General features: G+C 43.6%; 30 protein-coding genes, 2 long non-coding RNA genes, 2 other non-coding genes and 2 pseudogenes across 77 annotated transcripts; 20 read left to right on the top strand and 16 right to left on the bottom strand.

The window, feature by feature from the left end:
- Window positions 1–138,240: 138,240 nt before the first annotated feature.
- On the bottom strand, window positions 138,241–139,716 carry RBMXL2 (RBMX like 2). The gene has a single exon (XM_019948504.3). The coding sequence runs from the start codon at window positions 139,714–139,716 to the stop codon at window positions 138,565–138,567; it is 1,152 nt and encodes a 383-aa protein (XP_019804063.2). The 3' UTR covers window positions 138,241–138,564.
- Window positions 139,717–139,963: 247 nt separating this feature from the next.
- Window positions 139,964–185,641, bottom strand: LOC101326059 (NACHT, LRR and PYD domains-containing protein 14). The gene is given in 8 exon segments (XM_073807913.1): window positions 139,964–140,101; window positions 165,590–165,760; window positions 168,088–168,258; window positions 169,728–169,902; window positions 175,546–175,701; window positions 183,792–183,847; window positions 183,849–183,861; window positions 184,890–185,641. Coding segments are annotated over 8 exon segments (1,038 nt in total). The 5' UTR covers window positions 185,182–185,641; the 3' UTR covers window positions 139,964–140,097.
- Window positions 185,642–196,510: 10,869 nt separating this feature from the next.
- ZNF214 (zinc finger protein 214) lies at window positions 196,511–225,421 on the top strand. Of its 3 annotated transcripts, none has more exons than XM_033862457.2 (5): window positions 196,511–196,616; window positions 197,124–197,182; window positions 197,819–197,907; window positions 210,331–210,492; window positions 214,382–225,421. In XM_033862457.2, the coding sequence occupies exons 2-5, from the start codon at window positions 197,166–197,168 to the stop codon at window positions 216,070–216,072; spliced, it is 1,959 nt and encodes a 652-aa protein (XP_033718348.1). In that variant the 5' UTR covers window positions 196,511–196,616; window positions 197,124–197,165; the 3' UTR covers window positions 216,073–225,421. The 3 variants fall into 3 exon arrangements, with proteins under 3 accessions (XP_033718348.1, XP_073664009.1, XP_073664008.1); XM_073807908.1 differs by lacking the exon at window positions 196,511–196,616 and adding an exon at window positions 196,641–196,755; XM_073807907.1 differs by lacking the exon at window positions 196,511–196,616 and adding an exon at window positions 196,934–197,023.
- Window positions 225,422–232,659: 7,238 nt separating this feature from the next.
- ZNF215 (zinc finger protein 215) lies at window positions 232,660–384,451 on the bottom strand. 8 transcript variants are annotated; one of them, XM_019948143.3, is made up of 7 exons: window positions 384,256–384,446; window positions 304,487–304,661; window positions 252,281–252,842; window positions 245,687–245,775; window positions 244,171–244,303; window positions 243,776–243,871; window positions 232,694–234,767 (listed from the first exon to the last, which is right to left on the bottom strand). In XM_019948143.3, the coding sequence occupies exons 3-7, from the start codon at window positions 252,678–252,680 to the stop codon at window positions 233,896–233,898; spliced, it is 1,590 nt and encodes a 529-aa protein (XP_019803702.2). In that variant the 5' UTR covers window positions 252,681–252,842; window positions 304,487–304,661; window positions 384,256–384,446; the 3' UTR covers window positions 232,694–233,895. The 8 variants fall into 8 exon arrangements, with proteins under 8 accessions (XP_033718345.1, XP_073664011.1, XP_033718346.1 ...); XM_033862452.2 differs by lacking the exon at window positions 252,281–252,842 and having other exon boundaries at window positions 232,668–234,767; window positions 384,256–384,449; XM_019948144.3 differs by lacking the exons at window positions 304,487–304,661; window positions 384,256–384,446 and adding an exon at window positions 256,558–256,652.
- Window positions 258,631–267,986, bottom strand: OR10A5 (olfactory receptor family 10 subfamily A member 5). 2 transcript variants are annotated; one of them, XM_073807914.1, is made up of 2 exons: window positions 266,896–267,986; window positions 258,631–263,588 (listed from the first exon to the last, which is right to left on the bottom strand). In XM_073807914.1, exons 1-2 carry the CDS (start codon window positions 267,801–267,803, stop codon window positions 263,462–263,464), a joined length of 1,035 nt encoding a protein of 344 aa, XP_073664015.1. In that variant the 5' UTR covers window positions 267,804–267,986; the 3' UTR covers window positions 258,631–263,461. The 2 variants fall into 2 exon arrangements, with proteins under 2 accessions (XP_073664015.1, XP_004331808.1); XM_004331760.4 differs by lacking the exon at window positions 258,631–263,588 and having other exon boundaries at window positions 266,609–267,986.
- OR6A2 (olfactory receptor family 6 subfamily A member 2) lies at window positions 293,990–301,312 on the top strand. The gene is given in 2 exon segments (XM_073808565.1): window positions 293,990–294,747; window positions 294,749–301,312. Coding segments are annotated over 2 exon segments (981 nt in total). The 5' UTR covers window positions 293,990–293,998; the 3' UTR covers window positions 294,981–301,312.
- LOC101325202 (interferon-induced very large GTPase 1-like) lies at window positions 316,750–348,228 on the top strand. Of its 5 annotated transcripts, XM_073807903.1 has the most exons (5): window positions 316,754–316,897; window positions 320,132–320,281; window positions 322,980–323,049; window positions 329,635–329,774; window positions 339,187–348,228. In XM_073807903.1, the coding sequence occupies exons 4-5, from the start codon at window positions 329,720–329,722 to the stop codon at window positions 346,485–346,487; spliced, it is 7,356 nt and encodes a 2,451-aa protein (XP_073664004.1). In that variant the 5' UTR covers window positions 316,754–316,897; window positions 320,132–320,281; window positions 322,980–323,049; window positions 329,635–329,719; the 3' UTR covers window positions 346,488–348,228. The 5 variants fall into 5 exon arrangements, with proteins under 5 accessions (XP_073664003.1, XP_004317881.2, XP_073664004.1 ...); XM_073807902.1 differs by lacking the exon at window positions 320,132–320,281 and having other exon boundaries at window positions 316,750–316,897; XM_073807904.1 differs by lacking the exon at window positions 329,635–329,774 and having other exon boundaries at window positions 316,755–316,897.
- A 123-nt stretch (window positions 384,452–384,574) lies between the features above and the next one.
- Window positions 384,575–385,994, top strand: MRPL17 (mitochondrial ribosomal protein L17). The gene is made up of 3 exons (XM_004326617.4): window positions 384,575–384,787; window positions 385,103–385,171; window positions 385,533–385,994. The coding sequence occupies exons 1-3, from the start codon at window positions 384,614–384,616 to the stop codon at window positions 385,806–385,808; spliced, it is 519 nt and encodes a 172-aa protein (XP_004326665.1). The 5' UTR covers window positions 384,575–384,613; the 3' UTR covers window positions 385,809–385,994.
- Window positions 385,995–406,465: 20,471 nt separating this feature from the next.
- On the top strand, window positions 406,466–441,651 carry DCHS1 (dachsous cadherin-related 1). Its single transcript, XM_033862448.2, has 21 exons — window positions 406,466–406,726; window positions 420,828–422,732; window positions 428,468–428,656; window positions 428,747–428,978; window positions 429,108–429,344; window positions 429,676–430,701; window positions 430,923–431,116; window positions 431,327–431,423; window positions 431,526–431,683; window positions 431,854–432,718; window positions 432,814–433,053; window positions 433,148–433,273; window positions 434,068–434,277; window positions 435,307–436,185; window positions 436,310–436,423; window positions 436,595–436,806; window positions 436,896–437,050; window positions 437,246–437,376; window positions 437,492–437,775; window positions 438,104–438,242; window positions 438,572–441,651. The coding sequence occupies exons 2-21, from the start codon at window positions 420,948–420,950 to the stop codon at window positions 441,181–441,183; spliced, it is 9,885 nt and encodes a 3,294-aa protein (XP_033718339.1). The 5' UTR covers window positions 406,466–406,726; window positions 420,828–420,947; the 3' UTR covers window positions 441,184–441,651.
- A 779-nt stretch (window positions 441,652–442,430) lies between these two features.
- On the top strand, window positions 442,431–449,031 carry TPP1 (tripeptidyl peptidase 1). The gene is made up of 13 exons (XM_073807909.1): window positions 442,431–442,509; window positions 442,625–442,696; window positions 442,960–443,099; window positions 443,929–444,079; window positions 444,286–444,413; window positions 444,515–444,726; window positions 444,908–445,106; window positions 445,236–445,429; window positions 445,688–445,752; window positions 446,181–446,301; window positions 446,386–446,544; window positions 446,713–446,838; window positions 447,012–449,031. Exons 1-13 carry the CDS (start codon window positions 442,466–442,468, stop codon window positions 447,150–447,152), a joined length of 1,752 nt encoding a protein of 583 aa, XP_073664010.1. The 5' UTR covers window positions 442,431–442,465; the 3' UTR covers window positions 447,153–449,031.
- Window positions 449,032–449,881: 850 nt separating this feature from the next.
- Window positions 449,882–451,310, top strand: TAF10 (TATA-box binding protein associated factor 10). The gene is made up of 5 exons (XM_004326615.4): window positions 449,882–450,154; window positions 450,294–450,448; window positions 450,689–450,753; window positions 450,842–450,956; window positions 451,140–451,310. Exons 1-5 carry the CDS (start codon window positions 449,923–449,925, stop codon window positions 451,227–451,229), a joined length of 657 nt encoding a protein of 218 aa, XP_004326663.1. The 5' UTR covers window positions 449,882–449,922; the 3' UTR covers window positions 451,230–451,310.
- Window positions 451,278–457,920, bottom strand: ILK (integrin linked kinase). 2 transcript variants are annotated; one of them, XM_019947928.3, is made up of 13 exons: window positions 457,798–457,920; window positions 457,228–457,408; window positions 453,947–454,112; window positions 453,669–453,764; window positions 453,385–453,481; window positions 453,203–453,286; window positions 453,006–453,091; window positions 452,763–452,872; window positions 452,525–452,652; window positions 452,312–452,433; window positions 452,113–452,212; window positions 451,874–452,004; window positions 451,278–451,690 (listed from the first exon to the last, which is right to left on the bottom strand). In XM_019947928.3, the coding sequence occupies exons 2-13, from the start codon at window positions 457,314–457,316 to the stop codon at window positions 451,541–451,543; spliced, it is 1,359 nt and encodes a 452-aa protein (XP_019803487.1). In that variant the 5' UTR covers window positions 457,317–457,408; window positions 457,798–457,920; the 3' UTR covers window positions 451,278–451,540. The 2 variants fall into 2 exon arrangements, with proteins under 2 accessions (XP_019803487.1, XP_019803489.1); XM_019947930.3 differs by lacking the exon at window positions 457,798–457,920 and adding an exon at window positions 457,663–457,683.
- A 58-nt stretch (window positions 457,921–457,978) lies between these two features.
- Window positions 457,979–487,851, top strand: RRP8 (ribosomal RNA processing 8). 3 transcript variants are annotated; one of them, XR_012333204.1, is made up of 9 exons: window positions 457,979–458,210; window positions 459,413–459,782; window positions 459,986–460,439; window positions 460,530–460,659; window positions 460,812–460,918; window positions 461,003–461,099; window positions 461,328–461,443; window positions 470,469–470,615; window positions 480,648–487,851. XR_012333204.1 is itself a non-coding variant. In XM_019947927.3 (8 exons), exons 1-8 carry the CDS (start codon window positions 458,112–458,114, stop codon window positions 470,497–470,499), a joined length of 1,404 nt encoding a protein of 467 aa, XP_019803486.1. In that variant the 5' UTR covers window positions 457,979–458,111; the 3' UTR covers window positions 470,500–476,818. The 3 variants fall into 3 exon arrangements, 2 of the variants coding, with proteins under 2 accessions (XP_019803486.1, XP_004326658.1); XM_019947927.3 differs by lacking the exon at window positions 480,648–487,851 and having other exon boundaries at window positions 470,469–476,818; XM_004326610.4 differs by lacking the exons at window positions 470,469–470,615; window positions 480,648–487,851 and having other exon boundaries at window positions 461,328–466,001.
- On the bottom strand, window positions 484,302–552,910 carry DNHD1 (dynein heavy chain domain 1). The gene is given in 43 exon segments (XM_073809435.1): window positions 484,302–484,652; window positions 484,827–485,614; window positions 485,838–485,987; window positions 486,149–486,240; window positions 487,042–487,243; window positions 487,329–487,451; window positions 487,646–487,832; window positions 488,032–488,994; window positions 489,127–489,305; window positions 489,481–489,633; window positions 489,879–490,160; window positions 493,451–493,922; window positions 494,139–494,570; window positions 494,696–494,878; window positions 495,128–495,277; window positions 499,027–499,129; window positions 499,205–499,409; window positions 499,610–499,818; window positions 500,012–501,611; window positions 502,772–503,060; window positions 503,291–503,483; window positions 503,654–503,831; window positions 504,032–506,927; window positions 507,032–507,279; window positions 507,437–507,562; window positions 508,948–509,155; window positions 509,692–509,786; window positions 510,158–510,356; window positions 510,458–510,585; window positions 515,776–516,122; window positions 516,124–516,260; window positions 516,742–516,899; window positions 521,328–521,571; window positions 521,662–521,927; window positions 532,781–532,832; window positions 532,966–533,103; window positions 533,213–533,467; window positions 539,349–539,505; window positions 541,504–541,614; window positions 541,694–541,897; window positions 546,361–546,534; window positions 549,807–550,620; window positions 552,784–552,910. Coding segments are annotated over 43 exon segments (14,568 nt in total).
- Window positions 550,619–559,939, bottom strand: TIMM10B (translocase of inner mitochondrial membrane 10B). 8 transcript variants are annotated; one of them, XM_073807916.1, is made up of 7 exons: window positions 559,827–559,939; window positions 559,540–559,635; window positions 559,210–559,342; window positions 554,334–554,445; window positions 553,379–553,620; window positions 552,691–553,122; window positions 550,619–550,964 (listed from the first exon to the last, which is right to left on the bottom strand). In XM_073807916.1, the coding sequence occupies exons 1-4, from the start codon at window positions 559,866–559,868 to the stop codon at window positions 554,363–554,365; spliced, it is 354 nt and encodes a 117-aa protein (XP_073664017.1). In that variant the 5' UTR covers window positions 559,869–559,939; the 3' UTR covers window positions 550,619–550,964; window positions 552,691–553,122; window positions 553,379–553,620; window positions 554,334–554,362. The 8 variants fall into 8 exon arrangements, with proteins under 8 accessions (XP_073664017.1, XP_073664020.1, XP_073664021.1 ...); XM_073807919.1 differs by lacking the exon at window positions 550,619–550,964 and adding an exon at window positions 558,848–558,936 and having other exon boundaries at window positions 552,035–553,122; window positions 554,334–558,563; XM_073807920.1 differs by lacking the exon at window positions 550,619–550,964 and adding an exon at window positions 558,848–558,936 and having other exon boundaries at window positions 552,035–553,122.
- Window positions 559,940–560,015: 76 nt separating this feature from the next.
- Window positions 560,016–564,889, top strand: ARFIP2 (ARF interacting protein 2). Of its 4 annotated transcripts, none has more exons than XM_004323120.4 (8): window positions 560,031–560,166; window positions 560,968–561,108; window positions 561,366–561,462; window positions 562,194–562,312; window positions 562,489–562,710; window positions 563,229–563,386; window positions 563,536–563,710; window positions 564,155–564,889. In XM_004323120.4, exons 2-8 carry the CDS (start codon window positions 561,010–561,012, stop codon window positions 564,308–564,310), a joined length of 1,026 nt encoding a protein of 341 aa, XP_004323168.1. In that variant the 5' UTR covers window positions 560,031–560,166; window positions 560,968–561,009; the 3' UTR covers window positions 564,311–564,889. The 4 variants fall into 4 exon arrangements, with proteins under 4 accessions (XP_019803491.1, XP_004323168.1, XP_073664012.1 ...); XM_073807911.1 differs by lacking the exon at window positions 560,031–560,166 and adding an exon at window positions 560,172–560,191; XM_019947932.3 differs by lacking the exon at window positions 560,968–561,108 and having other exon boundaries at window positions 560,016–560,166.
- Window positions 564,890–566,354: 1,465 nt separating this feature from the next.
- Window positions 566,355–566,874, bottom strand: LOC141279234 (uncharacterized). The gene is made up of 2 exons (XR_012333205.1): window positions 566,737–566,874; window positions 566,355–566,495 (listed from the first exon to the last, which is right to left on the bottom strand). It is a non-coding gene; the product is annotated as an uncharacterized lncRNA (long non-coding RNA).
- On the top strand, window positions 566,788–591,574 carry TRIM3 (tripartite motif containing 3). 3 transcript variants are annotated; one of them, XM_033862442.2, is made up of 12 exons: window positions 566,788–566,914; window positions 575,278–575,443; window positions 580,908–581,139; window positions 581,364–581,515; window positions 581,742–581,922; window positions 582,204–582,936; window positions 583,042–583,145; window positions 588,864–589,031; window positions 589,221–589,389; window positions 589,644–589,714; window positions 590,739–590,879; window positions 591,002–591,574. In XM_033862442.2, the coding sequence occupies exons 2-12, from the start codon at window positions 575,313–575,315 to the stop codon at window positions 591,152–591,154; spliced, it is 2,235 nt and encodes a 744-aa protein (XP_033718333.1). In that variant the 5' UTR covers window positions 566,788–566,914; window positions 575,278–575,312; the 3' UTR covers window positions 591,155–591,574. The 3 variants fall into 3 exon arrangements, with proteins under 3 accessions (XP_033718333.1, XP_033718332.1, XP_033718334.1); XM_033862441.2 differs by lacking the exon at window positions 566,788–566,914 and adding an exon at window positions 567,071–567,250; XM_033862443.2 differs by lacking the exon at window positions 566,788–566,914 and adding an exon at window positions 567,071–567,276.
- Window positions 591,575–599,147: 7,573 nt separating this feature from the next.
- Window positions 599,148–608,114, top strand: HPX (hemopexin). Its single transcript, XM_073808564.1, has 10 exons — window positions 599,148–599,241; window positions 599,625–599,689; window positions 599,788–599,859; window positions 600,038–600,159; window positions 601,767–601,914; window positions 602,608–602,820; window positions 603,084–603,191; window positions 607,344–607,474; window positions 607,555–607,717; window positions 607,855–608,114. The coding sequence occupies exons 1-10, from the start codon at window positions 599,159–599,161 to the stop codon at window positions 608,112–608,114; spliced, it is 1,365 nt and encodes a 454-aa protein (XP_073664665.1). The 5' UTR covers window positions 599,148–599,158.
- Window positions 608,115–612,904: 4,790 nt separating this feature from the next.
- Window positions 612,905–636,337, top strand: APBB1 (amyloid beta precursor protein binding family B member 1). Of its 5 annotated transcripts, none has more exons than XM_033862437.2 (14): window positions 612,905–613,003; window positions 620,542–621,270; window positions 627,048–627,226; window positions 627,321–627,377; window positions 627,461–627,546; window positions 627,661–627,724; window positions 628,162–628,311; window positions 628,687–628,814; window positions 629,216–629,330; window positions 629,479–629,563; window positions 629,838–629,921; window positions 635,234–635,349; window positions 635,493–635,669; window positions 635,764–636,337. In XM_033862437.2, the coding sequence occupies exons 2-14, from the start codon at window positions 620,556–620,558 to the stop codon at window positions 635,929–635,931; spliced, it is 2,124 nt and encodes a 707-aa protein (XP_033718328.1). In that variant the 5' UTR covers window positions 612,905–613,003; window positions 620,542–620,555; the 3' UTR covers window positions 635,932–636,337. The 5 variants fall into 5 exon arrangements, with proteins under 5 accessions (XP_033718328.1, XP_073664664.1, XP_033718329.1 ...); XM_033862438.2 differs by having other exon boundaries at window positions 612,924–613,053; window positions 627,051–627,226; XM_033862435.2 differs by having other exon boundaries at window positions 612,924–613,053.
- A 130-nt stretch (window positions 636,338–636,467) lies between these two features.
- On the bottom strand, window positions 636,468–641,094 carry SMPD1 (sphingomyelin phosphodiesterase 1). Of its 2 annotated transcripts, none has more exons than XM_004326291.4 (6): window positions 640,561–641,073; window positions 638,864–639,636; window positions 638,155–638,326; window positions 637,771–637,847; window positions 637,422–637,567; window positions 636,468–637,233 (listed from the first exon to the last, which is right to left on the bottom strand). In XM_004326291.4, exons 1-6 carry the CDS (start codon window positions 640,858–640,860, stop codon window positions 636,824–636,826), a joined length of 1,878 nt encoding a protein of 625 aa, XP_004326339.1. In that variant the 5' UTR covers window positions 640,861–641,073; the 3' UTR covers window positions 636,468–636,823. The 2 variants fall into 2 exon arrangements, with proteins under 2 accessions (XP_004326339.1, XP_019803892.1); XM_019948333.3 differs by having other exon boundaries at window positions 636,907–637,249; window positions 640,561–641,094.
- A 49,217-nt stretch (window positions 641,095–690,311) lies between these two features.
- CAVIN3 (caveolae associated protein 3) lies at window positions 690,312–692,305 on the top strand. The gene is made up of 2 exons (XM_004328858.4): window positions 690,312–690,835; window positions 691,405–692,305. Exons 1-2 carry the CDS (start codon window positions 690,452–690,454, stop codon window positions 691,807–691,809), a joined length of 789 nt encoding a protein of 262 aa, XP_004328906.1. The 5' UTR covers window positions 690,312–690,451; the 3' UTR covers window positions 691,810–692,305.
- Window positions 692,306–701,103: 8,798 nt separating this feature from the next.
- Window positions 701,104–701,176, bottom strand: TRNAW-CCA (transfer RNA tryptophan (anticodon CCA)). Its single transcript has one exon. It is a non-coding gene; the product is annotated as a tRNA-Trp (tRNA).
- Window positions 701,177–712,769: 11,593 nt separating this feature from the next.
- LOC141279434 (TBC1 domain family member 12-like) lies at window positions 712,770–713,593 on the top strand (annotated as a pseudogene).
- A 17-nt stretch (window positions 713,594–713,610) lies between these two features.
- On the top strand, window positions 713,611–714,532 carry LOC101335077 (TBC1 domain family member 12 pseudogene; annotated as a pseudogene).
- A 26,088-nt stretch (window positions 714,533–740,620) lies between these two features.
- On the bottom strand, window positions 740,621–751,973 carry CCKBR (cholecystokinin B receptor). Its single transcript, XM_033862434.2, has 5 exons — window positions 751,761–751,973; window positions 743,092–743,343; window positions 742,688–742,937; window positions 742,207–742,379; window positions 740,621–742,034 (listed from the first exon to the last, which is right to left on the bottom strand). The coding sequence occupies exons 1-5, from the start codon at window positions 751,909–751,911 to the stop codon at window positions 741,496–741,498; spliced, it is 1,365 nt and encodes a 454-aa protein (XP_033718325.1). The 5' UTR covers window positions 751,912–751,973; the 3' UTR covers window positions 740,621–741,495.
- A 13,271-nt stretch (window positions 751,974–765,244) lies between these two features.
- CNGA4 (cyclic nucleotide gated channel subunit alpha 4) lies at window positions 765,245–770,890 on the bottom strand. Its single transcript, XM_033861701.2, is given in 7 exon segments — window positions 765,245–766,504; window positions 768,196–768,563; window positions 769,340–769,952; window positions 769,955–769,984; window positions 770,285–770,391; window positions 770,591–770,692; window positions 770,829–770,890. Coding segments are annotated over 7 exon segments (1,794 nt in total). The 3' UTR covers window positions 765,245–765,992.
- On the top strand, window positions 769,464–796,141 carry FHIP1B (FHF complex subunit HOOK interacting protein 1B). 7 transcript variants are annotated; one of them, XM_019948115.3, is made up of 12 exons: window positions 769,464–769,602; window positions 782,152–782,480; window positions 782,611–783,249; window positions 783,622–783,780; window positions 783,974–784,060; window positions 784,267–784,434; window positions 788,428–788,507; window positions 788,721–788,926; window positions 789,314–790,093; window positions 792,573–792,751; window positions 792,911–793,073; window positions 795,608–796,141. In XM_019948115.3, exons 2-12 carry the CDS (start codon window positions 782,343–782,345, stop codon window positions 795,967–795,969), a joined length of 2,961 nt encoding a protein of 986 aa, XP_019803674.1. In that variant the 5' UTR covers window positions 769,464–769,602; window positions 782,152–782,342; the 3' UTR covers window positions 795,970–796,141. The 7 variants fall into 7 exon arrangements, with proteins under 7 accessions (XP_019803674.1, XP_073664658.1, XP_019803677.1 ...); XM_019948118.3 differs by lacking the exon at window positions 769,464–769,602 and adding an exon at window positions 774,874–775,030 and having other exon boundaries at window positions 788,721–788,884; XM_073808558.1 differs by lacking the exon at window positions 769,464–769,602 and adding an exon at window positions 774,874–775,030 and having other exon boundaries at window positions 789,314–789,511.
- Window positions 796,083–833,604, top strand: LOC141279433 (olfactory receptor 56A1-like). Its single transcript, XM_073809434.1, is given in 4 exon segments — window positions 796,083–796,255; window positions 813,751–813,815; window positions 832,000–832,478; window positions 832,516–833,604. Coding segments are annotated over 4 exon segments (1,182 nt in total). The 3' UTR covers window positions 832,981–833,604.
- On the bottom strand, window positions 796,364–801,161 carry C8H11orf42 (chromosome 8 C11orf42 homolog). The gene is made up of 3 exons (XM_019948121.3): window positions 801,079–801,161; window positions 796,853–797,651; window positions 796,364–796,587 (listed from the first exon to the last, which is right to left on the bottom strand). The coding sequence occupies exons 1-3, from the start codon at window positions 801,148–801,150 to the stop codon at window positions 796,454–796,456; spliced, it is 1,005 nt and encodes a 334-aa protein (XP_019803680.1). The 5' UTR covers window positions 801,151–801,161; the 3' UTR covers window positions 796,364–796,453.
- On the bottom strand, window positions 806,159–807,225 carry OR52W1 (olfactory receptor family 52 subfamily W member 1). Its single transcript, XM_073808561.1, is given in 4 exon segments — window positions 806,159–806,268; window positions 806,271–806,478; window positions 806,481–807,071; window positions 807,073–807,225. Coding segments are annotated over 4 exon segments (963 nt in total). The 5' UTR covers window positions 807,127–807,225.
- A 386-nt stretch (window positions 833,605–833,990) lies between the features above and the next one.
- On the top strand, window positions 833,991–859,017 carry LOC109552229 (uncharacterized). Its single transcript, XR_012333444.1, has 6 exons — window positions 833,991–834,100; window positions 836,872–841,028; window positions 841,628–841,742; window positions 844,865–845,144; window positions 851,760–851,882; window positions 852,542–859,017. It is a non-coding gene; the product is annotated as an uncharacterized lncRNA (long non-coding RNA).
- On the bottom strand, window positions 845,346–846,380 carry LOC101328325 (olfactory receptor 52E5-like). Its single transcript, XM_019948126.2, is given in 3 exon segments — window positions 845,346–846,075; window positions 846,078–846,215; window positions 846,218–846,380. Coding segments are annotated over 3 exon segments (936 nt in total). The 5' UTR covers window positions 846,378–846,380; the 3' UTR covers window positions 845,346–845,437.
- Window positions 849,888–865,921, bottom strand: TRIM6 (tripartite motif containing 6). 4 transcript variants are annotated; one of them, XM_073808560.1, is made up of 7 exons: window positions 865,872–865,921; window positions 856,829–856,924; window positions 855,935–856,165; window positions 853,395–853,417; window positions 851,581–851,681; window positions 851,274–851,300; window positions 849,888–851,058 (listed from the first exon to the last, which is right to left on the bottom strand). In XM_073808560.1, the coding sequence occupies exons 3-7, from the start codon at window positions 856,157–856,159 to the stop codon at window positions 850,496–850,498; spliced, it is 939 nt and encodes a 312-aa protein (XP_073664661.1). In that variant the 5' UTR covers window positions 856,160–856,165; window positions 856,829–856,924; window positions 865,872–865,921; the 3' UTR covers window positions 849,888–850,495. The 4 variants fall into 4 exon arrangements, with proteins under 4 accessions (XP_073664661.1, XP_004327769.1, XP_019803683.1 ...); XM_004327721.4 differs by lacking the exon at window positions 865,872–865,921 and adding an exon at window positions 857,421–857,843; XM_019948124.3 differs by lacking the exons at window positions 849,888–851,058; window positions 851,274–851,300; window positions 865,872–865,921 and adding exons at window positions 852,649–852,769; window positions 857,421–857,843.
- An 8,360-nt stretch (window positions 865,922–874,281) lies between these two features.
- On the top strand, window positions 874,282–877,431 carry UBQLN3 (ubiquilin 3). Its single transcript, XM_073808559.1, has 2 exons — window positions 874,282–874,795; window positions 875,075–877,431. Exon 2 carries the CDS (start codon window positions 875,112–875,114, stop codon window positions 877,080–877,082), a length of 1,971 nt encoding a protein of 656 aa, XP_073664660.1. The 5' UTR covers window positions 874,282–874,795; window positions 875,075–875,111; the 3' UTR covers window positions 877,083–877,431.
- Window positions 877,432–894,859: 17,428 nt separating this feature from the next.
- On the top strand, window positions 894,860–895,023 carry LOC117313504 (U1 spliceosomal RNA). The gene has a single exon (XR_004528008.1). It is a non-coding gene; the product is annotated as a U1 spliceosomal RNA (small nuclear RNA).
- Window positions 895,024–895,543: the final 520 nt, after the last annotated feature.

Below are 895,543 nucleotides of genomic sequence, written 5' to 3'. Positions count from 1 at the left end.
CACAGCAAGCTTCCCTCCCTCCTCAGTGCTGAAAATGGATGAAGAGCAGGTTGACCTGCACTCAGGTACCTGTTTATTAAGAGAAGAGGTGGACATGAATGTTTATGGGTAACCATATTAAGCTATTAAGCACTTAGAGTTTCAACAATCCCTTTCATTATCTTTGCTTAGCAACAAATAGCTTTGACAATAATCTCTGTGTATACACACACACAGAAACACAGAGACAGAGAAGCATCCATTTTATTGCCTCTAGCCTTATTCAGAAGATCATAAGAAGACCTCATGTTATTCTCAGCCCTCACTCTGTCCAAAGAGCCAGGCTTCAGGTTATTGGCTAAAGTGTTTAGTACTAAATCACATTTAATTAACCAGTCAATTCATCAAATGTCCTTTTTTTTTTTCAAATGTCTATTGAGGGATCACTTAATGCAAGAGTTTTTTTGATACAACTTCTGGGTTGAATATTATATTTCCATATTGAAGCTTTCTTCTTCTATCTTGCATTCGTTATTCAAAACTTCACCCTTTTAGTACTGCTTATACTTTGAGTTATCCCCATTGCAAATTTTCTTGACTTTTCTCTCCCACCTCTAACCTATCTGCTCCTAATTTTCTTCTTCTCATTTTCTTTCCATAAATCCACTCTGCAAAGCTTTTATCAGGAAAAGTAGACTTTGGAATTCTACAGGTCTGTTTGAACGTTATCATGATAATTATCATATTCCTATTATTTTTACTATAGTTTTTTGAGTTCATGCTATGTGCCAAACACTCTTAAAAATGCTCTAAACAGAGAATGGACTTGAGGATATGGGGAGGGGGAAGGGTAAGCTGTGACAAAGTGAGAGAGAGGCATGGACATATATACACTATCAAATGTAAGGTAGACAGCTAGTGGGAAGCAGCCACATAGCACAGGGAGATCAGCTCCGTGCTTTGTGACCACCTAGAGGGGTGGGATAGGTAGGGTGGGAGCGAGGGAGCCGCAAGAGGGAAGAGATATGGGGATATATGTATATGTATAGCTGATTCACTTTGTTATAAAGCAGAAACTAACACACCATTGTAAAGCAATTATACTCCAATAAAGATGTAAAACAAAACAAAACAAAACAAAACAAAAATGCTCTAAACAGATTAGCTCATATAATCTACATAACAACCTATGAGGAGAGTACTGTTATTAACTATCGCCGCTTTTCAACTGAGGTAGCATAAGCACAAAAATAAAGTAGTCTTCCTAAGGTCACACAGGTAATCAGTGGTAGTGATGGGCCATGTCACTCCTGAGCCCTGCCCACAACATTGCCCTCCTCTGCAGGTGGTTTCAGTGGGTCCAGGTGAGAGCACAGAGTCCACGTGCAGAAGCTGAATGGCCCAAGTCGCTGAAAGACCAGCACTGGCACTGTGCTTTCACCAACTCTGGTGGCTGCAATCAGATCTACACCTTGATTTTGTTTCCTGCATATGAGGATGGGTAGGTCTGATCAATCTATATTACATCCCATGTGGTCTTTCCAGACTGCCCATTTATAGCCAACATTTCTTGAGTACTTGCTCTGCACTACATAGTGTCTGCTGTGCTTTATATGTTTCTTTTAACTGAATCAACCATTTGAAATAGATATTGTTATTATCATCCTGACTTTTAGATGGGAACACAAACTCTGAGGCCTAAGTCACCTGATCAAGGTCACAGAGCTAGCAAATGATGGAATCAAGATTCAAATCCACATTATGGAGACTCCAAAAACTGAAATTTCATTATCACACAATATGCCTACCCATGAATTTCATATCAGAATTGCATGGCAGGATTTTTCAAGTTTTATATACATTCTTACAGCCGCTTATGATCCCCCTGGATGGCTGCAGGAAAACCAAATCCACACTCTAAAATGAATTATATAAGTTTACTAAATTTGAAGAGATTATAGTCGAAAACTTCCCTAACATGGGAAAGGAAATAGCCACCCAAGTCCAGGAGGCACAGAGAGTCCCATACAGGATAAACCCAAGGAGAAACACGCCAAGACACATAGTAATCAAATTGGCAAAAATTAAAGACAAAGAAAAAGTATTGAAAGCAGCAAGGGAAAAACAACAAATAACATACAAGGGAACTCCCATAAGGTTAACAGCTGATTTCTCAGCAGAAACTCTACAAGCCAGAAGGGAGTGGCATGATATACTTAAAGTGATGAAAGGGAAGAATCTACAACCAAGATTACTCTACCCGGCAAGGATCTCATTCAGATTCGATGGAGAAATCAAAAGCTTTACAGACAAGCAAAAGCTAAGAGAATTCAGCACCACCAAACCAGCTCTACAACAAATGCTAAAGGAACTTCTCTAAGTGGGAAACACAAGAGAAGAAAAGGACCTACAAAAACAAACCCAAAACAATTAAGAAAATGGTCATAGGAACATACACATCGATAATTACCTTAAACGTGAATGGATTAAATGCTCCAACCAAAAAACACAGGCTTGCTGAATGGATACAAAAACAAGACCCATATATATGCTGTCCACAAGTGAGGGGATGGAAAAAGATATTCCATGCAAATGGAAATCAAAAGAAAGCTGGAGTAGCAATACTCATATCAGATAAAATAGACTTTAAAATAAAGAATGTTACAAGAGACAAAGAAGGACACTACATAATGATCAAGGGATCAATCCAAGAAGAAGATATAACAATTATAAATACATATGCACCCAACATAGGAGCACCTCAATACATAAGGCAACTGCTAACAGCTGTAAAAGAGGAAATCAACAGTAACACAATAATAGTGGGGGACTTTAACACCTCACTTATAAAAAGGGACAGGTCAACCAAAATGAAAATAAATAAGGAAACAGAAGCTTTAAATGACACAATAGACCAGATAGATTTAATTGATACTTATAGGACATTCCATCCAAAAAAAGTAGATTACACTTTCTTCTCAACTGCAACAGAACATTCTCCAGGATAGATCACATCTTGGGTCACAAATCAAGCCTCAGTTAATTTAAGAAAATTGAAATCATATCCAGCATCTTTTCTTACCACAATGCTAGGAGATTAGAAATGAATTACAGGGAAAAAAACCTAAAAAACAAAAACACATGGAGGCTAAACAATACATTACTAAATAACCAAGAGATCACTGAAGAAATCAAAGAGGAAATCAAAAAATACCAAGAGACAAATGACAATGAAAACAAGACGATCCAAAACCTATGGGATGCAGCAAGAGCAGTTCTAAGAGGGAATTTTATAGGAATAAAATCCTACCTCAAGAAACAAGAAAAATCTCAAATAAACAATCTAACCTTACACCTAAAGGAAGTAGAGAAAAAAGAACAAACAAAACCCAAAGTTAGCAGAAGGAAAGAAATCATAAAAATCAGAGCAGAAATAAATGAAATAGAAACAAAGAAAACAATAGCAAAGATCAATAAAACTAAAAGCTGGTTCTTTGAGAAGATAAACAAAATTGATAAACCATTAGCCAGACTCACCAAGAAAAAGAGGGAGAGGACTCAAATCAATAAAATTAAAAGCGAAAAAGGAGAAGTTACAATAGACACCACAGAAACACAAAGCATCCTAAGAGACTACTACAAGCAACTCTATGCCAATAAAATGGACAACCTGGAAGAAATGGACAAATTCTTGGAAAGGGATAACCTTCCAGACTGAACCAGGAAGAAATAGAAAATATGAACAGACCAATCACAAGTAATGAAATTAAAACTGTGATTAAAAATCTTCCAACAAACAAAAGTCCAGGACCAGATGGCTTCACAGGTGAATTCTATCAAACATTTAGAGAAGAGCTAACACCCATCCTTCTCAAACCCTTCCAAGAAATTGCAGAGGAAGGAACACTCCCAAACTCATTCTATGCGGCCACCATCACCCTGATACCAAAACCAGACAAAGATACTAAAAAAAAAAGAAAATTATAGACCAATATCACTGATCAATATAGATGCAAAAATCCTCGACAAAATACTAGCAAACAGAATGCAACAACACATTAAAAGGATCATACACCATGATCAAATGGGGTTTATCCCAGGGATGCAAGGATTCTTCAATATATGCAAATAAATCAATGTGATACACCATATTAACAAATTGAAGAATAAAAACCATATGATCGTCTCAATAGATGCAGAAAAAGCTTCTGACAAAATTCAACACCCATTTATGATAAAAACTCTCCAGAAAGTGGGCATAGAGGGAACCTACCTCAACATAATAAGGGCCATATACGACAAACCCACAGCAAACATCATTCTCAATGGTGAAAAACTGAAAGCATTTCCTCTAAGATCAGAAACAAGACAAGGATGTCCACTCTCACCACTATTATTCAACATAGTTTTGGAAGTCCTAGCCACAGCAGTCAGAGAAGAAAAACAAATAAAAGGAATACAAATTGGAAAAGAAGTAAAACTGTCACTGTCTGCAGATGACATGATATTATACACAGAGAATCCTAAAGATGCCACCAGAAAACTACTGGAGCTAATCAATGAATTTGGTAAAGTTGCAGGATACAAAGTTAATGCACAGAAATCTCTTGCATTCCTATACACTAATTATGAAAAATCTGAAAGTGAAATTAAGGAAACACTCCCATTTACCATTGCAACAAAAGGAATAAAATACCTAGGAATAAACCTACCTAGGGAGAAAAAAGACCTGTATGCAGATAACTATAAGACACTGATGAAAGAAATTAAAGATGATACAGATGGAGAGATATACTATGTTCTTGCATTGGAAGAATCAATACTGTGAAAATGACTGTAATACCCAAAGCAATCTACAGATTCAATGCAATCCCTAACAAACTACCAATGGCATTTTTCACAGAACTAGAACAAAAAATCTTAAAATTTGTATGGAGACACAAAAGACCCCGAATAGCCAAAGCAGTCTTGAGGGAAAAAAACAGAGCTGGAGGAATCAGACTCCCTGACTTCAGACTACTACAAAGCTACATTAATCAAGACAGTATGGTACTGGCACAAAAACAGAAATACAGATCAATGGAACAAGATAGAAAGCCCAGAGATAAACCCACGCACCTATGGTCAACTAATCTATGACAAAAGAGGCAAGGATATACAATGGAGAAAAGACAGTCTCTTCAATAAGTGGTGCTGGGAAAACTGGACAGGTACATGTAAAAGAATGAAATTAGAACACTCCCTCACACCATACACAAAAATAAACTCAAAATGGGTTCGAGACGTGAATGTAAGACTGGACAGTATAAAACTCTTAGAGGAAAACATAGGAAAAACACTCTTTGACATAAATCACAGCAAGATCTTTTTTGATCCACTTCCTAGAGTAATGGAAATAAAAACAAAAATAAACAAATGGAACCTAATGAAACTTAAAAGCTTTTGCACAGCAAAGGAAACCATAAACAAGACGAAAAGACAACCCTCAGAATGCGAGAAGATATTTGCAAACGAATCAACGGACAAAGGATTAATCTCCAAAATATATAAACAGCTCATGCAGCTCAATATTAAAGAAACAAACAACCCAATCCAAAGATGGGCAGAAGACCTAAATAGACATTTCTCCAAAGAAGCCATACAGATGGCCAAGAAGCACATGAAAAGCTGCTCAACATCACTAATTATTAGAGAAATGCAAATCAAAACTACAATGAGGTGTCACCTCACACCAATTAGAATGGGCATCATCAGAAAATCTACAAACAACAAATGCTGGAGAGGGTGTGGAGAAAAGGGAACCCTCTTGCACTGCTGGTGGGAATGTAAATTGATACAGCCACTATGGAGAACAGTATGGAGGTTCCTTAAAAAACTAAAAATAGAATTACCATATGATCCAGCAATCCCACTACTGGGCATATACCCAGAGAAAAGCATAATTCAGAGACGCATGCATCCCAATGGTCATTGCAGCACTATTTACAATAGCCAGGTCATGGAAGCATCCTAAATGCACATCAACAGATGAACGGATAAAGAAGATGTGGCACATATATACCATGGAATATTACTCAGCCATAAAAGGAACAAAACTGGGTCATTTGTAGAGATGTGGATGGATCTAGAAACTGTCATACAGAGTGAAGTCAGAAGGAGAAAAACAAATATCGTATATTAATGCATATATGTTGAACCTAGAAAAATGGTACAGATGAACTGGTTTGCAGGGCAGAAGTTGAGACACAGATGTAGAGAACAAACGTATGGACACCAAGGGGGGAAAGTCGTGGTGGGGTGGGGTTGGTGGTGTGATGAATTGGGCGATTGGGATTGACATGTATACACTGATGTGTATAAAATTGATGACTAACAAGAACGTGCTGTATAAAAAAATTAAATTAAATTAAAAAAAAGAATTGATTAAAGCCCAGGTGATTACATCATAAACTACAAGCAAAACACTCTGTGCTCCTATTATTCTGCTAACCCAGTCCCACCTGAGTAAGAAATCAGAGCTCCCACTGTAGTCTGGATCCTCTCCACTGATCTGGTCTGCTTGCTTTTCCTACTTCTCCTCTGCACTTTGGCCATTCGTGTAGGAATTAGAATTGCCTTCCTCCAACACAGAGACCTCAACTTCTCTGTCTGCAACTCACCAGAGTTGAGATTCTGCAGAAAGAGTTTCCACTACTGGACATAAGTTTTCCTCCCATTCAATAACTGCAAAATAATAACTGCTTTAAGGATACTGCCTCATTAAAATAGTAAGAGGTGGTCTTGTTCATTTTTTAAAATTTTAAAATGTTCGGGGTATTAAAAGATACATTCAATGCTTGTTTTGTGGGTTTATTTTTTTAGCCCTTTACTATGCCATTTATGAGGGAAATGTCTTGCATATATTATTCAAGAAAAAGGAGACAAGTTTTCTGAAATATTTTTTCCTCCTAATTATATTCCTATTTTCCTTCAATCTCTAGTGATTTTTAGGCTCAATTAGGAGTGAAACTCACTTAAATTTGTTATATGAAACTTCAAACACACATGCACATTAAGATGCAGAAGATGGCTGTTACCTTCAAATACAGACATCTGGGGATGGAGTGGGAGAGGGGGAGAGGAATCGGAACAGGAGAGGCTGGAGGACAACTTGAATCATCTCCTGAACTCTGAGTTCCATCTTGGTTTTCTTTCCCCCAGGCTGCTCAGTTTCATTCTTCTTTACTGGGATCTCCTCTTCTACCTGCCCTCTAGCTGTTCTACCTGGCCTGGGCTTGGTTCTTGGGCCTCTACTTTCTTGCTGTACTTTCCCCAAAGGCATTTCATTTCGTTGCAGGGTTTTAAATTCTTCCTGTACATTGGTGACTCTCAAGCTCAGATCTCCACCCCTGATTTCCCTCTTAGCTCCAAACTCATATGTGAAACTGTCTACTTGGTAACCATTTAAATGTGTAACTCCATCCTCACCTGTTTCTTCCCAACCTTCCTCATTTAGGTAAATTATGCATTTAAAAGCTCAGGTATAAACTGATGCATCGTTCCCTTTATCTCTTCCCAAAGCTCTCCTTCCTAATTCAATCCACCAGCAAATCTTTTTGCTTTTAGACATGTAATATATCCCAATCTGCTTTCTTCTCTCTCTTCCCACTCCATTACCCTAATACAAACCATTGTTATCTCCTGCCTGGACACTGTAATAACCTCCTATAGCAGACTGTTGCTTGTTTACCCAGAATCTCTGAATCTCTAGGAGAGCCCTAATGTTTTTTACGTAGCCACGTTCTTCCTCCTGGCCAGGAGCTTCAAGGGAGTCTGGCTCCATCCCCAGATCCCAGAGGTAGGACCTAATTAATCCCCGGCAATAGTGGTAATACCATTCTCCTTACCAGTGACTGCTTTAGGAAGGAGCACCTGATCAAATTATGGCCAATGAGATATGAAGGAAAGTTTATGGAGGGTTCCTGAGTAAGGTTCCTCACTCTTGCAAAAGGATACAAGGAAAATAGAGCCTCCTTCTACCTCTGGATATTGTCATATCTCATCTGATGCCTGGAACTGTCACAGCCAAATTGCAACCAGCCAGAGAGGATGGAACACACACACCGACAGAAGGGCATAGCCTCTAGAGATCTAGTAAAGTGGATCCAGAGTCTTGATGGCATACCTCTGCAGCCTTCTTGTTACAGGAGGGAGTTCATTTCCACATTATTTAAGCCACTCTGAGGCAGTGTTTTCTTAATTTCAAAGGCTTCTGTGTCAGTCTGAGTTCCTAGTTGCCAAAAACACAGCTCACTAGAGGGTTTAAACAAAATGTGTGAAAGAATGTCCTGCAGTGACGCAGGTTTGGAATCTGGGAATACTATCCAGGTTACATCAGCAGACAGCTCCAATGGACACCTTACCACTCCCGCCACCACTGGGGGCCGGCAGAGCAGTCCACAGTGATAGAGGCTGGGCGTGAGATTTACCACGAGCAACTTACTTCTGCCTCCTCTGGGAGCTGAATCTCCCTCCACCACCTTTCCCATAATCAGTTCTTCTTCATGTCATCAGTTACTGAACTGAAGTCTCAGTCAGATGGGCCAGATTGGCAAATCTCAGGCCACTTGCATTCACCCTAAGTGTAAGGGAAGCAAATAAAGAGAGTTTCTGGCTTCCACCTTGGGGTGGAGGGCTCAAAAGGGGGACGCATTAGTTATGTACTGCAATGTAACAGTAGCCCAACAGATTAGCCCGAAACTTAGCAACTTAAAACAACAGGCATTTGTTATTTCAGTTTCTGAGCTCAGGAGCCTGAGGGCAACTTAGCTGGGTGGTTGTAGTTTAAGGTCTTTCATGAGACTGCAGTCAATTGTTGGCCAGGGCTGCATCATTTGAAGGCTTGACTGGGGCTGCTCTCAAGAAGGTTTACTGGTTGGCTATTGGCTGGAAGCCTCAGTTCCTTGCCATGTGGGCCTCTCCACAGGGATACCTGGGTATTCTCAAGACATGGCAGCTGGCTACCCCAGAGTGAATGATCCAAGAGAGTCAGAGGCCAAGACATAAGCCACATTCTTTTACAACCTAATCTTAGAAGTGACTTCTGTCATGTTCTGTTACTTACACGAACTAAACCTTGGTACAATGTGGGAGGGGATGACACAAGCGTGTGAAAACCAGGATTTGGGGATCATTGGAGGATATCTCAGAGGCTGGTTACCACAGTGGGAAACTCTCAAAACAAAGATTGTATAAAAGAATCTGGATGGACAGAAAACATGAGAAATATTTTTTAGAGCAGTGCTTTCCAATCTTGTTCACATCGTGTCGCATGGAAAATGATGCTGTTTATTCAGGTTAATGGATGGGTCTATTTGTAGGCAGAACAACCCTGTGGCTTTGGCCAGCCCTGTCCTCTCCTGGTTATAATGAGGACTGAAGGGATCAATATCTTTTACACCTATGACCTGGTTATGTGCAAAAACATCCTAACTGATACACTTCCTAAGCGGTCTTCCTTCTTCAGATCTTGCCTCCTACAATCCTTTCTCCTGAGACTAGTTACAGTGATCTTCTAATTCATGAGTTAAATCAAATTGATTCACTGTTTAAACCTCAAATGGCTTCCAGTTGCCCTGGAAATTAAACCCAACTGCTCTGTGTGATCTATAGTGCGTAACTGAGCTTCCCTCTACCTTTCTGACACCATCTCGAATTAGTCTCCCCCTTGCTCAGTTTGCCTCTGTCACATTGTACTCTTTCTGTCCCCCAAAACAATCAGTTTGTTCTCAACTCAGTGATGTTTCACTTGCTCTTTCCTCTGCCTTAGACATACCTCCTCAGCTGGCCCCTTCCTTTTCTTCACATTTTAGTCTAATCAACATCTTCTTAGAGAAGCCTTCCATATTGACCCTATTTAAATGTTCTATTTCACATTAATCTATTTCCTTCATATCCCTATCACTATCAGAAACATTCATTCTTTCAAACCACAAATACTTATTGAACATCTAGTATGTGCCAGATACTGTTTTGGGCGCCCAGTATCTGTTTGCTTGTTTTTTGCTTATTCACATCCCCCATTCCCCATGGGGGTAGTAACCTTGTCTGTCATTGCTGAGAATCCAGCATCCAAGACAGTGCATGACACTTGGAAGTGTCCAGTGAATATTTGTTGAATGAAAAAAGGTAGATAACAAAGAGCAATGCTCAGGTCCAGATGGGCCAGGTTACTCATGACAGCATAGGTCAGCAGCTTGGCAAACACATAAGAACCAGTGTCATATGAATCATGTGAATCAGGAGCTCAGAATGCAAGTGAGCAGTCTGGATCTGGATACACACAGGACAGGGAGTAAGACTGTGAAAACCAGAAGCAAGATCGGAGGAACTCATTCATGGAAACAAAGGTAAGCTTCCCTCTGTCGTCATCTCATGAACTGTCAGTCTTATCAGTGCAGACCCCAACCAGCAAAGTGCAATGACAGCTGTTGAATAGTGTCCCCCCACAATTCATGTCTACCTGGAGCCTCAAAAATGTGACCTTATTTGGAAACAAGGTCTTTGCAGATGTAATTAGTTGAGAGCTAGAAAGGAAGCCATACCAGATTTAGGGTGGGCTCCTTCTAAGAAGAGGCGAGAACACAGAGACAGATATGGAGAAGACAGAGGCAGAGACTGGAGGGTTGCACCTATAAGCCAGGGAATACCAGGGAATTGCCAGGAACTACCAGAAGCTAGGAAAAGGCAGGAAGGATCCTTCCCTAGCACTTCCAGAAAGAGTGTGACCCTGCTGACAACTTGATTTTGGACTTCCAGCCTCCAGAATTGTGAGAGAATAAATTTCTGTTGTTTTAAGCTACCAAGGTTGTGGCAATTTGTCATAGCAGCCCAAGGAAAATAGTACAACCGCTGTTATTATTTTTTCTGAGCATGAACTAAGTGTTCAGTAATTCAGCCCGGCAAGTTTGTAGCCAGCTATTTGCCCAGCATTTGGCACAGAGTGGTTTATTTTTCAATATTCTTATTGAAATCAATGTTCAATGATTGGGTGACTTGGTATAAGTTCAAAAAACCCTTAGGAGAAACATATCAAAACCTTTCGATGATTCTGTCTCTGAATATGAAGAGTTCAAAAGCACCTGAGGAACCTGACCTTTTCCTGCTGGCTGAAATGAAAATGCATTACCTTTGTCTGTAAAATTATACAAGAGCTGAGGTTAAAATAGATAAGAAAACAGAAGGGCTTGGAAACATGTCTGTAATTTTTATGACAAGGTTGAAATATTTTACCTTGAGTTTGTATCCAGCATTTAGTTCTTTACTACCTGTGCTGCTTCCTTGTGTGATGAATGGAGCCCTGGGCCAAGCGCAAACTCACCCAGACTATTTCAGATCACTTTAGGCCGATGAATTGCACACCTCCTAGATAATGATGACGGTGTCAGTCGCTGTGAGCTTTGGAAATGTATAAGATCAGGTTCCTACTTTGTGGGATCTCACAGTCCTGGATTAGGGACAGACAGGTGGTACATGGTTAAAACACAGGGCCATGTTAAAGTTTTTCATAGAATTACAAAACAGTGCAAAAGGATGGAGAGAGAATTCTATCAAGAAGCATTTGTCTACTATCTGGTTATGTGGCCACAAGAAAGTGACCCTGTGAATATCAGCGACCCACTGCCAAAATAAACATGTCTGACAAGACAAGGTCCTTTTGGGCACTGACAGTATAACGTTGATTTTGGATTAGTCTGCTTCCTGTGTGTTCGTCTCATCTTCCCTACTAGACTATGATGGGGTAGGACTTGTGTCTCAATCAGCTCTCTCTCCCAGTGCCCAGGGCATTGCCTAGGCCACCGTAGGCATCAGTTAAATGCATGTTGACTGGTTGATGACTGAAATTCATCTTTCTCTCCGATTCTTATATCTCAGAATCAGGTAGAATTCCTTGCCTCAAATTGACAAGACTTCAAACAACTGAATTTAAAGATAAATATTAAATACCTGCCGGGAACTATTCCTGGCCTAGCACTGTACCCTCACAAATCCTGCCAAAGGGATTGAGAAGGGCTGTGTCTCAGTTTTACTTTGACAGTAATCTATCAAAAATCTCCCTTTTCTGAACTGATAGAAGCCCCTCACCCCTCCATGGTTCTCTCTGACTCATCACCTTGGACCATGACCACCATGTGCATGTATGTGTGAACATGTCTTGAAGATGTGAGTATTTATAGGAGAGCGGAGTGTGTGTGCACACACAAATACACAATGTAAGAGAGTAAATGTGAAATGTAGTAGCATGTGCACACAAGTGTGGGCTTATGTGTGTTGATTAGGCCAGTGAAGGGAAGGGAGTTCTTTATGTCCTGCAGAATTCCCAGCCCAGCCTCAAACCAGAGGTCTTCCTCCAAGTTAGCAGTTTATCCCAGAGAACAAGCCCAGGGTGGGGCTGGGGAAGGTCTCATGCCTCTTGCTTATCAGGACTTGGGCCTCCATCCCTATTCTTGGGGGGAGGATTCCGTTCACTGTGAAGCTTGGAATAAAGATGATCATGGAAAAGCTACCAGTCTCAGGGTTTTGTCTGTTTGTTTGTTTGTTTTTAGAGTATTAAAAAAATAGCAAGCAAGCAAGCTTGGTTTTCTCTGTCGAATAGATGATGTTCTGTTAGAAGTACTGTTGTCTGGAAAGGTTTTTTCCACAGACAGTTATTTTCAGTTTATGACCTGCTCTGCTCCCAGAGGAGCAAGAGAATAAATCATTTGTTTTCCAAAAGAAAAGACAGAACCATAAAATAGAAAACAAAGGACCAATAAGCTGATTTTTTCCCCCAGCTTAAGCCATACTTGTCTAAGTGAATATGTGTGAATTAAGGCCCAACAGGGCTAAGGTGGAAGCAGGTCCAAGTCCAGGCCTCCAGAGACCACCACCTCATGAGTATTAATATTAATCTGGGATTTTCAGGGAATGTAAAACAGCTTTATGTCACACCACTAACACTGTTTCTGGGTCAGGCTGACTCCTGAGGCAAAGGAACTTCTCTGTACTGGGGAAGTTTAAGGTTTCTTTTCTTGTCCACCAATACCCCTACTCTTTCCCAGCATTTGCTATTCTATGACAAAACTAATGGTTAACATAGAGCAAACCCATTCGTGGAGCTGTTGCTGTTCTAAGCACTTTATAAGGAATAACTCATTGAATCCTCAAAATAATGCTATCAGGTAAGTACTATTATTATCTCCATCTTAAAAGTAAGGAGGCTGAAGCCTGGAGAATTTAAGTCACTTGCCCAAGTTGACACAGCCAGTAAGTAGGAGAGCTGACATTCGAACCCAGGCAGTCTAGAACCTACAGCTTGCTTTACAAACTGCAAAACCACATCATCTGACTGACCAGGCCCCCGTTGCAGGCAGGTTCTAGAAATAGACTTGTAATGTGAATATTATATAAAATCACAGTTTAAAAATAGAATTGAATATTGCAATTATGTATTTGAAGATTGATTAATTTTTAGGATTATAACATGACAAATATAAGAATGGAAAACCTTGAGAGTACCTTGTAACAGCCTATGGCTATAATAAAAAATGTACTGATCAGAGAAAGGAGGCTTCAGTGCTTTCTGTCTCTACTTCTTTATACTATCAACTTGGTATCTCTGGGTACATTGTTCCACCATCTGTCTACAAATGCCCTCAGTTATGTTGAATCCTGGGAATTGAATTCCCTAAAAGCACGCAGAAAAAGACTTACTAATGAGGAGACTGTTGTGTGGGGTTGGAGTGGGGAGAGGTACAAGGACAGTGGCTCTTCTGTAGCCATTGGTAGGTGAAAGTCCTGGACACACTAGGCATTCTCCTTACTTAAGTCCTGCTCTATACTCTGGTTAGTGGCTTTACTTGGGATCTACTGGATTTTTGACCAATATTCCTATGTAACCTTACTTTTTCATGAGGTGTCATAGGAAGAGGAGGAAAGACAAGTCAGGGTTGTCTCACTAGGCTCCACCTAAGCCTTTGTCTCTTCTAAAACAGATTTACATTTACATCTTAAGAATCCAGTGGAATCATGGAAATGGATGGTTTGGTATATTATCCTGTGGCATGTTGCTCGATATGATGGTTCATCCTTGAACATATCATTGTATTTCCTATACTCTGACTTGATTAAACATTTGATTCCATGCAGAATCCCAAATCAGTCTTTGCCCAAATTTATCAACTATCTGTGACACACACTTGATTATTTTTCCAACTGAATTAATTATCTGTTTTTGCATAACAAATTACTCCAAAACTCAGCAACTTAAAACAACATACATTTACTCTCTCACAGTCTCTGTGGGTCAGGAATCCAGGTGTTATTTAGCTGGGTTCTGGCTCAAGATTTCTCAAGGCATAAATCAGGGCTTTGTTCTCATCTGAAGGTTTGACTGGGGGAGAATTCCCTTCCAAGCTCACTCATGTGGTTGTTTGCATACTTCAATTCCTTGAAGGCTGTTGAACTGAGAGCCCTAGTTTCTTGTTGGCTATAAGCTGGAGACCACCCTCAATTCCTTGCCATGTGGGTCTCTCCATTGGGCAACTCACAACATGACAGCTTGCTTTCCTCAGGGTGAGTAAGACAGAATGGCTAAAATGAAATCCACAGTTCTTTTGTAACCTAATCTTGGATGTGACATTCCATCACCTCTGCTGCATTTAACTTGCTAGAAGTGAATCACTAAATCTAGCCCACCATCAAGGGGAGGGATTTACACAAAGGCATGACCATCAGGAGGTGGGGGTCACTGGGGCCCTCCTAGAGTCTGTTCACCATACATATTAGGACAGGGTCATTCCAACCATGAGAATTATTTATAGTCAAGCACTTGTAAGCTAGTGCTCCCCGAATTCTCCATCTTTTGAGTCCTATCCTTTCCATAGTATCAAAATAAGATGGTTCAAGCAGCCATCCCAATATTGTATGTCTACCTCTGCCACTGGTATAACCCATTAGATTTCCATGGAAGGCTTATGTTTGGATGAGTCCATCTTGACTCCTACTTCCTCATCATAGCCTGCTCCTGATAGGTTTTCTTCACTTTGGGGTCTGCGATGGACTCAACCCACAAAGTACCATGAACACTAGGTTATTTTATATAACAGATTTCTACTTAAGTTTTAGAGCTAATAGAAGGCAATTATAGTCAATAAAGAAAACACTCTCTGGACCTTCAAGATGGCGGAGAAGTAAGATGGGGAGATCACCTTCCTCCCCACAAATACATCAGAAATACATCTACATGTGGAACAACTCCTACAGAACACCTACTGAATCCTGGCCAAAGACCTCAGACTTCCCAAAAGGCAAGAAAATCCCCACGTACGTGGGTAGGCAAAAGAAAAAAGAAAAAACAGAGACAAAAGAATAGGGATGGGACCTGAACCTCTGGGAGGGAGCTGTGAAGGAGGAAAAGTTTCCACACACTAGGAAGACGCTTCATTTGTGGAGACGGGGGTGGGCGGGGGTGGAAGCTTTGGAGCCACAGAGGAGAATGCAGCAACAGGGGTGCAGAGGGCACAGCGGAGAGATTCCTGCACAGAGGATCGGTGCCAACCAGCACTCACCAGCCCGAGAGGCTTGTCTGCTCACCCGCCAGGGTGGGCAGGGCTGGGAGCTGAGGCTCGGGCTTTGGAGGTCAGATCCCAGGGAGAGGACTGGGGTGGGCTGTGTGAACACAGCCTGAAGAGAGCTAGTGCGCCATAGCTAGCCAGGAGGGAGTCCAGGAAAAAGTCTGGAACTGCCTAAGAGGCAAGAGACCATTGTTTCAGAGTGCATGAGGAGAGGGAATTCCTTCCCTGTCTGCCCACAGAACGCAGAGCACCACCTAAACGAGCTTCTAGCGATGGGTCCAGAGACGGGCATGAAACGCTAACACTGCTGCTGCAGCTACCAAGAATCCTGTGTGCAAGCACAGGTCACTATCCACACCCACCCCGAGAGCCTGTGCAGCCCACCACTGCCAGGGTCCTGTGATCCAGGGACAAGTTCCCCAGGAGAACACACCGTACGCCTCAGGCTGTTGCCATGTCATGCTGGCCTCTGCCGCTGCAGGCTCGCCCTGCGTTCCAGTTATAACTGCCATACCTCTCCCTGCCCCTGGCATGAGTGAGCCAGAGCCCCCTAAGCAGCTGCTGCTTTAACTCTGTCCTGTATGGGTGGGAACAGATGCCTGAGGACAACCTACACACAAGAGGTGGGGCCAAAACCAAAGATGAACCCTGGGAGCTGTGTGAACAAAGAAGAGAGGGAAATTTCTCTATGCAGCCTCAGGAGCAGTGGATTAAATCCCCACCATCAACTTGATGTACCCTGCATCTGTGAAATACCTGAATAGAAAATGAATCATCCCAAAATTGAGGTGGTGGACTTTGGGAACAACTGTAGACTTGGGGTTTGCTGTATGTGACTGATTTGTTTCTGATTTTTATGTTTATCTTAGTATAGTTTTTAGTGCTTGTTATCATTGGTGGACTTGTTTATTGGTATGGTTGCTCTTTTCATTTTTATTATTATTATTTTAAAAATTTCTTTATTTTAATAATTTTTAAAAATTATTATTATTTTTTCTTTCTTTTTTTCTCCCTTTTCTTCTGAGCCGTGTGGCTGACAGGGTCTTGGTGCTCTGGCCTGGTGTCAGGCCTGAGCCTCTGAGGTGGGAGAGCTGAGTTCAGGACATTGGACCATGAGAGACCTCCCGGCCTCATGTATTATCAATCAGCGAGAGCTCTCCCAGAGATCTCCATCTCAACACTAAGACCCTGCTCCATCCAACGGCCAGCAAGCTCCAGTGCTGGATGCCCCATGCCAATCAACTAGCAAGACAGGATAAAGAGGATGTGGTACATATATACAATGAAATATAACTCAGCCATAAAAAGAAACGAAATTGAGTTATTTGTAGTGAGGTGGATGGACCTAGGGTCTGTCATACAGAGTGAAGTGAGCCAGAAAGAGAAAAACAAATACTGTATGCTAACACATATATATGGAATCTAAAAAAATGGTCATGAAGAACCTAGGGGCAGGATGGGAATAAAGATGCAGACCTACTAGAGAATGGATTTGAGGATATGGGGAGGGGGAAGGGTAAGCTGGGACAAAGTGAGAGAGTGGCATGTACATATATACACTACCAAATGTAAAACCGATAGCTAGTGGGAAGCAGCCACATAGCACAGGGAGATCAGCTTGGTGCTTTGTGACCACCTAGAGGGGTGGGATAGGGAGGGTGGGAGGGAGACGCAAGAGGGAGGAGATATGGGGATATATGTATATGTATAGCTGATTCACTTTGTTATAAAGCAGAAACTAACACACAATTGTAAAGCAATTATACTCCAATAAAGATGTTAAAAAAATAAAATAAAATGTAAAAAAAAACCACACAAAACTAGCAAGACAGGAACACAACCCCACCCATTAGAAGAGAGGCTGCCTACGATCATATTAAGTTCACAGACTCCCCAAAACACACCAGCAGATGCAGTGCTGCCCACCAGAAAGACACAATCCAGCCTCATCCACCAGAACACAGGCACCAGTCCCCTTCACCAGGAAGCCTACAGAAGCCACTGAACCAACCTCACCTACTAGGGGCAGACACCAAAAACAATGAGAACTACAAACGTACAGGCTGCGAAAAGGAGACCCCAAACAAAGTAAGTTAAACAAAATGAGAAGACAGAGAAATACGCAGCAGATGAAGGAGCAAGGTAAAAGCCCACCAGACCAAACAAATGAAGAGGAAATAGGCAGTCTACCTGAAAAAGAATTCAGAGTAATGATAGTAAAGATGATCCAAAATCTTGGGAACAGAATAGAGAAAATACAAGAAACATTTAAAAAGGACACAGAAGAACTAAAGAGCAAACAAACAATGATGAACAACACAATAAATGAAATTAAAAATTCTTTAGAAGGAGTCAATAGCACAATAACTGAGGCAGAAGAATGGATAAGTGGCCTGGAAGATAAAATAGTGGAAATAACTACTGCAGAACAGAATAAAGAAAAAAGAATGAAAAGAACTGAGGATGGTCTCAGAGACCTCTGGGACAACACTAAACGCAAAACCTTCGAATTATAGGGGTCCCAGAAGAAGAAGAGAAAAAGAAAGGGTCTGAGAAAATATTTGAAGAGATTATAGTTGAAAACGTTCCTAACATTGGAAAGGAAATAGTCAGTCAAGTCCAGGAAGCACAGAGAGTTCCATACAGGATAAATCCAAGGAGAAACATGCCAAGACACATATTAATCAAACTGTCAAAAATTAAATACAAAGACAAAATATTAAAAGCAACAAGGGAAAAGCAACAAATAACATACAAGGGAATCTCCATAAGGTTAACAGCTGATCTTTCAGCAGAAACTCTGCAAGCCAGAAGAGAGTGGCAGGACATATTTAAAGTGATGAAAGGGAAGAACATACAACCAAGATTACTCTACCCAGCAAGGACCTCGTTCAGATTTGACAGAGAGATTAAAACCCTTACAGATAAGCAAAAGCTAAGAGAATTCAGCACCACCAAACCAGCTCTAAAACAAATGCTAAAGGAACTTCTGTCTGCAGGAAATACAAGAGGAGGAAAAGACCTACAAAAACAAACCCCAAACAATTAATAAAATGGTAACAGGAACATACATATTGATAATTACCGTAAATGTAAATGGATTAAATGCTCCAACCAAAAGACATAGACTGGCTGAATGAATACAAAAACAAGACCCATATATATGCTGTCTACATATAGCTGATTCACTTTGTTATACAGCAGAAAATAACACAGCATTGTAAAGCAATTATACTTCAATAAAGATGTTAAAGAAAAAAAAAGAGAACACCCTCAAATTTAATAGAAGACATCACTGTTCCTAGAAATATATTGGTCATTATCCCTCTTCAGGAATTCCTCATTGGCTGGGAATTTCTGTACTACCTTAACCTCCTGACATGTTACTGGTGCACATTTCCCTCTCCAGCTTTGTCATATATCTCCCTATTTCTTCCTAATCTTCTGGAAACTCAAAATTTCTTCTTTGTTTGTTTACTTTGGGATGCTTGTGCTTGGTGGGACCATCTTAATCCACCTCTGAGATTTTTGTAATGTTGACTCTCGAATGAGAAGGGGTTGAAGCTTCCATCCATCTTCTATGGTGGCTTCATGGGCCCCTATGTAAAATTTTCCACTTTCTACTCAAAGACCAGATATGTCTACATACCTAGGGACATTGAGAAAAGGCAGCTTTGGCAAAGACACAAAAACACCTATTGTCCCTTTTCCTCAGGATGACAGGTGCCTACTCCTCTAAAATTTATACAATCAGGAAGGGTTATTCAAGCAGTAAGTCAAGAAAATTTGTTGCAATGTGAATTTCTGTGTCCCACTAGACAAAGAAGCAAATGCCAGCTTCTATTCCAAAATATTTGTAAAGTTCTCTTTCAGGCATCTGTTACAAGAATGCAAACTCAATTCAGAAAGAAGAAAATCTGTATCTATATAGATATATAAAACAAATTTAGAAGAAAAATACAAGCAACTGTTAGTGTAGTTACATCTGAGGAGTGATGTTATTTTGAAGGAGTTCTGTGGGAGGGGGAATAGAAGGACTAAGTAGCAAGAGGGATTTTTACTTTATATAGTACATATGTATGTATGTTTTTTAAAATTCAAATGTATTATTTTTGTCATTGTATTTAAAATTTAAGAATAAAGCATCTTGGCATTAAAGAAAAAAAAAGTTGTAGACAAAGAACCAAATGTCAGCTTTATAATAACAGCAATGCTAAGTACCAGAAAATAATGGAATGTATATTATAATTTTGATGGAAAAAAAAGTATAGGAGAAAAATTTTGTCTTCAGCTATTTTTCTATTCCTGATGGTAACAGAAAGATATCCTCCAATATTCAAAGGCTCAGCAAGTATACCATGCTCATACTCATATGGAAAAAAATGTGTTATGTGTGATGTATGTACTTCTATGTTTTATTCCAGCTGTTCAGGTAAAGACAGAATGTAAAGAATCAAAGAAGTGTAATTCAAGTATAAAATGATTGAAGAAGAATGTAAATATCAGTAAAACAGAGAATTCATTAATCCATTCAACAAATATTTATTGAATACCAATTGCGCATTAGGCACGCTTCTAAGATCTTAAATGCATCATCAGCAAATAAAACAAAGACCTCTGTTAAAATAAAAGACCGAGAATTGCCAAAGCAATCCTGAGGAAAAAGAACAAAGCAGGAGGCATAACTCTTCCAGACTTCAGACAATACTACAAAGCTACAGCAAGCAAAACATCCTGGTATTGGCACAAAAACAGACATATGGATCAATGGAACAGAATAGAGAACCCAGAAATAAACCCACACACCGACGGTCAGTTAATCTTTGACAAAGGAGGCAAGAATATACAATGGAGAAAAGACAGTCTCTTCAGCAAGTGGTGTTGGGAAAGTTGGACAGCTGCATGTAAATCAATGAAATTAGAATACACTCACACACCATACACAAAAATAAAGTCAAAATGGCTTAAAGACTTAAATATAAGACATGACACCATCAAACTACAAGGAGAGAACACAGGCAAAGCATTCTCTGACATAAATACTATCAATGTTTTCTTAGGTCAGCCTCCCAAGGCAATAGAAATAAAAGCAAAAATAAACAAATGGGACCTAATCAAACTTATAAGCTTTTGTATGGCAAATTAAATTATAAACAAAATGAAAAGACAACCTATGGACTAGGAGAAAATATTTGCAAACGATGAGACCAACAAGGGCTTACTTTCCAAAATATATAAATAGCTCATACAACTCAGTAACAAAAAAACTAAACAACCCAATCAAAAAATGGGCAGAAGACATTTCTCCAAAGAAGACATACAGATGGCCAACAGGCACATGAAAAGATGCTCAACATAGCTACAATGAGGTATCACCTCACACTGGTCAGAATGGCCATCATTAAAAAGTCTACAAATAACAAATGCTGGAGAGGGTGTGGAAAGAAGGTGCGAATGTAAGTTGGTGCAGCCACTACAGAAAACAGTATGGAGGTTCCTCAAAAAATTAAAAACAGAGCTACCATATGATCCTGAAATCCCACTCCTGGGGATGTATTCAGAGAAAATTCTAATTTGAAAAAATATATGCACCCCAATGTTCATTACAGCACTATTCACAATAGCCAAGACATGGAAACAACCTAAATGTCCATCAACAGATGAATGGATAAAGAAGATTTGAACATATATACAATGGAATATAACTCAGCCATAAAAAAATGAAATAATGCCATTTGCAGCAACATGGATGGACCTAGAGATTATCATACTAAGTGAAGTTAAGTCAGAAAGAGAAAGAGTAATACCATGTGATATCACTTGTATGTGGAATCTAAAATATGACACAAATGAACTTATCTACAAAACAGAAACAGACTCAAAGACATAGAGAACAGACTTGCAGTTGGCAAGGGGGAGGGGGGAGGGGGGATGGGAGACGGATGGAGTGGGAGTTTGGGGTTAGCAGATGCAAACTATTATATATAGAATGGATAAACAGAAAGGTCTTACTGTATAGCACAGGGAACTATATCTAGTATCCTGTGATAGATCATAATGGAAAAGAAACTAAAAAGATTGTGTATGTGTGTATATATATATATATATACACTATATATATAACTGAATAAATATATATATATATATATGTAACTGAATCACTTTCCTGTACAGCAGAAATTAATACAACATTGTAGATCAATGTAGATCTAATATACTTCAGTTAGAAAAAACAAAAAAAACCCAAACCACAACAAAACAAAAAACAAAACAAGGACCTCTGCTCTTATAGAACTTTCATTTTAGTTACATAAGAGGCATCTAGAGTATGGGGAAGGTGGGTCCCGGTTACCATTTCCACAATGACACCTCAGAGATAAATGTAAAAATCTTAAATAAACCAATGAAAATAATATAGTAGTATACTAGAAAAATAATATTCCCAGAATAGTGTGCAGTTTTTAATCTTAGAATGTAAGATTCACTTATTAATAGTAAATTTATTAATATTGTCCATTAGTAATAGGTCAGAGGGGAAAAGCAACATAATTGTTCCTGCAGGTGCTATAAAATTATCCCACAAAATTTAATATCTATTCCTCAGAAAAGTCTTAGAAAATAAGCAAGGGAGGAAATTTCCTTAACATTTGAATGAATAACAAAAACTAGAGGCAACATTCTGAAGGCTGCAAAATCAGAAAAAAAAAATATATATATATATATATTTACATTCAGGAACAAAAAAATTACCTTTAATGTCTTCATTTTTTTTTTTTTTTTTTTTTTTTTTGCAGTACACAGGCCTCTCACTGTTGTGGCCTCTCCTGTTGAGGAGCACAGGAGCACAGGCTCCGCGCAGGCCCAGCTGCCATGACTCACAGGCCTAGCCGCTCCGCGGAATGTGGGATCTTCCCTGATGGGGGCATGAATCCGTGTGCCCTGCATCGGCAGGCGGACTCTCAACCACTGCGCCACCAGAGAAACCCTAATGTCTTCATTATTATTTAACACTACTTAGTAAATTTGCAAAATAATAATAAAGCTAATGGAAATAAGCTACAATTATTAAAGTAAGGAGAAAAATATTTTACAAATTATTGGTTTGTTGATCTAGAAGTCCCAAGAAATTTTAACAAAAATCATTCAAACTAATTAGAAAAGTTAGGAAAATGTCCAGATGCAAAGATAAACATAAAATATAACTAGTTGCTTCTTTTCACCAGCAGTAATCTAGACAAATTATAGTGGTGAAATTATTTTATTCTGTCATCAAAAATAATTAGGAAAATTTATAAATAACTCTAATAAGAAATCAGTGAAAAACAATTTAGAGGACTGCATGTTATCTATAGGAAGAGAATTAGAAAATATATGGAGAGATATAATAGGAGAATAAATGGAGAGATATACCATGTTCCTGAATGAGAATACTAAATATTATAAAGGTAATTATTTAATTCTTTTCAAATAATTTAAAGGTTTAATGTGACTCCAATACAATTTTTCTCCAGTTCTTCTAAGTTTTACTTGACAAAGTGATAATATAGTTCATTTTTTAAAGTATATAGCTTTGAATAGTACAAAAGTTCTAGAAAGATAAAATAAAATGAGATGGAAAGAGCAATGACGAGAGACTTGTCTTACAAGATAACAAAGCCTACAATAAGCCTTCAGTGATCAAGATACTGTGTATCTATGGCAAGAATTGACAGTTTGATCAACGAAGAACGTAAGAATTACATTCTTTTGTAAGAATTTAATATATAGTTAAATTTCCATCATAAATCAGTACGTAAAAGGAAGAGTATTCAATAAATGATGCTGGAACAATCGGTGAGGTATTTGGGGAAAAATAAAGCTAGATTGAAATGACTTAGTGATGTGCTTAAAATTAAGACAAAATAAAACTAAACCAAAGTGAACTAAACTAAGCTAGAATAAACTGTAAATGAGCATTTTGTAAACCCTAGGAAGAGGAAACTTTTTCTAAGAATGAAAGACATAGAAGAAATCACAAAGCAAAAAGCAAACAAAAAACAGTTGATTTAATTACTTTAAAAATTTAAAATTTGTTTCTTGTAAGTTACCATAAAATAGAATTAAAATAAATTTGACAGCCTGGGAAATTATTCGCAGACAGACTTAGTCTTCTTGACAGATGAATGGATAAAGATGTGGTATATAAACACAATGGAATATTACTCAGCCATTAAAAAGAATGAAATAATGTCATTTGCAGCAACATGGATGGACCCAGAGATTATCATACTAAGTGAAGTAAGTCAGAAAGAGAAAGAGTAATACCATGTGATATCACTTATACGTGGAATCTAAAATATGACACAAATGAACATATCTACAAAACAAAAACAGACTCACAGATAGAGAGAACAGACTTGTGGTTGCCAAGGGGGAGGAGAGATGGGGGAGGAAAGGATCCTGTTTGGAAAATAATTTTGGAAAAGTATACCAAAATAGTTAAATATTAATGTCCTTTGACTAAAAAGTAACCTTATTAATTGGAATTTATATTTTTAAAATAGAAGCTATTTAAAATTAGTTTAGGGGGGTAAAGGGGGTGGGATGAATCGGGAGATTGGGATTGACATATATAAATATATACATATATAAAATAGATAACTAACGGGAACCTGCTGTATAGCACAGGGAACTCTACTCATTGCTCTGTGGTGACCTTAATGGGAAGGAAATCTAAAAAAAGAGTGGATACCTGTATCTGTATACCTGACGCACTTTGCTGTACAGCAGAAATTAACACAACATTGTAAAGCAACTATACTCCAGTAAAAAATTAATTAAAAAATAAATTAATAAATTAATAAAAATTAATAAAACGAAATAAAAAGTTTATCTAACAATAGGGAAGAGGCATTACATATTGATAGGTAATAATAATATATTCTTAGCAATTATAAATCATATTCTCAAAGAAATTAATAACATTGAAAAATATTTACAATGCAAATGAAAAATTAGAATGAAAAATGCTTACAAAGCATAATCATAAATTTGTGTATATCCGTGCACACACACACAAGTAAACACTAACATGTGCATACATAAAAATGACTATGGGAAAATATTCAAAACAATTTTTTCTTTATGGTGGATTATGACTGTATTTCTCTTATTCTCTTTATTTTTTTTTTTGCAATTTTGAAAATACTACATTTTTATGAGAATATTATATATTTTTTCTTCCAGTTTTACTAGATATAATTGACATACAGCACTGTATAAGTTTAGGGTGTACAGCATAATGATTTGACTTACATACATCATAATAAAATGGTTACTACAAGTTTAGTGAATATCCATCATCTCATATAGGTACAAAATAAAATGAAAAAAACATGTTTTCCTTGTGAAGAGAACTCTTAGGGTTTACTCCCTTGACAACATTCACATATAACACACAGCAGTGTCAACTACATTTACCATGTTGTACATTGCATCCCTAGTATTCCTTTAACTTACAACTGGAAGTTTGTACCTTTTGGCTACCTTCATCCAATATTATATTTTTACAATTTAATTTTGGGATGAAGGATAAGGCAATACTTCTAAAATCCAGGAGACACTCATTCATATATTCACTGAACAAATATTTACCAAATGTCTACTACTGGCAGACACTGTGTCAAGTCCTCAGTATACAAAGGATGAATAAAGTAGGCATGCTTCCTTCCCCCAATGACCTGCAGTCCTTGTGCCTCTCAAGATTTGAATTTCTGGTTTTCAGGCTTTCCTTTTCTAGTATTATCTCAGTCAGAATAAATAGGGGGCATTTTTCTTATACTCAGCCAAAAAAAAAAAATTGGCTTGCTTTCCTGCAAAGAAAACTTAGCAACCAATTCTCTTAACTTCCTATCCTTTTGCTCTCATAGGCACCCCTTCCCTGGAGCTAACTTTTTTTTCTGAAAGATGACTGTGTCTCAGCAGCAGCTAAATTGCCAAATGACACCTTCCTTTCTCTCTGCTGTGTTATCAGCCCAGGAACTCAGTTTAGCAGAGTTCTGTGCTGAGGTCCCTAAAGGAATGAATTGTTTCTTTTAAATAAGCTCTAAGATGAGTTCTAGGAAGAGCTGCAGTAAACTACATTTTCCCCCAAGATTTTGCAGTTATTTCTACAATATAGTGTGTGTGTGTGTGCATCAGCGCTCAATACACATAATCTATGTGTACTAGATTTCCAAATGAAACTTTAAAATTTATGAAAATATATTTAATAAATTATTCCAAAATTAACCTTTATTAGTGCTACTGCCCTTTTAATTACTGATTAGCTGGGCAAGATTTTAAAGCATATTTTTCCTCCAGTTGGAAACAGCTTTTGTCAGGCAGTCAGTCAACATTTATTGAATCCCTTTTAAGTGGCAGTAACGATACCAGCCACCAGGGATATTGAGATGAATGAGGCAATCTTTACCCTTCTGTCCCTAACAAGGTTGAAGAGAGTGTAGAGAATATTACAATGCTGTGAGCTAAGGGTTATGTTCAAGGTTTGTTCAAGAAGCATTGGGAACCACAGGAGAGAGCATCTCATAAATTCTCTTAAATACACACTATTTATGCTAAATTTGTGAAGATGTATAGAAGCTTGAATGGTACACAAAACAGGCACAGGCAAAGGGGTACCTGACAAGTTAAGGAACCCAGCAAGAATACCATAAAGTGTGTACTAGGATAATTTATTGACCTACTAGTGGTTGTCTTGTTTCTGCTGCTGTAAAAAAACTGGAAAGAATGTGAGTTCTTTGTATTTTTCTCTTTGTTTTTACTCCTCTGCATTCTGACAAGTTATCAAGCAATATTCTAAATCCCTTTTATAGCTATTAATTCAATAAATCTTCATGATAACACAGTGAATAAGAAACTATCATTATCTCTAGTTTACAGATAATAAAACTGAAGCATAGAGTAAATAAGTAATTTACTGGGTTAGTGACAAATCAGAATTCAAACAGAGGCAGATTGGGTCAAAGCCTATATTTCCTACAACCACCATCCAAACAAAGGATTCCTATGCAGAATATATAGAGAACTGCACACAAGAAGAGAAACACAGAAAAATCGTCATGGGTCATAACCATAGAAGAGATCTGGATGGGCAATAAACAGGAAAAAGATGTTCAACCTTATTTGGACTCTGAAAAACGCAAAGTAAAGGAACAACATAATGCCATTTTCTCTCATCAAATATGCAAACACTAAAAAGTCCGACAATATCAATTATTTGCAAAAATTGGGGGACAATGGAATTCTCATACTTCACTGGTAAGAATGTAAATTGGCATAACAATTTTGGAAAACAGTTGGTAGCAGCTAGCAACATTAAAACTATGCAAATTTTCTGATCCAGCAGTCCACTTCAAGATGTACAAACTAGAAAGTATTCTCACATATATGTACCACAAAACATATATAATGAAAGTGATTAGTCCATTGTTTATGACACTATAAAGCTAACATAAATGCCTATTATAAAGGAAACAGACAAATAAAACTTATGTTTATAATCGTTATGAAATACTCTACAATAAATAAAAATTTTAAACTATATATAGATTACCTGTGTCTGTAAGCAATTAGCCACCATTAATTCTGGGTTGTGGAGAACTGGTATTTGTCATATTATTCCTTTGTGTTTTTCCATATCTTTAAATAAAATTTCTTAGGAAAAAGCACAGTCTTTTAGGAAAGAGATCCTAAGGATATTTCCCATCCTTAGGAAAAGGCAACCTTTCTTCCCATCTTAAGAAAGGAAGCATAAATCCCACAAGATAACCTAAATGTCTCAGATCCCATTTGTATTTCCCACTTTTTGCCACTTCCCTGACATTGCAGAGGCAGGTAATTAAGATTTTCCATTTTCAAAAGATTTATGATTATGTCACGCCTCTCTTCCCCTCCATGGTAGATACAGAATCTGAGTTAAAGACCCAGTAGACAGCAATTTAACTGTTTGACAACCACTCAACTAAGATCATCAACTTCTCAGCAAGGGGCCTTACTATCCAATGCCCAAGCTCTTTGCTAGTTCTACAATTACAAGTCTGTGAATCGTAACACTCCAACCTCTGTACCAGTTTTTGTATTAATCAGAATGATTTACATTACAAATAACAGAAACTCAAGTCAAACTACCTTAAACCAAAATGAAGCACATTGGCTCATATACCTGGAAAATCCAGGGGTTAATGGCTCCTTCAGGCATGGCTGAACCCAGCATCTTAAATAATTTAACTAGATTTCTCCTCCTCCTCCTATACCACCTCCTCACTTTTTAGTTCTGCTACTCTGTTTGGGGCTCATTTTCTCCTACTATACATTGACTGTTTCTATGCAGTTAGAGTCAGACTGGAATTGCACATCTCTCCTGGGTCTCCAGCTTGCTGACTGCCAATGTTGGGACTTCTTAGCCTCCATAATCATGTGCTCTAATTTCTTATATTAAATATTATAATATAATTAGTTATTAAAATTATCATAATTATATATTCTATTCTATTCTCTATATATCCCATTGGAAAGAAGCATGTCAGAATATATGCCATTGGAAAGAAGCATGTCTCTCTCTCTCTATATATATATATCTTTATGTATGTCTCCTATTGGTTGTGTTTCCATAGCTAACCCTGAGTCTGAGTGTCTGAGAACCAAGAGAGCCAATGGAGTAAGTTCCAGTCCAAAAGCCAGCGGGCTCAAGACCCAAGAAGAGCTAATGTTTCAGTCTGGGTTCTAAGGCTGTTAAAGACCAGATCAAGTAGTCAAGCAAGGGGCATTACTTCTTACTCAGTCGTTTTGTACTATTCAGGCTTTCAACTGATTAGATGAGGCCCACCCACATTGAGGAGAGTAATTTGCTTTACCCAGTCTAACAATTCAAATGTTAACCTCACCCAGAAACACCCTCACAGATGCACCCAGAATAATGTTTGACCAAAGGTCTGGGCACCCTATGGCTCAGTCAAATTGATACATAAAATTAACCACCACACATGGGGACAGGGAGACAGATGTCCCTGCTTCTAAATCCTTGAGATTTTCAGGTAGTACACCTCATAAGCTTTCTACTGTCTTTCTCTTATTCTCCTCTGTTTCTTTGTTTGACCCTTTTCTCTATTCCTTCTGTCATTCTTCTCTACCTCCCATGCCCTCTTCTCTTTTCTGCCATGCTTCTTTCCATATTCTATACGTTCCCATAAAAACCAGTCTTTTTTGGCTAAAAGAAAAGTATAACTGTAGTCTTTTTGGGAAAAACTCTCATCATTTTGCCTCAGTTACTGAACATGAGGAAACTAACTCTATAGCTGTGACATGATGAAAATTGTTCCTCCTGTTTCAAATAATACGATGAAAGACATCCATGAGGAGAACAGGAAGATTTGCATAACAATATCAGAATATATTTAATATCATAAAGACATCTCTTTGTAGAAAGAAAACTCTGCAAAATTCACTGGCGGGAGCCACTTCCTTGAGCACTTTAACTTCCTATCACAGGGCTAACGGACACATGATCAAAAGACACCAAGATGCCTCTGAACACATGAATGAGGAACAGAGGGTGTCTTGAGTGGTAAGCCCACCTACTCCAAACAAGCAAGAGGACTCTGAAGGCTGTATCGCTGGTATTTATCCTGTGCCTTCCTGGCTAAGAACCCACTTGTCCCAGAAGTTTCATTTTGAACTCAGTCATACCCACTATCATCCCACGTTCCCTGGATGCAGCTTGACATCCAGTATCCACTATGGGAAAGACCAACACACAGCTTTCCTCCTACTTTCTACCAGGGCTGCATGCTTTGGCCTGATCCTGACTTCATGGCTCTCTAGTCAAATGGAAGTGTGAGTGTTCCTTTATTCTCCCAGGGGAAGCATCCGCCCTCCCTGAGTGCGGCCATGCTGTGAAAAGAGAGATTATAGAGTATTGCTCTACAGCAGCTTCCTTAGTAGCTCATCACCAGGCAAAATGTCACAGCAGCTGCTGCTCATCAATTCACCCTCTGTGATTTCAAATGCCAATTAAAACTGTGAACTCATAATTGCCTCATTTTTAGCCACATTTTAAAGTAATTGAGTAATGGGTTAATAACAGCCTTAATCATTTTTCTAATGATCAGTTCCTGCGTATAGTCATATTTATGACCTGTGGGGAGTGCTGCACTCAGGTCGTATCTGGCTAAGAGCCCCCCAGCCGATCCTGTATGGCAATCATTTCTTACCAGGGAAATTTGCCTTCAGCCCCCAAAGCAGTTTAAAAAAAGTCAACCTGCAACCTGTGACTTGTCAGACATCTTAAAAATTTTTTTTCCTCCTCTTACATGTCCTGTCCCTTTACTCTCATCCAATTTATTCTCCTGCTGAAACTCAGAGAGAGGTGTCAACATCCAGGAGTGATTTCTAATTTCAATGAAGCCTTATCACATGCCCACTCGTAAACATAAGCTTCCTTCTGTGGTAAGAACATTTACCTGCACTTCCAGCTCTGTTTCATCATAATTATAGCTTATATCAGCTGTTAGATATGAAGGGACTTATTAACTTTTGGATTTTGATTCAAGGAGAAGGATGGTCACTGCAAAACTACCCAGACCATCAGGAAAGCTGTAAGCAAGAAGTACAGTGAGTCATCAACAGATCTCCCAAAGAGGCTGAAACTGCCAGTCTCACGACGACCTCCAGCAGTTGAGAGCCAGGGTGACCAGGCCATTTAGAAATGGGTCAGGAAAACACTCGGTGGGGAAAATGGGTGAAGAGGGTCAAAAGGTACGAACTTCCAGTTGTAAAATAAATAAGTGATGGGGATGTAATGTATGGCATAGTTAATAATACTGTATTGCGTATTTGAAAATTGCTAAGAGGATAGATCTTAAAAGTCCTCAACACAAGAAAATAGTTTTTGTAACTATGTATGGTGACAGATATTAACTAGACTTATCGTGGTGATCATTTGCAATGTATACAAATACTAAATCACTGTTGTGCACCTGAAACTAATAAAATGTTATACGTTAATTGTACCTCAATTTTTTAAAAGCCATAAAATATGTAATACCTAAGGCTATTTTCTCTTTGCTATTAAAAAAAAAGAAGAACATTGGAAGTCTCTATCAAATATCACCAACCTCCAATCTTAGGGGTTTGGGGGTTTGGAAATGGGAACTCTAATTCTAAGGATGCAGAAAAAGAGTTCACTTTGTTACACAGCAGAAACTAACACAACATTGTAGAGCAATTATACTCCAATAAAGATGTTTAAAAAAAAAAGAGTTCAGCATTATGAGTGTGGAGATGAGACTACTAGAGAAAATTTTACAGGTCTTGGTTGGTAGAGGGTCTTTTCAGGCAAAGTGGTCCTTCTATTAATTATTTCTTCTTTCTCCTGTATTCACAACTTCTCTCTCTCAACTGGTCTTTTTCATCCAGAATGGAAATATACTAAAGTACCTGCCTTAAAAAAGCAAAACCAAAATGGCTCTCTTCTGCCCTTCCCCTCTCCTCTAGTGACTACCTTGTCTCACCAATAGGTTTTCCAATTCAGTGACCCGCCAGGGACAAGTCCACCCCAATGTGCGGACAGTTCCATGGTATTAGTGTTTCTCAAGGAGGTGTTGGGGGTCAGTGTGGGATGTCAGAATTTGGGGAAGAAAGGTATCAAGGTCATAGACGTGCACAGCTATAGGATATGCCCTCTGCATCTCTAACCTCTGCTCCCAACTGAGAACCACTTCTGTAGAACTATGTCATGTTAACTTCTCATTGTCGAGTGTTTCGATCAGTCCTCTAAACAATGAAATCAAAACTCTGTTCCTGCTAGTTGGATCCAAATCTGGGAGGCATAAAGCCGATTAAAACATATTTCCTCATTATTTTAGGTTGTGTTCTCCAGAAACAGACACTGCAACCAAGATGTGATGCAGCAGGTTCATTAAAGACTGTTCTTGAGAACAATACCTATAAACAAGTAAGAGAAACTGGACTCTGCTAAGGAAGAGGTTAAAGTGGTATGTGGTCGCACTGAGGTTACAGCCAATCTTATGGGAGCTCTGAAGTTGGGACAACCCCTCAGAGGTGTCCTGAATTGACCCATGCAGATTAGGTTCTGATATCTTCACATCAACCAGCCATTGAATACAGGCTGTCCCTGGGGAGGGAGCATAACCTTCAACAAGGACAATTTCTGCAGAGGGACTCAGCCATGAGCAGCCAGCAGCCAACCTTCTGACGACTAGAAGAATGAGCGCCTTGCTGCTGGGAGAGGGATCTATATGCTAGACCTCAGCAACTACTGCATCCCCCCTTCCTCCTTCTAAGTCCCCCTACTCAAGCCTATTCAGGTCCCCCAGCCTTGCCCAGCCCTTCTGATGCACAGGTCTGGTGGACTTCTCACAACACTGAGGCAACTTAGTTCATATGCCTAAACCTGCTCTGCGGGACATGATTTGCTTCATCCCTTCTCTCCTCTCCAGGAGTTTGGCTCTATTCATTTCCAGCAATAAGCAACCACAGTTTTTCTTCTCATAGACTTCCTTCTAATCTCAGGTTCTTCCTACAAAACCTGTTCAAAAGGTGACTCATCAAAGTCAAACGCAACTCAGGAAAGAGAGTGGAACACTCCTGTACCCTTTGGCTTTCCTTCCCTTTAATTAGAATTTCAGTAACCTCTAATTGTCAGAGTCAAAGGACATCTTTTTGTCCTCAACTTGTTGGACATCTCTAGAAGATGCCTTTATGTTACACTTTGAAACTCCCTTCTCTCCTTCCCCCACATTTTTCTGACCTCATATTCTCTTCAAACGCTGTCTACCTAATCTTAACTCTGAGATTCTAGATTCCTCTCTTCTGTCTAACCCTAAAGCACCAAAATAATATTCAGACTAGAGTAATAACCCCTAGGTTGTATTTGCCAGTATTATTCTTTCTTTACCAATCAAGCATAGGCTGTTGGTATCTGTCCATATCTTTAAATCTGGCTCATATATCCTTAGTGAACAATTTTGCTATGTTTGTGTGATGTGTGGGTATACATACTGGACATATTTGGACATTTACGTTCAAGTATCTTAGACAAGTTACACACAATGTGTCCTCTTTTTTGATAAACACAATTCTCCTCCTATATTCCCAGCCTCAAGTAATGGTATCACGAGACACTTCTATCATCAAGCCATTGTAGGCTCTGGCTTGTCTTCTTACTCCACGTCCAATCAAATACCGAGTCTGTTGATTCTACTTGCTAAGTGGCTTTTGAATCTCTCCACTATTCTCCGCATTGCTACTGGCCCTAGTAGAAGCCTCATAAATTCTCACCTAAACCTATTTAATAGCTTCTTAATGGGTTTCCTCACTCCACTCTCCCCTCATCCAATTCATTTGCCACGCTGCTACCAGAATGAGCTGCTTAAAACACACATCTAGTCTTATTGCTCCCTTCCTTAAAAGCTTTCAACTTCTGACTGTCTTCTGGATAATGTTCAAACTCTTTGTCACGGCATCTTAAAAAACCTCATTATCTGGCCCTTCCCCAGCTCGCTAGCCTTATCTCTTCCACACTCCACTGTAGACCTGCCAGATCTTTTGTAATTTCCAGAATCTATCATGTTCCTCATACCACCATGTCTTGCTTCTGCTGATGCAGTACATCTTTTCTCATATATGGAGACTTTTTCAGAAGTGAGTTATGTTTCCATAGCATTTCTCATCTGACCACACTGTCCAAGGAAAAGAACTATAGAGGTGAGGGCCAGTCGAGCCTTGTGTGGCCCATATTATTGGAGGGATGAAGATGAATGGAGACTATGGTCAATTCCTAGAGATAAAGAAATGTACCACCATCACTTCAAAATTGAAGTTAGGAAAAGTAAAGTGTAAAGGATATTTACAATTCTGAGAAGACAGGAACCAAAATTCAATTTGCTACTGACACAATGCAACAAATATTGAAGGGAAAACACAGCCAAATTTTTATCATTGGAAAACAGAGAGAGACCAAACCAACATCCCTGCGGCGAGAAACATCAGGTTCATAAAAACATGTCCACAGGAGGATGGACTAAAGGGCAGTGACATGCCTCCTGTCTGCCACTAGTCACTTCATGCAAGTAGAAGCCAGTCAGGTGGCAGCTCTTGGCTTTCTCCAGCTCATGCTACTTGACTGTAGCCACCCCACTCTCCTGGGAATAGACAAAGCTGTGAGCCCAAACCACCCACAGCTGCTTGCCTAGATCAAAGGGTCCTGCTTGGCAGTAATATTTCTGGTATCTTCCTCTTTTATAACCTTCCAGTGTTAAAGAGAAAAACCACAGGCCCAAGATACCAAACCAAGATTTAGTACCTAACCTAACTGCAATTTCAACCTTCACCAGAAATGCAATCTTAAGCAACCAGTCTGGAATTTTCTGGTCTGCACCAATGAGGCAATCTGTCACTAGGCCCTTTCCATCTCCTCAGAGGGAGAAGACGCAATCTGCATGATAAAACCCTTGCCATTCCCTGGCCTCCCTCCGTGCCCACTCCCCGCCAAAAAAATAAAAAAAAAATGTCCTGGCCTAAAAATAATCCTTCCTTCCTTTTCTTTCCTTCCTTCCTTCCTTCCTTCCTTTTTCTTTCTTCCTTCCTTCCTTCTTTCTTTCTTTTTCTTTTGCTAATAGCTCCTTTGCTCCCCACTTCTTCCTATAAAAACCTCCCATTTTGTACAGCCCTTCCGAGTGCCCTCCTAGTTGCTAGATGGGATGCTGCCCAATTCATAAATTGATGAATAAAGCCAATCAGTTTAAAATTTACTCTGTTTTGTTTTTTAACACAAGGAATTAACATGCCTGAGGGGTCTTAAATCATTTACCTCTTCACTCACCTAAGTTGAAGATCTATGCATCTATCTGTCTTACCTGGGAAGGCCTGCCTACCTCTCTTCTGTGATCTTTTAGGAAATAAATCCAGCTGCTTCTTTAGGTCTACAGATGTCAGAATTACATAGGATTTGAAGGAACTCAACCCAGTGGAAAGGAAAAAAAAAAACTATGTAACTCTTCAGGAGGGGAAAACCATGGGGCAAATAAAACAAATCAGTACTTCAAAATTGACTGAATAACCAGGGAAAATAGGTCAAAAATTTTAAAAACAGTTAATGTAAGAGAATAGGAGAAAACTTTAAAGAATTCTAAATCCTATTCTCCATTGATGAGATATTGCACTGATAAAACACGGCTAGCTGCCATACTAAAGAGCAATTTGACAATAACGAAGTGTTTTTTCAATACAAAAATCGTACTTGCCAAAATGAAAAATTCAATAGAGGCAATGAACAGAAGAGTGTATGCTACCAAACACTAAATTAAAGAACTTAATTATTGAAATAATCCTTCCATAATGCAGAGCAAAAAGACAAAGGAAAATTATGAGAAAACTCATGGAGGATAAACCTAGGTGCCGCAATTTGAACAATGAGAGGACTGAAAGGAGAGAAAAGAGCTGATAAAGAAGAAATGGCAATAAAAGTTGAACTGGAAGAAAATTTCTCTCCGCTGAAAAACCAAATACTGACCAAGATTATTGAAAAAAATACCTACATACCCTGGTGACATTTTGGAATCAAGAGATAAAGTTCTAAAAGCTTCCATAGAGAAAAGATTAGTTATCTAAAAAGAAAAATAATCAGGGCTTCCCTGGTGGCGCAGTGGTTGAGAGTCTGCCTGCCGATGCAGGGGACACGGGTTCGTGCCCCGGTACGGGAAGATCCCACATGCCGCGGAGTGGCTGGGCCCGTGAGCCATGGCCGCTGAGCCTGCGCGTCCGGAGCCTGTGCTCCGCAACGGGAGAGGCCACAACAGTGAGAGGCCCGCGTACCGCAAAAAAAAAAAAAGAAAAATAATCAGATTGGCACTAATATCTTCATATATAATAGTGGATATACAGTATTAATGGAGCAATATCTGCTGATTTTTAAGGAAAAGAGGTGGTAATTCTGTATTACCACATCCAACCAAATTTTGTTCATTTGTGATGGCAAGGAATTTTTAGACATGCAAGCACTTAGAAAGTATTGCATCCATATTTTCTTTCTGAAAAAAAAGATACTCGTAAAAGTACTCTAGTCAAATGAAAATTGCATTAGCATAAAGATCTCAAGATGGTGAAAATTTAGTATATGGGAAACAGTAGCAATCAATGAGACTAGTGGTTATTCAATCTAAATAACAGTTGGTACTATGGTCCTGAAATATGTGGGATTTGTTAAGAATTCTTGAAATAGAAAGGACATAATGTAAGAAAAAATGAATAACAGTGTAAGACTAAATTCAAGAGTGCAAACTGTTAAGCTTAACTGCTACTTCTATCACTTTCTAGCTATTATAATCAAGAGCAAATTATTTATCTTGTGCCTTGATTTCCTCCTCAGTATAATAGGATTGATAATAGCATATGCTTCATAAGGTGGTTGTGAAAAATAAATAAATTAGTACATATAAAGAGCTAAGAAGAATATTTATCATATAGTAGATGCTTAATGAATATTATCTATCATCATCATCATTGCTATTATTATTACATCATCAAAAGAGCAGACACATAATTAATATTTTATTATTAACACCACCAGGAAAAAACAAAGCTTCAAAATGTTTATTTAAATTAAGGAAACAGTAGAAAACTTGAAATAGGTTACAGAACCTAAAAATCAATTGAGAAAAGAGGAACAAATACGATTTAATTAATCTAGCTAATTAACCAAGATGACAAATGCAGGACAAGGAGCTTGTTTGAGGGGATGACTATAAACCAAATTTTGGACACAATGAATATGAGATCCTTCTTGGACAGTTAACTGGATATTTGGGATTCAACTTACAAGAGAGATCTGGACTGGGGCATATATTTTTGAATATGAAATTCAGAGATGTAGTTAAAGCATGAGAAGATCTCAAGAAGGAGGATTAGGGTAATGTGTTATAGAAAGATCTGATAAAATAGTTTGATTTAGCCACTAGATCACTGGTAACTTGATGAAAACAAGCTCTATCATAGAAGACTGAAGAGGTGATTGGTATCTTGGCAGCACGGAGAATCAGATGGCTAGATTTAATAATATTACCTGGGAAATGCTACAATCAGGGAAGAATATACCTGTCTCTGTGCAGAGATAGAAACCTTCACACATGTAATAACATTCTAGGAATAGGACACAGGCCCTGGAGCAAAGAGACACTCATTACTTCATTCCCTCAACAAATAGCTCTGAACACCTATGTGGCAGATGCTATGCTAGCCTTTGGGGACACAGTGGTGAATAGAATACATCTTCCCAAAGGGAGTCCTTGTACATTCTCGGTGGGAATGTAAACTGGCGCAGCCACAATGGAAAACAGTGTGGTGGTTCCTAAAAAAAACCCAAAACAGAACTACCACATGATCCAGCAATTCTACTCCTGGGTATATATCTGGAAAAAAATGAAAACTCTAATTTGAAAAGATACATGCACCCCAATGTTCACAGCAGCACTATTTATAATAGCCGAGACATGGAAGCAACTCAAATGCCCATCAACATATGAATGTATTAAGAGATGTGGTATATATATATAATATATATATATATGTATGTATATAAACACACATACACACGTATACAATGGCATATTAACTCAGCCATAAAAAGAATGAAATTCTGCCATTTGCAGCAATATGGATGGACTTAGAGAATATTATACTTAGTGAAATAAGACAGGGAAAAACAAATACTGTATGATATCACTTAAATGTGGAATCTAAAAAATAATACAAATGAATGTATATGAAAAACAGAAACAGACCTATAGATACAGAAAACAAATGTGGTTACTAAATGGAAGAGGGAAAGGGGGAAGGGATAAATTCAGGGTAGGGGATTAACAGACACAAACTACTATGTATAAAATAGATAAGCAACAAGGGTATGTTGTATAGCACTAGGAATTACAGCCATTAACTTGTAATAACTTATAATGGAGTATAATATGCAAAAATACTGAATCACTGTGCTATACACCTGAGACTAATATAATATTGTAAATCAACCATATATCAATTTAAAAAAAACACAACTTCCCTTCCCTTATGTGGTATTATAGTCTATCACCACGAAAAAAAATGAATAGAGAGAGGTTTCTTTCTAGATGTTAAATCAGCAAGATAAATGCTGGGATATAAGAAGGCTCCATCTTCTTCACCCTGCCAGAGAGAAATGTTTATCAGCATTCAGTATGTCCTGAATATAGGGTATTTAGGATATATAGGATTCATACAGGATGTAGAGAATATAGGATGTGAACTATATTACACTTTGAGTTTCAGAATACTGGGCAACCCATTAAAAGGAACTCCCCTTTACTGGAGATGTAGACCACCCACTTATTCATTCTCCTCAGATAAGCAGCTGGCAAGAAAGGCTTTTCTTTCAGGGCTTCTACAAACTATAGGCTGCTTATGCAGGAGAAAGTCTGGGTACTTCTTATGGACATCCCTTCCCCTCCCTCCAACTCATCCACCTCAAATCAATCTTAGGAAGGAGACTGAGGAAGGGTCAGGAATACCTCTTCTTGCAGTTCTTGTGAATACTCTACCATGAATTTAAACTTCATAGTTGTCAATTGTGCAGTGATAGACAGCAGTTTCCTGTCTGTGTAACTTCATTTCTTCATATAATTGTGCTGCATTCCCTTTTGCAGGGGTAGCACAGTGACCATTTCTCATCAATTGCCTTGAGTGAGTGATGGAAGACTGGGAATTCAGAATCCCATGTATAAATTCTGAAGATGTATTCTATTATATAGAACTAGGGGCTGGAACAAGGAAATCTTTACTCGAAAAAATAGGGGCAGAGGGCACAAAAAACAAAGGCATACATAAAGCCCACGTGGGAACGTGAACTCTGAAGACAGCCAGAAAGATCTCTCCTAAATTTGTTAAAATCCATTGGGACTAGAATTGAATATTAAATCTGGGGTATGGGTCCAGGAGACAAAAATCAGTGATGAATAAAGCAAGAGCAACAGGTACAGAAGTTTGGTGAGTTTATGAAGCTGCTGGGATAAAATTTTCAGAGTTTCTGAGATGAAGTTGCATGTGACCTCCATGAGCATGAAGCAAGTTTCTTGTAGTATTAAGTCAGAATAAGGCTGTGTGGGTTGTAGAAAAAATGAGGAAATAAATTGGCACTAGCTCCAATATGCATCCCTTAGATTCAGTCTTCTCTAGTTTTCTGGAAAATTATTACTGTTGGTGGCTGGATATTCCATTCAATGGATATATTATAGTCAACTTACCCATCCCCTTATTGTTGAAAATTTATGTCATTTCCATTCTTCACTAATATCATGTCATGATTAACATATCATAATGCATGTACATTTGTATTAAAATTACACTATATCCTTAGGATAGATACAGTTGCAGAATTTTAAGAAGGAATGTAACCTGATCAGATCAATATCTTAGAAATACAATTCTCATAAAAAGGAAAAAGAATTGCAAATAGGTAAACAAAATAGGAAAATATTAGCAATAACCCAAGTAAAAATAATAATTACTGAAGTTAACAAATTAGCAGGGACAAGGAATATTAAAGGGAGAAGTTAACAAAACTGGATGTCTGAGCAAGTATAGTAGGGAGAGAGAGGAGGAATTCAGGTAATTCCTTGGTTCCCAGGAGGTGAATGTATTGAGTTTAAGATGTCCAAGAAACATCTTGAGGGAGATTTCAAGTGGCTGGTTGGGATGTACAGCTGTACAGCACAGGATATTTACAAAGTGGAAAACACAGCGATTATTTGTCTGAATATAGATAATACTGGAAACTGTAATTGCATAGATATGATTTCCCAGGAACATCATTCAGAGGAAAGAGGTCAAGAAAGGCCATATTCTGGAGAAGAGTATGGAGGTTCCTTAAAAAACTAAAAATAAGACTACCATACGACCCAGCAATCCCACTACTGGGCATATACCCTGAGAAAACCATAATTCAAAAAGAGTCATGTACCACAATGTTCATTGCAGCTCTATTTACAATAGCCAGGACATGGAAGCAACCTAAGTGCCCATGGACAGATGAATAGATAAAGAAGATGTGGCATATATATACAATGGAATATTACTCAGCCATAAAAAGAAGTGAAATTGAGTTATTTGTAGTGAGGTGGATGGACCTAGAGTCTGTCATACAGAGTGAAGTCAGAAAGAGAAAAACAAATACCGTATGTTAACACATATGTATGGAATCTAAAAAAAAAAAAAAAAAAGGTTATGAAGAACCTAGGGGCAGGACAGGAATAAAGACGTAGACGTAGAGAATGGACTTGAGGACATGGGGAGGGGGAAGGGTAAGCTGGGACAAAGTGAGAGAGTGGCATGGACTTATATATACCACCAAATGTAAAAATAGATAGCTAGTGGGAAGCAGCCGCACAGCACAGGGAGATCAGCTCGGTGCTTTGTGACCACCTAGAGGGGTGGGATAGGGAGGGTGGGAGGGAGATGCAAGAGGGAGGAGATATGGGGATATATGTATATGTATAGCTGATTCACTTTGTTATAAAGCAGAAACTAACGCACCATTGTAAAGCAATTATACTCCAATAAAGATGTTTAAAAAAAATGAAAGAAAGGCCATATTCTTGGGATACAAAAAATAATACAAGAGGGCAGAGAAAGAAGACCCTTTTTGCTTCAAAACAGAGGTCAGTGATATAGAAGAACCAAAATATGATGTGATTATAGAAACCAAGTGGGAGAGCTTCAAAAATGGAATAAAATAGGAAATGTGCTACAGACAAGTCCAATAGGATAAGGATTAGAAAATAACAGGTGTTAAACTTTCTACTGACTCCTAGATTTCTTTAGCAGTTCCTGTTCCCAAATTGGATAGAATTAGATTCTCAGTGAATTATTAAAAACTAAAATTCATATTTATAAGTGATGCTTAACCTATGCCTTAAATTCACAAAATTATATATAACAGACTTATTTCTGCCATAAGCATTTGACTATTGATTTGTTTTATATGTTTACAGCATACAACACATATTTATTTGTTTCAGAACTTAAGTATAAATTTAATCTTTTTTTTCTAGAATGCATTGCATCTTTTGTCTTTCGTTATACCCACTAAAATATTTTGCTTATTGTCATTTCTTATTAAATATTTATTGGATTTATTAAATTGAATCTAAGACATAATTTGGAGCAAATAATAGCTACTCAATAGATGTTTATTGAATGAATAAATTAGTGAATCAATGAGCTTAAAGTCTTAGTCCGCAGAGACTGAATACTTTACCTTCCTCCTTTCAAAGACATAGTGTTCTGCCACATAGCCTGGGAGCATTGCTGAAGCTAGAGGCAATGTGGTATGATTGAATGAAGTGAGAAACATAATAATTAATGACTGTGTGCTAGTCACTGGGACAAGCATGTTACAAACACCTCTCCATCTACCAGAGTCTGCATCTTGATTCATTTCCTTCTTTCTCTTGTATAGATGAATACTTCCTGTGCTTATTTAAGGCCATCTGCTCCACTGACGGATTCAGTGGCATGCTCATAAATGTTTAACATCCTACTCTCCTGGGGAAAAAAGCCCAGATTTGTAGCATCCACTGGTTTCTGTGGTGTAAATAGTTCCACTATGGCCTATTTCAAGCTACCAACATGGTGTCACCGAACTTGGAGTTGGGAAGAGGTGCTCATGATCTGCTCTTGGGAGCCTGTATGAGCAGAGCTCAAACACCACTAGATGTGGAAGATCACATTCCTTCTTGTCACTCAAGGACATCACTCTTGCAATTCTTCTCTTTTGCTCCTGAAACAATTTCCCTCTCTTCTGGAATTTCCTTATCAGCCTGTGAACATATCAATACTATTCTTTCCCCTATTAAAAAAACCTCTCTTAACCCTACTTCTGTTTCCGGCTACTATGCACTTTTTCTGCTCCCCTCACAGAAAAAAAAATTTGAGTTGTATACACTTGCTACATATAGTTCTCTTTCTATTTTTTCTCAGACTCAGACTGCCTCTACCACTCCACTTTCATTGCTAAATCCAATAATCCAAAGTTTAACTGCATATTTAAAATCCATTTGATCCAAACTTAATTCCACATCCCCGTGTTACTTGACTAATCAGTAGTATTGGACACTTGGCTTCCAATATTACTTCAGTCTCCTGGTTTCTCTCCACTCCTACTGACCACTGTTTAGCATCCTGTGTTGGTTCTTCCTCCAGTCTTGATTTCATAATGCTGGAGTAGCTCAGAGCTCAGTTCAGACTTCTTTTCTCTATTTACACTCCCTCCCTTGGGGACTTGTCTCATGGCTTTAAATATCATCTATAAAAGGACAACTCCTAAATTCATGTCTCTCCCCTGAACTCCAGACTCATATATCCAATTGCTTTCTCAACATCTACACTTGAGTGTCGAACAGGCACTTCAAATTTATCGTGTCTAAAACTGAGGTTCTGCTCTTGCCCAGCCCCATTCTGCTTCACTGTACTCTAGACCATCCCAGCTAATGGCACCCTTCCCATTGCTTAAGCCAAAAACTTCGCAGTCATCATTTATCCTCCTCTTTCTCTTATATTTCACATCTTTCACCAGTAAATACTTTGAGCTCTGTGTTCAAGATACATCTGGACTCTGACCACTTCTCTCTACATTCACTTTTATAATCATCTCTCAAATGGATAAGCTTTCTAACTGGTCTCCCTGCTTCTACACTTGTTCCTCTATTATTCATTCTCAACAAAGTAGCCAATGTATGTCTATTAAAATTTAGATGAGACCATGTCACCCTCCACTCAAAAATCTCCAATAGTCTTTTATCTCATTCAGATTAAAGCCAAGATCCTTACAATGACTAATATCACCCCACATGATCTAGGCCTCTGTTTCCTCTATGATTTCATCTCCTACCTTCCCTCCTACCCACTCTTCTCGATCCACACTGCTCTCCTTGCCATTCCTTGCACATGCTTCAGGTTCCTTGACCTTAAGGGCATTGTAAAGGCTGGTCCCCATATTTGGAGCACTCTCCCTGCAGGTGTTTGATGTAGCACAATGCATTTTTCCAGACTTTGCTGAAACGTTACTTTCTCAATGATAAATTCCCTTGCCTCTACCCCACAACTCACAGTCTCTCTTAACCTTCTGTGTCTCCATAGCACTTCTAATGTACTGTAATCATTACTGTTTATTAGAAATTCAAGTTTCTTTAGAGCAGGGATTTTTTTTTCTTATTTTGTTTATCAATATATCTCCAGAACTAAGAACCACATTGGCATGTAGCAGGTATTCAATATTTGTTGAGTGAATAAATGATCTCATTTAATTCTCACAATACTCAAATAGGTATTATCAACTTTTTTATGTTACAAATGAAGAAACTAAGGCTTAGATATACTCCCTGGCCCACAGTCAAAGAGCTGTTATATGGTACAGCTGAAATTTTAATTTATTAGTATGCTGAATAGAACACTAAAAATTACTATTCGAGGGCTTTCCTGGTGGCGCAGTGGTTAAGAATCCGCCTGCCAATGCAAGGGACACGGGTTCGAGCCCTGGTCCAAGAAGATCCCACATGCCACAAAGCAACTAAGCCCGTGCGCCACAACTACTGAGCCTGTGCTCTAGAGCCCGCGAGCCACAACTAGTGAAGCCTGTGCGCCTAGAGCCCGTGCTCTGCAACAAGAGAAGCCACCGCAATGAGAAGCCCGTGCACCGCAATGAAGAGTAGCCCTCGCTCACCGCAACTAGAGAAAGCCCGTGAGCAGCAACGAAGACCCAACGCAGCTAAAAATAAATAAATAAGTAAATTTATTAAAAAAAAACAGGATACAGAATTGTATATGCAGCATAATCTCTACAACGTACAAAATACATAGAAGATGAAAAGCTCTCATTAATGATGGCCACCAAAAAAAAAATTACTATTAGAGTCTGAACTTAATAAAATTATGAGCCCTTGAATACAATACTAGCAACACTACTAGCAACACTATAGATTTTTAAAAATTATATCACCTAAATAAAATATTGGTTATACACAATACTTGTGAATAATAATGATTTCTTCCAAAGGGTAGGGAGGTTGTAAAAACTGATTCCAGTGATTTGGAGTGGGTGTGGCCTACTCGTTTTCTTCCTACAAGTTAATGAAAATCATCTTAGTAAATCATGCATGCCTCTCAGAATATTGCCTGGTTAATAGGTATATTCAAATAGACAAATCTTCCCTTTTAAACCTGAAGATGGAGATGGAGTGGGGTACTACCTATCAGAAGAAATTGTGGTAGACTAATACAGCTCTAAAATCCCTTGCAATTAGAACCAAGTGCTTAATGTGAGCTCTATTCTTTTAGCGAAATACTATTTCCCTGACTGTCAGATATTCAGATATTTGAGTCAATAAAAAGGGAAAACTGGGCAAAAAGAGTGAAGGATCCGAAATTTTAAGGAGATTTCCAGAGATGTATGCTGTACCAAGAGGGCATAGGGCAAACCAAGGTCCAGAGGTGGGAAAGTGCAAAGCGTTGTTCACAGGATGAAGCAAAGTGTAATACAAAGTGGGCTGTGAAGAAAATTTGAAGGAAAACGTGTGAGGTGATGGCAGTGATGCTAAGTCATTTCTTTAGCACTAGGAAACCTTGGAGGGTTTTTAAAGATGTGATGTATGTGCAATTATATGCATGTGTATGTGTGTGATGATGATGATGATGACTGTAGTTGTAGACAACCAAAGGAGGGGAAAGGAAGTTAGCATGTAAAACTTGGCAGCCCCCAAAATGACCTTAATTATTTACTTAGTTACACTGCACCTTAGTTCAAAAGGAGAATTTAAGAGATGGCTGATCAATAGGCTGTTGCAGCCTTCTGGAATGAGGAAGGCAAATGCTGAGAGATGTTATGGAAAATAAGACACAACCCCTTGAAGGGAATCGGAGCAGGAAGCAAGTGATCTAAAACATAAGCCAATGCAATGGAAAGAAATGCAGCTAGAACCAGCGTAGGTAAATTAAGCATGTGCATGCATGTACATCCATGTGGATGCCACACCAAATTGCATCGCTAGAATGAAAGGCTTGACGTCATCATGAGTTGTCACATTATGTACTGACTGTCCTGGTCCATGCAGACTTCTGCACATTGTTTGGTCACAGTCTGTATTCGTCATTGCACACACAGAATGTCTTGTGCTGAGCTGTTATAGTATGCAGTGTCTGTGACGGAACATTCAGGCTGATGAACCATGTACTGTCACAGTGTATGTGGACTCTTAGAATACAGGCAGGCTGACACTTGCCGGGCTGTCAAGTTGCATATTGGTCTGCTAAGATGTTATAACATCTCCTGGACAGTCATGAAACATGTAGACTGACACAAAATGCCTGCTGCCCCCGTGTAAAATGGCTACTGTGGTTCTTACAAGGCTGTTATGGCACATACGGAGCTCTCAAGGCAGAAGGCTGTCATAGTGCATGCTGGCTGATAGATCCTGAACTATCACAGTTTATGTTGGTTGTCATGATACATACATCCGGACATACTCTGGGCTGTTACAGCAATTACGAGAGCGTCACAGTGTGTGAGACTGAGGCACATTGGTCCTTCACAATGTAAAATGGTCTCAAGGTGTATACAAGCTAATATATGCTGTGCTGTCATATAAATGCTTGGTTGTCATTGTGCAGGCAGACGGATAATATGGCACTGTCACAGCATGTAATGGACTGGCATGGTACACACACAGTGACAGACTTTGGGCTGATATGGCATATATGGGGCCATTACAGTACATGTAGGCAAACATATCAGGGTACTTCAGTGTCAACTGGGATGTCACAGTGTAAGCAGGCTGACACACGCTAGACCATCATAGTGACATATAAGATAGCCACATGAGTTTCCTATTTTATAGTCCAGTGATGTATACTTCTAGCTCCCACATTAAACAACCATATAGTGCTAATAAAAATTATATTAAGTTCAAGTTGAGTTATAAGGTACATACTTAAATTAATACGTCCCTTCATTCCAAAGGAAGGACCCAAAGAGCTGAGCAAACATATTCTTTCCCCAATACATTTGAGGGAATATCTTTGGCTATTTCATTTTTCTATCAATTACTTGATTTATATATTGTTTTACTTATCTAGGCAGATGGCAATAAATATACTGTGTTTTCCTTGACAGATAATTTGGTTTCCTACACACAGAGTATACTATGTTTATATCAATACATTGCTATATTTCACTTCTTAAGGCTAAATGTATTTTCAAACTTTAGGGAAATTATTGATAATTTTCAAATGTTTGCATTATCAAAATAAGGTAATAAAATATTTTTATATATGTAAACTCTTTATTTATTTTTAACATCTTAATTGGAGTATAATTGTTTTACAGTGGTGTGTTAGTGTCTGCTGTATAACAAAGTGAATCAGCTATACATATACATATATCCCCATATCGCCTCCCTCTTGCGTCTCCCTCCCACCCTCCCTATCCCACCCCTCTAGGTGGTCACAAAGCACCGAGCTGATCTCCCTGTGCTATGCAGCTGCTTCCCACTAGCTATCTATTTTACATTTGGTAGTGTATATAAGTCCATGCCACTCTCTCACTTTGTCCCAGATTACCCTTCCCCCTCCCTGTGTCTTCAAGTCCATTCTCTATGTCTGAGTCTTTATTCCCATCCTGCCCCTAGGTTCTTCATGACCTTTTTAAAAAATTTTTTTAGATTCATATATATGTGTTAGCATACGGTATTTGTTTTTCTCTTTCTGACTTCACTCTGTATGACAGACTCTAGGTCCATCCACCTCATTACAAATAACTCAGTTTTGTTTCTTTTTATGGCTGAGTAATATTCCATTGTATATATGTGCCACATCTTCTTTATCCATTCATCTGTCGATGGACACTTAGGTTGCTTCCATGTCCCGGCTATTGTAAATAGAGCTGCAATGAACATTGTAGTACATGACTCTTTGAATTATGGTTTTCTCAGGGTATATCCTCAGTAGTGGGATTGCTGGGGCGTATGGTGGTTCTATTTCTAGTTTTTTAAGGAACCTCCATACTGGTTTCCATAGTGGTTGTATCAGTTTACTTTCCCACCAACAGTGCAGGAGGGTTCCCTTTTCTCCACACCCTCTCCAGCATTGATTGATTGTAGATTTTTTGATGATGGCCATTCTGATGATGTCCATTCTGACCTGTGTGAGGTGATACCTCATTGTAGTTTTGATTTGCATTTCTCTAATGATTAGTGATGTTAAGCATCTTTTCATGTTTGTTGGCCATCTGTATGTCTTCTTTGGAGAAATGTCTATTTAGGTTTTCTGCCCATTTTTGATTGGGTTGCTTGTTTTTTTGATATTGAGCTGCACGAGCGGTTTGTATATTTTGGAGATTAATCCTTTGTCAGTTACTTCATTTGCAAATATTTTCTCCCATTCTGAGGGTCGTCTTTTTGTCTTGTTTATGGTTTCCTTTGCTATGCAAAACCTTTGAAGTTTCATTAGGTCCCATTTGTTTATTTTTGTTTTTTAGTCTCATTACTCTAGTAGGTGGGTCAAAAAGGATCTTGCTGTGATTTATGTCAAAAAGTGTTCTGCCTATGTTTTCCTCTAAGAGTTTTATAGTGTCTGGCCTTATGTTGAGGTCTTTAATCAATTTTGAGTTTATTTTTGTGTATGGTGTTAGAGAGTGCTCTAATTTGATTCTTTTACATGGAGCTGTCCAGTTTTCGCAACACCACTTATTGAAGAGGCTGTCTTTGCTCCAATGTGTACTGTGGCCTCCTTTGTCACTGCTAGGTGACCATAGGTGTGTGGGTTTACCTCTGGGCTTTCTAACCTGTACCATGGATCTATATTTCTGTTTTTGGGCCAATACCACACTGTCTTGATTACTGTAGCTTTGTAGTAGAGTCTGAAGTCAGGGAGCCTGATTCCTCCAGCTCCATTTTTTTTTCCTCAAGATTGCTTTTGCTATTCAAGGTCTTTTGTGTTTCCATACAAATTGTAAAATTTTTTGTGCTAGTTCTGTTAAAAATGCCATTGGTAATTTGATAGGGATTGCATGAAATTTGTACATTACTTTGGGTAATATAGTCATTCTTATAATATTGATTCTTCCAATCCAAGAACACGGTATATATCTCCATCTGTTTGTTCGTCTTTGATTACTTTCATGATTACCTTATAGTTTTCTGCATACAGGTCTTTTGTCTCCTTAGGTAGGTTTATTCGTAAGTATTTTATTCTTTTTGTTGCAATGGTAAATGGGATTGTTTCCTTAATTTCTCGTTCTGATCTTTCATTGTTAGTGTATAGGAATGCAAGAGATTTCTGTGTATTAATTTTGTATCCTGTGGCTTTACTAAATTCACTGATTAGCTCTAGTAGTTTTCTGGTGGCATCTTTAGGATTTTCTATGTATAGTATCATAGTATCATGATATAGTATCATGTCATCTGCAAACAGTGACAGTTTTACTTCTTTTCCAATTTGGATTACTTTATTTCTTTTTCTTCTCTGATTGCCGTGGCTAGGACTTCCAAAACTATGATGAATAATAATGGCGAGAGTGGGCACCCTTGTCTTGTTCCTGATTTTAGAGGAAATGCTTTCAGTTTTTCACCATTGAGAATAACGTTTGCTCTGAGATTACCATATATGGCCTTTATTATGTTCAGGTAGGTTCCCTCTATGCCCACTTTCTGGAGAGTTTTTATCATAAATCCGTGTTGAATTTTGTCAGAAGCTTTTTCTGCATCTATTTGATGATCATATGGTTTTTATTCTTCAATTTGTTAATATGGTGAATCACATTGATTTATTTGCATATATTGAAGAATCCTTGCATCCCTGGGATAAATCCCACTTGATCACAGTGTATGATTGTTTTAATGTGTTGTTGGATTTGGTTTGCTAGTATTTTGTTGAGGATTTTTACATCTATGCTCATCAGTGATATTGGCCTGTAATTTTCTTTTTTTGTGACATCTTTGTCTGGTTTTGGTATCAGAGTGATTGTGGTCTTGTAGAATGAGTTTGGAAGTGTTCTTCTCTCTCCAATTTTTTGGAAGAGTTTGAGAAGGACTAAATGTTTGATAGAATTTGCCTGTGAGCCATCTGGTCCTGCACTCTTGTTTGTTGGAAGATTTTTAATCACAGTTTCAATTTCAGTGCTTGTGATTGGTCTGTTCATACTTTCTATTTCTTCCTGGTTCAGTCTTGGAAGGTCGTACTTTTCTAAGAATTTGTCCGTTTCTTCCAGGTTGTTAAAGTGTTAAAGTCCGCCACTATTGATGTGTTACTGTCAATTTCCCCTTTTATGGCTGTTAGCCTTTGCCTTATATATTGAGGTGCTCCTATGTTTGGTGCATATTTACAATTGTTATAACCTCTTCTTGGGGTGATTCCTTGATCATTATGTAGTGTCTTTCCTTGTCTCTTGTGACAGTCTTAAAGTCAATTTTGTCTGATATGAGTATTACTATTCCAGCTTTCTTTTGATTTCCCTTTGCATGGAACATCTTTTTCCATCCCCTCACTTTCAGTCTGTACGTGTCCCTAGGTCTAAAGTGGGTCTCTTGTAGACAACATATATGTGGGTCTTGCTTTTGTATCCATTCAGCCAGTGTGTGTCTTTTGGTTGGGGCATTTAATCCATTGACATTTAAGGTAATTATGGATATGCATGTTCCTATTACCATTTTCTCAATTGTTTTGGGTTTGTTTTTGTAGGTCTTTTTCTTCCCTTGTGTTTCCTGCCTACAGAAGTTCTTTTAGCATTTGTTGCAAAGCTTGCCTGGTGATGCTGAATTCTCTTAGCTTTTGCTTGTCTGTAAAACTTTTGCTTTCTCTGTCGAATCTGAATGAGATCCTTAGTGGGTAATCTTGGTTGTAGGTTTTTCCGTTTCATCACTTCATCCTGCCACTCCCTTCTGGCCTGCAGAATTTCTGCTGAAAGATCAGCTGATAACATTATGGGGATTCCCTTGTATTTTATTTGTTGCTTTTCCCTTGCTGCTTGTAATATTTTTCTTTGTATTTAATTTTTGTTTGATTAATATGTGTCTCAGCATTTTTCTCCTTGGTTTTATCCTATATGGGACTCTCTGCACTTCCTGGACTTGATTGACTATTTCCTTTTCCATGTTAGGGAAGTTTTTGACTATAATCTCTTCAAATATTTTCTCAGACCCTTTCTCTTTCTCTTCGTCTTCTGGGACCCCTATAATTGAAATGTTGGTGCATTTAATGTTGTTCCAGAGGTCTCTGAGACTGTCCTCAATTCTTTTCATTCTGTTTCCTTTATTCTGCTCCAGAGCAGTTATTTCCACCATTCTATCTTCCAGCTCAAGCTCACTTATCCATACTTCTGCCTCAGTTATTCTGCTATTGATTCTTCTAGTGTATTTTTCATTTCAGGTATAGTGTTGTTCATCACTGTCTGTTTGTTCTGTAGTTCTCCTAGGTCCTTGTTAAATGTTTCTTGTATTTTCTCCATTTTATTTCCAAGATTTTGGATCATCTTTACTATCATTACTCTAAATTATTTTTCAGGTAGATTGCCTACTTTGTGTTCATTTATTTGGTCTTGTGGGTTTTAATGTTGCTCCCTCGTCTGCAACATTTTTCTGTCTTCTCATGTTGTCTAACTTCCTGTGTTTGAGGTCTCCTTTCCAGAGGCTGCAGAGTTGTAGTTCCTGTTGCTTCTGGTGTCTTCCCCCAGTGGGTGAGTTTGGCCCAGTGGCTTGTGTAGGCTTCCTGGCAGGAGTGTCTGGTGCCTGAGTTCTGGTACATGGAGCTGGATCTTGTCCCTCTGATGGGCAGGACCATGTGAAGTGGTGTGTTTTGGGGTGTCTTTGGGCTTAGTTTGAGTTTAGGCAGCCTGTCTGCTGATGGGTGGGTTTGCGTTCCTCTCTTGCTTATTGTTTGGCATGGGGCATTCAGCACTGGAGCCTGTAGGCCGTTTGGTGGAGCCAGGTCTTGGAGTTGAGATGGAGACCTCTAGGAGAGCTCTCACCATTTAATATTCCCTGGAGCTGGGAATTCTCTGGCGTTCCAGCATCCTGAACTTGGCGCTCCCACTCCAGAGGCTCAGGACTGACCCTTGCCCTGAGCACCAAGACCCCACATGGCTCAGCAAAAAAAGGAAAGAAAAAAAGAAAAAGAAGGAAAAAAAAGGGCAGGAAGAAAACAAACAGACAAAAACCCCCACAACAAATAGCAAAGACAAAAACAAGCAAACAACAACAATTAAAAACAAACAAACAAAACCCCAGAAAAATTGTAAAAGCAGAACCAAACAAAACCCAAAAAAACCCAGGAAACACACACACATACAAAACAAAAACAGAGAAAACAAAAAACAAGAGACCAACCATAAAAACAAAAGAACCCTAAAATGAAGTCAAACAATTAAAAACAAAACTAACAAAAACAGAAAATGAAAAACAAAACAAAAGCAGAATGCAAACTGAAGGAAAAAGCAAAGAAAACAAAACAAATGCACAAAAACGATAAAGATAAGAACAAGTAGAACAAAGAAAAAAAGATAAAAAACAAAATAGAACAAAGGAAAGGAAAAAGAAAAAAAACAAGGAAAAAACACAGAACCAAAAAGTAATGTAGAAATAGAAATATTAAAAAATTTAGGGCTTCCCTGGTGGCGCAATGGTTGAGAGTCCGCCTGCTGATGCAGGGGACGCGGGTTCATGCCCCGGTCTGGGAAGATCCCACATGCCACGGAGCGGCTGGGCCCGTGAGCCATGGCCGCTGAGCCTGTGCGTCCAGAGCCTGTGCTCCGCAACGGGAGAGGCCACAACAGTGAGAGGCCCACATACCACAAAAAAAAAAAAAAAAAAAAAAAAATTTAAAAAACTAAACGAAAATAAAAAATAAAAACAAATAATAAAAAACAACAGAACAAAACATAAGAAACATAGTAATAATTATGTTTTCCTGGGGCCTCAGCTGTCAATGTCCTTGCCCCCACCGTGAGTCACAGCCAACCTCCGCTCCCCAGGAGGCCCTCCAAAACCTCTAGGTGGGTCTCTGGTCCCTCTGTGGGCACTGTGGGGGTCTCTCATACTCTGACCTGGCCCAACTCCCACGTGTACTAGTCCCCAAAGTCCACAGCTGATACAGCTAGACAGGTTTCATTTGCAGGAACACTCATTGTCCATTCAGATATTCCAAAGATGCAGGATTTACCAAGTCAATTTTGGGGATTTAATCTGCGCCTTGTGCAGGTGCATGGAAAGAGTTTTGTTCCTCTTCCTTAGTTGCCCCGTCCCTGGGGCTCAGCTGTGGTTTTAGCCCCACCTCTGCATGTGAGTCACCCACAGGAGTCTGCTCCTGAGGCTGCCCTGGAGCACTTGGGTCTGCCCCAGTGAGGACAGGGCATGGAAGTGGCATGACTGCCTGGGTCACGGGGGGTCCTGGTGGCAACAGGTGCACAGGAAAGCCAGTGGCCACAGTTGCAAGAAATCCAGTCATAGCGCCTGGTAGCTGACACAAGGTCAACCCTGGTGGGGGCTTTTCTTAGCATCTGGCAGAGCAGGGGGCCGGCACTTGGAGAGAGGGGCTGCAATGGCAGCTCCACCTACTGTGGATCACTCAACAGTAGCGCCTTGCTTCTGTGGCATTCTGGGTTTCCTACACAAGCATTCTCAGTTGCGGATTTCCTCCCTCCCATCCCCTCAGGCTGTCTGCTCACAGCCAACAGCAGACCTCCCCAAGGTTTGCTCTCCAATCTCCACATTCCAGCTCTCAGCCCCCGTGTGCACAGATGGACACATGTCCCAGTCTCAGGTGCGCAAGGCTGTGGCACAGACTATCTGTGTAGGTCTCACTCTGTCCTGTCTGCCATAGACCGGCCGTTTCACCCTCCTCTGACAGCCTCAGATGCTCCCCTTCTGTCCCAACTGATTTTCCCATTGGTGATGGGGCTTCCCCAGATGCCGGAACCTTTCCTCCGCTTCAGCTCCCCCCAGGGGTGCAGATCCCATCCCGCTTCCTCTCCTCTTCTTTTCCCCTTCTTTTGTCCTATCTGGTTATGTGGGGATCTTTCTTGTCCTTTCCAGTGCCCAAGGTCTTCTGCTAGTGTTCAGCTGGTGTTCTGTGAGAACTGTTCCATCTGTAGGTGTATTCTTGATGCGTTCGTGGAGAGAGATGAACTCACGTCCTCCTACTCCTCCACCATCTTGGTGGCTCCCCTGAACTCTTTATACTCAGGTTTCCTGGTGATTATCTGACCAGTTTTTTTTTTAATATTTATTTTTTAAAAAATGATCTGGTTGGGTCTTCATTGCAGCACACGGGATCTTTGTTGCAGCATGTGGGATCTTTCACTGTGGCGCTCAGGCTCTTCGCTGCAGTGCATGGGCTTCTCTCTAGTTGTGATGTGCAGGTTTTCTCTTCTCTATTTGTGGCACACAGGCTCCAGGGCACATGGGCTCTGTAGTTTGCAGCACACAGGCTCTCTAGTTGAGGCATGCAAGCTCAGTAGTTGTGGCGCGTGGGCTTTGTTGCCCTGCGGCATGTGGGATCTTAGTACCCCAACCAGGGATTGAACCCATGCCCCCTGCTTTGGAAGGCAGACTCTTTACCATTGGATCACTAGGCAAGTCCCTGATCAGTTTTATAATAATTATACTGCATGTACATTTTGAGAGCTTTTTGAAATTTTACAGCATCTGAGAGACTCATATATTCAGAGGAGTCTAATTAAAGGTTTAGAAGTGTATGATTAAGTTGGCAATCAACATTTAAATGTTTTGGGAAATTTAATCTGTTTAATGCCTACATTTGATTTATCAGTTTATATACATGCTGTGTAAATACTGAGTGGGATGTTAATATTAAATGAATTCTAGATTCATATGATTAATAAATTGGAAAATAAACTAATTATAAATAGTAGTGCTTATTCCTTTTTCTGCATAGACATCATTTGGACATAAAGTAATTTCACAATGATAAGTCATATCATTCCCCTGGTCTTTGTCTGCAAAATGGCTTTTTTATTTTTGACCCTTAGTTAGCTTAGTAAGTTCTATAAAAGTGCTCTGTAGTAATTTTAATTGAAATTTCACTGAATCAATAGATTAATTTGGAATGAATTTTCCTCTTTATGAGAACACATAGCATTTCTTCCGTTCCTGTTTTAAAAGGGAATGCCTCTAACATATTCCCAGTTAAGATGATGGCTACTTGCATTCAGTGATGCTGATGAAAAATCCCATGTCAATATTATTCTCATTCATTTGCGTATGACCAAGATACCAGACCCTTGTCAGACACAATTTGCAAATATTTCCTCCCGTTCTTTGGTTTGTCTTTTCACTTTCTCAGAATAGTGCCTTTTGAAACACGTTAAGTTCTTTATTTTGATGAAATCCAATGTATCTATTTTGTCTTTGGTTGCTTGTGCTTTAGGTGTCATATCTAAGAAAACATTGCCTAATCCAAGGTCAAAGAGGTTCACTGTTATGTTTTCTTCTAAGAGTTTTATAGTTTATTTCTTACATGTAGGTCTTTGATTTTGAGTTAATTTCTTGTATATGGTATAGGTAGGGGTCCAAATTCATTCTTTTGTGTGTGGCAATCTTGTTGTCCAAGCACCATTTTTTGAAAAGACTATTTTCTTCCCTACTGAATGGTCTTGCTACCCTTGTTGAACATCAATAAACTATACATGTATGGCTTCACTTCTGGACTTTCAATTCTATTCTATTGATATTTATGTTTATCCTACACCAGTACCACATCGTTTTATGATATAATGTAGTTTTCTTTCTTTTTTTTTTTTTTTTTTTTGTGGTACGTGAGCCTCTCACTGTTGTGGCCTCTCCCGTTGCAGAGCACAGGCTCCAGACGTGCAGGCTCAGCGGCCATGGCTCACGGGCCCAGCCGCTCCGTGGCATGTGGGATCTTCCCAGACCGGGGCACGAACCCGTGTCCCCTGCATTGGCAGGCGGACTCTCAACCACTGTGCCACCAGGGAAGCCCCTATTGTAGTTTTCAATGCAACAAGTCTTATACTTCTTTTGTTATATTTATTCCTAAGTATTTTATCTGTTTTATGCTATTGTAAATGGAATTTATTTCCTTAATTTTACTTTCAGATTTTACATTGCTAGTGTATAGAAATACAACTGATTTTTTTATATTGTGTCTTGCAACCTTGCTGAACTTGTCTATTAGTTCTAATAGTTGTGCATATGCATGTGTATTCCTTAGGATTTTCAATATATGAGATCATGCCATCTGTAAATAGAAATAATTTTACTTCTTCCTTTTTAATCTGGATGTTTTTTTCCCCTTCTTGCCTAATTTCCCAGGCTACAATATCCAGTACAATGCTGAATAGAAATGACAAAAACAGGCATCCTTTTCTTGTCTCATCATCTCTTAGCTACCCAAATATATTGATACTTTTTAATCTCGTGGTCTCTTGTCTCTCTGGGATGTGTTCTAGATGAGTTTCAAATTTAATTCTTCTAAATATCCAATTCTCTTCCCCACTGTGTCCAGCCTGGAGTTTGTATTATTGTTTTAGCTTCTTACTTCAATCACTATACTCTACATTTCCAAGATATTTAAATTGTTCCTTTAAAATATGTTTTTAACCTTGCCAATTTGTTACATAATTTATTTTTATTTTTATAATGGGAGGTTTGTCTTCATTTATCTCTTCAAATACATTCAACACACTAAATTTATGACCATCTGTTCTAGAAATATAATATCATCTATAATCAATTAATTTTTCACTTGTTGATTTTGTAGGCTGTTATCTTAACATTAAGTCTCTTCATATATTTGTATTTTGGTTTGCGAGCTCAATTTTGAATGTTAAGGATTTTTTCCCTTCTTTTTATTTTCTCTGTTTTCTTCTGTGCTTACCTTTTCTTATTTAGTGCTTTTGCAGGTGCATCCTCCCAATTCTCTGGTCTAGTACATGGCCTTTTAATTATTGTTTCATTTACTGCTTCACTGTGATAGTGGGGATATGGCAGATTTGGTTATATTATAGAATCCCTGGTAGCTTAGCTATGTTCCAAGTTTCCTGGCCTTCTATGCTTGTAGCACCTGGAAGTATAGCCTCAGGTAGTATTCAGCATACTCAAAATTATTTATTTCCTGTTCTTTCGCTCTAACCTTTTGTCTTGGTAAAGAAAAGGTGAAAATATTTTTATTTTTTCTCTTAGTCTTGATTAAAAATCTATCATTCAATATTATTCCTTTATCTTCTGCCATCTGTTGTTACTAAGAAGTCTGCTGTCAAAGTAAGTGTTGCTCTATGTGTAATCTACATTTTCTCTCTAATAGTATTAAAGATTTTCTTTATCTTTGATGCTCTGCAGGTTCACTGAAAAATGTCTATGTGTGGTGCATTATCCGTATCCTGTTTTGTTCTGGGAGGGTACTTTCAGTCTAAAGATTCATATTTATTTGACTGTGAAATTTTCCCTTTTTATCTCCTCTGATATTTACCTTTCATTTCCTCCATTAGATTCTTTTGGACTCTTTTCAAATAAATATCCTTCCTGCCTCTTAACTGTCATTTCACAATGTATATATTAAATTATTTATCTCTTTTTATTGTGTTCATTGTCCAAAACCAATCATGTTGACCCCACTTAACCACAAGACTGCTGAGAATGTGGGGGAGCAGGTGAAATTCTGGGAGAGCACCACTGCCTCCGTCATGGCCTCAGTGCATGTCTGTACTCTGACTGGTCTATTTCTCTTTTCAATATCATCATATCAACCTTCCTTCACTCCTTAGTTACCAGCCCTAATACCTTCTTTGGGCTATGCCCAATCCTGCCCTGGGTGTAAACTCTTGTGTGAACTTCACAGACCAGGGCCCTGAGTTGGTTAATTGATTGCCTTGGCTTCATTTCACTACTCATGCTTTCCCTGGCCTCCTTTCTCTTCAGAGGTGTGGGCAGCCTTTCTCCTCCATTTTGTTTGAAAATATCAGTGCCCTAAGGCCTATCAATGCCTGAGGATGGCTTCAGCATTTATACCACTCAGAAATGGGGCTTTGTCTGCCTCAAAACCCACAATATTTTCCAAAAGGGTATATTAAGCCCTGGAATTTCTGTCTACAGCCTCTAGGCCATATTGTGGCTTCAGTGAAAAGAACACTGGATTTAAATTCAGAAGTTTTCATCCTGGCTTTGAATTTAACCAACCCCATAATAAATGATTATTATAATAACATCTATCATTTATTACTTGCCTGAGATATACTTATTTCTCTTCTAAGCACATTACACATATTCCTCACAAAGGTTCTACATAGCAGTATTGTTTTTCCTCTTTAACATATAAGGCTTAGAGAACTATAAAACACAAACTATGGTGAAAACAAAAATCTTCCTCTCCTCTTCTACAGAAGCAGTTCTCAAAGTGTTGTCTGGGGATCTGGGTTAATACTTTTTCATATTAATACTAAGATTTTATTTTCCTTTTTAACTCTAATTCTCTGAAGAGGGTAGAATACACCAGATTGCATTCAGAAGCAGAATAAGAATCCAGCTATCTCTATTCACCCAGACATCAAAGAGAATTACAAAAGGTAAAACAATGTTATCTTTTTTTTTTAATTTTGTAAAATGTGGCTTTTTTATATAAACAGGTTATTTATGTTAACTTGTAATGGGTTTATTGTTGTAATTTAAACTGAAAAATAGATAAATATATTTTTAAAGTTCTCAATTTTTACTTCTGATACAATAAATATCTATAGATATAACTCACAGAGACAAAGCTGCTTGGGGTCCTCAGTAATTTTTAATGGTTTAAAGGAGTTCTAAGACAAAAAACATTGAAAACCACTCTCCTAGAGTAATCCTACTTTCCAGCAATAAATATATTTGTGATTTCTTAGGTATCTCCCTTTTTTCCATAAGCACATAAAAGCAAAAGCATGTTTACACACATATTCATATGTGTATCTTTTTCCTCACCAATAAAAATATGCTATATAGCTGATTTTAAATGTTATAGTTATTTTACATTTCTTGCTATATATGTTTGGTGTGTTTTATATCAATTCTTCTAGAAACTCAGAATCCTGTATGAGAGGTACACATGTAAGAACCACAGGGAGGAGGAAAAGTGGGGCCAGACGCAGAGAAGTCAGACAAGATACCACATAAAAGGTGGTATCTTGAGCTTTTTTTTTTTTTTAATGACTTAAATCCTTAAAAGAATCTTGTACACACAAATATCTGAATAATTTCATCTCGGTATTCTATGATCTGACTTTTAAAATGTTTACTCACTTGTTCTTCCAGAATTCATTTTGGTGAAAGATATACATTTAGTGTGAGTTAGATTTAAATTACTGGTTTCTTAAATTAATAACCAGCTATCAATTTGCCATTTAATAAATGCTCTTTTTTTTTCTCAGCTATTTTGTGATACTGACTGATTATTTTTAGAGTTCTATTCTGTTCCAGTGATCTCTTACATTTTATGGCAGAATTGGAAACCATGCATTTTAGTCTCTGCCATGTTCTAATACTTCACTGGCCCTTTGTAAGTTCTGTAATTGCGTGACTTGTTCATTTATCATATGAAATATAGAAGCATTTTGTTGCTTTCTAAGATAAAAATTTTGTTGGAGTATCAATCTGAACTATGTGCCATTTCTAAATTAACTGTTGAAAAATTATTGAATTAGTTTGTCATTTGTAATACCTGTGGATATGACATTGACTACATTTGAAAGGGGATTTAAATCAGTATTTCTGGGAAACTTCAGGCTCTGCCTGAACCCCCATGCATGGCCTCCTTCCTCTCCCAGTCCATTCTCTTGCTTTTTTGAACATGCTTTAAGGTAGACCTTTGGCCTTGAACTTTATTCTTTTTCCTTTACTTCTCTTTTTATTATTGTTCACATCTTTTTTGACAGTTTACTTGGTTTCCAGCCTGTGTTTCCTGCTAGGTGCTATGTTTTTCTCCTATCGCTTTGATTCTATTATCTTAGACTACTTGCTAGTCTCTCCTGTTTTCCTCTTCCAACTGTAGATCCTAGAACTCCAACCAGAGGTAGCAGATGTTTATTCTTCCATGTAACAATGTACCTTGCTATACTTGCTCAAAACTTTTATTTATATTTATCAAGGTTTTATTATTTTCATTATGAAGCTATATATTGTTATTTTATCCCAATGTCTTTGTGTGTGTGTTTATATGTGTGCTGTGTGTGTGTGTGTGTGTGTTATCTTGAGGGAAGGTCCCTCCTGTTTAGTCTATTTATTATGAATACATTAAAATATTACTGATTTCTTTTGCCTTGAAACTGACATATCTTCTCCATTAAAAAATTAATGCTATTAGTTTTGACCAATTCTTAGAAATGTTCTAATCATACAGTTACTATATACAGATAATAAAATATTGTTTCATTCTTTCCGATATTTATTGCCCTCATCTAAGGGAATAAGAGAACATAACATCACTGGCCAGACATCAGAATCACAAGAGCAAGCTTTGGTGCCACTGATGATGACAAAGCACCTTCACTGGTGATGCAGGCTACAGAGGTACATGCAATCAGCAGACCTAAGAAACTTAATGCACATGTGTTAGATGCTCATGGAGACTTCTAGAAACAATAGAAGGAGCATTTTCAGTGTGAGAAATATGTAATGGTAGGTGAAGACCAGAGCCCCCAAAACCTACTTTATTCCCAGCTCCTATTTATTACTACTGATGTCCCTTGGCCTTTTGTGACCAGAGGAATATGAGGTAGACAACATCAACTATGAAAGTATACAAGAACTGAACAGTTTCAATGAAAACTAAAAATTTTATAAAAATTCCTGGAAATAGCAAAGAAGGCAAAAAGAGTTAGTAACTCAAGGGATAAAGTTAAATCTCAAATCTCAATCCGACAGAAATGGCATAAAGAACAACTAATAGGTATAGACATTAACTTAGAAAACAATGACAGAGGTTTAGTGTTCCCAGACTTTTGAATTTCATAAATTGTTTTTTTTCCTCCTTTTTATGGAATGCGTTAGTTGTAAATATTTTATAACTAACCAATGAGAATTGGTGTCACCACTAGAATGGACATGAACATACACAGTCAGCTGAAAATAAAACCTGAAGTATATCACAGATATAAATCTAATCTGTGCACAACTGTGGTACCAAAGGAGATGTGGGGAAAAATTAAAATAAAATAAATCACAATTATGAAGCTAAGACACCAACATAAAATAATTTTCTTGAATTGATAAAAAGTGTGTGTCCTGTACTGTGACAAGGATTTAACATTTCTTCTATCATTAACATAAAGGAAGATAGAGAGTTACCAATTCCTTACTTAATTTTTCAGATTACAAATTCAAAGAACTTGAAATACATGTACCTAAGATGAAAGGAGTCCTAACATTCAATGGTGGGAAGAAAAGAAAATCTTTACTTTCATAACTTAAAGATTAGAGGACTGAAGAGACTAGGAAAAAACTTAGAGAACACTTATGGGCTTTGTTTTCTCACCACAGATCAATTATCTTGCTAAGTTGCTGTTCTCTTTGAAGGAAGAAAGAAAACACTTCCCAAATCACAGTAGCAGAAATTCCCTGCCTCTGGTGATACTATAATGATTCACTGAGCTGGTTTTACAGGGAGATGCACACTGAAAGGACAAGTGGCCAACATCTTAACATGGGTGGTCTAACAAGAGACAACTGTGAAGTACAAAATATACTTTGCTAACTGTATGGAAGCAAAATATACTTGCTTACTATATGGAAACTCCATTTCAGAAATGGAACCTTAAAAGGATTTAAGATTACTGAGAAATTATAAGGAAGGTTAGGTACAGGTGGGTATCAGTGCAGTAAAGGAAAAAGGGCTAAACAGTAAAACAAAGTAAAACAAAACTCTAGTTCTCCAGCAGGTCATATAAGGTTCACAGAAACACTGAGGGGATTTCTCATATACCCTCTGCCCCCACACATGCATACCCACCCCACTTCCCATTATCAATATCCCCCAACAGAGTGGTACATTTGTTACAACTGATGAACCTACACTGACACATCATCATCACCAGAAGTCCATACTTTACATTATAGTCCACTCTTGGTGTTTACATTCTACAGGTTTGGACAAAAGGTATGATGACATGTATCCATCATTATAGGATCACAGAGAGTACTTTCGCTGCCCTAAAAATACTCTGTGCTCTGTCTATTTATCCCCCCAACCCCTGCCAACCACTGACCTTTTTACTGCCTGCATAGTTTTGCCTTTTCCAGAACGTTATATAGCTGGAATCACACAGCATGGAGGCTTTTCAGACTGGCTTCTTTTACTTGGTAGTATACATTTAAGGTTCCTCCATGTCTTCTCACAGCTTGATAGCTCATTTCTTTTTAAAACCGAATAATATTCCATGGTCTGGATGTACCACAGTTTATTTATCCTTTCACCTACTGGAGGACATCTTAGTTGCTTCCAACTTTTGACAACTGTGAATAAAGCTGTTATAAACACCTACTGCGCAGGTTTTTGTGTGGACATACCTTTTCAACTTCTTTGGGTAAATACCAAGGAGTGCAATTGTGGATCATTTAGTAAGAGTATGTTTACTTTTGTAAGAAACCACAAAACTGTTTTCCAGAGTGGGTGCATCATTTTGCATTCTCACCAGCAACAAATAAGAGTTCCTGTTGCTCACATCTTCTTTGGTATTCTCAGTATTCCAGATTTCAGCTATTCTAATAGGTGTATAGTGATATCTCATTGTTTTAATGTGCACTCTGATGACATGATGTGGAGCATCTTTTCATATGTTTATTTGCCATCTGTATACCTTTTTGTTGATGAGGCATCTATTAAGGTCTTCGGCACATTTTTAATCGGGCTGTTTGTTTTCTTATTGAATTTTAAGACTTTTTTGTATATTTTGGATAACAGTCCTTTATCACATGTGTGTTTTGCAAATATTTACTCTCAGTTGGTGGCCTGTCTTCGCATTCTCTTGATATTGTCTTATGCAGAGCAGAAGCTTTTAACTTTACTCAAGTCCAGCTTATCAATTATTTCTTTCATGGATTGTGCATTTGTTGTTGTATCTAAAAAGTCATCTCCATACCCAAGATCATCCACGTTTGCTCCTAGGCTATCTTCTAGGAGTTTTATAGCTTTGTGTTTTACTTTTATTGGGTTGGTCAAAAAGATCGTTCGGGTTTTTCCGTAACATCTTATGGAAAAACCCAAACAAAGTTTTTGACCAACCCATAGGTCTATGATTCATTTTCAGTTAATGCAAATATTTTTAAACTATTTATAAACAGACATCAAAATTAAATAAAGGTAGTTAAGTATGAAGCTTAGATGTTTTCTACAGCTGATTAGCTCTCTGTGGAGAAGAATAAAGAAATATTTATGCATTTACTCTTTGATTGAAGAATCTCAGTTCTAGAATTTACCTTCCAGATACATCTCCACAAATATTATACAACATAAGCACAAGGTTATTCATTAAAACATTTTAATATTAGTAAAGTCTATTGAAATGTGAGAGAAAACAAATTCCTGTTAGTAGGAGCATGGTTAAACAAACTACACCCACCTAATGGAATATTATGCAGCTGTAAAAATAATTAGAAAGATTTCTATGAATTGATATGGAGTAATTTCCATTTTACTTTCTAAAATTAAGCAGAAAAAAAGTGCAAAAGAATACATAGAGAGAATGCTTCCTTTTGTATAAGAAACGGGGAATTAAGAATAGAGATGTATGCCTGTTTTTACAAAAGGAAACATAAGAAGAATAAATCAGAAACTAATGACAGTGATTACTTAAATTGAGTGGTTGTTTCATATTATAACATAGTATGTGGGAGTAGAATGGAGGAGATAAGGATAGGAGCTAGTATCTAAGTGTATCTATGTTTTAATATACCTTTTCATATAATTTACCTTGATCTGAATATATTTTCATATAGTTTTGATTTTTGAATAACGTGAATGCTTTATAATTTCAAAAAATAAAATTAAATAACAGTCTAAAAAGGAAACACCTACAACTGAATATAAAATTAAAGAAAAAAATCTAACTGTATATTAAGTTAAGGATACAACACAGGGAAATAGAATTTTTTCAAATGACTTTTGAATACAGCACTGTGGCTTTACAACTCTAGTGGCATATATGCTGAGGTAAAAATGAATTGCAAAGAAATCTTGAGCAATTTATAGTAGCTTATTTTTAGTAGTAATATTAGTATTGTAATTCTGCAGCAGTTTTATATATCTTGTTGAATAAAGAGAATATGTAGGTACCAAGATTTTCATTGTAAGAAAAAAGAAACAAAATATGATATAAACAGATATAATAAGCTGTTTAAAATGTTAATCTTAGTGGTAAATATTAGTATGAACGAATAATTCTTTTCTTTTAATAGATCTTTATTGGAGTATAATTGCTTCACAATACTGTGTTAGTTTCTGTTGTACAACAAAGTGAATCAGCCATATGCATACATATATCCCCATATCCCCTCCCCCTTGAGCCTCCCTCCCACCTTCCCTATTCCACCTCTCTAGTTCTTCGTAAAGCACCGAGCTGATCTCCCCGTGCTATGCAGCTGCTTCCCACTGGCTAACCATTTTACATTCGGTAGTGTATATACGTTGATGCTAAGCTCACTTTGCCCCAACTTCCACTTCCCCTCGTGTCCTCAAGTTCATTCTCTATGCCTACATCTTTATTCCTGCCCTGTCACTAGGTTCATCAGTACCATTTTTTTTTTTTTTTTAGGTTCCATATATATGTGTTACCATACGGTATTTGTTTTTCTCTTTCTAAATTACTTCACTCTGTATGACAGATTGCTGGCTCATCCACCTCACAACATATAACTCAATTTCGTTTCTTTTTATGGCTGAGTAATATTCCATTGGATATATGTGCCACATCTTCTTTATCCATTCATCTGTCGATGGACACTTCAGTTGGTTCCACACCCTGACTATTGTAAATAGTGCTGCAATGAACACTGTGGTACATGTCTCTTTCTGAATTATGGTTTTCTCAGGGTATATGCCCAGTAGTGGGATTCCTGGGTCATATGGTAGTTCTATCTTTAGTTTTTTAAGGAACCTCCGTACTGTTCTTCATATTGGTTGTATCAATTTACATTCCCACCAAGAGTGCAGGAGGGTTCCCTTTTCACCACACCCTTTCCAGCATATATTATTTCTAGATTCTTTGATAATGGCCATTCTGACTGGTGTGAGGTGATACCTCATTGCAGTTTTGCTTTGCATTTCTCTAATAATAGTGACGTTGAGCATCTTTTCATGTGCCTCTTGGCCATTTGTATGTCTTCTTTGGTGAAATGTCTATTTAGATCTTCTGCCCATTTTTTAATTGGGTTGTTTGTTTTTTTGATATTGAGCTCCATGAGCTGTTTGTGTATTTTGGAGATTAATCCTTTGTCCTTTGTTTCATGTGCAAATATTTTCTCCCATTCTGAGGGTTGCCATTTCGTCTTATTTATGGTTTCCTTTTCTGTGCAAAAGCTTTTAAGTTTAATTAGGTCCCATTTGTTTATTTTTGTTTTTATTTTCATTACTCTAGGAGGTGGGTCTAAAGAGATCTTGCTGTGGTTTATGTGAAAGACTATTTTTCCTATGTTTTCCTCAAAGAGTTTTATAGTGTCTGGACTTACATTTAGGTCTCAATCCATTTTGAGTTTATTTTTGTGTATGGTGTTAGGGAGTGTTCTAATTTCATTCTTTTACATGTAGCTGTCCAGTTTTCCCAGCACCACTTACCGAAGAGGCTATCTTTTCTCCATTGTATATTCTTGCCTCCTTTGTCTTAAATTAGGTGACCATATGTGTGTGGGTTTATCTCTGGGATTTCTATCCTATACCATTGATCTATATTTCTGTTTTCATGCCAGTATCATACTGTCTTGATTACTGTAGCTTTGTAGTATAGTTTGAAGTCGGGGAGCAAAATTCCTCTAGCTCCATTTTCCTTTCTCAAGATTGCTTTGGCTGTTCAGGGTCTTTTGTGTTTCCATACAAATTGTAAAATTTTTGTTCTAATTCTCTGAAGAATGCCACTGGTAGTTTGATAGCAATTGCACTGAATCTGTAGATTGCTTTGGGTATTACAGACAGAGAAAGCAAAAGCTTTACAGACAAGCAAAAGCTAAGACAATTCAGCACCACCAAACCAGCTCTAAACAAATGCTAAAGGAAGTTCTCTAAGTGGGAAACACAAGGCAAGAAAAGGACCTACAAAAGGACCTTAATTCATAACAATTAAGAAAATGGTAATAGGAACATACATATCGATAATTACCTTAAACATGAATGGATTAAATGCTCCAACCAAAAGACACAGGTTCGCTGAATGGATACAAAAACAAGATCCATATATATGCTGTCTAAAAGAGACCCATTTCAGACCTAGGGACACATACAGACTGAAAGTGAAGGGATGGAAGAAGATATCCCATGAAAATTGAAATCAAAAGCAAGCTGGAGTAACGATACTTGTATCAGATAAAATAGACTTTAAAATAAAGACTGTTACAAGAGATAAGGAAGGACACTACATAATGATCAAGGGATGAATCCAAGAAGAAGATATAACAATTATAAATGTTTATGCACCCAACATAGTAGCACCTCAATACATAAGGCAAATGCTAACAACCATGAAAGGGGAAATCGACAGTAACACAATAATAGTAGGGGACCTTAACACCCCACTTACACCAATGGACAGATCATCTAAACAGAAAATAAATAAGGAAACACAAGCTTTAAATGACACAATAGACCAGAAAGATTTAATTGATATTTATAGAACAGTCCACTCGAAAGTGGCAGAATATACTTTCTTCTCAAGTGCCTATGGAACATTCTCCAACACAGAGCACATCTTGGGTCACAAATCAGGCCTCGGATCATTTATGAAAATTGAAATTACATCACGCATCTTTTCTGACCACAACACTATGAGATCGGTAATCAATTACAGGAAAAAAACTGTAAAAATCACAAATACATGGAGGCTAAACAGTGTGCTACTAAATAACCAAGAGATCACTGAAGAAATCAAAGAAGAAATTTAAAAATACATAGAAACAAATGACAATGAAAACACAATGACCCCAAACCTATGACACACAGCAAAGGCAGTTCTAAGAGGAAAGTTTATAGCAATTCAATCTCACCACAAGAAATAAGAAAAATCTCAAATAAACAACCTAACCTTACACGTAAAGCAACTAGAGAAGGAAGAACAAAAAAACCCCAAAGTCAGTAGAAGGAAAGAAATCATAAAGATCAGAGCAGAAATAAATGAAATAGAAATGAAGAAAACAATAGCAAAGATCAATAAAACTAAAAGCTGGTTCTTTGAGAAGTTAAACAAAATTGATAAACCCTCAGCCAGACTCATCAAGAAAAAAAGGGAGTGGACACAAATCAATAAAATTAGAAATGAAAAAGGAGAAATCACAACTGACACCGCAGAAATACAAAGAATTATAAGAGACTACTGCAAACAACTATATACCAATAAAATGGACAATCAAGAAGAAATGGACAAATTCTTAGAAAGCTACAACTTTCCAAGACTGAACTAGGAAGAATTAGAAAATATAAACAGACCTATCACAAGTAATGAAATTGAAACTGTAATTAAAAATCTTCCAACAAACAAAAGTCCAGGACCAGATGGTTTCACAGGTGAATTCTACCAAACATTTAGAGAGGAGCTAACACCCATCCTTCTCAAACTCTTCCAAATAACTGCAGAGGAAGGAACACTCCCAAATTCATTCTACAAAGCCACCATCACCCTGATACCAAAATCAGAAAAAGATATCACAAAAAAAGAAAATTATAGACCAATATCACTGATGAACATAGATGTAAAAATCCTCAACAAAATACTACCAAACAGAATCCAACAACACATTAAAAGAATCATACACCATGATCAAGTGGGATTTATCCCATGATTGCACAAGGATTCTTCAATATATGCAAATCAATCAATGTGACACACCATATTAACAAATTAAGGAATTAAAACTATATGATCATCTCAATAGATGCAGAAAAAGCTTTTGACAAAATTCAACACCTATTTATGATAAAACTCTCCAGAAAATGGGCATAGAGGGAAACTACCTCAACATTATAAACGTCATATATGACAAACCCACAGCAAACATCATACTCAATGGTGAAAAACTGAAGGCTTTTTCCACTAAGATCAGGAACAAGACAAGGACGTCCACTCTTGCCAGTCTTATTCAATAGAGTTTTGGAAGTCTTAGCCATGGCAATCAGAGAAGAAAGAGAAATAAAAGGAATACAAATTGGAAAAGAAGAAGTAAAACTGTCACTGTTTGCAGATGACATGATACTATACATAGAAAATCCTAAAGATGCCACCAGAAAACTACTAGAACTAATTAATGAATTGGGTAAGGTTGCAGGATACAAAATTAATGCACAGAAATCTCTGGCATTCCTATACACTATGAAACATCAGAAAGAGAAATTAAGGAAACACTCCCATTGACCACTGCAACAAAAAGAATAATATACCTAGGAATAAACCTACCTAAGGAGAAGAAAGACTTGTACTCAGAAAACTATAAACCACTGATGAAAGAAAGAAAAGATGACATAAATAGATGGAGAAATATACCATGTTCTTGGATTGGAAGAGTCAATATTGTGAAAATGACTGTAATACCTAAAGCAATCTACAGATTCAATGCAATCCCTATCAAACTACCAATGGCATTCTTCACAGAATTAGAACAAAAATTTTTACAATTTGTATGGAAACACAAAAGACCCCAAATAGCCAAAGCAATCTTGAGAAAGAAAAATAGAGCTGGAGGAATCAGGCTCCCTGACTTCAAACTATACTACAAAGCTACAGTAATCAAGACAGTGTGGGGGACTTCCTGGCTGCCACAGTGGTTAAGAATCTGCCTGCCAATGCAGAGGACATGGGTTCGAGCCCTGGTCCGGGAAGACCCCACGTGCCGCAGAGCAACTAAGCCCATGCGCCACAACTACTGAGCCTGTGCTCTAGAGCCCATGAGCCACAACTACTGAGCCCATGCACCTAGAGCCCATGCTCCGCAACAAGAGAAGCCTCTGCAGTGAGAAGCCCGCGCACCGTAATAAAGAGTAGCCCCCGCTCCCCGCAACTTAAGAAAGCCCGAGTGCAGCAAGGAAGACCCAACGCAGTGAAAATAAATAAATTTATTTTTAAAAAAAAAGACAGATGGTACTGGCACAAAAAAAGTAATATAGATCAATGGTACAGGATAGAAAGCCCAGAGATAAACCCACGCACATATAGTCACCTAATTTACAACAAAGGAGGCAAGAACATAGAATGGAGAAAGACACCCTCTTCGATAAGTGGTGCTGGGAAAACTGGACAGCTACATGTAAAAGAATGAAATTACAACACTACCTAACACCATACACAAAAATAAACTCCAAATGGATTAAAGACCTAAATGTAAGACCAGACACTATAAAACTCTTTGAGGAAAACATAGGGAAAACACTCTTTGACATAAACCACAGCAAGGTCTTTTTTGACTTACCTCTTAGAGTTATGAAAATAAAAACAAAAGAAACAAATGGGACCTAATTAAACTTAAAAGCTTTTGCACAGAAAAGGAAACCATAAACAAGATGAAAAGACAACCCTCAGAATGGGAGAAAATATTTGCAAATGAAACAATGGACAAAGGATTAATCTGCAAAATATACAAACCGCTCATGGAGCTCAATATCAAAAAAACAAACAACCCAATTAAAAAATGGGCAGAAGACCTAAATAGACATCTCACCAAAGAAGACATACAGATGGCCAAGAGGCACATGAAAAGATGCTCAACATCACTAATTATTAGAGAAATGCAAATCAAAACTGCAATGAGGTATCACCTCACACCAGTCAGAATGGCCATTATCAAAAAATCTAGAAACAATAAATGTTGGAAAGGGTGTGGTGAAAAGGGAACCCTCCTGCACTCTTGGTGGGAATGTAAATTGATAAAACCAATATGGAGGTTCCTTAAAAAACTAAAAATAGAACTACCATATGACCCAGCAATCCCACTACTGGGCATATATCCTGAGAAGACCATAATTCAAAAAGAGATGTGTACCACAATGTTCATTGCAACACTATTTACAACAGCCAGGACATGGAAGCAACCTAAATGTCCACCAACAGATGAATGAATAAAGAAGATGTGGCACATATATCCAATGGAATATTACTCAGCCATAAAAGGAAACGAAATTGAGTTATTTGTAGTGAGGTGGATGGACCTAGAGCCTGTCATACAGAGTGAAGTAAGTCAGAAAGAGAAAAACCAATACCATATGCTAATGCATATATATGAAATCTAAAAAAAAAAAAAAAAAAATGGTACGGATGAACCTAGTGGCAGGGCAGGAATACAGACATAGAGAATGGACTTGAGGACATGGGAGGGGAGGCGGAACCTGGGGTGAAGTAAGAGTAGCATTGTCGTATATACACTACCAAATATAAAATAGCTAGCTAGTGGGAAGCAGCCACATAGCACAGGGAGATCAGCTCGGTGGTTTGTGTCCACCTAGAGGGGTGGGATAGGGAGGGTGGGAGGGAGATGCAAGATGGAGGGGATATGGGGATATATGTATGCATATGGCTGATTCACTTTGTTGTACAACAGAAACTAACACAACATTGTGAAGCAATTACACTCCAATAAAGGTGTATTAAAAAATGAATTTAATGCACCTAAACTACCAAATGTCATAGCATAGCATAGCCTACCTTAAACGTGCTCAGAACACTTACATTAGTCTATAGGTGGGCAAAATCATCTAACACAAAGCCTATTTTATAATAAAGCATTGTATTGAATAACTCATGTAATTTCTTGAATATTGTACTGAAAGTGAAAAATGTAATGTTTGTATGGATATAGAATGGTTATAAATATTGGCTGGTTACCCTCCTGATCATGTGGCTGACTGGGAGCTCTAATCACTGCCACTGCCCAGCATTACGAGAGAGCATCGTTCCACATATCATTACCCAGGAAAAGGTCAAAATTCAAAATTTGAAGTACAGTTTCTACTGAATGCATATTGCTTTTACACCATCATAAAGCTGAAAAAGCCTAAGTCAAACCATAATAAGTTGGGAACCATCTGTATACAGTTATGAACTGAGTTGGGAATATAAATTGAGAAGCAAACATTATGGTTTGAGATATGTTGAGTTTAAGATGTCTGTGGTAAGTTAATATGAAAAGTGCCAGGTAAACACATATTAATATATATATTTAAACTCAAAAGGCTAGAGACTTGTTTGGAAGTTGACAATTCATTATGTAGTAACTGAAACTATGAGTGTGAATGAAATCTTTCAAGTTTAGTGTTTAGAATGAGAATGAATCCAAAAACAGGATGCTGGTTAATGCCAAAATACAGAGCTGAATGGAAAAAGAGGAGCTAGCAAAGAACTAACAGAGGTAAGAAAAGAAGGAGAAAGTGGTTTGGGAAAGCAAAACAAGGATAGGATCTCAAGATAGAAGGAACGGTCAGCAGAAAGCACGAGTATGAAAAGGACTGAAATGGATTTATTGGTTTTAGCCGTTCAATGGAGGTTTGTGAAATTAGAAACAGTCATTTCAGCAGAGTAGATACTGTGGATAACACATTATTGCGATTTATATCATGAATACAAGATGAAGTAGAAAAGGATAAGTAGACCACTGTTTTAAGAAATTTAGTTATGAAGATCTAGAACAAAATAGGATATCAGCTAAACAAGGAAATGAAAGTTAACGGAAAATCTTGGCTTTAAGATGAAAAATAAGACTATGTGAGAGGTAAAATTTCAATATACTAATAATTAAATAAAATGTCAATATCATAAAGACAATTCATGAAACAAGGAAGAAGTGAGGCTCAGAGCCTAGACAGGATTTAGCCATGAACATGAAAAGGTAATCTCTTTTCCCTGGCTGGGACAGAAACAACAGAGGGAAGGCACAGCCAAGAAAGCAATCAACAAAATTAAAAGACAACCTACTGACTGGGAGGAAATAACCCATGAATATCTGGCCACCTAATATTTGACAAGGGAGTCAAGAATACTCAATGGGGAAATGATAGTCTCTTCAATAAATGGTGCTAGAAAAATTGGATATTCATCTGCAAAAGAACGAAGTTGGACCTTTATCTTATACCACTCATAAAAATTAACTCAAAATGGATTAAAGACTTACATATAAGACCCCAAACCATAAAACTCCTAGAACAAAACATAGGGAAAACTCCTTGACATTGGTGTTGGCAAAGACTTTTTGGATATGACACCAAAAGCATAAGCAATAATAGCAAAAATAAACAATGGGACTACATCAAACTAAGAAGCCTCTACACGGCAAAGTAAACAATTAACAAAATGAAAAGGTAACCAATGGAATGGGAGAAATTACTTGTAAACTATGTATCCGAAAAAGGGTTAATATCCAAAATCTATAAGGAATCCATGCAACTCAATATTTAAAAAATTCAATTTTTAAATGGGCAGAGGACCTGAAAAGGCATTTTTCCAAATGAGACATACAAATGGTCAAAAGGTAAATGAAAAGATGCTCAACATCACTAACCATCAGGGAAATGCAAATCAAAGCCACTATGAGATACCACCTCACACCTGTTAGAATGGCTGTTATCAATAAGACAAGAGAAAAGTGTTGGGGAGGATGTGGAGAAAAGGGAACCTTTGCGCACTGTGGGTAAGAATGTAAATTGGCGCAGCCACTGTGGAAACAATATGAAGGTTCCTTAACATATTAAAAATAGAACTACCATATGATCCAGCAATTCTACTTCTGGCTATATATCCAAAGGAAATAAAACCACTTTCTTGAAGAGATATCTGCACTCCCACATTCACTGCAGCATTATTCACAGTAACCAAGATAGGAAAACAACCTAAATGTTCGCTGGTGGATGAATGGATAAATAAGATGTGATACACACACACACACACATACACACTTGACTATTATTCAGCCTTAACAAAGGAGATCTTACTATTTGTGACAAAGTGCATGAAACTGGAGGACATTATGCTAAGTAAAATAAACCAGATACAGAAAGACAAATCATTTATATTTGGAATTAAAACAAAAATGTTGAACTCATAGAAACAGAGAATAGAATAGTGGTTACCAGATCTGGGGCATTGGGGAAAGGGGGAGATTTTAAAAAAAGAAAGAAAGTAGAATGGTGGTTTTCAAGGGCCGGGGGGAGGGGATCATGGAGAGTTGTTTAATGGGTCTAGAGTTTCCATTTTGCGAGATGAAAAGAGTTCTGGAGATGGATGGTGGTGATGGTTGTATAACAACATGAATGCACTTAATACCACTGAACTGTACACTTAAAAATGGTTAAGATAGTAAGTTTTATGTTATATGTATTTTATCCCGATTTTAAAAATTGGAAAAAATAAAAATAAAAGATGTTTCTGGAAGAAAAAAAAGAAGAGGAAGAAAAGATGAGGGAGAACAGATAATTTCCCATGTTCCTCAGAGAAAAATCCGGTGTGCTTATCATAGTCTCTAAGGTTCCAAAGGACCTATCCTTTCTGCCCCCACCCCTCCCCAGCACGGCAACCTCAGTTCCTAACAATTTTCCTCTCACTCACTGTGTTCTAGCCATCCCAATCTCCTAGATATTCCTGTCCCCTACTGCCTCAGAGACTTGGATCTCAATGTTCTGCTGCCTGGAATGCACACTCATCATTCTCCAAGTTACCACCCCCCTATCCCAACTTGTCACATAGCCTAGATAACAGAAATTACATGGAGAAAGACTGCCTTTAGATATGGAAGAAATGTGATGAAACATCCTATCTACATTAAGGAAGACTCCATTCTTATAAAGGACTGTGCATTTAAATGAGCCAGTCTATCTACCTATCTATGCAAATTATATGCTGAAGTTATGGAAATATGAAGTAGAAAGACTTCTCAGTCAGAGGTAGACTCCTGTGGAGATGCATTCTGTAGAGTATCTTTCTACAAACCTCTATTAACTGAACTGAAAAATTAAGGAAGTCAGCAGGTATTTCTTTGGAATATTTCTTTTAAAATATGTTTCCTTGATAAAAATAAAGTATAGGGTGGAAAACTAAGATAAGAATTAGAAGAGAAGAGGTGGTTGGCAATTGAGAAATACAAGTCACTGCTGAGCCACAGACTTAGAAGACAAAGCAGGATATTCCAGGCAAAGTAGCCTGAAAGACCAAGTGCAGATAACTGGAAGAAAAACTAGCCCAGGTAAAGTTTTTCCAACTGATAACAATGTAAAAGAAAGGGAGTTGGCATCTATGCCTCACCAGCAGGTAACAGGGAACATTTCACGATACTAGAAAAGGTATGAGGCCCCTACAGTTTTGAGTGAAGTTTTCTCCACTGATCTTGTGCAAGATCCTATTCAGCTAGACACAATGTCCTGACACTGAGAGATGCTACTCACAAGTCAGCAGACAATCCAAATGGGTAATTTGACACAAGGAGCCGAAGACTCAGATCTTATTAGCTCAGGCATTGGGATCTACTGGGTTATCTGAGATATCTGTTTCTGAAAGGCAGAGTGTTCCAGTGAAAGATGCAAAATGTAAGGAGACTGATAGATAGAAACCAGGTATACAGCATGGAATGACTAGTAGCGCCCATGAAGGAAGGGATCGGACTGTCCCTCACTTGTAGCAACAAAATAACTCTGGGAATGGGGAAAGATCCAGAAAACAAATTATGAATGTTCCAGGTTTACATTGGAAATGGGAGTTTTATATACAGCAATACAGAGAAAAATGGAAGAGCTCAACTGGCCAGTCATACCACATGCCTATATGAGCCCAGGAATAAGAGATGTACATGAGATAAGCCCTCCTTGGACTTCAGGAGTCAGCACTGGCTTTCACTGGCAAAGAACAAGAAGGCATAATGAACAGGAGAATTTGATTATGTGCCCCTCCACATATCTGTGAGGGGTATTCTAGGTCTACTTAAAGATTCAGACTTAAAGAGGCTTCTCCACCAATTAAAGCATTTTCTGCCCCGTCAGGCGATGGTTCAGTATTATTACTAAGCAGGATAAGCATAGATTTTTCTCCAAGTTATGCAACTCTAAGCTCATGTCATTCAAAGCTCTTAGTTACTGCTTCTTCGTTCCTCCTTCCTATTGCCATAGTCAATTGCTGGCTCTTGGCCTTTGGGGTGAGAAACTCGCTAGGTCATAAATTGGCTAGTTTCAAAGCCCTCTCATTCTGAGGCATTGTGAAGCCTTTCTTGTTTGCCTCTGGCTTTGACTGCTCCTTTCCTGTATCTCTGGTTATGGCGTGAACCATACTCTTGCACACCTCCCTGGACTCTGAAAGCCTGCCCGATCTTGAATCCATCCTATTGCCCTTCTCTTGACATCAGGTTATAGATCCTGGCTCACCTTGACCTCTTGTATCTGTGTGATCTGGCTACCATCTGCGGTGGATCCAATGATGTGCTGCTCAGATCCTATTTCAAGGAAGGACTTGCTGCACCAGCTGCTTGGAGTGCTGTCAGTACACAGGCTCCAACTGTCAGCCCCTTTAGAGATTGCAGAGAGCTGCCTTGCCTAATGTCTCACCCATTCCTGGGCTGTCCCATATCCAGTAACGCATTGAAGTACAAAGTCCTGGCCATCTAGGCCTAACTTGGGACAACTCTAAAGGGTCATTCTAGCTCCTGAGATCCCTTTGTGATTGGGCCTACACTGTAGCTTGACTTTTCCCTCTATACCTTCCTGCTTCCTTTGCTTCTCTTCCCCAGGTGTTGATTCCAAGGACACTCCTTAGTAAGCATCCTGCATTGTATATTCCAAATACATGTTATTTTTAAAATTTCATTTATCCTTACAAAGTATAATAAAATTTTCTAATATTCACAAAATAAGGAGAATTTTATAAGGAGCCCCTATATAACCTTTGTAATGCAACTGTAATATAATTAGATTGTAATAGAATTATATTATTTTGTCAAAGTCCGCATTCTGTCTTGGTATCCCCTACCTCCAATATTACTTTTAAAATCTGCATACATTAAGGTTCATTCTACTGCTCTAAAGTTCTATGGATTTTGATAAATGCACAGTGTTACGTATCCATCAATACAATTTCATACAGAATAGTTTAATCATCCTAAAAAAATCCCCTGTGTCACTTATTTGAATCTCCCCTGGCAATCTTCTTACTGTCTCTATAGTTCTGCCATTTCCAGAATTTCATATAAATGGAATCATACAATATGTAGCCTTTTCAGAAAGCCAAAACAATTTTGGAAAAGAAGAACAAAGTTAGAAGACTCATACTTCCAGATTTCAAAACTTATACAAAGTAACAGTAATCAAGACAGTGTGGTATTGGCATAAGGATGGACATATAGATCAATGGAATGGAACTGAGAGTCTAGAAATAATCTTATGTATCTAAGGTCAACTAAATTTTGACAATGGTGCCAAGACAATCCAATGGGAAAAGAACAAGAACAGTCTTTTCAACAAAGAATGCTGGGACAACTGGATATCATATGCAAAAGAATGATATTGGATCTTACCTTATACCATTAATAAAAATTAACGCAAAATGGCTTAAAGACCTAAATGTAAGAGATAAAATAATAAAACTCTTAGAAGGAAATCATGGAGTAAGGCTTCATGACCTCAGATTTGGCAATGATTTCTTAGATATGACACCAAAAGCACATATAACAAAGGAAAAAATAGATAAACTGATTCATCAAAATTAAAAACTCTTGTGCATCAAAGGATACGATGAAATAAGTGAAAAAGACAACCTTCAGAATGGGAGAAAATATTTGTGAATCATATATCCAATAAGGGTCTAGTATCCAGAATATATAAAAAACTCTTATAACTCAATGACAAAAAGACAAACAGCCCAATTTAAAAATGGATGAAGGACAGAATTTGTCCTTTGGACAGGAAGATTTACAAACAACCAATAAGCACATGATTAGATGCTCAACATCCTTAGTCATTAGGGAAATGTAGATCAAAACCACAATGAGATACCACTTCATAGCCAGTAGGATGACTATAATAATAATACTAAACCCCCCCCCAGAATATAAGAAGTATTGGCAAGGATGTAGATTAGTTGAAGCCCTCATTCAATGCTGGTGGGAATTTAAAAATGTTGTAGTTACTATGGAAAGTTTGGCAGTTCCTCAAAAAGTTAATCACCCTAAGATCCAGCAATTCTACTCCTAGGTACATAACCAAAAGTATTGAAAACAGGTGTTCAAACAAAGACTTATATATGAATGTTCATAGCAGCATTATTTACAATAGCCATAAGGTAGAAACAATCCAAACAAATACCAAATGGAAGAATGGATAAACAAAACGTGCTATACCCATCACAAGGGAATATTATTTGGGCATTAAAAGTAGTGAAGTACTGATCATGTTATAACACAGATGAACCTTGAAAACATTATGCTATGTGAAAAAAGCCAGTCACAAAAGACCACATATTATATGATTCCATTTATAGGAAATGTCCAAAATAGGCAAATCTACAGAGATAGAAAGTAGATTAGAAGTTGCTTAGAACTGGGGGGTTTGGGAGAAATGGGGAATGGCTGCTAATGGATATAGAGTTTCTTTGGGGGGTGATGAAAATGTCCTAAAACTGAAGGTGGTGGCGGTTGCACGTATCTGTGACTCGGCTAAAAATACTGAAGTGTACACTTTAAATGAATGAACTGTATGGTATATGAATTATATCTCAATAAAGCTGTTTACAAAAATATGCAATAAACATGAAATAAAGCATAATTTCCAACTATTTTATTTTGTTCCTTAAAGATACAAGGCATTTTTTCTCTTATAAAATTAATCATATTTTAATATAATGTTATCTTAATGATACTGTATTAATGTCATTAGTAAATTGTAGTGAGAGTAATAGCTTTTTAAAAGCCTTTAACACTTTGTAATACACTGAATCAACAATTTGGTTCTAAGTTCCAACTATTTTGATCTTTAGTTCTTAATGGCATTCATAAATGAAAATTATACTCAATAATAGAGATCTAAATGGCATAACTGTTTCAAAGAGAACAAGTTTCTTTGGCTACACTTACTAAATAATAAAATTAATTTTTCAATCCCCTCCACTATCCAACAGAGGCTTTCATATAAATTTGAGAGGAAATACCCTCAGTTGGTCTTAGAAATGAATGAGAAAGTGCTATGTTTATATATTTTAAACAGCTGAATTTAAAACCTACTGAAACCCTTTAGAATTTTTTTGAATGTTAGAAAATTGTTTCTACCTTTTTAAGATATGCATACAGGAGAGTTTTATGGGTGACACGCAACGTTTTCAGCAATAAAATCACAACAGAAATGTTTCCAAAAAATCATTTTCAAAATGTTCACTCCAGGCTTCCCTGGTGGTGCAGTGGTTGAGGGTCTGCCTGCCGATGCAGGGGACATGGGTTCGTGCCCCGGTTCAGGAAGATCCCACATGCCGCGGAGCGGCTGGGCCCGTGAGCCATGGCCGCTGGGCCTGCGCGTCCGGAGCCTGTGCTCCACAACGGGAGAGGCCACAACAGTGAGAGGCCCGCGTACCGCAAAAAAAAAAAAAAAAAAAAGTGTTCAATCTACGTTTTAAATTTATTTCATTAATAAAACATCACATTTCCCTTGAAGAAGAAATTAAATGAGTCTATTTTTTCAAAACTACGTGCTAGGTAGTATGCTAATGACATGCTTATTGCAGAAAAGGTCAGCAAATGTGGAATGTTTACTTTTTTTAAAGAGAAATATGTGTAGTTCAGCTTTTAAGTTTCACTATTTTAATACTCCTTGTCATAAAATAATATGTGGAGCTTAAAAGATTTTCATAATCATTTCCCACTTCATAAATAAGTATTGTGAAGACTCCCCTATCTAAAAAAAGTTAACCCACTTAACTCATAAACTACAAAACATTACTAAAATCTGAAAGAAACCCTACCACTTTTTCACTGGATACAACCTCATGAACCCTACCACGTTTTTATTGGATACAACCTATGCCACATTTGATTGTCTGGCAGACCAAATGGAAGTCCACTGTCATACACACATTACACTATAATAAGGGAAACATTCTAAAGATGACAGAGTGGGAAAATAGAAAGTACTTGGGTCCTTGATGTCATTGTTGTGCTGCTGAATTAACCAAACCTGGGATTATCTATCACCAGATTCTTATTGTACGAAATGGTAAATCCGTATTTTTAAGCCACTTTGCACTGGGCTTTCTTTTCACTTTCTGCCCAGTACATTCTAATGTGTACACTGGCTCAGGGTCTTTGCCCTTGCTACCCATTCTGACTGGAGTGCTCTTACACCAGGGCTTTATATAACTGATCAGTTCTGTTGTTGTCTTTACTGAAGTATAGTTAGTTAGTTGATTTGTAATATTATATTAGTTTCAGGTGTATGACATAGTAATTCAATATTTTTATAGGTTACACTCCATATGTTATAAAATATTGACTATATTCCTTGTGCGGTACATTACATCCTTGTAACATTTATTCTATATCTAGTAGTTTGTACCTCTTAATCCCCTTCACTATTTTGCCCCTCCTTCTACCCCTCTCCATCTGGTAACCACTAGTTTGTTCTCTGTATCTGTGAGTCTGTTTCTGCTTTGTTGTATTTGTTTTCTTGTTTTATTTTTCAGTTCTCTGCTTAAATGTCAATTCTTTTTCACTCAAGCTACTGCAGACTTACTCCTTCCTAGGTTACTCTCCATCATGTCAGGCTATGTAATTTTCTTCAAAGAATTTAATTTCTGAAATATTCTGATTTGCTTATTTTATAATATTTTTATCTTCAGTCTTCCTCATGGGCAGAGACTTCAACTATTTGCTCATTGCTTAATCGTAGTACAAAAATAATTGCTTGGTACATGATGGCATTCTTCAATTTTATTTCCTGCAACTTCTCCAAATAAAGTCTATGCTTCAACATACTGAGTTGCTAACAATTCACAAAATACAACCTATTTTTCTTGATCCTGTACCTTTGAATTTTCTGTTCCTTCTGCCAACATATGTCTTTTTCTTCTTCCTCAGTTCTAAAATTTAAAGTACCCACTATGTGTCAGGCACTGTGTTATTATGAATATCAAGTTAAGTAAAACAAAGTTTCTACCACAATGAGTTACCACTTCATACCCACCAGCATGGCTATAATTAAAAGACAGACAATAACAAATGTGGCAAGGGTGTGAAGAATTTAGGACCTCATACCCTGCTGGTCAAAATGTAAAATGATGCAGCCATTTAAAAACACAGTTTGGGGCTTCCTTGGTGGCGCAGTGGTTGAGAGTCCGCCTGCCGATGCAGGGGATGTGGGTTCGTGCCCCAGTCCGGGAAGATCCCACATGCCACGGAGCGGCTGGGCCCGTGAGCCATGGCCGATGAGCCTGTGCGGCCGGAGCCTGTGCTCCACAACGGGACAGGCCACAACAGTGAGAGGCCCGTGTACAGCAAACAAAAACAAAAACAAAAACAAAAACAAAAACAAACAAAAAAAACACACAGTTTGGCAGCTCCATAAACAGTTAAGCATAGAGTTTTTCATACGATTTGCAATTCTACTCCTAGGTATATACCCCAAAGAACAGAAAACATGCGTCTACACAAAAACTCATACATAAATACTCACAGGAGCATTATTTATAGTGGCCAAAAAGTGGAAACAACTCAGATGTCCATAGAATTGTGAATAAATGAATAAAATGTAGTGTACATGCAATAGATTATTATTTGGCAATAATAAGAAATGAAATACTGATACATGCTACAGCATAGATAAATCTTGAAAACTTTACACTCTGTGAAAGAAGGAAGTCACAAAGTACCATATATTATATGATTCTATTTTATGAGATGTTCAGAAACAGGCAAATATAGAGAGACAGAAAGTAGATTAGTGGTTGCCTATAACTAGGGAAGAGGTGGGCAGGGGGTGGTTGGCATGATGACTAAGGAGTATGGGATTTCTTTTGGGGATAATGAAATATTCTAAAATCGAATGTGGTGAAAGATTCACACATCTGTGAATACTATAAAAGCCACTGAATTGCATGCTTTAAATGGGTGAATTGTATGAGATGTGAATTATATTTCAAGAAAGCTGTTAAAAATAAATAAACCATCAAAAACCGGAAAACCAAAATCTCTGCCATCTCTAGATGTCTTCCAATATTGAATTCTAGTTTTTCTCCTCAAGGAAGTCTTGGTTCTGTGTCCCAGAATTCTGAAGCTGCTTATGTCACAGTTTGAATCACCTGCTGTTGTAAGTCTTACTACTTTGTCTCTTCCATCACACTGAATGTTTCCTGGGAACAGGGATGGCATCTTTCTGTTCTGAATCCCCAAAGCCTAGAACATAAATAGTAGATTTTTTTTTTTTTTTTTTTTTTTTTTTTTTTTGTGGTACGCGGGCCTCTCACTGTTGTGGCCTCTCCCGTTGTGGAGCACAGGCTCCGGACGCACAGGCTCAGCGGCCATGGCTCACGGGCCTAGCTGCTCCGCGGCATGTGGGATCTTCCCGGAACGGGGCACAAACCCGTGTCCCCTGCATCGGCAGGCGGACTCTCAACCACTGTGCCACCAGGGAAGCCCCATAGTAGATTCTTTAGTAAATGTTGGTTAAAAGAAAGAATGTGAAGAAATAATTGTATTAATAATAACAAGAAAGAGAAGAGTTTTATTTTAGATTAGGAAAAGATTGCAAAACTTTTAAAAAGTGTAGTGTGATGAAGCAAATCCAAGGATGGGGTATGAAAACAAGATATCAAGTTCTCTAGAGTAGAGCAGTACTCTATGGGGGATATGGGAGGGGAGACTTATGGTCTTTCCAATGTAGAGGTTCCTAATGTAAAGAGAAGGTCAAAATTGCTGGACAACAGGGGCCCATGTTGTAGTTTTATTAAACTGCCACTGGACAGAGCTGAAACTTGTCAGTTGAAGTTTTTCTGAGCGTAGGCAGGAAAGTCTATGAAATAGACAACAAAAAGTGAAGTCCCAAAGATCTCAAGAAATACCAAAGAGGATGAAAGAGGACAATACAAATACATAGCATAGATTTAAAGAGAAGATATAGGTATAGCCTTTTTTAAAAAAATATTTATTTATTTTTGGCTGCGTTCGGTCTTTGTTGTTGCGCGCGGGCTTTTCTCTAGTTGCAGCGAGTGGGGGCTACTCTTCGTCGTGGTGCACGGGCTTCTCATTGCGGTGGCTTCTCTTGTTGCGGAGCACAGGCTCTACTGAGGCACATGGGCTTCTGTAGCTGTGGCTCGCGGGCTCTGGTGCGCAGGCTCAGTAGTTGTGGCGCACGGGCTTAGTTGCTCCAGGCATGTGGGATCTTCCTGGGCCAGGGCTCGAACCCGCGTCCCCTGCATTGGCAGGCAGATTCCCAACCACTGCGCCACCAGGGAAGCCCTGGTATAGCCTTTTTAATGTAGGGAATATTTCCTTGGAAGTGAGAGTGTTAACTTAAAAAAGTTTCAGAGATGTTTTAGCAGAATCTCTGTACCACTTCCATACTTCCTTTCAGGATCTGTCAAACAACTGTTGTTCTGTTGTAATCTTTACCATACCCTTTGCAATGTCAAAGGATTTCCACCAATTTCTATTGATATTTATCTTCTGTTGCCTTGCCCATTACATCGAATGCCCTGAACCACCATAAACTTTGCATTTTAACATCCAGCATGAGAATCTTTCTTGGCAATTTTTTGGTACTACAAGTACTCTCTTGGCATATCTTTTCATAGCCAGAAAATGTCAAAATAGTTCTCAAAACAAGTTAATAACAGTATAAAGAAATACCACAGGGCAGCAAATACACAGATTTATGTTTCAGGTCATTTCAACTGCAAAGAGCACAGGCTAGCACACTAGCACTCGCTGGCTGGGACAGCACAACCCTAAGAACAATGAATTACCATACTAACATTTACTGAGGACTTTCTGCATGTCTACTGTGTTGTGGGCATTTTACATGTGTTGATTCTAGTCCTCAAAACAATTCTACAGTGACAAGGTACTATTATTGTCTCTATATTTATGGAGAAGAAAATGGAGAGAGGGGTCAACATCAAGGCAGTCTGACTCCCAAGTCCATACCCTACTCACTTTACTAACCTGCTCCCTGACCCTCTCTACTATACTGGTTGACTAGACATGAGAAAGACATATACTAATATATATATTTGTGACGTGAAAAGCACTGTAAAGAACTGGCACTCTATGGGGAAACATTAACTGAGGTGTAACTGTATTATTAAAAGGATGTACTAAAAGATGGGCTGGCAATGGCAGTAGATATTCAGTAGTATACTTATTATTCCCTGAACACTATTATCTTTGACACCTTTGTGCTTCTACACAAGTTCTGTTCAATGCCTAGATTGCCCCTTCCACCTCTTAGCTGCCTATTGAATAATAATTACTAGTCATCCTTCAAGATACATAATATTATCACTTCCTCCATGGAAACTTCTCCAAATCTCCCAAGCAGAACTAGTCATGCACTTGGCTGTATTCTTAATTGCTTTGTTTATACACCTTTTATACCATGTGTAAATAGTCAGTGCATGGAACAGAAACCACACGAAGTACTTTAAGCAGGAGATTTAATACAGGAAATTAGATGCTCACACACTGTCGTAAGGGTTCTAGGCTAGGGCTGCATGGTGCTCTGAAACTGACTCTCAGAGCGCCACAGAACTGAGTACAAGAGCACACACCATACCAATGATCCAGGGATCAGCAAATCAGAGTTGGAAAGTTGCCAATACTTCAACTGAAACTGCCTCTTGCCTGCCACAAAGTCGGTAAACGGGCCTTTGCATGCTGCAGCAGAATAACCACAGTCCCCCAGGACCTTGCTTGCCAACAGAAAATAACCAAACGGGCAGGAATTTGCCCTTCCAATGCATCAAACTGGTGAACCTAATCTATCCAGAACCCTAGCTGAAAGGGAGTCCAGGAAATAAAAGTTTTTAGCTTTCCAGTCTTTGCAAACAGCAAGGCTCACCAGAAGGAAGAAAACTGAAGCTGAGTAGGTCGATTCACATCACCTACCACAGAACCGTGAAGGCTGCATTTTGATGTATCTGCTTTCATTAAGAACTCGTAAGGGGGAGCAACAATGTCTTATTTGACTTTTCTAATCCCAGATGTTTAGCCAAGAAGTATCAATAGTTATTTGGGGAGTAAAGAAGAATTCCTTACCATCTCCTATTGTTTTGCTACTAAGGTCCATGGAAAACATGGGGCATTAGTGGGCCTGTTACTGAATTGACACACTTTGCTTATACTGAGAAGCAAGTAGGTGAGCCTGAAAAGCTGGAGTATGGACCAGGAGAGCAATGGGAACTTAGATCTTTTATACCAAAGTCAGTTGCTTCTCCAATGAGAAGTGTGTGCTTATTAACCACTTTCTATATTGTAATATGCCCAAACCCCAGGTCTACATATTTGGAGATTTTCCCAGTATTTTCCTAAACTCGGTTTGATCACAAAAGTTTGGGGATATAAAGCAAACTGGACATTAGAAGAATTGCCTCTGGGCTTCAGGAGAAAAATCTTAGTTTTGCCATTAGGTAGAACAGTTTCACACAGGATGATTTTTCACAGAACCCCGATAATGTTGTGGTCTTACTAAAAATCTTCAACAGCTCTCATTGCCACAAAATAAAATAAAACATCCTTACTCCAGCATTCAAGATCCACTACTATAAGGTCCATATACCTTTCCAAAACCACCCCCCACCCATTACTATTACTACTTCCAAGTGTCCACTCATTCTCCAGATGGGCCATTGCTTGCCTCCATGTTGTTTTGCTCTCGCCATTTTTCCTTCTGGAACGCCCTCTCCTCTTAGTTCTATTTTGAATGGAACCTGATTTTCTCTGAGTTTTAGGCATTCCCTATCCTTTACAATTTACTCCCTACGCTTCCTCTTAAATGAAGCTCTCCTGAAACCCAGTTCTTTAATATTCTTCCCTTCTCCCACCTGCTAATTCCACCACCTGTTCCATTTATTATACATGTTTTGAATTTTTGTCTTGTTTTTGCCTTAAGTACATTATATTTCAGTCAGTGTTAGCTGTTTCGTAACAGTAAATGGTCTAATAATTTTTTCCCCATATACTGGTCTGATAACTTACCTCTTTGTTAAATGTGAGATAATGATACAATCATAATTTTTCTTAGGTTTTATTTAATGTATATTAGATAATTAAAGCAATATAACTTTGCTAAACACCTACCAGATGTTCCCCCTACAACTATTAATTCTGGAAACTTCTGTACATGAAATGTTAAGGTCAAATGTCACTTCTAGAAGATTTTCCCTGCCTGGCCTCTGCCCCTAATAGGCTGGCCTTTATTATATCAATCTATAACAGCACTTATTCCACTGTATCAGTCTCTGGTTCATAAAAAAAAAAAAATCCCCAAACCTCAGCTGCTTAAAATAACAATCATTTATTTCTCATGATTCACTGGGTCAGCAATTTGGGTTTTCAGCTGGGACAGCTCATCTCTGCTCTAGATGGTTGTCTGGATTCACTCATGGAGACATCGCCGGGCAGGCTGGGCCTCCCTCTCTCTGCATGGCCCCTCATCCTCAATGAGTCTGCCCTTGACTTGTTCTTATCATTGCAATCTCCTAAGAGAATGAGAGCACATGCTGCAAAAACTCACATGACGTCAGCTCTGCTGCATTCTTCTGGAAAAGCATATCATAAGAACACCCAGATTCAAGGGACAAGAGCATAGACCTCACCTTTTGATGAAAGGAGTTACAAAGAATCCATGGATATTTTTATCTGCTACATCCACTGTATTCCACCTATGTACTGTCTGTTTCCATAATTAGGTTGAGAAATCTTTATATGCCTTGTCTTGATATTTATTTTCATGTACTGAGTGCCTGGAACAGAGTAAACTGCTCCACATGGTGTTGGATAAACATTAGGTTGCATGTTAGGCAGTGGTTGGAATACCAAGATTTGTGGGATACAAGACAGTGTCTGCTCCCAAGGATTTTAACATCTGGTAGAAGAGGAAAAATGGTGAGGCGAGATTAAAAGCGCCTCTTCAAACAACAGAAAAAGTACCATTCCAACAAGGAAATGCAAAACTAATTACCTTAACTGGGATACACAAGTCAGAGAGCAAGCACGCATTACATCTGGTAATTAAGAAGTTAAGACCAGCACTATGTTTTAAGGATAAGATTTGGATTCTTAAGTAATAGTTGGGCATAATTAGTAGATGGAACAATAGGAGAAATGGCCCAGGGATAAAAAAAGTAAAACTGCATATGTTCAAAGAAAGGGATAAAAAAGTAAAACTGCGTATGTTCAAAGAAGTAGTGGCTGCCTGCTTCGCCTGGAACTGGAGCTGATGCCGGCGCACAGTGGAAGGCTGAAGGGGCGCCTTGGAATAAGGCTGCTTGAATTTTATCTTGTTGGCGATTGAATCTTAGAGCAGAAGAGGGTCAGGATAAATATTGTGTTTAGGGAGAGGGCCATGGTAGCATATGTAAAACGGACAAAAGAGGGAGAGACAGGAAGTAGAAAGAAACAAGTCTGATGAGGGCCTAAACCTCATGTTGGCAGCAAAAACAGACAAGAGGAAGCTGGGAGACTGACAGTTATTGAGCCCCTGCTATTCTTTAAGATGTATTATTTCATCTGATCCTTCAATAACTCTGTGATATAGATGTCAACACCACCATCTTAACAGATGAGGACAGTAAAGTTCATATAATTTAGGTAACTAGCTCACGATCATATACCTGTTAATGGAAGAGCTGGTTCTTTTCACTTTGACTTAAAGTTGTATTCTGCTCTTCTTAGGATACAAAAATACTTTATTATCAAGCTTTCATTTTACCACAAGTTTGTGCAAGGTCCCTCACCAAATGCTGAGCAGGTCCCTAACATAAAAAGGCATTGCTCCTGCCCTCCCTATTTCTGCCCATACAGTAAAGAAGAAAACAAACACTTCAAACAAAATGCAAGGGAATAAAGAGGAGTAAGAAAAAGGAAGACTAAGCACAGAACCATTCAGACACTAAGTTCCAACGTAAGCATTAAACATTCATTCAATATATATGTAGCTTTTTATAAGTGTAGGCTCTGAGCAGGGTGCTGGGAAGAAAAGATGAATCAAACACTATTCCAATCTTTCAAAATAGCAGAGGAAATTGTCGTGTAACAAATAAATGAAATAACTATTGCAAGGGAAATGATGGAATTCTGTGCACAGTAAACCAAGAGACAAATAGGAAGGGATTATTTCCTGCTGAAGCATCAAAGAAAAGCTTCATAACGGAGTTAGACATTGATCTGCATATTGATAGGTAAGAAGATGGCCAAGAAGCAAAAATGGGTAAGGAAACTGTGACTAGTGTGTAGGTATACAAAGCAGGGGACGGAGACAGCAATCACACGGTAGAGAGGGACCAGATCCCCAGGGGCAGGGCAGTTTCACTGGAGGCGGTATAAAACAGCAGGTAAGATGGTAAATGCTAGGGTCAAACCGACAGGCTTCAAATCCCAGTCTGCGCTTCCTCCCTGTTTGGCTTTAAATCAGTCCTTCAACAATATTAAGCCTCTATTTCCTCATCTATAAAATGGAAATGATAACAACAAACAAAACCTTCTCTCTCTCTCTCTCTCCTGACTTCTGAACAGAGCATAGGTGTCAAATAGAAATCAACCAAAAGGCTTTAATCTGATAAATCTGGATTGGAGTATTTGGCTTGGATTTAGAGTGAAAATGGGCTTTCTAATACTTGCTCTCAAAACCATATATTGGATCCTACACATGAGGAGAGTTGGAGCTGCTGAAAAAGTACTTAGCAAGAAGGACTGAAGCCTTCTCACACCCTTATGGACCCTGGTAGACCATTAGAGCATGGTCCACAGACCAGCGGCAACGGCATTACCTGAGAGTTTAACAGAAATGCAGAACCTCAGGCCTATGGCAAAGACCTGCTGGATCAGAGTCTGCATTTGCATAAGATTCTCTAACTCACTCCTATGAACATTAAATTTTGAGAAATGCTGTCAGAGAGCACTAAAGAAACTGGAGGGATAGATGAGAGACTCTCTCCATCTGGTCTATTTGATCCATCCTTCCTTCTCCCATGGGAGGAGCCAGTGATAGGTGGCTGAAGATTCTACCTGATGTCTCTGTGAAGGTGTAAGTTCCAGGAATTCAGAATGGGTGAGAGGATGATTTCGTCTATAAAATAGAGGTTGGGGAGGAAGATGACCCCATGTATGTGACTCTAGTGATTGTACGCAACATTCCTGGGGATTGTGAATGCAGGACAAGGGGAAAAATTTGAAAGGAAAGACAATTTGGAATATGTTATAGTTTCATTTTTTATGTTTAAATCTTAGCTCCGTCTAGAATTTCTTCTAAGTCTCTGCCCAAATATCATCTAATGGGACATTGCCTGAGCACTTTATAAAAACCTCTACCCCTGCTACCACCACCTCCAATGCTCAGCACTCCCTGCTCCCCTTTTGTTGCCTTAGTTTATTTGTCTCCTCCCCTCCCCACTACAATGGAAGTTCCACAAGGAGCTATATCTATTGTGTTCATTACTGTTTCCCCAGTGCTTAGAACAAAGTGGCACTGGGGACATACAGTAGGTACTAGATAATTATTTGTTAAATGAATGAATACGAGTTTGAGATCCCATGGGGGATCAGGTGGAGTTGTCAAATAATAACTGTGTTTATAAGTCTGGAGCTCAGGGGAAGATCTGAGTCTCAGGTAAAGAATGGGAGTCACCAGCTATTGATGGGCACCGAAGCTAGGAAGCTGGATGAGACCATTTGGATAGAGTTCTGCATTTAAGGGAAAGACGATTTCCTTGTTTGGTTGAGATTATGTGGGTTCCAGGAGAAGAGGTGGTGTCATCCCCAGTGAAGCCTGGCCACAGAGCGTAAACAGGTTACCACGAATGCCATCAAATGCAGACACCTCTTCCCATTTTCCCTGAACAAAGCTAGCAACTTCTTGGAAAGTTTCATGATGTCACAAGAGGCAAAAGAGCCAGCAGCAGCATTTATCATTTATGGAAAAACACTTTAATAATTCACTGCTTCAATTAACATTTGCCATTAATCAAGCTTTCATGTCTGAAAGCATCACACCCAAGCTCAGCAGGTCGTTTAGAATCAACTCCATATGTCTGTCATGGAACCCAGTGGGATGGACACAAGGAAACAAACGCAAGGCCTACTGAAAGCTGGCGGTGGGGCTACCTTCCAAAGCAGTCTGCTCTTGGGAGCCGGGCACCTTACAGAGTTAGGAAAAGCAAACTCTGCCTCCAAAAGGGGCCCAGATATTCAAAAAAAAAAAAAAAAAAAAACCCAAAATACAGAGTGTTTTTCCTACGTGAGAGGAAGAGATTGCTAATTATTTTAGGTCTCTTTCACATACCCTTTAATTTGAGATTATTTCACTCTATTTCTTCCTTTCCTGCAAGCTGAAAAAACAATCTGTAATGGAGCAGACAGAACCTTGTTTCCATATTTGATCATTTATAACCTGGTCCTTTGCTGATAACTGTTTCTGCCAAAAGGTAGCACTTCCCCACAGAACAGGAAAAAAGCAAGAAAGGATGCTTGTTACCATTTATTGTTGCTATTATTATGATTATTTCTATTGTTATAAGATGTATAAAATCTTATTTAAAAAATTATAACTTCAATAAACTACTGGAATGAAACCATATTAACAGATAACTAGATAGCATCAAGTGACTGGAGATACTGCTCTTTGACTTAAATAGCAGTTACTTAATCTCTCTAAGCCTCAGTTTCTCCATCTATAAAATGGAAATAACATAGTATGTAACTCAGAGAGTTGTTGTAAGTATTAAATGAGGCACTGCAAAAGCACTTTGCACATTACTCACCTCCTGGGAAACACTAAAACATTTTAACTATGTGTGACAGGTGAGATGAATTTCATATCCTCAGGGAATAAAGGTGAGTCTACCCCCTTTATTTTTTTTCAGTTACTCACTTCAGCTGTTTCATTCATTCAACAAATATTTATTGAATGACTACTATGCACTAAGCATTGTTCTGGGAGCTGCAGATCTGTTCAAAATCCCCACTCCCATGGAACTTGCAGTCTAATACTGGAAGAAATACTAAATGAATTAATTCATAGCTAGCCACTCATTCAGTTATTCACTCATCTGTCAACACTCCCTCCCTGCCCCCACAAACTATACCATAAACTGGTAGCTAGCTTAGATTAGAGAGATGATAGAAAGATAGGTAGGTAGATAAAAATAATTAAGAAAATATTAGGTGGTTGTAAATGTTAACTTGAAAATATCAGAATGATGGGAGAGGGGGCTACCTTAAGTTGCGTGTCTAAGAAAGGCCTCTCTGATGCTGTGACGTGGAAGCGGAGGAGCCAGGAGAAGTGCAGTGCAGGCAAAGGGAACAGCTGGTGCCCAGGCCCTGAGGCGGGAATGAACTTTCCTGTTCCTGAAACAGAAAGTCATGTGGCTCCAGTGCAGAGGGCAAGGGGAAGAGTGGGAAGAGAAGGGACTGGAGGGGGTCAGGCCATTAGGGGCTTGTAGGCCAGCGTAAGGAGATTTGGTTTTATAGTGAGCAGGATGTTAAGTCACTGGTGGGTTCTAGGAAGGGAACGACAAGGTTGATTTATATTTTTAAAAGTTAACTCTGTATAAAGAATAAATATAACAGGGAAGAGAACTGAAACAGCCATCAGGAGGTGAGTAAAGTGGGAAAGCAATGCCAGTGATCTATCTAGCATCACAGAAGCAGAATTAAAGAAAAGCAGATGAATTCATTTAGATTTTACTGGTAGAATCATTAGGGCTGATTGATAGATTGGAAATAGGAGAAGGGAAAGCAGAAATCCAAGATTTCTGGCTTGAGCAACTTTAAGAAATCTAGTCTCTCCCCACTGAATCCCCCACCATGCCCAAATGTGGAAGAACACCGGGGGCTCGCTCAGTTTGAAGGGATCCATCCTGCTTCCACAAATATACGAAGAAAAACACGATCATCCCACAGCCTCTACTCATCCACCGCTATCTCATATATTCCACAGCCTCTACTCATCCACTGCTATTCTCATAAATTCCACAGCCTCTACTCATCCACCGCTATCTCATATATTCCACAGCCTCTACTCATCCACCGCTATCTCATATATTCCACAGCCTCTACTCACCCACCGCTATTCACATAAATTCCACAGCCTCTACTCACCCACCGCTATTCACATATTCCACAGCCTCTACTCACCCACCTCTATTCTCATAAATTCCACAGCCTCTACTCACCCACCGCTATCTCATATATTCCACAGCCTCTACTCACCCACCGCTATTCACATATTCCACAGCCTCTACTCACCCACCGCTATTCTCATAAATTCCACAGCCTCTACTCACCCACCGCTATCTCATATATTCCACAGCCTCTACTCACCCACCGCTATCTCACATATCCCACAGCCTCTACTCACCCACCGCTATCTCACATATCCCACAGCCTCTACTCATCCACTGCTATTCTCATATATCTCACTGATTTCATAAAAACACAGGGATGCTTGTCTACAGCTGCAGCAATAATCTCTATAAAGATCCTGCACATCCACAGCAATACTGCATCCTCGGATCCCAAGCTTATAACTTGGGCAGCTCAAAAACACATGCTTAGCCTTTTCTGCTAAAGTTGCCCAGGCTGCTGGGGTGGCTATGCCTGCTGCACTAGCCAGCCTCAACCACAGATTGAAGCAGAGCCCCCAGCCCACTCAAGGCGCATGTGCTGCACTCTTGGCTGTAGCTCAGACTCACCCATGGAGAGCTCCTGTTGGGGGGCCCTTTGTTTCATTTCCAGTCCTGGGCCTCAAGTTTGGACTCTAGCAGTTTTCCTGTCAATGAATCTCCTTATGCAAATCATTTCACGTCTTCCTCTGAGCTCAGCACACCATGAAGACAGGACCATAGCTTCTGCTTAGCTACATAAAGAGAGAGAAATGTTCATTAAACCTAGTTCCAGGGCAAGGTAAGCCTACTGGTTGTACATTTAAATAAATAACCATTCAAATGTTTTGCTCACAAATAGGAAAATTTTCTCAATTGCTATCTTCATCAGTAGAAACAGAAGACTGCCATAAAGCCCCATTTTCTACCTCATAAGTTACCTATTTATACAAGCAAAATTAAACTTATATTTCTCCTCTAAAAAAGTGTGTGTATAAAACACAAGTAGCATTATTCTGAAAAATACAAGTAGTAGATGCGCCAAAGTAAATACAGAGACTGACAATCCTCTAAGAACATAATTTATCTTGGTGGCAGGCGGGGAGGATGCCATTTTGAGGTGAGATGAACTGATGCTCAAATTAACTGGAGCGGGCAGCACCCACCCTGCATAGCAAGGAAAGGGCCTTTGAAAGGAATATGGTTCCTTCTGTAAAGCAGGACAGGCTCCGAGATTGCCAAATGCTCCTTAACACAGTAATAGTGAGGTTTATTGTTCCAAGATGGGCAAGGCCTGGAGTCATGCTGACACAAATTATTTCTCTCTTGGCGTATCTTAAATTGCATCGTCCTTAACAAAAATAATACTGACCTTGATGCGATGTGTTTACGTGTTCGGTTAAATAGGAAACTAAAGTTAAGCCTCACACCACCTCACCCCTCCCAGCCTAGCAAGGAATTGAGCAGAAGGAAACTGCAGTGAGCACACTGGAGAAACTCCGGACACTACTGGAGTCTGCAAAATGCAAAGGAGGAAACTCTTAATCCTAAAGTATGCACGGAGTTCCCTGAGAGAAGAAGGAGGGTGCGGAAATGGTACTGAACGACTTCATGAGAGAGAGTTGCAGAAGGAAAGGGGGAAGCTGAGGCAGAGAGAGAGAGAAAGTAGAGTCAAGGAGAGGGAATGTCCACTGGGGCACATCCGTGCAGAGGATGAAGTATAGCTTTCATGACACAAACTAGACTGAGTTCCGAGCTTGTCCCTCCCACACTGTGCTCCTATACTGAGATGACTTCATCCTTTCCTTCTATTATTATAGTTCTGCCTGTTCTTCTGATGGAGAACAGAGAGGCTCTGGCAGAGTGGCCAGAGAACACTTTTGTTGGCGGTCTGGTTGAGACATCTTTGAAGGGCTTTGGCCCACGTGGATTATTAAATGACAACTGGTTTCTAGCAGTGACTATCTCAACAAAGATTGCCCCCTCCAAACATGGGAGACCCAACTGCCTGTCAGAGATGAGCAGAGCTGGGAAGGACCTGCTGCACACAGATTACAGTATGAGGCCGGGGCTCCACTCATATGTGACCCCATGGAGGAATCACAAGCCTCCTTTACTGCCCTTATTTCTTGCCTTATAGAACATATGTGCTCTAGGAAAATCAGTTTTATAGCTAATTTACATAAACTGGGTGTCAATTTCCTTTTTATTTCTGTTATCAGTGTAGACATTATAAACCCAATAGAAGGAGTTTCAATTGAATATATCAGCACATAAGTATAGAAGGTTTCTGTGTATCAAAACCAAAACCGAAAGGCAAATGATAAACTGGGAAAAATATCTGCAATATCCTAACAGATCAAGTGTTAATCTATGTAGAATAAACATTCAGATGACAAAAATGAGAGCAATTTTTCATCTATCACACTAAACATTTTAAAATGAGAATGTTCAGTGCTGGCAAGGGTATAGTATAATGGTTTCTGGATAGCAATTTGGTCATAGATTTTCAGAACTTGAAATATGTTCATATCCTCTGATCCATGGATTCTACTTCTGGAATAGATTCTTAAGAAAAAAAAAAGTATAAAATGGGAACAAAGATTTAAGCACACAGCTGTCCTCTGAAGCATAATTTATAAAAATAAGCCAAATGTCCAATATTTGGAGAATGATTAAGGAAATTACGGTAATTAAGGAAATTATGGTTCACATAGTGGGACATAACACTACTCTTGAAATGATGCTCATGAAACGTTTTAATGATACAGGAAAATTTTTATGAATGTTCTTTTTTAAATGAAAAATATAAGATATTACTTTATATATAATTTCATGTAGAATTTCATTGCAAAAAGATCCAGAAAGGAACATACTAAAATGTTATCAGTAGTTGCTTTAAATGGCTGGATTATGTTTCTACTTCTTTATAATGTTGTGCTATTTTCACACCTTCTGTAATGAGAATATGCTTTTATAATTAGAAAGAAATAGCAAAAAATAATATAGATTCACATGAAAAGGAACCGAGATTCTCTGGAAAAGTGGCTGAATTCAAGTTTGGGGTATGAAATTTATAAGATGAACCTGCAGCATTTTGTTGGTACCTGAAAACAAGGAAACTTTCAAAGACTGTTGGAATGGATCATGTTAAAAGAACATAGAGTCAACCTAGAGAGGCTTCCATAGGCCAAACACGATACAACTTGTGTTTCAAAAAGAAAACACATACTGTAAGTCATTAAAACACGTTAAACATGTTAAATATGTTAGAAACAATATTTGTGTTCATAATGTTATGAAAATAAAAATCGCTGATCACCTCTGGAAGCTGTTAGGGAACTGAATTATGATCCAGAAAAATGGGAAATCAATAGAAATGAGCATTTATTCTTGTTTTTCTACACAAACTATACCTTAAGGCAGTGTTCCTCAAAGTGTGGTCCCCGGACCAGCAGCACCACCTGAGAACTTGTTTAAAGTGTAAAATCCCAGCCCCATTTTAGACGGAACCAGAATTCTGGGAATGAGCCTGAGCCTGAAAGGGTTAAGAGTAGGCTCTCTGAGCATTAGATCAAACTCTGACTCTTTTGTTTTTGTTCTGTTATTTTCTCAGCAATTACAGGGCTCTGGCATGGCTGTTCCTTACCAAAGGGATATAAAATCCCAGATTCTTGTGCGGGTTCAAGGGAAAGAGGCTAGGTGGGCACTTCAGCCTGCTTTCTACAAGGACATACAGGTCAACCTAGTATAGGTGAGAGTTCTCCAAGTGCTCCAGCATATCTCAACTGGGGATCACGCTGGAGTTTGGGGCCAAAGTCCTGGCTAGTACACTAATGCCCCTCCCTCGGCCATTGTCTCAGTGGATGTAACTTCCCCCAAATCATACCAAGACTATACGATTTCACAGGTCAATTCTTTCATACCAGTAAGTTAATAATTCCAATCCCACTTAAGCTGTTCCAGAGCTTAGAGTAAGGTTATGGAGCTGATATAACACTAATATCAAAATTGAACAAAAACAGCACTTTAAAATGTGGGTATTATCACAGTTGAGTGAGCCAGTCTTCCCAAAGCCTTCAACTACTTGAATCCGACGTAAACAACTTAAGGTCCCTGTCCAACCATGAGCTCCTCTTAGGAACAGCTTTTAGATCTTGGCCTGAAATCCACAAAATTCTAACCTGCATCATTTTTGTTTAAAATGAATTAGAAAAAGTGTGAATTTTCTCAGTCATCTACTTCTTCAGACGATTAGTAACCCTGGGAAAAAGTTTCCATGCAGGAGCATTCAGAAAAAGATCAAATTTTAGAGATACAAGTCTACCAATTAGGACCTAAGATCCCTGAAACACCAAAGGAGTACAAAGTGGTCTAATTGGTTCCTCAAGAAGACAGCAGTTGGCAGACACTGGCACCCTCAACCAATCGCCATTGTGTTGGCTCACAGAGGCATCAATGATCTAAGCAGGGAACTTCCTTCAAACAGCCCCTGCAGTCCATGTGACAGCAAGTCGCCCTCATTGTTCTATCGGGTGCAAGCTGCATTTGTTCCGGGTCTGCTCTTTTAATCCTCTGTGAGCCATCCACGTGTGTAAGGCCTCTGGTCTATTATCAGAGTGTAATCTTTTCACTTTTCAAAATAGCTTCTCTCCGGAGCCAGAAAGCTTAAATAGGGCACCGGAGTGCTCATCAGCTCCTGTTCGTGTGTGGGAATGGCAAGCCATCTGTGTAGCTGCCGAAACAGAGAAGCAAAGCTGGATTCCCTCAGTCTGACCCACGGATGCAGTAATGCCACCTTCAGCTCCTATTACAAAGACACTGGCCTGGGTTCTGATTAACGTACAAGCAGAGAAAACAGTGATAGCACAGATGATATGCACTTCTACTATGAAAAAACAGAACAGGCATCAACACTTAGTTTCTTTTGTAGTCATTAGACTACTCCTAGAATCAAAAGTTTCTGGGCTAAATTCATTACCACACCATGAAAGAAAAGATTGCTTCTGAAACGTGTGTCTTTTTTGACTTGATACAGAAACACAGGTTCATTTTCCTAGGACATCTTCCTCCTTAGTCAGGATTTATGTGTCCATTTTCATTTTATGAGCACCTAAGTGCCTAAGAATTGATTCCTCAGTCAAGAAGAAAAACTAAATAAATAAAATGCTACATTTTCATACATAGGTAATCTTACTTTTCCTTATACTGATACATGTTTTCAGGACACAAAGGAAGCCATTTCAATTAGTTTGTTTTTTTTGTGTGTTTGTTTGTTTTTGCAGTACGTGGGCCTCTCACTGCTGTGGCCTCTCCCGTTGCGGAGCACAGGCTCCGGACGTGCAGGCTCAGCGGCCATGGCTCACAGGCCCAGCCGCTCCAGGCATGTGGGATCCTCCCGGACCGAGACACGAACCCGCATCTCCTGCATCAGCAAGCAGACTCTCAACCACTGTGCCACCAGGGAAGCCCCTTGTTTTTGTTTTTTAACTTAAGGGAAGAATACACCTGTTCTCCGGGGGTTAGAGCAAGCCTAGGAAGGGCATTGGCAGACTGGGGGCTGGGGTTTTGAATCGGGGTAGAAATAGTCAGCTACCAAAGTGCCTAGAAGTGGGTAACATCAGAAGGTGAGAATAAGCCACCTTAGAAAGACTAATGGCCAAACCGAATATCCCATCTCAATACTCCACATACCTTACAGCCAATCCAACAGCAAATCCTTTTGGCTCTACCTTCAAAATGTATTCAGAATTAGCAATACATCACTTCTTCCTGCCTCTACCATTACATTCTGGTCCAAGCCATCATCAACTCTTTCCCAGGTAATTCTGATAGACTCCTAACTGCTCTCTCTTCTAATTTTATCTGCCCAGCCCCAAGCCTATTCTCCATATGAAAGTCCAAGTTATCCTTTTAAAGCGCATCAGATGATGGCATTTCCTTGCTCAAAACCCTTCAAGAGTTATAGCCTCAGATTAAAGGCAAGGTCTTGACCATGGATTAGAAGAGCCCATATCCTGTGCTCCCCTTGCCCTCACTAGTACTATGATCTCACCTCTTACCACTCTCGTTCCACTCACTCTGTTCCAGCCTTTATACTAGCATTTCCCTCTAGTGATGTCCTACATACCAGACACAAGCACCCTCTCACTCTGAATTCCTTCCAGTCTCTGTCCAAGTGTCACCTTATTTGAGGAGACTTCCCTGATCACACTACATAAAACAGTAACTCCCAGGGCTCCCTGTCCCTCTTGGCCTGATGTATTTTATTTTCCTTCATAGCACTACTGTACACCATATCTATGAATCCATAAAGATAAATATTTGTTTATATTTTGTCTCCACCATGACAATCAGTACCAGAAGGCAAATTCCACTAGGGCAGAACCTTGTTTTACTCATTGGTGTATCCCCCGCACCCAGAACAGAGGCTGGCACCTAAGAAACAATCAATATTTGTTTCATAAATGAATGAATGAAAGTCACATTTGGCACTTTATTCAGAGAGAAAGGACAGAATTATAACCAAGAGACAAAGTTAAGGACTGGAAGCCAAGAGAACAGAAGGCTGGGTCCATTCAGAAGGGTCCATTCGGAAGGCTGGGTCCATTCAGAAGGCTGGGTCCATTCAGAAGGGTCCATTCAGAAGGTTCAGAAGGCCGAATCTCACTTTTACTGCTCACTGGATGTATCATATGGAGTAAGTCAACTTGATTTGAAGCCTGATTGTATGAGAACCAGGAAGCTGGTAGTTTGAGGAATCCAGTTCATTCCTCTTGGGGAAATCAGAACATTTCCTGATCCCCAGCACCTGTTCCATTCTCTGGAAATCCTCAAGCTCCCAGAGAGACCTCCTTCATTTCTGCGTTTTGAGTGTCAGACCTGGTACCAGGCATAGTACACATGCTGATAAATGATTGTTGAAATGACTGAACTGTGAGTATGTCAGGAATCCCCTCTGTAAACTTTGGAAGGTGGGATGTTAAGTCCTGACTCTGGAGATGGGCTGGCGCTCTCTGATGCTCCACCTTCACTCTGCACTCTCATTCCTCTCTCCAGAGTCCTTGTAACCCTTCTCAGCCTAATAGTATACCTTGAAATACAAGAGAGAACGAAATCAGGACTGAGACATCTACTTTCTATTTGTCCCCATAAGTATTAGAGCATGATCTTCAAGCAGGGTCTGTTCTTTCTTAAATCAGGATTTGCTCCATTATAGCCTGTGGCTAAAAATAATGCCCCTCCACTTCTTTACCCCAAAGCACTTTTTTGCAATTCTAGCATATTTGGATGTCAATTTTCTGGACACAATTCTTGTATGTCTTATCACTGTTCTTCATTCAATTTTATTCATACTAATGTTAATTAATTCTCAGTCAATAGTGCATGTGAGGCAGTCTTCCGTCATGTGTCCTTCTTTCCTCTTTGAATTGTCCTTTAGCATCTGAGCTGATCAGACAGCTCCCTCTACGGTCTCCTTGACATTTTCACGTACCTCTTCCTTTTTCTTTGGTAGTATATTGTGTTTTTTAAATCAGAATTTTCTAATTCTCTTAAAGCCAACTTCCCACTTAAAGTTTCACATTGCAGAACTATGATTTTTTTTTCTTATTTTTAGAATATCTACCATTTTCGAATCTAATACTACCCTTTCATTTTTTCTCAATTTTTACACCACCAACAAATTCCTCCTTATTGGTTAGACTTAGGTCTCTGTCAGGGTTCTCCAGGGGAACAGAAGCAACAGGATAGAGAGAGAGATAGCGACTGATTATAAGAAATTGGCTCAAGTGACTATGGAGACTGAGAAGTCCTAAGATCTGCAGTCAGCAAGCTGACGATCTAGGAGAGCTGCTGGTGTAGTTGCAGTCCAAAAGCCAGTAGGCTGAGACTCAAGAAGAGCCATGTTTCAGTTTGAATCTGAAGGTAGAGAAAAGACCAATGTCCCAGCTCAAACAGTTAGGCCGGAGGACTTCCCTCTTACTCAGGGGAGGGTCAGCCTTTTTGTTCTATTCAGGCCTTCAACTGACTGGAGAAGTTGAAGGCCCCCCCTACATTAGGGAGGGCAATCTGCTTTACTCAGGCTACTAATTCGAATGTTAATCTCATCCAAACACAGCCTCATAGGTACACCCAGAGTTATGTTTGACCAAGTGTCTGGGCATCCCATGGCCAAATTGACACATAAAATTAGCCATCACAGGCCCTTAGTTGCCAGGGCCCTTTGTTCTTTCTTTACTTCTGGAAAATAAAATTTCAGAGAGGAATCAAGGTCTTTCCAGACTCTGATTTCAACCCGAGGTTTCCTCCAGATATCTAGTTAATTCTTATTCCCTTTCATGATGACATCCTGTCTCTGCCAGGTTTATGCTTTGCATGATGTGTACATCATTCATTTATTCCACAAGAAAAAAATCTGTATTGATCACCTTTTTTGCAGCAGGCATTGTGCCAGGAATCATTTGCTCCTTTCATCGCACCCAGTGGTCTATGGGCATCAGTGATTATTTCATTTCAGTTCTGCTCTCCTGATGGCTTCACCCACATGCTCTGAAGAGAAGGTCCACTCTCAGTCTCTGTCTTTTCTTGCAAGCACATAACTTCATATATAAGCAGTATTTTTCTCACTTCCTGGTCAGATTAATTATTTATTTATTTGCACACTGCTGTGGCTTATAATTCATAGGCAAAGCTAGTGGTTTACTCACAGCAAGATAAATGCATGGAGCAAATGGAGCAACCTGGAAATAGATTCACCCACCTGAACAGGCTAGAGAGACACAGTGACACCCTCTTCGCTGACAGTGGTTGTCAAGAGATGTCCACAATTCATGGTGTCTTGGAAATACTGAGTTTTGGGCAAAAGGACATGACTGAAAGAACTGCCGAACCAACACAGGTGGAATGCAGTATGGAGAATCTGCAGTGGGCAGAACTCTGAAGGACTGGGAGAGAGGCTGCCAGCACCCAGGGTATTTGTGTTTAGTTGGCTGGATTGAAGCTCAGGAACAAGACCGTAAGAACTGGCAAGAACAAGGCCTGACCTTGGTGGTTCACAGCACAGATTTTGAGGCCAGAGCGCCTGGTTTTAGATCCACTTCAGAGCTGAAAAATCTTGAGAAAGTTAATCTCTCTTTACCCTGGCTTTTTGATCTGTAAAGTGGAAAAACTAACAGTACTCACTTCACAGGACTGTTGTGAAGTTTAAACGAATATATGTAAATGAGAATACCTAAAGCTTAGCACAAATTAAGGATTTCAATTTATTCTTGCAATTTTACAGGTTGTCTAAATAGGAACTAATGCAGAATACTAATTATAGAAAGTAAATGGGGGTGAGAATTGGGAGTGTTTTCAGTTTTGAAAATTTAATAAAGAATGTTTCTGTCAGAATAGGGCATTGACGGCTTCCCTGGTGGCGCAGTGGTTGAGAGTCTGCCTGCTGATGCAGAGAACACGGGTTTGTGCCCCGGTCCGGGAAGATCCCACGTGCCGCGGAGCAGCTGGGCCCGTGAGCCATGGCCGCTGAGCCTGCACGTCCGGAGCCTGTGCTCCGCAACGGGAGAGGCCACAGCAGTGAGAGGCCTGTGTACCGGGGGAAAAAAAAAAAAAAAAAGAATAGGGCATTGAACAACTGCAATATGGACATAAATGTGGGAGTGAAAAGTCACGCTGGTACACTTGGCCAGGCCAGAACTGGCTCAGCTGAGAATATGGCCTTATAGATGTGCCTGACCTTATGAGCAGATGTCTCAGAATCTCAGATGAGGAGGAAATCTCCAGCTTTGGGGATTCATGCAGGGCAGTCTTGAAATTGTGTTTGCCTTCTTTTTCCATACTATGATTTAGTCATTTTCATTATGAAATATATCATATACAAAAGCATATATGACATACATATAGACTAATAATAAAACATACACCTGTTTATCCACCAACCAACATAAGTTACAAAACATTACCAGAATCTTTGAAGCTCCCCATGTACTCTTCCCTAATCATAACCCTTTCCATTCCCCCATAAGTTATCACTATCTTGGATTTTCTTACAGATTTTTACTGTTTGTACCATATGTCCCTAAACAACACACAAAACAGTTTTTCAGGGCTTTGAATTTTATATGTATGGAATCAAACTGCTTGTATGCTTCTGTAATTTGCATGTTTTTCTCAGCATTGTCTTTGGTTGATGCATGTACCTGTGATCTTTCATTTTTATTGCGACTTGTTAATTAATAAAAGTTTCAAGTCACTGGGAAAACATAACATTTTAAACTGCAGGTACTGAATAACATAGCTTTAAAATATATACAGCAAAATTTATTGAAACTACAAGGGAAAAATCAACAAGTCCACTAATCACAAGGGGAGATTTTAATCTAACTCTAAGACAAAAGGTCAAGCAGAGAAAAAAAATCAGCAATAACAGAAGAGGCAGAAACAAAGAAGCAGCTCTATAGGAAACAAGGAAGAATTAGTGAGCAGTCAAGTGAAGTATTACCAAGAGACCTAGCATAGTTTAGAGTGAGATGATTAAAAATGAGCATTCACCAGAACATCTTTTTTAACCGTGCCTCTCGCTAGGCTAGGAATAGAACCTTAAGGAGAATTGTAAAATTTTCAAAACCTCTCTCGTAACACCTATGAGTTCTCTTAATTTTTCTTACTAAGGAGAAATATTGTGTTGAATAATTGGATCCAGACCATTAATTGGGCCACATTTAATAAAGGTTCACTGTAGATTTAAGGATTGTCCATATACTGGTTCTCTCTCCTCTCTTTTCCACTTCAACGAAATAGCAAGTGGCCTCAGGGCCACTTTATCCTGGTATGTGGACAATTCTGAGGTTGAGGCTTTGGGCTTCTAAGAAGGAGCTTTGATTAGCCCTTCTTCTTAAACTGTGTCCTCCAGCACAACTTACAAGAATTCTCAGCATTAGGGCCCATGGCCCAAGCCTGGGAAACAAGTCATATTTTGCCTCCTACTTTTTTTTTTTTGGCTGTGTTGGGTCTTCGTTGCTATGCGCGGGCTTTTTCTAGTTGTGGCAAGTGGGGGCTACTCTTCCTTGCGATGCGTGGGCTTCTCATTGCAGTGGCTTCTCTTGTTGCAGAGCACAGGCTCTAGGCGCATGGGCTGCAATAGTTGCAGCATGCAGGCTCAGTAGTTGCGGCACGCGGACCCTACCTAGAGTGTGTGGGCGTCAGTAGTTGCGGCACGTGGGCTCAGTAGTTATGGCTCACGGGCTCTAGAGCGCAGGCAGAGTAGTTGTGGCGCACGGGCTTAGTTGCTCCGCAGCATGTGGGATCTTCCCGGACCAGGGCTCGAACCCATGTCCCCTGCATTGGCAGGCAGATTCTTAACCACTGCGCCACCAGAGAAGTCTGCTTCCTACTTTTCATTATTCCTTGTGGGTAGATTTTTCATAGGGATGTGTGGCTATCGTCTGGTGTACAATTCAGTTATTCCTCAGTCTCCTGAAAATATCAACACCTATAGCCCACCAAATGAAACCATTACTTTTCCTGACAAGGACACATTCCTTATTCTGAGCTTTCTCCTTCAGAATCTGTTTTGCTTCCGTGGGACGCATCCTGATCGTGCAATTTCACGTGTTCAGAGTTTCTTCTGCATCTTTGCCTCCTCTAGACACCTTTCTCCACACTCCTAACACTTGATCAGGTTTTAATTCTTCTTCAGGTCATTAGAATCCTGTACTTTCAGATTTTCTATCTGTAGTATTTCCTCCCTTCTCTCTGGGAACTTCTCCTCCTCCCAATAAGTAAAAGAGTAGAGGAACTCTTCTTAAACCCCTTTACTTCCCATGAAACAGAATGACCATCCTGCTTTGTGTATATTTATGTGTGTGTGTGTGTGTATATATATATATATATATATATATATATATATATACACATATATACACACACATATATATATACACACATATATACATATATATATATATATATATATATATACACACACATATATATATAAAACTGACCTCTATATGAGGGACAACTCACCTGCTACTGTATGTGTGTAACCCAGTTGTCAGGTAGTGTGTTTGCCATTTGAATGAGATGGTTAAACTTCTCAGCCTGCAATATAAAGCCTCAGAGAGGGAACTGAGTCAAAGTCTCACCTGAAACTTATTCCTTGCGTCAGTCACATGAAGAATAAGCCCATTTTTTCAGACTAAAAACCAGAATTGAAAAAGTAGACAACAGATATGCAAAAGATGCAGACATAACAGATAACTTTTCTGTAACTTTTCTGTTTAAAGCATTTCAGCAGCTTCCCAATGCTCTTATAATAAGGATAAATTCTGTAACATAATTCATCCTATACCTATCTTTCTAGTTACCTCTGAACTGAACATGTACCTCCATTACTCACTTTACTCAAGCTGCAATATTATTTTGTACACTACAGTCTGCATTCTTGCTACAGGTTTCTGAATGTATCATTCCCTCCTGACATCAATATTTTCCCTTCCCCCTTTGCCTTGTTAACCCTACCTCTTCCTTCAGATCTCAACCCAATCATCATTTCCTCAGAGAAGACTTTCTTGATCTCCCTTATGTCCTTGATAACATAAAACATATCTTATTTTATGTTCTTATAGTAACATGATTTTCTCTTCTGTAACATTTGTTACACTTGTGGTATTTCTTCTACTTGTGTGATTGTTTGACCAAAGTCTATCTTCCACACTAGACACATGCTCCCTAAGGTCAGGAACTCTGTCTGTTAGGAGCAAACAAGTTGTCACTGAACAATTAAACAGGAGAGAATTTGAATTTCGTCCCTAAACATGAGAAAATTTTAATTCTCTCCCTAAATGGAAATGAACTTGGGCTAAATTATTAGCTAGATGGTAAAAAATCAGTTTGTTGTATTATAACTAAGCATGATGACCATCCAACCAGAGGAACCAATTCTTCAACATATACTAAAGGAAACCTCCCAGCTCCCTTAAAGGCAACCATAAGTCTTCAAAGACAGCAGCTGAAGGAGAATGTCCGTATGGAGAAGGGGAGCTTATACCTCATAACCCAACTTCTGCCCCCTTCAAACACTCTTTTCCCCAAGATCCTAAAATCAGAGATACAGGCATGGAACCAAACTTACTCTCTCCCACCTTCTAAGATCTCTAACTTCTCTCTCTCGTTTCCTTTCTTTTTTTTTGATCGTGCCACACAGCATGCTGGATCTTAGTTCCCCGACCAAGGGTTGAACCCATGCCCCCAGCAGTAGAAGTGCGGAGTCCTAACCACTGGACCACCAGGGAATTCCCTAACTTCTCTTTCTTTGTATTTCCTAAAGTTGATGTCATAGAGGAGACATATGCTTGTCAGCTTTTACTCCCTTAAGAGGAAGAGGCTTTTTCAGGGAAAAGAAAAGGACCAACTCTAGCTTAGTCTCTGTTGTAAAATAATGTTTCTAATTTTAGTAGGTGGCTCATAGGGACAATAAGATTGCTTTTAAGAACTTGGGAAGAATGTTGCACACTGAGTTTTAAACTATTTTTTTAATGATGGCTTGAATTAGAGATGTAAAGTCACAAAACAGAGACAGAATAAGTTCTGGCCAAGACTCAAACAAAACTATGCTATTTAATATACTAACATATATAGGGTAAAAACATGAGAATTTTTAAGAGATTTAGCTGGCAAAGTAAGTTTAGAAAAGGGAAAAGTCAGACATTGGTAGTGTTTTATTCGCGGTCAGGAGAGAGGGTGTCCTGGCTCAGTACGACGACCAACCGGTGCTATGACAGGTATGACCCTGTGCACTTGGCAATTTCAGGGCTCTTTGACACCAGGCACTAAAATCCCCAATTAGCTTCCCTTTTTCTAAACTGCAGGCTCACTAAGCAGCCTTCTAGTTATAATGAACTGTTCCATTTTCATTTGCCTCCAGAGAAGGCATTTACTTTAAGTCTACCTAATGGCTAAACTTTTTTTTTAAAATTGTGGTACAGTTGATATACAATATTATGTAAGTTTCAGGTGTACAACAGAGTGGTTCACAATTTTTAAAGGTTATATTCCATGTATATTTATTATAAAAATACAGGCTATATTCCCTGTGTTGTACAATATATCCTTGTAGCTTATTTATTTTATATATAGTAGTTTGTACCTTTTAATCCCTTACCCTATCTTGCCCCCTTCCCTTCTTCCCCCTCCCCACTGATAATCACTATAAACTTCTTATATTAAATTAATTAATTGGCATTTATTGGCCTCTAGGAGCTTTTTTAAAGGGAGTCCACTTTGAGAAACGGCTCTAGCTCTCACCATACTGACAATCATGTTTTCAGGCTGATGGTTTGAGCGCCATATTCTGGCTTGTCATGAATTTTCCTAGGAAATGCCCACCCAAAGGGATCTATCTGAATAGTCATCCAACTTTCCAATGGGATACCAAGCTCTTCTCTAAGTTATTTTGCACTAAAACTGCAACAATTCACACGGAAAGCCTGAATTTCTACCTCCACCTGGCACTGAAGAGTTGCCTCTCTCCCTCTCTGCCGGAGAAGACAGAGGAAAAAATCAGTGAAGAAAGAACAATAAAAATTACCTAATTGGAATAAAAGAGAAAAAATACACTAAAAAACAAAACAAACAAAAAACTTCCGGTGTCCCAGGAAGAGAGGAGAAAGAGGGAGGGACTGAAAAAGTACTCAAAGAAGCAATAGATGATATCTTCCCAAATTTAGCAAGAGACATTTATCTATAGAATTAAGAAGCCGAGTGAATCCCAAACAGGATAAATCCCCCAACCCACCCAAACTTAAATAAACTTCTGACGACTAAAAACAAGGGAAAACCTTGAAAGCAGCCAAAGGAAAATGACACCTTACTTATAAGAGAGGAAAATCAATTTGGATAACAGTAGATTTCTCATCAGAAACTGCTGAGGCCAAAAGGAAGTAGTAGCACAACATTTGTCAAGTGCTAGAAGAACGGTCAATCCAGAATCCTATAGCCAATGAAAACACCCTTCAGGAATAAAGGGAAAAATCAAAACATTCTCAGATGAAGGAAAATGAAAATTTTGTTGCCAACAAACCTACCTTAAAACAATGGCTAAAAGAAGTCTCTAAACAGAAAGGAAATAACAGGGGCACGTTAAGAAGGAAGAAAGAGAGTAGTAAGCAAAAATATGGAAAAATATAATAAATATACCCTTGATGATTTACATAGTAGAAAAGAGTTAAGTCTCAAATCAATAATCTAAGATGTCACCTCAAGAACTCAGAAAAAGAAAAGCAATATAAACCCAAATCAAAAAGGAGGAAAAACGTAACAAAACTGTGTGGTATTGGAAGAGCGATGGACAAACAGAACAATGGAACACAACAGAGAACCCAGAAATTGACCCAAACAGATATGCCTGATGGATTGTTGACAAAGGTTCAAAGGTTGTCATACAAGAAATTCAGTGGAGGAAAGACAGTCTTTTTAACAAATGGTGCTGGAGCAACTGGACATCCATAGGCAAAAACCTTGACCTAAGTTTCACACCTTAGACAAAATTAACTCAAAATGGTCATGGACTTAAATGTAAAGTGTAAAACTATAATGTTTTATTTAAAAACTAATATTTTATAAGAAAATGTTAAGGAACCATTGGCTAGGCAACCATTTCCTAGACTTGTCACCATGATCCATAAAAGGAAAAGTAGGTTGTACTTCATCAAAATTAAAACTTTTTCTCTTAGAAAAACTGTTAGGAGAATCAGCAAGCTACAGAGCAAAAAAAAAAAAAATTTTTTTTGCAAAGCATATATCTGACAAAGGACTAGTATCTAGAACACATAAAGAATTCTCAAAACTCATCAGTAATGAAACCAAGAATCCAATTAGAAATTTGGAAAAGGACATGAAGAGACTTCACCAAAGAGGATAAAGCAGACAGCAAATAAGCACATGAAAAGATATTCAACATCATTAGCCATTTGGGAAATGCAAATTAAAACAACAAATGAGATGTCATTACACACCTATCAGAATGGCTAAAATGAAAAATAGACACCCAAACTGAATCACACTCATATGTTGCTGGTGTGACTATAAATGGTACAGTCCGTATGGAAAACAATTTGGTAGTGTTTCAAAAAACTAACATGCAACTACGATATTATCCAACAATTGCACTCTTGGGCATTTATCCCAGAGAAATAAAGACTTAGGTTCACACCAAAATCTGTAAACAATGTTTATAGCTGCTTTATTCACAGCAGTCAAACAATCCCAAAGTCCTTCAGTGGGTGAGTGGTTAAACAAACTGCGGTACATCTGTACCTTGGAATACTACTCAGCAATAAAAGGAAACAAACAAGTGACACACAAAAACCTGGATGAATCTCCAGAGAATTATGTTGAATAAAAAAAGCTAATTCCAAAAGGCTACCTACTGTATGATTCCATTTATACAATATTCTTAAACTTATAAAATTATGGAACTGGAGAACCAAGTAGTGATTGCCAGAGGTTAAGGAAAGAGTACTCTGAACTGAGTAGACTGGGTAAAGGTACTTGAAAGTGGTATCCTTCTGTGTTATTTCTTACAATTACATTGGAATCTACAATTATCTCAAATTAATCTTCAAAGATGAGTAGAAACATTTTCTTTCAAATGTTCTCTTTGTCATTGCTTTATGCTTCCTGTCAGAATAGGAAAAATAAATACGGATTGAACGTAGTATGTGACAGATATTTTAATATTACCTCATCTGATGCTCACATAACACTGTGAGGCAAGTAATATTATCCCTATTTTATATTTATAGTACATAAGGCTTAGAGAGTTTAAATAACTTATCCAAGATCACATGGTTGGTTATCAAGTGTCAAAATCAAGACTCACCTGCAGACCTGCCTGGCGCTAAAACTGGTGCTCTTAATGCCGTAATACCCTTCAAAGACAATCTATGTTGAGCATCACTTGGCAGTACTTTATTTTGGACTGAGAGCTAGGAGCATGAGATTTTAATTGTGCTTTCCCCTCATCCAGTTGTTTTTCCTTGTAGCTCCTTCCCTACACTGCTCCTCTATGCTCTAGTGCCGATATATTTCTTGCATTCCAGAAGCATCACAGGCAAGCTGAGCTTTTTCTGCTTCACTGACTGACCTGATAAAATCCAATATTTCTTAAAATAAGCTTCTAAATAGCTCATGGAATCATTGTCAGGCACTGCCTGCAGCACCCAGAGTTTGTTCAGTCCTTCTGAATCTCTCAGTGAAAGTAACTGCCTCACCCTTCCCTGCATTCTACCTATTCTCTGATGATTCTGGGCAGTGTGGCAGTGGTTTTTAAGTTATATTAAGAAAATCCATTCATTATCATAATTAACCAAAAACCTTACTTGGGGTGATTCCTCAGCCTGTGATACAAACATCTTGCGTCTGCATGGCTTGGAGATAATAAATTAATTCAATATTGCATGGATACCACAGAGCAATTTTTTAGAATTGTCAGCCACACAGGGCTCTATAAAGATTCCAGTAAACAAAAGGCCACACAGACCAGCTATTCTTCAGCAATAATATCTCCCAGTAAGTCCTGTGGAAGAAACTGAATATATATTAATTTGATTTTTGCCATGTGTTGGGCACTGTGCTAAGTGTTTTAAATGTGTTAAATGATTTAATCCTCCCCAAACCTTCATGACGTGGGCATTCTTACATTTTCATTCTACAGATAAGAAAACAGACACGGAGAGATTCAATGGCTTGCCTCAAACCACACAAGAGATGGAATTTTGAACATAGGCAGTCTGATCATGAGCCCAGAAGCTTAACCATAATGTTTTACTACTTCTTCTTTTAATGAATTTACTTATATTGATACATTCTACTAATTTTCTTCCATGTGCCTTCAGGGATCACTAGAAGGAAGTTGAAGTCAGGAGAGAAAACGGAAGTGAAGAAAGTGTCAGAGAAATGATTTTTTAAAAACCTTTTTTATTTTTCAATAATTCCTAAGTTACGCAAAGCCTGCAAGAATAGTAAGAACTTTAGTATGTCTTCAGCCAGGTTGCCCAATGGTTAACTCTGACACATTGTCTTCATCATTCTCTCTCCCTCCCTCGCACCTCCCTCTCTCTGTCTACATATATATATGTACATGTATGTGTACACTTTTTTCTCTCCAAATTAGTTGAGAATAGGTTTCAGGCATGATGACCCAGTACTGCTATTCCCTAAAGAAAAGGAAACTCTCCTACATAACCACAAAATTGAGAAGATTAAGATTGAGACCATGTAATCCACAAATGTCATTTAAATTTCATGAATTGTTCCAACAATGTATTTTATAGCAAAGGAAAGTTCAAGATTCATCTGGGGATCAAGGATTACATTTCACTGTCATCTCTTTTCATTCTTTTTCAGTCTGGAACAGTTCCTCAGTCTTTCCTGGTTCATGATCTTGACATTTTTGAAGAGTACAAGATAGCTATTTTTTTAAGAATTCCTATCAATTTTATTTTTTTACTTTAATTTTTTTTTTTCCTTTTTTTTTTTTTTGCAGTACGCAGGCCTCTCACTGTTGTGGCCTCTCCCGTTGCGGAGCAGAGGCTCCGGACGCACAGGCTCAGCAACCGTGGCTCATGGGCCCAGCCGCTCCACGGCATGTAGGATCTTCCCGGACCGGGGCACGAACCCGTGTCCCCTGCAACAGCAGGCGGACTCTCAACCACTGCGCCACCAGGGAAGCCCAATTTTATTTTACTTATGTTTCCTCAATATTAGACTCAGGTTATGCACTTTTGACAGGAATGTCACAGAAGTAATGCTGTGTTCTTCTCAGGGTATCTTATCAAGAACACAATGTTGATTTGTACCATTCCTTGTGATGTTAACTTTCATCACCGGGTTAAGGGGATGCCTATCAAACTTCTTCACTATAAAGTTATGACTTTCTCTTTGTAATTAATAAGTATCTTACAGGGAGATCCTCTGAGATTACATAACTATCCTATTCATCATGAAACTTTCACCCACTAGTTTTATACTCTATTGATGTTTTTTGACTAAATAATTACTATGATGTTTGCTTATGATGACTTTCTAATACTATCATTTCTTCTACATTTATTCATTGGTATTACACTATAAGAAAGAGCTTTTCCTTTTCCTATATTCATTCATTCATTTACAGACTCATTGATCCTTATTTTAATCAATTGGTTATGTTAGTCATTTATTTTGATGCTCAAACTGTCCCAACTGTCCTTCAAGCTGGCTGCTGTGTCCTTTTGACAAGTCCTCATAATTTTTTATTATTTCCTTGGCTTTATGACAAATCAAGATACTCTGGACTCATCTTGTACCTTCCCGTCTTAGTCCTGGAAATAAACATTTCCCTAAAAAGGCCTGGAATTAAAAATTTCTTTAAGAAGTTTTCTCTTATTTGATAAAGATATTAGAAACCAAGATCTGGGTCCTAGATGTGCTCTTTGCTACTAGGGTTACATTAGCAGACAGAGCTAGAAAATGTACACATACATATACAACACACACACATCTATACACACACACACACACACACACACACACACACACACAGAGCTATATCCATGTTTCTCTAGATAGATAGATCCACAGAGAGTTCATGTAATACCTCCATTTCCAATTGAACAACACTCTGTTCATTCTAACTTTCACCCTTTCAGTGAATATCCTTTCTCTGACAATGAGAAATGTGGCTCCCATTTCTCTTAATATATATTCTGGTCATTATATACTGGTCATTTTCCCCACTTACAAACAATGCCTCTTCCACCCCAGCCCCACAGGACTCATTAGCCCAGGCTACCTCCTCAGCCCTGAACACCTCCTCAGCCCAGGACACGCAGTCCTCACAGGAGTATATATTTTTACAGTGAAGCACTGAAAGTAAGTATAATTATGTAAATAGATCAGGGCCTTAGAACTGCATGTTGGTGGAATCTGTGAGCTATGATCCAAGACAATACAAGGTTCAGTGTACATACAAAATATAGAGGAGGTGATCAAGAAAGATTTTATGTGTAATATGACCACTGATCAGCCCCTCAAAATTGTATCTGGCAGAGAAGGGGAGGGGGCAGGTAGAGTGCACAGCATGTGTGCAAAGGTATGGAGGTATGAAACAGATTTTTCTATTCAGGAAATTGTAAGAAGACAATGTCTGTAGAGATAGCTACAGTGAGATAAAAAGCTCTACAGGTAGGCAGGATACAGGTTTTTTACATGATCTACAAAGAAGTTTAAAAATTATTTAATAGGGAGTGAGGAGTTATTGTCTAGTTTCAACATGGGAGAACCAGGATATCCTTAACATTTTAGAAATGTCACTCTGTCTGCAGCATTGAGATTACAATTTAAATGAGGCTAGACTAACGATGAGAAACAGTTAAGAGACTTGTAATACTCCAGGGAAGAGACCATAAAGGTGGACGTTAAGACATGTTAACGAGATAAAATCAAAGTTTTACTAGTGACAGAGGTGGGGAGTGTGGAAAAAGTTGAAATGTAGAGGGATATCTACGATTCTCACACAGGAGACTAAGTTCATGGGAGTGATATTCACTGAGAATAGAGAAAAGAGAAAGTGTTTGAGGGAGAAGATGATGAATTCCGTTTGTGATCTGCTGAGTCTACGTTGCCTAATAAATATCCAGCAAGAAACTGAGCAGCAGGTCTGGGGCCCTGAAGATTGCACAAGACCGAAGATAGATTTCTGAGAGTCACCGGTATAATGGTAATAGTGGAGTCCACAATAACAGATGACACAACCTAGAGAAGTTTGCTCTGTAAAAAGAGAGAAGAGATAGCCAATGACAGCCTGTACACGAAAACATCCAAGGGATGCGCAAAGGAAGTAGGACCTGCAGAAGGGCCTTTAAAGGAATGGTTTGAGAATGAGGCTGAGAAGCAAAAATGTTCAGAGCTAAGCTGACGGGAGTTACTTTCCACTTCAAATTACTTCTGGATAGCTCCCCATAATACAGCGTCCCCAAGTAAATACCTAGACAAACAGAAAGGGAACAAAAATGTACATTCAGCACCAAAAGCTGAAAATTAAAACCAACACCTAATAATACCAGAATCTTTTAGGAATCTCTAATAACTTTATTCCTCAAGAAGCTTCCAGGCCTCACCTTATACTACTGAGGCTCTGAAAGCCTGAGTGGAGACTAACACATAATTCACAATCAGCTCAACTACTCACAAAATACTCTATGAACACTTCTTGCCTGGAAGGTTTTTGGATCCCCTTATATGCATCTTCATCTCATCCATTAGACTGCACCTTTCCACCACCCACCTGCATGTTTCTTTCATCACTCCACCTGTGTGCCTTTAATGCTCTCTTCTCAAACTTTAATGTGCATTCAAGTCATTTGGGGATTTCGTTAAAATGCAGATTCTGATTGTGGGTGGAGTCCGAGATTCTGCATTTCTAACAGGTGACGTATTACAGCTGGTCCAAGGACCACACTGAGTAGCAAGGGTTTAGAGTACTCTGTGCCTTCTCTCGTATCTCTACCTGTATATACCACATCTTCCTGTATACTCTCCCCGCAGTCTCTGTCCATTTTATTACCCTGCTGCTGCCTGTTTCAACCTCCCTATGTTCTCTCCTCCTTTCTCTGATCCACTATGCATCCATTTCATTTATTATGGCATTCAATAATGCCACTGTCTTCCTCATTTTATTTTTATCCCAACAAAATTTCTACTCATTCCTTCAGTTTGGCTCAACTTTGCATTAGAAAAGCAAATTGAGTAAATCAAGTCACACAAGGGTCTTCGTTTCTGAGCCAATTTATGTGCCTCTTGGGTGTTTGTTCATTCAATCTCTCAGGAAAGAAATTTGGTGCAGGGAGGTTTTCCTTAAGTCACACCAACTGGCATCACTTTGCAAGACCAGGCCTATGGGATAAAAGGAAGAACCTTCCCTGAAAAGGGAAGCATTGCTCTGTTTTTCAAATTTCCCCTGCTCTAATCACTTTCTGGGACTTGAGCCTTGAAAATCCCAGTTATTCAAAAAGAGGCAAGTGAGGATTATTGAGATTACAGTTTACAAACCCAAAAGTGGGACACAGTGTCATAATGAAACAGAACATCTGAAAATGTGACTCCCTCAGAAAATTCTAGAACCTTGTTTGCAATGTGAAAGTTGAATAGGGGTCCAGACCCAGCTCCTGTACCTGTGGATTCATTAAAAAGTTATTTGAGGGCTTCCCTGGTGGCGCAGTGGTTGAGAGTCCGCCTGCCAATGCAGGCGACGCGGGTTCGTGCCCCAGTCTGGGAAGATCCCACATGCCGCGGAGCGGCTGGGCCCGTGGGCCATGGCCGCTGAGCCTGCGCATCCGGAGCCTGTGCTCCGCAACGGGAGAGGCCACAACAGTGAGAGGCCCACGTACTGCAAAAATAAATAAATAAAAAGTTATTTGATCTTCTTAAGCCTTGTTTTTCTAATCATTAAAAGGCATAATAAAATCTGTTTCAAGGGTGATTATAAGAGTTAAATTCCAAATTTCCATATAATGTGAAAATCCAGAAGCAGCTCCCAACCCTTTACAAAATAGTATTGCATTAAATCTTCACAACAATCTATGTGATGGGTACTATCTCTTACTACAACTTTACAGTTGAGAAAACAGAGAGACAGAAAGATTTAGTAATTTATCCAAGGTCACATAGCTACTAGATTGTGGAGCTAATTAGAATTCAGGCAGTCTGACTCCAGAGCCTACACTTTTTAACAACTATATTATTCTACTTCTGGTAAACTATAATATAGCATTCTTTCTGGACCTAATGCAAACAACCAGCAATTTTCTGCATGGTGAGCGTGAGCATTTTGAGTGCGAAGCTTACATCAGATTCATTTTGTATCTCTCCACATCCTACCCCAGCCTTGTGCTTTGGGATTGCTCAGTGTATTTTAGTCAAGCAAAAAAGAAAACAAGACTATCATAACTGGCAAATAGTTTTGAATGGAGAAACGTAGACCTTGGTCACTAAAAGAATCATTATAGGCACAAAATTTCATCTACATGATAAATGACCAAGATAATCAAGTAAATTCTTCCATTCAACTCTTGCATTAAAAGCTCAGAATTCATCAATCTTAAAGCACAAATCCTTGGTAAGACTCTAGTTCAAACTAAGGAATCTGTGATTTGCTCCAATTATTCCTTAAAAGCATATAGCCTATTATAATAAAATATTTGCTCTTGGCCTTATTCTGTCTTATTACTCTAAAAAATGGAAGAAGATATGAAGGAATTGACACTTTCTTTTAATATAGCTCTAAAAATATCCCAGGATAATATAAAGCAAAAGCAACAAAGAAAGCATCCTGTCATCAAATCCTGCAGTAGGCCTGAGACGCCTGACGCATCTCCTCAAGAACAACGTACAGCACCAACGTGGTGGTTTCTCACAACAATGAAATTTGTCATGAATTTTAATTCACCTGAGCACTCTGTGGTGGTATGGTGACAGTTCTCTTATTCTGGAGACAGTTTGAAGGGTCAGAGGTGGTCAATCCATCAACACAATACGAGTTTGCAATGTGAATTACATTCTAGATTAGGTATCTAATTTCCCATAAGCCCAGCAAGCCAATAAGGATTCTGGGCTTCTAAAACTTAGAGTCGGAAATGAGAAATAGGTATTAGACTTGCAAGGGAGGTTACTATGTGTGATACAGTTAAACTTGTCTTCTGTTTCCAGAATTACCTCTTTCTCAAGAGATGGGTTTTCAGTCTGTCAACCTTGGTCATGCTGCAGGCATTCCTTAAATATCTGGTGATTCACAGTGGTCCATTCATATTTAATAATAAGGGAATAAGACTGACTAGAAGTTCTGTATATGTCGGTGGAATTTAGCAACTGACAGGCTTCATATCTGTTCAGATGTATTAAATCATTGGCCCATGAGCCTAATTATATCTCACATAGTGATTTAAACTTTATAATTTAGATTGTAAATAATTAAAAATTGGGAGATTTTACATAAAGATTATATTTCTGGCTTCTTTTGAAAAACAGACTATCTAGCAACACTTGGTCCACATTCACAAATGCCAGTTGGCTGAGAGTTGGTGGCTATTCTCCTGCAGTCCATTTTAAACATGTGTGTATATGTGACCTATCTGGTTCATACTGACACTGGAACTTAGGATATCTATTTGACAGCAAGCAAGCAGGAGGCTGGAATTTCTGCTGGAGAATCCTTACATACTAGGATAATGAGGACTTTATTCTGAAGCATCAGACCACACTAGCTGCCACTGTCTTTCCTAGACACATCATTTGTTTATTTTTTTTAAATAAAAAAATTAAGCCCCAGGTGCAGGGAATTGAGTTGGCCATGCTCCACAGGTCATTATCAGTTTGTGCAAGGCCATTCCCTTGGTATAGTTTATTCTATTGTATTTTTCTCCAAATTCCCTATCCACCCTCCTATTCCACTTCCCTTCATGGGCACCCAGTCAAATGTATTCCATAAGGCCTTGACATGTATGTATTCATGAAAAATAGAATATCTTATATTTACTCTAGTGCTATTTTACAATATGTGTTTTAAATTTAAAGTTAAAGGATCTTTTATTGTAGATATCACTCTCTTCTTATTTTGTCAATCAGTATTGTTTTAATTATCTACCCATGTCACTCTTTACACAACACATTCATTGATTCTATTATAGTCTTCTACCACACATATCTATCATTCATTTATTCAACATATATTTATTCATTAAGCATCTACTATGTGCCAGATGTTCTAGGCCCAATGAACAAAACAGACAAAGTCAAGTCCCTGCTCTCATGGAGCTTGTTTTCTCAGTGAAAGAAGAAGCAAGATCAATATTCATGAGTAAGGTGGAAGCATAGACGTTGGTGGTATGAGAGAGAGAATATATGGAAGAGTTATTTAGAAGAGTAAGAAGAACAGAATGGTGGCACACTGCCTGTTTGCTGGCAGCACTAAGACTCTACTTGAGATGTATGACCACAGACCTTAAGTGATACTAGCCAGCATGGTTTTGAGATTTTATCTAGCTATATTCAGCTCCCTTGGTGCAGTTGTGGAGCGTGAGGAAAGTTACATCTAACAAGGTTGGGGTTTTGCCACATGAGAATGTCAGGGCAAGAGTGGGGCAAGGGAATTAAGAGAGTAATTAAGTGTTGGACCATGGAATCTAAGCTGGGTAAGGAAGGAAATGAGGACATGAAGGAAATAAGGTTTTATTTTAAAAATGTATTCTGGCTGTAGTGAAGGTGAAGAATCATTGGAGTCTAGAAGGATGAAATGTAAGGTGGTAGGACAGTCTTCTGAGAACAACAAGTAAAAACTGAGATTATAGAGGGAGTACATTTAAAGATACATGCACCCCAATGTTCACAGCAACACTATTAAAATAGCCAACATATGGCAGCAACCTAAGTGTCCATCAATGAACAAATGGAAAAAGAATATGTGTTATATATACATGCAATGGACTATTACTCAGCCATAAAAAAGAATGAAATTCTGCCATTTGCAGCAATGTGGATGGACAAGGAGAATATCGTGCCTAGTGAAATAAGTCAGACAGAGAAAGACAAACACTATATGATATTATTTGTGGAGTCTAAAAAATAAAACAAACAAATGTATATAGCAAAACAGAAACAGACTCAGATGTAGAAAACAAACTAGCCGTTATCAATGGGGAGAGGGAAGGTGGGAGGGGCAGGATAGGGGTATGGGATTAAGAGATACAAACTACTATGGATAAAATAGATAAGCAATAAGCATATATTGTACAGCACAGGGAATTATAGCCATTATATTATAATAACTTTTAATGAAGTATAATCTATAAAAACACTGAATCACTTTGCTGTATACCTGAAACTAATATTGTATATCAACTATGCTTTCAGTAAAAAAATTATTTTAAATAAAAAATAAAGGCAATGACTAGATTCAAAGTATGACATGTACTTACAATTTCATCACCTCTCCTCCAAATGCAGTGATGTATATTCTTATACATGTCTCCTTGTTAGATCCATGGAAGGGTTTCTTTAGTTTATTCCCAGGATCAGAATTGTTCAATCATATGGTACAAGCCTTTCTAATCTCTCCAAATGTTGCCACATATCTCTCCAGAATGATTGTACTATGTTATACTCCCACCAGCAGAGCATAAATGTTCCCCTTCTCTCACATTCAACTTCTAACTTTTGTTAGTCTAATGAGTATAAAGTGGTATCTCATGGTTTTAATTTTTCTCTAATTACTATTGTTATTAATGATTTATAACATATCACATACATGTTATTCATTCAGTGTTGCCTTCTGTAAATTGCTCTCCTTTGCCCATTTCTCTATTTAGTTTGATTTATATTGAATTCTACATATATTATAGGTATTAATCCCTTATCCATTCATTTTGTAGTGAACTATTTACATGTTGGTCTTTAATTTATGTGGTCTTAAATTTATCTTTGTTTATGATACAAGGCAGTGATCTAATTCTATTTTTCTCAAGAGAATGAACCAGTTTCCCCAATAAGATCTACTGAACAATTCTTCTTTTCCTCAACTCTACCATATATGAAGTTATATACACACAAACCTACACCTATTTCTGGGCTGTCTACTCTGTTCCATTGTTCTTTTGCCGTTCCCATCTTACTTGGAGATCTAATAGGTTTCCTCTTCCGCTCTTTTTCAAAAGTTTCTTAGATACTTGTGGATCTTTATTATTTCACATTTATTTATTATCTCACATATAGTGTATTTTCTAAGAAGATATAGGAGAATATCTTCATAACTCTGAGGTGGAAAATACTTTTTGTAATTAGTCAAAAAAGCATTGATGGCTTTTACTACATCAAAATTAAGGATTCTTTTTTAGTGAAGACTGCCACAAAGGTAACAGATGACTAGGATCTGGAAGAAGATATCTGCAACATCTAAAACTGAGAAGAGATTAATATATATAATATACATAGACTATATATGTTGAGTTTCTCAAAAAATCTGTTAGAATATTTGTTCAAATCTCATTTTATTTATATGTTAACATATAAAGAATTTGAACCACCATAATATTAAGTCCATCTGTCTTTAAACATGGCATATGAAGTTTTCTTTAGGTCTTCATATAGCTTTTAATGTTTTTTGACTCAAAGGTCTTATGAAGACTTTGTTAGGTTAGTTTCCATCTAATTTATAATTTTGCCATTACTGTAATGTTATCTCATTTTCTGTTTTCTACAAATAGTAATTGCCCATGAAGAGATGGTATATATTTTTGTAAGTTGATATTCAACAGTCTTGCATAATTCCCTTATTAGTTCTAATACTTTGTCTATTTATTCTTTAGAGTATTATATGGATATTATCATATTATCTGCAACTAATGCACAGCCTTACAGTAGAAGAGTAGCATTATACCAGGCTAACCTAACCCTGATACCTAAACTAGAAAAGAAAAACAAACATAAACACAAACTACGGACTAGACAATTACAAATCAATTTTGGAAAACCAAATCCAGCAGTGCATTAAACGAATAATACATCATGACTATGTAGGGTTTATCTGATGATGTAAAGGAAAACATACTACCTGATTGACAGATATCCCACAAGTGGTTGCTAATGTTCAACAACCAATCCTGGTTAAAATGAACAAATAAAAATACCAGTACTTTTAGAAACTAGGAATTCAGTAAAACTCCTTAAAAACACCCCACAGCAAATACCATGCCTTACGTGAGATATTAGAAGCAAGCCCACTAAACAACAAGAGTAAAGTTAACGAGGATTCTCATTACCACTGCTACTGGTAAAAATTTGATTGGGAGTTGTACCCATTTTACTAAGACATAAAAAACGTAATGAGATACATACATTAGGAAAAAAGAGACAAAAAGTGCTATTTTGCAAACTATATGATTGTCTCCTTAGAATATACAATATAATCAACTGAAAAACTATTAGAAGTAATGAGTGTTCAGTAAGCTGGCCCTATATGAGGGAAGTCTACAAAGGTCAATAGTCTCCTATATCAACCAGCCATAATAACTAGAAAAGAGTGAGAAGGAAAAGCACTCACTGCAGGATGAAAAATTGTTAAATACGTTAGAATAAACCTAACAAAATCGATATGAAGAAAATGACTCAATTTTACCTAAAAACATGATAGAAACTTTATTAAATAGAAAAGCAAACTGTATTATTGGATGAGAAAACTCAGTATTTTAAAAATATCAATTAATACAAAGTTATCTATAATTTTGGTGTATTCTCAATTAAAATATAAAATAATTTTTTTAAGGAACTTGACAAGTTGATTTCCAATCTTATCATTCAGGGAAAAACCCCACAAGACTTAGGAGATAAGGAAATAGAGACAACTTTGACTATGAAGGGAAGGAGAGTCATAGGGCAATAGCTAGAGAGGGTTTAATGATGAGGAGGTTTTTTTTTTTTTTTAACAGACTTGAGTATGTTTAAATGCTGATGGGTATGGTGTTAGGGAGTGATCTAATCTCATACTTTTACATGTACCTGTCCAGTTTTCCCAGCACCACTTATTGAAGAGGCTGTCCTTTCTCCATTGTACATTACTGCCACCTTTATCAAAGATAAGGTGTCCATATGTGCATGGGTTTATCTCTGGGCTTTCTATCCTGTTCCATTGATCTATCTTTCTGTTTTTGTGCCAGTACCATACCGTCTTGATGACTGTAGCTTTGTAGTATAGTGTGAAGTCAGGGAGCCTGATTCCTCCAGTTCCTTCTTTCGTTCTCAAGATTGCTTTGGCTATTCGGGGTCTTTTGTGTTTCCATATAAATTGTGAAATTTTTTGTTCTAGTTCTGTGAAAAATGCCAGTGGTAGTTTGATAGGGATTGCATTGAATAAAGACGCAGACCTCTTAGAGAACGGACTTGAGGTTATGGGGAGGGGGAAGGGTGAGCTGTGACAGGGCGAGAGAGAGTCATGGGCATATACACAGTAACAAACGCAGTAAGGTAGATAGCTAGTGGGAAGCAGCCGCATAGCACAGGGATATTGGCTCGGTGCTTTGTGACAGCCTGGAGGGGTGGGATGGGGAGGGTGGGAGGGAGGGAGACGCAACAGGGAAGACATATGGGAACATATGTTTATGTATGACTGATTCACTTTGTTATAAAGCAGAAACTAACACACCATTGTAAAGCAATTATACCCCAATAAAGATGTTAAAAAAAAAAAATGCTGATGGGGAAAAGCTAGTAGAGGGGAAGAAGTTGAAACTGAAAAAAATGATAGCACAGGTTTCCTAAATGGCTGAAGGGCATAGTACATTCACAATAAAGCTATAACAAAAAGAACATTTACAATCTGAATAACACTGTTTCAGAATATACAAAACAGAACTCTTGCTTAGGGTGGCATAATGAACATGTTGGTTAACTCCTACCTTCAATTCCTTCCAAGTTCTCACTGAAAGGACCAAAAGGATCTAATGAAAGGGAAAAATCAACCAGTGAGGGGACTACAGAAGGTTTTACCTGTAGTTACATTGAGAATATATTGAAAGATATAATGGATATAAGATAGGAAAAAGGAACACTAAACTGTAATTTCCTACAAGAGACAGAAAAGCCTTTCTGGGAATATGAAAAAAGTAATGCCAAGGTAATTCCTAATTAATCAAAGCTAACCCCCTAGTCACCTTCACTGTGCCTTTATTTGATGCTGAAAGCAGGACAAACTGGAGCATTTGCAGGAGAAGAGGCCTAACTAAATCCTATTTGAACCTCGGGGAAACGACATTGTCCAAAGAAATAACCTAGCCCCACAGCACAGATTACTAGGTAATTAAGGTAAGGGTCCTGCTGTGGTGATACCTAAAAAAGGCATGATGCATTTTGTTCATTATATACAGTCGTGTGAACACTGCCATAATAAAATATTGAACAGTATCATCACCTTTAAAAAAAAAAGGCAGTCACACCAATTACAAAAGGAAAAAAATGTAGGCTTAAGCCTATTTGGACAAATTGATCTGCTCTGGAGAGATTAAAACAAACACACACTAAAATTTTGGATAAAATATATATAACAAAAATAAATCTTAAATGCCTCAGATATCTGCCAAAATAATAAGAATTTATCAGGCCAAAATGTAAGTGAAGAAACTTTTGCTAGGTGAACATGTGCCAAATCTCTGAACTTTAACTGTAATTTTCAAGGCTTGCTTTCAATTGGGAGTCAAAAGACCAAATCAAGGGTACATCTGGGTGAGGATTCTAAAAGGAGAGCATCCCTCCAAAGGGCTCTATCCTCAGTGCCTTTCCTACCCCACAGACCCAGGGACTTGCTTTGATACTGAACTGAGCATCCATCAAACTGATTGGTAAATAAATGTGTGATGATATCAAGAGTTACATGGAGGTGAAACAACAGGTATTCACAAGTATGACTAGCTGAACTGCATATTAAGGCCACCACATTTGAAAAGCAATGAAAATTAAGAAACTACTACCTCATTCAACAAATGGATCTCGCGGAGGGGGAAGGGTAAGCTGGGACAAAGTGAGAGAGTGGCATGGGCATATATACACTACCAAACATAAAATAGATAGCTAGTGGGAAGCAGCCGCATAGCACAGGGAGATCAGCTCCGTGTTTTGTGACCACCTAGAGGGGTGGGATAGGGAGGGTGGGAGGGAGGGAGATGCAAGAGGGAAGAGATATGGGAACATATGTATATGTATAACTGATTCACTTTGTTATAAAGCAGAAACTAACACACCATTGTAAAGCAAATATACTCCAACAAAGATGTTAAAAAAACAAACGAAAAAAACAAAACAAAAAAAGACACCACCTGTGAATATAATAAAAGTTAATTATTAAAACAAAAACACAAACAAACAAAAGAAAGAAATGGATCTCACAAATCCAATACTGAGTGAAAGAAGAAAGTCACAAAAGAAAACATAGTATAATTTCTTTCATATAAAATTATAAAATCCAGCAAAACTTCTCCTATTATGTAAGAATATAGTTAGGTTATTAAAATATAAAATTAAAAAGTATATATAGATAAAGAAAAGCAACAGCATGATTACACAAAAGTCAGGAAAGTGGTTACCTCCAGTAGAGGGAGAGGAGTTACGCTTGAGGAGAGGCAATGGGGACCTCTTGTGTGCTGGCTTGATCTAGTTAGTGATGATATACACGTTCACTTTACAATTTTTCTCTAAACTGCACAAATAATTATATACTCTTTTCTGCATGTATTTTGCAATAAACATTCAAAAGGAAACCAAGACAAAAAATAAATAAAACTAAGAGAAGGAGGATGACAGCAGAGGAGGAGGAAAAAAAGGAGGAAAGATGGAAGCACACAGCTCTCTAACTTGAATTGTCACAATAAACTTGGAAACCTAGTTTTTGAGCATCAAGACAAGGCTCCCTGCTTTGGCTGCTCCTAGCTCTGCAGTTTTCATTTTCCTTCTAGGTTTCTGGATCTCTAAAATAGCAAAGTAAAACTAGAGAATCTAAAATGTCTTCTGTTTGTCAGTGTGTCAAGTATTTGAAAGGAACCAACATGGTCTCTGACAAAAGCCACAATCATTGCTTCCCCACTGATAAAACAGACATCTCTCAGCTAACATAATGAAAAGAACAAAAATAACTGGACTATGAAATTACTCAGCAGTGAAAAAGAGGGACTGAACTGACAAATCCATGCAATGTCTCAGCCCCTAGCACCTCAAGTAAACTGACTTCTTGCTTGAAAAAGTAAGAATCATTAGAAAATCTAGAGTTCACAAGATTTGGGGGTACATTTTGTTTTATGAAAATAGAATAGAAACTTATGAGAAAAGAATCTGAGATTAAGAGAGATTTTTTTGAGGTCTGAAAGGCATGACTGAATTTTTTTTAATGGGGTCAGCAAACAAGAGATTTGCTATGAGGGACTTCCCTGTTGGTTCAGTGGTTAAGAATCCGCCTGTCAATGCAGAGGACACAGGTTTGAGCCCTGGTCCGGGAAGATCCCACATGCCACGGAGCAACTAAGCCCGTGCACTACAACTACTAAGCCTGCGCTCTAGAACCCGTGAGCCACAACTACTGGGCCCACATGCCACAACTACTGAAGCCTGGGCGCCCTAGAGCCCCTGCTCTGCAACAAGAGAAGACACTGCAATGAGAAGCCCGCGCACCACAACAAAGAGTAGCCCCCACTCATCACAACTAGAGAAAGCCCGTGCACAGCAACAAAGACCCAATGCAGCCAAAAATAAATAAATAAATTTACAAAAAGAGATTTGCTATGAGAACTGAGATGACAAAGTAAATACATGCTCAGCAAAACTCAAAAGAAATGGCCCAATATAGATAGAACGGAGGAGAGAAAATAAGGGATGTGGAAAACAAATCAAGCACATGAAATATGCACATAAAAAGCATTCTCAAAAGAGAAATAGAACCATGGTCTGGTTTTGGTTTACTAATAGCTTGTATCAAAAATGGATACTGAATATTCATTAATGCTTCATTGGAATCTCTGGATATGATCGTGTGACTTTTTTTCTTTTGATATACTGATATAAAAGATTATATTAATAGATTTTATAAAGCCACATTCCTATTTATTCATGGTAATATTATTCTTTAAATATGTTGTATGGTTCAAAACCAAAGAAATAGAAGAAAAACATGCCTTGAACTAAAGAACTGCCTGAATTTTCAAGTTGAAATGTTCCATTTTACTCACAAGCAAATGTAATGAAAATAAAAGTTATATCCTCATAAAACTTGTGAATTTTAAGGATTAAATAAATTCAAACTAGCATTAAGTAAAAAGATAAGATGCACCACAAAGGAAAATAGAGCTCTGCTGGCCTCACATTTCTCCTCCATAAAAATAAGGACCAGAAAACAATTTAGCATTATCTACACAATCTTGAAAACAGTAGACATAACCAACATTTTCTATGTGGTTTTGCAAGCATTCATTTGAGAATCGACTGAAAGACATTCACATCCATATAAGAACTTAGAAATTCTACCAACCACATTTCCATCCTTAAAAGCTATTCCAGGTTCTACTTTAGCTGGCCACAAAACAAATTTAAAAATTTTTAACAATTTAATAAAAGATAGTATAAAAACTGGCAGTAAGTACTGAAAACAAACAAAACAGACTACATAGTTTTTAAATATTCCAATGGAATTGAACGCAATTGTCACTATTTTTGACAAAGCAGCTACACTAAATAATTATTAAATTCTAAAATCCCCATGATTTTATTCAAAACGGCAAAGGAAGACAGGAGGAAACTAGGGAGTAGAAACATTCTAATTTTCTCTTTTTTGAAAAATGGGGGGGGTGTCAAAAATACTGTTTCATTCTTGACATTTAAAGTATAGCTCCTTCCTCATTTATAAACAGTTGAATGTAAACAATCACGTTATCAGCACATAATTACATTTCATCTTCTTCAATTCCTTTTAATATGCCTTTTTCCATATGCCAATATTGAATAATTATAATGCAATATCTTATTTCTTACTTTAATCAGATTCCTTCTGTTTTACTATTAAAATGCTCTCAGCTGATACCTTGAGATAGATACCTTTTATCATGCTATACTTTTAGTTTACTAAGAGTTTGTATCAAAAACGGATATTGAATTTTTACTAATGCTTCATTATAATCTATAAAGATAATCACAACTTTTTTTTCTTTTGGCCTACTGATATAAAAGGTATTGATAGATTTATCAAGCTACATTCCTATTTGTTCATGGTGTATTATTCTTTAAATGTTGAGTGGTTCAACTTACTCTTACATTATTGAGAATATGTTTTATCTCTACGGATGAGAAGTACCTATAATCTTCATATTTTTGTATCTTTGTCATGTTTTGGTAGCAAGTTCATACTGGCTTACAAAATGAACTTGGACATTATCTATCTTTTAAAATATTATTCAATGATTTACACAGCATGGGAATTATTTCTTTAAAATTTGAACAAAACAAGTGTGCCTTTAGAATTAACTCTTTCACAGATTTTAAATTGCTTCCATAGTTATTACCTTATTTATATATTCTATGTATTCTTCAACCTATTTTTTTTTTTTTTTTTTTTTTTTATTTTTTTGCAGTACCCGGGCCTCTCACTGTTGCGGCCTCTCCCGTTGCGGAGCACAGGCTCCGGACGCGCAGGCCCAGCGGCCATGGCTCACGGGCTCAGCCACTCCGCGGCATGTGGGATCTTCCCGTACCGGGGCACGAACCCGTGTCCCCTGCATCGGCAGGCGGACTCTCAACCACTGCGCCACCAGGGAATCCCCAACCTATTTTATAATTTCTATTTTTCTACTAAAATGTCTATTTTACTGAGAGCAGGAAGGGGGAACCCAGGCCAAGCCTGACCTTAACTAAGAAACCCTTAGTAGAGGATATAGGGACAAGAGTCCAGAGGGGAAGAAGGCCACAGTCATATGTAGACCAGAGTATCAGAGAGAAGAGTGTAGCACACACACACAAAAAACAAACCCTGAACATCTGCAGAAGACCCACCGAGAGTATCCAGCCACATCCTGATCAGTGCATGTGTATAAGGAAAGCATCTGAGGCTGGGGAAAGCACCATCCAAAAGGCTTAGGAAAGAACAGTACCAGGTCCTCATACTGGAACAAGGAATAGTGGTGCTGGTTGCCACAACAGTGGATTAGCCCTAGAATGAACACTATTCCACTGCTTTTCTTAATTTTGTAGCTGTTGTGCTGCTTAGCCAGCACTTATACCCTTAAGGAGCTGAGGCCTGGTTAATTTCAACTCTCCTGGGCCTCTAAAAACATAGTTTAAGAACACATCTAGGGCTTCCCTGGTGGCGCAGTGGTTGAGAATCTGCCTGCCAATGCAGGGGACACGGGTTCGAGCCCTAGTCCGGGAAGATCCCACATGCCGCGGAGCACCTGGGCCCGTGAGCCACAACTACTGAGCCTGCGCCTCTGGAGCCTGTGCTCCGCAACAAGAGAGGCCACGATAGTGAGAGGCCCGCGCACCGCGATGAAGAGTGGCCCCCACTCGCCGCAACTAGAGAAAGCCCTCGCACAGAAACGAAGACCCAACACAGCCAAAAATTATAAATTAATTAATTAAAAAAAAAAAAACACATCTAAAATCAGATAAGTGTTTCAACAAAGCACATCCCTCCCCCAAGGTTCATAAATCTAGCTTTGTTGCTAATCCTTCCCAGAACAAATGAAGCATGGAGGAGCTAATCGAAATATACTAGTTACATGTGGAGTGTTTACTCCACTGGAAATAATGAAAATGAATAAAGCAGTGTTATTATTGACGCCATAAAATCCGTATGGTGAAAACTAATCTTATTTTGTTATTTTAGTATATCAAAACATTCATAATATTTATGACTTTCTTACATCAGAGAAAATGGTGTTTCTTCAAAGCTTCTAGAAAGCAATTTTTCAATTCACTGTTGTGATGTACTTTTGGAGTTCTGCTGTCAAAAATATTTCACTGGACCTAAAAGAGGAAACACAATGGCTCTATCCAAACCCTCCTTCACTTCAGCCTCTTATTTAGGTTCATTTCTGGTCTTCAAATTTTCCTTCTATTCCAAAGCAAAAGCTTGTTTTCCACTGCTAATGTGAAGTGTTTTTATCAATATTTGTACTCTTATATGTGAACTGGGTTACAATTTCTAGTTTGTGTTTTTCTTCCCCACTGGGCTGAGAGAGAAATATTCAAAGTTAGAGGCTATAATTGGTGTCACATGTCTGCATTTCCACCTTTCAGAACCATGCTCGGTCAGAAGTGTTGAATTCATCTTTAGATAATGAGTGAATGGAAGGCTGAGGACAACTGCAAACACAAAGTGGTCCCCTTTCACAAGCCCCGTGCCCTTTCGTTCCTCTCCTGTGGATTGGACGTTTTCTTGAAAACCACCGAGCATCTGAAAAGTGGGACTGAACTTCCAGTCTGTCTAAATGCCCAGGCTGATTATTATCCCAAGAACATTTCCCCCTAATTAAATATTATACAAATGTTTTGTTTTCCCAGGTCTCTAATTTTGGTGGAAACACCCACCATAATATCAACTGTAGAAGGTTTAGAATCTCACATAATAAGGTCTGGAGAAAAAGGCTTATAACAAATTTCCAGACTGAAAAAGAACAGATATATGTATATGCATAATTGAATCACTTTGCTGTATACCTGAAACTAACACAACATTGTAAAAATAAAATAAAATATATATAAAATAAATATTAAATTAAAAACAAACAAAAAACAAATTTCCAGACTAAAAAGGAAGGCTAAAACCAAACACTGCTGCATGTGGCCTCAGTAACAAAATAAAGCACAAGTGAAAACAAGAATGTTACAATGACTGAGTTGTCTGGCATAAATTTGAGATTGGCAGCGGAATCCTATTATGTATCTTGATACTATTGGAAAAGTAAAAACAGGTGGTACCATAATATAATGGAAAAATTAGGACATTTATGAATTTACAATCTCAAAACAGAAAAGAGTCAACGAGTTGCTGCCTGTGAGGTAGTTGGAGGATTCAGGTGAGGGAATGACTGAAAAAAAGGAATCAAATACTAAGGATTTGTCTCAAGTTACATCCAGACAGCTGCCACCAGAAAGTGGTCAGTGTGAAAGTAGTATGTCTCCCAAGATTCTGACAAAGCTGAGCTTAACTCTGCATTTGATACCAAAAGTCACTATAGGATTTAAGAAAACATACATAATCAATTCCAATTCAAGATTCATTGCGAGATTTCTTAGTTCAAAACCAAGACTGGGGCTTCCCTAGTGGCGCAGTGGTTGAGGGCCCGCCTGCCGATGCAGGGGACACGGGTTCGTGCCCCGGTCCGGGAAGATCCCCCATGTTGCGGAGCGGCTGGGCCCGTGAGCCATGGCCGCTGAGCCTGCACATCTGGAGCCTGTGCTCCGCAACAGGAGAGGCTGCAACAGTGAGAGGCCCGCGTATCGCAAAAAAAAAAAAAAAAAAAAACCCAAGACTGAATATGATTGAGGGGTAAAATGCTAATTGTAAAGAAGTTAATGATAAAGTAATTAAGAATAGGCAGTAGCCAGCAGAATGCCACAACAGCCACCCAAGATGTCCTCCTGTGCTCTCCTTATATCTTTTCCAAGGAGGAAGTATGAAGTATGAGTTATAAAAAGATAAGAGACTGGGTGAAACTAGGGATGGTGTAGAGCTTCATCTCTGTTAAATAATCTACATAATAATTTTTAATATATTTCTTCTCAATAAGTATTTTCTATAATTCTGAAATAGGAATGCTTATTAAATAGGGGAAAAACATACCCCGTTTAGCATTCTTTCCTAGAACTGAGTCATGTGAATTGACATCATGGAGACCTGGGCTCTTATGCATTGGCCTGCCTGGCACAGGTGACTTTTTTTCAGGCAGTATAACTTTGGGCTCTAGAGGCCACTTAACTGCATTAAAATTATTACTCTACCAAATTTCTATCCCTGTAAACTTGGGCAAATTACTTACCTTCTCTAGGCCTCAGTTTCCTCATCTGCAATATGGGTATTAAAAAGGCATCTAATTCGTAGGGTCATTGTGAAGACTAAATGAGGTAAATTATCTCAACATCTGCTCAGAGGAATCAATAAAAAATCTGAGTTATTTCTGTTACTATCATGAGAGCCAAAAAGGAAACTTAGAGATCACATAGGTCAAAATTATCTTAACCTCTCTCAATCTTTCATTTTTGAATTTGAAGAATACTAGGCTAAACAGACTAAATGACTGCATAATCTCTACCAATATTCTGGTATTATCCTAAGTATATAAAACCTCTTTTTAAAAACCTGTATATTTTCTTTATAGTGATAATTTCCAAGATGAATTTAAACTTTAAATTTATTTTAAAAATAAAATACAACTGTAGTCTATATATTACTTAACAAAGCACCACAAAGTTCCTATTCTCATCCAATTTTTTCGTATCTTCTTAAAACTCACATTTCATGTCTTCTCCATCCAATAAACATACATGGTAGGGGTACTCCCTGTATTATGTTACATTATAATGCCTTATAAGGCAAAGGTGATGGGATGTCCATGATCGTGGATCATGGGATGGGGATCTCCGCGATTATGGAGACACTATGTAGATACTGTATAAGACTAACATTCTGTTCTGTTGTTATATAAGAGTCTGCATTAGCAGACCTGGGGACTCTTTTTCAAGCTTTGAAGAAATAAGTTGCCATGTTACAAGAGAGTCTGTGAGAGGCTCATGTGGCAGGGAATTAGGGGTGGCCTCTAGAAGCTGAGAGCAGCCCCTGGCTGACAGCCAGCAAGGAAACAGGGACGTCAGTCTTATAGTCTTCTAACAATAGGAAGATGAATTCTGCCAACAGAAGGAATATACATATGTATAAACATATACGATAAACCAGTAAATTTACTTCTTTAAATAGAAACAAAGTTTTAATCTTTATGCAATCAAATGAATAAATATATAACTTTGACACCTCTGCTTTTGAGCCTAAAAAATCTTCCCAGCCTCAAGATTATATAAAAACACACCTGTATCTTCTAAGCTTTTTGCAGTTTCCATTTTTTACATTTAAAAGTTAATCCACCAACTAACAGGATGAAAAAAGGTCTGTGGATGGATGATAATGACAGCAGCACAACAGTGTCAACGTACTTAATGTCACTGAACTGTATACTTAAAAAGGATCAAGATGGTAAATTTTATGTGTATTTTACCACAACTTTAAAAATGTTTTAAGAAAAAACTTACCTAAAGAAAAAAAAGGTCAATTCATCTAGAACTTATTTTGGAGTGTAATGATAGGATATATAATTTTTTTCCGAAGTCTACAGCCAATTGAATTAGCGTTACTTACTGAATTATTAATTTGTTCCTACAAATATGCATACTTGTATACCCTTAGATATACTTCTGGTCTTTTCAGATAATGCTCATTATCTGATTAGATGAAGATTTCCAATTGCCTCTGTTTCATTTTCATCTTATCCAGAAGAAAGACACCACCTAGCCATAAGGCCGTTGGCCCTGGAGCTTAGGGCAGGTATAAGGAAGGAAACATGAAGCCACAATCCTTAAGCTTTTGGTGCCATCTAGAGGACTGTTTTCATGGGTTAACCTCTGTTCAGAGTCAGACACCTCCCCTAGGAAAACACCTTTCCCCTTCTCAACCCACTAGGGCAATTTTAAATATAAAAAAATTAAGCCTTACCATGTACAGGATGGCCCTCTGCCTCCAACCTTTCTCTGCAGTCCATCTTTCACAGATGCCAGGGATATAATAGTCAAGTGCAGCTCAGATCACCACTCCTGTTTTCAGAAGTTTCAATGGCTTCCAATGGGCAACAGAATAAACTACATGTAAATCAGCAGGGAGGGAAACAAAACCAAAGATGAGGAAAATCCTAAAATTTACTACAAATGAACCTAGCAGTATTTAAAGTGGGTAACATACACACACTAAAGAAGACTTTCTTTGTTTCAAGGAAAACTGAAATTCGCATCCTCTGGACAGCCTTCCTCTAATCAGAATTCATTTGCTCCCTTAGCACATTGCCCGTGCCTATCTCATAGCACTTCTCTCTCTCTTTCGCATTCTAGGTAGTTAGATGCAGGACAACCTGTCACCCAGATTAGACTGTGAACGCCTTAAGGATAAAGACAGCATCTGGTTCATCTCAGATCTAAATAGCCCCAATACCTTTAAGAAGAGTGACTTCCTCTGTTGAAGGTGAGTGTTGAAGGTGATTCTGGGATTTTTAAAGGGGTATTGTTGCATATGCAGTTCATTCCAGGGTATTAATCCAGATGATCCAGGCCTACTTCCCAGTTCCTACATTTTACCTGTTCATTTTTTTCTTATTTGTTTGAGCTCAAACTGATCTCATATTTCCTGCCTTTTTTATTTGTGGATTCACATTTTGGTATTCCTCATTTCTGCTCCCCTGTTAATCAACCTTAAGGTATGCCTTCTTAAATTAATGTTAGTCATTAATGTCAGTTAACATTAATGAATCATTAATGTTAGTGATTCATTTGTGCATCATCACTCATCTGTACAGCTTAAACTTCAGCAAAAACTATCCTGATGTCAAAAAAACCACCAATATAATTATTAGAGAAACGCAAATCAAAAACTAGAATGAGGTACCACCTCACACCCATCAGAATGACCATCACTAAAATGTCTACGAATAACAAATGCTGGAAAGGGTATGGAGCAAAGGGAACGCTCCTACACTGTTTGTGGGAATGTAAATTGGTGCAGCCACTACAGAAAACAGTATGGAGGTTCCTCAAAAAACTAAAAATAGAGCTACCATATGATCTTACAATCCCCCTCCTGGGCATATATCTGGAAAAAACTGTAATTCAAAAAAATACATGCACCCCTATGTTCAAAGCAGCACTATTCACAACAGCCAAGACATGGAAGCAATCTAAATGTCCATCAACAGAAGAACAGATAAAGAAGATGTGGTACATATATACAATGGCATATTACTCAGCCATAAAAAAGAATGAAATAATGCCATTTGCAGCAACATGGATGGACTAGAGATTATTATACTAAGTGAAGTAAGTCAGAAAGAGAAAGACAAATATTATATGATACCACTTATAGGTGGAATCTAAAATATGACACAAATGAACTTACCTACGAAACAGACTCACAGACATAGAGAACAGATTTGTGGTTGCCAAGGGGGTGGGAGGGTGGGGAAGGGATGGAGGGGGAGGTTTTTTTTTTGCGGTACGTGGGCCTCTCACTGCTGCGGCCTCTCCTGTTGCGGAGCACAGGCTCCGGACGCGCAGGCTCAGCGGCCATGGCTCACGGGGCCCAGCCGCTCCGCGGCATGTGGGATCTTCCCGGACCAGGGCACGAACCCATGTCCCCTGCATCGGCAGGTGGACTCTCAACCACTGCGCCACCAGGGAAGCCCAGAGGGGGAGTTTTGAATTAGTAGGTGCAAACTGTTATTGAAAGAATGGATAAACAACAAGGTGCTACTGTAGAGCACAGGGAACTATATTCAATATCCTGTGATAAACCACAGTGGAAAAGAATATGAAAAGGAATGTTTATACATATGTATAATTGAATCACTTTGCATACAGCAGAAATTAACACAACATTGTAAATCAACTATACTTCAATTAAAAAAAGAATAACAGGGTTATATTGTCTCATTTAAATCTCACAGCAATCTAGTTTTTACTCATCTGTCACAGCTTAATTCAATCATCACTTCCTTAAGGATGCATCCTCTGATGTCCTTCACTATACCAAACCTTTATTAAATATAGCATCTTATAGCACTATGCATCTCTTTCATAATGCTTACCGCAGTTAAAATTTTACATTTTTTAACCAAAGTCTATCTTCCCTTTTGAACATTAAGTCCCTTTGAGGCTTAATAATATCTACTTTTGTTCACCACAGTGTCTCCACTGCCAGCTAAGCCATAAGGATCATCTTGTCCAGAAGTAATCCCCAGCAGAGTGGCTTCACACAAAGGATTGGCCTTATGCAAGTTCAGTGGAAACTCGTTAAGGTCCAGTTTTTAAGGCAATCAATCCTGGTCAGCTGCACAGCTTGGACAACAGTTGCCACAACAGTCCCACAATCATGAACGCTGATGTAGCAAATCCTGCCACTAGTTTGCTGTCATACAGCTTCAATTCCAAGACTTTCACCCCAGCCCACTAACACCTTAGAAGAAGTGTTAGTCACAGTAACACCTTTGCAGTCCTTATTTATATTCTACTGTCTCTGCTTTCTCTAGTCCTTGACAGCTGGGCTGGCTAAAAATCTCCACCGGGGGTCTGTGTCCTCTTCTTAACCAGTCTAAAGTAAGGTAGATAGATTTTATTATCAAGGCCTCAACTTCTTCAAATCCCAACCATAAGCAATGAGTGACAAGAGGTTAAAGCGAAGGTTCTGTCATGACATATTGCTATTGGACCTAACCCCTAACTATTCCTGGGTAGGGGCTGGTACTTCCTATATTGTGCAACCCAAAAGCCCCAGAGCCCAAATGTAGGAGTTCTCTCCCAAAGCTAATGTCTAATCCTGCTGGATCTCTGTGCATTCCCCTAGAATGCATCTGGGCAACCACCAATTGCTACTGCTCTGTTTCTGTGAATCTTCCTTAATTCAACAGCCATGTATATTTGCTGCTGTGCTGTTTGCCTCGTTCACATAAAATTATAAGTGATTGATATATAGTGGATACTGCATAAATACTGGCTCAACATTTGATCTAATAAGTAAACAGAGAGGTGAACAAACAACCTCATAAGGTGAGCACTCCTATCTCTATTTTACAGGTAAGCCAAACAAAGCAGAGGTAACCAGGCCCATATCACACAGTTAGTGAATGGTGGGTATAGGACGTGAATTCAGGTCTACCAGATTCCATACTACTTACTCTGAATCACTATACTGCAACTCACGGACTTCCTTAGGTGCACCACGCTCTGTGTCAACTGTAAGTAACGATAACAGCCACACTTTTTAAACTCCAGGCATCGTACTAGCTACCTGATTTATGAGATAAAGTCTAAGCTAATTATGCCAGAGAGTAATAATTCTAAATCCTACTAGATTTGAAGGAATCAAGGTCTTTCTTTTTTAACCTCTCACTTTTTAAAAATTGAAATATTTTGATGTATAATATTATGTTAGTTTCAGGTATACTACATAATGATTTGACATTTGCATAAATTATGAAATGATCACCAAGATTAAGTCTAATAATGTGTCCCCATACATTAGTATAGTATTATTGACCATATTCTTTATGCTGCATGTTACATCCCTGTGGCTTATTTATTTTATAAACAGAGGTTTGTACCTCTTAATCCTCCTTACCTACTTCATCCCCGTTCCCCGCCTGCCTGCCTTCCCTGAAGGAATCAAGGTCTTGATAATAACATGCCACTTCAAACTGGTTAGGAATGGGACATTGAGCCTGCTGATGGAGGTTCTTGGTCACCTTAGCTGTCAAGAAGTTGAGAAGGCAGAGGCTACAGAATATAAATCAGGGCTGTAAAGAGTCAAATACATCTTCTAGATTTCAGGTTGGGTGAATACAGCCTGAATAAATACAATAAAACTCTCAAGTTGAACTTTTCTGAAGACTTCTAGTACATGAGCAATTTTACCAGTCAATGGCAATGATAAACTCCAAAGGAAAGTCGTGCTACTGCTGTGTGTAGAATGCTGTGGTGCTACCACTTAATGAACCCCGTTCATTCCCAGCACTGCGTTGTGTGTTTATATGCCTTATTTTAAACTCTCAATTTTATGAGATGATTATCATCATTTGCATATGAAAAAACCAAAGGTCAAATTATTAAAAGATAATTGTCCAAGCCACATAAAATAACAGAATGTGGACTCATACGTATGACAAAAAGATTACCTTTCTACTGTAACAAGGAGCCTCCAAACATTATGAGGAAGCTATATTAGTTTTTCCTAATTTCTTCCCTAAAAATTCATAACACATCCTCAGATTTTTCATTATTCTTGAGTATTTTGTAAATATGATAGTTGAATACATTCCACAGGGTGATCATTGCTCTGTAGTTATCCTCTAGAGTTAGTTTACTTTTGTGCTTGATACCCATGTTCAATGTCACCCACAAAATATTTGGACTCAGAATCATCTTTAAAGAATTTAGATGTGCTACACTGTGAGAGAAATTAGCTTCACAAACAGTATCACTGCAAAGAGAACACAGAGGTTCTGAAAGGAATTCCACCATCACTGGATTTCATGTGTGCACAGCAAAAGCAACACAGGCTAACTCTGCTTGGCGAGTTTGGGAATATGCCCCAAAGAGGAGGACACACTTAACTGTCCCCAAAAAGGAAACTTCTCTGGGGGAATAGAAGGATAATCACATAACCTTTGAGGTAAAGGTTAAATGGGAGGCAGCAGGGACCCCACATAATCTTAAGGCTGAGAAATGTTAGAGAGGTCCCAGGTTGGAGAAATACAGGCAGAAAATTCTTTGCCATCTTACCTGTCCTGAGGCAATGGGAAAAGGGGAGCTATTGACCTATAGGACACAAGTCTCCCTCCAACACTCTAGGAGAACCCCAGAATTCAGGTTGCAATCAGAGATGGAAGATGTTAAGGCCTCACCTGATGGGGAAATATTCAGCAATGCTGTCAGTTGCCACATGGACAGTTTGGTTGCTTCTGGAACCCTGTTTTGGACAGAAGGAATGTGGAGAAGGGGTCTTAGGAATAGGCTGAGACAAGCTCAAGATAGAGAACATAAAGGTTTTGGTTATGAGATGCACATTCCTTAAATTATACCCAGGGAGTCAGTCCTGCAAAACACTTGATATGCGCTCGCTCGCGCGCGCTCTCTCTCTCTCTCTCTCTCTCATGAAAGTGATTATAAACAAGATCTCAACTGACTACCTCTCTTGCTTATTTTCCTACAAAGATAGGTCTAATACATTAATTTCCATTGAGGAAATATTGGGTCTGTTATATACGTACATGAGAAATCCACAGCCATTGTAAGCTATGATCTCTTGAGCTCATTTAAGCTCTGGCTAAGTCTTTATTTCCAAATGTTTGCATGTCACTTTTAAAAAAATTATTAGTAGTTTCAATAGCCATGAGATTACTCCTTAGAAATAACAATTCTGTTAACTGGAAAAAGGTTTTCATCACTATTGTACTCCAAAAAGAATATCAAAGGGAAAACTGTACTATCAGCTAAGATTTGGTTCTCAGATATAAAAGTTCTACCCTTGCGGTTATCGTGAGCTAGCCATGAGCACAGTCTAGAATAGGAGGGTTCTATGAATTGAGTCAGAATAAGGCGTCATCCACCCAGAGGGAACAAATCTGGGAGGGAGAATCACTGTCAAGGTAAGACAGTTTCAGAGTAATAGTTAACATTTTTTTGAGTAGCCATTATATTCTGGTGCTCACTGAGCTCTATTTTTCATATTAAAATTTGTATTATAAAGTATTTATAAATTATACAATAAGAGATGCCAATGTGCAGACCATAGAAATTTTTTTTTTTTTTTTTGCGGTACGCAGGCCTCTCACTGTTGTGGGCTCTCCCGCTGCGGAGCACAGGCTCCAGACGCGCAGGCTCAGCGGCCATGGCTCACAGGCCCAGCCGCTCCGCGGCATGTGGGATCTTCCCAGACCGGGGCATGAACCGGTGTCCCCTGCATCGGCAGGCGGACTCTCAACCACTGCGCCACCAGGGAAGCCCCAGACCATAGAAATTTAAGGTAACATTGTCATTTTTGCTTAAAATCCATCTCTTTTAAAGAGATAAAACATTACAAATTCAGCTAAAGTTTCTTGTGTATCACTCCAATCATATTTTTTATTTTTAGCACACCTATATTTACAGAATTTGCCTTTTTCACCCAGCAAATATTTTGATATTTACCTATGTTGATACATGTAGATCTGGTTGATTCACATTAGCTTCTACATGGAACTTCACCAAAGAATGAATCTCAGTTGATCCTCTCCAGTAGGGTCTTTCTACCCTTTTAACATTCAAAAAGTGCTGTAAAGACCAATCCTGTGCATATCTCCTTGTGTACTTGTGCAAATTTCTCTAGGTCCTCTCCTTGAAGCAGATTTTCTGGGTCATTAAGGTATGTTCCCTCCAACTTTATTAGGCATTGCCAAGATTATTTCCAAAGTGATTGTGTCAATTTACACATCTATCAGAAAGGTATGAGTTCTTTTGCCCACTTTTTTCTTGGTATTTTTTCTTTCTTATTGTTTTCTAAGTATTCTTTTGGAAATTATTTCAATGCAAATAAATTGTTCCAATCTATGGTTTAATACTTCACTTTACCAGTGTCTTTTATCACAAAAAAAATCTTAATGTGGAAAATTATAACATTTTCCTCCTAGGTTTGTGCTTTTTATCTTAAAAAGAAACTCTATACCTCAGTGTGATATATTTTATTTTCTTCTAAGTGTTTAAATTTCTTTCCTCTTCACATCACATTTATCTTCAAACCAGCTAGAATGTATTTTTGCGTATAGTATTAGGGAATCTCTTTTTGCAGAGATAGCCATTAAAAAAAGTCCATCCTTTCACCATTGTTTTAAAGCTATCTGTCATAATACCATGTTTTCATATACAGCTTGGCCTGTTTCTAGGCTGTTTTGGTCTATTGATCTGTCTCTATTTGCCTGTTGATGTCACACAGCTTTACTAAATTACTATAATTTTCTAATAAGTCTTGGTATCCAGTAGGGTAAGTTCTAATTTCTTTTTTTCAGAACTACTTCGCTCTTCTTGCTCTTTATTCTACCATATAAATTTTAGGATTAGCTAAATCTCCCATTAGTGTCTTTTAAAAAATCTATTTCTTAACAATTTGTTGGTAGTGAATGGGAACTATTAATTTTTTTTTCAGTTTTGTGGTTGATTGGCCAAATCTTTTATTTAGTATTCCATCGCTGATCAACACAAATATTTGATATTATTGGGGAAGAGGGGAGGGGTGCTGTGTGGCAAAAAAAAATCATGTTGCAATTACACTTGAAGTTGTACTGATTTTCCAAATTAATCTGGCAAGGTTGAGAACGGTTATGATAAATTCTTCTGAACCATGACAAGACATGAATCTCCATTTATTTAGGCTTCTTTTATGTCCTTTAAGAAAAATTAGCAATTCTTCCATTAAGGTCTTACACATTTTTGCCAGGTTAACTCGTGGATCTTTTTTTTTTGGTTGAGCTATTTCTTGCATTTGATCTTCTGGGCCACTATTGCAGCCTCTCCTGTAATTCACCTACTTTATTATTTTGTCAAAAAATCATGTTTTTAGAGTCATATATGTGAGTGTGTTACATTCAGGTCTCTTTAAGGACTTTTTGTTGTTGTTCAGGTGTTCATCTGTTTCTCTAGCAATTATAACACTGAACATGGATCCTAATATTTTGACCCGATCCGTCTTTGCTCGTTAGAGATCCTTGACTGTACAATTACCTTTCTTTCAGATAAACAGAGGAATTCACAGGAGCTAAATGGAAAAGGTGTTTCTTACCCTGTGCTTGGGGTGAAAAAAGGAGATTCTCATATTCTTGAGCCACTTTGGAGGAAGCCTCTGTGATCTTTGCTCAAGCCCTTCTCCCCACCATAAGAGTATAGACCACTCAACCCATGCCCTTGCCTTTTGTGGACAGGAGGACCTCATAACAGGCTGAGATCCTCAGATGTTGAAATGCCAAGCTCTCAGAGATCCTCTGAGTTTCTGAGCTCTAATGATGCTTACTTTTGATTCTTCCACCCCTAGCGGAAGAATCCCAATTCTCCAATTCTCTAGAGCCAAGGGCAAGTAGCTTGCAGTTAGGAATCGAAGCTATCTGGATACCCAAATCCACCCTTGGTATATTTTCTACTTGTTTTTTAAAATTTGTTGGTGGTGAAAGGGAATGGTATTAATTGATTTTATGAGGGGCGTTTTGCAGTTTTGTGGCTGGTTGGCCAAATTTTTAATATAGTATTCCATCCTAGTTCAACACAAGAATGGTATTTTGGGGAGTAAGGGAATAGGAGATTCTGCAGATTTCCGAAGAATAAGAAAACAGGCAAAATGTGGCCAGCATTCTCCATTTGTTTTTTTAGACTTACTGAGTGAATAGAACTTTCTTTCGTTACATATACAACTGATCTAAGTGGTTTTTGTTGTTGCTGTCGACTGTTTGGTTTTTAATACGGTTAACACTGAGATTCACTTTGAAAGACACTTAGAAATCTTAGGAGTAAAACACACCAATCCCTCCCCCTCTCCCAAAAATCTAGTTGGTTTGAATGGACAGAATGACCGAATTTTCCATTTTAGGTGTGCAGAAAGATCTTTGTAAAAGATCTTAGAACTTTAGGCCTCATTTATCAGGTGAATTTAGAAGGAAGGAAGCCTTTAGGAGAATTTCTACTTGGAAATATAAGAAAACTAGTACGCAGGTTCAAGTCGTATACTTTTAAATGAACTTGTTGAAAGAAACGTTAACAATTCCAAAACGCAATCAAAACAAGTTTTAACTTTTTCCTCTCAAGAGTACAAAAAAAAAAATTATGGAGAGAAAGTTAACAGGGAATTCTTAAAACGTAAAAACAACTCTTCTTTGCGCTAGTCCTTAAGTAGTTACCATAGAACAGTCTCTACTTTTCGGCAGCTTCTTTGTAAAAACAACTCTTCTTTGCGCTAGTCCTTAAGTAGTTACCATAGAACAGTCTCTACTTTTCGGCAGCTTCTTTGAATGCAGATTTCGGTCCCAAGTCTCTTGGTGCTTAGTATCTGCTCCGGTCTCCCCCTCTCTCCGCACAGCTTCCCAGGCGGCCTCCGCCTAGCGGGGCCCTGCGGCCGGACCCGCTGTAGGACTCGCGCGGGGGCGGGCACCCCCTCTCCATGGACCGCAGCCTCCCGCGATCAGCTCTGCCTGCCCGGTCGCGGCCCCTCCAATAGCGCTCGCTCCGGCCGCCACCGTAAGCATCGGGCGGGCAGCCGCGGTACTCGTCGTAGCGGCCGCCGCCGTAAGATGGCGGGGGCCCCCGTGAAGGGGCGGCGCTGCGCGGGTCCCCGTAGCTCTCGAAGGGGTCTCGGTAGGAGCCTCCGCTCGGGTGATACAGGTAGTCGCGGTCGCGCCCCCCGTAGCCGTCTCGCTCACCGTAGCCTCTCGATGGACAGTCGTCCCGGGCGCTGGAGTGGCCGTAGTCGCGGTAGGTGTACTCTCTGGGCGAGGGAGCAAAACCCCGGGGGTCGCGGGCGCTCGAGTAGTCGCGGCTCGACGAGTAGCTGTCACGGGGCGAGTAGCCCTCCTCCCGGGGGCCCAGGTAGGGGTCCCGGCGCGGGGGCGGCGGCTCCCGGCGCAGCGGGCCGGCATAGCCGTCTCGGCCCCGCGTGGCCGGGGGCCGCCCGTGTATTCCACCATTTCCGCTGCGGGCCGGGCCCGACGGCGCGGCCCTCTTCGGGGGCGGGCCGGCCCTGCGCGGCGGCGGCGGCCCGCGCTTCACAGGCAGCGGGGCCCGGGAGGACCGCAGGTAGAAGTCGCCCGCGTAGCCGCCGTCGTCCGCCGGCCCGCCCCGGGACTGGGGGCGCCGTGGGCCGCTGCCGCGGTCCCCGAGCAGGCCCCTCGGGCGGCTATGGGACGGCGGCGGGCCCCGCCGGCTGCTCTCGAACGCCGGCTTGGTGGCCTGGGCCACCTTTATGGCCTTACCATCCAGGGTCTTGCCGTTCATATCTCTGGCGGCGGCCTTGGCATCTGCCGGGCTTTCGAAGGTGACGAACGCGAAGCCCCTGGACTTGCTGGTTTCTCGATCTTTCATCAGGAGCACCTCGGTGAGGCAGCCATACTTGCCAAACGTGGCCTCGAGGATTTTCTCGTCGGTTTCGAGGTTGAGCCCGCCAATGAAGAGCTTCCCCGGGCGGTCCACTTCCACCATGTCTGCGGGTCGGGTGGTCAGTGGCGTGGGCGGCGAAGTCGAGGCACGGGTCTTGGCTTCCGAGCCCCGCTGGCCGAAGGCGGCTCCTACCGGTTGGGCGGCGCGTCGTCGCGGAAACCCCGGAACCACAAGTCGGCTGCGCAGGCGGAATGCGCCGGTTTGTGCCTCTCGGGTCTAGTTCCCGCCGCCTGGCTGGCTCTTGCTGGTTGTGATTGGTTGGTGGTGCGGGGAGGGCCGTCCCGCCGGCAACGAGGCAAGTTGGCGGTTTTGTGACTTTTTTCACACTCGTTTACCTTTGGCCTGAATTCTTTCAGTCACTCCTGAAAAAAAGTTTTTCCCATTGCTCTTAATGAGAGGGATTTTAATGCGTTCCAATCCACGTTACCTAAAACCATATTCAAACAGAAAAAGTAGTTGAAAAAAATGGAGTAATAATTTTAAAGTTTTAAAATGCAGTTTCTACGTAAAATGTGTTAAGAATAAGATGTTTTGCGTTGCCAAGGGGAAAGAGAGAAAATGATAAGTGGAGGGTTCTTCGGTGGTATAGGAAGAAGAGGGAGTCATTCTTTGGATGTGCCATCTTTCCCTCCTGCACCGTTTTCTTGCATTTTTCAACCTTCAAAGGACTCAGTTATGTAGTACTGAAACTGCCCTTTAAGATAAATATTGAACGGAAAGTCACCTGAGGGACAAAATAAAGGCAAATGTGACAGCACTAGGACACTCGCCAAAGTAGCACCTAAGCAAGCATAGGACACTAAAGACTTTACCGCTTCATCGCGAAAGAAAGGCGCACCTCAGGAAAACAAAACATTTTGGGTTCATTCTAACGAATTACACAGTTCAGATTTGTTCCTCACGATATTCTCTGAATGGAAATAAGTATGAAAAGTAAATTGGTGAACTATCTTCACCCAAGATAGTAATGTCTAAAGCCACTTTTTTTTTAATATTTACTTTGTGTGGGAGTGTGTATATATATATATTATGTGTTACATTTTTTTATTGCAATAGCCATATAATCTTGAAAAGGGTACTGCAAGGAGGCATTTTTATGATGTTTCTGATTTTAATGGGTACTCTTTTAAGGCTTTGAGAGTTTTTTAGCATGCATAAATGGAAGTTAAAGTATAAATGCATCCCATCAGTTCATGTGAGGAATTGCAGTAACAAAATTTTATTATTAAAATCATTATTATATTTCTAAGGTAAACTTACCTGTTGGGATGTATTCATTTTTAAATATGTTAACGAATTTTGTTTGCTCATACTTAGAAATTTTACATTTCTGGGCATAAAGGGTATTAGCCAATAATTTTCTTCCCCATACCTAGCTGGGGAGATTTTTGCCCAAATTTCTTTTAGTTTTCAGTCTATTCAGATTTTTAAAAATTTCTTCTTGACTTGGTCTTTGTAAGATATACTTTTTTCTAAAAGTTATCCATCTTTGTTTAATTTGAAAATTTATTTTATCAATAGCCTGTCCGGTTTTGCTTTCTTTTTTTGTGACCAGTCTTGCCAGAAGATTTTATCTTTTCAAAGAACTACACTTTTTCTTTGCTGATCCTCTGTTTTGATTTTATTTGCTGCTACTGTCTTTTTTCCTTTCCATAATTCTTTGGATTTACAATTTGTATTATTTTCATTCTAGATTTTTAGGTAAGACACTTAGTGCATTAAGAGTTTCAAAAAACATTTCTTCTGATTGTTATATCTAAGTTTAAATTTTACTCTCCATGTACTAGTTAACAGCATGCCCTGAGCTGTGATACATGGTTATTTTCACTGTTGTTCAGTTCCTAACATTTTCTCATTTTCATCATTTCTTGACTCATGAATTATAAAGAAGTATGTTTTAAAAATTTCAAACATATGGATATTTTTGGTTTTCTAACATGCTCTATATGATATCCATACGTTGGTATTTGCTGAAACTTGCTTTACGACCTGAAGTATATGTGTGCTTGTTGTGTGTCTAATAGTCCACGTATGCTTGAGAAGAAAGTATATTCTCTAAATATTGGGGTAGAATTCTTTCCTTATATAGTGATGTTCAAGTCTTCCTCATCCTAACTTATTTTTTATTTGATAGAGTTGTTGAGAACTGTTTTAAACTCCCATAATTGTGGATTTATTAATTTCTCTTTATTTTTATGTCCATTTTTGCCTCATGTAACTTAAGATTATATTGTTAAATGCATGAAGATTGAGAATTGCTATGTATTTCTGGTGAATGATTTTATTATGTAATGATCCTCATTATTTATAATATTTTTTTACCTTAATTTGTTTTGTCTGACACTTATGTAGCTCAATATTTTTCAGAATTTTTTCTGCCAGCTTATTGTGTGCCGTCTGTTAACCATGCCTTTCTTGCCTCTTTTTTCCATCTTTCCTGCCATCTCTGGTATCACATGATTTGACTATTCCTTTCTTTTTCCTCTAACAATATGGAAGAAGTTATGTTTTCTATATCTATTCCTTGAATGATTACCTTTAATGTTTTTATTGAGGGCTAACTTATAAACACAAAATTTACAAGTTTATGTATAAAATCTTAAATTTACTGCTTAATTAATTTTTACATATGTGTACATCCATGTAAACATGGATGACCCACATCAAGATCTATAACATTTCCATCACCCCCAATTGTTCCCTCATGCCCCTTTCAAAATAATACCTTCCGCTCAGAGGTAACCACTTTTCTGACTTACATAAGCATAATTTTGTTTTGCTTGTTCTTTGACTTTATATAAATGGAATCATATAGAATGAACTCTTCTGTGTCTGGCACTCAGTATATTTTTGAGATTCATCCATGTATTGTACACACCAGTAATTGCACTTTTTCTTTGATTTTTTTAGTCGTTGTATGACTATACCAAAATATTTTTTTTTCCATTTTTCTGTTGATGGACATAGGAGCTTGTTGGGGAATGATTCCTTTTTCCTCCAGTTACCACAATGCCCTCTCCCCATATAATCAGTCCCAGATCCCACAATACATCCAGAATCCATTCACTTAACTACTTCTGCACTACAATCCCCTTCATACCAACTACCTATGTCCCTTAGCTGGACACCTGCTGGGGACACAAAGTCTTATGAGTGGGTAAAATGGTCAACAGTCCCAAGGGTCTGGGACTCCTTGACAAGGGAGCCTCATGTCCCTTGTCAAGTATCAAAACCCATTGGTGATCTGTACCCGGAGCTGCAATTAGATTGAGAGAATATAGAAATGTAAGGGTTGATAGAATTTAAGTGGAGGTTTGGATGAGAATTGGAATGTTTAAACAGGCTTTACGTGAAATGATAGGGTCTCTTTGTCTCTTTTACCTGAGTGTATTATGTGGATGGATATTGTATCTGACTGAGGAATGTTTCCCCTACCTACTGTTGTAAAACACAAGACAGAAATTGCTCCTTAAGCAGCATTAATAGGACATGCTAAATGGGAACAAGTAAGATTGCCTGAACACAAACGATGCGACCAACAAGGAATTAATTTCCAAAATATAAAAACAGCTCATACAGCTTAATATAAAAAAAATAAACAACCAAATCAAAAAATGGACAGAAGACCTAAATAGACATTTCTCCAAAGCAGACATACAATGGCCAACAGGCACATGAAAAGATGCTCAACATCCCTAATTATTAGAGAAATGTAAATCAAAACTACAATGAGGTACCACCTCAAACCAGAAGAATAGCCATCTTCAAAATTCTACAAATAATAAATGCTGGAGAGGGTGTGGAGAAAAGGGAACCCTCCTACACTGATGGTGGGAATGTAAATTGGTGCAGCCAATATGGAAAACAGTATGGAGGTTCCTTAAAAAACTAAGGTTACCATATGATCCAGCTATCCCACTCCTGGGCATATATCCAGAGAAAACTCTAATTAAAAAAGATATGTGCACCCCAATGTTCATTGCAGCACTCTTTACAATAGCCAAGACATGGAAGCAGTCTAAATGTCCACTGACAGATGAATGGATGTGGCATATCTTCATACACACACACATACACACACACACACACACACACACACACACACAGGAATATTACTCAGCCATAAAAAGAATGAAATTATGCCACTTGCAGCAACATGGATGGACCCAGGGATTATCATACTAAGTGAAGTAAGTCAGACAGAGAAAGACAAATATATGACATCACTTATATGTGGAATCTTAAAAAATGATAAAATGAACTGTTTACAAAACAGAAATAGACTCACAGACATAGAAAACAAACTTATGGTTACCAAAGGGGAAAAGGGGGCGGGATAAACTAGGAGTTTGGGATTAACAGATACACACTACTATATATAAAATAAACAACAAGGACCCACTGTGCAGCACAGGGAACTATCAATATCTTGTAATAACCTATAATAGAAAAGAATCTGAAAAAGAATGTGTATATATATATACACACACACACACATATAGACATACATATATATCTGATTTACTTTGCTGTACACCTGAAACTAACACAACACTGTAAATCAACTATACTTCAATTAAAATTTCTTTTCACAAAAGACTGCCTGAGCCCACACAGTATAGAATAAAACCTTGAATGCTGGTACGAGTGAATCCTCTGTACCAGAGACCTATGTGGAGTATAAACAGGTTTATAGCAAAAGCTTGTGAACACTCCACAGTAGTGACTCCTGGGACTTGGACTAGAGAATGTCCATTTGAGGGGCAATTACTAGCTTGCTACTGAACATTAATTGAAACTGTCCCTATGACTGAAGGACAAAAAAAATAATCTTCTCACCTCGCACCCATTAGTATGGTTACTATCAAAAAAAAAAAAAAAGAAAGAAAAAAACAGAAAATAACATGTTGGGGAGGATGTGCAGAAACTGAACACTTGTGCACCTACTGGTAGGAATGTAAAATGGTGCAGCCACTATGGGAAACAGGGTGGTGGTTTTTCAAAAAATTAAAAACAGAATTACCAGATGATCCAGCAGTCTACTTCTAGGTATGTATAAAAAAGAATTGAAAGCAGGGTCTCAGATGTTTTATACCCATGTTCATAGCCACATTATTCACAATAGCCAAGAGGTGGAAGCAACTCGTGTCCATTGCCAGATTAGTGGATAAACAAAATGTAGTATATATGTACAGTGTAATATTATTCAGACTTAAAAGGGAAGGAAATGCTGATACCTGCTATAATATGGATGAACTTGGAGGACATTATGCTAATTATTTAAAATAAGTCATTCACAAAAAAGACAAATACCGTATGGTGATTTCACTTATAAAAGGTGTCCTAGAATAGTCAAGTTCATAGAAACAGAAAGTGGAGCAGCAGTTGACAGGGGTGGAGGGAGGGAGAAATGAGGAGCTATTGTTTAATTGGTATAGAATTTCAGTTCTTCCAGATGAAAAAGTTCTAGGGATTTGTTGCACAACAATGTGAATATACTTAACACTACTGAACTGCACATTTAAGAATAGTTAAGATGGTAAACTTCATGTTATGTGTATTTAAACACAACTAAAAATTTTGTAAATAAAAAATAAATAATAATCTTAAAACCTGAAGTATCAGTGACGTCTTGGGTGAGGTCAGAAAAACATGTTCATGGGGAGGGCAGTGGCCAGTAGAGTTCCATAATAAAATGGAAATGGTTTGTATAGGAATATGTTATCAGAGGAATGCAGAGTTACTCAGTGGATTCACAAGCAGGTGTACTCTTTTCTCCAAGGACTGACTATGGAAACACATGAGGGAACTGCCAGAGTCTATTCTATGGATAGTGCCCTGTAAACAGCTTTTCAGCTGACCAAAAAAGAGCTGCTTCATTTATGGATGGCAGTTCCAAGGTGAACGGACCGCATCCTGTTGGGAAGTTTACCATATTGTTCGAAGAAGGTAAAAACCAATTAGTTCAGCAGGACTTTTTGGTCCTCCTTTTGAGTAGGAATCCAATGTAATAATGAAAAAAAAAAAACCCAGTCAGTTCAGTGAGCTGAATTATATTCTGTTTACCTAGCAATGACAGAAGAAATGAACGATGATAAAAAGCCCCTATGTTTGAGCTTTTACTGACTCATCGGTGGTGTCCAATGGCCTGGCCTTAAGGGAATGGAAAACTGGCCTAATAAAGGGATGCCCCTATGAGGCATGGCCATAGGAATCACTATGAGAATTTGAGGGATGCGTTACAGTAGGACATGGTGATGCCCGTAGGAAGAAGTGACTAGCAGGTTCACAAGGTGGTTGGAACTGACTGATGGATATCCTGGTGTGCTTGGTTGAGGAGGCCACCTGGGTGCATAATATGAGTGGCACTGAGGGACTACAGCAATACAGAGATGGACTCAGTCTAGACATACTCCTCCTGCACCTATGAAGCATAAACTGCCACTAAGAACTGTTTTGTTTGCCAAAAGAAAAAGAAAAAAAGAAAAAAGACAGAGCCTGCAGATGGGCTGTTTCAGATACCTTGGAGGCGGAAAGACCGTGAACATAGCAAGTGGCAAGTGAGTCAGATGCTGATATCCAAGGGGTCTTGACAAGAATAGATCCTGACTCTGGTGTAGACTTTGCTTACTCAGAGACAGATGCAAATGCTCAGAGTACTATAAAAGAACAGTACAGAAAATATTATACCAATGTGGATCACCAAGTGACATTTCTTCAGACCAAGGTACATACTTTACACCCCATAGCGTAAAGAGATGGCCAGAGAGATATCCTGCTCAGAGTAATAGTTTGATAGACAGTTGGAATTGGGAATTAAAGCATCAGTTGTCTAAAAGGCAGGTAGATACAGGCGTGAGGGGCTCTCTTACCTTCATGAGTGTGTGCTCACACTCAACATGAGCGGAGCTAAGGGAGTGTCCTCACTAACTAGAGTCCTCTTTTTCTTTTCTTCCTTATGGATATGGGGTGGAAGAGGACACTAGTATGACTGTGCAGTCCTTCCCACATGGAAGATGACTGATGACCATAACGTTTTCTTTCCTTCCCACCTCACCTCACCTTTCTTTTCCTTACATAATGGTCACAGAATCAGGGCTGCCACTACAAGTCCCAGAAGGAGGGATGATACCCAAGCAAGAAACTATAAATTTTTATGTCAGAATTCCTAAGGACCTGATGGAGTGGATTGTCCCTTTACCCTTTTTGGCAAAACTGGGATTAACAGTGAATGCAGCTATATTGTCTTATGGTAAAAACGGCCATGGGTTCTGTGTCTACATAACCCTACTCTAAATGAATGGGAGGTACTTTCTACAGGAGTACTGCGGTCTGCAACCTAGAGCAGCATAGCGGGTGCCACGCTCCCTTCCAAAAGTGGAAAAGTTTGGGTATAAATGGAGAGAGGGAGGGTAAAGGAATGAATAAATGGGTTACATGAAGAGGGACACCCAAAATTACATTAACACTCTGAAAGCGGCTCAAAGCAAGAGATGATATTATCTCTTAGCTCGATGAGACCACATGCCTGAAAGAATGGAGCTACACAGTGCAGAGGCCACTCCTGCTTTTGGAACCTGCCAAGATCAAATGGAAGCCTGCAAACCTGGGTGGCCTTATCCTGGGAGATCTTTCATACAATATGAAGACGGACTGGACTGAATGGAACTCTGGGAATGTGCCAGTCTCTTTTGACTTTCATTTTCCAAGTTATATCTACCATAATGCAATATGGTCTTACAGTTACATTGTTGTTAAAATGATAATACTGATATTGATAGTCAAATGTACTTGGAAATTGAGTTAGAAGCCTCCCATTTCTTTTTTATTTTTTATTAAATTTTTTTTTTTTTTTTGCAGTCCCCAGGCCTCTCACTGTTGTGGCCTCTCCCATTGCGGAGCACAGGCTCTGGACGTGCAGGCTCAGCGGCCATGGCTCACGGGTCCAGCCGCTCCGCAGCATGTGGGATCTTCCCGGACCAGGGCATGAACCCATGTCCCCTGCATCGGCAGGCGGACTCTCAACCACTGCGCCACCAGGGAAGCCCAAAAAGCCTCCTGTTTCTATTCTACACTGACTCCTCCAAATGTTGCTGTATCTGTTAAGGTCAGACAGATATGATCTTTTTGCTATAAGGGATCCATTGTCAAAGACCAGGGGGTAGCCTATGGTACAACAAAAAACATTTATTTGGTCTTTGTCTAAAACCCTTGCAATTTCCTGAGTGATAGGAGTGTCTTTTATTGTCCATAATGAGACCCCTTCCACCACACCTGAGGAAACTCCTAACGGGGCACCTAGAGAGCTTCAGGTTGGGGCCTGGTCACCAGAGGAACCAGCCATGAGATTAGAGGGTTAGAACCTGATCTCTGGGAAGGGGGCTGAAGATTGAATTCAATCACTAATGGCCAATGATTTAATCAATCCTGCCTATGAAATGAAACCCCATGTAAAAACTCTAAACAGCAGAGTTCAGGGAACATCTGGGTTGGTGAACACAGGATGTGCTGGGAGGATCACGCACTCGGAAGGGGAACGGAAGCTCTGTGAATCTACTCCTCCCCACTCGCAACTTGCTCTTCATCTGGTTGTTCATTTGTATCCTTTATAATAAACTATCATCATAAGTATAGCACTTTCCTTAGTTCTGTGAGTCATACTAGAGAATTATAGAACCTGAGGGGGATTGTGGGAATTCCCAAATTGGTAGTTGGCCTGGAATCTATTGTGGTAATCAGGGAGAGATGGTATGTCATGTCCCAACAACAGTCCTCAATTCTCTGACACCAACTGGGTGTCCCGTAATTCAACTCATTTCTGACACTAGTACCCAGAGTTAGCACAGACTGTGCAGCTTAAGGCCTCAGTTCCAACAAAACTGCTCTCACTTCAGAGGCCAGCTGCAAATGGGGTCCCCAAATTTCTGCCTGGCCAACTACAGAGCAACTACAATGAAGAGGTTCTGACATACATGGTCTTTGTAAATTCTACACTCGTGGTCTGGGCTGCTCTTTTTGAAATATTTTAAAGTAATAATTATAATATCTGAAATTATAAAAAGGCATTAAATAGATGAGTATTTTGTGTGTTTACCCACTGTTCCCCACGTACCCATGAAAAAGAATGTCTCATACTATTTTTCAATCCTTGTACAACTACTGGCAGCAAACTGTAGTAGATTTGAATGATGAATGAAGGTACGAATACCAGTGAACAAGGAAGGGTCCACCAAAGGAGCTAGAACCAGGTAGGGGGGTGGGGGCATTCTCTATGGAGTCTTTCACTGGCTACACTGGCACCAGTATCCTCCAAGAGCGTAACTGGGCCAGGGTACCCTAGATGGAGACTTAGGGGGCAGAGGAGCTCCAAGATGAAAAAATGTATTACCATCAGGGAATAGAGATGACATTTCAAGAAAAATAAAAAAGAATAACACTCCTCACTCTAAAAATTAAAAACAAAAAAAAATCTCTGCAAAGGGCTATGCCCTGACAAGGATGAGTTGCAGAACACGAGGAATCGTCTTGAAGGTCCTTATCTCCTCAGGGTAGAAATCCCTAAATCAATTGAATGAGATCCCCATCCTTCCTACTAGGAAGGTCAGGGGAATTTCTCTGGAAGCAGCACCAGCGCCTGTAGACTGGGCCCCTGAATCTGTCCCCTGTATCTTCAGGGACTGAGTTCTGATCCAACCATCCAGACACACAGAGTGATCTCACGACTCTATACCATGCCACAAACTCCTTGACAGTGAGGAGGGAGCTTCCCAGTTAGTCTGAAGCTTGGGCACCCTCTCTTTTTCTTCTTAATTTTTAAAATTGTGGTAAAATACACTTAACATAGAATTTACCACCTTAAGCATTTTTAGATACACAGTTCAATAGATGTGATGTTGTGATTTATAATAAATATATATTTTTGTCTTGGTCCATGGTTCCTGGCTCACAGCTCCTAAAACCCTTGGAATATCCTAAGCAATGAGAGCAATGGGAAATATTTAATATTTGGTTTTTGTCATGGGTTTCTGAAATAGTTCCAGAGCCATAAAGGTGAAAGGAATGTCTTGTCATTCATAACAAGCCCCCTTCTACCACACTTGGGTTTATGTTAATGAGACAACAGTGAACCAGAGAACTTATTGAACTTAGGTTGTGGTGAGGAAGACAGACAGAAAGAAATAAAATAAGGAAATCTTTGTGTTAGTGCTAGGAAAGGAAGGAACACCGATGCATTGTTAGGAAAAGGGGAGAGAGTGGTACTTACAATAGAGCACTCAACCTCCCGGAGGAGATATTTAAAGGATGGTCCACAGCCAGATCTATGAAGAGTGGAAGAGCAGAGTAGGCAACTGCACAAAGGACCAGTGGTGAAACACTTGGAGCATACAAGGAATTGGGAAGAAATTACATTGTTTAGTGAGAGGGGAGAGTGACATATTGGAAAGCTGAACCAAATTATGCAGCCTTTTGAATACAAAGAATTTGGTCCAGCTCTAGTAACGTTCACTTACTCTCTCATTCAAAGAATATTTCTTGAACATCTGATATTAAGGCAGGTATTGTACTAGGTGAAAGAGATTCTGAGGTGATGACAAACAGTAAAGGGGGCTGTTGAATTAAAAAATTAATTACATCTGAAAGACAAAAGTACTAACAATAGTCTTTCTTCCCTCTGTTGCTATAAAGGAACCTGTTCATTTTCACCCTTTCCTCTGCTCTTAAAGAAGGATATTTATTTTCTGGTAGAGGTTCTGTGATGATCTACAAAATAAAGAAATGAAGACTAAGGAAGGAAAAGAAAAATATTAGAAGGAACGATATATGCATAAGAAAACACACAAAATGATAAACTGAAAGTTTAGGGTTTTACTCTGTTTGAAAGTAATGTTGTCAAAGGTTTACATTGTGTTTAGGGGACAAAAGATGAGGCTGAATGTAATCACTAGGGGTGGAAGGAGGGGGAAAAGAGACTTCAATATGGTTTTTGTTTTGTTTTTAAAGAAAACTACATTGAAAGTAGTGTAGACAATATAGAGTAGAATGCAGTATGAGAAACCAGGAGACCAGACAGGAAATCATGACCTTAAAGAAACCGTAGCAGGAGACTAGAAAGAGGAATCTTTTCAACCTAGTTATCCATTATAATTTTCTCTTTCACTCTTAAATGTGCTTATGATACAAGGTATGATATGTGTTTTTTTCCTACACCATGAAGCAATGAACTCCATTCGCCTCAGACAACGACCTGGTGTACCACAAATTTAACTCAGTTCTGACACTATCTACCTGGAGATAGCATCAGATCCAATAGGTTAAAGGCTCAGTCCCACAAGACTGCCCCCACATCAGATGCCAGTCATAAGTCCAAGTTGCTACCTGTGTGTCTGACCAACTGGCTATAAACCCAAGGACCTCAGACCCCTTCCTGAGGTTCAGTTAATTTTCTGCAGTGGCTCACGGAACTCAGGAAAGTAATTTACTTACTAGATTACTGGTTTATTACAAACGACAGTAAAGAACATGAATGAAGAGCCAGATGAAGAGATACATAGGGCTATAGGTCCTGCACAGCAGGAGCTTCTGTCCCCAAGGAGTTGGAGGCCTGGCAGGTGGATGTGTTCTGGTTACCATCCTGGAAGTTCTCCAGATCCCTCCCTTTTGGGTTTTTATGGAGGCTCCTTTGTATAGGCATGATTGATTAAACCACTGGCCACTGGTGACTGAGTCAACCTCTACACCTACCCCCTCATCCCTGATTACAGGAGATGTGATTGAAAGTTCCAACCCTTTAACTGGTTGGTGCCCCTGGCCACCAGCTCCACCATCCATAAGGGGTTTCCCACTGTCACCTCAGAAACAACTCAGGTGTGGCTGAAAGGGCTTGTTATGGATTACCCTTTTCACCTGTATGGCTCTGAAGCTATTTCAGAAACTGAGGACAAAAGATGAAATATTAGAACAAAAGATGCTCCCATTGTTCTTATCAATGAGGAAATTCTAAGGGTTTTGGGAGCCGTGAGCCAGGAACTGTGGAAAAAGACTAAAATTTATTTTATTATAAATCACAGTATCACAGTAGGGTATAGATGGTTGTCCTTCAGACCTTCTCCCTCCTCCTTCAACCCAAAGTTCATTTTCTCCCCAGCTAAGAATAAAGAATGTTAGTGAGACATAAATCTTTTTTTAGCCTCCATGTTATAGATAACTCCAAGTGTGAAAATACTAAATACCTGCCAACATCACAGAACCTGTAACCGATAGTAACAGGACGAAATCCCAAATCCTTTGATTTCAGATCCACTTGAGGTGTGGAACACGACTTGATGCCAGGAGCAACCCTCACTTGTGACAACCAAAATGTCCCCTTGGTGGCCACATCACCAACCAGAGTTGAGATCCACTGTTCTAAGAGGTGAGCATTGTTAAGAAAAATCATCCAAAACTTAAAAATAGGTAAAAGGGGCTTCCCTGGTGGCGCAGTGGTTGAGAGTCCGCCTGCCGATGCAGGGGACGCGGGTTCGTGCCCCGGTCCGGGAAGATCCCACATGCTGCGGAGCGGCTGGGCCCGTGAGCCATGGCCGCTGAGCCTGCGCGTCCGGAGCCTGTGCTCCGCGACGGGAGAGGCCACGGCGGTGAGAGGCCCGCGTACCGCAAAAAAAAAAAAAAAAAAAAAAAAAAAAAATTGGCAAAAGGTATTACTGGTATTACTGAGTGTCCTTTCACTGTAGTTCTAGGCATTGTCTAGCAGGCCGGGGATTATCTTATTTTCTAGGGGTGTGTATCTTTATGTCAGATTAGTTAAACAAGGAGGCCAATAGACTGAGGTGGTTCTAATACCTTAGGGCCTACTAAACAAACCAAAACAGAAACCTATACATGCCTCAAGGTTAAGAAATCGAAACCTAAGGACAACCAATCACAGCCAACTGGGCTTTTCCAGATAAGGAAAATGCTTAAGCTTTAGCCAGTCAAATAATTTTCCAGTTTTGCGTCTGCCTCTTCTCTATAAAAGCCTTTCCCTTAGCTCCTGTCCGGTGGAGTGCTCCTAAACATTTCTGGTTTGGCACTGCCGTATTTAGTTTTTTCTTTAAATAAACTCTTAAAATTTTTGATTTGCCTCTGCTTATGTTTTTAACAGTTCTCTGACTCTCAATTCTATTGATCAGAAGATTCACAACTTTGTAAGGGTAAAGATTATCTTACAGAGACCTGATAGCAATGCAAATAATTCTTGTCCTCGATCAGTGCAAATTTCCTCTGTGATGGAAAAGATAATCCCAAAGTTTATCATTTACTGCCTTGTAGGACATTAATCAGTTTTGTATTTACCTTAGAATGTTATTCTAACTTTAAAAAAAATGCCTTTCATTCTACAAACAAATGCTGGAGAGAGTGTGGAGAAAAGGGAACCCTCCTACACCGTTGGTGGGAATGTAAATTGGTACAGTCACTATGGAGAACAGAATGTAGGCTCCTTAAAAAACTAAAAATAGATTTACTATATGATCCTGCAATCCCACTCCTGGGCATATATCCAGAGAAACCTATACTTCAAAAAGATACTTGCACTCCAATGTTCAGTGCAGCACTATTCACAGTAGCCAAGACATGGAAGCAATCTAAATGTCCCTCAACAGATGAATAGATAAAGAAGATGTGGTACATATATACAATGGAATATTAGTCATAAAAAAAAGAATGAAATAATGCCATTTGCAGCAACATAGATGGACCTAGAGATTATCATATTAAGTGAAGTAAGTCAGACAAATATCATATGATATCACTTATATGTGGAATCTAAAAAAAATTGATACAAATGAACTTATTTACAAAATAGAAACAGACTCACAGGCTTCGCAAACAAACTTATGGTTACCAAAGGGGAAAGGGGGAGGGGAGGGATAAAGTAGGAGGTTGGGATTAACATATATACACTACTGTATATAAAATAGATAATCAAAGAGGACCTACTGTAATAGCACAGGAGACTCTACTCAATACTCTATAATAACCTATATGGAAAAGAATCTGAAAAAGAATAGATATATGTATATTTATAACTGAATCACTTTGCTATACACGTGAAATTAACACAACATTGTAAATCAACTATACTCCAAAATAAAATTTAAAAATTTTTAAATGCTATTCATGATGGATATATAAACACTTGTTCGTCAAATGCTTTGTAAAGCTGCATCTCACTGGTTCCCTTACTAATGAATTGATAATATTCTTTGACAAGAGTTCATTTTGCATTTGTATAACCAAAGGGCCATGATTTAGAAAGAGCCATGATTTGAAATCCTCAAAAATTATTTAACTGCATCACTGGATCCACAATGGACGAATTAGAGTCTTTGGAAGACATTTTAAACTAAAGCAGGGGAATAAAAGAGATCTTTTCCCCTTGGTTGCTAAGCTGAAAGCATGTGAGCTCAAAGCTGCCTGTGACATACCTCTACCACATTTACCCAATACCATAGCCTCAAAATATCTAAAGGAAAATTTTAAAGAACTATAAGAAAATAAACTTTTCCATCATATTAAAAGATTTAAAGAAAATGTTCTCAATAATTTATAGATTGAGCAACAAAAATTAGTACAAGATGATCTGAACTGCATAATTAAAAAGCTTGATTTAATGGATATATACACATGTGCACACACTCAGTCATGGGAAAATACATATTCTTTTCAAGCACACATAGAAAATTGATTATATACTAGGCCATGAATTATATCTTAACTAATTTCAAACAACATTTTCACATTATCTGAACTCTATTAGGTTAAAAACAATAACAAAAAGGTAACTTTAAAAATGGCTCTCATGCAACTCAATAGAAAGAAAACAAACAACCCAATCCAAAAATGGGCAGAAGACCTAAATAGACATTTCTCCAAAGAAGATATACAGATTGCCAACAAACACATGAAAGGATGCTCAACATCACTAATCATTAGAGAAATGCAAATCAAAACTACAATGAGGTATCACCTCATACCAGTCAGAATGGCCATCATCAAAAAATCTACAAACAATAGATGCTGGAGAGGGTGTGGAGAAAAGGGAACCCTCCTGCACTGTTGCTGGGAATATAAATTGATACAGCCACTATGGAGAACAATATGGAGGTTCCTTAAAAAACTAAAAATAGAACTACCATTCAACCCAGAAATCCCACTACTGGGCATATACCCTGAGAAAACCATAATTCAAAAAGAGTCATGTACCACAATGTTCAGTGCAGCACTATTTACAACAGCCAGGACATGGAAGCAATCTAAATGTCCATCAACCGATGGATGGATAAAGAAGATGGGGCACGTGTATACAATGGAATATTACTCAGCCATAAAAAGAAACGAATTTGAGTTATTTGTAGTGAGGTGGATGGACCTAGAGTCTGTCATACAGAGTGAAGTAAGTCAGAAAGAGAAAAATACCATATGCTAACACATATATATGGAATCTTAAAAAAAAAAAAAGGTCATGAAGAACCTAGGGGCAGGACAGGAATAAAGACACAGATGTAGAGAATGGACTTGAGGACACGGGGAGGGGGAACGGTAAGCTGGGACAAAGTGAGAGAATAACGTTGATGTATACTCACTACCAAATGTAAAATAGCTAGCTAGTGGGAAGCAGCTGCATAGCACAGGGAGATCAGCTCGGTGCTTTGTGACCACCTAGAGGGGTGGGATAAGGAGGGTGGGAGGGAGGGAGATGCAAGAGGGAGGAGATATGGGGAAATATGTATATGTATAGCTGATTCACTTTGTTAAAAAGCAGAAACTAACACACCATTGTAAAGCAATTATACTCCAATAAAGATGTTAAAAAAATGCCTAAGTTTGGAAATGTACAAGCATACTTCTGTGTGACATGTGGGTCACAGAAAAAAAAAATTCATGTAAATCAAAATATTTGGACATGAATGCTAATTAAAATATTCCATATACTGGATGGACTTGGAGGGTATTATGCTTAGTGAAAAAAGTCAGAGAGAGAAAGACAGATACTGTATGATATCACTTATACGTAAAATCTAAAAAATAAAGCTAGTGAATATAACTAAAAAGAAAGAGACTCAAAGATACAGAGAACAAAGTAGTGGTTATCAGTGGGGAGAGAGAGAAGAAGGGAGGGGCAATATAGGGGCAGGGGATTAAGACGTACAAACTACTATGTATAAAATAAATAAGCTACAAGGATATATTGTACAACAGTATAGCCAATTATTTTATAACAACTATAAATGAAGTCTAACCTTTAAAAATAGTGAATCACTATGTTGTACACTTGAAACTTATATAATGTTGTAAATCAACTGTACTTCAATAAACAAAAAAGACTCCATGGTCAAGCATGGGAATTCAGCTAAAATGTAAATAGAAGGGAATTTATATTCTTAATGCTTCTAATAAAAGAAAAGGTTGGAAGTCAATAAGAATCTAACTTGAGAAGTTATCAGGCTTCCCTGGTGGCGCAGTGGTTGAGAGTCTGCCTGCCGATGCAGGGGACACAGGTTCGTGCCCTGGTCCTGGAGATCCCATATGCCGCGGGAGAGGCCACAACAGTGAGAGACCCGCGTAACGCAAAAAAAAAAAAAAAAAAAAAAAGAAGTTAGCATACTGACAAAAATTCAAAGATAACAGAAATGATAAAATAAGAATTTACAAAATAAATTTATAAAATGAAAACAGACAAAATGTAAAGAATCAACAAATCCAACATTTGTTTTGACCACCCTATTTGATTCTTTGACTATCCTATTTGACTCCTTACCTACACTATTTATTGATAAAATTGCAAACCATCCCTAACACAGAGCTCTGTTTAGGATGAGGGGAGTGGTTTGCCTGATGCACAAATTTGAGAAGATGCCAAAAAAATTCAGTAATCAAGATAAATAATATTTTAGGGAATATTTTTAAAATCAAAATTAGTGCAAAAATATCCATGATAACCAAATATTAAAAATTTAAATAAAGACAGTGTCTGACCCTGAACTTGCACAACCCTGAGAATAAGTGCCTCACTTGCCTCACCCTAATCCTGGTCATGCGTTACCTGATAGCAGTGATACCAGGCATGTTTTCAAAATGTAAGTGGCATTGCTTCTAGTATATTGTTAGCTCAGGGTAAACAGTCCTTATGTTATGGAAGTACCTGACCAAAAAGACTAAATTTTATTAAATGCCTTTTCAACATATACTATATTAAGGTGGTTATTTGGTCTTTCTCCATCAGTCAACTAATACTTGTCCTCTCTTGTACTTCTGTTATAAATCATAAGAATCATGGTATATTTTAACTGTTAGAATTAATTTTCAAATATATTTGATCTTTGCATATATATTCATAAGTGACATTCAATTGTAAGTTTATCTTTGTAAGTTCTATTATTGAAGTTTTTCTAACCTTATAAAATGAAATGGAAAAGTTATCTTCCTCTGTAATGCTCTGAAATTTAGTTTAAAAAGCAAAAGAATTTTCCTTTATCTTTAAATTTGTTAGAAATCCCCTTGATAAGAAGCATGTATTGGGAATTCCCTGGGAGTCCAGTGGTTAGGACTTGGTGCTTTCACTGCCATGGGCCGGAGTTCAATCGCTGGTCCAACCCTGGTCAGGGAACTAAGATCCCGCAAGTTGCTCACAAAATGAAGCATTTATCGGGCTTCCCTGGTGGCACAGTGGTTGAGAGTCCGCCTGCCGATGCAGGGGACATGGGTTCGTGCCCCATTCCGGGAAGATCCCACATGCCACAGAGTGGTTGGGCCCATGAGCCATGGCCGCTGAGCCTGCACGTCCGGAGCCTGTGCTCCACAACACGAGAGGCCACGACAGTGAGAGGCCTGCGTACTGGGGGAAAAAAAAAAAAAAAAAAAAAAAAAAAAAAAAAAATATATATATATATATATATATATATATATATATATATATATATATATATGGAGCAACATAAGTAGATTTTAGAAATATGGTATTGAGTGTTAAAAGGCAAGATATACAATAACCAAGACATGGAAACAACCTAAATGTCCATCGACAGAGGAATGGATAAAGAAGATGTGGTACATATATACAATGGAATATTATTCGGCCATAAAAAAGAATGAAATAATGCCATTTGCAGCAACGTGGTTGGACCAGAGATTATCATACTAAGTGAAGTAAGTCAGAAAGAGAAAGAAATACCATATGATATCACTTATATGTGGAATCTAAAATATGACACAAATGAACTTACCTACAAAAGAGAAACCGACTCACAGACATGGAGAACAGTCTTTGGTTGCCAAGGGGGAGGGGAAGTGGGGGACGGTTGGATTGGGAGTTTGGGACTAGCAGGTCCAAACTATTATATATAGAATGGATAAACAACAAGGTCCTAACTGTATAGCACAGGGAACTATATTCAATATACTATGATAAACCACAATGAAAAATAATATGAAAAAGAAATTTTTTTAATATATTTTTTTAAATGTCCTGTGTATTTTAAAGAAATTAAGGGAAAAAAAGGTAAGGTATATAAATGGCACCATGCCATTTATGCAAAAATTTCATACCTCTAAAAATAACATTGCATCTTTTATAAGGTACATATAGTTCTATGGCATATTTCAAACACATTAGGTAAGTTGCCTATAGGTGAGAAGGGGACATGGTTAATGGATATAAATTACCCAACTAATCAACCAACCAATAGTTGACAGAAGGCCCTTGCATAAACCATAGACAATATAATACCATGAACTGGATCCACGGAACAGAATAGAGCCCAGAAATAAACCCACACACCTACAGTCAATTAATCTTCGACAAAGGGGGCAAGAATATAAAATGAGAAAAAGATGGTCTTTTCAGCAAGTGGTGCTGGGAAAGTTGGACAGCTGTATGTAAATCAATGAAGTTAGAAAATATCCTCACACCATGCACAAAGATAGACTCAAAATAGCTTAAAGACTTAAACATATAAAAGACATCATAAAACTCCTAGAAGAGATCATAGGCAAAACATTCTCTGACATAAATCGTACCAATGTTTTCTTAGGTCGATCTCCCAAGGCAATAGAAATAAAAACAAAAATAAACAAATGGGACCTAATCAAACTTACAAGCTCTTGCACAGCAAAGGAAACCATAAAAAAATGAAAAGACAACCTATGGAATGGGAGAAAATATTTGCAAACGATGTGACCAACAAGGGCTTAATTTCAAAAATATACAAACAGCTCATACAACTCAACAACAAAAAAATAACCCAGTCGAAAAATGGGCAGAAGACCTGAATAGACATCTGTCCAAAGAAGACATACAGATGGCCAATAGGCACATGAAAAGATGCTCATCATGGCTAATTATTAGAGAAATGCAAATCAAAACTACAGTGGGTTCCACCTCACACTAGTCAGAATGGCCATCATTAGAAACTCTACAAATAACAAATGCTGAAGAGAGTGTGGAGAAAAGGGAAGCCTCCTGTGCTGTTGGTTTGGGAGTGTAAATTGGTGAGCTACTATGAAAAACAGTAAAGAGGGTCCTCAGAAAACTAAAAATAGAATTACCATATGATCCAGCAATCCCACTCCTGGGCATATATCCAGACAAAACTATAATTCAAAAAGATACATGTACCCCTATGTTCATAGTAGCACTATTTACAATAGCCAAGACATGGAAGCAACCTAAATGTCCATCGACAGATGAATGGATAAAGATGTGGTATATATACACAATGGAATACTACTCAGCCATAAAAGAGGATGAAATAATGCCATTTGAAGCAACACGGATGGACCTAGAGATTGTCATACTAAGTGAAGTAAGTCAGAAAGACAAGTACCATATGATATCACTTATATGCAGAATCTAAAATATGGCACAAATTAACCTATCTACAAAATAGAAAGAGACTCACAGACATAGAGAACAGACTTGTGGTTGCCAAGGGGGAGGGAGGCTGGGAGAGGGATGGACTGGGAGTTCTGGGTTAGTATATGCAAATTATTACATATAGAATGGATAAACAACAACGTCCTACTGTATAGCACAGGGAACTATATTCCGTATCCTGGGATAAATCATAATGGAAAAGAACACAAAAAGGAATGCATATATGTGTATAACTGAGTCACTTTGTTGTACTGCAGAAATTAATACAACACTGCAAATCAACTATATTTCAATAAAAAAATAAATTAAAAAATATATACATAATACCATGAACTGATGAAGTATGTTAAACTCAACCTTTCGGACCTGATGATCCCCCCTACCAACTAATTTTAATTTTCACCTTCTGTTTATCTAGCCATTCAACATTTGAGTGCCTATATAAGTACTGAGTATATAAACATATTTTTCAGTTACTGCCCACATGGAATACACATTAATGTGGTGGAGCAACAATATCACTAATTATGACACAAGGTACATAAATATCACACAAAATAAACCTTAGGGTTAAAAGCATTATAAGACATGAAAGGTTATCAAGAATTCATCAGGAAACATAATCATTTGCAGTCTCTAATAAAAGTCTCAAAATATAGAAAATAAAAACTAACAGAACTACAAAGTGAAATACACAAATCTGTAATTATAACAGATATTTTAATGTATTTTTCACAATAATCGAATTATCTGGGAAAAAATCACTAAAAATACCAGATGATTTGAGCAACAGAATTAACAATCTTAACTGATACAAAATACCGCAACCCACAACTCTTCATATTCTTTTTAAGCACATTTTGGAACACATATAAAAACTGGGCCATGAAATAAATGTCAACAAATTTTTTAAAATTGAAATCATGCATAGTATGTTCTCAAACTACAGTGCTAGAGATTAAATATAAAAAGATAATAAGAAACCCCTCTTATGTTTGAAAATTACGGAGTACACTTTAGAATAATCCATGGGTTGAAGAAAAAGTCATAAGGGAAGTTAACTATTTTAGACTCAAAATAAGAAAACACTACAGATAATATCAAAACTTGTCTGGTGAAGTTAATGCAGTGATTTGAAGGAAAATCATAACCTGAAGCCTGCTGGAAAAGAAGGAAATATGAAACATGACTAGCTATCTAAACACTAGAGATGATTTAGAAATTAAGCAGATTAATAATATAATAATACTAGACACTTGCCAGTAAGTTTTAAAATTCAGCTGAAATGGATAAAATCACAGGAATAATATCACTTACCAAAAATTACTCAGTAAGAGAAAACCTACATAAATATATAATTATTTAAAAATTGAGTGAGAAGTCAAAAAACTCTCCACAAAAAGGGAACTCCAGATCATATAGCTTCACCAGAAATTTCTACAAAGTTCAAAGTAGAAATAAATTCAGTCCTACACAACCATATGCTAAAACCACACCCGACTGGCTAAAATTTAAAAAATTGAGTCTGACAAAATTGACAAGAATAGAGTGCAACAGGAACTCTTACACACTGCCAGTGGTAGAATAAATTGGTACAATCCTTGGGGATTTTCCCCATGATATAACAATTCCACTCAATTATTTACCCTACATAAATGTGTACACATCTCGCAATTTATGTATTAAAATACTCAGAGCAGCACTAATCATTAAAGAAAAAAAATGAAAACAACCCGAAAGTCCACCAACAATGGAATGGTTCTATAGTAGAGGAGAACTAATAAACAGAAACCTCAATTAAGTAGAGTTGGGAGACCAGAAGAGGGAGCTCTCACACCCTGCAAAGATAGCAGAGCCCAACTGGAAGAAGGACTTTCCTGGCAAGGACTTAGCCAGTGAAAAGCCGTGGACTCTTAGTTTACTGTAGCGCTTCCAGCTTCCTTTTCCTCTCTATCAACGCATTCTCCTTTCCTTGCCATGTGGAGACTTGCACATGGCTCATTATGGTTACAGTCCCCAAATTACGATTCTCTGCTGATCCCCAATAAACCTATTTTTGCCAGAGAAATATCTGGCAGTCTATTTGTTTTAGGATAGCAATAGTTTATCATATGGTCATTCATTGGAATCTTTTACGGCAATAAAAATGAATGAGAACAGCCACGTGAAACAACTGGATGACGCCTACAATCATAACATTAAGCAAAAAGAAAATCATAACACAAAAGAATAAAGTATGATTCCCTGTATATAAAGTTCAAAATCAAGCAAACTTCAAGTATATTGTTTATGATTACATATATTATGGTTCACTGTAAAGGAAGAGACATAAATTACTGCTATAAAAGTCAAGATGATGTTTACTGCTTGAAGAGGAGAGAGGCTGTGATTTGGGAGGGATGACTGAGGGGAATTTAGTTTACTGGGAAAATTCAATTTCCTAATCAGAGTGTGATTATATACACGTTTGCTTTTTTAAAATATTAGTTTTATTTATTTTTCTGTAGTTTATATTTTATAAAGAAAATGTTTAAAATATAATTTGGCAGAGCTTAAAAGTAACAAGAGAAAAATAAAAATTATAGAATGAAGGTCACATTAAAAGAAGCAAAAAGAAGTCACAACTGCTAAAAATACACTTAGGAATATGTAGGATGAGTTAGAAAAATCCAGCAAAAGAAGAATGAGTTTTAAAAGATTAAAGAAAATTATGGATAAGGAATACAGACAAAAGAGATCCAACATAAGCATGTTGAAAAAAATAAGACAAATAGATAAGCAGAATCTAAAGATAGGAAACCCTACAGAAAACAGAGCACAATCTTCAGACTTAAATGGCATATGAGAAAAAATATTGATAAAGAAAATTCAACACAAGACAAATTATTGGGCCAAAGAAGAAATTCTAAGGACATTACAGGCCAAAAAAAAAAAAAATTTCTTTTTAACCAGTAAGGATATTGAAGGGGAAGAATCAGCTGGTTTCAGACTTTTCTACAACTAGAGTCAATGCTAGCAGGGAATAGACTCTGCGGAACTCTGAGAGGATAACCAGAATATGATGAACACAACCAAGCTGCGATTCAAGTTCATAGAAAACTAAGACAGTTTCAGATATGCAAAAAATCTCTGGACTGGCCCCTCAAAACTAAATCAAAAAGATTACTGACTGTACCTCCCTCACCAACTCCTGGTCTACATTCCTTAGTGGGGCAGTTTGGTCACTAAATGTGGCTATCCCCTGAAATGCCTCATCTCTTTTTGGCCACCTCCTGGGTAATGATTAGGATGAAAGGGATAGAAGGTTCTATAAAAAACTATTTTGAAGTTTCAGGATTGTATCCTGACCATTCCTCGGCATGATGCTTTTCTTTCCCTAACAGCAACTCCAGGCCACCCTGATTGGTACACCCTCCAGGTGGCAGGCCAGCCAAAAAGGGCCTTTGGGATTCAAACTTCATTCAGATCAGATACCTGGATTCTCTTGTGTTTTTTTGTTTTTGTTTGTTTGTTTTGCGGTACGCAGGCCTCTCACTGTTGTGGCCTCTCCCATTGTGGAGCACAGGCTCCAGACGCGCAGGCTCAGCGGCCGTGGCTCACGGGCCCAGCCGTTCCGCAGCATGTGGGATCTTCCCGGACTGGGGCACGAACCCGCATCCCCTGCATCGGCAGGCGGACTCCCAACCACTGCGCTGCCAGGGAAGCCCCTGGATTCTCTTTTGGATTGACAAGGCTCTAGGTCATGAGGATAATGAGTACAATGCTGGACAACTCCCCCTACAAGCCAAGATGTGGAACATAATGGGTTTCTATAAATGTTGTAAAATTGCTTTTGTCCCTTTCCCACCTGAGTGCTCTGGACTGAAGGCCTCGGTGCCAGTGGCAGATGATTAGAGAAAAAGCGAAGTTATAGACACTGGGGTGGGACACACTGACTTCATGGCTGGGGGGAAGACTAGAAACACGAATACCTGGGGAAGGAGCACCTTAGAACCTGGGAGGTTCAGGGAGTGGGGAGAACAGCTAAGGCTCTCTTTTTCACCCTAGATCCAACACTACTGCCTGGCAAAATAATTATGTGGTCTGCTTGTGTCAAGCAGCAGCTGCGGCTGGCAACCTGACCCACCGTCCAGTTGTCATGCTGTCCACATGCTATGAGAATGGAAAATTTCACACAGACATGGCAGACCCTGAGATATTCTGTTGTGCTGAGGCCATCAATGGCAGACCCCAAATGTGGACCCCTCTCGTGTGTATAGACACAGTATGACTTTGCTTCAGTCTGACTGATACGAATTCATAAAACTCTCTTGATGCTGGGAACAGCTGTGGGTTATGTCACATATGGCAAACAAAGCAGTTGTAACTACTCAGTGGCACTGCCCACCTGATATAACCAAATCAAGGTAATGGTGACCCAAATCAAATATAACAACAAACCCCACACTGGAGCGACCTGTGCACCTTCAGGTTATGTGTGTGCGCGTGGGGAAGTGTAGACCACTGAATGGCTCTTTAACGGGGAAGGGGTTGTTTTTGGCCCATCTTTGGCCTCCTCTATTTACTGCCAATGACACCAAGAGCAGCAGGTCATTCTAAATTCCCTTTCATGAGTTGTAATGGAAAACCAGACCCATTGTTCCTCCTGGTGTTACTCAGCTGCTGAGTCCAGGACCCTGGGGCATGGTTTAAACCAGTACTACAATTTGGCCTCATCCTGTGCTTGGAGTCCTGTTGATAGTAGCCTTAATTAAATGGCACATGAGACAAACTGAACAAATTTAGTCCCAGCTTCTGTTGGTCAGACTAATCAGAGTGGCCAGTGGAGTGGCATATCCACGTGAAAATTCACCAGAAGCAAAGACTGTATTGTGTCAGAAAAGTGTTGGATATTTTGGGGAGACATTCTTCCACGGGTATTTCACTCTCCCACATGTTGTACTGACAAAAATGCAAGGCCCTGACAATACTTTACCTGGCTGTTTCCTAGGATGTGTGTGCAGTGAGCAACCTTGAGGGATGAAGAAATGTCTCCCTCCAGGACAAAGGGCAGGCTTGCTCTCTGCTTGCTATAAAATGGTGAGTTCCCCAAACTCAGCGTTCCTCTCCTGGAATGCAACCCACTGCATGTGGAGGCATCCATCCAAGTCTTCCACATCAACCCTGTGGGACCTGGGGCACTCAGGAAACTGACACAAACATGCCCAATGCTTATGGGGCTATACTCTGAGGAATGAAGTCCTCTGTCTCTGATAGGATTCTACGTCTCCTGCCAGCATCCACTCAACAGTAATAGGCTAACTTATTAGGTTACAAGCAGAATAAAATTAAAATTCAGACCCCAAAGTTACATCAGAATTGTGAAAAATACATATATAAATTGACAATGGAAACATAGAAAAGCAGCACTTTCTTGGAAGAGCCAGGAAGGCGTATCATAGTGTCTAGGCTTCCCACATGTAGAGCAAAATTCTTGACCCAGAGGTCAATAATTCATGCTGTATAAGTAAAAATGTACTAGCCAATATCAATCAGTTCAAGATTTAAAAAGAAAATAAAAATCTAAACAATACATCATTGAACATAAAAAGTACTCAGAACATAGGACGAGATTTTATTAGATTGCAAGCTCCTTGAGACCACAGACAGCATTTTTCCAGATAGAAAATGATTAGTAAAACCTTTGATTTAATAAGAAAAAGTAATTCAAGGACAGATGGAATATCTAAGGATGACAGAACACGGAAGACCTAAATTAAGTGCTATTTACTTAATACATACCCTGTCCAAAGTACTAAGGGGAACACAAAGAAATGTGAAATATGGCTTCTATACTAATAACATGTAATATACTGATCCGTATATATGAAATTCAGATTCTCATTTCTGAGAATAACTTACCTTCTAGCCCCATTTATTTTTCATCATCTCTCCATATACTAAATTTCTTCTAGCTGTATAAGCCACCAAATAGGTATCATTTTCCTCATGGAAAACTGAACTCACCCAAGCCTCTGAATATTGCAGTTTGGATGTCTCAAAGCCTCAAACAGAATTCTTACTCCATCATCCTGCAGGTCATTGTTCCCAAGGTCCAGGCTCTTCAGGTTTGGGTTGTTCAAAATAGCAGAAGACAGATCCAGACAACATGCACTAATGAGAACCCAGCCCATCACTCTGTGAGAAACAAAAAAGAGAAGTGAGATCTTCAGCTGTGAGGTTTTATTAGTTTATTCCTAGGAGAGATGCCCAGGTATTTGAGCCTTTTCTCTGAGCCTTTTCTATCTATAACCTAGGGTGCACATAGGAAGGTCTAACACTACTAGTAAAAACAGATGAGATTTCTTAATGAGCAGGAAAAAAGCCAGCAGGTAAAACTGCCTTCTCTCACAAATAGGTTGTTTTGTAGTAAGCTTCCCAGATCAAGGGTATAAACACTTATTTCTATCAATACCAAAAAAAAAAATGGATATAACTTTCCCAAGGAACTCACAGATCTCTGTGCCTTCAGTTGCTCATATATTTTTGAAATAAAAATGCTGCCCAGGAATCTAAAAGTCATATTTCTGAAGAAGAAAGAAGCTACATACAGAAAGGCATTTCCTTCAAGTCCTTTGTAGGGCATGCAAGAGCATCCACAACCTGGCCTTGTGTTCTCTTTCCATACTTTGTTCCCACCCTATTTTCCAACCATACCCATCCATTTTCCCCCCAAATATATCACATCTATCTGCATTCCCCCCTTCTTCTCTCTTCTTTCCTTCTGCTTAGAATATCTGCACATAACAAAATCCTCTTTATCTTTCAAGACTAAAGTAACTCAGTGTCTTCTGTCCCATTCCTTGCTCCTTCTGCCATATCCTTTTAACAACATATGGAATCTATATATAGTTGGCTTTATATTTATTTCCCTGCCATCTGTACTTTGTGAGTTACCTGAGGACAAGAGCATAACCTCAGAGATAACCTTTAGCCCCCTCAGCATCTAGCTCATATTTGTTGTAAATATTGCTTGAGAGAAGTGGCACCCTGAGAGGCTGTGAGAGTAGCTAAGGAAGTACAAATTGGTCTGTGTGTTTACAGCAATGCTAAGGAGGAAAAGCAGGCTAAGCAAACATCTTGTGTGCATAGGTCACTTAGAAATTATATCTCTGTCGCTGAAATGAAGGCACTGGATTTATTTTTTTAATCTATTTTTTTAAATACACAGCGTGATCTTTTATTTATTTATTTATTCGGCTGCTCCGGGTCTCAGCTGCGGCATGCGGAATCTTCCATCTTTATTGCAGCATGCAGGATCTTTAGTTGCAGCATGTGGGATCTTTAGCTGTGGCATGCAAACTCTTAGTTGCAGCATGCATGTGGGATCTAGTTCCCTGACCAGGGGTTGAACCCGGGCCCCCTGCACTGGGAGTGTGGAGCCCTAGCCACTGGACTACCAGGGAAGTCCCAAGGCACTGGATTTAATGATAAACTCCATTAAGTAAAATGTCTTCTAGTTGAATAATAATCAAGGAAACCAGAGAATCACATTGTAACTCATATCATATACATTTTCCCAGAGGAAGTACAGGTGCTTATTGGATCCAAGAGTTCAATCACCTTAGTGTTTACAGATGTGACAATCAACTATTAAACTCATTTGGAAATTTGGTTATCATGAGTCAGTCCAGTCAGGCCAAACACTTCTGGGTATACCACTGATCATCAGTTTATCATTCTAGAAAAACAATGTTGGGCTTAGACCCTTAATGACTCACCCAGGCTACTAGTCCCATGGGAGGCCCTAGTGGGAAAGTGAGATTTCTAAGCGACACTTCTATCTTGCTTCACTCGAGCCACAATATTTACCTAATGAAATATTAAACATCATGTAGCCATTAAAATAATCAGATAATTGTATGTAAGTATTTAAATGTGTTTCTGAAATACTATCATGTGAAAAGGAAACCTCAAAGTCATGTCTACACAGTAATCACAATTACATATACACATATCATGCACATGTATGTCTACCCACCCCCGGAGCAAGGGAGAACATAATAGGAATAAAAATGGTTGCTGTTTAAGAATGACTGGATGGTTGGATATTTAAAAAAATTTCATTCCCAGTTTCTTTCAAAGTTGACCTAATTATAAACCTGAGTTTAAGAAAGAAAAACTAGTAGAGCACAATTTCAGCTTCATGGATGTAAGGTAGAAGACACACAGTAGACTCCCTGGAGCACAACCAAGGAAAAAATGAAATGGCTACCGTTCTGTCTGATGTCTCTGGTCCTCCCTACCTGAGGGAATGAGGGAAGTTGACTGTAATTACTGTAGTAATTGTTTTAGAAAAATCTGACGAATAGATTTCCGCAGCTTGTCTCAGGCAGAATGAGAGAGAGGGAATCAGCTGTGTATTCTTTTCTCTGACAAATACTCTGCTCCCAGCCTTTCTTTCCGCATCTCCCCTGCCCTCACAGTACATAAAGCTACACAAAAGTAAGGTCACAGACACCTACTCCAGGTCTTGGAGACTGCAGCCTGGATGCCGAAAGACATCACACAGAAGCTTTACTCCATCATCTTGTAGGCAGTCTGACCCCAGATCCAGATGCGTCAGGCTCTTGTTGCGTAGGAGGGAGGTTGAGAGAGATTCACTGCTGGGTGAAGTGAAATGGCAATGCCTCAGCCTGTGTGAAGGACAGTGTAAGGAGAGATGGAATCACTGCTCTACTGCCTAGAGATTTATATCTTTGAAGAGATTTCATGTTACAGTCCCATATTTACTTGACAGCACGCCATGTCCAATGAAACGCCCTCTTCCCCCATTGCCTCTTTGGCTGGCTCACTTGGGATCCTTAGGTTTGTGCCAAACTGGGCTACAAACTGGGTTCTTGCTCTTCAGAATTTTTCTTACTATAAATAATATGTTAACTTCCTTACACTGTATATAAATATAGTATCCTACTGCAGAAGTAGCTCTATGGAGCACAGGAGCAGGCAAATGGAGTAGAATGACAGTAATCATAATTAACTAAGGACTTTCCGTACATAATAAAAGTGGCATTTCCAATCAGAAGGGAAAAGATACATTATGCCATAAATGATTTGGGGACAACAGATCTAATATACAGGGGAAAGTAAGTTTAAGCCTTATAATGAAATAAATTTGGAATAATTTAAAATTTAAATGTTAAAAATTAAGTCATAAAGAATATGCAAAGGATGATATAAGTGGGTTTTTTTTAAAAAAAGGTATTTCCAATTATGAAAAAACTCCTAGAAGTCATGAGGAGTCATAATTTGACTACACAAAAGTTGTAAACATCTATATCCTAAAATGACCTGTACTTCCATTCAGGTTAAACAAATTTTGCGCAGGGCCCAGCACAAAGTCAGGACAAAATAAATGGCGATTATTAATATCATCATCCTCATCATCTTCATTATCATTAAAGATTCTAGGGAAAAAGCAAGGGACACAATAGGTCCATAATATTTTCCCAGCTTAAATATATTTCAAAATGTGTATTATATTGGAAGGAGGACAACTAGCAGACACTCACACAAGGCTCTGTAGAGTGCACTCTGCATGTTTCAAGGCATCACTCATAAGCTTTACTCCACTATCTCCCAAGACACTGTCCACCAAGCATAAACGTGTCAGCCTTTTACTGCTGATAAGAGCCAAAGAGAGATCCTCACAGCCAGCTACCGTGAGCCCACAGCTTTCTAAGCTGAAGGAGAAAGACAGATGGGGAGGGATCAGTCAATTCCCAGAGTGCATCCTTCTCTCCTCCTTCACAGGGAAGTTAGCTGGTACTCACAACCCCTACATCTCTACTATAGAAGCAACCTCATCAAACCTACTTAAATCATGAATTCCACTGCAGCTATGGACAGGGTATGATGAAACAAAACATAGGAGGAGAGAGGATAAGCCTCGAAAACAATGAAAACAAGATGTCCATCATAAAGAGATGCCTACAAGTCAAGTGAAAGAGGAAGGGAGGTAGAAAAAGAAAAGGAGGAGGTCTTGCAGGATTGATGAATGAGCCAATTAATGTCAGGACCCAAGCAGTTTCCCCATTCAGGTCATAATTAAGCTACGCAAGACTGAACAAAATGAATCTATAGAAAATAGTACAGAAAGACTCACGATAATCTCTCTAGGTTACACGTTGGATGCATTAAGGCCTCACACGACATCTTCACTCTGTCATCCAAGAGATTATTAGTTGATGGATTCAGAGATAACAAGCTTTGGCTTCTGATGAGAATCTTAGAGATATTTCGGCAACAAACCGTAGTTAGGTCGCAGGACTGATTCCAAGCTGGAAAACAATACAGGAAAATAGAAATGACCACTCCTCAGAGAATAATTATAACCCCCGCTCACCCAGCCAGAGGGTGTGGTTTCCCAGTCTTTGGGATTTGTTCTGAAAATCCAGCTTCCCGACACAGAATGAGAATGATTTAACTAAAGCACAGGGCTCTGATAGAGAGTTAGGGAGGGGAGGGGAGGAAGCTTGTCTCTTCCATCCGCACCTCCCAGTTTCCCCACGAAATATGTATGCAAGCATTTAAAAATATCTTCACATTATAATCTTTTTTAATCTGGGAGAAATTTCCTTTAACTACAACTTGGAAGAAGGTGGACTGGAGGATGGCTGTATCCTTGCATTCTTTGACTTCTGAAACAGAACAGAGGTGGGCAGGAAATCAGACGTAAAAGCTGTGACAACCACAAAACTGTCTGCCAGGAGCTCATTTCTTCATGGGAGCCAACCTATGTTTTCTGAGGAACCCTGTCCTTAACAGTGAAAATGAGAAGGAAATCAGAAATAAAATAAAATGGTTTCTAAAAATAAAGTAAAAGAGGAAGGGAAACAGAAGAAGAAAATAGGAGGTACATGTAGAGCCCCTATTTTCAGAGACTCATATCTAGAGACGACTTGGGCTTTGACCATGGCTGGGGCTAATATCAGCTATTGGTAAGAAGAGTCAGGCAGCAGCATTCCTGGAACTTGGAATTGTTCCATTTACTCCCATTAATCAAGGACGTATCAACTTGAGTCCCTTGAGAATTGGTTCTCTACATCAAAATCAGGGTATAGAGAGGTAGGAACAGGAGAAACTCCCTCCTCAGTCCAGAATTAGACCTCAGTGGGTGACCTAGAACATGGCTCAAGGCTGAAAACCTCACCTTGCTTTGAAAAGTTGTTATGGACTGAATTGTTCCCCAAATTTGTATGTTGAAGTCCTACCCCCCAGCCCAATGTGACAGTATTTAGAGACAGGGCCTCTAAGGAGGTAGTTAAGGTTAATGAGGTTGTAAGAGTGGACCCCTAATCCAATAGGACTGATGTCCCCATAAGGGGAGGAAGAGACACCAGGAGTGAGCACACGCACAAAAAGGCCATGTGAGGACACAGTGAGAAGGTAGCCATCTACAAGCCAGGGAGAGAGGCCTCACCAGAAACCAACCCTGCCAGCACCCTGATCTTGACCTTCCAGCTTCCAGAACTGTGAGAAATAAATTTATATTGTTTAAGTCTGTGCTATTTTGGGTATTCTGTTATGGGAGCCTGAGCAGATTAATACAAAAGGGTTTATATCAGCAGCCAGGTAGGCAATTAGGGAAACAAGGGAAATCTTATAAACTATGTTTGGATAGAGCTCTTCTAGGCAGAAAAGAGACTCCAATATTATGGGACCTGTGGATAAAATATTAAAGCTTAACAGAAAGAAAACATTACACTAAGGGACAGAAAATAAGCACATGTGTAAAACCCAGAAAACTAGGAAACAGAAGAAAGTGCTTAGAAAGGCTTCCCTTACATTTTAAACGTATAGGAAGACTCTGTGAAACAAGAATACCACATCAGAAGTGGAGATCAGGGGAATTCCCTAGAGGTCAACTGGTTAGGACTCCACGTTTCCACCGCAAGGGGCACAGGTTCGATCCCTGGTTGGGGAACTAAGATCCCGCATGCCTCAAAAAAAAAAAAAAAAAAAAAAAGTCAAAAAAAAACAATAGAGAACTGAAATCTGAATTTGAAGAAATGAAAAGCAAAATCAATATAAATAAATATGCGAAACTCCCCAAGAAGGAAGGGGGAAAAAGATTTAGAGGACAAAAAATAAGTAAGAGTTATATAGGAACAGAGCTACAACTAATGACTATTAGATGCTATTAAAAAAGAGAGACAGAGACAGCACGTGCAACAGAGTGAGCCCTGATGTCATTTTAAAAAACCAATTTAAAGAAATCATTTCTGAGGGGAATAAAGAAAGGTTTCCCACAGATCAAAAGTAATAAAATGTAAAAGTAATTTAAAAAAATCCTGAGAACACTAGTGAGAAAGTCTGGGAAGGTGGGAGGGAGTTAAGGGGTTGAAGTGTCAGGTTATCCTTAGACTTCTCTTTAGAACACTAGAAAAAAGTAATGTAACAAAGTCAAAGTGTGAAGAACACAGTGGAGGCCTAAGACCAAGATACACGTCATTCATCTGTGAAGACAGTCAAAGGACATAAAGGAAGTCATAAAATGTATCATTCACACACATTGCATGAAAACGTTAGTTTAAAATTGTACCACCCAATCATGCAATGAATCAAAACTAAGATTTTATACAGTGGGAAAGGTGAGTTTAAGAAAACAAAACCAAAAACTAGCAGTATACATTGATTAAAAATTAAGTGTACAGAATTGAGTCTAAATAATTGTATTCATGTGTTGCCATGATAAAAAGTCAGAAAAGTTTTGAAAGAGTTCAAAGGGTAAAATATTTAGCCCCTGTAATCCTAGATTAAATGAACATACTGGAAATTGTATGATCGAGGTATACTAAAGGTACTGCCTTACATAAGGGTATTTTAAATGCTCTAATCCTTTTGAATTTGATCAAGATATATTTGGGGGGGGGGAACCCTGAAGAGTAATAGCTAATAATCATCAATTAAAAACAGGCACTATAACTTGCAAATGTTCCAACATACCTGGACACAAAACAAAAATGAAACAAAATGTAGCTCATTTGTGAATCAAGAAATAGAAGTGGTACTGAAAACATTAAAAAATGCTTCTAACTGGAGATATAAATAGTACACGCCCCCGAGTCCCTTTGTTCATAATCTATTTTGCTCTTATCCTTTCCATAGTATAAGTCTGAGCTTCTCAAACTCTCTTCTTTTCTTCGTGCCAATTAATAGAACTTCAGCTATGGACCTCCTAATGCTTTATGAATGAAATCTCAGCCTCATGAAAAGAAAATGTTCCCTCTTTCCCTTGCGTCTGCAAAGAAAAGCAGATGGTATTACAAGTCAGAAAATATTTTGTAAGAACATTTTTGCTGTGCTTTATTGTTTTATCATAACAAGGGAATCTTACAAGATACCTGGACCTTAGAAATTGTTGCTATGTCTTGTGAAAACAACCCTTAAGTGCTTTTAAGTCTGTAATTTTGATTGTCTTATATAAAAATGTGTCTCTCTTGCAATATTCAAATTGATATTTTGGAATTCCTACATGTTACAAATACTGAAAGAATTTTGTTAAAGCAGAAAAAAAGATCATCAGTACTCTCCTCTCACATGCATTAAGGTAATACAAAATATATAGAATTCTTCTCTTCCTAGAGTTTGAAGGTCCTGTCTCGTTTATATTAATATGTAACATCAATCACCAGTGACTCAGTCAAAAGGGAAGATGAGAGCTGAGGTTTGTGGCTCCATACTTATCCCTAAATATGAACCAGCGAAACGGAGGAGATACATTAACTTACTTTTGGGTCCTATTGGAGAACCAGCCCTATAATCTCTTAATATTGCTACTAAAACGAGGCCCTGGGCTGAAAATTTCCAAAGCCCCTTCAAAGTAAGCACATTATAATTATTATTTTTTTGTTGTTCTTATTGATTGATTTTATTGTTCTTATTATATTCAGAACAGCTGTCTGAATATATTTTTCTTTTCTAAAAATGCCTGCTGCTTAATTTTCAGGTTGCCCAAGAATTTCTTGTTGTTGAGTGTGAGATTATTTTTCTGATATGAACTAGACATTGAGATATGGCAGAATGGAGTTGTTGCTAAAGCAGTATGGTTGCAGAAGTTATGTGTTCCCCACGTATGGGCCGAATGCACCACAGGTGCCAGAGGAATGGTGCTCACAAGAGAAAGAGCTTTTACGTTAATAAGACAGGCTTCATGGGCCTGTTCTAAAGCAAAGTAAATCATTAGATAAATCAATGTGGTCTAAAATTTGAGACCTAAAATGGCTATGGGACTTCTCCCTGATTTTACTAAAGTGAGAAATAAAAATGCACACGTTTTCTTAGATCACGTAAGGCTTAGCATTTCTTTAACAGTAAGTCTAAACTAAAGAATTTCCTAAATCTCTTACAGTTCCCTTATAGGTCAAATAATCATTACTTATGTTAATATTTATTATTTTTTTTAAAACATCTTTAATGGAGTATAATTGCTTTACAATGGTGTGTTAGTTTCTGCTTTATAATTATGTTAATATTTAAAAGAATATAAATATAAATCTGGGTGTATAATTTAAATGAGTTAAATAAATAACTAACATCTTTATAAATTAGGATCTTATAAATCTTGGAATGAGACAATATTACAAACACTATACTATCTGGGTCAAGCTTGAGATATAATACTGTTTTGCTAAATTCCTAGTTACTAACAGCGGCTATACTCTCCTTAATGTTAACTTGAATATACTTTCTAAACTTACTAATTGATTTTAGAAACTTGGAATAATGTAATATTTTAAAAATTAGTAATTTGGGGCTTCCCTGGTGGCACAGTGGCTGAGAGTCCACCTGCCGATGCAGGGGACATGGGTTCGTGCCCCGGTCCAGGAAGATCCCACATGCCGCGGAGCGGCTGGGCCCGTGAGCCATGGCCACTGAGCCTGCGCGTCCGGAGCCTGTGCTCCGCAACGGGAGAGGCCACAGCAGTGAGAGGCCCGCACATCGCAAAAAAAAAAAAAAAAAATTAGTAATTTGTGTTTATCTAAAGACATCTAAAGAAATTAAACTTCAAAGAGAGAAAATAAATTACATTCTTACAACAATCTGTTACCATTTTTTCTTCATACTATTCAAATTAAAATAGCAAAATCAATGTATTGTCTTATATCCCATGTTATTTATGTTTAAAAAGTTAGGGCTTAAACATTTAAACCAGGGGTCCCCAACCCCTGGGCCATGGACTGGTACTGGTCCGTGGCCTGTTAGGAACCGGGATGCAGAGCAGGAGGTGAGCGGCAGGTGGGCAAGCGAGCAAAACTTCAGCTATATTTACAGCCGCTCCCCATTGCTCGCATTACCACCTGAGCTCCGCCTCCTGTCAGATCAGCTGCGGCATTAGATTCTCATGGGAGCGCAAACCCTACTGTGAACTGCACATGCGAGGCATCTAGATTTCAAGGTCCTTATGAGAATCTAATGTTTGATGATCTGAGGTGTGGCAACCCTGAGGTAGGGCAACCCGTACCAGCAGAAATTTACCTATGTTTTTACCTATGTTTTTTTACAAGCTGTGAGTTTTGTCGTCACCAATAAGGACGACTCAGGGAGCTTCACTTTTCTCAGCAAACTACTCATGAGGAAGGACATGGGGTGTACCTGGGTCCAGTCTGTACACAGCACACACTCAGGTTCCTCAAAGGCAAAGTTCAGTTCATCAAAACTATCAGTAATAAAAAGGAGACTACTCGGCTGGGACAGAATCCTTTCAATGGGGCCTTCTGTGCAGGGCCAGTCCTTTGATATCATTTGAGCAAAGCTTCTCTCTCTCAACTGGTTCATTTCTCTTGCATTGAGATAAAAAACATAGGTGAATTTCTGCTGGTAGGGGCTGCCCTGTGCCCAGTCTAACATCACCATTCTCACCAAGGTTGTCTTCCCAACTCCCGCAGCCCCCTGAAGGATCAGCAGAACAGGCTGCTCACCTGTTCTGACATCCTCATCAAACAAACGTTCCAACAGTTCTCGGCCTTCCTGAGCAATTTCATGACAGAAGTTTTCAGATTCTCCAAGCAAATGGTTCTTATCTAACATGATGCAAAATGTTTCCCTTATTTGAACTCTGTATTCTGCTCCGTCACCTAAATCAGTTAGAAGGGAGCCAGAAGATACACATGATCAGAATTAATTCTATGATTTTCAATCTTAAGAATATTGCACTTAGAGTAGGACCAGGAAGTGACACATGCTGAAATCAAAGTACAGCTGGTTTAAATGAGAAAAGAATGTAAATAAAACAAAAATATTCTTGTAGATTTAAAACCCACATTATAAACTGAAAAAACAGAACCCACAATGCAGAAATTAATGATGGAAAATAAAAATTAGATTCGTTCCAGAAATACTTTTTCTCTTCCCTGTACTTCTATTCTACAGAGAAAAAAGAGGATGTATGTGGAGAACAGAGCCATCATCCAGCTAAAAGGAGAACACAGGCAACAATTAACAATAATACCCAGATAGGAACTGAACACAGATCTGAATCTACAGATCAAAATCATCCGCTTTATACAGATAAACCATTAGTGGACATGAACAGTTGCAGACATTCTCCCCAAGGAGCAAGACGGCTAAGCCCCACATCGAGCTTCCCACCCTTGGGGTCCTGCACTGGGAAGATGAGCCCACAGAACGTTTGGCTTCGAAGGCAGCAGGGCTTACTTTCAGGAGAGCCAGAGGGCTGTAGGAAACACGACTCTGCTCTTAAAGGGCACATACAAAATCTCACATGTTGAGACCCAGAGTAAAAGCAGTAATTTGAAAGGAGCTCGGGTAAGACCTAGTATCTGATCTTGGAAAGCCTCCCAGAGAGGCAGGAGGCAACTGGGACTCATCCATGGGACACAGACACTGAGGGCAGCTGTTTGGGGAGTTCCTTCTACCACGAGGACACTGATGCTGCCAAGAGCCATTTTGGAGTCCTTCCCCTAGCTCATTAGCACCAGGACCCAGCCCTGCCCACCAGCTGGTTGGCACCAGTCCTGGGGCACCCCAGACCAAGCAGCAACCACGTAGGGACACAGCTTCACCCACCAGCAAGTCGATAGAAGGAATAGGCACCCCTGAGCATCCCAGCTGGCCCAGGACCCATCCCCCAGACCCCCACCAGTGGGCAGACACCAGTCCCTGGACCCTGCCTACCAGCGGGTGGACACACCAGCTCCAAGATATCTTAGGCCCCTCAGCCAGCATCCCTGGAATCCAGCGTCAACCACCAGTGGGCCAGCACTAACCCCAGAACCTGCCCTCATCTACCACCCCAAACCTGGCTCTGCCCATTAGTGGGTCATTACTAGCCCTGGAACCCCTCAGAGCGCCACAGCCAGTCACCTCTGGACCTGGCTCCACCCAGGGATGCCAGGACAGACTGGTCCAGTCCTGGCACCCCTGTACTCCCAAAGCCAGCCACCTTGTGATCCGGCCCCACCGACCAACAGGTCAGCCCAGACCGTGCAGCCAGTCACACCACACCCCAACCCCACCCAATAGCAGGTCAACACCAGCTCTGGAAACCCTGGGCCTGCAGCCGGCCACCCATGGCCCAGCCCCACTCACCAGCGGGACAGCACCAGGACAGGTACCCCCCAGGCCATGCAGCCAGCTGCTCCAGGACCAGCTCCACCAGCAGCCAGCAGCTTCTGCACTAGGCAGGGCCTAGCAACCAGGCCAGGGGCCAGCCATGCCTACCTGTGTGTCCACGGTACGCATGTGGCCTGTTGTAGCCCTGCCACAACAGAAGGGCCCATGCAGCCCAGACAGGAGTCACCACTAGAGCATATAACTCTGTTGACCAGAGGGAAGTGTGCTACTGGGCCTCAGGTCAGCTCCTAAATAAGCCACTTCCCCAAGATTAGGAAGCACAACTGACCTACCTAATACACAGAAACAGACACAGAAACAACTACAAGAAAAAAACTAAAAAACACATACACATGGAGGCTAAACAATATGCTACTAAACAACTAATGGGTCAATGAAGAAATCAAAGGGGAAATAAAAAAATACCTAGAGACAAACGAAAATGAAACCACGATGATCTAAAACCTATGGGATGCAGCAAAAGCAGTTCTAAGAGGGAAGTTTCTAGCAATACAGTCTTAACTCAGGAAATAAGAAAAATCACAAATAAACAACCTAACCTTACACCTAAAGCAACTAGAGAAAGAAGAACAAACAAAACCCAAAGTTAGTAGAAGGAAAGAAATCATAAAGATCAGAGCAGAAATAAATGAAATAGAAATGAAGAAAACAATAGCAAAGATCAATGAAACTAAAAGCTGGTTCTTTGAAAAGATAAACAAAATTGATAAACTTTTAGCCAGACTCATCAAAAAAAACAGGGAGAGGGCTCAAATCAATAAAATTAGAAATGAAAAAGGAGAAGTTAACAATGGACACTGCAGAAATACAAAGAATAAGAGACTACCACGAGCAACTATATGCCAATGAAATGGACAATCTGGAAGAAATGGACAAATTCTTAGAAAGGTACAATCTCCCAAGACTGAACCAGGAATAAATAGAAAATATGAACAGACCAAACACAAGTACTGAAATTGAAACTGTGATAAAAAAACTCCCAACAAACAGAAGTTCAGGACCAGATAGCTTCATAGGAGAATTCTATCAAACATTTAGAAAAGAGTTAACACCTATCCTTCTGAAACTATTCCAAAAAATTGCAGAGGAAGGAATACTCCCAAACTCATTCTATGAGGCCACAATCACCCTCTCACCAGAACCAGACAAAGATATCACAAAAAAAGAGAATTACAGGCCAATATCACTGATGAACACAGACACAAAAATCCTCAACAAAACACTAGCAATCCAAATTCAACAATACATTAAAAGGATCATACACCATGATCAAGTGGAATTTATCCCCAAGGAGATTTCAGTATCTGGAAATCAATCAATGTGATTCACCACATTAACAAATTAAATAATAAAAATCATACGATCACTTCAATAGATGCCGAAAAAGCTTCTGACAAAATTCACATCCATTTAGGAAAAAAACTCTCCAGAAAGTGGAGGTGACCATACTACCCAAGGCAACCTACGGATTCAATGCAATCCCAATTAAAATACCAAGGGCATTTTTCACTGAACCAGAACAATCTAAAATTTGTATGGAAACACAAATGACCCCAAATAGCAAAAACAATCTTGAAAAAGAAAAACAAAGCTGGAGGTATCATAATCCCTGACTTAAGACTATACTACAATAATCAAAACAGTATGGTACTAACACAGAAACAGACACACAGAACAATGGAACAGAAAAGAGAGCCCAGAAATGAACCCATACTTATATGGTCAATTAATCTACAACAAAGGAAATATGAATATATAATTGAGAAAAGAGAGCCTATTCAATAAATTGTGTTGGGAAAAATAGACAGCTGACATGCAAAAGACTACTTTGTCACACCATATACAAAAATAAACTCAAAATGGATTAAAGACTTAAATGCAATGCAAGCAACCTAAATGTCCATCGACAAAGGAATGGATAAAGAAGGTGTGGTACATATATACAATGGAATATTACTCAGCCATAAAAAAGAATGAAACAATGTCATTTGCAGCAACACAGATGGACCTAGAGATTGCCATACTGAGTGAAGTAAGTCAGACACAGAAAAACAAATATTATATGATATCACTTAAATGTGGAATCTATAAAAATGGTACAGATGAACTTATTTATAAAACAGAAATAGAGTCACAGATGTAGACAACAAACTTATGGTTACCAGGGGGGAAATGGTGGGGGAGGGATAAATTGGAAGATTGGGATTGACATATACACACTACTGTATATAAAATAGAAAACTAATAAGGACCTACTGTAGAGCACAGGGAACTCAACCTATATGGGAAAAGAATCTAAAAAAGAGTGGATATATGTATATGTATAACTGAATCACTTTGCTGTACAGTAGAAACACAACATTTTAAATCAACTATACTCCAATAAAAATTTTTTTAAAAAGACTTAAGTGTTAAGACCTAAAACCATAAAACTTCTGGAAGAAAACATAGGCAGTATGCTCTTTGACACTGGTCTTAGCAATATTATTTTGGATATGCCTCCTCAGGCAAAGGAAATGAAGGCAAAAGTAAACAAATAGGACTACATCGAACTAAAAAGCTTTTTTTTAAAAAAGCTTTTGCATTTGAGGGTATTATGCTAAGCGAAATAAGTCACACAGAGAAAGATATAATATCACCTATATGTGGAATCTAAAAAAATGCAACAAACTAATGAATATAACAAAAAAGAAGCAGACTGACAGATATAGAGAACAAACTAATGGTTACCAGTTGGGGGGGAGGGGCACTATAGGGGTATGGGATTAAGAGGTACAAACTATTACATACAAAATAAGCTACAAGGATATATTGTACAACACGGGGAATATAGCCAATATTTTATAATAACAATAAATAGACTTTTAAAAATTATGATTCTTATACTGTACACCTGTGACTTATATAATATTGTACATCAACTATACTTCAATAAATAAATAAATAAATAAAAAGCTTTTGCACAGTGAAACTACCAACAAAACAAAAAGGCCATCTACTGAATGGGAGAAGATATTTGCAAATACTATATCCATTAATGTGTTAATATCCAAACTATACAAAGAGCTCATACAACACAACATTAAAAAAAACCCTGGTGGCACAGTGGTTAAGAATCCGCCTGCCAATTCAGGGGACATGGGTTCGAGTCCTGGTCCGGGAAGATCCCACATGCCGTGGAGCAACTAAGCCCATGCACCGCAACTACTGAGCCTGTGCTCTAGAGCCCACGAGCCACAACTACTGAGCCCGAGTGCCACAAGTACTGAAGCCCGTGCGCCTAGAGCCCATGCTCTGCAACAAGAGAAGCCACCTAATGAGAAGCCCGTGCACTGCGACGAAGAGTAGCCCCTCTCGCCACAACTAGAGAAAAGCCCACGTGCAGCAACAAAGACCTGATGCAGCAAAATAAATAAAGTTATTTTAAAAAAAAACCCTATTGAAAAATGGGCAGAGGACCTGAATAGACATTTTTTCAAAGATGACTTCAGATGGGCAACAGCACATGAAAAGATTCTCAACATCACTAATCATCAGAAAAATACAAATCAAAGTCACAATAAGATATCACCCCACATCTGTCACAATGGCTATTATCAAAAAGACAACAAATAACAGGTGTTGGCGAGGATATGGAGAAAATGGAACCCTCAGGCACTGTTGGTGGGAATGTAAGTTGGTACAGCCAGTATGGAAAACAGTAAGAAGGTTCCTCAAAAAATTGAAAACAGAACTACCATACGATACAGTAATTCTACTCCTGGGTATTTAGCCAAAGAAAATGAAAACACTAATTCAAAAAGATATATGCACTCTTATGTTTACTGTAGCATTATTTACAACAGCCAAGATATGGAAGCAACCTAAGTGCCCTTCAACAGATGAACAGATAAAGAAACTGTGGTATATATACACAATGGAATATTAGCCATAAAAAGGAATGAAATCTTGCCATTTGTGACAACATGGGTGGACCTAGAGGGTGTTATGCTAAGTGAAGTAAGTCAGACAGAGAAAGACAAATACTGTACAAGTTCACTTATATGTAGAATCTAAAAAACAAATGAAAAAACATAATGAAACAGAAACAGTCATAGATACAGAGAAAAACAGGTGGTTGCCAGAGGGGTGGGAGATGGGAGGAATTTAGAAATAGGTGAGGGAGAGGTACAAACTAAAAAAGAAAAAGAAAGAAAGAAATGAACATTGAAGCATAGCCTGAAGAATATTTTAAAGAAAAGAAACGAAATTCCCAAGTGTCCAAGTATAATGAAAATATAGTTACATCTTTTCCTAGTTCAGTCTGATTCCTTCTTTAGAGCTCAATTTAAAGTCACTATCTCTGGGAAGACTTCTCTGAACTCCAAAGATAGATAGTTCTCTCTTTGTACATTCTCAGAACACAGTATATTTTCCATTCACAGCACATATCTCAAGCTGGAATTACTTTAGTTTTTAAAGCATATAATTCTTTTCTTTGTTCTACTAGGGCATTCAGTGCAAACATCTAACAAAGTTCATATCCCACTAAATTATGCTTAGTTCTCCCCCAGGGGAAGGTATGGTATTAGAAGTCAGATACTCTTTCTTTTTATGGTATAATATCATACAGTGCTGTACTTTTAAAAAATTGGGATTATAAGGATGATCTTTACTATCTTCATTATACTTTTATCTATCTTCCAAATTTTCCAAAGTAAATTTCTATGGAGGTAGAACCTTGGTTTCCCAAATTTATGGTCAGTTATATCACAAAAATAAGCTTCCTTATATTGTATCAGAAATTAAGGTCCAAGCAGGAACTTACCTTCAAAATCATTTGATACAATAAGAAATTTTTATTTATTAGTGCTTAGAATAAAATAGGTTCTCAATTATTTCTTGAATGAAATAATGTAGCCCATTAGAAAGCAGCATAGCTGAGCTAAGCTGGTCCAGTTTTCTTTGTATTATAATTCAATTTATATAACCTAGAATTCAGCCATATAGAATTCAAAACAAAGTAGGGGGACTGGAAATGGTATTGAACTAAGACTGAGAAAACCTGGTCCTAGAAATAACATTTTACACAGACTAGTTGTCACCATCCTGGAACTCAATTACAGCATCATTTCTTTTTAAAAAAATTTTAATTAATTTATTTTTTACACAGCAGGTTCTTATTAGTTATCTATTTTATACACATCAGTGTATACATGTCAATTCCAATAGCCCAATTCATCATACCACCACCACCACCCCCTGCCACTTTCCCCCCTTGGTGTCCATATGTTTGTTCTCTACATCTGTGTCTCTATTTCTGCCTTGCAAACTGGTTCATCTGTGCCATTTTTCTAGATTCCACATATATGTGTTAATATACGATATTTGTTTTTCTCTTTCTGACTTACTTCACTCTGTACGATAGTCTCTAGATCCATCCACATCTTTACAAGTGACCCAATTTTGTTCCTTTTTATGGCTGAGTAATATTCCATTGTATATATGTACCACATCTTCTTTATCCATTCGTCTGTTGATGGGCATTTAGGTTGCTTCCATGACCTGGCTATTGTTAACAGTGCTGCAATGAACACTGGGGTGCATGACTCTTTTTGAATTATGGTTTTCTCTGGGTATATGCCCAGCAGTGGGATTGCTTGGTCATATGGTAATTCTATTTTTAGTTTGTTAAGGAATCTCCATACTGTTCTCCATAGTGGCTGTATCAATTTACATTCCCACCAACAGTGCAAGAGGGTTCCCTTTTCTCCACACCCTCTCCAGCATTTGTTGTTTGTAGATTTTCTGATAATGCCCATTCTAACTGGTATGAGGTAATACCTCACTGTAGTTTTGATTTGCATTAATTTGATCTGATTTGATTTGATTTGCTCTAATAATTAATGATGCTGAGCAGCTTTTCACGTGCTTCTTGGCCATCTGTATGTCTTCTTTGGAGAAATGTCTATTTAGGTATTCTGCCCATTTTTTGATTGGGTTGTTTGTTTTTTTAATATTGAGCTGCATGAGCTGCTTATATAAACATTTTTCTTTGAATGTGGACCATTTTTAAAGTCTTTACTGAATTTGTTACAGTATTGCTTCTGTGTTATGTTTTGTTTTTTTTGTCCCCAAGGCATGTGGGATCTTAGCTCCCCGACCAGCGATCAGACCCATACCTGCTGTATTGGAAGGCAAAGTCTTAACCACTGGACTACCAGGGAAGTCCCTACAGCATCATTTCTAATGGAAGAGAGGAGACACAAAAAGCCAAATAATCCCTGTCAGCTCAGGGACTCTTCAGTCTATAAAACAAGATATCAAGATACCTTTGTTCATCAGACTGTCAATTTTTGACTGGCCATTTCCAAATACTGCTCTTTTGAGGCTCTGAATTAACATGGTTCTGTTTCTGACTTTGTCCAGAGAGCCAGTTTTGTCAACTCTTTTTGAACAATAATCACAGAACAGGTAGGATATTGCAAGACGTTAACAAGGGTTGAACAAAGGTCCCCTGGGAGATAACTTTCCCCCATGATGCTTCAAAAGCACAAACCTCCCAAATCTGACAAAAAGCCCATCTACTTACCCAGCACTGCTTCCTGATCACCTTGTACCTCTCTGGCCCCAGTGTCCTCTGGTCTCAGTCTGGGCTGTCCCTGCAACAGGTTCCAAAAGGATCGTGAGATTTACCAAAAACAAGGGGAATTTGGTGATGGCCAGAACAGGGGCCAGAATTTTCCTCAGTGTCCAATTCTATGATCATCTGGGTTTAAGAAACTAGAGCCAACAAAGCCTCAGACTCCACCAGCTCAGCTGAGGGTGAAGTGATGTGGTGTGAACAACACTGAAGCATGATACCTCTTGCCATGCTTCCCACGCTGTAACTCTAAGGCAAGTAGTCTAGTCTAAGCCTGAGTTTCCTCGACTGTACTGACCTCACAAGGATATGGTGAGGCTCAAAAGAAATAATGGGGCTTCCCTGGTGGCGCAGTGGTTGAGAGTCTGCCTGCCGATGCAGGGGACACGGGTTTGTGCCCCGGTCCGGGAAGATCCCCCATGCCGCGGAGCGGCTGGGCCCATGAGCCATGGCTGCTGGGCCTGCGCGTGCGGAGCCTGTGCTCTGCAACGGGAGAGGCCACAACAGTGAGAGGCCCGCGTACTGCAAAAAAAAAAAAAAAGAAAGAAAGAATGGATATACATTTTGGAGCTCTAAAGCCTTGTATACGAAGGAGGAATTTTAGATGTCTACAGAATTTCACGCCTGGGAATGACTAAAACTACTGTTTTGCCTTATGTCCTTTAATAATTTTTTGCCCATTCCTCATATTTCAGCAAAGATTTAAGGTCATATTTGAGTGTCCTCAAAATTTAGGCCAACCTATGACTTTATTTGTAGTTTAGGCAAAGGAGCACTAGATGGGGCAATTCTTTTCACTCAATTCCTTTAATCATTCTAATTGGTACAAGATGGATGAATTACCCCCAATTAAGGAGCCAGGCTGAATAACAGTACTCAGAACCCTCCAGCCTGTTTAGTGTTCCTCAAACAATCCAACGTACTTGAGTACCATGGAGCCTGTGTCTCACAGAATGGTTTAATCCCCAAGTCCCTCTCATAGAACCAATGGGCTCCAGGAACCACTTCCTTCTTTCCACCTGTAGAAGTGTGTCCAGCATCACTCACAGTTGATCTCTGCGTTTGCTCTCTCACACAGATCCTTCAGGTTCATCTTGCCAAAGATTTTGAGAGCCACCCCCCAGGCCTGCTCTCCTGGATGGTACTTGTTCATCAAGTTAGCCAAATCCTCCCGCTTGGCCTTCTTCACTTCAGACCAGGGTATCCTGCAGGATCCAGGTCCCGTGGTCTCATTCTTTAGGAGTGACTTGAATCTATTTAATTCCTCTTTGTTTAGCTCCTCCAAATACAGTAGCAGCCCCAAATCAGAAAAGAAGGAGGAAGATGACAAATCTGTCATCTTGTCCAGGGATCAATATTCAAGCTTCAGTGGGGAAAAAATAATCAAAAGAATGTGGAATAAATGGGGCCTATGGAAAAGTAAGTTTAGAAAATGAAATACCTCTAAAAACATATTAATTCAACAAACCTGTATTGAAGCCTACTGTATCAGGCTCAGTACTGACTTCCTGTCCACTGTAATACATTTTCTATCATAAAAACATTCTTCTAATATAGACCAATCTATGATTCTTCCACCTTCCCAAGAGTTACTCCCAGTCCCACACTTATGAGCTGTAAGTAATAAAGAAAGGCAATTCATCTCTCATTACTCTTCTGCAAAGCAAGGATATCAGAACCAATCTCAGAGGACTGTGGTATGGATTAAATAAGGTAGAGTTCCTATATCAGCTGGCTCAGAACAGGCTCCTACTAAGTATTGGCAAATTTCTTCATTCTCTCTCTCCCCCACCAACACCCAACATACATCTCAGCCTAAAACGTTGTTATTGGGCTTCCCTGGTGGCGCAGTGGTTGAGAGTCTGCCTGCCGATGCAGGGGACATGGGTTCGTGCCCTGGTCCGGGAAGATCCCACATGCCGCGGAGAGGCTGGGCCCGTGAGCCATGGCTGCTGAGCCTGCGCGTCCGGAGCCTGTGCTCCGCAACGGGAGAGGCCACAACAGTGAGAGGACCACGTACTGCAAAAAAAAAAAAAAAAAAAAAAAAAAGTTGTTACTGTACCCCCATCATTACTCTTGAAGCACGTGTGTCACCATTGGCATATATCACCATTTACCTCTTGTCATGTCATCTCTGGTCACAAATCCATACTAGTCCCTGAAGATCTGCATTCTTAGCTCACAAGCTACTTTCACATCCACTCCCCAACACCACAATTATTCTGGGTGAGCTCAAAGTTAAAGCCCTTCCCAAACAGCATTCTCCCCCACCTCAACCCCTATGACCTCATTCCACTCTAGCATTTCACCCTGATGCTCTCACTTACACTTTATCATCAGCAGCTACCCAAACTCTGCAGAGTCCCTTAAATTAATTAAACTCTTAAACTAATACCTTCCAGTTAATAGAGCAGTTTCAAGCCTTCACTCCCATGGTGACTGTTCTTCAAATGCTATCAAATCCTAGTCTTTTGAGCCCTCTGTTTTCCTCTTATTTATCAGCCATCTTAAGAGCCTTACTCAATTTCTTATTTAGCACGGGTACTGCAATCATTTAAACCGTATCTTCAAGTTCCTCGTCTCCTCTTCAGTGATTTGCCTAAAGAGACAGAGCTAGTAAGTGGTACAGCTAGAACTCAACCTAGATCTTTCTCCAACCCCCTCTCCTTTCCAGCCTTTCATATGCCACCCCCTACTCTTGCCAATGGGATTGGATAAGATTGATGGGACAAGTAAAGATGTACAGAGGGAGATTTTACTTCTTAAACAGAAGGTGAATTATCTGAAAATTACAAAGTAAATCAGGACTTTCTCCTACAGTAACCTGTGAGCTATCGGCTGTTTTAGGGTTTTGTTTGTTTTGACTGGACTGCAGAAATAATCTAGATTATAGATTAGGATCTGACCAAAACAGGTTCCATAGTAATTTTTTTTTTTTTTTTTTTGGCGGCACATGGGCCTCTTACTGTTGTGGCCTCTCCCGTTGCGGAGCACAGGCTCAGCGGCCATGGCTCATGGGCCCAGCCGCTCCACGGCATGTGGGATCTTCCCGGACCGGGCATGAACCCGTGTCCCCTGCATTGGCAGGCGGACTCTCAACCACTGCGCCACCAGGGAAGCCCAGTAATTTTTTTTTTAAAGAAGCAAAAAGGAGAAAATTTGAGGAAACTTCAAAGGAATACTGAAATTCCTCCAGAACATACAAAATACGGTAGGTGAGGGAAAATGTGACATGTAATATACAGTTATCACTGCATGGGAGCCTATCTTTTCCTTCTTCTTTCCTGTAACAAAAGAAGGTGGCTCTAGCCCCTTTTCTATACCTCATTCCTTCACCCTTGAATCTCATTAGAGTCAGGAATTATTAAGGGACTTAATCCATCAGAAATCTCTCTTCACTTCTCTAGCCTCAACTTCTCCCTGTCCTCTAAGTCCTTCCCATTAGCACTGAAACACGCCCAAGTCCACTTTAGTCTTTTACGAGTGTTTCCTTCACTTCATATCCCCTTCATCTTCAGAGTCAAACGTCCTCAGTCTTCTATACTTTACGTATTATACCTCCTCAGTCCCCTGCAATCTAACTGTTGCTACCACAATCCCACTGAGATAGCTCAGACCAATGACCACCCTTTTGTAAAACCCATTTTAAAATTCAATTTTCATATCTGTAAGCAGGAAAAATAACAGTACCTACCTCCACAAGGACTGGAAGATAACACATGCACCTAATTTACAGGGTGCCATACATATAATACTATTTTAACAATGCCTTAATTGTTGATATTTTGTCCCCCCTTGGCTCTCATCATATCCCATACTTCCTTCATTTTCCTCCTGCCTTTCTAGGTGAAACTTTGAGCCAAGATCTGTAAGTTCTGAATCCTACTGGGTTTCTACTATATGATACCTACAACTCTGACAGAGAGTACATTATACTTTGGCTTCCTTCCCAAAGGTTTTATGCTGTTCTTGAAGGAATTTTTTTTTTTAATTTTGTGGTCTTCCTTTGTTTACATTCTTGGGAAGAGGAAAACAGATGTTGTCTGGTGTGGCTCCTCTTCTGCGATGGCATTCATAAATTCCAAAATGTTCTGAACTAAAATGGGAACCCATGGCCTAAGAGGATCTACTTCAATTTGCAAACTTATTGATGTAAAATTCTACCACCTATAATAATGAAAAGATATTTGTTCAAAATAAATTATTCACTCAGCACATATTAATAATTACCATATTTGTTGAGGATCTACTGTGACAGGTTCTTTATGAAAATTTTCTCTAGTCCCAAAAGTTTGGTTTTATCCACATTTTACAGATACAGGGACTCAGAAATTAAGAAGCTTGCCCAGGTTACAGAGTTGACAAGTAGCTTATCAGACTACAAAATTCATTCTCTTTCTACTAAGGTACCACCTGCCTTCTAATTTCACTTTATTTTCCCAGACACTGGGAATTCAGATTTAATGAAATCTGTGTGGCTATGCTCTGATATCTGACCCCGTGCTGAACACCGGGCTAGGGGAAAGGGAAGACCTCTAAATATATAATGGCGGTCCTCTGAGCTCTAGCACTTCCAGAACACAAAGGAAGGAGGAATTCTTTTCCATAAAGGGTAGAGATGAGAAGGTCTTGGAGAAGTTACATTTTATCTAGGAAATAGGATATTCCCACCCTTTTCATACATTCCTGTCTGATTTCCTTTCTTGGGCCACTGTAATCTCCTATAGCAGTTTCTCAACCTCACCACTATTAACATTTTTTGCCAGATAATTCTTTATTTGGGGGATACTGTAAGTGCATAGTAGAATGTTCAGCAGCCTTCCTGGCCTCTACCCACTATATGCCGTTAGGACCCTCAATCTCCCACAGCTGTGACAAACAAAATGTCTTCAGACATTGCTAGATCCTCCCAGGGCAGCAAATTGCCCCAGTTGAAACCAATTCCAAAGCCTTACCCTCTACTGCTTCGTACACAACTCATCAGCCCTTCTCTATGACATTACCATAACAAATCAAAGAAACAGAGCAGATAGCTCAGAAAAAGGCATTCCCATGAGATTGTAATGTATGACAGAAGAAACATCATAATTGGGAAGGGAAGCATTCAGTGTAGATTATTAGGACAACTTGTAAACCATTCAGACAAAAATTAGTATCCTCAGAATAAATCTCAGATACATAAATCAGAACATTGTTAATATTTCAAACAAGAGGGCGGAAAGCAGAGCATATTCATTACGCCTTAGAAAAGGAGGAACTTACCAGCTTGGACACAATAAGGGAAATGATCAAGAATCAGGAGATATATTGTTAACTATGTTGAAATTAAAAATTCTTGTCCATAGGAATTCAAACACAAAAGGTAAACTGAAAACAGCAAATATTTTTAGGAAATTTGACAAATAATGAGTTGAATTTTAAATTAGTAAAAGCGCTTTAGAACTGTTGGCATTAACTAGTAAAATTGGAGATACGCACCCAGACCCAGATCTTGGTTTCTAATACCATTCTCCAATAAGAGGAATGAGGGCTCCTTGGAGAAACTGCTGATTCTAGAGTTGGGAGTATACAAACTGAGTCTAAAGCTTCTTGTTATGCCAGAAAGTAAGGAAAAGAAAAGGATGAGGTAGGTCAAAAAGATACAAGAACCAACCCAAAAGAGCTCCCAATGGCAAAAGTAAGTAATGTGTTATAACCTAAAGTATAAAGCAAATGTTCATAAGTCTGTACTGATATAGATAAATGACTGAATGAATAAATTAATGGGGGGAAAGAGACAAATCTTACTTACAGAAGAATTCCAAATACTTTATGTAGCTATTCCTTCCTCCAGGAGGTGGATCTTAACTCCAGCCCACGCCCACCCAGGAGTGTGGATCATTCTTAGTGATTTGCTAAGTGGAGAAACCTGACAAACTCTGCCCTAACCTGGTGAGCAAGGTTAATATCATCAACCATAAGTCACTGTTCACAGTGTGTACCACTGATGTGATTTGATGAGAATGGCATATAACCACTGTGATATTCTTCCCCTAAATCCATAATCCCAGTCTAACCATGAGGAAAATTTTAGACAAACCTAAATGAAATGCTACAAAATACCTGGCCAGTAACTCTCAAAAATGTCGAGGTCATTAAAAACAAGGAAAGACTGAAAAACTGTCACAGACCAGCAGAGACTAAGGAGACAAGATGCCTAAAAGTATTGATAATATGGTATCCTAGAAAGGATCCAAGGGCAGAAAGAGTACTAGGAAAAAAAAGCAGTGAAATCTGAACTAAGTGTGAATTAATAGTTTTAATTAATTGCTTTAGTTGTTACAAATATACGTTAGTAATACAAGATGTTAAAAATAGGGGAAGTTGGGTGTGGGTGCACGAGAACTCTTTTTTCTATAAATCTAAAACTATTCTAAAATAAGATGGTTATTTTTAAATTGGATTTATGCATACACGATGGCCTAGCAACTACAGTCCTCAGAATATATTATACCTAACAGAAATGTGTGTGTGCAGGTATATGCCAAGAGACATACGAAAAGAGCCATAACAGCATTGTTTGTAATTCCTAAGCACTGGAAAAGATCCAAGAGCAAACCTATAGTAGAACCAACAAATAAACTGGTAAATTCATAGAATGAAATCCTATGGAGCAGTGAAAATATATGATCTGTAGTTACATGCCACTAGGATGAATCACACAAACATAATCACTGAAAGAAGTCAAACCCCAAAAGATTATATACCATATAATTCCATTTATAAAAATATCAAAACTAAGAAATAGAAAACGAAACTGGGATACTGTTTATGGATGTACGTGTAAGTGTTAAAGCCGTATTTTAAAAATGGGCTGGGGTGAGGAAGTAATTACCATAAAAATCGGTTTAGTGTTACCTCTGCAGGGAGGGAGGGATTTGTAATCAGGAAGCTTCCCCTGGGCTCTTGGGCACTCCACAGTAATGGTAATACGTTAGTAGAGTGTGGTATGGTAATAGTAATCTTCTATTCCTTGACCTGGTGATGGTTCACATGGATATCACTGGGTTAGCATTCACTAAGATGCACACTTATGTTTTATGCAGTCTTCTATATGAGCTACAGTCCCCTCTAAAATATGGTTTTAAAAAGGTTCATATCACCAAAAGACATAATACAAATATATTAGAAAAAGCACTGAAATAAAATGATTGTAAATAACCTTTTCAGACAGGGGGAAAATAGCTAACAAGTATTTCAGAAAATGTTCAAACTTAAGCAGATACCAAAACTAATACAAACCAGGTGATATCACTCCACACTTATTAAAATGGCAAAAATAAACTTTAAGAAACAATACCATATAACGATGAGCATGGAACGAAGCAGATATTGTTAGTGTAAATGTTAATTTGTACACTCTTGGAAAGCTGCAGGTTTCACAGCTCTGGAGAACTTTAAAAATATGCATGACCGTTCAATCAGTAACTTCTCTATGGGAAATTATCCAATGGAAAGAATTCCAAATACAGAAGAGAAAGTTTTGTGCATAATAGAAGAGTAAATAATTGTCAACAAATTAAAATTTAATGATGATTAGTGAAATAAATGCATAAAAATATGGCACACACTTGAGTTTTCAGCCATTAAAATGATCTCTTCATACAGCAATATGCAACACATGCATGGTTAAAAGCAAATGGTAGGAGCATAAGGATTACAACTAAGGAATTGAAACCTCTGCATAAAAAATGGATGAAATATATCAAAGTATTAACTACTGTTGTGTTTTGGGTTTAGGACAATTTGTAACAACTTTCTTTAATCAGAATACATTACTTAAATACGTGGAAAAATAAAAAGGTGAGAGAGGCAATATCAATTTGTCAAATCTCAAAGAGATTATGAATGCCTGCCAACTGTACTTGAATTTGGAGGGTGGGAGCTCAGTGGAAACCTCTGTGAAGAGAGCAATTTTTTTTTTTTTCGGTACGCGGGCCTCTCACTGCTGTGGCCTCTCCCGTTGCGGAGCACAGGCCCCGGACGCGCAGGCTCAGCGGCCATGGCTCACGGGCCCAGCCGCTCCGCGGCATGTGGGATCCTCCCGGACCGGGGCACGAACCCGTGTTCCCTGCATTGGCAGGCGGACTCTCAACCACTAGCGCCACCAGGGAAGCCCAAGAGAGCAATTTTAGGTCTCTGCTGGGGGAGGAAGGAGTGGGAGTGATACTACTACTATGGGTAGAGGGTGACTGACGCAGGGAGCAAATATGCGCTATTCTTTTTAGAACTTTGTTAGAAGAGGAATGAGAGCAATTGGTAGCGAGGAGCATAGAGAGTGCAAAGTTTTAGGCTAGCGGTTTTGTCTCCAGTCGGGCGAGGGGGTTGGAGGCGTCACAGGGTGGAGGAATAATGGCGGAGCCCAGGTGGAGGGAAGATTCTGGGGTTGAACGATAAACACCTGCTCCAGGCAGAGGGGAGAGAACCTTGCCTGAATTCATCAGAACTCTTGACGGTGGGGATAATCATACCACGTCGCGGGCATTGCCCGCGAGTTAAAGGCTACACTAGGTCTTCACCCAAACTGCACTCATTACCCACGTGGGCACCCCGGTCCCGGGCTGCCCGCCTCCCCAGGTGCAGCGGACGGGAACCTGGGAAGTGGCCTCTCCCGCCCGGTCACCGCCGGCGCCCTCTAGCCAGCACCGTTCTCCACCCCCGGGGTCCTAGCAGCTCTCCTCTTGGGCCTCGGGCCGAGTTTGCCTGCCCTTTCTTGTCTTCCACACAGAATCCGGGCACTGGCAAGACGCTCACGGGATTTAACTTTGTATTTTAGAGCAGGCAAAATACACGCAGAGAAGAGGACGGTCATTCCATACCTTGGGTCACACGGTGGGCATTGGTGGCGAAGGTTCAATTCCAGCGCTGAAAGCCACGAACCCAGGAAGGAAAAGAAAGAGGGAAGGGAGGGGCTCAAGAGTTACCTGCTGTCTGTTGCGAAAGGGGAACTCACTCTTTGACCCTTTACGCCAAAACTCCCTCCGGCGCTGTGAGCCGAGCAAGCGCGCGCGGAGTGCTGGGTGGGCCGCCCGGAATGCTTGGACCCTCACAGCCCGGCCCAGAGAGTCTCTTCCCATTGGCTCGCGGGGCAAGGGGCTGCTCCCACTCTCCCGCTCCCGGCCTGCGTCTTAGACCCGCGTTACCACGCCCTGCTCCTAGGAAAAGATACACTGTTCATTATAGGATCCTCTGTGTGCAGCACACCTTGGGGCACACAGCCTCCTTTTCCCGATAACCAGTAACATGTGGGGAAGAGAGAGTCTGGGAGTTGGACCCTAGCTACGGATGACCTTTCCCAGACAGGCTGACTTCTAATAAGCTGCGTCCCCTTATTCATCCATCCAATAATCCCTATAACTGTTGAGCACCCACTTCATGCCTGACAGTTTTCTGGGTCTTCTCTAGCAGGGAACAAAACATTCAAAATTTTCTGCCGCCCCCCGCCCCCAGACCCCCACACCTCCCATGGAGCTTACATTCTACTGAAGGAGTAGAGATAACCAACTGCAGTGTATCAGATGGTGATCATTGCTAAGGAGGAAAACAGTGGGTAAGGGACCTAGTGCTTGGGGGTGGGGGCTAGGAGGTGGGCCCTATCTCTCTTTGGGTGGAAAAGGAAGACATTCTGCGAAGGGGACATTTGCAGAAAGTGAGGGCGTGAGCGATGCAGATGGAGCATTCCAGGGGGAGGAAATATCTAAGTGCAGAGGCCCTCGGCAAGAGTCTGCCTGATAGACATGAGGACATTTGAGTAAATCAAGCATCATGGTCATCATGACCCTGTGTTGACATATAGTTAGTGGAATTTCGTCCAAATCCCAAATCTCTTGTGTAAATTTATGGCCTTGGCCCCTCAAAGTTGGCTTAGACTCTAATAAATCCAGCAGCTTCAGCAATTAGAATCGTCTAACTCTCAGATGAGAGACCTCAGATTAAATGGGCAAATGTGTGTCCTCTTAGGATGGGGATTACCCATTCTAAAGACCCCCCCCTTTTTTTTCCCCGCTTGACATAGCAAGATTTGGGAGATTGTGGAGTTGTCCATAGCCTCATTTAAGGTAACACTTCTCCAGCTGGAATCTTCACGGAGAGCTTTAAACCTTATTGGCAAAGTAGGAGTCAGCATTCATTGTCATCAAGTAAATGTCCACTCTAGGCAGCAGATACTAAGGGAGCAGGCCTGCTAGTTGGCAAGATGGACCCAACAACCTCAATCACCCAGAAATCAGAGCCTTAGATTGTAAAGATTCATTTAAAAACTAATTCAAAAGGATAACCAACAATGTGAGGGTGAGAGAAAACAAGGTACACGCTCTTGGTTTGGCTCCAGCCTACTATATGGATTGGTTATATAATAGCTCTTCAGGTAATGTGCTAAGTATTTTATTCACAAGTCCATACATCTTAAGAGAAGCTATGAATGTTAGAGGTTTTGCTTCTGAAACCATTTCTAACATGCTCATAAAAAACCATGAAATAGAACACATTTATTTCAGGAAAAAATTAAAAACTGAGGAGACTGTTAAAGAAATGAAGTTTTACAAACTGAGTGTCCCAGAACTGTACCTTAGTAAAAATGAATTAGACATTTTTATTTTATTTACATATATCTGACAATATTTGATTTTATGGGAATGCTTACGTTTTATATCATGCATTTTAGTGCAATCTTTTTTGTTTCTTTTTGACTTAGCTCTCCCACTAAAAAAAGCCCCGTGAAGAACATGTTTGCCCTTTATTGCATCATTATTAAACAAAATTGTTTTGCCTTTTCTCTATTACTTTTGGTAAAATTTAATTTTCCATGCCTTCTTTCCTTTTTTTCCATAGTATATGAGCTGCTGAAGCAAGCACCATGCCTTTTTTCCTTGAAAAGCTAAATAATAAAATTGAAATGCAAGTCTTATTAATTAACAACTACTAGGGAAAAGGCATTTCTGAAAAAATTTATAGATGTCTCCACAAGCCCTTGCAATTGGAAGGAGAGACACCATTCTTCTTCATAAAACTAATCTAACAAGGTGAAAAGTGGAAATCAGTAATAGAATATCCATCTTGTTTTGCTGTGCAATAAGGAGATCTGCATAGATATTCATAATGCTACCATCTTGTTGTATTTCTCCTTATATTGCACTTGAAAGTGTTAGTTGTATGAAGTACTCCTATAAGATACCTGGGCTTTTGAAAGTATTGCAATGCCTTGTGAAAATAACCTTTAACATCTAACATGAATTCTGAGTGATTGTAGTCCTTGTTCTTCTGATAATAATATTACGAATGACATCTCTGTGTTACTAGAAGGTAAAATGCTTGGAGGTTTGTCAAATAAGAAAGCTTGTGATTTCCCTTATCTCCCACAAGCACGTAAAAGTCATGAAATTCCTTTTTTACTAAGAGTCTGAGAGACTTATAGGCCCTCAATTTTCTTCCTATCTTTACTCACAGTGATCTCTCCCAATAAATGAACCATATGAAGAACATCAACTATCTGGAATGTATCCTTTTGCATTTTTTCTCCATGCTTGTATAATTATACTCACAATAACATACACAAACACATACACACACACACTGAGTTACACAATTTGAATTATATTTTTCTGTTTTTTGCATCTTGAATTCCTCACCCAACAAATAATTTTGTGCGTTGCCTATTGATGCTCTCTCCCCATCCCACTTCACTCCACCAAATAGAATGGCTCCATAGTGGATAAAGATTTTTATCCATTTAGTTCACTGTGTATCCCCAGCACCTAGAACAGTGGATGAGTCCATCCACACCTCATGAATGTAAGAAGGGACTGATGTGGAAACAAACATGACAAGTTGAAAGAACAACAATTAGGCCAGAATGGCTAATACGGCAAAAGGGAGCAGAAAAATGAAATATGGAGTCAGAGAGGTAGGGAATTAGATGAGAAAAGTATGGCTCTATATGTAGGGCCATATAGGTCACTGTGAGAACTTTGGCTTTCACTTAGGAATAAGCTAGGGAGCCAAGAAAGGGTTTTGAGCAAATGAATAATCACAATTATGTTTTGATCATCCAGGATCCTCATGAAGGGGATTGGAGTAGCAATAGAAGAAGCAAGGGACCAGTTAATAGTCTATTACAATAATCCAGGTGAGAGAAAATGATGGTAGCAGAGAAGCCTAGGTCTTGGCAGGAAGAGATCAGGGAGGAAAGCCCCACCCGACCAGCGAGTTAGCAGGAGAGAAGCGGGCCCCCATAAAACGAAATTTGAAAAGCCCTCTTCGCGGCTGTGAGACTCGAATTTAGAGACGACGCTACAGCCAGAGCTAGTGGGTTGCCCATTCCGCCGAGTGCGCGAGACAGCAGGCGTTACCACCCCTCGCCCCCCAGGGTGACTGTTTCCCCGAATCCCCGCCCTGACTCCCCTTCCCAGGGGCCCTAAAAACACCTAGAACCGTCCCATTAACGTTAGTATCTTGGGGTGCTCAGCCCGATCCTCGGTTCAGAGGGCCATAGTACACGGTCCTCTCACCCCAGAACGCTGACGCTTTAAGGCCAGGTCGCACCTCGTTCTTTCTGGCCAATCAGGAGACACGTCCTCCGGCGTTTTCCTTTCCTGCCCCGCCTCCTCCCGTCTCCATGGGAACGCTCCGAGTGTCTACTCCGAGGCCTGGGGCTTCAGTTTTGGTCAAGCAGGGCTGCGGCTATTGTTTATTTAGACGGTGTATTTGGGCCGGTCCCCATCCCTCTCCAGAGGCTCCGTAAGTGACGCGGACTCTCGGGAGCATCGAGCCAGAAGCGGACAAGGGCGGGGAGAGCTGTGGCAGGTAGAGAGGCAGAAGAGGGAGGGCCGGGGGCCGAGAAGCCGCTCCGGCTTAGAAATCTCGGACACCAGTGTAGGTGGGTTCTTCACAGCCGCCCTCCCCACGTTTAAACTGAAGAAGGGGAAGGAGAGAGGAGGCAGAGGCAGCTTGGGTCCTGGGGCCGGGGTGCTCGGGGCCGGGAGGTGCTGGGGCGGAGGTCTGGATGGGGAACGGAGGCCTGGATGCGGAACGGAGGCCGCGCGTGTTTCCGCTACAGCAGCCGATGCCGCCGGGATCCAGCTCCGCGAGAACCGTTTGTACGTCTGAATCCGGAGCTTCAGATGTACAAACTCTGGCGGCCCTTGGTGCGTACGGGGAGCCCAAACCTGCCCTGCTCCTGGGACACCATGAAGCATTTTTCTCTCTAGGGAAAGAGGGCTCTTAACTGTTTATCATTTTCCCCAGGGACCTGTAATCAGCAACGGAGGACCAGGGTGGCAAAGACTCATGCCCCCATTTTACAGGTGAGGAAAGTGAGGCCCTACGAGGTCTAGAAGTTTGGTCTTTTTCGAAGTTCTGCAAGTGGTTGGTGATAGAGTTGAGACTATGATCATGTCCTGGGGGCCCTAGATCTGGGATCTTTTGCTAAGAATCTGTACTCTGATCTAATAGTAAATCCAGTATTTATGTTGTAAGAAGTAGGAGAGGGTGATGGAATTTACCTTTCTACTTAACTGATTGAACAAAATTTTTAAAATATACTTTTAGAAAGAACTGTTTAAGTGTGCTGCTGTTTTTCCAATCTTTTTAAAAAATTGTACATGTTAATAATAAACTAGGAAATTTTTGAGGCTCAGAGAGGTTAAATTACATAGAAAGCATCTTCATTCCTGGAGGGACTAAACTGTGAGATCAAATTCTGTTTTCATGCCCAAACTAGAATTGTACTTTTCTTAGATGGTCAGAAATAAGGTCCTGAGTGCCCGTTGGTACAGCTCTCCTTTCGGGTGCTTGAAAGGGAACAGAAATGTTCTTGGGCTCGTTCTGACCTCTGTCTGGGAGATTTGGGGGTTAACACTCAGTTAGTACGTGGGGATTGTAGTGAGTTTGGGAATTTCAAGTCATGCCCAGTCGTTCATTCCTCCTTTCTTCTCCCTCAGCTCAGCCTTCTCAACACTCCACGCTTCCCCCAAAAAGGAGCACAGAGGAGGAAGGAATGGTCACTATTTCCCTCACAGTCTGATCCCAGGTGAGTCGGATTGTCTTTTCTCATGTATAAAATGCCCCCGGCTTCTCCATGGATAGCGGGAGTAGTGGAGGTCGCCACGGGGATGGATGGACCAGACTGAATAGAACATATTCCTCTTTGCCTGGGAAGCTTTCAAGCCTCCTATGCAGCAAGCCCCTACCTCCTGCCCAGTGTCTTTTCCCAGCAATTACTCATTCAGTCAGCCAGGCATTCAAGCCTACTATATAATTCATACTGTTTTTGATGACCCGAGATGAATAAATACAAAAATGTCTTTCCTTAACCTTGGGGAAACAAACCACATGAGGTTAATAAGAATTTCTAAAGTTATCATACATTAAACAGTGCTGGAATGAGTGGCACTTTTAAGTAAAAGACAGGAACAGGAACTCAAGTTGAATAATTACTATGAATTGGAAGATATCATTCCAGACAGGAAGACCATCATTTAGTCTCAGGCAGAATATAAGGGGACAAATAAGGAAACCGGGCTAGTTGCAGTAGAGACATAAGTATGAATGTGTAAGGTAAGGCCATACTCTGGAGGGCTATTAATGTTTAACTGGTTACTTATTCTTGTGTACCACTCAGAGTCCATGGCACATCAACCAGAGACAGCCATTATTGACATTTTGATGTATTTATCAATACTTAGAGCCTTTTTTTATTTAATACTTTATATACATACATACTCACTAATCCGTACAAATACTAGTATGTATGCATATATACACATATGTACAAATATGCAAACATAAATTTAAGATACATATATAAAGAGATGAGTATATATAAAAAAATTTGAATCATTACAGATAGGCTCCATGAGGGCAGGGAATGTTCCTAGTATATAGAACTATGCCTGGCATATAGTGAGCACTCAATGAATATTTATTGAATGTATGAATGGCTATTATATGTTTAATTTTTTTCATTTAACATATGGACATTTTTCCAAGTATGTTTGGATAGCATGAGTATTTTTTTAACATCTTTATTAGAGTATAATTGCTTTACAGTGGTGTATCAGTTTCTGCTTTACAACAAAGTGAATCAGTTATACATATACATATGTCCCCATATCTCTTCCCTCTTGCATCTCCCTCCACCCTACCCTCCCTATCCCACCCCTGTAGGTGGTCACAAAGCACGGAGCTGATCTCCCTGTGCTATGCGGCTGCTTCCCACTAGCTATCTATTTTACGTTTGGTAGTGTATATATGTCCATGCCACTCTCTTTGTCCCAGCTGACCCTTCCCCCTCCCCGTATCCTCAAGTCCATTCTCTAGTACGTCTGCATATTTATTCCAGTCTTGCCCCTAGGTTCTTCTGACGATTTTCTTTTCTTTTTTTTTAGATTCCATATATATGTTAGCGTACGGTATTTCTTTTTCTCTTTCTGACTTACTTCACTCTGTATGACAGTCTCTAGGTCCATCCACATCACTACAAATAACTCAGTTTCATCCTTTTTATGGCTGAGTAATATTCCATTGTATATATATGCCACATCTTCTTTATCCATTCATCTGTTGATGGACACTTAGATTGCTTCCATGTCCTGGCTATTGTAAATAGAGCTGCAATGAATATTTTGGTATATGACTCTTTTTGAATCATGATTTTCTCAGGGTATATGCCCAGTAGTGGGATTGCTGGGTCATATGGTAGTTCTATTTGTAGTTTTTTAAGGAACCTCCATACTGTTCTCCACAGTGGCTGTATCAATCAATTTACATTCCCAACAACAGTGCAAGAGGGTTCCCTTTTCTCCAAACCCTCTCCAGCATTTATTGTTTGTAGATTTTTTGCTGATGGCCGTTCTGACCGGTGTGAGATGATATCTCATTGTAGTTTTGATTTGCATTTCTCTAATGATTAATGATGTTGAGCATTCTTTCATGTGTCTGTTGGCAATCTGTATATCTTCTTTGGAGAAATGTCTATTTAGGTCTTCTGCCGATTTTTGGATTGGGTTTTGTTTTTTTTTTAATTTTTAAAATTTGTTTACTTTTGGCTGTGCTAGGTCTTCGTTGCTGCGCCTGAGCTTTCTCTAGTTGCGGTGAGCCGGGGCTACTCTTTGTTGCGGTGCATGGGCTTCTCATGGTGGCGGCTTCTCTTCTTGTGGAGCACGGGCTCTAGGCGCCTGGGCTGCAGTAGTTGTGGCTCACGGGCTCTAGAGCACAGGCTCAGTAGTTGTGGCACACAGGCTTAGTTGCTCTGCGACATGTGGCATCTTCCCAGACCAGGGCTCGAACCCGTGTCTCCTGCATTGACAGACGGATTCTTAACCACTGCGCCACCATGGAAGCCCTGTTTGTTTTTTTGATATTGAGCTGCATGAGTTTCTTGTATGTTTTGGAGATTAATCCTTTGTCAGTTGCTTCATTTGCAAATATTTTCTCCCATTCTGAGGGTTGTCTTTTCGTCTTGTTTATGGTTTCCTTTGCTGTGCAAAAGCTTTTAAGTTTCATTAGGTCCCATTTGTTTATTTTTGTTTTTATTTCCATTTCTCTAGGAGGTGGGTCAAAAAGGATCTTGCTGTGATTTATGTCACAGAGTGTTCTGCCTATGTTTTCCTCTAAGAGTTCGATGGTGTCTGGCCTTACATTTATGTCTTTAATCCATTTTGAGTTTATTTTTGTGTATGGTGTTAGGGAGTGTTCTAATTTCATTCTAATTTCATTCTGTCCAGTTTTCCCAGCACCACTTATTGAAGAGACTATCTTTTCTCCACTGTATATTCTTGCTTCCTTTATCAAAGATAAGGTGACCATATGTGCTTGGGTTTATCTCTGGGCTTTCTATCCTGTTCCATTGATCTGTATTTCTGTTTCTGTGCCAGTACCATACTGTCTTGATTACTGTAGCTTTGTAGTATAGTCTGAAGTCAGGGAGCCTGATTCCTCCAGCTCCGTTTTTCTTTCTCAAGATTGCTTTGGCTATTCGGGGTCTTTTGTGACTCCATACAAATTGTGAAGTTTTTTGTTCTAGTTCTGTGAAAAATGCCATTGGTAGTTTGATAGGGATTGCATTGAATCTGTAGATTGCTTTGGGTAGTAGATTCATTTTCACAATGTTGACTCGTCCAATCCAAGAACATGGTATATCTCTCCATCTATTTGTATCATCTTTAATTTCTTTCATCAGTGTCTTATAATTTTCTGCATACAGGTCTTTTGTCTCCTTAAGTAGGTTTATTCCTAGATATTTTATTATTTTTGTTGCAATGGTAAATGGGAGTGTTTTCTTAATTTCACTTTCAGATTTTTCATTAGTGTATAGGAATGCAAGAGATTTCTGTGCATCAATTTTGTATCCTGCTACTTTACCAAATTCATTGATTAGCTCTAGTAGTTTTCTGGTAGCATCTTTAGGATTCTCTATGTATAGTATCATGTCATCTGCAAACAGTGACAGCTTTACTTCTTCTTTTGTGATTTGGATTCCTTTTATTTCTTTTTCTTCTCTGATTGCTGTGGCTAAAACTTCCAAAACTATGTTGAATAATAGTGGTGAGAGTGGGCAACCTTGTCTTGTTCCTGATCTTAGTGGAAATGCTTTCAGTTTTTCACCATTGAAAACAATGTTGGCTGTGGGTTTGTCATATATGGCCTTTATTATGTTGAGGAAAGTTCCCTCTATGCCTACTTTCTGCAGGGTTTTTATAAATGGGTGTTGAATTTTGTCAAAATCTTTCTCTGCATCTATTGAGATGATCATATGGCTTTTCTCCTTCAGTTTGTTAATATGGTGTATCACGTTGGTTGATTTGCATATATTGAAGAATCCTTGCATTCCTGGGATAAACCCCACTTGATCATAGTGTGTGATCCTTTTACTGTGCTGTTGGATTCTGTTTGCTAGTATTTTGTTGAGGACTTTTGCATCTATGTTCCTCAGTGATATTGGCCTGTAGTTTTCTTTCTTTGTGACATCTTTCTCTGGTTTTGGTATCAGAGTGATGGTGGCCTCGTAGAATGAGTTTGGGAGTGTTCTTCCCTCTGCTATATTTTGGAAGAGTTTGAGAAGGATAGGTGTTAGCTCTTCTCTAAATGTTTGATAGAATTCGCCTGTGAAGCCATCTGGTCCTCGGCTTTTTTTTGTTGGAAGATTTTTAATGACAGTTTCAATTTCAGTGCTTGTGATTGGTCTGTTCATATTTTCTATTTCTTCCTGGTTCAGTCTTGGAAGGTTGTGCACTTCTAAGAATTTGTCCATTTCTTCCAGGTTTCCATTTTATTGGCATATAGTTGCTTGTAGTAATCTCTCATGATTCTTTCTATTTCTGCAGTGTCAGTTGTTACTTCTCTTTTTTCATTTCTAATTCTATTTATGAGTCTTCTCCCTCTTCTTCTTTTTTTTTTTTTTTTTTTTTTTTTCCTCTTCTTCTTGATAAGTCTGGCTAATGGTTTATCAATTTTGTTTATCTTCTCAAAGAACCAGCTTTAGTTTTATTGATCTTTGCTATCGTTTCCTTCATTTCTTTTTCATTTATTTCTGATCTGATCTTTATGATTTCTTTTCTTCTGCTAACTTTGGGGTTTTTTTGTTCTTCTTTCTCTAATTGCTTTAGGTGTAAGATTAGATTGTTTATTTGAGATGTTTCTTGTTTCTTAAGGTAGGCTTGTATAGCTATAAACTTCCCTCTTAGAACTGCTTTTGCTGCATCCCATAGGTTTTGGGTCATTGTGTTTTCATTGTCATTTGTTTCTAGGTATTTTTTTATTTCCACTTTGATTTCTTCAGTGATCTCTTGGTTATTAAGTAGTGTGTTGTTTAGCCTCCATGTGTTTGTATTTCTTACAGGTTTTTTCCTGTAATTGATATCTAGTCTCATAGTGTTGTGGTCGGAAAAGATACTTGATACAATTTCAATTTTCTTAAATTTACCAAGCTTGATTTGTGACCCAAGATATGATCTGTCCTGGAGAATGTTCCGTGAGCACTTGAGAAGAATGTGTATTCTCTTGTTTTTGGACGGAATGTCCTATAAATATCAATTAAGTCCATCTTGTTTAATGTATCATTTTAAAGCTTGTGTTTCCTTATTTATTTTCATTTTGGATGATCTGTCCATTGGTGAAAGTGTGGTGTTAAAGTCCCCTACTATGATTGTGTTACTGTTGATTGTATTATGTCAATATGAATATTGACATAATATGAAAGGATAATCAGGGAGATAAATAAAGTGCAGATTGACCAGTTTCAACATATATTTATTGGTCATTTGCATTACTTCTTTGATAAATTGACTCAAATTACTTTTTTCCTACTGAATTTTTTGTTTCCATTTGATAGAATGTACTCAGTATGTAAAATATGGAAGCCATTTGTTATATGCTGTAAATATTTCTTTAGGTTATCATTTGCCTTTTACTTTTAAGGACTTCTTTGTTTATATGACTTAAATTTGTATAAAGTGAATCTTCTTTTTATTTATATGTATAGTTTTATACAGCACTAGCTGACAGCTCAACATCACTCTCAGGAGAGGTCCAAACCAGAACTGCCCAGCCAAGCTACCCGTGAATTTCTGACCCAGAGAAACCATGAAAGATAATAATTATTGTTTTAAGCCACTCAGTTTTGAAGTAACTAGTTGTGTGGCAGTAGATTATAAACACAGGTGTTGCTGCATTTTATTGGCCTTATGTTTTACTTTATTTCTGAAGTTTATGTCAATATTCATTAGTAATATAGATCTGTAGTTTTCTGATTTTGCTGTCTCAGTGTTTTCCTGAGTTTCTTAAAATTTTTGATAACTCTTTTATATGCCTTGGAATAGTTTAATAGAATCACATTATTTGTTCTTTGCAAATCTGAAAGAATTCATTTAAGGAAACTTTTGGGTTGTTATTGTGAAGGTCATATTTCTTTGATAACTTGACCAGTTTCTTTCAAAATATCTGATCTGTTCAGAATTTTTCCCTTTTCTTGGGGCTATATCAAATGGTTTTCTAGGAAAAAATACATTTTCCATTCAGATTTATGTTCTAAAGAATGGTGGAAAGTGCCCACCTAATGTTCAATTAAATTTTTATCTGTTGCTTTTTCACTAATCTCATTTCTAACTTTTTTCTCTTTGTGCCAACCCCTTTTTCTTTTCTTTTATAGCTAGTCAGGGCTATAAAAGAACTGGCCCTTGGATTCATTTAACAATGGTAAATGTTTTTCAATCCTAACATATTCTTTTACTAACTCTATAACTTTCCCTTTAACATTTAAGTGTTTAATCCATCTAGTGTCCCATTGTATATGATATCAAATTGGAATCCAGCTTTATTTTTTCTCATAAAGTTAATCAGTTTCACACCACCATCTAGTGTAAATAATCCATTCTTCTTTGATTTTTTAATGCCATCTTTATTGTTAATAAGTTTTCATATATAAACAAGTACATTGCTTAGGCTCTGAGTCCTCAATTCTGTTCTACTGGTCTATTTGTTCTGATTTTACTACTGTAGTTTGGTGGTATGTCAGTATCTAGTAGAACAAGTCTTCTTGCTTGGTTTACTTAAGTCTTTATGGACTTCTTTTCCCTTCCTATAAATTTTAGGGAAAAAAAGTATATCGTTCCTCAAAAAATCCAGCTAGAAATTCGACTGGAGGTATATTGAATTTGAGTCATCTCATCCAAGAACATGGAGGCATGCTTCTCCCTTTATTCAGATAATCTTTTTTCTACTTTATTGGAATTTGAAAGTTGTCTTCAAAGATAAAACTACCTTTTTATAAGACAGTTGTTTTTTTGGGTTTCTTTGCTGTTGTGAATATCTTGTTTTCTGGTAGTTGATTGCTGACACCGTGATGTTTTTGCTTTATTGTGTCTGGTAATTTTGCTGAGCTTTTTTATCAGTTTATGGTTTATCCACATACTCTTGTTTTTCTAGGTAGATTGCCATAACATATGCAAATAATGACGTTTTATGTTTTTTCTTCTAATCCTTAGCTTCTTATTTCTTTTTCTTTTCTTATAGTATTTGTCAGAACCCTTAGTACTATTTTGAAAGCAGTGGTGATGGTGGGCATTCTTATCTTGTTACCATCGTAAAGGAAATACGTATAAAATTTCTCCATTAAGCTTAATGTTTGATGTAGATTCTTAGTATCAGTATATAACCTTTACCTATTTAGGTAGTTTCTTTTTATTTCTAGTTGGCTAAAAGTTTTTGTAAGACCTTTATAGGCGGTGAACATTATGATCTTTATCACACAATTTTTCTGCATCAGGTGAGATAATTGTGGTTTTCTTCTGTGGTCTATTAGTATAGTGAATTATGTTGATTAATTTTCTCATGTTGAACTGTCCTCCATTCCTGTTATAAATTATGCTTTATCATTTTTTCATACATATCTGAATTCAGTTAGCTAATATCTATTTAGGATTTTTTACATATCTATCAAACTTAAAAATGGGCCTATAGTTTTCTTTTGTATTGTTCTCATCAGGTCTTGTAATCAATATTACACTGGCCATATAATGAGCTAGTAATTTTCACTTTCTATTTTCTAAAACAATTTGATTATAATAGTAATTAACTGTTAATTGAACATTTGCGAGAACTCAACTGTAAAACTCTTTGGACCTTTGATTTTGGGGGAGGGAGAAAGAATCTTGGCTGCCATTTCAGTTTCCTTTAATACCTACTGGTATGTAATTTTATATTACTCTTAAAATCTATTTTGGCATTTTATATTGGCATTGTGTACTAGGAATTTGTCCTTTTATATAGATGTTCAAGTGTATTTGCATATAGTTCATAATGCTTTTGTATTATTTTAAGTCTTATGTCTGTGGTTATTTCCTCATTTTGTCCAGTATTTTGTTTATAATCATCTTTTCAAAAAAAATTAGACTTGCAGAGATCTGACTTATTAAATTTTTTTTTTGACATTAAATTTTTAAGAGCATCTTTTGGCCTTATGCATTTCCACATCATCTATTTGTTTATTGCCCCTTTGGCTTTCAGCTTTATCCTTCTTTTTTGAAGTTTGCTCTTTTTTTTTAGAGGGGGAGGGTTTTTGTTTTCTGAGTTTCTGAGTTGAATGCTTAGGTTGATTATATGTAGCCATTCTTATTTCCTTTTAGTACTTACTTATCTGGGTCTTGAAAATTTTGATGTGTAATTATTATTATTCAATTCAAATTTTCTTAATTATCATTATATTTTCCTTTTAAATTTAAGGGCTATTTAATATGTTACTTGGGTTCCAGAAGTGTGGATTTTTAAATTCCATTGTTAATAGTTCCTAATTTTATTACCTTGTATCTAGAGAATGTATTCTGCATTATGTTGATAATTTGGAATTTATTGAGATTCCTTTTATAGACCAATACATGGTCAATCTTGTAACAGTATTGTGGGTTCATGAAAATAATGTGTATTTAGTGTTTTGGGAGTATAGAATTCAACACAGAAAAAATAACTCGAGTATTAATTGTACTGTTTAGTCTTTATATTGTTGAGTTCTTCGGTTTTACTTGATCTATCATTTTCTGAGAGGAGTGTATTAATATCTATAATTACAATCAATGGTGTATATATTATATCTCCTTGAACTTACGATAGTTGTTACTTAATACATTTTGAAATTTTATTTGTGGGTGCAGTTTAATTATAATGGATATTTTTTGGTCTTACTATTTATTAATACAGAAAAAAAACTGTGTTTTTGTCCCTTATATTTTTGCCATAAATTTTTTATTGGGATATAACTGACATTAGTTTCAGGTATACAACATGATTCTATATTTGTAGATATTGTAAAATGATCACCACAATATGTCTAGTTAACATCCATCACCACACATAGTTACAAACTTTTTGCCGTAAATTTTATCTCAGCTGAAGTTAAGTTTGTCATTACAGCTTTCTTTTGGTTCGTATTTGTGTGGAATATGTTGTTCCATCCTTTTATTCCCATGTTTTTTTTCTTTTTAGTGTGTCTCTTCTAAACCACATGTTGAATCTCATTTTTTTAACCTACAAATCTGTGTCTTTTAATCTGTGAGATTAAGCTATTCACATTTACTATAATTACTGTTATTTTTGCTATCATATGGTCCCCATCTTCTCTCACCCCCCCACCCTCTGATATACAGTCTTGGAGCAATTCTGACAAAATCTTAATTCTGGTGGGTGGTACACCAAGAGCAATAATTTCATTTCTCATAAAATTACTCTGTTAATCTAGGGTAATACTTTTTCCTTTGATTTTACCTTATGTAATATTAATATTGCAAAACCTACTTTATTTATTTATTTATTTATTTTCCGGTACGCGGGCCTCTCACTGCTGCGGCCTCTCCCGTTGCGGAGCAACAGGCTCCGGACGCGCAGGCTCTGCGGCCATGGCTCACGGGCCCAGCCGCTCTGCGGCATGTGGGATCTTCCTGGACCGGGGCACGAACCTGCGTCCCCTGAATCGGCAGGCGGACTCCCAACCACTGCGCCACTAGGGGAGCCCCTACTTTATTTTGGTCTATATTTTTCTGTTATAGATTAGCCTGTCTTTTCATTTTTAATCTTCTAGAATTCAGTAGTTTGGAGTGTCTTCTAAGCAATATGCCTCTATATTTTAAAACTGTTTTAGTATCCTTTTGTCTATTAATAATTTTACTTGCCATCTTAATTTATGCTTTCTATAATTTTTTTCCTCTATAGACTTGTACTTACTAATTTTGAATGTAGGTATTCCGCTTTTAACTTTCTAGTGGGGGAGAATATTTTTAACAAATTTTTAAAAATATTTTCAAAGTTTTACAGTGTTTTTTAGTAAACTGAAATGCACATGCCTGGTGGTTCTAATTCTGGAAATGTATCTTCTAGAAATATTACGAGTGTTCAATGATGTATTTAAGAGAGTTGTTCACTGCTATATTATGATAGCCAGAAAACTGGAAATAATCTTCATCAGTATGGGAACAGTTAAATTTTGGAACATCATAACATGAAATGCTATGCAACTTTTACAACAATACATCAACCATCTATTTCTGCATAATAAATTATATGTAGCAGCTTAAAACAACAAACATTTATTATCTCAGTTTCTAAGGGTCAGGAATCTGGGAACAGTATAGCAGTGTGGTTCTGGCTCAGGGTTTCACACGAGGTTGCAGTCAAGCTGTCAGCAGGACTACAGTTCATTGGAAGCCTTCACTGGGGCTGGAGGATCCACTTCTAAGATGGTTCACTCACATGGCTGTTGGCAGATGCCTCATTTCTTACTGAGGACAGAAGGCCTCAGTTCCTCACCACATGGGCCTTTCTACAGGGCTGCCTAACTATTCATACAGTGTGTTAGGTAGCTTCTCCTAGAGTGACTGATCCAAGAAAAAAAGCATGGAGGAAGCTGCAGTGCCTCTTATGAGCTAGTCTTGAAAGATGCACACCATTGCCTCCCCTTCTGCTTTTTTTTCCTGTTCATCAGAAGTAAGTCCCTAACCCAGGCCACATTCAAGGGGTGGGGAATTAGGCTCCACCTTTTGAAGGGAAAGGTATCAAATAATTTCTGGACATATTTTAAAATCACCACGAATAACATAGGCCTATATGTACTGAAACGGGAAGTTGTATACTACATATTATGTAAAAAAAGCAGACTGCAGAATTATCATGTCTGTGTTATGAAGAAAACATTAGTGGGGTATGTATGTATGAAAAAAGGTCCGTAAGGACACAGTGAAAACTATAGTGGTTATTTCTTAAATTATTTGGGGAGGGTAGACTTAATTTTTACTTATATTACTTCAGCATTGTTATAATTTTTATGAACTTTCAGTAAAAAAAAAAAATGAGGCTCTTAATCTCTAGTATATTTTTTAAAATAAATTCCTAAATCTTAGTATTTACTGAACATTTTAAATTGAACTTTACAGTTGAGAATGTGTCATCAAAGAAAAATGAATTTGTCACATAACCAACTTATGATTTATTCTTTCTACTAAAATATTTTTAGACAGAATACATGCATTTATCTCTTCTACTTTCTAAAACTGCATAGATATAGTAAAAAACCAAGAAATTTATGAACTTACAATGATGAAGCTGAAGAGCCATCAGCAAATGAGAAATTTCAACAAAATCCTGGATGGCAACAGTAGGCATAGTGGTAAGAGCCACATAGGGCTGAAGATGTTACATCCTAGAATACTCAGCAGGGGAATATAGACAAGAAAGGAACTGATGAGCCCTGTGAACTTTGGAGAGGCTCAAATCCATACACCATTTGGGGCAGAGGGCCAGCCACAAAAGAAGACCCTAAAATATTTCCAGAGAGGAAAGAAAAAGTTGCCCACAAAGGAATTACAGTTTGTTTGTTCTTTAAATCAGTCTTGGCAACACTAAAAGCTTATAAACAGTGAAGCAGTTTTGAGAAAAATTCTTTTCACTCTCGAATTCTACACCCAGCCACTTATGAGGGATAGTAATAAAGACTTAAGGCATACAGTGATTCAAATGATTCTTGGGAATCTTTCCTAGTAACCGTGTTTGGACATTCTCCTTTGAAGAAAACCTCGCCTGTTTCTCACCTTTGCTTTCTTCGATGGCCACAGGCTTAACATTCACAGGCTTGATTGAACTCATGTTGTTATGTGCCTCCCAATTAATGGTGTAAAATCACAAAAGAAGAAGAGTCATATGAACTTGAAATGGAGCACTAACGAGGAGCCGGCCCTGACTGGAGCAGGATGATGGACTTTTCCAAAATAAAAGGGGTGGGTGAGGGGATGAGACACTTGATAAAATAGATTATATAAAGCCTTCTGAAAAATCAAAAAATTGAGGACAGTAAATTTATTAAATAAAAATTAAACAGGTAATTCCCCCCACAAAAAAATGGTATATAATCATATTCAAAATTATATAAGTACTGCTTATTGATTTAACCAGAAAATTAGTGCTAATGCTACGGGTGGTAATCTAATTCCTCATCTCACAGTGGGAAGTAAACAGTCTAAAGTGATCAACCATGAAGCAATAATATAAGCAACATGAAGCAATATTGTTACAGTTGGCAAATAGTTCTGGTCCAGAGTATGTAGACCTGGGTCCTAGCTGCAGTACCTCCAGGTCCATGATCCTGGGAATTAATCTTTTTCAACCATTATTACTAATGTGTAAAATGAGGATAATAATAGTATCTACAACATAGGATTGCTGTGAGGATTACTTGAAGTATATGTGAAGAGTACTTACTTGGCTCAGTGGTTAGCAGACAAATGCTATATAAATGTTTCTTATGATGGTGATGGTGTTCAATGATTGGATACATTATTTAAGTACTTGACCTCTTATTATGTCTCCTCTTACCTTTCTTGTTTTTCTTCATTATTGGAGTTATTTCTTTTTCTTTTTGGTTTACCACTTATGTAACCTACTGAATGTCTTTTTCTTTGTCCGTCTTCTCACTTAGATTTCTTCTTCCTGGAAAGCCTGATCTTCGACCAGATGGCAGTAACATTTGAAGATGTGACTGTTAATTTTACTTGGGAGGAGTGGAAATTCTTGGATTCTTCTCAAAAAAAGCTCTACAGAGAGGTCATGTGGGAGAACTACACAAATGTCATGTCAGTAGGTAAATTATCCCGACTCTTAGGGAATAAGGTTAGTTTATTCTGGGACCAGTTTTTTTTTTTTAACATCTTTATTGGGGTATAATTGCTTTACAACGGTGTGTTAGTTTCTGCTTTATAGCAAAGTGAATCAGTTATACATATACATATGTTCCCATATCTGTTCTCTCTTGCGTCTCCCTCCCTCCCACCCTCCCTATCCCACCCCTCCAGGTGGTCACAAAGCACCGAGCTGATATCCCTGTGCTATGCGGCTGCTTCCCACTAGCTATCTACCTTACATTTGGTAGTGTATATATGTCCATGCCTCTCTCTCGCTTTGTCACAGCTCACCCTTCCCTCTCCCCATATCCTCAAGTCCATTTTCCAGTGGGTCTGTGTCTTTATTCTTGTCTTACCCCTAGGTTCTTCATGACATTTTTTTTTCTTAAATTCCATATATATGTGTTAGCATACAGTATTTGTCTTTCTCTTTCTGACTTACTTCACTCTGTATGACAGACTCTAGGTCTATCCATCTCATTACAAATAGCTCAATTTCGTTTCTTTTTATGGCTGAGTAATATTCCATTGTATATATGTGCCACATGTTCTTTATCCATTCATCTGATGATGGGCGCTTAGGTTGTCTCCATCTCCGGGCTATCGTAAATAGAGCTGCAATGAACATTTTGGTACATGACTCTTTTTGAATTATGGTTTTCGCAGGGTATATGCCCAGTAGTGGGATTGCTGGGTCATATGGTAGTTCTTCTATTTGTATTTTTTTAAGGAACATCCATACTGTTCTCCATAGTGGCTGTATCAATTCACATTCCCACTAGCAGTGCAGGAGGGTTCCCTTTTCTCCACACCCTCTCCAGCATTTATTGTTTCTAGATTTTTTGATGATGGCCATTCTGACTGGTGTGAGATGATATCTCATTGTAGTTTTGATTTGCATTTCTCTAATGATTAATGATGTTGAGCATTCTTTCATGTGTTTGTTGGCAGTCTGTATATCTTCTTTGGAGAAATGTCTGTTTAGGTCTTCTGCCCATTTTTGGATTGGGTTGTTTATTTTTTTGTTATTGAGCTGCATGAGCTGCTTGTAAATTTTGGAGGTTAATCCTTTGTCAGTTGCTTCATTTGCAAATATTTTCTCCCAATCTGAGGGTTGTCTTTTCGTCTTATGGTTTCCTTTGCTGTGCAAAAGCTTTGAAGTTTCATCAGGTTCCATTTGTTTATTTTTGTATTTATTTCCATTTCTCTAGGAGGTGGGTCAAAAAGGATCTTGCTGTGATTTGTGTCATAGAGTGTTCTGCCTATGTTTTCCTCTAAGAGTTTGATAGTTTCTGGCCTTACATTTAGGTCTTTAATCCATTTTGAGCTTATTTTTGTGTATGGTGTTAGGGAGTGATATAATCTCATACTTTTACATGTAGCTGTCCAGTTTTCCCAGCACCACTTATTGAAGAGGCTGTCCTTTCTCCCCTGTACATTCCTGCCTCCTTTATCAAAGATAAGGTGACCATATGTGCATGGGTTTATCTCTGGGCTTTCTATCCTGTTCCATTGATCTATCTTTCTGTTTTTGTGCCAGTACCATACTGTCTTGATTACTGTAGCTTTGTAGTATAGTCTGAAGTCAGGAAGCCTGATTCCTCCAGCTCCATTTTTCATTCTCAAGATTGCTTTGGCTATTCGGGGTCTTTTGTGACTCCATACAAATTGTGAAGTTTTTTGTTCTAGTTCTGTGAAAAATGCCAGTGGTAGTTTGATAGGGATTGCATTGAATCTGTAGATTGCTTTGGGTAGTAGATTCATTTTCACAATGTTGACTCGTCCAATCCAAGAACATGGTATATCTCTCCATCTATTTGTATCATCTTTAATTTCTTTCATCAGTGTCTTATAATTTTCTGCATAAGGGTCTTTTGTCTCCTTAGGTAGGTTTATTCCTAGATATTTTATTATTTTTGTTGCACTGGTAGATGGGAGTGTTTTCTTGATTTCACTTTCAGATTTTTCATCATTAGTGTATAGGAATGCAAGAGATTTCTGTGCATTAATTTTGTATCCTGCTACTTTACCAAATTCATTGATTAGCTCTAGTAGTTTTCTGGTAGCATCTTTAGGATTCTCTATGTATAGTATCATGTCATCTGCAAACAGTGACAGCTTTACTTCTTCTTTTGTGATTTGGATTCCTTTTATTTCTTTTTCTTCTCTGATTGCTGTGGCTAAAACTTCCAAAACTATATTGAATAATAGTGGTGAGAGTGGGCAACCTTGTCTCGTTCCTGATCTTAGTGGAAATGCTTTCAGTTTTTCACCATTGAGAACGATGCTGGCTGTGGGTTTGTCATATATGGCCTTTATTATGTTGAGGAAAGTTCCCTCTATGCCTACTTTCTGCAGGGTTTTTATCATAAATGGGTGTTGAATTTTGTCAAAATCTTTCTCTGCATCTATTGAGATGATCATATGGTTTTTCTCCTTCAATTTGTTAATATGGTTTATCATATTGATTGATTTGCATATATTGAAGAATCCTTGCATTCCTGGAATAAACCCCACTTGATCATGGTGTATGGTCCTTTTAATGTGCTGTTGGATTCTGTTTGCTAGTATTTTGTTGAGGACTTTTGCATCTATGTTCCTCAGTGATATTGGCCTGTAGTTTTCTTTCTTTGTGACATCCTTGTCTGGTTTTGGTATCAAGGTGATGGTGGCCTCGTAGAATGAATTTGGGAGTATTCCTCCCTCTGCTATATTTTGGAAGAGTTTGAGAAGGATAGGTGTTAGCTCTTCTCTAAATGTTTGGTAGAATTCACCTGTGAAGCCATCTGGCTGGGACCAGTTTTGTTGAGTATTTTGGTTATTAGGGTGCTATATTGAGGTAGAACAACCATTCTCAAAAATGGTTCTTAAATCACATGAGAAATAGAAGGTAAAGAAAGCAAGATAGCTTCCAAAACATTTTGGCTATGTAATTAATAGGTATTTGTGATTCTTATTTATTTTCTAGATTACACTTAAAGCACAGATTTCTGCCCATAATTTTGTGCAGTCCTCAATTTGTTCTCTCTTCATGTTCTATTTGTAAGTTAGCTTTTACTGTATAACAAACTACCCCAAACTTAGTGACTTAAAACAAACTGTGTTATTTTTCATGATTCTAGTTTGTTAGATGGATCTTCTATCATTGAGTGACTTGATTGGGGCTGGATGGTCTAAGATGAAGCTGGACAGCCTGAATAGCAGTTGGTCAGTATCAGTGTTATAACAGGCATGTATTGACCATATGTCTCTCTTCAAGGAGGCCAGCCCAGGCTCATTTACATGGTGGTGATCACAGGACTGTCAAAACCAGCAAGAGAGGCCAAGCCCCAATGCACAAGCACTTTGCGAATCTCTGCTTGTCTCACTTTTGTTCCAGTGGCCAAAGCAAATTATATAGCCAAGCCTAGAGTCACTGTGTAAGGGGAACACTCAAAGATGTAGATAAAGCAGAGAATTTTTTCCCCCAATCTACTATACTATTTTAGAACAGAAAAATAGAAACAATATTTTATTTCTTATAATAATGTCCCAAATAGAGTAATCTAATTAAATCTCAGTCTTTAAAACTATTTCCGTTAAACCAGTCAGGCTTTCTCTTTTATTTCTAACAGTACCTGGTAAGTAGTAGATGCTCAAGATATGTTTGTTGAATGAATGAATACATCTATGAATGAAAAAACAAATGAATTCCACACCCAAATATGGAGCAGCCTAAGTCATAACACTTCTTTCCCACTTGCACCCACACATATATTCCTGTAATTCTGGAGCTTGTTGATTGAGATACTTGGAAATTTTTAAGCACAGCTTTCATCTTACCACTGGGTTATCTGCTTATTTTTCTAGGAAACTGTAAAGAGAGCTACAGACTCGAAGAAGAAAGATTCAGATATTTTGAACATGAACATCTTTCCTGCTGGCAAGGCTGGAGGAATGCCAGCACTCAGATATATGATAATCAGATCTATGTGGAAATGGTTCAAGGTATAGATTCCAAAGACCTAAAGCAGCAACACCTTTCTCACTCTCAAGAGTGGTTAATACTCTTCACACAAGGACCAGGGTTTGGGAACTATGAACTGACTTTTGAAGGTAAAATTCCCAGGAACTTAAAATATACGAAGTTTATACCTTGTCAATCCTTAGAAACAAAACACACTGAAGACAATGGTAGAGAAATCTATGTGAGTGATTCACGTGGTTTTCAAGGACGCAGATACCATGTTGTCATATCCAGGAAAAATCTCTCTGTGGAAAGAGAACAGAAGCTCATAGGTCCGCATTCTTATATGCCAGGAGAGGAAGCCCTTCCAGAGTACATTGGGGAGATATGCCAAAATGACCTGCTGAAAGGCTCTGTGGAAGAGAAATACTGTGGATATAATAAATGTAAAGAAAGTTATTATTGGAACTCACAGTGTGTTCACAAGAGAAATCAACTTGGAGAAAAGTTGTATCCATGCTCCATCAGCACAGCATGCTTCACTCAGAGATCAGACCTATACAGACATCCAAGAATCCACATAGGTAAGAAGCCGTACAGATGTAATGAAGGTGCCAGTAATTTTAGTCAGAGCTTCGGTGTTCACTTTCATCAGAGAGTCCACCCAGGGGAGGTACCTTATATATGTAATGTGTGTAGTAAGAGCTTCAGTCAGATCTCCAGTCTTCACTGTCATCAAAGAGTCCACACAGAAGAGAAACTCTATAGACTGCAGTGTGATAAGGACCTCGGTAGAAATTCATTACTTCACATTCACCAGAGACTTCACATAGGAGAGAAGCCTTTTAAGTGTGATCAGTGTGGTAAGAGTTTTAGTCGGAGTTCAGTACTTCATGTTCATCAGAGAGTCCACACAGGAGAAAAACCATATAAGTGTGATGAGTGTGGTAAGGGCTTCAGTCAGAGTTCAAATCTTCGAATCCATCAGTTAGTCCACACAGGAGAAAAGTCCTATAAATGTGATGACTGTGGTAAGGGCTTTACCCAGCGCTCAAATCTTCAAATCCATCAGAGGGTGCATACAGGAGAGAAGCCTTACAAATGTGACGACTGTGGGAAGGACTTTAGTCACAGCTCAGATCTTCGCATTCATCAGAGGGTCCATACAGGGGAGAAGCCCTATACTTGTCATGAATGTGGGAAGGGCTTCAGCAAGAGTTCCAAACTTCACACTCACCAAAGAGTACATACTGGAGAGAAACCCTATAAATGTGAACAGTGTGGGAAGGGCTTCAGTCAGCGTTCTCATCTTCTCATTCATCAGAGAGTCCACACAGGAGAAAAACCCTATAAATGTGATGATTGTGGAAAGGGCTTTAGTCACAGCTCAAATCTTCACATTCATCAGAGGGTCCACACAGGAGAGAAGCCTTATCAATGTGCTAAGTGTGGTAAGGGTTTCAGCCATAGCTCAGCTCTTCGAATTCATCAAAGAGTCCACATGGGAGAAAAGATTCATAAATGCCATGAGTATTATAAGGGGTTCGATCAGAATTCACATCTTCACAGTAATCGCAGAAGAAAAACCTTATAATTCTGTTCATTTAGTTATAACAGCTTTAATCAAAGCTTCACCTTAAGCCCAGTAAATGCTGCTGGGAAGAAAATTCTGTAAATAACCCAAATAATCCCAAGCAACATTTATTGTTTCCCCTAATTCCTACTAAAAATCATTTGCTTCAAGAGGAGATCCTTAGGAGGATATTTTAAATTAAAATGTATTTTCTTTTTCTACAATAAATATTATGCATAGTCATTATAAAATATATAGAAGAGTCAAGAAGAAAACTTTTCATCCTGTTTCATTCTAAGCCTTTTTTCCTGTGCATTTTCATGTGCATGAAGTCATACTGTATGTTCAATTTTATATTTTCACTGACTTCAAAACATTTTCTTATATTTTGGTTTGAATTGAAATTGGCTAGCTATAAATGAAATAGCATCTTGACTCACCTGTAAAGTCCCTAAGAAGCTACAGGAAAAAAAATGAAAACACATAAAACTTGAAACTCAAACTGGTAGACAACAAGTTCTCAAATGTTGAAGAACTAACTAAAGGGCCAGTAAATTCGGAAAACAACGTATGACCCTTATCCAAGATAGGGTATCTTAGAGATGTTATTTCTGTCACCCAGAAAACTCAAGAACCAGCCTTTTGTTGCAGGGGTGCTGCACTATGAGGTTACCATAATACACTCTCACCCATTCCCCTTCCCAGTTTTCCACATTTATTCATAGGTTCAGACACTAGGAGGTGTGGAAAAATTCTGGTTTTCTAAAAAAACCAAAGAGGGAAAATGGATAAAGACCTCTGCAACAATAATTGTCAAAAGACAACAGAATAACACCTTCAGAATTGTGAGGCTGAAAAATGTTATCGCCCATAGTTTATCTTATCAACTAAATTGTCTTTTACCTTTGTAGGTAACAAATTAGATAAGAAAACAGAAAACATATCAAATATGTACCTTTCTTAAAAAGAGCTCAAGAATGTGGAAGTCATAGTGTAAAAGAACTGGTAAACACTAAAATCAGTTAAACATGCAGTTAAGTCTTGAATAATTGTTAATTTGTTTACAAAACTTCAAAACTATTAAATAGTTGTACAAGAAAATATTTAATATACAAATGTTGAGTATAAAAGCATTATATGTTAAAGTCTGGATGGGAAAGTAGGGTTATCAGATAAAATCCAGGACACCCAGTTAGGTATGATTTTCAGATATACAATGATAATTTTTTAGTATTAAGTATGTCCCAATTATTGCATGGAACTTATACTAACAAATTATTTGTTCATATAAATTCAAACTTAACAGCACCCTGTGTTTTTATTTGCTAAATTTGGCTACCAAATGAGGGAAGGACAGCAAAAGAAAGTGTGCTACATCTCTGACCTTAAATAGCATGGATTCATTACATTTTCTTCTTGACTTTAACAACCCTAGAAATAAAGGTCTAAATATTTTTTTACAAAGTTAGAAATTGCAACTAAAATAACTAAAAACATATTTCTTTCAAAACAGAGAAGATAAAAGCAAAGAATATTCAGTGCCTATAGCAAAAGACAGAAAACAAAAACAACATGAAGATGATCTAAAAAATTGGAGAACATGGATCAAGGTGAGAGGAAATCAAATTTATCAAAATAGGTTACATCTCCCCTTAAAAAGTTTTGAAAACCCTTGATTGAATTAAAATTTTACTTATATGCTATTACAACAGAAAAGATTAAAGCAAAATGATATTGGTCAATTGACCAATTTTCAATTGATTGATTGCTCAATATTGATTTATTGATATAAAAGAATAGGCAAATGTTTATTAGGCAAACTAAAGCATGCCTACAATATACTTTTAAAGGTTAATTTTAAATGAACTGATTAAACCCATTAAGGTGGGTAATAATATAAAAACCAAGTTTCCTAAACTCTTGTAATAATCAGAAAAATACAATGGGTGCAAAAAAGGGTTTGAAATACTAAAATTTCTTTAAAAGGAACAAATAGCAAAAATGTAGAATGAAAATAATGAAAAACAAAACATTTAATTGAAAATAAAGGGACTTGTATAGAGCGGATGTTCTTAATTTATAGATTTATTTCCAATCTCATCAAAATCCCAATGAGATGTGAAATTGAAAAAAGTATTCTAAAGTCTTTTAAGAAAAATAGATATTGGAGAAGAGCAAAGATAATTATAAGAAAGATTAATGAGATTGCCCTAACATATAATAAATGATATATTGAAGTTAAAATATTGAGAACTTGATTGTACATTTGAAAAAATGTTCAGGATGCTCAGTTATTACTAAATGGCTTAAAAATAAACCAGTATATGGATTACATATATATATATAAAACATTAAGTAGATATGCTTAAATACTTTACATATGATAAAAGATTTATGTATAGAAGGATTATTCAGTAAATGGTGCTGAGAAAATAATTTAACTCTTTCGTGAAAAATAAAATTAGGCTTTCGTCTCATGACCTATATCATATATACTGATCTAATATATATTGATTAAAGCACAGGTTTTCAAGCTGTGTTCCATGAACCTCCATATGGTTTCATGAAGGCTGGTTCATCAAAAACAAAGCCACAAGTTAACCCCATCCATCTTTTCTGATTCACGTTCAAGATTAGCACAAGATTTCTTTCTTTTTTTTCTTTTAGAGGAGGTTCTACCATTTTAAACATAAAATGTTTAAAATTCACCAAAGTGGGTTTTTCCATGGTTGAAAACACACATGCATTTTTTGAGAGTTTGATGAAATGGAAGAACTCAGAAAAAATACCTAGGAATTTGACCACATTAAAAAAATTTAAACTATAGGTTAAGAACATACGGAAGTCAAGACAACAGGGAAAATATTTGCCCTGATTAGGACAGTTATGAACTTTTATAAGTTAATACAAGAGATGGACACCAACTTTAAAAAATGGCAAAGGACGTCAACAGATTAAAGCAATGAAAATACCACTATCATTAACAAAAATTGTAATAGCTATTTTTAGTGAGAATACAGAATGATTGATACTTATACACTACTTATGTTGAGGGTAAATTGACATGCTTTGGTAAAGCTATTTGGCCAATTATAAGCCTTAAAATTGTTATTATTCTTTGTCCTATAGTGATTTCATATCTAGTGTATATCCTGTGGAAATAGAGTTACACTCTATTAGGGTACTTCATTTTTTTTTTTTTAAACATCTTTAATGGAGTATAATTGCTTTACATTGTTGTGTTATTAGGGTAGTTCTATTTGCAAAGAACAGAGATCCACTTAAGTTATTTCATATAAAAATTGAGTTATATAACATTATGTTTTAAAACCTCACCAAAAAAGAAAAAGAAAACACTAGGACCGAAGCTTCAATATGAGAATTTGCCGTAGAAAGCCATTAGACAAGGAGGCTACTCTTTCAAGAACTTCTGTTTCTCTTTGGTTATTCCTCTCTTCTCTACAGACTGACCTCCTGTTTACTCACTCTGTGCATGCTTATTATTGCCACCACATCCTTGAATATATTGTTTTCAATTTTATTGCCCATCATTAACTTGTAACTTCTGGGTCTCTGTTTAGATTTCTGAGTAGGGGAAGATGATTGGCTCAACTTATAACTACTACCTCCTGACAAGTCTGAGACCAGGCCAAACTATAGGCTACCGGTAAGCCTTTGGATTGGCCTGCTTTGTATCAAATGTTCACTCTGGTGCTCTCAGACATGCCCAGGGATGAAGTGATAAGGCATATAACATGGTTGTAAGGGCTGATGTTCAAATAGGTTTCTCCAGAAAGTGGTGGGTCTGGGCTAAGCATTCTGAACCACATTAGAACACGTACACAGATAAATGTTTAAGGTATTTATTATAATATTTCTATGCTGCCCTCCCCCCTAAATAGGGGAAAAGTCATATAAATTATGGTTCATCTACATGATGTAATCTTATGCAGTCATTAAAACTTATATTTTCCAAGAATGTTATAATAAAAATATACTTATGGTGTTAAAAGTACAAGATATAGAACTCTATGGGGTAAGATTCTATTTATATTTATACAGATATTTCCATGGGGAAAACATTGGATGTATACAAAAATGTTATTAGTGGGTTTCTTTGAGAGGATCTTTGGTTATCTTTATGTTCTTCATGCCTTTCTGTATTTTTTATATTTTTATTGGTGTCATTTAAAAAAAATAAAATTTTACATACAACTTATTTAAAATGTTAATGATTACATGACATTCCATTGTGTGGCTGTACCATAATACTTATCACTATATTATCGGGTATTTAGACTGTTTTAATTTTTATATCATGAATTGAACTGCCATAAATGTACTTATGTATGAAGTTTTCAATTATTTTAGTTAATTTTTATAATGATTTTCTATATTCAGTTATTGGGTTAACAGATAGGAGGCAGAAGGTATAATTTGTGCAAAGAAATGGAATAATGAAATTACATGATGTATACAGCCAGCTACAAGTAATGTCAAAGTACCTGACAACAATGTCAAAGCTAAGTACTTGACATTGTTGGATTATAAAGTATAAAAGCGAAAGGTGAGGTTAGAGGATGGCCAGGTCATGAAGGACTTCTTGTGCCAAGCTAAAAAATTTCTCATGGTCATGGAGAGACATTAAAGAATCTTAAACAAAGCAACAACAGTATGTCATTTGGAAAAGACTTCAATAACAGTGACTGGATATCCAGAGACTGGATATTTTGTAGAGTGAGGGGAAGAGGAGCAAGAATGGAGGTCATGAGGCCATATAGTAGACAAGACAACGAGGTGGTGTCAATGAGTTTTGATAGTAGGAGGCAGTTTCCTTTTCTTTTTTTTTTTTAATATTTATTTGGTTGCGCCGGGTCTTAGTTGTGACAGGCGGGCTCCTTAGTTGTGGCTCACGGGCTCCTCGGTTGCAGCATGTGGGCTCCTTAGTTGTGGCATGTGAACTCTTAGTTGCGGCATGCATGTGGGATCTAGTTCCCTGACCAGGGATCGAACCCAGGACCCCTGCACTGGGAGCACAGAGTCTCACCCACTATGCCACCAGGGAAGTCCTCAGTTTCCTTTTTTTTTTTTTTTTTTTTTGCGGTACGTGGGCCTCTCACTGTTGTGGCCTCTCCCGTTGTGGAGCACAGGCTCCGGACGCGCAGGCTCAGCGGCCATGGCTCACAGGCCCAGCCGCTCCGCGGCATGTGGGATCTTCCCGGACCGGGGCACAAACCCATGTCCCCTGCATCGGCAGGCGGACTCTCAACCACTGCGCCACCAGGGAAGCCCTTAGCTGTAAATTAAAAGGGTTGAGATAACAAGAGTCCTAAGATCTCTTGTGAACTTACATCTCTAGAATAGTACATACTACATAGTAAACTATTGATTTTCACAGGACCCTGTTGCCAGGAAGTCTTCTCAAAAGTTTAACGTCATTTTAATTTCACAATCACGTCAAGAAAGGTCCTACTAAGTGCACTCTATAGTCAAGAAAAATCGTGGCTTCGAAAGGCTCACGATTAGCCCGAGGAAACCAAGTGGTGAGACCCAGCTGGAAATCTCACCAAGTCTCCAGGCACCAAATGGCAAGTCTGTTTCATAGTACTGGAGACTAGAGGTCACTAGACACTCCTAATAGCAATTGAAGAGAAGCCCAAAGGACAGAACAGTTACCCAGTTTTCATGGGAAAATGTGTGGATTCCGGGATCCGCAGAGAATACATGAGCGACCTGGCCAGGAAAGCCCCACTGCTCTACAGCAGGAGGACTAACGCAGCAGCGGACTGTGCTGGCGCCAAACCGCTCCACCGGGGCCGCAAGGGGTGGTGCCTCCCAGCGGAATACGTCCAGAGGCTGCAGTGGCTAGACTGTTTCTTAGGCGAGGACTCAAGTATCCTTACTGCCTTGGCAAGCAGTCCGAGCCTTCAGGCCTGCCCAACTCTCAGACTGGAGGGACTCCTGAGGGCAAGCACAGGTTTAGCTTGATTTCTTATTTTTGTTGATAGGCTGAAGCTACCAATTGCACACGCTCTTAGTGAAGATCTCTTAAGGCTCATACGGAACTCCTACTGCTCTCGCGGTAGCAGTGAGCTCAGACCACTCTGGGCTGAGCTGGGCCGACTTTATTCTGGGAGCTGGTGCGAATGGTTTGGGATCCGCCTAATTTCTGGAGAGGGTGGGGGTCCGGGCTGGTTTACAGCGCTCTATTCTAGAGAAGCTGACCTCTTCAGACTACAAAAGTGACAGTCCCTACACTCCACCGGCCGTCTTCCCACTATTCTGCCCTTCCCTAGGGGAAGAGAACAGAAAAGGAGGGATGGATCCCTTCATAGCTAGGACTCAGGTCAGTAAGCGTTTCTTCATCTGGAAATGCAGTTTCAGAGTCATCTCGGAGATCTTGTCCCATGCTGGAGGCTTAAACATTGTCAAATCTGGTCTCTGGAATCCTGTGCTTTCACATCATTTCTATAGTACCTTCTATATAGGCATTAGGAGTTCCTGTAGTGTTTCTGACTTCTAGCACAGTGTTGACACACTATAAATGTTTAAGGGATGGATACTGTTGAAGAGACAGTATCATCATAACTTCACATCTTAAAATGATTTCAAGTCCATTGAGAGAAAAAAATTTAGAATTTTGGGGTTTAGGAACAAAGAATCCATTAAAATTTTTACACGTGCCCCATACAGAAGTAGTATTCCCTGTTGCTTTTTTTTTTTCCTTTATTTTTTTGGCTGTGTTGGGTCTTCACTGCTGCATGTGGGCTTCTCATTGCGGTGGCTTCTCTTGCTGCAGAGCATGGGCTCTAAGAGCATAGGCTCAGTAGTTGTGGCACATGGGCTTAGTTGCTCTGTGGCACGTGGGATCTTCCCAGACCAGGGATCAAACCCATGTCCCCTGCATTGGCAGGTGGATTCTCAACTACTGCGCCACCAGGGAAGCCTTCCAGTTGCTTTTATATGAAAACTGAGTCACAGGAAGAGAAACCTGATTGAAAAATTCCCTTCATCTTTAAACTAGTACTCTTTTTATATTCATAATGCAATTGACAAAAATAAAACTTTAAAACAGCATCAAGCAAGTCACTGTGCAGGTAGTCCTCATGTCAGCCTTCTCTCCCACTTTTGTGTTATCCACTAAATAGTGAACATGAAGGAATTATTTTAGGATCAAAGAGCCAAACAGATAGAAGCTGATGCAGAATATTGATTTAGACTTTTTTTTTAATTCCAAAAAGTTATACATTTTCATTCAGAAATCAAAACCACTGAGATGTTACCATTTCGTACCCATGAAGACACAAAGGAAAATTCCGTTATTCCTGGAAGTTTAATCTTCTAACAGCCTCTTCCTTTTCTTCCCTCAACCCTTCTATCTCCTGTCATTTTTAATTACTTGGTTTCCTCTATGACATGCATACAGGCATACCTCACTTAACTGTGCTTCACAAATGATGATGTTTTTTGTTTGTTTGTTTGTTTTTTATGAATTGAAGGTTTGTGGCAACCCTGCATTGTCAGATGATGGTTAGCATTTTTTAGCAATAAAGTATTTTTAAATTAAGGTATGTATATTGTTTCTTTCTTTTTTTTTTTTTTTTTGCAGTATGCGGGCATCTCACTGCTGTGGCCCCTCCCGCCGCGGAGCACAGGCTCCGGACGCGCAGGCTCAGCGGCCATGGCTCACGGGCCCAGCTGCTCCGCGGCATGTGGGATCCTCCCGGACCGGGGCACGAACCCCCGCCCCCTGCATCAGCAAGTGGACTCCCAACCACTGCGCCACCAGGGAAGCCCTGTATATTGTTTCTTTTAGAAATAATGCTATTGTGCACTTAATAGACTACAGTATAGTGTAAACATGACTTTCATATGCACTGCGAAACCAAAAAAAAAAATTCATGTGACTCGTTTTATTGCATTATTTTCTTTATTGAGGTGGTCTGGAACCGAACCCACAATATCTCCAAGTTATGCCTATATTTTAGTATTAGACCAGATATCTTTGGTTTTATCTTCCAGTGGGCAAAAGGCCCCCTTTGCTCTCCTGCTGTCTTCCACCTGGGCAGATCCCCATCAGTACCCACCTTTAGATTGTCAGGCAACTGGTGAATATGCTCCCAAGTGTTAGTTTTTGCTGGATTTTGTTGTTTTAGAAATAACTGCTTTGATCTAGTCAGTATCTGCTATCCTTGGTAAGCCTGCATTCACATGTATAAACACAGACACACACATTCAGATATTTGAGAGTACTAACACAGGCACAGGATTTTTGAATGGATTTTTCCGTAGTTTATATTTTAGCTCTGAATAGGTCTCCAAGAGTTGTTACCTTCCTTTCCTGGTTCAGTGATAGATGGGAAAAGTAAAGGCACGCCTCTCTCCTTTTGAAAGAAAATTTCCAACCATTTCATAATTGAAAATATCAATATATTAAAGTAGGTGGTGGGGTAAGGTGGGATTTATCCCTGTCTAAACATGAACTGCTCTATCTATGATGAATTCTGGTGCTACAGGTTCTTCCACAGAAAAAGAAGTTTGACTCTTAGAAAGTCTGAACACATACAGTTGAGGAATCCTTCATCCCTGGAACTAGAATTTATTGCATTTGATGTTTTGGAGGGTTGATTGTTAATTTCTGAGCCAGGCTATTGCTTCTTTGGTCAATTATTATAGTTATAATGGCTGTGACTTTTGAGCAATTACCATGAGCCAAACACTGCTACATCACTGAGTGCTAATAATAATGAAAATTATATATTTGCATTTCATTTGCAACTCTTGTACTTCAGTAATAAGTAATATATTATTTCATTTGAGCTGTATAACAATCAAAATGTGGGCCAGTTATCCCCCTTCTCAGGTGAGAAATCAGAGTCCCAAGTTAAATAACTGGTTATAGGACAAATTAGTAGCAAATCCAGGATTAAAACCTAGAAGTTTGATTTTCCATATCTCTTAAGACTATATTAGGGATGAAATGTTTTGTAAGAAGCATTTTCATTAAAAAAAGGAAATCAAAATACTAATCCTATGTATTTTTATTTCTCAGAAACTGTTTTTTTAGCCACTAAACTCATTGTCACATATATTTAGTAAGTGATATCTCTTATGATTTTCCTCACTTGCTAGACTGGTACCTAGTTAATGTCTCTGACAAACAATAGTAGATCCTTCTTTTAAGAAATAACCTATTTCAGTCATTACAACATCAAAATGAAGTAATGAGGGCAAGAGAAATCAACTTGAATATCAAGGGATCCTTGGAGAAAATTGACAGAGCAGAACTAGTATTGGTAAATACTAGTATTGGTAAATTACTAAGTTCAAAGATCACATCTATTAAGATCCCAGTCAGAGCCACTGTTCATAATCCAGTCATAATTTAGTGCAAACAATAGAAATACCTTTTTTTATTCAAAGAAATACACAAACTTGAAAAAAGTACTGGTATGTGTTAGTGGGATCATCAGTACAGAGCCAGTATGGACAACACCTTCAAGAAGTTTGGCTGGCCTGGAGGTGATGTATTAATTAACTAGATGGGGGGAATCCTTTCACGGTGTATATGTATCAAATCACCAGGATGTACATTTTAAGCAACTCATAGTTTTATCTGACTTCAGACTTAGAGGTGATTTTTTAGATTTGACACCAGAAGCAAAGGCAGCAAAAGCAAAAATAAGTGAGACTACATCAAACTGAAAAGTTTCTGCCAAGCAAAAGAAACCATCAACAAAATGAAAAGGCAACCTACCAAATGGGAGAAAATACTTGCAAACAGTATATCTGGTAAGGGGTTAATATCCAAAATATATAAACACAACTCAATAGCAAAAACAGACAATCTAATTAAAAAATAGGCAGAGGATTGGAATAGACGTTTTTACAAAGACAAAAGGTACATGAAAAGGAGCTTTACATCACTAATCATCAGGGAGATGCAAATCAAAACCACAGTGAGATATCACCTCACATCTATTAGAATGGCTATCAAAAAGATAAGAAATAATATGTATTAGCAAGGATGTGGAGAAAAGGGAGCCCTTGTGCACTGTTGGTGGGAATGGAAATTGGTACAGCCATCATGGAAAAGAGTATGGAGGTTCTTAAAAAAATTATAAATAGAACTACTGTATGACCCAGCAATTCCAGTTCTGGGTATTTATCCTAAAAAAATGAAAACACTAAATCGGAAAGATATCTGCACTACCATGTTCACAGCAGCATTAATTACAATAGCCAAGACATGGAAGCAACCTAAGTGTCCACTGATGCATAAATGGATAAAGAAGATGCAGTATATATATTTATACACAATGGAATATTATTCAGCCATAAAAAAGAAGGAAATCTTGCCATCTGCAATAACACAGATGGATCTTGAGGGTATTATGCTAAGTGAAATAAGTTAGAGAAAGACAAACACTGTATGATCTCACTTATATGTGGAATCTTAACCGCCCCCCAAAAAAAAACCAAACTCATAGATACAGAGAACAGACTGGTGGTGGTTGTCAAGAGTGAGGGCGGGTGAAATGGGTGAATGTGGTTAACAGTCACAAACTTCCAGTTACAACATAAGTAAGTCTTGGGGACGCAATGTATAGTATGGAGACTATAGTTCATAATGCTGTATTGTATATTTCAAAGTTGTTGAGAGTAAATTTTAAATGTTCTCATCACGAGAAAAAAAATTTGTAACGTGTGGTGATGGATGTTAACTAGATTTCTTGTGATCACAATATATACAAATATTGAATCATTATGTTGTATACCTGAAACTAATGTTATATGTCAGTTGTATCTCAAAAACAAACAAACAAAAACACTTCTCCTTATGCTACAGATAACCTAATTGGGTACAGAAGCTAGTCCAAGGAGAGCTGGACTCCCAAGGATGTGAATCATAGATATATTCAGGAAGACTAAGGTCCACTAAAAGTCCCTCATCAGGTCATTTTGGATCCTGTATCAGACATCTTCCATTTGCCTTTCTAAATCCACTCCTATCCTTCTCCAACATTGGGAGGCTGGCCTAAATGGACTATATCAATGGGCTCCCGAGCCCTCTGGCTTTGACTAGGTTTGGCCAATGGGAAGCCCTGACAGACTGGAGGGTTAATTTTGACTGGCTGCTCTTCTAGATCTGAAGTCACAGCTCTTACCAAAGTGCCTTCTTTACATGACTTTCTCCCTTCCAGTTTCTGGAGATGGCTCCTTCCTCTTCCTCTTCAGGCCTAGGAATAAAACACACCCTTGTTACTACCACTGGAATACTTCCCTATTTCTTGTGGTTTCCCTAAACTCTGCCCACACCTCTTTAAATAGTCCCAGATTGTTAAACTATTATCAAATTAGTTTAAAATTAGAACCTGTTTCCTGCTGGGACCCAGACTGAAATACTTATTGGGACCAAAGTGGTCCTAGAAAATAGATCCTCTAAATGGGGTTCAGGATTGGGTTACTGGGAGCAGCACAGAGATAACCTCCTTGCTGGAGGAAAAAATTAATTTTAGGGTATAGAGATTTCTCAAATTATCACTAGTGGCAGAATTGAAGAAAACTGCAGGTAGAGGGCAAGGTGTTGAGAGATCAAGTGGCTATGACATTCAGTTGCTATGATGAAAATAATGATTTTAAAAATTTGGAGCCATCTAGCTTCTCTGTCACCTTCAAGAATAAACATAGAGAACAAGAGTAAACAAGAGCTGTGAGCATACAATTAAGAAACAGAAGAGGATCACCAAAAGGTCCCTATGGCAGTTTTTAAGTAGTTCCTCATTCTCAACGGCTGGGAGGAGACCTTATAGATGGCGGAGGAGTAAGACATGGGGATCACCTTCCTCCCCACAAATACATCAGAAATACATCTACATGTGGAACAACTCCTACAGAACACCTACTGAACGCTGGCAGAAGACCTCAGACCTCCCAAAAGGCAAGAAACTCCCCACGTACCTGGATAGGGCAAAAGAAAAAAGAAAAAACAGACAAAAGAATAGGGACGGCACCTGCCCCTCAGGGAGGGAGCTGTGAAGGAGGAAAGTCTTCACACAGGAGGAAGCCCCTTCACTGGTGGAGACGGAGGGGGAAGCTTCGGAGCCACGGAGGAGAGCGCAGCAACAGTGGCGCGGAGAGCAAAGCGGAGAGATTCCCGCACAGAGGATCGGTGCCGACCAGCACTCACCAGCCCGAGAGGCTTGTCTGCTCAGCCGCCGGGGCAGGCGGGGCTGGGAGCTGAGGGTCCACCTTCAGAGGTCGGATCCCAGGGAAAGGACTGGGGTTGGCGGCGTGAACACAGCCTGAAGGGGGCTAGTGCGCCACAGCTAGCTGGAAGGGAGTCCGGGGAAAAGTCTGTACCTGCCTAAGAGGCAAGAGACCATTGTTTCGGGGTGCGCGAGGAGAGGGAATTCAGAGCACCTCCTAAACGAGCTCCAGAGACAGGCGAGAGCCGCGGCTATCAGCGCGGACCCCAGAGACTGGCATGAAACGCTAAGGCTACTGCTGCAGCCACCAAGAAGCCTGTGTGCGAGCACAGGTCACTCTCCACACCTCCGCTCCCGGGAGCCTGTGCAGCCCGCCACTGCCAGGGTCCCGGGATCCGGGGACAACTTCCCCGGGAGAACGCACGGTGCGCCTCAGGCTGCTGCAACGTCCCGTTGGCCTCCTCCGCCGCCGCAGGCTCGCCCCGCATCCGCACTCCTCCCCGCCCCCCTCCCCCGGCCTCAGTGAGCCAGAGTCCCCGAAGCAGCTGCTCCTTTAACCCCGTCCTGTCTGAGCAAAGAACAGATGCCCTCAGGCGACCTATACGCAGAGGCGGGGCCAAATCCAAAGCTGAGCCCCTGGGAGCTGTGAGAACAAAGAAGAGAAAGGGAAATTTCTCCCAGCAGCCTCAGGAGCAGCGGATAAAAGCTCCACAATCAACTTGATGTACCCTGCATCTGTGGAATACCTGAATAGACAACGAATCATCCCAAAATTGAGGCGGTGGACTTTAGGAGCAACTGTAGACTTGGGGTTTGCTTTCTGCATCTAATTGGTTTCTGGTTTTATGTTTATCTTAGTTTAGTATTTAGAGTTTATTATAATTGGTAGATGTTTATTGATTTGGTTGCTCTCTTCTTTTTAATATATTTTTTCCTTTTTCACTTTTTGTGTGTATGTGTATGCTTCTTTGTGTGATTCTGTCTGTATAGCTTTGCTTTTACCATTTGTCCTAGGGTTCTGTCTGTCTGTTTTTTTGTTGTTGTTGTTTTGGGTTTTTTAGTATAGTTTTTAGCGCTTGTTATCAACGGCTGCAAGGCAAATACGGCTGAGGACCAAATCACACTCTGACTGAAATGGTTGCAAAATTGCAGCACTAATTAAATTCATAACCTGGTCAGAGATATGGTAAGAGAACTGATGAAGAGCAATGGATAGGCATTTGGGTAGACACCAGTGAGGCTAAGAACACAGCCACCCCATTCCTCTGAACCTCTCTTGTCAATAACAACAATATCCCTTATCTGCTTATTTGAGGGTGTCAGACCTCCACTCCATTCAAGTTTACTCTTGATTACATCTGGAGCATTTGCCTCACAAACTGATACCACATCTCTTCATTGCGCTTCCCCACCACTGTCAGTGGCTCCAGGCCCATAATGAGACTTAGATCCCAACTTAACCCTGATAGAAAAAAATGCAAGCATTCCCTGCTCCTAGAGGAGATACCCGTTAGTACTGTACGAATTACAAGACCTCAGTAATTACATTACCAAGAGCCGGGAGAGAAAGTGTGGGAGTCTATCATGGACCAAATGTAAGTTACATTTGGGTTGAATTCATCGTCATGGGTGCAAACATCTGGAACCTGGAGTTTAACATGTTGCTTTAAACATCTGAAAGAGCAACCTATTCTGTTAAACTGGGTAATTAAAACCTGGAATCAAACTTGACCTATTTCTAATAACATAACTTCTCGAATACCATAGAGAATAGTGTTCAGAGGTGCAGGGTGATGTAATATTGGAAAGGATTTATTATTACTCTCTTCTCCAGAGTTAAGGGATGTTTTGAAAGAGGAGCAAAGACATTCTTGAAGAGCTTTGCTGTGTCTGTTCTGTGTAGGCTAGAGATGATGGTGAAAATTGCTGCAATGGAAATGGGTTTCTTGATCTTAACGGTAATCATATAACTCAAAAGTGGCAGATGACAGATGGTGGGCATGTGTTAGAGACAAAGGGTCATAATTACTGCAATAAGTTACAGGAGGGTAGGAATTAACAGTGTTTTGTTTGATCCAGAGGAATCTGTGCCAATAACAACTTGACCACAGCTTCCTAAATATGAAACAGATGGACAAGTATTTAAGTGCTTATTGATATATTTAAGTATATGTAAGAGAGCCTGGGTGATATGCTTGCCTTGCCCCTAGCTCATCTTTTTTAAAATTTAATTTAATTTTAATTTATTTTTGGCTGTGCTGGGTCTTCATTGTACGTGGGCTTTCTCTAATTGCGGCTAGCAGGGGCTACTCTTTGTCGCGGTGCGTGGGCTTCTCATTTCGGTGGTTTCTCTTGTTGCGGAGCACGGGCTCTAGGTGCGTGGGCTTCAGTAGTTGTGGCACGTGGGCTCAGTAGTTGCAGCACATAGGCTCAGTAGTGGTGGCTCGCAGGCTCTGGAGTGCAGGCTCAGTAGTTGCAGCACATGGGCCCTAGAGCGCGTGGGCTTCAGTAGTTGTGGCGCATGGGCTCAGTAGTTGTGGTGCACAGGCTTAGTTGCTCCGCGGCATGTGGGATCTTCCCGGACCAGAGATTGAACCCGTGTCCCCTGCATTGGCAGGCGGATTCTTAACCACTGCGCCACCAGGGAAGCCCCACCCCTAGCTCATCTCCGACCTAGCTCCTCAGTGACTGTTGTTGCTGCTGCTGTTGCTGAGTCTGGTGGTTCTCGAGTCATACTTGTTCTTTTTTGCTGTCTCAGGTTGAGCTCTGCAATTACTCCCTTGCTTTGTAGGCTGGATGCCTGGTCCTTTCTGCAGCTTTCTTGCACTTTCCTATTGTAGACTGTGCATCCAGTGCTGCCCTCTGGGGAAACACATGCATTCTTGAGGTTCCTGAATCCTTAACTCCTGATCTGTTCCCTCTGTGTACTGACTTTTTAAAGGCTCTTCATACCCGTCAGCTCTCCAAAAAGGTAGGAATTATTTACACTCCTGTTAGTGGTTATGAGTTGCCATTTTGACAGTCCTGCTAAAACTGAGCTTTAATATTCCTTTCATATGTTATTAGCCCCAAGTGTTATGTTTTTATTATTGGTGAAGATAGTATTTTCCCCCATGTTTATTGGTTATACTTTTATCATGAACTGGCAGCTAATTTTTTAGACCAGTTTTCATTGATGTTCAACTTTTAATTTTTGATTTTAATAAATATCAGCCTATATTATATATTCACCTAATTAATATACCTGCATATGATATAAATGTAATATTAACTATTCTTTTTTCCACACCAATGTGAAGTGATAATTTATGACATGCTAAATTCCTACAAACATCTTGGTCTAGTTACAATCAATTCTGTCCCAGAGATGTCAATTCCTAGGTTAGTACTGCACTATGTTACTAGTAGTAAGACTCCTCTTATCATCCCCCTTTAATAAAAAGGTATATAGCTATTTTAACTTGTTACTTCTACAAAATAAACTTTATAATCACTTGGTAAAATAATCTTCCTAACGAAATATTTGATTAGAATGGTTTAATGTGGGGAGATTGAACATCTCTACAATTTCTTCTCATCCAGAAACATGTTTCCATTTATTCAAGGTATTTTTTGAGGGAAGTGGGGTGTATGTAGTATATCTGAATTAACTTATTAAATTTAAGTTTTTCAATTGATTTTTTTAGGTTGTCCTAATGGTCTACCACATCATCAGCAAATGATTTTCTCCTTTCCAATTTCCATTTATTTTCCTTTTCTCATTATTCCAACTGGCGCTTTCAGAGCACTGAATAATTGTGGTGACAGGAATTTCACTTTTTGCCATTAGCTTTAGCATGAAGTCCAAACTTCTAAGGTGGCTTACAAGGCCTTTCACGATCTGGCCTTTGAGTCTCCCTCTAATTTCTCCTCTGTGTATTCCTGCTCCACTCTTTTCCCGTGCCACTTTCCAGTCAGTGAACGTGTTTCCTGATGCCATGCCCTCATCACTCTGTAGCTCTGTACTGTTTCTCCTTTTTCATCTCTTCTAACATTCCCACACTCCACCACACACAATCTAGCTAATTTTCACTTTCTTCATGTTTCAGCTTAGATACCTGCCTTTGAATGCACATGATGAAATTCAAATGTTTATTAATAGGTTTATGGAAAAAGGCTGGAAGATGTTAACTGGCTGTAACTCTTCTGCAAAAATTAAATGGTAAGTGTACTCTAAAGGGGTTTTCTTCGAATCTAAGTATGTTTAGCTTAGTAAATAGTATATAGATCTTTTAATATTTGGAAAGTGTAGAGATTTAGGAGTAAAAATAAGTATTTTACTTAGGCCCAAATAGCTAGCTGTTGAGAAAAAAGATAACAAATGAAAATAGTACTTTTATCTTTCAACCAGCCAAAAGAAAAGTATAGCTTATAAAAAAGGTGAACTATTAGACTCAGAATGCCTAAAAGGAGAATGTCATAATCCATTATATTAAACATGTCATTGCTTTGATGAGTGACTGAACTATATACCTCAAGAATTTCCTATGTTCAGAGTGTTTTTCTCTTAGGATTCTCCACAAGTTGCCTTATGTTTATATGAATTTCCCTGTCAATTATCAATACTTGTGTAGGGTTTTGTCTTAATTTAACAGCTTGTGATGTAAAGAATGAACAAATGAACATAGAATAATTTTTCACATTTATTAACTCATCATAGGGGTTCACTCCAGAATATGTTTTCTGCTTTTGGATAACATATGAACTCTGACAAAAGTCACCATCAACATTCATTGGCAATGTCTCCAGTATGAATCTTTGGGGGCAAATTAAGATAAACATCTTGTCTCAAGAACCCTTTGGGATCCTGATGTAGCTTACAGAAAAAAGAGGCAGTTCTGGTACACAGAGTATTAGGACACTCTGTTCACCTTTTAATGTTTGGGATAAATGACAGCCCAAGGCTATGGATGTCTCTCAAGCCTAGATCCCAAGCCTATCCCAAATGCAGATATTGAGAATACATGTAGATTAACAACACATCCACCCACCATTGCAGTTGAAAACCCTCTTCCAGTTCCAGTCCCCACTCCACACGAGGACACCTAAGGATATTACTAGGTGTGAAGTAATTGGCTGTCACTGTGGTCTTCGCCATTAATTCAGAGTCAGTCCTTAGAAGTGTCTTTCTATGGATATATTCTTGTGAGTTCCTGGTTTCTTGTGACCTTCTTATAAGGACTGAAAGTTTGAGTTTTATTAGATGTCAACTCCAAGGGTATTGCTTGGCTCCTCCCTAATATCTACTTCATCAATAGATCAGGTGAATATAAGTATTCCATAGGTTCCATTTATGAACTAGGGAAAGATGATGGTAATGGATATCGGAATAATTACAGACAAACACTATCATGTGGATATGTTTAACTCTGAACCCTTATGACTTCATTTGAAGCCTGGAAAAGCTCCCTCAGATTTCTATCCAATAACAGATTTATCTCCATATTAATTCAGTCATATCAATTAAAGAATAATCTCCAACAAACATTTTCTTTCATTTACTATATTCACAGGATTCCTTCCAGAATAAATTCATGGACTTTGAATGAGTTCCGACTGAAGATAATCCCACATTCTTCCTGTCATAGGACTTCTCTCAAGTATGAAGTTTTTGGTGTTTAATTAGGTTTGAACTCCTGTTGAAAGTTTTCTCACATTCCTTACATTTGAATGGTTTCTCTCCTGTATGAATCACTTGATGTCGAATAAGTGAGGAGCTCCGGGTGAAGGATTTTCCACAGTTAACACATTCATAGGGATTATTTGCAGAACAGAATCTTGGATTTTTATTACTGTCTTCAGGCTGACTGAGGAGTTTTACATATTTATTGCCTTCGGAGGCCTTTGCTTCAGTGTGAATTTTTTGATGCTTAGTAAGGTTTGTACGTCGGTTGAAGAATCTTCCACATTCATTGCATTTATAGGGTTTCTCTCCTGTGTGAATGATTTGATGTCGAACAAGAGATGAACTGCGGCTGAAGGCCTTCCCACATTGATAACATTCATAGGAATTCACTGTGGCATGACTTTTTGGGTGCTGAGTATTTGTATTCAAGTTCAAGGCATTCCCACTTCCGTTATATTCTGAATGTTGCTTACCTACTGAGTCTAAATTAAATTCGATGTTAGTTTTAAGCTGATCACACTTTGGGGAACCCCTTCTCATAGGAACTCCCTGTTGTGTGTCAAAAGTTGAGTTAACTGACTTAACATCAAAACTTTCCTTATTTTCACTATATTCAAAGTCTCCCTCCTCAGTGTAGACTGCATTATGAACGAAAGCTTCTTGTGGCAAATTTATGTGCCAGTGTTCCTGGTTCTTATATAACCAATCATCACTTTTCCAGGCATCTAAAGGAGGATGTCCATTTTCAGTCAGTCTTGTCATAATCACTGCATGGGATGATTCTTCTCCAGAAATTCTCTGCTTTGGAACTAAATCCTGATTTTCTGAAACTATCTCTCTGTCTAAAAATAAATTTAAAATTCCATGAACTAGAAGAAGGGAAACTGCTTAATTAGGAAAGGGACACTAAGCCATATAAGGGTATACGCATATTTTATGGGTCTTTAAATACAGAATGGAAATGTGATGCAAGGTTAGAAAACAAGGATTAAAGAAGAAATAAATGGGATAAAAATATTTTTAAAAGGATCAGGAGATCATAAAATATGAGAGCTATTCAAGAATACTAAGGAGAATACACAGAACTTAGGTAAAATATCAGCATATGAACTGGGATGGCATGGCATATCACAGTTCAAGCCATCACTGGTTCATAACTAGTCTGTGAAAGTTATACCTAATCTTCCTTTCTCTAGCATCCTGTCTCTTTTACCCCAAGGTGTTCCACATAATAGCCCTTCAAAAATACAATTTAATCATTTCTTCAGGAACATGTCTAAATTTATAGGTCCCATAGCTTAACAGCTAAAAGCAAACTTGCAATCATAGTGCCCCTATTTTCCATACAGAGCAATTATTCCCTGCATTTAACAGAGGCAGAAATAACTGTAATATATGATAGCAGGGAAACCAGTCTTATCTTGGGCTCAAAATAATCACTCCTGATTCTAACAGTGCTCAGACACTTCTATGTGTTTCCTAGAACTCAAAACTTTACCTATTCTGATTCAGGTTGGGTTCTTCTGTTTTCACCTGCCTTCATTTCTCTATTTGATAAAGTTCCAGTTTCCTTCTCAAATTCCTTTTTCACTTAGTTTCTATATAAATATACCCAGTATACTGTATATTCACTGTGCTTTCTCTAGTTGCAGTGAGTGGGGGCTACTCTTCATTGTGGTGCACGGGCTTCTCATTGTGGTGGCTTCTCTTGTTGCAGAGCATGGGCTCTAGGCACGTGGGCTTCAGTAGTTGTTGTGCATGTGCTCAGTAGTTGTGGTTCACAGGCTCTAAAGCACAGGGCTTAGTTGCTCCGCAGCATGTGGGATCTTCCCGGATCAGGGATCGAACCTGTGTCCCTTGCGTTGGCAGGCGTATTCTTAACCACTGCGCCACCAGGGAAGTCCCTGGGCCTAGCCTTTAAAAGACCCACAGCTTTCAATTCCTTTCAGGATGTTCCCTCTCAGAACCTTGTTGCCATGCTGTGAGAAGTCCTTGCCTCAGTAGAGGCCATGTATAGGTGTTGTGGTCCACAGGACTAGCTAAGTTCCCAGTGACAGCTAGCATCAACTTTCATCTATGTGATCATAGTTGTAATGGCCAAGTCATCTTGGCCATTCCATCCCAGTCAAGCTCCCAGAACACTGCATCCTCAGCGAACATCATAGGGAATGTAAGAACTCCTAAGTCAACTCATGAAATTGTGAGAATTAATAAAATAATTGTTTTAAGTCACTAAGTTTTAGGGTAATTTGTTAGAAATAATAGATGACCAAAATAGTAATTTTGTTCTAGTAGTATTTATTAAATAGCAAAATTCCTAGTTGTATTTCCCTAAGTAAATCTATGTTCTCCTCATATTTGTACAACTCATTTTTCATGCAACTTCCTTACTTCCATTTCTAAAATCACACTCATGTATTTTGTTATTTTCAAGTCACTTGCTTCTAATATGTAGAAAAGCTGCTAATATTTTTATTTTATATCTGGCCACCTTAACGAAATTCTAAACAGATATAATCATTTTGATACTGAGTCTCTTGGATTTTCTAAGTAGAAAGTTATCATACACAAATAGATTTTTCTCTTTTCTATTAATTTTCTCATTTGTTTCATTTATTTTTCTTTCATTAGTTAAAACCTTCAGGTAAATATTAAATAATTATGGTAATAGGACTAAGAATCTGTTGATTTTAGTGTTAATACCACTGTTTATCTTTACACATAGTATTAACCAATGATTTGTTCTCTTTTTGCTCTAATAGATTTCAAATCACTGGCTTATTCCTGACCACTAATTCCAAACTCATAAACTGTGCTTTATCTATAAGACCTTGTTCCTGTCTCTAACCTAAAACAAAAATAAACACTTTAAACCTTAGCCTATAATCCTAATTCTGGGTCTCTGCCTACTTCTCTCCTGGAGACCAGCCCATGCCAAACCACCTCTGCCTTTCTTTGGCCTAACAATTTTCCTCAACTTCTCAAATCACCTAGTTAGTTAAACTCTCCAAAATCTGGCTTTATATTCTCTATCCAAATTTACCTTATACTGTCTCTAGTAAACTTGGACCATTGATTCTTATTCTAGATCTGAAACATTTGGTGAGCCTTAAAAATATACATGTGTGGGGCTTCCCTGGTGGCGCAGTGGTTGAGAGTCCACCTGCCGATGCAGGGGACATGGGTTCGTGCCCCGGTCCGGGAAGATCCCCCATGCCGCGGAGCAGCTGGGCCCATGAGCCATGGCTGCTGAGCCTGCGCATCTGGAGCCTGTGCTCTGCAACGGGAGAGGCCACAACAGTGAGAGGCCTGCGTATCGCAAAAAAAAAAAAAAAAAAAAAAAAAAAAAAAAAAAAATATATATATATATATATATATATATATATACACACATGTGTGTAGAAAATCCTAAAGACGCTACCAGAAAACTACTAGAGCTCATCAATGAATTCAGTAGCGTTGCAGGATACAAAATTAATACACAGAAATCTGTTGCATTTCTATACACTAACAACAAAAGATCAGAAAGAGAAATTAAGGAAACAATACCGTTTACCATCATATCAAAAAGAATAAAATACCTAAGAGTAAACCTACCTAAGGAGGCAAAAAAACCTGTACTCTGAAAACTATAAGATGCTGATGAAAGAATTCAAAGATGACACAAACAGATGGAAGGATATACCATGTACTTGGATTGGAAGAATCAATATTGCCAAAATGACTATACTACCTAAGGCAATCTACAGATTCAATGCAATCTCTATCAAATTACATTTTGTGTAATTGGCATTACACAAACAAACTTATGGTTACCAAAGGAGAAGGGGGAAGGGATAAATTAGGAGTTTGAGATTAATATATACACACTACTATATACATACTGTGAAAATGGCATTTTTCACAGTAGAATGAAAAATTTTTTAATTCCTATGGAAACATAAAAGACAATCTTGAGAATAGCTGAAGCAATCTTGAGAAAGAAAATGGAGCTGGAGGAACCAGGCTCCCTGACTTCAGACTATACTACAAAGCTACAGTGATCACAACAGTATGGTACTGGCACAAAAACAAATACAGATCAGTGAAACAGGATAGAAAGCCCAGAAATAAACCCATGCACCTACGGTCAATTAATCTACCATAAAGGAGGCAAGAATATACAGTGGATAAAAGACAGTCTCTTCAATAAGTGGTGCCAGGAAAAGTGGACAGGCTACATGTAAAAGAATGAAATTAGAACATTCTCTAACCCCATATACAAAAATAAACTCAAAATGAATTAAAAACCTAAATGTAAAACCAGATACTATAAAACTCGTATAAAAACATAGGCAGAACACTCTGACATAAAATGCAGCAATATCTTTTTGGATCCATCTCCTAGAGTAATGAAAATAAAAACAAAAATAAATAAATGGGACCTAATTAAACTTAAAAGCTTTTACACAGCAAAGGAAACCATAAACAAAACAAAAAGACAACCTACAGAATGGGAAAAATATTTGCAAATGATGCAACGGATAAGGGATTAATTTTCAAAATATACAGATAGCTCATATATCTCAATATCAAAAAAACAAACAAGCCAATCAAAAAATGGGCAGAAGATCTAAATAGACATTTCTCCAAAGAAGACATACAGATGCCCAAAAGGCACATGAAAAGATGCTCAACATCCCTAATTATTAGAGAAATACAAATCAAAACTACAATGAGGTATCACCTTAACACTGGTCAGAATGGCCATCATGAAAAATTCTATAAATAATAAATGCTGGAGAGGGTGTGGAGAAAAAGGAACCATCCTACATTGTTGGTGGGAATGTAAATTGGTACAGCCACTATGGAGAACAGTATGGAGGTTTCCTTAAAAAACTAAAAATAGAACTACCATATGATCCTGCAATCCCACTCCTGGGCATATATCCACACAAAACCATAATTCAAAAAGATGCATGCACCTCAATGTTCACTGCAGCACTATTTACAATAGCCAAGACGTGGAAGCAACCTAAGTGTCCATCAACAGAGGAATGGATAAAAAAGATGTGGTACATATATACAATGGAATATTACTCAGCTATAAAAAAGAATGAAATAATACCATTTGCAGCAACATGGATGGACTAGAGATTATCATACTAAATGAAATGAGTCAGAAAGAAAAGGACAAATATCATGATGTCACCCATATGTGGAATCTAAAAAAAAAGAAATGATACAAATGAACTTAAATACAAAATAGAAATAGACCTACTGACATAGAAAACAAACTATGGTTACCAAAGGGGAAGGGGGGACGGATAAATTAGGAGTTTGAGATTAATATATACACACTTCTATATATAAAATAGATAACCAACAAGGACCTACTGTATAGCACAGGGAACTGTACTCAGTATTTTGTAATAACCATTAAGGGAAAAGAATCTGAAAAAGAATATATATATATATATATATTCCATATATATATGGAATCACTTTGCTGTACACCTGAAACTAACATGACATTGTAAATCAACTACACTTCAATTCAAAAAAATGTGGAAATCTTAAAAAAAATGCATGATGCATGTGTGTATTTGTGTGTGTGTATACATGTTCCACGTGGCCAAGTTGGGCTTCTCATAAGCATAGTGGTATCAGGGTACTAAAACTAGTGGCTGCTGAATTCCAGGAGAAAGAAGCAGAAGCTGCAAGTCCTGTTACAGGCTAGACCTGGAACTGGCACAGTGTCACTTCTGCTACATTTTATTGATCAAAGAATCTAGTGCCAGCTCGGAGTCAAGGGGAGGGAAAACAACATCTACACTTCAATGGAGGGAGTGACAAAGATTTTGTGGCCGTCATTAATCCACCAAAATCCATTAACTGGTAAAATAAATGACATTTACTGAAATAAATTCCAGATTGATTAAGGTATATTATATTTAAATAATGAAGTAGATGGAGTCAGAATAAAATGAAAAAATGTTCCTTAGTTTTGGGATGGAAAAATTCTTATGTATAAAATTAACAGATATAAAACAATGGGGGAGATACATGATAACATAAAAAATATGGCAGGCTCCATGAATAAAATAATTTTTTAAAATGTCTTCAGACACATCTCATTTGCCACAAATATGGTCAATAGTGAGAATTTAACATAAGCTTATAATATACTAATTAAAAACCTCTAAAATCTTGATAATGGACATAAAAGAACCATTTACTGAATCACAGATGACCAAAACAAATAATTTTTACTTTTCTCATAATCCAGTATCTATCCATCTATCTATGTTTCTTTGGTTCCTACATATGTGCAAAAGGCGCAGATATAAATGTAGGCAGAAAGAGACATGTCACCTTCCCTCAAGGAACACAAAGCCTAGGGTGAGACAGAGACTCACAGAGACACATGTAGAGTATATTTGTGATAAATGGTAAGAGGAAAAGAATATGGTGCTATGGCAGTATATAGAAAAAACTAACCTAGTTAAGAAATGCTTCCCTGAGGAGATATGGACCTATTTGAGATCTGAAGGAATAGGAGTCAACTAGGCAAAGATAGGAGGAAGAGCATTAAGTAAAGAAACAACACGCACAGAAGTCCTGTGATGGGAGAGGGCAAGCCACACTCAAGGGACAACAGAAATATGTTCCCTATGGAAGTGTTTTTTCTCTGCTGAACCCCAACACCTATCAGAGTGCACAGGGCACAGTAGACGCTAATACATATTTGATGCTGGCTGACAGAGTAGATCAGTGTGGTTTGAGTGCAAAAAGGATGTACTGTGAGCTGAGGTTGGAAAAGCAGGTAGGGACAAGTGTGTTGTGAAGTAAGCAAAACTGAATTCAGTACAGAGGTTTCAGCAAGTACATGATAAACCATGATCTCCATGACTGCAGTGTGGTTCAAACACTGGAGGTGTGGAGGGGAGACAGAGCTAAGAGGGAAGCCAAGATCTCGTATTAAGACAAGAGGCTATGGTGATAGTTCAGGTGAGAGATGACAGGACATGGACTACAGTAATGGCATTGCAGATAGAGAAGTAGAGACATTTAAGAGATATTTAGGATAAAAAACAAGTATTAGGTGAAGGAGAAGAGGCTGTCAAGGATAATACTTAAACTATACTTGTATAACTGGATGCATGGCAGCTCATCCAGCTAGGGAACAATGGAAGAATACTGGAAAGGAAAAAAATCACTTGGGTTTTATGAAATTTAAGGCATCTTTGAGACATCCAAGAGAAATGTCATGTGTATATAAATTTTAATTCAGAGCTGAAGCCTGAGCTGGGGATATGTACTTGTAAGCTGCCATAAATGTGTGATAATTGAAGCTTCAGTTGTAGATGGAAGAAAATACAGAGTCAAAAGAGAAGACAGGATGAGATCAAATGTTGAAAAACTGAAATGTATTAGATAGGTAGAGAAGGACAGGTCTGCAATAGACAGAGACAGACTAGCCAGAAAGAGAAGAAACTCAGGAGTATTACAGGAACCTAGGAGTGTTTTCAGAACGAGCAGCAGTTAACAGTGTCACTTGCTGTGGAGAAGTCAAATGAGATAAGGAATTAAAAAGTGTCCCCTGAGGCTCGCTCCAATAAAGTCATGAGTGACTTGAACAAGAACTGTTTAAGATTCGTATTTCAAGTAAGAGCTCAACAGGAACGGGTTGAGGAATAAAAGGTGAGGAAAAGAGAAAAGCAAGTATAAAACACCCGGAGAAGTCTGGCTATAAAGAGGTGAGAAACAGAGTATTAGAAGAGGGTGTAGGGTTGAGAGAGAAAGTTAAAAAAATAATAATGACCTGAAAATGTTAAAAAGCTAATGGGAGAATGAGGCAGAAATGGTGAAAATATAAGTTAAAAAAAGCAGGGAGAAATGTGGTTAAAAGGATAATCAGGGAGAGGATTTACCTTATGAAAGAAGAAATGGAGTCAATTGCCTAACAAATTAATAAAGATTTCAGGTAAATAATACCCAGTGTTTGCTCAGGTGATAACAGAGCTATAATAACTAAAGTGATAGTAACACTCTCATTATTAGTGAGTATGAGTTGGTAGTAGACAACATGGTTCTTTTGTAGACAATATAACCTAATGTAACAAGACAGTTAATATAGTTATACCCTTTGATGATGAGGTTTCTCTTCTAAGAAGGAATCCTGTGAAAGGAATCATATATGCCTGAAAACCTGGCAACAAACTAAATGTCCAACAGTTGGGGTGGGGAATGGTTAATTATTATACATGTATGTGAGGGGCTGTCATATGCGAATTAGAAACCACATTTTCATAGACTAATTAAATGGGTATTTGTTCATGATACCACATGAGGTGAGAAGAGCAGAATACATAATGACACATTCTCGATGATCCCAGTTTTGTTGAAAAATATTTACAAGCCATAGGCACACATCATCACAAAGAAAATGGCTTAAGAAAACAAACCACGATGTTAATACTGCATAGCTCTGGGTAGTGAGGTAACAGGGTGAGTTATATTCCTCTTCATACTTTACTTACTAAAATTTATATTAAGCACACAACAATTTCTAATTTTTCACAAACAAAATGTTAATAAGAACAAAGAGATTACGTTGAAGGTAGGAAGGCACAAGTTAAGGAGGTCTACAGTAAAAGAAGGAAAAATGGAAGATTACTGGAGTCACCCTAGTATAAAGCACTTCCTTTTCTTTAAAAGAGAGAATATGATTTAATGTTAGGTTGGCTAACATTTGCTTATATAACACCACATGCCAGACGCTGTTCTAAGTGTGCTACACATATCAACTCATTTAATCCTCATAGTAATGTGGAGGTAAACACTGTTACATTACAGAAGAGGAAACTTGGCAGGGAGGCTGCCCCAGGCAACTCTGCCTGTGTTAAGAGTCTGTGTTCCTCCTCCTACACTGTTGGTGGGAATGTAAACTGGTGCAGCCACTATGGAGAACAGTATGGAGGTTCCTTAAAAAACTAAAAATAGAGTTGCCATATGATCCAGCAATCCCACTCCTGGGCATATATCCACACAAAACTATAATTCGAAAAGATACATGCACCCCAATGTTCATGGCAGCACTATTTACAATAGCCAAGACATGGAAACAACCTAAATGTCCATTGACGGATGAATGGTAAAGACGTGGTACATATATACAATGGAATATTACTCAGCTCTAAAAAGAATGAAATAATGCCAGCTGCAGCAACATGGATGGACCTAGAGATTATCACACTAAGTAAATCAGAAAAAAAAATCATATAGTATCACTTATATGTGGAATCTAAAATATGACACAAATGAACTTATCTACGAAACAGAAACAGACTCACAGACATAGAGAACAGACTTGTTGCCAAGGGGGAGGGAGGAGGGGAGGGATGGATTGGGAGTTTGGGATTAGCAAATGCAAACTATTATATATAGAATGGATAACTAACAAGGGCCTACTGTATAGCACAGGCAGCCATATTCAATATCCTATAATAAGCCATAATGGAAAAGAATATGAAAAAGAATACACACACACACACACACACATATATATATACATATATGCATAACTGAATCACTTTGCTGTACACCAGAAACTAACACAACATTGTAAACCAACTATACTTCAATTAAAAAAAAATAAAAGAGTCTGTGTTCCTAACCCACACCACTTTTTTGCCTGTCCATATAAGAAAAGGAATCTGTGAACAAAAAGCAATGACTTTTCTTCTTCAAAGTTTAGCTGGTTTGCTGTCACCTCCCAACCAACAACTCAAACCCTGGGTTGTACATTATCTGTGTATTTAATGAACAGAAGCTTCTTACAAATGCCTCAGATCTACCTGTTGCTTACCAAAAACAGTTGTTCTTAGAATTTCTTGCTCCATTATCCAACTTTTTTCCTTACTCTCCAACCTGGAGGTCTCAACTGGCTTGGAAAGTAGATGCTCTGTACATGGGGAAAAGGAAAACAAACAAACACATTTCAGACATTTTTATAGGGAAGAGAATCCCATCCCAAAGTAGCAGTCTAAGAGCTGCTAAAAGATAAGGCCAGTGGACCTGTGTATTTCTAGCTCTACATCAGAAAAGACTTTCAATCACATACAACAAGAAAATCTGCTATTGTGCCCAGAAGTTATTAGGAAACCTAAACTGAAACCCAAATGCCCTCAACCACTTCAACAGTTTTTAACAGTAGATGAAGAGACTACTAAAGGGCAGATTAGGTAAATACGCAGACGCCACCTTTATGCAATGAATTCAGGTTCCTATAGTTCTCCAGCATCACATCCCTGTACAGGTTCTTTACAGCAGGGTCCAGTTGCCCCCACTCTTCCTCGCTGAATTCCACAACCACATCTTTGAATGTCACTGGCTCCTAAAACATTAAGTTCCTTTTTAATCAAAGGTCTCAAAGATATTACTAGAGGAGAAATGAATTTGGAAAGAACAGGGTAGGTGGCAAGAATATACAAAAAAAAATTGATAGGACAACGTTTGGAGTTCCAAGTGATAAAAATCAAGTTACCTTAGGGGCCTATCAACTTGGTACTCTTTGAGGGCTGCGAAAGGAAAATGAAGGGCTGTCCTAACTCTAGATTAGCTTACATTTTAACCGAGGAGAAAAACCGGTTGGAATAATTGTGGAACAAAAAATTACTATAGAGTACAAATAATTTACACAGAAAGAGTTCAGAATAGGAAGAGTTTAAGGCAGATTTGAGGGAAATTTATAATGAAAATGTAGGCTCTCCTAGCAGACCAGGGAGCATCTCTAACTGAGGAACGCTGTCAGCTAATGCCTCATCCTTCAGGTCTCAGAGCTCAATGTCACTTTGTCAGATAGGCCTTTCCTGATTACCCAATAAAGTAGCCATCTTCCTAATCAGTCTGTTTCTTTATTTTCTCCCTAATAATTATTACCATCTGCAATTATCTTATTTGCTTGTGTTTATCTACTTCTAGTAGTATGTAATCTCCACAAAGGCAGGCATTTTGTTTCATTTACTATCATATTCCCAGCCCTTAGAAATGTTAGGCACTGCATAAATACTGGTTATAAGGGCCTTCATCCCACCAGCTGTTGCACTTTTCTATCCAGCATTCTCAACCTTGTCCTTATAGTTTACCTTCAATCACACTGAAACACACAAATCCTTCCTCTACCTCAGAGCCAGTCTTTGTGAATAAGTTGTCTACGTGTGTTTTGCCTGCCTCCTCACTTTTCCTCTTTCCTCAACCCTCTGCAACCTGGCTTCTATTCCCATGCATGCTTGTATCTCCATGATGTTAAGAGAATAGACACTACTCAGGCTGCACTTTTCTGAACTTTTAAAGGATTTCTCCTTGAAATATGGTCATTCCTTGCTTTCACAGTGACATCATGTTTTCCTGGTTTTCCTCTACCACTTTGGTCCTTTCACTTCAGTATCCTTTGAGGTTTCTTCTGCTCCTGCCTATTAAATGACATTGCTCAGGATTCTGCCCTTGGCTTACTTCACTTTTAATTCTAAACATTCCCTGGGTAGGCCCTACGTCTATACCTTCGATTATCATCTACAATCTCAAGGGTACAGATGCACAGAGAATATACAAAAATTAAATATTTTCCAAAAAGTGTATCATCAAGTAAAATAGATCCAATGTCCAGCATATCATCAACTAAAAGAGTCATGTTCTTAGATGGAACTATGTTTGGCAAAAGTTCACAGACCTAAAAAGAAAAAGCAGAACATTACAATAGAGTGGAATCCTAACTTACCTGGGATTTGCCTGTTAGTGAGTCAGCTTCCCTTTTTTCTTGCTTGAAGCTCCCCTTCTGGAGTAGGGCAGAATCCTTGCAGGTTATACCTGAGGAAGACGAAGGAAAACATAGGGAGACAAGTTTTCCCTTGGAGAAACTTTTAATAATTATAGTACTTTTAACATGCTACTTCAGAAGTTTGAAATTTAATGATGTCAGGCTCTACCAGCAACCGGAATCTCCAGGAGTGGGGCCCAGATCTTATATTTTTAAAAAGCTCTAAAAGTGATCTGCATATTCTACCAGGGGTCAAGAACTACTTGATCAGAGAGAAGGCCAAAATAATATTTTGATGCCTCGTCTGTGGTTATAGCAGATCCAAAAAAATACTTTAATCTTGTCAAAACTAAATCCTAACTAAGGCTTAGCCACCACAGGCTGTAATTCTACTGGGAGCTAAGAATATTTTACCCAACCAATCACTTTCTCAAAGACATTGGGGATTAATCTACTCAAGGATTCTTTTCCTGTAAGTCGCTCTGTGTATACTATACACAGACTTAGGCAGTCTGGTCACCTTGGACTACTGACTCTTCCAGGACATAAAAACCTGAGCAGCAACCGATTCTCTTCTCCAGCCCTTTGGTGAGACGTACACCCAAGGGCTACTTCCTAATGTTTCTCCAAGATTCATTAATTACACCACTAATCCTCAAATGCCAGACTATGGGCCAATACTGGTCTGTGAAGAAGTTTTCATTGATTCAGCGTGAATTAAGAAAAAATAGAAAGAATGCAAGAAATATTTACGTTCTATAAATAAAGGCAGGATTTGAAAAAAAATCCAAACTTCTCAGCAATTTGAATACTGCCACAAGATTACAGTCTGTTAACTTTATTCAGGCCTATAACACTCTGTGAAACCTCAGTCTACTCAGTCCCATAACCCCTAGGACAGTCAATACCACGTTCTTTTTTTATATGATTTATTTTTTAAATTAATTTTTATTGGAGTACAGTTACTTTACCATGTTGTGTTAGTTTCTGCTGTACAGCAAAGTGAATCAGCTACACATATACATATATCCCCTCTTTTTTGGATTACCTTTCCATTTAGGTCACCACAGAGCACTGAGTAGAGTTCCCTGTGCTATACGGTAGGTTCTCATTAGTTATCTATTTTATACATAGTAGAATATCACATTGTTTCTTATTCTTGTCATTCTTGGAAATATGTGAGATATCTTGAAAAGATGCAAAAGCCTTCAATCAGCCATCCCTTTTTTATTGCTCTGAGCATTGTTTCCTTCCCGTAACTCTTCTTTCCTGCTGACTTCCTTCCTGAACCTTTACAGTTGTGTTCTCTGAAACTCTCATGCCATTCAAAGAAAAATTCCTATATATTCCCTAGCTCTTTATAAAATATTCTTTCTCCCTTCTAATCTAAAATGGATCTTGGCCACCATCAAAGCCACCTCTTCTCATCCTCCAATACTATGGTCTTGGTAGCTGTTTTGATATATTCATACTTCTCCATTCCCATTTCCTCATAAAGATTTTTCTACGCTCATACAAAAATTTTTCATAGTGGTTCATGCCATTTAGCGAGGGCCTTCTTGCTGTTGTAATACACTAAGCTATTGCAAATTCATTTATTCAGCCCGTATTTACTGAGTACCTCCCATGTGTGAGGCACACAAATGCCTGCCCTCAGGGAGCCTCTAGTCTGTCGTGAATGACAGACATTAAATAAGTAATTGCACTAGGTCAGTAAAAACTTTACTTAGCTAAAATTGTTGCTTTCCACACCAAATCATAATCTTTTCAACAACCCAGCCTGAAGACCCTTGACAACCTTGTTTCTAACAACCACCAGCAATCAAGCTACTTCCTTTTTCACACTGGGGCCCTTATATACTTCAGATTGTTCTACTCTGAGAACAAACTCGAATGAATCAATCCCTAACTATATTTTCCTATCCTTTCAACTTTCCTATCCTTTCATCAAGGTTCCACCATAGTACATTGCTTCTTTAATTTTCTCCCCGTCTATCATCCCTCTTGTGAAGTTACTTTCTTTTCTACGCAGCTTGGATTTTATGGTAAATCACTTGCAGATTTACTCTCTTCAGACTTGAAATTCCTTGAACACTGATCCTTTATATTTAACATCCAATCTTAGCTTGATCCAGTAATCTTTTTTACTTCACCTTTTTAAATAATTGAGGTAAAATTCACATAACAAAAAATTCACCATATTAACCATTCTAAAGTACACAATTCATGGGTTTTAGTATATTCACAGTTTTGTGCAACCGTCACCACTATCTAATTCCAGAACATATTCATTACCCCCAAAAGTAACCCCATACCCGTTAAGGAGTCACCTCCCATTCCCCTTCCCTCCATGCTGTCTCTTTGGATTTGCCTATTCTGGGCATTCCATGTAAATTCAGTCCTATGGTATGTGACCTTTTTTGTCTGACTTCTTTAAATTAGCATATTTTGAAGGTTCATCCATGTTGTAGCATGTGTTAGTTCTTTGTTCCTCTTAATGGCTGAATAATACTCCACTGTATGAATATCAATTTGTTTATCCATTCATCAGTTGATGAACTTTTGGAATGCTTCCATTTTTTTGGTTATTATGAATAATGCTGCTATGAACATTCATATACAAATTTGTCAAATGCTTTTTCTGCATCAATTGAGATGATCATGTGATTCTTCCCTTCATTGTACTGGTATGGTGTATAATGTTGATTTTCACATTTGAACCATCCTTGTATTTCTGGGATAAATCCCACACGGTCATGGTGTATAATCCTCTTAATATGCTGCTGGGTTTGGTTCATTAGTTTTCTTTTCTTGTGATGTCTCTCTCTGGCTTTGGCATCAGATTAAAACTCCCAACATAGAATAGGTTAGGAAGTATTCCTGCCTTTTCTGTTTTTTAGAAGAGTCTGAGAAAGTTTGGTGTTAATTATTGTTTTAATGTTTGGTAGAATTCACCAGTGAAGCCATGTTGTCCTTGGATTTACTTTGTTGAAATTTTAAAAATTACTGATTCAGTCTCTTTAGTTGTTACAGATGAGTTGAGTCACTTTTGGTAGTTTGGGAGTTTTTCTGTTTCATCTAAGTTTTCACAGTATTCTCTGATAATCTTTTTGATTTATCTTTTTGATTTTTGATTTGCTTGGTCATTGTAGCTAAACTTTTATCAATGTTGTTGATGTTTTCAACCTTTTTTTGAATTTATAAAGTCTATATTCTTTGTTGTGTGTGCCCACTTAAGTCGGTTTCCTTAACTTAGTGGTTAGCTAGCAATTCCAGAGATTTCCTTAAATGCTTGAAACTAGAAAAACAAAAATCATTTCCTAGCCTTTGCAGATGGGCTGTCTGCATCAGAAAATGCCTTCCATACTTAGCCAGATAGTTTTCACCCCTGCCTTAGTCTTCATTTCCTGCTCGAGCAGAGCCTGAAGACCAGCCAGAGGTGAGAATCAGGGAATTCTCAGGTCTTTCTGAACATGTACCGAGCCTTCTAGATCTCTAAGAATATGTAGGAGCTTTCAAATCCCTTACTCTCTAAAGCACCTTTCCTCCCATCTTTTTGTTTAGTCTATGTTTGTCCCAACTGTTTGTTTGCTGTCCCAGGTAGCAGTGGCTAATACATTCTTCATTAAATGTTTCTGACAAGTGCTAGCCAGGTAGCCACTTCAGCCCTGAGAGGTCTAAGGTAGGTAAAATATGGGCAAACCCTTTAAGTGGGTTCTTCAGGGATCCATGGCACGTTAAAAGAAAACAAAAGCCTTTCTCGGTCCTGTATTACCCTGAAACCTCTCATTTTCTTCCCAAACTTCTCAAGAATAGTCTATAATGATTATCACATTCCCACCTCATACTTCGTATTTTTTTGACCCATGTGATAGGCAGAATAGCCCCCTGAAATGTCCATGCCCTAATCCTTGGATAAGGGGAGGTCCAGTGGTTAGGACTCAGCACTTTCACTGCCAGGGCCGGGGTTCAACCTCTGGTCGGGCAACTAAGATCCCGCAAGCCTCATGGCACAGCCAAAAAAAAAAGGGACTCAGCAATATTAAAGTTAAAGATCCTTCAGATGAATAAATCATCCTGGGGACTTCCCTGGTGGTGCAGTGATTAAGAATCTACCTGCCAATGCATGGCATTGACACGGGTTTGATCCCTGGTCCGGGAAGATCCCACATGCCGCAGAGCAACTAAGCCCGCACACCACAACTACTGAAGCCCGTGCACTCTAGGGCCCGCAAGCCACAACTACTCAGCCCACGTGCTGCAACTACTGCAGCCCACACACCTAGAGTCTGTGCTCTGCAACAAGGGAAGCCACCGCAATGAGAAGCCCGAGCACCACAACAAAGAGTAGCCCCTGCTCGCTGCAACTAGAGAAAGGCCGTGTGCAGCAACAAAGACCCGAGGCAGCCAAAAAATAAAAATTAAAAAAAAAATCATCCTGGATTATCTGGGTGGTCTCAATCCAATTACATTAATCTTGAAAAGTGGAGAACTTTTCCCAGCTGTGGTCAGTGAGACAGAGAGAGTGAAAGAGTGAGTGTGAGCATGGGCATGTATGCCAGCACACACCATGACAATAGTGTCAGAGAGATGGCAGTGTGGAAAGGACTTGGCTCACCATCGCCAGCTTTGAAGTTGGGGGAAAGGGAGCCTGAGGCCCAGAAAGAAATGAATTCCTGCTGGTGTCTTGATTTTAGCCCAGGGAGACCCATGTTAGACCACTGATCTAATCAACAATTTCAATAAATTATTTTCAATACTCATCTTAACAGGACCTTTTTGTTGCAACATTGTTGAACACTCCCTTCTTAAAGATTTCTTTTTTCTTAGCTCAAGATACCAATCTTTCCTGGTTCCTTGCTTTCTAGATTACTCCTTTCTAGCTTGCTTCCCTGAGTTTTCTTATTTTGCTCAGTACTTCATTTTATTTCCTTTTTGGCTAAGGACTAAATATAATCCCAATACCAGTATCATCACTGTTTCTAATCAATAATGCCTAGTCAAATATCCAGTCAGTTGCCTCATGTCTTATAAGGTCCACACATTCACATGATCAATTACACATGTTTTATGTTTCTTTTAATCTCTAAATCCCTCTTCCATAGCCCCTCCCTACTTCCTTACAATTATTTTGTTTTAGAAACTGGATTGTCTTGCAGTTTCTCACAGATTGGATTTTAGTAATGGCATTCCCATGGTGTAGCTTAACATGTTCCTCTATTCTCTATTTTCTATAATTGGTAGTTAGATCTATGCCAGCTCTTAAATACTGGTTCTTCCTAAGGATTTGTATTTTTCCTACTTCCGTTCATACCTATAAGTTTCCATATTTTTCTTTCTTGATTTTAGCCCAGAGAGACCCACTGATCTACAAACCTGTAGGACTATACATTCATATTGTTTTAAGCAACAAAGTTTATGGTAATGTGTTACAGCAGCAACAGAAATTGTATACTTCTGAACACTAAAGCCATATTTTTAACTATATATTAGATTATTCACTGTGGTTGTCCCACAAAGACCTCAAGTTCAACATGCCACATAATTAATATATCAATCTCCTCTCCAACAAAAACTGTTACTTACACTGCATTCATGCAAGCCAGAACATTTGTCCCATTCACACCTAATATGTAAACCCTTTAGGTTCAAACTCCTCTGTTTTCCCAAATGCTTCCTCATTCTCTAACACCTGATCTACTACAATACTTCCTAATTGGTTTTCCTATTTTCAGAGCTCTCAGGGCTATCCTTTACTGCAGAAGTTGATAAACTTTTTCTGTAAAGATCCAGATTGTAAATATTTTATTTAGGCTTTGCAGGCAATACAGTCTCTGCTATAACTAACCAAGTCTCGTCATAGTATGAAAGCAGCTGTAGACAAAATGTAAATGTATGGGGTGTGGCTGTGTTCCAGTAAAACTTTATTTCCAAAAATATTTGGCCTATGGTCATAGTTTGCTGATCCCTGCTCTACACTGAAGCCAACACAGTATTTTTGAAAGGTAAATCAAATTATTTTACTCCCCTACTCAATCTGTGAGATCTCAGTTCAGCCTTCCTAGTATAGTAAAGTTCTTCATGATCTAGCCCTTGACATCTTCTAGCTTCAGAAAAAGTTCTTATGCTAAGTGAAATGAGTCAGATAGAGGAAGACAAATACTCTATGATATCACTTACATGTGGAATCAAAAAAAAGAACTAGTGAATATAACAAAAAAGAAACAGATTCACAGATATAGGAGAACAAACTAGTGGTTACCAGTGGGAAAAGGGAAGGGGGGAGGGACAATATAGGGATAGAGGATTAAGAAGTATAAAATATTATGTATAAAATAAGCTATAAGGATATATGGTACAACACAGGGAATATAGCCAATATTTTATGACTATAAATGGAGAATAACCTTTAAAAATTATGAATCACTATGTTATATACCTGTAACATAAATACTGTACATCAACTATGCATCCATAAAAAAATTTTTTTAAAAGATAATTTTTCTTCATATGGGAAGGGTCAACTATTCTACCTCCAATTTTCTATATTCTCACCTTCATCCTTAAGCATATCAATCACATCCTCTATCAGGCTCACCACTTCTTTGCTGTTCTTTGGATGTTGTAAATTCACCCAAGTCCTGACTTCTTCAGGGAGAATTGTCAGGAATTGTTCCAGTACCAATAGCTCTAGGATCTGCTTCTTTGTATGAATTTCTGGTCTCAGCCACTGAAGACAGAGCTCCCAGAGTTGACTCAGGGCTTCATGAGGCCCAGACACTTCCAAATACTGGAAATGTCTGAACTTTAGACGAGAGGCTTCACAGTCATCTGTCTCCACGACTGGGATGGATTCCGGCTGCCAAGACACATCTGCTCTCAGGACCTCACTTTGTTCGTGAGGAGCCAGGTTTTGAGGTTTTGAGATAGCCGTCAACTTGTTCAAAGGCTGCATCTTCCTACACAGAGCTCCCACTGCAGTTCAAATTTGTCTTATCAGAGGATTCCAATAATTCTCATGCTTGGGCTAAGCACTTGTGTACTATATACATATATATGCAGTGAGAAAAGTTTCAGGAGCTTCAGACGCAGAGCCAATATTCAGGCACCCAAGAGACTGAAAAAAAAGACATAAATATGACCTACAGATAATGAACATGGATAGGTCAAAAAGTGCATTCCCAGACTATAACAATCAAAAGTTTTAATTTGTTAGGATTTGCTATGAGCCAATCTGCAATGCCCATCAATCAGGGAGGTCTTAGGCTCAACAAAACATTTAAACGTTGCAGGACTACCACAGGTCATATTTGGCACTTAGGTTACTAAGAAGGCTATTGGACAGAAAACAAAGCTTGCTAACAGAGGAGTGAGTAATGGGAATTTTTCTTCAGTGGCAATTCTCACAGAGTATAGCTCAAGTGCAAGGAAATGTGGACCATGTAGGTTGGGCAGAAAGCATCTTGACTGAAAAGCCTTCTACAGGAGCTGATATCTAACAACTCTACGAGTGCAGCTCTCAGGGTTCCCCAAAGAGTGTGCCAGATTATGAGTCACTACGTTCAGGGAAGTTCAGATCCAGCTTTCTATCTGATTTACAGTTCTCCCAGTCCAGGTGCAATTTACCATTCAGGAGTCATTTTTATTATAAGCCTCTAGGCCAGTGGTTCTTTTTCCACTTTTAGCATTGTGCTTGTACAGTTACAATATCGTTTCAAATTTCTCTGAAGATTCTAATTTGAGTTTTCTGTTTCGTAAATTCTCTTTGATTCTGTGGTCAGGGTTTCTATTTATCTTGGTTTTTAGACATCTGGTATTCCCTAGTTTTCTGCTCATATTTAAGAATCAAGTGTTAGGTTGATTATTCCAGATCATCATATGAATTTCTACTTCTTCTGTATCAGTAGATTGGTTTCCTAATGGGTGTCTACCCTGAATGGGAGACTTACCAAGAGCCATGTGAATATCAGTGAGACACACACATTGGCAGACTTTGATTTAGGGTGAGTGGAGGAGCAGGCTGTCAAGTTGTGGGCTCCCCACACAACAGAGTGAAAAGGTTTTACTATGAAATGTCAACACCTAACCTAAAAGCCTTCCTTCTCCTCAGTTTATTTAGGGAAGAACTTTTTGTGGGAGGAAGGCACTGGAGCTAAACTGCTTCTCTGTGTAGGTAGGAAGAGGGCTGGGAGGTTGGGGAGATGACTGGAATAGATGTTTCACATGTAACCCTTCACTCAATTCCTATGTTCTATTTAACTCTCACTGCCATACACTGTTGAAACAGCTTAAGATTCTCATAGGCAGATGGGTTTCCACCTCCACTGTGGTCACCTCCTAGCATATTCTAAGTTGTGACCTTTTCTACACTGCTTCTGTAAACTATATTTTCACTTTCTGTCTTGTAGAAATGTATTGACGCCATCTATATACTCATTAGTATCCCCATTACATGGGGACACAGGGCAAAGTGGAACAACTGAAGGAACATTCTGAGATCCAACACAAACCTTCTTCAAAGCTTGAGGAAAGTACACATTCATTACCAAAAAAAAAAAAAAAAAAGAAAAAAGAAAAAAGAAAGTTCCGAAGTGCTTAAGAGGTATCACTCACTGAGTTCCAGCAGAACAATGAACTATGGGCCCAGATACTTTCAGAATTAACATACAGGGAGAAAGAAGAAAAACACGTTCACAGATCACATATTAAAAACAAAACAAAAAACCAAGTAAGCATTAAAAAAAAAAAAGCAGATTTAACAACAAGAATATCCATTGTAACAATAAATGCCTGAGGTAAGGAGAATCTTTCGCCTTCCGAGATTAGCTTCTAAAAAAGTAGCATAGAGCATTGTAACAATAAATTTGTTAAATTAACAAATAAATTTAAACTCAACTATGTAAAAAATTAAGAGACATCCAAAACAAAAGAACTCCAAAGCTTAAAGGGATGATAGAAAAAATAACAAACAAATGTAAACAACAATAATATGCAGGGATATACTGAATTAAGATGTATATTGAATTAAAAGCACAAATGAATAAAATGAGACAAAGAGGAAACTTTAAATGATTGAAGGTACAACTCATAATGAAATATGACTGCTACTAAGTGTATCAAACAACACAATGAAATATATTTATAGCAAAACCCTCAGAAAACAAGAGATGCAAGCAACAATACCACCACAGAAATGGGAGACTAAGGCAACTTTCTCAGTCCTTAACAAGTAAGCTAAAATTGATAGTATAGAGGACATGAATAACATGCTTAGCCTGATATACAAAACCAGATAGAATGTAGTTTCTATGCAAGCACTAAGCTGCTATTTACTAAGCTACCAAAAAACTCAATAAATAAAAAGTAAATAAAAGCGGTACAAACCACATTTATTACCAGAATGAAAACTAGATCTTAACGTCAAGTAGAAATAGAAAAAAATCTCAACTACTTCGAAATTTAACTTTTGCTTCTGGAAAACAACTCAAATTAAAAACACTAAAAACACTGCACTTCAAAATCTAACAGCTCAAGTTCTACTGTTAGGCAATAGCAAAGCCTTATATATATAATTAAACAAGAATGAGATGAATTAAACGTTCAACTCAAAGTGAGAAAAAGCAACAAAATATACTAGGAGTTTATAGGTTAAAAATTAATAAATTACTCAGTATAAATAATTATAGAGCTAGGAGGACAGGTTAGAGATGTTCAGGATGATACGCTAGCACTTAAGATTTCGAAGGAGGAACAGTCTGGATGATAAATGGTCCAAGGTATGACCGTGACTGAGAATAGCTTAAGTGGTCTGTAAGTGACCACCAATGGAATAAACAAAGTCAAGAACTGTTCAAGTTTAAACTCTAAAGTACTTCTAAAGTACTAAACAGACACCTTTAAGGACGATGGTAGGACTCAGAATGAAGATTTAAGACGCTGAGCCAATACCAATGGAAGGAAGGGCTCAGTAAGGCGCAGGTGGCAGGAATCTGGAGAGTTAGATAAAATAACCAGCTGACACAAGTTCATAGGATTTTACAGCGTCAAGGAACTTGAACAGGCACTAATTATGGGGAAAAGGTAGTATCTGTGAAAAAGGGTTGTTTTAATCAAATAGGTCATAGGCAGAGCAGTAGCCCGAGGTAAGGAGAATCTTTCGCCTTCCGAGATTAGCTTCTAAAAAGTAGCATAGAGCAGTGTGCAAATGAGCATCTGAAATAAAGAGGTTTTAGGGAGTGGCCAGGAATGAGTGGGACAGCACGGCAAGTTGGAATGAACTTTTCTCCATTTTCTTTTCCAGTCGATTGACCCAGTCACACTGGATCGGGAATCCATATCAGTCATTCCAAAACCAGCTGAGCAAGATATATTTACCAGATTAAACGCCTGGAGACTGCCCCCATCCCAGAATGGAAAAGGAGACAGCAGACCTAGATCTGGAACCTAACCGTCCTGTTTCCCACCCCAGCCCTCTTTACCTCTCCTCTCTCACGCACTAACTTCCCACCACAGCCCACGCCTCCATCTCTGTCAGCTCGCGCCCTCCTCCAGCTTCTCCCGCAGAGACTGCAGAGCACAGAGTTGGAATCCAGGTAACAGCGAACAAGCCGAGGAGACCGCGTGGACGCCCTCAAGCAGGATTCCCAATTCCACGCACCCGCGTCCTCACCGCCCGCTGACCCGCGTGATACCTGCAAACAACCGCTCCTAGCCAGGGATGGGTTCAGTCACACCCAGGAGCCAGTTCAGAGGAGCCGCAGAAGTCGCCCTCCCAGCCCGGGGAGGGAGCTTGCGTTAGTAATCACGCCACAACTAAGCAGCGCGGGCCATACCTGTCACTTACACGCCAGCACCAGCTCAGTATCTACTAAATACCAAGACGCAGGCCGGCGCACTCCCGCGCATGCGCACCATCCGTGGAAGCCCCCAGAAGCCCCCGCGGCCCAAGTTTGTAAAGTAGACGGGGTGGGGCTTCTGCCCATCCCGCCCCTTTCCCAGGCCCCGCCCGCTTCATAGACGTGAGTCCAACCCTAGGGCCAGCAACCAAGGGCCATGCTTAGGGAAGGTGGGAAAAGGCCTTGTCAAACTTCTGTGGCCTCCTCCATCCCATCTAGGAGAACTGGCCAAAATTTTTTTACCTTCTCACTCCACCCACCCTCCTCCTCCATTTTCTTGGAATCAAAAAACAGTGAAGTAATTTTGAAAAGACATGGTCTTGTATATAACATGGTTTAACATGTTTTTTACTGACTTGCTCATTCACTCATTCACTCATTTATTCAATTTTGCATCGCGGTAGAAAATCTTGCAAAAGATCATGAGTCCAGTTTTGGCTTGTTACATATGAGATACTTTGTGACATCTAAGAAGCCTTGTCAAATTGGACGTAAGTGAGAGCTTAGAGGTGTATGGGGCCAGATTTGTAAAATTTGTGTCGGTAACGGGTAGATGGTACTCGATACTATGGGGGGGGGGGGGCAGGGGGAGAATGAGACTGCAGGGAGAAGGAGAGAAAACAGTAGAAGGAGGAGGAGTCTAGGACTGAGCCCCAGAGGAAGAACTGAAACTAGTAAACCAGGGACTGTCTACCAGGAAGGGAGCTTTAAATCTAGATCACAAGATAGGAACCAGATTTTTGTTTGTTTTAACCAACCTCTTCTGTACTCATGACTATCATAAGCAAATTATAAATGTCATCTCACTCATCACCACAACACTATAAGGAAGAGATTATCATCCCCAACTTTATGGAAACTAAAAGATAGCGAAGCTGAGCTTCAAGCTCAGATCACTTCGTACTTGTCCCACTGCTACTCACTCAACGCTTCAAGATTTAGAGGGTCATTAGTAAGATGTGCCAGAATTGTGGAATGATATTTTCCAAGATTGGGAGTATGGTGTGTGCCATGAATTGTTTGTGATGGGGTTGACCTTTATAAAAGTCAGTTAATAGCTAGGCAAAATAAAAATTTTAACTTGTGAGTATTGCCAGTAAACAGGCTCAAACATAGTCTTTAGCTAATTAAGATTTCAGGGAAATGGAAAGGGTGCCAAGTATGAAGCAGAATGACCAGCCTTCCTCTCATACCTTATAGATATGAGGTTTCTGACCATGTGTCTTCAAAGGTCCACAGAGGCCTAGACACTGCTTTCTAATTGAAGAAGGGCCCTTTTCATTTTGCAGTCACCTCACTAAAGTCCAGCTATTTTTTAAGGGCACAATCTTAAAGGTTTCTCTCAATATATGACTTTCATTGTAAAGCCATCTGGGATTAGATCCTTAAGATGCATAGACTTGTTTGCTACAAACTCCATTCTCTTCTATCATTGTGAAATCCAGATCTTCTCTGTATTTAAGAAAAAAATATAGAGAAAACTTGACCTGAGTTAAGCCAACACTTTTCCTAGACCACTTACATATTCATTCAGCCAATTTTTATTGAGAATTTAATATGTGGCAAATACTGTACTAGCAATTGAAAATATATTAGTAAACGCAATCAAATGAAGACTGTCTTAACGACCAGTGGAAGCATTCCATATGCTAAGCTATTGTATTTCTTCACCCAATGTTCTGTGTTCTGCACATCCTCAGAATATTGTGTTGTGTAGATTGTGAGTTGCATTGGTCAGTCTGGAATTTGTAGATAGTCAAGATATGAATAGGGTTGATTTGGTTTCATGGGCCATGTGTTATGGACATTTGTCAGTTTTTGGCTTCTGATCCTTTGAATACACTGTCTAAAATTATAATCTTCTGTTGAGTCTTGTGAGGGAGTTGGAGCCTGTCTCCATCCATGGAAACTGAATACATCTAATATTAACTTCCTTTGTCTGCACTGCAGCTAGGACTCGATCAATTAGATATACCCAGTCTAGACTTTGAATTAAGAGCTAGTGACGTGAAAAAGCAAGGACACCAAAAAGTTTCTTTTTAAAAAAACAGACTTTATTTTTTAGGTCAGGTTTAGATGTACAGAAAAATTGAGAAGATATAGTACATTGAGTTCTGATATTACCCCCCTTTTCCCACTATCGACTTACATTGTTATTATTATTATTTACATTATTATGGCACATCTGCTACAATTAAGAAAATAAGATTAATACCTTATTATTAACTAAACTTTATACTTTGTTTGAATTTGCTTAGGTTTTGTCTCCTTAGGCTCCTCCTGGCTGTGACAGTTTTTGAGACTTGTTTTTGATGACCTTTACAGTTTTGAGGAGTACAGGTTGTATATTTTATAGGAAGCCCATGTATGAGAATTTGTTTTTCTCATGATTCGACTGAGGTTATGGGTTTGAGGGATCTTCCGATCATAAAGTGCTATTTCCATCATATCATCTCAAGGGAACGTACTAACAACAGGACTTAACACTATTTATGTTAACCTTGGTCACCTGGCTGAGGTAGTGTCAGCAATTTCTTCTCTTTTTTTGTCAGCGGTAGAGAGAGCAGCAACATTCCAATTTCCAGGTTCAGGGAATTAGCAGCTCCAGCAGCAGGGCCTGTGCTGAGGGTGTTGGCAGTGTAAACTGCGCCACCTAGTGTTAAATGGCAGTGATGTCCTTAGCTGACATCGTGTTAATGAATTTGTGTTAATGAATTTGGCCCGTGATTCTGGCTGCAGAATCGGAATTACTATTATTCAGTATTTTTCCTTTTAGCTTAAATCATGCATAGTCAGTTTCTGTTACTTGCAAATACAACCCTGACTGATACATCATCTTTATTATGATTCTTTAGAAGCTTCTTGGCCCTTTATTCCCCCTCTCCCTCCATAGCAGGAGAGGTAGTAGTTTTTTTTTTGTTTTTGTTTGTTTGTTTGTTTGTTTTTTGCGGTACGCGGGCCTCTCACTGCTGTGGCCTCTCCCGTTGCGGAGCACAGGCTCCGCACGCGCAGGCTCAGCGGCCATGGCTCACGGGCCCAGCCGTTCCGCGGCATGTGGGATCTTCCCGGACCGGGCACGAACCCGTGTCCCCTGCATCGGCAGGCGGACTCTCAACCACTGCGCCACCAGGGTGGGTAGTAGTTTTTATTGGTAATGTGAATAAGCCGCATAGGAATCTATTTGAATGTGATGGAGCACAATTCTCTCAAGAGTTTCAGTTATCCATTGCTGCATAACAAACCATCTCAAAACTCTGTGCCTTAAAACAGCCATCATTTTATTTGCTTAGGATTCCAGAATTTGGAAGGTGGAGATGGCAACTATCGGTAACGGCAATATTTAAGGTAGTGTTTGTACTTTCTTCTTACATTTTCTTATTTTTTCTGCTGTTACTGAAGTAGCTCTCATCTAGATCATCAATGACAGCCAAGTCACCAATTTCAACTATTAGTTTTTTGTCCTTGTCTACATCACCTCATCTAGCACATGTTGTCTGAATGAGGGTTTTCTCTGATCCTCCTACCCCAGATTAGAGTTTGTCTATTGTAGTGCAGTTCCAGTAATTTTAAAAGGATAGTAACAAATGCAAAAGTGTGTATTAAAACACATTATGTGTCAGTCATTGCTCTGATAAAATGGTAAGATAAAATGCAATAAGAGTTCAATAAATACTTTTAAAATGATTCCATGGATGCATGAATGCATGAATGAAAGAAATAAGAACTTTGGTTACTAGATATCTCTTCACTGGGGAGGTCTTCCCCTGCAAAGTCAATCTGAGGTGTGTTGTTCCTGGACCTATGTTCATGGTAACTGTAGAATGGTTACCATGGAATCCCCTCTAAATGTGTGATTGATTAACGTCTGGGTAAAAGAGCCAAGCAGAGGGACCTTCAAGATGGCAGAGGAGTAGAAGGTGGAGATCACCTTCCTCCCCACAGATACATCAGAAATACATCTACATGTGGAACAACTCCTACAGAACACCTACTGAACGCTGGCAGAAGGCCTCAGACCTCCCAAAAGGCAGGAAACTCCCCACGTACCTGGGTAGGGCAAAAGAAAAAAGAAAAAACAGAGACAAAAGAATAGGGACGGGACCTGCACCTCTGGGAGGGAGCTGTGAAGGAGGAAAGGTCTCCACACACTAGGAAGCCCCTTCGCGGGCGGAGACTGTGGGAGGCATAGGGAGGAAGCTTCAGAGCCACGGGGGAGAGCGCAGCAACAGGGGTGTGGAGGGCAAAGCGGAGAGATTCCCGCACAGAGGATCGGTGCCAACCAGCACTCACCAGCCCGAGAGGCTTGTCTGCTCACCCGCCGGGACGGGCGGGGTCTGGGAGCTGAGGCTCGGGCTTCGGAGGTCGGAGGTCGGAGCGCAGGGAGAGGACTGGGGTTGGCGGCGTGAACACAGCCTGAAGGGGGCTAGTGCACCACGGCTAGCCGAGAGAGAGTCCGGGAAAAGGTCTAGACCTGCCGAAGAGGCAAGAGACTTTTTCTTGCCTCTTGGTTTCGTGGTACGCGAGGAGAGGGGATTAAGAGCGCCGCTTAAACGAGCTCCAAAGACAGGCGCGAGGGGTGGCTATCAGCGCGGACCCCAGAGACTGGCATGAAACGCTAAGGCTACTGCTGTAGCCACCAAGAAGCCTGTGTGCGAGCACAGGTCACTCTCCACACGCCCGCCACTGCCAGGGTCCCGGGATCCAGGGACAACTTCCCGGGGAGAACGCACGGCGCGCCTGTCTGTTGCAAAGTCACACTGGCCTGATAATCATTATCACTGATAATCATAGATGAGAAAATCCTCAACAAAATACTAGCAAACAGAATCCAACAGCACATTGAAAGGATCATACATCAAGATCAAGTGGGGTTTATCCCAGGAATACAAGGATTCTTCAATATACGCTAATCAGTGTGATACACCATACTAACAAATTGAAGAATAAAAACCGTATGATCATCTCAATAGATGCAGAAAAAGCTTTTGACAAATTCAACACCATTTATGATAAAAACTCTCCAGAAAGTAGACATAGAGGTAACCTACCTCAACATAATAAAGGCCATATATGACAAACCCACAGCCAACATTGTTCTCCGTGGTGAAAAATGAAACCATTTCCTCTAAGATCAGGAACAAGACAAGGTTGTCCACTCTCACCACTATTATTCAATATAGTTTTGGAAGTTTTAGCCACGGCAATCAGAGAATAAAAAGAAACAAAAGGAATCCAAATCATAAAAAAAGAATTAAAATTGTCACTGTTTGCAGATGGCATGATACTATAGATAGAGAATCCTAAAGATGCTACCAGAAAACTACTAGAGCTAATCAATGAATTTGGTAAAGTAGCAGGATACAAAATTAATGCACAGAAATCTTTTGCATTCCTATACAATAATGATGAAAAATCTGAAAGTGAAATTAAGAAAACACTCCCATTTACCATTGCAACAAAAAGGATAAAATATCTAGGAATAAACCTACCTAAGGAGATAAAAGACCTGTATGCAGAAAACTATAAGACACTGATGAAAGAAATTAAAGATGATATAAACAGATGGAGAGATATACCATGTTCTTGGATTGGAAGAATCAACATTGTGAAAATGACTCTACTACCCAAAGCAATCTACAGATTCAATGCAATCCCTATCAAACTACCACTGGCATTTTTCACAGAACTAGAGCAAAAAACTTCAGTTTGTATGGAAACACAAAAGACCCCGAATAGCCAAAGCAATCTTGAGAAAGAAAAACGGAGCCGGAGGAATCAGGCTCCCGGACTTCAGACTATACTACAAGGCTACAGTAATCAAGACAGTATGGTACTGGCACAAAAACAGCAATACAGATCAATGGAACAGGATAGAAAGCCCAGAGATAAACCCACGCACATATGGCCACCTTATCTTTGACAAAGGAGGCAAGAATATACAATGGAGTACATACAGCCTCTTCAATAAGTGGTTTGGGAGTGTTCTAATTTCATAAGAATGAAATTAGAAAACTTCCTAATACCATACACAAAAATAAACTCAAAATGGATTAAAGACCTAAATGTAAGGCCAATCACTATAGAACTCTTAGAGGAAAATACAGGCAGAACACACTATGATGTAAATCACAGCAAGATCCTTTTTGACCCACCTCCTAGAGAAATGGAAATAAAAACAAAAATAAACAAATGGCACCTAATGAAACTTCAAAGCTTTTGCACAGCAAAGGAAACCATAAACAAGATGAAAAGACAACCCTCAGAATGTGAGATAATATTTGCAAACGAAGCAACTGACAAAGGATTAATCTCCAAAATATACAAGCAGCTCATGCAGCTCAATAACAAAAAAACAAACAACCCAATCCAAAAATGGGCAGAAGACCTAGACATTTCTCCAAAGAAGATACACAGATTGCCAACAGACACATGAAAGAATGCTCAACATCATTCATCATTAGAGAAATGCAAATCAAAACTACAATGAGATATCATCTCACACCGGTCAGAACGGCCATCAGCAAAAAATCTACAAACAATAAATGCTGGAGGGAGTGTGGAGAAAAGGGAGCCCTCTTGCACTGTTGTTGGGAATGTAAATTGATACAGCCACTATGGAGAACAGGATGGAGGTTCCTTAAAAAACTAAAAATAGAAATACCATATGACCCAGCAATCCCACTACTGGGCATATACCCTGAGAAAATCATAATTCAAAAAGAGTCATATACCAAAATATTCATTGCAGCTCTATTACAATAGCCAGGACATGGAAGCAACCTAAGTGTCCATCAACAGATGAATAGATACAGAAGATGTGGCACATATATACAATGGAATATTACTCAGTCATAAAAAGGAACGAAACTGAGTTATTTGTAGTGAGGTGGATGGACCTAGTAGACGGGAATAAAGATGCAGACCTACTAGAGAATGGACTTGAGGATATGGGGAGGGGGAAGGGTAAGCTGGGACAAAGTGAGAGAGTGGCATGGACATATATACACTACCAAACGTAAAATAGATAGCTAGTGGGAAGCAGCCGCATAGCACAGGGAGATCAGCTCAGTGCTTTGTGACCACCTACAGGGGTGGGATATGGAGGGTGGAAGAGAGAGAGATGCAAGAGGGAAGAGATCTGGGGACATATGTATATGTATAACTGATTCAGTTTGTTATAAAGCAGAAACTAACACACCATTGTAAAACAATTATACTCCAATAAAGATGTTTAAAAAAAAAAGATTTGGGGTTTCAGTGGCCATTTCTTTAGTGGTCATTTTTAATGTTCTGGTGAAAAGCTTGGAGTTTTTGGTTGACTCAAAACACTCAGATGACGGAAAGCGTGTCTGAAGGGCAGATTGTAATGGATGCTGTCCTTGGGTCATTTTGCCCAGCTCTGTGCAACCTTCTGTGTCAGCTTCTGCAAGCTAACTTCTAATAGCTTGTAAATGAGACCTTCAGAAGAATGCCCCCGGGCACTGGTGACCTGGCTTTAGTTCTCCCTCTTCCCTACAACTGGGAGTATGAAAAGGCCTCCTTCCTATGACCTGAAGCAGAACAAACTCTGATTTATTTATGCTCTGGAGATCCATAAGGGAACTGGGATTTCCCCTGAAATTATTTTGCTTATCTTGTTCTCCATTCCCCTTTCACTTTCCCCACTTGCTTAATGGTTTCTCCTTAATATATAACTTGTACTTGAATTCTTGGCTCCATATCCGATTCTGGGGTAACCTGGCCTATGATGAAAGTATCTGGTCACAAGGAAAGATCAGTTACTGCATGTTTGGGTGGATGTTCCTAAAAAGTGAAAGGGGATTCATAACAGGCATATGAAGGAAAAAGCTTTAGGCTTGACTTTTCTGGAAAAAAAAATCTCTCTTGTACCTCTTTTATGGATCTCCCCTAGACTTTCAGAACACCTGTGCTCTACCACAGGAATTGGTCTAGCTCTAGAATCAACCCCCCTCTCTTGAGTGGTGTATTTCTCCACATGCAATCCACCATCAAGTCCTATCAATTCTTCCTGTAAAAGATATTTTGAATTAATTTCTACTAATACCACTCTATTCCAAGTCATCATCGTTTCTCAGCTAGACTATCCATTCATTTATTTATCTTGCATATACTATTGAAAAAAAGGAAAATAATTTCATTGTATGTAACTTTTAATTGGGCAAAGCAAATCAGAATAGATTGAGTAAAGTGATAGCCTTCAATATCTAAGTAAATGTCCTGAGACCTTGGCATCAGGAACTCTCTTAGTTGTTTTTAAGAGAATTTTTGAAGTATGCCTGTACCTTAGGCTTCATCCACAGAAAGGGGCACCCCTTGCTCTGTGTAGCTTGCGGCTCCTGGAAAGTGGTACTGACTCCTGTGGCCATATAAGGGATGCCCCACTGGTTTACAGCATCACATCCATCTGCATTGTCTCAGCACCAAATACTCTTTTTCTCAATAAACCGTCGTTGGCAATTTTATTCTACTGTGTGTGCATGTTGACTATCTACTGTGGCAATCTCCAGCCTCTCTAAGCTGCATGCCTGGACAGTCTATGTTGTCTCTCCATGTACCAGTTATTCTTTCTGTTAATGCTCTGGCTTCAAATTTGCATACATTTTCAGTGATCTGCCTTAACCTTATTTCTCCATAGTATTTTAGTGTGAGTTTTGCAGAACATAAGGTTTCCAGGAATGCCTATGCTGTAGTAAAAGAGAAACATTTGTGCAGTATTCATTTTCAAAGAGTTACAGGTACATTGGGGGAAGACAAACATGTAAAAATAAGTACAGGATAGTAGACACAGAATTTAACTTGGGTATTGACAAACTTAGAATAGATGCATGTAGGATGAGCAATTTATGCTGCCTGAGGAATTGCAGTAGACCATGAAAGATGAGATGGATTTGGCTAAAATGAAGGTCAAAAGAACCTTTTGAGTAGAGAAAATAGAGTACCAAGACATCACCAACTGCTAATCATCTAACCTATGAACTCAGAAGTCTAAATGAAATGCATGACTTTTCTCTGATTTACTCACGTATTCCCTCTGTATTCTTCAAATTTTATTCATTCAAATTAAAATTTAATTATGTTTCTTTACCTATTATATAAGCAAAATTGCAAATGACTGATGACAAATATTATTGATGTGGCTGTGAGGAAACAAGAACTCCCATAAATTGCTGTTGAGAGTATAAAATGGTACGATCAATTTGGAGGGAAATGTGCCAATATAGCAACACTATGTATGTATTCACACTTGGCCCAATAAATCCAATTTCTAGATTTCCATATGTCAGATACACTGGCAAAAGCATAAAAAGGCACATGCATAAAGCTTTTCTTTTAATTGTAAAAGACTCATTAAATAAACTATGGTGTATCTACAAAGCAGAGTACGACGAAGTTATAAAAAGAATGAGGAATCTTTTTGTGGTTAAAGAAGAGCTGTGTTGGAGTTAGCTGGATCCATTTTAATCCTTAATGAAAGCAGCATCATGATTGAAATTTATGATATTACTCCAACAAGGTGTAAGAACCTAAGTTACTGATTAAGAATGATCATTAAACAAATAACCACTGAAACCCCAAATCTAGAGAGAGAGCCTGTGGAAGCTCAGGTCATTCTTCCTGGGATAAATAGAATGAGGAATAAATCATTGTTGGATTTACAAAGGTATAGATACGGGAATTATTGACCCACTTTCCTATATCCATACAATACATATGAGTGAGCTTGAAAGAACTAACACTCCCTCAAGGACATGAGAACTAAAATAAGGCAGTGAGGAGAGTTATGCATTGGGAGGACTCATAGGGTTTCCTATCTGATGAATGCAGTCAGATTTGCCCAAAGGAAGACAAAGTCACAAGGTGATTTTTGATGGGTTGTGCCCTCTTTTATTCTGTGTGCTCCCATGTTAGGATTATAAGCAGTTTCATACTGTTCACAGTGTGCACACAGGAATGTGAATATCTGGAATTACTTGGCCACAGAAGTTAAAATGATGATAAGAAAAAGAATGTAAGTCCATAATGGGCAGGCAGAGGAGGTTTCCAGGTGGTGGTGACAGGTCTAAACTACCTCTGTGCTGTTTTCACTGAGCTTTCCAATAGTCATTTCAGCAGCTGGGTTTCATCACAATGGAGATAGGCAGAGGCAGAGGAATTCTAAATATCAAACTGATTGTTCCCTATTCGAAAGACTTTAGTCTTTTTCTTAATGTCTATGGGATGCAGTCTCTAAGGCCTAGGGCCTTGTAGAAGGTCTGGACAAGGGCATTCTTCACCTCATTATTTCTCAGGCTGTAAATTATGGGGTTCAAAATGGGAGTCATAACAGTATAGGACAGTGATAGCACCTTCTTGCTCTCAGGAGAATTATTGGACTTAGGGTGGAAATAGATGAGGCTTAAAGATACATAGAAAAGGGAGACAACAAGGAGGTGGGAGGAGCAGGTAGAGAAGGCTTTGTGCTTCCCTTTAGCTGATGGAATCTTGAGGATGGCAGCAATGATGCAAGTGTAGGAACATAGGATCAGCAAGCAGGGTATCATGACGACCAGAATGGTTCCAACAATGGCATAGATCTCAAACAGTGCCGTGTCTGCACAGACCAGCCTCAGCACAGGTGGGCTGTCACAGAAGAAGTGATTCACCTTGGTGCCACAGAATGGAAAGCTGAAGAGCCATGTGGTCTGCACAGTAGCCATGGGAATGCCTGGAAACCAGGAGGCAACAGCCAGTTTTGCCCATGTCTTAGGGTTCATGATGACTGGGTAGTGCAAGGGATTGCAGATGGCTACATAGCGGTCATATGCCATTGTGGCCAGGAGGAAACATTCAAAAACCCCAAAGAAGAAGAAGAAATACATCTGAGTGGCACAGCCAAGAAAGGAGATGGTTGTGTCCTGGGCAATCAGGGTCCCCAGCATCTTGGGCACAATGACTAGGTTGAAGCCAATCTCTATGAAAGACAAGTTCCTGAGGAAGAAGTACATGGGGCTGTGCAGCATGGGGTCAGCCAAGGCAACCAGAATGATGAGGCTGTTTCCCAGCAGGGTGACTAGGTAGATGATTAAAAATATCAGGAAGAGTAATGACTGTATTTCACTAGGTAGGGAAGAGAAACTCATGAGGATAAACTCACTAACTCTTGTCCAGTTTCCTTCAGCCATTGTTATAGGAATGAATTCCGAGCTGTGGTCATAGAGAGAGATTCTCGATTGGAAGAGTCAGATTCTGGATTTGTGTTTCAGACTCCTTCTTAGTGTCAGGGAAAGAGGCAAGATCAGGATTTCAGTTGCAAGAGAAAGGGCCTTGTGTTGTCTAAGAATAAAGACACAAGGAAGAAAGGCCAGAGCCTGAGCTCTGAAATGGGAAATGGCTTATTGTTCCCCACTCTTATTCTTTGTGATCCATTTTCCACTTTGTTACCATATTTGCTAAAACAACTCGGATCATTTACACACACCCATTTTCTGCTGCACACTTAATGCCTTTTTAGCAGGGTTAAATGAAAGGTGTCCTGCGGAGATGGAGTGGAGTTAGATGGAAAACAGTATAAATTTTCCATGTATACCTATTATAATATATATCCCCCTTCTTCAAAGATTCATGGTGTTTATCTTCTCCATCTACTGCCCAAAGCTGTACTTACCTTTTTGGTATACATTTAAAGACTTCAATCCTAAGATAACTTGAGAGTGTATATTAGTAGAAAAAGTCATGTTTTTTCATGTTTTGTTTTGAGGTGACTCAAATACGAGAAAAAGTGGCAAGGGGGTGCATAGGAAGAACGTCTATAGAATGTAGTAGTTTTAATGCACTTTTTTCCCTCCTTTCAATGTAAGAGCTGTATAGTATTTTATATCATATAATGCCTATTCCTTCTTCCTAATCAGATTATGAAGTAACAACCTTAGGATCTTTCTCCTCAGTCCAGCAAAGCTGTAATTGACATTTCATTGTCAGGACCCAGAATATCCACTGGCTTTCAAAATTAAGATCTGAGAGGAGTACTGTAGCACAACTAAGCAGATAGTGAGTGTGTCCCAGGAGATTCCAACTACTTCTCTTTCTAAAGTAGACAAATTGGAAAAAAGAAACATATTCCCACAAAAATTCTGTGAAAAATAAGAAGAACATTAGAGTGAATATTTGAAAGATAATACTCATGAATAAACAATTAATCTGGACTATATTAAATAAGAGCTGGAATCTTAAATGCTATGAAAAAATTCAATATTTATTCCACTTCTGTTGAGGTACTGGCAATGTGATGATTGATTTCTCCCTGAAGCTTAGAATCTAATGGAGGAGATATTTAAATAATCAATTATATTAAATCACAATGAAGGTCTTGATGCAGTAAGTATACAGTATCTTATTGGGGGGAATGTATAAGGAGTAGGGACACCTAATAAATTCTCTGATGGCTTTCTAAGCAACAGGGATGAAAATGGAGTTGGCTAAAGATGTGCAGAACATCTAGGGTGTACATTATTATGAAAATATAAAGTTGAAATTGTGAAAATATTATAAAAAATAAAAATCACTTTTTTTTTTAACTGAAAGCATTCCTTAATACACACACACACTGAAAATAATGGAAATATACCAATACGTCTTGATCTTTGTACTATTTATTTAAAAAAATGTTTAGGATAGGGAAAATTTCCTTTAAGCATTCAGGCAGGAAACAAATAAAAACAAAAAAGCAAAACCACATAACACAATCAAAAGACATTTCAGGCTCCCTGCTAGTCCCTCCAGAACTTCCAGAAGAACATTCTTCTGCTAATCATTAGCTGTCCCAGGAGGAGGAACCCTCTCTTCTAGGCTTTCTGCACCCATAGAATTGTCCTAAAGAAATAGCGTACTTGATGCGATCTACCTTGTGCATATTCCAGTGAGGCAAGTCTTCTCTGAGTTAATTAGAGGATAGTCAAGACTTCAGGAGGTATATGTTCTGTCAAAGCTGCAGAGACTGGAATTTTTCTGAGCCAGAATGCTTTAGAGTCAGAACTGGAAAATAACCTGGGTAATCTCAATCTTCTTGTGGTCTCAGATCTCACTTATCTTATGACACAGAAAGTGGAAACTGAGGCACAGGAAGGTGAAAAATGATAAGATCTTTCCAGTGTGGACATAGGAATAGAATTAGGTGTCATGACAAACCCTGCCAAACCTTGTCTAGTTGAGCAACCGAATCTGGAGAGGGGCCCCGGGTTGATTCATCCCTTGGTAAGAGCCTTACCTGTGCCCAATAGGGAGATCTGCCTTGTTCAGCTCTGCCTAACACCTATGCTTCATGAACTCCCCTGAGTGTTTGAGGAACTCTGGTTCGGCTGTCAGAAGGACCAGAAGAGGAACCAGGGAGGTCTTACTTCCTGCCCTGGATGAACAATTAACAGCTGTGAGACAGGAGAGAATGGAACAGGGCACAATCCTTAAAGAATAACACAGCCATTGAGAAAAATCGGTTGTGACAAAAACTGGTTAGAACCAACCAGGTCCGAGGTGGCAGAAGATGCGACTTCCAGTGGACCTTGAGCCGTACTGTATTACAATGTGCTCACTGTACTACATTAGCATATGCTAAATGACACCCCACAGGCACTATGACAGTTCTGAGGCCAACAGTAAAATGCCAAAAAGTGGGTGATGACCCAACTCCTGGAATTCTCTGCTCCTTTTCCAAAATAGTTGGAACAATCCTCCCACTTGTTAGCCTATGAAATTACTCAGCCCATAAAAGCTAGTCATCCCATATTTCAGGACCGTTCTCACCTTCTGAGTTGGACCTCATTCTGCCTATGGAATGTGTATCTCTCTCAATATACCTGCTTTCACTTTACTATGGATCACTCGTGAATTCTTTCCTGCATGAAGCCAAGGACCCTCACTTGGTGGCATATCCCAGGAACTTGCCTGAGACCTGGGACATGACCATCCTCTTGTGCCCCATTTTCCTGAAACATCTTTACAAAGGAAGAGGAAGAAAGTGGTCTTCTCTCCCTCCCCACTTTTCCTTTGATTATAAAAATGTAGTCCACTTAGTTCTGGGGGCAGAGCCCTCTTGCCTGCCACAAGCATCTTATATTAATAAATCTACTTCTTACCTATCATTTTGCCTCTTGCTGAATTCCTTCTGGGCCAAGACATAAAGAACCTGAGCTTCATTAAGTCCTGAGATGAGTTGTGATGTTTCAGCCCTAAGATTGTGGATTTGAGTTCCATCTGAGGTGCAGTTGCAGTTGGACCTGAATCCAGGTCACTGCTGCCTTCTCTGTGTCAGGCGTGAGTGAGCAGACTAGATGGGTTGGCCATGCTCCCAGTCCTGACTTAGGAGATCTATTCCCAGCTGTGCCTCTTTTGTCCTCAGGGCCAGGTGAAGGGCTGGCATCTGTATTTTCCCCCAGGTGTTTCTGGGCTCACCTTAGCTCCTCTTCCTTCCCTTCCTCAAGGGTACTGACCTTTCTTGACTCCACTGTCCTTTGGGACCCTAAAGAACGTCAGATGCAATTGGATGAAGTTCAAGGAAGGAAAACCGTACTCTAGGAATGTAGGATTGTGTAGAGAAAAGCACAAACGTTTTGGATTCTGAGTGACCTAAGTGAACCCCAGCACTAGAACTCTCTGGTTTGTGATGCCTAGCAATTTTATTAAACTCTCTGAGTTTCCGTTTCCATATTGCTTAGACAAAGATAATATGCTTATTTTACAGGGTTGGTATGATGGGGTGGGATATATTAACAAGGATGTTAATGTACTCTATTACAGCATATATATTACTATATCATGAATATAATGTTATAATAACTTTCCCAAGAGCCAGTAATTGTTCAAAACAACTATTGACTAATTACTACAAGACAAGCATTGTTATAGACCCTTAGAGAGAAGAATGAACAAAACAAAGTCCCTGTGCTCATAAAGCTTACATTCAAATGGGGGAAGCCAGTCATTGAACAAATAAACAATTAAGAACTTAAGACTAAGTAGTTGCTATACACAAAATCCAGGATGGAAGAAATAGAAAACTGCTGAAAGAAAGGGCTCAATTAAATAGACTTCCTTTATTACAGGATCTTTTTGTCTTTTTGTTAATAGTAGGCTGGTCATTGTTAAGGAAGTTGTACAAGCAGAAGATATAAACCCTCGTCCAAAGGTTGATCAAGTGACTTGAGGCTACTGGCTTTTGAGAAGCCTAGAGAGCAGTACAGGATAGAGCTAGTGATTCAGGTTTTAAGAGTCATACAATTTTAGACACAGGAAAGGTTATACTGTTTCTTATTATAGTACAATTTTTAACAGTAAAATATTGTAAAAATTGTCTTAATTCCATCAATAGGCAACTGATTAAAAATTGTAGGTTTTCCATTGCAATACTATGTAACTGTGAATATATTAATGTGGGATAAACTCCAAGATAAATTTTTATTTGAAAAAAAGCAGGGTGAAGGAGATTGTGTACACATTACACAAATTACATCTATTTAATAGAAATAAATATTATAAACCTACATATAAAATATGTAAACGGTAAATTTCTCAAAAGATACACAAAGAATTGATAATAGTTGTTGCATTTGGGCAAGGAAAGTGGGGAAGAACAGAGGTCAACCCTGAGAGGGAGATATTTTGATTGTATATTATTTTGTACTTAATTAATTTTATGCACATTTATTAAATTTTTAATAAAAATAAAAGACACTTGAAACAAAACAACACTTTTATTCTGGTTCCGCCCCTATTAATTTTTAGCCTTATGACCTAGAGAAAGATATTAAAATTACTCCACGTCCCAATACTTGTTGTGAAAAGGAAATGCGATTAAATATAGAAAACATTCCAAGCCTTGGTGTATGTCATACAAAGCAGGTTTCATCAAAGTACTGTTTGACTTGAGACTTGAAGGTTTCCATCAGGGAGAGGAAGGGGCATTCCAGTTGACTGTAAGATGACCACATCACTTTGATTACTGCTATCATCACTGTTTCTGCAATTACACTTAATGTTCGTCAGATTGGCTTCCTTTTTTTCCACTAATTCACTAAACTTTCCTGCATTAGGATCTTTGCATAGGTTAATTCATTTGATTCTAATGTTTTTCCTCCTAATTTTCACCTGGTTAACTCCTACTCAATTTTCTGATACCACTTTCTGATTTTCTGTTGTTACTTCCTCAGAAAAGAGTTCCCTGACCTCCTTGTATTAGGAGTCCCATTTATTCTTCTTCAGAGAATTTTATTAGTTTACTTCATAGCAGTGGTAGCATTGTATAATTGTATATTTATTTGTGAATTCTTTGTTTAATCCTCTCTTAATTGAGGGATTCTGTAAATCAGTACTTAGCAGTGAGTGTAAAGGACGATTGGGAAGAAAGAATGCAAGTCATGAGAATAGTGAGGAAGCTTATATAGTAATAATTCAGGAACAATGGCCTGGCTAGGCCAATGGCAGTGGCAATGTAAATGAGAATTGAAACAAAGGATGTGGAAGAATTTTGCCAAGGAAGAATTAGCAGGATTTAGAGACTGGTTGAATAGTTCCATGATAGCACTTATCAAAATGTAGAATTATTACACAGTAAAGCACTTTGCATAGGAGCTCTTAGAGGGCAGCACCTTGTTCATTTTTTGTTGTACCTTCAAGATTCAGTGTGTAAATGTTCACTGATCAAGTGAAAGAATATGGCAACAAAAGGGGGAATCAAAAAGAGGAATAAGTAACAAGTCAACGGCAATGTGCAGTGGCAATGGGAATTAACAGGGATGAATAAAAAGTGTTGCCAAGGAAGAATCTGCAGGAGTTGAAGACTGGTTGTATACTCCTATGATACCGATTATCAAGTTGTAGCATTAGAGCAGAGTAAAGTACCTTGAATGATGTTTTAATTTCATAATCATCTGTTTACTTCTCTGACCCATTTAGTTGGATGAGCACTAATTAAACAGCAGCACGTATGTTCACCATCGTACCCTCAGAACTCAGTATATACATGTTCCCTGATGGAATGTAAAAATAAATCAATGAAAAATTAAATGAAAAAGAAGGGTAAATAATAAGAAAAACATTGACTAGATGTAGTGACTGGAGAATGAGTTTGTGTTTTATTCAAAGTAACCATGAGTTCAGAATTTCATCATGTAGGCATACCACACGGGTTGGAGTTGACTTACCATCTGTAGGTAACCCTCCGCTAACCGGCTCAGCACGCTTTCAACAAGCTCCGATCCTTAATCCATGTTCTGCATGGTTTGGACTTTTATGCTGAGTAGGGTGCCTGAGTGCTCAAGTGCACCTCTTTCTCTTTCTATGAACTCATGGGTGCATCATTCATCTTTGATTGTTGGTACTCAAAGTGTCCTCATACGTTACGTTACGGGTAACGTAAATTGTTTAAAACTTTGGAGTACAGCAGATAGTTATCACTTTCGGGTGGCTTGTTTATATCAGTGTATGGAAATAAACCCTCACAAACAATGTATGTTTACTAGTAAAGGGATAGTCATGTTTACATCTTTTTGTGGACATTTTGGATAACAATTCTGGTGGGCTTTGGGGGTTAAAATTTGGGGGGCTTTTGAGGAAAACATTTACAAGCAAAAGATCATTTGGGGGAGAAAATTAGTGGAAAATATCTTTGCTGTGTTTATTGTCACTGTTATTAGGGAGAAGGAAGCATCCTTCATAAAAGTTTATTTCATACATTAGTTTGAGAGCATTGTGCTAGATAGATACCTTGCTGCCTAAGCAGAAATGTCTTGGAGGCACGTGGAAACACGAAACACGTTTGGGTGAGAAATCACTGCTAGAGGTAATGATCTGGGACTTAATCATTCATTTCGACAGTTATTGAGTATTAGTGAGTGCCAGGCAAAGGAATTTGAACATAATGAGAGGTTGTCCTTATACTCACCTGATAGATATGCATGTAAAATACAATTAATTACATTATCTTAAATGCTTTAGTAGTAATATAAGACCAAGATATGTATGACAAAGGCAAGTGACCTCAGCTTTGTCTAGGGGAATTAGAAGTGTTTCTAGCAGAAAAACATTTAGAATTGTATTCCAAAGAATAAAATTAGAGCTGAATCTTGAAAGATAAGTATAAATTAACTTAGCACGGGGAGGAGGTGGTGAGAGGGAGGAATTTTAGACAAAAAATTGTGTAAAGATACAACAGGTTAATAATAATTTCTACCATTTATTGAACACTTACTCTGTGCCAGGTATCTTCTTCATTCAGAAAATAAAAGTAATTTTATAAGTACTTTTAGTTCTCCCAAAGAAATAGCTCATCACACAATAGATCAGATAATTTCCACTGAAGTTGATCTCAACATTGTTTTTTGTTTTCTTTGCTAATTTTCACTCTCCTAAGAGCTCTTTTAATCTGTGTAAAACATTATTTTATTTACTTATTTCATACAACTTCTTTTGAGCTTCTACCTCTGTATTTTAGAAGAAGGAATATGCAATATTTTTATGAATTTTCTGAATTTATTTTTTTATACAGCAGGTTCTTATTAGTTATCCATTTTATACATATTAGTGTACATATGTCAATCCCAATCTTAAAGTACATGATATTTGGGATTCATACCTAGATTAATATTCTTGCTCTGACACTTAAATTGCTGTGACAATTAAACAAGTTACTTGCTTTTTTGAAACAAGTACCTATTTTAAAAATTGTGATGAAACCCATGAGGAATAATTAATACTTTATTTAAAAATATGTAACATATTTTTCTGTCAATAAATGTTAGTTACTTAATTCACCCTGCTTCCTGGGAGGAGATAGAATTTAAGTAGATTTCTCATGTTACAATTACAGCAAACATCCTTGAGAATTCTACATAACCAATCCCCCCCTTTCAATTGAAAGATACTACAGAAAGATCATACAGCTCCATGAGTGGAAGTGGTTGGCTCATGTAATTTTAATTTTATTATATATTATTATGTATTAATTTTGGTTATGAATGTGCTGTATAATTATATTATATCCCATGTACAGATTATGAAATATAAGGATAGATATTTAGAGTTTTTTATATATATATATATATATTTTTTTTTATTTTGCGGTACGCGGGCCTCTCACTGTTGTGGCCTCTCCCGCTGCGGAGCACAGGCTCCGGATGCGCAGGCTCAGCGGCCATGGCTCACGGGCCCAGCCGCTCCAGGGCACGTGGGAACCTCCCGGACCAGGGCACGAACCCACGTCCCCTGCATTGGCAGGCGGACTCTCAACCACTGCGCCACCGGGGAAGCCCTAGAGTTATTTTTATGAACTTGCATAGCTGTTAAGTACCAGACACAAGATTTGAATCCAGGTTTTTCAGACTCTAAATTGTTGAGGAGGATAAAAAAAAAGACTATGCTTAGAGAAACTAGAAATGCTTGGTATATGGGGAAAGAAGATAGATCAGTGTGACAGTTGTTGACTATGCATTCAACTGCAGGGTTGGGGTATGGAAAGAACGAGATTGGAAAGATAAGCTTGAGCTGGACTATACATGGGCTTGTATGACATGCTAAGAACACAGTTTCATTGTGAAGATGAGGATGAATTGTAAAGATTTAAAGCATGATTATGACAGGCCATCACATATGTATTTAGAAAGAACTCTTGAGACAGTGAGAAGGATGAATGAGAATGGGGTGTATATGAAAGTCTTCAGTATGACTGGAGGCTGGGAGACCAATTAGGAGGCACTAGTAATAATCCTGGTGGGAGATATATGCCAATACCGAAGTTTCATCTCACAGTAGTGATTTGTTGAAACCCTGGCAATGGTGGGATCTCTAAGAGATAGTACACAAGGAAGAGAGAAGAGGGCCAACAATTGAACTCCTAGGACCAGTATAGTTTAAAAGGACTTGGAAAACAGCACAAAGAATCTGCCCTTGGGCATGTAGCGGGTAGCAAAGGAATCCATGATTATGGAAGGCAAGATGATAAAAAGTTTCAAGAGCGAAATTCCCTTTACACAAGCATCAAAGAAAACCTGAAGAGTACTTGATTTCCTCAAGAGTCTCTCTAGACCAAGAGCTGGTCCAAGCCTGGGGTCACTGGACTCTGTTGAAATTCCTCCCACCCCTGTCCCTGGTCCCTGCAGACCTCAATCTGCAGGGTCATAGTCACTGAGAGCTGGAAGGGACCCTGGAGACCCAAGAGTACAGGGCTGGAATCTCTCCCTAAAGGGAGTTGGTTCTCTCTCCCTCTCCTCAGCTCTAGCTGGGCTGAGCTCTGTTCCCCCTGGCTTCTATCCTCAGTCTCTTCCACCCCTGGGGTTGCAGACTAACCAGCCTATTAATGAGCAGTCACAGACCATGACCTCATTAAAAAGCTGTTAATGAGACACACTGCTGTTCAGGGAACACAATGGAGGGAGGCTCCCAGTGGCCTCCTCCTGGGGCCTGGAGGGAGAGCTTAGGTGAACAGACAGGATCAGATCTGGGGAGAGGGCTAATGAACTCAGGCTGCAGAGCCACACTTAACGAACTCCTGCTGGCAAGCAGCCCAGCTTTGAAACTCAAGTCTGCACTGGCCTGCAGGCTTACAGGAGTGGGTGGGATCCAGGGAAGCAGTGAGTTTCCTCTTATCAGTCAGGTCTGCTTACTGCTTCCTCTGCTGACCCATTTTGATGGAGGACTTCAAGTTCTGAGATTAAGAAGTAATTTTGTGTTGCCCTGAGTTTATGGCTCATGGACAATTGTATAAGCCTTTTGACTGGTCTCCGTCCCACAGGCTTTGTCCCCTAGCCACCCATTCTCCACAATACTACCAGGAAAGTCTTTCCAAACACATAGCTGATTGTTACTTCATGCTTAAAACTTTTTAATGAAGAGAGTTCACAGTAAGTTTCAGAGTCCTAGCATAGAAGACTCTTGAATATTTGGCCCCTGCCTATCTCCCCACCCTCATCTCCTCCAGACATCTCTCTCGTGTTATTTTCATCATTATTACCACTGCTATCACCATTGTCATTATCATGATTATATCAGCATAATGAACATTTCCATAGTGCTTCTTAAGTGTCCAACAGTGTTTTACATATATTAATTCATTTAAACCTCACAGCAGTGCTATGAAATAGGTGCTGTGATTATCTGTATTTTATAGATGACACGGAGTCAACATATGCTGTGTTATTTGTCCAGTGTCTTACAGCTACTCAGGAAGAGAGTCAGGATTACAACCCAGGCATTTTGGCTTCAGAGTTTACACTTTTACACATTAAGAAGACTTACTTCTGTACCCTTTGCACTTACTACTTATTTGTCTTGGAATGCCTATCTCACATACAATCTTAAACCTTGGCTCCCATTCCCTCCTATACTTCTTACTTTGCTACTACTTCTAACCATTATGCATGTATTATTACCTACTGTCCTAATGTTTATATGTCTGCTCCCCACTGGACTGAAAGTTCTTACGCTTGGATTGAGCTGGGTTCAGTAACCGTTACTGCGGTTTTACCGAATCTTTCAGTATTTATTATATTACTTTAAACACACACTATATTGTATTCTCTTTGAGAAACTGGAAACTAAATTCTTGACCTCTCTCACAGCCATGCCTCTACAGCCATATATGCTTGTCCTCCTTACTTTACCATTTCAGTGAAAGGTATCTCTATCAACATGATTGCTCATGCAAGAAATATGAGTATAGGCCTTGACACCTTTTCAATCCTAAACCATCACCAGCTTTTCCCTGATCTTCTGCCATTCCTATACCAGTCTCTCTTTACATTCTTGCCACTTAACAATAAATTATCTACCCAGTAGACATAATTATCTTTTTTTTTAAATTGTCCCTTGCTTAATATTTTTCAGTGGTGGTCCACTGCATTTAGATTAATATCTAAAATCTATCACATGGTCAAAAAGAAGTTCTGAATGGTCTGACTTCTTCTTACCTGTACAGTCAATTTTTACCTCTCTTGTCCTTATTCACAAACATTGTTTTTCCTGGTTTCAGTGTCAGGGTAAGACTGACCTCACATGAGTTGGGAAGTATTCCCTCCTCATATATTTTGTAAACGGTTGTGAAGGATTGGTATTGATTCTTTTTTTTTTTTTTTTTTTTTGCGGTACACGGGCCTCTCACTGCTGTGGCCTCTCCCCTTTCAGAGCACAGGCTCCGGACGCTCAGGCTCAGCGGCCATGGCTCACAGGCCCAGCCGCTCCGCAGCATGTGGGATCTTCCCGGGCCGGGGCACGAACCCGTGTCCCCCGCATTGGCAGGCGGACTCTCAACCACTGCGCCACCAGGGAAGCCCTGATTCTTTTTTAAATGTTTGGTAGAATTCACCAGTGAAGCCATCTAGTCCTCGACTTTTGGTTTTGGGGGTTTTTGATTACTGATTCAATCTCCTAGCTGGTGATTGGCCTGTTCAGAGTTTCTATAGCTTCATGAATCAGTCTTGGTAGACTGTATGTTTCTGAAAATTTATCCATTTCTTCTTCCACCCATTTGTCCAGTTTGTTGGCATATGAGTGCTTGTAGTAATCCCTTACGAGCCTTTGTATTTCTGTAGTATCAGTTGTAACATCTCCCCTTTCATTTCTGATTTTGAGTCCTCTTTTTTTTTCTTGGGGAGTCTAGCTAAAGATTTGCCAATTTAGTGTTTCTTTTCAAGAAACAAGCTCTTAGTTTCTTTGATCTTTTGTATTATCTTTTTGCCTCTATTTCACTTATTTCCACTCTGATCTTTGTTATTTCCCTCCTTCTACTAACTTTGGGCTTCATTTGTTCTTCTTTTTCTAGTTCCTTGAGGTTCAAAGTTAGGCTGTTTATTTGAGACCTTTCTTGTTTCTTATTATAGCCATTTATTGCTATGAACTTCCCACTTGGAAATTCTTTTGCTGCATTCTATAAGTTTTTTTATGTGTATTTCCATTTCCATTTGTCTCAAGGTATTTCTTAAAATTTTTTCTTTATATATTTTTTTGATCCATTGGTTGTTCAGTAGCATGGTGTTTAATCTCCATATATTTGTGAATTTTCCAGTTTTCTTCTTGTAACTGGTTTCTAGTTTCATACTACTGTGGTCAGAAAAGATGCTTGATATAATTTCAATATTCTTATATTTATTAAGACTTGTTTTGTGCCCTAACATATGAAGTATCCTTGAGCATGTTCCATGTGCACTTGAGAAGAATGTGTATTTTGTTGTTTTTCGATGGAATGTTCTCTATGTGTGTGTTAAGTCTATCCAGTCTATGATGTTATTTAAAGCCAATGTTCCCTTATTGATTTTCTATCTGAGTGATCTATCCATTGATGAAGTTGGGATATTAAAGTCCCCTACTATTATTGTATAGCTGTTGATTTCTCTCTTAAGGTCTTTTAATTTTTGCTTTATATATTTTGGTATTCCTAGCTGGGCGCATAAATATTTACAAATATTGTTGGATTGAGCCCTTTATCATTATGTGATGACCTTCTTTGTCTCTTATTACATTCATCTCTGGGGAGATTCCTATAATCCAAATGTTACTCTGCTTGATGTGCCCTTTAAGTTCCTTAAGCTATCTCCATTCTTTTTCATTCTCTTTTCTTTTTGCTGCTCTGACTGAATTCCACTAACCTATCTTTGAGTTCACTGATCCTTTCTTACATTTCATCTAGTCTGTTTTTGAGACCCTTTAGTATAATTTTCACTTCAGTTAACGTATTCTTCAGTTCTGTGACTTCTGTTTGCTACTTTAAAAATTCTTTTTCTCTTTGTTTAAATTCTCACTTTGTTCAGCCATTTTTCTCCTGAGCCCAGTGAGCATCTTTATGACTATTATTTTAAATTTTATCAGGTAAATAACTTATCTCCATTTCATAAGGTCTTTTTTTCTGAGGTTTTATCTTGCTCTTCATTTGGAACATATCCCGCTTTTTCTTCATTTTCCTTGGCTCTGTGTGGGGTTTTACACATTAGATAAAACAGCCACCTCGCTCAGTCTGAAGGAGTGGCATCATATAGGAGATAAAACTTATTGTTCAATGCTGCTCTAGCTCTTGGCTGTCTCTCAAACCCTTGTGATTGTCCAAGCAACCTACTTTATTGTTAGTGGGCTCCCAGTAGTTGAGGGTATGCCAAGAGCCATCAGAGTCCCAAAGGGGAGAATCCCTATTAGCACCTAGATTCAGGTTAATTGGAAGTCAGACCTGTAGGCAGCAACTTTTAAAGCATTCAAACATACATCTTTCAGAAGAAGACTGGGAGATGAACATTTCTATCTGCTCCCTCTGCGTTGAGTTTTGGAGTGATAACCAGTTCAGAACTGCTTTTTGTTTACTACCATCCCACTGAACCCATGAACACATGTCTCACTGGCCACCAGAGCCAGGCTATCAAGGGATGTATCCTCTGGGTGGCAGTCACAAATGTCAGTGTACCAGATGTGTATACAAGTTTTCTCAGAGACACTGATGGCCTGCAGGAGGAGCAGAGGGAGAAGGCAAAGATGACACCTGCTAGATTCCCCAATCTCTGGAGAGGACTGTAGTCAGCCCTTCAACATGTGTTTAATTAGAAGCCTACCCCCTAAGCCACAGCTATGAAGATAAGCTTATTGTCCTCTTTCCGAGAAAGACAGGGGTGCATTTCAGTCTGCTGCCTCTGTACTGTGCCCCAGGGGGCAGTAGCCAGTTAAGAAATGTTTCTCCATTTTTTAGAGTCCTAGGGATCCATGAACATAAGAACTACTGGCCAGCAGAGCCAGGCAATCCAGGGGCTTTCCCTGGGTGGCAGCCACAGCACCTGGGGCAACAGACATGGGCAGAGACTCCTTTCTGGGAGATACTGGTGACCTGGAGTGTGGTGGATGGAGAGTGTGAAGATAGTGCCTGCCCTCCAAGGTCTCTGAAGAGGATCACCGTTGGCCCTTAAAAGTGTTTTTAATTAGAAGCCTGCCCTTCAGTTCAAAGCCTTAAGATAAGCTAATACGCTTCTTCCACCGAAAGACTGGGTGCCTTAGTCTGTTGACTCTCTGCTGTGCCCTGAGGTGTAGCTGGTTAAGAACTGCTTCTTTGTTTGTTACAGTCCAATGGGACCCATGAACCTAAGCCCCACGGGCCACCAGGTAATCAAGGGGTATCCCCCGGGCATCAGTCACAAAAACCAGGGCACTAGACATGTGCACTCCTTTCTGCGAGATACTGGTGATCTGGAGCGCAGCAGAGGGAGAGCTCAAAGATACATCCTACTGTCTGAGGTCTCTGAAGAGGATTACAGCGGGCCTTTAGATGTGTGTTTAATAGGAAGCCTGCCCCTCAGGCTGCGTCTATGAAGATAAGCTAACAGGCTTCTTTTACAGAAAGACTGGGCACATTAGTCTATTGCCTTTCTGCTGTGCCTTGGGAGGTAGCCAGTTAAGAACTCCTTCTCTGTTTACTGCAGACCTACGGGACCTTAGAGCATAAGCCTTGCTGGCCACCAGAACCAGGTGACCAAGAGGTGTCCTCTGGGTGACAACCCTCAAAAATCAGGGTACCAGACAAGTACATAAGCTCCTTCTCAAGAGATACCTGTGAGCTGGAGTGAGGCAGAGGGAGAGTGCAAAGATGGCACGCGCTGGCCTCCTCTTTGGAGAGAGATGTGTGTTAAATTACACACTTGCCCCTCAGGCTAATGTTTTAAGACAAGCAAATAGGCCTACTTCACAGAGAGCCTGAGCACTTTTCAGCTGCCTCAGTGCCTCTGAGCTCTTTTCAGGGCCCTTTTTCTGGGCCTTGGGGCTGTGGGGTGGGTGAGGCTGCATGGACCTTTGAAGAACTGTTTCTCAGATTGCTATAGCCTTGTGGGTCTCATGGATACAAGCCCTGTTGGCTTTTTTTTTTTTTTTTTTGCGGAACGCGGGCCTCTCACTGTTGTGACCTCTCCCGTTGCGGAGCACAGGCTCTGGACGCGCAGGCTCAGCGGCCATGGCTCACGGGCCCAGCCGCTCCGCGGCATGTGGGATCTTCCTGGACCGGGGTATGAACCCGTGTCCCCTGCATCGGCAGGCGGACTCTCAACCACTGCGTCACTAGGGAAGCCCGTCCTGTTGGCTTTTGAAGCTACGTGTTCTGGGGGCTTGTCTCTCAGGTGCAGGTCTTAAAATGGGATGGCTGGTGTGGAGTTAAAACCCTTCACTCCTCAGGGAGAAACTTGGGGTTGTGAGTTCCCTCCCAACTGTGGTCACAGTGCTGAGGGTGGGGTTTATGGCAAGATTTTGTCTCAGCTGCTCCTAGCTTTCCTTCTTTCTTTCTTTCTTTCTTCCTCCCTTCCTTCCTTTCTTTCTTTCTTCCTTCCTTTCTTGCTTGCTTTCTTGCTCTAATCTACAGTAACAATCTCTGTCTCTTAATAGGAATATTTAGTCTACTTCTGTTAAATATTTATTCTAAATATGGGAAATATTTTAATCTACAAGTATTTTTTGTCATGATAGGTGTCATAAAGTAATACTATTCATTTATCATCAATAACCCACAAAGTAAATTTTGTAGACATAAAGATCACTATATAATGATTCCCTAATTACATTCAAGTAATTGCTTATTATTGTGAAAATTTTTCAGTATAAAATTCAAGTTCTGTTAAAATAGATTAAACTTAGAAATTTTGATATAGTTGGGTGTGTGTCTGCCAATTTTTTTCTTCTCTTTTGTTATTTCACCTATGGCTATAAATTATTTGTTTCTTTGTTTATGTGTTTGCTCTAGGGTTTACCATATGCATCCTTAACATGTAGCAATCTACCCTGAAGAAACATAACTGTTCATGTATAATGTAACATTTTATAAAAGTGAACTTCCATTTACATCTCTTTCTTTTGTCATACATACATTTTGTCATACATTTTACTCATACATTCTCTATGAATTACACAACACATTGTTATTATTTTCGCTATAAAAGTTGATTGCCCATTTTTACTGATTCCACCAAGCACAACTAAAAAGCCCTGGATATTATATATAAAACAAACATAAGACTCTGAAAGGTAGAAAAAAGAAGGCGAGTAGGTAGGAACATTGTGGACCAAGGAATGAAAAGGTAGTGGGTTCCCTGGGTTTGTTTTTGGCTTCATATATCCTAGGCCTGTTATTGGAGAAGTCAGAAATCTGAAGATCTAACATGTACGAACAAAAAATCCCAAACCAAAATGTGCTCTCTATAGCCAGATGACCCAGAAAGGGGGCAACCTAGCAAGACAGAAATGTTTTAGATGATAACCACTCTACTTCATCCAAACACAATAGGAAAAACTGTGGTTAAATCCAGGGGAGCCTAGACTTCCACCCTCACCAGGCTGGGTGGGAGCCAGGAATTTCACCCCCACTGCCACCAGGTGTCAGTGGAGAGCCTAGACTTCCACACCCATTGAGCAGTAATAAGGCGCCTGTCTCTTTAATGCTTACGTTGTGTCAGAAGATGCCTAGTGGAGAATCAGAACTCAGAATCAACAAAAAAGTCTAGAACTAACAGTGGGTTCAGAAAGATCACAGGATACAAAATAAACATATATAAAAATCAAGTGTAATTCTATGCAGTTGCAATGGACACAAAGACACTGAAATTAATAACACAATATTTAGTTGGTGTACATCTAAAAATATATTTACAAGACTTGTGTGCTGAAAAATACACAATGCTGACGAAGAAAATGAATGAAGATCTAAATAAAAGGAGAAACATACTGTGTTCATGGACTGGAATGTTGAAGTAGTAATGATGTCAATTCTCCCTAAATTGATATACAAGTTTAATGCAGTTTATCTCAAAATCAGAGCAAGATTTTTTTTGCCACATGAAAACTTCTACATAAATGTTTATAGCAGCTTTATTCATAACAGCATAAACTGGAAACAACCCAGATGTTCTTCAGCTGGCGTATGTTTAAACAAACTAAGTACATCCAGCATGTAGCATTACTCAGCAATACAAAAAAAAAAAAAAAGAACTATTGATACACACAACAAACTGAAATGAATCTTTAGAGAATCATACTAAGAAAAAAAGCCCATTTCAAGTGATTATATAATGTATGAATCCATTTATAGAACATTTCTGAAATGACAAATTATAGAAATGGAGAACAGATAGTAGTTAACAGGGCTTAAGGAAAGGATATGGGCAGGAGAGAAACGGGTCTGCCTGTAAAAGGGCAAAATGAGGACTCTTGTGATGAAGATATTCTGTATCCGGCCTATTACCATGTGAATACCGTGTTTGTGATAAAGTACTATAGTTTCACAACATGTTACTATGTGGGAAACTGGGCAAAGGGTACATGGAATCTTTCTATAGTATTTCTTATAACTACTGAGTAGTTTTTAGTTTAGTACTCTTATTTTTCTTGAGTATAATCATATATGCAAATAATATTTTGCATCTACCTTTTAAATATTATTCACTTTTTTCAGGTTGTATCTTATTGACAAAAAGTACCAAAGCAACATGAGATAATGGGGATAAAGAATATTTTTGCCATCTTCTGTTTTAATAAGAACATATCTAGTATTTTTTCCCTTGGCATATGCATTTGGTTATAAATAGGTATGTATTCCATAAGCCCTTAGCTGTGATTCAAAAATCCAAGCAGCTTTGGAAACAGCATTTTTTCCTAAGTTTGGGGTCTTAACACATTGGATGAAAAATCTGTTGTGAACTGATTATTTATAATCTTTATTTATTCTACATTGTATAGTCATACATTATTTTGCTATAGAGATATTGATGCATTTGATTATAGAATACTGCTTCAGAACTCTCTGGAGGTGATAGGAAACGTATGGTGTATGCAGCATATTACCTTTCTAAAACCTGAAAAATTCAAGTGCCCCATTTTTTTTTGGATAAAGAAATTTAAACCTGTATTTTTTTTTATCTTAAGGACATATCCCCTTTATCCTCATGAGTGTTTATCAAATGGATTTAACAGTGTATATATTGAATGATTATAGCTTTTTAAATTTAGCCTATTGGTGTGGTCGGTTGGCTGATAATAATCACCAAAGGCAAACTGACAACAACCTCGAAATCTAAATGAGGTGTGCAAATATTCCTCATTTAAACAATACTACCACATCAACCAAATCAATGCTAATTCAAACAGCTGCTGGGTTTGATCGTTTTTCAACTAACAGCATAGTATGGCAATAATATTTATGCACATACATATTTTCCTTTGTTCAAAATAGGGTATATGGGACTTCCCTTGTGGTCCAGCAGTTAAGACTCAGCGCTCCCAATGCAGGGGGCCCAGGTTCAATCCCTGGTCGGGGAACTAGATCTCGCATGCTGCAACTAAAGATCCCACATGAGGCAACGAAGATCTCATGTGCCACAACTAACAGCCAGCGCAGGCAAATAAATAAATAAATAAAAACAACAAAAACAAACAAACAAAATAGGGTTTACTACAATGTCTATGGCGCAGTATTTCACTCAAAATCAGGTTTTTAAGAGCATTTGTAGATATTTTATGTTCTGCCCCTCTTCACTGCTACATCATTTTTTTATGGTAACTTCCTCTTGACTATCTCAATATTTTTTTCTGTTCCTGGAGAACTGAGTTTTGTTCTTATCATGGGGTCAGTGAGGCTTATGGACAGCACACTAATCCAGACAATGAAAACTGCCCAGTCACACTCATTTTGTTCCGATTATTCAAACTTTAGGAACAGCTTCCTCCCAGTTACTGATGAGAATCTCTTAAACTCAGAATCTCAAAGAACCTTCTCTTAATCTCCAGTGTTCCCACTGATAATTCCACTCCAGTTTCAACAGACTCAGATTCAACAAATATTTCTTGAACACTAGTTAACATTTTTTGAGGAAAACTGTGCTCCAGGTGCTGTTCTAAGAAACTTCTATCCATATATTTATTTAATCTTCACAATTCTGTGAGATGGATATTAGAATTATTCCCATTTCACAGAGAAGAAAACAGAGGCACAGAGATGTTAAATAATTTTTTCAAGTCTCATAGTTGAACACAAGCAGCGTGATGGTGGAGCCCACATTATTTTAATTTTTTTTCCTTTTAAAAACTTGAAAAAAATTTTATGCAATCTTTGGATATGTACTATTCTATTGTATATAAATACCACATCTTCTTTATCTTCTTTATCCATTAATCTGTTGATGAACACTTAGGTTGCTTCAATATCTTGGCAATTTTAAATAATGCTGCTATGAACACTGGGGTGCATGTGTCTTTTAAAATTAGTATTTTTGGGTTTTTTTCGGATATATACCCAGGAATGGAAATACTGGGTCATATGGTAGTTCTATTTTCAGTTTTTTGAGACACCTCCATACTGCTTTCCTCAGTGGCTACACCAATTTACATTCCATCCAACAGTGTACAAGTGTTCCCATTTCTCCACATCTTTGCCAACATGTGTATTTGCATTCTTTTTGATGATAGCCATCCTGAAAGGTGTGAGATGATATCTCACTGTGGTTTTGGTTTTCATTTCCCTGATGATTAACGATGTTGAGCATCTTTTCATGTGCCTGTTGGCCATCTACATTTTTTTCTTTGGAAAAGTGTCTATTCAGTTTTTCTGCCCAATTTTTTTTTTTTTTTTTTTGCGGTATGCGGACCTCTCACTGTTGCGGCCTTTCCCGTTGCGGAGCACAGGCTCCGTACGCGCAGGCCCAGCGGCCATGGCCCACGGGCCTAGCCGCTCCACGGCATGCGGGATCCTCTCGGACCGGGGCACAAACCCGTGCCCCCTGCATCGGCAGGCGCACTCCCAAAAACTGCGCCACCAGGGATGCCCTGCCCATTTTTTAATCGGGTTGTTTAAACATCCTGGAATAGATAGTTCAGAACAAAAACTTTTAGAAGATGTGCAGAAATAGGAGATGACTGGGGACTGTTGTCTCCCAACACAGGAAGCCAAGCCTGTGCTACACACACATGCACACACACTTGTGAAGCTATTATAATTTCAGCATTCGTGTAAATGTTGTCTCTATTAATTTTCAGAGTAGTGTTTTTTCACTTTCAATTATATATTTGAGGGTTATTATAGAGCTTTTTCTTTTTAATTGTTTACTTCTGTCAATTAAATATGTACACAATTTTTTTAATGTTTTTTTTATTGGGGTATAGTTGTTTTACAATGTTGTGTTAGTTTCTACTGTACAGTGGAGTTCCCTGCGCTATACAGCAGGTTCTCATTTGTTATCTATTCTATACATATTAGTGTAATATTAGTGTGTATATGTTAATCCCAATCTCCCAATTCATCCCACCCCCACTTTCCCCCACTTGGTGTCCACACGTTTGTTCTCTACATCTGTGTCTCTATTTCTGCCTTGCAAACCAGTTCATCTGTACCATTTTTCTAGATTCCATGTATGAGTTAATACGTGATATTTTTCTCTTTCTGACTTAACTTCATTCTGTATGACAGTCTCGGTCCATCTGTGTGTCTACAAATGACCCAATTTCGTTCCTCTTTATGGTTGAGTAATATTCCATTGTATATATGTACCACATCTTCTTTATCCACTCATCTGTCGATGGACATTTCAGTTGCTTCCACGACCTGGCTATTGTAAATAGTGTTGCAATGAACATTGGGGTGCATGTGTCTTTTTGAATTATGGTTTTCTCAGGGTATATGCCCAGTAGTGGGATTGCTGGGTCATATGGTAATTCTATTTTTAGTTTTTTAAGGAACCTCCATACTGTTCTCCATAGTGGCTGTATCAATTTACGTTCAGTGGAGCCCACGTTATTAACCTCTACATACACTGCTTACTAGGGACTGAGATTGTGCCAAACCTTTTCACAAATTTTGTTTTATTTAATCCTCAAAACATCTGTAGTATATGTTATTATCATTTTATGGAAAATAAACTGATATATAACAAAATCCTTGATTAAACAGAATATCAATTACAAACGTGGAACTAAACCCCAGAAACTTTCAATTCAGTGCTTCTTCTATGACATCATGTAATTAAAGGGATGTTACCCACATGGATTCAGGAGATAAAGGAAGAAACTGGGTAGCACTGTTGAGACCCTATCATGTTCCAAGCACTGGATACATATCACTTCATTTATTCCTCTCAACAACTTTGTGAGGTATATTATTTCCATTTTACAGGTTAGGAATCTAAGGCTCAAAAAACGTAAGTAACTTGCTTAAGATTACAAAATTGAGCCAGAATATAAGCCTAGATTGGCCTGGCCTAAAGTCAAAGGCTTTCTTTTGAGCATGAATGTGGCAGGATGGAAAGAGGGAAGGAGAAGGCAAGGGAAGAAGCTACGAGGTAGTAGGGGTAGACACCCTCTGCTTCATGTAAACTTCTATTTCCTACTTCCCAAACACACCTTTTCCTGTCTTCTTCCCCAGTCTTTTTTTTTTCTTGTATCTCTAGTGGCCTCTTGGGCTCTGGATTTAGAATCATTCTAAAACATCAGAAGGAGGAGGGCAAAATGGGGACTACAGAGGGGAGGTACAAGATAAAAGAAACTTTCCTGGTGTGGCAGTGTTCTCTGATCATGGGAGGAAGAGAAGGTGGAGTCTCTGCAGCATCTTTCTTTGTCTTGATGCTTCAACTTTCTTTCATATACACTCTCTAAGTCTTTTCCTCACCAACTGGTCATCTTGGGAGGACCCGGAGTCAAAGACATCTGAATAAAGTAAGTGGATTCTGTTATCTGCTTCATTCCTCTTCAACGGTCAAGTCTCCCATGTTTTCTTTCTGTCCAATACACCCATCTTCCTAGTCCCCTCTACACCTAATAAAACCCAAACCCTTATCAGCATTTCTCATGTCTGGTCCATTCTGATACTTAAACCAATATGACTTTCTTTATCTCTTCCACTCATAGCTTGTTTCTGTATTCATTCATGCTCTGCCTAGCCTCCCTACAGTTTTTATGATCTCCCATTCCTAATTATATCCTTTCTGTATTATACTTATCTTCTCTCATTGAATCTCTTGTCAATATAGCACATTTATTTTACCCAAATATCATCCATTTTATCAACAAAAGTTCCAATTTCTTTGCTCTTACTCTAACTTCCTTACATTTTATCTTGTCTCTGTGGGTCTGCCAATTCTTCTATATTCAATGTCTGTTTTCCTTACATATTATTCCAATTCTGTCAGATTTTCTGGTAACTGATTTAAGTTCTCTACTCTTGATCATTTCCACCCAACTCCTTTTTACATTTTGCTCTCTTTATATTTGATTCCTATCATTTGCAATTCATCTAGTCTGCCCATATCATTCCTTTCTCAATTTTCCCCTCCATCCATGCATCTATGCAACCATTATAACACGTTTACTATTTAGTTGCTAAAGCAGACCCTAAAATAAGAACTATTGTCAAAAGAAGAGATGGAAATACCAGTAAATAATCTATATCGGTAGGAATATGGGTAGTTTTGGAAGGTGATAACCAAGAAATTGAAATGTGAAAGATAAATAATTCCTAGGTGTAGTTTTGACAGAAGGAAGAGTATGTGCAAATCATAGAGTTAGAGAATATCACAACATGTTTAGAAAAAGGAAAATAGTAGGCAATGACTGGATTACTGTAGGACAGTTAAAAGGAAATACACATTTGACACATTATTGAGGGATTTTGTATGTGCTCCCCCAAATCAAATGCTCTTGGAGTCAAATTTCTACATAAAATTTCACTCAAGAAACAAGTGGAAATTAGATTGAAAGAAGTTGAGGTTGGGGGAAAAAGACCAGGCAATAGCCTATTGAAATAAAGTCAAGAAATAACAAGGACGTGACTGGTATAAAGGACTAGGAGGAAGGCAGCAGAAATAGGACAGGAGAAAGGGGACAAATTTAGGAGATAATTAAAGAGGAAGTTTAGATAAAACCTGGATTAGTTGTGAGTGGGATGTGGGGTTGGGGTGGGGAGGATAGGTATAGAAGATATAGGGAAATTCTGGATCTCCAGTACAGTATATACTGCAGAGAAACTAGTACCATTCATTGTGATAGAGGAAGAACAGGCTTAGACAATTTTTTCGAGACATATTGTATTTGACGGACCCATGTGGCATCAAGGGAATTATATCCACTCTTTGCTATACCATTAAGGATGTATGTGGCCACTTTGGCATATAGTACCTCTTTTATATCTACCTGAGCAGTAGCAGCAGTGATACAGCTAGTAAATGATATATGGGCTTTCACGAGCTCTCATGGGAACAGTAATGGGAGGAACCCATTACCAAATCAGTGAAAAGGAAAAGAAAGAAAGGACAACTAATGGTTCTATGAGGAGATGCCACATGAGTCAAGATTTGAAGGTTAAGGAAGAGTTAGGTGATAAACATGCTGTATGTCAAGAGCTGCAGGGTGTAAGATACAATGTAGGTCGTGACAAGAGGTAAGGTTTTGATGACAGCAGTATCAGGTCATGAAGTACTTATGCCTTGTTAAATAGCTTGAACATGGTTGTGTAGACAATGTGGTACTATGGAAGGTTTTAAGTAGGGTAGTGAAATGCTCAGATTTGAGCATTAGGGGAGATACTACAGGTAGTGAGACCAATTAGGAGGCTAATTTTTTTTTTCAAGTGTGTAGAACATCAAATGTGAAGGCAGAGACAGAGAAGATTAACAGATAAGCAGAAAGGTCTGAGGCCAACAAGGTCAAATAAACAGTTAATGGCATATGAGGCAGGTATTGAGGATAAAGGATCAAAGCTAAGGTTATGAATAACAATTGTAGTTTAGAGGTTCCCATATGAAGCTAGTATATGGCGTAAGAATAGGTGTGGCAGATTAAACTTTCAGGGATGAGAAGACAAAGATATGTCTCTACCACCAGACTATGAGCTCCGTGAAGACTTAGTACATGTGTTATTTACCTTTTTCTGTACCACAACTCTTAGTCTGTGGTCTGGGCCATATTTGATCCAGCAATACTTTTGAAATAAATAAATGGTGGGTGTGGAAAGTAAGGTTGGGAGTGATGGGAAATGTAAGCCAGGGATATGGCATTTTGTAATTGCATTAAAGTACTCTAGTACTGAGAGGAATGCCAAGGTCTCAAGTACTGGGTAATGCTCAAGTTTTGCTCACAGAGCATAAAGAGAAGAGGAACTCAGGTATAAAGTCATCTGCAGTTTTGATGTTTTCAGATTCCATATATAACTGAGACACACAGTATTTGCCGTTCTCTCTCTGGCTTATTTTACTTAACATAATGCCCTCAAGATCCAACCATCTTGTCACAAATGGCGGAATTTCCTTCTTTTTTATGGCTAAATAACAATGCATTGTATATGTATATATTTTCTTTATCCTTTCATTGATTGATGGACAGTTAAGTTGTTTCCACGTCTTGGCTACTCGTAGAAACAGAAAGTAGAATAGTGGTTGTCAGAGGCTGAAGGCTGGGGAAAATGGCAGATGTTGGTCAAAGGGTACTAACTTTGAGCTGTAAGGTAAGTTCTGGGGATCTAATGTAGAGCATGATGACTATAGGTAATAATACTATATTGTATACCTGAAGGTTGCTGTGAGCGTAGAGCTTTAGTGTTTTTACCGTAACAACAAAATGGTAATTGTGTGAGGTAAAGGATGTGTTAATTAATGTGGTAAAGACTTCACAATATATACTTCTATCAAATCATCACATTGCACACCTTAACTTTCCAATGTTATATATCAATTATATCTCAATAAAGCTGGGAAAAAAATCATTAGCAAGTTGAAGCTTGATGTGTGAGCACATTCTGCCCCTGTTAATCTCAAAGGAACAGGCCTAAGACTAAAAAGTAAAGACTCTCCTGAGGGAAAGTAGCCCCCAGTTGTTCATCTGGTTCTCCCCCATTCTTTCTAATCTTTATACTCCCCGTCCAATGCTATGATCATACAGGGACACTAGGGTGACAATAACCCTTTCTTCATACCAACTCGCACGTGGATATGTCAGATCCACATCTGATCCAGTAGAGGCTTGAAGTTTTGAAGGGGCAAATTATATTTTTGATACCAAGGTAAACAAAGAGAGTACTCTACTAAATGTATGCTTTTGTATTGATCTTGTTACAGTCAAAGTAACCAAACAAGGAGGCTGCTGAACTGAAGTGGTTCTCACGCTTTAGTAGCCTACATGAGCAAACCAAACCTTACGCCAGAGTCAATTGCAAATGCACTTATATCCAAAACAACAAAATTTAAGAACTAATCACAAACATCCAACTAGGCTTTCCCAAATAAGGCAACCACTCAAGCTATAGCCAATCAAATAATGTCCTTGCATTGCTTCAGCCTCTGCTCTATGAAAGCTCTGCCCCTAGCTTTTGACAGTGGAGTGCTCCTAACCATTTTCAGTTAGGCACTGCCCGATATAAATCGATGTTGCTCAAATAAACTATTGAAAATTTTAATGTCACTTGGTTTAGTTGTTAGGGATACTAAAGGAAGGTGTTCTACTCTCATTCCAAGATAGTTAGCACAACCTTCAGAACTGAAGGAATTCTCAGTTCTTCAGAAATCCAGAATCCACTTCCTAATATGATTTCCACATGGGTCCCACATCCTCCTCTTAAGTACAAGGTTATGTAGGACTTTCATTCTATAGGTGCCATAACCTCCTTGGGTTCTACTTTTTCCCTCTTCCTTGCAGGAGGAAATTGCATCCCTAGCTGAGCCCCAGAGACCCTCCGTTCTGGGTGTAAATACAGGATGTATCTTACAGTCCCTCCTTCATGTTGCCTGAATATTTTAGAAGCTCTGAGGTTCTGACTTCCTGCTTCCATCTCTTACTATCTGTGTGAGCTGGAACAAGTCACTTAATCTCTATATGCATCAGTTCCCTTAGGTGTTAAGTGGGGTTGATAACAGTACTTACTCATAGGGTGAAGATTAGGTGGATTAATATCTACAAATTTTTCAGAATAGTTCCTGTACTAATAACACATAGTAAACACTTAATTGTGTTATATGTTACTGTTATTCATCCACTGTGTAACTTATTTCCTCAAAACAGAGTCATAATCCAGCTCATAGACAAACTCTCACTTCAGGGCAGCCCAGACTCTTAATATTTTGGTTTTGATCTGTGTTTTTAAGGGACCAACTGGTGCTTATCAATACACACTTCTCCAAGGGCCAGAATACACTCCTATCCTATCCCAATACAAAGTAGCTTATTTTTGTCCACTTTTATCTTAGCTCATTCCCAGATTACAGAAGAGAACAACGGCCTCAGCTCAGCGATGAATTATACGCACTACACACGTTGCATTCTACTAATACAAACCCAGCGAAAGGAAGTCTGGGTTCTTGCTGCTGCTGCCTCCTGAGGACACTCTATTCTCTTCTGAAGAGCAGCAGGCATGACTGACACCATGGAGAGGAAGAACCAGAGTGGGAGAGTGAGTGAGTCTGTGTTGCTGGGCTTCCCAGCTCCTGTGCCACTGCGGGCACTATTATTTGCCCTTCTTCTGCTGGCCCATGTGTTGGTGCTGACTGAGAACACACTCATCATTATGGCAATCAGGAACTACCCCAGCCTCCACAAACCCATGTACTTCTTTCTGGCCAACATGTCCTTCCTGGAGATTTGGTACGTTACCATCACTATTCCCAAGATGCTAGCTGGCTTTGTTGGCTCCAAACAGGGCCATGGGCAGCTAATCTCCTTTGAGGGCTGCATGACGCAGCTCTACTTTTTCCTGGGCCTGGGATGCACTGAGTGTGTCCTCCTTGCAATTATGGCTTATGATTGTTATGTGGCCATCTGCCGTCCTCTCCACTACCCTGTCATTGTCAGTGGCCGGCTGTGTGTGCAGCTGGTAGCTGGCTCCTGGGCTGGAGGTTTTGGCATCTCCATGGTCAAAGTTTTTCTCATTTCTCACCTCTCGTACTGTGGCCCCAACAACATCAACCACTTTTTCTGTGATGTCTCCCCATTGCTCAACCTTTCATGCACTGACATGTCCACAGCAGAGCTTACAGACTTTGTCCTGGCCATTTTCATACTGCTGAGGCCACTCTCTGTCACCAGGGCCTCCTATATGGCCATCACCAGTGCTGTGATGTGCATTCCCTCAGCTTCTGGGCTCCATAAAGCCTTTTCCACCTGTGCCTCTCACCTCTGTTGTGGTCATCTTCTATGCAGTCAGTATCTTCATCTATGCCCGCCCAAAGGCAATCTCAGCTTTTGACACCGACAAGCTGGTGCCTGTACTCTACACTGTCATTGTACCACTGCTCAACCCTATCATTTACTGCTTGCACAACCAAGAGGTAAAGAGAGCCTTACGCCGTACTCTGCGCCTATACCAGGGCCGTGATGCTAAGCCTGGGAAAGCTAGCAGAGTTGGGTAGAAGGGAGGTGTTAAATCTTAGATAATGCTCTTAAACTTAGGATCTATGTCTTCTATAAAGTCCAGAGGAGCTCTTAGAGCCTAAATTAGGGACTAGAGTTTCAAAGCTTCCACCAAAGAACTAGTTTAGGAGGAAGAGAGGTGGATTACAAGCTAGAAATTGGATTTCTTCCAGACAAGGTCTTAACATACAGGCTAGAAGTTGATCCCACGTTGTCTGCTCTGTTGTAATTTACGTAGAGCAGGTTCATGACTCATGCATCCTGGTGGGGTGGAAAGGGATGACTATGAGCACAAGGCATGACTGAACTTGAATATTTAAAGCAAAAAGAAAAAATGCAGAACTAGCATCTCTCTAAATGGCTCTTCCTGGGTTTGTTACTGGGTTTTAGTTCTGAGGCAGAAGATACAGAAAAGGGAAGTGGAAGGAGGAAGCCATTCAAGGAAACACAGGCTTCATTATGGAAAAGCATCAGGAGACTTCTGGATGAGATCTCTTCTAGCCGGAGGACACCAACTGTAGCCTATGATGTAGTGGGGCCCCATGTGATCACCTAGTGTGAATTACAAGGCAAGGAGATAGGAAACTATCTATCTGGATTTTTGTATTGGCAACATATCACCTCCTGGACTACAGGGGTTTAGAGCTTCATTTCCTGATTTACCGAAGTCAGTGCCCACACTGAACTAGTGGAGTGGCTGATTGCAGTTGTATATTTAATCTTCAGTCTCTCTAATTAGACTATAAGCTCCATGGAACTAGGGATCACATTTGTTTGTTCATCATTTTATTACCAGGGCCCAGAATAGTATCTAGCACATGGTAGCTATAAAGAAATATAATAAATGAATATAATTTGGAGCCATGGGAGAGAGGGGGAAGATGGCAGAAGAGTAAGATGCAGAGATCACCTTCCTCCCCACAGATACATCAGAAATACATCTACACGTGGAACAACTCCTACAGAACACCTACTGAACGCTGGCAGAAGACCTCAGACCTCCCAAAAGGCAAGAAACTCCCCCACGTACCTGGGTAGGGCAAAAGAAAAAAAAAGAAAAAACAGAGACAAAAGAATAGGGATGGGACCTGCACCAGTGGGAGGGAGCTGGGAAGGAGGAAAGGTTTCCACACACTAAAAGCCCCTTCTCGGGCAGAGACTGCGGGTGGCGGAGGGGGTAAGCTTCGGAGCCATGGAGGAGAGCGCAGCAACAGGGGTGCAGAGGGCAAAGCGGAGAGATTCCCGCACAGAGGATCGGTGCTGACCAGCACTCACCAGCCCGAGAGGCTTGTCTGCTCACCCGCCGGGGCGGGCAAGCCTGGGATCTGAGGCTCGGGCTTCAGTCGGAGCCCAGGGAGAGGACTGGGGTCAGCGGAGTGAACACAGCCTGCAGGGGGTTAGTGCGCCACAGCTAGCTGAGAGGGAGTCCGGGAAAAAGTCTGGACCTGCCGAAGAGGCAAGAGACGTTTTCTTCCCTGTTTGTTTCCTGGTGCGCGAGGAGAGGGGATTAAGAGCGCTGCTTAAAGGAGCTCCAGAGACGGGCGCGAGCCGGGGCTAACAGCGCGGACCCCGGAGGCGGATCCCAGAGACGGGCATGAGACGCTAAGGCTGCTGCTGCCGCCACCAAGAAGCCTGTGTGCGAGCACAGGTCACTCTCCACACCTCCCTTCCGGGGAGCCTGTGCAGCCAGCCACTGCCAGGGTCCCGGGATCCAGGGACAACTTCCCCGGGAGAATGCACGGCGCGCCTCAGGCTGGTGCAACGTCATGCCGGCCTCTGCAGCCGCAGGCTCGCCCCGCACTCCGTACCCCTCCCTCCCCCCGGCCTGAGTGAGCCAGAGCCCCCGAATCAGCGACTCCTTTAACCCCGTCCTGTCTGAGCGAAGAACAGACACCCTCCAGTGACCTACATGCACAGGCGGCGCCAAAACCAAAGCTGAACCCCGGGAGCTGTGCGAACAAAGAATAGAAAGGGAACTCTCTCCCAGCAGCCTCAGGAGCAGCGGATTAAATCTCCACCATCAACTTGATGTACCCTGCATCTGTGGAATACTTGAATAGACAATGAATCATCCCAAATTGAGGAGGTGGACTTTGGGAGCAAGATTTATTATTTTTTTCCCCTTTTCCTCTTTTTGTGAGTGTGTATGTGTATGCTTGTGTGTGAGATTTTGTCTGTATAGCTTTGCTTTCACCATTTGTCCGAGGGTTCTATCCGTCCTTTTTTTTTTTCCTTAAAAAAAATTTTTTTTCTTAATAATTATTTTTTTATTTTAATAACTTTTTAAAATTTTACCTTACTTTATTTTATTTTATCCTCTTTCTTTCTTTCTACTTTTTCTCCCTTTTATTCTGAGCCGTGTGGATGAAAGGCTCTTGGTGCTGCAGCCAGGAGTCAGTGCTGTGCCTCTGAGGTGGGAGAGCCAACTTCAGGACACTGGTCCACAAGAGACCTCCCAGCTCCACGTAATACCAAACGGTAAATATCTCCCAGAGATCTCCATCTCAACACCAACACCCAGCTTCACTCAACGACCAGCAAGCTACAGTGCTGGACACCCTATGCCAAACAACTAGCAAGACAGGAACACAACCCCACCCATTAGCAGAAAGGCTGCCTAAAATCATAATAAGTCCACAGACACCCCAAAACACACCACCAGACGTGGACCTGCCCACCAGAAAGACAAGATCCAGCCTCATCCACCAGAACACAGGCACTAGTCCCCTCCACCAGGAAGCCTACACAACCCACTGAACCAACTTTAGCCACTGGGGGCAGACACCAAAAACAACAGGAACTACAAACCTGCAGCCTGAAAAAAGGAGACCCCAAACACAGTAAGATAAGCAAAATGAGAAGACAGAAAAACACACAGCAAATGAAGGAGCAAGATAAAAACCCACCAGACCTAACAAATGAAGAGGAAATAGGCAGTCTACCTGAAAAAGAATTCAGAATAATGATAGTAAAGATGATCCAAAATCTTGGAAATAGAATAGACAAAATGCAAAAAACATTTAACAAGGACCTAGAAGAACTAAAGATGAAACAAGCAACGATGAACAACACAATAAATGAAATTAAAAATACTCTAGAAGGCATCAATAGCAGAATAACTGAGGCAGAAAAATGGATAAGTGACCTGGAAGATAAAATAGTGGAAATAACTACTGCAGAGAGAATAAAGAAAAAAGTATGAAAACAACTGAGGACAGTATCAGAGACCTCTGGGACAACATTAAACGCACCAACATTCGAATTATAGGGGTTCCAGAAGAAGAAGAGAAAAAGAAAGGGACTGAGAAAATATTTGAAGAGATTATAGTTGAAAACTTCCCTAATATGGGAAAGGAAACAGTTAATCAAGTCCAGGAAGCACAGAGAGTCCCATACAGGATAAACCCAAGGAGAAACACGCCAAGACACATATTACTCAAACTGGCAAAAATTAAATACAAAGCCATGGACTCTTTGTTTACTATAGCACTCCCAACTTCTTTCCTCCCTCTGTAAAAGCATTCTCCTTCCCTTGCTGTGTGGGGAGATGCACATGGCTTGCCATGGTTGCCAATCTCAAATTGCAATTCTCTGCTAATCCTGAATAAGCCCATCTTTGCTGGAGAAATATCTGGCAGTTTATTTATTTTAGGCCAACATTTTGGTGGCCCGTATAAGAACCAGAGAAGACCCCTGAAGGCTGTGGAGATGGTGAGTCAACAGGTGCCATAGCCACAGTTGACCCCACAGGCTCACTGCTTTTCTCACTGACCCTGGAGTTTGAAGGTATTTCTTTCTCCTGCATCTGAGCTTATGCTCTCTTTGCGTCTGAAGCTCTCAAGGCATTGTTCAGGATTTACGTTGAGGTTTAACATTCCCATTAAGGCCTTGTTCTCTATGCCAGTACTCATTTGGTACTTTGTTCTGATTTGAGATTAGACAGTTTCAACTGAAGCTGACTGTGAAGCCACAGTCCCATTTCTTCTTATCATGGATTTGATAACAAGAGAAAGTTCCACTTTGGACTAAGTAAAAACCCAGTGTAACTGAGCAGGACCCTGCCATGTCCCCTGTCACTTGTTTGTAGAAAAACTTTAGCCTCCTAGGCCTTGCCCAAGTTCCAAAGAGTAAATTTAATCAGAGAACTGAGAAAATACAGAAACGAAGGGAAACAGTCAAGCAAGACAAGACAATAATAGTTTAGCCATGCAACAAAGTCAAGGACTTTTGTTCCTCTCAAAGGCTATATATAATATCTGAGCCATATCTTGAGCTGTTTTGCAGATACTGAAACCACGACCAGGTAGAAGAAGTTAACTGCATGCTGACCACAAGCACGCAGACCCAGAACAGTTGGTACCATAAGGTTGATGATGTTCACTTCCAATTACCTCACCACCAACCAATCAGAAGAAAGTCCACAAGCTGATCAGGCACCCTGCAACACTCTCACTCACCCTGTCTTTAAAAACCCTTCCCTTAAATCCATTGGGGAGTTCTGGTCTTTTGAGCATTAGCTGCCCATACTCCTTGCTTGGCCTTGCAATAAATGCTTCAATTCTCTTCACCACAGCCAGGTGTCAGTATATCGAGTTTACTGTGCATGGGCAAGCAGACCCAAGTTTGGTTCAGTAACACCAGTCCTCCTGGAGACTCTAAAATGCCCATTCCTCACCACTGTTGGTCCACTGACAAAATGATGGCATTCATGAATCAATATTGGTGGGAAAGAGTAACAAGGTTGCAAAGAGTGCCTACCTCACTTGTTCCACTTGTCCAAAGTGCAACGCAAGGAAGTCTGTTTGAACTGTTACTAAACAATTTAAACTGCCTAATGGATCATTTGAGGTCTGGTCAATATATTTCATACAACTTCCTCTGTCTAATGGGTAGAAATATGTTTTAGTCATGATCTGTATATCTTCACACTAGACTGAAGCCTCCCCTTGCAGAAAGGCCTTTTCTCTGGCCAAAGTCCTTCTGGAAAAGATAATCCCTACCTAGGAAACTCCTCTCAAACTTAATAATGACCAAGAAACTCATTTTACTGGACAGATACTTCAACAACTATGCTGGTTTTACAACATATTCACTTTGCTTATCACCCTCAATGCTCTGGTTTAGTCAAACAAACTAACAGCATTATTGAGATTCAATTTGCAAAATTTGTACAGGCCCTCCAAATACCTTGGCCAATATCATTGCTGTTGGTCCTTCTACATTTCAGATCTACCCTTTTTGGAACTCATAAGCTCTCACCCTTTGAGAGAGTCACAGGATGCCCAATGCACTTGGCTCCTGATTCTTTTGATCCAAAACTGATAAAAGGAGAGATACTCTGATATTGCAAAGGCCTAATTGCTTCTATTAAAAATAACCATATTTTGGTACATCAATCATTTCATAGTGCACTCTCAAGAGACAAAGATCTTAAGCATCAAAGTTTGCAACCTGGAGACTTCATCTTTTGGAAAAGATACCTCCAGAAGAGGTCTCTTCAACCTAGTTGGAGAGGTCTCTTTCAGGCACTGCTAACCAATCCTTGTGTCACCAAACTCCAAGGAATAGATAGACTCTTGGATTCACATGACATATGTAAAGAAAGCATCAAATCCTGATTGGACAGCACATCAACTGGTGACCTGAAAGTAAAGATTTCACAGAACTGAATCAGATGACATTGGATGAGACAGTTTTCCCAAGATATCCAGATTAGGTTTGTTGGAAGTTTGTCACCAAACCTTTGATGATGACGTAAAACTTCAGATGACCTCCAATGTCTATGATCTTGATAACATATGGGCTTCAGATAAAAAGTGCCTGAGAGTTCTCCCTCTTACCCCTCGTTACTCAGATGTGACTCCAATAGGTTTCCAATCTGTGCACTTTCCCTCCAATGTGAGACCCTACACTCACAGTACACTTACAGGAAGAAAGGTGCTTCCTGGCACAGATGGGCAAAAAAGCCACTGAAATTGGAAAACCTGACTCGATCAGCAATGCTTTCAGAGAAAAATCTTGATAAAAAGGGGAAAAGTGTAAAACAAATAATAAACAGCAACCTCAATTAAACAGAGTCAGAAGACCAAAGAGGAAGCTCTCACACTCTGGGACAATAGCAGAGTCCAACAGGAAGAAGGAAGATTCCTCTTTGTTCCTGTCAAGGACTCAAAATGAAAAGCCATGGATCCTTTGTTTACTATGGCCTTCCCAACTTCCTTGCTCCTTCTATAAAAGTATTCTCCTTCCCTTACTGTGTGGGGACTTGCATGTGGCTTGCCAAAGATGCAGACCCCAAACTGCAATTCTCTGCTGATCCTGAATAAACCCATCTTTGTTGGAGAAATATCTTGCAGTCTATTTCTTTCAGGTCAGCACTTTTTAATAGTTCATTTAAGTTATTATTAGGTGTTTATATCAATTTTATACAACACCCTATTGAATTTTTCCTTCCAAACAAATTATAAATTACATTTTATGGTGGAAAGTGCTAAGGTAAAAAACACATCAGGGATGAAAAGGGTAAGGGATTAAGAGATACAAACTACTATGTATAAAATAAATAAGCAAAAAGGATATATTGTACAGCAGAGGGAAATATGGCCATTATTTTGTAATAAGTTTAAATTGAGTATAACCTATAAAAATACTGAATCACTGTATTGTACACCAGAAACTAATATAATATTGTAAATCAACTATACTTCAAAAAAATACATCAGGGAAGAGAAATAGAAAGGGAATAGCAAGCATAGGGTGGCAACTTCACATAAAGTGATTAGAAAGGCCTTTCTGAGAAAGTTATATTGAATTAAAGACCTAAAGGAATTGAAAGAGGGAGTCATTCAGTTATCTGAGAGAAGAGCATTCTGAACGAAGATAACAGCAAGTTTAAAATTCCTTAGAAGGGAATGTGCCAGATGTATTTGAGATGTTAGTACAGGAAGCTTTGACTTTACAGGAAAGTCTGGTTTCGTTTTGCTGTCTGACCTCACGTTCCACAGGACACAAGAAAAAGATTTCAGATTTAGACAGGGGCATGAGATATAGTCAAAAGGAGGCTGTTTAAATCGTATGAGAATTTAACATACAGAGGTATATGCTGAACTGTACGCCGTGGGTTTCTTTTATCAAGCATAGAGATGAAGGACATAAGCATATACCGTGTATATTAGTTGCCTAGGGCTACAGTAACAAAGTACCACAGACTGGGTGGCTTAAAACAACAGAAATTCATTGTCTCAAGTTTCTGGAGGCTAGAAGTTCAAAATCAAGGTGTCAGCAGAGCCATCCTTTATCTGAAACCGGTAGGGAAGAATCTTCCTTTGCCTCTTCAAATTTTTTGGTGATTTGCTGGCAACCTTTGGCATTCCCGGACTTGCAGTTACAGCACCTCAATCTCTGCCTCCATCATCCCATGGTATTCTGCCTGTGTGTCTCTTTCTCCTCTTCTGACAAGGATACCAGTTATATTGGATTAAGGGCCACCCTACTCCAATATGACCTCATCTTAACTAATTACATCTGGAATCACCCTATTTCCAAATAAGGTCACCTTCTGAGCAACTGGGGGGGGGGGTGAGGATTTATTAACGTATCTTTTAGGGGACACAATTCAACCCATAAATCTGGGGTTAACTGTTTAGGCTCAAGGCAGAGAGTGACGGCAGAGTTGTGAGTTTGGGAAACTTCTGAGAAGTAAAGGGATCTTGCCAAAATAACACAGAGCTCTGGGGCTCCTTCTCCACTTGTGCAGGTGGAAGCACTGAAGTCAAGAGGACAGAAAGTTTTTCTTCACGTACTTGGTAAATCTGACCACCCCTAGAAGAAACAGTGACTCCAAGATCTAGTCTGCAGGAAAACTATTGCTTCAAGTTATATTTTTAATTAAGAAATATTTATCATTTCAATAAGTTATACTTCCCAAGAAAGCTAGTAATGATATTTGTGACAGTTTAAAGTGGCTACTTCTCAGTGTCATTCAAAGACATGACTTCCTCTTCTACCAAACATGTCTTTGAATCATACTGTTGAATAGGTCACTTCTTGGTTATTTTCCTGTGTGTGTTGATTCCATGCATGGAATACAGATTCAACTGTGTTCTACTTCAGACCATGGCTCATCTTACATTAGTCTGTTCCTGATCTGGTTTCCTCCTCTTCTTGGATTTTTCCTCCAAGTTTTTAGTTATCCATATTTTTTAAATGATCACTATAAACATAAAGCAGTCATTTGAGATAAATTTTCTAGCATTCAGCCATGAATCTCTGCTTTCCTATCTGGCTTTTAATTCCTTTTTAAAATTTCTCCCATTTTCCTGAGAATGATGGAATATTGACTCATCAAGGAGAACATTTTGAAGAGAGAGGACAATCTTGTTTAGCAAAGGAAAAGATCCACTAAACCCGGGAATTTCCAATCCTCTATCTCTGTTCTGAAAAATAGTTTAGGTGGGATGCCTCTCTGAGATCAAAAAGTAATGAAAGGGCTTCCCTGGTGGCGCAGTGGTTCAGAGTCCGCCTGCCGACGCAGGGGACACGGGTTCGTGCCCCGGTCCGGGAAGATACCACATGCCGTGGAGCGGCTGGGCCCGTGAGCCATGGCCACTGAGCCTGCGCGTCCGGAGCTGTGCTCCGCAACGGAAGAGGCCACAACAGTGAGAGGCCCGCGTACCGCAAAAAAACAAAAGTAATGAAAAACTTTCAAATGTGAATTTGAAAACAAATAGGTTTTTAATCACCAAATGAATTGATGTAATTTAGACAAACTCCTGAAATTATGGTGCCCCCCAAATTAAACTACAAGGCCATTAGTACATACACAAAGCCCAAATACCGATTTAAAAACACAAACAAAGAAGCCAAAGTTTAAAACTCACTTAAACTGAGAAGATTCCATGGGGGAAAAAAGCTGAAGTAAATGGAAAATAGGAAAACAATATATTTAGAGCGCATTATTAGAGAGACCGTCATGGCAGGAGACTGTAAAAGCCAGGGAAAAAATTTTGGTTGCCATAGAAATGTGTCTCTTTAATACAACTTAGAATGATGATAGGATTACAGCAAATAAGAGTAAAGTTGACTAGCGTCAGAAACTGCACTTAGAGGAAATACTTTGAGAGGTCCACTCTAGAGTAGATGATTTGCGGGTTTAGAGTATATGTTCTGAAATAGATGGCCTGGATTGTTGTGAGGATTGTAGCATTTGCCCCATCATGTTCCACTCTCTAAAGTGCCCCATTTTAAAAGCAAACTATGTGGTCACCCTAGTTTTATGGGCCTGTAACTCAAGACTTGTAGTGGAGTTGTCCTGTGTCTACTTAGCTAAAGTGAAACTACATTTTCTAGAACTTCCTTCCCTTTGTAGTTCAAGGTTAGTGTAGACCACAGAGATATTCTGTGTGAGATTTAGAAGGCAGAGGAGAAGCAGCTATATTCTTTGTATTCCATGTAGAAAGTTGATTAGGGACACTATTGCAGCTCACAGATGTTGTCACTGACTCACCCTGTAGATGTGGGGCAGTGGTTCAGGCGACACCTCCATCAGCTCCCATCCAGCTTCCCTCTTTCATCTTCTCCGACATGTAAGCTAGGTAGGAGTTTAATATTGTGATAAAGGGCACCAGCTTCTTTTGCAGATCACCTGAAGTATCAGAGTTAGGTGATAGGATGACTGGAGGCTGTAAGAGACGAAAACAGTCTTCAGCTCATCCTCATGGATTCCAGTTTACCATTATCCTCCCCCATGTCATGTTCATCTTACCTCCCCAAGTGCCTGTCCTGGTGGCTTCAGGCCCAGCACTAATCACAGATGCAACATTCATTTTATTGCATGAGATCACAACCCTGTAATAAATCCCTTGGATAGAACTCTGACACAATGCTTGACAGACAAATAAAATAATTTGCATATGGTTGACCAGTGAAGACAAGGGGTCATTTAGAGTGAGAGTACAGAGTAGATGAGGAAGGTTTTACATGAGGCCATAACGAAATACAGTAGTGCATGTCTCTACAGAGTGCGATGAGCTTGCAAAGCCAGCAGAAGAGAAGTGCAGCCAGATTCGCAAAGGGGGAAACAAGAAAAGTGCTGTGTCGTGAAAGTCAGTGGTGGTTTCAAGAAACAGGAACATTGTCACACGCTCTGTTAAAAACAAGATAACAGGGCTTCCCTGGTGGCACAGTGGTTGAGAGTCCGCCTGCCGATGCAGGGGACATGGGTTCGTGCCCCGGTCCGGGAGGATCCCACATGCCGCGGAACGGCTGGGCCCGTGAGCCATGGCCGCTGAGCCTGCGCGTCTGGAGCCTGTGCTCCGCAACGGGAGAGGCCACAACGGTGAGAGGCCCGCGTACCGCAAAAACAACAACAACAACAACAAGATAACAGGTCCAAAGTTGAGTCAGTCAATCAGGAATTGCCTGATCAGCACTGGTTAGGTAATCTGCCTGATAAATCTTTGCCATTCCTATAAGGAAATAACCAATCTGCCTTTTTGCCTAGTACAGCTCCCTTGTTCCTTTTCCCCACTGTCTATAAAATTACTTCACTGTATAGCTCTTCAGAGATCTCTTCTGTCTACTAGATTGGACACTGACCTGCACATGAATCATTAAATAAAGCCAAAGAGATCTTTAAAATTTACTCAGTTGAACTTTAACACCTCCTAAGGATAAGGAGAACACTAAAACAAAAAAAAGAAAAAAGAAAACCTGCCTCTTGAGCAATATGGAAGCTACTGACGGCCGTATCCAGAGCTGTTTAAGTACACTGACACAGCAGATATCAGCCAGGAGCGGGTAGGAGACAGTAGAATGTGAGAAAGTAAAGACAATGAGCATAGATAATTCTTTCACAAAGTTTCTGAGAAGCCAAGGATGAAGGCAGAGTGATAGGTGAAGGTATACAAGGTGGCAGATAAAGGGATTTTTGAAAAAGAAAGAGTCGTTAGCCTCTGTGTATGTTTGTATATATATATATTTTAATTTTTTTGGCCACACTGTGTGGCCTACGGGATCTTACTTCCCTTACTTCCCCAACCAGGGATTGAACCTCTGCCCTCAGCAGTGGACGTGCCAAGACCTCATCACTGGACCACCAGGGAATTCCTGATATTAGCCAGTTTAATAGCCAGTAGGGTTCCAAGGAAAGATGACAGACTGAACTCACATATTTATTCCCTTTCCCTTCAGAGACTCTGCTAAAATGATAGTAACAAACACAGAAACCTTTTTGATGTAAATATAACGATGAGAACAGAAGAGGGTCTGTGAGGGGATGGGAGATTTTGAAAATGGATGCAAGACTGATAGTGGATAAAGCAGGCCAGGGTAAGCCACAGCCTGAGCTGCTCACAGAAGATGAGCAGATTCACCCCCACACAAACATACACAAGAGAATCAACTGAGTCAGAAACTCAAAGACAACCCATACAATGAAGAACATGCTCCCCTGCTCAGAAAGCCTGGAGCCAGGAATTCCACAATGTGAATTCTATCTCCTACCCACCACAATCTTCTAACCCCCAGCGTCCTGAAGGTGGAGTGGAGGGAAGATAGAGGAAGAGAGACAGGTGAAAATCCAGGGAACCTAATCAGGAGACAGCTCATTGCTGCAGCCTTCTAACATCACCAGATACTACAAATGGGAAATGAGTAGACTACCTGGTGACTCAAATATCACAATTTCTATACTTTATACTTAGAAAAACAGGTCAACTTCAACTTTTTCAAATGCTAGAGGCTTTACCTTTCCAAACTCTAACTTGGTTGAAAGGCTGCTGTCACTGGATCAATGTTTGAAAGTTTGTTTCCTTCTCAGAGATGTCCTGGGGTTTTTCAATTATGAAGTAAAGAAAAGAGTGCAATATCTATTCACTTAAAGCCATATTTTAGACAAATGTTTTCTGCTCTAGCCAAAATCCCTACTGACAGTAAAAGTCGGCTTATTTCTGGGTACTGAGAAATGAAACAGAAATTCTGCAATGATTAACAAGGAAGAAGCCAAGTAAGAAATGTGAACATTTGTGTAAGACTGTTTTTGAATCTATGGATATTTTCTCCATTAAATGATTTAAATGACTAAGACAAACAAACATTACTTGCAAAGCCATGCTGAAGTTTCATTTCGGGGAAATGAGAAGCAGGGCAACATCCGGTCTGGTTCCACCCACTGCATCCTCCGAGCATAGAGGGACAGCAAAGACATATTCACAAATTGGAGCACAATTAAGCACAAGATAGTGAAGAAAAGCCTGAAAGGCATAGAACAAGTTATGTGGTCTCTTCCTTCTGGAGGGTCACAGAAGTTCAAATTACAAATACAAGAAAAGGGATCCTGTCTGCCCAGATTTGATCTTCAGGATTACAACCTGGTTTGAGTGTAGACTAAGATATAGACCATAAAATGAGGGATATATCTGCATTAACCCATACAGTATGGAACCAGGGAGGTTCAATAATGAAGCTAGGGACGAAGTGAGAGAGTAGCACTGACATATATACACTACCAAATGTAAAATCGGTAGCTAGTGGGAAGCTGCTGCATAGCACAGGGAGATCATCTTGAAGCTTTGTGAGGACCTAGAGGGGTGAGATAGGGAGGGTGGGAGGGAGGCTCAAGAGGGAGGGGATATGGGGATATATGTATACATATAGCTGATTCACTTTGTTGTACAGAAGACACTAACACAACACTGTACAGCAATTATACCCCAATAAAGATGTCAAAGAAAACAAAACAAAACAAAACACAGCATTCCCATTTACTGTTATTTAACCAAGAGAAATGAAAACATATCCATAGGAAGAGTTATAATCTAATGCCCATTGCAGCTTCTTCGTGGTAACTTCAAACTGGAAATAACCTTCAGCTATCGAGAATTAATAGATAAACAAATTGTGGTATATCCATACAATAGAATACTCAGTAATAAACAAGCAAGCAAACAAACAAAAAACCAAACAGGTGATTAAAGAAACCACTGCTAAATGCAACCATAATGTCAAAAACAAAATGACAGAAGCCAGACACCATAAAATATGCACTATATGACTCAATTTAAGTGAAATTCTACAACAAACACAACTATAGTGATGAAGAGCAGATCAGCAGTCTCCTGGGGCTCTGGGTTGGGAGAGGTGATCCACTGCACAGGGGCAAGAGGGAAATTGTGGATGATGGAAATGTTCTATATTGTTATCCTAGTGGTGATTATGTGATGGAATATACTCATTAAGACTCATCAATTATGTACTTAAAATTGGTGAATTTTATTTTAAGAATTATACTTCAATAAAGTATGGAAATGTTCTATATTGTTATCCTAGTGGTGATGGAAATGTTCTATATTGTTATCCTAGTGGTGATTATGTGATGGAATATACTCATTAAGACGCATCAATTATGTACTTAAAATTGGTGAATTTTATTTTAAGAATTATACTTCAATAAAGTCACCTTCAAAAACAAAACAAAAAAATAATGAAGCTAAATATATCTGGCTGAAAAATCCTCATTCTTTTCTTACCATGATGATGCCACAGCAAAGGAGAGGGAAACAAAAAACAAAGCTTAACTGTTTGGTAGGGCCCTGTGCTAGGCCCACTAAACTTGTTATTCTATCTGTTTCTCTTAGTGAAACTTCTGCACGGTATTATCCCCCCATAAAGCTGCAGAAACTTCAGTTTAGAGAAGGACAGAGAGAAAAATCATCAATTCATTCAGAAATTATCTCCTGACCACATATTATAATCCAAGAGTTCTGCCAACTGCAAGCAGAATAAAAATGAATACAAGAGCATCGCATCCTTAGTGAGAGTGACAAAGCAAAGACGGACAAACAAAAATTACTAAAAAGATCACACAGCCACTTATAAAGTCATCAAAAAGATGAGGTCAGGTCAGAGGCAGAAAGAGAGAGAGACCTTAAGAAGTTCCCTTCAGGTGGATCTTTGGCTAGAAGAAGATACTAAAAATTATATTCAGAATTCATAAGAGAATGTGACCAAATAATTATAAAGATCACCTGAAAGGATAATTTTATAAGAATATCCATTAAATAACAATTAAAAGATTAATAATGATGAGAAAACTGCTCACATTTTATGCTATATTACACTTATTTATAAAGCACAAGCAACTAAAATGGTATGCTATTAAGCAAAAGTTAAAAGATCAAAGAATTCAGTGAAAAAGACCAAAAACAGAAATTTGATATAAGATAAAGTCAGCATTTCATGTAAGTACAGAAAGGAGGGGTGCTCAGCAAATGTGAGTGGAAAAAAATGGTATATCATTTAGAAAAATATTTGATAGATAATGACACATACTTTACATAAAAATCCAAAAGTACAAAAATCCCATAGAAGTGACAAATATTTTGAGTAACTTATACTATTTCAGTGAGAAAGACCTTGTAATAAAACCAAAACCGGACAATATTAAGGAAAATATCGACAGATCTGATTTCATATAAATTTAAAACTTTTACATAGCAAAAATAAAGCAAAACAAAAACAATTACATTTAAAGATACAACAGAAAAGAAAAAATATCTGCTGTATATAATAAAGACAAAATTTTGCCATCCTTAATATGTAGTTTATTTTAAAATGTATAAGTAAACATGAAAAAATAAACACATCATAGGATAATGGGTAGAATATTAAAATGCATAACCAAACAGCTGAAATAAAAAATATAAATAAATCTTAGATGTCATTAATATCCAAATAAGCTTAAAAAGAAACAAAATAAAAAGTTAACAGAAGTTAAAATAAATAATTATGCCACTGTTAACCAGCAAGTATGGAAATGGAAAACTCTATATACTGCTGGTAGAAATATAAACTAGTACACTGGAGGACAATTTCATAATGTATATCAAAAGCCTTAAAAAAGGACATGACCTAACAGTTTTACTTCTAGGAATTTATTCTAAGTAAATACATAAACACATACAAGCTAATTATGGAAAGTACTTGTCATAGAATTGCACATAAAAACAAAATGTGAAAAACATTTAAAAGTTCATTACTTTGAGCTTGCTAAGGAGAAAAGTGGTCTATCTTTTCAACAGAATTTAATACAGAAATTAAGAAAAATGAGGCAACTCCTTGTACATCTACAGAGAAAAAATATGAGAACATATTAAATAAACAAAGTAAATTATAAATAGATGTATATAATATGATCCAATTTTGGTAAAATAAAGAAACTATTACTATTTTATATGTTCAAAAGTCATTGAGCTGCATTCTCTGTTCTAGCTACTATTCTAAAAGGTAGTGACTCAAGAGTTAAAACAAAGAAAAAGATAAAGTCCTTATTTTTATAAAACTTACATTCTAGTGGAAAGAGACAATAAATAAACAAGCAAATAAATAGTATGTTAGATGATGATAAGTGTTAAGAAGAAAAAATTATAGCAAAATAAAGAGGTTAATGAGCACTGGGCATAAAGGATTGCTATTTAATATAGGGTCATCAGGAAAGACTTTTCCGGGTACAGTGAAATATGAGCATAATTCTGAAGAAAGTGAAGGTATGACTGGGAAAAAAAAAAATTCTTCAAACAGAATAAGAGCAAAGGCCCCAAGATGGAAGCATGCCTGAAGACCAACAGGGAAGCCAGTATAGCTGTAGCACACAAAAACAAGGGACAGAGTGGTCAGAGAGGAAACTGATATAGGGCCTTGTGGGACATTGCAAGAAATGTTACTTTTGCTAAGAGTGAGATGGGAAGCTCCTGGAGACTTCTAAGCAGAGGAGTGATATCTTGCTTTCAATTTAAAAGGGTCACTGTCCATACCGTGTGGAGAATAGACTGAGAGAGATGGGGTAGACTACAATGACAATGACAATACAAGGGAATGAGTTAGAAGACTACTGCAACAATCCAGGAAAGAGATGATAGCAGCTTCTATAGGATGGTGGTTAGTGCTACACATGGTCTGTGGCCTGATTCAGGATATATTTGATGGTAGAACCAATAAGACTTGCTTGAATTGGATATGTAAACAAGATATCTGGGATAACCAGTTTGAGGGTTCAAAAATATTCCCCTAAAATGGTATCCCAAATTACATCAACTCCAAGCCTCTATTTGACCAAACTAACAAAAATCCTGGATCTGCTTCCCCCTCAATATGACCCCAAACCCAAGGGGTACCGTTAGTAATTAGTAATCTCTTCTAATGCTCTCAATATTCACTAATGGTACCAGAATGCAGTTGAATCCCTTTCAGAGTGAGCAAAGTCCACAACTGCTCCCATATTACTGGCAGCTATTCCCTAAGTCCATCCTTATCACTTCCATGGTGGCCACTCCTCCGAATTAAGCTTCTGACTTGATTGCCCTTTGCACTCCACCTGGCCATTCTGAAAATCCCTCAGGTTCTTCAAATAGGGGCCACCCTAAATCCCCATCCACTACAAATTCTCTACATTTACTTTTCTAGATTCATATTGGTGTATATTTATCCTGGATTCTAGAGTATTCGATATCATCAATTATAACAATTGTCATAATGTCTAGAAAGGCATAGGAGGTTCTCCTCTTGGCTTGGTGATGGAAGCTTCCTTGAATTCCATCTTCTGTTTTTCATAAACAGTTTCAATATCCCCATCTGAGGTTGAGATGGAGTTTACACTGGAGGGTCCTTTAAGCAGGACTTGAATGGGAAGAAGAGATGGAAAGAATTAATTTTTTGAGCCCCTACTTTAGGTTAAGCCCAGAATTGTCTCATTTCATCAATACAATGAAAAGTAGTAAGATGAAATGTTACTGAACTAAACTTGAGTCCACTAGCACTCGCATAGTAAAGCCGATCTATTGACATCAGGTTGTGGTGAAGGAATGTGCTGTGCTCGTTTCAGGGCCACACAAGGAGTATGAGTAGCTAATGCTCAAAAGGTCCAAATTCCCCAGTGGATTTCAGGAAAGTCTTTTTATTTTAAGGCAAGGTGAGGGAGAGAATCACAGGTGCATGATCAGCTTGTGCATAATTCTCAGATTGGTTGAAGGTGAGGTAACAGGGTGGTGTCACAGGGGTTAACATTGTCAGTCTTCAGACTCCAGTCAGTCTGGGGGCCATGTGCTCACAGTCATCATGCAGTTAACTTCTTAAACCTGGTGGGTGTTTTATAGTATCTGCAAAACAACTCAGGAAGTTGCATCAGACACCATTATCTATGTACTTCAGGAGGGAACTAAAGATTCTGTGACTTTGCTATATGGCTGACCTATTGTTACCAGTTCTCCTGGCCCAACTGCTATTTTTTTGTTACTACAAGTTTACATTCTTTCAATCATTAATTCTTGAGCCAGGCTTCCTCAGGGGACTCCTGGGAGACTAAAGCTTTTCTACAAACAAGGCAGGTTGAGCACATGGGAGGGCAGGCAGTTCTGTCCTGGGAAGGCCTCATAGGGTCCAGCTTAGTTACTGAAAAACTGAAAGATTAAATGAGTGGCCCAACGTTGCATAGTTAGAAAGTGGTGACAATGGAGTTTAAGTCCACTTTCCATATAAATACATGACTTCAAGGAGACTAATGTCAATAGCTATCCCTTAACTGGACAAGTCAGCCCAAATTTTTGTATCCCTGTCATCGGCAATGATAATGCCACCTGAATATTCTCTCAGAAATTCATATTTTCTGAAGTGAGTAGATTGGAGGTATGATCAGACAGCTGAAGCAGGAAAATCTCAGGGTTCACAGGAGAAAAGGAGGATGTTCTTCCTTTCTACCTTGTCTGGCAAGCAAAGCACTACTGGTTGCAGCTGGGCACTGCCCTGAAAGACAGGGAGAGAAGTCCACTGAAGGCAGGATCTGATGCCTCTGTGTCTTTCCCTTTATGATACAGTGATTTATACTAAGAAATATATACTTGATCTTTGTCCCAGTTCCTGACACAGGGTTCTTCAAACTCATAAATTCCTAAGTTATAAGAGTGGTAGAAGTATATTTTGTTCTAATGAGGCAACTCTGGGTGGGTTCCTGGATGGGTGATGGTCACCAGAAAGACAAAGCCATGATTAGAAGTTTCATATTTTCAGGCCTCCACCCTCCATTCTCCAGAGAGGAGAGAGGGGTTGGAAATGAAATTAACAATAGATCAATATTATGTGTCATAGCCTCCATAAAATCCCAACAGCATGGGGTTTGGAGAGTTTTCAGTTTGGTGAACACATCCACATACCAAGAGGGTGATGTACCCTAACTCCACAGAGACAGAATCTCCTGCACTCAGAACCCACCCAGACCTTTAGTAAACATAAGTAAGTGTTCCCTGAGTTCCTTGAGCCGCTCTAGCAAATATATCAAACCTGAAGAGGCGGTCTTGGGAACTTCTGATTTGTAGCCAAGTCAGACAGAATTTGAGGGTAATCTGGGGACCTACTACTTGCAATTGGCATCTGAAGCCAGCAGCAGTCTCCTGGGACTGAGCCCTTAAACTGTGGGATCCAACAGTATATCTAGGAAGATACATAGTGTCAGAATCAAGTTAAATTGTAGGACAACAGGCTGGTGTTGCAGAATTGCTTGCTGTGGGGAAACCCCTCCATGCATCTGGCACTGAAACAAAGGAAAACTGTGTTTTTACTAAAACACCTAGGTTATCTGATTTTTCTTCCCCGTCTTCCTCTCTTTTGATGGGATTCAGTGAAGCTTGCCCCAAGATGTGCCACGCTGCCATACAGATTATTTCCAGACAAGCAAGGTCCAAAAGACCCAGGAAGAATCTTGGAACTTCCACCTAACTGCCTAAGATAATTTAATATAGACAGACTGTTCCAGGAGGGAGATATCACTATAGATAACTATATGACACTAAAGATAACTACATGACACTATAGATAACTACAGTATATTATGAACTAGGAGTGGTAGACAGCGTAGTGGTAGCAAGGCCAGTTTAATCAAAGTCCTTCCGTATCCCATTCTCTCTAGATGGCCCAGTAAACATTTGTTTAACAAACATTAAATCTCTACATTTCCCTGTGAATCACCTTACTTCCCTTTGAAATCCCAGATCCTTACCTCCTTCTCCTTAGTCCTGTAAAATAAATAAATGTACCTCATCTTGCCTTACTGTCTTTCAAATTTCTCATGCTTATGTTAATCCTCCATATATATGTATTAAATTTGATTTTCTACTGTTAATCTGTCTTATGTCATTTTAATTATTTGACTAGGCAAAAGAAAGAAGAAGGCAAGAGGAGAAATACCACCCACCCCCTTTCTTCGTTGGCAAGTATCACCCACCAGATTTCAAAAGACTCCCTCAAAAGACATATTCTCTTAGCCAAAGATGAGCCAGCTAAAAGGAAAGGGTCAGGGGAAAATGCCAGGCAAGAGAGACCCAGTGATCTCAGCTGCCCTTCTCTCTGTAATCAATGGATTAGAGATGGACTGGCCCATTCCTCAGGATTTTTAGCCGAAGCTGAAAGTAGGGCTGAAATTAGGGTGAAGCAAGTGAGGCACCTAGAGTACAAAATTTAAGCACTCTCTCACTCTCAATTTCCATTCTACCCTGGGTTCCTCTCTTGCCTCACTCTAGTTTCAGTTCTGGATGGAACCCTGGGTGGATTACTGGCTCTCTCTAGTATCACTGCAGAGGTCTGGGTGAATTCCTTTTCCCTCAGTTTATTCAGAATAAGGCTATAATTTTTCAAAGAGAACATAAGTTAAAAACTGGCAGTAAAAAAAGAAACAAAAAAGCCTGGAGAAAACATCTTTCAAAAAACATTCACTAATCATTTAACCGAAGTTCACGTTAAAAACAAACATTTCTTGGAATTGAGAGAAAACCAAAAGATGAAACCAAGAGTCTGTCCTCTGTATTGGGGGTTGACCTGGAGGAACAGGCGGTAACTGTGTGGTGAAATGAACCTGTTTGTGAATATGATTTTGATTCTATGGGATTGCTTTAATTCCTTCATTAATTTACACATTTACTGAAATCTTAATCAAATTAAACACTGGAAGGAGCACTGCAGCTGAAGACACTCCACTTGATGTTTCTTGTTCTGACAGATTAGATCTTCAAACAATGTGCTGGGGAAAAAAGAATTCATATTTGAATGTCTGCTGCAGGCCAAGCACAGGGTGGGATTAACCTATCTCATTTTATCCTCATTAATGTATGTGAGGTGGGTAGTGCTACTGGCACAAATTCATTCCACCACCTGGCTGCTTCTCATTACTTCGGTCGCCCCTCCACACTCAAGACGTAAGCAAACATAGCTAGTCACTGTTGGATCCCGGACTCAAATTAATGACTGACATTTAAACTCTTGTTTACTAGAAAACACCTACACTCCTATTCTAAAAGTAGGAAAAGTGAAGTCTTATTGTTAGCACACCATGCCAACTGCCCTTATACCTTCTTTGTGCCTCATGTCAACTCACTGAAATTAATATTATATAATATATATTAATATATAATATTATATATTAATATTATATACTAATATATTATATATATTAATGTTATATATTATATTAATATATTATATATATTAATATATAATACTATATATTAATATATAATATTAATATCCTCACATATAACTAAGGAAACAAGCTCTGACAGATATGATAATTTCCTTATTCAATCATCACACATTTTGTTCATCTATATGTTTCATGCACTACATCTGGGATATAATGATGAAGAAGACAGATCCCCCACAACTGGGACGAACACAGGGAGGTGGGATGTTTCAGGTTTGGGGGATGGGAGAAATCAGATAGACAAGCAACAGCTACAGTGCAGCACAACATGATAGGAGCATCATTAAGAGTGGTATAACTGCTCTGAGAGCACAGTGCAGAAGAGCTCACTAAAGGTCCATGTAGTGGAGATGTGCAGGTGTACTGGGAGTGGTAAGGGGAAATATGAAACAATGTGGGTAGACTTTCTAGAGGACCTGGGAAAAATGAGTATGATGTTCACCTCCAAGAAGACGTGTGTAGACATATAAAGCTTGAAACTGAAGAACACAGGAGCAGGAGGTACTGATCTACAAGCAAAATTATAATGAATTAAATCATGCAGTAAGATAATAATCAATGAAACAAAATGCTTTACATGGGATTTAGGTGTGAGAGAAAACAGTCAGGTTTTTAACATTACTAAAAAGCTCTAATATAAAATATAGACAACTGTAAAATTCTCTTTCTCACCATAAACACACAACATGCTGTTAAGAATTTATCTCGCGGTAGTGTTGAATCATCCAAATCCGCTAATACAATGTTGGAAACATGGTTAATTTTCAAATCAACCACAAAAAACAAAACAAACAAACAAAAAAACAGCAAGTTCTAGAGAGATCTTTTATAGGAAATAAAACCTAAGAAGTTTCATTAGCACTGAGAGCATGCTTCCTCTTTGTCCTTGGGTGACTTGAGAGCTAGAACAGTAAAGCAGTTAAAGCAACTTCCCTGAGGAAGACACTCGAATGTGCCCATGTCTCTTCTCCTAAATTCTTTCCCTATCCTGTTTCTCCCATGTTCTTTATCTGGTGCTCACCCCATTCCACCACTGATTCACACATGCATGCACACACATATACCAACATTAGTCTTCCATTTGCAGTTATTTTAACACCCAGGAATCACAATATAAACAAATAAATGAATTAACGAATAAATAAATAAATAAATAAGCAGGATTCCTTTAAATCAGCTGATTTCTTTTAAAGGGAGAAAAAACAAAACCGAAAGTAAAACCAGTTTTTCACTTCCTGTCTGGAGGATATAATAAGGCCCTTTGACACAGAGGCAGCTGAAATCTAGGCTGAAGATTTCAGTCAGCAAACTACCAGACTCCGGGAAAGAACCAGCTCTACTTTCTCTGTAATATCTCTGGAGCAACCTGAAGACAGGAGCTTGGCCTCAAGAAGACAGGTAGGTGAAGGAAAAGGACGGAAATGGGACAGACAAAGAGATACAATGACATACTCAGAGACTAAAATAAAAACAGAAATAGATGGAAACAGGCATAGGGACAGTCAGAGACACAGGCAGATTAAGGCATGCTAAGAACACAAATAGGAACCTGGCTTTCTCCTTGTTCCAATAAACAGCTCCAAATCTGGGGGAAAGGGAGTACATTATCGAAACAAACAACTTGGTAATTTTTATTGTCAACTAAAAATAAATCTAGACTTAGGTAAAAAGAGACTATTTGAAAGGATTATTGCAATAGGGGAAAGAGACTATTGTAATAGAGAAAATAATCCAAACATAGAGCTTCAAGCATCTCAAAGGTCAGGCAGAAAGGAATATTCTTTTAGAGGAAAGGGTCAGCAGGCTAAGAAGAACACAGTATAGAGGGAGTGGGATAATCAGGGAATATTTTATCCTTAGGAGGGATCATTAAGGAGAGGTTGTATGCAGGGTCAGGAGGAGGGTGAGTCAAAGTTAAGGGGACTGAAAAGGAGAGAATTTTAACTAATGTTTAGTTTCAAACACTTTCCAATTGATCAGGGGGACAAACAGCTCAGTGAATCCTTTATGAGGCAAAGAATGGAATTTAAAGGGTCTGTGTCTGCTGCTATATTTAAAATAGGTAACCAACAAAGACTTACTGTATAGAAATAAATAAATAAATAAATTTAAAAGGTGTGGGGGGGCGGTCTGTGTCTGGCCTCCCTATAAGTAATAAAGGGACACACAGATGAGTTTATATAAGTCATATGGGGAAAGGTGGCTCTTTGCAGTAAACTAATTCTCAGAACACAAAAGGGTGGATGGATTTCTTTAACCATCACTGCTTTCCAGGAGTAAAGGACTCAAGAAAAGTTTAACTTTGTTATTATGATTCATGTAAGTAACAGGTGCTATGGTAAGCACAGAGAAGAGAGGAACTAACTCAACCTGGAAGAATAAAGGAAGGCTTCACAAATAAGGAGAAACCTGAATTGGGTTAGAAGCATAGTGTCCTGGGAAGTGCTCATGTAACATAATATTTTAGGGGAGGAAACAATTTCCCTTCTAGATTTTTTGGCTGGTTTAATAACTGAGTTGACATAAAACAGATTAACGGGAGAAAATTAAGTTTAATTATATACTTACAAGATCCCCACCAAGACATGAAGACTCAAAGCAATCTGGCAGTTGAGGCATATATACTATCCCAAGCTAAGGAGAAGGAAGTAGGAGTGTAGGGCTTCAAAGGCGAGGAAGACAGTTCACAAGATGAGAAGAGCAAATGATTGGTAAGCAAATGTTTGCCATGCCATGCAGGTACATCTTTCTGATATAAAAAGTTGTCTCTGGTAATAGCTCTCTCTGGTACAGGCCCTCTATATGATTCTTTCAGGCAGTTCAAGGAGAGGTAAAAAGTTTTCCTGGGGCTTCCCTGGTGGCGCAGTGGTTGGGAGTCCGCCTGCCGATGCAGGGGACACGGGTTCGTGCCCCGGTCCGGAGGATCCCACGTGCTGCAGAGCGGCTGGGCCCGTGAGCCATGGCCGCTGAGCCTGAGCGTCCGGAGCCAGTGCTCCGCAACGAGAGAGGCCACAACGGTGGGAGGCCCGCGTACCGCAAAAAAAAAAAATTAAAAAAAGTCTTCCTGAGTCTGCTGGGTCTTAATTGCCTTCAGCTCAAAACAGTCCACATGCCAAAGTGGCGGATTTGGAGGTGGCATATTCTGCTCCCCCTCAACATACAGGGTTAAGAAAACTGTGAGACTGAGGACAGATGACAGAGTATAGTTTCTAAGAGAAGTAAGTGAACTAGATGTTAGGAAAAGGAAAAAGAGTGGTTGTGAAAGGAATTGGGTTAATTGTTGCCAGATTGTGAGGGGTCTTGAATGCCAGGGCCCAGTAATTTGATCATATCATAAACCAATGAAGGGTTTGCAAGTTTTGTAAACAAGTAAATGATTTACCTACAAGTTTCAGGATGCAATGTGAAAGATGGACCACAACAAGGATAGAGATAACAGATTCAAGAGCTTCTCATACAGAGCAGTCAAACAAATAGAGCAAACTAATGCCGAGCATTTAGTAAGTAACTAACAAGGACCACAGTTTAGGGGAAAAAGTAGGGAAAATGGGCTTCCAAGAAATAAAAGGTGCCCACATCACCATTTCCCCATCAAAAAGGAATGGATACCCCCAAATGGCTAGACTTAGGAATTCAGGATGAGTTTCTAACTGGATAAGCTGTTCAACACAGTTAATCCAACAAGTCCAAAGAGGAGCTAAAGGAATAATAAAATCTATAATAGGAGGCAGAGACTAAGAGGCAAGCTAAAATTTTATTACTTTTTTTTATTGAGCTATAATTCACATATAATATTATTCTGTTGTGCAACATGATTCCATATGTGTATATATTCCAAGATGATAACCAAAGTCTAGTTAACATCCATCACCACACAGTTATAGTTTATTTTTCCTTATGATGAAAAATTTTAAGGTCTTCCTCTTAGAAACTTTCAAATACACGATGCAGTATTATCAACTATAGTCATCATGCTGCACATTAACATCCCCAGGACTCATTCATTTTATAACTGGAAATTTCAGCCTTTGTCCTTCACCCATTTTGCCCTCCCTCTCCCCCACCTCTGGCAACCACCAACCTGTTCTCTGTATCATTTAGTTTGTTTTTGGTTTTGCTTTGTTTTCATTTCCATATGCAAGTAAGATCATATGGTATTTATCTTTGTCTGACTTATTTTACTTAACATAATGCCATCAAGGTCCAACCATGTTGTTACAAATGGCAGAACTTCCTTCCTTTTTTTTTTTTTTTTTTTGCGGTACGCGGGCCTCTCACTGTTGTGACCTCTCCCGTTGCCGAGCACAGGCTCCGGACGCGCAGGCTCAGCGGCCGTGGCTCACGGGCCTAGCCACTCCGCAGCATGTGGGATCCTTCTGGACTGGGGCAAGAACCCATGTCCCCTGCATCGGCAGGCGGACTCTCAGCCACTGCGCCACCAGGGAAGCCCCCTTCCTTTTTTTTTTACTGCTGTATAATATTCCATTAGAAATGTACCACATTTTCTTTATCCATTCATCCATCAATGGACATTCATGTTGTTTCCAACTTTGGTTATTGTAAATAATGCTGGAATGAACCTGGTGGGGGAGAGGGAGGAGTTTTTCAAATTAATATTTTCTTTTCCTTTAGATAAATACTCAGAAGTGGCATTGGTGGATCATTATATTTGACAGAAACTGGGAAAGGCTGGACACTACATAAAGAGTCTAAAGCAGCTCACGATTAGCAGCAGAGCCTTTGAACGCACATTCTCTAACTACATATCGAAAGCAGCCTCAAGTTAGTCTCCATCCCATTATCTGCTTGTTTCTTTCCTAGCACTTAAAATAATCTGAAATTATTTTGCTTATTCAAATACTTACAAGTTTATGGTTTGCTTCCCTCCACTAGGGGTAAGGGCAGGTATCTAACCTGCCTTATTCATCAATCAACACACAATACTTAAAACATTTCCCAGCATGATGATAGCCCTCAATAAATATGTGTGAAATAAATGCTGAAATTTTAAATCTTTGCCAAACTTCCAATCCATGGTACTTGTATGATCTAGTTCACTCAAAGGCACATTATCATGATGGGTACAGAGAGAAGGGATGGTCAACAAAGAGGAGCTCCCTAGATTCTTCTATTGTTTCTCTGATATCAGTCTGCTTTAAACTTATCTGTAAATAAACCAGATTTTTCATTTGTTTAATACTCAAACTCTTTATTCTAAGAATAGGAGAATATTTCCAGGATATATTAGAGTTGTTGTTACTGTTGTTGTTATTAATTCTGTACAACATTTGATGTATATTTTCATTATGGAGAATCAGGCCATACTGCCGCTCTGGGAAATATTCTTCTATTGTTTCTTTGATGGTTTTTCTCAAACATCCTTTCTGATCTCTCCTTCTGAAAACCATATTAGACTCAGTCACATGTTGGCAGCATTTCTGGATCTAGCCTGCCTGTCTCCTTAATGAGCTTTATAGCTCTTCATAGCCCTTTCCATGTCTTTATCCTTTGAAGTTAAATTCTTAAAGATCCCTCAGTTGAACATTCTAGCATAGTAGTGGAACCTTCATGTGTATTCATTCAAATACTGAGACAGAAAGAACACTTCAGTTGGAAACTAAGAAGTAAAGAATCTCAAAGGAGATATCTTCATGTTCAGGCCAACAGGAATGGCAAATTTGGTTTTTTCACTCCCATCTTTTCTCCATTAAAAATGTCTCCTTAGAATAGGGTTGGTTTTTTTTTTTTCAAAATATGATTGAACACTTGGTAGCATTTATAAAATTAAAGTTGGGGGGTTTATAAAAACCTTAGTTCCTCAGCAATAAGCTAGACATCCCATGTCAGATTCTCTGTGAGTGGGGCTGGGAACCCACATTTTAAAGATGTCCTCAGGTGATTATTATCCAAAATAAAGACTGAGAACAACTACTTTGAAAGATTAACTCATACTTTTAACTTTAAATTGGTTTAAAACCAAGTCCAGTTCGATCCGTCAGGGGAGTGAGGACATTACAATCCTTAACACTGCCATTAATTTGCTGCAGTTTCTGCCTTCTTTAAATCTATCTCTATAATTTGGCATTCAAACAGACCAAAACTGTATGATAAGCTAGGTGGAGAAATCATTGTCAAAATCTTTCCAGCACCACAAAGTATGGGCAAATAATCTACCTCTTGGCCACAAGTCCTTCACTGTAGGCAACACTGAAGTAGACAAGAACTAAAAGACATCTTTTCTTCTCCTCATCCTTCTTCCTACTACCCATATCTCTACTTCTCTTTCATTGACACAACCCCGGTATCAGCTCTGAGGCACACAAAGCTACAAAGAATGGCTTGTTGCCTTGGGCAACTATTGGAACAAGTGCCTTATACACAGCACTCAGCTATACACACTATTTTACATGTATTTTTCTTAGAGAATAAGTCAGTGAAAAGACACAACATGGCCTTGAACAAGGATGTAAGTCTTCGACTGTTAATAGATCCTTGCTGGAACTCACAAAGTTGAATTTTTATGTGACTTCAAGGATTTCTTCCCAGACACTCTAGACAGGGGTGGGAAGGAGGGATCCTGGTATACACCTTAACTGTAAAACTGATTTACTTCTGAGGAAAATACTAGTGTGTCTGGACCTACATACACCTAGTAAAGGCCACTGCATTAGTCTTCAGCAGAGATCATTTTGTTAGGTTACATAAATACCAGGGACTCAGTCTTTAGCAAGGACTAAATATATGGATTGATTTCCACAATACACTTTCTCTAGTCAATATAAAGTCTTACTTGTACCATTCTGCTTAGTGAGCAAAGGTTGTGTCCACTGTGGTATAAACCAATGCTCCCAAATCACTGGCAGATCACCTCCTAATGTGGGGATATATCCATGGTCTGCTAGCTCCCTTCCGGGAAGGTCATCTTGAAAAATGTCTTCTGACACATTCAACTCCTATCCAATGCCCAGCAGACTTACTCATGCAGAGTGAGAAGAGCCTGACAGCGTAACAGGACACACAGACTCCCCAACTCCAGTGTCAGGACAATATCTGTCCAAATCTGAACCAGCCTGTCCAGTGGAGACAATCATTGAGGAGTCTGCCCTCCTCCCTATGTGCCTTTGTCTGTGCCCTTGAAATGACAGCTATGAGAATTCTAGCTCAACAGGCTTAGCTCTAAGTCTTAGAAAGAAAAAGCAGCTGCAGCTACTGTCCTACCCTTTTGGTTCCTTCCTAACCTATTTGGAGGTCAATGGCTATGGGATTTCAAAGGCTGAAGAGGCTTTCTTTGGGTTACAGTCTCCCACATTTCCTAAAGGAAAGAGACTCCTCGTTCTGAGACAACAAGAAAATAACTAAAACATTAGCAGAAAAGAGACACAGCATCTCCCTTAACTTTCAGTCTACACCAAAATGATGAAAGTTATTTTCCATGTTGCAGCAATTTCTATGGCTAATATTTCCCATTATCTCATGGCAGAAGCACCAGGAGACAGGAAGCCACCTCTGAAAGTTAACCTTCAGGATCAGCATTCCTGACTGCAGCTGTGGTATGTAGTTTCTAGTTAAAATTTTAAAAGAAAGAAAGAAAAAAAAAAGCATGGCCTTAATTTAGACCCTTCTGTCTTGACTGATCCTTTCATTCCCCAATGTATGTAAGCTTCCCAATCTTTATTGTACTTGATATATTGTCATCAAACCCTATATTTATGCTCCCTGGAGTGGTGGGTCTGCCATTCTACTTTCAGTTTTCATAGTCTCCTGCAGATTAGAGCCTGCTCCTCTACCTTGGGGAGCTTCTCATTTTCCTACATGTCCATTCCTGGTCCTATAGGATCCTATGGCCCTTGGGCCTTATTCATCCCATTCAAGCAGCCCTTGTCTCTTTTCATGATGTTTTCCCCATTACACTTGCCACTTTTCTGGTTACTTTGGTTCCTAGGCCAATCTTAATTAGATATCCTCTCTGAAAATTTGCCTCTACCACCTGGAATAGGTGTAGGCACCAAATGAATTCCATGTACAGAATAGCTCAGCTGCAATCCTGAGCCACCTAAACTCCAAGTCCCTTTGGCCAACTAAAAGGATGTCTTGAAGGTTATATGTCTCCCCAGATAACAGCCATCCTACTTGTTTCCTTGGCATACACTCCCTGGGCTATGCTTCCCTTAATTCCTTTTCTATACTCTACCTTGATGCACTGAAAAGTTCCCTGGAACCTAATCTTCCTATGTATTCCTTCTAAGTTCTCTGGTTTAGCTCTTCAAGTCCTCACTAACAGCTCCTCTCTCCAGATTTTCCTAAAATGTGAGGCATGCTCTTATTACTAGGAGAATCAGATTCTCCCTTGGCTTAGTGGTGGAAACCTCCTTTAGGTCCTCCTCCCCTTCAGTGGGATTTACCTCATTGAGTCCCACATCCCTTTGGGCACTGAGACTGTGGTTTCAACAGCGCTTTAAAAACATTAAATGATAGGAGGAGTTAACATTGATTGAACCCTTAGAATAGGTCCAACACTGGGCTGAGCATGTTACATATTTTGTCACTTGGCACACAGATGAGGGTAGCTCCATGATTCGAGGCCTATGGAATGCCCTCCCCCTGCTGCTAGCTAATAGAATGTGGCATAGATGAAGGAATTTTTCAGATGAAATTAAGGTCCAGAATCAGTTGATTTTGCATTAGCCAAAAGGAATATTATCCTGGCTAGGCTTGACTTAATCAGGGAAAAGACCTTAAAGAGCGACTCGGCCTTTCTTTAGAGATAATTTTCCCTCCCGCTGGCTTAAAGAAGTAAGCTACCATGTTGAAGGAGGGCCTACAGAAAAGCTATTGTGGCAAGGAACTGTGGACAGTCCTAAAATCATAAGGAGATGAATTGTGTCAACATGTGTAAGCTGAAAGCAGCTTTTCTCCAGTTGAGGCTCTAGATGAAAATACAGCTCAGTCAACACCTGGAGTGCTGCCTTGTAAGACCTTGAGCAGAGGACCCAGCTAAGCCATGTCAGACTCCTGACAGAAATTGTGATATAATGTGTGTGTTTTTTAAGATACTAAGTTTGTGGCAATCTATTTTACGATAATATAAAAATAATACAGATTTTGGTGCCTAGAAGTGGTACCTAAAACTTGGGAACAGCTATGGAATCAGGAAAGTGAGCAGAAGCTAGAAGAACTTTGAAGAGCATGACAGAGAAAGCCTATATACCTTCGACAGACTGTTAGAAGAAATCCAGACTTTAGGTATCCTGCAGTGAGGGCTCAGAAGAAATTGAGGGACATGTTATTAGAAACAGAAGGAAGAGGATTCGTGTTATGTAGTGATAGAAAGCTTAGCAAAATTATGTCCTGGAGTTATGTACAAGGAAATACTTAAAAGCTGGTTTTATAGTTAGGGAGACTTCCAAGTGAGGTGTTAAAAGTGCCTCCTGATTTCTTCTTGCTGCTTGTGATAAAATGTGAGAAATGAAAGATAAATTGGGGAAAGAACTGTTAAACAAAAAGGAGCCAAGGCCTTACAATTTTGAAATTTCTCAGCCTCTGCAAAGGGCAAAACCCATTAGAATAAAGAGATTCACAGTCTTGAATCTCTGTTGATTATGATTGTACAACCTTTCCCTAAAACCTCAGAAAGATTAAAAGGTAAAGGAATCAGGCACAAAAATGGTCCCTTCAAGAAGATAAGCGTTTGCCTCACAGATATCAACGAAATTAGAAGTCCTCTAGGAAGCTTAAGGTCACTGTTCCCTACTATCTCAGCAGGAGGCCAAGGCTTTTCCAGAAGGGTTTGTCTGGAAAAGAACCATAGAAGTAGCTTTTGTCTAAAGGAGTGAACCCCACTGAAATCTTTAGAAGATCCACAAAGTTCTTGAGAAAATTTGTTCAGCAGAAACACTGCTAGCTGTTGTTGGATGGAGAGTCTGTTTACGTCTATCAGATCTAGCTGGTTTAGTGTTGTTCAACTACCCTGTTTCCTTACTGATCTTCTACCTAGTTGTTTTTATCCATTATTGAAAGTACAGCAATGAAATCTCCAACTATTATTTCAGAACTGTCTATTTCTGTCTTCACTTCTCAATGTTTGCTTCCTATGGTTTGGAGTTCTGTTGTTAGGTTCATAGGTTTATAAGTTTTATATCTTCTTGATGGGTTGACACTTCTATCAATATTTAGTGTTCTTCCTCGTCTCTTGTAACAACTTTTGACTTAAAAGTCTATTTTGTCTGATCTTAGCATAGATACCTCAGTTCTCTTTTAGTAACTATTTGCCTGGAGTGACCTTTTCTATCTTTTCACTTTTGTCCTATATGTCTTGGATATAAAATGAGTCTTTTCCAGACAGCATATAACTGCATTTTGTTTTTCACTCTATTACGAGAATATTTACCTTTTAATGAAAGAGTTTAATCCATTTACAAAAATTACTGATAAAGAAACACTTATTCTGCCATTTTGCTTTGTCTTTTATATGTTTCATATCTTTTTTGTTCCTCAAGGTCTCCATTAACTGCCTTCTTTTGTGTTTGATTTTTTTGTAGTGTATGATTTTGATTCCTTTCTAATTTCCTTTTCTGTATATTTTAAAAGTTATTTTAGCATTGGTTGTCCTGGAGCTTACAATTAGCCTCTCAAACCTGTAACAATCTATGTTGAATTAATATCACATTAGCTTCCATAAGGATATAAAAATTTGGATCCTACACTGCTCCATCCCTCCTCCCCTTTATGTTTTTGTGTCACAAATTACATCTTTCTACTTTGTGTGCTCATTTAACATAGATTTATCACTATCATTTTATTCATTTGTCTTTCAATCAAATTGGGAAAGAAAAAGGAGTCACAAATGAAAAATACAATAATACTGGCTTATATATTTCTTTACCTGTGTTATTTTTTCATGTGGATTCAAGTTACTGCCAAGTGTCCTTTCATTTCCAGCTGAAGGACTCCCTTTAGCATTTCCTGTAGCACATATCTACTAGTGATGAATTCCCTCAGCATTTGCTTATCTGGGAATGTCTTAACTTCTTCTTTATTTTATTTATTTATTTTTGCGGTACGCGGGCCTCTCACTGTTGTGGCCTCTCCCGTTGCGGAGCACAGGCTCCGGATGTGCAGGCTCAGCGGCCATGGCTCACGGGCCTAGCCTCTCCGTGGCATGTGGGATCTTCCTGGACCGGGGCACGAACCCATGTCCCCTGCATCGGCAGGTGGACTCCCAACCACTGCGCCACCAGGGAAGCCCTCTTCTTTATTTTTGAATGATGGTTTTGCCAGATACAGAATTATGGGTTTTCTCTTTCTCTATGTACTTTAAATATGTCATCCCACTGCCATCTGGCCTCCATGGTTCCTGCTAAGAAATCCAGTCTTTTTCTTACTGAGTCTCCCTTGTATATGACAGTCACTTCTTTATTGCTGCTTTCAAGATTCTCTCTGTCTCTGGCCTTTAAAAGTTTTATTATAAAGTGTCTCAGTGTGGACCTCTTGTGTTTTTCCTCCCTAAAGTTCACTGAGCTTCTTAAATGTGTAAATTCATGTACTTAATCAAATTATGACTTTTTGGGCATAGTTTCTTCAAAATTCTTTTACATCGTTTCTCTCTCTTGTTCCTTATGCAACTTCCATTATCTGTATGTGGTATGCTTGATGGTGTCCCACAGGTCTCCTAGGCTCTCTTCATTTTTGTTCACTCCTTCATCTTTATGTTCCTCAAACTGGATAATTTTAAATGACCTATTTTCAACTTCTCTGGTTTTTAATTCTGCCTGCTGTAATCTGATGTTGAAATTCTTAGTGAATTCTTCATTTCAGTTATTGTAATTTTTAACCCCAGAATTTGTTTGGTCCCTTTTTATAATTTGTATCTCTTCAGAGATATATACTATTTGGGGCACATCATTCCCCTGGTGTTATTGAATCTTTGTCCATGACCTATGTTAGCATTTTGAGCATATTTAAGCCAGATGAATTAAAGGCCTTGCTGAATACCTTCTATGACTTGATTCCTCATGATAGTTTCTATTCATTTTTCTGTGAATGGGTCATATTTTCTTGTTTCTTTGCACGTTTTAAAATTTGTTTTGTGGAAAACTGAACATTTTGAATGTTATAATAAGGTAACACTTGAAATCATAATCTTTCTCGTGCTCAGGGTTTGTTCCTGTGGGTTTTGGTTATATGTTTAGTACTTTTCTACCTTTTTCTCTAAAGATATTTGTGGTTTGTGCTCTCTGAAATGTGTTCTTTAGCTTATCATGAGCTTATGTGTTGACTGAGATTTTTTTGCCTAAAGACAAAACAAAAACCAAACAAACAAACAAAACAAAAAACACCTCGCTTTGCATACTGGCTCAGTGTTTAGCATTCCTCCAATGCTTAACCTGGCCCTTTACAACTCTGCCTTAGCCTTCACTTTCTGCTTCTGAACCTAAGGATCATTTAGAGGTATAAATCCTACACACAGGGAACTTTTTACTGTTCCACTTCCACACAAAATCTCTCTCACCAGTCTTTCCTACCAAGTTTCAGCATGTCTATTATTTGTCTCAACCTTAACATCTTCCCCCAGACAGTAGGGGTTGTCCATTTACCTTTCTTGTTTGCAAGGAATGCCCTCCACTTGGCTGCTTTTGTGCCCTGAAGAAGCTCTGTGCTACACAAAACTGCCTTTCGTCAGTCCTTCAGATAGTCCCCAGAGGGCTCCAAATAGACAAACACAATTCTCTGAGATCAAGGTCTGCCCTTCTCCCTTTGAAATCAGGGACAAGGGTCTCACAATGGGAACATGGGCTGATATCTTCAAGATTCCCTCAAGCAGGGGAGGAAGGTGGCCCAAAGGCAAGTAAAAATGCCACAACACTCCCCTACCATTTTTAAGTTGCCTTTTTCTTGATCAGCAGATACTTGGTTACTACAGACCTTTGATTATTTTCCAGATTTCCAACAAAGTTGATTCTGACGTTTTTTCTCTTGCTTGTTTATTGTTTCAGTAGAAGGATGCGCCCTTGGAGCTACTTATCCTTTCATATTTGTGGATGTGCTCCTATATAATTTATTTTTCATAATGGCTGTGCTTAATAACTGCCTTACAAAATTCCTGAACATTTGACATTTGGTTCTCATTAGTCAGTATAGGCTGGTTCCATCATACCATGAAATATGGTCACTGAGGGCATAACAGAGGTTTACAGAGGTCTCTGAGAAAGCACTGAGAGCATGTCTATAAGAAAGGTCTCCCAACCCAGCCAAGAACTGAAGGCCTATGATTGAGATTTTATTCCTCCCTAAAAACGCTCTTGGATTCTTTTCTAACCCTTTTATCAACTATTCTTCTCCCCTACACCTAACCCATTTCTGATCTCAATGAGAGCTTCTCACAAAAGATAGACCCTTAGCCACTCTAACTCTCAGTAATCAGAGCTCCAGAAGATTTTAGGCACCTTTCACCAGGCGAAGTAATAAAAGACTGCAGTATCACCATATGATAAATGTCAAATAATATTCTAAGTCAAGCCTTTGTAGAAGAATATGCATGAACCAAAATTTCTCAGGCTCTATTATAATTTTAGACATCATAATTATAGTTATAATTAGGGTCACAGTATGTAAAAACAGCACTGGCCAGGCAGAAATGTTTACTTCTAGGAAGTTAAAGCAACTTAGATAAAATTAAAATTCTGTTGCAAGAATGAAGTTGAGACAGGATCTATAAGACATGGCAACATTTCTTTATGTGGAAAAGTTTTCCATCATTGCCAAGGCACTGCTGACTTAAAAAGAAAAAAAAAACTATTGTTTCTGGGAAATGAGAGAGGGAGAGAGAAATAAAACTGAAAGCCTTTCCACAGCAGTTGGTAGAAGTGAAGGAAGGGCTGACCCTGACAGCTGGGTGATGAATAGGGCTCATATGTGTGATGCCCCACCCAGGGGCACTCACGCTCAGACCCATACAGGACAACCCACCTTATAATCAGTAGTCCTCTTTTTATGATAATTTTTAAACTTGAGTCATTATTAAACACATAATTCAAGATCCTTGAGTCTTTGCAAGATAACAAATGTTAACACACAGTAAAAAGTTTTTCTTTTTTTTCTTTTTTTTTTTTTACTTCCTTATCTTATTTTTAAATCAGACCCTGTGCTACACAGGAAGCCAAAGCCTAAACTAAAAGCAGTCAGCCTTACCTCTAAGAGACTCAGGAAAAGAACCCATTCTATATGCACATATCTCTGGAACAACTTGAACAGGAGCTTGGCTTAAAGAGACAAGTTGGTAAGAAAGAAGGGAAATGGAAGAGAAAGGGGTATAAGAATTGACACAGAGACTGAAAAAGAAACAGCGATGAAAAAAGTCAAAAGGAGCAGAGACTAAAAACAGAGACACAAGGATAGACTATAAGACTTCTTAAGATCAAAACATGAATTTGACATGGTGGTTGATGCATAATAGCTACAAGTGTGGGAAGAAGGGGAGTACACGATCTAAACAGGTAACTTAAGAAACAGTTGGAGGGCTTCCCTGGTGGCACAGTGGTTAAGAATCTGCCTGCCAATGCAGGGGACACAGGTTTGAGCCCTGGTCTGGGAAGATCCCACATGCCGCAGAGCAACTAAGCCCGTGCGCCACAACTACTGAGCCTGCACTCTAGAGCCCGGGAGCCACAACTACTGAGCCCACGTGCCACAACTACTGAAGCCTGCGTGCCTAGAGCCTGTGCTCCGCAATGAGAGAAGCCTCCGCAATGAGAGAAGCCACCGCAATGAGAAGCCTGCACACTGCAACAAAGAGTAGCCCTCGCTTGCCACAACTAGAGAAAGCCCGTGTGCAGCAACAAAGACCCAATGAAGACAAAAATAAATTTAAAAAAAAAAGCTTTAAAAAAAAAACTGTTGGAAAATCTATATAATATATATATAAGTACAAGGTGCTATTGATAGCTCAGAAAAGAGAGCTATGTACTCAACCTAAGGATTAATGAAAGGCTTCACAAATAAGGAAAAACTTGAATTAGGGCAGAAGGAATATAGAACCCCTGGCAGAAATGGTGGGGAGGAAAGGCTCATCCAGGGTAATATTTAGAGTCAAGAATGCCATGAGAATGAAGGAAGATGGCAGAGTGTGGTTTTTAAGGGAGAGAGTGAGGTAAGTATTAGGAAAAGGAAAAGGAGTGGTTGTGAAAGGTATGGCAGAGTATGATTCTTGTTAAAGTATAAAGGCCTTGAATGATAAGCCATTTTAATTTTATCACGAGACAATGTAGAATTTTCAGTTTTCTAAACAAAACAATACATGATTTAAATTTGGATGTCAAAAGGATGACTCTGGATGCAATGTGGAAAAGGAATTACAAGAGAGGAAAAAAATTATTGAATATACCAGAGCAAAGATGAAGGCCCAGTGGCAGTGTGTATGTGGAATAGGTAACAGACTCATGAGCAAATTGATACAGGTGATATATAGGATAATCTATGCCCAATATATAGTAGATGCCCAAAAATGAAAAGTTATAGATGGAAAACTATGAAATAAGGTGTCCAGAAAACAAATGTGCCCATACCACTCTCCCCTCATTATCATTGGGGGATATATGTGGTCTAAAGCTGAATCCAGACAGGAGCCAGAACTGGAAATGAGTCTGTAATTAGTATGAGACATATTCCTACCCACAGAAGTTAATCCAACACCACCAAACACCAACACCAAGTACAAAGTGAAAGAACTGGATCACAGATAGAAAGTGCGCACCCAAAACCAAACACAACTCTAAGAGAAACTAGAAAAGTTAGAAACAAATGAGGAATGCCTCAAAAGAGTCCCATGATTAGCATCAGAACTATCTACATTTCATGACACCTTATGCATTCTCTAGAGAATAAAGAAGTAAAGTCATCTAATGAGGATTAGGGCTCCAATTAAAGCTCTGTTTCTCCCTCCTCCTAGACTACTCTCATCATTTCCTTCCTCCTAGACTGATGCAGACCCCTCTCTGACCATGTCTTATTCATGCCTATAACCCCATTTTTGAGCAGAACACCTGGCACATAGTCTATGATATGTAGGACATGGGTTTGAACTGGATGGAAAAATTTGAGAATATGATGTCTGACTGTAGTGAGCTAAAGAGAGATAGAAGTCAAAGGTGATGATTTGGAACCTGAGACACTGGAAAAATTAAAATAGGATGAGTTGTGATGGGAAAACAAAAGGAGGGAGAGGTTTGGAAATCAGGTGATGAGTGCAATTGGGACATCCTGTTTTGATCCAACTTCATGGGGAGTTCTGGCTGGTGAAGACCACATCTCTGTCTTAGGCTGATCCCTAGATTGGCTCTCCAAATGCATGTCTTCATGCCCTCACCCAGGTATTCAACTTTCTTCTCCTCTCCCCTCAACTATCCACCAACAATCCCCAAACACGTGGCTGTCCCCTGCCCAGCCTAAAGGCTTTCTACAACTCATTAGCGACACAATGAAAACATGTTGTGAGCAGTGTTCTACATGGGGACATTAGGTTGGGTTGCTAATCATATTGTTCGAGTTCTCTTTGTATTTACTTATTTTTTCTTGGTTTGTTTTATCAGGTACCAAAAAACATACTAAATACTAAACCTTTGCCAAAGTAGTTGTGGATTATCAATTTCACCAAGTAATTCTGTAAACTTTGCTTTATTTTTATTGAACTTATTTTTTAGAGCGCTTTTAGGTTTACACATAAATAAGCAGAAGTTACAGAGATTTCCCATATACCTCTTGCCCCTGCACGTGTCATCTCCTGCATTATCAACATCCCCCAACAAAGTGGCACATCCGTTACAGTGATGAACCCACATTGAAAAATCAATTATCACTCAGAGTATGAAGTTTACATAGGTCTTGCACATTCTATGGGTTTTGAAAAACGTCTAATGAAGTGTAATGAACCCTTAAATATACAGAATAGGTTCACTGCCCTAAAAATCCTCTGTGCTCCTCTTACTCATTCTTTCCTTGTAACCACTCATCTTTCTGCTGACACCATAGTTTTGTCTTTTCCATAATGTCATACAGTTGGAATCATAAAGTATGTAGGTAGGCATTTTAGTCTCGCTTTTTACACTTAGAAATATACTTTTAAGTTTCCTCCATGTCTTCTCATTTTTCATTTAATTTCACTTCATTCTTTTCATTTTTTTTTGAACTGAATAATATTCCATTGTCTAGATGTACCACAGTTTATTATCCATTGACCTATTGAAGGATATCTTGGTTACTTCCAAGTTTTTGAAATTATAAATAAAGCTGCTATAGACATCTGTGTGCCAGCTTTTGTGAGGTATAATTTAGGTAAATACCAAGGAGCATGATTGCTAGTCATAAGGAAAAAGAATATTTGGTTTTGTAAGAACGAACCAAACTGACTTTCAAAGTAGCTATTCCGTTTGCACTCCCAGAAGCAATGAATATGAGCTTCTTTCATGCCAGACCCTTGTCAGCAACTGGAGTTGCCAGTGATCTGGATTTTGGCCATTCTAATAGGTACTTAGGCATATCTCATTTTATTGCACTTCATGGCTATTGTGTTTTATTACAAATTGAAGGTTTGTGGCAACCCTGCATCAAGCAAGTCTACTGGCATCATTTTTTTCTCTCCACAACCCCTGGCTTCCACGGATCTTTTTACGGTATCCAAAGTTTTGGCTTCCACTATTTCATATAGTTGGAATCATAAATTATGTAGCATTATCAGACTGATTTCTTTCACATAGCAATGTGATTTAAGGTTCTTCTATGTCTTTTCATGGCTTTATAGCTCAATTCTTTTTTTGCTAAATAATAATCCATTGTATGGATGTACCACAGTTTGTTAATCTATTAACCTACTGAAGGACCTCTTGTTTGCATCCAAGTTTGCAAATGTGAATAAAGCTTCTATAGACATCATGGGGAGGTTTTGTGTAAACTTAAGTTTTCAACTCATTTGAGTAAATACCAAGTAGCTTTGTTGCTGGATCATACGGTAGGAGTACAGGGTTTTGTTTTGTTTTTTTGTAAGAAACTGCCAACCAGTCTTCCAAAGTAACTGTAACATTTTGCATTCCTACCAGCAATGTATGAGGGTTCTTAACCATCCTAATTGGTGTGTAGTGGCATCTTGTTTTAATTTGCAGTTCTCTAATGACTAAGACGGTGAGCATTTTTTCATGTTTATTTGCCATTTGTATATGTTTTTGTTAAAATATCTGTTCAAAAATGTTGCACCATTTTTAATTGGCTTGCTTGTTTTCTTACTGTTGAATTTTAAGGATTCTTTGTACATTTGGGATACCAGCCTTTTATTAGATATATATTTTGCAAAGACTTGCTCCCAGGCTTTGGCTTATCTTTCCTTTTTTTAATTAAACAGCATCTTTCATACAACAGAAGTTTTAAAATTAATGAAGTCCACTTATCAACTTATTCTTTCATGGATCATGCTTTTGATTTTGTATCTAAAGTGTCATCGTCAATCCCAAGGTCACCTACATTTTCTCCTATGTTATCTTCTAGGAGTTTCATAGTTTTGCATTTTAGATTTAGGTAATACGATCCATTTTGAGTTAATTTTGCAAGGAGTGCAAGGTCTGTACCTAGATTCATTTTTTTGCATGTAGATGTCCAGTTATTCCAGCACCCTTTGTTAAGACTATCCTTTCTTCCATTGGATTACCTTGACTCCTTTCTCAAGATCAGTTGACTACATTTGTGTGGGTCTATTCCTGGATCTTCTAGCCCATTCATCAATTCTATTTGCCTCCTTTTGTCAGTACCATACTGTCTTTTATTTTTTTTTAATCTTTATTGGAGTATAATAGCTTTACAATGGTGTGTTAGCTTCTGCTTTATAACGAAGTGAATCAGCTATACATATGCATATATCCCCATATCTCCTCCCGCTTGCGTCTCCCTCCCACCCTCCCTATCCCACCCCTCTAGGTGGTCACAAAGCACCTTCATAGCTTCACAGTAAGTCTTGAAATCTGGGAGTGTCAGTATTCTGACTTTGTTCTTCCCCCAATATTCTGTTGGCTATTCTGGGTCTTTTGCTTTCCTTGTAAACTTCAGAATCAAGTTGTTGATATCCACACAATAACTTGCTGGGTTTTGCCTGGGATTGCATTGTCTCTATAGATTAAGTCGGGAAGAATTGGTCTTAATATTAAAGACCAATTTTATAGACTAAATATAGACAATATTAAAGACTAAATTTATGCAGATATTCTTTGATTTCTTTCATCAGGGTTTTGTGGTTTTCCTTATATAGATCTTGAACATATTTTATTAGGTTTATACCTAAGTATTTCTTTTTTGAGGGTGCTAATTTAAATGATATTGTGTCTTTAATCTCAAATTCCAATTGTTTATTGCTAGCATATAAAAAAACAATAATTTTTGTAAGTTAACCCTTGCATCCTGCAACCTTGCTATATTCACTTACCAGTTCCAAGAGATTCTTCTGTTGTTGATTCTTTGGCATTTTTTACATAGACGATCATGTCATCTACAAACAAATACAGTGCTATTTATTTTTTCCCAATCTGTATATTTTTATTTCCTTTTCTTATTAGCTAACTCTTCCAACAGGATGTGTGATAGGAGTGATGAAACGGGGTTCCTTTACCAATTCCATTTTAAGAGGAAAGCTTCTAGGTTCTTACCATTAAGTGTGATGTTAACAGTAGGGTTTTTGTTAGTGTCTTTTTATCAATTTCAAGAAGTTCCCCTCTATTCCTAGTTTGCTGAAAGTTTTTATAATGAATGGGTGTTGGATTTTGTCAAATAGTTTTTCTCCATATATTGATATGATCATGTGATATTTCTTCTTAGTCTGTTGTGGTGTATTCCATTAATTGATTCTGAATGTTGAATCAGTTTTGCATACCTGAGATAAATTCCACTTGGTTGTGGTGGATTATTCTTTTACACATTATTAGATTTAATTTGTTACTTTTTTTTCATGAGGGATATAGGTTTATAGTTCTCTTTCTTGTAATGTCCTTGACTGATTTTGCTATCAGGGTGACGTTGACCTCATGAATTAAATTAGGAAGTATTCCCTCTGCTTCTGTCCTCTGAAAGAGATTGTACATATTTGGTACAATTTCTTCCTTAAATGTTTGGTAGAATGCACCAGTGAATCCCACTGGGACTGATGCTTTCTGTTTTGGATGGGTTGTTAATTATTGATTCAATTTTTTTTAATACACACGGGCCTATTCAGATTACCTATTTCCTTTCACGTAAGCTATGATAGCTTGTTGTCTTCCAAGGAACTAGTGCATTTCATCTAGGTTATCAAATTTGAGAGCAAACAGTTGTTCATAGTACTCTTTTCTTCATCCTCTTAATGTCTGTAGGATTCATATTCATAACCCCTATTTTATTTCCAGTATTAGTAATTTGTGCCTTCCCTCTTTCTTTTCATAGTCTGAATTATCACTTTTGTTGGTATTTTCATAGAATCACATTATGGTTTTATTGATTTTCTCTACTGATTTCCTGTTTTCAATTTTATTGGTTTCTGCTTTAGTTTTCATTATTTCTTTTCTCTTGCTTATTTAAATTTAATTTCCTCTTCATTTCCTAAGGTGGAAACTTAGATTATTGATGTCAGATAATTTTTTCTTACATATGCATTCAATGTAAATTTCTCTCAAGCACTGCTTTCAGTGTAGCCCACAAATTTTGATAAGCTCTATGATCACGTGTTTTTGTTACTTCATTTTTTCTCTGTTAGTTGGACAGTTACTCTTCTGTTTGACATTATATTAGAAATTGCAACATATATTCTACTTAACAAATGGCACCAAAATCAATAGAATCTCTGACCCTCCTCTCAAATACCGCAAGGACCTGTTGGTGATATTTTCCTTCTCCTGAAAAAACATGCTTTAGTAGTTCATTCAATGTGCATTTCCAAGTAGCAGACTCTGTCAACGTGTTCTTTTCAATCATGTTTTTCTTCCACCGTTAACTCTTTAAGGATATCTCTGTATAGAATCCGAGTTTGTCAGCTATTTTCTTTCAATATTTAAAATTCCATTCCACTGGCTTCTGGCTTCCATCAAAGCTGCTGAGAAGTCAGCCCTCTCTCTAATTATTAGTTGTTTGAGGATAAAATCTGTTTTTCTCTAAATGCTTTGTTTTTGCTGTTTTGTTTTATTTTCTGCAGTTCCACTATGATATGTCTGATTGTGAATTTATTTGCCCTCCTTGGTGTATGCCAAGGTCTTAAATGTTGGCTTTAATTTGTAGTGGAAATATTTCAGTTGCTTAAAATTTATTTACCTCTTCCATCAGATATTACTTCACTATCCAGTAAATTCCTTGAGGCTCCAAAGAATCTGTCTTAAAAATTTATCTAGATATTTTAGATATCTTCAGTTGAAAAAGTTGTTCTGAGTTTCTGAGTCTGCCATAAATCTAAGTGACATTGGGGAAGATGGAAAGCACAAAATAAGAATGAGTGTAGATGAGATGACAATTATAGAAATCCAATAAAGACAAGGTGAAGGCAAAATCTTTTGGAGAGCTGGTAGGGGATTAAAAAGAATTGAGATTGAAGAGAGATTTAAATGGATGAATTGAAAGGACATGGTGAACTGCATTCATGTCAGCAGGAAGAAGGATGAGTAGGACACCCATTGACACAGAAGTACGATAGTGACATTCACTAGGACAGGAATTCCAAAAACAGGGGAAACCTGAATAATGTGTGAAGTTGCGACATGTAAAATCTCATTTCATCTGCTGCCCAAAGATATGTCCAAAGGCATTGGGGAGAAAAACATAACACTGAGGAAACACTGAATACTAGAACATTTGGTCCTACATCCACACATTAAGATGGCATCAGTAGAAAAGAGATCTTCATAATCCATATACGGTTCATAATATAAAAGTTATTCATAATACAAAGATATTATTAACTAGTGTCAGATGAAGAGTAAGAAGTGAGCGACAAGTAGAAACCAGGTAAGAAGTGCATTTTATTTATTTACTGAGACATAACTAACATATAACATTGCATAAGTCTAAGGTATACACCATGCTGATTTGATACATTTATATATTGCAATATTACCAACATAGAGTTAGCTAACACCTCTATCACATCACAAGATCATTTCTTTATTGTGGTGGGAACAATTAAGATATAGTGTCTTGGTAAATTTGAAGTTTATAACACAGTGTGTTGCTTATAATCACTATCTGAACATTAGATGTCTAGGACTTATTTATCTACTGGTTGCACATTTGTACCCTTAAACAACATCTCCCTAATTCCTACACCTTCCAACCCCTTGTAACAAGCATCCTACTCTCTGGTTTTTACTAGTTTGGCTTTTTAGATTCTACACATAAGTGATATTATACAGGATTTGTCTTTCTCTGTCTGACTTATCTCACTTAGCATAATACGCTCAAAGTCCATCTGTGTTGTCACACACACAGGGCAGGATTTTCTTCTTTCTCATGACTGAATAATATAAATATTCCCTTGTGTGTGTGTGTAGTAAATCTTTATCTGTTTAGCCATGGACTGACACTTAGGCTGTTTCCATATCTTGGCTATTGCGAATAATGCTGCAATAAACATGGAAGTGCATATATCTCTTCAATTCTCTGTCTTCACTTCCTTTGGATATATATCCAGAAGTGGATGCTGGACAATATTGTGGTCCTATTTTTAATTTTTGAGGAACCTCCACAATCTTTTCTATAGTGGCTGAACCAACTTATATTCTCAGCAATAGTATACAAGTGTTCCCGTTTTCTCCACACCCTCTCCAGCATTTATTATTTGTAGACTATTTGATGATGGCCATTATGACTGGTGTGAGGTGATACCTCATTGTGGCTTTGATTTGCAGTTCTCTAACAATTAGCAATGTTGAGCATCTTTTCACATGCTTGTTGGCCATCTCTTCAGGGAAATGTCTTTTTAGGTCTTCTGCCCATTTTTTGCTAATCCCATTCTTTTAATGTAGCTGTCCAGTTTTCCCAGCACCACTTATTGAAGAAACTGTCTTTTCTCCATTGTGTTCTTACCTCTTTTGTTGTAGATTAACTGACCATAAGTGTGTAGATATACTTCTGGGCTCTCTATTCTGTTCCATTGATCTATGTGTCTGTTTTTAGGCCAGTACCATGCTGTTTTGCTTACTGTAGCTTTGTAGTATAGTCTGAATCAGGGAATGTGATACCTCCAGCTTTCTTTTTTCCTCAAGACTGCTTTGGCAATTTGGTCTTTTGTGGTTCCAAATAAATTTTAGGATTATTTGTTCTACTTTTGTGAAAAGTGTCATGGGTATTTTGATAGTGATTGTATTAAATCTATAGATTGCTTTGTGTAGTACGCACATTTTAACAACATTAATTCTTCTAATCCAGGAACAGAGGATATCTTTCCATTTCTTTGTATCATTTCCAAATTTCTTCATCAGTATTTATAGTTTTCAGAGTATAGGTCTTTCACCTTCTTGATTAAGTTTATTCCCAGATATTTTATTCTTTTTAATGTGATCATAAATGGGACTGCTTCCTCAATTTCTTTTTCTGATAGTTCATTATTAGTGTATAGAAAAGCATCAGATTTCTGCAAATTAATCACAGAGTTCTGTATATTAACATGCCAAAGGCTAAATGAGTGTCTTTTCGTCCCACAGCCATGGACACAGAAGAGTCTACCCCTAATGAGCTCCTGCTCAGAGACAAAAATGGGCAAGATCTCCAAGAGATGTTGAGAGAAGTAGGATTGGCAGTTGAGTACTGGTTGCCCAAGCTGCAGGAACACCTGGGTGTGACCTGTGCCCAAGCCTTACAACACCTACAAGAAAAAGAACTCCAGAAGCTGCAATCCCAGGCACAACATCCCTGGGAGAAAAGGGCCCTGGAGAAGCTGCTTAACCTGTCATACTCAAATACTCTTTCAGAGTTACAGGAGTCTCAGGTGGAAACAATAAAGAAAAGGCAGAAGCAGGCAGAACAGGCACTGCAGGAGCTAAGAGAGATGCTGGCAGAAGGGAGGCAGCGACAGGAAGAGGCAGTGAGGAAAAAGGAAGCAGAGCTGATGCAGGCAATGGAGATCCCCAAAGAGTTCTGGCCACGTCCCGAAAAGTCCCTAAGAGACGTCACGGAAAACATGCTGAGACAACTCAAACTTATGGAGGGGACACTGTCTCACAGGAAGAACCTTCCAGATAGAGAGCTGGTGCGACATGCATCTGGAGGACTAGCCCTTCAGGGAGTTTACAAAACCAGTAATCAAAGGGGCCTGACAGAGAAGAAAGAGGAGCTACTCGGTGTCCCCAAGGAGTTCTCACTCTGTGGCCCTGTGCAGAGTACACGGATGGAAACAAAGGAATTTACATCTTCTCAACAAGAATCCATGTTCATCCAGGCTGTAGAGAAGCTGGGCTTCAGTGTAACTGCCTCGGCAAAGGGTGGAGGTTGGGGATTTAGCCTGGAAGCTGCTATGAATCAGAGCAAACATTCAGAATCCAAGGAAACCCAACAGTCACATTCTAAGCACTCTTACTTCTGCTCAACCAAGTTCAGCTACATCCCACTGGCCTCCTGCCACTTTCCCACTGACCAGCTCCAGCTCTCCAAGGCTGCTCTACAGGAATTGAAACGCATTGAAGACCTTTCAGGTCAGCCAGAAGACCCAGACAAACTTCCCTTGCTGAGGCGCAGGACTGAAGCCTTCTTCCACAGGTTTGGCTCTCATGCTAACCAGGGCCCTCTGCACCTGGGAGGAATCTACTGGTGGAAAGCCATTTCAGAGGGCTTCCAAAGTGAGCAGCTGGCAGAAGTGAAACAGCAAGCTGCAGAGGCCCTGGATATTTACATAAGGGGCAGCTACAGTGGCTTTGGAGTGAATGTTGCTGCAGGTGTGGATGTGTCAGACTCTCATTCAAAAACAGCCTCTCAGAGAACAACCTTCCAAAATCTCCAAACCAAAGTCCAATTATCTGTGGCCCAGACAGGTGGCCCACCAGAAGCAAATGGCCTTTCACAGTGGAAAGCTGGCCTCGTTGCCAATAATCAAACCTGGTGTGTCATTGACCGGGGAATTCAGCTGGTGCCCGTTTGGGACATCATCCTCACCAGGCACCGAAGCGATTTTAAGGATCCTTGTCAGGTAGCTAACTGCCTGAAAGACAGCTACACTGCTCTGACTGGTCTTACTGCCCAGATCCAGGAGGGAGAAGAATTACTGAGTGTTGAGAAGGAGGCTAGGCTTTTCCTAGAGGATGTGACATCCTGGGAGGTATCTGATCCTGAAGAGCAGCTTAAAAAGCTGATAAATTTCATGCAAAGATTGAGTGAAAAAATAAAAAGTTATAACACTTGGACTAATATATGCCTCACAGATAGGGGTCTGCAGAATTTTCTGGTAGACACTGTCAACTTCTGCAAAAAGTATTCCACATATGAAACTAAATTTATTAAATCTCAGTTGCGCAGCCTTTTGGATCCTCACATCTACAAAGTGACAAACTTTCCTCAGGCTCATTCCATCATGCAGTGGCTATTTCAGTCAGAACCAGAGGAAGAGAATGTCAATATCACCCAATTTTCTGAATTAATTAAAATCTTTAAAAAAAACCAGAATGACCTTATGGAAGTAAAGGCCAAGTCTGAATCCACAGAATCAGTGGAGGAAGCTCAAAGCAAGGTGACTTATGAGGTCAGCTTGTCTCTTGGCTGCTTCTTGAGATACCTCCAAGAAACGGGGCAGCCAGACACACACATCTTGCTACTTTTGATTGCAGCTGGTGCAGGATATCATGTGGTAAACAATACATTTCAGTATCTCCTTGGGTGTGATGAGTTAGACTTCCTACTGGATAAAATGCAAACTGCCCTAGATAAATACCAAGAGCTCAAAAATATTTGCAACTACAAGGCTCAGGCATTCCTGGTGCTCACAGGTCTGACAGCTACACTTGGCATCAAAGTTGCTTCTCCAGAAGAGAAAACAGAACGCTTGGCATTAGTAAGACATCACATGGGACAATCTTTGTCTAAAGAAGTTGTACATGTCCTCACCAAACCTGGGGCAGATCATGATTGGGAAAACCTAGAAAAAGACTTGAGATTGCTCATTGATGAGGATTATGAGGCCACCGTCTCTTCATTGCAAATGGAGGATGTGAAAAAACAATTGCAAAGTCTTTTCCATGGAAAGAAACAGCCCCATGAACCACATGATAATGAAAGTAACAAACGGGAGGTCATAGAAAATAGAGCCTTCCTAGAAATACTCCAGCGTCTAGGCCTAGAACATTACTACCCAAAAATGATGAGCAGAGCTAACTTCCATATGATCTACAAGAATCCTGTGTACAACACCCAGCCCTGCTCTGAAAGAGAGCTTCCCTTCTATTTCCTACAGAAGCTACTGATGCTGGATTATGGGCTGAGATACCTGATCATTAAGGATGATGAATACACAGAGAAGCAAGTCTATCCAAGCACCTCAAATCAAGAAAAGGAGGCTTTTGATCCATATGAAGATCTATTTGAAGACAGTAATAGCACCACTAATCCTTCAGCAACCACTAATGCCAGGCCCTACATTCACCCTATGGATATACAGATGGCAATTCTTCACTGTGCAGATGATTTTGCCAGACAATACATTTTGGCCAAACTTTCCATTTGTCAGTTTGCCCTCCCCCTTCTCATACCTAATCCTTGCAATGCTCAAATTGAATTCTCTCTCTGGTCTCTCAGTCAAATTAGGAGGAGCTGGCAGCAAACAGGGAAATCAATAAAAGAGGAGAAGGACAATTACAAAAATCAGCAGATGTGTCGTGTCTCTACCCCCATTGTGTCTTTTATTAGAGTTGGAAACGGCTTCTCTGCCTCCAAATCTCAGATCATGAACTGTCTTCTCAGTAAAAGGAAACATGATGTCTTTTTTCACCGACATTGCAAAGGGAGCAGCAAAGACTGTCTCTTGATGGGAGGTGTGGTGGAAGTTGCCTGGTTCTGTCCTGGGGGTGAAGATCAGGACAGGTTTGACAACTGCCTGACCTTCATCAATCTTCATGGAGATGCAAAGGAACATGAGAAGCAACTTGCCTTTTTGCAGGAGGTCTCTTCTCTCATTGTGGTCCTCATGTCAACTTCTGATGACAATAAAGAAACCCGAAAAATTGTCCGTGACCTGTGTCAGAAATCAAAAACTTTAATCTGTTTGCTTGATGATAAAGAAAAAACCATGGCAAATAACTCTGGCCCAAGAGTGAGAATTGGGGTCAGGAACAGAAATGAGGCAGAATTAATAGAGGAGCTCACAACTACAATCAGACGTTTGTTAGAGCTTTCTGACACTGCACTCAGCTTGGAGAACTGTGCCCAAATTGCTCGCAAGCAAGGATTGCTTATTGATGAAGACCAGAGAGAATGCAAGGAAGCCAAAGAAAAGGCAGAGATTCTAATGGCCCTACTGGGAGAAATGGAAATACCTCAGATGAAGGAAAATTTACTACCCCTTCAGGGAAAACTGTGGCAACTTTGGTGTAAAAAGGACAAAGAGCTCTATCATCTGAGAGAAAAAGGGAATCGAAGCATTGAACAACACAAGAGTGAGATTGAGACAGATAAACAAATGATACGATGTCAACAGTTGAGAAAAGCCTTTCCTCTCAATGATTTAATGCATTCTGTCCTTGAAATTCTCCAAAATCATTCAGAAACTCATACCAAACTCTACTTCTTGCAATGGCTGAGTGTGTTTTTAGACAATTTGACTGCAGGACACTTGGAAAAACTAAATGAGAAGAAAAAGGCATTGTGGTCACTGGTCCAAAAAGAAAAGCAAGAGGCACCAAAGAGCAACTCTCTGAAAGGCTTGCAGAATGAGATAGAAGTTATCTCCAGAGAGATTAGTGACTGCACCTTGGGAATTGAGCAACTTCTCAGAGAAGTTGGCCAGATCTATGAAGCTCTGGAAGAAGCTTCATCCATGAAAGATACCCTATTTCTCTCCCTTCCCCACATTGCTGCAGATCTGATGCTATCTGGTTTTCCCATTGAGCTAATGGATGGGGATGCTTCTTATGTGCCCCTGAGGTGGGTGGCAGCTGTTTTTGACAAGGTCTCTGAGAAACTTGGAAACAAACGGCTCTTTGTTCTCTCTGTCCTTGGCCTGCAGAGCTCAGGGAAGTCCACCCTGCTGAATGCACTTTTTGGGCTGCAGTTCACTGTCAGTGCTGGGAGGTGTACCCGGGGGGCCTACATGCAGCTTCTGAAGGTGGAGGAGACATTTGCAAAGGAACTTGGCTTTGACTTTGTGCTTGTTGTGGACACAGAAGGACTTCGGGCCCCAGAACTCAGCAACAAGTCCCAGAATCGTGACAATGAGTTGGCAACCTTTGTCATCGGACTTGGAAACTTGACTCTGATCAATATTTTTGGGGAAAATCCATCAGAAATGCAAGATATTCTACAAATAGCTGTCCAAGCTTTTCTGAGGATGAAACAAGTAAAAATATCTCCTAGTTGCCTCTTTGTTCATCAGAATGTGGGAGAGATTACAGCTAAAGACCAAACTATGGAAGGACGAAGGCGGCTAGAGCAGAGACTGGATGAAATGGCAGCAACAGCAGCTGAAGAAGAGCAGTGCTCAGATGTAACCCGCTTTCGTGATGTCATTAAGTTTGATGTTAATACCCATGTCTACTACTTTGCTCACCTCTGGGATGGCAATCCCCCAATGGCCCCTCCCAATCTTCGTTATAGCCACAATGTCCAAGAACTGAAAAGCAGAATTCTTGTGACTGCCCAACAGGAATCTAGGGGAAGCATCATGAAGATATCAGATGTAAAATTCCGAGTTCAAGATTTGTGGAGAGCACTATTGAATGAAAACTTTATTTTCAGTTTCAGGAATACCCGAGAGGTCATGGCCATGAGCAAACTGGAAACCATGTATAACTACTGGACATGGGAGTTGAGGAGTCATGTGCTGAGCATACAGGACCAGCTGATCAACCAGATTCAGAATGAAAAAATCCAGATACTCGAAACACACACAATTGAGGCTCCAGTTACAGAGAAATATGAAGCCATCAAGCAAGAACTTGAAAAATATTTTAATGAAGACCCAGATAGTGAAGTGCTGGTACAGTGGAAAGGAAATTTTGAAAATAAGCTAATAATCCTTAAAGAGGCATTCATTTTAGACAGCCAAAGAAAAGCCAAAGAACTTCTTAGTTTTAAAAAGAATCAAGAAAAACTGCATAACAAAAAATCAGGTTATGAAAAGGAATTACTGGAAAAAAGCCGAGAGTTGGCTTTAACTGTAAAGGGCACCCAACTGAGTGAGGAAGAGCTACATGAGAAATTCAACACACTTTGGAAAAAATGGGTCTATGATTTGTCCTCAACTCTCTCTCCAATCGCAGAGCCTAAAATTGAAGTGGATTCTGAAAACATCCTTTTGGATTATTTCAAAAAGGAGAAAGACAGGGCAAGCATACTGAATAAAAATTATGGAGAAAACTTTGAAATCAAATATGACATACATATCAAAATGAACAAGAAATATTTGAACTTAGTTACAATGACATTAGAGGTCCAGGATAAAGAGTCCATAAATATGACTACTAACCGCATTGTTTCAAAAGTTAATGAAACTATTGACAACATTTGTAGGCAAAAGCATGATTACAATCCAGCTTATTTCTATGAAATCCTGAGAATAATAGATGAGGAGGTGAAATCTGCACCCACTAAGGAAAGATACACATTTACAAGAAAATATGAAATAGACTTATCCTTGTATTTATTCCAAAGAGCATCAGTGAAGTTTCATCATATGCACAAGGAATTCAAGAGAGCAAATGATCCTGTAAACTATCTGCAAAGCAAGAAAGATGATTTCTTCATGAGTTTTAAGATCTCTTGTCAGGGAGCAACCTCAATTAAAACATTTGTTGATTTTCTGTGGCACAAACTCACCACTGCTGTCTCCAACACCATAAAGAAAAACATGGCCCGCAAAATTGCTGGGGACATGCAAGCCACCTGCCCGGCATTCAATGGAAACAGGGCTAACCTGGAGAAACACATTCTCATCTCTCTGGCAGAAGAGGAAAATTTTGGTAATTTTTGGCAGTACATTCATAATCCGGAATCGTATTTTAAGAATTACATTGAAAACCACATTAAAAGATATTGTTCTGACAAAGGAAGTGAAAAAATGAAGACATTTTTAAGAATAAGTTCAGATGAAATCAAGAATACCATCCTCTCAGCTATTCAGGCATCCACAGCAGTAGCTAAAGAAAAAGGCAGCACTGTGTCTGGGTGGTTGGATTTGTTCTGTGATCACCTGGGGAGTAACTTGATCTTTCCACGAAAAGACTTGATAAGCATTGAACACCAGGAGATAAAAGATATTGATTTTCTCAAAGAAGCCATGAGTACAGCTTTGGATCCTGAAATGAAGAGAGTAGAACAGAATGATTTGTATATGTTTGTAGAAGAAATCGTTCCTGAAATCCAGAAAATGCTCACTGAACATCTCTGTGGCTGCTGGAAACAGTGTCCCTGCTGTGGAGCAATTTGTACAAACACAATCCCTATGCATGATGGAGACCACAGTGTTCCCTTCCATCGTCCACAGGCTGTCAGTGGAGGAAGGTGGTACAAAACAGACCATTTTGTCATTGATTGCTGTACCAGTCTGGTAGCAAGTGATTGTGTTATGGTTTTCGGAGATGGCAGGGAAGTCCCATATAAGAACTATCGACAGGCAGGAGGGGAATATGCCAGGTGGAGTATCACCCCAGACACATCCACCCAGCCATACTGGAAATGGTTTGTCTGCCACTTCAGATTAAAGCTACAAGAAAAGTATCTCCAAAGATTTGTAGGTAAAGGTAAAATTCCTGATGCATGGGACAAAATTAAGAAACAGGATGTGCTTAATGACTTGAAAGAAAATTAATACTCAATGACCACAAAACAGCCCCAGTATCTGAACAAAGGAGGCACATTACCTGAGGAAGGCTAAAATATCACCCACTCATAAGGAAAACATCCCTTATATCAATTTTTTCAATTGAAACATCTAAAACTAAATCAGTTAACAGCAAGAGTTGAAGACTTGCTGAGAAAGAACTTCATTTTTCTTTGCCTCAATTCCTTTTGCTTTAAAAACAGATTACTAAAATATATGAGTACATGATAAAATCAAATAAAATCCATTTAAAATACCTACTTCATATTTTAAACTATTATTCTGAATGTTATTTTTTATTTTTAAATATATAATGTTATTTAAAGTCACAAGAAAGTCATTTTCATAGAGGGAAGTTAAAATCATTGCAGACTGCCACAAATTCTATAGAATAACTACACAGTTTAACCAATATACAGTTCTTGACTGGAATCTACAAATTCTTTTCAGTTCTAAGTGTATTTTTTTTACCCTCAGAAATTTGTGAGGAAGAGTTATTAATGCTTGAATGCAAAAACATTCATGGAAAATTCATGATTCCCAATTCCCAAATATAGTGCTTTTTAGGGATATCCTGTTATAGGAAATGAAAAAAAAAAAAAAAAAAAAAAACCCAGAAACTTGACCAGGATAGAGCCTGCATCAATTCTGGAAACATTATTCAAAAAATATGGAAAATAGAAGTTGAATAACTTTTTCTTATTTAACCATCATCCTCCTCTTCCCTGGTGCCTTGGCACTTGCCTGTGCATGTTTTTTAAAAAAGGAAAAGAAAAAGTTCACAGGAGCTTAGGTATTCAAAGCCTAGAGCTATGTACAAGTCTGAAAAGGACTGGTTAATGGAACAAGATTTATGACAAGGTAAAAAGGGCCATTTTAATCAAGGCTGTGGACAAGGTCAAATTTGATTAAGCCATGATCATTTAATCATTAATGATTAAAAAAAACTATTCCTTCAAGACTAAAATGTCAAAAAATATATAGTTTTGTGTGGTGATATTTCCAAAAGAGATGCTTTTTACGTATTAAAAGGTAAGAAAATGCTTATCTCCAAATCAGGCACCCTTGTGACTTTTCACAGTATTTGAGCCATAGGGTCATGATCAGAAATAAAAATGAAGAACATGCTGAAGCCAACCAAGGATCTGAGAGGGGAAGGAAATCTCCCTTCTGCAAACTTTTACCTTCTAAAGCAATGACTTTTGCTAGGTTCTCAAAGCTGATGATCTGAAGGAATCCTGATGCAAAGAAAAAAGATTATTCATGCCTGACATAAGGGCATCCATTGGCTTCCATTTCAGGGTACACTGTCTACCCGTCCATAGCCAGTGAAAACAGACAGTACAAAGAGCAGTCAAAGGACTTGGATCTTCAGAGCTGGGAGACAGGAGCGTTCACTCTGCTATCCTTGTGCCCCAAGGCTTCAAGCATACTCTCAGTTTCAGGTCAAATGACCATGTTTCCAGAAGAAATCCTGGAACAGAAAAATTATATGGAAAACAGATGTTCTTGGACAGTAGGGTTTCCCTTTTGTTCTCTAAAAAAATAGCCTCACTGAGAGTTGGAACTAGTAGGATAAAGTTGAAATAGTGATAAAAACAGAACCCATGCATAATATAGCACCTGTTTCTGACATAGCTGCATCCTTGATAACTGTGCAATGTTAACATTCGCTGAATGCCTTTCATATTTGTTTAATGAATCCATTAAAACTTTTAACTAAAAAGTATTATATATCATATATTAACTTTGATTTTTCACGCCAAATTGTTGTGCATAAAAAAATTAATTTTTTGATAAATTCCTCAGGCATTTAAGTAGAGTGATTATTAAATGAAATTCAGAGGCTGTGTCAAGAACCCAAAATGGCTAGACATAAGTTGGGAATGAGAGAAGATGGCTATGTGTAAATGTGGTTTTCTATGATAGTAGTGGATGGTAAAGTGCCATCAACATAGGGTAAGGATTAAAGGGTCAGTGGGTTGAGGTCACTGAGGGAGATCCACTCCACTTAGGAACAGTGGAGTAGGGTGAATGGAGTCAGTAGGGATGAGAATCATATGGTCATCAAAAATGGGAGATGACGGGCCCAGTGTAGGTCACAGATTAGAGATGGCCAGAGTTGTAAGGTCAATAGAGGTATAGTTCACATGGTCAGTGGAACAGGTCTCTCAGAGTCACTGAAAGTGGGGATCATGGAAACATAGGAATTGGGGGTCACCACATCAATAGACTTCGGGGATTTCCAGAGTAAGTTAAGCAAGAGAGGACAAGGCCTGCAGGGATGGGGCTAGGAGGGTGTTGGATTCTAAGACAAGTTCAAATAACATGAATAAGAGGTGAGTTGCTTAAATGAAGCTGGAAATTTGCACTAAAAAGATTTTCACTTAGGTCTCTCTCCCTCTCTCTCTCTCTCTCTCTCTCTCTCTCTCTGAGAGAGGATATAAATACGGGAAGGTCAATTGAATAAGGTGTGTTATGGACAAAATATTTCTGTCATCCATAAATTCATATGTTGAAGCCCTAATCCCCAGTGTGATTTTAGAGGGGGCCTTGGGAGATAATTAGGGTGAGATGAGTTCATGAGGGAAGGGTCCTCATGATGACATTAATGTCCTTATAAGAAGAGACATCAGAGGTATCTCTCTCCCTCCCCAGGAGCATGAATCAAGGAAAGATCACATGAGCACACTGCAATATGTGTAATAAAGCAAGCCAGGAAGAGAGCTCTCATCAGGAACCAAATCAGCCAGCATCTTGATCTTAGATGCTCTAGAACTGGAAGAAATAAATTTCCATTGTCTAAGACACCTGGTCTGTAGTGTTTTGTTACGGCAGCCCAAGCTGACTAAAATGAGGTGTGCCTAAAAATTGGCCCCCTTAAGGTTTGGGATGCTTTTCCCTTAGACTATGGAAAAAGACATATGAAACATAAAACTTTTAATTTTTCCCCTTCCTTCAAATTTGTAATTATCTTTAATCATTCTCTTTAATCAGTCTAACCCTTCAGTAAGGTCTAAAAAAGCCATTTAGCCCTTTCTAGTAGTGCTGTGACACATAAATAGACAAAACAGAGAAGGAAAATGTGAGCACTACCAATAATAGTATCATGATAATGACTGTACTGATATCTTTGCAATAGTAGTAACTGTGATATCTTGGGCAGGTAGTTTAACCTCTCTTTGTTCACGTGCCCTGTCTGTAAGAGTGCATTTCTCATTCTGCTACTGGGAAGTATAAATGAATTCCTATTTAAAAAACATTTAAGACAGAAGCAAACACAGAGTACTTTATAAGTGTAAGTTATTATTATGTTATACTACCACTCCTAAGTTCCTTATTCCTTTGCATTTGAGTAGCATTTTATTAGGAACACACTGATGGGTTAAGATAGTCTCATCTGAGGTTCATCGGCAGGAATATTCAACCAGGACCCCTTGGGAAATCACAATTGAGGATACAGTAAGTTCTCAATAAATGTGGTTATAACTGATGGCTCAAAATGAATCTCGATATATTGATGTCCCACAGTACTTTATCTGTAGTCATACCTCTTTCAAAAACTAATCCATCAGTCAAAGATGTAGACAAGTCATTGTCACAATTCTTTAACAGCATAGAAGATAATATGTCTTAGGTTATTCAAAAGGTCCAAGACCTGGATTCACACACAATTGATTTATTAGAAAAGCTATCCCAGTAAAAAAAGAATAAGGGTAAGCAAGAGGGGGAATGTAACTTAAGGTGAGGGAATAAATTAGTAAGTATGCAAATTCTGAGAGGTAGAAAATGTCTTTCAATTCTAGTTAACAACCACAAACTTGAAAATTAGACTGTTTGGTTTTGAATAGGACTTCCACCATTTAGTAGCTGTGTGACCTTGAATGACTTTCTCAACCTGTCTCTGCTTCATTTTCATCCATAAAATGGTGCCACCTCATAGAAGTGTTAAGGATTTCTTGAGATATCCTTGGCACAGCATATATAGTTCCAATAATAGTAGGTGGCGGTAGTAGTAGTAGTAGTACTAGTAGCAGCAGCAGCAAAGCAACAAAAGTCATGTCAAAAGAAGAAATTACTATAGTTATTAAAATTATTATCATTTCCATTACAATGAAATGTGTTTATGCCTGTACCACATTCTCAGCTGTAAATTCCTGAAAAAGAGTTCACGTCTTGTTCATCTCCATACGCTCAGCATGCAGAATGGTATTTACCCCAATGTAGGTGATGAATCATGGCTCTTACGTACAATTGAGGACAAGCTTAGTAAATACTGGAGTTGGAAGTGGAGACAGTTCGAAGGAAAAGAGAGAAATCAAAGATGATGCTGCTATTTCAAACAGGGAAAATGCAGCTGACATCAACTAAGTAAAGGTCACCAATGGCCTCCACTTTGCTAAATCCAATTTTTTATTCACAGTCATATACATGACCTACCAGCATCATTTTGTCCCTCTCATCTCCCTGAAACACTTCTTTTACTTGTATTTGAGAATACTGCACTCTTGCTTCTCTCCTCCTATGTCACTCTTCTTTACTGCTTCTTCCACTTCTATCAATCTCTCAATGCTAATATACCCCAAGGGCTCAATCTTGGGTCTTCCTTCCATATCTAGGCTCTCTCTCTCTCTTAAGGGGTCACCAGTCCTCACTGCATTAAATACCACCTACACACTGATGACTCCTAATACATTTGTCTCACCACACCTCTCACTAAATGTCGAATACATGCCGACTCACCATCTCCACTTGGATGTCTCAAAGACATCTCAAGCTTAACATGCCCAAAACTGGATTCTAAATATCCCCTCACTCAAACCCTGCTCTTATCTATAGGCTTCCTCTTCTTAGTTAAAGGTCAATCCATTGTTTCAATCCCCTGGGCCAAAAAATACTCTAAATCATCCATAATTCTTCTCACCCAATCATTCATTGATAAATCCTGTTAAACCTACTGTCAAAATATATCTAAAATCTAGCCATTTACCACCACTCCACTGCAGGCACTGAGGCTCAATAGCCTCCTAACAGATTACCATAACAACATCCAACATAGCAGTCAGAAAGCTTTTTTTAATGTAAGCTAGATCATTTTAATCCTTTGTTCAAAACCCTGAAATCTCCAGTTTTCATTCAGTGTAAAAGTCAGTCATCACAAGATTCATCAAGGCCCCATGTGATGTGATGTGATGTGATGTGATGCAGCTCCTATTACCATTCTGACCTACTTCTATCCCCCTTAGTCACTCACTACAGCCATTCTCAAAACCACTGACTAAAAAAAAAAACAAAAACAAAAACAAAAACAAAACACCGACTAAAAAGATGACTGAGTCCCCAGGATTAAAGACCCTGTAGCACTGTGGCAAATATATATTATAATCATCCCTAAAGAGACCTACAGATATTTATTCAGATAAATATGCACTGGGGAAAGGGGAGTACCCAGACATTTTGAGAATTATTAGACACAAGGTCTGAGTTGACACTGACATCTAGAGAAACGAAGTATGATTATTCATAACTGGAGGCTAGGTAATAAATGGGGTCTTTCCTAGGCTAAAGTCAAGCTCACATTCAGTCCACTGGGTCGACAGACCCACAGAGTGGTCTGTCCCCAGTCCCCAAATGTATAATCGAGGAATGACAAACTTGGCAGTTGGACTAACCCCAAAATTGGGTTCTTGTCCTATGAGGTAAGTGCTTTAATAATGAGAAAGCCTAAGCAGAAGTCTTCAAAATTGCCCTCCACTCTGGTTAATAAATCTTTAAAAATTCACAACACAGGGGATGGCAAAGATTAGTGCCACCATTAAAAACCTAAAGCGGGGGCTTCCCTGGTGGTGCAGTGGTTGAGAGTCCGCCTGCCGATGCAGGGGACACGGGTTCGTGCCCCGGTCCGGGAAGATCGCACATGCCGCGGAGTGTCTGGGCCCGTGAGCCATGGCCACTGAGCCTGCGCGTCCGGAGCCTGTACTCCACAACGGGAGAGGCCACAAGAGTGAGAGGCCCGTGTACTGCAAAAAAAAAAAAACAAACAAACCTAAAGCGGTGGTTATCCCTACCATGTCTCCATTTAATTAGCCAGTGTGTCTCTTGCAATAACAGATGTATCCTAAAAATTTCTTGTAAATTGCTGCTAGCTTATCCAATGGTAGCCCCTACTGCAGGTTCTGTACCGGCCAAGGTAATATTACTAGAGCTAAGATAGTATTTGCCACTGATACGGCAAATGCATTCTTTTCTATTTCAGTGGTAAGAGACTACTAGAAACACTTCACATTCATGAAACGGACAAATATATTTACTTAGAGTTTTGTCCCAGGGCTCTACTAACTCTCCTGCTTTCTGTCATACGACAATCCTAAAGAAAGGGGACCATCCCAGAGAACATCGCACTGATCAGTTATATGATGACATCACGCCAATTGACCGGGAAAGTAAGAGGTGGCTAGTAAGTTGGTAGCCTTGTTAAGACAGGTGCTCCAGAGGATGGGAAACAAACCCTACAGAGGTTCAGGGACCTGCCATAACAAAAGTTTTTAAGGGTCCAATGGTCACGATATCCCCTCCAAATTAAAAGACAAATAACTGCATCTTGTATTTCCTACAATAAAAAATAAAGCACAGCACCTGGTAGGCCTCTTTGATTTGGGGAAGCAATACATTCCACACCTAGGAATACTTCTCTGGTCCATATCAGGTGACAAGGAAGCCCACCATCTTTGAATGGGGTCTAGAGGAGGAAAGAATTCTCCAGTAGTTTCAGGCTGTGGTGCAAGTTGCCCAAAGGCTGAGCCATATGGTCCAGCAGACCCTATGGGGTTGGAGGTGTCAATTATGATAAAAGATTCGCTGTGGAGTTCATGCCAGGGATCAGCAAACCACGGCTCATGGGTTGAACTAGTATGCCACCATTTTTGGAAAACATATTTTATAAAAATGCAGCCATATCCATTCATTTGAATATTGTCTATAGATGCTTTCACACTACAAAAGCAGAGTTGAGTAGTTGAAACAAAGAACATATGGTTGACAAAGTCTCAGATATTTTCTCTGGCTCATTATAGAAAAAGTTTGTTTATGCTTTGTTTATGGTAGGCCCCAGCAAGAGAATCATGATGCAGGGGTTCTGGAGTAAGGCCATGTCATCTGCACCAGAGAATTATATGCCTTTTGAGAAACAGCTCCTGGTCTGTCACTGATCCCTGGTAGTTATGGAATGCTTGACCATGAGGCACAAACTGATCACGTGACTGAAAATGCCCATTTTGAGCTGGGTTATGTTGGACCCACCAAGGCTTACTGTCAGAAAGGCCCCGCAGCAATCCATGGTAAGATGCAAATGGTATATCCTAGATCAAGTTTGTTCAGGAACAGAGGGCATTATTAATCATGAACAGGTAGCCCCAACCCCCATGTCACCTACCATTGTTGCACCCGGAACCCTCCCCCAGCTCACATCTATAGCTTTATGGGGGTCACATCCAAACATCTAAAGGAATAAGAAAAAGCTCAAGCTCGATTTATGGACAAGTTGGCCTCACATTGTGTACAACCTAAAAATGGATGGTAGCTGCATTAAAGCCACATTTGTAAACAGCCTTGAAAAGCAGTAGAGAGGAAAAAAATATCTTCCCAAATGGAAAAACTGCAAATGTTGCTCCTAGTCATTGGCTTTGTATGATAAGAGAAGTAGCATAAGGTGAGAATATGTACAAATTCCTAGGAAGTTGCCAATAAGAAATTAGAAGCTTTTGGGTAGAGCATGTGCATGGACATACAGCAGTGGGCACCAAGTGTGAAGAACTTTATATCACACATGCCCACCAGAAAACACCCACCACTGAAGGGACACTGAACAACCAGGTTGGAAAAATGACTTAACCAGTTCATATTATCTGTTCTTCCTCATCAACCCTCCAAGAACTGGCATGATAGGCACATAAATGAAATGGTAAGGACAGTAGATACATAGGCTATGCATGGATGCAATAACAGGAACCAAGGCTAATCTAGCTAACGCTGCCTCTCAATGTCCAACTTCCAACAACAGAGACCTATGCTGAACCACCAATATGTCATTATTCTCAAAAAGTCCAAATAGACGCTTGTTTGCAAGTCAATTTCATTTTACTCCTTCCATCCTGCAAGGTCCAACACTTCGTCAACATGGGGATTGATACCTATTCTGGGTGTGCGTTTGCCTTTCCTGTATGCAGAGCCTTGATTAGCACCACTATCTGGAGATGTACAAAATGCCTGATCCACAGGTATGGTACCCGGACAGTTGAGGATAAGGGAAAGCTAGAATTCATGGTTACACCCCCAAGACCAAAGGAAGCAATATAGGCTATAGTTCACTTCTAACCTTCCTCTTCTAAGTTTCTCCTCAGGAAGAGAGGCCCATGGACAACAAGGAGGAATTGCCCTCCAAACATGTTTGGAAGGTAAATCTATATGGCATAAGAACTAGATTCTGCTGGTCATGAAGATGCACCACTTAGATCTCATTCAATAAAAACTTCTGTGAGTAGAGGTAACTGAGAGCCTCCACTGCCCACCTGTTTGGATCTATCAGGGCATTCACACCGAGGCCACACCTCCCCCAGGCTGCCCTCAATGACTCAGCATGGAAAAGCCCAATCTTGCTCATCATGGAGTTCCTTTAACTAGCAATCATTGCTCAGGATTCCCTATAGGCCTGGCCAGGATTTGTTCTAAACTCACTGTGGTCTGAGACTCCTTTTACCAAACCCTTCTTTCCCTCTCTCCTTTCTCAGGTGTCAGACCAGCATTGTGGTCTGAAGGATTCCCTTGCTTTCATTGCTTTCTCCTCTTATACCTTTCACAGGCATTTCATCCAATAAATCTCTTACATGTCTAATCCCATCTTGGCGTCTGCTTCTTGAAGGACCAAACTGACGTTAAAACCCCCTCACACTTTTATTTACTTAAATTAGTTTGGAAATCTTTCATTACCAACACATATGAGCTGCTTCATTCTGTTCACTGATTTCATTGATGCACAATATTTTATTTAACCAGATGCTGATGGTCATTTAGGCTTATCTCCTAATTTGACTATTACAAAAATAAAAATGCTGCAATGATGAATACATCTGAAGAATAGTTTTCACTTAAGTTGTAGAAATTGTTGAATCATATAATAAGTAATTTTTGGGATTTCCCTGGTGGCGCAGTGGTTAAGAATCCACCTTCCAATGCAGGGGACATGGGTTCGAGCCCTGGTCAGAGAAGACCTCACATGCCGCGGACCAACTAAGCCCGTGTGCCACAACTACTGAGCCCACGTGCCACAACTACTGAGCCCACGTGCCACAACTACTGAAGCCTGCACAGCACCTAGAGCCCGTGCTCCGCAACAGGAGAAGCCACCGCAAAGATAGACCCGTGCACCACAACGAAGAGTAGACCCCGCTTGCCACAACTAGAGAAAGCCCGTGCACAGCAACAAAGACCCAAAGCGCCAAAAATAAATAAACAAAAAAGTAATTTTTAATTTTCATAGATACTGCAGTATCTAACACATCCTTTGTCTTTGTTTTCACATGCTCACCAACCCCTTTGAATCATCAAGTTTTTTAAAAATAGTATCTCACATTTTTAAATTTCCTGTTATTTCATTGTTAGTAACTTTAGGATCCTTTCACTTATTTACAAGCTATTGATACTTTGTTATTCTTTCTGCTTACTGTTGTTGTCATTTGCTTCTTTCTCTCGAGTCATTCTTTTTTTTTTTTTTTTTTTTTTTTTTCGGTACGTGGGCCTCTCACTGCTGTGGCCTCTCCCGTTGCGGAGCACAGGCTCCGGACGCGCAGGCTCAGAGGCCATGGCTCATGGGCCCAGCCGCTCCACGGCACGTGGGATCTTCCCGGACCGGGACACGAACCCATGCCCCCTACATCGGCAGGTGGATTCTCAACCACTGCGCCACCCGGGAAGCTCGAGTTGTTCATTTTTTCGATTATTTATTTGTAAGACCTTTCATATGTTAAGTAAATTCGTACTCTTTCTCACAGAGGGGTTGCAAATATTTTACAGTTGACACCTTTCTTTTGACTTTGTATAATGCATTTCTTAACTTACAGAAATGAGTTTTATGTAGTCACAGGTACATATCTTTTCCTTTCTGGTATATGGTTGTTTCTTGCTTGGAATGGCATTCTCCATATCAAAAATAATAACAACAACAACAAGAAGAAGAATAAAACATTTCATTTTCTTCTAGTATATTTATCAATTTTTGGACTTTTTTGAAATTGTACTTTAAAAATTTTTTTTTATTTTTTAGCTGCATTGGGTCTTCATTGCTGCACATGGGCTTTCTCTAGTTGCAGTGAGCGGGGTCTACTCTTTGTTGTGGTGCACTGGCTTCTCCTTGCAGTGGCTTCTCTTGTTGCAGAGCACTGGCTCTAGGCACGCAGGCTTCCGTAGTTGTAGCTCACGGGCTCTAGAGCACAGGCTCAGTAGTTGTGGCACACAGGCTTAGTTGCTCCACGGCATGTGGGATCTTCCCAGACCAGGGCTTGAACCCGTGTCCCCTGCACTGACAGGAGGACCCGTGTCCACTGCGCCACCAGGGAAGTCCTGAAATTGTACTTTACTGTAAGTTATTTTGGTAAAATAAATAAGGTAGAGGGTCAATATTATTTTCTTATGGCCATGTAGTTTTTGAATAATCCAATTTTTGTCACTCGTTTTAAATAAAGTTTTAATCATAAACAGAGTCAATATGACTCCTTTTATGGACTTTTGAGTATTAGTACCAAACCCTTTTTAAATATGAAGTTTCCTTTATTTGTGAATATCTTGCAAGAATAGTACAAGCTTATATCTTCTATCTTCTAATTTCCTTGACTGCTCATTCATATATTTCTCTGAATATATCAACTTGACTAATTCCAAACATAAATGTTACATATTTATTGAGATTGACTTAAATGTATACTTAAAGAACAATATATTCCTTTGCAGCAAAAAAGCTTCCTCAGAAAAATGTATCTCATTTATTCAGTATTTTATGTACCAGCCAAAGGCTTTAGATATTTCTCCAGAACAGTAGTATGTACATTTCTCATTGTATTTAGTCCAATTTGTTATCTCTTTTCAGTTACCATTGCATACGAAATCAACTTTTCTATTATATTTACTGACCACATATTTTTTACATATAAAAAATCATTTATAATTGATATTGATAAAAGCTCTAAAACATTGATTTTTAAATATTAATCTTATACCAAATAATGGAATAATTTTATTATACTTATTCTCTGGTTCTCAATTGATTACAGGTTTGTTATTTTATCATTTGCAAACAAGCAGGCACCCACTTTCTCAATTTGTATTAAGTCTTTTTGTTCTTATCATGTCTCATTAATTTGCTTAGATATAACAATGTTAAGTAAAGTGGATGTAGTATCATAGTAAAGTGGTATCTTTGTTTTCTTAGCCTTAGTGAAAATACTTTTGGCTTTTCACCATTAAAGATGACATGGGTTTCTTATTTGAGATATGTATTTTTACCATTCTATAGAAGTATCTACCTATGCCTACATTATTAAGAATTTTACTCATAAATGGATATGTATTTTTATTATATGCATTTTCTGTATCCACAGAAAAGATAATATTTCCTAATAGTGAACAAGCCATACTTCGCACTTGTGTATTTTATTTTGTAATGTTTGTGTGTTCTATTTGCTAACTGGAATTAGAATGTTGACCCAATTATTTATAAGTGAGATTAATATGTACATTTATTTTGAATATTTTTGTCAGTCTGTAGTAGTAATAGTAATAATAATAATAGCAACAACAATAACAGTAGCACATATCTCTTACGCACTTACTCTATACCAAACATTCAAAGAGTTTTAGGTGTATTAACTCACTTATACCTTACAACAACAACATGTAAGCACTGTTTTTATCCCCTTTTTAATAGAAAGAAACTGATGCAAAGGAGGTTAAATAACTTGACTAACATCATACTGCTAGTAAATGATGATGCCAGAATTTGAATACGGGTGGCCTGATTCCATAGCTGTCACTTTTAATCACAACAGAATCTGTAAAATAATTTAGAGGATTTCCTTCTCTCTTTAAGTCTGGGAATTGTTCTTATGTCATTGGCATTACTTTTCTTTGAAGTCTAATAGAATTCCCTTTTTAACTATCTGGGCCTAATTCATTTATCTCATTCCACTCTGTAAGGAAAGAGAGAACAACACAGACAATGTTTTGACACCTTTCTCAATTATTTTCATGACAATTATTTTACTTAGGTTTTCTATTCCTTTAATGTAGATGGCTCAAACAAATTGTGCATTTCAAACAAAATTTCCAGTGGACTAAAAAGGCTGAGAAACTTCTAGGCAATGTAAAGTACATGGCCTCTAACTGACAGCAATATATATATATATATGAAACCTGATACACATATATGTAGAGATATAGGTAAATTATACAGATAGATATAGATATAGACATGTGAAACTTAGCATATGTGAAAAAGGAAGTTTGTTTTTAAGTAAATTTTTCCAACAATACCTGAAAAATCCCTAAGACCACAGACAGCTGGATCAGGGAACTGTAGTGCTCATGCTATGCTCAGGGGGAAAGTTAAAGAGCTACAGAAAAGCTGAACCAGTCCCAGGAATCAGAGCTGTGGCCTTCCAGTCTAGGATAAAGCCACAAGAAAAATTCTCTCACTAAAGAGAATAAGAGAGTCATATGAAAAATTCCAAAGGCAGCATCAGGGACTGACACAGAAACAGACTGATGCTCTCAAATAACCTCCAGCCTTTGCAACGGCCATGGATTCCTCACACAGAGAATCTAAGTACCTGGGTAACCAGTAGAGCAGCCCATCTGATGAGTATACTTGCCTTCTCATAATTAGCCTCTGCAACTACTATTAGGAGAATCATAATTTTCACATTCACTGGGGAAATTCATGCCATCTACTGGTACAGGCCAATCCAACTGAAAACCACTAAAACAGCTGAAGAAGAAGGTAATGTCAGCATCATGGTAGCATGAGACACCCCCTCTGTCTCTTCCCTTCAATCTACAACCAGTAAAATATTCATTAACTCAACAAAGTTTCCTCTGCTTAACACACTAGGATGCCAGAGTTCCACACATCCGTACATCTACATGTGGGTGAACTAGAAAACATAGAGGAGGCAGACCAGGTTAACAGTGGAGGTAGTGCCTATAATCCTGGACCCCCAGATACAACAATTGAGCCCACAGCCCCAGAGAACCCAGTAGCAAGAGGGGAGTAGTGCACATGACTCCAGCTTCCCAGGCACGATGCCTACAGCCACAGGGAACGGGGCAGCAGCAACAGTAGAGCCTGACACCCTGTCTCTCCAGCAGTGGAAGTATCCATGACTCTGCACCACTCCCCCACCTGCAGTAGTGGTACCCACAAACCTGACACCCGTGGACATGGCAGAGGCACCCACAACCCCAGCTTCTCCCCACCTTTCCTTATTATAACAGAGCCTATGAACCAGATGACTCCAGGTAAAACAGAGGTAACTGCCATCTGAGTGTCCCATGTGGCAACACCATTGATAACAGCAGCACTGGCAGCAGCAAGTCACTGGCAACCCTGGAGGCACAAACAACAACAACAACGGCACAGGACAAAATCTCTGACAGAGATAGAGGGTGGAAAGTGTAGACACTCATATTTAACCAGGGGTAATTCAGGTAAAAGAAAGCAGAAACCTCTGCTATAGTGCCACCTACTGAAAAACAAAAGGAAGTGCTCTAATTATTCATCTGTTGAGTAAATAGAATCAAGTCAAAAAAGCTCTGCCTAAAGAAAGGTATTCACTACTTCAAATGCACCAGCAGATAAACAGCTCATCAAACACCATGAAAAACCATGGTAACATAGTATAACAAAAAGAACATGACAATTCTTCAGAAACCAAACTTAAAGACACAAAATAATGTGTTCTAGCTGACAGAGAACTCAAAATAGCTGTCATAAAGAAACTCAATGAGCTACAAGAAAACTCAGAAAGGCAGTTCAATGAACTCAGGAATAAAATTAATGAACAGAGGAATAATTTACCAAAGAGACTAAAAATCTACAAAACAACCAAACAGAAATCCTGGAACTGAAGGACTCAAGAAATGAGACAACACACTACAAAGCATTAGAACAGACTGTACTGAAGAGAGAACTAGCAAGCTCAAAGACAGAAATCTAGAAATGATACAGGTAGAAGAGGAAAGAGAACTAAATTTTTCAAAATGAAGAAATTCTACATGAACTATCCAACTCTATTAGGAAAGGCAACATAAGTATAATGGTATCCCCTAGGAAAAGAGAGGGAAACGAGTGCATTTAAAGAAATAATAACTGAGAAGTTGTCAAATCTGGGGAAGGAACTGGATGTACGAATCCATGAAGCTAAGAGAACACCTAATTACTGCAATGCAAAAAGACCTTCTCAAAAACATATTAGAGTAAAACTGTCAAAAGTCAATAACAAAGAAACAATTTTTAAGGTAGCTTGGGAATAAAGAACTTATATAGAACAACCAGAAAACAAAAGATAAAATGGCAGTACTAAGTCCTCATTCATCAATAATCACCCTAAATATAAATGGGTTAAATCACCGATCAAAAGACACAGAGTAGCTGGATGAATTAAAATCCAAGACCCAGCTATATGTTGCCTCCAAAAGACTCATTTCAGCTCTAAAAATAAACATAGGTTCAAAATAAAGGGCTGGAGGAAGATACTCCAAGCAAATGGCCCGCCCCTCAAGCCAAGGTCTCCTCCGCTGGCGCAGACTCCAGGGTCCTGAGCGCTGCCACCACCAAAGCCTCCTTTGACCACACACAGGGCCTGCATGCACTGCCCACACCAAAGCCTCCTCCAGAATCAGCCCTGAGTGCTCCAACCTGAGACAGCAAGACGCCAATGCTGGCGGGGGCTGAGTTCTAAAAGGTGGGGTTAGGATAGTGGACCCAGGGAGAGGACCGCTGTTGGCTATGCAGAGACAACCTAAGGGGACAGGAGTGAGGGGCTCCACGGCTGGGAATGCTCCAAGAGGAAGTGTAGTCTGCCTTGGAAATGAGGCATGACTGTTGAGTGGCGCCCAAGGGGCGGGGCTGCCATTGCAAACCCCCTCCCCGCCCGATGACCCCTGCCTCCCCAGGCACTGGAACTCCCACCAGAGCGAGCATGTCCCAGTCTGTTGCATCTTCCTGCCGGTATCTGCCATCACAGGAACTTCACGCATGCCCCAGCTGTGTCCACCTTATCCCTCCCGGGCCTGAATGATTAAGTGCCCCAATCAGCAGCTGCTTTTGCCCCCTCTCACCTTGGTGGGGAATAGACTACTGAGGGGAGCCTGCATGCAGAACTGGGGCCAAAGCCAAAGCTGAGCCCCAGGGGCTGTGTGACTAAGGCAGAGGTATGCAAATCTCTCTGTGAAGCTGCACAAGCTGCAAAATAAATCCTCATGATGCTCTTGGTAAACCCTGCATCTGCAGAATATCTGAATGGATGAGAACTCCCACAACTGAGACTGGTTTAACTTTGGAAGCTGTGGACTTTGGAGAAAGTGCACATGAGAGTTGGGCCAGGTCAGAGTCTGAGCTGCTCCCACAGTGATCACAGTGGATCCAGAGACCTACCTAGAGGTATTGGAAGGCCTTCTGGGGAGGTGGGGTTTGGATGTGGCTGACTGGGGTGGGGGGGCAAGGACACTGACAGTGGATGCCTCAGGAAAATATAATAATTATTTTTTTGTTTTGTTTTCTCTTTTTGTTTCATTTTGTTCTCTTGTCTGCTGTTTTATTTCTTAGTTATTTTTCTTTTCTTTTTTCAATTTTTTAATATATATATATTATATATTTTTTATTTTTCTATTATGACTTGACTTTTCTGCTGTTTTCTGTTTTTTTTCTTGTTTTTGGTTTTGTTCTTGGGGGTTTTATTTTGGATGGATTTTGTGTGTTTGTTTTTCATTTTATTTTTTAGTTTGCTTTCTGTTTTTGTTCTGCTTTCTGTTTTTCATTTTTGTTAGTTTTGTTTTTATTGTTTGTTTTTGTTTTGGGGTTGTTTTCTTTGTTATATTGTTCTCTTGATTTTCATTTTCTTTTTTTCTTTTCTTTGATTAGTTTTGTTTTTATCATTTGATTTTGGTTTTCTTTGTCTGTTTTTTTTACTTTTCTTCTTCTTTCTTTTTTTGCCAAACCATGCAACTTGCAGGGTCTTGGTTCCCAGGCCAGGGGTTGGGCCTGAGACTCTGAGGTAAGGGCACTGAGACCAAGACACTGCAATACCAGAGAATTTCCAGCCCCAGGGAATATTAATCAACAGGAGCTCTCCCTGAGGTCTCCATCTCGACATCAAGACCTGGCTCCACTAAACTGCTTGCAGGCTCCAGGGCTGGATACCCCATGACAAACAACCAGCAAGACAGGAACACACAACCCATCAACAGACAGGCTGCCTAAAGTCATACTAAGCTCACAGACACCCCAAAACACATCACCTGAAACAGCCCTGGCGATCAGAGGGACAAGATTCAGATCTGCCCACCACAGTGCAGGCACCAGTCCCTCCCACCAGGAAGCTTACACAAGCCCCTGGACCAACCTCACTCACTAGGGGGCAGACACCAGAAGCAACGGGAACTACCATCCTGCAGCCTGTGAAAAGGAGACCACAGACACAGTAAGCTACACAAAATAGGAAGATAGAGAAATATGCACCGATGAAGGAGCAAGGTAAAAATCCACAAGACCAAAAAAATGAAGAGGAAATAGGTAATTTACCTGAAAAAGAATTCAGAGTAATGATAGTTAAGGTGATCCAAGATCTCAGAAATACAACAGAGGAACAGATGAAAAAGATACAAGAAATGTTTAACAAGGACCTATAAGAACTAAAGAAAAAAGAGTGATGAAAAACACAATAACTGAAATTAGAAATACACTAGAAGGAATCAATAGCAGAATAACTGAGGCAGAAGAACGGATAAGTGAGCTGGAAGATAGAATGGTGAAAATAACTGTTGCAGAGCAGAATAAAGAAAAAAGATTGAAAAGAAATGAGGAAATTCTCACAGACATCTGGGACAACATTAAATGCACCAACATTTGTACTACAGGGGTCGCAGGAGAAGAAGAGAAAGAGAAAGGCTCTGAGAAAATACTTGAAGAGATTATAGTTGAAAACTTCCCTAACATAGGAAAGGAAATAGTCACCAAGTACAGGAAGCACAGAGAGTCCCATACAGGTTAAATACAAGGAGAAACACACCGAGACACATATTAATCAAACTAACAAAAATTAAATATAGGGCTTCCCTGGTGGCGCAGTGGTTGAGAGTCCACCTGCCGATGCAGGGGACACGGGTTCGTGCCCCGGTCTGGGAAGATCCCACATGCCACGGAGTGGCTAGGCCCGTGAGCCATGGCCACTGAGCCTGTGCATCCAAAGCCTGTGCTCCGCAATGGGAGAGGCCACAACCGTGAGAGGCCCGCATACCGCAACGACAACAAAAAAAACTAAATACAAAGAAAAAATCTTAAAAGCAGCAAGGGAAAAGCAACAAATAACATAAAAGGGAATCCCTGTAAGGTTATCAGCTGACTTTTCAGCAGAAACTCTGCAGGCCAGAAGGGAGTGGCAAGACCTATTTAAAGTGATGAAAGGGAAAAACCTACAACCAAGATTACTCTACCCAGCAAGGAACTCACTCAGATCCAATGGAGAAATTAAAAGCGTTACAGACCGGCAAAAGCTAACAGAATTCAACACCACCAAACCAGTTTTGCAATAAATGCTAAAGGAACTTCTCTAGGCAAGAAATACAAGACAAGAAAAAGACCTACAAAAACAAACCCAAAACAATTAAGAAAATGGTAATAGAAACATACATATCGATAATTACCTTAAATGTAAATGGATGAAATGCTCCAAACAAAAGACACAGACTGGCTGAATGGATACAATAAGACCCATATACATACTGTCTACAAAAGACCAACTTCAGACCTAGGGACACATACAGACTGAAAGTGAGGGGATGGAAAAAGATATTCCATGCAGATGGAAATCAAAAGAAAGCTGGAGTAGCAATACTCATATCAGACAAAATAGACTTTAAAAAATATAGATTATTACAAGAAATAAGGAGGCACACTACATAATAATCAGGGGAACAATCCAAGAAGAAGATATAACAATTGTAAATATTTACACACCCAACATAGCACCTCAATACATAAGGCAAATTCTAACCGCCATAAAAGGGGAAATCGACAGTAACTCAATAATAGTGGGGGAATTTAACACCTCATTTACACCAATGGAAAGATCATCCAACAGAAAATTAATAAGGAAACACAAGCCTTAAATGACACATTAGACCAGATAGACTTAATTGATATTTATATGACATTCCATCTGAAAGCAGCAGAATACACTTTCTTCTCAGGTGTACACGGAACATTCTCCAGGATACATCACATCGTGGGTCATAAATCAAGCCTCAGTAAATTTAAGAAAATTGAAATCGTATCAAGCATCTTCTCTGACCACAACGCTATGAGAGTAGAAATCAATTACAGGGAAAAAAAACTGTAAATAACACAAACACATGGAGGCTAAACAATATGCTACTAAATAATCAATGGATCACTGGAGAAATCAGTGAGGAAATAAAAACTACCTAGAAACAAATGACAAAGAAACACAATGATACAAAACCTATGGGATGCAGCAAAAGCAGTTTTAAGAAGGAATTTTATAGCAATACAATCCCACCTCAAGAGACAAGAAAAATCTCAAATAAACAACCTAAACTTACACCTAAAGTAGTAAGAGAAAGAGAACAAACAAAACTCAAAGTAAGTAGAAGAAAACAAATCATAAAGATCAGAGCAAAAATAAATGAAATAGCAATGAAGAAAATAGGGACTTCTCTGGTGGCACAGTGGTTAAGAATCCGCCTGCCAATGCAGTGGACATGGGTTCGATCCCCAGTCCAGGAAGATCCCACATGCCATGGAGCAACTAAGCCCATGCACCACAGCTACTGAGCCTGCACTCTAGAGCTCGCAAGCCGCAACTACTGAGCCCGTGTGCCTAGAGCCCATGCTCTGCAACAAGAGAAGCCACCACAATGAGAAGCCCGCGTACCGCAATGAAGAGTAGCCCCCGCTCGCCGCAACTAGAGAAAGCCCGTGCACAGCAACAAAGACCCAGTGCAGCCAAAAATAAATAATGAATGAATGAATTTTTAAAAGAAAGAAATGAAGAAAACAATAGCAAAGATCAATGAAACTAAAAGCTGGTTCTTTTAGAAGATAAACAAAACTGATAAACATTTAGCCAGACTCATCAAGAAAAAAAGGGAGAAGACTCAAAACAATAAGCTTAGAAACGAAAAAGGACAAGTTAAAACTGACACCACAGAAATACATAGGCTCGTAAGAGACTACTACAAGCAACAATATACCAAAGAATGAACCATGTGGAAGAAATGGACAAATTCTTAGAAAAATACAGCCTTCCAAGACTGAACCAGGAACAAACAGAAAATATGAACAGACCAATCATAAGTAATGAAATTGAAACTGTGATTAAAAATCTTCCAACAGGGACTTCCCTGGTTCTCTATGTTCCAGGGATTTTGTTGCTGTTGATTTTTCTGGATTTTCTACAGACAATAATGTCCCCTGCAAATAGTTTTATTTCTTCCTTCCCAATCTATATATGTTTAATTTCATTTTCTTATCTTAATTCATTAGCTAGAAGATGCTTAACAGGAGTGGTGATAGGGGACATCCTTGACTCTTCCGGAATTTAGGGGGAAAGCTCCTAGTGTCTCACCATTAAGATTTTTGTAGGTATGTTTTATCAATTTGAGGAAGTTCCCCTCTATTTCTAGTTTGCCAGGAGTTTTGATAATGAATGAATGTTAGATTTCATCAAACACTTTTTCTCCACCTATTTATTGGACCATGCTATTTCTCTTCTTTAGCTTGTTGATGTGATGTATTACATTAATTGATGTTCAAATTCTGAACCAGCCTTGCATACCTGAGATAAATGCCAACTGGCTGTGGTGTATAATTCCTTTTATACACTGTTGGATTCTTTTCCATATGTGCATGAGAAATATTAGCTATCAGTTTTTGATCTGACTTGTCCGGTTTTGGTATTTGGGTAACACTAACCACATCAAATGAGTCAAGAAGTACTCCCTCTGCTTCTATTCTCTGAAAGATACAACTAATCCAAATTCATTTTTTTTCTATCCAAATTGGTTTTGCTATTAATAGTAAAGTCTATTTACATATGGCTTGCGAACCGTATAGACACAAAAATTATAAAAATAAACCATTACATATTTAAAGACAAATGCAAAGTTTTCACATTAAAGATTTTGTATATTTTTTTACACTGTAAGTTATTATAAACTAGATATGTTAAGCAAAACAAAAAAACACGATGCAAACCAGCAAATATTATATGCCATCATTTGTTTTTAAAATAAGAGATATAGACAGATACCCTTAGATATGCATAGAATACCTCTGGAAGAATGCTTAAACTGCTATCAATGGCTGCCTAAGGGACTGGATAAGGGATGGTAAGGAAACTCACTTTTCATTAAATAGCCTTTGGTACAATTTTTAAAAATTAGAATACTATTAATGTACAAATTTGTTTAAAAGTTTTGATTAGTAAATATACTTAAGACCAAACCCCTTAATACATGGATTTAACATAAAATTACTTTGTTATATGACACAAAGAAATGATTTTTTAAATTTTGGGAAATATTCTCATAAAAGGTGTTTACAAAATTGAAAAATGAGTGAAAAATGCTGATGCAGTATATTACAGTGATATTTTAAGGAAGAATTTCATTTTTAAGTATGAAATATTTCAGGGAATATATGAAAACTATCAGCTGCCTACAGTGGCTAAGGTTAGCCTTATTTTCTTTCCTAAGAAAAAAGACTTGTGTGAGTATTTAGGAAGCTTGAAATTGTCACTTGAAGAAAAAAACTGAAATCCCTTACAGTGAGTTTTAGGCCTACATGATAGAGAAATCAAGATTAATTTAAAGTCAGCCATTAATATGCTACTCATCTGCATGTTATTCAGGAAAAGAATAATACGCTTATATACAAGAATGGTTAAATTTTTATTTACTGTTGCCTTAGGAAAAATGACTACCAGAGATGATATTATTCCTAATATTTTGAGGACCTTTTAACATTCCTGGAGCTGACTATTTGGAAATGTGCTTGTTCCAAAGTGCGGAAGTACAAAGACATTAGCATCATATAAACCAGTTTTATTTGCTATTCCATGTGTCAGAATTGATGAGTATACTAGAGAAAGCAGGTCATCTCTTATGGTTTCTGAAATGGCTTAACAAAATGTGTAAGACTGGGGAAAAATAGGTGATCCAGTTTTCTCCTTTTGGATTTAGGCTACATACTGGTAGAGGAAGAGGGAGCATGACACTATTAGTTGGGATAGTGGGAAAAACGTAATGAGTATACAGGTTGTATACCCATCCCAGAAAGCAGATGAACAAAAACAGATCATGCTACTCAGAACAGTTAACGTCTGGGCCATCACCTTTATGATACAAGTGAGAAGCCAGGCCAGAGAAACACAATCCTCAGTTACGCTTTAGTCATGTTTTCCAAGGCAACACAAACCCACTTATTTATTTATTTATTTATTTATTTATTTATTTTTTGGGCTGTGTCGGGTCTTCATTTCTGTGCGAGGGCTTTCTCTAGTTGCAGCGAGTGGGGGCCACTCTTCATTGCAGTGCGTGGGCCTCTCACTGTCGTGGCCTCTCCTGTTGCAGAGCACAGGCTCCAGACACGCAACTCAGTAGTTATGGCTCATAGGCCCAGCTGCTCCGTGGCATGTGGGATCTTCCCAGACCAGGGCTCAAACCTGTGTCCCCTGCACCGGCAGGCAGATTCTCAACCACTGCGCCACCAGGGAAGCCCCACAAACCCACTTTTAAAGAGCATTATAGTGCTTCACGGGTAGTGCAAGTACCTTGTAATGAGACAATATGAATTCTGACCTTCTGTCCCTTATATCACTGCTACCAATTCATTTCACTTTCAATAAGCATTCATAACCTATACTTACAAAAGATGTATACATAAGCATACATAATTAAATATATTCTTGCTATTTCTTTTAACATCTTTATTGGAGTATAATTGCTTTACAATGTTGTGTTAGTTTCTGCTGTATAAAAAAGTGAATCAGCTATACGTACACATATATCCCCATATCCCCTCCCTTCTGCGACTGCCTCCCACCCTCCCTATCCCACCCCTCTAGGTGGTCACAAAGCACCGAGCTGATCTCCCCATGCGATGCAGCTGCTTCCCACTAGCTAGCTATTTTACATTTGGTAGTGTATATATGTCAATGCCACTCTCTCACATCGTCCCATCTTACCCTTCCCCCTCCCCATGTACTCAAGTCCATTCTCTATGTCTGCTTTTTTTTTTTGCTGTACCCGGGCCTCTCACTGTTGTGGCCCCTCCCGCTGCACAGCACAGGCTCTGGACGCACAGTCCCAGCGGCCACGGCCCATGGGCCCAGCCGCTCCGCGGCAAGCGGGACCCTCCCGGACCGGGGCATGAACCCACGTCCCCTGCATCGGCAGGAGGACTCTCAACCACTGCGCCACCAGGGAAGCCCCCTTCCTTCTTTATTTTGAACAAATTTATCTATTAGGTCAGTTAAGACTAAATAAAAATAAGTTGTGTTTTGTTTTGTTTTTTTTAACCTTTATTTGTTTCTTCTCCAAAGCTCTTCCTTTCTTTATACAGATCTAAGTTTCTGATGTCTGTGAAAGTATTTCTACTTCACTTTTGAAGAATCATTTTTCAGGGTACACAATTCTAAGTCAGTGGATTTTTTCTCTCAAAACTTGAAATATTTCACTCCAGTCTCTTCTTGCTTGCATGGTTTCTAAGGAGAACTCAGATGCATTTTTTTATCTTTGCTCCTCTATTCATTCATTTTTCTGGCAAATTTTTAACTTTCCTGTCTTCAATTTTCAGCAGTATGAATATGATAAGCTTTGGTGAGGTCTGGGGGTGGGGCATTTATCCTTCTTGGTGTTCTGGTTCCTGGATCTATGGTTCAGTGTTTGACAAATTTGGCAAACTTCTTAGTCATTATTGCTTCAAATATTTCTTCTGTTCTTTCTTTTTTCACCTTTATGTATTCTCATTATGCATATATTACACCTTCCATAGTGATCTCACAGTTCTTGGATATTCTGGTGGGGTTTTTTTTGTTTGTTTGTTTGTTTAATCTTCTTTTCTCTTTGCTTTCAAGTTTTGGAAGTTGCTACTGAAGTACTCCCAAGCCCAGAGAATCTTTCCTTGGCTGTTGCCAGTCTACTAATGAACCTAGCAAGAGCAATCTTCATTTCTCTTGCTGCGTTTCTAACTCTGGCATGTCTACTTTATTCTTTCTTAGAATTTCCAACTCTCTGCTCACAATGTCCATCTTTTCTTGCATGAATTCAACTACATCCATTAGAGGCCTTAGGATAGTAATCATAGTTGTTTTAAGTTCCCAATCTGATAATTCTAACATTCCTGCCATGTCTGAGTCTTGGTCTGATGCTTGCTCTATCTCCTCAAACTGTTTTTTTCTGTTTTGTTTTGTCTTTCTGTATGCCTTATACTTTTTCTTGACAGACATAATGTACTGGGTAAAGGAAACTGCTGTAAATAGGTCATTAATAATGTGGTGATGAGGTATAGGGGAGGGGAAATGTGCCATAATCTGGTGATTGGGTCTCAGTCTTTTAGTGAGCCTGTGTCTCTGTACTGTGAACTTCAGAAATGCTTCTCCTAGCTTTATTATCCCTGTGGGTGGGAGATAATGGCTAGAGTGATCTGGAGTTGGATATTTCCCTTCTCCCTCATGGAAGGCTACAGTAGCCTGTACTTGGGTATTTTGTTTTCCCCATGTGGAATGCTAGAGTAAACAGGAGTTGGGTATTTCACTTTCCCCAGGTCGGTTCAACACTGAAAAAAATTCTGATAGTTTACAGTCTGAAAATATAGTTTCCCTCAGCACAGGCCTTATTAAGAAAAACAAAATGCTCTGAAATATTTCAAAATGGTTACTTTCCCCCTCCCTCTGCACAAGTGGATTTTTTTCCCGTATTCACTGTGAGAACCTGGTCAACCTCCTGGAGATAAAATAAAGGTATGGAGAGCCTCTATTACAGGGTCCTCTTGGAGTTTCTGACACTCAGACTTGTCCACAGAGCCCCCAGCAATTTCTCAATTACAGTTTAGGTTTTCCTACCTCATGGAGGTTTCTCCTCATAAGTTTCACCTCCAGTAAGTCATGATTCTCTACATTTGCCTATCTGTCTCTACAATTTGGGGGGCAGCAGTTTGCCTTGTGACTTCATTTATCTGTCATATCTAAGAAGAGTTGTTGGTTTTTCAGTTTGTACAGCATTTTAGTTGTTGTTAGGATGGAGTGTTGACTTCCAAGCTTCTTACATGCCAGACTGGAAACTGGATGACTTGCTTTTTACTTTGAGGCCATGTTACCAGATGATATTTATGTAAACTGTTACATCTTCTTTGTGAAAAACCTTTATCATTACAACTTAAGAACTTGTGTTACAGGAAGCTTTTCAAGTTAATTTCTACTTCTCTGATATTAATATAACTAGCTTCTCTAGCTTTCTTTTGGTGTCTGAATTTTCCCATCCTTTACTTTCACGCATTCTCTATCCTTATGTTTTAGATATGTTAGTTTTGTCAATAGCAACAAAAGTTGGATTTGCTTTATTAATTCATTCCAATAATCTTTGTCTTTTACTGAAACATGCAGTGCACTTATACTTAATATGATTAGTGATATATTTGTGTTTGCAATCTTACTATGTGATTTCTACTTGAACCACAAGGTTTGTGTTCTTTTTTCCTGGCTTGCCAACTTTCATATTAATAAAGTATTTAATAAATAATTAGTAGATTATCTTCTTAGACCTGTTTATATTTACAAAAAAATTAATGGAAAGTACAGAGTTGCATATATTCCCACCCCATACATTTTATTAACATCTTTCTTTAGTGTTGTACATTTGTTACAAATGATGAAATAATACTGATACTCCATCATTAACTAAAGGCTCACTCTTGTTTTGTACAGTCTATGGGTTTTGACAAATGTATAACGATATGATAAAACATTACCCATTATTAAAAAAAGTTTCGCTAACCCTGAAAATGCTGTCTCCATCTGTTCTCCCCTGCCTCTCTCCAACCCTTGACAGCCACTGATCTTTTTACAGTCTCCATAACTTTGGCTTGCACAATGTCATATACTTGGTTTATTTATTTTATACATAGTAATTTGTACCTCTTAATTCCTTACCCCTATCTTGCCCCTCCACCTATTGGTAACCACTAGTTTATTCTCTACATCTATGAGTATGTTTCTTTTTCTTATATACATTAGTTTGTTTTATTTTTTGGATTTCAGGTGTAAGTGATAACATACAGCATTTGATTTTCTCTGTCTGACTTATTTCACTAAACACGTTACCCTCCAGGTCCATCTATGTTGTTGCAAATAGCAAATCTGATTATTTTTTACGGCTGCGTAGTATTCCATCGTGTGTGTGAGTGTGTGTGTGTGTGTGTGTGTGTGTATACGTGAAACATCTTTTCCATTCATCTGTTGATGGACACTGAGGTTGCTTCAATATCTTGGCAACTGTAAATAATGCTACTACGAACACCAGGGTGCATGTATTTTTTAAAAAGTGTTGTCATTGTCTTCAGCTATATACTGAGTGGAATTGCTAAATAATGGTAATCCTGTTTTTAGTATTTTGAGAAATCTCCATACTGTTTTCCACAGTGGCTTCACCAAGTTACATTCCCACCAACTGTGTACACGGGATCCCTTTTCTCCACATCCTTGCCAACATTTGTTATTTGTGTTCCTTTCAGTGACAGCCAATCTGACAGGTGTGAAGTTTTGATTTGCATTTCCCTGATGATTAACAATGTTGAGCATCTTTTCATGTGCTGGTTGGCCATCTTTATGCCTTCTATGAAAAAATGTCTATTTAGGTCTTCTGCCTATTTTTTCATCCGTTCTTCTGGTTTTTCTGATGTTGAGTTTATATGAATTGCTTACATATTTTGAATATGAACCCCTTATTGGTCATATCATTTGCAAATATTTTCTCTCATTCAGTAGGTTGTCTTTCATTTTGTTGATGACTTTCTTTGCTGTGCAAAAGTTTTTGAGTTTAATCAGGTTCCATTGGTTTATTTTTGCTTTGGTTTCCTTAGCCTTAGGAAATATTGCTACAATTTATGTCAAAGACTGTTCCTCCTATGTTTTCCTCTAGGAATTTTATGGTTTCCGGTCTTGCATTTAGGTCTTTAATCCTTTTGAGCTTATTATATATATGGTGTGAGAAAAATCTCTAATTTCATTCTTTTACAAGTAGCTCTCCAGTTTTCCCAGAACCACTTACTGAAGAGACTGTCTTTTCTGCATTGTATATTCTTGCCTCCTTTGTCATAGATTACTTGACCAAAAGTGTGTGGGTTTATTTCTGAGCTCTCTATTCTATTCCACCAATCTATGTGTGTGCTTTAGTGCCCGTATTATACTGTTTTGATTACTGTAGCTTTGTAGTATAGTCTGAAGTCAGGGACTCTGATACCTCCAGCTCTCTTCTTTTTGCCCAAGACTGTTTTAGCTATTCAGGGTCTTTTTTGTAAATATAAGGTATAAACATGTGTTGATTTGATACATTTACATACCATAACATGATTACCACTGAAGAGTTAACTAAAGCATCTGTCATGTCACATCATCACCATTTCATTATTGCGGTCAAAACAATTTCGATCTAGAATCTGAGCAACTCTGAAGTTTATAATACAGTATTGCTGTTTACAATATGCTAAGCATTAGATATTCAGGGTTTATTTATCTAATGATTGCAGGTTTGAACCCTTAAACAACGTCTCCGCAATTGCCACACTCACCAGCCCCTGGTAACCACCATTCTACTCTAAATTTTTACATGTTTGGCTTTCTTAGAATCTACCTACAAATGATATCTTACAATAGTTGTCTTTCTCTGTCTGATTTATCTCACTTAGGATAATGCCCTCAAGGTCCATCCATGTTGTCACAAATGGAAAGATTTCATTCTTTCTCATGGAAATAGATAGATAGATGGATAGGGATAGATAGATAGATACCTTTATTATCCATTCAGCAGTTGACTGACACTTAGGCTATTTCAACATCTTGGCTACTATGAATAATGCTGTCATAAACATGGAAGTGCATATATCACTTCAAGATCTTGCTTTCACTTGTTAGATATATACCCAGAAGTGGAGTTACTAGATAATATGGTAGTTCTTTTATCCATTTTTGAGGAACCTCCATACTCTTTCCCATAGTGGCTGAACCAATTTACATTCCTATCAACACTGGGATTCCCTTTTCTCCACATCCTCACAAACACGTGTTATCTCTGGAGGTTCCTTAAAAAACTACAAATAGAACTACCATATGATCCAGCAATCCCACTACTGGGCATATACCCTGAGAAAACCATAATTCAAAAAGAGTCATGTACCAAAATGTTCATTGCAGCTCTATTTACAATAGCCCGGAGATGGAAACAACCTAAGTGTCCATCATCGGATGAATGGATAAAGAAGATGTGGCACATATACACAATGGAATATTACTCAGCCATAAAAAGAAACAAAATTGAGCTATTAGTAATCAGGTGAATAGACCTAGAGTCTGTCATACAGAGTGAAGTAAGTCAGAAAGAGAAAGACAAATACCATATGCTAACACATATATATGGAATTTAAGAAAAAAAATGTCATGAAGAACCTAGGGGTAAGGCAGGAATAAAGACACAGACCTACTAGAGAATGGACTTGAGGATATGGGGAGGAGGAAGGGTAAGCTGTGAAAAAGCAAGAGAGAGGCATGGACATATATACACTACCAAACGTAAGGTAGAGAGCTAGTGGGAAGCAGCCGCATAGCACAGGGAGATCAGCTCAGTGCTTTGTGACTGCCTGGAGGGGTGGGATAGGGAGGGTGGGACGGAGGGAGACGCAAGAGGGAAGATATATGGGAACATATGTATATGTATAACTGATTCACTTTATTATAAAGCAGAAACTAACACACCATTGTAAAGCAATTATACTCCAATAAAGATGTAAAAAAAAAATAAAGTAAACCTTAATCATAAAATATATATATATCTTGTCTTCTTGATGAAAGCCATTCTACTGAGAGTGAGGTAATAGCTCATTGTGGTCTTGATTTGCGTTTCTCTGATGACCATTAGTGTTGAGCATCATTTCATATATCTGTTGGCCATGTGACTGTCTTCTTTGGAAAAAAAATGTCTATTTAGCTTCTCTGCTCATTTTTTCAACTGAAATTTTTAGGGGTTTGTTATTCAGTTGTACGAGTTTTTATATATTTTTATTAGCAGGTCCTTATTCAATATTTGAATGGCAAATATTTTCTCCCTTTCTGAAGGTTACCTTGCATTTTTTAAAATTATTTCTTTTACTGTGTAAAACATTTTAGTTTGATATAGTCATACATGTTGATTTCAGCTTTTGTTGCTTAAGTTTTGATGTCATATCCAAAAAAATCATTGCAAAGAACAATGTGAAGGAGATTCTTTACTATGTTTACTTTTTTTAGTTTTACGTTATCAGGTCTTCTCTTTAAGTCTTTAATCCATTTTGAGTTAATTTTTGTGAGTGGTGTAAGATAAGGGCCTAATCTCTATTCAGTTTTTCCAGCATCATTTGTTGGAGAGACAATCCATTCCCCACTGAGTATTCATGGCTCCCTTGTCAAATATAAATTGACCACAAATACAGAGTATTCTTCCTGGGCTCTCTGCTCTGTTTCATTAGTCTATGTGTCTATTTATATGCCAGTACTATACTGTTTTAATTATTATAGATTTATAACATAGTTGGAAGTAAGGAATTGTGATGTCTCTGGCTTTGTTATTCTTTACCAAGATTGCTTTGGGTATTGGGGATCTTTTGTGATTCTGTACATATTTTAGGATTGTTTTTGACTATTTCAGTGAAAAAATGCCATTAGAATTATAATAAGGATTATGTTGAATCTATAGATGGCTTTGTGAGGTATATACATTTTAACAGTGTTAATACTTCCAATTCATGAACATGAGATATCTTTCCATTTATCTGTGTCTTTCAATTTATTTCATCATTGTCTTTCTGAGTTTTCTGTAGCTTACTGAGTTTTCTTAAAACAGCTACTTTGCAGGGCGCGAGCCACTGCTATCAGCGTGGACACCAGAGACGGGCATGAAATGCTAAGGCTGCTGCTGCAGCTACCAAGAACCCTGTGTGCAAGCACAGGTCACTATCCACACCTCCCCTCCCGGGAGCCTGAGCAGCCCGCCAGTGCCAGGATCCCGAGATCCAGGGACAACTTCCCCGGGAAAACACACACACAGCGCACCTCAGGCTGTTGCAATGTCACTCCAGCCGCTGCTGCTGCAGGACCGCCCTGCATTCCATACCCCTCCCTCTCTCAGGCCTGAGTGAGCCAGAGCCCCATAATCAGCTGCTACTTTAACCCAGTCCTGTCTGAGCAAAGAACAGATGCCCTCAGGTGACCTACACGCAGAGGCAGGGCCAGATCCAAAGCTGAACCCCAGGAGCTGGGTGAACAACAAAGAGAAAGGTAAATCTCCCCCAGCAGCCTCAGAAGCAGTGGATCAAATTTCCACAATCAACATCTGTGGAATACCTGAATACACAACGAATCATCCCAAATTGAGGCGGTGGACTTCGGGAGCAATGATATATTTTTTTTTTTCCTTTTTCGCTTTTTGTGTGTATGTGTATGATTCTTTGTGTGATTTTGTCTGTATAGCTTTGCTTTTACCATTTGTCCTAGGGTTCTGCCTTTCTATTCTTGCGTTTTTGTTTGTTTGTTTGTTTTTTAGTATAGTTTTTAGCGCTTGCTATCATTGGTGGATTTGTTTTTTGGTTCGGTTGCTCTCTTTCTTTCCTATTTTTTTCTTTATTACTTTAAATTTTTTTTAAATAATTTTTTCAGTTTTTATTTTAATAACTTTCTTTTCTTTTCCTTCTTTCTCTCTTTTATTCTTTTTTTCTCCCCTTTCTTCTGTGCCGTGTGGCTCACAGGGTCTTGGTGCTCCAGCCATGTGTCAGGCCAGTGCCTCTGAAGTGGGAGAGCCGAGTTCAGGACATTGGTCCACCAGAGACCTCCCAGCTCCACATAATATCAAACGGCAAAAGCTCTCCCAGGGATCTCCATCTCAATACTAAGACCCAGCTCCACTCAACGACCAGCAAGCTAGAGCGCTGCACACCCTATGCCAAACAACTAGCAAGACATGAACACAACCCCACCCATTAGCAGAGAGGCTGCCTAAAATCATAATAAGGTCACACACAGCCCAAAACACACCACCAGACATGGACCTGCCCACCAGAAAGACAAGATCCAGCCTCATCCACCAGAACACAGGCACTAGTCCCCTCCACCAGGAAGCCTACACAACCCACTGGACCAACCTTAGCCACTGGGGGCAGACACCAAAAACAACAGGAAATATGAACCTGCAGCCTGTGAAAAGGAGACTCCAAACACAGTAAGTTAAGCAAAATAAGACAGAGAAACACACAGCAGGTGAAGGAGCAAGGTAAAAACCCACCAGACCAAACAAATGAAGAGGAAATAGGCAGTCTACCTGAAAAAGAATTCAGAGTAAGTACAGTAAAGATGATCCAAAATCTTGGAAATAGAATGGAGAAAATACAATAAACGTTTAACAAGGATCTAGAAGAACTAATGAGCAAACAAACAATGATGAACAACACAATAAATGAAATTAAAAATTCTCTAGAAGGCATCAATAGCAGAATAACTGAGGCAGAAGAATGGATAAGTGACCTGGAAGACAAAACAGTGGAAATAACTCCACAGAACAGAATAAAGAAAAAAGAATGAAAAGAACTGAGGACAGTCTCAGAGACCTCTGGGACAACATTAAACGCACCAACATTCGAATTATAGGGGTCCTAGTAGAAGAAGAGAAAAAGAAAGGGACTGAGAAAATATTTGAAGAGATTATAGTTGAAAACTTCACTAATATGGGAAAGGAAATAGTTAATCAAGTCCAGGAAGCACGGAGAGTACCATACAGGATAAAACCAAGGAGAAACACGCCAAGACACATATTAAACAAACTATCAAAAATTAAATACAAAGAAAAAATATTAAAAGCAGCAGGGAAAAACAACAAATAATATACAAGGGAATCCCCATAAGGTTCTTCAAGCCAGAAGGGACTGGCAGGACATATTTAAAGTGATGAAAGGGAAAAACATACAACCAAGATTACTCTACCCATCAAGGATCTAACTCAGATTCGTCAGAGAAATTAAAACCTTTACAGACAAGCAAAAAGCAAAGAGAATTCAGCACCACAATACCAGCTTTACAACAACTACAGGCCAATATTACTGATGAACATAGATGCAAAAATCCTCAACAAAATACTAGCAAACAGAATCCAACAGCACATTAAAAGAGTCATAGACCATGATCAAGTGGGGTTTGTCCCAGGAATGCAAGGATTCTTCAATATACACAAACCAATATATGTGATACACCATATTAACAAACTGAAGGATAAAAACCATATGATCATCTCAATAGATGCAGAAGAAGCTTTCAACAAAATTCAACACCCATTTATGATAAAAACCCTCCAGAAAGTAGGCATAGTGGGAACTTGCCTCAACATAATAAAGGCCATATATGACAAGCCCACAGCCAACATCGTTCTCAATGGTGAAAAATTGAAATCATTTCCACTAACATCAGGAATAAGACAAGGATGCCCACTCTCACCACTATCATTCAACATACTTTTGGAAGTTTTAGCCACAACAATCAGAGAAGAAAAAGAAATAAAAGGAATCCAAATAGGAAAAGAAGTAAAACTGTCACTGTTTGCAGATGATATGATATTATACATAGAGAATCCTAAAGACGCTACCAGAAAACTACTAGAGCTAATCAATGCATTTGGTAAAGTAGCAGTATACACAATTAATACACAGAAATCTCTTGCATTCTTATACACTAATGATAAAAAATCTGAAAGAGAAATTAAGGAAACACTCCCATTTACCATTGCAACAAAAAGAATAAAATACCGAGGAATAAACCTACCTGAGGAGACAAAAGACCCTTATGCAGAAAACTATAAGACACTGTTGAAAGAAATTAAAGATGATACAAACAGATGGAGAGATATACCATGTTCTTACATTGGAAGAATCAACATTGTGAAAATGATTATACTACCCAAAGCAATCTACAGATTCAATGCAATCCCTATCAAACTACCAATGGCCTTTTTCACAGAACTAGAACAAAAAATTGCACAATTTGTGTGGAAACACAAAAGACCCCAAATAGCCAAAGCAATCTTGAGAAAGAAAAATGGACCTGGAAGAATCAGGCTCCCAGACTTCAGACTGTAATACAAAGCTACAGTTATCAAGACAGTATGGTACTGGCACAAAAACAGAAATATGGATCAATGGAACAGGATAGAAAGCCCAGAGATAAACCCATGCACATATGGTCACCTTAGTTTTGATAAAGGAGGCAAGAATATACACTAGAGAAAAGACAGCCTCTTCAATAAGTTGTGCTGGGAAAACTGGACGGCTACATATAAAAGAATGAAATTAGAACACTCCCTAACACCATACACAAAAATAAATGCAAAATGGATTAAAGACCTAAATGTAAGGCCAGACACTATAAAACTCTTACAGGAAAACAGGCAGAACACTCTATGACATAAATCACAGCAAGATCCTTTTTGACCCACCTCCTAGAGAAATGGAAATAAAAACAAAAATAAACAAATGGCACCTAATGAAACTTCAAAGCTTTTGCACAGCAAAGGAAACCATAAACAAGATGAAGAGACAACCCTCAGAATGGGAGAAAATATTTACAAATGAAGCAACTTACAAAGGATTAATCTCCAAAATATACAAGCAGCTCATACAGCTCAATATCAAAAAAACAAACAACCCAATCCAAAAATGCGCAGAAGACCTATATAGACATTTCTCCAAAGAAGATATACAGGTTGCCAACAAACACATGATAAGATGCTCAACATCACTAATCATTAGAGAAATGCAAATCAAAACTACAATGAGGTATCACCTCACACCGGTCAGAGTAGCCATCATCAAAAAATCTACAAACAATAAATGCTGGAGAGGGTGTGGGGAAAAGGGAACCTTCTTGAACCGTTGGTAGGAATGTAAAGTGATACAGCCAATATGGAGAACAGTATGGAGGTTACTTAAAAACTAAAAATAGAACTACCACATGACCCAGCAATCCCACTACTGGGCGTATACCCTGAGAAAACCATAATTCAAAAAGTATTATGTACCAAAATGTTCACTGCAGCACTATTTACAATAGCCAGGACATGGAAGCAACCTAAATGTTCATCGACAGATGAATGGATAAAGAAGATGTGGGACATATATACAATGGAATATTACTCAGCCATAAAAAGAAACAAAATTGAGTTATTTGTAGTGAGGTGGATGGACCTAGAGTCTGTCATACAGAGTGAAGTCAGAAAGAGAAAAACAAATACCGTATGCTAACACATATATACGGAATCTAAAAAAAAAAAATGGTTCTCATGAACATAGTTGCAGGGCAGGAATAAACAGGTAGACATAGAAAATGGACTTGAGGAAATGGGGTGGGAGGGTGAAGCTGGGGCGAAGTGAGAGTAGCATGGACATATATACACTACCGAATGTAAAACAGTCCATTGGTGGGAAGCAGCAGCATAGCACAGGGGGATCGGTTCGGTGCTTTGCGATGACCTAGAGGGGTGGGATAGGGAGGATGGGAGGGAGGCTCAAGAGGGAGGAGATATAGGGACATGTGTATGCATGTGGCTGATTCGCTCTGTTGTGCAAGAGAAACTAACATAGTATTGTGAAGCAATTATACTCCAATAAAGATCTTTTAAAAATATATAAATAAATAAATTAATTAATTAAATAAAGCTAATTTTAAAAAAAAGTTGGCTTGGGGTCCAATCGACAATTGCTTTTCACTATCATCATTAAATCCCTGATTGAACACTTGCTGAGCTCCCTGTACAGGCTCCCAGGACATTGCTTCATGAAGGCATCAGTAGAAAAGGATGCAGTTATTTCAGAGTAAAGGAGAAAGCTTGTTTTTCTATTTACAATAGTTCTGACACCAAAGCAATTATCCTAGTCCCAAAATCTCTCAAAGCCAGTGGGCACCAAGAGTTGGGAGGTAGATGCAGCCTGGCCCAATGCAAGCATAAGGAGGTGAATTTTCTGTAAAGAATTTTTAAATCGTAATAAAACTAACTAAAAGTCAATCTGATTTTTATCACATTGCATGACTATGCTAAACAGTGTTAGTGATATAATAACCCTTAAAGAAAAATCTTTTGTTGGTCTAAGTTCTAAACAATTGATATGGTTACTGTTGCGTTAAAATAAAATACATGTAAGCTTCAAACTATCACTTTTTAAAACTAATCCACTAAAACATTTTATTCCACACGCAAGTTAATTTGGAAAACTATCAGTTACATAGTCAGATTCGGCCACATGTATTATTTTTCATAGTATTGATAAATTCATAACAATTTGTGATCTTTCAAGCTCACTTGAGGCACATTTTGTACCTCCAACCCTTGTGGTAGAACATAGCCCTGCTTCTAAAACTATAAATTTAAAATAAACAATCCTCGTTGTATGAGATTTTTCTTTCCTGAGTTGTTTTTGTTTTAAGGTGAATTTTCAGATGAGATCAACCAGACACAAAAGTATCTACAAACAGCCACAATATGCCTTGAACAACATACAGTAAGACACCAAGGTTTAAGATGGTTTCTTGAACATCAATCCTCAAAAATTGTAGAGAAAGCCATTAACTATGCACCAACAAAATGTAAAGAAATTGACATAGACAAAAAGTTTGAATACTGCCCGGAGAACAAACAAGAGATGATGATCTTGAAGCAGGAGACAGATAGGACCCCAGGGGCAAACGGTCAAAGTTCATTCCCTGTGGACCAATACTCCCAGACGGAAATAACAAGACAATTGAGAGAGGAGGCTGGGCCCTGCCCAGATAGAAGGTAAGAGACCACATATTTCTCATTCTCGGAGTCAGGAGACCTCCCCAACTACACATGCGCAGAAAGGCTCCTTGGAGGCCAAAAGGGGAGTGATGCTAGCTGATGCCAACTGATGCTCACTACCCATAGGCCTCTTCGGTAGAATCCATCTTGGCTAAGAGATGCGTGTGCATACATGGGAAGATCCCGAGATACACCCAATATGGACTCTGAACCAGACAAACCAAAATGATTGGCCAAAGGAAACACAGAAGAAATGCCCCATATAAGTGATTTAAACTGCCACAAGGGCGCGACCCTCTCTCTGAGCCCACCCGTGTGTCTATCCACACGTACTGTACTTCTTTTTTTCCTAATAAATACTTTACTTGTTTCACTACTTTCCATCTTTGTGGGAATTCTTTTTCTGCAAAGCCATAGGGCCAGAGCCTTGTCACTGACCACTGGTCTAGTGGCTAGGATTCGGCGCTCTCACCACCGCGACCCGACCTCAATCACTGGCCAGTAACTGAAACCCTGTTTCAAGCTGCTGCAGGCCGAGGCCCCCCTAGATCAGCCTCACATAACCAAAAAAATAAATATGGACAATGTTCGATGCTGTACATTTTGACCAAGTGGACATTCCTTTTTTAAAGCAATAGGTCAAATAACACCAGTGTCAATGTTCATTTTCTCTGACTTTTGCAAAGAAGAAAATCTTCCCAAGTTTTTACCAGTAGAAATTTATGATGAATTTTCTGATGACGATGTTACAGTGAAATGTGGAGATAACTGAAAGCTGCAAGAATCGATCCCAAAGAAACAAGACACAGACAGTATTGTAATTTCTGGAATTTATTGTGAAGTGTGGTTTGTATAAATTTCTGCCAACATATCCATATGTTTAAGACTTTTCCTATTTGCATGTATGTTGCTTCAGACAAAAGAAACTTTTCAAAATTAAAATTAGCAAGAGGTGTTCTCTGGTCACCTAAGAGGAAGACAGAATGACAAATCTAAATATGCTTTCTAACAAACATGAATATGTGTCTAGGGTTTCTGTAACAAAGTGCCACAAACAGAGCAGAAATTTACTGTCTTGTAGTTCTGAAGGCTAGAAGTCCAAAATCAACCTGTCAGTTAGGCCATGCATTCTCTGAAGGACCTAGGGAAGAATCTGTTCCATATCTTGCTCTTAGCTTCTGATGTTTGCCAGAAATCCTTGGCTTGCAACTAGGCAACTCTGATCTCTGCCTTCCGGGTCACATGGCATTCTGTGTGTCTCTGTCTCTCCACAGGTGTTCTTTTTATAAGGCCATCAGTAACTTTGGATTAGGCGCCCACCCTAATCCAGTATGACCTCATCTTAACTAATTACATCTGCAAGGATCCTATTTCCAAATAAAGTCACATCATGAGGTACGGGGTGAGGGAGATGCAGGCTATATGGGGGTGGGGTAGGTCTTAGCATATCTTTTTTGTTGGGGGGACATATCTGAATCCATAACTAAGAGCAATTTTGACCAGGTCATTGCAAATCGCCAGACACGAAGACTCAAAACCAGAAACGATAATGTTACTGTTCATTACTTTAACACATAAACGCATAGGCATGGTTTTCCCGTTTTAAAATAAAAAGCACACTGATGTAATTTAAAAGTATTAGCCCATTATTTTTCCTTGGAGTGCGGTAATTCTTCTTGAACCGGGATGATTATATGTACTTTGTGAACTAAAAATGCCACCTGCCATATCAGTAAACAAAGGATGTTGCAGCCATCAGCCACTACAGTCACCCCGGACAGCACACCCTGAGGAGACTCAGGATGAGAAAACACAGGATACTGGTCCCAAGTAGCTGAGGTGCAGATCAAAAGAATGATTTCAGTGAGCCCAGATTCTTGCATCGTCTCGTGCATAGAAAAGCGCTAAATTCCTTAACTTGAGATATCTGGTTTTCTTTTATGAACAGTAGTCTTTTGATGCTCCAACTACCTGGTCTTTGCTGCAAAAACTCCTATGTATCCTGGTCCCCACCCCACCCCGACCCCACCCCTTGCCTCTTCAGAGCAGCCTCTCAGAGTTATCTGAGCTGCTGTGTCCCCGGCTTAAGTCCTCAGTTTTGTCTGACAAATAAAACATAACTCAACTTTTATGTTGTGCTTTTTTTCAGTCAACAACTTAACCCAAAGAAAATTTTCAGCATCTGCGTTTCTTTCATATCATTGTTATCCCACTCATTTTCACCATTACTACTGAAAACAATTTTCTTTTAAAAATGACACGCTCAGGGTGTGGGACGCGCCGCGCCTCAGGGAGGGCAGGGCAGCCAGCCTGAGGGACCAGGACCCCGCCAGGCACTTTCCCCTCAGGTACTCACTTTTCTAGCCGACACCAGGCGGACCTTGCCAGCGCCCTACCGGCCACAAGACGAATGACGCAGCACCAGTGAAACCCGACAGCCGGGTCACTCCACACCAGGGGGCGCCTGGTTCCCCGGCCGACAGGGAGCGTTCCCAGGGTCCAAACCCCACCAGGCTCGCTTCCTCTGGAAGAAGTTAACGCCCCTTCCCCGCCCTCCCCCAGTCTGCCAACGAGGCAGGCTCTGATACACATGCGCAAACACGTCCACCACGCACCAATGTATGGCGCATGCGTCCTCTAAGCTCCGCCTCTCCGCCGCGTCTCCCCTGGAGTTTCCAGTTCCGGCCTCACAGAGGCTGGAAGAAGTTGGGAGCATGCGGCTGTCGGTCGCCGCTGCCATTTCTCACGGCCGCGTATTCCGCCGCCTGGGCCTTGGTCCCGAATCCCGCATCCACCTGCTGCAGAACTTGCTCACGGGACTGGTGCGACACGAACGCATCGAGGCGTCATGGGCACGCGTGGACGAGCTGAGGGGCTACGCGGAGAAGGTGAGGGGCGGGACCCTCTTGTTCCTCTCGCGGGTCTGGCCTGGGGAGGCGGGATCCGGCTGGAGTTGGGGAAGAATTGGGACCGCCCTGGTAAGCTGCGCCCGAAGGCTGATTCCCCTGATACAGTGAGCGGAACCTACTCCTCCGGCCCCTCTCATTGAAGACTGGTTAGGGCTGCGGAGTTAGAGGTTGCCTGAATTGGCGAGATGCTTTGCTAGTGTATGAAATGAGTAGATTGCAGTCCGGCATTTAAGGAGTAAGATTGATGGCCTCCTTTCTTGCTCGGGTTGGGTCAGTGATGTTATGTCCTCACAGCTCATCGACTATGGGAAGCTGGGAGACACCAACGAACGAGCCATGCGCATGGCTGACTTCTGGCTCACGGTGAGTGCATCCTGTCTGCCTCCCAAATCTCATCCTTTGCTCCCTAAGTGGGAGGGGGTTGTTAGAGGAAAGGGAACTGGGCAGAATGAAGATAAGGCACACGCTTATGGACAAATGTGAACTAAATTAGAGATCTGTGTCCTAAGTTGAATTCAATGTGAATCTCAATCTGCACAACTGCGTGAAACTGATCCACTCTGTGTAATTTTGACTCTACCACATCAGAGGGTGAGGGAAGGGGTGTGTGTGTGTGTGTGTGTGTGTGTGTGTGTTTGGACCCTACCTTTGGGAGTGCTGAAACTTAAATATCTCTGCGGTGGTGCCTGACTCTGCTGTCTCCTGGATAACTCTCCCCTTCCAGGAGAAAGACTTGATCCCAAAGCTGTTTCACGTACTGGCCCCTCGGTACCAAGGTCAGAATGGGGGCTACACGAGAATGCTGCAGATCCCAAACCGGAATAAGCAGGATCGGGCCAAGATGGCAGTGATCGAGTATAAAGGGAACTGCCTTCCACCCCTGCCCCTTCCTCACAGAGACAGCAACCTCACACTCCTAAACCAGCTGCTTCAGGGGCTGCGGAAGGATCAGGAAGCAAGCACCCACAGCTCCCACACAGTTCAAACACCAGAGATTTAACTGGAGCCAAAGGGTATGTGGCCCTCATCAGTGCCCATGATCCACAGGCCTTGGGAGCGCTTTTAATCTCTTAAGAAGAACTGGATCTTGAGTTGTAAAATGAACTGTCTGATTGGAGCCCAAAACCTTCTGGGAGCCAGATAACCTTCTCTTTGCACAACAGATAAAATTCAGTGTATGACTATATGTAAACTGATTTTCTTTTCCCCTCCCCTTGGGATTTCTGGAGAATGAGAACTACCCACATGCTCAGTCTGTGTGGGATAGTAAATTCATGGTGTATGTCTCTGGTTCTTAAATCTGGGTTGGGTTGGGTTAGCACAGTTTTGTTTTTTTTAATGCTAGATTATATGGGGTATGTATCCTGTAATTCCAAACTTAGCCCCCAGAGGTGATTGAGTTTTGATATCTAGCATAGAGACTGAGCCCCAGGGATTTCTTAGAGAAGGATTACCTCCTGACGGGTGGGAGGGTGAACATCTAGAAGTGAACTTTCTGTAATAATCTGGTACTCTAGGAACCTTCAAGGTTCCATTCCTCTGTTTCTGGACAAGATCACGTATCACCCTTAAGTGTTCACCTCAAGCCCCAAATAGGCCTCAGAGGAGAGGACCTGAGAACTCAGATGTACCACCACCCTGGCCAAGGGAGCAGAAGTGTTCAGCAGAGGATGTTGACTCCAGGATAAGCTCCTTCCTCTTGGGGTGGGAGTGGAAGGGTGAAGGAGAGGGTTGAAGTGGGAGGAAGATTAGGAAGTTAAACCTGTGGGAATTTCCTGGAAGTTTTCAATCTGGGCCTCTCCGGGAACTCAGAAAAAGGACATCCGGCTTCAGAATGGTCAGGGCATATGAAAAGTAGGAAGTTCCTTTATGTGCACTAGTTACTGTGAAGCCAGATTTGGCCCAGGCAGGCTGCGCATCCCTCACACTCAGGCTTGACAGGGGTGATAGTCGTGGGAAGACTTGGAGCTGTCATCCCTGCATGAACACATGACAGCAAGACCTAGCAAATCCCACCTTTCTAGTAAAGTGGAAAAAACAGAGTTTTATCTTAGGCCAGACCTACAGAGGGGGTTTGGCCCACCAAACTCATCCATTGTCTGAGATAAAAAGGCTGTGGGTGGAGGGGTCACTGGTCTAGCAGACAGATATTAGCTTCAGTGACAGAGCTATTCTGGTACTATTTCAGTACAGCTGCCCTAGTCTGAGACTTATCTGCTCCCAACAGGGGTCTCATCTCTTTTACTCTACTCCAGTTGGTCTTTCACACTATTGCCAGAAAGCTCTTTCTGACATTATATTTTGAGTGACGTATAGTAGACACTCAAAACATTTATTTATTTATTTATTTATTTTTATTTTTTATTTTTTATTTTTTTGCGGTACGCGGGCCTCTCACTGTTGTGGCCTCTCCCGTTGCGGAGCACAGGCTCCGGACGCGCAGGCTCAGCGGCCATGGCTCACGGGCCCAGCCGCTCCACGGCATGTGGGATCTTCCCAGACCGGGGCACGAACCTGTGTCCCCTGCATCGGCAGGCGGACTCTCAACCACTGCGCCACCAGGCAAGCCCTCAAAACATTTATTGAATAAACCTACAACTCTGAATGCTTCTCTAAAAAAATTTGCCCTCTTTTTATCTTTTTGGTACGAACATTCACCTCAGCCAGATGTCTTGGAATCATCCTTGACTCCTAGAGAAAGCTCTTTCCTTAAAATTAAAACCACATCTTTAAGTAACGGTAACAGGTGAGTTATGTCTGGACTCTCACAGCTTTTCCTCCTGGCCCCCGGAAATATAACTTCCTAACTTGCCTTCCTCCCCACTGCAGCCATGGTGATAGGAATTTGCTATCTTAATTCTCTGCTTGATCTCCAGTGGCTCTTCTCTTCCTGTAGGGAGAGTCCAGATTCCTTACCATGACTCCCCTCGGTGAGTAGGCACCTGCTCGTTGCTCCAACTTCTTCCCTTGCCTCTAATTTTATGCTCCAGAGGCTTGGAAGGCCTTATTTTGACTGTTTCCCTATGCAGGTCTTTTCCTAACACCTTCTGTTCATCTACCACCCAGAAAACCCTCCCCCTTTTACCTACCTGCCTTGTACACAAACTTTTGGCATCTCCTGGATGACTGCTCTGACCATCTCCACACCTAAGTTCATTACTTTGTGACCCTAGGTGCCACTATGGTATTCCCATAATGCACTGGATTTACCACATTGCATTACAATTCCCTGCAGTGGGTTAATTCCCAAACATCCACCCCAGGTTAGTTTAAGGCAGTCCTGCTACTTCCATCCCCTAGCTATTGATGGATTCAGGGATGGACAGGCCTTAAATAATTTGAGGCAATGAGAATCCAGGCTCAACTCTGCTAGATAAGAGTAAGATTGCTTGTTATTCTGATAAACACAGGGAACTGGCTCTAGGCTGAAGATGACACTTAGAGTGGCAGGTCAGAACAACTAAAAGATACTATATAGTAAGAATCTTTAGTGACTACTCCCATTTGTGCCTGAGTTTTCTGTTAATTTTTACTGAAAGTAATCTGGTAAATTATTTTGTACTGTTGAATCTTTATTGTTTCCCCAAATTTTTTTTACTATGACCCACAGATCAAAAAACACATCAGAACACGAAATGACATGTATATATGTAATTGAAACAAAAGCGTCACAAAACATTATTTATTTGTACAAATATCATGTGCATCGATACTGTCTACTCTTCTAGTTTACTTTTTTAAAATGATGGCCCCAATTCACTAAGTTGATTTTACAACTCACTAATGTTTTACAACCTTCTCTGAGAAACACTGATCTAAACCAGCATTACAGTGATTCACCATTACCTTTGCTGGATAAAATCCAGGCTTCTATCATGGCACAAAGGCCATCTATGGCCTGGTCTCAGTCACCTCTCAGGCTCGTCTCCTACCATTACCTGCTACCACCCTTCACAGGAAATTAACTTGTTATTCTCTGAATATAGCATACCTTTTTGCATGATGGTGCCTTTACTATCGTGCTTGCCCTGTTTCAAATTACCTCCTACACGTCGTTCAAATCTCTACTCAAAGTCACTGCTTTGAGGCCTTCTCCAAATTCCACATCATCCTCCAGATGGGGCTAGGTCCATTCCTGGGTGCAGTAATAGCCCTTGGGTCATATGTCTGTCAAAGCATTCATTACACTCTACTACAGTAGCCTGTCTGCTTGACTGACGCCTTCACTCAACTGAGCTCCCAAAGACAGGAACTGGGACTCATTCTTCTGGGTAACTCTATACCTACCACTGGACCTGATTCAATATATGTTTATTAAATGAGGAGGAGTAAGCTACATGTTGTCTATGACACAGTCAACTCCCTGGCTTAGCTGTATAAAACCATAAACATGGTACTGTGTGCAGGCACAGTCCTAAGCTACCCTGCTGAGTATACCAAGACTGAAGAAATGGGCTCCTTCCTCTCCAGGGATTTAAGTGTTCATAATGACAGTCATGAATGTAAGCATGTGTCTAATTCATTTCCCACACATTTCATATTTCAATTTCCTGAAATATTTCTAACCTACCTACAGACAGAAAATACCTATACATTTTCCAAGACATAGCCAAAAGCTGATCTGATGCCTCTTCTGAGAAGTATTCACTGAATTCTGCAAGCTAAGTTAGGGACTTTTCCAGTGGTCCAGTTTCACACGTACATCATTGTAGCAATGGCACAATTACATTGTTCAGCACCCATAACTAGCTGATTTATTCCTAGAGGGTAGGGGACATACCTAATCAACTCTTGGGCTACCCAGTAGAGAACATGGAACAAAATAGGCGTCTATAAATGTCTGTTGTACTGAGTTCTTCAGCCTAGCTCTGCATTTTAGGTTTACTAACTCCTCCCTTCCCCAGTTTCCTCTTACTTCATCTGAAAATGAACTTCCTGCAACACTGATTCCCCATTGTTCACTACTGGGTAACGTCTGTACCCTTAAGGTTTTCCTGTCCGTGCCCTTAAATGTGGGGCCATATTGTAGCTCTCTGACTCAGGGACATGAATTCGGTAGTTAAATTTGAGATACCCTAATAATAAAAATGGTCTGTGTGCTTATATTTTGAGGAAAGAAGTTTCACCTTTTCTGATATTTTGCATTCTGTTCCACAGTATATCTGTTTAATATAAAAGTAATGTTTTTAGTTCTTGCAAGTTAAATATTGTACATTGCACACATACATACACACACAATTCTATCAAAATTGATGCTCTAAGCTCTAAGAAGATGAGCCTTGTTTACGCTGTGGCTTCACATATGCCTTGGCACACCACCGTGTAGCCCAGCATGGGAAGCACAGCATTAAAGTTTTACTGCTATTCACTTCAAGGAGATGAAAATGCAAACGCTGTACCTAGAGATGTCACTGAAAACTCAATGCCATTGTTCTGACTTAATTTCTAACTTCTCCTTAAAATGGTCTCAGAAGCTTTCCTACAGTTATCTTTTCCTTTTATCCCAAAAGGAACAAAAGAAAGGAAAAATAGTTCAGTTTTGTATGTGCTGAGTTTGAGATCCCTGGGAGCATGTGGAGATTAGGAAAGAGTTCTTCGCCGGGAAAAGAGATTTGGGAGTTCTTGGCAATTAAAGCTAAGGAAATGGATGGGATGACTCAGAGTGTATATGTAGAGGGAAAGGAGACTGAGGTCAGACATTAGAGGACAGACAGGATGCAGAATCTATGAAGGAGACTGAGAAAGTGCCTTACAGAGAGGAAAGAGAACCTGCAAAATTCATCACAGTACCCAGTACAGTGTCTTCCTTGTACATAAGAGACACTCAAAAAATAATTATCAAATGAATTTAGCAAGCATAGTCCTTTTTCATTCAAAGCACTGTGCTAGTATAGAGAATACAGGGATGACTCCTGGGCCCATCAGGCCAGTTGGAGAGACAGATCATGAATAAGTGTAAGATAGTAAGACAGGTAGCTAAGAAAGTGGTGTGCACAAGGCATACTGGAGTACCAAGAAAGGAGGAGGTCAATAAGGAACTTTTCAGAGGAAACAATGCTAGGGCTGCATCTTGAAGAATGAATAAGCATTCATCAAGCTTTGGGTAGAGAGGTCCTCTGGGAGGGCATTCCAGGCAGCAAGCTCTGCAGGTAGAAGTGCACTGAATTATGAAACAGAATGGAGTGGTTGAGAAATTCCAAGTAAGTAATTTGGTACAGCTGGGATTTAGTTTTGAGGAAGAAGTGGAGGAAATGAAGCAGGAAAGCCAGGCAAGATCAGGTTACAAAGGACCCTGTAAGACATGATAAAGTGCTTGGATTTTATCCTGAAGACCAGGGGAAGCCACTGAAGGATTTTTAAATGGAGAGAAAAGGGATCAGATTTACAATTCAGAAATATCATTCTTCCATCAGACCGGAAGATGGGTTAGGGGCCAAGACTAGAAGCAAGGAAACCGAATAGGAGGCTAGTTAAGGAATCCAAGGGGAGTTGAGAGAAGGCTAGACTAGGCCAGAAGCAGGGGGGAAGGAGAGAAGCCAACAGATCAAACAGATATACAGGAGATAGAATAGACTAGACATCGTGTGTGACTACACGAGGTAGAGGAAGAAGTTAAGAGTCAAGCACGATACCAAGTTTCTACTTGGGCAGTTGGGTGAAGTAATTCCATTCACAGAGAATGAGGATAGCAGAGGAGAAGCAGGTCTGAGATTCTGTGATGAGCTTTGTTGTAAACGTATTCATGTTACAGAGTTGTCTTGTGAACAGTTGTTCTGGAGCTCAAAGGATATAGGTAAGCCAGCAATACAGATGTGCTATTCACACATAGGAGGAAATTGAAACAATTGGACTAGATGAGATTTCCCAGACAAAAAATATAGAGTAAAAGAAAAAGGATAGAGCCAATATTCAAAGGCCAGACAGAAAAAAAGAGAAGCCCTCGGAGGAGGGTGAAAAGAAGGACTACAGCTAGAACACTGGTGTCTCAAAATCCAAGGGAGGTGGGGTCAAAAACATCTCCCTCAGATTCTGAGGTCCTAAGGACAGACACTAGATGATTTTTGTATTCTTAGAACCTAATGTTGGCCAGGCTCCAGAATAGTGGTTTAATGAGTATCTTTGGCCATTGGACTTAAAAGTTAGGATGTTCACTGTTGGCCTCTAATGGAGCAGTCTCTTGAGAGGGGCAAAAGCAGAAACCATAAAGACAACTGGAAAAGTTTGGTGACAATGAAAAGAGAAGATACGGCAGCAACTTGAGAGGAAAGGAGATTTAAAAAGTGAATTTGGGGGCTTCCCTGGTGGCGCAGTGGTTGAGAGTCCGCCTGCCGATGCAGGGGACACGGGTTCGTGCCCCGGTCCGGGAAGATCCCACATGCCGTGGAGCGGCTGGGCCCGTGAGCCATGGCCACTGAGCCTGTGCATCCAGAGCCTGTGCTCCGCAACGGGAGAGGCCACAACAGTGAGAGCCCCGCGTACCGCCCAAAAAAAAGTGAATTTTGAAGATTAAAGTATTTATTTTTTGCTATGGTCTGAATGTTTGTGTCACACCCCTACCCAGATTCATATGCTGAAATCCTAATGCCCAATTTGATGGTATTGGGAGGTGGGGCCTTTGGAAGGTGCTTAGGTCATGAGGGTGGAAGCCTCACAAATGGGAATATTGTTCTTATAAAGGAGACCCCACAGAGATCTCTTGCTCCCTGCACCATGAGAGGGCACAGTGAGAAGGTGCTGGCTGTGAACCTGCACGAGGGTCCTCACCAGAACGCAGCCATGCTAGTACCTCGATCTTGGACTTTCCATCCTCCAGAACTATGAGAAATAAATTTCTATTGTTTATAAATTACCCAGTCTGCAGTATTTTGTAATAACAGCCCAAACAGACTAAGACAATTTTATAATGAGTACTTATTATGGCCTTAGTTATGGAGATAAGACAGGCCTTAGTTATGGAGATAAGACACTTAAGGGTTTATATAGGTTTGAGGGAAAAGTCCAAAATCTTGTGTTGAGGGCAAAGGGGATGGAAGAGAGCTTTGTCGTTTGCCACTGTGGCTTCCATGGCTCCTCCACCTTTATGTAAAGCCTCTTTTCTCTGGGGACTCGAGACCTTGGTTGACCACCTCCTCCTGATGTTCTTGGCCTTAGCTGCTACAGGATGCCTAAAGCACCTGCTGGCCCAACGTACAGGAAGTCGGTTGGCAAGCTTGCAGTTTGAACGTGTCTGCCTTTGAGGAGAAAACATACACAGTGTATAGCCCAGAGCTAGTCACAAAATGAATCGTTAAATTCCGTCAGTCTCAGACCTAACAGGATGGGCTACAGCAGACAGACAAAATATCAGGAATTCCGAACATGACTGAGAAGTCAACATGGAGCTAGCAGAGATAAAAGCAAGTACAGGAAAAGTCAAAATTCTGGAGGGGTTTTGTAACACTAAGAACCCTACCCCACATCTGTCTTTTTTATAACAGACTGGGCCATTCATGCCAGGCTGACGGGGGGTGAAGGTGGGGGAAGACAGCTTCTGATACCTCACACATTCATTCAAGTCTTAGGCCCAGAGTCTTACTCACCATCCCAACCTTGGATGCCCCATTCAACACTCTGCCTCTTGGACTTCCCTGCCGGCACAGTGGTTAAGAATCAGCCTGCCAATGCAGGGGACACAGGTTCGATCCCTGGTCTGGGAAGATCCCACATGCCGCAGAGCAACTAAGCCCGTGTGCCACAACCACTGGGCCCACACGCCACAACTACTGAAGCCCGCGCATTCTAGGGCCTGCATGCTGCAACTACTGAGCCCGTGTGCTGCAACTACTGAAGCCTGTGTGCCTAGAGCCCGTGCTCCACAACAAGAGAAGCCACCACAATAAGAAGCCCATGCACTACAACGAAGAGTAGCCCCCACTCGCTGCAACTAGAGAAAACCCGTGCTCAGCAACAAAGACCCAATGCAGCCAATAAATAAATAAATAAATAAAATTTTTTAAATTTTATTAAAAAAAAAGACTCTGGCCCCATAGTTCTTTATTGTTCTCTCCTACTGAAGCCCATCAATCCAGCGTGCTCTGTTTACCAGGACTTTGACCCTTTCATGACCAGATCTACTTTAGCCCTGAAGCTTTATTCTCCAGAATCTCACTCTCTAAACCCAGCTTCTTGCCTCTGGATCTCCCTTTGCACACATAGCAAATTTTCAAACTCTAGAAACTCTAGTCCTCTGAACTCATTGCTCCCTGTATATACCGGGCCTTTCTTCCTTTTCAACCCAGCCTGGATATCATGATCCAACTTCATCTGTTCTCATGGCAGCCCCTACTCAACCCCATGTCTTTCTCTCCCACCCACTTATTAATTACCAGATTTCTCTACTCCTGTGCCCTCATCACTAAGAGCTCCCAGGAACAAACAATAGCACACAACCACTGGCACTGGGATCAACAGAATCAGGCCCTGAACACAACAAGCCTGGATTGCTCAATCCTACCATCTCTTTGACCCCTGCAAACTTTCTCCACTTTCCTTAAACTCTTTGTATCATCTTCATCTCTTAGTATAAGCACTTAACTTCACCTCCTACTTCCCAGAAAAAAAAAAGGAGTCTGTAGGCATGGTCTTCTCAATTCCCTACCCTCCTGATCTTTATCTATATCTAAGAACTAGGCAATAAGTTGAAAATCTATTCATTGAAGACAGTTCATCCAATGACCATGCTCCCAAAAGCTCAATTCATCAAATTTTCCAAAGTTATCAAGTTTAAAAATTGTTGGTTTTAGGGTTTCCCTGGTGGCGCAGTGGTTGAGAGTCCACCTGCCAATGCAGGGGACACGGGTTCGTGCCCTGGTCTGGGAAGATCCCACATGCCACGGAGCGACTAGGCCCGTGAGCCATGGCCACTGAGCCAGCGCGTCTGGAGCCTGTGCTCCGCAATGGGAGAGGCCACAACAGTGAGAGGCCCGCGTACCGCAAAAAAAAAAAAAAAAAAAAAAAAAAAAAATTGTTAGTTTTGAGCACCAAAACCTATTTGGTAGAGTTATCAACTCACCAAAAATTTGTTTCTATCAATAATGTATAAAATTTATAGAAATTGTGTTGTGTGGAAAGATTTAATAACCTTATGGATTCACTCTTTTTTCTTTTGGTTGTTTTTTTTTTAGTTTTAGTTTTCAATTAATTTCAGCTTGATTTAGTTTAGTTTTAGTTTAACCAGAGTCTTCTCATTCGGTCTGTTGTATAACCAGATTTCAATCAAACTCTGTTGAATGTCACTTTTGTGTGTGATACTCATATCAGAAACTTAGGATTCAGATGCCTAAAATGAATATATAATACTCATTTGATCAAGCTGATAAAAAAAATCTAGCAAGTAAACAAAGTTAAAAACAGCACTAACTCATTCTGTGAAGCCATTATTACCATGATACTAAAACCAGAAAAAGACATTGCAAGAGAAGATCAATATCCCTTATGAATAATTGTTGCAAAATTTGCCAACAGAATACTAGCAAACTGTATCCAACAACATAAAAAAAGAATTATACACTAGGACCAAGTGAGCTTTACACCAGAAATACAAGGTTGGTTACCATTCTGAAATCAATCAGTATACAAAAATCAATTATATTTCTACACACTAGCAAAGAATGATCCAAAAAATAAATTAAGAAAACAATTCCATTTATAATAGCATCAAAAAGAATAAAATGTTTAGGAATAAATTTAACAAAAGAAGTACAAGACTCACACACTGAAAACTACAAAAGATTATTGAGAGAAAATGTAAAACGCCTAAATAATGTAAAGATAACACATGTTCATGGACTTGAAGACTTAATATTTGTTAAGGTGCAGATACTCCCCAAATTGATTTAGAGATTCAACACCATCCCTATCAAAGGCATGCGGCTTTTTTTTTTTTGCAGAAATAATAAAATTCATATGGAAATTCAAGAGACTCAGAATAGCCACACAAAATAATCTTGAAAAAGAACAAAGTGGGAGGACTCATACTTCCTCATTTTAAAACTTCTACAAAGTAATCAAGACTGTGTGGTACTGGCATAAGGACAGACATGTAGATCAAGGAAACAGAATTGAGAGGTCAGAAATAAAGCCTTAGATTTATAGTGATTTTTTTCTTAACAAGGATGACAAGAAAATCAAATAAGGAAAGACAAGTCTTTTTAACAAATAATGATAGAACCAGCTATCCACATGTAAAAAATTAAGGTTGGACCGCTACCTCACACCACATACAAAAATTAATTCAAATGGATCATAGACCTAAAAAAGAGCTAAAACTATAAAACTGTTTAAAAAAATAGCAGTAAATCTTGTCCTTGGATTAGATGATGATTTCTTAGATAGAATGCCAAAAACACAAGCAACAAAAGGAAAATGAGAGGGAGAAGGGGCAACGTAGGGGTGGGGAAAAAAAGGGTTATTTAATGTGATTATATGAAATCATGTGTGAAACTTGAAAATTTAAAGCGCTACAGAATTTAAAGAATCATTCAATTTAAAAAAGTTTTTAAAAGAAAATAAGATAATTATTTAAGGAACAGAATATCCAAGAACTGTGGGACAATAACAAGAACTGTGGAACAATAACAAAATGTATGTAATGGGAATACCAGAGGAGAAGAAAGAGAGAGAGAAACAGAAGAAACATTTGAAGTAATAATCACTGAGAATTTTCTGAAATTAATGACAGACACCAAACCACAGATCCAGAAAGCTCAGAAGACATCAAAATAGACACTGAAAAAATCTACACCTAGGTGTACAAAACTGCAGAATATTTAAACTACAGAAAATATTCAAACCACAGAAAATAAAAGACATAGAAAATCTTGAAAGAAGCCAGAGAAGAAGTTACACAATAGCCAATAAGCATACAAAGAGAGGCTGAACATCATTAGTCATTAGAGAAATGCAAATCAAAACCACAATGAGATACCACTTCATACCCACTAAGATGATTATAATAAAAAAGATAAACAATAACAAGTGTTGGCAAGGATGTAGAGAAATTGGAACCCTCATACACTCCTGGTAGAAAGGTAAAATGGTGAAGTTGCTGTAGGAAAGTTTGGCCACATTTCCTCAAAATGGTGAACATAGTTTATAATACATAGTTACAATGTGTATCATACCAGCAATTCCACTCCTAGGTATATACCCAAGGATATTGAAAAAGTACATCTACACAAAAACTTGTATGCAAATATTCACAGCAGCATTATTCATAATAGCCAAATAGGGCAAAAAATCTAAATGTCCATCAACTGAAGAATGAATAAACAGAATGTGATATATCCATAGAATGGAATATTATTCTGTCACAAAAAAGAATGAAATACTGATGTATTCTACAACATAGATGAACTTCAAAAATAGGATAAGTGAAAGAAGCCAGACACAAAAGGCTACCTATTGTATGATTCCATTTATATGAAATACCCAAAGTAAGCAAATCCACAGAAACAGAAAACAGATTATTAGTTGCCAGGGGCTGAAGGGAGAAGGAAATGGGGAGTAACTGCTAATGAGTATGGGGTTTCTTTTGGAACAGTGAAAACATTCTGGAATTTGATTGTGGTTGATGGATATACAACTGTGAATAGACTAAAAACCACTGTGAACTATACAGTTTAAAAGAATGAACTTTATGGTATATAAATTGTATCTCAATAAAACTGTTACTTAAACAAATAAATAAAATCAAAGTAAAAACTTTATTTAGAAGTAGTAGCAACTACATAATCAAGGATAAGAATAAGCAGAGATATTCCTACAGTCATCCTATTGTGACATGAATGGGACTGGCAGAAATTCTACAAATGTTTCTTCGATGTCACTATGGCAGGAGGCCCATTCATCAATGGTCATCATGAGATCTTAGAACAATTATTTTGAACTAATGAACTTATATAATTAATTTTATCACTTACTGTAGTAACTATTAATTCCATTTACCAACCAGTATGGAAATACAGTATGGCCATATTTCAGCCCATATCTATATTCCTATTAAAATTATAAGTGCACAAAAAAGTGTTTTTAAAAAGGAAAATTATTAGATTGAAAATGTTTTGAAAGAGAGAACCCCGCCCCCCGCAAGATTGTTTATATTTGACTTTTTTTTTTTTAACATCTTTATTGGGGTATAATTGCTTTACAATGGTGTGTTAGTTTCTGCTTTATAACAAAGTGAATCAGTTATACATATACATATGTTCCCATATCTCTTCCCTCTTGCGTCTCCCTCCCTCCCACCCTCCCTATCCCACCCCTCCAGGCTGTCACAAAGCACCAAGCCAATATCCCTGTGCCATGCGGCTGCTTCCAACTATCTATATACCTTACTACGTTTGTTAGTGTGTATATGTCCATGACTCTCTCTCGCCCTGTCACAGCTCACCCTTCCCCCTCCCCATAACCTCAAGTCCGTTCTCTAGGAGGTCTGCGTCTTTATTCCTGCCTTACCCCTAGGTTCTTCATGACATTTTTTTTTTCTTAAATTCCATATATATGTGTTAGCATACGGTATTTGTCTTTTTCTTTCTGACTTACTTCACTCTGTACGACAGACTCTAGGTCTATCCACCTCATTACAAATAGCTCAATTTCGTTTCTTTTTATGGCTGAGTAATATTCCATTGTATATATGTGCCACATCTTCTTTATCCATTCATCCGATGATGGGCACTTAGGTTGTTTCCATGTCCGGGCTATTGTAAATAGAGCTGCAATGAACATTTTGGTACATGACTCTTTTTGAATTTCGGTTTTCTCAGGGTATATGCCCAGTAGTGGGATTGTATATTTGACATTTGAGTCATTGCACAACACTTGTAGAACAAAATACACAAGAACTTCTCATTCTCAAAAGTTTAGATTCAAAGTAAGGAAAATTTTAGATTACACTGAACTTTGGCCAGCCATGGCAAAATGACTTCAGTGAAACAGCAAATAAATTAAAACTAAAACTGAGCTAAACTACACTTCAAATGAGTCAACTGCTAATTTGTAGAAATGTTCAAAAGTAGTTAAAATCCATACAACCATGCAATTGTTGTAAACTTTACACATAATTAAAAGAAACAAAATTTTGGTAAATTGAGAAAATTGGTGAATTTCAGCAAATTGATCATTCTGTGAACTGAAATTCAGAGAACTGGCTCTCCTTACTTCCTATCCCAGAGGATAGGAGTCCTTCCTCTTCTCCACATTTAATCCCTCCACCTGTGTTCTAGATTCCATCTGGTTCTGCCTTCTCTGGCTCCTGCCCTGTGGGAGAGAATTGAGAGTCTCCTTTTTTCTTTCCTAGAGTCTCTGCAGGGAATTGAAATCCTTCAGAGCCTGGAAAACATACTTGGTCTTGGAAGATCCCAGCTCAAACAGTGCTGGACTCTGGCCATTTTTTTAATACTCCTTCTCACTTTCTCCAGGGCTGGGCTCTACTGAAGAGTGCTAATGACTGTGGTCTCTCATGAGCATTTGAACGGGGGCTCAGTCTCAGAGCAGTCTGCAACCAAGCAATGATGCTGCCCGGTGCCTCCTCACGCACTAAGAAGGAACAATCGGATAACAGAGCCAGTGAGAATTGTTAGCCTCCCATCCTTGTCATTCAGGAGCATCATTTACAAGGCAGGCCTTTTGGGTCATCTTTCCTTTTCCATTCGATCTTCCCCACATTCATCTGTCCTTCCTTGCCCCTGGTTAATTTGTCCTTCCACTGCTTCCCAGAGTTTAGCCCTTTCCATCGTGGACTCTCCTCCCAATCTTTCCTGTTCTGAAACCCCTAAATTCTCAGCCCCATTATACACCCCCGAGTCTCCACTTCCTCTAGGAGAGTTGGCTTTGTTTAAGTACATCATTTCTTCACATTCTGCCACAAGTCTAGGGAGGAGAGAGAAGTTGTCTCCACTCTTGGGGCTCCCTAGGGCCCAAACACACATAAGTACTTTTCCACACCTCCCCCCAGTCTTTGAGAATCATACCATCTTGTTATTCAAGCCTCTACCCTCCTCAGTGTTGTCATGAAATGACCTTTCTTTTTCATCAAAGACTTTAGTATAGCTGTGCCTGTACCCTTTGTTCTCTCACCAGCATCCTCAACTCCATGGTCCTTTAAGCCTGTAAGGCCACCAGCCATCATTCCTCTTAACAGTGTCTCCATTCCTTTAACACTTCCCTCAAAATCACTAACATACTGCCTCCCTCAAGCCCCATTTTTCACAAACTCCAACTCCTCTCCAGAGAGAATGGGATCACCAGGTATGATGGCCTCAAATTCCCACCCTGTCTATCCTCCTTCTGTACTGCCATTATACCCTCATGCATGCACTTATCTGCATCCTCACCCATCTTCCCTTTCAGTCTTGAAGGAGGAGGTACCTCTCTAGGTTAAAAACCAATTCCTTCCTGTAGCCATGGTTAATTCCTCAGACCCTCCTCTCTCCTCTGGGACCTTGCTCCATTAGCCATTGCCTGTCCATCAGCTCTTTACCTGCGGTGTTAAACGAGGTCCCACTGCTTACTTCTCAGCAACTGTTCCTCAATCCTTCCCTTCCCCACTCCTCCTCTCAGCCTCCTGTTACCCATCCTTTCTCTCTTTCCTTGCTGCACTCACTGAGTAGTAGTTCTTCACCCTCCTGTCTCACTAGCATCCTTTCTTTATTCTGGAAAGAATATTTATATTCTTTCTTATATTCAGCATAAATGAATATTATTTATTCATCTGTCCATCAACGGACACTTAGGTTGTTTCCATGTCTTGGCTTTTGTGAATAATGCTGCAATGGACATGAGGTGCAGATATCTCTTTGAGATAGTGATTTCGTTTCCTTTGGATATACCCAGAAGCAGAATTGCTGGATCATATGGTAGTTCTATTTTAAAATTTCTTGAGGAACCTCCATAATGTTTGCCATAGTGGCTGTACCAGTTTACATCGCCACCAGCGGTGTCCAAGGGTTCACTGTTTCTCCACATCCTTGCCAGCATTTTTTATGTCTTTTTTTTTGATAACAGCAATCCTAACAGGTATAAGGTGATATCTCATTGTGGTTTTGATTTGCGTTTTCGTGATGATTAGTGATGTTGAACAACTTTTCATGTGCCTATTGGACATTTGTATATTTTCTTTGGAAAAAGATCTATTAAGATCCCTTGCCTATTTTTAAATTGGGTTATTTGGTTTTCTGCTCTTGAGTTGTATGAGTTCCTTGTATATTTTGGATATTAACCCCTTAGCTGATACGTAGTTTGCAAATATTTTCTCCCCTTCCATAGGTTGCCTTTTCATTTTGTTGACAGTCTCCTTTGATATGCAGAAGATTCTCAGTTTGATGTGGCCCCACTTGTTAATTTTTGCTTTTGTTCCCTTTGCTTTTAGTGTCAAATCCAAAAAAGTAATTGCCAAGACCAATGTCAAGCAGCTTACCCCCTATGTTGAAGTTCTCCTAGGAGTTTTATCGTTCCAGGTCCTAATGTTCAAATCTAATCCACTTTGAGTTGATTTTTGAGTATGGTGTCAGATAAGGGTCTGGTTTCATTCTTTCGCCCATGGATATCCAGTTTTCCCAGCACCATTTATTAAAGACACTATCCTCTCCCCATTGTGTATTCTTGGCACCTTTGTTAAAAATTAATTGACCACAGGGACTTGGTGGTCCAGTGGCTAAGGCTCTGCGCTCCCAATGCAGGGGGCCCGGGTTCTATCCCTGGTCAGGGAACTAGATCCCACATGCCGCAACTAAGAGTTCGCATGCCGCAACTAAAAAAAATTAAAAAAAAAAAAAAGATCCCACATGCTGCAACGAAGATCCCACAAGATCCCGCACGTGGCAACAAAGATGCCGTGTGCCACAACTAAGACCTGATGCAGCCAAATAAATAAATAAATATATTTTTTTAAATATTAAAAAAACATTGACCACATATGCATGGGTTTATTTCTGGGTTCTCTATTCTGTTCCATTGATCTGTGTGTCTGCTTTTATGCAGATATCATACTGTTTTGATTACTATAGCTGTGTAATACAGTTTGAAATCAGGAAGTGTGATGCTTCCAGCTTTTTTCTTCTTCCTCTCCTGTCTTTGAATCATTAAGATCATCAGCCACATCCTAATTTCAAAGTCTAATGGAGACCTATCAGACTTCATATTACTGTGGTATTTTTACTCTGCTGGCGACTCTCATTCTAGTAGCTGTTTCCTCCCTTGGCTTCTATGATAACACATTGGGCACTACTCTCTTGTTCAATTCTTACCTCATTGGCTGCTCTTCCCAATCCCCTTCACGGCTCTTCTTTTGTTATCTACCCTTAATGCTGCCCAGGCCCTCTTTTCACTACATATTCTCTGGAGGTGACAACATCCATTCTCATGGTTCCACTTAACCACTATAGACTGACAGACTGATGTCTCCAAAATATCTATCCTCAGCTCACCTGAGTTCCAAATTTTATACTCAACCACATCCTAGACATCTTCATTTGGATATCTCACATACATCTTAAAGTCATCATGTACAAAACCAAATTCATTATGGTATGTCTCTCCTCTCAAACCTGCTCATCCTTTTCTTCCCAAACATCATGAGTAACATCACTAATGTACGTCCCAGGAAGATGGAAGTCATCTTGCACTACACTCCTCCTGCACCACCACTCCTCACATCTAGTCAGCCACCAAGAACTGTAGTCTCTGTAACTTCTCTCATATTTAACTCCTCTTTTCTAATCCCGCGACCACTAGCTTAGTTTAGATCCTCATTACAAGCTGGGCAATTGAAACTGACTCTTGTGTATTTTCCTTTGATCCTTAGTATTGAAGCCAAAATGATGCTGATGTCACATAATCTGACCATTTTCCTTATTAAATAAACCTTACAATGGCTCCTCAGAGCCTGGACTATATGCATGATAGGTAATATCCTCCATGATTTGGCCCCACTTACCCTTCTTGTTTTCTCCTTTCGCACCAGCCCGTATGCCTTACACTCCAGCCAAGTCAATGTACTCAGGAACCACCAACACTTACCACCTGTACACCAGCCTCCACGGCCAAAGGCTATTTTCTTTCATGCTCTTGTGGTTTTGAACATGGTGCTGTTTACTCTGCCTGAAAGTCCTTTCTCCAACTTCTCCCTCTGCTACGATTCTACTCATCTTTGAAGATCCAGTTCCAGCATCATCTTTGTGACACCATTTGCTGACATCCCACCCCTGGGCTAGATTAAGAATCCTCTCTATGCCCACAATCCCATGCTTTCCTCTATCATTATACTACCCAGTGCCAGTGTGCAGATCTGTCTTCACAGCTTACTGTGAGCTCCTTAGTCATATCCTAGCTATGTATCTTAAGTATAAAGCTGGCCACTTATATGTGTCTTCAGTAAATAGAAGGAAGTAAGAAAATTTAGGTTCTCCTATTTGAAAAACTCTCTGGCCCCCTAAAACACCTGTCCCCTCCCCCTGCTATAGATCTCTCTCCTTTCCTGTAGTCAAGCCTCTTTAAAGAACAGGCTCTACTCCATGTCTCCAGTCCCCCCCTCCACCCTACCCCACTCCTTTACTGAGTGCTGACTAGTTTCCACCCTGACCTCTCCACCCACCCCGTTGTCCCCAAGGTCACCAGTGGTCTCCCTCTGGCCAAATCCAATGGATACGTATCAGTCCTTGCCTCCCTGGCCTCCTCTGTGTCAGTCAACCCTGATGAACACTCTCTGTCCCGTGGCTTCCCTTGGCTTTCCCTTGGCTTCATTGGCACTGCCTCCTCCCCTTCTTCTCCCTCTCTGGCTACTCCTTCTCACTCTCCTTTGAAGGCTGTGCCTCCTCTCCTCAACCTTTAAGTGCTGGAGCTTCTTAGGGTCTGCCTAGCCCCCTTCTCTTCCCAGTGTACATGCTGTTCCTGAGAAATCTTATTCACTCCCTTAGCTTCATTTACCATTTATCACATTTCCCATATAAGCCAACCCAAACCCAAGGTGATTCCTCATTTTCCTACTGAGAAAATCCAAAAAGCTTTTTGATCACTCTGAAACTGTATACCTTCAGGGATGAGGATGAAACAACCAAAAGTTTACTTCTATCGGTTAATTCACTTTATTATACATATATTTAAATTCACATATCATCATGAAGTATAAATATTTATAAGTAATATATTCATTTATAAATATTCCTTTCTTTCCATTCTCATAATTCCATAAACAATTTAATGTATACTTTTAACATGAGTTCTCCAGAGCAGCGTCTTTCTCATTATGAGGGTCACTTTTTCAGCCATCTTACCTATTTTCCAGAACAGATGATCTTCTCTTCAGTCTACGTGGAGAATTTCGGAGAGGACACAGCACAATTTGAATCCATTTGTGATGCAGTCATTGGAAACTGTATCCCAAGTCACAGGTCCCCATTTGCATCACTCTAGGGCAGCTGGTGTTTGGCATGCATCCTGCAATATATTCATGACCTCTAAAAGTCACTTAATGTTTTGCCTTTTAAAAAAAACTTTTTAATTGTTAATTTTTTTTACTGAAGTATAATATTCATACAGAAAATGGCCCAAGTCATAAGTGTTTGGCTCAATGAATTGTCACAAAGTAAAACATCCATATAACATCACTCAGGTCAAGAAAGAGAATATTTCCAGCAGCCTAGAAGCCCCTCCCAAGTACTACAGTATTACTTTTAAAGGCACTTTTTATAAAGCATATTTAGAAACATTCAACACATGCAGTTGTGAGACTGTTACCAGGAATAGCTATCAAAGCTGTGACTATTGATTCCGTGGGAAATGACCTATACAGGCATCCAAAATAGCATTGTTGAGGACATTTCAGGTTAATGGGTCTCGCCCAAACAGTAAAAATAGTTAGCATTTATGGAGCACTTACTATGTGCCAGGTACGAAGCACTTTATATATATTAAATAATTTAACCCTTAGCCCCACTTTATAGATGAGAAAACTGAGGCAGAGACAGGCTAAGTAACTTTTTAAAAGCCACACAGCTTGTAAATGGCAGGGTCTGGACCCCAAGCCAGGCAGTCTGGCCCCAGAGTCCACAAGCTTAGTCACCATACCATACTGCTTTATCCAGTGGTTTGTTGTTCAAAATAAAGTAAATGAAAGCAAACCCTGTAATATGAGAGACTTTGTAAAGACTCAAATATAAGGTTACTCCCTCTTTCCTTGGGATGATTTTAGAAAAACAAAACAGCAAAAACCTCACCCTATATTCAAGCTTATACGGTATTTGCAGATGACTCCCAAATATTTATGTCCATCCCAGACCACTCTTCTAAGCTGCAGACCTACCTACCCGACAGACACTTCAAAGTTAGCAGCCCAAATTGAAAGTCATCATCTTTCTAAGTCAGCCTCCTGCAAGCAACTCCTGCTCCTTTTGTCCAACGCAGTGAATGTCACCACCATCCACCCAGCTGCCCAAGCCAGAAACCTGGATGTTATCAAGGATTCCAGCCTCTTCTTCACTCCTCTTTTTCAAAATCACACTCCCTTCTGCTTTAACTGAAAGTGTGTTCTCTCACCCCAGAAGTTCCTGATTTCTTTGTACCATTTGCACATGTCTCAAGTCAGAATACCTTTGGACTCACAGCCGATATATTCAGTCACAGGAAGGACAGAAGAGGAGGGATCAAAACTCTTCCAGTTCTTTAATACTGTCTGCCTCTGATTTACTTCTTTCCATTTTCTCTGCCAGTTGGCCCCTCAAGCCCCTTCCCACCTCCTTGCCTAGTTTCCATCTCGCTTTCCTTTTCTGAGGAGTATACCCTGAGTGAGACCACCATCCCTAAATCTCCTCGTTCCAAAACCCTCCATCTGGAGCCTCAACTTTGGGATGAAAGAGGAAGTGAGGGAAGGAGAACTAATAAAGAGCATGGGTTAAACAGAAGTGACCAGGAGGAGAGAATGGAAAGATTAATATGGAAGAAGAGGATGAGGAAAGAGGGATGACAGAAGGAAACTGGGAGGGAAAGCCATGTGGGGAAGAGACAGGGAGAAAGGGACAGGGAGAAGGGGTTGGGGGAAAAGAGGTGAAGAGAAGAGGTGGGGAGACAGGGAAAGGAGAAGGGCAGGCAAAGGACATGGGGAGAACCGGTGTGGAGAAGAGGCTGAGGAGAAAGGATCGAGAAGGGATGGGAACAAGGGGCTGGAGAGGAAAGGATGGGAGATGGGGCGAGAAGAAGAGGGTAGGTAGAAGGGAGAGGGGAATGGAGAGAAAAGGGTTGGGAGGGAGATTAGGGCAGTGAGGGAGAAGAGGGGACGGTGGAGGAATGAGGGGTAGGAAAGAAGATGGAAGAGCAGGACGAGAAGGAGAAGGGGACGAGGAGAGAGGATGTAGAGAACGGGATGGGAGAAGGGGACAGGGCGCTTGGACCAGGAGAAGGGAAGAGAACGGGGACGCGGGAACCGCGCAGCGCTGGGGCCGGATCCGGCCGGGGACTGGGGCCGGGAAGTCTAGGGGCGGAGGGAGGACTGGCGGGCGCTGGGGGGGGCAGCGGCGCGGAGCGCGGGTGGGGGCGGGGGCGGGGGCTCGCGGGCGGAGGGGCGGGGGCTCGGGTTACCGCGCGGAGGGCGGGGGAGGGGAGGGGAGGGGGCGCGGGGCCGCGGCGGCGAATCTCGCTTCCTCCTCGGGGCGGCTGTGTAGGAGGCGGCGCCCCGGCGGCGGCGACGGCGGCGGCGGACGGACCGACCGACGGGCGGGTGCTCGCGAACCGACGGCCGGCCGGCCGCCCGAAGCTGCTCGCTGGCCGGGAGACAGCGGTGGCGGACGATGCGCGGCCCCAGGCCCCGCGCGGGCGGGCGCTGCCCAGGGGGCTGACCGCGCCGGACGGCGCCCCAGGACCGGGCAAGGGAGCCCGCGCCGCGCGGAGGTCAGTGCCCGCGGCCGCCCGGCCCGTCCGGCCGCACCCGCCGGGCCGCCGGCCTCTCCTGGGCGGCGGTGGCGGCGACGGAGCCGGGGGCTTTGTTCGGAGCCGGAGACAATGGGGGAGGGGGGGCCTGGGCCTGCGGGACGAGGACGAGCGTGAACGTGAGCGTGGGGGCAGGGCCTGGGGGTCTTTGTGTGCGTGTGTCATCGAGTCGGATGTGTGGCGGCGTGAGTGTGCCGGGGGTGTAGGCAGGGTGTGTGTGTGCTCCTCCGAATGTGAATGTGAGCGCGAGTGCATCGCCTAGTGTGAGTCAGTGCGTGTCACTGGGGAGTTGTGTGTGTGTGTGTGTGTGTGTGTGTGTTTGGCCGTGTGTACGTGCGTGTCACTCCGAGGGTGTGTGGGTCAGAGTGAGTATGTGTCTGGTGAGCCAGTCCCTGTGAGGGAGTGTGTGTGTGTGTGTGTGTGTGTGTGTGTGTGTGTGTGTGTTGCCTGCCTCTGTGGGAGCCATGTGTCAGAATGTGGAGGATGGGTGTGTGACAGAGACAAACTGAGACAGAAACAAAGAAACTGAGGGGGGAGAAGTAAAGAGAAACAGGAGAGACAGGCGAAGCCCGAACTGGAGGTCTGTCACCCAGACTGGTGTTGAGTTTGTGTCCAGGATGCCTAGATGGGAATCCTGTGCAGGGGACGGAGGGAGGTCACTGCGGGCCTGGTCCCACGTGGAGGGGGTGGGGAAATGGAGGTCTAGAAGTACAATGAGCTCAGTGTGGCGTGGGCCGGGCTCACAGCCATGGGGTCATAGGCCAGAAAAATATTGTTGCTTATGTCAACTCCTCAAATACCCACAGGGGACACAGTTGCAGGCAGCACACATCCACAAGAGATGCCTTCACAGCCATCACACACCCCCCGGAAGCACTGTCAGAGCCAATACACATTTACAGAGGGTGCTCTCAGAACAGCATACACCCACGATAGAAATGGTGCAGCCAACACATTCCCACGGGATCATTGTCAAGGCCACCACAAACCATGGGAGACACCATTGCTGCCAGCACCTTTCCGGAGACACTGCCACAGCAATATACATCCCCTGGTAACCCTGTCACAGCCAACCCATCCTCTAGGTTATACTTCATCAGGACTGCCTGTACATAGCAGGTGTCTCAGAGACCTGACACTAACAGGAGGCTTTGTTGCAGTCACCCTTACCAACACCCGTTTGTATATCCCATAGGAAACACAGTTTTAGGTGTCTTGCACACAGCACAGACTGAGCTGTCCCAACTGCTGAATAAACTCCCATTAACTTACGATACTAACACCATGGCTTCTCACTCATAGACTTCCTAGGCTTACCCTCTAGCTCCCTGAAAACTTGGGGACCTAGATCAGTCTTCCCCTCACCCTATACACTGCCATGGTTCCAAGTGTTCCTCCAAGTGTAGCCTCACAGTTTCTTGAGCTCTTTAGCTCCTGTTACCTTCTCCCCTCCCATGACCACTCTGTATAATTGGTCCATCTCTAAAATTCTGAACTCCTACATTCCACTCTGCCCAGAGCCTCCAGTGTCCTTCCAGCTCCCGGATGCCCTTGCTCCCATTCCACTTACTTTTCAACCTCATAATGACTCCTTGCCCTTGACCTCTTTGCTTTGTCCTCATCTGCCCCTTTCTGGCTTTGTGCTCTCCTTCCAGTTTATATGCCCAGGACCATCACTTCATCCACTCCTTGGCCACTCTTTGTTCCGTTTTATTGTTGTCCTTGAGACCACCCATCCCACAAAGTCTCAGCCCTAGCTGGAATGATTTCTCAACCACACCAAGTTATGCTTCTATAAATTCACGCTTCTATAAATTGCACCCTCAACTGGGCCCTCCAGAAATAAATAGATGAAATTTTTTCTATTTTTTCACATCCCTTTACCTTACATCCCTCATTGTTTTCAGCAGATTAATTAGTCAACTCGCTGGACCATTTATTCTGCAAACACCTATTAAGCACCTACTCTGTGCCAGGCGGTGTGGTAGGTGGTGGCATTACAAGGGTGAACCAAATAGCCATGGTCCTTGCCTGTATGGAGCTTACAGGCTATGGGGTGAGCGCTGTACCATGGCAGCACATAGCAGGGAAACCTGAGCCCTTGCAGGGAGACCAGAAGAGGCTTTTGGAAGGAAGTGACATTTAAGCTTAAGCTTGATAGATACATAGGGAGTCTACCGAGCAAAGGAGAGGTGGAGGTGAGGTGAAGCGGGTGGAAAATATGCCAAGCCTAGGGAGCAGCAATGGAAAGCCCACATGTGAGAAAGTATTGTATGTCTGAGGGAAAAAGCAATCCAGTGAGCCTGGCACTAGTAGCATGATGTGAGGGCAGGTCACAGAGTCTGAGAGAGGTAATGAAGGGTTAGTTAGGTCATGCAGTTCTTGCAGGTCCATATGAAAGCTTATGGAAGCCGAGAATAATTGAAAATCACCGAATCATTTGAAGCTGTGGTGTGATAGGATCAGATCTGTCTTATAAATACCACTCTGACAGCAGTGTGGTGACTGGAGGGAGGAGTCTGGGAAGAAAGGGATGGTTGGCTGTTGCAGGAACCCAGGAGGGGATAATGCTGGTCTGAACTGGAGGAGTGGCAGTAGAGGACGAGGAAGTAGATAGTTTCAAGAATTCTTTAGGCAGTGGGGTCAGAAGGGCTCAGTGACAGAATGGATGTGGAGGCTGAAGGAAAGGGAGGAAGAGTAGACGTGACAGACACACCTGGTCTGTCGGCCACTCGGAGAATTGAGGCCATCCAGCTTGAATCCCCTCGGCTGTTGCGGATCCCACCCGCTTCGGCCTCACTTGACAAATTACTCTGAGTCTTATCCATGTGTCCAGTTTCTCCCTCTGTACCCATTCCTCCTGTGAGCACATGAAGAGCCTCCAGGCTCTCCTACCTTCTAGGTTATAATACCTCTCCAGGTATTAACCCTGTAATACCTGACTAAGACGCTCTCTCACTTTGCCTCCCTGCCACATTTTGTGCAAGGGTCTTCCGCACAGAGCTCCTCACTTCCCATTTGCTCCTGCCCCATACAATGTAACTGCTCTCCCTAAGAGAACATGACCTCTCACCTGCCAAATTTAGGGGCTCTTTTCAGAAGTCCTCAACTGCTTGACCTCCTGGCAGGGTCCAACATTGTTGACTGTTTTTTTCTCTTTGAATCATTCTTACGCCTTTTGAGCCACTATTTTATTCTGTCAGTATTTAATGAGCTCACTGCTAGGTGGTGGGGATACTGTAATAGGAGACACTATTCTATTCCTACCCTTGGCAAGGGATACAGGCAAAAAAGCAGATGATACAGTAGGGTGGGATCTGTGCATCTCTCTTTCAGAGCACCTCCTGGCTGTTCCTTCTCAGTCTGCTTTGGGGGCTCCTTTGGGTGGCCCCTAAATGTTACTGTTTATTAGGGTTCTGGCTTGGACCTTCTTATTGTCTCACTGTATACACCCCTCTTGGTCATCTGTCTCATTCATTTCCAGGGCTTTACTTATCATCTGTATAAGCTGATGACTCCCAGATATCTATCTCTTCCACACCTCTCTTCTGACCCCCAGACCTGCAGGTCTGCTTCCTACCTGATCTTTACTATAGAGTCCATAAGCCCCTTAACATGTCCAGACCTGATCTCCTCATTCCTTCCTCCCCCAAACCACCATCCCCACTCAGTTATCAAGCTACAAACCCAGAAATTAACCGTAGCCACTCCCTTCTCCACATGTCCCATAACCCAGAAAGTCATTGGGACCTGTTGGTTCTACTTCCTTTCCAGCTGTCTCTGATATCCCATCCCCTTTTATCCATGGCCTCAGCTACTGCCTTCACCATCTTTTCACATGAATTACTTCAAGAGCCTCCTAACTTGTCTCCCTGGACGTCTACTCTTCCCTCTTCCAATCCAGTCTTCTCATTGCGGCAAGAGGGATCTCCCTAAAGTGCAAATCCAGCCACGGCATTCCCTGCTCAGCATTCTTTAGTGTCCTACCACTGTCTTGGGTGAGATCTCTACTTTAAGGAGGCTTAGGAGGTCTGTCATGACCTGACTCCCCCAGCCTCCCCACCCTCTCCCATTTCCATAGCTCCCTCACATTGCAAGTTCCAGCCATACTGAATTCCTTGTAGTTCCCCAAAGACACTGCATTCTTCCATGCTTCTGGCCCTTTGCACGTACTGCCTGAAAAGCCTTTTACTCCCTTTGTCTCCTGGATAACCCCTTCCCATCCTCAGCTCTAGTCTCAAACCCTGTCTCTCCTGACCACCAGGCAAGCTTGGGACCCTCTTGTCTCACTGTTGTCATTACCTCTTCCCTTTCTGTCTCTCTGCCTGGGCTGGGATATCCTTAATGACAAGGCTGTATATTATTCATCTTCGTGTCCCCGGACCCCTCTACAGATGCTTGGCAATGAACAATGAATGAATGAATGAGGCACCTCACAGCACCTCCCTCACCCTCATTCACTCTTCAGAAGACTGACCCCTGGTCTCAGCTGCCCACACAGTAGAGACATTTTCACACACGCCCACTTACCCACTAGAGACAGAAAGTCTCTAGTTCATGAACTTAACCTAGTTCATTTTCCACTCCCCTCCCACACAAGTTGTCCTTCCTCATCCTACTGTCTCTCCTCTTCTCTCTCTTTCACCTGAACTTCTCTTTTCCTGGATCCTCTTCCGCTCCCCTATTGGACTTTATTTCCCTTTCATTCAGCTAGCAAATATTTAACAAACACCAGAAATTTGCAGATCCAAATCTACTGGGCCACATGCCTGTTGGGGTTCTTGGAGGGAGTGGAAGACGAGGAAGCTGTGACATGCCATCAGGCCACAGGACTACAGTGCCTCTCCACCTGCTCTGCTCCACCAGGCCCCCTTCCCTGGAGGTGCCGCGGGCTGCTCCTTCCTCGAACACCCACTCACATACACCACTCTGAACCCTCCTACTCCTGGCACCCAGGCCCCTGCTCCTCCCTGTATCAGCTTCCCAGATACTGGTGCCCTCTCCTTCCTTTTCCTTTTGCCCACCACTGTAGCTCCCTCACCCTGCCCTGCCCATCCCTGCCCAGGCCTCCCTACCTGTGAACACCATGAAGGCAGGGACGCGATCTGTCCAGGTCACTGGACAAAGCCCCTCCCATGGGTTCATGGTATTGAATCCCATCTTTTTCCTGGTTTCCTGCTGCCTGCCCCTTCCTTCAGCTCCGGTGTCAGTGTTTCCAGGTAATCCTCTGACTTCCGGGCATTTCAACCTCTGCCACTTAGGAGGGGCTTCTCAGTTCCTGTGTCCCCTGGTGAGAGGGCACCTCGTTCCGGCAGTCCGCCTAGAACCCCCAGGCCTGAGTCAGGATGCCCCTCTGTGTTCGCTTAGCACAGTGGAGTGCCCCGTTGTTTATGTTTTTCTGTCTAAGCTGCTCCATGGAAGGAGCTGTTTCCTCTCAGAGCCCAGAACACACTGTCACATGCTTGGTGAGGAAGGAGGAAAGGGAGGAAAGGAAGGGGGGCTACACCTCACACCTCCCAGCCTCACCATTTACCACCTGGATGACCTTAGCTTCTCTGAGCTTCCCTTTCCTCAGTTGAATATGGAGGTAACAGTAAGACAGTTGTTCTGAGGATTGAGAAAGGAAACAACTATTAAGTGCTCAACTCTTAACTTAGTTCATTTCACTTCCAAGATCTCAGCCCCTCTACTACTCTCTCCTTCTCCTCCACCTCTTGCTTCCCCAGACTCGTTCTTCCCTCTACGTCTCCAGCTTCTCTGCTAGCTCCACCTCACTGGCCTCCTCTGCAGCCCGGACTGTACTTGTGAGAGTCAGATCTTAAGACCAGGTCCTTGCTGCTCATCCCACCACTGTAGCTCCCTCACCCTGCCCTGCCCATCCCTGCCCAGGCCTCCCGACCCGTGAACACCATGAAGGCAGGGACGCGATCTGTCCAGGTCACTGCTATGTCTCTAGTGCCTAGTATGGTGTTTGGCACATGGTAGGTCTTCAATAGGTACTTATTGAATAAATCTATTAGTGAATCATTTCACACACATGCCCTGGGCCCACCTCCCCTATTTTTCCCTTTGTCTCCTGGAGACCTCCAAGCATCCTCTGGTCACTTCCCCTCTAACCACCTGACCATGCCCACCTGACTCTCAACCTGGATTCATAACTGCCTCGTCACTGATCACCTCCTACTCCGACCCACCTTGCATGTACTGCTGGAGTTACTCTCCTACGCACAGCTCTGCTCAGGCTCCTTCCCTGTTCGGTTGCCTGGCCACTTAATGAACGTTTATCAGACTGTTCCAAGCCCTCCAGCAGAGAAGCAATATTGTGGAAGAGAAAGCACTAGCTTTGGAGTCCATCAGAGCTATGTTCCAGACGTTTCTCTGCTACCTAGTCTGAGCTTCAGTCTCCTCAGCTGTGGAATAACACTTATCCCAGGGTTATTGTGACTGTCTGGCACGCAATAGCAGCCAACATTTATTGAGCCTTCACTGTGTACCAGCCACTGTGCTAAGTTTTTTTGTCATTCTTTCATTTAACTTTCATATCAACCATATAAAGTAGGCACTTTAATCCCCATTTTACAAAAGAAGAAACTTAGGTCTAGAAAGGTTAAACAGTTTTCCCAGGATTTCTCTATAAGTGGCGGAGTCAGAATTTGAACTCGAGTCTGTCAGACAGCAGAGCCCATCTTCTTAACCACTGTAATAAGAGTTCATGCTTGTGTACTTATACAAGCATCTTTGTGTTCATGCTTATGTGTGCTGACTGTGTGCAACACACTATTCTAACTGCATGTACACTGTAGTATTATTATTGTCCCTATTTTTTTTTATGTGGACCATTTTTTTAAAGTCTTTATTGAATTTGTTACAATACTGCTTCTGTCTTATGTTTTTCTGTTTTTTGGCCATGAGGCGTGTGGGATCCTAGCTCCCTGACCAGGGGTCGAACCCGCCCCCCCTGCACTGGAAGGCGAAGTCCTAACCACTGGACCACCAGGGAAGTCTCTGTCCCTATTTTATAAATGAGGCAATGGAAGCACTGAGCATTTCAGAGGCACACCCAAGATTACACAGCTAGCAAGTGAGAAGCTGGGGAGAAATCCCAGAGTTGGTTTGCCCCCAGAGTCCATGTCTTCAGCACTGTCTGGTCCTACCTCACCATGACACATTGCCTCCATTTTCTAGGAGTGCAGTAAGCATGTGTTGATGAATGAATCTATACTGACATCTGGTCTATGGCTAGTTGTTAGTTGATTCATTCTCTATCAGTTCCCACTGCAGGAGGCTTGCTCCCTTAGGACTCTTCCTGAAACGATTCTCCCCAAGATCACTATGACCTCCTGACTGCTAAAACCAGTGGCCACTTCTCAGTCTTCATCTTTCTGGACCTTTCAGCAGCATTGGACACTTATCGATCTCTCCATCCTTGTTGAAATGCTCCCTCCTTTAACTTCTGAGCTATGGCCTCCTTCTCTTTCTCCTCCAAGAAGAATAATGCTCTCCTCAGTCTGCCCCTTGAATGTGACTGCTCCCCAGGGCTCTGTCCTAAACTCTCTTTTCGCTCTACATGTCCTACCTGATGGATCTCCATACCCATGGCTATGAGTTACTCCTTGATTGGTTCAAATCCATCTCCAACCCAGACCTCTCTCCTGAGCTCCAGACCTGCAGATCCAGCTGTGTTTGGGACACCTCCATGGGGGGGCCTCAACAGGAAGCCCCCAGATGGCTTCTCTTCTGTGCTGTCCTCATGGCACCACAGTAGTAATCAGGCCAGAACCCTGGAGTCAGTCTAGAGCCCCTCCATTCCCTCACCCTTCCTGAAGGGTCGGCGTCCAAATCTGGTCAACTTCACCTCCTCACATCTTTCTTCTCTGTGTCCTCTCTGTCCCGCTACTGCTGACCTGGGTTACAAACACCTTGTCCTTGGTGTCCCTCCTCCCAGAGGTTCTCTTCTCCAGGCCTCCATTGTCTTCCTAGGTCTCTCCCCTGAAATTTCTTCCTCGCTTCATCTTTCCCTTCTCCATGAATCTCAGGCAGTATGGAGTGCATAGTCCTGGGATCAAATCAAGGCTGTGTTAACTCAGGACAGTTGTTTCACTCCAAGCCCCAGTTTCCTCAGTGGAAGGTGGGATGCCTTCTTCACACGGTTGCTAAGATGATTAAATAAGGCACCGTCTATGAGTTGCCAGCACACTAGCAGTCCAGAAAAGAAACCTTCCCTCTGCCTTCTCTGCTCACATCCATCCCCGGCCTCTCCCTGAGGTGCCTAATGAGACCAGTCCTCAGGAGGGACAGAGCCAGGCCCGGGCACTGCCCTGGGCCACCCATCCATGAGGTTGTCCCGGGGACATCCAAGGAAGCCAGCTTGTCGGCCTTCTCCTCCCTCCTCCCTTACTAATGCCTCCTCTCCTCTTTACCCCCTTCCGCCAACTCCCCAGCCCTAGCTCCCACCTTTATTTACTGCCCTCCACCTCTCCAGCCCAGCTGTTCCTGTCTCTGACTTGCCTCCCCTTTCTGTATGAACTCCACTCGCTCTTTGCTTTGCCGATACACACTCCCTCTCCCTCAGTCTTGCTCCCCGTGGTCCCCCATGAGAACTCTCGCCTCTCTTCCTCTCCCCTTTACGCCTGGCCCTGTATCTCCACCTCCCTTTGCTCACCAAAGCTACCCTCTTCTTCCTCCACTTCTGAGCCAATCTGCCTTTTGCAGCCCCCTCCTCACCCTGTTGTCTTTCTGGTCTAAGTCCCTCCCTGGCTCTGGGACAGGAAGTTGAGGGAGGAGACCTGTGAGGTGCCAGCTCCCCCAGCCTGCTTCCCCTCTGCACCTTGGGCCATTCCTCTGCTTCCTTCTGGAGCACCCTTTCCCTTATGGTCCCCCTACTGCTCCCCCACAGCCCACCTCTTTCCTCTCCCATGTTCTCCCTGCTCCCAGGTCCTATAGACGCACAGCCTGCTGGGGGGGGGTGGGGATTGACATCACATTGCAGGCCCCAATGAACAGTCTCGCCCCTCCCCCTCCTAATGAGAACCAGCTGTGGTTCCAGAGGCCCAGATGTGGGGCTAGAGGGGGAGAGCAGGATGGAGCCAGAGGACAGAGTAACAGGACCGGGACAGGGTGAGGGCATGTAGCAAGGCAGAACTGGGTGGGGGAAGAGATGTGACCAATCTGGGGGGAGAAAGAAGATACATCTGGGTAGGGGGCAGGACAGATTGGGGAAAGAGACAAGATGGATGGCTTAGGCCAGGTCTGGGGGAAGGGATGGGACAAACCTGGAGAGGGAAAGAGACAGGAACAGAGAGGAGGAGCAAGTCTTGGGGAAGAAGCAGTGAGAAACAGTGGACAGATGGGGAGATGGTGCTGAGAAGAGAGTTGGAGAGGGGATGAGACAGTCTCGGGAGAGAGTCTGGAGTTCGAGTTTGGAACTAGAAGCCCTGGAGCAGGAAGTGATGAAGCATAGTCCAGACAGGCCCCAGGGACCTCGAGGTCACAGCTGCAGCCACAGAGCTGACCACGAGTGCCCCAACAGTGTGTGTGAGAGCATGCCGGCGTGTGGGTGCGTCTGCAAGTGTGTGCGCGGGCCTGCCAGCGTGAGTCTGTGCAGGGGTGAAAGTGGTTTGTCTGTGTCCGTGAGAGGGAGGGGGTGTGAGTGAGTGTGCCTGTGTGTATGTGTGCGTGTGTGTGCGCGCACGCGCCTGTGTGTGTGAGGCCCACGAGAAAGTGTCTTTCTGTGTGTATGTGTCTGTGTGGGCAAAAGCATGCCTGTGTGTGTTTCCATGTGTGCCTGCACGTGTGTGTGGGGTGGGGGAAGGTTCCAGGCGAATGAACATGCCCATCTGTGTGAGTGATAACATGCTCCTCTGTGAGGTTGGGCGTCTCTGTGTATGTTAGAGTAGCTCCTGTCCATGTGAGTGTGTGTGTTGAGTGTGCCTGTCTGCATGTGAGTCTGTGCATCTGTGTGCCTGGCTGTGTGTGGGTCTGTGACTTCGTGAGTAGGCACCTTTGTGCATCCACTGTGAGGGTGTATGGGGGAGTTTGCATTGAACAGGGACCCGGGAGGGCACCAGGGTCTACACGGGTTGGGAGAAGGGACATCTGCCTGGGCCTGAATCCCTCCTCCTCAAGGCTGATCATTCACCTGAGTTTTACCTCGTACCATTCATACATCCTTTCATTCAGAAAATGCATTGATCATGTGCTACGTGCCGTGCTCTGTGCTACACACAAAGGTGAATAAGATACAGTCCTGGCCCTCAAACAGCTGACATTCTGGGTTGGGGACAAAGAATCCTAACACAGAATGTAAGAAGTACATTGATCTCACTATCCATTATCCCCACTCTGCTTTCTCTCCACTGACTGATTAAATGAACAGGACCAATTCTTAACCCTTGACTCCTAACGCAGTCTCTAGGCCTAGATCCCTGCCCTGGCCACTGCACCATCTCTCTGCACACAGCCTCTCCCCTCTCTGAGTCAGGCCTGTGTTTACTCTGACCTTCTTGTTCTGAATTCCTCTGATCTGTTATTCCATGGGGAAGCTCCACAGACTTCACAGACTTGAGCCTTGGGGAGAGGGGTCTTAGTAAATCCTAGAGCTCTGAAGCCAAGGATGGTGTTGGGAACCGAGGAGAGAGCATCTACCAAATGCCCAACTCTGAGCTCCTTGTTTCCATTGCCTGTGATTCTCCTAAAACCCCACAAAGTAGGCATTAACATGGCCATTACATAGATTAGGAAAATAACACTCAGATTGGACTCAAAGCCAGCTCAAACTCCAGAGTCCCAGCTCTTTTCATTGCCTCACACAGATGGGAGACATTGGGGTTGGAAGTGTAAGTAGAGGGTCAGAAACTCTCATCCCGTGGGAGGACAGGAAGTCCTAGAGCAGAGCAAATCTAGAAAGACCAAAGGACACACTTCTGCAGCCATTTCTACGGCCACACTCCTGACCATGGTGCCTCAGGGGCGCGGGCTCACACGTGTTTGTGTGTGTCGTCTGAGTTGGCGTGTCCAGGGGCGCTTCTCCCCGTGTCAGCAGGTGAGGGTGGTGGTGTGCACTTACGAGGTTCTGCACATTTGTTCAGCACTGATCGCCTGCTCTCGTGACACCTCTAGGAACTGCTGGAGAACCAGAAACTAAGACCCTCAAGCTGCTCTCCTCAAGGAGCTTTCAGTTCGGTGTAGGGGGAGGGGTGTGATGGGCAGACGCATGAACAAATCAGGGCTGCTGTGCAATTTATTGTCAGTGTGCATCTAAGGCAGTGAGAGCCCAGTAGGGGATACCGTAGGCACTGCAGGGAGGTCAGAGAGATATCATAGAAGAGTCCACAGAAGACAGGATGTTTGAATGGGATCTTGAAGTTTGAGTAGGGGATGGCCAATTGGACAGGACTTGTAAAGGATATCTCAGGACAAAAGCATGGTACATACAAGGCAAGGAGTTGGGACGGATCAGGTGATGGGTTTAGTGTTGGAATGCAGGGTGCAGTGGGGGAAGGTGAATGTGGGGCACAGTGGAGAGGTTGGCAGGGCTCAGGTCAGTAAGATATATTAAGGAGGTTGGGCTTTGTCTTGCGAAGAGAAGTTCTATACCTAGTGTCCATGAACCCGTGAAACTGCAGACAGTTTGGGTAGATGTACATCTGCATTGTTTTGTCCATAATGGGCAGCAGTTTTCTGCCGTCAGTGATGGCAAACCCGTGGAAGCCTTTTGTCGCGACTGGTTTGGTGAGAGTTGTGAGGATAGCTCTGGTCAGGCGGACATGGATCAGAGGGGCCAATCCAGGAGGCATGGGGACCACTAAAGGGCTGTGGCAGGAATCGAAAAGAGGGATGACAGTGCTTGGACTGGGACAGCAACAGTGTGAAAACATAGGAAAGGGCAGACTTGAAACATGTCTAGTTAAGATGGTCAGGTTTTGAAGACTAATTGGAAATCAGGACTGAAGAAAAGCAAGGAAAGCAAGGAGAGTTTCTGAGCGGTGGTGCTGTTCACAGGAAAGGGAATGGAGGAAGAAAATCAGGTTGAGGTGAAGGTTGGGAATACATTGTAAGGAAGTCCATTGTATGGCTGGACATGTGTCTCCAGTGCTCTCCAGAGCTGGAGATTGCAAAGTCATCAGCAAATAGACGGTACAGAAGATGATTGATACATTTGAATTGAAGGCATGGGAGTGGCTAAGATCACCCAGGCAGTGTGGTAAGTGGGAAAACATGCGGCCCTGGACTGAGTCCTGAGGAGCACCAGTTTTTAAGGGCAGAGGAAGAACTTGCCCAGGGGACTGAAGAGTGGACACAGAAGTACAATGGAAGTGAGAGGTGGGGAGCCACCATGGGAGGCCAGGAGGGCTAGGCTTCAAGAAGCCAGTGATCAGTGTTTCAGTGTTCCAGAATGATCCAGCAAGGAGATAAAAATGTGTCCATCGGATGTAGAGTACAGCGATGACTGGAAGCTTAGTGAAAGCAGTGTCACAGGAGAGGAAGACTCTCTGTGTAGATGGAGGAGGGGGTGAGAGGTGAGAAATTGGAGGAAGTGAACAAACCTTTCAGAGAGGGCAATGTCTCCACGGATTCGGCTCTCACTCAGTCCTTAAAGGCCTTCATGGGGCTTTAGGCCTCCTCCTTCTTGAACGTCAGCAGCATTTGAAGCCCTGGCTCCCTTAGCCACAGAGGCACCGCCCTTCCCTGGATTTGTTTCTGTCTCTCTCTCTGGCCAGTTAAGGCTGCCTTGGTCCAGCTGATGGTTCAGGCCCGAAATCTGCCCATTATCCGTGACTCCTCCCACTCCCTCATCCCCTGCCTCAAGCCATCATCAAGTCCTGCCTGTTCTACCTGCGAAACGTCCGGCAGAGCTATCCGCTTCTCCCCATTTTCATTGCTAACACTCATCCAATTCACCGTCAATTCACCCTCACCTGGACTCCCCCAAGTGTGTTACAAGGGCTGTCCTAAGATAACCTTCCCATCTGTGTGATCCTTGTTTACAAAGGGGCAGCAATAGAGATCTTCACAAGACGTAAGCCATATTGCAGCACCCACTCTTAAGATGCTTTCACGGCTTCCATTTGTCCCCGGCATAAAGTCAGAATCATCAGTATGGCCTTCAAGCCCCTGCCCCATTTCATACCTTCTGCCTCAGCACTCTACACCTCACACACGTTGTGCCCTACCTGCCCGGACACCCTCAGCCCCTTCTTGACTGCGGACTCTAGGCCTCCCATTCAGTTCCCTCTTCTGAATGTTTCTGTATCCCCCTTCTCCGCCCACCATTGTCTAGCAAATACCTACATTAAGTAGATCCTGACTTGAATGTGGCTTCCTCAGAGAAGCACTCCCTGACTCCCTGACTGTGGTAAGCCCCTCCTCTATCTATGCCTTCACAGCTCCCGGCACTCCTCCCTCACAGCCCTTATCACACTTCTAATTACTTGTCCAAGTCCTGGACTGTTTCCTGTATTCTCTGAGGTGTCTCCAGTGCCTCCACATAATAGGTGCTCAATCTCTTGTTAAATAGAGAGGGAAGTAGGGCTAAAGGTGTATATATATATATATATAGAGAGAGAGAGAGAGAGAGAGAGAGAGAGAGAGAGAGAGAGAGAGAGATTATATATATATTATAGAGAGAGAGAGAGAAAGAGAGACTTCAGCATAGTTAAATGTTGGTAGAAGGCTCTGGCAGAGAGGACATTGTTGAGATTCGGGTGAGGTTGCCAAGCACATGATTATTGAGGTATTAATCCTGGATGAGAAGAAAAATGGGAAAGAATTGGCCACACGTTTAAGTCTACAGATGGAAGGAAGGGAGTCTGAAGGCATTTAGGTCTGAACAATAGGAAAAAACAATCTGCTGGGGGGTGGAGGGGGGACGGGAATCAGAGTGGGATGGGACCTGCCAGGTAAAGACTGGAGTGGGTCCTGAGGAGCTTCCTGGGCCCCAGACGGTGTGAGGCAGCACACGCAGGGCCACTGAGCATGCTTGAGTCCTGGTGTGGCCTAGACCCCAGCCTGGACGGTTGATTCCTCCCCCATCATGACCTTTTTGCTTCCGATTTTCTCCCAGGCCAGGAATCGTGAGCTGGAGCCAGGGTCCAAGTTGGATCTGATCCAAAGCCTGAGATCAAGCTGGGCCCGGAGCCTGGCCTGGAGCTGGAGCCCGAGTCACAACTGGACTGCCCCTGCCATGCAGAAGGAGCGGGGCATTGCACCTTCTTGCCCAGGCATGCAGAGCCCCAGGCCCCTACCCCTGCTATCACTGCTGCTGCTCCTGGGCGCGGGGGTGCCGGGCGCCTGGGGCCAGGCTGGGAGCTTGGACCTGCAGATTGACGAGGAGCAGCCAGCGGGCACACTTATCGGGGACATCAGTGCAGGGCTTCCAGCGGGCACAGCAGCACCTCCCATGTACTTCATCTCCGCCCAGGAGGGCAGTGGTGTGGGCACAGACCTGGCCATTGACGAGCACAGCGGGGTGGTCCGTACAGCCCGGGTCTTGGACCGCGAGCGGCGGGATCGCTACCGCTTCACTGCAGTCACTCCTGATGGCGCCACCGTGGAAGTTACCGTGCGAGTGGCTGACATCAATGACCACGCTCCAGCCTTCCCACAGGCTCGAGCTGTCCTGCAGATACCTGAGCATACCGCTCTTGGCACCCGCTACCCACTGGAGCCTGCTCGTGACGCAGACGCTGGCCGCCTAGGAACCCAGGGCTATGCGCTGTCTGGTGATGGGGCTGGAGAGACCTTCCGGCTGGAGACACGTCCCGGTCCAGATGGGGCCCCAGTGCCTGAGCTGGTAGTTACCGGGGAGCTGGACCGAGAGAACCGCTCACACTACATGCTGCAACTGGAGGCCTACGACGGTGGTTCACCACCCCGGAGGGCCCAGGCCCTACTGGACGTGACGTTGCTGGACATCAATGACCATGCCCCAGCTTTCAATCAGAGCCGCTACCACGCTGTGGTGTCCGAGAGCCTGGCCCCCGGCAGTCCTGTCTTGCAGGTGTATGCCTCTGATGCCGATGCCGGTGCCAATGGGGCTGTAACTTATGAGATCAACCGGAGGCAGAGCGAGGGTGACGGACCCTTCTCCATCGACGCACACACGGGGCTGCTGCGGCTGGAGCGGCCACTGGACTTCGAGCAACGGCGGGTCCATGAACTGGTGGTACAGGCACGGGATGGAGGGGCTCACCCTGAGCTGGGCTCGGCCTTTGTGACGGTGCACGTGCGAGATGCCAATGACAATCAGCCCTCTATGACTGTCATCTTCCTGAGTGCGGACGGCTCCCCCCGAGTGTCTGAGGCTGCCCCCCCTGGCCAGCTTGTTGCTCGAATCTCTGTGTCAGACCCAGACGATGGTGACTTTGCCCATGTCAATGTGTCCCTGGAGGGTGGAGAGGGCCACTTTGCGCTCAGCACCCAGGACAGCGTCATCTACCTGGTGTGCGTGGCTCGGCAGCTGGATCGAGAGGAAAGGGATGCCTATAACTTGCGAGTTACTGCCACAGACTCAGGCTCACCCCCGCTGCGAGCCGAGGCTGCCTTTGTGCTGCATGTCACCGATGTCAACGACAACGCCCCTGCCTTTGACCGCCAGCTCTACCGACCCGAGCCCCTGCCTGAGGTTGCGCTGCCTGGCAGCTTCGTGGTGCGCGTGATGGCCCGGGACCCTGACCAGGGCACCAACGGTCAGGTCACCTATAGCCTGGCCCCAGGTGCCCACACCCGCTGGTTCTCCATCGACCCCACTTCAGGCATCATCACCACAGCTGCTTCACTGGACTATGAGTTGGAGCCACAGCCGCAGCTAATTGTGGTGGCCACGGATGGGGGCTTGCCCCCTCTCATCTCCTCTGCCACAGTGAGTGTGGCCTTGCAGGATGTGAATGATAATGAGCCGCAGTTCCAGAGGACTTTCTACAATGCCTCCTTGCCTGAGGGCACCCAGCCCGGAACCTGCTTCCTGCAGGTGGGTAAGCCCCCACCACCACCCCGCACACAGCAGGATGATTCTGTGGGCAGGAGTGGGTCGATCAGAGGGTCACAGGGGACCTCAGAGCAGGCACCAAGCCTTGCAGGTGCCATCTGTTGATGGTGACATATGCCAGAGGGTTCGGTCCTACTCGATGAGCTCCACAGTCTGTGCGGAGGGTGAGGATTAATGAGAAGACGAGAAAGCAGGGTACAAGAGCTGGGCCAGGTAATCTTGGCAGTTGAGAGAATTAAGATTGGATATAGAGAAAATGTGTCTTGCGGTGGCAGGAAATGAGAGAGGACTCTTTAAAGTTTCAAAGTTGTTCTGCAGGGCAGAGACGGAGATCCTGCACACCCATGTGGCTCCTGTTCCCCAAGGGAGATGCCAGCATTTACAGATCTCTCCAACCCTAGTCTAGTGCTGAGGTGTCCTGGAATACACCCCCATCCCTGCCCTTGGAACTGAGCCTTGATGGGACACTTGGGCTCAGGCACGAGGATGAGAGACAACAAGAAGTATCCAGTGAGATCCCAATGTCCAGAGCAGGAAGACCTCAGAGGAAAAGGCAGGAGCCCTGGAGAGGTTGTGGGGGCCACAGGCTTCCTGCAAGTCAGGCTTGGAGGAGATGGGTGGAGCATGAAACTGGAGAGGCAGGCTGAGGCCAAACTGCAGAAGTCCTTGGACACCAAGCCGTGAAGGGCTAGGGCTTTACTTGGAAGGCAAAAGAGGTCACTGAACTTCTTTGAGGCAGAAAAGGCATAATCAAATTTGGTTTTGTTTTTTTTTTCAAGACTTTATGTTTTGGGGGCAGTTTTAGATTCATAGCAATATTGAGTGGAGGGTACAGATTTCTCATATACCCCATGCCCCCACTCATAGCCTCACGCATTATCAACATCCCACGCCAGGGTGGTACATTTGTTACAACAGATGAACCTACATTGACACATCACTGCCACCCAAGTCCATAGTTTACATTAGGGTTCACTCTTGGTGTTGTACATTCTATGGGTTTGGACAAAAGTATAAAGTATATATATAATTGACATATATAATGACATACACTATAGTATTATAGAGAGTAGTTTCACTGCCCTAAAAATCTTCTGTTCTCTACCTATTCATCCCTCCCTCCTCACTACAGATTGTTTTTTTGTTTGTTTGTTTGTTTTTTGGCCGTGCCACACAGCATGTGGGATCTTAGTTCCCGACCAGGGATCAAACCCGTGCTCCCTGCATGGAAGTGCACAGTCTTAACTACTGGGACCACCAGGGAAGTCCCATTTTTGTATTTTTTTTTTTTGGAAGCTAACTTGCTTTAAGGGTGAAAGAGAGATTAGATCAATGGTAAGTGATACATTCAAAAATTAACTTACCCACTGTAAGCCTGGCACTCTGCTGGGCCCTGAGAACAAAGAAAGGAAATAGTCTTATTCCCAGGCCGGTCCCAGTCTAGGCAAGGAGACACACCAGTAACTAGTAATGCATCAGGCTGCATATGAGGTGCTGTGGAAGCCTAGAGGCAGACCTTTGCAGAAGCAGTGAGACTTTGCCAAGTGGATAACATGGGGTATGAGGACAGGGACTCCAAGGCCACAGAAAGAGCTACAGAACACCATGATGTGTTCATGGAACTGCATTGTTCAAGTTGGCCTCGACTGTGCTGATGAGAAAGAGTTATGGGGAGGTGAGACAAGCGAGTAGACAGGGACCAGCTGCCAAGCTTTGACTTTATTTTAGAAATCACAGGGAGCCATTGAGAGGCTCTAGGCAAATCTGATACGTCTTCTGGAAAGATTGCTTTGGCTGCCCCATGGAATATGGATGCAGGAGAGGAGACTGGGGGCAGGGTGGTCTCTTAGGAGATTCGTGCTTGAAGTCTTTATGTCTCAGAAGTCCAGCAGATCCCCGAGCATTTTCTAGGAGCTGCCTGTTGGCCTAGACTTTCAAGCCAGTGCCTAGGCCTGGCTGACCTCCTGTCTGGCCAGACTCTGGGTACTTGCCTGCCTACTGCTGTCCAGCTCCCACCCACTCTCCCATGTGTTTACTCTCCCTCTTGGCCCAGGACCAATGGGCTGTGGCTTCCAAACGTCTTCCCTCCTCACTAGTGCCTGAAGCAAGAGGGCATCTCTCCAGGTGGTTTCCTGGAGTTTTTACTAGTAGTAATCATAGGGAAGCAGGGGTAAAAATGACCGTTGGGTGTTCATAACTGTTACAAGAAGTCTTAATATTTGATTCATTCAGTATTCGTTTATCAAGTATCTGCCATGTGCCTGTCATTGTTTTAGGGACCCAGAACACAGTAATGACTGAGTAACCACTACCTAATTCATGGAGTTTATAGTCTAGAGGTGAGATTCATATGCAGAGAAACAGTTTTATTCCAATAATAAAAACTTCTATATGGGGATATTCATGAGGTACAGATAGGCAGTTCGAACGTTTTCTCAAAAGAAAGGACCTTTGAGCTGAGACTTAAAAGATGAGCAGGAGCTGATGAGGGGACGAGATAAGGGAAGGGTTGAAGCAGAGGTGACACGCAGAGAGAAGTGGAAGAGCTTGACTTGTCTGACTCGTTCAAGGGCCTACAAGTGGCTCGGTATCTCTGGAATTTAAGGTGTGAGATAAAAGAGTGGGAGACGAGACTGCAGGAGGCCAGACAGTGAGGAGTCAAGCCAAGCCGAGGAGTTGGAGCATTTTTCTTTCGGGGACACTGAAGACATCTGAGTAGAGGAATAATATGACATTTGTCTTCTCAAAAGATGCTTTTATTAGTTAGTGTAGAGCAGTGGTTCACAACGGCTGGTGATTTTGCCCTCTGGAGGGGACATCTGGCAATGTTTAGAGACAGTTTTGGTTGTCACAACTGGTGGGATCTATTGGTATCTAGTGGGTAGAGATGCTGTCAACATCCTATAATGCACATGACAGCACAACAACAAAGAGTTTATCTGATCCAAAATGTCAGTCATGCCAAGGTTGAGAAGTCCTGGTATGGAGGACAGATCGGAGGGTCAGGCGCCTATGAGAAGGGAGCTACAGTAGTCCAGGGGAGAGACGACTCAGGCCCAAGTCAGGACAGTGATAATGGTGATGGAGAGCAACAGACAAGTAGAGGGATAATGAGGATTTACTTAGTCCCTGCTTGATTGATATGCCAAGAGAGGAAAAGGGAAGAACACATTGCTGGCTCGAGCAACTGCGTGGATGGAGGAATCATTAGAGAGGGGTTGGGATTATCATGAGTTTAGTTTAGGACAGGTTGGATTTAAGGGGCCTGTGGGACGTCCAAGTGGAGATGTTGAGCAGGCATCTGGATGTACAAGTTTGGAGCACAGAGGAGTGGTCTGGGTCAAAGTACAGATGAGGGTCAAAGCCACAGCAGTGGAAGAGAAGGCCCTGAGCGTGTGCAGAATGAGAAGAGGCCAAGGAAAGATTCCAGAGAACAACAGTGTATAACAGACAGAGTAAGGAGAGGTGGAGGGAGGCTGGGAGTGGGGAAGCAGTGGGTGGAGAAGCAGGAGAGCACAGTGTTAAAGTGTCAAAGCAGGAGGGACACCTGGGAAGGAGGTCAGCATGGGGCAGATGAAGTAAGTTTGTGGTCTGCTAGGAATTTTAGAGAGTTCACAGATGAAGGTCTTTATTTTCTCCTTGCACTAGTGCATGTGATGAGAGCTAGGGGTGGGGTGGGGTGGGGACAAGAGGAGAGAGATGAGGTTAGTTACAGCTTTCAGGCAGAGCTGGAAGTGGGAGCTGACCAAGGTTGGACTATGTAGCAAGGCTGAGAGCCTGCTGAAACTGGAGACTGCAATTGCACTAGGACCTCTGAGCAGGGGCTGCACAGGCCAGAAAATTCACTTCTGCCTTGGTCATTTCCAGTCAACGGCCCCTGCGCCTTTTGGGGTCACTTCCTGACAACTTCTCTTGACCACTATTTATTGCTTTCTTCCTGCAGCGGGTCAGAGGGCAGAGGTCTTTAACAGCTTCTGGAGACGGTGCGGCAGCTGTGCTGCAGCCTGCCAGACTGATCCAGGGGGAAGTTTGTCTCCTGGGATATCCAGGCCCACAGCCATAGTAAAGAGTTGGGGCAGGAGCTGTTTCCAGGGTTCAGCATGGCAAGGTCTTAGTGTCTCTCAGGAGGGTAAACAATGGCACAAATCACTTCTGTCAAAGGCCCGGGCAACGATCAGCAGTCCTCGGCTAGGCTTCTCTCTGAGCAACATTTTCTGGCCAAGAAAGGGGAACTCTCCAGCTTCCTTTTGCAGCATATCATGACCCTGAGGCCCGTGTAGCCACAAAGAGTACTTTGTCACAAGCTACAGCAGCCTGCACCAGCTAACTCACTACTGAGGGCCTAATGTGCACCCAATTTATAAAACTTAGTTTGAAAGAAGCTTTTGTTGTAAGGCAGGGCAATCTGAATGTCTGTTTACTCAATGAACAAATATACATAGAGTACCTACTGTGTGCCTGGCCCTGTCCTAGGCTCAGAAGCTTTTGGAATGGTGTCTCCTGCTGATCTGGCTCTGAAATGTTCAGAGGCTCCTGACATTGGTGTCCAGTCATAAACTCTTCCTGAGCCAGTCTGGGAGATGCCTGAGAAGTCACCAGGAAAACCTTCCCCTATTTCTTAGTTTTGGGGAGCCCCTGGAACTTAATGACCTCGGTATTTTCCTATAGACCTGCAGTTCTCCCTTTCTCATTTCCAATGAGGTTGGCTTGAGAGATGAAGGGACGCTAAAGGTGCCTGAGCCACATCCCATAAATTCATAGTGCAGATCCTGATCACTCCAGTTACCAGATCCGAGTACCAATCGGATCCCACTTTATAACCAAACGCAATAAAGAGCAGGCCTATAACATCAGTCTCAATAACTCTGTCGGTCAGCCAGTTCTCTGATTGGAGTGATTATGAGACTGGGCGATGGTTATTAACTCCCTGTGACCCACCTGGAATTTGCTATCACAGCCCTTAGCACTCTCCTTTTAAGTACAGTTGGTCCTCATCATTTGCAGATTCTGTATTTGTGAATTCGCCAACTCTCTAAAATCTATTTGTAACCCTTGAATCAATACTCATGGAGCTTTCACAGTCATTCCCGGACATGTGCAGAAGGATGGAAAATTCAAGTCTCTCGACAAGCACATTCCCGGCTGAGGTCGAACAAGGCAATGCTCTGCCTTCATGTTACAGCTCTTATATGGTAAACAAGGGTCCTTTTCGTGGTCTGTTTAATGCCACGTTTTTTGCATTTTTGTGCTTTTTGTTTGGTGATTTTGCAGTATAAAATTGTCCCCAACTGTAGTGCTGAAGTGATGTCTGTTTTCCTAAACACAAGAAGGCTGTGCTGTGCCTTATGGAGAAAATACATGTGTTAGATAAGTTTCATTTAGTTATGAGTTGTGCCATTGGCCATGAATTCAGTGTTAATGAACCAACAATATATATTAAATAAGGTGCCTTTAAACAGAAACACACATAAAACAAAGTTCTATATTGACCAGTCGACAAAAATGTTGTGATCAGAGTTTCACAGGAACCTAACGCAAGTGGTGAGGTCTGAGCTGGGTTTGGATTTTGGCCCGTGTCCTACTAGTCCCTTCTGTGTGTCCACCATCCCAAGACTCTGGGCACCAACTGGCCCAGGGCCTGCTCCTTCCAGTTGCCCCTTAGTTATGGCTTTTCTGGCCAAAAAGACGGGGCATTACTCACCCCAGCCTCTCCCCAGGTGACAGCCACAGATGCAGACAGTGGCCCATTTGGCCTCCTCTCCTATTCCTTGGGTGCCGGACTTGGGGCCTCAGGGTCTCCCCCATTCCGCATCGATGCCCACAGTGGCGACGTGTGCACGACCCGGACCCTGGACCGCGATCAGGGGCCCTCAAGCTTCGACTTCACAGTGACAGCTGTGGATGGGGTGAGTGGACAGTCTGTGGGCAGACTGGGGTAGGGCATTCAGCAGGGCCAATCAAGGGCCACCTGACTTAATGGCTGCATGTCTCACCAGGGAGGCCTCAAGTCTATGGTGTATGTGAAGGTGTTTGTGTCAGACGAGAATGACAACCCACCTCAGTTTTATCCACGGGAGTATGCTGCCAGTCTGAGCGCCCACAGTACCCCAGGCACAGCTGTGCTGAGGGTGCGTGCCCATGACCCTGACCAGGGACCCCACGGGCGACTCTCCTACCACATCCTGGCTGGCAATAGCCCCCCACTGTTTGCCTTGGATGAGCACTCAGGTGAGGATCTTCACATTCCCAGGGCTTGCCTCCCCATCTGCCTAAATGAAGCACTGCCTGCCCCCCACCCCCCAACCTTTCCAGCTCTATTCTGTTTCCTTATACCTCTCCACTTCTCCGTCCTCCCAGGGCTGTTGACGGTAGCCTGGCCCTTGGCCAGACGGGCCAATTCCGTGGTGCAGCTGGAGATCGGGGCTCAGGATGGAGGTGGCCTGCAGGCAGAGCCCAGTGCCCGAGTCAACGTCAGCATTGTGCCTGGAACTCCCATACCACCAGTATTTGAGCAACTACAGTATGTCTTTTCTGTGCCAGAGGATGTGGCACCAGGCACCAGTGTGGGTGTAGTCCAAGCACACAATCCATCAGGTATCACTTATCATTATATCCATTCGGTGCCGTACCCAGACACCCCAACATAACCCTCGAGTATCACACCACTGATAGCCCCAATACAAAACACTCTGGTTCCAATCCCCGCCACCTCCGTGGGCATGGTACAGGCACTCTGCTTCATCCCCAGGTACACGAATGTCACCCTGGTGCCACCCAGCTTCTCTGCCAACACCTGCCCCTCCCCCTAATACTTCGAAAGGCCCAGGTGTGGGCACTGCCTAGCCCTTTTGGGGATCAGAGTCTGGGCTCCAACTCAATAGGTGCCCTCCCATCTCTTTTCTGACCCTTCTTTCCTCTTCCCTAGGTCGCCTGGGGCCTGTGACCCTCACCCTATCAGGTGGGGATCCCCGAGGACTCTTCTCCCTAGATGGGGCCACAGGGCTGTTACAAACGCTTCGAGCTCTGGACCGGGAGCTGCTGGGACCAGTGCTAGAGCTGGAGGTACGGGCAGGCAGTGGAGTGCCCCCGGCTTTCGCCGTAGCTCGGGTGCGTGTGCTGCTGGATGATGTGAATGACAACTCCCCTGCCTTCCCTGCACCTGAAGACACGGTGTTGCTGCCGCCAAGCACTGCCCCAGGGACTCCCATCTATACACTGCGGGCTCTGGACCCCGACTCAGGCGTTAACAGTCGAGTCACCTTTACCCTGCTTGCTGGGGGTGGCGGGGCCTTCACTGTGGACCCCACCACAGGCCACATACTGCTTATGGGACCTCTGGGGCCTCCAGGGGGGCCAGCCCATGAACTGGAGCTGGAAGCCCGGGATGGCGGCTCCCCACCCCGCACCAGCCACTTTCGACTGCGGGTGGTGGTACAGGACTTGGGGACCCGTGGTCTGGCTCCCCACTTCGACAGCCCTACCTACCGTGTGGACCTGCCCTCAGGCACCACCCCTGGAACTCAAGTCCTGCAAGTGCAGGCTCGAGCACCAGATGGGGGCCCTGTCACCTACCGCCTTGCAGCAGATGGGCCAAGTAGCCTCTTTGGCCTGGAGCCACAGACCGGGTGGCTATGGGTGCGAGCAGCACTGGACCGTGAGGCCCAGGAGTTATACACGCTGAAAGTAATGGCAGTGTCTGGGTCCAAAGCTGAGTTGGGGCAGCAGACAGCCACAGCCACCGTGAGGGTCAGCATCCTCAACCAGAATGACCACAGTCCCCGCTTGTCTGAGGAGCCCACCTTCCTGGCTGTGGCTGAGAACCAGCCCCCAGGGACCAGTGTGGGCCGGGTCTTTGCCACTGACCGAGACTCAGGACCCAATGGACGTCTGACCTACAGCCTGCGACAGCTGTCAGAAGACAGCAAGGCCTTCCGCATCCACCCCCAGACTGGTGAGCACTGGGACCCAAAATCTGAGAGCCCAAAGCCTCATCCTCTGACTGGGTGAGCACCCAGACACACTCCCCAGAGCCTGGCCACGAGGACCAGGACTGAGCTAGAGTTTTACCCGGGCATTCCCTTCCACACTCCCCAAACCCCAGCCTCTCATGGACCTCAGGCTCTGCATCCCTAGCTACCCCATACATGATCTCTGTCTGTCCTGCACTCCCAGGAGAGGTTACCACACTCCAAACTCTGGACCGTGAGCGGCAGAGCAGCTACCAGCTCCTGGTGCAGGTGCAGGATGGGGGGAGCCCACCCCGCAGTGTCACAGGCACCATACACATTGCAGTGCTCGACCTCAATGACAACAGCCCCACCTTCCTGCAGGCTTCAGGGGCTGCTGGTGGGGGCCTCCCCATACAGGTATGTGAAGCTGCAGTACTCTGCCCTGAAGAAGTAAGAGGGTATGTGGGTCTCTGCTTAGAACTGTAGGTGTAAGTAAGAGAGTCTGCGTCTTGGAACAGGTTTGAGAGCAAAAACGGGGCTCTGCCTGAACATAGGTGATGGGAACTCCATCCTGAGTTGTCTCAAGAACAGGAAGGAGACAACTGTAGATGAGTTGTGTTCCCACAGGTACCAGATGGTGTGCCTCCAGGAACGCTGGTGACAACTCTGCAGGCCAGGGATCCGGACGAGGGGGAGAATGGAACAATCCTGTACATGCTAACTGGTACGGGGGCTGGAGAGAAGGGAGTTGGTGGGTGATGGCAGGCCCTCATGACACGCCCAGCTCTGGAACCCAAGGCCTCGCCCTTCCTCTGCCTGTCCCCAGGTCCTGGCTCAGAGCTCTTCTCTCTGCACCCTCACTCAGGGGAGCTGCTCACTGCAGCACCCCTGACCCGAGCAGAGCGGCCTCACTATGTGCTGACGCTAAGTGCTCACGACCAAGGCAGGCCCCCTCGGAGCTCCAGCCTCCAGCTGCTGGTGCAGGTATGGCTGCCCTTCCTCCAATCTGTCCACGTCTCCTTGGTCACCAGTGTGGGCATCCTCTCCTCTAGTCAGGCCACTCTGACCGCCCTTCCTGCTACTCAGCAGGCCAGCCCAGATTCCCTTTTACATGGGTCCGCCTGATTCCGTACTCCCTTCTGGGTCCACAACAGGTGCTTCCCTCAGCTCGCTCGGCTGAGCCTCCGCCGGAACCCTCAGACCCAGACCCGGCCGCACCTGTGCCTGTCGTGCTGACCGTGACAGCAGCCGAGGGCCTCCAGCCCGGCTCTCTGTTGGGCTCGGTGGCGCCGCCAGAGTCGGCGGGAGTGGGCGCACTCACCTACACACTGGTGGGCGGCGCGGACCCGGAGGGCACTTTCGCGCTGGACGCGGCCTCCGGGCGCTTGTACCTGGCGCGGCCCCTGGACTTCGAGGCGGGCCCGGCGTGGCGCGCGCTCACAGTGCGCGCCGAGGGGCCGGGAGGCGCGGGCGCGCGGCTGCTGCGAGTGCAGGTGCGCGTGCAGGACGAGAACGAGCATGCGCCGGCCTTCGCGCGTGACCCGCTGGCTGTGGCGCTTCCGGAGAACCCAGAGCCGGGGGCGGCGCTGTACACTTTCCGCGCGTCGGACGCCGACGGCCCGGGCCCCAACAGCGACGTGCGCTACCGTCTGCTGCGCCAGGAGCCGCCCGTGCCCGCGCTTCGCCTGGACTCACGCACCGGGGCGCTCAGCGCCCCGAGAGGCCTGGACCGGGAGACCACTCCCGCTCTGCTGCTGCTCGTGGAAGCCACCGACCGGCCTGCCAATGCCAGCCGCCGCCGCGCAGCACGCGTTTCCGCGCGCGTCTTTGTCACGGATGAGAATGACAACGCTCCGGTCTTTGCGTCGCCCTCACGTGTGCGCCTCTCTGAGGATCAGCCGCCGGGGCCCGCAGCGCTGCACGTGGTAGCCCGGGACCCGGACCTGGGCGAGGCTGCACGCGTGTCCTATCGCCTGGCAGCTGGCGGGGACGGCTACTTCCGGCTACACCCCAGTACCGGTGAGTTGGGCCGGGGGTGGGGGTGGGGACGAGGAGGGTGCTGATGTGGGGCGAGTGTTGAGGTTTCCTTCCAACCCGCCCTACCGCTCAACTAGGAGCGCTGTCCGTGGTGCGGTCCCTGGACCGTGAACAGCGAGCTGAGTTCTTGCTGACTGTGGTGGCCTCCGACCACGGCTCCCCGCCGCGCTCAGCCACACAGCTCCTGACTGTCAGTGTCGCCGACGTCAACGACGAGGCACCCACTTTCCAACAGCAGGAGTACAGCGTCCTCTTGCGTGAGAACAGCCCGCCTGGCACATCTCTGCTCACTCTGCGGGCAACCGACCCAGACCTGGGTAAGGCCTGGGGGGATGGGTTGAAAGAGGGATGGACTGGGTCAAGAAAGGGTATATTCACCCTCTGATCTTCCCCCACGCTGCCCCTCCTCAGGGGCCAATGGGCAAGTGACTTATGGAGGCATCTCTGGCGAAAGCTTCTCCCTGGACCCAGACACTGGAGTTCTTACAACTCTTCGGGCCCTGGATCGGGAGGAGCAGGAGGAGATCAATCTGACAGGTGCGCGTTTGCAGGATCCCCAAAACCTGAGGCGCTGTAAACAGCAGTGTTACATGGGCAGGACCCGCAAAGTACATTTTATAAGCTTACAGCACAGTTTCTATTATATATATTTTTTTATTTTATTTTATTTTATTTTATTTTATTTATTTATTTTTGCGGTACGCGGGCCTCTCACTGTTGCGGCCTCTCCCGTTGCGGAGCACAGGCTCCGGACGGGCAGGCTCAGCAGCCATGGCTCACGGGCCCAGCCGCTCCGCGGCATGTGAGATCTTCCCGGACCGGGGCACGAACCCGTGTCCCCTGCATCGGCAGGCGGACTCTCAACCACTGCGCCACCAGGGAAGCCCTCTATTATATTTTTAATCCTTTTGGGGAGTCAAGAGTTTGGCAGAGTGCAAGTTGAACTGACGTCTAGGCTGTCACCAGTGTGATCACACTAACTCTCAAATGCATAATGTCGCAGCTATGCCCTCTAGGGTTCCCTCAGGTTACACTGCAGCCGTTTAACAGAGGAGCAAGTGGATATTGAGTACCAAAGAGATTAAGTAACTTGCTTAGGCTAACACAACTTGGAAGTGGCAGAGCTGGGACTTGAACTCAGATCTTTTGTTACCTCACTTAGTGCCTTTTCTGTCACACCACCACATATATGTATGTGTGCCTGTGTGCTTGCGGGGTGTGGAGAGAGGGACATATTCTGATTTTTGTGTGCACCTGGGGAACACTATGTGGTGTGGATTCCTCCATGGGATGGGAGCAGGCTGGATCTCACTGATTTTGCTTCCCGATAGTGTATGCCCGGGATGGGGGCTCGCCTCCGCTGTTGACCCATGTCACAGTGCGAGTGGCTGTGGAGGATGAGAATGACCACGCCCCAACCTTTGGGAGTGCCCATCTCTCCCTGGAGGTGCCTGAGGGCCAGGACCCACAGACCCTTACCACGCTGCGGGCCTCTGACCCGGATGTGGGAGCCAACGGGCAGCTGCAGTACCGCATCCTGGGTGAGAACCTTCCCGCACCCACTTGCCCAGGTGTACTCCTTGTTGGCCTGTGTCAGACCCAGCGTGCCCGGGTCTCCTTTTCCTTCTCTTTATGTTTCTGTGTCTCCAAGCATCTATTTCTGTGCCCCTCCAGTTCTTGATCTCCTCTTTGTCTCTTTTTATCTTTTTGTTTCTTTTCTTTCTTTTTCTTTCTTGATTGTCTCTCCCTGTAGAGCAGTTGTTCTCAAACTTTTTCGTCTCAGGAACCCTTAACATTCTTAATTTTTGAGAACTGTAAAGAACTTTGGCTTATATGATGTCAGCATTTATTGATATAATAAAATGTGAAATAATAATTTAATATATAAAATATATAGTAAACAAATTATATCAGTATTTACAATATTTGATATTAAAGATGAGAAAATTTTAAAATATCATTGCAAAACAAGCCAATGAAGTATACCACTTGCTGTATTTCTGCGTAGGCCCAAGGAAATGTTAGGGTTTCAACTAACAATTTGTTGGACAGTAATGAGGTTACAAAGATTACAGCATGTATAACCGAACGCAAGCCAGCAAAAACGAGTGAATCTCTGAAAACAACACATATTTATGCTCTAAACTTTCTACCTAGAATATTCTGGGAAACACAAGACTACACAAGCACACACATTCCATTAACCATCCAAGTCATGATGTCATCACATGTCATGTAGCATCCGGACCCCACTCTGCATTTGTGAGTTGATGAGAATGAAAAAGTCATATAATGTCTTAGTATTACTATGAAAATAGTTTTGATCTTATGTACTCCCCAAAAGGGTCTCAGGGGAATCCCTGGGGTCTGCAGACCACACTCTTAGAAAAGCTACTTTGCAGTGTCCTTCTTTACCTTCTGTGTTTCTCTTTGTTTCTCTGCCTTTATCCCACTTTCCCTCTTTTCTCTCTCCCTCTCTCTTTCTCTTTCTTTGCCAGGTTGCCTGTAAATCACCCCCACTCCCATGGGCTGACACATGTATGTTTATGTGTGCATGCCCTTCTCTGCAGATGGGGACCCATCAGAAGCCTTTGTTCTGGACCTAGCTTCAGGGGAGTTTGGCACCATGAGGCCACTAGACCGGGAGGTGGAGCCAGCATTCCAGCTGCAGATAGAAGCCCGGGATGGAGGCCAGCCAGCTCTCAGTGCTACTCTGTTTGTAACAGTGACAGTGCTGGATGCTAATGACCATGCCCCCGCCTTCCCTGTGCCTGCCTACTCTGTGGAGGTGCCTGAGGATGCACCTGCAGGGACCCTGCTGCTGCAGCTACAGGCGCATGATCCTGATGCTGGGCCCAATGGCCGCGTGACCTACTACCTGGGTGCAGGTGCAGCAGGAGCCTTCCTGCTGGAGCCCAGCTCTGGGGAATTGCGCACAGCCACAGCCCTGGACAGAGAGCAGTGTCCCAGTTATGCCTTTACCGTGAATGCAGTGGATGGTGCAGCTGCTGGACCCCTAAGCACCACGGTGCCTATCACCATCATGGTGCGCGATGTCAATGACCATGCGCCCACCTTCCCCACCAGTCCCCTGAGGCTGCGCCTGCCCCGCCCAGGCCCTAGCCTCAGTACCCCAACCCTGGCTCTGGCCACTCTGCGAGCTGAAGACCGTGACGCTGGTGCCAATGCCTCTATCCTATACCGGCTGGCAGGCACACCACCTCCTGGCACCACTGTGGACTCTTACACTGGTGAAATCCGTGTGGCCCGCTCCCCTGTATCCCTGGGTCCCCAGGATCGTGTCCTCTTCATCGTGGCAACCGACCTTGGCCGTCCAGCTCGCTCTGCCACTGGTGTGGTCATTGTTGGGCTGCAGGGAGAGTCTGAGCGTGGACCCCGCTTTCCCCGGGCTAGTAGTGAAGCCATGCTCCGTGAGAATGCACCCCCAGGTGGGTGCCCAACCGTGTCGCCCCGCTTTGTATCCCTGGATGGGTTGGGGTTACTAACTGAAAACAGTCCCCAGACTCCCTCAGTCTAGTGCTCACATTTCAACCAATATCATCCCCTCTGCAGGGACTCCCATTGTCTCCCCCAAGGCTATCCATACAGGGGGCTCAAGTGGACCCATCACATACAGCATTCTCAGTGGGAATGAGAAAGGGACATTCTCCATCCAGCCTAGTACAGGTAAGGGGCGGGAGCAGGGGGCTCTGTGAGGGGACAGGCTCCTGGCGGGGGTCCTCTTTGGGCCCGAGGAGTCTCTGGTTGGGGAGAGGCTGCCCTTGAGTAGCGGGCCGCAGACAGGAGGCTCTAGGGCAAGCAAGAGGTCTGTCGGTGATACATTCCACCTCCCTCCAGGAGCCGTCACGGTTCGCTCAGCAGAGGGGCTGGACTTTGAGGCAAACCCACGGCTGCGACTGGTGCTGCAGGCGGAGAGTGGAGGAGCCTTTGCCTTCTCCGTGCTGACCCTAACCCTGCAAGATGCCAATGACAATGCTCCCCGCTTCCTGCGGCCCCACTACGTGGCCTTCCTGCCTGAGTCCAGGCCCTTGGAGGGACCCCTGCTGCAGGTGTGGGGTGTGACGGGAAGATGGGGGGCAGGGCTGGGCGGACTTTGTCTGTGGCCAGCCCAGTGCCAGCAGCCTCCTGCTTTCCCCAGGTCGAAGCAGATGACCTGGATCAAGGCCCCAGTGGACAGATCTCCTACAGTCTGGCCGCATCCCAGCCAGCCCGGGGATTGTTCCGTGTAGACTCCGCCACAGGCACTATCACTACCACAGCTATCCTGGACCGTGAGATCTGGGCCGAAACACGGTGAGGCTCGGGTGGGTCTGTAGACCCTGAGACTCCATCCCAGGTCCATCCACTTTTGAGCCCCGCATGGAATCCCCTTCAATCCCTAGGCCACGTCTTGAGTTCCCCACCCCCCAGCCTGTCCTGAGCCCTCCTATCCCTGCCCAAGGTTCTCCCTTATCCCCAGGCCCCACCCCGATTGTGCTCTGTGTTCAGGCTGGTGCTGATGGCCACAGACAGAGGAAGCCCAGCCCTGGTGGGCTCAGCTACCCTGACGGTGATGGTCATCGACACCAATGACAATCGCCCCACCATCCCCCAGCCCTGGGAGCTCCGAGTGTCGGAAGGTGAGGACTGGGTAAAGTGAGAGGTACAAAGGGCGGTAGGGAAGCACTTTTCCCCACTCTGGGGCTCCAGGGGCCTCTGGGACCATGCCAAACACACTTGTCCCATGTATTGCAGATGCACTATTGGGCTCAGAGATTGCACAGGTAACAGGGAATGATGTGGACTCAGGACCAGTACTGTGGTATGTGCTGAGCCCTTCTGGGCCCCAGGATCCCTTCAGTGTAGGCCGCTATGGTGGCCGCCTCTCCCTCACGGGCCCCTTGGATTTCGAGCAGCGTGACCGCTACCACCTGCAGCTCCTGGCACATGACGGGCCTCACGAGGGCCGTGCCAACCTCACGGTGCTCGTGGAGGATGTCAATGACAATGCACCCGCCTTCTCACAGACCCTCTACCAGGTACTGATGCCCCACCTCTGGGCCCAGAGTTGTTCACAACGGAGGGGAGTGACAAGGCTGGAAGGATCTGAGGTGGGCTGGATGTCAGAACTGACTTGGGGACGGATCTTTGGGGATGTAAGACCAGCCTTATAAGTCCTGGGAACTGTGTCCAGGTTCTTCATCCGGTGCCCACAAATGGGGGAAGGGGCACAGTCCAAATTCTAAGGGGTAGATGCGCTCCAAGCTAGGACGGATGCCAAGCAGAGCTCATGAGACCAAGCTCCGGAACATAGGCTGAGTGGGCAGCTGGGACGCTTGGCCTTAAACCCTTGTCCTCACACCTCAGGTGATGCTGCTTGAGCACACACCCCCAGGCAGTGCCATTCTCTCCGTCTCTGCCACTGACCGGGATTCAGGTGCCAATGGTCATGTCTCCTACCACCTGGCTTCCCCTGCTGAGGGCTTCAGTGTTGACCCCAACAACGGTGCGTCCTTCCTGGGATCTACCCCTTATCCTTGACTGTGCTGGGCCATGTTTTGACCTCATTCCTGGAATTTCTTGCCTGAAGTCTTTAACTCCCTAGATCTCTGACCCAGGGAGGACATTTTCTGCCCTTTGTCTCTATTTTAAGCACTGTCCTGACTGCATGCCTAGAAGCCATTCTCTGAATCCTGGAGGCCCCTCTGTAATCTCCTAGCACACGGGCCACTCCCTGGAGTCTGACTTCCAAGGCCATTTCCCAGTCCTCGAAGGGTCACTCTGCTCACCCACAGCCTCTGCTGATGGCATATTTCTCTTCCCTTCTCATCTCAGGGACCTTGTTCACAACAGTGGGGACAATGGCCTTGGGCCATGAAGGGCCAGGAGTGGTGGACGTGGTGCTGGAAGCACGAGATCATGGGACGCCGGCTCGGGCAGCACGCACCACAGTGCACGTGCAGCTGCAGGACCAGAACGACCACACCCCGAGCTTCACATTGTCACACTACCGTGTGGCGGTAACTGAGGATCTGCCCCCTGGTTCCACCCTGCTCACCCTGGAGGCCACAGATGCCGACGGAAGCCGCACCCACGCCACCGTGGACTACAGCATTGTCAGTGGCAACCGGGGCCGAGTCTTCCAGCTGGAACCCCGGCTGGCTGAGACTGGGGAGAGTGATGGACTAGGCCCCCGGGCCCTGGGCTGCCTGGTGTTGCTTGAGCCTCTAGACTTCGAAAGCCTAACCCAGTACAATCTAACTGTGGCTGCAGCTGACCGGGGGCAGCCACCTCGAAGCTCGGCTGTGCCGGTCACCGTCACTGTGCTGGATGTCAATGATAACCCACCTGTCTTCACCCGAGCATCCTACCGTGTGGCAGTACCCGAGGACACACCTGTTGGAGCCGAGCTGCTGCACGTGGAGGCCTCCGACGCTGACCCAGGCCCGCACGGCCTTGTGCGTTTCACCCTCAGCTCAGGCGACCCTTTTGGGCTCTTTCAGCTGGATGAGAGCTCGGGTGACTTGCGACTGGCCCACCCCTTGGACTGTGAGACCCAGGCTCGACATCAGCTTGTCGTGCGGGCTGCCGACCCTGCCGGGGCACACTTTGCTCTGGCACCAGTGACCATCGAAGTCCAGGATGTGAATGACCACAGGCCAGCCTTCCCGCTGGGCTTGCTCAGCACCAGCCTGGCAGAGAACCAGCCTCCAGGCACTCTCGTGACTACTCTGCATGCGACGGATGGCGATGCTGGGGCTTTCGGAAGGCTCCGCTACGACCTGCTGGACGCTGGGCCGGGGCCTGAGGGCCGTGAGGCATTTGCGCTGAACAGCTCAACAGGGGAGTTGCGGGCACGAGTGGCCTTTGACTATGAGCACACAGGAAGCTTCCAGTTGCTGGTGGGTGCTACTGATGCTGGGAATTTGTCAGCCTCAGTCACTGTGTCAGTGCTGGTGACTGGTGAGGATGAATATGACCCAGTGTTCTTGGCTCCAGCTTTCCACTTCCAAGTGCCGGAAGGTGCCCGGCGTGGCCACAGCCTGGGTCACGTGCAGGCCACAGACGAGGATGGAGGTGCTGATGGCCTGGTGCTCTATTCCCTTGCCACCTCTTCCCCCTATTTTGGTATCAACCAGACTACAGGTGCCCTGTACCTGCGGGTGGACAGCCGGGCACCAGGCAGCGGAACAGGCACCTCTGGGGGTGGGGGCCGGACCCGACGTGAGGCACCACGGGAGCTGAGGCTGGAGGTGGTAGCACGGGGGCCTCTGCCTGGTTCCCGGAGTGCCACAGTGCCCGTAACTGTGGACATCACCCACACTGCGCTGGGCCTGGCACCTGACCTTAACCTGCTATTGGTGGGGGCTGTGGCGGCCTCCCTGGGAGTCGTAGTGGTGCTTGCATTGGCAGCCCTGGTCCTAGGGCTGGTGCGGGCCCGGAGCCGCAAGGCTGAGGCGGCACCTGGCCCGATGTCACAGGCAGCACCCCTGGCCAGTGGCTCTCTACAGAAGCTGGGCCGAGAGCCACCCAGCCCACCGCCTTCAGAGCACCTGTATCACCAGACTCTCCCCAGCTATGGTGGGCCAGGAGCTGGAGGACCCTACCCCCGTGGTGGCTCCCTGGACCCTTCACACTCAAGCGGCCGAGGCTCAGCGGAGGCTGCAGAGGATGACGAGATCCGCATGATCAACGAGTTCCCCCGTGTGGCCAGTGTGGCTTCCTCTCTGGCTGCCCGTGGCCCTGACTCCGGCATCCAGCAGGATGCAGATGGACTGAGTGACACGTCCTGCGAGCCACCTGCCCCCGACACCTGGTATAAGGGCCGCAAGGCAGGGCTGCTGCTGCCGGGTGCAGGGGCCACTCTGTACCGAGAGGAGGGCCCCCCAGCCGCTGCCACAGCCTTCTTGGGGGGCTGTGGCCTAAGCCCTGCACCCACTGGGGACTATGGCTTTCCAGCAGATGGCAAGCCATGTGTGGCAGGAGCACTGACGGCCATTGTGGCTGGGGAGGAGGAGCTCCGTGGCAGCTATAACTGGGACTACCTGCTGAGCTGGTGCCCTCAGTTCCAGCCGCTGGCCAGCGTCTTCACAGAGATCGCCCGGCTCAAGGATGAGGCTCGGCCGTGTCCCCCGGCTCCCCGTATTGACCCACCACCCCTCATCACTGCCGTGGCCCACCCAGGAGCCAAGTCTGTGCCCCCCAAGCCAGCCAGCACGGCTACGACCCGGGCCATCTTCCCACCAGCCTCTCACCGCTCCCCCATCAGCCATGAAGGTTCCCTGTCCTCAGCTGCCATGTCCCCCAGCTTCTCGCCCTCACTGTCTCCTCTGGCTGCTCGCTCACCTGTCGTCTCGCCATTTGGGGTGGCCCAGGGCCCCTCAGCCTCAGCACTGAGTGCAGAGTCCGGCCTGGAGCCACCCGATGACACGGAGCTGCATATCTAGCTGTGGCCCAGGCTGGGCCCCGACCTGGGATGCGCACAGTGTCCCCAATGCAGGCCCCATCTGAGCCTGCCCTGGGCAGCCTCGGACCATGATTGGCCGCGGGGGAGGCCAGATCCCCACCCCAGAGTCCTCCAGTGGGGACAGGTCTCACGTCTCACCCTGGCCCTGTCAGAGCACCAGCACCACGAGGCCCTGTTGGGCACTGACCTGTGGCCGGGTCCGGTGTGGAGAGAAAGATGATGAAGTAGGCAGCAGCCCTGGGTCCTCCTCAGTGAGGGCTTCTTGCCCTGTGCCAGCACCCTGAGATGGAGCTGAGACTTTATTTATTGGGGGGTAGGGGGAATGGGGGCAGTCCCTCTAACTTGTTTGGGCCCAGCTCCTTTGGGTTCCACTGACACCCCTGCCCCTGCCCAGAATCAAGTGCCAATTCTCACTCTGGAGCCTTAATAAACTGCAGTTTGTACCCAGTGTCCGGCTCTGTTCTGTGGGGGCCGTAGGGGTGGGGGGATGATGGGAAGCCACCTGGCACACTGTGGACACCTCAGGAGTCACAGAAGCTGGTGGACACAGGGGCATCTAGGGTGGGAGCGAGTGGGGATGGCACTGGGAGCCCGAGCCCAACCTGAGGCTATCACATCTCTCTGCAGTTGACCTTTCCCTCTAACGGGGGCAGGAGGCCAGAAGATGGCAGACAGCAGGGGCTTGCTTGTGGCAGTGACCTAGAGAGGGGTTGGCTGGCTGGGGAGAGATCTTGGAGATGACCAGCTCTAGGCCTGAGGGTCTTCAGGGAGGTGGGGGTGGGTACAAGAGCAGCCTCGTGGTGTATTTGTTTTCCATGGGGCCCCTATATACTCGCGTGTAATAAGGGCACACATTTGTTGAGCCTTTGCCATGTGAGGCTCTCTGCTGAGGGGTCCACCTGCTTTATCTCTGTAAATTTTCACTGCAACCCTCTGAGGCAGAGCACTTTTAACATAATAGTCTCCATATTCTACATGAAGAAACCTAGGCTCCGTACAGCTCGTAAGAACCTGGGTCTGTGGGCCTCCAAAGCCCCTTTCTGAAGCACCCCCTACACTGTGGCGAGTCCTGGATTCTGGCAGCAGGTGGGGAGCCCTGAGCGTACCCAGTGTTTGACCGTCCACAGAGGGAGCACCCGAGGAGCAGCCCCGCCCCTTCTTCAGCATTCAGGACCACCCATTCAAGGGAGGAGCCAGCATCGTCACTAGTTTCTAGGCAGAGACGGGAGGTGGTGCACTATAGGGCTCATGTGATCTGTCACATGACAGCGGATCTGCAGAAAGGCAGAATGGACCCCCGAGCCTGGTAAGAAACTAGGGGGCCCTGGGAGAAGGGAATCATGTTGGAGGGAGTATATGTTGGAGGGTGGGAACATAATGACAGTCCAGCTCCTGCTGAAACCCATGTGCTGCCCCTGCAGCCTCCTAGGGCTCCTTGCCCTCTTTGTCGCCGGCAAATGCAGTTACAGCCCGGAGCCTGACCAGCAGTGGACGTGAGTTGACTTAGCACTGACAACCCCTACCCCATGGCCTCTCCTGTACCCGTTTTCCTGGTTCTAGCCTCCCTCACCCCCCTTACCAGCTCCTGGTACCCACTCCATAGCCTTATTCCCAGGTTCCCAGATTCAGTCCCCGGTAATCCACCTCCTGTGATCCATATCTGCTTCTGGAATCCTCCCCAAGTTCTAGGTTCTAATGGTGAACCTTCCCATCCCTACTCTAATGAAGGCCATGTGCCTGACCCCTGACCCTACAGGCTGCCACCAGGCTGGGTGTCTCTGGGCCGTGCGGACCCTGAGGAAGAGCTGAGTCTCACGTTTGCCCTGAGACAGCAGAACCTGGAGAGACTGTCCGAGCTGGTGCAGGCTGTGTCGGATCCCGGCTCTTCTCGCTATGGTGCCTGATGGGACTGGGGGTGGGATGTGGGATGCAGTAAAGGGACACAGGACTGGGCTGAGTGTGGGACGGTGCAGGTCATGTCAGGGATGTGCTCTTGGGGCCTGTCGAGGGGGTGGTATAGGACAGATGAATGGCAGTGACCCTCATTAAAGAGTTTCTGAATAAAAAGGTGAATTGGAACTAGAGTGTCCAAAACTAATTCACATTCTTTCCTCCAAAACTTTCCACCTATGTTCATCAGGCTCAAAAACTGAAAGTGGGTATGGTTAAGAGCACAGGCTTGGTGATCAGATCTGGATTCAAATTCTGACTCTACTATTTACCAACTACCAGACAAATGGGGAAGTAGCATCCAGTACATATAAGTGCTCATTACCTCAAATTTCACCTCCCCCCACTAAATTCACTCTCATTTACTCCTCCATTCAACCCTAAGGCTGCCAGTTCCAGCTCTGAAATACTCCACTGTCTCACCATTCCTTGTTGCCACCAACTCAGCTGATTACTCTTTCACCTGGACTGCTGCCAGCCCCCTCACCGGTCTGCAGTCTCTTCCCCTCCACTCTTCTCCCCACTTTACCCGCTACTATGCTCCAGAAGGTCCATGGTTTGCTCCAATGGTCAAGCTGGATGGTGGGCTTCCCCTGCTGGAAGCCCTGCGTGGTGAGGGGGGCAGTCTAAGGTTCACCCGGGAGGTGTATTGATCCACACAGGAGAGCAGTGACTCGCCATCATGTTAAGCTCCAGTGTCTCCTGGTTAAAGTTCAAAAAGGGCAACTTAGAAAAGCAAGGAATGAAGGCAAGAGCCTCTACTGAATCCCTGCAGGAAAGTACCTGACCCTAGAGGATGTGGCTGAACTGGTCCGGCCATCACCACTGACCCTCCACACAGTCCAAAAATGGCTTTTGGCTGCTGGAGCCCGGAACTGCCACTCAGTGACCACACAGGACTTTCTGACTTGCTGGCTGAGTGTCCGGTAAGAGGGAATAATTGCCTCATGGAGGGCACCAATCATCCCATCAGGGAGATTCGTCACTGCAGTGGAAGGGAGCTGAGAGCTTGCCAGGGCCTGTGGGTGAAAACACTTGGGGAGATAACGACTAACTGCCCCGTGATGCTCAGGCAGCCTCCTCAGCTCTGTTCCATGCTTTCTGACCTCTGTTCTCTGATCTCTGACTTCAGACAAGCGGAGCTGCTGCTCTCTGGGGCTGAGTTTCATCACTATATGGGGGGACCTGCAGAGACCCATGTTGTAAGGTCCCCACGTCCCTACCGGCTCCCGAAGGCCTTGGCCTCCCACGTGGACTTTGGTAACACCCAGTGGGGTTGGTGGCGGGGGGGGGGGGTCAGTGATAAAATGGGGGGTTGGAGGCTAAAGGATCTCTTCCTCAAGGCTGACTCCTCCCCACAGTGGGGGGGCTGCACCGCTTTCCCCCCACATCAACCCTGAGGCAACGCCCCAAGCCACAGGTGCCAGGGACTGTTGGCCTACACCTGGGGGTGACCCCAGGGACTGTTGGCCTACACCTGGGGGTGACCCCATCTGTGATCCGTGAGCGGTACAACTTGACGGCACAAGACGTGGGCTCTGGCACGACCAACAACAGTCAAGCCTGTGCCCAGGTGAGCCACGCGGAAAGCCTCAGGGTCCTTACCACCTCCCCAAGGTGCCTGACCAGCTGACTCTCTGACTCTAACCCCTGGGCTCTCACCCCCAATCCTGTGATCTGGGACAGTATCCCCTGACCTGACCCTTGGGGCTGTGTCCTCTGACCCATGATATCGCCTCTGATTCCCTCCATAGTTCCTGGAGCAGTATTTCCATGAGTCAGACCTGGCTGAGTTCATGCACCTCTTCGGTGGGAGCTTTGCACACCAGGCATCAGTAGCCCGTGTGGTCGGACAGCAGGGCCGGGGCCAGGCCGGAATCGAGGCCAGCCTAGATGTAGAGTACCTGATGAGTGCTGGCGCCAACATCTCCACCTGGGTCTACAGTAGCCCTGGTACTGCCAAGGGGACTGGCTGGTGGGGATAGAGGTGGGGGTGAGTGGTGGTCTTTGCTTCCCCAAGGGAATCCCGTGAGCTCCAGGGAGATCCTGACAACCTCCCAAATGACTGCCTTTATGCCCCAGGCCGGCATGAGTCACAGGAGCCCTTCCTGCAGTGGCTCCTGCTGCTCAGTAATGAGTCAGCCCTGCCACATGTGCACACCGTGAGCTACGGAGATGACGAGGACTCCCTCAGCAGCGCCTACATCCAGCGGGTCAACACCGAGCTCATGAAGGCTGCTGCTCGGGGTCTTACTGTGCTCTTTGCCTCAGGTGACCTCCTACTCTAAACCTAGACTCCCACACCCACCCAGCCTCAGAACTTTGACCCCGCAAAGTTCTGACCCCAGAACTTTGACTCCTGGACCTGATCTCTATCTCATAATCTGAACTCAACAGGGACCACTGACCTGACCTCAACTCTGACCTCTTGCAGTAATGACTAACACTTGAATTTCCTCTCCGACATCTGAACCCACATTCCAAACTCTGACCAATTAAACTGAGTGGCAAACTTGGTCTCTCTCCCAGGTGACAGTGGGGCTGGGTGTTGGTCTGTCTCGGGAAGACACCGGTTCCGTCCCAGCTTCCCTGCCTCCAGGTAAGCACCCCAGTCCACCACTTGCCTGTGGCCACCAATTCATCTATGTCCTCATGATCTGGAACCTTTGTCTTGATCACACCAGGTGCTCCTGTGGCCCAACCCTCAACTTTACCTGCACCCCCCTCTTCTTCCTGTAGGTCGCAGGCCCCGAGTCTCCTGAGTAGGACATAGCTCCCAGTGTTCCACTTCCTCAGTCTCCAGGCATTTTAGGGGGAGATTTGGTGGGTGTTCCGTAGGAAAAAGTGTGCAGTCACCTCAGGCCATGCTTTGAGGACCCAAGATCTCTCAGTCATCCCCATGTACATACTTCACCAGAGTGCTTCCCCAGTCCCTCCAGCAAGACCCAGACCCATACTCACCCATCCCCATGCATCTTGGAGGTGCCCTTTGGACCCTGCAATCTGAATGCTGTCTTCTGTCCTCAGCCCCTATGTCACCACGGTGGGAGGCACATCTTTCCAGAATCCTTTCCGAGTCACAGATGAGGTTGTTGACTATATCAGTGGTGGCGGCTTCAGCAATGTATTCCCACGGCCTTCATACCAGGTATGTGTGTGTTTGTGTGGATGGAGGGGGGACGGGTGGGATCCTCAGTTCAGCAGATGATACTCACTCAAGAATGCCTTTTAGGAGGAAGCTGTAGCCCAGTACCTGAGCTCCAGTCCCCACTTGCCACCATCCAGTTACTTCAATGCCAGCGGCCGTGCCTACCCAGACGTGGCTGCACTCTCTGATGGCTACTGGGTGGTCAGCAACCATGTGCCCATTCCATGGGTGTCTGGCACCTCGGTGAGAATTAGCCTGGCTCCAAACCCCCACCCAGGGACTACCCTCACCCTCCACCCCCAAGACCTTACACCCAGAACCCCTGATTCCTCAGAGACCTCTGATCCATCCCTCCCAAAAAGTCCAATCACTCTGAACCCCTAACCTCTACTTGTACCCTCACCCTTGCAGGCCTCTACTCCAGTGTTTGGGGGACTCCTATCCCTGATAAATGAACACAGAATCCTCAGAGGCCTCCCCCCTCTTGGTTTTCTCAACCCACGGCTCTACCAGAAGCATGGGGAAGGACTCTTTGATGTGAGTTTGGAAGAGAGGGGTGTGGCCACTTACGTAAGAGTATGTCGAGTGCTAAGATGAACTTGAGGACAATTCTGATGGGGTGGGATAGCCTCTGGAATGTGAATACAAGGTGAGGTGCTGCAGTCTCCTAGTATCAGCAAGCCGGGATCTGATGCCCACCTTCTCCCTAGGTAACACGTGGCTGCCATGAGTCCTGTCTGAATGAAGAGGTGGAGGGTCAAGGTTTCTGCTCTGGCCCTGGCTGGGATCCTGTGACAGGCTGGGGAACACCCAACTTCCCAGCTCTGCTGAAGACACTAATTAACCCTTGATCCTTTCTTGCTAGAAGAGTGGGCCTGTCCACTGCCCCACAGCCGGTGGCTTGGTCCCTGGTTCTGCACTGTTGGGAGCCCTGCTAAACCCTCAACTGTTGACTGCTGCAGCTTATCTCCCTAACCCAGAAATGCTGTGAGCTTGACTTGACTCCCAACGCTACCTGCTCCCTTATACTCAGGTACCCCTGCCCCTGGCCCAGGTTCCTCTACAGATGCTATAACCTGCACTGTTTGGGAGCGTCCTCCGCACACCGCCCCCTCTTCCATTTCTTCTTTTATTTTTTTTTCAACTTTTTTTTTTCAGTTGTTTACACTGTCTGTGTAGTACACTATTTCACTTCATCTTCACTCCTCAATTCATTGCCATGAGACCAGACCTCTGCTCTTATTTTTCACTCTTTCCTCCCCTGAGAAACACTGAGAAATGAATGCCTCCCTGCTGCTTCATCCAGTGGACACTTCCCAATCTTTGCTTTGTGGGCTGTCACAGTAGTCTACTGCCTCTCCTTCCTTAGCGCCCAGGGCTTAACTTCTCCTCTGACCACTCCCTATTCCTCCTTCATTCCCTCTTCCTTCTTTCTCTTTCTCTGCTTCCTCATCGAATGTTGTTGTATTTCATTGCTCCATCCTTAGTCTTTTGCTCTTCTCACTCTACTCATTGACCCTGGAACAAATCAATCACTGGCATCCACAGCCATCACCATCTCCCTATATCAGAGTTTTTATCCAACAGTGATCGATACCTCAAAAGTAATATGTGTGATACTCAATATTTCATCTCCCTTCTTCCCAATCCCAAACTGTTCTCTTCTGTTTCTTCTTTGTAAATGACACTATGCTTCTTCCAACCAAGCCAGAAACCTAAAGTGTCATCCTAGACTCCCTTTTCCTCACCTCCTCCCATCATCATCTTCAATCAACAAGTCCTGCTGACTTTAAAACTCTTAAATATATCTTTACCAATCCACAAGTCCTGCCATTTGTATTTCCTAAGTATATCTAGAACTCATCGAATTCTCTCCATCTCTACTGCTACGACATTAGCCCTGAGCCATATTCCCTCTCCTCTGAATTGAGGAGGCCCTTGCAAGAAGTGTCCTTACTTTCCGCCCTTCCCTAAACCATCTACCAGAGTAAGATGCAAATCCCATAAGGTCATTTACTTGATTAAGACCCTTCAAAGATTACTGGATATAGTTCAGGCTTTTTATCATGACTTAAAAACCTAATCCCTTACTTGCCATTTGTTCCTGAGTAACAAATTGTTTATCCTTTCCTGCCCTCCCCACAGACACTTTCACTTTTGCTCAAGATATTCTGGGCCCTAACATTACACCGGGCTCCCTTTGCCTGGTTGACTTACAGAATTCTTTCGAGAGTCAGCTCAGAAGTCACCTTCTCGTGTGAACCTTTTGGCTCCCTGAAGCTAGTTGATTTTTGTATGACAGAAAAATCCTAGATTCTTGAAAACAAACCTGTTTGATTCTTGGTTCTGATATAGACTAGGCGAGAGCCTTGGACAAGTAAGTTCAACTCTCTGAAGCTTTTTCCTCATCTGTTATGTGAGGATATTGATACCTGCCTCTAATATTCAGGGAATCATTAAACGGGATAAAGTTAATAGAATGCCTAACACACAGATACAGGCAGCAGCTGTTAGTTCCCTTCCTCCCTTGCACTGTACGCTCTGTGTCTACCTCCAGTATTTAAACCCCCATATATTGTTGAAATGGCCAGTTAACTCTTTGCCTCCCTTTCCAAGACTATTGGTGCCTAGAGGACTAGAACCTTGTCCTACTTAACTTTGTATTTGCAGGCCCTAGCTCAGGACTGGCAAATAGGAATTAAATAAATGTTTGCTGCATTGAAAAACCCACTCTTTCACTAGCTGTGATTTTTCAGATCTTGTTTATTCAGGCTGAAAGACAGCCGTCCCTCTGTATCCTCACATACTACAGCCACAGATTCAACCAACCATGAATTGAAGATATTAAAAAAAAAAAATTCCAGGAAGTTATAAAAAGCAAAACTTGAATTTACCGGCAACCATTTACATAGCATTTACATGGTATTAGATATTATAAGTAATCTAGAGATGATTTAAAGTATACAGTGCAAATACTATGCCATTTCATATAAGGGACTTGAGCATCCATGGGTTTTGGTATCCATGGCGGGGGAGGGGGGGAAGGGGGACAGGGGGTTTGGGGGAGGGTCCTGGAACCAATACTGCCCACCCCTCACCACCTATACGGAGGGTGGACTGTACCTCCCTCCCCATCTGCAGCAGCACTTTCTCCTGTTGCCCTCACTTCTTTGGGCAGCTGCCAGCGAGAGAGGCTATCCAACTCCACTACAAACCCTTAAAAGGCTGAATAAAGGGACTAGGAAGGATGCAGACTGGCAGGCGACCAACGGTCGAGAGGTGTCGGGGCGATGGGCCCCAAAGCAAGGTTTTCGGGCGTCAGGCTGGGTGAGGGGTCCCAGACCTACGGAAGAGACTCCTCGACATTCAAGCGTTCCCATCCCAGCGGATCCGCCTAGGAGAAATGTTCGCGCTATCGCGGTTCTCCAACACTTTGTCTCCGCCCATCGGTCTTCGTCATCTAGCCGCCGGAGGGGCCGCGGAAAGAGACGAGCAGCCTAAGGGAGGAGCGAACGTGACGTGAGAGGGGCGAGTCGCGAGGCGTGTGACGCCAACCCTGGTGCGTGCGTAACGTGAACGGAAGCGGAAGCGGTTCTGTTCGCCGCCTCTCCCACCGGCCCGATGAGCTGCAGCGGCTCCGGCGCGGACCCCGAGGCGGCGCCGGCTTCTGCCGCCTCGGCCTCGGGCCCGGCACCCGCGGTCTCGGCCCCCGCCGCGCTGCCCGCCGGCGTCGCTGCGGAGAACAAGGCCAGCCCCGCGGGGACAGCTGGGGGGCCTGGGGCTGGAGCCGCGGCAGGGGGCACGGGAGCCGTGGCGGCGCGGGCCGGGGAGCCGGCCGAGCGGCGCGGAGCGGGTGAGGGCCGGGACGGGTGAGGGCGAGGGCCGCGCCTTGGGCTGGCCCCAGCGGCGGGTAAGGGCAGAGGGTTAAGGCAGACCTAGCTGGGCCCCCGCGCCTCCCACCTCCATGTCTCAATTTGCTGGTTCTCCTCCAGCTCCGGTGACGGCGGGCGGCGCGGCGCCCCCGGAGGGGGCCATGTCTAACGGGGTTTACGTGCTGCCAAGCGCGGCCAACGGAGACGTGAAGCCGGTGGTGTCCAGCACGCCTCTGGTGGACTTCCTGATGCAGCTGGAGGATTACACGCCTACGGTGGGCTTCCCGCCTGAACAGGCTGCTGGCCCGCTGTCACGTCAGCTTCTGCCACGCCGCCTGTGTTTGCAGCGTCCTCTTGCGTTTACTCCCCTACTAGCTCTTGTGATTTATCCCTTCTGCCCACCCAAATGAGGAGCTTCCTGGTAGCCAGGCTTGCCCTCCATTTCCCGTACCCTCCCACTCTCAGCCCCACAGTACACAGGGCTAACACTGACAGTCGTCTAATTGACTTCTCAGATCCCCGATGCAGTGACTGGTTACTACTTGAACCGTGCTGGCTTTGAGGCCTCGGACCCACGCATGTGAGTAAACTCCGGGCAGGTTAGAGCCTTGGGTGCTTGTGTGGAGTTTGTTGCCCACCTCCTTCTCATACCATCTTTTTCTCTCTAGAATTCGGCTCATCTCCTTAGCTGCCCAGAAATTCATCTCAGATATTGCCAACGATGCCCTACAGCACTGCAAAATGAAGGGCACAGCCTCTGGCAGTTCCCGAAGCAAGAGCAAGGTGTGAGGCGAGGCTCGTTGAGTCAGTTATTACCTCCTACAGCAGCAGAGGCTTAAATTATACTGAAACCCCTTTGAGGGAAACTAAGCCCTAGGGGAGGTGAAAGACCTACTCAGGGTCACCCACCTGGGATTGAAATCTGGAATTCCTGTGTTCAGTTGGTGCTCTTCCCTTTTCCCTCAGGACCGCAAGTACACTCTAACCATGGAGGACTTGACCCCTGCCCTCAGCGAGTATGGCATCAATGTGAAGAAGCCGCACTACTTCACCTGAGCCACCCAGTCTAAATGTACTTGTCCATCCCCTTGTCCCCACACCAGCCTGTTTTCATAATAAACTTTATTGTGACAGGCAGGGCTGATCCCTCCCATGCTGGGAGACACCGTGTGGCAAGTGACAAAGCTTTAAGCCCATTCCCTTTTTGGGCCACAGTGGTAGGGATGGGGGCAGGGGATGGGCCCCATGGCTGGGGTAGTACCATGACTAGAGGCAGGGGAGGCAACCAGAGGCCTGCTGCTTTGGGGAGGTGCACTCCCCTAACCGTGTCCTGACACCTCTGGAGTTTAGACAAGGACTTTCCAGCCCTACTTGTCCTGCATCTTCTCCAGGATAGGCACAATCATGTCAAACTTGGGCCGCTTAGCAGGGTCTTCATTCATGCAGATCTTCATGAGTTTACATACATGGGGGGAAATGCCTGGTGGGATGGTAGGCCGAAGGCCTTCCAGTGCCACCTGCAAGCGCAAGGAAAAACAACGTGGCTCTCAGAACTTGAGTCTCATGTGGGGAGCGGCCTCTAGCCCTCAGGACAGGATTCTGTATATTTGAACAAATGTAGGAAGAGCCCAGCCCCACTACAATTATTGTCACTACCACCACCATTCCCCCAACACAAGTATATCCAGTTATGCTCTCACCTTCATTCCAATTTCCATGTTGGAGAGGTCAGCAAAGGGTACCTCCCGTGTCACCAGTTCCCACAGAAGCACTGCAAAACTCCACATGTCTGCTGAGCGTCTGTTTGTGTCTTCAGGCTTCTTTTGCAGAGCTGGAGGGACAGGACTTAACTGTTCCAGCTGCCTAACCTGTCTCTGCTTCCCTTCCATTACTACTGAGCTGCCCCTTCTCTGCCTCCCAATATAATGCACTCACTCACCTTCAGGGGCCACCCAGGCAGGTGCATACATGCGTCCGGGGCACTGGAAGGAGAACTTGACGTCGGCCATACTGATTCGAGCAGTCATGTCCTCATCAATCTGAGGAGGAGAAGATAGTTGTGTGGAAGGAGGTAAGTCCTATTCTAGATAGGGAAAGGGCTTCTGTGGCCTGGGCCGGGAGTGAAGTTGTGACCTCACCATTACACTACGACTGTTGAGTGCATGTCGTGGGATGAGGGGCTCTAGTGTGTGTAGGAAGGCCATGCCCCTTGCCATGTCCAGCGCAAACTTCACAGCCTGGCTCTGGTCCACAACGAAATCTAAAAGAGGAGGCAAGAGTTAAGTAGTTTGGAGAGGCTTACACTTCTCTCCCCTCCCCCGCCACGACGAGATTTGGCATCCCCTACTCACTGGTGCCTTCGTGTAGCACATTGTACAGGGATCCATATGGCATCCAGTGTGTGATGAGGGTGGGGTGAGGAGCAGGTGGGGACTGACAGGCACCGAGCACTGGGAGCACATTCGGGTGGGAGAAAATCCTGGAAGAGGGAGAGAGTGTCCCTGGCTGAGACCCAGCATAAAAGATCTCCCTCTGGGTGCTGGGCAGGGTTCCTTGGAACCCAGGCTTCCAGTTTAGGCCTTGCCGCACCTGAGCCGGGGACACTCCTCGTTGAAGTCCCTACTCTTCCTTGTACTCCAGTCTCGAACCTTCAGCATCTTCACGACGATGTCATTCCCCTGCCAGCGGCCCTTCCATAGCTGAGGGACAGATATGGGTTAGAAGGCTTTAACTAAGGCCACTGCTTTCCTGCCCACTAACTGGAGGAAAAACTTAAAATGAGTGCAGAGCAGGTAATGTGTCGGGGGGTGGGAGGGCAAGGGCAAGGGTCACCTCTCCAGAGTGATTCTCATTGAGCTTCGCCAGGAAGTTGAGCTGTTTGAAGTCAATGCCGGAGTGTTTGTTCAGAGTCCCATTTCCTGAGAGTACGGGCAGGTCAGGTACTTCCCTCTAACCAGGCTCCCTCTCACCCAGCCCCAGGAGCCCAGGATTATTCTCTATCACCACCCCTCCCCTCACAACTGACTCACGGGGCCGAGTGCGGGTAGTCCCCTTCCAGAATGTGTCCTTGTATGGAATACGGTTCAGATTCTGGCCCATCTTCTCTGCCCGCTCTAAGGAAGAAAGACAAACAGTCTTGACCTCAGCTGTTGTGTGGTGGGAGGAGATAGGCTGAAACATGATAAGACATGAGCGGTGGGTGGGGACAGACCTCGGAGAAGCTCTCTCAAGGGTGCCTTGGCTTTGTCCACAGGCATCTCTCCATACTTGTTACAGATGCTGACAAGGGCCCCATTAGCCACGAGGTCCTGGAATTAAAAGGTGGCTGTGATGAGGGCAGTCACAACCAACCATCAATGTAGATGCAGTACAAACCCTGTGAATGTCGTGAGTACTGGGCAGTACTCATAGGATGGGTTGAGGGTTCTAGAATCTCCCACTCAAGCTTAGACTTTGCTTCCCACCCATCCCAGAACTCTGGGCCTGAGTACTCACCTCTGCCACCTGATCTTGGCCCCAAAAACAGGCATAGTGCAGGGGCACATTCCCATGCTCATTCACTGCATTGATGTCAGCTTTGTACTGCAGCAGCTGGTCCCCATGGCCAAACAGAAAGAGGCAGAAGGTACAGTCAGTCCCAAATGAGAGATGTGTGTTGAGGCATGCAAGGAGGGAGAAGAGTATACATACTTTCTATGGTATGTTATAGTGCCTATGGCTGACTTCCAGGCAGGTACATCAAGTAGATGACAGAGGCAGGGGTTCATACATACCTTCTGTACAATATCACGGTGCCCATGACTGGCTGCCAGGTGCAGAGGGGTGTCATCCCCACGGTTCATCACATTGATTCGTGCCCCGCGCATGATCAGCATCTCGACCACAGCAGATCGGCCTTCTCGGCAGGCCCAGTGCAAGGGGGAGAAGCCATGATCGTCCCTTTGAGGAAGGGGCAATGGTCATTGATCTGGAGGTGGGATGGGGGCAAAGGCTTTGATACAAAAAAAACTGATAGTCACTCTGCATACTCTCCCTGAGAAACTTTACCTCTAGGACTTTGATTCTCATTCATGCCAGCAACTCCCAAAGCTGTCCAATTCAGACCTTCCCCTGAGCTTCAAACCCAACCAACCACTACCTGAAATCCCAACAAATCCACATGATTCATTGTCTCCATCACCACCTCCCACTAGCCTTTCTTCCCTGGCATGCCCTCATTACGTGGTAACATTCTTCATCTGGTTTCCTTTGCACCCCTTCTGCAACATCTGTTGGTCCTTTCTGTTTTCCACTGCATCTGGCACATCCCCCTACTACAGTACTTGTCACACTGGATTGTAAAAATCTGTTAGTGGCCTGTCTTGTCTATTAGACTAAGCTTCTTGAGAGAAAGCAGTGACGGCAGCTGTTCAGTGCACGTTAATGGGAAGGAGGAGTAGGTTTGAAAAGGAAAGCCGCAGCTCATGGGAGAGGAAGCAAGCTTACTGATTGGTTCTGATACTGAAATTAAGATCTAAAAAGGAAATGGAATTAAAATGATGGTTTGGAAGGGTTTATAATGAAAAGGAGAAATGCTTTTGATAAGTCATTCATGATGAAGTAGATACCACCACATAAGACAGGATTCCTCTACTCAAGCAATCCTGGGCACAGAAAACAAGAAAATGAGAATGGCTTCTTTAGAAAGAAAGCTACACCTGACTTTTTTCTTTTCTCAAGAACTTGTATTTTATAAAGTAAAAGAAGTGTACAAAAAACAAAAACAAAAAAAAAACCCAACTGTGTGGAAGCTAGGCCGGCCTGACAGCCTGGGGCCATAAAAGGAAATTCCCTCCAGTCCTGGGCTGCAGATCCAAGGGGCGGAGCAGGGGGGCAGTCCGTGGTCTGGGCCGGCAGCCTCAGGATGCCTTAGTGCTGCGGTCACTTCCCGTGTGCGGGCTCTGGGCGGGGCCTGGAGCCGCCACCGCGGGCCACCCAGATGTCCCCACAGCCAATGTGGGTGGTGGGTGTGGCCTTTAACTTAGATTTCCCTCCACAGCTGCCCTCATCTGCTCCCAAAGATAGCCAAAACCTTTCCTGGGAGGTGGGTATTCCCCTTCCTCTTCCTAAAGCAATCACCACCCCCTGCTTATCAGTCAGTTTTGCATCCCAGCTCTTTAATTTGTGCCCCAGCTTATCAGCCTCTGGCAGTCTGTAGCCCCAGGGCAGGCCAGAGCCTGAGAGCAAAAGTATAGGCACAAGGGTTCTGCCCACTGTCAGGCTGCTGGTCACCTCAGAACCTGAACTTTAGTCCCGAAGAGGCCAGCAGGAAGTTCACCCTCACTTCATATCCAGCATATAGCCAGTTGGGCCCCCAAAGCCTATCTACTCAAACCAGCACCGGTTACGCTAATGCCACCCCTTCACCTTTTGGCAGCTGAGTCTTCCTAGATGCCAGGCTCACTGGACAACCTCACCTGACCCGTTATAACCCCACCAACAAAATACTAACTGCACTCGCTGTCTTTATCAGAGCACCCTTTGAAGAATTATATGAAAAACGGAAGGAGTGACTGCGAATTATGGAGAAATAGCATAGAAGCCTAATGGAAAACTGTAAAGCCTGGATGAAGATGACAGGTGATCCTTACCTCTCAAACCTAAAAAATAAAATCTCCCAACCTCAAAAACTAAAATTTTAAAATAAAATTAAAATCCACCATGCTGAATCAACATCACTACAGCTTTTCTTGTCCTCCTGTCTCAGCCAGCCTTAAAGAACTTGTCTACATTCACTTTCTCTACCTCCCATTCAACCTGTCACAGGGCTGCTGCCTTGAAGGCGAGCATTATGTCTGATTCTGGACCTCTAGCACCCAGCACAGAAGTTCAGTATAGTTCTTTAAATGAAGGAACCTAGTCTAGTTTCTTCACTTGTTTTCCTCTGAAGCAGCCCTCACAGAGATCATCAAACATATAATTAATTGTAAATTCAGTGGTTACTTTAAAGTGCTCAAGTTCTTTGACCTCTCAGCAGTCTATAGTACCGTTGACCACTCCCCTTTTGTTGAAACATTCACTTCTCCAAGCCTTACTAGCATATTTTCCTGTTTCTCCTTCAACCTCCAGTTGCTCCTTTTTGGTCTTGTAGGTTTCTCATCCCCTCTGTTTCACACCCTCCTCTTCAGGTGCCACCTACATGCTAATATCTCCCAAATCTGTCTCCAAGTCATATCTCTCTCTTGAAATCCAACAGCCTACTCAACATTTCCACTTCACTGTACTGTCACTTTAACATGTCCAGAGTGGAACTCATCACCCTTCAGTCTTGTCCATGTCAGTAAAAGGAACCACCATCTACCCAAGTGCCCAAGCCAGAACCCTGGTCATCATCTTTGACCTTCCTCACTTCCCACACCAAGTCTCACCAATTCTTTATCCTAAAGATTTCAGGAATTTGATCATTTTTTTCTTTTTTACCTGCCCCAATTCCAGTCCAAGCTATCACCACTTCTGGTGCCACTCTTCACATCACCACCTGCTCTTCACAAAGCATCCAAGATGACACTTAACAAATGGACAGTCTCATCATATCATTACATGGCTTTAAACCCTTGTTCTTGGAATAAATGCATTATTATAGTCTAAATATTCTTGCATGATCTGGCTGACCCTTGCAGACCTTTCCAATCTTATCTCCTGTCGTTCTCCGCTTGTACCCAGTGCTTCAGCTCACAGAAGCCCACAGAGGTCTTCTATCCTCTAGCCATATGGAACTCCGGACAATTTCTGGGCACCCTCTTCTGGGTGTCTTGCCCCCTAGCTTTTGCCCATGCAGTTTACTGAGGCTAGAAAAGTTCTCTGCAGCCTCTGCCTGTGAAATTCTTATTCAGTCCAGATTCAGCTCAAACAACAGCTTCCTGTGTGGAGACCCTCTGCCCCGCTGACTGGCTGTGCTTAGCCCTCATCACACTAGATAGGAAAGTCAGCAGCCCGCACCAGACGTGAGCACCCCACATCAAGGAGAGAAGCATGTCTTTACCCTTCCTCTCCCCCACCAGCCACTTCAGCTCACCCCTGGTTGAGGTCGTTCTCCGTGTTGTCCAGCCACAGGCGGACGGCAACCGCATTGCCCTCCCGGCACTGAGTGAAAATGTCGTCCATAGCAGCGTCCCGGCGCTGAGTCCCCTCGATTGGGAAAGCGTGGGGACTGTAGAAGGATCCAGGGAAGGGGGGGTGAGCCCCAAGCCTTGTCCCTTAAAGGAGAGAAGTGTTTGTGTTGGTGTGGGGGTCTGGGCACTGCGTACCCGGCTACTGGAGGTCTGTGAAGGGGTTAGGGGGGCAGCGGGATGATCCCGTACTGTGTCCCCTGGGCGCGAGGGAAAGGCGGGTCGGGCGAAGTAGGGGGTGATTAAGAGGCAGTACCTCCCGAAGGGATGTCAGAGAGCAAGCACAGAGACCCTACCCGCGGACAGAGCTGGGGGGAGGGGGGAGTTTAGGCGCCCTATACCCTGGGGGAGGGGATCGGAGGTCCTTCCCGGGGATGGCCTTCGTTCCCCACTCAGAATGGAGTAGGCGGAGTGAGGGGTGACCGCCTCGTAGAGCTTGAGACTTGGGGAGGGGGCACGGGTGCTCCCACACTCACCGGGACTCGGGCTGGAGGAGCCTTCTCCGGGGAACTCCCGTCCGGCCGCGCCCGCCGCCCGGCCCCGCCCCTGGCCCTCTCTGGCTAGCGCGGGCCTCCTTCCCCCAGCCCTCCAGCCCGCCTTCCTTGACCTTCTAGCCCACCAGTGTCTAAACTCGATGGTTTTCGGCGCTGAGCCGGCTGCTCTAGCCGCCTTAGCTTTCACTCTTTGGTTTCCGGCCCTGTGTTGGAGGCTCTGAGCGCTTTGACTCCTGGAGACTAGCTGGGCACGTGGAGAGGCTGGTGGACCGCGCGACCTCGCTCTCCCCAACCCCATGTTCGAGGAGCCGGAGTGGGCCGAGGAGGCCCCAGTAGTCGCGGACCTCGGGTCTGTAGCCTTACGGCCTCGGACCACGGCCGACTCGCAAATCAAGGTGAGTGGACCCGCAGGGGCACTCGGAACGGACCCCGCTGGATCCCAGAGCTGGGGCGCGCCGCATGTGTATTAGGGGGAGGGGGACGCCTGCGACCGCCCGAAAATCCGGGAACTTCCAAAAGAAAGTGATGTTGGAACTGAGAGAGACTTGGTGAGTAGAAGTTAGTGAAGCAAAGAGGGTTTCTTGGAAGGAAAAGCACGTGCAGAGACCCTGGTGTGAGAGAGCATGTTCTGCTAGGGTCACACACCTACACAGAAATAATCTGTGTAGTTGGAACGGAGAGAGTGAGAGGGGGTGCCGTATAAATTGGAGAGCTAGATTAGAGGCTTTGCATACGGTAAAGAGAGAGAGAAGCCAGTGGAGTGTTTTAGCAGAGGAATGATTTCTTCAGATTTGCATTTTGAAAAGGTCATTGGGTGCTGTGTGGACACTGGAGAGAGCAAGAGTAAGCGACGTTGAAGGGTTGTCAGCACTACCTTTCAAAGGGAGGTGGTGCTGAGGGGAGCTCCAAGATAAGTGCCTGGTTTAGGACCACCCAGTAGGACTTCAACCTAGAATGGCCTCCCAGACAGCAGACCTTTCTCCTTTAAGCTTTTGCCGATGTGAGGGCTGCTGCACTTGCTCAGGCTCTTTCTACCCTTCGGTCAGCCTCCAACATGGAATCTGTCTGCTTTATTCCCTCCTCTTCAGCCCCTCAACCCATTGCTGTAGTCCGTGCCACTGGCCTCTGTCTACAGCTTGTCCTTTTCAGTTTGTTCTCTACACTACAACTATTAAAGGAGGCACCTTTAATACACACACGTGTGATCCCGTTACTCTTGTTTTCAGAAACCTTCCTAACTTTTATAAAAAGATATTAGTTAGAGGTAGAAGCCTGAGATTGAGGGTTGGAACTCCTGGTCCCTGGCCTTGATCTTGTAGCTTGGAAGGAAAAGCACGTGCAGAGAACATTTCTCTGGGGAACCCCATTACCTCATCTGCACAATGAAGAAAGTGGGGTGGCTGATTTCTCTGCCCTCCTTGGGATGGCGACTTGAAAGTTCTTCAGGGTCTGGCAGTCTTCATGACAAGTTAAGTTGACTGGGAATAATCCATATGCCTCTAACCAGTGTCTGAATGAGGTCCCCATCTCTCCTTTCTTATTCTCCAGGCCCCATCCATTCTCCTCGCCCCTGCTCTCATCCCTTGTTTTCCCCCAGGGCTCCAAGCACCGCCAGCTCTTGGCCACATTACGGGCCCTGGAGGCAGCATCTCTTCCCCAGCAGCCCCCCAGTCTGCCTGGCAGTGACGAGGAGGACGAGGAGGAGGTGGTGCAAAGAAAGAAGAAACGCCCAAAAAAGGTCTTGTTTGCCAGCACTTCTCCTGAAGTAAAGAAGAAAAGGAAGAAGAAACGTCAAAAACAGGGCCCACCTAGCAGTGGCTCCAAGGAAGGGGAAGTGGAAAGGAAGAAGTGCCACAAAGGGGCTCTTCTTGGCAATGACTTTGCTGCAGAAGAGAAAAGAAAGAGGAAATGCCAGAAACAGGACCCTTCAAATCCTGCCCAGCCCCTGGACAATGTTGACCAAACTGGTATTAGTGCATGTGGGACAGGGAGGGGGGATCAGCTGATCCTACATATGACAGAGGTTATCTGCCACCACTAGATTTGGGGTTAGGGAATAAGAAGTACTTTCATCTAGGCCACAATCTCTGTCTCAGGTTTCGTCTCTTGCTAAGCCTCTGAATTCAGGGGATATCGCCCCAAATATGCCTTCCCATCTCACTCCCTGCAGGTTCCAAAGCTTGGAATTCTAGTGCTGCAAATGACTCCACCAAGCCAAGCCCTGAGACCCCTTGCTCTAATCCTCCGCACACCTTGAGTCGCAAGCAGTGGCGGAACCGGCAGAAGAACAAGCGTAGACAGAAGAACAAGTTTCGGCTTCCTCGGGCGCCAGAGCAGGCCCCAGCCACAGCCGCCACAGAGGAGACAGAGGTGCCTCCTGCCCCCAGTCCAGACAGCCATGGAGCCCGGGCGGAGGCTCTGCGAGCCCGCATGGCCCAGCGGCTGGATGGTGCCCGGTTCCGCTACCTCAATGAACAGCTGTACTCAGGGCCCAGCAGTGCTGCGCAGCGCCTCTTCCAGGAAGACCCTGAGGCCTTTCTCCTCTACCACCGTGGCTTCCAGAGCCAAGTCAAGAAGTGGCCACTGCAGCCAGTGGACCGCATTGCCAGGGATCTTCACCAGCGGTGAGTGGGAGTTGGGCATTGTGAGAAGCGAGGTGTGTCAGTCACGGGCTCAGGCCAGACCAGCGAGCTGTTCCTCCCTTCCACTTCCAGGCCTGCGTCCCTGGTGGTGGCTGACTTTGGCTGTGGGGACTGCCGCCTGGCTTCAAGTATCCGGAACCCTGTGCACTGCTTCGACTTGGCCTCTCTGGACCCCCGGGTCACTGTGTGTGACATGGCCCAGGTAAACCCCACTCCTTCCACGTATCTGGCCTGTGCCCTAGGCCCAAACTTCATGGGCTAATCTCTAACATGCCCTCTCTGCCCGGCACCCCTAGCACTCGGTGCTGGCTTTCTCCTCCCCATAATGTGTGCTTCATACGATACTCTTCATAGGTGCCTCTGGAGGATGAATCTGTAGACGTGGCTGTGTTCTGCCTTTCACTGATGGGAACCAACATCAGAGACTTCCTAGAGGAGGCAAATCGAGTGCTGAAGCCAGGGTAGGAGTCCCCAGGAAACAGATGCATGTATATGTGCACGTGCGTGTGTCTGTGCATTTACCCAGAACTTTCCATCCTTTTCAGGGGTCTCTTGAAAGTGGCTGAGGTCAGCAGCCGCTTTGAAGATGTTCGGACCTTTCTGGGGGCTGTCACCAAACTGGGCTTCAAGGTCATCTCCAAGGTGAGGGCCCCAAGAAGTCTGTCCGTATCTTTGTCACATGTGTGGCCCTTCAGGGTAGTAGTGGTGTTCAGGATGGAGGTCATAATCAGACACAGACGTTTGCTCCTTGAAGGCATGACTTGTGGGAGAGCCCTGGGAAGCTTTCTGAGCAGGGACGGGATGTGGATGGAGGTGGTTTGAGGAGCTGGGGTGAGGATTTAGAGCTCACTGGGTCTTTTCTGTCCCTAGGACCTGACCAACAGCCACTTCTTCTTGTTTGACTTTCAAAAGACTGGGCCTCCTCGGGTCGGGCCCAAGGCTCAGCTCTCAGGCCTGAAGCTCCAGCCTTGTCTCTACAAGCGCAGGTGACCTCTGGACCCCCCTTGAAAGGGGAGGCAAGTCTTAAACTCCAGGCTCAGTACTCTGAAGTACTCAGGCTGTGACCCGGGGCCTGGTACCACCCTTACTCCATCCCAAGAACAAAATGTAATGAAACCCCTGGCTCAGCCCTGCTCTAATGAAGGCTTCTTGGTTCCAGGAAGCATAAAGTCATTTGGGCTAGCTAAAGAATAAGGAGTTACTGTGAGAACGCAGGATTATCTGGGAATTGTGGATGCCCTTAGTGTCATGGAAACGACATGGTTTGGAATTCAATGCATCTCTGCGTGTGGCTCCTCTTTCCATCTCTCAGGAGCCACGTGGGCTTTCTGTCCTAGCATCTCCACTCTCCTCTATTGTCCTTTTCCTGTTTGCACATCAGCTCCTTCTGCTTACCCATAGCTTCTACAGCTTTGGTTTGCCCAGGCCTTGAAGGCCTGGGGCAGGCATTGCTTCTTGGCTCTGGGGCAGCTGGTAGCCCACCAGCATCCTGGCTGAGCACGTCAGTCTGGGCTTCTAGGTCAGGATGGTTTGATTGTCCCTGTACTGAGTGCTTCTTTCCCCTGATCCTTATCTCCATCTTTGGAGCTGTATGGCCCAAACTACTCCTAGTATCTGTTGTCCCATAGGGCCCTGGTGTGTGTCTGGCTGAGGGCACAAATTTGGAATCAGGTAGCCTGCCACTGATTGCTGAGTCTTTTAATCTTTGAATGTCATATTACTCATTTGGAAAATGGTAGGATTCTTGTCTCATGGGATTGTTGTGTGGTGTGGGTTAATGAGGAAATCTGTAGCTAGGGCTGGGTGCACAGGAGGTGCACAATAAACTGTAGCTGTGGCTGATGTGTGTTGTAAGCATTACTGTTTTCTAAAGACCTTCTCCAGGCAGGGTTAGGGGTTGAAGAGTAAAGAATGGACTTGTTGACTGAGGAAGACTCTGGGAGAGCTCAAGATAGGCCTTTCAACAGGCTTATTTTATAGGATTTTTAGAGATTCTTGACAGATTGTGAGCTGTTCTTGGGGGGGGTGGTGGTGCAGGAGCTGGGCCTCTTCATAAATCACACCTGATTGATGCTATTTGGGGTGGAGATTGGGCTGTTCATTGGCAGAAGGGTCTGTCTGTTGTTTCTGCCTTGTAGTGGGCCCAAATCAGCATGTCTTAGGAAAGCTATGGGCAGGGAAGGCTAGTGCCGGGAGAAGATGAACTGGGATGATAGGTCCTTGGCCCCTTCCAGAAGGCATCTGCCATGAGCCCAGGTATAAAGATATAGCCTGTTCTACCTATTTCAAAGAACAAGAACTGAGAGTGACCACTGGGACACAGGTTCCAGGGCTCTGAGCCAGTTGGGTGCCTCCAGTAAGGTGGGTGTTTTGAGGCAGGCTGTGTAGGCCAGAGGGCATGTTTGGAGACTGGGCTATGAACCATCCAGCAGCTACTGCTCAGTACCTTTGCATGTGCTTCTCTCTGCTGAATACTCATCTGACCAGCAGAGTCTTACTCATCCTTCCAAACAGCCTAGTTGTTTCCTACTCCGTTACTCCCAAAGCAGAACTAACTTCTTCATCCGCACTCTCAAAGCGCTACGTGAAGAGTGCAGTTTCAGCATCTAAATACTGTGTGGCGACTGCTTTGTGCATTAGGCTGCAGTCTTCTCAACTCATATTTATCTTTGTATTCCTGAGCTGGTCACTTGAGATCCATCTAAGGAGGTGATAAGGATGACAGGGTCCAGTTGAGTGGGACCGATGAGAAGCAGGGGTGTTGCAGGAGCCCAGGTTCGGGCACATGATGAGGGCACTGTGAACTAGTGACGGTGGAATAGGCGGAGGCGGTTGGGAGAACTTCAGTGAGTAGAACTGGTGGGACATTGCGGCTTGGTGAGAGAAAGGAATCTGAAGCAAGTCTTGGGTTTCTGGCTTGAGCAACTGGTTGGGCTGGTGACGCCATTCAAAAGGTTGGGTTTTTGGTACCTTGATGTTCACTTGGAAGTGGGACAGAAACTCAGCAGCCAGAGGAGGTAACTCAAGTCATAGGAATAGGTAAGATATCCAAAGTAAGATAACGAGAAGAGAAAGTGGCTTGGAATAGAACTCACAGGAGCATTTAATGGATGAGTAAAGGAAAATGAACCAATAAAGGGGACAAGAAGAGAAGGTGGGGCCAGAGATGGAGGAGTAAAACCAGGAGAATGAATTTCTTAATGTGGAAGGAGTGGGGAGGTTTTAGGCCGACAGATGCTGTTGAAAGGTCTATTAAGATGAGAGAGGTCAGGTCGCAGCAGGGAGAGGATTGCTGCATAATGTTGAGGGCCTGGGGTTTGAATTTATAGTGGTATTATTCATGAATTTATAGTGAGTCCAATGCTGTGGTTCTCTCTACGTACTCAGGAATCTAGGTGTAGCTGTGGAAAAAATGAGTACTGAGGGATCATCCAGGATTGGAAACTTGCCATGCAATTGAAATAAATGAGCAAAGGAATTTCAGACCGTTCGTAAGTAAGCGATTGCTATGCTGGACCATGGAATTTGGTAGAACAGGTGAGTGGAGTAAAGACAGGAGTAGGTTGTTGCATTGGGGGTAACTGAACAAGTAACCTAGAAGGATGGGAGACTGTGGTCAGAAACTGGAATGCCTGAATAATTCATATTGGAAGCAGAGCAGCTCCAGGCAATGGCTAAGTTTAGAGTGTAGTTATAGGGGTGAGTGCCTGAGAGGTGTGCAAGGGAGGTTGCCCGGAGATTGGTTAATGCATGGAGGCCTCAGGTATTGAGAGAGGTTCTGCGTGGACTTTGAAAGTCTCCAGGATGATGGTAGACATAAGCGTGGAACAGGTGCCAACCTCTTGAAGATGGGGGCAGATCCAGGAGATCTGCAAAGAGTAGGAGAGGCGGGATAGCGTGAATTTCAAAGGGACAGAGGGTTCACACAGCCTACTAGAGAGACTTCCATCTTGGGGGTGATGTGAGGCTGGTGAGTGGAGCTGGCTACCAGGCAGCCAAGACAAAATACCCTGACAGTCCTCTCCAGCTTGGCGGGATTCACTGGGGATTGTTGGGGAGACAACTGTTGTGGCAGCTCCATGGGACAGGAATCTCCTGGGATAACAGGGAGGGAGGCAAGCCATAAAGTCTAAGGGATGTTTTGGAGTAGCAGGGCATCTGTCTCACTGTAGTGCACACGTCACCTTTTTATAGCTCCATATCTCTGTTTCCCAAGTGTTATTTATATTCCTAGATCTTGATTAATTTTCCCTGCTTTATTATCATGCTCAGCAGGACAGCTGGGGTCTGCCTTCTTCCCTCTTTTGCTTTCCTCCCTTACTTAAAATTTGGATTCTTTCTTTGCCTGTTCTGGCTCCAGCCACCTACATAAACATCTTTCTGGGTCTCACTCAGGACCCCGGCTCCCCCTAACTCAGCCAAGCCTCCATCTGCGTTTCTATCAATTCTGAAAGCAGGACTTTCCTGAGTCTGGGTGCCCCCCTGCTCCATCGTCAGCTTCAGGACAAGCTGTTCTTCAAGTCCATGCCTGGGCTTCAGTGTCTAATGTTGAGAGCCGAGACTGAAGAGAGAACAATATATATTTCTTTAAGAAATAACAGCATGCCAGCTGTTTAAGGAACAGTGAGATCAGTTTAAGGAACAATTGGAGAACAGAATGAAGGAGTGCAGTCATAGTAAGAAGTAAACAAGAGTGGGAAAGAGTGTAATTGGAGATTCCACTGGGAGCATTTGGGAAGCCTGAGGTATTTATTCCTAAAGCCAAGAAATGGTGAACCTGGAATCTGACTCCTGCCCTGGAAATGCGGAGGGCAAACAGAGATTCATTAACTGTTTCAGGGGTGGAGCCAGGGGAGTGCTGCTGCTTTTGCATTGGCCTGTGTTCCCAGAATTTGCCGTGGTAAGCCATGCGTGAGTGTATCCTTTGCACCTTGCAGGAGAGGGAAGTGTCAGCTGGTCTTGAGTCCTGTCCAGTAGGACCATTTGAAGAGGCAAGGAGACCTTAGCACAAAGAAGCTAGGAGTGTGCCATGTGGGCTGAGGAGGGAGTCTCAGGAAACCACCCAGAATAAAGCTGCATCCACCAAGGTAAAGGGGACTGCAGAAAAGGGACGGCATGATGCTCCCTTTAAATATCTAGCAGGCCCGTGGGGCACAGAAACACCCAGTCAAGCAAGCACAGTTTTATCCCCTTCCTCTCTGCAGCTGGGCCCAGAGCAGTCAGCAGCTCTTAGGTGGAGAGGAGGTGAGAAGAGCAGAGAGCATCCAGACCATTCCTCCCTTCCCCAGTGCAGGCTCCTTGACTTAAGTGGGACAGAGCTGGGAGGCGAAAATAGGTAAAGCTACAATAGGTGCAGATTATTTATTGTAATGTAGGATTAGACATTGCAATCATCTGAGACTGGTTTTGTATCTTAAACTGATTCTAAGACATCTGTGAACTAAGAATGAGCTGAAAAGTCACAGGCTTGCTGCAGCTTTTCTCTAAATGAAAAAGGGTTGGAGGCGTGGTGAGAGACGAGAATAAAGTTGGGTTTGGCTAGCAGTCTGTGCTTATGCTTCCTCAGCATCCCTTTTAGAGGCTTATTGCCCCTGCAGTCATCGGGGTGCTCCAGCTTTTGTTCCTGTAACACTGTTCTAAGGGAGCACAGTTCCCAAAGAAGCAACGTGGTCTTGGCAGAGACACAGCTCGGCTCCAGTCACACAACCACTTACGTAATTTCACGAAGCACTTTACAGATTCTCACAGAGACCTCTAATTACATTGTCCTCCATCCCTGGTGACCTCCCAGGCTGTCCACCTGGTTCTAGGACATTCGACTACTGCAGTAACCACCTTACGGGTCCAGTTGCTTCCACTCCTGTCCCCAGAGCAATTCATTTTCCACTCAGCCAAGTGAGCTTTTTAAAATGTAAGTCAGATATGTCACTTCTCTGCTGAAAATCCTTCAGTGGATTCACAGTGCTCTAAGAACAAAAGGCAAACTCCTTCCCAGGCCCTGTGTGATCTTGCCCAGGCCTCCCTCTCCAGCTGCACCTTAACCCACTGCTTCCACACGAAACTGCAGCCACACAGGCTTTCTTTCCATTCCTCAAGTGTTCCAAGCCATTTCTACTTCTGGGTCGTTACATTTGCCACTCCATCTTCTCAGGATACTTTTCCCTGGTGAGTTCATTTTTATCTTCCAGATCTTCACACCAGCATCACCTTTTCTTCTGTGGAAAAACCGGGCTAGATGCTCACCAAAATGTCCTTTTCCTGGACACACAGTTAAATTACATTTCCCAGCTTCTTGCATCAAGGTGGGGCTGTGTGCATCGTCCTCCCCAGTGGAAAGGGAGCAGAAGTGACGTTTCACTACCAGACCAAGACAGTTCAAGAGTGGACGAGCCTTCTCCGTGTTCTCCACCCCCTCCTCTGCCTTCCAGGGTGACCTTGAAGCACGTGTTTTGAAGATGGAGTCAGAGCATAGAAGGAGTCTGGATATTTAAGTCCCTGCTTAGAGGAGAACTGCTTGATCGAGAATATCCACACTTCTTTGAACAAGGAATAACCTCTGTTGCATTAGTGTTTAGCATGATATGCCCTGGCTAATATAGCTTCTCTGGCCACCCTGTCCACCTTGTCTTGATCACAGAACCCTTTCTGTTTCCTTCAGGGTGCTTCAGACATTTAATTAGCTTACCAGATGCCGGTCAACACTTCCCCAGTCCTATGAATTGGGCTCCTAACTGGGGAAAAAAATGCTCACATGAGGAAGTTGAGATACTGATTTTATCAGTTTATCAGTTACATTTTGATTGTGACAAAAGCAACAACAAAAAAAGGAAATCCCCCTAAAGAATATCTTAAACAAATTAGATTTTTCTTCTTGTAAAACTAGAAACCTGATGGTTGGTGGTTGTTGGCATTGGTTCAGGAATTCAAGGATGTTAGCAGTTAGGTCTGTGTGACTCTCTTGATCCTCATGGTCACAAGATGATGTGTTTTGATTAAGCAGAGACACCCTACTTACTATTACCCTTCTCAGGAGTCGCACAGGTAGCCACAGCCCCTATCTTTTTGGCCTTACTTCAAGGGTCCTTCTACATTGTTAGTACTCTGGTGTAAATACGTTCCATTTATTCCCTATAACATGGCTGAGACCAATCTGAAATATTACTATTTTAAATATATTTGTCTCCCCCGCCCCTTCCCACATCTCAGTGGCCTGTCAGCAACTCATCCAATTCAAAGCTGTTCTCCCTCCAGCTCAGTGGGGTGGGGAAACCTTCATGGTCTGTTTATTTCACTCATTCTCCACCTCCTCTGTCACTTCTAGGACTGGGATGGGGGAAGGCATGTTAGAGGCACAAAGGCTAAACTTTGATTTAGTTTAGCTTCATCAGTGTGTTCTACTAAGACAGGCATTTAAATGTTGGCTCAGTGTGTGGGGTTCTCTGGAGTCCCGCCATGGCACTTGCGCACTAACTGGTTTTGGTTCCCTGCTTACAATACTCAGCCCACACTCCCCCTCGGCTCTTCAGCTCCCGACACTGACAGCGTATGCACAGCGTCCTAGTGCTGAAGTCCCTCACCCTGGCGGGCAGCCCTCCTGGGAGCGGTTCCAACAAATACCTTAGGAGTGGTTACCTTTTTGGGAGCTCCCGGGAAACTCATGCATATTTGTCCTACCAAACAGCAGCAGTGCAGCCCCGCCAGCCCCTGACTCCCCTTGCCCTGTCCCAGCTAGCCTGACTCTGACCTCTCCATCTCTCTCTCTCTGGCTCCAAACCCTCACAAGTGACTCAGGTTACTTTCTCCCAAGAAGCCTCTGCCCCAGGCTCCACCCCAGTGGCCATATGGAGCCGGGTCTATAAGTTTCTGAGTGTAGCAAGCGTCTTGCTAGAGAATGTAATGCTGAATGAATATAAGGTCTCTCCCTCTCCTGGGAACATGAAATGACTATAAGTGGTTGTGTTGGAGCCCTCCTCGCTTGATTTAGGATGGAGGGGACAGCGCTGCTTCTTTACCTTTCAGGGAGAAGTTCTCTCTATTCCTAAAAATTCCCGTCAATGAAGCTTGCATTTCTAACTTCACGTACAATAGGAAGGTTGGTGGGCCTGGATCAGCTTTATTACCTTAGAGTAAATTCTGTGTAGGTGTATCTAGCACCCTTATTTAACATCTTCTTACTTGTGCAAGTATTCTTGTAAAATGTGAATTGTTCTCATGCATGTGCTTTATTTATAGAGTATTGTCAACAAATCTTGTCTTCTTTTTTCCCATCACTCAACTGTATTTTTAATATCCATCTATGTTATCAATCAGGGCCCACTCAGGGAAATAGAAACAGTACTAAGTGTTTCAAATAGAGGGCATTTAATGCAGAGAATTGATTACAAGTGATAGAGGCTGAGACAAAAGAAGATGCTTGATGTAATTAAAAATTAAGAACTGGAGAAATCAGATAATGTCCTAAGGCCTGGGAAAACAAAAGGGAAGAAGGGAAATAATTACCAGAAACTAGGAGCTCAGAAAAGGGACCACTTTTAACTGGTCAGTACTCAGATCTCTATGGGGAGGCTCCCTCCACATACCTGGTGCTTGGACTTCTGAGGAAGGAAATGGCCTTGAGGGTGAGGGAGCAAGGTCTGACTGTTCTCTGACTGCCAAGGGGGGAGCTGATCTGCTGCTGGTGTCTCAGAAGTGTAGCAAAGCTGCTGCTGAGTGCAAAAGAAGCTAGTAGCCAGAGACAACTGTCTGCAGCTGAAATACTGTGACAGCAACCGGAAAACAGGAATGAAGACTCTCCCCCCTTTTTCATTTTCAGTTTCCCTCTATGGCATCCTTTGGCAGAACCTAATGGAACCACCTGCCAGTGGATTCTGGGAAATACACTCTGCAGAGTCACAGCTGCAACAACACAACTCCAGAGTGTGTGTACGTGGGGGCTGAGAGGGAGGTGTGCTGCAGAGGGAGATACGGAGAGTGTAGGAGCCAAAAGAAAATAGGTAAATAGCCAGTATATTCCACGTAGCTGCTCATACATCTAGATTGTTGCTTCTGTCAGCTGTGAAGTACTTCATAATATGCATCCACCATAGTAAACTTATATATTGGCCTGGTTGCCTCAAATTCTTTGCCATCTGGAGAAATTAAAATCCTTGCAGCTAGGGTTCTGAGTACAAAATAAGTGCCCCCGACTAGATGCACTCATTTGAGATTTGGGAGGTAAGGGTCATCTTCCTGCCGCTTGGCTGTTATTGCTGGAGGCAGGTGTAAGCGCTGGGCTTTCTGCAGCAGCGTCCCGCCGAAGCCAGGGACAGAATAGGGTGCCTGCTGTAAGGGCGAAAGTTCAGCATATTCTGGAAGTGCAGTAGGTAAAATAAATCTGCTCTGTACAAATTTGGCTTTAATAAGATGGTTAAGAAGAAAAATTATTGGAAGGGTGTCAATAAGTTACTCAGAGAACTAATGGAAAGTCCAGGGAGTGAGGCTTAGAGAACAGACAGGAGCCAAGGGAGGATGAACAGGTGCAAAATCTAAGGTCAACTTTAGTCAGTCTGGTTAGGATGGCACTGCTGTCACCATTGCTACTTGACTTTACTCTCACTGTTTTGGGTACATAGATTGATGCTGAGAATTGAGATAATCCTCCTCTAGGTTCATGGCGCTATATTAGGACCGGCTCAGAAAGGCCCCTCTCCTGTTCTTTATTTTGTTTGTTTACTTTATTCCTGATTCATATTTCTGCTCCTCTTGTACCCCACAATGTGTTTGTTGTGTGCCCCTGGACACCTGTGTATCTTTGGCAAAATAGATGGTGGTTTTGGTATATGCATGCTGTGGCAGAGACTTGCCAGCTGTTCCTCGCACCCATTTTCTTCTTCCTGGGAAATCAGCTGTATTCTTTCCCAGCTTCCCTTATTCTTAAGTCGGGCCATGTGATTGAATCTAGCCAGTTGGATGGTAGTGGAACTAAGGTGTGCTACTTCTGTGACTTGGGTCCTTAAATTTTCCTATGCACAGTCCCCCATGTTATTTCCACTTTGGCCTTTGAGCATATGACCTTGAAAGCTACACGTTGAAGATGACGGAGCCAAAAGGTGGAAGGAGCCTGAACATCACTTAGAGGAGAGCCACCCACCAATTAAGAACATCTGTTTTGGATTTCACGTGAGTGAAAAAGAAATCTCTATCTTTTTGAGCCATTATACCCTTGGTTTGTTGTTACAGCGGCTAGTAATCTTTTTTTAAATCCCTTTTAATTGAACACATCAGAAAAGTAAACAAAACACACACCCATACAGAAAAGTAAACAAAAATGTTAAGCCTAATGGTTTATCACAAGGCCGGTACCTGTGTACGCGCCACCTAGACTAAGAAACAGAAGGCTGTCAACACCCAGAAGCCTCTTTTATGTCACCTCCCAACTTTCTTCTCTTGACTTTGCGAAGTTACCACCACCCTAACTTTCATGACATTGATTTCCTTGCTTCTCTTTATAGTCTTACCAGTTGAGCATCCATACCTAAATTGTATATATTTCCATGTGTCTGGCTTCTTCCCATCCCATGGATGGGATTCATCCATGTGTTGAGCGCAGCTGAATTTCATTCATTTTTATTTCTGTAGAAATATATCCCATTCTGTGAAGAAACCACAGTTTATTGATTGATTCAACTGTTGATGTACCTTTGAGTTATATATCAATCAGAATGGGCTGGATCATGCTACAGGAAACAAAAACCCAAAATATTAATGGCTTAACCCCACAAAAGATAATTTTTTACTATTGCTGTAGGTTGGCAGGGACTCTGTTCGTAGTCACTAAGGTACTCAAGCTAATGAAACTCCATTGCAATACATGCTTCCGTAATCACTAGGCGAGAAAAGGGAACAAGACAGATCACACCCTGGCACCAAAAGCTTCACTCTGGAAGCGACACATGTCCTCTTTGCCCCGTTTAATTAGCCAAAACAAGTCTCATTGCCATATATACCTCCCGTATGAGCCTACCGTGTACCCGGAAGGAAGAGAAACAGAATGTGAACTGCCTAATGATTAGTTTGTGGTTTCTACAAACAATGCTGCTGTGAACAATCTTGCAAGTGCCTCTTGTGCATGTGCACATGCTTCCTTTGGGAATATAACTAGGAGAAAACTGGTCATAAAGTATGTATATCCTCAACTTTAATAGTTAATGCCAGACTGTTTACAAATTTTTCAATTTATACTCCCTTCACCAGGGAAATGAGTGTTCACTTAATCCACATGAGAATTCACTTTATTCCATATCTTTGCTATCTTGTGGCATTGTCCCCCAGTTCCAGTATATGTGTTATGTTATGTCCTTTGGTTTAACTTTTCATTTCCCTAATTACTAATGGGATTGACCTTTTCATATACTGACTGCTTGAAAATTCTTTTCATACACTGACTACTTGAAAATCCTCTTCGATCAAGTGCCTGTTGAAGTCTCTTGCCCACTTTTTCTAATGGATTGTCTTTTCTTTGTTGATTTTGTATTTTATACACACACACACACACACACACACACACACACACACACACACACACACACACACACACACACACACACACACACACACACACACACACCCCATAATCCCTTCTGGTTATATGTACTGCATGTATCTTCTCCCATTCTGTGGTTTCCTTTTTCACTCTCTTAATGGGTGTTTATTGATGAACAGAAGTTTAATGTAGCCTGGTTTATCGATTGTTCATGGTTAATGCTGTGTGTGCCTATTTAAAGAATCATTCCTACCCCAAAATGATGAAGATATCTTACTAACTTATCTTCTGGATGTGTTAGTATTTTGCTTTTCATAGTTCTACAACCCATGTGCAACTGATTTTTCTGTGTGGTTAGAATAGGAGCCAAGTTGAATTTTATTTCCATCTAGATATCCAATTAATACAAAACTGTTCACTGAAAAAAAAATTTTCCTGTTACTCTCTACCTTTCCATATTTTTCTGTTAAGTGCGAGTTTGTTTCTGGGCACCCTAATCCATTCCTTGGTCTGTACGTCTGTCTTCACAGCAGTACCTCACTGTTTTAACTACAGTAGCTTTCTAATAAGTCTTAGTATGTGGTACAGCAAGTCCCACACGTTTTTCATCTCCAGAAGGACTATTGTTGGACCTTTGCATTTCCATGATTGTCAAGTTCCCTGAACACCCTGATGGGATTTTCTTACGCAGGCTCAGTTTGGTGCGAACTGATCCATTTGTAATACTGAGGCTTCCAAATCCGTGGTCTGTGTGCGCCATTTCATTAATTGCTGTCAATAATGTTTTATAGATTTATGTGCAAAGTTCTTCTTGCACATCTTTTGTTATATTTATTCCTAGGCATTTACTGTTGCTTTTTTAAACATCTTGCAAATGGGATCTTTAGAAATTTCATTTTCTCCTTGCTTTTATATAGAAATATAACCAATTTTTGTGTGTTGACCATGGAGCAGCACCCTTGCTAAATAACCTCACTTACTAACTAATAATTTATCTGTATTCTTTTATGTTCTACATATATTATACTCATATCGTCTCTGAACATCATATCAGTTTATTTCACCCTTTCTAATTCTATAGCATTTATTCTTATCCATGCTATACTCCACTGGCCAGGAGATCCATCACTATGTTCAAGAAGAGTGATGTTGGTGGAAGTCTGAATCACTATCAGACTTGAAGGAAAAGCTTTCAGTATTTTGTCATTGAGTGTGGTATTGGAAGTGAGATTCTGATTAATGGTTGTCAGATCAGTAATGTGCTCTACTTGCTATTACTTGTATCATGAATTGGATTTTGAATTTTGTCAAATGCTCCTTCTGAATTGAGATGATCATATATTTTTTAAAATTCTGTCAGTGTAGCAAGTAAAAGATATTTCCATATGTGAAATCAACCTTGAGTTTTTGGAATAAAATTAGCTTAGTTGATTATATCTTTTTTATATATTGATGAAATCAGTTTAATAATACTTTGTATAGGACTTTTTAATCTGTGCTCATGAGTGAACATAAGTGATATCTTCCTATAAATCTTCCTTTTCCCACTCAACACAGTGCTTTTAAGTTCTCTTCGTGTTGCTATATGTACCTATAACTCACTTTAACCTCTTCTTCACATGCTCTAATGGCTTCCCATCTCATTCATAATATAGCCCAGAGTTCTTACTATAACCGAAAAGCCCCTTGTATTATCTGGATTCCAGTTACCTCTCTAACACTCTCCCCCTTCATACACACCTTTTCAGCCATACTGTCCACTTTGCTAATTATTGAATATTCTAGGCATGCCCCTGCCTCAGGGCCATTGTACTATTTCAACTACCTGGAATATACTTTCACAGTTATCTTTATGGCCTACTTCCACACTATATTTGGATCTCTGTCCAAATGTCAATCTATCAGGTAATCCCTCTCTCTAGCCAATACTTTTTTTTTAACTTTTTTTTTTTAAGCCAATACTTTCTACTGCCTTACCATGCTTAGTGTTTCTTCAAGGGACTAATCACCACCTTTTAAATTACATATTTATTTGTTTATATAGTTATTATGTATTTCCCCACACTAGAATGTAAATTCTAAGAGAGTAGGGACTTATCTGTTTTATTTAATACTGTATCCCTGGGATCTAGTACATACTTGCATCTGACATCTGTTTAGTGTTCCAACATGTATTTGTTTAGAAAATTTAACATAGCCATTCCTCTAAAGACATTTAGATTATCCAAATCCTTGTGACTACAAAAAAATGGGGGAAGGATTTTCTTATAAATGTTCTCTTAAATGTATACAGTGTATATATGAGTCTTGGTTCCAGATTTCGAGTTACTTTGTCAGGCCAGTTATGCCACAATTAACAACTATAAAATCTGAGCAAAATACAAACAAAAAACAATATTTGAAGGCCCTGGAAAGTGAACAAAAGCAGGCAGAAAGCAGAGGAGAATTTACCCATGAAAGACTTTAGCTGCAGTGGGTAAGAATTGTGATTTTTGTGGTCTTTCTGTCTGAAGGTTTTCCTTCCCCACCCCATTTTCCAGCCCCACCCTATCCCCCAGTTCCAAACGCAGAAAACCACAGCCTTACTCACTCAAAACAGCAGAGGACAGAGTTCAAGGCTGGTAAAAATGCTGGAAATTTAAGAGCAGAAATCCTGGAAGAGAGAGTGGTATAAGGGGTGAAACCAAAATTTGGACAAACTCAACCCAAATCTTTGGATGACTACTAAATTACACATGCAAAGGGGAGACTCAGTGGGACCTAGCAAAAATAGCTGGCAGAATCCAGTGTGGAGTCTATCTTCGAATGACAGAAATGCACTGGAGTGAGATATGCAAATTTGCTGCTTTTTTTGCCTGAATACATTTCCTCAATTCATGTCCAGCTTGGGTGGCAGCTGAAGTGTCAGAAGACAGGGTGTGGCAGTGGAGAGCAGCTGGAAATTTAAACGGAAAATCCCAGAAGCAAAAGCACTATAGAGGAGATGAACCCCCAAAATCTGTCCAAGTCTTTGGCCAGTGACTAACCTATGTAAATGCAGGTGAGATGCTCTGAGGCTAGGCTGAAAAAGCAGCTGCTAGAAGCCAAAAGAACTAAGTAGATATGTCAACTGTTGTATGCACAACATAGGAAATATAAAATTTGCATTTTGAGGCCCCCCCATCCCAAAATTCCTTCATAACAACACCAACAACAAATCTTCAGAACATAACAGAATGAAAATTTCCATTTGGTTCTTTCTTGTAGTTTCTGTTTCTACAACATATTATTCACAATATCCAGTTTTCAACCAAAATTACGAGACATGCAAATAAATAGGAAATTATAGCCCTATTATAATTATAAAAATATGAAATTATAAACAGTAATTTATACTCAAGGGAAAAGACACTCAATAGAAACTGACTCTAGTGGGCTCAGATATTGGATTTAGTTGTCACAGAGTTCAAAGTAGCTGTTATTAATGTGTCCAAATAATAAAATGAAAATATGGATAAGAAATTCAAGGAAAATATGGCCTCAACGAATATACAGATGGAAAACCTTGCCAGAACATAGAAACTACAAGAAAGAATGAAATGGAAATTCTAGAACAGAAAAATATAAATAACTAAAGGGAAAAAAAAAAAAGGATAATACGAAGTACTTGATTCGTACAACAGAGAAAATAGGCTGAAAAAATTGATGGGGCCTGTGGGATTATAACAAAAGGTCTGACATTGTGTCATTGAAGTCCCAGAAGAAGATGAGAAGGAGGATTTAGCTGAGAAAGCACTTGATGAAAAATATCCAGAAACTTCCCGAGTTTGGTAAGAAATCCATATGGATTCAAGAAGCAAGTGAACCCCAAACAGAATAAACATGAAGAAATCCATTTAAAACATATATAATTAAACTTATGAAAACTAAATAAAAAGAAAAAATTTGAAACAACAAAAGAAAAATGACACCTTACCTAAAGGGGAAAAACAATTTGAATGACAGCAGAGTTCTTATCAGGAACCATGGAAGCTATAGGGGAGTGGCACAATTTTTCTCAGATTTTGAAATAAAAGAACTGTTAACACAGAAACTTATACCCAGTGAAAATAAAATATCCTTTAGGAGTGAAGGGGAAATTTGGATATTCTCAGATGAAGGGAAACTGGGGGAATTTGTCACCAGCAGACCTACCCTAAAAGAATGGCTAAAAGAAGTTCTCCAAATAGAAAGGGAATAATAAAAGAAGAAGTCTTAGAACATCAGGAAGGATGAAAGGGCACAAATATATGTGTAAACAAACATGTATGCATGTACAGCTAGCTTTCCCTCTCTTGAGTTCTCTGAATTGTGTTTGATGGTTGAAGCAAAGTTTATAACATTGATGTGGTTCTAAATGTATTAAGACAATTACATTATAAACAGGGAAGGATAAAGGGAAGTAAGGTTTCAGTACTTCACTTGAACAAGATGACAACATCAGTAAACCATGTTAAGTAATGTATATATAATGTAATACATAAAACAACTACTAAAAAGCTATATAAAGATATAAACTCAAAAACACTATAGATAACTCAAAATGGAGTTCTAAAAAATATTCAGTTAACTCACAGAAAGCAGAAAAAAGAAAACAGACAAAAATCAGAGAGAGTAAACAGAAAAACAAAAAGCAGATTTACTCCCTAGCATATCAATAATTATATGTTAATGAACTGAATACACCAATTAAACAACAAAGATGGGCAGAGTGATTTGAAAAAAAAAGACCAAAATATATGTCGTCTACAAGAAACTCACTTTAAATATAACAATATAGGCAAATTGAAAGTAAGAGGAAGAAAAAGATCTATCATGCAAACATTATTTAAAAGGAACCAGGAGTGGCTATATTGATATCAGATAAAGTAGACCTCAGAGGAAAAGATTTTGACAGAGAGCGAAAGGGACATTATATAATAATAAATGGGTCAATGCAGCAAGAAAGCATAGCAATCCTAAATGTGTACACACCAAACAACAGTGTGCAAAGTACATGAAGTAGATCTGATATCACTGAAAGGAGAAATATACAAATCCAAACTTGCAGTTGGAGACTCTCAACAATTGGTAAGACAACTAGACAGAAAAACAACAAGTACATAGAAGAACTCAACAACACCTTCAACCAGTAGGCTCTAACTGACATTTATAGAATACTCCACCAACAAATCATTTTCAAGTACCCATGTAACATATCATTAAGATAGGCCACATCTTGGGCTATAAAATAAATTTCAACGAATTTTAAGATTTGAAATCATATAGAGTATGTTCTCTGACCACAAAAAAATCAAGCTAGAAATTAGTAACAGGAAAATTTCCAAACATTCAGAAACTAAACAATACACTTCTAAATAATCTATAGGTCAAAGCGGAAGTCACAAGGGAAATATAAAAATACATTGAATGTAATGAAAATAGAACATATCAAAATTTGTGAGGCATAGCTAAAGCAATGCTGAGAGGAAAATGTATAGCACTAAATGTATACATTGGGAAAGAGCCTTAAAAGAATGTAATCAAAGTTCCCACCTCAATCTAGGGGAAAAATGGGGGGAAATAAATCCAAAGCAAACAGAAGGAAGGAAATAATAAAGGTAAGAGCAGAATTTCATGAAATTGAAAACAAACAACCAACCTGAATAGAACAAATCAATGAAACAAAGGGCTGTTTCTTTGAAAAGATCAATAAAATTACAAACTTCTAGCAAGACTAACAGAAAAGACACAGATTATCAGTATCAGGAATGAAACAACAAATATCACTACAGACTGTGCAGACAAATATAAAGGAATACTGCAACTCTGGACCTATATTTGACAACTTAGTTGAAATGGAACAATTTCCCCCCAAAAAAAGACACCACAATATTACAATTCATGCAATATGAAATAAATAAATAACCCTGTAACTATTAAGGAAATTAAACTTGTAACTTTAAAACTCCCAAGAAAAAAGTCTCCAGGACTTCTGTGCTGAAAACTACAGCACTGATGAAAGAAATCAAAGTTGTAAGTAAATGGAGAGACATGCCATGTTCTTGGATTGCAAAACTTAGTAAAGACATCAGTTGTGTACCCACATGGGTACGGAGGTTTAAACACAATTCCTGTCAAAATCCCAGCATGACTTTTTGTAGACACAGGTAAGATTACAGTAGTTCCCCTACACACGAACCTTCAAGTTTTGAACTTTCAAAGATGCAAACATGCGTCCAGATGTCCAGTCACGTAAGTTAGTTCACATGTCTGGCGTACATAGTCACATGCAGCTTGCCCTCCGTTTTCTATTGCTGACGGTCCTTCAGCTCTACCATCTCCCACCTCCTCTCCCTCCTCCAGTCAGTAACTCTTCTTGCCTGTTCGCTCGATGCCAGCCCCTGTATGCCACCTGTTGTACAGTACTACTGTATTTTCAAGGTACTGTACTGTAAGATTAAAAATGTTTTCTTTATTTTTTGTGTTTGTTTTTTATATATTATTTGTGTGAAAAGTATTAGAAGCCTATTACAGTACAGTACTATATAGCTGATTGTGTTAGTTGGTACCTAGGCTAACTTCGTTGGACTTAGGAACAAGTTGGACTTATGAACGTGATCTCAGAACGGAACTCACTCGTATGTAGGAGACTTACTGTATTCTAAAATTTGTATGGAAAGGCGAAGGAACTAGAATAAATAGACAGTTTTGAAAAAGAAGAATAAAGTAGGAGGAATCGGTTTACCGAATTTCAAGACTTACTACATAGCTACAGTAATCAAGACTGTGTGGTATTGATGGAGGGGAGGGTAGATACATAAATCAATAGAACAGAGAACCCAGAAACAGACCCATACAACCATGCCCAGCTGATTTTTGACAAAGGTGCAGGCACAATTCAATGGGGGAAAAGTAGCCTTTTCATCAAGTAGAGCTGGAGAACTTGGACATCCATAGGCAAAAATAAATGCATACAGAAATACATAAGTTTTAATCTATCTGTCTTGACCTAGTCGCACACCTTGTACAAAAACTACCTCAAAATGGATCGTGGACTTAAGTGTAGAATATAAAACGATAAAACCCTTAGAAAAGAGACACAGGAGAAAATCTTTGATATCTAAGGTGAGGCAGAGTTTTAAACTTGACATCAAAAACATGATTCCTAAAAGAAAAAATTGATAAATGGTGACTTCATCAAAATTTAAAACCTTTGCTCTATGAAAAATCCTATTAAGATAGGAAGGTACAGACTGGGAGAAAATATTTGCAAACCACCTATTTGACAAAGGATTAGTATCTAGAATATATAAATAACTCTGAAAACTCAGGGGTAAAAAAACCTGATAGCCTTATATCAGGCTACCTTATAGCCTACTAAAGAAATTGAATTTGTTATTAAAAACTTCCTCAGAAAAACAAAACTAAAAAGGTGGCTTTACTGGAAAATTATATCAACCATTTTAATAATATCATTCTGACACAAGCTCTTTTAGAGAGCAGAGTCGGACAGAACACTTCCCAACTCATTTTGTGTGTGACTCTCTAAGACCTAAACCTGGGAGTGAAATTGCTAGGACATATGGTATTTAATTAATTTCACTACGTGCTGCCAGATTGCTCCCCAGAATACACTAGTATACCCATCTACCAACAATGCTCCCCAGAATACACTAGTATACCCATCTACCAACAGTGCATGAGGATTCATGTTTTCCACTGTCTACCCAACGTTTGTTACATTACAGGCAATAGAATGCCATAGCGAGAATGGATTCTGGAGACAAATGCCCGGATTCAAAACCTGGCTCTGAATACTTTATAATAAGCATAAATGGAGTATGACCTTTACAAATTGTGAACCACTATATTATGTACCTGTAACGTATGTAATATTGTACATCAGCTATATTTCAATTTTAAAAAGTGCAAAAAGATGGGGGGGGGTTGACAACACTCGCAGGATTGTTAAAAGGATTAAAGGAGAGAACCGATTTGAAAGTGACTCCTCTAGGACCTGGCATATGGCCTGTAGGATCTGCTTCCCAAAATGGGTTAATCTGTTCAATCTAAAAAGACTAAACACTCAAAAGGCCCATGTCTCTACCTTCAGTGCTGGCACCAACCAGTCTTCCAGCAGACCCATACTCTCTGGGGTTGGGCTAATCGTTCATCCAAGATCAAAGAGGGGCCTCCTTCCCCCAACTCAAATACACCTAGAGAAAGCCATATTCAGTGGGGCGAACTTGAATCCCCATTCTAACCAGTGGCTCAGATCCTCAGGGCCAGTGACGACTGTGCTGGATGTTTACTATCATGCAGAAAAAAGTTCAATATAAAGTAGTGCTGTCTTAGGTCCCATCCAAGAGGATTTGTCATCCTGAAGTGTTTAAAAATACTCTTATTCAAAATGCCATTCCTTGCATGGCTCTCAAGCACAGGCTCATAGTCATATGGTCTAAAATGGTCCAGTTTTCTCTCACAAAGTGAGAAAAGTATGTCAAGCAGAGTAAGAACTTGAAACCTGAGTAAGAGTATACTTAGCCTAAAATAAGACCCAGCTATGATTTTGTTGTAATAACTATTAAATTTTTTTTTTTTTTTTTTTTTTTTTTTTTTGCGGTACGTGGGCCTCTCACTGCTGTGGCCTCTCCCGTTGCGGAGAACAGGCTCTGGACGAGCAGGCTCAGCGGCCACGGCTCACGGGCCCAGCCTCTCCGCGGCATGTGGAATCTTCCCGGACCGGGGCACGAACCCGTGTCCCCTGCATCGGCAGGCAGACTCTCAACCACTGTGCCACCAGGGAAGCCCTGACTAAATTTTTTTTTAAGAAAGTATAGACAATAAAGGTAAAAAACAAACTGGCTCTGACTTTATGACCTTGAATAACTGACTGAATCGTATCTCAGTTTCCTAATCTGTAGTACGGAATAATAATAGTACCTATTATAGCTACTATTACAGCTACCAGGGCATCTTAGGCATTAGTGGGTGAACTGGCACTTTTTTTTTCTATTTCAGACATTTCTCCTATATATCCTATTTCTGAATGAGGATTTCAAATTAGACTGAAAAGCTGAAAAAATAAGAGTTTCAGGTGAGCTGCAGAGCACTAATGAATGAAATTTTTGGTCTTTGGATTCTTAGTGCATATAGTGTACAGAGCAGGTCACAAATTTCCTCACAAATTTGGATATGCAAATAAAATTTAGCTCCTTTCTCAATTACTGATCTGATTTTCCTCACAAGTCTCACTCCCATTCTCTACTCTGCTGGATAGTAGAAGAGGCTAGAAATCAATTTGTTTCACTCTCTTTAGGTTTCATTTTTTCTCTTTGAAATACAGGCTCAGAATTTCAAATTCTGAGCATTCTACCTTTGCTCCTCTCCAGAGTGGCATCTAGGTGTAGACAGGAGGGCTTGTGTGTCATTTTGATGTCAGAAGGAAGGGGTCCCTGGCCTAATACTGGTTCTTGGGTGTGCACAAGCTGGAATTCTCTGGGTATGGTTGGCCCAGTTCCACCCGTGGGCATCCTGCCAGAATTTGCTTCTAAAGTTGATGAATTCGTGGTCTTGTCTTTTTCAGCTGTCAGGGCCTTTTGCCCCTCCCTGCCAATTTGGCCTCCTCTCAACAACTCTGTTTGGTGCTGCAGACCCCAGTGATTCTCTGCCTCGTATTCCCTCGAGCCTGACAGGTCTCTGTTCAGTTTCCACACCATGTAGGGATCAAGGGACACTTCTTCCTTGCCATGTCCCTCTGCCTTCTTTATCCTCTTGGGGCCACAGTAGGTCCATGCTGCAGAGCAGTTCCCTTCTAAAGTCCCAGTTAAGGAAGAGGGCAAAAGCCTCTGCCCTCAGTACCTCAGTTTACTGCTAAAGTCCCAGATCAGGTTGATTTTGTCATAGTCCTCCCTGCCTTGATTCCACTCCTTCATCCATCCCCCCCACCCCTGCCACCCCATCTGTCCAGACAGGATGGGACATGTTTCTCCCCTTTGTCATGTGTCTTACTTCCGCCTTCCTTTCATTGAGACTTTACTTCCCTAATGAATTTTTTTTTTTTTTTTTTTTTGGCCACACCTAGCAGCATGCAGAATCTTAGTTCACCGACCAGGGATCAAACCCAGGTCCTGGCAGTGAAAGCACTGAGTCCTATCCACTGGACTGCCAGGGAATTCTCTCTAATGAGATTCTAATTTATCTGCTAGACAATTTCAACAGTGAAATTGTCAAATCTGGAACATTTTTACATGCATTCATTGTATTTGAGCGGTGCTGTCACTTGGTACTTATTTTATAATCTCTGATTGACTAAGTTTAATAATTTGCTGGGCATAATTCAAGAATGAATTGCAGTCAATTATGCGTCAATAAAGCTGAAATTTAAAAAAAGAAAAGAAATGCTAGGTTACAAAAAAGAATAAATTTTGGCCTAGAGAAGGATGTGGATTTGTAGAAACTATTCTGTGCTAACCAATTTCAGATGGTTTTACTCGTATATCACTATTGTTCCCTGTTCCCACTGGGGAAAATAGTACTGATGGTAAATATGGACAGAGGGTTCATTTATCCAGAAGGACTTCTTTAATACTCTTCTAATCTCCTCTCCTGAAGGAGTAGGCATGTCCCTGGTTGAGTGTGGAAAGGAAAAGGGAAGAGTTTCTGAGGAAGGAGAAAGCTTTTGCCTCTTTGCTTAGCCTTTCGTTAAAGGAAATCAGTTGCACCACAGTCACCAGCAAGTGGGATGACTGTGAAGAGGTTGTGCACTGATGCTCAGTATACACCTCTGTCTGCATTTCCTTCCACCATGTAGCTTGTACCGAATCATACAGCAAGGGGAGTAAGTTGTACCTAGTAAGATTTGGTGCTTGGGGGCAAGGAGAGGAGCTGTTGTTGGCTTTTAGCTGGTGTTGTCTGCTATACTCTAACCCAGCTTTTGTCAGAGAGGTTTGCCCTGGGGTAGCAAGCAATCATGCAACTGATAATAACTGAACGTATCAAAGCAGAACGCCTGATTCCCTACCTCCAACCTGTCTCTCATATTTCTCTCAGTTAGTGACACCACGATCCACCCAGTTGCTCAGTCATCCTACGGTAGATTTGCCCATTTCCCTCACTCTTCGCATTCAATCCATCAGCAAGTTCTGCTGGCTTTGCCTCCAGAATATTTCCTAAATCCATTAATTCTCCATCTCCACTGTTAATGACCTTAGTCCAAACTCCATCATCTCTCACTTGAATTACTTCAATAGCCTCCAAACAAATCTTCCTCCTTGTTACTCTGAATTTCCTTCCATCCATCCACCCACCATAGAACAGCCAGAGTGATCTTTGATAAAGCTCATTTCCCAACTAATACTAATAGATTCCTTCTTTTAAAAAATACAAGCTCATTCTCATGAAAAGGCTCTAGTGATCTGCCCCTTTCTATACCTTTCCATCCTTTTGGCTTACTCTGACCCTCACTCACAGTGCTCCAGCTACATGTTCTGTTCCTTGAACACCCCAAGGTTGTTCCTGCCTCAGCACCTTTGCATCTGCTGAGGGCTCTACCTGAAACCCTCCTAGATCTTCAAATAGCTCTTTCAAATACTCATCAAGCCTTCCCTGAACACCCAAACTAGATTAACTGCTCCCCTCTAGTCACTCTCTGACACATCAGCCTGCTTTTTTTTTTATAGCACTTAAAAGTCATCAAGTTTAACTCATTTATATGTTGGCCTTTTATTATCTGTCTCCCGGCATTAGAACAACCTCATCAGTGCCTGGAAGAGCACCTCGTTCAGAGGAGTGCTCATAACTAATCGTTGAATGAACATATGACCTTGTGTCTTATTTCGCTTGTGTGTGTGTGTGTGTGTGTACGACTCACTCAGGATCCATTCTGGGGGAGGGGATGACCAGTAGGGCAGGATTGGGGCATTCCCAATAGTACTGCTAAGTGCCTGAAGAAATTTTCTTGAGTTCTAATGTTCTCCCTTTAAAAATATCGCTTGCGGGTTTAGCACAAGAGCTGAGAGCACAGTCGAGAGCTGGGTAGGGATTCCAAGTCCTGTGTGTTAGCCATCCTGAGATCTGCCTAGCCCCTTGGATACAGGACTAACCCCAGGCCCATCTCCCCCACAGTGTACCCACACTCCCCTCTCCCCATCGCCAGGCACACACCCTCTTCTGCCTTCACTGTGAACAGACCACCTCTCTCGGTCGTGTACACTGTGCTTTCCCCTCAGTGTGTCGCATTTTCAGTGGGCACACACCTGCATTCCTTATTAAGTCTCAGAAATCTTTCATCAAAGCACTCCAACTTTATTTTGGCGGAGGGCTCAGGGCAGCGGTGGGCTGCACACATGGACTCTCCGTTGGGCACAGGTGGTGGGGCTGAGCTTCGTGGGCAGGGGCAGGTGCATCAGGATCTTCCTGCTGTGCAGCCTAGTGGTGCCGAGGGGCCCTTCCAAGTACACAGGACAGGAATACACGGCCAGGCCGGCTCGGGGTGGCATGTCATTGGCCCCCGGGGCCTGGGCGCTGACTCTGACCAGAGGCAGAGGGCTGGGCTGACTGGAAGAACTGTCCTGCAAGGCCCCTGCGAGCGGGTCCCACTCGGCGTTCCGGAGCTGTAGCCCAGTCAGCAGCAGCCCCACCTCTGGAACCCTGGGGTTTGGGCCGTTCACCACCTGGGGGCGCCAGAAACTGGTCAGGCAAGGCTGAGAAGCTGGGGGGTCGTGGTGGAGCGGGATTAGAGAAGCAGATGGGGCTAGCGGGAGTAAAACCAAGAAGAGGCAAGGTGGGGTAACTAAGAGGTGTAATCAAGGGGCGGAATTGGAAACGAAGGGGCAGCACGAGGATACCTGGAGGTGCAGAGGGCTGTTTAGCTCCTGACGTTTATGGGGGAGCTGACTGGAGCTAGAGCCTTGGCAACCAGGGAAATTCGTCAGGTCAACCCCAGCAAAGGCAGCCTCCCAACGCAGTGACAGCAGCAGGCGGCGCGGGCGGCAAAAGGCTGACAGGTGAAAGATGCGCTCTGGTACTTGGGTCCCCACACCCAGGTAGCGAACCAACAGCTGCCCACGGCGCGATAGCTGTCGCAGCCAGTGCCAGGGCGGCTGAGGCCCGGCAGGCGCGTGGGGTCGCCAAGGCGAGGGTAGGCGGCCAGTCCAGAGAGCGTGAGCCACCGCGGCACAGCGCCGGGAGGCACACGGGGGCGCGCCCTTCAGCTGCTGCAACAGGCAATCAAGGTCCCGTTGCAGCGCGCCCACCAGCTGGCTCAGTTCCAGCACCTCCATCTTGAGGAAGCCCTCCAGAGGCCGCGGCGCGCTCAGCCCCAGCTCCCCCCACCCCGCGCCAGACTCAGCTTGGCGAGTGGTCTCGGTCAGCAGAGCCTGCAGTGACTCCAGCCTCCGCTTGGCTTGCACCAGGCGCTGCCGCAGCCGCCTTTCGGCGCGCCGGGAGCCTCCGCTGGCCTCCGGAACCCAAGTGGGCGAACACCGCTGCAGCGCGCTCAGGACAGCGCGACTCTGGCGTCGCAGCAGCCAGGTCTGGGGGCCAGCACTCAGTCCGCAGGTCCGGGGTTCAGGTGGTGTGGGCAGTAGATGCATCTGGGCCTTGCACTCTTCCATAGCATCCGGCTCCCCTAGTTCTTGGGGGTGGAGGTGAGTGAGGGGTGAGAGATAAGACTGTCTCTTCCCACCCCAGACCCAAGGGAGTAGGCCTTTCTCTGACACTTTAAACCATCATCATCCCGTAACTGTGAATATTGCCCCCTTCTACACCTTTTTTGGTACCTCTGTTACATTCCCTTGAGCAAGGTGGTATTACTGGGCTGTTCCCCACCTCAACGCAGATACCTGACTGCAGCTTACCCGGGCTGGGCATCAGAGTGGCCAGCAGATACTGGGGTGTGTGTGGTTGGGCCCGGTTCCTGCTGCTGGAGCTCAGGCAGGCTTGCGTGAGGCTATTCAGGACCTCCCTGTCCTTCTCGTCTCCCACAGGACCCCCATAGAAAACTGAAGCTGAGGATGAGGTCAGAGCCCCTCAGTTACAGCCCCTCCAGTTTCCACCACCTCCCAAACCAAGGTTGTAGGTTATGTCCCCATCTCAGTGCTCCCCTCCCTCCCCCTTTCTGGGCTCTCCTGGGGGCTGGTGACTGCATGGGGGACAGGAGGAGTCTCACCAGCCAGCTCCTGCATGGCAGCACTGGGATTGCTCAGGCTGGCCCACAGGTGGTCTTGGATCTGCAGGATCCGGGTCAGCGTCCCTTGACTCCTGGGGGTGGAGAGCAGGAAGTAGGCTTTCAAAACCATCTATATGCTGAGGACTTTCACATCTTTCTCTCCAGCCCGAACCTCCCTCCTGAGCTCCAGACCCACGAGGGCTCACTAGTCATCGCCACTTGGCACCACAAATACGACTTCCTTTCAACTGAAATCATCATTTCCTCCCACACCGCCCACCCAGTTGTCCAAGGCAGAAATCTGAGAGCCTTCCTTGACTCTTCCCTCTTCCTAACCCCATATTTACTCTCTCCCCACTGTGACTACCCTAGTCCCTACCACCCATACCATGACCTCGTTCCTCAAGCCTGCCAGAGCCTCCCAAAACTATTGTGCTTGCCTCCAGCCCTGCCCCATCTGGTCCATTCTCCACGCTGCAACCAGCGTGATCTTTCCAACACACAGATGGGATCATGTGTCTTCTACTTAAAACCCTTCAGTGGCTTCCCACTGTCCTCAGGATCCAATCAGGTCCCTTGTGATGGTCTTAAAGGCCCTTTACCACAAGCCTCACCTCTCCCCACTCAAGCCCCAGCATGTCCACCTCAGCCACACTGAAGTCCTCTCTCCTGCTAAGCTTAGTTCCTTCTGCTCAGAAAGGCCTCATCTCCACCTGATCTGCCTCTGCTGTCAGGACTCAGTTCAAAGTGAGACCCCTAAGTCCTTGGAGAAGCCTTCCTTGACTTCCCCCTGCCCTCACATTTTGGAGCTCCCCAGAGATGAATCCCAGCATGTGAAAAATATTCAGTGTTTGCTGAGTGACTGACAGAGTAGGATGGGCGGGGTCCCTCACCAGCACCCCCTGTGAGCCTGCAGCTTCATTCCATAGAGCTGCCGGTGTAGCAGGAGGCCATGTAGGAGGAGCAGAGGCAGCACCCTGGTTGGGGGTTGCACACAGAGTCCTTGCTGGACTAGCTCCACACTGTCGACCAAGACATGGGACAGCTCCAGGGACTGGTCCCAGAAAATAGGCATGGAGTGCAGAGTCAGCACGGCTGGGGAGGAAGGAAAGTGCTGAGTCAGCACAATACAGTTACCTCCCCGCTCCAATCTGAGAGCCTGTGGGGGGAAGCTCCTCACCTGGTAAGGAAGCAATAGCCTCTGCAGACACAATAAGCCAAAGACGGAAATCTCTGTGGACAGTGGCCACGTTCTCTCTTGCTTGTTGAGCAGAAAGCAGTTCTAACTCCAGGTCGGAGACCACTAGGGGTCAGACATGGGGCTGAGATCAATCGCTGGGTAAAGGGTCAGACATAAGCCTAGAGATCAGACTTGAGGCTAGGGGGTTAGGAGTCAGATACAAAGGTGATTAGGGGATCAGCCATGAGATCTGAGTTCAAGCTCAGGCCCAAGTGTAGGATAGGGTCCTAGAAGCCATCTCTAGGCAGCAAACCCACCCTTGGCTCTGGCCAACGGCCCCAGCAAGGGCTGTAGCAGCTCTTTTGGCCAGTGAGGCATCAGATGACAGTTCTCCAGCACCAGCCAGTGCCCGCTGTGCATAGCCTTGCGGAGAATGCCGACCACATCCGAGACCGGGTCCCAGGCTTCAGAGCCCAGAGCTATCACCTTCAGATGCTTCTGCCCCTGAGGACCAACAGCAAAATGGCAGGGTAACTCAAAGGGATCCTAGGGTGACCCAAGGGACCCAGAGTAATGCCACAGATGACCTGAAAAGTCCCTGAGTAATCCAGAAAGATCCATGAGAATGCTGGGAGGGGAGACCCACACCCCAGCCCAGCCCTAAGAGCCCGGTGGCTCTGTGGCCGAGAGGCCAGGCTCGAACCTGCTCGTGTTTGGCAGCCAGTTTCTGGATGACGGTCAGGGGGTGCACGGTGGCGGTGGGGTGACCAGGTGGTGGCAACAAAATCAGCGTGGGCTGAGTAGCCTGACTGTGTTCAAAGGGTATGGTGGGAGCACGCAGGTTTTCATCCAGGGGCCGGCCCAGGAGGCTGGTGGTGAAGGTTGCCAGGGCACTGGCCAGGCACTCAGGGCGCAGCACACGCCACAGGATCAGCTTCTGGAGGAGGCTGAATGAGTCAGTCCCAGGCCCCGGTGCAGGACCCAGCACTGTGGATGACAGTGACAAGTAAGCCTGCCAAGCACTGGAGTGGCCTGCCAGGGATGCACACAGCCCAGCATACGGAGGCAGTACCTCCAACATCTCACATTCGTGCCAGGCTCTCAGCCCTAGCCAGGCCGGTCGAGCCACACCTGGGTCTGGTTTTCTGTAGCCTGTGCTGGGAGAGGCTGCCAGTCCAGGCCAGAGGGCCAGCCTCTCGAGCTCCGGTGCCTTCCTTGCCACTTGCAGCAGAGCCAGAGCACCCAAGGCACCCACCAAGGGTACTTGGGTTAGGCCCAGTGTAGCGGCAGTGCTGCCCAGTAGCTGGTGGGTCAGCTGTCTTTTTAACTGCAGCAGATGGCAGGGTAGTTCTTCCTGCTGATGAATCTCACCTTTCATGCTGTTCAGAGCCCGCTTGGTGGCTGCCAGCCAATTCTCTGGACTCATACGGAAAAGCGGTAGCAGGTTCTGCAGTGAGCTAAGAGCCTTTATAATGGCCATTCCATGCCAGACCACATGCCGATACGGTGCCCACGATGCCACCTCCTGCCTCCTCAGCTCTTCTAACTCCTCGAAACGGGCACGCAGCCGACACAGCTCTGCCTGGGCCCTCACCATGTCTCGCAGGAACTTGGCTGGTTTCTGACGCCTTGGGTTCTGGAGCAGCAGCATCGTCAGCAGCCGCTCCTGCAAACAGTCCCTTGTTGCGCGGATCCGGCCCTTTCCCACGTAGCTCCCGATCAGCAGCGCTCATCTCCACCCCCGCACCTGGGCCGCTGCAAAGCTCATCCCAGCCCACAGACCGGACCCCCCAAGTACCTCAGCAGCCTTCACAGCTTCCCAGGCGTCCAGGAATCTGATCCTCAGGTCCTGCCAGTGGCTCTCAAGCTCAGGACGCTCTGTGCACAAGATTTCACGCAGCATCTGTTCTTCTAGGATTTCCATGTTCATGCCCAGGTCCAGCACATTCAGCCCTTTCAGCAATTCACAGCCTAGCACTTGGAATCACATGGGAGACGCTTAACCTCTTCCCTGGGGCAGAGCCAGGGGTGAGAGGCACAGGGAGTGTGGCTCCCTGCTACGGTCCTGAGCCCGCTCTGGGCCAGACTGAGTGAAGCTCAGGCCCTGGTGTTCCCACAAAGCTGTGCTGGCGACTTACCCACTGGGCCTCACCTTTTTCCAAAGAACTGAGGGGAAGGGTAGTGCTCAGATAGAGACAGAAGCCAGGCTGCAACTGGGGTGGGCACAGCTGTTCCCGCTGCAGTAGCCATTGCAGTTCTGGGCACTCTAGGCCCAGCTCCATGTTGGTCAGTAGCACCGGCAGGCCTGCGAGGGGGAGGCAAGGACACCCTACCCACCACGCCAGCACCTGGGCACCCCCATGCACAAAATCGGGCTCCGATTTTGCTCCCCTCTGGCTGACGGGAAGGCTCCCTCAGGGCTCTTCCACTGAGTTAGTGCCCAGGGTAGAGGTGGGAGCTGAGGTCAGACTGGGGTGTTGGGAGTCCTGTGGGGCCACAGAGTAGGGGGAGGACACAGGAGACACGTGGGTGCAGGGGACGAGTTCTCACCACCGGCAGCTGCCTCCTGGAGCTGAGGCCCCAGCTCTGGGTCAGCGCCTGAGAGGACTCGGGGTTCGGGAGGGGGCGGGGACTGAGTCACAGTCCCCGCCCCCTCCTCCTGTTCTTTCTCCTCTTCCTCCTGCGACGCTTCCTCTTCCTTGTTCTTCTCCGTGATTCCCCTTTCTCCTGCCTTCTGTTCTTTTGTCTTGTAACACTCGTCGCTCTCATCATCTTCGTCTTCCGTGTCCTCCTCTTTAGACTCTTTTCCTTGATTTCTCTTGAAGCCCTTCCCTGTGGCAGAAAGAGGAAGAGGGGCTCTTCTCAGGGAGGGACTCAGGCTCCTGGGGAGCCCCGTTCACCCAAGGGCTCCAGCTGATGAAGGAAGTTCTGCGAGAGGACACCTTAGGAAAGTCACTTAAGCTCTCTGTGACACAATTTCGTCATCTGCAAAATGGGGTTGATAGTAGTGAGTACCTCATAGGGTTACTGTGAAGATGACATGGAACAGTGCATACAAAGCACTTTGCTGGTACCTACCAAGCACTCAGTAAAGGGTAGCTCTCATTATTGCTACTCTAAAATTCCAGGGAGGGGTTCTAGTCACCACTGAAATCAGCTCCATTTCTGCTTTTCTGTAGGTTGGTTAGAAGAGTCAGTGCGTTTCCCTTTTTGCCTAAGCAAATTCTGTCACTAACAACTACAAGAGTCATCACTAGCATAGAGGTCATTGCCTGGAAGTAACAGCTGGTAGGAGAAAGGCCATAGACTGTGGCATTAGCCACGCCATGGACAGTGCTGTGCACCGGGTGGCTAGCTGACCAGCAGCTGTCTGCAGCCCCCTTCTCCTTTGCCTCCTCTATTGCAGGATCTGGAAAAGATAAATACTTATTTTTTTAATTATCAAGAAATTTTTTAAGGATTTTTAAAAATATTAAGTGTTCAAGAAGTGGGCAAGTGGAGGTTGCCAGGTCCACAGTTTGGTGTGTTCATTTCCTATTCCTTAACAAGTTACCACAAACTTAGCTAAAAACAACACCCCATTTATTATCTCTCACTTCAGTAGCTTAGATGCCTGATCAGGCACTCTGCTCAGAGTTACACTGGGCTAAAATCATGGCTAAAATCGGGCTATCCTGGTGGTGCAGTGGTTAAGAATACGCCTGCCAGTGCAGGGGACACAGGTTTGAGCCCTGGTCTGGGAGGATCCCACATGCCGCGGAGCAACTAAGGCCGTGTGCCACAACTACTGAGCCTGTGCTCTAGAGCCCGCGAGCCTAGAGCCCATGCTCTGCAACAAGAGAAGCCACCGCAACGAGAAACCCGCGCACTACAACAAAGAGTAACCCCCGCTCGCTGCAGCTAGAGAAAGCCCACGTGCAGCAACAAAGACTCAACTCAGCCAAAAATAAATAATTAATTTTTTTAAAAAAAGGCTAAAATCACTGGGGCTGCGGTGCTCATCTGGGACTTGTGTGCTCTTCCAGGCTTACTATTTTGGAGTTTTTTGTTTGTTTTTGTTGTTTTATTGAAGTATAGCTTATTTACAATGTTGTGATAGTTTCAGGTGTACAGCAAAGTGATTCAGATATATATATATACACACACATATATACGTATATATATATTTATTCTTTTTCAGATTCTTTTCTATTATAGGTTATTATAAGATATTGAATATAGTTCCCTGTGCTATACTGTAGGTCCTTGTTGTTTATCTATTTTATATATAGTGGTGTGTATCTGTTAATCCCAAACTCCTAATTTATCCTCCCCGTTCCTTCCCCTTTGGTAACCATAACTTTGTTTTCTATGTCTGTATGTCTATTTCTGTTTTGTAAATAAGTTTGTATGTTTTTTTATTGATTCCACATATAAGTGATGTCATATATGTCTTTGTCTGACTTGCTTCATTTAGTATGATAATCTCTAGGTCCATCCATGTTGCTGCAAAGGGCATTATTTGTGCATGTATATATATATATATATATATATACACACACACACACACACACACACACACACACACACACACACACACCCCACATCTTCCTTATCTGTCGATGGACATTTAGGTTGCTTCCATGTCTTGTCTATTGTAAATAGTGCTGCTATGCATACTGGGGTGCATATATCTTTTCAACAAGGGATTAATATCCAAAACATACAAACAGCTCATATAGCTCAATATCAAAAAACAAACAAACAAACAAGCAAAAAACAGGGACTTCCCTGGTGGCGCAGTGGTTAAGAATCTGCCTGCCAATGCAGGGGACACGGGTTCAAGCCCCGGTCTGGGAAGATCCCACATGCCGTGGAGCAACTAAGCCCATGCGCCACAACTACTGAGCCTGTACTCTAGAGCCCGTGAGCCACAACTAGTATAGTTGTGCAGAGTTCTTGAGGAGAGGCATTATATATATATATATATATATATATATATATATTTTTTTTTTGGCTGTACTCAGGCCTCTCACTGTTGTGGCCTCTCCCGTTGCGGAGCGCAGGCTCCGGATGCGCAGGCCCAGCGGCCATGGCTCACAGGCCCAACCGCTCTGGGGCATGTGGGATCCTCCCGGACCGGGGCACGAACCCGTGTCCCCTGCACCGGCAGGCGGACTCTCAACCACTGCGCCACCAGGGAAGCCCATGACTAATGTTTCTGAGAACTTATTATGTCTTAGGCACTGTGTGAACTCTTTTTTCATGAATTATCTTACTTAATACTCACAACAATTTATGAGATGGGTATAATTAAGACCCTCATTTTATTGGCAAATAAACTTGGGCTTAGAGAGGTTAAATACCTTGCCTGGGTCACACAGCTAGCAAAGGACAGATAATTGACCCAGATAGTCTGCTTATAGAGCCCGTGTTACAGACAAATTAATTATACGCCTTCTATTCTAGATGTCTATTGTTCTTACCAGTACAACCCTCAACCCCTTCTTCTGGGAAATAAACACTCTCCCTTCCCCTAGGAAATGCTCCCTCCGATGCTCTACCCAGATGGGTCCCTGATCCAAGCAGGACCAATAGAAATATTTCCCCAGAATTCCTGAACATTGGATAAATTTGGGTAGTAAAGCTCTGAGTTGTAGTTCAAGTTTCTAATAGTGCTGAGCAGATCAGGATGCGGATCACGGTCAGCCACGTAGATTCAGAATCATTGCAATATGGGCCCCAAATGTAAATGTGACCTAATTTATTAATATCATGTTGGCTGGGGACTTCCCTGGTGGTCCAGTGGGTAAGACTCCGTGCTCCCAATGCAGGGGGCCCGGGTTCGATCCCTGGTCAGGGAACTAGACCCCGCATGCATGCTGCAGCTAAGAGTCTGCGTGCTGCAACTAAAGATCCCGCGTGCCGCAACTAAAGATCCCGCGTGCCGCAACCGAGACCCGGCAGAGCCAAAATAAATAAATAAATATTTTTAAAAAATACCGTGTTGGCTGATGAAATCTGGGATACCCTGGCCATAAAAATTTAGTGTCTTCATTAGGAAAGGGAAGAGCACATGTGGCTGAGAGTGTTGGGCAGCTCAGACACCCAAGATGCACTGTGTTTACTCTCCCTGGCTTTACCTCTGTCTTTGGTGGGACCTGTGGCCGAGCATCCAGCCTCTTCTAGAGGCAGTGGATTCAGCCAGGTGAGGGCCTGGTTGCTGGGGTCAAGCAGCAGGGGCCAACGGCAACTGAAGTAGTGAGTGTAACTTCGCAGAAGCAGGCCTTCCAGGCGGGCTGACTTTGCCTGGGGCTTCAGGTCTCGGTCCCACTGTAACTGTTCCGATTCAGAGCTCAGCAAGGCCAGAAGGCTGAAGGGAGAGCGTGTGGAGAGCAGGGCTTTCTTTGGTGGCGTGATGACAGATTTCTGCATCTGCTTCAGTGCCTGTGCCACGTCATCTGGGCTCAGCGGCTCCTCACAGCCCCTGCAGAGAGCCAGCCACTTGTCGAGTAGCTCCTGGCGCCGCATTGGTGGGAAGGGACCCAGGTAGCTGATGGCGGCTGAACACAAGACAGCATCTCCGAACACAGTCGTGCAGTGTCCCTTCAACTTCTGGTGCGGAAGGGAAGACCGGAGGGTGTGTAGGCCAGCGGGGAGGGTAGAGGCAGAGGGTCTGGCAGAGAGGGAGTAAGGCAGGGTGTGGAGGAAAGCGTGGCAAGGAGGGCAGAGTGGGACAGAGGAAGGCAGTGAGGGCACGGGGAGGAGCAGAGGAGTGGGACTGTGGTGCAGAAATGAACTTTAGGGGGCAGCCTAGGAGAGGCTGGCTACCTGGAGCTCTGTAGTCCAGGAGTGCATGGGCGTGAGCAGTGCAGCCTTGATGGGCCACTTGTGATGATGGCCACGCCGAGCCTGACCGAGTTTCTCTGCCACATGCTTGTGGGAAGCCTGGGCATCTTCCAGCTTCTTGGACAGGGCCAAACTGTACGCTAGGATCTCCTGGGCCTGGAACTGGTACTGGCCCAGGCGGGCCTGCTCCCGAGCCAGTGTCGCCTCCGCCTGCTGCAACAGCAGGCCCGTGGGCAGCCCTCGGCGCCGTGCCAGCCCGTAGTCCAGAACGGCCCAGAGCCAGGCTGCCAGCCGTGCTGCAGGTGTGCTCACTGCTCGCAAGGCTGCATCGCTCATGCCTGGAGCTTTCAGAGCTAGGTTTAACTTTATAATCTCTGAGTCTGTCATCTTCTCCTTAGGGAAGAACACCAGCTCCTGGGAGAGTGTGTGTTAAGAAGGGTGGGGGAAGACATAGGTGCTCTGAACCTTGCCCCACAGCCTTGCCAAGTCTCCCCTCCATGCCTCCACTATCCTCCTCCATGGCGCCCCACATTCCCTACCTGATAAAAGTCCTCAGTGCATAACAGCTGCTTGGCACTGGCCCAGCCTGTTTCACGGTGGAAGAGGTCACACAGAGCATCGGTCACCTGGACCACAGATTCTGGTGGCACTCGATAGCTCCGTATCTCCTCAAAGTCAGCCACCTGTAGCTGGCTCAGGGGCCCCAGGAATGCCTTGCCCATCTGAATGAGGAGAGATGGGCTCTTGAAGTGAGCTCCCAGAAAGTCCTCTTTCTTCAATGTATTTCCAGGAGGGATCATCTTCTCCTAGGGTCCCCAAAGGGACCACACCCCAAGCCATCTTATTACCTTTACCCCCTCCCCCAGGAGACTTCATGACAAGTCAACCCATCCTCTCCTCTGGGCATCCTGTGAGGGGTTGTCCTCTTCCAAGAGAGGAGCAGTGCAGGGCAGGCAGCAGGAAGAGCCCACCTGCTCCAGGAAAGCCTCATGCTGAGCCCGCAGGGCATCCCGCTGCTTGGTCAGTTTCTCAATGAGGTTCTCCTGCTGCTGACACCCTGCCAGCTGCCGCTTGTGCAGAAGCTTGTTTTGGTCTAGCTGCTGATGCAGTCTGCCGAGGCTCTGTGAACAGAGTTCAGGCTCTGTAGCTCTAGATCCCGGGCCAGGTGGGAAGACCCCAAGGGAAGACCCCATGGGCCTGGACTCAGGCATACTCCTCATTCGATAGTCAGGGTGACCAAGTTGAACTCCACATAGGCCACAGATACATGCTGAGCTCTGAAAGTGTCATTTTCTTATCTGTGAGTTATACATCTAGTAATGCAGCCCCGAGTGGGTGGGTGCTTCTCCTGACCTACCATACAGGCCCAGGAAATCTGAATACAAAGCCTACACACTTAACCACTGGGCTACACTCTTCATCTTACTTGACCCATCAGTGGCACTTGCCGCAGAAGGCAGCTCCTCCCTCTTGAACATTCTCCTCTCTTGACCTTCATGAGCCCATGTTCTTCTTTGTCTTTCTCCAACTTCTGTGGCTGCTCGTTCTCAGTCTCTTCCGGTGCCATCCCTTAAATATTTCTCAGAAATGTTTTCAGGGCCCCCGTCTCTTCTCAGCCTACACTTCTGGGCATCCTCCTTAATCTCATGTCTCTGATTACCACTTATACCTTAACAACTTCCAAATCTGTATATCTAGCCAGATTCTTTCCCAAGACCCACACCCCCGTATCCATCTGCTTAGTGGGAATCTCCTCTTTGGTGTCTCACAGGCCCCTCAGACTCCACGTGTCCAGAAGTGAACGTATTAGCTGTGCCTCGTCAGATCTCTTGCAATCTTACTCATCTGTTCGTGTGTTCTTTTCTCAGAGAACTGCGGCAAAGTACATGGAAGTTTCCCAAGGAAGAAACCTAATTGTTACCCTGACTCCATCTCTTCTAGTCCCCCAAACCCAACCCATCTTCAAGGCCTTTTGGTTCCACCTCCTAAACGTCTCTCGTATCTACTCCCATCCCCAACGCCATCATTCACGCCCATGCTCTCTCACTCCTGACTTCTGCACTGGCTTCCTAACTCCTACTCCCATCCTCTAACTGGCTTTTCATGCTGCAGCCTAATTGGTTTTCTCAAAGCCAAATATCATATCATCAGGTCCCTTAACACTTGCCACTTTTTTCATTTGGTTTACAATGCCTCCATGACCAGGAGGCCTCTACTCATCTTTCCAACCTCATTTCCTTTTCCTCTCCCAGCACTCTGCTCTCCAGCCATTCCTGACTTTCAGCTCCTCCAACGTGACACACATCCTCTTGCCTGTGGGCCTTTGCACCTGCTGTTACTTCAGCCTGTGACACTCTTCCCAAACCCTTTTATACGTAATCTTACCTAACCTTCAGGTATGGACCTTGATACTTCATTCATTCGTTTACATATTTAAGGAATGCTTTTGAACACCTGCCGTGTTCTACACGTGCCTCTGTGTTACATACTGTGTGGCACTGTGCTTTCTCTAGAAAGTCTTTCTTGATACTTCAGAGTATCTTGGACTTGCTGGACTTGCTGGACTTGCAGAGTATCCTGGACTTGCTCTGTCATAACACACTGTTTTGTAATCGCCTGCATGAGCCTATATCTTCCAGTAAACTAGGCACCACGAAGGCAAGGGCAGTGTCTTATCTTTCTTATTAGGAAGCAATCTAATACATGATAACATTTATCGGGCTCTTGCTATGTGCCAGCACTTTGAAGTGCTTTACATGTAAGAGCTCATTTAATTCTCATCCTAACCTCTCTGGATCTGAGTTTTCTCATCTGTAAAACGGAAGAAAGGATGGCCTCCATAGAAAAGTTGAGGCGAAAATTCTGTCTACCTATCTAGATGTAAGCATAGATGTAGACATGGACAAAAATATTAATGAGTGCTCGGACAAAAAGTATGGAGTTCAATTAAGTTTTCTGAGTACAGTAATAAATAAATGAACCAACTGAATATGAGAGGGAAAAGAGATGGAGGGGCCCAGAATGACTCCTGGGATTTAGCTTAATTCACTAAGTGGATGGTGGCCATTTCCTGAGGTAGACAACGTTGAAAGAAGTACACACCATTATGGCTGTTGAGTGAATGCCCCTGAGCCTATGAAAATCTCATATCCAGATTTGGGGGTTCTTATGTTGTGCTCTGATGCAACTGACCCAGGGATCAAAGAATAATAATGTCCCTAAGCCATATCAACAATTCCTGGTATTATCCATTTTGGGAAAACGTAAGGCCCAAGACAAGAAACTGGAATTTGGAAAACATGGGAAAGAGCACTCCTGTCCATCTATGAACGTGTCAATTTTTTTGCATCTCAACTGAGTCTTCATGTTTCATCTAAGCTAGTGATCCTCTGTGGCTGATGGTAGGCGGGCACCAGTATTATGAGGACTGCACAGAACACATGTGGAGTAGATACGTGCACTTAGACACAATGTAAGCCGTGCCCCCGGAGTTGCGCAACACTGGATGACAGCCCTGAGGGCACCCATCAGAAGAGGCGGGTTAGGCATTGGGAGCTGGAAGCCCTGAAAGTCCAGTAGAAAGTAACTCAGATTATCTGCTCATAAGTTGATCACTAGTTTACTTCACTGTAGTTATCCCTGAAACTTCATCAAAAAGTCTTGCGTAGGGCTTCCCTGGTGGCGCAGTGGTTGAGAGTCCGCCTGCCGATGCAGGGGACACGGGTTCGTGCCCTGGTCCGGGAAGATCCCACATGCCGTGGAGCGGCTGGGCCCATGAGCCATGGCCGCTGGGCCTGTGCGTCCGGAGCCTGTGCTCCGCAACGGGAGAGGCCACAACAGTGAGAGGCCCGCGTACCGAAAAAAAAAAAAAAAAAAAAATCTTGTGTAGCAGGAAGGAAAAAGAAAATGCAATTTCAGAATTCCTCTTATTAAAAACAAAAGAAAAAAGTCTCTTTATTTTAGGAAAACACTATTAACTAAGAGTGTTTGACTACAGAAGGTGTGATGACCCCATTGCTACCAGTTTTAGCCAGATATGAGCGGTTTGTTTATTCAAAGAAGAAAATTGCTCTGTATAAGAAAGCAACAGGATTTAGGGTTTGGACTAGAAAGAAAAATCTCTTATTACATGAGCACTGTATTTGGGGAGCTCTAAAGGGAAAGTGGGGTGGCTGAATAGCATTGCGGAACAGTATTGTGGAGATGGGAGGAGGATAGAAAAGTCCGTCACTAGCAAATGCCCTGTAGAGGAAGGTGACAGAGAAAAATTCAGGACACTGAGGTCTAGTATGCCATTTAATCTATTTCTGGCTCTGTTCTAGAATGTAAATGGCCCCCACAGCCATCTCCCATCCGCTGTACATAACAGTGTATATTTATATATATACAGTGTATATATTTGTGTATTTGGTGCTTTTGTGGAAGGAAGCCGTGCAGGGACAAAGCAGCATGGGAAGAGAGGACAGCTACAGGAGGTGTGCCAACTAGCAGTGACAGAGAATCCAGGAGAAAAGAGGATTACAATGAGAGGGGACCTTGAGGATGTAATCCTGCCCCATCCCCAACGGGGATCTCTGGAGAGCTTGGGGAGCATACTGAAATTCACACAGTCAAGGTACCAGGGACAACAAGAAGCGGACACTTGGGTTTCACGTGTTTAGAGGAACCAGCCCGATCTCAGCTGTGCCATGGGGAACTTTGAGCCTGAGCTCTAAAGGAGGAGGTGGCAGGAATTAGAGAGATCCCCTGGGGAAAGGGGGACTCTCAGGAGACAAGAACTAAGGTTCAGTCTGTATGGTTCCTCCAAAGTCCCCGTTTGGGCTCCCGCTTTGACCCTACTGTGCACGCCTCAAAATCCTCTCCCCTTTACCTTGCGGGAGTCTTTCAGCTGCTGCTCCAAGCTGACGACCAGGTGGGCGTGGGCACTGTGCTGCTCAATCAGCATCCTCAGAATTCCCAGGGCTTCCTGGATCCTGAAGACACAGTGTGCCAGTGAGTGGACCTGAGGGAGCAGAAGGAGGTACAGGGGAGGGAATGGGGCCACTCACCGCTGGGCCTTGTTCTTAATCTGCAGGGTCATCTGTTGCTGCAGCAGCACGAAGTTGTCCAGGAAGTCCAGGAAGGTCTTGGGGGTGACGAGAGGCAATTCCGGGCACAGGTGCCGGTGGTAGCTGGCAGCCGAAAGGTGGATGAGAGCCATGGATTTGGCCACACTGGGAATTGAGGCCTGAAGGTCTGGGCACTTCAAGAAGTCTGCAACAGGCATGGCTTTAGCCTGGACTTGTGAGTTCGTAGGGGAAGAAATGACAGAGACCCTCTCTCCTGGCTCAGGAAGGAGGGCAGAAAAGGTGAAGGGGGCTCAGCTAGGTTCTGGAGAGAGAGACTGACCTAAGTAATAATCCTTTTTAGAACCTGGTCAAGATGAGTGGCAAGGACAGGTAAAAAGGGCTCACCGTCATCAAGGGGTGGGCTCTGAGCCCCCTCCAGATGGTGCTGGGCCACACTGACCAGGGAATCTTGGTCCCAGGGTTCGTAGCAGTCGGTGCTGGCGATGGCCAGTTGAAGGAGCCTCAGGAAAAGGGTGGAAGGCAGCTGTTTGTGGGCCTGGTCATCTCCGATCAGGATGAACATGTGCAGGTGGCTGCACACCTGCTGGTAGAACCTGTGGGGCAGGAGCTCAGATACCGTCCTCCCCTTTATCCCTGTTTGCCCATCGAGGCCCCCATCCCAACCTGACGCCTCAGCCCTGCTCTCTGTGCCCTCACATCAGCCCTTAGGTTGTGTGGGGGATTTGGGCCTCTGGCCAGGGTGGGGCAAGGGCAGAGCAGCCCCTAGCTTGGGGTTCTGGGCCTCACCTCTGCAACAGCATTTCCTTCTTGACGTTCTGCCTGACACTAAGGTTGTCCCTGGGGAGATGTTCTTCAATGTTGTCCAGATCTGCCTCTGTGTACTGGTCAGGGAACCTGCCTGAGGTTGCCAGGGCCAGCAGGCGATGAAGGGTAGTGAGGTCCACACCCTTGGGCACCAGCAGGGCCACTGGCTGGCCTAACACGCCAGCATGCCAGCTGGCATCCCGCAGACACTGGAGAATGGCCTCCTCTGATCCACGTGGCAGATGGAAGAGGCGGGCCTGACAAATGCTAGCAGCCAGAGTGACGGCAGTACGGCGCCCAGTCCCCTGAGCCCCCGAGAGCAACAGGCCATGCTGCCTGGGCCTGGCTAGCACCCGGACCAGGCGGGCCACATGCCGGGCCATCGAGTGGCACCGGGCCAGGTGGGGGCTCAGCTTCAGCTGCGCAGCTGATGTGGCCAGCTGCTCCTCCAGGCTCACCCACTGCCGTTCCACGTACAGGTTGGAGCTCTCCGAGTTGGACCGCAGTGTCAGTTCCTGACTGAAGACCAGGTCTGAGGGCTTTTCCTGGGGGCAGAGCAGTAGCACCTGGAGCAACAGCGGGGAGGTCACGTCTACCTGGCTTGTCTTCTGCCACCAGTTCTTGGCTCTATTATTCAGCTGGAGTTTGCAGTTGGAGGTCCTTGTGCCTTCCTCCTGGCTTATCTTCTGACTTAGGCTCCCTGTGGCCACCCTCTTTACTGGTGCTCTGGACGGCGCTGAATCATTGGACACGGAGCCTGTGCAGACCTGCAGGCAGTACGGGTCCTCGTCCTCCTCGGTCTCACTGCCGCTGTCGCTCAGGTCCCCCCACTGGTCCAGCTCCCCTTCGGACTCCACTCCAGGCACCTGCTCTTCCCCCTCCTCCTCCTCGTAGCCCTTGCCCAGGCTCGGGGGCGCTGGCCCACAGCAGAAAACATTCTGAGCTACCTCTAGGAGCAGGTTGGCACAGAAGGAGCGTTCCCCGGGGCTGCTCAACTGGTCACAAAAGGTTCTCTGTGCCTCATGCAACCAAAGACGCACTATGTTGCACGTGGCCATCGTGACTGCCAGGCGGGTGCCACATAGGCCGGACACCTGGCGCAGGTGCTCCTGGTGGCTGGGACAATCCACAAAAGCCCGGGAGCCCACCCTGATGGGCAGCAGCTGCAGGCTGCCCAGCAGCTGGCTCACAGAGTGCAGGGAGAAGCGGTAGTGTGGGCGGAGGGGTGAGGGCAGAAAGCGCTTGCGCACCGCCTCCCAGGCCTCCACCGACGCCTGGACCAGGGCTCTTGCTAGAACACTCTCCCGCTCCACAGAGGGGAGGCTTTCGAGCCAGGCCTGGATGCTGGGCACGTGCCTGCTCAGCAGCGTGGCCAGGGTCACGCTGCCCAGGGCCAGCACGGTGAAGAGCCGAGAGAGGCGTGGGCACAGCGGGAGCTCGCAGAAGCCTGGCACTGTGGCGGTGGCAAGGAAGTTGACTATAGGCTGCAGCGTCTGCACTTCCAAGGTGCTGTGGGCGTACACGGTGCCGTCTATGGCCTGGCGCAGAGTCTCCAACACCGGCTGACAGCTCTTCTCTGGGTCTGTGGGCCGTGAAGAATAACAGAGAGAACAGGCATAAGTCCACATGACAGTGTCACCCCACTCTTCCTCTCCCTGCCTCACTGGGTCTGCTCCTGGCACACACAGGGTTCTAAGGAATTTTATGCATCTGGTGTGTTGGGACTTGGTAAGTTCTTCTCTCTCCCTTGCACTCTCCTTAGGAGTGAGTGACTTTTTTCCCCCTCTTCTGCCCCAAATCCTACCTCTAAGACCAATTACATATTCCTTAACTGAAGGTTAATGAGTAGGAAGGTTTGGAAACCGAGACTGGTGGAAACATGCTCAGAGTGGGATGGAAGAGGCAGGCTAGTAAACGTACAGTCATAAAACCATATTTGTCATAGATTTTTGTACAGAGCACAGGATGAGTATCGAACCTAGCCTGGAGGCCCAGACCTCCTGGAGGAGATACTGCCTGAGATTATTTGTAAAGAATAAGTAGGATTTAGCTAGATAAATGCAGGAGAGAAGGCCGAGAGGATGGCGATCCCAGAGGCTAGAGGAAGCCTAACTTATTGGATGCCTGCGTTACAAAGTTGAATCCAGTTAGAGGATAGAGCATAAAAATCTACAGAAGAAAGACTCATCACAAGAAACCTTGAAGAGCATTTGCCAGAGCTCCCGGTCATGACTGCCTGAACCAGGGAAGATGGAACAGAAATAGTTGGAGAGGTTTGAGAGATACTTGGGAGGCAAAATGAAGACACATGGTGACTGGATATTGGTGAGGGAGGGGAAGATGTCAACAAGATTTCTGGCTACAGTGACTGGATGGATGGTGGTACCAGGTACTGAGAGGGCACGTGAGAGCAGGGTTTTGGGGGAGGATGATGAGTTCAGAGTTGGATCCGTGGTGTCAATGGGACAACCAGGTAGAGACATATAGCAGACTGTTAGATAGACAGATCTGGTGCTTAGAAGGGGATCTTGGAGACGGAGATTTAGCAGTCAGAGCATAGAGATGGTGGATGAGGCCATGCAAAGGACAGGATTATTCAGGGAGCGTACGTAGACTGAGAAGATATTAAGAATGGAACACTGAAGTTTGGTCTGTAGGTATATGTTTGAGAGTCGAATATTGCTAGGGCTTTTCCAGTCTCAAGAGACGACAATGACACCTTCCCTCCTCCCAGCTCCTCACCGGAAGCAGCCAGGTGCAGATCTTCCAGCAGGAAGAGGAGAAAGCCTTTGCAGTCCACATGCTGCCCAGGCCACGGGCTGGCTTGTGATTGGCCCTGGACGCCCCGGCTCAGCAGGAGGCGAAGGTGGGCGGGACTGACGGCAGGGTGGATGGGGCTGGACACGTAAGGGTGCTGTGGCTCCACTAGCACGTGCACAAAGGCTGACTTCCCCGTGGCTGCCTCTCCAGCCAGCAGCACCGGGTGTCCCTCTGACAGAAGCAGGTCCACCACGTACAAGAGCCGTTCGGTCTATAGGACAGGAGCAGGGCTTACTGTGGCAGCTCCAGGTTAGCACAGCGATCTAGCCGAAAGTAAAGGTCTAGGAATCTTGTGTTAAAGCTGTATTTGCAGAACACTGCATGCATTCTGGAGACTGTGAAAACATTTCAAGGAACGGGAGCAGGTAGGCCTAGGACATGGACCGCCCCAGGATATCTCTTTGAGCCCCAGCCCCAGCTACTGCCCCACTGTCCTCACACCTGAGGAGAAGGGTTGAAGGTGCCCTGAGTTCCCTTGATGCGGCTGCGCAGGTATTGGCCAGTGAAGGGGGCCAGCGTCCCATCTTCAGGGCATACATGTAGATCAAACACCAAGGCTGAGGCTGGTAGCTCAGGGTAGTTGGAGAGGCAGCTAATAGAATCCCTCAGGAAGGTATCAAAGAGGGGCCAGAGCCTGCTCAGATGGACATACAGGCAAAAGTGTCAGACAGTTACAACAGTTCCATTTGCGATACACTCACACACTCCACCCTCCCCCAACAATGTCACCTGGGTTTTGACTCCCATGGGCCACTCACTCCATCTCAGCCCTCTGCATGCCCCATCCCCCATCCCTGTAGATACCTGGAGGGAAGGTGGGCTCCAAAGCCCCAGATCAAAGCAAAAAGAAAGCTGCTGACAGCCAGCAAGTGCTCCCTGCGCTTACGAGGCACAGCGTCACTGTCAACCTGGTACAGGCGCAGAGAGCTTCTTTTCGAGGACTTGAAGCTTCGGGCCACAGGGTCACTATAGCTGAGGTCCTCTGCAAAGGTCACCACGGCCAGAATCGGAGCCCCAGGAGGAAAAAGGGGAGGGAGTTGGGGGAAGAGAGTAGGGGTTGGCTATTACTTTTCACTTTCAGTCCCCAGGCCCAAGTCCACCTAAGAACCTGGGCCACAGGCTCGAGCTATATCCCAGCTATCCTCAAGGCCACATAGCTCTCACATCAGCCCTTCCCTTCACCTGGGATATGGGCCTTCTCCTTCTCATCTGTGCGCAGGTGTGGGTCAAGCAGACAACGCAAGATGCGGGCCAAGCTGGTGACTTCAGCCACACCTGGGCAAACGGCCTGCTGCCCATGTACCTGCAGCAGGGAGCTGGCACCCTGGCAGGTGAGGAATCGGAACGTTGCAGGCACCAGCACTTCTGCCAGGTGGTTGAGCTCAGTGACAGTCTGGAGCTGCAGGTGGTACTCCTGGGGCAGGGCTGCCATCAGGGCGCTCAGCATAGCCTGCCAAGTCTGCTCCCCACGGCACCAGACTAGGGCACAGCGGCCCACCGCTGTGGGAGACATGCCTGTCGCATCTCCCACCTCCATCAGAAGAAAAGTACCTGGGGGTCGTGCTATTTGCTGACCATTGGGGAGGCTAAGCTGGGGGGGGTCACCCAGGAGGCAAGTGATGGAGTCCAGCCAAGCACCACCGGAAGCCCCATCGCATATTATCCAGTGATGAATCCCCACTGATTCCTGCACCTGCCCCCTTGCGCCCACAGTCTTACACCGACTGGCTTCACGAAGCAGCCTGGGGAAGACACCGTGGTTCCAGCAGGGGCCCTCCAGCCACCCCAGGAACTCCTGGGGGCTGAGGACACTGGGATACAGGTGGGTAATTTCCACAGGCTGGCAGCAGCTCTGGGTCGAGGGGTCCACCATGGCTGCCAACCAATTCTGGATCTTAAATAAGCTGCGCCAACATGTGGTCTTGCCACTGCCTGCGGGGCCCAGGAGCAAGACACCTGAGGCCTGGCCCAGGGCCTGACTCAGCTGCTCCAGGGACCCCAGAATATCAGGGCTGGGATGCAGGCCTCCTTGCTGCAACTCCTCCAGCAGCAGTGAATTCCTCAGCCCGGGGGCTATAGGCTCTGCCAGCACCTCGCTGGCGGCAGGGAAGAGCCCACAGAACAGCTCTTGGAGGTTGCGCAGGTGGACCCCATCCGGGATGCTGAACAGCGGGGAGCGCAGCAGGGCGCGCAGTAGGGCGGCCTCCTCGATGGCGGCTAGGCTGCAGGGCTGCTTGGACTTGGGATCCCCCTTGGTCACGTTTAGAGCCTGTATCATGTCTTCCAGCACCTTCTTGAGCAGGGGCAAGCGGCAGGGCGGGGGCCCAGACACCAGCTCACGCTCAAGGGAGAAGAATTTGGATAGCCGGGTAGCCATGCGGGAGGCGTCCCGTATCCCCGCACCCAGCAGGGTCAGCTCTGCCACTTGCCGCAGGTCAGGCAGTGTCAGTGCCACAGGCCTCAGTAGTTGGCGCAGGTTGGCAGGCACGGCAGGGCTCAGGGCACGCAGTGTCAGGAGACAGCCGTAGCCGAGGCGCACGTCCACGTGATGTTTCTCAAAGAAGCCGCTGCCGAGGAGCTGGGGGTGGGCGGGGTCAACGGTGCTGGTACTTCGGGAAGCTTCCTGGTACAGTGGGGCATAGAGGTGGCGCAGTTTGGCCAAGCGCTGGCCCAGGGCAGAGAGTAAGCCAAGGGGCAAGCGCTGAGCTGCTTCTAACAGGAGCCAGGCACCACCCTGCAGGGCACCGTTCAGGTAATTGCTCAGGCTTTGGGCCTCTATCTGAGGCAAGCAGGGCACCACCACCAGCTGGCGCCCCAGGGCCTGCGCTAGCGTCTTCACCATAGCTGCCTTGCCCACACCATCAGGGCCCAGTAGGGTCCCACAGGCCACCTCTTCCAGGGCCAATAACAGCACTAGGGCCGGCCGCTCAGGAAGCAGGCTGGGTAGAGACCCCAGTCTGGGACCCAGGTACTCGTAATTGTACAGGAAAGACCGACCCAGCACATCTATCCAGCATGCAGCTGGTGACAGAGAAGTCTCAGTAGGTGCGAGAGACTTGGGACTCTGCAGGGGTCTTTGGGGAGCGGTGTGGGGTGAAGCCAGGCGGTACTTGAGTTGGCGGGCCCAGTGGAAGTCCGTCAGATCACTGACCTGGCGTTCCTGCAGCAGCTGTGCTATATCCCGGTGAGTCACTGTCATGACCAACAGGGCACTGAGCAGGCTGGTCTGGCGGACAGAGGGCAGGGGCTGCTCACCCCGAGAGGCCCTCTGGGCCCGCAAAAAATTCACCAGTACGTCAAGCTTGCGCACGTGCATGGGGACCGCGGCCGGGGCCTTCCCTTCAAGCAGAGCCTCCTCCATGTTGGCCCGCCATACCACCTCCTCTGCCACCAGCACACACTGCCACGGGAAGGCCTGGACTAGGTCCAGCCAGTGCTGGACATACATCTGCGGGGGCGACTGGCTCTGCTGGGGCAGCTGCCTGAAGGCCTTGTCTAGGGATGGGCCCAGAGCAAGACGGGCAGCCACACAGTCCTGCAGCAAGTGCACCAGGGCCAGACGCAGACCCTGCTCCAGGGAGGCCAGCCACCTGGGGAGATCTGAATGCAGAGGAAGGGACCCCGGCAGCTTCACCTCCTCCCCACCTGCCCCGAGCACTGCAAGCGCCTCCACCTGAGTCTGTGGGCTTGGGCTTGGGCTTGACTCCCGGTCATCCGTGTTTCTATCAGTTCGGCTGGACTGGAAGCTCACGGCATGCACGTGAGGAAAACAGCGTCGTGCCCATAGCTGGGCCTCACAGGACTCCAGCGGGGCAGCTAGCAGGGCCACCAGCTCACTGCCACTGAGGAAGAAGAGGCGGGGGAAGTGAGCACATATGGCATAGAGCACGCTCTCCAGAGCCACGATGATGCCCTCCAGCTCCACGGAGCCCGCTTGCAGCAGCTGTTGCAGCTGCTGGCCTTGGAAAGAAGGGCTCCGCTTGGCACTGGGCACTATAAGTGACAGAACCAGGGGGTCAGCTACAGAGATCCTCATCAGGGTCCGATACTGTTCGTCCACGGCCTCGAAACGGGAGCGCTGTGGTGAGAGAGAAGGTGAGAGTGAGGGCGGCATCCCCCTCCCGCCCTGAGCCCCACTGTCCAGTAGCACTTGTCCATCCTGCCACACACCCCCTTCCCTACCAGGTCAGAACTAGGAAACTGGATCTTCATCTCATGCAGAACTTTATTCAAAAAGATCCACTTCTGCTGAAAAGTCACCCACACCTGCAGCAGGGCACCTGTGAGAAGCAGCCAGGGGAACACTGGAGGGAGACTAGGGTTCCAGCTTCTGCAAGGGGGTCCAGCCTGCTCCTGCCCTCTTGGGATGCCCCACTCCCAAAAAACTCTGCTCAGCAGGACCCAGGGACCTTGCTCGAAGGAGAGAAAACCTGCAGCGTGAATAAAGACCTGGTCACTTCAGCCCAAGAAGTGGCCCTGGAGGAGGTCCTCACTCTGTCCTCACCCACCCCCGACCTCTCTCCCCATCCCTCTGGGCCATCTCACCTCAGGACCCACCCATCAGCCCAGCTAGAGGCCTGCACTCACTCAGGCCATGCATGATAGTCACCCACTCCAAAGCCATTTTGTTTAAGTCTCCTGACTTCTGGGTGGCCAGGAACTTGAACAACACCTGAAGACTTTCCTGGATAGAATCCTGCAGGTTGCTGTAATCTAAGAAAGAGTGGGCTCGAGCTGAGCTGAGCTGGCAGTCAGATGGGGCAAGGGCAGGGGTGACTGATACCCAAAATACACTGAAACTCACAGATCTCAAACTACTCTCTAGACGACACAAACTTTTTTGCTTCTACTAGTTGAACCTAGTATGCTCACCAAGAGTCAGAGTATGTTTGCAAACTTGTTTACGTGAGTTCCGTTTGTGTGAGTTATAATTTTAATTACAGAATTTAATCTTATATCATGTTAACCACTGAAATATGGGTGGCAAAATAGTTGCTGGTTCTATGGAAACCATGGAAGGGCTTCAGTAAGCCAATAAAAACATGATATTAAATTAGATATAGGCAAGGCGATTTTTTAAGATTGTGAAATTATAATAAAAATCTAGAAAAGTTCTGGATTCAGATAGCTTTACAAATGTCCTCACGTCACTTCTCAACTTTACAGAAACTGAAAGTGGAAATAGCAGATGATGTATTAACGCAAGAAAGGCAGTGAGGAGCTTCTATCACTTGACTGCAAATCAAAGAAAACCTCGTCTTTAGATTAAAAGGTTAGTTAATAAATGTACATTATATGATTTAAGCTAAAATAAAAATCTTAAGCCATGTATGCATATTTTATGATTTCCCTGTTTAACTAACTTTTTGAATTTGCCAGTTGGGTTTCAATTAGGCTGGATAAGAGAATTTCTCCTTTACTTCCCTAATTGTACCATCTTGAGTGCCCGTACATATGCTGCTCCCTCTGAGTGGCATGCCCTTCTCCCCTTGCAAACTTGGCAAACTCCTACTCCTTCAGAAGTCAGAATGAGGCCTTTGCCTAAGGGAAGGGAAGATTTCTCTAACTCTCCCGGTCCTTTGATGTTGGTCCTCTTTCTGAGATGCTACTGCCCTCAGTTAGGTGCTCTCTCATGCACCTGTCTCTGTTCTCTTGTCCCTCTCTCACTGGACTGGGAGTCCGCAAGGGACGGGACTTCGGTCTGTAAATCTCAGAGTCCCCTGCATTTGGTTCAGAAGAGGCAGGTGAGTTTGATGAGGGAATGACAAAGGAATTAATGAGTGGGTGCAGTCTAGAGGACAGAGCATTGAAAGCTGGAGAGACGTGACCACGAGGAATTTCCTAGCACACCCAGAAAGGGGAGGACCTTTGCTGAAGAGGCCAGGCATTGGGTGGGAGGGAGTGGATGGGGGGCTCCCAAGAAGATTAAGACTGTACGAGGGCTACATGGAAGATATTGTCTCAGAACAGACTGATGGCTCAGGCTGTCCAGGGGGGAGGGGGCCCCGGCTAGAGAAGCCAGATCTGGCAGGGCTTGGGGGATGAATACGTTCCCCAGCAGCAGGGGCTTTCACTGGGCCACGAGGGCTGGGTCTCACCTGAAAGGATGAAGGTGCCACTATCCTTGCCCATCACCTGCCACTGGGGGCTGCGGGGCACTTGTCTCTTGGAGCGCTCTGAAGCTGGGGGCTCATACGGCACGTGCAGGATGAAGTTGAGCAGTCGCAGCTGTCGTGCCTCCCAGGCCCGCTGCAGCTGCAGTAGGGCCTCCTGGGCACGAGTCCGTATGTTTTCACACCGCCAGATCTGGAACAGTTGGGTCTCAGGAACCAGGACTGGCTAATGGCTCAGGGGATAGCCTTGGAGCTGGGACTCAAGGGCCAGGGCCCAGGAGAGTGGAGGTCTCAGAGATGGAGAGTGGGACCATCAGGCTTCAAAGACAGGCCACCAGCATCACACTGTGACCTAGGGCTGCTGCCCTGAAACCCACTTTTTTGCAAGGCTCCAGCTGAGCAGACAATGCCTCAGTCAGCTCATGCTCTTTTGGGCCAGGGGACATCTGCCATCCTGTGTGCCCACAGCTTCAGGGCTGCCACCCATTTCCTTCCCCTGGGAGGGAAGGGACATACTTTCCGTCACAGAGCGTCTGGAACTAGCCATCAGATCCCCATACCCTCCAGGCAGGCTAGCAATCTCAACCCCACCCCACTACAAGCCAACACCCACTGTCCCCCTTGTCTCAAGGGGCTGCTAAGCCTTAACTGGCTCTATTAGAGCTTAGCAAACAGGCCCTGGGCTTGGACCACCTTTCCTCTGTGGGCGCAGAGCGGGGGTGAGCCCACCTGGTTGATTCGATCTGTAAACTCCAGCAGGGGACAAGAGAGCAGCTGGCCCACTGTTAGGAGCTCTATGTTGTGGAGATCGCCTAACCCTAAGCCTGGAGGGGGAGGGACAACAAGTCAGAGCAACTCTCGGGCGTTGGCAGAGTCCAGCCCAGCCCAGCCCAGCTCCCAGACAGCATGACACAGAGGCAAGGGCCCAGAACCTAAGGTCCAGAGCACAATTCAGTCCAGAGGTAAGACTCCAGCCCAGCCCAGCCCAAGTCAGCAGAGAGGACCCACATGGTAGTGTGAGAGGTTAAGAATGTTTGTCCCTGTGGGGGAAAGGAGGCTGTGGTCCGTGAGGGAAGGCCAGGGCAACCTGGGGAGGAAAGGTGTTTCCAAAAAGAGCAATAGGGAACTTAGTTGTCCCATTGTTCAAACCCTACGTCCTTCCCTTCCCCTCCCTTCTGACTCTACCCAAACCCACCTCGCAGGAGGGCTTGGAAGTTGACGTTCTGCAGCTGGAGGCTGCCCAGCCTGGTGAGCAATGGCAGGAGGCTGCAGAACTCCTCCAGCACGTGCGTGCAGCGCTGCAGAACTGGGCTGAGCAGCCCCGGGGTTGCACTCATCTGGGCCGCCTCTGTCAGCCAGCCATCTGTCTTCTCCTGGGCCATAGCCAGATTGAACTGTAGGGAGAAAGGCACATTGGCAGCTGAAGACCCTTCCCCACCCCGACCCATGCAGACTCTCCACTCCCAGGCAGGGGGTCCAGGGAGGGTGTCAGCACCTTGGCAAAAGCCATGCACTTCCATTCGCTGATACTTTCAGAGACGACTCGGTACAGGTGCCAGATGCGCTGCTGCTGCACAATAGGACGGGTCCCACAGGCTGGCAAGGGCACAGGACTCTCGTCCCCTGTGGGATAGGGCTTGATGAGGCCTAGGCTATGTGCAGGGCTGGGGGTGGGGGCATGATGGGGGATGGTCAGTCAAGAGCCCATAATGACAGAAGGGAGGGTCCTTAAAGTGCCAGGGACGGGGCGGGTGTGGTTGTCCAAAATTGTTCGGTACAATAATCCAAGGGAGAGTTAGTCCAAGGAAAGAATATCTAGGAAAATGTGATAGTGATGAAAGGGAAGGATTCCTCTTCTATTAGTCTCTGTCTCACTTATGCCACTCTGGCCACACCACACTCTTTACTGTTGCTCAGATACACCAGGCATGCTCCCTCCTGCTGAGGGCCTTTGACGGGCAGTTCATTCTTCCTGGAACACACTTCCCCTAGAAAACTACATGGCTCACTCCCTCACCACATTCAAGTCCTTGCTCAGGTATCACCTTCCGAATGAGGCCTACGCAGCCCACCTCATTAAGAACTGCTAGCCACCCTCCCTGGCATTCCCAGCCCCTCCTAACCTGCTCTACTTTTTTTCTATACCGTTTATCACTTTCTAACATATTCCATCATTTGGTTATATTTTATGTTTATTATTTGTTGTCTTGCTCTCCCAGCTAGAACGTTCGGTTCATGAGGGCAAGGGTTTTGTCATTTGTTCACTGATATACTTCACGCATGGTGCACAGTAGGCACTCAACAAATATGTGTTGGACAAATGAATGAGTTCAGTGAGATGCATATGAGAAAGGATCTGGCCCACAGGGAGGACCGTAGGGGCAAATGGTGACGCTCCCTATCGTGTCTGTCTCTGACCATTATTCCCTCCCTTCATCTCACAAGCTTCTGCGTTAGTTCTTAACCAAAATTTATATTCATTTTTGAGATATGCGTCAAAAATAATTTGTTATTAATAATAATTATAGTACTGAGGTTTGCAATTTACTTAAAAGACATCAGACCAGATTCAAGAATATTGCAATAAAACTGTCATCCTCATTCACTTGAATTCCACTGTACCTTCTTGAGTGAGAGAAAAAGTGAAAAAGCTACACCCAAATGCTGAGAACCATGCATCTTACAAGATGCGTCATCCACCATGGAGGTCTGAGAATCACGAGGCTATCAGAGCTCCGATCTAACCAAAAAACAAAACAAAACAAAACCCAAAAACCACACATACAAAGTAAATTAAACTCTTTAATAAAATCTTCCTTTGTCTGAACTCAAAAGATCCAGCTAGAAACCCATATAATCTTTTTTTTTTTTGGCTGTGCCACGAGGCTTGAGGATCTCAGTTCCCAGACCAGGGACTGAACCCGGGCCAGAGCAGTGAGAGAGTTCCGAAGCCTAACCACAAGACCCCCAGGGAACTCCCCCCATACAATGTTTGATAGCAGTTGTCTTAACATTAAATATTGAACAAGTAAAGAACTCTCTTTGTAAGAAGGAGCAGACATAGTATCTCCAGACACACGAGAAGATAAAGACAAACTTGAGGATTATCTATTTCGTAAATTCCATTGCATTTTAAAACTTTTTATTTGGAAATGCTATCCAACTTTTTACAGTTGCAAAAAAAAATAGTAAAAAGAATTCCTGTATACCTTTTATCAAGATCACCTTTTGTTAACATTTTACCCATTCTCTTTACCATTTGTGTTTACGTGCCCTGTGGGTGTCTGGGCAGGTGTGTATACACACACAAGCGCATAATTCTTCTCTGAACTATTTAAACTAAGTTACATATATCATGTCCTTTTACCCCTGAATACTCAAGTGTGTATTTCCTAAGAAAAGGGATATTCTCTTCTACAACGTTGGTACAATTATCAACTTCATATATTACATGGATATAATACTTTTATCTGATCTACTGTCTATATTTCAGTTTTGTCAGTTGGCCTAGTAATGTCCCCTATAGCATTTTTTTCCCCTCAAGTACAGCAGCCAGTCTAGGGTCAAGTACCATATTTACTTGTCATGTCTCCTCAACTTCTTTTAATCTGGAACATTCCCCACAGTCTTTTGTAACATAGACATTTTTGAAGTAGACAGTCCCCTTTCTCCCTTTTTTGTTAACAGAAAGTTTCTTGTGCTGTGTTTGTATGCTTCTTTTCATGGCTGAGTTTGTAAAATCACTCCCAGCTGGACTGTTGAATCGGTAATGTTGTGTCCTCTGGGTATCACATCTGGAGGTACGTGATGTCCATTTGTGTCTCATCTGTCCCTCATTGGAGATATTAATTTTGATCACCTTCAAAATGTTGCCTAATTTCTCCACTGAATTATTACCTTTGCAACTAATAAGTAGTCTCTGAGGGAGACTCTCTTAAGACAGTACAAATATTCTGTTCCTCGTCAAATTTGCCCCCAAATTTGGCATTCATTGATGATCCCCTCACCCAATCCAGTATTTACCATGATGGTTGGCAAAATGTGGTGTTCCCTCTCCAGCCCTCCCTTCACACTGCCCAGCTGGCTCTGGCATTCTACTATAAGCACAAGTCCTCATTTCTCTCTCACTGATTTATCATCTACTTAGTACTAGTATGGATAATACATTCCTGTTTTTTTCAGTAGTTTACTTTGTACTTACCCTGGTGGTCAAATTGTCCCAGATTTGTCCAGTTAGCATCCCTTCTGTGTCCTTGTGCCATGTCCCATCACTTTTATCAGGATTTTTTTTTTTTTTTTTTTGCGGTACGCGGGCCTCTCACTGTTGTGGCCTCTCCCGTTGCGGAGCACAGGCTCCGGACACGTAGGCTCAGCGGCCATGGCTCACGGGTCTAGCCGCTCCGCGGCATGTGGGATCTTCCCAGACCAGGGCACGAACCTGTGTCCCCTGCATCGGCAGGCAGACTCTCAACCACTGCGCCACCAGGGAAGCCCATGTCCCATCACTTTTAAAAAGAACTTAACACTTCCTTACTTTCTGGCTTAAAAAGATATTCCACTCTCATCTTGTACCTACCCTGCCATGGCCCTGGAATCATTCATTCTCTGAGGAGCCCTGATTTCTTTTAGTGGGGAATGGTATTAGAAACTACGATCTGGGCACAATGTGGTTCCTTGCTATTGGAGTGTATTTCCTTCTTGGACTCTTCAGTAGACAGAGCTAGGAAATATGTTCATGTATATATACTCATATACATACACTTATATACATATACATGTGCACTTAATCATACAAATACAACATGTGTATGTGTGTTTTAAAATGCAGTGGAAATTGCAGGGACTGCCCTGGTGGCGCAGCGGTTAAGAATCCGCCTGCCAATGCAGGGGACACGGGTTCGAGCCCTGGTCCGGGAAGATCTCACATGCCACGGAGCAACTAAGCCCATGCGCCACAACTACTGAGGCTGCACTCTAGAGCCCATGAGCCACAACTACTGAGCCCACGTGCCACAACTACTGGACCCCGTGCGCCTAGAACCCGTGTTCCGCAACAAGAGAAGCCACCGTAATGAGAAGCCCGCGCACCGCAATAAAGAGTAGCCCCCACTCGCCACAACTAGAGAAAGCCCACGTGCAGCAACGAAGACCCAACGCAGCCAAAAATAAATAAATAAATAAATAAATATTTTTTTAAAAAGAAAGAAATTACAGAGTAGACACCACAGAAAATGGAAGCTTATAAGACAAATTCACATTTCCCCAGAACTCAAAAAAAAAAAAAGAATAAAAGAAGTAATGATGAAGCAGATGAAAGAAATGGAGGAGAGATCCAGAAAATCCAACATACAGATAAAAATTCTGAAACGGGAGCAGAGCAACTGTAAGAGCCATTATCAAATAATCAAAAAAAAGATTACCTACAAAGGAAGAAAATCAGATTGATATCAGATTTGTCCAAAATGATAAATGTTAGAAGACAGTGATGTAGTATCTACGTCTGGACAAAAAAGTGTTGTGACTTCAGAATTCAATATCTAGCCAAGCTGTGATATAAGGACATTATACAGTCATTCTTAGCCATAAGAAGTTTAGAGATTTTAACACCTCCAACTCCCTTCTTAGAAAAAAGAAATACTCAAAGAATTATTGCAGCCATCCAAGGAAGGAGTGAAAATAATGAAAAGATGTGGTACTTTAAAAATTGGCAGTGGGTAAACAAAACCATTAAACCTTAGATATCAAAGTAGTTGTTAACACAGTTACAGAACAAAACAAATGTCAAAGGTAGTAAGTAAAATAAAAGATATGTAGTGGAAAATATAGAGTAGTATTAATGGTCTGGATCTAAGATCCTAGATTATTTTTAAAAACCGGAAGTTTGGTGAGGAGACAGGGATGGAAGAAGGAAGTAAAAGCAATGCTGTGGGGTTTCCTGGGCCTAACCCCACAAGGCCTGAGTCCCCTACTCTGCTTTTCCACAAACACCCCAACCACTAGCAGGAAAGGTCAAGGTCTGGTCTACATCAGTTAGAATATAGGATGAGGGTCTCCCAATACTTGACCAAAGAAAAAGCCCCTTGTTTGAGGATGGTCCCAGAGTGTCTTCCACCTCACATCTGGTCAAATGGCCCTCCCTGGGATTGAGGATCCCATAGGCAGGGATAGTAACGGTTGGCGGTTGGCCAAGAGGCCCGTCAGAAGCAGTGTGCCCTTCCAAGGGATACGAGTGACCGACAGAAGTGACGGCACCTGAGAAAAGAAACTGGAGCCTGCAAAGTTCTTTACGTGCAGAGGGGAGCCAGCCTAGCTGCACCACTGCACAGAAGGGCTAAGGGCTAAGGGCTAAGTTCTGTCCCGGTCTCCTCCTAGGGGCCGGTGAAGCCTTTAGCAGCCACCTCTCTCCACCACACTGGCTGGAAGCAGTGGCCGTGGAGCATCATGACCCGTTTTTATCTGGGACCTGGTGCCTGGTGTAGGACAGAGTTGAACAGGGCTACACAACTACGATGAGGACACCTTTACATTTCTCCTGCACAGGCTTTTAGCCCTCTGACCCCTTCACATTCTGATGGAACGCTCACCTATTTGCCTTCTCTACCAGACCGTGTGCCCCCCTATCCCCACCCTAAGCACAACACTTGACATACCCAATGTATTTAGATTTTGTCCTGCAATTTTCACATATAAAATAGACTAAAATGAAGGTATGTGATTCGGGTCACCCAAGATGCAGGTCCCTAAGTCCCAACCCTGATCTCAGTGGGAGGGGGCATCCCAGGGTGGCGATGGAGGGGGCGGGACCCTTGGTACCAGTGAAGGTGGTGTAGGCATGGTGCAGTTCACTGAGGCCGCTGGCTGTGTTCTGGAACTGACGCTCCAGGGAGATGAGCTGGCGTTCAGTGCTCCTCTGCTCTTGCTCAGGGTCCATGAAGGGACCGGACAGGGCCTTCGCAATCAGGCCCTCCAGCTCCGCCAGCGCCGCCGCCATCAGCTGCTGCAGCTTAGGCACAATGGCGTGTCGCTTACTGAGCAGGAACCCCGAGGCCTGGCTTTTCTCAAACTGGAATGACTCCCACGTGTCCAGAAGCTGCGGGGCAGGCAGAGGGTAGTCAAGCAGAGGTGGTTATGGGGGAGGGGCACTGGGAGAGACGGGAGAGATGCCTTCTCACCGAGATGTCCAGTGCCTCATTCTCAGCACTGAAGACGCCAAAGTGGTTGCGGACGAGCTCACAGAGTGACCGCGTATATTCCATTCGCTCCTCCAGCTCTGTGTACCGCTCGTTGGCCTCGTTCAGCTGCAGGGACAACAGTATGAGACCAGCACTCCCACAGCCCTTTACATCCTGAGGGACACTCCCACCTGCTAGAGGCTCCAGGCCCCAGCAGCCGCCTTTTAACCAACTGGGATCAGGGCAATCTGGGATCAGATCCCCCATCTGACCTAGGTCTCCCTGAAGACAGCACAGTTCCTCCCCCATCAGATTGTTGCCCTGATGGCAGGGTTTGGATCCCTACTCGACTGTACAGAGAGCAGAACTCGGTCTCTGAAAGCCAGATTTTCTCCCTCTCAAAACACCAGGACCTCCCCCTCTCATGAGGATGTTGAGGGCCACGTTTGAACAGGATGAGAGCTGGCAAGGGCAGACCACACATGTGAGCACAGTTTAAGAGCGTCACGCCCCACCGAGAGCTCAGCTGAGACTTGAAGGGAGTGTGCTGGGCATGCGAGCGGGACGGCCCTGGATGAGCTGGGAAAGGAGGATGGGGAGAGCCCACCTTCTGGGAGCACCACGTGAGGGCGTGGATGTCGGTGTTGAAGGTTCGGAAGGCCTTCGTGAAATCTGTGAGCTCTGTTATTAGCTGCTGACCGCGGCTCCGGCATTCGTTCTGTATCCGTTCAAGAATGTCCTTCCTGATGCCCACCAGCTTGGATTCTGAAGACAGGAGAGAGTTAGGCATGAGGGGGTGAAGTACCAGGGGAGCGTGGCGGGGCCGGAGTGGGAGCAGGTTGAAGGGGCAGCCAGAACGTGAATTCGTTCCCCCAGTCGCTGAACACTTACTGGACCCCTGCTTGGTGTCCAGTCAGCTGCAGTGCACTTGGGCCTGTGCTGGGCACCGGTAGACAAGAGTGATGAGTGAGACAGAAAGTGTTCCCACCCTCAGAAGCTCACAATATGGCAGCAGAGACAGACATAGAAGGGGATAATCACATACCAGTGTGGTAGATGCTCTTCAAAGAGCCCTCAACCTGGCTCAGTGACGGGGCAGGAGGCCTGAGGATGCTGGGGAAGGCCTCCTCAGGGAAGGGGACATTGGAGCTGACTGTACTGAGTGGTTAAGGCTTCCAGGGGCACGCCAAGTGGATGAAACCATGTGCAAAGGCACAGGGATGCCGTGTCCATGAAGAGCAGACTGCCCACCACAGATAAACATTTTCTATCTGAGGAGTCTTACTGCCTCTGCTCTAGTAGAAGAGGTACCAAGAAGAGTGTGTAATCTGCCTTTTGTTTTTAAGGATTAAAGGAAAGAGGCTGTCAGGTGGACTTGGGGCGAGAAGATAATCTTGGAAGCTGGCTTTGGCAATATGAACACCTCCACTGTCGCCGAGGACAGGAATAATACCAACACGAAACCTCGTCAGATCTGAGATACCACTGATTGTAAGAAACACCATTATTTTACACACACCATGAAAAAAGAAAAAATGATGCCATCAATTATAATACACCTCTTAAGTTCAGAGATGTTAAAATATGCACAGAGCAGCAAAATACAATATAGAAATAGGGCATGGAGTATGCCACAAAATATAGTATAGAGTACTTACTACATGCCAGACACAGTGTCAGCTACTTTACCTGTATTAACCCATTTAATCCTCACAAAAGCCTTTGAGGCAGATACTATTATTGCCCCTGTTTTAAAGATAAGCAAAGTGAGACTCAGAGAGTTTAAATATCAACATCACACAATGCTAGAGCAAGGATTCAAACTCTGGCAGTCTGGCTCCACTGTGTTACATTTTATGCTTTGAAGGGTGAAAAGTAAATTAACTCATCCTCCATGAGCATCTCTGCAACTGGAAAGTAGGACAGTGAGTTCCAGGCACAGATAATTGAGACATACAGGGAATGGACCTGTGGGAGCTTTGGAGGAGGTAACGAATAGGACATGGCACCAACAGCTGAGACTGAGAAAACCAAGACAAGGGGACTTCTGAGGGGTACCCAAGGTTGAACAGAACACAAAGATGTGCACTTATGCTTTTTCAAACTATCCCATTGACCTATGACAGTAGCTAGGCTATTGCAATGGTGCCGCCTTCTGACCAGCAGCACGGGGCCAGTGAAGACAGAGAAGAGCTCAACAGTGACACCGTGTGGTATAAGGGAGCAATGGACTGATAAAATACCCGGGCTCCTCGGGGTTGGAAGTTGGAGATGGATGGGAAAACACATTTGAGAGATATGTAGGAGGCAGAAGAATGGAAAGGATCTGATGACAGGCTGGACGTGGTGCAGTTAGGGAGAGGGAAAGAGTAAAGTATGAAGTCAAGTTTCTGGTGAGGCCAGCTCATAACAGTAGGTAATTCAAGTATTCAAGGGAGCCCAAGTAGAAGAGGAACAAAGTTGCAGGATAAGAAGATAGAATTAGATCAGCAAGAAGGATGAGAGTGGACAGAAGGGAATAAGGTGAAATGAAAACAGTTAAGCATCTACTGCATGCCATACTCAATGCTAGGAACATTGCAAATAATATCTCATTTAATCCTCCTTCCCATAACCCTGTGAGCGACTACACTGTTATGCCTATGTTACAAATAAAGAAACTGAAGCTCAGTGATCTGAAGTCATGCAGGCCAGTAAAAAACAGAGCCAGGATTCTGAGCCCTGTGCTTTTACCTCTCCATCTGCTCCTCTTGAAGAGGCCAGTTGAACCTGGACTAAGGACCAAGAAGCCAACAGACTAGAAAGCACACTGACTTCCTGAGCAAGAGTGGAGAGAAGCCTGCCCAAAACAGGGTCAGAAAGAAAGCAGGCCAATCACAGGTCCTCCTTCTTCTGCCTGGCCAGCCTGAATCCCCTGTGCATTTAGGAGCGAGGCTTGGGGAAAGAGCGGGGAGTTCTGTGGTCTAGACGATACCTAAGGAGGTATGTGCTTTCATCTGCGGAAGAGCAAAGGCAGGGAGGGCTAGGCAGGCAAGCACTTTCAGGCAAACTCTTTCAGGCCCAGCTCCAAGGCCTCCCACCTTATAAAGAAAGCAGGCCTGGAGACTTCCCTGGCTGCACAGTGGATAAGACTCTGCGCTCCCAATGCAGGGGGCCCGGGTTCGATACCTGGTCAAGGAACTAGATCCCACATGCATGCCGCAACTGAGAGTTCACATGCCACAACTAAAGAGCCTGCCTTCCGCAACTAAGGAGCAGGCGAGCCGCAACTAAGGAGCTGGTGAGCTGCAACTAAGGAGCCTGCCTGCTGCAACTAAGACCTGGTGCAACCAAAGAAAGAAAGAAAGAAAGCAGGCCTGGAGGCCATGGATGTGAGAGTATCTAGTCTCTGCAGGAAGCAGACACGATTGGTTACTGCCGTTCATGGGTGTTAGGTGACAAAACCTCTCTGTTTCCCAGAAGAACAAATCAGCAGCTTCCCAGTCTACCCCTCTGTGTGTTTCTCCACAGCCATCTCTGGGGGGAGGCGCTTAGCTAGTAACCAGTAGTACGAGACATCCTTCCCATGGAAAGGGAGGAAGAGAAAAGACGAACAAGGTTAGGTCTTAAACCAGATTTCTCAGAGACCCAGGGAGACCAACTAGGCCTTGGCCTCGTGGGGGTAGGTAGACACATGAGGTGGGAAACTGAGATGGGCTGAGCAGGGAACAGACAGCAGAGTGGGCTCGAGCTCCACTCTCCGTGTATCACTTTGGGAAGATACCTCCTTGCAGGGCGCCCTCATGGTCATGTGGCATGAGATAGTCACAGCAGAGCAGAAATCATGGTGTGATGTGTTGTGGCAGAAAGAGGGCCAAATATAACGTTCCCAAGTCCACCACAGCTCCCAAATGGCAGGGGATACAGGAGATAGTGGAGAGTTGATAGCCAGTGGGCCCAGATAGGGTTCCTGTGTTGAGGGGCGAGGGACCCTTAAGCAGAAGCTATGGGGTGGCCAGCCTAAAACAAAGACTGGATGAAGGGTTCACTAAAACCCTAAGGATATGTAATGTCAGCAGAGCCAATGCAGAGCCGAGTCAGCAGAGGTAGACACTCTGGGCTCCTATTAGCCAGGAGAACACACGCCAGCTACACCAGCTCAGGACACAGCTTCACCAGGAGCAGCAAGGTCAGAAGGAGGGCAGGGACCTCAGGCAAGTCAGCAGAAGCCAGCAAAGAAGAGCACACAGCCCAGAAGCCCTCTCTAATGCCGGGGGCCACCTTGGGGAGGAGAAGGAGTAGAGGACACTCGAAAATCAAAACAATCAAGAACCGTAGTATGAATTTTGAATTGACCAAATACCCAAAATAGACTGAATTAGACCAAAAGTGCTGCTTTAAATAAAAAGAAAAAAATGTGCACTTTCAATTGGAATACAGTTGTCCCTTTGGGGGATTGGTTCTAGGATCCCTGAGGATACCCAAATCCACACATTTTATAAATGGCATAGTGTTTGCATATAACCTATATATGTCCTCCTGTATACTTTAACTCATCTCTAGTTTGCTTATAATACCTAAAATGACATAAATGCTATGTAAATGGTTGTAAATACAAGGTAAATGCTATATAAACAGTTATCGGTTCAAGTTTTGCTTCTTGGAACTCTCTGGAATTTTATCCACAGACACAGAACACGCAGATTGGGAGGGCCAACGGTCTCTTTTTTCACCATCAGCAGAATTTAGGGCTACAGACTAAGCCAAGATCAGTTAAAGAGAGTAACTTTTTATACGTGCAAATTGTAGTGTCGATTCTGACTGCCACACGTGGGCAGAGGGCACCCTTGATTCCTGGGAATCTCTATAGAGAAACTGAGTTCTCCTAGCCGAAGGAGCGGGCTAGGATTTTTCTCAGTCACATTTGGTTTGAACTACTTCCGTGCCATGAGAATAGAAGGCGCTAGGAGACAAGGACACACAATTCCTAGGGAGTGTGGTGAATGAGTAGAGTCAGGACAGGCGGAGAGGCTGTCCTCTGCAGTGATCGCACCTTCGGTTGCAAAGGGAAGGGCCTGGGACCTGGGGCTTTGGGAGGCTCTACAGGTCCAATGAGGGGCCTGCACCAAAGGTCCCTGGAGGACACTGAAGGCCCAAGAAGGGCTGTGCGGATAAGGTACAGAAGGCAAAGGGGGGGGGGTAAGCAGCGCTCACCCATCTCCACCTGTATGTCACGGCAGCTCAGCCGCAGCAGCCTGCCTTTTGTGATCAGCTCCACGGGGATGCTGGAGACGCGGGCCCGCCAACCATCCAGGCAGCTCACCAGCATCGCGTAGCTCTTGACAGGACAACCTCTCATAGACTCCAGCTTCTGAGGCCCCCAGGCTTGCAGGAACTCATAAATGCCTTTCATCCAGTGATGGTCCCTGCAGAACTCCTGCACCTCCCGCAGCATGCCCTAGGGGCAGACAAGGTGTTTAGGGCAGAGGTGGGTGGCTATGATGGGAAGTGGTGGCCACCATCCCATTCTTTAGACCTCCGTCCTCACCTCCAGCAGGGCCTGTTGTACAGCCAGTGCCTGCTGGATTCGAGGGCTGTTGTCCAGATCCTCTTGCAGCTGCTTATAATTGGGGGGCAAGTACTGGCCCCGCAGCCGGTGCCCACAGACCTCCAGGGCTTCAGTAACTGTGTGAGACTTCCAGGGCCACACCAATCCTATGCTCGGGCCGCAGAAGATGTCCACAGCATCTCTGGGTTGGTCCTGCAGCTTGGGCCTCATGAAGTCCATGTCCGAGTCCTCCTTTTCATGGTCTTCTAGTGGGGTACATGCCATAATTGTCCCTGAGTGTCCTCCAGGGACCACATACAACCTCTCCCTCTACCCTGAGTGTGTACATACACATTACACACACACACACACACATTCTCTGTTCATGAGTGAGTTTACACGTACATCTACATCATAAACACGGTACCAGACCCACCGAGGGAATTTATGAGTTAGGGTTCAGGTGCAGAGAACAGAATTCAGTCTAGCTAGTAAAAGCAGGGAGGAAATTATTAGAGGTTATTACATGGGTTATGAATAACTGCAAGAGCTGAAAAACAAAAACCCTCTAGGCCAAGTGTCTATGGCTCTGTGCTGCCTGGCAAACTGGGATGTCACTGCCATACCACCAGCTACATAAGCACATGGGCATAAGCGATTATGAGCCCCACCATCAGAGTGCACGGCATATGCCCTGCCTCTCTCCCCTACTTACCATCAGAGTGGACGGCATATGCCCTGCCTCTCTCCCCTACTTACCTCAATTCTGAGCTGAAGTCACATATAGATCTAAATCACATGTGACTCCCAGCCGCAAGGGGGTCTGAGAAGCACAGTTTATAGCACTCTAGCCTCTGCAGAACAGAGGAGGAGGTGAGAAAGGAAGGTGAGCAAGCCGGTCCTCAGTATCCGTCTTAAGGAATATCCTTGAACTTGGCCTCCCCCTTGATTCTTAGAAACTGTTTAATTGCCAATTTTAGTATTTGTGTTAAAACTTTGCACAAAAAGGGAGAAGAAGCATCAAAATGTTCAGAAATTAGATCCATACTGCCAACACCTAAGCACCACAGTGCCCGCAAGGGCCCATCCTCAGATCCCTTCTCTTCCCCGTCAGTACTCACTTTCTAGGAGAGCACATCCAGTTTCATGGTTTTAAGTACCACCTATTTGCTCTGAAATATATGTCTAGCTCAGATCTCTCCCTGAATCCCAATCCCACTTAAACAACTGCCTAGTCTACATCTCTACTTAGATGCCTAATATGCACCTCAAACTTTCAACAGCCCAAAATGAGCTCTGATCTCTATCCGCCCCCAGATTGCTCCTCATGCAGTCCTCCAACGTCAGTAAACAGGAGCTCCATTCTTCCGGGTGCTCCAGTCAAAAACTTTAAAGCTATCTTTGACTCTTCTCTCACATACAACACAGCCAGCCATCAGAAAATCCAATTGGCTCTATGTTCAAAATATATCCAAAATCCAACCGATTCTCACCACCTGTACCACTGCCTTCTTCTCTTTCCCCAGCCCAAGTCACCATCAAATCTCACGGCATTATTGAAATACCCTTCTAACTCGTCTCCCTGCTTTGGTCGTTGCCTCTATCCCTTTGCAGTCTGCCCTGCATATCCAGAATGATCCTTTAAAAATAGTGCCAGAAGGGGTTCAAGGAAGATGGTGGAAGTGGCAGCATAATTTTGAAATCTATTCCAAATTCCCACATGAATTTGGTACATAAAATTGACAGAGCAATTAGACAGTAAAACGAAAAACCCATCTGGAGAACATTTTTTAACAAAATGAAGACAAAGGATCCTTACAAACACTAAAATATAAGTGGGTGGGAACAAACCACCTACAGCCTCAAGTCCCAAGTGGCATCGCCATTTATGGGGAAGGAAGCAGAGGAGAACAATGGTATACCAGACTGACCTGAGACTAGGAAAACTCCGCAACAGCCAACAGACATTTTGTGGAAAGAAGAGGGCTAATTCGAGAACAGCAGGTAAAAATGGAAGGGGATTTGCCCGCTCCAGTAGAGGTAGGTAAGGTCCATAGAAGCTTTAGCAGTCTATGCCCAATGAGCTCCTAAAACCAACCGGCGAGGGCTCCCTTCTGGGACAGTACTCAGCACTAAGGTGAAACTGCTGGGGGTAAAGTAAAAAGGGGGCAGAATGGAAGCAATAGAGAAAAAGAAAAGGTCCAAATAAAACTGGGAGAGAGAAACAGAAACCAGGAAACCTCAGAAAGTTAGCCCCCATTTTTTGAACACTACAGAAAATCAACAGAAAAGGAAATTGAAAGGTTAGAGAACCAAGCTGTCTCCTAAAAGTTAGTAAAAGAGAACTTTTCAGAAATGAGTAACAGAAAAGTACCAACATCAAACCCCATACAAAGCTAGTATAAGGAAAAAGAGAATGGGGAGTAGAATAACATCTTTATAGACAATGAAAGCATGTCAGGAAACAGATCAAGCCCATTTCAAAACAAGTCAAAAGACACCAGGAAAACGGCATAACCCATGAAAGAAAACCACATATCAGAGTTAGAAAAACTCAGAAATTACGCAACAGAACTCAGGAAAGAATTAGAAATAAAAGAAAGCAAAATTTTGGAATGGAAACTGAACTAAAAGGAAGATAAGAGCAAATAAACTTAACAGGTAAATAATGTCTTAAGAAAAATAGAAGGTAAAAATAAGGATAATTACAAAATAAAAAAGAAATAAGGATTAAAAGAATATATTTCAAGAGAAAGGAACATACATTGGGGGAAAAGTGATAAGGATCTAAAACACATGTAATATGAGTCCCTGAAGAAAAATCCAAAGCAAGGGAAGAGAACAATACTAAAAACCTTAATTCAAGCATACTTTCCTGAAATAAAAAAGGCTTAAAGCTGCATTATAAAGGAGCATACCTGAGAATACTATCTTAGAATGTTCAATACCGAGACATATTCTACTAAAATTACTGAATTTCAAGGAAAAAATATTTTAGGTATCTAGGCAAAAAAAAAAAAAAAAAGCAAGTGATTTATAAAGGAAATAAAATTAGATTATTATCAGATTTTTTTGACAACAACTTTTAATGCCAGAAGAAAATGGAGTAATATCTTTAAGATATGGAAAGGAAGAACATATGAGGCAATGATTTTACAACTGGTAATACTAACTTTCAAAGGGTACAAACTATTATCAACATAGAAGAACTTGAGACTTCTGCTCCCACAAGCCCATCCTGAGGAATCTAAATAGAGAATGAACATTGGACAAACAAAATGACTAAAAGAGACATCAACATAAGGACTGCTAGTGAGGATATTGTTACTTGTAGAACTCAAATGAGGTTTTATTCAATAATAAAATTATTAAAAGGGTAAGAATATAGCAGAAATGACAATGTAGAGAATGCTGGAGATTCTCTTCCTTGCCAGGAGGAGAGAGCCTATCTGAAGAATGAAACCTTGGAAGGCATATTGCTTGACCAACTAATAGCCATTCGCTTCTCCCTTCTTCCATGGTGGTAGAGCCTATCTTCCGCGAGAAACTAAAAATATCAGCCCTTTGATTTCCCACACCTGGATTTTTACAATGAGCTGTAACAGTGCATCTGCTGGGGAGTTTCTGGAGAAGATTTATTTTTCTGATAATAAGTGAGAGTCAGGCAAGGAGAGCTTTCTCTCTAACCTTGCCTCCCCTTTTTAAAACATGGCTTTGCTTGAGAATGGGATGCATGGAGCTGCAACTTGTCTTGCAACTACAATGTAATAGCCTGAGGATGAAAAAGGATTTTTGACTGCAGCTTCCCCTAGCACACATACCCTTCCAAGAGGATCTGTCGTTACCTAGAGCTAAACCCAGAATGGAATTGGGGAAGGATATAAAGAGCCTGGTACTTGATGACATTTCTGAGCCACTGAACCAACCCTGGAAGCTACCTGGAGACTTCTTGTTAGGTGAGATGATTGTATTGTTTAGGCTACTCTTAGGTCTTCTGTTACTTCCAGCTGACAGCATTCTCAGTGATTTAGAATTCAAACTCACAAGTAAAATCAAAGGACTAAGAGAGAGAGATAAAGCCTTGATGACATTGCCTGAGCCCTGAATCCAGCTGAGCCTGAATCCAGCTGTATTCATTAATTTCTTAGTTATAGGAGCCAGTAAAAAATCTCCCCTTTTCCTTAGCTAGTTTTGAGTTAGGATATGTAATCCAAAACCAACTTGCACATTTAGGCCCATATAATAGATGTTTAGAGCCAGGACAAGCATAGCTGAAGATTGGAGCCTCCTCCACCATATACACCCTTCTAAGAGGATATGCTGTGACCTATAGCGAAAACCAATTAATTCGTACCATGGCCCATTGCTCTTGCCAGATCTTACGGATACATGACTCTCTGTAGGGTAGGCTGAATCAATCCTATTTCTTGTCTGGAAAATTTGAACTAAGTCACACAATCAGGAAAACTTAACTGAAAGATCATATATAGAGTCAAGAATGGAGCTGGTGGCATAGAAAGTCTAAGTCCTTTGGAAGCAATGGTTATAAGGGAGCAGAAAGTTCAAAGGAAGCAGAGACAGCTAGTGTTAGGAGAGAATCAGGGGAATTGGGAAGAAGCACAGGCAGAAGTAGAGATGAAAGGCTAATCAGCAATTTGAGAGACAGGGACTCTCTTCCTGACTTTCTAGTTTCAATTTCTCTGAAGTTTGGTGCTGCTACATCTTTTCTGCCTTTGAATTTGGTAACTCTCTGTTTTGTGAGCTCCAAAACAAAGATGGGGTTGGAGAACTGTGATTCAAGGTGCCAAGACCCATGAGAGCACTCAGGCAATATGGTGCTATACAGTCAATTCATGTGTGCTTCTGAGCAATGGAAAGAAAAGCTAGTGCATTTTTAATATAATTTGGCGAATGCAATATCCCAACAGCACAGAACACTAATGACTTCTTAGCCAGAGTAAGAGTGAAATAAAGAGAACTGATATCAAGTAAATCAAAGAAACATAAGTTACCTGTCACTGCTGAGTGATTTGGGCTTCCATTTAAAATATATATGTTTTAGTATAATACATATGAGTCAACATGGAGCTGCATTTTAAAATATCCATCCAACTTGAAAGACCTAAATAATGATAGGTCTTTACAGTAGGTTTCCTTGAAGGAGTAACTCAGACATTTCACACAGAGCAAAGCAACTTGTCAAACATATTTATAGGACTTTTCATCGTTTCAAAATTTCTTACAGAGTGGCAAGAAAAAAAACTCCTTCCCCTCTCATCTATGAACCCGCTCACTGTTACACTGCTTCCATCTATACTTCCTCTTGCTGGTCATACTGTTCACACCTCACATTCCCAAGAGACCCTCCCTGCCATATGCAGCCCCCTGGAAAAATATATACTAAGGACAGTTTCGTTCTTTGCATTATATCTCTAAGCTAACTTCAACACCATTCCAACAAAAATCTACTTCAAGAAATTTTTATAATAAAAATGAAGTAATCCTTTGTCCCTTTTCAGGGTTACAGATTTATCTTACCACAAATATCAAAAATATATTCTTTTATTTTTAAACTTCTTTATTGGAGTATAATTGCTTTACAGTGTTGTGTTATTTTCTGCTGTATAACAAAGTGAATCACCTATATGCATATGTATATCCCCATATCCCCTCCTTCTTATGTCTCCCTCCCACCCTCCTTACCCCACCCGTCTAGGTGGTCACAAAGCACCGAGCTGATCCCCCTGTGCTATGCAGCTGCTTCCCACTAGCTATCTATTTTACATTTGGTAGTGTGTATATGTCCATGCTACTCTCTCACTTCGTCCCAGCTTACCCTTGCCCCTCCCCATGTCCTCAAGTCCATTCTCTACGTCTGTGTCTTTATTCCTGTCCTGCCCTTAGGTTCATCAGAATCATTTTGTTGTTGTTGTTTAGATTCCATATATATGTGTTAGCATATGGTATTTGTTTTTCTGACTTACTTCACTCTGTATGACAGACTCTAGGTCCATCCACCTCACTACAAATAACTCAATTTCATTTCCTTTAATGGCTGAGTAATATTCCATTGTATATATGTGCCACATCTTCTTTATCCATTAATCTGTCGATGGACACTTAGGTTGCTTCCATGTCCTGGCTATTGTAAATAGTGCTGCAATTTGAACATTGTGGTACATGACTCTTTTTATAGTTTTCTCAGGGTATATGCCCAGTGGTGGGATTTCTGGGTAGTATGGTAGTTCTATATTTAGCTTTTTAAGGAACCTCCATACTGTTCTCCATAGTGGCTGTATCATTTACATTACCACCAACAGTGCAAGAGGGTTCCCTTTTCTCCACACCTTCTCCAGCACTTATTGCTTGTAGATTATTTTTTCTTTTCTTTTTTTTTTTTTTTTTTGCGGTACGTGGGCCTCTCACTGTTGTGGCTCCTCCCATTGCAGAGCATAGGCTCTGGACGCCCAGGATCAGCGGCCATATCTCACAGGCCCAGCCACTCTGCGGCATGTGGGATCTTCCTGGACCGGGGCACGAACCTGTGTCCCCTGCATCGGCAGGCGGACTCTCAACCACTGCGCCAACAGGGAAGCCCTGTAGATTTTTTGATCGTGGCTATTCTGACCGGTGTGAGGTGATACCTCATTGTAGTTTTGATTTGTATTTCTCTAACGATTAGTGATGTTGAGCATCATTTCACGTGTTTGTTAGCAATCTGTATATCTTCTTTGGAGAAATGTCTATTTAGATCTTCTGCCCATTTTTGGATTGGGTTGTTTGTTTTTTTCATATTGAGCTGCATGAGCTGCTTGTAAATTTTGGAGATTAATCCTTTGTCAGTTGCTTCATTTGCAAATATTTTCTCCCATTCTGAGGGTTGTCTTTTTTATGGTTTCCTTTGCTGTGCAAAAGCTTTTAAGTTTCACTAGGTGTCATTTGTTTATTTTAGTTTTTATTTCCATTTCTCTAGGAGGTGGGTCAAAAAGGATCTTGCTGTGATTTATGTCATAGAGTGTTCTGCCTATGTTTTCCTCTAAGAGTTTTATAGTGTCTGGCCTTACATTTAGGTCTTTAATCCATTTTGAGTTTATTTTTGTGTATGGTGTTAGGAAGTGTTCTAATTTCATTCTTTTACATGTAGCCGTCCAGTTTTCCCAGCACCACTTATTGAAGAGGCTGTCTTTTCTCCACTGTATATTCTTGCCTCCTTTATCAAAGATAAGGTGTGTGGGTTTATCTCTGGGCTTTCTATCCTGTTCCATTGATCTATATTTCTGTTTTTGTGCCAGTACCATACTGTCTTGATTACTGTAGCTTTCTAGTATAGTCTGAAGTCCGGGAGCCTGATTCCTCCAGCTCCGTTTTTCTTTCTCAAGCTTGCTTTGGCTACTCGAGGTCTTTTCTGTTTCCATACAAATTGTGAAACTTTTTGTTCCAGTTCTGTGAAAAATGCCATTGGTAGTTTAATAGGGATTGCATTGAATCTGTAGATTGCTTTGGGCAGTGTAGACATTTTCACAATGTTGATTCTTCCAATCCAAGAACATGGTATATCTCTCCGTCTGTTGGTATCATCTTTAATTTCTTTCATCAGTGTCTTACAGTTTTCTGCATACAGGTCTTTTGTCTCCTTAGGTAGGTTTATTCCTAGGTATTTTATTCTTTTTGTTGCAATGGTAAATGGGAGTGTTTCCTTAATTTCTCTTTCAGATTTTTTATCATTAGTATATAGGAATGCAAGAGATTTCTGTACATTAATTTTGTATCCTGCAACTTTACCAAATTCATTGATTAGCTGTAGTTGTTTTCTGGTAGCATCTTTAGGATTCTCTATGTATAGTATCATGTCATCTGCAAACAGTGACAATTTTAATTATTCTTTTCTGATTTGGATTCCTTTTATTTATTTTTCTTCTCTGATTGCTGTGGCTAAAACTTCCAAAACTATGTTGAATAATAGTGTGAGAATGGGCACCCTTGTCTTGTTCCTGATCTTAGAGGAAATGGTTTCAGTTTTTCACCATTGAGAACGATGTTGGCTGTGGGTTTGTCATATATGGCCTTTATTATGTTGAGGTAGTTTCCCTCTATGACTACTTTCTAGAGAGTTTTTATCATAAATTGGTGTTGAATTTTGTTGAAAGCTTTTTCTGCATCTATTGAGATGATCATATGGTTTTTCTCCTTCAATTTGTTAATATGGTTTATCACGTTGATTGATTTACATATATTGGAGAAACCTTGCATTCGTGGGATAAACCCACTTGATCATGGTCTATGACTCTTTTAATGTGCTGTTGGATTCTGTTTGCTAGTATTTTGTTGAGGATTTTTGCATCTATGTTCATCAGTGATATTGGCCTGTAGTTTTCTTTTTTGTGACATCTTTGTCTGGTTTTGGTATCAGGGTGATGGTGGCCTCATAGAATGAGTTTGGGAGTGTTCCTCCCTCTGCTATATTTTGGAATAGTTTGAGAAGGATGGGTGTTAGCTCTTCTCTAAATGTTTGATAGAATTCACCTGTGAAGCCATCTGGTCCTGGACTTTTGTTTGTTGGAAGATTTTTAATTACAGTTTCAATTTCATTACTTGTGATTGGTCTGTTCGTGTTTTCTATTTCTTCCTGGTTCAGTCTTGGAAGGTTGTGCTTTTCTAAAAATTTGTCCATTTCTCCCAGGTTGTCCATTTTATTGGCATAGAGTTACTTGTAGTAATCTCTCATGATCCTTTGTATTTCTGCAGTGTCAGTTGTTACTTCTCCTTTTTCATTTCTAATTCTGTTGATTTGAGTCTTCTCCCTTTCTTTTCTTGATGAGTCTGGCTAATGGTTTATCAATTTTGTTTATCTTCTCAAAGAATCAGTTTTTAGTTTTGTTGATCTTTGCTATTGTTTCCTTCATTTCTCAAAAAGATATTGCGATCTTGGTAGGATATTGCCATAGTAAAGTTAAAGTAAGAACTTTAAGGTAATAGTTCCTGAACTTGACACCTGCCAGATGAGGAAAATGATTATCTGATTGTATTTCTCAGTTTTAAACTGCAGAATATTCCTGATAAGACTGTAAGAGCATCCGATAGTAACATTAATAACCTCTTTTTGGTCTCAAAATGTTCCAGTTCTAAGACTGTCCTCTGGAAAATGTCATAGAACGTAGCTTATGAACAGAGAATATGTTACAAGCACTTTATTAGTAAAGCACTGGGTATTCTTCTAGGGACTAGAATCTAGTAAATATATAATTTTCTGTTATAAGGGGCTTATTTTTCATATTTTGGGGTATAAATGGAGGTACTGAAATCATTTTGTAATTTGGTTAAAATGCCATACAAATTTTGCCTCATTTAAGTAAAAGATTTCTCAGATGAATGTATTTCTTAAAGACTACTTGTAGTGTTTTACCTGCTACATGTTTATTGTATATTACTCTAATTTTCATAAAGAACTTAGAGAAAAATCCCAAATCAGAACTTTGATTCTGGTTCCTCCACGATATTAACTTGATTTTCCATGCTGGCCTTGTTTTTTTCCTTCAAATTCTGATTTTGAAAAATCTCAAACATGTAGAAAAGTTTAAAGGATCTACACACTCCTTTCTTTATCTGTCCACTTAGACTCAACAATTATTAACATTTTGCCACATTGCTTTTTTTGTTTTTCCTTCTATTTTTCTTTTCCCTAAACTATTGGTTTGGCCAAAAAGTTCATTCAGGATTTGCCGTAGTTATGGAAAACACCAAATGAACTTTTTGGCCAACCCAATACTTGCAAGATATGAGTATCGTGACACTTCACCCCTAAATACATCAGTCCCTGATGCTTTTCTAAAAGTAGAAGGGATAACCCAAGACATTGCAAGTGAATATTCTCCCTTTCGCTGGATTTAGAATAAAAGTTGAAGGGTTTTTGTTTGTTTGTTTTGCCATTCAAAGGAAAACACTGGAGCATGTGCACAGTATGAATAATGAGAAAGCACTGTGAAATGTATGATTTACCTAAATCTTTAATACTACTACTAATAAGATACTATCTGTAACATGTACTACTATGTGCTGAACACTATTCTAAACATATTACTCTTTTATTCTTCAAAACAATGCTGCAAGTGAGGTATTTTTGTTTTCCCATTTTACAGATTAGTGAACTAGCCTGTCTGATTTCAGAGCCCTTCCTTTTTCCACTGTACCATGTAAAACAAACATCAATAATCTCTATTGATTAATCTAGATTCACTTGAGAAAAAAATGTGCCGCAACTGGTGTGATTTGTCAAAGACACAGGCTCGGGAATTCCCTGGAGGTCTAGTGGTTACGACTCCGAATTTCCACTGCAGGGGGCACTGGTTCGATCCCTGGTCGGGGAACTAAGATCCTGCATGCTGCGAGGCGCGGCCAAAAAAACAAACAAAGGAAAGAAAAACACAGGCTCCTTTCAATGACCCTTTTTCTTCCTTGTCACCTAATTCCTAAAATTAACCTGGTGTCTTTACATTATCTTAATGAAAACGTACTAGTTGAATGGGAAAATGAAAAAGTACCTACATGTCAGAGGTGACTGAATGCATTTAATGGTTTTATCTGTGACAGCGTGAGTATTCCAAATAAAGGGAATGTGAAGGTGTATTTCCTCCCTGACGATTTACTAGTTTTGAGGACTGATAATCAATGATAACTGGTAACTATAAAATAGCTCAATAATACTAATGAATTATTCTATATGAAATGAAAAAGAGCTGCATGAAATAAAGCAAATATTGAACAGGCAGAGTTCTTCAAACAAGTACAAATTAACTTAGCAATCAAATCCAACTGTAAATGAAACGCCATTATGACATTAGAGAAAAACCTCATGGAGTTAGGACAAATCAAAGGACAATGTATCCACACTCTTTCATACACCTCTCACTGCACTCAGGTACGTGCACGTACATACACATAGGCACATGCACGAGTGAGCAAAAACATGCCTCCACTCTCCTACCCCCCAACACATGTGCAGACCCAGGTTAGAGCTGCTCCATGCATGCCCAGTGCCCAACTCTCTGGCCATTAGGACACTGCACGTGCCCTTCTCCCTCCTTCCACCCTTCCTCCCCGCTGCCTAGGGCTCCTTAAATACCTTCAAAATACAGGGAATCCCAGAAGGTCTTCGGGTCTGTACACTGCATTACCTTCATGCCAAGGTACAGAGAAGGGGCAGAGATAGCAAACAATGAGGGTTCAGACCAGGCTGAGAGCTTCTGATTATACAGAGGATAGGAAGTGGGAATTCCTACAGCCAGCCCCCTGTCCAATCCAGAATACCTTCAGGGCAGAGACCTTCGTAGACCTTAGGCCCCCAATTATAATCTGGATCATATTTTCAATACAGGGCTCATGAGACAGCTGGCCACAACTGTCAAAGACCAGCTGCGCTGAGAGAAAGGGTTCCTGCCTTGGAGCCTGTAAAAGAGGGTTAGGAGAGGTGGTGGGGCTAGATGTCAGTATCCGCTCCCTACCAGCTGGCCCCTGACTGCCCGCCAACCTCCACACATGCCACCCACCACCTCACTTGCAAGATGTTGGCCACAAAAGAGGTTATCTCGTCCTCTATGATGGACACGAGGTTCTGGCAAATCATGTAGTCTACCAGGCGGGCCAGTTGTCCCATCTGCAGCAACCAGGCTTCTGCCTGCTTCAGCTTCTGCTCCAGCTGCTGGCACTGCACCCTCTGAAGGTATAGGGAGCCCTGTCCTGTCCTGATCCCCTTGCAGTTTTTCACTTGCTCCTGCAGGCCCTGTTGCATGTGGTAGGTATCCTCGTGAATCTGTCAGAATAGAGAGTGGAAAATTCACTGGAGAAAGGGGGATGGAGACCAAACTGGCCACCCACTGGCCCGTTGCAAAGCCCTCAGGTCATGGAGCCTAAAACCTAGATATACACATGAATGGCTGCTTTTTAGTACAGATTGGCCCTGGAAATCTTTAGGCGACCAGGGAAGACGTGAAATGGAGAAGATACATGGAGAAGCTACAGTGAGTTATTTTGATAGGCCAGGCCTGTCTGCCAAGAGCCCCCAGGATGGAACTCAAATAGAAAATGTGTGCATGTGTAAATAGAGAGATTCACAATGCATAGATTAGACAAAGAAAAAGAGAGACTGGCTAAGTAAGGCTCAGCAATTATTCCAGGATATGGAGTCCGATCACCAGGCCTGGTGATGTGGCCTGCTGACCAGCACAACACTGCCTTCTGTGAGAGTAGAAGCTGTCTCTGGCTACTGACATAGACTTTCTAGTGGGGGACAGGGAATAGGGTTGAAAGCCTGGGGACCTCTTTGTGGGTTCTTCTCGCAACTGGGGAGTTCCTCAGCCTACACAGGCGGCTGATAGTTGCCACCTCTGGGCCTGTCCTGTTGAGGAACAGCGGGGAGACACCAGAAAGACACATTTGGCCAGATGGACCTTTTGTCCTTGCTGCTCTCCTATTCTTTCTGATGCTCAACAGAGCTTGTGATTAGAACTACGAGTGGTCTGTGGATTGTATTCTGCTAACTCTGAGCTCAGATCCCAGTCTTCTGAGATCCAGACCCAAGGCAGTTGAGACTGCTAGGCGTGTCATATACGGACATGCCTCGGACTTGGCGAGGTGTCCTCTCCTGTGCTCTAGCAATACCCTCAATACCCAGTGCTTCCCACGTCATAGTCCTTAGTCCAGTGTACCATTATCTACTCGTGTGACTCATCCACTACACTGTAAATTCTCCAAGGAGGCCTCCGTCACACCTTATTTCATGTCTCTACTGCTTAACACAGTGCCTGGCATGGCCCGTTCCACAGTAAATGTTCATAAAAAGAATGTACCACCTCACACTGAAAGGGCTTACTGAGTGATAACTAGGATAAAACCATAAAAACAACAACAACAATAGTTATTGAGTTGGCCGAAAAGTTTGTTTAGGTTTTTCCATAACATCTTATCAGTATATGTTTTTAAAACCTCATCATTAGGGGCAATATCTTTAGAGTTCTAAGGAAATTTTTAAAACCTAGGATACTGTATCTAGCCACAGTATCACTTTTTGTTTGAGGATGAATAAAGTTTGAGGATGAATAAAGACATTCTTAGATATACAAAGACTAAAAATTCACCATCCACAGATTCTCTCTGGAAAAAAAAATAAACAACAGTATATTTCTGACAGAGGAAAATGAATATAAGAGGATAAAGTGGTCTACAAGAAGCTCTGATGAGCAAAAAACAATTTGTGATACACATCGTTAATTCTAAATGAGTAGCTGTAAAACAAGAATGTTCATAACAATCTAGAACTAAAATTCCAGGAGATATCAATAAAAGCATAATGAGAAGGGTAGAGAGTGGGGAGAGGAAGAGAGGAGAGAAAGGAAATTAGAAGAGTGCTAAGGTTTTATTCTGCTTAGAAGAAAGATATAGACACAAACTCAACCTGGCATTCATTCAGTCAACAAATATTCACAGAGCACCTACTCCATGGCATACACTATAGTAAGCAATAGAGACATGTTAGTGAATGAAACAGATAAAAATCCCTACCCTCTTGTTGGGGGGGGGAATACAAGAAACATAATAAATAAATAATATACAGTAAACATATAAATAATAAATTTATATTGTATGTGAAAATTATAAGTGCTGTGAAAAAAACAACAGAGCAGAAGAAGAGGAATCAGGAGTTCTCGTAATAATGGAGCTTTCACAATCTCAAATAGGGTGACTAGAGAAGGCCTCTCTGAGTGGGTGTTTTTAGGAAAAGACATGAAAGAAACATTGTTATAAAAATATAAATTGAACAGCTACCTCTGTTAGGCAGGTGTATAAATGTCTTACATAGGCATTCAGCTGCAAGGAAGAGAAAAACAGAAAAAGTATGGCTTAAGCAAGTAAAGGTTTATTTAATGCAGTAAGAAATCCATGGATGGCATATTGCCCCAGTAATATCAGTCAGAACAAAGCTCCCTCTATCTTCCTCTTCTTCCATCCTCAATATGCCTTTCGCCCTCATCGTGGTGAGATGGCTTCCCCAGCACCAGAAATTTCATCCAAGGGTTAGGCAATAAGACAGGAGTAAAGGTCCCCAAAGACATTCCAGTTGGATCTGCCTCTTTCTAAAAGTTTTCCCAGTGACTTCCACTTAAGTTTCATTGCCCAGAACTGAGTTACAAGCCTTTCTGCAGGTAGGAGTCTAAGAAAAGAAATAAAATCAAGATTCTGAAACTAAGAAAGATGAGTAGACACTGAGTAGTTCCTGGGCAATCACGAGAAGAATAAAATGTATAACATCCAAATCAGAAGAGGATAGCAATAGCAACAAAAATGTAAAACAACCCAATGAAGGACAAAAAGCACAAGGAAGACTCAAATAGAAAGCATAGGAAATAGAAAACTCCAAAATGAGATGGGAAAAACAAAGCCAAGCCTGTAACAGACCCTCAGACAAAACGTTTCCCAGCTCTTTCTAAGAGATATATATAAAACAAAGTAACAAAGGGAGGTTGAAAACAAAGGGATAGAAGAAGATAGTTCAAGCAAATGCTTGATGCTGTTAATATCAGACAAAAGAGAACTCTAGTAGAAAAGTAGTAATAAGAGTGAAGACATTTTCATATCAATAAAGTTATGAACCTTTATGCACATAACAACATGATTTTGAAGTACATGTTGCAAACCTAAAGAACATCAAGGAGACATTAATAAATCTATAGTCATAGGAGGGGTTTTTTTTTTTTTCTTTGCCGTACGCGGGCCTCTCACTGTTGTGGCCTCTCCCGTTGCAGAGCATAGGCTCTGGACACGCAGGCTCAGCAGCCATGGCTCACGGGCCCAGCCGCTCCACGGCATGTGGGATCTTCCTGGACCGGGGCACGAACCCGTGTCCCCTGCATCGGCAGGCGGACTCTCAACCACTGCGCCACCAGGGGAGCCCATAGGAGGGGATTTTTAATGTATATCTCTCAGTGACCATTAAATGTGATGTATGATTCTGGATTGGATCATAAAGCAGGGAAGAAAACATAGTTAAAAAGGACATTATTGAAATAATTGGCAAATTTTTAATAAGCGTTGTGGGTTAGATAGTAGAACATATCAAAGTGAAATTCCTAATTTTTTATAATTGTACTGTAGTTATGGAAGAAAATGTTCTTACAATAAACACACTGGCATATTTAGGGGTACATGGACTTGATGTCTGCAACTCACTCTCAGATGGTTCAGCAAAATAATGTATATACACATAGAGAAAGAAAAAGAGCATAAAGGATAACATAAAAGGGACAAAAATAACCATCTGGGTGAAAGGTATATGAGAATTTATCACACTATCCTTGCAACTCTCCTAATAAGTTTGAAATTATATCAAAATTAAAAGTTACACAAGGAAGGAAAGAAGGGAGGAAGGAAGGAAATGGGTTTATCCCAGTAATGCAAAGGTGGTCTAACACTGAGAATTCACCATATTAACAGACTAAAGGAGAAAAATCCCATGATCATCTAAATAAAAGTAGAAAAAAAAATCATTGGACAAAATTCAACACCCATTCATGAAAAAAACCCTCTTAACAAACGAGGAATTGAAGGAAACTTCCTTAAAAATTGGTAAGAGTGTCTACCAAACATTCTCATTTAATATCATTATTTATTTGTTTCTAATCTATTTGAGTTGTTCAGTAATGCTACATTTTGACGGGCAGCAGCATGTTTTTATTTAGCACAGATTACAAGCTTGGTTCTGTAACAATCCAGTTGCCAGCTGTGTTGATTACTCATCTTCCCTCACTGCCCCCCCCCCCGCCTTTGGGGTGACTGCCAACAGGGACAGGTTCCATTCACTCCACATAGCGGCACAGAAAGAGGTAACTGTTGCATTTGCTTGTCCTTTCACTCTTTTTATGGTGATTTTTTTAAAAATTAATTTTAATATAGACAATGTATTATTTTATGGTTTATAATTTTTATATTTTAAGAAACCCTGAGATGATAAAAATATTATCCCATAATATCTTCTGAAAGCTTTTCGGATTTTCTTTTCATACTTAATGTCTTTTATCCACCATGAATTAATTTTTTTCTTTTTTTTTGGTTGCATTCGGTCTTTGTTGCTACACACGGGCTTTCTCTAGTTGCAGTGAGCGGGGGCTACTCTTCCTTGTGGTGCACAGGCTTCTCTTGTTGTGGAGCTCGGGCTCTACACGCGCGGCCTTCAGTAGTTGTGGCTTGCGGGCTCTAGAGCGCAGGCTCGGTAGTTGTGGCACACGGGCTTACTTGCTCTGTGGCATGTGGGATCTTCCTGGATCAGGGATCAAACCCGTGTCCCCTGCATTGGCAGGCGTATCCTTAACCACTGCGCCACCAGGGAAGCCCCACCATGAATTAATTTTTGTGTATGGTATAGCAACTATTAGAAAACAGTAATGCTTTAAAACACCTTTTATAATAGCAACAAAAAATATCAAATATCTAGTAATAAATCTAATGAAATATTTTCGGGACCTCTAAAGGAAACCTACAAAACCTTGTTGAGAGTAATTAAAGAGGGACATGCAGGGGACATGGGTTCGAGCCCTGGTCTGGGAGGATCCCACATGCCGCGGAGCAACTAGGCCCGTGAGCCACAACTACTGAGCCTGCGCGTCTGGAGCCTGTGCTCCGCCACAAGAGAGGCCGCCATAGTGAGAGGCCCGCGCACCGCAATGAAGAGGGGCCCCCGCTTGCCACAACTAGAGAAAGCCCTCGCACAGAAACGAAAGACGCAACACAGCAAAAATAAATAAATTAACTGATAAACTCCTACCCCCAACATCTTAAAAAAAAAAAAAAGACATACAAAAATGTTCATAACAGTTATTCACAATAGTAAAAAACTGGAACCAACATAAGTGTCCATCAACAGGAGAGTTAACAAGTAAACTGTGGTACATTTTTATAGTAAAACACTACATAGCAATACAAAAGAGTGAGCCACTACTACCTGCGATGTTATGGATAAATCTCACTAACATAATGTGGAGTGGAAAAAAGCCAGACGAAAAAGAGAACATGCTGTCTGATTCCATTTACATGAAATTCCAAATCGGACAAAATTAATCTATGGTGACAGAGGTCAGAGCAGTGGTTACCTTTGTGGAGGCACTGATGAGAGAGGTACCGGGGAGCTTGCTGAGGTGCTATAAATGCTCTATATCTTGACCTGCTGGTAGTTACATGGGTGTATACATATGCAAAAATTTCAATAAACTGTATTTAGGTGGCATGTATCACAGATACAAAGTAGGCACACGAAGGAAGGACTCCATGACTGGATGCTTCTACCAGCCACAGTGTCCTGTCAAAGGTTCAAGATATGCTCAGACATGAGCCTAGCAGCATGAAAGATGAGGATTCCAACTCTCAAATTCTCTAACACTCCTGGCACAAACAACTGAAAAAAAGATGTTGTTATGTTCCTTTTCCTCTCTGCTCAAGGCTTTAGGAAAAGGTTGAGTCCAAGTCTCTGCCTACCTGTTATTAATCCATCCACCTAGAGCAGAGACTGCTGTTGCTGGACAGGACAATGGCTCTGAGCCAACTGCAGAGTCCAGAACACACAGGCAAGCTTAAGCCAAGAGAAGGCTGAAACACTGGCGAGTTCAGCTTGGAGAAAAAGCTCCCAATAAATCGGAGCCTCTTACCAGATGAAGGATGGATGTGCAGAGATGCATGCAGCGATGGAGCAGCCGCAGAGCTTTGTGGTTTTCCTTGGCTAGAGCCCGCCGTAGGTCCAGCAACTCGTAGCACTGATCTGCTTCACGGGGGAGCCAGGACACAGAGTGCAGCTCCTGCAGAAGCCTGGAATCAAGGACTAAACTGCTCAGAGCCAGCGACTCTGCCCTCTTACCTTGGACACCTTTGACTTCTTCCTAGCCCAGCTCACATCAGAATGAGCAAAGGTTTAGAGAGGTTATAATATTCCCAGGGACCAACAGTGATAGCCTCCTCTTGAGGGTTCTTTGGAAGAGTTTAAGCCCAGGAAGTTGCTGGCTGGGGAACTCTTTGGGAAAGGCTTGGGGTATGTGCAAATGTTTTTGTTTTTTTGTTTTATGTATTTAATTTTTTTTTAATTTTTGGATTTTATTTATTTTTTTATGCAGCAGGTTCTTATTAGTTATCTATTGTAAATGTTTACACTGAGTTACCTTTCTGCCAGGAAAGAGGGTCAAAGAGATCCCAAGGTGTGACTTAGAAGGAGAGACTGCAGAGGCTTCTTCCATGGAATAGGGGAAGCCAAGGGCCCTAACAGTCTAGATGGACAGGTAGGTTTTATTTTATTTTTTCTTTCTTTCTTTATTTTTTTACTATTTTTTAACATCTTTATTGGAGTATAATTGCTTTACAATGTTGTGTTAGTTTCTGCTGTACAACAAAGTGAATCAGCTATATGTATACATATATCCCCATATCTCCTCCCTCTTGCGTCTCCCTCCCACCCTCCCTATCCCACCCCTCTAGGTGGTCACAAAGCACCGAGCTGATCTCCCTGTGCTATGTGGCTGCTTCCTACTATCTATCTATTTTACATTTGGTGGTGTATATAGGACAGGTAGGTTTTAGAATCAAAGGTGAGGAACCTTCAACTTCCCTATGGGGAAGTTTCATCCCTGACGAAACCCCACTTCTCTTATTCATTCCCCAAACAACCACCCTGAAAAATCTACATCTCTAAATATCCTGGAAAAAATGAAGGACCCCCCTAATAAGCAGAGGATGATCACAATGGGTGTAATTTATTCAGTACCTCTTGGGGCACTGAACATGGTACTTTATATTCACAATCTCATTTAATTCTCACTACAGCTGTGAGTAGCAGAAATCTTCCTCTCTTGTTTTCAGATCAGGAAACTGGGGCTCAAAGAGTAAAGTCCCTTGCTAGTGTTCAGGACTTAAATTCAGATCTGTGCCGCCCAATTATGCCATGATGATTAAGCTAGACTGGAGGATACCTAGAGCAGAGGTTGCAAACTGGTAGCCCATGGGCCGAGTTCAGACTGAAAAGGTTTGTATATGTACCACTAAGAGTTGGCCAGCACAGTGTTTTAATAAAAATTTTCACTAACCAGGTAAAATTAAGAGATTTGACAACAAAATGTGGATTCCCAGGTCATCCTGAAAAAATAATGTGGCTGACACACTGGACCCATGTTCCCCACGGCAACAGTCAGTTGGAACTGAGTAGTGACTGTTCTCTTTCGGTGCAATCTCCAGACTGACTGCAGTCCCACACTCCCTAAAGTCTTGAATCGAACCCACTGCATTTCTTCCATAGCTCCTCCTTGGGACCTGTAGGCATCTGAGCTTGCAACTCCTATCACAGAACATAACTGGAGTGGTTGAAGAGTTGTGCAGAGAAAGCAAGAAAGTACTGAAAATAGGAGTAACTAAGCTTTTCTTAAAAAAAAAAGAATCCAATTAATACCATAGTAAGAGCAGAGTTTCAAACACCTGCATTATCATCCTCAAATTTGATATTTAATAATTGTATGATCTGGGGCAAGTTGATGTAGAAACTAATTAATACATAGAGCTATGTTTAGAATATATTATTCAGAGGAAAAAACTGGTTACTTAACAATATGTAAAGTATGATCACATTGGTATATGTGATGGAAAAAAGACTACAAGGATATGCAACAAAATGTTTGTCATGGTTATTTGTAGATGGTGAGACTGAAGATTTTCTTCCTTTGTGCTTTTTTTTTGTATTTTCCAAATCTTCTACGATGAACGTGTTGTTACTTCTTGTAAAATAATTTTTTAAAGTTCATTGAAGTTGTGTTTTGAAGACCTCACCTGCTAATATGGAGTAGCCCAACTCCAAAGTGGGGCACGGCAAAGAGCAGATGCTTCTCTAGGAAAGTCCGGTGCCGGTGCAGCCTCTGAAACTTCACACCCTTCTTCCAGCTACAGATCAGAGGGCAGTGACAGTGGCTGTTGCTCTTTATGACACTTCTTCCCAAATCCCATACCCGTCATCACCTACCAGGCCAAGGCCTTGCGTAAGAGGAAATACTTGAAGAATGGAATGAACTGGAGCTGTTGCCAGAGGACAGAGTGGTGGTGCCAGGTACCCAGCGTCATTGCCTCACTGCCCTCCACAGGATGTACGTGCAGGACCCCAAAGGGAGAGAAGATGTAGTGCTCAGAATTCACCTTGTTGGGTGGTACCACCATCAGGCTGTAAGGTCTTTAAGAAAGGGCACAGATCAGAGCCTTGCAAACTTGTGCAGACTCCAGGGAGGGACAAAAGAAGGACAGGAAGGGGGAAATAAGGAGGCAGGAAAGAAGGCGGAAGAAAGTGGGAAGAGGGGAAAGAGAGCAGAATGATCTTCAAACCAGAAAGATGGAATATTCAGAAGGAACAGAAGCCAAAAATAGGTGGGAAGAAAGAAAAAGACCCCTAGCCAGTCCCAAGAAGTTCCTATCTCCAGACCCAGAGAGCTAACATCCCATCAAATCTAAGATGCCATCAATTGTAAGCTTGCAGCATTTTTAAAATTATTTACTTGTTTGTTTATTTATTTAGGCCATGCCAGGTCCTAGTTGCAGCATGCATGCGGGATCTAGTTCCCCAACCAGGGACTGAACCCGCGCCCCCTGCATTGGGAGCGAGGAGTCCCACCCACTGGCCCACCAGGGAAGTCCCTAGTTGCAACATTTTCTTATGAAATGCTAAAATTAAAAAAATGCCACCAATATGATATGCCACCAATTTGTAAGCTGCATCACAATTTCAGAGATGTTGAAATGTGAAAAAAAATGTGCATCTTAGAAATGATAAAATATGTATATCCCTAGATGCTGAAATAACATGCAGAGATAATCAGGGAATGCTGTTTGGAGTAACTGAGAATGGGGAAAAGCAAGAGTAACTAGAAGACTAGACACAGGCCAATAAAGAGGAAAACTGCCACCTAGTGAACCAGACAAGTACCTCCAGAGCCATCTTAACATCCTACTAAGTTGTCTTATTTCAAGAAAATGCACCTACATCCCACATTAAATACAATTTATATGTAACTATATAGTAGTTGCAGAAAACTAGTTGCCATAATGCTATGTTTGGGCACATTTAATAAAGCATTTATTCATTTTTAAAAATATTTATTTTTGGGGCTTCCCTGGTGGTGCAGTGGTGGAGAGTCTGCCTGCCGATGCAGGGGACACGGGTTCGTGCCCCGGTCCGGGAAGATCCCACATGCCGTGGAGCAGCTGGGCCCGTGAGCCATGGCCGCTGAGCCTGTGCGTCCGGAGCCTGTGCTCCACAACGGGAGAGGCCACAACAGTGAGAGGCCCGCGTATCACAAAAAAACAAACAAACAAACAAAAAAAACAAATCTACATGACTCAAGCCCCCTCTCTTAACCACTGGGTCAGTTGGCATCTCACAGGGTAGCTACCTACCCTAACTGAAGCCTGACTTCCCAAGGGAACACTCCTTCCCCTGTGGCCTTCTTAATGGAGGCTACTCTTCCTGCACAGGGCCAAGAGTCAGGGATAGCTGAGCAAAGACTCTAAGGAAGTGAGGGAATATGTTCTCCCCTAAGTATAAATCAAAATCTAGGACAGGGAGTTCCCTGGTGGCCTAGTGGTTAGGATTCCGGGCTTTCACTGCTGTGGCCCAGGTTCAATCCCTGGTCAGGGAACTGAGATCCCACAAGCCATGTGGTATGACAAAAAAAAAAAAAAAAAAAAACAAACTAGGACAAATAAAAGAAAAAAACATTTTTTATAAATTTATTTATTTTATTTATTTATGTTTGGCTGTGTTGGGTCTTTGTTGCTGCACACGGGCTTTCTCTACTTGCAGTGAGTGTAGGCTACTCTTCGTTGTGGTGCATGGGCTTCTCATTGCAGTGGCTTCTCTTGCTGTGGAGCATGGGCTCTAGGTGCGCAGGCTTCAGTAGTTGTGGCATGAGGGCTCAGTAGTTGTGGCTTGCGGGCTCTAGAGCGCAGGCTCAGTAGTTGTGGCACACGGGCTTAGTCGCTCCGCGGCATGCGGGATATTCCCGGACCACGTATCGAACACATGTCCCCTGCATTGGCAGGAGGATTCTTAACCACTGCGCCACCAGGGAAGTACCAAGAAAATTTCGATAAATGCAAATACTTTGAAAGAAAACCTGTTACATGGCAAATAAATAAAGTGAAACAAAAAATGCCAGTTTCCACTTTTACTGATGGTGCACTTGAAATTTGGACCAACACTCCCACTTGAGAACAACTAGAAAAACTGGGCAAAGTATCTGGATAAAATATGAAAATCATCAGATAACCCACAAATCAATCCCCTGGGCTTCCAGTTGGGACCCTGGTTACAACACAGGTTGAACCAGAAAACACCTCCCTCCTTGGTGTGGGCCCCCAGCTGCAACTTCTGCTGTTTAGCCTTCCGAGTCTGTTGAAAGCTCATCTCCTCTTCTCCATCTTTCAGGAGCATATAGTAAAACTGACACACCATTGCCTCTACTGGAATCTCTGGCGAAAAGCAGAACCAAGTGTGAAACTCACTTCATTGGGTCCCTTCTTTGACAGATGTTGGCGCTGTGATTATCCACTGCCTTTTTAGTTCGCTTGCTCATGGTTTCTTGTCTCTCTCTGTGCCTAATTGTCTTTGATTGTGCTGCTTCTCTGACTATGACTGAGTTGATAGTTGAAAGCCCTAAGCTTGTAATTTTCTTTCTGTAGGCTCTCCACCATGGTCAATAGGCATCTCATCCAACATTGCTACCATTACTATCACTACTGCCGGACAGTCAAGTGTAGCAGCCGCTAGGTGTCAGTAGGTAGGTTATCACTTCCAACCACAGTGACTAATTAATTGTGATGCCACTATAGGTCATGGATTACTAGTATACTATTTCCCATTAAGAAGGAGGCCGGTACTGTCCAAGGCCAAGGACATTACCAAAATAATATCAAAATCCCATATTTGAGGATTGTTTCCTGGGACCACTCGTAATATCAGAGTCTGGTCAGGAAAACAGAAATTGCATTAGGAATTTCAACAAAGTGAATTTAACAGAGAAAATGTGTTTTAGAAAAAGTGTCATAGGACACCTAAAAAGCAAAAAGGGAATATTAAGCGCAGAGACAATAACTGCAGGAAATGGACGCCAGCCCTAGAACTAGAGGAGCAAAAGGAAGAGGTTTCTCTAAGAAGGAGATGCTGCCTGGCTGTTACTAGTATATAAGGAGTTTGCAGGGGTGTGTGTGGGGGGGGGGGGTGCCTTGCAGAGCGGTGACTCAGAACTCTGATGGGAAGATGCTACCCAGCTGGCGTTGGTCCCTCTCAGGATCAGAGGAGGCTGATTCAGAAACTGGCAGCTGCTGCCAGAGTGAAAGACATGAAGAACAAGCAAAGGAAGGACAGAGTCCCTTCTCCTCTCATCCTGCTGTCCAGTCTCCTTCTAGCACCCCCTATTAATCGAACCTAACAGGAAGCTGGCTGAAAAAGGAGAAATGAAGTTTGCAGTCCCAGCCCCAGTATTACAAAGCAGGGAGAGGAGAGCAGAACTAGAGCCAAGAGACCATTGCTTAATAACTGGCACAATGCTCTCAGTGAACTTTCGTTAAATGAACTGATCAGTAAATCAATGGATGGTACAGCTCACTAGCGCTACCTACGTTCAGGAGGAAGAGGTCAGTGTATGCAGGAAATAAGGCTCCCTGGGAGTGGGTATCAGATACTGCTTACCAGTGAGACAGTCCTAGGTTTAAGTCCTTTTTCCATCACTTACTATGTGGTCTTGGACCAGTTACTGAACCTCTCTATGCATCAGTCTATTCATCTCATATATGGAAATAATAATGGCACCTATCTGGTAGGTGGGGATTAAATGACACATGGATATAGAAAAGCTTGATTAATGGTAATTGTTATTGTTATTTCTGGGAAGAGAAGAGACTTGAATAAAGCATTTAAAAATACTAAGATTTGGATCTAATGGAAGAAAGTGAATGAATGCCTCTCAAGTCATGTGGATTGAGACTTGTTTTTATCGCACAGAGATAAAATTAGGACGAAAATGTAGAAGTAAAAAGAAAGTAGTCTAAGGAACAGGATGCCTTGCAAAACACAAAGCTTCCCTGAGAGTGTAAAGATTTAAACAAACACCAAGATTCTTGCATTGGAGTTAGAAGAGATCACCATTAAATTCCCTTCTGAGGCAATGACCAAATGTTTCTATCACTCTAGGACAGAACAAAGAAGACAGAGAAAAAAGTAGAAAAGAATGACTAAGACAAAAAGCTATGAGAGGGCTTCCCTGGTGGCGCAGTGGTTGAGAGTCCGCCTGCCGATGCAGGGGACACGGGTTCGTGCCCCGGTCCGGGAGGATCCCACGTGCCGCGGAGCGGCTGGGCCCGTGAGCCATGGCCGCTGAGCCTGTGCGTCCGGAGCCTGTGCTCCGCAACGGGAGAGACCACAACAGTGAGAGGCCCGCGTACCGGAAAAAAAAAAAAGAGTGGAGAGGAAGCTGAGGAGAAGGGAAGACAGAGGGAAACCAGGAGACAGAGGAGAAATGAGAGGGAAGAGGAGAAAGATAGGAGAGGAGCGGGTCTAGAGAGGAGGAGGGGGGTGGGGAGGCAGCACGGGAGGAAGTCCGGGGGCGGGAGGAGTAGGACAGGGGTCTAGGCGGGCGCTCTCACCGAAAGTCGCTGCTGGGAGCCACGTTGAGATAGAGGAAGTGGATCTTCTTCAGGTATCTCTCTGTCTTCATTACGGTCATTATCTGGCTACCCAGGAGGGAAGTCTGCGGTAAGAAGCCAGTGCTTCTTTCTTGGAAGATCTCCTCCCCAGGAACCTCCGAGTCAAGCTGAGACCTGTATGATAAAAAATCAGGACAGAAGAGGCAGAGCAAAGCGGTCAGGTGGGCACTGTCAGCCAGTGGATGAAGGAGCTAGATCAGGTGCCTGAGAGGACCTGATGTGACCTTGTCAGAGCCTGTCGACCATCTACACCCGAAGGTTCACATACTGAGCAAATACAGCCCATGAGGAGATACAGTCAGGCAACTATATTCGTACACCTGTGTGTGAATAACCTCTCCCTTTCTGATAAGTGAATAATCATTCTGGATTGATTGTGATTACTATGACGTCAGTATTACATAATACTGAGTAAAAGTAATGGGAATACTTGGCTGTCCCAACTCATCACCTTGCAAGCGCACGGTCCTGGATTTCTTCCCTCTGGCAGCCTTCCTAACATTCTTGATCTCCTATCTTTGCCCCCGTTATACCTGCTTTCCAACCCTGCGTGATCTCCATGCTTGTGATTCTTTCTTACTCTTCCTCTATCATCACCCAACTTCCAGCTTCACATCCATCTCTTCCCAGCCGGGATCCGATGATGCATCCTTCAGCCCACTCAAGCCTGCACCAGTACCAACAATCTTCCTACACTTCTACCATACCAGTCGATAAAATTGGTATTAAAATTAATTATTCAAGAAGCCAAAAGTCAATTACCTGGACTAATAATTTTGGTTAGAGCACAAAAATAAAACTCTGAAAAATTAATCAAAGTATTTTTGTGTCATTAATTGACCCAAATCTAGATCAACAGAACAAGTTACCCCAGGGATACAGTGCAATCCTATTCTAAAGTTCACATCAACGGTAGGGTTTATGATTTTGACGTCAGATCAGGACCTTAATGGTGTAACTGCTATTAAAGATTCATTTCCTCAATAATTAAAGTGCTACATGATCTAAGTAGGTTCAAAAGATCTCAGAACAAAGGAATGTCATCAGCTCCTCTATAGATTCCTGGTGTCCAGTCTCATCTGTGGGCTCACTCTGCTCGATGTCTTAGTACAAGTCCTAAGGGAGCTACCCCTTGCAGTCTCCTCAGCTGCTATTCCAGGCCTCAACCTACCCACCCCCTCAACCTATGCCCAGCCCTGCTGAGCTCCCAGTCACCTTCTCTGCCTCCATCTCTGCCCAGGGGAAACTGAGGCTCTCAGCCATGAAATAACTCCCTCAAGTTCAGCTGCCTTTCCACACATTTATCTGTACATATTTCCATCCTAATCTTGTCTCCTAATTTGCGAGGAAGGAGTGACTTTCTTCTCTGCAAGGCTAACTCGTCCATTTGTGCTCAGGATCACTGATCCCGCCTTCATGATGTATTTTTTCTTTTTTTAAGATTTTTTTTTGATGTGGACCATTTTTTTTAAAGTCTTTATTGAATTTGTTACAATATTGCTTCTGTTTTATGCTTTGGTTTTTTGGCCCTGAGGCATGTGGGATCTTAACTCCCCAACCAGGGATTGAATCCGCAGCCCCTGCATTGGAAGGTGAAGTCTTAACCACTGGACCGCCAGGGAAGTTCCCTTCATGATGTATTTTCAATCTCTTCTTCTTTGACTGTTAGCCTATATTTATTCATTCACTCTACAAATATTTATTGAGCACTTACTTCTCAAGCACCGTCTTAAAGACTATAAACATCTCTCCATTTTTTGGAGTCCTACTCAGACACCACTATTCTTTCAATCTGCTGTCCTAATCTCTCTCTTTCCCTTTCAAGCCAAGCTTCATGAAAGAATAACAAAACGTGATTTCCACTTCTTCACCTTCCATTCACTCCTGTATGCACTACAATCTGCCTTCCTCCTCACAAAATGCCACTGAAACCACTCTCACCAACCTCTTCCTTATTGCTAAATTCAATGAGTATTTCTCAGGTTTTTCTTACTTGCCTCAGTAGCATTTAACACTACTGACTGCTCCCTCCTCCTTGAAACTTTCCTCTTTATTTCACCTCCTAATCTTCAAGATATTTTGTTAACCCTAATCTAAACCCAAACTCCTCTGACGTGCTTTCCCCTAACTCTGATGTGTATACACACACACACACACACACACACACACACTCCAGAGGAGCAGCCAGGGGAAAGGCTGTGTTCTTTGATTTTTATAGCACTTAACACAAATCGTCACGATATTTTACTTAAATCAACGTACTTAACATCTATCTCCCTTAACTAAGCTGTAAAACCCCAGGGAAGAGCTTGAGTCTATCTTACCACTTCTGTATCCTCACCATCTAGCAGTTCCTGATATATATTAGATAACCAATAATACTTCTTGAATGTATCAATGCCTGGGAGGCCAGGCCTGGGGAACATGGTACAAATTAAGTCACATTAGCTAGGCCTCAGAGGTTTACCGCCAGCTCCAAAGAGAGGACAAAGAACTTGGCTTCTTGCCAACATCTCAGCCCATTCTCACTCCAGTTAGGTTCCCCCGGGAAAGGAGACTTATACTTAGGGCCCAGGGAAGATCTTTGACAAGAAGAGTCTGCTGGGGTTACTGAAGGCATACACTGTTGGCACTGGCCACCTGTCATCAGGCCCCCAGGAGCCTGCCTATCTGCCCACCAGTAAGACTTCAGGAAAAACTTGACCCCGCCATTAACTTAGAGCAAAAATTGAGAAAGCCAAGCTAGATTAAAGGTAAAACTACCCTTCTTCCCAGACAGTGAATACGTCACAGACAAGCTGGCCAGAGGACAAGGAGAAATTCCAAGATTAGAGTTAGAGAACTCTCAGAAGAGGGGGTCTCTGGAGGCATTCTGAAACCCTGAAGAGAGCAGTGAGAGCCAGATTGGGGAGAAAATCACCTCTCCAGGGGCCAGGATCCCCTCACTCGCAGGGCAGGAAGAAGGCTCTGGAAGGTCAGAATGAAAGTCCTACCTGTCAGTGCTGCCAACTGTAATGTGCCTTAGTTCACACAGACATGAGTGGGAAGGGTCCTCAGACAAGCACTCACCTAGGAGCATCCCGAGGGAAGGACCTGGATCAAACATCCGGCACCCAGCACTAGGGAGGCCCAGAGGCCAGACTCAGGGATTACGAACAAGTGAGAAAAACAACTAAGCGCTATATGAAAAAGAAGTCTAGAAACTCTGGAAACTCAAGCTATTGTCTGAAGCTTTGGCCTCCTCATCGTTGACTTTTGATTTTCATTCATGTCTGCATTTCCCTATGGGGATTAACACTGAGACCGCTGGGTTTATTTTGCAGACAGAAAGGAAGAGGGTTCTTCCTCTCTTTTGCTCAAAGCCCCAGACTAGGTCCCTCACTTACTTAGTCTCTCTTCTTCCGACAGGCTCCTCTTCTGCGTTGTCACCGTCACTGCTTTCATACTGTACAGGGATGTCCGTTGCTAGTGCCAAGGGCAGGAGGCTAAGGCCATCTAGCCAGTGGGCCTCTTCCAGGGCCACCTCAGTACCAACAATACCCAGGCTGTGCTGTAGCTCAGGCAGTGTCAATGGTCGTAGCCATGTGGCCAGCCCCTCCTCTACTTGCTGCCCTCCCCACCGGGCCTGCACAAAAGGGCAGGCTGGGCGTGGGGGCCCGTGATGGAACCTCTGCTTCTGGGGATAGCAGTCAACATGGGAGGTGCCCTCTAACAAAGAGGTGTCTCGGGGAAAGGCCTGGTCCATGGCACCTAGCAGGTCCAGCTGGAGCTGGGCCTGGACCCAGGGTGCCCAGCGGTATAGCCGCTCCAGGAAAGGCAGCAAATCAAGGCGACCAACAAGCAGCGCACGATATGGAGGCAGCAGACCCAGCACTGCGTACATGTAGTACCAAGCTGCAGGGCCGCCATCCTGCAGCACTGCTGAGAACAGAGTTTGGAGCTCAGCTACCAGGAGCTCCAGCACTGCAGGCCGCCCTGGCTGAGTCACTGCCTTCAGAAACTGCCTCTGTTTTCCCTGACAGGCCCAGCGCTGCTCTGCTGTGTCTAGGACACCTACAGAGTGCCGAGATTCAAGGGCTTTAGCTGACGCCTCTTCATCCGAGACCAAGAGGAGCCAGGCATTCAACTGCCGTCGGACTGACCCTGCCCACTGCTCGGGATCCGACTGCCAGTTCCAGGTTCCTGGTTGCTGGATCTCACCTGCTTAGTTCAGCCCAAGAGAGGGCAAGAGAAGGGGGCTTAGGCTCTGGACAGGGTCAAAGGGATTGGGAGAAAGGGGAAGGGAGGGACTTAGGACAGGAAAATGGATGGAGCTGCAGGACAGAGCTAGACCAGCAGAGGGCCTTTCCTGAGACCCTCAACCGACCCCACAGATTCCCCCCAAGACTGCTAAAAAGCAGGCCCAGGACAGAGGTAGGGCCCTCCCCGCACAAAAGTCCCTTCCCACTGCCCAGAACACTGTCCCCTCACCTGGCCTAAGGGGCACAGGAGGCAAGGGAAGGGAAGAGAACGGCATCTGCTGGTGAGGTTTCATGGGGAAGTGCCTGCTGGAAAAATGGATGAACTTAGACTCGGGTCCCAGGCACAGGCTCGCTCTACTCACAGCCACCTCCACCCAGAGACTCGCACACACACGTGTGATCACTTGTAGACACACACACACCGAAAGGGCTCACTCAGAGGACCTTAGAACAGCAGGGAACTGTCACTGGGATTGGAGCCTGGCGATCGCCTGAAGGGAGGAACAGGTCGTCACTCAGAGGCAGCAAAGCCCCAGTCCCATTTGCCCATGGGCTGAGGGATGTGTTGAGGACAGAAAGCAGAGGGGTGGGTACAGAGAACTACTTGGTTGGATGGAGTGGGGCCCGGGGTAGACCGGAGAGGGCCAGGCTGGAAGGAGGAAAGAAGGAAGAGGAGGGGAGGAAAGGGAGGGGATGAGGGTCCGTAGGAGCGCAGGAGAAGGGGACACGCCTGGGGGCAGTGGCGAGAGTGGGTGTCTAGGGGGCGGTGCGAAAGGAAGCTGATCCCCAGCAGCAGAGTCACCCGCAGCCCCACCCCCTCCCAGCGGTTAGAACAGTTACTGGATCGCTTGAGGCCCGAGCCTCCCTTGAGAGCCCGGGCGAAACCAGAAAGGGGCGGGGCCTAGGGGGGAGGGGCCGAGCCCAGGCCCAACCTACAGGCTGCCTGCCGGCCTTGGGAACAGGCCGTCTGACCGGTTGGGTCTGGAAAAGAGCTACGTGGCTGATTTGGGGAAGTCGCAATCCTGAGGGCGTCGTGGGCAGGTGTAATGCAGTGGGCAGGTGTAATGCACGTGACTGTTTATCTATTACTGAGCCTGTAAGCTGCCACGGGCACCAGCAAGCAGTCTTTGGGACACTCCACAACCCGGGCACCAGCAAGCAGTCTTTGGGACACTCCCCAACCCGGGCACCAGCAAGCAGTCTTTGGGACACTCCCCAACCCGACACACACTCGCAAGTATCTGCCTAGCCCACCTCACCCCCTGCAAAAAACCCAAACAAGACACACTCCTTGATCACAGGGAGCTCAAAATTGGGGTTGGAGGTGGGGGGAACGCCTGAATGATTACAATGAATAGAAACTCAGCACGTGATAGAGTCCCACCTCTGCTTTATAAATCTGATAAGAATCCCAAACTTAAAAACTTAAAATGTCCAAAACCAGACTCCTAACTGCCTCCTTCCAAATAAACCTGTTCCTTTCACTGTCTTCCCCATCTCAGTAAATACCAAGTCCATTTTTCCAGTTGCTTGGGTCAAAATTTAGCGTCACCTTTGACTCCCCTCTCCCCCCACACACATCCCATGTCTAATGCTTTAGCAAATTTTGTTAAGCTATAGCTTCAAAATATATCCAAAATCCAACTATTTCTCACCACCCTAAGAGCTAAACCTTGGTCTAGGCCACTGTCACCTCTCACCTAGATTATTCCATAGACTTCTAACTGGTCTCTGTTTCCTCCCTTGCCCCTACAATCTGCTCTTTTCAGAGCAGCCAGTTACCTTTTTCAAATACAGGCAGATCCTATGACTCCTCTGCTCAAAACTCACTAATGCCTTATCATCTCATTCCCTCAGGAAAGCCAAAGTCCTACACAGCCTACAATTTGCTATCTCATCAGCTGGCTGCTACCTCTGTGGCCTTTTGACCATCTATCCCTATTCACACCACTCCTCTGTGCCTGGATCACACTGAGCATGCTCCCCCCCCAACCCCGCCAGAGCCTCCATACAGTACATCTCTGCTTACGGTTCATTTAGAAGACAGAGAAGTTTTCTGTGGCTGTGTAACCAATTGCCACAAACTAAGCAGCTTTAAAACAACATCCATTTAGTATCTCACAGTTCTGTACATCGATGCCCAGCATGGCCTGACTGGGTTCTCTGCTCAGGATATCATAAGCCTGAAAGGTCATCTGGGCTGAGTTCTTGTCTGGAGGCTCTGGGGGAAAATCCTCCTCCAAGCTCATTCTTGTTGTTGACAGGATTCAGTTTCTTGCGGTTGTGGGACTGAGGTCCCTGTTTCCTCCTGGGCCTCAGGGGCCACTCTCAGGTCCTAGAGGCCACCTGTCTTCCTTGCCATATGGCACCTTCATCTTCAAACCAGCAGCAGTGCCTCAAATCCTTCTTATGTTTCAAATCTTTCTGACATTCTCTTCTGCATCCAGCCAGAGAAAACTCCCTGCGTTTAAAAAGTTCATGTGGTTAGGCCAGGCCCACCCGGATAATCTCCCTTTCTTACAGTCAAGTATGTCATATAATACAACCTAATCACAGAAGTAAAATCTGTCATATTCACAGTCCTAGGGATTATACAGGGTGTGTACACAGGGGGTGGGAAATCTTGCGCACCATGTTAACATTCTGTCTACTACACATATGCTGTAATAACAAAAAGACCCCCAAAATACGATGGCTTAAACATAATAGAAGCTTACTTTTTCTCTCACACAACTGTCCAGGAATAAGTACTCCAGGGCTAATATGGCAGCCTTTTAGTTGTTCTGCCTTCTTCAAGGAAGTGGTCCTTATCTTCAAGGTCCAAGACAGTTCACCACCATGTGTGTTGGGCCTCATCCCAAGTAGTGAGATGGGGGAAAGAGTAGGAGAAGGCCCACCCTTACCCTTAAGGGCACAGCCTGGCAATGCATGCATCACTCGATCACATGGACACACCTAGCTGCAAGGAAAGTTGCAAAATCTGATCTTTATTTTCAGCCACCATCTGCCCAGGTTAAAGTCAGGGGTTCTATTAGTAAAGGAAGAAGGGGACGATGGATGCTATGGGCAAGTAGAGGCTGATGCCACAGTGAACACTCTTTTTCCAGATGTCCACGAGGCTTCCTCCCTCATTTCAAGTTTCTGCTTAAGGAGACCTCATTAGTGAGTTCTTCTTTGACAACCTAGCCTAAAATAGCAACACTGTCCCCAGCTTCCTTATCCTTCTTACCCTGCATTGATTTTCCCCATAGCACTTATTACCATCTCATATCAATACTTACTTAACTGCTTATTGTCTGTTTCCCCTGACTAGAAGCATAAGCTCCACGGTGGCGGTTTCTGACTGCTCTCTGCTGTACCCCCAGCCCCTAGTACTAGGCACCATGAGTAGGTGATCACAAAATATTTGTGGAACAAAGGCATAAATGTATAGCAATCAATCGTCATTAGTGAGAAACAGGACAGACTCTGGAAGTCACACTGACTGGATTGAAAACCTGACTCCACCACTTGCTAGTCATGGGATATTTTACTGCAATTTTATTTTTTTGTGTAAAATGAAGATAACAGTAGTACCTACTTTATAGGGTTGTTGTGAGAATTAACTGAGTTAATGTATATAAAATGCTTAGACTAGAGCCTGGTAGATAGTACACACATGATATAACTGACCTGTGTGAGCTGCGTGCTTTTGTTGTTGTTTATGGCACTCTACCAAGTGCTGTGGACGTAATGGTGAACGAGACATAAAAGGGTTCAATGAGGGCACAAATAAGAATCCTTCCTGGAAAAGGCAAGGAAGAGTTACAGGTAGGCCTTAAAGTTTTAGGCCTTAAAATAATAGTTTTTTCCAGTTATAAAATAAATTATGGGGATGTAATACACAGAGGAGGGAATACAGTCAATAATATTGTAATAACTTTAAATGGTGACAGATGGTGACTAGACTTACTGTGGCGGTCATCTCATAAGGTATATAAATGTCAAATCACTATGTTGCACACCTGAAACTAATATAACTATGTATATCAATTATACTTCAATTAAAAAAAGTTTTCCAGACAGACAAAGCCAAAAGGGAATTCTGTTCAGTAACCTCTACTGAGCCTTCAACACTACCTAATAATCTAATTATGTTCCTTTTGTCAGTTCACTCTCTCATTCTGTGCAATGACTATTTCAAACCTTCTGCTGTACTTTCTCATCTTCCATTTTCTTTGGCTTTACTCTCTGATGATAACTTCACTTCTGAATTATCAGTGACTAACGCTCAAAATGGGGATGAAACAATCCCAGAAAAATTACACTGAGAAATAACAGGACCTTGAGAAACTTTTAGATTTAATGGCTGGAGGTGGGTAAGCCCGCAAAGGAGGCTAAGAAGCTGTGGCCAGAGGTAGTAGTGAAAACACAAGTGGAATCACAGACACCAGTGAGAGTGTCCATGAGGAACAAGTCGATAGTACCAGATGCCACTAAGAAGTGAAGTAAGCTGAGGAAATAACCACTGGATTCAGGGATATGAAGGCCACTTGGTGAGCTAGGGTGACCTCAGGAAGAACTATTTCAATAGAATAAAGGTTACAAAAGTCAAAATAGGGTGGGGGGAGAAGTGGGAATGGAGAAGACCAAAGTATCCACTGTTTTGAGTTTAGCCGTAAAATGGAAAATAACTGGACGGTACCTGTGAGGTAGAGTGGTTTGTTTGCTGTAACGGGAGTCTTCGGCATGCTTAAACACTGATGAGAATTTAGTAAAGTGGGAAAAAGTCAGAGATCTCCAAAGAAGGAAGGACTAGGATTCAGTGCACAGGAACAGGCACTGGCCATGAGCGATATTTGTCCTGTTTAGACAGGAGGGAAAGAGGAGAGAATGATGCAGATGTAGATGGGTGACCAAGTTTTGAGTTGCAAGATGTTGCGGAAGTTCCTAACTGATAGCTTTTACTTTTGCCTATGAAGTTAAAATAAGGTTACCTGCGGAAAGTGAAGAGAATCATGGGGATAATAAGAGGCTTAAGAATATTGGTTTGGGGCTTCCCTAGTGGCACAGTGGTTAAGAATCTGCCTGCCAATGCAGGGGACATGGGTTCGAGCCCTGGTCCGGGAAGATCCGTGGAGCAACTAAGCCCGTGAACCACAACTACTGAGCCTGCGCTTTAGAGCCCATGAGCCACAACTACTGAGCCCACGTGCCTAGAGCCTGCGCTCCGCAACAAGAGAAGCCACCGCAATGAGAAGCCCGCGCACCGCACCGCAATGATCAGTAGCTCCCACTCACCGCAACTAAAGAAAGCCCATGCGCAGCAAAGACCCAATGCAGCCAAAAAATAAATAAATTTATATAAAAAAAGGAATATTGATTTGAAATAGTCATTGCAGGGAACAAGAAAGACGACTAGAAAAATCTAGTGGGATTACAGGGCCTCAGACTCCATTTGAAGTTGATAACCATGGATTCATAGCGATATAAATCTGCTCTATAGTCATTACCTTGGGCAGTTTTTAGATGTCCAAATGCAGGCACAAATGTTTCATTTTACCCAGGCCCAACAAAGAAATGAGAGGGAAGGAAATTTAGCCTATTCCAAAAGAATTACTAGAATTTCATAAGGACTTTGTTTTTGACCACGCCCCATAGTGTTCGGGAGCTGAGTTCCTAGACCAGGGATCGAACCCAGGCCCCCTGCAGTGGAAGTGCGGAGCCTCAACCACTGGACGACCAGCGAAGTCCCAAGAATGACTAGAATTTAAGCTCGACAGGAACCTAAAGACAGGAAGGTGTTAATGGAGAGAATGTAGAAGCAATGGTCTGAACGCATTGAAATTTAAAAAAAAAAAAAATGGTAGAGGAATAGTCCAATAAACAAAGAGGAAGGAATACAGTCAGTGAATAAGATGCAAGTAATAGTGTTTTGAAGATGGAACAGTTTGGGGTGGTGGACAATGGAAAGGATGTAAGTAAGAGTAGCCGAGACAGAGTAGAAATCATTAGAGATTGGGTCAAGGAACTAAGAGACAAAAAACACTGAACGGACTGTCTTGTGTAACATTAAAGTATCAAGAGGAAGACCAACGGCTAGCTCTGCAGAGGAAAGTAGGAGAGTGGCAGTTACTACAGATAAGTAATAAGAGAGGTGATACAGTTGAATAGGCTCAAAGGAATTAGACTTTGCAAAGGAGTAGGCAGTTAAAGTTCTGAAGCCACAATAGCAAGAACAACCCTGTCTCACATATGTGTTTGTGATAAAGGGATAAAGCTTTGTCAACATTTATCCTCGTGTTGTGCTTGAAACATCACATTGCTCATTATACCAATGGCTAAGACGTCATGGTAAGACCTCAAGGAGATTTCAGTGACAAAGGAAGACGGATAGTAGGAAGAAGGTACTTTTCGTTAAGTATTGAACCTATTTATAAACAGAAAGGAAAGAAGAGATTAAAAAGTCTTGGTGGATCAGACTGAGGGACAGTTGTCTTTCCATGCCTAGGGAAAAGTTGACTGCAGATGAGCAGGCAAATATAAGCTCTGGAAGTTCAAAGGACATAGGCTTTAGAGTCAGACAGATCTGTGTTCCTAGCCCTTCTCCAGCAATTACTAATTACATGACATGGAAACATAGATAATTCACAGTGGAAGTTTATTGCAGGGATATACATAAATATCGATGGAGAAGAATCCTCCCACTATCAGAATATCCCAGGTCCCCAATCCTGTCTCTGGGAATTGCAAAGTTCACAAGCTGCTTTACCTGCATTTACACTTTTCAAGGAGAGAACTTTATTGGGCAGACATGAAGCCACTCAGTAGGAAAGTTCCTGATCAACAACTTTTTTTATTAAGGAAGGGTCTTAGCAGATCTTTCTGTTCAAGATTTGTTCAGCTAATGAGGCAAAAAGCTGATTAGAGCCACTTTTCTCAATAGGTAACTGCGTATAAGGTGGGCTTCTGGTACATACTGAATTCTTGCCTCCTCATCTGTTAAGTGGGGATAATACCAAGACCAGAACCTATACAAAGCGGGTGCTCAACAGATATTTTGAAAGGCAGCCTGGTGTAGTAAAAGATTTTAAAGACAGGTCTGCATTTTCAGACAGGGTCTGCTACCAGAGAATTTCAATGCCCTGATCTGTACAGGAGAGGAAACATCTGCTTTGTGGATGGTTGTAAGTTTTCTTTTATTTCGTTTTTTTTTTTTTTAATGATTGTAGGAGCCAATGTCTAAGAAGTTCTACTTCCATTTTAAAAATCAAACATGGTCACCTGATGGGGAATAGTCAAGGATGAGGCAGGGGATTAAGGAGAGCAATGAAGGTGTAAAATAACTGCTGTAGTGATTAGGAGAGCAAACAGACCAGGAACTCACAAAGGGTTGCTTGTTTGTAACGAGGGCTTGGTTGAGGTTGGAGATCTTGAATATTTAGTGGCACTCACTACACAGCTTTATTTTTCTCTAGCAGTGTGAATGGAGGAACAGAAATGTTAAAACAGCTGATACAAAAAGGACACAAAAATGGCAAGAAAATTCAGTGATGTATAGGCCACTCAGATTGCTGAATACAGAAGTAAATTCCACACGGAGGGAAATAATGAGGAAAGAACAGACAGGCTGGAATTAGAAATCACAGAACAGGCACAGTGGGAACAATCTGGGGTAGAGGAAGAGATGGAATCAGGAGATTACAGACAAGCAGTGAGACATTAAGGTAACATTCAAGAAGTCCTGAAGATTTGGCTTTCTTCCTTTTTTTCCCATAACCATCACCATCTACTTCTCCCTTAGGTTTTTATCCCTCGAGTCTGACTGTATTGCAGAATATGGTTCCACAAGTTTTCCCCTTTCTGACTGCTCCTGAAGACAAGCACACAGATCTTCTTTGTTTAAAGATTTTACTGCTCATCCTAAGAAGACAGAAAATATTAAGTAAGTAACAACTTGAGGAAGTGGTTGACGTTCCAGAACACCCCAGAATTCTTACAGGTTTCATCTCTGTCTGAGGCTACTGACTTCCCAGGAGGTAGCGCCTAAAAGCCCTGTGGATTCTTAATCTGCTGTCCTTAGATATCTCTAAGTGAGCCATTTAAGTCAGACAGATTTAAGGACAGCTAGACAGAGTTCCCATTTTCTGTCATCTGGGCAGAAACCAACTTCTTGTCGCTATTACCAGTCTTAAAATTGTACCCACAGATGTCGCTTTAACCAGGTGCCTGGGAATGCTGACGTTTTCCTTCTACACATTGAAGGCAATTTCTCTGCTGCCAGGGCTGAAGCATCCTGACAGAATAATAAAGATGGTGTCAATCAAGTGGGCAAAGCTTCCTTGCCCAGAATATAAACCAAACAAAGTAAAAGTGGGTTTATTAGCTCCAGGAAAAGGAGCAACAGTACCCAGCTCTCAGGCAACTCCTCACTTTCTATATACAGGTCGCACCCAGCCCAAGGTCCACTGGCTCCTTAAATATGAGGGTCCATCCAGTGCCTCCCTTCCCGGGGTTGGGGACGGCTAGCTCCCTGATGGCGAGGTTTCGGGCTGTTCGGCAGCAACACCTGGCACAGATGAGGCAGCCTCGTAGTCTGCGATGCGGCGCTGTACCAGGGCAGGCATGAGCTGCACGTAAGCGGCCATGAGGCGGTGGTTGGAATGGATCAGCTTCCCAGCACAGCTGTGCAGACAGGCCTCCTGGAAGGAAGACAGGGTGGAAGTAGAAGCCAAAGGTGTCTCGTCAGGTCCGTCTCCTTCCTTCCCATCCCCAGCCTAGGGGCTAGGGTCGCAGAAAGGCCAGTGCCAGAGGTAGGGGAAGTGGCGGAAGAGGGAAGCAGTCTACGGTTAACTCTGAGGATCGAGGGTAATCTCCCTACTCGGCTCCCCCACCTAACCTCCTCAGCATCCAGAGCTCGGTGGTGCAGGCTGGGCACGCAGCGCTGGAAGCAGAGTTCCGTCATCCGATTGTAGACCAACAGGAAGTCCCGCAGCTGGGAAGAAGGGGGACAAGGAACTCAGCGAAGAGGAGCCACATCTCAATTCAAGGCCGCGCCGCCCGAGCTTTCCCAGGACCGCACCCCATGGCCCGACGTTCCCAGCCCTCTGATGCCTGGTTCCTTGGGGTTCCCGCCATGCAGACAGGGATGCTAGCTGAACGCGTGGCCCCAAAGCTCCCACTCACGTTTCTGAGCTGCTGCTGCTGTTGCTGCTGCTGCTGCTCCATCACGCCACCGGCGCGTGCCCTACGCCACTTCCTTCACAGCTTCTTGGTAACGCCCCGGAAGTGACCTCTCGTGACTCCCCAGGGACAGAGAGGTTGGCTCCAGGATAGCCCTGCCCCCAGATGCTAACGTCACTTCCGCCCTCATAATCTGCGACGTGGCCGGCTTCTTCTGCCCGTGAGAGGACGTCACTTCCGCCGAGTCCCTGACCTGCTGCTAGGATCGCGACAGGAACTGGAGCCCGAGGTCCCCGCGCGGCCCGGGCCTGGCGCCCTGAGGGGAAGAGCCGCCCGGCCCGAGGTGAGAGGGACGTGCATGCGCGAGGGCAAGTTGAATGCACGAACCTGACGTGAGGGCAAGATGCCTCTGAACCCTGGGGAAGGATGAGGACACACCTGATGCCCAGGTGTATGGGGGGAGGGCGGAGACTCACACACCTGGGGAGACATAACTGACTTTGGAAGGGATCACCTACCTATGTACTGGGAAAAAGAGGCTTTTCCCAGAGATCGTGAACTTATACCAAGTGATTCAACAAAGGCCTGAAGGGGGAGGGCCCGAGGAAGAGGAGGTGCATGGTAGAGGAAGGGGAGACCCCCTGCAGGAAAGAGGAAGAAACACTAAAGGAGTGTGAGAGGCCGAGCAGTGGAGAACATACCTGAATGGGGGTACACACCTGAGCCCTGGGAAAGGGGTTCATCTCCTGATGGGGAGAAACACCTGCATGGGCATATGCTTCTTGAGAGCACAGACTTTATCTCTCTTGTTCACTGCTGTTTCTCTATTGCCTCCAATAGTGCATGACACATAGTAGGCACTCATTAAATGTCTGTTGAGTGAGTGAATGCATGAATGATCACCGGAGTCCTGGTAGGATAGGGGGGTTCATGAGAACATGACCTCAGGTCAGGCACACCTGAGGCCTGGGTGTGCGTGTTACCAATATGCACCTTGGAGGGGAGAAACACATATACTTCAGGGAAGAGTAGTGGCCAAACCCCAGAACACTGAGGCCCTGGGACAACCTCCGAAATGGCAGGGGAGATCTTCCTCTTTGGAGTCCTGGCCAGTTTCCAGAACTGTCTGTGTTGGGCTTTGCAGGGCGCTGGGGTAGAGACTTTGACTCCAGTCCCTTCGCTAGCCATGACGGACGGGATCCTAGGGAAGGCAGCCACAATGGAGATCCCCATCCACGGGAATGGTGAAGCTGGGCAGCTTCCTGAGGATGATGGGCTGGAGCAGGTGCTTCTGTTTGATTCTTCATATTGTTTCAATTGAGGAATCCCAACTCATAAACCCTGAACCCTCGTCCCTATTCCAGTAGCCTTCCCCTAACTTACCTAATCTCCCTTCAATCTTTTTACAAATCTTTGTTCTGATTCTGTGCAGACTTCCCTTGTGTGCTCTCTCTATGATGCTTCAATCCAAGCTTGTTTTCACCCCCAAAATGCTTCAGCTGCCCCTATGTTCCTGAAGCCCCCCTCTTCTCTGGCCTATAGGACCTCCAGCAGGTGATGGTGTCAGGACCCAACCTCAATGAAACCAGCATTGTGTCTGGTGGCTATGGGGGCTCTGGTGATGGACTCATCCCCACAGGTATGAATGATCAGAACAGGACAGGAAGCTTGAGTGGAGAGGGGGAGAGTGGTGGTTCTAGGGAGCATAGAGTATGTCTAAGAAGGCTTGAATTATGTCTGGAGATCCTGGGAACCTCTGCTAGCATGAACCCTATGGAATCTCAGCCCAAGGCCAGTTCCCAGAGTTGTCCATCTGCTCCCACTTGTCATTTAGCCCCACTTGTCCTTTCTCCGCTGTCACCACCTAAGTCAAGCAAAGAACTCTGTTTCTCAGGCCTCCCCTGCCTGCTCTGGAGCCTGAATCTGATTTGGAACTTTGTGAGGCTTCTCAGAGTTTTACTTTAGACTCTAACATTTAGAGGAACAAACAGCTCTGAATCTCACACTGACTAGTATCCACGTGGGAATGTCAGCCGGGTTTTCTGTTTGATGGACCCACTATCCTTGATCAGTCACCCCATACTCAGCCTATTTCCTGCTGTTTTCTCTACCCCTGTACACTAGCAACTCCCTCTTCCCTCCTTCTTCAGTCCCCACCGCCACTTCAGAAGGAGGCCGGATGTATATTGGGTTTGGCTCTCAGGGCACAATGTATGAGTTCCTCCTAGTGAGTAGGAGAATCTAATTGTCTCTAGGTTCTGCTCCTTCAGGGAAGTCATTTTCATGTGCTGGGAGGGAAGTATGGGCGGAACCACAGAGGTGTCTGATTGTATCTGAGAGAGGCTGGTGTCAGAGAACTTGGTCCTTTAGGGTCTGGCCGCCATCCATCTCACAATACCAACTCTGCTGGCCCTGGAGATGAGGTGGCTCGGGGCATCGCTGGAGAGAAGTTTGACATCGTCAAGAAATGGGGCATCAACACATATAAGGTGGGATTCAGGCACCTCTCCCTTCCCCCAAACTCCCCTGGGTAACTTTTCCCCATCTTCCAGATCCTAATGTCCCATCTATGGCTGAGACTAGGAGCCTGGGGATGCTGGGGTAGGTACGTTTTGGGAGGACAGGGTGCTAGGGTCTCTGACCTATTCCCTCACTTCCCAATCAGTGTACAAAGCAGCTGTTATCAGAGCGATTTGGCCGAGGCTCCCGGACTGTGGACCTGGAGCTAGAGCTGCAGATTGAGCTGCTGCGTGAGACGAAGCGCAAGTATGAGAGTGTCCTGCAGCTGGGCCGGGCACTGACAGCCCACCTCTACAGCCTGCTGCAGACCCAGCATGCACTAGGGGACGCCTTTGCTGACCTCAGCCAGAAGTCCCCAGAGCTTCAGGTGCCTCAGCCAGGCCTGAGAGGGTGGGGGACTGGGCCCGGGCCCGCCAGGCAGTCACCCCTCAGCCTCCCTCCCTCCTGCAGCCCAGAGGGAGAACCCCTCCAGGGCGGGCCCAGCTCTGCCCACAGCAGCACCCACCTGTGGAGGCAGGGGCTTGTACGGAGGTCCAGAAGTTGGAGGGGGTGGGGCAGGCGGCACACCAGGTGCCTCACAAGTACCCCTCTCTGCATTGACAGGAATGCCTTCAGTGCTCAGCCTAATCGGAGCCCCTCCTTTGCCTGCTGCACTAGCTTTCCCTACTCCAGTTCTGTGAACTTCATCTGAGGCCCTCACTCCCACATTCCTGTCCCAGGCATCCCCAGGGCAGCCCCACTAACTTTCTGGCTAAGAGAGCCTTGCTGGAGGCAGTGCTGGGTTGTTCCACTTTCAATGGCTGGTTCCTCCCGGGAGAGGAGGGGAAAGAAGGGCCCTACAGCCCGGACTGTTACTCAAGGCCTGTCCCTCCCTTCTGCCCTCAGGAGGAATTTGGCTACAATGCAGAGACGCAGAAGCTGCTGTGCAAGAATGGAGAGACGCTGCTAGGGGCTGTGAACTTCTTTGTCTCTAGCATCAACACGTTGGTAACCAAGACCATGGAAGACACACTCATGACTGTCAAACAGTATGAGGCTGCCAGGTGTGGGCACTGGCAGGGCCTAGGGTTTGGGGCATTTGGCTGGCATGGGTGGAAGTTTGAGCTTTAGGGGCACAAGAATTGAGAAAAGAAAGGAGAGTATGTGTGGAGGGCAAAGGGGTGGAGACCAGCCCATATCACCCCCTCCCCAGGCTGGAATACGATGCCTACCGGACAGACTTAGAGGAGCTGAGCCTAGGCCCCCGTGATGCAGGGATGCGTGGTCGACTTGAGAGTGCCCAGGCCACTTTCCAGGCCCATCGGGACAAATATGAGAAGCTGCGGGGAGATGTGGCCATCAAGCTCAAGTTCCTGGAAGAAAACAAGGTGCTAACCCCACCCCTTTGACCCAGCCCACCTTCCCATCTGTAACACTGACCTCACCCCCCACCCAAAAAAAAAACCTCCCCATTATTGGACGGGGAAATGCGGCCTGGCTAAGGAGTGGGATCTTCCCCAGCCCACTCAAGCCCTGGGCCTTTCCCGTCACCCTCCCTCTGATCCCTTGAGGATTTGACTGCTGATCCCAAGAACATAACTGGGAAAAACCCACCCCTCAAGCTTGGGTGCCAGAACCTCTGGCCCTGCCAATCAGGTCAGGTTTCTCCTATCACACTGGCGTTTATCCTTTGGCTCCCTTGATGGAGGTCAGCCCCCACTCCAAAAGCACGATCAGAGCAGAGTCCATGTGCCCCTGGTCTGGGCTCAGGCTCACAGCCCCTCAGGAAGGGTGTCTGAGTCCAGTCTCGGCTGACCTCGCTGGCCCCCCAGATTAAGGTGATGCACAAGCAGCTGCTGCTCTTCCACAATGCCGTGTCAGCCTACTTCGCTGGGAACCAGAAACAGCTGGAGCAGACCCTGCAGCAGTTCAACATCAAGCTGCGGCCTCCAGGAGCTGAGAAGCCCTCCTGGCTGGAGGAGCAGTGAGCCACTCCAGCCCAACCTGGCTGTCAAGGACATTGGGAGGGGCAGTCCCAGGGTGGGGGAGATTTGGACATGGGACATCCCTTGCCACCTGCGCTCTGGCTTGGGTTCCCTTTCCCTGGCTGGGGCCTGACAGGAGGTCTGCAGGCCCAGCAGCTGCTGCCCTGTCCTTTATCTTCCTGGCCACTGGGCTTCATTCCCAGATCTTTTCCTTCCACTCCACAGCCAAAGGCTATGACAAAAACCACTCCCTGGCCAATGGCATCACTCCTCAGGCCTATCCCAGTCCCTGGGGTGTGCCCCCTGACCAATGGCAGAGCCTCAAAAGGCCCTGTCAGCCAATGGCAGCTCTTCTTGGGCTCCCCTGGGCCAATGATGTTGCCTCCAATATCCTTTGTCCCTCCTCAATGCGTGCCCATTGCAGAGAAGGGGACTGGGACCAAAGGGGTGGGGATATGGGGAGCCCCATTTCTGGCCCTGCATCTGAATGGGTCTCCCCTCACCTACCCACCCAGTTTAATTGTGCTTAGAGCCCTGGAAGATTGGGACCTAGCACTAGGAATAAACCTTTCATAAAAGCAGGCCCAGTGAGGTCAATTTGTGGGGGACTCTAGGAGGGTGGTCTGGGTAGAGAAACAGTCTAATTACACACCAAAATCCTATCATTTCAGGAGAGCTGGGGCTAGATAGCTGAAGTCACAGGTTTCAGGAACAATCTGAGGGCCTACTCTCCTCCCCCAGCCCCAGTAGGAGCCAAAGCTTTATTTGCCCTTTAGGCTAGCACCAAGATAGCAATGGATCTTAAAACACAGGGCCCAGAGCGGGTTGGGCCCACTGACCTCCATCATCCAGTCATTCATACAGCAAATATTTACTGAGTGTTTTTATTTGCCAGGCACTGCGCTAGACCCTGGTGAAACATCAGGGAATAAAACACGGTCCCTGCCCACAGTGCTTACAGCCTAGTGGGGGATAGAGGCAAGTTAGGCAACTACAATACAGTGATAAGTACTAGGATACAGAAATACAGAAGTACAGGGGGCTATGGGAGCACAGAGGAGGGGCATCTAGCCTAGATAGGTGGAGATGGGGATGTCAACTTGAAAGCTGAGACCTGAGGGTAACTAGAGGATAGCCAGGTAAAGAGTAGGGGGAAGAGCATCTTAGGCAAAGAGGCCAACATACGTGAAGGCCCTGAGTAGGAACAGGAAGGAATTCAGCTTGGGAAAAATGAAGGGGGAGCGGCTAGAGGATGACTCTAGAGGTAAGGTGGTAGACCATGCTGAGCCTCTTCAGGCTGCTTACGGACTTTTGCCCTTTGTTCAAAGGAGCTGTGAAGCCTTATCAGCAGATGTTTGATGACAGGGGAGTTTAGGACTGAGGAAAGAAGTCTTTGTGAGGCTTCAAATAGTGTTATACAGACCGGAGTTGCCTCATATTGAGTAGTCTCTTAGCCCTGGCCCCATATTCCAAAGCAAGGGTGAACCCTGTCTGAGCAAGCACCAGAGCACCTGCGCTGGGTGCCAGAACTGAGGCAGATTAGAAGTCAAGGCACTTCCCAGGGTCCCTGCTGCATCCCGGTGTTGAGCCCAAATCTGAACCTTGTGTGATGCAAGAAAGCTCCCCAATAGCACTTTGATTTACTCAGGGACCAGCTACCATCACCCTATGCTCCTTGACCAAGGAATGCTCCAGATTTTTTCAGCATTCTCCCCTACCTCTGGAAGGGTGCAGTTATCTGACTGGAGCTTCATTATAGAGTGGGGTGGTCCCTCACTTTATGGGCCACTGGGACTTTTTCAACATGAAAGGTACCGAGGTTCCAAGTGACTAGAGGCAGGACCTATAAGCAGAGCTCAAACCCTGGTTCCAGCACTTTCTGCCTGAGTGATCAGGGTTAATGTCTGGGGAGCCAAGGGCCCTCAGTTATTTCCGTTGCAAAACACGGCTAATAAAAGAAGCTACCTATTAAGATTATGTGTACTAAAGAAGATAATATATGTAAAGTGATTCGTTAGGTGTCTGGCACATAATAAGCACTCAGTCCTTGTTAACTGTTATACTTTTTATTATTTTCCACCGGGGCTGCTTTTCCACAAGGTGATGATTCTGAGAATTGCTCTGGTCTTTGGAGGGTGGAAGGGAGTCGCTGGATGGTCTGAACCATAATTTCCTCGCGAGGGGGCTCCTGAGAGAGAGCCAGGCACCTTGAGCCAAGTTAAGTCCCCCATCTTTCTACCCCGTCAGCCCCTTCTCCCCAGAGCTCTGCGTACTGCCCTTCTACCCTGGGGCTCGTCCGCCGCCCAGAGATCCGTGCCGAGGCACAGGCGATCCCTGTCTCCCCCTGCTCAGCAGAGACCACAGTAGCATAGTCCGTAGGAGCCCCCCCAGGAAAGCCTGGAAGGGCACCTCCAGAAGACAGCCCTTACCGGCTCCCAGAGTCCGAACACCCTGTTGTCCAGCTGCCTTTTCGTGACGGAGCGTCCGCCCAGTCCCTGAGACCCACTGCGCTGCCCTTTCCTGGAGCCGTCGGGAGCCAGAGGCGGCTGGCGGGGATCGAGGATCCGGGATCCGGGATCCTGCTCAAGGGTTCCCCAGCCCGACAGGGTAGGCAGCTCCTGCAGGAGCTTCGGGAGAGTTGGAGGAGCGGTGCGGGTGGGGTTGGGGCGGGCGGGGCCTCCGTGGCGGCGGGCGGGGCGTGGGTGGGTCTTCGGTCTCCGAGCCGCCCCCTCCCCCGGCTGGTCCGCAGCCCCGCCCCGGCCCCTCCCTCCGGCCTGTGCGGCGGGTCCGGCGGCGGCGCCGGCGCGGGGACAGGCGGAGGCGCGGGACGTGGGGCGGCGCCGCGGGCAGAGCCGGGCGGACGGGCGCTGGCAGCAGCAGCGCCGCGGGCCCTTCGGAGTGGCCGCAGTCCGGGTCTTGGCCCTCCCATCCTGCCTCGCCGCGGTGAGTGCGACGGGCGGCCCCCAGGGGTGCGTTTGTATCCCTGTCTGCCCAGGTCCCGGTCCGGGTGCGAGCGGCGGTGTGTCTGTCCGAGTGTCTGTGGGTGAGGGCATAGATGCTTTTCAAAAGCTGTGCCTGTCTCTGTCCACGTGAGGCGTGTCCCTGTCCGTGAGAGCAGTGGGGGGATTCTTCGGGCTGTGGCTGCTCACGTGAGGTCCATGTTTGAGGGGGGAGGCGCGGGTGGATGGGTGATGCTTCCTTGGAGGAGCGCGGGGTTTGGGAGCTTGTGTATGTTGGCGGAGGGTGTCGAACGCTGCGGCCGAGGATGGTGGGGGGTGGGGGAGCGGGTGGGGCTGCTGAGTGGGACTCTGGAATCTTGTGGCCCAGCTTGTCCGAGGGTTCCTTTCTCCCTGGTGCAGACACTTCCACCCTTTGCTACCCCCTCCCTCCTCGGGCACCTAGAGGCCCACCAGCGGGCATAGAGGACACCCTTTCCTCCTCTAGCACTGGCCTCTGGACAGGAAGCCGCATCCGGAGGCTGTTTCTTGTAGGAAAGGACCCTTCTGTTTCCCCTGCAGCCTGGGCCCCGCCTGGAGGACCCCAGGCTCCTCCCTGGTTCTGGCCTCCTCCCTTCTGGACTTGGCTTCAGATCATGGGCTGCAAACCTGCAGGGACAGATGGTTGCAGGTTGGAGGGGCAGGCTGCACCCCAGGGAGGTCAGTCCACTAAAGGCCAGCCCTGGGCTTGTTCCTGGTGTGTGGGTCTCCGATGTGGAAAGCAAAAACCCAGGACTGGCCCCTGTAGGAAGATGAGATCTGGTAGGTTGGAGCAGGTGCAGAGGTCCTTTTCACAGGTCTCTCCCTGCCTGTCTGTCCACCTCATCAGTGCCCATTCATCCCCTAAGCAGGGTTCTGACTTGCTGCAGAATTGGAATCAGAGCTGCAGGCCTGACAGGTGCCCTGCTTCTCTTGGGTTGCATGCCTCCAGTGACAGAGCACTTACCACTTCCGCTATGGGAAAGCTTCTTTATGATAAGTGGAGGTCGTTTTCCTTGGAACTTCGTTCACTTGTCTTGTTATTGCCTTTGATTTTGCCTCTCTGTCTGGTGAGAGGATACTGCAGTGATTTAAACATGGCTCTCTTATCACCAACATATACTGAGCACCCTCTGTGTGCCAGGTGCTGCCTCAGCCACTTAGGGGACAATGGCATTCTTGCTGAGAGAAGAGCTTGAGCAAAGGCCCATAGTTGATATAGTACAGCCTGTGTTCAGAAAAATGGAGCAAAACCATTTTGCTAGGCTAGGGTAGGGGGTGCCCAGGGGGAGTGTCATGGGTGCCCTAAACTCAGCAAACATTTATTTTGGAAGGGAGGTAGGGACAACTACAGCCACTCTCTAACACACCTAGCCTTCCTGTGGAAACCAGCAATCATACTCAAGGTAGTACAAGATTGGATTTAATCATGGGTGCATATTACAGTCTGTAGGGACCTTTGGCTGGACAGGAAACCTTGGGAATCTCAGATTTGGGGAAGAAAAAGATACCCTCCCCCAATTTGCAAGTAAGGGGATGGAGTAGTCCAGAGTCTTACCTTGCATTGGTGAAATTAGTGAGAGTCAGGACTAACTCCTGGATCTCCTGACTTTTAACCTAGACACATTTTAGGAGCAGAAGCAAGGATAATAGTCATACCTTATATCTGAAAGTTGAAAGAAGAGGAGGAATTGAAAAGACTCCCAGGATTCTGGCTGATGTGGCTAGGTGGATGGTGGTGGCTTTTACTGAGATGAGAGACGCAGCAAGATGAGTAGGTTAGGGGAAAATGAATTCAGTTTTAGACTAGTCTCTAGCATCATCCCTGTACAGATGTCCAAGGTACAGCTGGATATACAGGTGTGGGTTCAAGAAGTTTTCTGCACAGGAGGTAAGGCTTTGGGAGTCATTAGCAAGTGGATGGTAACTGAAACCATGGGAGATGGTGAGATTTTCCAGACAGAGTATGAAAGTGAGGGGAGAAGAGGCCCTAGAACAAAGCCCTGAGGAGCTAGACATATAAGGAATGGACAGTGAAGGAGCAGCCAGAGAGGCAAGTGGAGACTTCGCATCGAGTGGGTTGTGATAGCATCAAGTACGGCCTCTGCCCTTTTGAGTCTTGCTCTCTTGCCCACCTGGTCTGTGTTTCTTAATTTTTCATGCTTCTGTTCCATTACTCACTGTTTTCCCAGTGTACCTATCAAACTCCTATTTGTCCCCCAAGAGCGGGCTCATATATGCCTTCCTCTGCAAGTCTTCTTTATTCTCCACCACCTTCAGAGTTGGGTACTTCCTCCTCTTTGCTGCCATAGCAGTTTGAATATGTCAATATCATGACACTTATCACATGGTAGTTGTATATTTCCATGTCTGTTTCCCACACTAGTCTGAGAACTTGTGAAGGACAGGGAGTGTGTCTGTTTCAGCATGGTGTCTCCAGTAACCACTTTAAGGGCCTTGTGCAGAGGGCCCAGGAAGTTTGATTGTTTGATAGGTTTATCAGCTCATTGAATGGTTCATTCACCTACTTACTCAGTCTGGCAGTAGTGGGTGGGAGAGTTGGTACTGCAGATTTCATCATTTTCCTTCCCTGCCAATCTTATTGCAAGGATTCCTTGGCTTTGAGGACTTCACCTCCTCCAAGGCTTCATCTGTTTCAAAGAAAACCCAAAGACTGTAGCCTGCAGTCATTTGTCATTTTACTGAAGCCTAAAATGATCAAATACACTTGGAGGCTAGTGACCAGGAGTGAGTCATTTTCAGAAGCAAGTGAGCCTAACTGGCCTCTTGCATCCACTTTTTAACAATGCCTCGGTCACCTACCTTCACTCACAGCTGTGTCAGTCATGTATACTGGGACTCTCCTGAGGTTGTACGAGGAAGTCATGGAGGAAATTAGATGCTGTTTGAGAATTTGGAGAAACTGAAAAGCCTTGAAACACATCCTTTGCAGATGTCAAAGATCAGGTGGAATCAGCACTGGCTGTCCTCATTTGCTCACAATCAACTTCCTCTTCAGCCCCCTGGATCTGGCTTCCTTTCCTCCAGCCCTTAGAAACCACACTCCCTGAGGTTAATACCAGCTTCTTTTGGGCTTTAGATCATGGGAACTGTTTGCAGCATTTCACAATGAAGCTTGTTCTCTTACTCGTGAAGCTCTCTTCTCCCTTGGCTTTCATATCTCTTTCCTGATTCTCCTGCCTCTCTGGCCACACCTTTTCAATTTCTTTTCAGGCTTTTTTTTTTTTTAAATGTTGAGCCTTCTTTTAATTTATTTATTTTTATTTTTGGCTGTGTTGGGTCTTCGTTTCTGTGCGAGGGCTTTCTCTAGTTGTGGCAAGCGGGGGCCACTCTTCATCACGGTGCGTGGGCCTCTCACTATCGCGGCCTCTCTTGTTGCGGAGCACAGGCTCCAGACATGCAGGCTCAGTAGTTGTGGCTCACGGGCCTAGTTGCTCTGCAGCGTGTGGGATCTTCCCAGACCAGGGCTCGAACCCGAGTCCCCTGCATTAGCAGGCAGATTCTCAAGCACTGCACCACCAGGGAAGCCCTCTTTTCAGGCTTTGCTTTCTGGGCCTGTCCCTTAAATGTTGAGGTTCATTGGGGCACAGTCACAGGCTCTTCTTTCTCATCTTGTGCCCTCTCTGGGTGATGTCATCCACTTCCATGCCTTCAGGTACCATCTCTACACCAACTCCCAAATCCATATCTCCAGGCCAGACCTCTTTCCTAGGCTCCAGCTTGTCTTTCCACCTGCCAGCTGGACCTCTCAAATGTCCCATAGGCACCTCAGATTCCTCTTACTAAACACTGAGCCTGTCACCCTCCCATCCAAACTGCTTGTCTTTCAGAGTTTTCAAGCCAGAAAACTAGGAATCATCTCTAATTCTTTCTTCTCCCTCTACTCTTCATATCTAACCAACTGGTCACCAAGTTCTATTGATTCCTCCCTATAAAATCCACTTCTGTCAACCTCCCCTTAGCGACTCCCCTAATCAAGGCCACCGTCATCTCTCCTCTACGATATCATGGCAGTCTCTTAACTTTCTGCTCATGATACCCCTCAACTGTTTGCCACTGTGCAGTCAAAAATTTACTCTTTTTGCTCTCTCACTCTATACTTAAACCCTCTTCACCTCCCCACCCTGCTCCTTTGCTCTTTGGATAAAGCCTTAATCCCCTAGCAGGGAAGGGTAAAGTCTCAACTCCTCGATAAGGCCAACAAAGATTTGTATGATCTAGCTCCTGCCTACCACTGCATCTCATTTCTTAGTCCTCCCCTGTCACAGTGTTTGATTCAGTCTCCTGATGCAGAAGGCACCATTCTCTCTTTAACTCTTACCCATCCTGGAGCTCTTGAATGGCCCTTTCTTCAGGAGGACTCTCTGGACCTCCAGCCTTCTGTACATCCTTCCCTCGCCCCAGACCTAGGTTAGGTGACTCTCAGCAATCTGTGCTTCCCTGTCATAGCCCTCACCATATTGCACTACATTAATTGATTTTTTAGATTGTGGAATCCATGAAGGCTGAGCTGTGAGTATTTATCTCTGTATCCCCAGGCCTAGCAGAGGTGTTGAATGAATGCTGAAAAAGGAAATGAAGTGCCTTTAGAACCTCAGTTAAAAGATGGGAAGGATAAGGGATGCAGAGATGGCAGTAGGCAGCCCGAGGAAAGAGGGTGAAATCTCAGCTCTGAGTTCAAGATCTTCCAAGTACCTGCTGTGATAAACAGTCTATTTAAACCATGGCCTGTAGGACCTCGGGGGCAGATCTCTGAGGAGCAGCGAGATGGGAGAGGTGGGAGTAAAAGCCCAGGAGGGGAAGGGAGTCTTGGTGATTTAGGCAGGGGTGTGACCTCAGCGGCTGCATGCCCAGCACGTCTGGGTGGGGAACTGAAGCAGGAAGGGGAAGGGAGGGAGGAGCTGTCCGTGCTTGGATGTTGCCCAATCACCGCCCCTGTGTGACAGGCTGGGAGAGCCCCTTGGGCTTGGAGAGAGGCGGAGCCTGACTTCCAGCTGCCCCAGAAGGGCCCAGTAGACCACTCCTACTCTTCCTCTCAGCCCTCCCCTTCGCCAAACAGAAGCTTCAGCTTGGCTCCGGCCTCCTGCTCCCTCTGCCAACCCTCGGGCTGTCCTCCTCCTGCTATGTTGTTGTCTTTGTATTAAGTCTCCAGGTTCAGAACCCTGCACATCTGGAGAAAGAACCTCAGAATCCCATTGTCCACATTCAGGGATGCCCTTCCTATCCTATCCATGCCCACCCTCACATAAACATAAGGCACATGCAGCTGAGCCCCTCTCCTGCCCCTCCGCAAACCTGGAGAGAGCTCTGGACTCTGGACTGGCCCCACTGCATTCATTCTTCATTCACGCATTGTTTTTAGAGAGGGCCATGGTGCATCGAGTTGGGCACAGATAGTGGTGACCTGCTCCCAGTCACTGCCTGTTTTGAAGTAGTCTGGCTCTCTTTCTGCTTCCCTTCATGGCCAGATTTCTCTCCTGAATTGTCTACAACTGCTGTGTTAATTTCTTCATTTCCATTCATCTTTCCATCACTCTGACCTGACTTCTGCCCCTCCCATTCCACCACAGCCAAATCTGGTGGACGCTCTCCAGTCTTCATCTTACTTCACCGCTCCTTCTTTCTTGAATGCCCCTCCTCCCCTGACTTCCTTGACCCCACACATTCTTGGTCTTTCTCCCATCTCTCTGAGTTCTCCTTCGCTCTTCACTCTCTATCCCTAGATGGTCCCATCCATTATCATTGCCTTGTGTCATTAATATGCCAATGCTTCCAAGTCAAAAACCAGCCCAGACCTCTCCCTGGAGCTCCTATATTCTATTTCTTACTTGACATCTCTACCTGGGTATCACACAGGCACCTCTCAGATGTCTCATGGTTAAAATGGAATGGCCCAAATCAGCTCCTTAGCTTTCACTGTCTCTAGGCATAGCCCAGCATCCTCAGGGGAGAAACTTGGGAGGCCTTATTGTCATTCCTTTCCCCTCCCACATCCAGTCCATCGTGGTGTCCTTTTGACTCAACCTCATGGTTATTTCTCAAATCAGTCCACTTTTTTGCATATAGCTCTGCTAATACCCAACATCAGCCTACCTGAAGAACTGGGGTAGCCTCCCAAGCGGTCTCCCTGCTTCCACCCTGGCTCCTCTTCAATCCTCATAGCTGCCAGTGTAGCTTTTTAATTTATTTTTATTTTTTGTAAATTGCATCATTTCCCTCCCAATTTGGGATAGAACCCAGATTCTTAACATCAAGGTCCTTTGTGATCTCATTCCAGCCTACCTTCCCAAACTCCCCTGTGGCCTTTTATTCCCTTTGCTCTGACCACATGAACCCTTTCGGGTTCTCAGTGAGTTTCTGCCTAAGGACTTTCCTTCATGCTGTTCCTTCAGCCTAGAATGATTTCCCTCCCTCACTCTCTGATGCCCACACCCTCATCCCTACTATTTTCCTTCTAGCCCTCAAAGCTCTACTTAAAAGTTACCTGCTTGGAAAGGCCTTCCCCAATCACCCAATCAAAAAAGCATTCTTTCTCATAGCATCCTTTTCTTCTGTATAACACTCCCCTCTCCCAATCTGTAATTATATATTTATTCATGTATTTACTTTTCACTACCTCCCCACCACAAGGACAGTGACCATATCTGTTCTGTTTATCACTCTATCCCCAGCACCTGTACGAAGTAGGCACTTAATAAATATTTGTTGAATTACTGAATTAATTCAATAAATATAGACCAATCCTTATGTCAGGCTCTGTGCTAAGTGCTAGGAATAAAAAAGAAAGAAAATATAATGCCTCTCCTCAAGAACTCTGGAAAAAGCAGAGAAATAACAAGAAAATTACAGTATAGTGTATAAGGGCCAGGATGGAGGAAAGACAAGGTGCAGAGTGACATAAAGGTGGAGCACCTCACCAGACTTCAGGAAATCAGGGAAGGCCTTCTGGAGGAGGTGTCATTTACGTGCAGACCTGAAAGATAAGCAAGAGTTAGCCAGATGAAGTGGGGGTGAGCAGAGGATCTCAGGCAGAGGGAACAGAATGTGTGACTGCCCAGAAGCAAAAGAGAACAAGGAGTTTTCCAGGAACTGAAAAGAAAGAAACCAGTGTGACTACTCATAGAATCCTGAGACGTGAGGTGGTAGAGGGAGGTATGGGCCAAAGCTAAGCTTTGTTGGCCAATTTAAGGAGTTTGGACTTTGTCCTCTGGACAATGGAGAACCATTGAAAGAATTTAAACAGGGAGTTAGTGATAAGGTGGAATGTGTGTTCAGAAGCCTCCTTCTGGCTGTGAGGGAGAGGGATGAGAAGGCATAGGCGAGGAGAAGGACACCAGTTAGGAGGCTGTTGCTGTATCGCTGGAGAGAATTGGTGGCACCTGAATTGGGGTGGTATCTGTGCAATTGGAGAAAAGGGGATAAGGTATTTGGGAGGCAGAATCCACGAGACCTGGATACTGATTGGATGTGGAAAAGAATGTGATCCTGGGCAGTTGTGCTGGGAGGTGGGTCAGAGCATAGATAGAAGGGCTGCAGGTGGTCAGAGGAGAGACACTCCATCAGGAAAGTCTCCCGGGGGAGGGTTTGGGGGAGGCAGAGGAGATGAAGGCTGGGTGTGTCAGTGAAGGGCATCCCCGTACCACACACTTGACATACACTAGCGCAAATTCTCAAAACAACCATTTGAGGTAGGGATTATTATTTCCATAACTGCAAATTAGGAAACTGAGGCTCAGAGAGGGTATATGAATTGTGCAAGGTCACATAGCTGGCAAGAGGCTGAGCTGGGTTTAAATCAATCTAACCTGACGCCTGTGCTTTTAACCAGAGCAGCAGGCCCGGAGGATACTCAGTCCATGTTCTTCACCCTGCTCGGTCCCTGGCAGAGAAGAGATGGGGCTAGTGCTCTGTGGGGGATCAGGTGGGGAGAGGGTTTGCTGGCTTCCCTGGTGCTGACCGTCTTTCCGTACACAGGCTGGTGTGAGTGGCAGGTGCCATCCGCGGGCACCATGGCGAAGAGGGAGGACAGCCCTGGCCCAGAGGTCCAGCCAATGGACAAGCAGTTCCTGGTGTGCAGCATCTGCCTGGATCGGTACCGGTGCCCCAAGGTTCTGCCCTGCCTGCACACCTTCTGTGAGAGGTGAGGGTGTGTGTACCGGGGAGGGATGAGGACCTCGCAGGCCCCCCGGAGAAGGGAGTGGCATGTGTAAACCTGTAAGAGGTGAGGGAGGTGTGTGCACACATGGAGGGGAGGAGATGAACCCCAGCCTACAGGAGGTAAGGGTTCGGTGCAAGAACCTGTGAGAGGACCAGAGGTTCCTAACACTGGGCTGTGGCCCCTGCCCAGAACAGGGCCTCCTCTGCCCCTGCCCAAACCCCAAGGCAGCCTTCGACACCACCAGAGAAATCAGGCAGAGCTGAGACTCTCAACCAGCTCTGGCACCAGAACTTTCTGACCAGTGGGAGGATGTTCAAAACTACGTCTGTCCTCCCTGCCTGTCCTCACTGTTGTCCTGAGGCACTGAATGAAAGGCAACCCCTCCCAGCCTCTGGGCTTCTATCTATTATTCATTCACTTAACAAATATTTATTTATCGAGCAACTACTATGTGCCAGACCTGTCCCAGGCACTGGGCAAGCAGTGATAAGCAAAAACAGATATGATCCTTGCTCTTAAGGAGCTTACAGTATAGTGAAGGAGAAAGATAGTAATCAAATCATCTTACAGTCAGACTACAGATAAATGTAGTCCATGCCACCTCCGTCAGACACCCTCCCAACGATGCCCTGCATCTTGCCATCACCCAGAATAACACCACTTCTTCTGTGGTTACAGACTCCAGTATCCCACTCTTGGCTTCCATTACCCCACTCTCACTACACCAGCTTTGACTGGATGTAGATGTCCAATGCCCTTGACTGCTCCGTCTTCTCCCAGCCACCATCTCCTTCCTGGTCTCCCTTCCTTTCCTACCCATCCTGAATCCCATGGTGGACCATAGGCCTCTACAATTCCCACACGCCTTTGTCCTTTTCTAAACCCACGTGGCAGAAGCTCAATCCTGGATCTGAGCTGTAATTGGAAAGCTCCATACCTTCTCCTATACCCAGATCACTGAGCACTCTTGGAGAAAATCAGTGCCGGAGAAATTATAACAACAGCTACCGTGTATTGACTGCTTACTGTTTGCCAGGGACTGGTTAAGTGATTTACACGTATTGATTTACTTGATCCTCACAACAGATACTTTATTATCCCCATTTTAGAGAGGAGGAAACTAGGGTTCAGAGTCATTAAGTAATTAAGAGATATTTCTGAGGCTCCGCAGCAAGTAAATAGTCAAGGTCTGAATCCAGGTTTAACTGCAGAGCCTTCTCTCTTAATACTACTCATTCATTTATCCCTTGGTCCCTGCTCTCAAAGACTTATGCTCTAGTGGGAGGTGACAGACAGGCAAGCAAATAATCAAACAGGAGAGTCACAGCTTGGGCTAAGTGTTTTCCAGGAAATAAACAGGGAGTAAGTGCGGGCGGTTGGGCCAGGGGATAGTCTACCTAGAGTCATCAGGGAAGGCTTCCCCGAGGAGGTGACATTTGACCTGAGACCTGAGGATGAGAAGGAAACAGACATGTACAGATTGTTCCAGGCAACAGGATTATCTTCGCGCTGTTCCATGCAAAGGCCTTAAGAAAGGAGTGAGTGGGGCATGTTCAGAGACCAGGGGAGAAGCCAGCGTGACTGAGTGAGGAGGAAAGTGGGATGAAGTGAGGTCCGAAAGAGTCAGAACAGTTCACGGGGGAGCTTGGCGGTTTTAGGAAAGTTTTGGATTTTGTTCTATATGCAGTGGGAAACCACCGGAGGATTTTTTTTTTTTTAGCAGAGAAGTAATGTGACATAAATTAGACTTTTGTTTTTTGGCCGCGCCGCATGGCTTATGGGATTTTAGCTCCCCATCCAGGGATCGAACCCGAGCCCTCGGCAGTGAGAGCACGGAGTCCTAACAACTGGACTGCCAGGGAATTCCATAAATTAGATTTTTTTTAAAGCTCATTCTGGTTGTCGTTTGGAGAGTGGACTCTAGAGAAGCAACAGTGGAAACAGGAAGCCAGTTAGGAAGCAGTCGTAAGCCAGGTATGTGCGACACGCAGGACGGAGATCTTGATGAGTTCAAAGGTATTCAGGGTAAACTCCAGATTCAGCAAAGCTGGGGAGAGAATTACAGGGGAGCTGAGTAGAATGGTTGAAATGCAGATTTCATAGTTGATGCCGTGATGGGTGATGAGACATAGGTAGTGCTGGGAGCATGGGAGTGGATAGCTGAGGTGAACTGGAGGAAAAGATCACGGGGGGAGGGGCTGAGAGGAAGCTTAGGAACTAAAAAATCTTGATGGTGGGTGGGTCACCCTGTGGATGTCAGAGCCACTGAGAATGATGGCAGGAGTGTGTGTGTGTTGGGATGGGACGGAGGGTAACAGAAGAGAGTGAGCCAGAAGAAAGACTTCGGCCAATGGGGAAGCAACCATTGAGTCAGTGGAGACAACGTCAGGGAGGGGTGTTGTAGACAGGCCTGAGCTTCCAAGGAGCTGGAGGAGAAGAATTTAGAAATGTTCCAGTTGGGGGCGGGGAGGACTCAACCCCACCTTCTGGTCCTGAGGAATGTGGAGTATGAGACAAAAAACACTCTCAACTCGAGAAGACTGAAGGGGAATCTAGGTCACAAATAAGTTAATATTTGTGAAGCACTTAGCATTGTGCCTGGCACACAGTGTTTGTTAAATAAAGAAAAATTAATTAATTCAGATCAAGAAGTGTAGAGAACGTTAAGAGAAGAGATTGAGGATATGGGAAACTTTGCAACAGGTAAATCTTCCCTCCACAAATTTGTGGTCTCCAAACACAGCCGCCGTCAGTCTGTTTCTAGTAAGATTCCTCTCCCGCTCCGTTCAGTGACTGATCCCAGCCTCCCTGTCCCCCTGGATTCCCACCACCACCCCACTCCTTCGCTTTCAGCAGCTGACCTTGCCGGAGGCAAGTTGGGCATCCTCTCTCTAATTTTGCCCCCTGTGCTCAAGTGCATCTACCTCATTTTCCCCTCCCTCCATCCAGAGGATGGGGTCCACTCCTTCTCTTCAAGCCAGCCTGAGCCACTCTCCCATCCCCAGACCTCGTCCCATGTCTTCTAGTGTCTTCCCTCCCTTCTTCTCTACTGGCTCCTCAACTTAGAAACGTGCTCAAGCCTCCCGTTACCAACAGATAAGAACCCTCCTTTGTCCCTCTGTCCCTCCCAGCTGCCATCTAACCCATCAACCTACTTTTTACTCAAACTTCCAACCTCCCATTCACTCTTCAACTGGCAAGAGTCAAGCCTTCCTTCCTCTACCCCTCCCTCCACTCACTGTTTTCCTTACAGACAAAAGTACTCTTACAGTTGCCAGTTTCCATGGGCATTTTCCAGTCCTTAGCTTCCCTGACTCCTCAGCTGCTTTTGACACGGATGACCACTCATTCCCTGCTTCTGAAATTGCACTACTCACTTTGCTGCCCTGACACTCTCTCTCCTCCTACCTCTCTGCCCGTTCCTCTTTGCTCTCCTCTTTCAGTATTTGCTGGGTGCTCTGTCCTGCTCTTGGCACTGTAATCCCCTTCTTGGTGATCATATCGTCTCCCATGGCTACATCTAAATGTTGATGGCCTCCCTGCCTTTATCTCTAACCTGCCTTCTCCCCAGCTGTCTACCGATCCCCTCTGTCTGGATGTCCCACCGTTACAGTAAACTCAACCGGGGCAAGGCTGAACTTCCCTGTAAACCAGTCCTCTTTCTGTGTTTCTCATCGTGGTGAATGTCACTCAGTCATCTAAGCTAGGAATCTGGGAGTCAACTGAGACTCATCTCTCACTCCCCATATCTAATCAGACAACACTGCCCACTGGCTGCACTTCTTAAATACTTCTCAAATTTGGTCCACCTCAGTCTGCATTGCTGTTGCCTAAATGCAGGGCTTCCTCACCTCTTGCCTGGACTATTACAAGAGCACCTTGGTTAAGCACGTGCTTCGCCTCGGATCTGGCTCTCGTGCTTACTAGCTTTGTGACTTTGGGCCACTTACCCTTTCTGAGTCCATTAGCAAACACCAAGTGCAAAGCACAGCCTGCCGCATCGTGCTTAATAAATGGTAGCTGGATGCTGAGGAGGACGGTGCTCCTGCCCCTTGTCTGCTGTCTCATCATGTTCACATTCACCCTCCACACAGAGGCAGATGAAATGGAAACCTGGCTGTACCATGCTCCTGCAGCTCGCTCGTGCTGTTGAGATAACGTCTAAGCTCCTTGACGTGACCCAGGAGCCCTCCATGAACTGGCCCATGCCTCTCTCTCCACACTTCCCTTACCATTCCTTGCCTTGGGCGTCCTCCTTGAACTGCTTATAATTCCCTACTCATACATGCTGTTTCTGGCCACCTTCTGTATCTGGAACACCCTTCCTCCTCTCCCTGCACCTTTCTTGGTCAGACTAACAATTATTTATTGGGCTTCCCCGGTGGCACAGTGGTTGAGAGTCCGCCTGCCGATGCAGGGGACACAGGTTCGTGCCCCGGTCCGGGAAGATCCCACATGCCGCGGAGCGGCTGGGCCCGTGAGCCATAGCCGCTGAGCCTGCGCGTCCGGAACCTGTGCTCCGCAACGGGAGGGGCCACAACAGTGAGAGGCCCGCATACCGCAAAAAAAAAACAAACAAAAACAAAAACAAAAAACAATTATTTGTCCAGGAAGATTTTGCTTACGTCACCTCCTCTTCAGCCTTTTCTGGCTACCCTCTCTACTACCAGAGGCCCCTTCTGTGTTCCTTATATTAATGACAGGTAATACTAATAGCTATAATTAGTATTATAATAGTATTGTAATACTACAATATATCATACTTTCTGAGTCAGGCATGTCAGCACTTTACATTTAATTCTCCACACCTTGTGAAGCCTGTACTGTCTCCGTCTTACCAAGGAGAGATCCTTGGCTCATAAAAGTTAAGTAACTTGTCAGGGGTCATACAGTATAATAGTTGACTGACCTGGGAATTGAACCCAGGCAGCCTAGCTCCAGGACCCATGCCTTTAATCATCACACTGTTTACTTCTACAAACTCTAATTTTGTTACTTTTTTTCTCTACAAACGGGGAGTATTTTAGAGGTAGGCACTGTGCTTTATCTTTGTATCCCCAGAGCTTGGCATAAATTTGGCAAGAGCAGGTAGTCAGTAAATGTTTAATGAGTTAATGGTGCGGGGGTAGGTAGTCACACATTTTCTGTGAGAAGGGTTTGTAAACACCTGTGAAAGGTGAACTTGTGTCTGTGCACACCGTGAGGAATGCGTGTATGTCTGATCCTCTGAGAGACGTCAGGGATGTGTTGCCACTCAGTTGTGAGAGGTGAGGTCTTTTACCCCTGCTGTTAGGACAAGATGCGTGTGCTGGCCAGAGAGGTTTCTAAACGAATGTGACAGCACAGCTGTGAGCACAAGGACTGGCGCCCATGGCAGGTGACAGGAGGGGTGCACTGACACCGCCCTGCCGCTTCATCCCTTTGACTCCCCCTCCTCCCCGGCCAGATGCCTCCAGAACTACATCCCTGCCCAGAGCCTGACGCTGTCCTGTCCAGTGTGTCGGCAGACATCCATCCTCCCTGAGCAGGGCGTCTCTGCGCTGCAGAACAACTTCTTCATCAGCAGCCTCATGGAGGCCATGCAGCAGGCACCTGATGGGGCCCACGACCCCGAGGACCCCCACCCCCTCAGCGCAGTGGCTGGCCGCCCCCTCTCCTGCCCCAACCATGAAGGCAAGGTGGGCCCAAGCAGGCCCAGTGAGGCCAGGACTTGGGGTGGAGGGGGAGGAGAGGTCGGGGGAGGGGCCGAGTGGCTGCGGGTCAGAGGGTATTCTAAGTGGTCCAGGTAGCGGGGGTGCACCTGGAAGGTGAGAGGCAAGGAAGGCAGGTGGGGTGGGGGAGGGCAGGGGACAGAGAAGCGTGGTGTCTAGTCGTTGCCTGATGGGAGTCCTTGCGCCGCCAGACGATGGAGTTTTACTGTGAGGCCTGTGAGACGGCCATGTGCGGCGAGTGCCGCGCCGGCGAGCATCGGGAGCACGGCACCGTGCTGCTGCGCGACGTGGTGGAGCAGCACAAGGCGGCCCTGCAGCGCCAGCTCGAGGCGGTGCGCGGCCGGTAGGCGCCCGGCGGGAGCCCGGGCTGGTGGGGCCGTCTGGGATGGTGTCTCAGCGGGCGCAGAGGAGGGACCTTCGGGAGGGTGGAGATAAAATTCTCAGGGAGGGTAGGGGGGGTCTCAGGGAGCGGAAATCCTGGAGGGCGGCAGTAGGGTCTCCAGGGAGAAGGGACAGTTTTGTGAGGGCATCCTCAAGCAGCCCTGGTATGAGCTGTTTCCCCTCCCCAGACTACCACAGCTGTCCACTGCCATCGCCTTAGTGGGGGGCATCAACCAGCAGCTGCAGGAGCGCAAGGCAGAGGCCCTGGCCCAGATCAGCGCGGCCTTCGAGGACCTGGAGCAAGCGCTGCAGCAGCGCAAGCAGGCCCTGGTCAGCGACCTGGAGGCCATTTGTGGAGCCAAGCAGAAGGTGTGTCCGCTCACCCTTTCCCACCACCGCCCATCATGAGATGGCCTGTCGCCTCCACGCGTCCCCTGCTCCCCACACGCGCGCACCCCTTCCCCTAGTCTATACTTGCCCCCTTCTGGCGTGGCCAGTAGGTACTGCGGGCATCTGTGTCCCTCGTCCACACTCACCCTCTTGTATTCCCTTCATGCCATAGTACAAGTTCATCAGGGATCACAGAGACACCCCCCTCACCTTCCCCTCCACAAGCCTGCTTACCCAACCCTCCCCTGACCCCTCCTCAGGTTTTGCAGACCCAGTTAGACACACTGCGCCAGGGGCAGGAACACATCGGCAGTAGCTGCAGCTTCGCTGAGCAGGCACTGCGCCTGGGCTCAGCCCCGGAGGTGTTGCTCGTGCGCAAACACATGCGAGAGCGGCTGGCGGCGTTGGCAGCACAGGCCTTCCCGGAGCGGCCCCACGAGAACGCGCAGCTGGAACTGGTCCTCGAGGTCGATGGGCTGCGGCGATCGGTGCTCAATCTGGGTGCGCTGCTCACTACGAGCGCCACTGCACACGAGACGGTGGCCACTGGCGAGGGCCTGCGCCAGGCGCTGGTGGGCCAGCCCGCCTCTCTCACTGTCACTACCAAAGACAAGGATGGGCGGCTGGTGCGCACAGGCAGCGCCGAGCTGCGCGCGGAGATCACAGGCCCCGACGGCACACGCCTGCCGGTGCCCGTGGTGGACCACAAGAACGGCACGTACGAGCTGGTGTACACGGCGCGCTCCGAAGGCGAGCTGCTCCTCTCGGTGCTGCTCTATGGACAGCCGGTGCGCGGCAGCCCCTTCCGCGTGAGGGCCCTGCGTCCTGGGGACCTGCCACCTTCCCCGGACGACGTCAAGCGCCGCGTCAAGTCCCCTGGAGGCCCGGGCAGCCACGTGCGCCAGAAGGCGGTGCGTAGGCCCAGCTCCATGTACAGCACCGGCGGCAAACGGAAGGACAACCCCATTGAGGACGAGCTCGTCTTCCGCGTTGGTACAGAGAGCCTTGGGCGGAGGCAGAGGGGGGATGAGGTGGGGCCAGAGACTCAAAATGACCTCAGTGTGAATTTTTTGCTTCCATCCCGTTTCTTCCCCACAGGCAGTCGTGGAAGGGAGAAGGGTGAATTCACCAATTTACAGGGTGTGTCCGCAGCCAGCAGCGGCCGCATAGTGGTAGCAGACAGCAACAACCAATGTATCCAGGTAAGCTCTCCCCTAACACCAAAATAGAAGTTCTCAAGCTACAGCCTAGTAAAACAACAACAAAACAAAAATAAAACAAAGAAACAAAAACCCAACAAAGTATACAGGTCGCCTCCTGAAGGGTGAAACCCTACAGATAGTACCTTTACTTGAAGAGCCATGAATCACAGCACCACCCCTCCCCCACTCACTCGCCATCCGTTCCACAAGGGCCACAGCAGTAACCAGCACCTTCACAGTTAGGCACTGGGGTTGACTGTGCTGGCGGCCTCTACCTCCCAGGCTGTGGCTCAGGCCAGACCAGCTCCTGGACCCCAAAGATCCGGCTCATTGTTCCCTCCCCTCTGCCTCCACCTGAGTCCCTGGCTGGCTCACTTTCTGCCCACCACAGTGGTCAGGATGCAGTCTGACTTCTTATGCCGCCTTCTTATGTCCGCCGGACTGACTTCTTATGCCGGACTTCTTAAGTCCGCCTTCTTATGCCAAGGATGCTTTTTGGCACAAAAGTGCAGCTCCGCACTATCTTCCAGCATGCCTGTGTGGATCCAGAATGCGTGTCGTCTGTGCCCGTCTCTGCAAACGTCCAGTTGACTAGACAGTCAAACGGGGATAACTTGTGAAAAGGGGTGCCTTCCAGTGGCTAGACTATAGTGCATCCTCATAGGTGGTCCTGCCTCTGGCCCTCCCAGCGCCTCACACACCTGAGTAAAGCATCTGCCACTTGAATGGACGTAGCCTCTGCTGCACTCTGAGCTCCATAAAGCCAGAAAATGCGGTTTTCTCTTTTCCTTGTAGTGAGCCTACGAACAGGCAGAGCCAGTGACGGCCACCAGTATGGTAGGCGCAGCAGAGCAGTTCACAGCTCAGGCTCTGAAACCAGACACCTGGGCTTGGATCCTAGCGCTGCCACTTACTGACAAGTCATGTGACCTCCCTGAGCTTAGGTTAACTCATGTGTAAAATTAGGAAAAGAATACCTCAGAGGGTTGCTGGGAGCATTGAATGACATCATGTACTGAGCCTGGCACCAAGTGAACCTTCTGACTCTTAGCTGTTGTTGAAAATACCATTGTCCAGGTGGGGACAAAAGCCAGGAGGTGGGAAGGTGCTATAGGGCGTTGTTCAGGGAACTGGAAGGGTCCCAGAGTGGCTGGAGGGAGATTGCTATCAGAAGTGGAGTAGCTGAGGTCACGCTGTAAATGGCTTTGGAGAGGAAGCTGTGGAATTTTGATTTTATTCTGTACAGGATTGTTTCTAACTACTGTAAGCTTTCAGTTCTTGGAAACGTTTTGTCAGGTAGTAAAACTTTTCCCTGAAGATCCTTACTTCCCATCTGTACATTTAAACTTCTTCCTGACCCTCTGCCTGGGTACCCCCGTCACAGATGCAGCTCTGTCAAAGGCCTGTCACCTCAGCATCAGCTCCTCCTGGCCCTTGCTTTCCACCTAGCCGACTGAAAGAGCCAGGAACTCTTCCATGGCTATATTCCCAAGCCTGTCTAGCCCGCCTTTATTCCCACCTTGTTCCTAAGAGCAGAGGAAAGGAGAAGCTCAGGTCCACGCGGGGAGGCGTTTGGGTCCAGGCTGGATGGTGAGAAGTGGAGGGGTTTGGATGGGTAGGGGTGGCGCTGAGGCCCTGCTCGGTCGCAGCCTCCACCCTCCAGCTCCGTTCCTCCTTCTTATGCAAGGATGCTTTTTGGCACAAAAGTTGAGGTTTGGGAAACTTCCCCTGGGGTGCACACACACGGGTACTCATATCCCCGGAAAGACGTGCCACTTGGTCTCCCTCACGAGGGCCTGTGTCTGTCTGTTGTTTCAGGGTGGGGACTTAAGAGAGAGGGCCTAGTGCAGCCCCTCCCCCTCCAAACACTTCCTTCTACTACAGCAGTCCTCCTTGCCCCTGCTGCCACCCATGCAGCAACCTCATAGCTGCTAGGAGCCTGGCTCTCGATTCCAAAGCTGAGGTTCTCTCACTCTGGGGTCCTCAGGTCTGCTATGGGCCAGGCTCCCAGATGCACTGTGACTCCCCCTCAGTTCATGAGGATTGGGGCTCTCGTGAACTTCTCCACAGGACCCGGCTGTGGTGGCAGCTGAGGCAAATCCTCTCCTTGTGCTGAATCAGCATCAGCTGACAGAAAAGAAGAAACATTTTGTGATTCTGAATGAAGAATTTGATTTGGATGTATTACATCCTTGTGTAATGGTCTGAGTCCAGAAATTTTATCAGCTCTTCTGTGAAAACAGCCTCATTTCCTTCAGGCAGAATGCTAATCACACTCTCCTCCAAGCTCCCTCAGCCTTTTGCCATATAGCACTTTTCATTCTCTGCCAGAATCACTGGTTTGTTCGTTTTATTTTGTTTTGGCCTCTCCCCCAAGTAGACTCAGATCCTGAAGTTGCTTACTGCTACCATGGCAAAAGAGAGAGATGTTAAGGATCACATTAGGGCACTGGCAGATTCTAGAGATAAGGAAGCGAATATGGCAGGTTTTGACGAGCCATCAGATATCCAGGGAGAGGGAGGGATCAAGAATCGCCGGGCTTGGTGACCTGAGTAGGCAGTGTTGCCATTTGGGAGCGGGCCTGGGAATAAGTTGATGAATTCACTTTTGCCTGCGGTGGGTTTGAGATAGCTGTGCGGCATCCAAGGGGAGGTGTGCGATTCTGGTCTGGGAGGGAGCTGACGGATTTATTCATTTGTTGAATGTCTGCTGTGTGCCAGTTGCTATTCCAGTGCTGCAAATGCAGCAGCGAACAAAACAGACACAGTCCCTGTCCCACCTGGGGCTTACGTCCTTACATGGGGGACAAGGATACTTAGCGGTTATTTAGTGACAGGAGTGACAGTCGTTATGAAAAGAGCTAAAAAGCATATATCACGGAGACTTAACTTTATGTGTGTGTATTGATTTAGGAGATGGAGTTGTTCATTAAAACCTTCTCTGGGGCTTCCCCAGTGGCGCAGTGGTTGAGGGTCCACCTGCCGATGCAGGGGACACGGGTTCGTGCCCCGGTCCGGGAAGATCCCACGTGCCGCGGAGCGGCTGGGCCCGTGAGCCATGGCTGCTGAGCCTGCGCGTCCGGAGCCTGTGCTCCACAATGGGAGAGGCCACAGCAGTGAGAGGCCCACGTACCACAAAAAAAAAAAAACACAAAACCTTCTCTGAAGAAGTGACCTGGAAATTCTGAGAACTGGAGGATGAATAGGAGTTGGCCAGGTGTAATGGGTGGGATAGGTTAGGATAGGTTGGGAAGAGGAAGACCCCCTAAAGCCTCAGTGTTGAGCTAGAAACTAAGCTGCTCGGAGTGGAGGAGGCAGACACATTGCCTCACTACCCAGCTGGTGGTACCTTTTCGTCCCTCTCACAGCACCTCTTTAGCCCGTGGCGCCTACCTTCTCCAAGTGCTGTCCAACCACAGGGGACCAGGGCAGAAGTCAGGGGCATTTCTGATCAGCCAGGGAAGGGCATGATGGGAGGTCCACATCAGGAGGAAGTGATGTCCATTGGTGAGACCAGTTCAAACAGCCCTGCGGGCCTAAGAAATAGAGATGATGCAGGGGCGGGGGGCTCAGTCCACGCAGGAGGGAGAACATCTGGATCAAAGAACAAGGCCAAGGCCCATGACTTGAGCCTCCAAGGCTGCTCCTGGCTCTGATTTATCTTGTGTCCCTAGAGTTATAACAAAGCAATGTGTGAGCCTTATGCAGTGAGTGATGTTGTGGCTGTGAAGGAGAAGCAAGAAGGCTTAGCTATAGAGGAGAGGAGCATTAAAATCGTAGGTGCTTTTAGGATGGTGAGACCTGAGCATGTTGCTAAGGTGAAAGAAGTACAAGAGGGTGAGAGGTTGAAAGGTCTCCTCTGTCTAGATTACCTTATCAGCCTCATAGCCTGGACAGGCTAATCCATGTCCATTCCCCCACCCTCACCTACCCCTTTCTTGTTTGCTCCTAAGTCCTGTGGAGTCTTCCTCCCGTATGTCTCTCGATCCATCTACTTCCCTCCAGGAAGTGCCCTGTCCAAGCCATCATCAGTTGTCACCTGGACCACTGCAGCACCTCTGCCTGGCCGGCCAGCTTCCAGTCTCGACTCCTCCCTGCAGCCAGAGTGCTCTTTCTGAAAAAGCTCCCATGTGCTTTTTCCAGCACCACCAAGCAGTTCTCCAGTTCTCAGTGGACACTGACCAGGGATCCTTTAAATTCAACTCAATTCCGACATGATCTACCTGGAGATGGCATCACATCCCACAGGTTGAAGGCTCAGTCCCATGAGACTGCCCCTACTTCAGATGCTAATCGAAAGTTCAGTTTGTCGCCTGTAGTCTGACCAACCAGCTATAAAGTGGAAGTTCCCACAACCCACTCCTGTGTTCAATTAATTAGCTAGAGCAGCTCACAGAACTCAGACAAACATTTAATTACGTTTATCAGTTTACTGTAACAGATATTATAAAAGATACAGATGAACAGCCAGGTAAGAGATACATAGGGTGAGGTCTGGAAGAGTCCCTAGTATAAGGAGTTTTGGTTCCTGTGGAACTGGGGTACACACCCTCCTGGCACCAACCTGGAAGCTCATCATATCTTCTTGTTCAAGAATTTTTATAAAGCTTAATCTGTGCTCCCCACCCCTTCTCCTTCCCAGAGGTTGGTGGGTAGAGCTGAAAGTTCCGACCCTTTAATCAGATGGTCTTTCTGGTGACCAGCCCCATCCTGAAGCAATCTAGCCCCCCCACCCCCACCCAAGTCGCCTCATTAGCATAAACTCAAAAGAGACTCCTTATGAATGACAAAAGACACTTACTGATCAGGAAATTTTAAGGGTTTGAGGAGCTCTGTGCCAGGCACTGGGGACAAAGGCCGAATATATTTCTTTTTTTTTTTCCCCCAAATTTATTTACTTGTTTATTTTTGGCTGCCTTGGGTTCGTTGCTGCGCGTGGGCTTTCTCTATTTGCGGCAGCGGGGGTTACTCTTTGTTGTGGTGCACGGGCTTCTCATTGTGGTGGCTTCTCTTGTGGAGCAGGGGCTCTAGGTGCGCGGGCTTCAGTAGTTGTGACACACGGGCTTAGTTGCTCCGCGGCAGGTAGGATCTCACCGGACCAGGGCGCGAACCTGTGTCCCCTGTGTTGGCGGGCAGATTCTCAACCACTGTGCCACCAGGGAAGTCCCTCAAATATATTTCTTATTATATTACAAAGTCAGATCTCCTCTTGTCACTTTCCTGCTCAGAAATTTTCAGTGAATTCTCATCATACCCAGAATAAAACCTTACTCCTTCTGTTCTTCACGGGAGTGCCCACTGCCCTCCATCCACACTAGGCAAGTAGGGCCCATACTGAGTTCAAGCAGCGCCCCTATTGGACTCTGTGCCTTCTGCGTACTGCTGACTCTGCTTAAACACCTTTCTTCCTCCTTCTTTACTCGCCAACTTTGGTTCAGCTCTTGGCGTCCTTATTAGGCTTTTAGCTCAGATTGCCCCTGCTCCTGGACCACCTCTCACCCCTTTCACATTCTCACAGTCCCATTCACGCCTCTGCTGCCTGTCCCCTAAGGTCTGCGCTGGCAACGTCTGATTCTACCCACGGCAGGGTGTCAGAAAGTGCTTGTTGAGTGCTGAATGAATGGGGGTGGGTCTCCTCCCTCAGGGTCCTGCTCCCTCCCCTCTGTGACCACAGTCTCTCCCCCCCTGCCCCCTCCCTCCCTTGCTCCTCTGCTCCAGGTTTTCTCCAATGAAGGCCAGTTCAAGTTCCGCTTTGGGGTCCGAGGACGCTCGCCTGGGCAGCTGCAGCGTCCCACAGGTGTGGCCGTGGACACCAATGGAGACATTATCGTGGCAGACTATGACAACCGTTGGGTCAGCATCTTCTCCCCTGAGGGCAAGTTCAAGGTGAGAGGCCTGCTGTCTCTACTCTGCACCCTTGGTGGCCAGCTGAGATGACCATTCTAGTGCCTTCTGGTGGTCAGGGCCTGGACTGCTCGATCCATCCTCAGCCTGAGGTTCTGCTTTGGTGCCAGGCTGGGTCTACTCTCCCCACGGGGTGGGATAAAGCCCCTAACGGATATCCCCTTCCTCCAGACCAAGCTTGGAGCTGGCCGCCTCATGGGCCCCAAGGGAGTGGCTGTAGACCGGAACGGGCATATCATCGTGGTCGACAACAAGTCCTGCTGCGTCTTTACCTTCCAGCCCAATGGCAAGCTGGTTGGCCGTTTTGGGGGCCGCGGGGCCACCGACCGCCACTTTGCAGGTATTGGGAAAGAACTTAGAGACCTAGTCTCTGATACCCCAGTCCCAGAGAACTCCCCTGGATGTCCCAGCTCTACAGACCCCCTCCTCCTATATTTTGACCCTAGGGGACCCCGTCCCTTCACTATACCCTAGCACCATCATCCCAGAGACCCCACCCCTCTCCTCACACCACAGCTTTGTCATCCCAGATGTTCTCCCCCATCCCACTCAGTATCCTGGCTTACTGCCAGAGAGCCCACTTTGTATTTTCAGGGCCCCATTTTGTGGCTGTGAACAACAAGAATGAGATTGTAGTGACGGATTTCCATAACCATTCAGTGAAGGTCAGTGTTCTCCCTCCCTCTATGACCACAGTTCCATCATCCTTTCCTCTTGCACAAGACTCCTCTCTCCCTCACCTACCTCCCTTTTCTCCCCCTTGAGATCATTCATTTGAACAATTAACATTTATGGCGTGGCCGCGTTGTCCCAGGCACTATGCTAGAAGCTGGGAATACAGTGATGAATAAAGCAAATACATTCCCTATCTTATTGGTTATGGTCTAGTGGGGAAGAGAAGAAAGTACCAGGATATTACAGTGTGATGTGATGCATTCTGTGCTAGAAGAGTGCAGGGAAACTGAGTGAGGTGGGGGGGGGGGGGGTAGCAGGAGCATTTGATTCAGGTGGAACTAAGCACAGGTGGGAACTCACCAGAAGGTAGGGGGACAGGAGAAGCCAAGGAGGTGGGAACTCATACCATGTAGTCAAGAAACTACAAGTAGTTCAGATGAGGTTTGAAGCAGGGAGTGGCGCCAGGTGAGAATGAGGCTTGCTCATTCCCTCAAGGGGCTTGCTCTCTTCCTAAGAGCTATGGGGAGTCACTGAATGATTGCAGGCAGGAGGGTGATGCAGTCCTGTGTGTCTTAGAAAGATCGCTCTGGCTGAGGCGAGACTAGAGGCAGGAAGATCAGGCTTCTACAGTAATCTAGCTGAGGACCATTGCAGTGGCAATGTATGCATAGGGTACAGATTTGCGATACAATCAGCGGGTTGTGGTAATTCATTGGCCGTCGAACAGAGGAGAAGGTGGAGTCGAGAATGACTCATGGCTACCTGGGTGTTGCCAGTCACTGGGAAGGAGAAAGATGGGAAGGACTTTTCCAGGGAAGATAAGCTGCCCAAGGGACATCAGCTGGAGATGTCCAGTAGGCAGTGGCATGCATGGACGTGAAGCCTGGGAAGAAGAACTGGTTTATAGCTGCAGATCTGGGGGTCCTCAGCCCTGGGGCTTCACCCCATCCTCCTCCAAGGCCCCGCCTTCTGCCTGAGGCCGGGTCCCCAGTCCCCAGCCCTTTCCCCTGCCAGGTGTACAGTGCCGACGGAGAGTTCCTCTTCAAGTTCGGCTCCCACGGCGAGGGCAATGGGCAGTTCAATGCCCCCACGGGAGTAGCCGTGGACTCCAATGGAAACATCATCGTGGCTGACTGGGGCAACAGCCGCATCCAGGTGAGGAAGGCCCGGGGATGGCACCAGGGTGAGGTTTCCCGCTGGGCCCCAGGCACCCCCTCCCCAAATGCCACGCATCTGCCTGATCTCACGGCTCCCTCCAATCTCCGCTCGTCCCTCAGGTATTCGACAGCTCTGGCTCCTTCCTGTCCTATATCAACACATCTGCAGAGCCACTGTATGGCCCGCAGGGCCTGGCACTGACCTCGGATGGCCACGTGGTGGTGGCCGACGCGGGCAACCACTGCTTTAAGGCCTATCGCTACCTCCAGTAGCTGCACGGGACCTGCCTGGCTCTTGGAGGGACGGACATAGGGGTGATTGGACAAGATGGTCTGGCCAGGAGGTGGGCCAGACCTGGCAGCACTGAATGTGGGCTGCGGGCGCGGGTGCGCCCGGTGCCCTCCCTCTCCCCGCTCCCAACCCCACGGTTGCACTTTATTTATTCGGTTCTTGCTTTGGTGACTGGGTGGGCCTGGACCATGGTCCCAAGGATGTGTGCAGAGCTTCACCCTCCCCTCCCCTCCTTACACATCACCCCATCCCTCGGTCTGCTCCCCACCCCCCCAGCCTGGGGCCAGAGCAGCCTCTTACTCCAGGGCAGAAGTCCCTCTGGTTGTCTCCCTACCAGCCCATACACACTGACAGAGACAGCAGTACCCACCCCTCACATTAAATAGATGTGTTCACCACGATGGTTTTGTTGCTTTCTTGTGGGCCGGGGCTGGGAGGGGAGGGGAGGGTGCAACTACCTCTTGACGAAAAGGTGGGCAGGCAGCTGGGAAGGGGACCCCGATTCCCAAATGTGCCCTGATGTTTTGAAGCTTCAGGAGAGGAGAGCAGAGAGGGGGAACGCCTGGGGCTCAGCCACCTCTGAATGCCTGTCCCCAGACCCACGTCTCCTGCAGAAATAGTAAGTCCTTTGGCTATCTGCTCTGGGGCTGAGAAATGACCCTGGCCTAGAACACAGCCAGCAGCTGTAGGGAGAACAGTTGGAGGGATGACAGCAATCCTTGAAACGCAGGCCTGGGTTAGGGACCTGGGGCGAGCCCAGGTGGAAGCTGGCTGTGGGAGGCTCCGTGGCCGATTTTAGAACTCAGTCCTGGAGGCTTGGAGCTCTGCTTCCCCCTCCTGCTGTTCGTGCCAAGACTGCTGCCCTTTCCCCACAGAGGAACAAGGGTCCTAGCATCCCCTCCTGAGCTCTGTTCTGCCAGGGTTTGGCTGCCAGTTCCAGAGATGATTACCACTAGCTCTCTGTGATTTGGGAGGTAGGGACTGTGATTCTCCCTGTCTACAAAAGGCTGAAGCTGCTCTTCATTGCTGAGTAAGAGCAGAGCCCAGTCTTGAATCTGTAGGTGTCATACTCCTAACTGGTAAGTTATAGCACCTTACTCATTCTTACGCCCCTTGCACCTAGCATGGTGACTGGCAGAGAAGGCACTCAACAATATCTGGGGAGTCATGGATCTGGGAAGGTTGGTTATAAGAGGTCATGGGGAAGCTCAAGACTTCGTCCTGGTGTAGCATGATTCCCAGGGCTAGGGTGGGAGGGCCTGTCCGTGGACCTGTGGAAGACCATAGGGGCTTTGCAGAGATCAAAGGGACACCGTGTGGACCACATGGTGTGTTCACCTTCCTGGTGCTTTTTGGCCCACTGGTTGGGACCTGGTAAGCAGGTGGAGGGACAGATGAACTCTCTGAAGGCTCTAGGGCAAGTGTTACAGGGCCTGGCGCCAATTAGGAGTAGGATTGCCTGAGCCCATGCCCTGGCCAGCAGAGATGGTGTGCTCAATCGTCAGTCACCCAGCACCAGCCTAAGCCATGCAGAAGTCATCTCAAGCCAGGGCGGGGGGTGGTGTGTGGGGGGGCAGTCACTCACTTTTTCCTAGATCTGATCACAGTGGGCATTTTATTTCCAATTCAGACCTTGGGCCCAGAAGTAGATGGAAGGGGTGACAGGGAGTGGAAGCTATGCCTTGACTTATTTGGCCTAAGTCTTTTTTTTTTTTGCTGTACGCGGGCCTCTCACTGTTGTGGCCACTCCCGTTGCGGAGCACAGGCTCCGGACGCGCAGGCTCAGTGCCCATGGCTCACGGGCCCAGCCACTCCACAGGCCCGGAGTGACAGGGATGAAAGGGATGCCTTACGGGATGAACTGGCAGCTGGACAGTGCTTCTGTGGGGTGGGAAGAGAAGTGAATCTGAAAAACAAAAGAAATTTAAACATCTCTAACTTGCTCCTCTTTAAGACTTTGGATGCCTTAAAATCATCTATAGTCTTGCAATTTTCTAGGTATGTCTGCTAAGAAAATAATTGGGCAAATGCCCAAAGAGGGTGTGTGTAGCAATGTGTATCAGAGCTTTATTTATAATAGAAAAAAAAAAATCCCGGGGAAACCTAAATGACCATCAGCAGGGAATGGTTATATAAAGTTCTGCTTACACGTATAATGGAATTATATGCATCCTTTCAAAATGCCAAAGTCTGAGACACACTGTTAACAGAAAAAAAGTTAGTGTTTTTTTTTTTTTGGTTTATTTTTGACTGCGCTGGGTCTTCGTTGCTGCTTGAGGGCTTCTCGTTGCAGTGGCTTCTCTTGTTGTGGACCACGGGCTCTAGGCGCACGGGCTTCAGTAGTTGCAGCATGTGGGCTCAGTAGTTGCGGCGCATGGGCTTAGTTGCTCCGCGGCATGTGGGATCTTCCCGGACCAGGGCTCAAACCTGCGTGCCCTTGCATTGGCAGGCAGACTTTTAACCCCTGTGCCACCAGGGAAGTCCCAGAAAAAAAGGTTTATAAAATCATACCTTTGTTTTAAAAAGGAAATTGCAAGAATAGAAAAAGACTGGAATAGACAAAATGTCAATATATAGTGGTGTTCTCTGGCTAGTAGAATTAAGACTGATTTTTATCTTCAAGAAAAAAGACTTTTAAGCCGGAGCATAATGTGGTCTCAGATATGTTTTTGAAGAGTACCATGGTTGCTACAAAGAACGTGTTATAGAGGGGCAGGAGAAGCAGAGAGGGAGAGGCTGTTTCACTAATCAGATAAGAAATGATGGTGTTTGCACTCTTAGGTCTAATTAGGAAGTAGGAACAATAGAATTCAATATTTATTAAACACATACAGTGTTTCAGACCCTGCTCTAGGCACTGAAGATACAGCATTGAATAAAGCAGATAAAATCCTGGTCCTGTTCATTAAGGCAGGATGGTGAACAGTGCAGTGCTGGAGCTGGTTCATACTGGCCCACGAGGGCTCACTGTCAAATTTTCAGGAATTTTTTTTTTTTTTTGGCCGTGCCACACAGCTTGTGGGATTTTAGTTCCCCGACCAGGGATTGAACCCAGGCCCTCTGCAGTGAGAGCTCGGAGTTCTAATCACTGGACCACCAGGGGATTCCCAAAATTTGCAGGAATTTTGACAACTGATTGTTGAAAACTCAGCCATTATTTAAAAATTAAATTATGTAAATTTAAAATTAAATTCATTTTATTAAAATCAAATATAATAAATACTCAAAACTCATCACTTCCTAATTATTTTACTGCATTTTACTATTACCTGTGCTCGTGGGCTTATTTATATGTGTCCTATCTGCAAGGTGGAAATACCACATAGTAAGTAGTATGTTACTGTGCCTTTCTTCTCAACTCCATGAGACGATGCAGCTTGAAGATGCTTGTTGGTAGCTTGAAGATGGCCGTGATAGGAGCATTTACACCACAGACACTAATAAATGCTACAAATCAGGGCTTTTTCCCTTCTGGAAAGCTGGCTGTTAAACATGCACAAGACACCCCTTGAGAGGGTAAAGAGCACACCCCAGGGAGTCGGGCAGTCAGATCTTAATCATGGCTCTACCACTTGCTAATAATGGGCTTTGGCTAAGACACCAAAAGTCGGTTTCCCCATGTGTAACATGGGACTAATAATACAGTATATATTTTATTAAATCATACCAATAATATGATTTAATAAAATAATCCATGTTAAGTGTTTAGCACAATGCCAGGCACGTACATGTGCCCAACAGATATGAGCAAATTATTATTATAATTAGTTATTCATAGGGAAGCAAGAATAGACTATGCAGGAAGGTCCATTAGAAACAGAGCAAGAGAAAATCCTGGAGGAGTTGTTTGGGAGCAGCAAGCACTTTTTGGTACCTGGAGCTGTATCCCAATTCTTCTAAGCCCAGGGCAAGGGAGAATCCAGTCTCTGCTCCCTGGAGTACACAGCCACAGGCAGCAGGCCCAGCACAGGCAGCACTCAGTGGACCCAGGAGAAGTAAGTGAGGTCAGAGAACTCAGATGACAGCAGGGCAGGCTGTACACATCCATTCCAAGGGACAGTGCGTCAGTGTCCGGCTTAAATGTGGTCCCTGGCAATGCAGGGGAAAGCTCTGTCCATGAAGATGTTTGCAGGCCCATATTCAGACTGCCTTAGGGGGAAGCCAGAAAGCTGCTTGTTATGAGGATTGGGAAGGCTACATGGAAAAGGGGACGGTTGTATATTTCTGGGCTTGAATTCCCCAAGAAATCAAGCAAGAGACTGAGATCCCCACACCCGCTCTGGGCAGCAGAGATTTGCAGAGGGAGAGGACGTGGCACCAAGGCCCCACAGCCAGGCTGAGAAGAGCGAAGGAGGAAGGCTGTAGGGAGCCAGTTTCTGGGAGGAAAAACTCCGGGGCTGTGGCCTCTGGTCGAAGGATGGGAGCGCACTGATCCCTTCGGCCTCCAGGGGGCGCTCAGGCCCAAGTATGGGCAAGCGCTTTGTCCTGAGCCGAAGCCAGCGCGCTGGGAAGGACTCAGGACAAGCAGAAACAGCCGTCTCAAGTGAGGAGAAGAGAAGCAAGGCCAGCCCTATCTTAGGCCCCTGAGAACAGTTGCCTTGTGCCCTGTTACCAGCACCAGGATGGCCAACATATCCACAGCCTGGGTTCTCAAATGGCCTCTCAGCCCCTGCTCAGAATATGAGCTTCGACCTGAGCTGCCTGCCATGTAGAAGACTCTGTGCTAGTCTAGTCCCTGAGAGGCTGGGGGGATGGGAGTGGGCGGGAGGAAGGAGGAAGGCTTCCAATTATGGCATCTAAGCCACCTTAGGGTAGACAAGCAAATTAGGAAACAACACGGGAAAAGTGCCACAAATCACTCTTCTGCGACAGGTAGATAGGGGTGCCATGAAGGGGACCAGAGCTGTGTGGGAAAGAAGAGGCTGAGCTGAAAAACCGCCATCCAGTATATGTGCTGTCTCCCCTCAAAGAGCCCGGCTAGGGCACAGGAAGGCTGCTGCCTGGACCAGCAGGCCCGTGCGGGGCCCTGCCAGTACAACTATCGAAGACCCTCACTGTGGGTTTTCTGAGGGGTGTCCGGGACTCGGTGTGAATGCTTCCATCTCCCCAGGCAGGCTCAGTGAAATCTGCAGGACACGCAGACACAGTTCTGGAGCTAGAGACAGCTGTCGAGGGGTTTGCTGATGAAAGGTTCACGGGGTGCTCAAGGAGGGAGAATCCCAGGAAGGTTATATAAGGTTTGAGAGGCTGAAGAACAGGAGAGGGGGAGTCTGGGAGTAGCGGCCCCCAGTGCCCAGTGCCCAGCAGCTGGGGGGAAGCAGGTGCAGTCAGAGACGCCCAGCAGTGGGAGAAGGTGGGTGTCAGGTATGTGTTGAGGGAGCCGAGGCACTGTCCATACTGCCAAGGGCCCGGGGAGTCCAGCTTTGTTCACTAACCTAAGGGGAGGAATGCTGTTAACATGGCTGTCTCCACTGCAAGTCAGGAGAGGATGCTGAGGCTTTTGGCAGAGGCGTGATGACACGCTGTTCCAGAGGTCCCAGAAATCTCTGTCTTCCTGTTAGGAGGAATCTTCGCAGAGTAGATAAGGGAAGTGAGAACTTTGCTAAGGTTATATATGTCAAGGGCATCTGAGAGGGATCAGGGCTCCTTCAGGCTGGACTGGGGAACAGGGATCCTGGAACCTCAGCCTGGCCCAGAGCTGACTCTGCCCATATTTGTCTCCTGTAACTACATCTCAGATAGAAATGGGGCAGACTTTGGGAGTAGCCCCAGTGAGTGCCGAAGATAGCAGGTACCAGAGATAGCAGGGCTAAGAGGAGGAGAGGGATGTAGGGCAAGGACACTGGAGAGAGAAACAAGACCATAAGATGGTCAGTGCCAAGGAGACCTGGGACCCTTAGATCACGACATGCCTCCAAAGTAACACACCCCCAATCCCGATATTCTCCTTACCCCAGAAGCAGGAAAATTGTTAGCAATTTGGCTGCAACATTAGTAACACTATGCAGTACTTGAAATTAATTTTTTTCATTCAACAAATATTTATTGAGCATCTATTACAGGCATACTTGTTTATTGCACTTTATTGCACTTCACAGATGTGGCATTGTTTTTACAAATTGAATGTTTGTGGCAACCCTGTGTTGAGCAAGTCTGTTGGCACCTTTTTTCCAACAGCAGCATTTGCTCAGTTCATGTCACTGTGTCACATTCTGGTAATTCTTGAAATATTTCAAACTTTTTCATTATTATTATATTTGTTATGGTGATCTGTGATGTTACTGTTGTAAAAAGATTACAACTCCCTGAAGGAGCTGCACCTTCTCTCCACGTTGTGGACCCCAGATCTGGATCTCTCCCCGGAGCTCCAGACATCTCTTTCTGATTTCCAGGCTGACATCTTCAACTTAGACGTTCTGTAGGCACCTCAGATTCAGCATCCCCCAAACGGAGCTCAGTATTTTTAAATTAAGGTATGTACATTGTTTTTAGACCTAATGCTATTACATACTTAATAAATTACAGTATAGTGTAAACATAACTTTTTAAAATTTTTTATTTTTTTAAAATTTATTTTATTTTTGGCTGAGTTGGGTCTTTTTTGCTGCACGCGGCCTTTCTCTTGTTGTGGCGAGTGGGGGCTACTCTTCGTTGTGGTGGGCATGCTTCTCATTGCGGTGGCTTCTCTTGTTGCAGAGCACGGGCTCTAGGCATGTGGGCTTCAGTAGTTGTGGCACGAGGGCTCAGTAGTTGTAGCTCGCAGGCTCTGGAGCGCAAGCTCAGTAGTTGTGGCTTGCAGGCTCTAGAGTGCAGGCTCAGTAGGTGTGGCGCACGGGCTTAGTTGCTCCACGGCATGTGGGATCTTCCCAGAGCAGAGATTGAACCTGTGTCTCCTGCATTGGCAGGCAGATCCTTAACCACTGCGCCACCAGGGAAGTCCCATGTAAACATAACTTTTATATGCACTGGGAAACCAAAAAATTTGTTTGACTCACTTTATTGCAATATTCACTTTATTGCAAGGGTCTGGAACAAACCTGAGATATCTCTGAGGTATGCCTGTACATGCCAGGTACTAGATGGAGAAAATGTAATGGTACAGGGACTGCCCTGGTGGTCCAGTGGTTAAGACTCTGCCCTTCCGATGCAAGTGGCACAGGTTCGATCCCTGGTTGGAGAACTAAGATCCCACATGCTGCGTGGTGTGGCAAAATTTTTTTTAAAAAATGTAATGGTACATAAAACTACGGAGAAAGTCTAATTACTAGTAGGTCTCTCTGGAAGAGAGACACCTCTTCCTGCACCATTACTGTCAGCCCTTCCCTCCCAGGTGAGTTTTGCAAAGCTCTTTGTCAATGGGGGTGGGGGCTAGGGTGGAACTTGGACTTTTGGCAACAGTGAAATATTATTGACCCATCAAGTGTAAAGCTAAAGAGGCTGGGGAATGCCCCCAAAAGGCCCCTGATGGAGCTTGGAAGAAGCTGTTCTCTGAGCAGTTCTAAGTGTGTTAGTGTATGTGTGTGGTTACTCAGTATATGTAAGTGTCAGTGTCCTTAGGGGTCTCAGAGCTGGGCATGGCACCGTACACAAAAATGTTCCTTTCCTCTTCTCTCCTCCTGCATTGTTGAGGTAAATCCAACCACAGAAAGGTGGCCCTCAATCAATCTACCCCCTTTCCCGACCTTATGGGCACTCAGACCCATCACCAAGGTGAAGAGAGTCACAGTCGAACACCAGTGGGCTGGGCTAGTCACTGCTCAAAAGTCACTGAAGGGGGATGGCTCTCCTGCCGGGAAGAGTTAGTCTTGGACTCAGATTTCTGTCCAGACCCTGACCTTATTTGCACTGATGTAATCAGCCAATATTGGCATAGCCCTGAGAGATCTCATTCCCAGCAGGCTTGGAGGTGGGGTGGTGCTGCTGCCATGCCTATATAGGGGCTCATCCAGGGGCCCAGAACTGTCCTGTGGCCTCTCCAGCTCATCATGGCTCGGGCACTGGGAACACCAGTTGTACCGTGGTTGTTGGGCTTGTGCTGGTCTCTGGCTAACGCCCATCCTCTTTCTCTGTGAGTGAAGCCGGGGCTGGAGGAGGACCGGGCTCCAGATTAAGAGTGGGCTAGGGGGCTTCCCTGGTGGCGCAGTGGTGGAGAGTCTGCCTGCCGATGCAGGGGACACGGGTTTGTGCCCCGGTCCGGGAAGATCCCACATGCCGCGGAGCGGCTGGGCCCATGAGCCACGGCCGCTGAGCCTGCGCGTCCGGAGCCTGTGCTCTGCAACGGGAGAGGCCACAACAGTGAGAGGCCCGCGTACCGCAAAAAAAAAAAAAAAGAAAAAAAAAAAAAAGAGTGGGCTAGGGTCAGTTTTTAGGTCTGGGGCAAGTCTGGGGTCAGGAGCTAAAGGAGAGGGATTGGACCCTGTGGAGCCAGACATCTCCGTGTCTTCTCTCTAGGGCTAATGCCCCTAGGCATGGAGCTGAACATGGGAATGCAACCAAGTTGGACCCCGATGTGATCGGTGAGACCCTGACTTCCTGAGTCTATCTGTCTAGCTGTGTCTCTGCGCTGTATCATCTGACTGGCCTTTTATTTGCTATCGCCCCACCTCCTTCCCAGAACGCTGCTCGGATGGCTGGGGCTTTGATGCTACTACCCTGGATGAGCATGGGACTATGCTGTTTTTTAAAGGTAGGAGGGGCTGGGATTGGGGCATTTGGGACCTCAGACTTGGTCCCCTTCATCGAGGGTGTATCCATCTGCAGGAGATCGTAGGAATTATCTGAGAGTATCACCCATAGCTTCTTTGTAACTAGCTCAGTAGGCCAAAAGTTTGTTCCGGGTCCCTCAGTGAGTGTGCGTTTTGCAGGGGAGTTCGTGTGGAAGGGTCAAGACTGGACTCGGGAGTTAATCTCAGAGAGGTGGAAGGATGTCCCTGGCCCCGTGGATGCTGCATTCCGCCATGGTCATGACAGAGTCTTTCTGATCAAGGTACGGCTGGGCCAAGGTCACGGCCAGGCCAGGAAGTGCTGGAATCAACACTAGAGACCCTCCGCCAAGTGGCCCTGGCATGGAGCCCTTACCAACAGGTTCCAGGTTTCCTCCCCCTGCGCCTGCCTTTTCTGAGAAAGCTCAGGCTAGGGGAGTCGGTGTGCACGCGGGCCTGGGAAGCACAACAGCCAGTGGCTCTTCCTCAGTCCTAATCTGCGTCCACACCTCTCTGCTACTCCTCAATCTGTCCACCATCCTTTCCTTCCGGGAAATTTCTTCCCTTGCTTCCACGACCCTGCGTCAAGTCTTCTTCCTGTGGTTGCCAGGTTGTTCACAACACAGTGGTACCTGGCCGAGGGGCAAGTGGAGGATGAGATCCAGCCCACTGTGCTTGTCAAGTCCCAGGCCTTGGCCCAGCCTGTGTCTGCTCCTAGCACCTTCCCCTGACTCGCACAAGGATGCTGTGTGGTCGGGGCGGCCCTCGCTACCAGCTTTGTTTTCCCTCCTGCCTCTTTTCCTGCTCTTCTCAGGCTTCTCATCCTGGGCCACGCCTTGAATGTTTCTTGGGGATCCTCCCCAGCCCTTCCATACACCCTGCCTGGGTGATCTCAACCACTGCCACGGCTCTGAGTTCTCTCCACGTTGTGGACCCCAGATCTGGATCTCTCCCCGGAGCTCCAGACATCTCTTTCTGATTTCCAGGCTGACATCTTCAACTTAGACGTTCCGTAGGCACCTCAGATTCAGCATCCCCCAAACGGAGCTCAGTATCTTCTGTACAAATTCACCCCTCCTCCTCAGTTCCCTGTTTCAGCAAATGGTACCACCACGTGCTGATTCCTGCAAGCCAGGTGCACATGGGTCTTGAGACCTGGACCCTGGTTATCTCTACAGGTTTATCTCCTCCTCCACCACATTCACTGTGTGCCAGCCACATGAGCATGCTGTGTACATGCTACTCCCTCTGCTGATAACGCCCAGTCCACACTTGTCTACCTGGAATATTCCTGCTCAGTTTTTAACTCTTGGCCCAAATGCCTCCTCCTCTGTGCAGCCTTCCAGGAATTCTCTAGGTTGACTTAGGTATTCCCCCTTTATTCCCAGTGCACTTCACATGCCTCCACCTTGGGGCTCACATGGCTAGGATTGTAGGATCCTTTCTGCTTTTGTACAGTGAACTCCTTGAAGGCAGAGACAGAGTCTTGCCACCCCTTTATCCCCAGTGCCTCTCACAATGCCTGGCATATGGTAAGTCATTCAGCAACTGTTTCTTGAGTGAATAAATGAACAAATGAATGTATGAATGGATGGATGATTGCAGGATGACTATTTGTGGATGTGTTTGCCAAAACCAGTGGTATTGCAGATAATTGTGCCATGGGAGTATCTGGTTGTACATAGACAGTTGTGTGTGGTACAGTAACAGTGATGGGATTTGCACAAACTGAAGTTGTGCAAGGGGACAGCACACTGTTGTCCACAGATGGACTGAGAGTGTGTGGGACTGCAGAAGGATATTATGTAAGTGCAATAGATCAAAGACGTGTGGGACGGCAGAGTGGCAGTATCTGGCGTGCATACTAAAAATAGCATGTTTTTGCATGCAGGGGGACAGAGTCTGGGTATACCCTCATGATAAGAAGGAATATCCAAAGTTGCTCCAAGAGGAGTTTCCTGGAATCCCATCCCCAGTGGATGCAGCTGTGGAATGTCACACTGAAGAATGCAGAAATGAGGGTGTCTTGTTCTTCCAAGGTCAGTCCAGGCTGGAATAAGAGAGCCTGGGGTAGTGGTAGGTTGGTGGTTATAGAGGTAGTGGTAGGGATGGTGGTGGTGGTGGAACCACTATATGGCTTCCTGATGAAGGGAAGGAGTAGAGAAGCCAATTATGGTCTAGTGGTCAAGTAGAGGAAGGAGGGGAAGTCATCCTGGAGAAGGTAACTGGGTGTAATTCTGCTAAAAGTCCCTCATTGTCCCCCATGACCCTTAGGACAAATCTAGGTTCCTTAGTTTTACATACAAGGTTCTCCATGACCAAGTCCCTATTGATCCTCCAGCCTTGAGTCTCATCAAACGCTTACCTTGAACATGAAGCCCCAGAAACGCTATGCTGTTCCCTGTACACCCAATTTGCTTCATGCTTTAGACTTTTGTTTCTGGAGTTACATCTCCCCATCTTGTCTGCCTTGTAACTCCTCCTTCAGATTTTAGTTTAAGTATCACCTTCTCTGGAAAGCTTTCCCTGACTCGTCCCACCGCCCTTGCTGAGCTGATCACGTGTACTTTGCTGCTCCATTTTATTGTATGATTACTTTCCTCAACTGTTTCCCTGCTGGGCTGTGAGCTCCACGTGATGGGGACCATATCTGGTCCATCCTGGGGCCAGTACAAACACAAGGGAAGGCACAGCCCGGCCTCACTGAATGCTTGTTGGTTGATTGGACAAAGGCAACCGCACGTGGTTCTGGGACTTCACTACAAAAACCAAAAAGGAACGTTCCTGGCAGGCTGTTGGCAACTGCTCTTCTGCCATGCGATGGCTCAGCCGCTACTACTGCTTCCGGGGTAACCAATTCCTGCGCTTCAACCCTGTCACGGGAATGGTGTTTCCTAAATACCCTCTGGATGTCCGAGACTACTTTATGCCCTGCCCTGGCAGAGGTGAGAAAGCCCAAGCCCTGGGACCTCCTGGAATTTGTCCACCTTCACTGAGTTCGCGGACCCCATATAAGCCAGCTCCTACCTTCACCCTGTGGAATGACACCTTGGCCCTTGCCCTAGCTCCACTTCCATTCTGGCTCTCCCCAGCTGTCCTCATATGGGGACAACCTGCACCCCCAATAACCCCAGCCATCTCTTCCACCTCGGAACTCATTCTGACCTCTTGCCTTCCTGTGTTCCCCCTCACCCATTTCTCCCCCAAGGCCATGCACACGGGAATGCGACTCGCCATGGGGATAAACGCTGTAGCCCAGATCTAGTCTTGTCTGCACTGCTGTCTGACAAACACGGTGCCACCTATGCCTTCAGTGGTAAGAGATGCCCTCCAACTCCCCCATCTCTGCCCTCCATACCTCCCGTCTCTTTCACGTGTGTCTCCCATCTCTGGCACATTTCCTCCATTTTCATCACTGTGCCCCATATTTTGTCCCGTCGGCCCCCATCCTTACATGCTATCATGCCCCTTTTCACCCCTCACTTCGTCCAATGCATATGGTTCAACCTGTCTCTCATCGCTGAGGCCTCTAGCTTCACCTGTCTGCCTCCCAGTACCATCTGTTGGTACATAGGGACCTCCTGGCCCCATGACTCCTCATATTCTCTTTGCTCTTGCATGTCTCGCAGGGTCCTCTGGCCCTCCCCACCTTGAGCTTCTCATCAGGAGCTCCATCTTGTTCCAGGTGCCTGGTTCCTATGTGCAGGCCTCTGGGCACAGCATTACCTGGGGATGAGATGTTCCCCTTGCTGAGAACCGGCCAACAACTGTTCAGTCCCTTAGACCTTTAGGCAATAGTTTCACCAGCCTGAAGAGATTTCTCCTCTGAGTGACCAGGAGAAACCCCTCTCCCCAGACCTGTGACATTAAAAACCATCGGATGATACCTAAGGATGTTCTGGGGCTAGTCAGACAGGTAGTGATAAGTCTTGATCTATACTTGAGAACAGCTCCAAGAGAAGGAGTGACCTACCACATTACACTCAGCCTAAGATATATGTATGATCAGACACAAATGTAAAATAGTGGTGAGAATACAGAAGAGTGAAAATCCTTTCTTGCTCCTAATCCCTGAATAAATCTGATCAGATATGACTACGAAGCTAGAATGAAAAATACACAGCTGCAAGGAGAGCATATGCCCACAGCAGGAATGCGTGCTGTAATGAGAACGTGCCTCCGTGATGAAACACACACCTGTAGTGAAAAGGTAGACCTATGCTGAGAATATATGCCAGAGTAAGAACACAAAAGTGTCAGAAGCACATGCAGCTACGGTGAGAGCGAGGCACCATGGGGAGGACACATACACAGAGCGAAATAGCAATGCTTACAGAGATAGAGAGATAAACAGACATAGAGAGATATGGAGATAGAGACACTAAGAAAATAGGGCCACAGGGACCACACAGAGATGTAGAGAGAACACCCAGCCATGGAGAGATCACGGAACCTCAAGACCATGTGTCCATAAGTAGAATGCAGCTGAATTCCTAAATCAGGAGTATTAGAGATGTTCTATAGCTGTTGAGAGAACATTGTTATGTTAAAAATACCCAGCTGAGGTGGGAACTCACTGTCTTGGTGAAAACACCAGTGTGACCCAGCCACTCAGCACAGGGCTGGTCCTCCCCTCTCCCTTATTGATAAGTCTCTTGTCTGTACCTCATAGCTGCTAATCCATTCTTTCCGTTTTGTCACTACTTCGGCTCGCACAGGGACCATCACGCCCTCTCTACTTTCTCTCTAGTCAGGATCTTTCAGCCTCAGATCCGACTGATAACTGCCTCGGCTCTCTTTTTCCTACTTGGATTTCCAGAGAGAGAATGGGACTGGCTCAGCCCATATTTTTATTCCAGACCACATTCGAGTGGCTGCTGGTCGGCCTCTGCATCGACTTCTAATGGACTGGGGGCTCAGCACTTACTTCCTCTGCACAAAATGCAGCGCAGCTCTGATTCTCAAAATAGGGGCCACGAGCAGCGTAGTTTCAGCAGGAGGGGAAGGTGGGTATGTAGTTACTGTGACTTGCCCAGTTAATACCCATAAGGAGAACTTGTGGTTGCATTGGGAATACCAGCTATTTTTCGAGCACCAAAAAATAATCGAGTACCTGATAGGCACTGGGCATTTTTTCTAGGCACTGAGATACAGTCGTGAACATGGCAGATGAGACACCTGCCTTCAGAGAGCCTGCTAGACGGAGAGAGGACAGTAAAAAAGAGAAAGTGAAAGAGAATACTTTCAGGCAGCGTTAACAGCTGTGATGTGTTCTGGGAACATCAGAATGCTTCTTATTCTCAAATACCATTTGAAGCTAGAATAAATGAATGTATGAGTCGTTGATGTTTTAAAATATAAAATAAAAGAATGTTAAGTGTCCCCAAAAAGCTGTGAAGAAAATAAGACAGGATAATGGGATAGAGGTGAAGAGAATTAGGGGCCCCTTCACTGAAGAGACGATTTTTGAGCTGAGATTTCAGTGATCAAAAGGAATTAGCCACGTAAAGCACTGGAGGAGAAGCATTTTAGGGAGGGTAGACAGCAAATACTTCGGGGAGGCAAGAAAGGAGGCCAGTGTGGCTGACACGCTGAGAAGGAGCCAGGTAAGTGGCTTGAAAAGAGGGAGGCAGGGGTCAGATGACATGGGCCTGGTAAGGATTTTCAACTGTAAAAGGAAGCCGGGAAGGGCTCTTGATCAGAGCTGTGATATGTTCTGGCTTATTTTTTTAAGCATCTGTCTTTTTATCTTACTTATTTATTTATTTAATTTATTTATGGCTGCGTTGGGTCTTCATTGCTGTGCGCTGGCTTTCTCTAGCTGGTGGCGAGCGGGGGCTACTCTTCGTTGCGGTGCCCAGGCTTCTCATTGCGGTGGCTTCTCTTGTGGCGGAGCACGGGTCCTAGGGTGCGCAGGCTTCAGTAGTTGTGGCACGCTGGCTTCAGAAGTTGTGGCTTGCGGGCTCTAGAGCGCAGGCTCAGTAGTTGTGGCGTACGGGCTTAGTTGCTCCGTGGCATGTGGGATCTTCCCGGACCAGGGCTCAAATCCGTGTCCCCTGCATTGGCAGGCGGATTCTTAACCACTGCGCCACCAGGGAAGCCCATGACTTATTTTTTTTAAAAGATCATCCTGGCTTCTTGTGGAATATAAGTCACAGAGGTACAATTGTGTAAGCAGGGAATCCAGCAAGGAGTTCTTGCAGCTGTCTGGATTAGAGGTGATGACAGCTTGGACTGGGATAACAGCAGCAGAGGTGGTGAGGGGTCATCGTGACGTATTCTGGAAGTCGGGCCCATAGCATCTAACCAATGCCTTGGGTATTGATCGGAGTGGGGAAGGGGAAAGAGAGGTTTCAAGAATGACTTGGCTTTTAGGGACTGGGAAACTAGGTGACTGGTGGTTTCTTTTTCTAAAATTGGGAAAGACTAGGGAAGGAGATGTGTGTGTGTGTGTGTGTGTGTGTGTGTGTTTGGTGGGGGCAGAAATAAGTTTGGACACATTAGGGTTTTGGTGTCTAATGGTCCCAAATGGACAGGTCAGGTAGGCAGCTGAGTTTGCGCCTGACACTCAAAGAAGCAGTCCATCAGATCCAAAGGGAACAGATCAAAAGTCATCAGTATATAGGTGGTGTTTAAAGCCCTGGACTAGGTGAAATCACCAAGAGAGTGAGTATATATAGAGCAGAGGTCCAAACTGGGGGATTCCAATAATAGATATCAGGCTGAAGAGGAGTCAGAAAGTTAAGAAGAACCCTGGAAGAGTCTGGAATCACAGAGCCAAGATCCAAAAAAGATATTTAAAGAAGGGACCTGTGAGCAGTCAAATGCCACTGAGAGGTAGAGTAAGATGTAGACATTAGATTTGGCAAGTTGGAGGATACTAGTGACCTTGAAAAGAGAAATCTCAATGGCAAAGGGAAACAGGAATGTAAGTGAAGTGGGCTGAGGAAGCAAAGGTAAATGAGAGTTTAGACAATTCCTCTAATAAGTTGTTATGAAAAGGGGAGAGGAAAATTAGGGTGCTGGTCTGGCTACTCCCTCCGTATCCTACCATCTCAAGGGATTAGAGAACACAGCCAGCGTGAGAACGCCCAGGGGAAGCTTGCTGCGCTGCTTCCTTTTGAACTCCTGGCCACTGTCTCACTGTAGCATCTCTGCACACAGACATCTGAGATGCATAAGGAGACCCCACTGAACCCCATGACGGACGTTGGCCTTACCTGGCAACTTGGCCACTGTTCTCCAAGCTCGCCCTTCCGTCAGGCCCCTACTGACTCCGATTCCAATTAGGTCACAATGCCCAACTTTGCCAACCAAGTCTTCCTCAGCTCCTCACATGGCCTCTTCCCTCTTGGCCTCTGGATGCATTCTTTCCTCCCTCTCGAGACTCACCCCTGCCTCTGTCACTTGCCTCTTCACTGCCTGGCCTTTTACCACCAGTACTAGAGGTACCTCTGCTACCCCACAGGATCCCACTACTGGCGTCTGGACAGCAGCCAGGACGGGTGGCATAGCTGGCCCATTGAGCATCTGTGGCCCCATGGTCCTTCAACAGTGGATACTGCCTTTTCCTGGGATGATAAGGTCTATCTGATCCAGGTGTGTGTTGGGAGTGACGCATGAGGTGGAGACTGGGAAAATACCCAGCTCTGTGCTGATTAATGTCCTTTGTCCTCCAGGGCACCCAGGTATATATCTTCCTGACAAAGGGAGGCTATATCCTAGTAGATGGTTATCCAAAGCGGCTGGAGAAGGAATTCGGGAGCCCTCATGGGATCAACCTTGATACTGTGGATGCAGCCTTTACCTGTCCTGGGTCTTCTCGCCTCCACATCATGGCAGGTGAGGGGTGTCGGGCGCTGAGGGGGGGGCCTGTTCTGCTACTTCTCCGTGGCACAGATCCCCGTCATGGCGTGAGAAGAGCCAGGTCAGGATCCCCATGACGTGGAAGCCATGTTATGTCCGGTGTTTCTTCCCAGGACGGCGGCTGTGGTGGCTGGACCTGAAGTTAGGAGCTCAAGCCACGTGGACAGAGCTTCCTTGGCCCCATGAAAAGGTTGACACGGCCCTGTGTATGGAAAAGTCTCTGGGCCCCAGCTCGTGTTCCGCCAATGGTCTCGGCTTGTACCTCGTCCAAGGCCCCAATTTGTACTGCTACGGAGACGTGGAGAAATTGAATGTGGCCAAGGCCCTTCCCCAGCCCCAGAAAGTAAACAGCCTCCTGGGTTGCCCTCACTGACAGCACTGCTGATGTGAGGCTGGCCCAGCTCCTTCTCCTGGTTTTCCTTACAATAAAGCCAGAGTGCTCCCTCGCTTGGATCAAAAGGCCCTGGTTGTGGAACAATCTCCCTTCTTTCTTTGAGTTGAGCAGCTCGTAACCTCTCTTTGGAGGCTCTTAAATAGGCTGTGGGAGACCAGGGAGGGGAGGGCTCAGGGACAGACCTCATTTCTGCACAGGTGATTCCTGAACCCCGGTCATAAACTGACTTTTTCCAGACGACTGAGACAGAGAGGGAAACAGAGGAACCAAAGTAGAGAAAGGAAGCCCTGTGTCTACCCAGCACGTAAGAGGCAGAGCAGGGACTCTGCCCCCACCTGCTAATAACTGACCACAGCTTGGCCCCAGGACATTGGGAAAATAGGGCTGGAGGCGGCTACGTTTGTGCAAAGTGGGTTGGCTCGGTGCTGCCACGGAGGGCCGCGCGGGCCCTCAAATCATAGGTCCAGGGGGTTCAGGGAGCATCACTCCAGAAGACAAGTCTTTGGTTGCTATGAGTTAGGCATAACAAGTGGAATGAAAACAGAGCGTTTTCACTCACCTGGGGCAAGCTGGGGAAAGGGGAGGAAGCCTGATTCGGGGGGGTGGCACCATGAAACACATCTGCAAAACGTCACACAGCCCTTGGGGGGTCCTGCTGGCTAAGTCCCCTGGGTATCTGCACCATCTAGGCCAGCAAGTGTCGTCTGGGTGGAGGTTGCAGTGGTTTGTTCTTTTCAGGTCATAAGCTGACCAAGGCTTTAGGCTCCAAACTTACTGACAACCATTTGACTGGGGATTGGCCTGGACTATAGACAACTGGGTCTCAGGTGAGACCCTTTTCCTCCTCTACGTTTCCAACCCACCTGAGCTTGAAAGTTTGTTTGTTTTGGGCTCAAAAAAATAGCCTCAGACTCTAGCAGAGGGCCCTCATTCTGAGCTTCCATATCTTAGCCTCAGTGACTTCTTCCATAAAATGGGTATAATACTAGACACCTCCCAGTGACAATGAGTATGGATGGAACTCAACCCATCTCTTGGATTCACTCCGGAAGGGGCCTGAAAGGATACCCACACTCTGGCCCATGGCCTCTCCTGGTTTAGGGTCAGCCCCTCCTGACCTGGTGGCCTCCTGCTCTTTCATGGGTAGAAGAGTAGATGGACAAGCTTTGCACTGGGAGGCCAGGCCATAGAGTGGCTCCCAATAGGCACCAGGCCCCTGCGGTTCAGTTGAATTGCCTGAGGTTCCTTGCCCAGCCTCAACAGCTAGGAAGGGAAGCAGGGGATGAACCTGGGCCCTTTAGATCAGGGTCCACCCAGCACTTGTGGTTGGCTGGGGCTGGGAACTAAGGTAGGGGCCAGGCACCAGGGCTGTGGGGTCCACTTCCAAGGAGTGTCTTGAGCTTTCTTTTCCAACCCAGAAGATGTCTGGATGGTTCTCCTCATGGGATGGCTGCTCCCCCTTCAGTCTGAGGGGTGAGAACAAGGCCAGAGTCTCAGTTCTGGGCCTTATTCAGTCCATGTGTCACCTATGGGGCCATCCCTGCATCATGTCAGGGAGGCTAGAGGTGTCTAAACAGTTATCCAGCAACTCTGCTGGATACTCAAGGTTAACTTCCTCCTCTCTATTGAGAAAGGAGAACTTAAGTCTCCTCTTTCTTCTCTTCTCCCATCTGCTCTGTTGCAGGGAAGCCTCTAGCTTGTGTCCAAGGACTCCAAGAAAAGGTCCAACTCATGCTTCTTCCATCCATGCATTTAGTACCTCCTATGTTCAGGGCAGTGCATTTGATGCTGTGGACCATGTCTTCCTCCTTGAGTCTTTCCTCCCTTGGATTTCCTCCATGACATTTACTCTCTCCTGATCGTCTCTTACTCTCTGTTTCTTCTCAGCTTTCCTCTTGGCCTTCTTTTCCTCTGCTGGCTTGCCAAATGCTGGCATTCCCAGAGTTCAATCCTCCATCCTTTTCTCTTCTCATCCTATATGCTCTTCCTGGGAATGTATTAGAACAATCCTGTTCAAGAAGGGTGTTGAGGAAGTCCTTGCCAGGACTAGCAACTGACTGATGAATTCCACTGCGATATAATATGTAGGAAGATTCTACTCCTTTGGACTTCCCAAATGATAACAACCACCCTGAAGAAAGAGGGTTTATTGGATCAACTACAAGAAAAATTACAATATCAAAGCAATATTTACATGTAGTGGTAGAAAAGGCTGCCTTTGCTCCAAAAGTGTCTTTGCCGCTAATTGAGTTGTAAGCTCTATTCTTCCCTACAGGTGATTTGGGTGCCAACTGCCTGGTAATGCAGTTGTCCACCAGGCTGATCTAGCAAACCAAATAGCATAAAGCCAGTACTCTTGGTTAATGACTCTGGATGGATTTGCTTCTAATCCAAGTTTTTCCTGATAGGTCCAAGGTAATCATTTTAAAAGTTTGCTGCCTCAGAGGGACCCACATTGGTCAAAACCACACATAGCATCCGAGGTGGCTCATAGGCTATTGGTTGCTCTAGAAAGCATCAGAAGGGGGATGTGATACAATAGAGAAGGGATGGATGAAGGGCACAGGTTGACTCCCCACTGATCAGGAGGCTTTGCAGACCTAGGAGATCAGGGATTCAGGAAGATGGTGTGTGGGTCACACTGCACTGTGTGTGAACTGCACACTTTACTTTTTTCATCTTAGCTAAGTAGACTCCTCTCCCCATCCTGACCATCCTATCTGCGAACCTCTGATTACCTGAAGAGACTTCCCTGGATACTGAAGCCATTCTGTTCAATGGGACTGGCAAGACAAGTATTCTGATGGGCTGCTTGTAAATGAGCAATATTTCTGGATTCTTTTCATTTGCTCAAGCAGAAATCCGGAAGTCATCCTTCCCTTTATACTACCATAGCCGATCAATCAACTGATCACCAGTTTTTGTGAATTCCACCTCCTGAACATTTATTAAACCTATGCAATTTTTTCCATCCCTACTCCCACCACTATAGTCATCTCCTACCTAGACTATATCAATTGCTTTCTAACTGGTCCCCACCCTGCCAGTTTTGCTCTCCTCCTATCTATCCTCCACTTAGCAGCCAGAAGTGATCTAAAATGCAAGGGTGAACATGTCCCTCCCCTGCCTCAAACTCTATGTTGATTTTCCATTGCCCTTAAAATAAAGTCCAAAACCCTAAGCCTAACATACAAGGCCCTCCTTGATTTGGTACCTGTCCATCTTTCCACCTCACCTTATGCCATTCTTCTCCACACCCATACCGGCCACCCATTATTGGACTTCCCCTTTGACTTGGAATCATTTTCTCTTCTTTTGGATAACCTCTATCTCCTTCACCCCTTCCCTTCACATAAGTGCCCTTCCATATGAAAGCCTTCCCAAACCTCCCCAGACCAAATTTAGTCCATTCACATAGCATCATGTACATCTTCAAAATACTCATCACATTTCTAATATGTTTAATATCTCTTTCCCTTGTTATTCAAGCTCCCTGAGGGCAAGGACTCAATATTGTTTCTTTACAAGTTCCTAGCACCAAGGACAGTGCCTCCCACATGATAATGATTTGTTGAGAGAGAATGATCAAATGAATGAGGACACCTTTCTTCTTCTGGGTAACTCTTACTCACCTTTCAAGGACAAAGGTCACATGTTATCCCCTCCAGGTTGGGTGACAGTTAAATCTGATTCATCTTTGGGTCCCTAGGACTTAGCTTGGGACTTGGTACATGATTCATATATCATAGAAGCTTGTCAAGTCATCATAAATTCTTGTCCAGGAGTTGATAATGTTTGAAGCTGAATGATGGGTATATGAGGGTTCATTATACTGTTCTGTCTCCTTATGTTACATATATTTGAAATTTTCCATAACAAAAAGTTAAGACATTTATATTCACCTCAAATCAAGTGAAAGTGTAGTCAGAGATGACCTTGAGGCTCCTGGCTTAGGCAAGCAGTAGATGGTGGTGCCACTCACTGGGATGGATAAAGTGGAGCTGCATCCAGTCATGTGTGTGTGTGTGTGTGTGAGTGTGTGTGTGTATGAGTGTGTGTTCGTGTTCGTGCACACAGGCACTGGGGAGGGTTTTTTTCACCCCAGTGAAACTTCTTAGAAGGTCAATAAAGGGGATGAGACAATGAATTTAGATTTGGACATTTTTAGTTTTAGGTACCTTGAGGGCATCTTGAGTCAGTTGCTCAGTACTTAGTAGTTACAATAAATTAAATCGTCTGCCTTAGAGGAATGAGCCAGGAGAGGGTCTGGATGGTAATATTCCCCCTCACTATCTTTGAAAGCCTCTGTGCCGCTGACCTGACCACTGGGAACTATCTCACTATCCAGGGAGTCTGTGCAATATTGGGCCCCATCATTCCTTCCTTCACACCTTTCGTCCACATTCCCCCTTCTTCCTTCCCTCCTGTGAATTTCCACCGGGGAGCGATTCATTCTTCACATCTGCAAGGCCTTGGTGTCACAGTTTCATGTTCAGCAGCAGTGGTAGGGTGTTAAGAAACATCTGGGTTCCAGGTTGTTTCCCCCACTTACCTGTGACTGCAGGCAAGTCGTTTTACCTTTCTGAACCTCAGCATCTGCCTCTGAAAACTGAGGATGATCATAGTGGCGACTTCACAGGGCTGATGTGAGGACGAATGCATATAACGGGTTTAGCACAGAGCCTGGCACCGTGTAAGCGGCCACTAAATAAGAGCTATTATTATCACCAACGCTGTGCCCTCATCGCTTCTCCACCAGGACGTCACGGAGTGTTGCCGCAAGAGCAGAGCAGGCTGCCTCCTCGGAGCCCCTCCCCGCGCGGCCGCGGCCCTGGCATTGCCACAGCCGCTCCCGCTCCAACCCCTCGGTGAGTCGCCCCGCCGGGGTGCGGGGCCGGGGCCCTGTGGGCCGCACAGGGTGAGTCCAAGGCCTCGTGGTGGAGGGCGGTGCCGGGCTGGGCGGGGGTCGGCGGAGGCTGGGGCAGCGCTCTGGAACCGTGGGACCCGGGCGCAGGGATGGCGGCCGGCGAGGGGCTTTGGGCCGCTGGACTCACCGAGGCCCGAGGGTCCCGCAGGGAGGGGCCCTCCGCTCGGCTGCCACCAGTGACGCCGCCGAGGGGCTCCCGCTCCCCGGCCCGCGTCCGGCCCAAGATGGCGCCCCTCCCCCCACCCGCTGCCCCGCGCGCGCCTCCGCTGCTCCGGGCGCGGCCCCGCGGCCCGCGCGCTCCTGGGCGGGGGATGTTGTGATGGAGAAGCCGCCGCGGAGCCCGAGCCCTGCAGCCTGAGCCACCTCCGCCACCTGGGCCTGGGGCCTCCCCGCGCAGGTAGGAGCTGCCCCTGCCGGGACCCAGCCCGGGCGGTCGGATCCCGGCCTCCAGTGGCCGGCGGACCCCGCAGCCCGAGCTCCGCGGCGGCCCGCGTCCCCCCGCCAGGCCCCATCCCCGCGCGCGGCCCTCCCACCGCGTATTCCGACTACCCTCCTGTTCTCCCCCTTACAAGGTCGGACTCTACTTCGGTCCTCACACCGTCCCCTCCCCGACCTTTACCTCCTGCCTCTCCGGGATGAATAGGGAGCGAGAACAGGGGAAGGGAAGCGAGGGGCGGTGGGGGGATGGGGGATGGGGACTAGGGGATGGGGGAGGGGAGGTCAAGGACTGGGAAGAGGACGTGTGGTGAGGTAAGCTCAGAGGCTGCACGGATTCCTGCAGGGTCCCAGGCCTGGCATCTGTCAAGCCGCATTCTGTTGCCCTCGGCGACCGAGGGGTGTGCCCTGGGGCCGCTGTGGCCCCCCCTCGGCCAGGAGGCCTAGCACTGGCAGGAGCACCCATTAGGAGCAGTTTTCCCGCTGCCAATTCAGAGGATATTTCGAACCTATTGAATCTGCCTGTGCGTTTCTTGCTTTCCCAGTACCTCAGAGGCCCAGCTCTCTCCACTCCTTAAAGCCAGAACCTCGCCTACACTTGATGTCTTTATTTCCTCACGTCCCATTAATTCACTTCACTTGGTCTTCTGTCTCTGCACCCGCGGAAACTGCTCAAGCCAAGGTCACTGGAGATGTCCATGTGGCCAACTCCAATGGACACTTTCCTATTATCCGCCTTCCATTTTCTAGTATTAGTGGTGTGCGTCAGCTCTCCTTGAAATGTTTTCCTGGTTTCTGTCCTGCAGCATTGTCTGCTCCTCAATCTCATTTGCTACCTCCTTCCCCTCTCTTTAGATGCTGGCGAGGCGCTTGGTTCTTTCCTGGGCCATCTTCGCTCATTCTGCACTTTCTCCTCGGGTCCTTTATTCACTCTCAAAGCTTCAAATTTCATATATATACACACACACACACACACACACATATGATTCTCGGATTTATACATCTTGCCCAGATCTCTTTCCTGAACTCCAGATGCAATATCCAACTGGCCTCATGACATCCCCTTGGAAATCCAACAGGAGTTTCCAGACTTACTGATCCCAAGCTGTATTATCTTTCCTATGTTCCCTCTCTACCCCTTCTTTCAAATCTGCTCCTCCTTCAACTCTCAGAAATGGATACTTTCCAATCAGCTACCCAAGCTGGAATCCTAGGCCACATTCTAGATTAATGTCTCTCTCTCTCACTCTGTACATCTTATGTCACCAAGTTCTGTTACATCCACTACCTAAGTATTTTACAAATCCATTCATTTCACTGCATCTTACCCACTGCTGCCAAACTTAATCTAGGCCACACCCCCCCTTTTTTCCTTGATTGCTCTGATACCCTCTTGCCTACCTCCTCTTAATACTCTAACGTAGTGTTTTCCTTAAAAAAAAAAAACTATCTGATCATTTATTCATTCAACAAGTATACTTTGAGCGCCTAATATATACCAGGTACTGTCAGGCACTGAATATATAATTACGAGCAAAATAGGCTGTGTCCTTGTCCCCATGGAGCTGACAGTCTAAGGGGAAAATCAGATAAGAATAAAATTACGAATGTAATAAATACCATGAAGGGAAAGGTGAATGGTGCCTTGAGAACACACAAGAGCACCACCTAAACTGGACTAGGAGGTAGGGAGAGAGGGTCAAGGAAGGCGTCTCTGAGAACATGACATTTGACCTAAGAGGCAAAGGAATTAGACTGAGAGGGTAGGGGAAGGAGGGTCCAGGCAGAAGGGAATCACGTGCAGACACCTGATGGAAAGAGAGAGCATGATGTCTTCGAGGAATCAAAAGCAGGCCAGTGATGCTGGACAGCAGAGTGCCAAAGCTGGAGGAGGAAGGCTGGGCCGGACAATCGAGGGCATGTTAGGAATTTTGATCTTAAAGTCTTTGTCCTTGGTGTGGACTCTTGACGGTAGTGGATGCAGAGAGTCGATCAAGTCCAAAAATTTTTCTTGGATAGAAAATCGTCAGTACCTGGGGATGGATTGAATGTGGGGAGTGAGGGAGAAGGTGGTGTCAAGAATGGTATTGCTGGGCTTCCCTGGTGGCGCAGTGGTGGAGAGTCCGCCTGCTGATGCAGGGGACACAGGTTTGTGCCCTGGTCCGGGAAGATCCCATGTGCCGCGGAGCGGCTGGGCCCGTGAACCATGGCCGCTGGGCCTGCGTGTCCGGAGCCTGTGCTCCGCAATAGGAGAGGCCACAGCAGTGAGAGGCCCGCGTACCGCAAAAAAAAAAAAAAAAAATAGAATGGTATTGCTACTTCTGGTTTATAGAACAGAGCTGGTGGTCATGTCATTCCATGAGCCAGGATCCTGAAAGGACCAGTTAAGGTGTGGGAGAGAGAAACATGAGTGGATATGCTGGTTTGAGAGGCCTTTGAGACATCCGAGTGGAGATGTTGAGTAGAAAGTTGAATGTGTGTGTCTAGAGCTCAGATGAGAGGTCTGAAATGAAGGTGTACTTTTGGAAAGCATCAATTTGTAGGGGGCACCTGAAGCTACGGGCATGAATGAATACCTGTGTCGAATATCGGGTGAGAAAGAGAAAAGGGCATAAGAACAAGCTGTGAGAAACTCCAGCGTGTAACGGCTGGCGGAGGATGAAGAGCCAGCAAAGGAGTGTAAGAAACCACCAGGCAGTAACTAGAGTGTAGGAAGAAAACCAGGAGATGTACTGTGTGGAAGCCATGGATGAAAGCTGGATGAGAGGCCCATGGTGTCAGATGCTGCTGAGAGTACAACCAGGGTGAGCACTCCAAGGGTCTGTTGGATTAAATGACACAGGGGTCATGTTGACCTTGGTAGGAGCTGTTACTGAAGCATGTTGAGAGTGGAAGCAGGACTGGGAATAGTTGAAGAGTGAGACCCAGGTGAGGACACGGCAGCCATGAGTGAAGACAGCTCTTTCAAGAAGTTTGCGGATGTGGGGGAGAAAAGAGAGTAGCAAGTGGCGCTGGAAGAATGTCAGGTCAAGAAAGACTCTGTGTTTAAGTCGGGAGATGGTGGATCCCGCTGAGGAGTGGTTGATTAGGTAGAAGAAAAACATGGATTAACAGTGGCATACGATTCCTGGAAAGGCATGAAAGGAGGGATTTAAGTGACACGTGAAGCAACTGGTTTTAGGAAAAAGGTGGTAAAAGGATAGGTGCTGAGTTTGTAGGTTGGAGGATGTTCTCTGGCTGATAGCTGCCATTTCCTCCGTGAACTGGGAGTGCGTTGGGGGTCATCCTCTGAGAGGGAGGGATGGTGAAGGGGGTGGTCCAAGGAGAGTCGTGTTCTTGTCTCAGGCAGGTCTTCGCCAATGTCTCGGTCAAAGTAAGCCTCGGGCTCCTATAGTGCCCTGTTCTTTCCCCATCAAAATAGTCAATCACTTATTCAACAAATAGGGAGTGCTTCGAGTGCCAGGTACTGCCATTACACTGCATTGTAACGAGGTGTTCAGTGACTGTTTCCCTGCTAGACTGTGAGCTCCTTCGGGGAACAGTCATTTCTTTATTACTCATCACTCTCCCCCCATGCCCAGCACAGTGCCTGGCATATAGTAAGTGGTCAGGTTAGAAGACCATTGACCTTGAGCAGGCCTCGCCTGTCTACCAGTGTGGTCTCCTATCAGCCCCTTCAGGCTTAGTGGCCACTCTTTTAGCTCCTCCCCTGAGGGCTCCGCCCAGCTGCCTGCCTTGAGCCAGAATTCATTTGTCTCTTTCCATCCTTTGAGAGGCTCCAGGTATGGGTAGCACCAGTGAGAGGGGAGAGGCTAGGTTGTGCCCCTTCTTGAAGGTATTGGGCAACTGGTCATCCTTTGACCTTAAAGAGTGAGGTGAAGGAGACCGCACTGCTTTGGGCTAGGCGCTCAGGCTTCAGCACTCTTCACACAGCAGAACTTCCCCCTTCCCTCCCCCAGTGCTTTCTGCCCCCATGACTGCCCTGCAGTCACCCTGGTTCTTCACTGTCCCAGCCTCACGGGGCACGTGCCCTTCCCCGACCACACTTCCAGATGCTAAGGAGGTTGGTCCTGGCCTGAACACTGAGAAACCTGGCTCCGTACACTGCTGCTTCAGAGAAGGGCCTGGTACCCCTGTGATGCTCTGAGTGTGGCAGAGTCATGGGGCCTTCCATCTCCTGAAACTCCTGGAGATGCCACTCAAAGGAAAGCCTTTGAGCTAGGGTATCGGCTTAAGCTAGCTCCCTCCCTCCCTTTTTTCCTAGATCTCAGGCCTCACCTGTCCAGGACCCCATCCTACTTCCTGCTCAGGGACCCTTCATCATTCTCCAGCACCCTCCCTGACACTCCCATCCCCAGCCCATGAGGCCACACAAGCCTGTCTCAGTGTCTATCCCCAATTAGTTCTGAGCTTCTAGTTCCTGTTCCTCTCACCCCTCCATCCTGACCAGGGGCCCACTCTGTGCAGACGCACAGCACACTCTCTTTGCTAATGGGGTGCGAAGTTGAATGAGACAGGGTCTCAGATGTTCGGACAGAATGCAGTACTGGGTATGGTGAGCCAGGGAGGGAATGGGCACGTGAGGATGAGGATAGGGGACTGAACAGAAAAGACTTACTGCTTAGGAGCTTTGACCGCTGAGCCAAGTAGTGAAACATAAGAGGTCCTCACAAGGGGAGACGGGATTCCAAGCCGAGGGATCAGTGTAAACAAAGAGCCAGGGCCATGTGAGTGTGACGTGTTCTAGAATCCACCATACTTCCTGTGGCTGGAGTGTAAGGTGGGAAGGAGGCAGGACGGGGTGGAGGCCCGAGAGGTCATAGGCATTGGCTCAAGGAGGCTCTTGGTGATCTGCTAACGAGTACAGACATTATCCTAAAGGCAGTCCTGAGCCATCTGACTTTTTGAGCTGGAGAGTGACACAATCTGGTTTCCATTTCTGGAAGATTACTGTGGTTCTGGGCAGAGACAGGGCCGTCTGTCTTTCTCATTTATGCTGGTGGCCACGAGCTTTCTCATTGCCGAGGTGGAGCCATACCGAGCAGACCAGCAGGTGGTTACACGTGAGGCAGACATGTGGACAGGGACCTTCTCACATTTATTTCACAGATGTGTGCATAGCATTGTGCTAGGGTCTGAGGGGATAGGAGTGATGGAAAGGCGAGCTATGGCCCCTGCCCCAGGACCCGGCACTGCACCCGAGAGACGGCAGAGCCTTGCGGGGCAGCCTAAACACCTCCGGGCTGTCAGTGCTCAGGGTTGAGAGCTGCGCTGTGGAGACAGAGAACACTGGGGCCATGGGTTCAAGGAGAGAAAGAACTCAGGGCACACAGGCAGGTGGAGAGCGCTCAGGTAAGAAACTGAGGAGAAAGGACTGTGCAGCGGGAGTCTGAGGGGAAGGTGTGCCTGGGAGGCGGTCCGTAGGGGAGAGTTGCATGTTGCGGGGAGGTCAGGTAGGAAGAGACCTCTGAGTGAGGGTATCAGGGAGGGGAGGATAGTGTCTAAGAGGGTCAGGCGGAGACACAGTCGGATAACGGTTGGTCAGGGAGAATAAACTGTGAGGGGGTGGCCAGGGAGGGTCCAGGGAGTGAGCACATTATAGCGGGGTCAGGGAAGGAGAGAAGCCTAGCAGTGGAAGGTCAGGGAGATGGGGAGGGTGGAATGGGGCTTTGAGGGTGAGATCAGTCGTTAGGGTGATGGGCTTGGCTGATCGGAGGAGAAGGTGATCCACGAAGCGCTTCTGAGGATGCAGGAGGGGGTCCGAGGGGATAGGACTGGTGGACTTTCACTGTGGGACAGGAGACCTCACCTGAAGGGCAGGTGGAGTTTGGTTGGGGCATCGTGAGCAATGGTTGAGACACAGTAACACGACCGGAGTATGTTTTCTGAAACTGGCAGAGGAGATGCAAAATGGGGCCTGGGGCAGATGGGAGGGCAGATTCCTACACTGATTCAACAAATATTTATTGAGTTCTTGCTCTGTGTCAGCACTGTGCTAAGCCCTAGGCATACTACATTGAAAAAAAAAAATCAAGAAAGACAAAATCCTCACCACCATGGAACTGAAATTACAGTCATGAGCAGACAATCATTGAACAAAGTAAATAATAACTTAGCTTGTCAGGTGGTGTTGGGTGCTGGGGGGAGTTTGGGGATTGCTGGGAGGGGCCCCGGTGGCCTGCAGATTTACAAAGGGTATCCGGGGAAGGCCTCACTGAAAAGGTGACATTTGGGCAAAGACCTGAAGGGCTGGAGGGTCCAGATCAAAGACTCCTGCAGTGACCCAGGCATGGGGCATTATAGGGGCTGGCAGAGGAATTGATACCCGAGGTGAGATACTTTATCGAAACAGTCACCAAAATGTTGCTTCAACTGGTCAAAGGAACCACGAGTTGGAGCTGAAGGCCCTTCCTTTATGACCTGCCTTCCTAGGACCTTGCCCTTGAGGGCTTGGTCTATGCTCATTCTCTCTTGTCCTCATGGTCTCTAGGATGGGGTGAGCTCGGGGGCTGATTGGACCCAGCGATTTATGACGATAGGAACAGAGCGTGGGGAGCTCACAGTGGCGGGGCTGTGCATAGCGGTGTGGCAGGAGGAAGGGGGCAGGCAGTGTCCAGTGTCCAGAACACACGAGCCAGTCCCTCACCATCTGTGCCCCTGGCACAGCAAGCCCCAGTTGGATGAGCTGGGGGTGGGGACGCACAGAGAGCCATTGTGTGGCGTCTCTGCAGTTGGGAGTGAGGGCAAAGCAGGGGCTGGCTGTGCTATCCCAGCAAGCTCAGCGCTGGGGATTTGGGGATGGGGTGGACTGTGGGCCTGGGCCTTGTCAGTGGGGGTGGGGTTTGAGCCGGTGGTGGTGGTGATGGCGGACAGAAGTTGAGCCCAGTTATTCTCCTGGGAAAATAGCTCAGCGGACACAGCGGTGTGTGCTGGCCTGCTGAGCGCAGGGAGATGAGGAGGTGCAGGGCACAGGCCTGGGACAGAAGCAGGGGTGCTGCTATCCTGACCTGGAGGCTCAACGTGGTCTCCCCTCCCTGCCTGCAGGATCTGCCAAGGCCATGTCTGTTCCATCATCCCTGAGCCAGTCGGCCATTAATGCCAACAGCCACGGAGGCCCCGCGCTGAGCCTGCCCCTGCCCCTGCACGCTGCCCACAACCAGCTGCTCAACGCCAAGCTGCAGGCCACGGCCGTGGGACCCAAGGACCTGCGCAGCGCCATGGGGGAGGGGGGGGGACCCGAGCCGGGCCCCGCCAATGCCAAGTGGCTAAAGGAGGGCCAGAACCAGCTCCGGCGGGCTGCCACAGCCCACCGTGACCAGAATCGCAACGTGACCTTGACCCTGGCTGAGGAAGCCAGCCAGGAGCCCGAGATGGCACCCTTGGGCCCCAAAGGCCTGATGCACCTGTACTCTGAGCTGGAGCTCTCCGCCCATAATGCGGCCAACAGAGGGCTCCGAGGACCCGGCCTGATCATCGGCACTCGAGAGCAGGGCCCAGAGGAGGGAGAGGAGAAGGCAGCAGGGGAGGCCGAGGAGGATGACGAGGACGAGGAGGAGGACGAGGACGACTTGTCTTCTCCCCCAGGGCTGCCGGCGCCCCTGGGGAGTGCGGAGGTGCCCCCCGGGCCCCAGGCCCTCGCAGACGGCCCCCGAGAGCATAGCAAGAGTGCCAGCCTTCTGTTTGGCATGCGGAACAGCGCGGCCAGTGACGAGGACTCGAGCTGGGCCACCTTATCCCAGGGCAGCCCCTCCTATGGCTCCCCGGAGGACACAGGTACCTTGTGGAGCTTGCTGTGGGGAATGTGGGAGGGCGAGAGGGCGGGGGGGGGGGGGGGGTCCCTCCATACAGAGGGCCAGCCTGGGCGTGAGTCACAGAGCCTGTATCCTCAGTCCTCAGCAGGCCACGCCCAGGTTTTCCTGAAGGACATGGCCCCTACGTTCAGAGAGTGCTTGAACAAGCACTAGACCCACCCTCCCACACTCCCGGTGGATGGTGGCCTAGGTCTGTGTATGAGGCACTTACCAGGTACTGGCACTGTGCTCAGCATTGTCGTATGGAATCCTATTTTTTTATGCCCATACTACAGGTGACAAAATAGAGGCCTGGAGAGGTTTAGTCCTTTCCCAGGGTCACAGACAGTCTGAGATCACAGTAGAACTGAGATCTAAACCAAGCCCAAGTGCAGACCCGAGCTCTTGGCCCTAGCTGCCACCGATGCCTACAGCACGGTGAGCCCAGGTGCACTCCGGGCTGTTAGTTAGAGGCAGCTCCTCCCCACAGAGGTCTATTTGGAAAAGAATGGGGTATTGTGTGCAGAGCACCACACTGGACGTTGCAAGAGTACTGTTTAGTCAGGAATAAGATATTGACTAAAAGGAAGCAAAGGAAGAATAAACATATGCTTTGTTGGGGTGGGGGGGATAGATATTAGGACTCCCAGGATTGACCATTAAATGTGTCCCATTTAAATAAGTTGAGTCTCTGCATTTGCTAGTGTCACATAGAGATGCAGACGGCTGAGGAGCAAGGGGCAGAGATAATGGGCTGCGGCCACAAGCCTGGGCTGGATGTTAGTGTCAGGAAAGACTCCTCCCACACCAGGCAGCAGGCACCTTACCCAGACCCCAAACTGGGGGACCTTTGCAGGGAGCATGCAGTTCAGATGAGCCAAGGGCAGCATGTCATCCCCTTTCAAAGAACTTACTATGGACATTTTCAGACATATACAAAAATAATAGAATAACGAGCCTGATTTACCCATGACCCAGTTTCAACAATTAGCAACACGTGGCTAACCTTGCTGCATCTATACCCGCACCTACTCCTGGGCCCCAGCCTAAGTTATTTTGAAGCAAATATGTCGGTAAATGTTTACTCATGCTTTTCTTTTTGTCTGCACCGTGCGGCATGCGAGATCTTAGTTCCCCAACCAGGGATCGAACCCATGCCCCCTGCAGTGGAAGCTCGGAGTCCTAACCACTGGACCACCAGGGAAGTCCCCACTCATTCATGCCTTTCTGAAAGATAAAACTCTTTTGAAAAAAAATCCACAATATCAATATCATACCTACGGAAATTTAGCAATAATTCCTTAATATCATCGAATATCCAGTCAATGTTTACATTTCCCAGTTGTCTCCCCACTCTTTAAAAAGTTTGATTCATTGCATCAATATCCAAATAGGAACAGACCTTTTTTTTTTTTTTTTTTTGCGGTATGCGGGCCCCTCACTGTTGTGGCCCCTCCCGTTGCGGAGCACAGGCTCCGGATGCGCAGGCTCAGCAGCCATGGCTCACGGGCCCAGCCGCTCCGCGGCATGTGGGGTCTTCCCGGACCGGGGCACAAACCCGCACCCCCTGCATCGGCAGGAGGACTCTCAACCACTGCGCCACCAGGGAAGCCCAGGAACAGACCTTTTGATAGTCAATACGTCAAGATTTCTTTTGATCTATACATTATTCCTCCATCTCTCTATTTTTGCTCGGTGTTTTGTTGTTGTTGTTTTAATTGAAGCCACTGTGTTGTTTGCCCTGGGCTTTCCGTGGTCTGGATTTGCAGACCCTCCCTGTGTGGTGTTGAACATGTTCCTCTTTCCCTGGATTTCCTGTAAATTGACAGTGAATTCTAGAGCCTTGATCAGATTCAGATTTGAGGGGTTCTTTGTGTTTTGTTTTTGTAAGAACACTTCACAGGCGGTATTGAGTAATTCTACCAAGGACAAAGTCTGATTGCCTGTCTTTAGGGGGATGTTAGCGGCAGTCAGTGGTCATCGCCTGGGTCCCTTTTGCAGGGAACAGCTACTACTCCACTCCAGCTGGTTTTTATAGGGTTAGGTGGGGGGAAATGTAGTCTCAATGGAGCCAGTTCATGTAACTTTTCAAGGGAAACTGAAAACTAGATATTGATGTGAAACATCCCAATTTCTAAATGTTAGCAACCAAGTCTGTTTTTTAAAAAAGCACCATGCAGGCCAAACAAAATCTATCTGAGGTTTACATCAGACTGCAGGTTGCTTATTTGCAACCTCTGCCTTAGGGGATGTGAATCTGGGCCAAATAATGGAGAGCCTGGCTGCTCTGGGGCCCCTGAATGGTCACTGTAGTGGCCGCTCCTATGAGCTTTCTGGGAGTGGGAGGACAGAACTGCTGAAGAGCTGGGAAGGGTATGCTGGGTGTGGGCAGTGACCTCAGCAAGCGAGCTGGGGTGGCGAGAGGATGGGCAAGGATCGAGCTCTGCTGGAGAAGGGGCTGCTAGCAGAAGGGGCTGCGCCACTGCCTCTTTTGTAACTGTGTTGCTATGACCAGGAAGGCCACAGAGGAGGTCTGGGCTCCTGTAGGAATGTGGTAGAATTGAGCAAACATTATTTTCTCCTTCCCACCCTAGGATCTCCACCAAGTTGTTGATTGCATGCATACGTATATGAATGAATGAATGATGACCAAATGATGAATGTTGAATGAATGAACTTTCCTACCTGTGCTGGGTTCATACTGGGAACCCACTGTGTTGGGTTCATACTCATTGCTAGGCCTTGTCCTAAATGCTAAGAATATATACTGCAGGGGTCAGATGTTCCTGCCCTCAATGGCACTCACAGTCTAGGGTGGAGACAGAAGTAAACAGGTTGTTTGGGCCCTGGGGTGGGGGAGGTGCAGGAGGGACATCCCGCACCCTGCCTGTGTGCATGGTTGGGGAGAGGGGGTGGGTCAGTTTTGAGAAGCGACCTTTACATTGATGCTGGAAGGAGGAGTGGCTGGTGCCAGGTCAAGATTGAGGGGAGGGAGGCTGGGCTCAGGGAGAATAAGGGGCGTGTCCCAGGCAGGGAGAGAGAGACCAGAGGTATGGAGGGTGGTCAGAGGTAAGGCTGAGAGGCAGGCGATTAGGAGCTCATAACAGCAAACAAACCTTGTAGAGGAATTTGGGTTCTATCCTGAGGGCAAGGAGAAAACAATTAGAGGATTCAACTGGAGAGAAGGTTAGCATCTTGGAACAATCATTTGGGATGTAGCCTGCAGCTCAGACTGGAGGAGACTAAACAGGGAGAGGGAGACCCTTCGTGAGGCTGCTGCATTGACCCAGGTAGAAGATACTAGTCTGGACTACGGGCGTGCATGGGGGTGGGGAAAGGAGAGCGTTCCTGACTCCTGAGCAAATGACTACATCTGGCTTAGCCTGGGAGGCATGCGTGGGTGAATGAATGATACATGAACCTCTGAGTGCGTGAAGGAGCGCCAGAATGAATTGGTGCAGGAGTGAAAGTGTACATTCCTGAATAAATGCGTGCTTGTGGAAGCAAAGGCCGGGGTGGGGCTGTGCTTGGAGGGAGACGTGCCAAGCTCCAGAAGGGCCTCCCAGATGGTCAGGGGGGGAGAGCGGCCCCTCCAGGACAGATCGGAAGGATGAAGCTCTTTGAAGCAAGAAGGTGCAGGCTGACAGGGATGGCAGATGGATTGGTGTGTGTGACTCAGTCAGAAGATGGTGAACTGGTCCGCAGATTCAAGGGGTCTGTGACCCTTCAGGAAGAAAGGTGTGGCTCTGCAGAGCACGGCTGCCCTGCGTGTGGGGTTCCTGGAAGGTTTGGTGGGAGAGCCCTGAAGACGATGGAGGGTCTCTGGGGAAAAGCGGACATTCTAATTCCCTAGGGCCTGAGGGGAGGGGAGGGTGGGGGGGAAAGAGGCAGTAATGGGTACCTAGAGGCTGGATGGGCAAGAAGAGCCCCTCCTCTGTGGGCCCACCTCATTTGGAAGCTGAGGGCAGTGAGGCACCTCGCTCCAATGACTCTCACATCAGGTATGCAGCCCCCTTGGTGTAACCACGCCCACTCCCAGCCCTCCGTGCCTGTTTGCCCAGCAGCCTGGGTCTGGGGACTGCCTGTCCCTCAGTGCTGCCTCTTGGACCAGTCAGGATTCCTGGTTTCCCTGGTAACGGGAAGCACGTCAGCAGTCTGGGCGCTCCCAGCCGGTCCTGGTGCTGCGGTTGCCGAGGAGACGCTGCAGCCTAGCTGGGCCCTGGCAGGTGAGGGGGGGTTGGTGCTGGGAAGCCCCAAGCCCAGCCTCAAGCTTGCCGGGGCCCAGCCCCTGAAGCCCACTCTCTGCTCGAACTGCTGGGCAGGTTCTGGGCAGGGGAGGGATCCCCGGGAGCCTTGAAGCCACACCCTGTTTGTACTGAGAGCTCTAGGCTTTGCAGGGCCCCAGGTAGCTGGGGGATTCCTGAAGGCCTGAGCCTCCTGCTGTCCCTAAGACTGGGCTTGACTGTGGCACCGAGGTGACCGCTTTGGGGTGGGATGGAGATTCAGGACTGGGGGGAGGGGACGCAGGATTAGAAAGAAGAGATGTGAGCAGGGAAGGCTGGGGTCTCATGAGCCCTACCCCACATCCCCACCCCAGTGGGGTCCCCTTACCTGGTGGTCCTGGCCCCTCCCTAGTGAGCTCCAGGCGGGGGAGGATCTTGCCTGGCAGGCGCTCTGCCCTGGTGAGAAGGGGGCGGGATGAGCTTTTCTCTGCAGCCCAGCACCAGGCTGTGAGCCCAGCTGGCTGGGCTGGAGGGGCTGTGAGGAGGGAGGGTGGAGGCAGGAGGGGCTGGGAACAAGCGCCATGTTCTCCCAGGACTTCTTCCTGGCCATCGTCCTGCAGGACAGTAGCCCAGGTGAGGGGCAGCACGGGCCCCGGGCGTGATGTGGGGCGGGGCTGGCAGGGAGCACAGAAGTGGTGGAGGCCTGAGCTGGGCTGCAGGGCCGGAGTGGCGTGGCTCTGCCGGGGGAGGAGGGGCTATGTCACAGGTGCGTGGTGTGTGTGCATGTGCATGGAATGTTCGCCTGCAGTCGTGTGTGGCAAGGGTTAGGTTGTGGGTGTCTACGGTATCTGCACACATGTGGCAGAGGCTGACATATGTTGTGTGTCTGAATGTGTATTCGGTGTCTGTGTGGTACCCACACATGTTTTGGGGGTCATTGTGGGTGTGGTCTCTGCACACACATGTGGCAGGGGCTGGACTGTATCGCTGTGTGTGCGCGCTCCTCTGTGTATGGTGGCCGCATCAGTGGATGGCTGGAGTTGGTGTGTGTGTGTCTGCCCCTGCACGTGCGCGTGCACCTGTATGCGATACCTGCTGTCTGCGGGTATCTCCTGTGTGTGTACGCCCTTGGGTTTGTGGTGGCTGCACAGGTATGTCGTAGGGCTTGTATATGTTGTATGTCTGTGTGCACCCGTGTGTGCAGGAGCCGCTAAGTGTGTGCACCTGGGATCCGGATATGTCTGACAGGAGGTCATTTGGGGTCACTCAACCTCCTTCCCTTCTCTCTGCCTCCCTCCTTCCCTCTGTTTGGCCATGTTAGCCAGGAGCAGAGCCCAGGAGGAGACCTGAGTCACGTCTCACGCTGGGGGCCCCCCATGCTGTGACTCCAGACTTCAAGCTCTAGGAGGATCAGGAACCTTGTGCTGGAGCCCTTCCCCTGCCCTTCCTCCACCATGGGGTCTTGGGAGGGGACTGGGCATAGCACCCATGATTTGCTGGTTGGGTGGGCAGACCCTCACCAAGACCCCCCACCTAGCAGATTCCTTTTGGAACCCGAACGCCTTCGAGACGGATTCCGACCTGCCAGCTGGATGGATGAGGGTCCAGGACACCTCAGGGACCTACTACTGGCACATCCCAACAGGGACCACTCAGTGGGAGCCCCCGGGCCAGGCCTCCCCATCACAGGGGAGCAGCCCCCGCGAGGAGTCCCAGGTGAGGCTCGCGGGCCTGCTGGTTTTGACCGGGGGGGAGGGTGGCGCTGCTGTTGCTAGATGAGCCACCCACCCCTGGCTCCCACCCCTCCTAGCTCACCTGGACCGGCTTCACGCATGGAGAAGGCTTCGAGGATGGAGAATTTTGGAAGGTGAGTGAGGGGACCTCCTTCACAATGGAGGAGCTGGAGAAGGGGCATCATTTTGGTCCTGATTCCTCTCTCCCCTTCCCAAGGATGAGCCCAGTGAGGAGGCCCCGATGGATTTGGGACTGAAGGACCCTGAGGAGGGGACGTTGCCTTTCCCAGCTCAGAGCCTCAGGTAAGTGGGAAGGCATGACACAGTGGGCTGACAGTGGGATGGGTCTGTCTGGAAGGGACCATGGGACAGCTCCCCGTTTGGGGGCCTGTACCAAGTGTTACCACCTGCCTCCAGCCCAGAGCCGTTGCCCCAAGAGGAGGAGAAGCTGCCCCCACGGAATGCCAACCCAGGGATCAAGGTTTGTTCAAGACCAATGCCCGTTCCCACGTTGGGCCCCCCTGTGTACAGGAATGCCCCTTGGGTCATGTTCTGCGGGCCTCTGTGGTCTCAGTACAGCTTGCCAGATCCTGAGCTCTTGAAGTCTCAGCAGAGACCCCTGTGTCTGAGTGGGAGGCATTTCAGTTTTTAACTCAACCAGTCCCGTGGCCTGGCAGGGGGCCGTTCCAGGCTTGGCTCAGATGCTTCCTCGACTGGCAGGGGTCTCCTCTGAGACCAGCACCCCTCCTGCAACTATATCCTGTTTGTAGAGCCTCTTAGTCTTATACCCTCCCACCCACTGTGTTCTGAGTCAGGAACTCCTCTGGTCTCAGCAAACCTCCTTGCGTCCTGGGCTGGGGGCTCTTCCGATTTTAGCTCAGAGCCTCTATCTCCCGCCCCCTGTTTTGTGTCTGGCAGTGTTTCGCCGTGCGCTCCCTTGGCTGGGTGGAGATGACGGAGGAGGAGCTGGCCCCTGGCCGCAGCAGTGTGGCAGTCAACAATTGCATCCGTCAGCTCTCCTACCACAAAAACAATCTGCACGACCCCATGTCTGGGGGCTGGGGGGAGGTGAGGGCCTGAGCTGGCAGGGGGGCCGGGCAACGGAGAAGTGAAGGGAACTGTGAGAGCTGGGAGAGCCCAGCTGCCGCCCCAAGGGCTGGGGAGGGAGGTGCACACCCGCCAGGTGACAGCCTGTGAGATGGACGTGTGACTCCACGTTGGGACCTTGGGAGACGGTTGTTTAACGGCGATGGGGATGATAAAAGGAGTCTCGTTAGAGGTGACAGGTGGGACCTTTACTAGAGGGAGGCTGCAGGGTGGCTGGTCCGACACCAAAGCAAGGGCCCTCGAGCTGCGGCTCACCCTCCCTCAAGCTGGAAGTGGCAAAGCTCAGCCACCTTCCCAGCTGGGGCACCGCTGAGCGTCCGCTTCCTGGGCCTGCAGGGAAAGGATCTGCTGCTACAGCTGGAGGATGAGACGCTAAAGCTGGTGGAGCCGCACAGTCAGGCCCTGCTGCACGCCCAGCCCATCGTCAGCATTCGCGTGTGGGGCGTCGGGCGGGACAGCGGAAGGTGGGAGCAGGGCCAGGGGTCCTGGGGGGGCGGGCAGTCAGAGTGGGGCCCTCCTCCCTAACTCTGCTCTTTGCCTCTCTTGTGCTGCCGGACCCAGAGAGAGGTACTATGCCTAATTTGCCTTGACCGTTCCTCTTCCCACACCTGGACCAGATGCCATGAAGCACCCAAGTTCCCCTATTCTGCCCTGCCCCTTCCTGCCCGCTGTGCTCGCCCGTCCTCCTCGACCTCGGCATGCTTGCCTGTCTATCCTCCGGCCAGGAGGCAGCACCCGCAGCACCCCATCCCGAGGGCAGAAGCCCTAGAGGAGCTGCGATGGATGGGGAGGGCGTGGGTGGGGCGGAATGAGGCTCGGCACTGGACGGCACTGGGAGATGCTGAGGTGCCCCTCCCCCCAACAGGGACTTTGCCTACGTGGCTCGCGATAAGCTGACCCAGATGCTCAAGTGCCACGTGTTTCGCTGTGAGGCACCTGCCAAGAACATCGCCACCAGCCTGCATGAGATCTGCTCTAAGGCACGGCCCCCTCCGCACCCTGGGCTAGCTGCCACCTTTGCTCTACGAGGATGCGGGTGGGGTCACTGAGGCGGGGTGGGGGGCTCCAGGGCTGTGAAGCCTAACACACTCTCCCTCGCTCTTCCCCTCCCCCTTTCCCCTTCCGCAGATCATGGCCGAACGGCGCAACGCCCGCTGCTTGGTAAATGGACTCTCTCTGGACCACTCTAAACTTGTGGATGTCCCTTTCCAAGGTCAGTGTCACAACCCTGCCAGGTCTGCCTCAGCTTTGTGGGCAAGGGTGGGGTGACCCAAGAAGAGGCACGAGCTACTGGACAGAGTGATAGAAAAATGGAGGCTCAATTCTTTGGGTCAAATAAGTGGAGGGACTTTGGTTAAAGGGAGGCAGGGGGAGGGGGTGGAGGTAGGGCCTTGGCCAGGTGAATGTCCAGCTTATACCCTGGTGGTGGGGACTGGCAGTGAGCAAGGTCTGCCGCTATGATTGATCCTCTCCTTTCTTCCCCGCAGTGGAATTCCCAGCGCCTAAGAATGAGTTGGTACAAAAGTTCCAAGTCTATTACCTGGGGAACGTGCCTGTTGCTAAGCCTGTTGGTATGTGTGTCCTTTTTCACGCAGGGACCACCTCCTTGATCCCCAAACTCTGCTCCCACCCTCTGCCTCCCAGTGCCCCTTCTACCAGACCTTCCTCATGCTGACGTCTCCCTGCCCTTCAAAATGCATCCCACCTCCTGTACTTCTGTCCCAGCTGCACTCCGTACCCTGCCTTCACTCACTGGGAACCAGTGAACCGGGCATATAGGGAGACCCACTCCTGAATCCCACAGAAAAGCTTTGGTTAGGCTGGGAGGCGGGTCTTCGATGACTGGAAACGCTGGAGCAGCCGGGGGCTGGGTTGGGTATGGGCTGTGAGCATCTAGAGAGGAAGCAGTGAGCATACCTGTCAACGTGCTTTATTGCTTGTAAAGTACTCCCTTATGTGTCACTTAATCCTTGAGGATCCTGTGAGGTTGGGATTATGATGATGCCCATCTTATAGATAAGCCGAGGCTAGAGACTGTTAGGTCCACTCACGTTTCTAGTGCTTTTACGGTACCTGTTATTCACTTGTTCATTCACTTAGCAAATACCTATGAAGCCTACCATGTACCAGGTCCTGGGAGAACAATGGCCACAGCCCTGCTTTCATGGAGGTTACAGGAGATTACAGTAGAAAAAAAGAGGAATAAATCAAATAATCACATAAATAAATGTCAAATTACAAGTTGAGTCATTCGCTGAAAGAAAGTAGCAAGATGCTATGAAACTGTGTAACAGAGGAGCCTCATTTAGGCTAGGGAGTCCTAAAAGACTTGAGAAAGTGACATTTGAACTGAGATTTAAAAAATGAGTAGGATCTAATGTGGCCAGGTGGCATGGAGACAGGAGTAAAGTGGGAAGGATCGCTCCAGGCAGAGTGGACGGTGTGAGGACCCATCACGGGAGGCACCTTGGTACTTCAAAGGCATTGAGAGAAGGCCAGCCGTGCCAGATGAGGCTGGGATCTCGGCGGCAGTCAGGCCCTGCGGGACCTTGTAGGCCACGTTAGTGATTTGTTCTTCGTCCTAGGAGCGGCAGGGAGTTATAAGAGGATTTCTCTGGAGCGCGCTAGGCATAATCATTTGAGTTTTGTACCGCTCACCTTGGCTATACCAGTGGAGAAGGCTGCTCAGCAGGGGGAGGGGGACGTGGGGAACCCAGGAGGACCTTGCAGTAGTTGTGGCCAGTAATGAGAACATCTTGGACTGTGCTGGGGCTGAAGAGGAGTGTGTGGATTCAAGAGACGATTAGACAGTTAAAGTCAGCAGAGGCCTTGGTGATTGTTTGGATGCGGCGTGAGGGGCAGAGGCACTAAGACTGACCCCTGGCTTTCGGAGCTAACCGGATAGTGGTGCAATTCTCTAAAGGTAGGAAGCACTGGAAGAGGCCAGTTTGGGTTTGGAGGTTTGAGTTCAGTTTTCAGGCATCCTGAGTCTGATGTGCCTTCAGGAAGGTGAGTGGCAAACTCACATTGGCATCTGGATTCACGGAGGAGGGGTCTGGGCTGGAGATACAAGTGTGGGCACCACTGGGTTAGAGAGGTAATCAAAGCCACGAGTGTGAAGAAGATCGAGCCCGGAAAGTGGGCAGCCACTGCGAGAAGGCAAACGAGCCTGGGCCTGGCGGTGAGCCCCTCCAACATTTAATGGACAGTGGAGGAGTGAGGTCAGAGGGGAAAAAAAGAGACGGCTTGAAGAAATGCTTGGGTGTCATGTCAAAAGACACTTAGGAAGAACTCGACAGTGTTGGGTGAATGGATAAACAAACACACAGATGAAAGAATGCCTCAGATGACGTAGCCCAGGAGATGGCAGACCAAGGACTCTAACCCTGGTCATCTTCATTTCTCTGCTCTTCCTCTCAAACCATCCTGACTAGTGACCAGCACCTTCCATTCAGTGAGGGAACCTTCTTAGAGAGGGTGGGGATTTAGCTGGGGCTTGAAGGAAGGCCTGGATTAGCAGAGAGGAGTGGATTGGATTCCGTGGCACTGCCACCGCAGGCGAGAAAGTCCTGCTGGGGGAGCAGGAAGGAGGTGTGGCTGAGCCCTTCACCTTTGTGCTAGTTTCCTCCTCTCCCTCACCCCCAACTTCATGCCTCTTGCAGTTACTACCCTACTCCCCTGTCCCCCTGCCACTACATAAGTTCTCACCACGTTAAAGCAACTGTCTGTAGCCCTCGCCGGCCCCTCTGCCGTCCGTCAGCTCAGTGGGTCTGCTCTGCGGAAGCCACAGCTTTCACACAGTAGTCCCTAAACTCACTTCATGCTTTATTTTTGTTTTTTTTATAAATTTATTTATTTTTAAAAATTTATTTTTGGCTGCATTGGGTCTTCGTTGCTGCGCACGGGGTTTCTCTAGCTGCGGAGAGCGGGGTCTCCTCTTCGTTGTGGAGCACGGGCTCTAGGCACGCGGGCTTCAGTAGTTGGGGTGCGTGGGCTCAGTGGTTGTGGCTCGCAGGCTGTACAGCGCAGGCTCAGTAGTTGTGGCGCACGGGCTTAGTTGCTCCGCGGCATGTGGGATGTGGGATCTTCCCGGACCAGGGATCGAACTGTGTCCCCTGCATCGGCAGGTGGATTCTCAACCACTGCGCCACCAGGGAAGTCCCACTTCATGCTTTATTTGTGCTCCCTTTTTAACCTCCATGAGTTTAACATTGGTCCCTCCTGAAGCTGCAATATTCACTCATTAATCATTCGTTCATCAGCAAATGACTATTGAGTGCCTCATTTGTGCCAGGCACTACTCTAGGTTCTTGGTGGTAATGAGCAAAACTGACCAAGATTCCTGCCTTCAAGTAGCTGCCATTCTATTCAGGATAGATAAAATAAGTAAATTATATAGTATGTTAGAAGGCTACAACTGAGATGGAAAAAAAGTAAGGACATTGGGCTTCCCTGGTGGCACGGTGGTTGAGAGTCCGCCTGCCGATGCAGGGGACACGGGTTCGTGCCCCGGTCCGGGAAGATCCCACATGCCGCGGAGCGGCTGGGCCCGTGAGCCATGGCCGCTGAGCCTGTGCGTCCGGAGCCTGTGCTCCGCAACGGGAGAGGCCACAGCAGTGAGAGGCCCGCGTACCGCAAAAAAAAACCAAAACAAAAACAACAAAAAAATAAGGATATAAGGGGGATTGGGAGCTTGGGGCTGGGGTCAGGGTGTAGGTTTCAGTCCTGAGCTGTTACCAAATAGACTTTTTCCGGGCCACCTAGTTCCACTGCTTTCCCCACCTGCATGCTGCTGCTCCCCATCCTGGGGCCAGGTGCCACCTCCGCAGCTCCATCTGCTTATTAAGCAGTTTGATGTATGGTCTACACGCATGATCTCTGAGCTTTTCCATTGACTGGCATCAATGTCATTCACATCTGAGCCCTCTGCAGGCTGCCCTGGCCCACCCACTCCTGCCTGTGTTGTCACTCTCCTGTGGCTTCTGGGTTGCTTGGTTATACCGGTTTGGGTGCATTTGCCCATGTTGCCTCGCGGGTGACTTGCTCAAGCATCTGGAATTCATTCAGTAGATAATCCCTGTGTTAGGACTGGGGACACAGACATGAATGAAACTTGGTTTCTGTCCTTGAGGTGGCCACAGCCCAGTGTGGAGAAAGGGTTCCCAGCAGTTACAAGATATGCTGAGAGTTGTCCCAGCAACACCCTCTCTGCCCTACAGCAGGGAAGGCCTCCCAGGTGGGCCCTGGGGGAACTCTGAGGCGTGAGAATTGGGAGTTTCGCAGACAGTCAAGAGGGGAAGGGCCCTCTAGACAGAGGCTTTTCCCTCAGTTACAGCCTGTCCTTCAAGGGCATCCTCTTCTCTTACTTTGTGTTCCCCATCTGCCTCGCTGGGCATTCGCCAAGATCAGATGTTAATAATGCTACATAAATCGTTTGAAGCTCACGGAGCAGTAAAATATGAAGCTTGACAGATCAGATGAGGCCAGTTTTTGGAGTCCCTCATGCTTAGGAGAGGAGCTTGGCTTTGATGCAGCCAGAGGTAAGGCTAGCAAGGCCAAGAGGGAGGACTTTCGAGGAAGATCTGTTTTCTGCCCTCAAAGGGTCCATGTGTTCTGCTCCTGGTGGGAGCCCAGAGGCACTGAAAGGGGCACGAGGGCCCAAGAGCAGACCACAGAGGTGTGTGCTTTTGCGTTGGCATCGTTCACCCTAAGTTCTTCACTGCGATGGTACCCAGATGCCACAGCCAGCTCACGAGCAGTGCAGGGAACAGAACCCATGCCCCACCATGCCGGTGTGCTCCTGCCTTGGTTCTCTGCTGAGTACAAGCAAAAGTGGGGCGCACGGGTGGAAATGTTTAGCAGCAGTTATAAGTAGAGGAGATATTGTTACAAGGGAAAGTTGATTGATCTAAAGGCCAGGAACCTTGCGTTCCTTGGCTTTTGAGCAACTCATAGAAATTACTGAGTACAAGTAAGATTTTTTTTTTTTTTTTTTTTGCGGTACGCGGGTCTCTCACTGCTGGGGCCTCTCCCGTTGCGGAGCACAGGCTCCGGACGCGCAGGCTCAGTGGCCATGGCTCACGGGCCCAGCCGCTCCGCGGCATGTGGGATCTTCCCGGACCGGGGCACGAACCTGTGTCCCCTGCATCGGCAGGCGGACTCTCAACCACTGCGCCACCAGGGAAGCCCACAACTAAGATTTTGACAGCACTCTCGTTCCGAAACTAGGACTATAGGCAAGGGGCAGGGGAGAGGCCTGGTTAAGAACCCAGGCCCTGGAATCAGACTGCTTACCTTCAGATCCCCATTTCTTAGTGTGACCTAAGGTTTATTACCTGATTTCTATGAGCTTCAGTTTCCTTATCTATAAAATGGAGATAAAGGGATCTTTTGTGAGATTGTAGATGACATAGTGCACTGTAATGACTTAGCACTGGTATGACACAAGAGTAAACATTCCTCAAATGGAAATCTTTAAAACAAAAATGAAGGTTGGGTCTTGAGGACTGGATAGGACTGGCTTATAGGGGCTGATTTGGAAGGGATTGTGGTGTGAAGCGCTGGAATGTCTGAATGTGGAGAGCAGGGTATGGAGAGGACAGCTTTGGGGGGTCAGTCTGCCTAGGAGGCTGGAGAAGGAGAGTCAGTGAAGCAAACCAAGCTTAGGATTCAAGGTGGAAGAGGCTAGAAAAGTGCCAGTCACTGAAGCCAAGCAGGAGAGTACCAAGGAAGGGATACAGCAGCAGCCGGGGCTGTAGGCTAGTGAAGTGGGGATGGAGCAAAGGCCCTGGGCTGGACTGGGCAGAGCTGGAAAGTCTAGCGTACAGCGGGGGTATCCTCTCTCCACCTCCGGCAGTGCCATGTTCATATCCTTACCTTTCAGGGGTAGATGTGATAAATGGGGCCCTGGAATCGGTCCTGTCCTCCAGTAGCCGTGAGCAGTGGACCCCAAGTCACGTCAGCGTGGCCCCTGCCACCCTCACCATCTTGCACCAGCAGGTAAAGACCTGGGTGGAGAAGGTATGGAGGGGCCTTGCCAGGGAGGGGAGACCGGAAATGAGGGGAAGGGCCGTCAGTAAGATGGACGCACCCAGTATAAGAGGGCCGGGCTATTCCTTTCCAACTGGCTCCCCTCCCCGCAGACGGAGGCAGTGCTGGGGGAGTGCCGAGTGCGCTTCCTGTCCTTCCTGGCCGTGGGCAGAGATGTCCACACGTTTGCATTCATCATGGCTGCCGGCCCAGCCTCCTTCTGCTGCCACATGTTCTGGTGCGAGCCCAATGCTGCCAGCCTCTCAGAGGCCGTGCAGGCTGCGTGCATGGTAAGCGGGTAGGGTGGTGGAGCGGTGGCCCCCGGCCCACACGGGGCAGGCTGGAGCGTGACCGCCCCCCCCCCCCGCCCCCGCCTCTCTGCAGCTCCGCTACCAGAAGTGTCTGGATGCCCGCTCCCAGGCCTCCACCTCCTGCCTCCCGGCACCCCCAGCTGAGTCTGTTGCGCGGCGTGTAGGGTGGACCGTCCGCAGGGGCGTTCAGTCGCTGTGGGGCTCCCTTAAGCCCAAACGGCTGGGGGCGCACACGCCCTGAAGCCCTCTGCTCCCTCCACCTGCTTGCATTGGGCCCCAGGGAACTCAAGGGCACGGGGCAGGGAGGGGCCCTACAGGTTATTCTTAGACCTCAGGGCCCCCCCCCCCCAGAGCTGCCCCTCCCCAGTAGCTGGGGTTCCCTGCCTAGGGGCTGGGAGGGAGATCTAATCCTGCAAGGAAGTGACAATACTGGGTGGATGAGAAGAGGAGCAAGAAGCGAGGCCAGCCCCAGGCTCTCCACCGCCACGTTTCCACTGGAGCGGGAGGAACTGGTCTAGGCCAGGCCCCATCTTCGCAGGGTCCTGCAGGGGCAGAAGGAGGGGACCGGTCCCGGCATGGGTCCCCTCCCCTTTGCTCCATGGGCACCTCTGCTGTACTGATATCACTAATAAAGTCTGCCCTGCTGAGCTGTGTGCCTTCCTGTGCCTGTACCACACCATCACTCCTGGTACCCTGATCCCTCAGTTAGGCTCGTTTCCAGGGCCCCCTTGACCTTCCTGCCTCAAAACAAGAAACTGGGACAGTCACCGCAGGGTCTGGAGTCCAAGTCTCTTGTTTTTATTTTAACAGCCTGGCAACCAGGCAGCAGCAGCAGTACAGGGTTCCTGGCTGGCCAGCACAGGCCTGGGGTGACAGCTTCTGTCTGGTCTTCCCAGGGCAGTGCAAACTTAGACCTCTGCTCCACGGCCATGAAAGGATAGCAGCCTCAGAGCAGCCAGCCCCGCTCCCATATCTTGCTAAACCAGATCCAGGAAAGGAGGTCTTGTTTCCGAGGTGTGCTTGGGCCCAGGGATAAGCTCTTCCACCAGACATTCTTCTCACCACAGTGGCCTTCTGGGGTTTTCGCTCCTTTTCTAAGACAAGCACTTTCCCACCTCTGGGCCCTAGGGGTATTAGCATAATGGTGGCCTTGGCCACAGGCTCTGGCCAGGAGGGAGGTTTGCGTCCGGCATCAGGTGGTGACACAGGGCAGGGCTGTCTGACCGGGCGGAGAGCTGGGCGCACAGAGTGGCGAGGCGGCAGGGTGTGCCACAGGGCTCTGAGGGCGGGTGGCCCTTATGGTAGAGAAACCAGAAGGTCTGGAAAAGCTGCGTGTCACTCCGCATGCGGTACACCAGGTCGTGCCAGGCGGCGGGCAGCACATTGGGCAGCCCATAGGTTTCCCGAGCCCTGTAGAGGAGCTGCCAGTGTGGTGTCGCTCCGGGCTCATTCGCCTGCGTCAGGTTCAGGATGTAGGTCTCGTGGTCCAGGACCAGGTGAGAGCTCCCGGAGTAGTTGCCATCTATTTGGTAGACACGGTACCCTGCAAGGAGGGAGGGCTGACCAGAGAGGGAAAGGACAAAGGCAACTCCAGTGGGGAGGCAGAGCTTGCCCCTGGGCGGCCTTGGGTCCAACCCTCCTTCCTCTACCCCAACAACTTCCTCCCTCTCATCAGCTTCCTCTATCCCAGAGACCTCCTTTATCCCAACAACTTGCTTTCACCTCACTCACCAGGATTGAGGCTGATGTAGGTGGTGGCACTGGGCGCCAGGAAGGCAACCGATAGCGGCCGGCTTAGGGTCTCCTCATCATAGAAGATCTCAAACTCATCCACGTGGGTGTGGCCAAAGAACTGACCAGCCAAGGTGTTCTCATACCTGGCCAGAAGACACTAATCATATTCAGAAGTTTCAAGCAAGGGGGAAGAGGAGACCTGGGGAGGACTGGATGCTTTCTTTCTCCATCCTTTTCAAGGAAGTAGCGTCCCCACCCCAGTGGGGCAGCAGGGATGGTGAGACGCTTGAGGGAGTTTCTGACCTTTAGACTTCACCCACTCGCCCCCAACACACCTCCTTCCTACCTCTCCACAATTCGGTAATAATTCCAGCTCCAGCTCTTCAGGCAGTGCCCTGGGGGAATGTGGCCAATTATATGCACCTGTGGGGGGAGTTAAGGAAGGTTATGAGGGCAAGAGGGGTCCAGGAAGCCCTGGCCAGGCTAGTTGGTACTCATCTTTCCTACAGTGGCTGGCACTCCTGGCCAGAGAGAGGGGGAGCAAATGAAAGGACTTTCTAAGGGTGACCGTGAGCTGAAACCCCAAGGAACACTGTTGGGAGTGCCCGAAAATCAAGCTTCTCTGCTCACAGGTGCTCCGGATCCAGAGAGAAGTCTACTTGTGAAGGGCCTGCTATTCCTCCCACCCTACCGGCACCTGCCCCACTGGGTTCCCACCACGCTTGCTCACTTTGTCTCCTCGGTCCTCAGCGGCCTGAAGCTCCCCCACCAGCCACTGGAGCTGTCCAGCAGGATCTGTGGAGTTGATCAAGAGCCAGAAGTTCTCACGGGAACAAAAATTCATATTGAGAGAGATGAGGCGGAGGCCGGGGCGTGGGGAAAGTGCATAGAACCCCCCAATTCTGAAACAAAGTGAACACGGGTCAGCATGCATCCATAACCCTAGCCCTGCATGCCCAGTCCTGTGCAGGGAATCTGGGTGAGGGCAGAGGCACCTAGGACGTCATCCCTACTCTCAAGCCCACGTTCTAGCTGAAGATCAGACAGCACTGATTATAGGGCCCGTGTGATTGAAGCAAGTGGCTCCGAGGACTAAAGGCTCTAGGAGACAGAAAAGTGAGCGAGAAGAGGCAAAGGCCATCCAGAGCGAAGAGGACCTAGGCCTGGGGAAGCTGGGAAAAGCTGGGAGGTTAGAGAGGGGAAGGCATTTTAGAGAAGACCGGACTACCGCGGAGGAGGTGCGCTGCTAGCCCTTCACCCTGTGAAGGAGGGTGGCTGGAGCTAAGGGTGGAAATGGAAAGTGGGGTCCGATTTGGAGGGCCAGCGAAGAGAGCTGAGGACTCAGCCTAGAGTAGTCACACATAATGCTAGGTTCCCTGCTCCCTTCACTTTCATCCATCTTTCTCCTCCCTTCCTGGGTTTCCGTGGGCCTCAAATACCTGAGGGTGCGAAGGGCTTCAGCAGGCAGCCAGGGCTCCCAGGCCTTGGCCATCGCCTCGTAGAGCCAGTGCGAAGACTGGTTGCCCTCTATGAAGGGGGGAGGGAAGCCATTGACGGGTGTGGTCTCGTGGTTGCCCACAGCAGGGTACACGGGCACCGGCCCCAAGAACTTCTTCACGAGGTCTGTGACGGTGGTCAGGGCCCGCAGCTGGTCCTGACGAGACTGCTGCCAGATATTGTGGGCAGGGATATCGCCCGTCCAGTACACCATATCAAAAGGGCCGGCGGGGCCCAGGCCACTCAACAGGCTCTCCAGGGTCCGCAGGGGCAGGTCACACTTGCTGTACTCGCCCCAGTATCCAGCACCTGGCCGGGAGGCAGGCGGCGGGCCAGAATCCTGGCGGCAGCACAGGGGGTTCTCACAGTTGGGGTCTGTGCCCTCCAGGTAGCTTTGATCCCAGTGCAGGTCAGTGAGGAAGAGGACGCGGCTGACAGGGGAGCCTGGGGCCGGGGGCTCGGGCGGCTGGGGCGATGGCTTTGGCACGGCCGGCAAAGAGACGTTCCAAGATGAGAAGATGTCCCAGTGTCCGCAGGAGGAGCCCAGGAGCAGACCACAGGCCTCAGACGGGCGCAGCACCGAGCGCGTCCACACGTCCACCATGTCGTCCTGAAAGAGCTGGACGGCTGACTGGCACACCGCCGGAGGTGCTATTTTCAGCAGCGTGCATATCTTGATGGCTATGGAGCCCACGTGGGCCACGCTGGCCTCGTTCTGTGGCGGGAAGAACCAGTGGCGAGAAGTCAGAAACAGAGCACAGGGACCAGGCCAACACCTGGATACGACCCGTGGGCCTCCACATCCACACTGGGGCTAGAATGGACTCAGTACCACGTGGTGAAGAGATGTCGGTTCACCCCTGCCTCTCACAGACACTGCCCTGACTCGGGCGTCACCAGGCTGGCACTTCCTTTTCAGCCCAGTGGCATTTCAAGCCTTTGCTTGCGCAGCTCGCTTTCTCGGGCACTGTCTGCTGAGTGCTCTGGAATTTGGGCTGGGCGGAATGACAGACTGACCAGGGTTTGGGGACACACACGAGGAGAGGGCCCTGATGCCCCAAGGAGCCCCACGAAGCACGGCCACCAACCAGCGCTCCTCACACCCCCATCAGGGTCAGTCAAGGCAGCCCAGCCCCAACGAGTCCCACACCTCTGGATACTCCTTGACTCAGGTCCCCTTTGAGTGAGCAGCTGGTCCCAGGCACCGGAGGTGCCAGGTGTAAGGCGGAGGGGATTCAGTCAGGCACGCCAGGGTGGGAGTCCAGCCCACCCCCCAGCAGCCGGCCCCTCCTACAAGTGACTTCAGCTCCGGGGCTTCTATTCATTTGTAAAGCGGAGATAACCACAGCCATGAAACCACCTTTCAGGCTAGATTCAGCCTGTGTAAAAGGGTTGGCACGGTGCCCAGCATGTAACTCGCGCTCTTTCCTTACTTCAGAAGGTCACAGTGGAGGTAGTGATGGTGGTGGTGTGCAGCCGCGGGGGGCCCCAAAGGGGGGCAAATTCAGTAAAGGCTTGTGGAGGACAGCCTCTCCATCAGCGATGCTCTTGGGGACCCCGGAGCGCCGGCCTCAGCCCCAGCCGCCACCGCCAGCCCTCCCTTCTGGCCTGCACCTCCCGCAGCCCCTTGAGCGCTCACCTGCAGCCTGATGTCGATGGCGGTGAACAGTCCTTTGCAGGCGGAGCAGGTAAGGTTCCACCAGCTAAAGCCTTCCCGGAGCTGGAGCGCTAGGCGAATGAACTTGGCGGGATGGCCTTGGGCGGGAAGAGGGTGGGCCCCGGCAGGGGCCCAGAGAACCTGGGAGTCGGACAGGGCCAACGCCAGCGCCAAGCCCATCCACAGGAGCCTCAGGCTGGGGGCCCCCGAGGACCTGTCCAGTGCCTGCTCCCGGCCCGACCTGGGGCGGCCCTGGCCGTAAGACACTCCTTGGCGGGGCATCGCCCGGCTTCCTAGACCAGGCAGGTTCGCGCACCCGGCCCCGGATGGCGTAGGCCCTGGTCGGCTCTCAGGATCCCTGGCGGTGCCAGGGACACCGATCAGTCCCCGCGGCAGTCGGCTGACTGCTCGGCGACAAGCCACAAAGCAGCTCCGCCCCTTCCTCTGCCTCGGTTCCGCCGCAGCTGATCGCGGTGGCTGGCAGCCTGGGCAAGCCTAGCGAGGCGGAGGTGCAGGCGGAGTGGGCCGGGCGCCCCTGGGACCCGCCCAGGATCCCGCCTGCGATTCCGCCCAGGCTCTGCCAGCTGTGCGAGGCCGCTGTAGCCGCCCAGCTCTTGCGGAAGCCGATCCTGTGTGGCTGGTGAGAGGCCCCTCCTCTCTCCAAACCTGCACTCAAATTCCTGGAATAGCTAAGTGCCTGGCCCACCGGGCTTTAAACTGGGGAAGTGGAGAGGGCGTGGGGGGTGTTGGTGGCCGGGAGCACCGCGGGGCGGGGATTCTCACACTGTTACCTCTCCGGTCCAGAGGGCTCCGACCTTCAATTTCTTATGTACTGCCACTGCTATCCACACCCTTGAGTCGCCCTGACTGATCATCTTTTCGACTCAGACTTCTCCAGATGGAAGGGGCCCTGGGCTCATGCGGGGACACCCATACCTTCATTATATGGATGAGGAAACAGACTCAAAAATGGTGAAGTGGCCAAGAAGGGGTAATGACTATACAGACAGGAACAGGGATTAGAACTTGGGTCTCCCACCTTCCTGTAACCATGATGGTGAAAGCTATCATTTACTGAGCTCCACAGGATGCCCCAGGCACTGAAACAGGTACTTTATAATGACTAATCCTCAGTTCTAACGACAACCCTAAGAAGTAAGTATAATACTATTATTACCTCCATTTCACAGATGAGGAAACTGAAGCATAGGAAGGTTAAGTGGCAGAATAGCAATTAAAACCTAAACTGTGTAACTCAGTGCTTCTCCAGGATCCACAGGTCTACCAAGTCCTGTCAGTGCTTGCCTTTGAGAATTTTTTTCAAGTGACTCCCCGCCCCTCCCACCCCGAATCATATCAGATAGAGTAATTATGGTATAATAGAAAATATATTTGGTCTTATCTCCAGATTCTGGCACTAAGCTCCTAAAACCTTTTGAATTTCCTGAGTGATAAGAGTGTCTTTTGTTATTTTTACAAGCCCCTTTCAATCACACCTGAATTTATGCTAATAAGGTGAGTTAAGGTGGGACCCCTGAATAGCCTCAGGATGGGGCTGGTCACCAGAAAGAACTGATCAGAGAGTGAGATGTTTCAGTCTCACCCCCAGTCTTCTGGTTGGGGAAGGGGGTTGGAGACTGAGCTCTATAAAAACTCTCGCAGAGCTTCTGGGTTGGTGAACATTATCAAGGTGTTGGGAGGGGGGTATACCTGCAGAGGGCGTGGAAGTTCTGTGACATTCCGCCACGCGTGCCTTGCCCTATGCATGTCTTTCAGGCTATTCCTGAATTATACCCTTTGTATTAATCAGGACATGTAAGTACGGTGTTTTCCCGAGTTCTGTGAGCTGTTCTAAGCAAATTTTCAAACCTGAGTAGAGGGTCATAGAACCCTAGAACTTACAGCTGGTTGGTCAGAAGTATAGGTGGCAACCTGGGACATTTTGTAAGCAGATAGGTTAGGGTGTCCCCAGAGGAAAAGAATCAGATATAGCTTTTTGACATAAGAGAAGCCGTTTTTGGCCTAAGCCATTTTGTGATCTAAGCCTGGCACAATGCCTGCCCTTCAAGAGGTCTCAGTAATAAAGATCTTAAGGGAAAAAACAAGACTGTTAGCAGGCAAGAGAAGTAACCATAGCAAAGAGACAACAAATCCGTTGCAAAGACTCCCAGTTCTGTTTCAAGATCAGCCTGAAGCGCTTGCTTGAGCTGTTTTTCAGAATTTAAACCCCTCCTCTGAGTGAGCACCCAATTACCAGAGCCACTGGAACCTAAGGGATGATAATGTTGACCTTTTCTGACTTCAGTCCACTAAAGCTGGGACTCTCTCGACCTTTGCCTCAATTCTATGCAGAATTCCCTTGCTCAGGCCCCTTCGTGAATACGTATGAGCCCTTTGCTTAAAACTTCCCCAATCATGCTGTTCAGGGAGATGCTGCTTTGGGAAAGATTCCTGGTGTTCACCTTACTTGCTACAAGTAATAAACCCTTCCTCCTCCTAATCTCTGTCTCCTTTGTGTCTTTTGCCTTGACATCCACTGAGAGGTTAACCCAGTTTTCTGGTAACATTGTGACTGGCCGCCGGAGTGGGGACAATCTTGTGTTACTGAACCCTTTAATTTGTGGAATCTGATGCTAACTCCAGGTAGATAGTATCAGAATTTAATTGAATTGTTGTAAAATTAGTTGGTGTTGGAGAATTGGTTGGTGTCAAAGAAAGCACCTGCAGAACTGGTGTCAGAAGTAGGATTTGCTAGCTTGGCCCTGGCTCATGGAAACAAGTGGTTTGGGAAGAGGTAGGATGAAAGGGCAGAGGACGAGGAACCTTTGATTCCTGGGTGGCCACATAGGCACCCATGGTATGAAGCAGCAGATGTGCTGTAATCAATTGCAAGAGGTAAATTTTACCAGTGGAATTTAGAGATAGATCCAATTCCTGGGGCATTGGTTCACTAGGTACTTGAGGAAATGGAAACTGATAAGAAAAAAGCAAACTATGTAATCTCTTGGTTATTGATATCTGTAGTAGCCAAAATGAAAGTAAGAGAGAGTGCTGGCTTGGACCTTGACTGGTCTGAGCTTCGGCTTCTAGCCTCAGAGCCACCTGCACAGGGAAAAACTTATGTGGGGATGACAGCAGGTACCTCTAAGACTCTGGTCACCAAGAAGGTAGTACATGTTGGGAGAAGACAAAACCAAGAAACTACTAAAACCGGGAGATAGAATGTGAAGGAGTTGTTATATTTTATAGATTAGTGTCATCAACTTCCTAAATAATCTTCACTGAAATGGATTGTGAGAATGATTAATTTGGTGGCAGTATCTTTGCTTTTAAATGCTACCGAATGGAAGAGGGTGTTTGGGTTGATACAGGACCCATAGCTTACTAGGGAACAATTACAGATGGTTATATGATCCAGACACACAGCAGGTTGTTCCTGAGGCAATGGCCAGGCTGTTGGATTGGATAAAGGCCACTGTAAGGTCTGTTTACCCTGATAAGGGTAATTATTCAGCAACTCTCATAAATGTCAAGTGGAACACGTCAGATAAAGCAGCTGATCTGCTTCACATGCAGGCCACGTGGAACTGGCTTTATGATGACCTGAGTATTCACCCACTGACTATACCCATTACGCAGGACATGGGAAATGCTATGGTTAAGCAGGCTCCTTTTGCATGGGCATCACTTTTGCATTGACACCTCGTGTAACTTTACTGCTACATAATGGAGCACCAGTCCAAGAAGTCATATTGAATTTGTTATCTTCCCTTCATGGGTCTTACAGATGCTAATAAAAACATTATATTAATTAACAAGAGAATGGGGAGACATGGATGGGAGAATCAAGGGACTCATCCCAACAGGGTGGATATCTTTAGATGGTTATTAAGAAAGGGATTTCGAGTAGCCCCATTTCTCCTCAACTGCTACTGCTCTGCGTCTCTGTCCTTCCTCATGTAGGACGCTGATGACCCTCAGGGCCCACATTCTATCTGTTCTCCAAGACCTTATCTTCCAAAGTCTCATGAACAAAAAATGTTGCGTATCACTCCAGTTCTACAAGGCTCAAGCACTGCAGTTGCCTAGATAGTTAAGATGCATGTTTAAAGAATAACTTCAGGGACTTCTGTGGTGGTCCATTTTGTTGACTCAGCACTCCCAGTGCAGGGGGCACGGCCCTGATCCCTGGTCAGGGAACTAAGATCCCATGTGCCGCATGGCATGGCCAAAAAAAAACAAAAACAAAGAATAACTTCAATGAACCAAGATCCTTGCATCTTCCCATACATGGAAAAGAACTAAAATAATTAACTTGAGATGCCTGTTCTTGTGATTAGCAGCAATCTTTTGATGTTCAACTATATGTTTGTTTTTTCCCAGCAAAAACCTCATCTATACCCTGGCTCCTCCCTTACTTCTTTGGAGCAATTCCTCAGAGCTATCCTAGAGACTGTCTCCTGGGCTATAGTTCCGAAGTAAGGTCTTAACTCACAAATTTACATTGCGCGTTTTTCTTTCAGTCGACAGTCTTATCCTTCACTCATATCCCATCTCCTTAATAACACCATTCCTTTTTAAAAAATTAATTAGTTAATTAATTTATTTTTTGTCTGCATTGATCTTTGTTGCTGTGCTCAGGCTTTCTCTAGTTGCGGCGAGTGGGGGCTACTCTTCGTTGCGGTGTGCGGGTTTCTCACTGCAGTGGCTTCTCTTGTTGCAGAGCACAGGCTCTAGGCACACGGGCTTCAGTAATTGCGATGCAGGGGCTTAGTTGCTCTGCGGCATGTGGGGTCTTCCTGGACCAGGGCTTGAACCTGTGTCCCCTGCATTGGCAGGCGGATTCTTAACCACTGCGCCATCAGGGAAGCTCCAATAACACCATCCTTGATCACTCCCTCCTTTTTCATTTGCCCAATCCTCTTTTCACAGTGTTTTCACATATATTGTTGCCTTTGATGGAACCATCACTTGCTGCGTATCAAGCATCCTTATCCTTATGGATAAGTGATCAAAGGCCCCTCTTCCTCTGACATGGACGACATTTTTCTCCAGAAATCAGATTCTGAGAAAGAGATTAACATTCAAGAGGTTTGGGAATTCCCTAGTGGTCCAGTGGTTAAGAGTCTGCACTTTCACTGCTGTGGGCCCGGGTTTGATACCTGGTCGGGGAACTAAGAGGAACGGCCAAAACAACAAAAAGAAAAAGCAAGGGATTTATTAGGAGGTGCTCTTGGAATCTACAGCTGTGGAACGAAAGGGAAGGTGGCGGGATTGAGCAGGGGGACAAGTGGAGCTGTGATGCTGTCTCTGCAGAAGACCCAGTGGATTTTATGGGAGTGTTGAAGCTGAGATGACCCTTCAGAGTTGTCCTGAAATAGGGTGAGGGGCAGCTTCATTTGGGGAAATCCCAGTAGCTGATCTCAGGACGGCAACTGTTACCTATCGTTTTCCTCTTCTAGACCTTTTAGATTGCCTTAGCTAGCACTCCTGCTGATTTCAGTGGCTCACCTGATGATGCGACCCAGACTTTTCCCTTCAGGGGTCTGAGCCGTGGCATCCATGCTCTCCTCAAGTCATAGCAGCTGCACTTGTCATTACTGTCAAACAGAGCAGAGCAGGGGAGTATCAAGAGGCTCCCAAGTGGACCAGCTGGTGCCAAACACATTCCCTTACGTCTCCTTTGTGTAACAGCCATCCTGCCTCCCCTTATTTATTTACTGGGTTGGCAAAAAAGTTTGTTCCTGTTTTTTGTAACATGAAAACCCAAATGAACTTTTTGGCTAACCTGATATTAGGTGATTTATGGCTGTGCTGCACGGCTTGTAGGATCTTAGCTTCCGGACCAGGGATTGAACCCGCACCCTGGGCAATGAAAGCGCGGAGTCCTAACCACTGGACCACCAGGGAACTCCCCCCATCCTGCCTCCCCTTGTTCTTGTGATCAGGATTTACTTTGTAGTCCACATGGCGATGCCTCTTCTTGCCTGATGGTCCCTTCACACAAGGAGCCCAGAGTTCCGATACAGCAGCCATACTCCTTCTCCTGCTGGACACGTTTTCTGTTTGGGAGCCAGGAACTCTCAACATGAGGTCGTAGAGTTGTAGGGGCAGGAAATACCAGTTGCCCAAGCGGATCACAGGAGTGATGGTAAGCACGCCATTCCTGTTTCCCTGTCCCCTTGTTTCTAGACTCATGTGTTCTGTCTGTTGGGCACACAGCTCCATATAAAGGTTGTTGTGTTAAAGGAGACACTGCATGCTGGAAGATGGTACTTGTTTTTGCTGCTAGCAGCTTAGGCACTGTCAGCTGTGTCAGCCTTGGTAAGTGGGAGTCCTTGCTATTGGGCCTATGCTAGTGGGCTTCTGTTGGCTATATGCTGCCACCTAGCCTCGATTTTGGGGGGAAAGTACTATCATTTCCATTGCTATCCGTGCGCACAGCTCAGTAGCGGCATTTCCTACCATTGGTCTTGGCCTATACAGGAGAGCCATGACGGAGATTCTTAGTGATGCTGGCGCCCTTCTCATCACGCATTCCTTATTGCTTTCATAAATTGTGTATCCTCCAGGCTGCCCCAAGGAACATAATTATTTAGTGGGTTTTCCAGCCTGATATATCCATTCTCAATGCCCACTTTCTGAGCGTTTTGTTTATTTTTATTTTCTGAAGACATTTATTTATTTTTGGCTACATTGGGTCTTTGTTGCTGCGTGTGGGCTTTCTCTAGTTGTGGCGAGCCGGGGCTGCTCTTTGTTGCGGTGCGCGGGCTTCTCATTGCGGTGGCTTCTCTTGTTGCGGAGCATGGGCTCTAGGCGCACGGGCTTCAGTAGTTGTGGCACATGGGCTCAGTAGTTGTGGCACACGGGCTTAGCTGCTCCGTGGCATGTGGGATCTTCCCGGACCAGGGATCGAACCCGTGTCCCCTGCATTGGCAGGCAGATTCTAAACCACTGCACCACCAGGGAAGCCCTCATTCTTTTTTAAGACTGAGCAATTCCCTTATCCTTATAGTTACTATTTCCCTCATGTTTCTCAAAAGCCTGATGCATTTCTTGCCACTGGTAGACCATCCCAGTTCAGTACGGTCTCTCCAAGCTCCACCTGACCACTGATAGGGTCCTCATTGTCAGCTGGGTGGTGAGTGATCCAGCTGATCCCAAATCCCACCCCAGCTTTTTCAGAGACCCCTGGTACCAACCGTTATGGGTTGAGTTACCCAAGAATCAGACCCTAGGATGGAGATGAACTTGCAGCAGGTGTATTAGGGAGTGGTCTCAGGATCACCACCTGTGGCAGAAAGGAAGCAAGTAGGGCTGGGCAGAGAGAGAGGACTAGCTTTGATGCATTCCCTTCAGAGGCCGCAGCTGACCCTACAGTGAACTCTGAAGCTGAGATGACCCTTCAGGATTGTTCCAAGCTGAGGCAAGGGGATTGGACCTTTTTTCTCCTCCAAAACAGATCAGTCATAGGATGAGGGCTGCCCCAGAAAGGGGGTATAGCCTTGGGCGAGGTGGCTGTCCCAGGTGGAGCCTCCTATAGTGCCTCATCCTTGAGGGCCATGTTCAGCAGCACCCCAGCAGCTGGAGGAGTGAGTCCTTCATACCTGAAGGGGAACCTGGGGGCATAACACCACGTCCACCACGCTCTTATTCCCAATGTCTGTCTTAGGATAGGGCACAGAGACAGCTGGGATATACTGTGGCCTAAGAGTCATTATGAGTGGGGCCCTGCAGGGCTGGTAGTGAGAGTGGTCAAGGACAACTTTATTCTCGAATTTCTCCAGCCTTTAGAACCACTGAAACCTATTTTTGAGGCTTCCAGTCTCCTGGACAATGGGGAGAACTTGGAGAAGGGAAGGGGGGCCCCAGTGTTTAAAGATCCAAGGCTCACACAGCCCTTGCCACCATTGCAAACTGGGTTCCAGTCTAGGAGAGTGATTGGCAGAGGGATAATATGGGCTGCCTGGTTGGGACTGTGAACTTCCTAATTAATTTGGGCTAATTTGATCCCATTTAGGGTACCTAATGTTCCATTTTGTCAGGAAACCTGTTCAGATTCTATACAGGTGACCAGTCGATTCTTGGGCTGCTTTCAAAACTGCAAATTAAATCTGTAATTCATCAGCAGCGAAGAACTGATGGCAAAATGGCTCCCTCTTGTGGAATTTTTAGGGAGTACCAGAGACCCTGAAGAAATGGTTTCTTCTGACAGGCAGTTCCAACGCAGTGAGTACAGAACCCGCTGTGGCAGGGCAGTGACTAAGGGTTTGGGCTTTAGAATCAGGCTTCTAGGTTAGAATCCTGGCTCTGCCACTCGCTGGTTGTGTGACCCTGCAAAACACGTCACTTTCTGAACTTCACTTTCTTCCTGTGTGACGTGGAGATAATAGTACAGGGTTGTGGTGAAGATTCAGTGAGCTAAAGAGTACTTAGAGCAATGCACAGCAATACAGTGTCATCTGCCGTCTGTATTGACGATCATTGATTTAATTTAATGAGGTCCAACTCCCAGCCCTCCCCGGCTTCCCACCCCCTATTCACGGTGTCCACTGTCAGGGGAAAGGAACTCTGGCTGCAGTGAGGTGAAGGCCAAAGGAAAGAATGTGGGAAACTTTGAAAAATCGCCCCCACCCCATCCACCTAAGATGTAGGGAACATTTATTTAACAGACAGTAACAGCTCCTTTTATAGCCAGGAAGTCATGCATTCATTCACTCAAAACACATACACACTGATTTGTCAAAACAAAACCCTCATTGAATTCAGTCTCCCTAAAAAAGCCCTACTGTATAGTATTGTTATTCATGCAGCCTTCCGGGGCCTAAATCTCCCCACCCCTAGACTTCTCATCAAAGGATTCATTCAATACAAACAATTCTCCTCTGAAAGGAGAGGGATTAGTTCTGCATCTAAGAAAAATATAGTTAGAAATTTCTCTATATTGTTATACAGTTGACCGTCGTATCCGTGGGAGATTGGTTCCAGGAGCTTGGGAGGTACCCAAATCCACTAGATGCTCAAGTCCCTTGTATGAAATGGCATCGTACAATGAGTACAGTCCGCCCTCCATATGCGCGTGTTTGGCACCCGTGGAGTTAACCAACCACTCAGATGGTTGAATCCGTGAATGCCAAACTCGTGGATACGGAGGACCGATCGTGCTGGTAACTGAGCAATTCTAATCAGTCGGACGAGTGCTTCACCGGTTTAAGCGAGCGGAGTCGTGGGAGCAGAGAGGAGGAGTGTCCCCTGCAACTGAGGGCCCTCGCGGAGGTTTCCAGAGGAAGAGATTTGTGTGCATAGATGTAGGAGGGCTGCCTCTCGCACCGTCCTCCGGCGAGGGAGGGCTGGGCAGGGTCGGGAACTGGGAGAGAAGATGGGAGCCCTGAGAGGGAGTGGGACTTGGAAAGGGCCAAGAGCTGAGGCTGCAGAGGCCGGCACAGGCTGAATTAAGAGGATCGCGTTAAAGAGTTTAGTCTTAATCCTCAAAGGAATGGGTGTATTTATTATTAATTTTATTCCTTCCTTCATCTGGCCAGCTGGCCATTCAGGTGACAAACACTTTGGGGGAGTCTACTCTGTGCCCCGTGTTGTGCCAGGGAGCATGAGACACAGAGATGACTAAGATGAATGGATAAAGAAGATGGGGCACATATATACAATGGAGTATTACTCAGCCACAAAGAGAAACGAAATTGAGTTATTTGTAGTGAGGTGGATGGACCTAGAGTCTGTCATACAGAGTGAAGTAAGTCAGAAAGAGAAAAACAAATACCGTATGCTAACACATATATATGGAATCTAAAAAACAAACAAAAAATGGTCATGAAGAACCTAGGGACAAGACAGGAATAAGGACACAGACCTACTAGAGAATGGACTTGAGGATATGGGGAGGGGGAAGGGTAAGCTGGGAAGAAGTGAGAGAGTGGCATGGACATATACACACTACCAAATGTAAAATAGATAGCTAGTGGGAAGCAGCCGCATAGCACAGGGAGATCAGCTCGGTGCTTTGTGACCACCTAGAGGGGTGGGATAGGGAGGGTGGGAGGGAGGGAGACGCAAAAGGGAGGAGATATGGGGACATATGTATATGTATAGCTGATTCACTTTGTTATAAAGCAGAAACTAACACACCATTGTAAAGCAATTATACTCCAATAGAGATGTTAAAAAAAAAAAAAGACAGCAGCAGCTCCCTCAGACAGCTCTGTGGACCCGTAGGAAGATACAGATAAGAACGCACAAAAATACAATAAAAGTCTCTCAGTGGGGGCTTTCCCGGTGGCTCAGTGGTTAAGAATCCGCCTGCCAGTGTAGAGGACATGGGTTTGAGCCCTGGGCCGGGAAGATCCCACATGCCGATCAACTAAGCCCATGAGCCACAACTACTGAGCCCGTGCTCTGCAGCAAGAGAAGCCACCGCAATGAGAAGCCCACACACCACAATGAAGAGTAGCTCCCGCTCGCCACAACTAGAGAAAGCCCCCGTGCAGCAACGAAGACCCAACACAGCCAAGAACAAATAAATAAATAAATTTATTAGAAAAAAAGAAAAAAAAAAAAGAATGGTTGCTTAAATAAATTAGACTTGAGAGTATAAGTAAAGAACAAAAGGTATGAAATATTATGCAACAAGGGGAAATTTTTGAAAGTTTAGATGAAGGGCACTTTTGAGAGGAGATGCAAGAGAGGTGGGTGGCCAGAGACCAGATCTTGAAGAGTTTAGCTACAATCTGGACAAGTGAGTCACTAAAGGATCCTTTAATCAGGGGTTTGTCCCCATAAGCTATGGAGTTGCAGTGAGGAAGGGCCAGAAGATCAGCTGGTGAAGAATGGTGATAAGTCAAGTTAGAGATGATGAATTTTGAAAAGTGGCATTGAAGAGGGGCTTTCTGCTGGGCATACAGATAGAAGAGATGTTTGAAAGCGGCCTCAAAAGAACCAACTGGACACTGTGGGGAGGGAACTCCTGATACCTTCCAAGCAGCCACATCAGATCCATAGGTAAATAAGTGAAAAAAGTGAATACTCGAGTTAAAGACAGCAGGGTTTCCGGCTTGGGAGATAGGCAGATGGAGCACATGTGTAAGTGTTGGACCGGGACAAGAAAAGAGATACTGCTTCCCTGAGGCTGAAGGTGCTGTACTTCAGCCTTGTGTAGGGGGAGAAGAAGACAGAAAGTGAAGGGATTTCAAAGTCCCTGTGGCCTCCAGCGGGTAGGAGTTTGAGGCCGCACAGGCCTTGGTCTGTACTGCCTTCTCCCTCATCTAACAGGTCCTAGCGGCTGAGGTCTCAGCTCAGCCACTCGGGCAGAGCACTCACAGGGTGCGTCTCCACACAACACACACGTCAGGCACCCAGCCTGAGACAGTTACCCAATTACCGGGTGTCTGCGAGGGCGCAGCTTCCATGTCACCGCTCTGTCCCCATTTCCTGGAATGGCGCTCCCTGTGTGTTTGTTTCTGAGAAAGGAGTGAGGCTGAGGCGGGGGTCTGGAGGAGAATGTTGACAGTACAGAGATAGCAGAAGGACAAAGAATTTAAGGAGAAACAACCAACCTTATTGACAAGTGTGCCTGGAAATCCAGGTCAAAAGGTACAGACTTCCAATCATAAGATAAACAAGTACTGGGGATGTCATGTACAAAAGGATGACTGTAGTTAACCCTGCTATATGGTATATTTGGAAGTAGTTAAGAGAGTAGTTGCTAAGAGTTCTCATTGCAAGGGGGAAAGATGCATTTTATTCTTCTTCTTTTTTGGCATCTACATGAGATGAGGGATGTTAACTTATTGTGGTAATCATTTCACAATATATGTAAGTCAAGTCATTATGCTGTACACCTTAAACTGACACAGAGATATATGTCAAATATATCTCAATAAAACTGAAAAAAAAAAAGACTGGGAATCCAGATATGGATATGGAAAAAAAATGATCCAAAACCTGAGAAAAGATGAACTCTCATGCTATTGCCTTGATGGTGAAGTTGAACCACTTGGATAGACTAAATGGCAAAGAACTTTGTTGTTTGATCTGGTTAACAGTCCCTTTTAGAAAGTTAGAATTTGACCCTCTCAGTTGCCCATTAGTCTTGTCATGAGCCTAATGATCTTTAACCAAACGTATTTTTCTTGCATCTTATCTAATAATTTTATCTACATACTCCTTTTTCCTCCAAAGAAAAAGTTTTTTTCAACTGGGTTTCTTGGAAGCCTAGATCCCTTGAGGGAGAGCTTAGAATAAAACTTTAACCCTTGATTAAATCAACTTGTCTGAGAAGTTGCTTTGACAAGACCATTGCTTGGCTTTGTGTAAGACCCCCCACACTTTTCTGTTACACCTGGGTAGGCACCATACCCCGGTAAGGTGTTTCAGAGACCATGTTGGAGATGGGAGAATGAACAGGGAGGATTTCAATGTTTTTAGCGGCCAGTTTTCTTAAAATTGAAAAAGTAATATACACACATGTTAAAAATTGTTTTTAAGTACTTTAATGGGTATACTTTAGGTAGAGGATGCCTTCTTCCTACCCCAAACTCCTGAGCCTTTCTCTGGAGAGAAACATGACTACTTCTCTGTGTGTTTGTAGAATGTTCCTGCCATAACGTGTGTGTGTGTGTACATCTGTGTAACAGAATGTTGAATGGGACTCGTTTTTTTAATAAATTGATTTTATTATTTAATTTTATTTATTTATTTTTATTATTATTTATTGATTTATTTTTTGGGCTGCGTTGCGTCTTCGTTGCTGCCCCCGGGCTTTTCTCTGGTTGTGGTGAGTGGGGGCTACTCTTTGTTGTGGTGGGCGGGCTTTTCATTGCGGTGGCTTCTCTTGTTGCGGAGCACAGGCTCTAGGCGTGTGGGCTCAGTAGTTGTGGCACATGGGCTCAGTAGTTGTGGTGCACAGGCTTAGTTGCTCTGCAGCATGTGGGGTCTTCCCGGACCAGGGCTTGAACCTGTGTCCCCTGCATTGGCAGACAGATTCTCAACCACTGCGCAACCAGGGAAGCCCAAGTGAGACTTCTGATATCTAAATATTTTGACAAAAGCTGTAGCCTTAGGCAATACACATACCCAAAGGATTACTTAAAAGTTGGCTGAATAGATCCTTTGACCTTCACCCTAACATCCACCTTCAGTCTATATAAAATAAGTCTGAAATTCTATGAAAGTTAAAGCATAAGGGGCAAGTGCTATGGTTTTCTAAGTATGTTTGTGTGTGTGTGTGTCAGATGGGGGGAGGGGCGTGGTGTTCCAAGAAAACCACTCAGAGTGATTGGGAACCTGGTAACTTTCTTGGGGAGAAAGTCTTGGGAGAGTTGCAGAAACATATACCCAGTGCAATCTCAGTGACGTTACCAGGGCAAAGTGTGGTGAAAGAGTTCTTGGAAGAGCTGAAATGTGACACAGAGTCTGCTGCCTTCTTTCCAGCTATGTCTTTCAAGTAAACTCATGTACAAACATGCTCTGGGGACTCTGGCGGAGCCAGCTGTGGGAGGTGAAGGAGGTGGATGGAGAATGAAAGAGCTATTCACATCTTCTTTCATCACTACATGTCCCCAGGCCACAGAACTGGCCTAAGCTGGAAGTGCAAGGTTAATGGGGGAAATCCTGAATTGGAAATGTCTTGAATTTTGATTTAGGCAGAACAGAATCATTTCACTACCTCGAAGTGAGTTTAGTTTTATTTTATTTATTTTATTTTATTTATTATTTTGGCCTCACTGCGCGACCTGTGGGATCTTAGTTCCCTGACCAGGGATGGAACCTGTGTCCCCTGCAGAGGAAGCATGGAGTCTTAACCACTGGACCACCAGGGAAATCCTGAGTTTAGTTTTAATTACCAATGTGAGACTCTTTCCATCTGAAAGTGACCAGAAATCTATGAGATCTGCTTGAGACATCATGGGAAGGGTGGTGTGAAAGGGAATTCAGTGCAGCCTGTGTGAAGGCAGTGGTAGGAAAGAAAGCTGAGACATGATTGTACTTCACTGAGTTCAGTTCATTCAATATTCCGTTGCATATGTACTTATGGGCAACAATACAAAACACACAAAGGAAAAAAGGTACATTGTTTCTTTCACTTAGCAAAGTATCTTTTCATGTCAACATATAGAGCGCTAACTTTGGGGTGGTTCCAGGGAGCCAGTTAATCACAGGGGTCCTCACTGGATTCTGAGTGGAGGGAGAATGGCCAGAGGCAGATGGGGATGGAGGGGCACCCTCTGCTTTAACCTGGTGCTGTGCTGGAGGAGGACGCTGAGGCTGGAGGCCAGCATGAGACCTCCTATGAATCTTCTCCTGAAGCCACCCTGCAGCAAGATTCAGCCTTTGGGACAATCTGTGGGGAGAACTGGGGCTATAGAGCAGTTCTTTACTCAGCGAGGAGCATCGAGGATCACAGCCTGGCCCATAGCCCATCTATTGGGAGAGAGCAACACACTTTTTTACAGGCAAATTCCTATGAATAAATGATTTTTGAAAAAAAAATTTTTTTTAATGATTTTTGAGTACACGTTCTCATATATTCATTCATTTACAAATCACTTCATATAAATTTACTGTTGCATTATTTTTCTTTAAAAATTATTAAAATATAAATTTAAGAGAAGGAAATAAATAAAAATAGATACCTCTTCTAATAGTCTCATATTTTATTCTCGCATCTCAGTGGATTGATCGGTGCACTGCCTGGGATGTGTATACTCTGCTGCTCCAGAAGGAGGAGAATGAGAGTGGAGAAAGAGTGTGTTCCGTGTGGGCCTGCAAGTCCCACGTGAGAGCAAAAGCCAGAAGACTGGGCTGTGGTTTAGCAGCCACTTGCCTCATTTCACCAACTGAGTCACGAGTTTGGTGAGAGGAGAAAGAGACCTGAAGTATTCTTTCAATAGAGTTCTCTTGGGGAGAACGTGTTACCCAAAAAGTGGGTTCACCTCTTGGTGGGTGTCGAGCTAAAGACACAACCAAGGCAAAGATTGGTTTATGCTAGTAGGAGGAATGCAAATAGAAGCAAAGGGCTAATGTTTAGAGTAGTGTGTGTGTGTGTGTGTGTGTGTGTGTGTGTGTGTGTGTTTAACTGGGTGTAGTGTTTATTTTCAAACAAGCTTTGGGGAATAAAAAGGGAAGGGAATCAAGGCATGGAGTTTATGCCATTACAATACATAGGGAACAGAACAGGGATAGGCATGTAATTCAAATCCCACATCCTTGCCCTGGAGAAACTAGGTAAGGATCATGGGGACTTCTGATAGCAAGGAGACAGTAGTGATAAGGTAGGCTGGGGGTCTGGACCGGGAGTGACTCTTATTCCAGGGTCAGCACCAAGATGCCTGAGCCCGTATCACCTCCATCAGCCAGAATCAGGAAGCTGCGCAGAAGCCATGCCCTGTGGACGGCCTGTCAACAGTCACACGACCACCCCATGTCACCAGTGTTGGCTGACGATCTCCCAGTCATCATCGGGAGGAGGTTCCCCATCCACTATGCGTGCACGTTACTAATGATGAAGGTTACCTGTGGGTGTCCTGAGACAGTGCTGCACCCCAACCATACTGCCCCCTGCGGACACCCCACTTTCAGTGACTCAGGATATTTTGAGCTCCACTGAAGCAGATGATCATGTCTTTGACACCATGGGTGGAGTGAAATGCCAGAGGGACCATCCTGTACTGGGGTGGGGCTGAGCGGGGGTGGGGAGAGGTGGGGGGGTGGGGGGGTGGAATCCGGTCCACAACCTATGGATCATTTACATTTATTAGCATCTCTACTATCCATAGAAGTTAAGCCATGGTGGCACTTTTCAGCCAGAAATCAGGAATTTAATTAGAAAACCGATATATATAGTTGTGCGGACATGTGCGACTGAGTGGTGAGCCTGGATGCGCTCACCACTCCTCACCACTGCAATAGCTCTCTGGCTTCACTAATATTTCAATCAGTCATTATTTTTTTCCCTCTTTTATCCACCCCTCCTGGCTTCACGTTCTTTCTAGATCATATTCTATACTCCAACATTATAATGATTCTCCACAGACACCTGCAGCTCCCTAGCTCCTCTTCCCGCTGTCCTTTTCATCTGGCTTTTCTACTACTGAATCGTAGGGGCTGAAATTGTTATAGAAAACTCTGTAGGGGAGAAGATTGATATGATGATAAATTCGTAATCCACAGCTTCACATGGCCCATCAGTGCTGCTTGGCAGTTTTTCTACTTTCCTCTAGTCCGCTTGCCCTAATTTTCTCTACAGCTTGTCCCATAACTTTGTAAATCCTTTTTAAAAAATTGAATTATAGTTGATTTACAATGTTGTGTTAGATTCTGGTGTACAGCAAAGTGATTCAGTTATATATACATATATATATATAGACTTTTTCATTATTGGTTATTACAAAATATTGAATATAGTTCCCTGTGCTATATAGTAAGACCTTATTGTTTACCTATTTTATATATAGTAGTTTGTATTTGCTAATCCCAAAGTCTTAATTCATCCCCCGCTTCCGCCCACCCCTGCAGCCTTTCCCCTTTGGTAACCATAAGTTTGGTTTCTATGTCTGTGAGTCTGTTTCTTTCTTGTAAATAAGTCCATTTGAATCATATTTTAGATTCTACATATAAGTGATATCATATGATATTTGTCCTTTTCTGTCTGGCTTACTTCACTTAGTATGATAATCTCTAGGTTCGTCCATGCTGTTACTATTTCATTCTTTTTTATGGCCGAGTAGTATTCCATTGTATATATGTACCACATCTTTATCCATTCATCTGTTGATGGACATTTAGGTTGTTTCCATGTCTTGGCTATCATAAACAGTGCTGCTATGAACATGGGGGTGATTGTATCTTTTCAAATTAGAGTTTTCTCTAGATATATGCCCAGGAGTGGGATTGCTGGATCATACAGTAACTCTATTTTTAGTTTTTTAAGGAACCTCCATACTTTTTTCCATAGTGGCTGCACCAACTTACATTCCCACCAACAGTGTAGGAGGGCTCCCTTTTCTCCACACCCTCTCCATTTATTTATTTATTTATTTATTTATTTTTGCGGTACGCGGGCCTCTCACTACTGTGGCCTCTCCCGTTGCGGAGCACAGGCTCCGGACGCACAGGCTCAGCGGCCATGGCTCACGGGCCCAGCCGCTCCGCGGCATGTGGGATCTTCCCGGACCGGGGCACGAACCCGTGTCCCCTGCATCGGCAGGCGGACTCTCAACCACTGCGCCAGCAGGGAAGCCCCCTCTCCATTTATTGTTTGTAGACTTTGTAAATCTTTTTGTATCTCTGATTCATCTGCTCCCACACCATGAAGTTACATTTAAGGATTTTGTCTTCTATTTCACAGATGATTTAGGAGCCACCACAAAGAAACATCCTTGTTTTTGCTATAACAAATTAAAAGTCTACTCACATCTATAGCTATCCTCTCCCTTTCCCTTCTGTTGTGTCCTAACAGCCACAGCGAACATTTATATAGCACTGTATTGTGTGTGTATCTACTCTTACACTATTTGACAGATGATGAAACTCGGGTGCAGAAAGGTTAAGGAACTTGCCTAAGATCACACAAGGTGTTGAGCTCAGTTCTGAATAGAGGAAGTGTTCCTCTTTCTACCAAAGGCCAATACTTCTTTTATTGTTCTCTGTTTCATCCCATTCATAGATTCAAGCACCGCAGAATATGGGAGAGTGGCTACTGCAGAACAACAGCAGTCTCAGCCACACTCTCCCGCTCTTCCGGTTGCCGAACCCAAGTTCGTGTTCCCAACGAAGAGTGAGGCCAAATGAACTGAAACGTTGGAGTTTGGAGCAGAGAAAGGTTCATTGCAAGGGCCATGCAGGGAGAACGAGCCGTTCGTGCTCAAAAGGCCCAAACTCCCTGATGGGTTTCAGGGAAGTTTTTATAGGCAAATCTGGGGAGAGGGTTGCAGGGGCTTCCCTGGTGGCACAGTGGTTGAGAGTCCGCCTGCCGATGCAGGGGACACGGGTTTGTGCCCCGGTCCGGGAAGATCCCACATGCCGCGGAGCGGCTGGGCCCGTGAGCCACGGCCGCTGAGCCTGCGCATCCGGAGCCTGTGCTCCGCAACGGGAGAGGCCACAACAGTTAGAGGCCCGCGTACCGCAAAAAAAACCCCCAAAAAACTACAAAGTAACGTGGGTTGATAGCCAAAATCATGGTTCTGCTCCCAGCTTCAAACAGAGCCCCAAACTCTAGATCTTATTTGACACTCAGTCCTCTGTCTTATTCTCCTTTAGGATGACCTTCCTGGTTTTATGCTATTTCCCCTTAGACCATGCAACTCTGACAAAACCAACGTGCAACACAGTTGCGTTTTGCCTTGCACTTCCTCTTGAGCAAGGCAGCTAATTTCAGCCTCTATCACCTAAAAATATAAGAAAGTCCACTGTCTAATGTAAGGATACATCCCATAACAGGGTCTTCTGCCTGCCTGGCTCAGGACTTTACCTCTTGGTATTTCCCTTACCTTTCTTATCTTTCTTGAATCTAAGCCAAGAAGGTAGTATATTATTTTCTGCAAGTTTTTTTCCTTTTTATTTCTCTCTTTAAAATAAAAAATCTCTTATCTATTCCTCCTTTTGACACTGAGAAGCTACCAGTAGCCAATAATGGACTTTCTTTTGCTTTTTACCTGCTGCAGAACTCCAGCCAAAAGCAGGCTTCCTGGGGCTTCCCTGGTGGCGCAGTGGTTGAGAGTCCGCCTGCTGATGCAGGGGACACGGGTTCGTGCCCTGGTCCAGGAAGATCCCACATGCCGCGGAGCGGCTGGGCCCGTGAGCCATGGCCGCTGAGCCTGCGCGTCCGGAGCCTGTGCTCCGCAACGGGAGAGGCCACAACAATGAGAGGCCCGCGTACCCCCGCCCCCCCCCCCCCCAAAAAAAAAGCAGGCTTCTTGCTTTAACTTTCCTGTGTTAAAGCAGACGCTTTAACACATGAATCACACAAAGATACTTGGGAGTCTCTGTGGCCAAAAGCCTGTAGTCCCCACCTCACTGAAGAGCTGGCTGCTTTCCCAGAGCTGGGCAGCTGTGCAGTGTGGACAGGGCAGGTGACCTTCCAGAACTTGCCGGGCCTGTGGTATTCTTTCTGTTGAAATCTAATTTGTCCCTCTCACCGTTTCTTTGGATGCAAATGGTGGAGTTCTAATTTTTATTTGCTGCAGTCAGAGATTTACTCTACAAAGTCTGGAGGGGCTTACAAATTCTGATTCTAGAGCTGGGCTCTAGTATCTTAGCAGCTAAGAATGGGGAGAGGAAGCCTGGAAGGACCAGAAAATTTAATCAAATTATCACATGACCCTGAGACAGGTACTATAATTATCCTCAGTTCATAGGAAACGGAGACTTACAGAGATTAAATGACTTGAATAAAGTCATGCAGCCAGTGAGTGGTGGAATTAGGCTTGGGACTTGCTTCCAGGTTGTCCAGAGCCTGGCTGTACTCTCAGTGATTCCATTGCACTGCCTCTCTCTGTCAGCATTCCACTGTGAAAATCTTGCCAGTCACACAAGCTATGAGATGTTCAGATTTCTTCCAATTTAGGAAACAGTAGTTTTCGGGTGCCGTGTAAACCTCTCAGATAGTGTGCCTTAGGGACGGGACATTATTGCAAAGGTGGGAAACGTGTGTGACACTGCAATGCCTACCAATAACATAATGAGTAACTTTACAACAAATAATTGAAAGGTCTTTTCTCTACTCCTTGCCTGGGTAAGAAGACAGCAGGAAGTGTAAGAAATGACTAAGGAAGTGATCCGATTCCTTAGCTTAAGGATGGGGCTTTGGCTGTCTCTCCCTGGACAGGCAGATTTGTATCACCTTAGTATGAAGATGTAAATGAAGGGTGTGTGGATGGGAAGTTGATGATTTGAGGAAAGTTAAAAATAGTGCTGTGGGGCTTCCCTGGTGGCGCAGTGGTTGAGAGTCTGCCTGCCGATGCAGGGGACATGGGTTCGTGCCCCGGTCTGGGAATATCCCACATGCCGCGGAGCGCCTGGGCCCCTGGGCTGTGGCCGCTTAGCCTGCGCTCCGCAATGGGAGAGGCCACAACAGTGAGAGGCCCGCCTACCGCAAAAAACAAAAACAAACAAAAAAATAGTGCTGTGGATAGCTCAGAAGCCATTTGATTCGGGAAGCATAGTAATGTTGCAGGACAATTTTGTGTTTATAGGACTATTAGGACTCTATTTCCATACTTGTATATCAGGATAAGTAACACTAGCTGCTATAAGTAACATCCTAAAATATCAGTGACTTAACCTGATATAAGTTGTCACTGTCCAGCGTGGATCTGTGGTGAAAGAGAAATGAGGGGGACCCAGGGAGATAGAGGTTCTATCATATTCAACTCATGACTCCTGAAGTTCCTGTAGATGTGGAAATCCAGACATCAGATGGGGCAGGGGGAGGCGGCAGGTGGGGGTGGGGGAGAGGGTAATGCAGAGGATCCAGGCTTGGAAGCAGTTTTATGCACCAAGTTTGGAAATAGTACCCACTGTCACTGCCCACATTCCTTTGGCAGGAAGTGGGAAAAGAAAGCCTGGGGAACCTAGTTTGGCTGTGGGCCGAGGAAGGAGGGAACAGGGCTCTTGGAGAGCACAATGTGGAACTCTTCAGCGCCAGGTCTAATTAAACTTATCTTGGTATTCCCTCTCTGCACTCACCCCCCTGCACAGTGTCTGGCCCACACAAGCTCAGAGAATGGTCTGAATTTTTGAATGACTTAAGGGCTTGAGCTTAGATAAGAATTCAAGCTTTCTATTTTTACTTTGGTGTTCTTTAACTACTTGTACTTACCTGGCCCAGACTGTAAAGAAAAGGTCACTGTGTTCAGGGGAGGGAGAGGTCAGTATGGGCTAAGTGATCAAGAAAGGCTTTGTGGGGGGACTTCCCTGGCGGTCCAGTGGTTAAGACTCTGCACTTCCAGTGCAGGGGATGTGGGTTTGACACCTGCTTGGGGAACTAAGATCCCACGTGCTGCGTGGCGGGGGAAAAAAAAAAAAAAAAAAAGGCTTCAGGAAAAGCAGTACCTGAACTGGGCCCTATGGGGTGTATAGGATTTGGCTAGACCAAGCAACGGGGGCGGCATCCTCCAAAAAAATTTCCAAATATAGATTTGGACTCAGACAACCATATTTATTTATATTTTCTATTAATTAAAAATTTATTAATTTTTTATAAAGGTAACACATTCACATGGTTCAAAATTCAAAAGGAACGAAAGGATACAGAATTTAAAAAAAAATCTTCCCCCTACCATGTTCCCCTTCCCAGAGGCAAACATTATTACTAATTTCTTTGGTATCTTTCCAGAGATGATCTTTGAATATAAAAACAAATATTTGGGAGTGCCCATCTCTTAACAATTTCACCATAACAAAGCATTATCTTTGCTAATCTGATCGGATAAAAAATATTTCTGAGTTGTTTTAATTTGCACCTTTTATTTTTATGAGTAAAGTTGAGCATCTTTTTATATTTAGGGCCATGTGTATATTTTTTTTTTTTTTAAATTTATTATGTATTTTTGACTGTGTTGAGTCTTTGTTGCTGTGTGTGCGTGGGCTTTCTTTAGTTGCGGTGAGCAGGGGCTACTCTTCGTTGCAGTGTGGGGGCTTCTCATTGTGGTGGCTTTTCTTGTTGCGGAGCACGGGCTCTAGGCAAGTGGGCTCAGTAATTGTGGCTCGTGGGCTCAGTAGTTGTGGCTCACGGGCTCTAGAGCACAGGTTCAGCAGTTGCAGCTCACGGGCTTAGTTGCTCCGCGGCATGTAGGATCCTTCCAGACCAGGGCTCGAACCTGTGCTCCCTGCATTGGCAGGCAGACTCGTAACAACTGTGCCACCAGGGAAGCCTGCTTACGGTGGTTTCTGCAATATAGAATTTCTATTTTACATTGTTAAAATTTTGATCTTTTCTTTTATGGGTTATGAGTTTTGTGACATATCTAGAAAGATCTTCTATACTCCAGGATTCATTTTAGAAAAATCCTGTGCTTTCTTCTGAAGGGAGAAAATAGGGACTGTGGCACACAGAGATCCTGATACAGATTTAGGGTGACCCAAAGGGGCAGCACTCCTGGCCCCAGCCAGTCCCAGGCACCAGAGGAGACTGCAAACTTTGAGGAAGGCACTCCAAAGCAGGGATCCCCTGAGTCGTGGGATTGGGGCAGGGGCCTTGCTTGTAGGAGTCTAAAGGCCATACTAGAAAGCAGAGATTCACTCCTGACCAAGAAAAAAAAATTAGATAAGGGGAATCTAGCTGTCCACAAAGTGCTAAGGAAGATCTGCTGCCTATATTGGGATCTGTTTTTGGTCAACTTGAACCAGGCATCCCTGCACCTCCTGAAGACCAGGTGATCTCAGCCACGCCAGCGGCCTCGCAGACTCTTTCTATGCTGATGATTCCAGATTTATATATCCAGTTTCTGCTGCTGAGCTCAGACATGTCTAACTTAACTAAGTCTAAAACGGAACTTTTGATCTTGTTTCCTGGATTTGGCGGTGCTCCAGTCTTCATTATTCGTACCAGAAACTTGAGTCATTTTTGGCTTCTAATTTCCCTTCTTTTTTTTTTTTTTTTTTTTTTTTTTGCGGTACACGGGCCTCTCACTGTTGTGGCCCCTCCCGTTGCGGAGCACAGGCTCCGGACGCGCATGCTCAGCGGCCATGGCTCACGGGCCCAGCCACTCCGCGGCATGTGGGATCCTCCCGGACCGGGGCACGAACCCGTGTCCCCTGCATGGGCAGGCAGACTCTCAACCACTGCACCACCAGGGAAGCCCTCTCATTTCCCTTTATCTCTAACTTTTATTTATCACTAAGTTATGTCTACTTCTCCTCCAAAGTCTATCCTAAAACCTGCTGCTGCTAAGTACTTCTGCACCTCCCCTCTTAGCCAAAGCCACTATCATCTCTTGCTTAGATTGCTTCAAGGTATCCTAACTGGTGTCCCTGCTTCCTCTCCTGCTCCCAACCCCATGCTCTGTTTCCCACAGTCAGCTCTCTCCACGTCTCTCTTCTCCCTCTTGCCTGCTTTTCACTTTATGTGCAGCTGTGTCGGTGTGGAGTTCTCAGAACACCCCCCGGCCCTCTCTGTGCATTTGTACCTACAGTTCCTTCCTCAAATACCTTCCTATCCTTTGACCCTTTGGCAAACTCCTACTCGTCCTTCAAATCTCAGCCCAAATGCCTCTTCTGTGCTGCTGTACGCTGCGCACCCGACCCCAACCCTCCTTTGCATGATTCCATGTAGAAACTCATTTAATGTTTGCTTGAATAAATAGATGGACTCGAGTGGCATGAGGACTGAGGAGGGAAGGGCCTGAATTGTGCTGGGCTCTGGAAGAAAGAGACAGGGAGAGTCTGCACTAGTGAGATAGGAAGACAGGAGTACAGCCATTTGGGGAAAGGATTGGGGAACAGCTTTGGACAAAAGAGGCCTTTCAAGTTAAAAAGACAAAGTCCCTGGGGACCTGAGCCCTGGAGACAAAAACCAGGCTCGCAGGAGTAAAAGATTAACTTTATCTCCGTCACACTAACAAGTATACCTAGTTGCCACAAGACAAGAAGCTCAGCTATAAATTTTAAACTTACGTGTCCCTGCGCTTTCTTGCAGAGAATGCTCATGCATTCCATTCCCCTCACAGAAGCACTCCCGATTCCTGAGAGCCACCAAGGAGTCACCTGCTGCTGGTCAAAGAAGCTTGACGATTTCTGGAAATTTTCAGTGATCACAAGATCTCTTTTGTTACAAAAGCAACTTGCCCCTTCTGTGGGAGTTGGCATTTTGTTTTTTTCTGCCTTCTTCCTTGTGCACAAGTTATCTCTTTTATTTATTTATCTATTTGGCTGCGTTGGGTCTTTGTTGCTGCGCGTGAGCTTTCTCTAGTTGTGGTGAGCGGGGGCTACTCTTCGTTGCGGGGCGTGGGCTTCTCATTGCGGTGGCTTCTCTTGTTGGGAAGCACAGGCTCTAGGCGCGCGGGCTTCAGTAGTTGTGGCGCACGGGCTCTCGAGCATAGGCTCGGTAGTTGTGGCGCATGGGCTTAGTTGCTCCACAGCATGTGGGATCTTCCCGGACCAGGGCTCGAACCCATGTCCCCTGCATTGGCGGGCGGATTCTTAACCACTGCACCACCAGGGAAGTCCCACAAGTTATCTCTTTAAAATAAAAAGCTTTGCTTGCCTAAGAGTCTTGTGGAAGGGATATTCATTTCTATGGTATTGCTGTCCAAGAATCTGAGAAGGGCCCCGGTAACACTAGGGTCTGGGGTAGGTGTCAGGCCTAGCGGGATGCTGGGTCTGAGGAGCTCTCAGCTTTCTAGGACTGTGATGGGACAGAGGCCCTGTTTGTAAGGGAGAAGGGGTGAGGTGACCCAGACGTGTGACCTGGCATTGGGAGCCAGGAGATGTGAGCCTCAGGTGGGGGCGGGTGGGCTTCTCTGCTCTGGACAGAATCTGGTCCTCTCAGGCCAGGGTTCCTGGGATGCGATCAATTGCCTCAGCAGGGCCCACTCTCCTCATGAGACCTGGGCACAGCTGTGGCCACGTCTGAAATAGGGACCCAGGAACAAAGGCAAAACAAGATGGAAAGCCCTGGTGACCAGAGGCCCCTGTCTTGGCCTCTCTGGAGACTGGGGGGAAGGCGGAAGGTAGCTGGGAAACCAGGTGGGACCTGCTCAGCTCTTGGGGGCCAAGGGCCTCCCAAATGCCACTCTATATGCCCACTGGGCTCTGAGTAAGGGTCTCTAGTTACTGAGGGGCAGAGGGTCCTGAATGAGGGGACTCAAGGTCACTGAGGGGCCCCGGTCACTGAGGCTTGATCGAGGGGCTCTTGTCTCTGGGACTCATGAGCTGCAAGTCCTGGTCATTGAGTGGCCTGAGAGGGAGGCCCTAGTCACTATGGGGCTTGAGTGAGGGGTTCTGGCCATTGAAGCTCAAGTGAAGGTTTCTGGTCATTATGGGGCCTGAGAAAGAGGCCCTGGTCTCTGGGGGAGGGGATTGGGGGCTGAGCGAGGGGCCTGATCCCTGAGGACCTGTCCTTCGGGCCATGGCCACTAAAGGGCTTGACTGGGGGGCCTCTGAACACTCAAGTCTGAGTGAGGGGCCCTGGTCACTGGGGGCTTAAGGGGGAGGACACTCTTAATCCTGAGCTGAGGTGCATGGGGGAGGCTTCCCAGGGCCCCCAATCTGTTCAGCATGTTCCCGGCCTGACCAGCATGGCCCATGAGAGCCAGCAGATGGCACTGTGGCCTCACACATGGCCTGATCTCAGACTGGGGGGCCATCCGGGCAGGTAGTCCTTGGGGTGGAGAAGCTCAGCTGAGATGGGCTCAGGCGCAGCCTGCTTCACCAGATTCAGGAGCTGCAGGGGCGGGTCGGAGGGGAGGTGGGGAGTTAGCTGAACTCTGGCCAAACTCCCTGGGGTGATGGCCCAAGGTAGATCCCCTGGAAGCAGAGAATTCTGTGCTGTGGGTTAGGAGTCTTGAGTGTGTTTCGTACACCAGGAGCCAGGACAGGCTTGATCAATAGCTCCGGAGCCCAGAACAAACTCTACTCCAAATCTGGCCACACATACCCAGATATATTATCCCCTCTGGATTGGTTCAGATGTCCCCGTCCATAAATCCCAGACAAGCTAGGATCCACCCTGAACATTAGAGAGGTTGTTTCCCAGAGCATTTGGTGTCCTGTAAAACCCAGACAGAATTAGACTCTGTACCTTGTCATGGTCAGAACTTGTCAGAGCCCAGAACTTGTTGATAGCACACATCCCAGGGCCTGGTCATGTTCCAGAACTGTGTCACACTCCAGGGCCTTGTCATACCCCAGATACAGTTACAGAGCAGTGCTCTGTCATCCCGTGGATAAAGGCATCCTGCAGGACCCTGTCACCCTTCATACACAGAACAGCCCGGGGCCTGGACTGTCAGTCTTTATATACAGGTACTTCCCAGGGTGCTGTCACAGCCCATGCTTGGCCCTGAGCTGTGATAGTATCTGCGATGTGACAGCTGAGCTGTGACATATTGAGTACATGACCAAACACTGAAATGTGCCTGGATTTGAGTGACGACAGGGCCCTGGGCTGTGACTTTATTCAGAGAGTGCAATAACTGGTCTCAAAACCTGTACCTGTGGGTCTGGCCGTCATCAACAAGAATTCGTGATTGGCATCTATAATGATCATGGTGACAAGTGCTGAGGAGGGTACAGTGTATAAAGCAGTGCTTTGCCAACTATTTGTGATGGAAGACCAGTTTCATTTTTTAAATTTCCATTTTGGATCCACTACGGACCGACACTTTTGTAAAGTGCAATTAAATTGCTAGAAAAATGAAATTGAAAAGAGCCATACAAGGTGAGTTACATCATGCCTTCCCACTGTATTTCTACATCACAATGTTTGTATGATACTGGAACCCGTGCTCATATGTTATGTAAATAATATGAAACCGTATATTTTTCAAAGGTTTTTTTTTAAACTTTGGGGAATCTTGTTAAGGTGTTAAAGGAATAAAAGAGCTGAAAAAAAAGAAAAAAGCCATATAAAGTATAAGCCCATATTTTAAAAAATAGAGGTTTTATTCTGGAATAATTGTAAATTTATAGAAAAGTTGCAGAGAGAGGAGAGCGAGTTGCTGTATAGTCCTCACCCAACTTCCCCAATGCTAACATCTTAGATAACTGAAGTATATTTGTGAAAACTAAAAATTAACATCGTACCATTAACTAAACTATGGACTCTCTTTGGAGTTCAGCAGTTTTCCTGCTAATGTCCTCTTTCTGTTTCAGGATCCAATCTGGGATACCACACTGCACTTTTTATTATTAGGTTCCAATGACATATAATTATTCTGTCAAACTGATATAAAAGTGTCTAAGCACTTCATCTCTGAACTGTCTCTTCATGGACTGGTAACAATCTGTGGCCTGGCCCTGGGGTGTCGGCCACACCTCGAGCAGCACGGGAATAACGAATAGTTGCCATATTTATTGTGACACATCAGGGGCGTGTGAAGGGTGGACGTGGCCGGCGTGAACAACTAAGGCACAGGGTACAGAGGAAGGAAAGATGGTAGCCAGATGGGTGGGCCTTGGGCATGGCCTGTGTGGAACAAATAGGAATGGGAAACTTTAGGGAAAGAAGTCCCAAAAGATACCCAGCGAGGCTGTGATCCTGCATCTGTATGCACTGTATTGAACTTCGGTGTGATGTCAGCAACAACCCTCAGGTCCTGATGAGTATTTATGAGCTCACTGAGCTATGCAGGTGTCTGGGTGGTGAACTTAGGACTTGAAAAGACAACGTTGTATATGGGCTCAGAGATTCCAAAGTCTGACCTGGGCCCCTGCCAGTCTGAGGAATCTGGCGAGTCAGCGTAGTCTTAGGACCAAATAAGCAATGGCCCATAGTCAATATTTCCTAAATATTTGTTGAATGAATTATTGGGAGGAAAATATGTGATTTTTTTCCTTTGAACAATTTTGAGTATAGTTAACACAGAACAATACAGAATGTACAGTCAAGTGTCAAAATAATCGTTGCTTGGAACTGAAGAGGTTGCCTGGAAAAAAAGATGGCCCTGATGGACATGAATTCAATATACCATAAAGCTGGAATCAGAAATTTATTGGTAAAGGAAGAGATTTATTCCATACATGGGCTGGGAAAACTGGCTAGCATAAAAAAAACATAATCTGTCTTTTCCTCACATTGTATACCAAGAACTTTCCAGATGGGCTAAAGAGCTTTAAAAACCTCGGAAACACTAACCTATTTATCAAATATCTGGAAGGAAGGAATTTTCCATCTTAGAAGCAACAGAAGCAGTCACAAAGGAAAAGGTTAACTGATGACTATATAAGTATTGTAAACTTTCGCATGTTAAAAAAAAAGAAAGGTAACCCAAATAAAAAGGCAAACAAACGGGAAATATTTGCAGTCAGCTGCAGCAAGAACTTTCATAAACTGATTTTAAAAGAATACACGGAGGCCCCAGTGAATAAATACAGTGTGTGACCGGGATGTTTTCCCAAAAAGGAAAGACGTGGAATGGTGTTTAACCATGATAATGAAAGATAACTCCAGGAGGAAGAGGTTCGTTGTGACCTGAAGAGTCAGGGGAGATTTCATAGGTGAGGTGCAGTGTCAGCTTATGTGAAGATAGGCGCTTTATGGAGATGGAGGGAGGACATGTCACACACTTGGGTGGCATTTCCTGCTCACTAGCCTCTCCCGGCTCCCCTCTGACTTTGCAGGGCTTTTGAGGCCGAGAGCTGGACACTCTCCTTAGTGTCTCTTTGGCCACCATTATCCATCAGTAAGGGAAAGGACTTTATTCACGGAAACAAACCACCACGGAACCTCAGGCAGGCCTAGCAGGGGGATGTTCTGGAGCGAGAATTCCGTGGCTGTAGGCGTTGGGAGCTGGCTGAAGACCCTGACTTTCCCCATCTCACCTTTCCCAGCAATCTTGGAGTTTTCTGACTTAAAAACCAGCTACCAGCCCACCTTTGCCCCCAACGCCTAATCTGAGTTAAACTGTTCCTTTTTTACAATGCTCTTGGGAATGCGAACAAAACTGTCATTAATTTCTCTGAAACACAGCTCAAACTGACATTTTCACTTTAAAGTCTTTTCTTTGTATGACTTTTAATAGCAACATTCCATAAAAAAAATTAAGCAAGCAATGCATATTCATCGGAGGAAATACACACATCGCTGGCAATTCTGAAAGTTTTTCTGAAGAACTGAGAGGAAGAAAAAATTAGAAAATATAAATAGTTCACCAACAGTCACATTTCCAAGCAGAGCATGAAGATACCACGATGAGACCCTGCCCTACCGCTAGAGTTTCTGAGCCTGTGGGCTGGCTTCCTCTCCAAGTTCCCGACCTGACTAGGTCTAGGCACCTTGATTCCTTCCCCATGGGAGAGGTCTCCTGACGTCCTTGTTGCCTCCAGGCTGCAAAAGCCAGACTCGTACTTGCAGCTCCCTCCCGCTCAGCCTCCCACTTAGCTCTCTTTCTGGTCTAAGAATGTGACTCACACTCAGCTGCATGCAACAGCCACCCTCAGTCGTTTCTCTGCCCACCGTGTGGGATGGATGACATCCCTCTTCAGACACACTCTCAAAGGTTAAACCCAATTTTATCTAAACCCAGGAAGGATTTGGGCAGGAAATGAAAGACAATGGTAAAAATAACCATTACGTCTCAATGCAGTACGATGATTTGAAATTGGCACGGCTGTTGGTGTGTTAGCAGCCTGCCTGCTCTAGTCTGCTGCACACGTAGCACAGGCTTTGGAGAGGCAGTTCCTGGGTACTGGCTGTGATGCTACCTCTTCCTCTCCCAAATTAGTGAGGGTGACATCATTATAGGGACAACCTCAATACTGGGTCACCACTAAGTCTCACGCATATATTCTTAGAGCAATTATTGCGTTTAGTTGTATGTCTATTTTCCCAACTAAACTTATGTGTTAGTGGCTGTATCCCTAGTGCCTAGCAAGTGCCTGACGTTGACCAGTGGACAGGGATTGAATGAATGACTGAATGAACCCATTTTGCTGTAAAGCCTGTCTGCATCTTGCTCTGATTCTAAGAAATCCCACTCTCCTTCTAGTCCTGTCTCCCAGGTCAGTGCCACCAGCAGCCCTTTGCTGCTACGTTTTCTAAACTGTTTGCTTTCTCGGTGGCCTGTTTATGTTTGTCTAGCCTCCCAGTCCTGACACCTTGGCCCTGTTTCCTGGGCTCCTTTTTTGTTTTTTTTATAGATTTATTTATTTTTATTTATTTATTTTTGGCTGCGTTGGGTCTTTGTTTCTGCCTGCAGGCTTTCTCTAGTTGTGGCAAGCGGGGGCTACTCTTTGTTGCGGTGGCTTCTCTTGTTGTGGAGCATGGGCTCTAGGAGCACAGGCTCAGTAGCTGTGGCTTGCGGGCTCTAGAGCACAGGCTCAGTAGTTGTGGCGCACGGGCTTGGTTGCTCCGCGGTATGTGGGATTTTCCTGGACCAGGGCTCGAACCCGTGTCCCCTGCATTGGCAGGCAGATTCTTAACCACTGCGCCACCAGGGAAGTCCCTTGAGAGCTTTATTTAGAGTGAGAGGTTTCTCCATCTTTCTCTTCCCCTCAGCAGGAGTTCTAAGTTGGCTCTTCAACTAGATTTTGACTCTTTGACAGTATATTTATGTCTTATCCACCTTTATGTCATTCAGAACATGAAGTACAGGCATGTAGTACAGATCTAGGTACACGTTAGGCCCACCTCCTTTGCAGCATGTACTACGATTTTTATTAAATAAGTAACCATACAGTTTGTCTCACATCTGTATCTCCCATTTGGAGGTAAATTCCACAAGGTCAGGAACTCTATTTAATTCACTTCTGAATCCCCAGCATGTAGCATAGGACCCAATACATAGTACGTCTCAATAAAGATAAAAATGGTAAGAATGAATGAATGAATGAATACAGGAATTAGTAGACTGAATGAATGACCAATTATGACTTTGATAAAAAGAGGATGGTTTTGTTTCTCTGGAAGGAAGCCTTAGACACTGAAGGCTCTATTTGTGAAAGGGAAAAACAGGCCTTGGGGCAATTGGAGGCCAAAAGCAGTGTTTAATGCTTAAAGCGACCCATGGGCAACCTGTTTAAGTGCAGGGTAGCCCAGCTTGGGCCAAAATAGAGGGAACAAATGGCTCGGGGAGGGCTGAAAATGGGAGTGGGAATTCGGGTCACAATTTCCTACACCCTACCCACCAATTTCTCCCATAATTGTATTTACTTTGGACCCTGAACCACGTTCTCAGAGGATTTGGGGTAAAAGTGGAAGTCGGTTTGTTTGTCTGTTATACCATTCATGTGGGTTAGTGTGTGGCAGCAACATTTCAAAGAAGATTATTGCTAATCACTCCCAATGCAGGTGGGCTGGGGCAGAGGTGGCCACAGCTGACCTTCTGGGGGACAATCCCTGGGACTGCTTCAATTAGCCCAGCAGGCTCACACCTCCTCCTGAGATCTGGGCTCAGCTGCGGCCCCTGTCTGGACAAGGGGCCCAGGGACAAGGCAGGAGGCAGATGTCCTGGAGGCAAGAGGCTTTGGCAGCTTCTCCGGGGACCAGAGGGAAGCAGAAGGTGGGTGGGTGACCTGAAGAGACCCACTGAGCTCTTGTTATGTCACTAGACCTTAATTAAAGCCCTTTGGTCACGAAGCCCTGAACGGTGGGCACTGGGCCCCCAAGGGAGTGGGACTGGATCCAGAATGTTAAAGGTCTAAACATATTAAAGATTATGATTGGTCTCCATATATCATTCAAAGTAAAAACAGTTAAGCCACAAAATAAGTGCAAAGAAGGTTTTAATTAGGTTTATCTCATGAAGGTCACATTGATGCTTTTCTGCAAATGTTGAATTCTTTAAAAGAAACTTTTTTTCCATTTTGTTTTGGTGTTTCCACTTTAGTAATGCCGTAAGGTCTTTCTTGTCGGCCTCTTGAGGAATCTGTCCCTGACGATGTATCTGAGGGAGGGGCCCTGGCGCACTGAGGGGCTGAGTGAGGGGCCCTGGCTGCTAAGGGAATGGAGGCAAGACCTCTGTTAACCGAGGTATCTCTGTGAGGATCCTGGTCACTGAGGACCTGAGGAAAGGTCCCCATCACTGAAGCATCTGAGTCAGTGGCCCTGTTTACTGAGGGGTTTGGGGGAGGCATCTGGTCACCAAAGCCTGAAGAAGAGACTCTGGTCGCAAATTCTTGAGTGTGGTCAATGGTTCCCAAGTGAAAAGCTCTACTCCTTGAGAAGACCAAGGAGGGTGTTTGGATTCCAGAGTTAAGGTCATTGAGTGTGGAGTTCCCAGCTTTGAAGAAAGGGCTAACCACCAAGACATGCCTGAGGGCTTTTGGTCAATGGAAAATATAAATAAGAGGCTCCCTCCATCAAGTCTGGGCTCACGGACTTCCCTGGTGGCGCAGTGGTTAAGAATCCGCCTGCCAACGCAGGGGACACGGGTTCGAGCCCTGGTCCGGGAAGATCCCACATGCTGCGGAGCAACTAAGCCCGTGCACCACAACTAGTGAGCCTGCCAGCCACAACTACTGGAGCCCGCGTGCCTAGAGCCCATGCTCTGCAACAAGAGAAGCCACCGCAATGAGAAGCCCGTGCACCTCAGCGAAGAGTAGCCCCTGCTCGCTGCAACTAGGCAAAGGCTGCGTGCAGCAACGAAGACCCAACGCAGCCAAAGATAAATAAATAAAATTTAAAAAAAAAGTCTGGGCTCACATAGGTGGGAAAAACTGCCCAGTGTGGGGTGCAATAGCTGAGATTCCACAGCCAGATTAAACCGCAGTGGCCTTTAATTCCTTCTCCTTCCTCCTTCAGCATGACCTGCAGATCTTCCAGTCACCAGTAGATGGCACTGCAGCTTCACACGAAGAGGGGGCTGCTGGCTTGGATCCCAAGGTGGGGTCCAGGTACAAGCAGGTGACACATGGGAGATAGAAGAAATTAGTTGCCCCTCCCCGCCCAGACTCCCTGGAGGAAGGGAGGAACTAGGCTTTGATGGACAAGGGAGAGCCCCTAAACACAGGCCACCTAGAGGCTGAGTCCTGCTAGCACCAGACCAACTAGTTCCAAATGCAGAGTGACTTCTTAATGTTCATTTGCTCAGCAAGTGTAGGTCCAATACATAAAGAATTTGTGCTAGGCACTGAGGGTACAAGGGTGATTAAACAAGGTCACTGTTGTTGAGAAGTCCATAGTCTTGGAGGCGAAAAATGAATATAAACATATTAAATTAATTTAAATGTGATAAGGACTGTAACATAGGGATGTAGACAATGCTGTGGGAGCCCAGGGGAGGAATGAATATAGAACTTGGGGAAGAAAGAGGTGGCGTTGAGCAGAGTCTCAAAATAGGGACTGGGATTTTGTTTGTGTGGCACAAATGAGGGAAGTTGTCTGGGGTGGAAACAAAAGTATGAGTAAAGGGCTTCCCTGGTGGCGCAGTGGTTGAGAGTCCGCCTGCTGATGCAGGGGACACGGGTTCGTGCCCCCGTCTGGGAAGATCCCACATGCCGCGGAACGGCTGGGCCCCGTGAGCCATGGCCGCTGAGCCTGCGCATCCGGAGCCTGTGCTCCGCAACGGGAGAGGCCACAACAGTGAGGGGCCTGCGTACCGCAAAAAAAAAAAAAAAAAAGAATCAGGAGGGTTTTCAAGTAGGCAGGTGACATATTCAGGTTTCTGTTGAATTACTCTGGTAGCCAAGGTATGGTGTGGATTAGAGGAGGAACAGACTGTATGCAGGAACCCAGTTTGGCAACCAAATTAGAATTTATGAGAGTTCAGTTAAAAAGGGATATAGGGAGAAGAAAACAGATTTGAGGGGTATTTTAGGAGGGAAGGTAAATAGGATTTTATGCCAAAGTAGATGTGAAAGATAAAGAGAATAAAGAATTTAGGGAAACAATAAATGTTGACATTTACTAAGAATTTAACATTTATGGTAGTGTATCTCACTAATCATAACAGAATTCTATAAGGTCAGAATTATTACCTCCATTTTCAGCTGAAGAAACTGGAGCTCAGGGAGGCTATGTGACGTGCCAAAGGCCACACAGCTAGTTCTGTTCCCTACCTGGTTTTCCTATCTTCAGTCTTATACCCCCCAGGTCACCCTCCACACGACCACCAGATTGAGCTTCAGAAAATCCTTCCTTAAAACCTTCCAATGGCTCTCTAATATGTATAAGATAAAACAGAGCCCAAGCATTTCACAGCTGTGCCCAAAGTTCTCGGCCATCCAGTCCCTGCTGCCCTCAGCCTTTCTCCAGCGCTTTCTAAAGATGAGGGAGACAGGGCTGCTGGCAGCTCCCTAAAGGGCATCCTTTTCTTGCCCGTATGCACTTGTGTATGTGGCACGCTGCTGCTGTACACCCCACCCGGAGACCTTCACACGCACTGCACCTATCACGTGCACTATCTGACCAACTCCTACTCATCCTTCAAGTCTCAGCCTAAATGTCACTTCCTTAGGGCGGCACTTTGTGACTCACCCTCAACCCCAGGAGCTAAGGTCTTCATATCATGTATTGTCACAGCATCTAGTACTTTTGTTTCACAGCATTTATCACAATTATAATTAGTGACTTAATATCAGTCTCTTCCACTGGACTACAAGCTCCTTGACAGGAGGGCCCTACCTAAGGGTATTCATCACAGCTTTTTTGTAATAACAAAAATACCAGGAATGGAGGATTGGTTCAAGAAAATGTGATGGAATAGTCCTTATAATGGAATATTATGCAGTCATTAAAATGAATACAATTCATGCCACCCTCCCTCAAGTCCCTCCCAGGACCTGTTGACAGAGGATGAGAAGACTCAAGGCTGATTTGCAGAAAGCTCTGCACAGGACGCAGCCACCAGGCAGAAGTGGGCAGGAGGAAGGAAAAGCCATCCTTCCCACTGCCTGGAAGATGGGAATGTCATTACTCATCATTATACTTTAATAATCATTCCCCAAATGTTGGCTTCCTGACACCAAGGTTCTTTTACTACCCAGGTCAAGGCCATTTTCATTAGATTGGAAAACGGTCATTTCACATTTCTCATAACACACAGCAGAAAGAAGACAAAAATGTGTCCTGGTGTCATCTAGGATGATTAATCGTGACTGCTATTGAAGAAAAGTGCTTCCCCCTGCCCTGCACTCTCTACAGTTTGTTTATATGGCAGGAGCTTCTCCAGAGTAATACCCTTGGCCTCTCCCCCCAGAAGAGGAGTTAATAACTTAGTGGAATGGCAAATTTGAGAACAAACTGAGCGTATTAGTTCAGCACCTCCATGTCTCTTTCTGGGAGTCAGGCCGACCACAGAAGCATGCATACTGTAGGATGTTTTAAACGGACTTGCCCCAAAAGGGAGACCTCCGTTTTCTAGAATGATCTATGACCGGATAAGACTCTATTTCTGGGGTTCACCATTGGAAAGCTCATTTATCCAATGATACGAGCCACCTTCTCCAATATTAACTTTACCCAAGTAATATATTGACTTCTACTTTTTAATTGGTTTTGAACTCAGGAGAGGGAAAGAGGGACTTATTTATTGAGGATCCACAGAATGTCAACATCTGATTCACTGGACCAGGAGCCTTAAGAAATAAACAGGGAGTAGAATTTGGGGACCCAACTAACATGTGAAGAGGCTTTTGGTGAGGCCGGGGTCTGTAGCTTTAGGTCTGGACTTCAGTAAGTGTGTGCTTGTGGCTGCAATGTTTTGTGGAAGCTTACACTGAGCCATGTGGGGGGATTTTTTTGGATGGAGTTGGTTTTTTTTGTTTTGTTTTTTAGTTTTATTATTTGGTCGTGTTGGGTCTTAGTTGCGGCATGTGGGATCTTCACTGTGGCATGCGGGGTCTTTCACTGCGGTGCACAGGCTTCTCTAGTTGCGGCGCGCAGGCTTTTCTCTAGTTGCGGTGCACAGGCTCCAGAGCGCACAGGCTCCGTAGTTGTGGCACACGGGCTTAGTTGCCCTGGGGCATGTGGGAATCTTAGTTCCCTGACCAGGGATCGAACCCACGTGCCCTGCATTGGAAGGTGGATTCTTAACCACTGGACTACCAGGGAAGTCCCTGGCTGGAGTTGGTTTTTATCCATTGTAACTGGGCAGGCAAATTCAGATTTTCAGTGCCAGATATGTGGAATCTTATCCTCATCCCAACTCTCGGGACTTTATCCACAGGTGAGGATCTTTTTTCATAGAGGCAGGACCGTGGATTGGCCTTAGGGGTACAGGGGGTGGGTCTTTCCTGCCTTCAGCCAAAATGCCTGTGTCAAAGGACATGTAGGTGACCTCAACATTCACAAGGACAGGGCTTAGCCAGACACGACTCTGCGGGGTAGGGAGGTTAGGGGGAGTGGCTCAGTTGCCACTGGCCTCAGCATATGCCTGCTACACAGGATCTAGCAAGCGCGTGCTGGTCGCACTGTTCTCAGAAGAGACACAACCACAGCAAAAGTGGGAGTCTTGGGTGTACTGTGCTATACAGTTCATCCTTGAACTACTCAGGTATTAGACTCAACATATGTGCATGGGCCATGTGGGGTCCACAGTGATGCTGGTGGGCTGCGGTGACTTAATAGACAGGAGCAGCTGCAGCAAGACTTTAATCATGGAGAAAAGAGAGTCTTTGTGTATATGAGCCTTTCAGACATGGGTGGGGGTGTGCAGAACGATTAGTTATCAGCTGTATTATTCATCAGTGCAGACAGGCTGCTCCATATATGATCCAAAATATGTCGTTTAGAAGTGACTTCATCTAAGAAAGGGAGCCATGGAGGGACTAACCTCCTCTTACCACACGTTGAGAAGATTGAAATGGGTTAATAAAAAAGATAAAAGAAGATGCATCTAGCTCTAATTGCTCTTTTTTTTTTTTTCCTGGCCGCACCAAGGGGCACGCAGGATCTAATTTCCCCAACCAAGAATCGAACCCGTGCTCCCTGCAGTGGAAGCGCGGAGCCCTAACCACTGGACCACGCTAATTGTTCTTAAAGAGGGTACCAGAACACGGTGAGATGTCTGAGTTATTATTAGCTCAGAAACACTAATTAGATCCTAAATAAATTTAACAAGGTAAAAATGTCTAGATTTCAGAGCTGACTGGAATGACTTCTTCTAAAGGAATCTAAACTTAGGAAACTATTAAGAGGCAGCTTCTCAAAACGAGAGAGAAAGAGAAATCATAGTACGAGCAAATTAAAGAATAAGTTGTAATTTACCTTTCTTGTGTGCCAGAAATATTTTTTTGACTTTATCAGTTTATCTGCTGAGACCGGTAGCCAAGAACATTCTGATTCACCTCTACCAGGTTTTGACTACAGTACCTTCAACTGTATGAGAATTAAAGACACTTGGAAAAACACAATCACATAATACCATTGTGACACTCAAAACTTATTTCCTTAATATTTTTAATATTCAATGAGTATTCAAATATCCGAAGTTATTGCATAATTTTTTTCAGCTTGTTTTTGGAATCAGAATCCAAATAAGACCCAATCATTAATATTAGTTTATAGGTTTCTTAGATGTTTTTTAATCTATATATTTCCCTTGCATCATTTTTTTTCTTTGAAACTTATTGGTTGAGGAAAGTGGGTTATTTGTCCTGTAGAATGTCCCACGGTACGCATGAATTGCTATGTTATCATTGAAGATGTTTCTCTGTCTCACATATTGCTGGTGAATTGGTAATTATATCTGGAGACTTGATCAGACTCAGATCTGATTTTTGATTTGACCCCTCTGGGGCAAAGGGGTCACTTCTCTGGTAAATTTGGGACAAATGAGTCGGGCATACTCAACACTCTGACTCTCTTTAGCCAGGTTCCCCAGGATACACACGCTCTGCTTTCCTCTTCCATGAAGTAAAATTGAAAGGGGTCCTCCCTGAATGGGCTGAGGGATGGGGTGGGGAAGAGGGAGAGCTATAGTTTTCTTGCCCAGAGTGGATGGGTTAGTTTCCCTAATCCTGGGAGTCGGGATCAAGAAGCCTATTTACTAAACGATACAGCCACCCTTGCCAATATCAACTTCATCAGTAGCACTGTTGTTCTTTTGATCTCTCATTTGCCTTATTCTTTTGAATTATTTCTCAGTTGATTCAGAACTTTGGCAGGGAATGGAGGGGTATTATTTATCGGTGTCCCTAAACTCTACAACAACCATTAAGGTTACACAGACTAGCTACTTCTATTAGACACGCTTCTGTGCCTGCCTAGCACTGTAAGAGCTGGCCCTGTGTACCATGTTCATCTCATTCCCGAACTGCTGGGCAACAGTTGATTGTATCTGCCCCAAGGCTACCGGTTAGACGCTCATTCTCTTTATCTCTCAGGACATTCAACTAAGACACAATGACTAATATTTGACAGAAGGCACTTGAGCTGCGTTGAGATGGCTATTTTCTCTCCCTGTGCATTGCTGATAAGAGGGAACAGAGAGTGAGCTTCAGGGGAAGCAGCGTGGAGGAGGCATGTGGAAAGGAGTGGAGCTGAGAGATCAGGAGGCCTTTGAGAATCAGAGGGAGAAAGCTGGCCCTCTGACCCCCTTGTTCTAGTCCTCCAGGCTTTTCTTGTCCTTAGATGCTGTGAGATGGTCACTTGATCCTATGTTTACAAGGAGGGAATTATACTCACCAGACTTGCTGAAGAGAGAGCACTGTAATTTTTTTGGAAGAACTTTCATATCAGATTCATTTGAGGTAGAAGCTGAGAAACCAAGGGGTCTGAGTATGGGCTACACATCTGCAGGGAACAGGAAAAGCTTTTGCTGGTCACTCTGGAGAGGGAGGGAAGAACGAGAGGAAAAGTGTAGGAGGCACAGTCCGTGACACTGATGCGACACTTCCCGGACTGACCCTCCAAAACTTCAGAGCTCCTATCTCTTGAAATAAGAAATTTTCAGTTTTCTTAGTGAAAGCTGATGAAGGGGCTCTGCTTGACACCCGGATTCAAGTGAAAGAATCGAGCCAGCCAGCGGGAGTGTGGGACCCTGGGAGAGTGAGTGTGGTAGGAGTGTATCAGAGTGTGTAGACCTTTGGACTTGAAACAGGAGTTTAGAACTCATTGTAACTAGATGATATCCAGTCACTTTGAATGCCCAGCCTCCCTCACTTCCTCTTTTAGAGGGCAGCGTCCTCTGATCTATACGAAGCTTCAGTCTTATGGCCCCTCGAATTTGTCACCTCTGCAGTGCTATCCTGTCATCAAGGGTATTTGCTCCCTGCTCTCAGTTTGGCCTGTCACTGCTGGGAGCTCCGCGTTATGCCCCATTTGATGTCTCCCTCCCATAAATCAAAGGAGAAGATTGTTGGGAAGATCTTTCTCCCCCTCTAGTCTCTCCAAAGTTACCAGCAGCCTAAGTGTATATGCAGGTTTCTTCACTGAAGAGTTGAAGCAGTTTCAGAAGGGAGAGTCAATGTCAAAGAGGGAAGGATAAAACACTCTTAACATAGACCTTCTATTTGCTTCTCCAAGGGAGGGAAGGTACATACAGATCTAGGTCCTTCACAAACTCCCTGGCTTTCGGTTTTTATTTTTAAATGTCTTTGGTGGCACTGCATGGCATGCAGGGTCCCCAACCAGGGTTTGGACCCATGTCGCCTACAGTGGAAGTGTGGAATCTTAATCACTGGACTGCCAGGGAAGTCCTGTTCCCTGGCTTTTAGATGCACAAAATTCCCTTCTCCATGGGCCTCCTTTTCACATTTTCTCCATTTGAAACCACCAACTTCCACACCTATCACAGGAAGGGATCTCGCTTCTTGTGTTACCAGCTCAGGGTCCTTGGATTCTTTAATCAATAGAAATTGATAAGAGGCCAGACAAGGAACACAAGCAAGGCATTATTGGGCTCGTGCTGCAGCACGAAGGAGTGAAAACAAATAACAGGTGCCCTTGCTCACTCGCTGAGTGGGGGCTGGTTCCTTACATGGGGTGAGGGTAGGGTGGATCGGTAGGTTGGGCCTCAGGGTTGGCTTAGATGGTCTGCCCACCCTTGGTGGTGCTGTGTGCAGGGATCACGGGCAGTACCCTGCTTCTGCTCCCAGCACTTCAGAAGTGGCAGTTGGGTTTTGGCCTTTTTGTATTTCCTTATTCATAATTTGCCCCTACTGCACATGCATGCAGTAATTTTTAGTCCCTTATGATTCTTTGTATTTTGTTGTTGGAGGAGACGTTTGTCCAGGTGCAAGCACTGCAGCAAAGGGTCCCAGGTCCCAGGTCCCAGCCTGTCTCACTTGGATCTCTCTGTCTCCAAATTCACCACTCTTATCCTACCCCAACATCCCAAATCTTAGTATGCCAGTTGGAGGCAGGTCCCCAGAACTTTAGCCAGTTCAAAATGACGCCTATTGTCACCCAAGTCTTGCAGAATTGTGTGTATAGGGTGGAGGTGGGAGTGGGAGAGGAAGATGAAGGGCCTCCGGGTCTGTATTAGTCGTGGATTTAGCTCTTCCTGGCCAGATTTCCTTTTCAATATTCTTACACATGTGAGTGGGAATCACATCGGTTCATTTGATTAATAGAATTGTTATACAAGCTCCTCCACTGCTCCCAGGAACACATTAATTTTTATAGAGTACAATCGAAACCCATATTGAAAAAGGATATATTTCCTCAATTAGAAGGGCATCTCGCATTTTCCCCAGAGTTAGTGGGCCCCATTATTGTTCACAAAAGAGGTCTGGTTTCTTTCCTGCTTCGCCTGAGAAGCTATTGAAATAATAAATAAGCTATACTATCCTTTAATGGCTCCTCCCTTCTGTTAATTCAGGAAGGGCTCCAGACAATACATTATTTCAACAGTCTGCTTTGGGGGCTGGGGTAGCTGCCAATTCTTTTACCACAAACCCACCTTCACTTAAGTTAACCGAGATACTTTCTGTTCCGTGTAACCAACCGATCCTTGTCTAGAAGAGAAGTGGATGCTGGCAGGTAGGTTTGCAAGCACTAGAGCCTTAGACGAATGTGGACGCCGTTTCCAGTATTGCTGCTTGATGCTGAGTGGTAAAGATTTTCTCAACCTGGGAAAGCAGCTTGGTGAGGCCTAGTCAGCCTGAGGGGGCTTCTGTTTGTTGCAAAAAAAGTGATGCCTGAGTAGGATCCACTATAACCGAGGCCTGGAGAAATATGGGTAGAATGTGAGGACCCCCTGGCAAGACTCCTTATTCTGCCATGTCTGGTGGTAAAGTTAATGAACACGTTGGCACAGTTCTAGGCTAATTCACCATGGGTTCAGACTCTTGTATGAAAGTTTGGGTCCGCTCACCAGGTAAATCCTGACCGGGGTAGGTATGGGTTAAAAGCATGGGCAACATGACATGCATTACAGAGGACAGAAAAAATAAAGAGCAGCTTGACTTCTTAAACTCAACTGTCAGTTTCTTATCCATTTGGCATCGGATTTTTATTTGAATTTAAACTTAGCTTAATTTTATTTTATTTTGCATGTGTTTAACGCAATCTGTTTTCTGCGATTTCACCTCTAGTCTTAACTTACTTCTCTCTCCCTGTCTCTCTCCCTGCCTCTCTCTCTCTCTCTCTCTTTCTCTCTCCTTTTCCTCTTTCTCATAATATTTGCCATTTAAAATCTTCTCTGTTTATTTCCCCCTCTCATTCTAATGGTCCCAGATTACAAAAAGGATGGGAGGAGTCCCTGACTTGGAGAACACAAGGACTAGGTAGCAGGGGCTACTTTCTGAGAGGCAGCCCACGTGAGATAGTCAAGAGGTCTTTCTGCACGTCCCTTCCCCAGGACGCAGGTCCAGCAAGGTTCGTGCACTGTGTAGGTAAGCCGCCGCAGACCTGCCCTGTAGCAACTGCTTTCAGTTTCAACCAAGACACTATGGCTTCAGCCTCTTGGGGCATCTTATATAGAGGCTTAAGTCCTAGATCTAGCCTCAGATCACAGGCAGGCTTAAATAGTTCAGCCATAGAAAAAGCTTACTTTTGCCTCCCCTTACTCACTTGTATAGAGAAAACAAATCAAGACCTGTGAGGAAACTTAACATTGGGTTAGCTACAGAAGGTGAAAGAGACGCAAAGCAAAGCTATGCATTCATTCCTGCCACTTCTCAACCTTTGTTGCCAGGATATCCCCACGGTCTGAAGACTCCTTAAGGGTGGGTACGTCTGGCAGTGAATGTAATGGTGACTTCTGTTGGACCTGTTGTGCTGGCTTCACGGAAAGCCAAGAAGCATCAGTTAAACAAGCCCAGCAGGGTTCAGCACTCCAAGCACTGTAGCCCTGGCCTGTGACCAGGCTCAGTACACTTGTCATGTTTCCCCCACGCCTGCCCTTGATTCTCACTGGTCTCTCTCTCCCCAGGTTGCTACCTCAGAAGCAGAGTCTTAACTCTTACTAACGTGTTTACTCCTAAGGTTATCATGGCAAACGTGATCCACTTCTTACTGGTGTTCTACTTTGCTTAGCAAAGTAAACTTCAGTGTTTTTTCAATCAACAAATTTGTATTGGGCCCTTTCATGTTTCTAGGCTCTTCTGTATGGGACACTTGTTATTAAAACTAAGATATCTGTTGAAGGTAAGTGCAAGGTTATGTTTACTTTTTATTCAAAATTGCATGTTACAAAGTAAACACCCTCATCTTTCTCACAGCCTATACATCCTCTTTCCAGGGTGAGGCAGGCTTACAGTGAACATCCTGATCGTTCTCACCACACAGACAGAAGAGAATCTTGTTACTTTGGCAGACACAATTGTTGCAATACTTCCCCCCAAAGGATAAAATCGATAACCATAATTCCCATAATCAAGGTAAACCATGTTGGAAGGTATATATTTTTGAGAGTGCTGGTACACGTCCTGAAGCATGGGACCATTTCAGAAACTACCTCCTGTATCCTTATCTACCAATCTTAATGGTCCCAGTGCTATTGGAAGAAATCACTTCTCCATGAGTTGCTCTGTAATTTCATTCATACGGATAATTTCTTGTTCAAGATGTGCCTTTCAGGTGAAATGGGAGATTTCTTTGTCTCACCTCTCAGATAAACCTGTGCGATTGTTACTGGTAACATTTGGGGTGGCACGCTCACCCCATGGGCTAATATTAACTGAGAGGCATGGAGTCCAATGTGGTAGCCACTTGCTAATAGTGGCTGTTAAGCTCTTGAAATGTGGGTTGTGTGACTGAGGGCTGAATTTTTAATGTTATTTAATTTTAATTAATTAAACTTAAAATTTAAACAGTCACATGTGGCTAGTGGCTATCATGCTGTACAGTGCAGGGCCAGAGACATCCTTAGACAAATTTAGGAAATCGGGTTTCGGTCACACTGCTTGTACCAGGCTTTCTCAGGTGATGTCTAATCTGATTTCCTGAGGATGCTTCACTTCCTAACTTAAGTGTGAAGAACAGTTTCCATTCTTCCTTTGAGGATTCCGTTTGTAATTTTACAACCTTCATAAGTACAGCGGCCATTAGCTATTTACATTTTCTGTCTTCAGAAATGTTCCCATTCTACTTGGAGCCATGTTGAGATATGGTCTCTTTAACATCTTGTACACATTTTCCAGTGGTGGAAGTATAAATATGTAAATATCTACCTTTATTTTCTTTCTTCTTTTTTTTTTTTGACATAAATCTTTGGCCTGAATCAATAAAATGGCTCTGGCCCCCTCCTATATTCCCCTCTCCTACATTAGCTTCCTAAGCAAACTGACTTTGAGAGAATCTACTTTGTAGGGGACATGATGCCAAGATCAACTCCTCTTCCTTCTTCCTGGTCTCTTTCCTCTGGTGCAGACCCTGAAGCAATCCTCTCGTTTTTATGGGGCAGCAGTGCCTTGCTCATTGCCCTCTGGCCCAGTGTGTGGCTTAGACACAACTTGGCGATAGAAAAAAATATCTAAACCATATACTCTGCCTATGTGAATTAATATTTCCTCCATCCAGCTCCCCACAAGAAGGAGGAGTTGTGGTTAAGCTGCAGCTCTGTCAAACTATTAAGTTGAATAGATGGTTAGATGGATTTTGCATCGTATATTACCTCCAGAGGACTCAGTGGGTTACCGTGATACCATCACACTTAACTTGATGGGATTTGATACCAAAAAGCTGGGGTACCAGCCTCAAGGACCATTCTACAACCAGCCTCAGGGATCGTACTAACTCTCAGATTAAATGGGTAAACTTGCAGACCTATTAAAAGTTTTTTTTTTTTTTTCCTTTTCAAAGCCTCTCAATTGTCATACCATCCTGGCTTAGTGTACGGATTATTATACATATGGTCTGGTTCTGAGAGCCTTCTCTTCTACTTCTAAGATCCACTGAACCCAAATAAGATAAACAAAATTCAGTAGGGTACTTTGTGTTGTGCAACATTCCTAAACCATGCCATTTGCCTTCAAGTGGAACCAGATGGATGATCCAATGCTATTCTTTGCCCAGGGTAGGCTCGCTTCTTCCACTTCCGTAGTTGAATTGATTAGCAACTATCATCTCTCTTTTTTTTTGTTTTTTGTGGTTTGTGGGATCTTAATTCCCCGACCAGGGATTGAACTCCGGGCCCCTGGACTGCCAGGGAATTCCTAACTATCTCTCCTTTCGACACCATACACATGATAGTTATTCTTCAAACAAAATCTCGTAAGTAAACACCATTCAACTAATGCAATGCTAAATTTTATGAGTCAAATTATTTCCTAGTTGTGGTAGATACTGGGTGGCTCCTGATGACTTCTCCTTCCTTAGACCCAGCCCCAGAGACACAGGGGAATGCTTGTACGAAGAGGAAAATAGCGGCAGGACTCCAGCCGTATACAATTTTCTGTAAGTCATCACCAGTCCGGATTTGCTGCCCGTGGCATCTCGGTCAAACCCGTCTTCAATGCCTCATTCTACCTCTCACTCCATGAACCTGCCTCTAAGAGGGAGGGCACACCAGTCCCTAATGATCTGCCCTGTCCTTTATTATGTGGGTGGTAAAATAAGTTCTGGGGTCAGAGGAACGCCATATTAGCTCAAGATAGAGGCCTGCGGGGGCTGTGATGGTGGCTTCTGAGTGATTTGCCGAGGAATGCAAGCTCAAATCCAGGCCAGGCCTCCCCGTGGCAGGGCCCACTGAATTCCTCAGATTACAGAAAGGGATTCAATAGAGTCTATTCAGTCACTTCCAGACTTTTTGCCTTTTGAATGTCCCAGGACATTTTTGCAGGAGGAGCTCAACTCCCACACCCTGACAACTGGCTCCAGCAGCAATGACATATTCCACAGTTCTGGGCTACTCAGCCTCATCTCAGGTGCAGGATGCTCTGATTCCATTCATGGCATATTGACTGATTTACTTGGTTGTTAAAACTGCTTTTTCGTGTCCCTAATCCTTCTGGTGGGTGTTCATGTGTGTAATAATTTCCTAGGGCTGCTGTAACAAATTACCACAAATTTAGTGGCTTAAAACAACAGAAATATACTCCCTCAAGGTTCTGGAGGGCAAAAGTACAAAATCAATGTTGCTAGGGTCACGCACCCTCAGGAGGTTCTGAGGGAGAATCCATTCCATGCCTGTCTCCTACTTTCTGGTGGCTGCTAGGTTTGGGGTTGCCCTCCAATTTCTGTCTCGATCTTCACATGGCCTTCTTTTCTGTGTCTCTGTTTTCTCCTCTTCTTATAAGGGCTCTAGTCACTGGATTTAGGACCCACTCCAAACCTAGGATGATCTCATTTCAATATCCTTAATTACATCTGCAAAGACCCTATTTCTAAATAAGGTCACATTCATAGGTACTGGGGTTAGGACTTGGACATACCTTTCTGGGGACATTACTCAACCTTCTAAAATATGAGATACAAAAAATAGTGGTTTGAGGGAATAATATGCCTGATTCTTGTCATAAAAGCCATCCCCAAACCTCTTGGCCATAATGTACAATTCCAGGATCTCCCATCCATTTGGTTATTTTGATTTCTGGAGTTCGAACCGATTCTCACTTCCTGTTGCTCCAAACTTATAGCTCTTTTCACTGCCAGAGGCACAGAGCTCCCTCATTGTGTGGCATGGCCTTACCCCTTCCGTAGGCAGGATGTCTGTGACAAAGGGTGGAAGGTAGCGCCTGTCTACTGAGGCTCCTAACCTGTTGAATGGGTGGTTCTGCTTGTGCTGCACGTTGTTACTTTATTTATTAATTGAAGTATAGTTGATTTACAACATTGTGTTAGTTTCAGGTGTACAGCAAAGCAATTCAGTTATATATATATATTTTCAGATTATTTTCCATTATAGGTTATTATAAGATATTGAGTATAATTCCCTGTGCTATACAGTAATTACTTGTTGCTTATCAGATACAAACTACTATGCATGTTCCCACTTTTAATTCAAAGCTTAAGTCCTTGGAAGATGTCCCTGTTTGTCTGGCAGCTGAAAGTGGGGCTCAGGGTCAAGGGTGTTTCTTGTACAATTAACTCACACAGCCATTTCTGATCCTTTTTTAGATTTTTTTCCATTGCATAATCAAAGACTGTTAGGCTGCATTGCTATGTGAGACAATGAACAAAACAATCCAGCAACCTCTGGTGAATCTCTCCACTAGCATCTACTAGTAAGCCAGCAATTATCTTTCAAAAGCAGTATAATTCTCAGATGCCGGAAGCATTGCCTAAATGTTTACGTTACATTTTTCCTTTTAGGTCCTGCCATCTCTCCCCCTCTCCACAAATCGTCTTGGTGGGAGAGGCAGAAATCACACACAGACCTCAAGTCTCATCTTTCTTATACGGCCCAAGGGCTAGGAGCTGACTTGTAACTTGGCCAGGGTCAATCACTGAGGCGCCTCTGAACCCTATTCAAAGTATGTGGCCTTTTGGATAACCCAAGATGTGGAGTGTATAAGGATTCCAAAGTGGAGCAAATTTGGACACTAAAGCCCAAACACTCCCATTAGTTGATGTTCTTTGTTGCAGTGGGAGATATCACACACATTTCACTACCTGTCATGGGCTAAAGTACTACTACTCCAGGAGGCCCCCATCTGCTGCATCCCTCATGGCTGGTCCCCGGACCTGACTGAACATCCTCTTCCCCCCAGGTATGATGTTAAGAACTGCAGCACCTCTGTCACTTTCGTTTCAGGGCATCTTTGCAACATCATACAGTGGGGCACCTGGCCACTGAGGAAAGAAAGAAAACAAGGATGCTGAATGATATCATCTAAGGCACTGTAACCTGATCTCTTTCAGAGGTTTCCTTGGGCTTCCTCTCACTTAAAGTAACCAGAGCAGATACAGGCAGAGGCAGGGGGCCACCGCTGAGTCCATCTTTGTTAGGCAGATATATTCCAGGCAGGTCCAGCCCTCATGAAAGCTGTAGTGATTTCTTTGAAAATAAAGACAACTCTTCCTCATAGTATGTATGTTCTGGGAAGGGGACAGGCCAATGTAGGAAAAGAAGCCTTGAGAAACAGGGCGGGCAATACCTTTGTTTCAAGTTTTTAAAGAATTTGGTAGGGCCACGCTCCCTCCAAAGCTTCTAGGGGAGGAGACTTCCTTACCTCTTACAGCTCCTGGACACTTCAGGCTTTCCTGTGCTTGTGGCAGCGTGATTCCACTCTCTGTCTCCATTGTCACATGGTGTTCTCCCTGTGTGATTCTTTTCTTCTTGTAAGGTCACCAGTCATATAGGATTAAGGGCCCACCCTACTCCAGCATGATCTCATCTAACTTGACTACATCTGCAAAGATCCTATTTCCAAATGAGAACATAGTCACAGGTATCAAAGGTTAGGATCTGAACATATATTTTTGGGGTGACACGATAAACCCGCACCAATTGGTTTCCATTTTTCAAACCCATACTGAAGAGTTTGAGGGGGTGGGTCCCAGTCACATCCCTGATGGAGAAAATAAAACCTTTAAAAGATCAGGTTGCACTGCCTTAGAGGGTATCATTCTGCATCTTTGCTCTCTTTTCTTCTTTCCATCCTTATTGGAAACTGTAATATGGCTTTTTCTTGGATACTTTGTGATCAAGGTCATACTACTATAATTTCCATCAATCTGGGTTTTTTTGACTCAGGGCATTCTTCTACGTTGCCCCAACTTATTTTTTATGCAGCTCATGGGCTTCTATTTTCCAATATCTGCTAGTTTCTATGGCTTTTATAGTTGAAGTTTGGGGAAGATCAGTGGAATCATCAGTGGCTTTGTTGCTAAATTTTAAGGTCATCCTTGTTCTGCACATGCAGAGAGGAATTCAGCAGGCCTTTGAAAAATATCTATCCATATAGTTCTTGTTTCCAAATGCTTTGGGCTTCTTTAGTACCAATCCTCAAGGCTAGTGATTCTTTCATAGGCTTCCTGTAGCAGATATTTTTGATTGACTATCTATCCTTAGCAGTACTCAGATGTTATACATAGATAACCACTCTTCCGCCCAAACCACCCATGTGCACCTAGGCAAGGTGACCCTACCCTGCTGTAGAAGTGGGCCTACTTTGCCAAAAGGTAGTTATCAGCTCTCTTGTCAGTGATGGGTTAAGGAACTTATGCTTAAGCCCACCAATGCAGAGCCATAGAACTTGGTTCTGGCGTGGCCATTTAATTCAGTGGAAGGCAACTGGAAAACTTCTTGGGGGCCTCTGGGAAATAAATGTTCTAAATTTTAAGATGGTCCCCTCTTTTCTCTTGATCTTGTACAGAGATGTGCGGCCTGGAACTGCTGTAACCACCCTGTTCCCCGTCTGGAAATGAAGCTGACACCTGTAGAGGGCATAGTTGAGAGAGCTGTGACTGACCCACACTTAAGCATCACTCTACCATGGTCTTTTTCAATTATGTTTGAATTGGATTTCCTGTGTTTAAGAACTTTTAAATTGGGTTCTCTGTTCCCTTAGTTTGAAAGTATTTTAACTGGCACATCCTGATGGGTCTCTCTGAGCAAATATAGATCCACTGGAGGAGATGGTGATTCCCATTAGGCCCCCAAGGGGCTGAGGGGGTCAGGCTACATGAACTTGTATTTGTAGAATTTGGTCATTAACTTAGCATCACCAGATTTCTGGCAATAACTGCTCATCCTCTGCTGTACTTCTGTATAAATCGGACCTCAGGTCTTTTTGGACCCACGTAACTCTCCCCTGAATGACAGTTTCTTCCACAGTCATCAAGTGGCCCTCAGAGATTGGGTGAGGAGAAGCAGAAGGAGAGACTTCATCATGATGAATGCATTGCTTGAATTTCTGTGCCTACCATCAGTTCACCAAGTACTGCTAGAGACAAGGCGTGGGGTTTTTCAAACTGATGACATAATGAATCCATTACCCACATCATTAACTGGATCCTCTATGTTCACTCTCTCCCCCTCCAGGCAGCCATTTTAAATCTTCTTCACTCTCAGCAGATATTCTCACCTATTTCCAAAGAAAATTTAAAAAACATCAGGTGGGAGCCACAACTAGCCTCCAGAAGAACAAAGACATACCAGAACCTACTCTAACACTTTTAAAGGTTTCACAGGAAGAGGTGTCCTGGCTGCCCTCCAAGCTTGGGGTGCAGGACCTAGGCTCTGATGGGCTTAAAGAAAGAGAGGGAAAGAACTAGAAGAAAGAAAGCAGGGTAATGCTACACAACAGTAGGAACTAGAGAAGCAGGAAATGAGGCCTGTGGCCAAACCCTGGTGGAGACTATTAGGGAAATACCAGAGGATGCCTCCTCACTCCCTCCGCCCCTCCTCTGTCCACACTGCGGGGCCTGCTGGGTCCCAAAGCGAGGCCTCAGGCTTAAACAGTCTTAGGCTGGTAGCGGAATATCCAAGAACCTCCCAGTCTACCGCGCCCAGCGTGGGGCGCAAACGCAACACTTTGAAGCGTGGGAGGCCAGGGCAGGAGGCTGCGGAGGCCCTTTGGTTACCCCTTTGCTTTGCTAACATAGTTTCTCTGCCCACTCGATGCAAACAGCAAAATTTTCCATGGCTCGCCCTCTGCAGTGGGGAGAGTACTTTCCAGAAAGAGGCACACTAGGGAATTGGAGTAGGGGAGGGAACTCACACTCAGAGCCAGAGAGTTTGCCGGGCGGGGTGGGGCGGATCCCGGGCCAACCTGCTTCCCCGCGGGTCTCCGGGGCGGGGCGGCGGAAAGGGGGAGCGCTTCCGAAGGACCCCACCACGAACATCCCGCCTCCCGCTTTCCCTCCCGCCGCCCGGGAAGGCCAACTCCGCCTGCCTGAGTCACGGCCGGAGCTGGGGAGGAGCCGGGGAAGGCGGCCCCAGCCCAGAGCGCAGCCGGCGGCTTCAGGGAGAGCCAGGCAGGGCAGTCGGGGAGCATGGGGGAGAGCGCGCTGGAGCCGGGGCCTGTTCCCGGAGCGCCGGCTAGGGGCCCGGTGCACGCCGTCACGGTGGTGACCCTGCTGGAGAAGCTGGCCACCATGCTGGAGGCGCTGCGCGAGCGGCAGGGGGGCCTGGCTCAGAGGCAGGGCGGCCTGGCGGGCTCCGTGCGTCGCATCCAGAGCCGCCTGGGCGCGCTGAGTCGCAGCCACGACACCACGAGCAACGCGCTGGCGCAGCTGCTGGCCAAGGCTGAGCGCGTGGGCTCGCACGCCGATGCCGCCCAGGAGCGCGCAGTGCGCCGAGCCGCCCAGGTGCAGCGGCTGGAGGCCAACCACGGGCTGCTGGTGGCGCGCGGGAAGCTCCACGTTCTGCTTTTCAAGGTCAGTGACCTCAGGCGTCCCCTGATCGGGGCCTTTCCCGCGGGCCACCACCTGGGGGCTCCCCCTCCCATCCGCCTACCACACCCACATTCCTGACCCTACCCTCCTCCGGTCTCGTGGAAACCACTTCCAGGCCCTCGCGCGCTTCCCACCACCGAGCCCCAGCCTTCCCTCACAGCCCTGAACCCAGCCAATCAAAGCCCGCCCAGGCCACGCCCAGCCACGTCCACAGCAGTTGCTCCAAGTCCCAGCCCATCCCCAGATGAAAAGAACGGTGGCGGAAGTGCATCCCGAGACAGTTCGCCCCCTCCTCCTGTTCTTGCCCCTGCGGCTACCATCCTGTCTCATGTCGCTAACCGGGTTCCACAAACTTCTACAGTTCCCCTGCCCTAGCTCTCCCCACCTCCCTCCAACCCACGCCCCCCTTTCCCACGCCTGCCTTTTCTTTCCCATACGCGGCTGCGGAGGCTAAGGGTGGGGTGGGTTCCCCTGGTGTCATTGAGGAGGGAGGCTCAGGCTGGTGCGGGATAGGGGGCTGCCAGGGCCAGTGCTGTGTCCATCACTTGCAGGAGGAGGCTGAAATCCCGGCCAAGGCCTTCCAGAAGGCGCCGGAGCCCTTAGGCCCGGCGGACCAGGCCGAACCTGGCCCACAGCAGCCAGAGGGCGAAGGTGGGGAGAGCTCAGACGAGGAGGAGCCCGTGGAGTCCAGGGCGCTGCGGCTGCGGCGCGCCGGGTTGGTGCATAGCTTGCGAAGGGCCTTCTCGGGCCGGAAAGGGCCTGCAGCGCCATCCCCCACGCCTGTTAAGCCTCCTCGCCTTGGGCCTGGCCGGAGCACTGAGGGCCAGCCGGAAGCCCAGCCTGAGTCGGAGTCTAAGCAGGAACCAGAACCTCCGCAGGATACCGAGGAAGATCCCGGGAGACCTAGGGCTGCCAAAGCAGCAGCGGCTGTGCTCCAAATAGAGAGTGCGGCCTAATGGCTGGTGCTGCCTGCCTCCCCCGCGCCGATGCCTAGCCCCGAAATAAATCTTCCTCTGAGAATGCAGCGTTCCCGCCCAAATAAGGAGTGACTCCTGCATCCACAGCCCAGCACTGGCCCTCCCTTCCTGGCTTCTTAAGCCCAGCACCCTGTGTCCTTTAAAAGAGCAGCCGCTCACACCTGCTTACACTCACCGTCAATAAAAGTCATGGCACCTAATCCGGACTCCATGTGAAGGGGTGGGGGAAAGGCGATGCAAGGAATAAGACAGACGTTGGCACCTGGAGTGTGGCTTCCATTTCCAACAGATCATTGTGTGATTTCTCCAGTTTGCACTGAATCCTGGGCTCTCCCCCAGTGGCACATAGACACATCCTTCTGGCTACTTGCTCCTTCGGCACTTTCCTCCTCGGGACATACAATCATAATTTTTTCCCAACATCTAGTACCGTCCCTTGCTGTAGGTGCTCAATAAATGTCAACTTGTGGTTTTCCCCTTAGTCTCTTCTTCCTCTACCGCCTCTTAAAAGTTGGGTTTTCTGAGATTCTGTTCTTAGCCCTCTTCTCATTCTGAGTATTCTTCCATTAACTCCCACTGCTGAGGCTGTCCAATGGGCCACATACCCCCTAGACCACTGTCTTGAGCTGTATTTGAAAAGGAATCCAAACTCCAAATGCATCCAAAAGAAGCAGTGTGTCTTCTACCTTTTAATTAAGTTCAATTCAACAGCTATTTATTGAGCACTTACTATGTATCATTCAAAACTGCTCCTCCTCCTGTGTTTTCTTTACCAGCGAATGGCACCATCATCCATCCAGAAACCTGGGAGTCTTCACTGGCTCCTCCTTTCTCTCCTTCCCCTACCACATGGAAACAGTTATCCTGCTGATAACTCTGATCTCTTCTCTTTTCTTAATACCCATTGCTGCTGCTCTATTTTAGGCTTCGTCTTTCATCTGACCATTATTTGAACTGCCAATCTGATCACATCACCCTCCTGATCCAGACCCTTCAATAGTTCCCTATCACCTTCAGAATAAAGTCCAAGTTCTTGAATGTTACCTTCAAGGCCCTTCATGAGCTGGTACCTGCCCGTTTTTGTAGCCTCACCTCTTGCCACTTCCCCTCATTCTACTACTGAATCACGATGAGCCGTGTGCTCCCACTCTCATCTCTACTGTCCTACAAAAGGCAGCAAGGTACCCCTGTTTTAGGGCCAGATGCTTCTCTTCCTAGCACCACCTGCACGCTTCAGCGCTAACTGCACTAATGGTGATTGTTTGCCATTACTCTCCCGCCACCACCCCAGCTCCACCAGACTGTGGCTCCTTTGCAGTAGAGACTGTCTTATTCATTTCTGTATTTCCCATGCCTGGTGCACAGTAGGCCCTCGCGAGCATCACAGAAAAAAGGAGAAGTGGGAGGGGGTTGGCTCGGGATAGGAGTGTGGTCATCCACCCGTTCATGCAGTCATTGTTGTATAAAAATACTTTGAGTACCTATTGTGTTCCAGGCCCTATAGTATCTCTCGTGAACACCAAGAGGACAATCCCTTCTGAGGTACTCAAGGACCTCGGAGTGTAGGGAGATACAAACATATAATGACTGATGTAAGTGCAGTGATAGTTATACCTAGGTTATTTTGAGAGGAAAGGGGAAAGGGACACAACCTAACCTGAAGGAGGAAAGGGAGGGGATGTTCTTGGAAAAGGTAACTAGAGGGATGGGAAACAGGAATGGTGAGGGGCAGTAGAGCTCAGTGGTTAATGATTTGGGTTCGTAGTTCCCTCAGCTATTCAAAGGGATGGTGATAGCCCCTACTGGGCTGATACGAGGATTAAATGATGTTAAGTGCCTAGCACAGTACGTGGAACATAGTTTGTTTCAGGTATATAATCCATTCGTCCACTCATTTGACAAATATTTCCTGAATTCCGAGGGTCTGCCAGGCACTATTTTAAGAGCTGGGAATACAGTGACACACAAGAATGACAAGATCCCAGCCTCCGTGGACTTAAATTCTAGTAAGGGGAAGACAGGCAATAAAGAAGTAAACTTATAAGCCAGATAAAAACAAGTAAATGTATGAACTAGAAGGGCCTTCTGGTTATGGGCTCTGAAGAAAAGAAAACACTAAGGATACAGATAATTACTGGGGAGGATGAGTGCTTTAAATGAGGACGTTGGAGACTTAAAGTGGGACCAGAGTTCAACAGTGACGTTTTAAATAAATTTCTATGGACTCAATTAGAAGAGGCCAAGCCCCTACCTGCTACAGTTGGTAGGAAGTCTGTTTCCAGTCACTTTAGGGCTCTTCCACTTCCTTAGATTGTGCAGTTATACCAGGGGGTTCACACCGTCTCAGTGTCTCTCAGACTGTATATCTCTGCTGCTATTGCTCCTTATAGCCACACGATGTCACTGTTGGGGTACCAGTGTCCTGGTCGGTGCCTCATCCTACAACCCAGAGGTCGGCCTGTCAAGCTCTGTGCCCTGAACCAGAGGTCTTTCCATGGAGGGTGGCTCTGCAGTTGCTCCATTTCTTCTGGAGAAATTCAGGGCTCCTCCTCCAGGCTTCCAAACCTTAGTGCACAGACCATTTAGCTTCCCAGCAACCACTCATTTCAAGGTTTTGCCATCACTGAGGGGCTGGTCTGAACAGGCTCAGTTCTCTGTCCCCAAAGAAGAATAAATCCTTGTTGCATTTCAAATCCTTGGAAATCCAATTTCCCCCTTTCAACCCCCGCACAAAACTGAGAGCTCAAATGCATGTTTCTCACATAAAATAGCTTGATAGATCATTGGGAAGCACACGAAGGCTCAGAGATCCTGGACCCTGACCCCTAGGAATCCAAAGGCTTGGCTAACTTTGATGGGTGTTACTTTTTATTCCTTCCTGATGCTTCTACCGCAGCAAATAATAAAAATCAAGTTAAAACAAAAGCGACTTCATTTTTTAATAGTTCTCTTCGTGACATTGCATTCTTCATTGTCGCTGCTATCATTATTATTACTATTACTATAAACTAAAGGGAATGGGGACACTGACACAGAGATCCAACTTGTCATCCAGCATATGTGGCATTTAGGTGGCTGCCTTAACCAGGGGGGAGGCACACTGGTGGATTACCAAAATTCAGAGACTCGTTCTCAGTTTTTAAGGTCAGAAATGCAAATTTATTATGTGTTCCGGCATGATTAGGCTGAAAGGGATTAATCAGCAATGACCTATTCAGAAAACACTGATTAACTTGAGTGCTGAATTCATTAATTTCCCTGAGAAGTCTAACTGGTAAGTGAACTAGAATAATCTAGCTAGCTAGTCAGAACATTTTCCATCCTGCAAGAAAGTCTACATGGGAAACTGAAGTAAGATCTTAAAGTGTAAAGAAACAGAATAGGGCTTCCTTGGTGGCTCAGTGGTTAAGAGTCTACCTGCCAATGCAGGGGACATGGGTTTGAGCCCTGGTCCGGGAAGATCCCACATGCCATGGAGCAACCAAGCCCGTGCGCCACAACTACGAAGCCTGTGCACCACAACTACTGAGTCTGCGCTCTAGAGCCCACGAGCCACAACTACTGAGCCCACGTGCCACAACTACTGAAGCCCGTGGGCCTAGAGCCCGTGCTGTGCAACAAGAGAAGCCACCGCAGTGAGAAGCCCGTGCACCACAACGAAGAGTAACCCCTGCTCACTGCAACTAGAGAAAGCCGCGCACAGCAATGAAGAACCAAAGCAGAAAAAAAAAAAAAAAGGAATAGTGAAAACAGGATGAAGATAATGGGCAGGGATAATTATCCAACCTGCCTGCTTTTTTTCTGCTGTGATATTCCTCCTGCATGGGTAAGACTACATTCATGGTAGGAAGTGTCTTCCTCTGTTAAGTACTGGAGATCCTTTTGACTTCCCTTTACTGAGAGTTGAATCATATAACTTCCGCATTGAAGAGAACTAGAAAGCCATTGAATCCACCTGCATTTCCAACACTTAAACATCCTTTACCATTTTACAGCCTATCCTTAGCTGGCTTACATTTGAAAAAGTCCAGTGACAAGGAACTCACTGCCTCTTAGGCAACTCTATTTTTGGACAACTTTGATAGGAAACTTTGTAAGATCACAATATGTCTTTATGGTTTCCCATATGTGGCAGTTGGCCTCACTTCTGCAACATCTGTACACCAAAATTCCTTTATTTTTATGATGTGCGTGTCCTTGGAGTCCAGCTCCAGCAGGGCACACAGGACTGACTTATGTAGGATTTCTCCCACCATCTCTTCCTTAGGCTAAACATCGCTGCTTTTATTCAGTCATTCCTTGTGATATGTTCCTTCCAATCTTGGCCTTTCTTTGGCGAATTGTTTTAGTTCATTTGTATCCATGTTAAATAGAGAGATGGCAAAATACATGGAAAAAGCATCTTCTTCACAGCTGAACTTTATTGCTGGTGAATGGGAATTCTCTTTTTTCAGGTCTGTCTGTTAGGAGGATTAAATAAAGTTTTTCATGTATTCATTCATTCACTTGATATTCCTTGTGCTAGGTGATGGGGATGGATGGTGTATGACACAGACAGGAGTGCTGCTCTCATGGAACTTATATTAAACTGGAACTTATATTAAGCTGCGAATTGTAATAAAGTTTTAAATAGGTGTTATAATGAGAGAAATATAAGGTCCTATAAGAGCCCCAGAAATGGGACCTTTTATCCAGTAGGGTGGCAGTAATTACAGAGGAGTCGTTCCCTCTAACCTGATTTCCTCTTTTATTTTTTTTTTCTATCCTGTTGTATTATTTCTTAGTATGTAAGTTTCTCAAGTGACTTTTTGGAATGACCTGATATATAATAAAAACTAGTCATCTGAGTGACTGATTGACACACTAAATTGAACACATTTAAAACTGCTCCTCTTTTCTCAAAAGTCATGATTCTCCTCCGTTAATCACCTTAGAAAGTGTTACAATCACCTTAGAAAGTGTTACAGTCAAAGACCTGAATTTCACCACCCGCTGAAATCCCGGCATCCAATGAGTCGCCAAGTCCTGCATATTCTTTCTTAGTAATTCTTGTGAAATTTTCTCTCATAAATAACTAATAAATTTGGGTCCACTAGGAGGATTTGAGAAGAAACCCTACAGTCTGGAAGGCAGAACAGAGAACCGGAGAGAAGTTGAATACTGCACTTTTCTCCTGGGCAAAATGGAGCTAATCATACTACCTACCATGCAGGTTTGTTGTGAGTTAAATGGGTGGGTACATGTAAAAGGCTCAGAATTGTGCCAGGCATATGAGAGCTTAACTTTCACTGTTGTTTTGTTATGGTCACTTGATCCCTAAATTCAGTCAATCCCGAAACGAGGTTTACCATGGACGTTTTCATTTATGTGAACTAATAAATATGCTTTTTGTTTAACCCTAGTTTTAGTTTTTTTGATGTATTTGATTTTCCCCTGCAGCTGAAAGATTCCTAATAGATACAGTCTCATTGGCGGTGAAACCAACATGAAGGGCGAGGGCAGCATCTTATCCTTGTATCCTCAGCACTTAGTGCAGGACCTGTCACAGAGTAGGTACTGAATATTTGGAGAATAAGCAAATTTATTCCATTGAGGTGCTAGGGACACAAGAACGAAGAAGAACCTGCCCTCGAGGAGCTGGCGCACAGCTGAACCTTGTTTGTTGTCTTTCGTCGGAGCGCTGTTGCCTCCTCCCAGGCAGACTAAGGCTTAGTAGAGACAGTACCTGGGGCCCACAATCCTTTCTGGGCCCATGACAATGCTTTAGTTTTTTTAAAATCAGAAGAAAAGAAAAGAACTTTTAGGTAAAAGAAACGTTTTAATATATGATGTTAATATATTAATTACACAACACAGTTGTAAAATGTAATTAAAAATGTGGTTACCAGAGGCCGGGGGGTGCGGGGCATGGGAATTGGATGAAGGTGGTCAAAAGGTACAAACTTCCAGTTATAAGTTAAATAATACTAGGGATGTAGTGTACAACGTGATCAATATAATTGACACTGCTGTGTGTTATAGTTGAAAGTTGTTAAGAGTAAATCTTAAGAGGTCTCATCACAAAGAAAAAAAATTTTTTTCTATTTCTTTAACTTTGCATCTCTATGAGACAATGGATGTTCACTAAACTTATTGTGATAATCATCTCATGATGTATGCAAGTCAAATCATTATGCTAAACGTATACAGTGCTATATGTTAATTATGTCTCAACAAAACTGGAAGAAAAAAAATTTTTAATGGAGGAAGGAGCTTCCCATCTAATTTTCTAGTTTCTTTCCTCCTTTTTTTTAGGGTAACTCTATTTAAGTTCTGTTCAATTTTTTTGTTACATCTTTATTGGAGTATAATTGCTTTACAATGTTGTGTTAGTTTCTGCTATACAACAAAGTGAATCAGCTATACGTATACATATATCCCCATATCCCCTCCCTCTTGAGCCTCCCTCCCACCCTCCCCATCACAGGAGCACAGTCAATCTCCTTGTGCTATACAGCAGCTCCCCACTAGCCATCTATTTTACCTATACTAGTGTATATCTGTCAATGCTACTCTCTCAATTCGTCCAGGCCTCCCCTTCCCCCCGTGTCCACAAGTCTGTTCTCTACGTCTGCGTCTCTATTCCTGCACTGCCACTAGGTTCATCAGTACCATTTTTCTAGATTCCATATATATGTGTTAATATATGGTATTTGGTTTTCTCTTTCTGACTTCACTCTGTGTGACAGTCTCTAGGTCCATCCATGTCTCTACAAATGACTCAATTTTGTTCCTTTTTATGGCTGAGTAATATTCCATTGTATATATGTGCCACATCTTCTTTATCCATTCACTAAGTTCAGTACAATTTTTAAAACTATTGCTTATCATTGAAAGAGATGATTTCTTCTGGACTGTATTTGGAGGAGATTCACTGTATGGTAAATGAGCCAGGGCAATGGTCCAGGCTAGCAGGAATTCTCCTTATGACACAGAGTTTTCAGTGTGACTTTTTCTCTTTTCTTTAGCAATTAACAACGCAGAGTTTTCCTTCTCCTCCCTGAAATTACTTGCTGCAGGATGGTGGTCTGTTTGATTTCTTGGTCAGCTCTGCAAGTTCTACTTGTATAAGCATCAAACTCATTTCAAAGAAGCTCAGGCCTGCAGCCCATGGACTCTGTTCTCATTACTACAAACTAAATTATGTTTCTTCTGCACTTCTGGACGTGCCCACTCACTGTGTGTTCTGCCAGCTCTGTGCGTGTGTCTTTGTGACTTGCAGTTGTGACCACCCTTGCTTTGATCCTCACTGCTATTGGCAGCACTTCCTATTTGTGGTTTGGGCTTTCAGATGTTTCCTAGTTTCATCAAAGATGCACAGAGTTTGCATTTATGTTTCTCTTTCCTACTTTAGGATTTTTTCCAAAAGGATAAGATGAGGAGAAAAATACACAGTGCAAGTATGGGGCATCATGTAACAAATATGCACCATTTCCCTCTCGTGTGATGGTTTAAGAAACTTAAAATTGATTTTATAGAGTATAGATCCAAACAGGGTGTTCCGATCATCTGAATGTAATACAAATATCTCTGAAAATTAAAGAAAAATATAACCTCATCCAGGGAAACACTAAGGATCATGAAGCCAGAGCATTTAGCTCCTCAGATGGCATTCTCGTGCAACTAACAGAGAATAGTAGCTCATAGATAAAACAGACGAACCCTTATTAATGGAGTTTTACCTTAAATTCCCCAGCTTTTACAATTTTGGGGGGTTAAAGTATAGACAACTTTTCCTTAGAGTCATAACTTGATCCTGCTTACTTTTTTCACACACACACACACACACACACACACAAACATTTTAAAACATTTTAATATTTACCTTAGTTGAATTCCAGTTTCTAGGGAGACCTTTGGAGAACTCTCTATTGATGTCTATACACACAGATATATCCATCTACATATGGATGAACACACACACATACACACATGTATATATACATATACACACATATATTATATATATGTACACACACATACACACATATTTCTACCTGAATGTTATATTTCATAAATTTCCAAAAAACAGTTAGGAATGTCAAGTTAGAACTAAATTAATATAACATTAAAACACAATCAAATCATACTAAAATTATTAGAGAAAGAAATAAAATTACATTTCTGAAAACTTAAATGAGCAACTTTGTGTAGAACAATATCTACAAATCCAGCTGATCTTCACAAAATCGCTCCTCAAAAGATATTTCCGTTATTATCTCGTGTTATCATTTACATTTAGTTCTCCAGATATCAAGCCAGACATTATCGCTTTTTTGTTTAAAAGCAAATAGAGGGGCTTCCCTGGTGGTGCAGTGGTTGGGAGTCCGCCTGCCGATGCAGGGGACGCGGGTTCGTGCCCCGGTCCGGGAGAGATCCCACATGCCGCCGAGCGGTTGAGCCTGTGAGCCATGGCCGCTTGGCCTGCGCGTCCGGAGTCTGTGCTCCGCGACGGGAGAGGCCACAACGGTGGGAGTCCCGCATACCGCAAAAAAAAAAAAAAAAAAAAGCAAATAGAGAACATTTAGAAAACTTTGTTCATAAGAAATTTAAGTCGTTTCAGCTTAAGTATAATAACTGACTCTTAGGGATTCCCTGGCGGTCCAGTGGTTAAACTCAGCGCTTCCACTGCAGGGGGCACAGGTTCGATCCCTGCTTGGGGAACTAAGATCCCACATGCCACGCGGCGCGACCAAGAAAAAAAAAAGAAAAGAAATAACTGACTCTTTGCATGGATTAAAACATGCCCTTTTCATATCCCCCAAATGCATCTTCTGTAATAATTTTCTTGATTTTGACAGAGGTAAAACATATGGCCATCTTTAAGAATTAAGGCTCATAAATGACTTATTTTACCAATAAACATTTTTCTATTTTAATTAGCAACATCAAATAAGGAAATGCCCAAATTGAGAGATAATACATCTTGCAGTTCTATTATATTATATACTTTTACCACTATACTTTTGGATTTAAAACAAAACATTTAGAATAAAAGTTGCCAAACTTGGAATTGTACAAATTAATTCAAGAAACCTCATACAGGAATTGGACTTAAATGGGAGTTGTGATAGATTCCCTCTCCTTCCTGATTCTGAAGCATCAGTTTCTAGGTAGAATTTTTGACTGGCTGAAAAGACCCCATCCATCCTTGTCTCTCCCTCTAGAATTTATATGTAGGAGAAATTTCTTTTTCTTTTTTTAGGCCATGTTGTGCAGCATGTGGGATCTTAGTTCCCTGACCAGGGATCGAACCTGTGCCCCCTGCACTGGAAGCATGGCGTCTTAACCACTGGACCACCAGGGAAGTCCCATGTGGGAGAAACTTCTTGATAATTATTTGGGTATATTTTGTTTTAAGTATCTTTATTTTTCTCCCTGATATGTTGCTTGATTCAGTTTATCAAGATCATACTTATCTCTGAAAGGGAAAATTCATGAAAAACTATCCTGAAAAAAAGTCACGACTTTAGACATGATTTAAGTCAGGATGGCATTTTACTTTCCTCGAATGATGTCCATATTACTTCAGTATGCTTGAGAACTATAGTTCATTTTGGGATACACAAAGCTGATAGTAAAAAAATGTTTTCACAGGCAAATCACACATTTAACCAGAACTGATAATATTTACAATTTCTCAGCTTTTCACACATATAACTCACACATTCGTTCCGGTCAAAATGCACTCTTCAGGAAATAAGTTTCAAAACGGAGTGTCTCATATTTATGAATGGAAATTTCATGTTCGCAACTATTTTCTTAAAAAAAAAAATTTTTTTTTAAGTCTTTAATTTGTTACGATGTTGCTTCTGTTTTTTTATGTTTTAGTTTTTTGGCTGCAAGGCATGTGGGCTTTTAGCTCCCCGAACGGGGATCAAACCCGCACCCCCGGGCTTCCCTGGTGGCGCAGTGGTTGAGAGTCCACCTGCCGATGCAGGGGTCACGGGTTCGTGCCCCGGTCCGGGAAGGTCCCACATGCCGCGGAGCGGCTGGGCCCGTGAGCCATGGCCGCTGAGCCTGCGCGTCCGGAGCCTGTGCTCCGCAACGGAAGAGGCCACAACAGTGAGAGGCCTGCGTACCGCAAAATAAATAAATAAATAAATAAAAATACCCGCACCCCCTACATTGGAAGGCGAAGTCTTAACCATTGGACCGCCAGGGAAGTCCCTATTTTCAAATATTTGCTTAGAAGGCATCTTTAGAGCAAACACATTTTGGAAATATTGTCACATTATTTCAAGATCAGAATACCCTTTCCTGCCCCCAACTCCTGGAAGACATTTCTTTCCTCCATGGACAGAAAGATGAAAAATATGCATTTCAAACAGAATAATTCAAAGCTAAAAGCATCAGTTTATAATTGGGCAGGTATAAGTGCTTACAACTTCAATATTTTAGTTTGTTTCCAGTTTCCACTGTCACCACTCTCACATCTATTGACTTCTATTGAATTTCCTTTTGCTAAGTTAAGATTCTTCATTATTTTAGATCCTCTCTATTTTAAGTTGACACATGGAGGGACATTTTACATAAAGTAGGAATTATTATTTCTTTGATTTGATAGAATTTGCCTTTAAAATTTGCAGAACATTGTGTGGATCTCAGGTTGTTGATGTACCCAGGGATATGCTAAGGGATCAGAGAATAGAGACAACATTAGCAAAAGGAAAAAAATCACAAATGGTATCCATTAGGGAAGTCCTTAACAGATCATGTCACCACCTGCAATATCATGGGAGAACAGGTTTTGGCACTGAGAACTTGCTGATCCCTAGATGATGGTATAGACTCAGCAGATGCTATGGTGAAAATTGTGGCAGGCATGAGATACATTTGTGGAAGAGTGAAAAACTGTTCTCCACTACCAAAGCATCCTCCTTTCTGCTCAGTAAACAGGTGATAATATATTGAGCATACTAATGCAAAGGGCCCTTTATGTGTCTAGACAAAGAAGCCCACTATAATTGTTATTATACAGTATTATTCTGGGAGTTCTACTTAATATAATAAAATAAGAAAAATATAAAAATATCTGAAATATTGAATATGTAAATATATGGAAAGGTGTTATTAATATTAACTTAGCAAATGTAGAACACTACGAATTGTGTAATTCTCTTAAAAGATATAAGTACATGAAGTGTATAACATATATGCCATAGAAAACTATTTACTTTTTGGTAGCGGGACGGAAAAAGATACGCTTATATTTTTTATATTCTATATTTCTCCAATTATTTGCACTTATAAATATGTATTAATTTTGTTAATAAAAAGGGAAAACTCTACCTAACTCAGAAGCCCTTAAGTGATAAGTAAAATAGCTCTCTATTTCTTTCCTTTAAACATACATAAATACTTCACATAATCACTGTCAAAATAAAATTTTATATTTCTTAATCAAACTACATATATGTTTCACAGCAGAAGTATAAGCAGAAATCTTGAATTAAGAATTATATAACTTTTTTCTTTGTATAAATTTTAGCCTTTTTCCTTCCTTTTTTTCTTGTGACTATAGGCATATATATACAGAGACCGGGAAATTTTTGTTATAAAGAGTTAAGCAATCAATGTAGGAGATATACACAAAGAAAAATATAACATCTACAATTATGAAATTTCAGGCAGCTATCAAAAGTAAGATAATTTTAATTATATAAGAAAATTCTCAAGCTATAATAGTTAAAAATATCAGAAAACTATACCATTTACACAGTAGGATCCCAGCTATGTTTTAAAATTAAAATGTGCATAAGAGGAAAAAGACTAGGCTAAAATGTTAACATTGATGAGAGGACAGGTCACACATTTTCTTCTTTAACCTTTTTTCTTAGTTTCCAAATCAAGTAATTTTTGCAATGAGTACATATTTACTTTTGTGAATAGAAAAAAGTAAATTAAAAAAATGTTAAACAACAATACAAGATAGTTTCAAGTAAATAAAACCTGTCAGAAATGAGACTGAAGTTTATGAGTGCAAAGTCGAGGTAGGAAGATTGAGGCAATTCTATGCTGACATGTGGAGAATTCAGAGAAGAGCTGAAGAGACTCAGTTTAGTAAGAGTGCCTCATTTGATTTATAGGGAATGGTGTCTTGAACCTGTGCATTTATTTTTCCAGCATCCAAATCAGGTACTTTCAGATTGTGCTGAGAAGCCAAAAAAAAAGATAGACAATCTTTGGTAGGAGCTCAAGGGTCTGCAGGCAGCCATTCCTCCCTCGACAGAGCTTTAATAATGGAGTACTCCTACATTCCAGCTGGGCAGGCTCATCTCCATCTCGTCAGCACATAGAGGAAAATGAAACTGCAGGTGTCCGAGTTACTCATAGGGAGCTAAAGCTAAATAAAGAGGTGACATGGTGGAGGTGGGTGGTGATGGCATGAATCCTAAGAACTGGCTTTCAAAGCATAAGTACTTATGTTGCACAGTGTCTACAAACCAGGGATATGACTGAACAGACAGAATGAAAAGACAGGAGTCTTCACTGGGGAAAAAGAAGACAAGACGGCCTCATCCTACATAATCACCAACCTCTTGTATACTGTGTTTTTTTTGGCCGTGCCGCGCAGCTTGCGGGATCTTAGTTCCCCTGACCAGGGATCGATCCTGTGCTCCCTGGGATGGAAGCTCGGAGTCTTAACCACTGGACAGCCAGGGAATTCCCTTGTATGCTGTATTGAAAGCAGCATCTCAGAAAGTGAGCTTGTCATCTTCCACCTCATTTCATTTTCCCCTTACTTCTGTGAACTATATTTCCATTCTTAATGCTCAAATATTTTGTTTCCTCCCTTTCAATCATCTCCAATATGTACATTAGTTAACAAATCTTGAAGCTAGCTATGCAACATTTCATAAATCTAGTCCCTCATTTCTGTTTTATTGCTTTTATCCTCATTCAGAGTCTCATTGCCTCTGATTTGAGCTCCTGAAGTCATCTCTGAAATATCCCTATTCCAATCTACCTGATATACTCAGTTGGCTAAAACACTATTTTTGATCTTCTCAAAACCTCGTGGCCTCCTCCTCCTCTTAGCCAAGGTAGCATTCTTGTATATTTGCTATAGTTTATTTGTGTAATTGTTCCATTCCCCACTACACTGTAAGCTCCTTGAGAGCAGGGATATATTGAATTTATCTTTCAGTCCTTCACAATGCTACATGTTTATTTAGAAGTCATAAAAATGCTTGGGGCCTTGGTATATAATTATTAACTTAGCTTCCCTCTCTTCCTACCCTGGTGCCAAGAAGCTCTTTCCAAAACATGCTTTAGGTAAGAGAAATGGAACTGATATGTCCTCTCTGAACCGTAAAACCTGCCTCCTGTGCACCTGTTTCCCACCCATACCACCAATCAGTGACGGAAATACATTAATGCAAGTCCATTAAAAACAGACGGGGGTTATCATCCCCTTTCATAACTGCCTGTTTGCTGGTAGGTGTGTGTGCCTCCACCTTTGTTGGGGATTGATGCCCATGATGTGTTTCCTACTAGGCACAAGTAGATGAAGCTTCTGCACTTTGAGAGACACCAGTTCTCAACTGCACACAGCTCTGGGATGACTGCTGTTATATTGTCACCACCACACAGTTTCCTCTGCTTACTTTCCTGGGAGCTCTTTGTTCTGTCACTGGGAATCTCTTTTCCTCAAGCCCTCTTCTGCCTTACCATTGCCAGTGCTCCAATATTCTGTTATACCTCCCTGCCCTTGCTCCAACCAGGGTAAGTTTTCCCAAAGAGGGAATCTTACTGCTCTCACCATGCTCCTGGAAGTGCAGATCTTTCAACTATTATTGTTTCAGAAGGAAGATACTGTGTTATAGGATTTCTCTTCTGTCCTACCGATAACTCGGTGCAACCTACCTCTCAAAGGAAGGGGTGGGATCTTGATCTTTTCTCCAGGTCAGTGGGTTGGGGGACTTAACAGAATGCTTCAAACAGACTCATGGTCCTTTGACTTTCAAGTATATTACCTAGACAGACTGTTAAATATACTAAACCTTATGATAGTGAAGGGGGAGGGTTGCTCCTCTAAGTCTTTGTTATTTAGCCACTAATATGACCCTAGACTTCCAGGATATATAAGCAAGTGAGCATAATGTATTTGGTTATGATCACGGCCTCCCCCACTTTTTTCCCTAAAGGACAGACACAATAAGACCCACACGTTTGCCTAGGAGTTTTCATCTTATACTAATAAGAGGGAATTGAATAGGAAAAATGGAGCTCTGATCTAGATTAAACAAAAATGAACTTAAGGCTTATTTGAAGATGGCAGAAAACTGTAAGGCTAACAGAAACACCTGAAAACAGAAGACATGCTTCCAAAATAAGACGAGAAATCTCAATACCAACAGACAAAAGTAAAAAAGATAAAAAAATATTAAACAGTTTAACATCATCAACAAAGGGCAAAGCTATAGAAACCAAACTGTAGAGAGAATCTCTGCAATGCGTTAGACTCTTAGTGCATGGATTTCCCAGAACCCCTTAAAGGAGCAGCGGCATAGATTTAGCTCGAGTTATGTCCTCATTTCCTGATTCCTGTCCCCTGGTCACAGTTGACTGGACAGGACAAAGCATTCCATCCAAACTAGTCAATCACCATCTTTTCTCTACACCAGTGGTTCTCAACTGGAACTTTTGCCCCCAGGGGACATTTGGCAGTGTCTGGAGACATGTTTGCGTATCACGAGTGGCATCTAGTATGTAGAGCTCAGTGATGCTGCTAAACATCTTACAAAGCACAGGACGGTGCCCCCAACAAGAATTAACTTGTCCAAAATGTTGATAGTGCTGAGGTTGCTGAACCTCACAGTTGATTGATCCCTGCTGTGAACCTTACGCAGGCTGTTCCCTATTCGGATATCTACAATTAAGAAGTGGATGAGGGCTTCCCTGGTGGCGCAGTGGTTGAGAGTCCGCCTGCCGATACAGGGGTACACGGGTTCGTGCCCGGTCCAGGAAGATCCCACGTGCCGCGGAGCGGCTGGGCCCGTGAGCCATGGCCGCTGAGCCTGCTCGTCCGGAGCCTGTGCTCTGCCACGGGAGAGGCCACAGCAGTGAGGGGCCCGCGTACCGCAAAAAAAAAAAAAAAGAAAAAAAAGAAGTGGATGAAAAATATTCTCCTGGCATACGATGAAGGAAAACGATGCAACATTAATTTAGGGTAACCTCTTTGCCTCACCAAAGACATTACATTAAAACAAAACAAAACAAAACCAAGAACAAAAAAACCAAAAAATGCAGGTGTGTGCGCAAGTATTCTCATAGGGATTTGAGGGGAAATTTTGTTCTTTTTCTTTTCAGAAATACTAACACCCATTACCAGGACACCTATTTGTGCCTTTGTTATAATGCAACAGGGTTCTTGGATGTGTCAACAGAAAGGCACCACAATCAAACAATACCAGTGCCACCAGCAGAGTGAAATAAAAACAAGCAAAACTATGTAAGATTATTTGCCAGAAGTGATTTTTTTTAATCTAGCACTTTTTCTTTACATCTTTATTGGAGTATAATTGCTTTACAATGGTGTGTTAGTTTCTGCTTTATAACAAAGTGAATCAGTTATACATATACATATGTTCCCATATCTCTTCCCTCTTGCGTCTCCCTCCCTCCCACCCTCCTTATCCCACCCCTCTAGGTGGTCACAAAGCACCGAGCTGATCTCCCTGTGCTATGCAGCTGCTTCCCACTAGCTATCTACCTTACGTTTGGTAGTGTATATATGTCTATGCCACTCTCTTGCTTTGTCACAGCTTACCCTTCCCCCTCCCCATATCTTCAAGTCCATTCTCTAGTAGGTCTGTGTCTTTATTCCTGTCTTACCCCTAGGTTCTTCACGACATTTTTTTTTTCTTAAATTCCATATATATGTGTTAGCATACGGTATTTATCTTTCTCTTTCTGACTTACTGCCAGAAATGATTTTTAGGGCAAGATACAAAAGGGCGTCTTTATTCCTGTCCTGCCCCTAGGTTCTTCAGAATGTTTTTTTTTTTTTTTTAGATTCCATATATATGTGTTAGCATATGGTATTTGTTTTTCTCTTTCTGGCGCACAGGGAGATCAGCTAGGAGATTTGTGACCACCTAGAGGGATGGGATAAGGAGGGTGGGAGGGAGATGCAGAGGGAGGAGATATGGGGATATATGTATATGTATATCTGAAACTAACACACCATTGTAAAGCAATTATACTCCAATAAAGATGTTAAAAAAAAAGATACAAAAGGGCAAGTGTATGTCTATGTGTGTGCATTTTTCAGAGGCATTTAACAGTTATTTTTAAATACTATTTTCTGATTGTGATTTAGGTGTGATTACACAGAAAGTGAAAAGAGATACTGTGTGAATCCAGTGAAGATAAATGTCATCATCACAGCAGGAAGTTAAAATGGGACTTGATGATGTAGAAAAGGGCATTCAGGTCAGTGGATGCTGACCAGGCCTGTCAGCAGTCTGCCTGAAAATAACAAGGAGAATTTTTTTTTAAATAAATTTATTTATTTATTTAATTTATTTATTTGGCTGCGTTGGGTCTTCGTTGCTGTGTGCAGGCTTTCTCTAGTTTCGACGAGTGAGGGCTACTCTTCATTGCGGTGCACAGGCTTCTCATTGCGGTGGCTTCTCTTGCTGCAGAGCACGGGCTCTAGGCTCGCGGGCTCAGTAGTTGTCGCTCACGGGCTTAGTTGCTCCGTGGCATGTGGGATCTTCCCAGACCAGGGCTCAATCCCGTGTCCCCTGCATTGGCAGGCAGATTCTTAACCACTGCGCCACCAGGGAAGCCCAACAAGGAAGATTTTAAGACAGAGCTGCGAGCCCACTTGAGAGCTATGCCTCCCACAACCATAGTTGCTGTGCCAAGGCCACCTGTACAGCCTGTCATGGCAGCCAAGTCACTGTCCATTGCGCTGGGTTACCCAGCTCAGCCAGGACCCAGTGGAGGGAGTGCAGAGGGCTTCTGAGATAGGAGAATAGGGAAATATTCAGGGGAAGCTCGGAGGTAACTGGGACCCCAAAGAATGATGTCTGGGGGTAGATAAATTTCTGGAAAGCGACATGCACTGGAAAAGGCTTGTGGATCATACTGGGGCTACTGAATATTTCCATGGATTTTGTTTTTGTTTAACATCCCAGAAAATGGCCAAAGGGGTACCCAGAGATTCTAAATAAAACCTGAAGTAAATGTATCCTGAATATTACATTCAGCTCCGGCAGCTTGGATAGGGGTCAAACAAATCACTGTTCTGTGGTGGAGATGGCAACTGAACTTACCCAGAACATCAAATATATTAGAGTAATTCAAAGCTTGCTGCAGATGTGTTGCCAACGTTAATAGGTATTAGAAAAAATGGGGTGAACAGAGGATAAATAAAACATTCTTCTGGTCAGGTAATGAACCCAAACACATCCCGTGGACTTCAGTTGTCCAGGGTTGGGGGTGACAGGTGGCTCACATGTGGCCTAGGGTGGAAAGCTGTTGAACATACAGGACAAAACCTTAATCAGCCACTTTCTGGATTCTTTAAACTTCTCAGAAGCTGCCAGAAGCCAGGGCCTTTCTGGTGAATAGTGGGGTCCTGCTCACAGTTTTTAACATGGTTCTGAGTCAGTATATGTGAGTCCTGGGCCAGCTCTCAACAAGACAGCCCCGAGCAGATGAGGAGAATAGAATAAGACACCGACCCCTTTCAGTGGTTATGCTGATGTCCATAAGTTTTGGATGTGTATAAGCTTTACTTCTCACCAGAAAAAGAGCTGCCTCTATCACCCCCTTCATTGCTGCTCCTTTTCATGCAAAGTTTGTGCTATTTGGCTCACAGATGAGGGGTTATCTAACATGCCATGTCTTCCTGGGGGGCAAGGGTCTTGTCAGGCACCACTTCCTGGATGGTTTCTCCCTGATCAAGAAACTAAGGTGGTCTTTGTGTTCAATGGCTGTTCTCCCCCACCCTGCTATGGCTGTGAGGGACCACAACCCTGTGAAACATCACCTTTGGGCACCATCACAACGGAACTTTTGTCAGATCTCACCCTGTGGACAGCCTCAGGTTTCCAGTATGTGGTTCATTTGGGTGGTCCAGTTACAAAAGAGAAGGACAAGGAATAACCAAGAAGGGGCATCTCCAGCTTTGGGTCTTTTTTTGGGTATGCTCTTATGTTGGAGGGTGGTTATAAATATGGAGCTAACCCACACTTTGTTTCACAGTCTGGGGAGAGGGTACAATACCATCATATCTTCACAAGTCTGTATCCTTTGGTGAACAAGACCAAGCACTACTGTGTTGGGCACTGAAAACTGAACAGCAATGGTGGTGATTTTAAGCAATGTTATTCAGGACTGAGAAAAGTATATGTGTACCCCGACTCTGGGGCTGTTTCATCTTGTCCTGCTTTCTAGGTCCATAGAAAGCTGGTGTTCACGTGCTACAGCTCGTTTACAACATCGTAGAGAAAAAGGAACAGTTCTTTACAGGTGCCCAGTGGAACTGAGGTGACCAACCCATCTCGGTCTGCTTAGGACTGTCCCTGTTTTAATACCAAAAGTCTTCTGTCCCAGGAAAACCTTCAGTCTCAGGCAAACTGGGATGGTTGGTCACCCTAAGTAGAACTGAATATGGCTCTGGTCAAAGTGTATGGGACTAACAAGATTTATGAGGTCTGGCGTTTTAAGGAAACTTCCACGTGACTCTTGGTGAATATGTTCATCCACATCCGTGTTATAAAAAGAAGGTTTCCAATTTCTAAGCCATGAAGGCTTAGTGGAGGAATGATTGTTAAACATAGGATATTGAGTTAAACCACTGTAAAATTCATTAAACAAATATTGAGTATTTACTATGTTCCAATCGCCTTTCTAAGTATTAGAAATAGAGACACGAGCAAAATAAAGTCCTTAATTTCAGAGGACAAACTCTCAGGAATATAATCAGCAAGGTGGGCATGCTTTTTCTGAATGAATTGTGGGATAAACGTGCACATGGTCCAACCTTCCCAATACCAATGTGGTGAGTCTACTTGGGAAACGCAGCAGCAAGACGTTTGCATGATGTATCCAATTTTCTAATCTTGATTGCACATCCTGTGAGAAAAAAGTTGGACGTGCAACCTCAGTATATGTGTATTTACAAATTATATGCCTGTACTACTAATATATCAAACACATACGCAAACATGAAAATTAAGAAAGGCTGTCCTGAGTAACCGTGCCTGAGATACGTGCCTCCAACTTTAGAGATGGCTAATACATCCCAGGTCAGTTCATAGACGATAACACGATAATCGCTTGCTAGAAGAATGCAAAGGATATCTGTGCAGCAGCTCAGACCACCTGCATCTTCACACACCGATTTTACCACAGGCTGTGCCCTCCTGGGTCATGACTTGCTTGACCATGTGGTGTCCTCCTTGAGGAAAATATGAGTCCCCCGCCCCCAGTCTACCTGCCATCTAGACACAAGCATGAAGCTTCCCATGGCTTTAAACAAGCTTCTGAAACCCCATGTGGCAGTGCTTCAACTAGCTCACTCTTGTCTGTGATAGTTTATGAGGGTCTTCAATGTGTACTTTTCTCCTGAAGTCTACTTTTGGGGTGTACACAGCCTTTAAGAGGAGCCAGGACAATGTCAGCCAAGAAGTCTCAGGCCACCTCAAACTGTAGGGTTGCCACCATAAAGCTGCTAGGAAGTTCCTGTGCTAGGTTGTTTGGAAGGTCACCAAACTGGGCCGCCTCAAAAGTCTCTTTGATGCTGTTGTCTGAAAGTCTCTAAGGCCCTCTGGGGCTGAGGCGAAGACTCAGGGCACAGGTGATCAGCCATTAAAGGGTGGTTTAGTTCCAAGCAGGCATTGAAAGATAATTTTCGAAAGCAGGTAAAATCATGACTCTCACACAGATATAAGAATAAACACAAGTTGAAGATCTTATTTAACTCATTCATAGAAAACAAGTGAAGTGATACAACTGGGTCAAAGGATATTATCAATAACAGACAGAGTTATAGGTCAGGAATATGGAAAAGAATGTACAAATAGAGCCCAAACTGGTTTTTTGACTATTTCTCCCCATATAGAATTTGTTTGCATGTCTATAGACAAGAATTATTTGGCATTCCTGTCAGTTACCTACAGTTTACAGAATCAGAATCAGACAACCCAGGTTTGCTTTAAAAATAAACATTTTTCCATTTAAGCACAAATTTTCCCCTACAGTTTCCCTACTTTTGATCAAAAAGAATCTCAAAGATTTCTGATCACAAAATGAATGTGGCCTCATTAGATTTGGCCTGATTATTTACGTAGGTGCAGCAAGAATGTTAGTTTAGCATAAAGGCCTTCTTTAAGTTTGCTCTGCTGGAGGTTTCCATAAGGAATCTCAGGTTGGACTTCTAAAATCCTCTATTACTTGCTGTCCTGAGGCTAGGTAGCCACGCCCAAGAAACTTGATCCACCAGGTTTCATCTGCAGTACTTACACGCTTTGGGTGACTTCCTCTCCTCTCAAAGTCCTCAAAACATCTGCAGCCTCCTGGCTGGTCATGGAAGTGAGCTTCCTTACCAGCTGGACCTTGTAAGCCAGGTACCACGAGGGCTTTGTCAGCACTGTTTCAATAAAGTCAACCTTAGTTCCCTAAAAGTGACTGGTCAGGCACCTGCCACAGCCTCCCCAGGTGGGCAGGGAGCCTCTTCCCTTGTTCCTGTGGTCATGTCCACCTGGAGGGGCCTGGTGATGAGGTCACTGCTGGTATGGGCAGCCTGTCCTCCGCAAAGCAGCTGCCTGGCGGCTGCAGATACCAAAGACCATGAACTTGAAGCAGCTGGGAATCAGAGGGCGTTATTCTCTCCCTCCTCTTCCAGAGAGCCCCTCTACCTGCCCCTGGTTGTCTGAAACCTTTTCCAAAAAGGACAAAAGGAACTCAGATCAGTTGTCCACAGTGTTCCTTGTTGGAAATTATTTGATAAAGTCCCTCCCAGAAAGAATCTTCAGAAAATCCAAAAAACATTCAGCAGGAAAAAAGCATGAACAGGGAGGACCAAAAATCACCGTTTCAGTCTTTAAGACATAAGAATTTTGAATTTGAGCCACCTTCTACCACCTTTCTGATTCTTGAGCATGGGCCATCATATGATTGACGATTGCTTTTGTGTCCTGTTGAAATCTTTGCTTACTCCAAGAAAATCTTCCTGCCAAATCAGTGACGAGAACACGAGACCTTTGAGCTGAGTCTTAAAATTGAGAAATTAAAGCAGTACATTAAAAAAAATTAAGAAGAAAATATTGCAAATGCAATGGTAATTTGGACCAGGGAAGAAATTCATAGTAGGAAAAAGGTTGGAGAATTGAGGTGCAGGGATTGCCCCCTAGTGTTCATGGTAAAGCTTGGAGTCTAGCTGTAGTAAGTGGACTAAATAAGTATCACTCCTGAACTTTATACAGTATTCCTCCCCAGAGGAAAGAAATGGTGGGAAAGCTTCAGTAAAACAACTTTTTTTTTTTTTTTTTTTGGCGGTACGCGGGCCTCTCACTGTTGTGGCCTCTCCCATTGCGGAGCACAGGCTCCGGACGCGCAGGCTCAGCGACCACGGCTCACAGGCCTAGCCGCTCCGCGGCATGTGGGATCTTCCCGGACCGGGGCGCGAACCCGTGTGCCCCGCATTGGCAGGCGGACCCCCAACAACTGCACCACCAGGGAAGCCCCAACAACTTCTGTCTAAACATATCATTCTCTGTAATGCTGGTCCAGAATGATGATTCTCCAGATGCTGGTCTGGAATTAAGCTGGACATATGCTATGCCTTTCCATCTCTCTACATCTTTCAGAAGGATGGTCCATATCAGGATGTTTTTATACAGTATCTCAGGAGCATATTCATGTTACAGACCTGATGTTGGTTATGTCCAAGGGGTGTCTTTCATTGGGGCATTGTTCATTCTCAGTTTGGAAGAGGCAGTTGCCTTCATTGCATTTGGAAATCGCATGAATAAGCCATCCCAATTGGCCTTTTTCTGTGTGGATTGCAGCAAGATGTTGAAATATTTTGGAACATCTGAAGTATTCTTTGAGGGCAGTCTCTTTACACATTTTCTCCATATCAAGTAGTCTTACGTTTTCACACTAGCATATACTTGATAGACTGGATATTCACATAGCATCACAAGTCACTATTCTACTTGATCCAGCCAGTCCAGGCTGGGATGTATTTTGCAGAGATGGGGAGGAATTTTTATTTAGAACTGGGACAGGAATCCTCCAGTTATATGAAGACATTTTCCTTTAGGTATATTTTATTCACATAGCACAGTTTCTAAATAAATCGGCAGAGGATCTCACACCAGAAAAGCTGTTCGGCTGTGTTGCAGCCATTCAGATACAGAAAAGCACCAGTTAAGGGACTTAGGTCTTTGTGTCAGTAATGAAGGATACAAGAAGGAGACAAGAATAACAGTACTGCTTTTTTTTCTTGCGGTACGCGGGCCTCTCACTGTTGTGGCCTCTCCTGTCGCCGGAGCACAGGCTCCGGACGCGCAGGCTCAGCGGCCATGGCTCACGGGCCCAGCCGCTCCGCGGCATGTGGGATCCTCCCGGACCGGGGCACGAACCCGTGTCCCCTGCATCGGCAGGCGGACTCTCAACCACTGCGCCACCAGGGAAGCCCAACAGCACTGTTTTGAACAGCTAATCTTCATAATTAACAGACTAATTGAAACATAAAAAAAAAGCATTTTTTATAACAGTATTTTGTTTCCTATGTAAGCACACGGAAGAAAGTTGGAGCAATCCAAAAGAATCAAGCATGGAAAACAGCTGATTTTGAATTTTGTGTCTGAAGTAACAGAAATGAGCAACCTATTGACAATATTATTTTTAAAAAGCATTGCCATTTTACAAAAGAAAAAGTGTAAATGGCTAGTTCATACTCCATAATCTGGGGGTGAATGTTTGAATGCAAAAACATTTAAAATAGTTTTAGGGAAAAAAAGACAGTGACTGGTCGTACCCAATTAAATAAGCATCATTTTCAAATATGACATTCCAGACAAGGCCTTGGTTTCATAACCATTTTTCCAATTATATTTAGTAAAAAGGAGGGTAGATTCTTATTGAACCTATGCAAATAACTAAGTTACCATTTAAAAGTAAGAATATTTAATAAAAATTTCTGAATTTGGAAGGGGAATCAAGTAGGGAGAATAAAACATCATCTAAAGATGTTTCATTTCAGTTTACAAAATCAGAATCTACTAAATTGTTATGGCTTATAAATAAGTTAACAAGAGAGAAAAAGGGCTTCCTTATGTATCCAGAAAATAGAACATTAAAACAATATCAACAATATTCCAAACAAGTAGCTACAATCCTCTGTCATTAGTTCATCCATTCTATGTAATCCATTCTTGTTCTGCTGGCATCATGAACCCATCTGCTTCTTACTAAAAAGAGTTCTGGAAATCCTGATCTAGCCCAACAGTACGGTCTTTTTTTCTTTTTTTTCCCTTCAGTACTGTCTTAAAGTTGTTTAAGCGATGACATCAGAGGCCCGTACCCAAGATCTATTCGTTGAAGTGTCAGTAGTTTGAAGTACCTGGTACAGTCCTTTTCCTTGGGCTCTGGGGACCATGTATCTTTGTCAAGGACGTGATCTGGCCTCTGCAGCTGATTGCAGAGCCTTCAGGGAAGCTTCCAAGCAATACAAAAAGATATCTGTAGATGCCAGAGACTTAAAATAACTATGGTAATTACTAGAGAGAGTTCATAACAAGCATGATGCAACTGACAAGGAAATTTAGTTGTTTCTGTCATGCAAAACAATGCTAATCCAAATAAATAAATAAACACATAAAGCTATGACAAAATGTCTATGCACATAATGATTAAGGCTATTTTCAAAGAAGATACTGAATTTTACATCTGGTTTATAAAAATGGATGAACATACTTGTTACAGAGGAAAAATTCTTGAGATATGCAAAATTCTTGAGTCTTAAAATATATATGTAATACACTAAACATATACCAAGTATGTATCAAGAATATCAAGTAACGAGATTTGGAGTAGGTCCAAAACATCCGTATTTTAATTAAAACTCTACAGATAAGTCTGATATTTATCCCCAAATGAAAACCACTGGCCTAGAAGACGCTAGATTCAAATTAAAGAAGAAAGATTCCAACCAAATAAACGTTTTAAATAATAACTGAAAGTATGACTAACGACACTATTTTGTTGTTGCCTAACATCAGGCAAAGCATCATCGGGATACAGATAAACAGAAGAACCGATCAATCTCCAGGGCCTTCCCATGAATCGTTCAAGTTCTACAATAGTTACAGCAATAATATTTTACCCATACAAATTTAACCTAGGGAAGGCTAAGCGTCTTTTCTGATTTGACAGATCTTTCCATGAAACTCATCAATAACAACATAAATAAAACCTAATTATTTAGAAATAACACCCCTGTTTCATAAGGTAAAAGAACAGTTCTTTCGGGGTTTGAGAGACCCACTGGGAAATCTCAAAGATAGGTTTAGGGAGGCCAAAATCAAGAGTTGTCAAGAGATTTGAACTCTTAAGATAGGTTCCTGGGTGCCTCAGAAACAACAGTTGTTGTTGTTTTTCAAATATTGTCATTTGAAAGGGACAATAAAACATCTAAAAATAAGTACAGAATGTAACATGATTGTAAAGAATCTTAGTTCTAAGTGAGGAACCTTTGTTCGCTTTTAAAAATAATCAAGAACATAATACAATTAACATATTATAAGACACGGAATCTTTTGCTATATAGGCAAAGTACACACACAAAAAGAACTTTCCATATTGGAGGTAAAGACAATAAGCAGTAAACCAGGGAAACATGGCCATCAAAATGAAGCAAACTTTGGTGAAATTTTGACATATTATTTCATAGCTTTTCAGACTCAGGTATTATAAACCAAGGCAAATAAAATTTATTTCCAGAAAGAAAGTAGAATGGTGATTGCCAGGGGTTGGAGGGAGGGTAGGATGGGGAGTTAATTGTTTAACAGCTGCGAAGTTTCAGTTTGGGAAGTTGAAAAATTTCTGGGGATGGACGGTGGTGACAGTGGCACAACAATGTAGACACACTAAAGTACATTTAAAAACAGTTAAAATGGTAGATTATTTCCAAATTTTGCCCTTCATCGTGTTCTTTTATATTCTGGAACAAACTGACACTTTATTTTAGGACCCATCTCATGGCGTCTACAATGTCAGAATGAATTTCATAACACGAAGATGTTATTAATAGGCAATGCAGTCATTGTTGCTATCTTCAAATAACTCAACAAATAAGAATTATAAACATTTCTCAATTCAGTTTCCAATATGTTCTGTTGATAATTAAATGTACCATCCCTAGCCCCCTTCTCCCTTTAAGGTCCTCAATATGTTTGAAGAGTGCAAAGGGGGCTTTGGAGACAAAACAAACCATACAGACAAAACCTTGAGAACCATTGCTTTAGGACAAAATTACGCTTTTTTTCTCAAGAAACAGGAGCACACACAGTTGTATTTCTCTGTTGCTCCTCAATACAGTCTCAACCACTAACATAAATTCTAAGTTTCAACCAAAGTAACTTCCGTTTCAGAGAAAATTAGGGTGGGGGGGAGGGAGGAGGTGGATAGTTGTGAACTATGTCACATACCCGCTTTTTATTTTATTTTATTTTTTTTTGGCCGCGCCTCATGTGGAAACTATGTCACATATCAGCCTTTTATTTTATTTTTTATTTTTTGGCAGCGCAGAATGTAGGATCTTAGTTCCCTGATCAGGGATTGAACCCGTGCCCCCTACAGTGGAAGCGTGGAGTCTTAACCACTGGACCACCAGAGAAGTCCCAGATACCAGCTTTTTAGCTTTTTAACAGACCAGCAGGGTTCATAGCTACACATAACAAAACTTTCCATAGACACTTATATCCCTTACAGTACAATTTATCAAAGTGGCAAAAATGAACATATTCATTAACAGACCCAGAGATACAGTCTCTTACAGCATATAAGACACAAAAGTATATAAACTTAAAATTATGCTTAGTAATCAATGTCTAGTAGTCTGTCTTACTTAAGAGTGATCTTGGTATCCAATGATTATCCATTAATTAACTTAATTTTAATATCAGTCCAAGGTTTTAAGTTACCAAAAACTCTTGAAAATTATCTTCAAGCTGACATATTGCAAAACAAAATTACTGTTGAAATAAAAGTTTTTCTGAATAATGATTCGATTAGTGAAAAACAAATTTTCATTTTTCATAATCTTTAACATTATGAATAATGTTAACTTATTTGATCAATAAACTTGTATAAATTTAGAAAAAACATATCTAAGTAGAATACTGTTGGGAATTACACTTAACATTAATAAATTAGAGAAAATATAGCTGTTTTTCCTAAACCCCAAATACTAAACTACTCATTTTCCAAAGATTTACTTAACTTTATAAGCTGGAATTTTTAACATGTTATTGAATGGTTTCTGTAAGAACATTTTATTAGATTAAAGATTTAGGAGTTCATTTTCACTACTTTCTGGGAATTTTAGGAATATTTGCTTTATTTAACACTTATTTATCTCTATCAGTCAATCAGAAAAGAACTCAATTAACATGAGACTTTATAATCAAATTCATTAGAACCCTCTGGAAATAAGAAAATATTACACATTTACACAATGAGGGATAAAGGCCTTTCTGAACTACAGACTCACAGACATACAGAGACAGATAAAGAGGGCTTATAGCTTGGATTCTAAAATTTCAGTCACAGGTCAAGAGTAAATGCAGAAACCCCAAACCTCACCAGTCCTGGTATGAAAGAGTTGTTTTCCCTCCCAATGGGCAAAGGACTCAGTTGATTTGGGTTCAAAATTGACAAACTAACAAAAATGACTAACAATCCAAATTCTCCATCATCTCTCACCCAACAGAGACTAGATCTCTATAATCCATTTACAGAGATCACTAAGTGGTCAGACCATAAAACAAAATTCTCAGTCATTGCTGCCCCTAATGAGTATTGGCTGTACATGAATCAAAAACCAAAACCAAAACCAAAAATAAAAAATTAGTAGAGAGGAAAATTAAATTAGAAAAACAACAAAGATGGCTTGTCACTTTGGATTCACCTCTGGGAGCCAAGAAGAGATGGGCCTGGGCTTAAGCACATCTCTGGTGATGAAGTTTACCTGGCTCATCAGATGAATGCAGCTTGGTGGCAGACCCCCAAAACTGTTTTTTTAAATTAATTAATTAATTTTTGGCTGCATTGGGTCTTCGTTGCTCTGCCCGGGCTTTCTCTAGTTGCAGCAAGCGGGGGCTACTCTTCATTGCGGTGCGCGGGCTTCTCATTGCGGTGGCTTCTCTTGTTGTGGAGCACGGGCTCTAGGTGCGCAGGCTTCAGTAGTTGTGGCACGCAGGCTCAGTAGTTGTGGCTCGCGGCCTCTAGAGCACAGGCTCAGTATTTGTGGCAAACAGGCTTAGCTGCTCCGCGGCATGTGGGATCTTCCGGACCAGGGCTCGAACCTGTGTTGCCTGCATTGGCAGGAGGATTCTTAACCACTGCGCGCCACCAGGGAAACCCCCTCCAAAACTGTTAAAAGGCCATTTTCAAAATTTAAGAAGTATGATTCTAATACACGTATAAAGATGTAAATAAAGATTTTATTTAACTCATTAATGAGAATCCAAAGAACAGACACATTTACAAATTAGAAATATTAAAATGCATGTGCAAATGGAACACAAACTGAGTGTTTTGGGGGGTGGGGCTTGGTGTGAGGGAGGTGTTTTGCATTGCTATTTTCTGCAACTTGAGTAGTAAGACAGCTCCAACAAGATCAGAATCAGATAATGGGAAGGGTGTACACAGACAATACATAGTTCTATTGAAGCTTACATGACCTGGCTATTGTAAATAGTGCTGCAACGAACATTGGGGTGCATGTGTCTTTTTGAATTATGGTTTTCTCTGGGTATATACCCAGTAGTGGGATTGCTGGGTCAAATGGTAATTCTATTTTTAGTTTTTAAAGGAACCTCTATACTGTTCTCCATAGTGGCTCTATCAATTTACATTCCCACCAACAGTGCAAGAGGGTTCCCTTTTCTCCACACCCTCTCCAGCATTTGTTGTTTGTAGATATTCTGATGAAGCCCATTCTAACTGGTGTGAAGTGATACCTCATTGTAGTTTTTATTTGCATTTCTCTGATGATTAGTGATGTTGAGCAGCTTTTCATGTGCTTCTTGGCCATCTGTATGTCTTCTTTGGAGAAATCTCTCTTTAGGTCTTCTGCTCATTTTTTTTTTTTTCTGCTCATTTTTTGACTGGGATGTTTGTTTTTTTAATATTGAGCTGTATGAGCTGTTTATATATTTTGGAGATTAATCCTTTGTCTGTTGCTTCATTTGCAAATATTTTCTCCCATGCTGAGGGTTGTCTTTTCGTCTTGTTTGTAGTTTCCTTTGCTTTGCAAAAGGTTTTAAGTTTCATTAGGCCCCATTTGTTTATTTTTGTTTTTATTTCCATTTCTCTAGGAGGTGGATCAAAAAATATCTTGCTGTGATTTATGTCAAAGAGTATTCTTCTTATGTTTTCCTCTAAGAGTTTTATAGTGTCCAGTCTTACATTTAGGTCTCTAATCCAGTTTGAGTTTATTTTTGTGTGTGGTGTTAAGAAGTGTTCTAATTTCATTCTTTTACATGTAGCTGTCCAGTTTTCCCAGCACCACTTATTGAAGAGACTGTCTTTTCTCCATTGTATATCCTTGCCTCCTTTGTCATAGATTAGTTGACCATAGGTGCGTGGGTTTATCTCTGGGCTTTCTGTCCTGTTCCATTGATCTATATTTCTGTTTTTGTGCCAGTACCCTATTGCCTTGATTACTGTAACTTTGTAGTATAGTCTGAAGTCAGGGAGTCTGATTCCTCCAGCTCCATTTTTTTCCCTCAAGACTGCTTTGGCTATTCAGTGTCTTTTTGGTCTCCATACGAATTTTAAGATATTTTGTTCTAGTTCTGTAAAAAATGCCACTGGTAATTTGATGGGAATTACATTGAATTTGTAGATTGCTTTTGGTAGTATAGTCATTTTCACAATGTTGATTCTTCCAATCCAAGAACATGGTACATCTCTCCATCTGTTTGTGTCACCTTTGATTTCTTTCATCAGTGTCTTATAGTTTTCTGAGTACAGGTCATTTACCTCCTTAGGTAGGTCTATTCCTAGGTATTTTATTCTTTTTGTTGCAATGGTGAATGGGAGTGTTTCCTTAATTTTTCTTTCTGATCTTTCGTCATTAGTGTATAGGAACATAAGAGACTTCTGTGCATTAATTTTGTATCCTGCAACTTTACCAAATTCATTGATTAGCTCTAGTAGTTTTCTGGTATCATTTTTAGTGTTCCCTATGTATAGTATCATGTCATCTGCAAACAGTGACAGTTTTACTTCTTCGTTTCATTTTTTTTTCCTCTCTGATTGCTGTGGCTAGGACTTCCAAAACTATGTTGAATAATAATGGTAGGAGTGGACATCCTTGTCTTGTTCTTGATCTTAGAGGAAATGCTTTCAGTTTTTCAACATTGAGAATGATGTTTGCTGTGGGTTTGTCGCATATGGCCTTTATTATGTTGAGGGAGGTTCCCTCTATGCCCACTTTCTGGAGAGTTTTTACCCTAAATGGGTGTTGAATTTTGTCAAAAGCTTTTTCTGCATCTATTGAGATGATCATATGGTTTTTCTTCTTCAATTTGTTAACATAGTGTATCACATTGATTGATTTGCGCATGAAGAATCCTTGCATCCCTGGGATAAATCCCACTTGATCATGGTGTATGATCCTTTTAATGTGTTGTTGGATTCTGTTTGCTAGTATTTTGTTGAGGACTTTTTTTTTTTTTTCTTGCGGTACGCGGGCCTCTCACTGTTGTGGTCTCTCCCGCTGCGGAGCACAGGCTCCGGACGCGCAGGCTCAGCGGCCATGGCTCACGGGCCCAGCCACTCCACGGCATGTGGGATCTTCCCAGACCAGGGCACGAACCCGTGTCCCCCGCACTGGCAGGCGGACTCCCAACCACTGTGCCACCAGGGAATCCCTTGTTGAGGATTTTTGCATCATGTTCATCCATGATATTGGTCTGTAATTTTCTTTTTTTGTAGTATCTTTGTCTGATTGTGGTATCAGGGTGATGGTGGCCTCATTGAATGCGTTTGGGAGTGTTCTTTCCTCTGAAATTTTTTGGAAGAGTTTGAGAAGGATGGGTGTTAGCTCTTCTCTAAATGTTTGATAGAATTCACCTGTGAAGCCATTTGGTCCTGGACTTTTGTTTGTTGGAAGATTTTTAATCACAGTTTCAATTTCATTGCTTGTGGTTGGTCTGTTCATATTTTCTATTTCTTCCTGGTTCAGTCTTGGAAGGTTATACCTTTCTAAGAATTTGTCCATTTCTTACAGGTTGTCATTTTATTGCCATAGAGTTGCTTATAGTAGTCTCTTAGGATGCTTTGTATTTCTGCAGTGTCTGCTGTGACCTCTCCTTTTTCATTTCTAATTTTATTGATTTTAGTTCTCTCCCTCTTTTTTCTGATGAGTCTGGCTAAAGGTTTATCAATTTTGTTTATCTTCTCAAAGAACGAGCTTTTAGTTTTATTGATCTTTGCTATTGTTTTCTTTGTTTCTATTTCATTTATTTCTGCTCTGATATTTATGATTTCTTTCCTTCTACTAACTTTGGGTTTTGTTTTTTCTTCTTTCTGTAGTTCCTTTAGGTGTAAGGTTAGATTGTTTATTTGAGATTTTTCTTGTTTCTTGAGGTAGGCTTGTATTGCTATAAACTTCCCTCTTAGAACTGCTTTTGCTGCATCCCATAGGTTTTGGATTGTTGTGTTTTCATTGCAATTTGCCTCTAGGTATTTTTTGATTGCCTCTTTGATTTCTTTAGTGATCTTTGTTATTGTTTAGCTTCCATGTCTTTGTGTTTTTTACTGCTTTATCAATTCCCTGTAATTGATTTCTAATCTCATAGCATTGTGGTCGGAAAAGATGCTTGATATGATTTCAGTTTTCTTAAATTTCCTGAGGTTTGATTTGTGACCCAAGATATTATCTATCCTGGAGAATGTTCCATGCACACTTGAGAAGAAAATGTAATCTGCTGTTTTTGGATGGAATGTCCTATAAATATCAATTAAGTCTATCTGGTCTATTGTGTCTTTAAAGCTTGTGTTTCCTTATTAATTTTCTGTCTGGATGATCTCTCCGTTGGTGTAAGTGAGGTGTTAAAGTCCCCCTCTATTATTGTGTTACTGTCAATTTCCTCTTTTACAGCTGTTAGCAGTTGCCTTATGTATTGAGGTGCTCCTGTATTGGGTGCATATATATTTTATATCTTCTTCTTGGATTGATCCCTTGATCATTATGTAGTGTTCTGCCTTGTGTCTTGTAACATTCTTTGTTTTAAAGTCTGTTTTATCGAGTATTGCTACTCCAGCTTTCTTTTGATTTCCATTTGCATGGAATATCTTTTTCCATCCCCCACTTTCAGTCTGTATGTGTCCCTAGGTCTGAAGTGGGTCTCTTGTAGACAGCATATATATGGGTCTTGTTTTTGTATCCATTCAGCAAGCCTGTGTCTTCTGGTTGGAGCATTTAATCCATTCACGTTTAAGGTAATTATCGATATGTATGTTCCTATGACCATTTTCTTAATTGTTATGGGTTTGTTTTTGGAGATCCTTTTCTTCTCTTATGTTTCCCACTTAGAGAAGTTCTTTTAGCATTTGTTGTAGAGCTGGTTTGGTGGTGCTGAATTCTCTTAGCTTTTGCTTGTCTGTAAAGCTTTTGATTTCTCTGTCAAAGCTGAATGAGATCCTTGCCAGGTAGAGTAATCTTATTTGTAGTTTCTTCCCTTTCATCACTTTAAGTATATCATGCCACTCCCTTCTGGCTTGTAGAGTTTCTGCTGAGAAATCAGCTGTTAACCTTATGGAAGTTCCCTTGTACATTATTTGTCATTTTCCCCTTGTTGCTTTCAATAACTTTTCTTTGTCTTTAATTTTTGTCAGTTTGATTACTATGTGTCTTGGCCTGTTTCTCCTTGGGTGTATCCTGCCTGGGACTCTCTGCACTTCCTGGACTTGGATGGGTATTCCCTTTCCCGTGTTAGGGAAGTTTTCAACTATAAACTCTTCAAATATTTTATTGGGTCCTTTCTCTCTCTCTTCTCCTTCTGAGACCCCTATAATGTGAATGTTATTGCATTTAACATTGTCCCAGAGTTCTCTTAGGCTTTCTTCGTTTCTTTTCATTCTTTTTTCTTTATTCTGTTCCACAGCAGTAAATTCCACCATTCTATCTTCCAGGTCACTTATCCATTCTTTTGCCTCAGTTATTCTGCTATTGATTCCTTCTAGTGTATTTTTCATTTTAGTTATTGTATTGTTCATCTCTGGTTTTTTGTTCTTTAATTCTTCTAGGTCTTTGTTAAACATTTCTTGCATCTTCTCGATCTTTGCCCTCCATTTATTTTCTGAGGTCCTGGATCATCTTCACTATCATTATTCTGAATTCTTTTTCTGGAAGGTTGCCTATCTCCACTTCATTTAGTTGTTTTTCTGGGGTTTTATCTTGTTCCTTCATCTGGTACAAAGTCCTCTGCCTTTTCATTTTGTCTGTCTTTCTGCGAATGTGGTTTCCATTCCACAGGCTGCAGAATTGTAGTTTTTGTTGCTTCTGCTGTCTGCCCTTGGTGGATGAGGCTATCTAAGAGGCTTGTGCAAGTTTCCTGATGGGAGGGATTGGTGGTAGTTAGAGCTGGGTGTTGCTCTGGTGGGTAGAGCTCAGTAAAATTTTTATCTGCTTGTCTGCTGATGGGTGGGGCTGTGTTCCCTCCCTGGTGGTTATTTGGCCTGAGGCGACCCAGCACTGGAGCCTACCCAGCTCTTTGGTGGGGCTAATGGCAGACTCTGGGAAGGCTCATGCCAAGGAGTACTTCCCAGAACTTCTGCTGCCAGTGTTCTTGTCCCCAAGGTGAGCCACAGCCACCCCCCGCCTCTGTAGGAGACCCTCCAACACTAGCAGGTAGGTCTGGTTCAGTCTCCTATGGGGTCACTGCTCCTTTCCCTGGGTCCCAATGCGCACACTACTTTGTGTGTGCCTTCCAAGAGTGGCGTCTCTGTTTCCTCCAGTCCTGTCAAAGTCTGCAATCAAATCCCACTAGCCTTCAAAGTCTGATTCTCCAGGAATTCCTCCTCCCATTGCTGGACCCCCAGGTTGGGAAGCCTGATGTGGGCCTCAGAACTTTCCCTCTAGTGGGTGGACTTCTGTGGTATAAGTGTTCTCCAGTTTGTGAGTCACCCACCCAGCAGTTATGGTATTTGATTTTATTGTATTGCGCCTCTCATACAGTCTCATTGCAGCTTCTCCTTTGTCTTTGGATGTGGGGTATCTTTTTTGGTGAGTTCCAGTGTCTTCCTGTCGATGATTGTTCAGCAGTTAGTTGTGATTCTGGTGCTCTCGCAAGAGGGAGTGAGCGCACGTTCTTCTACTCTGCCATCTTGAACCAATCTCTCAGTTTTCTTGCTTTTACTAGAACCAACATGGGAAATTTCTACCTTTCTTACTTTGCTTAAAACTATTTTTCTTCCCTGGAATTCCTCTTTACATTCACCTGAAAAAACTCTAGAGCTCTAGAGAGTAGTCTAACTTAGAGTGTACTTCCTTCACAAAGCTTTCCCAAGTCTCTACAATCAAAAGCCCTATTTTGTCCATTATTATATTATTGTCCTATTATTGTCCATTATTATCCCATTGTCCATTATTCAATGGGAGTGTAGTCTGTTTGCTGTAAGGTATTTTATGTACACCTATGTCTTGCAAAAGTTGGTGAACCTGTCCAGACATGGGTCATGTTGCATCCACCTTCACAGATCCAGCCTCTTGTTTGTATTTTTCATCTCTCCTTTCCTATAGCAGGAAATATTTGTTCACTCACATTAATCAGTGGCTTGGCCAATATTGTAATCCTCACCTCCTAGACATAGTCGCACTGTTTCATGAAGGTCAGAGTCACCTGGGTGCTTGTTCAAAAGTCAGATTCCTGGGTTTTACCTTAAACCTAAAGAATCATATAGTTCAGGTAAAGAGAACAAAAAATTGTAGTACTAACAACTGCCCCAGGTAATTCTTATCATGACTGAAATTCAGATAATACCATGGAGGGACTTCCCTGGTGGAGCAGTGGATAAGAATCCGCCTGCCAATGCAGGGGACATGGGTTCGATCCCTGGCCCGGGAAGATCCCACATGCTACAGAGCAACTAAGTCCGTGCACCACAACTACTGAGCCTGCGCTCTAGAGCCACCAGCCACAACTACTGAAACTGCATGCCACAACTACTGAGCCTGCGATCTAGAGCCTGTGAGCCACGACTTCTGAGCCCGCACGCCTGGAGCCCGTGCTTCACAACAAGGGAAGCCACTGCAATGAGAAGCCCTGCACCACAACGAAGAGTAGCCCCTGCTTGCTGCAACTAGAGAAAGCCCGCGGGCAGCAATGAAGACCCAACGCAGCCATAAATAAATAATTAAAAACAAAAAACAAAAAACGAAAATACCATGGAGTATAATTTAGGTCAGGGAATTAGCAGGTGCTAACCCTAAGCTAGATGTTTGCTCATTCACCTATTTTTTCCCCCTGTGGCTGAATAGGTGTTAACTGCAGGAGGACTTGTTTTTCTCCAGCGCTTTAAAAGGGAAGGAAGGAAATGTGTTTTACATATAGAATTATTTCAAGATGGATGTTTGGAACTGCGAAGAAAACCTGAACTGGAAATCTGGATTAAAGAGTAAATTTTCATAGAACAGACCCGAAACCCAAATTTGAGAGAGAATCAGCCTAGAACAGGAGCACCTAGTATACTCTAGGAGTCGTTAGGTGTTCTGTGTATAACTCAATATGGACTTAATCCTGACGATTTTCCCTATAAAGTAAGCTTTGTTATCTACATTTTGTGGGTTAGGAGACTGAGTTTCAAAGAGGTTAAGTGACATATAGGTCATAGAGCTAGTAAGCAGAAAAGCTCCCAAATCTAGCGTGATCATTTACTCATTTAACAAATGTTTATTATGTCTCCCGTGTACCATGTACCTTTCTAAAACATAATTTATCCTTTTCTCTAGCAGATTTTCAGCTTTTCTCCTTTACTTGGGTTTTTAAATAATTTAATTATGATGACTCTAGGTGTTGATTCTTTCTGTGTTTATTGCAATTCATAGGGTTTCTTGAATCTGTGGCTTTAGTTTCTTGCTAGAAGCTGCCCTAAGCTCCTTGCCATGTGTCTACTCACAAGACCAAGACTTTTATAACATAACAATCAAGAGAGGAACATCCTATCACTTTGCCATATTCTCTTGGTTAGACTAAAGTCATATAGGTCTCTTCTCCTACACTTAGGGGGCTGGGGGATCCCTTAGTGCCTGTTTACCAGAGTCTCCTATTAGATTCCCTACTTTGCAAGCCCCTGGCTTTGATTTCTGTGCACTGGGACCCTTGACGCTAACATTCTAATTTGGGGAATACACAAGTACCTTCAGGGTGAAAGCGGCTCCCATGGCTTCTTACCCTTCTTAAGTCCACTTCACATTTTAGCTTGATTATTCCTTACTATTTTATCATCTCTTCATCGACCTTAAGAAAATGTTTCTTACGTTTTGTTCAGTTTTCCTCTTTCAAGTTATTTTCAGCCAGAGGGTTGATCCAAATAACCTAGCCCACCATTACTGGGAAAAAGAAGTCCTGATTTAGCGTTTAGAAGATTCACTCTGATTACTGTTTGAGGAACAGCCTGTAAGGATACAAGCATGGAAGCAGAAAGATAAACTAGTTCGTTATTGCAATAATCTGGGTGAGAGATGACAGTGGCTTTGTGAAGGGTGGCAACAATACAGAAACTCCAGACAGAAGGGGCAAATAATTTAAAAATAAGCCCTTTAAAAATAGACATTTAAGGGTTATATATCATCATTTTCTCCCAAGTAAAATAGTTAAGGCTAGGGTTGAATAGAAGCTCATTAGGACTCTGAAATCTACTGGGTGGTGTTACATTCCAGTATTTTTTACACTTTAGTGGAAACTTACGGTTCCATTGCCACCATACCCACCATCAGACATTGGTTAAAACTGTATATATATATATATATACACATATATATATATATATATGTATATATATATATATATATATACAGTCTAGCTATACATTTTTAGCAGACAAGCCCTGAGCTAGTGAGTAATAAACTTCCATGTACTGACATCGACTGTATAAAAGATTTCCCATTTTTCTGCAGACAAGGGAATGGGAAGGTGCATTCCCATCCTCAGAGGAAGTCACTTAAGAGACTCTGCAGCTTTGAATTGGGCTTGTGGTCTAAATATCCTCTCAAATACTCCTGATTTTCTGGGTTTGAGTGGTTGGCGTGGCTCTTGGTGAGGGTCTTTAGGTCACTGGCATTCTGTGTTGCAAACTATTGGTCTTTGTGTTTCCTCCCGTTAATGCCATGCCATCTTCACGTAGGAGGCTCAGCCAGGTTGGCCTGGGTTGCCTTGTTGCACCTCCTTTGCTGTTCTGCAGTATTAAATCGGGGCCTCTAAGGGAACATTTCTATCTCTTCGGGCAGCCCAGCCCTGCCCAGATTTTATCCCTAGCCTGCAAGTCCCTCCAACCACTCCTATGATTGTGGTTGGACCCCTGCCTTTCTCTTTAACTCCATTTCATGCCACTTTCCCCAGCCTCCTGGGACCTCTGTTTCCTGAACTCACCAAGGTTATTCCTGCCCTAGAGTCTTTCCTTCCCTGTTCCATCTGCCTGGAAAGCTCTTCCTCTAGACCTTCTGGTAGCTGGCTCCTACTCACCATTCGAAAGTCCCTAAATCTTCCCTTGGGTTCAGCATCAGTAGATTAAATGAACACCTAAGTTAAATGGATCCTGCACACCAATCAGAAGAAAGGTTAAACACCTTCCAAAACAATAAGGGAGGGCAGGCAAGCCAGTCCAGAAGACAAGAGAGAAGTTTGTAGCACCGTCTCACTCCTGCAGAACAAAGGAGCAATAGTTTCACCTGAGCATATTTGATACCTCCTAAGCTGTGAGTCCTTTATGGCTCTGTTATGGTCTGAATGTTTGTGTTCCCCCAAAATTCATATGCTGAAACCTAACCCCCAAGGTGATGGTATTAGCTGATGAGGCCTTTCGGGGTGATTAGGTCATCTAAGCAGAGCCCTCATAAATGGGATTAGTGCCCTTATAAAAGAAGCCCAAGGAAGCTCCCTTGTCCATTATACCATGTGAGGTTACAGCAAAAAAATGACCATCTAGGAAGCAGGCTCTCACCAGACACCAAACCTGACAGCACCTTTGTCTTGGACTTCCCAGCCTCCAGAAACATAAATTTCTGTTCATAAGCCACCCAGTCTATGACATTCTCTTATAGCAGCCCAAACAGACTAAGAAAGGCTCCCAATTTCTAAACTATTACTCTGAGTAAAGGCATGCCTGATAGAGAGAGGGCTCCACACTGAGGGCTCTCAGAGATGCTGTAGTGGGACCAGGAGACCTGAGGTCCAGGGTGATCTGCCTTTCTGGAGAGGATGATTTTTGAGTCTTGAGACATTTTTTTGTGGTCTCAGCAAGTCATCAGTTCTGTGTTACGTCTTGTCACTGAGTCACATCCTACTAGAGTTATCTTTATTCCAGACTGGCCGATACTGGCTTCAATAATATCGCAACCAATCTGTTGTTTCTACTGAGTCATTTACCTTATCTGTGGCTCTGAGTAAGTCATTTCTGTTTTAACTTCTTTGCCTGTAAAGATGGGGATAGTGTAACCATCTCAAGACATTACTGGTGTTGCTGCAGTGACCAGGTTCGAACAAGAGGAAGTACTTTGAAAGGGTTAATTAACCATTACGTGACTAGGAGGTAGGATTATTAATTACTTGCATTTTGTCAGATCACAACAATTACAACCCAACCCAACAGTTAACAGCAGTGTCTTCCAAGTCCCGCTGAGTGGGAGGCCTGCCAGTGTCAAAACATATTAGAATCAAGGCTTACCCAGGCGGCTACTTCTGGGGTCCATAACAGCACGTGTTCTTCCTGTACTTGGTGAGGGCCCATCCTTGCTGGAGTAAGTGAGTACACTGGCTCTCCTCCTAAGTCCTGCCTTTCCCCAAATAACTTTCCATCCTCTATTTCACTTTCCTTTCTTCTTCTTGCCCATCTGTTTCCCTTCCTTATTGATCACTCAACTCAAGCAGCCCCTTCCTTCATCCTGGTCCCTTCCGTTCATTACCTCCTCCTCTCATTAGTCTCCCCAGCCGCTCACCCTCCTCCCGACCCAGCCACTTTTCTTTGCACGTCTTTTCTGTCGCGTCCCTGTCCAGAAAGCCCATTTCACCCGGCGGCACCCTCTGTGCACCAGACTCTCTCCCTCCTCTCATCCCAGCCGTTCCTGACAGCCGTTTCCGGTGCATCGCTCAGGTTCCCAACAGCAGACACTGCACGTTCAAAGCTGGCAGGAGCGCACGGGCTTCATGTGCGCCCACGGGTGGGGGCCCAAGGGGCGGGGCGTCGGGAGGGCGGTGCCTCAGCCCCTGAGAAACAGACAGATCAGATTTCCCCGGGGCTCACCCAAGCAAGGTGACCTATCGGTCGGTACCAGCTGGAGCCCGAAGTTTTGCGTGTTGCGTGTGGCAGGGCCTGGCGCTGAGCCACCCCTCCCTTGGGCACACCTCACATGTCTACATCTCCTCCAGAACTGGCCTGGGTCAGTCTCTCCTTCAGAACCTGCCCTTGAGAGGATTTACTGGAAGGCAATGTGACAAGGCAAAGACCATGCAAGCCGGACCTAGTACCCATTCATGGGAGTGTCCTCCCTGTTCATGCTCTCTCTATAAAATAACTAATTTTATCATTGTTTTTATAATTGTTAAATTATACTTGTTGCAACTAAAGTGATTATTTAAGGAATGCACTGAATATGCTGATAGTGGAATTGTATTTCCACAAGCCCCAGCAGAATTTGCTCCTTAAAGGCCAAAATTTACCTCCTAAAGCAGCCCATCGGGTGCTGGTTAATTCAAGAGAAAACTCAGCAGAGGCCTCGGGCACTTCCCAGGAAAGATTACACTTTGAACACAGTCATAAAATTTTGCTCTCTTTTAAAACCCCACTAAAAGTACAGGAAAGGGATTTTCCCCCCTAATGTACTATTTGCAATATGGGTGAAGGTGAGAGGAAGTTAGGGAATAGGATTTCCTCATCTATCCCAGGCCAAAATGTATAATGTGCCCCCACCTCTCATGCTCTGTTGCCCCTCTGGCACCACGCTGAGGATTTCCTGATCCCTTAACTGAGTTTCAAGGGACTTTTTTTAAAGGTATAAATCCTCAGAGATGGTGAGAAAAAAGAGGTGATGACAAAATTCTGGAAACTGAAAAATAGATGGACAGGTGTTTTATGACTTAGGACACCTAGGTAAGCAGAAACCTAACCCTTCAGGGTAAACGAAGAACTGCCCTGACTAAATGACAGAACCCTCAAAAGGCCTAGGAATTGGTGGTTCGAGATATCTCTGGAAGTGGGAGGGGGAGGGAAAATAAAAGAAGATCCGTTGACAGCTGTTGAGAAAAAGATTTCTAGATCCCTTCCCTAACTCTCTACTGTTCTCACTGGGCAGAAGACAAGAGATTTGTCTGGTGAAGGAAAATTGAGGGTTCTTCAGGCACACTTGAAAGCAGGCATACCATAAAACAACCGGAAGCTTGAGTGCCCATATGCACAGAAAATGCCTGGTCAGCCTACCCCCACCCCAAGGTCTGCTCCCACTGGCTCCCCAAATGCTGCAACCTGGGCCTTTATTCTCTTCAGGGAATTGGAGAAGTTCTCTAGGACATCTCACCAGCCAATAAGGAAAGAACTGAAGGTCTAGACATCTGGAGTTCCCAACAAACAGCCTGACCAGATCAACCTACAATGAAGCCCCCAGCTGCCCAGCTCTAGCCACTGCTCAGAACTTCTGATCAGCTGTTAGTCCTCCACTGTTAAACTAAGTCCTGTCCTACTGTGAATAGGACTGATCTGTACAACCAACCAAATTCCAAAATCGACAGCCACTACATAAAGTAAAGGATCAGAAGTCAAATGACTTTGGTCTTCAAAAGAACATCTTCAGGGCTTCCCTGGTGGCGCAGTGGTTGAGAGTCTGCCTGCCGATGCAGGGGACACGGGTTCGTGCCTGGGTCCGGGAGGATCCCACATGCTGCAGAGTGGCTGGGCCCGTGAGCCATGGCCGCTGGGCCTGCATGTCCAGAGCCTGTGCTCCACAGCGGAAGAGGCCACAACAGTGAGAGGCCCATGTACCGCAAAAAAAAAAAAAAAAAAAAAAAAAAGAACATCTTCAAAATATTGGTTAAAAAATTCCCAACCTAGAATTCTATATCTGGCCAAACTAAGAATCCAGTGTGAGGGTAAAATAACACATATATAGACATATATATATACATATATCAAAAGTTTACTTTCCATGCATCCTTTCTCAAGAAGCTATTGGGATATGTTAGGGTCAAGACCAAGGTAAAGTTAGGTACTTTCTTGCTTTGGTTGCAAAATTTAAAAGAGCATCAAAAAATTTAGTCATCAAGATAAAAAATAATTTAGTGCAATATTAAAATAAATTAAAATTAATGCCAAAAAAATCCATGTTGAACAAAAACATCAAAATGTTGAATAAAGACAAAATCCAGCAGGGCTGAGATTAAGGTGAGGTGAGTGAGGCCAGCTCATGCAAGTGCAGGACGGGATCCCATCTTCATTAAACATTTTGATATTTTGTTGGTTATATACATCAGCCCTACTTAAAGTAAGACAGGACTACATAAGGTCATGAATACAAGGAGGTGAACATCATTGGGGATCACCTTGGAGCCTGGATATCACAATAACAATAATTATGCTATTATTTTATTAGGTGAAAAGGGGGTATAAGATTGCGTGTGTCTGGTTGGTGGAAATGAGAGTTAAACCCTCATCTTCCTTGGAGGGGTAGTCAACAGGTAATACTGCCAAACAGAAGAACCCAGAAGTAATATTAACATGTTATTAAAAGACATAGTGTTAAATACTGGAGAAAATGGATAAAAGATTTGAAAATCATTCCCGCTGGGGAAGGGGAAATGAGCAAGGCAGGGGCCCGGGGACTGCTATTTGTCTTAATGTTGTAGAATAGTTGACTCCTTAAACTGTGTGCATATATGACTAATAAAAATATTAAAATAAGTTAATCAGTGTTCGAGATTTCAAAAAAAAAAAAAGAAGACTCTAAAGTACTCATAATGGGAGACTTCCCTGGTGGCACAGTGGTTAAGAATCTGCCTGCCAATGCAGGGGACCTGGGTTCGAGCCCTGGTCCGGGAAGATCCCACATGCTGTGGAGCAACTAAGCCCAGGCGCCACAACTACTGAGCCTGCGCTCTAGAGCCTGCAAGCCACAACTGCTGAGCCCGTGCACCGCAACTACTGAAGCCCGTGCGCCTAGAGCCCGTGTTCCACAACAAGAGAAGCCACCGCAATGAGAAGTCCACGCACTACAAAGAAGAGTAGCCCCTGCTCACCGCAACTAGAGAAAGCCCATGAGCAGCAATGAAGACCCAATGCAGCCAAAAATAAATAAATTAAAAAAAATAAAGTGCTCATCATGGGAAAGGAAGAAGTTTATTGGACTTCATTACATGATGTTATGATTCTGTATTGTTTTTACTTTGGATTACATATAGAGGTGGCTGCCAGCGTTGTCTCAATGCTAGGGCGTCTAATAATTTTCCTTAGCTTGTATTTCACAGGGGAGATAGCTGCTGTATCTCATGTAGCCCACACAACTCCATAGCAAGGCATAAAATATCCCCAGGTGAGGGATACTGACAGATGAGGGGAACTGAGGCTCAGAAAGAGAAAGTAACCAGTCAGAGCTAATCACTCCATAGTTAATGGTATTTGGGTAGACTGGGTACCAGATCTTTTCTGTGAGACCAGTTTTTCTTTTTTTCCTTTGGCCATTGGGAGCACAGGGTCTTAACCACTGGACCGGCAGGGGAGGTCTCTGACCAGGAAACTGGTGTTAGCTCTTTACCCTGTAGCTGCATATTGGTCTCCTCTAGCCAGATCCCCACTTTTTTTTTTTTTTTTTTTTTTTGCGGTACGCAGGCCTCTCACTGTTGTGGCTTCTTCCGTTGTGGCGCACAGGCTCCGGACGTGCAGGCTCAGTGGCCATGGCTCACGGGCCCAGCCGCTCCGCGGCACGTGGGATCTTCCCAGACCGGGGCACGAACCTGTGTCCCCTGCATCGGCAGGTGGACTCTCAACCACTGCACCACCAGGGAAGCCCAGATCCCCACTTTTGCTGCCTAGCTCTGGTTTGATTTGCATCACCGTCCCAAGTTCGTGGATGCCGCTGCTCCCTGACAATGTGAGGGTCCTCCGTCTCTCTGGCTGCACTTAAAGCCAGCCTTCCTGCCTCAACTACGCTAAGCTCTTGCTCTTGCCTTTTCTGGGCTGAACTACAGATCCCCACATCTAGGCAGCCTAGGGGCTGCCCTTTAAGTTCCCTGAACTGCTGCCCATTGCTTCATGGAGGGCTAATACAGCTAAATTTAGAAGGATCAAGGGATTATCTGATTTGAGGCGAAAAAGGGATTTCTTTTCCCCTGCCCACAAACTGAATTCTACCTGGAAGGCTCTGCCCCTGTCCAGGTGGGGCCTTTGCACCTGCCTTTCCTTGTCCACATGCAGTGTGGTAGCTCTGTTTCTTGACACGTAGATGGGATCTTGTATCTTGGCTGGGAGTGTCTTGTGTTCTGCCTTTCCCTTGTGGGTCAAAGCCCATTTGTTTCACCCTGGGAAATTCACTCAAACCAGCCTTATCGTTCAAATAAATGTACATTCCTCAAGAGCCCTGGCATGTCTTATCTCTCACTACTTACATGCCAGGTTAGTATTCTGGGGCCCCAGACTGTTTGATTAAGGCAAAGTGCCTAACTTGATGAAGACAATGTGCCTAAGACAATGAGCCTAATTGGTTAACTATTTCCCTTCCCAAGATGTAGATACCTGGCTGGGTTAGAATTCTGTTTTGAAAAGACTGGGCCCTACGGAAAGGGAGGGGCTGATCTTTGTGATGGACTAAGCATCTGGCTGACCAAGTGCCCCCTGAGGTTGGGGGACAGTTAATGAGGCTCAGAGAATAGGAAGCAACCAGTGAACCACGGTTAGAATCTGTGACAAGGACTGTCACTTCCGGGATGGCCCCACCTCCAGGCATTATATCCCAGCAACAAAGCTTTGACCTCAGAGGGGGCTCGCTTTCTTCCCCACCCTTTCCATTTGCTTTTCTTCCCATAGATAACCTGAAGGAACAAAGTCTGTCCATAGAACATCCCTTGCTCCCCACTAGTCATACGTGAGTAAGCAGAGTGTATAGTCCTCCAAAGGTCTGGCTTGAGTTGTCTATGAGAGGGGCCAGCTTCTGGCAGAAGGGCCCCCATACCTCCATGCGTGTTCACTGTGATACCTCCCCTTCTCTGGTTTGTCCCCATGTCTGAGACTTAGCTGGAAACCTGCTTTCCTGGAACGTTTGAGGGGGGTTAGGTTTCCAGGACAACTGCCATCCTCATTTTTTGCGGACCTGGCTTCCCTTTCTCCGGGGGGCTTCCCTCCAGGCATAGAGATACTAGAACTGGGGCTTGCTGAAGGATCCAGGTCTGTAGAGATAGACTTACCTGTGCTTCTACTTTGAGCCCTGAGAAGTGTCCTGAGTGGTTCTAGTTGCTCCCAACTCCCCAGCCCTGAATGTCCCCTCTTGGAGGTCAAAGTCAGGATGTATAGTGAAAAGAGCATGGGCTTTGGAGTCAGGTAGACCTGGGTTCAAATTCTGACTCCACCACTTTCTAACATCGTCTCCTAGCAGACTCTGAGTCTCCCCTTGGACTCAGGGTTCTGTCCCCCTCAGTTAGGGGAGGCCTTCTCTCTGCAGAGGGCTTTGTTTCCTGGTGCTGTTCCTTCATCCTGCTCTTAAAGCAGTCTCAGATCTAACCCTTCCTATGATATGTGCTTGTACAATGGTACAATGATAAGCACTTTTTTTTTTTGGTCGTGCTGCGCGGCTTGCAGGATCTTAGTTCCCCAACCAGGGATTGAACCTGGGCCCTCGGCAGTGAAAGCGCGGAGTCCTAAACACTGGACCAGCAGGGAATTCCCAAATAAGCACTTTTGAGCATTGTTTCACCTAATTCTCAAAATGGCAGTGTGAATTATGATTCTGATACCAATTACAATGTTTTTTACTACACCACCAAGCAGTGCTCTGACACCAGCTGGTGTCTTATAATTCAACCCAGTTCTGATATTATCTACCTGGAGATAGTGTCAGATCCCACAGATTAAGAGCTCAGTCCTACAAGACTGGCCCCTCCTCCCCACCCCCACTGCCCCAGATGCTGTCGTGAGTCCAGGTTGTCACTTGTGCTTCTGACCAGCCAGTTATAAATTGAAGGTTCCCACAGCCCCTACCTTTGGTTTGATTCATTTGCTAGAGCAGTTCCCAGAACTCAGAGAAACATTTTACTTACTAGTTGCTGGTTTATTATAAAAAGATATAACTTAGGAACAGCCAGGTGGAAGAGATGCATAGGGCAAGATACGTGGGTAGGGGTGCAGAGCTTCCATGTCTTCCCAAGTGAGACACTCTCCCCAAATCTTCATGCGTTAACCAACCTGTCAGCCCCTGTCCTTCTGAGGTTTTATGGAGGCTTCATTACATAGGCACAATTGATTAAATCATTGGCCATTAGTGATTGATCTCAATCTCCAGGCCCTCTCCCCTCCTCGCATCCTTGGAGGTCAGGGAGTGGGGCTGAAATTGACAACCCTCTAATTACTTGGTTGGTTCCTCTGACGAACGAGCTCCCATCTTTAGGTAACCTAGGGGTGGTCCAAAAGTCACCTCATTAACATAACAAAAGATACCTTTATGGCTCTCATCACTTAGGAAATTCCAAAGAGCTCTGTGCCAGGAACAGGACAAAGACTGAATGTATATTTCTTTCTTTTTTGTTTTTAAATCTTTATTGGAGTAGAGTTGCTTTACAATGTTGTGTTACTTTCTACTGTAAGGCAAAGTGAATTAGCTATACATATACATATATCTCCTCTTTTTTTGGATTTCCTTCCCATTTAGTCACCAGCATTGAGGGGAGTTCCCTGTGCTATACAGTAGGTTCTCATAAATTATCTATTTTATACCTAGTATCAATAGTGTATATATGTCAATCCCAATCTCCCAATTCATCCCACTACCCACCCCCCTTCCCCTTTGGTATCCATATGTTTGTTCTCTATGTCTGTGTCTCTATTTCTGCTTTGTAAATAAGATTGTCTATACCAGTTTTTTTCAGATTCTGCATATAGGCATTGATATGTGATACTTGTTTTTCTCTTTCTGACTTACTTCACTCTGAATGACAGTCTCTCGGTCCATCCACATCTCTACAAATGGCACTATTCCATTCCTTTTTATGGCTGAGAAATATTCCATTGTATATATGTGCTAATCTTCTTTATCCATTCCTCTGTTGATAGACATTTAGGTTGCTTCCATGTCCTGGCTATTGTAAATAATGCTGCAATGAACAATAGGGTGCATGTGTCTTTTTGAATTATGTTTTTTTCTGGGTATATATCCAGTAGTGGGATTGCTGGGTCACATGGTAGTTCTATTTTTAGTTTTTTAAGGAACCTCCTTCCTGTTCTCCCTAGTGGCTGTATCAATTTACATTCCCACCAACAGTGCAAGAGGGTTCCCTTTTCTCCACACCCTCTCCAGCATTTATTGTTTGTAGATTTTTGTGGTGATGGATGGCCATTCTGACTGCTGTGAGGTGATACCTCATTGTAGTTTTGATTTGCACTTCTCTAATAATTAGTGATGTTGTGCATCTTTTCATGTGTTTGTTGGCCATCTGTATGTCCTCTTTGGAGAAATGTCTGTTTAGGTCTTCCACCCACTTTTTGATTGGGTTGTTTGTTTTTTGATATTAAGCTGCATGAGCTGTTTGTATATTTTGGAGATTAATCCTTTGTCAGTTGCCTTGTTTGCAAATATTTTCTCCCCTTCTGAGGGTTGTGTTTTCGTCTTATTTATGGTTTCCTTTGCTGTGCAAATGCTTTTAAGTTTAACTAGGTCCCATTTGGTTATTTTTGTTTTTATTCTCATTACTCTAGGAGGTGGGTCAAAAAAGATCTCCCTGAGATTTATGTCAAAGAGTGTTCTGCCTATGTTTTCCTCTAAAAGTTTTATAGTGTCTAGCCTTATATTTAGGTCTTTAATCCATTTTGAGTTTATTTTCGTGTATAGGGTTACGGAGTGTTCTAATTTCATTCTTTCACATGTAGCTGTCCAGTTTTCCCAGTACCACTTATAGAAGAGGCTGTCTTTTCTCCATTGTATATTCTGGTCTCCTTTGTCATAGATTAGGTGACCACAGGTGCGTGGGTTTATCTCTGGGCTTTCAATCCTGCTCCATTGATCTATATCTCTGTTTTTGTGCCAGTACCATATTGTCTTGATTATTGTAGCCCTGTAGTATAGTCAGAAGTCAGGGAGTCTGATTCGTCCAGCTCCATTTTTTTCCCTCAAGTTTGCTTTTGCTTATTATGAATCACAATATCACAGAAGTTAACGTAATTATTCCCATTTTACAGGTGAGACTGAGAACTCACTAAGATAACTTGTGCAGAATCACACAACTTTTAAAAGGCAGGACCACTGGTACACAGATCTTCAAGGCTTGAAAGAAGGCAAAACAGCATAATGGAAAGAAACAAAGCTTTGGAGGCAGATACCCGAGCTCAGTTCCTGCCTCCGTTCTAGCTGTAGGGCTTGTGTAACTTCCCTAAGCTTTCTCAGCTTCACTTTCCTCTTCTGTCAACTGAAATTGTTCTGGAGAAGAGTTTTGAGAATGAAATGAATTGGTATATACAAACTCCTGTCACACAGCACCAAGAAGCATCAGATTTCACCCCCACCCCCTCCATCACCCCACCTTCTAGGCCCAGGCTCAGTCATCTTCCCGTGACATCATGATGTTCCCTGCCCAGGATGGGAAATCAGGCAGGAATACAAATAAGTATGACAGAAGAGAGAAAGCAGTAAGTACTCTACAAGCAGACAAGCTTTGCGAGGATGACCAAGCAGGACTTCATGGAGACAGTGGTATTACATCTGGACCCGAAATGTTTTGTCAGATTTCAAGAGATGGAAAAAAGATGGGAGGATCCCAAGATTCCACATCTGGTAACTAGATAGGGCACAGGGTGGAGTGATGGATGTGTAAGTATTCTGCAGATGAAAGGGCGGCACGGTGTGTGAAATGGTGTTATTTAGGCCGTGCCTATGCACTAGGTTCTAGGTTAGCCCTGGGCCACTGTACTTGAGCTCATACTCCAGGCTGAGAGGCTGGACTGATCCCTCCCCCACTGAGCTCCCCACTTCCATCTGATGGTCAGCAGGAGCCCAGGCCTCAGCTGGAGGGGCTGACAGTGGGGCAGCCTCAACAAGGCGGTCTCTCCTTCAGAAGGGATAGTGGGGCTGGGGGCTGGGGAATGCTGCAAGGGCAATGGGCAACCTTATTTCCACCCCCTGGAAAGCTGGCATGAGAGAAAAAGGTCCAATATCTTGCTTTCCACAACTCCGACCAGCTGGGATTCTATTTTTAACCAGTGCTGTCTTAGTTGACAGCTTGGAACGCCTTCTCCACCCTTTTCTTCCTTTCTCCTGCCTCTTGCAGCCCAGAGCCCTGTAGAAAGGATGGATGGGAGCAGCTCAGCATTGGTAAAGAGAAGACCACTCTCCCTTCTCACTACCCTTCACTCCATCCAGCCTTTGTCCAGCATAGTGGGTGGATTTTAAAGATATTATTGGCTGAGAAGCTAATGAGGCTTAAATTTCAGGACTCCTCATTCCACAGGTCTCTTCCAAAGGCCCTGGTCAGTGTCCTAGCAATTTTGTATCTTTAATTTCATTTTTTTTCTTATAAAAGGGCACCCAGTTTTATAAGCTCCAGGCCCCACAGAACTTGGGTCTGCCCCTTGATGGGTACGGCGTCTCTCGCACCTCCAGCTCAGTGCCTACTTCAGTAGGGTTATTTCTGTCTTGGCCCAATTTATTGTATTACCTTGAGCAGCTTTCTTTCTTGTTCTGGGTCTCAGTTTCCCCAACTGTTACAAGATGAAGTGTCAAGGAGCCCTCTCCCAGCATACCATGCCTCTGTTTATTTATGTATGTCCCCTTGGTGAGGTCATCTGTTCTTCCTGTTTGTCATTATGTGTGTGGAGGGGTGGTATTGCTGTCTCTGTCCCTCTCTGGGGCTGGATCAGTCTTATAGTCAAGAGGGAGGCTGGGCTCTGGGACTCCTATTCAGGTCCAGGCCCCTGTCTCCCTACGCTACCTCTCCTCCTTGCTGCTGGCCAGTAAGGGTGTTTCCATGGGGAAGAGTGCATTAAAAAGTCCCTACTCTTTAATTAATTCTGTATACCTGTCATGTTCTGACCCATGGTGTTTCAAATACACATTGAATAAACTGAGTCTTATCATACACTGCTTCCTCTTTTCATTAAAATTTTAATAAGCATCTATTAATACAGCACCTTAACAATGGTACCACTTTAGGACAATGTGCTCAGGAATCATTATGTGTCATGGATGTCCCACCTCCCAGCCCCACCTCCATTCCCAGCTATTGCATACGACTGTGGTGTGAGGCGGGTCCAGGTTGACCACTCGGAGAGAATTTACACAGCCTCATCTAGACTCAGACCACGGGCTTTTTGGCAGGGGGTCATGCACAGGAGTGAACAGCAGGGGGAGGGACCTGACGGAGAGGACTCTACAAAATCCTGTGCCTCCAGGCGTGCCCCAAGAAAGTCCAAAAAGGAAATTAAGGGGGAAGCCAAGTCATTTATTATTTCTTGAAAAAGTTGGGTAAGGGAGGAGGGGAAGGCCTATAGTATTTAACTGGAAAGGAATGAGAGGACTTTTCAGTGCAAAACAGCTTGTTGGTCTGGGAAGTGTGAGATTAGACAGGTTGGTGTTTGCAGCACTGATTGGGGAAGGGCACGGTGAGGTCAAACTGGGGACAGCCTGGAGCATCTCAGGAGTCATTCCTGTGCCAGGCTCCAGAGCCCTAAAAGATTCAATGCCATTACTATATGTGTAAGAGGCAAGTCAGCCCCTGTCAGAGTTTCCACAGTGTAGAGATAGTCCACAGCTAGGGACGCTGTGTCTGTATGTCCAAGGTCAGTGCCATGTCTCTGTGTGCCAGGCTCAGTCCCACATCAAGTGCCTTCTTTCCTGTGTGGGGTAAGCCACCTTTTCCTGTGCGTTGGGGTTAGTCAGTCTCTTGTGTCCGTTGGTCTGCGTCTCTTGTGTGTCTGGATGGGGCCAGTCCGTCTGTCCCGCCTCAGCTCCCACTCCCGCTCCACCCCTCAGCCAGGTCCCAGCGTGCTGATGGTGGTGTAGCTCAGTCTGGACAGTGAGGCGATGGAGGGGGTGGGAGGATCCTCGTCCGGTAGAGGTCTGGGGCGAGCTCGCGGAGGCCGAGGACAGCAGCGGGCGCAGGTGTCGAGGCAGGCCTGGCGAAAGCGACGGTGCATGAAGCAGTAGACCAGGGGGTTGACACAGGCAGAGGCGTAGCTTAGCAAGTGGATGAAGGAGATGGGCGCACCCGAAAGGGCGCGATGTGCACCGGGGCCGTCGAAGGCGCGCCACGTGTTGGCGCTGTACACTGGCAACCAACACAGGAAAAAAAGCACAACGATCACCAGTAACATCCGCACCACGCGCTTCTTAGCTAACAGCTTGGCTTGGGCCGGCCGGGTGCAGGATCCTGACCCAGGCGTGGGTCCGGTCAGCGCGGACAGCTCCAGTACAGGCCGGGAGCGCGGAAGCTGCACGTAACAGCCATCGCCGTCCTCGCCAGCCAGCCGGGTCTCCGACCCGCAACGCCCGTTCGGGTGGGCAGGACCTGAGCACAGACGGTGGGCGGTCAGAACCGAAGGCTGAATTCTCCAAATCCCCAGCGGTCTCCCCCCAACCCCCCCATTTCCAGTCTCTCTTCCTACTCACACACCTTTCCACCCCACCCACTTTATGTCCCGCCTCTTCCCAAAGTCCCGCCCCTCCTGGATTTCACCCACCTCGTCCGGTCCCACCGGGCAGTCCTCCTTGACTTCCGACCCGGCTCTGGCTCTCGCTGTCACTGTCACCGTCAAAGCGAAGCCCTAAGTAGAGCTCGCGGGAGATAAGCCCGTAGGCCACCGCCATAACCACCCCCGGCACGAAAAACAAGAGCAGAAGCAGCAGTACCGACCTAGAGACAGAGCACAGACCAATCGCGCGGGTCTCTGTCCAGCTATAATCACAGATGGAGGAAGACGCAAGGGTTGATGTTTCTAGGGCTGGTGACCAGGCCCCAGAGGTAGAAGTAGGATTTGGGTATGCGGCCGGGAAGGGTTAGAGAACTGGGGAGAAGCCCCGAATGGGAATCCCAGGGTGGTGGGAAAGGCAATTGTAGTGATAATTGTTAGAGCAGCTGGAGGGAGATTCTGGGTAATGCTCGTGAGTATCTGATGGCGATGGAGAAGGGAATTCCCAGGAATGGGTTATAGGGACCCTCACCAGGTTTGGCGAACTCGCGCACTGGGCCACCGATGCATGCATTGCAGCACACGAGGTCCCGCTGGCTGCACGGCAGTGTACACCGGGTAGGGCACCATGAGCAGTCCGGACAGCATCCACGTGGCTACGATCACTCGAGCCGCGTGTGAGCGCGTCTGCCACACACGCGCCTGCAGTGGTCGGCAGATGGCGCTGTACCGCTCCAGGGCGATGGCCACGAGGCTTAGCGTGGACACGCTCACAGACACGCCTAGCAAGGGAAGAGGAAGGGGTCACCTAGGAAACTTGTACTACACACTCACCAGTGTGACTTCCATACCCGCTGACGGAGAAAGACCCCCTACATCCGGCAAGGACTTTAGAAGAGGAGAGGGGCAAGGGAGGCCGGTCGGTTGTTCACCTACCCATGAAGTAGGAAACCGCCTTGCAGACGACTGTGCCAAAGATAAATGTGCCCATGAGATTGGGCAGGAGGGTGAAGGGCATGCAAGCCACGGCCAGAAGGAGGTCGCTGACTGCCAGGGAGAGCAGGAAGGCGTTGGTGACGGTCCTCAGACGGCGGCTGAGTCCCAGGACCACGATGATGAGCACATTTCCTCCGACGCTCATCAGAAAGATCACAGCGTAGAGGGTGACCCTAATGGCCAGCTCCAATTCTGGGTAGGAAAAAGGGGAGGTGGCAGTGGGAGTCCTGGCCCCCACTCAGCCCGGCTCTCCAATTTCACTTATCCCCAGTCCTCCAACCCCCACTACCCAGCCAGATCCCCTGCTTTCCAAATCCCTGCCCCCGCCCCCAACCCCGACGACCCACTCAGCAAATGGTGAACTTGAATCCTTTACCCTCTAACCCCTAGAGGCCTAGTTAAAGTGGCCTAACTCTACTCTTCCTTAAGAAAGCCTGTCCCTTCTCAAGCTTTGTTCCAAATCCTTCCTTCTCTTTGCAGCCAAACTTCTCGAAAAGATTATTTCCATCTTTTCATTCACCCCTCAATCTGTTACAACCCAGTGACCTGTTCCCCCATTACTGTTTGCACACTTCTCAAGGTTACTGAGCTTTAACTGCTAAATCCAAAGGTCTCTTCTCAGCTTATTCTACCTGACCTCCCGGCAGCATTCGACCCAGTTGACCACCCACTATCTTTTGAAACGCAGGTCCGAGCATGTCTTTATTGTCTTAAAAAAACAACAACAACAAAACAAACAAACAAAAAGACCCTTCAGCTACTCTCACCTGTCTGCAACCCTTTAGCTTGTCATCCAGATTCTCCCAGAACTGCCCTTTTCCTCCTCCCACTTCCTCCCTGCAATGCACCCAACTTAAGGCACCGGATGACTCAGTTTCTAGAAGGCAACGTGTGTACTCATGATTCTCTCCTTTGCTCATGTCGATTTCTCAGCCTAAAATGCTCTTTCACTGCCCCCCCCGACTATTAATACCTCCCCCCGATTAATGACTTTCAATAACAAACTTGTTCTCTGTTATCTGGTAAATTTCTATTCACCATTGTCTTTCAAGACTCAGACAGACTGCCCCCTCCTCTGTTAGGCCTTTCTGGACACCTTATTTGGAGCTAATCTCCCCTTCTTCTGACCATGCATGTTCCCTTCACATCTGTTAGGACCGTTTTTACTTTCCACCTTATATTTTAATTATCTATAAACATTCATTCTCACTCCACAAGCATTTACAGAGGACTCCCTTTATACCAGGCCCTGGGGACAGAGGACATGGCAAATGCCCTGTGAGCTCTCATCTGAGAGCTCACAGTCTAGAGGGAAACTCAGATGTATAAACAGATAATTGTCACATGGTGTGGTAAGGAGCGAGGTTGAGGAATACACAGAGTGCTCTGGGAGCTCACGGGAGGGACATGTAGTGTTGCTGGGCTAGACAAAGGGCTGACCCCATTCATTTTTGTCATTGCCTATTGGGAGAAGGATTCATCATTGGGCTTCCATATCATAGCCAAGCAAACCCAGACAAAATTGAATAGAATTAAATTAAACTGGACCCAGTCACCCATGGCCTCAGCATGAGGGAGACTGAAGCTTGGAGGGAGAGAGGGCAGGGACAGAGCCTGCCAAGTTGGGGGAAGGGAAGGGCCCAGAGCTGCAGGGCCCTTTTTCATAGCCCCATACCTTGGCTGACTTTGGCCAGAGCTCCCAAATTAAACTGTTTTCTCATAACAATAGTTTGTGCTTATTCAGAAGTTGTTGTAGACTTAGAGTAAGTGCTACTTACAAGAGATCCCCTAACTGAACTCAGCAGTGATACTACTTGTTCAGAGCACCCAGTAAGTTAGGAGCCGATTCAGAATAGAAGCCAGTCTCTAGATCCCTAAAATGCTTTGCCTTCGATCGCTTCCTCCCTTCTCTGTCATTCATGATGCTGTCCCCCTCTATACTCTACCATGGCATTTCTCACGGTATTATTCTGTTCATTTTCTATCTCCACCACTAGACTATGAGCTCTTGAGCACAAGGGCGATGCCCACCATGTTCTCCAGCATGTCCCTAGCATTTGGCATAACGTCCCCTGCACAGGAGCTGTTAACACCTGCTTGCGGATGAATCTTAAACGGATCTCTGTTACTCCCCACATAAATGCACCTGCTCTGTCCCTCCTCACCCATCTTTCACCTCTGTGCTTCTAAGGCTCCAGCATGCGCTCTCCTTGCTGCCTCTGTCTCTTTAGAGACCCATGTTGGAGGATTTTGTTGGTGGAGGGGAGGGGGCAAATGACAGGCTGTGATTTTGGATGTGTTACTTTTACTATTATATACAAACCACCTGTGTCTCATTGAGAAGCTGGGCCCCTCTCTGCAGGGAAGGCTTATGGACGGTTTATGTGTGACAATTTGAGGTGTATGTGTGTGTGTGTAGGGGGAAATAAAGAACTTTGGGAGGGGGATCTCCGTCAGAGGTCCTTAAGGGACCCAGAAGAATAGAGCAGGTGGTCTATCTTGTGCTCTATGTCTCCTCCCCGTCTATTGCCCCTCTCCGCCTCTCTCCCCCTGCCCTCAATCTCTCTAGTTCTATCTTCTCTAACACTTCCTCCTCTGTCCTCTGAATGTTTCTCTTCAACTAGTTTTTTTTTTTGGCCGTGCCACGGGGCTTGAAGGATCTCAGTTCCCAACCAGGGATCGAACCCGGGCCCTGGCAGTGATGGCGCTGAGTCCTAACCACTGGACCACCGGGGAAGTCCCTCTCTTCAACTAGTTCTTGATTCAACAACCATACCTCAAGTTTGTACGGCACTCTAAACTGTGAAAAGCACATTTCTCATTCATTCATCTGGCTAATGGGTCTCGTGTGTAACCTCGAACTTGGCTAACTGTGGTGTAGCTGAAAGATGGGGCTAGGCCCTCTATTATGAAGTTCCCAATCTGTGTGGGGACCTCTGAAAACTAGAGGACAAAGTCCCAGTAAAAATGACCAGCAACTGTACAATGCTTTGCTGTCTAACTGGGCACTTCCAGCTGTTACTTTATTTCCAGCCATCACCATCTCTCTAAGTCTTTGCTGTTGAACAGTTAGGAGATGTGAAAAGGCTAAGTAAAAGCAATCTTAGAGCTAGGGATCTTGGAAAAGGCAGGGAAGGATAAAGAGTTGGCGCACAGGGGACTTTTAGGGCAGTGAAACTATTCTATATGGTACTGTAATGGTACCTAAATGTCATTATACATTTCTGAAAACCCATAGAACATACAACACAAAGAGTGAACCCTAATGTAAACTATGGAATTTAGTTAATAATGTATCCATATTGGCTCATCAATTGTAACAAATGTACTACACTAATGCAGGATGTTAAGAACAGGGGAAACTCTGTGTGTGTGTGTGTGTGTGTATGCATCCGTGTATGTTTGTGTGGTGGCATATGAATGACCACAGTGGCTTCAGGGGTGGCAGAATCGGACATGCACCTCCTGGGGTACAGCCACGAGTGCCTTGACAGTCTATCTGTGGGCATCCTTCTGCTGGGGATGAGAGGAGAGCAGAAATCAGACCAGGGGACTCAGAAGACTGGGACAGTTCAGTTCTGCTTCTGGGGTCTAGAGGATTTGCATGTGTTCTGTCCAGATGATGGCAGAGAAGTGTGGGTACAAAAATCCAGATGACGCGACATGAAACCAAAACAGGCTTTTCTAAGAAAGGGTTCCACAGAACACTGAAGCCGCTGATGCCTCAAATCCTGCCACTCACTGGTGTGTTGGATCTGGTCACCCATCCCTCAGGCATCAAAGTAGTACCCACGCCTCTGTGGTGAGCATGGATAGCATCTAGCTGATTGTCGGTAACAGCTGGGTGATGGGGACATCCGCATGTTAATGGATTCTAACGGAGGGGGCAGAAATAATATGCAGGGTGTGTATGTAGGTAAGATCAGAGTGAGCATTGGGTAATACTTTAGTCTTGGAGATGATATCTGGGTGGGTGAGAGTAACACATATTTCTGTAGGCAGTATCTGGAGAAGGGTAACAGCTACGTGTCTATAGGTAGCATCTGATTGAGTGTGGGCTGCCTGTAAGTTTAGGTAATATCTGAGTAAGTATTATAACATTTGAATGAGCCAGGGTCTGCAGATAACATCTCAGTTTGTAAGTAACATCTTCAGGAAGCGTGGGTTACATTCAGAGGTCTGTATGTGAATAGGGGAATATCCAGCTGACGGTGATCATAGCTGACTGAGCAGAAGTAGTATGCAAGTATATGTGGGCAATATTTAAGTGAGTGTGAATATGAGATATTAACAGATTAAGATGTTAATCTTATTGAGTAAAATAACTGAGCGCCTGAGTGAACATAGGTAGTATTTGAGTCTTTGCGGGTAATATCTGAATATGTAAGAGTAATATCTATGACTTTATGGGTAATACCTGGAGAAGGGTTACTTAAGTGAGCATGGATAATATTTGATTGTACGTGGATAATAATAAAACAAAAGCGAGTGTGTTTGATGGGTGAGTAATATCTGAATGACAGCGGGCGATATTAAAGTGAGTGTGGGTGACATCTGCTTTTCTGTGGGTAGCATCTGAGTGAACATGGGTAACGTTCAAGTCTATGTGGATTATATCAGAATAATGTGAGTAACATCCATATTTCTATCGGTAACACTGGAGTGAGCCTCGGTAAGATGTGTCTGTCGGGGTAACAGCTGAGTGAGTGTGGCTAACAGAGTCTCTGTGGGTAGCTTCTGACTGCCAGGTGTCACATCCAAATGTGTGTGGGCAGCAATGTCTAGATGACATGTGCTCTGAATCACTTCACATTCTGCTTTCTCAAGGTCCCTTACTCTATTAGCTAGCTCTGCTATCTTCTGCACTTCAACCTTTCTCTCTCGGCCCACTCCCCCAAAACATTTTTAAAATGGTCTTATCTCTACAACACATACACACTCAAAAGACAAACTATGCATGAGTGAGCGTGCGCACTCACACACACACACACGCACACGCACACACAACCTTCCTCAACCCCATGTTATCCTCCTCAGCCCCATGTTATTTCTAGCACTATTCTGTTTTCTCTTTGTCTCTCTCTCTCTCCCTACCAAACTTCTGGAAAGTTTTATCTGCACACCTTAGTTCACTTCTTATAACCCCTCCCCCATGGCCCAAACTTCTACCAACTGTAGCCACCCCCTAACACCCACAGCTCCTCCTAATACTTCCTTGTTATTGAATCGGAAGGATGCTGTTATGACCTTATCTGACTTATATGGGCAGCATTTGACATCACTTCTCCCACTCTGCTTGAAACTTTCTTTTTTCCTTGCCTTCTTGTCTCTCTGATGGTCTCATCTAGATCTACCTCATGGACTCTCCTTCCTCTGCTTGGCTTTTAAAAATTGGTCTTCCCATGCAGATGGCCAAGAGACACATGAAAAGATGCTCAACATCACTAATTATTAGAGAAATGCAAATCAAAACTACAATGAGGTATCACCTCACACCTGTTAGAATGGGCATCATCAGAGAATCTACAAACAACAAATGCTGGAGAGGGTGTGGAGAAAAGGGAACCCTCTTGCGCTGTTGGTGGGAATGTAAATTAATACAGCCACTATGGAGAACAGTATAGAGGTTCCTTAAAAAACTAAAAATAGAACTAACCATATGACCCAGCAATCCCACTCCTGGGCATATACCCAGAGAAAACCATAATTCAAAAAGACACATGCACCCCAATGTTCATAGCAGCACTATTTACAATAGTCAGGACATGGAAGCAACCTAAATGCCCATCGACAGATGAATGGATAAAGAAGATGTGGTACATATATACAATGGAATATTACTCAGCCATAAAAAGGAACAAAATTGGGTCATTTGTAGAGACGTGGGTGGACCTAGAGACTGTCATACAGAGTGAAGTAAGTCAGAAAGAGAAAAACAAGTATCATATATCAACGTGGAATCTAGAAAAATGGTACAGATGAACCAGTTTGCAAGGCAGAAATAGAGACACAGATGTAGAGAACAAATGTATGGACATGAAAGGGGGAAAGCGGGGCTGGGTGGTGGTGGGATAAGCTGGGAGATTGGGATTGACATATATATGCTAATATGTATAACTAATAAGATAACTAATAAGAACCTGCTGTATAAAAATAAATAGATAAATAATTTTTTTAAAAAAATTGGTTTTCCTCAGGGTCCTGTCCCAGGACCTCTTTTTTTTTTTTCCCCATCTGACACAATCTCGGTATGATTTAATCTATTCTCATGGCTTCCGTTACCACCTCTAGACAAACACCTTTCAAGTTTGTATTTCTAGCTCATACCTCTCCCCTATGTTCCAGACCCTTGGATTCAACAGCTGACTGGGTAACTCCACCTGGATATTTTACCAGCATTTAAACTCAGTGGGTTCCAAACTGAATGTATAATCTCCTTCAAACCTGTTTCTGTTCCTTTGTTATCCTCATTATACAGCACCAACATCCATCCAATTGTCTAAGCCAGAAACCTAGATGTCATCCCTTGACCTCTTCCTCCCTCTCCATTTCTAATAAATCATCACGTTCTGTTGATTTCACTTCCAGAAGTGCCTGTGAAATCCACCCAATTCTCTCCATCCCCATTGCCAGTAGCTTAGTCTACGCCAGCATCATCTTTCATCAGGACCAATGTAATATAATAGCCTTCTAAAGGATGCTCCTCTCTCCATTGGATTGTCCTCCAATCCACCCTCTTTAATGCAGAACTAATCCTGGCAGTACTACTGAACTTTTCAGTAATTCCCATTGCCCTCAGGATGAAATCCATACTCCTTAGACAAGGTCCATAAGGCTCTCTGGAAACGCTTTAGGCTGGTCTTCATCTTGAGTGTTCATTATTCCTCTCTTATGGTACATGTCTCAGGCACACAGAAACTATGACACACTGAACAAAAGGGCCATGGACTTAAACTCTGGCTGTTTACACATACTGGTCCTCTGCTCGAGATGCTTTTTGCTTTTTCTGCCCCTTCACTTGGCTGGCTTTCCCTCAGCTTTTTAATTTTTATTTCAATTTAGCCTTCACCTCCTCAGGAAGCCAACTCTGATTCCTAAGCCTAGGCTAGGCTAGATAGAGGTGCTCCTCTTCTGTGTTCCCACATCCCTCTCAAGGCACTTCCCACTCTGTACGGCAATTCTCTGCTTGCTTGTCCTTCTCCCCCACTGAACCGTGAGCTCCATGAAGTAGGAGCTGTGTCAGTTTTGTTCTACTCCTGTCCTTAGTGCTTAGCACAATCTCTGGCTCCATAAATATTTGTTGAGTGAAAGAATCTGGGTGTAACAATGAGAGAGTGCGTGACAACTGGTCTGAGAATGCATGCAATATTTTATGGGGGTAAATAAATACTTGAATTGCAATTTATTCCCATTTTCCCTTCTAAAGCTTGGAATAATTTCCTTCTGCTTAACACTGTTCCCTCTCCTGGAATCCCACTTCTTCCTTTTCTGCCTACTGAACTCCAACTTCAAGGTTCCCTCTGTGAAGTTTTCAGACCCCATCTCCTTCGGGTGCCCAGAGTTTGGTCCCTCTTGTGGGAATTCCAATGCTGACTGTGATTTTCCCATTGGTTTTTGTCTCCCGTTTGCACTGGAGATGACAGTCCAGACTGGGTCTAGTTCAGCCCTGTGTACCCGGCACCTAGCCCAGAGACTATAATAGCAGGTGTCCAGTAACCATCTAAGGAAAGAAAAGGTATAGGAAGGGGAAAAATAAGGCTTGAGCTGGGTCGTTGAGAAAATGTGGATGTTGGCTGATGGGAGGAATAAAAGTCACTGTGGGGACTGGGTGAGTGGAAGCAGTCTGGTGGTGAGGGGGAGAAGGTGGCACAAAGGGGTGGGATGATGAATGGGGCAGCCAGGCTCTAGGAGGCTGAAACCTAAGGAGAGGCAGGTTGGAGAGGGGCTTGGAAGGGACCTGGAGACATTACTTGGAGACAGCAAAAGAGGGAGGGCAAAGACCCTTGAGAAAAACTCCAACTTGGGAGGCAAGGGGATCTGAGGAAATGGAGACAGGCAGCTCTAGAGAGCAGCCCCTCAGTCCAATGTCCAGCCTAATTCAGGTTAGAGGACCTCTTTTGGGAAGGCAGGGGGTTGGGTGGGGGACACAGGAAATTATAACGCTAACTTCCCATTCGGGTCTTCCGAGTGCCCCTTCCCCAACCAGGCCCCTTCTTTCCCCCAATCTTGCCTTCCTTCCTTTCTTTCCTTCTCCACTGTGGCTCCGTGAACTGGCTGCAAAAGGAAAGGAGAGACCTGGGAGGATTGGCCAGAGGAGGTCCCTGTCTTCCCACCGTCTCTGTCTAGGAGGCGGCTGTGTGTTGGGGGTGACCAGGAGCTCTGGGGGTGGTCAGGGGACCAGGGTGTGAAGGTGCTCTGACCTGGTAGTGTGAAGCTGCAATGGAGTCTTATGAGCTGTGGGGGACACATGCGTCGGGGGAGCTGTTTGGGGACAGACGGAGTACTATGAAGGGACAGCGTGGGCGTTTGGGGAAGCAGTCGGGGCCTCTGTGAGTGTTGCGGGGTGCAGGGAGAAGGAGCTCGTGGACGGGGCTCAGGGAGGCACCCACCTCGTGTCCCGGCTCCGCGGATGCGCGGGGGCTCACAGCTGAGGTTGCCGGTGCCGCTGCCGTTGAGGAGGGGGCCCCCCGGGCGGCACAGGGAAGCCGCCGGCCCGGGTCCGTATCCCGGCACGCTCCGGTTCGGCTTGAGCAGCTCCATGGCCCCGGCCCATCCGCCGCCCCCTGCGATCGGCCGGGCCGGCTCCCCGCAGCGTCTCCACCTGCTCCAGCGGAGATTCCGGCTGAGGCTCCCGCCCCGCCTGGTTCCCGCCCCCAGCCCCGGCCCCCGCCCCTCCGCTCCTCCTCTCCTCGCCCCGCCTCGGCTCGCCTCCCTCCCAGGCTCGGGTCCGCCTCGGTCCTGCCAGGTGACTCTCCGCCCCCCTCTCCTGCTCCGGACTTACTCGTCCTCCCACCCCCGACCCCCACGACTGTCCTCGCCCCCTCCCTAGATCTCTCCGGTCTTCTCTTAGAGATTTCCTTCCCGCCCACTCCCCTTCGCCAGCGTCCCGGTTCCGGAGAATTCTCGGGAGCCTCCGTGTGTGTGTGTGTGTGTGTGTGTGTGTGTGTGTTGGCGAGGGTTGGGGAGAGGTTAGGTAGGAGTGGATGGAGAGGTTGGGCAAGGATGGAGCGTAAGAGGGAGAGCCCGGCTGCCGCGGGGTCTAGCATCTTTCCCTGGTGGGTCGGGGAACGTGGAGACGGGGCCGCATGCTGGGATCCCTGGCTGCAGCGCAGATGCCTTAGCCCGCGCGGAGCGCCACGGGTTCCCTACTTTGCCGCAGTGGCCGCAGTGACCGCGACACCATCGCTGGTAGTTCCCTGCAGCTCCTCGCCTCGGTGCTGGGGTAGCTCCCGCATCCTCACCTCTTACCTCAGGCCCAGCACCCACGCTTCCACCCGAAGCGCTCAAGGAACCCTTCTCAGCGGGCAAGGATGGGGAAGGGGCAGCATTTCCCTCCGGGGAACCCTGGCAGGGGAAAAGGGCTGCCTGGACGAAGAGTGACTTGGGGGTTGAGGGGCGGCCGGGGTAGCGGTGAGAACTGCCTGGGATAAACAGGAGTGGGTATGGTTCGGTTCCCAGACCAGCACAGGCATAACCCGGGAGGAGGCGGCTGGCTTTCTCTGTGGTCTCCAGGCAGCGCCCACCCTCACCCGACACACTGGCGCTCCCTGTTTGTTCTCAGCGCAGGTGGAGCAGCCTGTGTAGGGCATCAGGTTCCCACGGGAGGGGGCTGGAAGAGGGCTGGAGCACCCGAGTGCAGAGGGAGCAAAACTGAAGGGGGCCTGCGCAGGCCTGCGCTGGGTTCCTTGGGCCGGACGTAACTCCTCTAATGGTTCAGCCCTGCTTGAGGTCATTCTTCTCCATTCCAAAGAAACTCTGATATGACCTGGAATTCCATTCTCTGGCCTCCAGCAGTAGCTGTCAGAGGTGGGAGTTATCGGTCAAAGGGAACATTAGACTGGGGATGAGGTCTGAGTTTATGGGGAATTCAGAGACTCTTAGCCAATCAGTCTTTTGGAGAGAACCTGGTCCAGCTAGCACTGAGTTTATAAGGGATGAGACACTGAAGGAGGATTTAAGCCTGAGGTCAGTGAGAATGTTGTCAACCGCCCCCCTCCCCCCTTCTCCTGGCACTACCTGCCTTCCCCACCATAGCAGCCTGATTTTGCTGTTTGTTCAGCTCCAGCACAGGTGAGGCCTCAGATAACCTGCTGGACTTTTCCCACACTGGATGCGGGTAAGGTGTGGGAGCAGGGAAGCAAAGGAAATGTAGGGGAAAGGGGAGTGGAAATAGGAGAAGTAGACGGGCATTTACTTATTCAGCAAAGTATGTGCCAGGTATAGGGCTGTACACTAGCTGTCCGACACGGTCTGTGCCTGAGTAGCTCCCAAGCGAGTGGGGGAGAATGACAGGTAAGCCAATGATGGCAACATACGGTCATAAGTGCGTCCATCAGGATGCACAAATCGGACATCTACAAATCATCCTGAATGCCCTACTCCCTTATGCTCCTGCACCCCTGTGGTGGAGGCTGTGATGAAAAGCCCAGACTCCTGCCGAAAAATGAAGGATTTACTCTCCTTCTTCACTGAGAATGCTGCTGGAAGATAGGCCACAACTGTCAGCCCCCTTTGGGAGTTGCCTAAGCTGAAGAAAGCTGGCTCATTTAAGGTCATGTTCCCTTTCTGGGGCATCCTGCATACAATGACTGATCAGCAGAGAGGTATGAAGGTTCAGCTCCCTCACCCCGACAGAGGACAACTCTGAAAGATGTTCACAGCTGCTCATAGGGTTGACTGAGGTCGTTGGGCTGCTCAGCTTCTCCCTTTGCCCAATCCCACTTTCATCCTCTCTCTTATACAGGTGTTGACTCTGAGAGCACTCCTTAGTAAACATCCTCCACAGTAATCTCTGTCTTAGAGTCTGCTTCCTGGGGAACATAACAGGCTCCCTCCCGTGTTCAATCCATCATGAAGTGCTGTTGATTTTAGCTACTGCTCCACTGACGTTGCCCCACTGTTTCTTGTACTACTCTCCCAGCCTCCTAAGTGGTCCACATTTTACTGATGCCTCCTTACATCCACCCTCCACCTTATAGCCAGAGTGATACATTTAGAATACAGATCCGATTATGCCACTCTTCTGACCTTTGCTTTGGGGATAGAAAAAGCGTTTTAACAGAGTCTATGAAGCCTGCATGTCCTGACTCCTACTGATCTCTCTAACCACCTTGTTTTGAGTCACTGTTGTTCTTGGTCTCTCCACTGAAGACACTGGCCTTCCTTTAGTCCAGTTTTTGGATGTATATCCTCTAGTTACATGGTTTCTGGGCATTCTCTCTGGAAGTTTTCCTTCCTTATTTAATTAACTCCTACTCATCCTTCTGATCTCAGCTCAAGGTCTCAGCATTTCTCAGGGGTGTTTCTCCTGGCTTTCCCTCCTGGGTAGGCAGAATCACAAGATGATCCCTAATGACTCTCACTCTTGTATGGTCTCCTTCCCTCAGGTGTGGGTGGAACCTGTGAATGTGATGAGACTCTACTCCTAAGATTATGGTACATGGCAAAAGGGATTTTGTGGATGTAATTAATGATGCTAATCAGTTGACCTCAAGATACAGAGATTATCCAACTAGTCCTAACTAAATCATATGAATCCTTTAAAAGCCACGAATTTTCTCGGGTTGGCAGCAGAAGGGGAAGTCAAAGAGATTTGAGGAACAAGATTTGATACACTGTAGCTGGCTTGAAGATGGAGGGGGCCATGAGGCAAGGAATGGGGGTGGCTGTGGTTGGCTTGAGGATGGAGGAGGGCATAGAACAAGTACCTGAGAGTGGCCTCTAGCTGAGAGACATCTCTGGCTGACAGCCAGCAAGAAACTAGGGACCACAGTCCTACAACCACAGGAATTGGATCCTCCTAATCACAAGAATGAACCTGAAAGCAGATTTTCACCCAGAGCTTCCAGAAGAGAACTTAGTCTGGCTAGCATCCTGACTTCTGCTTGGTGATATCCTCCCTGAGCAAAGAACCCAGCCATACTACCTGTGAGCTAATAAGTGGATGTTTTTAAGCTACCAAATTCATGATAATTTGTTACCATAGAAATAGAAAATAACACACCTCTCATCTCAGGAGGTAGCAATGCAGACCCTTGCAAGCCGTGCAAGGAAGAAGTGAGGGCATTGGAAATTCGTTAAAATTTAGAAAGACTTGGAAATATTGTAGTGGCAGCTGGTTTGGAGAGCAACTTAAGCAATGGGACCAACTGGGAACTGCATAGGAACTGTTTGATAATCACCTACTATGTTCCAAGCATATTATCTTTAATCCTCACAAAGAACTACAAATTTGGGCACAAGATTATTGATCACTATTTTAAACGAAAAAACTGGCTCAGAGAGAGTTTTAATAACTTGCCCCAAGCCACAAAGCTACTAGGTGAAAAAAGCCACAATTCAAAGCCAGGGATTTGGGAAGTCAGAATTCAGGTGCTCCTAGTATGCTGCTTCCCAGTGTAAGTTTTATTGTTTCTCTGGTCACCTTCTTTTTCTCATTTTACAAAATATATTTGTTTCAAATTTTCTTGACTTATAAATCTCTTATTTCATCTCTTACCCTGTTGACAGCCCATATGTACAAACACACACACACACACACACACACACACACACACACACACACACATACCATCCTTCAGTCACAACAAGTAACACGGCCTCCCACTTCATAGAGAAAATAGTAGCTATAAGACAGCAGCTCCCACCAGGGAATCTGGTCCATTTTGGATAAGTAAAGTTTCAGATGCCTATTAGACATCTAAGCAGGAATTCCAGTAGGGAGCTGAATAAGCAACTTGTATAGGAAGTAACGTAAACCATAGAATTAATGAGAGTATGCTGAATAAGGAGAAATGAGGAACCAGGTCAGAAGTCTGGAAAAGACCATTATTTAAAGGCTGGATAGAGAAAGACCAGTCTGTAAAAGAGACCAAGAAGGAGCATATAGAGGGGTGAAAGGAGAACAAAGGGAGCAAGGCATCATGAAAGCAAAAGAAGACATGCTGAATGGAATCAAATACTGCTCCTGCACGAAGAAAACAAGGATGAGAAATGTTCTCTGAATTCAGGGACCTGGAGGTCCTTGGCCACAGAAAGAGCCATTTTGCTGAGGTCTAGAGACAGAAGACAGATCAGATGTGCTGAACGCTGAATGTCACGGGAGAAAGTGGAGCAAGTGACTTTAGACAAGGATTTTAAAAAATTTTTTATTTAATTTATTTTTTTATACAGCAGGTTCTTATTAGTTATCCATTTTATACATATTAGTGTATATATGTCAATCCCAATCTCTCAATTCATCACAGCACCGCCCCTCCTCACTTTCCCCCCTTGGTTAGACAAGTCTTTTTGAAGAATAGTTATTAAGGAAAGGAAAGAGGGTAGTAACTAGAGGGGGATGTGGAATGCAAGATTTTAAGATGGAAGAAGTAGAATATTTTTAGGGGCAGATGGAATTACTGCAATGTGTAGAAAAGACTGAAGATACGAGAGAGAGACACTAATGCAAGGTTCCTGAGAAAAGGTAGGGAAGTATGGAACCCAGTGCATGTGTGGAGGGTTCTAGCTTTTGATGGGAGTACAGATTCAATTGTAAGAAGTTAGTAGAAGAGAATAATTATAGATGAAAACGTCATGGCAACCAGATAACAAGTATATAGATGAAAATGTCATGGCAACCAGATAACAAGTATATTTCCTAGACTTTTTTTTGCAGCTAAGTGTGGCTTAATGACTTCATTCTAGACAGTGGTTGTGGATGGAAGTCATAAGTGCAGGTTCCAGATCAAGTTCTTAAGGGAAAAGAGTGAACTCTCTCTTCCTCGTTGACTTTTCTTGCAGGTTGACTGTGGATGTGGATAAGCCACTTTCAGTCATGCAGTGAAGTGTGCATCCCTCACACACTAGGGATGGCAGAGTGACAAGATGGAAAGGGCCTGGGTCTCCTACATGCTCAAGTCATTTTGCCACCTCTGGTTCTCTTGTATGAAAAGGAAAGAAACTACAGTCTTAAGGCTCTACAATTTTTTTTCTCTCTTTTATCATAACAACTTGATCTGTAGCTTAAGACAGTAGGTGTTAGATTTGGTGGAGAGCTATTTTTTTTTATAGTTTCTGGTTTCTCTATGAAATTGGAGATCTGTTTACAGTGAGTGGTGTGTATAAGTATGTGTGTATGTGTATAGGACTGAAATTTTAGGAGTCAAGATGGTTTAAGAAAACTGTATGTAATGGGAAAGGGAAAGTGGACATCTGAGGAATGTAGTAAGATAATTAGGAAAGTGTTGAGGACCCACTTAAGAGTTGGTGACCGTGAATGTCTAGTGGTATCAGTTTCTCCAGCAGAGCCCAGACAGTTGGATGCAAGCATGGAGAATGTTGATGGTTCAGTTCCTCCTAAGTTGAGATTTTACCAGATGGGTGGGATGGAAAACAAAGGGACAAGTGTGAAATGATGGGCCACAAAATCTCAGCTGGACAGGGAGAAGACAGAGCTATGAGGTAGGTGACAAAGTTTAAATGAGTAATAAGTAGGCTTTAGAAGGTTGGGAGTCATCAGCAATAAGGAAGGGAAGAGGGTAGCACAATGAACATACGAGTGTCAAAGAGCAGAGGTCTATTGAGAGTAAAGAAGCAGCATTGCTGAGGGCAGAGGATCCCCAAATCTGTGTACATGGATTATGAGAGGATGAGAAGCCACCCCTTTCTGTGAAGGATATATTATCCTTGGGGGATGGCTGGTTTTAGTTAACACGGGAGTTGAGAGGGTGTTCAAAGTTGAGGACATAGCAGTTTGCTGATGTTGGGAAAGGAGTTACAGAGGACGAAACTCCTCTGAGAAGCTTTCCTTAGCCCCACACATCTGGGTTAGGTGCCTCTTAACCCATGTACTTCTGTAACACCTGTATCTCTCATTACAGTAATTCTTACAATTATGTGTCTTGTAATTGCCGTTTTGCTTGTCTATATTTCAAGGGCCTGGTGTCTGTCCTTTTCTCCAACATTTTCTCAAACCACTCCCCACACTACTCTCATTTCTAACTTTTCTTTATGCTCAAGGAAGCTTGAGTTGTTTAGTGTTTCATGGTGCTTTCCGTATTGTTCATCATCCGCGTACCCTGCTCACATTCTCCCCTCGAACTAAGTGCAGTTGGGTGATGGGAGGTGAGGTCCAGGAGACGGTGGGTATAAACTGTTTCAAGAAGATGGTTTGTAAAGAGGAAAAACAGCCAAGTCATGGATACAGTGGGGAAAGAGGACATATCATGATCAGAGGAGGGAGGAGGAGGGATGAAAACACACTGCTAAGAGGGTCAAAGCTCATTTCTCAAAATCAGGAAATTCCATCCATGCGAGAGTTAAGCCAACACTTGGGGAGAATGGGATTGCTTAGGGCCAGGAAACAGGGGAATTTTAGATGAGAGCAAGGAGGGGAATGCAAAGTCAATGCCAGAGGACAGAGACTTGGACCCTTGTTCCAGAACAAGTCAGAAACCTAAGAGGTCAAGGAAGCAAGTGCATGAGGTCCTGAAGTAGGGCCAGGTTCAGTCCTCAGGGAAGCTGCCTTTCTGACTCAGGCCTTGACCTGTCAATGTTGTCAGTTTTTTGGTTTTTGGTGCTTGTGTGTGTGTGTGTGTGTGTGTGTGTGTGTCTTGCAGGGGGTGCTGGCCCACCTCGCTCGACTCTTGTGGCTTAGAACAATCTACCTTTGCCTTGGGGAAGTCTCAGTCACCCACGCTACTGCCCAAGGTGGGCACATGATCCTTCTTTCAATATTCCATATCACAATTGAGATAAGAGGGGAATGTTTAAACAACATGTCAGTAAATGTGCAAGGGAAAGAACGAAAGACAGGAGCACATAGTGCCGAATGCACAGCCACATAACCTGCTTTATAAGGTAGGACCTATTTCCAGCTAGCTTGCAGGTCCACAGAACATCAGCACTTTCCTTGGGAAACCCAGTGCTCACACACGGTGATGTGAGGGTCCTGAACATGCTCTGTCTCCACACCCCTGGCCCAGACACACATGCAGCTGGGATCCAGTGCTGGGAGGGGAACCAGTCATTTAGTCCTTGGGGTGCCAGCTTGCCCACTGGCTCAGCCCCTCCCCCTGTGGCTGATCAGGTTGCCTCTTCCCCTCCCCGTTCAAGGCCTTCTTTTCTGGGCATTTCTGTGATGTGCAGATATTCTTCTGTGCTGAGCTCCTGCCCACGCACTCCCTGCCCACGCAGAAGCCCCTTCTCTTGGCATAATTCAACAAAGAGGGAATGGGCTGAGAAGACACACCACCTGGAGCCAGAGCAGGCAGAGATGCTGGCCAGAGGAAAGAAACCAGGGGCAGGAGCAGCCCTCCAGAGGCTGGCCTTATGCTGGGGAGAGCAGAGCATACACTGGGGGCTGGCTCCCGCTGGAGGGTTGCATTTGGCTTCAGATGTGGCTCTCACAGGTAGGCCAAGACAGACCTGGATCCCCCAGGTCAGGGCCTCACTTGAGGACTAAAATGGCCATAGGAAGGCTCACCCAGGAAGTCAGATGGATAGAGGGCTTCCAGGAATACATTTGAGCCTCTGGGGCCCTGTGAAACCTACTGGTGAAGGGCAAGGCTGAGGGCAACAGGCCAAGGTACCGAAACCGGAAAGGCAATGCCAGACACAGAGAGGGCCCATGCATTCTGCGTGAAAAGCACAGGAGTTTTCAAGCTCCCGGGTAGGGGAGTCTTGAATGATCCCAGCCATTCCATAAGTGTAGATCCCACCAGGTGCCTTGGGCTCTGATTTGGCACAGCTAATGTCTCTCAGCATCACCACTGCTGCATTTTAGTTTTTGTTAAGACATCTGAATAAGTTTTTTCATAACCCAGTCGAGAGCCCGATTCTGTCTCTAAGATTCCATTTCTCCCTGGGGAATTCTCTCAGCTTTGCAAGGCAACGCAATCCTAATGCCCGGGAGGGAGCTGGAAGGAAGGGAGGAAAGGAGAGCCCTGCGCCCTCTGCTGGCCAGACCTGGCATTGCCAGCACAGCCCCAAGGCCCAGGGCCAAGCAGGGGGCCACAACCTGGCTCCTCAGGGTCCTCAAAGGCATAATAAGCTGCTAGAGGGATAGGAGTAATGGTCATAGCTATTATTCATTATTAAGCATTTGCTATCTGTCAGACACTGGTAGACAGTTTACATTTCTTATCTCATTTACATTTTAATTCCCCAAGTACTGCTTTCAACAACCTTGAACGATTTTGTAGGAGGTGAAGAGTCCCCCAGCCAGTAAGCAATGTTTCGGAACTAAAATCTCTGACTCTGACTGGCCTACAAGCACATGATTGGCTCCAAACTCTTTCTTATCTGTTGTGCTTTCAGGCCAGCCTAATACCTGACCTGACTTGGGCCATGCCCTGATCCCAGCTCCAGTCCAGTTTGACCATCCATTTCTGATCCAGGCGTCAAGCCAAACCCTAGCTTCAGCCCCAAGCTAGAATCCACCAACCTTGCCTCCTGTTCCTGGCTCCTAGTGTCTGCGCCAGATCTTCCCCGGGCTGGATGGCCTGTCTCGCTATGAATAGGATTTCCTCCCAAGCTTGATACTTTATTTCCATCTCTCTTTGGGGCTAGCAGCCAAACTGTCAGAAAGGAAAAGGTGAAGTACAAGGGCCAGAGAAGCTTCTGTGGGGGGAATAGCTAACTGGGAACACTGAGGAGGAGTGTACATCTCAAATCTCAGCCAGGCCAAGGTGTCCTGAGGTTAGTGACCCAAGGAGGGAAGTGGGTGAGGCCCTAGATCCTGCGGGAGGGAGAAGAGGTAAGCCAGAAGCAGCTGGGCTCTCAGCAGGAGGGCCCTTGAACAGTTCTGACACCCCTGTAGGAATCTGGCGGTGACTCCCCAACACCTGCCCTCCTCCCACAGCTGCATGTGTGCGGGCAGAGAGCTGCAATTGGCAGGTCTTCTCCAGAGCAGTGGGTGGTCCCTTGCCTTTGGCAGTAGCCCTGAGATCACACTTCAGCACACTGGGCGGGCTTGCTGGTGATTCACAGGTTCTGCTCTGCACCACTGGCTCCTTCTCCTCTAGTTACTACTTGTTATCACCATCACAGCTTGCAACAGACATTCTCAAGAAAAGAAGGAGCTTGCCTGGTCTTGACCTCAAGCTGAGGTAGTCCCTTTACTTATCTCCCTAAAAGAAACAGTAAGACAGACCTCGGTTTCTTTCCATGTGACTTAGGGGCCCTGAGATACTGGGCAAGTTATCTAATCTCCCAGAGCCTTGGTTTCCTCATTTCAAAATGGGAAAATAAGAACATCTTTCTCATAGTTGTAAAGATGAATTGAGACGATGCACTTAGCCCAGGACCTGGCATAAAACAGCTTTACAATAAATCATATGTAATATTTTTAGTTGCTCCATGGGCTCGTTTCCTGATTTGGAAAAATGAGCATAAAATCATCTAAATTTCCTAATATTGCTAATTTAAATTTCCAAATGAGATAATTTATATAGAGCAGTTATAAGTGATTCCATAACAGTGTGTTAAAAAGTTGGACATTTCCTTGATTCCCTAAATCAGACAATTCTCATCTAAGTGTTTAACCACCTACCTTACAGAAGATTTAATCTCACTTGTGTTTTGTGACTTTCTTTCCATTCTCTCTTCCTCCAAATTTAGGGTCTTATAAAAGTCTCTGGGGTTTTTATTTTGGACAGAATAGCTGCAGAGGGGGAGGGCCTCTGGCAGTCAGACCATGTTGGTTATGAAGGTATACACCTCGCTCAAGCCTGTGCTCCCCCTAAGGGTGCTGCTCTGAGGCTCCAGTGTGAGCTGGGGCAAGGTGATCTTTCTCCAGTTTCCAAAGACTCAATTCTTCTGGGCCTGCGGTGAAAGTGGGGTCCAGGCTGCTTTCCTTCCCAGAAACCCTGTGATAGGTAGAATTTTTACTTCCATTGTCTTTGCCCTCTGGTGTTACTTCTCCAGAACTGTGAGATAATAAATGGGTGCTGTTTAAAGCTCTTAAATTTAAGGGCAATATGTTACAGCAGCATAAGAAAACTAATAAAATGCTGAAGCATCCCATTCCTTTTCTTAGTCTTGGGGAATCTCCTTCCTCAGAAGTCCATAAGCTTCCGCTTCCTCAATTCTCAGTCCTCGCAGACAATCGGGCACAATTCACTCCTAGGTGAATTTTTTGTGAAAACCTCGGAGCTCTGATTTTCACAAACAAAAGGTAGGGCAGAGAGTTTCTGAAAATTTATATATGCTTTTAACTTTTTATTTTATATTGGAGTATAGTAGATTAACAATGCTGTATTAGTTTCAGGTGTACAGGAAAGTGATTCAGTTATACATATTCATGTATCTATTCTTTTTCAAATTCTTTTCCCATTTTGGAAATTTCTATTTTTGATGCTGCAATTCAAAAAGCTTTAAGTCAAGGGGATACAGAGATTTAGGTACTTTCTTATGATGAGAGGAGGGATAAAATGAACAAAACCCAAATGAATATCTCAGTGAAGTTTCTTGCCACATATATAAGTATGTAGCCTAGCAATTGACACACAGTAAATAATATTCTTTGGGCTAAAAGATTATTTTTGTTGTTGTTTTGTTGTTGTGATTCCAGGAACTTAAAATTGTGTTCCCTTCTGCCCATCCTGACTCAACTCTATGCAGCTTGATCCCAAGTTGTCAAAACACTGTCTTCCACACAGAAGTCACTCCACAACTAGAGGACCCCAGCACGGTATTGCTGATATTCAAGATGTCCTGTGGTGTGGTGGCTCTACCAGGAGGAATTTGATCCCCTCATCCTAGAAAAGCAGAGGCAGAGCAAGATGCACAGCTGACTACAGAAGAATTTTGTTTCTGCAGCTGGCAAGATGGCCAGTTATTACCCTCCTTGTGCTGTAGACCAGGATTCTATGGGGTGGCACGGCCACCTGTTCTAAGAGAGCCTTCTCTTGGGACAGGTGTGCACCTTATCAATGAAAAGCTTATTCTCAGCACCCCAAATCCATCAGGAACCACTAAAAAGGCCTTCATTACATACCTACCCATTCTATGTCAACATGATTTGAAGGTAGAGATGGTAGGAAAACCTCTTGAGAAATTGACACTCGTCTTCCTCCAATGTTGGGCCTTTACCTGCTTCGACTCCCATCTCTTTGGTTGCCAAATATATATTTAGGTACCTACCATATGCCAGGCACAGTTTTGGCTCTGAGGATAGAGTGATAATCAAGACAGACAGTGACAATCTGATGGATCTCATAATTTGTGAGGAGGCTATCAAAAAATAACCACACATTTTAAAATGACTTAATGTGGGGCTTCCCTGGTGGCGCAGTGGTTGAGAGTCTGCCTGCCGAGGCAGGGGACGCGGGTTCGTGCCCCGGTCCGGGAGGATCCCACGTGCCGCGGAGCGGCTGGGCCCGTGATCCATGGCCGCTGGGCCTACGCGTCCGGAGCCTGTGCTCCGCAGTGGGAGGGGCCACAGCGGTGAGAGGCCCGTGTACCGCAAAAGAAAAAAAAAAAAGACTCAATGTGCAATGACCCTCATAATCTCTCTTGACACCCTGGCTCCAGCCACAGCCTCAGTTTCTATGGCTGTTTGAAAAAGTTGTGTTTCAGGTCCTTCATATCTGAGTCCTGCATCATATCTAAAAGGTTGGTCAGCTTAGAGGGCCCCAACAGCTCTGGGGAATGTCTCCATGACAACACATTAGCAGATGCTCCGGACACATCCTGCCCTCACAGCACTGGGGGCCCTACCCTACATTCTTTTGTACTACCTGTAATAATCATTCTTGATATTTTGTAACTGATGATTCAACATCTTGAAATCATGAGAAAATTAAAGGCCAGAGTTGTTTACATCTCCCCTGTGATCTTTCATGGATGCCTGAAAATCATATTGCAAACACTTCAACCACAAGACCCCAAACTGTTTTTCGCTTCCTACCTAATAGGGGATGTCCCCACCTAAAAACTTGCTACCGGTATAGAAATAAAGGCTCTTTTACCCATGTTTTCTTCTTGTTGCTTCTGCCTCCTGACCAACGCTGGTGCTTCCCCATGTGGCCCTGCATGGCACAGTGTGCCCCCTCCTGTTGAGGACTGTAAGTAATCAATTCTTCTTTCAATGGCATTGATCTCTGAGTGTGTCATCACTCATCAGTGTAATATAAATTTATCAGTTTGATATTGATAAATTCAATTCCAGGCACATTTTAAAATACCACCTGGCACAGCCCACACCCAAAGACTTGCCAGGCCCTGGAGGAGCTAGAGTTGTGGCAAGGGTGAACCTGATTCAGAGATGACACCTGACTCTGCTCCACAGACCCTATGACACTTTTCCGCCCCAAACCTGCAGACCTTCTTCTAAGTATGTAAAAGTTTCTCCAAAACTCCCCAAACACTCATCTCCTGTTGTCCCCAGTCATGATATTCCACTCCACCTAGTCTCTATTCTCCACCCTATATCTTGGAATGTATAGAGGAGGAGGGCTGGGTTTCTGACAGGACAAAGGCCAGCTCTGAGAACCAGCATGGTAGGACGGGGCCAGCTGAGTAGTTCTGGGAAATACTCTCCCCTTGGAATCAGTCCCGAGAGCAAGGTAGCCCTGGCCTCAGGTTCCAGGGCTGAACCAAAGGAAGGAAAAAGGAGCAGAGGTATTTCCTCTGGCTTACTAAGCTAGATCAAACCCTTCAGAGCTCATGAGGTTGAGGACACAAACTCTGCTGTGAGATGCAATGGTCAGTGTGTATATGTGAATGTGTCTATGAAAACGTGTGCACATTTTTTTTTTTTTTTTTTTTGCGGTACGTGGGCCTCTCACTGTTGTGGCCTCTCCCGTTGCGGAGCACAGGCTCCGGACGCGCAGGCTCAGCGGCCATGGCTCACGGGCCTAGCCGCTCCGCGGCATGTGGGATCTTCCCAGACCAGGGCACGAACCCACGTCCCCTGCATGGGCAGGCGGACTCTCAACCACTGCGCCACCAGGGAAGCCTGGCTCAGTGCTTCTTGATTCATCAGGTACTCCCGCCTCTTTAAATCCAGCCCAACAACTCTACACAGCCTGTGCCCCTTTCCCCTGTAACCGAGAATTCAGACAGAATTCATCCTGGACCACATTGGCTTTGATGTTTCCCATCAGCCCCATAAATGCTTAGTGAGGAAGCAGATATTTATTGAAGTGCTACTTGCAGGGTACACTTGTGAACCTCCCATATGGAGGGGCATTTAAAAGATATCTTGGAAGGAGAGGGTTATGGGAGTACTTTTGTGTGTTCACAAGTGTGTGCAAACCTGTGGAAGGCATCTGTGTGTACTGATGTGTGATTCTCAGTATATGCGTGTTTATGAGGTGTGTGACTGAATGTGCACATATGATGTGGGTATAAGACGTATCTATGTGAGAAAGCATGTGTGCTCTGAGAAGGGGAACTCCAGAGCATTTTATATGGATTTCACCGTCTCACGACCAGTGTGGATATATGCACATAGGTGTGTGTGCGTGCGTGCGTGTGTGTGTGTGTGCGTGCGTGTGTGTGTGTGTGTGTACTGCGTGAGCAGGGGGTAAATGTGTGCTATATTCCTGCATCTCTAGGCGGTGCATCTACACACCCAGTTCACTCCCATCTCTGTAACCTAGCAGACTGGATGGCAGAGTTTCTGCAGGCAGGCTTTCCTACAACTCTGGATTCAACCGGTGGTGGGGGTCTGGGGAATGGCCATGGGGTCCCTCTGGGCTTGGGGGTCCCTCCTGGCCAGCTCTGCCCTCTCCATCCTTGGACGTTTCCTCCCCAGGTTCGCCCTCATGGTCGGCCTCGGCCAGTTCCTCAGGCATTGGCCACTCCTGAGTCTGCCACTCCTGCCGCTCGATGCGATAGGCGATCTTGAGTGCCCTGGACTCCAGCTCAGCCAGGAGTCGTGCGAACCCGGTCTGCAGATCATCGAGTTGCTGGTCGAGGCCTCGCAGCTGGGCCTCCGTGGCCTCCTGTAGGGCGGTCTCAGCTGCCTCGGCATTTACGTCCAACTTGTTCATTGTGAGCAGGATCTCACGGCCCTTTTCCTCCATGACGGCCTGGGCCTGTGGATACTCGCTCAGCACTTCCTGCAGGTCCTCCTTGCTCAGGCAGAACAGATCCGAATAACCTAGACTCTTGATGTTGGCTGTAGGGCGGTTCCCAGACATGTTCCCTGTGGCCACGGGCAGACATGTGGGAGGTTAGTCAGGGTGGGCGTGAGGGGGCATCTCCCTCTGGAACCAGGACCCCCACTTGCACATTTGTGCTTCCAAGCCTCTCTTCCTGCCTCATTAATTCTCTCATCCAGTAGAGTACTGGGTAGGGACTGGGCCCTGTGCTGGGTGGGTATCAGTGACCTGCCTCCAAGAGTTCACAGTCTAGGGGACTTAGACATTTAAGGGGATAGTTACGTAACAGTAAAGCCAATGCAGAGTAGATGTGCATCTGGTACTGTGGGAAGATAGGCAAAGAGCCCCTGACAAGCTGTAAGGCAGAGAATTTAGGGAAGCCTGGAGGAACTTAAGCCTGGACTGAGTAGGAGGTAACTAGGGGAGGGGGTGGGGAGGGCAGCTAGGCGAGCAGAGGGATGGACTTAGGAAAGAGTCAGGTGGTTACAGAATACAGGAAGCAGTCCAGGGAGGCTGAAGTTCAGGGTGTGAGGAGAGATGGAGAGAGCCGGGTCATGCTGGCCTCGTAGCCCTGGCAAGGAGTCCAGACCTTGTGTTGAGGACAGTGAGAAACTATTGAAATATTTCAAGCAGGAGAACTGTATGGTGTCATTTGCATTTTAGAAAGATGGTGGTGGGTGGTGGGTGGGAAGATAGGTTCGTCTGAATGCTGCAACGTCTCAGAGGTAGAAGGACCTTAGAAGGGACAAGGGAACTACCGTTTGTTGAACTCTTGCTATGTGCCAGGCATTGCACTGGATGCCTCACTCATAGCTCATTTAATCCTCCCAAATAACTCTTTGGGTTTTTAATATCATCCCTCTTGGGTAGGTGAGGAAACTGAGGCCTAAAAGAGGGAAGTGACTTGTCCAAAGTCAGGTAAACAGTGGCCGACTACATACAAGATGTGGGTCTTGAGGGGGTCCTTGGAGGAAGATGTGAGGCATTTAGGACAACTGGAGAGTGGGATCCCCAGACTGAGAGCACATCCAGTGCTCTCACGCCCTTTTCAGTCTTTCCCATCTCCTGTGGCCTCAGTGTCTTTACCCATGATTAGGTATAACAACTCCTACTGCACAGGCTGATAGGAGGAACAAATGAGCCAGTGTGCAGTACCTGGCCTGGACTGGAGCTGATGCAATAAATAGGAATTCCTTCCTTCTACCTTCCTTTCCACTTGGCTATGAGATATTTGTTTCTTGTACTGTTCCCAGGAGTGTATACTTATTACCTGTGTGACCTCGGACAAGTTCCCCAAACTCTCCGTGCTCTGATTTCCTTACCTTTAAAATGGGGATAATAGTACCTACTTTATAGAGCTGCTGTGAGAATTTGATGCGTTGGTACATGTGGAGAACTTTGAACAAGGCATATAGTAAGCAGGCAACAAATATTAACCATTATTATTATTATTATTGATTGTTATTATCTCTGCACTTTCCATGGATCTGTTGGTGCCTTGGGTGGCTATCCACAGAGCAGGTCTGCTCTCTCTTCCAAGGACCCACGCTGCTCATTGACCTTGGCACAGCCTCTTCTCAGGGAACAGACCCTCCTTGTCCTGCTTCTCTCTTGAGCCCTCTAGTGGCTCAGGCAAGGGCCAAGTGTCCTTAATCTGCAGGCTCTGAAGTACCATCTGGTCTCAGCATGGGGTTCTGCTGTCCCCATTCCCCTCCCCTAGCCCTGTCTCCGGAACAAATGATGGCGTGCCCTCCTTTGATGTCGATGATGCTGATCTCCCCAAAGTAGAGCCCTGCACCAAGCACAGCATACTGAGTGACACCATCATCGGCTACCACAGCCAGCTGACCCTCTCGGATGATGTACATCTCTTGGCCAGTGTCCCCCTTGCGGCAGACGTATTTGCCTGGTGAGTAGGTCTGGGGCTGCAGCTTCAGCACCAGCTCCTCCAGCAGGCCGGCCTCACAGTTCTGGAAGATCCGCACCCGGCTCAGAGTAGGCAGGTGTACAGACACGGCCACTTCTGCCCTCAACCGCTCAGGCAAGTGCTGTAAGATGGCTACCTCATTGGTCATCTTCTTGTTGATCTGCAGGTGCTGGTACCTGGGGGCAAGGTCCATCATCAGTCCTCACCAGCCCGCTACATGCCTCCCTCTACGTCTTCCATCAGGGCTCTCAGCTCGGCCTCGGCCAAGAACCCAACCACACCGAGTTCTCACAGGGGTCACGGGAATACTTGACAGTTGGTTGATAAACATCTTTAATGCACTACCTGCTGGTCAGAGATATGTTTTGACAGCTTCTCCCTCACCCAGGGCCTGGAAGCCTCCACCAGTGAACAGTGACTAGGATACCCCTTAGCTCTTGTCAGGCTCTACTCACCCACCATTCAGTGATGTCTTGTACCATATCACTGATATCTACTTCAGTCACCAAGCCCCATCTTCTTTAGTGATCCTCTGCTCTAGGTTCCCAACTTGGTGACACTTCCCTTTGTTCAGCCTACAGTATGGACTCCACGACCTAGTCAACCATCTTGTTGTTGGCCATCCCCTGAGGAGTATTGCTTTTCCCTCTTACCTCTTCCAGGACCTTCTGAGTCCTACCAGGTGGTGGCAGTTCCCATTCCCTGGGTTCTGGGTTATCCTTCCTTGTGTATGAATTCCTCTCCCTGTCAATCTTTTACCCAACCCCTCGCCCTAAGTCCATATCCAATTAGTGGAGGAAATCCTTTTCCAAGTCCCACCCAGTGAACCCTCCAATGAGCCACATCCTGAATGCCCTGCCTGACCCACCAGGCAGCAAGAACCCAGCCAGCTTCCTCAGACTCTATCCAGTACACCTCTCCCTGTCCTGGTCTGGAACTCCAGCATCCTCACCAGTCCATGACTCGCCGCTGCAGCCTGCGGTTGACGTGATGCAGCTTCATGTATTTCTTCACCAGGGCGTGGTCTGGGTAGAAGGCTGCATCTGCAGTGTTCATGTTGTAGATGACAGAGCTCATGCTACCCATGATGGTGGCGAAACCCATGACGGCCAGTAGGAAGTCTCCCACCACGAAGAGGTACTCCTCCTCCCGGTCTGGCAGCGGCGTATCGCCCACGGTGGTCAGGATCAGCGTGGAGAAGTGAAAGCTATAGAGGTACTGGCGCCACAGCTGCTCAAAGCCAGGCTGCGCGGGGTCGGGGTACACCCAGGCGTCACTCCCGAAGCCCAGGTACCGGGACAGGGCAAAGTATAGGCAGCTGTTCCAATGGATGACAGCAAAAACGTAAAGCATCAGCTTGGCGATGCGGAAGGCATTCGGGTGAACTGTGCAGGTCTCCATGCGGTCAAAGGCCTCAGAGAGGTGGGGCACCCGCAGAAAGCGGTTCAGCCTCAGCGTGGGCGTGTGCGGACCCAGACTCACATAGGCCACTTCCGTGGGTAACAGGGAAGCCAGGTCCAGGAAGAAGCTCCAGGTGCGAACGTAGCGACTCGAGATCCTACCCTGTCCACCACCAGTATGCCTTGTTCCAAGAATCCTGGTGGGGGAAGTGGGGGCCGCCGTGGGTGGTGTCAGATATAGGGTGGAGTCAGGGCATCTGCCTGCTCCAGAAACGAGGTTGAGGGTGGGCAGGCCAGGGCAGGCCAGGGAGACAGTTACCGGGGACAGGGTGGGGGCCGGCTTAACCCTGCTCCAGGGTTTCTGGGGTGAGCCCAGGGATACCGTAAACATAGAGGCATGTGAAAGTGCTGTCAGGGAGGGGGTCACTTTCTTGTTACTAAGAGGCTCTCTTTAGGAAGGGAACATGGAAAAAAAGTCAGTCCTGAGACTCACTGACCAGTGTGGAAGCGCACCACGATGTCCAGTAGGTAGAGCAGGTCACTCGTGCAGTCCAGTACTAACCAGGCCACCAGATAATAGCGCTGCAAGTCGGGGAAGCAGGCTCTGCGTGGCAGGGACAGAAAGGACTGGCTTAAGGGCGCCCTCCGTGTGTTAGGTGTTCTCCCGCAGCCGCTGAGCATTAAGTGCTGGGCTCTCGTATAGACGCCGCCCCTACACCAGCCCGTGCAAGGGACCCGCCCCTCTCCTGGGCCTCACTCTTTAGCCCTGGTCTCTGCTTAAGGCCCTTCCCATAGTGCCAAACCTGCACACGACGATGATGAGGTTATACATTACTGGGAAGACCATAGTGTTCAGCCACCAGTAGTAGTAATCCCCAGATGGGTCCAGGACAGGCAGCAACTTCCTGTTGAGCAAGAGGGGAAGTTGTGCTTCACTTATTCACCGTTCAGTGCTGTGGTTGTGACCGGAAGCAGCAAAGAAGGATCAGGCTCCATCTGGTGAGGCAGACAGATCTTACACAGGGGACCAGGATCTCTCACCTGGCCTTGGGTGGGGCAGAACTGCTGGACTCTGTCGTCTTCACTTTGCTGTCTTGGCTCATGGTTCTGTGGCCTGGTCCCTGGGTGTAAGATACCCAGGGCCTCTGCCTGCAGGTGGCTTCAGGAGGTGGGGGTAGTGCCAAGCTGCCCTTGGTCTCCAGGTACGATTCCTCCGTCTTTGGCTTCTAAAGCTCTTAGCAACACAACCAGGGCCAGCCGCTACTGCAGGAGTGGAGGCAGTGTGGCTCCAGCGCTCCGCCCCCTCTCCTAGGGCCTGGGCTTACACCTGCCCAACTAAACATCTCTAATGGGGTCCCTGGAGATGGTGGAGTTTCATGCCTCAGACGTTAAGGCTACGCCTCGTCTCCCTCCGCCTTCCTCAAAGTTGAACTACACAGGGGCCCTCTAGCCAGGAGACCTGTGTGTCAGTGTAGGCTCAGAAATTCATTCTGTTTTACCCTGTGCAAGTCCCCTGCTTGCACCTCATTTTTTATTCATTGAACAACTATTCACTGAATGGCTCATTTGTGTCAGGTGCTGAACTAGTCTCCAGGGACAAAGAATGCCTGTCACATCAGATATGAGCTCTGTTTCCATTACCTGCACCCTATCCTTCCTGCTGGATGAGTGTGATGGGGGCCATCCTGTGGCATTTTTGCCCTCATTCCCTTCTTGTTACCTCTCATGCCTGATCTCACCCGTTATTTCATGTGCTTTCTACATCCTCAACCTCTTTCAGTTTTCCCTTTCTGTGAACATGCTTAAACCTCCCATACCAGAACAAACAAAAAATCCTAAAAATTCTCCCTCAACTTGATGTCCCTTTCACTACTATCATCTTTCTCAGTCAACAAGTCATAACCAGAACACCTGCTATGTGCCAGGCCAATATTGTGCTAAGTATTGGGGATAAAAGACGAATGAAGCACATTCCTTGCCCTCCAGAAACTCACAGTCTGGTAGGGGGGAAGAGTCAGGTAGATAGGCAATTACACATCAGTCTGATGGGTACTCCATTAGGTGGGTACACAGAGGGTTATTACAGTACATAGAAAGTGTCCTAATTGAGACTGGGTTCTGTAGGATGAATAGGAATTAGTCAAGTATAAGATGGAAGAGTGAAGAGCACTCAGGCAAAGTGTATAGAGTATGCAAAGGCATAGAGATTTCAAAAAGCATGGGTGACTGGGAAAACATCACTTGGTTTTTGTAGTGAACCTGAGAGGCTAGTGGTAAAAGATGAGGCTGAATGGTGGACAGAGGACAGCTCAGGGAGAGCTTTGTCAGTCATGTTATACAGCTAGGATTTTATCTAAAGGCAATGAAGAACTCATGAAATGTTTTGCACAGTTAAGCGATACGGCTAGATTTGTGTTTTCAGAGAGTTTCTTGGAAGGAACATCTATAGTTTCCAACATTTTATTTTATTTTTTTGAAATCCTCTTTCCCCATGGCTTCTATTGATACCATAATATCTTGGTTTTCTGCTTATTTCTTCTCAGTCTCTTTCATAAGCCCCTGTGTCCACCCTTCCTGTTTTGGTGTTTCTTTGGACTCTGTCCTAGGCCTTCCTCTCTTTGCATCCTCCCAACTCTCTCTGGTCAATCTTGGTCACCCACAGGATCTCCTTTTGCATCTAACGTCTCCCAAGAACTCTCTTTGAGCTCCAGACCTACCTATACCACTAATTGCTGTCTGGATGTCCCCACTCGGACATTCCACAGTCACCTTCAGCCCATTGGCTCCATAATTGAGCTCATTATCTTCCCCCATCTGCTCTTTCTCTTATAATCCCTATCTCTGGCTTATCAGCCAAAATACCTAGCACCAGTATTTATTATTATTACTATTGTATAACATTGTGGCAGTTTTCAAAAATAGTCACAAATTCTTTGATGCTCCTTCCTTGTGGCTGTTCAGTCAATAGAGTATAGCAGGAATGATGTTGTGTGACTTCTGAGACCAGATCATAAAAGTCCATGCAGCTTCCTTCTGGTTTTCTTTGAACACTCACTGTCTGGAAGCTCCCTCTCAGGATGCTCCCTCTTGGAACCTAGCTGCCACTTTGTGAGAAGCCCAAGCCACAGGAGGAGTCAGGTGTCTGTACTTTGTTTGACAGGCCCAGCTCAAGCATCAGACATGTGAGTGAAGAAGCCTCCAGATGATTCCAGCCACCAGCCTCAAGTCACTCGCCACACGTTTGAACTTTCTAGATGAGGTCCCCCAGACATCAGGGAACAGAGACAAGCCATTCCTGCCATGTCTTGTTCAAATTCCCAGAATCTGTGAGCAAAAAAAAATGGCCATTTTTTTACACTATTAAGTTTGGGATGGTTTGTTACACAGCATAGTAACCAGAACATACATAGAGAAAAGTACATATTTCCTAAGTACACAGCTTGATGAATTTCACAAGGTGAACACAGTCATGAACCAGCACTCACATCAAGAGCCCCACTCTGTCCTCTTCCAGTCAACGCTTTTCCAAGGGAAATCACTGTCCTGGCTCTCAATCCTGTAGTTTAGTTTTGCCTGTGTTTGACTTCTATAAACTAAGCATCAGTTTTTAATCCTTCCTCTTATTTTCCTTTCATATTCGTCCAGTCATCAGGCCCTGGTGACCTAATAACCACATATCCATTTCTCTACATCCTTACTATTCTAATTTAGGCCTTATCAATCTGATCATAAAATTCTTTATAGTTCTCTATTATCCCAAGGATAAAAATCTAAACACATTAACACGGTCTGCAAAGCTCTCTGGTACCTGACCTCTGCTTGTGTCTTCAGCCTCATCTCACAGTGTTTCCTCTGCACGTTCCCTAGGCTCCAGACAAGCTGTACTGATTATAGTTTCCAGAGTTCCTCCCACATGTTGTCCATTCTTTCTCACCTTGTTATGTGCTGATCCTTTGGGCTGAAACTTCCATTTCTTTTTCTTTTTAAATACTTTTCCTTTTGAATTAATTTTAGGCTTACAGAAAAGTTGCAAAAATAGTATAAAAGTCCTTGTAAACTCCTTACCCATGTTCCCTTGTTATCATCTTATATAACTAGAGCACAGTGATCAAAACCGGAGAATTAACATCGATACAATACTTGCAACTAAACTGCAGACCTTATCTGAAACTTCCATTTCTCAGTCTTACTCTTGCTTGGTTCTCAAGACTGCTCGAACATCACCTCCTCCTGGACGGCTTCCCTAGGCCCCTTCGCTCTTCTTTCCCCTCATCTTCTAAACACACATAACACGCTAAGTGCTGCTCCAAGATGGCAATTACACTACGTTGCAATTGTCTACCAATATGGGCTGAGGTCCTGGAGGGCTGAGACTGGTTTTAATTGATCTGGAATCCTGCCTGACAAAGAGGACCTTACTCCATGTTCCTTGGGTTGACTGAAAACGATAGTGCCCAAGAGATCACAAGGCAGCAGGTGTTGGCGAGCCAACGAGGGGCGGTCATCGCCCGGGTACTATCCAAGCCGTTCGTGCTGATGCTGCAAAAAAGGAACTAGACCTCTCGCTGTCAGCCCTCTCTAGTGCTCTGCTTTTCCACAGGCCCCGCCCACCTACCGACTCCTCCCCTCAGGCCTACCCTCTTGTTATCTCCTCCCCTTCCACGCCCCCTCTTCCACGGTCAGCACAGCCAAGATCCGTGACCCCGCCCCTATCACGTTAGCCTCTCTTTCAGCCGGATCTCTGTCCTAAGCCCCGCCCTCCGGTCTTTCCCTGCCTCTTTAAGTCACGTCGCTCTTTAGGTCCCTCCTTCTGCCCTCCGGTTCGACCTTTCTTCCTCAGGCTCCGCCCCCGCCCCGCGGGCCTCCGCCTCCCCAGAGGTCTTCCCCTATGACACGCCAGAGTCCTTCAGAAGGGCGGGGTTTTCAGTGCGAGGGGGCGGAACCTGGGGGAAGAGGCGGTACTCCTTGCTTGGAATGCCGTCGGCGACCCCGCCCCTGCGCTCTGCCGTTGCCAGGAAACAAGCATCAACGCTCTGGCTTTGGCCGGGCCCAGCCAATGAGCTGGCACGCCACTGCCCAGCGGTGCGTCGCTGGGCGGTTACGTGTGGTGCGCGGGGGCGCGGGTTGCGTGTGGCGCGGGGCGGGGCGCGGCTGGTGCGCCTGAGGAGCGATGGCGGCCTCAACTCACCTAGCACCGCGGTGGCGATCGGGCCTGCTCAGGGTCGGAGTTCTGTGACTGAACAGTAAGTGAGGGCCGGAGGGCGTGTGAGAGGGGAAGAGGGGCTGGGGAATGACGGCACTGGGTTTGGTGACTGTCCTGGTTGTGAGGGGACAGGGTGAGGGGCTGGCATGTGGTGAGGGGCCAGGTGTGAGTGTGTAAGGTAGGGGAGCAGGGCGAGAGCCTCGGGGTGAGTGGGCAAGTAAGGAGCTGGGTTGTATGAGGGGCCGGGATGCCTTCTGAGGGGCCAAGTGGAAGGGACTTGTGAACACGATTTACTGAGGAGCTGGGGCTCCTGTGGGCAGGCGTGAGGGACAACCCTGGGACCAGAGTGAGGGGCTGAGGCCTGTGCGGGGCGGGGAAATGGACAGGGCGAAGGCGGGAGCATGCGGGCTGGTGGTGAATCGGGAGGGAGTTGAGAGTAGGGCATGGGGGAAGGAATGAGGGTTGTGAGACTTGGATAAAGGTGAGAGGTCGGTTCTGAGTGGAGCGTTCTGCCCAGTGAGAGCAGTAGTTTTAGACCGAGTAGGACAGCTTGGGTGGAAGTGTTGTGCTCTTGGCTCTTCTGCTGCATGGGCTCTACATATTTTGGACGATCAAAAAATGATAAGCGTCGTGGGCAGTAGTAACGATGATCATGGAAATCATTTTTTAGGCTTACTCTTCAACAGAGTCATCATTGGAATCCCTCGTTCCCTCAAGTTCCTCCTTGGGACTGCAGACTTGAAGATGGTCCCTCTCATGGAGATTTTTTGGCTATGACCGCCTATGTTTGTTGTCTTTCCACCTGCTTCTGGGCAACCTTACTCCACTGCTGCTCCTTACCTGTGCTGAGCTGTGGGGCTTTGACCGTTGCCACCTGTATTGGACTAACCACTTACAGCTGCTAATTCTACTTTCATGGAAATCATATGGTTTGTTACATACAACGCTGTATTTCGACTCCCAAACAGGATGGCTTTGCTTTCATTTTCCTACAGTTAAATTAAAAAAAAAGCGAACTTATGTACAATAAACTACTCATATTTAAAATGTACATGTTTGATGAGTTCTGACATACGTTTACATCTGTGAAACCATCACCACTTTCAAGATACTGAACATTTCTCCCACCCCCAAAAGTTTTCTCCTGTCCCTTTGCAGTTCATTCCTCGCTCCACGACATGTTATTGGGTTCACTTTATTAGCATTTTACAGGTCCCCTTTTCCCTGCCAACCCATATGCACATGGAAATTCTGAATGTTCTAGAAAGCTGGGTTGGCCCTCAGATAATGGGTCCTTTCACACCACCAAAATTTCCTCTCTATTGACAGTCTGCCACAGAGCAGATACCTCCCCCAACCTCAGGAAGAGGTAGACCTTCCCTATCCAGACCATTTTTTGGGAATTAGGGGCAGCCCAAGTCCCCATTCTGTTCTAGAGTCTGAGCCTCAGAACCAACTGTTCTGTCCTATGGTATGTTTTCATTGCTTCTCTCTGGAGGCTGAACAGGTTTTCATGCTGGTGGAACCCTTGGCAATCTGCCCAGATGTTCAGACCCCTATAGAACTTACATGTATAATGAAAGAGTTTAGAACAATGATTCCTGAACACTGGGCCAAGGACAGTGCCAGTCCATGATAAAGTTTTTTATCTATTCAAGGTGGAAGGAGAGAAAGGCAACATACGGAACATGAGTTTTCCATAAAGATAAATTTATTCTGAAATTATCTTTCCTATTCTTTTGGTATTAAAGTGCTCTCTCACTGGTAAAGTAATGGTGCCAGCGGATGATGGGTTTTAAAAAACGGATCTATTTGCCAAAATAAAAAGTAACAATCCTATTTAAAAAATTTTAAATCTATTTCTACTGGTTCATGAAATCCAGGAATTTAGGGTGATGATAGTGTGCCTGCTGAATTATGTTGAGGAAGCATGCATTTATACAGTAGAATTACTGTCTGACATCTAAATTGCATTCATGCATTACATAGCGATGTCAGATTTTACGGGAATTACATAGATTCCTTGTGAAGTATGCAAGGGCAGGAATTCTTATTTTATAGATGGAGAATCAAATCGAAGAGCCAGAGACCACATAGTGATAAAGTGGCAAAGCTGGACCCAAAATTTGGTCTCAAGAGAGTGACAGTGACTTGGGGAAAAAAAGTTTGTAACAGAGAGTGAAGGTGATGTGGAGTAAAAAGCATGTGATATACAGGAAGGGTTGTGATGACATGGAGGACGTTATCCTGGCAAAAAAGTCTTTTCTATGATTTGTAATTGTTCTGTTTCCAAAAGAGGTTAAAGAGACTTTGAGGGTGACATGGGTTTGAAGTTTTTGTTTAATAATGTGGCAAAAACATAGGAACAGGTGTACATAATACCTGGATCACATTGTGATAGTGATAGGTGAGTCAAGTCACATGTCCGATGGTTCTTAGGGACTGTCCAAATTCTTGGCTGATCTGGAGAAAGCACTGGGTTTCGTAAGCTTCCTGTTTGCTATACTGAATTCTTTGTTGAATAGTAGTGCGTTAAGTATAATGGATTTTGCTTTATGATATATATAGCTGAGTGGTAGATCTGAGGAGATGAAACATAGATGTGGATGATGATGTAGAGATAGAAACATGCTTGGAGTGCTGTGTGTAACCATCTATTCCATATCTGCTATGTGCCAGGCACTCTTATAAGTGCTGGGAGGACAAATTCATTCATTCGTATAGTAATTCATTTATTCATTCAGCAAATACTTTAGCATATAGTCTGCCCTTGTGATGCTCACATTTTATGAGATAACAAGATAGATAAGATGTGGTCCTGTGAAGTCTCAAGGAATTTTCAATCTGGTTGGGAGAGATGGACACATGAAAAGATAATTTCAGTTGAGAGAGAGAATGTGAAATATGAAAGTATATCATAATGAGGTGATTACTTGTCTGTATCTAGTCTCAGTCTCTCTCTATGTTCCAGTCATATTTACTCAGTGATCTATGGTATATCTCCACAGGTATCGCAGTTAACGTGTCCAAAACAGAACTCGTTGTCTTTGCTTTGAAAGTCTGCTTTTGTACCGTGTGTCATATCGCAATCCAGGCAAGGACTTCAGTGTCATCTTCCATCTTTCTGCTCCTTCACCCCCTGTATGTAGTCAGTCACGAAAATCTTAATACATTTCCCTTTATATTATCTGTTTTCTTCATCTCCACAGCTACATCTTCACAGTTAAGGTTTTAGTTTACTACCTCCTCATCTCTCATCTGGATGTTTTTCCCCAGACAGTCTCCTGCCTTCAGGCTTGCTCTTTTCTCATCCGTCCCTGGAATGGTCTTTCTAAAAATGCAAATTTGATCATGGAGCTCCTCTGCTAAAAACTTTTGGCTCTTTGTGTTCTGTAGGATAACATCCAAATTCCTTAATATGGCATCATTTGGCCTCAACTCACCTCTCCAGCCTCATCTCGGGCCACTCTCTCTCTTCTCTGTGTTCTAGCTTGAATAAATTGTTCACAGTTCCCTGACAAACATGTTACTTTTTTGAGCCTTGAAATCTTTGTAATAGCTGCTTCCTCTGCTAGGAATGCCTTTTCTTCTCTGCCCAGTGAACTTTCCTCATCCATTAGGATCTAGTTCAGTTTCACCTCCTCTTTGACTTCTTTGTCGCCCTTCTGCAAAAGGGTGGAGAAAGCTGTGTGTGACGTGGGGATTTACTGTTGTAAAGGGGAGTCACTGTGCAATAGAGTTCACGCTGTGAGTTATGAGGGCTCTGCCGGAGTGAGGTGGGGAGATCCCTGCAAGAAGCAGAGGTGGTACTGGGGAGAGGGGAGGGAGTGAGTTAGCACCATACACTGATAACCCATTTGTCTCATACATATAGGCTGAGGGATAGACAGGCAGAGAGGATATGTCTGAGCTGAGCTCTAGATCGTAGGCTCCTATGAGGTGGGGTTTGTTTATTTGTTTTTCCCTTTTGTATTACTATGAAGTTTTAATCAGATCTTTCTACTTTCAGAATCTAGGGTAAGAACCCATCGCTGCCTCTTACGTCAGTAAGAGGAAGAGCCATTGTAGGGGGAGAGAAGCCTCAGAACTTCACTGACCTGTTCTTAGAAGGTTGTTTTGGTCTCTCTCTGTCTGCTGTAGATGTTGCAGGTGTATCCCTGCCCCCACCTTCCTCCCTCTTTGCCTCTCCCAGGGCAAAGGTTCATAAGTGAGACTGAGCCATTTCCTGCCTCGTGCCTGCTATTCCCAGGTTGGTGGACACCCTTGCTGAGTGTTCCTATAAGGCTGTATTTCGGGCCCTCCGGTGAGTGCTTGACCTTGGCCATTCTGGGGGGTCTGAAAGATCATCTCCTTCTCTTTTCCTTGTGGCTGAGCCTGTAGGTAAATTTGGGAAGAGGGATCTACTTTTCTCTAGACTTTGCTGTGGGAGGAAAGGGCACAGTAATAGGGTGGTGATCCCATTCTCTTCTGTCTTGTTCTGAACTTTTCAGGGTTAACAGGGAGTGAGGGAGTCTTAGGTGGGTGACAGGAACACCAAGCTGTGGCTTTCTTTTAGATTTCTGAAGTACGTGAAGAGGGTCCAGGTTAAATGTTAGCTTTTGGGTTCTGAGACAGTGATTTCAGTGGGGCTTTTCTCTTTGAGGTCTTTGAAAAGAAATGGGGGTGGGGTGGGGAGGGAAAGTCCTGGAGGCCAGTTCCCCTTGGGTCTGTGAGCATTGCTCTATGTTAGTCAAGGAGTGGAGCAGAGGTGGGCGCCCCAGGGACATCCCAAGGTAGAAGCTGTTTGTTAGTCTTTGGAATTGAGTTCTAGAAGCTGGAAGCAGTTTAGTTGTGGACCTGTTTAGGCCTTACTTTGCTGAGACTGGTTGCTTGGCCCTTCTTCAGCTCCCCTGGGGTATGAGTGTGAGGTTAGGTCTCTCTTTGCTCCACCATATGTTGCTATCTGACATATTTTTAAAGGCAAATTTGATCTTGTCATTTCCTTGTTTAAAAACCTCCTTTATTCCAGGGTGTTGATAGATAAACCCAAAGTCCTTAGCATGATATTCAGTGATATTTATAACCTTCACCCATGTTTACCCTTCAACTTAATATTGTATCTCTCTTCTCTAAATAGTCTGAGATTAAGTCACACCAAACTTGCAACTGTTCTTCAAATTTGCTATGTTCTTTCACAGTGCCATATTTTTGAACATACTGTTTTTAATATGAAGAAGGCCTTTCCGTCTGCTTTCTTTGTGGCCAGTATCTCGTTGTTAAAGATTTAAATCAGATATCACCTCTTTTCTGGAATCCTCTTATAGTTTCCCAGGAAGATTTAGTTGCTTTCCTTAGCACCCACATGACATTTTTGTAAGTACCTCTGTTTATAATATCTATTGGAGTTTTTGTTTATGCTCCACCAACTGTTTTTATCCATTTTTGTATTTCCAGTGCTTACCTATTATTAGCACAGTGTCCCAGCACTTATCAGTATGATGTACACTGACTTAATCAACGAGTGAGCCCTGTCTGCTGTTTAGGACTGCTCCCACCCTTTATAAGACTGTCTTTTGAAAAAAAAAAAAAAAGACTGTCTTTTGTTCTCCAGAAGGTTTTCTTAAGCATAGTTGCTATCTTCCTTTAGTGTGCGCTGATAATGGTGAGAGGGAGTGTATCTGGGTAGAAGGGGTGGTGGTTAATATAACTGGAGGCCAAATGTGGGCCTGTTGCCAGGTCTCTGGGTTTCTTTAGCCTTATTGAGTGTAAAGAGGAAGGACAACTGAACCACACCTTTCCTCTGAAGTTTTTTTGGTTTTTTTCCTCTGAAGTTTTTATACTTGTGAGATATTGTTGACAGACAGTATTGTTGAGGGGGTGGTAGATGTGATGAGAAGGAACTGTGAGCCATGGCCGAGGCCAACAGCTGTTTTGGTACTTTTCCCCATTCTCTAGTGAGGGTGTGACGTCATGTCCCCAGGAGTGAGTGTTGGATGCATCTGACAGGAGTGGGTATATGTGTGTTTATTGGGAGTGTATCCTTGTGTTCTTTGCTGGAATGAAAATTCTTCTGCTCTTTTGGTTGGCTCTGAATTTTTACCTCTTAAGATTATTCAGCCAGTTAAAGGTCTATTAGTGTATTTCCTCCTGGGTGGGCTTCTAGGGAGGGACCTGTAATAGTTAGAAAAAAATTTCTTCCTCAACAGTCCCAGAGGGCCGGAGTCAGATCAAGACTGGATTTCCTGATCTTTGTTTGTTCATTCACTCATTCACTTAAGCATCCATACATTCAGCAAATATTTATTGAGTCCCTAGGCACTGCTCTAGGTACTGGGGATACAACAGAGAAACCTTGCCCTCAATGAGCTTCATTGTAGTGGGGAAGATAGACAAATAAATAAGCAAATAAATATTTTTAGAAAGTAAAAAAACTGCTAAGAAGAAAGGTTTAGGAAGCTAGAGAGTGAAGGTGGGAAGATGTGCTATTTAGATAGAATTGTTAAGTAAGTCCTCTCTGAGGAGATGGCATTTGGAAAGAACTGAGCGATGTGAGCAATGTGAAGATCAGGAAAAGTACACTCCAGACAGAGGGAAGAGCAAGTATTCAAGAAGCCTTGTATGAGTAAAGTATGAGTGAGGAGGGGTATGGTAGGAGGTTATACAGGTTAGATTATGTAATGCCCTAGAGACCAAGGTAGAGAATTTGGATTATTACCAGTGTGATAGGGAGTCATTGGAGGGTATTCAGCAGAGGAGAGATGTAGTATAATTTATGTTTTAAAACTCTGGTTGCCGTGTGGGGAATAGATTCTTAGAGGGGCAAGACTGGAAGTATGAAGACGAGATTGGAAGCTACTGCAATAGTGAGACACGTTTGGAGGGTATAGATGATAGGCTGATGAACTGGATATTAGAAGTAAGGACAAGAAGAAAGAAGGATGATGCCTAGGTTTTTGGCCTGAACAAGTAGGTAAATATTGGTATCATTTATTAAGGTGGAGAAGGCTGGGGGAGTAACACAGGTTTAGTGTTGGAATGAGTTCTGTTTTAGACATGTTGAATTTAAGGTGCTGACTGTGTGTGTGGAGTTCTCAGTGGAGTGGTGGTTCTGAGTTCTTCCTGCTGGGCGGTAGAGAGAGGCAAACTTCTATTAACCTCTTCCATCCTTTCTCTTTGAATTAGATTTGTAGGTCTGGATCGGGCAGTGACCTCTGAGCTCACTACTCCAGCCTGGTATATCTTCTGGCTCCATGGACAGTTACTGGCTCCTACAGACCGGATGAAGCAGACTAGAGACACAAGTAGAGAAAGCCTCCGGCTGGCAAATTCTCAGAGTGTGGCCCTCTGGCCACTGGCCCTGCCCGGCCTACCTCATGGAGAGGATGAACTGGCTGAGCAGACTGGCCTCCCGGGGCCCTGGGCATCGTGTACCACAAGGGGCCAGTCTGCAGACTCCTGTCATGGCTGACCCTGAGACCTGCCTCATGGTCTTCAAGAATCACTGGTCCCAGGTAGGAGACTATATGCTAAAGGTCCCAGTCTGCTGGCTGCCCAAGTCCTAACATTCTTTGTTCTCTCACCTTGCCATCTAGTCACCTGATCATCTTAAATTTTTTTCTCTTATCTGTCCTGATTCCCCAGGTGGTGCGAATTCTGGAGCGGCAAGGCCCTAGGGCAGCTCCTGGGGGAGCCGACGATCTCAGTGCTGTGTGCAACCACACTTACCAGATGCTGACACTGCTGGCGGAGGATCGTGCGGTGCCCTCGGCTCCCACGGCTCCTGGGCCCCTGCTGGAGTTTGCTCTGCGCGAGGATCTGCTAACCCGTGTGTTGACGTGGCAGCTTCAGTGGGATGAGCTTGGGGATGGGGTTGAGGAACGGCGGGCTGAGCAACTGAAACTATTTGAGATGCTAGTGAGCGAAGCTCGCCAGCCACTGTTGCGGCATAGTCCCGTTCGTGAGGCTCTGCTGATCTTGCTGGATGCCTGTGGCCGCCCTGTGCCCAGTAGCCCAGCACTGGATGAAGGCCTGGTGCTACTTCTCAGCCAGCTGTGCGTGTGTCTGGCCCGGGAGCCTTCATTGCTCGAGTTCTTCCTGCAGCCACCTCCTGAGCCCGGAGCTGCTCCCCGTCTTCTCCTCTTTTCTCGCCTTGTACCTTTTGTCCATCGAGAGGGCACCCTGGGCCAGCAGGCCCGTGATGCCCTACTCCTGCTCATGGCTCTATCAGCTGGAAGTCCCACTGTGGGCCGCTACATCGCAGATCACTCTTACTTCTGCCCGGTCAGCACCTCCTGGGATGGGGGGTAGGGTATGGTGTAGGCACGGGAGAGCACCTTCCTGTCCAGGAGTTGTGGAGGGACTATGTACCAGGGCCCTCTCCTTCAGGCAGTAGCCCCCCCCACCCCGGGTTTGAAAGCAGCACCTGGAGTTGGGGTGGGGATGAAACATGGGCTTAGGTGGATAAGGCAAGTATGAAGGCTCTTCATGGGCCAGTGTTCCCAGGTGATGTGTTGGCACCTTGGGTGACTAAATATCTGCTCTGGTAATAACTCTTACCCCTACTCGCATAAAAACTCTGGGTTAATAGTTCCCTGTTCCCCTTTTTTATATCGTCTGAGTCTTTGGTAACCTGTCCTTGGGGATGGCCCCCAGGTGCTGGCCACAGGGCTGAGTGCCCTGTACTCTTCACTGCCCCGAAAGATTGAAGTTCCAGGAGATGATTGGCACTGCCTGCGACGGGAGGACTGGCTGGGGGTGCCAGCCCTTGCTCTCTTCATGAGTTCCCTAGAGTTCTGCAACGCAGTCATTCAGGTGGGACTGGGGTTCCCAGGAGGTCTGGCCTTTGGTCATTCTGGGGAGATGGGGTGGGAGGGGGTGCATTCCCTGGAGTTCTGGTTTTCTTTCAGCTTGGGGGTAGGGTGCCTATTTGTATTCTACCATTCTGCTCCCTTCCTGACAATGGCCCCCTTCAAAATCCTCCGTCCTCTGTCTTGCACCCTTACAGGTGGCTCACCCTCTAGTGCAAAAGCAGCTGGTAGATTATATCCATAATGGGTTCCTGGTGCCTGTCATGGGCCCTGCCCTGCACAAGGTGAGAGTCATGGGTGGCAAGGCAGATTAAGGGATTAGGTTGAGGGGTGGTAACCTCAATGCCAGGACCAATGTGGGTGGCAGTGGGCTGGGTACTCCTCCCTTTTTCCCTGTCTGCTCCTGGTACCTCCTTAGAACTTAGGGAAAATGGCTTAGCATATGTGTGGGGAAGCCCTAAATTTCCAAACTTTCCCTTTCTTTGTCCAGACCTCTGTGGAGGAGATGATTGCCAGTACCGCTTATCTGGAACTTTTCCTACGGAGTATTTCAGAGCCTGCCTTGCTCCGTACCTTCCTGCGATTCCTGCTATTACACCGGCATGACACCCACACCATCCTTGACACCCTTGTTGCCCGTATTGGCAGCAACTCCCGGGTATGGCCCCTACCTCTGTCCTGGCTTACCTGGGTGAGCCATCTTCTCTCTCCGACCTTTGTTCTGGGAGGGTGTTCCTGCCCTTCTTTGGCCTTTGTCTCTAGCAATCACTTCAAAGTTAGGTGGCATTTTCTTTCTAGTATTAAACTTTTAACTGTTTTGGGTACAATTTTAATGTGGCCTCCTGCTTTTGTAATATACAAATCTAGGACACAGTTACCTTTTCTGGATGACTTCGGCTGCTCGTCACGGCTATAGGTGTTGCCATTGTGTGACACTTGTTATGTAGCGTTGACCTGAGGTTCTCTTCAGCTGTGTAGTGCTTTGTGACTTGCTCTGGGTGACTTGAGATCACTTCTTCAGGCTTTGTGTCTGCTTTGATAGGTGATCCAGCTGCTACTAGTACGTTTACCTTTTCTTCCCTCTGGATTTGCTGTAGAGTTATAGAACTTGGGGCACCCATTTGCCTGCCTACCTACTTATGTTCCTTCTTCCTGAAGAACATTTTGATTGAATGTTCACTATATGTCATACTGTTCTCTGGTACTGAGGATATAATGGTAAGCAGTGGTTGCTGACTTCATGGAGCTTCCTTCATAGAGGAGGTAGACAAGTAAACACATAACCAAAATAATTGAAAATTGAGGTCATTGTTATAAAAAACCCAACAGGGTGCTTAGAAAACAGTAGAGTGGTCAAAAAAACCATTCTGAGGAGGTGACATTGAGTTGAGACCTAAAGGTCATGAGGGAGTTAGCCTATTGAAGAGCAAGTGGAAGAACAGTCTAGGCAGAGGGAGCAATGCATGCAAAGTACATACGTGGGGAACAGGAAATGAAATGTATTTGAGGAAATGAAAGACCAGTGTGACTGGAGGTATAGTGAGCAAAGGGGAGAAGGGAAGGAGAGGTGGGTGAGTTCAGATCATGTGTGGCCTTGTAGACCATGGTAAGAAGTTTAGATTTTAACCAATAGAAATGTATATAAAATAGGAGTAAATTGTTTCTAAGTCATAAAGATCCGAAGTCTTTCTGGGGGAGTAAAGCATTAGTTTAGCCGTGGACTTTATGGCATTTATTTTGGCTCCATCAACCATTTTTGTTTCCTTCTTTTATTATAAATAATTGACGTTCTCTGGGTCCTTGTGTTTAAAATAGAAGTTCTTAGATCACTAAAGGTTCTAGAAAACTGTTCTAGATAACCGAGGTACCTGGTAGTAGGGTTCCAGGTAAGTAAGGTTCCTGGATAGCTATGTTTTGTATAGTTGAGGTTTCTGAAGCTACGTTAGGGTGTATATGAGATATTCTAGACTGACTCTGATTTGACCAGTGTTTCTGAACCAAGTGTACACTTTAGAATTTGAAAATGACAGTAGCCATAACAACAGATTCTAGGCTCTGCCTTAGATTTCTTGAGTTATAATCTTTGGGAGTAGGCCCAAGGCATGTGTACTTTTATAATACTCCAAAATGTAATTATGATACATGCCTTGGGTTAAGAATTATTGTCATAAACTGATAGGGAAGAGATGTCAAAGCTTTAATTTTACAAAGGCATTGAAAAAGTTTTATTTCTCATTATGCTGAAGCTCGACCAAGGTCTTAAATCTGTTTGGCCTCATGGAATGTCCTGTGCATGTTTTGGGAATGTTGATTTCCTTCCTAGGATTTGATTTTTCTTCCTGTATTGGGCTCTGTCCGTCTTGCTTTTGTCTTAATCTTATCCTAACTTCTTTGATTCTCCCTCAGTGTCTTTAGTCTTCAGCATATATTTCTGTTAGTCTTGCATTTGGTCCCCTGGTCTCAGGAGCCTTTCATGGTTTTGGGGTATTTATTCTTGGCTCTCAGTTCTTGGAGGAACCAAATCTCTTCTGATTTTAGGATGCCCATGTTAAACATGCAGGTGCTTTCCTTTCCCCTGTTTAGCCCTTTTAAGCTTGATTCTGTTGGCCTGACTTTGTAACTGCTATAGTCCAACTTTTGTGGCTTAAGGTGAATCATGCTGGCTAGCTAGCCTGCGTATCTGTATTAGTTTCCTATTGCTGTCATAACAAATTACCACAAACATAGTGGCTTAAAGCAACACAAATTGCTTTACAGAATTTGTAAATTCTGTAATTCTACAAGTTCTGTAGGTCATGTATCTGACACGGACCTCACCCCACTAAAATCAAAGCATCAGCGGGGCTGCATCCTTTCTGGAGGCCCTAGGAGAAAATCCGCTTCCTTGCTCACTGGGATCATTGGTCGAATTTACTTAATTGTAGATATAGGACTGAGACTCCTGTTTTCTTGCTGGCTGTCAGCTGAGGACCATTCCCATCTTCTAGAGACCAACTAAATCCTTGGCTTGTGATCCCTTGTTCCATCTTCAAAGCCATCAGTGGTGGATCGAGTCCCTTTCATGCTTCAGATCTCTCTCCTTTTTGACCCAGCTAGGAAAGGTTCTTGGCTTTTAAAGACTCGTGTGATTTGAGTGGGCCTATCTGGATAATCCAGGCTACTCTTCCCATCTTAAATTTTTTAATAACCTTAATCATACCTGCAAAGTCCCTTCTGCCATGTAAGGTAACTTACAGGTTCTGGAGATTAGGACCGGGACATCTTTGAGGGGCCATTTTTTCTACCTACCGCACAATCTTTCAGTGAGTCTGAATGTTTTCATTGCTAGTTAAAATGGTCATTTAGGATAAACATCCATGCTGTCTAAAATGGGAACTGCTATCTTATCTCTTTCCCACCATGATTGGCTTTTGTTTGGTTTTGTTTTGTTTTTTCCTTGAATGTATGTGTGTATTCATTTATTTATTTATGGCTGTGTTGGGTCTTCATTGCTGTGCGTGGGCTTTCTCTAGGGGTGAGCGAGGGCTACCCTTCGTTGCGGTGCACGGGCTTCTCATTGTGGTGGCTTCTTTTGTTGTGGAGCATGGGTTCTAGGCACGCAGGTTTCAGTAGTTGTGGCACATGGGCTCAGTAGTTGTGGCTTGCGGGCTCTAGAGTGCAGGCTCAGTAGTTGTGGCGCACAGGCTTAGTTGCTCCGCGGCATGTGGGATCTTCCTGGACCAGGGATCGAACCCGTGTCCCCTGCACAGGCAGGCAGATTCTTAACCACTGAGCCACCAGGGAAGTCCCATGATTGGCTTGTAATTCCCCCACAGTCATTTAGTTAATGATGAGCACCTAGACTGTGCAGGTAGTGCCCTGGACTAAGACCCAATAGTTGTCTTCAGGGTGCTCAAGGTATACTTGCCGTAAGGGAAGTATAGAGAAAGTGCTTCGGGGATTCACAGGATTGAGGGAGTGCTTACATGTGTCTCTTCTCTTCATCTAGCCAGAGGTGAACCACCCTTTTTACTTTTCTAAAACAAAAGTTTCCCTTGTTCTGGACCCACCTATTTTTTTCCTTTTCCTGTCAGCTGCCCTTGAACTTTTCTTTATCCTACCTTCTGAGAGAGACACTGGTGTTGGAGAGGTGACTCAGACTCCTTGTTCACAGCCCCACCCACTTCCCAGCTGGGATTCTTCCAGGTTCCCTCTGGTTTTTTGTTGGTAGGCGTTCAGTTACTATGCTGCTATAGTCTGTTGACAGGCATTCCCTTAGTTAACCACGTTGCTGTTGTCTCCTGTTAGTCATTCACTCAGTCCCAGTATTTCCTGGGGTCTCTTCATGGGTATTCATTCCATTTAAGTATTGCTGGTATCTCTGCTGCCAGGTATATATAGCCAGAGAGTTTGCTGACATGTGTATGGTCTATAGAAATACATTAAATCTGACATGTGGTTCGTTCCTATCTGTGAATAATGAAGTCTTGACCACAAAGATCATGTGATCATTTATTTAATATTTGAATGATTGTTTTGTGCCAGGCCCTGTGCCATCATTGCTCCAGGAGAGGTTGGTTGGGCCTGGGGTTGGGGAGGTTTCCATTTGGTAAACATCTTGGAGGGTAGAGAGCTCTTATGGTGACTCCCCGCCCCCCCCCCCCCCCCCCAGCTCTGCATGGTCTCTCTGAGTCTCTTCAGGACCCTACTGAACCTCAGCTGTGAGGATGTCCTGCTGCAGCTGGTTCTCAGGTACCTGTGGGGGCAGGGCTGAGGGATGGCTGATCCTGAACCCTCCGGGCCCTCAGGGCCTTGTGCATTGCTGGGGTGATGGGTTGCATTGGGGTTGCTTATGTGTGTGTCCTCTCGAAGCCTGGCTTAGCCATATAGTTCCACTGATGTTCTCCCAAGCCCTGTCCTTCCTTCCTGATGTATCCTGTGTCCCTTTTTTGCTGTCTTTCCCAGGTATCTTGTCCCGTGTAACCATGTGATGCTGAGCCAGAAGCCAGCTGTGCGCGATGTGGACCTGTATGGACGAGCAGCAGACAAGTTTCTCTCCTTAATCCCATGCTGTTGTCGGCACCGTGCCTCCAGCCCACCTCGTCCAGAGCATGCCTCGTGGGCACGAGGTGGGCCTAGCAGAGAGGCAGGGAGAAGGGAGGACACGACGGGTATGGCCCAGGTTCTGGGGGAGCTAGCCAGAAGGTGGGAGGAGGGAGGTGGCCGTGAGTGGCATTCCATCTTTGGGGAGGTTGATGAGGGGTGTTGTAGGGTGGATCCTCAACTCCACCAAAGAAATTTATCTTCTGAACAAAGCTGTTCCTTTTCTTCACTCCAGTTGTACTCTTCTATTTCCGTTGTTTTTGTGGTGTTGGTGGTAATGAGGAGGGGGTGGTGGATGAGGAAAAGGTTAATTTGAGGGGTGGAGAGTCAGCTGTCTGAATCAGTCCCATGTTTCTTCTGCTTCATTGCCTTCTCTCTTAGTTACCCAAGGTGTCTCATCCTTCCTCCTGCACCTCTGGCTCTTTGATCTCTCTTATGTGTTTTCCCCTCTGCAGGCCCTGGAAGCCCAAGCGTTGACTCCTCTTCTGTGGTGACGGTACCCCGGGCCTCCACGCCATCTCGTCTGGCCCTCTTTCTGCGACAGCAGAGCCTGGGTGGCTCCGAGTCCCCAGCCCCAGCTCCTCGCTCACCGGGGCTTGCTGCATCCCCAGCCTCCAGCCCTGGCCGACGGCCCAGCCCTGTGGAGGAGCCCGGTGAGCTGGAAGACAATTACCTGGAGTATCTGCGTGAGGCGCGCCTTGGTGTGGACCGCTGTGTCCAAGCCTGCCGTACCTGGTCTGCCCCCTATGATGGCGAGCGGCCCCCTCCTGAGCCCAGTCCTGTTGGCTCCCGGACTAAGAAACGCAGCCTACTGCCTGAGGAGGGCAGGGGCCATGCAGGGGAAGGGGAAGTGGAGGAACTGGGGAGGGGGGCGCTGGCTCTGGGTGTGAGGGAGGGCCCTGGCCACCTGCGCCCTCCCCAGCTCAATGGGGTGCCAGGACCATGGCCTGAGGGGGCCAAGAAGGTTCGTCGGGTGCCACAGGAGGGAGCTGGGGAACTACTAGAGGGCACCTCCGAGGGCGTGGCAGGACTAGAGAGCTTTGGGCAGGAGCTCCGGGAGCTGGAGGTGGCGTTGAGCAATGGGGGCGCTGGCTCAGAGCCCCCTCTAGAGCCTTCACTACCTCTTGAGGAGGAGGAGGCCTACGAAAGCTTCACCTGTGCCCCTGAGCCCCCTGGCCCCTTCCTCAGCAGCCCTTTGCGGACTCTCAGCCAGCTGCCAAGCCAGCCCTTCACTGGTAAGCTACTTAGCCTAGGTCTTCTCCTTTGTGTACTCTTTGCATGTTCTCCACATGTTTGTGCTGGTTTCTGAGACTTCTTGCCCATGTCATTCCTGTGTACTTGCCTAGCTCCTCATCCATTTTGCCTGGGTCCCCTCCAGATACATATCATGTCATACTTGTGTCTCAGTGTCTGTCTGTAGTCTTCCATGCTTGTGCTGGTTTGAGTATTGACTTATGTCTGAGTCTTGTATGTCTGTCCTTTATGCATGTTCCTCCTCTTCCTCAGTCTGGCCATTTTCTGGGATGTGTGATTAGGATATTCTGTGTTTGGTGTTTCCTGGTGAATCACAGCAATACATCTGAACCATGTGGAAGACATGCGTGCTGTCCTGTATGTGAGGCACCTGTAAATCATGCTGTTCCATGTTGTTCCCGCCAATATATCTGTCTGGGTGTTGGGTCTCTCGTCAGCTCTTCTGTGGCCCAGGGTCAGCTTTCTGCTATACTTCCCTTCTTCAGCCCTGGCCTCCTTTCTCCCAGCCTCTTTAGAGAAGGGCTCAGCTTCAAGTTTCTCCTGTTCCCTATCCTTGCACCTTGTTGGTTGCCCTGACTGCTCAGTAAGACTTTCTAAGGGTTTATGGTTAGTGGTAAGAACTGAAGCAGATAGAGTGAAATACCTCTCTCTGGGTAAATTAGATCAGTGAAATACCTCTATCAGGGCAAATGACAAAGCATGGCCCTGAGCCCCCTGGCTAAGTTCTTTTGGTCTCTCCAAAAGACCTTGGAGCTAGATCTGGCCTGAGTGGCTGGGCTAACTCCTCTTTGTTTTTGTTTGAGAGCCAGCTTTACCCAGCCCAACCCTCATCTGGCTCTTGTCCCTACTCTACACCCCATGCTGGGGATTGGTGGGGAGGCACTTCTGGGAAGCTGTATAGTGCTTTGGACTAGACATACCTTGAGTTAGCATTCCATCTATGTCTTTGTTGCATGTAAATCACTTACTATGATGCTGGTACATTGTGAGAACTCAGCATGTGGTAGTTTAGGATTATCATCTCTTGGGTGCATGGCGGATACAAGTTGACCAAGGTACCCACATATCTTCCTGTTGTTTGTAGTCAAGTTATCATGCATTGATCAGTACATGCCCTAGCTGGGCCTTGCACAGCATCAGGCCTTTTGCTCTGGAGTAATGACAACTCTCTTGCAGACTACAGAAAATATGTCTTTTCATTTATTTAGGCTTTGCTCTGCTCTTTCCTTCTCTAGACCACGAGAAGGTGGTGTGCAGGTTTTACCACTTTCTTGAAGCGTTATTTGAAGTTCTGTCCTTTTTCTTCTTCTAAACTCATCTGAGCTTTTTCTCTTGCAGAAAAGTCCCCGGAGATGAGAAGGACAAAGTTATGGGATATCTTAGGACCCTGCTAAGCTAGAGTTGTTTTAGAGCCAAGGCTAGTCATGTGCATGTGGAGTAAGAATGTTCTAGGATCTTTCTCAGGATTCAGTGTCTCTTGCCCTTCATTGTTCTCCTGCCTCAAGTCTTAGTGCAGTTCCTAGGCACACTCCGTCTCCCTGACAAATCCCTGACCAGACAGACTGTGATGGTTCTACAGTCCTAGTGTTGGTGATCTGGCTCAGTTGAGACCAGTTCTCCCGGAAGATCATTCTAATCCCTTCTGCCATCCTCTTTCCACCAAAGAGTCTGTCCTGAATCAGTTTTCTCTGGCCCTGAACTAAGCTCTTTTTCCCCTACAGATTCTATTTCACCACCTTGGTTCCCCGCTCCTGAACAGACCTGATTTCTTTTTTGGTTCTCCAAAGATTCCTCCCCTAACTTTAAGTTGACCAATCTAGTCACCGTCTTTGCCTTCACTATGCTTTCTTCTTGCTTTATTTCTGACTCAGGTCTAGTGTTATCCCCTGTCTTGTATGTAACCTGATTTCTTCTTTTGGTCTAATCACTTTCTCACTTGTTCTTTCTTCAGTTGTCCTCTTGGGTGAAGCTTTTTAAAAAACTGAGAACTATTACATAGCTTATGGTTATTATTGAATACTTATAATTTGCTAGACTTTGGCCTAAATGCTGTGTATCAGTATCTCTTTGATCCTCTTAATAACCTTATGAGGTGGGTGTATTTTCTTATTTTACCAAGTAGGAAACTATGCTTGGAGAGTTTTGATTCATCCAGTAACTTAACTAGTAAACGGTAAAGCTAAAATTTGAACCAAGTCTGTCTGATTCCAGAGCCTGTGGTCTGGTCCTTCAGCTAGAATGTGTATAAGCTGGCATCTGGACCTCTTGTGGGTCCATGTGGTGTCTGCCGTTTTATCTCCTCCAGAATAGGTGGTCACAGGATATTTAAACATGCAAATCATTTTCTGACACAAATAATTTTCATCTAGTGGTGGTGGGGGGTTTCATTTTGGGGAGGAATGCGTGTGATGTGCATTGTGTTTAGGCCTTGTATCCTTGTGCCCACCCACCCCACCCCAGGCCCCTTCATGGCTGTGCTCTTTGCCAAACTCGAGAACATGCTGCAGAACTCCGTCTATGTCAACTTCCTGCTGACGGGGCTGGTGGCCCAGCTGGCCTGTCACCCCCAGCCCCTGCTCCGCTCTTTCCTGCTCAACACCAACATGGTCTTCCAGCCCAGTGTCAAGTCCCTGCTGCAGGTGTGCGATGCATGCATGCATGGGTGCGTCCAGGCTCCATGGTGGGCCAGGCCCACAGCTGGAGTGGCCCTGGGGGGGCTGGGAATAGGCCCAGCGGGGCTAGAAAGGACTGTGTCAGTCTAGAGCCACCCAGAAATGTCATGAAGTTGTGCTTCATAGGTGCTGGGCTCTGTGAAGAATAAGATTGAGAGCTTTGCAGCCTCCCAGGAGGACTTCCCAGCACTGCTATCCAAAGCCAAGAAGTACCTCATTGCCCGTGGCAAGTTGGACTGGACGGAGGGCCCTGCGGCAGGATCTGCCCCCCGCCGGTCTGATTCCCTAGGTGAGGCGTACCCTGCCACCACCTCCCTGTCCTCCCTAGGCAACTAATTAGCTCAGGTTAACTGAGTTTCTTATTTAGGTTGAAGCCTTGCACCGGGAACTAGGGAGTTGCAGAGAGTAGAGTCTTGATTTTGTCCTCAGGTTTCTGGGCAGAGGAAAAACATAGTTCTGTCCACTGAGAGCCAAACCAACAGTACCAGCAAAAACTACTCTAGAAGTTGGGGATGGGCAAGGGGACAGAAGAGTCTCTAGGTTGAGATATTGTTAAAGCTTGGTAAAGGACATGGCATTTGACATGGGCCTTGAGAGATGGGTAGGACTTGGGTAGGCAAAGAAGTGGGATGGCTTTATTCTTTTGTTCAGGGGACAGCATGAATTGTTTAGTTGGAGCAGGGGATTTGGAAGTTGGTGGAACAGTTGGTAGTAGGGTTGGAAAGATTTGGTCAGAGCAGAAGGTTCTCAGCGTAGAAGTTGGGCTAGGCAGAGGTTGTAAACTTTTAGGCAGTGAGAAACCATTGGAGGTTCTTAGATCTGGGAATGGACAGATAAGTGTGTTAGTTCATGTGCTAGTTGCACTGGAGCTAGGAGAAAATGAAGTCAGAAGAGCAATTGGGAGGCTTATGCCATAATGCAGATGTGACCTGTGAGGCTTGAATTAGAATAGTGGAAATAGAAAGGAAGAATTTGATGGAAATGGGAAGGAAGTACTGGCAGAGTTTGGTGAGTGGTTGTGGGTAATAAGGAAGAAGGAAGAGTTAAATATGACCATGATATTCTAAATTTAGATCTTTCATCAACAAGTATCTGAGTGCTTGCCGTATGTGCTAGGTGTTGTCTGTGATACAGGGGACTCAGGGAGGTACAAGATGTGATCTTTGCTTTCAAAAAGCTGATAGTCTAGATAGTGACTAGAGGATTGTCATAACTGAGGGAGCAAGGTCCCAATGGTGGTGGAAGTAAGTGGGATCCAGAGCACAGGAAGGTTTTTTTCCCCCTTTGAGGCAAATGAGGAGAGATCAAAGGAGGAAATGTTATGTACAAGTGGAGTTTTGAGGTGTGGAGGGAAATTTTAGGGAGTTGAAGTCATCCTTTATTTGCTAATTGAAGTAGGAGGCAAAATAATATGCTGAGCAAGAGAGCAGAGGTGAGATGGGGGCTTAAGGAGGAAAGTGTATAGGTTGGGAAGAGAGTACCAGAAGGGTTATTAGATAGCTGTGAAGGCCCAGCTGAAGTTCCTTAGCATGACTTCCTCATGGTCCAGTACCAGGAATTATTTCTTGCTTCCACAGTCCTGGTACTATGTTCACTGTGGAGGGCCCAGGGATATAGAGGTAAATAAGACAGAGTCCAAGCCCTTAAACTCACAGATTAATGTATGAGGTAGAAGACATGAGAACAAGTTATTAAAATGCAATGTGATAGAGCAGTAAAATGGGAAGTTAGTGGAGGGCAAATTAGAGGAGAGGTAGGGATGGGGAAATTAGGCCAAGGATGAAAACATTGAGGAAAGCAAAATTAAGGCAGAAGGGGCTACAGAGGCATGAAAGGAGCCTGGAGGGTTCCAGGAGGAGCACATAGATGTGGATGCCAAAGCAGGGAGAGTTTCTAGAAGAGGTGGGAGGAAGTGTGTAGAGAGTTTCTAGAAGAGGTGCGAGGAAGTGTGTGAACCTGGTTGTAAAGGGCTCTGAATGCCAAATCTAATATATCTGTTTAGCATATCTCTGTAGCCATTATTAGAGGTCGAGAATGGGAATGGTATCATGATCTAGAGACTAGATCCCTAGAGTCTAGGCCCTAGGTCCTGGACAGGGCCAAGAACAGATCCAGAGCCAGCAATCTAGGAGGAAGGAAATTAAAGAAGAGAAGGCAGTATTTTAAATGGTTCATTTGAGTCTAAGCTGACATGAAGTTGTCTGGCCACAACCAGTGGGAGGGTGGCTTTGGTGGATGTCGGAGAGGGATTGGTGGAAGGCCAAGTGGTGGCACAGGAGAGCAGAACTTGGAGGGACAGTGGTGTGTGACAGATCTGATAAAGTCACTGAACTATGACTGCATATGTAGCACCTGTGGGTATTGAAGGAGCAGGGGTGTGGGTGAGGTGTTACAGATAGGCAGGGGAAGGAGGAAATGTCTAGAGGATTGACCCATCTAGTATAGGAGGGTGCTGGGCAGCAAGAATAAGCGCATGTTACAGACTGAGGAGAAAGAGCTTGGTGATGGTAGAAGAGTGATTGGAAAGGGAGGCGCAGTAAGAGAACCCCTCAAGGTGAAGGGGCCTGGAGAAGGGAGGGGTCTTGTCTGGGAATGAAGTATCTGAAGGGTTGACTGCCTAAAGACTGAGCATGATGGTTGGCTGTTGGGGAGGTTGGGTAGAGGGAAGGAGGCTGGGCAGGCAGCACTTTGGTGTTAAGAGTTCTAGTGGAGAGGTCCATGCCCCTGGGGGAGTGGGGGTGCGTGGGGAGGGGAATCTCCTCTCCCAGGCCAGGGAACTTTGCCTGACGCCAGCAGCTTCATGACACTCCTGTTTGTTCCCAGTGAAGAGCCGGAGGCCGTCCTTGGGGGAGTTGCTCCTGCGGCATGCACACAGTCCAACCAGGGCTCGGCAGGCGGCACAGATGGTTCTTCAGCCTGGGAGAGACGGCACAGGACTTGGCCTAGGTGGGGGCTCCCCTGGGGCATCAACACCAGTCCTACCCCCCCGGGGTGGGGCCCCTGACCGCCAAGGTGAGGCTCTGCGAGTCAAGAATGCTGTCTACTGTGCAGTCATTTTCCCTGAGTTTCTCAAGGAGCTGGCTGCCATCTCCCAGGCCCACGCTGTCACCTCGCCTTTCTTGTTGGATACTTCAGAGGAGGGATCTGGCCCTCCCATCTCAGGCTTTGGGCCCCTCAATCCTTAACTTTCTTCCATGGACAATCAGGGCCTTGAGTGGCCTGTGCTGGGGCCAGGGTGTAGCCTCCTTTTTATGTTTGGAGGCAGTGGCAAGAGGACTTTTTAATTTATTTCCGATGAATGTTTTCTGGAGAACTTGTTGCAATATGTATAAAAGGGAAATCTCTATTCTGTGCTCATTCTTCTTTCCCACGCTTTTTCTGTAGGGCTGGGGCCCCAAGAAAGTTGTACATGGATGGGGAAGTGGTCAGGGTGTTTTCTGTCTGGCGAGGACACGATGCCAAGGTTTTGAGGTACTTCTTATGCCTTTAGAGGGTGAGGGGACATGAAGCCTGGGGAAAAACGTTGGGACTTTCCTCCTCCACACTCCTACAGGAAGAAGCACCATGGGCCCAGGATGGTTTGGGGGAGCAGCAGCTGATGTTTATTGGGGACCAGTATCCCTTTGTCAGATCTTGGGGGCCTGGCACCCTGTATCTCTCGCCTCAGCTTCATTCGTCGTCGCTGTCGAACTCCGAGGACAGACCCTGCAGCAGGGGCAGGGACATGGAGTGCCGCTCGGGGTCCCCAGGGCCCCCACCCTGGGCTCCTGGTGCGGGGCTTCGGGGGCTGAAGAGCCAGTTCTCTGCCAGGGTTGAGGATAGCCACAGCTTGACTCATGCCCTTGTCTTTCTGCCGCCCTGGTCCCTCCCTCTGGTCTTCTGTGCTGTACCCACCCCCTCACCAGGACCACGCTTCCATCTCGCCCTCCCCTGGCTCCCTCACTCCATCCCCCTCACCAGGGTCCAATGTGGAGTTATGGGTGCCCCACACACTCCTGGGCTCTACACCCCACGCCCTTTCCCTCTACCTTATCCCATCCCTCTCATCTTCATTTCCCCTAGCAGTACCTGACAGCATCTGGGGCCCCCTTCGGAAGGGGTTTCGGCCCTTGTAGGAGAATCTGGGTGGTCTGCCCTCTGGCCCTTCCTGGGGAGGTGGTGAAGGTGGGGCTGGGCCAGGTGAGAGCACATCAGCAGCTTCGGGGACATCAGCAGGGGCTGACATGGGGGCTGGAGGTGGCATGATGCTGAGGTCAGGTCTGACCCAACTGGCCCCATGGGGCAGTGGGTCTTTGATCAGGGGCTTCTGTGGTCCCAGCACTCCCTTGGGCTGCAGTGAAAACTTGAGGCAGGAGAAGGCAATAGGCAGTGACCGCTGTAACCAGAGCAGTTGGGGCTTCCGGGCTGTAGGCAGCAGCCCCAGCTGTAGCCAGGAACAGGAGAAGACCTGGTAGATGACGTAGATGCTGTGGGTGCTTCGGAGCCAGGGAAGAGTCTGCTGTAAGCTCACCTGCCCTGGTGGCAGCAGCAGGAAGGCCACCTTCTTGCGCAGGCCACCCATATGTAAGCGGATCCGGCAGGGCTGCCCATCCAACAGTCGCATTTCTTCATAGGCTGTCTCTGCCCGGCCATTTGGTGAGTATTCTCTAGTGCAGTGGGCAAAGGCACCTTCAGAGCCTGCCTGCTCCAGGAGGTTCGGTAGTGGCCCCACTGGTTGTAGTGCCCGCCGGCCCTGCCGACCTGGCAGAACCAGGCGGGTGTGGACTGGGCGGGACTGTTTCACTAGCACACCCAGTAGGTCAAAGCAGGCTGCATCCGACAGGAAAGGTACTGCCACTACATTGGGCCCAAAGCGCTCCTCTGTAACCTGCAGGTGGCCAGTTTATAGGTCAGGGACTGAGTTAGGGTCAGAGTTAGGAGTTATCTGGTAGCCTACTCTAGCTTGACCCTCCCACTGTCACTGCACACTGTGCTCAAACTGTTGTGCTTCCTGCTTGTCTCCCAGTTCCCTCTAGCAAAACCTGAATCTCTACTATGTGCCAGACTCTGCTAGATACTGGGAATGCATTACAAAATGAGACTTTGTTCTTGTCCTGATATAGCTCAGAGAGCAAGCTGTGGAGCAGATGAGATGTGATTTAACAGCCTTTGTCTTTGATAGAAGAGGATCAAGGATAGTTTCTAGGTGGTAATGCTTTAACTTTGAAGGAATTAGCCAGGTAGGAGAATGGTCAATCCAGGCAGAGGGAACAGCCAGTGAAAAAACTTGAACTTACAAACTAAGAGGGGCATAGTCAGGGAAGTATACTTTCATATTACTTAAGTGTAGGGTGTGGAGAGGGACAAGCACACAGGAGCTTGATTATTCAAGGCCTTGTGTGTGTGCTAAGTGATGGGACTTTTATCCTGAGGACAGTGGGAAGCCACTTGAAGGATTCTGGTTAGGAGGGGCACAATTCAGATAGGCATTTTAGAAAGTTAATTTTGAATAGGAAGGCATAAAATAGAGAAAAAGTCAGTTAAGAGTATTGTAAAATTCCAGGCAAGACATGGTGAGGCCCTGAACTAAAATAATGGGGGAAGGTATTTAGGTTATAGAATTAGTAGAACTCGGTCACTTAAGGGGTGTGGGAAAAGGCATCCTCAAGGATTAGGGTTACATGGGTGATGTCATTAACCAAGAGTGGTTACACAGAAATAGGTTTGGAAGTCCACACCGCGTCTATAACATCTTAGTATACACCTTCTGCCCGAGCTTCAGAGGATAGTTCTTTTAGGGATTTGAGGCCTCATCTTTGTAATGCTAGTTCCAGTAGGCTTTCACAGATTACAGTTCCTCTTGGTTTTGTCCTTCTGGCCTTTTTGTGCTGGGTAACCCAGTTCTGGAAAATTTAATTTCATGACCAACTGGGAAGCCCTGTAAGATCCTGTCTAGTAATTGTACTTAGGTATGATCTTGACTCATCCAAGATATTGTTGGTTGAGACTTCTGGCTCTGTGTTCTGCTAAGGAGCATACACAGTTCCCTCTTTGGGCCCCTTTCACGTTAGAGTCCTATTCTTAAAATGCTGTGTGCTCTACTTCCCTCCGCCAGACCCCCAATCCCATGTGTCTGTGCCCCTGCTGATGGCATTGCCCACTTTACTGGCTTTCTTGTAGAATTCACCAATGGTCCCTTAAGGTTGATCTGCTTTTTGCTACGTAAAGCTGTTTTGGAAGTGCTGCCCCCCAGCGTAAGGGGGGCGTAGCTAGTTGTGTCTGGACTTTACACAAGCTGAGATAGCTTGTCACTACTGTCTTGTCACCTAGCCAAGGAAATAACTGGTGCTCTTTGTTGATCTGCATGGAAGAATTTCCTATCATTCCTCTCCTTTGTTTCACTAAGGTATGGGGCATTTAACTTTTGGGTGGGGGCATAGGTCTGAAGAACAGGACCCTGAGAAGAACAGTTGGATTTCCAGGGGTGAGAGCAGAGCAATGGTGGGTTAGCATTTTTGTATAGAATGCTCTGCCTCATGACAGTGAAAGCATAATCATCAAATATAACCTCAGAATCCCAGCCTAGCTGCTCCTTTGGTGCCTAGGATTCTGTACAAATGAGACGAATTGGAACGTCTCCAGGAGAGGTCCCTCTAACAGGAGTGTGATGTTTCTTATGGTCTAAATTTCTGCTAAAAGGTGATTAAGCTGGAAACTCTCTTTCAGAATACAGACATGAATTTGCCATGGAAGTTTATTAGGCCCTTATTCTTACCCTGAGGGCCCCAGTGGTTATCCTAAAGCAGGAAAAATAAAGCACTCAACACTATGCTAGGGTGAACGTGTTCATGGTCACCATTTGAGACCATGACCTGCTTCCACTGCACTTCTGGGTAGAATTTCTGAGGACTTAGAGGCCTGCAAATTCAGCTCTCCCCGGGGCAGCCCAGGAAAGTCATGGTGGAAGATTATCTTCCTGGCGGTACCTTGGCGGGTTTGAATTCTGAATAGGGAGCCCTTGAGCCACATTCTGTTTTTCTACGAAGTGCCCAGTAAATCAGCAGTTCTGGAAGAGGAAACCAGGTTACTCAAAGGTATCCTACTTCTTGAACTTGTCACATACTACCAGTGATTTATCCTGAATGTCCCTACCCTGACTTTCCTGGCAATTTTCCATTTAAATAGGACAGGGAGTTTTTCTGATACTCAGAGATGGTGTAGCTTTTTAATAGTTAAAGACCCCATTTACTTCACCCTAATTCTGATTGATCTAGTCCAGGACCAACCTCTAACGCTGCTGAAACTAGTTGCTCTCATTCTTGGGAGGACCTTGGCTCTTCTCTTTCTGCTTCCTTGGGAAGCTGACCTTTGTGGTGAGCTGCTACTCCATTGCAGATGGGAGCTACGTGCCATTAAGGCTGCTTTGAGTTTGGTAGTTACTGCTTTAAGATGATTGTTTTAAACTTGGTGGGCTGCTTTCTGCAAATGCTTTAAATTCACTCTCCTTCAGATAGGCTGACCAGAACCCGATCCCTAAATTCTCTAATATCAGAAATTAGTGTCCATCTAGATTTTGTGGGATTTTCTGGACACCAGCAACTCAGAGCTGAGATCTGCCTGCTCCTGGAAATCTGTATATTTGGCTCAAAACCCAAATTTCTCATTCTGTGGAAGTTAAGCTGGAGGGAATATCTGTGAAGAGGTCAAAGGTAAAGTTCAGGTTCTTTAGAAAACGTAAAAGGCCTTTCACCGTCAGCCCCTATACCTCTTCTTCCGCATTTTCACCACTAATTCTTTGAACCCTGTTCTAGAGGACCATTTGTAGTTCACTAATTTACATTTTTCTTTCTTTCTCTCTTGGCTTTTGCATATATTCTGCCTTTAACTAGTACACTGTTCACTCACACACACACCCCCACCCCTTGCTCATTAGGTGTTTATTAAGCACCTTTTATGTGCCAGGTATTCCTCTTCCCTCCATGTGAATAACTCCTATATGCCAAGCTGGAATGTACTCACTCCAGGAAGCCTTCCTGACCTCCTAAGTCTACCCCTGACTTAGCGCTTCTCTTTTCTGCTCTCATAGCTCCCTATTCATTGTCTTTCAAGGAACCTTTCTTACTGTTTTTGCAATTGTAATTAAATTGGACACTCTGTGCAAAGCACTTAATGCAGTGCCTCACACATAAGCCAGCACTGAGTAAATGTTAGTTATTATTGTCTTTAGGCTTCCAACTCCTTCCAACTTATAAACTGCTCAGACCCATCTAGGTCCCACTTTGTTACTTCCTCTTTAGCCCTCTTTACTTACCTACCTTATCTTTGATGAGGGTCCAGGTAGCATCAGCTTCATCCAGTGTCAGCAGGTGAGGGGTACCAACCAACATGATGGAGTGTGGGAGGGCTTAGGCAGGGCAGTAGCTGCTGCAGAAACCCCAAGCTGCCCATAGAGGTGAGGCCCCAGGCCCTGGACTCTGACATACTACAGCATGAGGTCATAGAGGTCCTGCCGGGTGTTGGGGCCTTGGGTGGGGAGAGGGCAGTCGCTTTCATAGCCTCACTGTACCCACCACCTGAGTCCATACTCTTTAGTCACCTATTCATTCTTCTGCTTTAGGGGAGGTAGATGCAGGTTTCCATTAGGGTGTGTTTGTATATGTCTCTGTGTGTGTGTGTGTGTGTGTGTGTGTGTGTGTGTGTGTGTGTGTGTGTGTAGTTCTTTGAGTTCTTTAAGGAAACAGTATCGGGCCTTTCCTCCTTAAAGCAATTTGCTATGCTATCTTGTGAGTTGCAGATGACTTCTTTGTGAGGTTGGATTGGGGTCCTGAAGGACATGGGAGAAGCATAGATCAGGACTTAAACTGAGAACAAAGCAGTGGCGCTCAACCTCGGCCATACTTTGGAATTACCTGGAAGCTTTAAAAATTACTGGTACTTGGGTCCTACTCCCAGAAATTCTGGTTTAATTGGTCTGGAGTATGCCTGGGCATCAGGATTTCTAAAAGCTCCCCAGGCAATTCTTATGTGCAGCCTAGGTTGAAACTCATTATTAATGAGTGGGTTACAGTTGCAGTGAGAACCAGGTGTGTGTAGGAGGGTGCCATGCTGAGTGGTGACAATGTGGAGGATAAGAATCGAATTGGGATAATGTTGCCTTAGTAACTGGAGAGAACTTTCAGGAAGCCAAAATTACCCAGCTAAATTTAAGGAAATTTTTCTTCATCCTCTACTTCCTTTCCAAGTCTGCTTTGTATCTAGTGGGTACTCTTCCTTTATGGCCCTAATCTATGTGTGGCTTTCACTTGCGTCTCCATCCAGAGATCTCAACCTGGTGTTTTGCTGGAGAAGAAGAGTGGTTTTTCCTTGGAGAAGAACCACTCTAGAGAGTCCTTCTAGTAGCTGCTTTCCCACTACACTCCTGTGTGCCCACGAAGACTCCTTGTGTGTGGGGAGCATCCTCCCCTATCCTTGCCCAGCATGTGGAGTTATCCCACAAAGTGACCATTGTCTGAGGTGACATGAGCATGAAGCACTGGGAAGGGTCCTACCGTGGTGGGAGAGAGTGTTACCAAGAAAAGTTTCTTCAAGGAGAGGTGACTGGCCCCAGGAAAGGGCCGGTCTTCCTAGAGAGCTGAGAGTTTGGGTATCAGGTCTTTGAGCAAAGGTTTGGCAAGTGAGCATGGGCCTGTGCTCCGGGAGAGGAATTAATATTCAAATATTTGTTGAAATTGAATGTGTTAGGGGCTATTCCAAACACTTTGAATGCATTATCTTAGTTAATCCTTTTAGTAACTTCTTGAAGTAGGAACTATCATTTCCCCATTTTACAAGTGAATTAACAGGCTCAGAGAGGTTAAATAAACTAGTGCAAGGCATACAGTGAGTTAATGGAGGATCTGGGATTCAAATCTGTGTCTGCCTGATTCCAGCTTTAACCATTAACTAGTAGTTCCTTTTGGTGAAGGGAGAGATCAACACGTTCCTTCTGCTCTTCTGAGTGTGGTGGGAGGGGTGTGTGCCAGGTGGAAGTACAACGTGATGTGGTGACAAGGAAATGGGCAGGATGAGAGAAGAGCTGCAACAGACCAAACCGGAAACCCCAAGCTTCCTGTTACGTGAAACCAAGTCTCTTCCTCCTACTGCCCCTTTAGCACATTTTTTGTTATTGTTGACAAGGAGAGGTCACCTGGTAAAGTACAACTGGCACCTCTGTTCCCTCAGAAAGGAATTCTGAGTGAGGTAGACAGAGACAAGGACAAGAGACACAGACGTGGGGCAAAACTGACCAACAGTGCAAGGAGACAGATGCAGAGGGACAGAGACGTTGAGAGCTGTTGAGAGACAGAGGCAGAGGGTGATGCACATCTGTATCCTGAAGGGGGTCCAGAATGAGAAGGGGGTGGTTGAAATAGGGGTGCAAGGATGATGAGTTGTTGGTGAAATCAGATGAGGCTCTCTTTCAGATTTTTGTTCATAGAGGGAGCTTGGAGGGGAAATTGGGTACTGTTGAACTCCTCGACCAGAAGCCCATACCTCTGTCTTCTGTCTTTTGTGGTCTGAATACCATGATTCTCTAGGATCCCTAAATTCCACCCTGCCCTTCTCTAAGTAAGTCCGTCTTTCCTTTCAGCTCACAGAGTCTGAGACTGAAATTTGATGAAGGAAAGCACATGACAGCTGAGATCTAGGTGGAGCTGATGAGCCCAAGGCCTGGGCTCTTTGGGCCATATCCTGTTCATGGGTTTTGCCACCATGGTAGCACGTTCTGGCGTCTCCCTGGGAAAAAAGGCACAGCTTATCAGCATATCTGAGGAGTGACCAGAGTGGAGAGCACAGGGAAACAAACAGGTAGGGGCTGTTATCCGGAGAACATGCTGCTCTCTGCAAGAGCCTCCAGGGCAGTACAGAATAGTTTGGATAGCAAAGACCTCAGAGTGATCAAGAGCCCTAACAAGTCTCTTCACTTCTCTCAGGCTACAGGGATAATCCTATAGGTCCCTAATCGCTTATTTGAAACCTTTTGGGATGGATGTGTTTTGGAATTCAGAATTTTTCAGATTTTAGAAAGGGAATATTGTGCCCTTATGATATATAAAGCAATACCCCAGTGAGATTGAGGGCGGTGCCCTGTCATCAAACCCATCAATATTTCTGTAGCTAAATGTATGAATATTCATACTAAGTGAGTTAAATAGTATAAATATGATCATGACGGGTCAGGCCAGATTTTGGGTTAAAGTTATGAAAAAACTATTGTTTCTTCAGAGATGTTTTATTTTGTAATTATAGGTAAGGGATTATGGGCTTATAATTGTTCTCAGGTGGTAGTGAGGAGTAAGCGTGCCGGAAAAGCCTTCTGAACACACTGCATGCTAAGGTATGTATGTGATCTCAATCCAAAACAAAAGGTAAATGTCTGCGTGGGTGGACTTTTGGCTTAGCAGTGAACAAGGTACAGCTTTGGACTCAGCTGCCTTGGGAGTTGTGCACAACCATGGAGTGAAGGTGCCTTAGCAGAGAGGCTTCCTGTGGTGGGAGGGAGACAACTCACTGCTTTTGAACATCGGCTGCACATGATTTCCCTTTTCACGTACCAGAGGTGAAAGACAAAAAATGGTGTGTGTGACACATGACTGTCACGCATTTCTTTATATTTCTTTATAATAATGTTGTAATAAGTATCTTACTGCATACATCTTTGTTCACATCTCTATTTTGTCAGGATAGATTTATTGAGGAGGAATCACTAAGAGAAGGATGTGTACATCTTAAAGACTCATGACCCATTAGGATTAGAATTTTGTCACAATTATCTGTAAAATCATTGCCTGGAGGGCTTTTTAACTTAGAACTTTGTGAAAAAAGATTAGCCTTGAGAATGACTGAGCCCACACTTGGGTTGAGGAGAACCGTAGATTTCCTCCTCATCCACTTGGCTTCAGCATTACCACCTCTGAAAATCACACTGAGCTCCTGGGCTGTCTCTTTAGTTCCTTGTTAATGAGGACCTGGTGAGACCCCATGTGGCTGTGGAGATGGCATCACTTGCTTTTTCGGATCTGCAGCCCTCCTGTGTGATATCCCATGGTGCTTGGTCCAGCCGTCTGAGTGGTCCAGATTGTACTGGGCTTCAGGTCTTAATGGTCTTCAGGTCTTAATGGCTAACCCTAATACCCACAGTTATGATAGTTTTCCCAGAGAGCTTGGGTCTGCCTGTGCAGCCCATAGCTTTCTCTGACCTCATAACAGTGACTCCCTGCCTTTTGTCTGAGAATATTCTCATTCTGGATTTTATGCTGGCATGAAAGATTTTTTTGTGCAATGTCCTTGCAGTGTGGAGTCTTTTAGCAGAAAGTGAATCCCATGTTGGGCAATACCACGATGCTTCCTGTTTAATATCTCTGTTCTCTGGGAGCCACAACAGTGTGAAATATTCCTGTTTCATCATATTGCACCAGCATCGTGTGCTACTCGTGATATTGGCCAGAACAAATGGGGGTTCTATTTGATGAGGATATTTTTTGAGAATTCTACATTCTGGCTCAGGATGCACAAAAGGGCAGACTGGTAAGAGACCATAATGCCTCGACCTCAGGCAAACAGGTGAAATATTAAATACAACGATTTTCTGGGATATCAAAATTTCTTTCAGTTGGACCCCTGGCCCCTGAAGCTGCAGGCCCAGGGAGAGACATTGTAGCCACTAACTCCCGAGACTTGGGCAGCGCAGTGAGGGTAGCAGGAATAGTGATTACACATGAGACCAAGAAGATTCTCTGAACTGAATATGTCTTAAGGATCAGGGTCTTTAGACAAATTTGGGACTCCAAGGCACATTATCCAGATTCTCAGAAGGTGGGGAATAAGCCTGTTTAGCTCCTTGCCTAAGGACAGACTGAAAACAGCATCTGGCTCCAGGCATAGAGGGCTGTGATCCCAGACAGGTACCCAAGCACTTGCCTCCAGAGGCAGTGTCAGTCTTCCCAGGCTCCCGGGTCCAGGATCTGTAGAGGAGCTTTTGTGTGGGAACAGGGGCAGACTTAGGTTAAAATGATGGGGCAGAGTAGGGGGAGGAGGAGGAGGGTAGTCTTCTTTAAGTTAAATTGTGTGTACTGTGATCCCATGATAATTCCCTGGTCCCTTTTCTTATTTTCTCTGCATGGTAACATGTGGTAGCCTGTCTCCTGCCTCCTCCCAGGCAGAATGCATGGCTAGGCCAGTCTACATATGCCAGTGGTACACACAGTAGAGCCTTCACAGCAAGTATCTGTTGAGTGATTATCACAGTCACAGGCAGACCATGGGACGAAGATGACATAATCCATACCTCCAGACCCCAGACTCCTCTGAATGTCCCCAACTTCCACCCCCAGCCTCCGTTGTTTTCACTGCCTATTAGAACTGGCTTTTTCTGAATGCAAAGGTTTCTAGGAGCTGGTCGCTGATCTGCTTGGTGCGGGTCCCGTAGATGAGCGGGTTGAGGGCAGATGGTAGCAGCAAATAGTTGTTAGAAGGATGTGCATGGGCTTTGGGATGGTGTGATGACCAAAGAGGCGTGTGAGATATGAGAAAAGACCGGGCATGTAGAAGGCTAGAATGACACAGATGTGGGAACTCCATGTACCAAAGGCCTTGGCACGGGCTTCCCAGGTAGGCAGCCGCAGCGCAGCATGGGCAATGAGCCCATAAGAGCCTGTGATGCCTAGAATATCTATACAGCTGACACGGCCGATGGAAGCGCCAGCTCATACAAGTTGCTAGCCAGAGTGTTACCCCCGACCAGCTCCACCACCGCCATGTGTGCACAGTAGGCGTGGTCTGTGGTCTTGGCTCAGAAGTGCCCAAATTGTGCAACCAGCAGAGGGAAAGGCCCAACAACTGCCACAGCTTTCAGTGCCAGTGCCAGGGCTGCATAGCCCACGCGGGCTTTGGTGACTAGGACGGGGTAGTGCAGTGGACGCCCTACTGCCACAGCACGATCACAGGCCATGGCCAACAGTACACAAGATTCCATGGCCATTGGTGCATGAACAAACAACATCTGGACCAGACAGGCAACGTATGGCACAGGCTGGGGCCCAAGCCACAGCACAGCCAACAGCCCTGGAGCTATAGATGTGGCTAAACCCAGGTCTGTGGCTGCCAGGGTGGCCAGGAGCAGAAACATGGGCTTGTGCAGTGTAGAGTCTATCTCCACCACTGCCAGCAGTGCTCCATTGCCCAGCAGGGAAAGCAGATACATGGGCCCAAAGACCAGTGTCAAACAGGCCTGGGCAACCCCGAACTCTGGAATGCCAGAAGAATGAAGGAATGAAGAAGGTTGGGCATGAGAAGGGGGAGTTGGACTGTGGAGCTTCTGCCATCCTGTGGGGTCAAAGCTTTAGGGCTCATGGGGGCATCAGTCCTGATAGGAGAAGGACAAAGGGAGAGATATGGGGGGTGTCTCAGTGGCATAGATCCATCCAGGTATGTGTAGGAGTGGTGCAGGGCTGGGAGGATTGCAGTGTTATAACCTTTGACTTGCAGTGTTATAACCTTTGACTGTTTTGGATGGATAATCCAGGTCACAATCCTAGCTGGGATGGGAGAATCCTTGTGCCTGAAAGTCCATGAGTATTGCAGGGGGAGTAATGGGAGACAGTGGTAGTGAAGTGTGGTGTCACTGCTGCAGTGGCTAGTATAGCTGGAGCCCTCCATTCGGAGCTCAGCTGAGAGTGGAGCGGAGATGAATGTTTTTCTTCCTAAGGGTCCAAGTAGAGTCAATTTCGGTCTTGTAGATGGGGAGAAGGCCAGTGCTGGGTGGGGATCAGGCCTCAGGCTGGTTTTGTCCCTGACTGTGTATCCTTAAGCAGAACTCCTGGGCCTCAGCTTCCTCAGCTCTGCAGTGCGGGTGAGCGCAGTGATCTTAAGTGTTGCCCAGCTTTAACATTCTGGGCACCAACCCACAAGAAGAAAGAAGGAGAGTAGAGAGAAAGGGAGAAACAGGAGGAGGAGGCAGATGGGACCTGGAGTGAAGGCTGATGTGACAGGAGAAAACCTCGTGGGTTTTTGGGGTGTGGGATGTGTATTTTATTCTTAACTTGATGCTGAAGTAGTGAACTTGAACGTGGGCTGGAGAATTGATGCTGGGCCTGGGAAGCAATGGAGAAAGAGATGGCAGCAAAAAAAAGGAACTTCTCTGTCTTCTTTCCTTCTTCACGAACCAGAAGGGGATTACCCTCGAGTTTCATTGCTGGGGTGCCAGAGGCAGAACAGGTGACAGAAGGGGAGGAGATGGCACTCAACCCAGAGTGGCAGCCAGAAGAGGAAGAAGCATCTCTGGTGTTGGAGGAGGCAGGATGAGTAGAACCGATTCCTCCCAGAATCTAGCCAATGGTAGAAACTTAATAAAGGTTGGATGGATAAATGAAGGATGAAGAAAGCACCAGCAGAAAACTTGACTGGGGAAAGAGCCTAAGCACCGTGTGTTTGCAGCTTCTCTTCACCTTGACCAATGCCTGTGGGGCCCTTTCTACCCACTTCCCTCAGGACCCTTACCCCTCCCACCTGGGCCACATTAACTCTTCCCTGTTCTGCCTCTGCTAGCCTGGGTAACTCAGGAAGTAGAGTAAGGAGGCAGGGATGGGGGCAACAAGGAAAGAGACTGACTTTTGGCAGTGGAAAGATCTGGGTTCGAGGAACACTTCCTCTGGGAGGTCTTTGCTGACTTCCTGAAGTCTGGAGAGAAGACCTTGTTTTCTTTATTCTTTAATAGTATCAGTTCCCCTCTGTTGTAATTACTTGTCTCTCTCTCCCCCACTAGACTGAAAGAGTTACAGGCAGTGCTTATTAGCCTCAATATTACCACTGCTTATCACAATGCCTGGTAGTTAGTTGTCTATAAATAAATATTTATTGCTCTTAATTGTGGGACAAAATTGCTGGCCCAAACAGCCACGCAAACAGCATTTGCTAACAGGGGCTCCTACAGTTTCAGAAGCCTTTGGTATCCATGGAAATGAAAAAGAGTTATTCACCATCATCCACACGTCCACTGAGTAAAATTCTTTCTGCTATAATGAGACATATTCTAAAAATCACCACACTATGTAAGATAATATAACAAAACCACAGGGCCTATGGGAAAAATGGGAGTAGGGGCACAACATTAACAACTTAATCAATGACACATTTAAAAAAGGATGGGAAGCTAATAAAAGTGGTAGTACCATTTTACACACGTTAAGAGGTTAGAATGTAACCTGTGGGATGAGTAAAAGCAGTTCTAAGGGGGAATGTTATAGCAATAAATGCCTGCATTAAGAAGCAAGAAAGATTCCCAAATAAACAACCTCACTCTATACCTTAAGGGATGTAGAAAAAGAAGAAGAAACTGAGCCCAAAGTTAGCAGAAGAAAGGAAATAATAAAGATTAGATCAGAAATAAATGAAGTAGAGAACAGGAAAATGATAGAAAATATTAACCAAACTAAGAGTTGATTCTTTAAAACGATAAACAAAATTAATAAATCCTTAGCTAGACTAACCAAGGAAAAAAGAGAAAGAGAGCAAATCAACAAAATTATAAATAAAAAGGAGACATTAGAATGGATATCACAGAAATTCGAAGGGTCATAAGATGCTACCGTGAATAACTGTACACCAACTAACTGTACAACCTAGAAGAAATGGAAAAATTCTTAGAAACATACAATTTACAGTTCAAGACTGAATCAGAAAAAAGTAGAAAATCTGAATAGACCAATGACTAGTAAGGAGATTGAATCAGTAATCACATTCTCCTGGTGAAGAAAAGTCCAGGACCGGATGGCTTCACTGGTAAAATTTTACCAAATATTTAAAGAATTAACCCCCAGCCTTCTCAAGCTCTTTGAAAAAAGAGCTTGAATTTGAGTTTCTTTGAAACTCAAAGAGTTTGAGTTTCTTTGAAAAAAAATTCAAGAGGAGGGAACACTCCCAAACTCATTTTACAAGCCCAGTATTCTCCTGATAACAAAACCAGAAAAGGACACTGCTAGAAAAGAAAACTACAGGCCAATATCCCTGATAAATATAGACGCAAAAATTCTCAATGAAATACGGCAAACCAAATTCAAACTATTCTCAAACTATTCCAAAATACTGCAAGGTAAGGAATGCTTCTGAGCTCATTCTATGAGGCCAGCATCACCCTGATATCAAAACCAGACAAAGAAATTTAAAAAAAAAAGAATTACAAGTCAATATCACTGATGAACATAAGTGCAAAAATCCTCAGCAAAATATTAGCAACAAATTTAGCAATACATTAAAAGTATCATAAACCATGATCAAGTGGGATTTATCCCTGGGATGCAAGGATGATTTAACATACACAAATCAATCAATGTGATACGTCATGTTAATAGAATGAAAAATAGAATCACATGATCATCTCAATAGATGCAAACAAAGCATATGACAAAACTCAACATCTATTCATGATAAAAACTCAACAGATTAGGCATAGAAGGAACATATCTCAACATAAAAAAGGCCATATACGACAAGCCCACATCTAACTTCATACTCAGTGGGGAAAGGTTGAAAGCTTTTCCTCTAAGATCAGGAACAAGACAGTGGTGCCCACTCTCAGCACTCCTATTTAACATAGCACTAGAGGACTTCCCTGGTGGTCCAGTGGTTAAGACTCCACACTCCCAAGGCAGGCGGCGCGGGTTCAATCCCTGGTCAGGGAACTAAGATCCCACATGCCGAGTGGTGTGGCTAAAAAACAAAACAAAACAACAGAAAAAACACCCCCACATATCACTAGAAGTCCTAACTAGAGCAATCAGGCAAGAAAAAGAAATAAATAAGTATCTGAATTGGAAAGGAAGAAGTAAAATGGTCTCTATTTTTAGGTGACATGATTTTATATATAGAAAATCCTGAAGAGTCAATCAAAAGACTATTAGATCTAATCAATGAATTCAATAAGGTTATAGGATACAAAATTAACATGCAAAATTCAGTAGCATTTTTATACGCTAATGACAAATTTTCTGAAAAATAAAAGAAATGATTCCAAATCATTTACAATAGAATCAAAAACAATAAAATAATTAGGAATAAATGTAACTAAGGAGATGAAAGATCTCTATTCTGAAAGCTATAATACATTGATGAAAGAAATTGAACAAGACACAGATAAGTGGGAAGGGTATCTTGTGTTAATGGACGGGAAGAATTAATTTTGTTAAAATGTCACTACTACCAAAAGCCACCTATAGATTCAAATGCAATCCCTATCAAGATTCCAATAGCATTTTTTTTTCACTGAAGTAGAAAAAAATACTCCTAAAATTTATACGGAACCACAAAAGACCATGAATAGCCAAAGAAATCATGAGAAAGAAGAACATAAGCTATACTCTAAAGCTATAGTTATCAAAACAGTATGGTACTGGAAGAAAAACAGACAAATAGACCAATGGAACAGAACTGAGAGCCCAGGAATAAACACAAGCATACACAGTCAACTAATATTTGACAAGGGAGCCAAGAATACTTGATGGAGAAAAGAGAGTCTTTTCAATAAATAGTGCTGGGATAATTGGATATTCACATGTAAAAGAATGAAACTGGATCCATATCTTACACCACTCACAAAAATTAACTCAAAATAGATTAAAGACGTTAGTGAATGAACCCGAAATTATGGAACTCCTAGAAGAAAACATAGAAATAAAGTTTCTTGGCATAGATCTTGGTAATATTTTTCTTTGGATATGACACCTAAAGCACAGGCAACAAAATAAAAAATAAACAGGACTACATCAAACTAAAAAGTTCTGCACAGCAAAAGAAACCATCAACAAAATGAAAAGACAATCTATGGAATGGGAAAAAAATCTTTGCAAGCCATGTATCTGATAAGGGGTTAATATCCAAGATACATAAAGAACTCATACAACTCAATAGCATAAAACCAAATAACCCAATATAAAAAATGGGCAAAGGACCTGAATAGACATTTCTTCAAAGAATATGTGTGAAAGACCAATAAGTACATGAAAAGATGTTCAACATCACTAGTAATTAGGGAAATGCAAATTAAAACCACAATGAGCTATCACTTCATGCATGCTAGAATGGCCATCATTAAAAGACAAGAGAATACAAATGCCAGCATGGATGTGGAGAAAAGAAGAACATGTATGCACCACTGGTGGGACTATAAATTGATACGGCTACTATGGGAAGTAGTATGAAGGATCCACAAAAGATTAAAAATAGAACTACCATATGATCCAGCAATTCCACTTCTGGGAAACAGTTGACCCTTGAGCAACATGGATTTGAACTGCATGGGTCCACTTATATGTGAATTTTTTTTTTCAATAAATACATGCTACAGTACTACATAATCCACAGTTGGCTGAATCCATGGATATGGAGGGCCAAATGTAAAGTTTATGTGGATTTTCGACTGTTTGGGGTTTGGGGGGTCTGTGGCCCTAATACCTGCATTGTTCATGGGTCAAGTGTTTATCCAAAGGAAATGAGAACACTAACTCCAAAAGATATCTGCAACCCCATGTTCATAGCAGCATTATTTACAATAGCCAACACAGGGAAATAACCTAAGTGTCTGTTGATGGATAAAGAAGTTGTGGTATATATATGAGGAAATCCTACCGTTTGTGACAACACGGATGGACTTTGACGGCATTATGCTAAGTAAAATAACTCAGAGAGAGAAAGGCAAAGACTGTATTATCTCACTAATATGTGGAATCTAAGAAAAAAAAAAAAGATGAAGAAAGGAAAAAACCCTAAACTCATAGGAAAAGAGATTAGACTTTTGGTTACCTGAGGAAGAGGGTGGAGGGAGGAGAAATTGGAGAAAGGTGGTCAAAGGGTACAAACTTTCAGTTATAAGATAAATTATTACTGGGGATGTAATGTAAAACATGATGACTATAGCTAATGTTGCCGTATGATGTAGGAAAGTTGTTAAGAGAGAAAATCCTATGAGTTCTTATCACAAGGAGAAAACCTTTTTCCTTTCTTTTCTTTTTATTTTATCTGTATGAGAAGATGGATATTAGCCAAACCGAGTTGGTACTCATTTCACAATATATGTAAATCAAATCATCATGCTGTGTGCCTTAAACTTATACAGTCATGTATATCAGTTATTTCTCAATAAAACTGGAAAAAATTTGCTTAGGTTTGTTTTATGGTTCCTAATAAGGTCTATCTTGGTAATTGTCCATGGGTGCTTGATTTAAAAAGATGTATGGTCACTTGTTAGGTGGTCTTCTATGTATGTCAACCAGATCCTGTTGGTTGGTTATGTTGGTCAGTTATCCTATATCCTTGTTCGTTTTCTGTCTAGTAGTTCTATCAGTTGCAGAGATAGAAGAACTTCAACACCGAGGGGGTTTTGAAGTACTGAATTATAATTGTGATTTGTCTGTTTTTCTTTTCAGTTATTTCAGTTTATGCTTAATGTGTTTTGAGGCTTTGTTGTTTGGTGTATACATGCTTAGGATATATCTTCCTGGTGAATTGATGCTTTTATTATTATGTAATGTGTCTCTTTGTCACTAGCAATTTTTTTTGCTTTGTAGTCTACTTCATCTGCTATTGATATAGCCACTCCTGCTGTTTTGATGAATGTTTGTATAATTATATATATATATATATATTCCTTTTATTTTCAACCTATCTATGTCATTGGATATGAAGTGAATTTCTTAACAGCATACGATTGGGGTGTGTTTTCTTTTTTTTTTTCCATCTACTTTGCCAGTCCCTGTTTTTTTAACTTGTGTGTTTAGACCATTCATGGTTCAGGTAATTTTTAATATATTAGGGCTTAAGTCTGACATTTTATTATTTGTTTCTTTGTCTCAGTCCTCTGTTTCTGTTATTTAAGGTTTTTTTTTATGTGGACCATTTTTAAAGTCTTTATTGAATTTGTTACAATATTGCTTCCGTTTTATGTTTTGGTTTTTTAGCCTCAAGGCGTGTGGGAGCTTCGCTCCGCCACCAAGGATGGAACCCATACCCCCTGCATTGGAAGGTGAAGTCTTAACCATTGGACTGCCAGGGAAGTCCCTCTGTTTCTGTTTTCTTGCCTTTCTGTGGGTTACTTGAAGATTTTTAGCATTCCTTCTTGATTTATTTGTAGAGTTTTTGAGTGTATGGCTTTGTATAGTTTTCTTTGTGGTTGCTCTATTAATATATGCATGTATGATACACAGTCCACTGACAACAATATTTTACCACTTTTAATGGTAAAACCTTAGTTCCATTTAGCACCTTTACTCTTCCCATTTTAAAATATTATTTCTTGAATGTCAGATGGTGTAAGAACTTTCATTTTAATCATTGCATGTGATATAAAAAATTCATGGGAAGAAGCATTTACCCATATTCCTACTCTTTTCATTACTCTTTATTCTTTCTTGATGCTCCAAATAATCCTTCCTCTGACGTTTGTAGACACCCATGTAACCCACACTCCTCTCAATATATAGAATGTTTTCATCAGATAAAGTGCCTTCTGCTTCCTCCTACCCCAGAGGCAATCACTGTTATGATTTTTATCACCATAGACAGGTTTTTATCTGTGTGGAACCTCATATAAATGGAATCATGCTGTATATAGCCTTTTGTGACTGGTCTATTTCATGCAACATAATGGTCTTGAGTTTAACCTGTGTTGTTGTATGTTTTAGTAGTATAAAAAATTTATTTTATATTGGAGCATAGTTGATTAACAATGTTGTGCTAGTTTCAGGTGTACAGCAAAGTGATTCAGTTATACACATACATGTATCTATTCTTTTTCAAATTCTTTTCCCGTTCAGGTTATTACTGAATATAGAGCAGTGTTCCCTGTGCTAAACAGTAGGTCCTGGTTGGTTATCTAATTTTTCTTTTTAACATCTTGGAGTATAATTGCTTTACAATGTTGTGTTAGTTTCTGCTGTATAACAAAGTGAATCAGCTATACGTATACATATATCCCCATATCCCCTCCCTCTTGTGTCTCCCTCGCACCCTGCCTTTCCTATCCCTCTAGGTGGTCACAAAGCATTGAGCTGATCTCCCTGTGCTATACAGCTGCTTCCCACTAGCTATCTATTTTACATTTGGTAGTGTATATATGTCAATGCCACTCTCTCACTTTGTCTCAGCTTACCCATCCCCTTCCCCGTGTCCTCAAGTACATTCTCTACATCTGTATCTTTATTCCTGTCCTGCCCCTAGGTTCTTCAGAACCATTTTTTCTTTAGATTCCATATATGTTTGTTAGCATATGGTATTTGTTTTTCTCTTACTGACTTACTTCACTCTGTATGACAGTCTCGAGGTCCATCCACCTCACTCATCCACCTCACTACAAATAACTCAATTTCGTTTCTTTTTATGGCTGAGTAATATTCCATTGTATATATGTGCCACATCTTCTTTATCCATTCATCTGTCGATGGACACTTAGGTTGCATCCATGTGCTGACTATTGTAAATAGAGTTGAAATGAACATTGTGGTACATGACTTTTTTGAATTATGGTTTTCTCAGGGTATATGTCCAGAAGTGGGATTGCTGGGTTGTATGGTAACTCTATTTTTAGTTTTTTTAGGAACCTCCATACTGTTCTCCATAGTGGCTATATCAATTTACATTCCCAACAACAGTGCAGGAAGGTTCCCTTTTCTCCACACCCTCTCCAGCATTTATTGTTTGTAGATTTTTTGATGATGGCCACTCTGACTGGTGTGAGGTGATACCTCATTGTAGTTTTGATTTGCACTTCTCTGATGATTAGTGATGTTGAGCATCCTTTCATGTGTTTGTTGGCAATCTGTATATCTTCTTTGGAGAAATGTCTATTAAGGTCTTCTGCCCATTTTTGGATTGGATTGTTTGTTTTTTTGATATTGAGCTGCATGAGCTGCTTGTAAATTTTGGAGATTAGTCCTTTGTCAGTTGCTTCATTTGCAAATATTTTCGCCCATTCTGAGAGTTGTCTTTTCGTCTTGTTTATGGTTTCCTTTGCTGTGCAAAAGCTTTTAAGTTTTATTAGGTCCCATTTGTTTACTTTTGTTTTTATTTCCATTTCTCTAGGAGGTGGGTCAATAAGGATATTGCTGTGATTTATGTCATAGGGTGTTCTGCCTATGTTTTCCTCTAAGAGTTTTATAGTGTCTGGCCATACATTTAGGTCTTTAATCCATTTTGAGTTTATTTTTGTGTATGGTGTTAGGGAGTGTTCTAATTTCATTCTTTTACATGTAGCTGTCCAGTTTTCTCAGCACCACTTATTGAAGAGGCTGTCTTTTCTCCATTGTATATTCTTGCCTCCTTTATCAAAAGTAAGGTGACCATATGTGAGTGGGTTTATCTCTGGGCTTTCTATCCTGTTCCATTGATCTATATTTCTGTTTTTGTGCCAGTACCATACTCTCTTGATTGCTGTAGCTTTGTAGTATAGTCTGAAGACCAGGAGCCTGATTCCTCCAGCTCCGTTTTTCTTTCTCAAGATTGGTTTGGCTATTCAGGGTCTTTTGTGTTTCCATACCCATTGTGAAATGTTTTGTTCTAGTTCTGTGAAAAGTGCCATTGGTAGTTTGATAGGGATTGCATTGAATCTGTAGATTACTTTGTGTAGTATATTCATTTTCACAATGTTGATGCTTCCTATCCAATTTCATGGTATACCTCTCCATCTGTTTGTATCATTTTTAATTTCTTTCATCTTTGTCTTATAGTTTTCTGCATACAGGTCTTTTGTCTCTTTAGGGAGGTTTATTCCTAGGTATTTTATTATTTTTGTTACAGTGGTAAATGGGAGTGTTTCCTTAATTTCTCTTTCAGATTTTTCATCATTGGTGTATAGGAATGCAAGAGATTTCTGTGCACTAATTTTGTATCCTGCTACTTTACCAAATTCATTGATTAGCTCTTGTAGTTTTCTGGTAGCATCTTTAGGATTCTCTATGTATAGTATTGTGTCATCTGCAAACAGTGACAGCTTTACTTCTTCTTTTCTGATTTAGATTCCTTTTATTTCTTTTTCTTCTCTGATTGCTGTGGCCAAAAGTATGTTGAATAATAGTGGTGAGAGTGGGCAACCTTCTCTTGTTTCTGATCTTAGTGGAAATGATTTAAGTTTTTCAGCATTGAGAATGATGTTGGTTGTGGGTTTGTCATATATGGCCTTTATTATGTTGAGGTAAGTTCCCTCTATGCCTACTTTCTGGAGGGTTTTTATCATAAAGGGTGGTGAATTTTGTCAAAAGCTTTTTCTGCATCAATTGATATGATCATATGGTTTTTATCCTTCAGTTTGTTAATATGGTGTATCACATTGATTGATTTGCATATATTGAAGAATCCTTGCATTCCTGGAATAAACCCCACTTGATAATGGTGTATGATCCATTTAGTGTGCTGCTGGATTCTGTTTGCTAGTATTTTGTTGAGGATTTTTGCATCTATGTTCATCAGTGATACTGGCCTGTAGTTTTCTTTTTTTGTGTGACACCTTTGTCTGGTTTTAGTATCAGGGTGATGGTGGCCTCATGGAATGAGTTTTGGAGTGTTTCTCTCTCTGCTATATATTGGAAGACTTTGAGAAGGGTAGGTGCTAGCTGTTCTGTAAATGTTTGATAGAATTCTCCTGTGAAGCCATCTGGTCCTGGGCTTTTGTTTGTTGGAGGATATTTAATCACAGTTTCCATTTCAGTGCTTGTGATTGGTCTGTTTAAATTTTCTCTTTCTTCTTTGTATAGTCTCGGAAGGTTGTGCTTATCTCAGAATTTGTCCAGTTCTTCTAGGTTGTCGATTTTATTGGCATATAGTTGCTTGTAGTAATCTCTCATGATCCTTTGTTTTTCTGCAGTGTCAGTTGTTACTTCTCCTTTTTCATTTCTAATCCTGTTGATTTGAGTCTTCTTCCTTTTTTTCTTGATGAATCTTGCTAGTGGTTTTTCAATTTTGTTTATCTTCTGAAAGAACCAGCTTTTAGTTTATTGATCTGTGCTATTGTTTCTTTCATTTCTTTTTCATTTATTTCTGATCTGATCTTTATGATTTCTTTCCTTCTGCTAACTTTGGGGTCTTTTTTTTATTCTTTCTCTAATTGCTTTAGGTGTAAGGTTAGGTTGTTTATTAGAGATTTTTCTTGTTTCTTGAGGTAGGATTGTATTGCTATAAACTTCCCTCTTAGAACTACTTTTGCTGCATCCCATAGCTTTTGGGTCGTCGTGTCTCCATTGTCATTTGTTTCTAGGTATTTTTTGATTTCCTCTTTGATTTCTTCAGTGATCTCTTGGTATAGGAGCGTATTGTTTAGCCTCCATGTGTTTGTATTTTTTACAGGTTTTTTTCCTGTAATTGATATCTAATCTCATAGTGTTGTGGTCAGAAAATATACTTGATATGATTTCAATTTTCTAAAATTTACCAAGGCTTGATTTGTGACCCAAGATATGATCTATCCTGGTGAATGTTCCATGAGCACTTGAGAAGAAAGTGTATTCTGTTGTTTGGGGATGGAATGTCCTATAAATATCAATTAAGTCAATCTTGTTTAATGTGTCATTTAAAGCTTGTGTTTCCTTATTTATTTTCATTTTGGATGATCTGTCCATTGGTGAAAGTGTGGTGTTAAAGCCTCCTATATTATTGTGTTACTGTGGATTTCCCTTATTTTGGCTGTTAGCATTTGCCTTATGTTTTGAGGTGCCTCTATGTTGGGTGCATAAATATTTACAATTGTTATATCTTCTTCTCGGGTTGATCCCTTGATCATTATGTAGTGTCCTTCTATGCCTCTTGTAATACTCTCTATTTTAAAGTCTATTTTGTCTGATGTGAGAATTGCTACTCCAGCTTTCTTTTGATTTCCATTTGCATGGAATATCTTTTTCCATCCCCTCACTTTCAGTCTGTATGCCTCTCTAGGTTTGAAGTGGGTCTCTTGTAGACAGCATATATATGGGTCTTGTTTTTGTATCCATTCAGCCAGTCTATGTCTTTTGGTTGGAGCATTTAATCCATTTACATTTAAGGTAATTATCAATATGTATGTTCCTATTACCATTTTCTTAATTGTTTTGGGTTTGTTATTATAGATCTTATCCTTCTCTTGTGTTTCCTGCCTAGAGAAGTTCCTTTAGCATTTGTTGTAAAGCTGGTTTGATGGTGCTGAATTCTCTTAGCTTTTGCTTGTCTGTAAGGTTTTAATTTCTCTGTCAAATCTGAATGAGATCGTTGCCAGGTAGAGTAACCTTGGCTGTAGGTTGTTCCCTTTCATCACTTTAAATATGTCATGCCACTCCCTTCTGACTTGCAGAGTTTCTGCTGAAAGATCACCTGTTAACCTTATGGGTATTACCTTGTATGTTATTTGTTGCTTTTCCCTTGCTGCTTTTAATACTTTTTCTTTGTATTAAATTTTGATAGTTTGATTAATATGTTTCTTGGCATGTTTCTCCTTGGATTTATCCTGTATGGGACTGTCTGTGTTTCCTGGACTTGATTGACTATTTGCTTTCCCATGTTTGGGAAGTTTTGAACTATAATCTCTTCAAATATTTTCTCAGTCCCTTTCTTTTTCTCCTCTTCTGGGACCCCTATAATTCGAATGTTGGTGTGTTTAATGTTGTCTCAGAGACTGTCCTCAATTCTTTTCATTCTTTTCTCTTTATTCTGCTCTGCAGTAGTTATTTCCACTATTTTATCTTCCAGGTCACTTATCCATTCTTCTGCCTCAGTTTTTCTGCTATTGATTCCTTCTAGAGAATTTTTAATTTTATTTATTTTGTTGTTCATCATTGTTTGTTTGCTCTTTAGTTTTTCTAGGTCCTTGTTAAACATTTCTTGTATTGTCTCCATTCTATTTCTAAGATTTTGTATCATCTTTACTGTCATTACTCTGAATTCTTTTTCAGGTAGACTGCCTATTTCCACTTTATTTGTTTGTTCTGATGGCTTTTTACCTTGCTCCTTCATCTGCTGTGTGTTTCTCTGTCTTCTCATTTTGCTTAACTTATTGTGTTTGTGGTCTCCATTTTGCAGGCTGCAGGTTTACAGTTCCTGTTGTTTTCGGTGTCTGCCCCCAGTTGTTAAGGTTGGTTCAGTGGGTTGTGTAGACTTCCTGGTGGAGGCAACTGGTGCCTGTGTTCTGGTGGATGAGGCTGGATCTTGTCTTTCTGGTGGGCAGGACCACATCCTGTGGTGTGTTTGGGGATGTCTGTGAACTCATTATGGTTTTAGGCAGCCTCTCTGCTAATGGGCGGGGTTGTGTTCCTGTCTTGCTAGTTGTTTGGCATTGGGTGTCCAGCACTGGAGTTTGCTGGTGTTTGAGTGGAGCTGGGTCTTAGCATTGAGATGGAGATCTCTGGGGGAGTTCTCGCTGATTGATATTATGTGGGGCTGGGAGGTCTCTGGTGGTCCAATGTCCTGAACTCAGCTACCCCATCTCAGAGGCTCACGCCTGACACCCAGCTGGAGCACCAAGACCCTCTCAGCCACACGCCTAGTCGTTACAAGAATTCCAGTGTCTCCTTTCTCTTTCCTCTCCTGGCATGTAATAATAACTGCTGGGCCTCAGGTTCTCCTGAACATATCAATATGATCAGTAGCACAAGATGATATCTGGTCCTCCTAATGCAGCGCCGCCTGCAGCAGCAACTTCTTCCAGCTCCTCCCAGAGGTGGCTTTAAATACACGGGAGACTCTCTATAGAAACACCTATTTCTATTTCCTCTGTTTCTATTTCAGCATTTGTGATTCCAGAAAGCACATAATACTTGGATAGTGAACATTTCCTACCCAGTTTCTGTTGTTCTAGTATCAAAATTCATTTACCTAGTACAGGTAGCTAACATTCTTAGGTACCTAACTTTGTATCTAAACATTTATATATTTAAATCATTTCACCTGCATAACAATACTGCAGAGCAGGGATTATTCTTCCCCTTTATATATTAGAAAACAATAATTTATGGAAAAATATTGACAAAGGTCACATCTGGTGAGTGGTGGAGCATCAATACAAGTGCAAGTCTATCTGTCTCCAGAGCCTTTCTGACACAGCACTCCTTCCTTGCATACAATTGAAGCTCTAGTTCTGCTCTGCAGGCCACGATCTCTGGGCCATTTTTGTGAATCTGCTGCTGCCGAGAGATATCTTCTCTCTAGATTCTCTCCCTTGAGAGTCTGGAAGAACTAAGGAGAGGCACAGAACTCAGAGAGGTTACCATCTTTATCTCATCATGACTGTTCCAGCTTCTGTTACAAAAGGATAATATTCATAATGATACTGCTTATGCCCAGAAGAATCCTCACACACCTTCACACTCTTTATGGAAAGGCCAGGGCACTGAGGACCCAAGTGGAGGTAGATGTGGGGAATGAGAAGACCAGTAATGTGGGAAATGGTAAAGCTGATTGTGGTGGTATAGGGGACATTCTGTTTGCTCAAAATTATGTACCATACAGTCTGGAGCTGCACTCAAGGGCCTCAAATGAAGAGAGTATAAGTATGGCATATGGTTAAATTTCTGGATGTCACAATCTGGTGAATATGGGTGAGAAAACAATATATTATTGTAGTTGGTAGGCAGTGGTGTCATTATTTACATCAGTAGTAGGAAATTTAAGGTTTGGGGCTCATCCAGTAGGCGTACCCAAAGGTCAGACAAAATTCTTATTTGTAAAATTCCATAGACTGAAAGCAAGGGCCACTCTATTAAGAGGTCCTTAAACACTGGTTCCAGTGAGTAGATTCCAAAATTCTTAAAGGCCTTTGAAATGTAGATAGTACTAATCCATTGTTTTCAACAAATATGATCTCTGTTTTTGAAATGTCTCTTGACTGGTAAATTGAAGATATTGGATTTGAAAAGGTATTTATTATATGGCATTAGAGTATTAAAAAACGTGGTGAAAAGTGAGAGCTGGAAGGCTCTTGATTTCTTTAATTGCAAAAGGCAAGAAAAATTGGTTAGAAATTATATTTTAAGGAATTTCTTTAAAGAATAAGCAGAACTTGATTATCAGTTGGATATGTGAGAGGGAGAGAAAGATGACTATATTTTCATGCTGACACTTCTGTGGGTTTTATCTCCAGTCTTTGGTTTTTCGAGGAATATTGGCATAAGGTTCTCTTCTTATGAGTGAAGACAGAGATTGGGTTCCCCAGAGCCCAACATAATTAACCTGGAGGCCTGGTCATGTAGCTGTCCTTGCTTAACTCTCTAACTCTGTGAATAAAAGATTGACAGTTACATGTTCTTCCCTGAGACACTCATATTAATTCTGAGTACACATCCTATTGTCTGTCTCTGCACACAGGGAAGAAAATTTTGATAGACTCTCCACTTAAAAATAAATCTAAGGGCCATTCTTAATCTTGAAGGTCCTGAAGTAGTCACATCTCATTTGATTTCCCATTTCTACACACCACTGCCCTTCCTCCAGTCCTAAAATCTATTTTCTTAAAATTTCTTGGAGATATATATATATATATATATATATATATATATATATATACACACACATACATATTTAAACTTTTTATTTTATATTGGAGTATAGCTAATTAACAATGTTCTGATATTTTCAGGTGCACAGCAAAAGTGACTCAGCCATATATATATTTCTTGGGTATATTTTAGAGTCTCCAAATTGCTGTAACCTCAGGTTCCCCCAGAAGTGTATTCCCTTTTATTGTGGTATATAGTCCTCCTAAGATACCAAGTCTTCAGATGTAAAACATATCTCTCCTGGCTGTGGGTAGAGTAGAGGGCTTATGCAGTCACAAATCCAACCCTGAACCCAGGGAGGTGTCGGAGGTTGGATGGTGCTTTCATCTGTTTGTCCAGCATGATTATACATATTCAAGAGGGACTTTAGCTTTTAAATATGGAGTGCCAAGGTCTAGATTTATCCTCTCACTTGAAACAATAATAACAAAACCTGGACAAAATATATGAAACAATGGTTCTGAAGACAATGGACATTAGGCAATGGAGGATAGGAAACAAATGAGGTAAGTTCATTTTACTGGAGAAAGATTGTTGCAGTGTTCTGGAGAGGGATTCCAGGCCATGTCAAAGGGAGGGTGAACTTCAGCATAGCCTAACAGTCTTCCTGTGTTGAGGACATGGGAGTCAGGGGAGGCCAGTGCAGCTGGAATTCACAGGGTAGAGTACTGGAGAAAAGAGAATTGCCTAGAAAGAAAATTCCAAAAATCAATAGAGGGACCCCCTTAAGTATTCAGCAGAGTACTGATCGGTGCATGCATGTGTGGAAATTCTCCAAAAATATTTGAGAAAACAAAGAACTCACATAACCACCCCCAAAGGGAACTTGGGACGGACTTTCAGAGTTTTCTATTGAGACTTGTGTGCCAGGCCTTCTTCCTCTTTCATCAACTAGTCACTGGATGGGGGTTGCCCCAGGGAGGGAGCATAACCTTGGAGGAGGCAGCCCCCTTTCGCCAAGGGCAATGCACTGAGAGGAACACAGCCAAATGCCCTTGTCATTGCTGCAGTTCAGTGTAAAAGAGGAAGTGCTGACCAGCACAATACATCAAGGAAGAAAGAGGAGTTTTAAGGATCAGAATAAAAATGGTTAAATTAACATGAGTTTTATATGATACAATAATTTAAAATAATAAGCAATTTTTAGAACTAGTTATATGTTCAGTAAGATGTTCAAATATAAGATAAACTTGAAAAAGTCAATAGTTTTTTTTATACCAGCAAAATTATCTAAAAATATTAGAAATAAACATACCATTTACAGTAGGAAAAACTTACTAATAGGTAGAAATTGGCATCATAACAAATACACAAGACCTTTAAGGACATAATTTAAAAATTTGTTAATGTATTTAAGTGAAGATCTGATTAAATGTAGAGAAAAACAATACACGTGGGGAGGACACATGAACATTTTTAAGATGTCAGTTCTCCCCAGATTAATCGATAAATTCAATGCAATTTCAAGAAACACTCCAGCAAGATTTTCAGAGGAACGTTTGTTACAGTTTTTCTAAAATGTATATGGAAGGTGAACGTTTCACTAAATGGAAGAGAGTTTTTAAAAAGATACAAGTCACACCTTAGATTAGATAATAAAACATACTACAAACTCATGATCTATAAAATGGTTTTGCCTAAAAGGCACAGGATATAATAAAGAGTCTATAACAGACCCATGTATATAAGTTAAACAGATATAAATAATATCATATATATACATATATAAAATCTTAATATAGACATAAAAATAGGTGAAAACCACACAACAGATTGTTTACACCAGTTATTTCTAATGGGTGAGATTTTGCTGGACTTTTTTATTTTGGCCACACTGCGGGGCATGTGGGATCTTAATTCCCCGACCAGGGATCGAACCTGCGTCCCCTGCATTGGAAACGTGGAGTCTTAACTGCTGGACCACCAGTAAGTCCCTTGCTGGACTTTAAATGATGTACAATATTATAATCTGAATGCTAGAATGTCAATGTATTATTTTGTAATTGGAGGAAAAATTTAAAATGACTGTTGATTGGGCTGTATTGTTCAGAGTGAGATTCAAAAGATGAGTATTGGACTGGTGAGAAAAACCCATCAGTGTTTATAAGTAGAAAACAAATGTAAGAAGTCAATGAATTCAGGGACACATTTTTTTTATGGTAATGTATCTGATAAATAAGTTCCAAAGTGAGCTATCTTTATTCTGTAAAGACTGAATTTCTTTCCTTCATTGCACTTACATTAGTTTGCAATTCTACGTTTATTTTTAAAACTTAAAAAAATTTTCCCTTATATTTTTTCTTTTTAAAATTTTATTTATTTATCTTTTATACAGCAGGTTCTTATTAGTTATCCATTTTATACACATGAGTGTATACATGTCAATCCCAATCTCCCAATTCATCCCACCACCACCTCCCCCCCCACCCCCGCCGCCTCCCCCCACCCAGGGACACATTTAAAGGTCATCAGTTAGGAACTCATGGCAAACAGTAAAAATAAAGATGGGAGGAGAGGGAACTACAAAGCAGCCATTTCACTTTTTATGGGCTTGATTGTAGCATCCCTTTTGAAATTTTAGTTTGGCCATTAGTCTGTTCTGGTGCTACCTCTGCACAGCCCTATTGTGTTCCAGGTGCACATCTCCCAGCACAAGACAATAGAGCTGTGCTAAGTTCCCAGCAGAAACAGCTCCTGCCCTGCTTGTCCAGAGTTGTTATCTATTTGTTCTCCTCATTTCTATCTATTACCGATGAACTCAATCCTCCAGTGCAATATAAACCATCAGGAAGTGCCATACAAGCACCAGACGGCTACAATTACACCAATCCCAGACAGATTTATAAAGGGCACCAGAATAAGTTTCTGTCCATTTTCTAATGCAAGGTACCTCCCAGGCAGTTGTGTCTATAGGTGCATCAGATGAGACAAGAAGGAAATGAATTACTTATTGCCTAATTAAATTATTTGTCTAAAGTCAGTGGGAGCCTACAGACTAAAAATTCATATCTCAAATCATTTCTCTGTTGAACATATTCTTTGTCTGAAGTCTAAACTTCTCCCAAACTTTTCTCAGATTTATCCTTAATTTAAGAAATTATACTATATGTATCCCTCCTATAATTATTAATTACTTCACTTCTATGCATTTATTTTTCATGAGAATGTCATTTGCATGCAGTGGGCATCCCATGGCTGGGAAAACTGGAAATGCTTGAATACTCAGTTCAGCTTTTACTCAAAACTTAACCTTTCTTGTTTAAACTCCCAGTTTTTGACTTACCTCATGTTCATGGTTGACCCACCTCTAAAACTTAGATTCAAAACATCCTACTATCTGATTGTCACCTTCTAACTGCAGGCTCAAATTTTTAACTATCCTTAGTACAGTCACAATTGTTGGATCTAAAGATTACCAAGCCACTGAAAGAATCCCCTTCATTCTATTATATATCCCTCTCTTTACTTGACTTTATTCCTGTCAAACTTAGATTCTATGGCCCGTCATTCAATTACGCTCTTGGAAATAATCTAACCTCCTTTGTTCTCACCCTCCATTGTAGCTGCTTGAAATAATGGAAAATGATTAAATCTAAATATGTCTCCTCTGTGGAAGGTTGAAGCTTTCTAGAAAAATATCCCATAAATAAACTTGTTGACTTCACATTAAATTTATCATCACAAACTTCAAATGTAAACTCAACAATACCCAGAAATCTTACTATGTGATGCCATTACAGTAAATGGGTCCATATCCACCAGGTTATCAGAGAATCCTAAGAATTATATTTGATTTCTACATTGAATACCTCATTTCTAATTCATCTGTATATTTACTTGACTATTCTTCCAAAATTTTGCCACTCAAATTTATTTCCTGTGCCACCAATCTGGTCCAGGCCACCATCTCTTGCCTGGACCAAGTAATAGTCTTCTGATTGGCTTCTCTGCTTCTACTCTTGTTTTTCTTCCCATTCATCATATCTCTATTCCTTAAGGCCTTTTTGATCCCACTTATCTAAAGTAATACTCCCGTAATAATGCTCTATGATGGCATATGACAGGATTTTATATATTTTCTTTTGTAAAATTACCAAAGCTTTCTGCATTTTAACTGTATGATCAAAAGAATAAAATTAAAACATATTTAATTAAGAAATAGAAAATATATTCATGTAGTTCAAAGTTTTAAAAATTAAAAAAGGTATTCAGTAAAAGTAATTCTTTCTCTATATCAGTATTATTTCTGACTGCATATAATAGTTTAAGGTGGCTGCTAGAAATTCAGGCATCAATCCTGTGCCTGTTCCATGTGGAAGCAGGGAGGGTAAATGACCTTCATGTCTCTGCTGAGTTAGTTCACATTAGAGAGTTTTCTTGGAAACTTTGTAAAATGACATCTACTAACATTTGGAATCTGAGAGGTATAGTACTTTGTCAGTATACATGAGTACCCAAATAAAATAATGTTTTTTTGTTACTAAGGAAGAATTGGGGCATTGGGGAAATAACCAGCAATCTCTAACATACCATTTTTACTCCTGTCTGCCAAGTTTGACACATTTGTCTTTCTCAGAAGGAATTACTCTTACAGGTTTCTTGTGTATCCTTCCAGAGGTAATTTGATTATATCTAAGAACAAATAAGAAAGTGTATATATACATACACTTTTTTATATTGCATTCTTGGTATAGCATTACAAAATTATTTTGTGTAGCATTCTATGTACTGCTTTTGTCACTTGCTTCTTTGCTAAACAACATATCTCAGAAATTACTCAAAGAAGTACATTTAGAGATGCCTATTTTCTTTTAACAACCACATGATTGGAATGAACTCTTGGTGAAAACAGGGATCATGTTTGCCTTATTTACCATGTACACAGTGTCTAATACAGTTTGTGGAGCATAGTAGGTAGTATTTGTTTGATGGATGGTCACACAAATAGCAAATGTCAGAGCTAGGATTCAAATCTGCTTGTGATTTGTATGATTTTATTCCCATATTTTATCTACAACCTTGATGTGTTAAGTTAGATTGTCAGATTTCCTTATGTTGAACTCTCTCTGCATTTTTTAGGGGATAAATATATTTATCAATTAAACAAATCTTAACAGTTTTCTGAACTCTATGCACTAGGATTTTGTTTAGGATTTCAATAGCTATAGTCACATTTATCAGAATAGTGGCGACAGTGGGGATGAGTCATTTAGAACACAGACATTGGAGTCAGATTGATGTGGCTGTGAATGGAGGCTAACTGTGTGACTTTGGGCAAGGCTCCATCTCTCTATCTATCCCCGACACACAGTAGGGTTAATAGTTTCTACTCCAAAGAGTTCCTCTTTCATATCTAAGAGAGATGATTCAATGAGAAAAATTAGATAAAGAACTTAAGCAGTTTAGGTTGCTCATAAAGCACTCAGAACATTGGAGTTATTATTGTAATAAAGACTCTATTGTCTCTTTCCTACATCTTCAACCATGTCTGTGAGTCAGGCTTATGCACCAGATCCCTGGCTTCTGGCTCCTCGGCAAGTTCTTACCTCAGTTTCAAACCACTCCATCTTTCATATCCTCACTTCCTACCTGCAGGAGCATGATACAACACAGTTCCCAAAGGACTCAGCTTTTTTTTTTTTTTTTTTGCAATACGCGGGCCTCTCACTGTTGTGGCCTCTCCCGTTGCGGAGCACAGGCTCCGGACGCGCAGGCTTAGCGGCCATGGCTCACGGGCCCAGCCGCTCCGCGGCATGTGGGACCTTCCCGGACCGGGGCACGAACCCGTGTCCCCTGCATCGGCAGGCGGACTCTCAACCACTGCGCCACCAGGGGAGCCCTATCTAGAGTATTTTTAATTTCATTTATTGTGTTGTTCATCGTTGCTTGTTTCATCTTTAGTTCTTCTAGGTCCTTGTTCAATGTTTCTTGCATTTTGTCTATTCTATTTCCAAGATTTGGCATCATCTTTACTATCATTATTCTGAATTCCTTTTCAGGTAGACTGCCTATTTCCTCATCATTTGTTAGGTCTGGTGGGTTTTTATCTTGCTCCTTCATCTGCTGTGTGTTTTTCTGTCTTCTCATTTTGCTTATCTTACTGTGTTTGGGGTCTCCTTTTTGCAGTCTGCAGGTTCGTAGTTCCTGTTGTTTTTGGTGTCTGTCCCCAGTGGCTAAAGTTGGTTCAGTGGGTTGTGTAGGCTTCCTACTGGAGGGGACTAGTGCCTGTGTTCTGTTGGATGAGGCTGGATCTTGTCTTTCTGGTGGGCAGGTCCACGTCTGGTGGCGTGTTTTGGGGTGTCTCTGGACTTATTATGATTTTCGGCAGCCTCTCTGCTAATGGGTGGGATTGTGTTCCTGTCTTGCTAGTTGTTTGGCATAGGGTGTCCAGCACTGTAGCTTGCTGGTCATTGAGTGAAGCTGGGTGTTGGTGTTGAGATGGAGATCTCTGGGAGATTTTCGCCGTTTGATATTACGTGGAGCTGGGAGGTCTCTTGTGGACCAGTGTCCTGAAGTTGGCTCTCCCACCTCAGAGACACAGCACTGACTCCTGGCTGCAGCACCAAGAGACTTTCATCCACACGGCTCAGAATAAAAGGGAGAAAATGTAGAAAGTAAGAAAGAAAGAAAGAAAGAGAGGAAGGAAGGAAGGAAGAGAGGGAGGGAGGGAGGGAAGGAGGGAGGAAGGAAGGAGGGAAGGAAGGAAAGAAAGAAGATAAAATAAAATAAAATAATTAAAATAAAAAATAATTATTAAGAAAAAAAATTTTTTTTAAAGAAAAAAAAAAAACGGACGGATAGAACCCTAGGACAAATGGTGGAAGCAAAGTTATACAGACAAAATCTCACACAGAAGCATACACATACCACAAAAAGAGGAAAAGGGGAAAAAATCATAAATCTTGCTCTCAAAGTCCACTCCCTCAATTTGGGATGATTCGGTGTCTATTCAGGTATTCCACAGATGCAGGGTACATCAAGTTGATTGTGGAGCTTTAATCCGCTGCTTCTGAGGCTGCTGGGAGAGATTTCCCTTTCTCTTCTTTGTTCTCACAGCTCCCGGGGCTCAGCTTTGGATTTGGCCCCGCCTCTGCGTGTAGGTCGCCGGAGGGCGTCTGTTCTTCGCTCAGACAGGACGGGGTTGAAGGAGCAGCTGCTTCGGGGACTCTGGCTCACTCAGGCCGGGGGGAGGGAGGGGTACGGAATGCGGGGCTAGCCTGCGGCGGCAGAGGCCGCGGGACGTTGCACCAGCCTGAGGCGCACCGTGCGTTCTCCCGGGGAAGTGGTCCCTGGGTCCCGGGACCCTTGCAGTGGCGGGCTGCACAGGCTCCGCGGGAGGGGGGTGTGGATAGTGACCTGTGCTCGCACACAGGCTTCTTGGTGGCGGCAGCAGCAGCCTTAGCGTCTCACGCCCTCTCTGGGGTCCGCGCTTTTAGCCGCGGCTCGCACTCGTCTCTGGAGCTCCTTTAAGCAGCGCTCTTAATCCCCTCTCCTCGCGCACCAGGAAACAAAGAGGGAAGAAAAAGTCTCTTGCCTCTTCGGCAGGTCCAGACTTTTCCCCGGACTCCCTCCCGGCTAGCCGTGGCGCACTAGCCCCCTGCAGGCTGTGTTCACGCCGCCAACCCCAGTCCTCTCCCTGCGCTCCGACAGAAGCCCGAGCCTCAGCTCCCAGCCCCCGCCCACCCCGGCGGGCGAGCAGACAAGCCTCTCGGGCTGGTGAGTGCCGGTGGGCACCGATCCTCTGTGCGGGAATCTCTCCGCTTTGCCCCCCGCACCCCTGTTCCTGCGCTCTCCTCCGTGGCTCCGAAGCTTTCCGCCTCCGCCACCCGCAGTCTCCGCCCGCGAAGGGGCTTCCTAGTGTGTGGATACCTTTCCTCCTTCACGGCTCCCTCCCACTGGTGCAGGTCCCGTCCCTATTCTTTTGTCTCTGTTTATTCTTTTTTCTTTTGCCCAGGTACGTGGGGAGTTTCTTGCCTTTTGGGAGGTCTGAGGTCTTCTGCCAGCGTTCAGTAGGTGTTCTGTAGTTCCACGTGTAGATGTATTTCTGGTGTATCTGTGGGGAGTAAGGTGATCTCCGCGTCTTACTCTTCCGCCATCTTCCCCTCGTCTCCTGAGATTTTGTATGGATAAAGTTAGTAATAATTTAAACCGAAGGAATTCAAGAAAATTCTTACTAACATATTCGGAGCAATAGAGTGGTTCTGTGTTTGTTTTAGGGCAAGGGCAAAAGATTTATTAAGTCAGAGACCTAGCCCTGGATTTTCCCACTCACCAAGGGACAGGCTCTCGAGGAGCACCTGCAGACAGTGGCATGAATAAGCCTCCAAGTTCCAACATGCATTTTGTGTCATGCCCAGTCCATCCTCTGAAGTCCACCGCACAGACCCTCAATGACCAGTATTTGTAGTAGTTTTAAAAAATATTTATTAAAATATTTTAAATTAAAAAAAATTTTTTATATTGGAGTATAGTTGATTAACAATGTGATAATTTCAGGTGTACAGCAAAGTGATTCAGTAATGCATATACGTGTATCTATTCTTTTTCAAATTCTTTTCCCATTCAGGTTGTTACATAATATTGAGCAGAGTTCCCTGTGCTATACAGTAGGTCCTTGTTGGTTATCCATTTAAAATATAGCCACCATTCGTAGTATTGATCAGAGCTTCTCCTTTCCCTTCCTCAGGATTCCCTTCGGCACTGCAACTCTGGTTAATTCTCCACTTTCACTTTCCTTCCTTGAAATTTTCCATCAGTGTAAACACCAAGGTCCAGGAACTAAAAAACCTTTTTCAGCAGGCTTTTGTTAAGTATCTATGAGGTGTTAGAGAATGTTGGTGTGTATAAATGAAAAGTGCATGTTATTTGACCTCAGATATTTGAGTCGGGTGGAGGGAGACAGAAGGGTACAAAATCTATGTGTAAAGGGCTACAAAGAAACTATAATAATAGTAGAAGTTGCATTCTCAATGAACTAACTACTTCATTTATCTTACTTTCCTTCTGAATTCATAATCTTTCCCCAGACAAATAGGTATGCTACAGTATGTTTCATTTCTGTCTTGCTCTTTTCTTTAATGACAAGCTTGAAACGAACCTTTTAGCTACATAGTCAGCCCTCCCTATTTACACTTCCTCACTTAAGAAATCTTCAACTCCTTTCATTCTGGCTTCTATTGCCACCAGTCCAATGAATTAGTCATGTTCAGATCACTAATGATACCCTTTTAAAAAAGCGTAGTGGTGGGGCTTCCTGGGGCTTCCCTGGTGGCGCAGTGGTTGAGAGTCCGCTTGCCGATTCAGGGGACACAGGTTCGTGCCCCGGTCCGGGAAGATCCCACATGCCGTGGAGCGGCTGGGCCCGTCAGCCATGGCCGCTGAGCCTGTGCGTCCAGAGTCTGTGCTCTGCAACGGGAGAGGCCACAGCAGTGAGAGGCCCGTGTACTGCAAAAAAAAAAAAAAAAAAGTTTAATGGCCATTCATATTCTCATGTTATTAAACTTCTGCTTAGCTGACAAGTTGGTCCCGTGCTTGTCAAAATTTTCATTGAGAAAGCAACTTCTACATTATGCTATTGTTTTGCTTTTCTTACACTGGTACCATACTGAATTAATTTGTTGAACATTTTTAATATTGTAAGGTTACTACCTATTGTTATTCTTGAAGTCAATTAGATAAAATTACCTCTTGTATCTGCCCAAGAAAATAGTCAAGAAATGACTTCTCAGCTGAAGATTCATTGGATGGCATCACCCAGCAACAACTCCACAGCTCCGGTCTCTGAGTTCCTCCTCATCTGCTTCCCCAGCTACCAGAGTTGGCAGCACTGGCTGTCCCTGTCCCTCAGCCTCCTCTTCATTCTGGCCATGGGGGCCAGTGCCACCCTCCTGATCACCATCCAGCTGGAGGCCTCTCTGCACGAGCCCATGTACTACCTGCTCAGCCTGCCCTCCCTCCTGGGCATGGTGCTCTGCCTCACTGCCATCCCCAAGGTCCTGGCCATCTTCTGATTTGACCTCAGATCCATCAGCTTCTCTGCCTGTTTCCTCCAGATGTTCATCATGAATAATTTCCTCGCCATGGAGTCCTGCACACTCATGGTCATGGCCTATGACTGCTATGTGGCCATCTGCCATCCACTGAGATACCCATCCATCATCACTAACCACTTTGTGGCCAAGGTTAGTGTCTTCGTTGTCATACGAAATGCCCTCCTCACTGTACCTATTCCCATTCTCCCTGCCTAGCTCCTCTACTGTGGGAAAAATGTCATTGCGAACTGCATCTGTGCCAACCTGTGTCCAGCTCTCCTGTGACAATTTCACCCTGAACAGAATCTACCAATCTGTAGCTGGTTGGACCTTACTAGGCTCAGATTTCATCCTCATCTTCATCTCCTACATCTTCATCCTAAGAGCTGTGCTCAAGTTCAAGGCTGAGGGGGCTGCAGTCAAGGCTCTGAGCATGTGTGGCTCCCACGCCATCCTCATCCTCTTCTTCAGCACCGTCCTGCTGGTTGTGGTGTTGACACATGTGGCCAGAAAGAGCATCCCCGTGGACACCCTGATTCTGCTCAATGTTCTTCACCACTTCATATCCCTTGCCTTGAACCCTATTGTATATGGGGTTCAAACCAAAGAGATAAAACAAGGAATTCAGAAATTGCTGCAGAGAGGGATGTGAATATGTAAAATAGATTTCTAATTCTCTCTCCCCTTCCTTCTCAGTGATTTTGCCCAGACGTGAGCTAGAGAAAAGCCTGACCCAGGTTTCTTCCTTTATTCTTCCCTATTTCAGGGTGGGGTAGGCAAGAGGAAGAAACTCATTTTTCTTGAGTAATTGCTTTGAGCCTGGGCAATTATAGTGAAGTAAATTAATCTTCACAACATTCTTGTAGGTACTATTACTTCTATTTTACATAGCAGAAAAAATATAATTTTAAGAGAACAAACTGCTGGAGATCATATATCTGGGAAGTGATAGAGCAGAGATTAAAATCTAGGCTCTACAGCCTGGTGTCTTTCTAGAGAAATGCCCCTTCTTGTGCAATTGAAGCTGGAGACCAGGCCTCTACCCTACTCTCCTTTGCCTGTGTTTTGTCCTTCTGGATGTCCATAGGTGTTACCTGCTTGTACCTACTATTTTGAGAGCCAGGGGGTTCTCAGAGAAGGCAGAGTCCTATCTGACAAAGCATCTGCAGGACCAAAGGGAAAGAGCACTCATAATAATATAAAGCAATGCCAGCCTCCTACTATGTCCTACGCAGCCTCACAACCTTCAGGGAGTCTAGAGAATGAGGATACAGTTTGAGAGAGGGGTATGGAGGGGGGATACCAATGGGGTAAAAATTGGGAAATCAGGTCAGTGTGTTGACCACTTCTCCACGTGTTTAAGCTGCACATGCAGTGAACTGAAAGTCAAGTCTTACTTGTTGACTCTTCCCAAGAGCTCTAGTTGAAGGTGGGAAGACACAGCAGTGTCAGGTTTCTGGGTAACAGTGGGTCCAGTCAGGAGAAAATAAATCCCACTGGCTATTTTAATTTTTTTTAATTTATTTATTTTTTATTTATTTATTTATTTTGCGGTACGCGGGCCTCTCACTGTTGTGGCCTCTCCCTTTTGCAGAGCACAGGCTCCGGACGCGCAGGCTCAGCAGCCATGGCTCACCGGCCTAGCCACTCCGCGGCATGTGGGATCTTCCCGGACCAGGGCACTAACCCGTGTCCTCTGCATCGGCAGGCGGACTCTCAACCACTGTGCCACCAGGGAAGCCCCACCACTGGCTATTTTTAGAGAATTTAAGGTAAGCACTTGATTAAATAAGTATTGCAGACTTGAAAACCAAAAAAAAAAAACAACCAAAAAAAAAAAAATGGAGGGGGATGCTGAGGTAACACAGAGATAGTACCTGCAGGAAGAACCTTATACTTGGAATTCCTTGGTGGTCCAGTGGTTAGGACTCCACACTTCCACTGCAGGGGTCACAGGTTTGATCCCTGGTCGGGGAACTAAGATCCCATATGCTGCGTGGTGTGGCCAAAAACAAAAAACAAAAAACACTGGTCATTAAAAAAAAAAGAACCTTATACTTGGGAAGCATTTGGTCATTAGGAGACAACAGGTTGGTGGTGGGCTCGTTGAACTACTCTCACAACTCTGAGGACGGGTGCTGCCTCTGAATGCTGCTAGTGTCACAGGACCTCTGAGGATGTGCCCTTACAGCCTGGACTGAGACCTCTGAGGTAGGACTCTATCCTGCTGGTGGTATCTCTTAGGGAGTTCAGTGAGGCTGATTTGATCCTGGAAGTTCTAAAGCCCAAACAAAATCCAAAACCCAACCAACCAACCAACCAACCAATCCTGGAGGCTACAACCAATTCCACTGCCAGGAGGAAGAGTCATTGCTGAGGGAAACCGACGAGAGGAAGAGACAGGAGGGACCAAATATCCCCTCCTCTGCTTCAACCCTTCAGTCTTTCTCTGTTGCTCTCTGTAGGTGGAAACTAAGAGGGAGCCGGCTGACCAAGGGCCCTATAGTCTAAGTCCCAGCGTCACAAGATGTTTGGCTGGGAGGGTCTAGGGCTGAGAGGCAAGAGTTAATTATTGGCACAGCTCCGATTGCTCGAGTCTGAAAACTGAGTACCACATGAAGGACAGCTATAGCAGAACTCTGCAGTACAGCATGCCTCCCAGTGAGACAGAGACAGAATCAAGTCCTCTGGTGCAGACAAAAAAAGAGACGTGACATAATGCTATAGGGGCAGCTTTCATAGTTAGGAAAGAATTTGGCATTAAGCCGGCAACAGGAATGGAGATCAACTGCCCCACCCTGTGGGGATTAAAGTAACTGCAACTCAATGCTGATGTGGGTTCCAGGGGCAGATTCTTCTAAAGCCACACTCAATAACAGTGGGAAAGAAAAATGACATCCATTTCCCTACAAGAAGGGGCTCTTAATGCCCTCAGACATGCTTCTTATTTACTCAAGGCAGAGCCACAGGTATGATTCAGTATTTATCATTTTTTTAAAAAGAAATTCTTTAATAGGAATTCTCTCCATCTCATGGTTGCCGGAAGAATTTTATGCACCACCATCTCCTACTGTCCCTCAGAGGACAGAAGGGCCAACTTCAATACCACTTGCCTAATGATACTAATAATCTCAATGTCCTTATATATTGATAATAATTATAGTAATAATCATGAAATTAAAAGCTCAAATATTTTGAACACTTGCAATATACCAGTGTTTGTGCATGATAACATTTAATTTTCATAAGAGCCTTCTGTGGATGGTTATAAAAATGAGTTTTAAAAAAAGATCTAACAGAAAGAATATAATTCATAGGAATATGGTACATATTGTCAAGGAATATTTTCAAACATCTGGTCTACTCTGTTGGTCTGTAGGAGTGCTTTCCCTACCTTTGTTATGCTTTCCCAGCTGCAAACCCAGAAAGAACTCAAATAAGAGTCTGTTAGTTGGACAAAATTCGGGTCTTAATTCCTCAGCTAGGCTTCTCTAGATCAATGCAAACAGCTGACATAATTATGAGAAACTTGACTCAAACTGGGAGCACACGGGGATAGATACTACCAACTTGTTGTAGGGATTTGTAAGGATGTAGGGACCAACACACCAGTTGTCATTCCTCACAGTAACTAGCACAATTTTTGCACATCCAGGGGCTCAGTGAACATCCCCTTATTTACGAGACTGAAGTGATAAGTCAAGAGTTGACAGTGTCTACAGTGCATCTCTAGTTTCATAGAAGCAGGGCACAAACAGATATGCCATGTACATAAGGGTGGCTCTCTGCTCTGGTTCTAAGGAGAGAAGTTAAGAGGACCACAGTTTCTCACAGAATTGTCAAGCCCAGTGCAGGTGGTTCAAGGAATGGGACACAGTGGTCCTAAGGTAGGCTTTGGGGTGAATCTACATGTAGAAAAAGGGGATGGAGGAACAGGATAGTCAAAGAGCCCAGTCTTGAATGGCAGACACAACTCTGCTGTGAAGTTCCCATAGCATTAAAAAACGTGCTTAGTAGAGATCTCTGAACACTGTCTTGAGTGGATAGAATGAATTAGCATAAACTGAAGGCATTTTAAGTTGGTGGGGTATAAATGTACAAACTTCCAGTTATAAATAAGTATCAAAGATGCAATGTCCAGCATGATGACTCTAGTTAAGGTATATTTGAAAGTTGCTAAGAGAGTAGACCCTAAAAGTTCTCATCACAGGAAAAAAGCATTTTTCTTTTTCTTCTTTTTGGTACCTATATGAGATGTTGGATATTAACGAAACTCTTGTGGTAGTCATTTCACAACATATGTATAACTTAAACTTATAAGTGCTGTAGGTCAATTATATCTCAATAAAACTGAAAGAAAAAATAAAATAAATAAAATGGTGGGATACAGATATTTTCTCAGTTTAACTGAGATCTATGAAGAATCACGGTGCTACAATAGGCTGACTATCATCCAACTGTCCTGGAAGGGGTGCACTAAGAACACGAGAAGGGGGGAGAAGTGACCTACTAAGGCCACTTACTTTACTCCCCGTGTTTGCAGGTTAGTCACATTTGCATGAGGAACACAGAGCCTTCTGAGAAAGAAGATCTGAAACCACTGAACACTGCTATTCAGGATCAGAGCAGATTTAAATAAAGATGCAGTGGCAAGAGAGAGCAACAAGTTCCCTGGAATTAAATTATCTGGAGGAAAAAGGGAGTCTATGCTGGTGACCAATGCCCATAACAAAGACCGAAGTATTGCTGAGAGAACAAAACTACGTTTTCCACAGTGGAGTTTGGGGACCTCTTAGTACATAGTCATCTGATACTCTACTGTGCTTTGGGATATATTCTAAGCATACGGGTGTGAAGGATGAGAGCTGTGACCTCAGAGGCAGACTGTGGAACCTCAAGGCTGTGCAGCCAGGGAGTCTAAACAGGATGGCGTTACTGCAAGGCGTAGAGAAACGCTTTGTTGCTGACATGTCAGTATTGCTGCCCTGTGGCTATAAGTAGGGATAGCAATACTTTAGTTCTCAACCTCTGCTTGTTTCTGAAAGGGGACTGACAACTCTGAAAAACTGGAGTTCCAACACTCAGGGGGAGTGGTAGTGAGTAGCTTCAAGAAGAAAATACTGTACTTCCTGCTCATAAGCACGTGGGGAGCTGAATGATTAATTTTAAAAATAAAAGGGATATAATTTATTCTCTGGTTTCCTTTTTTCTTTTTTCTTCTGGTTTCCTTTTTTTCAGTGACATTTAAAAACAATGTCAAATCAATAGCATGAATCAGGTATTCACAAGGGTATATTGTATTATTATATTTAATAAGATGTTATATTAGTAGTATTTTGCTAAGGACTGTATGTAATAACAACATTTATTTATTTCTTCATCTGTGCATCCAAAATTTAGTTATTGAGTGCTTCATGTGTGATGAGCACAGTAGTGATTAGCATAGATGTTACCAAGAGGTAAACTACTTTCAGAGAGATTATGGTCAAAATAGCCCATGAATTATCATTATTCCCAATTTTGCAGGCTAGGCAACTGAGTAAAAAGATAAAATTCTAATGGTCATTCAACTAACAGGGACAAGGATGAAGAGAGATAAATTAGGCATATTTGCTACTAAATCTACTTTTCCTATTGTCTAGGGATTGAGCTACACTTTTTGACTTCAATTAGATAGATTTGTAGTTTTCTGAAGTTTTTCATGTTCCAGATTATAGATATAGATAGTGGACATCAAAACCCGTCATGTATTGAATTAGTAAATACACGTAAAGTTAGTTACTACAATAAAGGTATCACAGGAACTTAGGATAGTATAAGTTTACTTCTCATCCACATCCAGATTTCAGTGCATGCGGGCTTTGCTTCATGTCAACATTTAGGGACCTATGCTTCTATCATATGTGGGTATTCCACATTAGCCTTTGAGACCTCCACAGGTCCTTTTGAATCTGACTGTCACACAGCGAAGGGAGAGAAAGTGCAGGATCTTGTGGGATGTTTCAGGGGCCAATCTGGGAGAGATTTACATCATTTTCTCTATCATTCCATTGACCAGAATCCTCACATAAATCTAGCTGCCTAGAGGAGAGGCCAGGTGACTAAATATTTATTTCTTAAGAGAAATGACAAAAGAGAGACTCTCACATGTAAAACGTTCATAACCTCTTCCCAAGTGAGACTACCCAAACTCTCATCTAGTCACTGTATGCAGCACAGAGTCCAAGATCTACAGGAGTGTGTGGTCATCTCCATCCTGATGTGGTTCCTCTTGGACCAATCATCCTCTTTCTCCCATTACATATTTTGCGTACCGCAAAAGAAAAAAAAATTAATGTTTTTATGTATGTACATAATTAAATTAAAAAGTCAGTGAAATAATTACTTTTATCAGTGTTTTAGACAATGAAACTGAAATATGGGGAGTTTAACTGCTCAATTCATACAGCTGGCAATAGCCCAGCCAGGATACTAAACCTGGCTTCCACACTTAAAATCCAAGCCTCTTTACACTGAAAGTGAGTGTCTGGAGGCTCTTTCCCAAGAGTATATGGCATATTGATCAATCTGTCACTCAGTGGAGAGTAGGAAGAATGAGGCATAATGATCATTATAGCATGTTTATTATTTGGTGAACTAAGCAATCCATTTGGCTAGGAAAAAAAGACTTTGCTGCAAAAGGAAAGTGAAGTGATGATACTAAGCAAGGTAGTATTTTCCCACAACAGGAAAAAAAATCTCAGAAATATCTTCTTGCTGATACTAGTTGGCTGGATAAATGTAGTACAGAACTTCTCAGACTCCTTTTAAGTCAGTAGTATATCTGGGAAGTCAAGGAGACTGCTCTCACCTCAGCCGTGAGGAAGCAAGACCCATGGACCCATAAATACCCTCCTTGGGCTCAATCTACAGACAAATGAATATTTACTTTTTCCCAAGTATGTGTCTAAGAAAAGGCTCAGCCTATTTCTCAAGCAGGACACAGTTCTTAATTCTATTATAAACATCCAAGTAAATGTAATAGATTCAGTGACTTTGTTGAGGAAATTCACCAAGGTCTGTTTGTCCCTAGAATATTGACTCCTCTAGTCTCCCTTCCCAATTATGTCCCAACAACAGTGCCTCCTGACAGACAACAAACTGCATAAACTCAAAGGCTGAGTAGAAAATCATTGCTTGTTTGAATCATATACGGGACTCCTGATGTCACCATGGCAGAATGGCAAGACAGGTCTCAGGAATACATTTAGATGGTCCTGGGTCTGGGGAAGGATTCAAATCCCTGCATTCCATCCATTGAACTTCTATCCCTGAGATGCAGCTTACTGACGTTCCACCCAGTGCCTTCTCTTCCTTCCTACCACAGGTGATGGGGAATCACTGGAAAACATGGAAGTGATCTAAAAGTGTCCCTTTGCCTCTCTCTCTTATGAGTCTAAAATAAAAGATGGTGAATTATTTAATAAAACATCTGTAAGAGGCAAACAAGATGTAGATCAGTCTCTAGGGCAGACAGTGTCTCAGAGAGACCAGGAGAACCACAGAAACCTCCAGAGGTTCTCCTACCACTTCTCACCATTCTCACTCCACAAGTTGGATTGTAGCTTGGCAATCAATGTATATATATGATAGAGTCGAGGCTAATTTTTCCAAACAGAATTCTTTTTCCTTGTAAACACAAATAAATTTACATTTTCAGACATATCTACAATTGTGTGAGGCTATAAGACTAAGCCTGTCCAAGGGAATGGCATGCAGCTCTTCCAGGAATGGCTTTTACCACCTCCTTGATGCCCTCTGCACTCTATCCGCCTCCTCTGCTTAGTTGCAGATAATCCACTGGAAGACACGAACCCATGGAAAATGGTGGAACCACACAGTGGAGGAGGCTAGGACACTGAGTGACTGCAAGGAAGAGAGCTTTCCCCTTCCACATTGCATTGGACTGGATGTTATTAAAAAATATAAAATTGTTTTGTGTTAAAACACTGACAAATTGGAATTGATTTTTTGATAGCTGGAAGGTTATTCTAACTAAGGCTGCAGACAATGAGAAAATTGACATCCAGTGCTAGAAAGATCACCTAACAAGTTGACCTGTCTACTAAATGGCAATTCTAGGGAAAAGGTTGAAAGAATTCAAAATAGTTATGTGTGTTTGAGATTGTTGATTTCACTTGACAAGTTATTATGAGAAATAAATGAGGTTAGCAGAAAGTTAGCTGGTTTTCAAGCAGAAATGAATCATAATACATAAAGGCCATAAATATAAAGCCTTGAAGAATTTTCCTAGTACTTGGGAAGTCAAAGGTTAAGAGAAAGATTTAGAATGCCTTTAAGTAACAGACTCACAGAAAGCATCCCTGAGAAGAGACTACGTTATGTGGATAGCTGTCCTACTAAAGTCTGATAGCCTTAGGTAGACACAATTATGTAGAAAAACAGTGGCATGGGGAAAGCAAAAAGACATTAAAAAAAGGAAAAAAAAATAAATTTTACCTAAGAAAATCTTTGTTAAGTTTCGAGAGGGTTCATTGCCAAAGAAACATGAGCTAGGCTTTTAAAAATGCTTTTGATTAAAAATTAAAACAATTTTTAATATTTTACAGACATGAAGCAGTCTCCATATGTAGTATCTGCAAAAGAAGTCACATTCTCCAATGTCTGCTTCATATAAGGCAATGGGGGACATTGAAGAAGGTACAATCCCACATATGCAGAAAAAGGGACATAGAAAACAATGGCCAGGAGAGATTCTCCCAGAGTCATATCCAGGACCTAGTCAGGGAACTTATTCTACTGTCAGGAGATAAAAGTATTGCAAAGTATTGCAAAGTATTGCCCCCAAAGTATTCCAGAATTACCACTGACAAGTTCTTGTTAAATGTATTCCATGTTTCACTTCAACTGGGAATCTTTTTGACTGGTATTCAGTTTCTGCTCCACCATTAAACGTGTGGTAGTAGGAGGAAATGACTGGTCCAAGAGAAACCACATCAGGACCTGATGGAAATGACCACACACTCCTGGAGATCTTGGACTCTATGCTGCATATAGTGGCTAGATGAGAGTTCGCTTAGCCTCATTTGGGAAGAGGTTACGTATGTTTTACATGTGAGGGTCTCTCATATAATTTCTCTGGAGAAATAAATATTTAGTCACCTGGTGTCTCCAGCTAGATTTATGTGAAGTTTCTGGCCAATGGAATGACAGAGAAAATGATGTAAATCTCTCCCAGATTGAGTCCCTACAACCTCCTACAAAATCTTGCACATTCTCTCCCTTCACTTGCCTGACAGATTCAGAAGAACCAGTGGCAGTCTGTAAGGGACAAGAACATGAAGGAGCCAACTAATGAAAGAAACATGGGTCTCTAAATGCTGATGTGAAACAAAGCCCACATTCATTGGAATGGTATGTGGATGAGAAGTAAACTTCTATTACATTGTTACTGTGATATCTTTGTGGTAGAAACTAACTTTACTTGCATTGACTAATTCAATGTATGTTGGGTTGCGTAGGGCTCTGCCTTTGTTATTTACAATCTGGAGCCTGAAAAACTTTAGAAAACTACAAAACTATCCAGTTGAAGTCTAACTATGCAGCTCACTCCTCGAAAATGTAATAGGAAAAATAGATTTATGTAGCAAATGTGCCTAATGTCTCACTCTTGACTCTGGTCACTATTAATTAAATGATCATTAGTAATTTATCTTTTTGCTCAATTGCCTAATCTGCAAGATTAGGAATAATGATAATTCATGGGCTATTTTGAACATAATCTCTTTGAAAGTAGTTTACTTCTTGGTAACTACCTATGCTAACCACTACTGTGCTAATCACACATAAAGCACTTGATAACTAATTTTTGGTTGAAAAATGAATAAATGTTACTATTATATATAATTTGTCCTTAGTCAAACATTGCTAATGTAATATGTTATAAAATACTGAGATTAAAAAAAATACTGAGATATACTCTATCCTTATGAATACTTGACTCATGTCATGGATTTGATATTGACTCTTCAATGTCAATGGAGAAAAGAAAATCAGAGTATAAACTGTTATATATCTTTTATTTTTAAAATTAATCATTAAAATCCCCACGTGCCTTATGATCATGAAGTACACTATTTTCTTTTTTAAGCTATCCCCTGACCCTCTGCTAGCATTGGAGATCCCAGGAGTTTTCTGATTTCAAAGTTGTCAGTTTCCTTTCAGACACCAAGCAGAAGTTAACTGGAATCACTTCAGTATTGCTATTCTGGTTAATAGCCACGAGGAGGCACTGTTGAGTTGCCAACAATGAAGCATTTATTTACTCCTGGCAGTAATGCCCTGCTGTTTAGACTCCCTCACTGCCAGTCTTGATGTCCCACACTAGGCCTCTGAGGTCACAGCTCCCATCATTAACACCCATATGCTTAGAATATATCTGAAGCATATCACATGACTATGTACCAAGAGGCTCCCAAACTCTACTTTATGATATGTGGAATACACAGTTTTATTTCCTCAACAATATTTAGGTCTTTGTTTTGAGCATTGGTCACCAGGATAGATTTCTTTTTCCTCTAGATATTTAATTCCCAGGTAACCTGTTGCTCTCTCTTGCTACTGGGTCTTGATTTAAATTTGCTCTGTTCCTGAATACTGTTCAATGGTTTCAGATCTTTTTTCTCAAAAGAATCTGTGTTGCTCATGCAAATTTCTCATGCAAATTCAACAAACCTGCAAACCAGGGAGTGAGGTGGTAGGTCCCACCCTCCCCTTCTCTTGTTCTTAATACACCTTCTTCCAGTACAGTTGGACCATAGACTATAATAGCAAAGTGACTCTTAACAGATTTTCTCAGTTAAATTGACAAAACATCTACAGTCTACTAATTTCAAATGCATTAATTAATACTAAATCTAGCCAACCAAGACTGGGCTAATAGGACGTTTTTGGGTTTTTTTTGGCGGTACGCGGGCCTCTCACTGTTGTGGCCTCTCCCGTTGCGGAGCACAGGCTCCGGACGCGCAGGCTCAGCAGCCATGGCTCACGGGCCCAGCCGCTCCGCGGCACGTGGATCTTCCCGGACCGGGGCACGAACCCATGTCCCCTGCACTGGCAGGCGGACTCTCAACCACTGCGCCAGCAGGGAAGCCCTAGGACGTTTTTTAATACTGTTGGAACTTCATGGCAGAGTTGAATCTGCCTTTTACGATCTGGCTCTTTGAGTAATCCTGCCCCCCACCCCCTGTCTCCTTTATCTGTATGTAGACTCACCCCAAAGCCTGTCTTAGGCCTATTGTGTCCAGTTCCTTGAAGCACCTGTACTGGGCTTGACAATGCTGTGAGAACGTGTGGTCCTCTTTAGCCTCTCTCCTTAGAACCAGGGCAGGGAGCCGCCCTTCAGTATGTAGCTTGTCTGCTTAGAGTTAGGACTTGACTTCTATGGAACTAGAAATCCACTGTAGACACTATCTGTCAACTCTACACTTAGGCACTTCAATACCATCAGTAAAGGAATGTTTACTGAGCCCCTTCATGTGCCAAAATTGTGCTAGTTATTGTGAGGAATAACAGCTGGTGTCCCTACATCCTTTACAAATCCCTATAACAAATTGGTAGCATCTATCCCTGTGTATACCCACTTTGAGTCAAGCTTCTCATAATTGTGTTGCCATTTGCAATGATTTAGAGAATCTGTATTTTCTCTATTTTCTGATTTTGTCATCAGGATAATGTTAATTTTCTAAATAATTTTGAAAGCTTTGCAAATGTTTTAGTATTGCAAAACAGTTAATATAGTATAAGAAACATATGAAAAGTTATCATAGTCTACCATCTGACTTGGAAGAAAATCTGCAATGACTTATTTTGTCATCTTCCTTCATATTTTGATCTGTTTAGTTTTTTTCTAAATCTTGTTTGTGTCAATGTTGTAATTTCTATTTAGAAACTGATCATTCGGTCATTTTTCTTTATAAATTTACACAAAGTATCATTTTTTTCGTTTCACTTCCTCTCTTAGTTTACATTACTATTACTTTAGCCCTATTCTTTGTATATTCCTTGCTCATTCTACCTTAAATTTCAGCCAGGGTCCCATTTCCAATTAGAAGCCAACTTCATGTTTTTGCAGCTCCTAGAATACCCAAAGAAATCAATCAATATCCTATCTAGCTTCCATACTCAAATGAGAATGACTTTATATTATGTCAGCAGTCATTCTATTTCATTCTGCCCTGAAGCTCACCCTAACGAGAACCGCAGGGCCTGAGGTTTCACTGAGTCCTCAAGCCAAGAGAAAGCCCTCTTAACTCTTCAGGCTTTATAGTTTTCTAAATGAAATGCTCTGACCAAGCTAAGGGCTGAGTCCCTAAAGACCCCCAAGCAATGGGATCATCTGGAGCTGGAGACCTCACTTCATATCAGTGACTGTATAGTAGGATTGGATTTAGTAAGTTAAATCTACATGCACCAGAAGTAACAACCACACTAGAAATACATGTGTTTATTTGTTGTCAAACCTTTTTATGTTTCAGAAGCTGCAAAGATTTTCACAACAGTTTTTTTTTTTTTTTTTTTGAATTATTTTCTTGGTAAGGATACCGAAGCTCAAAGAGCTCTAAGTGACATTCTCACGTACATCTTCCAGTCAAGGCCAGAGCCTGAATTTAAACCTGTATCTCATGACTCATTGTGCATTTCTCTTCCCACTATATGCTGCTTGGTTTTCATGAAATTCATCATTTTTATAGTCATGGACTTCAGCTTCTGACATGTGAATGAAGAGAATCCCCATGAGAAAGAAAAGTATTTAAGGTAGTTACTGGGGCCACTTTTTCAAACTTTTTTCTCACCTTAGGAATCTTGTAGTATCAGTGGGGTTTAAATGTGAGAATTTTTTGTTGTACTTTTCCTGTGGCAAAAAATAGAGTGATTATTTTGGAATCTTTGAGCTCTGCCTTCTAATGTGGTGTACATTATGACTAATAAGGAAAATGTAGTAGAGGATTACACGTAGAGGATTTTAACAAAAATATTCCAGTGTTTACTTCTGTTTTGATCTTATCATTCCACTGAATGATCATGGAAGATCCTCTTGGGGTTAAATATCAATAGCTTTTAGGGTTAAGCATCCTAAGTGCCCACTCTCTTATCTGTTTTGTCCTGACCCCATAGATTCCAGGGTTAAGGGCAGGGGGAAAAACCACATATAGATTGGCCAGAAGTATGGGGATATAATGAGGGATGTTGTGGCCAAAGCAGTGTGTCATGAAGGAGAAGAGTGCTGGCAGGTAGAAAGCCAACATTAAGCAGACATGGGAGCCAAATGTCCTGAGTGCCTTGAGGCGGGCATCCCAGGACGGGAGGTAGAAGACTGCTCTGAGGATTTGGACATAGGAAAATCCAATCACAGAAAGGTCAATATATCCCATGGAAAAAGCAATCAAGCCATAGAAAGCACTGACCTTAATACTGGCACAAGCCAACTTTGCCAAACCCAGGGGTTCACCATAGGTGTGGGGGATGATCTGGGCATCACAGAAAGGAAGGCTTAGGATAAGGACTCTAAAAGGAGACACACACACCAAAGTCCGGACCATGATGACTATGCCCAGGATGGCTATCACCTTATTGGTGAGTATCATGCTGTATCTCAGGAGGTTGCAGACGGCAATGTATCGGTCTATGGCCACGACTGTCAGCACTGCAGACTCCAGGCCAGTGCATATATGGATTGTGTACATCTTGTGATGCAAGCACCAAACACAATCTCCCTGAGATTGAACCAGAAAACACCCAGCATCTTGGGGATGGTGGCTGTAGACAGGCCAAGGTCAGTGCAGGCCAACATGGCCAGGAAGTAAAACATAGGCTGGTGGAGGCTGCTTCAGTCTGGATCACAAACAGGATGGTGACATTTCCCATGAGGGTTATTAGATACACTGCAAAGAAGGGGGAGCCAATCCAGATGTTCACATTTTCCAGCCTTGGAATCCCTATCAGAAGGAAGGAAGAAGGATGGAACTGTATATTGTTGGGGTGCAGCATATCTGTGGGAATTAGTTATAGACACATTTTTTGCAGGAGTTTTCTTGCTTCCAGCGAGAGAACATAACCTCTTTCAGAGCATGTTGCCTAGTTTCTGGAGGAATAGAAAATCTATTCTTTAATTCCATGATACAGCAGAGGAGACCTAGAGAGTGAATATGAGCCAGAGTTAAAAAGACACTCTCACTTCAAAGTATTTGCCTCATCTACACAGAAAACCACGTAGAAAATTTCCAAAAACAGCAATTCTGCACTTCACTTCTTATGGCTTTTTTCCCTTCAGTCTCTAAGGAAGAACCTACATATGGCTATAAAATAACAAATATTTATTAATTATATCTGTTAATCATGATGTAAAGCCTAAGCAAGATGGTGTGTGTGTGTGTGTGTGTATGTAAAATCACAGGACTTAGATTGAGGTGGAGGGTTTAGGGGAATGATACATTCTTGCAAAATAGTCCTGAAAATTAAGATGGTATGTGGATGAATAAACAACAAGTTCCTACTGTATAGCACAGAGGACTATATTTAATATCCTGTGATAAACCATAATGGAAAAGAATATGAAAAAGAATATATATATGTGTAACTGAGTCACTTTGCTGTACAGCAGAAATTAACACAACATTGTAAATCAACTATATGTCAATAAAATTTTAAGAAAAAGAACAAGGAATTGCTAAGTGAAAAACAAAAAAGAAGATGGTACATGGGAGGGAACCCAGTAAAGGTGGTGGATTGAATAGCTGGTGTTGGGATCTGAGCTAAGGAATGGAATTAAGAAATTTTGACATATTGGGAGACTATTCTATAATTCCAGCGGAACAATAGTCTCTCTCAGAACTATAAAGTCTTATTACTTTTCCCTTCTAGCACCCATCACCAAATATTTCTTAGCTCAGATTTAATGACATACTATCCAGAAAGCCTTCCCCAGTTGGCTTATTTCATGATTATTTATTCTTTTCATTATTTTCCAGAGGTCTATTTATCGTGCTGTTACGTTAGTTATCATTGGGTATCAGTGGTTCTTTTTTTTTTTTTTTTTTTTTGCGGTACGCGGGCCTCTTACTGTTGTGGCCTCTCCTGTTGCGGAGCACAGGCTCCGGATGCGCAGGCTCAGCGACCATGGCTCACGGGCCCAGCCGCTCCGCGGCATGTGGGGTCTTCCCGGACCGGGGCACGAACCTGTGTCCCCTGCATCAGTAGGCGGACTCTCAACCACTGTGCCACCAGGGAAGCCCATCAGTGGTTCTTAAAGTGTAGTCCCCGGGCCATGGGTATCAGCATTATCTGGTAATTTATTATAAATGCTAATTATTGGACACTACCCCAGACTCACTATATCAGAATCTCTGGGGCTGGGACATAGTAATATGCTATTGAACCCTCCAGGTGATTCTGATGCTCATTCTAGCTTAAAAAAAACACTGCTAAATTTTTACCACTAGGGTACAATCTCTTTGAGGTCAAAATCAGTCAGATTTATCTCCATGGTATACTTTATATAGTGATAGGCAGTGATCAGCAATAATTAGCAAATGAAAGTTAAAAGTTTACTGGAAACAATCTTTCCAGTTATTGTATACAAGGTCCTAGATAAATACAAACTGGGTTATAGAATAGCGTGTAGAAGGATTTTGGAGGAGATCTCTGAGGAATTATACTTGTAAAAAACTAGTAATGTATGATTGGGTCAAAGGAGAAGCTGACTCACCGTGAGGCTGCATCTGGGGCCTGCATGATACTATGGGAAGCTCCTGTGCTGGAATGGCCCTTCTGTGTTATCCCATAATGAGGCAAGGAAGCCAGTTATTTGTACTCCCATGGTATCCTGTCATTGGCGGAGGATTACCCTGTGTGATAGGACAAAACTTTGGATAAGGTAGTTCCTTGGGTCTGAGGACAATTCCAGGGAGGGGTGCAGATGTGAGCTCCCAGTATCTGATATTCCCAGCAGCTGGGAGATAGGTACACAGGTCCTGAAAAGCAGATCTGGGAGGTGTGTCATAGGGTATACTACAGATGGCATTGTGCTTCTACTCTCTCGGCGGTATCTTCTCCTTCAGTCTTGGGAAACTTACTTTCTTCTTACTCATTTGTCTGCATTTAAACCTCACACCTTACTTTGTCTTCTTTCTCTACCCGCAAATGTTTTCTTGTGTCAGAGGCAAAGTTTTAATTTGCTCCTAGATATGGCTTGGAATAAAATTCATGTTTACTCTTAGTTAAACAAAAAATTCTTCTTAGATATAATCCCCACTCCCAAGGCACACACACACATGCAGTCATGCACACACACACACACATTTTGATATACTGCAGAAAGGCTTAACAAATTTTGGTTCGTTCCAAGCAACTTGCCTTAGAATGCATGCTGTTTTTCCTTTTTCTGGACTTGAGACTGAATCCCATGCAGTCCTCACGACTCCATCTTTCCTGTCATCTGGAGACCAGAAATAACTAAAAATTTTTGCATGTGGCATGCAAACTGGAGAATAAGAAATCCCTCATTTATTAACATCCTTTTGATCTTCATAAAACGTTCTTGTCTCTCAGCTTACGCGGGCCTCTCACTGTTGTGGCCTCTCCCGCTGCGGAGCACAGGCTCCGGACGCGCAGGCTCAGCAGCCATGGCTCACGGGCCCAGCCGCTCCGCGGCATGTGGGATCTTCCCGGACTGGGGCAGGAACCCGTGTCCCCTGCATTGGCAGGCGGACTCTCAACCACTGCGCCACCAGGGAAGCCCCTACATTATATTTTGAACTAAGTCTTCAAAATATGGTGTGTATTTTATATGTACGGCACATCTCAATTCAGACTAGGCATGTCTGAATTGTTCAACAGCCACCGGAGCCTCTTGGCTATCATAGTGGACAGCCAGATCTTGACATTCAACTCCTTGATATTCATTCCATCCTTACAGCCCCCTCATCATAATTTCTTTTACAGTTAGCTCAAAAAGCATATAGCATCCCTCTCCCAAAGACAAAGTGCTCATGCACAAGCTGTTCATGTTTGACCATAAAGAAAAGGAGGTATGGAGAAGCTAGAAGAAATCATTCTCTTCCTAAAAGTGCTTCATATTGATTATTTTCTTTTTACATTTTCCTCCCATTCTGACAGAAAAATCTGTATTGGACTGAACATTTTCCTCTTCTCTCCTGTTTTTACTTCAGTGTGTTTAGATTTTTTTTTTTCAATCACTACCTTAGATTTTTTTTTTTTTACTACCTTAGATTTTTAAGATCCATGAAGTTTGTAGTAAAAACTGAAGTTAGAATCTTTTTTTAAAATTGAATTTAAAGCCACCCAAATTAACGTTATAATGGATTTTAGCACTCAATCCTATATGTACTTACATAAAAAAAACAGCAATTTCTTTGCCCATGTATTGCATTTTATAAAACCTGACGACGTTACAAGAATGTAAAATTACAGGTCAATTTCTTTCATAAACAGAGATAAAAACAAAACCTAAACAACGTATGAGCAAAAACAAATCCAGTATTGCATATGAAGAATAACAGTGGTTTATTCCAGAAATCTGTGTTAGATTTAAAAATGGAAATAAATCAATGTATTCCAAGAACAGAATAAAAATGACGTGTGATTAAAAAAAAAAATGACGTGTGATTATCTTAATAATTACAGTGACAATATATGTTGAAATTCAACTTTCCACTCAGTACAAAAACTGACATCAAATTAATAGAAGAGAATTTCCTAAATTTGATTCTATACATCAACAAAGAAGAATCTCCACCAAATGCCACGCTTAATGGTAAAATGTTGAGGGAACAGTTCTGAGCTTTCTGAGATGCTCTTCCCAGGTTATAATCTTCAAATTTGGCTCGAATAAAATTTTCCAATTCTTTCTTTTAAAAAAAAAAGGGGGAAAAATGTTGACAGCTACCCCTCACCCATCTCAAGATCTGTAATTAATCTGTCAAGGATGTTCACTGTCACCGCTGGGTTACTCAGCTCTAGCACTGAGTAAATGTTCAACAGGAAAGGAGTGAGAACACAGGAAAATCGGAGGTAAGAAAGGAGAAACTGAGATGCAGAAGAGCCTTGGAGTAGAGGGTACGGCTCAGATGGTGGGAACAGCAGAAAGTTCAAGAGCTTGGGCGGCGCAGGGTCATCGGGACTACACAGTTGCAAGGATTAAAATATGGACATAGGGTGGTAGGAAAGTAATACTTAGAGAAGGTGTAGATGGGGAAGCCGTGGTTGGTGACATTGTAAAAGGAGACCGTGCCGGCCTCATAGTCTAAGAACACCCCAATTCGGCGAGGGGGCACCATCATGGAGAGGAGCAAGGAGGTGGACGATTCCTCGTAGGCTCTGTATTCGTGCTTATGATGTAACCCAATCACCCAGTATCCACTTTGAGGCTGGTATCGGGAGTAAACATTCCGATTGTTCGCAAACTGGTTGAAAGAGAACGTAGGTCCCGTTGAATCACTGCACACCCCCAGGATCCAGTCAGTCTTCTTGGCCACGTCTACCTCCCAGTAATGCTTTCCTGAGGAGAAGTGCCGAGAGCCCAGGACACCACAGCCATAATGCTCTTCCAGATGAGACCCAGACAGCTGAGTGCCCACAAATCTCACCTGCCTCCGGTTCTTAGACAGGATGAGATTTAAATTAGCCGTGTGTGGATTCAGAGTCACATCCTCTGTGGGAGAAAGGTACAGCATCAGCAGATGAGAATGGGTATGTGGGTCTTATGACTCTGAGAAGAGGAAGCGAGGATATGGGTGGGAGGAATTGGAGCTAGGTGGTGGGGGGCTGGGTGGAAACAGCAACACCTCATACCTGAGAGTGTGTGTGTGGGTATGTTTGGCAAGGATAAGAACATGTCAGCTCAAAGAGGCCACAGTTTCTACTTACCCCAGTAGCTCTGGACATCTGTCAGCTCTGTAATGATAAAGAGTCAATCACATTATATAGAACCATCAGTCTCAGGTCTGCTGTCTCTCCCTTACCTGGCTGAGAGGTGTGGAAGGGAATTCTATAAGGATGTGAACCGGCCATTTCATTCCCCCTTCAGTATGACCTGCATCTTCTTCAGCACATTGTGTCCCTCCCTCTTTGATCTCTTTCTCTGACACTATTCGCAAATACCAACCCTACATTCTTTTTATTTCCTCTACTACCATGATCCCTCATCCAAACGCTGTTCCCTGAAACTCCTCACCTCTAAACACTCGCAGCATCTTTTTCAGATCTGGGGCTCGAAACATACTCTTCAGCTTGGTGGGGAGAGCTTCTGGCTTCTTCAGGGTCCAGAGCTCACTCCTAGAGAGAACAGACATTATGAATCTTCAACACTGCTAACTTTGGGTGTCTCTAACATCTGTCTCCTTCATCTCCCAGGCCCACTGGTGAACTTCAACACTCTTCCTTGAAGAAAATTAGCATCATTCTGCAAAGACCTCTGGCATAGGAGCCAGAAGAACTGGACTAAAAACTAGCTTCTCACCATCTGTGTACACACTGGTAAGATTTTCATTCTTTTTTTATTGGCTGTGTAGTATCTCTCTCTCTCTCTCTGTCTCTCTCTTTTATATATATATATATATATATATATATATATAGATCTATATATATATACCACATCTTCTTTATCTATTCATCTGTTGAGGGGCACTTAGGTCGCTTCCACATCTTGGCTATCATAAATAGTGCTGCGATGAATACTGGGGTGAATATATCTTTTGTACAGAACAGGGAATATAGCCAATATTTTATAATAACTTTAAATGGAGTATAATCTATAAAAGTATTGAATCACTATGTTGTACATCTGAAACTAATATACTCTTGCAAATCAACTATATATACATCAATTTAAAAAAAAGTTGATAGGATTTATCCCGCAAAGCCTCATTTTTGTTCCTTTGTTTGGTTTGTTGTTGTTTTGTAAAATACAATAATTTTCCCTTCTTTCTCTGCATCCTAGAGACTGTATAATATTAAATAAAATAATGGCTGGGAAATCCTTTGCTACCTCTAAAAAAGATACAAAATACTTAAAATGTCAGCACCCTCTTAGAGGGCCTACAGGTATCTGTGTTGACAGGCAGGACATCAGGACCTGCTGCTAGGGCTTTCAGAGTATCAGGTGAAGGGCTCCCTTAGAAGAGTCTGTGATTTAGGTCTCAAGGTCTTGCAGAGGCCTAGGGAGAAAGACCTTCAGGACAGCCTCTTAGGATTCTCGGTCTCTGGGAACATTACGCCAGTTGGAGAAAGGAAACGTCCTCACCTCCAAACTGAGAATAAAGACTTCCGAAGGGACAACAGGCTCCATGGGTCATGTGTTCGTGAGGCGCTTCAAGGTACCAGGTATGTGGGCTACTTTAGGGGTCACCTTGATGAAAGAAATTCTAGAGTAGGTGACAGAGAAGAGAACATGTTTTTGTTTCAGGGCCGAAGCCACTCTTTTCAAGACCTCGGGTCTATATTTTTACTGGAATTGAGAAAAATGGAAGACTGAGGAGAACTAGGTAGCAAGGCATGGCCTGTTCCAAAGCCAAGGGGGAAAGGGAAATTTAAGCAGCTATCCCAAGAGCTGATTTCTGGACCTTGGGAAAAAAAGCAAATGGGAAATTTCCCTCTGATAAAGTATGTGGGCAAAGAAAATCCCTGCGTATTTTGAGGTAGCTATGAGCTACTAGAATCAGGACTGGAAGCAGGTACAGAGGTTTGTGGAAAAGGAGTTCTATCACGAGGTACATGGGGAGTCAGTGATATGGTAATCCTTGATTCTTAAGAACACTACTGTCCCAATTTGTGACCTTCTGCCATGCAAATTCTCCTACCATTGAAACCAAGTCATTCCCTTTACTTTGGGGGACCCCAAATTCTCACGAAAAGCCACTCAAGACACCACAGTCCTAAATCTTCCCTGCTTTGTGATTTTTTTTTCCTTTCCCACTGACCACAAGATAACTCTATGGGTACAGGAGTCTTTTGTCAACCCAAGGGAACCACGTCATGTTCTACACATACCTTTTCGCGACATCACTTACATCCTAGGAAAGAAAGAGACAGGTTAAGTCAAGGGTAATAGGACTTGTCCTCTACTACAGCCTCATCCATGTCCCTCATCCCATTCTCACCACCCCATGATGACAGAGGTAGAGATGATCCAATATGGAGGCCACAAAGTAAAGATAAGAGCTGAAAGCAGACTCTCCCTGAGACCCTATGTAGGGATGTCAGGAAATGATTCAATTCATTCATTAGTACCTTTATTTTTACAACAGAGTGTGTGTGTGTGTGTGTGTGTGTGTGTGTGTGTGTGTGTGTGTGTGTGTGGTGTTATATATGTACCTCATCTTTTATTTGCCAGGCACTGTGCCTGCTTCTAGATGCTCTCACATGACTAAGTCCTGATTTCTGTCCTCGAGATGCTCACATTCTGGTTGCTGAGGACACAAGGGCCATAAAATGTGGTTGTTTCTCAAATTCCACCTCCCCTAACCCTCTATGCTACCTTTTCTGACTTTGTGTATTTTTCTTGATTTCAACACACACATGTGTTGATGATTCCTAAATCTGTACTTCTGCTTACATCTCTTTTATATACCCCTCACATAAGCCACGGGCACCACAGATTCAAGATATCTGAAAGAAAACTTACCTTTCCTGCAACCATGAGGTCTCTTCTGTTATCTTCCATCTTCCTCAATGATCCCAGCATCCAGTCACCAAATGTAGACAAAGTACTGTCTTAAAAACTACCTGACATCCCATCTTAGACCAAGCCAGTGCATTTCACACCCTTACTGCTCTTTATCGTCATCACTGCCACTGCCTGCCTCATTTGAGTAGAATTGTCTCATGGCCTCCGAATTGGTCTTCCTAACTTCTGCTCTATACCCCTCAATGCAACAGAAGGAAAGGCCAATGGTTTGATCTATGTAACATAGGAATAACTATTTTCATGGTATTGGAGCTATTTTTGGTTGTATTTGACAAAAACACAACTCAAACTGGCTTGCATATGTAAAGTGGTAGAGGTGGATCCAGGATTGTATCAATCTTAAGGCATACTTGTAATAAGGAACTCAAATGATCAAATCAGGGTGATACTTCATGCCTCTTCCTCTTAGCTTTACTCTCAGGGTTCACATTTTGAAACTTGAAAGCTGCAGGCTTGCATCCAGCTGTCAAATCTTAATGGGTAACCATGTCAAACAAACATGGAAAAGAGAAGGAGGAAGTGTCTGTGATGGGCAAGTTCTGGAAAAATTGACTGTGAGATAACACTCTAGTTAAAATGACCATTGGGCAGTCATACTAACTAGTGGGTAGAAGAGTCTAGACAGGTGCCTGGACTAGCTATTATATAAATTGATGATCCATTTGCACTTACGAAGCAATTTTTCCAGTTTGAAGAGACTTGTAAAGGGGCTAGAACAAGTGGGGGAAGGAGCAAGCATTAAGGCAACCCAACATCAAAGATGAAGAAAAAAGCAAGAAGAATAAACTGAAGTTGTGAAACCAGAAGCAGTGAATGAGGAAAATCTCCAACAGGTGGAAAATAACTACCCCATGACCCCAATACTAGGGCCCAAGTATAAGTAAAGAAATTATTATTCCACCAGGAAAGGGAGCAAGAGGAAAGCAAGAAAGCAAACAGAAAATAAGGAAGAGCCTGAAGGTTCCAGAATGTCACAAGGTACATCCTGCTTCAACTTAATAGTCACACTATTCACTCTATGAAGCCAACAGCTGCTCAGATTTCAACCTCAGTTCAAATCTCTCCATCAAATCTCTTTGGATTTGACAGCTTGCACCACCCAATCCACATACACACACAGACCAGAGCTCATTGTCTGTGCCTCAAAAATCCTGTTCAAACTTCTATTACAACATGTTCAATGATTCTGCCCTAGAGAAGAAAGTGAAGCAAAGAAGGGCTGGTAATTACATAAAAATTCTCTAAGTACTTGAGTTTGGTATGTGTTTGCCTTGACTAAGCTGAGTGAAAAGCACCTGACCCATCCCAACACGGCATCAGAGACAACGGGTACCTAATGGCCAGTGATTCTCAACAGGGGGAGGGAGGATAAGTTCTCCCCAGAGTCATTTGGCAATGTCTGGAGGGTATTTTTGTTGTCACAGCTAGTTGGGTGCTACTGGCATCTAGAGGGTAGAGGCCAGGGATGCTGCTGAACATCCTACAATGCACAGGGCAGCCCCTCACAGCAAAGAATCTTCTAGCCCAAAAGGTCAATAGTACCAAGATTGAGAAATGCTGCAGTAAAACATCACTCGATCTTTTACATTGTATCAAACGAACTTTTGGACTATCCTTTATACATAAGAAATAAAAATGAGACATTCCTTTAGCATTTGTACTTCTAATTATCCTATGCTTTATCCATGAACTTTGAACTGTTTAATAGGGAAGAGGCACTACAGGGTCAAAGGAAATTTTTTTATTTCCCCCACCAAGATAAGGAGTCCCACATCAGAAGGGAAGGAGAGTTAGTCTCTCTTTGCCTTGACCGTGAGACCTTGGGCTCCTTTGCGATTCCTACCTGCAGCAGCTCCGTTGTTGACCCCTGACACCGGCGCTCCAGGTCTGAGATGAGCTTTCTCAGGGACTGGCTCTGCTGCATCAGCTCACCCTCAGCTTCTGCGATGATGTTCAGCCCCTTCCTCTCCTCCTCCTCCAGCTTCTTCAGCTGCCGCTGCTCCTCTCTGTCCAGGATGCTCCTCAACTGATCAAACTGCTTCTGGATCCTGTGTCTCTCAGGTTCCATCTGATTCTTCAGGAACATGGAAGAGAAAGAGGTTGCTAGTCTGTTGAGCTGAGGGTCTCCTGTATAAGAGGTTGGGGAGGCAGGCTCTGCTTTCCTGGCAGGTCTCACTGGGGGGGAATGAGCAAATGGGGGAGTAAGTCCTGCAGAACCTGCTCTCTTCTCCTATTCTCCCTTCAGCTCTTCTCAGACCATTGGCCCCAGGCTGTCTTATCTAGGCTTCTGAGATAGAGACTTTGATTCCTAGGTGGGATTTAGATTCCAAGCAGCCTCTCTGGCCTCTCAGGACTCACCATCAGCCTCCCCTTCCAGTTTTCGATATTGAGAGTGGCCTGTGCATGACCTATTTTTCCAAATTTCAGAGCTCGAAACTATAGAACAAGGTCCAGAATCAGGAATTAAGGGCTGCCAATGGCCATGGTTCCTCTCCCATGATTGTCTTCAAAAACCTAGATTCCCTTTGATATGTTCATTTTCTAACTCCCCCTTCTCTCTCCCTGGCTCTGCACCAAGAACAATACCCTTGTTTGGAAGGGTTGCAGTGAAGGACAGGCAAAGGGAAGCTCTTCTAGCTAAATCAGGGAACAGACAGAACTAGGTCCCTTTTGCCCTCGGCTCCCACATCCTGCCCTGATTCCCGTCCCAGGACACCTTCAGAAGAATCTCTCTTACCTTCCAGGATGCCCTCTTCTCTCTGATAACAGCTGTTAGTTTCTCAGCTTCCTGCTGCTCTTGCCTCAGCTTCTTCAGAGACTCCTGGAACTTCTCCTGGAAGAAACACATCAAGTCAAGCAGGATCAAGTGTCAAATTGTTTCAGTGTGGAGACATGGAATGAATGGGGGAGAGATTATTATGCTGACCTCAGGAGATGCCTGTCCCAGAATGAAAAACTGAGAAGGTCAAAGTTATCTTTTATAAACAGGGGATAGAAACCACTGGGAATAGGCTGATTCTCTTTTCTCCAGGGGAAAGAACCTGACCATGAACCACTTTAAGTCCTTTACTCTCACTGCCAACATATCCCCTGAACTCAACCTGCCCTGCCCGCTACTGGCCCCGAGCAGCATCCTCCACTCATTCAGAACCAATCATGAGCAGCGAGAAAGAGCTACAGTCTCTGCTCTTGGCCAGAGGGGCTTTTTCTAGGTTCATCCTCTACATAAATAGGTGGACTACAAAGAAATTAGATTAGAGCATAAAGAAAAGTTAATAATCTACCAAGGAGTCTGTTCCCACCTGCCTTCCCTCCATCTGGGCTCCCACCTGGTACTCCTGGGCCACCTCTTCCATGAGGAACGTGTGGTGACCACGGTGCTCCTGGGACCTCTCGCACAGCCAGCAAATGAGCTTCCCATCCTCCTTACAGAAGAGCTGGAGTTTCTCTCCATGGTGTGCACAAAGAACCACCTTCAGCTGCTTCCCCAAGCCCAACACCACCTCCCTGAGCCTGTCCGCTATGTTGGCCAGGTGCCGATTGGGTCGCAGGTTCCCAGGCTGGTAGCTGGTCTGGCACACAGGACAGCTGCTCTCTTCTTCTTGGCCAATACCCAACTCCTTGCTATCCCCTGTGATGCAGGCTTGGCAGAAGCTGTGTCCACAGTCTATGCTCAGGGGTTCTGTCAGGAGCTCCAGGCAGATGGGGCAGGTCACTTCGTCCTGGATGTCCACCAGGACTGCTGAAGTCATTGTAGCCACTCTCCTGGCTCCTGCCTGCCCAGCCCTGACTTCTAAGGTGTTTCTTGTGTATAGAATCCTGGGTAGATGGCCAAAAAAAAAGGGTTCAGGGTAAGAAATGGGGCAGACAAAGGCAGGCTGACTGTTCTGGATAAACAGGTCAAGCACCTGGGGTAACAAGAGCTTCTCATTCTAACTTCAAGCATGTTCTTTGCCCCTGCTCACATTAGACAGCAATTTGCACTCTCATTAGAGCAATGATCACAGTTTCCTTTTACTCCTACTGGATGAAGGGACAATGATGTGCTGGAGAGAAGTGGCCTTGGGTAGGGCACTGTCTGTTTAACCTTTTCTCAGCCCAGCAAAACACATCCTCAATGTTCAAAGCACCAGACATGCTGCTGCCTCAGGATTTTTGCACTTGCTGTTCCTGCTGCAAGGAAGCCCCTTCACCCTGGTATCTGCATGGCTCTCTGACTTCATTCAACTCTCTCCTTACGTGTTTTATCCAAAGAGTTTGCTCTGTCAAGCCTAGCTAAGGCATGGCCACCCACACCATCACTCTCAATAGACTTACCTGCTTGATTTTCTTTCTCACCACCTAATATGGATCTTTAATTGTTTGAATATTCCCACTGGAATATAAGCTCCATGAGATCAGAGACTGCTTTTGTTCATTATTGAACTAGCTCAGTGTCCAACACACAGGTCCTCAACTTTTGATGAAGAAAACTCTAGAACCTCCTCATCCCTCCATAGATGTTTAGACCTTTCTCATGAGCTCCTTCACCTCTCTTTCACATGGTCCTGGCATTGCTCTCCAGGATCTAATCTCCAAGATCAAAAGTATCATTTATTGTGACGACACGTCTACCTTCTAACAGCTCTTTACAGAGCCCTTTCATCTCTCATGGTCACCTTCCCCAAAAAACCCAAAGAAACAAAAATGACCACAATAAGGTGATGTTATATCTTTACAATTAACACTTGTATAACCAGTTGTGATTTAGAAATCATATTCCCCTGTTTTCTTTATCTCTCATAGGAAAACTCTGAATTAATAAGAGTATTTTTAGCCTCTTGATAAAGAAATAGAGACGTAAGTGACTTTATAAAATCACACATCTTATAAAATCATAGATGTGTTCTAATAAGAACCTGCTGTATAAAAAGTAAATAAAATAAAGTTCAAAAATTAAAAAAAATTATGCTTCGAGGTAGGGTCAGTATACCCATTTTATAGGTAAAGAAACCTGGACATGGAGGTTGAATCAGCTCTACTGTGAACTGAGAGTGAAAGGGGTGGCCCAAAGAAAACCAAGAGACTTGTGAGAAGAGAAGGGACAGTGGGCAGGTGAAACAATGGATGTTTGCTATGTCTACTAGTTGTCCCTCAGCTACCGCCCCTGATTCATTCTGTCTGGTATTATGGTTAGGTGTTTTCATGTGTATGCACCCTCGGATTGAGAGCCCCTGAGAACTATGTATCTGGACTATTTGTTATCATTGTATCTCCTGGAGGACCCAGGACAATCCTCCGAATATAGTATATGCTCAATAAATGTTTCTTGACATTATTGTTTCATTAAACTAGTTTAAACCAGAAAAAAAAAAAATGTAGAGTTGGCAAAACCTATCATGTCCAGAGTCCTAGTTCAAAGCTCTGTCCTCAAACCTCATAACTTTAACCAAAGACGGTGGTGAAGGTGGTCAACGTCAGGCACAGACCTGGTGCTTTGGGAGAAGAGATTTCACCAGGCCTGTCCAAAACTCTATGCCTGTGTGTGGGGGACAGAGGGGACAGGTGGGAGAGTCGACGCCACATATGTTCTAGCGAGAGTTCACAGAAAAACGACCTGAGGCAGAGGTATGCTGGTGGAATGGTCGGGACAAAGAGGTCTTATAGCATTCGGGGAAAGTATTTCAGAATCGCTAATAGGAGAAAAGTATAAAAATGGAGGAAAAAGAGGAATGAAGTATCAATACATGTTATAACAAGATTGAGCCTTGAAAACATTATGCTAAGTGAGTGAAGTCAGATACAAAAGATTACACACTGTATAACTCCATTTACAGGAAATATCTAGAGTAGGCAAACCTATAGACATGGAAAGTAGATGAGTGGCTGTCAAGAGTTGGTGGGAGAGGGAATGGGAAATAACTGCTAATGAGTCTGGGGTCTCTTTTGGGGGTGATGAAAATATTCTGGAATAAGATAGTGGTGCTAGTTGAAAAACTTTGTGATTTTTCCAAAACAATGAATTGTATACCTTTAAAGGATGAATTTTATGGTCTGTGAACTATATCTCAATTTAAAAAAAATTGTATGAGAGGAAAATAAGAGGGAGAAGCTATCTTGTGACTTCTGGTTCAGAGCTGTCCCAACCCCACAGCTTTTCCACAAGGCATGCTGTGGGAGAGGATCTAAGAGTCAAGCACAGTGCTATAGTTGGTATGGGGAGATAACGGTGAATGAAATATATACTCTACGAGGAGGTGTACCATTCAGACTTCGAGCAAGAAACACATCCATTTTTGAACACATAGCAAAGACAATCATCATTAATGCAAGCAAGTATATATGCATGCAGGTATTTGTTTCAAGGAACAGTGGAAGGTAGAAAATAATCAGAGACCATCTTCTGATCGCTTTTTATGTGAGGTAATGGCTGAACTCTTTACAGGTAGTATATTGATGTAATCCAATCCCACAATAACTCTATAAGATACATTTAATAACACCTATTTTACAAATGTGAAAAGTGAACTTCTTAAAAAGGTATTCAATTACCAAAGGTCTCAGAATGAATAAGTGACAAAGTAAAGGTTATAATCTAGTTTTATGCAAATCCAAACCTCAGGTTGTTGTCTGGTCCTTAAAGGAAGAGAATGTTTCCTTTATGCCCCCCCACCCCAACCTGCAAGGGTGCTCAGGTCACAAAGTGGCTCAGCTTCTTTCTACCCACCTCCTGACTGGTGCTTGTCTCATTTTTTGGGCTGCATTGATTCAGCATAATAGTCTCCTTCTTCCTGGCATTTGAAGGCATCCTACAGCTCTTCCTAAGCTATGTGTAGGCTCCTTCTCCAGCCCTGTTCTGCTTCATTCCTGGTGGCACATCCCCAGGACTCAGGCTGCTTCCCTTGCCCTGGCAGGGTGAGGTGAGAAGAGAAGGCACTGACACTGGAGTAACACAGACACAGGTCTGAATCCTGAATTTATCTGTCTCTAGTTCTGGAACACTGGGGTAATTCCTGATCTGAGATGTGGTTTAATGTTTTGTGTATTGCTGATAACAAGTCCTCCCTTATAGCACGCTTGTGATAAATTATCTGAGCCAATGTGTAGAAAAGTCTCAATAAAAACTAGTTGTCACTACATTTATACTGTCATTGCTCTTCAATCCTTCAGTGCTCTGCCCTCTTACCATGAGGAAAAGAGCCTCTTCAGTATTTTTACCAGAAATAGGGATAGAGCAGAGTCTGGTGGATGAATAGCTCTATATAAATATCTGTATAAGAATGAATGCATCACTTTCTCACCCCCTTTCATATCTTCTTCCTTGTTTTGGACCTAGGAGAAAAATCCACCACCTCAATTCATAACAAGATTTAATAAGATGGCATTTAAGGACAATGTGAGAATGCTGGACCTTACCCAGTAGTTTCTGTGTGCCTGGCATAAATAAGGGTCAGTTAAGAAAGCTAGTAGCTTCTCTGACAAGACAACTAAAGATGCTGGAACTAACCCTAACTTTATTTTTTGTCTGGGCTGAATTAATATGTATGTCCCCACTGAAAAACATCTTATTCTCATTCTTGAAAGTTTTCAGTCATTAAATTATATTACTGTTGTCTTAAATCACATAATTTTTTTCTGAATTTTATTTTATTTGCTTTTTATACAGCAGGTTCTTAATAGTTATCTATTTTATACATATTAGTGTATATACGTCAATCTTAAATCACATAATTTTTTAAAGACATTTAAGATTACTTATTTATTTATTTTTACTATTCCAGCATTGAATTACTCATTGGAAGCCATATGCTCCGTTTGCCTAGCTGGAGTCTGGTTTGGGCCACCAAAGAAGAGCCAGCTGACAAATGCACTGCCTAGTTGGAGGCACACTACCCCTGACCCCAGCTGCGACCCTTGTGTACAGGATAGGCCACAGGGTGACTGAGAGCAGATATAATTCCACAGTGTTTCTTTGTCTGGCTCCCCCTGCAAAGGCAGATGTACACTGATGTACAGCTTGGTCAGTGTGGGCATAATTAAAGAACACAAGGTCTGTCAGCTAGGCAGCAGTAGGGAAGGGATGGGGTTAAACGAAGGTGTGCTTTGTTTCGCAGAAACTAACCACTAAGTTGCATAAAGTTCCAAACACCAGATGTTTCAAAAAGGTTACAGTGCATTCCAATCAACAAGCTATCACAGTCTAAGCAAACAACCAAGCACTTGCTTGCTTGCAGTTTTTGGCAAGCTAGAGAAACCCGCACTACATGGAAGATCATGCCTGCCCCTGCATGAACACGCACGTATCCCAGACATAAAACTTCCCTGATCCAGCTGTTCGGAAAGACAGTACTTTGAGAGCTATCTCCCTGTCTCCTTACTGGTCACAAGTAAGAAATGCTTCTACTTTAATCAAAAGTACTTGGTGTGTCCATTGGCTATGCACCCCAAGTGACTGGACCATTGAGTCCTGTAACAGGTCCTGTAACTGTCACCAATTTTCCCCTCCTGAGTGCATGGTAGGATAAAAAATATCAAATTGCCTTTCAGTAACAAGAAGCCCTTACAGGAGAAAGCGCCTGAGAAAGTGTCCCAGACTAAGAAAACAGTCTGTGAGATACAGCATAGATGAGTAGGGTGAGTATAGGGCATTGCTGGGGATCGAGTGAGCTGAAAACATGACCTCAATGAATATTACCAACCAAGAAAATGGATGTACTGATATATACAACAAAATAAATCTCAAAAGCACTACGCAAAGTGAAAGAAGCTAGACAGCAAGGATAAGTTGCTGTATGATTCCATTTATATGAAATACTAAAAAAGCCAAAACATTACTATTTGAGATCAGATTAGTGGATACCAGGGCCCAGGGCTGTGAGAAGGGGATGAATTGCAAAGGGACACAAAAAAATTTGGGGGGTGACAGAAATCCCCTATATATATCATGACTGTGTTGTTTGGACAACTATATACAAGTCAAAACTCACAGAGTTGTATGCTTAAAATTGCTAACTTATTAAATGTAAATGATAACTCATTAGAGCTAACAAAAACAAAATAGAAGAAATGCAATGAGAAAAACTGAGGCTTGGCTTTTTTGATCTTCTAGGCACAAGTAATAACTGTTGTCAAATATGGTAGCCACAGGTGGCTACTGAGCGCTTGAAATGTGGCTAGTTGGAAATGAGATATTTTAAGTATAAAACACACACTGGATTTCAAAGATTTGGTAAGAAAAAATAATCTAAAACATTTCATTAATGGATTTTTTACATTGATTACATGTTCTAAATATATTTTGGAAGCATGGAGTTAAATATATTAAAATCAATTTCATCTGTTTCTTCTAACATTTTAGTAAGGCCCATAGAAAAATTTAAATTATATATGTGGCTCTATTACTTTTCTATCTAATGCTCTACTTGAGATATTCAAGGCAGAGAAGGAATCTTGAACAGAAAAGATTATGTAAGAGTTGATGTCTCTCGTTAAAGAGTATAAAGTTAAGGCTGGGAAAGGGAACGAGGGGAACAGAGTCGGCTAACATTCAGTTAGAAAGGGTTTGCGTAGCCCTGCCCACATGCCAGCAGGGGCTTGACCACTAGCTACTCCTGATCGCAGCCCAGAGGACACAAGAAAAGCCAACAGAGTCCCTGACTAAAGACACATCTCAAGAGCAGTGTGGGTGGCAGAAAGATAAGTCTGGCTGTGTGAGGAGCGCAGATACCAGACCTTAAGGGGAAGAACCTTGAAGATCAAATTAGCAAATGAAACAGGCCAAATTCACGACTAGGGCCAGTTAAATCAGAAGCAGATGCCAGAAAAAGGCCATGCGGTCTGCTAACTAGCCTCACTGGCGTCCAGTGGAGCTCTTTATGCAGAATCTCTAGACCTCACCGAGACCAATTCAGTATCTGCGCTTTAATAAGATCTCAGGTAATTCGTATGCACATTAAGGCCTCAGAAGCATTGCCTTAAACACAGGAGCCTTCTTCCCAGGTAAATGCAATTTAGGGTGCAAAATAGAAAAGGGGGAGGGTGGGTGGGGGAGGCCAAAGAATGGACTGATATGTAGATCTGAAGCATCTTTTAGAATGAAAGCTCACACAATTCGATATTAAAAGGGCTTTCAGAATAACACTAGTCCAGGCTGGGGCTCAGAATGAAAGTTAGAAATAAGATGGGTGGGACTGCCCCTGAACTGGGAGTTCTAGTGAAAACAGGGTAAAAATCTAAACACGTGGCAACTGCATGCATAAATGAGTTGAGATTGTGCTGAGGAAATAATTTTCTTTTGCCCTTTTGCAGGAAGCACTCGATAAATGTTTGAATTGGAACATACTTTAAATTTTTTTTAAAACTTCAAAAAATCACTACCTCATGCATTCAAAATTTATAATGATTCAATAACTTTCCAAATTCTTAAAATATTGTCCTGCACAGGTTTTCTTCTCCCTGAGTGTTAGATAATCCATTAACTGAGTGTCTTTTCTTAGGTTAGATAATAAAATTCTAATCATTTTTTTCTGCATTTGTGATATTCCACTTGTAATTCCTAATCGTTTAAACCCTGCTGTATTTTAACTTGTTGAGATGTCAGAAGGAGTCATAGTCTCCTTTATCATAGTGCATTTGTACATATTTTATTCCCTACTCTATTCTTTCAAAAATTGTTTTGATTTTGCATTTTTTAAGGTAGGCATTGAGTTTGTCCATAATAATGACTTAATAATTTTGAGTATTTACTATTTTTTCAGGCACTCTCCTGTGTGTTTAAACTTCTGCCTCACTTAAGCCTCACCAAAACTCTATAATATAAATATTACTCTGTCCATTTTATAGGTGGAAGAGACAAGCTCAAAGAGCTCAAACAAAAGGTGGGGGGTACACAGCCAGCGTCTAAGTGTCAGAGGCAGAGTTTGAACCCAGGCACTCTGTTTGCAGTACCCATGCTCCTAACCACACATTTCTGTCTTCATTGATTGATAGATTAAATGTTGTTGCTAATCTCGCTGAGTTCATTCGCAGTGAGGATGAAAAGATAAATTATCTGTATCATGAGCTCCTAAAGGGAAGGGACCCCATTTCTTTTACCGCCCTGTCACTTCAAGTGACAGTAAGTGGCCCAGCCACAGATGGCATACATCTCCAGGTGACCGGCACACGGAGGCTCCAGATGTGAGGCTCCATGTGGTCAAAGCTCCTCTGAGCTAACCAAGGAGTTTTACATAGATTCTGAGCAACTGAGAGCGCTCACTCGTTTGGTCTTTCTTCTTGAACAACCGCGCACGGCCCTGCTACCTAAGGGGAAATGCACAGCTCTCGGGCCAGCCCGGCCTTTGCACAGACTGAATGCGGAAGGCTCGTCTCCCAGCTCCCTCTGGGAGGAGTCAGGGCCTCCCGGGGCGGGGTGGGGTGGGGGTGGGGGGTGGTAGGATAAACGGTGCTCACTTCCTGGAGCAGAAAGGCTGGAGATGGGGGGAAGGGCTGCTGACCTCTGGATCCACACCAGCCGCAGGGTCTGCCATCATTCCCTATCAAAACTTTCAGAGCTGCCTCCCCTACATCCTTCAGCTTCCAGAATCAGGGTTTCATTATCACTATCTTTACACAGGCTACTCCCAGCTCCAAAGGTGCCTCTTCTGTACTCTCTTCCTGAACTTGAGTCAACTCAAAACTGCAGAGGTCTCCCTCGCCCTGCCTCCACCCGCGAACCTACCAACCAACCTGTAGGGCGCGTCAACCTTTGAGTACTAGTGGGGACAGCGGTGGCTGGCCAGAAAACGGATTTGCTCACCAACCTGGAATCTGTATCTTGGATCAGAGCCGAGGATTTACAGCTGCCGCAGCCTCCACCAAAGCAGAAAGGCGTAAGGGGAAAGGGGCGGGGCGAGGGGGGGAGGAGATGCTGCTGATTTGTCCGGCGCGGCATTAGGTCCTGCACTCCAGGGCCCCGTCCAGGGTCAAGAGAGCTGTTCCGCTTACCTGATGAGCTGAAAATTCTGAGGCCTTGGAGAACACCTGAAGGCCAGGGGTGGCACTTGTAAATTGTCTTCACTTTAGCTTTCCGACCTCATGTCAGTGTTGATAACACTGAGAATACACCTGTACCCCATATTAAAATACCAATTAAAATGTCTGAATAAAAAATATCTAAAGTTATATGAGTAAAGAAAAATAACCACTGGCATTATAATGGCATGTCTTGCAAAAAGATCATTAAAAGTTATCAATTTAAAATTATGAATATAATTTAAAATTACATTACAGATATAAGCTTATATCTGTGATTTTAATCTATATAACTGAGAGACTGTAAATGTTTGTTCTTAGGTCCTTATGAATACATGCAAAGCTTATAAAGCCCTGGGAACCTTAACTATAGGGTTTCAATAGCACGGCACCTCTGAGAAAAAAGTAAGGCTAAACTTCCTGCCCCAAGGAAATTGACCTGGTCTGGGAAGGTGAGCTGTGGGAGGAGGGCCTGGACCTCCAAGGGTGTCCAGATGAAAGTCAGGACAGAGGGCTGGGTGACCTAACGTAATATTTTCAGGGTTCATCTATGTCGTATCTTGTATGAGTACTTTGTTCCTTTGATGGTTGATAATACTCCATTGCATGGATTTTCCACATTTTGTTTATCCATTCATCAGTTTTTTAGACATTTGGATTGTTTTTACTTTTTGGCTATTGTGAATAATGTGGCTATGAATTTTCTTGTACAAGTTTTTTTCTAAACATAGGCTTTTTATTTCTCTTGGGTGTATACCTAAGCATAGAATTGCTGGATCTTGTATTTACTTTTCTGAGGATCTTCCAGGCTCTTTTCCAAAGTGATTGTACTGTTTTGCATTCCCACCAACAGTATAAGAAGGGGCTCAATGTCTCCACATCTTTGCCAATACTTGTTATTATATGTTTTTTTTCTATTATAGTCATCTTACTGGGTGTGAAGTGATAGCTCATCGTTATTTTAATTTGCGTTTGCCTAAGGTGTTTAATTTGCATTTGCTTAATGGTGTTTATCATCTTTTCATACACTTTACTATCCATTTGCATATCTTTTTTGAGAAAGGTCTATTTGGATCCTTTATCCATTTTTTAATTACGTTATTTGTCTTTTTCTGAGGTCTTTCTATATTCTAGATACAAGTCCTTTATGAATTCTGTGATTTGTAAATATCTTCTCCCATTCTAAGGGTTGTCTTTTCATTTTCTTGATTGCATCCTTTGAGGAACAAGTTTTTAATTGTGATGAAATCCAATCTTTTTGTCACTTCTACTTTTGATGTCATATCTATGAAGGCCTTGCCCGGTCCAAAGTCATAAGGATTTACTCCTATATATTTTTTTTAAAGTTTTATAATTTAGCTGTTACACTTAGATTTAGGATCTATTTTAAGTTTGTTTCTACTGTGTGAGATAGAGGGTCAATTTTATTCTTTTGCATGTGGATATCCTGTTGTCTCAGGACCATATTGTTTCCCCATTGAATTGTCTTGACATTGTCAGGAAACCATCATTAAGGAGTTTTGTGTATGTGTGTGTGTGTGTGTGTGTGTGTGTGTGCGCGCGTGTGTGTGTGTGTGTGTGTATGTGTGTGTGTGAGACAGAGAGAGAGAGAGAGAGAGAGAGAGAGAGAGAGAGATGGTAGTGGGCAGATGAGGAATGACATGTTTTGAATGTCTAAACGTTAAGTGAGAAAAGGTCACCTGGCAGCCCTGAGCAAGTTGAAGAGGTCTGGAGCTGACAAAAAATGCCTAAATCCAGGACGAGTAAATGGCTAGTTATTGCTTTTAGTATGGAGGAAAAGTTGCTTAACTAGATGCTACTGAGTATAGATAGAAGAGAATAAATTTGTTAATAATTGGTTTTCTCTTCATGAAATTGGTGACAATGTGTAGGTGGGGATTAAGGGTAAGTAACTCTAGATGTACACCCAGGTCTCTTACTCTCACATCTCAGTGAAGGACATTAAGCAGAAAAAGTATGTAAGTTAAGAGATGAAGAATACAAATAAGGAGAGAAATGAGCTGAGCAAACCAACTTTACTCCAATAAAAATTAATAAAATAATCTTAAAAAAATAAAAATAAACAGAAAAAAAAAAAAGAAAGGTGAGCTGATATTCAAGGGAGCACATGAAGAAACTTATTTCTAGGGAATGTTCCTTGAAGGAACAGAGCAAAAAGCCAAGGCAAAATCTCAAGGGAGCCTTGATATTAGAGAAGACCACTATCTAGGTCTGGGAAGGAAAAGATTCAAAAGAAGTTTGGTATCTAGCACAAGAATTAGCTCAAAATTCATTTCATCAAAAGGTTTTTTAAACATGAGGATGAATAAATCAAAGAGTTGGTAATCAATTCCATTCAACAACTTGCATTTCTTTTCTGATTTGTATTTCTCTTAAGAGACCAACGACTCCAAAATTCCAAGTCAAAAGTTACACTGCGGTTTTTAGAATATCTTTTTATTTTCAAGTTCTCCTAACAAATTTTCCTTGATCTTTCTTATTTCCTTCACCCCACCGCACACTTTTGAACCCCGACTTTATTCAAGCCCAATCCATGCTCCCTCACCCCTTAAATGTGTCTTCATTTGCTTTTACAGATTCGGTTTTTGCACTTAAAATTCAGCTTATCACAGAGAAGTTTGTGAAAAATGGAACATGGTCTTTACAAAGAAACTCTGAGAAACTCAATTTACATTTGTTTGCCTAAAATTAACTGGCAGATCAGGTACTGAATAGCTGCTGTTGTGTAATGTATCTGCTCATCTACTTTCCATCAATCAATAGCTATTCCATGATGTTCGATTTTATTCTTTTACAGGCAATGGAAGATGCAGTAATTTGTATTTTGGGTAGATCTGTTGGGTGACCGGGTAGTTGGAGGCTTGGAAGTGCACAATGCTGAAATCAGGGAGATCCATTCAATGACTATTGAAACAGTCCAGATGAAACTATATAAACTAAGGCAGTAGAGTGAGGATATGAAGGAACTGATGAAACAAGTTGCTAAGACGGAATGATTAGGCTGTGACAGCAGCATATTGGAGGAAGGAAGAAGGAGGAATCTAAGATGGATTTTTTTCTTTTTTAAAATTTTTTATTGAAATATAGTTGATTTACAATGTTGTGTTAGTTTCAGGTGTACAGTAAACCGATTCAACCATATGTATATATATATATGTATTACATATAATATATATATTATATATAATACATATATATATTCTTTTTTTATATTCTCTTCCATTATACATTATTACAAGATACTGAGTATAGTTCCCTGTGCTATACAGTAAATTCTTGTTGGTTATCTACTTTATATAGAGTAGTGTGTATATTTTAATCCCAAACTTCTAAGATTGATTTTTGCATTAAGCTATTGGAAAGATGGTGAGGCTCTTCACCAAGGTGGGGAATTATGGAGATAAAGCAATTTGCTGAGGGAAAAAAAAATGCACATTTGTTGTTGTTGTTTTTTAAACCAAGTTAGCACTTTCTGGATATCATTCGTATGAGATTAATAAATTCTGGATCCCAAGTAAGCTGTAGCCACTATATTTTACTCTAGATTTGTGAGTCAACACACTATGCGAGGGTTAAAGCCACGGGATACAATTATAGCCCTAAGGAGTATATATGGAATGATAGGAAACAAGAGGCTGGAGAATAACACTCTGAGCTCTTTAAGGCCAGGGATCATTTCTGTATTCATATGTGTATATCTAGAGTGTAGAACAATACACAGAATGTACTAATTATTTAGAATTGGCTTGTGGAAGGAAGAAAGTACATGACTTCCTTTTCAGGGATCAGATCACCAAAAGAAAGTAATATAGACTCCTCTTTATCTCCAGCAAGTCTCTCTGGCTGTAGACCCTGGAGTTCTTATTTTTGTATCTTCTCATGACCCCCAGTTGGTTCACTAGAATAATCTGCCTGGACCCTGATCTTGTTTTTATGACGGCAATACTAAGCCTTTCTGAAAGGGGGCAATGTTTTATGACTTCTGGACTGAAACTGTTTTTCTTTTCTCCCATGGGAGGGGAAAAGTGTCCCAGAAAAGAATATATGGATGGGGGTGGGGTGGGGAGTGTCAGTCACTTTGTCTTGTGAACTGTGGTATGAGCCCTTATGGGAATCATAGTGTAGGGAAGATAGGATATTGCGCAGTTAGCAGATATGGGTCACTGATCTGGGTATTAAGGATTCGTGATCAGCAGGAATGGGCAAGTGTCTATGGTAAGAGAGTTTGGCAAGTTCTCAAAGTCAGTGGGGGATGTGGAGTAAAAAGAGTCTCAGGATTGGTGATTCTCTTCCTGTGTCCTCACATTACTTTTATTACTGAAAACTTGGTTATTGTGCTACAGAAATTACAGTCTAAGCCATATTCTGCCTGTCGATCTCATCACTGGGAGTGTTTTGACTCACTTGCCTCTTCAAATTCTGAATCCATTCTGGGAGCTGTAGCATTATGACCCATGCTTTCCATCACTGTAGAAGGAAGAACCCAAGTCTTGCCCTCAGGCCATGTAATACCCATACCCTAGATCATGGAATTTCTAGAGTTTTTCCATACTTAGTCACTCAAAAGCCTCTCCTGTGGGGTTAATGTCAGGTTAGATTGTCCTTCTCTGACTTCTTTTAGCTCTTTCTATACTCACCTTCATGTCCTCTATGAAGCCTTGGCTTTAGTTGAGGAGGCAAAGAGTCTGTTCCTTTGAACTGTAGGAAAGACTCAAGACAAATTGAACTCTAGGTACTGAGAGTTGTACTGCACTTCAGCAAGATGTTCTGCACTTATTATATCCAAAGACTTCAAGAAGTAAAACTAGGACAGACTGGCATCTGATATAATAGTGTGTTATTATAATATACCAATTATCTCCTGAGTCAGACCTACAAGATAGTGGAGAAAGGGGTATCTCTTTTTAGGTAGGAAAGAGGCTGGGATCAGGAGCTACCTTCACTCTTAGGCAGTCAACCACATTCTCTCTTGTAGTCCCCCAGTATCTCCAGTAAAAACCAGGAAACGTACTTGGAACAAGCACAGGGTAATGGCAATTTCAGGTCTGCACTTCATTGAACAAGCCCAGAGACACTGCTTTTTGCTGTGCAAATGTCCGGTTTGGTAGGTAGCTGGAAAGCCCATTTCTGTGAACCTACTCTCTACCATTTTTCTTTCTTCATGTTTGTGTAGTACATTTAATTTCACCAAAGACTTTCAAGCCATTATTCAATTTTCATGACAACCCAGGAAAATAAAATGGGCAGAGATTATCATCTTCTTTAAGAGATGATAGCTGAAGCATGAGCTCTAAGAAAAATAAAACAGAAGTCTAAATATGAGGCATCTACCATTCTAAATGAATTGGATTTACTTTAACATATTTTATTCATTAATTAATCTTTCTAACATTGGACTTCTAGTCCCATTCCCAGGGGTATAAATGAGGGCTAATTGGGACATGGCAGGCAACTGTACTTACCATCATTAGCCATAGGGAAATATAAATCAAAACCACAGTAAGATACCATGTCACACCCGCTAAGAGGGCTAGAATTTAAAAAATATATAAATAACAACAAATGTTATAGAGTATATGAAGAAATTGGGAGTTTCATACATGCAAGTAGAAATGTAATTTGGTATAGTCACTTTGGAAAACAGCCTGGCATGTTCCTCAGACAGATAAACGTAGTTACCATATGACTCAGCATTTCTACTCCTAGGTATAAACCCAAGAGAAATTAAAACATAATTCTACAAATACTTGCACATGAACGTTCGTAGGAGCATTATTTATAACAGCTGCGAAGTAGAAATAATTCAAATGTCCTTCTACTTATGAATGGATAAACAAAATGTGGTATATCCTTACCGTGGCATATTATTCAGCTGTCAAAAGGAATTAAGTACTGATACATGCAGCAACGTGCATGAACCTTGAAAACATGCAAAATGAAAGAAATCAGTCACAAAAGATCACACATTGTATGATTCCATTTATTTCAAATGTCCAGAACTGGTAAATCTATAAAGAGAGAAAGTAGATTAGTGGTTGCCTAGGGCTGGGGGTGGGATGAGAGAAAAATGTTAATGATTGCTAAGGGGATACATTTTGTTGGGGGCAGGGGAGTAATGGTAATGTTCTAAAATGAATTGTTGTGATAGTAGCACAGATCTATGAATATAATACCAAAAATATTGAATCATGCACTTGAAATAGGTGAATTGTATGGTATATAAATTGTATTTCAATAAAGTGCTAATTTAAATTTTAAAAAAGGGAGAAAAGAAAGTGGACTTACCTCCTGCAGCAGAAAGAAATGTGGGCTGCTGGCCTCTCAATCTCTTCTTATCTCATGGCTGAATTCCTTTATCCAAGGGATTAATCCCTTTATCCAATGTTTCAGGCCTCCCCCTCCCATCTCATTCAGCTTTCTGGGTCAGGGTCTGCTGGACAATGGCCTTTGCACAGTCACTTCATGGCCCGAGATCAGCTTTTCTATGTTTCTCCCCAAGCTTGGATTACACTTTAAACCTGCAAAATTCCCTACATGTCTCTACCCAACCCCAGCCAACTGCTGAAGTCTGGTGGGTGAGGTGAAACCTCTGAAGGGAAGATGAAGGCTGCCTGGCTTCACTCACCTATACTTGCACATGCAGAAAAGGACAGAAATTAAGGAAAGCTTCTGGGAGTGGGGAAGTGTCTTGAAGCAACAGGAGGAGCCAGAAACACCTCCTATAGAGCCAATTCAAATACATTCAGTCATTCCAAGTCTAGAGCTCTGCAGCACCAATCAGAAAGTGGGAAGAGGAAGAAATGTGTGTCCTAAGCAAGAAAGAACTGTGTCAGGATTTTAAAGAACAGCAGGTACAACAGGCTTTAATAATACCAGAGGCCGGGCTTCCCTGGTGGCGCAGTGGTTGAGAGTCCGCCTGCCGATGCAGGAGACATGGGTTCGAGCTCTGGTCCGGGAAGATCCCACATGCCACGGAGCAAATAAACCTGTGCACCACAACTACTGAGCCTGCGATCTAGAGTTTGGGAGCCACAACTACTGAAGCCCACTCTCCTAGAGCCCGTGCTCCACAACAAAAGAATCCACCACAATGCGAAGCCTGCACACCACAATGAAGAGTAGCCCGCACTCACCGCAACTGAAGAAAGCCCGCGTGCAGTAACGAAGACCCAATGCAGCCAAAAATTAAGTTTTTAAAAAAGCATGTTGTAATCATCTCATCTTAAGAAAAAACAACAAAGCCTTTATTTCCCCATTTCCATGCAGCCATCTGTCTTTTCTCATTTACAGTACTCTTATTGGATTCACTTTCTCTCCTATGCATTTACTTTTTTTTTTTTTTTTTTTTTTTTTGTGGTACGCGGGCCTCTCACAGTTGTGGCCTCTCCCGTTGAGGAGCACAGGCTCCGGACGCGCAGGCTCAGCGGCCATGGCTCACGGGGCCAGCCGCTCCACGGCACGTGAGATCTTCCCGGACCGGGGCACGAACCGGTGTCCCCTGCATTGGCAGGCAGACTCGCAACCACTGCGCCACCAGGGAAGCCCCCTATGCATTTACTTTTAAACCCACACCAATTAGGTTTTCTGTCCTCACCACTTTTCCAAATTGGCCTCATCGTGGCCCTCAATCTAACCTGTCTCTCTTGTTCAAATCCAGTGATCAGTTCTCCGTCCTCATCTTACTGACCTACCAGGATCACTTGACACAGTTGGTTACTCTCTCCTTTTTTTGAAACTCTTCTCCTTCTTCATTTGGCTTCTTTCTCTCTCTAACTTCTTTTTCTGACTTAATGTTTTATTTCTTCTCAATTTCCTTTGCTGAATTCATCTAATCCTCCAGACTTCTAAATATTGTACTATCCATGACTCAGTTTTTTCTTACCTCTATCCTTTTACTATGCTCACTAATTGCACAGTTCTAAATACTCTGTTGATGCTGATGAACTCTAGACTCACAATGTTGAACTACCTTCCTACACTTTTATTTGGATGTGAAATAGACATCTTAAATCTATGTAAAACTGAACTCAATTTTCCATTTAACAACCTTATTTCCTGGTCATTTTTTTACCTCAACAAATAGCCAATCCAGTCTTTGAATTTTTCTGGGGGATAATAATAATGGGAAAAAAAATAAAAAGTTTATTTCATCCTGAACCTCTCTTTCATACTCTAGATCCTACCCATTAGAAAGTCAATATGTTGAAATATAAATAAAGAATTCATGGCTAATGTTGAATCGGAGAGGAAACAGGAACATATGATGCCAGGAAGTGGCTCAACTGGCAGGTCGCTGAATTTGGGTTTTCATGGGCACACAAGGGATTAAGGAGCTTTTCTTAATTGTCCAATCCCAGTCTGAGTCTCCACATACCACAAAACAGCTGTGTGAAAGCAAAACTCTTGGCTTGAGAAGGAAGTGTCAGCCCAGGCCCCTCACTATGAAGAAGGCAATTGAGACAAAGGAAATAGAAGAGTTGAAGGGTTGGGGGAGATGAAGCCCCCAGGGATTCAGAACACCTTGGAGAAGTCTCAAAAGTCCATTGTATGAGGCTGTGATGTCGGTGCTGAGGTCACAGAGGAGACCTGATGGAGTGAGTTCTGGCTTAGAAGGCTTCCGTGGTGGCTGTTCAGCAAGATGAGGGCAGTTTTGAGCCTTGTATAAGAGGAAGGACGGGGCCACAGCTGATTGGTATGTTTCCCCAAACTGGGCCCTTCATGCTGCCCTTGCCCCTTCACTCATCAACTGTAGACCTCTTTCCCAGGGCCTCAGGTTTCCCTCCCATGACCCCCGACATCTCTCAAACCCAAAATCCTCCCAAAGCATCCTATCCCAGGGACCTCATAACCCTTTCCATGTGGACCCTGCAGTCCCCCCACCCTGAGATCCCAGATCCTCTTCCTGTTCACCTTTCCTACTTTCACCACTGCCCAAAAGGCTGATCTCGGTCTCCCATCCCCATCCCCCTAGCTGTGTTCCCACAGACCTGGGCCTCCTGCTGCCCACCATGGCCAAAAGTGGAGAGGCCCTGCCGCAGGGCAGCCCGGTGCTGGTCCAGGATCCTCACCTCATCAAGGTGACAGTGAAGACGCCCAAGGACAAGGAGGATTTCTCAGTTACAGACACTTGCACCATCCAGCAGCTGAAGGAAGAGATATCCCAGCGCTTTAAGGCCCACCCTGATCAGCTGATCCTAATATTTGCTGGCAAAATCCTCAAGGACCCTGACTCACTGGCACAGTGTGGGGTCCGAGATGGCCTCACTGTCCACCTGGTCATCAAGATGCAGCGCCGTACTGTGGGCACTGAGTGCCCAGCTGCTTCGGTCCCTATCCCAGCCCCAAGCCTTGGATCGCTCCCTCAGCCAAGCTCCATTTACCCAGCAGACAGGCTACCCACCTTTAGCTTAGGTGTCCTCACAGGCCTCAATGGGCTAGGCCTGACCTCCGGTAGTTTCCCCGACCCGCCAAGCTCACTGATGTGGCAGGATATGTCTGTGCCTGAGTTTGTGGCTCAGATCATTGATGACGCCTTCATCCAGGGTCTGCTGTCCAACACAGGCCTGGTGCGCCAGCTGGTTCTTGACAACCCCCATATGCAGCAGCTGATCCAGCACAACCCTGAGATTGGGCACATTCTCAACAACCCTGAAATCATGCGGCAGACAATGGAGTTTCTGTGCAAACCTGCCATGATGCAAGAGATGATGCGTAGCCAGGACCGGGCACTCAGAAACCTGGAGAGCATCCCTGGTGGCTACAATGTGCTCCGTACCATGTATACAGATATCATGCACCCAATGCTTAATGCAGTGCAGGAGCAGTTTGGTGGCAATCCCTTTGCTACCACCACTACTGCTAATGCTACCACCAGTAGCTGCCAACCTTCAAGGATGGAGAACTGTGACCCTCTCCCCAACCCCTGGGCTTCCACGTTTGCAGGCTCAGCTGGTAGGAGAGGCAGGAGGCCTGGGGACCAGGATGTATCCGAACTTAGAAACGGTGTTTGCAATATTCTAGGTAATATGAGGCTCTATGACTATCTCCAGCAATTACATGAGAGGCCCCTGTCCCTGAGAACCTATCTGCAGGGGATTGCATCTACCCTCAGCCCAAGCCAAGAACCACCATCACCACCAGGAAGCCAAGTTCCCCCAACTTCACCCTCATCCCAGGAACTTGAGTCAGGCCGGCCTCTCCCCAGGGAGTCAGTAGCAATCAAGGGGAAGCCCTCCTGCCCCGCATTCTTGAGATATCCCACAGAGAGCAGTGCTAGAAAAGCGGGAAGCCGAGATGGCGCAGGGAATGGCTCCACTGCCCACAGCACCAACATGCCTGATCTTGTCTCCAGGCTGGAGTGTGCTGCCGACAAGGCCCCATTTGTTCCTTCCCCACCTTCACCCACGGCAGTTACCGCTGGAACCCCTGAGCATGTCTGGCTGCCGCCACCGGCTTACCCAAGACCTCTGAGGCCAGCCAGAATGAATGAGGCCCCACAGTTGCAGGACGAAATGCGCTGGCAGCTGCCACTGCTGCTGCACCTTCAGGCAGCCATGGCAAACCCTCGTGCCATGCATGCCTTGCTGCAGATTGAGCAGGGTCTGCAGATCCTGGCTACTGAAGCCCCTCGCCTCCTCCTTTTGTTCATGCCTTGCCTAGCAGGGCTGGGAAGTACGGCAGGAAGTACAGAGCCTCGAGAGGGTGCCCTTATGCCTGCGGATCCTCCCCTAGCCCCAGGTCCTGAAGTTCCCTCAGCACAAGGCTCTGTGGAGCTGGGCCTCCATTCCATGCCCTTCCTCCAGATGTTGCAAGCCCTAGCTGGCGCCAATCCCCTGCAGCTGCAGCCCGAGACTCACTTCCGGGTGCAGCTAGAGCAATTGCGGGCCATGGGCTTTCTGAATCTTGAAGCCAATCTGCAGGCCCTCATTGCCACCGGAGGTGATGTAGATGCTGCCGTGAAGAAGCTGAGGCAGCTGTAGGAGCCCTAGTTGTTCAGACCGTATCTTTTCCTCTGTGCTTTTTCCCCCATATCCCCTACCTTAACACCCCCATTCTTGAATGCAGCTGCACTATGATGCTCTTTACTGTGGAGGCAATGTTGTTCCAGAGTCATTGGGAAGAATGAGAGCCAGGACAGGGTGGGGTGCTGTGAGTGACCCAGCCATCCCTGCCACTGTACCATCGTGGTACCCCAGTCTGAGCTCTGCTAATGCCTATCTTGAGATGCAATTACATCCAATCTTCCGTGTCATCTGCTGCCTGAGTCTGATTTTTTTGTGGTCTATGAGAAAAGCGGGGGGTGTATAGGAGAAGAGGTGGTGGTAAGAGCTGTCTCTGCATGGATGGGAGGGCTTGGATGGGAAACCAAAAGGTTTCAAGTTAGAAGATTCAGAGGCACGGGGAACAGAGGAGGGTGAGATGAAGACTGCAGCTTTCCTGGTGTCCTTCCAAAGGTCCCCCCAGATTTGGTGTCCTGTAGGAGCTGCCACCATGCACTCTGTGTTCTTTGGGGCTCTCTACCATCAGCCAGACTGAAAAGTGGGCACAGCTTCTTATTTTTACTGCCTCTGAGCATTATCCTACAGGTGGCTCTCACTTTTGGGATTTGATTCTGATCTGAGTGGATAGCAATAGAGCAAGAATCAGGCTGAGTTCTAAGATTCCCTGATCTCACCAGGTTTACAAAGTTACTGTCCCTGGTAGCCAGATTTATAGTTGATTCCACTGCCACGGACCCAGCTTGTTCTGGATTTTGTCTTTCTTGCAATATCTAGCTCAGAAATTGAGGACCTACCCTGTGCTCAGCATTCTGCTAGGGATTAGGAATTCAATGTGAGTAAAAGAGGCATGGTCCTGCCCTCATGAGTGTATGATGGTAGCTGGAACTGTTCAAACAGTACTAATTATACATAATCACAAACTATGATAAGTGCTATAAAAGATGGGGAACTGTGAAATAGCGTAACAGAGGCTTGGTCTAGTCTGGGGAGAGAGGGAAGGGTTCTGTGAGCAGGTTCTCCAATCTAAAATCTGAAAAGTGGTAAGAATGAAGTAGGGAAAGATTCGAGAGGGGAGGGAAAAGTATTTCTGCAGAAGAACCATTATGTACAAAGGTGCTGAGGCAGGGTGTGCATAGCACACAGGAGATGCTCTCAGCATCTCAGACTAAATTCTCATTTGCACTCAGGGATGCTTCTCAATACCCATGTGCTTCTGGGGCAAAAGTGTTACAATTCATGAATCAAGTGAGTGAACCATGCTTTCCAGCAAATAAATGTGCCAGTGAGCTCACACAGGTAAACACGCTATGGAGTAATACACTAACACAAAATGCATATTCACCCTTTTTTTTTGTGTGTGGTACGCGGGCCTCTCACTGCTGTGGCCTCTCCCGTTGTGGAGCACAGGCTCCGGACGTGCAGGCTCAGCGGCCATGGCTCACGGGCCCAGCCGCTCTGCAGCATGTGGGATCTTCCCGGACCGGGGCACGAACCTGCGTCCCCTGCATCAACAGGCGGACTCTCAACCACTGCGCCACCAGGGAAGACCCATATTCACCCTTAATACACATTCACATGGGCACACTTTTGTGCACGTGTATGAGCATACACACAAAACACAGTCTGTTAGAGTTTTATCACCGATGGGGGTATAAACAAGCAAAAATCTAATGCTGTATTCTTGTCAAGGAAAGAAAAGGGTCTTTGAAAGAGGATACCACTATAGTAAAAGTGGCCATGGTGTGTGTTTAAAAGTCAGAGACTCAGTGTTGGGGGTCCTTTTAGGGAGAAACAGGTTCTGCCTGGAATCTAGGATACTTGGACCAACCTGTCTTTACCTTTTAGCTACCAGCACATGGCTTAGAGAAGAAATGAGCTTTGGGGGCAACTTTCTCCCATTGTTTTATGTTTTAATCTCTAGGTGGAGCACAAGGCTTCAAACCTCCTTTTTATCCCCTCTTCGCTCCCCATCAGTGAGGGAGTTCTTGTCCAGAGCAAATGAACTGTTGTTTACGTTGGGGCTAGGGGAAAGGCAGACGAAAGTCTTGCCTCTTCATTTCCTGCAACTAAGAAGGCTCTGGGACTGCTTCTGACCACTGAAGTTGTCTACTGTAATCTCTAATTTCAACGCTTGGAAGGCCAGGTAGGTCTGAGAAAAAATTCAGGGAAAGAAATGTTGCTTTTATTTACCTTTCATATGGGCTACGAAAAGCCTGAGTATTCATGTGACGTAAATTCCAGCTCACCAGGGCAGACAGTAGGTGGGAATCTGGGTCAAAAAGTCCTGGGTAGAGAGGAGAGTGCTCATTTATTGGATTGTTTTCGGGTCCTCTCCTATGGAGAGCCCTCAACTGTTGATTGTGCGTTTGGAATCTTTGCTCTTGCCTCATTGGAGACTGAACTCAACAGCTCCATGTTCAGCTCCGTGGTGGTATCCAAAGGAAGGAGGTTCCTGGGGTGGGGAAGGTCACTGTCCTCCACCTAGCAGCTGATGTAGGACCTGGCACTTGGGAAACATTCAATAAATGATTGAATAAATGAATGTTGAATGATGAATGAAGAAACAAGTGACCAAATGAGAAAGTGGTCGAGGAGGCTAGGTAGATATGAATCAAATAAACAATCTCAGAGGACCAGGGCTTCTGCCTGGGAAAATAAAGACTGTTGGAGTTTGGGGAGGAGATGCCTTCAGGCCGATGTTACTGAAATGGCAGGCCTCCAGAGACGTCCCATTTACAGTCCCCGCTCTGACTCTCACACAACATCAGCAGTGGTCTCAGTCACATATCTGGGCCTTGAAAGGGCCCCACACTAGGGGGTTGTGTGGCTGGAAGAGAAGCAGAGTCATAATTTTGGTCATATTGGGCCTAGTATGACCTTGCTCTTCCCAAAGAAAATGTACCCTTTCCTCAGACCAAGAGATTTTTTAGCAAGTCAGAGAGCAGTGAAGCTTGAAAAGCTGATTTGCATCACAAATAGCCAGCCAGGTAGCTGGATAGCAATTTAAGAGAAAGGTGTTATCCAAAGACCAGAAAGTGCTTTTATGCATCTGTGTTCTTTATGTTTTAAAGATGTTCCCCTAATATCTCTGTCATAAATACATGGGTACATTTTTTTCTAGATATTTTAGGGTTTCACTACTTACACTTAATTTTAAATAACAGTTAACATTATTGAGGCTTTCCTCTAGCCAGGCCCTGTTCCGAGCTCTTTACATCTGAATCCACGCAATTGTCCTTTAATGCAAGTATTATTATTCTTAACTTCAGATGGGGAAAGCTGAGGCATAAAGAGAGAGGAAGTACTTTGCTTAAAGTTTTACAGCTCCTGCATAATAGAGCCAGGATTTGAAATTAGTGAACTTCCAGAGTCTACACTCTTAACTGCTGCACTAAATCAAGTTGATTAATGCTTTAATTCTTACTGCTAGAAAGTGAAGAGGGGTACTATTTGTGGTATTTCATTAGCATTTTTGCACCCCTGACTCCTGCAAGTATCTACACTGGATAGAAATATTTTCTTTACCGTATCCTGCATATGTGTACATGTGTATGTATTTTTGGTGTTTTTTGATTTAATCTACTACTTCAATTTTAACTTTGAAATATTTTGGTTTTTTTTTTTTTTTGCGGTACGCGGGCTTCTCACTGCTGTGGCCTCTCCCGTTGCGGAGCACAGGCTCCGGACGCGCAGGCTCAGCGGCCATGGCTCACGGGCCCAGCCGCTCCGCGGCATGTGGGATCCTCCCTGACCGGGGCACGAGCCCGCGTCACCTGCATCGGCAGGCGGACTCTCAACCACTGCGCCACCGGGGAAGCCCAGGGCTTTTATCTAAAACAAATTAAATTTGGATTCTCTAATTGTTGATGATCTGCTGTGGTATTTCCATTATTAACACTAAAGTCACCCGTTGGAAATAGTGAGTTATTATTTTTTTCTTCAATTTATAACGTCAGCATCTTTAGGTACTGTTAGCACTACCTACTGAGGTACCTCTGCCTCTGGTGACTCTGTTAATTCTTTACGATGGAATTTTATACCTCTAGGCTATAACTCAGGTTTTTACAGTTTGGTCAGTTTCCCTACTAAAATATTAAAATCTTATATTCACATTTTCTTTTGAATGTTTGTATTTTATTTAAAAAAATAAAACACGAATATAAAAGACCCTGGTTCCTGGGAAAAGCCTATGAGAACTGAGGAATAAACATCAGAACATCAGAATGTGGTGTGCATGTCACAGTCATGTGCTAGTGCCCTGTATATACTAGAAATGCAGGGAAATAAATCCAGAAAAAGGTTCTTACTTCAATATCCATGGTGGTCTATAGCTAGGGCCAGCAAAAAGAAGGGTTCAATCACTATTCTGACCACTAAGTGTCTCTGAAAAAGGCAGCCCCCTGGGTAGCCACTTTTCTGAAATATGGTTATTTGGCTCTTTTCCTGCTTCGTGTTCATTGGCTGGAGCTCCAGGACCAATGGTGGTAAGGCAAAGCTTTCTCCACCCCCACGTCTCTGCCATCACATTCTAGTACCTCCTCTGAGAGCCCTCAGTTGTTGCATCAGCGATGTACTTCTTTCTTTGTTATTCTCTATTGCATCAACCTTTCATTTCTTTCATAGCAGTTACATAAAGTTGTAATTATTTATTGTTGCATTTGAAATCTCTTTATTTGCCTTCCCTCTTAAAATAGAAGCATCATAGAGGCAAAGAATATATGCAGTGGTAGATCCTCGGTAACTAGTACTCACTAAAATATAGGGGCTTTCCATTAAATAAATGAATGAATGAATAAATAAATAATTTTCATTAACTAACTAAATAAAGCAGAATAGATGTTTTCTATCATTAAAACTCAATGCCCAGTGATAGAACAGTAACATATCAAGGAAAGTGCTCCTCTAGGGATTTGAGTTTAATTTTTTCTATAAATGACTCTGACCTGATGATCTGGCCACTTTAGTTTAGTCTACATAGATAATATATGTATTTCTGTCTCACTTTTCTGTAGCAGTTCCACTCTTGGCCAGTCAGTATAAGAAGTAGATATGTTCTTCACCTATTTGATGTCTCATAGCATTAATAATCCAAACTCTGAAATTTAGAGTTCGCTATAAAAGACTGAGACTCAATGATAGGAATAATACATACTAACTACCTTCATGATTATTGTTGTCATGGTTGCTTTTAAGTCACTGTTTGGTAGCCTGTAGCATTTTCTTCTAATTTTCTCCGTTTTTCTCCAGGAGCCGCATGTAGATGCTGTACAAGCCACAAGATGGCAGGAGTGGTTTATGGAACCGCTGACTCAGCTGGGGCCATCCAGAGGGCACTTTGAGGGAAGAACTTGTAGACCCCATACAAGGAGGGTTGGAGGTGGGAAACCAAAGTCTCTTTCCCCACTTCTTTTTCCCGAGGGGAGATGCTAAAAGTAAGTCCCTTTTCTTTCCATTGTTGACAGCAAAGACAACAAGGTCATTACTCTTAAAAAAAACATTGGCTTCTTTGGAGTCTTAGTCTGTATTCACGTTAACCCAAGAATGCACACAAGCTAACAATGCTCTTAGTGTAGGATGATGGAAACAGCCCCACATAGCTCCTGGCTCCAAAAACAAGACTGTATGTTTGAGTATTTTCATACATGTGTATGTAAGTGTGTTGAAGAAAGGGCAGAGGGATTATAAATAGGGATTCTCTCTAAGGAAGGTATGAAGGTAATGGTGAGGGGTTTTTCACTTTATATTTAACATGTATGAAGTATATCTATTATGTTATATTTGCATCATGGAATTATTTAAAGTATTCATAGAAATTTTAAAAGACTCAATTATTTACTGGTTACATGATCTTAAAAGATTTTCTCAAATTATCATATTTTATTTTTTTATTAGTAAAAATGAGATGTAAAAAATATGTTTCATAGAGTTGTATTGAGGAATAATGAATGTGAATCTCCTAATAGTGCTGCATGTGGCTCACAGTGGCTGCTAAAATACCACTGCTAATGGACTTCTACTAACTATTAATTATCATTTTGTGCCTATCACCCCACATGCATGCACGTACGTATCATCTTCTATCATGTTGGCCTCATGCAGTGCTAGATAGCAAGCACGTGCTTAGCTTATATTTGTGAATGAATGAATACCTACCTTTAAAAACTTCATCCTCCCTAAATGTCTAATCCTAGATCCTGGTCATATAGCCATATATATTTTGATAACCCAAGCACTCTAGCACAGATTCTACTTCAAAGGCACTTAACAAATGTTGGTAAATGAACATCTGTCTAATCTGGTTCACATGACTGACCCATGATGTAGGCTTCTTACAGGTCTATACTAGATTTGTGAGGGCCACAAGGAAGGCAAAAGTTTCTGAGTAGATGCTTCTAACATCTTCAGAGAAGAGTTCCCCTGAATCCTCATGAGAATGTGCCGATTCAACGTTCTACTCCCAAGAACACTTTGGCCTACAGAGGAAAGCCACCACTAGCTCTGTAAGTTTGGTTCTTCCTGTTTCTAAGCATAACACCTTAAGTCACTCAGTCTCTGGGAACCTCAAAAATCTTGTGATAAATAGGACTAAAACTTCCGCCAGGTCCTGTTTTTCTTGTAAGAATAGAATGCAAATCTTTCCATTAGAATATCTTACATACTCTCGAGCATTGTGCTTGTAAGCAAAGTTTTGCAAAGTCTTTGCTTTCTGTGGCAGGTCAGACCAGGTCTCTACTCATCCTGAATATCCAATAATCCCATTTTCACAAAATGTCTAATAATAACAATCATAGTAATAATAACTAAAACATCTATAATATTTACTATGGACCAGGAACGATTAGGTGCATTACACGTATTAATGCATTTCATCATTAAAACCATCCAACACACCAAACAGACCAAAGCACAGAAAGATGAAGTGATTTGCCAGAGTACACAGCCAGTAAGTGGAAACTGACATTCTAAACCAGACCGTTTGATTCCAAAAGTACTGCACTAGTTTATGTATAGAGAAGCATGAAACAGTGAGTTTTTAGAAATCCAGAGAGGTAATAACTGGACGACCCATGCTGAGCCATAATTAAGTGGTTGAAGGTGCAACAAATCTGAGTGAGCTGGCGGCTCCATAGAAGCAAAGAGTCAAGTGAAGCTGGGGTTACTTGTGAGGTGTAATTGTAAGAGGGGTAGTTTTGCCTTGGTAGAAGTAAAACTTTGAAGAATGTCTGAGTCCTTACTAACTGCTAAGTAAGGACCGGGAAATGCTCCATCTTGGTCAAGATTTGGTTGTGAGGCATGAGATAATGAGAATAGATACAGGGGGAATGCTTAAGGAAGAAGATACATTTGAATGCATACATTGTGCGAGTGTCTCTGTTGTGACAAGTCAGCACATCAGAAACATCACTTTTCTTCTTAACTTCAAAAACCTCGGTTAAAAATGGCTTTATTCCAGTTAACAAAGAAATGACTAAAACCCAGTGGTTAAAGGGCTTTGCAAGTTCACGTGCCTGTGTTCAGTTCTCTTCCATCTGAACCACATTGAGATATTAGAGACTGTTTTCTGCCCCTTTCCTAGAGCCTTTCTTCTAGTTCATTCACTGTAGGGGGTGGGCTGTATTTGCAAAGCTTGGGAGGGGAGTGGTTAGAGACCATAAGGTCTGTGGCTAAGAGATAAGACTCCAAGTCCTAGAAGGGGCTAAAAGTTTGGGCCTGTGTCTCTGGGCTCGGATAACTGCCCCACCTTAACCCTCCCAACCCTGCATGCACAGGAACTCCTGCTTGGGCCTGGATAGGGGTTAGTCATTGGTGAAGAATTATTTTCCTGAATTTTTTGGGGACCCAGAGGAACACCCTGATTTCCCGTCTTCTTTTAACATCCGACCCACAGAAAGACCTTCCCTTGACTCTTTTCTGATCTTCATTTCAATTTTCTGGCCCTTTCTCCTTTGTCTTCTATAATCCTTTCACTCATTTTCCTTTCCCTTTATTCCGCTGACCTTTCACTGCCCACCTAAGGCTTGCTCTGTCCTCTTCACTCACTGTTTATCTTGCCCACTTGGGCTCATCTCTAAGGCACCTAATCTTTAGCACAAGCACAAAAGCTGGACAAGCAACGCATGCCCCTTAGGAGCTCTTGTGTTATCAACTGGCCCACAACATGCTTCTCCACAGGGTGGTTGATCGATTCTAAGCCCCCCTCTAACTATCTCCTAGCAGTGCTTCAACTTGTATGTTTCCCAGAGCAGGTGATGGTTCTGGGCCTCCCCTCTCCAGCCTCCATTCATGTCTCTGTGGCCACAATCAGACTCCTCAGATCCCCCAGAGAGGCAGGCAGAGGTCCTCTATGAATGGTTAGGGACATAAATTTGTCCTGTCTTAAAGCCAGCATATATATATATATGTATTTACATCTTTATTGGAGTATAATTGCTTTACAGTGGTGTGTTGGTTTCTGCTTTATAACAAAGTGAATCAGTTATACATATACATATGTTCCTATATCTCTTCCGTCTTGCATCTCCCTCCCTCCCACCCTCCCTATCCCACCCCTCCAGGCGGTCACAAAGCACCGAGCTGATCTCCCTGTGCTATGCGGCTGCTTCCCACTAGCTATCTACCTTACATTTGGTAGTGTATATATGTCCATGCCTCTCTCTCGCTTTGTCACAGCTTACCCTTCCCCCTCCCCGTATCCTCAAGTCCAGTCTCTACTAGGTCTGTGTCTTTATTCCTGTCTTACCCCAAGTTTCTTCATGACATTTTTTTTCTTAAATTCCGTGTATATGGGTTAGCATACAGTATTTGTCTTTCTCTTTCTGACTTACTTCACTCTGTATGACAGACTCTAGGTCTATCCACCTCATTACAAATAGCTCAATTTCGTTTCTTTTTATGGCTGAGTAATATTCCATTGTATATATGTGCCACATCTTCTTTATCCATTCATCCGATGATGGACACGTAGATTGCTTCCATCTCCGGGCTATTGTAAATAGAGCTGCAATGAACATTTTGGTACATGACTCTTTTTGAATTATGGTTTTCTCAGGGTATATGCCCAGTAGTGGGATTGCTGGGTCATATGGCAAGCCAGCATATATTGAGCACCTATGTTTTGCTAGAGAATGTTGATTTAAGTGGAGGTGGTGCCTGGACCATAGCCCCTGCCCTCAAAGGTTATTGGTAAAGAATTTTTTAAAACGCTGTATAATTTAAATGTATCAGTTTGTACTAAATAAAATCAGGTGTGTTTTATTGCAATGTTAAGTCTCACCAGGGCCTCAGTGCACCTGGAATTGTGTGAAGCTAGTAGTCAGAGTCACACCCAGAGCCCTGTCAGGGCAACAAGATGACATGTGTATCTCACTAATGTGTTAATTCATGAATATGCTTTATGGAAGGACTGATTTAGGGTAGTAAAAGGGTAGTAAAAGCATATCCACATCTTAGAGGAAAAGATGGTTGCTGACTGGCTGTTATTCTACTCTATCTAAATGCACCTCTTCACAGTATTTCCTAGCACATGTTTACCTCAGGGGAGGAGGGATAAGTAACTTCAAGGACTCATTGCCAGGCTGGAACTAGCAACACCCAGCTTTCAAACGCTCTGTTTATGGGCAAAGAATTTGACAATTATTTAACAACTCTGATTTACAAATGAAAAGTGATAGTTTTCAACATTTCATAATTTAAACATGGTAATGAAGATGTTGTAATTTTTCTTTCCTTTCCTTTTATATTTGCCTGAAATCTGAAAAAAAAAATATTTTTACCACTACATTTCACAAACATTTTACTAAACCTCTTAAAATCTCCGTTCCCTGGGTCTTGTCCTCTTCCCCTTATTTCATGGTGGTTTGTAGGCATGGGCATGGGTGTGTGTGAGTCTGTGCATGGGCGAGTGCATATGTGTGGGTGCGGGTGTCCCCAGAAACACTCTCTAGCCATGTGATCTTCTCCAGGCCTCACCTCAGTCTTCAGTTTCCAGTTTCTCCATCTGCGAAACAAGGTTACTGGATCTTCTCTCTCTCTGTCTCTGTCTCTCCCTCTTAATTAGCATACTGTAAAATGGACTTGTTCAGGATGCAGAGCATTTCCAACATCCTAAAATAACTTCTTCTCACTGTGTTTTATAGTTACACATTCCATGCCCAACCCCTGACCATCACATTTGTCTTTTCAAAAACATCATATAACAAAAATTGTATGATGTGTAATTTTTTAAGATTAACTTCTCTCACTTAGCATAATGGCTTTGAAATTCATCTAAGATGTTGTGTTTATCAATAGTTTATTCCCTTTTCATTGTTGAGTAGTATTTCTCATATGGATGTTCCGTTACATGGATATTAACTATTTTTCTACCGTTTCTTAATAATTTTCAATTGGCTGGTGTTAACCTCCACTTATGTTCCACTTTGACCACCCTTTCCATGTCTATTCCTAAGCCATTTCCATCAGCCAGAAATCTCCCACATCCAAATCTTAAATGCCAGATCCTCCTATCTTTTTACCTCTCTTTCTCACGTACCTTGTAGCAATCACGTGAGTCTTGTTGTCTTTATATTATATGTACAATTTTCCTCCTTTCTTTATTTTCTGTCCATATTGTGGATACTCCTTCATGAGACCTCTTCCCCAACCACTCCTGTTATCTGACTTCTTCCTGATTCCCCTTATAGCATTCACTAGCCTTGACTTCTCTGATAGCCCACCCAAGCCTCTTGGCATGATTATCAAACGTTATCACTGTTGAACAGCTTGATCCAAAGGTATTGTTGACAGATGGGGCAAGGGAACAAAACTAGCAAAATGAATTGTAATAAGGATAAACATAGGTACTGCATTTAAAATTAAGATTCAACTCCATAACTGTAAGTGGGAAATACAGGTATTTTTTAAGGTGGCTTGAAAGCTTAGGTGTAGAACCTGGATGCTCACACGAGTTCAGGGTGTAACAATAATAGAATAAAGTCAGTTATGTGGACCTATCTTACTGTTGCTACTCAATGCCCTGAGAGCTTCAAACTTTTATCTAATCGATCCTCCTACAAATTCTTCGAGTTACTTTTCATTAAAACTCCTAATATACAGATGAAAAGACTGAGACTTAGGTGGGTTTCTTAGGTAGGTTAAGTATTTTATCCAAAATCATACATTGTGGAACTTAATAAGATATATTCATAAAAAAAGAGTTTGTGATGCAAGTGAGGTGTTTTGGTCAGATGAACATAAGTAGAATATTCTGTCCATCTGTCACATGTTAAAAGGGACCTTGCGTACCTGCTGAAGACTTGAGTGAGGGGTACATAGCTCAAGCTGTCATATCTGAAAGATGTATGAGGGTGAGTGACCCTAAGAAGAAGGAGAAGGAGGCTGGCAAGGCTATGTTTATGAGAGTATATGTAAGACCCACATTATGCTTGTCTGTGTGAAGGGGCTATATTTATGAATAGTGTGTGTGTAAAAGTGTGCAGGTTTGTTCCTAAGTCCTCTGGTGTGCCTAGAGATATCAACTTCCTCTGGCTCACAGGTGTCTATTCCTCTATTATATCTGTATGCCTGGGTATATCTACTTCCCTGAATCTCAGTGGTAAGTTTGTATCATACTGAATATCTAATAAATACCTGAGGGATCATTTAAAATTTATCCATTCACCAAAATTCATTAAGTGTCTAAACTGCACCGGGTCCTACAATAGGTACTGGAGAAACAAAGGTAAATCAAATATCCCTAATTATCCCTTTAGGGCTGTGTAGCCTAATTAGGGAGAAAGAAATGCAAATACAGAATTGAAATATGTCAAAATAAATTATAAGAAATGCAACATATTTATCAGAAGCTTCTGGGATCATAGAAAAGATGGTCAGCTCACACTGCCAGGGGCAGATAAGAAAGAGCTAACTGATAAGAAGTGACTTTAAAAGAGAAAATGTACCAGGAATTCTCTTTCCATATTTCCTTATCATGTTGTCATGGTGAAACAGATGAATACAACAAATAAATTTTAAAAGGTAATATATATGCTGGTTAGATGTTTTAGCCTAAATCTGTCCTTGAGTGCTGAAAATGCGTCCATTAATCTGTTATTAAATATGAATAGAGGTAGGAATCTATTCATACAAAAGTACTGGAGAGAGGAAAACAAGAGTGACAAAGACCTAATCGTAGATAGAAACTGAGAAGGGATTAGAAGAACTGAAGTTTAAGGTAAAGAAAATGAGTGGGTAGATAACATATCTTTATAAAAGTGGCATTTTGAGGAAAAAATAGTAATCCTTATTCTGAGTTCCTTTATATAAAATAACTAAAATCTATTGTGGGAAGTTATAAGGAAGTACATTTTTAGATCAATATAGGAAAGACATTTCAACTATCAGAGTTGTACACTAATGGAACAGGCTATCTCACAGATCGCCCACTATGATAAATATCTGAGAAAAAGCAGCAGATTTATTTACTATAATTTTAAATATCCAGGCAAAATGCAGAGGACTGTACAAAGCTCTAAATGATCTATGAACTCTGAGATTCTCAAATCCTTCACTACTTAACTTACTTGCAAAACTTTTATACATTAGCATATGTCATACTCCTATCAGAAATCTCTGTACATTACTGGGAATTTCCCTTTGGACTTTGTTCTTTCTGCTTCTTTGAGAAATAGATTTTGTTTTTGATTTACCTGATAAAATCACATCCATTTTCAAAGGTTTACCTCAAATAAATAAGCATAATATGTTCTCTACTCTTTTATTTTTTTAAAATTATTTATATATTTATTTATTTTTATTGGAGTATAATTACTTTACAATGTTGTGTTAGTTTCTGCTGTACAATGAAGTGAACCAGCTATATGCATACATATATCCCCTCCCACTTGGATCTGCCTCCCACCTCCTTCCCCCAACCTCAATCCCACCCATCTAGGTCATCACAGAGCACGGAGCTGAGCTCCCTGTGCTATATAGCAGATTCCCACTAGCTATCTATTTTACACTTGGTAGTGTATATATGTCAATCCTAATCTCCCAATTCATCCCACCCTCCCCTTCCCCCGCTGTGTTCACATGTCTGTTCTCTACTCTTTTAAATTTGCGCTGAACTTTGTTTCTAAGGAAGAAACTTTGTTCTTCCTTGTAACATATATATACTCCAAGTGATCGATACATAAAGTACTTATCCATAAAAACTAGGACCTAGTCTTCTAAATACTTCTAGAATAAAACCACGTCTTAGCATATGCGAGAAGAGAGGTTTATCTCACATCCACCCATGAGTCAATCAATAGAGTGGTGTGTCTGTCCATTGGCACATGGTTCCCAAAAGCTCTGAGTCAGAGTTCTCCTGGGCATTCTGCTAGTCACCACATGGATATAGAATGCATGGCCTCTCTTGAATAAATGCTACGTTTGCCATGCCTTTCTGTGGAAGGGAGTAACCTTCTCTACCCCTTTTCAGAGAAAGACTGATGTAAACCCTTGATGATATAATTCCGTTCTTTTATTTTCACTTCTACCCATACGTGATCCTCATGTCTTTGCTCCAACTCCCCATACCCTCAACATACACAAGCAGGATGATTCAAAGATAATACACTACTAGTAATAGTAAAAATAATATAATTATTCTGGCTGACTCTATGTACAAAGCACTGCTCATATGTTAACACATTATTAACTCTGTGAGTCAGGGGCTATTTTAACCTCCTTTCTACAGATGAGAAGCACAGAGACACAGAGTAATATCCCAAGATCAAGCTTCTAGTAAATAGCGGAGGGAAAATATCAATGCAACTGTTTTGCTCCAGAATATATGCTTTTTTTAGAAAAATTAATTAATTAATTTATTTATTTTGGCTGTGTTGGGTCTTCATTTCTGTGTGAGGGCTTTCTCTAGTTGCGGCGAGCGGGGGGATGCGTTTTCAGTAAATCAAATAGATTTAAGACACACATCACGGTGTGCGGGCCTCTCACTATCACGGCCTCTCTTGTTGCGGAGCACAGGCTCCAGACGCGCAGGCTCAGTAGCTGTGGCTCATGGGCCCAGTTGCTCCGCGGCATGTGGGATCTTCCCAGACCAGGGCTCGAACCCGTGTCCCCTGCATTGGCAGGCAGATTCTCAACCACTGCGCCACCAGGGAAGGCCCAGAATATATGCTTTTAACTACTGTGCAACAATACACATAAGACACCTTTTTCAAAGCCTAAATTATTTGTTCTGGAATAAGATACAGTTTGAGGTGAGAGAAGATAGATTCAACCTGTTTAGTTGTATAATATTTATGATGGAGTCTGGTAATATTTTGGCACTTCAGGTCTTATTCTCACTCCTTAAGCACAATAAATATATGCTTCTTTATGCCTTTGATTTTACAATCAATACTCCTGTTGTTTTTGGACAGAAGGTTTTGAGATAATGCTAAACGCCAGTGGCTCGTGTGGCAGAGACAGTACAGATCCCTGAAATCTACATGCTCCTCTATCTGTTCCATCAGCCCTTATGATTAACTTGGCCATGGGACTGGTTCTGGCTAAAGGAATATGAAGGTAATAATGTGTTCCTGGCAAAGCGGCAAAGCCAGGGGTGCCTTCTCATCATGCTCTCTCTCTCTCTCTCTCTCTCTCTCTGTCTCTCCTTCCATATGAGAGGAAGAGAAGGATTCTGAGGTAGAGAATTCAGATGCTGGAACGAGTCCGGATTCCTGTGCCTCTGCTTGGAGGTGAGGACCCAGGAGAACTACCTAATAATTATTATCTGCCTGTGACATAAGCAATAAATAAACCCGGATTGTATGAGAAGCTGCCTAAAGTTAATGAAGCAAATCATGGGTCTGATATCATGCATTTGTATTTGTTTATGCCTTATTTGTTTCCTTTTACTCCAATCCTACTTTCTGTTAACAATGCCATTTAAAATTCTCACCTAAGGGCTTTCCTGGTGGCGCAGTGGTTGAGAGTCCGCCTGCCTGATGCAGGGGACGCGGGTTCATGCCCCGGTCCGGGAAGATCCCACATGCCGGGGAGCGGCTGGGCCCGCGAGCCATGGCCACTGAGACTGCGCGTCCGGAGCCTGTGCTCCGCAGTGGGAGAAGCCACAATAGTGAGAGGCCTGCGTAAACAAAAACAATAAAATTCTCACCTAGGATAAAGAGACTATTGCTTCCAGACCTCCAAAAATGGAAAAGATTTTCTTAGTTCTTTCCCCACATTTGCTCATTTCCTCAAGGTCACCTAAATTGATCATCATTCATGAACTGTAAGGAATCACTGCGCTTTATCTAAATCCATTGTTGCATCCTTATGCATTAGACATTTGAACTTTGACCCAGATTTCTGAATAGATTTAAGACGAAGGCCTCTGCAGTGTTTTACCAGTCACACCCAGAACGACTAACACCAAGAACCTTCTACTTCAATCTCACAGACACATCCCTAGCCCTCCCTGTTTCGATCTCTATCCCATTTTGTTGTCTCTACATGTCCTCATGGGCAGTGCTGCCATTCTGGCCAACATCAGGAAGGAACCCTTCCTTGATGAGCTTATGTTCCTTTCCATGTGGAATTAAATGCATCTATCTGGTCTTTACCTTCCCCATCCTCCCCACAGTCACGGGTCCTGTGTTTGAATGCCTCAGATCTTATCTTTTAAGCCTATGTCCAATAATGCTTCCTCCTTAGATTATCCCTTACGGAATCCTCTGTACTGACAACCAAATCCTTTGACTACCATGTGGTTATCTGCTACTCCCTGCATTATGCCTCCATCTTTATTACCAGAGTCTCCTGAACTGGTAGTATCAGAATCATGTGTTGTTATGCCCTGCCTATTCTTTTCTACTGTCCTAGATCAAATGGCTTTTCATTTCTTGCTCCCACCATCTCTGTCCTCTTGTCTTCATGACATGATCCACTTAGCCTGTGCTTATGTCTGGACTAATAATCGGTGCGGATTTATGCTAGGGTTGCTCATCATAATATAGGGCCCACTGTCCACTATTCTTCCCTATGCACTGACTGGGAGAAGGATTGTTTCTGGAAAACATTTGTAAGCTTTCTAATTCACTCTGCTTAGCAGTTTCAGCTTAAACCTGTAAGCATAAAGATAAGCTCTTCTCTGATTTAATGTTCCACAGCCGGTTGGACCTCAGTTAAAACCTGAGCAATCATGTGAAAGACTGAGAATGTCAGTGGGAATCACAATGATAAAAAAGACAAAAAATATGTATATATAGATATATATAGTCTTTTAATTAGTGTATTATATTCTCCGACATATATCTGGAAGATTTGTTTAGACAATTAGGCTGCTGCTGTTGCTATGACCATTAGAAGGAAGGAAATACCGATGAAGTTACTAGGCTAAGATGGGTGGAGCCCCCACATGAGGGGACTGTTGAAGGGGGTCTCTTGATTGAAGGTGGGTGCCCCCACCTTGCAGAGAGAAGGTATCTGGATACCTCTCCCAGCTTCCCTTTTCCCCGGTAATGTCTCCTGAGATAATGGCTAATAGTAAAGCAAGGGATAGTAAAACATCACCTTGCATTTTCAAAATGTCACAGACCTTCAAAATGTTTTAGATATTAATCTGTCTTTATTTATTCCAGGATTTCAGAAAGGACAATATTACCTTCAATTTAACGTAATGGAAAGAGATTTTTCAAGAGATACACAAATATTGAATCTCTTTCCTCACCCCTCTGTTCCTCTTTCTCTCTCTCCCTCTCCATCACAGCTTCCCTCACCCCATATATCAGAAGTATATTCCGCAAAGATTCACACCAGACTGCTAAGGCTGCTTTCCTTTAGGGAGAGGAATGAGATTAGGAAGTTAGGGTTGCATAAGAACTTTCAATTTTTAATTTATATGCATTTGTATTGCTAGAGTATTCTATAAATGAAATTATTTTCTAGCTTTACAATGCTTAAATATTTTATTGCATATTCTGAGTTATACTTTACTCACTTGGAAAAGGGGAATAAATGCTTGCTGCATAGTTTATTAAAGACTCAGTGAGATATTGCATGTAAAGTTCAGATCAGTAAATGATATGCTGAAGGTGCTTAAAAAATATATATTAAAAGGTAATATTTATAAGGTTCTTACTTTATGCTAGTCACTATAATAAGTATGTCGATGCATTAGATAATTAAGGTTTAATTTAAACACTAGATGGGAGACACTATTATACCAATTTCATGCTGAAGATCTCTGGACTCATACAAGTTAATTAAATTTTTCAATGTCATATGTATGTTCCAAAGACTGAACTCAAACTGCAGTTTGTCTAATTTTGGATAATGCCCTCCTACACATTACACTCTTCTGATATTTTGAAAATTATTATTCTGTGGTTATTATGAGGATATTAAAACACAAAGAAGGCAGGGTTTACTCCTCCCAAAGCATCTCAAAATTAAGCTAAGCCATTAACAGAGACTTGCAAGGTAGTCTGGAGACCACAGGGGGGCAGCAGAGTTGTACTTCCACTTTAGTTCAACCCTGAACACACATATCAACACAAACACAAACACACACACACACACACACACACACACACACACAAACCTGAGCACTTACATACTATTCTACATGCTAAGCGTTTTGCTTACATTTATGAACGAATGAATATGATAGATGATAGATAGATAGATAGATAGATAGACAGATGATAGATGAATAGATGAATGGGTAGATGAAGTAAATGCTTCCCTTCCTGATTGTCTCCTTACCCTGTTTAAAAAGCCCAGGCCTCATACTAACCTGGCAAGGGAGATACCATGATCACAAAGGTGGTTTTCCGAGGGCAAGGCTTATCCATTGCACTCTGGATGTGCTGACCCCTGCAATTTCCCCAAATGTCGGAAACTCGACTGCATAATTTGTGGTAGTGGGGGCAGGACAGGAGGAAAGCCCCAGGTCTCAGATCTGGGGCTTTATTTAATTCATCAGTGCCTAAGTTAAATTCTGATGTCAAAGGAAATCAAAAGGTTTGGGGAAAAAATCCAATTTCTGACCGACAACTCATGCTTCATAGATGATGGAACTAAAAATTTTCAGGAGCGTTTAATAGGTAATGAATGGTATGAGATCACTTGTATGTGGAATCTAAAAAAATAATTCAAATGAGTGTATATGAAAAACAAAAAGAGACTCACAGATATAGAAAACAAACCAGAGGTTACCAAAGGGAAGAGGGAAAGGGGCACAAATTAGGAATACAGGATTAAGAGATACAAACTACTATGTATGAAATAGATAAGCAACAAGGACACATAGCACAGCAGAGGGAATTACACCCATTATCTTGTAATAACTTTGAATGTAGTATAATCTGTAAAAATACTGAATCACTATGCTGTACATCTGAAACTAATATAATCTTATAAATCAACTATAGTTCAAAAAAAAAATAGGGCATGAACACTAACGACTCCTC

Source organism: Tursiops truncatus, chromosome 8, assembly GCF_011762595.2.
Source record: "Tursiops truncatus isolate mTurTru1 chromosome 8, mTurTru1.mat.Y, whole genome shotgun sequence".
NCBI classification, from domain to species: Eukaryota; Metazoa; Chordata; class Mammalia; order Artiodactyla; family Delphinidae; genus Tursiops; species Tursiops truncatus.
The sequence above is the reverse complement of the archived record's forward strand: the minus strand, read 5'-3'. Positions and strand labels throughout refer to the sequence as shown.

Bases quoted from the DNA above. Each gene is read 5' to 3' on its own strand.
- TPP1 (XM_073807909.1), top strand. From the start codon at position 442,466: ATGACAGCGGATCTGCAGAAAGGCAGAATGGACCCCCGAGCCTG. The intron at 443,100-443,928 runs GTGCCTGATGGG...GAATCCCTGCAG, and splicing joins TCCCGGCTCTTCTCGCTATG to GAAAGTACCTGACCCTAGAG. The intron at 444,414-444,514 runs GTAACACCCAGT...TCCTCCCCACAG, and splicing joins GGCCTCCCACGTGGACTTTG to TGGGGGGGCTGCACCGCTTT.
- MRPL17 (XM_004326617.4), top strand. From the start codon at position 384,614: ATGCGGCTGTCGGTCGCCGCTGCCATTTCTCACGGCCGCGTATTCCGC. The intron at 384,788-385,102 runs GTGAGGGGCGGG...ATGTCCTCACAG, and splicing joins TGAGGGGCTACGCGGAGAAG to CTCATCGACTATGGGAAGCT. The intron at 385,172-385,532 runs GTGAGTGCATCC...CTCCCCTTCCAG, and splicing joins TGGCTGACTTCTGGCTCACG to GAGAAAGACTTGATCCCAAA.
- TRIM3 (XM_033862442.2), top strand. From the start codon at position 575,313: ATGGCGAAGAGGGAGGACAGCCCTGGCCCAGAGGTCCAGCCAATGGAC. The intron at 582,937-583,041 runs GTACAGAGAGCC...TCTTCCCCACAG, and splicing joins CGAGCTCGTCTTCCGCGTTG to GCAGTCGTGGAAGGGAGAAG. The intron at 589,032-589,220 runs GTGAGAGGCCTG...CCCTTCCTCCAG, and splicing joins CCCCTGAGGGCAAGTTCAAG to ACCAAGCTTGGAGCTGGCCG.
- DCHS1 (XM_033862448.2), top strand. From the start codon at position 420,948: ATGCAGAAGGAGCGGGGCATTGCACCTTCTTGCCCAGGCATGCAGAGC. The intron at 422,733-428,467 runs GTGGGTAAGCCC...GCCTCTCCCCAG, and splicing joins CCGGAACCTGCTTCCTGCAG to GTGACAGCCACAGATGCAGA. The intron at 430,702-430,922 runs GTGAGCACTGGG...CTGCACTCCCAG, and splicing joins CCGCATCCACCCCCAGACTG to GAGAGGTTACCACACTCCAA.
- ILK (XM_019947928.3), bottom strand. From the start codon at position 457,316: ATGGACGACATTTTCACTCAGTGCCGGGAGGGCAATGCGGTTGCCGTC. The intron at 452,873-453,005 runs GTGACCCTTGCC...TCTGTCCCTCAG, and splicing joins ATGAGAATCACTCTGGAGAG to CTATGGAAGGGCCGCTGGCA. The intron at 451,691-451,873 runs GTGAGAGCATAA...TTGCGCTTGCAG, and splicing joins ACATGGAAATTGGAATGAAG to GTGGCACTGGAAGGCCTTCG.
- ZNF215 (XM_019948143.3), bottom strand. From the start codon at position 252,680: ATGCAGCCTTTGAACAAGTTGACGGCTATCTCAAAACCTCAAAACCTG. The intron at 244,304-245,686 runs GTAAGTTAGGAT...TTAATGTTTTAG, and splicing joins CACTAACAGGCAAATCCCAG to GAGCCAGTGACATTCAAAGA. The intron at 243,872-244,170 runs GTGGCGTCTGCG...CCCCATGTACAG, and splicing joins CCTGAATTCATTGCATAAAG to AGCATCTACTTTCCAAGCCA.
- RRP8 (XM_019947927.3), top strand. From the start codon at position 458,112: ATGTTCGAGGAGCCGGAGTGGGCCGAGGAGGCCCCAGTAGTCGCGGAC. The intron at 458,211-459,412 runs GTGAGTGGACCC...GTTTTCCCCCAG, and splicing joins CGGCCGACTCGCAAATCAAG to GGCTCCAAGCACCGCCAGCT. The intron at 461,444-470,468 runs GTGACCTCTGGA...TCCTATGCACAG, and splicing joins CCTTGTCTCTACAAGCGCAG to TCCCCCATGTTATTTCCACT.
- RBMXL2 (XM_019948504.3), bottom strand. From the start codon at position 139,716: ATGGTGGAAGTGGACCGCCCGGGGAAGCTCTTCATTGGCGGGCTCAAC.
- C8H11orf42 (XM_019948121.3), bottom strand. From the start codon at position 801,150: ATGTTGGTTGGTACCCCTCACCTGCTGACACTGGATGAAGCTGATGCT. The intron at 797,652-801,078 runs GTAGGTAAGTAA...GGCCACCTGCAG, and splicing joins GGACCCTCATCAAAGATAAG to GTTACAGAGGAGCGCTTTGG. The intron at 796,588-796,852 runs GTACTGCTAGGG...CAACCCTGGCAG, and splicing joins GGGGCCCCAGATGCTGTCAG to AGAACTGGCTCTTCAGCCCC.
- TIMM10B (XM_073807916.1), bottom strand. From the start codon at position 559,868: ATGGAGCAGCAGCAGCAGCAACAGCAGCAGCAGCTCAGAAAC. The intron at 559,636-559,826 runs GTGAGTGGGAGC...CCTTCTTCCCAG, and splicing joins AGCAGCAGCAGCTCAGAAAC to CTGCGGGACTTCCTGTTGGT. The intron at 559,343-559,539 runs GTTAGGTGGGGG...TCTTCCTTCCAG, and splicing joins GAGCTCTGGATGCTGAGGAG to GAGGCCTGTCTGCACAGCTG.
- TRIM6 (XM_004327721.4), bottom strand. From the start codon at position 857,843: ATGACTTCAGCAGTCCTGGTGGACATCCAGGACGAAGTGACCTGCCCC. The intron at 856,166-856,828 runs GTAAGAGAGATT...ATGTTCCTGAAG, and splicing joins AGAAGAGGGCATCCTGGAAG to AATCAGATGGAACCTGAGAG. The intron at 853,418-855,934 runs GTAGGAATCGCA...TTTCTTTCCTAG, and splicing joins CAACAACGGAGCTGCTGCAG to GATGTAAGTGATGTCGCGAA.
- APBB1 (XM_033862437.2), top strand. From the start codon at position 620,556: ATGTCTGTTCCATCATCCCTGAGCCAGTCGGCCATTAATGCCAACAGC. The intron at 627,725-628,161 runs GTTTGTTCAAGA...TGTGTCTGGCAG, and splicing joins ATGCCAACCCAGGGATCAAG to TGTTTCGCCGTGCGCTCCCT. The intron at 628,312-628,686 runs GTGAGGGCCTGA...CTGGGCCTGCAG, and splicing joins TGTCTGGGGGCTGGGGGGAG to GGAAAGGATCTGCTGCTACA.
- ARFIP2 (XM_004323120.4), top strand. From the start codon at position 561,010: ATGACGGACGGGATCCTAGGGAAGGCAGCCACAATGGAGATCCCCATC. The intron at 561,109-561,365 runs GTGCTTCTGTTT...TCTGGCCTATAG, and splicing joins AGGATGATGGGCTGGAGCAG to GACCTCCAGCAGGTGATGGT. The intron at 563,711-564,154 runs GTGCTAACCCCA...CTGGCCCCCCAG, and splicing joins AGTTCCTGGAAGAAAACAAG to ATTAAGGTGATGCACAAGCA.
- ZNF214 (XM_073807907.1), top strand. From the start codon at position 197,000: ATGTACAAACTCTGGCGGCCCTTG. The intron at 197,024-197,123 runs GTGCGTACGGGG...CATTTTCCCCAG, and splicing joins ACAAACTCTGGCGGCCCTTG to GGACCTGTAATCAGCAACGG. The intron at 197,908-210,330 runs GTGAGTCGGATT...CTTCTCACTTAG, and splicing joins CCCTCACAGTCTGATCCCAG to ATTTCTTCTTCCTGGAAAGC.
- FHIP1B (XM_019948115.3), top strand. From the start codon at position 782,343: ATGGAGAGGATGAACTGGCTGAGCAGACTGGCCTCCCGGGGCCCTGGG. The intron at 788,927-789,313 runs GTATGGCCCAGG...TCCCCTCTGCAG, and splicing joins GAGAAGGGAGGACACGACGG to GCCCTGGAAGCCCAAGCGTT. The intron at 793,074-795,607 runs GTGAGGCGTACC...GTTTGTTCCCAG, and splicing joins CCGCCGGTCTGATTCCCTAG to TGAAGAGCCGGAGGCCGTCC.
- SMPD1 (XM_004326291.4), bottom strand. From the start codon at position 640,860: ATGCCCCGCCAAGGAGTGTCTTACGGCCAGGGCCGCCCCAGGTCGGGC. The intron at 639,637-640,560 runs GTGAGCGCTCAA...TTCCCGCCACAG, and splicing joins CCATCGACATCAGGCTGCAG to AACGAGGCCAGCGTGGCCCA. The intron at 638,327-638,863 runs GTATTTGAGGCC...ACTTTGTTTCAG, and splicing joins GAAGCCCTTCGCACCCTCAG to AATTGGGGGGTTCTATGCAC.
- UBQLN3 (XM_073808559.1), top strand. From the start codon at position 875,112: ATGGCCAAAAGTGGAGAGGCCCTGCCGCAGGGCAGCCCGGTGCTGGTC.
- TAF10 (XM_004326615.4), top strand. From the start codon at position 449,923: ATGAGCTGCAGCGGCTCCGGCGCGGACCCCGAGGCGGCGCCGGCTTCT. The intron at 450,155-450,293 runs GTGAGGGCCGGG...GTTCTCCTCCAG, and splicing joins GGCCGAGCGGCGCGGAGCGG to CTCCGGTGACGGCGGGCGGC. The intron at 450,449-450,688 runs GTGGGCTTCCCG...TTGACTTCTCAG, and splicing joins TGGAGGATTACACGCCTACG to ATCCCCGATGCAGTGACTGG.
- OR10A5 (XM_073807914.1), bottom strand. From the start codon at position 267,803: ATGGCTGAAGGAAACTGGACAAGAGTTAGTGAGTTTATCCTCATGAGT. The intron at 263,589-266,895 runs GACCTTCTACAA...ACTTTGTCCCAG, and splicing joins GTGAAGAATGCCCTTGTCCA to CTTACCCTTCCCCCTCCCCA.
- CAVIN3 (XM_004328858.4), top strand. From the start codon at position 690,452: ATGGGGGAGAGCGCGCTGGAGCCGGGGCCTGTTCCCGGAGCGCCGGCT. The intron at 690,836-691,404 runs GTCAGTGACCTC...CATCACTTGCAG, and splicing joins TCCACGTTCTGCTTTTCAAG to GAGGAGGCTGAAATCCCGGC.
- HPX (XM_073808564.1), top strand. From the start codon at position 599,159: ATGGCTCGGGCACTGGGAACACCAGTTGTACCGTGGTTGTTGGGCTTG. The intron at 599,242-599,624 runs GTGAGTGAAGCC...TCTTCTCTCTAG, and splicing joins AACGCCCATCCTCTTTCTCT to GGCTAATGCCCCTAGGCATG. The intron at 600,160-601,766 runs GTACGGCTGGGC...TTTTGCATGCAG, and splicing joins ACAGAGTCTTTCTGATCAAG to GGGGACAGAGTCTGGGTATA.
- CCKBR (XM_033862434.2), bottom strand. From the start codon at position 751,911: ATGGAGCTGCTCAAGCCGAACCGGAGCGTGCCGGGATACGGACCCGGG. The intron at 743,344-751,760 runs GTGGGTGCCTCC...TTTCCTACCCAG, and splicing joins CCGCGGAGCCGGGACACGAG to AATTGGAGCTGGCCATTAGG. The intron at 742,380-742,687 runs GTGAGGGTCCCT...CTCTGTCTCTAG, and splicing joins GCGCGAGTTCGCCAAACCTG to GTCGGTACTGCTGCTTCTGC.
- LOC101325202 (XM_073807902.1), top strand. From the start codon at position 329,720: ATGCACATATCTCTGGAACAACTTGAACAGGAGCTTGGCTTAAAGAGA. The intron at 329,775-339,186 runs GTAAGAAAGAAG...TTCGTCCCACAG, and splicing joins TGGCTTAAAGAGACAAGTTG to CCATGGACACAGAAGAGTCT.